Here is a 1,153,433-nt window from a genome sequence, read left to right as displayed (position 1 = left end):
ACATAAGATCTCTATCCTACTTTTACAGGCTGGAGAAGTTTGGATGGGAAACGGTAGATAAGCATCCAAGTCTTTGAGTGCTTGTATAAGGAGAGCCAAAGTTCTGATTCTCTTCAGGGTCACCCATCACTAACTCTCACACACACACACACATACCTGTAGATAAATGCATAATTGTGGATATATGCTCATAAAAACAAAAAACCTGTAGCTCAGTGTACAAGCGCACATACACAGTATGTAACAGCTGCCACTTACAGACTGTCATCACTGTTCTCATTATAGTGCACTGGAAAAAAGTTTTCCATCCCATAAGACTTTTCAAGATTTCAAACTTTTTACCCATTCCAGACTGGAACGGAAAGTTGAAATCTCAAAATTGTCGGTGTATGGATAATCAGGGGGGGGAAAATGGATTGGGGCAGTCAAAACATTTCTTTGTGATCATGTTGAAATATTTTGTGTTCAACTCCTTTTTTAGTATAAATTAACTAATATTTTTTTAAAACATAATGTCATTTTGAACCAAAATCAACAACTTTTCTTTCAAAAATATAGAAACAGGACCCTTTAGGGGCCAGGAGGCCTGGAGCTAGTGAGCCCTGATCAATTAGCCTCACCAATCAAAAATAATATAAAGTGTACACTATATACTTTGTAGTCTGTGTTGTAATAGAAATCAATGTATTTGAAAATGTAGAAAAAAACATCCAAAATATTTAATACATTTCAATTGGTATTCTATTGTTTAACAGTGTGATTAATCACAATTACATTTTTTAATCATGATTAATTTTTTTGAGTTATTCGCGAGTTAACTGCGATTAATCGATAGCCCTAGTTTTTATTTTCATGAAAATGTTCAATTATGTTCTTCACTGGATCGAAAACAAATTTTGAAACTTCCAATTTTTTCACAAAATGGAATTCGCTTTAAACAGCTCTCCCTATTGACCCCAGAGTCATTCAACTCCATTCATTCTGGAGACAAGCAGCTGTTACAATTTTCCAGGGGATCTATATGCAGCAACTCACTCCTTGTCATGAATCACCCTAGGTGAACTCATGCAAGGGGCTCAGACACCCACATCGGCACCGCCTGTTTGCAGTTCAGTGACTCTCTCTCCTCCATGCCCCTAATGTTGCCCTATGAGATATAAATATGTGACCTTATTTTGAAAGGGAAATCCTTCCTTGCTTGCAGCTCCATCACTTATGCATTATAGACTTTCTACTCAATTGCAGCATAATCTTGTAGAAATTTATTATGCATCCTGTATATAAAACAGTATGTACCCTCTACAGAGACCATCAAAAGGTAGTTAATAGAGATGTTAAATTATTATTGGTTGAAAGGCGCTGATGCCCTAGAGTAATCAGATTCCCTCTTTCTCCCGCTTGCTTCATCTACTGTATGTAACATATACAATTAATAGCGCACATATATCAGTCTCTAAATATATCTCTATGAAGCCTGTTTGAATGTTAGAGAAACTGATGCATAAAACATGTGGAGTCAAGCAAAGATGTCACACTAGGGCACATTAGAAGTGCTAGCAAAAGAGTTGATGGATATAGTAAAGGAGGCACTGAAGAGCCCTGAAAAAAAGTTCTTTTATAGTTTCCTCCTCCCACCATTTATTTGTGCGGGAAACCAGTCGAAGAGTTGGAAGGGGCTGAGCAGGGTAAATAGTTGCATTGCAGGTTATTAATGGTCATGAAAAGGTGTAAAAGGAGACCTGCCACAAGCTGCCTGGACACTGGGAAGGGAAAGGGTGTGTTATTAGATTAGGCTCAAGGGTCTGATGATTAGACTAGATAAACCTCATGGTCCATTGGACAGGGTATTCAACTGGAACTCAGGGAACATATATTCTCCTCTCAGCTCTGTCACTAACCTGCTGTGTGACCTTGGCCAAGTTACTTCATCTCTATTTTTTCTATTCTGCTTAGATTATAATCTTCTCAGGTCCGTTACTAGGTGCAACAAATAGGTCCCAAATTTGTCTGGGACTTCCACGCTATTGTAATACAAGTAAATATTACTACTAATAATAATTATAACAGCTCATAAATATAAATAGTAACTATGGAAAGTAAAAACAAAATATCCTAGATGTAACAATGTCTGATATAGTGTAGGGGCAAAATGATTCAGAGAAATCCATCCAATAGCAAATAAAACATGGCAACAGGGGGAAGTGGCAGAGCTGCCAGAGAAGAGAGAAAATGTCAGTGTATAAAAAGCGCTGCAAACCAGAGGAACACGACTCAGCAGCAACCGAGCCCATAATCACGCACAATTCTACATGGTGCTGCAAATTCAGACTTTAGATTTCATGTATTTATTGTTTTGTCTCCACTCTGCTTGGCTACCTTATCTGGAAAAAGGAGGGAAACATAATAGGGTCCATTTTTGATATGTCTCTGCCATTCAGCCGGATCCCTTTCATTCTCAGGACACGCCCACAGGAGTATGACATTGGAGGAATCAAAGAGGAGAGTCAGGGGGCTGGTCTACACTGGGGGGGGATCGATCGAAGATGTGCAACTTCAGCTACGCTATTCGCGTAGCTGAAGTCGAAGTATCTTAGTTCGACTTACCTGGCCGTCCTCACAGCGGCAAGTCAACCGCCGCGCCTCTCCCGATGACTCCACTTACTTCTCCTGCCGAGGTGGAGTACGGGCGTCGATTCGGGGATCAATTTATTGCGTCTAGATGATAGTGAGGACATGGCCAGGGTAACAAGCATTTTGTAGGTTGTTACATAATGTATGAAAGGAGGGTTTATGCTCATTGTGGTCTCCAGAAGCAGCCTTGGATTAGGCTTTTGTCAGGTGAAAAAACTCAGGCCGAAAGAAGCAAAACTGGTGTTAAGCAGTGGGATTGGTGCAAGAGTCAAAATATTTATACCTGTCTCTGGAAATTTCCATTACATGAGTCTGACGAAGTGGGTATTCACCCACGAAAGCTTATGCTCCAATACATCTGTTAGTCTATAAGGTGCCACAGGACTCTCTGTTGCTTTAAACCACAAGTTGAGGACTTCAATAGCTCAGACATCGATCAGGGGTTTGTTACAGGCGTGGGTGGGTGAGATTCTGTGGCCTGCGTTGTGCAGGAGGTCAGACTAGAAGATCATAATGCTCCCTTCTAACCTTAAAGTCTATGAGTCTATATACGTATATAATCATTACATAATACTGTGGCTTTTTGGCAATGTACATTGGTAATTTCTGGCTCCTTCTCAGGCTCAGGTTGGCCACCTCTGCTCTATAGAGTGAGTAACACTGAAGACTAGTAACCCATGCTCACTAGTGGTTACAAGTGCTGGAGATCTTGCATTTGAACCCTGCTAACAACCAATGATTAGGGTCATTAACCTTGCAACTGGGGCTCATTCAAATGATTTTGTCCAGGACTCCAGCACTGGTTGGAGTAATCTCTTGCAAATAGTTCTGTTGACTTCAATTTAGCATCATGTCACTTTCAAAACATGCTCTGAGATTAAAGAGTTGCCAAGACTTCTGAATCATAATACAACTCTATGGGTTTTTTTGTATATATAACATATGCTTGGTGTCTTTAAACACAATTACTTTTGTATAATAAAAGTGTTGATTTGATGATGCGACATTTTCTGCAAGTGTGTTTAACTCAGTTTATGTTTTCATAAGTTGCAATGAAACTCAATTATGTATGTGTAATAAGGCTCTTGATTGTTACACTTCTACTTTTCTGTATAATGAAGCCAGCAATTAGAATTTGGTTGCTCTATGGCTTAGGAAAACATACTTGTTTTGTAGACAAAAGACTCTTAATGAGCATGCCTTTTTTGAAAGTGTTTGAAAAAAGGTCAATAACTCAAACATATAATTAGAATTCTTTAAAAAAAATGTTTCCAGACAATACAATATCTTTTGAGGACAAACAGTACAGATTACATAAATGTATGCCTTAGAGTGGACACAGAAATAAATCAGAACACATTTCAGCATCAAGGTTATGCACACTCCGAGCTATATTGCTTAACTTGCACCTGTAAAATATTCATGTTTGGGTGCATGCTAAATATTGTAATGGACTGTGAAAGGGTGTCTCCAGGAGGGGAGATTTAGGACTGATCAGAGATTGGCACAGTGGTAGACAGTTGAGTACCTCTCTCCTAGCAAATCAACTCTCTTTGGATAAGAGAGTTGATTTGCTAGGAGAGTGGTGGAACTAGTGACAGGAGTAATTTTGGAAGGTCAGAGAGGGTGGCAGAACAGAGCAGGAAAAGCAATGGGTGTTTGGCTGATCACCTGGGAGAACTGGAGTCCTGATTAGGGAAAGATCTAAATCAGGAAGTCTCAGCTGGACAGACTGAAGAATCCTTGTTTGGGGAAGATATAGGGTGAAATCCTGACTCAGTGAGGACAGTGATAAAACTCCCATTGACTTCAATGGGGCCAGATTACACCCGTAGGCTACATCTACACCATGAGTGAAGGGTGTGATTGCCCTGGCCGTGTACACATTCTCCTACTAGCTCTCATCAAGCCAGCACAAGCACAAATAGCAGTGGAGCTGCGGTACCTTGGGTAGCAGTAGTGGCGGCACAGCTGAACCAATGCCAAGTACCTACTGACCAGTTGAGGCAAGTTTGCACTCAGCACAACTCAGCCAGGCATTGCTGCAAGCATTGCTACCATGGATGGACTGCCACTTATACTCATGTTCGTTCCATGAGAGAAGGGAAATCACGCTCCTAGCTTGTAGTGTAAACATATCCTTAGTCTTTGGCTGTGTTCCTCTCACTTACATCCCTCGGCCTGGAGCAATAGATTCTCAATGTTATTCATAGAGCTGGTCAGAATATTTTCATTGAAAGAGCTTTTCTGTTGGAATTTGCCATTTTGACAAATCAATTTTTTTTACAAAATTTTGTCTTGGGGGGATAAAGGAAACAATTATTTGAAATGTCCCATTTTGACATTTTCAGAATGAAAAGTTTTGATTTTTTTTAACTTGGAAGTGACTTTGTTTTGAAAATTATTTTCTATATAAAAAAATTAAAAGACCCCAAAGGGTTGAAATTGAAACAAAATGTTGCAGATTTATCAAAATGAAATGTTGTGACCTGAAGTTATTTTTTTCCTAATTTTGTTTTTTGAACAATTTAAAATTTTGGATTTTTATCCCAAGTTGGATTGATTTTTTTTTTTAAATCTTGAAACTTTTTATGGGACAGACAGTTGGAAATTAGATTTGCTCTAGTTATTCACTATTATGTGAGTCCATTCATTGGGTTTAGGCCTCTTTGAAATCTTTGCAAGAGAAGCATTTATGGTGAAAAATGGCCCTTTGTGAAAAAACATTTTTTGCCCAAAACAAAATTTCAGTGAATGCCATTGATTTTTTTAATTAAAAATTTAACTGTTTTCTAGCAACATTTTTACTGAAATTGTTTTTAAAGTGTTAAACTTGTTTCATAAAAATTACTTTTTCTTTCTGAAACCTATGGTTTCAGTAAGAATTTTTTCAAAATAAATTTCAATAAAAACATTGGTAAAATAGATTCCCAAAATTTAATGAAAAATGTATTTATTTAGGACCTAGCAAAATGGAAAAAAACCTCACAATTTCATGTTTGAAACCTCTTTTCCCCATTTTCTGACCAGCTCTCCATTGTGTTTGTTTCTATTATTTAAGAGGAATTTATTTTTAATTATTCAATTTTGTCCAAAAATATTTAAACCTAGTTTTAATCTGAATAGGCAAAATGCCTCTTTTTGAAATTCCTGGCCTCATCTTTGTAATAGCGCACTATGCTGAATTTCTCTTCACAGGGGATGGTAGGATGTCACTAGAGTTGTGTGACTTTTTTTGGCAAAGTCTTTTTCCAATTAAAAATGTAGATTTGGTACCACAAACACTTCTTGAATTTGTGTTGATTCTGATGAATTGTTTCAACTGGGGGGGGGGGGGAGACCTAAAAGCCAAAAAACAAAATGAAACATTTTGATTCTAAACAATATTTCATTTCAAAATGTCCTTCATTTTTTAAAATAAAAATGTAGAAGAAACAGCTTGAAATCAAAATTAACATTTCATTTTGAGTTGAATAAAACATTTTGTTTGGCTCGCAATGACACTTTTCCCCCCCAACTTTTCAATTGTCCAGAAATTTTAAAAGGATTTGTTTTTTGGTTTGACCCTTTTTTTTTTTTTTTTTTGTAATTTCCAGTGAACTAGAAAATCTGTTATTTGCACAGCCCTAGATGTAGACGTGACTTATGTATACAGATGTGAATTTTAAAAAGTCTCATTGCTTCCTGAGAACTCTTTGTACTGAAAGGCTTTAAACTATAACAACTTTCATATTATATTGGTGTTATTGCTTACTTTATCTATTCATTTAGATTCTCTATTACTTGCCTTAAACTTTCGGTGCATCACTGACAATCAAAATACAAATTCTAATAAAATGGAAAATACCTCCCTTAATCCATAAATCCTAAAAGACAGATCTTCTGCAGTCTTTTCTGACAAATCGCGTAATTAGAAAACCTGACCCATGAGGAAAAGTTACAAAAACTGGGGATCTTCAGTCTTGAGAAAAGAAGAGTGAAGGGGGATCTGATAACTGTCTTCAAATATTTTAAGGTCTGTTGTAAAAAGAAAAGGGATCAATTGTTTTCCATGTGCACGGAAGGACAAGAAGTAATGGGCTTAATCTACAGCAAAGTATATTCTGGTTAGATACTAGGAAGAACTTTCTAACTATAAGGGTAGTTAAGCTCTGGAACAGGCTTCCAAGGGAGGTTGTGGAATTCCCATCACTGGAGGTATTTAAAAACAGGTTGGCCAAACACCTGTCCGGATGGTCTAGGTTTCCTTGGTCCTGCCTCAGCGACTTCTCGAGATCCCTTCCAAACCTACATTTCTATGATAATGTCCCTCATGTTGACTCTCAGAATTCCCCCACGAGTGGTTTACTCTTGTGAATAAAGTTACTCATGATTAAGTCTTTGCATACACAATCTTAACTCTCCACCATAGTGCTTACGTACTGCAACTCAGGGTGTGAACCTTAACCCCAGTTCCAACTCCTTTATACTGGGCAAAGGGCCAGCACAGCATAATGGAACCCTACAAACTTTGCATAAAGCCAAGGTGGATTCCTCCAATGCAGGCACTCCTAGGACAGACAGAAGGCCTGACTTCTCAGACCCCCTTGCTAGTTAGGCAGAGCTGTGTGCTGACATGCCCCTGCTGCCTCCATCCCTGAACCTAGCATGCCATCAGAGGTGTCTCTTCATCACACAGCACCGCCATGCTTCAGGGCAGTGCTGCGGCCCACAGGGCAGCCCTGGGAAGCGGATGCACTTTAGATTGGCCCCTAAATTATACAGGGTCTCTCCAACCTGGATTTGGGAGGGACTAAAGATGGCTTAAAGCTTCCTTAGTCCCCCTGCACTGTGAGTTCTGTCCTGTGCCTTTTAGGGGTGTAGCACAGCATCTTACCTGCAGTCACTAATTACACGATCATGTACAGTTTCTCAAATACATACAATAAACATAATACAGTTTCTTCTACACATGGATACCCAAGATTGTAGAATCTAATGATCTATGTATGTCAGACCCAGGCCACGAAAGTGATCTGTATGAAAGATCCATAGACAATTTACTATGACAGATTTACAACAGACTGTAATACGGGGAATGTATTGATAAATACAGAGATTAGAAAGAAATTACCAGATTAATTATCAGCGACTACCATACTCTCTATGGTGCCTCAGCAATACAATTACACAGAAGCAGCTTAATACAATTAAATACTTTGTACCAAGAAACATACATGCTTTTTATGTCATTTTATGGGAAAAAATCCATTTTCCATTTCCTTGCACTTGTACAATTAGAGATACATTGATAGTAGCATGCAAGTATAAATTCTGTACACAGATTCTCATTAAAGAGAATTCAGAACAATATATTTTTGAAGAAATTACATACAGTAGTTCAAAAAGGATAATATTTATTCAGACAAGTTTGAGGTTAGAATATATATATATTCCTTGTTAAAATTACTCTGTTTCTGCAAAATAGTTTCTGAAATAATAAATTGCTGTTCAGAGGGGTATCTGTCTTTAAAAAAAATCCTTTTAAATGTCCTTGGCACTTATATACTATGCATTATTAAATTATGCACAAAAATATTACATTAAAAGAACATTATTAAGATTGCAAAGTCAAGCACACAAAAGCCGGAAAATACCATAATTAAGGTTGCCAGTGTGACCTTAATTCAGCCCATTTGTGTGTATGCATTATGATATAGTCTTCAGTTCCATGATCACATATTATGCCTCCCCCACCCACGAAAAATCAATGAGAGTTAGACACGTACACACTTTTGAAAATGCCACTAGGCATCTACTTGCATCTTTATGTTTTTAAAAATGTTTACAACTCTGACCCTAAGCACCCAACTCCCATTGACTTTCAATGGGAGTTAGGCACCTAACCTGCTTAAGTGATTTTGTTTAAATCCTTCTAGGTCCCCAATCCTCAAAGGTATTTAGGCACTTAACTCCCACTGATTTCTGAACTTTTGAGGATCTGGACTTAGGTGCCTATCTGTATATTTACTCACCTAAATGTCTCTGTAAATCTGCCCCAAGGGCCCTGAATCAGCAAAGAATTTAAGGTTTCAGAGTAGCAGCCGTGTTAGTCTGTATCCGCAAAAATAACAGGAGTACTTGTGGCACCTTAGAGACTAACAAATTTATTAGAGCATAAGCTTTCGTGGGCTACAACCCACTTCTTAGTCTCTAAGGTGCCACAAGTACTCCTGTTATTTTTTCAAAGAATTTAAGTACACACTTACCTTTAAATACCATTAAAATTCACTTGAGTACATACTTGAAGTCAAATATGCGTGTAAACACTTTCCAGAATAGGGATGCTTTCCTGGGTCAGGAGTTTGCCCTAATTATCTCAATGTGTTGATAACTCTGAAAACTAATGCTAAGCAGTAGAGCTGATTGAAAAATCCCCATTCTTTTTCTTTTCGCAATGGAAAATGGCTTTTCTACTAAATGGACATTTTTTAAAAAGCCATTTTCATTCCCCAAACCTGGGTTTTCACTGAAAAACCAACCCTCCCCACCCTCCCACCCCGAATATTGCATCAGCCTTTTGCACTGGTTAAAATAAATGGGTTTGAAAGTCACACCTCAGAGTTAAACCGCTGGTACTTTCTCATGCAGATAAGCCCTTAAAGTAGTTTTTTGTCTGCTGCTCCGGATTCATGCATGAAAGAAGGTTGGTCTCCTGATTAATGCACTGGGTTGCACTCACGAGATCTGCGTTCAGTTCCTAACTCTACCACAGACTTCCTGTGTGGTCTTGGGCAAGTCACTTCACCTCTCTATTCCTCAGTTCTCCATCTGGGAATGGGAGTAATAATACTTGTGTGTCATGGGACTAATTGACTGGGAAGCATTCAGATGTTACAGTCAGATGAGCCCTGTAAAAAGATACACAGGTTTACAATGCAGTCGCCCCATTAGAGTACCCTTCTTGATGGCCATCCCATGAACTGTTTCCAACTCTTCACATGTGTAGCCAAGTAGAAAGTGTGGGATCATCCAGTACCAACAAACAACCCTGAATATTTAGACTGTAAGCTCTTATTTAGATGGTAAGCTCTTTGGGGGCATAGATTGTCTGGTATTCTGGGTTTTGACAGCACCTACCACAATGTGGCCCCACTCTTGGTTGGTCCTGAGGCACTACTGTAATAAACACGGTTATTAATAATGTGATTGCTTGGAATGACTATCATCATCAGCTTCCTTTGCTTAAGGTATAAAAAAGAAACGAACGCCTGGGGAGAAGTTCCATTTACAGCAACATTTTACATTTTATAAGCACTTGTCCCCAACTGAATGGATAAATGACCCCCCAAAATATGAACAAAACCTCCTAGCTCATCTGTGTCTCCAGCACTGGGCTGTGTAAACTAAATAATTATACCCTCAAATAAATAAACAGTCTTCTAAATCTTATTATAACAAGTGACTGCATCATTAAGTAAAGGGCAGATGCTCCTTAAGGAATCATTTCAGGAGGGACTGTATCTTCTCATAAGTGTTTTATCTCTTTATCCATTAGCCAACATTACGGAGAAGGTGGCTTGTGTTTCGAGCCCTGACTTTCATTGTTAAATACTTGGCGTAGCACAGAAGTGACAGGGTGCATTTTTAAAAGGCTGTCTAGGGGGTTGTTAGCTTGTATCCTAGCCCTCCTGGGATATGACTGCTCTTATGGGCCAGTTCAGCAAAACACTTAAACATGTGCTTAACTTTAAGTGCATGTGCAAATCCCATTGAAGTCAATGGGAGTGAAGCACATGTGTAAGTGCAGAGTCCTACATGCTCAGGACTCAAGCCTGCAAGTTGCTGAGCATCTCCTGAGAGGTTCCGAGCACCTCAGCTCCTTTTCATTTTAAGGGGAGTTCATGATGCTCAGCAGTGCACCTTGCAGGATCGAGATGGGTTGAGCTGACACAGCTCTAGAATGAAAGACCTCCATGGGAAAAAGCCCAGGGAGCTATAAGAAGCTAGGCACCCAGAAGGTGCCTAATTTCCTCTGAAGCACCACTGACTCAATGCCCCAGCAATGAGTCAACAAAGCTTGACCCATGCCCATGAAATGAAGCTGCACCAGTTTTGCTCCACCTAAGGGTCCTGTCTGGGCCGAGAGGTGGCAAGCAGGATTAGATTGTATGTGCATTGTCACGTCCCTTGACCATGAAACTCATCTGCATAACTGACCCCAGGAGAAGCCCATCAAGAAAGGAGAGCATTGGCAGACCCGGTGGGGGGACTTGTCAAGGTTCCATGCTACCTGCCTTCAGGGTTTTATTTTTTTAACTAATATCTGGTTTTCAAGAGTGCTGAATTTATTGAGAAGAATTGTAAAAAATGAAATCCAGTACAAAGTACTGAAGACATTTACAGTGGAAATGACCTTGGCTCACACAAGGACCAAACGGCTGCATGAGGTGTTATTTTATAATGATTTCAGAAGAATATTAATGTTTAAAAGTTAGTATTTTAATGGATGTGCATGATCCTGATGATGCAGAGAAATTGGATGTGGCTGTTAAATTGCTTTGCTCACACACCTCACATACAGAAAGCAGACAGGCAGCATAATCCTCTTTTGAGCTTTGGGTACAAAACAAATCATTATCGTTTTTCATGTATGCTAAGTTTAAACAAACACCTGTAATGCTTAGTGATTGAAGTGGCTCCATATACTATATCAGTGTCAGCTTCCCTTAAGGACTTAGAATCATAGAATATCAGGGTTGGAAAGGACCTCAGGAGGTCATCTAGTCCAACCCCCTGCTCAAAGCAGGACCAATCCCCAAATGGCTCCCTTAAGGATTGAACTCACAACTCTGAGTTTAGCAGATGACTGAGCTATCCCTCCCGCACTAAATATATGGAGATATACCTATCTCATAGAACTAGAAGGGACCTTAAAAGATCATCAAGCCTAGACCCCTGGCTTCACAGCAGGACCAAGTACTGTCCCTGACAGAGTTTTGCCCCAGATCCCTAAATGCCCCCCTCAAGGATTAAACTCACAACCCTGGGTTTAGGAGGCCCATACTCAAACTACTGAACTATTCCTCCCTTAACAAAGTGAGCTAGTTTTGAATGTATGGGGCAAGTTGTGGATCTCCCCTTGTACATACTCATAGTGCATGGACTACCATGTTTTTAGTGGCATGATCCTTCCACTATTGACATCAGTAGCAAAGGTCTCGAACTTCAGTTGTGTAAAGTCAGGGCTTAGCTGAATAACTCCCCCCTAGTGTGTATTTCCAGAGGGACAGGAAATTAGGAGTCTTGTTTATACAAAAATTCATGGAAACTGCAGGAGAAGGATGTGGTTTTATCAGATGATGGTGCAGAACATTGTTATCAGTAGGCAGGGCCGGCTCTAGCATTTTTTCCGCCCCAAGCAGAAAAAAAAAAAAAGCTGCGATCGCAAGCGGCGGCAGCTCTACCGCCGCTTCATTCTACGGCGGCAATTCGGCGGCAGGTCCTTTGCTCCGAGAGGGAGTGACGGCCCCGCCGCCGAACGGCCGGACGTGCCGCCCCCTCTTCATTGGCCGCCCCAGGCACCGGCTTGCTAGGCTGGTGCCTGGAGCTGGCCCTGTCAGTAGGACTGGTTGAAAATTTTTCATCAAAATCACTTTTGACAGAAAATGATCTTATTCATTCCACGTAACATGTTCATGGGCTTTTTTAAAAATTTTAAACATAAAAAACAAAAACATAAAATGAAACCCCAATTTGTTTGGCTTTACTTTTTAAACATCCACTTTTTTGGATTCTGCTACTGGGAAAGAAAGGGGAGGAAAATGGGTGAGAGAAATAAAGGAAAAACAAAACAAAAAAGTTCATATTTCAGTTTATCTCCCAAAACCATGAAAAATCCATTGCAAGAATTTTTTTTAAAAATCCCTAAGATTTCCCATGTAAAACAATTGTTATTTATTACCAGCTCTAATTATGATTATTTATGTTATTTTAGAACAGAGGCCTCTATTTAGATAGGAGGCCTATTTTGCACTAGGGACTTGCAAACATAGAACAGGAGACAGCCCCTTTTCCTTCATAAATGATCCTTGTCACAGGCTGGCTGGCTCTTCATGGGGAATTGGTCTCAGCTTTTCCTGTAACACAGCAAGTATCTCCAGCTGACCCTGATCAGATGGTTTCATTGCAATCATTGGACACAGCTGGGAAAGGGTCAGGAAGGCCTGCTCAGTTGGGAAGAGAGAGATCCAGGAGAGACAAGCCTGGGTGTTCCCTCTCTTGGGGAAGGGCATGATAGGAGTCAGGCAGAAGGAGAACTGGGGAGAGCCCATGGGGAAGGATGTTCCCTGCTGGCTTTTTCCCACCTGTTTGAGCTTCCTTCATTTCCCTTCCTGATTGATGACTCTGTTCACTGGCTAAGTGCAAATTAAGCAGAGCACACATTCCTTTGTTTGCCAATTTCTGTTTGGACAGGGCTGCGGGGTTTGGACTGTCTTTTTAAGCAGCCCTGGGAGTTGGTGCTCAACTGAGGAAAAGCTCACAGGGAAAACTTAAGAGGGATGGAAGTTCAAGCCCCAGGAGGGCAGAAGTGATTTAAGTTTATATTTCCATTTGGGATTCCATCTGTGAGTCCCTGCCTTGAAAGAAGGGTGAACCTAGAGAGATATTGGTGCCTGAAGGACACAGGTAGTAGTGGGCCCAGGAAAGACCCATGGGAAGGGTCTACTGACAGGTTGGGTAGGAAGAAGCCCAGGAGGAAGTGAGGTGTAATGCTCCGAATAGACAGACCTGCTTACTACAGGGTCCCTGGGCTGGAACCCACGTGAGAGGGTGGCCTGGATTCCCCTACACGGCCACCGAAAAAGGTAGTGAGAAGACCCTGGAGGCCAGGGGTGGAAGGACTAGTGAGTCTGGACTCAGATCAAAGACTCGGCACGAGACTGTTGGACTTGGTTATCCCAGAAAGGGTGATACTTTAAAGTGATCCTGCTGGTGGGCTGGGTAACAAGAAGGGGCAGTTCACTAGTGCTGGTGCATCTGTCAGCTGGGGGCCCTAGATGAGAAGAGCCTGCCACGCAGTGCTCTGCTATGAGGGCACACACCAGTGGTGAGTCAGCTCTTCTACCCTTGCATTATTAACTGGATAAAGCAGGGGTCGGCAACCTTTCAGAAGTGGTGTGCCGAGTCTTCATTTATTCACTCTAATTTAAGGTTTTGCGTGCCAGTCATACATTTTAACATTTTTAGAAGGCCTCTTTCTATAAGTCTATAATATATAACTGAACTATTGTTGTATGTAAAGTAAATAAGGTTTTTAAAATGTTTAAGAAGCTTCATTTAAAATTAAATTAAAATGCAGAGCTCGCCGGACCGGTGGCCAGGACCCGGGCAGTGTGAGTGCCACTGAAAATCAGCTCGCGTGCCGCCTTTGGCACACGTGCCATAGGTTGCCTACCCCTGGGATAAAGAATCATCGGGAAATTGGTCTGTTTTCCAAAATCACAAAAGGAGAGAAAGAATTTCAATGCTCACGTTTTCCTAATTTCTTTCAGGATTTCTCTCGCACAGTCCAGTGATATTGTTAGAGGATAATACATATGAAAATTACGGGCCAAATTACCTGCATTGGGGCAGGTCCACTGAAAATGGAGCTGTGTTAGTTTACACCAGCAAAAAAAAAAAAAATGTGGTCCCATGTTACTGCCCTTTAACTAGCAGCAGAGTTAAAATGGATCAGAGTGGACAGGCAGCCCGGCCCTTTCCTGATCAAACAAATCAGAATGCTTTGGGAGTGTAAAGGGGGATGGTCTGTCAGCAGAAGGAGGTAATATAATGAGAGAATCAGGTAATATTCTATCCCATATGATAAGAGAGGAGCTCAAGGAATCTTGCTTTTGGAAGACTCAACTTAGCTCTTGTGACATACCAGGGTACAGTCCAGACAAGTGGGGAGATATGTCACCCTGCCCTGCAGCCTTGGGTGCCTTACAATGCCTTGTTGAAGTAGCTCCCACCTGTGCCACTCACAAGCAGCCTTCCAGCACGCAAGCCACACCCTGAGTGTCTGTATGTAACTGCAGCCTGCCAGCCACACGTGGGTTACACTCTGGCTCTCACCAGCCTTGGTTAGACTGCTGGGTGACCCCAACACACCCCCAGTCCCAGATTTCCACCCAGAAATGTAGGTCCTGTACTGCCCAGCCTTCTCTTGGATAGTACACATATATTTAAAGTTCGTTATTCCTTAAGGGAATAATATGCCAGCTTCTTATCTCAAATAGTTATTCAGACACTTCAATTCAAACACACTGGATTAGATAAAACAGTAAAACAAGTTTATTAACTACAAAGAGAGAGATTTTAAGTGAGTACAAGTAATGAGGCATAAAAGTCAGAAATGGTTACAAGAAAATAAAGATAAGACATTTACCAATGCCTAACTTAACAAACTATATTAGACTCAGCTGGAGTACTGTGTCCAATCCAGATGGAGTACTGTGTCCAATTCTGGTCACTAATGTATCGAAAGGATGAGGAGAAACTGGAAAGAATACAGAGGCGAGCAACAAATATGATCAAAGGGATGGAATCCAAGCCACAGGAGCAAAGGCTGAAGGCACTGGGTATGTTTAGTATGGAAAAGAGGAGATTAAGGGGGGGACATGATAGCGGTCTTCAAATACTTGAAAGGCTGCCATAAAAAGGATGGAGAAAAGTTGTTCTCCCTTGCCACAGAAGGCAGGACAAGAGGCAATGGGTTCAAACTACAGTATAACCGATTTAGATTAAATCTCAGGAAAAAACTTCCCTACTCTAAGAACTGTAGGACAATGGAACAGACTACCGATGGAGGTTGTGGAAGCTCCTTCACTGATGGTTTTTAAAAGGAGGCTGGATAGCCATCTGTCTTGGATGGTTTAGACAGAAAAAATCCTGCATCGGGGCAGAGGGGTAGACTAGAAGATGACCCTTATGGTCCCCTATGATTCTATGATTCAAGCAAAGTTTCTCACCACATGATCCACCAGATTATTGACCAAACTCTCAGGTCAGGACCCCTCCTCAGACTCCAACACCTTTTTCTCTTCAGGTGCAGTGACTGCAATAGGCAGGAAGGGGGGGGGGAGGTCCTGTGGCATGTTTGTCCCTTCTTTCCATAGTTTCAGTCCCACGCTTGAAAAACATTTCCAGCTGGGAGGTAGGAGACAAAAAGTCTATGGGGAAGGATGTTCCCTGCTGGCTTTTCCCCACCTGTTTGAGCCTCCACAGTTTCCCTACCTGGTTGATGACCCTGTTCACTGGCTAAATGCAAATAAAGCAGAGCACACATTCCTTTGTTTGCCAATTTCTGTTTGGGCAGGTCTGTGGGGTTTGGATTGTGTTGTTAACACAACACAGGGGAATCTTATAACTTCACATACAATGTTATTACACCTATTTTACCAGGACAATACTGACAAGCAAATTCTATTTTTTTTTCCAAATGATTCCTTGCAAGGCATAATTTGTACACAGATTATTACAATAGTGTGTAGGGTATGGATACAGGTGTATTCTGGCACAGCCCTGCATCAGGCAATGTTTCATTCTGAAGAGAGAGGAATCAGGACCTAAATGCCACATTGATGAATGCACTATAAACACTTAAATTGCATTGTGTTGGGTAGAAAGGAGCAGCTGCATGGAAGTTTTCAGGGACCTACAAGGAGACAGATGGATGCGGGCAGGTGAGTTAGGATCCAAGAAGACCGGTTCGGTCCAGGAAAGGACATTTTAGGCCAAGGGACTGAAGTCAAAATAAAACCCAGCGGCATGGAATTCCCGACAAAGGTCAGGGCTTGAACTGAAAGTGGCCACATGCAGCCCTAGTAAGCAGGCCAAAAAAAACCAAACACGCCTCTTTGAGGAATACCCAGGAGGTTGATTAGGCTCATGAGCCAGCGCTGAACCATCTCCCACCTGTGTCTCTCTTCCAGAAGCTGCAGCTCCACACGAGCAGTGGCTCAGTCTAAAGTTCTTCGTTTTAATGAGCGGAAGTCAAGTTAAGCAGTGCATGGCTATGAACGGTTAAGCCACTGTTGAGAGAGACAGAACAACAATAGCTGCCTGTTGCCAGAGGGAAGGAAGTGAGCTACCTATCCAGCCACTAAGGGATGACCAGAGGGCTGGCGTTCCAGCCTGTGGCCCAGAGACAGTCGAGATAATGAGGAGAGTATTCCAGAATGCTAGGAAGTTAATAATCGCAAGGAGGAGGCACGGTGCCAAACAAGCATGGAAGAGCGCTAGGTGCTGCTCACCTTGGCTGGTGCTTTGTCTCTGCCAACAGCAAAGATTATTTATTTTTATGATTGGCCCCATGTAAGAGAGATCACTCTTGGGTGAAACCACTAAGTGCTAGACAAGGATAACTGAGGAGGCATCATGGTCTAATGAGTCAGGTATGGCGTGGAGAGGGAGTGTGGTCCAGCAGATAGGACACAGGGCCTGCCATTACCAATGATTCTGCCACTGACCAGCTGTGCCACCTTTGGCAAGTCATTTCATCTCTCTGTGCCTCTGTGTTCTTCTCCACCCTTTATCTGTCTTATCTATGTAGACTGTTAGCTATTTGGAGTAGGGACTGTTGGTGTGTGTACAGTGCCTGGCACAATGGGGTGCTGATCTCAGCTGAGGCCTGTAGGTACGACCAACAGAAAAACAGTAACCATGGATTGCCGTGTGTTTGTATTGCTCCTTGTAAACTTGGCATGCTCTAAGAGGGCTATCTAATCTACTGATAGGGATAGTCTGTCACTCACCATAGTATCTGAGCACCTGGCAAACCTTTATTCATGTACTCAGTCCTTCCTCATGTGGGCAGTCCCACTGAAGTAAACGGGGCCTCTTAAATTGCAGGATTGTGCCCCGAGTGATTTGTATGACCTGAACCTGTTCCCACTGAGGTCAATGGAAAACTTCCCATTGGCTTTGATCAGAGCAGTATTGGTCTTGCAATAATAAAGCGCCTGCTCCTGCTTCCTTTGGAGTCTGAAAATTCGGCCTCTCCCTGGAAATCTGGTGTGGGTGCTGCGTAACTATGGAACGTTGCCACAGTCTCAGGCACAGCTTACATAAGGGATTAGGTATGCACGAGGCAAGAGAGGGCCAACAGCTACAATGGGATGAAGGCAACGAAGCAGTATGAGAACAAACAAAACCAGGCATGCCTTAAGCAGCAACTAGAGAACTCCCTGGCCAGGAAGTTCCTAGATTTATTAAGCTCCCCCTGCAACACATCCTGACTAACGGGGGGGGGGGGGGGGGGGCAGGAATTGTATAACTCCTCCACACAGTGGGGAAAGAACCTTTCCTGCTAAATTATGTCCCCTCACCCTCCTATTCCAGCCTTACACCCTATGCCATGTGAACAGATAGGTTTTAAGGCCAGAAAGGACCATTACAATCATCTAGTCCGATGTCCTGCATAACATAGGTGATAGAATTTCACCAAGTGGCTCCCTGAATCCAGCTTTTGATGGAGTTAGAGAATAGTTTGTAGAAAGACAAAAGACAGATTGCGAGCAACTTAGAGGAGGAACTGGTTTCTTTGTTACTTATTTGTATAGCGCCTCGTGCAATGGGATCTGATCCTTGAGTGAGGTTCCTATGCACTATCATGATAATAAATAAGAAAAATCAGTTACAACAAAAATCACTTGGCCAGATCTTCATCTGATATAAACAGACACTGCTTCATGGACTATATGGGAGCTCCTCCAATTTACATCAGCTGAGGATCTGACCGAGTGGGAAAACAACTGTTTAGCGATTCCTGCTTTCTTCCCCTTTTATTTTGGGCTGCACTGATCAGTATCCACATTTCATCTGGTACTTTTTTATTTACCTCAGTGCTGGTAGCGTTGCCTAATTTAATGATCAAGTTGTTAAATTTTCCTGATTGGGCTGTGTCTTCCCTTGATTTAGCGACGCCTTTCTGGAGTGCGGTTGTTGCACACTTTGCTGATTGAGATGCATAATTTAATTTAATAAATGGAGCGAGTTTACTATCATTTTTGCATATTTTATTATTAGGGAAGATTCATATTTTGCAGCTCTAGCTTATTCATTCCCCTTATTTATTTATTTTTGGCAAAGCCAGCTGCGTAGACAACACTTGTTCAGCTGCAAAACTCCGCTGACCAAGCTGTGCAATTCAGGCACTGAACTTTTTAATCTTTTCCTTATTAAGGTGCATAGACTAGCAGTGGAAATTCCAGATGCTTTTGCTTCAGCTGCCTGAGCTTATGTGTTAAGCTGTCGACAAATCCGTTGAGGATATCATTTGTTTTAAGACCATTAAAGTGCATTTTCTGTAGTTTTAGCTATGGTTTTAGATTCTTTGATAAAGCAAATAAAGATGCAATCAGTTGCTTTGTAAATCTCTCTATTTTGCATACAGTAAGTGGCACAAGCTCTCCATAACCAGCAGCGTCAATCTTTGGAGAAACGTTTATCCTACTGTTTGAAAGAAAACCTAAGCATTTTGCTATCTGAGATTCTGAAGACACAGCAGGTTGGAAATACTCTAATTCCTGTTCAGTTTATTTTGCATAATATATTGGGGTAGGGGGAGGGGGAAGCCAGCCAGAAACTGGACTAGCAAGCACAGAATGTAATAGCTATATAAACAGTGATAACAGGCAGCTCAATCAGCAAAGAATGCAGCATGATTATGTATAAAATTTCATCCACTAAAGTTCACAGCATGATCAGAAAAAGTAGGCAGCCCAATCAACAGAGCATAGAGCTCCGCTGGTGATGAATATGTTTTGAAAACTCAGCTATCCAGAGTATTCAACAGGATCAGCAAAGTTCTAAAAGGTGCACTTGGAGACTTGGTGGATACAGCTGCATAAAGTCGGTAGAATGTTATCCATCCATCTTGTCTGTGATGTCCTGCGTCCAATGGTATGTCCAGCATGGAACAGTCAATGGGTTCCTGTCTCAGTGATTTTGTGGATACAATAGTAAATGCTAAGGTTGCATTCAGGGTGGAATTTTCCACCTTGCAAAATTGTTGCGGAAACTGGTTACTGCAGATTTTCGTGCACACAACATACACCCGTGTTGGTGTATACAGATACACATGCATGGAGCAGGTATCACTATTACTATTTCTTATTGCTACAAGCCTTTATCATCACCCGTCATAGCTGAATGCCTTCCAACACATTCAAGATCTCACCAAGCGAGCCCCAACACCCTGCTGCCTGCAACTTTATTCCTCAGCTAAGGAAATCAGGTTTTAGGTTCCAAATCAGCCAGGTGTATGCAAGCATATGCCTAATTTTAAGCCAATAGGAAAATGTGCATGCTTAAAGTTAGGCACATGCTTAAGTCCCTTGCTAAATCAGGGTCTTTATTGTTTCGGAAAGCTTGGGCAGAGAGGTGAATTCTCACAGCTCCATGATCTAGAAGTGGCTGGGTATGTGTCTAATGACATTTTGTTGCGGGAGCTATTTAGAGATGTGGGCCTGCTGCTAAAAATATTTGGTGAACACCCAGCTGCCCCATTTGATGGCTTCAATTGAGACCACCTTTTGGACATGTGATTTTGTAAGGTGACACTTCTCACGCAATGAACAAGGCAACTAAGTAAGGTAATGGTTCTCAAACTTGGGTCGGGACCCCAAAATGGGTTGTGACCCCACTTTAAAGGGGTCGCCAGGGCTGGCTTAGACTTGCTGGGGTCCAGGGCCAAAGCTGAAGTCTTAGAGCTTCAGCCCTGGGTGGTGGGACTCAGGTTACAGGCCCCCTGCCTGGGGCTGAAGGCCTTGGGCATCGGCTTTGCCCCTTCCCTCCCGACCTGGGTCAATGAAGCTTGGGCGGGCTCAGGCTTCAGTCTCCCCTCCTTGGATGGTGTAGTAATTTTTGTTGTAAGAGGGGGTCATGGTACAATGAAGTTTGAGAACCCCTGAACTAAGGACTAGATTCTGTTACCTTTACTCCTGTTGGGTGATGACTTACACCAGTAGACCCAATAACTTATGAAATTCTTTCTGGAAAAAGATACTTGCCAGCATGAATGAGGGCTTCAAGATTGAACCCTGACTGAATATCAGACAAGGGCTCTAACCAAAACCCCAGATAGAGCACCCAAAGGCAAATCTAGATCTGAATGTTGTGGTCTCCGCCCACTTCTATTAAATATCCTAAACTTAGACAATTAGCAATGCAGTCAGATATAAATAAGAAGTGACTCAAGCTCAGGAGTCAGACCAATCCTGAACAGAGTCTGCCCTACCTTTGGGATACCTGGGAGACTGGCTCACCCCCAAAATGAAATGAAAGCAAAACAAATTTTCCTTTATCCTCCTCCAACTTTGTGGGCCAGCTTACCTCTATTGTATTCACTGCTTTGCATTATATTTGGCTTTATTAGCTTTAGCAGTAATGCCAGGAACCTACAGACTTGTATCCTATAAGACATTGGCTTCAGCAATTATCATGACACTTGAGGCCTACAGTCTTTGGCATAGATAAACTTAGGTAACCCATGAGTTTTGGGGAACTGGAAGTAGAGTGTAAGAGGGATTTTTGTCCATAATGACATCAGCCAACCACAGAGACATGACTTAACACCAGCTTCTGGAAGGTTTTGGATGGAACATCCAACTGCAAGAGTACCATGGCAACGAATTGATGTATATGACAATGGGGTGAAATCATAAGTATACTAACCTATAGAAGGACAACTTAACATTGGTAAGGGGAGAAAATACAAATAAGGAAGAGGTGAGAAACCTCTACTGAATATGCATTAGACATGGTAACATCAGCGTAACATATTATAAAAATGGTATCCCAGCCTTTGGTCTATAGGTAAGTAAAGATCTCAGTTTTCAGTGCTGCCAATCTTTCATGTGTACCCAAGTTGAGGAGTGTGTTATAGGCCCTCCGCCATGCCCCTGGCTCAGAGATGATGAGGCCATGACAGTCTCACGTAGGGCGCTCTCACTTATGCTGTAGCACATTATGCTCTTAGTTCTAGAGGTCCCTGGTTCAATTCCTGCTGAATTGAACCAGGAGAGAAAGGCCAGAATGATGGCCAATGGTGAAGATGAGGAAGGTGATGGTGATGAGGAAGATAATGGCTAACATTGCAGGTTGTTCTGCAAGGCATGGTGTGACTATGAATGTTCAGATGTACTTTCTGCATTATCTCTATCTACATATGAGTTAGAGTGTGTGTGTGACTTTGCCAAATGTATTAATAGATTACTTATTTGTAAATATAAAGGAGTTCCTATAGTGTGAGTGTTGCAACTGTGCAAGTTGGGATTCCCAACTATATAATCATTTTAATAATACTGGACCTGATCTTGGGACAAGAACCTGTCAACCCTCAGAGTGATACCTGGGAATTCTTATTCATAATCTATAGATCAGGCTATAGAGTGAGTTAAAACTGTTTTCTGTTTGTTTACTTGCCTGTTTTAAGAAAATAAAGAGTCTTAAAGGAGATTTGGCGTGGCAGTGTGTGCTGGGAAGCTGGGGAGAAGCCCTTCTCTGTGCTAGCCTCATTCTCCAGGGTGCTCGTATCAGCATTTTTTATGAACAGTGCTTTTTCGCACTCACACAGGTGCGACTGTGACATAGTAAGATTGTTTCTGTTTTCAAGAGTACAGAAAAAACCTGTTATAATCAGTCTCGTTAGGGCGACTCTTTTCATCATATTCCCGCTGTCTCTCCCACCATGCGCAATGGCCGCTGTGACGTTGTGCAGTCTATATGGTTTTATAAAAATTTAATAATAAGTGAATATAATGTAACTGGAATATGCTTCATGCAAAAGGTCTCTTGTAAGGTATCATTACAAAGCTTATAATCTACTGAGTGTGCTCATCCTTTTTGTATAAATGTACCACTCTTGTATCTGAAACTAAAAATATGAAATATAACTCTGAGGGCCTATTGTAATTATGCAAAGTGTGGGCCATTAATGGTGGTTTGGAATCTTGATGACTCCCATTAACCAGGACCATTGTCTGCAAATGGCTGTGTTTTACCTGTAAGTCTTCCTGTATACCTGTGTGCTGGCAAGTGGGTAATGAAGTCTTGCAGTGACATGTGATCATGTCACCTGAACTGGAATCCATCTTTAACCTGGTGTCTTTCCATTGAGAAGGAGGGGGTGGGAACTCAGAGGGACAAAAGGATTCCCGCCTTATGCAAGAGATATATAAAGGGGTGGAAGAGAACAAAGGGGGAGAGGAGCCATCATGAAGAATCCCCTAGCTATCACCTGAGCTGCAACAAGAGCTGTACCAGGGGAAAGAATTGTGCCCAGGCCTGGAAGGTGTCCAGTCTGAGGAAAAAAATTACTAAAGCATCTCTGAGGGTGAGATTATCTGTATTCAGTTTGACTAGACATAGATTTGCGCATTTTATTTCATTTTGCTTGGTGACTTACTTTGTTCTGTCTGTTACTACTTGGAACCACTTAAATCCTACTTTCTGTATTTAATAAAATCACTTTCTACTTAGTAATTAACTCAGAGTGTGTATTAATACCTGGGGGAGCAAACAACTGTGCATATCTCTCTATCAGTGTTATAGAGGGCGAACAATTTATGAGTTTACCCTGCATAAGCTTTATACAGGGTAAAACGGATTTATTTGAGTTTACACCCCATTGGGAGTTGGGCATCTGAGTGCTAAAGACAAGCACACTTCTGTGAGCTGTTTTCAGCTTTGGGGCAAGTAATTCAGACCCTGGGTCTTTGTTGGAGCAGACGGGAGTGTCTGGCTCAGCAAGACAGGGTGCTGGAGTCCTGAGCTGGCAGGGAAAACAGAAGCAGAGGTAGTCTTAGCACATCAGTTGGCAGCTCCCAGGGGGGTTTCTGTGATCCAACCCATCATAGCCGCCCTCTTGGCTGACACAGCAGGAATTGAACCAGGGACCTCTAGAACTAAGAGCATAATGTGCTACAGCATAAGTGAGAGCGCCCTACGTGAGACTGTCATGGCCTCATCACCTCTGAGCCAGGGGCATGGCAGAGGGCCTATAACACACTCCTCAACTTGGGTACACATGAAAGATTGGCAGCACTGAAAACTGAGATCTTTACTTACCTATAGACCAAGTGCCTCACGGCAGCTGCGTATGCAAAACGTTCCACCCCTTGCCTGCTAACAGGAGAGAGGTTAGTTCAATGTCTGTGCCCAGTGCCTCCTAGACATTTCTGCTGAGACTGTAACCAGGATGGCAAATGTGACATGTATGCCTGTCTATTAGGAAATAGAGACCCCCAGCACATTTCATGTAGGCTCCTGACCACTCAGCTGATGTAGGAATGACTTTCAGAGCCCTAAAAGGTAAAAGCTCTTTATTCCTTTCCACTCTCCAAAGCCTTCCACTCCCCTTACACCAAATAAGCTAGATGGAAGCAACTCTGAAGAGGGAGGCTCTCAATGTTGCAAGTCACTGATCAGATCTTGATCTGCAAGACCAAATATTTTCCATCCAGGTTTGTGTCTGTACAGATTGTGTACTGGCCAGCTCTACCTTCCTCTCTGTGGCATGCTAAAGCTGATGGTGGCTGAAAAACGGTTGCTGGGGAGCATGTATTCTAGTACGGACTACATCATGATGGAGAATCAGAGGAAAGAAGCAGCAGAAAAGAAAGAAATTAGACATGACAGTAAGGAAAAGAAAAAAAAATTAGCAGAGGGAATATAAAACGGTGGCTCAGCAAGTGGGGGCATGTCTGTACTTGAAAATCTGGCATGTTTGACACTCAGTGTGAAAAACAATGCGTGTGTTCTAACAATATTCCTCACCTCTATCGCTCCCAAACTGATGTTGAAAACAGCTGTCCCTCTAATGCAGGCAGGGTCAAAGAAGGCCAACACTCACTGCAGTAAAGCCTGTTATACATCACGGGTTACTGGGCTTGAGGCAGGAATTGTTGGGTAAAATTATATTGCTGGCGCTACGCAAGAGGTCAGAGCAGCAAATCATAATGGTCCTTTCCAGCCTTAAAATCTACAATTCTACAGATTTGCTTCTATCAAGCAAAAAACACAATTTGCTACAATGAATTCTGAATTCAACTGACCTTGTCCACACCAGTTAAACAACCATGGTGAACACTAGCCCAGGAACAATGAGGGAATTGCTATATTTTATGGAGGATGTCAAACATGGCCCCTTGTCCAAAAAAGCGACACGCCAACATTTTCAAAAAGCATTTGCTAGTAACAACCTGATTTTCAAAGTTCCTGAGCCTGCAGCAGCTACCACTGACTAGAAGGACTTGAAACTCTTGAAAATCAGGCCACATATTTAAATAGCTATATATGAACTTAGGATTCTAACTTTATACACCCATTTTTGGTTTGCTGTCAAACTGAAAGAGCACATATAGTGGGGTCCAGCAAGTGTCAGGTTGTGGGTCTGGGAACCGCAGCCAATGGGAGCTGCAGGGGCGGTGCCTGCGGACGGGGCAGCATGCAGAGCTGCCTGGCCACACCCCCGTGTAGGAGCCAGAGAAGGGACATGTCACTGCTTCCGGAAGCTGCTTGAGGTAAGGGCCGCCCGGAGCATGCACCCCCAAGCCTCTCCCCGCTCCCCAAACCTGATCCCCCTCCCACCCTCCAAACACCTCAATTCCAGCCCAGATCACCCTTCTGCACCCCAAACCTCTCATCCCCAGCTCCATCCCAGAACCCGCACCCCCAGCCAGAGCCCTCACACCCCCCCACTCACACCCCACTCCACTGCCCCAGCCCAAAGCCCCCTTCCGCACCCTGAACTCCTCATTTCTGGCCCCACCCCAGAGCCCACACCCCCAACCAGAGCCCTCTCCCCCTCCCACACCCCATCCCCAATTTTGTGAGTATTCTTGGCCCACCATACATTTTCTGTTCCCAGATGTGGCCCTTGGGCCAAAAAGTTTGCTAACTCTTGGACCAGGTGGTAGTACTGCTGAAAAGGAGCTGGGTTTTATAGTGGATCACAAATTAAATATGAGTTAATAATGTGATGAAGTTATGAAAAAGGATAATATTCTGGGGTATATTAAGAGGTGTGTCATATGTCAGACATAGGAGGTAATTGTCCCACTCTACTTGGCCCGGGTGAGGCCTCAGATGAAGCACAGTATCCAATTATGGGCACCACATTTTAGGAAAGATGTGGACAAATTGTGAGATTCCTTGAGGAAAGCAACAAAGATGATAAAAGATTTAGAAAACCTGACTGATGAGAAAAGGTTAAAAAAACTGGGCATGTTTAGTCTTGAGAAAAGAAGAGTGAGGGGAGCCTGATAAGTCTTCAAATATGTTAAGGGCTGTTATAAAGAGAACAGAGTGATTACTACTTGTCATACCTTGAGTAGACATGGACAGCAATGGGCTTAGTCTGCAGCAAGGAAAAAAATTTCTAACTACTGTGACGGATTTCCCCCACCCTCCAGGGTGCCACGTGATGTGCTGGAGTACCATTGAGCCCGCCAGGTACACCAGTCTGGGTTCCCTTACATTGCCCTGCTGAGCCAGGCCCTCAAGCCTCCTCCAGTACACACTGTCCAGCGTAAGCTCATGAAATTCACTCCCTCCCTCAAGGTGGAGGAAGGTATGCACAGCTTTTTGCGCCCCCCCCCCCCCCCCAGTTATGAACTGCACAAACTGGTTTAGAGAAAACAAAAACTAGTTTATTAACTACAAAGGATAGATTTTAAGGGATAGCAAACAGATCAAAGTAGATTACTGAGCAAATAAAGCAAAGACACAAACTCATCTTAATACACTAAAGAAACTGGCTTCAAGGAGTAATTTCTCTCCCTAAATGTTGTTTAATGGCAGATTGCAGAGTTTCTTGAAGACAAACTGTTCTTGCTTGCAGTTTAGAACTCCAGGTATTCCTTTCACCGGCCAGACACCTTCTAGCCTGGGTCCAGTCCTTTCTTCCCGAAATCAGTCTAAGGTGTTTTCAGCAGTCATCCTGGGTGGGGATTCAGTGAAGAACCGACCCTCATTAACTCACTTCCTTGCCTTAAATAGGATTTACATATGTCGGGAATCCTTTGTTTCCCAGTTTGCTCCCCACCCCCTTCGTTGAAAAATACTAGTAGTCCAAGATGGAATCCAGTACCAGGTGACATGATCACATGACCCTACAGTGTCAAAGCAGGAATAAGTCCTCAGGAAGACTTCTCAGGAAGATGGGAGATTAGCATCTTCAAAGTCCTATTGTTCTCCCTAATGGCCAATCCAGACTGATTGCATTTTGTCTGGTGGGCGTTCCCCAGATGGAAACCCAATTGTAATTGTTACAGTCAATATTATTCACTTTAGATTAAAAAAAAGATACATGCATACAAATAGGATAATCATAGTCAGTACATCATAACCTTTCCACTGATATCTCACATGAACCATCCTGCATCAAACATATCTTAGTTATGCCATATTCATATTATAACACTATTTTTATGAAGAATATGGGGCATCATGTCACAACTGCACATGTAGTTAAGCTCTGGAACAGGTTTCCAAGGCAGGTTGTGGAATCCCCATCATTGGTGGTTTTTAAGAACAGGTTGGGCAAAGACCTATCAGGGATGGTCTAGGTTTACTTGGGCCTGCCTCAGCACAGGGGACTAGACTTGATGACCTCTCAAGGTCCCTTCCAGCCCTGCATTTCTATGATTGGTTGAGAAAGCTTGGCCACAGCTTGGATAGTAATAAAACATAAGATCCTTTTGTTCCCACCAAAGCAAGTACCTTCATCTTTAGATGAATGTCTTTAGAGGTGTTTGACTTTGTACCACAGGATATTGTGATAAAACTTGTCACTGTATAATATCAGTACAGCATATGATTAAGAACTGGCCAACTGTGAGCTCGAAAAGCAGTTCTGAATGGTGAACCATCATCAAATGGGGGTTTGCTTCCAGAGGGGATCTAAAAGGACTGGTAGTAGGCCTGATGGTATTGAAAATTTTAATCAAAGAGCTGGAAACAAATATCAAATCACTGCTGGTAAAATTTGTGGATGACACAAAAATTGTCAGAATGATTAATGATGAGAACAGGCAGTCACAGAAAGAGGTCTGGATTGCTTGGAAAGCTAGTCACTTTCAAATGAGATGTGTTTCAATACAGCCCAATGAAAGGTCTATGAACAAAGAGTAGGATCAGGAACCTACAGCTACAGAATGAGAACTGTATCCTGGAAAGCAGTGACTCTGAAAAGGATTTAGGGGTCATCATGGACAATCAACTCAATAGGAGATCCCCCACGTGATACAGTGGTAAAAAGGAATAATGTGATCCTTGTATGTATAAACATGAGAGTAGTGAGGTGATTTTCCCTCGGCATTCAGCATTGATGAAACTGATACTACAATGAATACTGCCTACACTTCTAGTGTCCACATTTTTAAAAGGATGTTGAAAACTTGGAGAGGGTGCAGAGAAGAGCTACAGAAATGATTTGAGAGCAGGAGAAAATGCCTTACAGTGAGAGACTTAGAGCTCAATCGGTTTTGATCATCAAAAAGAAAATGAGGGATGACTTGATTACAGTGTATAAGTACCTTCATGGGGAGAAAATACCCTGTATTAAAGGGCTCTTTAATCTAGCAGAGAATGACATAACAAGAAACAATAGCTGGAAAATGAAGGCAGATAACTTCAAATTAGAAATAAGACACATTTTGTTTTATTTTATTTTAAATAGTGAGGGTGATTAACCATTGGCGCAAACTACGAAGGGAAGCGGTGGATTCTCTATCTCTTGATGACTTCAAATCAAGGTTGGATACGTTTCAGGAAAATATGCTTCATACAAACACAAGTTATTGGACTCAGTACAGGGGAAACTGGGAGAAATGTAATGGCCTGTCATATAAGAGGTCAGACCGGATGATGTAATGAATGGTCCCTTCTGGTTTTATAATGTGTATTCCAGGTTATGATGGATTTCCCATAGGATTATTGGATGGAATCCTACCCTGTTTTTACTGGCAGAAGGACATATCACAGGCTAACTTTCTTAGTTCTAGGTCCCTTTTTCCTTCCCTCTTTGCAGCCATAATGAGACACATCTAGGTGTGTGTTACCACAAGATAACTCTCATCTTGGGTCATTGAAGGCGCTCCTCCTTGCCTTTTTCTTCACAAATCCCCCAAGGCATGTGTTATCTCACAGCAACACATGCCTTGTTGCATCTTATTTCTTCACTCCGAAAAAGGAAAAAACAGTATGGGAGAAAATGAAAGATATTTTCCCCATGGTTTTGTGCGTGCGTGTGTGAGTGCGCCTTTTGGGCTTTTTTGGGGGGGGGAAGCGTTTGAGAGATACAGAGAATTAAGAATTGAAAGAGCACAGAGATAAAGCAAAGAAAGATGTAGGAACAGCAGCACAGCTTCGTTACATAGCAACAACACGGCTGGGATAATGGACTGTGATGAAAGAATTCCAAGAAAATTGCATACACACACAAGAAAAACGATGGTAACAAAACATAGGCAGAAGAAAATAAATAAATGGTGTATAAAGAGCCAGGGTATGCAAGGAAACTAGGAAGAGGAAGTAAAAGGATTGAAAATAAATCACACAAAAGGAGAACATAGTGGTGTTGTGTGTTCAAGGAGTGACTTCCCCCCCCCCATGTGTGATGTCTTAACTATTGCACTGAGGCCAGACTATGGAGCCTATTGATGTCCTACCTCATAAGTAAAAAGGAGGCCATGTAGTCAAGTGCTAAATTAGAAGACTTGGAATCTGGAGGCCAATATTGGGGGAGAAATGTGACTAGTGGTTTTGGGTCCCTCGTTTCTTGGCTGCCTGGTTTCTTGGCTGTCCAGCTTTAAACATCTTAAAGGGGCCTGGTTTTCATAGGGTGGGTGTGCAACTCCCCTTTGGAGTATTTAGGTACCCAAATATCTTTGAGAATCAGAGCCCAGTTGCTTTTGAAAATATTGGCACTGGTTTTTATCCCTGAGTCAGCCACTGCCTCCCTCTGGGTCTTTAGCCAAGTGACTTCACCTCTGTGTCTGACTATCCTTGACTGTAAAAAGGAGATGATGTCACTGACTTGCCTTTGTAAAGCTCTTAGGGATGACCAGCTGGTAGGTGTTATATAGCGCTTTGGAAAGGGTCATGCCTTGGTGTGTGAGTGGCTAGCGGTTCAAATTTCCTCTTAACCATTGCAGGGAAAGGTCAATGTTCTTGTCTCTTTGGAGGTCAGACTCCATGATCGGATGGCCCTGCCTGCCCTTCAAATCTATGAATGTAAATGTGAAGTATTATTGTAGGACAATAACATTTATAAAGTGTCTTAACCAGCCGCATGCATACATACAGCTCTTTAGGATTCCTACCTCCAATGGTGGAGACGAGGTTCGTCCAGCCCTTGCATAGCTGCATTATGGCTTCATGGTAATTGCAGCTCCTGGAGCATTGAAGCTTCTTCTCCCTGGACACAAGTGAGCAGGGAGTGGTCATGGATTAATAGGTCTTTCCTCTTTCTCCACTTGTGTGCTCACCTCATAAAACGTGTGGCACAAAGTACTTCCCTCCTTAGAGGAGCACTGGGAGGAATTGTGGGTCTAAGAGGGGACCGTGAGGCAATCCACGGGGCAGTGAGCCTCCTCTTCAGCCCTTTCTCAGGCATAGCCTAGCTTTATATAGACACAGGATTCACTTAATCTACTGCTTAATGCAGCCTGCTCTGGAGCACAAGGCAGCAGTGGCCCAAACCATGCTATACACCAGTGGGGCAAAGGACTGGCCAAAAATACTATGGGAAGCCTTCCATACACACTTTGATTAAAAGTGATCTAGGAGACCAAATTCATCCCTAAAAGACTGTGCCATGCCACCATGGAAGAATTTGGCTCAGGAACCATAACAATCATTCAGTGTAGATATGATGATTCAGGTTTGAAGGTCTCCTCCAATTGACCAGAACCAGGGCCGGCTCTAGGATTTTTGCCACCCCAAGCAGAAACAATTTTGGCCGCCCCCACCCCGTTTTTTTCTTACCCCACCCCCGGCCCCGCCTCAGCTCCGCCCCTTCCCCAAATCCCCAGCCCTGCCTCCTCCCCCCAGGCTCTCAAGCCTAGGAGGGAGGGGGAGAAGCGGCGCGCACGCCGCGGCCACTCGGAGTCTCCCCCTCCCTCCCAGGCTCTCAAACCTGGGAGGGAGGGTGAGCAGCGGCGCGCGAATCAGCTGTTTCGCGCGCCGCGGCCGCTCGGGATCTCCCCCTCCCTCCCAGGTTTGAGAGCCTGGGAGGGAAGGCGAGCAGCAGTGCGCGAGCGGCAGCAGCGGAGGTGAGCTAGGGCGGCCGGGGCACATTTTTAGGGGCAGCATTCTGGCGCCGGCCATGCTGCCCCTAAAAATGTGCCGCCCCAAGCACCAGCTTGTTTTGCTGGTGCCTAGAGCCGGCCCTGACCAGAACACAGGAAAGTGCATGGGAATCTTTTTTTTCTGTTGCAGGAATGTGCATGGCTGAGAATACCCTGTTATATTCCAACCATTATGCTTGGAGCACTCAGCCATTCCTCTCTAACAAGCACCATGATTCTCTAGTTACAATGGTCCTCCAGAAGAAAGTGTAGCACATAACTGTTTATTCATAGAAACGTAGGACTGGAAGGGACCTTGAAAGATAATTTAGTCCCATCCACCCCATACTGAAACAGGACCAAATACTGTAAACCTAGATCATCTCTGACAGATATTTGTCTAACCTGTTCTTTAAAAAATCTCTAATGAGGGGGATTCCATAACCTCCCTAGCTTACCTGCTAACCGCAGACTGGAGCTTTTAAGATGTAATGTTTGTTATCCATTTGCGGCCTGATGAAAAGCTCATTGAAATCAATGGGAATCTTTTCACTGGTCTCAGTGAACTCTGGATCAGTCCCTTGCTGCAGACAAATTGTCTGAATAGTATATGCCACATCTTCTGTATGTAGACAGCAACTGTCACAATGTCTAAATTTCAGCGCACGGTTTAGTTTTATTTTCTAGGTCTTGGTGGCATGTACAGAACTTGAAAATAATGTGTGTAGAATTCATGTGCATGAGTTCTACAGAGGGAATGTCATCTCCTCTGTTTCAGGCTTCTTGTGAGCTGCCATGAAAGAAAGAACTGGAAGCTCAGGGGCAAAAAAAAAAAAGGTTGCAGTCTGGGATATTTCCTAGCATTGGTAGAAAAGATCTCGCTTCGGGCCATTGTGGACCAATAAACAGTTCATTTTTATATTGTTCTAATTAATTTAATTAAGTTAACTTCCAAGGTGTGCTAAGAAGCAATGCCTTGGATGATTAACTGTTCCCATATCAAGGTGTTTTCACAAACACATTTACCTTGATTAGTGTACACATTATTATGTAATTAAATACCTCACACAGAGGAATTTATTAGTGCCTCCTTGTCTCCTAACAAATAAAGCAGCCCTTGAATTCTCTCTGAAAAGAAGCTTTCATAAACTAGGTGAGAAGGACAAATAGAAACTCTGAGAGAAAGATAGTCATAGCATCATCATGCATGCAGGCTCATGGCCATGTCTGAAATGATGATTCTGAACACTCTTGACTTTGTAACATCACAAAGAATGGGAGATTCTTTCAGGGGCCTTTGAATCCCGGATCACTCTCTGGCTAATTAAACCCCTTTCTGCACACTTGGCTGTTAATGTCTATCCATCAGAACCTCCTGATCACCAGCTAGTCACTACAATCTCAGAAACAACCTGGCCCAAGTTCTGCTCTCAAGTACTGACTCAGCAAAGCACATATTTAACTTGAAGTATTCCTATTGACTTCAACTGGATTTAAGCATTTGCTCAAGTGCTTTGCTGAGTAGGGTTGGACCATGCTGCAGTGCTTTGCTGAATTGGGTCCAAAGCTAGTCCCACTGGCTTTAGCGAAGCGGTGCGCATGCAATTGAGAGCAGCCTTTGCCCTTATCTCCATACTGTATCTGGTATTTATTAGGCGTGACCACAGTATTTCAGCATTCTCTGCTGGGTTTGTCAGTAGATCATAAATTGCACTCACCATCTGATGAAGCAATGAGGTTTGCTTTATGCCTCATTGATCACTTGTCCAGGCATTAAAGCCTGGGATGAGCAAAACTCAGATGGCTCAGAGGTTCAGTTTGGAGACTCGACCAAACTTCATAAGAATGTATCATGAATGCCTTGGGTCTGGAATGGCTTTTGCTGGGCCATGATTTGTCATTTAGTTCCCTGTAACTAATTACTTATTCAGGGTGGGTTTGAAACACAATGGGCATGAAACTGGTTCTAAATGGGCCTCAAATACTAATCCCTGCGTCCACAGAGGCTTGAAATTCAGCACAGTGTAATTCAGATTGACTTCAATGGGAGTTGCACCAGTTTATTCATGGAAGGTGAAATTCAGTTCTGGGCAAACAGGCCACACAAGGTCCTATTTGGAAGACCTTTGAACTGTTCAGGTCTTCTGCTGGCCAATCTTCACCTGGGTGGATTTCACCCAGCCTGAATATGACCGTATGAATCAAGAATTGCTAGTGATATTTCAGTACCCCTCACACTTGAAAAACAGCAGCAACCACAACATGGGTTCTTTTCAATATGTGAGCAACTGCGTTCGGTTATTTTTAAACTGCTCTATTTGCCCATTGTTCATCTCAACCAGGAAAAACAACAGAATCCAGATCTACCGAGTTTAATACAGAACTCAAACCACTTTATGGAACATGGGGACAACATGGGATTTGGTAGACTGGATCAGACCAGTCTTCTTGCTGGACAGTTGCAATGTAACACTACTTTTAATCTTAGAATCCACACACAACACAGTAACCAAGACCAGTCTCAGACCGGGTCTGGTAAACTGTCTCCAGCAGTGGTAAGAACCAGATGCTTCAGAGGAAAAGGCAAGAAACCTCTATATCTCTATTTCTTAAAGATTGTTTTAAGCCCTGAAATAAGGTTTAATGTCTCTTGCAAATAACTGTTAGCATTAATTATTCTAACTCTGAACATTCTTGATATCAATATAAGTGTCTAATCCCTCTGAGTCTTACCGCCTTCTCGGTCTCCCTAACATCCTGTGACAACGAGTTCCACAGTCTAGTTACACATTTTGTGAAAAGGAGTTCCTTTTTACCAGGTTTGAATTTGCCACCGTCCTATTTCATCCACAGTCTTTTTTCTGGTGCTGGGAGAAGGGGAAAAGAGAAGCTGCTGATCTTCTTTCACATAGTCTCTCTGTCCCTCAGTTCACTGTCTGCTAAAAACACTTCCTTGGTCTGTCTTGCCCAGTCTGATTTAAACTGTGTAGAGCAGGGACACTCCTATTATGGGTCTACACAGCACCTAGCACAATAAGGTCCTGACCTTATTTGGGGCCTCTAGGTGCTACTCAAACTGTCATGTCCTGAGCCCCTTTCCCTCTTCGTTATATTCCAGGGAGTATAGTGGTATGTTATCAATTGCTATGTGGACTATCATTGCAGTACCAGTCTTACATGCCTTTAGGGGAAGTGAAAGACTTGATTAGGCAGGGGTATCAGTTTCCTTAATTGCCTTCCCCATACTAGTAGGATTCTGTGGCTCATTTCCTCTCATTTCACCTCTTCCATCTTCTTCCTATTCAATTAAAACAAAACACATGGGTTTCCTGCCACTCCCTGTCCTTTTTCCCCAACAATGGAGCATCAGGAGCAACTGCACTGTACGCAGAGCCTTAGGGTCTGATGTGAATTTGCCTGCACTGTTTACCTAACCTCCAGTAACAGTTTCAGGATTTCCATTATTGCAAGAGTACCTGAACGTTTCATTGAGCTAGGCCCTGTATGTTACGTTCACAGCATACACACATCAAAGTTATATAAAAACATCAAATTCTTGCTGGAAGGTTGCAAGGTAACACTACTTTTAATCTTAGAATCCATACACATAACATACAGTAACCAAAACCAGAGAGAGACAAAGCAGGCTGCTTCCTAAGGCAGAGAAGCACAACTCAACCCATCTTGCTGTATGAGGACTCTTTGTACATTGACTCTGATTGCCAATTTACCTACAGAGCCCTGTGGCCTGAAAACAAGACAAGGAAAACCTCTCACTCTTAAAGTAATAGCTTACAATTTAGACACAGTCCTCAATATGCCACACTATATATACACATAGTAGCACAGCCCTTGTACTGAAGAGTTTACAGTCTAAAGAGATAAAGGGTGGGAGAGAGGAAATATTATTATCCTCAGTTTTCAGATGGGAAACTGAGTCAAAGACATTAAGAGATTACTGAGGGCAGCTCTACACTACCGCAGGGATCGACGCTCTGAAATCAATCCACCGGTGGTTGATTTAGCGGGTCTAGTAAAGACCCACCAAATTGACTGCAGATCGCTCTCCAGTCAACCTCTGTACTCTACCCCTGATGAGAAGAGTAAGGTAAGCTGATGGGAGATTTTCTCCTGTCGACCCCTGGTGGTGTAGACCCCGCAGTAACTCGACCTAAGGTACGTCGACTCCAGCTACGTTAATAACGTAGCTGGAGTTGCATAGCGTAGATCGACTTACTGCGGTAGTGTAGACATAGCCTTAGACTGTAAACTGTTTGGGACAGGAATCATCTTTTTGCTCTGTTTGCACAATGCCCAGCGCAACGGAGTCCTGGCCCATGACTGAAGCTTCAAGATGCAACCACAACAGTAAACAACAATTAAATGCCTTGCCCAAAGTCCCACAGGAAACGCATTGGTAGAGCAAAGATTGAGCCCTGAAAATCCAAATGCCGGGCCAGAGTCTTAACCACAAGACTTTCTTTCTCTTTGCAAAGATTCTGGGTTACCTAAGGCCCTATGTAAACTAGCTTGATGCTGTTTCCCATTCAACTTGTAGTGACCTATACACTTGCTTTCCCAATGTCTGTTACACTATTATATACAGACATCACCTTCCCCTGTAGAGAGGATAAATTAGGTGATATTTTCTGGGATTCTGGAAAATACTCCTGAATGCCAAGTGAATCAATGTTGAAATAAGAACAAATACAGTCCCTTCAAATGGGACAAGAGCTTTTCAGTTCGGTGGCAGTGAGAGAGAATTATGTTTGCCTGGGGCCAGCTCCTCAGGGAGCAAGGATTGATTCTTTTATGATTGATGACTCAGTACGTGAATGCCAAGTCATCAGTTTCCTGTGTTCATGGCATTGACTGCATAAAGATAACTTTTCCCTCGTTCCTAAGCTTGGATATGGTCCTCACCTGGAGGGCAGCCCCCAAGGAGTCAGGTACAAAACGTGAATCAGTTCCTTTAAATAAGAGACAGGTGTAAACGTGGAGTTGGAGCGAGAACCCTGCCCAGGTTTCAGGAATAGACCATATTAGAAAGAGTAAGGGGAAATGCAATGCTTAGGCCTTGGAACGTCCACTAGATGCACTGAGTGCAAAAATCATATGTCCTCAAAGGAAAGATCACATGTCACTTGCCTATCATGGTTACATATTCTTAGTGCAAAGTAAATACATACATTTCGCATTGATTTTGTTGTCTAAAGCTTTTGTCTAGGAACACTGGATGGCAATTTAATGTTCATTCCACTACAACATCATAAGCCACACAGCTCTATAATACAAAGCTGGTTAAATTGGAAAGCAGAAATATTTAGCTTTAGTTCTGTGTTTATTTTCATGCATCAAAAACACAGTGTTCAACACATTACAGCGTTAGGGGCTTGGTTCTTCCTCCACTAAGAAAATTCTGCAACCAGAAAGAGAAATTGTGATTCCACCCTCTGCGAAAATACCTGCCCTCATCCCTCCATCCCAGAAACCAGAACCAATGGATGGATATATGGACATCTTCTGTCTGCTAAATATGGGACAGATCTTCAGTCCTTTCTGCATCTCCATTGGTGCCATGGGCACCTAAAGCTGCTTTGTATAGTCAGCTAAGTGTTCCCCCAGCAGGGAGTAATACTCGCTTGACAAATCTGTTGTCAGCTGCTCCTGCTCGTCCAGTGTAGGGGACATGTCGGAGATGCGGAGAGAAGGGAAGATGTGTTGGGATGCAGAGGAAGTAGAGAAGGAGTATGATGCCCCTCTGGTGACCTGGGCTGGCAGAAATGTTCCAACCAGAATATATTAAAGCAACCTTGTTGGGTGCTCTACCTTGGACTGGGCGACTAGTTTGGCCTTGGTCAGCCACAAGATCAAGGGAGGGAGTGAGAGCATAGTGTGATAACTGGGGCTACAAATGTATCCTAATTGTGATCTCAACTGTGAAAAGGGAGTGAAAGTTCATAAGGTGTCACAGGAACCTACAACCCTAAATGTTCATGGGAAAAGCTGCAAAAAGGTAGACAGGCCGAATTAGTCTAAACAAAAAGGTCTACTCATATAACTCAAAGTCAGTGTTAAGATCATGCCTGGTAAACAAGAGAAGTGTGGGACTGGAAATCAATGGACCAAGATTGGTGTGTCAGATATTAGGCCCAATTCTTAGACAAAATAATGAGGTAGTGGGTTTCCCACTTGCTACTCCCCTTTGGGGGACCTCAAAAAGATATTTTTGGGGAAAATGGACCAGCAGAAGATGGAAAGGGGAAGTGTAAGTGCAACAATGGCTGACTGAAACAATAGGAAGGGGCAAGCTTCACAATCATGGCTACCACCTCCACCGTTTCCTGGGACCCTGGGATCTACTGTGACATTGTTGGGCCTTTGTTGTCCTGATACTGAGAAATATCCTGACCAGACTGGGCCAAGAGAGGGACCCAGCTGACTTCTCCGCCTCCACTGTCTACATCAGAATCCCAAATGCCACCTGGGATGTGAGACTTTTTGTGTGTGTGTCCCCACCCCCAACCCCTTGGTGTCCTTTTCCTTCCCCATCTTATATCTTCTTTTTCCTAACCCTCACCCTTTCCCTTCTATTTAATAAGAATCTGGCTTAGCCTGCCAAGACTATGTTTCACAGCATTGCTAAGCCTGTGACCAGAGCCTGGTAAAAACAATGCCCACCCTTTATCTCTTTAGACTGTAAACTCTTCATTTTGAAAATGTCAAAATGTTTCTATTATTACTAATTATATTATTATTATTATTATTATGGAACAGTTCAACTAAATTGACTCAAATTTGTGAAACATTTGGTGTTGCCAAAACTTCATTTTTCACTGAAGGAACATGGCTCAAATTTCAGTCAACTCCAATGTAAATACAGTGAAAAGAAGTGTGTGTGGGGGGGGTCTCTTCATTCTTAGCCAGGACAGCTGTACAGTGAGAATGACCTTTCTGGTGATATTCTTCATCTTAGTTCAGCTATTTTTAGTCTAATTATCAGATGAATTCAAAGCTGGAACTCAAAGCATGACTCCAGCCTGCGCAAAACAAAACTAAGGCAAAAGAAGATCCTCAGTGCAATGAAACAATCAATCAACCACACGTATATCTCATAGCAATAAAGACCTTAGAAATGAGTGCACTTCAGACTAAAGTTCTTTATCCACCTGTGAGGGTGTGTGAATGTTTTGGCTCCATGTTTACTAACAATCTGGGATCACTAATGCTTAATGTTTATCTGGTGATTCCACTTCCTTGATTAACATTTAATAATGCTGATGTCAAAAATGGTTACCTGGGAGCATTTATAATGCCAGCTTATTAATGTTATCGGAGATGCAATATTACAATCATCCTTTTAATCACATCACATTGCATTTGTCCTACTCAAAGGCAAGGAGTTATCCCTTACCTCACGCTAATATTTTTCTTGACTCAAAGTTAATGTGCCATGTGCTAAGAAATCTGTATAGAAATAGCTTTGGGTTATTTCTCCCTCCTCCCCCCCAATCCCTCCCACACTGCTTGATTTCTTTTCCTGGCTTATAAATATATGATGGCTTGCACATTTAAGTTGCTTTCTAGATTGTTTTTAAGTGGCAAATGCTTGAGGATGAAAGGCTGAGAGGTACACAGTGTATTTTCCTCCACGTCAGAATAAAAGGGGTGATACCTTTTGAAGATTCTGAAACCACTGCTAATGATTTTCCATGAACTTTTGATGTAAGGCGAGAAGAAAAAAGGATTATACTGAAGAGGGGTGATCCAGTTCAGAACACACCGCAACCAACTCTCCACAACTACACCACATCCTTGCCAAATCAACCCATTATGGAGGGTCTGATAGTGCCCCCAAAGGATTGGAACACATGCCTTATAGTGACAGACCCACAACAATCTGCAATCAATGAACTCTCCGTAACCCACACTGTACCCTGGCCAATTAACCCAACCCAAACTTGCCCTTCAAATCCCCAAATACTGAAAAACAGGCTTTATAGTGATAGATTTAAGGAGTTCAGGTTATTTATCTTAGCAAAAAGAAGGTTAAGGGGGTGACATGATTACAGTCTATAAGTACCTAATGGGGAAATATTTGATGCTGGGTTCTTCAATCTATCTGACTAAGATACAAGATCCAATGGCTGGAAGAGGAAGCGAGACAAACTCAGACTGGAAATAAGACAACACATTTTTAACAGTAAGGTTGGAGCAACTTACTAAAGATTGTGGCAGATCCTCCATCGTTGACAATGTTGAAGTTAAGATTGGATGTTTTTCTAACAGGAAATTCTCCCGTTCAAACCAGGATTATTCCCGAGAAGTTCTCTGGCCTCTGCTATACAGGAGGTCACGCTAGATGATCACAGTGGTCCCTTCTGGCCTTGGCATCTATGAAATTTGTACATTCCTAGGGTTAGATCCTCAGCTGATGTAAATCATTGTAGCTCCGTTAACTTCAGTGGAGCTACCCTAATTTACATCAGCTCAGGCTAGTCAGAGATTTTAAGGCCATTAGCATTTAGTATGATCTTGCATAATAAAGGCCAGAGAATTCCACCCAGTGATTCATGCAATGGAGTCAATAATTCTTCCCCATTGTACAAACATTTTGTTACCTGGTTAGGAATATTCTCATTATTTCTTCTTATTACAAGAACTCTAGTCCAAATTGGGTTAGTTGCTTTGTGGGTCAAAAGTTGCTTTTCACACTCCTTTACCCCTGTGTTGTCCACACACACGTTGGGAGCACAGTCTTTGTTCCCTAATTGCTGTTTGTCTGAGTGGGAGCAGGGAGGTGCTCCTTGGGGCACAAACTGTGTTTTATAGCCACAGAGCACCTCTAGCACTACGTAAATCAAACATAACGTCCAAGCTATTGTCGACCTAACCTATTAGTGCACTGCTAGGCTCAGAGACTTGTGGATTCTTCAGCTAATAGCTGTAGTTTAAGGTTGAGGTAATAGCATCATTATTATTGTTGTTATCTTACCATCCTGAGGGATCCTGAAGAACTTTACAGACATGAAGGATTATGCCCAGGAATCACCCCAGTATTTAGACACATTCTCACCTAGGGTGAGCTGCAGCAGCTATTTAAGTGCACAGATTTTGGACACAAAGCAAAAAAGAATGCCATGTGCAGTAAATAGCAGTCAGGTGCTTTAGTGATGTGGAGTGAAAAGTGCAGTGGTCCTTTAGAGGGTGCCATTCACCAACCGAGGTGGTGGCATGTGAGTAGAAAGCCCCATGCGCTAAGAGTTCCAAGGTAAACAAAATCCAAAAAGGAGAGAATGCTTAGGATAATGGCTTTCCTGTGCAGATAGATGCTCCGCTGTTGTAGTTGTGTTGGTCCCAAGATATTAGAGAGACAAAGTGGTGATGTAATAGCAGCAGAAGTTGGTCCAATAAAAGGTATTACCTCACCCACCTTCTCTCTCAATAGGTGCTTCCACATTCCAGAATTTCCTAGTGCTTTCAGTATTTGCGAAGAGTCCTTGTCAATTTGTTGACAATTTTAATTACAACAAGGCCTGATTATAACGACTTTACAGACTTCATTCAGTGAACTAGCATTACCTTTTACCTGCCACCATGCTTCATTCAAAATGCAGAGACCTCCAGTTTAGCCTTGAAATATTCAAGTAGACACAGGCCTTCAATGCTTCAGTTAACTGTCAAACAGCAAAACCAAAACAAGAGCCACCGGTCTGCTGATCTTGAACTATTCCCATCATATAAGGCTGTTCTGGTACAGACCCTTTCTGATTTAAGTCACGAGCTCCCTTTTAGGGATTATAATGGCATGTCTACATGGAGAATCAGTGTGCTGCAAGCCAGGCTGTGAATCTACAATGAACCAACTTTCTGCACAGTAACATTCCTTGTGATCACTGGTACAGTGCACTCGTAATGCCTATGTCACTTATACTATGCTCATGACCATAGCATTGTAGACACTTCCAGTAATGCATTAAGCAACATGACTCACATCTGTCTCATGTGGTTTGTCCTCTCATCCACTTCCCAGGGGGAGACGCGTGTGGAGCAGAGTGTCTTGTTTTGGTGCAAGCATTTTGTTGCTATTCACCTGTCTGCCTAGATTCACATGTAAATTATGCACTGTCTGCCAACACAACAGAAGTCCCGTTTACATACAAAGTCAACCTGAGGATGTGAAGTCCACATAAAATCAGCACCCCAGGGAATAAACCATTGGGGACAAAAAGAGTTTGTGGTATATGTGGAAAAGGCAAAAGGACGCCTTTTTTATCCTGCACTTGAGGAAGTAATTGAGCAGTACCACTACATTTGTGAAAATAGGATCCCAACCAACCTGGGTCAGAAATGCTGCAAGAAGACTCTGGGTGCGATAAGACTTCTTCAGACAGGAGGGTAGCCTGTTACATTTAATTTCTAGAAAGCGGGTTATGATTTTGTTTTATATGCAACTTTGCTGTTTCCATCATCATTCTTACTCACTATCTTGTAAATCTTAATCTTTGATAATACATTGAGGAGTGATTTCACTATAAATATATCTCAGTGCTGTGATGTTATATAGGATCTGGTCCTTAGCTGAATCAAGGTAGTGTGTGTGCTGTCCCATTGGGGATAGCAAACCTGCTATTTCTGTTGGTATCCAATGACAGGGGCTGGATATCACAGGGGAAGGCTTCCAAAGGGACTGGGGTGCACCTATTGTTTACCTGCAAAGGATAGAGAGGGTTAGCATTGCCCTGAGAGGATTGTTTAGGTGGCTAACAGACTGCTGGTGGTGGTTAAGCACAAACAGTTCTTCCTCTAGCTGGAGGCAGTGGGAAACAAGGTGACTCACAGTTCTGGATACTCCGAGAAGCATCACAGCCTCAAAAGCACAATCCCTCCCTGCTGTTTAGAGACAGTGCAGTCTTCCCTTCTTTCTAAGTCTGACCAGCTCCATGGGCTCGTATATGTGTGGCCATGGCCCCACCTCCTTTTCAGCCCCTGGCAGTGGATTGTATCCCAGGACCCATGGAAGGACACAGTGCTACCCTGAGTTCAGGGACTTACGTTCTCCCTAGTCCTTGCACTGAGATCACAAAGGATGGGGAAACAAAGTATCTTTGCTCATCCCCCATGCACCTATTCGATGGACAATCCAATGCCACTGAGTCTCTGGATACTAGGACAGCAGCACATTCACCTTGCGATTGAATGGGGGTAACATGGGGTGACCTGGAAGAGATCTTTGGGGTGGGGTGTCCCCACTGTAGGGAAATGACCCCCCAACTTTCTCTTCAGTTTGGGGACAGAATTTTAACACGAGGCTCCCAGGAGGCCCTCTGAGATTCCACTGATTAAATATGAAGAGTTCTAGCAGGGTGAGAAATAGCCAACCCCACACTTTAAGCGACGTTCACCTTGCATAGTTGCACCAGCTTTTCCAGGATAGGCATTGCAATAACCATCCCTTCCGCAGAGAAGCCAGAATCTGGCTCTCAGAGTTTATCAATCATATAATAATTAACCTATTAAACCTAAAATAAATGCCTAGTTAACTGTGTTTAGGCCACTTCTCTGCAATTTAATTACAAAGCAAAGTTAATCAGATTTAGGAAGGCAGGAGTCTGAGCTTTTTTCGCCCCTAATTTAATTTAGGTTTTTTTCACTCCTTTTTCAAAGTTAATTTAGCACTAGTAAAAAGGTATTGGAAGAACAGCATGGAGTCTGATATCCTCAATCTCTCCACAGAGCAGATCCAGCATGAGTAGGACAAATTCCCCTCACATATTTCCACCATTGCCACCCACAATATTCTTCAATCCTGACCTAGAAGGAGGGACTATATGGGCATAGATTTTAAAGCAAGAAGGCACCACTGTGATCATCTACAGTATTGTCAGCTCCAGACATTCAAAAATCATGTCAGTTCCCCCAAAATCATGAGATCAGCTTAAAAATCATGTGATTTAAAAGTATGTGTCATGTACTTTTCATTTCCCTTGTGGTTTTAGAGCCTTTTGGTGTCACATTCTCAAGCTTTTCTCTGCAACCACAAGGGCTAGAAATGTTCCTTTTTTCTTAAAAAAACTGAGTCTCTCCTAAACACGTGCCTCCAGCAGCTGGAGTTAAAGAAAAAAAACACCCAATATCATGATAAAACCGTGAGAATTGGCAACACTGTAAATCTAGTCGGCTCTCCTTGCATAGCACAGGCAGTGGAATTTAACCCAGTAATCCATGCACCATGTACAGTGACTTGTGGTTGAACAAGTCCTCCATGAGTGAGGGTATCATCCAGTCTTCATGGATTCTAATTTTGAGGTCTCACCATTTCCCCCCCTCAACACACGTCATTCCAGTGCTCGAGTCATGCCAGAATGCTCCGGAATATTGTTCCTGCACTTCATTTTAGGACAGAGGTTCTCAAACTTCATAGCATCACGACCCCCTTCTGACAACAAAAATTACTAAAGGACCCCTGCAGGGGTTGAATCCTGAGCCTGCCTGATTCCCATTTCCCCCTTTGACAGAGCCAAAGCCTGACCCCCACTGTCTTGGGAAGGGAAGGGGTCAAAGCTGAAGCCCAAGGGCTGCAGCCCCAGCCAGGGGACCTGTAACCTGAGCCCCACCCCCAAGCAAGTCTAAGCCAGCACTGGCAACCCCATTAAAATGGGGTCCCAACCCACAGTTTGACAACCGCTGCTTTAGGAGATAGAACAGCGTTCTGGTACTTCTGCCACTCCTGGGCCAGGCAGCTCCTTTCCCTTCTGGCTGCAGAGCATCCTCCCAGGTGGTAGGTGCTGGTGCCAGAGCTGGGCGGGGCTCGGTGGCAGGTCAGCAGAGAGAGATCGCCAGGGATGCTTCAGCCAAGACTGGGTGGGGAAGTGCAGAGCCCAGAACCAGGCAGTAAAGGGAGCCAGGTAGTGGGGATGCCTGGACAGTGAAGTGTCTTGTGGGGAACAGGAGCAAGGGCACAAGTAGTGGGGAGGTGGGGACGGGACAGGTTCTGCAGATTCATCCCCTGCTCCCTGAGGCTTTCCCCATTTTTTTTTATCTTCCCCCCAGCTCTCCCCACTCCCCCCAGGACCTCCCAATGCCCTGCATTCTGTCACTTCCTGTTTTAGAACTCCAGCATTGTGTAACTCCATCACCTTCCCCTGACCTTATTCACACTGGTGCATGCCAGAGGAGAATCAGATCCTTCAGTTCCTTTCCACCCTTCCCCCCTCTGCTGGGACGGAGATGGTTTTTTTCACACCTTGGACAACTGCCCACAGGAAAGGAAAGCTCAGACCCTCCGTTCATTTCACAGAGGCTGCTGAACTCCAGTGCACTTTTTAAAGGTGATGTTTCCTGAGCATAGTGCATGTGCCTGTTGTTCCCCACCCCTGCCACCGCCCCCACCCCCACCCCCACAAGTGCCTTGAATTTGTGCTAGCTTTAACAGGCTGCTTCACAACTGCTTTGATCAAACCAAATACTTTCAGCTTCCTGATTCGTGAATAAACAAGAGGCAAATAAAGGAAATAAATATCTCCTTGGAAATCCTTTCACAAAGCTTTCAAACAAATACACACACACACACACACACACACACAGATGTGCATTTCCCATTCTCCCCAGTGCATAGTGTGTGAAGGTGAGAAAACATCTCTTTCAAGTTGGCCCACACGGGGCTTTTGTTCTTCCTATTCAAGGGATCTAAACATAGAAGAAAAAAAAATCTAGCACTCAGGCGGGGGAAGGTACACTTTGGAAATACTCTCTGAAAGGTCCTTAAAATGATATAAGAAGTTCCCATCTCAGACAAGTTGCTTTTAACACAAAGATACAACAAAGTCATTGCTGCCTTTAATCACATCAACTTTATCACATACTGGATAGGTTTGTTCAGTCTATATTGTAACACCTGGCACTTATTTAGGTAATGGATAACCTATCCACATCCACACTAAGATCCTTCACATCCAAAGCTTTCCCAGTAACACTGGCAACAGGTGTGCATCTTTACAGCTCCTTTGAACACCATGGATGAAAAAAAAGAAAAAAAAAAAGAACAGCATTTTGGAGGCTGTATAGCGGAGACCTCCTCTTAATGCTACATACCTGGATCCTAGATAATGCAGAAATTACAGATACAAAAGACTTATAGGGATATTCTTTTTGATTAAAGCTTTTTTATTATGATGTCATGGTAGGGGTCTATTTCAGACCACCTAAACAGGAAAAAGAGGAGGATGAGCCTTTTTTTAAACAACTAACAAAATCATCCAAAGCACAGGACTTAGTGGTGATGGGGGACTTCAACTACCCAGACATCAGTTGGGAAAATAATTCAGCAGGTCAGATTATCCAACAAATTCTTGGAATGTATTGGACATTATTATTTTTTTTATTTCAGAAGGTGGAGAAAGCTGCTAGGGGAGACGCTGTTCTTAATTTGATTTTGACAAATAAGGAGGAACTGAAAGTGGAAGGCAGCTTAGGTGAAAGTGATGATTAAATGGTAGAGTTCATGATTCTAAGGAATGGTAGGAGGGAAAACAGAACAATAAAGATAATGGATTTCCAGAAGGCAGACTTTAGCAGACTCATGGAGTTGGTAGGTAAGATCCCAAGGGAAGCAAGTCTAAAGGGAAGAACAGTTCAAGAGAGCTGGCAGTTTTTCAAAGAGATATTATTAAGGGCACAAGAGCAAACTACCCCACTGCATAGGAAAGATAGGAAGTATGGCAACAGATGACTCTGGCTTACCCAGGAGATCTTCAATGACCTCAAACTCAAAAAAAAGAGTCCTACACAAAGTGAAAACTAGGTCAAACTACAAAGAATGAATATACACAAATAACAGAAGTATGTGGGGACAAAATTAGAAAGGCCAAGGAATAAAAAAAAGAGACTAAACTAGCTAGAGACATAAAAGGTAACAAGAAAACATTCTACAAATATGTTAGAAACAAGAGGAAGTCCAAGGACTGAGTAGGCCTGTTACTCAATGGGGGGGATGGGACAATAACAGAAAATGTGGAAATGGCAGAAGTTTTTTAAATGCCTTTTTTGTTTGTTTTCACCAAAAATGTTAGTAGTGATTTCACATTTAACATCGTGAATTCCAGTAAAAAATGAGGTAGGATCAGAGGCTAAAATAGGGAGAGAATGAGTTAAAAATTATTTAGACAAGTTAGATGTCTTCAAGTCACCAGGGCCTGATGAAATACATCCTAGAATACCAAGGAGCTGACTGAGAAGATATCTGAGCCATTAGTGATTATTTTCAAAAAGTCATGGAAGATGGGAGAGATTCCAGAGGACTCAAAAAGGGCAAATATAGTGCCCATCAATAAAAAGAGATATAAGGACAACCCAGGGAATTATAGACCAGTCATCTTAACTTCAGTATCCGGAAAGATTATGGAGCAAATAATTAAGAAATCAATTTTTAAATAGCTACAAGATAATAAGGCGATAAGTAATAGTCAGCATGGATTTGTCAAGATGAAATTGTGTCAAACCAACCTAATAGCTTTCTTTGACAGGGTAACAAGCCTTATGGATGGGGGAGAAGTGGTAGATATGATACATCTTGGCTTTAGTAAGGCTTTTGATACTGTCTGGATGACCTTCTCATAAACAAACTAGGTAAATACAACCTAGATGGAGCTACTATAAGGTGGGTGCATAACTCTTTTCAAAAACGTTCCCAGAGAGTAGTTATTAGTGGTTCACAGTCAAGCTGGAGGACATATCCAGTGGGGTCCCGCAGGGATCAGTTCTTTGGCCAGTTCTGTTCAATATCTTCATCAATAATTTAGATTATAATTGTACTCTCTATGTCATTAAGTCTTTGGTCAATACCAAGATGGGAAGGATTGCAAGTGCTTTGCAGGATAGGATTAAAAATCAAAATGATCTGGACAAACTGAAGAAATGGTCTGAAGAAAATAAGATGAAATTCAATAAGGACAAATGCAAAGTACTCCACTGAGGAAGGAACAATCAGTTGCACGCATATAAAATGGGAAATGACTGTCTAGGAATACTGCAGAAAGAGATCTGGGGGTCACAGTGGATCACAAGCTAAATATGAGTCAACACTTGTAACACTGTTTCAAAAAAAGCAAACATAATTCTGGGATGTATTAGCAGGAGTATTATAAGGAAGACAGGAAAAGTAATTCTTTCGCTCCACTAGGCACTGATTAGGCCTCAACTGGAGTATTGTGTCTAGTTCCGGGCACCACATTTCAGGAAAGATGTGGACCAATTGGAGAAAGTCAGAGAGAGCAACAAAAATTATTAAAAGTCTTGAAAATATGACCTATGAGGGAAGATTGAAAAAATTGAGTTTGTTTAGTCTGGAGATGAGAAGATTGAGGAGGGACATGATAACAATTTTCAAGTACATAAAAGGTTGTTACAAGGAGTAGGGAAAAAATTGTTCTCATTAACCTCTGAGGATAGGACAAGAAGAAATGGGCTTAAATTGAAGCAAGGGAGGTTTAGGTTGGACATTAGGAAAAACTTCCTAACTGTCAGGGTGGTTAAGCACTGGAATAAATTGCCTAGGGAGGTTGTGGAATCTCCATCATTGGAGATTTTAAAGAGCAGGTTAGAGAAACACCTGCCAGGGATGGTCTAGATACTACTTACTTCTGCCATGAGTGCAGGGGACTGGAGTAGATGATCTCTCAAATTTCCTTCTTGGCCTACATTTATGTGATTCTGTGTTTATATATTGGAATTAGTGAAGACAGGAATATAATAGGTAAAATGAACACAAGTCTGGATATAAGTAAAGGATTGGGGCTTATCTTAGAGCACCTCCTCCTAACGGACCAGGTTTTGCTCTTGCTGAGCCAGCTCACTTCCTGGGGTAATTCTCTCAGAGCTCTCTCACAGAATCCAGGGAAGCTGTTTCCAGCAGGGTTAGATGTTTTATTTTAAGCCTTCTTAACAAAACTAATCAAAACCTCAGACTTTTCCCTCAAAAGTCTGTGCAAGCCAAGTAATCTCTTCTCCAAATCTGTCTTCACAGCAGTAAATTCAGAAACCCCAAATGTCCTGGCTCTTACCTCAGAGCCGCAGTAATAAAGGTCTTCATACAATCTCCCTTCTGTCCACTTGGTTTCTGGTGTAATTCCTCTCTGCTGTAGCTTACAGTAGCAATCCAATAGGAGCATGGCCCTAGGCCCCTTCAGCTTTCTGGAAGTTGTTGTAATTAGAGTGTGTCCCTCCCTTCCCCTGCAATTTCCTGCTACTCTATTTTATAAGAATCAGCTAATGCAGGTCCAACTCTTTTCTCAGGTGCAGTGGGTGGAGCTAATCAATCAATCAGCCAGCCAGCTGCACACCTATGACTTCAAAGGAATGGTATCCCTTATATCTTCATAGGTAAAAAAGGCACATTTGAAATGCACTAGGTATATTCAATAGAACAGTTTTTCTCAAACTGGGGTTGCCACTTGTGTAGGGAAAGCCCCTGGCGGGCCGGGCCGGTTTCTTTACCTGCCCCATCCGCAGGTCTGGCCGATCACGGCTCTCACTGGCCATGGTTCACCGCTGCAGGGCAATGGGGGCTGCTGGAAGCGGCGGCCAGTATGTCCCTTGGCCCGCGCCACTTCCAGCAGCTCCCATTGGCCTGGAGCAGCGAACCGTGGCCAGTGGGAGCCGCGATCGGCCGGACCAGCGGACGGGGCAGGTAAACAAACCGGTCCGGCCCGCCAGGGGCTTTCCCTACACAAGCGACGACCCCAGTTTGAGAAACAGTGCAATAGAACATCAGTAAAGGAACTCAGTATTTATTCCAGATTATTGTATCCATATTGTTGTAGCCATGTTGGTCCCAGGATATTACAGACACAAGGTGGGTGCGGCAATGTCTTTGATGAATAGTTTGATGAAAAATTGTTCTTGGCAACTTTTTATTTATATTTTCCTTTAAATACAAGGATTTTTGGCTGAAAATTTGATTTGGTTCCATCCAATGAAAAATCCTTTTTTAAACAATTTTTAGTTGCAGAAAGAATTTTATGCTAAAAACTCCTGATTAAAAAAGGGAAGCATTTGTCAAACAATTTTTGGGATGTATTCAATCAAAAATAGATATTTTTGGTGTTTTTCCAAAGAAAAATGATTTTTTTAAAAAAAAGACATTTACTTGGAAAATCAATTTTTAGGAGAAAATGATTCAGTCACTTTTTTGATGAGACTTATTATAAAAAAAAATAGTTATTTTTGTTAAAAACGCTTTTCCAATGAGAAATAATATTGTTGAAAGGAAAAAAATCAACTTTTGGCAGAAAAATAATCTTTTTTGTTTGAAAAACTGATTTTCTGTGCCAAAAGAGTTTGATGACCTTTTTGATAACAAAAAATATAGTTCTGGCTAAAATCTGGTTTTCTTCAAATGAAAAATCTTTTTTCAAAGCTTTCTATTTGCATAATGATTTCTTTTAAGAAAAAATATATTTTCATGAAAAATTATTTTTCTCTCAAATAGTTTGATGAAACGGAACAAACAAATGGAATTTCCTGCAAAACGGGAATTCTTACATTTATTTTGAAAAAGCCAAAATGACATTTTTTGACATTTTGACGCCTAGGACTTCCAGGCACCAGCTCCCTGTCAGCCCACCAGGTGAGCAAGCTGTCAGGAAAACAGGCAGGTTTCAAGGTTCGGTCCGAATTTCACTGAAAACAGCACGTTCCTGCAGAATGTTTTCATTGTGATGAATTGGCATTTTCTGTTGGAAAAAGGTTCCATTTGCAAATTGCCAACCATCTCCTCCCCCTATGTGCTTGTACAGCATAATGAGGAGATGTTGACTGGGGCCTCTTGACCTGATCACAGTGCAAATAACTACAGCATTAGCCTGGGCTGGATTTGAACCAGCCATCTAAGGGTGAAATGCTCTATAGTGCAGTCATAATTTCTGGAAACCCCCATTTACTTCAGGAAGTCATTCATGGTGTTGTGCCTAAATAAAATGGTCCATATGGGATAACCCTTCCCTGAGGACTGCTCCTTGACCCAATGGGAAGGTTTGTGTGTTCAAATGACCCTAACCATCTATTCCTGGTAGGGCTGTCAAAGCCAGATAGGTCAAAGGGTAGGACGCAGATGAAAGGCAGCCCACTGGTCCTCGAGGTTGGGGATTGAATGTGATAGGCTAGCAACCTATCATCATAAAACATTAGGTCATAGAGACACAACAAGGTAGCCATTCTGGCAAACAACCATGGGCCAGCCTTCAGCAGAGCCAATCTCCTGGCAACCTAATGAGCGCAGCTGGCCTTGATAGAAGCTGCCTGATTGACTTCGCTACCTGATTGGCTGCAGAAGTCATCAGGCTGCTACTTAAAGTCAGCAGCTGCACCATCCAGTAGTTGCTTAATGTATTCCTAGCCTGTAGCCACACTTGGTCCTATCCTAGCCTCTGTTGTCTCTAGCCTTGTTCCAGCCCCCATCTTCTTCCTGACTTCTGAGTCCTGGCTTAGCCCCTCAGCTCTGCCTTCTGACTACAACTCCGGTTAACACTTCAGTTTGGGCTTTGGTTTCTGCCTCTGGCTATGACCCTTGACTTTGCTCCTGGACTGTCCTGTCTGGAGTCATCTCTAACTGGTAGGCCAGACTTTTGCTCCAACCATTAGGCCAGACTACCCACGACTCAGTCATTGACACAAACAGCATGAAAGCCAGGCATAGCGGAGCCTTGCTCATGCCCCGAGTGACATCTGACAGAGCGGGAAGGATTCACATTCATGTATGGGGAAAAGCAGTTGTTAACTCTCCATGTATTCTTTAGATGACCCCAACAACAGTAGTGTTGAAAGCAAAGTACTGTGTAGGAAATTAATCCATTTTTTGAAATGAAAAGAAGGGTCAATGGACCAAGTTTGGAGGGGAAACTAAGGAAGACTTAGACCTCATTCCAGCTTCCTCAGTATGTAGGCTATACCAACTTTGGGGCAGATGCTTTGCCCCTCTCCATTCCTTCTGTGCCACTCAGTGTAAAGGGAGAAGAGATACAGGCTGCAACTCACTTCCTGGGGCTACCCCTTGCAGACAGACTCCCCACCAGGCACAAAGCCAGCAGAGCCAGCTCCTATTCCTTCTCCCATCAGTCCTTGACACATGGCTGTAGTGGACTCAAGCTGGGTTATCCTTAGTTGATGCATTGAGAGTGTTGTCAGCTGGCACAAATTAAAGTGATTTAGGGGATGCTCTAACCTATGCCTACAGCAGCTATTGGTCAGAGAATCAGGGAACTGTAACTAGCAGCTTGATGCCCTCCCTCCACCCCCTGGCATGCCCAGTGCTGGGTCTTGTTAGGTCTATCCAATTTGTTCTATTTTACACATCATCTCTGAGTATGGCCCAATATCTCCTACTTCCAGACAATTCTTTTCCCTTTTCTTCCCTAGATAACCTGGGTAAGAACAGGTAACCAAACCTACCAGTGAATATCTGCCTCTCACCGCTCCACACAAAATGTTGTGGTTCAGCTGCCTACATTAGGTTGGAGTGAAGACTTTCTTGATAACATTCAGCATCCTACTTGGCCATATGTAAAGAAAGCCTCCTCGAGAGGACCCAATGTGATAGTGACTCACCGGCTGGTGCACCCCTTCATGGGATGGTTTGGTGTAGCAGGGTTTCCTCTTTAAGCACCTTCCCTGCCAACAGTTGCTTCGGGCCTACTCCTTCTCAGGACCTGGCCCTCCATTCAGGTCACTTGCAGTCCCATCCCTTCTGGGGTAAGCCAAGTCGTGTACAGCTATAGTCCAGTGGCTTCACACCAGGTCTTCAGCCCAACTTCAGACTTACTAGTCTTGGGATACTTCCTCCTTGGGATACTTCCTACCCTGGCCTGTCTCTGGGCCTTTCCACCAGCCTCTTCCCAGGCTCACTCTTCTGCAGATCCCAAAAGGAAAAGCACCATAGTCCTAGGGAACAAAGTACCTATAAAAGTCCTGTTCCAGATCTACCTGCCACTAGGGAGGCTCTGGCATCTAGAAGTATCTGGTTCTCTTCTGGCCCCTGCCAGGACTTCTTTCAAAGGGATAGTACAAGAGATTCTCTCCCTCCCAGTCAGCCCAGGACTGAGCTGAACTTTTCCCCTTTCAGTCCCTCTCTCCAGGCTCGAGACATCTCACAATTGAAGTAGGGCAGGGCTAACTGAACCCACAGCCTCTCATTAACTCCTTCCTGCCCAATGCAGGGTGTGTACACCCCATCACACCCATAAAGCTGGTGTGATGACCACCACCTTGGATGATTTCAGGAGTAGAACCAGGCTCCTCTAGATCTAAAACACCGGTTGCTACCTCTCAAACTAAAGAAGCATCCACTGATACCAACCTCTGTAACATACTCACATGCTCTTTGCACTCAAAGGCATGAATAACACACACTGACCAATGGGTTACACTAGCAGATTTCACAACGTTAGGCTAGTGCATGAGAACCAGAAAGTGAAAAAAAACTACCAAGAAAAAGTGAAACTCACTCATTGCATTGTCAGATTTAGATAAAGTAAACAAACAACAAAAATGGGACTTGTTTTCCAAAGTCTTTATGTTCTCTTTATCTAAGATTGTATTAGTTAACATAGGGAAACTATTTACGTTTTCTAAAAATATATTGGGCCAGAATCTCAAAAATCAGGATAACTCAACTTAGGCCAATGAGATATCACTGACTTACCCCCACTGAGGATTTACCATTTATATTTAACCTAACAAAAACATTGTTGCTTTATTTCCATATTCAAAGAAAAATATAATATACTGGTGCAATCTTCTCTATGTTTCTCTCCTGAGAACAAACACAGTTGAAATAATGATCTTTATGATTTTCAGGGCTCACAAGTACTGTTGTGTCCCAGGATACCCAGAGCTCCTTAGCAGACTCAGTAGTGAGGTATATAACTAGGAGCTTTATTGATCATGTCTGGCTTGCCTGAGCATTCACAAAACATTAACTAAACTCCCATAGACCTGTTCCAAAACACACTGGACTCATTGAAAAACCTTGAATGGATTTGTGGAGGGGAGTTTCTTTGGTTGCTATGAAGTCTTGCTCAGGAGTCTGGGGGAAATGTTCCCAGGACAACATTATAGGAATAGCCTATTATTAAGGTTGCCCAACACTTCCCATTATAAGACCATGCATACAGTTGCTTATACCGTTGCCTAATGTAAACAATTCAGGCTGAAATTTTCTGCTGCAGGCTGAAATATTTTGAGGACACTTCAGCCAAAATGGTTCTGCTGTTTCTGAGAATGAGGCAAGGCATAAATATATTGTTTTGCCCATGTTAAAACATTATGGAAATCTCTTTTTGAAAGCTTTAGTGCTCCCATGTTTTGGAGCAGGGGCTTAAAATTTGGCAGGAGAGTGCCCTTTTGGCCAGGGATGTGTCTTTTGCTGTCCGCCTGAAAACCTGCCCAAATTTGGCCAAGTTATGAGCCTCTGAAACATCATAGTCGCACACACTCAGTAGAGACTTAGATTTTAGCAGCTAAATTCCCTGAAGATTCTGTCCACACTGAGCATGCTCTGGCCCGGAGCTGAGCTTTACTTCTCCTGAAATTGCAACTCTGGGCTGGTGCAGGGTCCAGGTCTGGGCACTAGAACTGAGAGTAGGGAGATTGTTTCCACAATTAGCTCTCTGCTGAGTCCAGGTGATGTAGACAAGGAAGCTGCCTAATTCAGAAGCAGAGAGGTCAAGAGCCAGACTGTGGATGGGGAGTAGATTGGAACATGAAGAGACTGGGACTGGCTGTGTAAAGAGACTAGGACTAGGACTGGAATCCAGGTGTTGGGGCTTGGAGCAAGGGGCTGGAACTGACTGGGCAAGAAGACTCAGACTGAGAAGTAGTGGGGCAGGGAAAGGAAGGGAAGAGTGAGGGAAGAAAGGTATGACAAGGAACCAATATGTGGGGAGAGAAATGGGACCAGCTGGGCAACAACTCTGGGACAAAGATCTGCAGGGGGACAGTGAGATTAAATGAGGAGCCCCAGGAGGGAGGTTGGGGCTGGGTGCTAGCAGAGATGGGGAATTTGAATGGTGGAGTGACTGGAGGTGGTGGGGGAGTGGATGAGGAACAAGATGGGGGTGGGGAAACTGGGGCTGAATGGGCAAAGAGACTGGGTCTGGGAATAGGAAGGAGAGTGGGGCTGGAACAGCGTGTCCAGAAGGGGAGATTCGGACTTGCTGGGCCAGGAGATAGGGACTGGGATGAGAATCCTAAAGAGGAGAGGCTGTTTGTGGCTAGGTGAGGAGAATGAGACTGGGGCCAGGGATGGTGAAGCAACAAGACTGGGACAGGGTGGAGGAGAGGGGGTAGAAGTAGTTGTGTTTAGGGGGAATGGGCAGAAGAGTCTGTGGTGACCAGAACCTGAAACTGAACTCAAGATTCCTGAGTCACCCTATTCCTCTTTTGCCAGCAAATACCTGTGAAACCTACTGGCAAAGCGTGTGTCTCATCCCCTCTAATATTGGTTCAAATAGATCATGTCAACCTACTATTGCTATCAGTTACTCTGCAAGCTAAAGTAGCAGCAATCTGTTTGGTGGATCTGTTTTTTTCCACTGACCCCCCGGCCTCATTCAATGCACAGAATAGGGCAGCCTTGGGGACAAATCAGGGCTGCACAGTGAAAGAGACTTTGGTCTGTAGGACCCCTGCTTCATTCCTTGCAGAAGTTGGAAGGTGTGTGTGAAAGAGGCAGGGCCACTGAGTCTTGAACGAAGACGAGGGATGGCCCTCCTGGTGAAGGCAATTGAATGCTGCCCTGGAGAACTAAATTCTCTCCCTGGAGTTCCTAGGGGTACGTCCAGACTACCCGCCGTTATCGGCGGGTAGCAATCGATTTATCGGGGATCGATATATCGCGTTTCGTTAAGACGCGATATATCGATCCCCGAACGTGCTCCCCGTCGACTCTGGAACTCCACCGGAGTGAGCGGCGGTAGCGGAGTTGACGGGGGAGCCGCGGCCATCGATCCCGCACCGTGAGGACCCAAGGTAAATCGATCTAAGATACTTAGACTTCAGCTACGCTATTCACATAGCTAAAGTTGCGTATCTTAGATCGATCCCGCCCCCAGTGTAGACCAGCCCTAGGTGATGCTTATCATGTCACTTTAACCAAACTGTTCGCACATGGTCACTCATTTTCCATGGTTCATTTTTTTCTGGTGCCTGACTTGAGTCCCTGGGGTCTGATTTTCAGAAGTGCTGAGCACTCACAGCTGCAACCGACGTCAATGAGAGCCACGCATTGAACATCAAAGTGCTTTATAATCTTAAGTATTCTTTAAAATCAAGTCCGAGACGGCTCAAATTGGGCACCCAAAATTAGTGGATATTTTTGGCACCTCAGTTCTCCAGCTGTAAAATGGGGCTGATATCACTTCATCTCACAGAGCTGTTGTGGATATAAATTCATGAATGTTTGTGAAACACTCAGGTACTATAGTGATGAGCAGCACAGAAAATCCCGGAGGAAATTAATCACTCTACCTTGAGAGCAGGGTTTGCATAGTACACAGTAAATAAGGACTAGCACCACCCAATGACCAATGAGGAGGACAAAATATTGAATAGCTGCTCATTAAGTGAGCATAGTCCATCCCGTGCACTGAATGAGGCAGGGATCCTGTGGAGAAAATAACATGTAATCATGTAATTAAATACTATATCATAATGTATACACACAAGGAGAGGGGAACAAATTCAAGTTGCGCAGGCTACCTTATTTTAGGTAAAAAGAACGAGGAGTACTTGTGGCAACTTAGAGACTAACAAATTTATTTGGACATAAGCTTTTGTGGGATAAAACCCTCTCTGAAACTTATTTTAGGTATTTCCTAACTTCTGTGTGCTTGACTTTTCAGTCTTCAGAATGTTCTTCTAACAAAACTTGTGTGTCTGATAAATGTATATATTTTGGTCCAGATCTCTCACTCTCTCTGTATATATATCATAGAATCATAGAATATCAGGGTTGGAAGGGACCTCAGGAGGTCATCTAGTCCAACTCCCTGCTCAAAGCAGGACCAATTCCCAACTAAATCATCCCAGCCAGGGCTTTGTCAAGCCGGGCCTTAAAAACCTCCAAGGAAGGAGACTCCACCACCTCCCTAGGTAACCCATTCCAGTGCTTCACCACCCTCCTAGTGAAAAAGTGTTTCCTAATATCCAACCTACATCTCCCCCACTGCAACTTGAGACCATTACTCCTTGTTCTGTCATCAGGTACCACTGAGAACAGCCGAGTTCCATCCTCTTTGGAACCCCCCTTCAGGTAGTTGAAGGCTGCTATCAAATCCCCCCTCATTCTTCTCTTCTGGAGACTAAACAATCCCAGTTCCCTCAGCCTCTCCTCATAAGTCATGCGCTCCAGACCCCTAATAATTTTTGTTGCCCTCCGCTGGACTCTTTCCAATTTTTCCACATCCTTCTTGTAGTGTGGGGCCCAAAACTGGACACAGTACTCCAGATGAGGCCTCAGCAATGTCGAATAAAGGGGAACGATCACGTCCCTCGATCTGCTGGCAATGCCCCTACTTATACAGCCCAAAATGCCATTAGCCTTCTTGGCAACAAGGGCACACTGTTGACTCATATCCAGCTTCTCGTCCACTGTGACCCCTAGGTCCTTTTCTGCAGAACTGCTACCTAGCCATTCGGTCCCTAGTCTGTAGCTGTGCATGGGATTCTTCCGTCCTAGGTGCAGGACTCTGCACTTGCCCTTGTTGAACCTCATCAGGTTTCTTTTGGCCCAATCCTCTAATTTGTCTAGGTCCCTCTGTATCCGATCCCTACCCTCTAGTGTATCTACCACGCCTCCTAGTTTAGTGTCATCGGCAAACTTGCTGAGACTGCAGTCCACACCATCCTCCAGATCATTAATAAAGATATTAAACAAAACCGGCCCCAGGACCGACCCTTGGGGCACTCCGCTTGAAACTGGCTGCCAACTAGACATGGAGCCATTGATCACTACCCGTTGAGCCCGACGATCTAGCCAGCTTTCTATCCACCTTACAGTCCATTCATCCAGCCCATACTTCTTTAACTTGGCAGCAAGAATACTGTGGGAGACCGTATCAAAAGCTTTGCTAAAGTCAAGGAATAACACATCCACTGCTTTCCCCTCATCCACAGAGCCAGTTATCTCATCATAGAAGGCAATCAGGTTAGTCAGGCACGACTTCCCCTTGGTGAATCCATGCTGACTGTTCCTGATCACTTTCCTCTCCTCTAAGTGTTTCATAATTGATTCCTTGAGGACCTGCTCCATGATTTTTCCAGGGACTGAGGTGAGGCTGAGGAGAGCTCTCTCCTCTCTGCATAGAGTGTCTGCACTACAGCTGTACAGCTGTGCCGCTGTAGCAATTATAGTGTAGATGAGCCCTGAGAAAACCATGCTCAAAATAAGCCTATAGTCCAGTGATTAGTGCCCCTCACTTATAAGGCTAAAAGATTTGGATTCGAATCCCTGAGCCGTGTTCACTTTGCTCTGGCAGAGCTATTACAATGCTTCATCTTTCTATAGCCTGGTAAACTCAGAGGTTCCCAAAGGGATCTACAGACATGAATTAATTTGCACAGCATGTTTGTGGAACAACATCGTTTGGAGGATGGGAATACAGAAGTTGATAAAAGGTTAACTGCTTTTCCCAGTGTTGGATGTTGTACTGGGAAATGAACCCCGGAGTCCTGAGTGCCTCTCCTGTACTCTAAGCGCAATACAGCACCGCTCTGTCTCATACGCAGGACAGTTCTCTGTTCCATGTGAAAGAATGGAAAACATATTGTAAACTCTGTATGCACAGTGATGTGACTTGGTAGGCTATGTTGGGCTGTGGTGTAAAAACCAAGAGACTTGGATGTTCTTCCCCATTCTGCCACTGACCTTTCACAGAACACTGAGCAAATCCCTTTACCCATCTATAAAATGAGGATAAAATGAGATCCTTCCCTTGCTTTGTCACAGGCTTTGAAATCTACGAAGGAAAAATGCCATATAAAGTCCTCCAGAGGGATCTTTAAACATGAGCCTCTGCTCTCTAGAAGGCCCCTTTTGAAATCAGGTGTCAAGGCAGGGTCTCCTTCAAAGATATCACCCCCTTTGAAAACCCCGTGCAACTTTGTTTCCTTTTGTTTAGCACTCTGTAAAGACTGGGATATAGGCATAGATATAGATTTTGAATTGCAGGGTGTATGCTGGACCAGCTAGACAGCTGTACCAAACAGTTGGTCCGTCATGGTATTGATCTCTCTGAATTCTTTGGCATGAAAATTCCTTGGTTTCCCAAAATAACATTAACTACAGGCTCTCTTATCCTGTAATTGAACTGTGCATATCTAGAGTCAGCTGTTTGACGCAAATGGAACTAGACCTTACTGTACTCCATAATTTGAACTTATTATTAAGTCACATAGTAGACAACAGAATAAGGGCTCAAACTGAGGTTAACCCTCTGAGTACAGGCCACTTAGCTAGAAGAGTTCTGGATCAGTCATGCCAGGGATTATCAGTGGAGTTGCGCCAGTATAGCAGCAGAAAGCTACAACCTCCATATTAATTCACTGTATATGGCAGTGCGTGTCTGAGTGAAAAAGACAGACAATATAGATAGGACCATCCCCAGCTGGTGTGAAGTGACATAACTATACAGAAGACAATAGAGTTACTTTAGTTTACACCAGCTGAGGATCTGGCATATGATATATATATATATATATATATGATATATATATATCATATGGTATATGGAGGAGGTACGCTAAGTGCTGCATTGGGGGGCTGTGTTGGTGAGTATCTGAGTGTCTGTTGCAGGGGACAGTTTGTCAGTTTGTCAGTTTGACTGTGTGCTTGATTGTTTGATTGTTTGTTTGAAAAGTGTGAATTGGGAGTGCTTTGTTCCAGGTGGGCCTTGAGTGGGCCTGACTGTTATAAAAAGGCAGTCAGCAGCGAACCAGCTGAGCGGCGAACAGCGGAGGCTAACAGAGGGAGTTTGCCTGGGGAGAGCCCACTGAGGCTTTCATCTCGCGGGCTTCTGTGAGTTGCTGCAACAGCTGAGGAAGCTCTTAGAAGGAAGAAATTATGGAAGGTGAGCGTTCAGCTGTTGTAACCTGCACAGCTGTTGTAACCTGTGCCATGTTTGTCTTTCTTCCACAGGACAGAAGCGACTTTGTCTGTACAAAGTGCAAGCTGGTCTCCATATTGGAAGAGAAGGTTCGAGATCTGGAGAAACAAGTATTGACCCTGCGTTGCATACAAGAAAATGAAGATTTCCTGGACAGACGTCAGGATATGCTTCTACGGACACAACGTTCTGAAGAATTGGAGCAGGCTGCGCAGAGGGGACTGAGGGACAGTGAAGAAATTTGGCAGCATGTGACCTCCAGAAGAAGAAAGAGAAGCGTCCATGTACCAGCAATGGAGATACAGGTGAGCAACCGTTTTCATGTTCTCTCCACAGGTAATAATGCGGAGAGTGGACTAGATGATACATCTGAGGGAAGGGAGCAGGTGGTGTCGGAGAGAAGACTTTGGATTCTTCGACCATGGGATGGTGTTCCGAGAAGGAGGAGTGCTAGGCAGAGACAGGCTCCACCTAATGAAGAGAGGGAAGAGCATCTTCGCCAGCAGGCTGGCTAACCTAGTGAGGAGGGCTTTAAACTAGGTTCACTGGGGAAGGAGACCAAAGCCCTGAGGTAAGTGGGGAAATGGGATACCGGGAAGAAGCATGAGCAGGGGAGTGTAAGAGAGGAGGACTCCTGTCTCAGACTGAGAAAGCGGGACAATCAGCGAGTTATCTTAAGTGCCAATACACAAATGCAAGAAGCCTGGGAAACAAGCAGGGAGAACTGGAAGTCCTGGCACAGTCAAGGAATTATGATGTGATTGGAATAACAGAGACTTGGTGGGATAACTCACATGACTGGAGTACTGTCATGGATGGATATAAACTGTTCAGGAAGGACAGGCTGGGCAGAAAAGGTCAGGGAGTTGCATTGTATGTAAGAGAGGAGTATGACTGCTCAGAGCTCTGGTATGAAACTGCAGAAAAACCTGAGAGTCTCTGGATTAAGTTTAGAAGTGTGAGCAACAAGGGTGATGTCGTGGTGGGACTCTGCTATAGACCACCAGACCAGGGGGATGAGGGGATGAGGCTGTCTTCCGGCAACTAGCAGAAGTTACTAGATTGCAGGCCCTGGTTCTCATGGGAGACTTTAATCACCCTGATGTCTGCTGGGAGAGCAATACAGCAGTGCACAGACAATCCAGGAAGATTTTAGAAAGTGTAGGGGACAATTTCCTGGTGCAAGTGCTGGAGGAACCAACTAGGGGCAGAGCTCTTCTAGACCTGCTGCTCACAAACTGGGAAGAATTAGTAGGGGAAGCAAAAGTGGATGGGAACCTGGGAGGCAGTGACCATGAGATGGTCGAGTTCAGGATCTGACACAAGGAAGAAAGGAGAGCAGCAGAATACGGACCCTGGACATCAGAAAAGCAGACTTTGACTCCCTCAGGGAACTGATGGGCAGGATTCCCTGGGAGAATAACATGAGGGGGAAAGGAGTCCAGGAGAGCTGGCTGTATTTTAAAGAATCCTTATTGAGGTTGCAGGAAAAAAACATCCCAATGTGTAGAAAGAACAGTAAATATGGCAGGCGACCAGCTTGGCTTAACAGTGAAATCCTTGCTGATCTTAAACGCAAAAAAGAAGCTTACAAGAAGTGGAAGTTTGGACAAATGACCAGGGAGGAGTATAAAAATAATGCTAAGGCATGCAGGAGTGAAATCAGGAAGGTCAAATCACACTTGGAGTTGAAGCTAGCAAGAGATGTTAAGAGTAACAAGAAGGGTTTCTTCAGGTATGTTAGCAACAAGAAGAAAGTCAAGGAAAGTGTGGGCCCCTTACTGAATGAGGGAGGCAACCTAGTGACAGAGGATGTGGAAAAAGCTAATGTACTCAATGATTTTTTTGCCTCTGTCTTCACAAACAAGGTCAGCTCCCAGACTGCTGCACTGGGCAGCACAGTATGGGGAGGAGGTGACCAGCCCTCTGTGGAGAAAGAAGCGGTTCAGGACTATTTAGAAAAACTGGACAAGCACAAGTCCATGGGGCCGGATGCGCTGCATCCGAGGGTGCTAAAGGAGTTGGCAGATGTGATTGCAGAGCCATTGGCCATTATCTTTGAAAACTCATGGCTATTGGGGGAGGTCCCGATGACTGGAAAAAGGCTAATGTAGTTCCCATCTTTAAAAAAGGGAAGAAGGAGGATCCGGGGAACTACAGGCCAGTCAGCCTCACCTCAGTCCCTGGAAAAATCATGGAGCAGGTCCTCAAGGAATCAATTCTGAAGCACTTAGAGGAGAGGAAAGTGATCAGGAACAGTCATAATGGGTTCACCAAGGGCAAGTCATGCCTGACTAACCTAATTGCCTTCTATGAGGAGATAACTGGCTCTGTGGATGAGGGGAAAGCAGTGGATGTGTTATTCCTTGACTTTAGCAAAGCTTTTGATACAGTCTCCCACAGTATTCTTGCCAGCAAGTTTACTTCAAGAGGTACCAATGAGAACACCGATACACAGAGCCACTGAGGTACAGAGCCCTGACCTCCAATCACCGTACTGTCCAGGCTCATTTCCCCGTGACTGTCCAGTCTAACTGAGCTCAGAACTTAGGGATTTTTTTCAGTTGTATACGTAGCACTATAACTATATTTGTACGTAACAGTGAAATATGGACAGATGGCTAAAGACAGGTAGTGTTCAGAAGAATACACAATGTGTCATCGGTGAGAAGGGTAGGGTACATGGACAGCTGGTAGATCCAGAAGGGGGTACGCAACAAGAAAAGTTTGGGAACCTCTGTTCTGAGGAGACTGTCCTCACGGAATTCAGTACATGCTGAGTTTACAAACCAAGTATGTATTTGTCTTATCTGGGGACTCATCCACCCATACCCATTTCTCAGAAACCACCAACAAAAGTGGCTCTTGTTGGCAGCCTCAGAAGCGTAGCAAAGGACTAAATGGGCCTGGGGACTAAAATACTCTGTCATCCTTCGGCTGTGGGGCTTCTGTAACAGCGCTAGGGCACTGTGGGGAGGAGTGGCTGATGCAGCCTCTGCTGTGCTGTTCTGGGAGCGCATAGACTGGGACAGATCCTCAGCTGGTAGAAATCAGTGTTGCTCCATTTGTCAATGAGGCGATGCTGATTTACACCAGCTGAAGATCTGGCCCTGAGAATTTCAACCTGACACCACTCGCCAGCACCAACATCTATTTTAAAACAAAAGAGTCCCGCTCCCCTCATTCCGTAATCTGTAATGCATGACTGCAGGCTGTATCCTACTCACAGTTGACCTATGGTCTGTGTCTATCCTATAGTAAATAAACTTTCTTTGTCTCCAATCCCAGGCCAGTTAATGTCAAAGAAAACCAGAATCCATTATGCTCATACTGCCCATTCAGCAGGTCTCTGCACTACACATCAAATGACACCCCCCCCAAAAAAAATCTACTGCCTGTAACTTATTTTTGTTCCTTTTCTTAAAACAAGGGGGGAAAAAACCAGCTGTTCACTCTCCCAAGAGCTCCATTGAAGTTATCTTCCCAAGTGCATTTGATTTTCTTTTTTCAAAAATCAGTTTGAGTCTGATTGGTGTAAAGCCTGACTACCCTCTTGCCTTGTCCCTGAAGATCTCTGCTGGCGTGCTAACAAGGGGGCGAGGCGCAGCTGTGCTAAGAAACTGCCAACAATTAACAAGTAACTGTTAAAAAAAACCCAATCAAACTCAGCGTCTTCTTCTTTAAAACATAGACGTGGAAGATAGGAAGGTAGGAGGCCTCCTGATGCCTTTCAGGGTGTGTCTACATAGCAGCTGGGAGGTGTAATTCCTACCTTGGGTAGACATACATGAACTCACTCTGCTTGAGCGACCATGCTAAAATTAGCAGTGTGGTCACAATGCCCGGGGCAGTGGCTTGGGATAGACAGCCAACTACATGCCCAGGGGTTGGGATGGGGTTGTACTTGGGCAGATAGCTCAAGCCACTGCCCGTGTAGCTCCGGTTACACTCCTAATGTTACTGTGCTAAGTGGAGCAGAGCTAGCCCATCTCCTACCAGACTCTTCACTCTGGTATCTGAGCAACTGAAGTGAGGTATCCGACCCAGCGTTAAAAACTTGGGGTGCAATCCTGGCCCCGGTGAAACTCTCATTGCTTTCACTGGGGATGGCCACTCTGCAATTAGACACCCCGGGCCAGTTGACTTGGGCTTGGTCCTCAGGGCTGTTTAATTGCAGTGTGGACGACCAGGCTGGGGCTGGAGTCTGGGCTCTGGGACTCTGCAAGGTGGGAGGCTCCCAGAACTCGGGCTGCAGCCCAAGCCAGAACATCTACACTGCTATTGCGCAGCCCGAGCCCAGCAAGCCTGAGTCAGCTGGCGCAGGCCAGCCAGGGGTGTCTAAGGGTACGTCTATACTTACCCGCTGGTTCAGCGGCAAGCAATCGAACTTCTGGGTTCGATTTATCGCATCTTGTCTGGACGCGATAAATCGAACCCAGAAGTGCTCGCCGTCGACTCCGGTACTCCTGCTCGGCGAGAGGAGTACGCGGAGTTGACGGGGGAGCCTGCCTGCCGCGTCTGGACCGCGGTAAGTTCAAACTAAGGTACGTCGACTTCAGCTACGTTATTCACGTAGCTGAAGTTGCGGATCATAGTTCGAATTGGGGGGTTAGTGTAGACCAGGCCTAACTGACCTCAACTCACAGGGGGGAGGGATAGCTCAGTGGTTTGAGCATTGGCCTGCTAAACCCAGAGTTGTGAGTTCAATCCTTGAGGGGGCCATTTAGGGATCTGGGGCAAAAATCTGCCTGGGGATTGGTCCTGCTTTGAGTAGAGGGTTGGACTAGATACCTCCTGAGGTCCCTTCCAACCCTGATATTCTGTGAATTGCAATGTAGATATACCCATTGTGGCCTGAATTTCACCCTAGGCCTGTTGGGTGTAAGGCCAATGCTCAGTGCACTAGGCTGAAATTCTTCTGCTTATTCTCCTCTAGCCCAGCAAAGTGGTGAATGATGGTGTACAAGGCAGACAATCAGATTGGGGTAGGGGATGCAATTTTTTGAGGATAGCAATTGTCAACAAAACTCTCTGTGTCAGATCCTAAAAGATGATGATCACCTACACTGAAGCAAACAGGAAATATAGGTGCCCAGCTGAGAGCTAATACCTCCCAGAACTTGATCCTTTGTTGGGGTGTCATCTCTCCACTAGTTTAGAGCCTCTGCTAGTTGTGTGAGCCTGTATTCCATGGTGCTAGAAAAGAAGGCTGTCCCAGAGTTTAAGTCACTAACCTAGAACTTGGGAGACCTGGGTCTAAGTCATTGCTCTGCTACAGACACCCTGTATGACCTTGGGCAAATCTTTCAGTTTCTCTATGCCTTAGTTTTCCCATCTGTACAATGGGGATAATAGCAGTGCCCTACCTCATAGGGGTGTTGTAAAGATAAATATATTAAAGACTGTGAGGTGCTCAGCAATTATGGAAATGAGGCCATTTAAATACCTAAGATAGATAGATTACTTTTATTTCATTCAGCTTGCTTCTTTCGTGCCTGCCTGAACTGCATCTTCTTGGCCTTTTAGCTAAGATCCAGCTAGTATCCTCTTAATAACCAATACACCTTCTATCAGGGGATGCTTCCTTCTCAGGTCTTTTCCATCTCTTACTGCTATCAGCCTCACTGAAATGTTCAGTGTATGTCTGTGAATTCTGATTTCCTTATCAACAGTTGGATTTGCCCATCAAGAAGGTTTTCTCCAAGTGCTTTTCAGCAGTCCGCCTTTGCAGTCTTACCTAAGCAGTTAATCTAGATTCCAAAACATTGGGCAGAAAAGTGGAACCCTGGCAATTCACTAGTAGACTTCTCCCACCCCATCTCACCCCCGCAAACCTTTTAGAGCAGGGGTTCTCAAACTTCATTGCACCGCAACCCACTTCTGACAACAAAAAATACTACATGACCCCAGGAGAGGGAACTTAATCCTGAGCCTTCTTGAGCCCCACTACCCACGGTGTGGGGGCCAAAGCCCGAGCCCCACTGCCCTGGGAAGCGCAGGGGGGCAAAACTGAAGCCCAAGGGCTTCAGCCCCAGGGAAAGGGCCTGTAACCTGATCCCCAACGCCCAGGGCTTCAGCCCCAGGCAGTGGGGCTTGGGCTTTAGCTTTGGCCCCAGGAAGTCTAATCCAGCCCTGGTGACCCCATTAAAACAGGATAATGACACACTTTGGGGTCCTGACCCACAGTTTAGAGCTAAGTTGGCTATGACAGCTGGAGAGCCAATCTTTCAGATGGGAACTGCCATATTTTAAAATAATTACTGTAAAGAAGGAGAAAATACAAATTCAGGGGCTGTGGCTCTGATGGTACATCGGATATCAGTGGCTGAATGGATCTTGGTAGCTGTGCAAAAGTTGTGCGCTCCTCGTTCAGCAGGTCTGTGAATGCAATGCTGTAATGTTTGGCTCATGAGATCAAGACAGGAGAGCTCTCAGGCTTCCATTAAGAACCTAAGGGTATAGGTGGATTAAAGACAGAACCAGATGCTGAAGAGGATTTTCAGCATTCACATTCCAAAGTGTGTTGTGATAACAGAGTGTACATGACGCACCAGCAAATTGCCTCTCATATGCTTAACCCATCACTGAGTGCTACATGCTTGATAAGGAAGCTACATCAAACTCCACAAGGACTCCAGTTTATTTATAATGTTTCATCAAGGAAACCACATGAAGCTCACACAGCGTCTTTCCAAGAAAGACCTGGGGCTAAAAAGACATGGTCAGCATTACCTGCAACGTGGAAGGTTTACAAGGCAGTCTAATGGCAACAGCCGATAAAAGTGGAGTCGGATAGTGGATTGTAGTGTGAGGGGTAGAGAGGCATTTATCCCTTCCCCTTCATTTTTAAATTCTTTCTAAAACACTCTACTGATGCCAGCAAGGAGCACACCATATGCGTGAAGGCTAGCCAGTGTGGTGCACCTCTCAGTCCACTAGATGGCAGCTGGGAGAGCGGGCAGTCACAGGGGCACCTTCTCACTCAAATTTGGGTCTGGGCCTTTAAATCCTCCTGCTTCTAAAAGAAAAAATAAATGAACAAACAATGAACAAATAAATTGATACAAACTCCATTACAAAGGGTGATGAGCTGAGATTTTTTTTATCAAGAAGGCAGGTGCTTCAAGAGTTATGGTCACAATGTTGCCCTGAAAAATGAACCCTGTTGTTTCCATATGGTACGGAAAAGCAGCCACCGGTCAGGGTGATCTTCTGCCGTAGGGAAACTCAGTGGGATCTTATGAATGGAGTTTGGAGCTTGCTCCAAACTTTGAGGCTAACAATCAGTCCGAGTCAGACATTCAGTGTAATGTCATTTCTAATATTTTTAGCACAGAATAGTAATAAGGCAGGTGCTTTTCAGTCAGTGTTCACAAAAGGTAAGGGATTATCAAGCCTGTTATTTCCGACAAAGTTGCCATGTGAGCTGAGTTCATGTAGCACCTCAACGGCAAAGCTCAGGACTGGAAGGCAGGCTGCTGAAACCCGGGACACACATAAGGCCTTGCTGACTCATCTATGTGTAACCCTTCTGCTAGGCGGAGCAGGCAGCAACCAGGGCCGGGTTCAATATTTAGGGGTGCCTTTCCATTGATACAACACAGAATCGGCTCGAGCCCTCATCCAGTAACCTGGGAAATTTACACACCAGCCCCGGGAGCCTCTGAGAGGCAATACTTCCCCTCTCGCAAGCACAGAGTCTGAGCATAGAAAAGAAACTTTTAATGAAAGGAGGGAAATAACTCGGCATTAATTTGGGAAAATGCCACAAACAGGGTTCATAAAAATAAACCATGAATAAAAGACCGACCCCCAAGTAAGTTGGGCAGTGTCCTTTTCCCCTCAGGTTCTTAATTCCAGCAAACCAAAAGTCTCTTTCACATGCCCGAACCTTCTCTGCACCCCACTCACAGTTGCTGTCCTTGGTCAGTGCAGACCCAGAGTTCAGAGGTGCATCTGTAGAGTTCACCTCCCGCCCTGGGTGAGGTAAAGAGGTACCTTATTCGCTCCACTGCTCAGGCACTTACTCGCTACCCCATTCTGCCAGACACCCTGCTGGCCGCTCACCAGCCACCTGCTCGCTGCTTCCGCCGGCCGCCTGCTCGCTGCTCTCGCCGCACCTCTCCACCAGGTGCCCTGCTGGCCGCTCATCGCACCTCTCCGCCACACCAGCCTCTCGTCACCAGCTGACTGCCAGTCACCTTGTGCTGCCACCTGCCGCTCTGCTGTGACCCCTGCACATCAGATTTTTAGCTCTTTGCAGGCTGGGTAGAAACACAGTCCTACCACAACTGCTTTCAGCTCTGATTGGGCATTTAACATAACAAAGAGGCTCCTAATGGAGCCTATTTAGCTCTATTCTTTGAACAGTGGGGAGGAACAGGTTAAAGCAGTCTAGGGAGGAGTCTTGAGGATATGCAGCCTGTCCCCACCCCTCCTGCTTTCACAGGGCTCTGACATTCGAGCCCCTGGCTTAACAAGGTTCTTCCAACTGAGGATGGCCCCCTCATTTGGGACATGTTAAGCACAATCCTGCTTTCCTGTATTCCTACAATAACTACAACATTGGTAACCATATTTCACTACCCCTGCATTCAGTACTGCATTCATTTGTACCCAACACCAGCCAAAGTTGATCACCTTTTATCACCACTGTATCTGCTGAATATGTAGGCAGAGCAGGAGCAAACTGTATTTACATAAACACACCCAAGTCTCTTCCCCCTCCCAGTTAGCTGTCAAGGAAGCCTTCATTCAGACCCTGTTTACATATGGATAGTACAGTCTGTGCCCTACAGATGTGTGTGACAGCTGCTGTCTTGGCTGACCCTGTGGGACCGAACCTCCATAGCTAAATACGAGTGGCTACAACTTGAGCTAAAGAGCCCCACCTCTGTAGCTGTCAACTCACAGGTTGGCACAGAGGGGGAGCAGTCACTCTCACTCACCAGTGTGTTACATGTACTCAGAAACTTCCCGCATCACAGCTCATAATGGAGAGTTATCATGTTACCTTCTTGGTACTTTTATCTCTAACGTTGTGACCGGGGGTGATACCCCTATGGGGACTGCACTGTACCTGAATGAGTCTTTTACACAGATCCCTTTCTCCCTCCACGGCTATCTCGTTTGTTCATTGAAGGCTTGATCCTGCTGCGTGCTGAGCGCTCTGGCCCTGATCCAGCAAAGAGCGACTACTCACATGCTGAAAGTTAAGCCCCTGCTGAAGTGCTTTGCTGAATCAGAACGGAAGGGTGTTGATGTTGTGAAATGGAGATCTGAACAGAACAGTGCTTAAGTAACACACGCAAGGGACAGAACTATTGAAATGTTCCTCAGATCCCTGATCAGAATGCTGACCCAGTGGCTATTACAAAGATCTGATTGCACTCTTCTCAGGTAGGGCCATTCAGGCCCTCCCCCACCACAGCTACTAATCTAGCTGAAGTGAATAAAATAACGGAAGCGAGTGAGGCAAATACAATCAGTGGGTCTGATCCTTTTCCTACTTCTAGCACTGCACCTATGTGATTCCACTGATTTCAATGTAGTTACTACTGAGTTGCACAGGAGGAGTACCAGGCCCAAAGAGAACTGGTTTCTATTCCTCTCCCAGCCACATACTTGATGTGTAGCCTTCAGTAACTTACTTAGCCTCCTTGTGCCTCAGCTTTCCAAGATGCAAATATCTGTGAAGCTTAGCTCATCAGGGCCAAACTCTACTCTCTCTTACGGTGGTTTCAGTGGAGTGCAGAATTTGGTCCTTGCTGACTGCAAAGTGACAATAGATCCTTGGATGGAAGAGGAGATAGACTCTGCAACTGCTTTAGCCTTGATCCAGCAAAATACGTAGGCATAGACGTCAATGGAACTACCAACATGCTTCAAGTTAAGCATGTGCTTATGTGCTTTGCTGGATGAGAAGCTTAGGCATAATATATGCTTAGGAGGGAAGGATAGCTCAGTGGTTTGAGCATTGACCTGCTAAATCCAGGGTTGTGAGTTCAATCCTTGAGGGGGCCATTATAGGGATCTGAGGCAAAAATCTGTCTGGGGATTGGTCCTGCTTTGAGCAGGGGGTTGGACTAGATGACCTCCTGAGGTCCCTTCCAACCCTGTGATTCTGTGAATATGAAGGCTGACCTAGTGTATGTATCTTGTAGAAAGGATGTCTCTAGTTGGCATAGGAGGGGATTCAAGAAATCTGCATTCAAATCCTAGTCAGCCATAGACTTCCTGTGTAACTTAGGGCAAGTTACTTAATAGAGCCCGTTCCGCATATGTAAAATTGGTACCTCTTAGGGGTGTTGCCAGGGTAAAATCCTTTAATGACTAAGGGGATAGGTGCACTTTGAGCTGGGGTTGTGATTCCCAGCTCTCGGAAACAAATCCCTGCTAGCTCTCATCACGATAGCTCGCTAACAACAGAACGTAGCTGCAAGCGGCAAGCCAGACTAGTTGACCTGTGGAGGGGATATGTCTCGGATGAGTACCTAGGGTGGCCACTCAATGTGCTAGTTGGAGGAGAGCTAGTGTGATTGTCTCCTCAGACTGGGAATTACATGCCCAGCTCAGAGGTACCCTAAGAGGTGCTCAGGTGCACCGTGATGAGAGCAACATAAGCACATAGGTAATTATTTGGTCTCTGGCTTCCTTTTGGCCTATGAGTCAATGTTATTTCCTCCCTCCCCGCACAGACACACACCTTTTAAAGCAGAAAACTCCTGTCAACATTCCTTCATTTAGGATTTTTTTTAAAAGTTCTTTAAATTGTAGCCTTTGTGCAAATCAAAAAAAAAAAAAAAAGAAAAACCTACTCCGCATTCAATTTGTAAATTGTTTCCATTTACATCATGTTCCAAATACAATGAATGGTGCATTCTGAGTTTCAAAGACTCTGCTTTTAAATGTAATATTTTAGGTTAGTAATCAGAGTCTATTTTGAATATGTGGCGCCTACAGTACATATGAATATGCTAATCAGCTGAACTTAATAGTTCTCATTTGTATTAATGCAAATTAGGTGGCTGTTCTTTCCACCAAATATTTTCCTCGGTATTTATTGGAGAAATCGAAATCCCCCCATAATAAGTTCTAATATTTCATCTTAACACTTTAAAGGGTGTGTTTTATTTTAGCTTCATCTAATTTTATTGAACAAAATTGCATCTAACGGCAATATAAAGTTACAATTTGTTCCACATCGAATAATAAAAATGGCCATTCAATTTTACATGAATTTGATCTTTTGGTTTTTGCATTTCAGTTAAACTTCTCTCATAGTGCAGTGGATATAACCCCGTTCGTAGGTATCTGGCTGGATTCTTAGCACCTCCTCCCATGTGGTATCCACCGACTTCATTGATCATTAGTCTGATCTTGCTTCCACTGAAGTTTGATGGGAGTTTTGCTGTTGACTGTAAGCAGAGCAAGTTCGTGTCCTATATTTTTATGGCTCCACATGAATGGCATCAGGCATCAGAAATGAAAACAAGTATAATTGTACAGTACTAGAATTGCAAGTCATATACAGTCAGAATTTCAAAAGCGCTCAGCACACTGTGAATCTGAGTTATTTTAGTGCCTATCTAGGAGTCGAGCTCTTCTGAAAATCTGGCTCTTGTTGTTGGGTGCTGAGCACCCAAAAATCTGGCCTTGAACATCTTTGCAAACCTGGCCCAAGCAACCTTAACCGGCAATTCATGTGAGCTATCTTTTTGAACTCCATCAGAAAGGCTAGAGCTAAGCCAGAGGACAATTCAGAAGCAGAGATGATAAATAGACTATAAGCTCCTTGGGGCAGGGACCGTCTCATTGTTCTGAGTTTGTACAGCACCTAGCGCCATGGGATCCTGGTCCATGACTGAGTCTCCTAGGTTTTGTGGTATTAATAATAATATCAAGATCCAGATGGATGGCCCTGACCTCTAGTGGCTCCACGGAGGTCCCAGAGGATCACAGAAGAACCATGGGACTCATAGACTCATAGACTTTAAGGTCAGAAGGGACCATTATGATCATCTAGTCTGACCTCCTGCACAATACAGGCCACAGAATCTCACCCACCCACTCCTGTAACAAACCTCTAACCTATGTCTGAGTTATTGAAGTCCTCAAATCATGGTTTAAAGACTTCAAGGTGCAGAGAATCCTCCAGCAAGTGACCTGTGCCCCACGCTGCAGAGGAAGGCAAAAAACCTCCAGGGCCTCTGCCAATCTTCCCTGGAGGAAAATTCCTTCCCGACCCCAATTATGGTGATCAGTTAAACCTTGAGCATGTGGGCAAGACTCACCAGCCAGCACCCAGGAAAGAATTATCTGTACTAACTCAGATTCCACCCCATCTAACATCCCATCACAGACCATTGGGCATATTTACCTGCTAATAATCAAAGATCAATGAATTGCCAAAATTAGGCTATCCCATCATACCATCCCCTCCATAAACTTATCAAGCTTAGTCTTGAAGCCAGATATGTCTTTTGCCCCCACTACTTCCCTTGGAAGGCTGTTCCAGAACTTCACTCCCCTAATGGTTAGAAACCTTCGTCTAATTTCAAGTTTAAACTTCCTAGTGTCCAGTTTATATCCATTTCTTCTTGTGTGCACATTGGTACTAAGCTTAAATAATTCCTCTCCCTCCCTGATATTTATCCCTCTGATATATTTATAAAGAGCAATCATATCTCCCCTCAGCCTTCTTTTGGTTAGGCTAAACAAGCCAAGCTCTTTGAGTCTCCTTTCATAAGACAGGTTTTCCTTTCCTCGGATCATCCTAGTAGCCCTTCTCTGTACCTGTTCCAGTTTGAATTCATCCTTCTTAAACATGGGAGACCAGAACTGCACACAATATTCCAGATGAGGTCTCACCAATGCCTTGTATAATGGTACTAACACCTCCTTATCTCCAGAAGATCTAGCCCCATGTGTTCTCTTAGAGGATGAGGCATTTCCAGCATGGGAATAATCCATGTAAAATAGGGGACAACTTGGCCCCTAGAAAGTGCCTTCTTCAGAACAAGGTTGAGCTAGCGGTCCGTTGACCGTAGCACTGCCGCTAAAAGTAGGGTGACCAGATGTCCCGATTTTATAGAGACAGTCACAATTTTTGGGTCTTTTTCTTATATCGGCTCCTATTACCCCCCACCCCCATCCCAATTTTTCACATTTGCTGTCTGGTCACCCTAGCTAAAAGTGGACCTGCTCTATAGCTAAATAGCTGATAGTAGTCTCTAGGGCAGGGAAACTGGAACTTTTCTGCAGCCCTAAATGCAGTTTTAGAATAAACTGCTTAAAAAGAAGAAGAAGAAGAAGAAGAAGAAGAAGAAGAAGAAGAAGAAGAAGAAGAAGAAGAAGACAGTTCATGCCATTTTTGGCAGCTAACTAAACCCTGTGCTTCCACAAAGGGCAGCCCCCAGCTCTGACCCAGAGAGCAGGCTGTTCCTGGGTATAACCAGGGGGATTGCTCTCCAGCAGAAATCTATCTCCAGCCTTCTAATGACAAATGCTTATGTTTTGAAAGGGGAGAAAAGAAAAGAAAAGCTAAGGAACTGTCAGAGCAGCTCAGGATCTCCATTAGAATGCAGAGTGCTCCAGAGTAATTACAAAACAGCTGTAATGGAAAATTGGTAGTCAAACCCATTTTCCACCAACTAGAACGGTGAATGGGCTCCATTATGTTCCTAATTCTCATTAACTTAATTTGCATAGGAAACAATGAAGGAATGCCTAATGAGTTAGTCCCTCACAGCAGCTTGATACCCCTGGAGCTGGGGTTTGACCCCTAATTACAGGACAGGTGGCAAAGCGGGGGGAGGTTTTTACCCTTACATGGGGGAGACAAAAAGGTTGGCCCTGATGTTGTCACTGATGTTTCACTGGAAAGAGAGAGAGAGAGAGAGAGAGAGAGTGTGTGTGTGTGTGTCTATAGGATACTCCCTTAATCTCTCTGTGCCTTAAGTCCCCATCTGTAAAAGAGGGATCATAGCACTTCCTTTCTTCATTGTCTTTGTTCAAACGGGAGGCTCTTTCTGAGAGGGTCCATCTGGTACAACGGGGGTAGATTCTAAGAGAAGACATAGCGCCCACTCACCCGCCCCTGGGGAGCAGGGCCGGCTCCAGTCACCAGGCAACCAAGCACATGCTTGAGGCGGCGCCTGGTAAGGGGCGGCCAATCTTGGAGTGGCGGGGGGGGCAGCGCGGCGCGGCACTCGGCAGGGGGGGCGGGCTCCGGCGGCGCGGCACGGCGCTCGGGGGGGGGGGCGGGCTCCGGTGGTACGGCGCTCGGGGGGGTGGTCTCCGGCGGCGCTCGGCGGGGGGGCGGCACGGGGCGCGGCGCTTGGGGGGGGGTTCCGGTGGCGCGGTGCGGCTTTCGGTGGGGGGGGGGTTCGGGGGGGGGCAGCACTTTTTTTTGCTGCTTGGGGCTTCAAAAAAGTTAGAGCCGGCCCTGCTGGGGAAGATGAGCTGTGGCCAGGGTCGGCGCTTCCACTAGGCGACCCTAGGTGGTTGCCTAGGGTGGCAGGATTTGGGGGGCAGCATTTTGCCGTCCTCGGCGGCAATTCGGAGGCGGGGGTCCTTCCACTCCGTGTCTTCGGGGCGCTTCGGCGGCGGATCCTTCACTTGCTCCGGAACCCGCCGCTGAAGCACCCCGAAGAAGGTGGCAAAACCCCTGGCGCCGCTCCTGGCTGTGGCTGAGTGCTACCTCCCCAAACCAGGTGAGGACAGGGGGGCTCCTTCTTATATTGGGAGGGAGGAGAAATAGTTCTGCTCCTGACACCCCTCACTACTTTAACCCCCGTCTGTATCAATGCGTGAAGGGGTGCATGCCCTGATGCTGCTTGGGGCTGCCCCAGAGATTGGTGGCTTTGCAGGATTGAGCCAGATCTGCAAACTTCACTACCCAATGCCTGGTGTGATGCCATCAACTGTAGTGACTCTTGCTGGGGCAGCAGTCCGCAGTAGACTATGCCTGGTTCATTATGATGATCTTGTTTTGTGTCTGTACAGTGCCTAGCGTAATGGGCCCTGATCTATGCTGGGGCTTCTGGGCAATGCTGCAATAAAAATCATGTCTTTTTTTAGAATGGTTGAATGCAATGCAGATAATTCCTTACACTGAAAATGCATCTTAATTGTGGGCTCTATTGTGCTTTTCAGGTGAAATCAGCCCTGTGCGTAGAACCTGCACAGGAACTATGCTTCACTCAACACAGGCTTTCGCTTATCATTACGGTTTGCTATTTGAATTACAGTTGTGCCTTTAGGGTACGTCCAGACTACCCGCCGGAACGGCGGGTAGCGATCGATCTATCGGGGATCGATCTATCGGGGATCGATCTATCGCGTCTCGTCTAGACGCAATACATCAATCCCTGAATGCGCTCCCGTCGACTCCGGAACTCCACCAGGGCAAGTGGCGGTAGCGGAGTCGACGGGGGAGCCGCAGCCGTCGATCCTGCACTGTGAAGACGGGAGGTAAGTCGAAATAAGATACGTCGACTTCAGCTACGCTATTCCCGTAGCTGAAGTTGCGTATCTGATATCGACCCCCCCTCCCAGTGTAGATCAGGGACCTCCTGTGCTAGGTGTGAAACAAACATACAGTAAGTTAAAGCCCCCGACCCAAATAGTTTACAAGCTAAATAGATAAGACAAAGGCAGTATCATGATTCCCACTTCTGCAGCAAGACTGTTCAGATGGCTTCCCCAGGGTCACACAGGTAGGGTTACCATGTTTCAGGTTCACAAAAAGAGGATACTGGAGACGGGGGAAAGGGAGCCTGGAGGTACAGTTTGGGGGTGCTGGAGGGGTGTGTGTATACTGGTTTTTTTTGGGGGGGGGTTGGAGGGGCTTGTATACTGGGAGAGGGTATTTGGGGGAGTTTGGAGGGGGTATTTGGGGTGCTGGAGGATATTTGGAGGTGCTGGAGGGGCATGTGTACTGGAAGAGGGTATTTGAGGGGTGTTGGAGTGGGTACCTGGAGGGTTCTGAAGGGGTGTGTGTACTGGGAAGGGTTATTTGGGGGTGCTGGAGGGGTGTGTGTGTACTGGAAGGTATTTGGAGGTGTGGGAGGGGCCTGTGTAGTGGGAGAGGGTATTTGAGGGGTCCTGGAGGAGTGTGTGTGTACTGGCAGAGGTACCTGGGGTGTGTTGGAGGCGGTCCCTGGCATCTCTCTTGAGGTGGGGGGTAGGGTCACTGCCTGTCACTGTGGCAGGGTGGCTGGCGCAGACCCAGAATGCAGCAACAGCTGTCAGTCAGCACCTCCCTGAGGGGCTTTCCCCCTCCCGAGGGAGCCAGGACCTGGGTGGGCGGGATCCAGCAGCTGCGAGGGACCAATCAGATGCAGATGCAAGGGAGGGCCCAATCGGGGCTCTCTCTGAGATGCAAAGTCTACTCCGCAATTAAAACCCAGACATTGCCTCTTATTTGCAAAATCTGCCCCAACAGAGGGCGGAGGATCAAAAAAAGAGGCCAGGGCTAGGAAAACCCGGATGTTTGGTAACCCTGCACCCAGGAAATCTGTGGCAGAGCTAGATAACACAGATCTCTTGGGTTCCCGATTCCAGTGCTTTCCCCCAAAAATCATCCTTCCTCTCTCTTATCTGAGATGTAAATGGTGCATGGGCCTTTTGTGACCCTCATGCTCAGGGGTGAATTGTATTCATAAGGGAAAGCCTTGGTAGAGGACAATGCAGCGTCACCCCATTGCAGACAGAGCTCCAGCAGGCATTGTGCTTCCAGCTTCTGCAAAAATCCTCAGTGCCCAGGCAACCCCAGCAAACCCCAGCAACAGGGGCATGATTATTTGACCCATATAGAACCAAGAACAAAACCCACATTGCTACAATATTTATCCCGCGAGCTGTGTCGCGTATGACACGGAACTGAACGGAACGGCCGGTGTGAGAGTTACAGTCTGATCCAAAACCCATCAGATACAAACGCTCCCGTTGATTTCAATGGGCTTTGGATCAGGCTTTTAGTCTGACAAGTGGTTGTAGCATGGATCATGTTTCTGTTTGTACAGCACTGAGCGCGCTGAATGAACCATAGATAAGAAGGAAAATGTTGTTTCATATGACATTAACTTTGTATGTTTCTATGGTGGGGAAGTGGGAGCAGGGCTGGATGTGGGGCAGAGAGAGAGAAGCAGGAAGCTGAGCTGGGCAGGGCTGGATGGAGGGTGGACAGGGTGGGGAAGGAGGATTGAATGGGGGGCACAGAGGGAGGTGGGGAGCAGGAATGGATGTGGTATAGTGCACCCATTGAATTGGGAGGCTACATTTGCCCCACTGCGAGCCCAGTAAAAGGTTGTGGGAAAGGCCTAAGACAGGTCAAGGTAAGAAGTGGTCCAAGGAGGAAGCAATGGATCTGTGTAGTCAGGCCTTGTCTGTTTATTTTAGGGTCTCTGGACCAGAACGCAGAGGAGAGGGAGAGTCTGGGACTGGGTTCCTCGGCCACCCGCTAAAGGAAAGTGGAGCAAAAGGCACCGTGACTACTGAACCCCCCTGATACCAGCGTCAGATCAAAGGCCCAAAGTGAGGGTGAGGGGCTATTGTTTCTTGAACTATTGGTTTGCCCCAGAAGGGGTGGGACTATTTGTGACATGGCCGCAGGGCCAAGTCATAAGAATAATGCAGGGCCGGAGCAGCCGTCAGCAGGGGGCACAAAGGGAGGAGAGCCTGCTATACCATGTCCAGCCACCAGGGGACATGGCCACGGCTGAGTGACACTCAGACAGGACACTATTAGAGCTTTAGGAGCTTTGCTGGGGAAAGGCCTGCGTGGCACGAAAGGGGAAGAATGGGGTTGGGCTGAGAGGAGGGAGGTAGACATATGTAGCTCAAAGAGGAGCAGAGGGAGGATAATGAGAGAAGACCGCACAACTTTTGGATGGACTGTCTCTTCCCGCCCGGACTTGATGGCTGTATCAAAATCCTCCAAGGCATCCCGGGATTAATGGGGCACCTCTGTCTGAGTCCAAGGCACGCAAAGAGCTAAATCCGACAGACAGCTAGAGCCCATCAGGAACAGGCTATGCTGCCCAGAGTACTAACACTCCTAGCTAGCAGACTTGCTGTCACTATCACACAGAGCCTGCTTTGAACTGGTGATCCTGAGCTGAAAGGCTCCGTAGCTGCTTCCCATTATCCCAAGCCACCCAGTGACCTTTAGCAGCATGAAAACTATTAATGAGCTAATAAGTTCAGTGCTATATTGACACAGAGAGAAAAACATCCGCTTGTGTGCATCCTAGGGTACAAGTTTTAACCCACAAAGTCAATCAAGCCCCATAAAAGCCATTACACATTGTTGCAAATAGATATTGTCATTGTGCAGATCCTCAGCTGGTGTAAGTCGGAGGAACTCCATTAAAATGAATAAAGCCATAGTAAATCACTGTGCACTTGGTGTAATTTTTTAGCTTGGTCCAGTAGATATGTCACTGAGCTGCGACTGAGGAAATCTGGATTCTCTTTCCTGCTCTTCCACTGACTAGCTATGTGACTTTGGGCAAGTCACTTCACTTCTCTTTGTCACTGTTTTCCCTCCCACCCTTTGTCTGTCTTCTGTATTTAGACTGGAAGCTCTCTGGGGCAAGGACTTTCTCCTTGCAAGCAGAGAGAACAAGCAGGGAGAACTGGAAGTCCTGGCACAATCAGGGAACTATGATGCGATTGGAATAACAGAGACTTGGTGGGATAACTCACATGACTGGAGTACTGTCATGGATGGATATAAACTGTTCAGGAAGGACAGGCAGGGCAGAAAAGGTGGGGGAGTTGCGTTGTATGTAAGAGAGGAGTATGACTGCTCAGAGCTCCGGTATGAAACTGCAGAAAAACCTGAGAGTCTCTGGATAAAGTTGAGAAGTGTGAGCAACAAGGGTGATGTCGTGGTTGGAGTCTGCTATAGACCACCAGACCAGGGGGATGAGGTGGATGAGGCTTTCTTCTGGCAACTAGCAGAAGTTGCTAGATCGCAGGCCCTGGTTCTCATGGGAGACTTTAATCACCCTGATATCTGCTGGGAGAGCAATACAGCAGTGCACAGACAATCCAGGAAGTTTTTGGAAAGTGTAGGGGACAATTTCCTGGTGCAAGTGCTGGAGGAACCAACTAGGGGCAGAGCTTTTCTTGACCTGCTGCTCACAAACAGGGAAGAATTAGTAGGGGAAGCAAAAGTGGATGGGAACCTGGGAGGCAGTGACCATGAGATGGTCGAGTTCAGGATCCTGACACAAGGAAGAAAGGAGAGCAGCAGAATACGGACCCTGGACTTCAGAAAAGCAGACTTTGACTCCCTCAGGGAACAGATGGGCAGGATCCCCTGGGAGAATAACATGAAGGGCAAAGGGGTCCAGGAGAGCTGGCTGTATTTTAAAGAATCCTTATTGCGGTTGCAGGAACAAACCATCCCGATGTGTAGAAAGAATAGTAAATATGGCAGGCGACCAGCTTGGCTAAACAGTGAAATCCTTGCTGAACTTAAACGCAAAAAAGAAGCTTACAAGAAGTGGAAGATTGGACAAATGACCAGGGAGGAGTATAAAACTATTGCTCAGGCATGCAGGAATGAAATCAGGAAGGCCAAATCACACTTGGAGTTGCAGCTAGCAAGAGATGTTAAGAGTAACAAGAAAGGTTTCTTCAGGTATGTTAGCAACAAGAAGAAAGTCAAGGAAAGTGTGGGCCCCTTACTGAATGTGGGAGGCAACCTAGTGACCGAGGATGTGGAAAAAGCTAATGTACTCAATGCTTTTTTTGCCTCTGTCTTCACGAACAAGGTCAGCTCCCAGACTGCTGCACTGGGCAGCACAATATGGGGAGAAGGTGACCAGCCCTATGTGGAGAAAGAAGTGGTTCGGGACTATTTAGAAAAACTGGATGTGCACAAGTCCATGGGGCCGGATGCGCTGCATCCGAGGGTGCTAAAGGAGTTGGCGGATGAGATTGCAGAGCCATTAGCCATTATTTTTGAAAACTCATGGCGATCAGGGGAGGTCCCGGATGACTGGAAAAAGGCTAATGTAGTGCCCATCTTTAAAAAAGGGAAGAAGGAGGATCCGGGGAACTACAGGCCAGTCAGCCTCACCTCAGTCCCTGGAAAAATCATGGAACAGGTCCTCAAGGAATCAATTATGAAACACTTAGAGGAGAGGAAAGTGATCAGGAACAGTCAGCATGGATTCACCAAAGGGAAGTCGTGCCTGACTAACCTAATTGCCTTCTATGATGAGATAACTGGCTCTGTGGATGAGGGGAAAGCAGTGGATGTGTTATTCCTTGACTTTAGCAAAGCTTTTGATACAGTCTCCCACAGTATTCTTGCCGCCAAGTTAAAGAAATATGGGCTGGATGAATGGACTGTAAGGTGGATAGAAAGCTGGCTAGATCGTCGGGCTCAACGGGTAGTGATCAATGGCTCCATGTCTAGTTGGCAGCCGGTTTCAAGCGGAGTGCCCCAAGGGTCGGTCCTGGGGCCAGTTTTGTTTAATATCTTTATTAATGATCTGGAGGATGGTGTGGACTGCACTCTCAGCAAGTTTGCAGATGACACTAAACTAGGAGGCGTGGTAGATACACTAGAGGGTAGGGATCGGATACAGAGGGACCTAGACAAATTAGAGGATTGGGCCAAAAAAAACCTGATGAGGTTCAACAAGGATAAGTGCAGAGTCCTGCACTTAGGACGGAAGAATCCCATGCACTGCTACAGACTAGGGACCGAATGGCTAGGTAGCAGTTCTGCAGAAAAGGACCTAGGGGTCACAGTGGACGAGAAGCTGGATATGAGTCAACAGTGTGCTCTTGTTGCCAAGAAGGCTAACGGCATTTTGGGCTGTATAAGTAGGGGCATTGCCAGCAGATCGAGGAACGTGATCGTTCCCCTTTATTCGACATTGGTGAGGCCTCATCTGGAATACTGTGTCCAATTTTGGGCCCCACACTACAAGAAGGATGTGGAAAAATTGGAAAGAGTCCAGCGGAGGGCAACAAAAATGATTAGGGGTCTGGAGCACATGACTTATGAGGAGAGGCTGAGGGAACTGGGATTGTTTAGTCTCCAGAAGAGAAGAATGAGGGGGGATTTGATAGCAGCCTTCAACTACCTGAAGGGGGGTTCCAAAGAGGATGGAGCTCGGCTGTTCTCAGTGGTGGCAGATGACAGAACAAGGAGCAATGGTCTCAAGTTGCAGTGGGGGAGGTCCAGGTTGGATATTAGGAAACACTATTTCACTAGGAGGGTGGTGAAGCACTGGAATGCGTTACCTAGGGAGGTGGTGGAGTCTCCTTCCTTGGAGGTTTTTAAGGCCCGGCTTGACAAAGCCCTGGCTGGGATGATTTAGTTGGGAATTGGTCCTGCTTTGAGCAGGGGGTTGGACTAGATGACCTCTTGAGGTCCCTTCCAACCCTGATATTCTATGATTCTATGATTCTATGATTCTATGATTCCTGTTTGGGTTGGTACAGTACCATGTATTAAACTAATCATATCAGGGCCTCCTGGTACTTCTGCAATACAAATACACTGCTACCGCGATATAACGTGACCCGATATAACACAAATTTGGATATAATGCGGTAAAGCAGTGCTCCAGGGGGACAGGGCTGCGCACTCCCGCGGATCAAAGCAAGTTCAATATAACACGGTTTCATCTATAATGCGGTAAGATTTTTTGGCTCCCGAGGACAGCGTTATATTGAGGTAAAGGTATATAATAGCACCACCAGAAAGATGGCATTTTAAAATGACATCTGTGGAGGCCAGCCTTTTCAAAAGCAGTCATCGATTGTCAGTTCCCAACTTGAGAACCGTGGCCTTGATTTTCAGATGCACGGAGCACTCAGAACTCCAGTAGAAGTTGATAGGTCCTGCAGGTGCTCAGAAGCACTGAAAAATCAGACCCAAGGTGTCTCATATTGGCCAACAAATATTGAGGCACTCAAAGTCAATGGGCATTTGGTTTTTTTTGAAAAATTTGGCCCAAATAAACAGGGCTCTGTGTGGTTAATCATATTTGTTTAATTAAGGCAACACATCTGCGCAGTAAATAGCCTGTGATCGGTCAGTAACATAACTTTGTACAAGTGCAGCAATAATTGGATAATGTAATGAAATGCATGGCAGATTTTTTTTAAAGGAAATATAATGAGATTTCATCATTTTATATGTGCAGGTAATTAGTTCTTTAGAAATAAGAGGAGAGCAAATTATCTGCAGATTTGAACTAGCAGGAAGCAATTCAAATGGCGCAGCTGAAGAGGTAAAAATGATCTGCTTTAAATCACTTGAAATTCAAACCAAAACCATTCCTGGAGGAAATCAGATCAGGGGCAGGATCTGACAGGGTTTGTTTTGGAAAACAGAAGCTATTAGGCCTTCAAAGAATATGGCCTTCATTTGCTTTTGCCCAAGCCTCACGTAGACAAAACACCCATTAAAGTCTATGGGCCTGATTCTGCTCTCACTAAAACTCCTAGCTGTACCCTACGCATTTCTAAATGACCTCTCTGAAACAGATTCTAGCTGCATGTGGTGACATGAATATCTTCTTGTGTGCCTAATTTGAGTGCACAGATACCTAATGTGCCTGTGTTGGTCAAACATAGGCCCCATACCCCCTCAGATACCTAACTGGCCATGTGCATGCAGCTATTCGCGCCTTGCTTTGAAAGCCTACCCCTCTCTCTGCTCAGGGGGACCCAATATTTTATTGATACACTTCCACCTCTCCTCATCTTTAATATTTAAGCAGGCTCTCACAGCAGGCAGCACGCAGCTTATGGTATGCAGGTGGCCCTGCCAGCAGTATGCTGGGATAAATGCCTCCTGTGGAATTTGCATTGCTTTTGTTCTTCTCCTCTGAATTCTCACAAACAGTCCCAATTTGAAAATGCAAACAAACAAGAAGAGATCTAAACTTTCTCTGAAGGAAGCCTAACCCCCTTGAAGAAAGTTCCCCTGGGCCACTGCTGATTTGGTTTGGTTGGTTTCACTCTTATTTCTCGCTATTGTTTCCTTTCCTTTGTACTTTGATGTTTCTTTGGGGACTCAAGTTTGAAAAAAGAAGAAGAACAACAAACACAAAGGCATTAACAATATATTTTTGCTTGGAACAGGCCTGTCAACAGAGTCAGGGGAAAACAAGGGGATGAAGGATTAGTGAGAAAGCAGGCGAGAGGAAGGCTGGTATGCTAGCTTCCTTGAGCTAGCCTTCCCCAGGGTTTCCACTCTAGGAATGCATCTCCAAATCCATCCAGAGCTCCGGTGGAAACTCCCTGCCTGACACAGACACTCATCCGTTGTCCCATCACCTAGCAGGCCCTGCCTATAGACAGGATAGTTCTGCCCATCACACCAGCCAGGCCCACCAGAGGAGCAGGGTTGCAAACAGCTTGTATAACTGACCTCACTTAGGCCCATAGTGTGACTTGAGGATAGGAGCTTCAGTGTTAAAATTTCTACTGCTTGAGCTGAAAGACTAAGGACCAGATCCTCAAAGATATTTAGACACTTAACTCCAACTGGCAACTAGACAACTAAATACCTTTGAGGATCTGGGCCTTAGTCCTTTAGATGAAGGCCTTTCCACTCCTGGGAAGCTATAGTCTGAGGTCTTCTAGCATGCAGCAAAGGGCAAGAGCAAGAATGGTCCAGCAGTTGAGGGCTACTTCAGGAAACCCAGATTCAGTTCCTTGTTCTGCATCACCTCATCAGTGGTGTAAATATTTCTAGCCCCACTGAAGTGAAAGGATTTCACCTATTGTCTTTGTGATCACACGCAACTTCTCATTTAACTATGCAAATAAGAAAGTTGCTTAATGAATATGATATAAGGTGTCACTTGGGCTGTGTAACGGTGTATTCTGACACTGTGTTCTTGCATTGCTTTACTTTGCAATTTAGGTTTGCCCTAGAATCTGCGGATCCACACTTCTGAACTGATCTCTCGTATTGCTCTTAAATAATATTGACTGTAGCAATTGTAACAATCATCCAGGTAATTATAAACCCCCAGCTGGTCTTTTGTGGTCAGTGAGTCTGTGGACAAGACCAGCAGTAATTCAGAACACAGGCGGTCCTGCTGTACATAGGCTTGAACTATAATAAAGTTAGATCTTATTTGCTTTAGAGGTTGTCCTCAGGACCAGATATTGGGCCCCATTCTCCAATTTTGTGCCACCTTGTGTCATTATTTATACCTGTGCAAAGTGGATGGAGAATGCAACCAGTCACTACGCTTTAGCCTCATTTTGGGCTAGATTGTGCCTCTGCCCAATGCAGGGGAGACTCGGGGAGTCATGGCCTGCCAGACCACCACTAAAAGGGCTGGGAAATAGAAGGTCCCATGAACAAGTGAGTGGGGCATGGATGGACGGGGCTAGGGAGTGGCTGAGTGGGGGTGGGGAGAAAAGAAGGAAAGCGGAATTCAGCTGGTTGGAAAATGATTGTTTTCCCCATAGAGATTTTTGACTGAAATAAAAATCTTTTTTTTTCTAAGAAAGCAGCCATTTACTGTGAAAATTTCCATTTAGTTGAAAGCCCAAATTTTTGACCAGCCCTAATTGTGAATCTTTGAGTCACAATTCCCTCCCAGGGCTCCTCCTGGAGCATTGCAGCTGGTATTATTTTTTGTCTTTTGATAACACCTAGAAGTCCCGGTCCTGTACAGTATCAGGGGGTAGCCGTGTTAGTCTGTATCTACAAAAACAACAAGGAGTCTGGTGGCACCTTAAAGACTAACAGATTTATTTGGGCATAAGCTTTCGTGGGTAAAAACCTCACTTCTTCGGATGCATAGAGTCCTGTACAGGAGCCCTTCATGGTAGCCATTGTACAAACCCAGAACCGAAAGATGGTCCCTCCCCAAAGACTTACAATCTGCAATGCGTCATTCCTTTCCCTGGGCATTGTGGCTCCATATAGCCCTTTCCACAGCTGCATGTGGCTACACAAGGTGTAGGTCACCAGGCAATTAAGCCTCATGTGCATTCATCTCATTGCCCTCGGGGTTGCCATCGGTAAAATTGAGAGGTTGTTTGCATGGCAACAATTGCTCATGAAAAAGCATCTTTTCCCTTTCTTTACTTGGGCCAGAGAAGACTTGTTGATGACCCCAGTTCAGTCACAAACAAAGAAAAGAAGTAATAAACACCAAGTGATTTATTTGTGTGGACACAATGATTTGATGTTGTTCCTTGTTGACAGAATGATCTGGCCAGAATTACATTCTATTGATAAAACTGTGAAGAAATGCCATTCATCGACCACATGATGTTAGGGGTTGGGGAAAAAAGCATTTGTCCACAGAATATTATTTTTCCTGAGTTGTCAGTCGTTTCTAGGGATTTGAACAACCTCATGTTTGCAGTCACACTCACATCCACTCTGTCTTCCTTTTATTCATTTAACCATTTAGTTCTTTGCTTATCAGTCTAATCTAATTTGGCCATGCATTTCTAGTACCTGGGCACCCAAGGCGGTGATTAGACGTCTTAGAATGGTGTCACATTAACTAACAGCTGACATGATGACCTTTGCCTTATACCAAAACATGACCTCTCTTATTAGGGGAGAAAACAATTGAGTTAACTACAAATAAAAGTCACATGCTTCTGTATTCCTGCTTTCCCCCTAAAGCTATTCCAGACCCTGCCAGAACTAGGAAGCCCTGGGGATTTTTTGGGAGAATCTGATCTTGTGAAAAGCCAGCCCAGGGAAGTTTGCCAGGATCCAAAGAAGTTTTTATTAAGAAATCCCATATTTTGAACGCTTAGCCCCCTGGATCTTCCATTGCAATCTTCAAGATCCTTGAAGATATATTAGTTCTTTTGTGAAATTATCCCCAAACTCCCCTTTCTAATGCACCAGGACCCTAGCCTGAAATAATTGTTCTGAGCTTCTGCTACACATGCTACCTCATTCAGAATGTGCCAGCATTCCTCTTCACTTGTATGTTGCTTATGGTTACACTGCTGATGTCTAATAAAGGCTAACCTACAAAAATATCTGCAGCACAGAGTGGTGGGGGTGGTCAAATTTCAACACTTTGGGCAATTCAGAGAAGAATTTGTAGCCAGAAATATCTGATATATATATTTAGCTTCCTTTCCTGCACTTCTGTCTTGGGGGCCTGTCCATGATCTTTTGGTAACATACACACATTCACACTCACACATGATCTATCACCCTCAAGTAAGGGGCTGGGAGGAGGAAGAGAGGAGTTTCAATCTGGACCAGTCTTCACCAGAATTAGAAATTGGTTCTAGATCTAAGTAGACAGTGAAGGTTTGATGTTTGCTTCTTATTTTTTCCCATGCTAGTGATCAGTAATATGCTAGTTCTATAAAGTAACAAAAAAACCTACTATTGAATATACTGTATATACTCGTTCATTAGCCCGTTCATTTATAAGCCGACCCCCCAAAATGGATAGATAAAAATAGCAAAAACTGTATGACCCTTTCATAAGCCGACCCTATTTTTCAGAGGTTGGAAAACTTTGGCTCCTGGCCCGCCAGGGTAAGCAGCTGGCGAGTCTGGACGTTTTGTTTACCTGGAGCATCTGCAGGCATGGAGTCCCTCAGCTCCCTATGGCTGCGGTTCGCTGTTCCCAGCCAATGGGAGCTGCGAGAACCACTTCCTGCAGCTCCCATTGGCTGGGAACAGCGAACCACGGTCACAGGGAACTCAGGGGCTCCATGCCTGCAGATGCTCTAGGTAAACAAAACAACAATGTATTAGGTATTCAATTCAATGATTCCATAAAGTTTAAAATCATCAAATTTTGGTGTAGACCCATTTATAAGCCAACCCCCGCTCTTTGATGCGTCACTTTTTTACTAAAAATATCCGGCTTATGAATGAGTATATACGGTAATTAAAATAAGATGAAGTAATATTAAAGGAAAAAATGTAGTCCATAATCTAGTCATTAACCCCAGTGTCCTGGCCAACTTTAAATTTGAGTGACTGCTCAATGATTTGCCTACTTATAATTTCCACTCTAGATTTATCTGGATAATGTAGTCTTCTCTCAATAAAATACTGTGTACCGTGATTTTGCAGCTGCTTTCCACCCCAAACGGGGTGCATTGCAGTGGTAGAGGGAATGATTCTTAGTCATATAAGGTGAAATCTTGGTCACTTTGAAGTCACTGGCAGTTTTGCTATTGTCTTCACTGGGGCCAGAATTTCCCCCATAGTATCTATTTTATGCTAGAGATTAGCCTGGGGCACTGAATTCAATTTCCCCTGGAGTCTGGGGGAGTTCAGGTCCAGACTGGAATCCAAATTTTGAAGCTGGTGCCTCTCTTTATAATGGCTCTGTGATAGGGAATTTAGAGGGCAGGCTAGTGGTTAGTGCACAGGACTTCCTGCCCTCGCCTCTCCATAAGGGTGGTAGAGATACCCGTTCTTGACCTTAAGCTGGGGATCTTCAACTTTCCAACCACTTCTGGATTTAGGCCCTTAAGGGGGTTTTGTAGGGGGACCCAGGCCCTCCGTCTCCACCAGGTCTCAGCCCAGGGCCCTGTGGGAAGCCGCATCAACAGGGACCTCCCTGCAGTGAGTCTAAGTCGCTTCCCTGGACTTCTTCCTACCTATAGATCCCTTCAGTTTGCGGTATGGCCCCTATAGTCCAAACAGTCAATAACATTGCAACAAAAGAGTCCAAAGGAGCACGGACCTGCAAGTTCTCCAAGGAGGTGATGGTTAGAGAAGGCTCTGCCTGAGGGCCTTACCCACTCTGTGGTCCCCTCTCAAGCGCCACCTTCTGCCTGGCTTCCTAAGTAAGGATTGCTTTCTCCTACAGACCATCCGCCACCCTTTGCCTGGGCTTCTGAGCTCCTTTTAACCCACTCCTCCAGTCAAGCATACTCGGCAGGTTTGGAGGGGCAGGGCTACCTGGGCCCAGTATTGCCTTTTAATCTCTTCGGGCCCAGTGTGGGGTTTGTAGGCCCCATCACAGGGTCAAAATCACAGAATCTGAATATCCTGATATTCTGGGTGTTTCATGGTTCTGATCCAAATCTGGCCCTTCTATATTATATATCACATAGCAAAGCATCCTAGGACATTGTAAGGTCCTTTGTAACATATAATCATAAGATATTATGAATAAAAATTCCTAGTAGTGAAAGCAATTGGACTGCAGTAAGTAGATTATTGCAGGAATCAGCTTATGTACCATCACTGCAGATACCCAAGAGCATAGGGGAGTGATGTAGTAACCTGTCCTACAAAATGCAGAGTTTCAGAATGGATAAAACAAAGGTTTAAATGCACAGAACATCACCATTCAACACTTCAGGACAGGGAATGAGGAATAATATTGCAGCCAATTAAAACTGCAGAAGGAATTTGAATGGATAGAATAAAATTACACTTGTCAGCATATGACAAGACAAGAGAACGGAGACCCCTCTTCTTGTAAAAAGTGGAATTGGCTTTTTAATTGCTAGAAGTATCCAGGACCTTAGTTTTAAGTCTCATCTGAAGGGCAGCACCCCCAGCAGCACTTTGGTCCCACATACCATGTCGGGACCTTGTTTTAAAATGGATTGAGAGCTGAACATACTGGATGGGGGCTCAGAATGATAACTGGTTGGGACATTTCAGAAAAAAACGTGTTTTGGTCAGAAAATATCGATTCATCAGAACCAAAATTGTTCTTGAGAAAGGGTCAATTTTGATGAATCTCCCAATTCCAATTTTTTTTTTGGTTGTGGGGGGGGGGGAAGCTTTCAAATTGCTGAAACATCCTATTTTTACATTTTTGAAACAAAACATGTATGGGTTTGATTCAAAATGGCTTTTTGTTTTGAAATAGTTATTCTGAAAAGGGTTGTTTTTTTTAAAGGTCAAAATTAAAATGTAATTTTTCAAAATTATCAAAATAAAACATTTCAATTGACCCCATTTTATTTATTTATTTATTTTTAGATGATCAGTCATGACAATTTGCATGATTTTGACTTTTAGGCCCTTTTCAAGATGGGGAAAAAATGTCAAACTCTCAAAACCACTCAGAGGACATGAAAACTGTCTGCTGCACTGCTCTACTCAGCAGTAGCTATTGGAAGGGAAATGGGAATCTGTTGTAATTATTGGGTCTACAAATTTATCTGAATTGTGAGCCCAACTGTAACAAATAAGTGAAAGTTCATAAGATGTGAGAATAACCTATAATAAGTGTGAATGGAAAACGGTACAAAAGACAGACAGAAAGACTGAATTAATCCCCCCCAAAAGGGCTACTGATATAACTCAAATGTAACCCACACATCTCCTGGGTGTGGTGTTCTGTCCCATATAGCGGCACTGAGATCCCTTAGAAAGAGTTAAATGAGTCTGCTCTACACCCTATAGGGATAGAAGCTCATGCACTAAGCTCCAGAAGTTCCCCGGTTCGATCCTGCCTGACAATAACTGGGCTCTGTTAGCGTTACACAAGGACCATGTTAAGATTATGCCTGGTAAACAAGAAAAGCGAGGAACCAAAAATCAGTGAACCCAAAATTGGTGTGTCAGAAACTAGGCCTAATAGGTAGACAAAATAATGAGGGGATGGGCTATTCCACTCCCTTTTGGGTTTCTTAAAGAAAGTGACTTTGGGGGGGTAATGGCTACTGAAGTGAGCTTCACCATCATGGCTGCCACCCCTGCCATCTCCTAGGACCCCGGGCCTTCATCCTCCTGATCGTGAGAGATGTCCTGACCAGAGAAAGGGACCCAGGTGACATCCCCAATGCTACCAGCTCTGGCTGAATCCCAGACACCACCTGGGATGTCAGACTTTGTCTTTCTCTTCCCCGGCCCCCATGTGTACTTTTCTTTCCCCACCTTATTTCTGCTCCTTCCTATCCCTCTCCTTTCCCCCTTTTTTCTAAGAAGAGTCTGGCTTAGCAGGCCAACAGTGCTGGGAACCTGTGATCAGGTAGAGATAACTAAAAGCAATGCCCTAAGCAGCCTGATGCTGGTACAAGTTTTCAAGGTTTCTGTATGGCTGATAAGACCGTGTGCTGTGCCTGTGTTTCTCCAGCTGTGAGGTTGCAAGTGAGAGTCCATGCCAGAGATAGAAGCTAAATTTTCTATCTTTGTTGTTCTTTTCTTCCCCCTTTGTGCATGTTTGTCCTGTTTTGCCTTCTAGGAAACGGGATCAGATTCAAACAAAAACAGTTCCAGCCCATCTCAACCCACTTCTCTTTTCCCCAAAAAGATAGTTATTAACATCTTTAATGCCATCTAACAGACTGTCAAACAAGTGGGGGTAGAGAGGTTCCTTCTAAAATCTCTCTCCAGCTAATGGGAATAAGGGATGTTGATAAACTGAAAGTCTGATTTAATACTTTACATTTCAAAGGCTTTAACTCTTTTCCCTTCTTTTCTGTATCTTTAATAAAAGGTTAACATGATGTTTAATGGTGTGCTTGCCATGGTATTAAGCAGGCTGAGGTTTTTGTATACGAAACCTGAAACTTTGTTTAATACTGTTTTATGTTGGACAGGTACAGGGTCTTGTTAACCCCTTTAACTCTTTGGGCCCATATATTCCATCTAAATATAACAAATGCCAAGGATGTGTCTGACAATCCAGAAATTCAAGTCAACTGAGTTCTTTTATTATCCGAGTAAATCCTTGAATGTATGCATATATTTATGCTCCTGTATTGGTCTGTAGACTATAGAACCACTGCCATGCCACTGATAGATTTGCAAAAAAACGCCCCTTTTTCAGTTAGCGTGCTTTTTATTAATAATTATTTGTATTTCAGTTGCAAGTAGAGGCCCTAACCAAAGTCAGGGCCACATGGTTCTAGGAGTAAGAACCTGCCCTTTTCCTGAATTAGAATCTAAATAGACAAGACAGAGAGACAAAGGATTATTATCCCTGTTTTACAGATAGTGAACTAAGGCGCAGAGAGATTAAGTAATTTGCCTGTGGTCACAGAACTAGCTAGTGGTAGAGTTGGGAATTAAACTCAGATTTCCTGTATCTCAATTCAATGCCTTAGACAAGGGACCATCCTTCCCCCAGTGATGTGTCACACAGAAGGGGGCTCGACTGATTACGTCCTTACAGATCCAGTAAGAGAGCAGAAAGTGGTTTGATTTTGGTAGATGAGAGAGGCGTAATCTGACCCTCAGACTTCAGAGTTCCTATCTTGGCTTGGATGTTTTTATTTTTATTACAGATGCCCCCCGGGTTACGCAAACCCAACTTACGCAAATCCGCACTTACGGAAAAAGTTCCGTAAGCTAGAAATAGGAGGGTTTGGGGGGGGGGGGTTGAGTAATTGCTGGGTATACGTTTCCGACTTATGCAAAATTCGAGTTACACAAGGCGTTCCGGAATGGAACGCTTGCATAAGAGGGGGAGCATCTGTATTATTTGTACAGCAACAGCTAAAGGTTCCAACCATATTGTGCTAGGCACTGTATGATGATGTTCGTCCATCGCTATCGATGAAGACCTCAACAACTCATTCTTTCAATGACCGGGCTTTGTGCGTCCGAAGATGACTGACCAGTCCGATTCGGGCATGAAACGTCCTGTCACACATCGGGCAAACATGTAATGGCACTGTCGATGATGTACGAGCAGCTCTGGACTTGCGCAGCTCACGCTTTTTTTCAGCCTCAGCAATACGCCTCACCTCAGAGATATTACTGCCTGTGTGAATGAGGCTGCGCCATGCTGGACGGTTCAGTGCGAAGGTTTCCCATGTGGCGGTGTTGATCTCGAAGGACTTCAAAGAGGTCTTCAACGTGTCCTTGAATCGCTTCTTTTGTCCTCCATGGGAGCGCTTTCCCTGAATGAGTTCTCCGTAGAAGAGCTGTTTAGGAATGCGTTCATCTGACATTCTCACAACATGTCTGGCCCACCTGGTCTGGGCTCTCATCAGCAATGTGTGAACTGACGGCAGACTGGCTCTAGTAAGGACATCAGTATCGGGCACTTTGTCCTGCCATCTGATTTTTAGAAGCTTTCGCAGACAGGAAATGTGGAAGTGATTGAGCCTTCGTGCATGACTCCGATAGACAGTCCACGTCTCGCAGGCGTACAGCAGAGTTGGAAGCACCACTGCTCGGTAGACCTTCAGCTTCGTTGGTAGGCTGATCCCTCGACGTTCCCAAACGTTGGAGTGCAATCGGCCAAATGCAGAGCTGGCTTTAGCAATTCTGCAGTTTACTTCATCATCGATTGACACTGCTCGGGAAAGGGTACTGCCCAGGTACGTGAAGTGGTCCACTGTCTGAAGTCTCTGTCCATTTACAGTGATGGACGGTTCTGAATACGGAGCGTGGGGAGCTGGCTGGTGCATGACCTCAGTCTTCTTGATGTTAATAATGAGACCGAAGTTATTGCATGCAGTTGAAAACTTGTCCATACTGGCTTGCATTTCTGGCTCAGTACTAGCATTCAGAGCACAATCATCGGCAAAGAGGAAGTCTCGAAGTACAGTTTCCTTCACCTTGGTGATGGCACGCAGTCGCCTCAGATTGAATAATTTCCCATCAGTTCTATACTTCAGGCCTACTCCTTCAGTGCAGTGTTGAAAGGCATCAGTCAGAGTGGCAGAGAATATCATGCTGAACAAAGTGGGTGCTAAAACACACCCTTGCTTGACGCCGTTGGTGACTGGGAAGGCCTCAGATGTTTCACCGTCATCCAGGACACGAGCCATCAGACCGTGATGAAATTGACGTACTATTCGTATAAATCTGTCTGGACAGCCAAATTTCGACATGATCCTCCACAGGCCCTGGCGACTGACAGAGTCAAATGCTTTCGTGAGGTCCACAAAAGTTGTGTAGAGATCACGATTCTGCTCTTGACATTTCTCCTGAAGCTGACGCACAGCGAAGATCATGTCAATAGTCCCACGACCCTTGCGGAAGCCACACTGTGATTCTGGCAGTAAGCCCTTCTCCAGGTGAGTAATCAATTGGTTCAACAGAACCCGTGCAAGAACTTTCCCCGCTGTAGAAAGCAGTGAGATTCCACGGTGATTGTCGCATACCTGGCGATTGCCCTTCCTCTTGTAGAGGTGCAAGATGGACACATCTCTAAATTCCTGTGGAATGGTTCCCTGCCTCCAGAAGGACTGAAACAGCTCAGTGAGTTTCCGTAGCAGCACGGGTCCACCGACTTTGTACATCTCTGCTGGTATGGCATCTGACCCTGGGGCTTTGCCACTTGACAGCTGATTGATAGCTTTCTTCACTTCGTCCTCTTCTGGTGAAGCATCCATGGAGTTATTGACTGCAACCTGGGGCATCTTGTCAATGGCCTCATCATTGATGACTGAGGGGTGATTGAGAATTGCTTCAAAGTGTTCAGCCCATCTCTGGAGAATCCGCGTCTTCTCTGTAAGGAGCACAGTACCATCAGAGTTCAGGAGGGGAAAGCTCCCAGAAGACTGTGGACCATAGAGTGTGTTAAGGGCTTCATAAAACTGCTTAAAGTCATTCCTGTCTGCATATGCCTGTATTTCATCTGCTTTGGCGCTCAGCCACAAGTCCCGCATTTTGCGCAATCGGTTCTGTACTGTTCTGCGAACGTTGATAAAGGCGGTCTTCTTTGCCGCCGAGGATGGATCATTTTGATATGCACGATGCAGGCGGTGCTTCTCAGTAAGTAAGGCTTGGATTTCTGCATCATTTTCATCAAACCAGTCTTGCCGCCTGCATGTGGAGGGCCCCAATACCTTCAATGCAGCTGTATGGACAGTGTCGCGGAATCGTTCCCAGTCTTTCTCAGCGTCATCCTCAATATGAAGATCAGCAAACTCGTTCTCTAGGTCTTCCGCTAGATTTTCAGTGGTGCGGCTGTTCTTCAACTTCGACACGTTGATCCTTTTGAGAGCCTTACAGCCTTGTGGTCGTCTCTTCGGCATGATATGGAGCTTCATTTTGGATACTATGAGCCTATGATCCGTCCAACAGTCAGCGCCACACATAGCTTTTGTAACCCTGACATCTTGTCTGTCCCTTCTCCTGATGATGACATAATCGATCAAATGCCAATGCTTGGAACGGGGATGCATCCACGGAGTCCTGTTGTGGGTAGGAAGGCGGAAGACCGTATTGCTGATCAGAAGGCCATGTGCTGCACAAGTTTTCAGCAGTAACAGGCCATTGCTGTTGCACTTTCCCACTCCATTTTTCCCGATGACTCCTTCCCAGGCTGCGGCATCGCATCCAACTCTTGCGTTAAAATCGCCAAGCAGAATCAGCTTGTCTGTGCGGTGCACTGACGATAGCAGACTATCTAGTTCTTCGTAGAATTTATCCTTCACATCCTCTGGGTTGGTCATTGTAGGAGCATATTCGCTGATCAAAGTAGCTTGTTTTCCTTTTTGAAGCGGAAGCTGCATTGTCATGAGCCGGTCATTCATACCCTTGGGGGAACTGGCAAGTTTCCGAACAAGATGATTCTTGATGGTGAAGCCAACTCCAGATTCGCAACGCTCATCACTGCTGCTGCGGCCACTCCAGAAGAATGTATAGCCACCGCCTGACTCGGACAGCTGTCCTTCATTAGCAAGTTTTCAGCAGTAACAGGCCATTGCTGTTGCACTTTCCCACTCCATTTTTCCCGATGACTCCTTCCCAGGCTGCGGCATCGCATCCAACTCTTGCGTTAAAATCGCCAAGCAGAATCAGCTTGTCTGTGCGGTGCACTGACGATAGCAGACTATCTAGTTCTTCGTAGAATTTATCCTTCACATCCTCTGGGTTGGTCATTGTAGGAGCATATTCGCTGATCAAAGTAGCTTGTTTTCCTTTTTGAAGCGGAAGCTGCATTGTCATGAGCCGGTCATTCATACCCTTGGGGGAACTGGCAAGTTTCCGAACAAGATGATTCTTGATGGTGAAGCCAACTCCAGATTCGCAACGCTCATCACTGCTGCTGCGGCCACTCCAGAAGAATGTATAGCCACCGCCTGACTCGGACAGCTGTCCTTCATTAGCAAGTTTTCAGCAGTAACAGGCCATTGCTGTTGCACTTTCCCACTCCATTTTTCCCGATGACTCCTTCCCAGGCTGCGGCATCGCATCCAACTCTTGCGTTAAAATCGCCAAGCAGAATCAGCTTGTCTGTGCGGTGCACTGACGATAGCAGACTATCTAGTTCTTCGTAGAATTTATCCTTCACATCCTCTGGGTTGGTCATTGTAGGAGCATATTCGCTGATCAAAGTAGCTTGTTTTCCTTTTTGAAGCGGAAGCTGCATTGTCATGAGCCGGTCATTCATACCCTTGGGGGAACTGGCAAGTTTCCGAACAAGATGATTCTTGATGGTGAAGCCAACTCCAGATTCGCAACGCTCATCACTGCTGCGGCCACTCCAGAAGAATGTATAGCCACCGCCTGACTCGGACAGCTGTCCTTCATTAGCAAGGCGAGTTTCGCTAAGGGCTGCAATGTCAATGTTGTAGCGTGCGAGCTCTCTAGCGACAAGTGCTGTTCTTCTCTCCGGTCTGTCTGCCGTGATGTTGTCCAGTAACGTGCGCACATTCCATGTGCCAATAGTGATCGGTGTCACTCTACGTTTTGTTTTTGTTTTTGTTCGACCGCTTTTATGGGATCCCTGCCAGCCGCGGTATGCTGGCCAGGGTAAGGTGAAGCAGGCAATGTTTAGGGCACCTTTTCTAGCCCCCTCCTCGTTCTACGGAGGTGAGCAGTGCAATCCTGAATAGGGCTGCTCAGTCGCTCAAGAAGATGCCAAGCTCCACTGCTGCTTCGGTCAGTGAGGAACGACCATTATGTCTGAGCCGCCTATGTGCAGGTCTGCGGCTACAGCTCCCAGTGTATCCACACCTGCTGCTTCGTCGCTCGCCCATTGCCACAGGACTTGATATGATGTGATATGATATGATATGATATGATGTCGAGACTCACGCGTGAATTGGATTAAAGTGAGAGAGTTGCGCTACGTCAGCCTCACTCTCTCTTCCCAGTTCCTATCTGTATCCAGTGGCAGGACAGAAGTCGAGACGGCTGGAGATAGGACAGGGCGCAGTGGATGACCAGGACGCCTACGTGTCTTGTCATGCTCTTAAGCCTTCCACAACGCTTGCTGTCACCGCCTTCCTGACCATTGAACCAGGTTGAACCAGGTTGCCTCAGTCAGCCAGATCCAGCCTTCACATGCAATGGGTAGACAGGCCCTGACTCACCGAGAGTCTCATACTCATCAGCTACCCTCACCTGGTTTAGCCCGCCAGTCGAGACGGTCTCCGGGGTGTTGCATGCTGACAGCTACTTGGAGCCACAGGTGAGAGCTGGGTGTCAAGTGGGGACCAAAGTGGATGAGCTACTCCTAGAAGTACGACTGCTCCCCCATCAGAGGTACTACCCCTCCCTGACAACCCCTACACCCCTAGGCACTGTATAGACATAGAATAAAATACAGTGCCTGCCCGACAGAGCTTACACTCTACATAGACAAAGCAGACACAGGGTGAGAGATGAAACGGGCAAAAGGATTTGCCTAAGGTCACATCAGTGAGAAAACTGGCAATAGATCCCCAGTCTCCTGAGATCTACCCACTAGACCATGCTGTCTGCTGTTTGGTCTATACAAGGGGCAAGATCTTTTCTTCCAGCCTGTTTAATGGGACGATGCCATCCTTCCCCTCCTCCTCCCCCCCTTCTTCTTTCATTTCATATCCAATCAATATTATCTGACAACACACAGGTCAGCAACGATAGCAGTAATATCAGCAGCATGGAAATTACAAAAGAAACTATTGTTTGCCTTGAAATTAAGGGCTACTGAAATCAATAGTACATTTGAAAATTGATATCGATCACAGTATGTGTGTGTGGTGGAGGGATGCTGGGGGTTAAGTCCCCTCCCAGCTACATAATTTCTGTTTCATTTTGACAAAGCCAATGAAATCAACCTAAAAATTATACACATACAAATCTTTTTGAAGCAATTGAAAGGAGAAAAAATATTGACATCTCATAATTGGATTTCCCCACTTACAACAATAACAGAGACTGTTTTTGTGATTATTTTCCAGGGTTGTTGGGTTATTGTTTTTGAAGTTTGCTCTGGGTTTGCTTTATTTATTTAAAGGTTTCTACTCAACTCATACGGAAAAGAAGGGAGGAATAAAGTCTGCAAATGCCAGTCGGATCAAACAAGCCAGGAATAGTAATAGTTTTTGTTTGGCGTGTTTGAGAGCTATTGTGTGACAAATTGATTTGAAGTCATCATTTGCTTAAAAAGGCAGTAAATGAAACTTTATGAGATGGGGACAAAGTAACGACACAAAATTGCCCATCCAGAACTTCTGATGGTGATCAGTTAAATGAAATAGATTAACTGGTTTTTTTCCCCCTCTCCATAATGTCGGCAAAAATCAGATGCAGCCAAAAATATTCTTTATCCTTGATCCTGAGTGAACCAACAGCTCATACGCTAGTGGCTAGTGATGACAGAGTTTGATGGTTAATGACTGAGTGACTGTAAGTAGCCAAGAATACTACAAAATGCCAAACAAATAGTGTCACGGCTTTAATACTACCTATTATTTTATTTTAAATTTAGTGCTGGTGAAAGGTGCTGGAGTGACAGCCCTGGACGCTGCAATCCTCTATTAACAGAACAGGTATAGTCCAGGCAGTTGGTTCTCCATACTGCCCCAGCATGTGCTTCAGTCCTGACCTGAAGGTATCTAAGGATAGTTCAGTCTCCATATTCATTCAGTCCTTGACCTTTCCACTGGGAAGGGTGCTATATTGGGATGGTGGATTTCATGATGTGGACCATTGTTCATTAGGTACTGGACTGAAGATCGCAACTCTATCATCTACTTTTTTACGTGCACAAAACAAGTCTAGCTATTTTTAGAGGCAGTGGATAGAAGCATCTGAAACAATTGGGAAGGGATGAAGGCTGTTTTCCAACTTCTTTCTTCACTCTGTTCCAAGGTAAAATGTCTGTCAAGATTGAGAGATGTTCTCAGCGATCAGTTCGTAGTGTGAAAAAAATGGGTAATATTCTCAACTACAGTATTCCCTGATTGGTTAAATACTAGGGAGCACCAAACATCAGATGATAGGCTCTTCCCAAAGGAGAATGCATCACATCCATGGTGTTCCAAGTCAGGACATGTCTACACTTACCTCCAGAGTGATCGATCTAGCAGGGATCGATTTATCACATCTAGTGAAGACGCAATAAATTGACCGCCGAGTGGTACTCCACCGGAGCGAGAGGTGCAGGCGGAGTCAACGGGGGAGCGTCAGCAGTCAACTTACCACAGTGAAGACACCGCAGTAAGTAGATCTAAGTACTTTGACTTCAGCTACGTTATTCATGTAGCTGAAGTTGCGTAACTTAGATTGATCCCCCAGTGTAGACCAGGCCATAGTGTTGGCCTGATGTGGTTTGTTTGTTTGTTTTGTTTTGTTTTTTCCCCCCTAAGGTACCTTTCATGGAATGGAGTTGCTGGAACCCAGTTATTTCTCCTGCTGATTCCATCACTGCCAATTTGTTACATGACCAAACCCCCTGAAACAATGGACAATATGACTATAGTTCATGTGCCAGGCATGGCATCCAAAACTGTGTGGTGACTTATGTTCTGATTAACAAAGAGCCTACACTCACAGGTGTTGTAGATACTATTATTTATTGATTATATAGCATCTATCACAAGCTTTACAGCAAATTTTCCTGAACTATAAACTGCCCACATTTTGTTCTCTGCTACATCTTAGAATTACAGATCCACAGATGGAAGACACAGTAGAAGATTGCAAAGTTTAAAGAATATTCTTTTGAACATTTAATGTCAGCAAGATGAATCTTATCTAGGCAGTGGGACAGATTGTAATGTGAGTTACACGCTTGTCGGTCTAGAATGACACCACTTACCCATCCCCTACTCTCAGGCCTTCCCAACTCTCAGGCTGCTCTCCACAAGTCTTCTGCTTCCCCAGCCCTGCATTGGCTTCTATTCACCTCCCAGACTCCCAAATTCCAATTTCTCATCCTAGCCTGCCAGGCTTTGCACGTATCTCATGATAGAAAAAACAAACTAGCTCCTCATCTGGTGTAAAATGTCATAGCTCCATTGAAGTAAATGCAGATCAATCAATTTACATCAGATAAAGATCTGGCCCACTAATACTAATAATAAGCTCAGAAACCTAAATTCAGACCATGGTATTAACAGAGAGGGACTGATCTTTAACTATCCTGTTTCAAACTGTATTTATATGTCATTTTAAGCCTGCTTATTTCAGCAATTCAGCATTAGCATCATTTTTTTTGGTATTCCTATATTCTTTTTCTACAAAGCGTTTGTGTTCGCCTTTAAGGTATTTATGCATTTATTCTAGAAATCTCAGCTGAGAAGCATATGATTTTCCCTGAGGCTTCTGCTTTTTAGGCAGCATAGTCTTAAATATGAAGATGTGAATACAAGTCGCCTTCAGTCAGTTACTTGAACTGGGTTTGAACTAGGAAGTGACTTCTCAGACAACTTTTTTTTAATGGGGGAGTCTAAAGTTAATTCCCTAAATCCACATTTAGTCACCTAGGTGCTGAATTACAGAAAAGCTGATTAACCGCCAGCTCCTAATGAAGCCAGTTGGATATGCAACTTTGAAGATCAGGCCACTGGAGGCTAATATCAGGTCCCAAGTATTGACCTAAGTGGCTAGCCCAATCAAGGTCATTCAGAAAGCAATGGTCCCGCTAAGATTAAAACTCTTAAACCCAGTGATTAATTTGTGCCAGGGGTTGCCAGGGCTGAGCTCCGGCACCTCTGGGCTTGGCAGTTCATAGCCCCGGCACCTCTGGGCTTGGCAGTTCATAGCCCCGGCACCTCTGGGCGTGGCAGTTCATAGCCCCGGCACCTCTGGGCGTGGCAGTTCATAGCCCCGGCACCTCTGGGCCTGGCAGTTCATAGCCACGGCACCTCTGGGCTTTCCCCATCACTTATGAAAGTAAAAAAAAATTGCTTGAGCCCCAGCACCTCTTTCATTACAAATGAAGCCCTGCTTAAGCCTTAACTGCCATTTTCATACAGTCTCCAGTAGAAACATTCCTGCCCTAATCAGAGGTGTAAACTATCCAAATATGCTAGTCAAGTCTGGATTTTCATACCAGTAAGATCTGATGCAACATTTGTATTCTATATATGTGGGTTTGTTATGACACATTTTACTTATCATTGTACCCAAAGAGTGGATTGGGGAAACCTAACCACTTAAGGAATCTGTCTTAATGGCATCTGAAAGAAAAAATCAAGCAGAGTACAACATTTGGGGTAGAAGTGAGGGTTGCCTGGATGATTAAAAGCTATGAAAATGTAATGGAACAAGATCCAACTCAATTAAAAATAATAATAATGATGATAAAAATAACAATTGTGTGGGAGATCTGGAAAAAAATGCTCAGTGATGAGTGACTAGCAGAATGGAAGTATGCCCAAACCTGTCCCATGCTAGAGCATGCCAATTTCTTGAAGATGACAGATGATAGAGTTTTCTTTTAGTGCGCTCCATAGAAATGCAGTACAGCCCTTCTCCATTCTCCCAGCTGCATAATGCTCAGTAGGACATTAGTAGATTTCTCAGATATTATTCCCCTGCCATCATTTTTCACCCTCTCCTTCTTTTCCTCTTTTCTTCTCTATCCTTTCCATCATCTGGCTTACCCATCACTCCAATGTCAAAAAAATGTATTTCTCTTTTATTTCTATGCTAATCTGTTGGTGGTACTGATAATAGAATATCAGGGTTGGAAGAGACCTCAGGAAGTCATCTGGTCCAACCCCCTGCTCAAAGCAGGACCAACCCCCAGACAGATTTTTACCCCAGTTCCCTAAATGGCCCCCTCAAGGATTGAACTCACAACCCTAGATTTAGCAGGCCAATGCTCAAACCATGGAGCTATCCCTCCCCCTAAATTTTTGTGTCCATTAGAGTTAATCAGTTTTTAATGTTGATTTTTCTATGAAAGCTTTCATCAAAATTTTGAATTTCAGCAAAAAAGCGAAAAATGTTGATGCAAATTCTGCAATTTTCCTTCTCCCCATTTTTTAGCCAGTTCTTCTCTCTATAGTTATTGTCCTGTCACCATGGTATTTTAAGTACTGGACAACTAAGGTCTGTATAGCATTGTCCATATTGGACTTCATATTAGATTTTTCTCTTCCGAGTATTAGGAATTTTTATAAAATATTTTTCTAGTTTTTATGGCTTCCATGTCCACATATTCCTCTCCTATGTGGTGGGAGGTCTATAGGAAATAACATGTTCGGAAGCTGGCCAGGTTTGACTTAGTCTTATCTCTTTCAAGAACTCATTCCAATGTTGGGCACCTTTGACTGAGAACGCTTTAACCCCAGTCATCTCAAGCATCACACTAGATCAGTGGTTTTCAATCTTTTCTCATTTGTGGATCCCTAAAAAAAAATTGACTGGAGGTGTGGACCCCTTTGGAAATCTCAGACATAGTCTGCGGACCCCCAGGGATCTGCGGATCACCGGTTGAAAACCACTGCACTAGATCTTGTTGTTTTTTCAGAAATGGACAGCTCTCTCACAAAGTGGTAGATGGAGATAGTATGATTGTAGTGCACAGGAATTGGGGGAAATCCCTTTAAATAGTTTGGAAGCCCTCCCTGTCTCCCATTCAGAACCCTACCACAGCAGAAGTGTGCATAGATAGCTAGGCCTTATATACTTGTACATCAATAATAAATAGGGTTACTTAGAATCCAGCTGTGCCAGTCTGGTTTCCTCGTATTATTAATGTTGTGTAGACAGCAAAGACACAACAACTGGCAATGAGGATGGGATCCCAATCCAGGAATAGAATGCACTAGACAATGTTGTGGTACAACATGGGACTAAAAATGATCCAGTGCTGGCTGAAATGTATGACATTACCATGCACGGATGGAGTCATGGACACAAACAATGGTGTGTAGCTTCCTTTGCTCAACAGTTAAGTGTATCTCAAGATGACTTAATGTGTGACACCAGAATGGTTATTCCTGTGAAGCTCAGGTCCCACGTACTCCAGTATTTAGAAGAAGGCAATTTGGGAATTGTAAAAATAAAAGTTGTGGCCAGGGATTGATACACAAATAGAGGAAATGGCAAAACAGTGCCAAGCTTGTCAACAAACACAACACATGCCTGCCTAAACATGTTGCATCCTTGGGAGTGGCCAGCTACCCCAGGGCAGCAAATCCACATAAGCTATGCTGGACCATTTATGGGGCATAGGTTTTGGATTGCAGTAGATGGTCATTCTAAATGGCCTGAACTTTTCTGCATGAACACAACTAGTTCAGCACAGATGGTGGATGTGTTAAGACCCTTGTTTCCAAAGATAGGAGTTTCTGAACAGATTTTAAGTGACAATGGAACACAAATCACATCTGAAGAGTTCTAGTAGTTTGTTAAAAGAAATAATATCAGACATTAGAGAGACAAGTGGGTTCAGCAATATCTTTTACTGAGCCAACTTCTGTTGGTATGAGAGACAAGCTTTCGAGTTACACAAATCTCTTCTTCAGGACTTGCTTGAAAGCTTGTCTCTCTCATCAACAGAAGTTGGTCTAATAAAAGATATTACCTCACCCAACTTATCTCTCTAATACCCCGGGACGAGTACAGCCACAACAACACGGCCTACAACAATAGTATCAGACATGTCATATCAGCTCCTCGCCATCTTTCTCCAAATGGATAAGTGGAAAGATTTATTCAGACATTCAAGCAAGTGATTCAAGCTATAACCCCAGATGAAGAGAGCTTACAACACAATGTTGCCAATTTTTTTATTGGCCTATAGGAATGCAGTTCACGCTAGCCCAAATCATGTTTACGGGATGCAATTTAAGGTCTCACTGTGTATATAGATAGATTGGCCTTGTATATTTATATATAGTTAATAAACATGGTTACTTAGAATCCTGTGGTGCCAGTCTGGTTTCCCCATATTCTTAATGTTGTGTAAGGAGCAAAGACAAAACAGTGATACTGATTTTCTTTTTTTTTTAAGCATATTATAAGAATTTAGAGCTAATGCGTGTAAGCGGAGGCAGTGTGGTCTAAAAGATAGTGACACACTCCAGAGAGCTGGGTTCCAGTTTTGGACCGGCTGTGTGACTGTGGGCCGACCGCTTTCTCTCTCTGCCTCTGTTTCCCCTCCTGGTGTTGCCTATGTAGCGTTCTTCTGGACAGGGACTGTTGTTCATTATGCATATGAACAGCACCTAGCAGAAAAGGGCCCTGCTCTTGGCCTTTAGTTGCCACTGCAAAACAAATATTAATAAAAATGAAGTATTTTGTTCAAAGAAGTCCATGGCAGAGCCTGGGATACAACCCAGATCTTATGACTCCCAGTCTTGTGCAGTAACCAAAATATCATCCTTCTCCAAACTAATAGTCGGCCATTGCTTCTCTGTGCCTCTCCCAAACTCCAATAGATGATGAACGAACTCTTCATGCCCAAGTGCCAGCTACATTCTCAGGTTCTTCATCCAGTGAACCAGCTATTGCCAAAGAAAAATGCAGAGGGAAAGAGAGAAACGTATTTCTGCTGCATTATTTCCCAGCCACATAATGCAGGCAAACTAGTTTGGAAGTACTCAATTAAAGCCACTTGGATACAAACACATGAAAAAGTTGCCACACAAACAAAGATTTTTTTGTGCCCCTCTCTCTTGTCTCATCCGCAGCCTGTCTAGAGGCAGAGAGAGTGACAGTTGTAATATCCTCCCTCTGAAATTGTCTGCCGGACAGGGACTAATGAAAGGAATTGGGCTTGTTTCTTGGCTTCCTCAGGAGAGATCAAGATTCCTAAAGGGAAACTGGTGATGGAGATTGTCTGAACGCTTGTGCCCTGAGCACGGATGAGTTAGTCAATGTCAAAACATGAACCTTCACTCATGAAGCATAGGTAGGCTTGTTTTGCTCCACAACAGCATGCTGTACTCGGAAAGCTCTTCCATGTGCTTTTGATACAGGAGGGCTGTGCTTTTGTAAACAAAAATGTCTAGAAGCAAAACTTGCCCGCCATGTGCAGAAGACATTGCCACTGTACTGGGGGAAGATGGGCGATCTTGTAAATAGCACATAGGAGATGTAGGCGCTAAGGGGATATGGCTTCATTTCCTGCCTCCACTACAGACCCTTTGTGTGACCTGGACCATGTCACTTAAGGTGTGAATTTCAAAAACGCTCATGATTGAGCTAACACTACTCCCACTGAAGTCAAAAGGAGTTTTCCCATTGGCAACAGTAGGAGCAGAGTTAGGCCAATACTAAGAGTTTTGATCTTAATCTCTCTGTGCCTTGGTTCTCCATCTGTAAAACAAGGAAAATGATACTTCCTTTCTCCCACCCTTTGTCTGTCTTGTCTATTCAGACTGTAAGCTCTTTGGGGCACAGATTGCCTCTTGCTATGTGTTTGTACAGTGCCAGTCTGGACTGTGCCCTTTAGGGGCATGTCTACACTTCATTTGGGGCATGCCTCCCAACCCAGATAGAGAGACTCACACTAGTTTTCCTGGAGCTAGCGAGCTGAAAAGAGCAGTGTGGACATCGCGGTTCTGGCACAGACTTAGGCTAGTCACCCACGCTCAGATGCAGGGGGTCGGGTGAGCCGGAGGGCCTGAGCTGTAATGTCCGCATTGCTCTTTTTAATGCACTAGCTTGAGCAGAGCTGGAGCAAGGCTGTCTACACGGGCTGCGAGACTTACTCCCATCTGCAACCTAGACATACTCAACGTGCCATCAGAATATATGCAATAAAATGGTGTCCCTGGCCTCTGTTTGCCGGAAGCTGGGAATGAGTGACAGGGGATGGATCACTTAGAATCATAGAATCATAGAATATCAGAGTTGGAAGGTGTGACTTTATGAGTGGAAAATAATATTTCATTAAAAGATGACAGGGCCAGAAAGAGTTAATTAGCTCAGACTGACCTGACCCATGGGTGAATTGTAGAAACTGGTTAGGAAGATATGTAAATGAATAGAGCTTTGAAATGCAAGTCTGCATTGTTAGAGATCTCAAGGGTAGATGTTTGCTCAGGGCTTGTGATGTAAGCAAACAAGTCTTGTCTATTGCTGCAACTTTAATTCGAAGATCAAAAAGGAATATTAACATTTATGATGATACTTGAGTGAAATAGTATTATTGTGTATATGTCTCTTTGAAGGTTGTGGTAACCTGTGTCTGAACTGTTTAATGGATAAATTACCCTTTGCTAATTGCCAGGATGTTTGGAAGGAGAATTAAGCCTATTGTTTTCTCAGGCCGAAAGGCTGCTGGAAATGTATAAGAACCCTGGGACATGATGCTATTTCATCTCACATCTGCTTTGGGTTTCAAGAGGGGGAAACCCTAAGCCACAAGGATTGAGATCCCCAGTCATTGACTGGAGCCACCCTGAATATGGACATTGGACTATAACCTATGGACTATTTCTAAAAGGACTTTTGGCAACTACAAGCTCACCTCTGCTATACATCTAAACCTCAAGAATTGAATTCAAGTCTGTATGTATATTGATCTTTTAACCAACACTCTCTCTCTTTTCTTTTTTAATAAATTTTAGCTTAGTTAATAAGAATTGGCTATAAGCGTATATTTTGGGTAAGATCTAAGTTATAATTGGACCTGGGTATGTGGCTGATCCTTTGGGATTGGAAGAACCTTTTCTTTTATATGATGAAGTAAGATTTTCAGTAATCATCATCATATCTGACAGGTGTGTCTGGACGGAGGCCTGAGGCTGGGTACTTTAAGGGAACTGCGTTGTTTGGACTTCTAAGTAACCAGTGAGGTACTATAGAAGCTGTTTTGTGCTGGCTTGGTAAATCTAAGTATTGGAATAACCACCAGCTTCTGGGGTTTATCTGCCCCATTTTTTTGCAGTTCACCCTAATTAAGTGACCTCAGCTGGCTCCCACGGGCAGCACCATCACAGAAGGGACCTCAGGAGGTCATCTAGTCCAACCCCCTGCTCAAAGCAGGACCAATTCCCAGCTAAATCATCCCAGCCAGGGCTTTGTCAAGCCTGACCTTAAAGACCTCTAAGGAAGGAGATTCCACCACCTCTCTAGGTAACCCATTCCAGTGCTTCATCACCCTCCTAGTGAAAAAGTTTTTTCCTAATATCCAACCTAAACCTCCCCCACTGCAACTTGAGACCATTACTGCTTGTTCTGTCAATGATGACCTGTTCTGTTCATTCCCTCTGGGGCACCTGGCATTGGCCACTGTCGGAAGACAGGACACTGGGCTAGACGGACCTTGGTCTGACCCAGTAGGGTCATTCTTATGTTCTTCTTATGTTTTTAAAATAAATACATAACAGATAATTTGCAGAAGTGAAGTCATTTGCGACCCAGAGCTTAACCCACCCTTTCCCCCCCAGAGAGTGGAGATATTTGATCCAGGGTGTTGGTTGGGCCCACAGGAAAGATAGTTGTGATCCTGGCTGATTGTAAACAATTCCCACGTCGAGATTTCCATTCCATTCCCAGAAGTTGCTCAGGCTCAGCCTTTTGGATCTGGTCAATCTCCAGTCGCACATGGGTTATTATGCTGTAGAACATGGTTTATATATAAAAATCACTTCCTGCATAGTGGCAGGGAGGTGAAGTGTAATAAACGGACTAGGTGGGGCTTGTGTGCACCAGTTCCTCTGCTTGGACAAAATCAGAACTGCTAAGGCCAGGATACACACCTTAACACACTTAAAACCACCTAGAAGGCTAACGGCATTTTGGGCTGTATAAGTAGGAGCATTACCAGCACATCGAGGGATGTAATCATTCCCCTCTATTCGGCATTGGTGAGGCCTCATCTGGAGTACCGTGTCCAGTTTTGGGTCCCCACACTACAAGAAAGATGTGGAAAAATTGGAAAGAGTGCAGAGGAGAGCAACAAAAATTATTAGGGGGCTGGAGCACATGACTTATGAGGAGAGGCTGAGGGAACTGGGATTGTTTAGTCTGCAGAAGAGAAGAGTGATGGGGGATTTAATAGCTGCTTTCAACTACCTGAAAGGGGGTTCCAAAGAGGATGGATTCAGTGGTACCAGACAATAGAACAAGGAGTAATGGTCTCAAGTTGCAGTGGGGAAGGTTTAGGTTGGATATTAGGAAAAACTTTTTCACTAGGAGGGTGGTGAAGCACTGGAATGGGTTACCTAGGGAGGTGGTGGAATATCCTTCCTTAGAGGCTTTTAAGGTCAGGTTTGAAAAAGCCCTGGCTGGGATGATTTAGTTGGGGATTAGGTCCTGCTTTGAGCAGGGGGTTGGACTAGATGACCTCCTGAGGTCCCTTCCAACCCCAATATTCTATGATTCTATGATTCACCAAACAAGGACACTCCACCGGAGAAGTAGATTGCATCATAGAATGGGCCACACAATACTGTGAGAGAAACTGCTTTAAAACAGGACACAAAATACCCCTCCAACCGCACATGCCTAATTATCACCTACCTCCCCACACTGGAACCAATAGAGGGTATCATTAAATAATTACAATCTATACTCGATAGGGACTACATGCTGAAATAAATCGTTCCCTAACCCCCTCTTCTGGCCTTCAAACAACTCCCAATCTCGCCAAGCTCATTATCAAAAGCAAACTCCCCACAGACCAGGACCTGCCAACTCAAAGCAGCACCACAATTGCCATAACAACAGATGCAAAACCTGAAGACATATCTCCACTGCTACAATGATCAATACTCCCTGCAAGAAGTGGGTTGTAGCCCACGAAAGCTTATGCTCTAATAAATTTGTTAGTCTCTAAGGTGCCACAAGTACTCCTGTTATTTTTACTCCCTGCAACACACCTTTCAAGAGCCTGGATCCTACACATGCCTATCAGAACATGTGGTATACCTCGTCCCGTGAAGTAAATGCCCCAATAACAACTATGTGGGAGAAACCAGACTATTACTGTGCTCGTAAATGAACTGACACAGAAAAATGATAAATGAAAGATACACCGTATCACTTGCAGGTGAAAACTTTTCACAGACTGATCACTCCATATCTGACCTCTTAATCCTTGTCCTCAAAGAAAACCGGTGCAACACCTTCAACAGACACATCTAGGAACATACATTCATAACTTTACTAGACACTAAAATTCATGGGCTTAATAAAGACACTGGATTTATGGCCTATTACAACAATCTGTAACTCACTAACTCCTGCTTGTTTGTCCTATGCCTGTAGAGGTGTTAACTGGCCACTTCATCTTACAAGAATGGTATCTTACAATAAGTGTTAACTACTTATGCTAAACAATCCCTTTCACCTGGTATTTAGCTGTGACTCTCTTAATACCTGTCCCAGACCTGAAGAAGAGCTCTGTCTAACTCGAAAGCTCGTTCACTCACAGAAGTTGGTCCAATAAAAGATATTACCTCACTCACCTTGTCGCTCTAATATCTTGGACCAACAGAGCTACAACAACACTGCCTAGATTAACTGCCACAAGCTGCTAACACAATTGCTAGGATTACAGCTACAGCTAGTCAGGAATTTTTCAGTGAAACTATTTTTGCATCGGAAAATGCAGATTTGGCTAAACCAGAATTTTTCAAAAGCTCAACTAGATGGGATTCCCTCTTCAGTTACAGGAATAAAATAGACCCAACTCACATCCTTCTAGCCATCCCAGACACTCTTGGTCTCCTGGTCTCCGTTTCCCTAGCCTGGTCTCCGTTTCCCTAGCCTGGTCTCCGTTTCCCTTCCAGAGAGCGTGTCCATCTATGGAGAACTCCCTTATCTCAAATCTACACCCTGCCTTTGAGCCTGAGCCTAAAGACCATTTGCTCAGTGGCTGTTATTAAAGGACCCAGGTTTGAAGTCTTCTTTTTGCCGCAAACTGGTTTTCCCTAAACGGCCCTCCAAGGGCATGGCACTCTGATGGTGGCTCCATTGTTTGACCGTTAGACCCATTCAGCCTTCATGGCTTGCAATCATAGGACTTGTGTCAGTGGCAGGGGCATGCACTGAAAGCATCTGCTTCCCCAACATTGCAACACCCACCACCTCAGAAATTCTAGACATAAAACCCAGTTTGGGGCGCAGGTCAATATCCACCACCCTGCACCCCTGCAATCTTCATAACCACCCTCTCTCGGGGCCTGCCGTGGAGCATCTGCTTTGATTTCAGTGGCAGACGAAGGCACTCATCGTCACCAGAAACTGATCAGCACTCTGCAGGACTGAGCCGTGGAGGACACTTCCTCTGCCAGCCCCACCAATATTAACCCTCCTGAGAAACTGACATCAGGTCAATTTCTCTGTCCGTTTAAGAGCTGGTTTTGTGAGTCACCAAAGCCCCTCAACCTTCGTCCTCTGCATTCTCACAGGATCTGGAAGTTGAACGGAAAGCCCCATGGGACAGGGTTTGTCTCTTCTTTTGTGCTTTGTGCATGGGTGAAAGCTCTCTCATCCCTCAACTACTAATAAATAATTGTAATAATTAGTATTATTAATAATGCAAGATCTCAGAGGGTATAAACATTGGTAAAATGGAGCATCTTCAGACTTCTGCAAGCACATAGAGGCCCCCCAAGGAAATAAAATGATCCAATCAGAGGGAAACATCTTGAAGCCAGTGTAACTTTGGGAGAAATGTTATGTATCTAATCGGTTTTTGGTGCTCTCTCAGGAAACACTCATTATTGTGTATTATTTGTTAGGCAGGAAGAGTGCACTTGGGGCTGATGGATGATTTTTAATTATCAAAGCCTGTGGGGACCTATGTGAGATGAGTTTGGTGGGTCTCAATCAACTACTGAATGGACGGGGTACAGAAAGAACATAATAGCACCCCGCCCACACACACACACACACACACACACACACACACTTAGCACTAGTCAGCCCTCCTGTTGGCAGTCTTAGCAGAGAGACTCTGGAGTGAGCAGGTCCCGAGGACTAAACTTCCCTCAGTTGCTGCCTGCATTGTACTTACTTGGGGTGAAATTCCTCCCTGTGCAAAAGGTCAGGTCAAGGACTATGCACCATCTAAGCTTGATTTCAAAGGCTTAAATGAGGCCTACGCCTTTTGCTGGCCCTTTGCATAGAGTGAATTTCATCATCTGGGACCAGATACAAGCTTTCAGCCTTCAGGGTCAACCCAGCACCTTTCTGAAGGCACTAAAGGGAAGGAGAAGCTATATTGTGTAACCACAGAAATAAGGCCCAGTGGCTGCTGCAAGCAGTTAATACTTACAGGGCCTTTGCCCACCCCGTAGCTAGACCTGGCCTCTGCCCTTCTGCCAATAGGGTGAAATTCACCTCAGTGCAGAAAAGCCACAGGAGGCCTCTGCACCACTTAAGCTCTATTTGGAGGGGGCAGTGTTAGCCCGCTGTGGGGTGGGCACTATCTTAGCCAATACTGGGGGCTTGAGCTGGGGACTTCCAGAGGTGAAACACAGGAGTTGCTCCAGCATGAGCTAAAGAACCAGCTTTCTTTAGCTGGGGCTGTAACAGATTCATATTTTCTGCAGTTCGGCACAGGGGAACCCTGTAACACATGCTCAACGGAGAGTTAAATCTGCCCAGCAGTGAACTTCACCACTAGGGTCCTTCACTCCCCATGCCTTGTTGCATCCCGAAGCCTACCCCCAGTCCTCTTTCTCTCTCCTCCACTTCCCGAGCCTGGTAGATGGGGCTTTATTACAATATGAACTCCCGTTTGCACTGGGAAAGTGGTAACCCCAGGGCTGACTGTCAATCTTGCAGTGGCTGGTGAGGTTTTTATGAAATTAGACATATTTGTCTTGATGTTTAGTAGAGAGCATGAAATTCAAATCTCTGTGTTTGGCATTCTGCGGGCCAGCGTTTTTAATATTCAATGACATAACTTCATTGCGGTTTTGACAACACTATACAGGAGTTGTGCTTACCATTGAAAATTAAAGCCACTGAAAGAGTTGACAACAGCAGAATTCTGAATGCTTCCAGGCTCCTGAAGTGATTGTTATTCCAGTTTGTCTAGAAGTGCTTATTGTGTTTGTAATACCGTCAGTTCCACTTAAGGGCTACTTGAAGTCAATGCAATACAGGTAAGTACTAGAGAAACCTTTCATTCTTTCTTCCTGAACTGTTTATATCTCTGTGACTTATTTGCATTTGCATTTTGCCTATTGTTTGATTGAGTAGATTATTTCTTGATATCTCACCAGGCTGACCATTCCTTGCTATCTACCTAGGTACTTATCTAGCTCTCAGCACCACACTATCTGAGCACCTAAGAATCATTAGAATCATAGAATCATAGAATATCAGGGTTGGAAGGGATCTCAGGAGGTCATCTAGTCCAACCCCCTGCTCAAAGCAGGACCAATCTCCAACTAAATCATCCCAGCCAGGGCTTTGTCAAACCTGACCTAAAAACCTCTAATATAAGGTGGATAGAAAGCTGGCTAGATCGTCGGGCTCAACGGGTAGTGATCAATGGCTCCATGTCTAGTTGGCAGCCAGTTTCAAGTGGAGTGCCCCAGGGGTCGGTCCTGGGGACGGTTTTGTTCAATATCTTCATTAATGATCTGGAGGATGGCGTGGACTGCACTTTCAGCAAGTTTGCAGATGACACTAAACTGGGAGGAGTGGTAGATACGCTGGAGTGTAGGGATAGGATACAGAGTAACCTAGACAAATTAGAGGATTGGGCCAAAAGAAACCTGATGAGGTTCAACAAGGACAAGTGCAGAGTCCTGCACTTAGGACAGAAGAATCCCATGCACTGCTACAGACTAGGGACGAATAGCTAGGAAGCAGTTCTGCAGAAAAGGACCTAGGGGTTACAGTGGACGAGAAGCTGGATATGAGCCAACAGTGTGCCCTTGTTGCCAAGAAGGCTAACGGCATTTTGGGCTGTATAAGTAGGGGCATTGCCAGCAGATCAAGGGACGTGATCATTCCCCTCTATTAGACATTGGTGAGGCCTCATCTGGAGTACTGTGTCCAATTTTGGGCCCCAGACTACAAGAAGGATGTGGAAAAATTGGAAAGAGTCCAGCGGAGGGCAACAAAAATGATTAGGGGGCTGGAACACATGACTTATGAGGAGAGGCTGATGGAACTGGGATTGTTTAGTCTGCAGAAGAGAAGAATGAAGGGGGATTTGATAGCTGCTTTCAACTACCTGAAAGGGGGTTCCAAAGAGGATGGATCTAGACTGTTCTCAGTGGTACTTGATGACAGAACAAGGAGTAATGGTCTCAAGTTGCAGTTGGGGAGGTTTAGGTTGGATATTCGGAAAAACTTTTTCACTAGGAGGGTGGTGAAGCACTGGAATGCGTTACCTAGGGAGGTGGCGGAATCTCCTTCCTTAGAGGTTTTTAAGGTCAGGCTTGACAAAGCCCTGGCTGGGATGATTTAGTTGGGAATTGGTCCTGCTTTGAGCAGGGGGTTGGACTAGATGACCTCCTGAGGTCCCTTCCAACCCTGATTATCTATGATTCTAAGGAGATTCCACCACCTCCCTAGGTAACCAATTCCAGTGCTTCACCACCCTCCTAGTGAAAAAGTTTTTCCGAATATCCAACCTAAACCTCCCCCACTGCAACTTGAGATTAATGGATTTTTATCTTCACAAAGCCCTTTGAAGGCAGGGAACTCCTATCCCCATTTTACAGATGAGGAAATCTGTGTGTATGCACATATGAAATCTCGCTATAGTGATTTCCTGAACCTATCCTCCACGGATACTGATCATGCCACCATGCCTGAGCTGATTATGTGTATATTACACTCAGAGTCCAAACTCAGAGTTAAAAGTTAATTCAAAATATAAAAACCAAACATGTTCAATCCCAAAGTCAAGCAACACTGTAGGTCTGATTTGATATGCACAAAAAGCAAGGAACCCAGACGTCCCCCAGAACTGTAACTGTCATATCTCAAAGCAAAGTTCTTTGCTGAGATCTGCCCAGCCAATCTCTGTCCTTGTTATTACTGTAGCATTGAGAGACTCCAGTAATGATTAACTGTGTTGTTAAGTGAGGAGGAGCCAGCAGGCACTTACGGTCAAAACAGAAAAAGGGTAGGAGAGGAAATAGAGGCGTAGCTATTTTTCTAAGGTGACCAGCTAAGAACTCACGTTTCCTGTTACCACTCAAGAAAGAGATGTTGGAGTCATTGTGGATAGTTCTCTGAAAACATCGACTCAATGAGCAGTGGCAGTCAAAAAGCTAACAGAACATAGGCGCCAACTCTGTGGGTGCTCCACGGATGGAGCACCCATGGAAAAAAATAGTGGGTGCTCAGCACCCACTGGCAGCCCCATGGGTCAGTGCCTCCCCCCCCACAGTGCTTCCATCCTGATGGCAGCCCCGATGATTGGCTCCTCCCCCTCCCTCCCAGCGCCTCCGGCCCGCTGTGATCAGCTGTTCTGCGGTATGCATGGGGCGCTGGAGGAGGGGGAAGGAAGAGGCGGAATGAGGGGTGGAAAGAAGCAGGGTGGGGGTGAGGCGGGAGGGAGGAAGAGGTGGAGCAGGTATGGGGGCTTGGAGGAAGGGCTGGAGTGGGGGCGGGGCCTGGGATGGACCAGGGGTCAAGAACCCCACGGGATCTGAGTATGTCGGCACCTTTGTAACAGAATGTTGGGCATCATTAGAAAAGGGATAGAAAATAACACAGAAAATATCATATTGCCTTTATATAAATCCATGGTATGCCCACATCTTGAATACTGCATGCAGAGGTGGTTGCCCCATCTCAAAAAAGATATATTGGAATTGGAAAAGGTTCAGAAAAGGGCAACAAATATGATTAGGGGTATGGAACAGCTTTCCTGACTTGAGATTAATAAGATTGGAACTTTTCAGCTTGGAAAAGAGACAACTAAGGGGGGATATGATAGAGGTCTATAATCATGACGGGTCAAAAATGTTCATATCTCAACATTTCAGCAAAATTGTTGTTGATATTTTGAACTTTGACCCCCAAAGAAGGGGGGGGGGGATATCAGCCAAGGTTTCATGATGTTTTTACTCCATCTTTCAGCTAGCTCAGATTTGGTTCCTACTGCAGGTTTATTCATGTCAGTAACTTTTGATCCTGCAAGTCATCCCATTGGCTTCAATCATTCCTTCAGGGATGACTCATCTGAGCCATGCAGGGTCGGACCCTATATTAGCACTAAGAAACTAATTCTGAGGCCCTTAGGTAAGAACCCCCATCGACTTTAATGGGAGTTTTGAATGAGTAAGTGTTGAGTCAACAATGAGAGTCAACCAGAGGAATGGCCCTGTGGTGTATTGAGGGCTGTGCTGGAATTGCAAGCTATCACTTTAAGATTGTTGCAGGCAACAGGCCTCTTTAGTGAAACATGCCATTGGGAGCAGCAGACAGTCTGGAAAGACCTACCCTAGAACAAGGTGGAGTGAGCAGTGCCTCGCTGCCTTAGGGGGCAGCCTGTTTTGTCTCTCTCTGGTTTTAGTTACCACATGGTATTATTCTAGAGTCTCAGGTCTGGTCTACATTAGGGGTGGGGATCGATCTAAGTTACGCAACTTCAGCTACATGAATAATGTAGCTGAAGTCGACGGACTCAGATCTATTTACCGCGGTGTCTTCACTGCGGTAAGTCGACGGCTGGCGCTCTCCCGTCGACTCCGCCTGTGCCTCTCGCCCTGGTGGAGTACCAGAGTCAACGGGAGAGCAGTCGGTGGTCGATTGATCACGTCTAGACTAGACACGATAAATCGAACCCCACGGAATCAATTGCAGCCCATCGATCCAGCGAGTAATGTAGACAAGCCCTAAGAATAAAATCAGTGTTACATTGCAACCTTTCAGCAAGGTGCTTTTATCTACCCTCTTTATGTATTTGCCATGAACACAGCAAGCCCTAAGGCTTTTGGGAAGATGTGAATAGTCTCATTGGTTTCAGTATGTCAAAGGGGCTACTTACATGAATCCCAATTTGCAGGATCAGGCTCATATTTTTCATTGGTGCTGGAAAAAATATCCCCATGCTAACACCAGTCTCCATGGGTTTAGTTTCCTGTACAAACTCTTGCAGGCTGATGGACATAAAACTCACCATTCTCATACAATATTATTCTGATCATGAGGGTTTTGATGAAATTCCTTCTTTATCCCCAATCCATTTTATTTTTATCATGGTGATTGCTTACTAGTTTCCCTCAGATTACTTAGTAGCTCAGCATCAATAGATAGCAGCGCTAAAGGGAATAAACTTAAGTGCTTGCACATAGACCATCCATCATGGAGAGATGGGTTTGGGTATTTTTATATGATTCTCCTTGGTGGTCAGCTGAGTGTAGTTCTGTTGCTGTCAACACTGGGGGATTATAGGTGTCTCTCTGCTGCTTTCACATTGCAAAACAGCGGGTTATTGATGGCATTTCTTTTCCTCATCTCTGAGCCTCTAAGGCTTGCAATGCCAGGGCAGTGGTTTGTAACTATGGGGAAGCATAAATGCATAGGAGGGCTTACCCTGTGTGACTTTGTGCCCCTCTGCTGCCTCCATTTCCCCTCCTTCCCCAGTTAATCAGACTTCACACGGTGAGAGTTTTCTCCATCGTTCTTCCCTCTTGCCAGTCTGGTTTAATAATATAATGTCCAAAACACCACAGATCTTCCCCCAGCTTTCATAGCTGGCTCATACCTTTGGGGCATGCGTCTTAGTCCTGTCCCAACTAAGGCTTTCCTCCTGTCTGGCTCCTGCTCCCTCTCACCCCAGTCTTCTAGTTAAGAGCTCTGGATAGTTACTCAGCCTAGGCCTCCTCACTGGCCTTTTTCTGGCTATCGTCCTGCACTTTAATGGAGCACTCGCTCCCCAGGTACAGCCGTTTGGGAACTTTTCAACCAAACTGTTTTTCATTGGAAAATGCTGATTAGTCAACCCCCCCAACTTTTCCTGCCAAAGGGTCTGTTTCGATAAAACTCGTGTCAGGCAGCTTCCTCAGATCCATGGTCAAGTTTCTGAGAGAGAGCCTCTTTGTTATGGCTGGGCTAGGCAGTCACCTCAGAGGCAGGAAACCTCAGTGAACCCGCTTCTAGCCCCTCCTCTGCTGATTCATATCATGGAGTTGAATGGTAGTCTTCCATAGCCCAGCTGAGTGCTTTGGTTACTGAGGGGTGGGACTCCATCAGACCCTCCTCTTGGAGCTGTTCCATATTGTATAAATAATTAAATACTTATGGGGTCAGAGAGAAAGGTCTTGGCTTTGGCCTGGTGGGGAACAGGAATTTTTTAAAAAATTCTCCCCAGGAAAACCGTTTCCAACCCTGGAGCCTCTCCTCTGACTGAATTCAGGCCGCACTCATATCCCCCAGTAATCCTGGCTTTTAGTATCATGCTCTCCATCACATGAGTGTTGTATTTATTCCTTCCACCTGCAGAGCTGGGCTAAGCCTGGCACAGATGTGGCTTGTCTCATGTCCTGTGTTCTGGGTAATACCATGAGAGGATCTAAACTGGCTCTTTATTAAAAGAACCGTTTACAGAGGTTCTGTAACTACTGCTAACATTCTAGCCATGTGCACACAGACTGATTTCCTGGTCCTCCTCCAAACTTTCTACCCTGCAACGTGTGCTTCTTCCTCTGAGTTCCACGCAGGTTGCTCCAAAGCTGATCCCAACCCCCTTCTAAATGGCCAGCTCACCCTGTAACTGCTTACAGAAAAATGCAGATTTGGAAAATCGGTCTCCCCCTTATGTGGGTGCACAGTTACGGTGTGAGGGACCCGCTTTATGCAGCCTGTATAAGGGCTATGCAGGATTACAGCCCATGGGGAACTCAGGGACTGCTTCCTACCCACCCCCCATAAATGGGGCAGAGATGGACGAGTAGGACACAGAACTATGGATCCCCCCCACCCCTCACACTGGCTAACAGAGCTGACTGACTGCATGTCAGAGGGGAATCTGCATTCCATAGGTAGGGGTCAAACCCAGAGCTAATCATAGATTCATAGAACCACACGGTTAGAAATGACTGCAAGGGTCATAGAATCATAGAATATCAGGGTTGGAAGGGACCTCAGGAGGTCAGCTAGTCCAACACCCTGCTCAAAGCAGGACCAATCCCCAATCATGTAGTCTAATGCCTTGGCCAAGATGCAAGATTGCTTGTTTCTAAACCATCCAAGACAGATGGGTATCTAGCCTCCTTTTGAGCTTCCACAACCTCCCTAGGCAGTCTGCTCCACTGTCCTACTCTTACAGTTAGGAAGTTTTTTCCTATCAAGCTTCCGCTAAAAGAAGAGGTTAGTACTAGCACAGGGGAACTGCCCTGAGTCCTAGGTTAGCACCCGAACCACCTTTTCTCTCAGCACAACCAAACTGTGCTTGCTGTTTGTGAAACTAGAGGGATCCTCAATTATTTTTGATCCTCAGTTATCAATTATTACCATTCAAAATATCCATTTAGCTCATGCCTTTGGGCATCCATACCTGGCCCTGCTTTGGTTGGTCTCTAGCCCAGAGTAAAGAAAACAATGTGACAGTATCTGGACCATGTGATGGGGATGGGAGGCATTGGCCATATGTAATAGCATCAGGTGCCAGGCAACAGCTTGAGAATTAACGCTAATTCCTCTCAAAGGTTCTGCTGAGGAATTCCAAGCAAGTTCAAGAAGGGAGGGGGATGGGTGGTGGAGAGGGGAAAGGTGAGGTGTTTTGTCATTAACAATATAGCCTCACTTATCACTTACAACTGGAAGTGCAGATAGCAGTTATTACAAGATGTACCATTAGTACAAAAGCTCATTACCGCGCTGTAATCCTTGTAAGCATTTGTTACTGATACCAGTGGAGTTGGCAGCATGGTTTTTTTTTTTTTTTTTTTATATCTGGCATTGAAAAGAGAGCCAGACAATCAAGGCTTGAAACATTTTCAATGAGTATCACGCTTTCATCCCTGTTAAATGGGACTTTCGTAAAGGGCTTTAAGCTCAAAATGTAGGTGTTTTCCCTCCCCCCATCCCACAAAGTTCTTTTATTGCATCTCATAGAAGGAAGTGTGTCCTAGTGAACAGCACAATTGATTTGGGTTTCTGGAGACCTTCGTTCTATTCCTGGCTCTGTTAGGTGACCCTGGACAAGTCATTTTGCCTCTCTCTGCCTCAGTTTTCCCCTCTGCAAAATGGGGATAATAATCCTGGCATCCTTTGTAAAGGGCTTTGAAATCTACTGATAAAAACACTGTATAAGAGCTAGGCATTAATAATAATAGAGAATGAATGGTTCTGTATTCCAAATTAGAATGATTTTACCTTTTTATCATCTATATAAATGAAAATATAAGAATAATAAATAATAAATACCTAGCTCTGTATATTTCCTGCCCAAACCTTAAAATTTAAATTTAAACTTTGGATAAAGAACCTGGTAGATGAGTTAGTTCAAAGAGGAATTAATTCAGGGATGTTCTATCGTCTGCATTGGGTGCCTTCTTGATTTCATGACTCGAGGAGCTGGGGCTTTGGCAAAAAAACATCATTTATCACAAGACTGATTATCAAATCACAAGAGTTAACCACATTGTTTATAAGACCAAGGGACTGATGGTCCATTTCCACTCTAACGAGTGGGGTTCCGCAGGGGTCTGTTTTGGGACCGGCTCTGTTCAATATCTTCATTAACGACTTAGATATTGGCATAGAAAGTACGCTTATTAAGTTTGCAGATGATACCAAAATGGGAGGGATTGCAACTGCTTTGGAGGACAGGGTCATAATTCAAAATGATCTGGACAAATTGGAGAAATGGTCTGAGTTAAACAGGATGAAGTTTAACAAAGACAAATGCAAAGTGCTCCACTTAGGAAGAAAAAATCAGTTTCACACATACAGAATGGGAAGAGACTGTCTAGGAAGGAGTACGGCAGAAAGGGATCTAGGGGTTATAGTGGACCACAAGCTAAATATGAGTCAACAGTGTGATGCTGTTGCAAAAAAAGCAAACATGATTCTGGGATGTATTAACAGGTGTGTTGTGAGCAAGACACGAGAAATCATTCTTCCGCTCTACTCTGCTCTGGTTAGGCCTCAGCTGGAGTATTGTGTCCAGTTCTGGGCACCGCATTTCAAGAAAGATGTGGAGAAATTGGAAAGGGTCCAGAGAAGAGCAACAAGAATGATGAAAGGTCTTGAGAACATGACCTATGAAAGAAGGCTGAAAGAATTGGGTTTGTTTAGTTTGGAAAAGAGAAGACTGAGAGGGGACATGATAGCAGTTTTCAGGTATCTAAAAGGGTGTCATAAGGAGGAGGGAGAAAACTTGTTCACCTTAGCCTCTGAGGATAGAACAAGAAGCAATGGGCTTAAACTGCAGCAAGGGAGGTCTAGGTTGGACACTAGGAAAAAGTTCCTAACTGTCAGGGTGGTTAAACACTGGAATAAATTGCCTAGGGAGGTTGTGGAATCTCCATCTCTGGAGATATTTAAGAGTAGGTTAGATAAATGTCTATCAGGGATGGTCTAGACAGTATTTGGTCCTGCCATGCGGGCAGGGGACTGGACTCGATGACCTCTCGAGGTCCCTTCCAGTCCTAGAATCTATGAATCTATGAATCTATGCCTGCTAATCATTTCTACCTGTACAAAGTGGGTGTCTGTCTAATATTGGCCACACAGAATACGAATGTATTTCATGCACTTTTCTCGGATGTAAATGAGGTGGGAAAATGGGGCATCTTGGTTTTCTAATGCAGCTTTGGGAAACCAATTTCAGGTTAACCATTTGACTGCACAGATTCATCTTGATTTGAGTTAAAATAGGGTGCTGATCTAGCTATTACTCAAGGCCACAAAAAGGCTCTGTGCTAGAGGTAGGATTAGCACTGCAGAGTTACTGGTCTCCAGCCCTGTGGTCAGACAATACCTCTCTGCCTAGGAAACGTCCCACTGCTTAGTTGCGAAGCCTGGATCTCCTCTCAGTGATGTAAACCCTGTGGCCTGATCCCCTACAGATTTTGCTACTGAGACCTGTTGGCAAACAGGGAGAAGAGAATCCCAGGGCTGCTTGAGAACTCCAGATGGACAAAAGCTCCACAGGCAGGGAGCTCTCTGCTGGCATCTATTGGCGAGCAAGGGGGAATGACTGAATGTGCCAGGCCTAATTTGCATCTTAGGGTACGTCTATACTTACCTCCGGGTCCGGCGGTAAGCAATCGATCTTCTGGGATCGATTTATCGCGTCTTGTCTAGACGCGATAAATTGATCCCGGATCGATCCCGGAAGTGCTCGCCGTCGACGCCAGTACTCCTGCTCCGCGAGAGGAGTACGCGGAGTCGACGGGGGAGCCTGCCTGCCGTGTCTGGACCCGCGGTAAGTTCGAACTAAGATACTTCGACTTCAGCTACGTTATTCACGTAGCTGAAGTTGCGTATCTTAGTTCGAAGTGGGGGGTTAGTGTGGACCAGCCCTTATTTATGTGACAGTTGGGGGCATTTTAGTTAAAATACAGTTACGTTTGTAGTTTGGGGCAATAAAACACTGTTATCCCCATTGGGAAATGAAAGAATCCGAGAACTGCATGGAACATGCCTGGGGTGACCAAAACCACAGTCTGGTATGGTTGAGTAGCGGTGCCTAGAGAATGCTAGAAAGAAGAAGAATGAGAAAAAAGCTTCCTACCTGCTGCTGGGAATTCTTCCCTACTGACAGGGACTCTGTCCGATAGGCCAATGATTTTTCTCCAAAGCCTGAAGACAGAGCTGAGATGCCCTTGAGGTGGCAGAGGGAACCGAAGTGATAGTGCTGAGGTGAACTTGAGGTGATGGTGCAGTAGATGAGGCCCTGAAGCAGGTAACAGCATTGAGGTGTCTTGGACTGAAGCCTCAGACAGAAGTAGCCTAGATGAAGGAGTCCAGTTAGGGGCACCCTATCCAGCAATCAAAGTTGTAATCACTTCAGCTGGGATAGGTGGAAGAGCATCTTATGGAGGATGGGCAAGAATCCTTGCATGATCCACTCCAGGTCTAATCATAATGGCAAAGCCTGTTTACCGTCTCTCCCCTCCAGTGGATGGATTACCTAAAAGGGGAGGGGCCAGAATGACCCCACTCCAAAAATTGCTCAGAAATCCCCAAGTCTGCCCTTCTAGGCAGCTCTGTCTCTCTGCTCACACCCCCAACTCCTTCTGCTCCAACATGGCAGGCCAGCGCCAGGAATAAAACCCAGATCACCTCAGTTCCAGGCCTGTGCACTGTCCTCTAGGACGTGCTGCCTCTTTATTAAGGACTTGTTTGATTGATTTCTGAAACAACCCTGCAAGGCCGCAGCTACGGCCACCAAGGCAATAGAGAAGTGGTCGGGTCTGTTCATATGTGGCCCCAACCTGTACTGACCAGCGATAATAAGAGATTTGCCACGCAAACGGGACCTGCCCTGTAGTGGGGAAGAATGTCAGGAACAGATGCAGCCACATCAGTAGTGGATGTTGCAACAGGACTAGAAATGTCTCCAAAATCAGGCATTGTCATCAAGCCCTCTACAGAGACCCAATCCTAGGTGCTGCAGCATAGTTTATTCTGCTCTGCCCCCAGACCACAGGGAGCTGTCAGATAATGTCCTACTTTCCATCACAGTTGGCTCAGTGTCTTTTTCCGCCTTATCACTAGATACTGCAGCTCACACTCATAATTCTTATGAAACTCCCCCCTCCCCGCTGTCCTTTGAATGATTCATGTTGAAGTTGGAAGGATTAAACAATATGTTATCTCATACACTGGTAATCGCTGCGGGTTAAAATCTCACCGTTTGCAAGAGAAATCTTGTCGCTTAAGTGATGCAGAGACCAGAGGCTGCAGAGCAATAGAATCTTTTCGTAGACTTTTATCATGCCCACTCCTATAATGTATTATAAATCATTACCTTCTTAGTCAGCATCCCAGAGCCACCAATAGTCTAAAGCCTGCTTTTCTGTTCCTAAAAAATCTGTGAGTAAATTGATTGCTCAAGAAAGAGAGGGGTTGATAAGTAGCATGGATGGATGTTGTACAAGATTCCCACACACTAGGGTGACCAGATGTCCCTATTTAATAGGGACAGTCCCGATTTTGAGGTCTTTTTCTTATATAGGCTCCTATTACCCCCCATCCCCGTCCCGATTTTTCACACTTGCTGTCTGGTCACCCTACCACACACACAGCTCAGCTCTTGCACTACAGTACAAACTCCCTGTGTTCCAGTGCTAACACCATGGGAGTGTTAAATTCCCTGCTATTCCAGTCTTCTTTCAGCCCCTCCCAGAAGCTTTTTTACTTGAGTTCAGACTTGCAGCACTGCATCTAATTCAAAGCCTATTGAAGTCCATGGGAGCCTTGCCATTGACTTCAGTGAACTATGGATGAGGGCTATAGTGCTGATGCCCTGACCAGTTTTGCCAGGGCCCCTCAATCCTAATCCACAACACTCCTTACTACTCCAGTCCTGGCTCACCAAAATGTTCTGTCAATGACTCTCATTTCTGACTTGCAGTACCACAAGCTATTCCAGTCCTAGGAAACCTCTGCCCAGTGCTCCTGAACTCTCACCATTTCACCTTGCGATATTTGGTGTTCAAGCCCCAGCTCCTGGAGTCAGGAGAACCTCAGCTTTCATTTTAAAAGAAAATAAGTTGCTAACTCTCATGGTTATGGAGAAAAGCTTGAATGTGACCCAATCACACCCTCAACCGGAAAGCAAAGAAAAAGAACCACGTCGTTATTATTTTTTAAAAATTTATAATTTAAAGAAAATCTTGGGATATTTTTTGGCCTGATGCCTGGTTTTTGAATGCTTGGAGTAGGCAATATTGTGCCAGGCTCCCCCTTGCTTTTCTGGTCTTGCCACTTCAACTCAGTTCTGAGCCTGTTATGAGGTTCAAAAATCTTGGCCCAACTTTTTCAATAAACTATTTTCGCTGGTTTTTGTTGATGAAAGCCATTCCAGGGGTACAAAAAGACCTTCCCAAACCTACTAGAAATCTCTCGATAAATTATTCCTAGAATAGATTTTCAACAAAGGAAGTTTGGATAATCTCTGGATACAGGCTACTGAGCTGTTGCCTGGTCTATTAATTGTGCATGAGGTATAGTGCTCAATCCGAAATACCAGTTAGCACTCTGTAGTTTGGTAGGGTCTTGCCTCGTGATCAGACCCAGAAATATCAGCATTACTATGAGGAGCGCAGGGTTCTTGAGGGAGATAATCACACTTAGGAAAGATGTGTTGTCCTCGTGATATTTTTATTAGCACAGTTAGCAAAAGCACAAATTCTCCAATCCAGCAAAGTAGAGAGAGAGAATACTTAATGGTCAAAACATCCAGCGTCTGAGCATCCATATACTCACACCATCCCCCACAGAGACATTAAAAGTGGTGAGACAGGTGAGCCATAAGTGGTCCTATCTCTGGCGTGCCAAGACGATCAATGGATAGCTCTATTTTAGGGCTCTGTGGCTGCAATGAATATTCATAAGGATGTTGGGCCTCCTTAGTCCCTATCTAAACTTTCTCACCCTAATAAAGTTAGGGCCCTCTTTCCTTACAGGCTAATATAACATTTACCTCAAGGTCATTATCATATACTTCAATGGATTACCATAGCACTCGCGCGGTTGAACTTCTGAGGATGTTCCTATCTAAAAGATCCAAAACTAGCACTAACGTAGTTTGTGGTTACCTGTCAGAAGATTAGCCAGACTTGTTTCTGACAACAGTCTGTCTTATGATACCTTATGACCAGGGCTACTCCCAGTCAGTTGCTTATGCTAAATGTGTGTTAACACTTTTGGGCCTCGTGCTTCAACTTTGGCTAAGCTGATGTCTTACAGACCTTGAAGCTTGTAGGTTTCTTGACTTACTGCTTTCACTCATATCTATACCTTACTTATGCCTTACTTAGCAAATACTTATACCTACAGGTGACAGGGTGTTCATCTGGTGCAAAGTCTGACTGAATCCTTATTAGGATTAGTGGGGATGAGAAGGAGTTTCTTTCCATATATTTATTCTCCTGTTCCCTGCTTGTTTGCTTCAGAGAGAGTTTTACCCTGGGATGCTAAATTCAACCCTTCTGAAATCCTACTGGCTTTAAAAGAGTTGCTCACACTTGCATTGGGGCTGAATTTGGCCTGAGGTGTCTGTCTTTGTGGCATAGGGAAATAAATAACAGGCCAGATCCTCAAGTGAACTGAAGCGAGGCTCAGCACTAATGAAGGGATAACTCTCCATCTCCTCTCTGTCCAGTGATATTTGGGATACCAGGGCACTTGCTTGGCTGCTGATTCAAGTTAGAGCAGCCTCTGGGACAGATGAGGTTAGACAGATTAGAATAGTCCTGTCTGCTCTAATTTATGCCATCTGGATCAGCCCATTAGGGGCCATTTTTCAATCCCAAGAGTTCCAGAAGCACAGTATTCTCTGGCCAATCCCCAAGAGGGCAGGAACCTGGGGCATAACACTACTTATGGTGGCTTTACACATTTTAGAGGTTCCCCTGTGCCAGGCGGATCTCCATCTAGCTTGGTCAACCAGGTTTTTTGTCTCCTTTATGTCCTAAGAGACTGAGTGGGGGAGGGAGGGAGCAGGAGCCAGAGAGGAAGGATGGTCCAGTGGTAAGGGCACTAGTACAGATCTGGGTCCAATTCCATGTTCCACCAAAGTCATCCTGTGTGACCTTGGAGAATTCACTTAGCCTCCTTGTGCCTCAGTTTCCCATCTGTACCACTCTGGCCTACCTCACAGAGGTGGTGTGAGGATAAATGCATTACAGATTGTGAGCTGCTCAAATGCTACGGTGATGGGGGCCATCCTGTTACTAAGAGATATAGTCCATAGTAGGTTAGTGCCTTCTATCCTCTGGTTCTATATGCCCATCCAATGTTTCCACAGGCTTTTTTAAGAGTAGTTGCATGCAACAGCGAGAATGGATTATTGTTTGTTAGGGACTGACGCGGTGCCCTGAGGGGTCCTTTTATTTGTTCTATAGGGCATCTCACGGCTCGTTCTCGTTCTGGACCATAATGCCATGACGGAAAGCTGGTTAGTTCTGTCTATCCTAAATGAACTGTGAATGAGACTCTCTGTATTTCACAGGGTGGCAGACGGATGGCTGAGCTGGAGAGAGCTCACATGAGCCATCCCTTAACCGAGCCAGCCCATAAAGGAGAACCTCAGGTTAAAAAATAATAATAAAAAGTGTGTCTTCAGCCCTTCTCCTTGAGAACATAGCCTAGAAATGCCAGGCAACCTGAACAGTAGGGCTGAAATAACATGAAGCTGGGCTATAAACATCTGCTGCAGGAGGCTGGGATGGGGAACACCTAATGATTTTCCCTCCACTGAATTATTATTTATTAATTATTAATTATTATAACTACCATAACATCTAGGAGCCCTCACCATGGACCATAATCTCATTGTCTTAATAACATGCAATCAGACTGTTCAGATTCGCTTGTGTCCTCAGAAGTCCATAGCTGGCCCTCTGCTTAGCGCCTTGATACAATGATATACACTGAACCTGGGAGTCAGGAGGGCCTAGCAGGAAGCACTCTGCACTGGAGTCAGGAAATCCGCTGTGTGACGTTGGGCCAGTCCTCCTATCCTTTGTCTCAGTTGTCTATATGGAGGGCAGGGACTGTCTCTCATTGGGTGCTTGGGCCATGGGCTCTGATCTCAGCTGGCCCCTCCACGTGCTACTGTCTGCAAATAATAAGCATGTAGGCATCATCAGTGCTACTGCAAAGTTAAGAGAAGGTTGTTCCCTTTCAGCATTCCCTCTTCATGCTGTTCTATTGCCACTCGATGACTATCTTGGAATACCTGTCTGATATAAGGACAGACGTTGTTGGTTAGGTGCATTAGTAGTGGCCATTTTAAGGCAGAATGTCATGGACAGAGATGCATGGAATCAGAGCTGCAAAAGAATCAGAAAGAACTGCTCCAACTGCACTATACACCAAGGAGGATCCTCCGAAATTATTTGCTGAACCCAACTGAATAAGATAAATTGGAAGGAACTGTGATCTATACACAGAGAAGGCACAAACAGTAATATGTGAATTTCACCTAACAAAGGAGCAATTCGAAATATTCATTTATCACTGATTATGTAGCTCTATCTCCCCCTCCCCTACTGTTTATGCTGGAAAAGAAATAGGCATATTTCTGTAGCTATCTAGATTAGGTAATGATGTGCCCCCATTCTCTGGGCACTTCACACTCTTTAATCATAGAATCATAGAATATCAGGGTTGGAAGGGACCTCAGGAGGTCATCTAGTCCAACCCCCTGCTCAAAGCAGGACCTAATCCTCAACTAAATCAATGTGTTTATCCTCAGAACACCTCTGTGAGGTAGGCACTGCTATTATCCCCATTGTACACATGGTGAAAAGAGGTATAAGGAGACTCCATCACTAGCCTGGGGTCAGACAGGAAGCAGACGGGGGAACTGAACCTCATGCTCAGATGCCCACTAGGCCATCGCCTGACCATGGAAGAAAGGAGTGAGAGGGCCTGATGCTATTTACCAACCAGCCATCAGCTCAGGAATGGACTCTACTGGTGAATGGACATAGGGGATCAAACCCAAAACAGAGTGTGGTTGGATCAGATCCATTTCGTACAGGGACTGGTCTCTCTCTCTCTCTCTTATACTTCCTCAAGCTTCTCTTGCTGATAAAGTCTCACTGAATTGAAGTGCAGGGGTGGGGGTGGGGAATAGCTTTCCCTAAGAGTCTATAACCTTGAATTTCCTTGTGCGCTACCCCCCAAGGGTGGCTGCAATGATAGCTCCAGGTTTGTGCTTCAGAAATGGCCTGTGATGTATGCCGGGGAGCTTAAAGGAAAGAAAGATTATCCCGGCGATGCATTAGAATGAAAGTGTCAGACCCACGCGTTGAATATATTCTGGCACAACTATTATCCTCACTAATGATGTTTCCATGAAAACATAAAGATCAAGGAAAGAAAAAGGAATAACAACAACATCTTTCATTGTGTTGCTGCATGTCTGATAAAGTCATTAGGGAAAACAAGAAAATGGCTTTTTGATGCTGATGCTGCATAAACATGTTTTCTGGAGGAAAATGTTTTCACATTATCTTAAGAGATGAAAAAGGGGAGAGATTAAACTCCAGGCCTCCTGTTTCCCCTCAACCCCATTTACAGGGGATGCATGGTACTGAGAAATGATGACAAAGGTTGAGGACGGGGCATAGTCATCATCTGAAGGATGTAAACACCAAGGGGAAAAATGAATTCAGGCACCAGATTCTCCAAGGCTACAAACCGACAAAGCTCCATGGAAATGAAAGGAGCGAGAACAATATATACATCAGCTGTAGATCTGATTTGTACTTGTTCAGGGTGGACAGGAAAGGAAGGATAGTCTTGTTGTGGAATGCTGAATTGGCACACAAGAGATCTGGGGTCACAGATCCCTGGCGTTTCCGTTGGCAAATCATTTTAATTCTCTGTGCCACAGGTTGTCTATTTCGATGGCATGCTTTTCTGTACAGGGATTGCCTCTCACTGTGTGACCTTACAATGCTTTCCACAATGGGCTCCTAGTCTGGCTCTAGGGATTACAGCAATACAAATAATTAGTGCTGGTTGAAAGTTTTTGAAATTTGATATTTCAAGGGGGGGGAATTGCTGAAAGTTAGAAGTAAACAAAAAAGGATGGGGTGGGGGGAAGGGTGTCGAGGAAAACCAGCCCCATCACATCAACAGGATGGCACAAGCCTGCAGCATTGGATAAGCTTATGTGCAATAGGAAATGCTGGCTATCTTAGCACAGTTGACCAGTTAAACTCAAAGAACTACTTTTTGGTTGAGAGAATAAGAGCGTGTGCGTATGTGTGTGCGCAAATCCGCAGAGAGTTAATCTCATTAATTTTTCACAGGGACGGAAGTTTCCTGAGCTATCTTCTCAAACGCCCATGGTCTGTGCCAAATGTAACCTCAATGCCACCTGCCTCACCGGTCCTTTGAAGGCACTAATTAGCTTTTCCACTTTATTGGGACTCTAGAAGCAATTTTGCTTTCCTGCTGTCCGTTTCTTTAATTCCAGCCTGCCTATTTTTTCCCTTCCCTTTTCTTTTTTTCTCTTCAACCTCATTTCGAAGGACTGGCAGCTCAGATCCATAACGGTCTCTCCTGCTGGATGGCATTATAATTGGGACTGCTAAGTTCTAACGGTGTTCTGGATGTGTCGTCATCAAACAGCAGAGCCCTCATTAGAGCCCAAGTTGTGTGTGTGTGTGTGTGTGTGTGTGTCTTTTTTCAGTGGAACTTTTACATTAATGGCTGGTAGGTGTCTGGGAGCAAAGATCATAGGCTCTTTTGTTAGTCAGCCTTTAAATAAAGGTTTTACCCACTGAAGAGAAATAGTTCACTTTGTCCCACTGTGTTTTCCATTGTAAAAGGGATGTGTCGATTTCTCTAGGCTTCAGAAGTAGTGCTTGATATGACAAGGAAGCTCTCTCCAAACTCTAATTGTCCTGAGGTTGCATTATTTATGCAGGAGAAGCATAAATGGGCTAGTCTAGCATAAAGTTTTTTTCACTGAATTATCAATTTGATCCTTACACATGATAGAGCCACCTGCTCCCTGCTCACGACGGAGCTGCAGCATTTATTCACAAGAAGTGGACTTCACTAAAAGAGGGTAGTGTAGTCTAATGGTTAGTGTGCCAGACCAGGAGACAGACCATGTGATTCTATTCCAGATTCTGCTGCTGATTTGCTTGTGCAAAGCTTCTGTACCTCAACACACCTCTCAGGAAATGGTAATGGGTATATTTCCCTGCCTTACAACGGTATTGTGAGAACTAATGTTTGCACAGTGCTTTGAGATCCTTGGATAAAAGAGTAAGTGCAAACTAAGTTACCTCTAATATTACCTCCATATTACTGAGCAAGACTGAGGAACCACCAAAGAATAAACTGTCCCCCTAGAGAATCTGTATGAGGTGTGTGAACAATTTGGCGCCGCAAGTGATGTCACTCTCACCACTGGGATTTCTAAATAAAGATGGTAGAAAGTTTTCTGACAAAATGTTTTGCCATCAGAAAATGTCAGCTCTTCGAAAGCAAAACGTTTCACAGAAACAAGTCAATTTGGATGAAATTTTGTTTCGGGGAAGGGGTGGGGGGAGATAGAACATTCCAAAATGAAACAGAATGTTTTCATTTTTCATTTCAAAATGACTTTTCATTTCTTTTTTTTTAAATTATATAAAGTAAAATGTCCAAAATCAAAACTGTTCTATCAAAATGAAATGTTTTGTTTGACCCCAGATATTTTTTTCCAGCGTTTTGTTTCATAGTAAATTTAGATTTTTTTTTTTCCATTTTGTTTCTTTTTAGAACAGGAAAAAGTTGTGGAATTTCTGGTGAAATAGGAAATCCAGGTCCCATCCAGCTCTACTAGCAAAGGCAGACTGGACAAAAATACTAGTAAATATATAATGGGGAACAATCATCTGTTTGCATGGAAATAGACTTAATTGTTTTGTTTTGTTTTCTTGTTTTGTTTTCCATCCCTATATTCTCTGAGTCTCCAATATATAAAACGGTATAAATATTCAGCTGTTTGGTTACATGTCTGTAGTAGAGGTGTAGACATCATATCACTATTCCATGATTTAAAGGACATCCCTATTATGTTGCACACAGTAATTAAAATCACGCTGTATTTAGGGGCTCTCAGGCAAGACTCCCAGCAGATCAGATTCTGATCTAAGTCACATCAGTCTAAATCCGCAGAAGCTCCACGGAAGTCAATGGAACTACACCAATGTGAAACGGGTGTGAGATCAGATGGTTTCGGGGTTTGAACTGGTCAGCAAAGAAGGTGCAAGAGAGAGTAGATGGTTCCCAAGCACCAGTGTCAATTAAAGAAGCCTCAGAAAGGTATAACTCCACCACGTTGCACTCAATTTGCACAGGTGCAATTGATTACACATGGTGCAGGACAAAGAAAAATGAGGCTCTGGGTCTGTGTGAGTGCATGAGTTTCTCCCACCTTTTGCTGCAGGGCTAGATTCTAATCTCAGTTATGCTGATGCAAATCTGCCATGGAGTTACTCTGATTTACATCACTACAAATGAGATCAGAGGTCAAAGGAGTGAATAGGAGAAACAGAGAAAATGGACCCAGACCTTCAGCCAGTATAGATTGGTGTAGCTCCAATGGAGATACACTGATCACACCAGATAAGGCCCATTTTCTCTCTCTGTCCTGCTCACTCCCCTTTTTCTATTCCTCTCTCTCTGCCATTCTTACTATTCCTTCATCAGTTCTGTCTACACTGTTACAATTATTTGGTGCCTCCCTGCCTCTAATAATTCCAATGATGTACACGACACCAAAAATTATCACCTGTAAAATTATACACCTCTACCCCAATATAACGCTGTCCTTGGGAGACAAAAAATCTTACCGCGTTATAGGTGAAACCGCGTTATATTGAACTTGCTTTGATCCGCGGAGTGCGCAGCCCCACCCCCCCGGAGCGCTGCTTTACCGCGTTATATCCGAATTTGTGTTATATCGGGTCGCGTTATATCGGGGTAGAGGTGTACTCCTCTCCTGGATTCTGAAAAAAAAAATCTTGTTTTATTTTAAGTACTGATCTGAGTGCAACTTTTAAGGGGCTGTCTTGGTGATTACACCTATGCCTGGACCCATGAAGGGAACTAATGAAAAAGAGAGAGCCAAATGTCCGCATAAAGGAGGAATAAAAATCAAGAGAGAAAATCAAATGCTGTATATTAACACAGGGAGAAAGTCAATGAGCAAAGTGCTGAGTGTACCACTGACTGGAGTGAAAGAGATTAAAGGACAAATTCATCCCTGGCATTAGTCCAGTGGCTTCCATAGAGTTACACTAGAGATGGATCTGGCCCTAAAAATTCACTTTCATGAAAAGAAAAGAAAGAATGTGGGATTTTTTTGCCACATTTACAGTTGGGTTAAATCCCTCCCAGGAGGTTAGCTGCTGGCATTCACTGGCAATGGAGAGATGCCCATCACCATTACTGATTATTATTGTTATTATATATTCGTTATGGAAGATTTTTTCCAGAGAGATCAGCACCCATCATGCCCCCAGAGTGCTCAGCCCCATGGACAATCTGGCCCTGGTTGTGGGTGCTGAGCATTTTGAAAATTCTAGCCAGAGTGCCCTAAGTGCATATGTCTAGCTATGGACTTCTGTAGCCCATTGTAATGGGGTTTATAGGCCCCACATTAAGACTGAGACAGGGGAAGGGTGGGAGCAGTACTGGGCCAGGAAAGCTCCACCCTTCAGGCACAGCCAAGCATGCTCCTGGGGAAAAACCACTATAGAGAGCCCAAGCCGCTCAGGCAAGGAGGGGAAGAGATAATCCATTTTCTGGAGGAACACTGCTCTACAGCAAGAGGGAAAGAAGCCCCTACGAGGAAGTCTGGCTGTGAACCTCCACCCCGCTTTTGACCTTATCTTAGTGGGAGAGAGAACTGCACACGGGGTCACCTGCATCCACCCACAGACTGTGGGGTTTTGAAGCAAAGGACTTTAACCCAACGGCAGCCATGCCCCAAACAGAGGCATCAGGTGTTGTAGGAAGTGAGCAAGAGATGAGCCAAATCCAGGCCATCCCAGGCTGTGACACTTTAAGGCCCTGGGCTGGAACCCAATGGAGTGGGAAGTCCCGGGTCCCCCTACCCACCCTAAATTACCCTACTCCTGGACCTGGGTTTGGCAGGACAAGGGGTCACTAGTAAGGAAGCAGAGCTAGCTGGGACCCCATCCAGGAGGTCCAGGACACATTGAACTGAAAAGAGTCTAGAGTTGGAAGCCCATATGACTAGGCCTGCTGACTAAACAAACAACCCCACTACACCCCTTTCTCAGTGAGAGAGGTGCAATAAGAACACAAGAGCAAAATCCAGACTCCATTGAAGTCAATGGAAAAAACTCCCCTTGACTTCAGTGGAGCTCTGATTTCATTCAAGTTCTTACCCCAAACCATTTACAGTCAATGGCCTGATTCTGCAAACACTTGCTGCTGGGGCTAGGGGAAGGATATCTTCCTACTGACTTCATTGGGCTTTGGATCAGGCCATAAAATGTCCTATTGCTAGTACCCCCAGTGACTTCATGAAGGCTATAGACAGAAGAAAGCACTATGTGAAAGAATGGGTTTTGCATTAGCAATAAGCAGACAAGAGCTGAGGAAGAGATTACAGCAAAATAAGACACTGAACAAGGGGTGGTTTGTGCTTCCAGTTTGTTTCTCAACTCACTTTTTCAGCTAGCAGTTGGGAGTGGAGTATGGGATGGGGATGAATAGGCCATATGCCATACTCAGGAGGTACCAGAAGTATTATTAATCCCCAGTTCATAAATGTGAATAATTTGCCTGTTCTGGGATTGTCCCCAGATAATGAGAAGTGCTTCTGAGATTAGGAGATTAAATCCTGATTTGTATGTTGAACCCAAAGGATCCCAAAACATTAGGGAAACTGAGATACAAGTGCTGGTCTCAATCCTGCATCAGGATACAGCAGTACAGACCCCTGTATTCGTGAAGCGTTCCATTCGTTGCAATGGTCTGTACTGGCAGATCTCAATGTACATAGCCCCACAGTGAAAATCCTCCATGAGGCAAAGTTAAGGTTGAGAAGGTAAATATCAAAATGTCAGGAGAATAGAAGCTAGACAAATCTAAACTCCCCTCCACCCCTCCTTGTTGCCATGCCAACTTTAAGACTGCATCCCATCATAGGGACTGGAGACCATCTCGCCTCCCTAGGGACCATGAGGTTTTTGGATACTTCCATCTCCTCCTCTTTGTCTTGCTTGAAAATGTATCCTTCTCATCCTGGTCAGAATTTCCCTTAAGTTAATGCAATGCAAACAATAAATTCAGTCTCTTGACATTTAGAAAACAAACCGACATATATTTTGCTGGGGGAAGGGGAGAGATGTGTTTGGAGGGGTCAGAATCCTGTAAAATAGATCGGCCAAAAATGGCACTAATATTTTTTGGGGAAAAATGCAGTCCTAATAATTAATAAAGAATAAAATATTGTACTGTGTAATACAACTGTGGGGGAGGCTGGTGAGGTAATAGGGTGATAGCTGGTGTAAATCAGTGTAGCTCCATAGCCTTAAGGTGTTCAGATACCATGGTGATGGGCACAGTATAATAACACAAATAGATTTGATTTGATCCAAGGATGTAACATTCTTTGAATTGCACGTTTCCCATCTCCTCACCTCTGGCTTCACTGGCATCTTTGCAGAACTGTGTCTGTTGGGCTGCCTGCTAAAGTCTACAGATTTGACTGGCTCACTGCTCACACCTGAGCTCCGATGTGGGTTAAGTTGGGAGGGCTCTAGAGACCTTTCTATTTAGACAACCCACTTGGCAGTGGGGAAAGAGAGTGAGGTCTTCCTCTGGAGAATGTCAAAACTAGGTCAGGCTGTCTGACTGAGTTAAAGGGCTCATATGTTACCATAGGTTCTTTCTTCCAGCTCTTTTCTCCTACTCAAACCCACTACACACCAACACACGCACCAACAACAATAATTTCAACTTCTGGCGCATCATTCATCTGAAGACTTTAATGCCATTTCCAAGCAGTAAGTAAACTTCTCAACATGCCTGTTCAATACAGAGGTTAGGTCCAGGGGGACAGATTATTTTACCCACTGTGGCCCCTATATATTGCTCCAGCGATGTATAGATTCTGTACTGGAGCTGCAATGGCTATGGGGGGCTGGGGTGGGAGATAGCACTTTCTATGCTCCATCTAAGAGAAGACATGCTGCAGTCAAGTCAGCTGGATTCAGGAAAGTGCTCTTTGTATTCCTTATATTGCTGCTTCTTTGCCCCAAGTAGTTAGCCAATATTTGGGGGCCTGGCAGGGTTCCTTTTGTTAGGATGAGAAATCAGCGAGAAGAGTCATTTCTATTATCAGTGTAATCTTGTTTGTTTACCACAAATGTACAAACACTCCTCTTTCCCTGAACACAGTAGGCAAAAACATCAGCAGAACATTTCCTTGTTCAGAAATCCCCAAGTCTGCCACTCCAATGAACTCTGTGCTCAAGGGCTTGTCTACACCACCACTTTTGTCAGTATAACTTATGTCGCTCAGGGGGGTGAAAAAACACCCCCCTGAGTGACGTAAGTTACACCAACAGTAGCGCCGGTGTGGACAGCGCTATGTCGGCAGGAGAGCTTCTCCCACTGACAGAGAATCATAGAAGATTAGGGTTAGAAGAAACCTCAGGAGGTCATCTAGTCCAACCCCCTGCTTAAAGCAGAACCAGCACCCACTAAATCATCCCAGCCAGGACTTTGTCAAGCCTGACCTTAAAAACCTCTAAGGATGGAGATTCCACCACCTTCCTAGGTAACCCATTCCAGTGCTTCACCACCCACCTGACATAGCTACTGCTGCTCGTTAGGGGTGGTGTAATTGTGTCGATGGGAGAGCTCTCTCCCGTCGGCATAGCGCGGCTACACGGGAGATCTTACAGCTGTGCTGCAATAAGCTCTCTAGTGTAGACATACTCAAGAAGACCTTTTTCTCTCTCTTGGCTTCTTCTGAGGGTGACGCTCCCAACTCCTGCTTCAGGCTTTTTGCTCCAACATATACAGGCGGTAATGCAGTCTCATAGCCCCATCTCTTGTAGTAAGATGAGTCCATGAAACATAAACCCTTGGTATCAGAGGCCTGGTATGAGGCCTGAGGCCTGAACTGGAGTAATGGTCAGGACTTTGCTAACATAAAGCAAAGTTAAGCTGTGAGCCAGAGGCAGGCCCTGCTCACAGAAGCTGGCAAGAAGAAGGCTGCTAAAAGCACGTAGACACATATAACCACTAATAAGATGAATGTGTGCCAGGATGGCACCAGAACATCCTGGTACGAACACATCCCACAGAGATAACAAGGAACAGGCTGACCCATCCTAAAGACAGGGTCAAAAGGACAATATGATGGATAGACTTGTTTGTTCGAACCAACCTGTACCAGGGGAGAGGCAGCACCCTAATGCGTAGAGGGGTTGTTCCTCAATGCGTCAGGAGTGATGTGTAACCTGTTTGTACCTGTGTATAAGAATGCATCCCTGAGTGGACGTCTTTGTCTGGCCTAGAGGGCAGTGGCAAATCCCGCCACTGACTGAGCCGGTCCAGTGTCAGGGAGCACATATATACTAGCAGAACTGCAGACATCTTATCCGGGGAGCTAGAGACTGTGTTTTGTTTGGCGATAAACCTGGCCGGGTGCCTTCGTACCTTATCGGAGTCTGTGGTCATTGGGCGGTTCGCTTGCGATCTGCTCTGCCAGCAATCTGCGCAGAGCTGGGACAACACACAGGGAGAACACACACGCACGAAGCCGACTGTTAACATCATTGAATAGAGATGAGCACCACACCGGTGGCATCTGACAACACCTCTGCAATCAGGGAAACCTCTTAGTCCACATGACTCGGCTCTGAGCTCCAGGTGATCTAATGCCTGGGTAGTAGCCCCACAGCCCCAAGTTATTTTTTACTACACAAAGGGGCATGATTGCTTCTTCAGAAAGCACAGCGATTGGCTTTAACAAGATCTATGACTGTCGGTGGATCTAAGAGTCACCTGCTGGCAGCCTTTGCCAGTTTTCAGCGTACCAGTACATATGTGGGGGCCTCTCAAGGCAGGGGGACTCCCTGGTCGGGGCAGACATTCAAGACAAGATTTTGTCCATTAGGCTCTAGCCCTCTTTGGCAACTGAAGAGCTGCGTCAACCCAGGTGGACATTTGGGGGGCAATTGGGCCTCAGGTTAGTGCATTACCTGCACAAAAGAGTGCGCATGCGACGTCTGCCGTCTTAGCCAGCACCACGGACCTCTGGAACAAGAAACATGAGTCTGTACAGCTTGAGTTAAAGAGCAAGCGCTGTAGATGGGGCAATAAAGACTCAAATCCTCTGTGGACGGGGGACATCTAACAAGCACTGGCCAATGGGTTACATGTACACTCTTCACCGTGCCTACAGCATGTGCTCCTCTCTGCAGCCAACCAGTTCTCGTAGCCAGTGTGGAGAGATGTGCTGGGTCATGTCATCCCCTTCTCCCTATCTCCAGTCCCTGTGCTCAAGGGGGAAAAAAAATATCCCTGGTTCCTTGAAGCTCCCCCCACCTTTCCTGCACTCCCATGCAAGAAGTAGGCACAGATTTGTCCATAAAGATCCACTGGCACTTTCTGGAAGAGCTGGGGTTTGCAATAGAATCATAGAATATCAGGGTTGGAAGGGACCTCAGCAGGTCATCTAGTCCAACCCCCTGCTCAAAGCAGGACCAATTCCCAACTAAATCATCCCAGCCAGGGCTTTGTCAAGACAGGCCTTAAAAACCTCCAAGGAAGGAGATTCCACCACCTCCCTAGGTAACAGTCTAGATACATCTTCTTTGGAACCCCCTTTCAGATAGTTGAAAGCAGCTATCAAATCCCCCCTCATTCTTCTCTTCTGCAGACTAAACAATCCCAGTTCCCTCAGCCTCTCCTCTTAAGTCATGTGTTCCAGCCCCCTAATCATTTTTGTTGCCCTCTGCTGGACTCTTTCCAATTTTTCCACATCCTTCTTGTAGTCTGGGGCCCAAAACTGGACACAGTACTCCAGATGAGGCCTCACCAATGTCGAATAGAGGGGAATGATCACGTCCCTCGATCTGCTGGCAATGCCCCTACTTATACAGCCCAAAATGCCGTTAGCCTTCTTGGCAACAAGGGCACACGCTTGACTCATATCCAGCTTCTTGTCCACTATAACTCCTAGGTCTTTTCTGTAGAACTGCTACCTAGCCATTCGGTCCCTAGTCTGTAGCAGTGCATGGGATTCTTCCGTCCTAAGTGCAGGAGTCTGCACTTGTCCTTGTTGAAGCTCATCAGGTTTCTTTTGGCCCAATTCTCTAATTTGTCTAGGTCCCTCAGTATCCTATCCCTACCCTCCAGCGTATCCATGTCATCACTTCCTCACCAGTCACACGTTCTGTGCAATTTCTGTCTGCCTGATTCCGACCCTTGCACCCCAGAAATGGCTCCATTTCAATGGCAGAAGTGAATTAAATTTTTGCATCTGTACAGTTTGTAAAGCACTCTGGGATCATTCCCGGAGAAAGGCTCCATATAACTATATTAGCTTGTAAAGCAAACATGGAGAAATAGCCTGCTGATCATAAACAAGCTGTCTGCAATTTGTCCTGTGCAATATATGCACTGGATCTTATTCAGAAAACAAGATGTGCTTTTTGTTTTTATACTGATGGGCATCGCTCCCAGGGATTCAGTCCTAATATAAATATTGGTAATAGACCTTGTATGTCACTCTTTTCAGTAATAGAGTTTGAACGGCATATAGTGGCAGTATAAATACACATGGTATATCTGAGTACTCTATTAGTTACTGGCAGACCGGTCCCGACTGCTGCTGCTTCTATATCCTTCCACACCATCCAGTGCACAGGGCATCCACCAGTTTCCACCATTTATTTCGGTCTTGTGTTGGTCTGTTCAGGCTTCTGAGTGTCACGTTGATGGGTTTGGCATCTTTTTCTATTGGTCGGTGTCATGTTTCTCTAGGTCACCCTCTTCATTTTTTTCCAGATGGTGTTGTCCATATTATCACTTGCCATGGAAGTTGTGTCAGTGGCATCCATAAAGCATATCCTAAATATGTTCTTCTTCTTCTTCTTCGTACCATACTTTATGCTTTAGATTGGTTTGCTCTACTTAGAATTTCTAATGTGGCAAGAAATTCTTTCCAATGAGCTCTGAAAATCTTCCATGGGCATTTACTTTGAATGAATTGATTTTCCGATCAATTTCTGTTATAGATTTCCATGACTCTTCTCTACAAAGGAGAACAGACATGATGACTAAAAATTCATATCTTTGTGTCAGTGCCAGTCATGCTACTTTTCCAAATCTTTTCACGTTATGTAAGCTGTTGGCAGCCTTTGATATTTGTTGCTTGACATCTGGCATGGTGTCACCATCCTTGCACAGCTCACTCCCTCGATAGTTTGTTTGTCCATGCTTGTGGTCATTTTTGGGACATTGGTAGCCATATATTTTGTCTTCCTCGTTAAATGAACATACCCGCTTGTTCTGCAGTATCTGCAAAATGCAGGTCTTTGCTTCTATTGAGCAATGTGTTGAACTAAGCTGGAAAATGTCATGAGCAAAAATGAGGTAATCCAAATGTGCTCTATCATTTGCCCATAAAATTCCGCAGTTGCCCTCTGCAGTTACTTTCCTCATGACAATAGTAGGGACATAATACACTCTTGCCTTCCTACAATTGTCACTGCAAACCATTGGCTGATGTCGTCAGCATCTCTGGGCTTGTCTACATTACCCGCTGTATCGATGGGCAGAGATCAATCCAGCAGGGGTCGATTTATCGTGTCATGTCTACTCTAGATTAGACACAATAAATCGACCGCTGAGCGCTCTCCCCCATTCACGTAGCTGAAGTTGCGTAACTTAGATCGATCCCCTCCGCACAGTGTAGACCACGCCTCTGACTGCATATGCAGTGTCTTGGCTGTTTAGCATGCTATATATTTGGTGTATGGTCTGTGTTCTCACCAAGCCTCAGGGTACATCTACACCACAAATTAAGGTGTAACTGTAGCACAGGTAGGTATACCCGCATCATCTTTTAATCTAGCTAACATGAGTAACAATAGTAGTGAGAGGCGTGGAAGCACGGACTTCAGCACAGGGTAGTCACCCCAATATAAAGCTGTTGTGAACCCTAGGGAAGTACTTGAGTGGCTAGTCTGAGCTGAAATCCATGCCACCACATCTTCGCTGTCATTATTACCCATACTAACTAGGTAGCTAATAAAGCTAGTATGCCTATCCATGCTACCATCACACTTCAATTTGTGGTATAGACGTACCCTACACTGCATCCAAAAGGATTAAGGTGATCCTTGGATGCACAAACAGAGGTATCTTGAGAAGGGGCAGCAAAGTTATATTACCTCTGAATTTGGAACCGGTGCAACCATTGCTGGCATCCTGTGTCCAGTTCTGGTGTCCACGATTTCAAGAAAGGTGTTGATAAATTGCAGGGCATTCAGAGAAGAGCCATAAGAATGATTGGAAAACATGCCTGATGGTGATAGATTCAAGGAGCTCGTTCTATTTAGCTTCACAACAATAACATTAAGGGGTGACTTGATCACAGTCTATAAGTGTGCACGTGGGGAACAAATATTTGGTAATGGCTTCTTCAATCTAGCAGAGAAAAGTATAACAAGATCCAATGGCTGGAAGATGAAGCTAGACAAATTCAGACTGGAAATAAGGTGTAACATTTGAATTGTGAGGTTGATTAACCATTGGAAAAAATTACCAAGGGTTGTGATGGATTTTCCATCATAGGCAACTTTAAAATCATGATTGCATGACTTTTCTAAAAGTTATGCTCTTGTTCAAACAAGAATTATTTCAGGGGTGCTCTATGGCCTGTGTTATGCAGGAGGTCAGTCCAGATGATCTCAATGGTCCCGTCTGGCCTTACTCTATGAATTTATAGTGTTTTGCTTTTTTGAACAGTTGAGACTTTTGGCATTCCAGTGATTTTCCTGTAGTCCTGGTGAATCATGAGGTATGGGACAAAATCACAGCAATGTTTACCACTATGCCTCTGCCACCTGCATTGACCTAATGTTAATGGTTGTCCTTTTAAGAACTATTAGAGCTACCGCTATTGCTGTGCACCGGTGGAGAGCTTGTAAGCCTGTCTTTCAAATGGTACAAAGAGTAGGGCTGAGTGACGGGGTGTTCAAATCCCACACTGAGCCCAAAGAAGTTAAAGGATAAGACCAGATCCAGTTAGCCCTGCCCCTACAGGCCTGCAGAGCATTCTCCAGCTGGAGAAGCACGTTAAAAGGAGCTCAGGACCCCAGGCGATGTAGGGAGAGTGAACCGGCTGGAAGGAGGACAAGCTCTTTTCCCAAAAGGCTGAGCCTGAGACAGAACCATAGTGCTGGTAAAGCCCACAGGAAGTCCTTTCTCCAACCCCTATCGAGAACTGAAAGGCCCTGAGGGGCTCTACTCATCTTTGAACTGTCAAGCTCCTGATCATTTGGACAATAGGGGCTATGGCCCAAACTGAAGGAGAGTACAAATAGGAAGTGTCTCAAGGCAGCAGACGAGGAGCTTCTGTGTGGAGGGCTCTGTCAATGCTACTCCCCAAGAGAGTCCTGGACTGGGACCCAGGGGAGAGGGAGAGTCCAAGTGCCCCTATCCTTCCCAGTTGACAGCAAGGCCCCAACGCAGACCAAGACTGTGATGCCTTCAGCTTAAGATTAGGGGCCAGGCATCTCTACCCCTTTTGCTTAGGAGGTGTGAGACTGGAATCCAGTTGCACTAGACACTAGGCTCCCTGGGAACTGTACCACAGGCTGGTCAAAAAAAGTTCTGTCAAAATGTTTTGGGTGGAAATTTTGGTTTTCAGCTAAAATACAACTGAGTGAATTTCAATTAACGGAAGAGATACAGCATGCTGGGGAAGTTGGCAGTAAGAGCATAATAAAAGAATAAATGCCAATGCTATACTGATAGCTTAAACTGACTGGGGAAAGTGCCAATGGTAGGATGTTGGCATTTTCGAAGAACTGTGTAAGCATTGAGATTGCTAATACTTGTCTGGTTCTGTTTAAGTTGTAAATACTCTGATTGGAAAGGTCTCTGGAATTTAGGAGGGTCCAGACCAACAGGGGTTTAATCTGTCTTTCTACAGTATTTATATGGGCATTATTAGCATAGTTTCTGAACATCTTAGTCCTTAATATATTTATCATAACAAAACCCCCATGAGGAAGGGAAGTGAATTAGCCCCATTTTAGAGATGAGGAACTGAGGCACAGAGAGATGAAGTGACTTGACCAGGGTCACACAGGAAGTGCCTGGATCCCTGAATAGCACTTTAACCACATTTTTATTCCATAGAAATGTAATAGGGGGTCTATAAAAATACTCTAAAAAATTCCAAATGGAGCTGAGAATGGGTTCCTCCTCTAGATATGACGAACCATCCCTCAGAATTCTTCCAGGTTTCTAATATTCTATTAAATGGCATAGAGGGGTCCAAAACCTATAGAAAGCTCTTAGAGGCTATCCAGTTCTATACAACTTTCCCATAAAGGGAGTGGAGGCTCACGTAGAGAGTTAAAGCTACAGTGCTGTGGTCTGAAATTAAAGCTGTTGCAGGTATATAATTTAATGTGACATTAATTGGATAGTGGGGGAGCATAAATGAGAATCGCAGTGTGTGTGCTGGAATGTTTTGTTAAAGGAGGAACATTGCAAACGCTAACCTCGGCAACCCGAAATAAAAAACGGTCGAGTCTCATTCCTCTGGGCAGCAGTTACTGTCAAATGAGCTGTCAAAAAGGACGAGTCTTGGCTGATGTAGATCAGCACCGCTTCACTGAAGTTACACATCGTCAATGTCGCTATACCAATTGACGCCAGCTGAGAATCTAGCCAGACTTCACCCTTAGTGGATGACTCACAAGGTATGTCTGCACTGCACATTTAATCCAGACTTTTACCAGGGTTTTAGACCAACCTCTCCCATCTGACATGGGTTTGGAGATGCTTTAAACCCAGGCTAGCCCACTGGAGGTGTGGCTTAAGCCTGGGGTCTGGTTTAATTTGGGATAGAACCCGTCCACTTTGTAATGAGGATGCCGACAAAATCACTCTGATGCTGATAGTCCTCCTCTGTCCTTCCCACAATTCCCCCTAAAGAACAAACAAGTTCTCTCGCAATTGTCACAACTGACTAGGAAAGAATCCTAGGGAAAAACCCTGCATGATCTGCACCCAGGGTTGTAAAGACATACCCAAAGGAACTCAGCTATTGCTGTGTGAAATCCTTGGACGTTTAGTATGAAATCAGTCACTTGAAACTCCCTTCCTCGCTTACTACAAAACAGACCAATGATGCTGAGCTCCTCCTTTGCCCATGAGGAGACAGGAGATAGGTAGCAGGGTGTGTGACTGATGTTCCCATCGCAATTGCATATATCTATTTTCTTAGCTGGGGAGTTTTGAACTTGGGATGGTTGCTTTGTCTGTTCACTTGGTGGTGCATTTTGTAAAAGGCTAATGGATAGAGCTCTGGGCTAGGACTCACAAGACAAGTGTGCTCTCCCACTGAGCTGCTATGTGAACTTGGGCAAGTCACTCCGCCTAACGATCCTGCTGTTTCCCCTCACAAGCAAGCAAACCTGATGAAGACTGGAAGTTCTTTGGGGCAGGAACGCTTTCTGACTGTGCCTTCCGCAACAGAATCCTGCTGTTTTCTTGGGCCTCCACTGGGAGGAATCATGTGCCACAAACACAAGACCGGGGGTGCCCAGGAACTGCTCAGACTGGCAGCTCACCCAAATCAGTGGAGAAAGGGGCTAGCAAAGTTCTAAGTCGCAAAGGGCCCTGCCCAAAATGGGGGAGACATCCAGCCTCACCATATGGCTGTGACGCACTACTTAAGCCAGAAAAAGACACAGGAAGTTGTCTGAGCAGCTACATGAATGCCTGTCTGGCTGCTACTATGAATCCTGCTTACTTGTCTGATGCGAGCCCAGCCTCCCACCCTGCTTCCTATCCTCCTTACCGCAGACCCCCATCTGTTCCCAGTTCCTGCTTTCCTGCCTTGCTCCAGGTCCCCGTTCCTATGCCCTACCTCTGATCCTGACTCCGGCTTTGACGCCTCACTCTGTCTCCAGCTCTGACCTTTGGCTGGGCTCCTGACTGTGATTCCGGCTCTGGTGCCAGGTTCCTGGCTCTAATCATTGGGCCTGACTGCCCGCACCCTGGTCCTTACATCTGGGTACTCTCATAATACTAATAATAAGGATGCCCAAAGCTTTGGAAGGATATTCTTATATTGCAGAGTAGTAAAAATCAGACTAAAATATAAGTACATTTCTCCACTATGTATATTTTCTGGGATCAGTCTCAAATAATTTTGATTTATTAATCTGATCATGGCTAGTGTTCCATGGTGCACCATTGAATTGTATAAGGTCAAATTCTTCCATGGACTGTACACAATAGGGCTAGACGGGGTAAAAATCAGAACAGAATCCTATTTATATATGAGAATAAAGACACACACACACACACACACACACACACACACAGATTTTGACGTCATCCACCCTCCTCACAGTACAAATCTGTTCTAATTTTTTTTTTCTCCATGCAGGGTATCACAGGCTCTGTGATTTGCTGAAAGAAAGCTGTAGAGTATGTTAATTTCTGTGGGATTTAGGCGGACTCATAAGTCTTGGAGATTAATAAGAATCCAGGAAGTATCTATCTTCTGGTGATGCTTTCATTGGCGCAGTAATAAAGCTCGCCTTTCTTGTTTAATAAAAACAATGAGGAAACAAATGGGTGTGCAGGTACTGGAACTTTTGAGGAATTAATTCAAAAGCACGGAGGAATGCTTTTTATCATGCTGTAAGCACCCAAAAGGTGAAAATCACTCTTCTCTGGAGCTGTTGCCCCATATGTTACCCCAAACTTAAGGCACGATCCTGCGAGGGTGCTGTGCAACTATTGGAAAGTACAGAATGAGTGTTCTCCTGCAGGTTGTTGAGCACTCAGCATTCCTGCGAGATGCTGAGTCATAATATAGTTGCTATGATTAGGAAGGGCTGTATCACCAGTGCCAGCACTGCTCCTGTTTCCTCCACCTGTATCCAGACAGAGAACCTGAGCATGGATGCCTCTACCCAGATCCTGGTGTGGATTTGCAGAGACTGTGACCTGCATTTCCCACTCTCGGAAAGCCAGTCTGTGAAAGGGGCCTGCTGGTGGAATCTCCCAGGATGCAGGTGGGAGAGCTATGGGAGGAGGTGTATAGGCTGAGGAACATCTGTGCCCATGAGGAATTCCTCTAGAGTATTCACATGGAGATGTCCAAGGCTGAGGAAGCTATCCAGCTAGAAAGGACTGCTTTCATGCCACTGGGGGAGGAGGATATGGCTCTGTCACAGGGAGGACACTGGCTGTTGGTTATGTCTGACAGCAGGCAGTGCTCCACCCCTACTCCCAATCCATCCACCGTAGTGATGAAGAACCGTTATCCTGCCCTGGCAAACTAGGGACCCCTGGTGGAGGAGGACAAGCTCTGTACTCCCAAAGCTGGGAGGATCTCAGCCACAACTTCCAGGAGGAAATGTAGGGTAGAAGTGGTTGGTGACTTTCTTCTGAGGGGGCCAGAGGTGCCCATCTGTTGGTCTGACATGGCATCCCAGGAGCTATGTTGCGTGCCAGGGGCCCATAACCAAGATGTTATCAAGGGACTGTTGAGGATCATCCAGCCTTCTGATTACGACCCCATGCTACTCATCCATGTGGGCACTAATGACACTTCAAGGTCTGACCCTGAGCTGATCAGAAGTGACTACAGAGCTCTGGGAGTAAGGGTGAAGGAGTTGGGGGTGCTCTCTATGATCCTTCTGGTCAAAGGTAGGGGCCAAGGCAGAGATAGATGCATCCTGGAGATGGATGCCTGGCTGTGAGGATGGTGTTGCCAGGAGGGCTTTGGCTTCCTTGATCACTGGATGCTGTTCCAGGAAGAAGGATTGCTAAACAGAGATGGGGTCCAGCTATTCAGGAAGGGGAAGAGCATATTTGGATACAAACTGGCTAAACTAGTAGGAGGGCTTTAAATTAAGTTTGAAGGGGGCAGGTGACAAAATACCAGAAGTGCAAAACGTGGAAACCTGGGAGAAGGGTCAGAGTCTCAGGGGAGCATAGGCTGTTATAACAGGGATAAGGGAGAGATGAGGTGGGGGAAATCAAATCAATATCTTAGATGTCTGTAAGCAAGGGCGAGAAGTGGGGAATAAGCAGGAAGAATTGAAATGCTAGTAAATAAACACAACTATGATATAGCAACAGAGAGTCCTGTGGCACCTTTAAGACTAACAGATGTATTGGAGCATAAGCTTTCGTGGGTGAATGCCCACTTCATCAGACGCATGATATAGTTGGCATCATGGGTACACATGACTGGAAAATTGGTATAGAAGGGCACAGCTTTCTCAATAAGGATGGGGGGGGGGAATGGAGGAGGTAGTGCCTTCTATATTAAAAATGCATACACTTGGACCAAGGTTAACATGTAAATGGGAGACAGACTTGTTGAAAGTCTCTGGGTAAGGATAAAAGGGCTTTAAAAAGGGTGGTGTCATGGTAGGGGTCTACTACAGACCACCTAACCAGGAAGAAGAGGTGGATGAGGCTTTTTTTAAACAACTATCAAAATCATCCAAATCACAGGACTTGGTGGTGATGGGGGACTTCAACTATCCAGACATCAATTGGGAAAATAACACAGCAGGGCACAGATTATCCAACAAGTTCTTAGAATGTATTGGAGATGATTTTTTAGTTCAGAAGGTGGAGAAAGCTACTAGGGGAGAGGCTGTTCTTAATTTGATTTTGACAAATAAGGAGGAACTGGTTGAGAATTTGAAATTGGAAGGCAGCTTATGTGAAAGTGATCATGAAATGGTAGAGTTCATGATTTTAAGGAATGGTAGGAAGGAAAATAGCACAATAAAGATAATGGTTTTCCAGAAAACAGACTTTAGCAAATGCAGGAAGTTGGTAGGTAAGATCCCATGGGAAGCAAGTCTAAAGGGAAGAACAGTTCAAGAGATTTGGCAGTTTTTCAAAGAGAAATTATTAAGGGCACAAGACCAAACTATCCCACTGCGTAGGAAAGATAGAAAGTATGGCAAGAGACCACCCTGGTTTAACCAGGAGATCTTCAATGACCTGAAACTCAAAAAAGAGTCCTACAAAAAGTGGAAACTAGGTCAAATTACAAAGAATGAATATAAACAATTAACACAAGTATGTAGGGACAAAATTAGAAAGACCAAGGAACAAAAAAGAGATTAAACTAGCTAGAGACATAAAAGTTAACAAGAAAACATTCTACACATATGTTAGAAACAAAAGAAAGACCAAGGACAGAGTAGGCCTGTAACTCAATGAGGGGGTGTAGGGAGCCAGGGTGGCTTCCCTCCGAACCTGAGGATAAAGAGCCACGCTCTCAGTCTGAGGGGGCGGGGCCAGACTAAGCTTACTCTACCTCCCCAGAAGGGTGGAGTAGCACAAGAGTAGCACCAGGGAGGGAGGCAGACGCAGACCGCTGGCTGCTCCCTTCAGACCCTGCTGCTGGTACAGGGGAGGCCCTGGACCAGGAGAAACCTGACCTGGAGGAAGGACAGGGGCTACCAGGGTTGCCTGCCGCCGAGTACCTGGAGGAACTGGAGGAGCCTGATGCAGAGGGGGAGCTGGAGCTGCTAGCAGCTGAGTGCCCCGACGAGCTGGAAGGACCGGAGGGACTCGCTCAAGGGACCAGGTAGGAAGGAGCCCAGGGACAGAACTGCACAGTGCGGTGAGTCTATTTAGTCAGCGTGTTGCGGAGGGACCCCGCTGACCCGGTGGCGGGACCCTCGCCCCGCCACTTTCAGGGCCCTGGGCTGGAATGCAGTGGAGTTGAGTGGGCCTGCTTTCCCCTACCCGGCCAACCCGCCTCGGGTAGCAAAATCCCGATAGCACTATAGACCTTTGCCGGCGCTCCCCTGCCTGAGGGGCGCTATAGACTCTTGCCGGCGTCCCTCCCTCCGCTAATTCCCTAATGACAGACGGCCTGACGCAGGCCTGCCAGTGGGACAGTAGCTACCCACAGCCCCCTAGCGACTCAGTGGGCCAACCAACACGGGTCACAGGGGGGAAAACAATAACAGAAAATGTGGAAATGACAGAAGTTTTAAATGCCTTTTTTGTTTCGGTTTTCACCAAAAAGGTTGGTGGTGATTGGACATCTAACATAGTGAATGCCAGTGAAAATGAGGTAAGACCAGAGGCTAAAATAGGGAAAGAACAAATTAAAAATTACTTAGACAAGTTAGATGTCTTCAAGTCACCAGGACCTGATGAAATACATCCTAGAATACTCAAGGAGCTGACTGAGGAGATATCTGAGCCATTAGTGATTGCTTTCAAAAAGTCATGGAAGATGGGAGACATTCCAGAGGATTGGAAAAGAGCAAATATACTGCCTATCTATCAAAAGGGAGATAAGGACAACCCAGGGAATTATAGACCAGTCAGCTTAACTTCAGTATCCGGAAAGATAATGGAACAAATAATTAAGCAATCAATTTGCAAATAGCTACAAGATAATAAGGTGATAAGTAACAGTCAACATGGATGTGTCAAGAATAAATTGTGTCAAACCAATGTAATAGCTTTCTTTGACAGGGTAACAAGCCTTGTGGATAGGGGGAAGCGGTTGATGTGGTATACCTTGACTTTAGTAAGGCTTTTTTTACTGTCTCACATGACCTGCTCATAAACAAACTATAAGTAAATACAACATAGATGGAGGTACTCTAAGGTGGGTGCACAACTGGTTGGATAACTGTTACCAGAGATAGTTATCAATGGTTCACAGTCAACCTGGAAGGACATATTGAATGGGGTCCTGCAGGGATCAGTTCTGGGTCCAATTCTGTTCAATATCTTCATCAATAATTTAGATAATGGCATAGAGAGTACACTTGTAAAGTTTTCAGATGATACCATGCAGGGAGGGGTTGCAAGTGCTTTGGAGGATACGATTAAAATTCAGAATGATCCAGAGAAATGGTCTGAAGAAAATAGGAGGAAATTCAATAAGGACAAATGCAAAGTACTCCACTTAGGAAGGAACAATCAGCTGTACACATACAAAATGGGCAATGACTGCCTAGGAAGGAGTACAGCAGGAAAGGATCTGGGGGTCACAGTGGGTCTACATATGCGTCAACAGTGTAACATTGTTGCAGAAAAAAGCAAACATCATTCTGGGCTGTATTAGCAGGAGTGTTGTAAGCAAGACACGAGAAGTAATTCTTCTGCTCTACTCCACCCTGATTAGGCCTCAAGGGGAGTATTTTTTCCAATTCTGGGAGCCACATTTCAGGAAAGATGTAGACAAATTGGAGAAAGTCCAGAGAAGATCAACCAAAATGATGAAAGGTCTAGAAAACATGACCTATGAGGGAAGATTGAAAAAACTGGTTTTGTTCAGTCTGGGGAAGAGAAGACTGAGAGGGTATATGATCACAGTTTTCAAGTACATAAAAGGCTATTATAAGGAGGAGAGAAAACAGTTATTTTCAACCTCTGAGCATAGGACTAGAAGCAATGGTCTTAAATTGCAGCAAGGGCATTTTATGCTGGGCATTAGGAAAAACTTCCTAACTTCCTAGTTAAACACTGGAATCAATTGCCCATGGACGCTGTGGAAACTCCATCAATGGTGATTTTTAAGATCAGGTTCGACAAACACCTGTCGGGGATGGTCTAGATCAGTGGTTCTCAAACTTGAGCTGCCGCTTGTTCAGGGAAAGCCCCCGGTGGGCTGGGCCAGTTTGTTTACCTGCCGCATCCGCAGGTTTGCCCGATTACGGCTCCCACTGGCTGCAGTTTGCCTCTCCAGGCCAATGGGGGCTGCAGGAAGTGGCGCGGGCCGAGGGACATTCTGGCCGCCCTTCCTGCAGATGCAGCAGGTAAACAAACCAGCCCGGCCTGCCAGGGGCTTTCCATGAAGTTTGAGAACCACTAGTTTGAGAACCACTGGTCTAGATTAAATTTAGTCCTGCCCTGAGTGCAGGGGATTAGAATAGGTGAGCTCGTGAGGTCCCTTCCAGTTCTATGATTCTATGCTCAGCAGCTTTCAGGATCAGGTCCCATGGCTTTACCCTGGTGTGTTAACCCGTGCTTTATTATTCGTATTACTGCATCACTGAAGGGCTTAGCTATGCTAGATGTACACAGAGCAAGAGACAGTCCCTGCTCTGAGAAGCTTACAATCTAAATAGGCAAGATAGACAATACAGATTACCAAACCACCTGTGATATATGTTAATCATGGTGTGGAATGCACTGCTGGAGGGCACTCAGATGTTCCCATGATGGGGGCAGTATAAGAACTTCCACAGCATAGAGTAAATGGAATTGGTGGGAACCGAATCCAGGTCTGCATGCTCCCGATAAACACAGTTTCAACAGTTCCTTTTGCTTAGCTTCATCCCCCCGCCCCAAAATATATTTGTTTGCCTGGGGACTGCTGCGGGACTGCCTTTTATTTTAGTGAAACAAATGAAAACCCCCCAAAGCAAATTTCTTGCAAATATGTCACATGACATTATTGCTGTTTAAAATTGTAATTTATGTTTTTTTCTAGAGAAAAGCGATTTTAGGGTTTTCTTTGTTTAGATTTTAAAATACGCCTCTCCCCTTTCTTTAAGTGCATGTATAACTGGTCAGTGTGTGCTACAGGTGTACCCCCAGGCCTTCTCCACAGAAGATATTAGTCTGCTCCATGCCCTGGCAGCTGGCTATTCAGGTCAAGCTGTGCAAATGCATGTTTATAGGTCTCTAGTTCGACGCCTGGTATCAGCAAAGATGGTGGCTCTCACACACATGCAAAGTAGAGTGAGAGTGGATCAGTGCATGGAGGGGAGACCTATCTGGGAAACCAAGGGAACTATAAAAAGTGACAATGGTGGTTTAGTAGGTGTTTCTTCCCCTTCAGAGTCAGTATCAGGCTACTTCTCTAGGAGCAATGCTGTTGTGCTAAATGTCAAAGGCAACACCCTATAGTCATGAATGATTTTTTTCATCAGCACAGGGGGATTAACCCCAGCATGCTGGCCAGATTCCAGCTTGGATCAGCACATTCTCCCTTCTGATATACACTTTGCACTTTCAGTTTGATACCATATTTCCCATGTCCTTTTTTCAGTTTTACTCTGTGGTGTTAAACAGCTTCCCCCCTCTAGAGGCATTTCAGTAATGGATGGGGTGATTCCATCATGCATAGAGCAGAAAGGCTTTGGGATCTTTGTAAGCTAGAGTAGCTCTCAGTGGCTATAGACAGGAATGACTTTACATAATAATGTGCTATTTACTATGGCTGCAGTTGTGACATTTCATTGAACCCCAAGTAAGGGTCGGCCCATGTTTTCATAACCCACTAGTGATGGTGTGTTACTGGCCCTCCACTCTGTGCCGATCCAAAGAGGAGATGAGTTGCTGCACCACCCAACTATAGAGTGGTGGCATTTTTGCAGCTTGTGCTTTTAGCTCTGGAGGTTCCCCAATTCTTTCCCCGCTCATTGGCCACGATGGCGGCTGTCACACTTTCACTGTCCTGAGAGTACAGCAGGGACCAGGTAGTGAGTCTGTCTTCCCCTGTTTCTCTGAATGGAAAAGCAATGTCAGCTGACCTATACCTCAAGCTCACACAAGCCTGAGAGGTTCACCCAACTTACCGGGTGTTGAGCCCAATAGCCTTTCTGTAGCTAAAGCCTATCTTCTAGAAAGGCATCCACTTTTGACCTGAAGACAGCAGGAGCTGGAGAAGCCACCACTTCCTCGGGTAGTTTGTTCCAATGGCTAATCAGCCTCACCATACAAAAATTGTGCCTTGGTTCTTGTTCTGCCTTTCTCCGCTAGATGGAAGGGCCCGGAAGATGCATTACTTCACCTACCCCACCAAAGCTGCCTATGGGCTGCTTAGCAGCCGGTATCACCAGAGAATCTCTCTAGCTGTCAGTGCTAGAGCAGTGGTTTTCGACCTTTTTTTCATTCGCAGACCCCCAAGAAATTCTGAATGGAGGTGTAGACTCCTTTGGAACTCTGAGACACAGTCTGCAGGACCCCAGAGGTCCATAGACCACAGGTTGAAAACCAATGTACTATAGGGAAGCCCCAAGGCAGCCTATTGCAGCTATACTCAGAGGAAGACAGAGTAATTCTCCGCTGGCCAGGAAAGGGGCCTTTGTGGACCCCTTCTACTGCTACAGTGGCATAGAGATGCTGTAGTGGGGCCTGGAATACCACCCTCCTTAAGGCTTCCACGAATGGATTTTTTCTTGCAATGACCCTGATTCAACAAACACCAATAGCCTAATCTACACGGGAGGTCCACTTCCTAGACACCACCGTACAAATAAGCGATGGCCACGTTAACACCACCCTATACTGAAAACCCACCAACCGCTACGCCTACCTTCATGCCTCCAGCTTCCACCCCAGACACACCACATGATCCATCGTCTACAGCCAAGCACTGAGGTACAATCGCATCTGCTCCAACCCCTCAGACAGAGACCAACACCTACAAGATCTTCACCAAGCATTCTCAAAACTACGATACCCACACAAGGAAATAAAGAAACAAATCAACAGAGCCAGACGTGTACCCAGAAGCCTCCTGCTACAGGACAGGCCCCAAAAAGAAACCAACAGAACTCCACTGGCCATCACCTACAGCCCTCAGCTTAAACCTCTCCAACGCATCATCAGTGATCTACAACCCATCCTGGACAATGATCCCTCACTTTCACAGACCTTGGGAGGCAGGCCAGTCCTCGCCCACAGACAACCCACCAACCTTAAGCATATTCTCACCAGCAACCACGCACCTCACCATAACAACCCTAACTCAGGAACCAACCCATGCAACAAACCTCGATGCCAACTCTGCCCACATATCTACACCAGCAACACCATCACAGGACCTAACCAGATCAGCTACAACATCACCGGCTCATTCACCTGCATGTCCACCAATGTTATATATGCCATCATATGCCAGCAATGCCCCTCTGCTATGTACATTGGCCAAACTGGACAGTCACTACGCAAGAGGATAAATGGACACAAGTCAGATATCAGGAATGGCAATATACAAAAACCTGTAGGAGAACACTTCAACCTCCCTGGCCACACAATAGCAGATGTAAAGGTAGCCATCTTACAGCAAAAAAACTTCAGGACCAGACTCCAAAGAGAAACTGCTGAGCTCCAGTTCATTTGCAAATTTGACACCATCAGATCAGGATTAAACAAAGACTGTGAATGGCTATCCAACTACAGAAGCAGTTTCTCCTCCCTTGGTGTTCACACCTCAACTGCTAGCAGAGCACCTCACCCTCCCTGATTGAACTAACCTCGTTATCTCCATACTGATTTATACCTGCCTCTGGAGATTTCCATTACTTGCATGTGAAGAAGTGAGGTTCTTACCCACGAAAGCTTATGCTCCCAATACTTCTGTTAGTCTTAAAGGTGCCACAGGACCCTCTGTCGCTTTTTACAGATTCAGACTAACACGGTGTGACGGGTTGGATCACAGAAACCCCCTTGGGAGCTGCCACCCAATGTGCAAAGACTACCCCTGCTTCTGTTTTCCCTGCCAGCTCAGGACTCCAGCACCCTGTCTTGCTGAATTAGACACTCCAGTCCACTTCAACACAGACCCAGGGTCTGAATCACTTGTCCTAAAGCTGCAAGTTTACCCAAAAACAGCTCACAGGAGTGTGCTTGTCTTTAGCACTCAGATGCCCAACTCCCAATGGGGTCTAAACCCAGATAAGTCCGTTTTACCCTGCATAAAGCTTATGCAGAGTAAACTCATAAATTGTTCGCCCTCTATAACACTGATAGAGAGATATGCACAGTTGTTTGCTCCCCCAGGTATTAATACATACTCTGAGTAAGTTACTAAATAAAAAGTGATTTTATTAAATACAGACAGTAGGATTTAAGTAGTTCCAAGTAGTAACAGACAGAACAAAGTAAGTCACAAGCAAAATAAAATAAAATGCGCAAATCTATGCCTAATCAAACTAAATACAGATAATCTCACCCTCAGAGATGCTTCAGTAAGTTTTTCTCAGACTGGACACCTTCCAGGCCTGGGCACAATTCTTTCCCCTGGTACAGCTCTTGTTCCAGCTTAGGTGTTAGCTAGGGGATTCTCCATGATGGCTCCTCTCTCCCTCTGTTCTCTTCCACCCCTTTATATATCTTTTGCATAAGGCGGGAACCCTTTGTCTCTCTGGGTTTCCACCCCCCCTCACTGGAAAAGCACCAGGTTAAAGATGGATTCCAGTTCAGGTGACATGATCACATGTCACTGCAAGACTTCATTACTCACTTGCCAGCACACATATACAGGAAGACTCACAGGTAAACACAGTCATCTGCAGACAATGGTCCTTGTTAATGGGAGTCATCAAGATTCCAAACCATCATTAATGGCCCACACTTTACATAATTACAATAGGCCCTCAGAGTTATGTTTTATATTTCTAGTTTTAGATACAAGAGTGGTACATTTATACAAATCGGATGATCACACTCAGTAGATTATAAGCTTTGTAATGATACCTTACAAGAGACCTTTTGCATGAAGCATATCCCAGTTACATTATACTCACTTATATTTTTATAAAACCATATAGACTGCACAACGTCACACCCTCCTCCTGAACTTACTGCCAGAGACTTGGACACTGACCATGGCGGAGGCAGTATACCTAAAATTCGTTTTTGGGCTCCCCTATGGGGCAGACACTCCTGTGTCCCCCAAAAGGGAAAGAGACCCTGATCCAGCTGTAGGCTCACAGCTACCAGCTATGAGAGACCTTTCGCTGGCCAGCAAAATCCCCCCCCTTTCACTCAGGTTGGGTTTGCTTCCAGCTAGAGTCCTTGGGGTTTGTTCCCACCGCAGCAGTCACCAGGACCCCAACTTCCAGCTCCAGGATACATGTCTCTGTGCACCTCTTCCACTCCATTACAGCCAGGTCATGCTTCTGGGTCTTAATTGCTTTGTCTCTTAAGTCCAGGCTGGTGGGCAGCCTTTTCTTTTTCCAGGTCAGCCTTTTCCCAGGCAAATTGTACATTAGTTTTCATTTGTCTTCCCTTGAGACCACCACTCGATGAGCTGGGATACCACAGAGAACACCCTCCTGCCAGAACAGGCACCCCTCCACTCCTGTCTTGCTAAATTAGACACTCCAGTCAGCTTCAGCACAGACAGAGGTTGGGCCACACCCATCTGCAGTTCACTGAAACTGAGATCACTCAGCTCAGGGGCTTCTTAGTTAACAGAGACATTCCCAGCACCCATTGTTCAGTCTTTCTGGGCAATTTGAAACTTGTGTAGTTTTAGCTTCTTTTGATCTTCATTCTTACTTATTTTGCTTCCTTTTCTGTCCCTACTTCCCTTTCCCGAAATAAGCAAACAGAAAATAACAAACCAGTAACCACTTTGTCTGTTCTCCAGCCACCACACTTAAAACTCACTTAAAATCACTACCAAGTATCTCAAAGCAATCAGCTGTGCACAGACCCTGCTCGACTACGCCACTGTGACGGGTTGGATCACAGAAACCCCCTTGGGAGCTGCCACCCAATGTGCCAAGACTACTCCTGCTTCTGTTTTCCCTGCCAGCTCAGGACTCCAGCACCCCGTCTCGCTGAGCCAGACACTCCTGTCTGCTCTAACAAAGACTCAGGGTCTGAATCACTTGTCCCAAAGCTGCAAGTTTACCTGAAAACCAGCTCACAGGAGTGTGCTTGTCTTTAGCACTCAGATGCCCAACTCCCAATGGGGTCTAAACCCAGATAAGTCCGTTTTACCCTGCATAAAGCTTATGCAGAGTAAACTCATAAATTGTTCGCCCTCTATAACACTGATAGAGAGATATGCACAGTTGTTTGCTCCCCCAGGTATTAATACATACTCTGAGTAAGTTACTAAATAAAAAGTGATTTTATTAAATACAGACAGTAGGATTTAAGTAGTTCCAAGTAGTAACAGACAGAACAAAGTAAGTCACAAGCAAAATAAAATAAAATGCGCAAATCTATGCCTAATCAAACTAAATACAGATAATCTCACCCTCAGAGATGCTTCAGTAAGTTTTTCTCAGACTGGACACCTTCCAGGCCTGGGCACAATTCTTTCCCCTGGTACAGCTCTTGTTCCAGCTTAGGTGTTAGCTAGGGGATTCTCCATGATGGCTCCTCTCTCCCTCTGTTCTCTTCCACCCCTTTATATATCTTTTGCATAAGGCGGGAACCCTTTGTCTCTCTGGGTTTCCACCCCCCCTCACTGGAAAAGCACCAGGTTAAAGATGGATTCCAGTTCAGGTGACATGATCACATGTCACTGCAAGACTTCATTACTCACTTGCCAGCACACATATACAGGAAGACTCACAGGTAAACACAGTCATCTGCAGACAATGGTCCTTGTTAATGGGAGTCATCAAGATTCCAAACCATCATTAATGGCCCACACTTTACATAATTACAATAGGCCCTCAGAGTTATGTTTTATATTTCTAGTTTTAGATACAAGAGTGGTACATTTATACAAATCGGATGATCACACTCAGTAGATTATAAGCTTTGTAATGATACCTTACAAGAGACCTTTTGCATGAAGCATATCCCAGTTACATTATACTCACTTATATTTTTATAAAACCATATAGACTGCACAACGTCACACACGGCTACCCCTCTGATACTTGACACCAATAGCCTAGCTTCTGACAGTCATTTATTTTTGGGCTTATATGCCACAATGATGAGGATGACAGATCATAGAATCATAGAATCATAGAATATCAGGGTTGGAAGGGACCTCAGGAGGTCATCTAGTCCAACCCCCTGCTCAAAGCAGGACCAATCCTCAACTAAATCATCCCAGCCAGGGCTTTGTCAAGCCTGACCTTAAAAACCTCTAAGGAAGGAGATTCCACCACCTCCCTAGGTAACCCATTCCAGTGCTTCACCACCCTCCTAATGAAAAAGGTTTTCCTAATATCCAACCTAAACCTCCCCCACTGCAACTTGAGACCACTACTCCTTGTTCTTTTGTCTGGTACCACTGAGAACAGTCTAAATCCATCCTCTTTGGAACCCCCTTTCAGGTAGTTGAAAGCAGCTCTCAAATCCCCCCTCATTCTTCTCTTCTGCAGACTAAATAATCCCAGTTCCCTCAGCCTCTCCTCATAAGTCATGTGCTCCAGCCCCCTAATCATTTTTGTTGCCCTTCACTGGACTCTTTCCAATTTTTCCACATCCTTCTTGTAGTGCGGGGCCCAAAACTGGACTCAGTACTCCAGATGAGGCCTCACCAATGCCAAGTAGAGGGGAATGATCATGTCCCTCAAGCTGATGGCAATGCTCCTACTTATACATCCCAAAATACCATTAGCCTTCTTGGCAACAAGGGCACACTGTTGACTCATATCCAGCTTCTCGTCCACTGTTACCCCTAGGTCGTTTTCTGCAGAACTGCTGCCTAGCCACTCAGTCCCTAGTCTGAAGCACTGCATGGGATTTTTTCTTCCTAAGAGCAGGACTCTGCACTTGTCCTTGTTGAACCTCATCAGATTTCTTTTGGCCCAATCCTCTAATTTGTCTAGGTCCCTCTTTATCCTATCCCTATCCTCCAGTGTATCTACCACTCCTCCCAATTTAGTGTCATCTGCAAACTTGCTGAGGGTGCAATCCACACCATCCTCCAGATTGTTAATGAAGATATTGAACAAAACCAGCCCAAGGACCGTCCCTTTGGGCACTCCGCTTGATACCGGCTGCCAACTAGACATGGAGCCATTGATCACTACCCGTTGAGCCCGACGATCTAGCCAGCTTTCTATCCACCTTATAGTCCATTCATCCAGCCCATACTTCTTTGACTTGCTGGCAAAGTTGCTTGCTTGCTCGCTAGACAGAGGTTGGTTAATTAGGCTCAGTATTGAATACCAGAATCGACATGTTTCCAATAAAGCGATGGATTGGGTTCCTGGGTTCTGTACTCAACTCTGTCTCTAACTCACAGGGTGATTAAGGGTAAGTGACTGAACCTCAATACTGGCCCCTCTGTAAAATGGGGCTCCTAATACATCCCTATCTTGGAGCGGCATGGCAAATATTAAAGGGCTTTGAAAGCCATGGATAAAAGGTGTTCAATGCAAATGGCATGACACATAAAATTCATTGGTGGCTTTCATTTTTTGCATCTTTTTTTCCCCTGTAGACTATGCATAATGCTTACACATCATTTCCATAATCGTGCTTTTCATGATGCTTCTGACTGGGGCACACAAAGGAATTGTTCGGCTAGGTGGAGCAAAGTGCAATCAAGGTGGAAGTTCTATCCTCTTAAGCCTTTTGGAGCTGACACTACACTTAGCTATGGGTTAGGATATCACATAAGTAACTGTATTACACTGGGTCCGCTTCTCCTCCTACCAATTTCACTGCTCCTGACTCTAACCTTCACTTAATAAAAATGTGTTCTAGCCACAGGCTATGAGTATTTCAGAGTCCTCGTGACTAGTAAAGCCAGGGACCTTTGCTATACTATAAAAAGGGGAGGAAATATTGTGATAAATAGCACTGCCTATGATTTCTCTTCCCTACCCCTCCCCAACACAATACGAATCTCTACTTTGAAAAAGAAATACCTTGTATTTTAAACCACTTGCTTCTTAAATCAAGGACACTGTTAAATATTCTTAAATAAAATACTACTTAAAATGGGTAATTTTACACGAAGTGGGAGAGAGATAGCGCAGGCACATACAGTATATCAGACGGAATTAGTTTTTCATGCTACAAGATGTAAACAAATCTATTTAATTAGAACACCTTGTTGTTATTACATCCAGAGTCATTTTTCATTAAGGCGGGGGGTGGGGGGAAACTGTCTGCAGTGTTCCACCAAAGATCTAAAACTGGGTTATTTTTAAGTTGCCTTTCTTTTCTGATTTCCATGTGTATTGCTGTTGTGCCAGGAGGCCCCAAATGCAATCCGGGCTCCATTGTGCTAGGTGCTGTATATACATATAGTGAGAGACAGTCCTTATCCTGAAGACCTTACACTCTGAAGAATCAAGATAAACAGAGGCACAGCTAAGTAAAGTGACTTGCTCAAGGTTATATAGCAGGTCAGTGGCAGAACAAGAACCAAAACCCAAGTCTCCTGACTCCCAGTCCTGTCCCCTAGCCACTAGAACACACTGCCTCCATAGCTCTATTTCTGCCTATAGATCGCCTATCACCTTCTTATCTGAGCATATCACAGACATTTAATTTCATGAAAATAGTCTGTGCTAGGGAAGTGTGGTGGGGTGTATAAACCTCACACTGGGACAGAAGGGGTTAAGGAGCAGTTCTAGTCCCATGTGGTTCCATCCTTCCACACTTACAGAGCCTGCTGCAGCTAGCAGAGGTGCTTAAAGAGAGCCAGAGAGCTCAAAGGGGAGCAGACAGGATAGGAGGAGATACCTATCTTGGGAGCTCTTGAGTAAAGGTACAGCAGCAGTCTTGGCTCTAGAGGAGAGGTCTGCAAGCGGTAGCTACCCCAGAACCTAGGGGTATTTTCTTAGCCCCAAGGAACCCTTCATGCAAATGTGGGGTAGATCATTTGCGAGGTTTTGACCATGTCTTAGACTGGGAGTGTAAGTGGTAGGAAGTGACCCAGGGAGGAAGCCGCAAAGCACACTAGAGTGTTTGCTACCACTGCCTCTCATAGTGCCATGGGTTGGAGCCTGGTGGACTGAGCTCCCCTACCAACTTCCAATCTCTAGAGGGGACACAAAGCCTCTTCCCCTGGAGATAAGAGTGGGGCAGGACAGAGACATTGTAAACCCTAATGCAAGGGTGTGCAACCGTAAGGCCCAGAGGTGGGCTGAAGAACCTTTCTTTTATGGAGACACTGGACTCTATATATTGTGTTGGACTCTTTCCCCCAAGAACTGGGGTGGACTCGATTGCTGATCTGGCTGGGGGGGGGGGGGGCGAGTCACTACATATTGAAAGGCACATCACCATAGCATCAGAGTGACAGCTGGGAAGGGTTGTTGGAGACAGGGGAGAGTTGGGACCTAATGACCCAGCCACTAGCTGGCTCCACCAGTAAGCCCAGCCTCCTTACAGGAGATATTATTATCCCTGTTGAATAGGGTGAGGAAGTGACTTGCCCAGACTCACACAACAAGACTATAGCACCAGGAATTCAATCCATGTCTCCATACTCCCTAGTCAACTGTCTTGACCATAACACTATACTTCCTCCATCTCCTTTAGTATCCATGAATGGTGTTCAATTAGCAGTCCTGGCATGGCTTGTTAGCCACAACATGAGGAGCAACACAAGCTTCCCCACCAATGTGCCTCAACTTGAGCTAGAAAAGCAATGTCTAGGCAATGAAAAGGGGGGATAATTCTTGATGGCCTATTTAGTCCTTGACTTCTCTCTTCCAAGTTTCTAAATTCTTAGTTTGGGCTCTGCTTCTCTTTCTTGACAGCACAAGACCAGCTATTGTACAAATCGGATCATCTTGCTTGCTGATGCCTCCAAGTAAACTAAACGAGGAGTCCTTGTGTCACCTTAGAGACTAACAAATTTATTTGGGCATAAGATTTCATGGGCTAGAACCCACTTCATCAGATGTATGAAGTAAAAGATACAGGAGCAGGTATAAATACATGAAAGGATGGGGGTTGCTTTACCATGTGTTAGGTCAGTCTAACGCAGGGGTCGGCAACCTTTCAGAAGTGGTGTGCTGAGTCTTCATTTATTCACTCTAATTTAAGGTTTCATGTGCCAGTCATACATTTTAATGTTTTTAGAAAGTCTCTTTCTATAAGTCTATAATATGTAACTAAACTATTGTTGTATGTAAAGTAAATAAGGTTTTTAAAATGTTTAAGAAGCTTCATTTAAAATTAAATTAAAATGCAGAGCCCCCCGGACCAGTGGCCAGGACCCGGGCAGTGTGAGTGCCACTGAAAATCAGCTCGCATGCCGCCTTCGGCACACGTGCCGTAGCTTGCCTACCCCTGGTCTAATGAGATAAAACAATTAACAGCAGGATACCAAGGGAGGAAAAATAACTTTTGAAGTGGTAAGAGAGTGGCCCATTACAGACAGTTGACAAGAAGGTGTGAGTAACAGTAGGGAGAAATTAGTATTGGGGAAATTAAGTTTAGGTTTTGTAATGACCCAACTACTCCCTGTCTTTATTCAGGCCTAATCTGATGGTATCTAGTTTGCAAATTAATTCCAGTTCTGCAGCTTCATGTTGGAGTCTGTTTTTGAAGTTTTTTTGTTGAAGAATTGCCACTTTGAGGTTTGTTATTGAGTAACCAGAGAGATTGAAGTGTTCTCCTACTGGTTTTTGAATGTTATGATTCCTGATGTCAGATTTGTGTCCATTTATTCTTTTGCGTAGAGACTGTCTGGTTTGGCCAATGTACATGGCAGAGGAGCATTGCTGGTACATGATGGCATATATCTCATTGGTAGATGTGCAGGTGAATGAGCCCCGGATGGTGTGGCCGATGTACAATCCATTGTCTACAGCCTAGCTCTAAGATACAACCGCATTTGCTCTGATCCCTCAGACAGAGACAAACACCTACAGAATCTCTATCAAGCATTCTTAAAACTGTAATACCCACCTAGTGAAGTGAAGAAACAGATTTACAGAGCCAGAAGGGTACCAAGAAGTCACCTATTACAAGACAGGCCCAACAAAGAAAGTAACAGAACGCCACTAGCCATCACCTACTGCCCCCAACTAAACTCTCCAGCACATCATCAAGGATCTACAACCTATCCTGAAGGATGATCCCTCACTCTCACAGACCTTGGGAGACAGGCCAGTCCTAGCTTACAGACAGCCACCCAACCTGAAGCAAATACTCACTAGCAACTACACACCACACAACAAAAACACCAACCCAGGAACCAAACCCTTCTACAAACCCCGGTGCCAACTCTGTCCACATATCTATTCAAGGGACACCATCATAGGACCTAACCACATCAGCCACACCATCAGAGGCTTGTTCACCTGCACATCTACCAATGTGATATATGCCATCATCTGCCAGCAATGCCCCTGTGCCATGTACATTGGCCAAACCGGACAGTCTCTACACAAAAGAATAAATGGACACAAATCTGACATCAGGAATCATAACATTCAAAAACCTGTAGGAGAACACTTCAATCTCTCTGGTCCCTCAATAACAGACCTCAAAGTGGCAATTCTTCAACAAAAGCACTTCAAAAACAGACTCCGACGTGAAACTGCAGAACTGGAATTAATTTTCAAACTAGATACCATCAGATTAGGCTACCACTGAAACCTGTCTCCAAGTAAACTATTACTCAGGTAACATTAATTTAAAATCAAAGGATTGTTCAACTGGCTAGATGGCATTGACACTGGGCAAAACTAGTTCTGGTTCACCCATCTCTAGGAGATATCCTGCCCTTTCTCATGAGAATGCTCGCATGCGGTCTAAGCCTACATATATTAATAATGGGCCAGAGCTAACGAGCTTAGAAGCCTTAGCATGGTGAAATAGTGGTGGCATGTCCCACACAGGAACAGCTATTAGTACTGCTACACTTTCCCTATAGACTAGGTTGTATCTTTTAACCTGTCTCAACTATCCTGCATAGGTTCTAATACCATGCTCATCATTCTAGTACCTCAGTGCATTCCAGTAGTGCAATAAGCAACATCCCTAGCATATGTCTCGTGTGTGTGTGTGTGTGTGTGTGTGTGTGTGTGTGTGTGTGCATGTGTATGTATAAAAAGAGATCTGCCCTCTTATAGAAACTTTTTTCCCAGCATGCCTTTCTGTTAGTTGGCCCTTTAAATCTCACAGAGACACACGGTTGAAACCCTAAAGTTCCATTTTGCACCTGACTGCTGCTCTCCTTCTTTTCTAGCTGCCGTGAATATTCTTAGCTCCTGTTGTGTTTTATTTTCTTCTTCCTTTGCCACAGTGCACTTCCGTAGGTGCCTTTAGCTCTGGGATCTTGGTGGCTGTCCCATCTCTGGTTTATATTTGTCAATAACAAGAATATGGACTGTAAAGTAATTCTGAGCCAAATAACAGCAAATCACCCTCTGTAAAACTGGCAGAATCCAGACACGATTCCTCTCCTGTAAGACTATGCATGAAACCTCTGTAATAAGGCAATTTGTTTAACAGAATTGCCTTGATCACTAACAGTTTTCCTAGCTGCTGTATCTTTTTATTTAAAAAAAAAATGTAGTTTGAAATGAATGAATGAAGTCAAGATTTGATAGCTGGCAATAGGGAATCTTTCCAGCGTCCTATTATTTAAGGGGAAAGAATGACCATGCCATTCAAAAATAGTTTTATTTATAATTTTGTGTTCTTATGTAATAGTTCTGTTCTGTTATTGCCCCAAAAGCCTCAGTCAGGACTGGGAACCCATTGGGCCAGATTTTTGAGTGTGCTTAGAACCCAGAAGCTCCTGTGATGACATTTATTACTATACTGTCAAGAGGACTCTTCACCTAACTAGCTGAACTGTTTTGAATATGGCCCATTGCGCTAGGTTCTGTACATATCCAGACAACAGGGATTACAATGGAGACATCCACAGCTAAAAGCGTGAGTCTTTCCAGGTTGAGCTAAAGTGCCGTGCTTTCTAGGTGGGGACTGTAATGGAGTAAAATCAGCTGTGGATCGGAGGACATGTATCTCATACCTACATATAAAGAGACCATCCCTGCCCCCCAAAGCTGACAGACAAATGCTTAAGCACATTACTAATTTTGAGCCCTTGAGCTGCCCCGTTAAGACAATGGGATGACCTATATTAACCACTGGAACAATTTACGAAATGTCATGCTGGATTCTCCATCACTGACAATTTATAAATCAAGGTGGGATATTTGTCTGAAATACATGGTCTAGGAATTATTTTGGTGAAGTCCCATGGCCTGTGTTATACAGGTGGTCAGACTAGATGATCACAGTGGTCCTTTCTGGCTTTAAAATCTATTAATCTCTGTGCTTTAAGCGGGTGCATATGTGTTTTCAGGCTCAAAGATCTATAAAGGATGGTGGGGAGACAAGGATGCTCTCAATATTAATAACAACTAGCTGTTGTAGAGTGCTTTTCATCAGTAGATCTCATAGTGCTTTTCACAGGAAAAGTAAATGTCATCACCCCCATGTTAGAGAGGGAAACTGAGGCACAGAAGTGAAGTAACTTGTCTAAGGTCACTCAAGGGGCTAGAGTTGGGACTTCAACCCAAGTCTCCTGAAGCGTAGTCTTGTCACTCGTGTGCTATCTATTAGGACATACTGCCTCTCAAATATATGCATTTGCAATTTTTAAAAAGTATGTTTTCTTTATAGTAGGTCTCAGCTATGGCCACCTGCCCCTCCACCTGACAATGCTTACTTGGCAGATTTTTTATCAACATGCAGCAGAGGACGAAGATAGAGTAGCTTAGCTATTGTGTGGGGAGTCAGTGTGGATCCATTAGGACACACTGCCTCTCAAATATATGCATTTGACACATGGATGCTACTCCTGCCTCTGCCACTGACTTTCTGTGTGCCCTTGGGCAAGTCCCTTCCCCTCTCTGTTCCTCTTTCCCCCCTCCCACCCTTTGTCTGTCCTGTCTGTTTCAACTGTAAGCTTTTGGGGGCAGGGTCTGTCTCACTGTACAGCACCTCGCCCCAGTGGGCCCCCAATCTCAGCTGAGGCATCTAGTCATTACCATAATATGAATAATAATGACTCTGCACTGGAAATGTCTATCTGGTGTACCAATACGAGGCCTGTTTTGTATTCCTCTGGCTCGGTCCTCTTCATTAGCAATGCTTAGATGCAAAACAAAGAGCGGATCATCTTACCATAATTAAACATGAGGAATGATATTTTAAAGAATAGTGAGTGAACTTCAGTGCTCAGGAAAGTGAGGGATGAACAGCACCAGCCCAGTAGATATCCCTAAGAGGGGGTCGTGCTATATCTGGGCATGCTGTCAGCGGCAGGCTGGCCTTTCAAGGCTCTACCTGCAGAAGCCGCCAAGCAATAAGCAATCAGATTCTTACCTGAACATTCATGCCCACCCCCTGCTTCTCTCTTCTTGCCAGTCTTCTCCTTAGGTCATTTCCCTTCTTTTCCTCTAATAGTCTGTCTCCTCTTCAGGGGTCCCTTCTACTAATGGTCCTATTTAAGGGCATTTGGGTAACTTACCTCACCTCTCCAATGCCAGTGGGGTCTTTTAGTTTGCTGAGTCTCACTTATCAGGTACCCTGGGGATTCCCAGGGGTTTATTGCCCAGCTTTCAGCATGCAATCATAACATCTATGTTAAAGAAAGTGTAGATTCAAATGAAGTAAAAATCTTAAGCGAATCCACAGGTTCCATAGAGTCTCTATGGATAGAAATTTCATGCTCTAGTAAAAATATAACATTAGGGATCTATTATCGACCACCTGACCGGGACAGTAATAGTGATGATGAAATGCTAAGGGAAATTAGAGAGGCTATCAAAATTAAGAACCCAATAATAGTGGGGGATTTCAATTATCCCCATATTGACTGGGAACATTTCACTTCAGGACGAAATGCAGAGATAAAATTTCTCGATACTTTAAATGACTGCTTCATGGAGCAGCTGGTACGGGAACCCACAAGGGGAGAGGCGACTCTAGATTTAATCCTGAGTGGAGCGCAGGAGCTGGTCCAAGAGGTAACTATAGCGGGACCGCTTGGAAATAGTGACCATAATACAATAGCATTCAACATCCCTGTGGTGGGAAGAACACCTCAACTGCCCAACACTGTGGCCTTTAATTTCAAAAGGGGGAACTATACAAAAATGAGGGGGTTAGTTAGACAAAAGTTAAAAGGTTCAGTGACTAAAGTGAAATCCCTGCAAGTTGCGTGGGCCCTTTTTAAAGACACCATAATAGAGGCTCAACTTCAATGTATACCCCAAATTAAGAAAAACAGTAAAAGAACTAAAAAAGAGCCACCGTGGCTTAACAACCATGTAAAAGAAGCAGTGAGAGATAAAAAGACTTCCTTTAAAAAGTGGAAGTCAAATCCTAGTGAGGCAAATAGAAAGGAGCACAAACACTGCCAACTTAAGTGCAAGAGTGTAATAAGAAAAGCCAAAGAGGAGTTTGAAGAACGGCTAGCCCAAAACTCCAAAGGTAATAACAAAATGTTTTTTAAGTACATCAGAAGCAGGAAGCCTGCTAAACAACCAGTGGGACCCCTTGACGATGAAAATACAAAAGGAGCGCTTAAAGATGATAAAGTCATTGCGGAGAAACTAAATGGATTCTTTGCTTCAGTCTTCACGGCTGAGGATGTTAGGGAGATTCCCAAACCTGAGCTGGCTTTTGTAGGTGACAAATCTGAGGAACTGTCACAGATTGAAGTATCACTAGAGGAGGTTTTGGAATTAATTGATAAACTCAACATTAACAAGTCACCGGGACCAGATGGCATTCACCCAAGAGTTCTGAAAGAACTCAAATGTGAAGTTGCAGAACTATTAACTAAGGTTTGTAACCTGTCCTTTAAATCGGCTTCGGTACCCAATGACTGGAAGTTAGCTAATGTAACGCCAATATTTAAAAAGGGCTCTAGGGGTGATCCCGGCAATTACAGACCGGTAAGTCTAACGTCGGTACCGGGCAAATTAGTTGAAACAATAGTAAAGAACAAAATTGTCAGACACATAGAAAAACATAAACTCTTGAGCAATAGTCAACATGGTTTCTGTAAAGGGAAATCGTGTCTTACTAATCTATTAGAGTTCTTTGAAGGGGTCAACAAACATGTGGACAAGGGGGATCCGGTGGACATAGTGTACTTAGATTTCCAGAAAGCCTTTGACAAGGTCCCTCACCAAAGGCTCTTACGTAAATTAAGCTGTCATGGGATAAAAGGGAAGGTCCTTTCATGGATTGAGAACTGGTTAAAGGACAGGGAACAAAGGGTAGGAATTAATGGTAAATTCTCAGAATGGAGAGGGGTAACTAGTGGTGTTCCCCAAGGGTCAGTCCTAGGACCTATCCTATTCAATTTATTCATAAATGATCTGGAGAAAGGGGTAAACAGTGAGGTGGCAAAGTTTGCAGATGATACTAAACTACTCAAGATAGTTAAGACCAAAGCAGATTGTGAAGAACTTCAAAAAGATCTCACAAAACTAAGTGATTGGGCAACAAAATGGCAAATGAAATTTAATGTGGATAAATGTAAAGTAATGCACATTGGAAAAAATAACCCCAAATATACATACAACATGATGGGGGCTAATTTAGCTACAACGAGTCAGGAAAAAGATCTTGGCGTCATCGTGGATAGTTCTCTAAAGATGTCCACGCAGTGTGCAGAGGCGGTCAAAAAAGCAAACAGGATGTTAGGAATCATTAAAAAGGGGATAGAGAATAAGACTGAGAATATATTATTGCCCTTATATAAATCCATGGTTCGCCCACATCTCGAATACTGTGTACAGATGTGGTCTCCTCACCTCAAAAAAGATATTCTAGCACTAGAAAAGGTTCAGAAAAGAGCAACTAAAATGATTAAGGGTTTAGAGAGGGTCCCATATGAGGAAAGATTAAAGAGGCTAGGACTCTTCAGTTTGGAAAAGAGAAGACTAAGGGGGGACATGATAGAGGTATATAAAATCATGAGTGATGTTGAGAAAGTGGATAAGGAAAAGTTATTTACTTATTCCCATAATACAAGAACTAGGGGTCACCAAAAGAAATTAATAGGCAGCAGGTTTAAAACAAATAAAAGGAAGTTCTTCTTCACGCAGCGCACAGTCAACTTGTGGAACTCCTTACCTGAGGAGGTTGTGAAGGCTAGGACTATAACAATGTTTAAAAGGGGACTGGATAAATTCATGGTGGCTAAGTCCATAAATGGCTATTAGCCAGGATGGGTAAGAATGGTGTCCCTAGCCTCTGTTCGTCAGAGGATGGAGATGGATGGCAGGAGAGTGATCACTTGATCATTGCCTGTTAGGTTCACTCCCTCTGGGGCACCTGGCATTGGCCACTGTCGGTAGACAGATACTGGGCTAGATGGACCTTTGGTCTGACCCAATACGGCCTTTCTTATGTTCTTATGTTCTTATCTGGATGCTTGCCTCCCGGCAGAACGGCTGACCTGGCCTGGGAGCTTGCATGCTCTGGCATTTTGTTGTGTCTCACTGGGCCGTCAATATATGTGGGTGTATAAGCAAGTGGGGTGTCCCAAGGTGCTGCTATAATTTCAAGAGGCACTTTCAGCAGAGCCCAATGGAAGGATTATCTATGAATGTGGCCCTCAGCGTAATAGCGCCTCATAGTCTTTGATGTATTTATCCTCACAACACCCCTCTGAGGCCAGGGAGTACTATTATCCCCATTTTACAAATGAGGAAACTGAGGCAGAGAGAGGGTCTTGGTGGAAGAGATGCATAGAAGGGCTACTACAATAATGCCAGGAATGGAAAACCCACCTTATGAGAGGAGACTCAAAGAGCTTGGCTTGTTTAGTCTAACCAAATGAAGGTTGAGGGGAGATGTGATTGCTCTCTATAAAAACATCAGAGGGATAAATACCAGGGAGGGAGAGGAGTTATTTAAGTTACACACCACTGTGGACAAAAGGACAAATGGATACAAACTGGCCATCAACAAGTTTAGGCTCAAAATTAGGCAAAGGTTTCTAACCATCAAAGGAGTGAGATTCTGGAACAGCCTTCCAAAGGGAGTAGGGAGGGCAAAAAAACCTACCTAACTGGCTTCAAAATTGAGCTTGATAAATTTATGGAGGGGATGGTATGATGGGATTGCCTACCATGGCATGTGTCCCATTGGTGCCTGCCATAGCAAAAATCACCAGTGGCCGGAGACAGGACACTAGATGGGGAGGGCGCTGAGTTACTGCAGAGAATTCTTTCACATGTATCTGCCTGGTGGGTCTGGCCCACATGCTCAGTGTCTAACTGATCACCATATTTAAGGGTTCAGGAAGGAATTTTCTCTCTGGTCAGATTGCCAGAGACCATTCCTCTGCAGCATGGGACACAGGTCACTTGCAGGTTTAAACTAGTGTAAATGGTGGATTCTCTGTAACTTGAAGTCTTTAAACCATAATTTGAGGATATCAGTAACTCAGCCAGAAGTTAGGGGTCAATTACAGGAGCGGATGGATGAGATTCCGTGGCCTGCAATGTTAAGTAGGGCAGACTAGATGATCACGATGGTCCCTTCTAACCTTAATGTCTATGAGTCTATGGGGCTTACCCAAGCACACTGATAGAGCCTGTGGAGGAGCATATAACTGAACCCAGGTTTTCAGCTGGTTCCCTAACCACTAGACCAACCTTACTCTGCCTAGCAGCTTCATAATGTTTATTTAGTACTCAGGTGTCTTCATGAGACAAGGTATTTTTTAAATTAATTTTATGTGTCACTTGTATGAGTCAGCGTTTGTCAGGTTTCAGGGGCAAAACTTAACTAGTTTCTCTGTGCCCATATCTGACCTAGTGCCTTTCCCCGCCGACCTCTCTGCTCTGTTAATGACACCAATTTCAACGCACTTTTCATCTCCTCCTCTCCCAGCCATCTCCGATCCTTCCTTCATGCTACCCCTTCCGCTTGGAGCATCTTCCCAAAATCCATTAATCCACCTTCCACTCTCGCCTCATTCAGATCACTCCAACATCTCACTTCTGTAGCATCGCAAACAGAAAAGGAATGAATCGGTGGTTGCTCTTTATAAAAGAACAACGAGAAATTAACTCAACTTTGAAGCATAATGATTTATGTCTGCTGCCACCACCCTCATGCCGAGGTATCTTCATGGGGTCTGCATCATTTCTAAGGCCCTTCCTTTTTGGTTTTTACTGATTATTTTTTTACCCCCAAATTCCCAGGTTCTACAAAAGTTATTTGTTTGGGTACTTTTACTGATTTGATTTTCACCTGAATTTTAGACCACTCAAGTAGATGAAAATGCTGATGACGCTAAGCAAATCCAATCCATTACCTTACGTAGATGTGTTTACATAATTCATAAATTAATCTAAGGGTATGTCTACACTACGAGAGTAGTTCGATTTTACTTAAATCGAATATGTGGAATCGATATTGCAAAGTCGAACGTGTGTGTCCACACTAAGGACAGTAATTCGAGTTTGTGAGTCCACACTAACGGGGAAAGCGTCGACATTGGAAGCGGTGCACTGTGGGCAGCTATCCCACAGTTCCCGCAGTCCCCGCTGGCCATTGGAATTCTGGGTCGAACCGCCAATGCATTCTGGGTAAAAAAATGTGTCGAGGGTGCTTTTGGGTAACTGTCGTCATCCGTCCGTCACTCCCGCCCTCCCGCCCTGAAAGCGCCGGCGGGAAATCAGTTCGCGCACTTTTCTGGTCTGTGACAGCGCGGACGCCACAGCACTGCGAGCATGGAGCCCGCTGCGACCATCGCTGCAGTTGTGGCCGTTGTCAACGCCTCGCAGCTTATCATCCACCTTTCCTAGAGGCAGATGCAGATAAATCAGGCGAGGAGGCTACGGCACCGCGGTGAGGGCCTGAAGTCTGAGAGTAGCACAGGCCTGTCAGAAAGCACGGGACCCAGCGCCGAGGACATCACGGTGACAATGGGTCATGTGGATGTTGTGGAACGGCGATTCTGGGCCCGGGAAACAAGCACGGACTGGTGGGACCGCATAGTGCTGCAGGTCTGGGATGAATCACAGTGGCTGCGAAACTTTCGCATGCGGAAGGGGACTTTCCTTGAACTTTGTGAGTTGCTGTCCCCTGCCCTGAAGCGCAATGACACCCGGATGCGAGCAGTCCTGACTGTCCAGAAGCGAGTGGCCATAGCCCTCTGGAAGCTTGCAACGCCGGACAGCTACCGGTCAGTCGCGAACCACTTTGGCGTGGGCAAATCTACCGTGGGGGTTGTTGTGATGCAAGTAGCCAACGCAATCGTTGAGGTACTGCTCTCAAAGGTAGTGACCCTGGGAAACGCGCAGGCCATCATAGATGGCTTCGCCGCGATGGGATTCCCAAACTGCGGTGGGGCTATAGATGGAACTCACATCCCTATCCTGGGACCGGACCACCAGGCCAGCCAGTACATCAACCGAAAGGGCTACTTTTCAATGGTGCTGCAAGCACTGGTGGACCATAGGGGACGTTTTACAAACATCAACGTCGGATGGCCGGGCAAGGTTCATGACGCTCGCGTTTTCAGGAACTCTGGTCTGTTTAGACGGCTGCAGGAAGGTATTTACTTCCCGGACCACAAAATAACTCTTGGGGATGTGGAGATGCCTATAGTCATCCTCGGGGACCCAGCCTACCCGCTAATGCCCTGGCTCATGAAGCCCTATACTGGTGCCCTGGACACTGAAAAAGAACTCTTCAACTACCGGCTGAGCAAGTGCAGAATGGTGGTGGAGTGTGCTTTTGGCCGTCTCAAGGGGAGATGGAGAAGCTTACTGACTCGCTGTGATCTCAGTGAAACCAATATCCCCATTGTTATAGCAGCTTGCTGTGTGCTCCACAATCTCTGTGAGAGCAAGGGGGAGACCTTTATGGCGGGGTGGGAGGTTGAGGCAAATAGCCTGGCTTCTGATTACGCCCAGCCAGACAGCCGGGTGATTAGAAGAGCCCAGCGGGACGCGCTGTGCATCCGGGAGGCTCTGAAAGCTAGGTTCCTGAGTGAGCAGGGTAACCTGTGACTTTTAAGTTTGTGTATAGAGAAGCTGAACCTGCCCCCGTTTCTTTACCCAGTTCATGTTGACTATCCTCTCCAGTTACATACCCCCTTCACCCCCTTCCAACACACGTTTAAAAATAAAATCACTTCTATTTTGTTAATGAACACCGTTTTCTTTATTACTGTTTTCGCGGGAACGTTTTAAACCTGGGATGCAGACTGTGGTGGGGAGCGGGTGTAGTGTACTGATGCAAATGACGCTTCTAAACTCCAGGAATGACAGGCTCCGCAGTGGTGGACTGGTTGTTTCAACGGAGCCTGCCACCCCTCCTGATCGGGACTGCGTGTATGTGGGGGCTATGTGACTTTGTGGCAGGGGGAGGACGGTTACAGATCCCCTGCTGCGTGGCTCTGTGATCCAGGATAAGGACCGCTGCATAAGATCTGTAACTGCCCTCCCCCGACACAAAGTCACAGAGCAATTCCCCCCCCCCACAGAACATGAAAACCACCTCCCAGACTGACCAGGGTAACTAGTCACTGCATTGTGTATGTGACCTGCTGCTGGACCTGCCCCCGCCTCTGTACCCTGCTAAAGGTGACTGTCCTGTCCAATTACCAACCCCCTTCCCCCCCTTCAGACAGACTCTCCTCCAAAAGAACATGATGGAAACAGTAATTAACAGAAACGTATATTTTATTAGCAACTACACATGAAACTGGGGGGTGAAACTTGGACGGGGGCTTGGGTGAGGCGGGAAGGAAAGGACTTGTCAAATTTTGGGGAATGAGAGCCTTCTAGTACTAGAGCAGTCTGCAGGGGTGGAGTGAGAGTTTTCACGGACTCTGCCGCCCCTCCTTCTTTGGACTTTGGGTGAGGGGGGTATGGGACTTGGTGGCGGGGGATGGCGGTTACAGATAGACTGCAGCGGGGCTCTGTCCTCCTGCCTCCGGTCCTGCAGAACATCCACAAGGCGCCGGAGCGTGTCCGTTTGCTCCCTCATTAGTCCAAGCAGCGTTTGAGTCGCCTGCTGGTCTTCCTGCCGCCACCTCTCCTCCCGTTCCATGTGTGATCGGTGCATTTGGGACAAGTTCTCCCTCCACTGGGTCTGCTGTGCTGCCTGGGCTCGGGAGAAGCCCATAAGTTCTGAGAACATGTCCTCCTGTGTCCTCTTCTTCCTCCGCCTAATGTGCGCTAGCCTTTGGGAATGTGATGCCAGGCTGGGTTGGGAGACAGTCGCAGATGTGGCTGTGGGAATGGGAAAAAAGGAGTGAATTCCTCAGAAAGATAAATGTAGTTGTGAACAAAGAACATAGTCTTTCTCTGTGAACAAGACCATGCACAGCACCTATCACATGCGCACTCAGGACAAGGTCGAATTTTCGGCCCTCGCATTCAGTGCCTGGGGTCTTGCACTGCAGATCTGAGAAGCGGGGCAGGACACCGGAATTTGTGTAGCAGGCAGACATGGTAAGCCGTAGACTTGTGGCTGCTTAAAAATTTAATAGTAGCACTGGCCTCCTTTCACATTGAAAGCAATGCCAGTCACTGCTGCCAGCAATCCGGCAAGCATGAACTCTGCCCCTGTCCCACCCCCTCGCGGCTGTCCCAGGGAAAGATCCCTGTATGCTGCCCCTCTCCCGCCTCCACCGCGTGGCTGTAAACTGGCGGTTACAGTTCTGTAAAGGAACGGGCAAGCAGTCCCAATACTAACCTTCCCCTACCTAATTCAAAGCAGGTCACCATGAGCGACATCACCCTGATGAGGATCTCAGACAGTGATAAAGAAAGAATGCTTCGGGAAAGCCTGCAAAGACCAGGGCCGTATGCCGCCATGCTCTGCAGGGCAATGATCCCGGAGTACTTGATTGTCTCCTGGCGCGGAAACGTTTCATACCACGGAGGACCCAACAAGGCCGCTCTCCCCAGGAACCTGATGCAAAGGCTTTCCAATTACCTCCAGGAGAGCTTCGTGGAGATGTCCCAGAAGGATTTCTGCTCTATCCCCGGACATGTAGACCGCATTTTACTGTAGCTGCACTGGCAGGGACTAAACAGTAGAGCGGCTTGGGCAGAACAATCATGCTAAACCGGACATTGTTAGATTTTTTTTGAATAGTTGCACTGCCCAGGACTGAAACGTTAAGCGCCTAGGGCAAACTAATCATGAGAAACCCATTGTTGGTATTGTTAATATTCCTGTTCTGTTAAAAATAAATGTTTAGATGTTTAAAACACTTACTGGCTGATCCTTACCCTGATTCTGTGTCCGGGTTAATGGCTGGGGACGGTTGGTAGGGGATCTCTGTAAGGGTGATGAAGAGATCCTGGCTGTCGGGGAAATCAGCGTTGCAAGCGCTGTCGACTGCCTCGTCCTCCTCATCTCCTTCCTCATCTTCCCCGTCCGCTAACATGTCCGAGGAACCGGCCGTGGACAATATCCCATCCTCAGAGTCCACGGTCAGTGGTGGGGTAGTGGTGGCGGCCGCACCTAGGATGGAATGCAGTGCCTCGTAGAAACGGGATGTCTGGGGCTGGGATCCGGAGCGTCCGTTTGCCTCTTTGGTCTTCTGGTAGCCTTGTCTCAGCTCCTTGATTTTCACGCGGCACTGCGTTGCATCCCGGCTGTATCCTCTCTCTGCCATGGCTTTAGAGATCTTCTCATAGATCTTTGCATTCCGTCTTTTGGAGCGCAGCTCGGAAAGCACGGACTCATCGCCCCACACAGAGATCAGATCCAAGACTTCCCGATCAGTCCATGCTGGGGCCCTATTTCTATTCTGAGATTGCACGGCCATCTCTGCTGGAGAGCTCTGCATCGTTGCCAGTGCTGCTGAGCTTGCCACAATGTCCAAACAGGAAATGAGATTCAAACTGGCCAGACAGGAAAAGGAATTCAAATTTTCCCGGGGCTTTTCCTGTGTGGCTGGTCAGAGCATCCGAGCTCGGACTGCTGTCCAGAGCGTCAACAGAGTGGTGCACTGTGGGATAGCTCCCGGAGCTATTAGCGTCGATTTCCATCCACACCTAGCCTAATTCGATATGGCCATGTCGAATTTAGCGCTACTCCCCTCGTTGGGGAGGAGTACAGAAGTCGAATTTAAGAGACCTCTATGTCGAACTAAATAGATTCGTGGTGTGGACGGGTGCAGGGTTAATTCGATGTAACAGCGCTAAATTTGACATAAACGCCTAGTGTAGACCAGGCCTTAGTGTAAATGCAAGGCTGTCTGTTAAAGCAAGGCAAAGCAGTGGAAGATACACACACTCGCACGCATGTGTGTGCATATGTGTACATACCGTTAATGTACAGTTCATGAAATAAACCACAGCATGAAACTGCTTTTACTCTCACTACTCTCACTTTTCTCTGTTTGTTGCTCCTGTCCCCCAATATTAACTCCGATATTGACCCAGAAAACCACAACATTAATTTTTGCACTGATTTTCACCCATTTTTAATTTTTTTTTTATAAACACTGATAACTCCCTGGGAAATTTTAAACAAAATAAAAACCAAATATGATGGGTCCTGATCCTTTCCTTTTGTTTGAATGGAGCCCATTCCCTGGCACTGACTTGGCGAAATGGGCAGCAGAGATGGCCAGGGCTGCCTATGACAAAGATGGAGAGCCAGGTGTCAGGGACAAAATGGTCAGATTTGATCCAAGGCAGGGATTTCACTGCCACTGCTAGGCCTGCATCTTCCAGCAGCCAGGAGAGGGCTGATGGTGATGATGATGATGATGTTACTGCATTAAGAGAGAGAGTGGCTATTTTTTCTCATCATGGCCTTAGTACTGAAGGTACTGGTCATTGTAGGTATGGGAGGGAAGAAATTAAACAAGCACTGCCACGGCCTTTGAAGAGCCTGTTATCTGCATGTGTAACTGTTTTACCTGCTGGATGTTATTGGCATCCATATTAAACAAGCCAGTTCTAGTTCCAGGAAAATGATGCCCTCCAAGTACTTCCTGCTGTTCCCAAAATGCTCTCCCTCCAGCAGTGAAGAACTGGACATGACTCCATCAGGTGTTCACCTGTGAATGATCATGGAATCCTAGAAATATAGGGCTGGAAGTGACCTTGAGAGTATGTCTACACTGCAGTAAAAGACCCATGGCAGAGCCGTGCCTGGCCTGGGTCAGCTGGCTCGGGTTGCAGGGCTATAAAATTACAGGATAGATGTTCGGGCCTGGGCTGGAGCCCAGTCTCTGGGATCTCATGAGGCGGGGAGGGTCTCAGAGCCCAGGATCTGCCCAAGCCTGAAAGACTACGCTGCAGTTATCCCCGTAGCCTGAGCGCTGTGAGCCCAAGTCAGCTGACCAATGCTTGGAAACTCGGTGCTGCCAGGTTTTTAGCGTGGCGTAGACATAACATAAGAGGTCATCTAGTCCACCACACCGTGTTGAGGCAGAACCAAGTGAACCTAGACCATCCCTAACAGAGGGTTGTCTAACCTGTTCAAAACCTCTGACAGGGATTCTACAACCTCCCTTGGTCACCTGTTCCAGTACTTGACTATCCTTAGAGTTAGAAAGTTTTTCCTAATATCTAACCTAATACCTAACCTTGCTGCAGATTACTTCTTGTCCTGCCATCAGTGGAGATGGAGATGTATTGATCACCATCTTCTTTATAATAGCCCTTAACACATTTGAAGACTGTCATCAGATCCCCCCTCAGTCTTCTTTACTCAAGAGGAAACAGGCCCAGTTTTTTTAACCTTTCTTCGAAGGACAGATTTTCTAAACCTTATATCAGTTTTGTTGCTTTCTGGACTACCTCCAATTTGTCCCTCATCTTTCTTAAAGTGTGCATCTAGAACTGTATCAGGGGGTAGCCGTGTTAGTCTGTATCCACAAAAACAACAAGGAGTCTGGTGGCACCTTAAAGACTAACAGATTTATTTGGGCATAAGCTTTCGTGGGTAAAAAACCTCACTTCTTCAGATGCATGGAGTGAAAGTTACAGATGCGGGCATTAGAACTGGACACACTACTCCCGCTGAGCCCTCACCCAGGCCGATTAGAGAGGAACCTCGGTAGCTTATGCATGGAACTCCTGTTAATACACTGAGAATGATATTAGACCTTTCTGCAATTGCATCACATTGTTGACAGTCAATTTGTGATCCACTATATCCCCAGAACCTTTTCTGCTGAGCCAGTTATTCCGCATTTTGTAGTTATGCATTTGGTTTTGCCTTCCTAAGGGTAATACTTTACATTTGGCTCTATTGAATGTCTTCTTGTGGATTTCAGACAAATTCTCCAATTTACCAAGACCATTTTGAATTGCTTGGTGTCCCAGCTTGTGTCATCCGTAGATCTCTTCACTCCATCATCCAAGTCATAATGAAAATATTGACTAGTCCTGAAACCAGGACTAAGCCCTGCAGATCCCCATGAAATATGACCCTTCCATTTTGAGTGTGAATCCTTGATAGCTACTCTTTGAGTATGGTTTCACAACAAGTTGTGCACCCACCCACTTTATAGTAATTTCATCTAGACCGCAATTCCCTAGTTTGAGTATGAGAATGTCATGTGGGACTGTGTCAAAATCTTTACTAAAATCAGGATCTATCACATCTACAGCTTCTCCCCTATTCACTAGGCCAGTAACCCTGTCAAAGCAGGAAACAAGATTGGTTTGGCATGATTTTTTTTTAACCAATGCATATTGGTTATTACTTTTTATCTTCCAGGTGCTTACAAATTGATTGTTTAATCATTTGTTCCAGTATCTTTCCAGGTATTGACATTAAGCTGACTGGTCTATAATTCCTTGGACCCTCTGTGTTCCCCTTTTTGAAGATAGGTACTACGTTAGCCCTTCTCCAGTCCTCTGGGAACTCACCCACCCCACGTGAATTCTCAAAGATAATCAAAGAGGATTCTTGCATTGACCGTAAGGTGTCACTTTGCTTACTTACCTGATGCTCATGCTGCATATGAGAAGTTCTTTGGAAGAGGATTGATCTGGAAGTCTAACAAGAATAAACTTTCCCACAGGACTCCCATTGATTTAGGCAGGGAAAGCCTTGGGTTGATTCTTACCTAAACTAAGTTGATTCTCCTTCTACAATGCTTGAAACCTGGTTTGTGTTTTCCCCACTTCTCTTGGTAATCTGAGGCTGGAACATGACTGCAACCAGGAAAAAAAAATGTTTAAGAATAGAAATTAAAATCAGGTGTCTCTAGAGATGATGAGAATTAATAGGGAAGAAGTTTGCTTAAAAGTAAACATTTCTCCTGTATCTGCAATTCATGTACTATGTGTTCTGCACAGAGGTTTTTTTTTTAAAAAGATTGTTGTTTGTATGTATTTGCACTCAAAAATTAGTACAGGATTATCTATAGCCATCTGGAAACACTATTTTCTGTATGTCTCAAGGGTAAGGGCAGCAAACAGGTTTTCAGAAAATAAGATCTTCCCGGAATCATTGTACCTCTCTAGAATGGAATGTGAATCAAACTGTGTAAGGTTCTGAAATGTTAATAAACTCACAAATTCATAGATTTTGAGGCCCAGAGGGACCATTAGATCATCTAGCCTGACCTCCCATATAACACAGGCCAGAGAATTTCAACCAGTTACCTCTATATTGAGCCCAATAACTTGTTTGAATAAAGCATGTAGATATATGCTTTCTACTTCTGTGTTACAGATAGAACTGCAAGCGCAAATGACAGCATATCGATAATAGCTGATCTCCTAAAGTTTCAAGACAATTTTTGAGATTTCAGAGGCTTGGGGGGAAAAGGAAGGATAATCTTGTAGTTTAGGCACTGGAGTAAGTCTCAGGAGATCTGGATTCTCTTCCTAGGTCTACCTTATGTACACCAATGTAGACATAACCTATTCTGGGACTTACCCATGTATATGCACATTCATGTACCCCATACTCATTCTAAGTGTCACATATGCTGTGCTAGACATGGATACAAGCTGTATGTATGGGTATAAATGCATCCACACTGCCACTTTTTGGTACATGTGTTTGGCATTAGCATTTCAGGGCTGGCTTGCAAGGGTTCTGTGCATCACAGAAGACACTCTTGGAACCACCTTGCTGTGTATTGTTAGTACTGTCCGCCACCTTCACGCATTTATCGATGTCAATTCCCGCTCATCTCTCTCTCCCTCCCAACTTGGTGGAAGAAATGGAATGAGTGACTGACAATGTGTTTGTGTGTTGCAGTACACAACCGGTGAGAATCTTGGGTGAATAGATTTGGACTTTACTCACAAGCTGAAGATTAATGACCGGGATGATGGCTGTCTTGGAAACCTGGAATTCAGACATGCCAAACCCATGAAAAAACTGCAGAAATTGGGCTTGTTTTTGGCTTAATTGGCTTGTGAGTTGCTTGTTGGCTAGTTTTTGGCTTGTAGATTGTTGCTTGTTTGGCTTGTAGCTTGTTGCTTGTTGTAGCTTCTTGCTTCATTTTTTTGATTGGCTCTCGGCAAGCAGAGGTGGGGGAGGAGCAAGCAGGGGCAAGGGGCAAGCAGGGACACGGGAGGGGAGAGACTCAGGGGTGCACAGTGGGCCCACCATTGTCCCAGAGTCCACGGCGGGGGGGTCTAGTCACGTAGAGGGTTCTTAGGGATTGGCTTGTTTTGGCCTCATTTTGAAATGGGATTAGCTTGATTTTTGGCTCATTGAGAAAGTTGGGGTGCTTATTTACTGCGTGAAAGTTGGCAACTGTGCTGGAATGATGACCAGTGGCTGCAGAACTTCAGAGCGAGGAAGCAGGTATTTCTGGAGCTTTGTAAGGAGCCGTACAACAGCAGAACACTCATTTCCGTAGACGCATACCAGTGCAGAAATGGGTGGCTATTGCCCTCTGGAAGCTGGCAATGCTGGACAGCAACCGGTCAGTTGCAAACCACTTCAGGGTGTGGAAGTCCACGGTTGGCTTCATGATGGTGTCAGTTTGTGATTCTGTCAACACTCTCATCTACCCAAAGGGGGTCATCATCACCAAAGTTCCATAAGTTCTAGCTGGGTTCTAAACAATGGGGTTTCCAAACTGTGGGGGGGGGTCAATCAATGGCACCCACATCCCCATACTTAGCCCACCAAAAGGAGTGAGCGAGTATATCCATTAAAAACGTTCCTATCCATCCCTTCTTCAAGCCTTAGTGGATCACAAAGATTGGCTCATGACCACTAACATCGGACACACAAGAAAGGTTCATGATGTCAAGGTGCTGAGGAGATTTGGACTGTACATGAAGGGGGAGGAAAGGACATTATTCCCTGGAAATGAGGTGGTTCTATATTGTGTCTTTGTGCTCAGGGGTTATTCTGGGACACATACCTGCTCCAACTCTGGCTAATGAAACACTACCCCAACATCAATGACCTGGAAAAAAGAGAATTGAGCTTCAAACTAGGCAGCTGCCAGATGGTAGTGGAATATCCCTTTGTGTGGCTTAAGGTCACTGGTCATGCCTACATACCCAGTTGGATGCAAATGTGGCTAATGCCATCAGCATTATTGTGGAGTGCTGTGTGCTTCAGATCATTTGTAACATTAAAGGTGAGAACTTTAGGACAGAATAGGGACAGGATTGGCTTTCAAAACCTGTACAGACAGCCTGATTCAGTGATTGTTTACATTGGTGCTGGATCACAGTGGGCCAGGGACATTGGGATGCAATTTCTGTCTACATCTTGGTTGGAACAGTGAGCAGCCAGTGGGTGACCTCAGCCTGATCCCAAACAAAGCACCACACCGCATGCACCTGCTGTAAAAACACAACAGGGAACATTCCCACTCACTTGCATTTCCAACACCCAGTTTAGTTCCCCTCCTACCAATGGTCATTAGTCGATGGGTAATTGGGAGGGATCGCCTCCTCTGGTATAACACCTTTTGGTTTGGTTTGGTTTGGTTTGGGTCTGCCCAGTTAAATTTCACTTATTGTTCTTTTGTTTTGTGTTCACATTCACAACTGTTCTCCAGACCACAGTTTAGGGGGAAATACACAGTATTTGTAGGGCCTTGAGAACAGTTGACAAAGAATTTGGGAGGGGCTTTTCCAACTGTTCTGATTGTGTGCACAGATAAGGGCACTTACTGGCTGCTAACTGTGAGGTATCCCATGGTTCAAAGCGGTCATGGTTGGGGGCTTGAGTAGGCGCCATTTTAGCACTGTTCAGTATGTTGTGGCACAGTTACTTCACTTTGTTTTTCCCCATTTTCTGTGTTGTAAAAACCCATACGGAACTTGATCCACCCTTAGCTTTACTAATGGGGGAAGGAAAAAAAATCTGTTATTTCTGTGTACATTGCATTTTCCACATCTCCAGCTTACTAGGTAGGCTTCACATAGAGCTGGAAGAGTGGGGTTAGTGGGGCCAAGGAGGGTATTGGGAGGATCAGAGACACCATGTAGTTTTGGCCTATGTGGAGTTATGGGACTCAAGACACCAGTTGGTGGGGTCCAAAGCTGGAGGGGGAACAAAAAATGTACCCTTTTGTCACAGCCAGCATGAAGGGTCCACACATAAGTAACAAAAATAACAGTTATTGAAACTAGTAAATGTAGTATATCTATGAATATTTTTCTAGAAAAAGAACTGTGAAAGAAAGCAGAATGGATCAGAGTCCCAAAGAACATTAGGACTTTAATGTCTACCACCCCATGTCCTTGTCTGGGGGAGATCAAGGCCAAGGGGGGAATGTCTGTAGGAAATGGTCTAGGGGGACAAGTGGGGGCATCTCCTGTGCAGGGTTTGGGAGTCGGACATATGCTGGACTTCGCGCACCGGCTCAGGCTCATTGTTCCCCTCCTGCACGGTCACAGGGCTCCCCCTGGGAGGAGTTTTGGGCGCTATTGCAGGTGGTGGTGCCTGGAGTCCTGCAGTTTTCTCCCTGTCATTGCGGGCAGAAGGGTTTGGATCCTTCGCCTCAGCAAAGCCCGGGGCTTCAGACGCAGGAGGAGGGCTGGAGGAGGAGAAGGAGCCAGTCCTCGGACACTGGCAGTGGCTATTGCAGCAGATGGGACCTAAATCCTTTCCAAGCTCCCATTCCCTGGACCATTTGTCCTGCTCCAGGAACTGGATCACTATTGGCTCCAGTCTCTGGCAAATAACATTCCACCCATGTCATAGCCCGTTCCTCCCTTTCGCTCATAAAATCAAACTGCTCCTGACTCCTTCTGTCGATGCGAATGAGCAGTCCTCAAGTGTCCCTCTCTGTCTGCCCCCACTGTTCATGGGCTGCTGTTTCTGGTTCCCGGGTACAATAGGTTCACCCTCCTCAGCCAAAGGTCCTGCCAAGTCAGTCACAAGAATAACATTATATTTTCCTTTCCTTTCAAAGCAGCTAAGAAATCCCCCCACATTACTTAACTTTCCTGTTGGAGGCCCCAATATAGATACTTCTCAGGGATGCACTTGCCTCATTATCCTTATTTCTCAGGCAACTTTTGCAGTCCCCTGAGAAAGGAGCACCTGCTGAAAATGGTAGGTAGCATGAAATATATATATATATATTAAATTATGTTTAAGTGTGTGATTGGGCTGGAGGGTGCATTTATTTCAGAGGCAACACTAACAGTTCCCATTGTCTTCTTTTAAAGGCAGGCCATCGGTTGAAGAACATAACTCTTAGACTCATAGACTTTAACGTCAGAAGGGACCATTTTGATCATCTAGTCTGACCTGCACAACGCAGGCCACAGAATCTCACCCACCCAAATCCCTAACCTATGCCTGAGTTATTGAAGCCCTGGAAGTTTGGAAAGTACTAGACTGGAACAGGAAGTGACTTTCCATTCCTGTGGTGGGGATCTGGCAATCTGTGCCAGAGAGATATTTGTGTTGCTTGTCACCCTCTACATATCACTGAAGGGAGGGTTTGGTGAACTGTGGAGGAGAACCAAGGCCCCACTTGTCACAGGGAGGGGTTCCCTCACCCAGGATTCCTTTCTGCCAGCAGACCTCGCACAGCACTGCCAGCAAGTTCAACACCTAGTGTTTTATTTACAGCGTGACTATCACAGAACAAGTTCCCCAGAGCTCAAGGTTCTGACATTCTCCCTAGGCACAGGGCGAGAGATCTCATATCCCTGAGACATTGGGCTTCTCTGGCCCTTCCTTCCAGCCTACCCCTCTCTTCTCTTCCTCTGCCTGTTTCTCTTCTAGCAATCCTCAGCTTATGAGCTGAGCCACCTGGTTAATTGGTTAATTATTCAGTCTTTGACCAATTATCTCCCTCATTTCCCCCTTTTGGGGACACTGACCAATTGCCCAGAGTGATGGGTCAGCCTAAGGCTCCTCATTCTGTCACAAAGACCATTTGAGGGAGGGGAGGATGGCCTTCCAGTACTGCATTTAGCCCTGGAGAAAGAGGGAGGGGATGTTGGCAGGGAAGGTGGGGATTAATTTAGCAGGCTTAGGTCCTGGTTCCTGCTGAGTCTCAGGGTCATCAAGAAGGGGCTTGCAGAGTTGACTCCTCTGGGTAGCTGTGCAGGATAACTTGCTTCTCTTCCTCTGGGTCTATCAGGGCCACCTCATCCATGTCCCCCACTGCCTCTCTGCCCTGGCCTTCATCACCAGCCTGTCAGATAAGGAGGCCAGTAGGCTTGAGGAGCGGGTTATGAGTCACCTCAGGCAAAGTACTTGAAGCCCTGGAGATCATTGGGAATGGGCAACAGGGGTGGATCACTTGATGATTACCTGTTCTGTTCATTTCCTCTGGGGCACCTGGCATTGGCCATTGTCGGAAAACAGGATACTGGGCTAGATCGACCTTTGGTCTGACCCAGTATGGCCGTTCTTATGTTCTTATGCAGTCCAGCTCTTTGATTCTTCCTGCAGGATTCTTCCTGCAGCTGGAGTCTTTTGCCTTCTGGTACCAGAGCTTGAGGTGCTTTATCCCTTCCCACCACTGGGCCGGAGTTCAGTGAATATCTGCCTGTGCCATCCTCCCCAAAACTACCCAGTACAGGAACTTACACCTGATGCTGTGGCAGAAGTCGTAGATGCCAGTGTACTCCAACCACACGTTGATAAGCACCCACGACAGCTCTCAGACCATGTTCCATGTTGCATGTTCCATGTTCATGTGCGTTGGTGAAAAGAGTGCAGTGCAAAACTGTTCTAATGGGGTCAGTGCAGCTCGCTACTACCAGTGAAGACTGAGACCTTTTAGAGATTTGAATAAAGGTCAGGCAGGAAAGGATCAGTGCGTTGGGGGGACGGGGCTGGAGGACTGTTGAACTCGGGACCTGGTACATGCCATTTAGCCCCATCCACTGTACAAACTGGCATGGGTACGGGGCCATGCCACTGCCCGAGGCATGTTGATACACACAACCCTCAGGCGTGCTAGCCTTCTTCCCCCATACAAACCTTGAAACCTGTGCTTCTGGGATTTAATGTGGACAGTAAGAGGTTTTTGGCACAACCATGTGCGTGGGCCCATGTCCAGTCGCCCATGTGGATGTAGCCTTGGACACCATGTACAAGCTTGGGAAAGTTGCTTAATCTGTACATCAGTTCCCTATCTGTAAAATGGGGATAACAATACTTCCTTTCTCTCACCCCTTGGCTGTCCTCCCTATTTAGATTGTAAGCTCTTTGGACCATCATCTCACCATGTGTTTGCACAGCATCTAATACCATGTTAGAGTCTAGTACCACGAGCACATGCCAAGTGAACCTTGAGTAATGCCTGACCAGGGATATGGGAGGTGTTGGACTATCTGTCTAATGTGCTCCGTAAGCTGCTTGATATGTTTGTCTTTCCCTTTGTCTCCCTTCTCCAAGAAACTTCCTCCTTCAGTGCTTTGCACGAGCAGTTGTTAGGGTATGTATTCAGGCTGAATAGGGCAGTACATAAGCACCTCTGAGGCGAAGTGAGCCCCATTGGGTACATGCCATGTCAACTGGAGTCATCACACAATTCAGCCATCACATGAGAATATATTGCCGGGGAAAGGATAGTATCACAGACATGGTTGGTATCTCCTGAATCATTGTATCACCCAGCCCTTTGTACCTCTTGCCTAACATAACCTAGCTGAATGCCATTTCTATACAGAGCTTAAAATCTCCTCCTGAAGAGACCATTATTGTCCCGTTGGAGAGAGTCCAGCACCCAAGGAGACTGCAATTGATAAGCTCAGCCCTCACCGCTCCACTCAAAGTGTCTGGACAGCCAGTGGGACTGACGGACATGAGGAAGCCCCCAAAACTTGATGTTAAAGCGACAGTAGCACTTGGGTCAGTGAAACTCTCAAAACCGAGAGACAGCCAGAGAAAACCAGTCAGTATAGTTTGCGGATGTCTCTTATCCTGGAGCTGCACCAAGTCATAACTGGAAAGAGGTGCACATTCGCTGCAGCCTAGAAATAGAGGGAGAAAGGTAAAAACAATCACACTCAGATCTCTTTACTCTGCAGTGATTGTGGGAGGCTGTCATTATATACCAAGACTTGCATTCCAGAGGGTTAGGGCACTGGACGGGGATTCAGGGGATTTATGTTCTATTCTTACCTGTGCCACTGACCTGCTATCTCACCTTGGCCAACTCACTTGCCCTTTGTTTCCCCTCCCACCCTTTATCTATTCTGCCTACTTGGATTGTAAACTTGATGGAGCAAGGACAGTCTCTCTCTGTGTGTTTGTACAGCACCTAGCACTGAAAATAATAATATCGTATTCTTCTGAAGCACTCATATAGGATCTCTAGGTGCCAATAATAATCTTGTAGTACAGTGTGAGATCATGTTTTTTTCCCCAAATATTGCATAAATAGAGTCTAGCAGAATAGAATAAAATATAAAGTAAAAATAAATGGCTCAGTCAACTCATCTTTAATGCTTTGCAGCGTGACATCTATTTTGTCTAATGGGATGCGACTTTCATACACCAACTGGAAATTTAAACTTGGCCACAAGTTATGATGTCCATTACAATACACTTTTATTATGCTACGCTGTATTGTTGTTGTTTCTTTAATCTATTGATAAGACCCTAACAGTATGTCTGCGTCGATGAAACCCATCTGTCAAAAGCACAGTGGGGACATTATTATGTAAATGTTTCTAGGTCCTCCTTTTGGGGGGAGGAATTTAATATACTGTCCTAATATTCCAGCCAGAAGGGGAAATGTTTATGAAAAATTCTTTTTTTTCCTTGTAGGAAAAAGAAAGTCAAGTTGAATTTGTTTTAGTTTTTTTTTTTTAAATCAGCTCTCTCTCCCCACCCTCTGCAATAATATCTTTAAAGCTAATGATTCTTTCTAATACTTTTTTTTTTTCACAAACCAGGAGCTAGGTAGCACAGCTATCTCTTCTATATTACACTCATATTTCAATAACCTAAGTATTTTTTAGCAGGTGCCATGTTGGATTATTTCTCTATTAGATTATGTTGTAAAATATGCAGAAAGGTCTGTAGATTTTTTGGGGGGGAGGGGGGAGATGGAAGAGGGGAATATTTATGGCAGGCTTTAAACCACAGCCAAAATCCATACATCTAAATTTTCTTGCCTTGGAGGTACATTGCCGTTAGTTAAAAGAATTTGCCTTGGTGCAAGCAAGTGGCTAAAATAAAAACAGACACTGTTTAAAGGACGTTCCCGGAGAGGTCTCCATCAGGCAAAACTCCTACCCAAAGGAGCAAGGACTGCAGGATTTGTCACAATCTGATCCACAGAATCATGTGCCGCTCTCTCAAAAGGCAACTGTTCTTGATGTCATTGATCTAGTTAAGGTACTTACATGCCCCCCCCCCTTTATCATAATATCTCAGCACCTCACCAATCTATTTATCCTCACCAGACCCTTCTCAGGGAAGGCAGTGCCAGCCATTATCCCTATTTTACAGGCTGGGAACCAATGCACAGAGCAACGAAGTGATTTGCCCAAGGCCATGCAGAAAGCAAGGATTTGAACACTGGTCTTCTAAGTGCCCTACCCAGGGGGCCATCCTTCCTGACAATCTAGCTGCTCATTTCAGGGGAGTTGGATCAGGCTGCTAGATACCATTCACTAGGAACATTTAGTCTGATCTTGCGAATCTTCACTCATTTGAATAATCCATCTTGGGGCAAGTCGAGTACCATTTGTATGTCCTACGTATGGTCAGTGATTAAGTGTTATCAAGACTGAGCCCCTAGCATAGGGCAGCTAGATTTCTGCTCCTGTCGAAGTCATGTTTGTTTTATGATTGACATCTACAAATAACCAAAAGTGGCATTCCTGATGAAGTCATGTGGGACTGATGGTAGTGGCTGCCTACCCTTGTATTTGACTCAGCATTAGGAAGTTATCCAAATATGTGATGGGAGAGGTGCAGAGTAAATGTAAAGGGAAGGATAATAGAGGAGAAAAATGTACAACTAATGATTCATAGATTCATAGATTCTAGGACTGGAAGGGAGCTCGAGAGATCATCGAGTCCAGTCCCCTGCCCGCATGGCAGGACCAAATACTGTCTAGACCATCCCTGATAGACATTTATCTAACCTACTCTTAAATATCTCCAGAGATGGAGATTCCACAACCTCCCTAGGCAATTTATTCCAGTGTTTAACCACCCTGACAGTTAGGAACTTTTTCCTAATGTCCAACCTAGACCTCCCTTGCTGCAGTTTAAGCCCATTGCTTCTTGTTCTATCCTTAGAGGCTAAGGTGAACAAGTTTTCTCCCTCCTCCTTATGACACCCTTTTAGATACCTGAAAACTGCTATCATGTCCCCTCTCAGTCTTCTCTTTTCCAAACTAAACAAACCCAATTCTTTCAGCCTTCCTTCATAGGTCATGTTCTCAAGACCTTTCATCATTCTTGTTGCTCTTCTCTGGACCCTTTCCAATTTCTCCACATCTTTCTTGAAATGCGGTGTCCAGAACTGGACACAATACTCCAGCTGAGGCCTAACCAGAGCAGAGTAGAGCGGAAGAATGACTTCTCGTGTCTTGCTCACAACACACCTGTTAATACATCCCAGAATCATGTTTGCTTTTTTTGCAACAGCATCACACTGTTGACTCATATTCAGCTTGTGGTCCACTATAACCCCTAGATCCCTTTCTGCCGTACTCCTTCCTAGACAGTCTCTTCCCATTCTGTATGTGTGAAACTGATTTTTTCTTCCTAAGTGGAGCACTTTGCATTTGTCTTTGTTAAACTTCATCCTGTTTAACTCAGACCATTTCTCCAATTTGTCCAGATCATTTTGAATTATGACCCTGTCCTCCAAAGCAGTTGCAATCCCTCCCAGTTTGGTATCATCCGCAAACTTAATAAGCGTACTTTCTATGCCAATATCTAAGTCGTTAATGAAGATATTGAACAGAGCCGGTCCCAAAACAGACCCCTGCGGAACCCCACTCATTATGCCTTTCCAGCAGGATTGGGAACCATTAATAACAACTCTCTGAGTACGGTTATCCAGCCAGTTATGCACCCACATTATAGTAGCCCCATCTAAATTGTATTTGCCTAGTTTATCGATAAGAATATCATGCGAGACCGTATCAAATGCCTTACTAAAGTCTAGGTATACCACATCCACAGCTTCTCCCTTATCCACAAGACTCATTATCCTATCGAAGAAAGCTACCAGATTGGTTTGACATGATTTGTTCTTTACAAATCCATGCTGGCTGTTCCCTATCACCTTACCACCTTCCAAGTGTTTGCAGATGATTTCCTTAATTACTTGCTCCATTATCTTCCCTGGCACAGAAGTTAAACTAACTGGTCTGTAGTTTCCTGGGTTGTTTTTATTTCCCTTTTTATAGATGGGCACTATATTCGCCCTTTTCCAGTCTTCTGGAATCTCTCGCGTCTCCCATGATTTTCCAAAGATAATAGCTAGAGGCTCAGATACCTCCTCTATTAGCTCCTTGAGTATTCTAGGATGCATTTCATCAGGCCCTGGTGACTTGCAGGCATCTAACTTTTCTAAGTGATTTTTAACTTGTTCTTTTTTTATTTTATCTGCTAAACCTACCCCCTTCCCATTAGCATTCACTATGTTAGGCATTCCTTCAGACTTCTCGGTGAAGACCGAAACAAAGAAGTCATTAAGCATCTCTGCCATTTCCAAGTTTCCTGTTACTGTTTCTCCCTCTTCACTAAGCAGTGGGCCTACCCTGTCTTTGGTCTTCCTCTTGCTTCTAATGTATTGATAAAAAGTCTTCTTGTTTCCCTTTATTCCTGTAGCTAGTTTGAGCTCATTTTGTGCCTTTGCCTTTCTAATCTTGCCCCTGCATTCCTGTGTTATTTGCCTATATTCATCCTTTGTAATCTGTCCTAGTTTCCATTTTTTATATGACTCCTTTTTATTTTTTAGATCATGCAAGATCTCGTGGTTAAGCCAAGGTGGTCTTTTGCCACATTTTCTATCTTTCCTAACCAGCGGAATAGCTTGCTTTTGGGCCCTTAATAGTGTCCCTTTGAAAAACTGCCAACTCTCCTCAGTTGTTTTTCCCCTCGGTCTTGATTCCCATGGGACCTTACCTATCAGCTCTCTGAGCTTACCAAAATCCACCTTCCTGAAATCCATTGTCTCTATTTTGCTGTTCTCCCTTCTACCCTTCCTTAGAATTGCAAACTCTATGATTTCATGATCACTTTCACCCAAGCTGCCTTCTACTTTCAAATTCTAACCATTTATTTCTACCCTTTGTTTCCTATTTTCTAATCATTTATTGATCCATGAGAAGACCTTCCTTCTTATCCCATGACAGCTTACTTTGCTTCAGAGCCTTTGGTGAGGGACCTTGTCAAAGGTTTTCTAAAATCTAAGGGTGGACTATATCCACTGGATCACCCTTGTCCACATGTTTGTTGACCCCCCTCAAGGAATTCTACTAGTTTGGTGAGGCATGATTTCCCTTTACAAAAGCCATGTTGACTGTTCCCCGACATATCATGTTCATCTATGTGTCTGATAATTCTGTTCTTTACTATAATTTCAACTATTTTTCCTAGTACTGAGGTTGGTCTTACCAGCCTGTAATTGTCAGGATCACCTCTGAAGCCTTTTTTAAAAAAAATCGGTGTTACATTAGCTATCCTCCAGTCATCTGGTATAGAGGCTGATTTAAGTGATAGGTAAAATGCCACAGTTAGTAGTTCTGCAATTTCATATTTGAGTTTCTTCAGAACTCTTGGGCGAATGCCATCTGGTCCTGCTGACCTATTACTGTTTAATTTTATCAGACTGTTCCACAACCTTCTCTACTGACACCTCAGTTTGGAACAGTTCCTCAGATTTGTCACCTAAAAAGAATGGCTCAGGTGGGGGATTCTCCCTCATATCCTCTGCAGTGAAGACCAATTGAAAGAATTCATCTAGCTTCTTCACAAGGTCTTCCTTGAGTGCTCCTTTAGCAGCTTGATCACCCAGTGGCCCCACTGATTGTTTGGGAGGCGTCCAGCTTCTGATGTACTTTAAAAAATGTGGTTAGTTTTTGTGTCATTTGCGAGTTGCTCTTCAAATTCTTTTTTGGCCTGCCTAATTATACTTTTACTTTTAACTTCCCACAGTTTATGCTCCTTTCTATTCTCCTCAGTAGGCTTTGACTTCCAATTTTTAAATGATGTCTATTTGCCTCTAACTGCCTCTTTTACTCTGCAGTTTAGCCATGGTGTCATTTTTTATCCTCTTACTGTTTATTATTTATGTGTTTATTATTTAGGGTATACATTGAGTTTGAATCTCTATTATGTTTTTTTTTTAAGTTTCCATGCAGCTTGCAGGCATTTCACTCTTGTTACTGTTCCTTTCAATTTCTGTTTAACTAGCTGCTTCCTCAGTTTTGTGTAGTTTTCCTTTTTGAAGTTAAAATGCTACTGTGGTAGGTTTCTTTGGTATTTCACCCCCTACAAGGACATTAATTTTAATTACATTATGGTTGCTATTACTAGTGGTTTAACTATATTAACCTCTTGGACCAGATGCTATGCACCACTTAGGATGAAATCAAGAATTGCCTCTCCCCTTGTGATTTCCAAGAAGTAGTCACTTATGGTGCCTATAAATTTTATGTCTTCATCCCATCCTGAGGTGACATATACACCGACAATATGGAGATAGTTGAAATCCCCCCTTATTATAGAGTTTTCCATTTTTGTAGCGTCTCTAATCTCCCTGGGGCATTTCACAATCACTGTCATCATCCTGGTCAGGTTTTTCACACAATGCACAGTCAAACTGTGGAATGCCTTCCCAGAGGACGCTGTGAAGGAGAAGACTATAACAGGATTCAAAAAAGAACTAGATAAGTTAATGGAGGATAGGTCCATCAGTGGCTATTATCCAGGATGGCCAGGAATAGTGTCCGCAGCCTCTGTTTGCCAGAAGATAGGAATGGATGACAGGGGATGTATCACTTGATGATTCCCTGTTCTGTTCATTCACTCTGGGGCACCTGGCATTGGTCGCTGTCGGAAGACAGGATGCTGGGCTAGATGGACCTTTGGTCTGACCCAGTCTGGCCATTCTTATGTTCTTATGGTCAGTAGTATATTCCTACTCTACAGTGTTATTATTCAAGCATGGAATTTGTATCATGGAATATCTCTATCTATCTAGAGATTCTATGTTACAGTTTGATTCATTTAAGAGTTTTACTATATTTGACTCTATGCTTTCTTTCAGAATAGTTCCACTCCTCCACCAGCACAACCTACTCTGTCATTCTTATATATTTTGTACCCTGGTATTACCATATCCCAGGGATTATCGTCATTCCACCAAGTTTCTGTGATGCCTATTATATCAGTATCCTCATTTAATAGCAAGCACTCAAATTCAGCCATCTTAGTATTTAGACTTCTAGCATTTGTATACAAGCATTTATAAAATTTGTTAATATTTAGTTGTCTGCTTTAGGTTACGGTGACACCTTATGTCCTAGTCAGGGTCCCATTGTGCGAGGAGCTGTACATGCACAAAGCAAGAGATATGCCCATCCCCAAAGAGTTTGCAGTCTAAATGGACAAGATGGATACTAGGGGAAGAAAGGCAGAGTGAGGTACAGAGAGATGAATGACTTGTCCACAGTCATACAGGAAATCTGTGGGGTGAAGAGACGATGCAAAGATCAGCCAGAGAAAGCCGTTTGCAGAGCACAGCAAGTCTGATTGGTCCAACAAAAGTCAGGAACTATGTTACATAGTCTTGAGAGCCATCTACTGGTACCTTTTCTATTAACTACATATTTACATATGTAAGTAAGAGCATTGCTGTAACTAAGCCCGGAATTGAACCTAGCTCTTCTATACCTTAGTCCAAGAACTTAGCCACAAAACCAGTCTTTCTCTCATTTAACACATCACCCTGAAACAGCCTTCAGGTGGACTTAGTGCTTGCACCTGGTTTTCCACATATTGACAGCGCCTCACCACTGTGATATATATATGACCGAGTGCATTAGGGCTCTAGTTTAGATTAATGAGATACCAATGACAGAATCAGCCAATCTCTTCTCCTAGATGTTTTTCCTAGGCTTAATCAATAGCATGCCTGGCTTGAAGCATTGCATCATCAGAACAAATGTTCATTGGCTGATTGTATCATGAGTGCCTGGCACTATTTCTAGCAGCTTCCTCTGTTTTCAAACTGGCCCTCTTGTGAGATCTGTTGGCTGTATATGGTGCATATAATCCTACAAGGTGCTGAACTGATGGGAGCCCTTGGCTCCCCCTTGAACTTAGATAGAATCAGGGACAGCTAAATATTTTCTGGATCTGGCCCTATAACTGTCCCATGCACCTATCCTCTCTTTTCCCCCTACCCTTGGTCACCTGCTCCTTTAGGAATTTATTAGTCTTGGTAGGGGATGATCAGACATTCCTTTAATCTCCAAAGCCATATGTGACGTGAATGCCTCTGGATGGACTGGCTGTGGGGATTGAATTTTGGACCGCTGACTAGAAAAAAATACATCGCTTTACTGCCTGAGTTGAAATATGCCACTGCTGTTAGGACAAAGGCTATAACTGACTCATAAACTGCCACAAGGTCTATCCTCCAGCAGGAGACAGAGCCATCCCGTAAGCAGGTAACGTAGGATTGGCAGCCCCATTTTATGCCACTTGTGCTTAGCTTCCGAGGAGAAATGCATACGTCAGAGAAGAGAAGGGGTGTCAACTCTTTAGCCTGAAGCCTTTCCATTTCAACCCAAGATCCTGTTAAACCTCACAGGTAAACAGGTTGGACCTATTCAGGACTTGGGTGGGAGATTTCCAAAGATAAAAACAAAGTGTTTCAGGAAGCACTGTTAGTGAATGAAAAGGTGGGGATGGAGTTCCCTGTGAGCCATACTAAAGCATGCCAGAAAATTAATATTTTTTCCTGAGAGTTTTGATGTTTCAATGAACATTCAAATATTGAAAATTCCAGCCCCCAACAGAAACATATTGATTCACAGATCCTGCCTTGGTGCCTCCTAAGGGCTGTTGTCCAGGTGCCTCATGATCCCATTCTCCCGTCGGTGGGGCTCTCTGGTTACATCTCCCAGGATGCAGCATGGACTTCCCTCTTGGAGAGGGAGGCAATGCATCATGTGAATCTCTGACCATGGGAAATGCAGCCTGTGGAGAAATGAGAACCTTCTGATTTGTTTTATGACAAATGTGACTCAGTTTCACCTCTCACCTTGTATGGCTACCTGTTGAGTGTGAAGAGTTAACTGAGGAGGAGTCACCTAGCATGGATGAACTACGAGGAACTAATGTCACTGAGGGTAATGAATCCAAATCCCTAGATAGGTAAATATGCCTGGAGAAATGTCATCCCCTAGGAGGAATTACATAAACAGGTTTTGACCAGGTTCAGAGACCCAGAAAACAAAAACTGAGAGGTGTATGAAGTGATCAGCCTGATACAGAGGCCACTGGATCCAAGAACTGATAAGAGACTGAGACCAAGAGGGACAGACCCTGCAGAGAGGGGCTGGAGGACTTCGAAACCTACCAGGGTCTCCCTGTGGAAAATGTTAAGGCAGGAATGCATACAGGCTGGTTATTGGTTTCAACCTATGCATTCTCTGTAATGCTTTTGTTCTGAATAAATTGAAGGAACAAAATGGACACCGTGTAGAATCAAGCACGTGGGTTTATTACGCACAGGGCTGGCGCTTCCACTAGGCGACCCTAGGCGGTCGCCTAGGGCGGCAGGATTTGGGGGACGACATTTTGCCGCCCTCGGTGGAAATTCGGCGGCAGGGGGTCCTTCCGCTCCGGGTCTTTGGCGGAAATTTGGCGGCGGGTCCCTCACTTGCTCCGGGACCCGCCACCGAAGTGCCCCAAAGATGCGGAGTGGAAGGACCCCCACCGCCGAATGCTCAGAGGAGGAGCGCTGCCGCCTAGGGCGGCAAAAACCCTGGCGCCGCTCCTGATTACGCACAGCACTGGTGGAGTGTCACTTTGCTTGTTAGTCTCAGAGACACTGCCAAACAATTGATTACAATGGATTATATGTAATTTTCATGGGCGGAGGGAAGTGACGGGGTGGGAGGTCCCAAGCCCCTGGATAGGTCTAGCAGCAAGACAAGATAAACACAGTAGCCAATAGTCTAAAGACTACATAATGTCTCCGCCCATGATTTTAGGTTAACATATGACACATTGTTAGTACACAGGTGTTTTTCTTTAAACAATGTATAAAGTGTATTAGTATCAAATATATATGTTGAATTCTGATTTGGGGTCCATAGTAATGAGGTAGCCCTTCTGATTGTCCGACAAGTACATTCCTGGGGGTTAAAGCAAAAATACATTGAAAAGTACATGGCAATAGAAATCATTTTTCACATTGCTCATTTGTGTTTCTAAAGGCAGACACTGGTATCTGGAGGGAGGATGTCATATCTCATACTGACATGCTTGAACCTCTTCCATGAGCTCAAGGTTGGTATGTGGGGAGAACATAGATCTCTTTTCTTGCAGAGGAGTGGACACAGACAGACACAGGGCCCCTTTCAATCCTTTGGTCTGTTTGCAGATTCAGATAAGAATGCCAATTACTGCTCCCCATCTGGCATTTTGCTGACCATGCTTATCTTAGTAAAAAGCAAGGTTGTCTCTTGTTTGTTCTGCTTCTCTTAGCTAATATTGTTCACTGTTTGCTAGGTCTCTTGGCCTCTTGACCAAACTCTGGACTTTGGGCCTGTAAAAGTTGCTGACATAGCCTGTGTCAGGATTTTACATACACAGCACATGGATTTTGGCCCTTCATAAATACTGCACTTTATGAAGCTGGCTGGTCACTGGTTAACCCTATCATTCTCCTGAGAGAACAGGACAGCAGGTGCTGAACTAGATTCAAACTTGCTAAGGTTATCACAGTGAATTGCAGAGGCAACTAGAGCCTACATCTCCAATCTGAAGGGAGAGGAATTCTGGTTGCCTCACTGAGAAAGGTGACTACTTGAGACCTGAGTGGGATGCCGGCAAAGAGGCCAGAGAGGCAGTTGTCTCCGGAACTGGGATATACTCCAATCAGGGAGCCTGGCCCATAGAGGAGAATGGGGTAACCGGACTACAACTCCCATGATGCAATGCAGCCCTACATCCAAATTAAACAATTTCCAGTTTCAGAGAAAAGATTTCATTTTTCAGGCATTTGATTTTATTTTTGACAAAACAAACAAACAAACAAACACAACAACAACAACAAAAACTTGCCACAGCAAATACTTTTTGTGAAAAATTTCATGTAGATGAAAACCCAATTTCCAATGGAAAATTTTGAACCAGTCCTAGTCAATACTTCACTCTGTGTCCCAGCATCATGTCCTGAGACACTGAGGTGCTTCCTTTCAGATGAGATGTAAAACCAAGGCAATAATAGCACTTCCCTACCTCACAGAGGTGCTGTGAGGTGAAATACATTAAAGACTGTGAGGCTTTCAGATACTGTAGTGACGAGAGCTATGTAAGTACCTCAGATTGTCACCACAGGTTTGTTCTATGTCCTTTGGTCTTCTCAGGATTCTGCTGTGTGTGAGGATAGCCAGACACCCCTGGGCTCCCTGTAAACCCTCTGTCATAGGAGACCTGGGTGGTGAATGATGCCTCCTATGCATCCTGTTAGACAACTTTGCTGTGTGTCAGCTATTAAAGATGCTGCAGGACAACACACAGCAGGGGGATCAGCTTTTAGTAAGGTCAGCAGTGCTCTGTGATTGGCAGGGCAGCATTTGCTGATCAATAGCTGCAAGAGATTATTGATCCTCCCACCAATCTGAACTCTTAATTACTGACATTTAAATGTCAGAAAATTTAAGATAGTTTATGTCACCTGACTTTAATTTCTTATTCCAGAAGCCTGCACTGGCAAGTTCTCATCTGGGAGGATCAAAACCTCATGCCGCTCGGCTCTGATCTCTGTTTTGCCAATGTAAATCTGGAGTAAGTCTATCGACTTCACTGCATTTTCTCTGAATTTGCACTGGTGGAATAGAGATTACAATCTGGTCCATTGTGTCCTTATACCGTGTGTCACTTAAAACTCTGGAAGAATAAAGAAGAAGAGCTTTTTTTTCTCCCCTTGACATATTCCCTATTCATCATAAGTAAAGTCTCCAGGTTTGTCTACACCGTGCGGCCATGTGCACTAGAAGGGTGTGAGTTCTAAAGCATCCCAATGTGTTACACAACCCTGCCCCATGCAGAGCCTGCTGGCATGCACTAAAAGTTCCCTAGTGCACATTACCATAGTACTGCTGGGCTTTAGGATTCTAAGTGAGTAAATCACTTGTGAAAATGATATTTAGGCTCTGAGTGCAGCAGCACCTAAATACTTCTGAAAATCTGGGCTTAAATGACTTGCCCAAGGTCACACAGAAGGTCTGTGACAGAAGTGGAAACTGATCTCAGGTCTCCTGAGTCAGAGTCTTAACCACATCTATCTTTCTTTTCTCTGTGTGTAAGCTGGTGGAGTTCTTCAACATGGCCCCACAGCAAAATCACAGCAAAAGAAGAACTGTTTCCAGGTTGCAAGAGAAAGAAACCACCGCAAATTTGTTTATTAAGCTACGAGGCAGCTCAGCAGTCTCATGATCGACTGTACTTCTCTTATACTGAGTTTAACATATCCTAGAACTACCAGAGGCCCTGCTTTGAAGAGCTGAAGGCAATTAATGGGGAGGGCAGGAATACTAATTTTAATTAAAAAAAAAAAAGAATGTCAGTTCACAAAATCAAATATATTTCTGATATTTTAAATGTCCAGCTGGAAGAGAGAACCCCCAATGTGTGTGGTGACTTAGACAGATATGGCACCAGTAAAGATATTCCTGGAAATACCATTTTCCCCCTTGTATATATGTACCTGATGCTATCTGGAGCATCCAAAAATGTGTTTGTGTATGAAGCCACCATAATAGGATTTTGTGAATTGTTCTTATCTAGGCATTATATATGCATCCAGTGGGAAAACTTTACTTTAACCAGGTACATTATCAGAAAATAACAATCTGGGGCATAAACATCCCAAGTGTGCATCTTTTTTATGAGGTTGAACAGTTCAAACAAAACACATTTTCCCATTATTTGATGATTGATTATTATATTTTTCATTATTATTATTATTATTATGTTCAGCTACCAGTGTTAGATTTGTACTTGGGCTATGTCTGTTACATCAGGGCATTCCTCTACGCCAACAAGCATGTTCTGATAATAGTGCCCAACGGTGGAAGAAAGAAAGGTTATAAGTCAGTGACAGTGGTTCTTGGAAAGCACCGTCTCTGTTATTTACACCTCTCAGGTGAGCACTCTAGTACTGCTGAGCTCTGGGGACAGCGAGGCCCAGTGGGGCAGCATGAACGGTGTCTTGTGGCACACAATGTTGAGAACTGAGGTGATAAAAGAACTGTGAAGCTCCCACCAGTAGCAATTCCTTCTGCTAACCCCCATGGTCCTATGAGAGTAGAATTCCAAGGAAGAGGAGAAAGGGCACCAGCCGTGTGAATGTACCGAGAGCTGCAGGTTCTGGTACTGATAAGTAACCCTTTTTTTTCTCCTCTGAGGTGGCCTCCATATACTCCCTATTGTGGTGAGCAGGAAGATGTGCTGAGTGAGTTCTGATTAAACAAAGTGTGCAGAACTGTTCTCCCAAATCAAGCACTGGAGCTGGAAGCCAAGGTGAGAGAGAGCAGTTCTGTGTCCATCGTGTATAGAGAGTGGGACGCTCTATGCATTGCCCATATGGCCCTAGATTAAGGATAGACAGACAGGAGAGCTCAACTGATGGATGTTTACAGGGGGCATGGAGTTCTAGGATTACAGAAGCTGGGACCCCCTCAGTGCAGACTGGATACATCTGTGATAGCTACAGTCGAAGGAGATCGAGGGGTGTGAAGTAGGACAGAAGTAGAGGAGGCCATGGGACCCATCTGGCCAGGAAAATCTTGCTGTTCTGAAGGAGTTTGGCTCAGCAAATATCCACAAACCCATGAGAAGGAAAGTGTTGGCTTGTACAGAGATCAGAATCGCCTTGATGAAGGATATCTTCTGGTTGAGGGTCAAGACGGATTCTCCATAGTTTATCTTTAGACCACGGGACAGAAATAGGATGCATATTCCCTCCAAGGACTCTAAACCCTGACATATCCATGCCCAAACCAGCCAGTCTTCCAGATTTGAGTATACATGGGTTCATTAATGACTTTGAGATACAGCCACTATGTCCAAGGACTTGATAAACACGCTGGTGCTTGGATTTCATGGTGATTAGACGAGGTATAAGACGCTGAATAGAATAAGACGCTCAGTGCTGTAGGAAGACTTTTGTCTTGTACCAGCAGAAACATGGAAGCGCCCAAATTCCCATACACTTCACAAACTACGTTTATGAATGATGGCAGGTGGAGACTCTGTGGCATAGCCTCGATCAGAACTCATAGACTCATAGACTCATAGACTTTAAGGTCAGAAGGGACCAATATGGTCATCTAGTCTGACCTCCCGCATGATGCAGGCCACAAAAGCTGACCCACCCACAACAGAATCTTCCAGCCTGCGACCCCTGCCCTATGCTGCGGAGGAAGGCGAAAAACCTCCAGGGCCTCTGCCAATCTACCCTGGAGGAAAATTCCTTCCCGACCCCAAATATGGCGATCAGCAGAACCCCAAGCATACAGGCAAGATTCTACAGCCGGTCTCCCTGGCATATTGTATCCATGTGCATTTATGTAGATTAACATAGATTGCTTCAAAATCCCAAAGGCATCTAAGAAGTATCTGTTGGAAATTTTGAATTAGCAGAAAACCATTGGGTTCAGGGATTCTCTGCTTTGAATGATGGATTTTTTTGTCTACAAATATTTTTCACACTTAAGTGGCAATGGATTGTGTGCCCATTTGCAATGTAATACTTAATGAGGAATAAACTCAGGCAAACTCCATCAGATGTCACACAACAGGGCTTTACAATGGCCTGATTTTCAGAGGTACCCGCACCTGTAGCTTCCATTCAAGTTGGCTGCAGTTGTGAGCATTAAACATCTATGAAAATTCCACCCTATGTACAATCACATCTAACAAAGGCCTATAGTTAGTGTATTGATGTGCATCATTTACTGTCTTTTTGTTACATTTTGTTGTGTGTGTGCGTTCTGAAAACCATAATTAATGCATCATAATCAACCATTCCATTTCTCAGCTCTCTGTAGAGTGTGAGTCCCAGCAGGCCTTTCTCAAAGTCCAACTGGCGTATTTGTGCATTCAAGCTTCACCTCCAGCAGTTATGCCTGTTGGTAAATAAGCTGCACAATCAAAGCAGTTCTCATTCCAGGGAGTGACAACTAGACAAAGGAAGGTAAGAAAGTAAGACACTAGGGGTATGTTTACACTATCCGCCGGATCGGCAGGCAGCGATCGATCCAGCGGGGATCGATTTATCGCGTCTAGTCTAGTCTAGATGCGATAAATCGACCCCCGAGTGCTCTCCCGTCAACTCCTGTACCCCAGCTCGGCAAGAGGCGCAGGCGGAGTGGACAGGGGAGCGGCAGTGGTCGACTCACCACGGTGAAGACACCACAGTAAGTCAATCTAAGTATGTCGACTTCAGCTACGTTATTCACGTAACTGAAGTTGCGTAACTTAGATCGATTTCCCCCCCACACCCCAGTGTAGACCAGGGCTAGGTTTAAAACTCCAAGTCTTCTGCAGTGTCGTATTTGGGATGCACCATGAAGCCAGTTCATACAGACAGTTGAGCAGTACCGAATCCTCTCCACACAACACTGCGCAAGCTTAGTGATCGCCGAAACCTAGTTCTTCAAACCCCCGTGATCATCTAGTCCTGAGGCAAAGGAAAATGAAGGTCATTTTTTTCTTCTTGTTGCTTTCTTTTTCTTAAGGGGAAGTCTCATTCCCACACACCAATTTCAGGCACCTACCACTTTTGCCTGCCCAAAATAAGAGTTAACTTATCATGTGGTGCTACACAGAGGTCCTGCAGCTAATGAGATGGACTGCAGTCTACAGGAAGGTGATACATGGTATGTATTTCTAGGCCAGAAGAGTATCATAGAATATCAGGGTTGGAAGGGACCTCAGGAGGTCATCTAGTCCAACCCCCTGCTCAAAGCAGGACCAATGCCCAACTAAATCATCCCAGCCAGGGCTTTGTGAAGCCTGACCTTAAAAACCACCTTGAGTTTTTCCATTGAATGTTAATGAGTCAGTAAAGCAGTTCTGCTACCACAAGAGTAGATTCTGCCACCCTTACGTCTGGTGAGGTAGTATTTACTCACTCATCTCATTGATTTCAATAGAGCTACTTGCCTGCCTACATGGTACTCAGCGTAAGAGAGGGTTGTAGAGTCTGATCAGTAGACTTTGGAGCTACAGCATCCAGTGGCACTGGAACACTTTTTCGAGTGGGGTTGTTGCATGCCCCCTTGCCCCTGTCCGCATCCCCCACCGCCCCCTAGAACTGGGGACAGGAGCAGGGACCTTGCTCTGGGATAGGGGATGTGGAAGGGGGACAGGGAAGGGCGAGGCTCGGGCCACAGCTGGGGGTGGGTGCAGAGACCCGGGCGCAGGGCTGGTATTGGGGACCCTGGGCGTAGGGCCAGGAGTGGAGCTCTGGGCACAGGGCCGGCAGACGGGACCCCGCATGTGGGGCCAGGAACAGAGCCCCAGGTGCAGGGCTGGCAGGTGGGACCCTGGGTGCAGGGCCGGAAGCGGAGCCCCACGTAACTCCTGGGGGTGCTCCAGCACTCCCCCCCCGTACCCCAGTTCCCGCACCTATGACAGCAGCTGATCTCTGGTAAAATTCTATGGCAGGAAGGAGGAAGAAAAAAAAAGTAAGATACCTACTTATTCCTGACATAATTTAAATAAAAATTATTCCACCAAATAATAATGCACTGTTCTTATATAGCACTTTCCATCTCAAAGCACTTCATGGTCTTTAATATATTTTTCCTCACAGCACCCTGCGAAGTAACATGTAGTTGAGTTGGGGTAGCGTGGCAAATAATCAGTCATCTTGGTTAAGCGTGGGATTTCAATTTCCTTAGGTGCTTTTGGAAGTCCCATCCTAAAGGACCTTCTCAATTAAGAGACTTTATTTTTTTTCAGTCCAAAAAATAAACGTATCATTTCGAAAATACTGTCCTGAATAAAATAAAATAAAAATGAGTTTTACTGTATTTCTTCCTTTGTTTGACTTTTCTTTTCTTCCACTTAATCTTTGATAACTTCTTTATTAAAAGTCCAGAGCTCAGAATTTTAGCCTGGCTAATCACCACTTAATCACTTGGCATCTGCAAAATGTATACCCCTGCTACATAGATTCTGCCCCAGACCCCATGCCATAATACTGTTCTGATTAAGCAGCAGGCATTACTGTTCCTTAGTGCTGGCAACACTGGTTTTCTGAGAGATGTCACAGAAAGGCATCCAACCTGACTGACGTTTATCTTACTTAAGTGAAGTACATTGTACAACAAAACCTTCTTAAAAAACAAACAAACTAATTTTTGGTGGGGGGAGATGATTTCTGTCCAATAGTCCCAATAAGGAAATTGCACTGTTTTAATTTGGTCACGAATTATAACACTTTGCACTTCCACACACAGGGCCAGATTCTCACTTGGTATAATTTGGCATAGCTCCACCGAAAACTTGCCCTTTTGCTAACCTGCTGTGCTAGCCCTGGTTGTAGCAACCATGGGATTGCTAGTGTTGATGGATCTGCAGCATTTTGCCCTTTGTAATCTTGCTCAAAGCAATTCTGGATGTCATGATGCTAAAACTCATAGAATTATAGAATCAGAAGGGACCTCAAGAGGTCATCTAGTCCACTCCCCTGCACTCATGGCAGGACTAAGTGTTATCTAGACCAGTGGTTCTTAACCTTTACTGCAGCCTGCACCCCTTTGGTTCTCAAAATATGTTCTCGCACCCCTTATTAAAAATCATTGAAGTAGATCAGTTCTTTAAACCTAGATATATTTTTTGTTTGTATATTACAGTAATTGTTAAAAATGTACAATGTTAATAAATACATAGGTTTGATGAAACAAAGTAGTTGTACTTACGTGCCTGCGCTTAATTTGTGTTTTCGATGATTTACCTTCTAAAAAAATCTGGCATGTCTCACACTCCCAGAAAGGGCATCTCACACCCCCAGGGTGTGTGCACCCCAGGTTAAGAACCACTGATCTAGACCATCCCTGACAGGTGTTTGTCTAACCTGGTCTTAAAAATCTGCAAGGACGGCAGCAGCTGGACAACACTAGCAGCCCCATAAGAATTAGCACTTTTTCTATACTGAGGATTTTGTCCAATTCACCCACCAGTGCTATCTGGGACTTTGAGGTGCTTTACAAATATTAACTAATTAAGCCTTTGAAACAGGTAGTTACTAGTAACTATAGTTTATAGATGGGTATTGCGAGTCACAAAGAGATTATGCAACTTGTCCATAGACCTAGATGAAGTTTAGAGCAGAGATTAGAACACAGCCCCCCTGGATGTGACTATTGTGCCTTCTTTATGAGCCACTTCCTTCCTCTGTGAGTTGCAAAATCCAGTACAACACAGACTGTAGTGCAGATTTTTCATGGCCATGCTGAGATGTAGGAATTCTGCAAACAAAGATGGATGCTTGGCATACTGATTTGCAGGTCAACACCCAGAATGCTCTTCCATCTGACAAGTGTGGTCATTGCCTGAGCTCTGGGAGCAAACTGAAAGTTTGGGGCATTGCTTGTGAATGCACTTAGTTATTTTCCATCTGTTTTGCAACCCCTTATTGCAGAAGGCTTTTCACGCTTTTAGCCTTCAAACTTTTATTGAGTGTGGAAGCACAGTTTATAAATAGGCTAGTTTTTTTTTTTTTTTTAAATGCCACTTAGATCTGGCTTTCCTGGAGTTTATAAACATGCTATGTTCAATTTTTATCTCTCTCTTTTTATTGGCTCAAGAAGGCAGTTTGTCTGTCAGCTACTCCTGTTTACGCAGATTGTTTTAGGGTAGGCTGTGCTCAGAGACCCACTGTAGAGTAAAATAGCTGTTATATAAACAATAGTGTTTTAAGCCAAACATATGTTGCCCCAAATTTGCTTATTTCACATAAAATGAAGTTTACACTTGTGGAGAGGTCCAGCATGAGGCCTGGGCACCTTTTAAAAGCCACCTACTTCCTATTTTAAGGGTGTAGGTTGGACTTCCCTGTCTATAGCTAAGGTGCAGAGGTCATATGTTTGTGAATTTCAGCCATACCAAATTAAGTGATTTCTTTCTTTGAAGAGCAGGAGGCATTTGACTTAACTGTTAGCAAATAAAAAAAACAGGCCACAAAACTGTTCTAAAGAATTGTGTGCTATTTGATGGAGGTAGGTATCAGATTGACAGAGCTGGATACCTAAATCTTCTCTGCACCAATAGGAAAAACAGAGTTGGAGTGACATCACATAGTAGACGCACTGGCATTATAAACACTAATGTGTTTTAGCCCGGACATGGAGGCACCAACTTCAGAGATAAGAGGAAAGTTTATCTCCCATGCCATCCTCTGCTTCAGAGACTGGTGGTTATTTCCTAATGTGGACATTTGCATGCTAGAACCTGGCCTGAGATGGTGTAACAGGGTCTGCTGCTCACCACTCAGCTGCGCCTCCCCATGGCTCATCTGGGGAATTAGCTCTCCACTGTCTGTGCCCTGTCCAGTGGTCACTCAGCCTGTTGCCTCAGCCCCTCACTCTGTGAGGCGTGGCAGTGCATCTCCTTCATGGCTTAGCTCTCCAGCTAAGTCACAATCCTCTTCCGTTTCTGGGGTCTCATCAGAGTCTCCTCCCACAAAGTCCCAGGCAGTCTCCATATCCGCGCTGACTGCACCACTCCTGCAGTGGCTGGTTGGGGAACCCGGGCTTGCCCTCTACTCCAGGTTCCAGTCCAGGGACCCTCGACCCAGCAGTTCAAGTCTATACTCCCTCACACTTTACTGCTTCCTACATTGCCTTCTTCAGGCTCCTACTCTCCCCCTTGTATCAGGGGGTGTGACTGCAAGCTCACCTCACTGCAGCCCCCTCTCTAGCCTCAACTCCTGGACTTCATAGAAGCCCCTGACAGTTCCTGACCAGGTGAGCTTCATTCGCAATGAGTATCCTTGCCCTTAACGATTGCTGCCTTAACCCCTTCGGTGCTGGTGTGGGATGAACACCGCATCACAGATAATATTTGTTTCATTTAGACCACCCCGCAGCAATGACAATTTGGGCACGACTGGTCTGGATTCCACGTTTTTGACTCCTACTTTGGCAAGGTCACCAATTCCTTCACCAGCGTTCCCCCCATTCATATACATTATGGCAAGCGCTTAAGCACGGGTTTAAATCCATCCCTCTTCGGGACAGTCGCCAAGCACCTGCTTGAGGGCCATTGCCCCAAGCACAGTTAGGCACTTGTTTAAGTGCTGCCCTGAGCAGGGAGAGGGTCCTTTATTGAGTCCTAAGGGAGTGGATGAAATCCTGCCCCCCTTGGAAACAAGGGCAAAACTCCCACTGACTTCATGGGGCCAGGAGTTTACTCCAATATTGTTTTAAATAATAATTGTTCAGACATAGGATTATTTGAGAATCAAAGTGAGTGTGGAAAGGCCCCCTCGACTCAGCCATCTAACGCCTTAGAAATAACGTGTCTATATTTACCCCATCCGTGGGCTTGTGCTAGGGATGTATTTGGCCCAGTGTTCTAATGATTAATATAGAGAGAGAGAGGAGAAGGGGGGGGAAAAGCCATTTTCCTTCATAAGATGAACATACAATATTAAGGAAACTGAAAACTACATTTCTAAAATTGTTTCCATTTCAGCTTCCTCCTGACTATGGAGAATCAATACGCCAGAAGAGCATAGCCTTAAACGTTAATATTACAGAATAAAATTCATTTTTGATGGATTGATGGGCACATTTTCTTAAGGCCAAGCCATAATGAACATAAACTTTTTCTGATACTCTCTCGCCTTTTCCCTCTCCCCCACAGAGAACTTAGTGAATAATAGGGCAGCACTAGCCCATGCACAGAACCATCTATTATTAGGCACCAAGAGGTTTTGCCAGGACTCATGCCCTCACCCCTGTATATTCACTCATAATCACAAGGGGGAATCAGAATAAGAGAAAGTGCTGTTGTTTGCTCTGCGGTCCTGGCTCCCTAGTCAATCAAGAGAGGCTTGGCTGACGTGATGCTGGCTAATAATTCCCTGGGGAATTTCGCAGCCTGAACTACACAGTCCCTAAATGTGCTGTGCTTAAAAGCAAATCCATGTACACCCTAATTTCGACATGAAGTTTTACATCATGTCACACTTGCTTTTCTTTCCGAATCAGCAATAACCAGCTAGTGCTTCACTAGTAATTCTGTTCAGACACACGGGCTGGGTTTGAAAAATAATAATTCACTCCGCCACCTCCTGCAGCTCTCCTGGCATTTGATGCTTTTATTCGCTGGAGTGGGGCATGATCCCCTTGTTCTTGTGAGCCCCAAAGTCTCATTGACTCTAACGGGAGTTATGGATGTGAAAAGCCGTCAAGATCTTCCCAGTGTCTCTGGGACGGGCTCTGAATTGTTTGCATTGGTTTCCCTCCTCTCCCCCAACCCTTTTATAGTTAGCAAGGCCCAAATCCTGATTTCAAAGATGCCGGTGGCAAAACTCCCATTCAGTTCAGTGAGAGCAGGATCTGGCATACTAGGTTCGTGAGGGATGGCAGCTGATTGGTCAGCAAGATGGGCTACAATGCTATTGAAAAGGGTTGAATGGCCCACAACAGATGCTTCTGTTTCTTCTTTATTCTCTTTTCCCTGTCTTTTTTTTTTAAATTTATTTTTCCATCTAATCAATTATATATACAACACCGGGAGCCAAATTCCAATGGACCCTTGCAAAAAAAAAGTCATAATGCTCCAATAAAGTGCATTTGCCCAGCACATTGTGTTCCAATTAAAAGAAGGAATAATTTGTGCAAAGGTGCTTGTCTGTGAATCATGTCCTTGTCTGGGCAAGGTGTCCAGAGAAAGGATCACAGCCTCTGAGCACTTGGCCGTGTCCGATTTCTGCCCTCTTCCCCAGAATATAGCTCATGGAGGGGCTGCAGAATGAACACTCCTGACCTTGCGTGGGAGGTGAGATCACAGCAGGTTGCTTTCAGCCACGCTGCTGGAGATGGTTATTCGACCGCGTACTGTGTGCACACCACCAGGCCAATCAGATTCTGACCAGGGAGTGAGAGTAGAGAATTATTATTAATTATTATTAGTTTTGTTGGATGCAGAAGCATATCACACAGCCTTAACTGCCTCCAGGACCCTTGGTTGTGTGTGTCCACTAACACCATGCCAGGGCACTGGGGACAATGCTGCACTGTAGGGGGGAAACTGAATCATGTGATTACCATGAAGCTAAAGGCAGGGTAAGAGTATTATGGTAGATGCTTTAAGAAGGTTCAATCATGTGAGTGCTGAAATGCAACAAAAATGATTAGGAACCTGGAACACATGATTTATGAGGAGAGGCTGAGGGAACTGGGATTATTTAGTCTGCAGAAGAGAAGAATGAGGCAGGGATTTGATAGCTGATTTCAACTACCTGAAAGGAGGTTCCAAAGAGGATGGATCTAGACTGTTCTCAGTGGCGGCAGATGACAGAACAAGGAGCAATGGTCTCAAGTTGCAGTGCGGGAGGTTTAGGTTGGATATTAGGAAAAACTTTTTCACTAGGAGGGTGGTGAAGCACTGGAATGAGTTACCTAGGGAGGAGGTGGAATCTCCTTCCTTGGAGGTTTTTAAGGTCAGGCTTGACAAAGCCCTGGCTGGGATGATTTAGTTGATGATTGGTCCTGCTTTGAGCAGGGGGTTGGACTAGATGACCTCCTGAGGTCCCTTCCAACCCTGATATTCTATGATTCTATGAACATAGGTGAGTAAATCTGTATTCTCCCCTCACGCACAGCAATGGTGGTATTACCTACCTAGTCTGTAGCAGTGCATGGGATTCTTCCGTCTAAGTGCAGGACTCTGCACTTGTCCTTGTTGAACCTCATCAGATTTCTTTTGGCATTTCTGTTGCATTCACTTTTGCCCATTCACCATGGTTTACACAATACAGTGAGGAATCAGGCTATACATTTGACCAGCAAGATTTTTTTGACAAACCTATGCTGCTTATCATTCTGATGTTGTCTAGAAGTCCCTTGGTTTGTTTTACTGTTAATATTTGTTCCATTATTTGACTAGGTTTATAAGTTACACATACTAAGTGATTATTGTCAGGATCATTCTTTTCTTCTTTTTCAAAGACCATGAATACTTTTTTCCCAGTTTCTGTTCTTTTCCTAGATTTTCAATTACATTTTCAAAAATATTTCTCTTTTGTAAAACTTGTCTGGTTGTTAATTCTCCAGACACACAATGCTGCATATCCCATGGACTGGTTGAATTGTTGTGTTCAGATTTTCTTTGAGCAATCTTTCATGAACCAACAGTGGCTATTTGTTGTTTCTTTAATTCTTCTTTTTCAGGGGAATTGTAAAGCTTAATTATGGGGTCTTAACTAGAGTTGAGCAGGAATTTTTGGATGTATATTTTTGGTTGTTAGAAGAAGCCCATTTATCAAAACTGAAACTGTTCACAGGAAAGGGTTGAGTTTGACAATTTCCCAATTCGAAAAAATGTTGGGGGAAAACCATTCAAAATTATTTTCATTTTGAAATAAAATTTAATTCATACTTAAAAAGGGTCAAAATCAAAACAAAATGTTTCAAAATTATCTATACAAAACATTTTGATTGACCCAAACTGAATGGTTTTTGGGTTTTTTTTGTTTGTTGATTTGCAAAAAATGTCAAGATTTTAACTTTTTGTCCCAAATCAGGATGGGAAATTTTTCAAAATCTTGACAAGTCTCATGGGATGGGAAAACAATGTTTTGCCCAACCCTAGTTTTAACGTCTCAGATTTATTCCACATTGGGGAGTTTGTAATACTTCTTCCAATCAGACTTACTACTACTGCTAGATTTCTTAATTCCTTGATATTTCCTTTCCTAGAACCAAAGGCTCCATCCAGCAAAGTCCTTAACCTCATGCTTAATTTTTAACATGTGTAGTCCTTGAAGTCAATGGTGCTGCATCACATGGCGAAAATTGAGCATGTGCTTAAGTGTTTTGCTAAATCTGGACCGAACACCTATGTCCTGCTGCATTACTTACCATGGTGAATTGAAAAGGCAATTCTCCCCTAATATTCTCAATTTTCTCACTTCTCCTTTACCTGTTGTCCACACATTTCCAGTCATAAAGGGATCTGGGTGGCACACAAAGCTCTTTGTTGAGCCATATTTGTTTGTAGTCATACCAAGCAATACATAGATCTCAGTAGCTAAATTTCTCCCCAGGAGCATGGTATCATGCAGTTTACACCAGCATTGCTCTTTTTGTTTGTTTGCTTTAGTCGCAGCAGCAATTTTTAACAAAGCTCTTCAAGATGCAGGCAAAAGAAGAAAGGGAAAAGAAAAATAGGTCCAACCACATCTAAGCTTGAAAATCTGTCCTGCATGTGGGAGGGGAAGGAGAGCATGGTTCTCAGATAACCTTACAAAATCCAGGACTCATATTGCCCTTAAATAAAACCTCAAAGTCGAATCTCCTTTGACCTCATCATTTAATGGAATCTTGTTTGATCACTAAAGAATTCAGCTGACTATCCTGAAGTCAGGCTCGATATTTTCCCTGGCATGAAGCTAATTAAAGGGCAAGGAATATTGTACATTACACAGTTCCAGTTTGGCTAAGCATTATGCATGATGCTTCTCTGTCTCTTTCTCGCCGACAGATACAAATCCTTTCTTAAAGCTGACTTCTTCTAGGAGGCTTCTAAAGTGCAGCCTGTTATGCATTTGAACATCAATTAATTCAAATAATTACTAAATGAAAAATGTGTTCAAGTTGCATACATTAGCCATGCAAGTCAACATAGCCTAAAAGGTATCTAGGTTCCTCCAAGGGAATTAGGCACCTAAATACCTTTGAGGATCTTGCCTTATGTAAATATATAGGACCAGATCCTAAACTGGTGTAAAGGAACACAGCTCCATTGACTTCAGTGTAGCTGCTCCTGTTTACACCAGCTGAGGAGTTGAACTACAGTCCTCTCCTTTCTCTTTCCACTCTCCTCCTCCTCCTTCCCTGTGTTGTCCTCTCTCCATGTTTGGCAGTAGGAGGAGTTGGCAGAAAGGGAATGGTTCTGTGATTCGAGCAGAAGGAAAGGGTCCAATGAGAAGTGGGTCTCTGGCCCACAGGTGGTGGAAGGAAAGCAGCCGTGGGAGAAGGTGATAGGAGGAAGATGAGCTTGGGCTACAAGCAGGAGAGACTCAAGAAAGTAGTAGTGGGATGGAGCTGGGTATGTGACTCAGATTCAGAAGAAGCTTAGAGAAGGCAGCTCAGGCCCTGAAATGAGGACAAGGGGGGAGTTTCAGAGCCTGAGCCTCAGCCCCAGTGGAAACGTCTACACTGCTATTTTTAGCCCTGGGAGCCTGAGTCAGTTGACTCAGCTCTTGCGCTTTGGGTTTTTTTTGCAGTGTGTGCCACTCACACTCTCAGAGTCAGCTTCAGGAAGCTCAAGACAGGTTTTAGTAAAGACACAAAATGGCTGAAGAGAAGGAACCAGCTGGCACACAGCACTACAGGGATGTGAAATTTTGGCTAAGTAAACCAGGCCGAACCCCTCCTCTTATGGAACGTGCTCTGGGATCGTTAATGTCCATAGACGGCCACTAAGGCCTGGGGTTTTATAGTCTCATCTGAAAAACTCAACTACAGGAAAGTGCATGGGACATACACAAACATGCAGGGCTGACATGCCGGGAAAAGCTGAACCTGAGATTCCAGAGAGTCAAGATCTCTCATGCTTAGAGCTTCAGCCAGTAAGCCATGAAAACTCATCCCTAGTCTGTCAGAATTTTCAGAGGCTGGATTTTATTATATTTATAATTGTCTTTAATTTTCTAATTCTGTTGTACAGAGAGACCTGGGAGTGAGGGGGAAGAGGAGGGTGGCAGAGGGGGAGCATGCTTTATAAATAAAATGATTAATTACTATTAGTCTAATTTTATTTCTTTTATGATTGATTTGTTTAATGCCTATAGATGGTAATTGCATGATGGATAAAGAGAGATGACTAGCAGTGATTGGCAGGAATAAAACAGTCCTCCTGCACAGGGAAAGCAAACATTTTATTTAAGGAAATGGCAGTGAAACCCATCTTAATAAATAACTGAGCCAAGTTGACTTAAGCACTTATAATGCCAGTGTCTGTGATAAGCAATGGAAACATTAATATAAAATGCTTCACCGTAAGCGAGTACAGTCGAGTTCAGGATGATGTATTGCAGCACAGTGGGCTCTAGCATGGCATGCTTTTAAAGTGATGTTTATGATCATTATTATTTTGGTAACAATGGGGGGAAAAAAGAACAGAACAGCAAAAATTGTTATCTGCTAAAGAGGAACTGCAATAGCAAGGTTTCCTGATAAGACCCTACATAAAGCTCTGGCCCCAGTGGGAGAACATCTGTGCTAAACTACAAATGCAGTAGCTACCACTGTGGTTGTTCCTAGTGCATTTCTGACCCCATAGTGGACAGAGTCTCATGGGCAAATTCAGGTCGGAAATTAGAAGATTTCCAACCGTCAGAGGGGTGAGGTTCTGGTACAGCTGCCTAATAGGAGCTGTGGGAGCAAACAACTTTGTTAGTTCGAAGAGAGCTGGACAAATTTCTGAGTGCAGTTGTATGACGGTGTTACTTGTGATCGTTGGGGGCAGGTCTCAACGGGTTTATGTCTTATGTTCCTAAAGCTCATGCTTCAGGATTTCAGCCGGCCACCAGCAGGGGTCAGGAAGGGATTTTTTCTCCCAGGGTATTCTGGGAGCTTTTTTTTTTTTTTTTTAATCTCCTTCTTATGAAGCGGCAGGGATAGCCACAGCTGGAGATAGGATTATGAGTGGGGATGGCCAGGGCTCTGAGGTGGCACGGAGCATTCTCTTTCTCATGTGCTCGGCTTGCTGGGTCTTGCCCACATGCTCAGAGTCTAACTGATCACCATAGGTAGGGTCTGGAAGGAATTTCACCCCAGATCATATTGGCACTGACCTTGGGGGGTTTTCACCCTCTTCTGCAGTGCATGGATGTGGGTCCCTTGCCAGGATTATCTGGATATATCTCACTGAATCCTTTCCCTGCCATTGTGGGAGCCCCAAGCACTGGTGCACCTGGGTCCCTCCTTTCTCTACCTGTGTCACAGAACAGTCTAGTCTCCTGCAGGCTGCCATATTTTGGTTAATTTCAGTTGCTGGGTTTAGTGCGTGGGTGCTGGGTGGAGTTGGTGGCCCGTGATACACACGAGGTTGGACCGATGAGCTAGCAGGCCCTTCTGGCATTAAACTCTATGACTCAAATATAAATTCCCAAGTGCTGGATCTCTGCCCAGCCTTCCTGGGCTGTAACATGGTAAATGGGTATAACATCAGACCTCTCAACATTTCAAGTGGCTAAAGCAGGCAGCCCATCCATTCAAGTTTTGCCCTTCTGTCCCGTCCCTCCCCAATACATGGAGATGGAGGGGTGGATGGGCCAAATTGGATTGGGAGCTTGGAGAGGTATGCTCCTCCTCCCCCTCAATTTCAGCGCCTCTTGTCTCCTTATACTGTAACCAAAGGGAGAAGAGGGGAGAGCAACAGGCAGAGTGATTGGCTGCTATGTGTTGCCAGTCATCTGCCTGCAACAGCAAAGGAATTGGATAGAGCGGCTAGAATAGCAGTAATAGGACAAGCATGCTCTGAGTAACCCAGGGAGTGGGTATAATATTATGAGGAGTCACTAGATAGAGGTATCACCAAATCTTACAAGTTCTGCTTCACTGAACATATAGGCAGCTAGATCTTGGAAGAAATGGTGTTAGTGGTGCAGGCGTTATTTTTTTGTTGTTTTTATGTCATTGTTTTGTAAGCTACTGGACATCACCAGTAAAGTACATTCACTGCCTGAAATATGTTATAGTTGTGGCCTACAGCATACGCTGATGTAAGAAAACATTACAGAGGTCCTAGACCTCAGCAACTGAGTCTGCATGCGGAGCACATTGCTAGACCCGGTCTCACAGGCTGGCTGGCCCTTTAAGTGGAGTTGGGTCCTTGCCTGTGGTGGATTAGCTACCCCTGCCCCTCAGCTGATCCTGGTGGACTGGGGAGCAGATGGCTTGGTTCAATTATCTGACACAGCTGGGAAGGAGGTGGGTGATTTTTCTAAAAGGCTGGGAGGGCTGAGTTGGGGAGGAGTGCTGCAGGAGGGAGGTTGTCTTCTGGAACTGGTCGTGAAGGGAATGGGCAGCAGGCGAGAAGAAAGTTGCTCTGGCAGGCCCTGAAGAAGTCCAACCCCCAGGCATACAGCCTAGTGGTAGACTCAGAATAAGGATCCATCCTGAGGAGAACACACGGGGAGAAGGACTCCAGGCAGGAGGCCCTGATGGTTAGTGGTTTGGGTAGGAACTGGGCCTCCAGAGAGAAAGTCCAGAGGGCCATTACTCGGTGTGAGAGTGAGGCGGAAGGGTGGTCCAGCCTTGGTGAGGAGCCGCCGGGAGCAGAAAAGCCCTGATACAAGGGTGACTAAAGATCCCTGTGAGAGTTGCCAGAAACAGAGTTCTCAGTTCATTATACTTGTTTGGGAAGTTTGATATTCTAAAGGGGGTGTAACTCTGGTGTGACTTAACTAGGGGGCTGAGCTAGCACATCACTGGACCACTTTGGAGGGGGAAGATGGCCATTCTGAAGGGAAACTGAGGCAGGGTGAGTAATGCCCTGGTGGGCCACAACGGGGTGCTGCAGAGACTGAGCCTGCCTCAGGAGGGAGGGAGCGTGCCCACAGATGACTGACCAGCATAAAGGAGGGCACAACACCTCTCAGACACCTGAGAGAGCGAGTCATAATTTCCAGAGGCAGAGCAAATCCTGTCATTAGCGAGCCCATTCTCCTGTCAAAGGGAGTGAGCATGCAGCTATGTACTGAGCTGGGGGTAGGAGCTGCCAGCAAGAAATGAAATTAGTCGACCAAAAAGGCTGGATCCTGCACCTGCGGAAGTCGATGGAAGCTTTGCCACTGTCTTCCAAATCTGACCAGCTGGTTTTGGTCTCTGAGGATATTGGAGGAAGGGGGTGATTTTTAAGGACACAAAGGGGAGTGAGGCACCCAAATCCCATGGGCTTTCAAAGAATCCTTTGAAAATCTCCTGCAGGTCCCATGTGTGCTTCTCAGGGTTTATTTTCCTTGCTCTGGGAGAAAGTTCAGGAGCAAACTTTCCGTAAGCCTGCCTGTTAAACGGTAGATGTTCTGAGCTTCCCACCATTTCTGACCTCAGTTCAGTTTTCACTGGGCGGTGACTATTTAAGCTGGCGGATGGTCTCACCAACCAGGGAATGTAAATAAAGTTCCAAACCTCAGTCCTCTTAAGGTCTTTCCTCGGGGCTTGTTTGTTAGCCACCAAACAATCACAAAATCAAAACTAAATCAATTGGAAAATACTGGACAATATTTCCCCCAAGACTTCCACTGCTGTAGCCATTCAGAAAGGGAGAAAACACTCCCTTCCTTTTGACCGGCTTCCCCTTCCTTTTATGCTCTGCCCTGAGCAACCGCATATCCACCAGGAACCTGTTAACCCTTTACAGGCTACAGTGCTTTTAGCTTGTCACAGAGTAGAGGAGGAAGGATTTTCAGATGGTGGGAACTGTTTAGATGTGGTACAGTGTTGGGCAGATAGAGGGAGCTGAGTTGCTGGGGAGGAAATGGGAATGTATTTCCAGACTGGTTCGGATGTGTGCACTGGTTTGCTGTCTGGCTTGCGTCTCGAGGAGGTGTGAGGAGTGGAATTATCTTGCTAGCTTCCATGCAGACAGTCCAAACAATACATGCCATCCAAGCCTTGTTTCAGTTCAGAACTGAAGTAAAATTGTATAGATTGTTTTGGGGAAAGAGATTAAACTGTAAATGTATATAAGCCCTTCCCTCATGATTTGTTATTAATTATTTTGTATTTGACTTCTACTCATTTGAATGCTGTGTTGATATAGGCCCTGATTATGCTATTATTTAACATTTACATTATGGTAACCAAAGAAGGATATGTAATGTCTCCAGTCCTCTTTGCCATTGTCTTTCCAGCCATGCTCTTGTTTCCATTCCAGGACGTGCATAGAGGTGTAAATGTCCTGTTTAGATTGGATAGGAGTCTATTCAATCAATAGTGAATTAGGGTCTGCACCAAGGTAATCAAACAGCTATTAAGAGAGTTCCTCTTTGCTTATGACTGTGTCCTCTTTGCACACACGCTCCAGGACATTCCGTTTATTGTGGAGCGCTTTGCTTATTCCTCAAAATGTTTCAGTTTCACAGTCAGCCAGAAAAAGCACCAGATGACCAGCATTATGAGTGTCATGATCCCATCGTCACAATTAACTTTATGCCCCTCAGCTCAATCAGGAAATTCTGCTACCTGAGTAGCATACTTTCCAGCAATGCCATGTTGAATGATGAGATCATTCAGCGCCTACATTCACCCACAGGCTCTGGAGTGACTGTGGAGTCTGCCTCAGAACAAAGATACAAATCTATTGCAGGGTTGTACTCACCTCACTCCTCTACAGCTGTGAGACATGGATGCTCTACTGACGCCACATCAGACAACTGGAGAGCTTCCACCTTCGCTACCTAAGACCCATCTGCAACATCAAGTGGCAGGACAGGATCCCCAACACTGAAGACCTTGACAGGTACCAAATCCCTGGTAACGAAAGCATGATCATCAGGGCTCAACTTCACTAGGTCGGACACTGGGTCAGTCTATATGGAGGCTTCCCCTATACGAAAAGCGGAGTTTTACAATGAATTGAGTATGGGAACCGACTCTAAGGGTCAACCCATCCTCAGATATGAAGACACCTTCAAGGCCAACCTCACAGCATGCGAGATAGATATTAAAACCTGGGAACTCGTTGCACTGGACAGACCCAGGTGGAGAGGTCTGTGCCATGAGGCCATGCCCACTTTTAAGAAATGGTGTGTGAGGTCTTTCCAGAAGAGAGCCCATCGTAAGGCCAACTCCTCAAACCCTCCCCTCAACAATGACTACACTTGCAAAATGTGCAACCACACTTGCAAATCCAGGTTTGGACTCGCTTCCCATGTGAGAAGCCATAAAAACGAATAAACCAACAACTTAGGTCTATACTAGCTGAACACTCATCCGTCGAAATGATAGGAGAATCCATCATAGTTATCCTCATCTTATTATGGTAACGTGTAAAGCCTTAACCAGGTTGGGGCCCAGTTGTACTAGGCACTATACAAACACGAGGGACCATTCTTGCCCCAGTGAATCTTAGTTGGGAACATGGGACTTCACACCCAAAGCTCATTACACAATGAGGACCATAGTTTAGTTCATGGGACATAGGGATTGTCTACAGGACTAGTAAATTCCCCCATGTGAACACTCTGGGCACAAACTAAAAGGTACCTAGTTTGTACTCATGTAGTCCTATATTAATGTGAACTAGGCACCTTTTAATTCTCGCCTGCAGTGTCTACACGAGGGCGTTACTGCACAGAATTCTAGTGCGCCCTGCAATTCACACATCCCTAATCTGAATTCTGGGGCCATGTGGACATAGTCTTAAAGTGGAGCACCATAGGAAGATAAGAATTGCCCGACTGGGTCAGATCCATGGTCCATTTAAGCCAGTGTCTTGTCTCAGGCAGTGGTCAACACCAGAAGCTTGTGTAAGAATTCCACAGCAGCAGATGTACAATAATCTTCTCCCCACATTAGGACTCGCCCTGATCTCTAGTAGCTAGAGATTGGCCGAAGCCTTGAAGCATGAAGTTTTTTATCCCTTGAACAACAAATATAATGATCAGTTATGATAGCTCTGGATGTTCTCGTTGTGTTACCCTGGCCCTTGAGCTATGTTCTTTTACCCCGTGACTCAGATCATTCCACAGCAGGGATAGAATGATAACAACGGCTAACCCCAGAGGAGGTAAACATGGCTGGTGGTAGTGGGAGATCTTCATTTGAGCTGGGTAACTTAGAGAAAGCGGGAGCTGCATCCAAATTGTTGGATCATCTTCAATCTGCAACAAGAAATAGGCTGATGATTGCATGAGAACCCATGTCAGGTTGCAATTTCCAAAGGGCCTACAGGCCTGTTGAGAATTGGCCACTTAACTCCCTTACTCTCTTCGGAGAGTTTCCCAGCCTCTAAAATCACCTTGTCTCAGACTGAGCTCCTCAGTCAGAACCCACGCATAGGAGTGGGGAAAGTAAAGAAAAGGCGAAGGAAGTTTTATTTTGCCCAACTCTCAGAATCAGTGTAGTTTGTTCTTGGACCTTAAGTATTAGGTTGGTGTTTATTTTGTTTGAATCAGTCAATCCAAATTTAGGATTAGCAACCTCCCTTCAAGTTAATTCCTTAATCAACTAAATGAGTAAAACCGACAAACTGGCCCTATATTTGTGGGGTTGATCAATTAAACATGTTTTGGATTATTACCTTTTTTTTGGACTAGCAGAGGGAGTAGCATGGGTTGTGGAGGATGTTCCCAGAATCCATTTTCATCAGTGGTATTTATATGACCCATTTTACCATAACATTTGAGAACTTCATAATCTCTAACATTTATCCTTACAACTTCCCCATGAAGTAGGGCAGTGCTATTATGCCCATTTTACAGATGGCAAACTGAGGCACAGAGCGTAGTTGACTTGCCCATGGTCACTCAGGAAGTCTGAGGCAAAGGAGAGCTCTGAAGATAGGTCTCTTGAGCTCCAAGTAGTACCCTAACATGCTGGGGACTTGAATATAGATACAGCACAACTTTAAACTGAGAGGCAGAAGGAGAAAGAATTGTGTTAGAACTTTTAACTGGAAGGATGATGTGCCTCAAAATAAAGTAAAAATCTGACAACACAGAGTGCATGTTATCTGACAGTCATTATGTGTATTCCCAGCCTGCAGTAAAATGTAATTATAAATTTGAACTGAACAGATGTATTATATGGAAGTGCTTAAAAAAATTATTAGGAACAGCTTTTAAATTAGTGGTAATAAAGCGATACCTGCAGTCCCAGCTTGTTTTTCCCAAGTTCAATAACAAAAAAACCTCTGTTTATGTTGGTTTTATTATATATATGTCCATCTGTCTGTCTATGTCATCTATCTCTAATTTATTTTCATGTATACCTATATATCCCTCAGTGAGTAGGAAAAAACCCTACAATTCAAGGTTCTTAAATTTGCATTCTAGATAATCATAAGGCAGGAAATCACAGTATTGTGGTTACTGGCACAACTTTACTTCTGTTTGTGCATCAAAATCCAGTTTTTTAATTACATGATCATATACCCCTTCTCAAATAACACAACAGAGTAATCACCAGCTGCTGGAAGTGAATCTGGCACCTCTAGAGGTAAGCATATAAGCCTCTAAAACTTGAGCTAAAGGACTAATTCCCTTCAATGGGAGCTTGAGTAGAATTGTAGCCTCTGTGCATGAGGCAGAAAAAAGGGACATGTATCACACGCTGAATTGGGAATCACAGTTAGAGCTGGTGAGCGAACGGAACCATATTCTATTGGACTATGCAGTTCTATGGAATTCAAAATGCTTCATGAAATCAGGTCGATTTCATTTTGGAAGAAAGCTGACAAAAAATATCCCTGCCACTGTCAAAATCGGACATTCTGATGACTATGGAATAAAACATTTTGAATTTTCATTTTGTAATGTCTTCGTTATGAAACCTTTCTATTTTGGATTATAATGCACAGTTTTGTTTTGTTTTTAAAGTCAGCATAGGGGGGAAAAAAACATTGCAACTGACACACAACAAAACAAAACAAACACTTGAAGTGTTTCTTCGTGGAGAATTTTGAAATTTTTCATTTTCACTCTGATTCAGAATGAAGCCAATTTTTAAAATCTTGAAATCCTTTCTGAAATGAACCTCCCCACTCTGCGTGGCTCTAGTTACAACAGCATACATTTGTTTGCTAAAACTTCACACTGATTTGTATAACACCTTATAATGACACTTGAATTGGAAATTTAAACTAATTTTATTGTCATGCTTGTTTATTCTTGCCAGTCAGTGTTACTGATCTGTCTTTGTCCAACATGAAACTACATATGAAATTAATAGGCAGCAGGTTTAAAACAAATAAAAGGAAGTTCTTCTTCACACAGCGCACAGTCAACCTGTGGAACACCTTACCTGAGGAGGTTGTGAAGGCTAGGACTATAACAGCGTTTAAAAGAGAACTGGATAAATTCATGGAGGTTAAGTCCATTAATGGCTATTAGCCAGGATGGGTAAGGAATGGTGTCCCTAGCCTCTGTTTGTCAGAGGTGGAGATGGACGACAGGAGAGAGATCACTTGATCATTACCCGTTAGGTTCACTCCCTCTGGGGCACCTGGCATTGGCCACTGTCAGTAGACAGGATACTGGGCTAGATAGACCTTTGGTCTGACCCAGTACGGCCGTTCTTATGTTCTTATGTATCGCTCATTATTATACACCTCTACCCTGATATAATGCTGTCCTCGGGAGCCAAAAAATCTTACCGCGTTATAGGTGAAACCACGTTATATCGAACTTGCTTTGATCCACCGGAGTGCGCAGCCCCGCCCCTCCCGGAGCGCTGCTTTACCGCGTTATATCTGAATTCATGTTATATCGGGTCACGTTATATCAGGGTAGAGGTGTACTTCTTATTCCTGTTATGTATAAAGTACAATCCATAAGAAAAATGTGGAGAATTATCTATGGTACTTAAGTGGCCCTCATTCCTGTAGTGTTTGAGTGCCTCACACTCTTTAATCTTGCAACCACCTTTTGAGGTAGGGAAGTAGTAGTATCCCAGTGTTACAGAGGGGGAACTGAGGCACAGAGAGGCTAAGTGACTTGCCCATGATCACTTAGGGAGTCTGCGGCAGAGCAGGGGAATTAAGTCAAGTCTTCTCAGACTACTGCTGTAACCACTGGACAGTTCTTCTCCAGAAGCAGAAGACCCACTGGACTTGTGGGAAGAGGACAAACTGTTCAGGGCTTGGAGTCTTGTCTCAACAAATTGACCTAGGTCAGTACTTGAGTGAAATCCAGCTACAAAACCCCAGAGTACTGCAGTATCACAACTGGGGCTCCTCTGGCACACCAACAGCAGGGCCAACTGTGGTGCTGCAATCACTCCCGGCCTTACTCCACCAGCTGTGGCTGCCTCCTTGGAGCACGGCGACCTGTGCTGTAAGCCTGGTGACAATCACCATACAATTAACTAAGGATAACAAGGGTTGAAATATGGCTGCCTGCACCTTAAACAAGCAAACAAAACCCAAAGGCAAGCAATTTGCTGCAGCACTTGAGGGTAAGGCTCTCAGCTAGCACTGAGGTGCTCCATCGCCATCCCAGGCTCACCTCACACTGCCCTGAGGAGAAGCAGGCAAGCCTTCTTAACTGGTCTGCTAGGCCTCTGGAGGACTAAGGTGGGGTTTTTTGTTTGTTTGTTTGTTTGTTTTTTGTTTTTGTTTTTGTTATTTGTTTGTTTGTTTTTGTTTTTCGTTTTTTTGTTGTTATTGGTTTTTTTTGGTAGTCTGGTCTGAGTGGGTTTTCCTTGACCAGAGAGGTGTCAGGGCAGTAACAGCTCCAGTTGGCGGTGGGTGGGGGGAGTGGCAGAGAAGGCCTGATAGACCCTATTATATGCCGAAAGGGAAGATTGAAAAACATTGGGTTTGTTTAGTCTGGAGAAGAGAAGACAGAGAGGGGACATGATACCAGTTTTCAAGGAAGAGGGAGAAAAATTGTTCTTCTTAACTTTTCAGGATAGAACAAGAAGCAATGGGCTTAAATTGCAGCAAAGGAGATTTAGGTTGGACATTAGGAAAAACTTCCTAACTGTCAGGGTGGTTAAGCATTGGCATAAATTGCCTGTGGAAGTTGTGGAATCTCCATCGTTGGAGATTTTTAAGAGCAGGTTAGACAAACACCTGTCAGGGATGGTCTAGATAATACTTAGTCCTGTCATGAGTTCAGGGGACACTAGATGACCTCTTGAGGTCCCTTCCAATCCTATGATTCTATGAAAATAATGTTGGTGGAACCACTTCAAGAGGGAGTAAGTCAAATCCCATGGAAGTCAATGGGAGTCTTTCAACTGACATCATTGGTCTATGCATTGCCCCCTTAGTAACTGAAGAAAATAAAAGCTTACTTCCCTTTCCGTGGTGCTCTGGATATGTTGTCCCTGTAACAGAGAAAATAAAAGGTGCTTTTAAAGAGAGTCATTGTCAGAAATAAATAAGTGACATGTATTGGCATATCTAAGGAATGGCATTCAGTGGAAAAATGAGGAGATATTTATCTGATCTTTATTGCAAAGAGGGTTTATTTCCTGAGAGAATGCTTAGGAGTTAAGCGTCCATGAAACAGCCTTGGAGTAAATAAAAAGACATATTAACTGCAGCCTGGAAAGCAAAGGCTGTGTTAAGCCTGGCTGAGTTAGGGTGCTGATTTCAACATAGGGTTTGGTTTTCTCTTAAATTGAACTTAAGGGATGAATTTGATGCTAATGATAGAGATGTACCAGAGGTTAGGGGTAGGTGCAAACTGCACTGCTTGCTTCCTAAGGTGCACCTCTCTTCTTTAATTATTTGTAGTGCAGGTGAAAGGTGTTGAATTGGAAGCATCAGCTTCCTCACCTTTCTATTTATTCAGGGTGGAATTCACTCCATGCACCTAAAGCTCAAGTATCCAGGTGGAACATGGGACGGTGGTGCAGGTCCAATATAGACCTCAAATCAGGGACAGCATGAGGGATGCCCTCTCCTAACTACAGCTGGTAAACAACTGCTTGATTGGTTTGTTTTTTGTTCACTAGCAGTCCCCAAAAAAACAAAAATAAGTTTGGATTTAACTGAATCTGGACATTGTGCAAAATGTTGGCAAATTGGAAAAATCGGTTGTGGATCAAATGAAACACAATGTTTGATGTGCAACAAAACATTCCGGGGATTTCTAAGAGGTACATTCACAAAATGGCCAGGAGGAGGCAGTGCTGGCCTTGTAACTTTTAGCCCTGTGGTTAGGGCACTCACTCTGGCTGCGTGAGACGAAGATTCAGTTCTCCCCTCTGCCTGCTGTGGAGAAGGGGTTTTAAATTGAGAGAATAGGGTACATTGTGGGAGAGCAGAAATGGGAGATATTGGATTTTTCAGTTCACTCACAATTCCAAAAAAATGGGGAAAAAATTATTTCAAGTCAAACTAAAATGGAAACATTTCTAAATTTTCAGTGAATCAAAAAAGGGGGTTGTAATAAAACATTTCGTTTTGATCTTGACCCAACTCAATGTTTTCTTTGTTTTGAGTTTAGGCATTTTGACAAAAGCACAGGAGGACTAGATCCCCAAAACAGAGGCGGAAGAGGAAGCAAGCCACCTCTCTTTAGCCCAGTGGCTAGGGTACTTTTCTGAGAAGTCGGGGTTCCTGGTTCACGTACCCCTCTGGCTGCTGCAGAGACAAGATTGGAACTTGGGTGGTCCATCCTGCAGGAAAATAGCTTAGCTAGTGAGATATATGGGATTCACTGAGGTGGGTCTTTGTCTGAATCTCCCATGTTAAAACTATTCTATTGTTAGGGCCCTACCAAATTGGTGGCCATGAGAAAACACATCACAGACCGTGAAATCTGGTCTCCCTCCATGAAATCTGGTCTTTTGTGTGCTTTTACTCTATACAGATTTCATAGGGGAGACCAGCGTTTCTCAAACAGGGGTCCTGACCCAAAAGGGAGTTGCAGAGGTGTGACAAGGCTATTTTAGGAGGGTCACAGTATTGCCACCCTTACTTCTGCGCTGTCTTCAGAGCTGGGCAGCCAGAGAGTGGTGGTTGTTCGCTGGGCGGCCAGCTCTGAAGGCAGAGATGCTGCCAGCAGCAGCACAGAAATAAGGGTGGCAATACCATACCATGCCACCCTTACTTCTGCGCTGCTGCCTTCAAGGCTGGGTAGCGGGAGAGCGGCAGCTACTGACTGGGGGACCAGCTCTGCAGGCAGCAGCGCAGAAGTAAGGGTGGCAACACCATACCATGCCATCCTTACATCTGCGCTGCTGCTGGCAGCATCTCTGCCTTCAGAGCTGGGCTCTCGGCCGTAGCTGCCTCTCTCCTGCTGCCCAGCTCTGAAGGCAGCGCTGCCGCCAGCAGCAGCATAGAAATAAGTACCACAACCCCCCCTCACCACCACCACCACACACACACACACAATAACCTTGCGACCCCTCCACAACTCCTTTATGGGTCAGGACCCCTATAATTATAACACCATGACATTTCAGATTTAAATAGCTGAAATCATGAAATTTACGATTTTTAAAATTCGGTGCCCAAGAAATTGACCAAAATTGACCATGAATTTGGTAGGCCCTATCTATTGTGTACACATAATTCGTCATTGGAGCAGTGACTTGCACCTAAGTCTCCCACATTGTAGGTGAGTGCCCTACTTACAAGACTAGAGAGTCATCCTCATTTTTTTCCTAGCCCATGATTATTTGTTGCCATTCATAGTGGCAATTCATGATGCCAATGACTAGCTGTCTATAGCACCTCATTGCATTTGGACATCCTTAGATATATTTGTCACATCTAGACCTTATATTCCTAAAGCACCTTTCTCTCTGAAAGATTCTAAAAATCTTTATAAACTGGGGGGGGAGGGGAGCTATATACAGGAATTGTTTCACCTATCACTGAAATGTACCCACCTCTAGGGTGGGTTATAGCAGCTTTTTAACTACTCATAGGAACTTCACTCAACAATGTAGAACATGAAGTGAAACAATTGGAGTTGATATCTAGTAATTAGATACTATAAGGCCATTTGAAGCAGCAGGATTAATGTAAATAGCCAGAATATAATCACCCAAGCCAGACTTTGGCTGGGATCCCGGGGTTAACAACACCACCCGGGACTTATGTTGACCAAAAGGGAACTATTCCACTTATTTAACGACTTGTATATCATTAGCACTGAGATGCCCCATTTAGGATCAGGGCACTGTACAAACACCTTGTAAAATATAGTCCTTGTGCCAAAGAACTTACACCCACTCCTTGTATTAAGTGAACCTGTAACCAAGAAGTGGAGTGAATGGCGGAGGGAGGCCTGGGTCAGTCTGTGCAAATTTTCAGAAACCAGGATGGGAATGGTCAGGCCTAGCGGTCAGAGCCAGAATCAACAGTCCAGAGCAGGGGTGAAACGAGGCCAGAGTGAGAGCACGGTGGGAGCAGGGGAGGGACAAGAGCAAGGCTGGAGCAGGCTAAGGCTTGGGGAGTTCTGTTGCCACTATCAGGCAGGAGAGAGTTCCAAGTCATGGGATGACCCTGAACAGACTGGGCTTCTGTTCCTACTGTGAGGTTTATATGCCTGCCTTGGGAGTCACCTGACTAGTTCCTGTCTTGGGGATTGGCTAGAGCATAGTACAGGAGTGATTCATCACCTTACGTCTAATAAGTTCTCATTTCAGCAGGACTCTGCACCACACACCTCTTGCTGCAAGAGTTGCTGGATGGGAGCTGGTGTTAGCCCATTAAAAAGGGAGAGATTTTGACTCCAACTCAACAGAATATTTAAGCACATGATTTAATCCCCGTGTAGTCAATGGGGCTGCTCACATGCTTCAAACTAGCTACATGCTTAGATATTTGGTTGTCAGGGCCACAAAGGAAAAGTGCATGACATCTTATAAATCTCCCTGAGTCAGTAGCAACTTTTTTACTTGTGAAAGAAGATGATTTAAAATTCCAGCAGAAAAGCATCATGACTCTACCAGTGACCCCAACCTTACAGCTTCGTGGGGCTGCTGTGTTAACCAATACTGTCGTTTCTTTCCTTTGGAATTTACTGCAGACTAGCAGTGAGAGTTCCTGATCATAATCAGTTACACGAAAAATGGTTTATTACTTACAAAAAAAATCACTTAAACGAAGGGAATTATAAAATCATTTTTACAGTAGTCTTTGGATAATAAATTGCAGCGTCTTAAATATGAGTAGATTCTTTTATCTGGGTTTATCTTGTCGAGATGGATCAGAATGCTGTAATCAATCACTCAGCTTAGCCGTAAAACGGTTCCCTCATACATGTGTATTCTCTTAGAAATAAAGTTGTAACATTTACAAATAACAACTTATTGGGTTTCAAGGTTAGCCTGGCTCCACGTTCAATATTATCTGACATTTTATTGGCTACTGCACAAACTTTTGCCTAATGCAGTCATTTTACTTAGAAAAATTAATTGAAGGGTTGACTGTAATAAAGTAAATTTAGGGGGGGAAATAGTAGGAGGACAGAGATAAAAATACGTTGAAGCGAAGAAATGGCTGAGGACACAAGCTGTGGAAGAAGAGGAAGGAAAAAGGAAACACTATTAATCTAAAGGGAAGTGTCACAGGGTGAGCTGGTCTTTTAAAGGCTCAACTATGCCCTGTTTGATCAAGCTTCCCAGGTGAAGGGAATAAATCCTGGGGTCACATGGTAGATGATGGCAACTCAGAGCCAGGGCTGCTGGGATGGAGAGGACAGCGTGAGTCCAGAGAGTAGGTTAGAGACAGGGAGCAAGCAAAGGTGCTTTCTTTAAGCTCTGAGGCAGACAGCTGGCCTGGGAGCATAGGTGCTGCCATACCCCCTGGCTTGAAGGGGTTTCTATTATAGACAGGGTTTACAGTTTGGGTCACTGGCTCTTAGTACCCCCACTATACAGATTGTTCTAGCACCCCTGCCTGGGAGTGCAAGGCTGCAGGGAGTAGGCTAGAAGCTAATCTGTTGGAGGAGAGCCTCAGCAGAAGGGACTAGAAGCACTCTCTAACTCCCAGGTACAGGACCTGGGGAGTGAGCTATGCAGAGAGTAGATAGGAGACCCTTGGGTCAGGGGAAAGGACAGCGGTTATGTGAGGAGCTTGTGCTGAACTGTCGCACTGTGAAGAAATAAAATTCTGGCCCTGAAGAAAAGGGGCTGCAATGCTGGGACTGCTGAGATTTCCTTGATGTGCTTGCCAGGCACTATAGGTTTGACTCCCCCCAACTGAGCCTGGGGCTAGCTGGCTCAGCCCTCAGGCTGCTTATTGAGCTCAGCTGGGCTGGGGAAGAATTGCCTGATTGCCCAGCTCACCTGACTGTTTGCAAGCAGGCAACAGGTTTGCATTTAAGGTCAGCAAGGGCAGGTCACCAGCAGCTCAGTGTCTAGGCCTGTGGTTGCTGTCTCATCTGCTTCATTCCCAGCCTCATTCCAGCCCTGCTCCTACCTAGTTCCTGTCCTGCTCTGAATTGTTCCAGCCCTGCTCCCTTGCCTGGCTTCTGAATCCAGTTCTGACCACTGGTGCTGGCTGCTGTCTTTAACCACTAGGTCAGACTGCCTACGTGCCAGACCCTGACAGCACTGGCTGGTAAGTGGGCTCACAGGGGAATACATAATAATTTAGCAAATGGGAATCACAATGGCCAATGTGAAAATCAGGACCTAAGCTGAGCACCTAAAATAGGAGGCAATGCAAATTGCTAGCTAATTGTGGGAAATGTAGGCCTATAACATTGATTCAAACCTACTGACCCAACTTGGGACCACTTAGGACACATTGGCCAATAAAGGATTCTAGAAGAAAATGAAGTACTGAGTGTTCTAAAAACTAATGAATATGGCCAAGAGTTTCCAAAAATGGGTCCCTGAAGTTAGGCTCTTGAGCCCATATTTAGGTCCCCAAGTCCCACAGGTGCCGAGTATCCTGCAGAGCTGGTCAGAAATTCCCCAGCAGAATTCTGCTTTTCTGTCGGAGAATGCTGGTTGGTTGAAGTGTCTTACTGAGATGGTTTGATTTTTGCCAAAGTTGCAATAGAACCTTGCCTGGTTTTCTCCCAGCTTTCCCGGATGCTCAGCAAACTACCTGGCAAATTGTTGGGGAGCTTGGAAACCCAGGTCTTCCATGGGCCCAGCTCCTCTACAGCTCGCCCGACTGCATGGTCAGGCTCCTGCTTCCCATTAGCCTTCCAGGTGGGCTGCTAAGGAGCTGGGTGCATGGGACCACTGGCTCCCGAGCTCTGAGACTCCTCGATCAGCTGGGACTTGCAGCTCCCAGGCTCATAGCAGTTTGGGCTTCCACCATCCACAGCTCTGGAGCAGCCCACTCGCAGACTTCCTCTGAATTGGGGACCCCAGGATTTCCTGGGCCTCTGGCTCCAAGATGGAATTCCCTGGTGCCAGGGCTCAGTTTCTTTTCCCCGAGAAGTTAGACATTTTGGGGGCTTTATTCCAAAGCAGAAACAACACCAAATGTCCAAATCCTCCAAAATGAAACTTTGTGTACAGCTCTAGTCCCTGGCAGTGGGTGCTCTGAAGCCAGATCGACAGCCCCGGAAACTGAAGTCATCTCTCACAGAAAAGGTGGTGGGAGTGAAAGCTTCCTTCAAAAGGTGCTTTGCCTAACCTCCCAGAGCCAATCCACAGTCTATTTAATCCTTGTCCTCTTTAGTGAGACTGCCAACAAGGCAGGGGGGCAACGGTGATGATGGACATTCTCCACTAGAATTTGAACCTGCTGATTCAGGTAGTCCAAACATCTCTGGAAGATGACACTGACTTTCAGTGACTGGCAGTGTGGACTGGTTGCAAACCAGTGACCTGCTAGTGACAGTCTCGCTCTACCATTACCAGTCCCTTGAGTCAGCAGACCTTCACGCAGCATACAGTTCTAGAGCTACAGTCTGTCTTCACGTAAGTGTGTGGATTGGAATGAGTGTCTGCAGTGATAGCTGGATGTATCCCCCTGAGTGTAAATTTTGGCCTTTAACAAGTAGATGGTAATTAGAGCTGGGTGAATAACTTTGTGGTGTGTTTTTTTTTTTTTTTTTTTTGGCTGGCTGTTCTCAAACAAACAAATGTGTTTCAGGGTGACCACAAACAACTTTTTTTTATTATTATTATTATTTTTTAAATATTCAACTGAAAAGTTTTTAAAAAAAGAGTGAGAAGAAGAGGATTGAACAAAACATTTCACTTTGATTTTGAGGTTTCTTATTTTTTTTTTTTTATAAAATTGAAGACATTGTTTTGAAAATGTGTTTTTTGAACTGAAACATTTGGAAAATGTCAGTGTGGTGTTTGGCGAATTTGCAGAATGCTTTGGTTGACCCGAATCTGCAATTTTTACCAAAAAAAAAGAGAGAGAGGAAAAAAAAAAACAGTCAATTTTTTGCCCAGCTCTAGTAGTAATATTTTCCACTTACATTCTTCCTGTTAAGGATCTCAAAGCACTTCATCAAGACAGCTAAGGTCTATTAAAGATTAGAGATGTGGTTTTCAAAAGTGTTCGCCATTGACCTGGCTCCGGTCCCATTGAAATGAGGGGTAGATTTATCATTAACTTTAATGTGAGTAGAGCTAGGCCAATGCTGACAACTTTTGCCAATCCGATCCTTTGTGATAGCTGAGCTGGGGATATAATACAGGTCTCTGGAATCCCCCATGCCCTTCCCCACAGATCACTACTCTCAGATACGTATACATACAAAACAAAAGATGATGTGAAGGAATATATGAGAGAGGAAAGGAATAAAGTGAAATTAAAAGAAAGGGGCAAGAATAAAAAAGGTTAATAAAAATCAAGATAGATAAAAGTTAACAAATCCAATGAGCTGTTGCTCTGAAAAATTGCTACCTAATTTATTTAATCATTAGCAGTTTTGAATCTTAACTAGGCCCAATTTCATAGTAAACAAGAAAACTGAATTGCAGAACCCAGTTCTGGGCATGTTCAATTTCTATGCTGTTGAGGTTTTGTCTCCTTTTAATTTGAGGGGTGCAGAGTAATGGTCTTAAAGTAATACTAGTAAGTATTGCAACTTTGAAAACTCTAAGTTTATGAAAAGGAGTCTATGATGGGACTTCCTATGATAGCAGAGAATCATAGAATATCAGGGTTGGAAAGGACCTCAGGAGGTCATCTAGTCCAACCCCCTGCTCAAAGCAGGACCAATCACCAACTAAGTCATCCCAGCCAGACCAACTAAATCATCCCAGCCAGAGGATGAGTTGATGACTCAGGAGTCCTTTCCAGTCATATGTTCCGCTGTGTGTGTGGTTTAGGTTATTATTGTATATTAATTGTCTTACAGTAGCACCTAGTAACGAACCCAGATTGGGGCCTCATTGAACTAGGCAAGAATGAAACACAGCCCCTGCCCCAAAAGCTTACAATTGAAATAGACAAGACATTCAAAGGATGAGGAGAAAGGAATATAACATACATGTAGAGGGAACGATGTGGTGACTTGTAAATGTTTTACTAGTTCCACATGTCTAGCTGGTGGGTCTGGGCCACATGCTCAGGGTCTAACTGATCACCATATTTGGGGTCAGGAAGGCGTCTTCCCCCATGTCAGATTAGCAGAGACCCTAAAGTGTGGGGCATGGGTCACTTGCTGGTTTGAACTAGAGTAAATGGTGATTCTCTGTAACTCAAAGTCTTTAAATCAAGATTTGAGGACTTCAGTAACTCAGCCAGAGGTTATGGGCTTATTGCTGGAGTGGTGGGTGAGGTTCTGTGGCCTGCAAAACACAGATGGTGAGATGGGATAGCTCAGTGGTTTGAGCATTGGCCTGCTAAACCCAGGGTTGTGAGTTCAATCCTTGAGGGGGCCACTTAAGGATCTAGGGCAAAATCAGTACTTGTCCCTGCTAGTGAAGGCAGGGGGCTGGACTCGATGACCTTTCAAGGTCCCTTCCAGTTCTATAATATCTCCATATATTACTAGGTGATCATGATTGGTCCCTTCTGTCCTAAAATTGTGTGAGTCTTCCAGTTCTACATTTGTGTTTGTTTTAGGGAAGGACTGTTTAATTTAGGTTTTTGTTTTTTTGGTTTTTTTTACTTTCTGGGTGGGAGTGTGTGTTGGATGGGGGTTAGAAAAACCCAGGAAGAGAAAGGAGACATTATATGCAGTGGATTTGTTTGTGTACGTGTATTAGATACATATAATATAGATGCTGCATATAAACCATGTGATAGCTCTGTAAAGTAAGAAAGGGCTTTGTCCCAGTGGTTATCATATATCTTCCATTTGAGTGGCTACACTAAAAATATAGTGGTTTGTGACAAATATTCATTGATCTCAGTGAATATTTATTCAATTGGCAACATGTGCAGTTACAGGTACTACAATGGACCGAGTGGAGGAAACAGCTTTATCTTCATTCACTGGGAACCTGCTGCAGCAGGGGTAAATACATGGGCTTTGAGCTCGAACAGTGAGGGCCAAACGTTTGCAGTTTGGTTTCATTCAGGAAATCACTGACGCATCCAGGAGGGGCCAGCTGCTTCCTATGAGGCATAAATATCCTATAAACTGCAAGAGCCAGCTTTGCAACATAGAGTGGAAAACACAGTTGATTCTGTGAAGATCTTTGCACCAACTGAAGTTTCTGACTGTTGTTCCTGAGTAAAATCCTGGCCTCATTGGGTATGTCCACACAGCAAAGGAAGACCTGGAGCTGGCCGGTGCCAGCTGACGGGCTAACAGGGCTTGGGCTGCAGGGCTGTTTCGTTGCTATGTAGACTTCTGGGCTCAGGACCCTATGTGGTGGAAGGGTCCCAGAGCTCGGGCTGCAGCCCAAGCCCAGAAGTCTACACAGCAATGAAACAGCCCAAGCCCCAAGTTGGCTGTCACGGGCCAGCCACGGGTGTCTAGTTGCTGTGTAGACACGCTCATTGAAGTCAATGGCAAAACTGTCATCGATTTCAGTAGAGTCAGGATTTCAGCCCAGGTGTCTGCAGCAGACAATGATGGCAGTGGTTGAAAGACATTAAACAGGCATGGTTTTGCCAGCAGTTAGGTCTCAGAAACAACTGCACGTATTGTCATTATAATCAACACGTTGGTAATGTTACACTTTTCATTTAGATTTGCAGGTGTAGCAAGAATCTGAGGGTTGCCTAATTCAGAGTTGGTTAATTTTTATTTTATTTGTATTTTTTGTAACCTATTTAATACATTTTCCACCTAAATAGACACATGGGCAGTGAACCAAGGAATGTTTTGGAAGTAATGTCACTGAAACTCATATATGCAGACTTAATACATTTTTATTTGGCCCATATTCCTATAGCATATCTCTGCAAAAGTCTTTGCAGGATTGGTGGCGTGGGTCCTAATTCAGAAAAGCATTTAAACAAATACTTTAAGCATATGCTTAAATCCATCACACTTAAGTGCCTTGCTGAAATGAGGCAATAGGAACTGATCCTGTAAAGATTTACATATACGCTTAACTTTATGCACTGGGAGTAGTTCCAATTGACTTTAGTGGGGCTACTCATGTACGCATGCTTAAGTCTTTCCCAGATCAAAGACTAAGTGAACAGGCTGTGTGTTAAAGCAACCTAGATTGTTTTGTTTGATCTAATCCAATAGATTCCCGCCCCTCCCCCCAAAACGAATCCATTTCTCATCCTGTCATGGCATATATATATTTTTTTTCTCTGATGCTTGACCAAAAGAACATGAAACTAATTCATTTCCATAACAATGACTTTCACTAAATACAAATGGTGCTTTGTTCCAGAGAGTTCAAAGCAAATACGATATTTTTTAATGCCACAAACATTTATTCCCTCATCCTCAGAGAGACAAAAATAAGACAGCATGTCAATTAAAACACAGATTTCTCCCCTGGAATTATGCTTGGCTCTCTTATACTATCATATCTATCTCCAGACTTCCATCCAAAGATCTTAAAGCCCTGACCAACATCAGGTGGTGAGGTGTGATTATATACTGCTGATTGGCTAACAATTTGTACATCCTGTAATTTTTACTACTCCATCTCAACCCCAGCAGTTCCACCACTCCACTTGTTATACATTTGACACACATTTGGAGCAGGGACGATTACATATTGTATGTTTGTGCAGGACCTAGTGCAACTGGGCTCCAAATTTGTTGACTTTTAAGTGCCAATGCAATGTAAATGTTAAACCACAACATCCTGGTAAGATAGGTAAGTGTTACACCCAGTTTACACCCAGCAAGATAAAGAAGTATGGGCTGGATGAATGGACTATAAGGTGGATAGAAAGCTGGCTAGATTGTTGGGCTCAAGGGTAGTGATCAATGGCTCCATGTCTAGTTGGCAGCTGGTATCAAGTGGAGTGTCCCAAGGGTAGGTCCTGGGGCCGGTTTTGTTCAATATCTTCATTAACAATCTGGAGGATGGTGTGGATTGCACCCTCAGCAAGTTTGCAGATGACACTAAACTGGAAGGAGTGGTAGAAACGCTGGAGGGTAGGGATAGGATTCAGAGGGACCTAGACAAATTAGAGGATTGGGCCAAAAGAAACCTGATGAGGTTCAAAAAGGACAAGTGCAGAGTCCTGCACTTAGGACGGAAGAATCCCATGCACTGCTACAGACTAGGGACCGAATGTCTAGAAAGCAGTTCTGCAGAAAAGGACCTAGGGGTTACAGTGGACGAGAAGCTGGATATGAGTCAACAGTGTGCCCTTGTTGCCAAGAAGGCTAACGGCATTTTGGGCAATATAAGTAGGAGCATTGCCATCAGCTTGAGGGACGTGATCATCCCCCTCTAGTCAGCATTGGTGAGGCCTGATCTGGAGTACTGTGTCCAGTTTTGGGCCCCACACTACAAGAAGGATGTGAAAAAATTGGAAAGAGTCCAATGGAGGGCAACAAAAATGATTAGGGGGCTGGAGCACATGACTTATGAGGAGAGGCTGAGGGAACTGGGATTGTTTAGTCTGCAGAAGAGAAGAATGGGGGCGGGGAATTTGATAGCTGCTTTCAACTACCTGAAAGGGGATTCCAAAGAGAATGGCTCTAGACTGTTCTCAGTGGTAGCAGATGACAGTACAAGGAGTAATGGTCTCAAGTTGCAGTGGGGGAGGTTTAGGTTGGATATTAGGAAAACCTTTTTCACTATGAGGTTGCTGAAGCACTGGAATGGGTTACCTAGGGAAGTGATGGAATCTCTTTCCTTAGAGGTTTTTAAGGTCAGGCTTGACAAAGCCCTGGCTGGGATGATTTAGTTGGGGATTGGTCCTGCTTTGAGCAGGGGGTTGGACTAGATGACCTCCTGAGGTCCCTTCCAACCCTGATATTCTATGATTCTACATAGCCCAAGATCACCTGAGTTAGTGGCAAAAAATAAATCTCCACTCTCCTGCCCAGTCCTCTGCTCTTGCCTCTAGACTACCCTTCAGGCACAGGCCTCTATCAGACACAGGATTCTGGGCAAGATGGATAATAGTCTGACCCCCTATGGCAGCTCTGATGTTCATCTTCCAAATCTAAGTTTCATTCCCCTGGGGCAAGAGGAAAAGTGTGGACGTGATAGGATCACAAAGTGCCCTCAGGGAATGGTTGTCCTTATCCCAAAGACCCAAAAGAATTTCTGGAAATTTGGCAGTGTCTGCTCAAAAGTATTTCAGGGCTGCATTATGAGGGGGGCACTGCCAAAGATCAGGAGTGAGTCATAGAGACACGTTGGTGTGGGCCCCAGATTGGACTAATAAAGATCATGCAGGTTAAGGTGCCCCCAATCTGTCTGAAGGAAATGTTATTGTTAGTATAAAAAGTAATGTATAAAAATAATATAGCACCAGGAACAAGCAAGGAAATAGAGCTGGTGGAACCTTCCCAGATTTTTAATTGGATGAAAAAAATTGTCACAAATCTTAAGGAAAAACTGTAAACTTGGGGGAATTTCTACCAGCTCTAGCAAGGAACCTTTTATGCATAAAGAAACAAATGGTCCCTAACAAGCTTGCAATCTCCGTAGAACAAGACACAAGAGAAGACACAGGGCAACCATTCAGCAGAGGGAGAGTGCATGAGACCCGCACAGAAGTAATTGCTTGAAGAGATGATTTTTGAGGAGAACAGAGTGGGGTCCTCAGCAGGTCAGGACATGGAGTACTCATTGTGTAGCTGGGCAACATTTCTGGGGCAAATCTTTTTCTCTGAAAAATGCAGATTTGGTGACAACCATTTTATGAATGCATGTCTATTTTGCTGACTTGCTTGTTTAGGAAAAAAGCTCTGAACTATTCAAACATTTTTGTTTTGACACTTTTGAAATGAAACTTTTGACTTTTCAGTTGAACCAAATTTTTGTCTCCAATTTCCTTCCATTTTATTATTTTTTTAAAAAAGTCAAAAATGGTCAAAATTAACAAAAACAAAGCAATTTTCTTGAAAAAACAAAAAAAAACCCACGTAGTTCAACTCAAACCAAACTTTGTTTGACTTATCAATACCCAAAATGTTTTTCAGTTTTAACCAAAATAATTGTTTTTCCCCCCAATTTTTGAAAATGCCCACACCACACAACCTGTTATTCACCCAGCTCACGCTCCATGTGTAGATGGTAACCTCATGGACGTTGCAGAGGCAAGAGGGAGAAGGCATAAGGAACAGCAAGGCAGGGAAGTAAGATGGAAAAGGGGGAAATAAAAGCAGAGATGTAGGTAGTGGAAAGGTGTTTTTGGGATGAGGAGCTAAAGGAGCTCTATGACTCCACCTGAAGTGTGGGCTGATGTGGCCTGGGAGGGAGAGGATCAGGAAATAAAGTTAAAAATATGCAGGAGTATTCTGAAAAATGTTACTTTAAAAAAATGCCAATTTGACATTTCATCCACCTTTTATCTGTGTGTGTGTGTGTGTGTGTGTGTGTGTGTGGTTTTTCAAAAAATCCCACAATTTTTTTTTTTTTTTATTTTGGTGGGGAGAGGCATTTCCCTCAAAACCCAAATTTTTCAACTAAAACATTCACTGAGATAGCTAAATACGGTAAAATTTAACCATCTTTAATTCTGAGCCCGTTTTGTGATTGCAGAGCAATAATGGGGAACCCTCATGTTCTCTAGGGTTTTCTAGTTTTATTTTGAATAGGCTCAGTAATCCCCTTCAAGACAAACAGACACAAAAGCTATAGGCCTGGTTTCTCAGCTGGTATAAATCATTGTAGCTCTACTGATGCCAATGAAGATGTGCTGATTGACACAGCTGAAGATCTAACTCCAGCGAAACTAGAAGCCAACCTGTCTGTGCTCCCCACCCCCATCCTCAGTAGAATATAGAGCATAGGTCCTGTATTTTGTGGCTGAGTACTATGGTGATTGTTGCAATGCGGATTAGATTGGGGAGAATAATAGCAAAGAGGGAGCGAAAGGAGATGACAACAGGCAGTCAGATATGGAAACAGTCTCTCTCTACTAAGAGGCTTAATTAATGCTCAAAAAGATTTTTGAGATCCCTGGATAAAAGAGGCTGTCTGTGGCCAGAGCATTCTTTCACCTGTTTTATCATTATTACTTAGTTGTATTATTGTGGCATCTAGGAACCCTAGTTTTGACCAGGGCCGCATTGTGTCAGGCACTGTACAAACATAGATGATCCCTGCCCCCAAAGGGCTTACCATCCAGATAGACCAGGCAGGCACAGGTTGGGCAGAATGAACAATATAACTGAGGCAAGTGTCTTGCTAGTTCCCTGGGGTTTTTTTTGGCGAGGGTGAAGTGTGGTGGGAGGGGTCAGCTAAATGGGAAGCAGCCAAAGGGGACAGGGCAGTGGAGAAGAAGGTTAGAGTGAATCTGGGGTGTATTAACTGAACAGCAGTTTCCTAAACACTTAAAGGAACAAAAGTTTGGTTTTCATAATACTGGGGATTGTTTTCCCCCATCAAATACAATTTAAATAATAATGAGGGAGCGTTTTTTTTTCCCCCACCTGTAATTTTTTTTTTCTTCCGGGCAACAAATATAAATGTCTCAGGGTGATAAGAGGATTGAACCCTGCGCGGTGTTTTCCTTCGTTAGAATGTTCCCCCAAATGACTTCCATGGGCGATGGGAAAGGGTAAATGAATGTTGCAGTAAGTTGGTTCCTGTTGTGGGGCCAACAACAGAGCAGGCAATCCTCTGACTGTGGAGGATTACCACTGTGTGCGTGCCATCTGGCAAAATGATTCAGTCCCCTTTGGTCTCTGTAGGGATACAGTGTGTTGGCTGATTTTTTTTCAGGGTCCTGAATCCTACGTTTAATACGGTATCCTGAGATCAAGTGAAAATAAAGACCCTAGCTATCCCTGAATGCCATTAAGGAGGAAGAGGTTGGAGGTGGTATATGGAGACTTGTAGGTCCAAATCCAACTGAAGGACAAGATTGTACCTTTAGCCACAGGAGCCCTGAGCAAGCCCAGGTGGCAATGTGATTTCTGAGGCACCATTCCTTCCCTGCTTGCTCCAGTAGGAGGGGTATTAATTTGCTGCTGGCCTACGGCAGCTACGCTGGCCAGTGGGTGAAGATGTTGGAGCTAGGACTCTGCCCGTTCCCTGTCCACCTGCTCTGAATGAGGTGAAAATGATCAGTCAGTGCCTTCTTATTCCTGTGCACTAGTTGCAAGCTCTAGGTAGCCCAAGCATAGGATGTAAGAGGAGTTCTTACTCATCCTGGAACGGGCATGTAGGCTAAGTCACTATCCAGCCCTAAGTCAAGTAATTAAAGTCATTACCATATCCTACTTTTTAGGAGTTGAACTGGGGACATCAACTGGACAAAAATCACCCATCCAAAGTGGACACCTAGCCTCCTGGATGGGAGTCTTAGCAGAGGAAAAACCCAGGACCAAGAATTATAATCATTCTCATTTATTATTTGTATTACAAGGGCAAAATCACATCTCAGGGCCACAGGGCGCTTGATGCTGTGTAGATAAGTAACAAAGAAGAGAGTCCCTGCCCCCAGAGAGCTCACTGTCTAGATATCAGACAGGTGGACAAAGCAGAGGGAGAGAGGAAACAGTGCCTGAGTTCAGCAGAAAAATGGTGGGCTTAGATAGCTGCTTGCCCAGCCAATGGGGCTGCAGATACTGACTAGGGTGACCAGACAGCAACTGTGAAAAATCGGGACGGGGGTGGGAGTAATAGGAGCCTATATAAGAAAAAAAACCCAAAATCAGGACTGTCCCTATAAAATCAGGACATCTGGTCACCCAAGTACTGACTCATCATCATCTGAGACCATTTGAGCTGATGGCACGGCAGGGAAGAATCTCGTGCTGTAGAAAAATAGATAAGTTCAGTTACCAGGGCTGTCAATCTGGTGCATTTCATCAACGCAAAATTTACCCAAAAGAAAGAAAGAAGGAGGGGAAAAACCCACAAAATGTATTGGCGGGGGGTGTTGTTCTATGCGGGATGGAAATGCAAGCAACCTGAATTTAAGCCTAAAGCATAGGAGATAATTTCCAGCGTGAACAAACAGAAGATTTACAGCTGAGGTGCATTGTCAAAGTGACTTTACAAAAGCTTTCTCCCCACCCCATCCCTCTCCCCCTCTCTGCAGCCTCCTTCAAATCTCATGTATCATTGTTTTGTGCACAGCACTTTCCATGAGAGGAGTTTAATGGCATTATAAAAGTCACATTGTGCTCAAATTGGGAACTTCAGCGCCTCAGAACTGCTCTGATGCATACACACTTTCAAAGTTTTCAAAGCAGAAATGTTAGAAGGCACTTCAAGGCACAAAAACAGCCTTGGCTAAATTACTTCCTATTAGTGTGTCACATATTTCTTATATACGACTGTGGTTTCATGAAGTGACAGCCGTGCTTGACAATAAAACTTTGCACTCTTTTTTATTTATATTTTTCCTGATTTTTTTTTTTATTCCTTCCTACATTATATAATGTCTGATGCTAACCCACACATATTTCTGCTACCAGTGAGACCAGTGGTGCTTGCTTTGCTTACCAATAAGCTGTGCAGTTCTCTCAACTCAACCTAAGAAATCAGATGCCTGAAATGTTAAGTAGTTATAACAGTTGACAGATATCACATAGAGCAGAAGGAATCAAGAACAATGTAACACTCATCGAGGTTCTAACTCCCATGACCTGTTTAACGTTAAAGGTGGAGACCCCTGAGAGAAAAAAAATGTATCCAAAACCACATTTGCTGGCCTGTGTAAATTACACCTTAGATCAGTGAGTCTCAATCTTTTCCCTAACGTGACCATCCCAATGCAACAGAAAAAAATTCACAACTTTTCTCCCATCTATATGGAAATAGAAGGTAGTTTTGACCCCCTGAAACCGGTTTTCAATTTTCCCCGCTCCCCGCTTCATCATGATCCCAAGCTAAGAACCCACGCTTTAGTTTATTGAAAGGAAGAATCCAATTTGCTTTTCACTATCGTTTTACTTCCTGTGTGTCGGTTGGACTTTGAAATTAGAATGGTTAGTTTTTACTTTGTGTTTACAGTCAGTTTCCACTTCCTGGTTCTCACTTATGTACACAGTGCTCTGTGGTTGAGTTCAAGAAATTATACGGAGATATTTAAATTCTCAAAACCTGTGTGCTTTTAAATGCTCTCTCTCTAGCTCTCTGTTTCATGGAGTGGGGGAATTATTTACATTGTTAGAGAACATTTTTGTATCATACTTATATTTTGAACCTAAATTAAGGCTGAAGGGACTATATCCTTATATGTTAGCATATAAAAAGCTAATGAGCCCTATCACAAGGAAACTATGCATACACCATCACCCTTTGGAATAACGAGTTAAACCTAGAAATTAGCCAACTTGCAGTGGTCTAAAACTGTAAAAAATGTACTATATTTCCAGAAAGAAAAAGACACTTGTACAAATCCTGATCTTTATCATCCTCGGAAGCTTTATTTCTCCAGGGTTGTTGGGTTTTTTTTGTTTTTTTTTGTTTTTGACAGCATATGCAATAAAGAATACAACATTTGCGACGAACATAAATTGCTAGAAGCATCCTATTATAATATGGTCGTGTCAGCTAATACAAAGTTCATGGGGAAAAGGAATACATGCAATAAAGGACATGGTGGAAAGTGTTGTTCCGAAATACCACAACTGTAAATCCTCGCTGACTTGTGTGGGTATGTGCAGCCTGCCGTGCCTGATCCAAAGGATATAGGTCTGTTGATGAAAAGAAAAAAAAAAGAAAAAATTAATGGAGATATCCCATCTCCTAGAACGGGAAGGGACCTTGAAAGGTCATTGAGTCCAGCCCCCTGCCTTCACTAGCAGGACCAAGTACTGATTTTGCCCCAGATCCCCAAGTGGCCCCCTCAAGGATTGAACTCACAACCCTGGGTTTAGTAGGCCAATGCTCAAACCACTGAGCTATCCCTCCCCCCATTTGCATTTCTTATATAGTCTGTCTCTTTAGCTCAAACTGTAACTCCTGATGTCTTTAGCTCTGGACATCCCCAGTTCAATTCTGGTATCAACCAAGCTGTTATAAAAGCTCTGTTTCTCTTATCCCTGAAGGCATAGATGAATCCAGCAGGACCACAATGGAACCTGTAGCTCAACCTGACCACAGCAAACATTGTATCCAAAAGGGGAGCTCCATTAGAAGGGTATAAGCCATCCATAGTCTTTGAAGTCAAATCAAATTCCTCATCTGCAAACTACATATCACAGACCAGGGACACCTCTGTGGCCCAGTGTTCAGTTCAATGAAGTAGCACTGGTACATATAAGAGAAGAATCTCACCCCAGAGATGTACTTATTAAATCAAGAAAAACAGGAACATTCTCCCATGCTCTAGTTATTCTGTTCATCTTTTTACTTTAGTAAATCTGTTTGTGGTGATTCCTAAACTTTCTCATCCATAATATTCAGGTTTTCATGCCATCCTTGTCACATAGAATCTTAGCAACTTCCACTAACAAAGGGACTAGCAACAGTTGTGTGGTTCTTTCTTCTTCCTCCCCCTCAGGTGAAAGTTGTATAGGGATTTTTTTTTTTTTAATTTAAAGCACAATTTGTACACTGTGCTATGGGTCTATATGAAAAAGAGTGAAGAATTGTGCCTTTGGGGATGAAGGTGGTGAGGTTTGTGATGTTCTTAAGTTCCTCCAGCAATTTGTTCCATGCTCTCAGACTGGCTCCCGAGAAAGCTCTGTCTCCTCCAATGAGCTTTACCCTTGTAGTGGACAATTGTGCTCTGCCTGAGGTGTGGAGCTGTTGACTGCAGTCCTCAACCTGGAGCTTTTGGTAATCCATTAGGTACCTTCGGCTGAAACCTTTGAGCACCTTGAATAGAAGGATCGAGACCTTGAACTTCACTTCATATTCTATGGGAAACTAGAGTACAGAGCAGAAGATAGGTTGGCAAGGGAATGTTTGATGGAAGTCTTTATGCAGAGGAAGTAACTGATCAAAAGGATCTGGATTTTTGCTCTAGAAACACAGAGCTGGGTTCTGACACCCTTCCTCATGGTGCACCATTTTCCACAAAGGGGGCCACTGACTCATGGAGAAAGGAACTACTCAGTGTGAGTAGGGGCATCAAAATCTAGGCCATGATCTCCTAGCAAAAGTGAATGGAAATAAAGCTGTCCTTAATCCATAGCACGCCATATTCCAGCACAAACAACTTCTGAATGTCGCCCAGCCACATTCTTGGACCTAGGGGAATTCAGCCCTTTTCTCTTCTAACTGCTTGGACTCTACCCATGTAGGTTTACCCTTTTAATGGCATTTCCCAGCATGCTATTCAAGTTGCTGCTCCTTTAAATCTGGACAAGACAACTAGCTGAAGCTCTGGATAACCCTTTTTTGCCCCACAGTAATGGGTGCCCTAGTGGTAGAAAGTTAGAATTATTATAACAACCTGGATAAGTCACTCGCTCCTTTATAGTTAGCAAGTATTTTAATCTTGTGGTTATCCTGGTTTTCCCTTTTTTCTTATTCCTGCAGAGGTGTACATCCTAATACAGAGAACAATGCAGGCCAGACATCCAAGTCTTACCTTTGTAAGTATTAGGTGAAGTGGCATAATCATAGTATGGAATAAGGAGTGATTTGATCAGAAAAAGACTTATGTTAGTCACCTTAGTTATTATGGAAAAATATACCATAAACATAAAACAATAATATCAGTCTTGTTTTTATGTTCACACACACACACACACACACACACACACAAAGAAAAGGAAACAAGGTAAATTTGGGCTCAGTTTACGTAGATGGATAATGAGACTTTCAATTATTATTGCATTATTTGTAAGTACGTGGATGAAAAATCGGGTGACAATATGCAAAATATATTTTCTGCATATTATAATATTTAGTAATGTCATTTGATTTTTTTATATGTTTCATTAAATTGTTTTGTGGCTTTATTATCTACCCAGATGCACAGCTCAGAAATACAATTATTCAGATTTAGAAGCAATAAAATTTGGCATGCATTTACTTGTATTCAGAATTCCTGCATGTTAAAGAGAAATTACTGCATTCTCCCCACATAGCTCTATTCTCATGCTTTTGCTGAACCATTCATTAGATGGAGCACATTATAGAAAATACACCATTTATGTTAAGGAGCCCTCTGATAACAGATGTATTTGTACAAAGCAAATATTTCAATATATCATAGCCTTTTGATCATGACTGGAATAGAGGCAAACCTATACACATTTTCTGTAATGTATATCACTGTTATATGGCTATTGAGAAAAAAATGAGTGCTATATATTATGTGTTGTAAGGAAAGGTACCTGAAGCCATAGTTGCAGCTGTTGACAATGCTTTGAAAACATTATTGAGAGCAATACAAATTGTTCTGCTTTATAATGAATGTCTCAAATCTGCTTTTAAAAGCACGTCTCCCAGTCGAAGCGCAGGGAGTTTTCCGATGGACATCTTCAGCATGTCCTTTCAGCTGGTTCCGTGAATCAAGTTCTCAAACGTATACCTACAAAGGGGCCAGTCCTGTCCCAACCCCTCTGTAGTTATAACTGGTCCAGTGGCAACAGGGGCTAGTGTAGGGGATGTGTATGTCCAGGGAGAGGGAAGAACTTGCAGAGCTCGAACAGAGATGTCTGTGAATCTGAGGATCCCCGTCCCTATTAGCGTGGAGGACTGCACCAATGCCAATGGATCCACAGCAGGGCCTGCAGTAATGGCCACAGGATATGGTCTGGGGGAAAAGGATCACACCTGGTGTGCAGCATCTCTGCTCAAAGACCACTTGGGCTGTGTAGCAGGGACAGGATTTAGCCCTAAATATTTGCAAGCACTCATACAAATCCTGCAAACACACAGAAGTTCCTCCAGTGCACTTCTCTCCCTGCTTGCATGATCTGAGTGCATCCCACTCACTAACACATTCATCCTTACAACACCCCTGTGACATAGGGCAGTGCTACTATCCCCGTTTTGCAGACAGGGTTCTGAGGCACAGAGGAACTTGCCCCAATTGATCTGGGAAGTCAGTGGCAGAGTTGGGGGTTGAACTCATGTCATTTGGGTACCACTTTACTTCCTTAACCATAAGCCCATCTTTCCAGAAAAGTTGACTGGGCCTAAATTCTACTCTGCTTTACACTAATGCCACTCCACTGAATAATGCCAGTTTAAGAAAGAGCAGAATTTGGTCTCTGAGCAACAGCATGACTTATTTAAACATATCCTAGCAATTTCTTCAAAATGAATAATTCTTCTGCATCTGGTGTAAGTCCATTGACTTCAACAGTGTTCCTTCTTATTTACCCCAGTCTGAGGGCAGAATGTGTGGGCCTTAATATTTGAATCAACAAGTTATATGACGTTTGGGGTTTTTTTTTTAATAAAAAGAAAAGCTCTGAGCTCACATTCAGTCGATTCAGACCAACTTCATGTTGCGGTGTGACATTTAAACAGATTGTAGTGGAATAAGAGCTTCCAGATTTTCAATTGAGCACTTCTCTACTGATGTATTCTGTCTTTCAGGGACCGCAGCTGCCTTTTGATGTAACTGTTCACCGCGTTCCATCCACCCTATATTATTCTCCATCAGGAAAGAAATGTTAGTCATCACCCTATCAGCTACAGAAAAAATGGCTAAAATAAATACAGGGCCTAGTATATATCAGCTGGTGTTATTCTTGTTGTTAGTCAAAAGAATACCATTTCCACCAAGTTTGCTCCAACCCATGCTGTAATATTGCTTGTGTGCTGAGCGCTACAGCTGGGATTTTCAAAGAGGGAGAGGGGCTTAAACGTGGAGTTATGCCCCATATTTTGGAATAGAATGGGGTCTAAGAGTGCATATGGCATTTTCAAGCCTACTCACTGGTTCTTGCCCTGTGCCACGTTTGTACTCCCCCGACCCTCGAAGGGATGGTGTGACGGTTGTCATTTAAATGAAGACTGGCTGCCTTTCCAAAAGGCATGCATTAATTCAACCATGAGTTGTTGGGACTAGGCTGGGTGCAATTCTTTGGCCTCTGTTGTTCAGAAGGTCAGACTAGATGATCATTATGGTCCCTTCTGGCCTGAAAATGTTGGACCAACCAACCTCATTTTCTGCATTGGAAATGACTGCTCCCCCTTTCCACTAATTGCTTCTCCACCCAAAGCCCATGGAGCTGTTGCCTCTGCTCTTCCTTTCCATGCATTTTCAGAGCTTTCCCCCATGCGTTTTGCTCCTGTAGGGGTGGTAGTGGGACCCATGGATCTATCCACCCTCCCATGTGCATAGGTCTTCTATTACTGCTAGGAGGAGTCACAGATAAAAGATGCAAATGGGGCCCCAAATGACCAATGGCCAAATTCTACTCATGAGCACATGTGTGCAGCTGCCCTTAGCGTCAATGTGACTGGCCATGTGCATCTGATGGGGAAATGTCTGCCCTTGGGAGGCAGAGGCAGGGTGTCCTTCCTGGGGTGCTCCCACCTATCCCTTACACAGACCAATGTGAGGGAATAAGACCCCCCAGGTGTTCCCCATACCCTGCCATGGAAGCTCCAGCTTCCCCAGATGGCAGCATGCCGCCTGAGCCCTAGGACATCAGCACTGTCCTTGGGCTCCTGTAAAGGGAATTTGCCTCCAGAGTCAGTCATGACAGCATTTGGACATAGGGAGAAGGGCAAGGGGTAAATCAGGAGCTTCCTGTGCTCCTTTTCTGGATTATATTAAAAACAGCATGGATTATATTACATAAGAATGGCCATAATGGGTCCGACCAATAGTCTAGCTAGGCCAGTATCCTGCCTATCGACAGTGGCCAGTGCTGGATGCTTCAGAGAGAATGAACAGAACACGGCAATTTCAAGTGATCCATCCCCTGTCATCCAGGCCCAGGTTCTGGCAGTTGGAGGTTTAAGGATACCCGGAACATGGGGTTGCATCCCAGACCATCTTGACTAATAGCCACTGATGGACCTATTCTCCATGAATTTATTTAATTCTTTTTAAACCTAGTTATACCTTTGGTTTTCACAATATCCCCTGGCAAAGAGTTCTAGAGGTTGGCTGCTGCATTGTCTGAAGAAGTACTGCCTTATGTTTGTTTTAAACCTGCTGCCTATTAATTGCAATGGATGACCCCTAGTTCAGGTGTTCTAGCATCTACTGAAGGATGGCCTGGTAGCTGGGGCTTAATCTAGGTTTCTAGAAACCTAGGTTCATTTCCCTACTGTGCCATGGACTCCCTGTGGGATGTTGAGCAATCCTCATTGAAAATTAAAGGGATTAAGCTTCTTAGCAGCTTTTGAAAATGAGACTTAATTGTCTAAGACCCAGATCCACCAATGTATTCAGGCTCCTAATTCCCATTGAGCTCTGCGGAATGTAGGAGCCTAAATCCCTTTGTGGACTTGGGCTTAAGTCACTTAGACCTTGGATAGCTAAGCAGAGCAGTACTTAAATATATTCAAAATCTGGGCATAGTATCTCTCTTCCTCAGTTCTCCATCTGCAAAATGGAGATGAGAACCCTGCCCTAACTCACAGGAGTGTTGTGAGGATAAATGCGCTGAAGGCTGTCAGCTGCTCAGATGCCCTCGTTAAGGGGCCATATACCTACCACGGGAAGACAAATTATTTTGTCTAGAGCTAGTCAAAATGTTAAAATTTCAAAATCTTTTTAAACATTTATTTTGAAATAACAACAAACAAACAAATAGGAAAAATGTTGACTGCATTTTTGTGACAACACCCCCCGCCCCCTCCCGGCCTCACTCATTATTTTTCAACTGACTGACCCGCTCTATGGTTAATCGGTCTATCTATTTGAAAATGTGAATGAAATTTTACATTTTCAGAAGAAAAAAATAAACAGGGATGAAAACTTTGCAAATACCTCCTACCCCCTCAACACACACACACACACACACACACACACACTCTCTCTCTCCAATGCTTTATCTGGTTAACAGTGTTACGGCAGTGTCGTGGGAAGGTGGGGCTGCATACTACTCTGAAAATGCTCCATCAGAGCATTATCCCCACTTCTTCAGGTAGGAATTCCACAGGCTGTTCCATCTCGATCACTCTGCTCTAGGCTCTGTCATCTGCAGCATCTGTGGAGCACAGCTGTCTTCTGTGTGGGCTAGGGATGGAGAGTCAGTCTCAAACACAAACAGGTCATAGCCTTCTCTGGCTCTCATAGACTAGAACTTTTAATTGGATCTGGAAACATATGGGAAGGCATTTGGGAGTACACATTTCCAAGTGTGTTTGTGTTTTAAACTCATCAGGTCTGCTCTTGTCTTGTCCCTCTAGGAGGTGTGATCTAGAAAGAAGAGCCCAGATAGCTGAGGGTCAACGGTAGATTGAGGCATCTTTGTACTTTCTGGTTTTTGGACTGTTCTGATGCTTGAATGACATAAATTAGAGCAGCCGGTAATTAGTGTTCAAGCACTACTACCACCCCCAACATGATCCGGTGCCTAGGCTTGGAAGTTGACTAGCTGAGGCCCAAAGCTGTGTGCTCAGTGTAGGAATATCCTAGTACTAAACTAATGGCCCCTACATGCTACTGGAATTTCCTATTACTTTTTTGCAGCTGTAGATGGATTTCCCTAAAAAATAAAATACAGTTGGACTCAGAGTTCCAAATTTCTATTTTATTCCCCCCACGCTCTGGACTTTTGACATCTCTTAAAAGTTCTTCCTCGTATGTGCAGCAAGCCAAAGTAGAGAGACAAAACAGTGACAGGGCAGCTACAGTCCCCGTGGTTTATCTGTCTGCTCATGGACACAGGCATTCACTACAACTCTGTGCATCTCAGAGAGGATTGTTTTGCAGTTTCCGGAGCTACCGCACTGTTATTAGCATTGAGCTTTGAAGCTTTAGAGTCCTCACAATTGCTAATGTCAAAGCACTGTGGACAGGAAACAGGGTGGCTCTGGGGATTTGGGAGCTGTGTTCTCTGAGTTCCCTGTTTGAAGCTAGTCCCAGGTAGGTAGCAACAAACATTATTACTATTTCATAGTTGCTTGGTGCGTTTCAGGTCTGAGGAGGGACATGATAGGCCTCAGATATATAAAAGATTGTTATAAAGAGGACAGAGATCAATTCTTCTCCATGTCTACCAAGAGTAGGACAAGAAGGAATCGGCCGCATTTCCAGCAATGGAGATTTAGGTTAATATTAGGAAAAAACTTTCTAACTCTATGGACTGTTAAGCACTGGAACCTCGGGACGTTGTGGCATTCTCATCATTGGAGGTTCATAAGAACAAATTAGACAGACACCCAGGTATACCTAATCCTGCTTCAGCAGGGGAGTGTGGAGGGTGGACTAGATGACCTCTTGAGGTCCCTTCCAGCCCTATATTTCTATGATTCTATGTCAGGACAATCAGTTGCACCAATGGGTGCTCTGTTGGCAGTCTCGTCATTTAAGACTGAGGGGCCACTGCCCAGATCAAAACTCTACTTCCTGCTCTTCTCATGTGACTTCAGGGGAAACAATCAGGAAAGGTAACAAAATCCAATGCCAGGGTACTTCTGCCATGAATAGAACTGGGAGAAAAAAAATTTCAACTAATTCACCCAAAATGCATTTTGGTGGCACTGACACTCTTCACGAATTTGGTGAATAATTTTGGCTGAAAAAAAACCCTGAACACAAAACTTTTGAAAATGTCCTCACGGTTCATTTAGAAAGTGCCAAAATACACAGGAAATGTTTATTCAGCCATGTCCTAATTTGTGAGTGGTCAGCTTGGCAGCCTTCATAATGTTGTCTTAATGTAGACTTCCCCTCCCCCCAAGTATAATTTCCTAAACTTATTAAAAAGTAACCTTAAAACGACAGATGTGGCATCAGATTGACACCCACTTGGATCCTTAGCAGGGTTGGAACCTTTAGATCCACCTCAGTACAGCAGTAGTAGGTAGAGCTTATCCTTTTAGGGGATTACTATAGGGGGATGGGATATTTTGCAAGTGGGTTTTCCATATATTTGCTGACATATGTTCTAGTGGGCACAGACTCTTCTGCCTCTCTGCTCCCCTAAGCATAACACTTTGTGCTTCATCCCCACCTGTCCCGGTCCCGGTCCCAAGCCTGCCTCTTCCCCTTCCTAAGCTCCTCACCCCAGTCTCACTCTCTTCATCTCGCAAGTCCCTGCCTCTGCTCATCCCGACTCCAGTCTCCTCGCCCAACACGTTCTGCTCTGATTCCCTCAACACTCCATGTCCCAATATCAAGTCTCAACCCCAGTCCCAGTATCCTTGGCCAGCATACCCAGTCTCCAGCCTTGGCTCATAGTTATGGTCTCCGACTCTCCTTGCCCAGCCAGTCCGAGTCTCCCCACCCCACCACCCAGTCATAATTTCCCTCTCCCCCTGCCCCCTCCAGCCTCCAGGTCCAGTCTCCCCCCCATCCCAGTCTCCTTGTTCCAATCTATTCCCACCACCCCCATAAGTTTGGCTCTTGTCCCCTCTGTATTTGAATCAGGCTCCTCTGTGCTGCCTGGGCCCAGAAGGCAGGTCATGGAGAGGACAGAGGGTATGTCTACACTGCAATTAAACAGCCCCATAGCCCAAGCCCTGCGAGCCCGAGTCAGCTGGCACAGGCCAGCTGCCAGTGTCTAATGCCAGTGTAGACACACCCACGGAGACAGTCTCGCAGCTTTCAGTTCAGGTTTCCAGCTGCAGCATGGCCTGCAGCAGCGCAGAGCTGCAATCGCAGGGAATGTCCAACTTAGCCCTGGGCTAGAACACGCCCACTATGGATGGAATCTTTGGGACATTCAGGAGACGGTTTCCTGTGCATTCTGGCGCTGACTAAATGAACCGTTAGGGATGTGCCTTTTGCTGTCCCTGTGAAAATCTGTCCACATTTTGCCAAGCTGTTGAGTAACCGTTCGCACATGCTCAGTAGAGACTTCTTAGATTTCTATGTCACCAATGGACAGCCATGTAGTGCCCCATCCAAGGAACACTGTGGAGATTAGATACCGCAGGAAGTACTGCCCAAAGGATCCAGAGTGACAGTACCCTGCGGCCTTCTGATTGGCCCATGCTCACTATTTAAAATGAGGTTGTCCCGGGAAGTTGTCTGGGCAATCATGCAGACTTCTGGTTTGCTATGATGCCAGACCTCACCTTGCTTGGTCTCTGACCCCAGTCTGACCCTGGCTCTTGCCTATTGATCCTGGCTCTAGCAATTATGCTGATCCCTGCATGCTGACTGCCACCCCATGACTGTCCTTGACTTAGTGGTACCAGGGCAGCTGTGACTGCTAGGCCAGACTGCCTACACCCCAATCCCTTACAGATGTGGTTGCAAACTAAAATGTTCCTAGTTCACATTAACATAGGGTGACGGAGTAGGGAGTATTAACCTGGTGATGTTGCATGGGAGTTTTACTAGTTTACTGTCCGCATTAATACTAGATGGTGGTGGGATATAAGGGTGTGACTTCACTGAGGGATGATACTTGACAGCCAGCATGTAACCTGAGCCCAGGAGGGGGTTGGGGCCAGGTGACACCTTCTGCCCAGGAAACTGGACAAAGGCTAGAGGAGGAACCGGGGGGTAGGGGTGGGTGAGGCTGCTTGAGGGAGTTTCAGTTTGGATCTGGCTGTGGAAATGGAGGGAGGCCCAGAGGCTGAGTCTGGGCTCTCCTGCCCCCAAGATGGACCTGAGTGAGAGGTCCTGTTTTCTGTACCTACAAGCTCTATTTTATACTGTGTTCCTGTCATCTAATAAACCTTCTGTTTTACTGGCTGGCTGAGAGTCACGGTGAATCACAGGAAGTGGGGGATGGGGGCAGGTGCAGGGCCCTGAATCCCCCACACTCCATGACACATAGACTCCTTCAAACAGGACTACATTAATGCAAACTCGGAACCTTTTAGTTTGTGCCCACATGGGGGAGTTGCAGCCCTTGGGTGTGCACTGCTATTCACAGCCCTGTAGTCCAAACTGCAGGGCAGCAAAGTCATAGACTGTGTCACTCACCCACAGAGCATGGGATTTAACCCAATTTTTCTCAGTTGCTGGCTAGCACCGTAACCACTAGCACCTCTCCATCCACTAATCTACAGGTGCATTCAGACTAAGGCACCCATGCAGAGTCCAAATGCAGTCAGTGGAGCGCCATGTGGATGCAGCAGTCAGCTTGCCGGTTGGATAATGTAAGTCTGGGGCCCAAGGTTGCCATCTCTATCATGGGGAGGCTACTACCTCTGCATTGTAAAGACAAATATCTGCAGAGCTAGGTCTAGATTCCTGGATGTAGAGCTCCAAAACACAAGCTTCTACTAGCTCAAGAATTAAAGGAAAGACTGTGAGCTGTCACCTAAGCAAAGACCATTACTATAAATAATTAATAATAGTAAAGAACGTCTATTCTAAGCTGCCATCAGCCAGTAGAGGGCAACATATTCATGCGCTAATAGCAGTACGCTTGATCTTGCTTCCACTGAAATCAATGGTAACATGGCTCCCACTGACATCACTAAGTGCAGGATTGGGCTAGTAACTTCAATTAGAATGAGAGGTGTTTGAAACATTTCAACTTCGGGGATTTCAACAATCTTTCAGATTTCAATATTTTTATTATTTTTTAATTGACAAAACATTCAATGTTCCCCCCCCCCCATGTTTTTGACTTTTTGAAACCTTGAATTTTGAAATTCAGAAATAGAAAAGGGATGTTTGTCCCCCAAATGGTTAGCAAAATGTTGTTTGCTTGATTTTGTTTCTAACTACCTCTAATTGAAATCAATGAGAACATGATTGGACCCAAATTATCCACAACAAAAATCATTAATTACTTGGTTTAATTATAATCTATGCTCCTTAGTTGTCTGTAAAGTTTGAAGGGATAGTAACAAACTGTTTTTTAACCAGAAAGAGACAAAGAAAGTCAAAATTTCAAATCTGGGTCATTTTCTTTAATGAATCATAGAATCATAGAATATCAAGGTTGGAAGGGACCAGACGGTCATCTAGTCCAACCCCCTGCTCAAAGCATGTTACTGAAAAAATGCATTGGTGCATTTTCTTCTAGAAGTTCAAAATGCTTTGAGAATAAATCTGGCATATTTTAGACCAAACAAAATTTTCAAGGCAAAATTACGTTGAAACCGGGCTTTAAATTATTTCAGTTAAACTTTGGTGAAACTATTGAAGATACAACTTTACTAAGAAAAATGTTTTTTTTTAATCTGAACTCAAGTTAACCAACATGTGGTAACTAACAAAAGGTAAACATCTAGTGAAGAAAAGGCAGCTGGCAGTTTGAACGTGATATAGTAGGTTGAGGTAAAGACTATGGGTAGTCTGGGCAGAATTTTATTTTTATGTTTTTATAATTTTTATGTTTATTTTTAGGCATTTTTTCAATTTTTATCTATTTAAATTTTCACAGTTGCAGGAAATTTATGGAGAAGGTCAGAAAATGGAGGGTCAGACAATTATTTAATGACTGTAGATGCTCAGTTGCAAAAAGTTGAAGCTTTATAGCTCTTAAAACACAAATGGTCAAGATCACATGTCAAAATATACAAAGTAAACACCCTTAACTCAAACTCTAATAAGTTCTCCAGCAACATTTTTCTTACTTTGCCTATCTGAAATGTTGATTATTGTGGATGGAAATATTTATTATCAGCTTGTGTGTGCACAGTGAATTAGAAGTGTACTTACATTTACAAATTCAAATTGAGTCCGTTCAAGTCTAACTAGGGGGAAACCTAGGGCTTATGTTGATCTGCCTAGAGTTGACTAGGAATTTACCTTGTTTTAGTTCTTAGCTAATGTGAGTTCAGAACACACCTTTTCCTTCTAGTGAAGACAAGGCCTATCTCACCATAATATGTAGCCCCAGGGGATGGGAATATTGAGGAAACCAGAAGAGATAGTTGTTCTGCAACAAATGTGAAGGACATTAGCTAGTTACATGATGAGCCCTTTAGGGGGAGGGTGGTTAGGAGCTATTATTCACCAGAGTATGGGCAGGGAAAGAAAATAAAACAGCCTGTTAGAAATGATAAAATAGCTTGCTAAAGTGGAGGCCTAATTTGGAAAATATTCATAAGACTTCCTAGGCTGGGATATTGGAGACAAAAATAGCACTCTTCTCGTCAATGATGTATAAGATTGCTTTAGAGAGACAAGACAGAACATACATAGTGAGACAGTGAGCGAAAACACTCTTAATTGTAGACGTGTTGCAATTTAGGGAGTAGCAACACTACTTGCGCTGCTGAATTGTGTATCAACGCTTCCATGATCAGCACAGACCTGGCCTTTGGGGGCTGGTGAAAGTATATAGCCTCAGGTCCTTCCTGAACGGTGAGAGCTAGAAATGCCAGGGTTAATCTCAGCTTCCATTTATAAAGTAGGTTTCTAGCCCTTCTTGCAAAAGTAACCTTGAAAATATACACTGACCAATGGGGCTGACAATTTGTCATCCATTTCCCCATAATCCTAAATGGTTACAATTTTCAAAAGGGATTTGAGTCACACAAGTCCAACTAAAAGTCAATAGGATTTGTGCTTTTAAATCACCTAACCCCTTTTGAAAATCCTACCCAGTGAGTTATTCTGAGTCTCCTCCCACACGCCCCCAGAGAGAGGGAGCTGTTTGTAAATTGACTTTGCCATGGGACTTCCAGTTTTTGAGAAGACAGCAGATCAGACTGTAAGTGTAGAAGGCAATGCCCTCTAGGCTTCTATAGACAGTACTATGGGCACCACAATCACCCCAAGTTTGGCTGTTTGCAACTGAGCCAGGTCTTCTGCTTAGCAGCCAATATGACCTCAAGCTAGAGAGACAGATAGTGATAGAGACAGCGGTCTAGGGGGCTGACTGTGATATTGGAAGCAAGCGATTTTGGCAAGCTCTGACACTGACATCTTGATTGGCCTTTGTCAAGCCATTAAACCATTCTCACTTCAGGCCCATCCAACCTCTAATGAAGTCAACAGGTATCTTTGGGAGTCAGGTTAGGCCCAGAGTTTTCCCATCTCTACAATGGCAACAATAATGGCTGCCTCTGCGGGGGCAGGGTGGCGCACGGCTGTGGTGATTAACTAAATTTTGAAAATACTCAAATTCACCTTTCGTTAGCTGGAGGTTTAGCAGCTCTCAGAATCCTGCCTGATGTGGTCAATTGCCCCTTTCTTCTAGAGATGAAATGAGTCAGCTGCATTCTGCTGTAACCCAGGGTCACCTTGCTAACCCTCCCCAGAATCCTCCATCATGCCCGATGTAGGACAACGTGATCAGCTTCTGTGGTGCCTGTGGAGCAATCAGCTGGTTGGGGGTCTCTGAGTCCCAACTCACTGCTCCCCACGCTGGATCTGAGACAGGTAGAAGTAGCCAGGTGGTGGCAACTTAACAGCAGCAGTGGGGAAAGATGAAGGGGATCAGGACTGGTCTGTTACAGGGTGGGTTGCCTCAGGGGCTGGAGAGACTGGTGCTAAGCCAGCCTGATTACAGAATGAGCCCTGGCTGAGGGGAATTAGGCAAATTCCCCAGAAAGAACAGAAGGTGGCTGCAGTACAGGGAATGAGAGCCAGGCTTAAGTGGTGATAAACACCAGCTGGGCAAAGCTCTGGAGACAGAGAGAGGGCGAGGGGGGGGCAGGGCCAGGGCCAGGGCGCTAGCTAGCTAGCTGAGAGAGTAAGGCAAGCTCTCCAGGCAGGGGGAGACCCTGATTAAGCAGGGAAGAGATGGAGAGACCCCGAATGGAACTTAAGAGGCTGGGTAGGATGTAGCACAGGGAAAACTATAGCACAGGTAAAGCAGCAGACCTAATTGTTCAGTACAAGGGCTTGGGAGGGATCCCAGAGTAGAGGGTTGTATTGGGTTTCCCGACTGGCCCCAATGAGGGCTTACAAGCTCACCAGAAAAGTTACTGAGTCTAGCGAGAGGACTACAGGCTGAGCAGAAGACAGGATAAGGCAGAGGTGGGCAAACTATGGCCCGTGGGCCACATCCGGCCCGCGGGACCCTCCTGCCCAGCCCCATAGCTCCTGGCCAGGGAGGCTGGCTCCTGGCCTCTCCCCCACTGTCCCCCTTCCCCACAGCCTCAGCTCGCCGTGCCGCGGGCGCAATACTCTGGGCGGCGGGGCTCTTGCAGAGTGGCGGCCTGTCCCGGTTCTCTGGGCGGCACGGCTGTAACGCCGCCAGCCACCGGTGCTCCAGGCAACGCGGTAAGGGGGCAGGGAGCAGCAGGGGTTGGATAGAGGGTAGGGGAGTTTGGCATGGTGGTCAGGGGGCGGGGGTGTGGATAGGGGGTGGGGCAGTCAGAGGGCGGGGAACAGGGGGGTTGAATGGGGGTCCTGGGGGAGCAGTCAGGAAAGAGGGGGGTTAGATGTGGCGGCGGAGGGCCATCAGGGAACAGGGCAGGTTGGATGAGGCAGGCATCCCGGGGGGGGGCCGTCAGGGGGCGAGAAGCAGGGGGGGTCGGATAGGGGGTGGGGGCCGGGCCAGGCCTGGCCTGGCTGTTTGGGGAGGCACAGCCTCCCCTAACCGGCCCTCCATACAATTTCAGAAACCCAATGTGGCCCTCAGGCCAAAAAGTTTGCCCGCGCCTAGGATAAAGAGTAGCCCCAGAGAGAGGGGGAAGGATTTTGTTTGTGTTAAAGTTGTTTTGGGACTTTCCGTTTGGGTAGGGTGACCCCCGAAGGGGTGGAGTTAAGATGATGACCTGGCCGGAGGGCCAAGGCGCTGACAGGGAAAACGCTGCAGTGTTGGCGTGACCGTTAGTGGGGGCTGCTAGCCCAACGAGAGAGAGCTGCCACGCCTCGCCTGGCCATGGGGTGCACCTAGCAGTGAGTGAACTCACTCTTCTTAGCGTGTGCGCAACGTGCCTCACGTGGCACGTGACAAGGATTCATCACCGAATTTGGTCCGCTGGTTGGATCATTCGCTTCCCCAGCCTGGGCCAGGTGCTGACAAGGAGCGCGACGTGAACACTGATCCATGCCCCCCTAGTGAACTTACTGATATGGTCTAAATCACAACCCTAGCCCCCATCTTCTTCCCCCAGATTCCTCCACTCAGCCCCGTTTCACTGCCAGCACTCTGAAGGGACTCAAGCTACGTATTCCTACATGGTCGTTTCCATAAAAGGGTCTCTCCACAGCAGAAATATATTTCAAGCCCTCTCCCCCAACCCTGTCAAAAATAAAACAGTGTTTTTCATTGAACGATTATTTGTATTCGTTCCTGTAGGCCCCAGCCAAGGTCCTAGCTTCACTGTGCTAGGTGCTGTACAAACACATAGCAAGAGTGTCAGGAGTCAGGGCCTGCCACTGAGCCTGGTACCAGCTAGTTGACCTACAGCTGAACACCCCCATTCAGCAGGCTCCTGACTGGCTGAGAGACATCACCAGACCTGCTCTGAAGTCCGGTAGCAACATCAGGCCAGCGGTGCTGGAACAATTTTTATAGGGGGGAGGGATGCTGAGAGCCATTGAATCAAGCTGTAAACCCTGTATCTGATGAAAAGCACTTCAAGCCAGGGGTGCGGCACAAGCCCCTGGTTGCAGCACCTATGCAGCAGGCCAGTAGCTACTCAATGCTTATGTCTGCAGCTACAATTGCTACTCTGCTCCCAGCCTTGCTTCTGCTCTGCTGCAGTCTGCCCCAGCCCTGCTTGGTTCCTAACCCTCAGCTCTGACACCTGGTTCCTGACTTTGCTGCTCCAGTCACTAGGCTTGATACTCACACCCTGGACCATGACAAAGAGTCCCTGTCACCAACAGCTGACAGTCTAAATAAACACAGAATGTGGGAATGGTTATATTATCCCCATTTTATTGATGGTGAGTCGAGGCTCAGAGCAACTTGTTTGTGGTAGCTCAGGAGTTCTGCAGCAGAGCCAGGCTCTTCTGGATCCTAGGTCAGAGGCCTTAACTACACGATCATTGTTTTCCTCTTACAAATTGTACTGAGTTATGGAATGGTTAAAACGCATAGGAGACTCAAGCTTCAGAGGATGCTCTTCATTCCTCCCTTTTAGCTCCAGCCAGATTAATCTTGCTTTACTATGTTCATGGTAGCTTGCGTTGATTTCACGAGGTAACCAATCCCTGGTTGCAAAGGCATAGAAATCTGATTGGTCAGCTAATTCAGCTTTGTGTGCCAGCCTCAAGAGGGCAACGTAACCACAACCGTGGAAGCATTGATTCTCCCTGGGAGGGAACAACGGCATCACACACAAGCCTGCCGTGGTGCTCCCATGGCCATGTGTACAAAGGACTGGTGGGAGAATAAAGGCCCGCGCCCATTGAATTCGACAGCAAAACTGCCGCTGAAATCCGCAGAGTTGGACTGAGGATGAATTTTGTCTCACTGGGAACAGGACTGAACGCTGCGAGGACGTGTGGCATTGACAACATATTGTTTTCGGGATGATCTGTGAAAGTATGTTGAGCAACACCCATTTTGTATCTGATCAACAGCCCCCTGAAGTCAAGGGGAGTCTTTCCATTAACTTCAGTGGGCTCTGGAATAGGCCCTAGGTGAACTCAAAGGACACACCATTCCATAGCTTTCAGTGGACAGTGGAAATAAGGCCATGTCTCTGCTTTGTGGCATATTGGCCAAGGTTAACCCAATCACTCAGCTATGGAAACATACCAGGCCAAATTCTTCTATGGCTGTAACTCCATGGATTTGCACAGCATTATGCCAGCAAAGAATATGGCCGACTATCACCATCGTTTTAACCATTCCAAATATGACTTCCTCAAAGGGAAAAAAATAACTTACAAGAAATGTCCAGGACAGCTTCCCCCACCTCCCCCCACCTCATTTTTTTTTTTTAACATAGTGTGAAAATAAATAAATAAATAATTAAACACAAACAAAACCGAGATGAACTAAGGAAGTGAAAAAAAATTGAATTTGTATTTAAGATTGTGGCACAATTTGACTGACAAGCCGGGATACCTTAAGTCCAGCTCTCCTTCCTTCATGCCCACCATTGTCTACTAGTACTAGTAGTATAATTCATATTGGGTCAAATTTTCAAAATCATTTAAGGGCCTTAGGAACCTAAATCCCATTTTCAAAAAGGGATTTAGGCACTTCAACTCTTAAGTCCAACTAATTTCCAGTGAGACTTAGGCTCCTACGACTCATAGCTTCCAAGGCCAGAAGGGACCACTGTGATTGCCTAGCCTGACCTTTTCTGAATACAGGCCATAGATCGTCACCCAAATCATTCTTAGAGCAGATCTTTTAGAAAGAAAAGAAAAAAAACAATCTTGATTTACAGTTTTTGCCAGTGATGGAGAAACCACCATGATTCTTGGCAAATTGTTAATTACCTTCTCTGCTAAAAATGGATGCCTTATCTCCAGTCTGAATTTGTCTGGCTCCAACTTCCAGCCATGGGATTGTGTTATACCTGTCTCTGCTACATTGAAGAGCCCATTATCAAATATGTGTTCCCCGTGTATGTATTTATAGACTGTAGTCGTCACCCCTTAACCTTCTCTTTGTTAAGCTGGATAGATTCAAAGAGATCATTCACTATACGGCATGGTTTCTAAGCCTTTCGTTGTTCTTGTGGCTTCTCTGAACCCTCTCGAATTTATCAACATTCTTCTGAAATGGTGGACACCGGAGCTCAACACAGTATTCCAGCAGCAGTCATAACAGAGCCAAATCCAAAGGTAAAATAACCTCTCGACTCCTATTCAAGGTTCTCCTGTTTATGTAGCCAAGTTATGCCCAATTCCTAAGTCACTTCTGAAAATGGGAACTTACTGACACAATACAGGATTCAAGTTGCCCTAATTGTCCTGAACAGTGAGGAGAATGTCCTCACTTTGCCACTAGGAAAACCACGAGGGTAAGAATGTAGCTTGGTTATATATGAGGCTTGACCAGTGAACAATATATACATTGGGATTTTAGTATAGAATGCAGCTGCAAACTCAAGGAGTTGTCACAGGCTGCAACAGCTGAGGAAGGCCTGTTATAAAGTGATTTTTATGAAGTCTCTGCAGTAGGCCATAGAACTTTTTAAAAAAAAGAAATACAGCAGATGGGGAAATTATAATAGCAGGTTCTACATCATCAGTGATTTTTTTTTCTCATCAGCAATGAATCTGGTAGTAAAATCAGCAGAAAGGCAGTGCACAGGTCCAGTGCTGGCAAGAATAAAGTAGGCCCTAGGGAAAGTCTAAATGGATAATAATTGTAGGTTATTATATACTATGCTACAGTACAGTGGAAAGCTGGTCAGCTATTAGCAAGGGTGGAAGGAACAATCACGAGGACAAGGATAAAGTTTAACATCTTCAAGGTACAGCTACTCGATGGCAAAGCTGTGGAGCTGCGGGATGAGAACAGAGACTGAAGACTTGGACAGAGAATGGTATCCTATACCAGAAAAGGGATTCACTGTTGAGGGAGGAAGGCCACTGGAATTCTCTGAACACATGTTTGTGAGAGGCTGAGATACTATGGGGACATAAAAGCACCTAAATAGATAGCGTGATGGTGGATCAGAGTTTTTGCTGATGTAAATCAGCAGTAGCCCCATGGAACTGATGGGAATGGCACTGATTTGCCCCAGCTGGAGATCTGCCCCATTGCTTCCCCAAAGCTTGCTATGGTAATCACAAACGAGCAGCAAACAGGGGGGTTGTGTGAGGCAGTTGTACCGGGGAAGGAGGACCTTGCTGCTTGACGGTAGTACATAGAGTGGTCTATTTGGGGGCTGTGTGCTGAGCCTAGCAGTCTGGTACGCAAGGCTGAGAGCTTCTTAATGAGGCTTTGATCCCTAATCCCTTTAGGATCCATTAAAGATTAACCAAGGGGCAGGGCTATTCAGGGACAACAGGAGTTTAAAAGGCCAGCTCCAAAACAACCAGAGGAGCTAGCGAATAGGAGCCGCAAACAGGAGTGTTGGTGGGGGAGGAGAGAGAGAGAGAGACAGAGACACCTAAAACATTCTCTAACATAGGTCAATAGCCTCTCGCCCCCCAAAAAACCTCAAACAACAATACCAAACAAAAAAAGCGGTGGGAGTAAAATCAATGCAGGCAGAAGTCCAGCAACAGATTGGGGGCTCTTCAGATTATTGCATTGAGTGCAGCATTTATGATCCCCTGCCTTGTGGGCAAGTGGCATCTTTGTGCATTCCGTGCAAGGAGCTCCTACCCCTCAAAAACCGAGTATGGGCTCTGGAGATCAGAGTGGCTGAACTGGAGGAGCTAGGGGAGACAGAGAGGTACATAGAGGAGACATACTGGGACACAGTAGAGTGCTTCCAGCCCCCATCTGACAGCCTGTGTGCTGCTGAGGAGGATGAAAGCCTCAAGGAAGGACAACATCACACTGGAGCAGAGGGAAACGATCCCATAGTTGGGACCCTCCTTCCAAACGGTGTCATGGCATCCTCTCGCACTGAGGATACCTCTCTGGAGGAGGAAATCCCACATATTAGGAAGAGCCAAGTAACAGTAATGAGGGGTTTGAACATTAGAAATATAGATAGCTGGGTTTGTGATGACTGGGAGAACCACATGGTGAATTACCTCCTGAGTGAGAAGGTTGCAGATCTCTCTCAAGACATCTAGACAGACTCATGTGCAGTGCAGGAGAGGAGCCAGTGGTCATGGTACATGTAGGTACCAATGAGATTGGGAAAGAGGTCCCAGAGGCCAAAATTAGGCTGCTAGGTAAGAGATTGAAGTCCAACCTTCATGGTAGCATTCTCTGAAATGCTTCCAATTCCATGCAGAGGCCAGTTAGAGAGACTGCAGGGTCTCAAGAAGATGGTGTAAAGAAGAGGAGTTTAGGTTTATTTGGAGTGTGGAAACCTTTTAGGAAAGGAGGAGCCTAAACAGGAAGGATGGACTCTACCAAAACCAAAATGGAACCAGACTGTTGGCATGCAAATTTAAAATGGTTTCAGAGGAGTTTTTAACCTAAGGGCTCAGATAAAGGTGACAGGTGCAGAGGAGCACACATTTGAGATAGAGACATCCCCTAGGAGAGGGTCTATTAATGGGGCTTTTGTATAGTAAAGAGGCAAAGGTAGAAGTTAATAAAGTACAGGTATGAATTGAAGAGAAACAGTCAAATGAAAAGGAGTACTTGTGGCACCTTAGAGACTAACAAATTTATTAGAGCATAAGCTTTCGTGGGCTACAACCCACTTCTTCGGATGCATATAGAGTGAAACATATATTGAGGAGATATATATACACACATACAGAGAGCATGAACAGGTGGGAGTTGTCTTACCAACTCTGAGAGGCCAATTAAGTAAGAGAAAAAAAACTTTTGAAGTGATAATCAAGCTAGCCCAGTACAGACAGTTTGATAAGAAGCAAGTGTGAGAATACTTACAAGGGGAGATAGATTCAATGTTTGTAATGGCTCAGCCATTCCCAGTCTTTATTTAATCCTGAGTTGATTGTGTCTAGTTTGCATATCAATTCCAGCTCAGCAGTCTCTCGTTGGAGTCTGTTTTTGAAGTTTTTCTGTTTTAAGATAGCCACCCGCAGGTCTGTCATAGAATGGCCAGACAGGTTAAAGTGTTCTCCCACTGGTTTTTGAGTATTATGATTCCTGATGTCAGATTTGTGTCCATTAATTCTTTTGCGTAGAGACTGTCCGGTTTGGCCAATGTACATGGCAGAGGGGCATTGCTGGCACATGATGGCATATATCACATTGGTAGATGTGCAGGTGAACGAGCCCCTGATGGTATGGCTGATGTGATTAGGCCCTATGATGATGTCACTTGAATAGATATGTGGACAGAGTTGGCATTGGGCTTTGTTACAAGGATAGGTTCCTGGGTCAGTGTTTTTGTTCAGTGATGTGTGGTTGCTGGTGAGTATTTGCTTTAGGTTGGGGGGTTGTCTGTAAGCGAGGACAGGTCTGTCTCCCAAGATCTGTGAGAGTAAAGGATCATCTTTCAGGATAGGTTGTAGATCTCTGATGATGCGCTGGAGAGGTTTTAGTTGGGGGCTGAAGGTGACAGCTAGTGGTGTTCTGTTATTTTCTTTGTTGGCCCTGTCTTGTAGGAGGTGACTTCTGGGTACTCGTCTGGCTCTGTCAATCTGTTTTTTCACTTCAGCAGGTGGGTATTGTAGTTTTAAGAATGCTTGATAGAGATCTTGTAGGTGCTTGTCTCTATCTGAGGGATTGGAGCAAATGCGGTTATATCTTAGAGCTTGGCTATAGACAATGGATCGTGTGGTGTGTCCTGGATGGAAGCTGGAGGCATGTAGGTAAGTGTAGCGGTCAGTAGGTTTCCGGTACAGGGTGGTATTTATGTGACCATCGCTTATTAGCACAGTAGTGTCCAGGAAATGGACCGCTTGTGTGGATTGATCTAGGCTGAGGTTGATGGTGGGATGGAAATTATTGAAATCATGGTGGAATTCCTCAAGGGCTTCTTTTCCATGGGTCCAGATGATGAAGATGTCATCAATGTAGTGCAAGTAGAGTAGGGGTGTTAGGGGACGAGAGCTAAGAAGCGTTGTTCTAAGTCAGCCATAAAAATGTTGGCATACTGTGGGGCCATGTGGGTACCCATAGCAGTGCCGCTGACTTGAAGGTATATATTGTCCCCAAATGTGAAATAGTTGTGGGTGAGGACAAAGTCACAGAGTTCAGCCACCAGGTTAGCTGTGACATTATCGGGGATACTGTTCCTGATAGCTTGTAGTCCATCTTTGTGTGGAATATTGGTGTAGAGGGCTTCTACGTCCATAGTGGCCAGGATGGTGTTTTCTGGAAGATCACCGATGGATTGTAGTTTCCTCAGGAAGTCAGTGGTGTCTCGAAGATAGCTAGGAGTGCTGGTAGCGTAGGGTCTGAGGAGAGAGTCCACATAACCAGACAAGCCTGATGTTAGGGTGCCAATGCCTGAGATGATGGGGCGTCCAGGATTTCCAGGTTTATGGATCTTGGGTAGCAAATAGAATGTCCCTGGTCGGGGTTCTAGGCATGTGTCTGTACAGATTTGTTCCTGTGCTTTGTCAGGGAGTTTTTTTAGCAGATGGTGTAGTTTCTTTAGGTAATCCTCAGTGGGATCAGAGGATAATGGCCTGTAGAATGTGGTGTTAGAGAGCTGTCTAGCAGCCTCTTGGTCATATTCCAATTTATTCATGATGACGACAGCACCTCCTTTGTCAGCCTTTTTGATAATGATGTCAGGGTTGTTTCTGAGGCTGTAGATGGCGTTGTGTTCAGCATGGCTGAGGTTATGGGGCAAGTGATGTTGCTTTTCCACAATTTCAGCCTTTGCACGTTGACGGAAGCAATCTATGTAGAAATCCAGTCTGTTGTTTCGACCGTCCGGAGGAGTCCACGCAGAATCCTTTTTTTTGTAGTGCTGGTAGGGGGGATTCTGTGGGTTAGTATGCTGTTCAGAGGTATGTTGGAAATATTCTTTGAGTCGGAGACGTCGAAAGTAGGATTCTAGGTCACCGCAGAACTGTATCATGTTCGTGGGTCTGGAGGGACAAAAGGAGAGGCCCCGAGATAGGACAGACTCTTCTGCTGGGCTAAGAGTATAGCTGGAAAGATTAACAATATTGCTGGGTGGGTTAAGGGAACTACTGTTGTGGCTCCTTGTGGCATGTAGCAGTTTAGATAGTTTAGTGTCCTTTTTCCTTTGTAGAGAGGCAAAGTTTGTCTTGTAAATGGCTTGTCTAGTTTTTGTAAAGTCTATCCATGAGGACCTTTGTGTGGAAGGTTGGTTTCTTATGAGAGTATCCAGTTTTGAGAGCTCATTCTTAATCTTTCCCTGTTTGCTGTATAGGATGCTGATCAGGTGGTTTCGCAGTTTCTTTGAGAGTGTGTGACACAGTCTCTCAGCATAGTCTGTGTGATATGTAGATTGTAATGGATTTTTTACCTTTAGTCCTTTTGGTATTATGTCCATCTGCTTGCATTTGGAAAGGAAGATGATGTCTGTCTGTATCTGTACGAGTTTTATCATGAAGTTGATGGATTTCCACTCCATACGGCTAAATGCAGTAAAATACTCACCAGCAACCACACATCACTGAACAAAAACACTGACCCAGGAACCTATCCTTGTAACAAAGCCCGATGCCAACTCTGTCCACATATCTATTCAAGTGACATCATCATAGGGCCTAATCACATCAGCCATACCATCAGGGGCTCGTTCACCTGCACATCTACCAATGTGATATATGCCATCATGTGCCAGCAATGCCCCTCTGCCATGTACATTGGCCAAACCAGACAGTCTCTACGCAAAAGAATTAATGGACACAAATCTGACATCAGGAATCATAATACTCAAAAACCAGTGGGAGAACACTTTAACCTGTCTGGCCATTCTATGACAGACGTGCGGGTGGCTATCTTAAAACAGAAAAACTTCAAAAACAGACTCCAACGAGAGACTGCTGAGCTGGAATTGATATGCAAACTAGACACAATCAACTCAGGATTAAATAAAGACTGGGAATGGCTGAGCCATTACAAACATTGAATCTATCTCCCCTTGTAAGTATTCTCACACTCAGTAATAATGGGGAATTTCAACTATCCCAATATTGACTAGGCATTGTCACCTCAGGACAGGATGCAGAGGTAAAGTTTCTAGGCACCATTAATGACTGCTTCTGGGACCAGCTTGTCCTGGAACCCACAAGGTGAGAGGCACTTCTTGATTTAGTCCTAAATGAAGCATAGGATCTGGTTATAGCTAAACCAATCAGTAGTAGCGACCATAATATAATTAAATTTAACATCATTGTGGGAGGGGGGAAAACAGCAAAGAAGTCCACCACAGTAGTATTTTAACTTCAGAAAGGGGAACTACACATAAAAGAGAAAGCTAATTAAACAGAATGTAAAAGGAACAGTCACAATAGTGAAATGCCTGCAAGTTGCATGGAAACTTTTTTTAAAAAAAACCCAAATTAAAAAAAAATAGAAAGAGGACCAAAAAAAAAAATCCACCCATGGCTAACCAGAGTAAAAGAAGCGGTTAGAGGCAACAAGGCATCCTTTAAAAATTGTTAAATCAAAGCCTACTGAGGAAAATAGAAAGTAGCATAAACCCTGGCAAGTCAAATGTAAGAGTATAATTAGGCAGGCCAAAAAAGAATTTGAAGAGCAATTAGCAAAAGATCAAAAACTAACATAAAAAAAAAAGTACATCAGAAGCAGGAAACTTGCCACATGACCACTGGGCTACAGGATGATTGAGGTGCTAAAGGAGCACTCAAGGAGGACAAGGATATGAAAGCTAAATGAATTCTTTGCATTGATCTTCATTGCAGAGGATGTGAGGGAGAGACCCACCTGTGAGCCATTCCTTTTGGGTGACAAATCTGAGGAACTGTCCCAGAGAGAGGTGTCAATAGAGGCGGTTTTTAAACAAATTGATAAATTAAGCAGTAATAGGTCACCAGGACCAGATACTGTTCATTCAAGAGTTATGAAGAAACTCAAATATGGAATTGCAGAACTATTAACTGTGGTATGTAACCTATCAGTTAAATAAGCTTCTGTACCAGATGATTGGAGAATAGCTAATGTGACTCCAATTTAAAAAAAAAAAGATCCAGATGTGATCCTGGCAATTAAAGACCAGTAGCCTAACTTTAGTACCAGGCAAATTGTTTGAAACTATAGTAAAGAACAGGATTATAAGAGACATAGATGAACATGATTTGTTGGAGAAGAGTCAACACTGCTTTTGTAAAGGGAAATCATGCCTCACCAGTCTACTAAAATTCTGTGAGGGGGAGGTCAACAAATATGTGGACAAGATGATCCTGTGTGTATAGTGTACATGGACTTTCAGAAAGCATTTGACAAGCTCCCTCACAAAAGGCTCTGAAGCAAAGTAAGCCGTCAGGAGCTAAGAGGGAAGGTCCTCTTATGGGTCAGTAACTGTTAAAAGACAAAAAATAAAGGATAGGAATAAATGGTCAGTTTGCAGAATGGAGGGAGGTAAATAGCATTGTCCCCTAGGGATCTGTATGGGGACCATGTTATTCAACGTATTCATAAGTGAGCTGGAAAAAGGGGTAAGCTGTGAGGTGGCAAAGTTTGCAGATAGTCAAGTCCAAAGCTGCAGAGTTGCAAAGAGATCTCACAAAACTAGGTGACTGGGAACAAAATGGCAGATGAAATTCAATGTTGATAAATGCAAAGTAACGCACATTGACAAACATAATCCCAACAATACATACAAAATGAGGGGGTCTTAATACGCTGTTACCACTCAAGAAAAAGATCTGGGAGTCATCGTGGATAGTTCTCTGAAAACATCAGCTCAATGTGCAGTGGCAGTCAAAAACGCTAACAAATGTTAGGAACCGTTAGGAAAGGGATAGATAATAAGACAGAAAATATCACAATGCCACTATATAAAGCCATGATACACCCACACCTTGAATGCTGCATGCAGTTCTGATCACCCCATCTCAAATAAGATATATTAGAATTGGAAAAGGTACAGAGAAGGGCAACAAAAATGATTAGGGGTATGGAACAGCTTCCGTATGAGGAGAGATTAAAAAGACTAGGAAAAGAGGCAGCTAAGAGGGGATATGATAGAGGTCTATAAAATCATGAATGGAGTGCAGATAGTGAATAAGGAAATGTTATTTACCCCTTCGCATAACACAAGAACCAAGGGTCACCCAATGAGATTAATAAGCAGCAGGTTTAAAACAAACAAAAGTAAGTATTTCTTCACACAATGCACAATCAACTATGGAACTCGTTGCCAGGGGATGTTGTGAAGATGAAAACTATAACTGAATTCAAAAAATAATTAGATAATTTCAGGGGGGGATAGGTCCATCAGTGGCTATTCGACAAGATGGTCAGAGATACAACCCCATACTCTGGGTGACCCTAAGCATCTGACTGCCAGATGCTGAGACTGGATGACAAGGGATGGATCACTTGATGTCTGCCCTGTTCTGCTCATTTCCTTTGAACCATCTGGCACTGGCCACTGGCAGAAGACATCAACAAAGAGTCCTGTGGCACCTTATAGACTAACAGATATATGTTAGTCTATAAGGTGCCACAGGACTCTTTGTTGCTTTTTACAGATCCAGACTAACATGGCTACCCCTCTGATACTTGTCAGAAGACAGGATACTGGGCTAGACGGGCCATTGCTTTGACCAAGTACAGTCATTAAGCCAGAGTGGTCTCTTGCCATACTTCCTATCTTTCCAATGCAGTGACATCTAATTAATATCTGTAGAGTGGTTTGAGATTCTTGGATAAATGTCCATATAAGTACCAAATCTTAGGAGGTTGAATTGTCTTTTGCCTGCTGTCAAATACAAGTAAGAAGTGGCACATGAGTGGGGGTTCGAAAGATAAGCTGGTAAAGAGACAAGATAACCAGATTAGGGCAAATAGGATATAGCTGATAATGAGAGTAATTGAGAGGCCTGAAAAGCAGACAGAGATAACAGGATTTATTGGGGAAGGTAAATGTTGGTTGACAAGGTTTGGGGATACTCAGTGGGAGAGAAAAAAAAAAAACAGCCGGCAAAATAATAATCCAAGGACCTGGGAGAAGAGAGAGGAATGATTGTAAGTGAATATAACACAATAGAAAAGACAAATTACCTAGAAGTGGACTGGGAACAGGAGCAATGGATGAAATGAGATAAGGTAAAATGACAGGAGCTGAGGGTTGGGAATGAAACCGTATATATTTTCTTATCCAGGGACCTGAAGAATAAAGTCTAGATCTGTGGTTAATTCAACTCCTTTTCCTGTAAAATCTATTTCTTCGTTGTTCCTGCTTTTACTCCTGCTAATAAATGCCAGAAAAGCAACACATGCGGGCTTTACGTCTGAAGAACGTGTCCAATCGTTCAGCTATTCGGCCCGGCACCAGGGAATCCTACTTGGATCAACCACATCCAATGGCTCTGAAAAGAGAATTACAGGTACCTCACCAATGCCAACTTAAATGCACCATATAACTTAGGGGCTAAGAGAGGATGGCAGATGCAGTGTAAATGTGTGTGTGTATGTAGCCCGCGGAAGGGAAAACCTCATTTATCTTTATGGTGGTTGTTCAGGGTCCCCATCTCCCCCAGTGTGATAGTGGATCAGGAAAGACTGGTTGATATGGGACTCAATCCTGCGGCCTAGAAATTAATGGGAGCTTTGCTATTGACTTCAACAGGTGCAGGATCAAGCCTGTGGTGAGATAGTAAATGGCCGGTATTTGGGAGCTCAAAGAGATTGGAGAGGAAGGATGGTTCAATGGTTAGAGCACTGACTTGGGAGATGCAAAATCAGTTCCCCGCTCCACCACACATACCTGTGTGACCATGAGCAAGTCACTTAGCCTCTCTAGGCCTCAGTTCCCCATCTGTAGAATGGGGTCACAGCACTTTCCACCCTGACAAGGGTGTTGTGAGGATAAATATATTAAAGAACTGTGGGAGGGTCCGATACTACTGTGGTGGGAGCCATGTAAGTATAGATAGACAGTGGAGGAAAAGATTTTCTGCTCCCTTGTGTGTGAGTGAGAGAGAGAGAGAGAGATGGACAGTGGATGGGGAGGGGGAGTGTTAGAGTGGATACTGGGACCATGTTCATGCTTCCAGCACAAATATACACCTGTAATCTGAGACCTTACAGTGCATTGTGGTCCGTGAATAATGAGTAGGGTATTTTGAATGGTAGAATTAACGCTATTCTCAGGGGTGGGCAAGTTTCAGAGGCAGGAGAGATGTGTTTCCATCTTGGCTGGAGAGGGACTGTGACTATAAGGGGGATGGTGGGGGGGTGCAGGCCTAACTACACAGAAGCCAGCGCAGAATGCGTTGAGAGGTGAAATACTGGGCAAATGCAAATGAACTTTGCCCCTGATTAGCCAAGGAATCGATTCCTCCTCTCTCCACAGCAGAGCAGGGAAGGCTGGGATAGTTGCGACACACAGTCAAGTTGTGTTGGCCACAAATTTAAATTGGGAGGCAGGGAGACTAAAAATGAGTAGAAATGTTTTCCTGATATAAAAAAAAAAAAGAAATTTCCATTTAAAGGATAGTTTGTGGTCTGAGTCTCCTCTCAGCTTTACACCACTGTGTGTCTACATTAATTTCTGCAGAGTCATTCCTGATTTACACAAAGCAAGAAGAGAAGCTGGCCAATAATGATGCCTCAGAAGTGTCACAAACCTGAGCCCCAAAGTATCCACCACCAGGAAGTGAAATGTCTAAAAACAAGGCTGAAACTGACCAGGCCAGTTTAGAATAGAATCATAGAATATCAGGGTTGGAAGAGACCTCAGGAGGTCATCTAGTCCACCCCCCTGCTCAAAGCAGGACCTGTTGCCAATTAAATCATCCCAGCCAGGGCTTTGTCAAGTTTCATCATTTGTGCTCAATGAAATGCAAAGTAACCTATTGGCACAGCTCTAAGTCATCAGACTGAATCCAACACAGTGGCTGCAGTTGTTTGGTGGCCTTCAGGACACAGGTCTGGTGGTCTCTGTCCAGATCCTAGTGCACAAGTGTCTGCACTAGTAAAAGCTCTCCCGGGACTGGTACTAAATAGCATTCTTCACTGCCAGTCTCTCCACTAAAGGTGGTCCCTGCTTGTCAACGTAAATTGATGGAGACAGTTTTAGGAGGCTTGCACTACTATTGTCATGCTGTGGGTGGCGCTAACCTGTAGATCTCAAAGCGCTAAGGAAGGTAAGTATTGTGATCCCCATTTTACAGAGCTTGAAACTGAGGCACAAAAAAGTGACTTGCTCAAGGTCATAGCCAAGAAGAGAACCCAGATCCATTAACATTGTGTGCCCAATCCGCTGGACCACACTGCCTTTCACAAAGGAAGGACTTCAGCCCGCAGGGCTGTTCACGTGGTATATTGCACCAGCTCTACAGTCACAGGAAAAAGGGTGACAGCATAAATGGTGGGAACATAAATAAGATTTTGAAGGTTTTGCTCAGTTTTAATAATCTAACGTGTTTATTAATAGGAGTGCGTGTGTGTGTGAGAGAGAGTTGAATACTGACAATGTCTCTTTAATTATCTAGGGAGAAGGTGTTCATTACACATACAGTGGAGGGGAACCATTCAGCAGGATGGCAATAGAAAATTTCAAGAGAAGAAAGACATGAATGGATTTTTTTATTCTTTCTTTCGTCTTCTATTATGAACCAATTCTGAAGAATCCTTTTATAGATAGATAATCACGTATGTACTTACTGGGTAACCCAGAAGGGAAGCAGGAACTGTATACACAGAAGAGAGGAACAAAATGAATGCAGCGCTGACCTAGCTCAGGGTGCAGCACCTGGGCATAGAGAAGAATTTGGTTTTATAAATTGAACTCCTTTTCATACCCAATGGGTCCCCAAATACTTTACATACAGTACAATGAGCGTGGTGCTGGTAGTGCAGAGGCTGTGTAAGCAAACACAGCAGTCATTGTATGCTCAGAAATAGCTTGCATGTAGCATTATGTATTAGAATCTGCTTTAGTGAGAAAGAGAGAGAATGCTGGCCTTGAGATCGACATGAACCCTGCCTCCTATCTGAAGGTGCCAGGGGATCCTCAACTCCCATCTGGGCTGTCACCGGAGAGGAGCACAAAGGGAATGACTCAGTGTAACAGAATCTTGTCTTTCACCCTCATTAGCAAAACACCACTGTAATCTGGCCCTGGCCTACATTCTTCCCTCCTGCTGCCTAAATAAGTCCCAGGCCTCCCTTCTGTCTGGACCAGGGATCGGCGACCTTTGGCACATGGCCCGCCAGGGTAAGTACCTGCGGGTAAGTACCGCCAGGCCAATGGGGGCTGCGGGAAGCGGCGTGGGCTGAGGGGTGTGCTGGCCGCTGCTTCCCGCAGCCCCCATTGGCCTGGAGCGGCAAACCGCAGCCAGTGGGAGCCACGATCGGCTGAACCTGTGGACGCAGCAGGTAAACAAACTGGCCCTGGCGGGCCGCGGGCCAAAGGTTGCCGATCCCTGGGGTCTGGACTGTTCCCATGCTCTACTTCCCTTATTCTTGGCTTTGGGACAATCCTATGTCCATTGGAGTCAATGGCTTTGTCTACATTGAAAGTTTTTACAAGCAAAAGTTCTGCCGGCAGAATGCCACTGAAATAATTATTCCAGCAGAGCATGCTCACGCTCAGCTGCTTGGGCTGGGGCAGTGCGTCTGCACCTCACCAAGCTGCACCAGAAGAATCGTAGCGCACTGTGTGTGTTATTTATTATCTGTATAAGAACATAAGAAAGGCCGTACCGGGTCAGACCAAAGGTCCATCTAGCCCAGTATCCTGTCTACCGACAGTGGCCAATGCCAGGTGCCCCAGAGGGAGTGGACCAACAGGCAATGATCAAGTGATCTCTCTCCTGCCATCCATCTCCACCCTCTGACAGACAGAGGCTAGGGACACCATTCCTTACCCATCCTGGCTAATAGCCATTAATGGACTTAACCACCATGAATTTATCCAGTTCTCTTTTAAACCCTGTTATAGTCCTAGCCTTCACAACCTCCTCAGGTAAGGAGTTCCACAAGTTGACTGTGCGCTGCGTGAAGAAGAACTTCCTTTTATTTGTTTTAAACCTGCTGCCTATTAATTTCATTTGATGACCCCTAGTTCTTGTATTATGGGAATAAGTAAATAACTTTTCCTTATCCACTTTCTCCACATCACTCATGATTTTATATACCTCTATCATATCCCCCCTTAGTCTCCTCTTTTCCAAGCTGAAGAGTCCTAGCCTCTTTAATCTCTCCTCATATGGGACCCATTCCAAACCCTTAATCATTTTAGTTGCCCTTTTCTGAACCTTTTCTAGTGCCAGTATGATCGTAGTGCTTGGGCCCCAGTCCTGGCTCAAGACCCCATTATAGAATCATAGAATATTAGGGTTGGAAGAGACCTTAGGAGGTCATCTAGTCCAATCCCCTGCTCAAAGCAGGACCAACACCAACCATCATGCTACGATAGCCCCTGCCTGCCCCCAAAAGCTTACAAGCTAAGTAGGCATCCCAGTGTCCTCTGCACCACGTTCAGGGGCACTGCCTTCTGGGAAATTGTTGCTGTGCGTTGTGGGATGTCTGCATGCCTCTGATGGAATTGTAAGGGGCTGGGGTCTAATGCCCACAATTGCTTATGTTCTAGCCTGAAATCATCCATTTTTATGCACCATTCATGAATTTACTGCTGGAGTCTTTCTACTGACTGACATAGATGTTGGATCAGCAGCTGCTTCTGCTTGTCTGTACGGCACCCTTCCTTCTCTTCCTCCAGCATCCATCTTCAACCACCACTTCTTCCATGGATCCTTCCTCGCTTGATCTCACCAATAATCTCTTCCTTAACCTGTCCTTGTTTGTTATGTCTGTTTTAGACTGTCATCCTTTTAGACAAAGAACTGGTCTTACCCTATGTCTGTAGCACAGCATGTTACACAGACTGGTATAAAGGATTATTAATAATAAATAACTGGATATAATATTTTATCCATTTCTCATTCTAAGCCCTTGTGCAGCATTGCTGTGTACTGTTAAACAGCTGCTCTGTGCCTCTTCAGAGGTGACTGCATTTCCATGGTGGGTGAAGTGACTTTTGTATGGATAAATCAGAAAATATCAGAATGTAAAGATGCTTGAGGCTGTGAAAGCTACAGCATAAAGTGACCAAAAACTGTGGGTGTTGGTAGAGTTTTTAATGACACTTGGCATTTCCATGTTTAACTGGCAAGCATCATCTTGCTGGAGTGTGACTGCACTGGCTCAACAGTGCTGGGGGAGCCGTGTAAGAAATCGTAACCCCATTTCCTTCCTTCATTGATATGGTCATAAAAACAAGAAGATTTGATGAAACATTAAGAGCCTGATTATAGACTCATAGACTTTAAGGTCAGAAGGGACCATTATGATCATCTAGTCTGACCTCCCGCATGATGCAGGCCACAAAAGCTGACCCACCCACTCTTGGAATAATTCTCTCCCTTGACTCAGCTGTTGAAGTCCCCAAATCATGATTTAAAGACTTCAAGTCGCAGAGAATCCTCCAGCAAGCGACCCCTGCCCCATGCTGCGGAGGAAGGCGAAAAACCTCTAGGGCCTCTGCCAATCTACCCTGGAGGAAAATTCCTTCCCGACCCCAAATATGGCGATCAGCTGAACCCCGAGCATGCGAGCAAGATTCTCCAGCCAGACCCTCCAGAAAAAAGTTCTCTGTAGTAACTTTTAATATCCCATCATTGACCATTGTTACTAATTACCAGCGATGGTATGTTATTGACCTATTGACTAAAATCACGTTATCCCATCAAACCATCCCCTCCATAAATTTATCAAGCTTAATCTTAAAGCCAGAGAGGTCTTTCGCCCCCACTGTTTCCCTCGGAAGGCTGTTCCAGAACTTCACCCCTCTGACGGTTAGAAACCTTCGTCTAATTTCAAGCCTAAACTTCCCGACGGCCAGTTTATATCCATTTGTTCTCGTGTCCACATTAGTACTGAGCTGAAATAATTCCTCTCCCTCCCTGGTATTTATCCCTCTGATATATTTAAAGAGAGCAATCATATCCCCCCTCAGCCTTCTTTTGGTTAAGGTAAACAAACCGAGCTCCTCGAGTCTCCTTTCATACGACAGGTTTTCCATTCCTCGGATCATCCTAGTGGCCCTTCTCTGTACCCATTCCAGTTTGTATTCATCCCTTTTAAACATGGGAGACCAGAACTGCACATAGTACTCCAAATGAGGTCTCACCAGTGCCTTGTATAATGGAACCAGCACCTCCTTATCTCTACTAGAAATTCCTCGCCTAATGCATCCCAGGACCGCATTAGCTTTTTTCACGGCCACGTCACATTGCCGACTCATAGTCATCCTGCGATCAACCAGGACTCCGAGGTCCTTCTCCTCTTCCGTTACTTCCAACCGATGCATCCCCAGCTTATAACTAAAATTCTTGTTAGTCATCCCTAAATGCATCACCTTACACTTCTCACTATTAAATTTCATCCTATTACTATTACTCCAGTTTACAAGGTCATCCAAATCTCCCTGCAGGATATCCCGATCCTTCTCCGAATTGGCAATACCTCCCAACTTTGTATCATCCGCAAACTTTATCAGCCCACTCCTACATTCGGTTCCGAGGTCAGTAATAAATAGATTAAATAAAATCGGACCCAAAACCGAACCTTGAGGAACTCCACTGGTAACCTCCCTCCAACCTGACAGTTCACCTTTCAGTACGACCCGCTGAAGTCTCCCCTTTAACCAGTTCTTTATCCACCTCTGGATTTTCATATCGATCCCCATCTTTTCCAATTTAACCAATAACTCCTCATGCGGTACCGTATCAAATGCTTTACTGAAATCGAGGTATATTAGATGTTCTCATTCAAGTCAACAGCAAGTCTCCCTTGAGTTCAATGGGAACAGTCACACCCTCCATTACACAAATGCACAGCCAGAGTTCAACCTAACTGGAACTTGGGTTGCCATCAGGGATGTAATAGATTTCCTTACAAATTGTATCACAAGTGATGCCAGAAGACAAAGGAATGGAATTGAGGCTGTGTTCTCCACTCTTCCCATGGTTTTACAATGATGCAAATCCATTGGGATTACTCCTCCATTTACCCTGGTATTAGAATTAGGACCATCATGTTTAAAAAATTAATTTGGAATAGAAGGAATGACTCACACACATTGATGAGTGCTCACTCACACAAGCATGGCTGCATGAGGAAGCGTTCATCAGAGGAAGTAAAGGTTTTACTGCTGTACCCCAGGGTACAAATCCTGAAAAGCTGGGATGCTCAAAAAAGTGCCTGTGAAGTCTGGACATTTTGAGCACGTGACAACCATTGGAGAAGGATGACCTTGCACATAAAGCACTGGTGTAGGACTCAGGAGATCTGAGTTAAATTCCCAGCTTTGCCACAGACTCTCTGTGTAGCCTTGGGCATGTCACTTCATCTCTTTCTGCAGGTGCTGTTCTGGAAGTAAGTGTAATGTTGCAGTTGGTCTAAATCTGTGGTGTCACTTGAAGACAGCTTTCAAGACCATTACTTCCAAAATAGTCATGTTATTATCTTGTTTCTCCCATGCCTTCCATCATAGGATCTCAGAATATTTTACACATAACACTATATTAAGGGTCTTAATTGGAGCTGTTTGGGAATTTTCAAAAGAAAAGGGTTTGGGGTTTTTTAGGGGGGGAGGGGGTTATCTGTCTTGACAGGAAAATGCTGACTCGTCAGAACCAGAATTTTTCACAAGGAAGGACTGGTTCTGATTGCATTTTTGTTGGGAAGGGTTTGCAGGTCCAGGTTAGAATATCTGTCTAAAAGCAGAGCAAAGCAGACCACAAAATAACCAGGTGATTAGAACTCTCACATGAGATGTGGGAAGACCCAGGTTCAAGTCTTTGGGGGTGGGTATCTTGTTACCTGGGGTTTTTCAGAACCCAAAGCAGTGGAAACTTAAGTGTTTCTCTCCAGGCGGTGTCAGGAATAAATCAATGGGAACACAGCGCTTCCATCTGATAAACGATCGATACAAGCAAGCATGCTCTTATCTAAAGCTACTATTTATGAGATATTAAGCACATACACACATATGCAATAGATTTAGGACATCCCAAATATAGTTACCCACACTCTGCGATGGTTTCAAGTGATCACCAGCCGGGCTTCTAGGGGCCCTCTTTCCATCCAGCTGACGGGGAGTTTAAATGTCAGCTCCTTGCCTGAAGAACTGCTTCCTCAGAATGCTCCAAGGTATTTACTTTATCTACTCTTTTATAGCTAACTCTAACAAAGCATGTAACCTATAGTGACTCGACTGAGTCACCGATTCTCCTAATTTCAACAAACTACTCATTACCTCAGAACATTTCTAGTGTTTCTAGCCATAACAACACTATGTCAGGTGGCACCTAAAACAAAGGTCGCTATTCACTCACTCCCCTCCATAACTTTCTGTCCCATCCTCCCATTCTGATTAACAAACTGCAAGTATGCAGCTGTCTGACCTTGTCTCACAAAGACCTAAGATTATTCCTAGCGATGTGATGTTTGGTTTTCAGCTGGCAGTGGCTGACTGCATACAAAATGGCTGACTGCAGTACTGTCAAGTTCTGTGGTACATGCAGAGATGCCACGTTGCAGGGTAACAGTCTCTCCAATTGTATCTGTTCCGCACTGTATTAAATATTTAAATATTCATTGGGCCAGAGAGAGAGAGAGACAGATTGTACAGTCCTGTGGTTAGGGTTATTCTGTGGTCTTTCTCGCTCTCTCTGGTTCCCCCCACTCGCCCCCAAAAAATCAAAAGGTGTCAGTTTATGCCTGCTGCAGAACTGGAAAAAAATTAAATCTCAAACATTTTTGTGAGATGGGAAGACTGTTTCCTGCCCAGTTCTATTACCAATACCACTGCACTGAATACTACTCAGTCCAGTTCACAGAGAGGGAAACTGAGGCACTGAATGCATAAGTGACCTGCCCATGGCTACCTGGTGAATCAGTGGCAGACCTGGGAATGGGAATCCAATTCTCCTGATTCACAGCCCTGTGTTTTTGCCACATGATCATCCTTCCCCTTTCGACAAAATAACAATTCCAGGTTCAGGACTTTTTTTGGGTTACTCAGACCAAAGCAAACCTAGGTATAATACCCAACCCAACCCAACTCACCTAGGTCCTGATCAGCAACCAATCGAAGTCAATAGAAGGACCCTCGATTGACTCCAATGGGGTTTAGAGAGGGCCCAAATACAACTGGCTGTTCTGTTCTGAAATAAGTTTAGGGCCTAACTAAGTTTAGGTGTTTCTGGGCCTAACTCTGAGCTGGGTTACACAGGGGTAAACCCATTGATCATAGCAGAGCTACTCCCAGGTTTAAGTAAGACAAAAATCTGTTCCTTCCAATCTAGGTTTAGAAATATGGAGAGTCAAAAGCAGCATGTGGCAAAAATATGTCCTAGACTATTAAGGCCATTCCCAGGCTATTGGGAAATAAGCAGAGACTGTTAAATTGATGAATTGGTTCATGCAGTGGCGCACTGCCCTCCCCAACCTCCCTTCCCTTATTGACTTCTGATTTTCAAAACTACAAAGTGCTATATTGCAAGAATAGCAAAATCAATGAGACACGATAACTGGGGATAATGTGGTGTATAATCTATCATTGACCGAGTCAAGCACTTTGAAAAGGGGTCGAGGGGAGCTGCACCAACTGGTTAAAATCTTCTTTTTTTAAAATAAAATAAAAATGTCTCGGAGAGACTTTAATAAAAAAAACTCCTTGGAAAACTTTCAACACCTGTAAACTTTTGAGGGGAACTTTATGAGTCAAAACAAAGGTTTGTGTGGTGAGATAAGTTCACTGAAGAGGACTGTGTGTTTTGAGGTTTGGGCTGTGGGTATTTTCCCCCTTGGTCCTAATAAAATTATAACCGGGGAAGTGACTGGCTGTGGGGTTTATTAAACAGTCATTGTTTGGAATACAAGGGCAAATCCTCAGCTAGTGTGAGTGAGGACAGTTTACAGCCACAGAGGATCTGCCTTCTTAGCTGCTGTAGTGTTAGCAGCAGCTGTTGTCTGCAACAACATTAGCTGTAAAGAGCTGTTCTCTTCAGCTTCGTGTACTCTGTAATCACAGCTGGCCTCTCTGTCCCACTCAGGAGGCACAAATGGGTGGGGAACTGACCACAGCTGGACAGAAGAAGATTCTCCTCTCAGAGGGGAAATGCAAGTATGCCAGCACTGAGCCCTGGGTCTGCTCATCCTACATCTCGGCTTATTGAGGTGAGACTGGACAGAGAGAGGCATGGCATAGGCTATGCTCTACACACGCAGAGTCCATTAAGGACCTTGTGTTCATGAGTTGGACGCTCCCGGAAGCCTAGGCTGGCCTGAGATATGTAGCTCTGTTTCATCCAGGTTTTTCATATTGTGAAATTTGATTTTAGTTTGAGGGGGGAAAAATACAAATTCTCTGCCAAAGGAAATGGAGCTGCAGCTCTGGGGCATAGTGGGCTGCTCCTGAACTCTGGCCCCTGGAAGCCCTGGGGTCTCTGACTCCGAGGCAGGTTGTCTGGATGGCTGCCCCACAGCTGCACAGGTGACCTGCAGGAAAGGAGGAACTGGAAGGTTTCAGAATAGACCTGACAGATTGGATTCCTGGGTTGTGTTGGACCTTTATTGAAATCCAGCCGACTCCACAAAACAGTCTGATTTTGACAAATTGAAAAATTTGTTAAAGGGATAAAAAAGGGGTATTGACAGAATTTTTTTGACCAACCCCAGTCAGACCTGAGAATCAATATGGAACTGATCCCCTGACAGTCATCCCGGCTGCACTGATCTCAGGCATGGGAGAGAAACCATCCCTTTGACTCCAAAATCAGACCCCTCTCTTGCTCCTGCAAACCCAGCCCTGATTCTGCAGCATTCATGCTGAACCATACTGACATGTGCCAATTGTCCCATACAACTCAGGCCTATGCCGAGGCAGAATCACAGCATGTGCTTGTGGATGGAGCATCAGACTGGGATCCAGGAGCTCATTAGTTATGAGTCTGACCCTGCAACTGACTCCATCTATGGACTTGGGGAAGATATCTGATTTCTCCATAGGCTTGACCCTTTTTGCCATTGAAATCAATAGTTTTTCCAGTGATTTCAATGGGAGGAAGTTTAAGGCCCCGTGGCTCATTTCCCTCCGACAAAGGGGCTGAATTAAAGTTGTACAGGTTACCTTAATATTCGCTTTTCCTAACTTTTGAGAGCTTGATTTTACAACCTTAATAATATTCTTTTAACATAGGAGTGTGTGATTTTTTCCTAAGTTTTTAAAAAAGCAAACTTAAAAAAAACCCCAACCACATTCAATCATATGGCATTGCATTGTCACCCACATGGGTCCTGGAGCCCTTAGGACCACCTCACTGACCTCTGCCCCTTGATCCAATGAAATAACGACTACCCCTAGTAGGTTGTCATCCTCTATGCAGTGGAGCACTAGAGGGGGATGTGACACTTTGCCAGTGGGTTTCATAGATATTTGCTGGCAGCAGAGGAATGGTAAGACTTGGGATTCTTCAGTTTCATACTGAACTCTGAAGAGGAATGTGCTCTCAGGGGCCCAGCCTCTCCTCAAGTAGTGACCCCTTCTGCTCTGTCCCTCCCAAACTGTCCCAGTCCTGCAACTTCCTGACGCCTGGCTCCCTGGCCCACTGTCCTCATCTAGACACCCTATGTTCTAATCAAGCCGCTCTCCCCTGGGCCCAGCATGCAGTTCACTGAGAATGCAGGAGAGATACTTTCCTTGCTCTCAGTCCCTGGGCCAGGCCCTAGGCACACCTCATGGCATCCCAGATCTGTCATTGCAGGGAAAATCCTGTTCAGCCCCAGGTGGAGCACGACCAGGGACAAAATGTAATTTAGTTGCTAAAATCTAAGTCTCTACTGATCATGTGTGAACCACAAAGTTTCAATGGCTTATAAATAGGCCCAATTTGAGCAAATTTTCACAGAGGAGTCGGTAGGCACATTCCCGCCACAAAGGTCACCTCCCTTTCTCAGAAAGAGCTGAACCATTTTTGCTGAAAGTTTCCCCCAGACTGCAGCCTGAGCTAGACACCTGGCATACAAAATGTTAGCATTTGGCAAAGTTCTAAGCAACTGGAAAAGGGCCTTGAAATGGGAAGTGTTGGCCAACCTTAATAATAGGTGGTGCTCCCACTGTGAGCTAAGGGGCTCCGTGCCTGTGGACGCTCCAGATAAACAAAATGTCCTGACCCACCAGCAGCTTACCCTGATGGGCTGGGAACCAAAGTTTACCAACCCCTGAAATATAGGGTCGGCTTATGAAAGGGTCATACAGTTTTTGCTATTTTTACCTATCCATCCTTGGGGGTCGGCTTATAAACGAACGGGCTAATGAACAAGTATATACGGATGATTGTTCCAGATGTAGAATTTGGGTTGGATATTGAGTGCCCCACTGGGGACATTTACATTCATGGTTTGGCTTTGATTTGTTATAAGGAGGGGAGCCATTTCCAAATTTATTCTCTGGCTTGTGATATATAGGAGATCAGACTAAATCATCTGATGGTTCCTTCTGGCCTTAAAATTATGACTCTGGGTCGGGGTTTGGATTTTAAAAATCTGTAGAGATGGTAAGTGTTCAGGTCTGAGCATTTGGTTTGGTCAAATAATAATAATGATGAATCATCAAGAGTAATCATGAACAGTTGGTTGTCAAACTGGGGGGATTTATTTAGTGATGTCCCACAGAGGTCTGGCCTATAGTCAGTATTTTCATTAATGACTTGGATAATGGAGTGCAGCGTGTGCTTATGTGGATGAAACCAAGCTGGGAGGGGTTGCCAGCACTTCAGAGGGCAGGATTACAATTCAAAATGAAAATTGGTCTGAAATCAACAAAATGAAACGCAATAAAGACAAGTTCAAAGTACTGCACTTAGAAAGGAAAAACCAAATGCACCAATACACCCTGGAGAATAATGAGCGAGGCAGTAGTATTGCAGCAAAGGAGCTGGGGGTTACAGTGGATCATAAATTGAATATGAGTCAACAATGTGATGCAGTTCCAGAAAAGACTAAGGTCATTCTAGGATGTAATAGCAGTGTCACATTTAAGACAAGTTGGACAAACACCTGTCATGGATGTGTGACGTCCCCCTGGTGTTATCTGGACTGTTAATCTGCTAGGCCACTCCAATCCTCAACTCTGGGAGCCAGCCTTACCTACTCCACTACGAGAGCCCCCACTCATGAGCCTTCCGAAGACACCCGACATGACAAACTTTGCATTGGATACCACACAATCATATTAAAAGGATGAACATGGGGGTGCAGGGTGTTCCCCCAAGGTACAGAACATCACAGGATGTTCTAGGTGTATTTGGACCTACTTCAACTGCGGGGGAGCGGGATAGTCTAGATGATTTCCTGAGGTCCCTTCCAGCCGTACATTTCTATGATTCAGTAAAAATGAACAAATACTAAAGAACTGAGATCTTCTTATGTATTTTTCTTCACTCAATATTACCTGTTGCCAGCATACTGTTTCAGTTTCCATACTGATGAACACAGGGAACTAGCTAGCTATATGTCCCCTATATCAATACGGCCCTTTTCCCACAAGAGTGCTTTGCAAATATTTAAACATACAGGAACAAATGCTGTAAAAAGATCAGCCTGAATCAAACTCAAAAGTGCAGTTTCCCAAAGATCTGGGGATGCCAGAGCTGAGAACAGCCCAAAATTTTAAAACACTGTAATGAGACTAAGGGCATGTCTATACTTACCTCCGGAGCTATCGATTCAGCGGAGGTCGATTTATCGCGTCTAGTGAAGACACGATAAATCGACCACCGAGCACTCTCCCGTTGACTCCGGTACTCCACCCAAGCGAGAAGCGCAGGCGGAGTCGACGGGGGAGTGTCAGCAGTCAACCTACTGCAGTGAAGACACCGCAGTAAGTAGATCTAAGTAGGTCAACTTCAGCTACATTATTCACGTAGCTGAAGTTGCATAACTTAGACTTGGTCTACACTGGGGGGGGGGATCGATCTAAGATACGCAACTTCAGGTACGCGAATAGCGTAGCTGAAGTCGAAGTATCTTAGATCGAATTACCTGGGGTCCACACGGCGTGGGATCGACGGCCGCGGCTCCCCCGTCGACTGCGCTACCGCCGCTCGCTCTGGTGGAGTTCCGAAGTCGACGGTGAGTGTGTTCGGGGATCGATATATCGCGTCTTAAAGAGACGCGATATATCGATCCCGGATAAATCGATTGCTACCCGCCGATACGGGGGGTAGTGAAGACGTACCCTTAGATCGATTTCCCCCTCCCCCCGCCAGTGTAGACCAGGCCTAAGACTCTACTCTATCCCAACATGCACACACACAGTTATCACAGCTAGACAGTCTCCTGCCCCCGTTTCATAGGAGTGTGATATTTCCCCGATCATATGCTTGGGTGAGAATCCTCAATCGTCTATCATATTGCTCCTCTGGTCTTGACCATTTTATAAATCCTTGCAGTACACCTTTTCTTTGCTTACCAGGCTCCATCTGCCTTCAAAAGACTCACCCAAAGATCATTCACATTTCTTATGTTGGAGAGGAATGGACAGGATCCCTGGGGAGTGAGAAGTAAATATATAAGGCTTGATCCAAAGTCCATTAAAGTCAAAGGGAAGACTCTTATGAGTTTCAAAGGGCTTTGGATCAGACCCATAAATATTAGGAGGGATGTAGGGGTCAGAACTCATTTGTAATACTGGATAAGCTAATGCAGTGGTCAGACAACGTGGTGCTGAGTCTGATGATAGATGATCAGGGAAACAAATTTAAAAAAGCAAATGGTTTAACTTTTCTTTAACAATGCAACTAGATTTTAAAATGAAACTCAGTTTGTAGGAAACATTTTTGAGGCTTGGCTGTAGCTTCTCTTTTCATCTCTATCTACAGTATTTATGTACACACAAACATGCACTTTCAACACTTAGTAATCTGCCATACAACTGCATTAGAATGAGGATACATGAAGTCAACTGTGTTAATATCCATCTTTACTTGATAACACAACCCACAAGCAGAAGAGTAAAACACAAACATGAATGGGTCTTGCAAGGTAAGCATTGACTCATGCAAATATACCCGCTACTGAGGTTGTGCTCATTACATTGATAAAGTAATGTCAGAAGCAGGTGGGCTAGTTGCTGAAGCAATGCATGGGATATTGGGAAGTCCTGAGTATTCATAGTGGCACTTCTGCTTTACTTGAGGCTTTGAGCCAACATTTTCAAAAGTGTCCACTGATCTTTGGAGGACACCTTGAGACGTTTAGGGTCTAATTTTTAAAACTATTGAACATCAATAGTGACCATTGACATTATAACCTAATTAAAGTGGGCATCCAAAAATGGACTCATTCTCAAGCAGTGAAATTTGTCCTTTTGTATTTCTGTGCCTCAGTTTCCCCACCTGTAAAATAAAGATCATTACACACACAAAAAAAATACATTAAAAGACCATTATTAAGGTTGCAGAATCAAGCATTCAAAAGCTAGGAAATGCTAGCATGAAGGCTGCCTGTGCAATCTCCATTCAGCCCCTTTGTGCATATGCATTATGATTAGAGCTGAGCAATTAATTAATTTTCAGGTCAGGAGCTAAACTAAAAATATTGAAGAACAATATGCTCAGTTCAAAATGAAACTTATTTTTTTCCTTATCAAAACAAAAAAATACATTTTGGATCAAACAGAAGGTTTTGTTGAACCCAAAATTATTTCCTCCCAATTTTTCATTTTATTTTGAGTTGGTTTAGGTTGTTGTTCACCTTTTCTTTTTTTTAATTGGCGAAATGTCTAAGCTAAATGCTGGCTTGTAATGACAAGCCAAAACAAAACATTTCAAAATGGCTGAAACAAACATTTAGACTTTTCAATTTTTTTTTCAGCCAAAACTATTTGCCAAATTTGATCCAAATTCATGAATAGTTTCAGCCACCCCCAATTCAAGTTTCAGCCCACTTACTATTTGCTGAAAAAAGTTGCCCAGTCCTAATTATCATACAGTCTTTAACGATATGATCACACTTTTTTTCACAGAACCCAGGCCTCGTTCTGTGCATACAGTGAATGATGGTCACTTAATAATATTTGCTAGCAGAGGAATGATGAGGCTTGGGAATCTCGGGTTCCATTTCAGGCTCTGGAGGGAAATGTGCTCTAATGGACATAGACTCTTCTGCCCATCCCCCCCAAGCATGACCCCTTTTGACCTGTCCCTTCCAACCTGTCCCTATCCTAATACTGCAAATTCCCCATATCTGACTCCTTGTCCCAGTCTCCTCATCTAGCCAGTCACAGTCTCCTATACTCAGGCTTCTCAACCGAGCCTTTGCCCAGCAAGGCCTAGTCTTACCACCCTGGACTTCTCCTCATCCCAGTCTCAGTCTCTCCCCCATTCACAGTCAAAGTGTCCTTGCCCAGCCAGTCCTGGTTCTCCCCTTTCTGGATTTAATTTCTGGTGGCCAGACCTGGACTCTGATATGGCCTTCAGCAGTCCAGCGCTCTTATTGCTAGGATTGTTCTGCTTATCCCCAGGGTGGAGTGTGCCTAGTGTGGATGGAATATTCAGGGAATGTAGCTGCTGAAATGGATTTACACAGGGAAACAAAAGGCACATCCCTGACACAAAGACCACTGCCCTGCCAAATGTCAGTTTCCAGCCCCAAAGCATAGAAGCACTAGAGCTTTTCAAAAATCAAGGTCGCCACAATTTTTTTAACATGAGCAAAACAATACATTTTTCCATCGCCTTATTCTCAGAAACAGCTCAACAATTTTGCTGCAAATTAAAGAAAAAAATCACCTGAGGCAGATACCCACCATGGAAGATTTCAAACCAAGTGGTTAAAGTATGACAAAATTATTATAAGTAACTGAAAACAGGGTCTTATAATGGGCAATGACATGCAACCTTAATAGCAGGCTCCTCCTATACTAATTATTCCCTAGCTCACTGGGGTACTGTGAGCATTAATTCGCTAAAGATTGCACACTGATTTGGTGATGAAAAGTGCAGTAGAAATGTGAAGTATCATTGTTCTTGCAATGCAGACTTGCCTGCTTTCATTACTGATTATGTACAGAGAAATTGTGGCAGAACATATGATGGAAAAGGGATGAGGAGATAATCTACTTGATATCCACTTTCAAAGGGCTAAAACAGTATGTTTACAGTGGATACAGCATAGATAATGGGAATACCTGGGAGAGGGTTGTTTAATAGAATTCACTGAGTGGAATTTAGTTTGTGTATGTGTGTGTACAAATGCCCATGCACACACAAACACACACACACACACTCTCCCAGTTTTCAACCACTAATAAGAGATTAACACAGTTTTATTGCCTAAAAGTCACCATTCCTAGCTTAATAAGAAAAGGCCGAGCTAAGAAACGCTCCCTTTTATTGAGATGAGAATTTTTGCTGCCTGCCTTTGGACAGAGCCCTATCCAAAGTCCGTTCAGCCACAGATATTTCTTGTTCCTCCCCTCAGCCACTCTTTGCTATTCTTACTAATGCAGAAAAGCGCTGATTCCCGTATTCATTCAGGGCTCAGCCTTGCAAACGCTCATGTGAGTAATCCTTCCTCACATGAATAATCCGTCTGATCTCAATGGACCACTCCCAAGAATGCAGATTACGGCCATGAGTAAGGGGTTGCATGACTGGGCCCATAACCAGGTGCACACATTCTTGCCTGACTTAAGAAGACACAAGCTCTTCTCATTTTGTTGCATGCATCAAGGGCCCAGATGCAGCTAGCATTGATTTTATTTTAATGAGAATCCAGCTGGACATTCCTTACCAAGTGTAGTGAACGCTACTGTAGGTATTGCTACTTAGTTTGGTAGGCGCTGCAGGATTGGGCCCTTCCATAATAACTGGGGGTGTATAGGTTTGGTCTGAGATTTTAACTTGATTTTTTTCAAAATGGTCTCATAGTTTGTTTGGAAATAGATCAGGAAAATAATCAGGTAAACAAACCGTGAATATGTGTGTTGAATTATCAGCCCAGATTTTTAGATGGGGGAAGGCTTTTTTTTTTTTTAAATATGTGTATTTTTGAAATGATTTATCTGACATTGTTAAATTTGTCAGATAAATTATTTGACAAATACCAATTCTATTTATAAATCCTCCCTTCATTAACCCTTAATTGCTATTCATTTATTTCTTCTCTACCTGCTAGTGCGAGTTTTTATATGGGATGCAGGTGGTGGGGCCTGGGATTTTACTTTTTCTTCGTCAGATGTTGTTCTATGACAACATGTTCACTTCAAGGGCCTGATCTAGTTCCCCCTCCCCCCAAAGTCAATGGAAAGCCTCCCACTGACTTCATGAATTATCCTTGGCTCCCCCCCACACAATGTAGTTTAAGGCTTAATGCTGCGAAACCACTTATGCATGTCGGTACCTTTACTTATGTGAGTAATGTTATTACCATCAATGGGTCTTCTCACGTGATTAAAGTTACCCCCGGGCCCAAGAGTTTGCAGAATTGGGCCCATAGAAAGGAAAATGAAAAATGAAGTAGCATTCCCAAACAAAGGCTTAATCCTGCAAACCTTTTGCACACATGAGTAGTGCTCACCCGTGCGAGTGGTTCCATTGATTTTGCTTCTCCGCTGACTTCAGTGGCATTGCATTATGGGTCAGATTCTGTCACCCTTCAGTTGAGCAGAGCCTTATTCTATGAGGACCCATATTGAAACAAATGGGGCTACTCGCAGAGTAAGATGCTACTGACCATGAGAAAGGGGGGACAACTGGACCATAGATGTTTATTTGAAAGTAGAGAGTAGAAACTTTAATAATAATTAATAATACTTGGATTTAGTTTTTATTTATTCCTTTTATTTCTATGTTCTGAGCAGCGACTGCTTTCCCCTCCCTATGAGCAATTGTAGCTTGTTACTGAAGACTGTAGTCAGGCCAAACTCTCATGAACTGCAGAGGCAGTTTTGCCTGGTTAAGGGCTGGAAAAGCGGGATTACCTGGGAACAGTTCTCACCTAGGAACTGTGGAGTAGGTTCAGTCTATACCTACTTTTTGCCCCCCTTTAATTATAATGGTTTAAAACCCAATGTAGTTAAAGTAGTACAACCCTTTCTACTGGTATATAGGTGCTTATGGGGATATTGATTATTTCCATACATTTAATATGCTATATTGCTATAAGCACCTTTTAACTGGTATATCGGCAGCAACAGCATTTTAGGCTTATATACTGCCACCCATCACCATAGTATCTGAACACTAGGGGGGTTTATCACTTTATATCTGCTTCTAAGCCACTACAGGTATAGACATACAAAAACTGTATGTGAACCAGCCCTAAGTAGAAAACTGTCAAAGGGACACCCTGGCTAAGCAGTAAAATTATTCTTTCCACCAGCCTGTTGTTTTGTTGTTGTTGTTTGTTTGTTTTAAATTGACATGCATTTGGAATAGCAGTTGTATGCACAGGGGCTTGCCACATGTAAAATGTGTTAACAGATCTGTCCCTTTTGAACAGGTCAGTGTTGGAATCTGTGTCACCTTTGACTTCGGTGAATGTTTATTCTTTTAACAGGGTTTAACAAGTATTAATTCAAAAGGCCTTCCTGGCTCCTTGGCATATATTTGATTTAAATCACAGTCTTTCCCCAGATCTCTTCCTTCAGGTATTCTTTTCAGCGAGCTCTTCTGTGTGGTTATACATAGCCTCGGATATGGGCCCCAGACAGCATTTGAAGGCAAGCAGTGCTTAATTTGTAATGAAAGAGGTGCGGGGGGCTCAAGCAATTTTTTTTTTTACATTCATAACTGATGCAGTAAGCCCAGGGGCTATGAACTGCCAAGCCCAGAGGTGCCGGGGCTATGGACTGCCGAGCCTAGAGGTGTCCAAGCTCAGCCCTGGCACAAATTAAACACTGAGGGTGAGTAATTCAAGGGAAATGCAGATGGGGAGAGGAGGATCCTTAGCCCGGTCAGTTTCCCAATGTGTTGGATGCAGCACTTGTGTACACATTGCATTTTGTTGTGAAATTCTCTAGGAAAGGAACACAAACTTTCACACACACACACGCACAACTAGCGCTACATAATTTAAGTGAGGCAGTAAAGTGGGATGCCATCCATCAGACCTTTGGAGTTCTCTGAAAGAAAGCTCCTTCTCATGCCCGGGGTGAGATATTTAAAGAGCAATAAAAGAGAAGGACCTGGCAAAGGCAGGGCTTTGTAATGTATGTCTGAGTTACCGGGAGAAGGATGATACAAGGGAAAGGCTATCCAATGCTGCTCCCACCCTCTCCTGCACCTGCTACCCACTGTGAGGTGCTTGCGTGGACAATGCATTGGCATGTTGACCGGCTGAAGAGCTGAGTGTAGGAGCAAGCAGGATCTCAGGGGATTTTAGGAAGAAAGGAACTGATCCCCCCCCCCCGCCCACACACACACACACGCTCCCCCGAAGTGAATAAGAGCTGAGGCTGAGCCCGGCTTCACTACTCACTTGGCTGGCCCCGAGTTTATTTTATTTGCAAAAAAATTCCGACCGGATCCTGCAACCTTTTTCCCAATCCCAAATCAAGGGGATCTCCCAGGAATGCAGGATCGGGTCCCTTCCTCACACCCCCACGGCGTGCTATGCAGCCTCGGCTAATTTAATGCATCAAACAAACCTAAGGACAGTTTAATTTAACATTGTTTTTTTTTTAAGGCAGGAGGCAAAAAAAAAAAGTTTTACAAAAAAAAAAAAAAAAATCCCTCTACCACACTGGGAGACCAGCTCTGTCAATAGCCGTTTAGAAACGCTAAAAAAATTAAAGGAATAGCCTCCTTACTCCTCTCCCTTCCGTTTACAATAACACGTGTTACCCAGTTCTCCCCCCCACCCCCGCCCCCCGTCTCCCGACTGGAGCTGAAGCACAATGCGGTTGCCTAACTGCTGTGGTTTTCTGCGCCCCTCACTGTTGCTCCCTGAAATGATGGGGTGGCGGGGAGGGTGAGATCATGTAAAACCATGACAGCTCCCTCCCCTGCTTCAAATTTGAGTCCAGGCAAGATGAAGATTAGCTGACTGATGGATCGATTTATGGCCCCGTTCTGAGAGGAACGAATAATAGTTTTGTGTGTGTACACACACACACACACAGAGAGAGAGAGAGAGAGAGAAACACGCACACAGAGAAACACAGAGAGAGAGACACACACACAGAGAGAAACACACACAGAGACACACACGCAGACACACACACAGAGAGAGAAACACACACACACAGACACAGAGAGATTGAGCGAGAGAGAGAGAGAAACACTCACACACACAAAGAGAGAGAGAGAGAAACACAGAGAGAGAGAGAGAGAGAGAAATCAACCAAGAAGGTGCTTTTCTTTTTCGGGCCAGGTAACTTGAAGTCTGCAAAGCAGCTTTCATCTCTCCTCCTAATGTTTCCCTTTCTGTGCTGCTAGCATCAGTCCCACCAGCAAGCCTCAACAGATTTCATTGGAGTCTAAGGAAAAAAAATGCTTTGAACGCTGGTAATACCCTTATTTAAAAACAAAAAACAAAAAAAAACTTATGCTTATGGGGGTTTGGTCTGTTTTTTTGCCCCCTCCGAACGACAGGAAATGAGATCGTATTTATTTAATAGAGTACAATTTAATTGTCTATAATGCATTGTTCGGACAAGCATCTCTCAGCCCTGATGAGAACAAAATACGTGTAATGTTTCCATCCCAGAGCTAGAGACAGACTACTCTGATGGTTTGGGAGCCGAACAAGGAAATCTTATCTAAGCCGTCTCTTCCCCAGCACATACACTCCCTTACAGCCCACTCCCGGCACGGATTGTATGTAAAATAAGTATCCTCATCATCAACAGTAGTCCTATAGCTTTCCCCTTCCTCTCCCAAGATCTCCAGTAATACAGTCCCCCTTTCCTGGCTTGATGGCATAATAACATAACTAAAGAGCAAGCAGGGTATTTTTTTCCCCCAGATGCAACAAGATCAGACAGAGTAAGAGAGAGAGAGAAATGATACAGCCACCACTGTAAGAGCAGCCTGTGATGCTGAGGGCTTCCTCCTTCTCTGAACTGCTTTTATGATCAATGTCATCATCGTCGTCGTGTTTAATAGAATAATAAAGCCAGAACACCTTGGGTCCCCCCCCACCTCAAATAAAAGGCAGTTTTCCGGGTGATGATTGAGATTAAAACACGACAGCGATTGATCGTAAGGCTTTGCAAAGGAAAAGGGGGGGGGGAATCATCATCATTGCTCCTAAAAATGCAATCGCTCCCCTTTGCTCACTTGGCACAATAGAAATTGACTCTCTCTCTCCAATAGCCATGCGCCTAATGCTATTTATAGCCAGGGGCTGGGTTGGAAGGTACCATTGAGCTTCTCCCAGGCAGGCAGACGGGGGGGGGGGAGATGTGTGTGTGTGGGGGGGGGTGGCTGGATGGGAGGAGGGGGTTTAGCCAGGGTAGTGGCAAAAGCAGATCCCCCCCCACCCCCCAGTCCCTACCCTGCTCATCCACACGCGCACCACCCCCTAGTCTGGCTGGGAATTTGAACCGCTCCAGCCTGTTTAAACGGAAAGGACACAGATCCTCAATGTAAAAAAAAAAAAAAAAAAAAAGAGAGAGAGAGAGAAAAAAAGCCAGCCTAGACCCAGGGAGCGAGGCAGAGAGGGAGGAGTGTGTGTGTGAGTGTGTATGTGTGTGTGTGTGAACGCGGGAGAGAGAGCGAGAGAAGAGAAGCGAGGGTGGGGGGAAAAGGGAAAGAAGATTTTCTCTATGTATATAAAGATGGCCACGTTAGCAAACGGACAAGCAGACAATACCACCCTGAGTAGCAATCACACCAACCCCAGCACCAACGGGCACATGAACGGATTAACCCACAGTCCCGGAAACCCAGCCACCATCCCCATGAAGGACCACGATGCCATTAAGCTCTTCATTGGGCAGATCCCCCGCAACTTGGACGAGAAGGACCTCAAACCGCTCTTCGAGGAGTTCGGGAAGATCTACGAACTGACGGTGCTGAAGGACAGGTTCACTGGCATGCACAAAGGTGAGCTCCCCTCCAACTTTCCCGGGAGAGCCGGGGAGTTTGGGGGGCGCGGTGGGGCTGCCAGATCCTAGAAAGAGAAGCAGAGAGAGGAAAAAGGGGGTGGGGGGGGCACCCACATCGCACGCGGTTTATTTATTTTTTGTTCATGTATTGCCATGCTTTTGCTTTTGCTTTCCCCGGCGATGCAATCACTGGAGCCCGCCGGGGTTGGCCAGAGGCAGCTGTCCACAGACGGGTGGTGCTGAAGAGACGGAGAGGGGCTTATTTATTTATCTTTCGTAGCGGCACATTTCCACACAAGGAGGGGTGTATTTTACAGCGATTCCTTGTGAGAGATCCGGGATCTTAAAATAAAGGGATGGGGGAGGTTGAGTTCCTTTTTTTTTTAAGGGTGGGAGAAAAAAAACCCAATAAAAGAAATCGCAAGCAGGATTCTAGACAATTGCAAAGTAGATAGCAACGGGGCTAATTCAAAAGGAAGGACTATTCTAGCATCCCGAGCAAACATAGCATGCACACACAGAGACACTTTCCTTAGCGTGGATGGTCAATTCTCCGGGCGTGCTGGAAGAGATCAGGAACTTTGGGGATTTTATTTGAATGCTCTGGAACAGCCTTCATGTAGGGTTTTCTTCCGCCCTCCTCCCCCCGGTCTTAGTTGTAGCGGCGGAGTGGGGACTGCAAATGTTTCATCCTCGGGGCTGTGATGTTCGGATGTGTAGTTGAGATTAGCAGGAGTTTAGTGCTTGCCACCAGATTGATCGCCAGGCATGAAAGTAGGACTAAACTGAGTAACTTGGAGGTAATTTACATAGAAGACCCGCTTACAAACAGGATGCGTTGGTAGCCCAAATGAACGACCTTCTTAACTCCTGATATTACTATTATTTTATTTTATTAATAATAATAATTATTATTCTTAATAATTATTATTTTAGTTTATGGAGTATTGCTTTTAAAAGAGGACACAGCCTCGATCAAACAGAGCACAAATGCGACTGTGTGGTCACTTTAGATCCAGGGCTGGGGGAAGTCAGATTTATGAAATTAGGGTTTAAATATCAACTTCTGTTAACCCAGCAGACTCCTAGTGGACAGGGTCCCAGAGAACAATTTCATTGGGTTCATATCTATTCAGCTTGCTTGATGAGTTGTAAATCTTAAAGTTAACGGCATGTTTAGCAGTCAGCTCCCCCCCCCTCCCCACCCCGGCAAAGAATGCAAATATAATCCTATGTCCAAGAAAACAATATCTAGAGCAAAGAGACCGAGGCGGGCATATAAATTACAGGGCATTTTCCCTCTCCCCGGATAATCAGTATAACCTAGGAGCTTTTTCACCTTTCAGTCAAGCTTCCTAGAAACCAAATCAAGGTTAGTGTTTGATGTTTATTGTTTAAACAAGTCGTCGATAAAAATAAGCACCGGGAAGGCGAGGTCCTAGGAGATTGTTTCTAGCAGATGAGGGGTAGTTCCAGTGGGCGGTGTGTGTGAATGATGCGGGTTTCTTTCTTAAGAAAGAGGAAACAATAATAATGAATAATACAAACTTTAGCACGTAGCTTCGCCTGGATGCAAAATCCAGGCTACCAGGGCATGTGGAGATGGGATCTGGCTAGAGGTTTCTTCTTGTATTTAGTCTGTAATTATTTCTAGCTCTGGGCAAACTTTAATGCCTTTCTATTTTATATAATATGTATATCACCCTGTAGATCATACATTGTCCGCAGAGATATGTGTTTGTGTGCACACGCATAGAGAGAGCGAGCACTTCTCTTGCTGCCTGAATAATGTTGAGCAAATATTCCTGAAATAAGCAAGCCGCCAGACTTCATTTTCCTCCAACTCTATCTAAAGCTGCCACCTAGGATGGGGGACTCGGTCAGGGTGGATCAGACCAGGCTGTTCTAGAAACCAAGCTCATTTTCAACCTCTTCGAACTTCTGGACTTCGGAGTGGGGGGAAAAATGCGGATGGTTATTGTCATGGAGCGGGGCTAGGCGCCGAGATGCCAGCGTTTGAGAGATCGGTTTTATGTAGTCCGTCCGAGAAGTGTTTGGACTCCTTTCGGGTGATGCTGCTGATTTATTAGCTAATCCTGATCAAAATGTGCCTCTGGCTACCTGAAAAAAATTACTTTCTTGCCACGGGTGATTAATTACTATTAAGTCAAAAAGCATGGCGGGGCTTTGAAAAATTAGGATTGTGTTTTGCTTCTAGGTTTTTTTTTCTTTCTTTCTCACTCCCTCGCCCCCTTTTCTTTTTTCCTCATCTAAGTCAGCAACATAAAGTAGAATATTAACTCAGATCCCCCTTTTTGTTTATGGCATGGTTGAAGAATGGCATAAAGATCCTCTAACTTAGATCCAAGAGCATAGGGTGGCGGTAAAAAAAACCCAGTCGCTTTCCACAACTGCTGCATAAGAGTGTACATGAATTGATCCCTTACCCTTAGTAGATTTCACGCGCAGACCTAGCCATGGGGGTATCCCAGTGAAGGATGTCAAGGGTTAATGGGAGCTGTAGTTTATTTAACTGTGTGGAAAGCGATCCCTTTAATACATAAATTGGATTATATATATATATATATATATATATATCTATATTTTTTTAAAAAAAACCCATAGAGTAAAAACATGGAGATCAGTCATCTCAGGTGTAAATCCACTGAAATGAATGGAGTGGAGGTGTGCCTCTCAGCAACAGTAAAGAGATCCCTGTAGGGTGTTTCTGGATGACAGGGGAAATTGAGAAGAATAGATCTAAAGGTAAAGTCAGAGATTGTCCCGGTCCCCCCCTCAAAAAATTCCACCTCAAAAGCTTATGAGCTCCCAGGCTCTGTCACAGTCAGATTTCTGACATCCAGCCCAGATACTTGAAAGAAATGCATTTGTTTTGCAGGCACGTGTGTGTGTGTAAGTGTAAGGATCGCCTGATCCCTGCACAGAAAGGCTTCCATGGCATGATCTTAACCCTTACGTCCCTCCATCCCCCAATCCTCCCTCCCCCCCCTCCTCTCCCCAATGGGGCAGGAGCACACACTCATCCTCTGCTACTTTATTGTGTGGTTGGGAGAGGTTTGTGCGGATGTTTCGCCAGCAGAAATCTAGGCAGCTTTGACCCACCCACACTGATACACACAGACACAAACAGAGAGAGAGAGAGAGAGAGAGAGAGAGTCAACTAATCACAGTCGAACAATTTAGCAAGCCATCCATTCATAACTTCCCCCCCTCTTGTCTAGCAGCAGAGTATGCTTAAAGGCTGAGTTACTGGGAGACATAAAGGTTAGTGCTCTCAGGACAGCCATATTATAATGCATTATTTGAAGTCATTTAAGGCCAATTTTAGTGGTATTTAGTATAATATTTATGAATTAATGTAATCAAAATATAGAACTGTCCCAACAGACTGAAGCAGCCTTTCCTACCGATGCATACTTGTACCCAAAGCCTGGAGTGGGTTTTAATTTGAAGCACACAGGCCTGCATAATATTCTATTTAGGAAGTCAGAATAGATCTGTGTATCCCACTCTCAACTGCGATTCAGTGAAACACAGGCAGGTTAGTGCACTTAAAGAGAGAGGTTGTGGGGGCTGGTAGGTACAGCATTGTCCTGAAAGCTACAATGTCCTCTCAAATCGCCTCTGGAAAAAAAAAAAGAACTCAGAGAAAACCACCATGGCAGTCACATTGTTAGGATGATGTACTCAAATGACCCAAATCTCACTCAACAAATCAGGAAAGGCAGCTAGCAAGATGCAGTACCAAAATATCACTTTATTTCCCCTGTTTGCTATACTCTCTTCTCAAAAGCATGACTAATTTTGGAATTTCCGACACCTGGGGTAAAGGTATGTAAGGCTTATTTATATTCTCCCATGGGAGAGAGAGAGAGATTGCTCAGCATGATATTAGTTTTTAGGATACCTCAGAAATTCAAAATAATAACAATGACTATTAAATTAAAAGGCATGATAGACAGATAGATTATAAAGATTTTGGGAAATGAAAATTTAGTCAAAAAGGAACACAACTAAATACAGGTGCTGAATAAGCAATTCCATGACTGAAACATAAGGTTTGCCTGTCTGAACACAATGCACGTAGTATTTAGTGCGGTAGTAAAGCAGACAAGTTTTAGGGAGGAGAATGTACAAATAAACTGGAACAAAAGAGTGGAGGCTTTATGCCTCCTGTCTGAAGAACAATCCCTGAAAAGAGGCGAAAGACAATTGGATAGCTTGATCTAAGAGAGGAAAACAAAACAAGCAAAAGACAGACGAACAAAAAACCTCAAACAAGCCTCTATACATTAACAACACCCCATATAGATGTAGCTATATCTATGTACATTTTATGTCAAACAAATAGCCCAGGTTGCTTTGTAAATTAAAACGCTAGATTTTAAGTTTGCAGTGGCCTGGACATCAATTCTGGTTTTGTATAGCATCTGCACCCGGTCCTGTTATGGTTGTTACCGTTGTGTCAGCATTTCCAATACAAACTCCAATTTTCAGGAGTCTCTCTCACTTGGCTGTTAAGTTTTGCACTTAGCTGCAAACTTGTTTTCCTCTCCATCCCCTTATCAAATGAAATAATAATAATTAATATAACATGCTTAGTTTATAGTTATAAAACTGGAGGTGGGGTGGGTGAGAAGAAAGAAAATAAAAGTTTGTAGTTTGAGGTGCTTTTTTTTAATTTCTATAGCTTAAACCTACATTTCATATATATTTATAAACTGAGATTCTTCGTGACAGTCAGTAATAACACGTATTACTGGGAAGAAAAACTTTTTTAAGGGGCTGACTTATTTTTAACGTGAGGCCAACAGAGTAACATATATGGGCATCATAAAAGGAAGGCCGTAAAGGCTGTAATCGCTTCCAAATACCTGAAGGATTATTGAGCGTGGTCATTGGAGGAACTGACCAGAAATGACAGTCCTGATGGTAGAAAACACTAGAAACATTGACGCAGTGAGGACCAAGCCTTTGATCCATCTAGTCAACTCTACGGTCTCTGACAGTGGCCAGTGCCAGATGCTCCAGAGGCAGGTGCAGGGCACCCTGTGGGGGAATGATTTAAACTGGATATTAGCAGTCAGGCAGGCAATGGAACAGTCTTGTGAGGGAAGTTGACAGAGTCACGGGGAATTTTGACTGAGTGAAGAGGGAGTAAAGCAGCAGGAGCTGTGTCGCATTTAACAGGAATTTTGATGCAATCCTTCGAGAGGGAGGGCGGATTTAGGAACTTCTGTGTGTGCTGCAGGTGGGCTCAGGGCGAAGGGGCTGAAAGATCGAGAAAGGGGCCTTCTGGCCTTGAGAGCTGCAAATATGCAGCAACCTTTTTCAGCCAGTCGTAAGAGGGTTTTTTATCATGCGTACCGTATGCGCATGCAGGCCAGCCGCATTGACCTGGCAGACCATGACGACTCTGAAGGAGCTGTTACGGTCCCTCACGTCAATCGAGTGTGACTAACGGAGGGTTTATGCGACAGACAGTTATGGTTTCAAAGGAGAAATGATTGGGGGAGATGATACCTGCATTGAAAAAAAAAAAAAAAAAAACAATTCCAGCAACTTAAATATGTCCTGGCTGTAAAGTTACAGTAATAGTCCAGAACAGCAGAAGGCCACAAATTTCATAGTGGCTCACCTGCCAACTCCTTTGTATTCGAGCCCTACAATACTTTGTCCCTGTGTTTGTCCAAAGCAGGTGAACAGTTACATGAGCTAAAATGAGGACAGTCCTCACGGAGAAAAGGATGATGAATCTAAGCATCCTCCTCTCTTTAGCACCAAGGGCTGGCCCTCTCCTCCCACCATGGAAGTCAATAGGAGTTTTACCATCTGCTTCAATGGGAGCAGGATTGGGCCCCAGGTTTGCATGCAGTCAGTTATCTCCCCACACGAGCCCTGCGCTAGCTGTATGGGCCGCATGATTTTTAAAAGCCGTGGGTGGTGGATTTACATCGTAAACCACAATATCTCCGGTCGATGTTATCAGCTGTCCTGTACTTCCAGGGCTGAGCTTGTCTCTTTTCCTAGATTCCCTTCAATGGAACAAAGTAATACTCAAAGGAAGAAGGGAAACCAACAAGAGAAACAACTCCTATTACAAGTCTCTTCCCTCCTTTCTCACTCACTGATGCCACAGGGAGTTGTGCCAGAGAAGGACTGAGCCTTATCTATTAAAAACTGCAGTGGGGATGGGGAGGGGAAGGAATCATGGCAGGTAGAAATTAAGGCTGTTACCCCGCCCTTGATCTGTGGACTGAGCTGTGGTCTATATAATAGGGATCTTTTTCTTCCTGAGTCCTCCGTGGCATAACTGAGATCTCATGGAATGATATTCTGCACGCTCTGTGCTGCAATACTTGGTGTGAGCTGAAGTCAGGGTGTCATCATGGGATTTGCGTTTGTTTGCTTTTGTCACTTTGAGCCCCAGCCCGGATGCAACATGCAGGTGAATGCAGCTCTTAATGCGCATTCATTATACACAACTGACATCTTCTCTAAGGAAGAGAAGGCTTATTATTGTAGCTGCTTAACATAAAGATGGATGGGAACACTAAGCCGCTCAAATAAAGTGCCTGACCATATGCAGTGGCTAAAAATAAATAATATACAGGCATCTATTCCATGGAAATGAATGGAAAGACATATAGATATAGACATTGTGTTAAGTTTGTCAAGCAGGAGCAGCCAAAAATATTGATCAAGGCAAGGGGAAAAATTGATAATGAACTGGACTCCAACAAGATTTTAATTGACAGTGACTTCCATGAGCCAGCTTTGGACAGTGTATATAAACTGACCACAATGGAACTTTATTGCAAGGCACTCTCCTTTAATTAATTGTCACCTTTGTTAAGACTGGCTACAGATCAAAGGTTTAAAGATACTTAACAGGTTCTTAGTAACAAACCCTTAACATGCATTAGAAATATCCGACAACTGAGCCAATGAGGCATACAGATTTCGATCTACCTCACCCTTATCTGTTTATTTCTCCCTCCTTTATTCAAACAGGGACAATCATTGCTTAACATTAACCATTTCATAGGACGGGAATGTTGTTGATGCTCTTGTTACTGGGAGCCTGTTGTTGTCCGGAGAAATGGGCTGTAAAGCTATAAGTTAGAGTATTTTGCAGATAGTGGATCACACCAATGTGCATTACAGATAGACAGACAGACAGAAATTTTCTCTTTTGCTTATGCCACACAATCCCTTTTTTCCCCTCACTGCTGTTTAAATCTATAAAACTCTGGAAAACTTAATGGGATATCATTTGTATGGAAGGTGCTGTACTGAATAGAGTTGTCTATATAATGTTTATATAGAGAGAGATACTAGTGTATACTAGATATACACAATCATACATATATTATACATACATATTCATGAAAACACACGTTCAGTATACACATGGATAAGTATTTATATGTGTGTGTGTACAATATGCACATAGTCGCATATCTCTCTAAATATTTCACTTCTCAAATGTAACATTACGGAAAGCTTATTCTTAGGTGAAAGTGACAGGTGACTTGACTTCTTGGAATCAGTATATGAAGAGTTGACTGTGATATGAAGCTGTTTGTTCATTGTGCTAATTTAATGATACGGTCACACCTAATTAATCCATGTCTGGTTTATGCGTAGCGTGTCTGGGTCTCAAAAATATTTAAAGATAACCAGGCTGAACGTGTGGCTCCTGACATGAGTTTTCTTCAGACAGAAGAAAAATGGAGCTTTGCAGACAGTGTTGGTCTGATTAGAACGGACTGCATACTTGGGCAGTTTCTAATACAAATATCGACACATATAGTGCACACACAGAGTATGCCTGCACATGTACATAAAGGACAGACTTCTCTTTGCACATAGTTACTCTTTGTTTCAATCTCTAAGGGTAGATTCACCTCATTCAATAGGCATCACTCACTGCAAACACACAAATATCTTTGTTGGAGTCGACAGCTTCTTGCAGGTAGATGAATAAAGCAGCATCAGCCTAGTAATATCCCTATAAAACAGTGCTTCCTTACCAGGATCCAGAGGGATGAAGGCTTTCAAAAGATCAAAATATATATCACAGCGTGCTTGTAGAACTCCCATGATTATGTTTCCTTTACATAATGTTCTAATTCACCATTTGATTAATTCTAAGGGGACCAGTGTTTTAGGAGGGGCGGGAAGAACATTACTTTACTATCCTAAGATGCTTGACGGTGAGTGAAAATCACACCTAAATTATATGTAGCAATACAGTAATGAGCTTATCGATACTTCTTTAAGGAAACTGACAGCCTTATAGGAGAGATTCAGTTCTATGAGCAAAGGTCACAATGTAGATATTCTTCATTAATAATATCGATAGCTTGGTTGACCAATCTAACCAGAGACTGTATAAAGTAACTGCTGTAACAGTCAGGGGAGGAGGACAATGCAGAATTTACAAAATTGTCCTGTAATGTTAATAATATTGATTGATTCTAATAATATACTAAGGTACCGATGTTTTGAAGCACTTCTTTGAAACATTGCATGCGAGACAGATCCCATTCCTGAGTAGATTGCATTGGCTTGAAACTCTTTGAAAGCTAACACAGTGAAAACTCTGCTTTACTGCCTATGAAAAGCAGGGCTCATCTCTTCCCCGTTATTCAGAGAAAGGAATTTTCACCCTGTCCAAACAGAAAGTGACCCACTTCTCTGCTATCACACATCTATCTGTATCTTTCTTTCACATAAGATCTGTGCATGACTGTATCACAGTAGCAAGGGGATCATAGACATTAGAAATAGCAGACTCTTTGGGCCACCTAGTCTAGCCCTTATCAGTGAAGGATTGATCCCTAAGAGCAATTTTGCTTTGTTATCCTATGTGGTGATGCAGAAAAAAAGTGTCTGGTTATTTTCTTGTTATTTTACTTTATTTTTTTTCTTGTTTTTAAAATATATTAATTTAATTATTGTGAAAAGAATCAAGGGGGAAGGAATGCTCTCTCTCTCTCTCTCTCTCTTTACAAAGCAGACAAGGGCCTGATCCCAATCCCATTGAAATCAACAGAAAGACTCCCCCTGATTTCAAGGGGCTTTGGATCAGGCCTCAAGTTAGAAACAATTTTGCAGGATACTGCTCATGAGACACGAACTCCCAGTAATATGGAATGTGACTGCCTTAAGATTGTTAATCGTATAAATCTAGACACGCAGAACGGCTTGCTTCAGAATCTCCTAACTACTCCCTCTTCAGCTATATGCTGAAGAGGGAGTTTGCTAGTTATATACCTAGGTTTGCTAGTTCATTCACTCGGTTATACCATTCAGCTCGAAGTGTCTCATTCCAGTCGCCGTACGGTAGTTTCAGGATGGTTTGCCTTGCATTATTCCTTGTTTTAGTTTAGAGGGCAAGAATTTTCCTTTAATTGCTTTTGAAAGCTATTTATTTGATCAGATTCAGTCTTCCATAATACATGGATCAGGGGTCTGATTTTTCACTCTCTTCTGTGACACGTGCAGTTCCTCATTTATGTGACCCCTCCCTACATCAGAATGTTTTTGCATTTTGTTTTTTTAAAAGAAGACAAAGAAATGTAGGTCTCATTCAATAGGCTGTCAGTAAAAAAAAAAAAAAAAAGTACCTTGGTGGGAAAGGGAAGCTAAACACCCTTGCAAAAGTCTTTAGAAGACATTATTATTACATCGTTGTTTGCAGGAGATGGTACATAACTGATTTAGAGGTCCAGCAAATAAGTATCTTACAAATGATTTCATTTCAAGTCCATCATGAGCATAAGGGATACAAAAAAACCCCCAAACCAACCAACCCATCAATACATTGCCGGTGAATTTGCACATAAAGATGTTGCTGGAGATAATGGTGATATAGTGGTGACAGTTTTTACTTTCTACTCATGGGGATACTAAAAGTTAATGCCATATTAGACAAAACAAAAGAAAACATTGGTGTTCATTCTTTACTATTCACTACTGGCTAATATATGGCAGGGCTGCCCTCTTCAAAATGCTGCCAGTGCTTTCTGTTGTTTTCCAGCAAGGGACAGAGTATGATCTAGCGGTTATGGGCTCACAATGGGCAATCAGAACTCCTGGGTTCTAATCTTAGCTTTGAGAAAGACTCACCAATACAACCTGAGCAGGTCGTTAAACTCTGAGGCCTGATCCGAAGCTGTGAAATCCATGGAAAGACTTCACTGGGTTTTGGATCATAGCCTTAGCTTCTTCATCTGTCAAATGGGAAGAATCAGACTTCTGAGGGAATGTGAGGCTTAATCAGTACTGGTAAATGATTGTGAGGATCTTAGATGAAAGATGCAAAATCAGGGCAAATTATTGGGAGCAGGGGAAACGCCCACACCCGAGTTCAGGCTTTCAAACGTGGGGACAGGAGGAAGAAATGGTTCTCAAACGTTTTGTCTGAGCGTCTGTTTGGGCCTGCTGAAGCCAATGGGAGAGTTGCCATTAATTTCAGTGGGAAGCAGGAGCAGGCCCTTTCTTTGTAACGTGGGTGCCTGTACTCATTCACTATCTCCGGCTCTTGAATGGAATATTTTCAAAGGAATCATATAGGAGCTATGTACTGTCATTATTATTGCTCCTTAGGGAACTGCCTGGCTCTGGGCTTTAGGAAAGGGCTAATCCAGGCCTTTCTACTCTACAGGCCTGGTGAAAAACCTGCTGATTTCAATGAGCTTTGGATCAGGCTTAAGCCACTGGGTCCATAGCGAGCATGGGTCAGTGGTGACAGGAAGTTGCTCCCGTCTGATGGCTAATTGCGTTGGTGGTCTCTGTCCATTGGCTAGGACATGACCCAAAGCCCATTGAAGTCAACGGGGATTCTCCCACCTGGCTTCAGTGGGCTTTGGATCAGGTGCCTAGTGAACAGAGGGCCACTTCACAAAAAACGACCAACACTATGGGCATAAGAGGACAGGAAAGGAGGCTATGGAGTGTGAACTCCCATTATCCTTCCATGGCAGAGTAGTCCAGTGCAGGGGCAGGGTGGAGGGGGCTTCTGGGGTTCGCTATGTGGATAAACAGAGGGTTTGAGTGGCCAGTCTGTCAAATCAGCATGAAACTCATTTGAAAATCATTTCAGTGAAAAGGGGTTTTTCAGGGTATCTCTGCCACTAACCAGCTGGCAACCAATACTATCAAACAAAACAGGCGGGTTTGGGTTTTGGTTTGTTCTGGGGTGGGATTATTATCATTATTATTTTTTGTGACTACGTCAATAGCACATTTGTCATTTCTCATCCCCTTCGTGCTCATCGTTTGGACACCCAACGCAGAGGAAGTGGGGTTGGTGGAAAGGTGGCTCTGAATCGCTGGTGGCATAAACCCGCCCGTCCTGCTTTTTCAGCCTCTGCTTGCTTGCAGTCTGGATGATCCGCTTTTGTCGCTGATGTTCTGCCGAAGGTGGGAAGGCAGGTTTTGTGTGCGTGTGTGTGTGTGCAACATGATGTTGTCTGACGGCCTGAAATCCAACTTAGTCTCCGTTTCGCAGGCCCTGGGGCAGCAGGGGAAGTCTGTGTTTAATTATTTATATATTGACTTAGCTTTCCCTGAAGCATGAAGGGGAAGAACAGCGGGCTCTTGTTTGAAAAGAGGGGCTCTGTGTTCTCTCCAGTCTGGTCTTCCCAGCAATGATCACTCGCTACTGACCGGTTTATAGGCGGGGGCCGCGAAGGTGCTGGTAGAATTTGGACTCAACCTGACTATTCAGAAAAGGATTCATCCCTGCACCCCTCCCTCCCCCCCCCCCCATTCTCCCCACTTAGATCCAGTGGCAGGATTCCTGGCAGCAGGTTTATCATTCAAACAGTGAGCAACTGGCGCAGTGACCCTGCTATGCTAGAGAACTAGTTTTCATTGCTGGGCAAGTGGCTCGCTCCCCAGGCTCAGTTCTCAGAGCCAGGCCTATGCTTTCACTTTCCAAGTTCAGTTCCCAGGCTCTTCCTCGCTGGGTTTAGTTCCAAGGCCTGGCTCGTTAAGCTTCATTCTCAGGCCCAGTCTTTGCCCCCGACCCTGATGAAGTGTCCAAGTGCCAGCACTCACTCCAGGAGTTCAGTTCTCGGCTCGCTCTGTCGAACTCCAGGCTCAATTTCCCAGGGCCCCACGCTTGCCTCCGAGACCCAGTTCTCATAGCTACCTGCTCGCTTGTCACATTCACTTCCCAGGCCTGTGCTCCCCTTTCCCAGGCTCTCACTGTCCTGACCAGATTCCTAGCTCCCCACTGTTGCTGCCCAGGTTCCCTGATCCACGCTAAGTTCTCGCCTCGTGCTCTTGTCAGCCACTGCACACGTTCTGTGTCCATTCCTTGGCTCTCCAGTTTAATCCCCATCGTTCTAGCCTGTCCCCTTGCTTCTCTGCCCTCCACCAAACAGGCAGGGCTGGAGGCGTGCTCAGTATTTGTGCAGAAGACATGCCACTCTGGCCAGGTGAAGTAAAAGCCATGGCAAGCATTAGAAAGGATCGGCCTCTGTCCATCCAGGCCAAAGAAAGCAGTCTCAATGAAGGAGGGAAGGGGTGTAGAGAGAGGATCAAGGCTCCGTGTCCTCCTTTGAAGATCAAAACACAATACAATATATCAAAGGCTATATAATTTCACCATTTTTTTTTTAGTCAAATCAACACCAGATTTCTCCCACCAGAGCAATGATCCCTCATGTATTTTCCACAGGATTATGTTTTCCCTGCAGAGCAAGAATGCTGCTTCTTACAAGCAGATTTTCCTGTAGTTCTGAAGCTTTTTCATATTTTAAATCCTTTATTCCCCCCTCCAACCCCCCCAAAAAATAAACAAAGAAAACATCTCAGAGAAGGGATGCAGCATAGTCTGAGATGATGGGAACTGGGAACCAGGAAAGCTGCGTTCTGTTCCCAGCTAGCATTCTGTGTCATCTTGAGCACAGTCTTTAAACCAATCTGTGCCTCAATTTCTCTGTGTGTAAGAAAGAGAACCATGATGTTCAGCTTTGCACTGATCTTTATGTGGAAAGCATCTGTCTGAGTTCAACGTGTTTATTATTATTCTTAGGTCTGGCTTTATGTCTGTGCTGAAGGACTGGGCATTTCTTGATCTAGCAGAACACCGAAGCTAAAATCACCTTGCTTACTATCCACTCTGAAAGCATCAGTGGCTGTTTCATAAGCCAACGGCAGTCAATGCGCTCTGATCCTCAGATCTGCTTGCTGTTTTCTGCCACCCTTATCTATGTTCCCTTGCGAACACTTGCTTGCCCATCCCCTGTCAGCATAGGTAATTTGTAAAATTGCTGGTTGTGTGCATATGCGTGTGTATTTGTGTGGGCAACTGCACAAACATCTCCAAGCTGCGGAGCAAGGTGTTGAGCATGTTGTAATGCAAAGGATAATGCAAACCACAGGCAAAAAGTACAGAGAGGAGGAGAGGAAAAATACTTAGAGCCAGGGAAGGTTGAGTGTTTGGAAGGAGGGGGATTTCTCCCCCATTACTAATAAATCACTGCCCCACCTTTGTCTGGGGCAAATGAATACATTTCCTGGTTTGTTGCTTGTTTGTTTTCGTAGAGGCCAGCTGAAAACACAGAGCAATTGAAAGGAATTCAGAAACATTTAGCAGCTTCTTTAGAGATGGCAAAATTCAAGTTGCATGCACAAGACAGCGCTAGTCAGAGGATGGCTATTACTTATGCTTGGCTTTACTACCAGGGAAAGTGTCCGATCATCTATTCAGATCAGGATAGTCAGCTATGCCAAAGGTTTAATCAAATATTAAACATGGTCAGTAAACTTGAACCAACGTTGGATGTGCAGCAACACCGCTCTCTTTCAAGCAAGCACTCTGGAGGAGAAAGTTTTCTCTCATCGCCATCCGACTGGGGTTTGCTGCGGGCAAAGGGAGCTTGTTTTAGACATGCACACATCTTATCTAATCTAATCTATCTATCTATCTCCTTGCGAGTCTGTGTGCATAAGGTATATTCCTAAATGTGAGATATATGCACATACATACACACACAGAAAGAAATTGTGTGTGTATATGTGTTATACACAAACACATAGGTAGATAGAACTGTGTGTGTATATTTTTTATATATATACATATTTACCCACAGGTGTACGTATACACCAAATCTACCTATATCCTGTGTGAGTGTGTATGTGTACATATGGATGGTATATATATGCTCCGACATTTATTTATTCTGATTGAAGGGGTACTCTGGGATGGAGTGCTTTGCAGGGAGTTATGGTTTATGACTTTCCCTCTCCCTTCTATTATTCATTCTCTCTGATTTTTATCTAATCTCTCTCTGATTGTCCTGGTACTACTTAATAGCCAAAGTGAATTTTTATTACATCATCAATATAATCTCCAGATAATCAGCATCTGTGTGTGCTGCAGTGTACCCTTTAGCTTTTCATCTGTGTTCATAAATAATAAGAATGATAATTTGGGCCTTTTTTTGTTTTGGTTTTTGGTATCAGGCTAAGAGCTCCAGATGTAGTGCTTCACTCCAACTAGGTTGTTCTTGCAATTTTATAACCCACTATGCCAGATCAGCCTGACTATTTCCCAGATTCATTTTTTGGTGCCTAACATTTAAATCACAGGTGAATTTATACATGTATTTTCCGTGCAATAGAGATGTATGCTAATTGAACTATAGCATTCCGCTGTAAATACACACATGGACCCCTTCATATACAATTTGTTCATCACAACAGTGTGCTGAACTGTTTGCATGAGCACACGCACACACACACACACACACGCACACGCACATCTATAGTACACTTGTACCTATCCCTTTTCTTTGATTTGGTAACCTCTAGTTGTAGGATCAGGAGACTGGGAGGTGGGATTCCTCGGTTCTATTCGTGATTTTTTTCACTAGCTGGCTGTGTAACATTCATCAAGTCACCAAGTGCTGAGAGTTTTGCAGGTCAAGTCCTTAAAATTCTTTGTACTTCAGTTTCCACCTCTAGAGCCTGAGGTCCAAATAAATGATCAATGCAAAGTAATGCACATTGGAAAGCATAATACCAGCTATCCATATGAAATGAGGGGGATCTAAATTAGATGCTACCACTCAAGAAAGAGATCTTGGAGTCATCGTGGATAGTTCTGTGAAAACATCTGCTCAATGTGCAGCGGCAGTCAAAAAAGCGAACAGAATGTTAGGAACTTTTAGGGAAGGGCTAGAAAATATGACAACAAATATCATAATGCCACTATATAAATCCATGGTACACCCACACCTTGAATACTGCGGGCAGTTCTGGTTGTCCCATCTCAAAAAAAGACATATTAGAATTGGAAAAAGTACAGAGAAGAGCAACAAAAATGACTAGGGGTATGGAACAGCTTCCATATGAGGAAAAAATGAATAAGGAAGTGATATTCACCCATTCATGTAACACCCAGTGAAAATAGGCAGCAGGTTTGAAACAAACATGAGGAAGTATTTCTTCACACAACACACACTCAACCTGTGGAACTCATTGCCAGGGGATGTTGTGAAGGCCAAAAGCACAATTGTGTTAAAAAAGAATTAGATATGTTCATATGTTCAATGGCTATTAGCCAAGATGGTCAGGGATGCAACCCCATACTCTGGGTGTCCCTAAACCTCCAACTGACAGAACAATTTATAGACATATCAATCCCTGCTTTCTCCTGCGAGCACACTTATTCTGCAAAGCCCGACAGTGATAATGCATACAAGTTAAATACTGTATTTAAAAATTGGCATCCCGGTTCTTTAAGTTTGGACATTCATCCAGCACATAAACTGTAATATCTGTGACTGAACCGACAGGGCTGGGATTGGTTCTTCTATGTTTGCCCTGCACTGAACACGAGCACATAGCCAGAGCTCAATCAACTAAAATAATATCAAGAAATACAAATTACATACACCTGTGCACACACGGAGTACTTTCAGATCAATGTACCCAGGGGGATGGATACCTGTCTCTTTAAGATGAAATGGAGTTGTAGCACATTGGTCCCCATCCAGCAAAGCACATGCTTAATTTAGTCATGTGAGTAGCCACTCTGAAATCAGTTGGTGTTTTGCTGGATCAGAGACCTTGAGGCCTATCTAAGGTATATAAGGAAGATCTAAACTAGTAGAAGTTTTCTGAGATCTGGTGAGAAAGCATCAGAAATGATGCACTTTAGACTGCAAGCTATTGCAATTGTAAAGGAAGGCCTCAGCACTGTGACTACATGATATGGCTCATCCTACAGTCTCCACAGTGTTTCCAACCTCTTAATAGACTTTCCTTCTGGCTTTCCTTAGAGAGAGTGACAGTTCAGAGCGGATCAGGCAGTGGTTTTGGTTCCTGCAAAAATGTGGCAATGAAAACAACAAAACAGTTTTCAGTCTCATCCAAAGTTTTCATTTTGTCAACCAAAGCCCCTCCCAAAAGTCCATCAAAATCAGACATTTTGTTTGGAAGAAAAAGCCCTGTATCACAGAGGGAAGAAAAATTTTGCATTATAAAATTTCGACCAGTTCTATTGAAGATTAAATAATCTCCCCCCCATTCTCCTCCTCCTCCTTCTGCCCACAAAAATCCTTAAATAAGGACTCAGTCCTGTAATCGTGGGGAGTTAAAGGGACTCAGCACCTTTCAGGACTGGGCCTTGGCTCCCTGTAGTGCAGGAGACGGACTCTTTGCATTCCATGTGAGTGAGGATGACACACTGTATAACGTCTCCCAGCTGATTTGCATGTCTTTCTGACTTGTTTGCTTTTTAATTTATTGCATGTGTATTGCCATGGTTTATTTATTTATCCCCCCCAACCAACCATCCCCGAATCTACCAGCTAAATCCCCGGGGGTGGTACGAATGCAGCCTCATCCTTGACAAAAATCTACCTTGAAGAATGAAGAGCATTCCCTGTTTGTAACTGGAAGACATGAAAAAGAACGCATCACTTATCTGAATTTGCTGTTCATCCAAGCACTGTTTATGGAGATTTACAATACCTCGCCTCTGCAAAGAGCTCCATTGCGCAGCGAGCGCTAGGGGATTTTAGGTGACGGTATTAGCCGTGGTATTAAAAATGCATTGGAAGGCACGAGGTGGGAGATTAGTTGGATAGAAAGACCCATGAATGAAGGGTTAATTACATTCAAAGAGGCCATAGTAGGGAGCAGAAGAGGCAATAGGTTTCTTTTCTTCAAAATTTACTAAATAGCTGGAAACACGGTTTAATGAATTTTAATGGGATCATTCTGAATCCCATGCATATTGCATCTGCTGACTGTGGGAAGTCAAGGTATTGTTGAAGGGAAGGGTATTGCCCTACTTTAGGTTTCACAGTTTAGTATTTTTTTTAAAATCCCGCAACAAGCACCTTAGTCAGAAAATATACATTTCTATACTGATTAAAAAAATGCCCTCGCAAATGGAAAATCTTGCACTGTCTGGGAGTCCACAATACCATAGATTATTCTACCGTTCCATAGCACATGTGCTTTACATTTATTGAATCAAATGGTGCCGTCAAGATAAAGGTGCCTTTAGCATCTCTCCCTACTAAGGATCCCTCTGTCAGGAGTTCCATTCTCGGTTACATCGTGTAAATCTGGGGTAACTGATTTCTTCTGGGATTAGACTCATGCAAACGAGAGCAGAATCGGGCCCCTCCTGCGGGGGGGGGGGGGGGGATGGAAAGAGAGAGACGGAAGAAAGTTCTCTTTTATTGAAAACGTAGGTTGTCTGGGCCAGCATCAGGAGCTGCCCGTTCATTTCCATGAGGGCTCTGGCAGGGGCATCAAAAAGACAAGCGGACTCCGGCCCAACACAGCCAACACGATTGTACTGTAGGGAGAGCATCCGATATAGCAGCACGTCACAAACATCGACGGGTTCAGCTTTGTAGTGGCCATTCGAGGTAAGTCAGTAGCGCCACCCCCCTTTGACACAGAGGGAAACTGAGGCAGGAAAGTTAAAATGACTCGCTCTGGGGTGCATCAGAGTCAGGGTCAAAGCACAGATTACAACTCAGGAGCATCTGGCTTCCAGTCCTAGCTATCTGTCTGTTTCAGATACATCTAGGCTGCCCATTCCCCTGGTATCTGGGCACCAACCTGTGTTCTGCACATAAGGCAGGACACCGTCTCAGATAGCAGATAAAATGAAACAGCCACAATTTCTGTTCACTAGAGAGCCAGTCCTGAATGGCTCAGACCCCTCATCTCCCACTGAGGTCCTAGTTTCTATTCCCACTGGAGTTGATGGGGATCAGCACCTTTCAGGATTGGGCCCTTTACAGTCAGGGCTTGTCTACACAAAAGCTACACCGCTTTAACTGGATCAGTATAATTAAAGTGATATAGAGCCCTCGTGTGCATGCAGTTTTACTGGCATACAGGTGCTTATAGTGGTCTAGCTTATTCCCATAGGGAAGGGACATGAAACTGGTATAATTGCATCCATGCTAGGGGTACCGGTATAACTATTTTGGTTAAAAAAAAATGACACCCCTAACTGATATAGTTATACTGGATCAAAAACTCTCTGTAGATGAAGAGTCCCAAAGCCTCTTGAGATACATAGCCGAAAACTTCTGAAGAACAGAGACTGCCTCATGCTGCAAAGCTGGGATCTAGATGTGAGTTCACGCTGCTTGCGAAGACCAGCGGGCTTGTTTGGATCTGGGATTTTGGTTTGGCATATTATGAAGACAGGGACCAGCTACCAAATTCAGATTTGGATCTTCTTCCCCAGTGTTCAGGGTGCACAGATCCATGTTGCTTTTTTCAGACCTGTCTACTTACAAGCAGGCAGCACAGTGCCTGTTTTAATGGCACCAATATGTTACCCAGGCAGCTAAATGCCAGACAAAATGCCAAACATGTTACCCTAAATGCCAGCGTTCCAGGACCTGAAATCAAACCAAAATACTTTGTCATCAAAGTGATCCTTCACCAGGCCGTTTACTTTGTCTATATTGCCTTAATTCAGCTGGAAGGAACCTCTGTCCCTTTACGTCTTTCCCAGATATATGCTCCTCTTAAGACATTATCAGCTTGCCAGCAGTGTGCTTCCACGCTGGCCACAGCTGTTCTGAAGCTGTCAGCGTTCTCCAGTAAAGTGTTAAACAATACTTCAGATGGGATCAGGTTGTTGTTTCGCCCCCCCACCCCACCTCCCAGATGCTGCAGCAAGTGTTTTATGTTTGCTGTGTGCTAAAATTACACAAAGATAATATTTTTTTTCTCCTCATGCTCATTTCTGGGGGACTGTTCTCTCCTGGGGAGGAAAAATCAGACATTTGGGCTTCTTCTACAGAATCAGAAAGAATTGCGAGTCTTAAGAGAAACTGCCTTTTCTGACAGATTGTTCTGTTCCTATCAGATGAGCATCTCAACTTGGGTGCTTAGGCAACCCCTGACCTACCTGGGGACCATTGTGGAATTTCTCTCATCACTAGTTTCTTCTATTTTACCCACTCCTCTCTACATTCCCAATGCCACAGCAACGTACCCTCTGGAGCTGCAAGTCAGCAGATGTGCATTCTATTCACTGGGTCAGCCTGGGGCACGTCACTTCCAGAGAAAGTTTTCAGATGTGGCCACTAAAATTTTTGGTGCCTCTGTGTTTTGGGTGCCCAGCTTGAAATGTGTAGGCGTCTCCAGTTGGGCTTTCAAAATGAGCGGCCACTTTTGCAAATTTGGCTGGTTAAAAAAAAAAAAAAAAATCATTCTGTGCCTCAGTTTCCCCTCTCTGCAAAATGAGGACAATCATACTTCCTCTTTTGTAAAGAGGCCCTGGGGTTTTTTCGCCTTCTTCTGCAACGTAGGGCATGGGTTACTTGCTGGAGGATTCTCTGCACCTTGAAGTCTTTAAACCACAAGCTGAGGACTTCAGTAGCTCAGACATAGGTCGGGGGTTTGTTACAGGAGTGGGTGGGTGAGATTCTGTGGCCTGCGTTGGGCAGGAGGTCAGACTAGAAGATCATAATGGTCCCTTCTGACCTTAAAGTCTATGAGTGCTGAGATCCTCAAGGTGTGCTAGGAGTTGTATTACTATACCATCCAAGTACAGGGGACAGGCGTGTCCTCTCAGTACTGTAGATATTGAATGAATAGATATTCCCTAGTATCCAGAACTGGTCCTGGGCTGTTGCATTAAGAGGGGAACTGGCCTAGCTTGGAGAATGACCTGTGAAATCACCAAACTCCTTTCCTATTTCAGTCTTCTCATGCTGGGGATAACAACTGAACAACTGATGCCTGGAAATAAACTTTTCTCCTAGGATGTCTATTTAAGCACTGACCCTGTTATTAATCAGCCTGGATTTGCTATAGGAAGGACAAAGGTCAGCACAGCTTGACTCGCTGTGTCTCTCCGACACGCCAGATACAATGCTGCCACATTGTGGCTTGTTCCTATCGGTTCTGCCGCACACGATGCACACACCTTATGCTTGCCTCCTGGAATGGAGCATTTTCACTGTCTCTCCAGGGAGAACGCGTCGCTTGATGACTCACACGCCTCTCATTTGCACACACCACCCAGCCTGCTGTTTTTGCGCACACACCAACAAAAAGACCCCGCACCAATGACTGTAAATTACAAACAGGTTGCATGTTTCAAGAGCTTTTTTAAGCTGTTTGGGCTTCATCCAAAGTCAAATAGAATTTAGTGTGTGTTCAGGGGCAGGCAGGATTTGACTTCGGTCAGTTTCCGATACAAAGCCGCTCATTGTAATCATTCATGCTGCTTGGGACTCAATCGTTCAAACTCCTGCTCAGGTAAGGAGTTGCTTTCAAGGGGTCTACATGTCTAACGAAATGCTCACTGGATCAGGCCTCTGGTCTTCCTAAAAAAATCAACCCCTTGTCTCTTAATCTACTGCCATGTTCCCAGGTTTTTTCTCCTCCCCCTCCCCACTTCCTTCCTTCCTCTGAAAAATCCCAGAGCAGGGCAGGAAATTAAACCTCTCCATAAAGAAGCGTTGGTGTCTCACTGGCTTTTCACTCATTTATTGTACAGTGATTATTTGGGGGGAGGGGGTTGTGGAGAGGGCTGGGCAAGGAGAAGAGAGTTACTTTATTCATTTTGTAGGAATCTTTTTTCCCCCCCTTGCACACAAGGAAGTTCTATTTCAGACAAGCCTTAAAGTAACCGGCCACGCTCACATGAAATAAACGTGTCAGGTGGGAAATGCTACCGTCTGTCTGTGTATCATCAACGTCACAGCTTCCACCTCATATTAATATCCTCATTGTGCCGCCTCAGGGCCGGTTCTAGGTGCCCATTACTGGGGGGCTAGGAGGGTATTCTGGGGGGGCCTGGATGTCACTATTTTAGAAAACAACCTTCCAGGGGTTCAGGGGCTAGTTAGATCCCTGGAAAATCTTGGAGTTTAAGAGTTTAGAAAAGTAACATTTGGCTACCGTGTCAGTATTTTGTCATTGTCACGTCCGCTGCTTAACACTGGATAACTTACATATTTTGGCCTTTCTTACAATAATGGGGGCACCTTGCAGATCATTTGATGGGGGGATGTCCCTTTTGCCCCCTCCCCTGCTAGCGCTGGGCCTATGTCTGAAGTTACCGAGTGCTAGGTGCACGGAGTATCATCAATGTGTTTGGAGGCTGCTCTAAATCTAGGGAGTAAATGAATGAGCTGTCCAGGAAGTCTGTCTCCAAGCCACGCAGAGCCATTCCCTCGGCTGCTCAAAGCTTGCTCGCTTTGCCAGGCCAGAGACATTCCACTACAGCCTGGATGTCTCTGTTCCCTGCTTATTTTCAGATCCTCGGTGTTCTCTGCTGGGAATCCATTTGCCTGTATGTATTGAAATATTTGACGAGTCTGGCCTTATGGGAAACTGCATCCCACTGAGACCATGGCTGCGCTACGGACCCTGTGCTGGCATAGCTGTGTACACACAGAATATGCTGACAGAAGGCGCTCTTCTGCTGGTACAGTAATGCCACCTCCGCGAAGGATGTTAGCTAAGCGGACAGCAGCACTTTTCTGTCAGGTGTGTCTACCCTGAGGGTTTTGTCGACACAGCTGCATTGGGTAGGGGGCGTGATTTTTTCACATTCCTACCTGACATAGCTATGCCAGCATAATTTTGCAGTATACAGAGTCACTGTGCAGTGCAGATTAGTGTGCTTTTAAAAATCCTATGCATATTGAGGCCAGGTAATATTTCAGAGGTGAATACCCCACCAGCTCCTGACAGAGTCAACCGAGAAGACACCAATACTCCTACACAGGGCTGTCGCACCATTCTTGGGACATGGCTACAGGCTCAGTTTTGAGCTGTTACAGGTTTATGCTCATGAGAGGTGTCTCTTGACAGCCTCACTGGCCTCTGACTTGTGGACCACTGCCAGAAGCAACACAAGCGCCTCACATCATGCAGTTCTTCGCATGCTGCAGCTCACCTCAGTCTTTATGTGGAGGGATGAGGCGGGAATTCAGTCTCCGGTCAATCCTTGGGTGCTCTGAGGGTATGTCTACACTGCAGTTGGGAGCATGACTGCTAGACAGACACACTGCTTGAGCTACCGTGTGTCTGTCTACTCAGGCCGGGAGCATGCACCCAGCTGCATTGTAGACCTGACCTGAGGGGACAATGAATTGCAATCAGGTTTGTGGTGTGGACACCTGGGCTGAGAGCCAATAAGTCACTTCACACAGGTCACCACACAACCATCAGGTCATAACAACTTTGGGTAGGTGATGAATGGGACCGGAGTTTATCCAGTTCTTGAATAAAGGCTCTCTATCTCATCACTAATCCCATGATCTGTCCCATCTCCACTGCTGCTTGGTTTCCTGTTATTGCATTGCATAAAACCACATGAAGCACCTCTCACCATGAATTCTTCTGGAGTGATTTTGATAGCTTTTGGAATTATTTGGAAGAAAGACAGGGGAAAAAACCAGGAAGAGAAGAAGTGTGGTTCAGTAATTAGCTCAGAGGAATGAGGACTCGGATTCCAATCCAGGAAAGCCCACATTGGGGAGGACAGATTAAATAAAGTCACTTTACCTGACTGGAGCACCAGTGTCATTCTGCCAACCTGCCCATTCAGGCCCATGCAAATAACACAGGAAAACGACTGATGAAAACCATGATCCTGCAAACACGCATGTGCTTGACTGTCAGCCCATTGATGTCATTCGAGTATGTAAATGATTGCCCGAGCAGGGTGTGAATACACAGGGGGAAAGGTGAGACATGATACACACAGTGCTGTCAAACATACAAGATAAACATTCTCAAAATATTAGAGACTTTTTTTCCTTCTATTTCTTTGTTATAACAGGCCAGATCCTCAGCGGGCGGGACTTGGCACAGCTCCATTGAGTGGAGCTACAGTGATTTTCACCAGCTGACGATCTAGCCAAATGCATGTAGGTGTAGCTCGTAACAACAGGAGGCAGAAATGTGACTTTGAAGTTGATGATGTCCCTTCATCACCAACTCTTGTTAATTAAAGGCCAAAATATAAACCCTTTACTCCTACTGATCAGCCGTTACTCACGGGAATAGCCCCACTGAAGTCAGTTTCTGTGAATAACTGCTCCTCAAGGCAAGTAAACTGTTCACAATCTGACCCTACCTGTACTACGGTTGCAGTTCACTTGAAGTAGACATGAAAAACAAGTTTACTCTGGCATCATTGGTTTCAGCGTAGCAAACAATATATGCATCATACTTACTTTATCATGAATGGCAACGTAAACGAGAGAATGCATAGTATTTGCATACGGTGGTTTTTACTGCTTGGGTTCAGACGGCATTTTTCAGAGTGAATTTTCTAGTTGGAGAATGCACCATTACACATTATGAAGAATTATTATTTAGAGGCAGTCTTAACTGGGATTTCTAAACTATTGTACATTTAACTTTCTTAACTATAACTCTTTCTTAAAAACTGTTGTTCTTGTTGTTTCCCAGGTGAGGAATGACGTGTTGATATGCAGCAAATAGTAATACAGTGTGATTTCCATCCAGTTACAGATATTGGAGCAAAGTGCACATAATGGATGTATTTTTACATTGTAGAGGTTACATCTGTGTACAAAAACAGAGCCATTTTGGCAGTTACATTACAGATTAAGGGCTGGATTTTGCACCAGCTAAATCAATGGGGACTTTTGCCACTGATTTCAGTGAGAGCAGGATTGGGAGCTGAATTGACATTGTAATGAGTAACTAAGGAATAAATATTGACATAACTAGGTCAATAGTGGTGGTGTCTTTTAAGTGCTAAAACTGTGCATTATAACAATAGTGGTTTTTTTCATGCTCATTGTCACTGCAGTGTAGCTACGGTACCAGGAAAGTATCATAATTTATTCCCATTGTTTGTGTTACAGTAGCTCCCGCAGGTCACAACCAAGATCAGGGCCTCGTTGTGCCAGGGGCTGTACATGCATATAATAAGAGGGAGTTCCTGCCCCAAAGAATGTACAATAAATAGACAAGCCATAAAAAGGATGGGAGGGGAAACAAAGCCACGAAGAGATGAAGAGACGTGCCTAAGGTCACAAGACAGCTCAGTGACAGAGATGGGACTAGAATGTAGGTTTGCTAACTCCCAGTCCAGAGCCTTAGCCAGAGAGAAACGAGGAGTTATATAACAGTTACCCTCACTCCCCCCATGCCCAAAACTGAATAGAAATCAGGAAATATCTAACTAGAAATGCTTAAGCAAACTCCCAGGAAGGAAAGTCAGCATAATAGGGAAAGGGATTTGTTCTCACAAAAGGGTATTCTTGGTTAAAGCAGCAGCCAGGAATGCTGGGATATGCCTCCAAGAGACACATGCTGGCGTGGACCAGAAATGGAGCCATCCCCACATGAACAGAGAGAGAGTTGTGCTCTGCCTCCGTGTAATACGTGAAATGTGTAAGTGGTTATGGTCCCTGGAGGCACTCGGGCATATTACTATATATAGGACTGTTCCCAAATTACAGTACATCTTCCCGTGGCTGTAGCATTATCAGAGTACAGGGATTTTTAAACCAGCCCACTCCAAGCTATTTTCCTTTGTTCGCTGTGTAGCCAAGTGTTAATCATTGCATGGAAATGAGATAAAAATCCACGGTGGAAGTAATCAAAGGCAAAACGTGTATATAAATAGAGAGGTTTCTGGGAACTAACCACTGTGTTTTGTTTTTCAAAGCATAATAGTAAAATTATATCTACTTTAAAGAGGTTTAGTTCACCCAAACTCCTTATTTAACAGGTAGTGGATAGAAATAGGTGCTGGTCATGCAATGAACTCTATGGGGATAGCCCATTGACATTAGTGAGGTTCTATGGTTATGCAATAAAACACCAGTGGCTAGCCCATGTCAGCTGACTTGGCCTGCGGGGCTGAGGCTGCAGGGCTAAAAAATTGCACTGGAGACATTTGGGCCCAGGCTGGAACCTGGGCTCTAGGACCCTGCAAGGGTCCGAAAGCCTGGGCTCCAGCCCCAGCCCATATGTCTACAGTGCAATTTTATAGGCCCACAGCCCAAGCCCTGCAGGCCTGAGTCAGTAGATGTGGGCCAGCCACTGGTGTTTTATTGCAGTTTAAACATACCCTTAGCGACCCCAGCTATAGGGGCTGGCCGATTAGCTCAGGAAGTACCTCGGTCAATTCCAAGATGGCAGCTATCACCCTTGAAGAATGGCAAACAGGAAATTGCCCCTTGTCTGCCAGTGTGCGGAGAAAGAACGAGCTTTTATAAATGTTTCTTTGGGGGACTGATTCTGCAAGGATGCTGAGAGCCTTCTGGGTATACTTACACCTGCCTCAGGGCGGGGAGGGGGAGGGTAGGACTAGATGACTTCTTGTGGTTCCTTCCAGACTTCCATTTCTATGATTTTATTATTCTGGTAGGTACTGATTTTCATCTTCTTTTGACCTACAGGGAAGTTGAGATGCCTGGGTTTATTGTCCCTCGTCTTTACATCTGCAATTGATTTCACACGGTACTGGTTCCAAATATTCCCCCCATACGTTAGGGTTTTTTTTTTAAATGGCTTCCTTCCTTTTCATTATTTTTGTCCAACAGCTATTTGTTCGGTAATCTCCCCTTAGGGATTAGCACACTAATAGGCAGTCAACAGAACAAGAAAGAAAGAAACTTAAAGGATGAATACTTGGGAGAGAGCATTAATCTTTTCATGTCCTGATTCTAGTCTGGTATATTTGCTATATATATATATGTCGATTCTACCTGACACATCTACGGCATCATTCAAGCAAAGCTTTCGTTGTGCTTTGTAAACATTAAGGGCACATCTACACTTACAACGCTGCAGGGCACGGCTGTATCCATCCAGCTGTGCTGCTGCAGTGAGTGTAGTGAAGACGTTCTATTCCGACAGGACAGAGCACCTCTCTCAACATAAAAAACCCACCCCCACGAGCGGCATAAGCTATGTCTGCATACCAGCGCTTATGTCAGTGTCATTTATGTCGCTCAGGGGGGTGGAAGTGGGGAACGGTTATTCACACTCCTGAGCGATCGAAGTTTTGCTGACATAGGTAGTAGTGTAGACGTAACCTCAGTCTCCCAATGTTCATGTGAGTTAGGGAAGTAGTATCATCCCTATTTTGCAGATGGGTAAATGAAGGTAAGGCGAGGTTGACTTTTGCAAGGTTGTACAATGATTCAGTGACAGAGCTGTTCTAACCATTCCGCCCATCCCTTTACATCTGTAACCCCAATCCTGAAAACACTTACTTATACACGTTGTGACAAGTTCCCTGCCCTGCCCCTCTTCCTGAGCCTGCTGGCTGTCCCAATAAAGTGCACAGAGGTTTCCAGTTATGCAGCTCCCGTGGCTTTATTTATACACACACACACACTTCTCCCACCACCAGAGTCGAGATATACAGGGTTAGTTCCCTCTTTTCCTGCAGTCAGCCCACAGCTAGGAGACTGACCTTTCCCTGGCTGCTTTTCTTCTCGCTCCCAGCCCTTATAACTGCTGGCTTGTCAAGTCCGCAGGTGGAGCCAATCCCCAGGCCAGTCATCAGGTCTGTTTCACCAGCCCCAATCTATTTCTCTTGATTGGAGCTGGCTGGGCAGGGGTAATTAGCTGCTTTTGCACCAGCATCCTGCTACACATGTGTTTAGTTTTAACCACATTAATACTTCCATTAAACTCAATGGGTCTCTTGCGTGTTGGACTTAAGCACATGTGTAAAAGTTGGCAGGATTGAGGTCTATATTGCTATACTGTTGTTGTTTTCTCCTCCTCAATTTGGACTGGATAAAATACCATCAGATGATTATGCTCTAGTGTCTGAAAAACAGGGCATATGTGCAAACGTACAAGGGAATTCAAGAAAACAAGATGGCTGACAACAGACACCTCAGATTGTGGAGGATTTTCCAAAAAATACACCTCTGCTGCTCTTTTGAAGAAAGTTTACTTTTACATATATGGTCCTTAGTCAGGTTTTATGCTTTTCACTCAGTTCTTTCCCAGAAAAACTATCTATCTAATTTGTCATTTAGGACTAATTTAGGACTGTATGAAAAGCTTTGTAAAAGATGTTTTTCCTGAAAATTGCTACAACACATTTTGGTAGGAATCTGTTAAAAGCATTCTTCCCCCCTGCCCTCTCGTGACTGCGTATTAAACACTTTTTCAGACTAATTCTTCTCACTTCTACCAAGCAGACAATGGAACTACTCATATGCATACAATTAAGCACAAGGAAAAACAGCTCAATAATTGTGTTTGAAAAACCTTGCATGCTGTTAATATTCCTAAATAACTAATGCCTGTGAATAAATTTACAAAAAGTTGTGCATGCCTCTAGCAGTGTTTTAAAATACCCACAAAACACAGGAGCGTATGAAAGCAAATAATTTTAAAGTCCTAAAATGATCACACAATCTGTCCTCGGTTAGGCCCTGATTCTGAGCAATTAAAGTCAATAGGAGGTCTTTTATTGACTTCAATGTGCATTTGATCAAGTCCTTACTTCAGTGGAAGCTCAATTAATTCAAATGGGCTGCATGAGTGTAACTCAGGGCAGAATTTGTGCTCTAATATAGTTCTGATTATAATACTTCTTAGTAGACCTGGTTGGGATTTCTTTACTGAAGGTTTTTTCACCAAAAAAATTCAGTTCATTGAAGCAGAATCTGTTCATGAAACAGGGTCAGTTTGGATATATCTCCTGACAAAAAGGTTTTGGAAGAGAGTTTTGAAATTATGAAAATGTCCTGTTGTCACAGTTTCAAACCAACTTTTTTAGTCAAAATTACTTTTTGTTTTGAATTTTTAGTACATCTAGACTAAAGAAAGATTTAAAAAAAGAAAGGAAAAGGTCAGCATGGAAACAAAATGTTTCCGAAAAATTTCAACAAAAGTTTTCTGTTGACCTGAGCCAAACGATTTTTTTGGTTTCTCAGTTTGTGAAAAATTTTGAGATTTTTGACTTTTTGTCCTGATTCGGAAAAGGAATTTCTGTTGAAATCTCTACAGTTCTCACAGGATGGGAAAATTGTTATGTGCCCAGCACTACATCTTGGTACAGAAAATGCCTGTCGGATGCACTACCCAGAATCCTTCTCAGGAATGTAAGTGTGTTTGTGTTTGAACAAAGAAAATAAAACAAGGTGGATTATTAGCAGCAAATCTCAAGGTAGCCAATTAACTATTGGTAATGATCTGGGACTCCCTCCTCAGGTCTCATGGTAGCACCTTGCTATGTTAGATACATACAGCAGAGGGAGCTAGTATTATTATTCAAAAGGCCATAGAGTTGCTAGATTTGCTCCCGAAAGGAGTATGTGGGTTGCAGGAATCTGCAGTTCAAAGGTTTAATAAAGCAGTATTACTAGCCCCCCTCCCCAAGCATTCAAAAATCATGAATCAGACTGCCCCAGAATCATGAGTTTCAAAAAAATAACTTTGGGGTCTTTTATTTGCCTTCTGGAGTTCGATCCTTTAGGGTTCATGTTTTCCAGCTTTTCTAAGCCAGCACAAGAACTAGCAAATTACTGTTTTTAATGAAAGCTGAAATTCTTACACATTCACATGCTCCCAAGAACTGGAGCTACCCTAAAAGACACCAGATTACACGAGACCCCAAGTTGGATCCCAAGAGTTGGAAATACTGGTGAAGGAACAACAAAAGGAGCCGACTGACTATTTGTTCAATGTATGGAGGTATTCTGAAGCTGACCTCTCATGGTTTCACTGCCTCTCTCCTGATTTATTTGCTCTTTATCTTAAAGCCTCAGCTCCTGGAGTCATGTGACTATGAATCTCAGCTTTCTTTCTTTTTTTTAAGTAAGTTTCTAGCCTTCACACTTGTGGAGAAAAGCTTGAGAACACTACTCCTAAAGGCTTGAGAAAGCAGAAGGTAAATAAAAAGAACCCCAAATGTAGTTATTAAAAAACCCTCATGAATTTGAAGCCAGTCTCAGGATTTTGGTTCCCAGATTGATGATTTTTGAGTAGCTGGAGTTGGTAATTGTGCCATATACCACCCTACAGGTAAAGAGAAATATGACACATGCAACTCCTTGGAGAACTTTAGCAGCTGGAGCAGTGTGAAATGTCTGCCACACAAGTAAAACTGATGTATAACTCACCCTGGTTTCATGTTTCCTCAGTGACTGGCAACTCAGGCCCAGGTTAGTTTTAAAGCCCATCCATTCCTTTAGCTGAGCCCAGACCCTAGTTCAAATGAAACTGTCCTGATGTTTGGTTTTACAACATGTAAAACTTGGGGTCTTGCCGAGAGTTGACAGTGATGGTTCTGTCTGAGAGTAGCTATCAAGGCTCAAGGCCCATGTCTCCATTTTATTTGGATTTTTAGAAAAGTTCCTACTGACTGCTCGCCGGGGGAAATGTGCTGCTGTGTAGGGAGCCCCTTCTGGCTAAGTGGAGTATAGGCTTTGTCCAGGCTTCACCGCTAGGCGATTAGCAATCTTATCAATACAGCAACAGCCAGCTATTTACTCTGCTCATGCTAACAGCCTGCCGGGAATAATCAATCCCTATCTCTGCCTTCCGGAACCCGCCTCCCTCTTGAAAGCCTGGGAAAGAAGACAGGCCATACCGCCTGACCAGAAGGTCAACAAACTTTGGTCTTGCTCAGGGGCAGATTTAAAGACAAAATGCCCCATGGGCAAATGAAAGGGTAGAGCCCAGAGCCCAGGATTTGGGGTAGGCAATAGGAGGCAATGAAACAAATCATGCCCTTGAATTGGTGCAGCATTTCTTGTTCTCTTTTTGTTTGTTATTTCTACCTTTTGCCCCTTCAAGCTCTCACGTTTATTGTTCTATTCCTTCCTGTTCTTCTACTATTTTCTCTCTTTATGTACCACTTCCCAGCTAGGTCTCTGGACAGGAATCCTGAGTTCTATTCCCATCTCTGCTACTAGCTTGGCTGGTGGGCTTGGGCAAGTCACGGCACTGCTCTGTGCCTTGGTTTCCCCATCTGTAAAATGGTAGTAATGATCATGGTCTCTTTTGTAAAGCACTTTGAGATCTAATCTAGCTACACAAACACACACCGGACCTAGTCCTACAGTCATTCTGCACATGGGGTTTCCCAGTGAAGTTACACAAGGTGTTGCATTTGGAAGGCCTGCAGGATAGGCTAGTAATTTAGGAGGGAGGGATAGCTCAGTGGTTTGAGCTTTGGCTTGTTAAACATAGGGTTGTAAGTTCAATCCTTGAAGGGGCCATTTAGGGATCTAGGGCAAAAATCTGTCTGGGCATTGGTCCTGCTTTGAGCAGGGGGTTGGACTAGATGACCTCCTGAGGTCCCTTCCAACCCTGTGATCTTCTAAGTGCCCTGTATGTAATACACAGAGGGTCTGATCCAAAACCCATTGAAGACAGTGGGAATCTTTCTATTGGGTTTGGGCTCAGGCCAACACTGAGCAATTGAAAAGACATTTCTTCATCACTATCTCTATGGTCCTTTTAAAGCTACAAAAGGAGTCAGTTTCGCACCCTGTATCTGGGGTTGCTGTAATATTATGACTGTCTTATTTATGCCCATCAAAGGCACCCAGGCGAAGTTATGGGCTAGGTTAGGTTTATATTCAAACCATTCTGCATCCCCAATCCCCCCGCCGCCACATTGCCTCTTCCCCATCCCACCCCAGAATACATTTGCATCCTTTAAATGATCTTGTTTATTCTACATGTTGGAATATAGTTATCTGAATATTAATTATGGCTTGAGTGAAGTTCATCGGTTGAATGCAGGAATTGAGAATTCTTCCTCAGTTGCAGCCACCTGCTTAGATTTCTGTGTTTATCTGCTTCACTGAGTTTAAATCAGTTTCTGTAAGTGAAAGTCTGTTGCTTTGAGCAGATGTTAATGCTCAGAAATAGTGTACAGTCTGCTATTAGCATATGTACCATAATGCTAATAAATAGAGGCATGTAGCACCCTTGAAGGTGATTCTGATTTTGATAACTCTCCCCTCCCTCCACCCAACCCACCTCCCTTTGGAGAACCTTTGGATTACGTGATGACTGTGAGCAAGCGACCCTTCCTCACCCCGGCTCCCACCCCTGGCGAGACTTTAGGAAATGGTCTGGTCTGTTTATACTACAGCGGGATGATTAATGATATTGTATATTGTAACTAAATTGTACCGCTATTATCATCAGGTCACTGCTGACAACTAGATATATCATCTCTGGGGTTTATATACAGATAACAAATTTAACTATGTGAATAAGTGAAGGCTTGCTGTTCTGCTAACGCTAATGCAAATGTTTCCACCTACTGGACATCGGTAATGTACCGTAGATGGGGATTTCATTACAGCGGCTGCCATTGGGATCCACAGCCAGAGTGGCTGGGGCATCGGTGGTATTCCTATTATCGTCCTTGGTTTTGGGTACCGCTACACAACAAGAACTAAGTCAGCACATAGCTGCATGTAGTGTAGACGCTTACTACAGCGATGGAGGGGGTTTCCCATCACTGTAGGAAATCCACCTCCTCGAGAGGTGGTTGCTTAGTCAACGGAAGAGTTAGTCTGTCAGTCTAGCTGTGTCTACAGTGGGAGAAAAGTCGACCTAACTACAGCACCCAGAATGTGAGATTTTTCACAGCCCTGAGTGATGTAGCTAAGTCAGCCTACATTTTAGGTGTTGACCAGGCCTTCGTTTTTGTTTTCCCCCAAGGAATTGGAATAATCCATCAATGAAAATAGACAGTCATTTAGAATAAAAGGGGCACAGACAGCAGCCTTCTGCCAAATCTCAAATCAAAATGACTGGGTGTTTGCTAAGGTCTGGTTAATTTATTTCGAGCCTGGGCTCCCTGTATACCCTCTGCCTTTTAGGGTAGGTCGTGAAGCAGATCCACCAAAAGAAAATCTGTTTTCATGTTTTGTTCAGCCCAGTCAGAGTGGGGAGGGTTGAAAACCTCAGGAGAAAGCCAGGTACTTTGAGATTCCTAGAGACCAGTGCTGCAAACCTTACTCCCGCAAGTAGTCGTTCACGTGAGTCATCCCCCCGCCTTCAACTGGAAGACTTGCATGAGTAAGGACTAGTCGTGTAAGTAAGGGTTTGCAATATCAGGCCTAAAGATTAGTTGGGAAAGCTTTGGCTAAGCAATAATTCACACTGAATGGAGCCTCTACCCTTTTTGCTACTCATCCATCTGCCAACTGACACCTGCCATGCTAGGTTTCAGCCTAGAAATTAATTACTACTGTTAATATCTAGGAGCATCTTTGGGCCAGACTCTCTTCTCATATGCACCAGTATAAATCAGGAGCATCTGCAGCGAACTCACTGGTATTACACCAGTGTAATCAGAATCAGGCGTGTGATCAGAATCAGGTCCATGATCTTTATGGTGACTTACAAAAAATGGGCGTGATTCTCCTCTCCTGGTGGTGTAAACCTGTGCTGACACAGGTATGGGGAAGTGAAGAGCAGGTTCAGGCTCATTAATTAATACTCACAACAGCCTTGTGAAATACACTGGCTGCTATTAAAAGTCAATGTTTACCCACAATCCTCCCACCACAGTACAATACCGGAGATACCACAGTATTTTCCTCATACTTAAAAAAGGAAATAACTGGCCCCAGATACTGTGATGCAACAGCTGTTGGCTTTCTCATGGCAATCACTGTAGGCAAGTATTCATCCCATTTTCCGCAGAGGAAAAGTGAGGCAGAAAACAAGTGATTTCCCCAAGAAGAAAGTGGAAGCAATTCAGTGTCAGAACTGTGGAGTTCCCAGCATGCAGTTCAATGATCAGACCATACCTTTGCCAGATAATTATATTAGATCTGATACACCATGCTGCCCATCTTAAAGACACAGTTACATTAATTCTGCCAGCAGGTCATGGCAGGAGATTTCACAATAGTCAGGATTGAAATCAATGGGAATTAGACACTTAAACACCCCTGAGGGCCTGGGCCCAGAGTGTGAAAGCTGCTCCAAAGCCAGGGTGGCAAACCAGTTCTAATGGTATAAGAAACTGACCTGGCCCAGCTCAGTCCAAACTGGTTTCTCAAAAAATTAGAAAGCTTTGTAAAATCTCAGCCTTCACAGGACTCTGTGATCTGAATGCTAGGGCCTGATCTAACTGAGCTTTTTGATATCTCCCCATCACTAACCATCACACCAGCCCGCCTGATCATTTAACTTGACAGCATGCACCTTATATCCAGGATATCCATCATCAAGACAGCTCTTGAGCATCTGATCAGAAGCAACAGGCAACTGGTATCTGCGGGGCTTAAAACAAAGAGGAAAGCTGTCCTCTTTTTAAAAACAGCCCATTCAACAATTTAGGAGTCATAAAATATGGACTGATCCGTATCAATTCATTTTTATTCCACCGACCTTTGGCTCTTCCTCCCAACACTATATCTTTCCCTTTCTGTACGTATTGATCCCAAACTAGGCTATTAATCCTGAACCAGGAACAGATTAGAGATAAGTCAAAAAGTGCTTGTGGTTAGACAGAGGTGTAAAACTTTATCTTGCGGGGTGTGGGGGAAACAACCAAGCAACCCAAGGCAGGAGAGGAAGGGAAAGAAAGAAAGAAAGAAAGAAAGAAAGAAAGAAAGAAAGAAAGAAAGAAAGAAAGAAAGAAAGAAAGAAAGAAAGAAAGAAAGACGATTTAGAGACAGTGCAAATGAAATTTGGGTGCACACAAAAAAAATGGCCGAGGAAGGCCAGAGAGACAGAGCTGCAGTGGGATCTGTGCTTAGGCTGCATGTGATGGGTTTGTCGGAGACTCTCAGAGCACGGTGCCACCTCATGTGATGTGTAGCTTTAATGAAAGTTGCGGGGGAGGGGGGGAGCAGCTGAGACTCGCCGTCTCTTCCTCGGTCTTCCTTTGCAGAGACCTATGGGCCATAATTCTTTCAGGGCAAATAACAAGCGTTCCCCATCCAAATGTAAGCACATTGGCACTTAATCCTATTTTATAAAGGTTATAGTTTTACATAAATCACTCGCTCTAAATGCACTTTAGTCATCCGCCTCGCGTTAAGTTTCTCTTTAAGCCTAACCAGGCAAGGAAGATTTCTCCCACTGGCCCTTTGGACATGACCCCACTGAGATTGAACTACCCCCGCCCCCCGCTAATATCCCTGGAGGAATTCATACTGATGCCAGAGGCTAAGCAGATTCCCTCGCTAGGGTGGGGGAATTAACTTCATCCTTCCCCCATCTCAGTCAGGTCCAACAACCCACCAGCCTGATTGCCTTAAGGAGCCTTGACATGTCTCATTCTGGCCTCCGTCATTAATATTGTGTTGAGGGAGGTGTGATCAAGCCACACACTGTTTCCTTGACCAGCAGAATACACAGCCCTTATGGGGCATGCAAGGAGCCCCTGTAAGCCGAAGGATCGGGCACCAAAAGAGCCTTTCACAAAGGGGTGTGCAGCTCTGGACATGGTAGTTGTGGGAAATCGTAAAGCAGTGGGGTACTCCAGTATGGCTGCTTTTGGTTTCTTAATTAGTCTGTCACACATCCCCAGAGGGGAAAGCAGAGACTCCAGTGCAAACACTGACGTCTCACATTATAACTTGGAACAGGAGAATGGATTTAAATACCACCACACCACCGCAAGAGAAGGGAATAAAAGCGGTGTGCTATGCAGGGAGCAGTGGAGGGTTGGGTAAAGCCTGGAGCGGGATCTAAGGGTACGTCTTCACTACAGGGGGGGGGTCGATTTAAGATACGCAAATTCAGCTACGCGAATAGCGTAGCTGAATTCGACGTATCGCAGCCGACTTACCCCGCTGTGAGGACGGCGGCAAAATCGACCTCCGCGGCTTCCCCTCGACGGTGCTTACTCCCACCTCCGCTGGTGGAGTAAGAGCGTCGATTCGGGGATCGATTGTCGCGTCCTGACGGGACGCGATAAATCGATCCCCGAGAGGTCGATTTCTACCCGCCGATTCAGGCGGGTAGTGTAGACCTAGCCTAAGGAGCAGGGATTTTTATTGAGGATGGACACACAGAGGCTTAGCCCTCAGCCACACCCTGTTAGGAGTGCACAGTAGGATGCTGTCACAGGCAAGTGAGGATAATACAAAGTTTAAATTCCCATGAGTGGTACCACTCGGCACTTTGCAAGCTGCCCCCTCTCCTGTTCCTGGTGCTCTTGGGCACTCAAGAGCTACAAGAAAGCTGTTCCAAAGGCCTTGCTTGCTTCATACAGGCTCAGACGCCATCCAGTAAGGGGACCAGATGTCCCAATTTTATAGGGACAATCCCAATTTTGGGTGCTTTTTCTTATATAGGCTCCTATTACCCCCTGCCCCCTGTCCTGATTTTTTACACTTGCTATCTGGTCACCCTACCATCTGGTGCAGGTGAATATACCAGGCGAGGTGGTGAATCTGACGAAATAAGAGTTTTTCTTCTCCCTGGGGATAGAAGGGGGAGGTATTTCTGGACCAAACTTTTTTTTTTCCCCCACCAAAAAATGCAGATTCGGGTCAACCAAATTTGTGTCAAATTCGTCCAATTGTTTGAGTAAAAAAAAATAATACGGACAAGCCAAAACGATGACATTTTCAAGAGGAAACATGTTGACCCAAATGACTGCTTGTTTCAAGTTTTCCAATTTCATTATTTTTTTCTGCAAAAAAAAAAAAAGGCTTAAAAAACCCCCTTAAAACCAAAATAAAACATTTTGTTTGACCCGAAAATGTTTTTCTGTTCAGCCACCAAACCGAAACAATGGTTATTCACACAGCTGGATGGAGGGGTAATGCCAGATGGAAATTAGGTAAATCTTTTCCATGCAAGGCTTTCTAGTCCTCCCCTCCATCTCCACTGCAGGACATGCTGTTTCTGATTGTTGTCAGGAAATACAGTGCACTGAATGGAGGATGCTTTCTGCTGCTGCACTGGCACAGTGATGGGTGGTCTTGTGCACGAAGAGAGGTGACTTCTGTTCCTCCCTTCAATGCTGGCATGCTGAGGGATGCTGGACAAGCCACATCACCTCTTTGTACCTCAATTTCCCCTCCCACCTCTTGCCTATTTAGACTGGAAGCTGTATGGGGGAGGGACTGTCTCTATGTGTTTGTAAGTACCTAGCATGATGAGGCCGAAATCTTGATTGGGTTTTCTAGGCACGACTGCAACATAAATAATAGTCTTAGTGTCAAACGGTAGGGGTGAACCAAACTCAGAACATTTTCTCCCCATTCCTTCTGAACTTGAGTGGGTCAGCTAGGGTCCAAAACACCCCGGTCTGTGTTTTTACGAAACCCAGCCGAAAAGGTCTTCCAGACTGAAACCCAAATACCGCTGCCTCAGGCTTTGGCTGCCTGGAATGTCCAGATATGCTCTGCCCTGCTGCTTTTTTTCACTGTTGTGCTGACTTTGTGTTTCTCAGCTCTAAAATGGGAAGCAATGGGGTCGAAATGCTGCAAGGGAAAAATGGCCTCTTGATATCGGCATCCTGGCAGCAAAGAGGAAAAACGAGGAGATTCCCATTCAGACTTTCCAGAATGAATAGGTTTGACATAAGCTTCCAGGGCCTATTTCAGAGCCAGTCCAAGCAGGTCATTGAGGTCAGCAATGTTTCAACTATTTATATCAAGTCTGTGTTTGGCCTTGAACTTTTGGACTATTACCTGAACAGCATTGTCTGGCATCACCAATACACTCTCCACCTTGAGGGACCCAGGATAGTAACAGAACAGAGATGGTGAAAGTCACTCCAGTGCAGATGGGCAATTTAAGTGCTATGTGCCACTTAAGTCCCTGAAAATAGACACTGTGTAGGGAAAGTAGTTTTGTCTAGTGGATGGAGCACTGGGCTAGAACCCCAAAGAGTTGAACTCAGTTCCCATTGTTAGCCTGCTGTGTGAGCTTGGGCAAGTAACTTCATCAGCTCCATGCCTCAGTTTTCCTATCTGTGAAATGGGCATAATGATACTGACCTGCTTATAAAGTGCAGTGAGATCTAGACTTTTTTCCACACGGTGACTTTGGCACTTAAGACCTCTTAATTTCAATTAAAGTTAGGAATGTGAATACCTTTGAGGATCTGGGCCCTACTATATGAAGCACGGTGAGATTTCCTGATCAAAAGAGCTGTATAAGAGCACAGTATTATTTTTAGCCTTCACAGAGGTGTGACTTGATTTCAGTCTCTAAGGGTCTACACGGGGAACAAATAGTGAGCTCTTCAATCGAGCAGAGAAAGGTACAAAGTGATCCAATGGCTGGAAGTTGAAGCTAGACAAATTCAGACTGGAAATAAGGGGTAAATTTTTGACAGTGAGGGTAATTAACCAGTGGAACAATTGACCAAAGGTCACGGTGGGTTCTCCATCGCTGCTCTAGGAATTATTTCGGGGAAGTTCTCTGGCCTGTGTCATACAGAATTTTATGTGTCATAAAATTGAAGCCAAATTCAAAATGTAAAATGTAAATTTGTTTCAAGTCAAAAAAAATCTTTTTTTTTAAATGTATTTTTGTTGTATTTTTTAAATGTATTTCTGTACGACACAGGCCTATTATTTTTTAAGAAAGTTAAAAAACTCGAAACCAGAATATTTTGTTTGACTTTTTTTTTCAACTTCTTTGGTTCAGTGGAAAGTTGACCCAAAACATTTTTCCTGGGTTTTTATTTGTGTGTGTGTGTGTGTGTGTGTGTTTAATCAGTTAACTGAAAACAAAAATCAGTTCTTTGTATAGCTCTACTCTGAAGTCCTAAGCTCCTAACCACCTTCCTCTCTAACATACATTGGAAAGAAACCATTGTGACAATTTGCTCCTGGGTCGAATTTGCAATGAGACGGAAAAGAAAAGAAATTTCCTTGCACAAAGAGAAGCAAAATGAATTAAAACGGTTGCTTGGCTCAAAGCCCTGATTTCAGAATCAAGACATTAGAGACAGCAATAGCCATAGCTTGTTTCCCTTGCCAATGTAGAATCACCGAAACACTGGTTGGGTTTCTCTTTGGTGCACATTGTTTATTTTGGGATCTGTAGTAGTTGTCTGGTCAAATCAGTCGCATGTGCTCAGTGGTGTATGCAGTTACCCAGATTGTTCCAAAGAGCCATCCCTCCATGCTAAGCACATCCACATCAGCCAGTCAGCTGCTTCCCCTCAGATATGCCCATGATTCCTAACCAGCCACCCTCTGCACACATATACACATGCACAACAAGGATACAGAAATACATTTACATTTTAAAGTCTCTTCCTCTAGGGTTTCTTGTTAAAGCTACGATGGAAATAAAGTTGTGCTAGGTCATGGAAACATACAGCCTGTGCTTTCTTTAACAGAAAGAGAGAATGCTGCCTTTTCGACAGGGGAGGGATAGCTCAGTGGTTTGAGCATTAGCCTGTTAAACCCAAGGTTGTGAGCCCAATTCCTGAGAGGGCCATTTAGGGATCTGGAGCAAAAATCTGTCTGGGGATTGGTCCTGCTTTGAGCAGGCGGTTGGACTAGATGACCTCCTGAGGTCCCTTCCAACCCTGATATTCTATGAAATGGAAACTTCCAGCTTGGCCTCGAAGTTATTCCAAGCACTCCAAAAGGGAGTGAGACACTCTTTAAAACAAACAACTGATTGAGACCTAAGAAAGAATAAATAGCAAACAGGATTTCCCCTGTCTTAATAGTGTTTCAATGCAGGTTTGGATCTAATTTTCAAACATATCCGTGGTAGATTGCTCACGCAAAAAAGCATGCACAGTTGCCATGATTGTGCACGCCGGCTGGGGTTTTGTACATGCAAATGAACAAGTGATTATGTGATGCATGACAAGCCAATTCCATGCTCACATACCCAATGTGAGTGCACGGTCATGGTAACCACACACACCAGTTTAGGGTTACCAGAGAGCAAGTGTGAAAAATCAGGACAGGGGGTGTGTGGGGGTAATAGGCACCCATAGAAGACAAAGCCTCAAATATCAGGACTATCCCTATAAAATCAGGACGTCTGGTCACCCTACACCAATTAGGCATGCGGCTGGGCACACATTGGGCACAGGCAGGCACATGCCGTTTTGAAAATGGAGCGGGGGAAATGCAACTCAGTATCTGAATGTTTGAGACAGGCAGGAGGCTTTTAGTATGGCTGAAAGATAAGCCACAGCTGGCGTAGTTCTCACTGCATCAAGCCTGCTTTGTGCCACTCCACTGGCCCCAAACAGCACTAAAGCTGGCATAACCCGTTCCCGCTTCACCACATAGGTCCGTCTGGGATGGAGGTATGAAGTCACTGTGCAGCAACTGACTAGGAGGCCTGGCCAGCTAAAACAAGGCCTGTCTGGGGCCACCCCTACCGCTTATAGCTGTCCCTTGGGGCTGTTGGCAGCTGACTGGGCATATCCGTGGCACGTAGACAGCCCAGGACTGGGACTGAGGAATGCATGCTAGTATAATCTCTTTACCATCCCAGCTATGCCAACCACCGCCCAGGTGCAACCAAGGATGGGACCAATTTTATTTTTTAATAACTGGTTAACTTCATTTCACTTGCTGGAGTATATCAATAAAATGACAGCTCTCATGGAGGGAAACACAAGCATGACCCACAGTTACAGAGAGATCAGAAAAGCACAAAATATTGTATAGATGTTGCTTTTAGGTGTATCAAAAGTAACTGGCAGAAGACAGTGGGGTAGGGTTAAGATTGGAGATTTAATTGCACATACTGTAGGGATTTAGAAAGTAATATGCTTTTCATAATAGCGCAGGACCTGGTCGTGCAATGAGCTCTTTGAAAACAGACTTGTGGAACTACTCGGAGCCCCCAATGAAGCTGAAGTGGCTTCCCATGGATGCAGCAGCTCAGTGCAGGATTTGGGCTCAATTTCCCCACCTTGCATTTATAAAGCTACCTACTCAAGTGGTATAAATTAGTGTTACTTCGCTGAAGTCAATGGAGCTGCACAGATTCATAGCTGTTGAAGATCTGGCCCCTATAGTGTATTTTATTACTAGACAGACTATTGAGTGTCTGTTTACCCAGACGAAAGAAGATACACTAAAAGAAAGTTAATGTGACTATGAGAACAATAGCTTTTCTACTTCCTGACTTTTGTGAGTTTAAATTCATAACTTCATTACATTTAATTTCCTTGATTTTTTTCCCTCTAAGATAAGGGGAAAGGCTCAGATCCCCAAAGATATGTAATTTCTACTTATTTCAGTGGAAGTTAGGAGCCTAAATTCCTTTGACCATCTGGGTCAAATTGTCTCTGCTTAATAAAGTTAGTCCACTTAAAGACTATGTAGGATTCAAAGTTTGCATTTCACTGAGATGAAAGAGGCAAAGGAGGTATAAACATGTCCCTTTGCTCTGGCTGTTTGGCGAGCAGCTACCTGGGCTAACGGGGCAGACGCATGCTGGTTTACAATGCAACAACTCTATGTACATAGTGGAAAGATACTTTTATTTTTTAAGATTTACAATCTGAAGCAGTTTTATAAAACTGTGAAATCCAGAGAATTGTAGTGGCACCTAGTCACAATGTGTGCAGGGGATCTTTGGACCAGGCTATCAAAGCAGCTCTTTGTATTTCATTTAGACATGTACAGTCTTCTTCACACCGATTGTCCCAGCTGTACCAGGCAGGCTAGGTAAGGCAAATGAGAAGTTCTCACACCCACTTTGCGGATATCACACATGGGATGAGGCATCATTAGATACTGCTAAGAATCTTAGCCTATGCCTATTGAGCATGCTCAGAATCATTTTTTTTTACATGCTCATGAATTGTTTATATTTAAATCCCCCAAAAAAACACTTGGCAAAGAAATGTCTCCATAGAAAACAAGCTCCTAGTCCAGGGCAGTTATATATTCAGCTATAACTGACAAGTGCAAGATTAGAAGCAGCGCATAATCAACACCTTCCTTTGCAACTACTTAATTTCCACTAAATCTTACCTAGCTACAGCTGCCCCTTTATAGGACCTTTTTCCCAGCATGCTTTTCTGGGAATGGCCCTTTATATTTGGCAGAGCGCACTGGCTGCAGCCCTAAAAGCCTAGTTTGCAAATGGTGGTTGCTTCCTGCATCTCTCTGTCCTAGCTGGTGAGTAATCGTAACTCCTGTAATGTTTCTTATCCTTGAAGTGGATTGCACGTGCTAAAAGGAAGCAAGGTCCAGATCCACAAAGGTAGACTGAAATCAATGGAAGTTAGCAGACTAAATACCTTTGTGATTCTGGGCCCAAATTGTGTCTTTCTCCTTCTTTAAAGCTTCAACGTTTGGTTTCTCTTCCATATGCATCTGAAGGGATTTTCCTGAAACCGCACCAGCTCCCAGATTCACTTCTGACCTGAGATTAAGCCTGGGCAATTTCAAGCGAATAGGAGAATTGTTCAGAAAGCTGTGAACATGTAAAAAAACAGAAGTCTTGCTCTCCCACAGCAGGATACAAGTAACACTCATTAGTAAAGTGTTAGAATACACTGACCCCTGAACCTGCAGACACTTACATGGACTTAATTTTAGATTGTAAGTGCTTCAGGACTGGGACTGTGTCATACTAAGTGTTTGCACAGCTCCTGGCACAGTGATCTCAACTGGGGAGCTATTTTGATCCACATAATAAAATAGGACTCTGTGCATGTGTAAATGTCAGCACGTGCACCTATCTTTGCAGTATTGGTGCTTAGGTACCTACATAAGTATTTGATAGATATAGTCCTTTCTGTCCTACAGTTCTTGAGCACTGTTCTTTCACTGTAGCATGGTAATAAACCCCATTGGAAAAAAAACAGAGCATCACCATTTGATAGGTGGGTAGATAAGATATGCAAACATTACAGTACATATTTATTTAGGTTTCTGAGCTATTCTGATGAGTGGCTGCGTTTTTCCTTTAAAAGTTCCGAGTACTTTTTAATGGCAGTTAATGGGTATGTATGGCATGATTGTTTGATTTATTGTTCTCTCCTTTGCTGCTCACAGTTCCATAGAAACTGGAAACTCTGTCATTTCTTTCCCCTTTTGCAACGTCCCAATTTTGCAGCTACTTAGAGTTGGTTTCCCTTGTCTGTTTCTTGGGATGTGCAAACCAACTTGTCTCTGCTCTGTTTATTTCCTTGCATTTATTTACCACCATCACAATCTCCAACTGGGGAAAATAGGCCCTGATCCTGCAAACACTTAAATGAGTTTTTTAACTTTAAGCACATGAGGGGGATTGGTCCTGCTTTGGGCAGGGGATTGGACTAGATGACCTCCTGAGGTCCCTTCCACCCCTGATATTCTATGATTCTATGGTAGCCCATTGAAATCAATGGGGCTGCTCCAGAGCTGAATGTTAAGTGTGTGCCTAAGTGTTTGCAGGATCTGGGCCTTAGGTGGCTAGCTGCCTGGGATGACTAGCTTGGTTTGCAGTGGCAAGAGGTCAGCTCAGTATGGGCTGCTCTTGGACTTCAGTATAATTTGCAATGGTCCAATTTGTCCATGTAGGCCCTACATAAACAGTGGTGATACATTTCTTCCTTTCTTTCTTTTTTAAATGTCTTTGCGACTGTGTGGATTGAAAATGAATATTTGGTTCCAGTGTAAAGTACACACCAGATGTTAGGTGTGTATAACTGAGGGACTCAATGCTAATGGGATGCAGCAGCCCTTTGAACTGGAGAGGGTGGAAATGGTAAAAGCCTTCCTTTGCTTTAGGGCTTGTGCTCTGTGGTCAGCTGTAGTGACTGCCAGTCATCCCACCCCCAGCTGTGGCCCTGAATACACATTTCCCGACCTGTGTAATCCTGTTCTATGCTGAGACCACTTTAAGTCCACGGAAAGGTCCCTCCAATGTGTCTTAGGTACTTCTGTGGCTCCTGTTACTGTAGTAGATGAGCACACTCTTTAAGGTATTTAGCCTCTCAACATCCCTGGGAGGAGGTCAGGTTGTGCTGTTATCCCCATTGTAGAAAAGGGGGACTGAGGCAGAGAGAGGCTAAGTGATTTGGCCAAGGTTGTGGAGGAAGTCTGTGACAGAGCAGGGAATTGCACCCAGGTCTCCCAAATCTCCGGCTAAAATCTTCACCCTGTTTGAGATATAGGGATTTATAACAGAGCCCACCCCTGGGAGCATAAAAGAGTGGAGCAGCTGCAAATCCGTCTGATCTCAGTGGCAGCTCAGCGAACTCAGGGCTTCACAGAATCAGGGCCGCACAAAGGGCCTGATTATGCAAAGAACTGAGCAGCCCCAGTGGATTCTCATCTCTTTCTGAATCTGACAGGAATCCAGGGGGGAGGGTGGTCAGCACCGGGCAGGAGCAGGCCCAGATCGAGGATTGCATCTGGAAAGCTGGGTTGGGGGGGGATCATGCCAATCAAAGGAGCAGCCTAAACGATCAATGCCAAGGGACAATCTCACACACAGGCTCTCTCCCTCGTTCACCTGCTGACCGTCCTGATTCAAAGAAAAACAAACCGATGGGAAAATACGATTACTTGCAGAGTCACCAGAAATCCAAACAATATTCCATCACGGGTGCTAGGCCAGAGCGCTAATTCATCGCGTGCACCGTGTTATTGGAAGTGGCCCGGCACGCTAGCAAGGCAATAGATCATGATAAAAAATGTAAGTGCTCCGTTATCACCAGGTTAACATGCTTTGCTATGCAACCCTGCCGGCTGGACAGAAACATCCTTACATAATGACACACAAATCGGAAGGGGAGGGGGAACCCAGCCATTTGCTCCAAGAAGCAAAATCAAATCTTCCTAGCATTTAGTGTGTGTGTGTGTGTGTGTGTGTATACATATATATATATATATATATATATATATATATATATATACATACACACACACTTGCATATATATATATATATATATATATACATACACACACACTTGCATATATATATATATATATATATATATATAGTTAACCACTACATATATAGGAAGAAACCCCAGGGAACTCAAGACTAGAAAGCAAAGATGTTAAAGAGTCATTAGCTTTTTGCTATTCTTCCCAGTTCATCTGCATGATTAGGAGTGTTGATAACCATGAAATTCACCAGATATTTGCTATTGTTTCATTTCTCAAGAGCTGACAAGGCTGTTCAGATCCGGATAATCAGGATGCACTTTGTTGATAATGTGGATGAATCAAAAGCCATCTTCCTGGCTGGCAGATGGGCTCTCACAGGCGGAGAGGGAGAGAGAGGGGGGACAGACAAACCGTGTGTGAGAGAGATGGAGAGCATGGTGCGTGGACTGAGAGAGAGCGAAACGGTGCATCATACACAGTGTGTGTGAGAGAGAGAGGGCACTGCACGGTGACAGTGAGCATCACGCACAGCCTGCGACGTGCAGAGCATGACACGGATTGAGAGAGTGTCGTGAGAGCGCGCACGTGGGAGTGCGGGACCAGGTGCGAGAGACCTTGGTGCCATGGGGGTGTGTGACCCACATCAGCCTGGGATGGATGGATGTCAGAGGGCATATCCCTGGTGCCTGGTATATATGGGGGAGAGAGTGTGTCCTGCTCGGCTGTGTGGTTGAGAAGGAAAAGGCGTTAGTGTGCATGTGAGCATGTGAATGTGGTGCCCGGGGAGAGGCAGTCATGCAAACAGAAACAAACACGGGGAGGCCCCCCTCCATCTGTTGTTCTTGCACTTCTCTCCCCTCCTGTCCCAAGTGTCCCCGCCCACACCCCGCTAGTTGTGGCAGGGGGGAGAGGCCCACATCAGCTCTTTGGCTGCAGTGAGGTGCCCCACAAGCCAGGAGTGCCATGTCATGGTTCTCTCTTGCCTTGCAGAAGGTGCTCGCCTCGGTATTTTTAGCAGGTCCTTTGCGTTCTAAATGCTGCAGGCTTAGCGCTGCCGGCCGGGTACGCTCGGTATAATTTACCTTCGGTGTAACAAGAAATAGGAGCTGACTCAGGGATTAAGGCATGTCAAGTCAACACAAATAAAAAGCCGGGGAGGATTAGACAGAGATGAATGCAACACAAGGGCTGGGTGTTAACTGCGGGGGAAGAAGGCACCTGTTCTCGCTCCTCTGGCTAGTAGTTGGGCAGCATGCACCATCTATGCTGTGGTGTTACGAGGGTGCCATTCCCTAGAGCAATGGCAGCTTCTTAAGACACCCAGCTAGAGGAGTCTGCATCTCACTGCACCCTTCATGCCAGTGGTCGCTCGAGCTGCGTGTTCCCCTCTCCCACACAATGGGGAGTTGAGTGTTGCTATCAGGGGGAATGGTAGTCTGTCTGGGGAGGTGGCTATTTAGAGGGGGAAGCCATCCCGCCCCACTGAGTAGCAACCATAAGTGCCTCCAAGTGTAGCCCACTGGTCCATGTGTGTTGTGTCCCCCTCGGTACCTCCTCCTGTGATGTGAGTCCATGCCACCACCTGTCTCTTTAGCTCAAGCGGTAGATTGGTTTTAGTGCTGGAGGCATTGAATGGGTGGGGGGGAGGGGGCAGAGGTATGTCTACACTGGAATCCAAGGTGCGATGGCAGCAGGTGTAGACATACCCATGCCAGTTTTACCCATGCTAGTGAGATTCTGCATCAAGCATGTGGAGGAAGATGCAGGCGAGGAAGCATGGTCTAGTGCAGGGGTTCTCAGACTTTTGTACTGGTGACCCCTTTCACACAGCAAGCCTCTGAGCGCGACCCCCCTTACGCATTAAAAACACTTTTTTATATATTTAACACCATTATAAATGCTGGAGGCAAAGCAGGGTTTGGGGTGGAGGGTGACAGCTCACGATCCCCCTGTAATAACCTCGCAACCCCCTGAGGGGTCCCTTCCCCCAGTTTGAGAACCCCTGGTCTAGTGGTTAAGGCACTGCGCTAACAGGGGATCTGCATTCAATTTCCAGTTCTAACACAAACCGCCTTGACAAATCACTTCGTGTCCCTGTGTCTCAGCTCCCCAGCTATAACAAGGGGCTAATAATGCGTCCTTCCTTCACACCCTTTGTCTGCCTTGCTGATTTAGATTATCAGCCCTTCGGGGCAGAGATGGTCTTTTAGTAGGTGTTTATACGGCACCTCACGCAGTGGGACTGCAGTCTTGTTTGGAGCGGCTGAGTGCTGCCGTAATAGAACACTATGTGCACTACCAATAACAGGACAGACTTTTCAACATGGGGGTGCTCCACAAAAGTACTTCGACGCAGAGGGAAGCTATTTGGAGCTGTGGGACTTGTGCTACTGTGAACGTCGGGATTTAAGGGCCTGACTTTCAGCTCCCTCCACTCACACTCCTCCCGTTCGGGGAGGCGGAAGGTGGTGGCCTGATTGCGGCCGCCTTTGGGCTGTAGAGAGGCGATGACAGAAATAAAGATGGCTCCGCGTTGTTGACCTTCCACCTCTGTTCTGCCTACACTTCGGCCTGGTCAGGAGTAAATGGCCATAATGGGCCTTGATACAATACATTTGATAGCCTCTGGTCAGTGTCCCAGGAATTATGTCCTCAATGAAAATGGCTCTTTTCATTTTTTCCTTTCAACCTTCTACATCCGCTGTCAAAAAGATGCAAGGATGCATTGAGAAAGAAAGCCAGTACCGCCACCTCAATTCCTCTTTCAATCAACCCTGCTGGAGAGGCAGGTGTAAGTGCTGTATTGTCTAATCCCCACCTGGGCTGCGATTTGGACTGGAGGAAGAATAGCTGGTGACTACTTTCTGTTAAATCACGTTCAGGTCTGACCCCGCCTCACCTCCTAGCTAATTCCACTCCATCCCCAATGCAGGGAATCCAGGCTAACCTCCCGCTGTGTTTTATGTAACATCAATTCACTAGAATGGGTTTTTGACTTAAAAATGAGTGAAGTTTGTGCATAGGACTGGAGGGTTTTATTTATGTATTTATTCATCCTTATGTATGTATTCAATGCTTTTGGAAAGCACCAGTTTCAGAGGCAGTTTGATTCAGGGGGCCGGACAGAGGCAGGATCTGTGCTTTCTAGTCCCAGCCGTGCCATTGACCTGCTGCACAATGTTCGTCAACACATCCCATCTCTCTGCTTCTATTTCCTCTCCCATTCTCTGTCTGTTTTGTCTATTTAGAGTGCAAGCTTTCGGGGGGCAGGGACGGTCGCTCGCTAAGTCTTTGTACAGCACCCGGCACAATGGGGCCTTGATATCGATTGTAACCTGTAGATGCTCCTGTAATCCAAATAAGAAATAATCATAAATTTGAAATTAACTGGCTACACAACAAGCCGGCAGGAGAAGCAGTGGCCATATGAGCTTCTCCATGCTTCTGTTTCCTCCCAAAATATAGTTCAACCAGAGCAGTGTGCTAGGGGCCAATATGGTCTCCAAGGCACAGGAATAGGGGTCTGGAGTTCAATAGGGTCATCAGGTCCTCAGTTCTATGGCTGTCTCAGCCAGTGATATACATGTGTTAAACATTATGTGGGTGAGTAGTCCGGCGCAGAAGTCTCTGTAGGATGATACAAGTCACTTGTCTGATGTAGTTTAAGGTATATAGTTAAGTATTATTTAGAGTAAATTTGTTCCTGGAGTTCCCAGGCAGGATCAGGGCCCCCTTTATGCTAGGTGCAGTACAGACACATAGTGAGAGTTCCTGTCCTGATGAGATGGCTGAGAAAGAATGGTAAGTGACACAGAGAGGTGAAGTGACATGCTGGAGGTCACGCAGTGGGACAGTGGCAGAGCTGGTAATAGGATCCAGGGCTTCTGACTCTCAGTCCAGTGTTCTAGCCACTTAGGGTGTGTCTACAGAGTGAGTGGCAGTCCATGACAGTGAGTCTCAGAGCTCAGGCTCCTGGGGGCTCCCGTGACAGTGCTAAAAACTGGTGCCGTGTAGACTTTCAGGCTGGAGCTCGGGATCTGAAACCCACCACCCTCTCTAGGCTTCAGAGCCTGAGCTCCGGCCCAAGCCACGATGACAACACAGCTATTTTAGTGCTGTAGTATGAGCCCGGTGATCCTGAGTCTGCCAATCCAAGCTTTGAAACTTACTGCCTGCCACTCAGTCTGTAGACACACCCTTAACTACACTGTGTCCCACATTGTTTAATTATACCCACCCAAGCACGCACACAAATATAAACTATTCCCATCCTCTTGCTCCTTCCTCTTGTCATTAGAGCTCTGTGAATAACCAATTTCTCACTTTGATGGCTAACCGAAAAATTGAGTGGGAGCGGGGGAATTGTTGTGGGTTAATCCAAAGTGGGAATTTTTTTTGAATGTTTTGGCAAAATAAAAAAAATCAAAGATATTTTATTTTGGGTTGAAAAACATGTTTTTGACCAGAAACGAAGTATTTTTTAATTTTCACCTTTTTTAAATAAAATCAAGGTAAAAGTTGAAATAGAGATTTTGAATAGAAAAATTGAAATGTTTCAGAGTGGTAGTCGTGTTAGTTTGTATCAGCAAAAAGAACAGGAGTACTTGTGGCACCTTAGAGACTAACAAATTTATTTAAGCATAAGCTTTCGTGGGCTAAAACCCACTTCATATGCATGCAGTGGAAAATACAGTAGGAAGGTAGATATATATATATATATATATATATACACACACACACACACACACACAAAACATGAAAAAATGGGTGTTGCCATAACAACTATAACGAGTGTAATCAGTTAAGGTGGGCTATTGTTTCACTTAGAAAATGTCAAAACAGAAGGTTTTGACTTTTTCAGTTTTTTTTTTTCTTCCCCTGGCCAAAACAATTTGGTGAATTTGACACGAATTTGCAAAATGGTTCGGTTGACCTGAATCTGGATTTTTTTGGTGAAAAACAGTTTTGTCTGAAAAACTTCACCTAGCTTTACTTGTCATGTGTGCTGGTGTCCCCAACAGTCAGCTGGGTAGAAGTGAGGGAACACAGAGCCAACCTTTTGGGGTAGATTATTTGGCACAGTCCACAGTCAGTTAATTGTCTGTTCTTGTTTTGACAACATTTAACTAGGGGAAAAGTCTCCACCAATTCTATAGGCTGCATCCTCTGTTGGTATATGGGGGGAGGGATAGCTCAGTGGTTTGAGCATTGGCCTGCTAAACCCAGGGTTGTGAGTTCAATCCTTGAAGGAGCCACTTAGGGATCTGGGGCAAAATCAGTACTTGGTCCTGCTAGTAAAGGCAGGGGGCTCGATGACCTTTCAAGGTCCCTTCCCGTTCTAGGAGATAGGATATCTCCTCCCCCCCCCCCCCCGAAAAAGTAGCTCCATTGAAGCCAGTGAAGTTATGCCAATTTACACCTGCTGAGGGTGTGCCCTTTGTGAGTATTTCCAATGTTAAATTCCTGCTACGAAGAGAAGGGGGGGCAGGAAAGGGGTGCATTTCTTTCCTTTACTTGTAGTACCATGAAGAGGGGATGCGGGGGGGAGGGGATGCTTGTGGCATGGAATATGAAACCAATATCATGGCATCTGAAGACTAAACCAATGAAAATCTCAGTCACACAAAATGCTTGATATCTGATCTTTCATGGTAAATGTCATATAAAGAAAGGATCTCTCTGATATTTCAAGGAGCAGCAAAGTCTGTGATGACATGTCAGTATCAAGATTTGCATATTTATTATAGATAAGCTGTCAAAATGTATGTTGTCAATTTCACCTTATACTCCGAATTTAATGATGCACATAAAGGACAGAAAATCTTTAATATTAATATTAATATGATTTTAGATTATAATACTTCATTGTGGATATCAATCACCCAATCCTTAAGGACATGTCACTCAAGTTGATATAGTTTATAGAAAATTAATGTAATCCATTCTGTATGATCTATTACAGGGGGTGGAGGTTAGAAGAGGGTGTGGGGAAGTAAGGGAGTCCATTACTACACTTCTTCACATGTTAACTTCTGCCAGAGCTTAATCCTTGGTGAACTACGGCATCTGAGAACTTGTTGTTTGTAAGTGGCACTGCTTAGACTACATTCCCGCTCAAACCTGGAATGGGATTCTCACTTCACTGATGGATGTACTTTGTCATGTCAATGTTTGCATAAGCAGCTTGTGTTTTATCAACAAGAAATGCTGTAGCAGAACAATTTCAATTCCACCTGCTGTATAATAGCATCGTGGAGGTGAGTATAGCAACCTCCATGCACTTGAAGGGTGTAAATACTGAAGAGGAGGGAAAATGTGTAGAGTAGCCCCAGTGATTGATATGACTAGAAATGTGGCAAATGAGCCCAGGAAAACGGGCTGGGATCAAGGAAAGTTTCCTAAACTTGAGATGTATTAGGCAGCGGAATAATATCCCCAGGGGGAGTGAGGCAAATGCTTGTAGAGTGGCTCCTTTATAAGAGAACTGGGCCAAGTGCCGGAGAATGTTCTATCGGTGCACCTCACTGACCTAGGCAAGAAACGAAGGGCTTCATTCTCCCACTGCATTGTACCTTGGCCTGTCCTTTCCATCTGTACAAAGGGCAATCAAATCAGCATTTTACATGGACTCTGCACAAGTGTAGACGATGACACAAGGCACCCGGCACTGGTAAGTCAGGTCCTAGATGGTTCTGCTCTGACTCTTACGTCTATCATAGTTAACAGGGGAGTTTGTAGTCAGACTAGGAAGGATGGTTTTGTGGATTAAGCACCAGGCTGTGATTTAGGAGATCTGGGTGCAGTTTCCAGCTCTCCTACAATCTTTCTGTGAGACCACAGTCAAGTTGCTTAATCATTTTCAGTGCCTCAGTTACCCATCTGTTAAAATGGGCATAATGATACTTCCTTTCTGCCACCTTTGCTCTGCCCTATCTATTTAGACAGTAAACTGTTTGGAGGCAGGAAGTTCATACAGTACCTAGCACAAAGGGGTTCCCACCTTGGTTGGGCTCTCTAGGTGCGATCAAAATAAAAATAATTACTTCATTGATGCCTGCTCTGACACTCACCTCCTACATGGCCTTGGGTGAGTCACTTCACTTCTTGTTGCCTGTTTTACCTCCCACCCTTTGTATTGTCCGTATAGATTGTAAGCTCTTTGGGGAAGACATTCTCTCTCACTATGTGTTTGTGCAGCGCCTAGCACGATGGGGCTCTGATCTGAGTTGGAGGCCTCCAAGTGCTACCATAATGCCACTAATACTACAGCAGAACAGCGTCATAGTCAGGCATGCAGGAAAACATCTCAAAGGTCTTCTTGTTACAGCTCCTGGCAACTGATGTTGCCTAAACAGTGCATGAGAGCACTTTATAATACCAGAAATAGACAGGCTGGGGAGCTCTTATAAATATATAACAAATGAAAGTCAGGGCAGGGAGAGCCCAGACTCTCAGCAATGAAATCATGAAAACTGGATCAATGTAGTTAGTTACTGCTGGAGTTTATATACATACATACTTTTCTTATCTATGAAAAAGACAAAGTCAGAACAGGCTCAATAAATCAAAAAGTGGGAAGGGGGGAGGGAAATGAAAGAACTGTACCGGCACTGCTTCAACAATCTCCCTTCACTGTGACTTTTAACAAAGCCGAATTGGTGTGGATTTTGTATTAGCGGCTTGGATGGCGGGGCGGGGGGAGGAATCGCCTTTCATCTTATTTACATCCATAAGCTGATGGATGAACACCTTGAATGCTTTTTCATTCTGGTAAGAGTATGAAACATTTCCTGGATCTCTTTGCACAATGGCAAAACTCTGAATCAGGAGAATTCTTTATCTTATGCTCATGTCTTTAGAGCAGCTGTGAAATTGACCAAAAAACCCTAACCCATTTATGAATCCTATCTATCCCCCCACCCTTGTTAACATATCTAGGGCAATTGTTCCCATGCATACCTGTCTCTCATCTGTTTCCTGTAGTTGACTTGGTTAGTAATATAAGCAATGAAGTAAGCCTGGCAAACTGTTCCTTCCCTTGCACGTTTGGTCCTAGTTGTATCTGTTTATCTCCTTGTCTCCAATATCTGCCTCTGTCTATTAGTGTGTCCTCTTTCCCATGTTTTATCCGTTAATACCTCTTGTTCAGCTGAGGATAAACTCCGTAATAATTGCACTATAAAATGAAGAGTACACTACATGTCTCTTATTGCTCAGGGGTCTGTTAATTGGAATTTATAAAGTTCAATAAACTGTAATCCAATAAGACCTAAACTCTTATTCATTTATCTTAGAGGTAATATCCATGCTGCCAGCAGTACACTGGGAGAGGCTGAGACATGGGCACTCACATGCAGAATATGTGTATATTCTGCAGCCCTGCAGTAGGTACCTGTGTTTCTGACTACCCGCGGCCATGCCAGTTTGTCAAAGCTAAGCAGCATTGGGCTGGGTCAGTGTCTGCATGGGAGACTTGTAAGGAATGCTGTGGGAAGTGGTGTTGGTGATGGAAAAGAGAGCACTTTTCCCTCCATATCCCAGCGTGGCACTCACTGGTGCAGTGCTACTGGAAGTGCCCTTTTCTGGGTGATATGTTAAACAAGGCCATGGCAATCAATGGCACTTTGTCTCCTAAATGAGAGTGTTAGTCCTGAATGAATTCCATCTCATGTTTTCAGATGCTGCCTACCTAAATTCCTCTGGCTGTGTCAATGGGATAAGACTATTCAGATCTTGGACTAAAATACTTTATTATTTGTGCTGGGTACCATTGCCGTGTTTCAAGTCATGCATGCCCACAATTCAGTGATGGGTGGAGTCATCCATTTGTACTTCAGTTTTGTTCCTGTGGGATCTTTCAAGTTGAAGGCTGCTATACAGATGTTATCCGCTGTCCTTGCAGTACATTGCATTTTACAGATGGTCTAGGAGTCCAAAAGTCACTGGCGTGCTGCTTGAGAAAGAAAGAAAAGCAGTGGCGGTGTACTCCTAGCCTATATTATATTTCAAGTCCTTAAAATAAACAGCCTCCTGTTGGCTGATATAGAGGCAGATTGGATGCCATGTATTTCAGTATCAAACAATTACGCATTATGTAACGTGATCCTGACTGAGATTTCACCAAATGTATCTCAGTGGTAATGCAGTTTAGACAGCAGTGTATCAAGCAGACAAGCTAAATAGACAGTATGATAACCAGTTATTGGATTACTCTATATGTTTGGAAATAGGAATTTTGGACCCCAATCCTTTTTTTCTCCAGGAAGCAGCTGAAGTTGCAGGTAGATCCATGGGCACGGTGTCCAGCTAACTAACTACAATCCTTGTCCAGGTTTGAAGATAAATATGATTATGAATGTCAAGCTGATTGTTTTATTGAAAACAAAATTGTCATGCATGTGTTTCATTTTCAACTAGTATATTTGGGGTTTAGTCAAAACAAATTTGAAAAAAAAGTAATTGAAAATGAAAAGATGGTGTTTCATCTTAATTTACATGAAGGGGTAAAAATCATTTCCCAACCAGAGCTATGTGAATGCCTGTGGCATGCAGTACAATGTACCTTTGCATTTGATTTGTAGTTATTGTAGGTCCTACTTTTCTTGTTAGTTGTTTTTTTTATTAGTGATGGGTGAACCTCGAGAGAGACTGAAGCATGAAGTTTCTACCCACTCTTTACTTAAGTGAAAGTCTAGTAGTGTCAATGGGATCAATGTCTCAGCAGGGACCGTGAGGGTACAATACGTCTACACTGGAAAACAAAAAACAAATAAAAAACAAGTGTGTTCTTAACTCAGGTTACCTAACTTGAGTTAAAATAGCAGTGAAGACACGACAGCTTGGCTTTTAACTTGGGTTAGCAGCTAGAGTTCAAGCTTCTAGGGCAACCTGGGGTTGATCTGAGCTGCTAACCTGGGTTAAAAGCGGAGTTTCTGTGTTTTCACTGCTATTTTAACTCAAGTTGGCAAAGCCGTGTTAAGAACTCAGTTTTTTCCCACAGTGTTGACATAATCCTGAGTGAGAATTTAAGATTTCTGACCAAGATTTGGATTAGTACTGACTATCTAAAGGTATGTTTACACAGCAAAAAACCAACAACAACAAAAATAACCAGCAACAACAACAAAACTAAAAACAAACAAACATGGCAGCAGGTCTCAGCGCCTGGGACAACTGATTCAGGTTCATGGTACAGAGATAAAAAGCAGCAGTGTAGACGTTCCCACTTGGGCCTCTGAAACCCAACGAGAGGGTGGAACTCAGCCCGAGAGGAAAATCTATACTGCTGTTTTTAGCCCCATAACGCAAGCCCGAGCCAGTTCACCCACGGTCTGAGACTTGCTGTTGCAGGCTTTTTTTTTTTTTTTTTTTGCTGTGTAGACATACTCTAAGCCTCACAGGTGTGTAAAATGGTTTGGGAATTTTAAGAGAACGGATGGTCTTCTGATTGACAGTCACTCACTCACTGGATTGAGACTCCGGAGATTTGTACATTGTTCAGTTAATATTGTGTCAAGTCCCAAAGAAGTGGTTAATTGGTAGTTCAGTAATTAGAATGCAACTAATATCTTTTGGTTCCAGTGATACCTGCTGGTATCCTGCTGTGGATTGGTAGAGCCCCAGATGCAATGTGAAAACCTAGAATCCTTTTCACAGAGTTACCCATGCAATTCTGAACCTCAAAGTGAACTTAATTTGGGCATGTTTTGGATGGGTTCTTATTTCACATCAGCTGGCTTGTCAATGTCTACTCTTTATTCAAGGTGGGTGAGGACTGCAGTATAAATTATTAAGATCCAGGATGGCAAATGCTGTACAGTAACCAATGGTGCCATGAGATAAGGCAGTATATATGTAGCTCCTGCCCCCTGCCTCCTTGGTAATGGAAAGTCAAATACCTAAGAAAACTGGACACTTTAATTAAAAGACCCCAGGTTGTCCATCAAGGAGAGTGTCAACTCTAGTAATATCTTCAATGCCTTCTGCTGCTGCATTGCAGTATTGGACTTTAGAGCAGCCTAATCTCTCAACAAGGCCCCGATTCAGGAAAATCCTTCATGATGTTCTTGGTTTCCACTGAATGAGACTTAAGCATGTGCCTGAAGTGAAGCACGTGCTTAGGTGCTGTGCCGAATAGGGATGGTTTCCTGAGCTGGAGCAGGCTCAGTTCTGCCCTTGTTTACAATGAGGTTAGTGAGATTGCATGAGGGTAAATGAAGGCTGATTGGAACCTCTTTTGTCAAATAACGCACCACGCTTGTTTGGAAATACTTATCACTGAACGTGCCGATGTCTTAAAATAACACAATGCAATTAATTAGCTGCTATTATTAATAATAATAATTCCTCTCCATGTAAGGCAGTTGCGGTGTCATCCAGTGGGAAGGGAAGTGGTCTGTGCCATCATGAGTGGGGATGTGCCCATAGGACAATCTCTCCCTGAAGATGTGGGGATCCCCTTGGAAAAAGTTAACTGGGGGGGAGGGATAGCTCAGTGGTTTGAGCATTGGCCTGCTAAACCCAGGGTTGTGAGTTCAATCCTTGAGGGGGCCACTTAGGGATCTGGGGCAAAATCAGTACTTGGTCCTGCTAGTGAAGGCAGGGGGCTGGACTCGATGACCTTTCAAGGTCCCTTCCAGTTCTAGGAGATAGGATATCTCCATTAATTATTATTATTAATATTATTATTATCATTAATTTTATTTATTCCTTGCATAGCACCCATAGTGTGATAGGCGGTTCTCAATCAGATAATGTCAGTCATTAACATCTTTAAATCACTTAGAAGATGGGGGGGAAGTGCTATGTGAGTGCTAAGTAGTAATATAATCTGACATTTCCGGGTTTCCTTTCATCCGGGAGGATCTAAGCTATATATCAGATAAATTCACCTAGTACTGAAATGCATCTACCTCTGGGGTGGAATGTAACAGCTCTTTAACAATCCATCGTGACACACTCATTAGTTTAGTGCTGGGAATAAAGATGAATGCCAGACCAGATTGAAAATGCAGTGGGAATACATTATTATTTAATATTTAGCATAGCTGTATGAATATTAATATTTCAGTAATACCTATAGGCTCCAGTTTCTGATTGGGGCCCCACTGTGTTAGGCCCTAGACACACATGAGATGCTGTACAAATATGAATGCAACTAGATAAAAGGTATAACGTGAGGCCTTCGGGGTTAATAAACTACTATTGCAAAGAATGCAATGGGATCTTTGATGGCAGAGGCAATCTGGACCTCTGGGTTTTACATCTCATCTGAAAGATGGTACCTTCAGGAGGAGAGGCCAAGATTCTAAAAAAGCCCAGGTACCTAAAGTTAGACTCTTAGGTCTATATTTAGGCATTTCAATGTGCAGCTTGATTTTTCAAAAGTACCAAGCACCCAGCAACTCCCATTGAAATCAATAGGGACGTCTCATTGCTCAGCAGTTTTGAAAATCATGCTGCTTATTTTTTCTGTTGAAGCATTGATTTCTAGTTCCGCGGTGTGTCACGGTAAGATGTGTGTCGGTTAGGGTCACACAGGGCTTTGTGTTTTAAGTAGGAGAGTTCTCTCCCTTTTTTTCCTTAGCGCGTAGTAGTTCATTTTTCTTCCCTTTGAGTTGCAATCCTGTGCTGCTGGTGGAGTGGGTAGGAATTGCTTTGCTCTGCTGTGAACTCTATGGAAGGCTTTTATAGCACTGTTAATGCCATTTGATGTTTGGTCATAGTATTTAGAAACATATTCATTAGATTTTTCAATGACTGCTGTTTGAAGGTCTTTCTTGTATTGTTCCTCTGGATCTTGTGTCCAGATATATTTCTTGGGTAATGTTTAGAGATTTTTAATAGTGTGATGGCATTTGCTGTTCGCTGAAACACAGGACAAGTTGGCTATGGTCTGATAAGAATAACCATTAGTTAGGGTTGGGTGGAAAATGGTAAGTATTTTCAGTGAAAATTTTTGCAAGAAACAAAACAAAAAATCATATAATTAAATGATTTTCATGGAATTTTGAGTTTTTCAATAAAACAAATATGTTCATTTCAATTTGACCCAAAACCAGCAGTTCTTCAGTTTTCATATTTATTTTTTACACAAAGCTGAAACATTTTGATCAAAATGATTTTTTTCCACAGAGAAAAAAAGTGTTGGTCAAAAAGCTTTTTTTCCCCCTCCAAAAAATGGTTTGTCCACCTTTTTGGATCAGTTTTACAAGAGCATTTTTCAGTGAAATCTAGGTTCATTATGCAACAGTCCGTCATCCAGTCACCCTTTGCATAGCTATGCATAAACCACCCTAAGGAATCTTTTCCCATTGAGAATGTATATCCCAAAGCTTTTGTACCAACTTAATATCATCTTTCCATTTGAGTTGAGGATGATGATGATGTCAACGCTGTGGCTGTGCTTTTGTGGGCTACGTCCTCTCCATAGTACATTTATTTCTGTTAGTGGGGATGAAGTCTGGTTCTCGGCCTGTGTGGGCCTTTGTCTTCATGAGTAAGAATTCTACTCAGTTCTTGAAAGCTGTTGATTTCTGACTGGATGCTTGGGAAATAATCTTGGTCATAATAGCAGAAGAGGTGGGTGGTGTATTGAGAGCACAGTGGTACAGATCAGAGTGCAGGTGTAGGAAGTCTCTGAATATTTTGACTCAAAGGTGACTTTGGCCTTTCTTTGCGGGACCAATGTGTTTTGCAAAATCTTTGAGGGAAATTAAAGAACACCAAAGTATTGACACTTTATTGTGTCTTTAGTGGCCTAGTAGCCCCACTGTGGCAATATGGAACGGCACCTCTGCCGTACCGGGGCTTCATGTAATATGATCATGTCACATCATGATATTTTCTGAACAAAGTCTGAAATTTGGGGCTTGTTTCCAAAGACTGAGGAGAATAAACCTTGTATGGTCCATCTGTTTTAGAATAAAAGCGGTCATGTTCCTAATGTTATAAATACTGACTTCCGGTATGTCCAGAATTCAGATTTGGGAGTTAGCTATCTGTAACATTTAGTAGCTTTTTCATATTGGTCATGTTGTCTGCCTGTTGATCTGTGTAAATTGGGTGATGTGTCTCTCTGCTAGCATAGGCCCGTAGCTGATGGTGGGGCTGGGGTGATGTTCTGGAACCAATAGTTCTGGTGTTTTTATGTGTAGGTGATATTCTGCTAGGGGTACTTGAGACCTTCTGTTCACTTGGTGGGTGGGTAGTGTGATTGGCTTGCTGTCCAGGGCTATGTCTTTGATTTGAGTAGTGAATATTCCTACTTCTGAGTTGTTCAGATGTATCTTGTCACAGAGGTGATGGTCTGGGAGGTATTTCATTGACGTGCAAAGTGTGTGCCCACTGTTCACTATGGAGCATCTATTTTGTGAATGATCCCCTTTTATAATTGCAAGCAGTTTTTCTTCTGGGTAGGAGAGAATCTGTCTGCTATAATTTAATTGGCTGGATGCTGCACGAAGGGGAAACAGGAGAGGAATGACATGATTCAAATTCTTTCTCCTGCCACCAACCAGGTTTAGTGGGACAGGTGTTTTAAGCTGTTGTCAGCAGGATTAAACTAGGTATTTTAATAGCTCTTCCCCATGTCACTTTCCATTCTTCTTCTTCTCTGATTCCTTTCTCAAGCTCCCTCTAGTATCTCTAAGTATGTATTGCATCTGCTCTCTCCTGTTCTGCTTAGTATCAGAGGGGTAGCTGTGTTAGTCTGGATCTGTAAAAAGCAACAGAGAGTCCTGTGGCACCTTTAAGACTAACAGATGTATTGGAGCATAAGCTTTCATGGGTGAATACCCACTTCGTCAGACGCATGTTCTGCTTAGTTAACGTTTGCTACAATAGAACAGTGTGTAAATGGAGTTAAAACTTCATGGGGTTCAGTTACTGGAAGAAATTCCAGTGGGTTGATTTCTGAGCATTCTGTGAATATACTTTCCCCTCCCAGTTCTGCACACCTGCATGAGTCTCACCCTATATATACCCAGATAATCTGCAACTCAAATCTCTTTTGTGTATCTGGAACAAATTATGCTGGCCCTTTGCCATGCAATGAAATCACACGGTTTTGCATTACACTCTCCGAAGCCTTAATTAGTGAAGAAGGCAGCTGTATTCGCTCAAAAATGTATCTATCGGTACAAACTGCTGCATGATGGTACGAAAGAAAACATGCCAATGTTTCTCTCTGCACTCCCAAGAGTTGATGTGCAGGTAATTTGGGCTGGAACTGATTACCTCTGGGCTGTACATTTTCTTCCAATAATAAGAATAGGTGAAATGTTTTTTGGTTTTTTTTTTAAACCAACTGTCTGTAGTACATTCAGATGATTAGAATGAAATGTGTTTATGTGGAAATGGCATGTTCTTTTCTATCCTATCTAGTTACTCCTATGGCCCTTATCACTACAGAAGAGTTAGTCAGAAATCATTTTATTTTCAAAGGGGGAAAAAACCAAAGATTTTGTATTTGGCCAAAAATTTCCTTCTAAGTTTTTTTGTTTGTTTTTTAATGAAAATATGAAAACCTTTTTTGGGGGACGGGAGGTTGGTCTTGGCTGAGAAACCCACAGAATAAAAGGTTCAAAGCTGAGCGAAGCAGTGAAGCTGGTACGAGACGGAAATCGGTGGAAAGACTTAATTTGGCTGCATCGTCGCTGCTGAGCTGACAGAAGGGAATAAAGAACAGGAAGTTTTGGGGTTTTGTTGAAAGTTTTAAACCCAGCTCTTTGGTTTTGGCTGGAAAATGTTTGGTTTTCAGATGTGGAAAACTGTGGTGGGTGGTAATTGGTTTTATGATGAAAACCTAAGAAAACTTAGAGGAAAATGGATATTTTTCATGAAGAATTTTTTTTAAAGCCACTTTTCATAAAAAAACAAAACAAAACAAAAAAAACGCATCATCACTTTTTGCAATAGGACATTTCAACCCCTTTCTGTGTCTGAGCAGCTCACAGACATGGATGGATTTTTAGCCTCACAAAACTGCTGTGAGGAAGGGAAGTTTTATCCCCATTTTACAGATGGAGAGGTGATAAAGCAAGTTGGGTCACACAAGAAGATTGTTGCTGGGGCAGGAACTGAACCCAGTTCTGCTGCATCCCAGACCACTACCTGATCCATTACAGTATGGAGGCAGCATCGCCTACTGGATAGAGTACTGGAGGGGACCCAGGATCCCTGGGTTCTACTACCAGTCTTGTCACTCCTTGCTAGGTTACTTTGGTCAAGTTATTTCCCCTCGCTGTGCCTCATTTTCACCATCTGTAAAACGAAGATAATGATACTAACCTCGTTTGTAAAGTGCTTTGAGATCCACTGATGAAGAGTGCTATATAAAAGTGAAATATTTATTTACATTGTTCTTCCATCCTACCATCCCCCTAAATTGCCTTCTACATGCATTTGATTAGTGTAAGAGAGGAATTGGTTAGGGCGATCCATAAATGAGAGGAAATCAAGGCAATGAAAATTTAGATTGAATATTAGTGGTGGTCTCGTGGGGGAGAGGGGATTACCTAATGATGAAATCTGTGCAATAGTTTCTCATGGAAAGTGCTGAAAAGATCAATGGAAAGGGCTGGAGCTAGTTGAAATGTTTGAAAAGTTTGAATTTCCCCCAAATAATTAGGGGGAAACCTTGACAATATTTGTATCCAACTCTAGAGCTGGCTGACATTTTTTAATTTTGTACAGGGGAAAAATATGACTATTTTATGGAAAAACAGCATGAAATTTAGGGTGATGGGTGAAATTTGTGAAACTTCTCTCCCTTCTTTTTTCTGACCAGCTTTAGAGCAGTTGCATGTCTTCATCAATATCCTTCCTCATACACCCACTGTGAAGTAATGTTACCCATAATCAGTTTCCGGCTCTTTTAGACTGTCTCTGTCTATTCCTTTACAACGTCCTGACTCAAGCATGGGTTTCCTATGATGGTGACCCTCCAGGTTGAGGCAGGGAGTCCTAGGGTACAGGGATGTCCCTGTGGCAGAGTTAACTCAGCTGATTAGCACTCACGTTTGAGGACCTGGGTTCATAGCGTCATAGATTCCAAGGCCAGAAGGGACCATTGTGATCATCTAGTCTGACCTCCTGTATAACACAGGCCAGAGAACTGCCTCCAAATAATTCTTGATTTAAAAATGGAGAGAAATTAACCACTGGGACAGGATCCTTGGTAAATTGTTCCAGTGGTTAATTACTCTCACTACCAACAATGTATGCCTTATTTCCCATCTGAATTTGTCTAGCTTCAGCATCCAGTCGTTGGCTCATGTTACACCTTTCTCTGCTGGATAGAAGAGCTCATGATCAACCATTTGTTCCCCGGCTAGCTACCTATAAACTGTCATCAAATCACCCCATAACCTTCTCTTTCTTAAACTAAATACATGGAGCTCCTTGAGTCAATCACTATAAGGCATGTTTTTCTAACCCTAGTCAGGGTGTGAGCAGCCACACTGCAAAGCCCTATCTGAGTGACTGGATCCTCCCTGGTGCCATGCCCATTGGTGTGTCACTAGGACTTCTGGGGCTCTATCCCATGTTCTCTGTGCTACAGTCAGCTGAGCTGCTCCGTGATTCTTTCCCAGTGGATTGTGGGGGTATCTGTCTGTTCTTCTGGGCGCACAGGTGGAACTGTGGGAAAGCGTTGGAGGACCCATCAGCAGCTCAGGATTTAGCCCACATCCTCAATGTAAAGTGGGTGGGTTACCAGCCTGGGAGAAAGCCTCACTCGACTTTAGTCTGTAGCCCCAGATGGATCAGCTAGCCTGAGTTAAAAGCTCCATTAAATTTGGGTGAGAGCGTTTTGTGTGTGGAAGGGAGGAGGGGTTAGGGGCAACCTCTGATTAGGAACCCTGGTTATCTGTGCAGTGAAGACATACCCTTCGGTTTTGTCTACACTATACACTTAAGATGGACTCTGGGTTTTAGCCTTTAGTCCCCCGACCCACTTTTCTTCGTATAGAAAAAATCCTCTGACCTGGGTTTGGAGGTCTTTTAAGCCTGGCCTAGATGACCTGCCTGGAGGTGTGGGTAAGAACCCCGGGCTCCTCTTTAACTTGGGTTGGCACCTGCTCACTCTGCAGTGAGAGCACAAGTTAAATCACTCAAAAGCTGATAGGCCTCCGATACCCTTCCCACTGTTTCCCTCAAAGACAGTCCAAGCTCTCCTGTAGTTGACGTAAATAACTGGGAACGAATCCTAGAGTGTCTCAGCACAAAGAACCATGGGATAGGCTCCCAGGCGTGTGCGGAAACACAGTAATGCGGGTAGGGCTTTTCAGTGTGGCTACTCAAACCCAGGCAAGGCTAACCCAACCGCCGATCACCAGAGTTAACACCTTTAATGCTACTGCACAGAATGTTGATTTGCTGAGAGACTCAGGGTTTAACCTACACAGTTTAAAAACCGATGTAATTAACTCACTGCATCCCCCTCCTGTGCATACACGTCTATTGATTTCAATTGACTGAAGTAAGCTAGTCCAAAACAAACTCTTTAAAATCAATAGAAGTGTGTCCCTATGAGGGGATTGCACCTATTTAGATCATTGCAGAAACTCTGTGTAGACCAGCCCTGACTAATTATGGGTGCATCTGCTCTAAGAAAAAAAGGTGTGTTCTGGCCTCATGTTAGCGAACACGTGGTAATTAACCTTAGGAGCTTGTCTGCATGTACAGCACTGCAGTGCTGCTGTAGTGTGTTAGTGAAGGCACTACTGTGCCGACAGAAGAGTTTCTGCCATTGGTGTAGTGAGCTACTGCCTCTTGGGGAGGTGGTTATGTCGCCAGGAGAAGCTCCCTTGTCAGCATAGTGCTCTCCAGTGATGAGCTGCCAAAATCATAACAACCGGTTCCCTCCTCCTCACCGCACGAGGGGGTCGTGGTCCGCCCCCGCCCCCCGGGATTCCTACCCCATCCAACCCCCTGCGTTCCTTGACATCCCCCCCCCGGACACCTGCCCCATCCACCCCCCTTCTCTGTCCCCTGACTGCGCCCTGCCGCCCCATCCAACCCTTCCTCTCATTCCTGATGACCCCCTGGGACCCCTGCCCCATCCAACCACCCCTTCTCTCTGTCCCCTGACTGTCCCTGGAACCCCTGCCCCTGACTGCCCCCCCCTCCTTCCTGACTGCCTCCCGGGACCCCTGAACCCATTCAACTCCCCGTGTTTCCCCCCCGACTGCCCCGCTCCCTAGCCACCCCACCCCACCGAACTCCCCTGCTCTCTATCCAACACCCCCTTCCTGCTCCCTTACCGCGCTGCCTGGAGGTGGCTGGCGGCGCTACAGCCGCGCCGCTCGGCCAGGGCTGGGGCCGGGGCTGCTGGGCTGGAGCCGCTGGGCCAGGGCCGCTGGGCTGGGGTTGGGGCCATTCGGCTGGGCCGCACCTCCCTGGAACCCTCCTCGCGCCCTCCCCCCCCAGCTCACCTGCGCGAAGCCGCCTTGCTTCTCAGCCCTCCCAGGCTTCCCGCGCAAACAGCTGATTCGCGGGAAGCAGGGGAGGGGGAGGAGAAGAGGGGTGGAGCATTCAGGGGAGGAGGTGGAGGTGAGCTGGGGCCGGGGCAGGGAGCTGCCGGAGTTTTACCAGTTGTTAAATTTAAAAGCGCGGGACAACCGGTTCTAAAAGGGCTTCAAAATTTAACAACCGGTTCCCGCTCACCACTGGTGCTGTCTACACGCGGGTTATGTCGGCATAATGATGTGAGGATTTTTCATACCCCTGAGCGACGTAGTTATACCAATATAGGTCTGTAGTATAGTTCTGGCCTAGCTAAAATCCTAGTGAAGGCTTGGCCATTTGTAGCTATCACGTATGTTAGCAGGCTAAGATATGGGGAAGCCTACGATTTTAGCTTGTTACCTCTCGCAAAGTAAGAACGAGAGCCGTGCAAATACCTGACTTTTCATTTAGCCAGTAAGGAGTAGGTGGTGGTGTCATCCCCATTATAACCTTCAGCCCAGTGGTTAAAGCATGAAACAATCCCCCCCCCCCCCCCCACACACACACTTTTCGATTTGCCAAAAATTCCAAAACATTTCAGTTTCAGGTTGGCCCAAAACTAATGTATTCTTGGGAACTGCCAGCGAACTGAAAAAGAGAGACAAGGTGGGTGAGGTAATGTCTTTTAATGGACCAACTTTGGCTGGTGCAAGAGACATGCTTTCGAGCTCTTTCACCAACGGAAGTTGGTCCAATAAAAGATGGACGGACTTTGTCTCTCTCATATCCTGGGACCAACATGGCTACAACCACACTGCAGTGAACTGAAAAATCAGTTATCCACGCTGTTCTTCTCAGGACAACTGGGTTCTATTCCTGGCTGTGCCACCAGCCTCCTGGGTGATCTTGGGCAAGTCACTTCTCCCCTCTGGGTCTCTATTTCTTCACTTGTAAAATGGAGACCATGATACCGACCTCCTTTGTAAAATGGTTTGAGAGCTGCTGATGAAAAGTGCTGTATAATAACCAGATATTAGTGTTATGGTAGCTTGCACTATGGCTGCCTAGACTGTATCTCTTCTCTGGAGAAATAAAACACCATTCTCCCGGGCTGTCAATCCAACCTCTGTCACTTGTCAGGAGCACTAAACTCCAAAGTAAAATTTGAGACTTTTCCCCCCCAAAAATGTAAATGTGCAATGGTCAAAGGCAGCGAGGTGGGTGAGACAGGAGAAAAATCTTCTGTGGTGAAAAGATCTTGGGATGAGCTGTACAGACCACATCTTTGCAGTTTCATGACTGATCTAATTGCTTTGCATACAGATGAAAACCTCCAGTTCTCCAACAATAAGAATTCACAGTGAGAGAGGCAGCAAAATGCAGCTGTAATGTCTGTGTTTTTCGAGTTCTAGGAGATGGAAATTTGTAAACATCTCTAAAATTAGAGCTCAGCATTGGAACAATGAATGCATCGTGTGTGCTCAGAAAGATATTTCTGATGGTTTTTTTTCTTTCTCTGGGCCGTAACATAGAGCATTTATTCATATGTTTTTAAAAGGCGCTTTCTTTGTTTCCACATGGTCCAATTAAACAGAACTGAACAGCTTTTTTAAGTGAAATAAAAATCAAGGGGCAATGGTTTACAATCCCAAACCTGGGACTGAGGGTTGACACACATTTGTCACCCTGGGCTGAGATTAAAAATATTGCCCACTTCAACTTTAGGGTTGTAAGGGAAATAATCGTTAACTCCCCCTAGTAGCTCTTTAGGGTACTGTGAAGGAATTCTGCAAATAGATTAAATACCAAATACATACAATCATGCTTTAGGCTTGAGTCAGTGTTGCCCAATAGCCTCTTTGTGGCTGCTAGTCCCCTCTCAACCACAGCAGGCCCCACGGTGCAGGGCGCGTTCTGCGATAGGTTGGGGCAGATCAGGGACTGGAGGAGACGTGGCCAGGATACTCCTGTGATCTTGCGGCCCCATGATGACCCACAGAGGCCATTGCAGCAGAGGGGGCAAGATAGGGCAGGCCTCCGAGATTGATAGGAGTCGTGCATGCCACATCCCCTGTTTCTTGATGAAAGTGTCTGTGCTGAAGCCAGAGGCCAAGTGATCAGAAAGCATCTAAACCCATGACCAGGGGTGATGTACCAAGTTTTGGCCAGCTCAGCTCAGAGATGAAACCTAGAGCAGGTTGAAAAATCTCCAGTGGACTAGTTTTTTCCATTGGGAAATGCTCATTAGAGGGAATTGAAATGTTCCTGCCAGCGTGCCCACCTCCCCTGTTGCCCAGCTCCGTAGCAGCCCAGCTGGTAGAGATTTGGAGAGTCAAGTTAAAACATCACTGCCTGGGATGGGGTGGCCTGGAGGAGCTGGGGAATGTCTAAGCTGCTACTGAGGAGAAGGTACTCCCACTGGGATGGAGAGTGAAAGGTCACAGAGCTGGAGAGACGCTGCCTGGGCTTTGCCCTTTGCAGATCGGAAAATGTAATGTGTTATACAGGGGAGCCACTGATGGTCTGTAGAGCCTCTCAGAGCTCTAGGTGAGTAGCTAGAATCCAGCTGCAGTGAATTCATGTCTTACCGTGCGGTGACTGGTCAGAGGCCTACGTGCAATGAGTTTGGTGTGTCTTAGTCTGGAATCTAGTGGATGAGGTGTCCAGGTCACACAGCCGGCCACTCCCCTGCTTTGTCCTCCCTCCCCTGTTCTTGGTGTCCTCAGCAAAAAGCCAGCCAGGGAAAATGACTGCTCTTGCCCCTGCAGGGCCTAGGTCCTGTGTGGCCTCCTGAGGATGCTCATGCTGTTGCTCCTTGCTCGGTGAAGAGAAAAATTCAGTATCCAAGGCTTGCCCATAGGGTACCTTTCACCATAACAGGCCGTCAAGCACTTGCCTATGTCCCTTTGACAGCCAAACAAAGCATGTAGGTGGGAACTTGTGCACTTTTTAGTCCTGGTCTTTCCCTACCTCCCCCCACCCCAATGTCTCTGCTTTGTTGCCATGGAGATGGTAATTACTCCAGGAGGTTTCTAGAATCTGATGAAGCTCCCCTCAGTCTCACCTCCCACCTGCGGAGCTGCTGACATTGAGCTAAGGGTCAAGTTCTCATCTGAATGTTTTGCTCTGCAGAATGACATATTTTCCCCTTTTGGGGGGGAAGGTGGCAGCAGCATAGAAAACAATTTGTCAGATTATCTACAAAACCGGGGCTGGGAGACTCACATTCTCTTTCCTTCCGGGTACATAGGAGTTGGGTGGAAACAAGCAGCCTGAGAAGTCACCTTTTAGTCAGAGTCAGAACGTTTGTTTTTTTTCTAACTGGATTTTCTGGGTTTTCTCAGAGCGTCTCACTCATCATTTTGTTCTTTGGTCCCCAGCCTCCTGCCTATGTTTAAAAGCTGGGAGGCCGTGATTTTTATTGGCATTAGTCAACTCCCTAGTAAGAGCTCTCAGAATCTCTTTTGTGCTGGTAGGAGAAAACTCTGTGGTGCCCCGAGGAAGAAGTTGGAAGGAGAAATGTTGTTAGAACAGTTAAAATAAGAGCCCAGGACATGGGGCTTCTGAGTTCACTCCCACTCCCCTCCCACTGACTTATTTAACAAACTGTGGCCACATATGTACAGACACCATGACCCTCAGTGGGGGTTGAACCCAGGGCCTTTGGTGACAAAAGGGCGGGCCTCACCCGGGAGGAAGGCTGGTCTAGTGGACTGAGATTCAGGTGGCCAGGTTCTATTCCTCACTTAGCCACTGATTTTCTGAGTAACCTTTGATATGTCGCTTAATATACCCTATGCCTGTATCACCAGTCCACCCACCCTGCAATATACCTGCAGCCTCTCGGGGAGGGGAACATAGAAGCAAGCAAGTGGCAAAACTTTCAGAAGGAAAAGCTCCAGTGAACATTCCTTCATCCAAACCACCGCCTGTGCTGCGGGCTTCTGGCTTGAGCAAGAGCTGAGGTCGACTGGGTTCTCTTCAGATTGGAAAGTGGCAAGTCTCATTTATACAGTTACGTGTAAAGTGATGGAAGGTGTGATGGATCACTGCATTGGTGCACTTGCACCTCTTCCCCATAGCTATGCAAGTTCACGTCCAGTTCGAAGCCAGCCCTGAAAAGATAAATAATAGCAACAGCAGCATTGCCAGTGTCAGACCATGCCATGAGGTTCTGCTCTGGGTACCTTTCAGATTTTCTCAGCAGAGCACAAAGATGTAATTAGACAGCGAGTGATCTTTGAGGAAATGCTTGGCTTTCATAATAGCCAGACATTTCTCTGGCACCTTTGATCCCAAAGTGTATTACAAAACTGTATGTATACACAAAGGAGATCTCTGGCCCACTACTGACATTCAGCCACTGCTGGGGTGATGGGCTATAGCTGTTTAGCAGCAAACTGCAACATTACACAGCAGTTTGGACAGAGCACTGAAGAAGGGGTACTGTATCAAATTGAAACCACAGGAGGAATTTAGGTAAGCAAACTCAAATTAGAATTTGTCTGGGTTATCTAGACTAATGTCCTTTATTCTTGAGAAAATATCCTTTATTATTGTAGCGGTGCCCAGAATGTCCTAAGCACTTTCTTCCCAAACACGTATTTTAAAGAGCATATAGATTTAAAGACCTAGGCAGGATGGGGTAAAGGGATCTATCATATGTGCAAAATTTCCTTGAGGTGGTGATTTCAAGATTTATGGGACTGTTTTAATTACCAAAGCAGAGGGCATAAAATATCTATGGATGAGAAAGAAAAGATCCAAGCAAGCCATGGAACTGAATAAGAGACTGCTCTCAAACAAGCCCACCATGAGCTATGCAGGTAACTGATCATTTTAGCAATCAATGAAGATTGAAAAAGTTGTACAATTCCCCCCCCCCCCAGCTACCCATTTATGGGGAAGTTATTTCCCATAATTCCCTTTCAGTCCCGGTATCTAGTTCCTATTGTTTAGCATGAAACACAAGACTACATCGCCCAGGATTCTCTTCCTTTCGGCATCCTACATTCAGATACAATTTAACTCTTCAAACTATGTATTTCCAAGGTGAGTGCTTCCCTGATTGTATAGCCACCTTCAGAGGTATCACTGCCAATTAGACCTCCCAAGGTGGGGCATATATACTCAGACCCATCAATCCACCCACTTTGCACCTTGCCTATTTAATTCGATATCTGTGCAAAGGGGTGTTGAATAAAATCCAGGATCTTTACTTGGCATCACAACCTGGTTTGAGTATATATGAGTCAGTCACCTTCAGGTCTATCTGCCCAATCCAGCAGCTTTTGGACTGTGGTACGTGAACCACTGGTGGTCAGCAGAGAACGGGCTGGTCACATGGTGCTGGCTTTTCCTCCTTGTTTTCAGCTATGAAAAGAAACTGTGAAAATACAGAAATATTTCCCCTGTGTTTCTCTTCCATGTGCGCAATTGCTGCAGTGTCCTCAGGAAAACTAGGTCACTGTGAAGGGGCGGGGGGAGATGGTCCATACCATTCCCTTGTGGACCCCTCCACGCCCCTTCACAGACACCATTAAGACAGTTTTGGCTACCAAAAAGCTTCAGAAGCCCTGGTGTAATTTCTCCAAGTTCTTATACAATGCCCTTCATTGTAGTACCCAAGCATCAGGCAAGACTGCAAGTTCTCTTCTGTTGGACGTCTGTGTCGCACATGATTCCTCTTTGCCATGCCTCGTGGATGTGATTACCACGCTCGCTGACAGAATGATGGTGCCTCTTGGCATTTGTGGTCATGCATGATTACAACATACTTCACCTCCCAGCTTGTCGAGTTCACGATCTAGCCCTCACAGCCGCCCTTAAGCGCAGGCTACACATTTGGCTTCGTGGGCTACTGGGGAGCACCAGCTGTCCAGTGCAAGCTCTGTCTGTCACCAGCCAACCCCTTATCTCCTCCGCCAGCTTCGAGAAGGTGAGAAAACTCTGCGGGACCTTCCCTCTGACAGTGCAAATAAAATGCAGCTCAGCAAATAGTTGTCTTTGTACCACAGCGAAGAAGTGCCCAGGAGGTGTTTGATCATGAGTGATGTCATAAAAATGTGTAGGCATTGTATGGTGGGGCGGGGGAGGGTTGACTTCATAACAATGCTGCAGAAATACACCTTGTTATTAATACACACACACTAGTGTGTGTATGCACTGCTGACTTCTGCTGGATAGAAGCGGACATCCTCCGCAAGGATTTTGGTAGGGTAGGAAGCAGGCCCAGTGGATAGGGCAGTGAGGAGACCTGTGGTCAATTCCTAGCTCAGCTCCAGACCTGCTAGGTGACTTTTAGCAAGTCGTTTAATCTAGAGCAGTGGACAGAGCACTGGACGGGGACTCCGGGGACTTGGGATCTATTCCAGTCTGCCATAGGCCAGCTGGGTGATCTTGGGCAAGTCACGTCACCTCTTTGTGCCTCAGTTTCCCCATCTGTAAAATGGGGAAATAATATCTTCTTTGTAAAGTCCTTTGAGAACTACTAATGAAAAGCACTCTAAGTGCTCGGTATTATGACCCTGTGCCTCAGTTCCCCCTCTGTACAATGCAGGCAATAATTTCCTACTTTGCAGGGGGGCTCTGAAGATAAACTCTATTAAACATTGTGAGTTTTTTTTTCATAGATTCTAGGACTGGAAGGGACCTCGAGAGGTCATCGAGTCCAGTCCCCTGCCCGCATGGCAGGACCAAATACTGTCTAGACCATCCCTGAGAGACATTTATCTAGCCTACTCTTAAATATCTCCAGAGATGGAGATTCCACAACCTCCTTAGGCAATTTATTCCAGTGTTTAACCACCCTGACAGTTAGGAACTTTTTCCTAATGTCCAACCTAGACCTCCCTTGCTGCAGTTTAAGCCCATTGCTTCTTGTTCTATCCTTAGAGGCTAAGGTGAACAAGTTTTCTCCCTCCTCCTTATGACACCCTTTTAGATACCTGAAAACTGCTATCATGTCCCCTCTCAGTCTTCTCTTTTCCAAACTAAACAAACCCAATTCTTTCAGCCTTCCTTCATAGGTCATGTTCTCAAGACCTTTCATCATTCTTGTTGCTCTTCTCTGGACCCTTTCCAATTTCTCCACATCTTTCTTGAAATGCGGTGCCCAGAACTGGACACAATACTCCAGCTGAGGCCTAACCAGAGCAGAGTAGAGTGGAAGAATGACTTCTCGTGTCTTGCTCACAACACACCTGTTAATACATCCCAGAATCATGTTTGCTTTTTTTGCAACAGCATCACACTGTTGACTCATATTTAGCTTGTGGTCCACTATAACCCCTAGATCCCTTTCTGCCGTACTTCTTCCTAGACAGTCTCTTCCCATTCTGTATGTGTGAAACTGATTTTTTCTTCCTAAGTGGAGCACTTTGCATTTGTCTTTGTTAAACTTCATCCTGTTTAACTCAGACCATTTCTCCAATTTGTCCAGATCATTTTGAATTATGACCCTGTCCTCCAAAGCAGTTGCAATCCCTCCCAGTTTGGTATCATCCGCAAACTTAATAAGCGTACTTTCTATGCCAATACCTAAGTCGTTAATGAAGATATTGAACAGAGCCGGTCCCAAAACAGACCCCTGCGGAACCCTACTCGTTATGCCTTTCCAGCAGGATTGGGAACCATTAATAACAATTCTCTGAGTACGGTTATCCAGCCAGTTATGCACCCACCTTATAGTAGCCCCATCTAAATTGTATTTGCTTGGATACTCTGGTAATGAAGGCCTTATATGTACATAGATGTTTCATAGTATTGCTAATGGAGAGCTGCCAAGTGGTAGAGTCCTGTGCTTTAGAAGCAGGAGGATATTAATTTGGTCCCAACTATTTGTGACTGGCTACAGTGTCCAGCATAGCAACAGTTGTGAAGGCCTAACTTGTTAAGGGTTTGTTAGAACACTTACATCGTGCTTCTGCAAAGAAATAGCCCTCAATGGTAAGTAATAGTAGGGAATGGGAAACTGGGGCAGAAAGGTTGTGATTTGCCCAACGACACTGAAATCAGTCAGCAACAGAGCTGGGATTAGGGTTTTCAGACTCCCATTCCGGCACTACGAAAGCTCGCCCTCTCCCCAAACGTGGGGCAAAGTCCCGTGTTCAACTCTGCTGCTTGACAAAGCGTGAGCCTGGCGTTTCCACAGAGCCATGGGGCTCTGAACAGCCGGCTGCTGTGCAGTAAATTCATTGTGTATTGTGCAGGGGACCATTAGTTAGCTTATTATTAATACATGTGTGGGCTTTAATATACCAGTGTTGTATCTGTCAGCATCTCTGCCAGGTTTGCTTTTGTCCTTTGTGTTTTCCCCAAACAAGCTTATACAATTAGTTTCTTCTTGTTTCCTAAATTATTTTTGCTGCTCCTAATTATTTCACACTCCATATAAAAGAGTTATTGGGGCAGATAATGGGAGGCGAGGGATCACATTGCCAGAGCATGGCAGGTAGCGGGATGGCAAGGCAACTTTGATTTGTTTTATTTATTTATTTATTTTGCTCAGCAGTGTTAAGAAGAACTGAAGACACCTAGGGATCAAGGGAAGCTTCGATCCAGCTCTGGTGGATCATAATTTGGGGTCTTACAAATGAAAGAGAGAGCAGTTTGGCCCTGCCACCCATTTCACCCGAGAAAGAGGCGTGCTTAGACCAGCATATAATAGAGTTCATTCCCAGATCCTCAGATGATTGCTCCTGTCTAGAAGAGCAGAGTAATATTATCCCCATTTGTGTTTCTAGCCCCATAGCTTCCATTCCCACCTCTTTCTGTCCCCTCCTTTGGATGCATGGGATTAACTCCCTCTAAAACATCAGTTATGGTTTTGCATGTGTCTGGGGAGGAGTCTGGACTTTTGGAGCTGAAGATCACCCGCTCTCCTCCCCATGCCTTGTGTAGAAGACCGTGGGGGGCATGTGTGCGAGATACAGTCCTGCATTGTTACAACAGGCTCCCATTCCCTGGCCATGGAGAAAAGAATCTGCCCTTCATGTGCTGTGTTTGGCCCAGCAGTCTCATAGGGCCTAGATGCTTCTGAGGTCCCTGTGGGTCCAGTACAAGCTCACGGGCCCTATCCACCTACCTGGCCATGGTACTTTCAACTCCTGTGTGCCACTGAAGTTGTGTAAACCTCCCTGTCCTGTCCATGGTAGGGTTACTCACTGGAAAAATTACTGCAGTATTAGACTTGTGCTAAACTGCTAGTGTAAGCAGGACTCCGATATATTTACTACTATGTCATGCTCAGATGGTAGTGGTCAAGCGCTTGAGCACTGGCTGCTCACACTATGTTGCTGCACTTCTGCTGGCATTTGCTGTAGTACAGGTACTAATTTTTCTAGCATATACAAGGCCATAGAGTGTAACCTGGAGCAGGCTCCCCCTTCCCGGGTGGGGGCAGATCAGCTTGCTTGTCCCAAAGACCACCAGTGTCATAGAGGTTCTTTCTGGCTTAAGGTTCCAGCTGCTCCAGGGGATTATTCTCCTCTGTGTAAGCCCTCTCCTCTGTTTGTGACATTCTGACTGTCCTCCCCAGCAACAATTGGCATGTCATCAGGGTCATGGCTGGAAGGAATAGGCTTGTGGTTAAGTACCAGGACAAAGAGAAGAACTGGGTTCAATTCCCAGATCTGCCATAGACTTCCTCAGCTACCTTATGCAATTCATGTATCCCTCCACATCTCAGTTTCCCCATCTGCAACATAGAGGCGCTGTGAGGCCGAATCAATTAATTTTCATACGGTGCTTTGAGATCCTTGGACAGAAGGTGCTATCTCTCAGTGCAAAGTACTGTTATTTATCACAAGTGTCAAGAGCGGCTTCACCCTCATCAACAGCAAAGGTCGAAAACTTCCTGTGTTGGAGGGAGTTCAGAGAAGGGCAACCAAAATAATGAAGAGCTGGTGAAGACTGATTTTTATAATGAATGGATAGGCAGAGTTGGGCCATCCAGTGACAAAAGGGTAGTTTGAGGTGGACAAAGATATGGTCGCTATTTTAGTATTTGAAGGGTGTAAATACTGAGAAAGGAAAGGATTTGTTTAAATTGTTTGATATGGGAGTGGGATGAAATCAGACAAAGGAGAACTTGGGCTGAATATGAGCGCAAAACTTTCTAATGGCAAGGTCTAATAGACTGTGGAATAGCCTCCCAAGGGAAAGCACTCTCTCTCTCTCTCTCTCTCGGGATGCTTATTACTAGACTGTTCTAAGCACTGGTGAAAGGACTGCACTGAAATGGATTGAATGACCCAGTGGGCCATTTCCATCTCCAGCTGCATTGATTCTACGATCCCCAGTAGTGAACAAACACATACTGAGTGGGGGAAAGGGAAAAACACAGAAAATATATGAAAAAGCAGCCAAAATTCCTCTAAATAGAACATTTGTCAGTTTTCCATGAGGCACCAGTGGGTCTTTAAGCTCTTCCTGGCTTTGAACAAATTGAGAATGAGTGCCGTGTGTGTGTGTATATATTTGTTCTGTTTCTTTGGGGTGAGTTGGGGGAAGGAGGAGGGGCAGGGGAAGACTCATCCATTTGGTGCATGTTCCATTACAAACTTCTTGGGAATAGATCAAATTAATGAAAGGAAAAAATGGGGCTTTGACAGTGTGTTTGGTTTTACGGGATTGTATTGTTTTATGGTGTTTTATGAGAAGCACTTATACGACTCTTTAAGTGAGAGATTATTGTGCCTTTTATAAAAACTAAGAGAAAACTCACTTCTCTGTCTTTTTCTTTCTCTTGCTAAGTAGATGCTATGGTTGTTTGCGGTCATCATTTCCCAGTAGAAATGTTACATTCTGGAGCACTGCCTGGAATGGCCTCAGAGCATAGATTTCACAGGCAAAACACCAAACAAACAAAAACCCAACACAACACAACAGTTATTAGGGAGGAGATGAACTAATAGTTTCCCAAAGAAGGTCACCCCAATATTGTGTTTTAAATCCTGAGGACCCCGTCAGATTCCATTCTACTATATTGCTCTGACACTAATACTGGTCACTTCTTTATCCTTGTAGGATCTCAAAGAGCTTTGCCCACATTAATTGAGCATCATGACACATGCCCCTTTTTGGGTAGGTAATGTAACATAAATTCTTACTTTACAGATAGGTAAACTGAGGCACAGAGGGGCCGAGGCCAACATTTTCAGACATTGCCATTGATTTTGGGGTGTCCTATTTAAAACGCTTAAGAGCTGATTTTCAGTGCTTCTGAGTACCTTCAACTCTAACCAAAGTCCGTGGGAGCTTCCTGCGCCCATTGTGTCACTTATAGCTGCTAGTATCCTAGACCCTTGTAACTGAGGCTAGGGAGTAGTAAAGAAACAATGTTAGGTGCCTTGGCGGATGAGGTTTTCCTGTCTAGAGCAGGGCAGGGACCTGATTTTCCATTTATTCTCTGGGGGTTTTGTTGTTGTTGTTGTTTTTTCCATTGCCCAATTGAATGGAAAAAAATTCAAAATTTCCCTTGAAATAATATTCTCCCCTCCCCCCAAAATGTTTTGGGTGGATCAAAACATTTCATGCTGACTTTGATTGTCTTTATTTTTTTAAAGTATATAAAAACAAAGCATTTTAATTTCCCAAAGTCCCTTTGAAACAAAAAATCGAAAATTTTCATTCTGAAAATGTTGAAGGGGGACATTTTAATGCTTCATTTTGTTTTTTTTCCACCACAAAATGTTACCAAAATGACACGTTTTTCAAATGTTCAGAAAAAACTCCCCCCCAAAATAAGTTTAATTGAAAATTTACCAACCAGCTCTACTCCTGTCCATAGACAAGGGAGTTCCATCCAGCCTCAACTTACTGGGCCTCTCTGTACCATTGGATATCGGTGATCATCAAATACATTTGTCCAGCCTCCAAGAATTAGCTTGTGTGAACACACATGCCTAAAAATGGCTCAAACCAAACACCAAGGGTCATGATGGTTATGGTGGCTCTTCCACCGCCAAAGACCCACCTATGGAGGGCCACAAGGGTCAGTCTTTCCCATGTATTATTCAACATCTATGTGAAACTGTTGGGAGAGCTTGTGAGACCCCAGGTATGCAAACAGTCTATGGTAGGCACCGAGCCTCACTCTACAGCTTATAGACATCCACTGGAAACAGTACATCACTCTCCTCTCTCAGTTCTTACTCACAATCAGCACCTGTGGAAAGAGCTGGCTGAACTGCTGGTAGGAAGAGGGAAGTGCATTTTGGAGATGGATCGGAAGGAGAATAGGTGGATAAGCAAGCTGCTTTCAACAGCAGCAAAGTCCTGACCTATAACATGACAGCCCTGCCCTTGCCTCAGATTCTGTCATCGCACCTCAGTCCTGGACTGCAACACGTCTTGCTGCTTCATTCCTGTACCCTCATGTAGCTCCGCCCATGCACCTCAGTCCTGATCTACAATGACACCTGTTATGCCAGTGTTAGTTCTTTCAAATTACAGCCAGTGCCCTTCACACCCAATTGTATCTTGGTATCTAAGGTCCCCAGTTACCAGAGTATCTGAGCACCTCTCTGTCCTTCGTATATCCTCATAACACCCATGTGAGGTTGGGCTGTGCCGTTCTCCCCCATTTTACTGGTGGGGAACAGAGACCCAGAGAGGATAAGGGACTTGCCAAGGACAGGAAGTCTGTGGTGGCGCTGAGAATTGAACACCAGCTTCCCACGCTCTAGGTGCCATCCCTAAATATGGGACCAGCCTTCCAATGGTGTCAGTGATTTCAGGATGTGGGCAAATGTCCACTAGATCCATCCAACCCATTTATACGTCTGACCTAAGGCAGCCTGGAGGGGTAAAAGATCAGCAGATTAACCTCTGAAGGACCTCCCCACCCTCCCGTTTGCCTTTAATATTTTGTTGTTAATGGATTAAACTAAAAGGGATTAGCCATTTCAATTTCTATTCTGCTGCTTTCTGCATTTAACATGCTCCTTGTAAGTGATGAATTATTGACTATTTAAATGGGAATCCAAACAGTCTGAAAGAGGAAGCCTGCCTTATCACTAGCGATGCGAAATCTTGGGCTAGAGGTTGAGATATTCTTTTCTCTTTTCAGTTAACCAGCAGGGTGCCGGTCTCCGAGCGCACACTTGCTAACCCAGCACCTCAGGCTTTTGTCTAATGGTCCCAGAGGGTTAAATGTTGTTAAGCGTGTGCAATTTAACCTATATTATTGATATTGGGTTCAAACCAAAGTGTCTGCAAAGTGGCTTAAACAGAAGAGTTCATTATAGAATAAAGCTCATTGGCAGGAGGCCAGTTCCACCTGCCCTTAAAATTGTTCCTATTTTTTTTTCTCTTTTTAAAAAATTGCGTAGATTTAAATATAAAGTCTACAGCCTTTGGGGCTCAGGGATCTTCCCAGTGAAAAACAGACGGGGTCTCTCCAGGTGCCCTAGGGAGAGAGGGGCTGGAGCAGCCAGGGAGGGCAAGGGCGTGGAGCATCATCAGTGATGGATAGTCGCTTAGGGCAAGGCCAGTACAGGGATGGAAGTTCCACTGGGGCTGGAGCAGTGTGGCAATAGCAGCTGTGGATTGCTATAGGGGTAGTGGTAGGAGAGATCTGCAAGTGGGGGCACCCCCATGGCAGCCTTGTGAAGAGGAAGGAGTAACCCTCAACTTGTGCCCCGTAAGTGACTCGCGTTCAATCAGGATAGGTCAATTCAACATGGGGCATGGATGGGCAAGGAGGATAAAACAGGCAGGGGCTGATTCTGCAGCATGCTAAGTTCCGTCAACTTGAGAGGAAGGAGAGTTTTGTAGAGAAGGCCTGGACTGGGATGCAGGAGGCCTGTCTTCACCACAGACTCCCAGCAAGACCTTGGGCAAATGGCCAGAAGGGACCATCATGATCATCTAGCCTGACCTCCTGCCCACCGCAGACCACAGAACCTCACCCACCCACTCCTGTATTAGACCCAGAATCTCTAGCTGCATTACTGAAGTCCTCAAATCATGATTTAAAGACTTCAAGTAGCAGAGAGTCCACCATTTACTCTAGTTTAAACCAGGAAGTGACCTATGCCCCATGCTGCAGAGGAAAGTGAAAAAACCCTCTGCCAATCTGATGTGGGAGATTGGGGAAGAGCACATCAGTATTTCATGTCAATGTCTTGTTTTACTTTCTGACGACCTTGTAAAAGGAATGGTGCATATACACATGCCTGAGACGCTAGATGGTTTTATAAGCCTCATTCATTCTGAGCATTGGTTGAAGTAAGGTGTTTGGGGGCAGGAATGTGAGGAGAGAGTGTGTGTGAGTGTATGTCAGAAGCAGAGCCATGAGACAGCCGTTTACGTAGAAGTTTGGTTAACTCTTAGAGCATTAGTCTATAGCAATAATAATAATTTAATAATAACTGCCTCTTATATCATGGGAACCATTGTCCTCTATCATAGACCCTAAGTATTTGAATTCTTCCCCTCTTTCAAGTTCTTTGCATGTGATATCCTTTATGATATGTCCTCCTGCCTTAGTTGTCATAGCTTCCATCTAAAGAAATAGCCAGCATTCACTCTAAGCCCAGTCCACTCAAAACTATGTTGACACTGTTCAAAGCTGTCTTGCAGAATCCCACAAACATCATTAAGTCATCAGTGAATGGCATGTTCCCTGATTGCTCCCTTCATATAGTCTCACTTATCACATCCATGATAAACACAAACAAAAAGCCCTCTGACCCCTGGTGAAGGCCAGTGTTTACTGGATGGAGTGGCAAGGCGGGATAGTTTTATTGGCAGGAGTTTGGAATGGCTGGATTTCGTGTGTGGCAAAGCCACTCTTGAGTTACAAAAATAACTCCAAACGAACACTATGCAAATGTATCTTTCTCCTCAGCGTGATCGCGTATTCCACATGCAACAAAATTACAGGACAATATTTAAGAAGGTTTTATTTTATTTTTTTTAGTTTTAACATTTTTATGGTATTTTTGTATATTAATTGGTGGACTCCATTGGGCTAGGTGCTGTACAACAACCTAGGCCAGGTCTACACTGCAAACTTACATCAATATAACTCTGGGATGTGGATTTTTCACACCCCTGCGCAACGTAGTCAGACTGCCCAGTGGCGCCAGAATGGGGGAGGGGGTCAGGGCCCTCTCACTTTTTGCCAGGGTGGACCCTTCCCCTTTCCTTCCTCCTCCCCCCAAGGCCCCACCCCCTTGGCCAGGCCAGTGTGGAGCCCAGCCGGGGAGCCTGGGCAGCTGTAGGTGCAGCCCCTCCACCAGCCAGCAGGGGGCCCCAAGCAGCCCCCGGCCGATGTCCCTGCCCCCTGGGCTCTCCGCCCAGCCAAGGGCAGGTGGAGGGGCCGTGACTCCATGCTGGCTCCCGACAGCTGCCCGCTAAAAAAAGTTGGGGGGGGGGGATTCAGGTGCACACATAATTATTTTTTTTTTTTCCAATTTGTTTAGCAAACCAGAAACATCAAAAAATTGTTTCAGATCAAAGGGAATGTTTTGTTTGACCCAAAATGAAATGTTTTGTTTGTTTTCGATTTTGTTTTACCTTTTTGGAAAATGAACTTGCAGTAAGATTTGAAATGAGTCATTTTGAGTTAAAACATCAAAATGTTTTGATTTGTTTGGAATTTTCTTTAACCAAAACCATTTGTCAAATTCAACATGAATATGTGAAATATTTTGCTTGACCTGAAATCCGCATTTTGGGACACACACAAAAAAGGGGTTTGTCTGAAAAATTATTGCCTAACTCTATGTACAATTTAACCACATGAGACAGACAAAGGGAAGGATGAGGAAAGGGAGCCCCAGAGAGGTGAAGTATGTTGCCTACTCAGCAGGTTAGTGACCGACCTAGATTAGAACCCACATACCCTGATTTCTAGTTCAGTCCCTTAGCCACTGGTCCACACATAACGCCGTTGCTGCGAGAAGTCTAACCCTTCAGATCTCAGAGGGAGATTAAAAATCATCATAAACATTTAGACACCTGTGAAGCTAAGGTAGAAGAGCTGTTCCACAGGGGAAAATGTCATGATTTGGGGGTCTGATATCTGCTGCTATTTTGCTGAAGACGTTTGTGTTTGTTTTAAAGGCTGGAATGCCAAAATGTCACCCTTGGTTGACTCCATGATTTTGCACTTTGCAGAATATCCCCATCTTGCTAGCAACGGCAACAAGGAAACAACCAAAGAAGACGACAACTGCGTGTAGTGTTTTCTGGTGGGAAATGGCGGATTGAATTTATCCTGAGTGAATTTCTCCCAATTACAGGAGGGGGGAAAAAATTCTCAGGCTTTTCAGGCAAATGCCATTTAGTACCAGGATAGATATGCTATGCACAGTTACCTTCCCTGGGCAGTGGGCAAAGCAGAGTGGTAGAACTTTCTTCAGTGGGATCTCTATGGAGGTTTCTGATTCTGCCAGTGGTGCTCCGCTGACGCACAGTACAATAATACTGCGGCATGGTTCTGAGCATGGGCACGAAGCACAGGGGAGATAGGAGAAACACAGGCACTTGTATAATGCTGCAGCATGGGTGTGAGCCAGGGAGCAAAGCACAGGAAGGGGTGGGGTAATGTGGGAACTCATACTGAGTTGGGAGCAAACCTCCGGTTAAGACAAAGCAGGAAGTTTGCTCCCATAATGCTGTTGGGCACGCCTGTGTTGGAAGCAGAGTGCTGCAAGATAGGTCCACTTGGGCTTTGGGATTAACTCTTTCCTTTCATTCTCTATCACAACCGTCTCATCTTCTTGTCTCACTCAAGTTCAACAACAAGCAACTGGCTACGAGAGTCAAAAGTCAGTGCTCGCCTTCCTGGGGGGCGGGTGGGGAGACACGGGAGCATGCCTGCCCGATGATCGTGAGCCCTGACTGTCAGTTCCTCTGCCCCACAACATGGCTGCCCTTCTCCTCTGCCGCTGACTCCAGCCCACATGCTCTGGACATGTAGCATAAGGCAGGTTTTTCAATTGGAGGGTTTACCCCAGCCACTGCCAGACGTATAGCTGAAACAACAGTGGGTGTCTTTTTCTTCCTTGGGTGGCAGGCTGGTAGCATGGCTGAGGGTTGCGTTTTGCCATTCTCTTCCTAACGCAGAGTAGCTATAGTTTAAAAAAAAAAAAAGAGAGATGAGTCTTAAAAGCAAAGTAATGTTGCCGCTAAGCATGATGGGTAACGATATGCAAACGAAGGAAAGGCAATACAATTGCTGGAGTAGCCATTTGATCAGGATGACCCTTAAATTAAGCAAATTAACACGGCTGCTACTCTGAAACCTTAAATTAAGGAATTGGCCTTTAAAACTTAACCCGAAGAAAATAAATCTAATTAATGGATGGGGGGGAGTGAAGCAAGGTTTGAAAATATGTTTAAAATAAGTCAAAAAGATTTGCTTTTTGTCTGTTTGTAAGCAGAGGGGCAGAGGAGGAGAGGGCAGGGTTTGTTCAGAGACATGGTGCTTGAAGGAAAGCCCGGCCTGGCTCTCTGGAAAGGAAGGAGAAAAGGGGGCAATGTGGTGTGTTGGGCCAGACGGTATAAGACTAGTCCCGCGCTGCGGTGATTGACATCAAGCGCACTTGCTGTTCCGAAGCTCTTGTCTGTCTTGGGCCTGTTTGACAGCTGAGCAAGGGGCCAGAGAGAAATTAATCTGCTGTAAATGAACCTAAATGGATTGCAGGGTGCTGCTTGTGACAGGAGTAAGTGGCGGAGGAGTTCAGCATGCAAAGGGCTGTAATTTAGGCCACACTGGGTCATTCATCTTCCCCACATAAAATGAGAGGAACCTAATCCTTCTGTCGAGACAAGGAGAGCCAGGTGGGGGAAGGGTGTTTTTAGCAATGTAACCCCAGGGCAGCCGCCTTTGGAATAACTACCTATTAAAGCGCCACTTGTGCCCCTGCCAAAGGAAAGGAAAGGAAGAATTAAAAAAAAAAAAAAGTTAATGGTTGCAATTCTGGCGGCTTCAGTCCTAATTCAACCCTGGTGACCTGCTGCCTGGCTCCAAACGAGATTGAAAATGTTGCATTCAACTGATGCTGGAGCGGCAATTAATTCTGAGGCGGATGGGACAGCATGATCTAGTGGACTGTGCTCTCGAGGGGAGTCAGGACACCTGGGTTCTGCTCCGAGCTCAGCAAGTCCACTTGGGCAAGTCACTCCGTCTCCCTGTGGCCCTTCCCACCCTTTGACTGTTTAGATTGGAAACTCTTTGGGCCAGAGGCTGGCTGTCACTTGTGTGTGTACTGCACCTAGTACAAAGGGAGCCCAATTTCAGTTGGGGCCCCTCAGTGTTACAATCTTAAAAGTAAGGTGCTTTTACGAGGTGTCCAGATCTAGCTCTCTGTCTAGATGCTTATAATGATCCCCACTGCTGTTGTAGCTGATCCAAAACGTGTATACATAAATGAATTGATATCTCAGTGCTTAGATATTCTAGTGATGGATGCTATAGAAGAACCTAAACGTAGACAGAGGGGCCTGAATTAATGTCTCACTGGTGCCTTTCAATAGCCAATGGCTGCTGCTGACATGGAGTGTCTCAGTGGGCTAACGGTAAAGTCTTTAAGTAAAAACAATTATTGAATGTATAATGTCTAAGTCCATTAGTCGTGTCCTAGTATTGACTGACGTTAGATTAAAAAGCATGTCCTTATTGCTCTCTCCTGTCATGGATCTGCCAGGAAAGGTCAGTCAAGAAGTATAATTGAACCGTAGACTCATGCACCCACAGCTACGGCAGCAGGAATGGGGCCACCAAGGAGGAGAACCAGACTTTGGGGAAAGTCCAAATCCAAGTTTCATGTCTGTCCCCTAACCTGTAACAGGTGAACCACACACCCCCATCCAATCACTGCCAGCTACTCTGGATCCAGTTCTGCAAACACCAGAGCTTGGTCATGTGAGATGGGACATTGGTAAATTTTTTCCAAAGTGTATAAATGACCTAGGAGCCTAAGGATACGTCTACACAGCAAAAGCTATGCTCAGGCTAGCCTGAATCCAGCTAGTGCGGGCACTAGTTGCAGTGAAGACAGTGCAGTGTGGGTTTCAGAATGGGCCAGCGAGCCAAGTATGTACTGGACTTGAACTACCTGCACTGTGCTGTCTCCACTGCTATTGTTACCTGCACTAGCTGGATGGAAGCTATTTCGGATAAGCTACTGCTTCCACATACCCTAAGTGCCAATGGGACTTGGACTCCTCAGTGAATTAGATGCTTTTGGGATTTTTAACCACTATGTCTACCTGCCAGTAAGGCATGAAACAGAGATTTTGCTTTTTAGGGCTTTTGCACAAACTTTCCCTCTGGGTTTGTTTTGTGTGGGGTTTATACCCCTGTGCCCCCCAACAAAATTTCCTTTGCACTTTTAGTTCTGCTCAGCCTCAGAATTGAAACCGCTGTGTCTCGGGTGGTATCTCAGTGGGAAAACATATTTGGAGTCAGGAAGGAATTTTCCCTCAGGTCAGGTTGGCAGAGATGGGGTGGGTGGGGGGTCATCTTCCTCTGCAGCCTGGGGCACGGGTCACTAGCTGGTTTGAACTAGAGTAAATGGTGGATTCTCTATAACTTGAAGTCTTTAATTCAGTATTCGAGAACTTCGGTAATTCAGCCAGAGGTTAGGTGCCACCTACGACAGGAGTGGGTGGGTGAGTTTTTGTGGCCTGTAATGTGCAGGAGGTCAGACTAGATGATCATGATGGTCTCTTCTGGCCTTAGAGACTAAGAGGCCTGGGGTTTTCTGCTGAGTAAGTGCTGCTCATGCATTCTGAAAATGCTGGGGGCAGTTTTTAAATTAGCTGCCCTCCCCCACCCTGGAAAACAAAACAATCCTACAGCCAGGATTTCATTAGCTGTAAGTTGATTGTTTTGGCTGTTTTCCTTTTCTCCACAGCATTTTTCCGTTGTCCCTTCCGGTGCATCTGCATTCCCTCTAGAGATGGGCCTGAATCAAAACCTTCCCTCATAACAACCCTCAACTTTTGGGAAAGTTTGGCCTCCAAGCTGAACTTTGTGATTTAGAGGCACCTCTGGTTCTTTTTCCTCCTTCTGCCTTTGTGTGCCTGCTGCATTCTTCTAGGGTGACCAGATGTCCCGATTTTATAGGGACAGTCCCGATTTTGGGGTCTTTTTCTTATATAGGCTCCTATTACGCCCCATCCCAATTTTTCACATTTTCTGTCTGGTCACCCTACATTCTTCAGAGGTGTGTGCCAAACTGCAAAGCTGAGAATATCGTCTTTCCATAACGTTAATGCCTTGGAGGGTTGTCTACCATGCTGCGTCCTATAACAGCTTGTCACTGTGTAGCTCCTTTCCTCCCAAAAGATCCCAAAGCACTTTATGAACTGATTTGGGAGGAAGGAAAATGTACTGTCTATAATTTGGGAACAGCCAAAACAGGCTCTGTACTGGCATGGAGTCAGAATCTAGATTAAATAGCCCTGAGTGACTAACCACAGAATAGGGTGTAGAGAAAACAGATGGTCTTGTGGCTAAGCCACTGAGTTGCAACTCGAGACGATCTGGGTAGTTCCCCATCTGCTAAATGGGAATAATAGCATTGCCCTATCTCACAGGGGTGTCGTGAGGATAAGTACGTTCACGCTTCTGAGACGCTCAGCTGTTATGGTAATGGAGCCATGTTAAGTACACCTCTACCCCAATATAACGCTGTCCTCGGGAGCCAAAAAATCTTACCGCGTTACAGGTGAAACCGCGTTATATCGAACTTGCTTTGATCTGCCGGAGTGCGCAGCCCCGCCCCCCCGGAGCACTGCTTTACTGCGTTATATTTGAATTCATGTTATATTGGGTCGCGTTATATCAGGGGAGAGGTGTACCTTACATTCCTCTCACTTTTTGTCGGCTGTCATCTATCTAGAATGTAAACAGGGCAGGGACTGTCACTTACTGTATGTGTATGGTGTGCCCATGTATAGAGGCCCTGATCTTCACTGGAGACCCTCTAGGCACACTACCGTAATACAAGTAAATGAAAATAATATACAGACTACCATTGGGCAATCCTTCCATTGGGCAGGTTTTGAGTTCGCAAAAGCCCAGGGGTCAGGGTTCTGCTGTGCGAAATCAGGAGTGGTTTGGTCCAGGTCAGTGTTATCCAAAGACCAGGGTTCAGATTAAGGGTTGATACATATTACATGCAGTTGTCTCTTCACCCCCCATGGTAGTCCAGCCAATAGAGCTGGTTGAAATTTTTAGTGGAGAAAATATTTCCACCTAAAAATATGCCGTTTTGGGCAAGAAAATGCCAATTCTGTCAAAGAAAAAAATCAATTTACCTGCAAGAAATGTCAAAGCAAATATATATTTTTTGAGTCAACATTTTGAAACAAAACAATTTTTGTTTCATTTTGACATAAAAAGGCATGTAATGTTTACTCTTTGGCTTAAAATCCACCAAATAAAATGATGTTTTATGTCAATATGAAGCAATCATTTTCATTTCAAGCAACAATTTTGAAACTTTTCATTTTGACATTTCCAATTTGAAACTTTAAAGAAAAATTTTGGTCCTGCAAAATATTCTGACTTTCTGTTCTAATTTGGAATGTCAGCATTTCCCACAGGATGAAATATCCATTTTCCAAACAGCTCTAGCAGCCAACTCTGAGTTGGAATGTGGCAGATTCTTTCAGTGCCCTGCTCTAAAGTTTAGTACAGGAAGTGGAGAGCAACATATCAAATTGAAACTATATGAATTTAGGTAGGTAGGAATCTGGGACTGGACGACAGGGGATGGATCACTGTAAATTGATCTGTTTTGTTCATTCCTTCTGAAGCATCTGGCTCTGGCCATGGTCAGAAGACAGGATATTGGGCTAAATGGGCCATTGGTCTGATCCCATATAGCCGTTCTTTTGTTCTTATGGATACAATTGTCAGAGATGGAATTGGAGCAGAGCCCTGTGATAAACTAACCCCTCAGCTTTCCCTCTCCTCTCTCGGCACATGGAAAAAAACAATGTTGTGGGATCTTTAATGACTACACTGGGGTAGTTAGATCCTTGGTTTTATGTCCCAATGTGGAGTAGCACATCTTGTAGCATAGTGCTCCCAGTAGTAGCTCACCTTTTGAGTCATCAACACCTCATGGTTGTTGCTTGGACGTCTCTCATCTAAATGATTTAGTTGGGGATTGGTCCTGCTTCGAGCAGGGGGTTGGACTAGATGACCTCCTGAGGTCCCTTCCAACCCTGATATTCTATGATCTGATTCTAAACGCTGTTCTGGCATAACCATGCTTGGCTTGTGAAAGTTGACCCAAACGTGGACTAAGAAGGAATGTCTGGGCGTGGTTTTATGCTGCATGCCGCTGTGGAAGTAAGAGTAACAAGATGCACTTATGGTATGTTACCCTTCCAGGTTGGGAATCAGAACTGAGTGTTGACATTGTGTGAGTGGAGTTCTTCTGAGGACACAGAGTTTTGCCAGTTCTCTCAGAACCAAAGGGGCAGTGGTATGGCTGCAGGGCATTCACTCAAAACCTGCTACGGCCTTAGACATAGTAATGCACGGCAGAAGCAAGGCTTTGGGGATACTTGCTGCGTCACAGAGGAGAAATAGGGGGAGATGGAATTTCAAAGGAATTATCTGAAGCAGACACCCCAAAATGAGTGTGTGGTAGGCCCACCACCAAAGAGAGCTCATCTGCTGGACTGACTTGTGCATAAGGGCATTTATTGTGCCACTGTGTTGTGATATGATGTGCTTGTGTTGTAACACAATGTGCTGATGGGCCCTGGAAATTGTTTCTTGACCCTTTAGTGACCAGCAAATTAGGTATTTAGACTGTTGGATAATGGAGTGGATGAAGGTTCAAAAAGTGGATAGCCTCATCTGCTATTTTGGACATGAAGCTACTGTAAGATTGATCCTTGAGATCTCCACCTCTGGTGAGGTATCAGAGGGTAGCCATGTTAGTCTGTAGCCACAAAAACAATGAGGAGTCCGGTGGCACCTTAAAGACCAACAGATTTATTTGGGCATAAGCTTTCATGCATAAAAGATCCCTCTTCTTCAGATCTGGTTAAGAGTTTTTGAAAATACCAGGTACTAGCGTGCAATCCGGTGATGTCTAAAGGTAGGGGCAAATGCCTAGGGATGAAAATCCTCTCTGGCAATAGGATGGTTTAGCCATGTCTACAGGAGGAGATCTCTTCAGCAGGAGATGTCCCCATTGACGGCCTGGGAACCTTACTCCATCTGCAAGTTGGATGGTCTCCTTGTAACAGTAGAAACACTATCTGTTGCAACTAAATCAAGTGGCAATACAAATAAAATTAATAATATTTGGTTCCTGTCAGAAATGGTACCGGTTGTATTAAGAGATTGGCAGGAAGGCTGCGAAAAGAGGATCAGGGAGTAACTGGAAGATTTAGAAAGAAGGGGAGGTGCTGAGAGACAGAGCAATACTTTTTGCTTCTAGTGCAGGAGATATCGTCATTATTTGTAATAGTGCCTTATGGCCCCAGTCATTGATCAAGGCCCAGTTGTGCTAGGCGCTGTACAAAAACACAACAAAGAGAGAGTCTATTGAATGAGGCTGGGATCCTGTGGAGGAAAAATAGTATGTGATCATGTAATTGAAGACTATTATAATTTACATACACAAAGGGCCAAACTGAGGGTCAATTGGCAACATTTATACAGACGCTCCCCGGGTTACGCAAATCCAAACATACGGAAAAAGTTCCGTAAGTTCCGTAAGCTTTTTTTATTTTTTTTTGCTTAATTGTCGGGTATACGTTCCCGACTTACGCAAGGCGTTCCAGAACAGAACTTCTGAGTGTTTGACTTTGCAATCTTAACTTACTTTTATGATTTGTTTTAGATGTAATTTCCTATTTTAAAAAGAAAAAAACTGGAAAAGCAGAAATTCTGTCGTGGAATTTTATTGACACCGCTTCTGCCCCCAGCACAGGTCATCAGAAGGGTTCAGACTAGAGCTGGTCCGAAGTTCCAGGACAGAATGTCTTTCCATCAGAGAATACCAGTTCATCAAAATCTAACGCTACCTCTACATTACACACCGGTGGTGGTGGCATGTAGGGTTCGTGTATCTACACTCTGCAGTGAAAAGCAGGCTGCGTCCACACTGTGGCATGTAGCTACACGTGTCAGTGAAAGGGTCTGGAAGAGGGGAGACAGCAGGGGAAGTCCTCAGCAGTCCCCTTATGCCAGAGCCTTTCACTGCAGCTAAGCAAAGCTCTGGCCGGGGGAAAGTGGGGAAAGGTGGTGCCTTTCCCCAGCTGCTTCCCACCTACCAGAGACTTTCCCAGCAGCTGGAGTCTTTCCCTGTGCTGGAGAGAGGAAGCGAAACACTACACTGCTAAAAACAGCAGGGTAGCTGGGGAGGCACGGCTTGTGTGAATAGAGGGCAAATAGACACACCTTTCAGGCATGTCTTTATTCTCCTAAGTTGTACCTCGCTTTTTATACCTGAGTTATGGGGGCTACCCAAGTATGTACGCTATGTGCCGCCTAAAGAAGCCTGCAGTGTGGACGTATCCTCAGTGTTCTGCGGGGCCAGTTTTCTTATGACAAAGAAACCTCCATGCTTTCCTGCCAGTTTGCCCACTGAGCTTCTCAGTAGCCCACGTAAGCTCCCAAGCTCCAAGGTGCCGGCCTAGCTGGGGTTTCCAGGATCCGGGCTCATCTCCAGCCTACCAGGTGGGACGAGGAGGAGCCTGGAAGACATGGAAGCATGGGCTCCCAGCTCTGCAGCAGACCACCAGGGGGACTGGCCCTGAGCCAGGCACTTGAGGGCTGCCAGGGTAGCTTGGAGCTGGGGCTTCATTCCCTTTCACAGAGAAACTGGAAAAGTTTGATTTGGGTTCCACATTGGATCTGATGATGTGGTATAAGAACCTGAATAGAATCCTGAAGGGGGTGGTGGAAGCTCCCTGTGAATGGAGGGTGGAGGGATACAAGAGGAGCTACTGAGACTGGGGAGGGACTGTAGGGGCTTCCTCGTAGTTCTGACTGCCATTCCCAAGGCACTTCCTCTGTGGCTGATGCCCTGTCCCCACCCTATCCCCGGGACAGAAGGCACCCTGTGTGCTGACTCCTTGCCCAAATGCCAGTGCCCTGTACCCCATCCTACCACAGCAACTCACAGACATGCTCCTACCCGTCCTCCAGGCCAGGTGTCTCCACCGGGACCACTGCAAGGCGAGCGTGAGCTGGGCCAGGGAGTCCCACCTGCTTCCCTATGGCCAGCCCTATCCCATGTGCTACAGTGAACATAAGAATGGCCACAGTGGGTCAGACCAATGGTTCCTCTATCCTGGTATTCTGTCTTCGTACAGCGGGCAAAGCTGGGTGCCTCAGAGGGAATGAACAGCATAGGCAATTATTTAGTGATCCGTCCCCTCTTGTCCACTTCCAGCTTCTGCCAGTCAGAGGCTAGGGACACCCAGAGCCTCAGGGTGCATCCCTGACATCTTGCCTAATAGCCATTGATGGACCTATCCTCCAGGAACTTAGCTAGTTCCTTTTCAAACCCAGTTATACTTTTCGCCTTCACAACAAGTTCCAAAGGTTGAGTGTGTGTTGTGTGAAGAAATACTTCCTTTTGTTTGTTTTAAACCAGCTGCTATTAATTTCATTTAGTGACCTCTAGCTCTTATGTTATGTGAGGGAGTAAATTACACTTCTTTATTCACTTTCTTCACACTAGTCAAGATTTTATAGACCTCTATCATATCCCCTCTTAGTTGTCTCTTTTCCAAGCTGAAAAATACCAATCTTTTAAATCTCTCCTTGCATGGAAGCTGTTTCATACCCCTAATCGTTTTTGTTGCCCTTCTCTGTACCGTTTCCAATTCTAATATATCTTATTTGAGATGGGGTGATCAGAATTGCATGCAGCGTTCAAGGTGTGGGTGTATCATGGGTTTATATAGTGGCATTATGATATTTTCTGTCTTATTATCTATCCCTTTCCTAATGGTTCTTAACATTCTGTTTGCTTTTTTGACTGTCACTGCACATTGAGTGAGTGTTTCCAGAGAACTATCCACGATGACTCCAAGATCTTTCTTGAGTAATGACAGTTAATTTAAAGCCCATCATTTTGTATGTATAGTTGGGATTATGTTTTCCAATGTGCATTACTTCGCATTTATCAACATCCAATTTCATTTGCCCTTTTGTTGCCCAGTCACCCAGTTTTGTGAGATCCCTTTGTAACTCTTTTCAGTCTGCTTTGGACTTAACTATCTTGAGTAATTTTGTATCATCTGCAAATTTTGCAATATCACTGTTTACACCTGTTTCCAGATCATTTGTGAGTATGTTGAACAGCACTGGTCTCAGTACAGATCCCTCGGGGACCCCACTATTTACCTCTCTCTAGTTTGAAAACTGATAGTTTATTTTTACCCTTTGTTTCCTGTCTTTTAACCAGTTACTGATCCATAAAAGGACCTTCCCTCTTATTCGATGACTTCTTACTTTGCTTAAGAGCCTTTGGTGAGGGACATTATCAAAGGCTTTCTGAAAGTCCAAGTACACTATATCCACTGGATCCCCCATGTCCACATGTTTGTTGACCCCCCTCAAAGAATTCTAATTGCTCTAGCCCCTCCTCCTCTCCCTCTCTCATTTCTGTCCCTCCACCTCCATGAGTGTGGAACCACAGCTGGGTCCCACTCTTGCCTTGACGAGATATTGTGTGGCCGGGCTGCGGAAACACAGATCCTCCCCCCAAAAAATATTTCCATTGTGGGAACACTAGCCCCCCTTTGCCCTATACCCTGCTTAAAATGCTATGCATAATTGGCTGTTTCTCCGAATCAGTATCAATATCCTTACCAAAAAGCTTTGGATTAATTAAGGTTAAATTCAGAGAAGCACCTGAACGTATAGCTATGATTCAACCTAACCATTTGAGATGCAGTTTTCGTTAGTTGTAGATCACTATCATGGCCCAGAATTCTTATCTTGTTTGTTCTAAACAGGCTAAGCTCTGCTCTCCTACTTTCTGACGTCAGCTGGGGTTCTCCAGTGAGTTTCAGCCTCTGTCACTCAGCAGCTGTTCGCTATTTTTATCCTCACCAATGGAACAAAATAAAAGAAAACTGCATCATTAATGTGTGTTTGTTTATGTTTCCAAGTATTCACTAGCCAGTGATTCAGGCATTTGTTCATTTTAGAGATGGAAGGATAAGACCTACTAGGTCATTCTGTCTGTCTCCCAGTCAGTAAAATATTGTTCCCTGTAGTAGGTTTATCATTGCTTTGTCCAGTCCAATTTTGAATGACTCAAGCAAAAGGGTTTCCACCGGATCTGTTGGGAAGACTAGCCACATGCCTATAGATCTCAGCCATTGAGAAATATTTGCTGACATTCAGCCTTATAGCTTTATTTATTTGCTTTCATGCCCTTCCTAATTTATGTCCCTTTGGACCACCCTGAATGACAGGGAAGGAGGGGAAAACATGACCAATCAGGATGCCTTATTAGCCATTCTGGTGCACTAGTGAGATTATACTAACATGTCAGCCATGTCATTGAAATCACTTCCTGTCTGCTGGAATCAATCTCAGTCAGAAAAGGACTCAATGGCCAGCTGCCTGAGGATGACAATACCAGAAACGGAGTAGAAGATTGACCAGTCAGCCTTTGATGGATTGTCACTTAAGCTCTCTTTCCACTCCAGTCACTTGATGCTGTGATTGTTTAGAAGAGGGCTGTTCCTTCTGAGAGAGGTGCTTGTGTATTTAAAGTCAAAATGTCTCTCTGTTTGGATGGAGGGGTGTGTTGAAGTTGCAGCAAGAGGGAATCATGAAAGTCAGACATGGGTAAAGGACAATTAGGTCACTAGGTCCAGCCTCAGCCTGTGCAGGATTGCTCTCTGCCTTATAGACGCCATTGCTTGGCATAGTGCCGTTTTCAGTGTCTCGGGGAATGGAACTTCCATTACTTCCCGTATTGATTCATTGACTTTAAGGTTGGGAGGGGCCATTATGGTAATCTAGTCTGATGTCCTACATAGGTCACCGAATTTCACCCAGTAATTCCTGCATGGAGCCCCATAACTCAAGCCTGAACAACGTAGGTTCTGAATCAGGGAGGTTGTGACCCCCAGCGAGGTTGGGAATGGATTCAGACAGTTGCAACCATGCTCCCTTTTATATGGCTAGAGGGCAGAGAGCCCTTTCTCTTCCTGTTGTAATAGGAGTACTTGTGGCACCTTAGAGACTAACAAATTTATTAGAGCATAAGCTTTCGTGGGCTACAACCCACTTCTTCGGATGCATATAGAGTGAACCATATATTGAGGAGATATATATACACACACATACAGAGAGCATGAACAGGTGGGAGTTGTCTTACCAACTCTGAGAGGCCAATTAAGTAAGAGAAAAAAAACTTTTGAAGTGATAATCAAGATGGTTCAGTACAGACAGTTTGATAAGAAGCAAGTGTGAGAATGCTTACAAGGGGAGATAGATTCAATGTTTGTAATGGCTCAGCCATTCCCAATCCCTATTTAGCCCTGAGTTGATTGTGTCTAGTTTGCATATCAATTCCAGCTCAGCAGTCTCAGCAATGCCCCTCTGCCATGTACATTGGCCAAACCGGACAGTCTCTACGCAAAAGAATTAATGGACACAAATCTGACATCAGGAATCATAATACTCAAAAACCAGTGGGAGAACACTTTAACCTGTCTGGCCATTCTATGACAGACCTGCGGGTGGCTATCTTAAAACAGAAAAACTTCAAAAACAGACTCCAACGAGAGACTGCTGAGCTGGAATTGATATGCAAACTAGACACAATCAACTCAGGATTAAATAAAGACTGGGAATGGCTGAGCCATTACAAACATTGAATCTATCTCCCCTTGTAAGTATTTTCACACTTGCTTCTTATCAAACTGTCTGTACTGAACCATCTTGATTATCACTTCAAAAGTTTTTTTTCTCTTACTTAATTGGCCTCTCAGAGTTGGTAAGACAACTCCCACCTGTTCATGCTCTCTGTGTGTGTGTGTATATATATCTCCTCAATATATGGTTCACTCTATATGCATCCGAAGAAGTGGGTTGTAGCCCACGAAAGCTTATGCTCTAATAAATTTGTTAGTCTCTAAGGTGCCACAAGTACTCCTGTTATTTTTGCGGATACAGACTAACACGGCTGCTACTCTGAAACCTGTTGTAATAGGGGGTCATGATATGGGAAAAGTTGAGAACTATTGAACTAGGGCATATTATTTAGAAAGACATCCAGCCGTGATGTAAAGACTACATGGGATGAGGAATTTCCTTTGTAAGACTCTTCTACTGTTAAAATTGCTTATTATGGTAGCACCTAGAGGCCCCGATCAGGAAATAGGGCTACATTGTGCTATATACCATACAAATGTACACACATCCAGCATGATCACTGCCTCCAAAAGATTAAAGACTCAACAGAAAGAGAACAGCTTAAATCAAAAAACAGACACTGAAACCACGACTTAGTAGAAGCTAGGCTAGGAAGCTTTGCTGATGTTCAGCCTAAATATTCATTTGTTGAATTTCATGTCATTACTCTAATTATTATTCACTAGAACCACCCCCAAACAATTCCTCTCCATATGTAGTGTTTGCACCCTTCAAAGCTTTGTAGCTGGCTAGCATCTATCCCCCTGAGTCATCATTTAGCCATGCTAGATGTGTTTAGTTCTATTGTCCTTACTTATAATTGGAAAAGGTGCAGAGAAGGTCAACAAAATGATCAGGGGTATGGAACAGCTTCCATATGATAGATTAAAAAGACTGGGACTGTTCAGTTTAGGAAAGAGACGAGGAAAGGTTGATATGATAGAGGTCTATAGAATCATGAATGGAATGGAGAAATTGAATAGGGAAGTGTTAGTTACCTCTTCATATAACACCAGAAATGGGGGTCACCTGTTGAAATTAATAGGCAGCAGGTTTAAAACAAACAAAAGGCAGTACTTCACAAAATCCACAGTCAACCTGTGGTACCCATTGCCAGGGGATGCTGCGAAGGTCAAAAGTATAACAGGATTCAAAAAAGAATTGGATAAGTTCTTGTAGGATAGGTCCATCAGTGGCTATTAGTAAAGATTGTCAGGGATGCAAGCCCATGCTCTCAGTGTCCCTAAATCTCCAACTACTAGAAGTTGGGATTGGGTGACAGGGGATGGCTCACCCAGTAGTTGCCCTGTTCTGTTCATTCCCTCCAAAGCATCTGGCAGTGGCCACTCTCAGAGACAGAATACTGAGTTAAATGGACCATTGGACTGGGCCAGTGTGGTGGTTCTTATGTAGAAATCAGTCCTTCTGGCCCACTAACCATGTTTGTTGCTCTTCTCTAGATTCCCTTTTTCCCCTCAATGTCTTTCTGGTGCCCAGGTGCTCAGAACTGAAGACTGCCTCTGCTCCATGATGTGATGCCTCTTTCTAGACTCCCCCATCCCCCAGACCACATTTGCAAGATCATGCTGGTCTACTGTCACCTATAGGTATCTTTTGGCATTACTGCTTTTCAAGTTCCTTCCTCCCATTGAATTTCCAGATGTTTTATCCTTGGGTATTTCCTGTCTGTATTTCTAACCTCTCTAAGGGCTGAATCCTTTAAGGTGCTGAGAGCTGTCAGCCTCCCACAGTATAGCTTAAAGGCGCTGAATATGTTGCTGCAGTGCTCAGCCCCTTACAGGATACAGCCTGTGGTTCCTTTGCATCACCGGTGTTTGCAACACTGCCCAGTTTTGTCTCATCTGCGTATCTCATTAACGTGCTATTTAATCCCTGTCCCAGATCATGAATGTTAAATAAGAGCAAATCTATTGCCCCACTAGCTACCTTTCCCACCTGGATGCATTGCCATTTATCACATGCAGTCCTCCAGCCAGAGCACGTACAACTCTTCTCAGCAGCCAACCCAGTTTGAATGTTTTGTGAGGCGCTGTATCAAATGCTTGACTACAGTCTAGCTGCGTCCCATCTACTCCATTCCTTTCATTCGTTAATTTCATAATTCGATCAAAAATAAGCACCACCCAGATCTCGCCATAACATTCAATAACAGACCTAAAAGCGGCAATTCTTCAACAAAAAAACTTCAAAAACAGACTCCAACGTGAAGCTGCAGATCTGGAATTAATTTGCAAACTGGATACCATCAGATTAGGCCTGAATAAAGACTGGGAGTGGTTGGGTCATTACAAAACCTAAACTTAATTTCCCCATTACTAATTTCTCCCTACTGTTACTCACATCTTCTTGTCAACTATCTGTAATGGGCCACTCTCTTACCACTTCAAAAGTTATTTTTTCTCCTTGGTATCCTGCTGTTAATTGATTTATCCTTTTAGACTGACCTCACACTTGGTAAAGCAACCCCCATCCTTTCATGTATTTATACCTGCTCCTGTATTTTTCACTTTTGATAAAGTGGGCTCTAGCCCACAAAAGCTTATGCCCAAATAAATTTGTTAGTCTCTAAGGTGCCACAAGGACTCCTCATTGTTTTTGCTGATACAGACTAACACGGCTACCACTCTGAAACTTCTCTCCACTAGTGACACTCTAACTCGTCTTTTCCATTCGTCCGGAAATTGTACTTCCTTCCCTTCAAACGGACAAGAGCCCTTTTTAACTTAGGAGACAGAGGGTTTGTAAATTACACAGATCTCCATACAATTAATGGCACTGTGTGTCTCTCCTCCCCACCCCAAAGAAAGAATCCTGCTTTGTGGAAACTGGAAGCCTTAGAACAGGGGTAGGCAACCTATGGCACATGTGCCGAAGGCGGCACGCGAGCTGATTTTCAGTGGCACTCACACTGCCCGGGTCCTGGCCACCGGTCCGGGGGGGCTCTGCATTTTAATTTAATTTTAAATGAAGCTTCTTAAACATTTTAAAAACCTTATTTACTTTACATACAACAATACTTTAGTTATATATTATAGACTTATAGAAAGAGACCTTCTAAAAACGTTAAAATGTATTACTGGCACACAAAACCTTAAATTAGAGTGAATCAATGAAGACTCGGCACCCCACTTCTGAAAGGTTGCCGACCCCTACCTTAGAACCTCTCTCTGTGTAGCTTAATTCTTACATCCTTTCTGCTCAGCTTGCAGCGCAGGTACTCATATACTATGGTGATAGGCATGGCCTACATACCTAAATTGGTACAATGCCATCTCTCCGGTCTCTACCTCACAGGATTAAGGACTCAGTTTCTACGGTTATGGGGGCCATCTAAGTACCTAAGATAGATAGGTCTGTGTCTTAGCTAGTGAGAGTTATTTAAACTGTAAGCTCCTCGGGGCACTGTTGCTCATATACCGCACATATTCAGCACTTAAGAGGAAGGATGGTCTTATATTTAACACTCGGGAGTAGTGGGTTCAATTCTGTCCTCTGCCACATTCTCCTGAGTCACTACATCTTTTTTTTTCCCCTCCTGCCTGCTGTGTGTCTTGCCTTAGCACAATTATACCCTCTTTGAGGCAGGGACTGGCTGCTGTTATGGGTTTGTAGTGGGCCTAGCACAATGGGGCCTTGGCCTCTATTAGTGCTGCTGTCATTTTAATATTTGAGTAATCTGAAGAATGTCACTTTCTGCAAAGTTTCAGAGTAGCAGCCGTGTTAGTCTGTATCCGCAAAAATAACAGGAGTACTTGTGGCACCTTAGAGACTAACAAATTTATTAGAGCATAAGCTTTCGTGGGCTACAACCCACTTCTTCGGATGCAAACTCTTCATTCTGTTGGCTTCTTACTTGCACCACTAGGTAGAGCTCCAGAGCGGGGATCACAATTTCTGGTTTTACTACCAGCCCTCCCAGTCATTCTCTGTGTTGACTTGGGGAGGCCCAGGATGCTTGCTGTGCCCCATTTTACACAGTCCTAGAGAATATTTACTGTGGTTTTACCTCTGTATGAGGCCTCGTTAGTGCACTGACTGCAAAGCGCTTTGAGATCTGCTGCCGAAGCATAATTTAAGTATTTCACAGAAGTTGAGACACCTTTAGCTATGGACGTTCCTTTTGATGATCTTGACCCATTGGTAAATCATCAGTTTGGCAGTGACTAGACAGAGGTACAGAATGTAAATCACCTTATTCTACTGAAACCTACCAATTAGGGTGAGGAAAAGGTCATATTAGGCTACGTCTTCACTACAGGGGGGGGTCGATTTAAGATACGCAAATTCAGCTACGCGAATAGCGTAGCTGAATTCGACGTATCGCAGCCGACTTACCCCGCTGTAAGGACGGTGGCAAAATCGACCTCCGCGGCTCCCCGTCGACGGTGCTTACTCCCACCTCGCTGGTGGAGTAAGAGCGTCGATTCGGGGATCGATTGTCGCGTCCCGACGAGATGCGATAATTCGATCCCCGAGAGGTCGATTTCTACCCGCCGATTCAGGCGGGTAGTGTAGACCTAGCCTTATTCTAAGACTAAAACATGAAAATTTCTTTCCCAAAAGGAAACTTTTAAAGACCGTTAGAAAAAGCTTCCAGAGACTGAAAATCGGTGTGTGCGAAGGGAATGATTATTTATTATCTGCATTGTGGGAGTGCCAGGGAATGAACCAGGAATGGATCCTCACTGCGCTAGGTACTGTACAGGCATAGAGTAATAAACAGTCCCTGCTCGAGGGAGCTTACAATCAAAATAGACAAGACGGACATGGGGTTAAGGAAAGGGATGGAACATACAAGCAGGGATGGCTGGCAAACCTCATGTTAGTGCCACGCTTTTTTGGGAGGGGTTTAATTCCTTGGTTGAGGTTTTGTTAAGAGAAGATTAGCTAATTGGAAGGATGAAGGGAGGGAGGGGAACAGGGAAGGGGAGAAGAGATTGGAGAGGAAGCAGTGTGGTATAAGGGACAGGAGTGAAATGAAGCTGAGGTGAAGTGACTGTGAGGTGATAGCAGGAGTGAAATGGAGGAAACAGCCAAAGAGCAGCAGGGGCCACAGTCACAACTGTAGAAAGCAGCTTATTTTTCTGGTACCTTTTGATATTGACTGTTCTGACACAGACCATGGAGAATGCTGCTAAGCGTTATTAAGGAGGCAAGTGTGGTCTCAAACTTTTCTTAAAGGGAGGGTGAGCTGCATTTTTATACCGCCATATATATTTTGATCAAAACTTTTGCATTTCACCTTTTGGGCTCATTTGCTAGGCCTGGCTTATTTTTGAAAGCTCCTTATTTAAAGGAGGAGAAATTAAGCATTTGGGCCAACACCTCAATCTGTTCTCTCCTCGGCATAGAGGGCAAATCTTACTTCTGGGTGAACTGGGACCAAAACATACAGGATCAGGCCCGGAGGTCAGTGTCTGAGCAGTGTAGAATTTATTCAGACTCACTGCCAGATCTTGTGGTCTGTACAAAATTGAGTAAACACTATTGTGATGAAAGGAGCACATGTGTTTACAGCAGAGGGAAGTGCATTGTTAATAAGCCAGAAACTACACGTGCAAGTTGGTACTACTACTGGGTGTAGTTAGATTAACACTGCTAGCTCCTCAAATCCCTTCCAATGCAAAGACCAAGAAGCAAATGCAGGGCAGGATTTGGCCTTAAGTGAGTACGTGCGCGAGGTGGGATCAGGAGGAGTGTTGGGATCTGGATTAGATTTAAAATGATCTTCAAAGCTAAATTAGCATTTGGAGTCACAGATGCTGGAATTTTACAAGCTGTTTTAGTCCCAAATCGGATATCTCTTGAAGTCAGCAGATCCTGTGAGATTTCAACCAGCTTGAATTATGAATCTTGTGGGTTCAGTTGTTTTCAGAAAATGTCTGCCACCTTGGTCTGAAAATCTCGTGAGAAAGAGCTGCTGCTCTCACAGTAGCAAAAGTGCCAGGAAAATGCTCACGTGCCCGTAAGGTCTGATCCTTGTGTGTTCCTGGCATTGAACGTTGAATAACTAACCTTCATCTGACCATAAAGTCTGTACGTATGTGATCTGCAGTTCCTACACTTGCATCATCCATGAATGATCCTTGCAGACTTCTCATTGCTCATTTCATCATGGGATGAAAATCCAAACTCCTATTGTGTAGCTAATTCTGAGAAATAATGGGAACTAAAGTTGGGTCCCAACTTTAATATTGCTTCACAAGCCGTGTGCACCGTTCACCTGGGCAAACTACTGTGTTATCTTTGCTCTTGGTTTGGGGACTAAAATGTCAGGCTAGGAGGAAGCCAGACATGGCAGAGAGAGGGATTAAAGTTTTGGTGGTGTTCAGAAAGGACCATTTGATTTGGGCCATTTGAAAAGGCATCTGGAGGACCAAAGAGACGGAAAGTGCCAATTTTTTTAACTCCAAGTTGCTGATAATGAGACTGCTGATGGATTATTTGAGAATTCTGGAAACATAGGAAGCAAAATTGGAAAGAGTCCCTGAAAAGCAAGTGGGACTGATGATCAGTGATAAGGGGAGAGGAGGGGAAAAACAGTTTGAGAAGCATCTAGGAATGTTTCAGAATCCACCGAGTGATTCATATGCCACTAACAGAGAGAACTCCAAAGGCAGGACCCAGAACAGCAGGTTCAGAGGCTAATTAATTTGCGCACATACTTGGAGAAGGATTTAACACATGATGAGCTGAACAGAGATGGATCAGACAGAAGGGTGTAGCTGGAAGCAGGAGTACAAAAGTCTGCAAGCAAAGCTCTTGCAGAGCAGTTCTTACCCCACTCGAAGCAGGAAGTATTGTTGAGAGCATGGGGGACACTCTTCTTGTGAGGTTTCAGGCGGGTCAGGACGTTTTGTTTACCTGGAGCATCTGCAGGCATGGAGCCCCTCCGCTCCCGGTGAACCGCGGCCCCAGGGAGCTGAGGGGCTCCATGCCTGCAGACGCTCCAGGTAAACAAAACGACAATGGATTCGATATTCAATGATTCCATAGAGTTTAAAATCATCAAACTTTGGTGTAGACCCGTTTATAAGCCGACCCCCGCTCTTTGATGCGTCACTTTTTTACCAGAAATATTTGGCTTATGAACAAGTATATACGGTAATATATAAATTCAATTGAATGGGAAATGCTAGCCTTCTAAGACTTGATGGCAAACAATTTCAAGAGTTAAAAATGATCATTCCACACAACAGGGCCTTTCAAATGTTAATCTGCCTTGTGAGGAATCTAACAGAGAAGATGATGTCCAGGAAGATTTATATGCCTGTATTTCCTCCAAACAGTTAGCACTCAGTGGTTGTGGTGGGGTGCAGACAGGCAGAGGAGGTGACAGATAAAGAAATTAGATACATTATTTCCGATCCCAGGAACACTCCGGTGATCAACGCTTGGAGGATACACTCAAGACTGAGCAAATTAGAATAGTTTTAAACACAGAGACAAAGATCCAGGGTAGCTTAGAAGAAAAAGGTCCTTTCTCTCTTTGAATTCCCAGACTGGAGGCATCATCTGAGATGATCACTTTAATAAGGGAGTTCTCCTAACTGGTAATATCTTTTTTCTCTGTGTTGGTAGTTGAAATCTTTTTTTGTTGTTGTTGTTGACAGAGGAAGGATTGGGCACTAGCCTGGATTTTGGGAGACCTGGTTCAAGTCCCTGCTCCTCCACAGACTCTGAATGTGACCTTGAGCAAATCGTTTAGTCTCTCTAGGCCTCAGTTCCCCATCTGTCCAATGGGCATAACAACACTGCCCTGCCTCTCAAGTGTGCTGCGAGGATAGATAAAAGATTGCAAGGTGCCCAGATACTATGGGGGCCATTTAAGTACCTAAGACAGATAGACTTTTCCTTATTTGCTTGTTTGTACAGCACCTGCCATGATGAGGCTCTGATTCCTGCTTGGGGCCTCTAGGAGATATCAATATATAAATCAAATAGGGACACTCAGGGATGCTTGAGTAACATTTTTTTTCATTATTATTATTATTTATTTATATAGAAACATGACAGCTTTAGTGTATGTGTGTATCACACACACACAATTAATTTGTGCAGTTTTCACAAACTGATATAGGACATAAATAGGTTAAATTTGTGACCCTCCCTTTGATATGAAATCCTTGAAGAAGCAGTGCGAACAGCATATGCTTCAGGAGAAATTAATCAGCCTCAAATACAATGATGCATCACAGGAAAAGGTCTGACCTGATAGAAACTGCTTCAGCAAGTCTGCTGGTTAGTCGGCCTAGGTCGGTGCTGCTTTTAAAAGTTCGGTTAATAAGATTTTTCCCTTACCGAGGCTCCAGTTCTGATCTGAGTTAATCTGAAGTAACCCCAGTAAGGTGAAAATGGTTGTTTTGGTTTAACACGGATGTAACTGAGATCAGAATCAGACCCATAGAATCTCAGGTGTGAGGCAAGATATTATGAACTCAGCTACACCAGTGTGTCTTCGGAGTAATGGCGCTGACTTCTATGGGGCTTCTCTGGATTTACACCAGTGTCACTGAGATCAGAATCTGGTTTATAGTGTCGTGGCTTTCATCTGAGGATCTTAAAGCACCTCCCAGTACCGGTGTATACATGGAAGCACAGAAAGATTAAGGGCCTGAGCCAAAGCCTACTGAAGTCAATGAGTGTCTTTCCACTGGCTGGGAGCCACGCTTTAAGTGACTTGTTCACAGGCACACAGCAAATAAGTAGAAGAGCTGTGACTCGGGGTTGTGTTCTAGCCACTAGGCAGCACTTCCTCATCCAGAAATAAAGGTGTGACAAGCATGTATCTAGCATCAGGTGTATAGTTACAAGCATGTTCTGTATGAGGTTATGTACAGAGAAAGAGAAAATCATCTAAGAGGTCATAAAACATACATCAGGCAAAGAAACGGTCTGGAGTTGCTAAGTGCTTGTCCTTTGGTCTAAACAGTGGGCAAAGGAGAGAGGCTGTGCCAGGATTCTTGTGGCTCTTTGCCAAAATAAAGCAAGGAAGGGGAAAAAAGCCCTTAATTACAACTATTAATAGTTGGCCAGTATGCGTCATCTTCATCCCACAGATATATCACTGCATTATTACTAGAGGTCCAGATAATGCATAATCCCTGGGGTGGCTGAAGAAGAACAGAGAAAATAGAAAAGAGATCCCTGCCTATATATAGCTAAACACTACTGGCTATGTGAGCAAACTAATTCAGTTCAGTCCGTGGCGAGATGTCAAGCAAAATGGATTTAGATTCTGTGGCCAGATTCTCATTTCAGTGACACAGGCATAAATCAAGCATAATTCAGGTGGCGGGTAACCCTGGATTTCCATAGACATCACTCAGATCAGAATCTGTGCCCATGACTATGTTTCACCCCCAATTTGTGCAAATTCTTCAGGGGAATTATTATAGGGTTGGAGTCACTATCACTGCCACTATTATCTACATATATTCCATGCAATTATTATTTTATTGAATTCTCTGGAGGTAAAATTAAAATAGAGCTTTTCTTTTTCCATCTCCACTTCTGTTTTTGTTTCCCCTTCTCTTTAACAACCCAGTCTCCCAGGAGAACACTTTATACATCCTCATGGTTCCCAGAGACTGCAGTTCAATAGGCTGAGAGTTAATTAACATCTGGGAGCTTCCAGATGTTTATGTACTGTCCCAAGGAGCTGGCCATTGGTAGCAAATGAACAGCCAGAAAAAAGGTGATCCAAACAGAGCATCCTTCAGATAATTAATATCTGCCTGGAAAATTCAGCGTGGTCCAGAGAAACTAAATTCAAATTAGGAATAACTAAGAAAAAAACCTTCATTATCAACAAATAGTCAATTTTTTTTCAGACCCAGATATAATTCTTATGCACTGTAGTTGTGTATTCTTATTGTCACCCATACAGTTGGGGGGAGGCATAGCTCAGTGGTTTGAGCATTGGCCTGCTAAACCCAGGGTTGTGAGTTCAATCCTTGAGGGGGCCACTTAGGAATCTGGGGCAAAATTGGTACTTGGTCCTGCTAGTGAAGGCAGGGGGCTGGACTCAATGACTTTTCAAGGTCCCTTCCAGTTCTAGGAGATAGGATATATTTATTTATTTTAGCTGGCAGAAAAAGGCACAGCCTTCAGCCTACCTTTGTTTATAAGATGTGCTTCAAAAATACCATTTAGTGAGGATGCTGGATGGCTCAAGTGATGTGTTATAGGGTATGAAGCCTTTATCTATAAGTCAGGTACACGTCCAGCCCAGGTTGCTGAAGGCAAGTTGTTCTGTGAAGTGAGTTATTGAGTAGAGTGGCTCCAGAACTTTTCATCAAAATGATTTTTCATCAGAATGTAGTTTCTGCAAAATTGAAATTTTGGTTTTTGTCTTTTCTTCAATTTTTCCGTCTGGAAAATGTTTAGCTTCAGAAACATTTGTTGAACTGAACCTTAATGTTTCATTTTGAATCAGTTCAACATTAGACCACACCTGCCTATGTTTCCACAACATTTCATAAGTGTTTGAATATCTAATGCTCCCATTGTCGCCTATGGGCTGTACTCTTTGGCCAGACTACATTTCCCATGATGCACAACACTTTCTCTTCTGACCAAGCTGCGTAATATATCATATTATTCACATGACTGTGAGTGCATTGTGGGATACGTAGTCTGGCCAGGAAGCACAACCTATAGGAGAGAATGGTGGTAAGATACACCAGAACTGCAACTCCCCTGAGGCGACACAGTGCCATTGGTAGATGTTGTGTGATGTCGACCTGATTGTTCTGACATTTCTGGTTTGACATTTTTCATAGCTTTTAATTCCATGAAAAAAAATATATATATTGATATTTCATCCCAATTTGGGATGAAAACAAACGTTGAGATGTCAAAATTACCTCCAAGAGGGAAATTCCTTTTTTGCTCATCTCTCCTTTTGAATCTTAGTCTAGTTCCTTAACACATTTAAAAAATGTCCTCACAATTGGCACTGATTTAGAAGCCCAGGCCTACAGACAGCCATGGGGTGACTCCTTCAACTTCGAGTCAGGTTTGTGGCACACTGGCAACCAGTATGGGGAAGTTTGCATTGCTGCGGCCTGCTCTCTTTCATTGTTTGGTGGAAATAGGAGAACCCTCTCTGGTGCTGTTAATCTGGCAACACTAAATTCACTTAAATATTTGTTTCTGAAAAAGGTACCACTGAGGCTGTGCCATCAATTTCCCTAATGAGAGGCTGTCGACATAAATTATAACTCTCAGGCACGCTGCGTATTATGGAGCGTGCTGAAAAGTTACTTCAACAAAAGTCCTTTTTTGTTTTGCCTGAAACATTCGTTCCCTTTCTTCCCTGGTGCCGCGCCACATGCGAGTCACTGATTAAATTTCCTCCTTCCATTTCAAAATCTTTATGCCCTGAGTGCCTTGTTTGGGGAGCCAGTGACATTTTGATGCCCTCTGTTATATACAGCGTACCTGGGAGTTCTTTGCAATTCCAGCACAGGCACATACAGCTGTGGAAGGGATTTCATTTTGGTTGCTTCCTCCTGATAACTCATCACAGCCTGGCTGGATCTCTGAAGGAAACGCTGCTTTTATAATGAAAGGAGGAGCCTTCTGCCTGAGATATCTGAATTATGGTCACAGTGTGGCCAGCATTGCAGGGCTTCATTATTCTAAGCTGTCGTCATGGTCATCACAATAAGAGGAAATATATAACTACCATTAGGGGAGCTTTACAGTATATAGTTTATCTCTATAACAGTGTGCTATCATGTGCCTAATTAGACTGTATCAACTGGTCCAGGTCTGCTACCAAAGGGAGATTTTCTTATTGTGTCTGGTCAGAGAGCTCTCTGCTTATGATTTATCACTGAAATTAAATTTAGGCATTGTTTCCCATTTGATTATCAAGCTACAAGCGACTTTTAAAAACCCTTTTCAATCCATTACCCCCCACTCCCCTCCCTTGAGTCTTCACTGCCACTGTCCCCACTCCTCCCCATGCAAAAATAAATAAAATTACACACACACACAGAGCCACTGAAAGTTGAAAGAAGAATTGAATGGTACCAATTAGAGAGAATAAAATCATTGCTGCTCAGAGCTGCTCCTGTCTCCTTTGCTTACCCCACTGTTGATTTGCTTCTGACGTGCAGTCACTGATGCATGATACATGTGAACAGTTGGAATATACTAAAAGGAGCCATCCCCACACACACACAGACATTAGATCAGATGATCCAGCCGGTCTTTTCCATCTCTGATTCTAATGATCATCCAGTTTGTGGGAGGTAGTGGGGTGAGTCCTTCAAGAAAATATTTAGAAAAGTACCTTTTAACTTATTCCATCCTCTAACCCAGTGGTTCTCAACCCGTGGCCCATGGGATGCTTGCAGCCAATCAGCACACAGCTGCAGCCCATGTGACATCCTCAGGGTCAGACAGCTAGTATTGGATGCAGCACACATAATATATCATGGGTCACATATGCAGCCCGCAATGGTAAGTAGGTTGAGAGCCTCTGCTCTAACGTATTCTATTTAGAACTTCTTAAAAGAGAGAAGTGACCTATTTTATTTCTTGTGTTAGCACCTAAGGACCCCAGTCAAAGATCAGGGCCCCGTTGTGTTAACACCACACAAATAATACAAAGGCAATTTGTGTCCTGGAGAGCTCACAATCTAAGATTTAAACAAAGTGCGACAGGTGAATAAACAAAGAAAGAGGAGCTGGTGGGTCTATGTATACTTAATCCTTCCTCAGCACAGGGGGATAGACAAAATGATCTCTTTAGGGTCCTTCCAGCCCTATATTTATGTGATTCTAAGGCAAGGTAATGAAACACAAATAGACAGTTGCTGAGGAGACTTCCCTTTCCTTCTTCCCAGCTTTGGAAGAAGCTCACGGTTTGATGAACAAACCATCTAAAACTTGACTGGTCAGATATCTCCAGTCAAAGAAGCTGAGGGGGGAGGGGAGAGACAGGTTGTAGTTGTTTTGTAGTAACTTGCTGGGGAAGTGTCCTGTGCATAACAAGCAGTTCTTGTGCCACAGTGACTGGCAGCCTTTCTGTATACTCCAGTAAGGGGGACTAATCAGGTCACATCACATGCACAACTAGGATATGGCCTGTTGCGTAATGAGGTTTTTTACTTTCCTTTACCATTCTACCATGGCAGGCAATGGCCCCTGCAGTTGATAGGCTGTCCTGCTAGATGGACCAGTGATCTGGTGACTGTGGCAGCTCTGAATTTCTAATGTGATATGATGTTTGGATTGTTCATCTGGGCCTCCATGTGATTTCCTTCATGTGCCTGGCTTTGAGCAGGCAGGGAGTGCAAGGTGGTTATTCTCCAGTGTGAACGCAAACGGGGTGCTCCTCGGGGATGGGAATTAGGTTAAGTGTTATGTGTCATCCTCTGCAGTTGGAAATCCCAAGTCCTTGTGTGCCCCTTACTCTGGGTGCATGGTACAAAAGGGGAGCACGAGGATTTAATCATGGTCCTCAGTGTGCTGAGGAGATCTTGGTTCCACACTCCACTGCTGCAATTTGGTAGGAATCAAATGTCAGTCCCATATCAACAGCCTCATTAATGCGGGAGTGGGTTCCTCTCTGCTCCCCATCCTGCTCCGCGCTTTTTACCCAGCACTGATAAATGCAGTGAGGCGGAATCACCCTCCAATGAGCACACGCTGGACACGGTTTCCTGTTATCATGAGAGCCTGGGGAAAAGGATTCATTCTATTCTTGGGAGAGTATCCCACTAGGGAAAGGGAGTCTGCAGCTCCCTCGCTGGAAAAGGAAGAAGCTTAGCATTGTTCTGCATCCTGCTCCTAAGCTGAGCCGCACCGAAGCTCTGTACTTAATGCAGGGTTGTCTTTCATTTGCAGGCTGTGCCTTCCTAACATACTGCGAAAGGGAGTCTGCCCTGAAGGCCCAGAGCGCGCTGCATGAACAGAAGACACTGCCAGGGGTGAGTCCAGATTGCTGTTTTCATCTGCACTGGGTTGTATATTACATTCCCATTTGGGGGTAGGATGATTAATGACTGTTGTTGCTCGGATGAGTCCATATTTGCATCAGGCTAATAAAATCAAGGTGCCACAATCCAGCGTAGACGTTTCCAGACATACCAAACCCCAGCTTGTTGTTATATCCAGAAGCCTGCAATGGAATATAACCCATTTGGGGCTGGATTCTGCCACCCTTTGAGAAAGCAGCTTTAGGGCTGAGCCTTCTGATTGGTGCATGGACGTGTGTATGAGGTAACACCTCCACTTCCCCCCCACCACCACCACCAAAGCAAGGCATGACGGCAAAAAGAAACGGATTGAATTATTGAGTTATCACAGACTGAAAACATATTCCTGATGACAAAGTGGTTTGACTCAATTGCTTTAGTATTCAAGCAGCTGTAGCAGATTGGAAAGGCAGTGAGACAAGGAGAAAAAAGAGAGAGAGAGAGGAGAAGAACATGAGATAATGAGGAAAATTATTCACATGAGCAAGATCTGAGGTTCAGACAACACAAGCAGAACTAAAAATAGAAACATCACTCTGAGGGGAAGACCTGCCCCACAGGGACGGATTGAGACAGGTCCTTGGGTTTCTCAGGCCAGTGGTAAGGGTGGGCGGTGGGAGACATGGGTGTAGTTGGTGTACAGGGACAGGGAGCAACAGAGTGCAGATCTGATTGCAGCTGGAGGGAGCATCTCTGCCTGCTCGGTCTCATGTGGATAAAGGATCAAGGACTCAGAAGGAAGAGAGAGATGCGTCCATAAAGGTTAGGGGGCAAAGGGTATGTGTGGAATGAAAAGGCTGTGAGGAAAGGTTTGCCCATACGTCTATACACTCAGAGTTTTGAACAAGGCCCTGCATGACTTTAATCTACCCCGTATGCAAGTTGGGAGTTACTATCACTATACTCAAGTTACTCTCAACTGCTGAGAAATTGTTGCGTCTCCTGATATTTCCATGGTCCTGTATCAGCCTCTGCTTACTTATCTTTTCATCCCCTTAAGATGCCTACGCACTTACACATTTGGTGCGATCTTTGTCATAAAGGGCATGCTTTGTGTGTGTGCATTGTTCACCAAGAATACCTTCATACCGGGTGACCGTTCCATCAAACTAATTCTTCTCAAAAATATGAGTGGCTCTGGTTGCATTGTTGCTACTAAGGGGTGATTCCTTCCTGTTTATTTTTTTTTTAAATCCATGCCCTCTCTGTGCCTGGGCTGCCAACTAAAGAGTGTGTGCGCACACACTAACAAAAGGCAGATACTTAGCATAGGGATGTTTCAAATAACAGCTTCTTAGTTTATATTTTATTGAGCGTGTTTTAGAGGCATACACCTGTGAAAACACAAGGATCAAGATTTTCAAACCCGAATCCATAATTAAGTGGCTAAATTGGGGTCCTGACTCTCAAAAATGTTATTTATTTAGTGGAGCCGTTCACTAGGAGTTGGTAGACACTCAGAAATTGAAACGCAGGCTACTTTACTCAGGCCCAGAGCTCATATCATTCCCATGAGGTCAAAGTCATGTCTCAGTGAGTCTGATGTAAAACTGGAATAACTCTACTGAAGTCCATGAGAATTGCTGGGTGCTCAGTGCTTTTGAAAATCAGGTAAAAAATTATTTGCCTAAATATGGAGTTTGAGAGCCTTATTTTAGACACCCAGATTTGTAGTGGCCAAGGTATGTGTCTGTATGTTTCCATAAACAACAAAGCTCTGAGGGTGAAATCCTGGCCCCAATGAAGTAAATGGCAAAGCTTGTGTTGACTGCAACAGGGGTAGGAGTTTACCCTTAAGGTTTTATATCTGATACTGTGAGGGTCTGAGTACCTCTAACTTTTATCAGTTCAAATTCTGACCTCATTTGCAATGTTCTAAACCCAGACTAACTACATTGACTTCAGAAGAGTTATTCATGTTTAACACCATCTGTAACAGCAAGCAGAATCTGACCCAGAGGGCAATGATGAAGGCTCTGTGCTGAAATAAGTGACCAGAATTTCAAATATACTGAGCACCCCCCTTTGGCTTCAATGCAAATTATTCCTCTCAGGATCAAGCCCTTCTTTCTCCCACCTGACCTGGCTGCAGACACCTTTCTATCAAGTTCCCGAACTCATCTTCTAGATGATGTTTCTCTAGTTTGTTTCAGGGAACCAGCCTTTTTGATAAGCTCTCATGCCTAGATATTGTTTTATGGCTCCTATGCAAGTAGCAGGGGAGTATTTATGACATACCTAACTGTGCTTGATGACATTCACTGGTAATATCAAGCATAGTTCATCACCATAAAATAAGAAGCACCCCTTAGGTCAAGGGTCTAAGTCCTCTCTCACATGAGTTCTCAAACAATACATATATAACACATCCCCTTCACCTGCTAGTTTTTGTGACACAAACAATATGACTGAGGAAGCATGAAAATAATTAACAAGCCAGGTATAGAAAGGGGAAAGTAATACATACAGTAGATCACTGAATCGAAGCTTCCCCCCCCAGTAAATTATACAGTACTTGCCCTTGTATTACTACTGCATGCATATTTGCTATTATAAAACACAGAACTGAGTCATTTGTAATAATATGCACATAAATGCAAATGTATGGAAATGATGAGGCACCAGTATTTTGTGCATAGATCCAAGCTTCTGCCTCTCAGCTATGTATCACTGTGTTTTTAGTGGAGTGGTTACATGCACATATTTTACAGTAATTACTTTCTGGATGTGCTTTGTAAGATGACAGAAATATGTTTCACATATTTTCTTGTTATACGTGAGATATAAAGTCATCTTGTGGAATAATCAAAACACTTCTAAGCAGGTGTGTGTTGATTAATAAAGTCTTTATGGTACTTTTTTTAGGGGAGAATTGTGATAAATATTTTGCAGGAAGTAGAACGTAATGTAAAATATCAAATTGCTTGTTGAATCTTCTTCAGCCGACTGCTTGGGACAGTTTGAAAGTGTCTCCTGCCTAAAACCAAAGGACTGGGTATGCGTGCGTGTGTGCGTTAGAACACTATTGTGAGTGCCAGGCGATTCAAATTCTAACATTTACTTGTGATTGTTTATTTTACATATAATAGAATAGCTGGATGATGAAGTATATTAGTTCTTTAATAATTTATAGAAATGCTTTGATGTTGCAGTAATTACATTAAAGGTCACATATCAAAGGTAATTTGGGTGAGCAGCTGTGATGGTTTCTCAGAAGCAATCAATATTGCTGTCCGTGGTGCTGATTTCACCAAGGGGACTGCCAGATTAAAGGAGGCTTATTACCAGCCAGACAGACACAAGGGAAATCAAGAACAGATTGGAGAGATGCACTATTCTCTTTCCCCACCTATAATTAACACTGTTCACCATAATCTGTGCTAATCCTTCATGCTGGGAAAACCACTGGCATTTTTAGACATCTCAAAGGCAAATTAGGCAAGGTGGAGTGTTTTAATGGGAGGGGGATGGGAGAGAGTACAAAAAAAGTAAAAGTTGATTCCCCTTTGGGAATTCTGAGCCTGGTAAATCTCCGCATGATGAAAGTGCAATATCAGAAATGCAGTCCATAATCTAGGAGAAAGCAAAAATATGACCCCAACAATGACAGTGCAGGGGACATGAGAATTATGTGCCTGCCCGTTCAGTTTAATATTATCTATTGGCCCCACAAAGCTCCATAGGAAATGAAATCAGGGAAATAAAATTGTTTTAAGTGTAGTCATTTTGATTACAAATTATAATGAAGCCAACTTTTTCCCTCTTTCTTTCTTTCTTTCTTTCTTTCTTTCTTTCTTTCTTTCTTTCTTTCTTTCTTTCTTTCTTTCTTTCTGAGGCTAACGTCAGAGGATAATGCTGAGAAATGTAATTAGGCTATCAAGATCGACTTTTATTTATGACACAAATAAACTGAGCTCATGTATGATAAGCACAGTCGCATTTTTCTCTGTTTCTTTGTGGTCTCTCAGACACAGGGACTGAATGGGCTGTTGGTTGTAGGGTGCTGCCTGTTTTGTATAAAATCAGAACTCACCAGCAAGGATCCAAAGAATAAATATAAAAATGAGTAGCTGGCCAACTGTTAACCTCCGAAATTTTAGGTGCCTTTCCAGACTTTGAAATCCATCAAAAATTATTTTGTCTTCTTATTGAGAGGGGGGAAATAGTACTACAGCTGTATTATATTTCTCAGCAAGCTACAGAATTACTATTTTGCTAATGGCACCCAATATCTCTTATGCTGCCCAAACCAACATATGTCATTCTGTATTACATCTAATTGAGTGTTTCTGTAAAAGAAAAGGAGTATAAATATGTGTTGCCATAATATCAGGAAACAGGAGGGATGTCTAGGTGCTCTGAAGCGCCTTTAAAATTGGAAGGAAACAACAGCTATTGAATCCATAGGCATGGTTCCTGTTTCATAATTTCCTGAAATTCTCATGCGTGTTACCAATCATGCCTTGATGAAATGCATGTGCATGTTACCAATCATGGCTCAGTGAATTTCATCATGTATAAGGAGTGAAATTCAGCCCTTTGTTACTGAAATCCTCACAACAGGGCTTACGTGAGACTCAAGTGGTGCATAGACCTCACAAAGGGCCCTGTACACGGGGCATGAATTTCACCCAGTCTAGTAGGCTGTGCTGTAATTTTACAATATTAATTCATTTTCTAATGCTTCAGTGGGTTTCCGAGAAGCTTATTAGGAAACCATGAAGTCACATATTGCCCTGCATACTGCGTTAGGCCAAAAACTGGATTGAGATCCCCCCCCTGAAAAGTTTTCACTACCAATGTAAATTGTAATTTGGTCAGCAGTGGCAGGCTGGAAGGATTCCATTGATTAAAGTAGCCCTCTGAACATACAAGCTGCTCACCATGCCCTTTAGATTTTGAAAGAAAACAAATTTAATTGTTCCCCTGGGAGAAACATGCCTGTTTCCAAAGTTAAAAAATGAAGATGAAAAGGAGCAAAAACAGATTTGAGGGAAGAGACTTGCAAACACTGCGCCTGTAGAAATTCTCCTTGAAATCTCTGGGCATCCACGTCACGGCTAAAAAAGATTCTTCCCCTCCCTCCCCAGGCTGATCAGAAGGTCAAAGGCTTTTTGGATCTTACTTCAGGGAAAGGAGAGGTGTGGGGGGAGTAAAGCCACTTTCCATTTACTAAAAACCCCTGTAGTTTGGCAGTGCTGTGCTATTCACCAGATGAGATGAAACACCTGGGTCCTATCTGCTTTGTAAACATTAAAGTTCCATTTCACTAGTTAAAGATTGGCTTCTGTAGCCCCATTCCCGCAACCACAGGAATACAAAGTAAACTCACTCTCTATGTTCCAGTCCAGAGAGCTTTGGAGGAAAAGGCTACAGTGTAAGCGTTGTGTCAGAACCAGTGTGTTTGTGTGCTGCCATCTCGCCTCAGACCTGCACACTCATTGCATCTGTGGCTTCCCAATAGCTCCCTTTTAGATTTGCAAAATTCGAGCAATGAGATCTTGCTGGTCTTTGAGCTTTAGAGGAAATTAATATATACATGAATATATAACAATGTATATATATTGTTATATATATTATACACACATATACAATTTATATATATTATATATATTATACACACACACATATATCTACATGAAAAATAAAATTAAATCCAAAGATTGTATTATCTCTCTCTTTTTTTTTTTTATTTGACACCTTTTCATTTGGATCTCAAAGGACAATTGCTGAGCAATTCAACAACAGCCGTTGTTGGACCTTCATTTGCTTTGTGTTACTCAATGACAACTTTTCTCTTTTTGACATGTATGCCATAGGAGGATCAATCTAATTTTATGTACAACTGTAAAGATGAATGATAAGTAGAAAGGATTCAGGCAAGTACAAGCTGAATAAATTATAAAGGGCAAATGATGACAAGGCTGAGGATCCCAGGAGACAGTGATATGATAACAGAAACTAAAGACGAATTCATGATGGATGTAGTTAGCATGTACTGAGGCTGTTAATTCTTCAGGGTAGTTTTACAACTTCTTGTGATTGGAGCAATCAAAGTATTTCATTTTAAAGAGACGCTATATATTTTCACTTGTCTGCTGTGCATATTTGTATGTATGGCCTAATTTATATGCATAACAGTAAACTCCCATAGGCTAGTCAAGCTTACCTCCCATCAAAGGGTCCCTATTCTCCAAACCATAATGCCACTGTTTATGCATACATAAATAGATAATGTGTAACGATTTGAGGGCAAACCTGGATCTCAGCAAAAACGTTTCCATTTTCTTAGCGGCACAGCAATCAAATCAGCTCGGGGACTCATCCGGTGAGAGGTTGGGTGCCCTCAGCTTCTGTCAAAGCCAGGCCTGGAGGTTGAGTTAGGCTCTCAGATCCCTGATTTGTGTGTGTGTGTGTGTGTGTGTGTGTGTCACACACACACACACACGACTTTAAGATAGGTCATATTTTGGGCTTAAGCTACTTAAAGAGAAGCTGACGCAACATCTAAGGTTGGAAACAAATCTGACCTCTTAGTTGCATTTCATACATGCTCTTATTTTACATCCATTGTTCATTATTATTAAGGGAATTAACATGAAAATTCTTTTTTCACCCTAAAAAGTTTTCTCTTCTCCATGAGCTACCTTCACCCTGGCCTATGTTTGTACGCACCGAGGCCTTGATTCTCTCCTCACTTGCACCGGTGTAAATCAGCAGTAATCTGACTGAGAGATCAGTGGAGTTACACGGTGTGGGAAAGAGGGAAATCAGACCTGTATCTGTTGCTGTTAAAATGATGGTGAACCAGAGACCAGGACTTGCAGTGGGGACATAAAGCCTTACTAAGAATTCTACAACCAGGAGGTCTGATCCTGCAAAATGCTGAGCATCCTCAAGACCTTCTGGGCCATATCATGCGGTCCTTACACTTTAATCAGGCAAGCTCCAGTTGAAGATCATGGAAGCTGAGGGCACTTGGTGTCTTGGGGAAGTTGATACGCACCTTTCAGGGTCAGGCCCTTACTAGTTAATGGGCCCATAACCCTAAGGCTTCCAATTGCAATACCCTAGAGTTTTGAGCCATGACTCTTCTGTGGAGGATGCATTTTTCAAGGGAAAAGCAGGAGCATCTGTATTAGTAAGCAATCATGCCATCATCTCTCAATAACAAAGAACGAGGGAGGAAAAATGCAGAGAACCTTGGATATTTTTCTCTCCCTGTGTATCTAGACAGATAAGTAATTCTGTGTAGCTGGAGGCATAGAGCCAAAATTGGCAGTCATTATTTTATTCTTAGGGTGACATTTTCAAAAGCACCTATGTGACTTAGTCCCATTTTCAAAGGTGAAAGTTAGAGTTTCATTGAGACTTAAGTTACTTTTGAAAATGGGATTTAGGTTCCTAAATCACTTACGCCTTTTGAAAATTTTACCCTTAGGGCTTGTCTACACTTGAAATCCTGCAGTGGGTGCGGCTGTAGTGCTCCAGTGAAGGCATTACCTATGTCAATGGGAGTGGTTCTCCCATTGGTATAGGTACTCCCACTTCCCCAAGAGGCAGTAGCTAGGTGTATGGGACAATTTTGCCATTGACTTAGCACCATCTACACTGAGGGTTAGGTCAATTTAACTGCATCGCTCGGGTGTGGCTTTTTCACACTCCTGAGCAACATAGTTATACCGACCTAATTTCCTAGTCTAGACCAGGCCTTTGTCTTTACTCTGGCAAAATCCCATTGACATAAACCGGTTCAGGGGAGTAACCTATTTTGCATTAAACACTCTCCCATCTGAGGCTGCAATTCAGCAAGGTAGTTAAACATGTGACTAGCTTTGAGCATTGGAGCAGTACCTTTGAAGTCAATGGAATTACTCAGGTGCTCAAAGATAGGCATGTGTTTAAATACTTTGCTGAATCGGGGCCTTTTAGCGCTAATAGATAGTGTAATCTCCCATCATAGTCCTCTGGTTCAGAACAACTTCTAATGTGACTTGGCATAACATGACCTATATAATATCTATACTTAACTTCAGAGGCTCTTTTCTTTTTTTGGTGGGGGGGGGGGAGAGGAGGGGAATGACTGGACTTGGATCTGTGCTATCAGTTCAGGCAAGTAGGTATCCGAAGTGACTTTGTTCTGCTGAGTAGCTGCAGTGCAACCCTTAAAGTGGCACTGCATGTACGAGCGGCTGCACTTGGCAGATTCCCAGCAATGTCAAAGCTTTCTGATTAGTTTCTGTAAGTACAAGGACAAAATTAAGCCTAACCTATTTTTCAAAGAAGAAATGTGCCTTTTTCTCTTTAATGGAAACGTGCTTGTATCTTGTTTCCCAAACTTCCTTTCCACCCGCCTCCCCCCCCTTAAAAGTCTTGTCTTATTAATGTATATTTTAAAAAAGCATTTTAGAACTCGGGGGTGAATTGTGTGCATTGAATTCTGACCTTGGATACACGCTCCAAATCAGCTCCTTGGTGGTATGGGAATGAAGTCAAATTCCTTCCTTGCCCCATTATGCATGGGAAGCTAAACCCCCATGAGCCTTTGCTGCTTCTGTCCGCTTTCCACCACTGCTAATTTGTTCTTCGGCATGCCACCTGAATGGTGGTGGTGCATATTTGTTTCCTGGCCAGGCACTGGCAAAGCAAATTTTGTCCAGCTGTAACGAAGCTCTTCCAAGCTGATGCTCAGGTTGTTGCTTAACTCTTGTGTTGATGTGCTGGGTTTATTTATCCCTTGTTCTGTGCATGGCTTGATCAACTCTGCTCTGCGACTATGAAACCATTTCTAGTAAATTGGTGTATTTTAAAACATGTTGGGATCAGCTTCTGATATCCCTTACACTGCACCAGTTTGTCCAATGGAATAATTCCTGATTTACATTAGTATAAGCGAGATTGGAATCCAGTTCATTCTTTGTGCTTTGTTGTTGTTAAAGTAACATTGTTGAGTAACAATAGACCCAAAATTTAGGGTTTAGTGTGTAGTAAAGTATTTCACAAAACTAATATCAGTAGAGTTTTCTAAATGTTAGATTGAAAAAAAAAAAAGAACAAAAAGGTCTCAATTATATCATTGTAAAACTGGTGTGAGATCAGAATCAGGGCCATTGATACTTATACGTATATAGACAGATACATCTGTCTATCTAATATTCTCAAACTACTCATCTTTTCTTTTAAGCCCATTCCTAACTATCCCTTCCCCACCTATCCTCTGTTTGCTATTGAGTTGTCCACTCCAGCCCCTATCCCTGCCAATGACGTCAATCTTCTTCAACCATTTGTTACATTTCCCTGCATCCCTTTTGTACGTTCTCCCATACTGGCCTTATAGGAGCTCCCCATAAACATCCACAAGGGCCACTTCAGTGTCCTCCTTCACAATTCCTCCTTAATACTCACCTTTGGACACTGGCTAAGCACCTGGCAGTCTGTGACCATTGCTCACCTGGCTAGCCAGCATTGTCACATCCTTTCCATATGCTGTCTTCTCCCCCCATCTGTTTGTTGTATTCACTGGTTGCCTCTTCTCTTATACTTAGATTATAATTTGTCAGGGCAGGGACCATTGTTGCAAGTCTGTGCAGTACCTTGCACGGTGATCCATGATTGTGATCCATAGACATTACTGTTAAATAAATAATATATAATGAGATAAATCATATATAATGAGGGAAATTGGAAAGTTCCACCCTGCAATCCAGATCTGAACATCTTCAAAGGGATGTTTCAAATCTGGAGCTTTGGTTTGGGTCCCTCTGTATTTCTGGTATTAAGCTTTAAACCTTTTCCCGCAGTGCCGTGAACCCAAACACCAGAGACTAGAGCTAATGCCTTCGAAGTGAGTCTGTCCAACCTCATCCCATTGTCCCTGTTGAGTGAAGTGCAACAGTTAAACAGACTCAGATCGGGTATATTTACAATTATTTCAGTTTGGATAATCTAATGTGATGTTCATTATGCAGCTAAGAAATATGGTTTTCAATAGAGCGGGCCTAATTCTGCACTCTGCTTACTTGATGTAAACCCAGAGACATTTCATTGCCTTAAGTCAGATTTACATCGATGTAACTCAGGTCAGAATCAGATAGGCTTATCCTGGCAGTGTCCCTTTAAGATGCCCTGAAAAGCCACCTCCCTTCAGTAGGGCTTGCACTTTAGAGAGTCAGCCAGGGGAACTGGAAGGTCATTTATTTCTTTTCCTGGACCGAGGCTGTGCTGTTGAACATACTCGTTTTGGGGAATCCATGGCTGTTTGAGCATCTCTTTACTCTCCGGCACGGAAAGCCTGACTGACAACTCAAGTTACTCCCTGGGTCTTGGCCTTGCTGCTGATTCTCTGGACAGCATTCCAGTCAGACTCCCTCATTACTAATACCCGTCTTTCCCATTCTTAGCAGCTCAGGGCCACATTCTTGCTCTCAGTGGACACTGGTGTAAACCCAGAATGATCCCAGTGCATTTACACAAGTGCTGCCGAGACTGGAATTTGCCTTTCTGTTTTAAAGCTCCATAGCTTTCATTTTTCTTTTTCTTCCCTTTCTTTGCAATACGTACTCTGTTTCCCTCCTCCCCTCCACAGACCCCCACAGCAACGCGATGTATTTTTGGGCAATCTTCACCAACATAATCACATTTGGACCCAGTGTTTTTCCTACAGACCCTGGAGTGCCCAGTGCTTAGGCCTCCATTATTAGTTTACACAATAAATGAAGCCCATTAGAAGAGGATAATCAGGGCTCCAAGAAGGCCACCTCACTTGTTATCCGAGGAGGTTATGTTAAGCCTCTGTAGTTATTAATCAAACTTTCCCATGCAGATAGCTGAAGATTAAGAGCCCCATTTATCCTCTTTATTCCTCACTCTTTTGCATTGATGTGCAAACCCTCTTTATTATGGTTACTTTTATTATTATTCATGGCCTGGCCAGTTGGCCACAACTTCTTCTCTGGTGTCGTTTGAAGTCTAGGCCTATCCAGAATCGCATGATGATAGAGTCGAGCCACTGGAGGGCTTTCTGGTTAGATTCTGGACGGAATTGTTGGGTGTCCTATAAAGTCTCTGCTGGCCAATCCTGCATTGCTATATCTTACCCAGAAGGCTGAAAGAAGGGATCTCTCCTGAGTCGAAGCTCATTTTATTTGGTGAACGAGATTCAGAGCTAGTGTAAAATGGCTGCAACTCCCCCCACATCAGTTACACGCACTGACACCAGATCTGAATTTGGCCCTCAGGCTGGGGGGATGCCTTGCTGCTCTAGCTTGTCCTGCCCTTATGGACCTGCTTGATGACTCCTTTGGGCACAAGATTTAAGGAATAAAAGCTCCTAGTGGTGAAGAAAATCTGATCCTTGTTGGGTCCTCCCAGCAGGGCCAAAGGAGGATGACTAACAAATCAAGCTGGTTAGAAAATGGGAAGCATTTTTTGTGAACATTTTCAAAAGAAACTATCTCAGCCATGTCACTTGTGAAATTTGTGCATCCTCTTAAGTTGCCTCCTTGGGTAGGTTCCAGGTTCCGCCCTAGGGCAAAACATGGGGAAGGGAAAGCGTGGTAGTAAACCACTGGCCAATCCAGCCTGAGAGAAAGGATGGTATTGTGGGCTAAGGCAGGGGCTCCCAGCCTTTCCAGACTACTGTACCCCTTTCCGGAGTCTGATTTGTCTTGCGACCTCCAAGTTTCACGCCATTTTAAAAACTATTTGCTTACAAAATCAGACACAAAATACAAAAGTGTCCCAGCACACTATTACCGAAACATTGCTGACTTTGTTTTACCACATAATTATAAAATAAATCAATTGGAATATAAATATTATACTTACATTTCAGTGTATAGTATATAGAGCAGTATAAACAAGTCATCGTCTGACTTGTGAAATTTTAGTTGGTACTGACATCACTAGTGCTTTTTATCTAGCCTGTTGTAAAAGTAGGCAAATATGTAGATGAGTTGATGTACCCCCAGGAGACCTCAGTGTACCCCGAGGGGTACGTGTAAACTTGGTTGAAAATCACTGGGCTAAGGCACTGAACTACCAAGGCACAGAGAGATGAAATGACTTGCCCACCATCATTCAGGACATCTGTGGTTCAATTCCTACCACAGATGTCCTGAATGATGGTGGGCAAGTCTTTTCATCTCTCTGTGCCTTGGTTCCTGACTGTAAAACGGGGATATATAATTTTCCTCTCTTGCACCCTTTGTCTGCCATGTCTATTTTGATTGTAGTTCTTCAGGGCCAGGACTGTCTCTCACTCTGTGTTCGTACAGCACCTAGAACACATGGACCATGATCTCAGTCGAGGTTTCTAGACGTTATCATGGTATAAAAAAATAAAAATGGTTGGTGGAGTGTGCCTTTCCCTGAATGTAAGGTGACGTCTCAGGGTGATATTTGCCTTTCAGAAGGGAGCCCTGTCTCCTTTCCCTTCCCCATGACTGATCTGAAAATAAATAAGGTAAGAGTGACATTCTTAGTATTACTTAAAAAAAAAAAAAAAAAAAAAAAAGAGAGAGAGAAGGAAAATTTCTTGTAGACTCCTACTACACTTCCATACACTGTATTTGACATCTGTAATAAAACTCGGGTCAGATATATCTTTCAATAAGAAGAGGCATCCCACAAACAACTCTGCACTAGTACTAGGGTCATGTCAAGAATAATAAAGAGAACTATTGTCACTGCATTCAGCCTCCTGCTTTGTGCTGTTCCCTCCACCCCTCCCTTTCTGCTCCTTTCCCAGACATAATGCAAGATGTTTATCAGGTTCTTCTGCATCTTGCCAAGGGGCAGGGAGCGGAGGCTGGTTAGCAGCAGTGAGGGCTTGTCAATGTCCTCCTGCTTGCTACCTCCTTCTTCAGCAGCCCCAGGTGAAGAAAAATATGGGGAGGTGGATTGCTTTGTTGGGTCACCTCTGTCCTTTCTCCCTGTTTGGATGGACGGTTGTGGCGGGGAGGAGGGCATCTTCCAAGTGGAATCTGGCTTCTCCTAACGTTGCTCTCTCTAGAGATGTTATGTTTTTGTTTTCTGTGATTGAATTTGACAGTGATGGGGTAACATGGCATTATCCTGTACTAGGAATAATGTGGACAGGAGCTACTCTGCCAATCTGTCTCGCTCCTGACCACGTTTCTTGCTGTTCCAGCCCTGTGGCCCTTTACGCAGATCTGCCAATTCAACTTGATCCTGACCTGCTACACTCCCTGCTATTCCAGTCCCGTGGCCTGGCTTACATTATTTATTATTACTGTGCATTATTTGTATTGCATTAGCATTAAGTAGCAGGGCCCCGTTGTGCTAACCACTGTAAACACACACCTCACAAAGACAGCCGACGTAGCCCTTTTCTGCATAACGCCTCTGTTCCAGACCTGCACGCTGCTCTGCTCAGGCACCTTTGACCTGACCTGCACGCGCTCTGCTATTCTCCGCACGCTCTCTGCTCTGCACGCATCTAGCCATGCCCTGCCTTTACCCCACACGCTGCTATTCTCGCTTTGGAACTCTGCCCGCAGCAACGCCTGAACTTCGGCTCCCTTTGCTAATCAATACCTTTTGCTATTCTGGTCCTTGAGTGTGTCTCGAGCATAGGCTTTCAATCACACCAAGTTCTGTATTGTGTGATCTAGACAAATGGAAGCTGGGAGGGGGAGACCAGCAAACTCATTTTCACTTGTGATCCAAGACGGGCTTTGAAGCCAGGTTACCATAGGTGAAGGGCTCATGCTCTGGCTTCCTTAACGTCTGCCAAGTAGCTTCTGCTGCTGCTTATTGAATCTCCCCTGTCCTGAGTGATTGTATTTTTTTTTTTTGGCTGTAGGTGAAAAATTGACATCACGTCCCCGTCAGGGTTGCAATACTTGCTCTCCTCTGTCTGAAACATGGTTACACTTGCTGGCTCACACATCCAGAATTCAGCCGCTTCCGTTTGATGCCTCACACCTGTATATTTTTCCCCCCCTTTTCCTTTCAATTTCCAAAGCCTAGTGACATTCGTTGCTGTATTTCAGGTGCTGGCGCAGATCAAAGTCCTCACAGGATCAAACAATCTGCCGTGTGCAATCCTTACGGTAACAAACAAGGTCTTCCGCTGACAGAAACGCGCTGCGCTGCTGCCTTTTCAGCAGCCTATCGGGCTTGTCTCAGAGGAAGCTTTTGATTCCACAAGGAAACTTTCTCTCTCGCCCTCCCCCTCAGAGAAGGCAGAGGATGCTCTCTTTGGATGCAGGGAACAGGGAGAATACGTTTTTGCTCAGTGACTTTGGAGAGAGACTTTTGTTAATACAGCCATGCAACTGGTTTGCGCGGAAGCTGTGGACATTATTTTATAGAGGATGGGAAGGGGAAGTGTATCTAGTGGTTAAGAGCAGGAGACTAGGAGTCCAGGATCTTAGAATCATAGAATCATAGAATATCAGGGTTGGAAGGGACCTCAGGAGGTCAGCTAGTCCAACTCCCTGCTCAAAGCAGGACCTATTCCCAACTAAATCATCCCAGCCAGGGCTTTGTCAAGCCGGGCCTTAAAAACCTCCAAGGAAGGAGACTCCACCACCTCCCTAGGGTAACGCATTCCAGTGCTTCACCACCCTCCTAGTGAAATAGTGTTTCCTAATATCCAACCTAGACCTCCCCCACTGCAACTTGAGACCATTGCTCCTTGTTCTGTCATCTGTCACCACTGAGAACAGCCGAGCTCCATTCTCTTTGGAACCCCCTTTCAGGTAGTTGAAAGCAGCTATCAAATCCCCCCTCATTCTTCTCTTCTGGAGACTAAACAATCCCAGTTCCCTCAGCCTCTCCTCATAAGTTATGCGCTCCAGACCCCTAATCATTTTTGTTGCCCTCCGCTGGACTCTTTCCAATTTTTCCACATCCTCCTTCTAGTGTGGGGCCCAAAACTGGACACAGTACTCCAGATGAGGCCTCACCAATGTCGAATAAAGGGGAACGATCACGTTCCTCGATCTGCTGGCAATGCCCCTACTTATACAGCCCAAAATGCCGTTAGCCTTCTTGCCTTCTGTTCTCAGCTGCTGCGATGGTTTGTTCTGTGAGCTTGGTCCAAGTCACTTCTTATCTTGTTTCCTCCATTTCCCTATATAGAAAATGCCATTGAACTGGATCCTGAGCTATACAGGCCGAGTAGCCTTTGACAGTTCAGAGAGGGAACGGGAGGGGCCAGGATTTGAACCTGGGCTCTGTGCCTGGCAGAGCAGAGCTGGCTGAGTAACAAGTTTTCGTTTGATTTGCAACTCTTTTCTCTATTTTACTCCCTCCCTCCTTATATTTACCACTGAAGAAATTTTAAAAAGAAAAAAAATGAGTGGGATTCCCTCCCCCAGTATTTCAAACCTAAAATGTCATTTGTTCATTAAAAAATTTGTCAAAAAATAATTTTTGCCAAACGCTAATTTTTTGGTGCGCACCTGTTCGCGTGCGCGCACCCAAAGATTAGCATCAAACCTCCTATATTTATCATAAAAATTGTGACCAGCTTTCTTGTTGACAACTAAGTGCAGCCATGTTACAATTTAGTAGACTAGCCCTTAAGGCTATTATTGTACCGGAACCTATGCTGGTTTACACTGATCTACTTCAAGTGACTATTGAGATCAATTATGTTGCTTGAGTTTATCGCTGGTGTAGGTGAAATTGAAGTCAAGTACATTACTTCTGGAAGGAAAATTAGAGATAAAAATGCACCCCCAATCCCGACTCCTGCAGTGTTTGGTTATGTCTTCAAGGAACTAGAGTTTTTGGTGGAAGAGTCTTGTGAATTTCATTTCCGTATCAACTTTTGTATTCACAGGTTCTTGGCACCTTGTCCTTTGAGGGTGGAAAAATAAGGCTCACAAGTCATGCTATCTATCACACTGGCCATCTGGTCAGCAGATTTGGGGAGACAATACCATTTCCCATTGGCATTGCTAACACCCATGGATCAAGCTGTTGAGATCTTGTCCCCGTGTTCTCTTCTGCAAGGTTCCATGCAGAGTAAATAACTCCTCTTCTGCCTGCTAGATAATATTTATTCTCTTTCATTTTGACTAAAGGGAAGAAGAGCAGTTTTCTGCATTAATGGATCTTCAATATTTCTAGGCTCCGAGTCTCATAATCAACATTCGCTCATCTTCTGACGGGTAGCGGGGGAGGGATGCTGTCCTCAACTGATTTTAATTCCTTCAATTCATTCAGGCCCTTATTTTTCCAGGAAACTTCACTGGGGATTAAATTTATCTTCCCCAAGAAGGCCCCCTCCTCCCATTGCAAGAAGCTGAGGCAGGAACAGCCGCAAATTATGATAAAAATCATTAAAATAATTGTGCATTAGTGCCCTTGGCTCAAGGAGACCAAACTTCCACTGGGGAATAAATTGGTTAAATTAAATGAATCTTGATAGTGACTTTGGCATGGGAGACTGTATGTGGTAGGCAGGAGATTGAGGGGAGATTTGACAGCAGATGAGCCCCAAAAAGTTTATCAAGATTTTAAAAATGCTTTGTAAGCCATTCATTGGACAACTCTTTCAGATAATAATATCAGACAGTTGTCGAGCACCAAAGGGCCACAGTTAAAGCTGGTCAAAACCCAGAAAACCACATTTATGAGAAATTCCATTATTGTTAGTTTCACAGGGATAGAAATGGACCCATTTTTTTTCATGACACTTCAGTCACTTTTTGTTGTTCTTGTTAAAATGTGTATCAAAGTTGTGTTCCAAAGTATATTTGGCCAGCTCTAATCAAAGGATGCTGTCTAAATTATGACCCAGATTCTCTGAACCAGCTGAGCAGTACTTGGTATCGGTTCAGAGGGGCCAAATGAGATCTCACCGACACCTCTTTATGCAAAACCTATGTGTTTGGTAGAGGTCTTCTACCCATGTGGTGAAGCCCAATGCTGCCTAGTTGGTGAGATTTGACGACTTAATGGCATGAAGCAGTGTGGGTGCATGGATGGAAAACAAGCTTTTTCTCAAGCTTGGATCAAAACAGAATTTCAGTGAGGGAGCAGTTCCTCCTGAAAAAAGGTGAGGTGTATCCTCAAGAGTTTTGTATAGTGGCTCTGTAGATTAGTCATTTAGGCCTGGTCTACACTTGGGGGGCGGGGGGGGATCGATCTAAGATACGCAACTTCAGCTATGAGAATAGCGTAGCTAAAGTCGACGTATCTTAGATCGATTTAGAATCACTTACTTCGCGCCCAGCGGCGCGGGATCGATGGCCGCGGCTCCCCCGTTGACTTTGCTTCCACCTCTCGCCGAGCTGGAGTTCAGCAGTCAACGGGAGAGCGATCAGGGATCGATTTATCGTGTCTACACTACACGCGATAAATCGATCCCCGATAGATCGATCGCTACCCGCCGATCCAGTGGGTAGTGTAGACGTACCCTAAGAAAAGACTCTCTTTAGTGCAGAAAACCCATCTTAGTCATTACCGGGGGGAAAATAAAGGATAGTTCGGGCTTTTGACATTAGGAAAGAGAGTTGGTAAGAAGTTGACAGTGCGTGGAAGAGACAGCTTGGTATGAAAATGGCCAGTGGGTGGAATTTTTCAAATGCTGAGCATTGGCTTAACTCTGCTCTAACAAAAGGCAATGGTAAAACTCCCACTGACTTCAGTGAGAACAAAGTTAGGCCAACACTGCGTGCTTTCAAAAATGCCACTTAGTCTGTGGGGGGCAACTTTTTCACAATGTTTGGTCTGATTATACATGGGAAACTGAGGCACAAGGCAGTTATGTGACTTGCCCCTGTCTCACAAACAAGAATGCATTCCCACAATTCCTCTGTGTACCAAGAAGGACAGACAAGTTCTCCCACATTCACTAGGAAAGAATCGTAGAGCAGCTCATTTTAGTGTAGCACAAAGAACCGTGGGATTTGCCCCCAGAAGTCCTCGTGACACACCTGGGGGAGGGTAGCACTAGTGAGGACACTAACTCAGATAGAGTTTGCAGTGTGCATGCTAGGCTAATGCAGGTGCTGATCACCTGAGTGAATTCTGCAGTGAAGACATACCTTTGGAAACTGAAATACTTTTGTATCTGCAAAACAGGTATTAGCATGTTGTGTTTCCTACCACTGGAGATGATGATCCACCTCTAAGGATGAATGGTTAGTTTAGTCTTCATGGCTCATTCAATCATGAGCTACTTTTCTCAGACTGAAAACAAGCGAGGACAAATTCTGATGCGATTAGAGCTGGTCACAAAAATTAAGCAAAACACTTTCCTGTTGGAAAATGCCATTTTGACTAAATGGAATATTTTTGCTAAATTGTATCAATTTAAATGAAAATTTCCCATGAAATAAATATTTTCAAAATGATTTTTTTGCTTTTGAAATAGATTTAAATTTATTTTTTCACTTTTCTATTATTTTTTGTTATTGGTGCATTATGCCATGATATCTCACTAATAGTGCACAATATGACAAGTTATGTCATATCATATTAGGTGCTGCTGATATTTCATGTCATGTTTGACAGTTGGAAATAGAAAATAACAGCGTCAAACTGTTTGAATACAGCACAAAGAGAAGACATAGTGAACTAGAAAATAAGATCTATTGTTTCAATCTACACTAATTAGCAGCTGCCCTTAATGGTTTTAAAAATGATATCAAATAAAATAATAGAATAGTTCATATATTATGTTACAAAATTACTACTGACATATTTTAAAATAATTACAAAAGAATATAGAAAATAAACATAAAATAAATTCCAAAATGGAAATTTCATTTTGAAGCAGAAATTTTGAAGAAAAAAAATAAAAGAAATATTTCAAAACTGATTTTTTCAGCATTTCCTTTTTGTGGGCACTTTGGAAAAATATTTGTTTTTGTGTGGATTCAGAATGAAAACAGGTGAGGAAATGCCAGTATTTGCCCTGAAATGGAAATTCTGAATTTTAGCCAGCTCTAGATGTGACCCACCAATACCTGGTCAAGGTCAGCCATCACAGGTCAGAGAGAACATGATGTAACCCACACACCTTCTGGGTGTGGTGTTCTGTCCCATCTAGTGGCATGGAGACCACTTAGAGAGAAAGATTAATAAGTCTGCTCTACAGTCTTAGCCAAGAGCCAGTTGACTTTTATCTCATGCGGTAGAGGCTCATGCACTAAGCTCCCGAGGTCCCTGGTTTGATCCTGCCCACCGCCGACCGGGGCCTGTCGGTGTTACAATTGCACAGCAATCAGGTGCTAGTGACCGAGGCCCAAGGTGAACTGGTTGTCTAGAGGGGAAAAGTGTCCATATCCTATTGCTAATCCATGCAGAAATTAAGGACCTCTGCGCTCCAAACTGAAGGTTGCACCAGGCAGTCAGGACTCAGCACCCCCTAATGGAACCAGATTTTCAAAAGTGCGCCCTTCCAGGCAACCTAAATAGTGGTCAGCTTGTCAAAAGTGCTCCATCCCCAGCTGCTCTCATTGTGACAACATGTGGAGCTGTTTCGAAATCCTGGCCACTCACTTTGAGGCCTAGATGGAAGGAACAGAGCTCTTCTGTAAATCTGGCTCTTGCTGGCCCTAGGAGTGTGGCCTAGTGGATAGCACGCTGGTCTGAGACTTAGAAGAGTTGGGGTCTACTCCTGGATCAGCCAATGGGTGACCTTGTGTAAGTCATTTCATTTTCTGCGCCTCAGTTTCTCTATCTTTAAATGGGGATAATGGTACTTACCACCCTTTGCAAAGCTATCTAAGAGCTAGATCGGGGTCGGCAACGTTCGGCACGCGGCTCGCCAGGGTAAGCACCCTAGCGGGCCGGGCCAGTTTATTTACCTGCTGACGCGGCAGGTTCGGCCGATCGTGGCCCCCCACTGGCCGCGGTTCGCCGTCCCGGGCCAATGGGGGTGGCGGGAAGCGGCGCGGGTGCTGGCCACGGCTTCCCACCGCCCCCATTGGCCCAGGACGGCGAACCGCGGCCAGTGGGGGCCACGATCGGCCGAACCTGCCGCATCAGCAGGTAAATAAACTGGCCCGGCCCGCTAGGGTGCTTACCCTGGCGAGCCACGTGCCGAACGTTGCCAACCCCTGAGCTAGATATTATTAGTGATTTTTTTTAAAAAATCACTATCGCCATGCACAAGAGGGCTCGTGCATTCTGCTTTGCCACTCCACCGTGGTCGGATGCTGGTACAGTAAACTGAGCAAACACCAATTGACTTCCACCCCTTTCTTTTCAAAACACCAAATAATATATGTAAAAAGCTAATTTGTCACAGCCAGATCCGAAGTGTAGGATATTCATGGGAACAAGCCAAAGGCCTTCACCCTGGCTTTCCAGCCTAGTTTGATGCAATTCTAATCTGATTATTAAACTTGTAGCAGGCACCGTGCCGGCAGAAAATATTTTTTATTTATTTATTTATTTATTTTACTGGGGGATTTTCTTTTTGGTTGATGTATGTGTTCCCTGCCATAAATACTCACCTGAGAAGCAAAGGTTATTTGGTGGCTGCTTAGCTGCTTCACTTTATGAAATGAAACTCAGGGCCTGGGAGTGGGATCAGCAGCAGAAGAATACAGGGGGTTGTACAATAGGAGGAGGATCGGTTGGCTAAGATTGCAGCTGTCCGGTTATTTTCTGTCTGTCTCTTTTTGTTTCCCGAAGTGCTTTTAGCTCCAATAAAAGGTGTTGGCTTCACAGCCCCGGAAACGGGAAGTGCTCAGTTTATTCACAGGAGAGGCATGGTCCTGGCTGGTGGCATTAGGAGCTACTATCCACAATACCTTGACCCTGTTCTGGAGCAGCCCAGCTCTGGGAGTGAGAAGTAAGACTTGATTTCTCAAGGCCCATTCAATCCTTGGCTTTCTGATACAGGAGGTCAAACTAGTTCTAATAATGTCTTCTGGCCTCAAACCCTGTGACTCTATGCTGTGGACTCATGTCCACTAGGATCTGGACATAGGGTGCCAGATTATAAAGCCACCAGACAGCTTTCAGATAGGGAAGAAGTTTGGGCATATTTGCCCAGAGCTAGAATTCTCTACCTTATCTTACCCATTGTCAGTGCCAGTGCTGATGAGGAAGTTGCCAGCTAACTTAATTTTACCCTAGGTCAAATTCTTCTCTGTTACAGGGGAACAATTGTCATAGACTTCAGCATGCGTGTGACTGAAGAGGAGACTTAGGCCATTAATTTAGGGCACTGACTCCCAGCATTATTATCCTATGATTACATATGTGACCCACTCTGCGTTTATGAGACCTGCAGATTAGTTTCAGCTCCTTGGCCAAGTTAGGACAAAAAAAGGTGGCTTTTAAAACAAAGACATAGTGAACTTTTGTAGGTGGAGCTAGTTGAAAACATTTTGACACCACATTTTTTCCCATTAAAAAAATGCCACTTTGTGGAAAACGAAATGTTTCTTAGAAACATGTTGGTTTCAATTAAATTTTTATCAGGAAGTTTTCTCTCCAGGATAACATTTTCCATCCAAATGAGGGAGAACCTCTCTACTGCCTGATTTGGAGTGAGCTGGGATGAAAAACTCTGCTTTGAATCAGGAAGAGTGGGAACTTCCTAGGCACTGTCCCGTCCACTAGGCTACAGAGGAAGTCCCCTGTTCTTTTTCTCTGTTTCTATTGGGAAAAAAAATAGAAAGGTCTTATTTGTGGAACGAAGACAAATTTTGAAACCTCAGTCCATTGTAAAGCAAAACTGTTGTTTTCCAGAGAGCCTTATTTACAGGGAGATGTCTGTTGTCTATCACCTCCTCTATCAGATTGGGGCTAGTATGACAATTACATTGTACTAATGTGGTTTGCTCGTGTGCCATATACATGAGCTGTTCAACATTAGGAGAAAAGCACAAAGAATCTAGCTGTCCTTCCATGACTCTAGGTTGGGAACACTGCTGTTAATGGATATCTGGCAATAACCACCTGCTAGAACAATTTTTGGTCTAAACCTCTCTTCACTGAGGTCTAAGCGGGCCATATATGGCTTTCAAGCTACACAGGAAACTCACTCTCATTTGAAGTGCAGGCTGTATTTAACCCTAGAAGAAGAAAGTAGAATCCTATTTCACACTTTTCAGTATAGGATGATCTTTACATTAGAGCTGAATCTGACCCCTAATGATGTTAGAAACCAGAAGTAACTTAACTGATTGCAGTGAAGTTCCACCAGTGTAAAATGGATCAGAATCAGACCCTCATGCTATTAGCCTATATACTCTGAGGACTTAACATTACGATGCTCACGTGCGCTCCTCACTCTCTTTATTAAACTATTTATCTGAGAGAACTTCATATTTTCTTTTAGGATAAACTGGAGATAATACAATGTGCTTGTTTTAATTTGCAAGGTTAACTGATCTAATTATCTGTGTGTGTTTATTTAAATCCTTTCGAGCACTATGCGATTGCAGGTGGCTGCTTTGTATTCCACCAACAGGAAATCTCTTAAAATGAGATGATATAGCTCAGCGGGTCTTCTCATATAGAGGATTTTCTAATAATGTATGAATTTATTAACAGCCAAAGATAAATAGAGGGTTTATTTACATTAAACAAATTCATAAGGAACTCCCCCGCCCCCCAACCATAGCCTTACACTGATGTTATAAGAATTATCCCAATGTAATAGAAAACTTGTAGTTAAGCCATGGGGGGGGTTGGGTCCCAGCTCTGCCATAGACTGTCTATGTGATGTTGGGCAAGTCACTTAATCTCTCTATATACATTTTTCCTAAGTGACTTAGGGTTGGTTTCCATCCAAAATGTTTTACTGGTGTAGCTATGTCATTTGGGGTGGGAGTTTTTACCAACATGGTTATACCGGTGAAAGCTCTAGAGTGGATAATTGTTATACCAGTGTAGATGGTTTTACCTCCCCAACAGGAATAAGCTGTACACATAGGAGAACTTTTGTACCAGTTTAACTGCATCCAAACTGAGGGAATCAGCTACTTTAACTATACCAGTATAGTTAAAGTGGGAAAACTTTCTTATGTAGACAGGCCTTAGCAACCAAAGTCCCCGTTTCAAAAGTGTATTTGAAAGTGAACGGGACTTAGATTTATAAGTGCTTAAATCACTTTTGAAAAGGGAACTTAAGTATTTTGGAAAAGGTTGCCTCTCTGCCTCTGTTCCGCACACATACAGTGGAGCTAGCCAGGGTTACCGTGCGGTGTAGTGGCAGAGCGCTAGGCCCCAGAAAAGCTTGGTTCTGTTCTTAGTTCTGCTACTGCTGGGTTACCCTGGGCAAGTCGCTCCACCTCTCTGTAAAATGGGGATACTTATACTGACATGACAATTATAAAGCTCTTTGAGATCCACTGATGAGCACTGTATAAGAGCTAGGTATTATTATTATATTAATATTGTTTCTCCCAGCCTTTGACAGTCTTGTCTTAAGAACTTGTGGTCTATCTTTAACTATGTTTGTATAATGCTTAGCCCAAAGTTCTGTTGGTGCTTCTAGGTGCGTCCATAATACAAATGAAGATAATTTCAGAGCTTTCTTGGATACACCTGAATCTGCTGTTTTATTGAAGGTATCCAGCACCTTGTGCTTATGTGAGACAATGGATAACTTTTACAAGAGAGCTGTATGTTTGTGTATATGTAACTAACTGGTTAATGGAGACGGAGCTGGTAGGTGGTACTCAAGACTGTGTAGCATGGACTTTGGGTTTGGTAGGGCCAATAAAACTTGTTGTGTCACTGCAAATGGCTTCCTCTAGGCAACTCTTTGTTAGCTCTTAATTCTGACCATATTAATGGGCTAATACATTTCCCCTATTAGCACAAAACCATTGTTTGCAAAGCAAAGGGAATCATGTGCTCCTGTTTTCTGAATGCAAGTTGGCTCAGTGGCCAAAGACATTCATCTTATCTTTTGGGAGCTTACTTCTCCTTAGCAAAGCTGATATCTCGCTCCCCTTAAGCACCTGCCAGTGATAAATAGAAGAGAGAGACAGGTGTTAATCTCTTCCGATCTGCCACTACCCCAGGGAAAGAAGCTTCTTGATCCTGGCTATGATCTGAAGGAGATCACCCTAGGATGAGATGAAACATCAGTGAATATTTGAAGGCAAAATGATCTGTTCGGCTGTGCAATTCTCTGTTAGGGAAAGTGGCAGCCATTTAAACCTAGATTGGACAGAGGAATGACGCAGATGCTGCAAGGTACAATCCCGCTTTGGCCACGGTGTGAAATACCATTGGTTTCAATGGAAGTTCAAGCATACTTTGCTGATCCTGCTTACTCTTCAGCCACCCTTTGATATGCTGTCAAACGCAGAGCCAGCCCCTCAAGTCTTCACTCCGGTGACGCACAGTGGTTACTTGAGCAAACCCTGACAAGCGAGCCAAATCTAAATAAGGATGTCAGAGCTTTGGCCTAAATTATTTATTCGCCCGAGTCCCAGGGAGAATTCCAGGCTTAATACTAAAATACAAATATGAGCATTTCACCTGTTGTCCTGTGCACTGACAAAGTTAATTGCCTAATCTCAAAGCCAAGTGCCCTATAGTTTTAAGAGGTTTATGCATGCGACTAATTAAGCACTGCCAATTTGGTAGCTAGCAGCTTTCTGCATTTAACAGTCATTGATCTGGGGACTGTTCTGAGTGGTACTTCCATTTAGCTACTGCCAGGGCTGTAAGCCGGTTGCTCAGGGTGTATGGGGTTGTGAAGAGGTGCAGAAACCAAGTGCAGATTGGACACCTTTGTGGGGACTTGGTTCTCCAAACCCCGGCCTTAATGACTAAAAATACTCGAGAGCTGAATGCATGCACTTGCTGCATGAAGCACCATTACCTGCCATGGGACACTGTTCTGGCAGAAGTGCTTTGTGGGAGGTGCTTAAACGAGCGATAGCAATAGTACATCAAAGGGAAGCTAATTAGTGGGGCAGGATGGTCCCTCCAGCATACAATGGAATCCGGGTTTAAAATGTCTCAGATGGGTGGGGAGGGGGTACCCTATAATGAGCTAGTTATAAAGTTTAGCAGTATAGAGACACACGAGTTGCACAGTCACCTTGCCTGGGTATCCCTCTGAAATCTGGGCAGCATGCTGGTGGACCAGTGCTAAGCTAAATTCTGCCCTAGGTGTGCATCCATAGCTCATAACAAAATCAGTGGGAAGCATACACTTGCCTGAACTGAAATCAGGGCGGCTTAAAAAGTGTTACTTTGAGGAGTTCTCGATACAGAGGGGTGCTAATTCCCAGAAGCAACAATTTGCTACAAAGATACTATAGAAATGGCTGCTCCCCTGGCTGGTTAAGAAGTTGAGCTAGATAAAGAAAATGACCGTCTGCCTCCTGTGGGCTTCCAAACTAGCCTAGAGTTACAGGTGACTGAAGGAACCACTTTTATCCATCTCCAATACTAACCACTTTGATATTAGATACTATACTAGAGAGGCTCTAGTGAAGGCTGTGTTGGTCATATCATTATTAGCCCTAGTTTTGGGTTGGAGGCTTTAATATGTTTTTGAACCTTGTGTGGGGCTGAGAAAAGCTGGATCTCAAGGTACTTTCATTAATAGGGGATTTAGCTAGAACACCATCACAGAGCAGATAAAGAACATCACTGAATGGTGATGAAAATTTAGCAAGCCTGGACTGATTGATAGTGTCAGACGGAAACTGAACAAAATTCTGTGGTTACAACATAAAATCAACATAAAAGTTCTTTGGACTGGGTTGTTTGTCTCATCCAAACCTGGGGCTAGAGATGGGGCTTGAATTGGAGCTTCAGACTTCAGTCCTCTGGGACTCTAGAAAAATTCAGAATTGGATCCAAATCTGAACTTTACAGCTCAGGTCCATTGCCGTGATTTCTAAATTATGGATCCCAGGAGATGGTTCTAGATGGTTCAACCCTTCTTGGCACAGCCCCTTCTCTACCTGAAGTACAAAGTAAAACAAAAGAGATGAGATCCATCCCTCAGGAAACCAGAAGAAACGTTTTGCACAAACCCTTGAAAATTGCAGGCCTAGTGTTAAGTGATGAGCACTCCCAGCTCCTATTCTACTCAGTCGGATACTCAGTAGCACTGATAATCAAACCCTGAAATTATTAAGATTAATGGAGCCCTTTCCCGATGGCTATACAAGTCAGCCAGGCTGGCTCTCAACTGAATGTTTATGAAAACTCAAGAACAGGCTAGGAATGAATTATGAAAGTTGATTTTTGTTAAAATTCCAGGGGAAAAATAAAGAAAAATCTTCTTTTTTGACAAATCTGTTGTGGTTTCTTAAATCAGAAATGTGCTCACTGGGTTTCTGGGCTATTCTAGCCTGAGACTGTGTGCCCAGCTCTACCTGGGCATGGAAGTAGAATAAAGAAATAGGTTAGGGTTTTCGTAGCTTGTGGGTTTTAATAGGAACGGTGCTGCATGAATTAGGGAAGCAAGGAGGAAAGGAGACTGGCTCCTGGAGGTGGCTCTTCAGAGGCAGAGAGGGAAGGTGTGTGTGTGTGAGAGAGAGAGGGAGAGCCGTTCAGTAACCAGTGGTGAAAGGAAGAATCGAGCTCCATTGCATAATGACAAGGGAGTCACTGAGCCTGCTTGAGCTGAACAGGAGACAGCATGAGGAGAAAAGTTCACTGGCTGCTTAATTGCAGGGGGTGCTCTTGTCCCACTCTGTACACAAACCCTTGTCAATAGTGCTGTGGTGCTGCCGGTTAATTAATGATTTACTTACACTGACCCTTGACCCCGAGGCAAATAAAGGGGATTTGTTTTGCTTCTATTAACTCCTCCGCTCACTCAGCAGAGGCCCTGCAGTCTCCAGGTTTCCCAGCATTGCCTGGCCAGCTGGGAAGCTGGGTGTGTCCTTCCTGCCAGGATCTGGTGTGGTGTGGATTAGTTTAATTTAATTGGAGTTGCTCCTGATTTACACCAGTGTAAGTGGGCAACAGGATCAGGCCCAACATCCCCTCACCCTGGCGGGACTCCATGGATCGCAGGGAAGTCAGTGTCCATGAGCTCAGAAGCAAGCCCCTTGTGTGTGCACATTTGTAATGATCTCTTCATTTCTTGTATCGATTGAATCCCAATGCCCCCAGTTCTGCCTTCCATGAAAGCACGGCCCAGCGGTTAGGGGTGTTAGCCTGGGGCTCTAGAGACATGGGTACAGATCCCTGCTTCGCCTGGAACTCCCTGCGAGACCTTGGGCAAATGACTTGGGCTTGGTCTGCACTTAAAAGTTAGGTTGATATAGCTACATTGGTCAGGGAGTGTGGGGGAAAACCCCCACATCCCTGACTGATGTAGCTATGCCGACCTAACCTCCAATGTAGACACAGCTGTGCTGACAGAAGAATGCTTCGTTCCATGAAGCTGCCCTGGTCCGGGGATCTGGTGTTCCTACACTGATGCCAAAACCCTTCTGATGGTGTAGGTGTAGCTACACTCCTGGGTTATGCTGATTTAGCTACAGTGACGTAGCTATGCCAGTGTTGTCTCCATAATGTAGGCATATCCTTAGGGTATGTATTCAGTACCCGCCGGATCGGCGGGCAGCGATTGATCCAGCGGGGGTCGATTTATCGCGTCTCGTCTAGATGCGATAAATCGACCCCCCGAGTGCTCTCCCGTCAACTCCTGTACTCCAGCTCACGAGAGGCGCAGGCAGAGTCGACAGGGGAGCGTCAGCAGTTGACTCACCGCGGTGAAGACACCATGGTAAGTCGATCTAAGTATGTCAACTTCAGCTACGTTATTCATATAGCTGAAGTTGCGTAACTTAGATTGGTTACCCCCCTCCCTCCCCATCCAGTGTAGACCAGGCCTTAGTCTCCGTGTGCCTCATATCCCACTCTGGGGAAAGCAGCACTTCCATGCCTCCTAAGATACATACAATAATGATGGTGAGGTGCTCGGATGCTATGGAAAAAGGGATCATATAAGTAACTTAAATAGCTCACACATAGGTGTTAGTTGGATTCTTCAGTTTTTGTTTTTTGTTTTAATGTTATTGCTTTGGGCATTACATGTGGAAATGCCAGACATAGTTAAATCAGTGTGGAGGAGCCTCTCAATAGTAACATTGCTTTCTCATGGGGCGTCTTGGTCTGTTTCAATTTCTCATTAACAGATACAGGATGACTCAGAGTGGATTGAAAGGCAAACGGACTCCTCTCTATCTGAGGATTACACAGTTATTAAAGTGGCTGGCAGTTACGTTGGTGGAGGGGTCACCGGCTAGCGCTCTAATCAATAGAACAATGCTTTTTATGTAAGATTTACTCCCGATCTGTTCCAGTTTTGCAAAGAATGTTCACATACCAATCGATAATGAGCTGTGATGACAAACGAGCTCATTTCAGTGGAATTTGGTGTCATTAAAACCTTTAAAAATGTTGTTTTTCATACCTTTTTTTTAAAATGGAATCTGTTTGATGAGCAAATTTGGTGCTGGAATTGCAAACCCTGAAGAACAAGGGCAAGATTCTGATCTCACCCTGGTCAACCTGGAGTGACGTAGCTGAATTCAGTGGAGTTCAGTGACGAGTTTCGGCTCAAGATCAGACTTGAATTTAAGGCTTTTTATGCCCAGAAGCCGGTTTATTGCAGGTGTTGATCTGGAAAGCTTCCTCAGCATTGCTCACTCCTTGACCCTACAGCTGGTCAAAACATTTTTGTTCAAACATTTTTTTTTCCAACAAGAAAATTACCTTTTTCTCTAAAAGAAATTTGTCACTGAAAATAAAGCCTTGATTTTTTCATTTCTTTTGTATTGTTTTGGGGGGGGTTTCAGCCAGAATTTTTGGTTTATGGTTTTCAAAACTTGAAAATCCTTTCGCTTTTTTTTTCCCCCAGAGGGTGCAGTCTCAAAAATGGAAAATTTAGACAAAATGTAAAATAAAATTATTTTCATAGAATCGTAAAGAAATTTATCATAGTCATAGAAGGGACCACTAGATGATCTAGTCTGACCTGTGTATCATAGGCCACCAACAACACCCAGCCATCCACACACGAACACAATAACCAGGATGAGACCAAAGTATTACAGCCCTCAGGAGACTAAGGCTTTGTCTTCACTACCCGCCGATCCGGCGGGTAGCAATCGGTCTATCGGGGATCGACTTACCGCGTCTAGTGAAGACGCGGTAAAATCGATCCCTGATCGCTCTGCCGTCGACTCCGGAAATCCACCTCGGCAGGAGGCGGCAGCGGAGTCGGCGGCAGCGCGGCAGCGGTCGACTTTCCCGTGTCCTCACCGCTAGGTAAGCCGACCTAAAATACGCAACTTCAGCTACGGTATTCACGTAGCTGAAGTTGCGTATCTTAGGTCGGACCCCCGCTGCAGTGTAGACCTAGCCTAAGTTGTTGTGTGCCACAGGCGGAGAACAGGGAGGGAGGGAGGTGCACCAGTGTGTGAGGCCCCTGTAGTGGCAGGGAGTGTCTTGAGTGGAAAATACCCAGATGATAAAGTCTGCTTGACCTTTTTCTAGCAGGACCCTTCTATGAATGAGAAAGGAGTTCAGCTTCAACGTCAACCTCTGAGACTTAGGAACATGGGAATTGGCATGTTAGGCTGGATGAGACAAACAGCGCACCTAGTCCAGCAGCCTGTTTCAGAAAGAGGCCAGTGCCAGACACTTCTAAGGCAAGTGTAAAATCCTCGGAAAGAACAACTGTGCAACAAGATGCCTGGCAGGGTAGGAGATGGAGAGGAGTGGAGTTTCTAATCCCGGGCAGTTACAGTCTGGTCCAGCTCCCATTAAAGCTAATGGAACATTTTCTATTGACTTCAATGGACGTTTGGACCTTGGGCAGCTTGGCTTGTGTCTTGGAGCAGGAGGCGGATATCTCCCTTAATATTTTGGCCTGGGCGTAGTGTGAATTGAAAACACTCTTTTTATTCAAGTGCGTGTCTGTCTAGGGCTTGATTCCATCCTGCACCCAAGCTCTGAGAGTGGTGGGGTTAGCAGGGAGCCGATTATCCTATAGGAAGGTCTGTGCCAGACCAATGTAAGTTAGAGGTTACTCTAACTTCCACCATTGGTGTGTGATCCTTAAGGGACGATACACTGGCTGAAGATCGGTGTAGTGGTGCTCCCGGCTTGTCCCCAAGTTGGCATTGGGGCTGGCGGAGGGGGCAGCTTTCTGTCAATTCAGAATTCTCCTCTGCCAGGGGAATTCTAAGTTGGCCAGGTACTGCCAGTTGCCCCCACATTTGAGACTCTGGCCCATAATAATACTAGATAATACTTAGTCCTGCCATGAGTGCAGGGGATTGGGCTAAATGATCTCTCGAGGTCCCTTCCAGTCCTGTGATTCTATAATCAGATCCTAACCAAAGTAGGATCGGATAACTTGGTTAAGAGGGGAAAGGTATCTGCTATTAGATGCTTGTTGTAAATTTGATAATCCTTCCATTTCTGACATCAAAATACATGATGTATTTGCTGCCTACAATGGACAATTATCTCCAGCTCCAATTCTGAGCATCCCCGGATGCACAGACTAACTTACCTCACCTTTTGGAATACTGCCAGTCAGTCTAATGCTGACTGGAACACAACTGTGTTTATGGATTGTTAGATTTCTTAATATCCTAATAATTCCCTTTCTTGGGCCAGGCAGCAGTGTGACTTCTTGCTATACCTGTAAGCAATATCAGCCCATTCCCAGTGAGTCCAGATCATGGAGTGCTACAGCATGGCAGGGGGCCAGCGTCAACTTTTGTCAGCAACAGGCTAAGTGGCTGCAGAGCCGTATTCCAAATTCTTCTCCGACAAAACTGGGAAATGTTTTGAAATGTAGCTTTCCCTTTTCTCCCCCAAACCCTGCCATCTGTGATGTTACTTTTGAATTTACTGCATCTGATTGAAGGGGAGGAAATGAAGAAACCCTGAAAAATAAATATCCCCTAGCAATCAGCTTCCTTTTTCTTTCTTTTTTTTTAATCCCCTTCTCCCCTGCCCCCAAATCCTGGTCCCAGCTATATGTTGTGCAACCAATGTGTGTGTCTATGGGCAGGACTGGGCCTCTTCAGGTCAATACCAGTACACAGACAGGAAGGGACGTGCCACATCTCCTGTCATTACTGCATATTTAGGGTGTTACCTGGATGCTTTCCAGATGTGCAAGAAGAGGATGGTCCCTGCTCTAAGGTGCTCAGAGTGTAGGGGCAGAGAAGTAGGCCGAGGATGGGGGAACAGAATAGGCAATTGATGTATTAGTTGTATTGTCTTAGTGCCGAGCAGCCCCAGCCATGGAGCAGGACCCCATTGTGCTAGGCGCGGTACAAATACAGAACAATAAGAGGGTCCCGACCCCAATTTAAGTCCCAAGGTACCATGCTTCCCTATAGCCAACATGGGTGAAATGTGTCTGTAAGAGGAGCTTGCATGTGGAAAGGGCAGAAACCTGGTGAATAATCTCAAGGGCGTCGTACCATGCATTGATGTCTACTGATGGAAAAGCTCTATACGAGATTCATAAATTCTAAGGCCAGAAGGGATCAATGTGATCATCTAGTCTGACATCCTGTATAACACAGGCCCTAGAACTGCTCCAAAGAGCACTGGGTAAGTTGTTCCAATTGTTAATTACTATCAGCATTAAAATCATATGCCTTAATTCCAACTGAATTTGTCTAGCTTCAACTTCCAGCCATTGGACTGTGTTAGATTAAACTGCCCATTATTACATATTTGTTCCCCATGTAGGTACAGACTGTAATCAAGTCACCCCTTAACCTTTTCCTTGTTAGACTAAGTAGTTTGAGCTCCTCGAGTCTCTCACCATAAAGCAGGTTTTCTAATCCTTGAATCATTGTCGTGGCTCTTCTCTGAACCCTCTCTAATTTTTCAACATTTTTGAATGGTGGGCACCAAAACCGGACACAGGATTCCAGCAGTGATTGAACCAGTGCCAAATACAGAGGTTAACTAACCTCTTTGCTCCTACTTGAGATTCCCTGTTTGTGTATCCAAGAATTGCATTGGCCCTCCTTGCCACAGCAGCGTCACATCGGGAGCTCATGTTCAGCTGATTATCCACCGCAATGAACCCCCACATATTTTTCAGAGTTGCTGCTTCCCAGGATAGAGTCCCCCATCATGTAAATGTAACCTACATTCTTTGTTCCTATTTGTACACTATTGGTTCCTATTTAGCCATATTAAAACCCATACTGTTTGCTTTCACTCAGTTTACCAAACAATCCAGATTGCTCTGTATCAGTGACCTGTCCTTTTCATTATTTACTACTCCCCCCCCCCCTTTTTTTTTGGTCTTCTGCAAACTTGACCAGTGTTGATTTTATGGTTTCTTTCAGATCATTGGTAAAAACGTTAAATAGCATAGGGCCTAGAGCAGATCTCGGAGGGACTCCACAGGAAACGCATCCACTCGATGGATATGTTACAATAACAATTTGAAACCTATCAATTAGACAGCTTTTAATCCATTTAATGTGTGCCATATTGATTTTATATTCAATTTTTTATCAAAATGTTGTACAGCACCAAATCAAACACCTTCCAGAAGCCTAAGTATATTGCATCAACACTATTACCTTTATCAACCAAACTTGTAATTTCATCAAAAAAAATTCTCAAATTAAGTTTGACTATTTTCCATAAACTCATGTTGATTGGTATTAATTACATTACCCTCCTTTAGTTCTTTATTAATTGAGTCCCATACAAGCTGTGCCTGGAATCGATGTCAGACTGACACTCCTATAATTCCTGAGTCATCCTGTTTATATTTTTAAAATATTGGAACAACATTAGCTTTCTTCTAGTCTTCCGGAACTTCCCTGGTGTTGCAAGACTTATTGAAAATCAACATTAGTGGTCCAGGGATCTCCTCAGCCTGCTCTTTTAAAACTCTTGGATGAAAGTTATCCAGACCTGGTGCTTTAAAAATGTCTAAATTTAGTAGCTACTGTTTAACATCCTCCAGAGATAGTAGCGGAAAGAGTTTTATCATATAATATATGACTACGTTGTCTGTTTGCTTTCAAAATATAGAACAAAAATATTTATTGAAAATGTATGCCTTTTCTGCATTATTACTGATCATTCTGCCATTTCCATTTAGTAGTGGATTCTTTTTGTTCCTAATATACTTACCAAAAAAAAAAATCCCTCCTTCTAATTGTCCTTAACTTACCTGGCCATACATTTCTGCTTAGTGTCCCCTACAATTTTCTACAATTCCTAACTTCTGATTTATATTCATTACTATCAATTTCCCCTTTCTTCCATTTGTTATATGTGTTGTTTTATTTTTATTTTGTATAGCAGCCTTCACTTCCCCTCTAAACCAGGTCTTTTTTTTTTAATAAGAGCTAGGTACTGTATATTACACAGGGGAGAAGGAAGCTCAGAGGTGATTGTGGAAAATACTGACAGACGGATTTCACACTGGTAGCAAGGCAAAATTAACTTTCACCTGAGCCACCATTCCAAACCGTCTCCCAAGAACTGAAGGCTATAGATGAAGGCTGATTCTGTTCCGGCATCTAGGATTGATGCTTCATTTCTGCTAAAGCACAGCCCCATTTCAGCTGCTGTGACATTGCTGTCATGCAGGCGAGGTTAACTCCACCATGTGTGGGGTGGTTTCCTTGCTGCCATTTCGTTTAGATCTTTCTTCTCGTTTTGTAATTTCATAACCTCGGCAACAAACTTCTCCCCACCACTCCCCCGTTACCGTAGTGGTTTATGAGTTCTGTGCTCTGCAGTCTATTAAGGTTCAGTTCCCGGCCAGTAAAAATGAGGAATTATCTCCTGCCATTCCACAAAAGGCGTTTTAATGCACTCGGTCGCCTGGAAGCCGAAACGCAATAGTTCTGTATCGCTGGTAGTTGTGTAACATAAAGCCTTAATAAAGGTTTATAAGGGAAGGCTGTGAAATGGAGGGGGCTCAGCTCAGCTCTATGTGCAGCTCTGCTGGGGAGTCAAACAATAGAGAATGTGTTGGTGGAGGAGGGCAAATAATTGTATTCCATTGGGATGTCTGTTCTAACAACTCTTTTAAGGCCTGGTCCTCTGGTTTGCAAGGCAAAACTCTGATCAACTTCAAGCCCCTCCATAGGGCTTCAGGATAAGGCTTGTGGAATATCATGCTACATTAATGTGAATGTCTTTTGACAGGCTTCTTGCACACGGAGGGAAACTCCTGTATGTAGTGTCTTGAAGCATTAATCCGTTCCTCTGCTGCCCGTTGTAAGGGTGATCTGTGTTTCACGAAGGCATCATCACCCCTGCACTCGATCGCCTTCTGCAGCAGCTGTAACACCGACAGACCCTGGCCGTCAGTGGGCAGGATCGAACCTGGAGCTTAGTGCATGAGTCTCTACTGCATGAGCTAAAAACCATATGCCAGTTAGCTACGGCTGTAGAGCAGACTCATTAATCTCTCTCTAAGGCTATGTCTACACTACTGCGGTAAGTCTACCTACGCTACGCAACTCCAGCTACGTGAATAACGTAGCTGGAGTCGACGTACCTTAGGTCGAGTTACTGCGGGGGGTCGCCGGGAGAAAATCTCCCGTCGACTTACTGTGATCTTCTCATGGGGAGTAGAGTACAGGGATGGACTGGAGAGCGATCTGTAGTAGATTTGGCAGCTCTTTACTAGACCTGCTAAATCGACTGCCGGTGGATCGATCTCCGAACGTTGATCCGTGCGGTAGTGTAGGCCAGTCCTCAGTGGTCTCGGTGCCACTAGATGGGTCAGTACACCACGCCCCGAAGGTGTGTGGGTTACACAGCATCTCTGGAAGCAGGATTTGCATCCTGGGGCTAGGGCCAGGCCTGACCGATGTTGTTTTGGATATGTCTACACTGCAATCAGGACAGCATGTGTAGGTGCTCCCAGCTAGATCATGAAAAAGAGCAGCATGGGCAGTGACACTGCTAGCCAATTGAGAATGTACTGAGGAAGCTAGCCCATGTGACCCTGGCTACACAACTATTATTAGTGAGCTAGTACGATCAAAGTTAACTGGAGTATGTTGACATGTGCTGCAATCATGCCTCTTGGTAGCAGTGTAGACATACCCTTAGCTGGTCACATGGAATAATTAGATTCTGCAGAATCTCAACTTTCATTTTAAAAAAATCAAAAAGTAGCTGGTCTAATTTTTTTTTATTTTATTTATTTATTTATTTTTTTACCAGTGGCTTTTTTTTTTTTTTAAATGAAGTTTTTGTTTTTTCTACATATTCCACATAGTCAATGGTGGAAAAAAAATGCTTCTTCAATTTTCAGGTTTTGGGTTTTTTGTTTCTACCTACCTCCCTTTCCCCACTCCCATTTTTTTCACTAGAAAAATGGTGGCGTGGAAGGAGGAGAGAAAGGAGGAAAATGGGGAAGCCAAAAAAAATTTCAATATTTTTTAATGCTCTTTTTTTGAAATCTGTGGAACAAAAATTGGTTGGAATTTTTTTAATGAAAAATCTTTTCCATTTTTCAATCCACTCCAACTAAAATGAGTTTCTAGCCAGGGATATAAAGACAACATTGAGCACGTAACCAGAATTTAAGTGTTCTAGTGATCTCTGCCTGCATCTGCAGAGAGCCTGAAACAGTGACTCTGGGAAGTGTTGAGTTTTGAAACCTCAATTAATCTCATTTGTTCACTGTAAAGCCTAATGATGACATGGGGAAGTCAGCATTAACTCTTTCATTGCTGCTTTCCCCAATTTGGGGAAGAGGGAGAAAGGGATCTCTAAACATCTCACTCCATTATCGACTTGCTAGTATGCCATGATTAGCTGGTCATCCATTTGTGCCATAAAAAGCAACATCGCACTCAAAGAACATTGAACATGGTCAAGGCCAACCTCCAGCCTTGTAATGTTGCCCTCAACACCTGGGGGCTCTTAGCCTGTGACAAGATCTGATGGCAGCAGCTCTGTCATCTTGGACTGCAAGATTTTGAGAGCTTGTGGATTGTTGTAGTCCAGGAGAGATGTGCAAGGTGTAAAGCTAAAAACAGTGCATGTTCATCTACAATTGTCTCAACTGTGGCACTTGTGGATAGGACTGGAGGTCCAAAATTGGTCCCTGGTCTCCCAATAAGTGACCGTAGCCCATCTGTCGAATTCAACAGGAGCCTCCATGGGTGTTAGGAGGATAAAGACATTAAAGACTGCAAGACACTCAGATGCTATGATAATGGGTGTCCTATAAGTAAGAAGTTGCAAATGTTACCGACCCAAATGCCAGCAGGAAGAAAACTTTAGCATTGGAAGTAAATCATCAGGGGAAAGAAAAGTGCTTGAAAGAATACCCTGAACAAATTAAATCTTGGGACCTAAAGACAAAAGGAGGGGAAATTAATTTTATACAGATATGAAATACTCTGAATCAGATAAGTCTTGTCATTAGAAAAGGCACTAAGCAGAAAACGTCTGGGTAATACTGCCAGTTCTGTGCTGCTCTTGGAACCTCTAAATACATTAAATCCATAAAACTAAATGAAAGCAGCTGCAGTTTTATAGAAATAAAAGGCTCTCATATTAAAAAGCTGAAAGCTTATGAAATGAAAGAAATAATAATAATAAAATTAGAGGGAGGGAGGAGGAGGATAGTAGCACATAGAAACAGGCTGCCAGGAAAGGCATCATGCAAAAGACTCCCCATCAATATGTGTAAGGCCTATGGAGTTGAAGCACAAATCTTACCCTCTGCTTTTGTTGCAGAGGATCAGGACGGAAGATGAAACTGGAGGTGGGAAATGATTGCAGACAAAATAGAATCATTTTAATGTGTAGGCAAGTTTGCTTTGACGAGGAGCCTGAGTCTTATTGATGTTACAATGGCACTCGGAGGCCCTGGCCATGATTGGCACCCTGTCGTGCCATGCACGGGACAATCACACACTGATAGTCCCTGCCCTGGAGAGCTTATTGTCCGAATACACGACAGACAAAGGGATGGGAGAAAGGGAAGCGATACAGATCAGGGTGGCAGAGAAGATCACACAGGGAGTCTGTGGGAATTGAACCCAGATCTCCTGTTGCCCATTCCTACCCATGTCACAAACTTAGTGTAGCCCTGCTTCAGTTTGCCCCGCTGCAAGGTGGAGCGTGGTAATAGCCACATCTCAGGGGTGGCATTGAGGCATCATTAATACCGTATTGCCAAGTGCTTTGAGATCCGGGCATGAAAGGTGCTAAGTAAGTGCCAAGTACATGCACGCAGCCATGTCTGAGCCGTTTAAGCAAAGCAGACGCTGACAGCGGTTGATGCTTCCTGTGCTTTGAGTTTTCTACCCTCTCCTTGATTAAGGAATAACAGCCCAGACCCTTGGAGATGGATGGATGTCTCATTACAGTGCGGCTGGACAGTCTGTGGCTCTTATATCCTCAACCCAGGCATTCCTTTCCTTTCTCCACCATAGGCCTCGAGTTCTGAGCACCCTTGCTACGGCATTACATATGTTTCAAAGGAAAACAGGCCTTTAGATTACAAAGCAGCCTGTTCTGTTTTCTTAGCTGTGCTATTGCCTATGAATAGGTCTTTTCATGTGCTGTTTGGAGGTGTGTGTGTGTTTGTTTGTTTCCTGAGCACAACTCGAACTTGTTCTAACTGGATGGGTTTGTCTGGAGGCAAGGCAGATATATTTTTTTCAGCTAAAAGAGAGTAATGTGTGTGTGTGTGTGTCTGATAGAGACAGAAGTCCCCCCCCCCCCCAAGTTATTTCCCAAGTAACTCTCCATGGCACTACTTTTTTCACCTATTCAGGAAACTTGTGTGCAAACCAGAGAAATTAAATCAGTGTTAATAATGAAATCCTCTCTAGAAAAGGGTCCACCCCAAGATTAAGACAAATAAAGAACCTAACAAACAGGAAAAGCCACCGCCTGTCTCATTGCTCAGAGGGAGAATTAATTTCTGCAGACTTAGAAAACAAAATAAAAATATGTGCTTTAAATGCCAAAGTTTAGCATTACTGCATCACCTGCAGCTTTCAGCCCAAGGGGATTTTGCCATTCTCAACCATAGCAGACAGAAAAGGCTTACACTCTGTCCGCCTTCTCCAGCAACCTGTCAGTCAAAATAAGCAAACAGTCAAAAACAAAATTCTTTCTTTTAAGAAGGACCAATTCTTGTCATTTTTATTTGTCACCCTCCCTCAAACTGCCCCCTCCCCCATCAAAAATATAAGGATAGCCAAAATCACCATGAGCAATCAAAGATGGGCAAAACTTCCAGAACACACACGCATATGAAAGCAGCTGCATTTAAACAGCATGTAGGGGCTAGTGGTAAGACTATCTCTCTTGGCTTTTCTTCCTGGCTCTGTCACTCCACCTGGATGAATGGACAGACAGAAAAACTTACCTACCTCTCAGGAGTGTTAATGAATCTTAATAAAATGCTTTGAGATCCCTAGCTCAAATTCCAGATTGGCTGAAATACGAGCCATTAGAAACCCATTTTGGTGCCCTGTTTGTTCCTGTATTTATCTTACCATTGCCTTGCTCTACTCATTTTGGTCAATGGGGGTCTCAAACATTTTTGCCTTGCTGTAGGGATGCAAAGGTGGAGCGAAGTTGTGTGATTATTTTTACTTTCTCTAATTCCTCTCACTTTGCTCTAAGAAAACTCCAAGAGGGCAAGTATTCTAGTCCGGCAACACAGCGCTTGTCAAGCGTTACCATGGCAACCTGGGTGTAATTAAGGCCTGCTTCAGCTGCTAACAGCTGTGTGCATTTTATCTGCTGTGGCTATATGTGTGTGTGTGAATCTATATCTCTGCATATATCCCTATATCTAAAATTGCTACTTCTCTATATCAGTAGATATATAGATGCAGTCATTTTTCAGTATTCGTCCTGTTCTAGGAGTGACTGTGAAGGAACCAGAGTTCTTAATCACCTCTCCTTTTCTGTAACTATCAGACATAATGAAGTGTGAAGAAATGCACATAGCCAGAGAAGGAGCCCTCTTCAGGGGTTCGAGTTCAAACACATCTTTGAATTGCTCTTAGTCCCTGCAAGCTTTCTTCCCATTAAGAAGGGGAAATAGAAGGCCCTCTGTAGCTCTCAGTGGCTCTAGTGAATGTGTAGAGTTCTGAAATACGTCACTTAACTTCTTTGTCTCTTCCAATGACATCCCCATGCTGAAAAAACCCTGCACCCAACAGCCCCCCCACCCACTTGACTCATGTACTTGAAATGTGTAAGGTATGTGAGTTGTGGTTGATCTTGTAACACCACCCTCCTGGGAAGGTCACCTGTGAGGACTGAGCGTGGGACCTCTGGTTTTAAAAGGAGAGCCTCTGCTGAAGAACCAGAACTCTCACTTGCCAGGCACTAGCACCGCTAAACCACTATATGTGTTCTAGCCACTAGAAGGGAACCAAAGACGTACATTGTGTCAGTGTGGGTTACACAAATGTCACTTAACTGGCAACTGTCTTGTTTTTCAGTGATTGCGGTGAAAGGAAATACACTGGCCACTACTTTGATTCTTAGTGATCAGAATTTTTTTGCGTGGACATATATAATGTGTGCGTCTTGACATATATGTGTGTATATTTGGCATGAGCACACACAAATATAGACACATGTTCCATTTCTAGCACAGGGTGTTAACTCTTCTTTGAGCGCGGGGTAATGCAGCGAAGCTCAGAAAGCAAAATCGTGACTATCTATTTTCATTGTATAGTTGTATAAAGCAGCATAGATTATTAGGGTTCTGGTAGGAACCAGCACTCAAGATCTTAAGCCTCTGATCTGTGTGAAAGGGAAAGCCAAGGAGGGAATGGAGTTAAGAGCAGGTCTTGGGGAAGATGATTCACAAAGGGAATGCCGTAGATAGACCTTTTACAGGTCAATTTTTTTTTTAAATGGCCTCTAGGTTTGCACCTGCAATAATTTGTACGCATATGCACATTCAGGCAGTGTTTCTGTGTGCCAGTTGGATCGCTAGATATGTAACAACCAAAATGCATGCAGGCAAATGCAGGTGTTTTCATATGCAAAATTGCAGGTCTCAGTTTCAGAGGCCTAAAGGGCTATATTTTGAAAGATGTTTCTACATGGCCTTCCTTCCTGCCAGCCCTATGTCGTGTGCAAAATCACCTGTTTTGACTTGTGCACTCTCACCACCTATTTGTGCAAGAAAGCCTGTAAATTCTATATTTGCACAAGCAAGAGTGTGCACAAACGAAAGCCATGGTTTGAAAAATTGACCCTATGTGGGAAGAAGTGTTTTCCAGTAGTCAGAGCGTGGAGAGCGGGAGACCTGAGATCTCTTCTCAGCTCTGCTTCTTACTGCATTTCTTTCCAGGAGCAAGTCACTTAACCTTAGTTGGCAGTTCTGTAATATGGTACTTTCTTTAGAGCCATATTGTGAGGCCTCAGTTACATTTGCATAGCACTTTGAGATCTTCAGTTGAAAGATATATTTGTGCTGATTGTTGCCATCGATCCCTGATAGGCATTTGGCTAAGGAAAACTGCAATGCACACTTGGTGACACATTTTGAATGACAGTGCAGCAAGTGCCAGAATTAATTCACAGGCAACTATTGCAACCCAGAGGCCAGGCTGTATATTATTTGGAGGGCTGAAGGAATCTAGGGAGAACAGTACTTGGAGATATTTGTGACAAGGGAATCATTTTTTGTGGGGAGAGGATTTAGCTTGTTGTTATTATTATAGAGTTGGATCTGGAATTCCATGGAACAGTATTAAAAATTAAGGGTGATTAAAAATGAGGAAACATTGTGAACACTCTTTTATGGGGGGGGAAAAAGTGTCCCTTTTTATGGGTGAAAACACTGCTTGTTTTTATTTATTTTTTTATTTATTCATTTGTCTTTTTACCGGGTCTATAGCTGGTCAGAAAATGAAAATTTATTTTTTTGCCTAAATAGATGTGAAAAATTTGTCCTTTTCTGTCCAAATATTTTGAAATTCAAGAATGTTTGAAACTAAAAATGCTACTTAGTCTGAAGGACTATCAACACTTTAAAGGCTCGGTATTTCATGGAGTCACAATATTCCAGGTGTACTTAACATGAATCTCTAATTCCAGTAGTATATAGTTTGTCCACTGGGATCATTTAGTCTGCAAAAGAGAAGAATGAGGGGGGATTTGATAGCTGCTTTCAACTACCTGAAGGGGGGTTCCAAAGAGGATGGAACTCGGCTGTTCTCAGTGGTAGCAGATGACAGAACAAGGAGTAATGGTCTCAAGTTGCAGTGGGGGAGGTTTAGGAAAAACTTTTTCACTAGGAGGGTGGTGAAGCACTGGAATGGGTTACCTAGGGAGGTGGTGGAATCTCCATCCTTAGAGGTTTTTAAGGTCAGGCTTGACAAAGCCCTGGCTGGGATGATTTAGTTGGTGTTGGTCCTGCTTTGAGCAGGGGGTTGGACTAGATGACCTCCTGAGCTCGCTTCCAACGCTGATATTCTATGATTCACTGGTAAAATCCTCTCAGAATAAAAGTGGGATAATGGAAATAAAAAATAACCAGGGTACTCAGAAGGATAGGATATTGAGGTCAGAATTCTAGTGAGTTGTGAGAGTTGGAAACGTTTGGGTTGGGACTGTAATGGATCTAACTGTGTAGCTGTTTCACCATTTGTCTTCTATACGTTGCATATTTAAATCTCTCAGGACTGTGATAACTATAGACCAGGGTTGGCATTTTGTCTACTGTTCTTTGCAGAGTCTCCCAGAGGAAAATGCACCCACTGTGCTCTCAAGGAGACCTTTCTTGTTTTGTTGTTCTAATCTACAACTCATGCCATCTGAAAAGACACGCTTGCTCATCATGTGTAGGGAAACCTAACGGGAGCAAAACCAATATTTGCAGGACCAGTAGATTTATCCAAACATTGTTTCTGGAAAAAGTGATTAGAAAGAAAATAAATCAGACTTTTTAGAAAGTAGGGGTGCTATTTGTGATTAGGAAAGGGTAGGTGGGAAAATGGAATTCACAGACCCAGAGTTCAGACAATTACAGGCTCTGGGATGGCGTACAGCTTCAGGAGCTTAAAAGTTCCATTTGGCTGTGAATAGATGCCAAGGAACATCTACCAATCAAACAGACTCCAGTCCTTTTTAACACAAGATTTGCTTTAATTATGAAAAGTATATAATAATTCCTCATCACACTCTAATCCCTAACCAAACTTCTCTTTAGCCTCTCTTATCCAGTAACTAGTCTACTTTAACTGATATAAATCCGCATATCCATATCAAACATATTCATGAACCTCTCTCTATATATGTAAAATCTTTTAAGTGTAGGTTTAAGCTAATGGCTATGTGTCTGTTATTTAATACTCAGCCTTTCTTGTGCTGCTCCCATTGTAACCTGACACAGATGCCTCAGTCCCTTACAATCAGGGACTGTCTCTCTGCAGTGTTTCATGAATCCATGCCAGCCCATAAATCTCTTAGATTAGTGTGGAGGTGTTTGGTGCGACTGTGCTTTGCTCACCCTCCTTGGTCCCTTGCGGAAGAAGCTTGAGGTCGGCTGCGAGGGATCAGGAGTTTTGATGTTGGTTTTCCTGTCTGTATGCTTTGCTAATTAGAATATCAAAACTGGTAGCAAATCTTCAGGCATCAACCCTGCTTTGCATCAATTAAAAACATCAAAAACAAAGTCTCTCCTGGTTCCTCTTCTTGCCACTTGATCTCTTACTCCACTAGATGCTGTAACTCTTTTCCTAGTTCCGACTCCTAATTCCCGTGTTCCTTCTTTTCTTTTGGATTCTCCCCTCCCCCCGGTCTCTCCTAACCTTTTTTTTTCTTTCCTTTCTTTCACTCTTCCTAACAGGGAACACACCCTTGCTGAGTTTTGTCACCTAAGATAAATGGTAGGGTAAGTTTCTTGAACCAAAACTGCCTTTCTATCTAATTCAACCCTGGTTTATTTTCATTAAGACCCATTTCTATAACGCTCTTCTTTTCAAATCACGTTATAATGGTGGGTAAATATCTTCATTCCCAGTCTACAGATGGTGAATTGAACCATACAGCAGTTTGGTAACCTCTCCAAGGTCACACAGCAAGTCAGCGGCAGAGCAAGGAACAGAACCCAGGTCTCGTGATTCCTAGTCTTGTGTCTAAGCTTGTTGGATAAATCACTATTATTTAGACTTTGGATCAAAACCAAACCCTAAATCTGAACTTGGAGGAGGATCAGCTAGAGGGCTAAACTTTTGGGTCTAGACCTACCTCTCTTTTTGTCTACTTTGTATAAATGCCATGGGAACACATTGAACTTGGGAAAAGACAGGAATCCAGCTCTATGTTGTGTACAGTCCAACTTAGATGAATACAGTCAAAGTGCATGAAAGCAGTTCATGCACAAGAAGGTATGCTCTTTGAGGAATTAATATGAGTGTCTCTTTGTAATTCCATGGGCCATTTGGCATTAAGATTCTGAAAAAAATAGGACTGTCGTATACAGAAGTATCTCCTACTTCGACCACATCACTAATGAAGAGGTCCGTAACATCATTACCCAATGCTCTGGGTCATATGAAGACCTCCTGACGACCATGAAGAAGTGCAAGCTGAGGTGGTATGGCCATGTAACAAGATCATCTGGCCTATCCAAGATCATCCTCCAAGGGACATTACAGGGGAAGAGAAGAAGAGGTAGACCGAGGGAGAGATGGATTGACAACATAAAAGAGTGGACAGGAATGGACTTCGCGGAGACTCAAGCACTGACACACAATCGTCAGGGGTGAAGACAATTGGTTGATTGCTCATCGATGATGGTGCCACAACAACCAATGGTAGTGATAATGAGTATACCGAAGATACTTCCATATTTATGTAAATGCCCATCTACACACACAATTTTCTGATTATTTTTATTTGGATTAGTGAAAAAATAAAATGGACATTGCATAGATTTTAAAGTCAAAACGGACTATGGTGCTCATCTAATGTGGCATCCCCTTTCAAAGGAATTATTTTGGGGAAGTTATCCAACCTGTGTTACACAGGTGGTCAGATTACATTATCACAATGGTCCCTTTTCGCCTTGGAATCTATGAATCACACAGGCCATAGAATTTCCCTGAATTAATTCCTGTTTAAACTAGATCAATATCTTTCAGAAAAAAAAATCCAGTCTGTATTTAAAAATTAACTGTAATGGAGAATCCACCACAAACCTTGGTAAATTGTTCCAGTGTTTAATGACCATTGGAATTACAATTTTAATGTCATACATTTAGAAGAGCAATAGTGCACATATGTCCTATTGTAGACCTAAATGACCCTGTCTTAGTCAGCTGAACCCTGCTGAGTAGTCCAATCAGAAAACAAACAGAATCAACGGGGTCTTGTGTTTGTGTGTGTGTGTATCACTGACACCTGTTGGATGGAAGAAGAATTTCTAAACTATCTTGCACAAGTGAGGTATTGTTAATTAATATTCTCTTTTGGCCTGGGGACTCTTGGCGCTGGTGTAAAAAAAATGATTCACCGCAGGATAAATACAAGTCACTGCTTACCCATGTGTAGCACACCTAGCCATTGTTGAATGTGTGTTGCCTTTCCTCGCTCCACGGAGCCCGGCAATTGAACTCGAGCTGTGAAGGCTCACAAAGTACCTGATTCAGTGCCTAACGTTGGCCAAAATGGCCGCTGTCATATCTACACTAGTGTCAGAACATCCAGTGTAGAAGAGCCCTTGGCATAATAGGGGAAAGGGGACTGGTGGGGTAAAGAACAGAGATGTACCATTTTTGTTCCTAAACTAACCATCTTGAGATTTCTGACCAGACTACAGGTGCCATAAAGGACCGATGGATAATATCTTGACTAGAGTTTAGGCCTCTACTGTGCTGCGACCGCTGTCTATCATGCTGACCAAGCCTGTTTTATTCCCCTCTTGGTCTATCTGTATCCATTTCCTATTATCTTACGCATAGGATTGTAAGCTCTTTGGGGGTAGGGACCACTTTTTTGTTCTCTGTTTGTCCAGCACCTAGCGCAAAGGAGCCCTGTCCATGACTGGGGCTCCCAGGCAATACTATAATACAACCAATAGTAAATCATTTCAGTGTGTGCTTCATCTTTTTTTTTTTTTTAAGATGAGTTCATGTATTCTCAAAGAAGCTGCATGTTTGTAAGGCTCACCACTCTCTTCTGTTGCCATTATCCTCTGGAGTTAAAAATGGAAGAATCCTGCAGCAAAGTGAAGGCCTCAAAAGGCTGGGTAATAATACAAAATTACTCTGAGCATGAAGGGTGGAGGGGGGAGCGTAAGCAAAGAAACAAAATCAAAATGTCTCAAACGGGCATGTTGGATTGCAGGTGTATGTGTGAGCGCATTCTTCCCTCCCTTAAAACAAGCCCAACTGATTTATTTGAAAATTTGTACATACACACACACACACCCTCCCCCCCCCCCCAAAAAAAGGAAGAAAGAAAAACAAATCAATTGAAGCTGAGAGAGACTTTGTTTGCCATGTGTCCTGCCGCTGTTTGGAGTGACTTTTTATGGCCAAGTTATAAACCTTTGAAAATAGGAATTTCTAATGGAAATGCTGACAGACCCTTTATGCAGTGACATTAATGCTGGCCGCTCTGAGATTGTCCTTGTCTTTTTATTTATTTATTTCCCCTCTTTGTCCTGAAGGTCCTACTACGCTCAGCTTGACCTCAGTCCCTGGGAAGCTAAGGGAAGAATTCTGCCTCCATTCCAAGGGGATTTTTAGCCTGTAAAGCAGGAAGGTGGGAGGGAGGGAAAGGGTTGGGAAAACATTCTTCTTGGGATATTAACACTCCCCAAAGCATTCTGTACTGCTGCATTGTGTGCAAGTCCCAGACATCTCTTCCTTTACTTTCCTCCTCCTTTTTCCCTCTGGCATCTAATTGCCTCATTAATGTAAACACTATCCTTCCATCCAGCCAATTAACTTGCTAATTTTTAAGCTAACAAAAAAAAAAAAAGTTAGCTTGAGAGAAGGTAAAAATTATAATTGGTTGCATGTTCAGGTTTTTCTTCAGCCTTTTTTGGGGATCATATATGCCTTTTTGGTGTTGGCTGCCTGCATCGGCTGAACTGAAAGGGGTTGTGGTGTGGAACGGAAATTATCTATGTTTTTATACATCCCGTCTTCCCCTTCTGCACTATATGGAATGAACAGTTGCCTCAAAATCCCAGATTTACATGGTGTTTGCAGTATTCCCTGTGAACACAGTCTTGGCAACAGGACGCTGGGCTGGGAGTCCGGATTTGAGACACAGATGAGACTAAATGACAGAAATTTGTGGCAGAGCAGGAACTTGAACTGAGGTCTCTGCAGTCCCAGAGGAGCATCCCAACCTTGGGACCATCCTTCCTCTCACTCAATGACTGAGCTTTGGGCAAGCCAGGTGCTCTAGCAGGGAAGGCCCTTCTATCCAAATGGGTCTGTGTGGCACAAAAGGGCCACCGGGCAGCTATCAATCAGGCTCTGTCATACAAAGAGACTTGTCTTTATAACCACTCAGCAGTAGACATGCATTGGACTCCCTAGGTGCTCCTAACAGGTCCCTCCAGATGTGCTCATTTGAGCTGAATCCATTAATTACGCATAAAGGGTGGCTGAACCTCCTGGAGAATGAGGGTTTACAAATCTCTCATGCCATCTTTTGGACTTGCAAAACGAGTTGGAGTTTGGGAACTGTTAGAATGGTGTTTGCTCCTTTCCCCTAGGACTGGCAGTTGACATGACAAGTGAAAAGTCCAGGGTGGCAGGTTCACCTAAAATTTAGGCTGGCACAAGGTAGGCACTGTATATAAAGTAAATAGACTGTGTTTATTTTTTCATTTGAATTTTTCACTTCCTTTCTCTGTTCTCTTTTCTCCCCAGTCTCTGTCTCGTTGATTTTTTTCCTCTGACCTCTTTCTCCACTGGCTTTTTGTTTTCCTCTCCGCTCCTTTTTCTTTGCCAGTCCTTCTAAGCATATGGCAAACCCAATAACACTGACACCACAGCGGACTTTTTAACCCAGCATGTTTGAGTGGGCTTGAAATTAAGCGCCATGGGGCAGCCATTCCTCATTCTGTGTGTAGGCCTGAGGGAGGGGACCTAGGTAATTGAGGTATGAGCTCACCTCTAGGTTTCTTAAAAGGCTCACCCTCCTTCTCCCCCTTGCCTGGCAGTAGACGGTTGCCTTTAACTTCACCCTCAGGAATCATCTCTCAGTTTAGAAGTATATGTGTACTCTGCGGCTTGCAGGCCGGTTCAATGAATCAAAGCCACCAAAGGAGTTAAAAACTGCTAGGTACTTTTATTCTCTCCTGAAAAGAATTGAAGTCCATAGGATTTAATGAAGGGTGAGCACCTGGGCTTGGAAATAAAACAAATTTACCCGAGTCTTCTGTTAACACCTCTGCCCTTTCACCTGTGCCCCCTCACCTTTCGATGAGAAGATGGAGAACCTTGCTACCTCATGCTAAGATCTAGCCTGGCCATGGTACTTTAGGCAGGAAGAATGGTCCAGTGCTTAGGGCCCTAGCCTGGGACTGGGGAAACGTGGGTTCAATTCCCTGCTCTGCCACAGAGTTCCCCTGCAACCTTTGGCATGTCACTTAAAGTGGAAATTTGTAAAGGTATTTAAGCACCTAAAGTTGCAGATAAAAATCCTATTAGGTGCCTATCTACAACTTTAGGTGCATAAATGCCTTAAAAAACTTGGTCTTTAATCTCTCTCTGTGCCTCAGTTCCCTGTATGTAAAATGGGGATCGTAGCACTTCTCTAGCTCACAGGGCTGCCGTGAGGGTAAATGCAATAAAGATTGTGAGGCACTCAGATACTACAATGATGGGGTAGGCAGGCCATTCGTCCAGCTTTAAGCCGGACAGTCCTGCTTGTCTACATTTATCCCCCGTCTGATACTGAGACAAAACCTGATATGGTTTTGTCCTGAATCTGATGGGCAGGCCCAAAAGTACCGGTATCCTGGGGAGGTGCGAGTGCCCACCTATATGGGGGCTAGATATGTACCGGTAGCTAGATTGAGTGCAAAGTGCCCTTAGTAAGCCCCATACCTTGCGTGAACCACTCAGCCCCAGTGTCCCCTGGCATTTTTGGCAGATGACCAGGGGGTCGTACTCAGAGTGTGAAATTCTAAAGGGGCAGCAGTGGGTCTTAGTACACCTGCCGTCTGCAGCTAGGGAGGAAGGCCAAGAACCTTCTCAAGAAACAGAAGGGAGGGCAGAGCTTCTGCCCAGTAAGATCCCCCCTCCAGAGGCCTGGATAGATCAGATATACTTTTGGGTGCCTGTCCGGACTGAAGCTGTGGCCCTTTGGAGCATTCGGCCATGGCTGTACTTAACAGATCACAGTCATGCCTCTGTACTCGCTACACAAGGTAGAAGTCAAATACATGCTGCATGCTTCAGTGCCCCTCAAACACTTGTTTAGCATCTTAACTTTATTTCTTGGTTTCCGTTTCTCCAGAACACACAGGGCTTGATGTTTTCATTGTTATACACAAGAGCATTTTTTTCCCCTTGTACCCTTTGGCTGTTGCACCACTGTTACAAGATTCCTCCTAGGAACAGCAGTGCTGAGACATTCCTCTTTATTATGTGCTTTCTCTTGCTCTCTTTTCCCCCTCCTCCCCTAGTTCCCCGTGCCTCTTTGGTTCCAATTAACCTTGCTTCTCTACGGTAATTAGCATCCCGACTTGGTGCATTGAGACCAAAGAAGGGAACCAGAAAGCCACGACAGAACCTCTGATGACACCAAAAGAGTACCGTGGCTCTGAGAAGCTGGCATTTCCCAAGCTGGAGTGACTCTTAATGAGAAGAAGAATCAGAAGTGTCAGTGGAACGGAGGGGTCACACTAGGTATCCATTGCTTGGGAGGAATACCTTGCTTTGGACTAAGGCTGGTATAGAGGGCATTCCCTCTCAGCTTCAATTTAGGGTGGCCCTGAACAGCTCACCATCTTTAATCTACTTGCATACCCATGACCCCTGTGAGGTAGGAAATACTGTTAGCCCCATTTTACCCATAGTTTCTCTGTGCCTCAGTTCCCCATGGGACATTCCCGAGGCCACAGAGGAAATCTGTAGTGGAGTAAGGAAGTGACTCCTGGTTTCCTCCCTGTCTTCTGGGGGTGAGCGTGGACTCAAGTAGAGCTATGGAAAGTTCAGTTGCTATTTTGAGGCATCATGCCTGAGAATTTTCATTGCGTAGACGTGTGCTTTGTGACCAGTGCGCTGCATGGTGTGAATGACACTCAGGTGCTGTCATAATGTATTTGCCCCTGGTGGAATGCCTATGTAATGGGCACTGCCAATCAAATGAGTTCCCGGGGCAAGCAGTGGTAGCAGATAGCAGCAGAGAGAAGGGGAATGGGGTCGTGCACATGTCTCAGAATGAAAAAATGGGGGAAAGACAACAATGGTGGTGTAGCTACGGGGGGTGAGTAAGAGAGCACAGCTTCAGTTTCCTTTTGCTAAGCCGGTGTCCGTGGTGGGGTGAAATGTGATATGGCCTGGGGGAAGGACCTAATCCTGCATCCAGGGGGCAGAAATGACAAAACTTCCATTGACTTCCATAGTTGTGTGCTCCAGCTCATTAATTAGAATCCTTTTCAGGTCACAGGCCTAGTCCCGCTCCCATTGGTGTCAATGGAAGCACTGCCCTAGAGATCAGTGGGGGGCAGCGCAGGCCCTTGTATTTTCACAGGATGCTAATCAATACTTTTTGCAGCCAGTCTAATCTTCCCCATTGTGACATCCCAGCTGAGCTTGCTTCACTGTGGGGTGAAACCCAGGAATCCTATTTCACTCCTAGCCACATGTATCATTTTGTTTCAGTCCAAAGACAACAGGCCAATTACTGAAGTCCTTTCTCAGCCATTATTCAGGCAAAACACCCATTAGAGCCAACAGAAGTTACTGGGTTTTTGCCCTCCCCCCCAGTAATATCCTGATCAAACTATCACGACTTGGCTGGATATATTCAAGTCACTGTGGCTAATTTTGCAGAGCTCGCTTGGGTTAATAGGGAAAATTAGTCTGTTGGTTCTACAGGAGGATAAAATAGTGAATGGGGATCTAGTAGGTGAGGTGGTCATCTGTGTCAAGGTCTGCTTGGAGCTGCGGAGAGGGGGATGGTCTGTCTCTGGCACTGGCTTCCCGACTCTTTGCTCTTTTGCAGTTCTAGTTCTGATGTGGGGGGCTGGGGCACATGACTTACAAGGAGAGGCTGAGGGAACTGGGGTTATTTAGTCTGCAGAAGAGAACAGTGAGGGGGGATTTGATAGCCTTCAACTACCTAAAGGGGGGTTCCAAAGAGGATGGAGCTCGGCTGCTCTCAGTGGTGGCAGATGACAGAACAAGAAGCAATGGTCTCAAGTTGCAGTGGGGGAGGTCTAGGTTGGATATTAGGAACCACTATTTCACTAGGAGGGTGGTGAAGCACTGGAATGGGTTCCCTAGGGAGGTGGTGGAATCTCCATCCTTAGAGGTTTTTAAGGTCAGGCTTGACAAAGCCCTGGCTGGGATGATTTAGTTGGTGTTGGTCCTGCTTTGAGCAGGGGGTTGGACTAGATGACCTTCTGAGGTCTCTTGCAACCCTGATATTCTATGATTCTATGTAGCTTAGAGCAGTGGTTTTCAACCTGTGGTCCGCGGACCCCTGGGGGTCTGCAGACTGTGTCTAAGAGGTCTGTGAAAGGTTGTCATTACCATAGAACAGTGGTTTTCAACATGTGGTCCATTGAACCCTGAGGGTCCACAGACTATGTCTAAGATTTCCAAAGAGATCCGCACCTCCACTGGAAATTTTTTAGGGGTCCACAAATGAAAAAAAAGGTTGAAAACCACTGGCTTAGAATGACCCTTGGCTGCTGTAGCCTGTATCAGCTGGCAGTCTTTCAGATGAGAATCACAAAAGCACATGGATGCTACGGCCATGCCTACAGACCGCCCTCTGCACTGGAGACAAGGACTGCAGTGGTGCAGAAACCACCTTTATACCCACTACGAGTTTCCTTTGTGCCAGGGGAATTTCCATCCAGACAGTAATTTTCATCCCAGGCTGGTATCGGTCCCTTTGCACTGCCTGAATGGTGAAGTGGCTGGATCAGGGAAGAGTATCTGGCCCAGTAAGGACACATTAATGTACGGTATGAAATATTCTCCTCAACATACTCCAATTTGGTCTAACCCAGCAAGGAAATGCTTCTGATTTCTCCCTCTGTCTCTGTTCGTGTTGCTAGATCAGATCTCAGATCTTTAATTCTATTCAGATTTTTTTCCTCTGAGAAGACAAGACATGAAATTGCTCTGCCAATAATATGAAAGGATGTAGCCAATACGTAAAGTACCTGGAGATTTATCACATTACTGAAGAAATTAATAATTACAACAATATTAATTTCATTGCTCAGCTTTTACCCCCCACAACCCAAAAATAAACACATCTTTCCACCTGAAGGTAAACACCTCATTTTAATCTGTCAGGAATACAGTTTTATTGCTTTTGGGATATTCTTTTAAATGCCAAAACAACAACAACAATAAAAATACCCCCCTTTAATTGTATAGATTTCAAACCTAAATCTTTGATCATGTTATCAGCTGCCGGGGTTTGTTTCTTCCTCACTTTTCTTCTGTCATTCCCTCTTCACTCCCCGTAGCTTGCCTTCTTTTTTCCTACTAGGATGCTCTCCGCATAGACAGCTCTGCGTTAGCCCCTGGATTTCAAACCCTGGAAGGGTTTTATTAATAGCAGCAGTAAAGTTGCCTCACCATGGTTGCTCTAGCCACAATTGGTTGGAAAACTCTGCTGGGAAACTTGCAAGGGACACCTTAGGGTCTAATGTACTTGCATCTAATTGGCAAATCTGTTCGGGCCCCGTGTTAATATAAAACTGTTTTGTTAGTTGTAAAGTAGGTATAAAGTACTGCTAATAATGGCTTCAAAACTGAGCTCAGATGGGCCTCGGCGGTCACCTGAAAAATAGAAATTCAATGCTGTCTTAAAGCTTCCATGCTTTTAATGAGTAAAATTGTATTAATGTTTCCATAAGTAGATTCCCCAAATATCTCAGTTTCCATAAGGGAAAGTATGACATTTTTGAACGAATTGTATGAATTTAGGGTTGGGGAAAGGGGCTCCTTTGACAGCAATGGAGATTAAAGCCCTCTGCTTATCTTCTGTTTGAGCCAGAGTTTATTGAAGTCAGCAAAAAGACTCAAGTTGATTTGACTGGGACCCTACAGAAGAGCTATAACACAGGCAGTAAACACTGAGTTTCACCAGCGCTGTTCAGCCAATGTGCCCTAAGCTTGTTCTGCAGAAACGCTTGGTGCTGAGATCTGCAAAAGGTTATGCTAAAAAAAAAAATCATGCAAAAATGTATATCACGTCTTTCAGGCCATGTTGCACCCTTCAAACTTGACTTGCCCATAAAATTTGACCAAGAATTGTTTGTTTGTTTTTCACATTGGAAAAATGCCCAAATTCCAAATGTTCAGTGTAGACTTGTGAATTTTGAATGCCAAAACCATCTTCTTGTCAGGATTGGGGCAATTGGGGGGGGGGGAGGGTGCTGAAAAATGGTCTCATTTTCACTGGGAAAACTGGCCCTATTTGTGAAAGCAACGTGGCAAAATATTCCACAAAATGTGCCCATTTTGAAGTTTGTAAAAAAATGTGAAAAACCTTGCACTTCGAATCATTATGTTTCCTCTTGTGGACATTTCACACTCCTCTACTTAAGTAAATAAGAGTATATCAGCCTCCTTTGGCTGAAACTCTCAGTTGTGGGAACAGTTCTTGTATGAAGGACGCTGATCCTCTGTGAACTGGGAATTCAACATACAGCATAGTCATGCTGTGATATGTTGGCATGTACATTGGAAGTAACTTCTTGCTTTGGTTGAAATGATGGAACATCTAGATTTAAGAGAACAAACCAAGACAGAAAGAAAGAGGCGAGGTGGAGAAGAATTAAGCAAGAAACAATAGGAAGGGTAATGGACCATTATCTATCTTTTGTAATGTTTCTGTTATTTTTGGCTGTGTGTCTCTGTAGTGGATACCGTCTATTGGCTTCTGTGATGGGGTATACAAAACCCAAAGTGGGAAGGAAGGGGTTAAGGAACAGCTCTGGGCCCAGGTGGCCCTGGCCCACTGCACCTGCAGTGCCTGCACAGGCTGGAGGAAGAGCTTTGAAAGGGGAACAGAGTAGCTCAGCAGCTGGAAGACAGCAGAGGTGAGCTGACCTGTGCTCAGAGCTCCTGGGAAGAACGTCCACAGGAGCACTTGCTGCCTGAGGCCTGGCTATAGTGACCTGACCAAGCCAACAAAGAAAGGACCAATGATTCTCTGAAGGTAGAGTTTTTATCTTGGTGTTTAACTCTTTACTTTACCCTGTGGGAAGAGAGGAGACTGGTAGGAAGAGATCCAGGGAGGTGGCCTCATTCTACTCTGGGGTGCAGGACTTAGCTGCCTACCATTGGGCTGTGGATTGGAGAGAGTGGGCCTGGATTCTCCTACCTCCCCTTAAAGAGAGACAGCGACAGAATCCTGTCCCACATGCAGGGAACCTAGTTGGGGGTGATGCTGAAGATACAGGGCTCCAGACCACCAGACCCCCCGACCCAACAGGTAAGTCCTGTGCCCCTCGCTTGATCCCAAAGACTTCCGCATTATGGGACTCTATATATACCTAGAAAGGGGAGCCTGGCCGGAGAGTTGTGTCAGTGCAGGGACAGACCACTGCAGGGCAGAGTGGTACTCTGAAAGGGGAATACCCAGAAGGAAGACAACCTGCCACACCTCACCCAACCACCAGGCGGTTCCCCTTCCCAGCCTCATTTCCCCCCAAGAAAGCCATGTAAATCCATGCCGTTGTATCACTGTGAAAGCATAAGAAGACCGTTTGAATTTCTTTTTCAATGGCAGAGATCAGCACTGTTGCTTTTGTTTATGTGGTGCATGTAGATCTTCCCACATCTGACAGGTGTGCCTCTCCAGGGACCTTTTTGTCAGCCTGGAATTCTCTCTCCCATCCATAGCGAAGCAAAATGCGATGACCTGATTAGCATGAGGACTGCTGATTCACCAGGTGGGAAATGAGAGAAGATTGCCTATTTGCTAATGTCAGGCATCAGTTCAAGGTAACTGTTGACCCTTGGTCAGGTCTCAAGGAATGAAGTTAAGTGGTACTTTGGTCATTCTGCCTTGACAGAAGAGACAAAAAATGATTACAAACCATACTGAGTAAAACAAAACACCCTCCCACCCAGAGACAATTGGTAGTGAGGCTCTCCAGTGTATTATCCATTTGAAAATATCTTCATCCATCTTTTTGACTTTCTGCTTAAAACACTAACCTAATCCTAACCTAATCCCTTTCAATTTTTGAGGAGAATTGGAGAGTGAAGAAAAACAAAAGCATGCAACAGAAAGCTTTATGCTAACAGCTGGGTGAAAAAAAAGCGTATAAATTACACTGCCAACAGTCCCTACTGATGTCAAGTCACTCTTTCCCCGATAAAATCATGTGAAAGGTGTTTCATTTTTAGGAGAAATTAATTGCTGTCTGTATGATTGAGCTGTGTGAAAAACCCGTTGTGTGTGTCCCATGTCTCCCCCCGCCCCCCAGTTGGGTACAATACCACTTGTTCATGATGAACAAAAATTTCCCTGGGTTTAGAGATATGGATCACTTGATGATTACCTGTTCTGTTCATTCCCTCTGAAGCACCAGGCATTGGCCACTGTCAGAAGACAGGATAATTGGCTAGATGGACCATTGGTCTGACCCAGTATGGGCATTCTTATGCTTTTAGGTTCTTATTGGTAATAAAAAAGTTGCATTGAACCTATCAAATCTTGCATGATGTTTGCTCTTATTTAAACAATTTGGCATGACTGGATATTCATTTAAGGCTCCAATCCAGGAAAGTTCTTCACCATGTGCTTGAGTCCCATTGACGTCAATGCATGTATTGAATTGGTTTCCTGAATTGGGGCCATAATGCATCATTGGTGCCCAGAGTGGGTGAGCATCTAAGGGCTAGATCCAAAACCCATTGAAGTCAATTGGGATTTTTCAATTCACGTCAGTGGGTTTGGATCCAAGGCCCCCGTGTCTTCATTCACCCAAAAAATGTTGGTAGATCTTTTAAAGCTGTAGAGAACCTTATTGCTATGAATTAATATGATGGAAAATAATTCTCTAAGGAGCGAGTTAATTGCCCAGGTAGATTTTCTTTTTCAACTCAAGAGGTTTTTTTGGTTCTGCAAGCAGATGTTTCATTCTCTGGCCAGTTCACATTCCAGAAACCCACCAAAACAGCTGGCACTGTTTGCAGTTTCAACAAAGGGACGGAGAGTTTGAATGGACCAGGGAGAATGTATGATCTGGGCCACCCCTTCCCAAATAAACACCTGCAGAGAGGGAGTAGGGAAGGCAAGCTCTGTGAGGTTCCCTTTGTGGAGTTTCTCGTGGGCAGAGGCAGGGGCATCCTGAGGTTTGGACTAAACTGTCTCAAGCCCCTGCATTTGTTCATATGGAGGATTTGTGCCTTTTCACCCTATAATTCATTGCTAGGGCAACTCTTTGCAGGGCCCCCATTGGGTCTTCCCTTAAACACAGGGTATGCTCACTTCACAGAGGGGGACTCTACAGGTAAAGGTAATACAGCCTCACGTTCTGACCCTGTTGCGGAAGTAGGATCATAAACCAGGCCCTGTTTGGTTTACTATGTTCTTTCACTAAACTTGCTGGGGAGTGGAGCCTCTGTTTCCAGGCGGATGATAGAAACTGATTGTCTATTAAGAGCTCCATTGGTGGTAAAGCTACTCCCCTGCCTTCTGACAATGGACTTCGGTAACTGACAGGCAATTAGCAAGAGCAGCTGTTCATACCAATAGGCCTATGTCCAGTTTTCCCCTCCTCACCTGTTACACTCCTTGGTAACCAAGAAGGATGACATGCCAGAATGCAGGCCACTTTGTGTCTTGTTCTTGGTCTCTCTCCCATCATTCAACATTGTTCCCAGTCCTCAGGATCCTTTGATCTGCTCCTTGCTGTGTTTAAGGCCAAGTCCTGAGCAACTAAAGTTAATGGGAGTTTTACTCCTGGCTTCAGAGGCACCAGGACTGGCCCTTATATTAAACTCCATGCTATGGCATCTGAACATGTGTTGGGCTGTTCCTCTGCATCTGGTAATTAAAAGCCTCAGCATGCAATGCAAGCAGTGTGATCTTTTAATCCTTAGAGTGTGAGCAGCAACTCAGTAGCTGTCTACGCGTGGAGTGTGTTGGAGGGGGGGGGCGAATGCGGAACATGGGGCTTGAAATGCCCCATTGGGGTCATTCTGGATTTATTTATTCTTGATCAACATGCTTTGGAAATACAGACATAACATATCGGCTGTTTCACTGAACGTTAAGACACTATTTCAAAAACAGTAAGAGGAAGAGCTAACGTTTTATTTGGATCTAAATGATGATTGTATCTACGTTAGAATGATGAAATCCCAGGCACTTCTCTTTATTTATCCCGGCTTGTTGCCTTGTAGAACTGAAGTCAGTAGGTAACTCAGTCTATTAGATTGTAAAATGACTATTTTACGGTAGTACATAGAGGTCCAGACTGAGATCAGGCCCCCATTACGCTAGGTGCTGTGTCATCACATGTTAAGAGACAGCCCTTGCCCTGGAGAGCTGGCAGTGTAAATGGATAAGACAGACAAAGGGAGGGAGGGAAACAGAAGCACCAAGAGGTGAAGTGGCTTGCCCAAGTCACACGACAGGTGAGCAGTCGCACCATGTGTCCTGAGCCCCAGTCCAGTGATCTGTCCATTGCCTCTGGAAGTCGCTGTCCATTGGCATGATTTAAGCTTTCTGATCTCAGAGTGGTGGGTGCAATATAAACTAGTTAGGATTAGGTTTACGCTTTGTATAGAAGGTGCTACCCTGGTCCTGCCAGCTGCTCCCTGTGCAGCCCCATTGGTAGCTCCGGAAAATCTAATCTACACAACTAATGAAGAGACTATATTGGAAACTCTGTATAGAAGTGTAGACAAGAGTCTAAAACCATCATTAAATCAGGGGCAAAAGCTGGAGATGAGCCAGAGATCGGCGCATCTGTCTGCTTCTCTCACCGCACGGCACCTTTGCAGCTGCACAATATTGTTTTTCCCAGTAATTCCTAGTAAACCTGATAACAGAGTAAATGAAATTATGCACATGCTACAGTTACTCCTCTGGCCCCTCTGCACAGACAATGTGATTCAGTGTCAAGATTAGATGTGCGCTCGCTAGAAATAATAAAGGAGCTGTGTTTGCTTTATCTCTTCATCCCACCTTTGCTGGAAACCAACAAACAAACAGCAGCTACGTAGGGTGGGAGGGGGCTGGAAAGACAGTGAATGTGGAGGTGAAAAAACCTGCCTTCTGGAATGAGAGCTGAGCACATTTATTTTAAAAAAAATTATCTTCCAAGTTTTGTATTCAGTTAGAGTGCCTTTAACCCCTTGTTTGCCAGGCCAAATACACGTCAGGTTAGTATCATCAAACTGTATATTTTCCAGCGTTGTAGTAGCTAGGTTGGTCTTGGGATATTAGAGAGACCAGGTGGGTGTTGGACCAACTTCTGTTGGTGAGAGAGACAAGCTTTTGAGCTTACATGGAGCTCTTCTTCAGGACTTGAACCAAGTTTTCCTACATCCCAGGGCAATGCTTGAATCCCAAGGCCGTTCTTCTAACCCATAGTTTTGTTTCAGTACCAACGGAGGGGATCTCAGTCCAACTCTAGAGGGCTTGGTGTCCATCTGGCTGACTTGTCAGCCTGTTTGGCACCATGTGGCCCCCTCTCAGCAGCTAGTGAACGGCTATGCTACCTGCAACAGAAGGAGATTCTTCTGCAGATCAAGTGGTCGGGGGCAAGCTTTTGGATCAGGCAGTTCTAAGCTCTGTGCCCAATGTCGCTCTGAAGTCCTGAGTGGCCACAGTATGCAGGGCCGGCTCTGGCTTTTTTGCTGCCCCAAGCCAAAAAAAAAAAAAAAAAATCTGCGGCGTGGCCGGAGTGGCAAAGCAGGAAAAAAAACTAAAAAAAAAACTGCGGGGCAGCCGGAGCCAGGGTGCAGGGGACTCCCTGTGCTGCAGACGTGCCCCAGCTAGCGGGGGGGAGGGGCGGGGGAGGGAGTGGGGGGAGAGAGAGAAGGGGGGCGGCCAGGGCTTCAGCGGGGCGCTCGCCACGCCGCCCCAACCGCCACGCCGCCTGCCGGGAGGGCTCCAGGCCGCTCCGATCGGTGGGTAGGGAAGGACGTGGGCTGCCCTGCCGGGCTTGCTACAGACCTGGCACTGGCTGGGGCAGATGGAGCGCGCAGCCCGCTCCCAGCAGGGCGCTCCCCTCCTCCGCGCCACAGGGCGGCCAGATCGGCGAACAAAACAAACAAACAAAAGCGGCTGTGCCGCCCTAGGATTGCGCGGAATGCCGCCCCGTAGAATCTGCCGCCCCAAGCACGAGCTTGCTCGGCTGGTGCCTGGAGCCAGCCCTGATAGTATGCCACGGAGTTAACGACAACAGGGAACTTTTCTAGGCAGCTGTGGATTTTGTTACACTGTGTGGGAAATCACAATGTTTTACCCAAAGGCGTCTATTGAGGGAGGACAAGTATATATTTTGTTTCCTGTCCACCGTATGAAAAATAGAGTGATTTATGCTTTGTTTGGTGAGAAACACCGATGGGCCCAATTCCTCCCTGCTGTATCTTCACTGAGACTACGGATTGGTTTGACCTAGCAGAGTTAAGCCATGTTTGGCATGGTAGGTGTGTACGCTCGACTTTGAACTAACTACTCATTGCATATGGCCAGAGGCTGTTCCATCTTGAAAGCAGGGAAGTTTTGAGCATATGGCCATACTCTACCCTTGCTTCATTGATGCATCGACTCCTCTTGTTGCCCTGTGCGTAGACTAACAATGTTGCTCCCCCGTCCTTCTTTACTTAAGGGCAGGAAGTTTTGGCCTTTCTGACTGCCTAGAATATTGGTATTGGGTGTGACCAACAGACAAAGCTTCAAGTATCCACGAATGGGCTCTGGACCCAGAGAGTTAAATGATTAAAGTGAGTCATGGAGAAATATACTAATAAGAAACAAAATCAAAATAGAAATATTATCTCAGAAACTAGCTCTGAATCCTTTTTCTTTCTTTCTTTCTTTCTTATTCTGGATCACTGGATGATAATCCTCATTTCTAGTCATCACAGGCCTTTTCCCATCTGACTCACAGGCTACTTAATATATCACTACCTCACTTATATCATTCTCAGTGAGGCTGCATGGTTGTAGTTGAAGGCCTAATATGATGATGTTTAGCCAAGATTTTCAAAAGTGACTAGCTGTCTTGAATGCTAAACTGTATAGATGCCTAGCGAGAGACACCTTCAAAGGGCTGGATTTTCAGAAGGTGGGTGCTCAGCACTTTCTGAAAACCAGGCTCCTTAAAGGTGCATCAAGTTGGGCATCCAAACACTGAGGCACTTGTCACATTTGCAAATCTTGATCATGGTACTAGAGTGTACCATCTAAGCCACCATTCTAGGGATCAGAACTGGGCCATACGCAAGCAGAGCACCATTCACTTCAATGGAGTTCCACATGGTTTGATTACATAGAGTATCTTGTAATCAATCAGCCGCATGGGTGGGATTACAAGATCATAGTCTAAATTAACATGACATATGACAAAGGATGTGGACAAAGACAGGGATAAGTGAGGTGGCAGGAGGCTGAAGGCTACAGCAACAAGATTCTGTGGCTGCCAGTGCACACATCTTGAAATCAGATTCATTTGTTTTATTTTTCTTCGGTCTTTCCTCCTCTTTGTTTTCTTTCTGTCTTTCTTCTCACACTCAGAATGTTGCCTAGTTTAAAGGGCAGGAACATTTTATTTGATCTATTGAACAAAAAACAAAAAAAAATCCAACAATAAGTGCAGTCTGTATTCAGCAAGCAAGGTAAGGGCTATAGTGGGAAGGTTGCATATATTGTTTGATTTCAGAAATCTGCCCGTGAAAAGCCCAGAATCAGACTTTTATTATTCCTGGACAATCAGCTGGTGAAAAGTGGAAATATCACTTGGAGGAAAAATTGGAGAGACTGCAAATAAAGCATATTCAGGTTAAGGACAACAGTCTTACACATTCATAGTAATCTGGAAGTGTCCCATGTGGCATTACAAACATTACCAAAGGGTTTATAAACTTGGATGCTGCAAGCTATTCTATATACACAAGTCACTGCGCCCCCACAGAGCCGTTGAAGTCAGCAGGGTTCCCTGCAGGTGCAAAGGCCAACTGCATGGGATAACCTGCAGCGTCAGAAGTTTCAGGTGAAATATTGGACCCATCGAAGTCAATGGGAGCTTTGCCACTGATTTTGGTGGGGCTGGGATTTCACCCTTAGGCCTGGTCCACACTACCCCCCCACTTCGGACTAAGGTACGCAAATTCAGCTACGTTAATAACGTAGCTGAATTCGAAGTACCTTAGTCCGAACTTACCGCGGGTCCAGACGCTGCAGGCAGGCTCCCCCGTCGATGCCGCGTACTCCTCTCGCCGAGCTGGAGTACCGGCATCGACGGCGAGCACTTCCGGGATCGATTTATCGCCTCTAGACAAGACGCGATAAATCGATCCCAGAACATCGATTGCCTGCTGTCGGACCCGGAGGTAAGTGTAGACGTACCCTTAGAGTTCGTCTACACAGGGATAAAAGCCCCGCAGCATGGCCGTGGCTGGCCTGGGTCAGCTGACTTGGGCTTGCAGGGTTCAGGTTGCAGTGCAAAAAATTGTTGTGTAGACATTTGGGCGCGGGCTGGAGCCTGCACTGTTGGGCCCTCCACCCTCATGGGGTCCCAGTGCTCCAGCTCCAGTCTGAGCACAAATGCCTAGGTAACCCACACACCTCTTGGGTGTGGTGTTCTGTCCCTTCTAGTGGCACTGAGACCACTTAGAGATTAATGAGTCTGCTACAGCCTTAGCTAAGAGATGTGTGGCTTTTAGCTCATGCAGTAGAGGCTCATGCACTAAGCTCCAGAGGCCCCAGGTTCGATTCTGCCCGCTGACAACGGGGTCTGTTGGTGTTACACCTACACAGCAATTTTTCAGTCCCGGAACCCAAGCCCCATAAACCCAAGTCAGCTGACCCGGGCTAGCCGCGGGTTGTTTATTCCAGTGCAGACCTACCCTTAGAGTATAACCCTGGAGCGGAACATGGCAGCTGCGTTAACAGCACCAGCAACATGACACAACAGTATAGGCCGGAACAGTGTGACCCCAACTGGACCTGGAAGAGGGGGAACGTTAAGGGACGCAGAAAATAATTACCCTTCAAGGGGACAGACTTGCAGATAAAGGTTCTCTGCATCCAAAGTGCCTCTCCACCGTCCAGACAATAAATGAGCCACTCTGCAGGCGTCACTCACCCCCTGCACATCCCCAGCCTTAACAGGGAAAAGATCTGCTGATCCAGACTGAGTGGAAGATGCCCTTCATTGTTCCTGTAGCACAGCTGCCAGGATATTGCTACCTGCAACAGAGCCATCTATCCAACCCTTACTGGTAAATTGGAGTGCACATCACATGTTCTCTCAGTCTAATGATGATATAAGGGAGTAGTATCTGTTGGTTGCCTTTGTAGCAGCTGCAGACAGCCTGAGCCATTCCGCAGAAGAGGGAAAAAAGTTTCTGACGCTCACTAGCTATTGTCAATCACAGATGAACTGTCTCCTCTATTGGCTTAAAAAAAAAAAAAAAATTCACAGGGCCACATTCTGATCTTAGTTATGCTAGTGTTAATCAGGTGCAAATCCACTCACTTTGATGGAGTTACCAGATTTTCATTGTTGTAACTGAGATCAGAATCTGACCCCATTTCTCTGGAGATCCCCTTTCTCCTTCAGTTTTTACCCATGAATGCAGCGAGAGAAGTGGCATTTTTACAAAAAAAAAAAAAAAAAAATGTAGCATTACAGATTCTGCTCCTATCAAAGTCAATGGGAGTTTTGCGCTTGGCTCCAATGGAGCAGGATTCTAGTCTTGCTCTCAGAAAATCAGCCTCTAAAGCAGAAAAAGTGACAAAAGGTGTGTGCTGATTTCTTGTCCCATCAAGGCATGCCATTTAGAGAAAAATTAATATCTGAAGTATGGAAATGAGTGACATTTTCAAATGCAGTTCTTTAAATAGACATTTTGTTCTGATTTCAAAAGAACATTGTCATGCGTTAAGGAAACCTCAATTCATTAGTAAAAATGTATTTACTGAGGTGCAAGTACTCGTGTAAGATAAACAATGCACAGCCATTGTACAGTGTCTCCGGTTGATATCATATTAACAATTGATTGAGTCTGTGTTTTATTTTATTCTTGTCCTATTAATTATTGCCTATTTCATCTGAAGCATCTTTCTGACTATTGTTCCTAAATAGATAATTTCTGATATCAATGTCATTGGTTACCTTGTTAGGGACAATCAAATATCAACAACAAATCAAAATAGTTATTTTTGTAATAATTAATGAGTGTTTTATTGAGCTTTATTGGCCATAAAATAAATATGCAGGACCAAATTCTGCTCAAAGGTGCACCAGTGAAAATCAGGTGCAACTCGACTTAAGTGACTCCTGATTTAGGCCCCAATCCCACTGACCCTTATTAACATGAATGGCCCTATTAACTTCAGTGGAACTGTCCATGTGAGTAAGGGATTCTAGAACTGGGGCTTGACACTGGTGTAACTGAAGGCAGAACCACTCTCCTTAACATGAGGGCAGGGGCCTGGACTCGATGACCTTTCGACGTCCCTTCCAGTCCTAAAATCTATGAATAATATCCAAATATTTAACCTAATCTGGCACACCTCAATAAAGTCAGTGGAGCTATACCCGTTTACACCAGCTGAGGATCTACACCATAATATCTCAATAAAACCAAGACACCACAATAGAAATTTAAAAACATGCAAAATAACGTGTTTTAATACTTGCTATTTAAATAACATGCCATACATTTTTAATTCAATCTATACAAGATACTGTATACATTTATACTTTAAGGACAATGCAGAGAATTGATTTCACTGTCGTCAGTGCCAAAAACTGTCTCAGGCATCACTTCCATCATTGTTATCATCGTGTAAGATTTAGTTAGAGTTTTGCCTAAACAAGCATTGCTGAATTAGACCGGTATCCCATAATGGGTGTTAGTTTTGATTTAGATGAACATCCGTACAAATAGCTGACCTGTTCTAAACTTGTTTGTGGTGTTTTTGTAGCCATGTTGGTCCCAGGAGATTAGAGAGAGAAGGTGGATGAGGTAATATCTTTTATTGGACCAACTTCTATTGGTGAAAGAGACAAGCTTTCGAGCTTACACAGAGCTCTTCTTCAGGTCCTTCACCAACAGAAGTAGGTCCAATAAAAGATACTACCTCCGTCACCTTGTCTGTTTAAAAATATCGCTCCTATGCACCAGACTCGATGCAAAAATGTTTTAAAAAATTGTTTCAAAATGATTCACAGAGCAGCAATGACACTCCAAGGAAATGAGGAGAAAAATGCGAATCTTATTTTTTGCAATTTTGTGTGGAAATGAAATTGGCCTTTCTGCAGACATTTCATCTCTGATTCTCCCTCTTTCCTTTGTAGTCCATTTTAGCTTACTGCCTTGCTTTTCTTTGTCCCCGCCCTTCAGAAAATAATCCAGAGGATGTTCCATCGCTGAAGGGAAATCTTTTGGGGGTGACACTATGCTAATGCCAAATAAATAACACAATCAAACCCAAACTCGTTAGTGGGTAGGTCACCCAGCCAACCCTTTTAAGACTCTTCCCGATGCTAAAGGGAAAAAAAAATATGAATCAACAGGCAGGACAGGGGGACCTTGTTGTTGCTGAATGACACATCCTTGGAGTGAATTGTCCTCATTAGCATAGTGTCACCCATTTTTTTTTCCTTTGTTGAGGGAAAGGACTTCAGATGACCTTCTTGAAAGTTAGTTTAGAAGTCCTCTTTGCTAGTCTTGGGAAGCTGGCTTACCTCTCTGTTTCTGTAGCTCGACTGCATGTTTTTTTTTTTTAAGGGCAACAGTAAATGCTCCTTGAAAAGCAGCCTCCTGATGTTTATAGGCTTCTTATTCTATCCTGTTTAGATTCTTATATCAGTCCCGAGCTATGATATTCTAGTCAGGTTCCTATACAGTGCGCCTCACCGTTGAATCTGAGCATCCATCTGTCACATTTTTCCCCTCCTATTTTTCTCCCTTAGGTGTGTTGCCGCTTGTTATTCCTCATAAGAATGAAACAGGACTTGTTTGAATTGAAGGTGAAGTGGTATCTTACTTGAAGGACAGTACAGTATTGCACATCTCAGATCCTCACAGAACATGTCCACAGCCAGGGCTGGACGTCTCATGAGGATAGACTTCTGTTATGGTTTCCCATTGTCTTGTGGAAATGCCTCACAAAATACCCTGTCTCCAATTCTAATGGAAAACAGAAAGCTCAGAGTCATGTGTCCAGTTAAAACAACAAACAACAAGGGAAGAAAGTTCAATTGACTTCAAGATTTAAAGTTGAGGTTTTGAGGCAAAGGTCTTAGGTTGGTCTAAACTTAACATGTGAGTTCTCACTGATAGCAATAGTCCTAAAGTGAAAAGTACATAAAGCAAGAGTGGGACTGTTTAATCTAATTTTATCTATCTATCTCTCCAGGAGATAGGAGGACAATGTGTGTGTCTAGTAATATTACAATTGTAGTTGAGGAAGGGAAGATATATTTTTCTCTCTCTCAAGTGTTTAGGGGAAGAAATAGATTAATGGGGTGGAAGATGTTGAGGTCATTATAATATGCATTGTTCATCTTAGGTTTTTTATGCATGAGGAGGTCAGTACATTTACTATAGATTTAAAAAAAAATACTTCATTTTAAACACTGTAAAATATCCAGAGTTTGAGAGAGGTGCTAATAGAATGAAATAACTAATACATGACACCGAGACCACTTAGAGGTTAATGAGTCTGCTACAGCTTTATCTAAGGTGTATGTGACTTTTAGCTCATGCAGTAGAGGCTCATACACTAAGCTCCAGAGGTCCCAGGTTCAATCCTGTATGCCGATGACTGGCGTCTGTCGATGTTACACTAGTATTTGGAGGGTACATAGAGGTGGAATTTGTTAGGGTCATCTGAAACATTATAACTAGGAATGATGGGTGGAACTGTGCTAAGGGATATTTAACTAGCAGGGAGAAAGTATCCTATCATAAAATTTCTTAGGCTATAGATAGAGTAGTGGAAGTCCCCTTGCTTTGAACTATAAGTACCTACACAAGCAGAAGAAACCTGGTATTAGGGGCTCTTTAATCTAGCTGACAAATGCATAACAAGATCCAATGGCTGGAAGTTGAAGTTAGAAAAAAATTAAACTGGAGAGCACATGCAAGTTTCAGCATTAATGGTAACTAACTTTTGAAACAGCTTACCAAGGGATGTGATAAATTCTCCATTGCTTGCAGTCTTTAAATCTGATATCTTTCTAAAAGATACGCTCTAGATCAACCTCAATTTCTTGGGCTCAATACTGGTCACTTAGGAAGTAGGAAAGAATACGTCTCTCTACTGCAGGAATTACTGGGTGACATTTTATGGCCTTTGTTATAGAAGTAGTGTAGCCTAGATCATCGTAGGGTCCCTTCTGGTCTTGAAATCTGGAAGTTGATGACTAGACAAAGCACTGGGGGATAACGCTGTGATGGAACCTTTCAGCACTGACCAGGTGGGATGAACTAGATAATCTAATAGACCTTCTTAATCACTAATGTCTATTTGGTTATGGTCATCGAGGCTATCCAGCTATGGTCACAGAGTGATCTTTCCAGTGGACACGCTTTGCAATGAAGCACAGCTCCCAAAGCAAAAGGAAGCGTGATGTTCACTCTATTTTGAAATACACCTTAGCATTGCTCTGCACCCAGATATCTAACATTAACACCAAGTGTTTGCAATTAGATGGCCGTATTGCAGAAGCTCAGCGGTTCCTTGAATCTGCAGCAGGAAATGGCTATGCTGTGATGGTATGGATTATCCTCCGTAGGAGAGCTCCCAGGCTCAGTGACGTGCTAACTTCATTCTCTGTTTTACAACTGCCATACAGAAAAACCATGCCTGATTTCAACAGAGAGCTGGCTGTTTGACTCTCAGTGCAGCCTGCATTGTGGCAAAGTGTTTGTCCTTATTCCGTTCCTTTCCTTTTATAATGATGCATCTCGCTGGGTAGGTTCGTTAATTTGGGTAGGGAGCTTGCCTGCCTGGGTGTTTGTAATGAGTCTTGGCTTAATGAGGCCAGCAGATTTGCCTCATCTGTAAAGAAAGAATGGAAGTGTTTAGTATGTGATAAATACATGCAGGTTTGTGGGCAGAAAGGAGGAGTGCGGGAAAAGCAGCCATTTTGTAATCCATGCCAAGGGGGTAGCATCCAGCAGGCATATTAGCATTACTGCACTCCCATGACCAGCCCTTTATTATTTGTGTTCTGGCAATGTCTGGAGAGGCAGGATGTACCAATGGTAGGGTTACCATATCTATTAAATAAAAAAAGAGGACCCTCCATGGGCCCTGTCCCCGCCCATTTCCCCACCCCCAGCCCCGCCCCAACTCCGCCCCTGCCCCGCCCCAACTCCGCCCCCTCCTCCCTCCCACTCCCAGCCACGGGGAAAGGGCTGCCCGAGCGCTACCGGCTTCACGGTTTGCCGGGCAGCCCCCAGACCCTGCGCCCCCGGCCGGCGCTTGCCCAGCGCAGCTGGAGCCCGGGAGGGGAAGCACCCAGCCGGGGGCGCAGGGTCTGGAGGCTGCCCGGCAAACCGTGAAGCCGGTAGCGCTCGGGCTTCGGGCAGCCCCCTTGCCTCCGGACCCTGCGCCCCCAGCCGGGCACTTCCCCTCCCGGGCTCCGGCGGCGCAGGGTCCGGAGGCATGGGGGCTGCCCGAAGCCGGTAGCGCTCGGCTCTTAAACAGAGCCGAAGAGTCAGGGAGGAGCAGAGCCGCCGCGGCCAGAGGCTCTGCTCTTCCGCTGACTCTTCGGCTCTGTTTAAGAGCCGAGCTGCCCGAGCGCTACCGGCTTCGGGCAGCCCCCTTGCCTCCGGACCCTGCGCCGCCGGAGCCCGGGAGGGGAAGTGCCCGGCCGGCGGCTGGGGTCCGGAGGCAAGGGGGCTGCCTGAAGCCCATAGCGCTCGGGCAGCCCGGCTCTTAAACAGAGCCGAAGAGTCAGGGGAGGAGCAGAGCCGCCATTTTCCCGGACATGTTCGGCTTTTTGGCAATTCCCCCCGGACGGGGGTTTGAGTGCCGAAAAGCCGGACATGTCCGGGAAAAAGAGGACGTATGGTAACCCTAACCAATGGTTAGGATACTGGCCCAGGACTTATAATTCCCTGCTCCAGGACAGACTTCCTGTATGGCCTTGGGCCAGTCACTTAGCCTCTCTGTGCCTCCGTTTTCTGTCTATAAAATGTGCCTCAGTTTTCCACCTGTGCTATGAGGATAATAGCAATGCTCTGCCTCACAGGAGGATAAATATTGTAAAGATGGTGAGGCGCTCAGATACAACGGGGATGAGGCCTGTGTAAACACCTCTGATTACCATATCACAGCTGAGTTTAAGACAAAGCCAGGAATAGAATCCAATTGCTCCAGTGCCGTTTCCTTTCGACTAGAACCTTCTGCTTCCCTCACTGCTCTGCTAGGGCGATGCTTATTTGCAGAAGGATTAGGAGGCCAACTCTGTTCTGGAACTCACTTGGAGATCCTTTATTGCTCAGGCATGGGCCTAATCCTGCAAGGTGTTGAGTGCTTTCATCTCTCACTGTCTTCACTGGGATTTGAGTATGCTCAGCACCTCACAGGATCCAGTTCATATCTGGGCCTCAGCCTACACATTCCTTAAATGGGGAGACTACTTGCCACCCACCCCCAGACTTAATGAAGTGAGAGAATTTAAGTACCTGTCATTAAAGACACTGCACAGAGTAAGTGCCAAGTATTCGGTACCTCTCAAGAGGCGGAAGGTAATCCACTGAAGACCACGTTAAACTCCTATTGATTTCAGTGGGAGGAGGGAGGCCCAGAGGGAAAACGCCAAGGGGCCTAGTCTATGTTGGGTTCATGTAAGCTTTGATCCTTCACCAGAATTAAAGATTCCTCTATTCCTTAGTCATTTAGGCCTTCCAGCAGAGAAATGGAAGGAGAGGGGGAAAAAAACCATGGAACATGTAAGGTAAAATTAATTAAGTATGCTGCTGGCGGTGTGCTGCTACCCTCAGTGGAAAGCTCACTGCTTAGAGCCATAGAACGATCAGGCAATGAAAAATAAAATAAAATAAAAAGCTTTAGATTTACGATTCCCACTCTCATGTGTTCTCACCGTGGTTCATATGGATTAGGACTTAAGTTCAAACATTCCCTGTGGAAACTGGGGCTTGCTGACTCAGAGCAAACAGCATTAGAAATACAGGTTAAGTAAACTCAGAACTATTCAGGTTCAATTCAAGTTTCAGCCAGAGTTTGGTTGGAGAGAGTGAGAGTGTGTGTGTGTGTGTGTGTGCAATTTTTGACTCTGCTGCAGCAGCATTAATAGGCTAAATGGAAGTCCAGAGTACCCTGCAGTGGACAATTTTTTCTAGCCCTTGCACTGGGAGAGGGGATGTCCTAGTCCTGAGGTTTGGAACTTTCATATAACTCTTTCCCCAGCCCCACCCACCCCAAACAATGGGACACTTACCTCTGGCATGATTCTTGCTACCCTTTAAATGATGATATATTTGAGGACAATTTAGGAACCTGGAAAATGCCCCCCCCCCCCAAGTGAACTATCTGGAAAAATAAGGGAGAAATAGAGGGAGTAGATGAGTGTTTTGACTGAGAGACCCCTGCAGAATTCAGCCCATCCATTATAATTAGTAATACTAATACTTAGCACTTTCATAAAGCGACTCAAGTGAGATATTCAAAGGCACAAATGACAAGTTTCCCCTTGAATGTTAACATGAGTGGGACATCGGGCTGCCATTTGAATCTCTGGTCTCCATCATTAACAACAATTTTTATCATGGTTGTGCCTAGACATCAGGACTGGGACTCCACCCTATTAGTCAGGGTATAACACTCAGGGAAAGACAGTCCCTGCCCTGAAGATCTTGCAGCCTAAATAGGCGGACACAGGGAATCAAGCTTTTACTTGTTCAGAGTCACAGATGAATGGTAGAGGAAACTAGAACCCAGGCTGCCTGAGTCCTAGGCCAGCATTCTGTCCAAATCATGCAAGTGGCTGGCCAGCCTGGTATCTATTATATTTAATGAAGGTGCCATCTAGGTACATTAGCACATCTATAGGCAATATATAAGTTCCAGGGTGGGCATTTCAGAGCTGCCTGTGAGATTTAGGTGCACAATTATATTGATCGCAGCCCTAATCTTAGAAAAGAGGACTCAATGAAAAGCAGGGTGGATCTTTTGTTCAGGTTAGCATTTTGCTTCAGTGCCTTCTCGAGATGGGCCTGAACCAATGCACCAGATCCAAGAGCCTGTGAACACCAAGGAAGTTGGGACCTAGAATTGAACTCCAGATCTGGCTTCTGTCTCTGCAATGAGCTGAACCCATCCCTACTCTCCAACCAAAGTTTGGGAAGGCCTCTTCCCAGATCTCTATCCAATCGTGGGCCCATCTCTGGCAACTTTCATATTCCAGAGGGTAATACACTAGCCTCCATGTTTCATAAAACCCTACTTTATTTTAGATTGAACTGTGTCCATTCAACCATACTGTAAATGGCCCTGGTGTTCAACAGATCACTGTTCAGCCCTGGAAACCACACAGGGTGGCTTTGATAGAACCAAATCATGAAGAAGCCAGTTTCCTCACCCACACAACCTGGCATGCATTGGGGTCGTTAAACAGGAGTTTCTTTCCATGGTTTTGCTCCTCTGCAAAGAGTTATCTGATTTCTGCTTTGGGAAACGCATTACAGATGCTGAGAGAGAACTCACTTGCAGGTTGCTTTGCACAGTGTGTCAGGATTTTACTCTATCGAAGAGATTTCTTTCTGTCTCTTTGGACCTGCTCTAATCCATGGACCTAACTTCTATATTGGTGTAACTCCATTGACCTGACAAGAACTACTCCTGGTTCATACCACTGTAAGCGAGATTAGAATCAGGACCTCTGAACTGACTGCTGCCTCCCATCTGTCCGTCATTGGAGCCAAATGGGATCAGATCCTGATCTCAGTAATACCAGGGTCAATATGGAGTAACTCCATTAATGACAGCCTGTTGAATCTGCATGTTGAGAGAGAGTGAATTCCAGTGGTGTGAGAGTGAGGGGACTCAGTAGAAGGTGTGGAGGCTCAGCTAGCCTGTTGTTAGCGTTCATCAGGTCAGATTCTTCAAGTGGCCGGTTTGCAAGGAGTTACAGAAACTAGGCCAAAATGATTGATTGTGGGTGGATGGGTATAAATCCACCACATCCACTGGGGCAGGTCCTGAAAAGGAAATTACCTTATGCTGCCCTTGCACTAGACCCCTAAATACTTCCCCCATCCCAGTATAACACAACTGTAATAACTCCTGTGCATCCAAGACCTTCCCTGGCTATGCAAGTTGAGGTAATGATTTGCACCTGAATAATATTTCTTTATATTAGTCTTTGCACACACTGATTGCGTGCATGGAATCCCTGCCCCAAAGATCTTCATTGCTAAGACAATGGTCAGGACACCTGGGTTCTATTCCTGGTGATGCCTCCAGACTGTTCCATGACCTTAAGCAAGTTTCTTAATATCTCTGTGCCTCAGATTCCCCATCTGTAAAAATGGGGATACTGTTACTACTTTTCCTGTGTAATCTGCTTTGAGAACTATGGATGTAAAACACTATATAAGACCAGAGTAGTAGTCAGGGCCGGCTCCAGCATTTCTGCCGCCCCAAGCAAAAAAACGGTGGCAGTTCAGCGGCAGGTCCTTCGCTCCTAGAGGTAGTGAGGGACCTGCCGCCCCCCAATTGCCGTACATGCCGCCCCTCTCCCTTGGCCGCCCCAAGCATCTGCTTGTTAAGCTGGTGCCTGGAGCCGGCCCTGGTAGTAGTATGGTTTTGAAGCAATACACGCAAGAACCATATAGACCAATCCATAGTGGAAAGTGTGGAGGTGGGCAAAAATTTTCAGAAGATTTTTTGGTGGGGGGGGGGTAGGGCAAAAATGCAGATTCAATGACACCAATGCATTTTGCAACTTTGTGTTGTTTTTGCTGAATTGTTTCAGTTGGAAAAAGCCCTAAAAAAATCCAGAAAAATCTAAACCTGTTTTGACATTTTTCCAGTGAAATGTTTCGATTTTTCAGTTCAACGTTTCCTTGATATTTACTTTTAAAGAATCCAAAACATTAAAAACCGGTCAAAATCAAAACAAAACATTTCTATATTGTCAAAACAGAACATTTTGTTTAACCTCAAGCTGTTTTTTCCTTTTTTTCAATTTGCTGAAAATTTTTAAAATTGTTGTTTGACCCCAAACAATTTTTGTGTGTGTTTGCTAGTGATCTGACACATCTATGATTTGCACAGCTCCAGGTATGTCTGGGTTGTAGCTGAATTGGAAAGGGGAGTATTAATGAGTCTTTTGAAGGACGCAAGAAAGGGACTTGGAGTAACTTCAATTTGGAGACTATCACGGGCATAAGGGGTGTCTTGAATTGAATGACAGAATTGTGGGTGTGTTTATTTTAAGAAGTAAATGTAGAACATCTGTTAGGCTAGTGTATTTAATCCTTCTGGGAGTGGCTTTGAAAATGTACCTCTAGTTGTCTGAGTTTTTTCAGGTTGCCAGCTAAAGATAAAAAGAAATCCAAACACACCTACACAATTACACATGCCTATGAGGCTGCGTTATCACAGGCTTCCAGTGGCATGCACAGATCACAAGATTTTTCTCAAGGCTTATGTCATCAGCAATCTCCAGTAAAAATCTGGCATTTTATCGTACATTTGGTTCTTGTTATGTCATAGCTAATTAGACAGCAGACCCAAGTACTGAACACGTATTCTTTCACTAGCTATCTGAAATTAAAGCTAATCATAAAGACATTACAGCACATATAGAGATTTCCTTTATTACAGCATTAATGTGACCTTATGTAGTGCACCCCATCTGATTAGCATGCAATACCTTGGAGCAAATCAGTTAACACTCACGCATCTACTAAAGTGTCAAAGCAATACCATGCGTCCCCTAAATGATGCACAATAAATATTCTATTCCACCTTTTCCAGCATCCGGCTTTCTTGGTCAGATGCATCCATAAATCGACGTGGGCACCCTGCTGATGCAATGCTATGATGCCATACCACAAGTTAGAAGGTCCTTGCCTGATTAAGACCTAGGGGGTCAGATCCTCAGCTAGTGTAAACTGGCATAGTTCCAGTAGCTTCCAGGGCCAGATCCTCAACTGGAGTTATTCAGCTTTAATGGATCTCTGGGTTTTTACCCCAGCTGGGAAGCTGACATTTTCCATATAATGAATGTGTGTGTGTGTGTGTGTGTGTATAATATAAATAGGTTATGATGATTAAAGTCACATTAAAGCTACAATAAAGGAAATATCTACTTTTTTGTTGTTTTTGAAAATGCCTGTCAATTTAGGAACACTGTTTTCAGTGGGGCGTGTGCTGATAAATCCATTGGATGAGTACTGATGATCTTTAATTTATGTATGTCCATATATGTGTGTATGGGGGGTGACTTCCCTACCCCCAAAGACCTTTCCAATCAAATAGCCTGATTCTGATTTCTGTCACACCCGTGTGAATCCAGCAATACCCTTCTGAAGCCAAGTTAAGCATGTCATAAGAACATAAGAATGGTCATACTGGGTCAGAACAAAGGTCCATCTAGCCCAGTATCCTGCCTTCCAACAGTGGCCAATGCCAGGTGCCCCAGAGGGAATGAACAGAACAGAGAATCATCAAGTGATCCATCCCCTGTCGCCATTCCCAGCTTCTGGCAAAGTGTCCTTAAGTGCTTTGCTCGATCAGGGCCTAAGAAAGGATGTGCATGTTAGAGCCATCTCTTTACTCTTCCCAATATCCATTGTCAGAGCAGGACCATAAATTCAAGGTAGAAATCCTAGCTGTGTGCTGTGTCAGGATCCACCGTGTGCACCGAAGTTTTTCAGGATACGTTCATTGTAACATTGATAGCCGTTTTATGGCTTAGTAAATTTGAGGTTTGCTACTGACACAGTGGCTGGGATCTCACCCACTAGATTTGGACTGCCCTTTCTTCCTGCTTCTGGAATAGAACAGTTATAGTACAATTCTGTACCTCAATTGTTTATTATAATCTATTTTTCATTATCCCCTTATTTATAATTTAATTCTCTAACCCTGTGATGCAATTCGGAACCTCCATTATTAATTCCGTGAAACACTGGAGATAGCTTTGCAGGCAGGGAGAAGCATTATATAAAATAAAGTGTATTTTTTTTATTGTTGTTATGAGAGAGAAGAAAAGCAGTGACACCTGGCTTTTTCTTAAGAAATTCAGGGATTTTCCGACATGCTGCATACCCAAAACCTTCCACTGAGCAATCTGAAAAAAGGGTTAAATTTGTAAAAGTCCTTTATCTTTCTATGAATTTGTACATAATTCAGTATTTTAGCAACTCCCAATCATGATTGGGTTTTATCCTCACAACCTCCCTGTGGGATAGGGCATTATTAGCCTCACTTTACAGATGAGGAAACTGAGGCACTAGGTAGCTTGAATGACTTGTCCTCAGTTACATTAGAAGTCTCTGTTTGAGCCTAGAATTGAGCTCAGGTCTTCTGAGTCCTAAGCTAGTGCACTATCCACCAGACCAATCTCCTTGCATCTTGTCTATTCCCCAGCAGCTGCCATTGTTCTGGATTTTCCAGGGTCTGAGTGCTTTTGCCAATCTGGTCGCTTGATTTCGGTCCAAAATAGGAGCTAAGCACTTTGAAAGACTGCTCCTCTATTCTCAAGATGTGCCGATGCTCCCAAACTGTAAGGGCATTCAGTTACAGTTGTGAGTTTGGAATATCCTCTTTCTATATGGACCAAACCAAAACCCCTGAGACTAAGTGAATTTCACAGCTGGATCCTGTGGGCCTGACTTTTCTCACCCTGGAGCAAATCAGAAGTAAGCCTCCTGAAACCGATGGAGTTAGACCAGTGAAAACAAATCACCACCAGGACTTGATTCTGTTATGGGCTAAATGAACAAAAACAACAAAACAGGTCTGAACACTGCATCCTTTGAGATTTGGGTACGTTGGTGCCTCTTGCTTGATCACTCCAGATCCTCCTATATAATAGCTACAGTGGGTAGCCAGGCTTTTCTGCACAGGTCCTATCTGCTTATTTTAAGTGGCTTCATGCACTATGGTTTGTTTTGTTTTTATATCTGGCTACTAACCCTGGAGGGGTTGGTTGTGTGCTCCTACCAGCTTTTTGAGAACAGAGGGGTCCAGCGGCAGGCGGTATCTGCTTATTTTAAGTGGCTTCATGCACTATGGTTTGTTTTGTTTTTATATCTGGCTACTAACCCTGGAGGGGTTGGTTGTGTGCTCCTACCAGCTTTTTGAGAACAGAGGGGTCCAGCGGCAGGCGGTAGCCCCGAATTAGCAGTAACCGCTGCTCTATTCTGATCCTGTGGTGAAATATAAAAGGGAGTGGGGGAATGGGAGCTGACTACCTGTTTTGGTTTATGAAATGACTCAATTGTGTCTGAGGTTACGTCTTCACTGCAGAGTTAACTGTTGTCCTTAACCCTCATTTCCACCACACAACCCTCTCAGCTGACTTTTGTGATTCTTTAAATCCAGGCTACCTGACTCCGTGGGGCGTGGGTTAGAGCCAGGGTGCCACGTTCACTTGGTCTGGTAACCCATCCACTTTGCAGTGAAGATGCAGGCTAAATCACTCAGGTGCTGATGGTCCTCTAGTGCCATCCCACAATTTTCTCCCATATGCCCAGGACAGATAAGTTTTCCTCCTGTTAATTGGGAAAGAATCATAGAGCGGCTCAGCTGAATGCAGCACAAAGAACCCTGGGATGTGCCCCCAGGACTCCTAGCGACACACACGGGGGAGCAAGCGCAGCACCAGTTTGGACCCAGTAACTCAGGTAAGGCTTTGCTCAGATCTGGCTGCTGATCACCTGAGGCAGCTCTGCAGTGAAGATGCGCCCTAAATGTGGACTCAGAATACTACTCTAACTTAGCACTCTTTAAAGCACTTTGCAGCCATGACCGTTTCCCATGATCCCCACTGCATATGGACGGGAGTCCGTGTGGACAGCTTGGCCTCTGTGCATGCTGCCCCCTCACAAAGGCTGTCAGAACCAGTATTCAAACTGAGAGCTCCTGGCTCCCAGCCCTACCCTCTGACCGCTAGAGAACCCTTCTCTCAGAGTCATGGTAACAGACTTATTGCAGCTGTTCGCCTTATGTCAGAGAGAGAGTCTTATAAAGGGAGAGCTCATCTTGCCATGAGAGCATGGTGCTCCCTTTGCTGCTTGACTGTCGTCACATCCAGAGCTGACGCAGATGACGGGGCTATTCCATTCTGAGAAGTCATCTGTCTGTCTTCATCCAGGGCAGCTGTGTGGCATTCAAACAAAAACATTAGTCTCCTCCGCAGTGCTAAACCACAGAAGTTAAGTTGGGAAGATCTCTGCCAGCCAGCCTGTTGTCCAGGAGAGTGACAGGAAATGCTATAGCGGCCTGCGGGCGGGAGGGGCAGAGATAAAAGGGTGAGGATGGAAAGCAGTATATTGAAGGTGGGGGGTGAGAGAAGCGGATCCGTTTGTCTGATGAAGAGACAGATCTGAGCTCCTCTTGACTTCCCTGCATTTTTGTCTTTTAACCGTGTCTTTCATCCAGCAAGCGCAGGGTTAGGACTGTCGTGCACTCTTTGAGTTGCAGATCCATCTAGAAATGTTTAGTATGTGGCACAGACTTACTAAAGGCAGCAAATGTGGAGCTGATGCCGGCACATACTTCTCCTTAAGTCATGATATAAAACACACACACAGCATTTCTTGGGCTTATCAACCCCCTCTGTATATTACAACGTAAAGCGGAGTGTGTGTGTGTGTGTGTGTGTTTACTTCATTGTGCGGGGAAAATAGAGAAAAGAAAACACTTTTTTTTACAGAAGGTTGTAAACTGAAATGTATTCAAGAGACTAGCGTATTTCCCAAGAGCTATTTCAGGTGCTTTCTCTCTCCTTTTAGTCAGGCACAAATATTTTAATTGTAGTCCCTTTTTCTTTTTAAACTTGAAGTAAGCCGATTTGGTGGCAGACCCAGATCTGGCTGCTCGGTTCACGTGATCGTTCCCCTTTATTCGACATTGGTGAGGCCTTATCTGGAGTATTGTGCCCAGTTTTGGGCCCCACACTACAAGAAGGATGTGTAAAAATTGGAAAGAGTCCAGCGGAGGGCAACGAAAATGATTAGGGGGCTGGAGCACATGACTTATGAGGAGAGGCTGAGGGAACTGGGGTTATTTAGTCTGCAGAAGAGAACAGTGAGGGGGGATTTGATAGCTGCTTTCAACTACCTGAAAGGGGGTTCCAAAGAGGATGGATCTAGACTGTTCTCAGTGGTGGCAGATGACAGAACAAGGAGTAATGGTCTCAAGTTGTAGTGGGGGAGGTCTAGGTTGGATATTAGGAAACACTATTTCCCTAGGAGGGTGGTGAAGCACTGGAATGGGTTACCTAGGGAGGTGGTGGAATCTCCTTCTTTAGAGGTTTTTAAGGTCAGGCTTGACAAAGCCCTGGCTGGGATGATTTAGTTGGGGATTGGTCCTGCTTTGAGCAGGGGGTTGGACTAGATAACCTCCTGAGGTCCCTTCCAACCCTGATATTCTATTCTATATTCTATTCTATCTCTGCTTACATGAGACCTGATAGAAAGGGTCTCAGATAGATCAATAGAATTTAGCAGCGTAGTTCATGGAATTGGTAAGCCCACTCTACGAAGCACTATTATAAAAGTGCTATTGGTTATGGCTGAGATTTTCAAAGCCTGTGACCTCTCAGGCCGTCAGTCATATTTCCAATATGAAATTTAGAGGTGTCTTTACAATCAGCGTTGCAATGTGCACACTGCAATGCTGGGACATAATGAGGGACTTGGGTTCTGATTTATTTGTATCTGAATCCTCGGCAGCAGGCGGAAGCGTGGTCTAGTGGTTATATCAAGGGACTGGCTGGCACTCGAGACCTGGATTCTAGTCCCAATTGTGTCACTGGATTGGTAGGTGTCTCTGGGCAACGTACTCCTCATGCACCACTGACCTGTTCTGTAAAATGAAGATAATGTACCAACGTTCACCTTTGTGAAGCACTTAAAGATCTACAGAAGGGCAAAGACCTGTAGAAAGGTGAAGTCTTATTAAAGTCATGGGGGGAAATGAGAAATAATGGCTTTTTATAATGCCATCACTAAGATCCCCTAAGAGGTGGGACTGGCCAGGTTGGTGCAGCAGGCCCAGCTGAACCAAACCCAGTTGTGAGTGTAGTAAGGTAATAGGCAGCTCCTTTCTGAGCTCCCCTGTCCTGCGCCGCTTCCTTGGCTCATACAGTAGACACACAGAGAGAGAAATAGACTAGCCTCGTGCTTGGGATTTTATGATGGAGCGTAAATCAGGTCTGCCTGTACTTGACCAAGGTTGAAACCCACAGTGCTGCATGGTAATTAGATTTTTAAAAGATTTTTTTCCTCTGGTTTATTTATATAGCAGTAATTACCTCCAGCACACAGTCGGAGTGACTGCTTGTCTTTCACGACCACACTTTTACCCTTTCATTTGACTGTCCTGGGCTTCTGTGGTTAATACAGAGATTCATTCATTATACCCTGGCCCTCATCCCTGCCAGTCCTTGCATAGGCACACAGCAGGATTGGGGCACACCAGCTACAGCATGAGTGGAGGTTATAAGCCAGGCTGATCACTGGGCGTTAGCCCTCCGCACGGAGCGCCCGGATGGCTCACTCTCCCCTCCCTTTCTGTGCCCACTCCTAGTCTGAGCGCAGGGTATAACGACAGGGCCAGCTGTGGGCTTCATTGGGATCCTCGGCCTGTTTGTGAGGTGCTCAGCTCCCTGCTCCCCTCTTTCGCCCTGTTCCTGTCACCAGGCAGGAGTAACTAAGCAGTGTCATTCAGGGACGGCTCTAGCTTTTTTGCCGCCCCAAGTACGGCAGGCAAGTGGCTTTCAGCGGCATGCCTGCAGGAGGTCCACCGGTCCCGCGGCTTTGGCATACCCACCGCCGAATTGCCGCAGAATCCGCGGGACCGGCGGACCGCCCGCAGGCAAGCTGCCGAAGGCTGCCTGACTGCCGCCCTCGCAGGGACCAGCAGGGCACCCCCCGCGGCTTGCCGCCACAGACACGTGCTTGGAGCGCTGGTGCCTGGAGCCACCGCTGGTGGCACTGTAGCACAGAAGAGCCAGGTTCCCCACCCAACACTCCACGCCGGTGCTGGCACATACATTCGCTCCTGTGCCTCAGTGTGCCTTGGCCGGGCAGAGAAGATAGAGGTGTGAAGGTGATGAGGGGTGGGCAGAGAGAAGTGGGAGGGAGGGATAGCTCAGTAGTTTGAGCATTGGCCTGTTAAACCCAAGGTTGTGAGTTTAATCCTTGAGGGGGCCATTTAGGGATCTGGGGCAAAAATCTGTCAGGGACAGTACTTGGTCCTGCTGTGAAGGCAGGGGGCTGGACTCGATGACCTTTCAAGGTCCCTTCCAGTTCTGGGAGATAGGTATATTTATTTACTGCTAAAGGTTCAGAGGCTTCGGCTAACATTTTGATCTTGCTCCCGCTTGTCTTGGGACACCTTTCTTGTAACGATCCCCTTGTGCTGAAATGGTCTGGGGTTACTCCAGTCTTACTCTAGTGAGGCCTAAGCATCTTCTCTGTGCCCGCCTTCAACTCTGGCAGTAGCTCCTTAGCTCTGTCTGTCTCTTAGATACTTATCTGGCTCCCATCTCCATATCATCTGAGCACCTCACAACACCCCTGGGATGTAGAGCAGGGCTATTATTTCCATTGGACAGATGGGAAACTGAGGCACAGAGAGACTAAGTGACTGGCCCCAGGTCACACGGGAAGTCTGAAGCCAGCTGCACCGCATTCCAGGCTGGCACCCTCACCACCACTGGCCCATCTTTCCTTTGAGGGTCAGAGAAACAATCAGCGGCTTCCACACACTAGCAGAAACATCATCTTGATCTCAGGGGGCAACTGGAACTAGAAGCCGCTGCCGCCCCTTTCAGTATTCCAAGTTCTGGGTGCCTCTCAGTTCAGTTGCTCAGCATGGAGCAAGACTTACCCTCTTTTACCCCTCAGGTTTGGAATTACTCTGGGGCTTGCAAAGGGATGAGATATACAGTTAAAGGGACAGGCTCAGAGGTGAAATGGAGCAGCATCCGTGGCAGGGAGCAGGGGAACAGAAAAGCAGCAGGCTCCATGTGCAGCAGGCACCGTGTCATGTCCGTGCAGCCAGATGAATAAATAGGTGTCTCCTTGCAGCGAGACTGAGATGAACAAGAGGCATTAAAGCTTCCCTGGCCGCCCCAAAAGCAAACACCATTGGCGAGTCAATAAATGGTGGAGTTCATAAAGTGGCATTTACCTCCCCGGCGCCGGCTGCAATAAATTCCGATCAGGCGCTCGCTGACTGTCTCGGCTCAGCGGGGTTTTGGTTTCCTTTCGAGCCCCATGGGTCCTGCTCATCCCTCTCCCGCAGGGCCGCTTCGTGGGACAGTCCAGCCGAGGCCCAACCAGCAGCAACTTGTCAGTGCATGCTGGGATGTGTTCCCGTAGAATGTACAGAGGGGAGCCACACGCTAGGTCCATCTCCACCTGCTGCTGGCCACTGCATTGAATGTGCAGATAGGGCACACCTCTGAAGTCCCTGCTCTCACCTGTTGCAGGTACATCTGTTAGCATGTCTTTCAGACTAACGTATAAAGCAGAGGTCCCCAAACTTTGGGCCACGCCCCCTAGCGGGGGCACTGAACAAAGTTCAGGGAGGTGCAGCTGGGGCCCGGGCCAGCCCCCATGCAGGGCACCACCCAGCTCCACTCCGAACCCTGGGTGCCAGCCCTGTGCTTGGGGCTCCACTCCTGCCCCCCCGGGCTACACCACAGTCTAGCTCCCCCTCCCCCGCACTCCTATCTGCATCCCGCCCACCCCGAAGCTGTGGTCCTGCTCCTGGCCCTGGCTCCAGTGGGTGGGGAGGGCGAGGTAAAAATTTTGGGGCCCACTGATTTAAGGTAACAAAGTGCTGACATTAGTAAGAGACAGTCTCTGCAATGGCCTGACAGAGAAAAGATGGAAGAAAACATGCTTTAGCCTTATTTTGCAGATGGGAAAGTGAGGCACTGAGATGAAGTGATTTGTCTGAGGTCACACAGGTAGCTTGTGGCAAAGCTGGACAGTCCTCCTGAGTCCCATGTCAGTGTTTTATCTACAAGACCATCCTTCCCTGCATTCGTCTCCTGTATTCAGACTTTTCCCTTGCCCTGTGCTATCCCATTTTTCAAATGTATTAATGTTATTTAAAAGCTGCTGGTGTGGTTAACTCATTTGCCTCCTCCAGCGCTGCCAGGATAAGATTTCTCTTTCCATTGTGTTTGTAACCTTCAAACACTCATAGGGGACTCTCCCATCTCCACTAAGCAATGTTAACCCAAACAGCTTGCGCTTAGTTCTTCTCCTGTCGCTCTCTCCAGCCACCTTATGTTTTATTTCTCTTCTCTGAATTCCCTCCACTGTGCAGAACATCATCTGGTACCCAGGTGTCCAGCATGCTCCTTAGTAAGCATGTGTGTATAGCACCCATTAGCATCAATGTGGAGTTACTGATGCATGCGGAGAGGCTAATGTGTATGTGTAATGTAGCCTCCTACTGGAGAGAATCAGACGTGCTCAGGTCTGTCTCCTAGGCCCCCTAATGTAATAGGGCATGGAGGTTGCTTTTGAAGCAGGAGTCAAGTTCCAACCCCACTGTTGCTGTGAAGTTGCCCAGAGTGCAACAAAACGAGCCCCAGAACACGTCCCGGATTGGTTTTGATACTGCCGTTCTGGCAGGGAAATCCGGACTGCATGCAGTTTGCAGGAGGCAAAGAGGGGGCGAAGGGTATTTTTTAAATTAAGGTGTTTATTAATGTTCACTGTTTAATATAAAACATCACAAACGGAAAAAAAAAATATAAACTTAAAATGGCCATGTACAACTTACAGCAGAGCATCTCCGTACACGCACTGAGTGCATTTACAACACCCACAGATGGGGATTTTATGTTTCTTCCCCAACTCCAGTATAAAGAGATTTCCATGTTCATTCCTTTTTGTCTTAGAGCCATGCACATCTTTTAGTGGTACACAAACCAGGGTCAATGGCTTTCCCCTCCTAAGCCATATCCTCTTCAAGTTCCAAATGCTTAGGGTGGTTTTATTTCTGAGAGAGGAAGGAAGCGTTTTATTTCTCCATTTTCCTAGCCCGCTTCCTGCTTCCAAAGTTTGAGATACCAAAATACCACGAGAAAAGGCGGTCACTGGAATAAGGTAATACTGGGCGTCTCTTGAGAGAGGCTGTTTGTTGGACATTTGCACTCCGATTTCTACACTAAAGAGTGCCCAGACGCTTGAAGGAAGCATCCAGACTTTCAGAACTCAGCTTCTGAGTCCAGTCCTGTCCTACCATCACTCACCCTTCCATTAAGACAAGGATGCTTGGTCTGTTCTTGGATCTTGGATACAATGGAGAGCTGAGGACAAGCCCCAGAACTGATCCCAGGGCCCAGGCTAATGTCTGTCCCGTGCTACAAGTGTGTGTGGGAAGGAATCTAGAATCCTTGTGCTCTGTGACCAGAACCATGCTGGCGGGAGTGAGAAAAAACAAGAGCACCACCTTTGTAGGAGCTCCTAGAAGAGACATTATGCCTGCCTCAGGGGAGTAGGGAGTGAGGTCAGGTGCAGTCTATGCCTCCTAATATAGAAGGGTCATGGCCACAGCCACGCATCCGTTCTGCCCTGCTGGTACCCACCCTAGTGCTCCTGGAGCCTAGCCATCGGATTACAGTTGCCTCCTCCACCAGCGTGTCATAGCGTTTAAGGCCAGATCATCTAGTCGGACCTGTATATCACAGGCCACCCACACACTAAACCCAGCAACCAAAATGAGACCCAAATATTACAGCCTGCAGGAGGCCAGTCCATTGTGTGCCACAGGCAGGAGCGAGGTGCACCAGTGCCCAAGGCCCCTCACGTGGAAGGGAAATGACTGAGATATTCCCAGATAATCCTGGTAAGTGACTTGCACCCACAGACTGCGGAGGAAGGGGGAGGGCTCCCTAAACCCATGTAGGTTTAATTGGCTGATAGCAGGGTTGCCAGGCATCCATTTTTTGACCGGAACACCTGATCAAAAAGGGATCCTGGTGGCGCCGGTCAGCACCACTGACCGGGCCGTTAAAAGTCCGGCCGGCGGTGCAGCGGGGCTAAGGCAGGTTCCCACCCTGCCTGCCCTGGCTCCGCACAGCTCCCCGGAAGTGGCCGGCATGTCCGGCCCCGAGGTGAAGGGATGATCACGGAACTGTGGCCAGTGAGAGCTGCAGGGGTGGAGCCTGTGGGTGTGGGCAGTGTGCATCGCGCAGAGGCGTCTGGCCCTTCTGCCTAGGGGCTGGACATGCCGGCCGCTTCCGGGAGCAGCGCGGAGCCAGGGCAGGCAGGGAGCCTGCCTTAGCCCCGCTGTGCCACTGACCGGGAGCCGCCTGAGGTAAGCGCCACCCGGCCAGAGCCCGAACCCCCTGCCCCAGGTCAGAACCCCCTCCCGCACTCCAACCCCCAGCCCCAGGTCAGAACCCACTCCCGCACTCCAACCCCCAGCCCCAGGTCAGAACCCACTCCCGCACTCCAACCCCCTGCCCCAGGTCGGAACCCCCTCCCACAGCCTAACTTCCTCCCAGACCCTGCACCCCCTCCTGCACCCAAACTCCCTCTTGAAGCCTGCGCCCCAACCCTCTACTCCAGCCCTGAGCTCCCACCCAAACCCAAACTCCCTCCTGGACCCTGCACCCCTACCCCAGCCCTGAGCTCCCTCCTGGACCCCGCACCCTCTTCCACACCCCAACCTCCTACCCCAGCCCTGAGCCACCTCCCGAACCCAAGTTCCCTCCTTGACCCCGCACCCCGTTCCGCACGCCAACCCCCAGCCCCAGCCCAGTGAAAGTGAGTGAGGGTGGGAGAGCGCGAGCAAAGGGGAGGGGGGGCTGGAATGAAGGGGTGGGGCCTCAGGGAAGGGGCGGGGCAAGGGTGATTGGTTTTGTGCAATTAGAAAGTTGGCAATCCTAGCCCATGGCGTGACATCTCCTCCCTCTTCCTAGGCCACGGATTGTCCCCTGTTGTACGTTGTTCCATGCTGTCTCCTATCCCTCCAGCACTCCTGTTAGTCTCAAGGAGTAGATCCTAGCTCCCTTCACATCCTTGAGAGCCACGCTTGTCCCTATTTCTCTCCCCTCTCACCCTGCTGCTCTGCCGGTCACCGACCTGTCCCAGTTAGCCAGAGGAGGTGAATCTCTCGTGACAAATGAACAGCAGAGTCGCACCTCCGAACCCGTTCTGGCAAGTCTCCGTCTGGCATGATAGTCTCATAGGCCATGCCGAGCTGGAGTGATGGCAAAAATTACGGATCCTCCCCCACTCACGTTCACTCAGACACGGATCCTTATTAGGTCATCGAGTCCATCTTGCTGCCAGTGCTGTGTTTCCGTACAGTATGTCGTTTTCTCAGGCTTCGTCCAGTTTTTCATCCGCTCTTGACCCAAATGTACCTTGCCAGCAGCATCTTTGTTCTCCAGCCTCAGTTCCCCTTTTCCCCAGCGCGCGCGCTCGCTCTCTCTCTCTCTTATATCTTTTTTTTTCTTTTCCATCCATTCATTTTTTTTCTTCCCTTCCCCAGGAATTTTAATATATTAATATATTTTTGATATTACAAAGCCCTGGCTGGGATGATTTAGTTGGGGATTGGTCCTGCTTTGAGCCGGGGGTTGGACTAGATGACCTTCTGAGTTCCCTTCCAACCCTGATAGTCTATGATTCTATAGCCTGTGCCCAACTGCAGCTTTCATCTTGAATGGGGCTGGATTCAAAGCACCCTGCCCCCACGCCTCCCATCCACTCAGCTGCCTAGACAGTAACGTGGTGCATCATGGCTTGTCTTGAAATGTCCTGCAAAAAGACAGAATTACTGCTCTGCATCACTATCACTATGTAGCACAAGGCAAAGCTGACCCTTCACCTCCTGGGCTGGGGCAGCCCTGTGGGTCAGTGCAGATCGGCCCCTCTCCATAACACACCCACTGCCCCCTCTCTGGAAGCATAAGATGAGCCTTTCCTGAGGTTGATAGAAAACCCTGCTTCATGGATTAAGACACAAAGGTCCTAAGTGAATTAAAACGCTGGGTCTGAGCTCTTTCGCTCGTGGTGAGAGATTCCAGAGGACAAAAGCCTCTCTAGGTTTTTTTTCATACAGTTCAGCACAATTCGGGGCTTCTGCTCTGAACAAAAGAGACGTGTGGTTGAAGGGAAATGGTAGGTTTTCTTCCCTCTGCCTTAAGTGCTGAGGAGTATCTGTTGCACCTGGCCTGTATCTACAGAGGGAGCCCAACCCCTCCAGTGCCCCTCCTGTCACTTGCATTTAAAACAGATGATTCTCGCATTGTTCCTGTCCTGGCAATGCTAATCTGAGGTGGCTCTCAAAGCTTGAGACTCCCTTGAGGGATAGAAATGTTTACCCAGTCCAATCTCAACATTCTGGTCTCCCCTGCCTCCAGCTACTGTCAGCCAAGTCGGCAAGAATTCAGCCTCTCAAATATACTAAGCAAGCTGCAACTTTGCCGTCTTCACGAGATTTAGGGTCAGGCTTCAGCGATGGAGGTTGTGTGGGTTTTTTGGGTTTGGTTTTGTCCTTTTAGGCTTTTGTCAGCCACGTTTTCCATGAGCAGCTTCTCCGTCCCCCTTCCCCATGGAGCTGCGTTATTTGATGATCGGATAGCGTCTCTCTGGTCTATGGAGGAGTTAATCGTACGGCTAAAGATTGTGTGTGGTGGGACTATATCAGTTTCTAAAGCATGGAGTAACACTCTTGAGAATAACTTCCAAGAACTGCCCTCCCTCTTCCAAAAAGCGTCCCAAAGAGCGAGTGAGCTGACAGAACAATAACATGTTCAGAGGACAAACCGTAGAGAAATATCTGGAGATACTCTGAAGAGGAAGCTATGATGGAGTTGCATACACTAGCAGTGGGCTGGCCTCGATGACCCAGAAGGTCCCTTCGAGTCCTCTCTTATGTTCCTAAGAAAGCTGGTCTAGTGGTTAAGTCCCTGGACTGAGACGCAGGAGATCAGTTGCTAGCTGTACCACAGCCTTCCCTGAGTGACCTTGGGCAAATCATGTGATCTTTCAGTGCTACCGTTCTCCATGTGTAAAACGGGGCCGTTAACACCCCCTTTTCCCCAGCTGTTCCTCTTCTTCTCTACTGAGATTGCAGGCTCTTGGGAGCAATGCCTGTGTGTGTGTGTGTGTGTGTGTACAGAACTCTGTGTACGCGGGTGTGTACAGAACCTAACACGATGGGTTGGTTGAGGTCTCTAGGCACTACCTAATCCCAGCCATAAATAACTTGCTGCACTCATGCGCTGAGCCCAGCCAGTAGCATCTTTATAATCGCCGTCTTTTCCCCCTCACTGACTTTCCTGCAAAGGACAATGTCAAGATAAAACATCAAATATTTACTCCGTGCGCGTGCACACAAATCTGTCCTGTGTTACTTCTGACACCTCCGATTATTAATTTGGACATGATTTCAATCATCTAATTGACCTCTCGCCATTGAGGCTGTTTATGTTTGTTCTTGGCCTGCTCTCAGCTTGGGCAGTGAGAGTTGGAGGGGGGGGAAGAGGGGGCACTTCTGATCATCATCCGTTCGCCCTTTGGGCCTCTTCTACTGTTGTGTTTTGTGTCTCCAGCCTTAGAGGACTGCAGGGATTTTTTTAAGATGGATTAATGATTTAGGGCCCGACCCTTTAAATGTTACTGACTGAGGGGCTTGCTTCTATGAGTCATGCTATGGAAACCATCCAGCAGTAAGCACTATATTTGGTAGGAAGTGTTTGTAGGATTGGGCTCTTAAAGCCTCATTGGAATCTCAATGAGGTCAATAAGAAGGCTCCTAATGACTTCAATGGGCTTTGAATACTTTCTGTGGAAGGGCCGTATTCTGATCTCCATTCCAGAGTAACTCCTTACTTGAATGGAGTCACTCCAGGTGTTTGCCGGTGCAGCTGAGATCAGAATCTGGCCCTAAATGTCAGAGTTGCAATACTTTATCTACACCTCCTGCAAATGCACCCACGAATCCCATGGAGGTCGGTGCAGTCTTTCATTGGCAGTTCCACACAATTTGCTCTGTAGAGTCCCTTCAGAAGAAACCCAAAATAATCCAATGTCCTTTCTACTCTGCATGGAACCCAAGCATTTTGCCTGCAAGAAGTGTGTCCTGATGTCCCTTCATCACAATTCCCTTTGCCGCAGCCTTCTCTAGCATGGTGTGCACCTGTTGTCTGCCTGCCGCTCCAGAAATGATTGCATGTGCACCTGTGAGATGCATGGTGCTATGGAAACTGAAGATGAAGATAGTATTGCTAAATTGCAAACCAAAAATAAATGTTCTTTTCCTGATCTCGTCAGAACAACTCTGTCTTTGCAAAACCAGAGAAGCTTAAGATCCTGATTTTCAAAAGTAACTAATGATTTTGGGTGCCCAACTTGAGCCACTTTAAAGTGCAGAGCACCTATGGTCTGAAAATCAGGCTCTATGAAGGCATCTCAGATCGAGTACCCAAAACCAATAGTCACTTTGAGAACCTTGGCCTGGGTTTGAAGCCTAAACTCCTTGCACTCTCTTTCAAAGCAAACCCTAGTACCAGTGACACTAACTCATGGGGCTTTAAAGAAACAGAGGGGTGGAGCATCTCCAGATGGAGTTTTCCTCTGCTGACATTGCCCAGGGCCCACAGGAATTCACTCCTGGGCGCTGGATCGTGAAAGCTAGATTTTCTCCTGGCAAAGCCAATAATCTCCAATGGCTACCCCAACTCAGAGAGGTGAATGCTTAGGAGTTACACTGCCAGACGGAGAGCTTTGGGCGGGTTGTGCCCTCCTGGAGTTCCAGGAAGTACATGCACCAAAAGGTCTTTAGGATGGTGCAGCATGCTCTCCTCTCTGCAGCTGGACAGTGCTGCTGACTGGCTCAAAGGAGTGGCAGGACCATGGTCCCATCCTCTTTGAGTTGGCCTGTGTGTCTGCCACCATCTTGGCCAACTCAAGGGATTGAATCAGGGACTGCCAGAGCTAAAAGCATGTGCAGCTACAGCTTGAGCTGTAGGGCCCAACTTTGCAGCTGGGGGCTGTAACACACTCCTATCCCCTGTGGATTGGGGAGAGAAGGCAGTGGGGTGCATTTGTTCTCCTGGAGGTGCTAGGAGAGATTGTGATTATGCCTAGTCCTTGCCAGGAGGTAAATTCCTCCTTGCAGTCTCCCATCTGCCACATGTAGGGACAATGCACAATCTAGTCTTTAATCACAATATATTTTACTTACAGTCGCTGTGATTGAAACGGCGAAAGCTTCACCCTCTGCCTAAGGAACGTTGATATTCATGCTATTCTCTGTACTTTACTCAGAGAACATGACTGTGATTTTAACGGCTTGTAAACCGTTAATGGAAAGATTTTAATGAGTGACCAGCGTACATGTCTCCTTTTAACTGGAGAGCTCAGTATTGTTCCTGGAACAATGTGAGGAGCATAATCCCCATTTTACAAAATTTGTCCAAGACACCATTTAGTGAATCAGTGGCAGAAGTGGGGTTAGAATCCAGGCCTCCAGATTCCTAGTCATGTGATCTAACCACTAGACAGGAAAATAAACAGTGGTTCAGTGCATGAGGAGGTCCAATGCAAGCAGCAGAAGATTTGGGACCAGTAGACCTACCTTCAGTTCCTATCTTTGCCACTGACCCGCTGTGTGACCTCAAGCAAATCGCTTAACCTCTCCATGCCTCAATTTCTCCATCTGTAAAATGGACATAATCACGCTTTTAACCCAGTTTTGTAGTGTGCTTTGAGATTTACCCACAGACGAGCTAAGTCTCTCCATTTGTGAGGACAGGGTGGGATAAGTAAAATAGTGTTTATTTTCCCGATTCTTTTTATATAACCAACATCTGATCCAGTTTGACTTGTGATATCCCAAACAACCTTCTGGATGCAGAGCCACTGTGTTTCGGTGGCCCGGAGTTCATGGTTTCCAAAGGGTTGGGCATTGGGGAAATATCTTTATGAAAATTAATCTTTGCTGAATTGTTTAATAAAATGGAGAGCTACCCTCTCCCCCACCATTAGTATTTGGGGTGAAGGGAGCAAGAGCATACCACTGGGCCAGGAGAAAGCAGAGAGTTAAAAATGCAGTCAGCAAATGGTGGGAACAGCCCACCGAAGAGTTAAGTGACAGAGCCTTATTCACTCATATGAATTAATAATTGATTCAGTAACAAATCACTAATGTTGCAGTAGTCATGGTGAATAAGATAATAAATGTGTCCTGTCCAGGGAATGCAATGTTGTTAGAATTCAGCTGAAATTATTCATAAATGTGCTACTTTTCCTCATCTCCAACTACTGCTAGTTTAGCTTTTCTGTTTAATCTTCCTAAGCTGTCACATTAGATGGTGGAGCCAGTCACATTCATATACAGTGGAATATTAAGGGGAACTGCGGAGACATTATGTCAAATTTCAATAGATAATAAACACAAATTGGGAAACAAAGTGCCTCCATCCCTTCTCCCACTTCCCTTCTGGCTTAAGTAAAACACACACGCACACTCTCTCTCTCTCTCTCTCTCTCTCTCTCTTAAAAAACCTACAGATGTGATCTACCCGGCGGAATGTCCGATCCCTTTTGGTACCCCTGTCCACACACTTGATGGAAAGGCCATTAAACTTAATGCGGGAGTGTTTCCATTGACTTCAGTAGACTTTGGATCAGATCTACAGGCCAGAATCAATGGGAGTCTTTCCAGTGTCTTCAATAGTTGTTGGATCAAGCCTGTAGAGTGGTATTGACCCGTGTACAAATCCTATGCTCAGCTGTTATCCCTGAGGTTCACCAAGGGGAACATGGATGCTAGATTGGGAGGCCTGGTGCAGTATCTATGAGGAAAAGCGGCGGCAGAAGTCTGGGGAACATGTAGGCTGTATAGGCAGGGAATTATTGAGCAGCCAGTCATTAAACACCAGAGAGGGCCAGAGGAAGATGGTGGCTTGTTGGAAAGGATAGAAGAGTATTGAAAGCCTGGGATACCAGGGAAATACTGGGCACTAAAATGTCATTAATCTATCAGAGAAAAGCATCACAAGAACTAGTGGCTTTAATAGTAAAGGCAATTAGCCATTGGAACAACCTACCAAAGTAAGTGGTGGAGTCTCCATCTCTTTGTGTCTTCAGACCAATCCTGGATGTGCTTCTGGGAGATATACTTTAGCCAAACACAGGTTATTGGGTAATTGGTGAAATTCTATGGCCTGGGTTCTGCAGGAGATCAGATTGGATGATCTAATGGTCCCTTTTGGCTTTAAAATCTCGGATTAAGGTGACGGAGGAACAATAGTGGATGAAAGCAGAATGGAAACGGCCTAGGAAAGCAGTCAGAAGAGCCATAGGGATTAAACCGAGTCAGTGGGGAAGGTGAAAAATGATGGGTTAGAAACCAAGAGGGCAGGTGGGTTACCTGAGGGAAAGGTAGAATGAAAGGAAGCTGCCTCAGCCTGGACTTCTAAGGAAGAAGGATACTGAGCTGGGAAAGCAACATCCCTCCTCTGTCTAGGGTTGGATTGAGAAGCTTGAAGGGGCTGGGGGCTTTCTCACCCTGAGCCAGACAGCAGCCTAATTCTAGAGGTGTGGGCCCACACACACACTTGCAATATTCAGTAGAGGACTCGTTACAAACAGGGGATGTCACACTGAGAGGGGGAAGGGCATGCATTTATACCAGGATTGAGGGCTTTTGCAGTCTTCCCCAACTCTCTAGTGTTAGAAATATTCATACTTTGCACTGCTCTAGTGATTTTCTCCAAGGATCTCAAAGCCCTTTACAAACACAATGCACGGTGTTCCCGTGATGTACATAGGGACTCACCTCACCCACCCACTGAAATGCAGCCTTCTCTGGGGTGGAACACAGCAGCTACTTAACAGCCTGCCGTCCAATATTTAAGCCTAGGAAGTGGAGAAGAATGCTGCAGCCAATTGAAACTGCAGGGAGAGTTTAGCCAAGTGGTACATAATTTTCTGAGCTGGAATTTGGCCCAGATAACATTGTCATGCCTTCATTCTTAAGAAAGGAGCGATGGGGTCTGGAGTGGTCGCAAAGGATCGGGACCTTGGCTTTCTCTCCTATCCTGAAGGTCCTGGCATCTGGAATGTAACACCTAAGCCCGGTGGCGTGAAGAAGAACAGCTCCTCTGTAATCATAGCAGAGAAGCCTGCCATCCCTGCCTCCATCTGAATAATCCACTCAACTTGCTGGGGAGAGCAAGGGGATAGCATGTTTCTCTGATGGGCAATGATGTCAGGTTGCTTCCACATGGCAAGGCACATGCAGCAGGGTTGCCTTAATCTGCTCCTCCTAAAGGCTCTGTGTTTACTCACACTCCACTGCATGCTTCCTCTCTGTGTAAATAAAACACACCTCCCTTGGACAGTTCAGGACCAGGAGGTTGGGGAAAAGAAAAATACAGCATGTTAAAGAGATCACGCTCCTTCCCCTTGCTCCCCCCACCCCCTTTTATTATTTGGCAATGGTCATTCTCTGCTGATGAGGACGCAAGGTCCCTTCAAGTGAATCCTGAGCCCTTCTTCCTATAAGGAAAGGAACAGATAAAGTGGAAGTGAAATGGGAGGACAGTGCATGGATGGAGCCTTAGGCTGGTCATCTGGCACTGTCCACTCCTCCTGGGTCTCCACGGCCCTGCCCCCACTTTCTCCCCATATGTGCATACTCTTATTCCCAGTAAGTTATTAAAAACGTGGCCATCACTGGCTCCCAGGGTCAATATGTTGTTTTTAAATTTAAACATGAATTTCCATTTCATTGAGCCTTCAGGCCTAATGAGATGTGCTTTGACGGGAGCAGCTAGCTGGAAAAGGCATGATTGAGGAGCGAGCCAATAATATTAACGCACAGCAGAGTGTGCACACAGAACGCCGGAGCCACGAGCCTTTATTCGCTCCTATCCGGGGCTCCAGCAGGCAAGGGTTTGTGCTGCAGGCCCTGCAGTGAAATGTCAAATGCATTTAACCATCTGTGAGCTCCGCTAGGCCTTGCCCAGTGTGGAGTGTCTACAAGAAATGCCTCTGGATCGGGATGGGGAAAGAAGGCAGGGAGGATTCTGGGAATGGTTCTGCCCAGCTTACAGCAGTGTTCTGAGGCTGGATACATTACTGGTTTGGAAGTGATCCGATCCTATGGCTGTGGGGGCTATAAAAATATCTAGATGAGTGGTTCTCAACCTGGGGTCCATGGCCCCCTGGGGGTCTGCAGACTACCTCTGCGAAAGACTTAGACTGAAAACAGACTCCACAGAATTCAACTACATTTACAAACAATAGGTTTCCAATGGGGTCTGCACCTCCATTCAAAAATGTTTAGGGGTCCACTGATTTAGATAATAATAATAGTACCCAGTTCGTATCTCGCACTTCGCCTGCTAGGTGAAGGTTCTGTGCCCCGCCTCCATAGGGGCTCCAAAGCAGCTGTAAGAACAGCCAGGAGCTCCGCCAGCTTTTCTGCCGCCCTAGGCGGCGGAAGGTCCCGCCCCGAAATGCCGCCCACCACAGAGGCGGCGGAAAGTCCGGTCGCCGCCCCCCAAATTGTAGCGCCCTAGGCGACCGCCTAGGTCGCCTAATGGGTTGCCCCGGCCCTGAGAACAGCAGAGCTCTGAAAGGATTTTGAAAATTATATGAGGGCACAAGCGACTCAGGCGAGCGAGTTCAACCTGAAGTGTTGTACATGTTGGAGAGTGTCATGGGGATGCAGACTGGGACTGGCTAAACCAGGGGCTTGAAGTCCCTTCTGGAAGGATCCATCCTCTCCTCAGGTATAAGGTGTTACGAAGCAGCTCATGTTTCTGAGTCTTTGCAGCTGAAAGGTACTGCCTTGATACTGACAGAGGGATTTCAGAAGGGGCGCAGCTGATTGCTTGCAAGTTGAGAGGTCTGTCCTCATTAGGGCCGGTCGGATGTTTTCTGTTAAAACCGCTTGCTGATGAAAAATTGAGGTTCCAACAACATGAACATGTTTGAAGGAAGTGCTTGTTTTCTACAGAAAATACCAATTTATTATCAAAACTCAAAAAAAATGGGTGTGTGTGTGTGAGAAAACCAAACATTTTCAATTTGTGTGCAAAAAAAGGTTTGGGTTTTAAAACAATAGTCAAAAAGTTCCAGGGGAAAATGTCATAGATTCATAGATTCTAGGACTGGAAGTGTCCTCGAGAGGTCATCGAGTCCAGTCCCCTGCCCGAATGGCAGGACCAAATACTGTCTAGACCATCCCTGATAGACATTTATCTAACCTACTCTTAAATATCTCCAGAGATGGAGATTCCACAACCTCCCTAGGCAATTTATTCCAGTGTTTAACCACCCTGACAGTTAGGAACTTTTTCCTAATGTCCAACCTAGACCTCCCTTGCTGCAGTTTAAGCCCATTGCTTCTTGTTCTATCCTTAGAGGCTAAGGTGAACAAGTTTTCTCCCTCCTCCTTATGACACCCTTTTAGATACCTGAAAACTGCTATCATGTCCCCTCTCAGTCTTCTCTTTTCCAAACTAAACAAACCCAATTCTTTCAGCCTTCCTTCATAGGTCATGTTCTCAAGACCTTTAATCATTCTTGTTGCTCTTCTCTGGACCCTTTCCAATTTCTCCACATCTTTCTTGAAATGTGGTGCCCAAAACTGGACACAATACTCCAGCTGAGGCCTAACCAGAGCAGAGTAGAGCGGAAGAATGACTTCCCGTGTCTTGCTTACAACACACCTGTTAATACATCCCAGAATCATGTTTGCTTTTTTTGCAACAGCATCACACTGTTGACTCATATTTAGCTTGTGGTCCACTATAACCCCTAGATCCCTTTCTGCCGTACTCCTTCCTAGACAGTCTCTTCCCATTCTGTATGTGTGAAACTGATTTTTTCTTCCTAAGTGGAGCACTTTGCATTTGTCTTTGTTAAACTTCATCCTGTTTAACTCAGACCATTTCTCCAATTTGTCCAGATCATTTTGAATTATGACCCTGTCCTCCAAAGCAGTTGCAGTCCCTCCCAGTTTGTCAATGAAAACTCTTTCATTTTCCCTTTTTTTTGAGGGAGAGGGAATTACAACCATCTCTAATCCAAACCTCCCTAGGCTGCAAGCCCAGTAGAAAATGACTCTTGTGCCATTTGTGGTCTTTCTTGCTTCTGGTTGGGCCAGGACTATAATACGAGAATAGCCTTCCTCGTGGTAATTCACTGCTTTTGCTACAGGCTGGAATCCTGAAGGGCAAATTCTACATCAGAAAAAAATTATAAACACATCAGCCTAATATTAAAATTGAAAACTACATCAGAATGATAGTGACTAACAAAGAGTGCTGAATATTCAGAACTTTTGAAATGGGCTAGTTATGGAGCTAGGCAACGCTTTTGGGGGAATCCTTGGGGATTTTTTTTTTTTTCTGGAACTGTTTGCTCTGGGTCTCGATCCAGCAAGCACTCAATCACATGAATAACATCACCCATGTGAGTAACCTCTTTGAACTCAATGAGACTACAGGGAAGCATGTGCAGAAGTTCTTGCGGGAGCCAGCCGTTCTTCTGAGCTGTAGCTTGGTGTTTGGGACCACGGCTTGTAGCATATTGTACTGATGAAGCTGCCTGTCATATCAGGAGGCGGGACACTATGACCTTCCAGTCATGTGTTGCTAGGTATTGTGAGCTAGGGGGTTCTGTGCTAGTGCTGCTTAATTTTCAGAGTAAAGAGCATACACTGGATGCTCACAGTAGCGCATCCCTGTTCTGTTATATCCCATTCAGGTTCCTCTGTCACACCCATAAGGAAGCCCCTACAGACTTTGTTGTGCACCCCTGGTCTTTAAAATGTGACACGGAGCTTTCAGATTCCAAGCAACCTCCCCGTTGTGCTTTTTCCACACCTTCCCTCCGAGATTCTCCAGAGCACTTTTATAGCTATGAAGTAATTAAGCCTGACAGCTCCTCTGTGGAGGCCACGTATTCAGCATTGCTGACTCTCGTGATTTGTTCACAAGTCTGGTGATATTTGATGTTTTCCTTAAAGCTCCAACCCCGGGAATTTCGTGATTTATTTAAAACAAACAAAAAAAGTGTCTAGCCTTCACGACTGGAAAGCTGACTAAAAATGTGAACCCGCCAGGCTCAAAGGCCGGAAGGCAACTAAAAGGAACTTAAGACAATATTAAAAGTTTCATGATTTTTCAGCCAATCTTGTCATTTTGGGGGGATGGCTCACCCAAGATGGGTAAATGCTTGGGGCTGAAAGGGCTAGGGATTTTAATTCCCATTTTACACATAGAAAACCAGAGAGGCCTAGATGTTAAAGAATTTACCCAAGCTCATGCCAACCATCAGTGGTAGAGCCAGGAATTGGAACTCAGGTCTCTGAGCTCCCAGTCCCTTGTTTTATCTGCTAGACGACACGCCCTCCCAATGGAAGAGATGTGAGCCAGGCATCATGGTGGGGATGCAGTTTTCCATAAGCTCCGTTTCATGAGTCAGCGTTTCTGAGGGCAGTAACTTACAGTAATAAACAGCGAGCGAACACTGAGTTTGCTCGGGTAAATTTGGTTCTAAAGTGAGTGATGCACTTTGTGGTAATCAGGTACAGTTGTGATTTGAACACTTTAAAACCTGTGAAATATGTTCTCTGTCGGTTGGGGCTGGCTTGATTGTTTTCCCCCTGTAGCTTTAGCTGTCTTTAAAGACAGGATCCTTTATGGGGCGTTCTATATTGTCACTACAGAAAAGCGAATAGTGAATGTGGTGGTGGTGGGCGAATACAAATCTCCCAGTTTTATTGATTTTGGGGAATTGCAAAGGGAAGCTTAGAGACCTGTGTGTAGAGGGTGTGGGTAAATCGGATTGAAGTACATCATGGCCATGCAGAGTTTTTTTCCAGCGTGCTTTTCTGTTCAGCAGAAACTTGGAGAAGATTCAAACTTTTTCATGTTCCCTGCGAATTGGAGGCTTAGATCTCTGACCTTTTAAAAATCCATTTAGAGTCGCATATTTCAGAGATTTAAACAAAAGATTTTGACCTCGAGGGCTCTCCTTTTACACTTGATGAGAAAGAAAGGATAGGAAAGAGGGTACGGCAGAAAGAAAGGAGACAGAAATTGAATGGCTGAAATTGGGCGGTAATTTTCCAGGCAGGAGGAGAGGGAAGAAGGAGCCTGAAAGGATATGTGCATTGTGTCTTTAAATGAGTAGTGAGAAGTTGGGCTGGGAAAGCTCTGCTGGGAAGCAAAGGGAGAGGCAGAGTAGCTTTAGAGATAACGCTGTTTTCCTCACTCAAATAAAGCTGCTTGTTCAGTGGTAGAGGAGAGGGATTCTTCCTGTTTTTCCTTCCCATTGGTCCCCCAGCCAGCTTCTTCCATGCATTTTGAATACATTAAATAGAAATGCTACTGTAATAGCCCAATGCATCTTAGAGGGGCAAGTCCTGTAAGGTGCTCACTGCTACCATCTCCCACAAAGTGCCATGCCATTCTGCACCTCTCTGCTTCAGACCCTATAGCAAAGTGATTTCCTGTCTACAATGTCAGAGTTGGCTGAAAACCAGTATTTTGACCCCCCCCCCCCCAAAAATACACCTTTTTAACCAGATGGAATTTATTGCAGTAAAATATCTAATTTTGTCTAAATGTTTTGGGATTTCAGCAAAAACCCGGACATCAAACTTTTTGGGGGGGGGCGGGGGGGGGGGAGGCATGGACGGCTGACAACCCCAAAATCTTGGGAAAATCAAAAAACGGTGGGGGGGAAATGTTTTCTTTGAAATTATTGATGAGAAATCAGTACATTTCCCAACTGGCTCTGAGTGGAGTTTCACCACAACAAGGAGAGGGGATAACAGCAATGCCCTCAGCCCAGGAATGCTGACAGGCCCTCTCTTCTGCTGGGAGGAAGCAAACACAGCTGTAATTAATGGAAGGAACATCTGTCAAGCCAGACTGCCAGTGAGGAATAGCCATTACAATCTGGAGAGCTCAGGATTCTCTACTGCCCCTCTTCCTCTGCTCAACTAGACATTAAGTGATGTGCCCAAGGCCAGCCAGGAAGCCAGTGGCTTACCAGATTGGAAGTCCGAGGTTCTTGCCTCTCAACCTCTTGTTCAGGTCTTGTTACCTCATGTGGCCAACATTTCTCCAACCTCAGTAAACACTTGGGTTGATTCACATCTCGGGAGGAGGTTTGGTGAGAGAGGGAGATCCTTCTGAATGTAAAAGCGCTTTCTCCACCCTTAATCTGAGCTCTTCTTTGAGCCGAGTTTTGGGTCAATCGTTATTATTCACAATGAGCTAATGGAGTATGTAACCTGCACTATACCTCAGAAAAATACCAACTCCCAGAATCGAGCCGCTTACAGTTCAAAGACACTAGTCATGATGTGAACAGATGCTGTCTGGGATGCATCAGAGAAGGTAGGGATCTGCAATGTTTTTGGAGTAAGTAAGGGTGAGAATTTGGCATATAAGCAGGAAGGTGTTCTGAGTGACACAATAAAAGGCATGAGGTTCGGAGGCATAATCAAAAAGGGAGCCTGGACTGACAGACAGAACTAGGGTGGGTTGGAGGAAGTGGTGAGAGGTGTGGGCTGGGGGAAGCGTATGGTGAGCTTTGCAAGTGGAGAGCAGAACGTTGAACGCAGTGAGGAAGCTATACATGATCACAAACCATCCCCTCTTTGCAGAGGTTAAAAACAACATTACAGCGCACTTCTAAGCCTTGATAAGCTTTCCTCTTTGCCCCTTCCCTTCCTTGTGGTCTGATTTGAAAAGCTGTGTATCCCCGTGCAGTTTAGGCTCCAAATAATAGCTCAAGTGTGCGGAGAAAGGAGCAGATTTCACACGTAAGAAAAGCAGGACAACATTCCATCTGGGAGGCAGAGATGGGCATCCCTGAAGGATCTGCGGAGGTGTGTTTAAAACAAAAATAACAAGGGAGGTTAAAGGAAAGCTGCGGTGATTAGATATAAGGGGCCAGATCCTCAGCTGGTGTAGTCCAGCCTAGTGCCATTGAAGTCACTGGAGTGATGCTGAGTTATATACATCTGAAGATCTATCCCAACGGTTCATATGACCTTCATCTGGTGACATTGAGGCCAAATGCAGTCTGAATAGCCAGCAGAACCACCTGAGAGCTAGATAGTCTGTTAGAAAATTTTGCATTTCTATAATACTGTCCATCTGAAGATCTCAAAGCACTTTATAAACATTAAGCCTGCAACCTTTTAAGGGAGGCAAGCACCAACTCAATGGGAATTGGGAGTCTAACTCCTTTAGGCTCCCTTAAAAATGTCAACTTTAATGTATTAAGCCTCAAAACACACACACACAGGGGGTAAGTAAGTATTATTCTCCCCACTATACTGAGCTACAGAAGGACGATGGGACTTGTTGCAAGATCATGGAGGAAGTCTGTGGCAGAGCAGAGCTTTTGTCTTTGGACACCTGATTGTGTCCTTTAACCGCTAGGTCATCTCTCTCTCTCTGCTATTGTGTGGGGTAGTCTCCTAAAATAAGTGATGGAAACCACAGTCTGGGGGATGCACAACTAGATTGTACAAGATAATGGAGGGATTCGGAGGTGGGGGATACCCTGGGGATTGGTGGAAACAGACTGGAGGACCAAATACATCTTTTCTGTGACTCTTTTCCATGATAGAATCCCTAGGTATTATGTAAGTAGACATGCAGATCCCAAGGTGATTCGGTAGCCGATGAATACAGTTGTTACTGTCCCCATAACCATCTGTGACCCTGGAGTTTGTGAGCGTGTCAGCTGCCATTGTATTGCTATTTTCAAGCAAGCTAAGTTCAGTCTGGTGATGTCATTTGGGAACATAGGAGAGGCACTGTGATTTAGTGGATAGAGCACTGGACAGTGACCCAGGAGACCCAGGTTCTACTCCCGGTTCTGCTACTGACCTTGGGAAAATCACGTAACCTCTCCATGCCTCAGTTTCCCCAATCTCTACAGAGGTGATCATGATCCTGACCACCTTTGTTTCAAGCGCTCTGAGATCTGACTTGGATGCACGAGAGAGGCAGCCAGGTTTTGACATGATTGTTTTATGTGTTCAGAAGACTCCTTTTTAACCTGTGCTCCTGCATCAGTGTGACTGCAGCTAGTTTCTTCTGTAGGAGACAGGCAGTTGTGTTGGAAGGAGAAAGTCCTGCCATTTCTTCCTCCATCTGCTCTCCCGAGTCCCCACCCCTGAATTGGTCCTATTATATCAAAGGATGCGCGAGGCATAGGCCCGGTGCTGCCCCCAGATGAGGCAGGAGGCTGGTGGAGAGCAGCACCTTTCCTCCTCCTGGCCCCAGCCTCACTCACCAGCACAGCTCCTCCTGCACATCACTTGTTCTCCGGCTAGCCCTCCCAGCAGGCCCATGGACTGCGAGATATTGTCACGGCAGTGCTCTTCACACAGCATAGGCTGAAAGTGAGCCAATAGGCTAGGATCCCCAGGTTCAAAAAGGGAGCTTGTCATAAACACGAAATGAAAGCAGACACCAGCTTCTTTTATCGATTCATTTTCATTTCAGAGGGTTTTTTCTCCCCCACCCCGCCCTTTTCTTTTGGCTGAATTTGGTTTTGAGCAATCTGTGAGTGCCAGTTGCTAGCACCCACAGTGCAGACTGACTGCTCAAATCCCTGAGCGGTACAGTCACTGTTCTTTATCACCTGCCTCCTGGTTTATTCCAGGAAGGGGTCTGCTTCTGTTGAGCTTTGGGGTGGCGTTCATTTTCCGGGCCAGGGGCAGGGGAAGAATCTCAGCCAAGCTGTTGGCTCAAGATTTGGAGGAAGAAAGGGCAGGAAAACTCCTATCCCTCTCCTTTTCCCGCCGTCTCCATCCTGTGTTTATTCCCTGTCTGTCCCTCTGTGCCTGTCTGTCTGTCTTCTCGCTGTAAAGATCAGCCCACCATCCTGGGTGATGAGAGAGGAGTAGGGATCTATGGAGAATGGATACTCACCCCACTCTGATGCTCATATGTTTGTCTGTCAAGGGATGCAGGTTCCCAGAGACTGCTCCTAATGATGTAAATCTACTGGAAATGAGCCCTTTAGCAAGGGCTGTTTGATTCTCCTGGTCCTGGTTACTCCACTGGGGTTGCCATCCCTGCAAGTGTAGGGCCCTCTGGGTAATGCAAAGACGTGGTTGCACAACAGGCAGTGTAATGTAACATGCTTGTAAAATGTGTTGTGTCTCCCTCTAGTGGTTGGTCCACATAGAGGATAACAGCCTACTACTGCTACCCTCTAGTGGGGTTAGGCCTGTGGCTCAAATGGCAGAGGTCTGGGCTTTGGTGCTGAAGGGACTTCTCCACTAGTTGTTGTGGTATTCTGGCTTTTATCAACTAAGAGCTAGTGTCTAGAGCAGTGGTCTCCAAACTTTTTTGATCACGCACCCCTATCAGTAAAAAAATTTTGAGCACGCACCCCCTGCTGCACCAGCTCTACCATTTTTGCTGAAGCAAAAAAAAATTTTTTTTTAAAAAGCCGCTCGGACTCCCACCCAAACTGACAAAGCGGAAAAAAAAAAAAAAAGGCGCTCCTCCTGCCGCGCACCCCCAAGGATCCTCTTGCGCAACCCCTGGGGTGCGCGCACCCCACTTTGGAGACCACTGGTCTAGAGATTGACATGAGCACATGAATGGCGAGGGATGGCATTCTGCATGGTAGAGGGCAGTAGCGTTCAATCCTGTGAAAGCGAATGCCGTAAACTTGTTTAGCTCTGGCTTCTGACACAGGAACTTTCCCCGTTTTGTGGGATTTCTTGCTGAATGTGCCTGCCACCTGCTCCAGCCCTGTAGGGGGAGGGGGTAGCGGCAGAGGGAAAACAGATGATATTACTTATTTTCTCCTGCAGGTCCCAAACAGTACGTAACTGAGCCTCACAACCCTCCCGTGAAGGAAACAAGTTTCATGATGTGGTTGCTTTAGATATGGAAACTATAGCGGAGAGAGGTGAAATGGCTTGCCCCAAGTCACGCAGTGACAGGGTCAGGAAAGGAGCCCTGGAATGCCTGACGCTGTTCCCCATCTCCAACCACTAGACCATCTGCCCTCCTCACCACTCTGTGTAACTTCGAGGGGAGGGGTCCTTCTCTGTCCCAGAATGTGGGAATGTCTGACGTGCTTTCAGTTTTACTCTGTAAAACAAACCTCCAAAGCTGGGGCTGGCTGGTAGCTCCTCTTTTGACTCCTTGGGATTTACTGTCCCTCCCCTTCATATTTAATTGTGTTTGTGAATAACCAACATATCATATGGAGGACAAATAAAATCCAGAAAGACCTGTTGCAGGATGGGTTCATAAACCAAACATCACTGCTGAAGAAAGGGGAGGAGGAAAAAGCCTTGTGTTTCCCCCGCCCCCCTTTCCTGTGCAATTAAAAAAAAGCTCTCAAACAGCTGTAAATCCAACTCTGGCACACTTTGGAGGGATGAGAAATAACTACACTGCTGGTTGCCCCTGTTGTTTGGACAGCCTGGGAGAAGCCAGCACCCCAATTGTCAAGAAAAGCTTTGTACTTCTGTCACACCTGCGTATCAGGATCTCGGCACTTTCCGCATGGTAATGGACACAGCCCGGAACACCCCAGCAGGCAGAGTAGTTCAGTAACCTATGACTCATTTGTCACTACGCTCCGAGCCCCAGCCTACAGAACTAGTGGGTCTAGAACACACATCCCCTGGCTACAGAAAGAGAGCCTGACAGCTAGACCTGGTTGGGAAATGATTTACCTTTTTCCCCCGTGAAAAAATGTTGACAAAACCGCACTTCGTTTTTCATTTTCATCCACTTATTTCAAGTTTGCTGCACACTCAGCAAGTTTGCCGATGACACTAAACTAGGAGGCGTGGTAGATACACTAGAGGGTAGGGATCGGATACAGAGGGACCTAGACAAATTAGAGGATTGGGCCAAAATAAACCTGATGAGGTTCAACAAGGACAAGTGCAGAGTGCTGCACTTAGGACGGAAGAATCCCATGCACAGCTACAGACTAGGGACCGAATGGCTAGGCAGCAGTTCTGCAGAAAAGGACCTAGGAGTCACAGTGGACGAGAAGCTGGATATGAGTCAACAGTGTGCTCTTGTTGCCAAGAAGGCTAACGGCATTTTGGGCTGTATAAGTAGGGGCATTGCCAGCAGATCGAGGGACGTGATCGTTCCCCTTTATTCGACATTGGTGAGGCCTCATCTGGAGTACTGTGTCCAGTTTTGGGCCCCACACTACAAGAAGGATGTGGAAAAATTGGAAAGAGTCCAGCGGAGGGCAACAAAAATGATTAGGGGTCTGGAGTGCATGACTTATGAGGAGAGGCTGAGGGAACTGGGATTGTTTAGTCTCCAGAAGAGAAGAATGAGGGGGGATTTGATAGCAGCCTACAACTACCTGAAGGGGGTTCCAAAGAGGATGTAACTCGGCTGTTCTCAATGGTGGCAGATGACAGAACAAGGAGCAATGGTCTCAAGTTGCAGTGGGGGAGGTCTAGGTTGGATATTAGGAAACACTATTTCACTAGGAGGGTGGTGAAGCACTGGAATGCGTTACCTAGGGAGGTGGTGGAGTCTCCTTCCTTGGAGGTTTTTAAGGCCCGGCTTGACAAAGCCCTGGCTGGGATGATTTAGTTGGGGATTGGTCCTGCTTTGAGCAGGGGGTTGGACTAGATGACCTCCTGAGGTCCCTTCCAGCCCTGATATTCTAAGATTCTATGATTCTAAAACCTAAATGGTTTCAATTGCTGAAAACTGAAAAAAAAAGTTTGTTTGCTCTTATGAAAACCTGAAAGATTTTGATTAAAATGGTTTGATGACAAATTTCCAGGTAGTCAAAAAGCCATTTTCCATTGAAAAAAATGTTTTGATGGGAAATTTTCAACCAGCTCAAGTGAAACCTACTTGGAGAATCTTCAGTCAATGTCAGCAGTATGAAGTCTGTGACACACAGCTGAGCAATTCTAATTCTGTGTTCAGATCTTGCACTGCTTTGCCAGGAAGATGTCAGCAAATGAAGAGTTAACATAAGAGCAACAAATATGATGTAGGGCTGGAGAGGACTGATTTATGAGGAGAGATTAAAAGAACCAAATGTGTATAGCTTGGTCAAAATATGGTTAAAGAGGAGAGGATATTTATATACATATATTCTACAAGAGCATAAATTCCAAGGAAGGAAATGAAACGCTCATACTGGTACAAGCGGAGATTTACAGGGACTTGTTGTAGGTAATTAAACAAAGGAAAATTTCAGTTGAACGTCAAGAGAACTTTGCTAAGGGGTAAGATAATGAAAATAAATGATTACCCCATAACATGTTCAAAGTGCTGTAATAAACAGAAGTTAACTAATCTTCACACACATTATTTCTGGGTAGTTAGGGCAATGTTCTTGTTTATTCCCTTTTGCAGATGGTAAAATTAAGTCACAGACAACCTGATTCTTCTCTTGCTTACATTGGCTTCAGGAGGGTATCTCCTGAATTATAAGCAAAAGGAGAATCGGGCTCGTTAAGGGGCTTACCCAACACTAACTACCATGGGACTCTTTCTGCTCCCATTGGCCCTTATTCACCGAAGTGATGATGCATGGTCAGTGCAGAGAAGGACGAGTTGTCTTCTGCATCGTGTCAGCTAGTCATGGGTGAACCTTATTGGGAACACCGTTTCTCCATGAGTAGTCCATTTCTGCACAGACTGGTCAGTTGAGAAGAGCATTCGGTCACCTGACTCAGTTGTGACCAATCAAACTCTGTGACATTTCCGAGGGAAGATGAGCCCATTGCAGCTAAAGGGGCCGATTTTCTCCTGCTTTGCAGTTTGTGCCCAGTCACCTTCTCTGCAAGGTAAGTATGAGATACTGCCATTCAACTTTGCACAGGCGTGAGCGATGTTACCAGGCAGGTGGAGAATCATTTTCCTCAGGAGTTTTGTAGTGAGCCGGGAGCAAATCTGGGATTAGAGACCCTGATTTGTAGCACTGTGACCAATCCAATGCACCACTCTGCCTCCCACTCCACTGGGCTGTGGGCTTGTCTTTAAGGGAAGAGGCAGAAGTCTTGTTGCTTGGGACATCTAATTCCCTGGTAGCCTAGACAGAACCCTAGCAAACAGCTCGTAAGGAACAATCCCATATCGACCTAGTGTGGGACTGGACAAGGTGAACCGATACTAGGTGTTTTCCATCTCTGGATACGTCTACACTGAAGCTTGAGAGTTAATTTCCAGTTTCTGTTGGATGGACATGCGCTAGCTTTGCTCAAAGTGGCACACTAAAAATAGCAGTGTAGATGTGGGTGATAGCACAGGCTAGCCTTCCTCACCCCACCAGTATGTACCTAGCATCTTGGACAGAATTGCATTCATGTGGGTAGCCTAAGCTTCTGCCCATGTTACTGTGGTTATCCTGCTAGCATACATACCTGCGCTGGAAATTATACCTTCCAGTTTTACTGCAGACGTAGCTGCTAACATCTATGAGCCTCATCCAGTTCCGAATCAAGTCAAGAGGAGTCTTTTAGTTGACTTGATCAGGCTCCGGGTCAGGCCAGGAATCTCTGTGATCTTTCTCGCTGTGTCTGGAAAGCGTTTCACACCAGTCAAGAGGAAATCAGTCTCTTTTATGCCATGCACGGTGTCTTGGACAAAAAGTATCATCAGACGTGTAAATGAAAATTTCATAAGCGGTTTATAAAAAAAAAAAAAGGGGGGGGGGGAAATCCCTTCAAATCAATGCAAAAATATTCCATGGTGGAGTCATTTTGATTATTAAAAAAAAAAAAAGGAGGTTGCCTGAAATAAGCAAAATTTCAAGCTAATGGGAATCTCATTCATTATTTAATCCACTTCTTATCTGAAATGTACAAAAAAATTGAATCTAATATGGCGTATGTATGTTGTTGTCTTAGCGAAAAGACAGGGGGCAAAGGCCTGCAATTTCACTTAATATATTAAATCCAACTGCAGGCTTTGAGCCAGATTAATAACTCTAGCGAGCTAGAAAATCCCAATATATATTTTTTCTAGCTCCATGCATGATGTGGCTTGATTCATAAGCAGCCCCACTGCTGGGCTTTATTAAATACAAATAAAATATCTCTTCTATTGCAAAAGCCCACAAGGTGACAGAAAAAGGGGAGGGGAGAGGGTCTGCATTTGCTAGCTAGGATATATTTTCTTTGGTTTCTTTCTCCCACCCTTCTCCTCCAAAAATATGTATATATACTCAGACATAATCATGTGTGTGCAATTTGTTCCCGATGACCGGGGAGTACTCGTGAAAAGGGATCTGGGATCTTCTTACCCTCAAGTGGTCACGTCTCAATTTTATGTCTCACTCAAAAGAAAACACCTTCAGAAGCACAATAATTCATAGCACCAGACTGAGCAGTTGGTTGGTTGCCGATGTCAGTGGGCTACAGAATGACACATGGGCAGCTCACTGAAGAGCCTAGACTCCTGAATGTCTTGAGATTGGCTTAAAAATCCCAGGATTAAAAATAAGAATACTAAACTTTAGATCCCTTTTCCTTCAGGGTTCTGTGCCTTCAAGGGTACACTCAGCTCATGTTTTCAGGCGTTTGTCCGGTTTTTCGGCCTTCCAGGATTAGGGCTTTATAAAAAGCCCCAAATATTGTGAAACCATGATAGGATTCCCAGAGTGGGCCACACTGGTGGTGTTTACAAATTATGGAAGGCAGTCCTGTTTAGGGCGTCACTTAAACATATGCTTTATGTAAATTAAGTGTGTGCTTAAGTGCTTTGCTGAACTAGGGCCTCCATGGGCACCATACTCAAAAAGTTATTGGACTCAGTACAGGAGTAACGGGATGAAATTCTATGGGCTGTGACATACAGGAAGCGAGGCTAGGTGATTTAATGGTTGCTTCTGATCTTAAAGTGTCTAAATCTATGCAGATACACCATGTTGGGGTCCGAGCTCCTGAGCAGAGCTAGGTCTGTGGTGAGTACTTGGATGGGGGACCACCAAAGAGATGTAGAACTGCCCAACTTCTGCAAGAAGGTGGTGTCATATTCCATGCTGCTCAGCCCTTAATTATATTACAGTAGCACTTAGTGGCCTCAGCCAGGTGCGGGAACCTACTGTGCTAGGGACTGTACAAACACATAGTAAGAGATGTTTCCTGCTCCACAGAGCTTATAATCAAACAGACAAGACAGACGAAGGGAGGTGGTATCACCATTCTGCAGCTGGAAAAGTGAGGTGCGCAGAAACCAAAGTCCCACAAGAAATGAAGTGATCCCAGTAATTTACAGTGTGTCTCAGGGATGGTGCTAAGTCAAAGGGTACGTCTACACTACCCGCCGGATCGGCGGGTAGCAATCGATCTATCGGGGATCGATTTATTGCGTGTAGTGTAGACGCGATAAATCGATCCCCGATCGCTCTCCCGTTGACTGCTGAACTCCAGCTCGGTGAGAGGCGGAAGCAAAGTCGACGGGGGAGCCGTGGCCATCGATCCTGCTCCGCGAGGACACGAAGTAAGTGATTCTAAGTTGATCTATGCTATTCTCGTAGCTGAAGTTGTGTATCTTAGATCGTCCCCCCCCCACCCTCCTCCGGTGTAGACCAGGCCAAAGTAAGGCTCTTGCCATGTTCTGATCTTTGTGTTCAAAGCAAGTGACTCGATAAAAAAACAAACAAAAGGATCATTTCATTTCATCTACATCTCCTAAGAAAATTGAGTTTGAATTCTACTGGAAAAAGGTAGAATAACCTCACAGAGGTAGTACACCCAGTGGCTTTTATCTTGGGTGACTGAAAAGATTTATAGAGTACTTTTATTATATGAAAGAAAGAAAGAAAGAAAGCTAGGATTGCAGATTATCAGATATTGGATAGAAAAAAATAGGAGAGTAGTGAGGTTTTGTTGTTGTTGGCTTTTTTAAAATTGTGTGTGTAAGTTATTTAAAAAACACATTAGTTGCTTGATGGATTTTTCCACTCACTCTTGGAGTGGGTCCAGGGATTCCAATCCGGAACGCACTGAGCTGATGGAACTGATGTCTGAAAGGACTGAGGAAATGGATGTGCTGCAGGAGGAAGGAATGTTTTCTGTTTGTGTCCGACAGACGCATTTTCATGTTTCTAGCTGGGGGTTGCCCGTCGAGATGATCATATATCGTCGCTGCGTCAGTCTCCTCCTCCTGGCAACAAGTGAGAGTATGAGGAGTGTCAGGTGTCTGTGGAGATGAACAGGGAAATGGGGCCAGGGCTACAGCAGGGTCTAAAACGGACGTGGAATGCAGGGTAGTTATTTATTTGTATTATGAGAGCGCTTAGAGGCCCAGATCAGGGATTGATTGCGCTAGCTGCTGTACGCACATAACAAATTGGTGATCCCTGCCCCCAAAGGACCTATGTCCAAGCATGTGATGGGAGGCGACAGGTGGATACAATGAACGAAGGGAGCACGTTGTGAGCCGATTATGATTGGGTTGGTAAGGAGCAGTGCTAACACACCAGCTGCATAGTGATTGTTGCATGGTTTGTAGATGTCATGACTAAGGTGAGTTTCAAGGAGGGAATTTAGGGAAGATGCTGTAGCAACCTGCTACGTCCTCTGTCACATGCTCAGTAAGCTCAGGTGTTGGAATATTAGAAACACCTGCAAGATATATATGGGGTCGAGACATCATCATTGGCAAGATATTTGTCTGGACTAGACTTCAGGGAGGTTCTCCCAAACCTACCTCAGTCCAAAAAAAAAAAAAAGGAAAGGTTCAGCGATTTTAAGGCCACAAGGGATCATGTGGTCTGACTACCTGCATAACAGAGAGGGGAGAATTTCACGCAGAGATTCCTGCACTGAGCCCCGATACCTTGTGGTTGAGCAAGAGCAGATCTCTTCTCAATTTAAAAAGTGATGGAGAATCTGAGCTGGTGTCTTTAGTTTGTAGGGTCTATGTACATCCGTGTGTCATTTAACATATACAGTGTGTTTTTTCATTAAGTCTGCTAAGAAGGACACTTTGAAAAGCTCAGGCTTTCTAAACGTGGTCATGTATACTGCAGAGGCAGCAACTGAAAGCTAATTTGAAAAATTCATGCTGGACAGTGGGACAAGATGTGCCCTTTAAATGATGGTCAGTGACCTGTGAAGAATTTCCTGAGTGCAGGGGGACCTCAGTGGAATTGTTTTATGCCTAGGAGTGTGTGGCTCAGCAGTTCCTATTGGAGTGGTAGTAAGGGGTATATTGCTTTCCTTTGATTCCTATTGTAAGGGATGGTTCTAGACCCAAAAATATAGTTTTGTAAAAAATCTAAGTTCAATAGAAACATTCCTTTGACTTAAAAGAAAAATCCCGTTTGACTTTGCACATTCCCTGGCACTGTTTGTAACTCAACCATTGGAACTTCCTCCTTTGGGTCCCTCCGTAGGGGACACCTCTTCCAAAGGCCTGCAAATGCCAGAAGTTAATCGATTGAGGAAGGGATGGTCTTGTGGTTACGGCACTGGCATTCATGAGAGCTAGCTAGGTTCAATTCTTGGCTTTGCCATGGACTGCCTCTGGGGACTTCAGCAACTGACATCCCTGAGTTCATCAGTACCCTTTCTGAAAACAAACGGGAGCAACATTTGCTTTCTCCCGCCTTTTGTCTATCTTGTCTATTCAGATTGTAATATCTGTGTGGACTGTCTCTATGGGTGTGTGTACAGTGCCTAGCACAATGAAGCACTGAACTTCTTTGGGTGCTACTGTAATATAAATAATACATTGAAAAGCACAAGAGCAAACATAACCCAAAGGGGGGGAAAGCACAGAAGTAATGGTATTAACAAAACATGAGGTCTTCTTCCCCATTCAGCCACACACGGCTTTTCCTCGCATCAGATTCCCCTTTCTTAATTTGTACCTTGTCTATTTGGATGGCAAGTTCTCAGCTCACAGGACACCATTGCAGGTATGCAAAATTCATAAATAAATCAAACAACAATGATGATTGTGCTGGTGGTCTAGAGCCTTGAAGTGAAATTGACAAGAAGCAAAAGTGAAATTGATTAGTCTGTTTTCCCGGTGCAAGGGGGGAGAACTGCAAAGTTGGGTGGTATTGACAATATGGAGGAGGAGCATAATATCATACAAGGAGATCTGGATGATCTTGAAAACTGGAGTAATAGAAATGAAATGAAATGTAATAGTGCAAATTGCAAGGTCAGGCATTTAGGGACTAACAACAAGAATTTTTGCTATAAGCTGGGGACTTATCAGTTGGAAATGACAGAGGAGGAGAAAGACCTGTGTTTACTGGTTGATCACAGGATGACTAGGAGCTGCCAATGTGATGTGGCTATGAAAAAGGCTAATGCAATCCTAGGATGCATCAGGTGAGGTATTTCCAGTAGAGATACTGGGGGGGAGGGATAGCTCAGTGGTTTGAGCATTGGCCTGCTAAACCCAGGGTTGTGAGTTCAATCCTTCAGGGGGCCACTTAGGGATCTGGGGCAAAATCAGTACTTGGTCCTGCTAGTGAAGGCAGGGGGCTGGACTCGATGACCTTTCAAGGTCCCTTCCAGTTCTAGGAGATGGGATATCTCCATTTAAAAAAAAAAAAAAAAAAAAAGATAGGAAGTGTCATTGCTCTTGTACAAGGCACTTGTGGGACCTCACCTGGAATATTGTATGCAGTTCTGGTCTCCCATGTTCAAGAAAGATGAATACAAACAGGAACAAGTGAGGAGAAGGGCTACTAGGAAATCAGAGAAAGGGAGAATTTACCTTATGAAAGGAAACTCAAGGAGTTTGCCTGGTTAACCTAATAAAATGAAGGCTGAGGAAAGATAGGATTGCCCTCTATAAATATATCAGAAGGATAAACACCAGGGAGAGAGAGAAGTTATTTAAGTTAAGGGCCAATGTCGGCACAAGAACAAATGGATATAAACTGGCCATCAACAAGTTTAGGCTGGAAATTAGGTGAAGGTTTCTAACTGTCAGAGAGGTGAAGTTCTGGAACAGCCTTCCAAGGGGAGTAGTGTAGGCAAAAAACCTAACTTGTTTCAAGACTAAGCTTGATAAGTTTGCAATGGGGATGGTATGATGAGATTGCCTACAATGGCATATGCCCCATCCACAACTGTTGTTAGCAAATATCTTCAATGGCGGGAGACAGGACACTGGATGGGGAGGGCTCTGAGTTACTACAGAGAATTCTTTCCCAGGTGTTTGGCTGGTGGGTCTGGCCTACATGCTCAGGGTCTATCTGATCGCTATATTTGGGGTTGGGAAGGAATTTTCCCACAGGTCATACACAGAGACCTTTCTCTTCAGCATGGCGTGTGGGTCATTTGCTGGTTTGATTTAGAGTAAACGGTGGATTCTCTGTCACCTGAAGTCTTTAAATCATGATTTGAGGACATCAGTAACTCAGCCATAGGTTATGACCTATTATAGGAGTGGGCGAATGAGGTTCTGTGGCCTGCAACGTGCAGGAGGTCAGACTAGATGATCATCATGGTCTCTTCTGTCCTTAAAGTCTGAGTCTATGAAGCAAACAGTATTAATGGTGGAAAAGTGAATTATATTTTTAACATAACATTCTTTCAGTTTTAATACTAATAGTTCTTATCTGGCACTTTCCATCAATATATCTTAAAGCACTTTACGAGGAGGTTGATATTATTATCCCCCTTTTACAGACGGGGACTTTAAGGCACAAAAAGGGGACGTGACTTGCCCAAGGTCACCTAATGGACCAATGGTAGAACAGAGAATAGAACCCCAGTCTCCGGAGTTCTACATTTGTGCTCTATCTACTATGCGGCACTGCCTCTCTAATAGCCTGTGATGTGTGTAGAGACTGTAGTTCATTAATGTGTGGCTTTTACCTGACAACATCCCTTTTAAATAACAGGTTACAGCTCATGAACTAGTTCTCAGTTTCATGCTTGTTTTGTTTCTTTGGGTAAACTAAACATGTCTTTGGGCATAATTTCCCCTTTTGGAGGAGGGGGTCTTTCAACCAATTAAAACAGTGAACCCCACTTTCAGTTCGAGTTGAATGCTGCTTTCAAATCAAAACCCCAGCTCCAAAATTGGGGGGGGGGGGCGGGAATCACAGCTGGACTGGAACCATTCTGAGTTTCTCTCTCTTCAGTGCTCTGAGTTATATGGACAGGCACGAATGCCCCTTGAACTCTTGGGACAATTCTCATCCCAATCCCAATCTGAACTCTGGTTCTCAGGCCCAGCTCTGCTTTTTACCATTTATAAAGCCATCATGTACCTAGAGGAGGAAGGAGGAACAAGAACCAATGGCTGAAGCCAGACAAATCCCAATTAGAAATTAGGCACAAAGGTTTAACAGTGAGGGTGATGAACCAAGGGAAGTGATGGATTCTCCATGTCTTGGTGGCTTCTAATCCAGACTGGATGCCTTTCTGGGCTGTGTTTTAGCCACACACAAGTTATTGGGCTCCATGCAAGGGTAACTGGGTGAAATGTAATGGCCTGTGTTATACGGGAGGGTGGGGGCAGACTAGGTGATCTATTGATCTTTTTCTGGCCCTAAACTCTTTGAATCTATAAATCATATCTTCTTTTAAATCCTGCTTTAAAACTTACCTCTGCCCAAAGGCCTACAAAACCCCTTCTGTTCTATTCCTGTTCTTGTCACTCATTGCTGGTGGTAACTGAGCACTTTCTAGTGGTGCAACACAACTGCCATCGGTCATGTGTGGTTAGTTCTATCATCCTCTTCCCCAGGACGAGAACTGTGCATGCCACTTTTTCCAGGGCAGAAAAGCCTTCACAAAGGGTTGGGGTATGTCTCCATGTGAGAGGTGGGGTGGGACAAGCAAGGGAGGAAGGTTTGAGAGACGCTTGAGAAATTACAGGTGACCAAATAATTTGTCGTAGAGGGATTGTGATTAGCTCAATAATCACTGTGGTTTCTCACAAAGGTATTTTCCAGAGACGAAGCAAAGCCGGTAAATTGGTGGGAAAAGAAATTAGAGCGCTCATTAAACATCTTTCTTTATTTTGTTTATCTTAAATCGCTTACAAGATGATTTATTTTCGTGCCAAAACCAGATACTTAGATGAAAAATGACCCATCTCCATAGCTCCCCACCTACCTCATCTCGCTAAAATTGACCTCTCCATTAGATCAGCCGACCGGTAGGTCATACCCCAGCTTTAATGGCAGTAAAAAGGTAAACCAATTTAGTTTCAGCTTCTTTGACAGGAACACATCTGCGGGACTTGGGGCAGACTGATCTGATGTCTTTCCTGGTTGTTGCGCCAATCTTTGCTAAACATCAGCAGCTCATGATCTCTCCACAAATGTCCCTTTACTATTGGTGCTTCACGTTAAAAGAGTTATTGCGGATTTCATAACAGATGTTGTCATGGCCTGGATTTGTGTAGCAATGAGTATATAATGGCACCGTCTATTGGTGACAGTAAGGGATCTACTTTTTCATCTACTAACTAAGGTCCTGAGCTGTAGCTAAAGAGTTAAAGGAGTGTATTTTGGAGTTTAAGTGCCAGAGAAGAGAGAGAGAGCAGCTTATCTTGAATCTGTTTTATTCCAGATATGTATGTATTATACTGCACTACGTTTTTAAGTGGGCCTCACAATACAATGAGCTATTGTGGATCTACTGAATATTTAGCTCAGAATTATCCATCTAGCTGCAAGAGCTTTGCATGCATTGCTCTAAAATTGACCTGTCCTTGTCTAATTTGCTAAAGTGCCAACCTTTAAAGCTATATCTGAACTGCCATGGTATGGTTTTGAAAATACAAAGATACAGAGTAGACCGTCTGCTTAGAAAAGCATGGTATAATATTGGTAGGTTGGGCTGGTGAGGAACACACTTTTTCACGTTTTGGTCAATGTAGCCCAAGTATTATTGGTAGCACTCTCCTCACAGTCTCACTAATATCTTAACCATGACCTATAGCACCATTCTAGTACTAGTCCTCAACACACAGAACTGCCAATGCACCTCAGTCCTGATTGGCAATGCCTCCTACTATTCCTTGCCTGCCCACACCCCTTCCCGTTTTCACCAGAAAATGTCAATTTTTCAAAATGGATTTTTTTATTTTTTTGCGGGAAAGGGTCAATTTTGACAAATTTCCCATTTCTTTTTTTTAATGAAGTTATGAAATTGTCAAATGTGACTTGTCAACATTTTCCAAATGAGAAGTACCATTTTTTTTCCAGTTCAAAACAACTGTTTACTTTGAAATGTAAGCTAATTTACAAGGAAAAGGAAAAGTTTGAAAACACAATCAAACATTTCAAAATTATCAAAACAAAATGTTTCAATTGGCCGGATCTGAAATACTTTTGGGACTTTCCGTTTGTGAAAAAAATCAAGATTTTGACTTTTCATTCTGATTTGGAATGGGAAAAGTTTTTGAAATCTCACAAATTCCCCCAAGATGGGAAAATCATTTCCTGCCCAGCTCTAGTTCCCCTCCCCTTCTCTCAAAATTCCATCCCTTGCCCGGCTGAAACATCCTTTGTCCTTCCACTCTTCCCCAGACTAAATCCCAGTTACCCTGTGGAACTCATTACCATATGATATCACATGTGGCCAAGGACTTAGCAGGATTCAACACAAGCCTTTATGTAAATAACAGAACTATTCAGAGATAGAATGGTAACTATTAAATATAGAGCAGAAACAAAGACTTTTAGGAAAGGATCTAAACGTGCATGCTTCAGGGGATATGTCCACCTGTATCTTTTAGGAGTTAGGAGGAAACTTTCCATGGGGACAGTTTATCCTGTCACTGCTTACTGCAGAGTTTCTTGTACACTCATCTGAAGCAGTTTGGACTGACCAGGGACAGGATACTGAACTAGATGGACCATGGGTCTGAACCATTTTGGCAATTTCCATGTTCCAAGAGGGTATACAATTGTTTTAGGTTAGGTGATGTTGAGGCTATCCTAGTTTTGAAATAAATATCAGCCTTTTAGGCCTTGATATTTATCGGGGGGGGGGGGAGGGGGAATCATGAACCTCTCATAAATAATTCAGGTTTCTCCATCTGTGAAAATGTTGGGTTTGGCTTGCTTTCTCTCATAAACAAAGATCATCATCTGCTCTGGAAAATAAAATCAGTAGAATCTGGGTTGTGGAGGAGGATTTGTTTCCCCAAGATATGATTTTATTTCACCAGTCCAGAGTTAAAAAACCCAATCCATAAACTCTCCCGTACAGCAAATTAAACTCACTACTCTGCGTCCCTGTCCTTGCGAAATGAAAGTAGCTTCAGGCTGCTATCCTGAAACACAGGTAAACATGAAGAGACTTGCTCAGACCTGCCAAGCTCTGCCTCATCGGAGCCAAATCCCATTGGCAGCGTTTGGTGGATGCTGGTAGCCGATCAAACAAAAAGGAGGCACCTGGCTTCGAGGTATGAGATGGAGCATTGAAGCATCGCAAAAACAACTCCTCTTCTGGCTTCATATAGGAATGACTGGGTGGAAGTTATATGGCTTCTACTGTCCAGGTGGGCAGAGAAGATGGTCCCTTCTGGACTTAAAACCCATGGACACCCCCCCACCCCACAATGGAAGGTTTTGCCTGATGTGAAAATTTACATTGGAAGTGAATTGGGGTTTCCTTGGAGGCCTTTTGTGTGTAGATTGCAGGGCAGGGAGACGGTTTGGGGAGAAAGGAGCTTTCAGGGATGTTATAGCCTTCAAAGCTATTGGGAGGTTGGGATCTAAGCAAAGCTGTTTTTATACGCTCACCTGAAATCATGAATGCACCTGGCCCAGCTGCATCATTTCATGATGGCTGGTGCAGAGGGGAAGGTCCAGAGGATCAGGCTGGGCTGTGAGTGATGTGAAGTGGATTTGAATCCTGATTTGGTGACCATGATACTCAGCTACCTCAAAAGGGCTTTGTGTGACCTACGTGAAATCAGGTTTGTAAAGTTTTCTATAAATGTTAGGCAGCAGCAGAGGTAGGAACAGAATATAGGAGTCCTGGGCTACCACTCCCATGTTTATGCTTCTAGACCACGCCTGGTCTAAGAGACGTTCCTGTGTCACAGACTTCCCAACTGTGGAAGGTTTGGCAGGCTTTAAAAGCCCTTTGGAAGTTTTAAACAAGCTGCAGCTCTAATTTAGTAAGCTATAGATCAAGTTAAAAAAAAAAAAAACTACCAACCGCTCTGACAGGGGATGGGTGAAAAACACTTCTGCTGCTAGTAAGCATTTAAAAACAATGTAGCCAATTTCCTTCTCCCTTAGCTTGCTCCTTAGATCACAATGAGATCTACTGAGCAAGCCAAACATGATCACCATTTGTCCAGCCGTCATTGAATTAATGTATGCAGGAGATTTCTGATTGGAATCTATGAGGTCAAGTATGCTGTTTGTTTGTTTTTGCCAGTCTCCTAAAACTCCAAATATGCTTATGAGATTTTGCTCAAATAGGTCTGTTTGAATATGCTTCTGGCCATGCAAACTTTTAGCCCAAAAGGAATTTCTTTCTCAAAGTTAGGAGCTCCTGAAAAAGCCGGGTTATAATGGAAACCTCATTACAACCTTAACTATAATCTGCTCCATAGTGCTTACTATAGTATCTAAATCATATGTAGCTACAGTATATAACTGGCTCTGTCCTATCTAACTACTCACCCACCCAGCTCTTTCTCTCCCTCACGTTTGTTCTCTCACTAGTTGAGATTAAACACTGGGGCAATTAGCTGTTGACAAGGAAGATCCCATTACAAATTCCTGAAAAATAAGCAAAATTCAAGACTTGCTGACCCTGTGCACTTTTGCTGGATTCAAGTCCAAGAGATGGCTGCATTATCACCTGAAACATATTTGGATTCTGACAAGTTTCAGATGACCTGCTTGTGGAAATCTCCTCAGAAAGTTGTGCTGAGCTGATATTGCTTCCTTAGAGAAAGTAACCAAGTTACTCGTTTCTGAGACTGTTTCAATCTCTCCTTTGAAGAAACCATTTCAGCATAAAATGGACAAGGAGTGATTGTTCAGTGATGTTCAGTTGGTGGCTAGTTCCCGGCAATCTATTCCTGGGGGCATAGTATGCTAGAGAAATGTGGCTTGATTGCTTTCCACTGGGACAGTCAAAGGAACGAGATGGGTATATCATCATGCCATCCCAAAGAGCAAAAGTAATGAGTATTCCAACTAGTCCGATGTGTGGTGTTAACCTGGTCCTGGAGATGCACCAAACTGATGAGGCTCCGAGAGCAATGGAAAGAGGAGGTAGTGTCGGGGGTTGGAGGGGGGGAGGGAAGATCTGGTTTTCTGGTTTTCAGCTAACTTCCACTAAGCCATTGGTTTTGACAGGTCTGCATGGCCTTTAGGTTAGTCTCCGCACCCCTCTTCTGCTCTGTGGAGTTGTCATGCATGCTTATGGAGCTGAGGTATCATAAGAGGAAAGCATTGTATCATGTGGGCTAGAGAAACAAACCTGATTGATTTCCCCCAGGGGGATCAGTGAGTTCAGAAGCTTTCAAGCCCGCGTTTGAAGGATTTCCACCCCCATATTCCCTGCAATCTGAACAGTATTTCACAGAGTGCTGCACAGAATTTGCAGAAGACAGAGCTGGGGGAAAACTTATTAGAGTCGTCCCATTTGGCCAGGCCAGGATTGTTCACTACACCATATTCTACAGCAGGAGGAACGGGACATTGTACCAAGCAATACCCAGTCCTCCTCTCACGTACCAAAGGCTGACATTGCAGGGAAGGGGAATAGAAAAAGAAAATATCCTCCTGGGGAGAAAACATGCTCCTCCTTGCAATTCTTCCTAGCTCTGATTTTAGTTGATCTCTAGGAGAGTTGATGCACTGCAAGGCAGTTGGGGAATGGTCTATCCAGCCGAGCACTGCCTGTAAAACAACCCTTTCACAGGGATCAGCCTATTTTTAGTTCGTTGGAGTCTGAGTTCTGGAGAGCAGGGGTGTGTGTGTGTGTGTGTGAGAGAGAGAGAGATGGTTATGAAAACCCTGGCTCCGACCTCCTCACTTTCAGCAGGTTATTGTCTTAAATAGAACATCCAGCTTGCAATTCCCTGTTTGATCCTTTGAAACTCCGGCTCAGCCACCTGATATATAATTTTCATTCCCCCCTTCATGTGCGCCCCCCCTCCCCCCCAACACTGTAACACATTATAGCAGGAACTAATTTTGTCTGAACTATTATTAGATCATGAGATCAGGGCAACATAGAGGTCGTAAAATGTTTCATTCTCTCTGAATGGCTATCGTGCCCCTATCAGGTACCATAACGTTAGGTTTGCTTATTGTGCAGATTGCTTGAGTTGCAAATTGCACATTATCCAGCTTAAACACCTGGCATTTACATTCATTATAACCCCGACGCCCCCCCTTTATGGCCTCCCTCGAGGGCCTTCCAATTGGTCAGGAGCGCAAATGAATGTTTTATGATTATGATGACTAATGTGAGGGGCTCTGGAGAAAGAGAGGCCGAGAAAGGACTTCATGGAACACTTTGACATGACATCCCTGTATGCCAGAGAAGTGGATGTTTCAGTCATGACTTTGTCTGATTATGTAGCATTCAGCGTTAAACCAAATAAGGAAGGCTTTAATTCTAGAACCAGGGGGCATGCCCCAGTTGAAGGAAGGGGTGGTTTTGTGGACTGCAAGTTGGGAATTACGGGACGCATCCCCCGCTCTGTCACTGATTCACTGAATGACCTCAGGCAAGTCCATCACTCCATGACTCAGTTTTCCCATCTGTAATGCGATACCAGCCTCCCTTAAACAGAGAGACACGGTGGGGGAGGTAATATATTTTATTAGACCAACTTCTGTTGGTGAGAGAAACAAGCTTTTGAGCTAAAGCAGGATGAATTTATTATGGGGAGGGAGAGCTTAGAGGTTATCCCACTGGGAACCTTAGAAATACACCGATTTTTAGCTACACCTTATTTGGTCTTTCAAAAGAGATAAGGCCAGATTTTTAAAGATATTTAAGCACATAACTCCCATGGATTTCAGTGGGAGCTAGTCACCTGACTAAAGACTAAGGGCTTGTATTTAGGGTCTTAACTTCCTTTGAAACCAATGGGAGTTAGGCACCTAAATCACTTTAAAAGCCTGGCCCTTAAGTCTGTTTGGGGGAGGCTTGGCGTGGAGATAAACCAAACGACGAACCCCGGGTGTGCACCAGGGGTCTGGAGTTCAGATTTTGTTATTAACGTTACAGTAACACCTCAAGGCCCTGCCTGAGAGCTGGGCCCATTGTGCTAGGAGCTGTCCGACCCCAGAGTGAAAGGCAGTCCCTGCCCCAGAGGGTTACAATGTAAACGGACCAACAGAGAATGGATAAGAGGGGAAATGGAGGCCCAGACAGGTCAAGTGGAATGCAGTGTCTCCCCTGACTTTTAGCCACAGCTGTCATCTACACGGTGTGAGAACAAGGAATGGGCTTTTATTAATAACTAGACATCTAGGGCCTGAGGCAAAACACTCCTGGAGCCAAACAGCCTCTGCACACCAGGGTGTGGCTTTGAGTCTGAATTGCACAGTGGGCACTATCTTTATAATGGGCTGCACTATTAACCCAGATCCTACCCCTGAAAACATTGCAAGCCCGGAATGTTCCTGACGATTCACACCTGACTACTGCAATGTGGGGCCCATGTTTATTCAGAGCCCAGTAAGCTCTGGTCACTGAAATTCATGGGCGTACCTAGAGCCCACTGAAGTGAATGGTAAAATTCCCATCGGCTTCGTTGGTGTGGAGGGGGACCCATGGTTGCTGCTGCTGAGGTAGACTGAAAGGGCCAGATCCTCAGCTGGTGTCAATCACCATAGTCCCACTGAATTGAATAGAAGAGGACCTATTTATACCAGCTGGGGATCTGGCCCAATGAGCTGAACCACATTTTTGAAGGGTATCTGTGCATGTGGTGGGGTGAGGGGTGCGTTAGTTTGATCTGTATGTGTGTCAGGCTGTGTTGTTTTGGTGTATGGGGTTGGGTAGTGTGTTATCTAGGAGGGGATGGGTGCAGTGTTAGTGTGTTATTTTGGGGTAGATGTTGAAGTGGGGGATGTATTATTCTAGTGTCTATGTGTGATGGGATGGGGGTATGACTGTGGAGGGGGGTATATAAGGGGTGGGTGGGTGATTTTGACGTGTGTGGTTGTGTGTTGGGGTGGGGAGTTACTATTTTTTGGGGGGTGAGCTTGTGTAGAGTGTGCATGATTTTGGGGTGTGTACATGCATGTGTGTGTTGGGATAGGGGTTTGCTATTTTGGTGTGCATGTGTTTAAGAAAAAAAAAAGTGAATTCTCTTCTTTAACTGGACAGAAGCCAGAGTGGCGGAGCAGGCTCTCTCTGCTGGGAATGCCACCCAATAAAAAGCTTTCATTAACGCGCATTACTCCCCAAAGACCCATTCCTCACACACTGACAGAGCGAGCAGGACACAGCTAGGAACCAGGAAGCTGCAAGCTAAACATTAACAGTCATATATGCCCTAGATCTTGAGTCTTTTGGCATCTGGTGCTTTTTACTGTCTCCTTCCTTGTATTCAAATTACATTTTCTCCTCTCCACGGCAGCCTGTCCAGCTCTAGCTTCAGAGGAGGAGCATCACAGGAATTTAACTACTTCTTGGCTTCGCTACCATGCCCTTCAGCCAAAACCTCTCACCATTTCCACCAACCTAATTCCAGCATGCCTAGGAATTATTTTATGATGGGGGAGCTGGGCTTAGGACGAGTTTGACGTTCTTTTGATTCCTTATCAGGAGCAGGGAGAGCAAGGGTATGGTTTTGCCAGTGGTTTCATTCAGGCCAGGACTCCATTTCTGGCATTGAGCTCAGATGCCACCTCCTTCAGTCCCATGACCAGAAGAAGAGATTGAGAAGAAGAGGGTCTTCCTATTAGGCCTGAACTCAGGACTGGCAGACCAAACAGATGCCCCATACGCAGCCTCTAACTTGGCTTGGGGTTTTTAAACCATTCCAGGTTATTGATAATGCTGTGTCTTCCCTCGGGCCGCACGTGGAGATCATAAGAACAGCCATATTGCTTCAGACCAAAGATCCATCTAGGCCAGTATCCTGTCTTCCGACAGTGGCCAATGCCAGGTGCCCCAGAGGGAATGAATTGAACAGGTAATCATCAAGTGATCCATCCCCTGTCGCCCATTCCCACCTTCTGGCAAACAGAGGCTAGGGACATCATCCTTGCCCATCCTGGCTAATAGCCATTGATGGACCTATCCTCCATGAACTTATCTAGTTCTTTTTTGAACCCTGTTATAGTCTTGGCCTTCACAACATCCTCTGGCAAGGAGTTCCACAGGTTGACTGTGTGTTGTGTGAAAAAATACTTAATTTTGTTTGTTTTAAAACCTCCTGCCTATCATTCCAGGATACACTGAGAAGATAAAGATATACAAATGAGATGCTGCATCTCCAGAGATTGTTTCCTGGCTTAAATAATTTTAATTAGTAAATACATAAATGAGACTGAAAGTTGTCCAAAAGAGAGAGGCTGAGGCACTGAAATATTTTTAACTCCTGCCTGCCTTATTTTTTGTTTTGTTTCATTCTCTCCGAGCATTTTTCTGGTACTTGGTGGTTTTCCTTTGTCTCAGTCTGGACTAACGAGATGACTAGAGGCAGGGGTGAGGACAGGTTGGCTGATGGGTATGGAAGCAGGAAGGGGAGAAAGTATACACCATTTTTGCTGAAAAAAAAATCCATTTAGGAAATAATAAGGTGGTTAGAAAAGAAAAGTAAGCTTTTGAATACAGTCTTGTGATGTGCACAGAGCTGAGAGCATTTGCCACTTGGCCAGCTAATTCTTTCTTTCTTTCGTTCTTATCTATCTATCCATCCTGCAATAGTACTCTATTTACTGTTTATCATTTGTGTTACAGTAATGTCTAGAGGCCAGGGCCCCAGGGTGCTAGGCACCGTACAAACATGTAAGAAAAGGCTGGTCCCTGCCTCAAAGAATTTACAATCTAAGTGTAAGATTATAGACAACAGGTGGATACAACAAACTGGTAGGGGAACACAAGGAAACAATGTAAGGATGATGGTCCGCATACACAACGCACAGTCAACCTCTGGAACTTGTTGCCTGGGGATGTTGTGAAGGCCAAATGTATAACTGGGTTCAAAAAATAGATTACTTCATGGAGGATAGGTCCATCAATGGCTATTAGTCAGCATGATCAGGAATACAACTCATGCTCTGGGTGTCCCTAAACCTCTGACTGCTGAGACTAGATCACAGGAGATGGATCACTCAATAATTGCCCTGTTCTGTTCATTCCCTCTGAAGCATGTGGCTTTGGCCACCGTCAAAAGACCGGGTACAGGCTAGATGGACTTTTGGTCTGACCCAGTTTGGCCGCTCGTATGTTATGTCAAAACAATGACCATAGAAAGTCGGCAAGTGTTTGTAGTAGGCATGACAGCAGAAAAAAGTTTTAAAGAAGACAATGGGTTGGCTTTGCAGATCGCCTGCCCAGTAAACACTGTAGAATTTATAAAGACAAGGCGAGTGAGGTAATATCTTTTATTGGATCACCTTCCGTTGGTGAGCAAGACAAGCTTTTGAGCCACACAGAGCTCTGCTTCAGGTCCGGGAAAGGTACTGCCAGCATCACAGCAAAATGTGCGGTGGAACAGATTGTTTAGTGTAAGTAGTTAGCACCTATTGTAAGGGACCGTTGCATTTTGCTGTGAGCCTGGGAGTACTTTTCCCAGACTTGAAGCAGAGCTCTGTGCGTCTCGAAAGCTTGTCTCTCTCACCAATGGAAGCTGGTCCAATAAAAGATATTACCTCATCCGCCTTGTCTCTCTCATATCCTGGGACTGACCCGGCTACAACTACATTGCATACATAGAATTTATGTCAGTTATGATACCCTGGATTGAGTCATCTGCTAGGACTGAACCCAAGACCTCTCTGTCTAAAAACATAAATATCAGTTGCTTGAGCTAAGGGATTAAGTTCATTAGCTGCAGGCAACAGTAGACTCACCAACCTCTCTTTGTGGGCCAGCCAGCAGACGCAGTGAAAGTGTGTATTGCAGATTGTTAAATTATTCACATTTTGATTTTTCAGCAACAAAGAAAAATCAAATTTTGACTAAAAACCAAATACCATCTTAGACTACTAAAGGCCTAACAGGATGGATTCATAGGCAATGCGCGGTGGCTGGAAGTTTATCTGTCAGTCTCTTATGGAAAAGTCCTATAGACTATGGGAGAGATTAAACCCATAAGATTTTATAGAAATGATTCTAAAATGCACAGAATTTATTAGAAAAGGATATCCATTTCAGGGGTGTTTTGAACCATCCTAAAGAATCCTGCAGTTGATTATAATCGTTCGTTCAATCCTATACATGTGTGTGTATATATCATCTGTGTCTATATATCCATATTGTGCGTGTTTGTATAAAATAATGTGTGTGTATGACTAAGAGACCTAGATTTTGATAGATATACTGGTTTGAACATTATTACCGATTCTGGAGGAATTTCAGAGTAACATAGGAATTGTTAGTCCGCATCAATGCTCCACTTAGTTTACTTTTCTGCCTCCAGTACCAGATGCCACAGAAGAAATGCTAAAATCCACATAAAGGACAATTATGGAATAACCTGTCAAGTTTTTTCCTAAGCATTGCCATTCATTATTGACTTATACCTTGAAGCAGGGGGTTTTATTTCCCTAGCAATGTTTATTCTATTTAGTGTAACTCTGTATGTTTTCATTATGCATATGAATGTCTTCTCCGTTTTGGAATTGTGCTGATGTCTTGGCTTTGATGGTACCTTGTGGCAATCAGTTGCACAGGTTAATATGTGCACAAAATATGCAATTTTTTGTCAATTTTAAATGTGTTCTTTAAATGTATAGGGACTATATCTCAAGCTGGTGATAGCTTTTAAAAATGTGGGGAACTTTTCAGATATTTCCACTGTACATGTGTGTATGTGTTTGGCCATATATTCCCTAGATATATTTAATCCTGCTCAGTGCAGGGGGGTGGATTAGATAATCTCTTGAGGTCCCTTCCAAGCCTACACTGTTAAAATTCTGACGTGTATGTTTATGCATGTGTACATAATATGCACAGTCTAGCACAAGAAGTCTTAACAAGATACTGTAGCTGGAAGCTGAAGCTCAACAAATTCAGACTAGAAATAAGGTGCAAATTAGTCATTAACCATTGGAGCAACTTGCCTTGGTACCTAGTGGATTCTCCATCACTTGAAGTCTTTAAATGAAAACTGGATGTTTTTCTAAGAGAGATACTCTATGGGCTTAATGCAGAAATTGCTGGGTGAGGTTCTCTGGCCTGCGTTACGCAGGAGGTCAGACTAGATAATCATAATGGTCCTTTCTGGCCCTAAAAAACGTGAATCTATGTTCCTGTCAGCCACAAACAGGGCTGGAAGGATTGGGTTTTTTTTTTTTATTAATTTTAACAGGTGTATTGATCTGACTGGCCTAGTGGATGGGGAGAGGCTGTAGATGTGCCATATCATGATTTTAGCAAGGCTGTTGACAAAGTCTCACATGACAGTCTCGTAAGCAAATTAGGGAAATGTATTCTAGGTGACATTAGCATAAATCAGATGCAAAACTGGTTGAAAGACTGTACTCAGAATAGTTATCAATGGTTTGCTATCAAACTGGGAGGCGATATCTAGTGGGTCCTGTGGGTATCAGTCCTGGGTCCAGTAGTAGTCAACTTTTTTATGGATGACTTGGATAACGGAGTGGAGGTTATGCTTATAAAATTTGTTGATGACACCAAGCTGGGAGGGGTTGCTAGCACTTTGGAGGACAGGATTAGAATTCAAAACAACTTTGACAAATTGGAGAATTGGTGCAAAATCAATCAAGATTTAGTAAAGACAAGCACAAAGTACTACACTTACGAAAAAATCAACTGCACAACTACAAAATGGGGACTAACTGGCGAGGCAGGGGGGTATAGGGGATCACAAATTGCATATGAGTCAGCAATATGATGCAGTTGTAAAAAGGGCTAATATCGCGTTGTCCAAAGAGATGGACAAATTGGAGAGAGTCCAGAGGAGAGCAACAAAAATGATAAAAAGTTTTGAAAACCTGATCTCTGAAGAAAGGTTTGGGGGGAGGGAATCCTGGACATGTTGGGGATTGGTCCTGCTTTGAGCAGGGGGTTGGACTAGATGACCTTCTGAGGTCCCTTCCAACCCTGATATTCTATGATTCTATGTTTAATCTTGAGAAAAAAAGACTGAGGGGGGACCTGATAGTCTTTAAATGTGTTAAGGGCTGTTATAAAGAAGTCTGGTGATTGTTCTCCATGGGTGCTGAAGGTAGGACAAGGAATAATGGACTTAATCTGCAGCAAGGGAGATTTAGGTTAGATATTAGGAAAAACTTCCTAACTCTAAGGGTCGTTAAGCACTGGAATAAGCTTCCAATGGAGGTTGCATAATCCCTGTCATTAGACGTTTTTGAAGAACAGGTTAGATAAACATCTCTCAGGGATGGTCTGTGTATACTTGGTACTGCCTCAGTGCAGGGGGCTGGAGTAGACTTGAGTTTCCTTCCTGCCCTACGTTTCTATGATTCTCTGTTTATTTGTCGTTCTAAATTGCTGTGGGGTTTGTATCCCAATTGTTAGTGGCTTAGTTGTTGTTACTGTTGTTTTTTAATAGTGCAGTGTATTTTAATTTTTTTAAACATGGGGTCTTGAATCACGATTTAATGATTACAGCAGTTGCAATTCAGGATTGATTCCCCTTGTGAAGTGTAATAGGGATTTACCCAGTAATATTGTATTACAATGTAAAGGTGTCCTTTAGGAAAACCTATAGAATCGAAAAGCAAAACCAGATCCTTTCTGTAGGTTTTTTGAAACCACCTTATAGAATTGTATAAAATAGATTCTGATCTCGACTGAGTTTTGTTGGATAGTTCTAAAGAATTATAGAGAGATTATTTTGTCCTATACAATTCTATAGGATTTTTCCACAAGGGTAAGAAATGAGCCAGATCCTCAACTGGTGGTGATTTTTGTAATAGAGCTACTCCAATATACACTGAGGATCTGGCCCATAATATCTCCTCATAATTGATACTAGCAATTCCCTATTGATTTCCTGCTAGATTTGTCAGCCCCAGAGCGCCCGGCTTTAGCTACAAGTTGGGTGCTTCTCTGAACCCAGCTCTCTTTTGAGGCTCGCTCCCCGTTAGCCATAATCCTCTTCCCCCAACACCCGCCTGCTCTCCCATATAGTGACCGAAAGCATCTAAGCTTGTGTGAAACAGCAGCAGCACTGCAATACTGCCGCTCATAAAACTTCTTTCAAACCTGGCAAATGAAGCACTTAATTTCCCTGTCCCGAGTCACATCCTTAAATTGATGTTGACGGATTTGCTCCTGGCTGGTGTGTGTAAAAGCCCAAAGAGGTCCCCTAGAACCTCTCAAATTAGCTCTTTCCTTTGACACTTTAGCATATGGGCCTGATCCCCAGCTGGTATAAATCAGCCGTGTGCCAGTGAAGTCAGTGGAGCGGTGCCAGTTTACACCGGCTGAGGAACAAGGTTTTTGGAGGGGTCGCGGGAAATGATGGGACTCAGCCATTCTATGAACGAGCATCCTAATTCTTTTCTCCCTCTACCTTCTGGTTTCCTCCTACCGCCCCAAAAGCCTATCTGTGGTCCCCGCTGCCCCCTCCTCCTTCCCCAGCCCAGTCAGAGTGTGCGTCTGCAAAAGTTCCGCAATAATTAGTGCCGACCTCTGGCTGCTCACTTCTCGCTCCGAATCCTGGTTGTCAGCTCCACCTGTCAGAGGGCTGCGAGGAAATGAAGCATTTGGAGGCACGGAGACGTGGGAAGGAGGAGGAGAGATGTCCCCGTGCTACAAAGCACATTGCTATTAAAGTGTCAGTTTTTTGGTTTACTGTTGCAGTTTGTGTGAAGAGTTTATGGATCAGCAGATAACAGTAATTATCACACAGACTTTTCAGCTAAAGTCTAATCTAACCTTTTATAGTTTTGTACCACTAGGACTTTTTTTTTTTTTTTTTTGTAAGGCTAATCTGGTTACTGTCCTCTTTCCCCCCCCCTCCCCCGCCCCGGCCACTAAATCATCAAAGCGGACATCAGACATCTTCCTGCAAAAAAAGATGCATAGATTAATTGAGAGAGGGGGCGGGCAATGGGGTTTTACTAATCAGGGGGATTTATCGTGGTGAAACCCAGGGATACATTAGCAGTGCTAGAAAGAAAAAAGGAGCTTGGATGAGTTGAGAGGCCATCAGCAGAGCAGAAGCATGGGACCTGTGCAGAAGAGTATGTAGGACCGCATTTAGCTTTTGCATACACCAGTCCCGATTAACCATAACTTTGTCAAAGTCAGTGGAGTTCCTCTGGATTTGAGGGCAGAATATGGAGGCTGTCTCTAGAGTACTCTTTGAACCACAATGGAAAATTAGGGGGGGAAATTAGTTCCCATCATCGTTAGAAGTGGTTGAAAAAAAATGGATTTGTTTTTAAAGAAAGAAAAGGAAAAAAATATGCCTTTTGGACCAAAATGAAAATGTTTATGCAACATTTTTATTTTGGTCAAAATATAGTTTTCTATGAAAATAGATTTTTAAAAACACATCCTTTTGATTCAGTGGGGAAACAAAACACACATCGTCATCATTTATTTCTGTTACCATAGAATTTATTCTGTGTGCTAGGTGCTGTGCAAACAGAAAAAAAAGATGCTCCCTGCCCCCAAAGTGTTTACAATCATTCTCATTTGATATTTTTTATCAGGGGGCAGGGAGAGAAGATGCACAGAATTTGAACATTTTATTTTAAATATGCTTACATATTTTTGGCAACCTCTAATTCTTTTTTTACAGATGGGAAACTGAGGCAGGGAGCTACTAAATGATTTGCTCATGGGCTCACAAGAAGTCTGTGGTAAACCAGGGAATTGAACTTGGGGATTCTGTGTTCAAGACAAACACCCTAGCCTTAGGACCATCCTTCCTCTCAACCCTTATGCTATTGGAGGTTTTTTTTCCTATAGCTTATTTTCTAGTGCTTTATCCAGACCTCCCTTAAATGACTAAAGTGTTGGAGCTTTTGGCACTTCCCCAAGAGAGATTTTCAGCTGAATCAGTTTCATCATTAGGTACTCTAGGGCCTAACACCTCTGAACCCAAGCTTCAAAAGATTTGTCAGTCTTGATGAGAATTTTGCAATCCCAAGATGCTTGGAGGCGCTTTGAATCCCTTGTGCGGTGCGGGAAACACCCACATTTATGCTGTCAAATTGTAGAGAGTTGCCACTACCTCTTCCCAGGTGGCACACTAAAGAGCAGATCCTCCCACAGTCCAGTGTGTTGGAGTGGCTTAGGATACATGGGTTTTTTGGTTTCCAAGGGCATATTAAAATTTGGTAGAAGGCTTCAGGATGTGATGGAATTCAGGGAGCAAAGACAGGTCTGAGAAAAAGATGGGTACCCTGGAATTAGAGCAAAATAGCCCCCCAACTGTCCCCCCCCCCACACACACACACACCAAATTTAGTCTGAACCCAAACTGACCCTTGTTTGAAGTGCAAGCAGCATGTTTTCATTATTATTTCATTTCCCTTCTCACTTTGCCTCTGTGCTTCCTGGTTCCTGAAGCAGATGCGCTAAAATACTGTGACAAATGTTCTTGTGGTGGTTTTTGGCCTCACTAGAAGCAGGCAGTGCTGATAAGTTCCCAAGAAGCCTTTTTTTTTTCTTCATGAGAAATCCATCCTAACTTAGTCATCAAACCTTTTGGATTTGCTATAAGCACACAGCATTCCCACAGTGCATTCATGTGCTGACTGTTGTCCAAACAGAACCTCTTTCTGGGGTTTTCCATGTTTTTTAAATTAAAAACAAAAAAAAGAAAAGGAAACTACAGCTTGAGCCTAAGGCTGTTGTTTCAAGTGTTTCTCCCTGTTGGACCACTGGTATCCCTGACCTGAGTTCCTTCTTCCTTCAGAGAGACATTTAACTCCTTGTTTGTATCTAAGAGGTCCCAGCTGGTCTCTCTGATAGGGTGAGTCAGCAGCATACCTCTGCCACTTTTGGCAGCGTCCTATAACCTGATCCAATTGGGATAATTCCAAACTTTTGGAGGTTTGTCTCTCATGATATATCTGAGCACACATGCCATGGTTCTGAATAAGAGCTTTGTGGGAATTGGCATTGTGTCTTTCCTGAGAATTCAGTGGATAATATTTAGCTCCTGCATTCACATTGAATCTTAATGTCCCTCTGCGATGTTATCAATACACGTGTTGGGCCAGAGTCAATTTGGGTAGGAGGAGAGTGGGGGAAACCAGTTTGGAACTGATCAGTTATTATCCCTTGATAGAGAAAAACGGAGTTAATGAATTATGCCAAAAGAATTGAGAGACTGACGGAGTCTAGAGTCACAGCAAAGGAGACTTTCTTAGCTAATACTTTCCATCCGCACCAGTCAGAAATAAATCTCTTCGCCATCCCCATCCCCCTGTCCCCAAATACTGGGACTGAGGTTGCTTAGAGGAGAAACTAAAGCCAAACTAAAGTGTTATTAAGACATCTGTGTGTCTAATGAAAAGTTACTAGGCAGGAGAGAGGCACAAATCATTATGAATCAATTTAACCCTGGCCAAAAGTGTGCAGCGTAATTCATACTGGAGTTTGAGTTAAACAGTGGCATTTTAAATATAGTGGAGTGTCAGGGCTGTCTCCTGACAGGGCTGGCCTATAAGGCATTACAATATTTCATCTGCCAGTCCAAAATGCATTTAGAGCAGAGGAACCTCACAGTGTATGGCTCCATATATTCAGATTTACCATCGATGGCTGGTGGTGGTGGTGATATTTTTTACTCCTCCTGAAACTTTGCTTCTGTTAATGACAGAGGGAACGTCTCACGGGGATTGTTTCACTGGTGTATCAGGAGTTAGAATCCCAGTAGGGTTAGATGAGTCTTTCAGCCTTCTAAGTTAGGCGTTCCATGTGGTTTACTCTATGGGTGCTTTTAGCCATGGCCTCAAATCCCAAAGAGGCAGGATGGTCCAATGGTTAGGGCACTAGTGTAGGACTGGAGTGACCTGGGTTTAAGTCCCTGCTCTGCCACAGACTTCCTGTGTGACCTTGCCCAAGTCAGCCTCTCTGTGCCTCGGTTCCCCATCTGTACAATGGGGATAATAGCACCGCCCTACTCACAGGGGGCTGTGAGGATAACTGCATTAAAAGTGTGAGATGCTCAGATAATGGGGACAGATAAGTATCTCAGACAGTTTCTTTCTGTTACCCAAGGGTATAGTAGATTCCCTCCCCTCAGCAATTTGCATAATGGTCCTGATTTGCCTTGGTGTCCTTAGCCAAATTTCCCTGCCCTCCACTGCCCTAGAGGTGACTGCACTCCAGTGGGTATTTTGTATCTGTGCAGCCTTGGAGACTTAAAATACCATCTGTCCCGCAAGTAGGAAGAGTTCTATTTTTTGCAGGAACTCAGTGTCATTCAATGGATTTTTCCTGGCAGGGCAGGAAACACAGAGAAGAACATGTATTAACAGGTGTGTTGTGAGCAAGACACGAAAAGTCATTCTTCCACTCTACTCTGCTCTGCTTAGGCCTCAGCTGGAGTATTGTGTCCAGTTCTGGGCACCGCATTTCAAGAAAGATGTGGAGAAATTGGAGAGGGTCCAGAGAAGAGCAACAAGAATGATTAAAGGTCTTGAGAACATGACCTGTGAAGGAAGGCTGAAAGAATTGGGTTTGTTTAGTCTGGAAAAGAGAAGACTGAGAGGGGACATGATAGCAGTTTTCAGGTATCTAAAAGGGTGTCATAAGGAGGAGGGAGAAAACTTGTTCACCTTAGCCTCTAAGGATAGAACAAGAAGCAATGGGCTTAAACTGCAGCAAGGGAGGTTTAGGTTGGACATTAGGAAAAAGTTCCTAACTGTCAGGGTGGTTAAACACTGGAACAAATTGCCTACGGAGGTTGTGGAATCTCCATCTCTGGAGATATTAGGTTAGATAAATGTCTATCAGGGATGGTCTAGACAGTATTTGGTCCTGCCATGCGGGCAGGGGACTGGACTTGATGACCTCTCGAGGTCCCTTCCAGTCCTAGAATCTATGAATCTATGAGGAATCGTATGGCTGCTGGGACTGCAGCATACATGGCATGCTGGGATGGAAAGCACAATGGGTACAATTCATCTTTGTGCATAAAGCCAACACGAGGGCGGTGCACCACCTATCTACCATTCCGACCCTGTTTTAAGGGAAATTTCAGTAGTGCATAGGCAGGCCTTTGGCTGGCTCTCTGCACAGGGATGAAATTCACCCTGTATGAATGTAAGGTGTTTCATGTGTGAACATAAAATTTTATTTGACTCAAGGCATGCTGCCTGTGCTGTATATGTAGTTAGTCCTTCAGAAACTTGTGGTTCAGCAAAAGCCCTAATGTTCTATCTGAAGGGACACAGAACCCAGCTCCGCCTAACCTAAAACCACAAGCCAACATCAGCAGTGGCAAAGGGGAAAAGCCACAACCCACTTTATCCTGACATTTGAGGTCTGGACCAACCGGCACTGGAGCTCAGGGTAAACCAGGATTTAATACAGTCAGACAGGGATTTGGGCAGTCCCGGTCAACAGAAAAAAACAAGTTGCTATTTTTGTTTTGGTCTGAATCAGAGAAATAGTAATGTTTCCAACCTCCCATTAACCTGGAGGATTTTTCTTATTACCTCAGCTTCGGAAATATTTTTATACTGGGAAATATGCCATTTCGCCCGGACAGCACTTTGTGGTTCTAAAATTATTTCTCTGCCTCAAACTTTGAGATCGTGTTTTCATATTAAGCCCTTACACCTCCTTTCTTTGGCCCCCATTTGTCTTCAGTGTTAAGCTAAGTCCTTCTCAGTTACCCGAAAATATTCTTTTGTTTAAATTTCTTCCCTAAAAGTATCTCCATCTTCTTTTCTCCTGAAGCTGGAAGGAAATTGCTTTAGCAAGGACATGTGATTGCTTGCGTTGCAAAGGCTACCCCATTGTCTTTTCTACTGAACTCCAGTCCACCTATCCAGTGAGGACCTTGCTACTACCAGTCTGTTTATTGCTGAATTTGACAACGGAACCAAATTCAGCAGCTAGTTTGACTATGAGAAAAAGCCAATGAGCGAAAAATAGGCCTTTTGAGTTTGGTTGTAAATTGATTCTAGCTCTTGCTGTGGAAATTGCAGCTGGGTCTTTGACATGTAGGGTAAAATTCACTCCTCTGGAGGGATTCCAGGACATGGCCTGTGCACCACTTGTGGCCTTTAGAGACTGCTGTGATGTCCAGCTCCTTGAAATGGTTGAGCACTCTGTCCTCAGTGCAGATCCTCAATTCTATTTGTTCCTGTTTGTTGCCAGAACAATACCACCACAGCAAACAGCTGTGTTTAAATCAGTTCCCCCTGTGTCGGTCTCCTTCACTTCTGGGTCCAAATATAACAGCCTTGCCTTGGGCTTCTCTGCGCAGAGGTGAATTGCACACTGAGTGAATACAAACTGTTAAATGTTTTAGCTCTAGTAATACTTTGCACTTACACTGCACCTTTCATGCATGGATTTGAAAGCCCTTTGCAAGCATTGAAGCTGCACAACTGTCCTTGTGGGTAAGTAGTATCATTTACAGCTGGGTGAGACTAAGCTACAGAGAGGTTAAGGTGTCAACCTTGGGTGCTTAAAGACAGATTCTTAAAATCATATTTAGACACCAAAATAAGTGGCCTCATATTTGAGGTTTCGGACCTCCCAAAACCCAGGAGATTCATTTAGGTCCCTGACTTTTCAAACATTCAAGGTTGAATATTTTAGCCTCAAGTAACTTGACAGAGGTCACACTACATGTCATTAGCAGAGCCAGGAACAGAACCAGGGACTCCTGAAACCCGGTCCGGATACCCACTCCCCCGCACTAAGCACATTCCGTCTCTTCCATTAATACCTGTGCATGACTGTCAATAGTGTTGTCATGTTAAAAGACATAGACATTTGCAGCTATTACTGAATTTGACCAACAACAAAAGTTCTCGGTGAACCCCCAGAATTAATAAGGCCATTTTTCCATATTTGTTCCCCTCAACATTTTATATTGAGCGATTGGAGGTTGTTGTTTTTTTCCCACTGTAGATGTGAAAGCAGTTTTGTGGTCATAGCAAAGGACTGCCATTGGCCATTTTTGCCAGGGGGGAGCTGGAGAGAGAGATGAAACATTTGTCAACCATAGTGTGGCCTCTAGATTCCAAACCAGGGCTGAAGAGTGCTGGCAAGGTGCAGTGTGATGGGGAAGCTTGAGGTGGAACTGCCCATGTTATTCCAGCTCAGCAGCTAAATGATGGATAACTAGAGGACTTTCAGACCCCACGTCTGTCAAGCTGGTGTTTCATGGAGACTCAATTCACTTAACTAACAAAAAAAAGGAAAATACCTGCTTAATTCCTCATCCACATATATTTTGTAACAACAGCACCCACCAGCGAGAGGTTTTCCATCTCTCCACACTCATTGATTAGTGTGGATTGTCAAGACATCCTGACTGTCTTCACTGTATTGCTTCAAGAACCATCAGAGGTGACGTTACATTGATTAATTCAGTAAAACTTCTCTTGCAAAGAGGTGCATCTCCTTTCAAATTACCCCAATGCTGGCATGCACATTTCCATGGAAGGGACGGTGTTGGTTAGATGTTCTTGTCTGTCTGGGACTCTGTCCTGTTCCAGCAGAATCATATTTCCGAAAGGCAGGCACTCACATGTAACTGTTCTCTCTCTCTGAGGTAGAGAGAACAATGCTCTGCTTACAGAGCCCTCGAGAATGGAACAAAGAAAGTACGAGAGGGAGAGAAGTATTTATCTTAGGGTTCTGGAACATAGTCCTGGAATGAAAAGGACTTCTTAGCTCAACTAGTCCATCTTCTGACCTGTGCAGGACTATTGCCTGCAATATACAGTGCTGTCAAGTGCTTTGTGCTGAGTATTCTTCAAATGACCTCTCCAATACTTACCACTGGCAAACACAGGGGTCTTTGGAGCACAGTTCTCAATTCTGCCGTTGTCTGTTTGAGGACTTGAGAAAGTCATTGGAGCTAGAGAGGATGCTTGGTTTTATGGTTCACACACTGGATTTTAGGACTCAGTAGATCTAGGGCTCTTCCACAGACATCTTGTGTGTGACCTTGGGCAAATCATTTAATCACTTCCTGCCTCAGTTTCTCCCATCTGTAAAGTGAGGATACTATCACTCCTACTTGTCTTGCACCCAATAGTCTTGTCTTTTTGCACTATAAGACCTTTGACTTCATTGGAGCTACACTGATTTACACCAGCTGATATTTGGCCCTGAAAGCCTATCTGACTGTGCTCCAAGCTTGGTGCCCAGTCCTATGAGATGAGTTGTGCCCTCAAGTCTCATTGCAGTTATTGGGAAGTTGAGGGTGATCCGAATCTTCTGAGGAACGGGCCCTTTGTGAGGTTGGCCTATCTCTGCTGAGGCTAGCTAGTTGTTTTGCCAAAGCCCCGCACTGTGTCTGGCTCCTGTCTAACGAGACGGCAGAGTGTGTTGCTTATGAGATGAATTGAAAGAAGAGGAAGAGCAAAGGAATCTGCAGGAGGAAAATTTCACAGCAGCTTAAAAAATACGTTTGAAATATAATGAAAGGTCTCTTTGGACTCCAAAAAAAGGCTGCTGCATTGTCTTGTTCACAGTTTGAGAGTGTCGCTGAGTATAGCTGAGGGAAGCTCTCACCATCTTCTCTAGCACAGGTGTGACTGTCAGAACCTTCTGAACTTCTCAGTGGAATTTTGATCCTCTCCAGCTTTGCCCCACTCCTGAGATGTAAGCAAAGAAAGGCAGGGGAGAGATTACCTGGCAGATCTCTGGTGACATGATGGATGCCCATTGCCAAGGCAGGGTTAACTGCCATGATGACCGCGCTTCCCAAGCATCCTTCCTTTCTCCGTTACCCCCCTTGCTACATGTGTGGTGTTGATCTAATTTGTTCAGTTGAGTGGCTAAACAAATAACTGCAAACACACTGCTTATTCAGACGTGTGGCAAAGGGGGCAGCTCACGGAAATTGTATTTCCTTGGATGTCTGATGATGAACTGGTTGTGGAGGAAAGGATTGGGCAGGGAGCAAGAGAGACGAGGTAAAAGAAAGGGAACTTTATCAATGGTAGCTGACTATTAGTGTGTCCTCTGGCAATAACCCAGGTCATGGTGAATTCTGTTATTCACAGAGGCGTGCTATGCAATGATATAGGAATTCAACTACAACTGATCCTCTATTAATGTCCCCAAAGTGCACAGGAGCCATTGGCTGAAGGAGAAGAGTGAATTTCTACCCCATGGCTTGGCGTTTGTATTCACTTCTTACAGGCAGCTCGTGCAACGGGATCTGCGCGGGCAAACCCCTGAGCCCACACGGAGCCTTAGTGTAGTCAGATGCAGGGTTTGGCCCTTGATTTTTATTCTATGGCCTAGTAATTCCACCCATATTAGGTATTAGGCACCCAGTGAATCCCATCTCACAGTTTTCATTGCTTGACTTCCACCTCAGTTTGCATAGGCCACCAAAGATCCCTCCGGTAGGAAGGCCCAGGTGTCACTACCGAATTGGGCCGGGCTTGAATTTGGGAGATTCCAATGAAAGGCTCTGTTGCTCCTCGTTGTTGTTATTAAGCATTTGTGGTAGCTCCTATGACATGCTAGGTACTTTCCAGGCAGAATAGGAACTCCCCAAAGCACCTGCAGTCTCAATCCAGACAATCGGAGGTTGGACAGATAGGGTACGACTTATGAGTAGTCAAGGCGGTGTTTGGTCAGGCCTTGGCAACATAAGGTCCTAAACCACCCCTCCTCCCCCCCCCCCCCCACACACACCTTTAATGTGTTTATGTTACTCTTCAGGATAACGTCAGTGGGGTTCCCTGTAGTGAGCACAGGAGAGGTTGGTTTTCAGGAAGGACTTAAATGCTGAGGGGGTAGGGAAGGGCATGCCTTCCATGTGGGCCTGTGTGGAGGAAGGCATGGAGACATTTACAGGGCATTAAAGTTGGCATCTTCCATGATGCTCCACCAGGTCCCTGGCGTTTCCACACATCCACATGCCAGGTGGCCAGCCTCTTTCCATTCAAATTCTGCCTCAGCACCCATTTCCCTTGAGCGCTAACCACCATCGCCCACCCGAATGAGTCTCCTGGTGCATTTGCGGGTCTTATTGCAGGAGTCAGCATGGCTAGGGTACTTTACAGAGGGTCAGAGTTCTGTTCCCACGTCTGCCACTGACCTGCTGTGTGACCCTGGACACTCACTTCTCCTCTCACCCTTGGTCTGTTTTGTCTGTTTAGACTGTAAACTCTTTGTGGCGGGGACTGTCTCCTACTGTGTGTTTCTACAGTTGGGCCCTGATGTTTACTGAGATTTCAAAGTACTACTGTAATACAAGCAATAAGTAATAATATTTGGGCAGTGTATTTAGGGCCTAATCCTGCAAGGTGCTGAGCATTCTCGTCTCCCATAGAGCATTGAATGGGCTCGTCATTAGAGCGGGGCAGAAAATATTTTTTCCTATCCCATGAAAGGGTTTGAGACTTTGAACATTTTCCTGTCCCAAACTGGACCAACAGCTGAAATCGCAATTTTTTTAGCAAATTGATAATCCAAAAAAAAAAAAAAAAAAAAAATCTTGGAGCAGGACAATGGAAATATTTCATTTTGATTTTGACCTTGTTAGGGTTTTTTAACCTTTTAGTTTATATCAACTTAAATTTCACAATGGAAAGTCTCTTCAAACCAAATAAACGTGTTGGGTTTTTTTTATTTCAAAAATGTCAAAATAGGATATTTGCCCAATTTTGAAACTTTTTTTCAAAACATTTTTGAATCGAGAGGTTTGTCAAAGCCAACACTTTCCATTTTGGTTTTAACGAATCGGTTTATTTTTATTTTTTTGGGACCAAACACATATTTTGTTGGAAAATTCCCAAATTAAATAAATAAATGGAGATATCCCATCTCCGAGAACTGGAAGGGACCTTGATAGGTCATTGAGTCCAGCCCCCTGCCTTCACTAGCAGGACCAAGTACTGATTTTGCCCCAGATCCCTAAGTGGCCCCCTTAAGGATTGAACTCACAACCCTGGGTTTAGCAGGCCAATGCTCAAACCACTGAGCTATCCCCCTCCCACCAATTAGCTCTATTTATCATCTCTCAGGACCAGGCCCCATGACTGGTGAGTTCTTTGGAGCAGGCACTCTTTGTCCTCAGGGACCTGAACTCCACTAAACTATGTGGCCAATAAACAAGTAATGATATGATGGGTGAAATTCACCCCCACCCAGATGGCCACATGACCCCCTGGCTCCACTTAAACCCTCCAAATAAGACTTGCATAGGTAGAGCCTATGGGTGTATCTACACTGCAATGAGAGGTGTGCTCTGGAGACGCACACCAAGCTAGCTTTGATGTACATTGGAACCTCCGAGTCACAAACACCAAAGTTAAGAACTGACCAGTCAACCTCACACCTCATTTGGAACCGGAAGTACACAATCAGGCAGCAGCAGAGATGGAAAAAAACACAAACAAATACACTACAGTACTTTGTTAAATGTAAACAACTAAAAAATAAAGGTAAAGATTAAAAAATTGATAAAGTAAGGTAACTTTTTCTGTGTTAGTTTCATTTAAATTAACATGGTAAAAGCAGCATTTTTCTTCTGCATAGTAAAGTTTCAAAGCTGTATTAAGTCAATGTTCAGTTGGAAACTTTTGAAAGAACAACCATAATGTTTTGTTCAGAGCTACGAATGTTTCAGAATCACGAACAACCTCCATTCCCGAGGGGTTCGTAACTCTCAGGTTCTACTGTAGTTAGCAAATAACAATCACAGTGAAATCACAGTGGTGTGGGCTTGCCACTAGCGTACTAACCCAGGGTCCTGGCAGGCTTGTACAGTTGTGTTGCCCTGACTTCACTGCTATTGTTATTGGTGTTAGCTAGATCAAAACTGGCTTGGATAATGCTACGCACGTTCCAGGCACACTTCTGATTGCAATGCAGATACACCCTAATCTTGTGCTGGCCAGCTGAACGGCCATTGATTTCACCCTTAGGTGATTTCATTTTGTAATGGAAGCTTCTGCAGAAAACGTTCTGGCTCCAGGAAACAATTTTATAACCCATCTCCGGGTTGCCACCCTGAGTCGGAGAAATGACTGATCTGAGGGCGAAGGAAATCCTCAGAAGCCGGGAACCACAATCTGCTGAAGTGTATAAAAAATATGGGCATCAAATTGTGCCCACACATGAGTGTAACACCCTTTGGAGTCAGTGGAGTTGGACCCAGTTTACCCAAGAACAGAATCAGCCTGGGTGTCATTCGCAGTGTAACTTGATTGCGACTTTTTTTCTGTTAGATTTGCAATCTAGTTTCACAAGCTGTCTGCTTGGCTTCAGTGGGTATGGAGGGATATATCTCAGGTGGTATTTCAGTAGGCTGAGAAGCTGCCTTCCTTTTCTCTGGACTCCATCCACTTCTTTCTCCATAGCACGTTTTCCCTTCACCTTTTCCATCCGACTCATCTTCAGACATTCCTGGCACTCTGAGAGAAAGATCCTCTCTGTAGGGCAAAAAAATCCCTTAAAAATCTCCCCGTCTCTTCCCCCCTTCCTCTCTACTCGCTGTGGGATGCTGCCTTTTCCTGCTTAATACAGAGAGACCTGTGACTGGAGACCAAAACATCAACACACTGAGCTCAGAGCCCCGGGCTGTTTTTCTTACTGTTGCTAGAGAACACAGCCCCCACTAGCTCTGCCCTGAAGCTCTTCTACCAGGGAACTGAATTCTGGTTCCTTCTTCCTTCTCCTCCCTTTCCTTCTTATTTTATAATTATATTTATTTGAAATTGAATTTTAAAGGTTCAGTCCCTAAAGGCAGCGAGATGTAATTTCTGGTGGATATTAAAACTGTATAAAACTGCTCATATATCCCCCATGAAAAACAGCTGGTACTCAGAGGGAGACTGACTCTTACCTTCTTGCCAGCTATGCCAGAAAAAAAAAATTCTATTCTATTTTTCTTTACAAAATAAAATAGGAATTATATAATGCACAAGTGACAGTAACTAGTGGGCTATAAACTGGAGGTAGGGCCAGAATCTTAGCTGGTGTTGTTTAGCATAGCTCCATTGATTTCAGTGGCAATCATACCAGTTTACACCAATTGAGGATCTGGCCTGGAACGTCTCAAGTTCTTGCTGCTGTTTGTATTGCCTTGAGATCCTGAAGACGATCAGGGCCCCTTTGTGCTAGTGTTACAATCTAAGGTCCAGGTTCTGATCCCCTTACTCTCCTTGAGTGTCTTACTTCTCAAATAGAGCCATTGAAATCAATGGGGTAGGAAGGCTAGTTAGTGCAGGAAGGCTGGCCTAGCAGGTAGGTGCTTGGACTCGGATTCAGAAGACCTAAATTCAATTCCAGGCTCAACCACAAGACTCCCCGTGTGACCTTAGTCAAATCACTTGATCTACTGGGCACCTCCGTTGTCTACCTATAAAATAGAGATAATAATACTCCCTTTCTCTGATGCCGTCCCTATTTCAGGCCAAACTTTGCCATGCCTACATACTTGGGTGACTTTCATTGCTGTCGTATCTGGGTGCTGCACTGCTATTGAAGGATTTTATCCTCACAGCCTCAAGCGGAGGCACACCAAGTTTAAGAGACTTCCCCAAGGTCTCACGGGGAGTCAGTGGCAAAGCCAGAATTGAGCACAGAACTTCTGAGTTCTTACCAAGTGCCTGGAGCCACCTGCCTCTTTTAATATATCCAGGACCGTGTTCTCCCAATACATAGCTATGGAAACTGATTGCCCCAAAGCAACAAAAACTCCCTCTAGACTCGCCACCTCTTTTCATTCTCCTCAGGAAATCTAGCCCTGACTGACGGGACTAAACATGAACCTGGCCCTGTCTGTGTATGAGGTCGTGAGTGCTACAGGGAGGGGGAAATTCCTAGGAATGGGATGTGCTGGGCTCTGAGCACGATCAGTAATTTGCTGGATGCTATTTGGAAATATCCTGCGAGGGGAAATTGTCCTTTATTCTTTTTAATCGCGCCAGCAAATCTGCTGATCCAGAGAACAGACGACGCACCAAAGAATTTTATCTCAACCTCCCGGTGCGGAGGAGGAAACGTTCAGGACTCTTTCCCCACCCCCACCCCACCCTCCTGCTCTGGGATGATTTGTTCCAGGAGGTGTTCCCCGAGTCATTCATTTCCCTCTCCCCACCTGACAGATCGCCCCTGCATTCTGCCGTGCATAGAATCAGAATATCAGGGTTGGAAAGGACCTCAGGAGGTCATCTAGTCCAACCCCCTGCTCAAAGCAGGACCAATCCCCAACTAAATCATCCCAGCCAGGGCTTTGTCAAGCCTGACCTTAAAAACCTCTAAGGAAAGTTTATCTTATCGATAAACTAGGCAAATACAATTTAGATGGGGCTACTATAAGGTGGGTGCATAACTGGCTGGATAACCGTACTCAGAGAGTTGTTATTAATGGTTCCCAATCCTGCTGGAAAGGCATAACGAGTGGGGTTCCGCAGGGGTCTGTTTTGGGACTGGCTCTGTTCAATATCTTCATTAATGACTTAGATATTGGCATAGAAAGTACGCTTATTAAGTTTGCGGATGATACCAAACTTGGAGGGATTGCAACTGCTTTGGAGGACAGGGTCATAATTCAAAATGATCTGGACAAATTGGAGAAATGGTCTGAGTTAAACAGGATGAAGTTTAACAAAGACAAATGCAAAGTGCTCCACTTAGGAAGAAAAAATCAGTTTCACACATACAGAATGGGAAGAGACTGTCTAGGAAGGAGTACGGCAGAAAAGGATCTAGGGGTTATAGTGGACCACAAGCTAAATATGAGTCAACAGTGTGATGCTGTTGCAAAAAAAGCAAACATGATTCTGGGATGTATTAACAGGTGTGTTGTGAGCAAGACACGAGAAGTCATTCTTCCGCTCTACTCTGCTCTGGTTAGGCCTCAGCTGGAGTATTGTGTCCAGTTCTGGGCACCGCATTTCAAGAAAGATGTGGAGAAATTGGAAAGGGTCCAGAGAAGAGCAACAAGAACGATTAAAGGTCTTGAGAACATGACCTATGAAGGAAGGCTGAAAGAATTGGGTTTGTTTAGTCTGGAAAAGAGAAGACTGAGAGGGGACATGATAGCAGTTTTCAGGTATCTAAAAGGGTGTCATAAGGAGGAGGGAGAAAACTTGTTCACCTTAGCCTCTAAGGATAGAACAAGAAGCAATGGGCTTAAACTGCAGCAAGGGAGGTCTAGGTTGGACATTAGGAAAAAGTTCCTACTGTCAGGGTGGTTAAACACTGGAATAAATTGCCTAGGGAGGTTGTGGAATCTCCATCTCTGGAGATATTTAAGAGTAGGTTAGATAAATGTCTATCAGGGATGGTCTAGACAGTATTTGGTCCTGCCATGTGGGCAGGGGAGGGGACTGGACTCGATGACCTCTCGAGGTCCCTTCCAGTCCTAGAATCTATGAATCTATGAAAAGAGATTCCACCACCTCCCTAGGTAACCCATTCCAGTGCTTCACCACCCTCCTAGTGAAAAAGTTCTTCCTAATATCCAACCTAAACCTCCCCCGCTGCAACTTGAGACCATTACTCCTTGTCCTTCCGCGTGCCTGAGCCCTTCACTCTTGCATGGCTCTGTCGTGATGTTAATTATTCCATCCAGCTCCGCCATGGGGTCAGTAGGGTCAACCCTGTTGAAGAGATGGGGAAACTGAAAGACAACGAGGGAAGAAGCCGCATACTCCAGTGGGTCGGGGACTCAGGAGATCTAGGTTTAGTGTGGGACCTTGGGCAAGTCCCTTACCCTCTCTCCGTCTTCCAGCCCACCCTTTGTCTGCTTCGTCTTGTTCGGCTGTAATCTCCTCAGGGCTGGACTGTCCTTTGGGAGCTACTGTCACAGCACAAGCCCTAATCTCAGGTGTGGCCTGTGTGTAATGCTGCCTAATCAGTGACGCACACAGCAAGGACATGGGAGTTCCTGCCTCCCAGTCCTGTGCTCACACCAGTTGGCAACACGTCTCTGTCTGGACAGGGGCTGCTGGGGCCCGGAGGTGAGCTGAGGCTGAGTGTTCAAGCTCTGCTTCCAGGCCCGATTGTCCTGCTGTGGCTGCCGTATCATGGATCCCAAGATGCCTCTCTTTCATTCCATCACTTGTCTATACAGGTGACTGTTTTTTCTCCCTTTGACGTAACCGTGGCAGCCTGGAGTTGTAGAGGAGGAATCCACTTCGGGGAGGGATAGCTCAGTGGTTTGAGTATTGGCCTGCTAAACCCAGGGTTGTGAGTTCAATCCTTGAGGGGGCCATTTAGGGATCTGGGGCACAAATGTATCTGGGGATTGGTCCTGCTTTGAGCAGGGGGTTGGACTAGATACCTCCTGAGGTCCCTTCCAACCCTGAGGGCTAGTCTACACTTACCCGGTAGTTCGACAGCTGCGGATCGAAGTTCCGAGTTCGATTTATCGCGTCTGGTGTGGACGCGATAAATCGAACCAGGAAGTGATTCCCGTCGACTGCGGTACTCCAGCTCGGCGAGAGGAGTACCGCGAAGTCGACGGGGGAGCCTGCCTGCCGCGTGTGGACCGCGGTAAATTCGAAGTAAGGTATGTCGAATTCAGCTACGTTATTCACGTAGCTGAATTTGCGTACCTTACTTCGACTTGGGGGGTAAGTGTAGACCAGGCCTGATATTCTATGATTCTATGCAGCACTCAGGTGTTACAGCCTGCCCTTAACCAGCAGCCTGTGATGTCTTACAGTTTTGAGGTCCTGATTTCTACCCCACATCCACCCTTTGTTTTCAGGACTGGAGAGGGAGATGAGTAGCATGATTCCTCTGCTCTCATCTCCACAGCTGAGCAGTGAGAACCGCAGAGGAAGCAACCACAAGTTCCCAGTGGGATAGAATACCTGGCCGAATTCTTATTTGAGCCTTACTTTGTCCTTAGACCTCACTCTCGGCTCCTCTGTTTTCTCTCTTCCCTGGACCCACAAACACTAAATGTTCCCAGAGTAAGGAAGTGTGGGGGGGGGGAGGGATTGTCAGCACCTCATCCCGTCCCACCCCCAAAATCAGCATGCTTCTTTCTTCCCTTTGATTTTTTTTAACCAAGTTAAGCAGTAAATTAAAGCCGATCTTGCATTTCCAGGAGATCTTGTCGGGATGCAGAGCTTAGAGGGATATAAAGAAGCTCAAGTTGGCTGAACCCTGCAGCCCCCTGATATATAATGTTTGATTACCTTTATTTCACCGAAGCTGGTCTGTTTATCTTGTAGTTCATGGGGGTTTCGTGGGCTCCCTCTGGTGGCTAATAAACCACATGAGTTGGAGGAGAGGAAAAACTAAATGAAACTGTTTGAGGGCTCTGTGTGGTAGGGGTGTGTGCATAGGGTTTGGTGTCTGTGTTGCACATGTTTGTGTTAATTTGTGTCTGTCTCACAGGTGGCTGTTTCTCTTTTGATTAGTCCTGGATGCTTTTAGGTTGAAATAATGGGAGGACCTGCACGTGTACGGGGAGACTTTGGCAAACCAGTAAAGTGCCTAAAACCATTATGGCTTATTGTTAAAAGCAAGCTATTAAACAGTCTCAGCTTGACCACGACAGGAGGGGGGCAGGGAGTTTTGGGGTGCCACAGAAAGGGCAGCTTGACCCCGCGTCCTTCCTGATAAGAATTGTGTTGAAGTTGCTGATACATTTTAGAAGAACAGGACGTGCCCCAGGAATGTCTATTGGAGTCTCAAGGCTGCAAACTCTGGAAAAACCCACACCTGGTTAATCAATAATCAGAAGGAACCTCTTGCTTAATCATTGAAACTGCTTACTTAACAAGGTTTCTTTAAGGGACATGTCATTCTATTACTAATGTATAAATAAGGGGGAAAAGTTTGAGGTGGGGGGGACTCTTCGGGACTGGTCTCTCCCTCTGGATACATCTTGTGTTCCCCATCAGCAGACGGGTTGCCACTGTGCCACTCGAGAGCCATTCTCAGCTTCGGTAATTATCGAGGGTTGGGGGGATGTTACTAACCTGTCGTGGACGTGTGTAAGTGCTTAAGACTAAGTAAAGGTTTAGCTTTAAGTGAAAGCACTCTTGTGTTGTCCTGTTTGTGCCAGCCATCTATCGGTCGGACGGCCGTATCTCCCTGATTTACTTCCTGACACCACCTAGCACAGAGTAAAAGTTACCAAGAGCTTTGGGTTGAAAGAACCCCGGGTAACACTCTGTTCAAGGTGTTTCGGTATCATGATTTTATTCTAGCTTCATCCATGACTCCCGAGGTGTGAAAGAAACAAGCAAACTGTACAACACACACAGAGAGAGTAACGCCCAGATATTTGCATTATTCCCACTCTTTGTGGATCCCGACTGTGCAATTGGGTTGCGGGGGAATTAGAATAACACTCATGTATTGCTCACCTTCATAGTGCTGGCGAACGGACACACTCTACGTTTTAAGGTTCAAATCCTGAGCGGTTCGTATTCTCAGTAGCTGAGGTGATGGCAGTGGGATTCCTCTCGGTGGTGTATTGGCAAATACATTCTTGTCATTTCATTGCTTTTCTAAACAAACCTGCCCAAACCTGCTCCAATCAGAACATGTTGCTTGTGTGTGTTGCATTTCCCTGGGGAGGTTCTACTTTGTTTTTTGGGTTTTTTTTAAGATAAAAGTTTTGCCCGGTTAGTTTCTCTTGAAACTTGGTCTGTTTTTGTTTTTTTTTCCAGAACAGACCTAATGGTCTGGTCTTGCCTTACAGTGCCAAAAGTTCAAATCCCAAAGCAGCCCTGATGGCACATATGAAAAATCATGGGACTGTTAGCCTTAGGTATACAGGAAGTCGAAACTAGATGATTTAATGGTACCTTATGTCCTTAAAATCTATTAATTTGACTCAGATCCACCCAAAGCTCCCTGTTTCAGGAGTGAGTAAAGGAAACCTGCATATTGATGGAGAAATGTCCAGTCTTTTTCACTTTGCACCTGCAGCAGTAGAGACCTGAGTTCATGGGCCTCTGAGTGTGTGTTTTGTGCCTGAATTCAGTTACAATTTGGTCTGCAATAGGGAGGGCAAATGGGACCTACCAAAAGGGAGGCTGCCCTGAGGAAAACTGACCCCCTAATGTCAAATTCAGGCAGACGTACGTCTGTGCGTGCCAATGAAACAGCACAAACCAATGCAGCAGTTGCAGGAGCATGCAGAGGAAGGGGGATGCCCATCTTGTGGTTCTCTTGCAAATCCATCAAGATCCCTGTCTGCAGTACCACAACAAGAATGCCGGGGGGAGGGATAGCTCAGTGGTTTGAGCATTGGCCTGCTAAACCCAGGGTTGTGAGTTCAATCCTTCAGGGGGCCACTTAGGGATCTTGGGCAAAATCAGTACTTGGTCCTGCTAGTGAAGGCAGAGGGCTGGACTTGATGACCTTTCAAGGTCCCTTCCAGTTCTAGGAGATGGGATATCTCCATTAAAAAAAAAAATGGAGGGGTGTGCCCAGTGGGTCGGGGGTGTGGTCTGCATATTAATATACACATGCAAATTAATCTACCCTCAGCAGATAGCAACAGTCCCAGCCAAGCCATTGTCTAGTGCACTTTAATATATTTATACTGTGAGAGGAGAAGACACTATCCAAAGGGGGCTTTCCAAAGGGGGCTTCCTTCTGGCTATTCATGGCTTGAATACCAGCACATGTAATGTTGCTTTTGTAGCAGTTACATGTGCCCATTTGGAGGAGATGAAAATTCCTCCTGTTAGACAAAATAGCCAGTTTCATCCCAGGAAGCCTGATCCTATCAATGGGTGTTACTCTCCATGTACTTTGTGTGAAGGACAGAAGGATCACGCCCACACACATGTGCATTGATAGTTTTTATTTATGTTATTTTCTTGCATGCTGAAGTTTGCTAGGTGCATCCCAGAAGACCTAGGAAGACACAGCCATGGCTCAAAAGAAGTTACAATCTAACGGGCCCAAATCTGTCACTGTTACACTTGAGTATTGGTTACAGGTGGTCCCATCAGAATAGATCCCTCAGCTGACATAAATCAGCACAGTTGCATTGAAATTGATTGCACTCTGCTGATTTGCACTAGCTGAGGATCTGGCCAATTCCATTGGAGTCTACTCATTTATTGCCTAATCCAATGCCTCTGAAGTTAGTGGGAGTCTTTTCATTTACTTCAATGGGATGTGAGTCAAGCACTAGGTCAGGTACAACTCATCAAGCATCAGGGTTGGAAGCATCTAGCTCAAAGTCAGGTCCCACCCAATGTGACTGTGGGTAGGGGGATCAAGCCCTCAGTTAATAAGGATGATCTTGCATTCCTCTCTACGGTCGCAGTAAGCCATGCCACAAGGTGTCTTCGCCGGGAGAGAAACAGGTCAAGGACATAATCAAATGCGGGGCAGAGGAGGGGAATGAGGCGTCAGTCTGTGATCTTGAGACAGAGAAATGCATTTCTGTTTAAGCCAGAGCACACAATTAAAGTGTCAGAGTCAGCTGGAATGCTGCTTGCCGCGGCTCCTGGTATCTGGCCGCTTTGTGGATTGCTAATAGTCCACGCAGTGTGCTGTTTACCAACTACAGTGAGAGCTCGCTCGCCAAAGAGGAGGAGGGGGACAGGAGCAGGGGAGCAAACTCAGTGCCCTGGACCTAACAGCTGCATAACAATTGTCAAAATATATGGAAATGCCGAAATTGCACATGCAAATGCAATCCCTGGGAGCCAGCGTGAGGCGCACCCCCGTGCCATACAGAACAGCTCCCCTCTCCACCCCGCTGCCTGCTCCACCGCAGACCTCGGCTGGTGAATTTTAAAGAATCCGCTCTGTTCGGAGAGGAAGACGTGAGGGGATTTTTCTTCCTTTCTTTTGCCTTTCCTTTCCTTTGAATGCAGCGAAAAGGCCGGCTCCATAGAGTAGAGACATTACAACATAATGTGTGTCTGTGAATGTATGCCTTCATGTTCTTTTCTGTGAGCTAGATCCAAGACAGCCCTGCTGTAGATGCACAGGGTGAGGGTGCAAGCAGGAATAAGGAATACCCCTCCCTCATTCAGATTGCAAAAATTCTGGGCAAAATCCCAGTTGCTGTGGTCGGGGGCACTGGGCAGCGGGCTACTATGGAGACGTTCCCCTGGGACGTGGGAAGGGATGCAGAGAAGCGTATGGTTTAGTTCAACCGTAAACTGTTGGGCTTGATGCAGGAATCACCGTGTCTGTGCCAGGCAGATGATCAGAGTAGCTGATCGTAAGTGGTCCCTTCTGGTCTTAAAAATCAAGGAAATCGAGAACACCTGGACGCCTAGACTTTAGAGCTTGGGAATGCTCTTGCCAAACGGTGAGGGCACAATTTGGTTTCTCTTCAGAAGGCTGCTATGATCATTCTGTTCCAGATGCTGATCACATGGTTTGCACCCCTCCAAGTGTCGCTTTCAGTTTGGGGGTTCAAATGAACCTCCCCCCACCCAAATTCAGCTAAATAGTCAGATTTTCACCTGGTTTAACCATGCAACCATCAATCAGGGCAGCTTCACCAGAAACATTCCCACCTTGTTCAGCAAGGCCTGGTGTCCAGTCTGCAACAAAATCCCCAAACCGGGTGCATCTAGCATCAGCTCAGGTTTCATTGTGAACATGTCATCTGCCTCTGCACCCGGCACCAGATTAAAAAAGATATTTAGGCACCTAAAGATGAATGTCAATGGGAGTTAGGTGCCTAACTCATTTAGGCATGTTTTAAAATCCCACTACGCCCTTATCTGCATCTTTAGTTACCTTTGTAAATCAGGCCTTTAGTATCCATCTCAGCTTAGACAGGATTTTCCCCCTCAGTCTGTTTGCCACCTAGGAATAAATGTCTCAAATGATGGAGCTTACACATTAAAGGACATGCTGGCTGGCTCAAACCAATGGTCCATGAGGGTTTGAGCTCTTGCCTTTGCGTCAAACAATACTTGATGTTCAAGAAGACCTTAAAAAAATCCCACAATGCACCTTGGCAGAGAGAGAGAAAACAGGAAGTCTTTCTTGACCTCTCTGCGGTGGGGGAAAAGGGAAGGAAGGAACATTCAATAGAGCTGTTTGCAAAATGTTCAGTGAACCTCTTTTTAGACTGTCCCAAATGCTGTTTTGTTGGGAAGGATTCTCTGTTCCAGGATGTGGGGGTGGAGGGCAGGAGTGTTCACCCTGGAATAGCGAACAGCCTGCTAGTTAGGGCACAGACTTAGGAGACAGAACTCCCAGGTTTGAGTGTCAGGTCTGACACTAACAGAGTAGACACTTAAACTGGTGTCTTCCACATTCCAGGTCTGTGCCCTAAGCACCACATGACTGGCTCTGCCAGGGTGGGGAACATCTTGTGTTTTTTGAATGGTCTCATTTTCATTCCAGTGAGGAATGAAACCAAATTTCCAAACCTCCTCATTTTTTTTTTTTTTTTTTTTTTTTGGCACAGCTCTCTCCTAGTACATGCATGCAAATGCAAGCATGTTCACCCACTGCAGAATCCTTCTCATACATGTATGCCCACGTGTCGCCATGTATGCGCTTACATGCTGTCCATTTCTCCATCCTCTAACAGCTTCCCCCCACCACACACTCACACACGCTACTGAAATCCGCCTCTGAAACAGTCAGCGTAAGGTGACTTTTTCTTGCCATCTGGGTGTTCGGTGGCACAGATCCCTGGTCTGCCTACGTACGCATGTTCCCCCTTCTCTCCCAAAGCTGGCAACTAAAACAAAAGGGAAAGCTTCAAAAGCACAATGTCAGCTGCCTGTGTCAGTGTGGGTTGAAAGTACAGATCACAGCGAGCTCATCTTCCAGTAGGAAAAGGGGACTTGCATTTCAATAAATTTACATACTACAGAAGAGTGCAGAATAGATTGCTTTGGGGAACTCTCTGCGTAGTTGACTGAGCCCTTGACTCTCACAGGAATGGTTTGATGCCACCTGCTCTTACGCTGTCATGCTCTCCACGGCTTCTTAATTCAAAACCCGCATCTCTAGTTCGCTTCATTGTGTGGCTACGTTTTCTCCTAGATTGAATGAAAGGTGCCGGATTAACAGATCTCACGAATGGAGGATTTAGTTTCTCATGGGACAGCTATAACACAGGCAGTGGCAGTGCTAACTTCACCTGTGTTGCCACTAACAACACAGGGGGGGGAGGGATAGCTCAGTGGTTTGAGCATTGGCCTGCTAAACCCAGGGTTGTGAGTTCAATCCTTCAGGGGGCCACTTAGGGATCTGGGGCAAAATCAGTACTTGGTCCTGCTAGTGAAGGCAGGGGGCTGGACTCAATGACCTTTCAAGGTCCCTTCCAGTTCTCGGAGATGGGATATCTCCATTAATAAAAAAAAAAAAAAAAAAAACATGCCTTGGTCTTGACGTAGAGGAAATCCAGCTAGGAAGTGTGATGCTAATTCAGCCTCCATGCCCTTTTGATCCTTGTCTTTTCTCCTGCTCAGAGCTCATGGAAATGTTCCCAACTGAACCAAATTCCTGGGGGTTACCGAAATCAATATTTTTTTGGTGTCAATTTTGATGAAATTGTCTGATTTTTCAATGGGAACAATTGAGACAAAACGTTTTTGTTCGAAGTGGAGATTTCCACATTTTGAATGTTGACATTTTGAAAAGGAACATTTTATTTTGATCAAAAAAGGTGGGTTGCCATTTTCCTTTTGACATTTCAAATTGAAATTTTTCAGAACTTTTCATTCCACGAAAATGTTCAATATTGCATCTGTTTGCCCCATTTTAGAATGGAAACAGATGTAGAAATATCAGAATGGCCTGCAGGACAGAAATTCCAGTTTCCAAAGGGCTCTACTCCAGATTAAGTGATGTGTTGTCTAGAAACTTAAAAAAGCTTGTCATTGATACAAATCCCAGCACCGACCACTAGTGAAATAAAAGGGTTGACATCCAGTTGATTGTTTGCTCTAACTTATCAGTAGATCTGTATGATTCCCAGCTGGTGGTTTTCTGCATCACAGTTTTAAAGGCAGTCTGAGATGAGGCCAAGGATTGGTGGGGGCACAGGATCGGAATGACTGTCTCATAACCAGTGGTAACTTCTCCATGATGCTGCTAAGGCAGTTTGGTGGGATGGACTTTCCTGTGGACAAAGAGAGGACTTTATTCCCTAGAACAGTCCTCCTGGTGCTTTATGATAGGAGTAAAAGGATGCTCCAGTGTTTAGGGCACTAGCTTAGGTTATAGAAGACCCAGCTCCAAATCCCTATGCCACCACAGACATTCTGTGTGGCCTTGGGCATGCCACTTAGCCTTTCTGTGCCTCAATTCCCCATCTATAAAATCAAAGCACTTACACTGGGGGAATTGTCCGGGTAAAATACTTTTAAGACTGAGAGGTGCACAGGTGCTACAGCGATGGTGGCCACGTAAGCACCAAAGATAGAGTAAAATGGAGATGGCGAAGGATCAGCTGAAATACACCAGCAAACAAAAGTCGTGACCCGCTACTTGGGAATTTTTCCTCCGTGCTGCAGGGTGCTGAGAAATACAGCTCACATGCAGTCCATGAAAGGCCAAAGGCTGGAGCGAAAGGCTCCAAACAGGGTAATTTTAGCACCTCCTGACAGAGGAACATTCATTTAATGCAGAGAGGGAACAGCAGAGCAGCGGTGACGTTAAGAAACAAACATTGTAATCTATTACAAGGCCTGGGCCGCCATTGATCAGTATGGCAAAGTCAATAATAGCTTTTGATTCCAGCATATTAGGTGGACTGTCAGATTCATGTCTATTGGAAGTTTTTACAGATAAGTGAAGCACATGACTCAAAGGAAAGGGACTGTGGAGTTGAAAATCCCGGGTGGAGGGGTGATTTCTTCCTACAGTCACATCTGGAGCGCTACACTTTGGAGCGCTTTTCCAGGAGAAAAGAACCATTTTGTATAGTTATGAAAGGCAGATAAATTGTGTCTCTTGCTAGAACAACATCCGTGAGGCTCAAAGTCATGAAGGATACAAGGGTGAGCAAGGATGGTTTTGTGCAGTTTGTTGCCAATTCTTGTGATTTTATCACAAGTCGTACAATATTAGGAGTGTTTTCTTAAATCCCCAACTCTTGGAGTCAATGGATTCCATGCGAATCTGAGTTTTCTCCTTAGAAAAGGTACATTTCTAGCCCTTGTGTTTGTGCCAACAATCTTACAAACTTAACTCAAGCGCACCCGAAAGGTTCAGAAACCAGCAGGCAAAGAAAAAGTACCCATTCATTCTTTTTAAAAAAAAAAAAAAAAAACCTCATGATTTTTGAGGTCTAATTCATGATTTTAACCTCTTGGCGTTGACAGTACTGGAGTCGGGATATTGGGTTCAGCAGAGAGGCTTCTGGAAGGATAAATCCATTGATACCTGAGGGGCAGATGGATATTACAGTGATGGGGAAACACAGAACTGCCTAGATCAAAATACAGTATGTGGTTGGTGCTATAATACCAACATCTTTCCTACCAAGCATATCTCCAAGTAGTTCCTGGAGTTTAGTAACTCAGGTACACAGCCAATAAATAGAGATAGAGGAAATGATGGTACATACAAAGTAGGAAAAAAAGAGATGTTTCCAGATGGGATAGAAAGTCATTGTGGTGGAGAGAAAAAAAACAGGACTGTGAAGAGATGCAGAAGAGACGGGTCTTTAAGGATCAGTGGCAAGTTTGTGCTGGAAGCAGGAGGAGAAGGAAGACCAATGTCGGATGAACACTGGGTGATAAGAGAGATCTGAGATGATGGACTGGGAAGTGTCCCTAGAAGGTTTTAAAAATTGTGGAGGGTGATTCTGAACTGGATCCTGCGTTACAGGGGCGTAAGTGGAGCTGCTGTAGCACTGGAGTGGTGGGGCCGTGCTTCACTCTGCTAAAGTGCAACTACAGAGGGATGTACAAGAAAAGTGACTCAAGTCCTTATCTGATCCTGCTTGGAGATGTGTTTTGTTCCCTTTTAGGTATTCGGTGCATCTAATACCTTCTAAATCTCTATAGATTTTTCTAGGCTTTTCTCGATCTGCCCACTGACGCTTTGCCCTGATGTTTCCCCTTGCATCAACCCTTTGTCGTCTACGGTTGGGTTTGTGCAACACTGCTAGGGCCAAACTTGTGGGTCATGATGTCAGAGGATGACCCAAAAGGAGGGATGCAAGGAAAATTATTAGTGAAAGGATATTTCCAATAGGATTTATGTGTAATGTAGAGACACGGAGCTTTAAAACGTCACTTCTCCGGCATGGTATTTCCTTCCGTGCAGTGAAGATTCCATTCGATTCCAGCATTTGGATGCTACATTCATAGGTACGTAGATAGACTGAATATCATTGACACCCTGTAAAAACAAGGTGCACCCTTCCTGCAGGAAGCAGTTATGTTGAGATTCCAGGACCGTACAGAAATTAATATTTTCTAGGTCTTCCATCCCTCAATTCATCGAGGTTGCCTGTCCCAATCCAGTCCAGTGACTGGAAGCTGAGAACCATCTGGTGGTAGCTCGGTAGCTTTTGTGAAACAAACCAAGTGATATTAGTCCAGTAATGTCTGCATCACAATAAACAGCCCCACACTTGGCCCCTAACTGAAAGTCTAAGCTGAGAAGGCCCAGGCCGGACTGATCCTGCAACGACTATTATCCTCTCACCACTAACAGTGGGTTCCTGCATGACAGGGTTCAGGTGTAACCCACTGATCCGTACGTATGGCACATCTCCCTCTGTGCCTGATTCACACAGGCTATGAATCTGCTGTAGGGCTCAGTTGCTGCTCCTGGTTCTGTACCTCAAGCTGAAGAGGCAGATGGTTTTAGTTCTGGAGCTCTCTGGTTCAAGCTTCATTGCTGGCCAAGACTGTGGTCATCCCATTGGAGAAGCTTTTGCTGCATGTGTTCTGTTCGTTACTGGGGCTGCCATCCTAGCACCATTCTCCAGCAATAAATGAGCCAACAAACATTTTTTAAAACAGAGAAATGTCTAAGTTCCTGGCCTGCTAAACGCGTGGGCTGAAGAATGGAGAGAACAAATTCAGAACCTTGCAATATCTGACAGTCCCCCCAAAACATTTACACCCCAATATTAGAGATGATATTCCACCCAAACTCCAGGCCTGATCCTGAATTATGATCTGAATGTCATGACCCAGATACACTAGTGTAAACCTGTGTAGTTGCACTGTAGCCAATGGAGCAATGCCTTTACACCAGCTGAGAATCTGGCCCCTTGTTTCTTTCATGAGCCAAACCAAACTTCCCCAAACTTGAGGGTTCAAATTTGGCTCTGAATCCAAAAAGCTTCGTGTATTCTGGAGGGAATGTTTCAGCTCTATGTAGATATTCAGTCCAGATTCAAATCTGAGCTGTGAAATAGGATATGGATTGGGGTTGTTTGGGTTGAATGCACCTCTACCTAATATTTGAAGAAGGAAGTAAATTTAAGTGTTCTAAAGAGTTCCTGTGTTATTGTTCTTCTGTTTGATTTTGTAACTTGTGCATAGCCCTTTCTCTCTGTGTCACTCCCGTCCTCTTGCACACACAATCAATGACATTTTCAGGAACATTTTGGTTGTCTTTAACATCTGAGCATCTCATAACAAGGTCTCAGACTGTGGGAAGGAGTGTGAAAGAGCAAGAGTTTGGCCAGGGTAACTAACTCTCTCTTTAATGAGCCCCTTGCAAATTCTCCTTGCATACTTACAGACACCCCCGCAGTTACTTAAATGGGTCTTATTGGTCACCGGGTCCGGAGGTCACCCAACAGAATGGGTTTGTTAAAAATAGGAACGAGGGTTCAAGACACGGGGTCAAGAGAGATTAATTGAAAAATCTTCTGCAGGCCTGACATCATCTGTGGAATCCGCAGCGACCAGACGCTTCCAGCTGCTCCTGGGTTCCTTGCGAATGTAAATGAATGGCTCTCTTTGTGACAGCTTGGTGGTTTCCAGTCTGGGTTTTCTTTTCCTTTGTCCTTTTTTTTTTCTACAGCAGAATGGAGGGTGGTGGAGTGACAAGTGTTGAGTGTGTGGGTGTGTATCCATCCTACTACCCATTTTGCAGGTGGCCATGCATTCAAAGCAGGATCACATGGTATCAAAGCACAATTAAACCGCATACAGCGATGCTGAGCTGGCTTTCCACAAGCCATGATGAATATCTTTGCTGGGAATTCACCTAGGGCACGGCTGTGCAAGCAAACAGCCATGGCTCATCTTGGGAAGTTCTCCATATGGGCAATCAGAGTTCCAATGGCCCCTGAAGAATCTAACCAGGGCCAGTTATTTGGTGGTGCCTAGAGGCAAACGAGATCAAGGCCCCATTGTGCTAGGTGCTGTACAAATGCTTAGTATTTGTCTCTGTCCCAGTGTTATTACGGTTTAAATAAACAAGAAAGACAAAGGGGGTCTTATCTCTGTTGGACACGTTTAACGGACAGATGAAGTGACTTGCCCAAGATCACACAGCCGGTCTGTGGCAGAGCTGGGAACTGAACTTAGATCTCTTGAGTGCTAGTCTAGCGCCCTAATGACAATCCAGCCTTCTTCAGTCTGTGTTGGGCCATGCCACTTGGGGAGTGTTTAGCTGGGTGTATGTCATTTGGCTCCGGGCTCACCTCTGCTATTGGGGTGAAAATGTGGGCAAACATATATATACACTGGGGTCCCATACAAGAGTATGAATTTATTCTCTCCCCTTTCTTCAGCATGTGCATTTGGCAGGACAGGCACTTCCATAACAACAGTGTCATTAATTCAAAGCCTCTATCAGTCCAAGGCACGGAGCTAGGGTGACCAGACAGCAAGTGTGAAAAATCGGGACAGGGGGTGGGGAGTAATAGGAGCCCATATAAGAAAAAGACCTAAAAATTGGGACTGTCCCTATAAAATAGGCACATCTGGTCACCCTACACGGAGCTGAGCCTTGCCCAGTCCATCTACACAGCCCCAACATTCAGCCGCCTGCTCCATCCCCAATCTCCGGGGCTGCTGCGGCAGATCATTTATTTATTTTAAAAAATTATTAGGCGTTGAGGACCTAAAATTGTTGCTGCCTGCACAGCTCTAAAAATAATATTAATCGGTACCCGGGGACCACTTTGATTTTGGCTGCATGAGGAAGTTTAGCAGCAAAAGAGAAAGGAGAGGCCGTGTCGACGCATAGATCTCTATAACTAGGATGCTGTGTCTGCAGCCTCCCGGAAAGTTTAGAAACCCATTAGAAAGTTTAGTTCTCATTGTACCTCTCTAGCTGTTTCCTTGGTGTAAGCATCTCTGCCTTACTACAGGCCCTACCCAGCAATCTCTCTTTGGCTACTTAGTGTCGTGTTGTCACAAGGACTATGCCAAAGGGGCGATAATGTTGTTCCCCCTAGTGAAGGCAGGGGGCTGGACTTAATGACCTTTCGGGGTCCCTTCCAGATATATAATGATTGGTGAGTGGTTTCATCTTGCTCCGCTGGAAGAGCAGTGATACTATAGAAGCAGCTGTGGTCTGAGTACTGAGGGCCGGGAGTTTGAATTCTGACCTGAACTCTGGTACTCACCCCTCTTCGCTTGGGATTTTAGCCCAGTGAAAGCAGCCGGTCTGTGTGCACCACCAACAGCAGGGCAGTATACCAGCTGGGAAGGATGTGATGTGGCCATCAGAGCAGTTGCACCAGTCAGTGGTCTAAAGGTTTGGTGGAGAGGCTAAGAGAGGGGAGTGGTTTGGAGAAAAGCAGGTGTGGTTGAGACCTAGCGAGTTAGGGAGAGCCCAGATGCATCTGGACTTGACCCTTCAACTGTTGGGAAATTTGCCTGTGACCATTGAATCCCACTCAGCAATCTGATAGGTTGAAAATTTTGAGGGATTTTACGGACACCTTTTCTGGGGTATGAATACATGTTTGGAATTTCTTGGTGCCTGCTCTTTCTGCTCACAAGCTGGTTCCCTCCGTTCTGTCTGTAGAATGTGTCGGGACATCTTCATCTTCAGTCTAAATTCCTTGAGTCCAGGGATGAACCTAACCCTCTGTGGCTTTGCGTTCAGCATTTACTATAATGGCCAAGACTTCAACCAAGAGTCTCATGGTCCTTGGAGAGCTGCTGTAACAGCTGAATCAAGAGACTATGATGGTAACGCTTAACTCTTATATACCATCCATCCAGATGCCAGTGCACTTTACAAAGGAGGTTAAGTAGCATCATCTTCATATTAGAGTTGGGGAAATGGAAGCACAGAGCGGTTACGTGATTTTCCCAGGATCGCACAGCAGTATAGTAGCAGAGCTAGAGACAAAATCAAGGTCCTCCCGACTCCCAGTCATGTGTCCTATCTACAAGACAATGCTTTTCCGCCTTGACCTAGAGAGCAAGCCTCTGGCTCAGCTGCTCGGGGAGATGCCAAGAGTTGTCTAAGCAGGAAGTCACTCTTCTTGCATATCTTATCATGCCTCCTTGAGCATCCCCCTTTGTCCTTTTCCATTCAAATGGAGAGACTGTAAATCTGTTTAAGTAACATGATAATGACCGACAGAATGGTTATGATGTCACTAAAATGAGCTATATATAACCAACCTAGTGTATTAGCGGGAGCAGAGAAGACAAGGAGATGGGTGAGGAGAAGGGGGGTGGAGTGCTTTGAGTTAAATACAGATGTTTATTAACTACCAACTCTGAGGCAATACTTAAGGGAAAACAGCTCAAGGGGCCACTGGCTCGGTTGCAGCAATACCCTCCCCGCCCCCCCCCCCTTTTTTTTTTTTTGCTGATGTATAAGAAGTTTAATTTTAATATTGAAGGGTGTTTTTTTTTTCCAGTCTAGGCACAAGGGGCCTGGGCTGTCTGATCGGTTTCACTGACATAGCACAATGGAGATGCTGCTCAGAGATATTAAAGCCTGGTATTATCAGCTCAGTAGTGTAATATTATTTTCATCTCCTCCTCAATAGATTGTCCCTGCAGTGACACGCTGCCAAAGTTAAATGAATGAACGGACCCAGAGAGGCTAGAGGAATGAAATAAATAAAGGAGAGAGAGCACCAATGTCAAACGCTAACGGGACGCGGGAGGTTGTCGGCTCTCTCCTCCTGGCCCTTCACAGGTGCCACAGTAAGTCAATAGGAGGTGGGTTTCTGGCTTTGGTCAGGCTGGAGCTAAATTGCCCTTGAACTGGCGGGATAGTGCTGTTAGCTGGGTGAACTAGTGAGTAAACAACATGGCACTAACAGGCCACCCCCTGCTGTAAATTATCACTTCAACGTGTCCTTACGTGGGTGCCAGGAGAATGGAAGAATCCTGTAGAGCTGTAACATAATGACGCAAGCCAAGGAGGTAGAAGATGGAATTCAGGAGACTTGGCTTCAGCTCCTGGCTCTGCCATAGGAATCTCGTGTGACCTTGGGAGAGAGACAAAGGGTATGTCTACACTGCAAATGGAGGTGTGACAGCAGCATGTGTGGACGTACCCGAGCTAGCTTTGATCTAGCCAGCTTCAACAACTATAACAGTGACGCTACAATAACATGGAGAGTGCACGCCTGGGCCCCTGGGGAGTATATGCTTGAGTAGCTAGTCCACTACTAGCTACTCAAGCATATACCTGAATCCTCCGGGCAGACTGCGTGGACCCCACCCGTTTACCTCTTAACGGTTTCACGCCCTCTTGAACTCTCTCTTCAAAGTTCTTTTCAACTTTCCCTTACGGTACTTGTTGACTATCGGTCTCGTGCCAGTATTTAGCCTTAGATGGAGTTTACCACCAGCTTTGGGCTGCATTCCCAAGCAGGGCCGGCTCCAGGCACCAGGCAACCAAGCTGGTGCTTGGGGCGGCACCTGGAGGGGGGCGGCGCGGCGCTCGGGCCGCCGGGGAGAGCGGGGCCACAGCCGGGCTCGCCGCCCTCCCCCCGGCGCTCTGGCCGCCCTCCCCCCCCGCGCCCTCCCCCCGGCTGCCGGGGCTCGCCGCCCTGCGCTCTGGCCACCGGGGGGAGAGCCGAGCCCCCGCCGGGGCTCGCCGCCCTGCCCCCGGCGCTCTGGCCGCCGGGGGGGGGGGGGGAGAGCCGAGCCCCCGCCGGGGCTCGCCGCCCTCCTCCCAGGGCTCCGGCCGCCCTCCCCTCCGGCGCCCTCCCCCCGGCCGTCGGTGGGAGAGCGGAGCCCCCGCCGGGGCTCGCCGCCCTCCCCTCCGGCGCCCTGCCCCCGACCGCCGGGGGGAGAGCGGAGCCCCCGCGGGGGCTCGCCACCCTCGCCCCGGGGCTCCGGCCGCCCTCCCCCCGGCGGGAGAGCTCGCCGCCCCCCCCCCCTCGGGCTCCGCCCTCCCCCCCCCCACCCCCCCCGCGGCCAGAGCCAGCCCTGTTCCCAAGCAACCCGACTCCAAGAAGACCCGGTCCCGGCGCGCCCGGGGGCCGCTACCAGCCTCACACCATCCACGGGCTGTGCCTCGATCAGAAGGACTTGGGCCCCCGAGAGCGGCACCGGGGAGTGGGTCTTCTGTACGCCACATTTCCCGCGCCCCACCGCGGGACGGGGATTCGGCGCTGGTTTCACTACTATTATAATTGGAGTGAGCTAGATCAAAGCTAGCTCGGGTTGGTCTACACATGCTGTAGTCACATCTCTGCTTGTTGCGTAGTGTCACAGGGTCAGCGCAGGCTCTCCCACTTCTGTGCCTGCACCCTGTGTTCAGGCTGGTATAAGAAAGAGTGTTCACTCCTTCTTTTGTTGGATCCGCCCCAGTGCCTTTATTTACAGTGCTTGTGCAGTTCCCAGATCCCCCAACAGTTAGTGCCCCACAGACCCGCCCCAGGGTCTCCTGGCCCTTGAGGCTTCCTTGTTGGCAAGGAGACAGAGAGACTGCCCTCCTGTCTCCTCCCAGGCTAGCCTCCTCACTGAGGTTTGCCCAGGGCTTTTAGAGCCCTCTCCTGCCCCAGCCGAGCTGTCACTACTTAGCCCAGCATGTTCGTCTGAGCCAGCCCTCCTGCAGCTGGGCTCCCTGCTGAGTACCTGTATCTCTACACCTGGCCTCCTGGCCAGAGAGCAGGCTGTAGCCAGCATTTTGGCAGGGCTTTAAAGGGGGTTTTACCCCTGCCCTGGCCCTGCCACATGTAGATGTATCCTTAATCTCCCTGTTCCTCAGTTCCCCACCTGCAAAATGGGGCTAATACTATTTACCTCCCTTGCAGGGTAGTTGTGGTGAGACTACATTTATTAATGCTTATGAGGCACACAGATGACACTCTGGTGGGGCCTACATGAATGTATAAACAGACAGACATCCTTATTCTGTCCAACTTCAGTGGGAGTTTTTTGCTGTGTAGGTACTGAGTTAAACACTGAGGAAGGACCTCTATGTTTGGCCCTTTAGCAAAAGTACTGTAAATTGCAATGTTTTGGTCCATTGTTGCTATATACTACGTTGACCTTTTAAAAAGACCAACTCTATAGGCAACTGATTTTGCTGAGCCTGTAGGTGGTCCCTTAAGACAAGCTTTACTTACATACTTGATTACTCATTGTGATTAATCTAACCCAGGGACACTCATTTCAAAGTGTTTCCAGATTCTTATCATCAGCCCCTTTCTCAAACACGGAGCACCTCCTGCAGCCCATTAGAGAGGCCTGTCCCCATTTCAGATTTCATCAATCCCAGCTGAACTAAGCAAACCAGTCTCTTTTTCCTGTCAGTTGCATAGTCCAAGCTGTGTGCCTGCTGCCCTCAGTTGGAGAAATCCTCTGCGTGAAGATTCTAGGCTCATCGCTACAGCCAGGACCTGGCAGGCATAACTCATTAAAGATGCATCTAACAAAACCCAGACCCAGAGAGGAGCTGATTGGTGTTTCATCCATTGCAAACAGGTCTTGCACCTCATCAGCCAGTCAGGAAAACCAGCAGAGAAAGGGCCCACTTAACTAATTAAGTCTTCATGAGCCACTCTACGGGCTGCAAACAACAATCTGCTGTTCTGACAGTCCATCCCAAACAAAAAGCAAAACAAAGAAAAACCCTTGAACTCTTCCTTAGAAACAATTCAAATTCATATTATTCATTGGTAGAACCAATAAATATCTCAGACTGTGCCCAGAGTCCCATGAGAAACAGGACTCTATTTCGCTTTCATGTGGCAATGACTGATATCATGCGATAGCTACCACTATGCTCCAGACAGAACAGTGACATCAGCAGACCCATCATCTTTGCTGCCTTGTGAGTGATGCCCTTGGAGGGCCTGTTGGATACATTCTCTTTGCTTCCGGGAGTGGGCATTGATCAAGTTCCCTCTTGAGCTCAGGGTATTTGAGGCAGGACGGAGGCCAGTCTTTCAAATGCACGAGTCTCTCCAAAAACTTGCAAAGATGACCTTTAAGCTGGTACTCGTAGATGTTAGTATATTTTTGGGTCAACTCATATCTGCCCTTTCCTTGCCAGTGCATCCCCCAAATGTTTTGTGGAGTTAGATAATGTAGTTACTGTGCTAAATAATACATAGCAGCAAAGGGAGACCGAGATCAAGGTACATGGGATGGGAGGAGGGGCAGATGTTTTTAGATGAGATTTGAAAAGTGATGCAGAATCAATGCGGTACGGAAATAGTAAGAGGCTGTTGCAGGGGGGAGGGGCTGCAGATAGAAAGGGTCTAATCCCAACACTGGCCAGAGTCTATTAAAGGACACAAGGAGCCTAGTTCCATAAAGGGGGAGGGATAGCTCAGTGGTTTGAGCATTGGCCTGCTAAACCCAGGGTTGTGAGTTCAATCCTTGAGGGGGCCATTTAGGGAGTTGGGGCAAAAATCTGTCTGGGGATTGGTCCTGCTTTGAGCAGGGGGTTGGACTAGATGACCTCCTGAGGTCCCTTCCAACCCTGATATTCTATGAAAGGGACAGTCTTTTCATTATGTGTATACAGTCCCTAGCACAATGGGACTCTGATCCCTGGTGGAGGCCTCGAGGTGCTACCATAACACAAATAAATAATAATGAGCAGAAATCAATGAAGTTGGTTGAGTCCAGGGGTGGTCCCAAATAGAAGGAGGGTAATGCTGATCTTTAGCAAACCACCAGGCAGCCAAGGTATGAGCTATGCCCAGGAGATGTTATAGAGACAACGTGGGTGAGGCAATTTATTTTATTGGACCAATGTCTGTTCAGGAGAGAGTCAAGCTTATACAGAGCTCTTCTTTAAATCTGTGTATGATCAAAAGCTTGTCTCTCACCAACAGAAGTTGGTCCAATAAAAGATATCACCTTATGCCTCTTGTCTCTCTAATATCCTAGGGACCAACATGGCTACAATAACACTGCATACGGAAGAACTTAGTAAGGAAATAGTGCTCATTAGGTCTGCAAAGCAATTTGAGCAACCCAGTATTCAAATGGGATACTTGACGCATGCCTGTATTGCAGGCTTTAGATATCTATAGATATAGACAGCCAGCAGCTATTTGGTAAGATTAGCGATTCAAAGGCCCAGACAGATCTCATGGACAGCATGAGGAATACGGAATCTTTTTCTGATAAATTCATACTTCTGCCCCCTCCAAATTACCCTGGCATCACTTCATCGCTTGTTCAAAAGAAGGGATAGCTTGAAGAAGCTGACACGCCTTGTGATGTGTGTATGCTAGTAATGTGGATGGCATATTTTTGCCATCTCCAACCAAATGTGGTTTGGTTTTTTTTTTTTTTTAACTAACCCGTAGAATTTGATAGAAAATTATTCTTCTGATATAAAATTCCATAGGAGAGATAAAAATAAATAAACTTTCTAGACGGGTTTTCAAGTTGTTAGTAATTTAAATGTAATTTCTATAGAACCCTATTGGTCTCATTACAGTTAAACTCTGTAGGACTCGTCCAAATGGAAACCAGACAGATCCAGCATTTTAAACCCTTGAGCATATGGAGAGGTTCTTGCCAATGAGAACTATTTTTGTTTCACTGATTCTTGTCCTAAAGTAAGAGCGTCTCTGTGATTCAGTTTGGTTTCCATTGGCTGCTGCAGAATTAATGCAGGCCTTGGAAGAGGAAAGGGAGAAGTAGGGAGGTAAACGGGGATGTAATAGAATCATTGGCTGGTCCCAATCTCCAAAAGCGCTCACCCCGCAAGGTTTTGGCAGCAGTCGGCTTCTTTCAAACCACTCGAGAAGATTTTTGTCAGGGATCTCTCATCCATTGGATACTTAATGGAATAATAATGCTTAGCCTTTTGTAGCACTTGTTCAAAGCTCTCTGCTGGGATTAACTGATCCTCATGAGTCATAACACCCCTAGAATGTAGTTTAGTAACTACTATTATCCCCATTTCACAGATGAGGAAACTGAGACAGGAAAGCAAAATGACTTGTGCAAGGCCTCACAGCAAGTGAGTGGCAGGGCTGGGGATAGGACACACAGCCTGTTAATAGCTGATCCAACGCACAGTCCTCCAGGCAGGGGTTCTCAACCTGGGATTTATGAGACCAACAAGTGTCACTAGGTTGCGACTCCACCACTGTCTCCATATTGCTAAATGGGAGAGGGAGCCTGGCTGGATGGGAGGGGACTGTCATGATGTGTGAATGGTTGAGCCCGGCTGCTCCAGACCTTGCTGTCCGTAAATAGCACAGAGGCAGACATGCCTGAAGGGATGGCGGGATTCAGAGGAGGTGCAAAGCACACAGTGTAGGAGGAGAATTGTGATGTGCAGAAAGGTGCTTGTTGAGAGGGCGGGTGGGTGGTATCGGTGGTGGTTAGAACAGATGCTGCTGTTTTGTCGATCATCTGGTAGGGTTGATCTGGACCTCTCTGCCCTCGTTGTCTTCATTTTCATTCAGACCAGGAAGCAGCCACCCCCCTTTCACCGAAGACATTTCCTGAGCTTGCTAATCTTCCATGAAAGCAAGTGGGGTCACTCTCCACCTTTTTTCCTCATCTCGACAAGGCTTGTCCCCTAGAGAGCCAAGAAGAAAGGCACTTTCTTGTTGTCATCTGTGCAATTATCAGCTTTGAACAAGATGGCAATTTGTTGTTGTTGTTGATTTCCTTTGTTATGCAAATGTGCCGCCTCATTCTCCGAGGGCTTTTTTTCCCCCCTCGAAGCAGCATAAAAAGGAATATTACACATTTAATTTCATGTTATCATTTGTTTCCCTCTGAGATTTCCTCCAGCCATTTTTCGGTCTCCTTCAGGCCAGTGGGAGCCGAGCAACGGTATTTTGAATTCTGACTTTGTCACTTCTATTTACTTTTTATCATAAAGGGGTATTGTCAATAGGTCTTATGTGGCTCCTATAAAACCCATTTAGGAATTTAAACCACCACTAAAACACAGAATTTATGTCTCCTTTTATGATTTACGAGTCTAGTTTCTTAAACTCTACTTTTAATAGTCTAGGCATTTATATTCAAGGCAATCAGCTAACATTCTGCATGAGCCTTAAAGTTACTAGTGCAAAAGTAAAGAGAATAAACAGAGTATAATTGAGAGACATGGGCCCAAGCCACAATCTTCAGAATAGGGACTTCTCCAGAGTTTTGTGGTGCTGTGGTCTCTCGCTTGGTTATGATCCATTTCTTGTATAATCTATATATCTCTCCAATTTGAAATTAAGTAGAGGTAGGAAATATTTATTGTCCAAATCTCAAATGGCTCCCAGGTCCCAAGGCACCCAGGAAGTTTAACCCTTCTCTTTCCTTGTGAGTCCACAAAACTGAGCTGGAAATGGATTCTGAACAGGCTTTCTTATGATTTCTGCTCCTTTCTGCTTCCAGCCAAGTGTTAAATGCAGTAGGACCAGTCTTTGTACTGGCATAATAAACAAATAAATAAAAGAAAAAGAAGAAAGGAAATCAAGGGGGGAAATTAAATTGCTTAGACACTATGATAACCTAGAAAAACATAAAACAGACAGACTTTTTTTTGAACCTCAGGACAGGTTTCGAGTGTGATGGGGCAACGTTCTCATTTTATCTGACCCATAACCCAGGTCCTAGTGGGTTCAGACTCAGACATTTGTTGTGATGGAAGGGGATCCAAAGGAGCTCAGCTTAATTCAGTTCCCTCCTTTATTATAGATAGAGGCCAGATTCCGCTCTCAGTTACGCCAGCATAAATCTGATGTAGTTTCATTGGGTCAGTAGAGTTATTCTGGATTTATACTGACACAACAGCAGAATCTGGTCCACTGCATAAAAATCATGCACCCAAAGGGTTACAAATTCCTAAACATTGCTCCCATGGCCAAACTCCTATGGTCTAGCATTGGCAACACACACAGAGGCAACCTGGCAGGGCACACGGGACCCAAGAGTTGGGTATTCATTACAGAGCACTTCGGGGAGAGGATCTCTCTTTACTGCACATGATTTTATCCATGGGGATTCTGAAAAATCATATGTTGGTCTGGTTCAGGAGATATGGGTGTGGGAGAGGGTGTGTTGGAAAATGTCCAATGAAGAAGACTCCAAAGACTTAAATCAGAGCACATATTGGGGTGGCCAAAGTGAGCTCCATGGGCCATATGCAGCCCACAAAATCAGTTGTACATTCCTGCCTGAGCACAGCTGCAGGGCGTTCAGCCCTATCTTGGTCCTCATACAGGCCTCATAACGGGACTATAGATGAAAGCACAGGGTAGGTTAAGAGACTTGCCCGGCATCATGCATAAAATCGGTGGCAGAGCTGAGAATTAAATTTAGGCCTGGTCCAGTGCCCTATCTGCTAGACCATCCTTCTGACCTGTAATTTGCCATGTTGGCAACTTCAGCCTGCTCAAGCTGCCCGTTCATATTCAAGTGAAAGGTCACTGCAACGTGCTTCATTGCACAACTATTCTGGGGCTTGTGATAAGTTGCCATGCAGCTGTCATGTGGGTAGAGTCTAGGTGCCCTTGTGCTATTTACTGTTCATTGTGTCATTCCCTGTGTCTGTTATTCTTAGCAGTGAGCAATACAATCTGTAGGGAAATGAATATATTGTTTTGTTTAGATCCTTTAATCCCTTTGTTTGCACTGTGTGTCCTTTTAACTGTGTGTTGCTGGGGGGTTTTGACCGTCTGCTCTGGACAAAAGACACCGTAATGTGAAGGTTTACTGTGGTCTGTGCCTACGGATCTGTTAAACCTGTGAATTCTAAAATGAGGAAGGCTTTGATGTCTCCTCAGTGCTAGGAGGTAGGGATGGGCACAAGCCAGCACTTAGCATCCGAACAACTTGCACTCTTGGGAAGTTCAGAGCTGGCTCCAAACATTGCAGCTGCCCCCTATCTCCGTGTAAGCGCCTGAATCAAAACTCTAGTTATGACCCTCCCACCCCACTGCTATCTGCACCCCCCCCCAAACCCAAGGGAAAGTTTGGATCCAAACTGGGCACTGTGGAGTTGTCTCTAGTAGGGTACAGCGTGATTCTTAGTGGCAGGGAAGTGACATGAAAATCAGATCCACCTGAGCCGTGCAGTTGTGATCAGCTTCTACCATCACAAGCGTAGGCTTTTTGTGTTTCCCACCCCGTCACATATGCCCCCCAGGAGATTTCACAATCTGACCTTCAGCTGCCAGGATAAACAAGCAACGTCACCAGAAGACCGTGCCCAACTCGTCCCTAGTGTGAATCCATTGACCTCAGTGTCTCTACTCGATTAACGTCATTGCGGTTACACCAGGTATGGCTTTGGGTCAGTGTGTGCAAAGTGGGACCAGGAATTCTAACCATTCCTGTCTGTGCCTTTAAAGGAGTCGAGCCATTCTCTAGACCTCAGGTCCCATAGTACGGGGCCTGAGCTGGTTCTGTGCCGGTGCTGCTTACCAAAAATAGATCACAACCCCCAGTGCATGTACCGCAATGAGGCTGTTCTTTGCCGTATCCAGGGCTCCCCTAGTGAATCCCTACTTGCACCCCCAACCACAAGCGCTACAGAGAAATGCCTTCACCAGGGACTAGCCATTCCCTTCCCTCGAGAGACGGTATCATTTAGGTTCTGAGGCCTTCACCAGCTATTTTTCCAAGAGTGACTGGTGCAGATCATCCTCGTCTCTTGGAAGCTCAGATGAGAAGCAGCAGCTGCAGCTTACAGGGGAGGGGCAGCTTTCCTCTTAGAAGGTTCAGAATTATAAACCAAGCCGCATTTGAAATGCCACTGACTCACCTGGGGTAGACAGGGATCAAAAGCAAATGAGCAGCTAATAGCCATGTGGTATTTCCTGAGCAGGAAGCCATTTAGATCACATTAGTTTCTGACATATTGAAAGTAATAATAAAAAAAAAAGTTGAATTTTCTTAGTTCTGTGAGATACAAAAGTGCAAGGTAAGCCAGGGATTTGCGTTCTGAGGAGGAGAGCTCAGGCGAGGTCTCAGACTGAAACTAGGTGACATCAGTGCAAGATATGTACTTGAGGGTGCTGGCTGTTACTTTAGGTAGCTCCCTTCTACTGACCCCTACCTCCACAGGGTGGACAATTGAAATTCCTCCTGAGAGGCAACATCATGGGTGGAAGACGACACCCACTGGTCTCATGGCTTTACAGATCTCATCAGAGTTTTCTGAAGCCCTTTCTGCCTGAGAAACCTCTCGGCTGGGGCAATTAAACACTGCCACACACACAAGTCCTTGTGATGGCAAATCCATTGCAAACCATGTTTGAATCCTTGTGAATTGATTCTCTCATTGCAACTTCTTGAGCTGTAGTCCGGAGAGGCAGGGAGAAAGAGAGACGTATTGTTTTCCATTTACCTGTGGGCTAAATTGCCAAGACCTATGAGCGCTATGGTCCTTTGGTTAAGACATTGGACTGGGACTCAGGAGAGCTCTTCAATTCCTGGTTCTCCCGTGGGCTGCCTAAGTGGCCTTGGACACGTCGCTCGGTTTCTCTGTGCCTCGGTTCCCCATCTATAAAACTGAGATAACGCTTGCTTTCTTCCAGCTTTTTTTCTATTTATATTGGCAGCCCTTTAGAGGAGGAGCTCTTTCTTGCTCTGTGTTCTTTGGGCCCCTGAACTTGGTTGGGGAATTATGCAAATGCATAATACTAGTAACTGGTCAGCGTGCAGGACCCCCTCGGGCTTTGATTGTTGAGTTGGTGGGGTGAAGCTTGATGAGCTTGTGCCTCTGATGTTTACATTGTTCCAAAGTGATGTGCCACGGCGCAATAATATTACATTGTAACATGGCAAGACAATATCATGTGACTGCGGTGAGCGGGTTTGGTCCTGCGTGACAAGTCTTTTTAGGCGAAAACATGACTTCTAGTTTGTAATTCCACTCTCATAAGGACTGCGGAGACCTGGCACCTGACTCTGCCTCCAGTTGCTTTGAACCAGTTAAAAATCCCAGTAGATCTCCCTAGCCGCTAAAACCGAGTGAACCAGATACATCTTTGACCTCCTGAGGTCCCTTCCAACCCTGATATTCTGTGATTCTATGATCTTCACTCTGCAAAATGGCATTCAGCAAAGAACTATCCTGTGACATGGAGCATCACTGAAGAAGACCCCCCCCCCCCCCCCCGTCTCATTGCTCTACAGAGCTCCTCAGAGTTTTCTGGAGCCCTTGCTGCCTTAAGGCATGTGTTGCCATCCAAGGTGTGATTGCAGCATGCATAGACGTTGCAGCACTAGCTTTGGTCTAGCTAGTTCAGATAACAGCAGTGACGCCGCGGCAGCATGGGCTAGCTAATTGAGTATGAACCCACGGTTCTGGGCAGGTTTTGACAACCTGTGCTGCTGTGGTTTCACTGCTGTTGTCATTGGAGCTAGTTAGATCAAAGTTAGCTCGAGTACGTCTACACATAGACTCATAGACTACAAGGGTTGGAAGGGACCTCAGGAGGTCATCTAGTCCAACCCCCGGCTCAAAGCAGGACCAATCCCCAACTAACTCACATCTCTCACTGCAGTGTCGACATACCCTTAGAAACATCTAAGCTGGGACAAATAGACACTAACACGCTCCAATCCCTGTGGTGGCTAATTCATTGTAAACCAGAGCTGAGCCTTCCTTCATTGACTTTCTCAGTGCAACTCCTTCCTGGCCATAAGCTGAGTGAGGCGCAAAGGTGCAACATCAAGGTTAGGACTTAGTAGTTCCGGTTCCTAGCCCCTGGCCAAGCATTGCATTTTGCTGACTCAAACACTGGTATTTTCAGGGTTTTATGAACAGTCTCAAATTCACTTGTAATGAACCATGTGCTAATGCCCTAGTCTATTTCCCCCCTTCTCTTCACATTAATTTCCAAAAAAGCATGTCTGATTTTGTAATGAGCTACACAACTGTCTCTCAATTAAACCAAATTTTACTGCTCCTCAGTTGAGGTTGAGTGGCGTGATGGCTTAATTTTAATGAAGGACCAGCACACTATAAAATCTACAATAATTCTTCACCAGTTTCATAAAACCCTGGTTCCCAAACTGCTATCTGTGCAGGAGTTGCTGCCACAAAGCTCTTAAGGATGTTAATGGAGCTGCATAGACCTGTTGAAACAAAACCAGCCTTGAGGTTGTAGAGGTTTGGGATTTCCAAGCCAAGCATGAGGGTCACCTTTTAATCACAACACATGTCTAACCTCTGCCATTGTGCTGGGGGCTTCTCTTTTGTCTGAGGCTGTATCTTCCTCATTGTATACAATCGTGTGCCCGGGTGAATGCCTATGAATATACAAGTAGCTGGCTGGTGTAGAAGGGAGATGGGTTTAACTACATGACAGGTCAGCCATAAGTATGGAAGTGGAGGTCTCAGAATCCTGCAGTAGGAGCTACTTTGTTTAAGGAGATGTCTGAATGCAAAAATCAAAACTGTATTTCTAACTTTTTTTTGAGTCTCTTCCACCTCTATTAATGTTGCTTCAGGGCATTCTACTGTCCACACCCGTCCAGTCATTCTCTGTCTCTTACCCAAACAGATCATTCCCTTTCCTAAATCTCTCTCTGTAGTGATATCTCCATAGGTACAAGGGGCCTCGCCTCATTTTATTCCCAACTGCTCTGTGCTCCTTTAAGGTTCCGTTCGGGGATCCCCAAATCTCATCACTTCATTGGGCCAGTTATAATCATCTCGTCTGACCTCCTCTACAACACAGGCCAGAGAATTTGGCCCAGTAATTCCTGCATTTGTCCTCACTGCACCCAGTCTCCATGGCGCCCTCTGTAAAGTTAGCTGAGCATTTAGTCATTGCAGCAATGGCACCAAGTGATGACAATTAAAGGCTCCTTTCTATCCTCCTCTTTCCAGAAAAATCTCTCCTGCTTCCCTTATACCTGAATTGGGTAGCACAAGTCATGCTCCTCAGTGAGTCACAAAACCCTCTGAACGTGGATCAAAACCTGGTGGGGTGTTTGATCCTCTCCCAGCGCAACGTGAATATTTTGTATCTTTGGGACCTTCATGCCTATTGGCCATGAGCGTTTCAGAGATGCCCCCAGCAGCGTATGTATGTTACATCTCAGGTAACACTAGGCAAGCCCAAACCTTTCTCCTTCCTTCCTCTTCTCTTATTCTCTCTCTCCTAATATGAAGCAACCATTGCTATGCTTTAAATCAGAGAAACTGACAGCAGGCGCCACACACACGCTGTCGTAAAATGCCATAAATCATGGTGAGGAGCCATCCTGGGTCAAGCCGAGATGTTCTGAATTGCGGAATCATCCCGAAGCACGGCTGACCGTTACTCATCCATCACATGGTGGCAGCGGCAGGAGTGCACGCGGCTGGCTGAATGTCCCGTGGCTGTCATGGCTCTGAATCTTAAATTCACTGAAAAAATAATCCTCCAGGAACCTTGGGAGAGTAGAAAAGCCTTGTGCTGGAGGTGTAAATGCAAGCAAACATGGGCTGGAAACCGAGGCAAAGCATGAGACTTTGTGTAAGTATTAGGAACCCAGAAACCAGTGGGATCAAGTGGACTCGGGGCTTACTGAGTTGGCCTCTGAGCTGGGAAGGAGTCGCAATCTCCTTCTCTCTAGGTGAAACGTAGGAGGCTAGTGAAACCCCCAAACTGGGTGGCTGCGGGACGGTAAAAGTACAATCTGAGAAGACTGTAGCTACCTGCTGCCCCTTGAAGTGAACCTCCACTGGTTTGCCAGGTGTGTTAGCTGCAGTGAGGTGGGGACCACATTTCTCTCTACAACCACCCTCAGTGAATTCCTGACAGTGCTGCATGATATGACAGCTAGTGGTGTCTGTTCTTAGCTTACCATGGTCCTGTCAATGCATTTGAGGTCATTCAGGTTGTCCTAGCCCTTCAGCGTTGGGGTTCTCTCCAGACTGGGACAGGGACTAGGTCCTTCTGAGTTTAGGTATCTTATTTAAGGAACTCCTTCTCTGTAACACCCTCTGTGGCCACCTAGGCACTGTATAAGGCCTTTTTATTCATGCCAGTGCCTCTTTGGTCATTTGGCCTCCCTGAAGTCACTGGTTCTTCCTGTTAGAAAGATTTTCTTCTGCCCAAGTTTTGTTGGAGCAGTTGGTCTTTTGCTTTAATTATTTTAATGTCGTGTGGCATGTTTCTTGCTTACAGGTGGCCCCTTTAGAGAATGATCTATACAGTGCAGGGAGACAGTCTGCAGAGAAATTATTCATTGCACAAATGGATACGGGATTCCAAGCACTGACCCAAGGGAGCTGGCAATGTGACAATTTTCACTTCTTTTACGGCCATAAAGAAGGCATCAGCCTCTCTGTGCAGTAAAGGCTAGGGGAACTGTGACTTTCTGGCGCCCTTCTTCTCTTGACTAGTCAAATAACCAGTGGAAGATGATCTTCAAAACAGAAGAAGCAAAGTGGTTTATAAGCAAAACACATAATTTAAGGGGGAAATGAAAAAGTTATAAAATCTTCCTAAGCTCTTCTTTGCCTCTCACCTGGAAAGGTACAGAGGGAGAGAGAAGCACTAGTGGCTGAATCTTAAATAATGCAGAGGATTGGGGTGAACAAAGCTTGGATTTGCACAGCTGGCCTGGAGATCTCACCAGGGTTTCTGGTGAGATTTCCAGTATTTCAAACTTCTAGCCAGGTTGTATCAATATTGTGGCACTTCTCATTCAGGATGGAGCCAGGGGGTGCGAAGAGGGATGTGAAAACAAAACATAATGTGGTGCCGCAGATTTGACTGGGAAGCCAAACTCCTTCAGATCTAAACACACACGTTTTGGGCTCACTATGAGTTTGAAGGGAAGGTTCAGGCTGGTGGTTCTTCAATCTGAACTGTTTTTCAGCATCCTTGGGTATTTCTAGTCACTGCTGATGCCTGTTGATCTTTCTTCCTTCTCATTTGGGGCCAGTTCTTCAGCTGTGCCGGTATCATGTGCTGTACAGCGGAGGAAGCAATAGGGGGAGGACATAGGTATTTTTAGGTGACTTTTACACCTCTCCCCTGTCCTGGAGCCATTCAAGAGCTTGTTCAGCCTCTGGGGTAACCTAAAGTCAGCCCTACCAGCATCTGGGTATTGCTGGAGCCTCTCAGAACACCAGTCATAACCCCTTTCCCCCGATCTCATCCCTGATTAACTCCCTACACAGCGAGCCACAAGGAAGGCCCATTACTCTGGTTTTACACCACCCAGAGATTCATTTACACCAGGGAGTCGTCAAGTAGCTGGTTCCGCTGCCTTTCCAGCTGCTTTGCGTTAACAAAACAATGCAGTGCATCAAGAGAGGGGCCAAGTGACCCTTTAAGGGATCCTGATCTGCAGTGGCTTTGGGTGTAACACCCACAGGAGCTCTGCTCCGGAATCAAGCTGTGCACAGTTAGAGGGGTACAAGAAAGAGCCTTTTGGGGTGGGAGGGATAGCTCAGTGGTTTGAGCATTGGCCTGCTGAACCCAGGGTTGTGAGTTCAATCCTTGAGGGGGCCACTTAGGGATCTGGGGCAAAATCAGTACTTGGTTCTGCTAGTGAAGGCAGGGGGCTGGACGCGATGACCTTTCAAAGGTCCCTTGCAGTTCTAGGAGATAGGATATCTCCATTAATTTATACTTTTTTTATTTTAAGGAGGGGACTTTGATGCTGGGATAAGCCTGAAATAAAGGGTGTGTTTATATTAGAGATTGTCCTAAAGCAAAACCCTGGGCCCGAGCACTCCCTGAGGTTTGTAAACATTCCTCCCAAGATCCACATTTTGCAGCTAAAGTCCATCACTACAAGCAAATCTCTTTGGCCATTAAATGTACCGGTCTCAGTGAGAGCATTTTTGCTAAGCATGTGAAAGTTGGGCAAATTTATATTTAAATCTGTTAGGCCAGGGTCGGGCCCCAGTTACCCCAGGGTTAACGTAGACTAAACTTCTCTGAAACCAGTGGGATTGCACCAGATTAACACCAATTTAACTTTGATGAGCATCTGGCCCAGCAAATTGCGTTTTGCTTGGGCTGGAAGTCCCTCTTACACCAACACAGCAATAACTTCTCAAGGGGAAGCCCTGGTTAACTCAGCATTTCTAGAGAAGGCTTGCAACTCTTCAATGGAAATTCTGATAGGAAACTCAAGCTATGTCTACACTAGAGATCTTACAGTGGCACCGCTGTATTGATGCAACTGTGCGTCTGTATGATCTCTCGTGTAGCCATTTTATGCTAACAGGAGAGAGCTCTCCCATTGACATAAGCAAGCCACCCCTAGCGAGCGGCAGGAGAAGCTCTCCCGCTGACCTAACACTGTGTACTACCACTTGTGCTGGTGAAACTTATCTCACTGGGGGGTGAGGGATTGTTTTTTCACACCCCTGAGTGACATACGTTTTGCCACCATAAGTGGTAGCATAGACATGGCTTCAGAGTTAGAACTACGAGGAGTCCTTGTGGGACCTTAGAGACTAAAACATGTATTTGGGCATAAGCTTTCGTGGGCTAGAACCTACTTCACCAGATGCATGGAGTGAAAATACAGAGCAGGTATAAATACACAGCACATGAAAAGATGGGAGTTGCCTTACCGAGTGGGGGGGTCAGTGCTAATGAGGCCAAGTCAATCAGAGTGGATGTGGCCCATTTCCAACAGTTGACAAGGAGGTGTGAGTATCAACAGAGGGGAAATTACTTTTTGTAGTGACCCAGCCACACGCAGTCTTTATTCAGGCCTAATTTGATGGTGTCAAGTTTGCAAATTAATTCGAATTCTGCAGTTTCTCGTTGAAGTCTGGTTTTGAAGTTTTTTATTGAAGAATGGCCACTTTTAAGTCTGTTATTGAGTGTCCAGGGAGACTGAAGTGCTCTCCTACTGGTTTTTGAATGTTACAATTCTTGATGTCTGATTTGTGTCTTTATTCTTTTGCATAGAGACTGTCCGGTTTGGCCAGTGTACATGGCAGATGGGCATTGCTGGCACATGCTGGCATATATCACATTGGTAGATGTGCAGGTGAACGAGCCCCTGATGGTGTGGCTGATGTGGTTAGGTCCTATGATGGTGTCCCTTGAATAGATATGCAGACAGAGTTGGCACCGGGGTTTGTTGCAAGGATAGGTTCCTGGGTTAGGGTTTCTGTGGTGTGGTGTGCAGTTGCTGGTGAGTATTTGCTTCAGGTTGGGGGGCTGTCTGTAAGCGAGGACTGAGTTAGAGTCCCTGTTGCCCTGCAGCTTGTATAACTATTTACCCGTATGCAAAGCAGGGTGTTTAAAAGGCCTCCTCTCCGCTTTGGCAGTGTTTGACGCTCATCTTGCAGTGGGGCAAACGGGGAGGGGAAAGGCAGTGGAGAATCATGCCCCCTGCTCGTTAAGGGGCAACTCCTGAGGTCTTTATTCAGTCAGTACCCAGGCAAAATTCCTATTTACCTTGTTGGCTGACTCATTGACTTCAGTAGGCATTTGCCTGAATAAGGTCTGAGTTATGAAGTTCAGGAAATGGCCCTACTGTAACTCTCCCCCCTTTCTCTCCCCACCCCCAAAAAGAAATTACAAACAAAACCCCTCAACCCCCTTAAAACAATCCTTTATGAGGAAAAAAGTCACAAGGTAGCCAAAAGCACCCCTTTCCATCCTCATAATGCCTGAATGTTTTCTGACAGCTGACAAACTAAAAAAGACGGGGCTGTCAAAAGCAAAGAATGGGTCTCCTCCTTTTGGCTGGTGTCCCTCTGTTCTATTCAATTAGGATTGATCAAGTTGTGTCAAAGGTCCCTCCTGTGTTTCAGTGGTCACCAGGAGCTTTCATGATGACTAATGACAGGCAAGCCTTTAAAAGAAAGGGGAAAAATACTAAGGGCTATATAGGGTTTTTTTTGTTTTTTTCTCTTTTTCTCCTTATGTTCCCACCAGATGCGTTAACTTTATAACTCACCAAATGAAATTCATTCATCAGTATCACTTCCACTCTCTTTTCCTCCCAACCTCCACCGTTCAATCTAGGAGCAAAATAGTTGCAAGCGGCAAAACCTTCCCTTTTTCTGCAGACAGAATCATAGAATATCAGGGTGGGAAGGGACCTCAGGAGGTGATCTAGTCCAACCCGCTGCTCAAAGCAGGACCAATCCCCAGGCAGATTTTTACCCCAGTTCCCTAAATAGCCCCCTCAAGGATTGAACTCACAACCCTGGGTTTAGCAGACCAATGCTCAAACCACTGAGCTATCCCTCCTCCCCTAGATAGTAGCACCTAGGTTCAGATATAGGTGGGGAAGGGGAAATGAGCAGGATTATCCCAGAGCAACATAAGACACTCTTGGGATCTCGCCTAGATTTGACGTCTGATGGACTGGCTCAACATCCCCTTCTGGTTCCAGAAAAGATATGAGCAACTCATCACCTGGCCTCTCTTCTGGCAAGTCATGGCCTCATTTAGACAAGTCTGGAAGATAAGCTTCATGTCCAGCCTAATTGTATAATGATAAAGTGCTGGGTATCCCTCTCCCTTCAAGGCATAAGCCATCCGCTAACTATTGGGAGTTAGAAAGAACCTTTCCCTGGGGGTAGATTATCTCCCCTCTCCCCCCCCCCCCCCGCATAGTTTCTTACATCTTCCTCTGATGCAGCTGGTATTGGCCACTGGAAAGGATACAGGATTCGATGGATCACTGGCCTGATTCATTATGGCAATTCCTATGTTTCTATGTGTCTGCTCAATCCTGAGGTCAGGTCTGCTCTGTGGTGGGCAAAACTCAGAGAATTCCTAAACCCTAAAAGTCCGTTTGGATCAGCAGCCAAAAGCGTGGCTCTGGACTACACCCGAAGTATGCCTGGACATTATGGCCTCCACGGAATGGGTCCAGGAATCTCTCTAAATCAGCCTGTTCTCTGAGAACTTTGTCACCTGATTCTGTCTGGTCTGGGTGGGAACAAAAGCAGAACTTGAAACTTTTGAGGTTCGAGATATGTCAAAACATGCATTCTGAACTATTGCGTGGTGGGGACTGGGGAATTATAATGATAAAATATAATGCTTAGCTCTTAATGCTTTTCATTAGTAGATCTCAAAGTGCTTTACAAATAGGGTCAGTGTTGTTATCTCCATTTTATGGATGGGGAAACTGAGTCATGGAGCCGTTAAGTGATTTCCCAGTGCTACCCAGAAGGCCAAGAACAGTCCTGGGACTAGTCCTCTATCCACTAGGGATAATTGTCTCCTGCTGGAATTGCTAGACTGGAGCAAACCCAAAGGCCCATTTAATCCAGTATCCTATCTCTGACAGCGGTCAGTGCCAGATGCTTCCGAGGAAGGTGTAAGAATCCTGCAGCAGGCAGATTTGGGGGTTCTTTATTGTATTCAGCTCATCATCCTAGAAGCAGGACAAGAATTTCCACACTTTCAGACAGGAATTAGTTACATGCAGAGCTCAAGTGTCTATCTAGTTCTAAACACATTTTCTGGAATTACAATCCCCCTTGAAAATCAGTTATTTCCTTTAGGAGAGGAGGGTTTAGAGCAGCTTGAAAAGATTCTGTAAACCCCTAATATTTAAAAAGAGAAAAAAAAGCTCTGGAGGTTTGTTTGTTGGGGGGGAGGGAGGGGAGGGAAGTTGGTTTATTTTTTTGCAAGACCTCAAAATACCGCCAGGTTCTCCCAACCCTAATTCTTATTCTGACTGGGTCTCTCCTGCATGTATCTTTTGAATACTTGGCAATTTCTGCCTGACCAGGATGCCCGGTTTAAGAATGAACTGTCAGCTCTGGCACTCAAGAGAACGTCAATCACTGTGTGCTAGAGATGAACCTGAACGAAAACCACAGATCTGAGCACCCTTGAACTTTGAAGTGTTCAAAATCTGGAACCAATATTTGTGTCTTGAGCCCTCTCCCTGCCATAAATGAGAAAATAAGCTAGTGAGGCCCTCGATGCGGTTTATTTTTAAGCTGTATGGCGATCGTAACCCGAGCTTATGTGAAACTCAGCTGTTTCATTTCACAGGGGGTGACACCACCTGGCTTTAGCTGTCAGTTTCAGGCTCAAACAAGCCGACAAAACTCCAAAGCAATACTTAGTTGAAACCTGCACGTTACACCTGAGCTCTGTTCGTAAGCCGGAAGCGGATTTCCAATGAGACAAAGTTAGATTCCCCAGTGGAATCAATGGAAATTGGGCACCTAATTCTCATTTGTGTCTTTGAAAATCTCCCCTTCGATGCGAAAGTCCCTTAGTGGTGGGAACTTATGGCTGCAATGCATGCGGTAACTAAATGGGGAAAAGAGCACATGGGAGCATGGATTGTAAAGCTATAGCATCCAGTTATGAAACACCAACACATTGCATTTATTCAGAGCCTTAACATCGAAGGATCTCAAAGCACAGTAAACCCACTGGTGCATTAATCCTCACACAGGCCTCAATGCTATGATTTATTATGCACGATTTACACATCAATAAACTGAGGCATAGAGCGGCTAAGCGAGTTAGTCAAAGTCACACAGAGAACCAGGAATAGATCCAAGGGATTTTGATTCCCAGTCAGCAGCCACTGTCTCTATGGTGACGGGCGCTACATAATTACCTAGATAGATACTTGCCTGTTCCTAAAAACCCCAACCAAGAAGAGGACCCCCTGATGCTAAGTGTTGTATCTAAACATAGTAAGGGACAGACCTTATAATCTACATGGACCGTATAGACAAAGGAGGGGAGAACATACCAGGTCCTAAAGGCTCTTCAATCTAGCAAAAACAACAAGGAGTCCTTGTGGCAACTTAGAGACTAACACATTTATTTGGGCATAAGCTTTTGTGGGCTAAAACCCACTTCATCAGATGCACGGAGTGAAAAATACAGTAAGCAGCATATATATTACAGCACATGAAAAGATGGGGTGGTCGGTGCTAACCAAGCCAGTTCAATCAAGATGGAAGTGGCCTATTCTCAACAGTTGACAAGAAGGGGTGAATATCAACAGAGGGAAAATTACTTTTTGTAAAAACACACATCCTAGAACCAATTGCTGGAAGCCGAAGCCAGACAAATCTGAATTAGAAATAGGGCACAGATTTTTAACAGTGACAATGATTAACTATTGGAACAAACTATCAAGGGGTGTGGTGGATTCCCCAGCTCTGGATGTCTTATGGGTCAAGGCTAGATGTCTTTCAGGAAGAAACACAAGTTGTTGGGCACAGTTTAGGGATAACTGGGTGATATTCTATGGCTTTGTGATAAGCAGGAGGTCTGACTTGAAGATTTAATAGTCCCAGAATGTATGAATCCATGAATGGATGAAGTGACTTGATGGGAATAGAGCCTTGTTCTTCTGCCTCTCAGTTCAGCGTCCTAGACATTAGACCAACCCACACACCATCCCTTCTCATTTGTAATTTAAGATGATCTACTTTGTACAAAGAATCTGTTTAGGGCCATGTTCCTGTGAGTCTTTTATATGGGAATCTGGAGAGATTAATGTCCAGCTGTGGTGTATACTGTCAAGCAACTCTGGAGCTTAGCTTTCCAGAAAAAGCTTTATTGCTTTTATGGCAGCTAAAGCTTTGACTGGGCAAAACCTTTCTGTTTCTAAGTGCCTGGGATTTGCACTTTAAAAACCGTCAAATGTCACTGAAATATACATCAGAAAACCGTGCAGATCTGTTAAGATTTCTAATCTTTGTTGGAGAAAATCAACTTTTCAGCACCTACTGAGAAACTAATTCCTATCTCCTCTCCTTTCAGAAAATCAGACTGTACAGTGGAAATGCTCCAAGTCTTTGCTATTTAATGGCAAATTGATTTGGAGTAACAGCAGCACTAGTTCTGAAGTCATTAAGCGAGGCTCCATCATTCCATCTTGCACAGACGAGCTGTAAATAAATGGATGGAGCTGTCACTGCTGATCAGGGGACATATGGTTGTCAGTGAGACCCCTGCCCATTTCCTTCCCACCTTTCCTTTCGAAAACTAATATTCATTGCGTTTTATCCAATCAGCTGCTTTTAATCCAACAGTTGGAGGTTTGGCGGTGTAAGTTTTAGTGGATCAAAAAGCCAGCAGAGACCGGGAGAAAGAAGAATAGCACAATATCATATCAAGCTTTTAATATGTATTGCCTTAGCGGGCGGAGGAGAGTTCAAACATGGTGAGACTTTTAGCAGCCCCTGGCGTGAGAGACACAGAGGCTCGGCCTGAAAGAAAGAAAACAGAGAAGAGTTGTTTGGGCACGTGATGCCCATTGTAGCCTGGATTGTCTCAGCACCAGTGGTATTGATCCCTAGGTTCAGGTAGGCTTCAAATGACCATGTCTTCCCCCATTGTGATAGCCCATTCATTGAAAGCAGCTGGAGACTGCTGTCTCTCTTCCTGAATCGTGGTACGGCTACCACTGTTGGTCACCAAATACACAGTCCGACTAAGGGATTACAGGCAACCTTCCTGACAGATTTGTGCCTATGTTTAGATGACTCCCTGCTGCTGGCCTGGGGAGGGAAGGTGGTGCCTCCCTGCTGCTGGCCTGGGGAGGGAAGGTGGTGTCATCTCGCTAGCTGCAGAGACGGCGTGAATGGGAGACAGAATCTGCTGGTACCAAGTATCAGAGGGGTAACCATGTTAGTCTGTGTCCACAAAAACAACGAGGAGTCCGGTGGCACCTTAAAGACTAACATTTATTTGGGCATAAGCTTTTGTGGGTGAAAAACCCACTTCTTCACATGCATCTGAAGAAGTGAGGTTTTTTACCCACAAAAGCTTATGCCCTAATAAATCTTAGTCTTTAAAGTGCCACCGGACTCCTCGTTGTTTTCAAGAATCTGCTGGGGTCACCCAATCCAATCCAGAGCATGCTGCTGGTGGTTGCTGTTTGTTTGTGATGTGCTAACACTGTGCTTGGTGCTGTACAATGCACATAATAAGGTAACTCTTACCCTGGGGAGCTGATAGTCTATCAGAGAAATACTAGGACTCATTGGGAGACCCAGAGGAAAGTGCTGGCCTATGTGGCTCTTTGTTATCCAAAGTGAAACAAATTGGTGGGTCTTGGTCTGCTTCTGCTGGTCATGTAGACAAAAGGCCGATTGCTTTACTTGGCTGCCCGGGAGGGAGTCTGAGGAGCAGGGTCCCCAAGGACAGTGTGGACCCCACCTACTGACCCCACTGAAAGAGGGAATGGTTCCTTGTTTGTTGCATTAACTCACAAGCAGCCTAGAATTTTGCACCCTTTTCTGTTTTTGTCCCTTGCAAATTTCTTATAGTCTCTTGCATGAGAAAGAACTGCACAGGTTTTCACGGATGCCATATATGCCTACTTTCTGTATGGCTCTTGCTTATCGCCTGACTTGGGCTACTTCAATGTATTTATCCCAGTAGATTCTTTTTTTTTTTTTTAACACCCCCTTTATACATTCTTTATTACAGCATGATCCTGTTAGAGTTGCAAATTCCTCCATTCCCTTCTTAGTCAATTCTGCTCTTGTCAAGGGGATGAACTACTTTCTTCTTCAAGAAGATCAGATTATGATGGATGAAATATAGGGGATAATTAAATTAGCAGGGCAATGGCAGTGTAAACCTCAATTAGAAAAATATTTCCATTGTAGTAAAGTTGGCCATACATTTTAAAAATCATACATTTTTGTGGCCTTATAATTTTCGGCTTGTGGAATGCCTATCACTCAATGTTCATGCTTGTGTGTGTGGTTTTGTGGGTGAAAGGAGAACTAACAGGAAAAAAATACTCCTCACCTAACCAACAGATTTGGTATTACAGTCAACTAAAGTGAAAGGATACAGACTTTATTCTGCCCTCATTCACTCGAGTTCGGCCAGTGCTGGGCTTACATTGCAGTATGGACATCCCCAAAGTAGGCTTTTTCAGATTACCTTGTCTTCCTTGTGCGAGCACCAAGGTTCCCTCTCCATCTCTAGCAGCAAGAGATCAGACCTGAACGCTTGTGCAGCAGCGAAGGGCACCAACCCACAGTCATTGAGCTGTGATGGCAAACTTCTAAAAAACTGTCCCATGAAGAGCAGCATTCCTCTTGGCTATGAACAATCAAGTCACAGGCCATTGAAATCTCAGTACATGGGATACTAGTTCTGGAGGGTTTGGGTTTTTTTGCTTTCAAATCCCGGGAGGACAAGCCATGCAATAATGCTGCTTTGCCCCTGTTGGCCATCTGGGATCACAAAGTGCTTCGTAAATGTGCGGACGCTGCTGTGGAATGAAGTATTATCATCCGTATTTTGCAGAAGGAGAACTGAAGCAAAGGGAAGGTGCATGGCTCAGGTAGGTTCCACGGCCAGTGGTCAGCAGCAGATCCAAGGGTGCTGAGCCCCAGTCCTGTGCTTTAGCCCCTAGACACCACTCCTTCATTATGTATCATGGGATGTTCTACAGTGGGAAGAAGCAGGTGAATGGGAGCTACCGCCCTTTCTCACATGAGCTCAGTGGTGAGAAACTTGTTAATATCATAGGGGGAGATCTCAGAAAAGATTCAGATTCAATGGCCGAAAAGGACCATCTAGTCTGACCTCCTGCATGACACAGGCCAGAGAACTTCCCCCAAAAGGACTCCCTGACCCTTTTTGCCATCCCTGCAGCCTGCGTGATCATACACTGTATGGCCTGGCATTGCTGGGGATATGTGTCGCTCGTTCCTCTTATTAGTGTTTATTATCATAACCGCTCATTGTATTGCCCATTATGCTAATGAATTAGAACAACAGCCCTAAATGTTTGTTGTTCTATAAAGCTCATTAGTCTCTGAGAGGGGCTCCGTGCAACATGAAGGTTGAGGATCTCAGTGGCAGGAATATTACCAATTAGGCCCTATATGAACGTGCAATTAGATCGGATGGCACGCTTGATTTACATTGCTTTATGGCGAAGCAGGAGAAACAGCATTGCACTGGCAAAGAGCGACCTGCTCTCTGCTCACCCCATCCACCATGGCCAGTGCTACCGTGACCGGGCAGGCAGATGGAAAACAGGCAACGTTAGCAGGACTGTAGTTCAGCTGCTTGAATTCTCCAGCTGCTGAGACTGAAGCAGCGCTACTGTGAGTACATGGTGTGGGGTATTTGAGCTGCTGCTCCTATCCTATACCTATCTCATAGAGCTGGAAGGGACCCCGAAGGGTCATCGAGTCCAGCCCCCTGCCTTCACTAGCAGGACCAAGGACTGATTTTTGCCCCAGATCCCTAGGTGGTCCCCTCAAGGATTGAACTCACAACCCTGGGTTTAGCAGGCCAATGCTCAAACCACTGAGCTGTCCCTCCCCCCTGCTCCTGAGTCTTCCACTGTGGAGCAGCCCTGGCCCCCTCTCCCTGTGTCCATGTGTCCACCTCTCTCTCTTTGGCTCTGTGTGGTGCCTCTCCTCAGGGCTGCAGGCCTGGCAGGTCCACCCCCACATGCCTTGACCCACCACGACAGCTGGGAAATGAGACCTGCCCAGCGATGGCCCAAATCTGCATCCTCCTCCTTGTTTGTTCACTTGAGGGAATCTCATTCCCTCTTCCCCTGTAACAGGGGCCTCTCAGGAGGAGAGTGGAGGAGGAGCTCTCCCCTTCGGCAGGATTTCAGGGAGACCGAGGCAAATGGGCATTCTACAGCCATGAGCACACCCCAGCGGTTCACCCTACTCCCATCCGTCTTTTGGTCCTCATTTCCACATAGTGCAATGAGGGCCCAAGTAGGCTGGGGCCTTTAGGCTCTGTCATAATATAAATAACAACAGAGAGACCATTGCAGTGTCAGCCATTGGCTCAGAGAATGTGTTGCTGTATTTTAGACTCTCGGCTCTAAGCACTACCACTTGCAGAGTTGTACTACAGTACAAGGAACTACAACTGAGAGAGGTTTCCATTACAAGGCATTGTTAGATTTTGGATAGGAGATTCAAATTCCTTCCCCTATCTTTATACTAACAGGGTGATCTATGTTACACTCTTGTTCTGGACTTTCTTCTCAGATTACCATTGTACAGCTGCCCCCACCGGGATTTCTTTTTCCAATGCAAAAGTTTTGACATCTCTGCTGAAATAACAAAAGCTCGGAAAGCTAGATGGAGAGGAGCATAGCGGCTCCTGGAGAAACAAAGGCATGAAATAGCTTGGAGATGAGTTAAAGGCTTTAAAAGATCTGTCTGAGTGAAAGGCACAGTATGACGGTCTCCAATGAAAGGGAGTAGTGGGGGTAGTCAGACATCAGAAGCAGCCGCTTTTGTTTTGAAGAAAATATTCTTAAGAAAAGCTGTCTGGGAAGGGGGGAGAAACTCAGCAGTCGGAGTAAAAAGGGAAGAGTTGTAGAGAAGGAAAGAGAGAGAGACACCTATGCAGGCATGTGTGTGTTTGAGAGTCTCGTCCAACATGGTGCATGGTTGCATCCCTAAGTCTGGGACAGAGAAAGAGGGACACACACAGCTTGTGGTCAGGCAACAGTGCAAAGTTTACCTGTATATGGTGCCAATAACATGTTTGCTGCACCAATGGTTTAGCAAGAGACAGACCATTACCTTTCTTTCTTTCTTTCTTTCTTTCTTTCTTTCTTTCTTTCTTTCTTTCTTTCTTGTCAACGAAAGATGCAGAATCTTCAGTCCTAGAGGCTGATGTCCCCCACCCCCATCAAACAAGCATGGCATGGACAGTAACCATGCCAAGCTTCCCATGCTGCCCTGGGCAATGTCTCAATACTGTCTTGGTGGGGCCACGTGTAGCACGGACAGTATATCAATCTGCTTCTCCACGCCAATTCACCCCATCTCTGCTGCGACTCCCAACAAGGTTGCCAGTTACTTAGAACTATTGTGGGTGGTTGGGGTGTGCAGTCCGCTCTCCACTAGGAACTGCACTGAGATCCACCAACTCATTCTGGATAGGCCACCTGAACAGCTGTCAGGTCTCTTGCCGTATTTACCGATCTAGGCGGCAGTTGAACCAGTGACGTACAGGTGAAAGGTTCAACAGGAAGTCCGAGGTATCTCAAGTTGAACACCCATTGTCCCTGGCCCACTTGCTGTGTTTCACGTGGTTCTTTTCTCCTAGATTTCATAGAGTTACGGCCACCATTAGGTCATCTACTCTGACATCTTGGGTATCACGGGCCATTAAATTTCACCCAGTCCCCCCTGGGGTGAGCCCCAGTAACTTGGGTTAAGCCCAAGCATTTCAATCCTCAAGAGACTACGCTCTTGTGTGCCACAGGCAGAGAACAGGAGAAACAGAAGTGCAAGAAGAAAAGAGTGGACATGCCACCTTCTTCCTCAGCACAAACACTGTATGTGGATGGTGGGGGAGGATTGGGTGGTTATTAGTGAGTAGGCCTCTTCTTTTTTTTCCCTGTGGATTAATTAAAAAAGAACTCTCCCTTTCGGTGCTGTGGCTACTGGGTAGTCTGTGCTGCTAGCCCTGCCGTCTCTTGACGGAATGAGAGGACGAGGAGAGAATTCTAACGCAGGCTGTTGAGACGGGAATTGGCACTGCAGCACTTTGGGAGAACCCTGGCCATTCTGATTTTTCATATTTGTCCGAGAATGCCGTTCCGCCGCGTCTCGGCTTTAACCTTCAGTTTAAAAGACGGGGGTGTGGGGGGAGAATAAAGATGTTTAATGGCTAATTTTGCTACCGTGATCTTCATAAGCATAAACTCTGTGGAGGTCATTTACTGTTAGGCAGGTTTTAAATCAAAGTTCTGCCGCCTGCACTTCTGCATGCGGATGAGGGAGGAGGAAAGCGTAACCAAACGGCGCCCCCAAGTGCATGCTGCGGGAATCACAACGAGCTCTGCAAAAGAGTCAGGGAAATTGTGATGTCCAAGACCACTAGGATCTTTGAATAAGTACACTATGGCCAATATTTCGAAAGTGGTCTGATTTCAATACTGGCTGCTCACCGGGAGACACCTTGGGCCAGGTATTTTTTCCTAAAGTGCTGAGCCGTGTTGTCTTCATTTGGCATTGTGCATCTCCCAGCACTCTGGAAAAGCCCAGACCTGAGGTGTCAAGGGTTCAGAATCAATCACTGGGCTGTAGGCATCTCTATCCCTTTCAGTGACCCTGGTGCAGAGGCAGCCAAAATGCTGCTGCTGACATTCCGGGATGAGAGAGTCCGGTAGAGACATGTCTGTCATCACTCCTGACTTGGCTGAAACTTGTTGGTATTTGAAAAGTTTGGTTAACTTAAGGGAGGGGAAGGGGGAAAGTTATTTTTCATTTTCACGTGTACCTTCAGGTCTGGTTTCTTGGCGATACTGGTGCAAGAAGGGGAGAGAATTAGTAGAAAAGACCAGAGGTCTGCTTGCTGTATTTCCAGCTGTTCTGCAAATATCGCAAGACAGCCTGAAATCATGCGATTGCTATGATTTCATGCCTTGTGGGAGGTTTGCATCATTTGGGCTACAGAGGGACCCAAACTGGAACTTTGAGTCCAAACCTGTTGGGACCATGCAGCATTCAGATTTGGATCCTCTGAATCCACTTATACCATTCTAGTTCTTGGTCCGATCCCAAACTGGAAAGCTCCAATTTCTTCTGGTTCTGAATCAGATGCATGAGACCCACTGTTATCCTCAGATGCTGTCTCGAGATGAGAGGCTGTCTGGCGTCTGTGATGTTGTTTGCAAGTTTGACCCCCAGTATGTCATGAGAATAGCTTGCTAGAGTTTGGTGCTATCTAATCCAAATCCTTCCCCTCATTCAACCTTGAAACCAGTTCCTGAATCCCACCTTGACCTTAATTCAGATCCAAATCCTACCTCCTTGCCACATTTTTATTAAGGCCGCACCTCCAGGACTTTGGGTGCAGATGTTAGGTGGGCCAAACTGCAAGATGCTCTCCCTCCTGTAATCACAATTGAAGTGATTGGCTAATACATCAGGGACAGAGGAGGAGAACAGTCAAAAAGCGGGTTAAGTGATTTTGTTTAATTCAGCCTAAAGACAGCGTAACAGCAAACAAGCTCATCATCATAAAGAGTTCTTATTAAATTGAAAGTGTACAGCATAATTAACTCTGCTCTCGAGTGTTTCTGCGTTTCCCTTTGCCTTCACTAGGTTTCCTGAGCATGCCCAGAATTTGGTACTTAAGATGTTAAATGATGATTTAGACGATTTAGTTAAAAGGTGACATTAAAAAAATCGACTCTTGCACACTCATGCTCTCACACACAGTCTGTTGCACAATCTTATCTGCCTTAGACCAAGTTTTAAGTGAAACTCGCATCAGCCATAAAGCTGGGCATCTTTTGAGGTTCTTGGTTCACAAGCTATTAGCCAAGGGATATGACTCAGACCACATTACTGGAGGACAAGGACATTATATTGTCAGCATCACTAGTGCTGCTCCTTTGAATCCTCCTGTCTGTACATTACACTTTCAGCTAATCTGTTCTCTGTTTATTTTTCGAACATGGTCCTTTCACGTCCTACTCAGCACTCCATCTGACCAACCTACTCTTCCCCTCCCCTCTCTTCCAAAGAAACCAGCACATTCCGATCGAACCAGATTGACAGCTGTGTGACAGATGGATGGACAGAAAGCTGGATCGGACCAAACTCGTTCGCACTTTAAAAATTGACAATGCGGCCAAAGTAGCGGAACGGGGAGAGAGAGATTGGCAAATGGAATAAATGGTCCCTGGAAAGTTTGCGATTAATCTTTGCACTGTCAAGTAATGGCCTGATAATGCAGGAATTTAATGGGAATGACTTCTACTAGTTCACAGGCATCCATTAGTGTGGAGTAAGGCAGGAGACAGTAATGGGCATTGTTCCTTTCTTTGCAAATTGGGAGCATGTTGTTTAAGGTGCACCATCTTCCTCCTTATTCTTTCCTCCCCAGTGCCAGGTTCACACCTCCCAGCTCTAACTGATCATAAGGGACACCACTCATTATAGGCTCAAGTTCCCTTCTCCCAAAACACTACCACATAAACCTGCTCTTATCTTTTGGACCCATTAAAAAATTCTCCTGTCCAGCACTATCTATACAAAAAATAATAGGAACTTAGTGTGACCCACTGGAGTTCACCCTAAAAGAAAGGATGAATTTTAAAGGGTCAGCCGCATTCTCTCTTGCTGCCCCATTGCTGGTAATGGGTGTGAAAGGTTTGGAGGTTTGATTTGGATCCTTCCCTGAACTCTCCAAAATCCATTGGCTCTAGTATAGTTGAGCTGAAAAACTCATGCGAGCAGATTGTCCCATGAAATACTTCCTGCCTCCAGACCCTGAATTTCTTAACAAAAGGAGGAGAGTCTATAAACCCCATCAAGAAAACCTGACCCTGTGAAGTATCTAGCCTGACCAAACGAATCCTGAGATACATTTGACCTTTGGGGAAATTTATTCAGAACCTCCCAAACGTATAAGATTCTCCCCTGGCTACTCAAAGTGCAGTTAATTGGTATGTAAACTATGATGCATGTGATCCAGTGTTGCCTCCCCCTCAGTTAAAAATGCCATGAAAGAAGGAGAGGGAGAAGCATTCTCAATGATAGTCTCAGGTAGCAGCATCTAAATGGCAGAGCGGGTGGAATTAGTAGGCATTTTAAAACCAGTGTTTGTCATTATATCTGTGGAGTCATGTCTAGTATTTAGAGGAGGGGGCCAGGGACCAGGGCTTACACTTTCCAAAGTGGCTAATGATTAAGGGTGCCCGACTTGAATTGCATGATTTTCAGAAAGTGCTGAGCACCCACGTTCTGAAAACAACCAACCCCTTGATATGTCTCAGGCTTGGCATCCAAAATCACTGGTCACTTTAAGACTCAAGATTCTCTGCTACTGACCTTTGCCAAGTCATGTAAATACTCTCTGTGTCAGTTTTCCCAGCCATAAAATGGGGATAATGTGACAACAGGGTAATTATGAAGGTTAAGTAATGTTCACCAAGGGTTTTGGAGACCTTTGGGTGAAAGGAGCTACAGCAAATGCAAAGGCCAGGCATTGGAAAGAACTAGAGTTGGTTGAAAATAAGAATTTGATAATCGTCCTGAATCGTTACAAAAAGCCTAAATACTTTTTTTTTTTTTTTTCCGGAATGCAAAGTTCCAAAAAATGTTATGTGGAACTATCAAAACATTTCATGTTGGTCCGATTCAGCATTGAACCATCATCTGCCTGAGCTGTCAAGGTGCCTCATGGGAGTTGTAGTTCAAGTGCCTCCTACTTCCAGATTAATGTTGAACTGATCAAAAATGAAACATGTCCTTTCAATTTTCCCCACAGAAAATGGAAAATTTTCAGCCAAATTGAAATTTTCCCATTGAAAATTTTGATTTTGCAAAAATCACATTTTCCATTGGGGGCGGGGAAAAAACATGACCGAAAATTCCTGACCCATTTGAGAGACACTCTTTACTCGTTGGCAAATGGACTCTCCTCTCTAATCTCTTTAGGAATCTCTGTCATGCATATTTGTTCGGAGAGACAGCCCTATTAGAATTGTCCATTCCATGAGATTTATCCATTCCCCGGGTGAAAAGGAGGACAGAATTTGGAGGGTGGATTTTATGCATTGCCACAGCTGAGAACCAGGACTCTTGAGGACTGCAGAAAAGAGATCCACGCAAAGTCCTCCTGAGGGCTAACCTGGTGGTAGGAGCTATGCTGGGCTTGTCTCCGATTGAAGGACCTGATTTGCATACCTTGTATTCAATGAAAAAAGAACAGGAGTACTTGTGGCACCTTAGAGACTAACAAATTTATTAGAGCATAAGCTTTCGTGGGCTACAACCCACTTCTTCGGATGCATTGTAGCCCACGAAAGCTTATGCTCTAATAAATTTGTTAGTCTCTAAGGTGCCACAAGTACTCCTGTTCTTTTTGCGGATACAGACTAACACGGCTGCTACTCTGAAACCTTGTATTCAATGGTTTTGCATAAAGAGCCTAAAGTGTCAGGTCTCTCAGTTGTTAGTTTCCAGTGCTGTAGCAAGCCATTGTGCTTTTTGCTCTGTATGTCCCGTCTCTTGCTGAGGGGCTGACCGCAAAGCATGCTGGGATGGAGAGGAAGAAGAGGAAGGAGATGTTTAATGTAAAATCAGGAGTGAAGCGATGAGCAGAAGTGATTCATTGGCGGAGCGCTGCGTGTTATAATACCAGCCTGGTACAGACTGAAGCACCCCAGGACTAAATGACGCTAAATGATTGAGTCACCTTCATGTCAGCAGGGAGGGGGACTGACTGGGGGAGTGGGGGGGCTGGGAGAGGGTAGTCCAGTGCTCAGTCACATCGGTGCAGCTGCCGCACTGGGGGAGGGAGGATACGGGGGGAGGAAGGAAGCTCATTATGACTGATAAATAGAGGGCTCCCGTCGTCAGCAATGTCATTGCGTTCACCTTTTTCACGGTCCCCTCTTTCCAGCTGTGTAATTAATTAATGGATTGGAAGTGCTTAGTTTTCAGTGATCTACAGGTTGACCTTGCACCTTCCTTTGCTTGTCTGCGATTGTTATCAAGAGGCCCAGCTTGGAGAATCCTGTCCCACTCGGCACCCTGCCCCGGAGATGGAGAGAATGGGCCGGATTCTTCATTGCCTTGTGCAGCCCCGTTGCAGAGTGGTTGTAAGCTACCAGTCCGATTGACTTTGCACTGATGTCTGTATCGACCCAAGGTGCAGGGCAGTGGATAAGTTGGCCCTGTATGGGCAGAGAACAACGTGATTGCTTACTTGGCTGGATGAAGCTTACTTCCCAGCTACTTTCTCCATTGCCGCAGTATAGCTTTCCCTGCAACTCATGCACACGCCCACATAATCACTGGAGCGAAAGGGTGATCCAGCGGTGGAAGAATTGCCTTGTGGGTTAGGCACTGGCCTGGGACTCAGGGACCTTGGTTTACTCCCACCTCTACTACAGACTTACTCTGTGATCCTGGGCAAGATAGGTTTTTTTTTTCTCTCTGTGCCTCAGTGTCCCCACCTGTAAAATGGGGGGAAACAATATTTCTCTGCCTCCCAGAATAAACTCGTTGATGACAGATACTGTGGGGATGGGGCAACATAAATACTTAGAGAAAATTGTAGCTATTTAACAGAATTCCAGGTAGTCCTGGGGAGTGCAACCCCCCAGCCAGGAGGTAGAGCCCTGTCCGGGATTGTTCTTCAATCCCACTCCCACCTGCTCCTGCTAATATGGCAGCGGGTCCAATGGGACCCACGGGATCCCAGTCCCATGTAGGGCTCTGCCAGGAGTGGCTTAATGGCATCAGGCAGCTTTGCAAAATTCTCATCCACTCACCACCCTTTGTAATCAGTAAATAAAATATCGTTAATTTTTTTACAATCAACATAGGTGAAGGGCTGGGGACACAAACTTGGTGGCCCGGCTAGGAAATCTCCCTGACAATTTTGAAACCAGGTTTAGGACATTGAGAAAAACAAGATCGAAACAATTCTTTTGCCTCTGGTTCGCTGGCCTGAATCTGACTCAAGTCAGTAGAGACCAAAAGAGCACGTTGGCTGCTGAGCTTTTCTGAAAATCTGCCCATAAGGGTCACAGTGGGAGCTGCTGGGTGCTGGGAGCTTTTGACAAACTGGCCATTATCTAGATGCCCAAATGGAAGTGGAGCAATTTTGGAAAATCTGTCCCCCAGGTTGGGGGTGGTGAGCACATGGAAACCTGATCTTTGTTGTCTCCCGTCTTGTCCGTGAGGCTGCTAGAACAAGCTCTACATACAAAAATTCCCAGCACCAACTACCCCAAGGCCTCCAGATGTCTTAAGAAAATGACATAAACAAACTACAGCCCAGGCCTGCAACCAACCCTTCCTTGCACAAGGGATCCTTATTCAACTGATTAGCCCCGTGGAAGACAATGGCACTGCAGTATGCTCAGTACAAGTAAAGATTACTTGAGTGAGTTACAAGATTGAGCCCTTAAATAGGAAGTCAGATTTTCAATCCAGGGTTCATCTCTAATGATTGGGGTTAACTTTTCAAAAGGCCTCAGTTGTCATTTAGCCCCCAAAATAAAGGCCAGATTTTCAAGAAGGGGAGCAGCTGTCACTGGGAAATGGCCAGGTTCTCTAACGACCACAGCCTGTGTTCTCTGTGGCCGAACAGGAACCTAAGATCTATGGAGAATCCAGCCCCTCAGGCGATTCTGACCATAGAAAAAAACAGTCAGTCTAGAAAAGGAAAGCAACTGAAACTCCAAAGCCAGTTTCAGAGAGTGATTTCCTTCTGGTTCTGTCTTAGCTGCTTGCACTTATGGAGCTCAGGTATCTTGAGGGAAAGCATTTGACAGACACAGTCTCTCCCTCTCCCTCTTTCCATTTGGTCTCCTTGCGCTATTCTTCCCAGCCCTGTTAGATATGTTCATATTCCTCCTCTCCAAATCTGCATCAGCGTTTCAGATAAAACTTTGGGCCACCGTCGTGGCAGCCTTTAAAGGGATACGGCACGCTCTTCCTTCGTCTCCTCTCCTCCTCTGGAGAGCAAAGGCAAACCAGAAGAAGGATATTAATGTGCAAATTAGCGCAACCTGACTGGCTCCAGATTGCTACTTAGAATTTGCATATTAATAAATGTTTTTGACACAGCATTTAGCAGATCAAGAAAAGCAGAGATTTAAAAAAAAGACAACAAGATTTTTAAGGTTTTCCCTTATATTTCCCTCTGTTCCCACTCCCACCCTCCCAAATCTATCCATATCTGCTTATACCGTATCCATATGTGCTTAGGCTGCATATGTATAGGTCAATGCATGTAAATCTGTCCAGCTCTTGACAGATGTGAGCGTTTGCAGAACAGCCCTGCATGAAGACAGACGAACAGCTCTGTGCTGGCAGGGGTTCAGCAGATTTGATTTTGTGTGTGTGCATTTGAGTGAGGGGTGTGTGTGTGTGTGGGGGGGGGGATGTATAGGAACCGGACATTCTCCCCCCCCCCTTTCAAATCTTTTCCAATAGGCGCTTTTATCCTGTTCAACTGAATAAACTGGGACTCTTGAAACTGTGATCTTGACAGATGTGAGCCTTTTCCGAGCTGCACTGGAAAAAGAGAGAGAGTGTAAACCTCCAGGGCATTTGGGCTTAGCAGAGCCAGTGAAAAGGGTTATTTCCCAGTGTGCTGAATAATGCATTCCTCTGAATTCCTTAGTTCTCTCGTTCTGTCTTTCTCTTTTCCTCCTTTTTCTTCAAATGCTTAGAGTATCAAATGCAGATGGCCTTCCCAGTCTCTTCGCCATCCCGGGAAAGTTGTGATCAAAACCTTTCCCAGCTGATGGACTTTCTAACTGTCTCACGTGCACGTGGTCAGAAAATGAAAAAGTCAGATACATAAACAGGGCAACTCCTACATAACCGCTGCACTAAGGATATATTCCCCTTCTCGGTTAATTACTTGTCACATCTGTCTTGGGGGGAGAGCAGGCTGGCTAATCGCCAGACTCTTTTATTTCAGGAATCTCTGCCGTAGGAGATTTGTCTTCCTGATTCACTTTCATGTATCTGTGATTTAAAAACAACAGCAGCTAAGACACAACTTGGAATTCTCTCCCATTCCCCCAATGCAAACCACTACAGCCCTCACTGCCTCCTGCACATTGCAGGTGCTTTTATCTGGAGCTTCAGGTGTCTACCTGGTACCACGACACAAAGTGCCTACGTCTCAGAGATGCCGGGTACCCACAACTTCAGCGGAAGCCGATGGGAGCAGTGAGTGCTCTCTGCACCGTTGCAAATCCAGCTGCGGATGTCTCCACACACTAAGAAAGTGAATAAAAATGAAAAGCCCCTTTGGTATTTGTTCCCCCATCCCACTTGTATCAGGTTGGTATGATCAGCCAGGATTTGTATCACCACATAGCACCAGAGGATATCACTGCGCAGCATTCTCAGGTCCTTACTTTCTCTGATTCTCTCCTCAGCGCCTCGCTGGTGGCACTGGCGCGTGGGAGGGGAGCAGATTGGCCGAGATACGTTATTCTCAGGAGAACGATCGGTTCAATGAGCCATAAGAGGATGGAACCGTTTTTACCCCCAGGTCACTGTTTGGAATCAAGAACAAGCTGGACCTAAACTGCAGAGTTTGGGTTGGGATCCCAACTGCTCCAAATCTCTGGGGAGGAGGGGTGCTAATGTGGACATTTTGGTTCAACTTATTACCCCAATAGGGGGCGTGCATGGGCTGAGCCGCTACAAAGTTCAGGGGGACTTGTGGCTGCTACAGTTTGATGCAAACCCATCTCTAAAGTTCTGATCAAAAGTTGCTCGGTGTCCCACGTGGAATAAATGTGGTGCTCTCAGTCCATTTCCCAGGGAACCAGGCTCTGTCAGCGTCACAACCAGCACTGTAACAACGGGCACTAATCGATGATGTGGTTGGCAGCGCCAGGCACCACTGAGACTCTGTTACATGGACCCTTTGCTCCGGAATGCCCGCTCCACCCTAAAATTGGTCCATCAAACCACTGCTGAGACTGGCACAGCCCATGGGCAGCTCTTGCTGCTGGTGTACACATCCTGTGAATAAATGGCTGCCATTGGTCTCCAGGGCTGTCAATCTGGCTTCATCTTAAACTCACCCTAAAATCATTGTTTTAAAAGTGCTGTGCAATTCTCCCGCAGGGTTGGGGGAGCGGGAAAGCCACAACCCCCCATGATTTTTCAACCAAACAAATCTCTGTGTATATGAGACACGCTGCAGTGGGGGCTCAAGACCAGCTTCCACCTATTGTGGGGGATTTAATGAGGGGTTGGGCACTGACCCATTCACTAACTTGGATCCAGATCACGCCCCATAGATCCACAGGATGGGTGGAACCATGCCCCCTGGCCCTAGAAACCTTATGGTGGATCCACACGTGTGTAAGAAGTAGGCGAGCAGTGAAACTGGCATGGACACAAGCATTCTCTCTCTCCAAGGTACTCATGTGGCCTGTATTATCACAGCATCTGAGCACCTCACCGTGGCGTATTGAAAACTGCATTAAAATGTGAAGCTATCGCTTTAGTCTGTAAGGGGTTCCCTGGTGCTGCATTCAGGCTAGGGAGCTCTGCAGCAAAGCATCAGATCTGTGTCTTTCAGCAGGCAGTCTGCACAGAGCTAGCCTAGAGTAAGGTGGGATGATTTGTGTTTCTCTGTGTTAGGGCGCAGCCTGCTTTGTGTCTCTCTTAGGGACTGGGCTGTGGATGGTCTGACCTAGAGGTCGGAGCTGGAGCCAGCAGCTGGGAAATGGAGCCGAGGGTCAGAGTCAGAGGCTGGATGCCAGGGCCAAGGGTCAGGACTGGAGTTGGAGGCAGGGGTCAGGAACCAGGCAGGAAGTCAGGAACCAGGACAAGGCAGGGAAGCAGGGCTCAGGAGTAAGGCAAACAGGCCGGGTCTGATGTAACAGCCAGCAGCTCACCCACTTTTATGGACAAATTCCTGTGTCTCTTTCTGGCTTAAATTGCGCAGCCGAACCAATCAGTGGGGCCGGGCGCTGCTCCAGGGTGGGGCTGGGGTTTCATAACCCACTCAGCTGACTCCATACTAGACAGCAGCTGGAACAGAACGGTAGCCTGCAGACACAGGTTCAAGACCTGTGGATCCTCACCGTGTCCCTTCTTTGGGGGTTTTGTGTGTTAGGATTGTGAATTCTAAGAAATGAATTAGTTCCATTGCAACCTTCCAGTAAGAGTATTTTCACCTGACTTCTCTGTGCGTATGCCATGATCGTAATACTCACCATCTGTCATGTGTTGATCCTCCCAACTCCCCTGGCATAGGGGGCTGTTATCCCCATTTGACAGATGGTGCACAGAGAGACTAACTGAGCTGCCCATGGTCACACAAGGAATTGAACTGAGATCTTCCAGGTCTTTAGCTAGCTTAGACCCTCCTTCCTCGAAGCAACCGATAGGAAATCTGTAATAACATTGAACGGAGACGGAGGCTACGTTTACACTACAGCTTATGATGTCCTAACTTACGTCACTCAGGGGTATGAATAAACCATGCCCCGAGCGACATACGTTACGCCAGCATAAGCACTTGTGTGCATGATGCTACATCGATGGGAGAACTTCTCCCACCGACATAGCTTCTGTCACTCGCAGGGGTGGGTTTTTTATGCCGAAAGGAGAGCTCTCTCCCATCAGCATGCAGCATCTTCACCACATGCGCTGCAGCGTTGTACCTATAGACATGGCCTGGGAGTGTAAACAGCAACCACGGGGATGGTGCTACTTTCCAGGGGGTTCCTAGAAGAGAGGACCTCATTTTCTTGTGGACACTGAGGGCAGGAGGGACAGAGGGGAGTTAGATGGCTCCTGGGTAAGCGTTAGTGCGGCGTGTCTTTTCTCTTCCTCCACTAACAAAACAGAGATTTAAAAGAAGCACAGCGGAAGCACAGACACCACTGGGGCCATACATCAGTGAGTTTGCTGGCAAGAGAGAAGCCGCCGTGTCTCTGCAATGTTTGTGTCAGGATTATCTGACTCCCAGTCAAGCTGCAAACAAGCCTGATGTCTTCTGTCAATAGCAGCGCGTGAGCTGAGAATCACAATTTCTTCTGAAAGGAAGTTTGGGAGCTCGTCCAGTAAAAGGAGGGATGGGGGGGGCTGAATTTGTAGAATCATCAAAGTTGGGGAATGGGACAGCCTAAACTATGATCCAATCTAGTGCCTATCCCTGGGGCCAAAGCAAGATTGTCCCCTAACATCCATTTTCTAGTGCTTTGTTCAGTCTAATTTTTAATGTCCCAACTGAAGGAGCATCCATGACATTGCTTGGGAGGCTATTTACAACCTGATTCATCTCACTGTCTATATTTTACCTTTCTTAATTTCATCCCATTACTTCCAGTTATATTCCCGCATTAGCCTAAATGGTTCTATAGCCGCCCAGTTCTGAGCATCTCCTTGAGTGACAGCTTTTGATGTCAGTATGTGCGATGACACTGCTTCCATCCTAGGATCTGAAGGCATTTCCCCCTGCTCGAGAGGCAGATCTGTAGCATTATCCCCAAGTAGAGCAGTCGAATTGTTGCTGCCCACTTCTCAACTTCTTCCCCATTGTTGGAGTATCCCCAGATGGTGTTGAAGTCACCTATAATGACAGCCTAGGGAGGTTGTGGAATCTCCATCATTGGAGATTTTTTAAGAGCAGGTTAGACAAACACCTGTCAGGGATGGTCTAGATCATAGAATATCAGGGTTGGAAGGGACCTCAGAAGGTCTTCTAGTCCAACCCCCTGCTCAAAGCAGTACCAATCCCCAACTAAATCAAGATCATACTTAGTCCTGCCGTGACTGCAGGGGACTGGACTAGATGACCTCTTGAGGTCCCTTCCAGTTCTATGATTCTATAATAAGGCAGGTTTCAGAGTAGCAGCCGTGTTAGTCTGTATCCGCAAAAATAACAGGAGTACTTGTGGCACCTTAGAGACTAACAAATTTATTAGAGCATAAGCTTTCGTGGGCTACAACCCACTTCTTCGGATGTGGGTTGTAGCCCACGAAAGCTTATGCTCTAATAAATTTGTTAGTCTCTAAGGTGCCACAAGTACTCCTGTTATTTTTATAATAAGGCAGTTTTTCCTGGCAGGAAAAAGTTGGTTGGCCATGCAAACTGTTCACCCGGTGGTTTGTAAACAGAAACTACTACTATTTGAGTTCAACCATTCTAAGTTTCATTGCACCAGGGTGTTTCACAGCAGTGTTTTTCACCAGTCTTTTGTCACATACAAGTGTTGTGCAGCCATAGATGTTACTTTTAATGTCTGCAACAATATGCACGTGCTAGGGATGTTTGGTGCTGTTCTCTCTCCACGTGTCCATTGAAAGCACATGATGCCTGTCAGAGTCGTTCTGTCCCATGGCTAGGTACAATGGCAGATTAACAAGGGTCACACCAGGAATGAATCTGACACAACCCTGATGTACAACTTCAAGGACAAATGTTCCTTCCAATGTGCATGGTGGAACAAAGGGTATAAACCCAACCTAGTCTCTGTCACCTCTGAAAATGCAGGCAGCTTCAGAAGGGAGGTCATGGTAGTAATCCCAAGATCGCAGCATTGGCCACTGTCGGAAGACAGGATATTGGGCTTGATAGACCTATGGTCTGACCCAGTATGGCCATTCTTATGTTCTTATAGACAGTATAAAGGACCAGAAGTGAATAGGGTGCAACCCAGTCTTGCATTGGGCTTATTTTTTGAAGCTGACATTGCCCGGCAAACTCATGTCTTGTTCGCCCCCTGCACATATCCCTCAGCTGGAGGGGAGATGGAGTAGGCTACATGGACCGTGGTCATGTTTACAATGCATCCCATTGGGGGACGTTCTGCCTGGATATGCTGAAAGCATTCAAGCAACTGAAGTCCCTCACAGTGAGAGCTTGTGGTTTCTATCTCTGTGCGGCAGGGCCTGAGCTCTCTTATTTGTTATGTCTTGTCTTCTGAGTTGTCCTGCCTGCAGAAGGTTCTTGATGAGAGAAGGGAAGCTCTCTGTATTCATTAATTCATTTTTTCTTTTGCTGTGATTTAATGCATGATTACAGTGGGGGCGAATGAGGAAACCAGCAAGGACGATCTATAGCTGCAGCAACGGTACGAACCCGCTGTCACCATCTTCCCCACTTCCGTCCCCCCCACCCCCACCCAGTGTGCATCTCTCTCTCTCTCGCCTCTCTCTAGTGTTCGTCAATAAATATTCAATTAATGTTTTCATATGATAAAGATGTATGGGTGCCAGATAAGCACATCCTAGCAGGATGAATGGTGCTGCTCAGTCTTGCGGCTAATTCTATGCAGATGCAGAAAGTCTGCTGGAAGTGACTTTACAAAATGGAGTGTTCAGGGATCCCTGTTTTATTTTTTAATGCAGATGAGACTTTAAAAGCCTCTATTTTCGACAATTAATTTTATGTACTATTCTTTTCAATTATTTATGTTCCCTGGATGATAAATGTGCAGGAGGGGTGGGGGGAAAAGCAGGTCTTTTCCTCTTTATTTATTAATTTTAGACCTGAGTCATGTGGTAAGTGGATTAAAGCCCTCTATCAAGTGGCAGGAGATGGGTTTATTACCACGCATGGTTCAGTGGATAGAGAGCAAGATGGGCAGACTGAGTTCTAGTTCTGGCTTTGTCACTGATTTCTTGTGTGTCCTTTGGCAAACCACTTAATTCCTTGCATCTCACTTTTCCCGCCTGCAGGATGAGAATACTTATTTGCCTTAGAGAAATGCAGATGAAAAGTTCACATGGGCCCAAGTTCTCTGCTGGTGTATGGAGGCTCACCTGTCTGGAGTTAAGTGTGGTTTCACCCACTTGTATCAGCCCATGTAGAAGCAGCATTCACCATTCTCACGGACTACGCAGCCAGCCAGTTGACTGATCGGCTAGAAAAAAAGCAATTTATTTTTAAGTGTGTGCATGGAGGTGGAGAGTGTTAAATTTCATGCCGCTTTGGTGTTGCCCCGAAGTGCACCCCAGGAAAAGAACCAACTTTCCCAGTAACTCTGAGCCAGCCTAAATCAGTGGGTATTTGACACCAAAGTTGGGTGAATATTTTTTGGCTGAAAACTTTTAAATGTTTTTGCAAAAAATGCAAATTCAGTTCAGCTGCAAGATTTTGCAAATTTGTGTCAAATTTACCAACTTGCTTCAGATGGAAAAAGCCTCCAAAAATTCTGGGGGGAAAAAAAGATTTTTTTTTTTTTTTTTTTTTAAGATTTGAAAAAAAAAAAAACTTTGTTTCAAATTTTCATTCCATTTTATTTCAAGAAATATTTTTTTAAGAACCAGTCCCATATCAAAACAGAAACATGAAGTGTTTCATTCAATCCAGAGCAATTTTTTTTTCAACTTCTCGGGACTCTGAGAATTTCGAAAAAAAATCATTTTGGGTTGATCCAAAATAATTTTTCAAAAGATATTTTGGGACTGCCAGTGGACCAAAAAGATCAGTTATTCGTATAACTCTCCTTGAAACCTCTTGAGGATTTCCATCCCATTGCTGAGACTTTTGGAGGTCCTTGGGGCCTTTGAGAAATTGATTCTAAAGATGGGATTACTTTAGAGCAGAAGAGAGGAGACCGCATTCGATCAGCACTAAAATAGAAAGGGGGACGAGCAATTGGAGCTGTGCTAGTTGCGGGAGCTGTTTGAAAAGAGACGTTTTCCTTGTGATATCGAATGGATTTTTTTAGACAGTACTTCACCTACATCAGAGAGAGATTTGGGGGCTCAGAACTCAAACCAGTATTTTCCCTTTGCACACCTTGCTCACCAAGCAATGATGCAGTTGCTAAGGGAGAATTTCTGTCACCTGGGGGTGTTCTAGGTTTTTAAGAACAGGTTGGACACAAACTTGCCAGGGATGATCTTGGTTTATTTGGTCCTATCTCAGCGCAGGAGGCTGGACTTCATGACCGCTTGAGGTCCCTGCCAGACCTTCATTTCCAAGAGTCTGTAATCCTTTTATTTCAGGTTCATTTATGAATCCCCTTCTAAATTTGTTTTGGCACTAAAGAGATGCGTGGGAGTGACAGTGCTGGAGACTGATCTCTCTTTAACAAACTCAGGGATAGAGCAGGTTGAAAAATGGGAGACCTTTCCCAGAAAAATTCATCTCATTTTTGAGGTCAGAATTAGAAATGTCAGTCATTTTTGTTAACATTTTGGTGTTTTTTTTCAGGCCATTCTATTGTTGGTTTTAAAAAATGGAATGAAAATTTCTTGCAAGTTTTTGCAAAAGAAGTCATTCTTTTTTGAGACAATTTGAAATATCAGTGAGAAATTTCATCAAATATCAAAACTCAGAAATGTGCAACCAACTCTACTTAATGTTTCCTGATCCCCATTCTGCTGCACACCACGGCCACTAGGATCTTCAGACAAACAGAAAGGAATAGGACTCTAAAAATACAGTTTCACAGAGAATCTTCATTAACTGTTAGCAGTCGAGGGCTTATGACGCGCATTTGGGCAGTTCTGACTTCATCCAGTAGATGGCAGTGATAAACACAGACACTAGTCAGTTCATTACAATATTTGTCTACACAGTAGTTACAGCAGTGACGACAAGAGCAGCACTAATATTCCCTATGTTTTCACTGGGCCTCTACCCTGACCTTTAGAGAGGTGGTGAAAATGCCCACATACTATATCACACTGATGCAAATGGTTGCTCCAGGAAATGTCTGTCTCTGCTACAATGACAACCTGTAGGGGCAAGAGATTAGTTTAGTCTCCATCTTCCATTAAATCAGTCGGCAGCTCTAATGAGGTTGCCAACAAGTGTACCAGCTAGTACCACTCATGACAATTGGATTTGTGGCACAAGCATCTGCCCTCTAGGAATTGGACCGAAACCATCTATTCATTACACACTGCTTTTAAACAGTGCCAATGTCCTATTATCCTGGGAACAGGTCCAGTATAGGGTTGTGGGGCTGAATGATTTCCCCCTATCATTCCATCAACATGCCTCTACCTGGGCTGTAGAGACCAAGTAAGAACAGATCAGAATCTCTGGCTCATTACACTTCTTCTGAGCCTGCCAACATGGGCACCAAATTAGTGCCAGTTCTGGTGAGTTTGGTGATGTGGGATGCTCGTCCAATAAGAAGAGGGCTGAAACCACCAGGTCATTATTACTGGTGTGTTAAAAAGGACTATGTATTGTGGGATTATTTTTTTATCATGTGGCACAAGGGACCAAGGGGGATCTATTGGACTGCAGCATCCAGAGATCTAATGCCAAAGCAACTTGCTAAAATGTATTTGAGGGTGCAGTCATTTGCTAGCGAAATAATTACTTGACGGAGTGACGTATTACCAGGAAGCAACTGAAAACTGCAGCAGAGTTCTGAATCAAGGCCCATGCCTATCAACCCACAGTAAAGCACTTTTCAGTTGGAATTGCTTTTTCAATACGGTTTTAAACATGAAGAGCGGGCTTGGGGAAGGGGGATCTGCTGTGGATAAAACAGAACTGGCCGAAAATGTCAGTGAAGCCCGCACCTGGACTGAATCCAAACGCAATATTTTTGACACTTGTTCTTCTTTATCCCCCTTCCCCGATGCTCTCCTTCCTCTTCTTGTTTGTTTGTTACATCCCCTAGTAAGGTCAGGAATGGAAGCATCCAAATACCAGAAACATCTTGAATCCAATACGGTTGCAAGGTGCTCCGATGCGCTGGGGATGGGACCATGTAAGCACTGGACAATCAGAGAATCCCAGTGCCTCAAATGCAATCCAACCATGTATGGAAATGTGTGGGTGGTGAGCCTCTGTTTTGCATCAGTTTATTTGCCTTGGGAGATGATGCATTTATTAATGCTTCAGTGGGGGATTGGGGCCCCATTACGCTAGATGCTGTACAGAAATCAGACTTATCTAGGGCTAGACAAGTGCCTCTCATTTCCCCCCACCTATTCCCTTTGGAGTTCAATTCTATAAGGCCTGGAGCATCCCTGCGAGAGGCCGAGAATCCTCAACCCTCACTGAGGGCAGTGGGAGTTGGGGGAAGTGGACATCTCTCAGTGGTGTTCAGCACCTTGCCAGATTAGCCCTCAGCCTCCAGGGGTTTGCCACAGGCTGGTCAAGAATCTGCTCACCAAACAGAGTGTTCAGATATTTAAAAGAAGAGGTTCTCAAGCAGCATTGCCTAGTGATTTGTCACTTTCAGCAGCAATGGAAGGGCGATCTTCCAACGTTAGAAGGGGGGGTTCAGCTAAGCACCCAAAAATCCTGGGAGCTGTATGTTTTGTTTTACCTAACTCATCTAATCTAACCATGGTATCCTACAGCCCATCACCCTGGTATCTAAGTGCTGATACTGATCGGAACTTCCTTGGTCTGCCATAAACATTTGGGCTGTAAAAGTCACAAGAACAGGCTTGTTTGGCTGGAAATATCAAAAGAACAGCCACCACGGTTAAGATATATCGGTGCTGCCGATCCCTGCTGGGAAAAGGAAGGTCGGAGGGATGTAAAATTGAAAAAAAATAATGAAAGGATGGGACAGGAGTTAGATACTGAATATTTTGATCCTGCAAAATATCAGCTTGGGTTTGAAGTGTGATGGGTTCTTATAGCTTCATAAGGCTAGTAAGGACTGTTGGGATCATCTGGTCTGACTTTATGCATAATACAGACCATCGCATTTTACAGACCATCCTGCCTCAAGCCAATAACTTGTGGTTGAAGGAGAGCATCTTGTTTTCTCCCAGCTGGTTTGCTGAGCCCTAATTTGCTTTCTTAGGAATCCTGTAGCCGGAAGGAAGTGTGTGAACAAGCTGGAGTGTGGACACACAGAATCTTTTCTGTAAATGGCAAAAGGTTTCTTTCAGCCCCTAATTTGCAGTGTCAGAGTAACCCATTATCAAGACGATTAAATTTAAAGAGACTGCAGTAAATGCTAGCATACAGAAGACATCAAGAATCATTAAAATGTAATTGGAAGCAAAGCTTAATGAGGTAAAAGGAAAAAATACCCAGCATCCTTTTAGGTTCCTTTCCTCCCTTCCCCTACTCACTTTGTCTGAGCTAGCAGCTACTGTATTAGACAATAATAATACTCATAATTTGTAAGACAATTTGATTAGCTGTACTTTGCAACAGCTAGAAGGCCTGCCAAGACTCAGGGAAGTTTTGATGTGAGCGGTCAACAACACCCACAGACTGTAAAGGCAAAATGTGAATGCCCTGCCTTAATCCAGTCTCAGAGTTTACCATTGGAGGTGACCAGGTCTTCCTTTGTTCATCCAGAGTTGACACATGGAACAAAATGAAAACAGCTTCCTTCAGCAGCTTTGCGCTGGTGGCGAGACTGTGCCAGGCTCGGAAGAGTAAATTTCATCCGTTCCCCTCTGCCGAGAAACTCAAACACAACGAGGGCAAAAACCCCAAAGCAGAGAGGCCCGTAGGATGGCAGAATCCGCTTGTACCTCAGGGCCAAGGAAGTAATAGCCGGGTCTCTGCTAGGAATGGGGTTGGTAAATGTCATGTTTACAGAATAGGTAATGGCTCAATAAGCAGGTGGGCTGGCTTCCCAGATCCTTGAGGGATGCTCACTGCAGAGCATCTGCAGCTTGGTTGATACTACTGTGATGTGCACTGCTAGCGCTCCTTGGAGAGGGAGCTGTTCTGTTCATTTCTCTGGTGGGGAGTTTGACGAGACCAAGCTTGGTTTGGAGCCAACTTCTGTTTTGCTTGAGTCACTAGACCTTGTTGGGGGAGGAAAAGGTACGTACCGTTAAGTCTGAGCACTCCATGCTGTCAGCCATGTACTCCTATGCACAGCTGCGTCTTCCAGGTGTGCAGAGTTATTCTGGTTAAAGACCCAGGCAGAGCTAGGCAAAAATTCATTACCAAACCCTATCAAAGGCTCTTGGTTTTGCTGGAGACTCCATGCTCAGCCCAGATGCACTCAGGGTGGCCAATCTGTACCAGCCTTGAGCAAAAGTGGGACAGATTCATGGTGTTGTTTCAAAACCATGGTTAAAACTCCTTGGGTCTAGATCTGTATCTTCCCAATGAGCAAACCAAACCCGGGCTCAAAACATGCCTTGAATTTTGGCTTCAAAAGCAAGATCTGAATCCAAATGATCCCAAATTTCAGGATGTTCAGATTCATCCTATTACATAGTCTTGAGATGCAAATGCAGAGCGGAACCTACTAACAGAAGGTTCAGATCCATCCCCAGTGAAAGCCATGCAAAGTTCATGGCTTTGACACAAAATTAAGTCAAATATGGCAGTTTTGACTGAGACTATTTTTAGAGAGGAAATGTGGTCTGGTAGCTAAGGCATTGGTCTGGAATTGAAGAGAGCTGGGTTCTAATCTTGTCTCGGACTGTGACCTTTGGTGATCATTCTGGGTAAAATTTTCAAAAGCACCTAAGTGACTTAGGAGCCTAAATCCTATTCTCAAAAGTGATTCAGGCACTTTGCAGCCCAAGTCTTATGGGAAGTCAATGGGGCTTAGGCTCTTAAACATCTAAGGATATGTCTACGCTGCAAAAAACCCCAGAGCAGTGAGTCTCAGAGCCAAGGTCTACAGACTTGGGCTCGTGGTATGGGGCTGAAAATAGCAGTATGGGAGGGGCTCAGAGCCCAAGCGGGAACATCTACCCTGCTATTTTCAGCCATGTAGCAGGAGCCCAAGTCTGTAGACCCAGGCTCTGAGACTCGCTGTCGCAGGCCTTTGTTTGCAGTCTTGATGTACCCTCTGTCACTTTTAAAAATTGGACTTAGGCACCATTAAACATTTTATCCTTCACCTCTCTGTGGCTCATTTTCCCCTGCCACTCTCTGGCTGTTTTGTCTATTTAGATGTTAAGCTCCCCAGCGCAGGCACTGTTTCTTACTATGTGTTTGTCCAGTGCCTAGCACAACGGGGCCCTGATCTCAGTTGAGACCCTCTATGTGTTCCCATAATACAAATAATAATAGAAAAGGGACCTGGACAAATCATTTCCAAAGAACTGCTGTTCTCACATATAAAGCAGATGTGCCTGACATGGAGGAATTCTGGGTTACCTACTGATCATAGACTATTAGGGTTGGAAGGGACCTCAGGAGGTATCTAGTCCAACCCCCTGCTCAAAGCAGGACCAATCCCCAGACAGATTTTTGCCCCAAATCGCCCCTTTAAGGATTGGGCTCACAACCCTGGGTTTAGCAGGCCAATGCTCAAACCACTGAGCTATCCCTCCCCCCTTTTAAAGAACCACAAGTTCCTCCGTAGTTGACAGGATTCGAACCTGTGCAGGGAGACCCCAATTGATTTCTAGTCCAGCAGCTTAACCACTTGGCTACAACTACTCCCCAATAGTTCCCTTTAATAGTTTCCTTTCTCCATGTTTTTTTTAAGGCAAGTGGAATCTGAGTTTCATTCGATATGGGGAATGATTAGTGGAGTACAAACTGCAACAGCTGGCCAGGTAGAAGCCTCTTCAGGATCATTAGTTGGCCGCAAGGAGACCAAAACAGGTCAATTTCACGAGGTTAAAAAGAATCACTGCTGTCCTTAGCAGAGAGGCCAAGGATTTGAACAGGCTTGGAGGCTGAAATCTCCTCTCACCTTTAGAGTGGATTCCATTGGCAAGGGGGCGAGTTCTCCTGTTCTGTGGATAGACACAAAATTCCAGACTCCACAGCTGCTAAACCAGCACCCTCTCCATATTCCCGTTAAAGAAAGGAAATAACAATCAAGTTTAAAGGGCCATGGTATTTAGAATTTAGTATCCAATTTTCCAGATGCACCAAGAAGAAATGTCTCCCTTCTAAAACACCAGGCATAGGAAATCTAGACTGCAATTTTGGTTAGAGAAGTGACTAAGAATAACCCTTTCCGATCTCTACCTGTCTTTGAGTCACATCTGCGCACTTTACTGACACAAGAAAGTTTTTACGGCTGTCAGCTCTGCAGCGCCAACATAGCAGCAGGAAAGTGAAGTGGGTTCTTTTTAGCTTGCTCCTTTAGCGGTAGCCTTGTCAGCTGCCCTGTTATTGCAGGATCTTTCTTATTAGTGTGATGGAAGAGCCAGAAGAGAGAGAGACGTGTCCCCCCCCCCAGATTCCAGGTTGAACTTGCAATGCCAACCCTTGATTCATAAACAACCAAGCTGCTTTGATATGAACCATGTTGAGTGCAAACACCCTTTCTCACTAACAAAGTCATGGGGCTAACATTCTGTGCCACCATTTTGAAGATTTAGGGTTTATCATCTCTTTCGATATAGCTTCATGGGTGTAACTGAAGACAGAATCAGACTCTCACTGCATGGTGTTGAGATCTTTAATGTCTCTGTTAGCTTCTGTACTGTGAGGCTCTTGTTTCTTCTGGATGTTTTGATTATTTATCCTCAATCATCTCCAGCTTTACTGGGAAATTTTTCCTCTGATGGGTACTCTGCTGAAGTCAGTGGAATTGCACAGTATTCGAGCTGGTCAGATGATGTTTCTTGTTTTTCTCCCAGAAAAAAGTTTGGACTTTTTTCTTTAAAAAATGACTTTTTTTTTTTTTTTACTTTTTTTTGGTGGAGGGTTGTATAGAAACATTTCCAGGTTTTCTGTTCTTTTGACAAAAAATGAACATTATTGAGGAAAGTGCGATCATTTAATTGAAAGCACAATTTTCAATAAGGAGGAAAAAATTGGATGGAAAGTTTTTGACCAAGCCCTACACAGCATAGAAGCCGGCATAGAGTTAAGCCCTGTAGATATATACATTGGAACCCCATGAGGGCAAAGTATCAGGGGGTAGCCGTGTTAGTCTGTCTCCACAAAAACAACGAGGAGTCCAGCGGCACCTTATGTGGGCATAAGCTTTCATGGGCAAAGTCATTTTCTCCTTAGAACCTAGGATCAGGGTTTCATTGCAACTGGACTATGCTTTGAAATGACTTTCTACGAGCACCAATTCCCTACAAGCGGCTTCCATTGCCTGTAAACAGTGTTTATGTTTAAAAGCCGCCAGAGAAGCACTGACTCTGATGAAGATACAGTCTCAGCCCTCAAAAGCTGGCAATCTAAACAGAAGTTGTATTGTCCCATCTGGAGCTCCAGGAAGACCCTATGGAAGAATTTAGGGGAGAAGTGTGTCGGGGGGAGCAGGGGCAAGGATAGCAGTTAGGCATCACAAAAAAGGACAATAAAAACTCTGTAGACACATTATCATAGAAATAGGTTGCCCTGCAGCTGCTCCACTCTAGGTATATTAACAGCTCTGGGATTCCAAGAAACTACTGGACAAGAATAAGCTTATAGCTGGCAGAATGACCGCAATGGACTTTTTCATTAACAACGGTCTCGCAAAGAAAGGGCTTGCTCAGGCGGAACAATTAAAAAGCACGGGGCTGCAATAAAAGGCGATTGAGATTCCCATTCTCTCTTTCTTAGAGGGCTCTTTCTCCCTCTCTGTCTCTTTTCCCGCTCTCTTTTGTGGTGGTGGTGTTTTAATGCGAGGGCTCCCCGTGGGCCGGCGTTAAATCTTTCTCTGAATTAGCATCCCCGTTCCCCGGGGAGGGCAACGGCAGTGATGACTAAGGGAAAGGGTGATAAATGTTAACAGAAACACTTTTGCAGAGTGCTGATGTTGTGTTTTTAAAACGCGCACCTGCACAAAAGATGCAGAGCGAGGGAAATCGCTCCATCTTTATTGGAGACAAACGCACACGGAGACACGGACATTACAGGGATGACCCGGGGAGTTGTATGGAAAGCCACGGGGAAAGGAACTGAATGAGTTAGAGAGGAAGACCGGTCTGTGGTTAAGACACTCGACTGGCTTCCATTTCCAGCTCTGCCACAGGTCTCCTGTGTGACCTTGGGCAAGTCACTTAGGCACAGATATTTAAAAATATTTAGATGCCTAATTCCTATTGAAATCAATGGGAGTTAGGCACTGAAATACCTTTAAAAATCTGGGCCTCTGTCTCTCTGTGCCTCAGTTCTCCATCCCTGCTGGGGATAAACGTTTGGGGGGCAGGGATTCTCTCTTCCTGTTCCCGTGTACAGCACCAGCACAATGGGACCTTGATCTCTACTGTAATAAAAATGATAAATACTAACAATATATCCAAGTGTGGGTTTGTCTACAGGTTGCATTGGTCTGCACAAGCTGAGGTGTAAATTTTAATGCACAGCCGCATGTGGTGCACCACGGGGTGTGTCTACACTGCACACTAAGCGCGGGTCTGTGGGATCAGGGCTTGTGGGCTTGGTGTTCCCATGGCTGTGCTTGAGCATCCACACTGCAATGGAAATGGGTTTACAGTCACTGGACCGGGTCTCACGGCCGCCTTAACATCTCCAGTTTGTAATACTCAGCCCTTCTGACCAGGGTATGCAGCTTGACCTGTATTCATGCTGCAAAATGATGGAGCTTGGACCTGAGTCACAGTGGGACTTGGGCTCTGATCCACCCCCCCTGCAGGGTCCAAGGACCCAGCTGCTGAGTGCTTGCTGACCGGAGTCAGACTGACTCGTGTGTGGATGGAAGCGGGGCTTGGGCTTAGTGTTCAGTGTAGATGTAGACATACCCTAAGTGGCCTGTGTGGGCCCTGCTGGTGCACACTAAATGTTCCCTGGTGTACATGAATGTGGCACTATTTGAAATGGGACTACAGTAATGGGCACTAGGGTACTTCCAGGGCACGCCTGCAGTTTGTGTCCATTCCTGCTGGTGTGGAGTATGGCACCAGGCAGAGAAGCTCCTCGTTTGGATGGTAGGCCAATGTTGGAGTGGGAAGCCGGATCGGAGCTGAAATGATGTGCGAGTGGATCTTGTCATCCGTCCTACATCCTGAATGGTGGCAATCTCATGAGATCAGCTCTTCCCAGAATGTTGGGCTGAAATCTCACGAACACTCAGCTGTGTTCTCGTGCACAGCCAAAGCAGAGCTGGGCAAGAGGCTCCTTCCATTTCTGGATGAAACTTGACATGAAAACCAGTGTCTGGGGACAGGTCAGTGTCTGAGGAATCAGATCCCGCCGTCCCTCCTCTCCACCTCACCTGAAATCCAAAGGGGGTGGAGTTGGGACTTCTGTGTTTGGCTTGTCTCTAGTGATAATGAAGAGTATGTTACAGATTGCCCTAAAACTGATATATCATTTCCCTTTGCTCCGCCTCTTCCTGGGTCTGGCTTTTAATGGTCTTCCATGACAAGGCTTTTCTCTGGCACTGTTTCTTGGGTGTCTGTATTCATTTATTAAATCTTTACGATGATCTCTTACATTCTTTCATCCGTCAGGGATCCCAAAGTGCTGTACAAGTTATAGGCTACACAGTCCTCTCCAGGTGCTGCCTGGCTTTGCGAGGCGGGCATGAGGAGATGCACAAGGACGTGGAGCAGCTGTAGCTGACTCAGCTAGAATTCTTTTGGGGGGCTCCCCAGGGAGCGCGGTGATAGCTCTGCCGCCCTTTAAATGGGTACCACAGTGGGGGAGCACATGCATCTGACCTCTGCTTTGCTGCCTCACTTGGAGTGGGGCAGAGGCGTGCACCACAGCCTCGGCTCTCCAGCCACATTGTTGCCGGCCCCTGGTCCGAGAAGGAAAGTACTGTTAACCCTCCCCTGCTCTTTACAACGAGCTGTGTCAAAGGGCCTGATCTTATGATGATGACAATGGTACAATGGAAGGAAAAACAACAGCGTGTTGTATTAACAGAGGCGGGCTCAAGTGCCAAATTGGGCTCTGGCTCTAGATGTCTGGCTCTTGATTTAGTTGGGGATTGGTCCTGCTTTGAGCAGGGGGTTGGACTAGATGACCTCCTGAGGTCCCTTCCAACCCTGATATTCTATGATTCTCTGTTCCCAAGTCCAGGGCGGTTTGTTATCTGGTGTGTTGGCTCTGTCCAAAAGGCAGGACCCATTTGGGATGCAAGTTCAGATCTGAAACAACCCCCCCCCCCCTTCACACACACACACACACCAAAGTTTTGGAGTGTGCAGCTCACAGAGCTTGCTTCACGTCCCCTCGGTGGTTGCATGTACATAGCACCCGCCCTCTGAAGATCTCAAAATGCTTTGCAAGGGTGAGGCAGTATTCACCGTCTTCCAGGCATTGAGAGGTAAACCTCCTGCTGTAGGCTCTCATAGCAAGAAAAGCCAGGTCGCCTGACCCCTGGCTGACACCAACAGACCAAGCTGCTGTCGACGTGCTGGCACAGCCTTATAACACACAACTCCGAAGAAGTTGCAACCCTCTGCAAACAGCAGTGCACTGAGCCAGCAAAGCCACGGACTTCATCCAGAGAGGAAGGGAGGGGCCGAGGGAGAGAGACAGAGTCAGAGGCAATGTTTAATTAGGATGCTAATTTCATGACATCATGCCTCTTGGCCTTTATTCCATTAATGAAGCTGAAAGTAGGCCACAAACTACAGGGATTTACTCTTCCCTGTTGGGACCGTGTTATATTTGTCTGTCTGCTTGCATGGAAAATGCAGCATCATTCCCAGTTGTTAAGTTATTCCATAAACATTCACCATCCACTCTCCTCTTCCTGTAGCCTCATTTATACTGCATGCTTAATGCCCTGTATAATTTGGCTTTCTTTGCATACTGATGTGGGGATAGAGAGAGATTTTTAAAGAGAGATGGGCAAAGTGAGTTCATGTACAGCCACCCCTGAGTATTTCCCTATGGGTTAAACTCACCGTGTAAGACCTGGATCCCAGGTTACTGCGAGCTCCTTAAATAGAAGCATTGAATCAGGATAACGGGGAATTAATGTTAGTTTGATAGATTATATCTGCCCTGTGCGATGAGTACTGAAAATCTTTTAACTCAGTCCTTACTTGGACCAAACTTCCATGAAAATAAATGGGAACTTTTTCTGGGTAAGGACTGATTAATAATAGCGCTTATATAACAAATTTCATCCATCGCTCTCAATGTGCCTTACCAAGGAGGTCAACAGCATTGTCCTCATTTGGCAGATGGGGAAACTGAGACAGAGAGGGATGAGGGGACTTGCCCAAGGTCACCTAACAGATCAGTGTGAGATGAATAGAACAGAGGCCTCTCTAACCACTAGGCAGCAGTGCTTCTGCACTGCATTGCTGTCTCCTCACAATGAGGATGATCTGAACACCCCTGAGTGGGTCATCTGCAGCTAGCATTGAGCCTGGGATGTCTTGGATCTAAAAGCATGAATTCTCTAATGCCTGAGCTAAAATGTCCCAGCTGCGTGAACTCAAAGCCGCTAACGGACTCATAAATGTGGTCCAGCCATTAAACCAGGACCTAAAGCCCCACTGTGTAAGCATTTAAAGTGCAGCTCAGGACTCTTGTGGTGTATTCACAGATGTTAAGGTCAGGAGAATCACTATGATAATCTAGTCTGATCTCCTCCATAACACAAACCAGAGAATTTCACCCAGTCATTTCTGTAGTGGAAGGAATTGTTGTTCATTAACACTAGAGCTGAGCAAATAAAGCAATAGAACCATATTTTATTATGATTATTTTGGTGACTTTTCTTTAATAGACTTTTAAGTTCATTCTGTCTCCCATGTTAATAATCTTTTCATGTTCACATTCCATGAACGTTTATGCCCTTGGGGATTACTGGCAGGAATATTCGCAGAAAGCAAATTTCAAAGCCACGTGCCCGACGGTTTGTGGAAACTGACTTGGAGATTCCCATGCAAAACTGTGTGCCACTCACCCAACCTGAGCGCAGAAACAATACCATGTGACTTAATGTGACCAGTCACAATTAAACAATGTAGTTTGAATTTCAAATATTCACCATCCGTCCATAGGGTGAAGAATTTGAAAATTGGTCAACTAGATGTTGATGTTCTTCCACACCTGCACACTCAGAGACTGCAGCTAGCGTACGCAAAACGTGGTGATACTTCTCACCTAGCGTATGTTATACTTGTGCTCCAGAGATTCTACATACTTCCAGCGGGCTTCTCAATGCAATTCAAGGCATTGGTTTAGATTGATAGATCCCTTTATGGTTTGGGTTTTGGGTATCTTAGAGCTGGCCCCTTTCTCTACAGACCTTGCTCTGATAGTTGGGCTCAGCTGGGACGTTTGGGCTAGCAGCCCCCAGGTCGGTTTGCAGGAGTCAGGGTAAGGGCTTTGACTCAGGAAATCACCATGCCCCTTAGGCCAACAGAGGCCGTGTATGCAAATGTAGGTGCTGAGGAAGAACTAACTGTTTGGTCACACTTTTACCGGGGAGGTTGTACGAGGTTATGTCGGGAAGCTTTCATTGGTCTGGTGGGGAAGGGGGAGTTATTTTGTTTGCAAGAGTTAATGTTGTTTTAACTGATGTCTGGGACGATCAGCAAACTCTGCCTGCAGATTGAAACTAAAATCCCAAACCTCTTGTGTTGGGCTAGTTTGGGGGAAGCACCTCTTCTAGCCTCGGTTCGCAGCCCCCTTTCACCTGTGTTCTCACAGGGCCTGTGCTAGCTCCTGAGAGCCCTGAGTAATGTTTATGTGGCTCACCTACTCTAATAACTCCTCCGGTCGGAGAGGCACCCAGCCCCGTCCTTGTCAGCACTCACCCCTGCTCAGAGGTGTGGGAACTAGGGGTATGGGGGGGGGCTGCAGTAACTCCAGGTTTTGCACAGGGTCCCAGCCCCACACCCAGGGACTCTGCTGCCGGCCCTGCGCCCGATGTCCTGGCTGCCAGCCCTGGCCTCAGGCTCCCACCCACCCCCAGCTCTGGCCACAGCCTCGGCCACCTTGCCCCTGTCCACGTCCACCCCTCCCGGAGCCACGGCCCTGCTCCTGGCCCCAGCTCTAGAGGGTGGAGAGGGGCGCGGACAGGGGTAAGGGGGGCGCGCAGCTCAGCACCCCCGCTCTGAAAACTGTTCCAGTGCCACTGTCCCTGCTCCCTTTCTCTGCGTGGGGCACCCCATCTCCTGCTCACATCCAGGCAGGAATGGCCGCCTGCCCCACAGCCGTTCATTGGGCTGAGCCATCAGGATCAAGAATCCCACGCGGGCGCCTCTGTCTAGCAGCAGGGGTCAACAAGCCAGCCCTTGTGTGTTGTTTTATAAATACGTCCTCCAGTCACTGGGTGATCAGCATAAAGACTTCTCCCTGAAATATGGGAGCCTGACAAGTGCTTAGCAGACGCCCCGACATCCGGAATCAGGTCTCCTCTCAGCCGCGGCAGCACATACTGTTCTAATGGGGCTGTGCCAAGTGACTTCTGGGTCAGTGCTGATCTTTGGAAATAAGTCTCAGTGGGGGATTGATGACAGAGCGCCTCTGACCGGAGGGAAATCGGCAGGAGGAAAGCACCAGACGTGGAGACGGTGGTGGGGAGGGAGGACGCTGGCAGACATGAATATCAAATCCTCTTGAGCCACAGAGTGTCGAGAAGTTCGGGAGCCTTTAAACTCTCCTCACAGACTGTTTTCCAGGGAAGGAAAACCGCTTTAATCTGCTAGAAGAATCCCAATTTGTGTTTGAAAGCATATGTTTGCGTTGGGAATCAAGCAGCCGGCTCTGCGGTGCTTAACTAGTAGGTCAATGGGGCGGCCTGGGAATTCAGCTCTGCCGTCAGTGTGGAGAGTTTATCTGCACAGACTTATGCTGTCATGGCAGTAACCAGGAGTGGCATTTGCGCCGGCGAAGGAGCTGGGAATGCAGGTGCTCTTAAAAAAGCCTACAAAGCCCCTGGCACCTTTCCGAATGCAGACAGGCATGAGGGGCCTGACTGACCATCTCTTTGTGCTGTCACACCAGTGCAGATGCCTCCATTCAGATTTGGTGGCATTTTAGATCCACTTTGCATTGGCAGAATCAGCTACACTAAGGGCTGGACAACAATGAATGAGGCCCTTCACCTTTGCCACTGCTGAAGGCAGATTGGTAACCCTATAATCTAGTTTGTTACGGTGGAGCCTATGGTTTTGATGTGGGCCTGATCCTCTAATGTGCTCAGTACCCTCAGCTCGCATTGACTTCAGTGGGAGTGTAGGGATGGGATGGGATCCTGTGTGTTATGGTGACCATTTACCAGTAACCAATTACTTCCTTTGAGTCTGACTGATTTTTACTCTGATTAAGAAAAAGCAAGAAAGAACGAATGTAAGGGCTTGTCCACATGAGAAAGTAGCACTGCTTTAAACCTAAGCTGTGAATTCAAACCGGTTCAGTTAAATTGATGCAAACCGCAGGGTGGATGTTCTTATTTCATTTAGGTGTGGTTTCTTTTGGGTTAGTTTAAAGTTGATTAGGGACAGGTTGAAGCTACACCAAAATAAGCTGGGGGGGGAGGGATAGCTCCGTGGTTTGAGCATTGGCCTGCTAATCCCAGGGTTGTGAGTTCAATCCTTGAGGGGGCCACTTAGGGATCTGGGTCAAAATCAGTACTTGGTCCTGCTAGTGAAGGCAGCAGGGTGGACTCAATGACCTTTCAAGGTCCCTTCCAGTTCTATGAGATAGGTATATCTCCAACTGAGTGTTTGCAAAGGGATTTGCACCCATTTCACTAAATGGATTGAAAAACAAGTTTAACTTAAACTTGTGCAATTTTGCCATGTAGATGAGGCCAAGTCCCAAGGAGAAAAATCATAGTGTGTCCGTTACTCACTCATTACCAGACATCTAGAACTGATGCTCAGAAATCCACTCCACACCCTGCTCTGACATGTCTTACATTTAAAGATGCAGTACACAGGAAACAGAATCCGAACATGCCCCAGCACTTACATTGGGTAGGTCACACCTCCTGCCGCTACCACTTTCTGACTGGTGTTGGCAGAGCAATTGGTTATTTGTTCTTTATCTCATCTCTCTAACCATCACTCTGCACAAAACAAAGCCGAAGGGGATTACATGCAGATGGGGAAAGGGCATCCAGCCCTTTGGACATTTCAGATCCAATCCACCTCTGATACCCCATTTCTTTCCTTTTCCCTCATGTAAAGGGATGCTGTGGAAACTCCAGTGGAATGATGTCTCCTGGATGGAGGGAGACTTTAGATCTGCTCACCTTCTTCTCAGATTTTCTTGAGAACCTAAGGGAGGGAGAGAGGCGTTGAACATCTGAGAGTGGGTTGGATGTTCTCTTGTGGAGTGTGTGATTTGTATGATGAGACCTCCCTGGGGAGATCAGATCAGTTGTATGTATTCATTTCAGTGTTGATAGGAGCCAGGATTCTAGCTTAGCTTCCTGGAGGCTGGAGAGTTCAAGTTAATCTGCTAAATCTCCTGAGGTTGGTTTTAAAGAGCCCAGGCCAAGTCCCACAATACCACAGGAAGCAGTTAGGTGACAGCAAGGGGCAGAGGATTAATTCCAAACCTCTAAAGTCCACTCATGTCTCCTACTGAGCTTATTAATGGGTGTCGGGAGTTGTTTGTGTTCAGCATTATGAAGAGTAAAGTGAGACTTAATCTGTTCCTCCTTCTTACTGCATCCAGTAATGGGGGAACAAGGGTTGACTTGATGAAATTAATGGCCGGTAAATTTAGAATGAATGAAAAGATACACTACGCCATGTGCCGGTCCCCTGTGGGATTCACAGCCACAGGAGGTCATTGAGACAAAAACTGTGGCTGGATTATTAAAACAGGCTAGATAATTTTAGTACCATCAATAACATGTACAGTGAGATGATGAGGCTAATCAAATTTCATGCTTCAGGGCGCAAGCTGATTGCCTTCAGGGGTCAGGAAGACCATTCTTTTTCTCATGCACAGCACTGTACACTTGGCTAAATGCTGTGTATAAGGGCTTTTCACCTTTTTCTGGAGCATCAGAGCACTGACAACTGTTGGGGCAGGCTACCAGATCTTGATGGAGCAGTGGTCTAATGAGGCAGAAGAGGAAGAAGCAGAACTCAAGCCTTCTGATTAGAGCTGGGTGAGAAATGGGTTTCCGATCCCCCAAGAATTGTGAAGATTTCAAAAACCTTTCCTATTCCAAATCAGGATGAAATGCTCAAAAGCTTTCACAAACCAAAAATCTGAAATAAATATGGAATGGGTCGCTCAAAAGCTTTCATTCTGAAATATTTCTTTTTTGATTTTGACCACTTATTGATATATATTTTACTAAATATTCACTTTCATTTCAAAAAGAAAAGCCCTTTGGAACCGATAGAACTTTTCATTTAAAAAAATGTTGAAACGGGATGTTTTGACCTTTTAAAAACTTTTTGTCCCCATAATTCTTTCCAAACTGGAAATCAGGTGAAACTCTCCCTTTCTTGGGAAGTTTCATTTTTGACAAATCGGCAGTTTCGGACCAGAAAAGTTGTGTCGAGAGATTCCCAACCAGCTCGGTTTCTGCTGCTTAGCACTGCTCCCCATTCTGAAGAGCAACTTTTCTTGAGCCTAATGATGAGTACTGGTCTGCTGCTTCTGCTTTAAAAGCAGACATGGGCTGGAGGAGAGAAAAATCGGGATTGCTTTTTAAGTGAGTTTGGATTTATTACTTTGATCCAGACTATTTCTGCTTGTAGGCTACAGAAGGAGCATCCTTAATTGTGCCACTGCCAGGGATGACACATCCATCTCTCTCTCCCCCTCAGATGTACTTTCCCCATTCCCTACCTCTTGGGTGTCAGGAATCCGGGCCTGCAACAGAGTCGGTGTCCGGACACCCTAACAAGCGCAGCTGGCATGTAGTCACTTGCCTGATTGGTGGGAAGAGGCAGCAGACCAGCTCTGAAGCCCCATAGCAGCAGTTGCTCAAAGCATTTGCCCATGGCTCGGGTTGCTCCTGTGCTTTGTTTGTTCCCAGCCTTGCTCCTATGTTGGCCTCACTCCAGGTAACCCGGCTCTGATCCTCCACTCCAGTTCCTGGCGTCTGACTCCATATCTGGCCCTTGGCTCTGGTTTCTGGCCTCTGACCTTGGGTTCCGATTCCTGACTCTTGACTCCTGCTCTAACCACTGGGAATGACCAGCCACATCCTGGTCTCTGACACTGGGCCCTGGTAATTTCCCCCTGTCCTATGGTAGCCTATCATCCACACCACTAACGCCTCCATTTGAATTTGCCCTCGTTTCCCGCTCTCCCCCCAGAAGCGCGCACGGTACGATGACGAGACACACACATTCCTCCCCTCTGGAATTTGTATCAAACTCAGACAAATTGGGAAGCTGCCAAGCTCCGTGGAGACCTGTGCTTGATGTAGCAGAGCAACCTGTGGTGTGCGCTTTGAAAGGGTCTCTAATATAGGCACAACCTGGGGGTGACCTCTTCGCCGGCGGAGCCTTTTACTGAACCTCTCTTTATTAATGGAGACAGATGCAGAACGCACCTTCCAATACTCTTTCTACCCGAACGCACGGGAAATCCCCAGTGGTTTTTGTGACCCCGCTGGGGGCCACAGAGATTTCTGTCTTGCAATTAGCTGCTATAATACTTTGGGGAAAAATATTGTGGAGATGGGTTTTTTGGGGGGGTAAGGTTCCCTTCCTTAATTAATCCCTGCTTCCTTCCCCTTCCTTGGACTCCTCCCCACTCCCTTGCCACCATTTGCATGGCCCTATGCCCGCTTGTCTGGCAGGCAGCGCTGCGTCGAGTGCCCACGTTGTAAATTCATACAGCGGTGTGGGACACTGCGTACTGAGAAAAGGGGTTGGGGGTGTCGCCTCTCAATGTATCACTTCTTCAGTCAGACAGTTCCATCTTTATTCTTTTTATCCAACTCCCAGGCAAAGCTAGGATTGTCCCCTCCCCCGTCTAAGAGCTGATGGGCCGACCCGCCAGATTGAAGTTCTTTGTGTGTGCGTGTTCTTAAGACGTACGTTTGCCCAACATGGCTCGATGAGTCATTCCCGTTGGGGCTGGGAAAGGGCGAGAGGGACCCTTCTGCTGTCTGGTTAGATACGTATATGGCCCCCGACCTCAGGATAGTGGTACCCAAGCACCTCACAAACATCCCTGAAGAGCTCCTCCCTGTACCCCTATGGAGCCGGGCAGTCTGATCATCCCCATTTTAAAGACGAGCTGAGGAAATGTGACTTGCCCAAAATTGTAGGAAATCTGTGACAGGCCCAGGAACCCCAAACCATAGCTGGAAGCACAAAGGCTCCAATAGACCAGGGAATATCCTTCATTTAATAATACCTATATCGCTGGTTGCTTTGTCCATTAATGCAATTTCCAAAGCTCTCTCACCAGCAGAAGTTGGTTCAATAAAAGCAATTACGGTATGTCATCCACCTTGTAGCTTTTTATCTGTAGATCTCAAAGTGCTTCACAAAGGTGGACAGTATCATTATCCCTTTTTACAGCTGGGGAAACTGAGGCACAAAGAGGGGATGTGACTTGCCCAAGGGTGCCCAGCAGCAGAGCTGGGAATAGGCCCGTAGTCTCCTGAATCCCAGTCTAGTGCTCAATTCACTAGGCCACACTACCTCCACTTATTACATTGGCTGCTTTGTCCATTAATGCAATTTCCCAAGCCATCCAATCAGGGCTTTGTCAACTCCAGGGGCAAAGATAAACGCCAAGAGACTTGGCTGGCACCCCTGAATGTATTGGGGTTCACTCTGAGGGCAGCCATGCCTTGAAACTATTTGCAGAAGGATCATCTCCAGAGAAGCAGTGATCCTGAGGCATGAGCTCAGGAAATTAGCTTTGGACCATGCGGTGGTGTCATTCCTCGAAGCACCACACTCAGGCAGGACTGAGGTGGCCGTTTGGAGAAATGATCAAAGGAAATAGTTGCTGCACGCTCCGCCCACTAGCCAAGAGCTCATTCTAAAGGAGCAGACCGCATCACAAGAGACAGACACTTTATAAGCCTTGTGTGGACTGGGGATTTGCCCCAATCAGTCATCGGTGAAACTGCATCATTGCAACCCTAGGTAGATAGGCAACACCGCTATTTGTATTGGTGGTGCTCACTCCCATTTTCAGCTCCACCAGTTCAAATTGCAGCGTAGCCCGTCTACACTAGGCATTTGCAGCGATGGTGGTGGTTGTAGGGCAGGTACCCACGTCTAGACATATACCAGCAAGGGCTCTTTTCTTTTCTTGGAAAACTATCAAGATGTTCTCTGGAAGATTAATACCTTCTTCTGCTCCCGTCCTCCCCTCTACATTTTTATCGCTCTGGATGGCCCAGCCTTTCCCTCTTAACGCTGTGCTCAATGGTGATATAAAACCCAGACAGAAGCACAGAAGGCAGCAGCCAGGTTAGAATTTAGGTTATGTCCTCTGAGTTCTTTCTCGAAATACTGCAGGCTTGCTTTGTTGTTTGAGCATCTCCCATATTTATAATAATGCCCTCTATTAAACAACATGCCTTTAGCCATAATTTCCAATGTTATTTACGTATTTATGATTTTTATTGTATGCATATATAAACAGAGAGCGATTTTTTTGGTCTCAGAATCAACCATGCTCGTATGCCTGTGTTGGGGTGTGAGTGTGTGTTTATTGTCCCCCTTTATGAGGAATTATAGGTAGACTGAGTTTTTTCTCTTTTTTCAGAGGGTGGCCTCACGAAAGATGGGTAGGGTGAAAATGGGTGCAATGCAGTAAACCTAGAATCGATGCATGGAACCCAGAAGGTCTGCTATACCCTTGCCTCATTAAGAACTCCATATCTGCTCACTGACTAACCTTGCAAATCAGTTCATGCTCAGTAAAGGAAATTGATTACTTTCCATTGCAATTAACATCTGGTCCTGGGTCAGATCATTAGGATAATTTGTTATAGAAAAAAAAAAAACCAAAGGAGCGAGCTACAGGGTAATAAAGTTTCTTCTGGACCCAATTAAAGATGCATTCTCTGGCTTATTCTGCAGGACTTTAGCCATCTCTTGGGGATTCTTCAGGGTAAAAGAGAAGCATAAGGTGTGGTGTGTGCGGTGTAGATGCCATGTGAGTAATGTACCCCTGATTGCAGGAAGTGATCATTCTCAGCTCGGTATTCCTGGTTGCTTTCTGGATTTCTGGTGTGATGTATGGAATCCGTTTGGTGAGGAACATGGAGATGAAGGGATGGTGGTGACAGGGTGAAGCTCACGGGGGCGACAGGCCAATATTTTGTTTGGATCCATTCCCAGAAGAAGATTCACGTTGCATTTCACGTTCTGATTGTCTCAGAAACTTGAAGTGAAACTCAGCCGAGTCAACAGATTTGTATGGTGTCAGGGAAAGCCTCTTTAGGAACTCTGCTGTAGTCGGAAATAGAGACCATAGTGTTTGTGTGCTTAACAACAAACCATATTGCTACAAATCCATGGCTGTGTAGCGCTTCATGAGTGTCGGTATGCTGCATTCTGTGGCCACTTAGAATTTCATGGTGACAGCAAGGATAAAAATCGGATCTTTCTGCTCCACAAAGACAGGCCCCTGCTTCACAAACATAGGCCCCTACCATTTCAGCTCAAGGGGAATCACCTTTAGCAGTAGAGGGTCTATGAAACACAGTTGGACAGTTCTGATTCCTTTCAGTAGCGGGCAGCCTCACACATCCACACTTCCCAGTCTATTACAATATGTTTCCAATTAGGAAATGCCATGTTCAACTATAATTAGGTCTCTGACATACACCATGCTTAATTGACCCTATTGTAGCTAAGGATGAGCAAACAGGTACAGGTAAAATAAGAGCTGTTTCTCTCCAAACTTTTGTCCAAATCTTGAACAAAACTTTTTTGGCTGTTTTGGGAAAAAATGGTTAACTCCACCTTCCCCCGCCCCAACTATGATTATATTTCATTTTCATGCAAAAACAACGAGGAGTCCAGTGGCACCTCAGACTAACAGATTTATTTGGGCATAAGCTTTCGTGGGTAAAAAACCCACTTCTTCAGATGCATGGAGTGAAAATTACAGATACAAGCATAAATATATATTGGCACATGGCTAGAAGGGAATTACCTTACAAGTGGAGAACCAGTGTTGACAAGGCCAAATCAGTCAGGGTGGATGTGGTCCACTCCCAATAATTGATGAGGAGGTGTCAATACCAAGAGATGGAAAATTGCTTTTGTCATGAGCCAGCCACTCCCAGTCTCTATTCAAGCCCAAATTGATGGTGTTAAGTTTGCAAATGAATTGTAGCTCTGCAGTTTCTCTTTAAAGTCTATTTTTGAAGTTTTCTCATTGCAGGATGGCTACTTTTAAATCTGTTCTAGAATGTCCAGGGAGATTGAAGTGTTCTCCTACTGGTTTTTGTATGTTACCATTCCTGATGTCTGATTTCTGTCCATTTATCCTTTTACATAGAGACTGTGCGGTTTGGCCAATGTACCTGGCATTGCTGGCACATGAGGGCGTTTTCATGCAGGGGATCAGTATTAGAAATGCTGGGATAATGTGAGGGTCCTCATGGTACTCCCAGCCTGATCAGAATCAGGAAGCTCTGTAAAACTCTTCAGATATTTAACCCAGTTTTGTAGACTTAATAGTTTGGATAAACTTTGCATAATCATCCAGGTTTCTGGGTGATCATTCAAACCTAAAGCCAGGACCTTTTGAGGTTTACTCATTGTGCACTCTAATCTCTTTGCTTTGGCAATGAGAGGGGCCCTACTAGGACTTTGGGCTGGCTCTATGCATAGGCGTAAATTTCACCCTCAAAGAATTTGATTCATATGGCTGCAAATCCATAAACCCACTGGTTCCAGTACTCCTTTGTTACATGCAGTCATGTCAGTGGAGGTTGGAAACAGTGCATACATTTTCTAGCGATGGATAAACATCAGATCGTTCTGGATAAGTTTGATTCTTATTAAAGATGCACCTACCTCAGAGCCGGAAACCCCCTCACATCAGGAAGTTTGGCCCTAGATCCAAACTTCACAGCTGGCCGCTATTTCTATCACAGATCTGAAATCTGGAGGGAGCTGGAAGCAGATTTCAAAATCCAACTTTGGATCTGAATTGTGCCGCTTGACCACTGCTGTGTTCGGAATGAACGTGAAGCTATACACTGTGCTGAAATGAGGCCATGCCTCCCAGGACAAGGCCCCGCTTGTTCAATTTAAAGGTCCGCAGTATTTCTCATGAGGGTTGCCTACATTCAGTGGAATATTATATGCAGTAGCAGCCGCTGTGTCCTAAGCACTTTCCAAACAAGGCATTGGGTCCATTCTTCTGAGGAGCTCTCCATATAAGGACAGACAAGCAGACAGGCTAGAGGAAAGGGAAAACAATAGGCAACATATGTCAAAGTCAGCATAAGGCACTGTAAGCACAATGGCAGAAGTGTTGAGAGGGATTTAAATGCAGTTGGGTAGGGGACTGGTGAATGAGAAAAAGGTGATTGTATCATGCAAAGGATAGGGTGCAACATTTGAGAAGGCATAGAAGTAGCGTGGTGGTCCATGGGGCCTCCAGAATAAATAAAAGTAGCCCTCTAGTAAATGCCTGCACTCGTTGTGGTCCTAATGAATAGGATCTCAGCACTCTTGGGGTGCTCTGAGAGAGTCCTTTTTCTTGCTGTTTTCTGATGCTATTTCCTTTTAAAGAAAGGTCCATTTGATATGTTTTTAAAAAAAAGTATTTGGAATTAATTCTTATCAAGGCCAACAGCTGATTTGTAAGATTGCTTCTAAATTGGTAATTAATTAACCTATTACCGGGAGCGGGAGGGGAGCCCTGTCTGTTGAGAAGTTAGAGCTGGTACGTAATGTGTATGGGGGGGTTATATCAGGACCTTGGCTCCACTTGTCGATCACTTTGGATGTTACCTAACCATGCATTATATTTGAACATGAATCACAGCTCCTTGGTCTTTATATTTCCTAAGCCAGAGCTTGACACAGGGAACTATGGGTAGATCTCATTTATTATTGCTTAATTAAAGGCTCCGTGCACAAAGAGATGCCTCTCATTTACTTTAGCTAGCCAGCATGATCACAATTGTACTGATGTCGGGGCCAGCTTTCTAAGTAGCTAATGGAAGACACTGTGAGGAAGATCTCAGCTATTCTGCTGGGAATTCTGCACAACAAAAGTCACATTCATAATTTTAATTAAGAAATGGGATTTTTTTCCCCCCCACTGGGCTGCACGGGAGGGTTTGTTTGTTTTCTGGTAAAGTGCCAGTCCCAAGCGTTACAAGGTTGCAACAGGAAGATGCAGGGACAGACCATCCACTAGGATTTGATGAAGGAGGCATGGTGGCCTAGTGGAGTGAAAACAGGACAGCTAAGTTCTGACAGAGGAATCTTTACAACTGGTGATGATACAAGAGGCAGGTAACATACAACGTGTCCCGGGGGCATTTGCTAGGGTTAGCAGTTAGGAAAAACATTCTTCTAGACTTGAACAAATTTGACCTGGAGTTGTCGAGAGAATGAGCGAATAAAATATCAAAACCCCACGATGGCATTTTAGACTGAGTGGCTTTCCTGACGGCAAGTGCATTTTAAGGAAGCGTCCTGCATTTCCGGGATGTGGTCAATTCTGCCTGATGTAGAGCTGCAGTGCTCAATAGCTGGCTGAATCGCACCTCTTCTGCTTTGGTTTGTTGGCTTCCACTGTAACTAAAGAGGAGCAGTTTGCGGCTGCGGCCATGGGAGTGAAGAGCAGCTCGCGTTGTCGTACCTGTGCTAGGCTCGCTGAACTCAGCTCGCTTGCTGAAGACAGAAGTGAGGTTGTGGCAGCGCAGGCACTACCTGACCCTCCTGGATACATACTGGCTCGTGAAACTGGCACTGAACAAGCACTGCGGTATCCTTGCTTGGATTTTTAGCAAGGTAGCTAGACTACAGCTAGTGTGGGTCTGTCTCCATGAGCTGCCATTCCCACCCCTGGCTGCAGTGTGGACGCACCCCGAGAGAGAGAGAGAACAGGAGTGCACAGGGACAATGCCACTATTTCAAATAAGTTAGAAATCGCCGACACGTGCAAATAACAAGAGGCCGATTATCCCCAAGGAAAAAGGGAGGGGGGGGGTCTGATGAATAGTAAACAAAAGTTGCTCCCTACCTGGGAATACTGCTGAATGCTCCAGTGCCCTTTAGACATGGTTATTGCAGCTAGATGCTCCGAACGAGATCGGGGCCACATTGTGCTTGGCGCTGTGCAAAGTGTAGCGGGTACATCTGCACTGCAGCAGTATTGCCAGGGCAGGGCAACCTGAGTACGTGTGTAGGATTGTGGCCACACTGCTATTTTTAGCATGTCTACCCAATGTAGGATTACACCTTCCAGCTGCAGGGTAGCCCTACCCTGCATGAGAAAGGCCCTGCCACAATAGCTCACTGTTTAACTAGACAAAGGATGGGATGGGAACAGAAATGTGATACTTACAAGCGGGTAGAAAAGTAGTCCAGCAAGGCAGACAGGAAGGTAGGATTTGGTCTTTGAATTCAATTTATGTTGCTATATGAGTTTCCCCCATCACCAGATCCTTGGACAGCGGATATTGTTCTCATTTATACTGGTGTAAACCCATTGTCTGTGGTAGGGCAGAGAAGGCCAGTGATGCATCCTCCCGAAAGGACAAAGCTGTTCTGATCTCATTCTGAAGGGGTGCAGGAGATATGAGTCACTGCTAAGACTAGGGTGAGAGTCTGTCTGACTTCTGAAACCAAAAGCTCTTCTGTTGCTGCGGGAGAGATGAGGTTGCTCTCCTGCTTCTCCGGCCGCGGAATCTGTAGATTGTATTAAATTAACCCCTTCCTTATAGCAGGTAACCATTTCACCCAACCCAGAACCTCTGCTTCAGTTTTAAATCCCGGCACTGAAATTTAGGAATCCTATCTCTCTATTTTCGAAGTGATGCTATACAAGGCAGAGCCTAAATAATTAAACTCAACCTCAGAGAGTTTAGGGCTCTTTTCACAGTGATTGGAAGGTAAACGAAGAGGAGAATGTCTTCAAAACAGGAAGTGGCCTATAGACTTGTATTTCAAAATGGGAGTTTGGTTTGAATATGAAATAGCTTAAGAAAAAATGGAAAGAAGGAGAGATTCAAATTGAGTTAAATTTAATTACACTTGTGTCCTTGAAATTATATAGCTCTAAACTTGTGTGTAACCAAACTCTGTCTACACTATGGGGGTTGTCCCGGCACAGCTACGTTGGCATTACCAGATAGGGGAGATGTAGCCTACAGTGATGGAAGCAGTTTACGTATTGCTGTAGGAGCACCACCTCCCCGAGCGACAGTGGCTAGATTGATGGAAGTATTTTCTGTTGACCTAGCTGTATCTGCACCATGGGATAGATCAGCATAGCTAGAGTGCTCAAGAAGTATGGATTTTTCACATCCCTGAGTGCCATAATTATGTTGCCATCACTTTAAGTGTAGGCCGTAGACTTCACTAGACCCGCTAAATCGACCCCCGGTGGATCGATCGCCGCAGCGTCGATCCATGGTAAGTGGAGACAAGCCCTCAGGTGAAGTGACAATTTCCACTCAGTCCCAGCATGTGAATGGGATTGACTCTGGTTTTACATGTGTGTAACTCAGATATCTCCACTTAGTCCAGAAGAGCTACTGATTTGCACTAATGCAACTGAGATCAAAATGGTGTGTATGTTCCTTTAAGCCAGGCTCAGTCAGAAATGACATCATCTACTGTACCACATTTAAAGGGGCACTGGCATGTTTCGCAAGCCCAAAATGTGACTCAGTTTTGTTCTTTGTCAAATACATCTGACTCATTCTTTCTGCGGATGTTTTTCGGTTCAAAGCAAATAACAGTGTTCTTTGTTGGGAAGCAAACAAACCACCAAACAGTGGAAGCCCGTCACATACAAGCAACCCTAAATTAACAAAACAGAGCATGCAGCCCACTGCCCCTTTGTAGCCCTCACTGGTAAAGTGCTGTATGCATCTCAGTGCTTGTGAACAACCCTACAAAAACAAAACCGTGCTTGCCACTTAGCACTCATAAGCAGCCAGTGCTAATAAACCAGAGCATGTAGTGTAGTGCCTGTGAGCAACCCTGCAATAACAAACCAGTGTGTAAAGCCCAGGATGCAAGAGCAACCCTACAATAATAAATCACTTGGTGTAACCCGCATAAATGACTGCACTAAGAAAACCAGGGCATGCCTTCCGGTCCCTATCACCAGCTCTACGGTCATGAACCAGCGTGCACCTCTGATTCCCCATAAAACTAGGACTGGAAGGGAGATCCTGGATCATTGAGTCCAGCCCACTGCTACTGCTGGCAACCTCATCATATAATCCCATTCCTAAAGCTATTAAGCTCCATCTTAACCCTACAATAACAAACTGGAGTGTGCAACCCAGTGCACCCTACAATAACAAACCTGTGCTTGTGGACAGTTGAAAGGGGGGGACATCTCACTGAGGGAACTGGTTTTCATTTCAAGAGGGCTGTCACTTAGAAAATTCTGAAGATTTTTTAGCATCAACCAAAACCACACAGAGTAAGTCGGGACTATAGTAGGCAGCTTCCCAATGCTGACTGCCCAGGGAACATATTGACCCGTTATCCTGATTCCGTTTTAATCAGAGTATTAAGCTTTAAGTGAGTCTGGCATACTTAAGCTACACCTACATTGGCCAACTTTCTGTCTGTTTCATTTTCTGAAACTCGGGATAACTAACTTTATGATAGTGATGCTGAGTAGCCATTAATTCTCATTTCTTTCAGCTATTCCTCAACTCCAGCTTATGAGTTCTTCAATAAAAATCTCCCAAAGTTACCTTGGCGACTCATACGTTTGCCAAGCTGACAGATTTATGACAGTTACATATATAAATATTTATATGCTGCGGCAATGCAATTTTTAAGGGCAGATATACACACGCACACGGAGCCTCTTCAACTGAGGCTCTCACACGCCCTTTAACATACTCACGCACAAGTCCATGTCCGTGCACACGCATGTGCGCTCACGCACTTTTGCGCTTTAACATACACATGCAGACTGTTAAACACGCATTACACACATTCACATGCACCAGACCCACAGAGACTCTCACCCAAGCCAGAACACACTAACACACGTGCAACTTTAAGACGCACACCTAGACTCTCAAATGAACCAGCACAAACATCACCTCCCCCAAACATACGCAGGCAGTCAGGCCACAACACAGACACGCTCTGAAGCAAGCATGTACACACCTTTATAATCCCGGTAAACACATGCTGCCTTCCACAAAGACTGTCCAATAATCTAGCACATACAAGCAGACCTTTATGTATACAATGCACACACACACACACATTCAGTCAAACAAGCCACTGCTTACATATGCACGTTCTCATGCAATCTCTCAAGCAAGCTAGAATCACTCCCACACTCACGCAAGGCAGGATTCAGTCACACCTCATACAGTCAGATACAGATTTTTGTTAATCACATACAGGCAAACTTACAAACGCACATGGACAAATTCTCACACAAGGCGAGATAGTTTCTCTGCCCTCGCCCCTCCTCTCCCCACCACACACACGCACAGCCCTACTTCCCCTCTTTCGATTTTTTACTTTTCCCCGTTTGTGGCATTGGCCCAGACTGATGACCAGCGCAAATACTTGGCCTATAAATTCTGCTGATGAGTTCAGCTGTTTTGTTGTCTTGCAGAATAGATGGCAATGATACAAAGTCCAAAGGGAAAGAGAAGGGGGGGGTCATTTATATGTTAACGACAGGAGCAATTTATTGGAGGAACATGGATCTTTTATTTTCCTGAAGCCCAGGACGTGCTTTCTCAGCAGTCATTAACCCAAACCACGCTTGTAAGGTACACATACCGCTCGCTCTCTTTCCCCTTGTTTTGTTTGAAAGTCTAAAAATAAAATAATTCTTTTGGCCTTAAAAATAGAACTGAGATGAAATCTCCTCCTCCACCCCCCCTCCTGCTAGCGGATGCCTTCCCCCTCTGTGTTGATGGGGAGTCTCGGTGTCTGTTTAGATTTTGTACGTGTGCGTTAATAAAACATCACAAGGAAGTTGTGGGAAAGAGACCAAAAACCTCAGCTGTGACAACAAAGTGCTTTTCCGTTCCACGCTTGCCACTTGAATTCACCGCCGCTCTTCCTGATCTTAACGCGCGCTGGCTTGAACAGCATACATGGAAGAAAGAAAGCAGCAAAGAGGTCATATGAGCACATAGGGTGTATTTTTTTCTCCAGTGAAAGGACCGATGTGATGCAGGAATCCCATCCTACCAGTACCCAGGCCAAATTGTTGCCACTAGGGTGACCAGATGTCCTGATTTTATAGGGACAGTCCCGATATTTGAGGCTTTTTCTTATATAGAGGCCTATTACCGCCACCCCCTGTTCCGATTTTTCACACTTGCTATCTGGCCACCCTAGTTGCCACATTCGTAAATGATGCCTGATCATCCAGGGAGCTGCTTGCAACTGGAGTGTTGAGGTGAGAGTCAGGAAGTTCTGAGTTCTAATCCGAGCTTTGCCACATACTCAAGGGATGGCCAGGGGTAAGTGACTTAGGGCGAAGTCTCCCCAAGGGCTTCTGATTTTAGGTGCCTCAGTTTGGAAGTGCTTTGACTTGACACACCAAGTGTTGGATTTTGGGAGGTGATGAGCATCCCGAACTCCAAACAGAAGTCAATGCAAATCACAGCTTCTGAAAATTCAGAACCAGCATGGATTGAGTGGGGTAGCCACAGCCACTGGCTCTCTTGAAAATGTTGGCTTTAACTTCTCAGTCTGTTTTCCCATCTATACAATGAATACACCCCACGCCTCCTTCCCAGAGGCCGTGTGAGGAGTTCGTTAATGTGTGTGCAGCCCTGTGAACATGGAAAGTGCTAAGTGGTGTTATTTATTTACTGTTGTTATGAGTAATGATGTCTGGGGAATCCCTTGAGAACATCAGAACCAGTCCAGTTCTCTGGCTGGTCTTTGAACTTGAGTCAAACCTTCTTTAAGACTGACAATATCTGGATATTTTTTGCAACCTTTCACTCTCACCTGCCTATGCATTTCTGGGCTATTAAAGGAGCGGGAAGTGTTGTATAATCTGAGCTCTTGATGTATTTCTACCCTACTTGGAAGCGGGAAGTACCATGGGATTCTTATGAGAGCTCCATCCCACTATTGCAAACGCAGCAGATTGAACAAGTGCCGGATCTAAACCTTTAAAGAGTTTGATATTCAACCCTCACTGATTTTTGGTTGCTTAGGATCTGGTTCAGAGCCCTTTGAAGTCAATAGAAAGGCTTCTGTTGACTTCAGTGAGCGTTGGACCACGCCTTATTGTATACTAGCATCTAGCTTTCTGATCTGTCTAATTACAGATAGTTGTAACACTACATCTCTCTTCTTATTTCCCTCTCCCTTTTCCATTAGCGATGACCCGATAGATCACTCATCTTTTCTATTATTGCAATATTATGTAGCATATTTTTACTCTAAAACATCACAAGAACCTTCAATCGGTTTAATTTTTTTCTCTCTGTTAAGAAGAAAGGGATCTCATAAAGAGACAGAAAATTGAGCCTGTCTGGCATCTGAATTTCAAAGTTTACAGGTCTATTCAGGTTTAGGTTTTTGTTTCCGATCATTATGGATCTGGAGGCTAACTTTACCAAAGTTCTGGGCACAGGCTGGATCTAGGGATCTGATTTAGGCCCATCTCGAACAGAGAAATCTGTTGGACCCAGAGTCTTTCTAGTGGCTGCAAGTTTGAGAATAAAGCTGGGCTTGGGCATTATTTTAAGTGTTAGGAGAGTCCACATTTGAAATCACTTTATAGGAATTAAAAATGATGATGCGCCATAAATGTCGGTCTGTGCTTTTTGAGTACGAAATTAAAGAAGTACAATACATTTGCCGAGTAAGCTTTCTTGCGCCTCTTTTCCTTTCTTCAAAATTGTGGGTCTTCAAATACACCGACGACCACGTTCAAAGAAGCTGTGTCTGTGTGTGTGTGTGTGTGTGTAGCCATTTTGAAGTAGGAACAGAAGTGAGTAGAATCCTTTAGGAATTTACTGCAACTCAGTAATGGATTTTGCTTGTTTTCAGGCCTAGTTTTAAAATGTCTTGTAAAAAAAATATCCCCAATGCATACTGTGTAGGAATTAATGTGAAGCTGGAGGAAAATTACTCTGCCTCTTATGCATTAAAAATTCCCAGTGACAGGAGGCTCCAAACATTGCAAAAATGTGTTCTCTCTCTCTCTAATATTTTAGCAGCTCAGTGTAATTCTTGATTATTGTGGCTTTTGATATAGTGGAAAGGGGACCTTGAGTATGGGATAAGTGCTCCTAGTATAGCTGTAAGATATGCAATCTAGAACACACAATATTATATAAGTATAACAGAGTCTGCTGCATAGAAACCTCAGGTCAAAGCAGACCTAGCACTGGGCTGGGTTAAGCCAGATTCAAGCCCTATAGCATGTGGGCACAATTCCCTGGTGTAGCCTTATTGGTACCAATATGTAGGGTTGCCAACTTTCTAATCGCAAAAAAACGAACACCCCTGCCCTGCCCCGCCCCTTCCCTGAGGTACCATCCCCGCGCCCTCCATCGCTCGCTCTTCCCCACACTCATTTTCAATGGGTTGGGGTGAGGGCTCCAGCTGAGGGTGTGGGCTCTGGGGTGGGGCCTGGGATGAGGGGATTGGGGTACAGCAGGGGGCTCTGGGCTGGGGCAGAGTGGTTTGGAGTGCGGGACAGGGCTCAGGGATGGGGCAGGAGGTTGGGTGTGGGATCAGGTGCAGGGTGCGGGCTCTGGGAGGGAGTTAGAGTGCGGGAGGGAGCTCCAACCTGGGGCAGGAGGTTGGGGTGCAGGAGGGGGTGGGGGCTCTGAATGGGGGTGCAGGCTCTGGGGTGGGGCTGGGGATGAAGGGTTTGGGGTGGAGGAGGGGGGGTCAGGGCTGGGGCAGGGGTTTGGGGCATGGGAAGGGGTGCAGAGTGCAGGCTCCGGGAGGGAATTTGGGTGCAGGAGGGGGCTCAGGGCTGGGGCATGGGGTTGGAGTGCAGGGGGTGTGTGGGCTCTGGGAGGGAGTTAGGATGCAGGAAGGGGTTCTGACCTGGGGCAGTGGGTTGGGGTGCAGGAGGGGATGAGGGCTCCGGTTGGTCACCTCAGTGCTCTGTGCCTCGGCTTCCCCATCTGTAAAACGGGCATAATGATCTTTGTCTTCCTTGTAAAGTACTTTGCGATCTACTGATAACTTCCTTTCTTTGTCCCCTCCCAGGCTTGTGGAACACTGGACACTTACACTAACCTTTAAATTTACATACACCCTGTGGGGGGAAGCAGAATAGAGTCCCCCCCTTCCTTGCTTGTGCTCGCTCTGAGTTCTTCATGCACAGTAAGACACCTACTGGCAATGCAGTGATTGTGTTAGGAAAACACAGTGGCAGCTTTATGATGCAGCAGGAAATTATGTTCAGGGTGGGACTCTGACTAAGAGAAATGTGATTAAGTTAAGCAAAGAAAAAAATTAGGCTGACTACCAAGAGAAATTTCTTCCTCATATTGAGAACAGTTACTCTGTGAATGTCAATGGCCATTCCGAGGGCAGTGGTGGAACCGAGGGCAGTGGTGGAACCATGTTGCTTGTGGTATTTAAAACAAGAGGGAGAAAATATGCTTTCAGAGCTGTGTCCTGTACTTTCAAGTATACCCAGGGCCGGTGCAAGGCGTGCCCTAGGCGAAACTTCCACCTTGCGCCCCTCCCCCCCAGCCCTGCAGCAGCTCCCCGCCCCCTCCTCTGCCCTGAGGCGCCCCCCCACGTGGCAGCTCCCCCCCTCTGCCCTGAGGTGCCCCCCCCCCGCAGTAGCTCCCCCCCCGGGGAGCCGTGCGGCAGCTCCCCACCCCAGCTCACCTCTGCTCCGCCTCCTCCCCAGCACGCCGCCCCCGCTCTAATTCTCCTCCCAGGCTTGTGGCGCCAAACAGCTGATTGGCGCTGCAAGCCTGGGAGGCGGGAGAAGTGGAGCAGTGACTGCGCGCTCGGGGAGGAACGCTGTAAAAAAAAAAAATTGGGGGCACCGCTTTTTGGCACCCCCAAATCTTGGCACCCTAGGCAACCGCCTAGTTCACTTAATGGTAGCACCGGCCCTGAGTATACCACAGTCGTGCACTGATATGAACTGGATATTGGAATTGGAACGGGCCAGATTTACAAAGCAGTTTGCCGCAGGCGTGCTAGTGCAAAACACAGTGCGATTGCACTAATGTGCATACCCAGTCACTATAGTTGTGGCTAGGAACCGGTTACACAAATAGCTGATTGGGTATTTACCCTGCAGAGTTACCTGCTTTGATAACTGCATGTGCAAATGAGGTGTGCAACAGTGTTCCCGTTTCAAGTAACTGTGCCTATAAATTGCCTGAAAATCTGTCCCCAAAGATCTCTCCCATCTCTAGCTTAGATCATTCTATTTGCTGAGTAATAGATCACCCAGTGTTGGACAATAAAACCAGCTTGGTTTTGAGAGGAAATATCAATTAAATGGGTAAATAAAGTGCTGCTAAGGATGGTTTTTTTGTTTTTCACCTAAATCTCCTTTTGTGTAGCCACCAGCGCGGAAAACCTGGAATTTGTTTAGGGTCTTTCTCAGGCTGTGAATGATAATTAGTTCCTTCAGTCACACTCTTTCTTGCTGTTCAAAAGAAAATATTCCTTATAGTTTTTATTATAATTTATTAGTAGTATTAGGAAAATATACACCTGAGTCAAATTCTGCTCTCCCTTCAAACCGTGAAATTCCCATTGAATTCCATAGGATAAAGGTTTAGCTGTGGCCAGAATCTGCCTTTATGTGAATGCTTGAGCAGAAAAAGGCTGGTTGACAGGATCCCAAGACTAGCATCGTATCTGAGGGAAATAGCATAGTCCAATGATTAAATTCCAGGCTGAGGATTCAGAAGGTCAGTGTTTCCAGTCCCAGTTCTGCCCATGATTTGTGTGACAAAAATATATAGGTCTCACTTTACAAAGGAGGTAGCATTATCCCCATTTTACAGATGGGGAAATCGAAGCACTGCAAAGTGAAGTGACTTGCCTGAGGTCACCCAGCAGGCCAGTGTCAGAGCCGGGAATACTATGTGGATCTCCTGAGTCCAGTGCTCATTCTGCTATGCCATTCTGCCTTCCTTAGGAAAGTTACTTCCCCTCTTTGCACCTCAGTTTCCCCACCTGTAAAATGGGGATAATGATTTTTCCTTTGTAATGTGCATTGAGACCTACGGATCAAAAGGCCTATATATATGTCTACTATCACAATCACATTTGTTTATCCTTTGTGTTCGCACAGCACCTCACCCAACAAGTGCTCTGATTTGAGTGCTAGAGCGCTACAAAGAATGACGCTATCTTCTTCCAGCAGAATCTTGAGAGAGGGGGACAGTGCCTAAAACAAGATTGGGGGGCAGAGGAGGAGGAGAGGGAATCGTTTAAACATAGCAACACATCAAAGGTTTGATTCTAGTTTACGAACGCACACCCTGCCTGCCAGATGCAATCGGCTCCATCCACTTTCCTTCCAGCCCACGGAAAAGTGTCTGTACAAACGATCTCCAATGTCCTTACCTGAACTTTACAGCTTTAAGGGAGAGAGAGAGAGGAGTATTTTTTGCTTTCTGAGGGCTCAGATCCATCGCAGACTCTGCGGGTGTGGGTTGGGTGGGTGGACCTGTTGGTATTGAAATACCTGATTCATTAGTGTGTCACCTTAGCTCCCCTTTGGGGGATATTCCAGCAGTGAGGAGCAGCTGATTGGTCTGGTATCAGAGGGGTAGCCGTGTTAGTCTGAATCTGTAAAAAGCAACAGAGGGTCCTGTGGCACCTTTAAGACTAACAGAAGTATTGGGAGCATAAGCTTTCGTGGGTAAGAACCTCACTTCTTCAGATGCAAGTAATGGAAATCTCCAGAGGCAGGTATAAATCAGTATGGAGATAACGAGGTTAGTTCAATCAGGGAGGGTGAGGTGCTCTGCTAGCAGTAGAGGTGTGAACACCAAGGGAGGAGAAACTGCTTCTGTAGTTGGATAGCCATTCACAGTCTTTGTTTAATCCTGATCTGATGGGGTCAAATTTGCAAATGAACTGGAGCTCAGCAGTTTCTCTTTGGAGTCTGGTCCTGAAGTTTTTTTGCTGTAAGATGGCTACCTTAACATCTGCTATTGTGTGGCCAGGGAGGTTGAAGTGTTCTCCTACAGGTTTTTGTATATTGCCATTCCTGATATCTGACTTGTGTCCATTTATCCTCTTGCGTAGTGACTGTCCAGTTTGGCCAATGTACATAGCAGAGGGGCATTGCTGGCACATGATGGCATATATAACATTGGTGGACATGCAGGTGAATGAGTCGGTGATGTTGTAGCTGATCTGGTTAGGTCCTGTGGTAGTGCTGCTGGTGTAGATATGTGGGCAGAGTTGGCATCGAGGTTTGTTGCATGGGTTGGTTCCTGAGTTAGAGTTGTTATGGTGCGGTGCGTGGTTGCTGGTGAGAATATGCTTAAGGTTGGCGGGTTGTCTGTGGGCGAGGACTGGCCTGCCTCCCAAGGTCTGTGAAAGTGAGGGATCATTGTCCAGGATGGGTTGTAGATCACTGATGATGCGTTGGAGAGGTTTAAGCTGAGGGCTGTAGGTGATGGCCAGTGGAGTTCTGTTGGTTTCTTTTTTGGGCCTGTCTTGTAGCAGGAGGCTTCTGGGTACACGTCTGGCTCTGTTGATTTGTTCCTTTATTTCCTTGTGTGGGTATCGTAGTTTTGAGAATGCTTGGTGAAGATCTTGTAGGTGTTGGTCTCTGTCTGAGGGGTTGGAGCAGATGCGGTTGTACCTCAGTGCTTGGCTGTAGACGATGGATCGTGTGGTGTGTCCGGGGTGGAAGCTGGAGGCATGAAGGTAGGCATAGTGGTCGGTGGGTTTTCGGTATAGGGTGGTGTTAACGTGGCCATTGCTTATTTGTACTGTGGTGTCCAGGAAGTGGACCTCCCGTGTAGATTGGTCCAGGCTGAGGTTGATGGTGGGGTGGAAGCTGTTGAAATCATGGTGGAATTCTTCCAGGGTCTCCTTCCCATGGGTCCAGATGATGAAGATGTCATCAATGTAGCGTAGGTAGAGAAGGGGCGTGAGTGGACGAGAGCTGAGGAAGCGTTGTTCCAGGTCAGCCATAAAGATGTTGGCATATTGTGGGGCCATGCGGGTGCCCATAGCGGTGCCACTGGTCTGGAGGTATATATTGTCACCAAATTTGAAATAATTGTGCGTGAGGATAAAGTCACAGAGCTCAGCAATAAGTTGTGCTGTGTCATCATCAGGGATACTGTTCCTGACAGCTTGTATTCCATCTGTGTGTGGGATGTTTGTGTAGAGAGCCTCTACATCCATGGTGGCAAGGATGGTGTTTTCTGGGAGGTCACCAATGCATTGTAGTTTTCTCAGGAAATCTGTGGTGTCACGGAGATAGCTGGGAGTGCTAGTGGCGTAGGGTCTGAGTAGGGAGTCCACATATCCAGACAGTCCTTCAGTGAGAGTGCCAATGCCCGAGATGATGGGGCGTCCAGGATTTCCAGGTTTGTGGATCTTGGGTAGTAGATAGAATAACCCCGGTCGGGGCTCTAAGGGTATGTTGATTTGTTCCTGTGTTAGTGTAGGGAGTGTCCTGAGTAGATGGTGCAGTTTCTTAGTGTATTCCTCAGTGGGATCTGAGGAAAGTGGCCTGTAGAATTTGGTATTGGAGAGTTGTCTGGCAGCCTCCTTCTGGTAGTCAGACCTGTTCATGATGACAACAGCACCTCCTTTATCAGCCTCTTTGATGATAATGTCAGGGTGGTTTCTGAGGCTGTGGATGGCATTGCATTCTGCATGACTTAGGTTATGAGGCAAGCGATGTTGTTTTTCCACAATTTCTGCCTGTGCACGTCGGCGGAAGCATTCTATGTCTCCAGGTTGGAGAGCTCTCCATACTGATTTATACCTGCCTCTGGAGATTTCCATTACTTGCATCTGAAGAAGTGAGGTTCTTACCCACGAAAGCTTATGCTCCCAATACTTCTGTTAGTCTTAAAGGTGCCACAGGACCCTCTGATTGGTCTGGGCGTTCTCTCCCATTCAGCTTCCCCCTGGCTTCAGAAGGGAGCTGATTCTCATTTGGATGCCTGAACGGACACCAAGTGAGTGTCTTGTAATTGCACCACTTAAGCCTGGTCCACACTAACCCCCCACTTCGGACTAAGATACGCAACTTCAGCTACGTTAATAACGTAGCTGAAGTCGAAGTACCTTAGTTCGAACTTACCGTGGGTCCAGACGCGGCAGGCAGGCTCCCCCGTCGACTCCGCGTACTCCTCTCGTGGAGCAGGAATACCAGCTTCGACGGCGAGCACTTCCGGGATCGATCCGGGATCGATTTATCGCGTCTAGACAAGACGCGATAAATCGATCCCAGAAGATCGATTGCTTACCGCCGGACCCGGAGGTAAGTATAGACGTACCCACAGATCTACTCTGGCAAGCCCAGACACAAAGCTTTCAACCCAGTTCCTTAGGGGCCAGCCTGGGAGGAGCGAATACGGTCTATTTTTGGACCCGTAATCCATGTACTGGCCTTTCAGATCAGGTGTCGGAGACTTTGCGAGAGTCCTGAGAAAACTCCATGGAAACATTTTGTAAGGGAGATTCCAGACAGCTTGGTATGGTGGGCCTGATTCTGGCCTTGTTACGCTGGTGTAAATCAGGGTGACTCCACTGACCTTCATCAGCCCGGTTCTTGGTGACTCCATTCCTGTGCTTGGGACAGGGACGAGGGGGAGGGCAGGATTTTAGCCACCTTTGTGGTCCCCGTGTTCAGAGTCTGTGTATTTTAGAGACACCTTGGGTCTGCTCTAACTTGTGCTCTGTTGCCCATGTCCCCCAGGGCAGCAGAGAATAGCTGTAGAGCAGAGCACTCTGGTCAGGACCCCAGTGCCCCCTGCTCCATCCCTACCCTGGGGGATGAGGGCAGGGCTGATGTAAATCCCGGACACTGGCTAGGGGAGCTATTCCTGGACGGATGTTTCCACTCAGTTTAAGGCCCCTTTGTGCTCTCAAAGTGACATAAAAAGGCCTCAGTGTCACTGAGAATTGAGCCCAGTCGATTCACTTCAGTGTAACTGAGATCAGAATCTGGCTACGTATCTACAGAATGGGACCTGATTTGGGAGAGAGACATTCTAATGCACCATACTTTGTACAGCGCCTTGCACAAATACAGCCTCCGCAAATAATTAACAGAGTTCAAACGTCTGCAGAGTCAAGGGTCAATTTCCTGCTGCTGCTGCTGTTAAACCTGGTGGGCTGAACAGAGGACCCAGCCCAAGGAACACTTGCTCTCGCCCCGCTGCCTACTTGCATATTGTTTGAGAGGTGTGTGCAAAGGTGAAAAGGGCATATTGGTAGGGGAGGTTTTAGAAGACAGTCTCTGAGATGAAGAGAGTGGGGAAATCTGCTGCAGAGGAGAAGGCTCTCTCACCATTGGTGCCGGCAGAGAGTTGGACTTGGTGCTAGAAGAGGAGGAGGAAACGGGGGGTAGAGGAGAGATGGTAGAAACAAGCAGGAGCAGGCCGGTGGCAAATGTGGAATGCAAAACAGCCCCATTCTGAGCAGAGCCCTGAGATCTGAAGAGGGGACTCAGTGGGGCTGGCTGATGGGGAGGAGCCTTGTACATTTCAGAGGACGTAGAGAAAGGCAGGGCAGCCAGTTTTTAGGCAAGGGGAAGGACTAGACCAGGAGCAGAGCTGGGCCTGAGCTTCCCCTCCTCTTCCCACTCCCGGCCTGGGAGGAGCACATCATTTCAGCACCCGCCTGGCTCCCTGCTACAAAAGAGGCATCAGCTCCACAATCTCTCTTTAAGTATCGCGTAAGGGAGGTAGGGCACTGGAGTGGGACTCAGGAGAGTGCCATTCAGTTCATAGCTCTGCCACTGGCCTGCTATGTCACCTTGGGCAAGTCACTTCCCGCCCTATGCCTCAGTTTTCTGGTCTGTTAAAGGGGGTGATGGCATTGACCGCCTTCATAAAGTGTTTTGTGATCTAGAGAATGAAAAGTGCTGTGATAGTGTAACCCACATACCTTCTGGGTGTGGTGTTCTGTCCCATCTAGTGGCACCGAGACCACTTAGAGAAAGAGAGAGATAAAATGAGTTTGCTCTACAGCCTTAGCTTACAGCCAGTTGGCTTTTAGCTCATGCAGTAGAGGCTCATGCAATAAGCTCCATAGGCCCCAGGTTTGATCCCGCCCACCGATGACCGGGGTCTGTCGGCGTTACAATAGCATTAACTCCTGCCTCCCAGGTGCACATCTTTGGGCCGAACCCTGGGTGAAGAAAAGAAAGGAAGCAAACCCAGGCAGCCGCCTAAGGTGCTTGACCGCCCAGGAACAGCTAGTAAAGTGTGGAAAGCATCATTATGATTATAATTAGCAGTTGCCGGGGGAACGTGGAACAATGAGATTAGATCTTGGCAGGAAAGTGACAGCTTTTCAATTCCCCTTTAAGGAACTTTAGGTGCTTTGCCCTGCATTCCGCTCGGAGGAAAGCGCTAGTGTTAACTTCCATATTCTATCTTGGTCTCACTTACTCCTGCATTAGTATGTGCTGCAGTAATAACCGTAATCATTCTCAAAGGCCAAGTCATCAGACGACAGTTTTCCAGAGAGAGAGACCAGAGAAAGGAAGCGCCTTGATCTCCTGCTTAAGATAATGCCATACCTGGCAAACACATCCCTTGATCACATCAAAGGGGTTCATTCGGGTAAAATTACAAAGGCATGAAAATGAGCAGAGACCCCTTTGAAGTCAAGACAATTGGCGTCATCTTGCTGGTCATTTCTTATGGAGGTGACTCCATCTTTATTAATAATAAAATGGAGCACTTGGATCATTCCTTTCATCGTGAAAGTGGCTCTTAAACAGTAACTGATGCATACAGCACCTCTATGAGGTCAGTCAGTAGTATTATCCCTACTTTAAAGATGGGGAAACTGAGGAAGGGAAGTTATGTAACTTGCCCCAGGCCACAGAGCAAGTCAGTATCTGAGATGTAATTAAAAATATCAATGCAGATCCTCCCCTGCTGTAAATTGTCATAGTTCCACAACAGAGCTGTGCCCCTAGGAGTTCTTGGCTTCCAGTCCTGTTTTAACCACTAGGCAAATGTGCTTTTTAGTCTTCTACCTATTCCTTCCTGGAGGTGGGAAGGACGATTGTAATGCAGTCTGGAACAGAGCAGGTTGGAACATTTTTGTCAAAACAGTTTTGTACCAGAAAATGCCATTTCGCTGAAGCCAAAATTTTCCCTAAAGCATATTGATTTCCACAACATTTGGGTGAGGGGGCAAAAAAATTAAAAAACGGTTTTAAAAAATGGTGACACTTCCCATGTCGGCATTTTTGGAATGAAACATTTTGATTTTTCATTTTGAAATCTATTTTCTGTTAACAATAAAAAAGCTCAAAAACAAAACATTGTTGATTAACCGCAAACAATTTTTTCCCCCAAGTTTTGTTTTTGTGACAAATTTCAAAGTTTCGGGTTTTTTGTCCCGGTTCAGGTTAGGCTTTACAAAGGGTCCCAAACTCAGGAGGGTTGTCAGGGGTATGACACCAAATTTAAAAAAAAGTGCTCAGAGCACTCCGAATGCAAAGTTCTGTATGACTCTCCCCAGGAGTTCCCTGCTCTAAACTCCTTCCGAGAGAAGAACCCAGTTATCCTTCCTTCCAGGCCTTTCCTGCTCTAGCCACTAGACCCCACTCCTTTCTAAAGCTACGAGTAGAACCCAGGAGTCCTGACTATCAGCCCAACCTGCTCTAAACACTAGAGAACACTTCCTTCCAGAATTAGCAATTAACTCTAGGAAGCCCTGATTCCCAGTTTCCCTGTCTAAGTGTGAAACTAAACTGCCTTCCTTCATCCTGACTCCCACCCCCCTACTCTAAATCTGACCCCCACACACACACACACACACGCTTTAGTTTTCCCCTCTTAGTGCCAGTTATAATTATATCCCTGATAGAAGGCTGCTGAACAAGGTTACCAGTCCATAGGCTGGATTGTAGCAAAAACGTGCCACCCACCAATGAAGTGGGTTTGAATTGTCATGAGCACCGACTGGAACGTAGGTGGACAATCACACAGGACAATTAAGTTAAGTCCAACAGAAAACAGCGCACATGCTGATGTAGTACATATTGGAAGATAGATGAACTTTACCATTTCATCTGAGCATTGTATGCTACAGTAAATATCAGAGGTAATGATATTGACTTTAAGGTTTTACAGCTCCAAATGTCACTTCTGCTCTATCTAGAACTCCTTTTGATTTGATTTACATTTCCCCCTCCATCCCCGCCTCTTACACTGAGAGCTGCAGAAGGAGGCTGCTGGAAAGCGGGTCTCTCTCTCTTGTTGGTTTTCATGTCACTGATCCCTACCCGGGCTTCAGAACTCGCTCGCTGGCCCTTTGTCTCCTGCTTTCATTCTGATTGTAAATAACCCTGCTCCAGGCTTGGGGTGGGTCAAACGGATCAAGTAGCAGCAGCCTGCAAAGGGAGGTTAGTTGCTAAAGGTTGCTGTGCAGAAAGGCATTAACGGCAATTTCAGCCGACCGACACCAGCCCAAGGAATTGGAAAGGCTCATAAGCATAACATTTATACCGTTCTCCCAAGCCCTTACTAAGTAATCCGCATGGTGCCCCGATGGCATAGGCAGCATGGTCTCTGTTTGGCTATAGATGGGTCAGAACAGAACCTGTTGACTTGAATGTTCCTGCGTTCTGAAGCTGGCCCCTTCCTCTGTAATGGGCTGAATTGAAACCCTGGATTTGAATGACTGAGGGGGACTTATTTAACGTGATCTATGGGGACATGTCTAAGAGGAATGGGATACAATTAAACAAAGGAAATATTAAGATGAAGATCAGCAATAAAAAGCTACTTGTTAGTTAAGTATATAAGACCATGGAACAGTCTCCCAATTGTGGAAGAGCCACAGCTTGGTCTATTTACAAGTGTATTAGACAAAATAGTAGAAAATATACAGGGAGGAAAGTTCAGGCATCGGTGAGGAAAATGACTGGATGACCTGCAGAAATAGATCATTTTTGTTTCTTATTTCTGATCCTGTCAACTATTGTCCTATAAATCTAACTTCTATCAAAGTCAAATAATGGAATATAAAGAGGGACAAAATCCCTAAACTTCTAGCGGTCAATAGAATTATGAGCCATCAACAGGATGGTCTTAACCACGATCCGATCAGTGGATGAAGGAAAGCAGGAGAGATAATCCGTTGCGATTTGAGTAAAGAATTTGATGTGCGGTGTCTCAAAATCTTTCCCTCAATAGGAAATTCAAATTGGCTTAGATACTGTCACTTCCATTGAAGGACCAGAAACAAGGGTAATGATCAACCACTGAGTATCCAACTGAGAGGAAGTGTCTACAGAAAGACTGCAGTGATCTTATCTGTCTTCACGTCTTCATCCATGATGTGGAAGAGGGAGTAAACAGACTGGTTATGACATTTGTAGTTGATAATATTGATAGTTGATACTACTGATAGTTGATACTACTAGAAAACACTATTTCACTAGGACGGTGGTGAAGCACTGGAATGGGTTACTTAGGGAGGTGGTGGAATCTCCATCCTTAGAGGTTTTTAAGGCCCGCTTGACAAAGCCCTGGCTGGGATGATTTAGTTGGTGTTGATCCTGCTTAGATGACCTCCTGAGGTCTCTTCCAACCCTAATAGTCTATGATTCTATATTAAATTAAGCAGAGTTCTGAACACTCACTAAGACAGGATCTAGCACACAGGAACCTAGAAAGATTATTATAATGGCAGAGCATTTCTTTAAGGGCAGGTTATTTCATAACTGTCCATTAGGGGGTTTCTTGCAGCTTCTGGTACTGGACACGTCTGGTGTCAGCAGAAGGCAGCAGACTAGATGGACCACTGTTCTAATCCAGTGTGGCAATTCCTATGTTGCTATTATAACGGGGGAGAGGAGGCACTAAGATGTTTGATCATTTGCCAAAGGTGCCACAGGGAGCCCATGACAGAGTTGGGAATAAAAGGCCTGATTCTTGTTTACACTGAGATTCCTTTACCACAGTGTAAAAGGGCCTTAAGGTGGGTGTCAGTCACATTACATTTTAAGGCCCCTCTCCACTGCCAGGATGGTGTAAATGGACTGAAGTTTAAATGAGAATCTGGCCCATTATCTCAGAGTCCTGACCACCAGTCCCTTGCTTTACCCAGTAGACAACACTTCTATTATTGGGGTCCCTTGAACAGTAATTGACAGACTTGGCAAGGAAAGGCATAACGAATAAGAGACGTTTAATTGAGATTTTGTTTTTCATTCAGATGTATTGTGGAGCTTCCCTTTACACGACAGTCTCACTTTCAGCCTGCATCTCCATAGATTGTAGCCTACTTTACTTTATCATTACACCCCTGCTGCCCTATCGATAACCCAGCCCCGCCTCATGCAGAGTTTGTGGGAGTTACACGTGCCTATAGTAACCCCAAGTCTGGGGTAATTACTTCTGACCAGAACATGGATGCCTCCCAGAGCTAACATTGAACAGCATATGCCTTGGCTGGGATGATTTAGTTGGGGTTGGTCCTGCTTTGAGCAGGGGGTTGGACTACATGACCTCCTGAGGTCTCTTCCAACCCTAATCTTCTATGATTCTATGATATGCTAAAATTGTGCTTTAAAGGTGATCTAAGTAATACACACAGAATATCCTGTAGATGCTGGACCTGGGAGAAGACCAAGATGTAACCTTCAATCTGATTGCTTTTTGTGTGGATTGTCTGATTATTTGGGGGAGGGAGGAACAGAGCAGTTCCCTACCTCACCGCCCGACCCCGAGAACCAAGCAACTTAAATCTATTCAAAATCAAAGTTACTCTAAAAAGGAAGGATGGTTTTGTGGTAAAGGCATTGGGCTCTGACTCAGGAGACCTGGGTTTAATTCCTTGGTGTGCTACAAACACCTAATGTGTCCTCCCTGTACCTCAGTTCCCCATCTATAAAATAACAACAGCCCCTGTCTCCCAGCCTCTGTCTGTTTGTCTGTGAACTCTTTGGGGGTGGAGACTCTTGCTTACTATATGTCTGCACAGTGCCAAGCACAATGGGTGCTGACTGTGGGCAGGGCCTTTGTTTGCTACCATATAAAAATAGTTGCCTTAGGAACAGTTTAGGTTCTATTTAAAGAATAAACAACTGCCACATGTTCCTCCTCTGGATTCAGACTCTGTTTCAACATAGAGTGACCTGGCAGACTGCAGCCTCTGCTGGTCTATGCTGCCCCAAAGGGACGGGGGTGGGGGAATGTGTTTTAATTTACTCAGACCCGTCGTCCTTTGTTGTGCTGTGCTGCAGCGCTAGCTATTTCCCGGCTTCGGTGGTCTGTGCCGGATTCAATCTGAAAAGTCAGTCAGAGGGGGGAGGCCAGGTCACCGCGGAGACCTGGCCTGTCGGAACACTGGGTTTAATTACACACCCATTTACTGCCGCCCGTCAGGAGGCAGGGAGCTTGTCCCGTGCAAAGGTCGGGCTTTGTGTGGTGGCTTTACCCAAATTGCACAAGGAGGAACGGAAGTGATTAATATAATGAATATACGGCCAGACCCCGGCATGCACATTGCACTCATGTGCTTGGTTCATCTGGACCGTAACTCCTTCCCTGGCCTTTCCAGAGAGAGACGGGACAGAAGCGAATGCTCTTCCACGTCAATGGAAGTGCCATTGTATTTTGCTTCTCTGGTCAATGGTATAATTTCAATTCATGATGTCGCACAGCAGGGGACTCACAAAAATGCATAAACCACAAAAGGCAATGGATGGATGCTTATCCAATGGTTACCCAAACTCAACCGAGTATCTTGTGTCAGGTTGGAATTCTAATGGCCAATATTTCTTGCTTATGGATAGGTTGGAAATCTCTCTGTCTTTGGGTTTTCTATGGGTGTCCATCACCACAGTACCTGAACAAGTCCCACGTTAAAAGGCCTTTTGTAGAGCAGGTTGAAAAACTTTCAACAAACCTTTCCCCCCCCGCCCCCTTTGGGAAATTCCATTTCACGGAAACCAAAACATTTAGTGGAAACATGTCAGTTGCAATGACATTTCCTTTGGGAAGTTTTCTCAGGTCTAATGTGGAATTGGCTAGACAGACCAACAGACCCACCCACCACAATACAGCCTGGTGGTGAGGGCATTACCCTGGGATGGAGTAGACCCAGGTTCGGCTCATTCCACATCAGAGTGGAAATAAATTCCAAAACCTTGAAATCTTTCACAAAATGGAAATGTTGTTTTCCAGCCAGCCCCAGCCTTTGGCTCTTCTCCAGCAATAAGAAGCTGTGCTTGGGGTGGGTTTTTTTTTTTTTTTTTTTTGGTTTCTATTGGGAGAGGACAACTGTTATTACTATTATTATTTATTTGTATTGAAGTAGTACCTAGAGGCCACAATCAAGACCGTGGCCCCATTATGTCCATTGTGCGCCAGTCACTGTGTTATATTAACCAAATGTCATCAAACCTAAAAGTTTAGATTTGTTTCCAGTCTGAAGGTTTGGGGCTATTTTTCTCATTCCCAATTAATCACAGAATTTGGTGCCATTCGTTGTAAGATTGGCATTATGGGATACTCTTCTGTAATCAACTCGGTCTGTTCTGGTACATTTAAAAAAAAGTTACTATGTCACATACCCGCTCTGTATCAACTTCGGGCTATCACACCCGCTGTGACACTGTAAGGAAATCCAGCTGTCTGCCACAGATAGATCAAATGACCATTCAGGACCAGCAGGGAGAGAATGTGTGTGTGTGTGTGTGAGAGAGAGAGAGAGAGTGTTATACAGAAGAAAGGAACTCAGCAACTTACTACCTCCATGATTTCCTAACATGGACAAATGCAAGGGTAACTCAAGTTGCCAACTACATTACAGATTAATAACTGGCCAGCATTTAGGATAAACTCCACAAACAGGAGCAATGAGATAAAATTGAGAAAGAGGCTTAGGTTGAATCGCAGGAAAAATTCCCTATCATTGGAGTCAATTTGACTCTGCAACCATCTCCCAAGGAAAGTATCAAAGCTCTATTGCTTGGCTCACTTACTGTAGAACTATAGAGGACAAAAAGCTGGGAAATATACAGTAGCGAACCATTGTGTACTAGGAAAGGGCTGGACTAGCTAACTTAGCAGGTATCTGCTGTCTCTTATTTCTATGATTCTTTATGACTTGATTTACTCGACCTTACAAGGTCTGTGGGATGCTTAGTACCTTCACTGAATCAATGGCAGTTAAATGGGTGTTCAGCATCTCACAGTCTTAAATGACATAATTTTATATTACCCTACAGAGTGCTGCTAATATATGGTTTGATCATTAAAATGGCATGTGTCTGTTCTGTGGTGGTGGTGAAGTGTGAATGGAACACCCGCCTCTATTGAAGATGCTGGTTTATGATCAAATTATTAATATTGTAGCATGTAGAGGCTCTGGTTCTGGGTCAAGGGCCATTGTGCTGGCCATTCCCCAAAAGCTAACAATCTCAGACTCCAGTCCTGCAAACACTGTGGTACTTACAGGGGGCTTATCACCAGAGTACCTGAGCACCTCACACGCTTTAAACATATTTATCCTCACCACGCCCCTATGCAGGGCTGTGCTATTATTCCTTTTTACATGGGGAACCGAGGCACAGAGAGACTACGTGACTTGTATAAGGTCACATGGGAAGTCTCTGATGGAGCAGGGAATTGGACCCCAGTTCCCCAAGTCCTACTTTAGTGCTTTGACCATGAGAACACCCTTCCTTTGTTACTAACCTGCTCAACTGTACTGCCATGAGTGGTCCCAGTGATGTCCCACCAGGGCGTAACTAATAAACCCTTTTCTATTTATCTTAAATGATCATCTTTTGGAGGTAGGGACCTTGTTTTCCTGCATGTTTGTACAGCACCTAGCACAATGGAGCCTCTACCCTGACTCGGGTTTCTGGGAGTCACCAGGATATAAATTATGCAGCTCAAGGCCATCTCTAGTTACTTGGGTTATCCCTGTGGATATAGACACTGATTCATAACAAATCTAGGTTTAACTTCTACCTTTCTTAAACCTTTGTTATAGGCGTATGTCTATCCTTAATCTATTCTGCACTGCAGGGGAGTTTGACACAGCACACAAACCAATGGACCTGTTAGAATCTAAAATCATGGCTTGGTCTGGATTCTGCTCTCCTTATTTCCATTTTCTCCTTCCTTCCCCCACCCTCCAGAGTTAGCATGCTCTAAAGTCAGTGCTAAAGTAGAGTATGTCTAAATGCGGACGTCTGTGTGGCTTCAATGACGTGCTCTGAACTGAGGGTTCACTGACACTTTGATTGTCTGTCAAAGTGCTTTCGGGGGAGAGGTTAGGATCTTGAACCTTCTTGAACTAGTGTTTGCTAGTGCTTGGAGATCTCAGACGAAAGACCGTAAAGATCAATGTAGAGTTCTTATAACTATGATTATCCTTTTAAAAATGTTATCTTCTCTTATTATGAAGGGTAACAGTTCATTAAAATTAAGCGGTAACATAGGCCTATTTTATACTCTCTCTCACACACACACATGCGTATGTATATGTATATATGTGAGTGTGTGTGTATGTATATATATATGAAAATTACCATGGGGTAGATTGTAATTCTACAATCTGCTCTGAGTAAGGGACAGAATGTAACTGCACTGATCTAGGAGCAGATCAGAAGCGCAGTTCTTTCTTAGCTCTCCCATAACTCTGTGGAGACAGTAAATTACTTCGCCCCTTACTATGTGCCCGGCTGGCCACTTTGGCTTCTTTCCATCCCTCTTCACCCCTTCCTTATCCAGATACTTGCAATAAGGATATCAGGTAAGTAGCCCCTGCTCTCCCTTCCATGCTTCAAATCACAATCTCCGCAAGAGAGTAAAGGGCAGCCTTCCTGACTGAGTAAGGACTATGACAGCTTAATCCCTTGTGCATGTGTGTGTATATGTGTACACACACACACATATATGTTAATGACAATTTCATTCTGTGCACTGCTAGCTGATGCATAGAGATCTATCTTCTCTTTGGTTCATGAGTTTGGAATAAAGGCATTGAGAGATCACAGGTTCCTTATCCCGTTTCTAAGACAGACTCTGAAGGTTAAAAAGAAATGTATCAAAGGAACTGAAAGAAACACACACACAAAATGTTCCTCCAGCACTAAAAGTCAAAGCTGAATTCGATATTCAGAACTTTTTTTTTTTTTAACTGAAACCTCCAATAATTGCCTCACGTTTGTGGGAATGTAAATTACTCTTTTTTGGTCTCTATATGGGGAGCAAGGAGATGAATAGGCGTCTAAATTGGTTTTGCTTCCTGTTCCCTGTAGTGGATGCAGGATTAGTCCACTGTGCCTCTTTGCCCTTCCATTTCCTTGAAGACATGGGAAACCTTCATTTTGCCAGTAGTTACTTACTCATTAAAATGAATCAAACAAGCCAGATTGTAGCAGGCATTTGAAAACCTGCTATCTGTCAAGAATTTTAAATTTAAAATTAACATTGAGTCCTCCTTTAAGACAAAAACCTTGACCTTAAGTTGCGTAGTGATTGGCAAGCGCTCCCCATCCCCTGACTCGATTAACATTTAAATGCCATTTTGTGTGAATATGAGTGGTGCCTTTGGAACAAACAAATTACTAATGTCTTCCTGCAGGAATGGAGCATCAGAGGTGCCTTATTAATTTGATGCCTAATTGAAAATCCTTCCCTTACTCCTGGGAGGTCAAAGGGGGCTGTGGTGTGGGTGTGTGGAGAGGGGGGATTGGGAAGTGGTAACTCATGGCCCTTACAGGTGATATCACAATTAATCCAAGCTTCCTTTATTTTGTTTCAGGGTCAATGATACAGGAGTGAGTGGGAGGGAAAGGTATTTTTAAAGGGATGAGTGTGCCTAGGAAAGAAAAAATGTTTAGGATTTGCACTTCTAGAGAACATTCTATGAAGCAAAGCTTGAGTAGTAATCTGCAAACATTAATTAAGCCTCATGGCATGGTGTACAGTAGATTCACACAATCCAGATGGGTAAACTGAGGCATTAAGTACATTTCCTGTTCACTCACCAGATCAGAGCCAGAGCCAGAGCCAGGAACAGAACCCAGGAGCTCTCAGCCATCAAGGATCATGCAGAAAGCATTGTTCTCCAAGGAGAGCAATGTATTTGTATCTGAATTTGGAAACAGTTAAGATTCAGATCAAAATTTGAATCCAAACTTCCCCCCTCGGCCCAGTCTTTAATTATGAACCCTCCACCCAAATGTGGCTATTTCACCAGGCCCTAGCCCAGCACATGATAGATAGCTCCTGATCAAGCAAAGCACTTGATCGTGTGCATAATTCTAAGCACGTGAGTAATCCTGCTGATTTCATTTGGGCTACTACTGCTGAAAGTTCTGCATGTGCTTAAATGCTTTGCCATATCAGGGCCTTTATATATACACCTCTACCCCGATATAACGCGACCCGATATAACACAAATTCGGATATAACGCGGTAAAACAGCGCTCCGGGGGGGCGGGGCTGCGCACTCTGGTGGATCAAAGCAAGTTCGATATAATGCGGTTTCACCTATAACGCGGTAAGATTTTTCGGCTCCCGAGGACAGCGTTATATCGGGGTAGAGGTGTATATATAAAAGAAATCCAGTTCATTTAGTGGAAATAATAATCCCCAAAATCTCCATGATCATAATGAACCCAAACCCCAAATAGTGAAAAGACAGCACTAATTAGTAATGGCTCAACCTTCAAAATGTCTGTATGTTCAAGCTTGATACATTTCTGATGAGTTTATAGGAGGGGGTTGCTTGTGAGAGCAGGAAAACTAGACTCAGTGCCTGAGGAGGTCCCTTCCAGTCCTCCGTTCTTACGTTTGGTTCCAAGACGTGTCCACAATAACGTTAGGAGTTTAGTGTGAAAGCTTTTATCCTTGCCCCAAAGAGTTCACAATCTAAACTGACAAGACAGACAAAGTCGTTAAGCCTCCAATTCTGCAAACGCTTATGCATGTGCTTTAACTGAGTGTCATTGGAGTCCATGCAAAAGCCAAACATATGCATAGAGTTTGCAAGATCAGGACGAAAGAGTTTCCCAGGGTTAAACAGAAGTGTAACAGAACCCAGATTTTCTAAATCCTGATCTAGTGCCCCATCCTCTTCCAAAGCCTTTTCCCCTCCCGCAACAGTGATGCTAATGCACTTGTATCTTCTTTCCTAATGTATTTCTTTTACATCCCCACCATTTGGGGGAATAGTACTCAGTGTATCTTGCAGTTTTGAGCCCCTGGAGACCCTTGAACTTCAAGGATATTTGAAATCCCGAACCAGATCTGAGTTTTGCAGGCAAACCCATCTCTAATATTTCCCTGCTTTGCGTCCCAGGGAGAGATCTTGGCAGGGGAGAGGATAAAAGAGAATGCTTTGCCAACCAAGGCATTTCTCAGCCAGCACTAATTGTGCAAATGGGGAGGAATTTGTAAGTTGCAAAGGTGCTGTTCAGAGAACAGCAGAATTTTCTGCTATATCTGATAAATAAATATGAATATGCAAATTACAAATGGGCTTCTTTCCTCCCCCCCCCGGATAATGCCCACTGTCTCCTTCAAATTATGTCAATTTGACATTGCACATTTTCAAGTTACACAAAGGAATCCTTATACACTGGACCCAGGACTTGTGTTCAGGGTTGGTTTTTTTTACTATCTCGTTAATTCTGTGTACGGTTGTTGCTCCGTCACTTTACAAAGTTACAATATTCAGTTTCTGAGCAAAGGTTGATGAGACGTATTATGTTGTTAGCTACTCCATTGTCTCGCCTCTTCCAAGTGGGTTTCCCAGTAGCTATTTCTCTCCCTCCCCTTCCTGCTGGGAGTGGACCGTGGACATTCTGCTCTCTTAGAAACACTGTCTGGCAGAGCACGCTTACGTTCTGTGTTGCACTTGCTCGGCCTTAGGATTCCTCTTCTTCAGACCTTGACGTTATAGCCTGAGGAAAGGCTGCTTCTGACCCAAACGCAAGCACGCAGCTTGAAGGGAACTCTGTTCTTGCAAGATTTCCAGCTCAGTGGGACTAAGAGGTTTGGGTCTCTTGGATGGGTCTGACGACTTCGGTCTATCTAAGGCAACAGTTCTCAAACTTTAGCAACCCGAGGACCCCCATTTTTATTTAAAATTTTTCGCAGACCCCCCAAACCTGCCACTCAGCCCCAGGCCCCACCCCCACTTCACCTCTTCCCCGCCTCTTTCGTTCCGCGGTGTGCAGGAGGCCCTGGGAGGGAGGGGGAAGAGTTGATCAGCGGGGCTGGGGGCCCTGGACATGACTCACAGACCCCCTGGAGTACCCTTGCGGGCCCCCATTTGAGAAACCCTGATCTAAGGTACTTGTATGGACTCCCTCACTGTACTATATCATAGAATATCAGGGTTGGAAGGGACCTCAGGAGGTCATCTAGTCCAACCCCCTGCTCAAAGCAGGACCAATCCCCAGACAGATTTTTACCCTAGTTCCCTAAATGGCCCCCTCAAGGATTGAACTCACAACCCTGGGTTTAAGCAGGCCAATGCTCAAACCACTGAGCTATCCCTAGCTCTTGACAGTCTAGAAATGTATTTATCCTCACACACCTCTGTGGGGGAGGGCAGCGTACTCTCCATTTGCAGCTGGGGAACTGAGGCCCAGAGAAGCTTCGGGTCAGATGTTTAAAGGTATTTACGCCCACTGGTTGCATGGAATTAGGTGCCTAAATACCTTTAAACACACTTCCGCGGTCACACGGGCCAGCTATGGGAACTGAGCCCAGGTCTCCCAGGTTAGTACCTTAACCACTTTTCCTCAGCACTTTCAAGTGTTCAGCTGAATCGAATCCAGGCTTCAAGCCTTTTCCTGGCTGCTCATCACTATAGTGCCTTTCCGTCTATTTATGTTGGAGTCATATCTGTGACGTCTGTTTGTTATCTACACCTACCCGGAACACATGATGGGGGGAGATGGTGTAAAGGTTTCATCTGCATAAGTTTGGCACGTGCACCTTGATCACAACGTGCTGAATGAAGTACTCATTTCTGAATATACCGTCAGTTAGCCCACCAGCAATTATATTACTCTCTTGTGATCTCAGCCTTGTTTTTTCCATCAAGAGGAGATGGATCAGTGGGCAGAGTGCAGGTGACGTGGCCAAAGGTGCGTGATAGATGCAATTTATCACACCATTCTGCTGTTTATCATGTGGCGCTGCAATTTATCACATCACCACCATAAATCTATACACAAACATCCACACACTCGGGGTAATAAGGTCAGAAACCTGAAAAGCATGTTCGTTTTTTGTTCGGGTGTTTATGAGCTGGATATACACATATATACACATACACATATATACTTCCTGCCAAGTAATGTTGACTTAACCTTTTAAGCAAAATCCAAACATAACGAGATTCCTTTATTTCTAAGCTGGATGATCTCGAATAATGATCATTTCGTGGGAGGCAGGGGCTTGCCATAAGTAAAAGTCTGATACTGTAGCTAAATCGGTATCCATACATGGGAGAACTCCATGATCTCAACATCACTGAAGACAGAGCTGGAAAGGACGATCTAGCTCACAAGCCTGCCAATGCAAGATCATTCTCTGATGTACATTTTCCATTGTTCTGTCTGATCTAATATTCGAAGCAATGAAGTTTTCCCATTTCCTTTGGTAGGTACTGGCTAATGTATTTTCCTTCTTAGGAAAATTCTCCCTGATATTAAGCCTACAATTTTCTTTGCTTATTTCCATATAACATGATCAGCATGTGGACATTTTGTACAAGAGCTGAGGGCAAATTGTACTCTACGAAAAATTATCCTCCTGTATCATTCTCGCCTAATAGTAATGGGGTCCTTTAGCACATCCATAGCTTCCATCAGCTTTCTACCTTTCGTGGAGGTTTAGGTTGGATATTAGGAAAAACTTTTTCACTAGGAGGGTGGCGAAACACTGGAATGGGTTACCGAGGGAGGTGGTGGAATCTCCTTCCTTAGAGGTTTTTAAGGTCAGGCTTGACAAAGCCCTTGCTGGGATGATTTAGTTGGAGATTGGTCCTGCTTTGAGCAGGGGGTTGGACTAGATGACCTCCTGAGGTTCCTTCTAACCCTGATATTCTATGAATCTGTCATAGCTAAAAGTGGGAAGGAGGGTAGACCATATCCCACTATTGTGAATGTGGAGTTACACTGTTGACTTGGTTGGGGTTATTTCAGATTCACACCAAGGGAATGGGACCATATTGGCCCCAGGCTGCGACACGGGGGATCATACAGGAAAATATAATGCTAACTAGAAAAGTGTACATATTTTCCATAACATTTTTAAACTGTGTGTATGTGTGTGTGTTGGATTGGGGTTTTTTTAAGTGTAACTTTTTAGGGTTTTTGACAAAAAGTAAACATTTGTCAGTAAAATTATTCAGCATTTAGTTTTTGAAAATAAATATACTGATAATGTTTTTTTTTAAATCAAACTGAATGTTGGGTTTCAGTTTTTACGAAATAAAGGGAATTTTGAATGAAACAAAAATAAAATCCATGAAATGTTTACTTGGGGGGGGAAGGCTGTTTTTTATCGAAAACCAGTTTTGATGGAAAATTTTCAAACAGCTCTAGGAAAAATGAGGGGCCTTACAAGATTCTGTAGGATTCCTTCAAAATAGCATTGCTGGAACCTCCAGCTCATGCTTCTGCATTTTTGAGGTTTCTAATTCATGAAAACAGCACAAGAACATCTGGTTGTCCAGGGACAGAGGAAACGTTTTGGGGCATGTCGCATAAAGGAGGGCAAAGGTTTGTGTGTGCTCATGTTGGGATCCAGGGAAAGAGTGGGGTCAGTGAGGGATTTCCAAATGAGTTTGCTTTTATTTAATCACACACCCAGCATCCTTCACGGTGCTTCAAAAACCTTTCCATACAAACCAAATAAAATGCATGATAAAATATGGACTCACAACAAAAATTCAAATAACCATCCCAGTACAAGCCCATAAATAAAGATCTAGCTAGTGAGACACCCGCAAAATACATTTTCAAAAGGCTTTTAAACTGATTAAGGGAGTCTACTTCATGTATATTGAAATTTTACTGGTACTTTTTCCTACACAGAGCAGCCAGGCGGCCAAGGAAGAGTAGGTAAATGGTAGTCCAGAATATTAGTTTGCAAGAACTATAAAACAAGATCTTGTAACAGGTTGCTCCAAGAAATAAGTCATTGTTAAATCTTAGAGGGAAGGTTTAGGGGGGGGGTGCTTGTTTATCTTTTTTTAATAAAACAAAGTGTTACAAGCCTCAGCAATAGCTTATCAATCTATACGGCGAAAAAGCTACATTGTCATTTCAAACTTCTGCTGTGTGCTTCACTTCAGCAGCCTAGCTTATGAAATAGAGCTGGGAAGAGTCTAGTGTCTTCTACAAGCCGGGCAGAAAAAATATGGGATGACTTTCACTAGAAACATTCCGGAGGGAAATCCCTGGTCTGTATCTCTGTTCACATGTAAGTTTGCAGTTTGAATTACCCCTAAATCTCAGGCAGTTTAGTTTGAGATCTGGATAGCTGAAATCCCAAATCTGGGCATTTACCCCGCTGGAGTTTTCTTTGTGATCTAAGCCATGTCCTTCCCCATTATTGTAGTATAGAGGGGCCCCACTAGATGGTAGTTTTGCACTCAGTCCTGAGTCAGGAGGAACACGGGCGTGGGCTGCCCCAGGAGCAGACCATGATTTAGAGAATCCTTGTTATATTTTGCTCTGAAAGGGTAATACATTCTTTCCCCTTTTGTGGGGAGCAATTTACTCTCCTGCCTGTGCACCTGGCCTGCCACTCAAGCTGCCAGATGAGGGGGCGGAGCCAGTGTTTCACAACTCTCTGTCCTGCCCCAGGCTGCCTGCTCACACTGGGAATTTGGGGAAAGGCGCCCTGCTCTCCCTGTTGGGCAGCTGGAGTTATAATCTGAGCAAACCTGAGCAGGGGGCTAAGGGGAGCTGTATTCCTCTATGCAGCCACGTAAAGCCTTTGACAGTCTAGCGCCAAGCGACCAGGTAGTGATGAGAACTTTAGATCTGACGCTCGAATCCAGGGGTTAGCTTTGGGCTCTACCACACGGTCCCTGCAGATCTTCCTCTGAAATAAATGCACCCCAGTTTGAGTTATGGATTTAGATAATACAAGGAGCAAAACGTGATTTTTTGCTATTTATTTAGGGCGAGGTTGTGTGCAGCCCAGCCCTGACTGAAGGGCAGTGGGTAGCTTGGAGAGGCACCGCTCCTGCCATGGCTACCTGGTTGTTCAAAAGGCGGCTGTACATGTAGGGTTGTCCACACTGCCGTTGAACACCTGTGGCTGGCCTGTGTCAGCTGATGCAGGCTCTCAGGGCTCAGTCTGCGGGGCTATAAAACCGCAGCGTAGACACCCAAGCTCAGGCTGGAGCCAGGGCTCTGGGGCCCTGCAAGCGGAGAGGGTCTCCGAGCTGAGGCTCCAACCCGAGTCTGAATGTCTGCACTTAGCCTTGCAGCCCGAGCATGAATCAGCTGATCCGAGCCAGCCACAGCCGTGCTGCAGGTCCTTGATCCCTGTGTAGACATACTCCCCCTTCCCCCGCAAGGGTATCTGTTTGTTGGGTTTATGTTCCCCTGCGGGATGAGAAATTTCCCAAGTCGCTGCATCATTTGGTCAAGGGAGACAGATATCATTCTTGTTCTTTTTTCTCCGCACCCTGCTCTCCCATTAGCCAATCCAATTATAGAAAATCAAATAACTTGCTAGAGCCGGCCAAATTCAATTACACAGGTACTTCTGGGCAGATTTTGGCAGTGAATAGTTTGCTGGCTTTACCCAGGCTTTTGTCCTTAATAGAATGCTCTCGGTTATTCAGTAGATCTTATTAAAACAAAGCAAAACCACACATAGGTAAGTAGAGAAGAACTTGGGTTCAGACACCTGTTGGATGTAAAGTATTCAACTCCCTCCTAATGCCTTCATGCCAGTATGGAGAGATACTAGAACCCCCCCCCCCCGCCCCCCCCGCACACACACACACATACGCTTTTATGACTGCCCAAGAAATACGACCTCCAAAAGCTGGAACTTAACATGCTAACATTATAAGAAGAGCCTGATGGAAAACAATTTTTTTTCCATGGAAAACAGTGACTTTTGGGTGAAATATCAAAAAGAGAAGTATTACAAGTGAAAACTGAAAAATTCTTATTCGAAAATGCCTCTCTGGTGCCTCATGGGTGTTGTAGTCCAGGTGCTGCATGCTCTGTGCTCAGACTACGTTACTTATGATGCATCATAGCTTCCCTTCCTGGTGAAGGGCAGTGGTGTATCATGGGAGTTGAAGTCCATCTGGGGAGCACAGCCCATAGAGGACAATGGGGACATGATGCAACCAAACTACAATTCCCAGGTGGTGCCTTGGTGGCATATCTGAATTACCATATTTATAATTTTGGTTGATAGACATTCCAAGTCAAAATTTCCCATGGAAAAATGCTTTTTTGGGAAAACAATGTCAAAACCCAGTGATGTATTATACCCATTTTACAGAAGGGCAAACCAAGGCCTAGAGAGGTTAAATGACTTGCCCAAGGCCACATGTTGACTCAGTACCAAAGTTGGGAATGCCATATGATAATTCTGATTCTTCATCCCTTGCACCAGTCACTAAATACCCCACTGCACGGATTTGATACAGTGCAAATGGCAAATGAAGAAACAGTATGTGAACCAACATAATCTGAACCTCCCTGCAGTTGAGGAAGTATTACTAGCATTCTGTGCTCCCTTAGTCCCGAGGTTGTATTCATTACCTGGTACAACCTATCCAGTAAAAGGAGAAAGCAGTCTGCACTGGAAATGAGCCAGAACTGAAATCTTTCCTTCCCCACTTGGATAATGTCTGTTCCTCATCCTCCTAATAAACCTCTACACTATTCAAACAAGACATAAAACTGATGTCCCGGCCACTCGTCATTAAAGAACCTTTGGTACATACATCTAAGGCCTGGTCCACACTACCCCCCCACTTCGGACTAAGGTACGCAAATTCAGCTACGTTAATAACGTAGCTGAATTCGAAGTACCTTAGTCCGAACTTACCGCGGGTCCAGACGCTGCAGGCAGGCTCCCCCGTCGATGCCGCGTACTCCTCTCGCCGAGCTGGAGTACCGGCGTCGACGGCGAGCACTTCCGGGATCGATCCGGGATCGATTTATCGCGTCTAGACAAGACGCGATAAATCGATCCCAGAACACCGATTGCCTGCCGTCGGACCCGGAGGTAAGTGTAGACGTACCCTAAGAAGCAGGGAGTTAGCCTGGGAAATAACTAGAACTATTTGTGAAAATTTTTGTGGGGATCCAGTTTTTCCTTGAAATATATGGCAAGAGACGAGGAGTTTCCAGTCTATTTTAGTCATAGAATCATAGACTATCAGGGTTGGAAGGGACCTCAGGAGGTCATTTTGTCCAACCCCCTGCTCAAAGCAGGACCAATCCCCAACTAAATCATCCCAGCCAGGGCTTTGTCAAGCCTGACCTTAAAAACCTCTAAGGATGGAGATTTCACCATCTCCCTAGGTAACCCATTCCAGTGCTTCACCACCCTCCTAGTGAAAAAGTTTTTCCTAATATCCAACCTAAACCTCCCCCACTGCAACTTGAGACCATTGCTCCTTGTTCTGTCATCTGCTACCACTGAGAACAGAAAAATGTGACACCTCCCTCTACCTTAGTTTCAATTGCTTATGGCATTTGCCTTCACTTTTCCGAAATGTTTGTGCCGTGTTGCTGTTGATCAGTTCCCATGTTCTGCCCCAGATGTGGCTCTGATTCAGTGTGAAAACGCTTTGATCCTCATGTAGCCTTATCTAGACCAAGAACTGAGCAGAATCAAGGGGTGGGGTGGGGTGGGGGAAAAAATAGGTTAGACCTTTATTGGGTTACAAGAACATCCAGAGTTACAATAATAAGAATTTTAAAGAAATATCAGCTCTTTGCAAGGGGTATAAGCTTTCCTGCTTCAGCACATATTGCTGGGGTTTAAGAAGATGATGCCCTATGAGTATGTTATCACAGATCTTCCAACTTGAAGGGTATCTTGCAAATTCCAGAGAACGAGCTGGTAGGTTACTGGGCTAGACAGACTGCTGGTCTGATCCAGTATCCATCTATCTATCGAATGCATTTTTCAAATGCTTCTCACATCCAGTGACATAAAGTCCTGGAAAAAGCGTCAATCCCCTTTGAAAGGATCCTTCCGTCCTTTGGAATCGCCTCGAATGAAAAGTGCTATATTACTATGACATTGTAATATCCACTGTGCTGCCCTGCACAGCTCTGCCATTCATTAATGGAAACCCCCTCTGCTCATTCAAAAGCGCAGCTGAGGCCGGCAGAGAATTATTAATTTCAGCATTATTCTTGTATTTTGGGAGAGCGTCCTAGCTCAGGGAAAGTTTGTCTGGGGGAGCTGCGAGGTGGGAATGAGCAGCAGCTTGTATTTCAATGTTAGAAAGTCAAGATGAGCCATCTGTGAACAATGGAGACTCTAGACAAGCTGTTTGAGGACACTGCAGACAGCAGTTGGACGATCATTCCTTGGACACAAGATATAGAGGCTAGCCCGTGACTAGTGCAGCCGTATATAAATCACGCCACTTTTTTTTCCCCTCCCACCAGTCAAACAGTCAGTGTTTTAAAGAAGACTTTGTCATATTTAATAGTGCTGTCAACCTTGCAGTTTTGCTGGCCTGTTAATAAGAAGTCCCAAAATGACATGTTTAACCACTCTCCTCCTGGAGCTGATCTCAGCAATACAGATCCGATGCACTACCGTAGGCAGGACAGAGGCTGAAATGAATGCAGATGGAATGTTGAAACAATGGGCTAAAGTCATCCCCGGGCTAATGCCAGTGTCTCGTGCGATGCTGTTGGAGAACCATAAAAGTACCTAGACTGACTGCAGTGGAGTTCCAATGGGCTGTTTTGGGCCCATCGTGTGCTGAAATTGATTATGAAGCACACAGTGGGCCAAGGCAATGCCTTATGGCTCACATCACCATAGTAGGGGAGTGGGCGGAGTTGACATTAATTATCCTTCCCGGGTCAGGGCGGGGGGAGCTTTTGGGAGCCACAGCTTGATTTTTTTTTTTTATTCTTTCTCCAGCTTACTCTGTGACCTGAAATCGGGTTTCCCCCTTACCCTTAGAGCCCTAACCATCCCAACGCCACTATCTATATTCTAAGCAGCGCCACATTCTTTTCACAACTCGCGGGTTAGGTGAATTAGCCACGATCTCCATCGATGCATGAAGTGGGGAAGAGGGGATGTAGATATAAGCCTGTAGAGCAAAGGAGCCCCTGATCTCAGTACTGTAAAACAAGAATTTAATCATTACAATTGAAAACCTTGTATTTACTGTCACTGCTTATTACAGAAACATTTACGAGTATCAAACCTGGTAGTTGGCAGCAGGGTGCAGTGATCACAGCGGTAGTAATAGTCAACATTTCTGGGAGCGCCCCAAAAGCTCCAACTGGGAATGGTGTCCCATTGTGCTCGGCACTGTACAGTCATCAAAAAAATCCCCTGCTCTGAAGAGTTTACAATTTAAAGACACGCACAAAGGAAGGGGAGGGGAGAGGGTACGACACACAGGCAAATGAATATGGTGATGGATTGGCCCAGCTTTGGTAGGTCCGGATGTTATAATTGGGTTTGGTTTGTTGATTTTATTGGAGGCAGAGGTAGGGACAAGGAAGAAGAAAGGGGAAAAGTAGCAGTTACAGCTTGTCACCTGCTTAGCTAGGATTGGCAGGCTGGGTTCTGTTGACATCATGGCAGAAGCATCAAGTTTAAAACCAGGAGGGAGTCCCAGATCTTCCAGTCTGACTTTGTGTATCACAGGCCGCCAGCACCCACACCCGAAACCCAACAACCAAAAAAAGATGAGAATTTTACAGCCCATTTGATACTAGACTGTTGGGTGCCACAGGCAGAGAAGAGGAGGGATCAAGATGCACCAATACCTGAGGCCCTTGCAGTGTCAAAGAAATGACCCAGTGAGATATACCCAATTAATCCCCGCAAGTGCAGAGAGAAGCGAAAAAACCCCAAGGTCACTGCCAATCTGACTGGGGGGGAAATTACTTTCCCTCCCCACCTGTGGTGATCAGTTAGACCCTAGCATGTGGGCAAGAACCAGCCAGCCAAGTGTCTGAGAGAGAGAGAGAGAGAATGCTCCATCCCATCTCAGAGTTCAGAGGTAAGATTTAAGGAGGGATTTGGAGGAGGATAAATTAATGGCTGTCTGGATTTATCACAGAGTGTTTCCCCTGTGAAAGGGGCAGACTAGGGGAAAGCATGGATGTGTTGCAGTGAGAAGCTGGGCTGGGAATGATGACAAAGTGAAGATGAGGACTGAGGTTGCGGTAGGTTACTAGGTTAGCTATGTTGGGTGGGGCTAAATTGCGAAGGACCTGGAAGGTCTGGTTTCAATGGAGAGCAAAAGGTGGAAGCCAGATTGGAGAGGGCCAAGAACAGAAGTGGAAGAAAGGGACTCCAGCCGGTGGCTGTAGAGGGCTCACTCCAGGTCTTTGGAAAAGAAGAGAAGTGAGATTGGGCAGTAGCTTAACCGGGAGCTAGAGTAAAGGGTGGGTTTCTCTAAACAGATGGGAGACATGCTGATAAAGAATGTTGATTCCTTAGAGATTCAATGCAACATGTTTGTCCAGGGAGCAGAGGGTGGGGGGAGGGAATTGGCTCCCTTGATAGACAGTCTATGTTGTTGCGATCCATTGGCCCATTTAAGCACAGGAATAGCTCAGTGACGAGCAAAGTTGATATAGTAGCTCAGGCCATCTCTCATAAAGGAAAGGGAGGAAATCTGTCTGTCTGTCCATCAGTCACACTTGGTCATCACAGATACAGCATATTTTCCTGCTGTAGCAGCTCACAGCTCATCAAAACAGATGATTTGCATAGCTGGAATCCTCCTCCCATCTTGCGGGGAATGGTCATAGTAGCAACAGATGACTGGACTTTATATATATATAGCAGCAAAGAATTGGAGATATTTGCACTCCTCTGTGTGTGTATATGTGTGTGTGAGAGAGAGATTTCTCCCAGCACACTAGACCATTCTGCAGAAAAATCTCTCTGCCCAGATGGCCCAAAAGCAAACTCACAGCTGGTTGGAGTCAGGGTGGGTTTTTGTTTGTTTGTTTGTCTTTTGTGTGTGTGTTGTGTGTTTTGTTTGGTTGGTTGTTTTTTGTGGTTTTGCTTTATTTAAAACTGATCATACTCCGGCAGCTGCGTTTCCTTCTTCAAAGTCCCTCTTCTGCTTCAGCCTTTTGATCCAGGTCATTTCATCTCATGTGAAGAAGTGGGGTTGTCAAGACTATTTAGAAATCAGCCCGTTTGGGGGATGACAGATCCCTACCTGATTGATTTGTGGGGTTCCCCCCACCTATGCTGGCTTTATTTTTTATTCATGAAGGCGCTGAATTTGTTAATTATTCATGCAAAGTGGCACCATTTGCACCACTGAAGTTTGGCTCGTCTGTCATATAAAAAGGGGCACGTGGCTCAAATAGAGGTGATGCACCTTGCAACTGAAACTTGCCATCAGAGTCCAAAATAGACCTTTCCTCCCCATAGTTTGAAGAAGAAAGAATTGGTTTCCCCACTCTGTAAAGTGACCGCAACCCAAAGTATCAACAGTAAGTGTGAAAGAGAGCGATTTGGCAATTTCCTTTGTTCATGTAACTCAACGAGTGCCTGATCCAACATACATTGAATGCAATAGGAGTCTTTCTGTTGATTTCAATGGGCATTTCATCAAACCCCTAAGTACGCAGGATTTGTCATATTGGTTTAGACCATTTATCATCTGCCCCTGACATCTTCCTTTCAGTAGTGGCAAATAACAACAGAAGATGAAATATCTCTTAATGCAGCCAAGTATTTGCATAATGCTGTGTGGCAATGTGGTGGGGTGGAATTTCTGCCTGACCCACACTAGCAATTACATTTCTGCCCAGAAGCATGAGATTTTGATTACCTTTATCACAGCCCACAGAGTGGTTTTTGCTGCAAAATATCTGCTCAGTTCTGTTGTGAAACGTTTAACTTAATATGCACGATGCACAATGTGTCTGCATTAGCGTCGCTACTGAAACCTTAACCTTTGCATTTCCTGGCATTTTGTGGCTTCGGATTTGCAACATTAACATTGCATTAACGTAGGGCTCCGCATTTAATATGGATATGCAGTCGTTTGTAAATCAGTTTGCAAAGCACTTTGGGATCCTTCTGGCTGAAAGGCACTATATGAATGTCAGTCATTATTACTATCATTATTATCATTATAAGTTCATGAGGAGACAAACAGCTACATTAGAATAACATCAGGGGGTAAATTTTCAAAGCAGCGAACAGGGATTTAGCTGTGCACAGGGGTACATGAATGCTCAGTAAATGGAGGTACACAGGGCTTAACCAGCATGCACCACTTTGGAAATGAATGCTTCAGGGTCTGATCCAGACCTATTTAAAAAAAAACAATGAGCAAGTTCAGAGCTAAGACCTCAGTCCTTAACATACACCTTAGTGTCACTGAGCAATGTGCTACAACCTCTCTTATATAAATGAGAGCCGCCCATTGGTCAAACAGGATGAGTGAAGCATGGAACGACACCCTCAAGTTCTGACCTTCCTTGTATGTAGCTACCTTTTCGCTTTAACGATTACAATTTAATGACGCACTCTTTCTCTCATTTAGCAATGCTAAAAGCAAAGAGATTTTCTAAAATCAGGCGCAGGCACACACACATTTAAAAACACAATTATAAAGTAATTGACTGAAAAAGTAAGTTGTCGTTAGCAAGTTTCATGACTGAAGTAGAAATTATTGCAAACGGCAAAGATTATCTACCTGTAGAAACTTGGATCGAGAGAGCTGGATTTATAACATTTCACACAGTATACTCTCAATAGGCATAAATTTAGTTGGTTGTGCATGCTCATGTAGGAAAATAAATATAAAAATAGTGCTTGCATACATATGCATGGCTTAGAGTATGTGTGCCCAGATACTTTTGTACAAGCTACTTGGCCAAAAGATGTTATTAGTTAATCATAATCTAGCAGTCTGCACATAGGACCTGATAGTGGGAATTCCTGGGTTCTAATCCCAGTTCTTATGTGTCCTCTCTGGCCCGGAGCAAGTCACAAAGGCCCATGCTTTCAGGAGTGATCTCAAATTTTGGGTGCCGAGTTTAAGACACCGTGGGCCTGATGTTCAGAATGGCTGAGCATCTGCAACTCCAAGTGAAGTGTAATGGGAACGCTGCATGCTCAGCACCTCTGAAAAATCAGGTCCAAAGCATCTCAAATTGAACATTAAAAATTGACGATCAGGACAGAAGTAGACAACCTATCATCAAAGGACCAAATGGGGTGGATCAAAGGAACAAGGTCACTTTTGAAAATGTGGGCCTAATTAACCTATCTGTGTCTTGGTTTTCCCATTTGTAAAATGGGTTAATAACAGTCCCTTGGTCACTAGGCTGGTGTGCAGAGAAATTAGTTAATATTTGCATCATTGTTTTAAATAAAGAAAAGCACTGTAGAAATGCAAAGCAATTATTGAGGATGCTTTGACAGATGCGTGTTGATAGACCACTGTATGTGAAAATCCAGCTGCAAATCCTAAATGCACCAATTTAGCAATAACATACTTCTGTAGTAAGCTTTATGGATTAAGAGACCAAAAGGGATTTGGATTTGGAATAGAACAAGCCCCTCCAAGTTCCCTATTGGCCATGTATTCCCATTATAATCCTGCTATCTTTACTGTATTTTCATGTTGAGCTTGAAAAACAACATTCATTTTCCTGTCTGTTTGAGGATCCCTCAGCTGCATTGTGCTTGATTATAATTCAGACATTAAGTGAGGAACAGGGGGATGAGTCTCTGTTTCTTGCAGGGGCATTTCTACTGGGGACTTTCTGAGGAGGAGATGACAATGGAATACTCCCACTCACGTTGTCCCAGCTTTCTCATGGGGTGTCCTCCTTAAACAATCCCATGATGTGTTAGGTTCCAGAGGCTCTGCCTCTGGTTTTCTCATCACTTCCTGTGTTTCACACAGCCAACAGCCCCATTCCCAAGTAAATTAGGGCAGATGGGATGTCTCTGACATGTTCCCCTTTCCATGCTGCCCCTTATTCATGGGAGGTCTTCCCCAAATCCATTAGTGAGCCCTCGCTCAAGCAGATCTTTCTAGACCCACTTCTGCCATGAGGATCATAAACAAACCCAGTCAATTAATGTTGGCTTCCAAGGTAGATGAGGTTAGTTGGTGCTTACTTGGTTATTAAATAAAACTTGTATATTTGATTGCATTCCTCTAACTTCACCCGTCATGTCACTTGTCTTTTTAGACTGTAAAGTCTTTGGGACTGTGATTACATTTATGGTTGTACTGCCCCTAGCACAATGGGACCCTACTCCCCACTGCTTCTCCAAGCCTGTTTTTCTTCTCATATGCAGACATCACAGCTTAATGTCCCTGTCCCGTAACCATAGGATAGCCTCTGTAGTAAGGAAGGCTAGGCATTGTAAACTATCCTCCAGATGGCAAGTTAAGCACTCTTCCATCACATAACTTATTGTCTGCAATGCTGCTCCTGCTGTTTCCCCTTATCTTCCCGTTTCAGTTCTAGAGCATCACTTTTAGAAAGACACCCAGTCTTGATTCAAAGACTTCAAGTCACAGAAGTTCCATCTCCCTGTTATTTTTTTTTTTTGCCTTATTTCTAGTCTGAGTTTGTCTAGCTTGAGCCATGGGGTCCTGCCTTTGCTTCCTATACTAAAGAACCCTCTGCTATCATACTTCTTCTCTCCATTGAGGTAGACACTGTGATCAAGTCATCTCTTAACCTTCTCTTTGACAAGCTTCCTAAGTCTTTCTCTGTGAGACAGGCCTCAAACCATTCTTGTAGCTCTCTTCTGAACATCTTCCAATTTTTCAACATCCTTTCTGAAGTATGGACACCAGCACTCAGACAAACCCTTCTGTGATGGGATGTCTACCCCACATAGGACTGGAAGGGGGTTAAGATGGCCTGGCAGGCTGCACCTGGAGGAAGAGCCAGGGAGCGGGGAACTAACTGGAAGCATGTACAGCTGTGCAGGAACAGGCAGGGTGTGTATGAAGCAAGGTAGCTGGCAATAGACCGGGGCTGTTTGGAAAGGCTTCAGGAATGCAGGCAGCAGTTACTTCCTGGGAAAAGGGAGGAGGGTTTAGGAGCTAGTACAGCCAGAGAGAAAAGGAGAACCAGGTGTGGTAGGAAGCAGTCCAGGGAAGGAGCAGTGAGGACTAAGACAGGAAAGCCCAGAACTGCTGAGTTGAGGGTCCCTGGACTGGATCCCAGAGTAGAGGGCAGACCTGTCTTCCACTGGCTGCCACTCAAGGAGTGGTATCATGAGACAGTGAGAGGGAAGACTGCCTAGGACTGCTAGGGAGAAGGGACTTTGCAACCTGGAAGTGGGGGCAACAGTGAGTGACCCAGTCGGAGGGCTGAGTCAGAAAGAGGATGCTGTGGTTCCTGGAGTGAGAGGGAGACCGCAGACCAGAGAAAGAGACAGAGCGACGGCATGCAAGGCGTGGAAGTGGGGGCAGTGAACTCAAGAGCTAATCCCCACAGTGACCAGGAGGAGGCGCCAGACCAATGATGAGTGGTGCACCTTGTGACACCCACACTTCTATGATTCTATGTATGGGACACCCCTGTTCCACTAACAATCTCACTAATGCTGTATATATAGGTATAGGCATATATACCACCTCTTTACTACGCGACATTCCCCTGCTTATACGTCCCAGGGCAGCGTTAGCCCTCTGAGCCACAACGTCGCACTGGGAGCTCATGTTCAGTCGGTTATCCACTATGGCCCTGACGTCCCTTTCAGAGTCCTTGTTTCCCTGCCCTGTAAGTGTGATCTGAAGTCTTTGTGCATTTTGTTGTTGTTGGGTTTTGATTTCCTGGTCTCTGAGTCTCATTCTCTTCACTTCATTCAGATGTGCAGCTGGGATGTAAAGGCCTTATAGAAGAAGAGGTGTTTCAAAGAGAAAGGGGGTGAAGGCAGATTAAAGATATTCCAGGCCTAGTTGGCTATGTGGGAGAAAGCATGTATTTTGGGCCGGGGGAAAGAAGGAGTGAAAAAGAAAAAAACCATGAGCATTTGGCAGGAGCTAAATCAACTGGGGTCTTGAAGCCAAGGACAATGCCCTATTTTGTATCTATAAAACTAGTGGCAGTCCCAGGTTTAGTTATTTGCTTTAACAGCATCATTAATACTGGCAGAGATCAATGCTTAGATTAGGGATGTCCAAGTCAATGTGCTTTTAAGCAAATTATTTCCACCGGCACTGTCCCTCCCATAATCTGTAGCATGGTGGTGTCTGCAGCGCCATCAGATGATGCCTCCTCCAGGGTTCTGTCTCTTTAATTTAGTCATCCTCTCATAAACCGCACTTGCACGGTAAGCAGGAATACCAGGTCAATAGAACCATCCAATGATGTCTCATGCATCCCGGGGACTGCCAGAAGGAAGAGGTTTCTTTTATAGTGCTAGTTATGAGAAATATTTGCACTTCTTTTTTTTTAAACTCCTCTGTCACTTTGATTTGATCTGCTGTGTTCTTTGTCGTCATGATGATACTGCTGCCCAGGAGAACCATACATAAATAAATAAGCCCCACCATAAACACCCCGCCACTGCTACTGGTGTATCATTTTATGCAGCCAAATCAATCAGCCAGTGACTGTTGTTAGCGGCTCCATGATACGAGGAGACACTGCTTCAGACGATGGGCTTGCTGCTTAGAGGGAGCCTCAGAGCCTACAGCCCTCAGGAGCCACTTTGCAAAAGTGCCTCCGGTTGGACTGTGGTGAGAATCAAGCTGAATCAGACTCGCCTCAAAGCAGCCCAAAAAAGTGTCATGGAAATGTCCATAATGGACCTGATCCAAAGCATTCTGAAGTCAATGGAAGGGTTCCCACTGACTTCCGTGGGCTTTGGATCTAGCCCATAGTGAAGATTCTTATATCACCTACTGTATGTCTTCATTTGCCTATTCTATATTGCTACATATTCCAGCCAGAGATCCTTCTCGATTTTGATCCCTATTAGAAATCAGAAGTCCTTCTCATTGGCTTCTATTGGTTATAAAGCTTTGGACTCGCCTGATTGATGGATTGACTGACTGACATCCCAGAAATGCCTTGTGGAGGTTTGAGCAGATGTGATGAAGAGTGATAGTTCTTCTCTGGACAGATGTGGTCAGACCAGAGCTAGAATACGGTGTGTAACTATGGGGACATTTGGTATCGGAAAAATGTTGATGAGAGCTGGTGGAAAAAAATTAGACAAAACTTTTTTTTTCAAATGAAAAATTCCATCTCTTCAAAATAAAAAAACATTTCCAGGAAGCGTATCAATTCTGATGAAGATTTCATTTGGAAGTTTTCTCAGGTCCTGGAGAAAATGTCTGGTCAAAGCCAGGAAGCAGTTAGAGACATGTAGAAGACCTTAGCAGTTAGGCTGTCCACATGGCATGTACAAGACCCAGGTTCAATTCCCTTTGTGGTTCAGATCAGGGACTTGAATCTTTGTCTCCAACATCCCTGCGGAAAACCCTAAACCCTTAGTTATTGTAGTGTGTGTGTCTCTCAGTTTTGAAAGGGTTTTCATTGTGCGTCAAATCAAAACCAAATTTAGAAACCTCGGTCTTTTCATGGAACGGAATTGTTGTTTTCCGCCAACCCCGGTATTGACGAACTGGACAGAATTCACAGAAGAGTAAGAAAAGGGACTTGATTTAAAGAGAGCAAAACAAAAAATAAGCTTGTCTTTAATGTATGCCGGTGCTGAAAACACCGGGAACCAGAGAATATGATGGGGGTGGCCAGAGGGACTATTTAGGAATGGCTCTATTTGATGCTTAAGTACAGCAGCAATGAGTGCTATATGGAACCTTAAGGGTACATCTTCACTACCTGCCATATCGGCGGATAGCAATCGATTTATCCGGGATCGATATATCGCGTCTCGTTAAGACGCGATATATCGATCCCCGAACGCGCTCACCGTCGACTCCGGAACTCCACCAGAGCGAGCGGCAGTAGCACAGTCGACGGGGGAGCCGCGGCCATCGATCCCGCGCCATCTGGACCCCAGGTAATTTGATCCAAGATACTTCGACTTCAGCTACGCTATTCGCGTAGCTGAAGTTGCGTATCTTGGATCGATCCCTCCCCGGTGTAGACAAATGGGATGTAGGGGACTTCCTAATGGTGAGATTTATTTCCTTGTGGAATAGTTTCCCAAAGGAAAATGACAGAAACTCAATCCCTTGGGTCATTTATTAGTGTGCATGTGGCATGAGGATGAACAGTGTGTCCTAGTAGGGCTTCTCTATCTCTGATTTTGATGAATTCTAGGATCTCCAGGGAATGAGTGCAAACTCTTATTTTCCGACACCTTTCCCTGTAGAGACATGACACAGACGAGCAGAATGCTTCCCTGCAAACCCTTTGTTCTGCTGGGCCACCACCGATGCTAGCCTTTTTACAAAAGCCAGAAGGGGGAGTGGGGGAGAGAAAGTCTTTGGGCTTTGGTTTAATTCAGAGCACCTGCTGTCTTCCTGGGTGCCAGAATTGTATAGCCTTGTTGGGAGCCAAGATGTAATAGCCTTGTGTGTGATAAATAGCAGCACTAAACGTGCTACAGCAAAGCTTTTCTGTACTATAATAATTGTAGGTGCTGACTTGGTGCAATATATCTTCGCCAGCATGTAGTGATAGCATAAATAGCTGTTTTTAACTATGGGATCAGGACAAGCTAATGCAGTGATTGAGGGAACGTATCCAGCTAAGTGTAGTCTGACTTTGACGTGCCTTCTTTCCATCCTAGCTGTGCTGTAGGCATGACTGATGAATTCCTACTCCATCAATGTCAGAATGTTGCAACTGGTAATGTGGGGGCAGATCCTTAATTGTCATAGTTCTGCTGAAATCAAAAGGGTTATGACAATTTACCCAAGTTGAGGATCTGCCACAGCTTCATCAGGCAAGTCACCAAAGAAAGGGGAGCAGACAAGGCTGGGAAATCAAATGGTTCAGAGGTTTGTTGACGGGCTACAAAGACCAAATGTCTAGGTCATCAGTTCTCACTCATTGCCATCTGGTGGCTGTTCAATGGCCCCTAGCAACGGTGATCACAGCCCGGTTCCTATGAGATGTCTATACCACCACAAAACTCCAGCACGGTTGGCCTTGTTGATAGTCTTTGCAGAGAAGCTGCAGCTGAAGGGGTCACAGAATCTAAGGTACTCTCAACAACTCTTTCCCTCCAGAGATGTTCCTTTGGCCGGGTGTGACAGAGTTTGTGCTGTCACTGCCTTTCCTCTCCATTTGAATACATTTGTCCTGAACAAACACAGACTGAAAAGGTGGCCTGGTAAACGTGGTATTTTGGTACATCTTGGTACCACCCTGATACTTCAGCTGAGGACTGGTAGAGTAATTCCAGGCAGGAAATCGGTGAATTTAGGAGCACGGTTAAGGGCGGAAGCTCCCTTCCCAACACTATTTTAGGGATTAAGGGGAAAATACTCCTCTTCCAAAGCTGTTGAGTTTAAAATGGAGTCATCTTGATATATGAGAGCATGGTTATTAATTATTTCTTTGACAGTTGCACCTGTAGGCCCCAGCTGAAATCAAGGCCCTGTCCTGCTAGGCACTGTAGAAACACATTAACAGGCCCTGCCCTCAGAGAACTTACAATCAAAATAGACAAAGGGTAGGAGGCAAAGCAGAGGCACAAGAACCCACATCCCTTGACTCTAACATTGATGGCCTATTCGCTGAACCACACGGCCTATTTAGAAAGGAGTCAATTTGTATTTCTGTCTCTCTCTCCCCCTTTGGCTCAGTCGGCTGTCTCTCCTCGTGCTGAGAATACATTCTGCATACCTTATCCATTTCCTAACCAGCAGGGGAAGACATGGCCGCAGCTTACAAAAGAGAATTAGCACATCTGCATATTAGCCATACCCGACAATGGGTCGATGGCGTGTGCCATCAAGACACTGGATATATTTCACTTCAAGGGCTTAATTAACATGACGAAACACACACACACACACACACACACACACACACACTGCTAACACCAAGAAAAAAGCCAGAACTGAGCCTGCATTAGGTCAGATTAGGGTGAGCACCAGAGGACCTGGTTCTGTCATCGGGAAAATATTCAAATGCAAGTACAGGGAGATCAGAGGGGAGATTATATTCAGCTAGGAATTATAGTCCTGGAATTTTAAATGGCTCCCTGTCCTATACTGGATTCTTGTTCTTTGGGTGGGTTCCATTGAGGACTACATTTGTATTTCTGTCTCTTTCTTTCCCTTTGGCTTTCCACTGAGGGGGAAAAATCCCACTCACTTAGAGCTTCAGGAACATGGAGCCTGGGGAGATGTGTGCTTATGCGAGAGGCCCAAGTCCCTTCCTCTTTGTAACATCATTTTCCTTTTGTGAACTGAGCCAGGGCTCGGCATGTCCGAGGGCTGCCCTTGGCATGAGGGGATTGTAAAAGGCATCAGTTGAACACACGCAGCATAGAACTGACCTGATCTGGAGGATGCAAGAAAATCATTGGTGTGGGAGGAAAAAAGGCAGATCTCACAAGTTCAACTTAATTGTGCTGCACCCTATAAGTTCTGCAAATCCTAAAGTGTCTCTTTTGCCTTTGCCCAGATACAATCATCCCAAGGATAAAATATATGCTACTGCTTTCAGTAAACTGTCCTACAGAAACCTTTCCCGGCAAAGGCCCTGATTCAGCATAGCACTTAAGTGCATGTTGCCTCAATGGGATGTAAGCATCTGCTTAAGTGCTTTGCTGTGTAGGGACTGGATAATTATTTATTATTATTTATTCATAGATTCATAGATTCTAGGACTGGAAGGGACCTCGAGAGGTCATCGAGTCCAGTCCCCCGCCCGCATGGCAGGACCAAATACTGTCTAGACCATCCCTGATAGACATTTATCTAACCTACTCTTAAATATCTCCAGAGATGGAGATTCCACAACCTACCTAGGCAATTTATTCCAGTGTTTAACCACCCTGACAATTAGGAACTTTTTCCTAATGTCCAACCTAGACCTCCCTTGCTGCAGTTTAAGCCCATTGCTTCTTGTTCTATCCTTAGAGGCTAAGGTGAACACGTTTTCTCCCTCCTCCTTATGACACCCTTTTAAATACCTGAAAACTGCTATCATGTCCCCTCTCAGTCTTCTCTTTTCCAAACTAAACAAACCCAGTTCTTTCAGCCTTCCTTCATAGGTCATGTTCTCAAGACCTTTAATCATTCTTGTTGCTCTTCTCTGGACCCTTTCCAATTTCTCCACATCTTTTTTGAAATGCGGTGCCCAGAACTGGACGCAATACTCCAGCTGGGGCCTAACCAGAGCAGAGTAGAGCTGAAGAATGACTTCTCGTGTCTTGCTCACAACACACCCGTTAATACATCCCAGAATCATGTTTGCTTTTTTTGCAATGCTTAATGCTTTGCTGAACTGGGGCCAAAAGCCACAACTAAATTTGGCATTTGCGCCATTCCCACCCTCTTTGCTCCCCTCTTTGAGGAGAGAACGTCAAGGACTAACCGGGAGGTTTTAAATAATTAACTATTTTTTTCCTCAAACAAAAAAAGTAAATTTATTGCAAATCATTCTATTGTATGAGCAATAGGATACGGTTGCACAGTACACAACCCAAAAAGGTGAGGAAATCTATACGTTCCAGGTGCAAGATTAGCTCAGCCATACTGCACAGCCCGTCTAGTATATGCTATGCACATTGCAACATAAACAGTAATATTTTAAGCTGCATATTTAAGCCCAAATCCTGTTGAGTTTAGTATGCAAGGAATCCTACTGGCTGCAGTGAAACTACTCACATTGGGAAAGTGGGCAGGATGAGGCCCTTCATTGCATAAACAAGATTAGAAAATCTGGCCGGCACGGTATTTTTGAAAATGGTCAACACCCAGCATCTTGCATTGTCACAATCCAGCCACTTGCGTTAGGTGTGTTCATGGGTGCAGCAGGTTTCAAATCTGGCTTTACCTGTGCCTCAAGCCTGAGTTAATGGCACTGTAGAACTTTATTTTTCCATTGTTTGTTTTTGTTATGCTGTGTAACAGGACTGGATTTTCTTTCTAGATGATATGCTATGGCTCAAACCCAAGTTAAAGACTTGATGTAGAAATTAGTGGGTCAGATTCTCTAGGCTGTGCTACACGGAAGGTCAGACTAGAGAATCTAAGGCCTGGTCTACACTAGGGGAGGGCTCGATCTAAGATACGCAACTTCAGCTACGAGAATAGCGTAGCTGAAGTCGACGTATCTTAGTTTGACTTCCCTCCCGTCCTCACGGCGCGGGATCGACGGCTGCGGCTCCCCTGTTGACTCCGCTTCTGCCTTTCATCCTGGTGGAGTTCCGGAGTTGACGGGGAGCGCGTTCGGGGATCAATTTATCGTGTCTAGACGAGACGTGATAAATCGATCCCCAATAGATCGATCGCTACCCGCCGATCCGGCAGGTAGTATGGACGTACCCTAATAGTCCTTTCTGGCTTGAAAGCTATTAATCTATTGACACTCCTTTAAAATAGTTTGCATTTACAACATACATACATATATGAGTTTATGTATATTGCTATATATGTACGTGTGTGCATGTCTGAAATATATATTTGTATAGCTATTTTTATGAGTGTGTATATATTATATATGGGTGTGTATATTAGTGTTGGGAAAACAATTTCCAGAATTTTTTGTTTTTGTTTTGGGTTTTTTTTGTTTTTTGTTCCATTTTCCAGAGCTCTGGAACTATTTGAATTTGACAAATAGTTTCATTTGGAAAAAAAAAATCCAAAAAAGTTAAAATGTTTCATTTCAAGTTTTAATTTCAAAACAGCATTTCTTTTTCAAATTTGGCCAAACTAAACAAAAAAAAAAAACCCAACACACAAAAACGGTTGAATCAAATAAAAACACTCAGCAAACCTCAAAGATAAATTTGTTTCAAGTTGACCTGAAATGTTTTGGAAGATTTTAAATGAAACTTTCTCAATTTATTCGCTTTGCTGAACAATTAAAAAAAAATGTTTCAAATCAAACCATATTTTACCAGGATTTTTTGGTTCAACCTGAATAAATAAATCCATTGAACAAAAAAATCCATTATTTGCTCAGCTGTAGCATATGTATGTGTGTATGTACACACACATGCACGCGCACACACACACACACGTATGTTGTGCGTGTTTGATTGTATATAATATATTATATTATATAATTTACAAATGCCCCTTCTAAATTGAGAAATATACTCTAGCAGCACTGTATAAGCAGATTGCATTGAGAGCAAGTGACCAAAATATGCTACAAACAAACTGCCACATGCTTAAAATATTTCTGGAGCATGAACAAATCTGTGAGTAAATGGGCTTTATTTACACAGTGTCCCCACTTCATATACATGAGTTCAGTGGCTCTCGGCATGGCTCTGTTTTTCTCTTTTCCGCTCTCTTTCCAAGGCTAGCTAACTGCAGGTGTTCAGAAATCACAGATTTCTGTTTATTCACAAGCTCGAAAGAAAATGTTGGAAAACAGAAGCTGTTTCTGGCTGTGGATGGTCTCTCTGGTTGTTTGTGTTTTTGAATATTCCCCCCCCCTTTTTGTTGGCAGTGAAATCTCTAAACACACAGGCAAAAAAAAAAATACTGGAAATCAGCAATTGGGCACTTTCTCTCTGAATTTCACATGCTGATGCAGTTCTGTGTTAGCCAAAAATAGCATCGACAACAACAACAAAAGAAGAAGAAGAGAAAAATGTTTAATGCAAATCACTTGCCAGTGATTTTTTCCCCCAACGCAATAGCATTTACTCTATAGTGTAGTGCAGCTGGCTGTTGATCCCCTGTGGAGAACTCTGACTAAGGTACCATTTAGAAACAATTTGGCTGATCCATCATATATATTTCTGGCAAATCTTTTCCCTTGTTTCTTCTTTACTAAGAAATTGTGATGGATGCACCTCAGATTCAGAGATTCACCGTGAGGAAGCATCTACTGAGGCTTATCTGAAGCTTAGACCCCCTGTGGAGATCTTATTCAGCCTTTGGGTGCCCATCCCAAACGTCGACAACCTGCAGTGGTTGTTAGCTGTCAGTTGAGTGCCAACATCCAAAGCTTAGACATTCTGGGGAAAAGCTTGGCTCCATTGAAGTAAATGGCAAAAAATCCCATTCTTCAATGGACCAGCATTTCACCCCCTGTATCTGGTTCTATCCATCCACTGGATGGTTATGCTAAACTTAGCCAGCCTGTGAAAGGTTTCAGAGTAGCAGCCGTGTTAGTCTGTATCTGCAAAAAGAACAGGAGTACTTGTGGCACTTTAGAGACTAAGCCTGTGAAAGTATCATCCATCTACCTATCACGTTCTCACAGTGTCAGATTCAATTCAGTGCTGTGCCCAACTGTCCCTCTCCCCAATCCACCATTGACTGCTCAGTTGTCCACTATTTGAAAGTGTCTAAATTCTCATATATCTTAAATGTCTATGATTCTATTGTAAGTCTCTTTCCCCACTCTCATCACGTATTTATCTTCTGCACCTGAGAATTTTGAGGACGGATTGTGCGATGCACTCGCTTCTGTGCTAAACCCAGGCACCTCTGCCTTGATTTTTTTTCTGGTGCTTAATTAGGCTGGTGCACACTGAAGTCTGCAGCTCACAACTCCAAGAAGAAGCCTGGGAGTGTGAGGCAAATGTGGTTGCCCAAAACTTATTTAGAAAAGATGGGGACAGGGAGTCTGATGTCACAAAAGAAGCTCACAGTGAGGGACAGGAAAGTCAGGATGGATGGGGCAGAAACAATTAGATTTTAGTGGATGCTTAAATGCTTTCCTGAATTAGGATCTTTATTCGCACTAGAGATGGGCCTGGACCAGCATCCCTGAGCCAAATGCCCTTGGTCTTTGGGAAAGTTCAGCTCCAAACCCATGGCTTTGTGGGTTCTGGCAGATAATTCCAGCTCTGTTTCTATGAAGCTGTGAAAAGGATGTATGTAAAAAAAGTATGTGATTGTCATTCTCTCTGTGTCTGTTACAGTGAGCAGAAAGAGGTGCACAGAAAGGTCCATGGATCTGATCCAAAGTCAGTTGGGAGTCTTTCCGCTGCAAGTCATAGAATCATAGAATATCAGGGTTGGAAGGGACCTCAGGAGGTCATCTAGTCCAACCCCCTGCTCAAAGCAGGACCAACACCAACTAACTTCAATGGACTTTGGATCAGGCCTCATTGATGCAACGTTTATCTCTTAGATTTGCTCTTCTCCTCTTTCTCATCCTAATTCATGATTGTACAAGATTTACCATGGTTTTTTTTTATTATTGTTATTTTCTGTTGACTTATTGGTCAGCGATAACCCACATGATAAATTCCAAACATAAAACACGCCAAACTCCACAAACCCAATGGATCACCGCTTGGGACAAATAAAAAATAGAGAGCTGTTACTTAGCAGTGGCTAGTATCTCCCTAACAATCCACAGCTCTGGCCCCATGGCCTTTGGTTTTATAATATTTATGGTAAAAAATAGATCATTTGAAAAGCACAGGGCGGGGGGGTATGAGGGAATTGCATTTACTCAGGGACATAAATGACGTTTAGTGCCACAATGTAACCATAATGAAAATATTCTCAGTATAATTGAAGTTTACTAGGCACCTACAAAATATCCTGCTTTTTCCTGTCACAAAGCGCTCAGGGATGAGCAGCAGTCAGTTAGATTCCTGGGCTGCCTGCACATTTCTAATGCCTTATCATTTTTGCATAGTCCCTTTGATACTCTGAGTTGTAGATATGAGTGATTCTGTCCACCCTGCAGTTGTGAGGTGCGTGGCTGCACAAGTGTGCACTCAGGGTCCTGGGAGAGTGGGGCTGGCCAATGCAGCCTCCACTGCTGCTGTAGCTTCACTGCTCTTGTTACTTGAGCTACCTCAAAGCTAGCTGTGCTGTCTGCAGTCACACATCTCCTATCCAAGCTATACCATCTAAGTGCCTGACTCCTCCAAAGTTGCAAGCAGCTAGTTGCAGAAGGGTTAACTGCTGGCCTACGTGACCTGTCCCACTGGCCACCAGCGGAAACTGCACAAGCATCCATAAGGAGGGAAAAGCAGAACTATCCAAAGTGCTTTAGGGTGGGGGGACATGGAGAAGGAGGAGCAGTCTCTGGAAAGGGCAAAATAAAGCAGAACCAATTCAGCTAGGCTTGTTTGATGCTATTCTTTGCCAACCTTTCCTTAATTATTTTTCTGTTCTACAATGGCAAGTGAGTTATGGCTTTTCCTAGAACTTTTGTGTCCTTTCTCTGCTGCGGGAGTGGCGGGGTGTCTGTGTTTTAAAGAAGAATGAATTGAGACCAACCAGTGCTGCCTTGCCCAGAGCAGAATTTATGATGGCCTTGCTGGTAGAGATAGAAATGGGAGGGCACGGGAAGGGTATCAGGGCGGGAGGGGACCAAAGATAGCATGCTTTGGTGTCCAGACTGTTTCAGCTATGTCATCAAAGGAGGGATTTACTACATGTTCTTTGTGTCACGCTGTCCCATGGGTTGCATCCTTGCCACCTGTCAGGATCATATATTGCCTACGTGTTTTATTTTATTCCAGTGCAATCTGTCACCTGCTCCAAAATACATGCATGCTTGTAGGCTGCATTCTTCGAGAGCGTGGGTATGGTTAAACAATATGCTTGCCCCGTCCTTATTCTGAGGAGGTAGTTTGTGTTCTGTTATGAAGAAGGATAGTCTAGTGGTTAGGGTACTGATGTGGGATTTATGAGATTCGGGTTCAATTCCCTACTCCACTTCTGACTTCCAGTGTGACCCTGGGCAAATCACTTAGCCTCTGTGTACTGCAGCTCCCCATCTGTACAAAGGGATACAAGCATTTCCTTTATCTCCCAGGGAATGTTTGAGGATAAATGCATTGAAATGCACTATAAGTTGCTCAGATTCAACAATAATGGGGCCTTAGGTACATAAGAATGGCCATACTGGGTCAGACCAATGGTCCATCCAGCCCAGTATCCTGTGTCCCGACAGTGGCCAATGCCAGGTGCTTCAGAGGGAATGAACAGAACAGGTAATCATCAAGTGATCCATGCCCCATCACCCATTCTCAGCTTCTGGCAAATAGAGGCTAGGAAGACTTCAGAGCATGGTTTTGCATCCCTGCCCATCCTGGCTAATAGCCATTGGTGGACTTATCCTCCATGAACTTATCTAGTTCTTTTTTGAATCTTGTTATAGTCTTGGCCTTCACAACGTTCTCTGGCAAAGAGTTCCACAGGTTGACTGTGCGTTGTGTGAAGAAATACTTCCTTTTGTTTGTTTTAAACCTGCTGCCTATCCTTTTATACTCAGAAAGAGAAGTCCCCTCAAATGCCACCCTCCAGACACACACAGTTAATTTTACAGCTTGGGTAGTGACCATTGGCTTCCCTCGAAATCCATTCACGGACCTAATCACAGCCAATATTTTACACCCATAAACATATTCACACTCTGTGCTCAGTAGGGCAAAGTTTCTTTGGAAATAATGCTCTCCTCCTGCCCTCTTTAGCTACCTACTTTCTTGCTACCCATTGTAGAAGCCACATGGCCTCTGGGATGCTGCTTTCTAGATATGACTCTGCAAATCAAGAATTGACTCAGTAAGCATCAGTATCCACTGATCGGTCAGTAAACATCAAAGACGATAGATGAACTAAAATCTCAGTTCACAGAGGTGTTTTGACTCTCAATAAATACTGCCCTCTCTGTGTGAAGAGTAAGAAGCCCCTGTGCTCCTGGCTTTTTATCTGGTTTCCAAGTATTATTATTGTTTTTCCGTTCCTGTAGACCCCACACCAAGATCAGGGCCCATTGTACGTACATGTAAGAGATTAGCGTTTAAATCGATAGGACAGAGGCAAGGGAAACAAATGAATTAATTTACCCAAAGTCACGCAGCAGATGAGTGACAGGACTGTGTGTATAACCCACACCTTCTAAATTCCAGCCTGGTGGCCTCGCTCCCAGATCACACTGGCTCCCAGTTAGTTAATAACTCCTGCTTCCTGTAAAGGAAAATAACAGAGGACAAAATATGACTGAAAAGGAGGGCTGAGCTGTCTTTTGTAGGGTGGGTAGGGTATGTTCATCAGATCCCAGGGAACATTGACTTTAGTTTTGTTTAGCATCACATTTTATTTCTATGAAAAAAAAAAATAAGCAGGTGATGAATTTCACTTTCCCATGGAATAAAAATGCCAGCACTTGTTGAGTTGCATCTTCATCGCTGCCTTGGGGGTATTTGATTTCATGAATCTGATTAAATTATTTGGCTCTGAGTATTTCTTTAATATTGCGTTATAAAATATATTTCTAGTGGCTTCAGTGGTGAAAGCGCTTGCTGTACTTTCTTTAAAGCTTGCCTCTTGGGGATGGGGGAAGAGCCCTTATTAAAGAGTTCAGTGTTAAAAGCCTATTGCTGCCAGAGAATTACTCTGAAACAACGGAAACATACATATACTTTTCATAATGATTATAGAGGCCTGCATACCAGTGCCTTTCAGGTAAGAAAGGGTCATCAGTAGAGCTGATCAGGAATTTCACAGTGAAATATTTTTCAATTGGAAAACGGTGATTTGTTGAAACCAAAACTTTTTGCAGGAACATACCTGGTCGATGCAACTTTCATTGGGAAAGGTTTCCCAGGTCCAGTATGGATTTTCTGGTGAAGGCCAGAGAAAGAGAGTAGTATTCATCCCAGAACAGACAATAGCCCCGTGGGCTGGGCACACATTTAGGTTGTGGATAACGCAGGTTCAAGTCCCTCCTCTGTCTGATTTAGGCTAGCAACCTGAGACTCAGTTGCCCACATAAGAACTGCTCTACTTGATAAGACCAATGGTCCATTGAGTCCAGCAGCCTGTCTCTGACAGTGGTCAGTACCAGAGCTTCAGGGGAAGAGTCCAGGGTAGCTGGAGTAATCCACCCCTGTATTCTCCTTCTGTCAGTCAGAGGTTTATGGTCACCCTGAGCATGAAGTTGCATCCCTGACCACCTTGGCTAATACCACTGATGCATCTATGCTCCATGAACCTGCCTAGTTCTTTTTGGAACCCAGTTATACCTTCTGCAATCACAGCATCCCATGGTAATGAGTTCCACAGGTGAATTGTGCATTGTGTGAAAAAGTACTTCTTCTCGTGTGTTAAACCTATTACCCATCAATTTCATTTAGTGACCCACCTGGTTTTTGTGTTGTGGGAAAGAGTAAATAAAACTTCTTTATTCATGTTTTCCTTATAGACCTTTCTCATATTCTCCCCCCGTCATCTGTTATTTTTTTAAGTTGAACAACACTCATCTTTGTCTCTCCTTATATGGGAGCCATTCCATGTCCTTGATCATCTTTGTTGCCCTTCTCTGAACCTTTTCCAGTTCTGCTGTATCCTTATCGAGAAGGGGCGACCAGAGCTGGACACCATATTCAAGGCGTTGGTGCACCATCAATTTAAATAGTGGCATTAGTGTATTTTCTTCTCTTATTTTCTATTCCTTTCCCAATAGGATGGGGCAGGAGTCCCGGGGGGGCCGTCAGGGGGCAAGAAGCAAGGGGGGAGTCAGATAGAGGGCAAGGTCCGGGCCACGCCTGGCTGTTTGGGAAGGCACAGCCTCCCCTAACCAGCCCTCCATACAATTTCGGAAACCCGATGCGGCCCGCAGGCCAAAAAGTTTGCCCGCCCCTGTGGTAACAGCTAATTTAGAACCCATCATTATATTTGTGGAGTTGGGATTATTTTTTCCAATGTGCTTTACTTTGCACTTATCAGTGTTGAATTTCATTTGCCTTTTTTTTTTGCCCAGTTCATCCAGTTTTGTGACTCTTTGCAGCCAGCTTTGTACTTAACTGTCTTGAATAATTTCATATCATCTGCAAACTTTGCCACTTCACTATTCACTCTCTTTTCCAGATCATTAATGAATATGTTGAACAGCACAGGTCCCAGTGCAGATCCTTGGGGGACACTGTTGTTTACCTCTCTCCATTGTGAAAACTAACCATTTCTTCCTACCCTTTGTTTCCTTCTTTTAATCAGTTACTGATCCACAAGAGAACCTTCCCTCTTTATGACTGTTTAGTTTCCTTAAGCGCCTGTGGTGAGGGATCTTGTCAAAAGTCCCACTTGAGTGTTCTATTCTATTCTACTGGTCTATTCTGGACAGATGGGTCTCTCTCATCATCTTCTTCCCGCCCCTTCCCACCACGAGAAACTTCAAAAGGTCTCGGTTTTATCCTGATGCAGAATGAGAAAATATTTGAAATCTCAAAAAAATTTCACAGGATGGGAAAACCATTTCCTGCCCAGATTTCTCGCCATCGATGATTTCATCAATAACAAACCCCTACCTGCAAAGGTTTAGCATATGATCTGATCTGATCATAGCCAATATCAGAGAAGGTCTGATTTAAATCCATCTTCTCCAATATCCCATAGTGACAAATACCTAGAATTTGGTCTCAGTTGAAACTTTATTATGCATATTATGGTAGTACCTAGAGGCGCGAGCTGAGATAAGGGCCTCATTGTACTAAACAGTGTGTAGACACATAGGAAGAGCTAGCCCTTGCCCCATGGGCCCTACAGTCTTAATAACAGGACAGAGAAAGGATGAGAGGGGAAGCAGAAGCACAGAGAAGTAAAGTGATTTGCCAAAGATCACGTGACAGATGAGTGGCAAAACTGAACATAAAACCCAAGTCCCTTGGGTCATAATAATAATAATAATTAATGGAGATATCCCATCTCCTAGAACTGGAAGGGACCTTGAAAGGTCATCAAGTCCAGCCCCCTGCCTTCACGAGCAGGACCAAGTACTGATTTTTGCCCCAGATCCCCAAGTGGCCTCTCAAGGATTGAACTCACAACCCTGGGTTTAGCAGGCCAATGCTCAAACCACTGAGCTATCCCTCCCCCCACTGAGCTATCATATGACTTCTCATTCAGGGCTCTCTATTTTTAATATTAAATCAACACTAGTAGCCCTCTGTATTTATGTAGCTCCTTCCAGTACTTATGAAGCTTGCCTGGAGGACTTGAGGGTAGGGTATTCAGAATTGCCTAAGTGACTTAGGTACACAGGTCTCATCAAAAGGCCCCAAGACTTCTGCTTCTAGGTCACTCAGGCACTTTTGCAACTTCCACCACAAATTCCTAGTGATAGTCACCGAACAGGTGAAGCGTGAGCAGAGACTGTTGTGGCACCAGGCTAGGTCAAGATACAGCATTGTACGTTTGGACCTATGGGCCATGACCCGAAGCCCACCAGGGTCAATGAAAAGGCTCCAATGGGCTTTAGATCAGCCCCTGTGCCTCTTTCTGAAAAGCCAGGCCACACCCTCTAGAGCTACATCTACACTGTTAGCGAGGGGTGTGATTCCCTTGCTTGTGTACGCATCGTGGTAGGTGAAAAGCCAGGCCAAGTACCAACCCGCCTGAACCCCAGGGGTGCATAGCTGTGCCCCCACTGTTGCTGCCTGTATTATTGTGGCTATGCTGCTATTTATGCTTTGGGGGAAAGAGAAAAAGACACCTGTCTCTCTAACACATTTCATCCTTGGTCAGGAAGTGGTCCTTCTTCTGTCTGTGCGTGTGTTAAAGCTCTTGCTTGCTTGTCAAGCCTTGCAGGTAACTCATAAACTGTATCACTTCTCCAAGAGTGATACATAATGTGTATAAAGGTATACAATAATCGTTAGGAGCGACTCAGCCGTCTGCTGCCGGTTTGCAAGATAAATGACATTAATCAACAGGATGCCTTCAGAACTTTTGGTGAATCATTTCTTATGCTAATTGGGCCACTTAAAGTAAACTGCCAATGAGCAGAAATCTTTGACAGTTTGGAGGAGATGATGGGCTAATTATTCAGCATATGCCAACACCTCTCCCCTTTCCCAATTTTGATAATATAATATTAATGAGAGGAGATAATGATAATCGCCTGACCAGACCCCAAAATAGAGGGAAAGGTAGTGAAAGATAGATCCAGTTGTGGACCTGAAGTTTCTCACTGTGACAGGTGCAACACCCCAATTGAGAAGGTCAATCGCACAGAGATCTTGCAAGAATTTTGTTGTATCCCCTAGGTTACTGGGACCTTTTTAATTAATACAAGAAAATCCAATATCTGCTCTTGGTTATATATGCAAATTGAGAGCAACTCCACTGACTTCAGTCAAGGTACTCTGAATTCATACTAGCAAAACTGAAATCAGAATTTGGCTCTGAGCTTTGGTATTAACATAAAGATCAAATAGGTCGATTGGATACACCCTCTGCCTGAAACGAACTACAACTCCTAAAGTTCCTAGATTGCATGAGGGGCTCATTGAAAAACCTGGGCAGGATTATGGAAGGGACTATGTTTTGGTCCGAAGCATAGAATGGATCTTTCTAGGATATGACATCTCTCCCTGCCTGTTTATTTAAGAAGCACATGATTAGTTATATTACTTAACAGTAGTGCCACTTTTGCTCTTGAAACCATGGCAGTGATGGAGAGACCATCTGCTCTTGGGAGTGTCCAGTGCAGCAGACTGTAAGATTTTTGAGTGAAAGCCTTTTAGTCTTATGACCCGTCATGAAATTACTGCTATTTATTTACAGTTACGTAGTAGGCCTTACCAACGGAGCCCTGTGGAATTTACCAATTTATACTCCGCCCGGATTTGCGTGCAGAATTTGTCATATTTGGAGGTGTTCCCGATCTTGTTTTCAGGTTGGGCTATTTGCCTTAGATAAAACAAAAACATTCACTCCACGCATGAACTGAATTGAACCCTGAACTTTGATTGGGTTTGCAAAAGTCAGTAGAACTTTTTTTTTTTAATTCAAGTTTTTAAATTTCAAGCACCTTTCTCCATCCCATTTTTTCAGTCAGGACACAAATTAGAAATCCTAAGATAATGAGACAGAGATTGTTCTTCACTTCCTGTCCTAAACTGTTCTGTGCAAGGTTAGGAACCAATCTTGCTCCCATTCATTTAAATTAGAGCAGTTTAATTTCACTCTGAAGCGGTTGCATTTTGGTGGGGGATGAGAACTGATTCCAATATTATAGCAAGCGTCACTAGCAATCACTATTGCGGAGGTTGAATTCTAGCGTCCATCATACAATCTCCCTTTTACGCTTACCCAAAACTTTCTCAATTTTCCTTTTTACTGAATATTTCCATTCTTGGTGTCCTCCAGGAAGATTGAGCACATTCAGGTCTGCGACATTTGAACTATGCAAGGCGTGCGAAGAAAACAATGTTTTCTCCAATGTTACATATTTGCAAAACAATCTGAAGAGTCTCTAAGGTGCCACAAGGACTCCTCGTTGTTTTTGCTGGTACAGCCTAACACGGCTACCACTCTGAAACCTGTTGCTTTTAGGTTATACACTGCAGTCACCGGGTGTGATTTCAGTTTGCGTGGACATACCCGAGCTAGTTTTCATCTCGTTAGCTCGGGTACTGATAGCCGTGAAGCTGCAGCAGCTTACGCTTCAGTGTGGGCGAACATCCAGAATAATTACCCAGAGTTCCTGGTGGGCTTCTTCCGCCTGTTCTGAAGCCCATGCTGCCGCTTCAACTTTGCTGCTACTGGTCCCTGAGGGTTCTGCGCAGGCTCCCTCTGGCCTGTTTTAACCCTTCCTCTTCCTGGTGTGGGGCAACCGCCCCACTACACTGAGCTAGCTAGAGGAAAGCTAGCTCAGGTATGTCTGCAGGAGCTGCCATTGCTCCCTATGGTTGCAGTTTAGACATACCTTTAGAAGACACTTGTGGAACTGGTTTCTGTCTGAGCTCTGTGAAACTGTTGTAGCAAAACCAGGGTTCAGATTTTGTCCGATTTTGAACTTTGAGGGAACGTGGGCTGATGTGATTTTGGGTCAACACCAGGCACAACTCAGCACTGGGGGTGGGGTGGAGAAAATCCACATGCAATGAAAACAGAAATAAGGGTTTGCATCAATGCTTGTGAGCCTGTTAGTCCCTCCCCAAATTAGCCCAGGTCTAGTTTCTACTGCACCCAGCTCATTGTCAGAAAACTAACCTGTTATTCGATTGCATAAGAAAGCCTTTGTCCTATGTCCCAACCAGCTGGTTTAGAGACAGCCGGATCTTCCTGCTGCAGCCAGTCTGGGAAGCTCAACGTGTTTGGCCAATAAACATGCAGAAACTGTAAACTACAATCAAATAAAGAGAGAGTATGATTTGAAAACGTTGATTGAACAAAACACCACCTTGTACACTGGCTGTCAATTAGAAAGGGGACTGGGCAGGGGAGCTGAATATTGAGGAGGCCGTTGGATTTTCAAGCACAGGCAGCTGCAGAATGTAGTAATGTTTCCAGAATCTCCAGACCAGCAAGTAGCCCGTGAGTTCTGCCTTGAATAAAATCCCCTTGTGCACCCACACTACAAGAAGGATAGAAAAATTGGAGAGAGTCCAGCGGAGGGCAACGAAAATGATTAGGGGGCTGGAGCACATGACTTATGAGGAGAGGCTGAGAGAACTGGGATTGTTTAGTCTGCAGAAGAGAAGAATGAGGGGGGATTTGATAGCTGCTTTCAACTACCTGAAGGGGGGTTCCAAAGAGGATGGAGCTCGGCTGTTCTCGGTGGCAGATGACAGAACAAGGAGCAATGATCTTAAGTTGCAGTGCGGGAGGTTTAGGTTGGATATTAGGGAAAACTTTTTCACTAGGAGGGTGGTGAAGCAATGGAATGGGTTACCTAGGGAGGTGGTGGAATCTCCTTCCTTAGAGGTTTTTAAGGTCAGGCTTGACAAAGCCCTGGCTGGGATGATTTATTTGGGGATTGGTCCTGCTTTGAGCAGGGGGTGGGACTAGATGACCTCCTGAGTTCCCTTCTAACCCTGCTATTCTATGATTCTATGAACTCTTTAAATTGGTTAAAAACCTAAGTGGGCTTGGGGGAAGAACAATACGAAAAGGGGTGGTTTCAGACCCAAGGCTAATCCTCTTTGCTGTGTAACTCACTTGCCGGTGTCAATCTGTTATGGTGCATCATAGTAGAGTCTGCTTCTTTAGTTCAAGCTGTAGAGCTTTGTGCATTTAGCTCTGGAGGTCCTCAGCTGAGTCTCTGATGGCAGTCAAAATGGAAGCCATCACATAACTGGAGGCTTGGCTGGGTTTCAAATTGTTATAGACCTCAGGTGCTTAGGGCAAGCTTTCTTTGTCCAGAGGAAGCATGGAAGCCACTGGTCAGTGAGTGTTACAGGTACCCCTTTGTGCCTGATCTATAGAGGATGTGAGTCTGTATTAGCCCCTGCTGGTTCTTTAGCTCCAGCTGTAGCGATGCGTAGATTTAACTCTGGAGATACCCGGTTCAATCTCTGGTATATAGGCCAAAATGGTAGCCATCACAAGAGTAATGTCAAAGTGTCCTGGCATACTCAGATCCTCTGTGAAATGGATGGTAGCTTAACAGCATCATGCAATGCTGTCTCCTTAGGTGATTTGACTTGGGAACCTGTATTTGATCTGCTACAAGGAGAGATCCTAATCCAAACTTTTTTGAGCTACTGCAAAAAAGTTGTTTCACGACTGAGGCGGAACCAGTTCTTACTATAACTGACCCATTTGATGCATCCATACTCAAAACTGCTGGCCACAACTTTTATTTGTAAGCAAACTTCCCATATTCAGGGTCTTCGGTTGATTCATGTTTGCCGGATGGGAAATGAAAATGTTCGAGGTAGGGTTTTCTTGATGTTTTCACGCGGCGCAAAGATTTTAGAGTCAAAAGAGGTTGGAATGTCTGTGTGTTGTGGGATATCGGTCTAGGGATATTTTCCCAGTACACTTCTTTACCTGGATTCCCTTTAATCGCCAGACTGATGACATATCAATTAGAGATAGTGACTTTAACTTTGAGTGAGCATGGAATCCAAATCCAGATTTCACCACTAACCCTTACCTCTATAACAGCCCAGATCAACACCCTCCCAAGCTTTGTGGGGGGAGAAGGAGAGGAGACTTGAAATCCAGAGCCCAGTTTTGCAGCCCTGCCCTGTCTCTGTTTCCTGTGCTGGTTGCTAGCTACTGGGCTCCCTTCCAAACATCCTGTTTGCATTCAGGGTAGTTTCTTTCTATCCAGATTAAAATTCCAGACAGTTTGCTTCATTCCTATAGACCGTAACCCCAAATGGGGCTTAGTAAACATTTTACACAGAATATAGATTCCTGAGATGATCTGAGTAACACATTGGAACCAGATTTATTTATGAGGTGCTCAAATGCACACGCAAACACACACGTGAGCACTCATACACCCACACACACTCATATCCCTGCAAACATTCCCCCATGAATTCGCGCACAATGACCTGTGAACTCGACCTCCACCTATGCAATGCACATATTGAGTAAACAATTACAAACACACACACCTGTCATAAGGCAACTGAAATGCCAGCTGCCTTTGAAGTTTCCCGAAGAGCAGGCAAACGAGTCAACAGTGCTGGCCAAGATCACATCATTAATCATCTATTAGCCGAGCTTGTGTGCTCCTGTCACCTGTCACTTCGTAATGCATGCAAATCACTCCAAGAGTAACATTTCCAGCCTGACATTTCCAGGGCCAAAGCTGGGATCAACCTGGTCTTTGTGTTAGAGACGAAAGGGAAGCAAAGGAACAAGCACAGAGAATGCTGGCGAGCAGCTGAGAAAATAAAGGAGGAAATAGTAAAATGATCGGTAAAAGTCCATGAGAGTTGCATAGAGAATGTTTTTCAGTCCTCCTATAACATTTGTTAAGAATTAGATCCCTGCTGTAGAAAAATATATCCCTGTTATGATTTTAAAAAAAATGGTGTGAGTGTGTTTCTGTTAAATTATATATTATTATTTATTATTTGTATTGCCATAGTGGTCCTGCTTTGAGCAGGGGAGTGGACTAGATGACCTCCTGAAGTCTCTTCCAACCCTGATATTCTGATTCTATGATTCTAAAAGCTTCAGATCTGGACCAGGACCGCATTTTGTTAGGTGCTGTACAAACACAGAACAAAAAGAACGAGGAGTACTTGTGTTAGTCTCTAAGGGTACATCTATACTTACCCGCTGGTTCGGCGGCAAGCAATCGATCTTCTGGGATCGATTTATCGTGTCTTGTCTAGACGTGATAAATCGATCCCGGAAGTGCTCACCGTTGATGCCGGTAATCCTGCTCCGCGAGAGGAGTAGGCGGAGTCAACGGGGGAGCCTGCCTGCCGCGTGTGGACCCGCAGTAAGTACCTTTAAGTTTGAACTAAGATACTTCGACTTCAGCTACATTATTCACGTAGCTGAAGTTGCGTATCTTAGTTCGAACTGGGGGCTTAGTGTGGACCAGCCCTAAGGTGCCACAAGTACTCCTCATTCTTTTTGCTGATACAGACTAACACGGCTGCCACTCTGAAAGCAGAACAAAAAGACTACCCCTGCCCAGAGACTGAACAATATAAGAAAAGAGACTAGCGATGGATAGGCAGACAGACAGATGGAGGAGTACCAGGAGACAGTAGTGGTCCGCATCAAAGCTCCAGCAGCCCAACTGGACCATTCCATATATTCTGTGGGATTTTATAGGGATGTCTATAGCACCCAATCAAATTCTATAGAAGCCTAATGATTTTTCCTCTCACCTTACGTTCAATAGGACTTTTCCTGTAGACAAAGAAATTGTGTTAAAAAAAAAAAAAAAAAAACAACCCAAACCCATGTACTGCTTGGTATTTCCCAGTCTGCAATGGAAACGATCCCTTTAAGGAAAACAAAGGCAGGAAGATTAGAAGAGGGTCACATCTCTCCATCCATCCATCGGTTTACGTCCATCACTGTATTATCTGAACATCTTCCATGGACGTAAGGATGGCATGGCAGGGTTCTAGTGGAATTGATACATCTTATGCTCACTTTCCTTCCCAGTTGTAGAGCGGCTCTGCATGGGGTGTGTTGGGATAGGAAGTATCGTTTACATTTTCTTCCACCCCATCTCTTTTTCTTCTTCCTGCTTTTTCTCTCCTCCCACTTCCTGCCCACTATTCCCTTCCCTTCCTTTGGGCCCCAATTCATCAAAGCGATTATGCCCATGTTTACGTCCATATCTAGTAAAGTGGTTAAGTCCATACGTAAATCCAGTTGAAGTCGGTGGAATTTAGGCACGTGCCAGAAGTTGAACAGGTGATCGCTGAAGGGGTAATTTGGTTCTGCTGGAAAGGTTCATCAACAAGGAGAGGGGTTACAATCCTGCGGTGGGGTAGGGGAGGTCACTGTCTGTAAGTGAAGGTAGGATTTTACCCCAGTTACACTGGAAGAGAGAGAATATTGAGGAATCAGGGGCTGCTACAGACAATCAGCACAAGATTTCGATCCCTGGCAGTCCTTTCGATGGAAGGAGAGGGTAGAAATAGCCTTTCAGATTCTTCCCTCGCTTACAATGCAGAGATGAATCAGCTTTATTCCTTAATTCCTTTGCTGTTCGGGTGTCTGAAATGGGTTAGGTCTGGGTAGGGATTAACCCTGACAGATCCCATCTCTGGATTTCAAATTAAGGCTGGGAAAGAAGTGGGGGACGGGAGTCATTCCAGCCAGTCAATCCACAGGCTATTTATTTTTCAGAAGAATTTGATTATTATTTATTTATATAAAACTCTAGATCAGGGAGACAATTAACCCTGCTTCCAATTCAAGAGCCCTCACGATATTATCTATCTGGGACAGCTTAGCAGGCTACATGGAGAGGCAGATAATGTCTGCTTTAAATCTGAAGTTTTTCCCCCTTCAAGGAGTCTGAACGTAGTCTTTGGCGAGTAGTAGATCCCACCTTGGAGTGTAGAGTTTGCAAAGGAAAAAGTGTGTCCTTGTAGCCTGGGTCCTGTTCTGAGATGTGGGTCATGAGCATCTAGAATTAAAACAACCATTAAGAGATCCTGGATGAAAATTAAATCTTGTGCTGGACAAGAAAGAGAGAGAGAGATGAAAAGAAGACATGGAGAAAAGATCAGGAAAAGAAAAAGGAGAGCGAGCAGACACAGAGAGGGGAAGAAGAATGATAAGGGAAAATGGGGGGACGCTAAAAGGAGAAAGAAAGGGAGGAATGAAGATGAGAAAGAGAAGGAAGGACGGATGTATGGATGTGCTTATTTTTCTAGAACAGGCCATTTCTAACAGAAAGATGAGAGAGACTTTTTGTGGTGTTGTCCTTCCGTGAGTTCTACCACCAGCCAGCATCTCATTTTCTGACAGGTAAATAAGACTAGCTAATTGGTCCCTGGTTTAAGAATGGGATAGCGAGCAGAGCCTGTGCCTTATGAATTGGGATCGTGTCCAATTTCTGGTCCTAGCAGATGTGATCGCTTCAGGGTTCCACTGTAATGATAAATTGAAACATCTGACTGTTGCGTTCCCAAGTCCCAGTGCCCGGTTTTGCGAGTGGAGAAAGAGGATCTGATCAAGTTTCATTCGGAAATGACAAATTGTGATTTCCAAAAACATGATTTAGTCCATTTGCAAGCCTAACAGGCGCAGAAGCCTGGGGAGGGAAGGGGAGGGCGAAAGGGGGGTGTACCAAGGTCACCAGCTCCTGGAAGACGCAACTCTGGAAGTCGTGCTCTCTTCCCTGGATAAAGTCTGAGCACACGTCGAGTCAGAAACACTTTAAATCAAGGTGACACTTACAAACACTTTATTAATAATTAATACGTGATTAATGAAAATTGCTTTTTAGCGGAGAAGTTGCTCTAAGACACATTAGAGCATGTTTTAGGGAGACGTGGATAAATATTTGCATGCATTCTAGTTTATAAATGCTTAGTAATGGGCTCTCAACTTTCAGGTGCCTCAGCATCTTTGATCCCCACGCAGATGAGCGAGGCATCTTATCATTTATTTTCAGAATCCATTTCTATCAACCACGTATTAATTATTATTAAGAAAATATTTGCACGTGTTGCCCTTAATCTCGGGTCTTGGCTGAATACTGGGCGGGAAGAGAGGAAAACGAGGAAAGAGATCTGTGTCTGCTTACCTCTTTTTATCTTAGAATCAGGGGGGGACAGATTCTCAGCTGTTGTAAATGATCAGATCTCCATGGACTACACTGATTTACACCAGCTGAGGTTCTGGCCTGGGCAGCTTGGCCCCTCTGTGAGTTTTGTCTCGTGGGGCAGGGAGGACGATCTATAATAGAAACTTTTGATGGCTACCCTAGTGAGCGGCTCACAATCACTGGATCCTTACAACCCCTGTGGGAGGAAGGGTAGTACTTGTATCCACATTGCAGAGAGCAGAAACTGAGGCACAGAGAGATTTAGGGTGTATATATAAGCTGCCGGCGTCATTTCTGATGGCGCTAACATGCTAAAGAGAGGAGTGTAGCTGCAGCAGGACGTCCGAGCCACCCGAAGTATGATCCTATCTGAAACCCTAGGGACATACTCAGGGCAGCTAGCCTGTCCCAGCCCGGGTGCACTTCTATTTTAGCACACTAGCTGGATCAGAGCTGGTGTGAGTATTTCGACTCAAGCTGGAAATTACACCTCCAGCTGCAGTGAAGACGTACCCTAAAATGACTCGTCTGTGATCAGCGTCGGAATCTGAACCTGGGTTTTCTAAGTCACAGGCCAGCACCCTAACCACTGAACTAGCCCATTTTGTGGCTGAGGGGTGCACTAAATTTCTCTGGGGGGTGTGGTGAGGGAGGAGATGGCTGCTATAACTTGAACCAGGAACAAAAGGCCATCGGATCAGCATGGTGCAGGGATAGCAAGGGCACGGTGGGTGGTATAGGAAATCCATTCGTGTAGGATTCCCCAATGTTGGGTAATGATCCCACGGCTGATTAACTCCAGTTTAGGGCGACGATTGGATGAGAGCACAATGCAAAATCTCAGCATTGCAGGAGAGCACCTTGAGCTGAGGTTTTCAAATCAGACTAGGGTATTTAGACACACATTCACCATTAAACCAAATGGAAGATGTATGTCTAAATCCCCTGGCTTGACCGGACCATCTCAATGTATTCATAACTATGTTGTTTGACATTGGGAGGGGGAAACAACCATAAACTCCATCCGCTTACCCAGGAACTCTACAAAATGATTCTTTTTTTTTTTTCTTTTAAGACACCTGCCCGGGTGTCTGACTGTTGTGCAGAGCTCTGTGAAAAGGGAAGTGTGTGTGTCTTGGAAATTCTGTGACTCTCGGATTGAACTTGCTTTGACTGTCTTGAGGCCCATTTTGCGTTCACTTTCCATGGCTATTGCAGTGAATGTGCTAGCCGGCAGGCGCATTCACAGAAATAGTGAACAATTGTGGAATATACACAGATCGGTGAATTTTTGAATTCCTATTCACGAGCATTCACACTGGAAACATGACTTCAGAGCTTACACTCATTCTGTCAGGGAATAAAAACAATTGATCTGTGTGGATATTTGCATGGCCCTCCTCCTCATGCTATGTGAGTGTCTCACCATCATGATTAAACATATCCTCTCAACACCCACCTCTCCCCCCGGGAAGGAGGGAAATATCTCCATTGCAAAGAGGCAGGACTAAGCTTACAGCAAGATTAGATGCCTTGACCAAGGTCACACATGGATTAGGTGGCTGAGCTGGACATCAAACCTGGGTCTGATCCCCAATCCATCTTTCCAACCAACTACTACTCAAATAGCATAAGTCTTGGGTCTGATCAACACTATCCAATGCAACTTGAAGTTGGGACATGGGATCCTCTGTTATGAGGAAACTGATTGTGACAATCTGCAGGCCAGAAATCATTCCCATATATTGCTCAGTGAATAATTTCAAATGATGAATACATTTGGGAGAATTAGAAGCTGCTCAAGGAAGATTCATGAATAACATATGCATATATTTAAAAGCAGCAAAATACTCCAAAATACTCTCTGAATGATTTGCTCAGTTTGAATACCCACCAGCCTCTTGAACCAGCATCATGGAAGGCAGTGTTTCTTAGTGGATAGAGCACTGGACTGGGTCTCAGGAGAACTTGGTTCTATTCCCTAGCTCTGCCACTGACTTGCTGGATGACCTTGGGCAAGTCACTTGCCTCAGTTCCCCCCCTGCATAAAATCACAATAATGACACTGATCTCCTTTGCAAGTGGTTTGAGATCTACTGAGGAAAAGTGCTATGTAACAGCTAGGTGTTGTTGTCATCCCCTATACATAGTGGGTGTAAAATGCTACACAAAAAAATACACTGGACAAACGAACAGCCGTACAAATCCAGACACACCCCCATGCTGCCTGTGCAGCGTATGTGGCAGGTGTGTGATTCTAGGGTTTGCTTTTGTGTATGAATCGTGGAGAGCAAGTGCTGTTCAGGTGACAGCAGTCAGTTTTCGAGGTCTCTTACTGCTCAGTCATGCCACCACTACAAACACTGTGTGATCCTTCCTGGAGAGTGGGCATCACACGTTCCCTCTCTGAGTGACTCCTGGAAGGGGCTGGGTTGGGTTGATCTCTGCTGCCTTGTCCAACACCACCTGAACACCGGCCACTGAACAATTCTCTATGAGATGCGCTAGGGCAGGGATGTAATGTCTCCCCAGGAATTATGACAAAGGAAACAGAGCCCCGGGTGATTACAAATAGATTATGAAATACACTATCCCCTTGCCTCTTCGCTATTTAGCTATTTCTAAATAAACAAGTCATCTTTAATTCTATGTCTTTTCTTAACAATGATCTCTGCTGACCAACCTACTTATATGGCCACTCTACCCTTGTATCAAAGTCACCCCCAGTATTTAAAAGTAGAAATGACAGTAACAATCTCGCTACTTCTCAGACTGTAAGAAGAGAAGTCTGGTGAGCTTCTAGGTTTTGTCATGGCGGGATGGCCCAGTGGTTATGATGCTAGTCTGGGACTCTAGACATCTGGGTTCAATTCCATACTCTTCTACAGACGTCCTGTGTGACCATGTGCCCTCAGTTTCCCCCTCTGGAATGTGGGGAATAATAGCACTGTTTCATCTCCTAGGTAAAGATTGGGAGTGCTCAGGTACTAGGATAGGGGAGACATATAAGTGCCTTAGATAGAGTGGCTGCGTCTTTGTGGAGTGACGGGGGGGGGGGCGGTTCTCTAGCTCTTTCTCTGTGAAGAATTTATTGAGGGAAAGCTACGCCCAGACGTGAGTTTTGCATTTAGTCATGAGCATGCTGAGAGTACCAGAGAAAATGACACAGAAAAGGCTACGTGGTTTCGTAACAGGGTAGAGTCTAAGATGCCACCAAGAGCCCAGTGTGTCCAAAAAGGACAACTGTGGACACCTGAGCAAGCTTTACTGCCCATGGAAGACCAATCGAAATGCACGCCACCTTGTAGCTGTGTCTCCTTAACCTCTGACCTTTTGCTAAAAACATGTATGTAATATTAGTCCTTCAGCAGGCCTGATCTTCAAACACACACACACACAGAGTATGTTTAGGGGCACAGGCATGCGTTTTCCAGTGCTAGAGGGGTGTGGAGTGTGAAAAATTGGCTATGCTGTTGTGAATAAGCCTTTCTCTCCCCTCTCAACCTCTCTTTCCTTGTCAGTTCTTTTCTATGGCAGTGGGAAATGCCATTTCCTTGCAGGATCTCGCTCGCTCTCTCTCTCTGATCATGTGGGACAGAGCTCAGTGAGCCATCTTAAATGAGACTATGCGAGAGCCACTCTGCTGTAGGGACAAGGGAAGGCGCTGTGGGGCCTAGAGGGAGGCGCTGTGGTGTGGAGCCAGAGGGAGGCGCTGTGGTACAGGTTAGCAGGGTGCTGTGGTACCATGGGAAGCCGGGCTTAGTCTGAAATGTTCTCTAGCGAAATTCCGCTTATTGCAGGCTTTTCTAGTGCCCCATCATAGGCCGTTCATAATGGCAGCTCCTGTTATAATTAAATTCTTCTTTTAATGAGATAGTAAATCCAGCCTACAAGGAAGGCTCAATGAGGATTTTTATCTGTGCCAGGAGACATTTCCACCCTCATCTTCTCCTGTCTCCCGCCCCCTCCTGAAGCCTTGGTGTGAGGTGTCTTTCAGTAGCCTTCAGTATCTTCACAGGGAGACTTAATCTGCATCTCCGATGATTAGTTAGGTGTATTTTTAGCCTAGTGGAATCTGGGAAGCATGAAGAGGGATGGGAAGGGGGTCGTTTCTATGGCCGGTGAGGATGTGCTATCCTGATAATCGCCAAAAAGGAGCCGATGGGCAGATTTGAGAGTGGATATAACCCTTTTGTGGACTTCCCCATGAGGATCTTCAAGTGCTTTTCAGACAACAGGGCCTCCCTCTGTTATGGCTTTGGAAAGCCAGTATTCTGCTGCAGGCAGTGCCAGGGGGCAGCTCCCATGGAGGGGCCTATGACAGATGGAGTCCCTCCGGGGATGCCGGAGGAGTGTGCACAGGATGGCGATCAGCAGGAGGTGGTCCCCCTTGTCCCAGCCTCGTCCCTGCTCCACTCGCACTGCAGACACGAATAATCCCCAGATGCTGGCAAACGAGGGACCACATCCCCAGCTGGTGTTCATCAGCATAGCTTTGTTGGGGTGCTGCTATTTCACACCAGCTGAGCATCTGGCCCAGAGATTGCTGGCAAATCATGGATTCTAATCCCAGCTGCGTCAGTGACTCACCTTAGACAGAGCCTCATATCCCCATGTGTGAAACCTGCCTCACCGGAGAGCTGTGGGGATTCTCAAGGGTCTGGGCAGCACTTCGAAGAGGCAGGGCACTGTATATGAGTGTGAATAATTCTTCTTACATGACAAGCCCTGCCAGGGAAATTAACTAAGGGTAACATTTTTAAAAATCCCATTTTCAAAAGTGACCTGGGCACTTAGGAGTCTAAGTCTCATTGAAAGTCAGTGAAACCCAGATTCAGAAAAATCTGCTTTCAAATAGGTTACCAGGGAAACAATTCTTTTAGTATTAGGGAACATTTTTCCAAAAGCATCTTAGTGACTCAGGAGACAGAAATTCTACTCCACTAGACTCTGGGGTAATCACCCAAGGGAAAAGATAGCAGCCCTGTTGTTTTGAACTAGGCAGTAGACATTATACAGATGGAAACAAGCCTAGGCAGGCTTAAGGGGAAGAAATGTGTGACGAAATGGTGGGTTTTTGTCCTGAGTCTTTAGCTCCTTCCAACAATGGGCTCAGACCTGAAGCCTGTACTGAGTGCAACATCCTGGGTCAGGGGGATTGCCTGGGTGTAGCTAGGGGAAGAATTAGATCTCTGGTCTCAGGTGGGAAATCAGTGGGAGTTTTGCCTGAGCAAGGAGTTGCTCAGGACCACTTTATAAACGTTAATGAATTAAGACTTCACAACTTCTCCCACCTCTGGGAGGTGATCGTTATTATTCTCGCTTTACAGGAGGAGAAACTGAGGCTCAGAGAAACGAAGGTCCAAAATGTCAACCTTGGATGTTTAAAATTGTCCCTGTAAATCCAAAATGAATCTCTCAATAAGGCCTAGTTTCTGAACAGCTCCCATTGCTTTTGAAATGTTGGCCTGTGCAATCACGCAGGTATATGGCGGAGGGCCTACATTTTCAAAAGTACTTAATCATTTTGGATGCCTCCGTTTTTGGAGGCCGAGCTTGAGGCAATTTAGAGAGGACCCAAATTTCAGAGAACGGGTGTTCAGCCCTTTTCTGAAAATCAGGACCCTTTTGGGTGCCTCGTGTTGGGCACCCAAAAGCAAGTCCTTGTTGAAAATGTAGGCCCAGCATTGCTGACTCCCACAGCTCAGGCCTGTCCATTACACCGCAATCCCTCATGACGATGCTCACTCTGGGTCTATGATTAAGCCCACATGTCACCTCCAGCCCCCAAGAACGATCTTCATTTAACCATCGTAATTTTGTGGCACAGTTTTACCATCTCAGTAATGAAATTCAGGCTCCCCATGCTCCCCAAATGTTTTCATCAGAGGACACGCTTGTCTGTCATTTTTACACACACACACACACACACACACACACACACACACACACCTGCCTCCTCGCATGGCCGAGTGTGTTCTCTGTCAAGTTCAAGCTGAATTTCAAGTTCCAGGGCCTGGCTCCAACATTTCGGTTCTTCAGCTATGTGCTACTTCTGGAGTGTTTGCACAAGCAGTGCATCATGGAGAGGGAAAGGGGGGGGGGCGGTTGTCAGCAAAAGGCCCCATGCTAATCTTCTCCTTCAAGATGGGGCCCTTTCGGAAACCTGTTTTAATATTCATGGTCTTTAGGTAAATAGTCTCTGAGTTAGGCTGTCAGTTTCTGCAAATGTGCCTGTCTCGCTGAGCTACTGCACATTTATCAGTGAGTAAACAGTGACAGGAGTAGGGGGATTAGGGAATTAAATTAGTGTGTAACCACTCTCCTTCTCAAGTTTCTGGCATTGCCTTGTGTGTGTTTTGTTCCAAGAAGTTTAGAAAAAAAGCTCTCTCTCACACACGCGCGCGCACACACACACATATGAAATCTCTGGTCGTCTTTTCTCTCCTTTCTAAGGATGTGATCTCATCCAAATGAGATCATGACAATCAGAATCAAGTAAGCAATAGATAAGGCCGGGGAGAAACTTGCAGATGCCAACCCAGGTCTTCTGTTTCCCTCCTGATCCTTTGAAGATTCTCCAGCTGGGTTTCCCAACTAATTTGCACTTTTCCAGTGGGATGAGCTATCACCTCCCTTCTGTACCAGTTTTTTCTTTCTCCTCCCCTTCCACTTCCCTTGGAGCATAGATTCTGCCATCTGCCTAGCAATGATCAGATTGCAAGCCAGCTATGCAAGTGACCTGGCAGTGCCAGTTTCTTACTATCTTTGTTACCATGCCCTGACACACATCCACACACTCCATGGTCCCCTCGGTTCTTATTCAAAAGAAGGTGACACTTTAGTCAACTTTTGGAGCTAAACCCATGACAATTATAAATCACACCAATTAGATCTGGATGTGGCTAGGTTCCACCTTTCATCATTCAGCACCACGGATAGTCTGTGTGTGCCAGCCTTAGCTTTTTGGTTGTTCAGCACCATGGACCAAGCATGCCCCACTTGTCCTTCAGGAGGATTTCACATGCAGAGAGCATAAAATGGCGAAAGTGGAAAGAAAATTACCGTAACTCTATCTTAGCTATCCCAGTGTATTTCTCAGCCTGTGCTAAGCCAATCCACTGGCTTGTATGCTACTACAGATGGATTAGCAGCACCTTTCTGTCTCACCAGCCTATAGGGTTTGACTTGTATATGCTGCTGCTGTTTTCCAATGCTCTATCTCCTCAGCCTCATTACCATCACCAGGTCCTGCATAACTGTGCACCACTCACACCAACCTCTGTAACTCTCTCCAGGTTCTCAGTGTCTCACGCTCCAACCTTAGGGGATGACCCTGCTGAGGGTACTGCTCAAAACTGGGTCTAAAGTTCAAGTCAACAGGACTAGGTCCAGTAATAGTCACTACATAGGGTGCATACATCTGACGAAGTGGGCGTTCACCCACGAAAGCTTATGCTCCAATACATCTGTTAGTCTTAAAGGTGCCACAGGACTCTCTGTTGCTTTTTACAGATCCAGACTAACACGGCTACCCCTCTGATACATAGGGTAGTGTTTGCAAAGTCTGGACTCCACTTGTTTTCAGGAGCTGGAGTATTTTAAGGTCTCCTAGTGGGCATGGGTGGCAGATGGGGCTATTCAATTAACCCTCCCCGATTGTTTGTGGGCATGGAGGCAGCAGAGGTCTCCATGTGTCCCCTGAACTTCCTTGCAGGGGATGATGTGGTGGGAACTCTGCCCACTGCACCATCCCACCCAGAAGACATGGGAACCAGGCAACTCTTAAGGATAATGGTGTGGGAGGATCCCATAACAAGTTGTGGGGAATGGGTATCTGTGGGGTATCGGGAGTAGGGGGTATTTATGAACTCCAAGCTGGATAATGTGCTGTGAAACCCACCGAAACCCAGTGTTGGCCAGTGCTGTTCAGCTCTGATGTCCAGATGCTTGTAGGAAAAGTACCATAAAATTGAAGATGCCACTTTATGCCCCCACAAACTCCCATTACATTGTATTCACATTTTAGGACCGAATGCATTTGGGATTTCCACAGAAGGTGAAAAACGAAGCCACCACCCTGAAGCAACTGCTAGGGCCGAGCAAATAGCCATGCAAAAGTTAAAGCTGCTGCTGCCGATGTGGCCATGCACTGTGTCCTCTAAGCCATGCTGCTCCCTGCCTAGCATGCCTTCCTCCCTGCCTAGCATGCCTTCCTCCCCATGGCACATCTCAACTCAGCAAATGCACATAGACGCCACCCGGCTGGGAAAGGAATCCGAGCACATGCTCCCATGAAAAGGCTGACAGGTTCAGTGGCCCCTGTTCCCAGGGATGTGTTCAAAGGGAAAGTCCAAAACAGCTCTTACAAACCCAGTCCCTTTTCCTTCTTCCCTGCCCTCCCCTCCCATGTTGGGTGGAACAATCAGGCTTCCCTAGACATTTCTGCTCCCTGTTTAATTTGTGTTTTATGGCAAATTCTTTATTGTCACCAGAGCTGTCTTTGTCTCTATAACTGTCCTGTAGACTGGCAGCATTTCCCATGCAGATGGGATTATTTTATTTGGTTGTTTGGCCAGGGAGGGTGTGAGGATTTTTTCACAGCAGGTCAGTGACGAGCCCCACTTTGCACCTCTGCAGAGCAGTAAGGGGGCATAAGGAGACTGCCGGGGGCACGGGGGGAAATCAAGTGCCAATAGCGCTACTGCTGTTGCCATGCAGAGGGTTGGGGAGTAGGAGATTCTGTTTCCCACACACACAGGCTTTCCCTGTGTAGAGACACATTCAGCAGGAGGGCAGAGTTTGTCCTGTCCTCCCTCTGGACACGTGTTCCCTGGGGAAGGACGTTTGGATTCCAGAACCTGCAGATCCCCTGAGCTAAGACTGTGTGTGGGGAGCCATGCTGCCCATGTCTGCCATGGGCTCCCTGCCCTGAGGCAGTTCCATAGCGCAGTGGAGTGAGGAGAGGTAACATACATTAATGATCACATGGTCAGAGTTAAACCACATCCCTGAAGGGCTTGGAGGAGCATGATGATGCTGAGAAAAGCCATCTCCAGCAGCGGGGCATCTTTTGCTGGGCCGGGGTAGAACAGGGACCATGTATCCACAGCTCTCCTCTCCATCCTGCAACTGTGATCTGCCAGTCTTCTCTCAGAAGGTGTCAATGGCTCTTTGAAGGTTAATTACAGCTGGGCTGGAGACCAGACACTAAAAACCAAACCAAACCACCCGCGTGCGGTGCTGTGACCCGAACAATAATGCGGGATGACGCTGGAGCTCAGGGATCGCTCTTAATGGGATGTACTGGAGAGAAAACAGACCACTGGCATAATCCGCGCTATGATGAAGGGGTTTCTTTGCTTCCAGCAATGTAATATTGTAACCTAACGCACGCAGGATGAATCAGCCACCTCCTGTATGTTTGGAGCCAGGTGTGTGTGAGGAGCAGAAGCACCCATTTCAAACTAAACTGCAGTGGGTTTTGTGGTTGGAGCTGGGTGAGGAGAGCCCAGTGCCTCTCCTGGAAATGGCACTTCTGTGGTTTATGGCAGGCGGAACAATGCTGCATAATGCATTATGGGCCCGGCTGCCTCTTATTTAGAGATCACGAGCTAATGAAGGCACAATAGAGATATTGATGCGGCTGCTAAAATTTCAGCTATGGATTGCAACTTACTAAACAGAGCAGAGGCGCTAGGGAGAAAGGGACGGTTTAACTCCTTTCTGCCCACCCCAGCCACACATCCACAGAACCAAAAATGAGCTAAGCAGAGGGTCACTGCCTGGGACATTGCAAAGACACTAAAAGAATGCCCGGGGTAATGGAGTTCTAATTTTATTGTAAGTGTCCTATATTGGTCTCGATGAAATCAAAGCTTTTACCACATAGACAGGCCTTGATCCTACAACTGAATCTCCTGTAACTAGACCATTGAAGGAGGTGAAGACTATGAGCTTGCGTCACTGCTCCAGTGAGTTGCTCCACTGCAGCTAGTCTAGGGAGTAGAGCTGGGCAACTTTTTTCCTGCCAATAGTACATTTGCCAAAACTGGCAATTTTCAGGGCCCTGAAATGATTCACAAATTTGGGTCGAATTCAGTGACTCGTTTCGGCCGGGGGAAAAACCTGAAAACGAACATTTTGGAAATGTGCACACGGTTTTATTGAGAAAAGGTTGTTCTCGGGTGGATACTTTGTGTTGGAAATGTCATTGAGAAGGGACTTTTGAACCATTTTGTCCAACCCAAGCGAAAATGTTCCCGTTTTGCCTTTCATCGAGAAAGAAAGAAGTTTGTACCACCACAAACAAGAAGTTTGTTCTAAACGATCCCCTGCCCTTGGATTTTTTAGTTCCGTCACCGAACCGAAAAAAGCATTTGTTCTCTCAACTCTGTGAGCCAGCGAGAGTGGATTTGGGGTACATCTACACCACAAATGAAGGCTACTTCTACACATGGAGCTAGGGGTCCAATTCCCTGATCACATAGACCCCCCCCCCCAGCTCTGATAGCATAGAGGTGTCGCCATGGTAGCACAGGCAGAGATGAGTGGTGGTACAAGTTAGCCACCTTGAGTACAACCCTGTCCGGGCGGTGTGGGTACGTGCTCAGGGCGGCCAGCCCTTGCCCCTCCTCAGTGCTGCCTGTTACTGCAGCTACACTGTTGTTCCTAGCAGAATGGCCCGATGAGAGCTAGCATGAACACATCTGTGCAAGCTGGGACTCACCCCCCCAGCTCCAAACGTAGATGGAGCTTTAGGTATAACGATAGCACGGATAGGCATATTCGCGCTACCTATAATCTAGCTAGTGCGGGTAATGGCAGTGAAGACATGGTGGCACAGGTCTCAGCCTAGGCTAGCCACCCAAATGCAAGCCCGACGGGGACCCTGGGTTCGTACTCAGGTTGCTGGCCCGTGCCAGGATCCATTCTGCTGTGTCTTCGCTGCTATTGTTACCCACGCTAGCTAGATTAAAGCTAGCATGCCCACGACGCAAGCACCCCTTCACACGCAAGGCAGTTATACCTGAGAGTGACCACGCTGTGAAACAACACTGGAGCTACGCAGAGTGGCTGGGTTAGCAGAGTGATTGGATTAGCAGTCGATGAGTTGTAACTCAAATTGCTGCATTCCCATTGTATTACTAGCTCCTCTATCAGTGGCACTTGAGCTTCAAACACAGCCACCCCTACAGCCCGAGACACATGAGCCAGTCAGCGTGAGCATAAAGCACCACATAACTTGAGCTGGAGATTTGTGTGTGTGGACGGGTGTCGGGTTAGGGGCAACACTCGAGTTATAACTCGTGCTAATGATGCAGTGAAGGTAAACCCTTCATGTGGGTGCAGGGGGCCTAGTAAGAACAAATCAGGGTTTTTGCATACATTGCCCAGAGTTCTAGGGTTTGGGGAAACTTTTCTACTTTTTTCTCAAAAACCAGATGGAGTTTGCCCACCTTTCTTTCCTGCAATTTAGCTCATTCTGAGGTTGCTGAAATTGAAAAATATGTTTCCCCAGCTAAAGAGGGAACTCTGTGTGCTGTATATGGATTGGCAGAAACCCCTACCTCTTTGTATAATGTATAGACACCGAGCGCTGGTAATTGATAGGCTAGATAAGATTTGGATGGATGGATAGGTAAGTACTGTGGGTATTTTTTCATTAGGATTTTTTTCTCTCCACTCTTGCACCTTTCACAGCCTCTGTTTTTCACCCTGCCTCATTTTTCACACTGTTGTTTTTGTGTCTCCCCCCCCTTCTCTGTTCCTTTGTTCACTTCCTCTCTGAATCAGAACATGAACTCAATAACATGAGAGTTGAAATTTTCGAGTCTGTGATGTTCTAGTGACTCTGAAATTAGGCAGAAGAATTTCCCCTGCCATCTCAGCTCATGAATAGGTCTTGCAGATTTCATAGGATAACAAGCCACAAAGCTTTCTTCCCCCGGAATCGTCCTGACTCAGAATTTGTAGGAGACGGGGCTGCTTTCGCTTGTGTTGTTCCTGTTACAGCATCGTCACTACAACGATAAAACACAGAGTTACAATGCAAGGAGCACATTATTTTACTGCAAGGCATAGTCTGACAGGTGGCCATATAATGACAATCGGCACCTAGACACCTGGAACCTAAGGTGCCTTGATACCATGGTGATCACAGGGAGCACTAACAACAGGCAGATGGCTGGAGGGAGCCGGAACCCTTCTCACTGTGCTAATTCCCGTGACTGTGGTTGGGAAAAAACGTGCTCTCACCCGACTTCTCAGCTGAGATGTAACAGGCAGGGGCTGGAGTGAGGGGCTCCCCTGGATACGGGATGGAGAGGGACTTTGGGCGCAGCCCGGAGTAATGGATGAGGGGTAAATAGCACTATCCCGGGAGCAGTCCCAGTTCTTTCTCTGCTTCCTCCTTGCTCCAAGGAATGGCGGGAGGAGGTAATAATTCGCTCCTGGTTTATTCCTGTGGCAGATGATGATACACTTCCCTGCCCTCCTCTGATGGCTGAACAACGAAGGTCAGTGGGTTCAGTGTTGGAGCTGAGCCAAGACACTCCACCCACCTGCTGTGGAGAGGGAGTCAGTGGGCAGCCATCACTCACTCACTCCATCATGCCTGAGCCCAAGATCCAGGTAGCCCATGCAGAGGTGTAGTGACAAGTTCTTCCTCCCTTGCCTGGACGCCTACCCCAACTCACAGGCTAACCCTAAGTCTTCCATCCTCTTACAAAGCATGGGCCCTGCCCTGCAACCCTCCCTTAGTAATCTGCACTCCACCTAGCTCAACCGGCTTCAGCAGCACACCTGGAGAGAGTGAGGATTACTCATGCAAGCAAGGACTGCAGGGGTAGAGATCAGCGCCCCAAACACTGACTAGCATCCCCGGAGGAATTGCCCCTCGTTCACATGGCAAGGCACTTGAAGCAACACAGTACATTTTGCAACTTCTTTTTTTAATTCATATTCATTTGAAAATTCCAAATTTCCTTCTCTAATCATGGGCTGTTAGTGTGAGGATTGGATCGCATCAGGGGTTGGGGATAGGGGCGATGAGAAAAGGCTGGGGTTGAACATAAACAAAGTGGGTCCTGTTTCTGAAGCACTATTTGCCCAGATTAATACAATTTATGAAATAACAACCCCTGCAGTGCCTTTGTCCCAGCAAACATTTGCTTTTTGGATTAAGCCTCGTTTCATTTTATTTTTCCATTTCGTTTCTTTCCCCGACCCGTCTTCGAGCCCCGCGGGCTGCAGACGGACATGGGGAATCTCTGCCATCCCTCCTCACTGAAGTGGAACGGTGAGAATTGCATTTCTTTCATTCTCCTCTTGCCGTCCTGAAGGGAGGGGGTGGACCACAGGGTCTTCCTCGCTGAGCAGAGCAGTCATTCTAACGCCCCATCTCATTCCACTGCCTGCGATAAATTGTGTTGGGATGGGGTGAATTTGAAGTTATAACACCAAGTCTCTCTCTCCCCCTTCCCCTCCATTCTCTTTTTCTCTTTTAAGTATTATTTTTGATCTCACTAGGGCACAATATGGGAATTTCATCCCAGGTATCAGCTTCAGGAGCTAATTGAAACTATAAGAATATCCATGGTCAACCATGTCCTTATGGAATCAACGCCTTAAGAACATAAGAATGGCCATACTGGGTCAGACCAAAGGTCCATCCAGCCCAGTATCCTGTCTGCTGACAGTGGCCAGTGCCAGGTGCCCCAGAGGAAGTGCTTGCTTTTCTTTTTCTATTTCTGTTTCCTTTCCTTTCCTACAACATTTTTTAGTGTTACGAAAGAGGGTCTGGTTTTATTCTGGACTTCTGGTCTTGTACAAGAAATCTATCTGTCCGTCAATCTAATCTAATCTAATCTAATCTAATCCAATCTAATCTCCCTACCTTCCTACCCACCCACCCACCCTTTCTCTCTCTCTCTCTCTCTCTCTCTCTCTCTCTTATATGTCCATTTGGGTCCCTAGGCTCTGAATACATCATTTAAGAGCAGTCACTATCGCTATCCAAGAACAGGATATTTTCTCCATCTTCCTACCCCCCTCTCTGCACGGCTTCTTTAAGGAAGGGGATAATCTTGCTGACCGTTCCTTAGCCGCCTTTGTCTTGCAAAGAGCTGTGCCTTTCCTTGCACTCTGAAAGAGTGGGGGGTAGGGGACACAAGCTCGTTCTGGTCTCCTGTGGTAGGGAATTTATGTCCCAGGACTGTGGTAGGATCTTCTCCCACCCTCCCTGCATTTAAATCTCTGGATTCCAGAAAGGATAGTCCTTTCTAGTGGCACGGCATTATTTGTCGCTTGGGGTAGGCACAGGGCTGATTAGGTTTCATTCAAATAAGCATCACTTAGTGGAACTGTCCTCACAAGTGCATTCCACTGTTGAGCAGTCCCTGTACTGCTGAATGCGAGACAGGCTGTCACAGGCAGCAAACCGTGGATTTCACTCCCGCCGTTAGGACGTAGATCAGAACAAGTAAACCCTGATCTGTGCGTCGTGCTATAAAGGCCGTCAGGGCGTTGACAATGTGGCAGTTAAGCAGTGTGGCAATTAGGAGGGCTTAATTTCTGCCCCATTAATTCCCATCTCCCCGCAGTGACGAAGTTTGCATAATAGCACCAGGCTGTGAAGGGTTTGTTTTTTCAATCTGTATTGTTTCTAACAACGTAACCAGGTAAATGCCTTGATAGACTAGACCACATAGCCAAGATAGCATTACTAATTTGATTATGTCGCTGTGACATTATTAACCCACTCAACCATCCTTTGGATGCTTGGCTGCATCCTGAATTATATACTATGTTTCCTTCCCCACACCTATCTCAGGATTTTCCATCTCTCTAATCTGTCCTCTAGTACTACAGTATTCCACAACAATCGCCTACAATACTCTGCCTTCCAACCAGCTGGCTAAGTTTTCTTTCCATCTCTCTCTCTCTAGTCAAGTCACACACCTCACAATGGTACAGTAGGTGTTCTTTGCTTTTTGGATCGCTCAAGGGAAGTGTTAGAAGCTTCTTGCCCAACACCCACTCAGGTCTACCAAGCAATCATTTCATTGTGACTGTGCCGCCCTACCTTTGCTGATTTGCTCTGTCTGTCGCTCATTGTTACATTATTATTACTTATTATTTAGGGATGGTACTGTAGGTACGGTACTGTATTTAGGTATGGTACTGTTGTTTTTCCTAGTGCCTAGGAGCCCCATGGACCTAGGCCCCATTGTGCTGGGTACCATAGAAACACAGAACAAAAAGATGGACCTTTCCTACAACATTTTTTAGTGTTACGAAAGAGGGTCTGGTTTTATTCTGGACTTCTGGTCTTGTACAAGAAATCTATCTGTCCGTCAACAGGCGCTGGAACAATGTGTATAGTGGGGGTGCTCAGAGCCATTCAACCAAACTGTAAACCCTGTCTATGATGGGAACCACTTCAAGCCGGGGGGGTGGCACCAGAACCTATGACAACATGTCAAGACACACAGGGGGGTACAAGGAATCAGTGACACAATATTGCTCAGCACAACAGTCAGTGGTCTCAGCGGCCTAACCATGGTCACGTTTTTTATATGCAATGATTTTAAGTGTTCTTGGAGAAGGGTAGCTTTTTACTTGAAGGTGTGTACAGTTCCTAGCACAGTGGGGTGCTGATCCTTTATTGGGCCCTGTAGGTGCTACCACAATACAAAGAATACATAATAATATTAAAATGATACAGCACTAGAAACTATCTGATAGGGAGCAATCTTGCATTGATTCCTGGGGGCACTGATGAAGTGACTTAATAGGTCTTTTCCATTTCAAAAACCTATGATTCTCTAATTCCATTATACTAAGCTAATAATAATAATAAATTAATAAAGATGGCTTCTTCCACACACACCTTACAATGACCACCCCAAAATAAATAGCACCTTAGCAGTTTTTGATGTCTTTGTTCAGTAGCAACCCACAAAGAGCGGCTCAGATGATTACAAAGAGAAAAGATGCTTATGTTTAAGAGAGAGATGGTGATCCGCAGCCTTTATTTCAAAGCAATTGGATTCTAAAGTGCAGTTGGTCTGTGTTTTGTCTCATTTGCAGGAAGCCGAGGAATCAGTCTTGATTCGTTCCCTGCACTAGTTTGTAACAATGTGAGGTGTTAAATAAAGAGGCCTGATTAAACTATTTACCAAAATGCACCACCAAATGTCACATTTCAGTAGTGGCCCAGTGATGTTGGTGAGTGCAGCCTGCTCTTCAGAGCTTCAGGGAAAGTCAAGTAGGGGGTTGATTTTTCCTTATTTTTTCCCCCTTTAGGCCATTAGTTGCCATAACAACGGAATGCATTTTGTTGTTGTTGTTTTTCCTTACTGTCTCAGTGTCCCATGATTTTGCAAATAGTGCTTAAAAAAACATAGCCTGCCCCACAATCATTGCAACATGTGCACAAGCATACACACCGTGGACACTTGAGGAAAAAACACACACATGCCCCCCACCATGTCACAGACACAGGCACACGGCTTACCACACAACAGATTGCATCACAGGCCCAGATACCACCCCACCACAGACACGCACAGAGTACACACATCTGCCCGGACACACACAGCCAACCACAACACAGGGACACTTATATATTTGTGAGTCACCACGAGAGACAAAATAATACATTGTACACATTCCTAAACAACAGTACACGACACACAGCTTTCCACTGACAGTTTATTAGATCCCTCCCCCACACACACAATCCCCCTCACACAGACACACTTACACACAGTACTTGTTGCACACACCTGTATTATACACATGAGCTATACACACCTGCCGTTTACACTAACACCACCCACACACAACTTACCACATACATGGCTTAACTATCCCATGCATGTGTGTACATTACACACCTGAGCCACTCATCAGGCGGCAGCTGAACGACACACACACACACGATAAGCTTATACGCAACACACACAAAGAAGGAAAGAAGAAGAGGGATGGATTTAAAGAAAACAAAGCTCAAGATGAAACAGTGTGTTCCCTCTTCAGTGTCCTGATGGGCTCTGAAATCTTGGAAATGTTAAATAGCAGTTAACAGGGGAGACCATCAACAGAAGGGATAGTGGAGCTACTGAAATCTGCTCCAAAGCACCTGTCCCCTTTGCTAGGGAGCACAAATCAGCTTCTAGGGTTCTCGCCTTCATTTTTGGGGGGTGAAAAAAAATTACAGCACAGGCTCTGAGTTTAATTGCTCTATAATGCCATCTTGTGGCTTTTAGACTCATGCATCTAATCTTTCCCTGTTTGTCACATTACTCTCCAAATGAGGCAATTATCATGCAATCTGCACAGGAAAGAAATCAGAGAAGGAGGGAGGGGGATATCGGAGGTGGGGTGGAGTTTCTTCTTAGTTGCCATTGTTAAGCTCTGGGTAGGTGCTGTGGCAATAACATTCACCAGTAGGGTGACCAGATGTCCTGATTTTATAGGGACAGTCCCGATTTTGGGGGGCTTTTTCTTATATTAGCACCTATTACCCCCCACCTCCGTCCCGATTTTTCACACTTGCTGTCTGGTCACCCTATTCACCAGCCACAAAGCAAAGCTTACTAGACCTGGGCAGGAAACAGCTTTCCCATCCCCTGAACAGTTTTGAAAATGTGAAAAAAGAAATTCCCATCCCAAATTGGGATGACAAGTCCAAATCTTGAGAATTTGCACAAACTGAAAATCTCCCTCCCCCCCCCCCCAAATGGGTTCATTATTGAAAAGTTTTGTTTTGTTTCAAAATGAAATATTTCTATTTTGGTTTTTTTGTGTACTTATAATTAGCTTAAATGTCAAAAGTCATTCTGAACCAGTAAACTGATTTTTTTCACTTTGAAAATGTCAAAAAAAACCCCACTTGTTTTGACAATTTAGAACCCTTTTTTCTTTTCCTATACTTTTTTGAGTCCAAAAAACATGTCAAAATCAGCCCTTTCCCATGATGTTTCAGTTTTGATGGCTGGGCATCTTCTGACGAAGAAAAAGTTTTGTTGAAAAATTCCTGACCAGTTCTAGTACCAACCTCATCAGACCCTCCAAAAGAAATTGTGGGGTCATCAGGAATCCAACCCCAGACAAATGTGGCTGTGGTGAGTTTGTGGTTGTATTTTCTGAAAGATCGGGCCCTGGAATATTATCTGTTTTGTGGCAGTGGATTAGCTCTCCTGCCAGATGAAAAAGCAGAGCGGTTGTTTTCTACGGGCTTGTCTATGAGCGAGTGATTGCATGGCACGCCAGCTTCCAGTGCAGAAACATCCCATGTGGACACTGCTACAGCGCAGTGAAAGTGCCGCTTCGCATACTACTACTACTTGAAAATGCACTACGCTAAGCCATGCCCCAGGGCTTTCCCTGAGCTGGAGCAGTGTCCACATGGAATGTTACTGCATGCCAAGCTGGTGCGCTCTAGATTCACACCCTGGCTGTGTAGACATGGCCTAAGGAATGGAAGAGGTAGCAACCTGATTCTGGTTTCACTTACACGGCTATAAATCAGGAGCAGCTCAGTTGAAGCCAGTGTGATGTCACCTGTGTAACCCGGGCGGCAGTGAGAGGTGAACCAGGCTCAGAATCTCCTGGCCCTTTGTTGTAGGTAGAGCCATGCGAATAATGGATGGTGGTTGTTAGTATTTCACATAGGTTCAGCCTCAGATCCCCTGGATCCAAACCTACACCTCTCCTTTCTGCGGAGGGTCATCTCCAGAACTAGAAGCACCCCCTATGCCCATTTCCCATTTGGAAGTGAATGAGATCTCACAAGAAGAGCTTTTCTCGTGAGATGTCAGCTGGTCTCATGAGCACAGCTGACCTGCTCAGATGTCTCCTATCTGAGCTGGTGGGACTCTTGAAAGACACCGTTCAGGGCCAAAACCTTGTGAGAACAGTTTGGGAAGAATCCTCGGTCCTCATGCATCCTCAGCGCTGAACCCCAGCTAACCTAAGTCTGTATCTCTAATTAATAATAATAAATTAAATCATTAAATAAAAATGATGCAACTAGGAAGTATAAATATACAAACAGGGCCCAGTCATGCAGTCCTTACTCAGGCAGGACTCCCATTCAAATCACTGGGGTACATCCTGCTCTCCGTTACACCAGCAGATGCTCAAAGATACTCTAATAACGTCAGTGGAGTGGCTCTGGGTTTAACCACTGGAGCCGTGAGCAGAGTCTATCCCAATGGACTTTTTCCTTCAGAAAGGGCTGCAGGAATGGGCCCAGATGTGATCAGCCAGTAGCATAGGACTGACCCAAAGCCAGTTGAAGTCCCATTGACCTCAGTTGGCTCTGGACCATGTCTTTGTTCCACATTTCAGCAAACGCTGTTGAAAGAAAGAAAAGCAACTGATTGCACTGGGAAGCACCCAGTGAGGTTTCCGGTGTCGCCCCTACCCCGATGCAATGTAGCCCAGGTCCACGCTTAAAGAAACACACCTTTTTGTTGTTGTTCAACAGAAAGCAATTAAATATTTGGGAGGCATCGAATATGTCTCTAATGAGGAACATCGCTCATTTGTCCACTTCACATCGTAATCAAACATACCCAGGCACTGACCATTTTTTTAGAGCAGTTTTGTTTTCTCCATGGGTAGAAAGCTGGCATGAGCAGCAAATTACCTATGAATTACCTGCCCAGTGACCAAGAAGCCTATTTACCACCTGTACCTAAATTCCTTGCAGGGAATTTGGCACCTCTCCAGTGAGAACAAACATCAAGGACAAAATCATTTATAGGGGAGTGCTAGTCATAGCTGTCCTGCTCTCTTGTTTGCAGCTGGGAGATTATACGGTGGGGAAACCAAACACAGGCTGCGAAGCAATAGGGCGTGTTAGCAGCAGCGGCAACAGAAGAAAGTTTTTAGTGCATGTCTCGTGTTGATCTTGGCGTGGCATTTATTGGGAGCCTGTTCAATCCCTTGAATGAAATGCAGAAGAAACCAAAGCACTCTTAAAAAGAAGAAAAAGAACCTTGAAGCTAGGGACATGGGCAGAGGGGTAGGACAAAAAATGATGCAGATAAGGGATGGCTCAACTAGACAGGACCAGTCAGAGACCTAGACCTCTTTGTGTCAGTAAGGAAATGCTGGGGTGGGCAGAGCTCTGCCCTTTACTGCACGCTGTCATTAGCCAGCCACACAGCCATGCTCTTAAACACACTCAGAATGCGTGCGTGCCTAGACACATGCATGCCCCCGAGAGATTCAAAACCCAGCGTCGCCATCCAGTTCGTATCCTGGTTGACAACCCAAACCTTTGTTATACCGTGGGCCGAATCCAAATTCCCTGAATTGAGATTGAGTGCAATGAATTGGTGGGTGGGTGTGCCTATGGGCACTGGATGCCTCCTACTGGATGGTTTCAGAATGGCTACATTGTGTCATAGCCCCTCTATTGACTGGAGATCCTCCTTCTCCTAAAAAGTTAGGGACTTGTGCTTCTAAAGCAGAGGTGTCTGAGCTCTATCCCTGCTGCCCCTGGGATGTTTCATGTGTATGAAAGAGCAGCAGCCACAAAGTCCGGCATGGCCACAGATTTCTTATGATACAATATTTCTTAATTTTTTTTTACTGTGTCTATCCCCATCTAGTCTATTTTATACTACAATAGCATGCCCTCCAAAGTCACTTAATGACACAGCTCTGCTTCACATAACATCCTCTATGAAACCCTGTATCCCAAAGTACAGCCCACAGACAAAATTGATGCTAGTGTGGAATCCAAAAGAATAAGAGTGGGGGGAGGGGGGAATTAAGAGGAGGGGAAAAGGGAGGTTTCCCAAGGGGGGCTGAAATGAGCTGGAGACTATAGTTCTCCCTTTGCCTTGCCTTTCTGTGGTCATTTGCCCCTGTGCAAAGCGGATCTAAAAGGCAGGCTTTGTAGGTGCTTACATCCACTCTGCCCCTGGGGGAGTAACCTAATGAGGTGGAAACACTGATCGGGGAGCTGATAAGGTGGAGGGGTCGAAGTCTGCAGCCATAGAGCTGGCACCAGCTGCAAAAGAGAAGGCTCTTGCATCAGCAGTGCCGAGAGGATGTGAAAGGATGGAGAGGAAGGCGATGCTGAGGGAGTGGGGAGGGACAAGATGCAGATGATGGTCCAGGGCGGGTATGCAAACAAGCCAGGGGGCTTTGTACTGGATCCAGCAAAGAATAAGGGAGCACAGCAGCTACCGCTAGGGGAAGGCAGGGTTACAAGAAGAAGGCGTGGGGATAGGAGAAGGTGGTTGAGATGAAGAGGAGAAGAAGGAAGGGTTGGTAATTGTCAGGAGCGGTCTAAGGAGACAGCGAGCTCGTTAAAGACAGCAGAGGAGAGGTGGGATTGATTGAAGTGTGTTCAAAAGGGGGCAATCAATGCGAGAGAAAGAGGTGCATCTGTCCAAGTCTCACCATCTGCCGTCATCTCGCCTGCCATAGTGGCATGGGGAGAATGAGTTAAACAGGCTGAATATGGAGAAAGGAGGAGAATATATCGATTCAGTCCCCTGGGGTGGCTGTCCTGTGGCCTCTCCTCCTCCTTCCCACCCTGTCCCGGATCCAGAAGTCACTGAGCATGGCACAGGAATGCTCTCACTCCGTCACCCAAGATGACATGCTAGGGGGTTAACTATCAGGGGGTAGCCGTGTTAGTCTGCATCCACAAAAACAACAAGGAGTCCGGTGGCACCTTAAAGACGAACAGATTTATTTGGGCATAAGCTTTCTTGGGTAAAAAACCCACTTCTTCAGATGCATAGAGTGAGAGTTACAGATGCAGGCATTATATAATGACACATGAAGAGAGTACACAAGTCAGGTACTCCCTTCTCTTCATGTGTCATTATATAATGCCTGCATCTGTAACTTTCACTCCATGCATCTGAAGAAATGGGTTTTTTACCCAAGAAAGCTTATGCCCAAATAAATCTGTTAGCCTTTAAGGTGCCACCGGACTCCTTGTTGTTTTTATGCTAGCGGGTTGTGCTGCTGAGGAGAGGGGAATCCATGACTCAGACACATGCAACTGTAGAGCTGTATGTATGGTACATGTGCTTGTCCTCAAATAGCTCCAAGCCTCCTTAGAGACATACACTGCTGGCTAGATCCTGCAAAAATACTCTGCTGTGCTCTACTACCCCTCCCTCCCTCTTTATTCTTTCACTCACTGCCTTTCTCGGATTTTGGTCTCTTCTTTTGCTTTCTCTTTTTCGTCTCTCTTCCCTTATTCCATCCTTTCTTCTTGTCTTTTTTCTTTTGTTCTGCTTTCTCTCCTCCCCCCCTTAGTTTGTTTGTTCATTTTTCTTTTCTTTCATTCATTCATTCCTCTCTTTTCTCCTGTATTTGTTTAGAGCAAATTTTCAAATCTATAAACCCATTACAGCAAAGAGCCGGTGCTCCGAGCCTGCAGATGTGGCCGGTCCCAGAGTCCAATAACAGGACTTATTTTGAAAAAAACATTATCAGTAATGTGGAAATGGGTTGGCTTGAGGGTAAAATTTATCATCATTACCCTAATATCATCTCAAGCCTCGGCTGGAACAGCAGCTAAAGAAGACACCAAGGCTTAATTCAGTCAGTGCGGGGAAAGAGAGACAGAGGATGGGAAGTATGATTTATGACAGAAATCAATGCAATCATAATACTTTATGCTTGTAAAATTGGGCTGTTCCAACAGCGTTCGTGGATCGCGTAGGCGACTTTGTGGCAAGATATGGGGGGGGGGCCCTGCAGTGAGATTGAGCCCCAATTTGGGAGGTGGATGGGGGCACATTTTGGTTGCTGTGGCCTCTCTACCCTCAGGTCCCTGCAGGGTGACATCATGCATGTCTTGAAGTTTGAGTCTACAGGACAATTTGGGAATGTTCTCCCGCTCCCTGCTGAACGATGGTGGAACAGTAAGAGAGGGAAGGAGGAGAGAAGATAGGAAAGCCAAAATTGGTTGCAGCGAGAAGAGCAAGTTCCTGGACGGAGCAGTATTCCCAGTGGAAAGGTGAAAAAAACAATGGAAGTGGTTCTCTTCTAATTGACTTGGGTTTAAATCTGGAGTATCTCACTGAAGTCGGTGGAGTTATACCAGTTAAGATTCGAATTAGCCCATCAGTCTAATTTAGTGATGGGCAAACATCAGAAGGCTTGGAGGTTTGGGTTCTGGTTCCTGAAAGCTGAGATGTTCTTCTAATGTAACAGGATCGCTGGGTCCTGCAAAATCAGGCTGCTTGCACTAGTAAAAGTGCAAAGCCCATGCATGCATGATGCAAGTCTCCTTGCACAGATTGATCATTTAAGCTTTCATGCAAGAAGCATGACTTGTTGAGGTCTCTTACATTTTTTATGCATGATCTTTGACGCACACAGATGTGTATCTTGCACTTCTGCTGGTATGGATGGGAATGTCACCACAGTTCTTCCTATAGCTGATGAGGGAGGAGATGCGGGCAAATACCCTTCCATATGGTGTGTTGCCACTAGCACTGCTGGTCAGAATGGGCAAATGTAGAGTCTCTTAGGGGAAATGAAGAAGATTATTTAGTTATTATTTGTATCACACCCACAACATGTGAGGTACTTTAAAGACAGAGCTCGTGATTCAATGAAGGGCAGGGAGGGGAATTAGCTCATTTAAACCTAGAAATGGCCAAAAAATTATCACAGAGACTTTTTTTTATTAAAAATGTCTTTTTAAGCTGAAAACATTTTCACAGGAAATTTTTTGTTTCCTTTGAAATTGGCTGATTATCCAATGAAAAAATCAAAATCTGAAAACTGAAAACCAGTTTCAAGTTTTGTCTTTTTATAAAAAACAAACAAAAGCATCATAGGATGATTTGGGGAAAGGGGTCTTTTCAAATTTCCAGGGGAAAAGGGCATTTTTCAACCAGCTCCATCTAAACTTCAAAATAATTTTTTTAAAAATTGTTTGGTCCAGTTGGAGTTTTGGGCAACGGCGTGTGACGGGAATGATGAGTGAGCATACAGAATCAATTCACTGAACTCAAACCTCTTAATAAAAATCACCTCCATTTTCTTATAGCCACATGTAGAGTTAGGTCTTCTTCTTTGAAAAGCCACATATTGAGAACTGCTTAATTGTGTCAATTGCCTTTTGCTCTTCCATGGCAGGGGTAATGCAGGATACCCATCTCCATTCTTCCTTTCCACTACAAGACAGGACTGTCTTGCTATCTGGATTCATATACAACATTCAACCAACACCTTAGGATTTGAGCTCCAATCCCATGTGGATCAATGTGCTCTAATACATTCATTGAGTCATAGATTTTAATGCCAGTAGGGACCATTATGATCATCTCGTCTGACCTCCGGCATAAAATGGGCCATAGAACCGCACCCAGTAATTTCTGCATCAAACCTATAGGGACCTAAGAAGAAGAGAGCTCCCCAAGCAATTATAAAGTAGATACACAAAGATGTCTCTCACTTTCTCTCCCCCCTCCCTACCAGTCTTCATGGACTGGATTTGAGGTGCGTGTTTTCAGTTGCCCTTGGACAAAAAAGGAGAGAAATATCTTGGGAAAGAGTGATTACGTGGCTGCTGTAGTACAAGGCAGGTAGTCCAGAAGCAAGTGGGGTTATTTTCTTGTTGTTCTGCCTGAATCTGAATTCATCTGAATGGCTGCGCCAAAAGACCCAGTCTGCTTTCATGTTGGATGGCTTTTCAGCAGTACATGATGCAGCTGAGTGATCGGCCTGGGGACTATACTGTAAAGAACAATCCGGAGCAGGCAGGATGGACCAGATGGAATTGAGTAAGTCTCCTCTTCTCACTCCATCCGTGAATAACTCCACCTGGATTGCATAGTTTCCACCAATGCTTCCGGCTTAGAACCAGCAGAGCAAAAAATAATTGTGAGATGATTTTGCCCCCATCCTCATGTTAGGCAAGGGGAGACCCAAAAGGAGAGGCTCCCCTCATCTCAGGGGGATTTCAGAACATTCAGCAACTTGCTGGGTTGGGCTCTCATGATGTGGCTTCCCAACAAGGGAGGAGCAGTGCTCAAAAATATACAACAGAGCCTGTACCAGTCATACAAGAGAGGGGCTTATCTCCAAGGTCTTTGTGTTCAGCTAGCAGGAATGCCCCTTGCTGCAATACTCAACTTATAAAGGATCTCCCTACATTGCGCTAGCTGCAAGGATGGTTAAAGAGGTAAAAGAAAGGGGGAGACACCACGTCACTCCTCTCCACTGTATCCCCCAGGTCCTCACAGGACAGTGATGGATGAGGCTCAGTGATTGTGAAGAACCTGTTTCCCTCTCTGATTTGGCATTTTCACCTGAATTCTGCAGGAGGTGGGTCTTGATCAATCATTGGGTCTTTCTCTTTTGGACTCCCTGTGATCTCATGTCAGGGACTGGGTGGCATTTTCAGTCCTGCAAAGCTTCCTCTCCCCCCGCTCCCCAATACATGCAAGACTCACCCTCACCCCAAAAATAAAATTCCAGCCACCACAACAAGAAAATACCTGAAAAATTCAAAGCAATTTGGCCTGACTTTGTAGAGGTCTATGATTAATGTAGACCCTGAAGATAGATACATCACTTCCCCTCCCCTTCCTTTATTCTAACCGACTTTATTTACTTTGCGTGCTGTGATGAAGCTGGTATTTTGGTATATTTGTTGTATTTGGAAAAATTAATAAAAAATATAAATGGAATAAAAACAAAACACCCATTTCCCAGAGAGATTTACTCTGTGCACTTGGATGTTGCTTAGACTTGCCAGATGCATTCACGAATGGCGCCGTCACCCTAAGGAACTCCAGCACCGTGTCATCATTCTGTCACAGTCATCTTGCATCTAGAAAAGTTTGACAGTGGCTCCGGGCAGGCTGGGGAGAAAGAGGTCTAATGAACTAATCCAGAATTAAAAGTCTCAGACGCTGGGGATGCACACCACACCCATACATACATGTACAATTTGCCACACCACATGCAACCCAAAAATACCTCTCCTAGAAGGCAAACAAGTACATACTCACCAGACACGTCACCACATGTAAGCACCACACAGATATACAAACCCCACATACAAACACACATGCCTACAACCTCAGTCCTCCTGTCATGCACGCTTGTGTACACACACACACACACACACACACACACACACACACACACACACACGTTACCAAAAGTTTCTTAGCGGGGGGGGGAAATCCTATTATATAGCCTGACTACTGCTAACTTTTTAAGTACAGTCCATAGCTGCCACTCGAGAGCTCAGGGAATAGGCCTCTGTGGATCTAATAGTTAATCAGCAATGCATGGACAGGGGATGAAAACCTCTTCTGTTAAGGATCAAATCTGAGCAGTAATTTCTTAATTTATCAAGAGAAATATTCCAGGCAGCTGAATGGCATTTCATGTACCATCCTATAACTTTACACTGACTGAAAAGCCATTGTGTGTCTTACTTGCTCTATGGTACCTTTGGCACGAGTTGGTTTGATTCAGGTTCAGAACGAACCACATGCTTGTAATCCAAGTGAGGGGTTTGAAACATCAGATTCTCTCTGCAGTGGACAGGCTTGAGAGCTGTCTCTTGCTATTCAGACAGCTGGTGATTCGTGATATTATTTCTTATGTGTATTATCATAGCATCCAGGACCCCGTGGTCTAGGCACCATACAAAAACAGAACAAAAAGACACAGTTCCTTCCCCTTAGAGTTTACAATCTAAGTATAAGACGAGACAACAGATGGATGTAGACAGACAGGGGAGTACAAGGAAACAGTCAGACGGTATTGGTCAGTGTGATAGATGGGAGTCTCTGAACACCAGCAGCCCAGTCATTGTCAAGTTGTGGGGGGTTTTTGTAGGCATCATGACAAAGGAAAGTTTTGAGAAGGGTTTTGAAGATGGATAATGAGGTAGCTTTGCTGATGTTTACCAGGAGCACCTCCCAAGTGGAGGAGCAGCGTTCACAAAGTGGCACCAGCAGAAACACTTTCAGTATTGCCAGACTGGGAAACTGCATGGCCAGGAAATTGGTGCTGGGTTTCTGAGCCTTTCACTTTTAGGTGCCCGGTTTTCTTCCAAGAGGACAGACTCTAATTCAACAAAACCATTGGGCATGTTGCAGGAATTACTGGGGAAGGTCTCTGGCCTGCGTTGTGCAGACTAGATGATCATAATGGTCCCTTCTGCCTGAAAATGTGTGAATCCAGCCAGGTTGGTAAGCCACTGCCATCCAATTGCTCTTTGTTCCTATACGTCAAATTAACTAATGGTTTCAACCTGGTTCCTAGTTATCAAGTGTCCACAGCACAAAACCACCACCACAAATGGCACCGATTGGTGACTCTTCTTGGCATCTCAGCAAAAAGGTGAAGCCGAAGCAGCCATGAAAGCCAAACTACTGTTCCATCGTTGGAGGTTAATGTTGAGATCTGCCAGCAAGGAGAAGTGTGGGGAGACTTGCATCTTCTGTTGATTAATAGAGGGCTTCAGTCTCCAGGGCTATCAATCCAGCACCTTTCACTAATAAGAAAGTCATTACAACCGTACCCAATAAATCCAGGTTATTAATTGCTGGCTTCTATTCAGCATGTGGCACAAACTCTGAGTTGGATTTTAAAAGTTGTTTTCAAGCAACTGGGGCCTGTCTGATCTACCGCATCTATGCCAACGTAGTCCGCTAGTGTAGACCAAGCATACACTGACAGGAGGATTTGTTCTGCCGTGTGTAGGAACGTGTTAGCTAAACCAACGGAAACCCTCTCTTGTTGGCGTACATCTGTGATGCCCTCAAGACAAGGCGGCCTCTGATTTGCAATCTCCCAATGCCACCTTTGTTTTCGCAGGGACCAATTGGGGAGCAGGCCGTGGTTGTGACACGGCCAAAGAGCGTGATGAGGGACAACCTTGTATTTTTTTTTCTTTTTTAAATGCTTGAAGCTTAAGATGTTATCTGCAGGCTACGTTGTGTGCCATTTTTAAAGACAGTGCTCTTAATAAACACCGACAGCAAATCAGGACAAGAACAGGCGCAAGTTGTTTCAGGCGACTTCTGTCAAGCGAACGGTAATGCAACAGGATTAGTGGCAATCCTCTCCATATTGCAGGGAGTAAGTTGCCCGCAGATGAAGTGCTCCAGGCATTGCAGTGGGTCCTTGATAGTCCAGAGCAGACGTTCGGAATGCATCGTTATCAACAGCTTTCCTATCTGTCCATCCATCTCCAGCCGAGGGTTCGGTGGTGGCGGCGGTGGTGGCATGCTGTTGATTTTCATTCTGGAGGCATCTAAATGAGCCCAAAGCTGAGTAGTTCCTTCCCCAAGCTGCACCCCTCACCTCCTTTATTCTGCCAATAAAACCGGACGTGCCTTTAATGCTGGAAGTGCTAATAGTGCAGCAATGGGAAGGCAACATTTTGAGCCAGTGAGCCATTAACATCATCAGTCCCATCAAGTGCAATCAAGTCAAGGCGCAATGCAGACTTAAAAGGGCAGGAGATACTGTCCCCGTAGACAACACGTTTATTTATATCGGTGCAACCGCTGAAACTGCCAGCTCCCATCATAGCTTCTCTTCCCCAGCGCTGTTATTCTGACAGGCGTGGCTGCTGCTTCCTGTCCATTGTTCATCTCCCCACCCTGTTAGAGGGAATGGCTATACGGCTCTGGTCTGGGACAGCTATTCTGGGTAAAATCAGCCCTCCTCCCCTGCAGACTTACGCTCCAAAGTTGGACCAGTTTGGACTGGCAGCACTGAAATGGCGTAACGGGCCTGGCCAAGAGTTCTTTATCCCGGTCTGCCAGAACAAACCGTATGGGCCACTGGGGGCAACCAGTGTAAATAAGAGTACCCATTTATGGTGTAGGCTGGCTCGGCCCCAGAGCTGGGGATTGCAAAAATGGCTTAAAGGCATCACTGCTCCCCTCCTCCTGAACTGCACTCAGCGCTCCTGGGCCACAGCTAAGGATCCAGTGTTCCCAGCCTGACTGGGAAATGCGACATCTGGAGCAAAAGCCTCTCCCTGTGATACTTCCAGTCAATGTTGTCGACTCCAGTGATTGGGGCACTAACCTGAGAGTCAGGAACCCTGGGTTCTATTCCCAGCTCTGCCACTGGCCTGCCAGGTGACCTTGGGCAAGTCACTTCCCCTCTTTTTATCCTCATCCGTTATCTGTTTGGACTGTAGACTCTTTGGGCCCATGTCCCCAGTATGTTGCACTATAGGCACGGACGGGGGAGGGGCGGGAGCGGCAGCACAGTGCCTAGCATAATAGGTCCTTGATTCCAGCTGAAATATTTTGATCCGACCGTGATAAGCATAATAGCATGGCAGGGGGTTCTCTTCCCTTCAGTCTGCTGTGCGTCTCCAAGAGCCTGGGCATTCTTCACCAGCCAGGCACAATGCCAGCAGGAGCAGTGCAATCTTGACATACACCCCGCTACCTGACATGAAACACCCCCTGCTATTACAGTCCCAGATCCAGGCATATCAGTCCTGGCCCCATCCGTTTTTTGCCAGTGCTCCCCAATTCTGACCTACGTTCTCCCCTGCTATTCCAGTCACTCTGCCAAAGTGCTTCAGTCCGGACCTGTAGTAGCCCTCGCTCTATTCCTTCCCCGGACCCTCTCCCAGCTCTGCCAGGAGTCTCTTGGAAGCAGTGCATGGCGCTCCTTCTAATGCTTTTCGTCTCTCCAGCTGGTTCCCTCAGCAGAACCCAGCTGATTAAATTCCTCAAAGGACCCGGTTTTTCATACGTTCTGCAGTCCCCTCACAAACTTGGGGCAGTCGGTGTGAGGACAGCTTTTTAAAGCTGTATGGCAGGCCCCTGGTCTGATTATGAGTTTCATGCAGCAGTCAGTCGGCTCCCAAAGTCGTCCTCTCCTCCCACCTCCAGCCTGAACCCACAGCTCAGAAGGAAAGGAAGCCAGTGTGGAGCCATCTCCCAAAGCAAACAAACCTCCAGCAAGAACAAAAGGATCCACATGAAATCTCCAGCTTTTCCCCCTGGCTCGTTCTCATTTCCGGCCTTGCAGGGACCTGCTTTAGCTTTCCCTGAGTTTCTCTTTGATCTGTCAATGAAAACGCTGCATTAAACAGGAGTCTGAAATAGGCTTTCTCCTCCATGCTGTTTTTATGAAGTGTATAAAATAACTTAATCAGACACATACCGAGAATCACACACACACACCTGAGATGAAAGTGCCTCATGTTCATAAAGAAAGATATAGTGCTAGTGGCATTTCACACTGAGGTACCCTGGGACCATCACATGTCTTGATGAGACCAAGAGAGCTCAATAGACTTTCCAAACCTAATTAGTACTTAATGATCTGGAGAGACACGGATGTCCATCACCTCTGCTTCAGCCCCTCCGTTCTTCCTCAAATTCTTAATTAACCTTTAAGGATATGATGTGCTGATGAGTTTCCTAGGATATCTCATTGATTTCTTTCACCCACACCCGCGTGCGCGCACACACATAAAAGAACCTCTTGTAAAACTCACAGCCCTGGTGCGTTCCATGCATAGGCCCTGCTGGTCAATGTTTATTAATGAAGCGGTACCTCGAAAATTGTTAATTGATGGCCATGTACAGAACGCTGTCTGGAATTTAACCTTATTCATCATTTAAGTATGTTGGAGGCTAGCGCGTGATGTTAATTAATAGCTCAAGAACAAAGTTGGAGCGTTCTGCTGTGGATTTGGGGGAGAAAAATCGTAGGAGCGAAGGCAAAAAAAAAAAAAAAAGGTGATTAAATTAAAATTAAAAAGAGAGCAAAAAAGTAAGAGAAAATAGATCCCAAGTCACTGTCGTTTTCAAGATGACTCACTTTGTGCTGATAATGGAATAAAAATTTGCTCGTGAGCTTATGTAATATTTTACTATCGTGTCATATTTAATCAACTCTGAGTTTTAACAAGCCAAGAAGAAGGTGGGGGGGAAGTTGCTAGGAATGGAGTGAAAACAGATTAATAAGTTTTGAAAAGTTAATAGCCAAGTTTTCAGATTAAAAAAAAAAATCAATGTTGGTAGCTGAATTCACCAGGGGGAAGATGACAAATGGAGAATGCCTTACTTAAAGTTCATTTAATAACAATCTAAATACGTGGCGGCAATGTAGGATGTGAGGCGAACAGCTGCATTTTTCCAGGGTTTCTTGCATTCTCTATTTCCAGTGGCTGTTTGTTCTAACAGCTAGATCCTCAAACCTCTCTTTATTATGGTCATTTAATCCATTACCATAGTATCACCGAATATCTAATGTATTTATCCTCGTAAGGTGAGGTAGGGCAGGGCCCTATCCCCATTGTACAGATGGAGAACTGAGGCACAGAGCGGCTACATGATGTGGCTCAAAGTGACGCAAGACACATGGAGTGAGGCAGGTACTTGAATCTAGGTCTTCCCATACCTAGGCTGGTGCCCTAACCACTGGACTATCATTCCCAGAGCCTTCAGACCTGCCCCTTCAATGCTTCATAGTTACTGCTATTTCATGATTATTTATATTAGAGATTGCCCTGGGCATACGCTTAGTGAGAGCAATCCTTGCCCTGAAGAGTTTACAGCCTAAAGAGACAAGACAGACCACAGGGGGGAAGGGGAAGGAGAGGCAAAGTAGCTTCCTTAAGTTCACATTAGCAATACCCTGGCAGATACTGGAACAGAGCCCATGTGTTTGGAGACCCAGCCCAGGGCCCTGTCCACTAGGCCGAACCTCTATGAATAGGTTCTGCTGAGTACCCATAAGCCCTATTGGGGGTGACCAGAGGTTCAAGTCTCCAGCAGTTCTCAGGATCAAACCTGTAAGAAAGATTGCAGCTCCTTGGATTTAGGAGACAACCTCTCACAACGGTGGAGCGTGCCTGGGAGCTTGTTTGAGTGCCCCGGGGCCAGAAAGGAGCTTTTCTTTGCTGTTGTGCAGCAGTGCAAATGGGCTGGGGCCCAAACGTTCATACCAAACTTTCTTGCCACTCGGCCCCCTATTTAAGAACCTGAACCTGGCATGATTTCAATGGCATTTGAGGATGCTCGGTATTTCAAATCAGGATTTTGGACTGTAACTTCTCTGGACTTTGGTCTGAAAATTTTGCCCTCAGTGTATTATTGGGGAGACGGGCATGTCTTTTTTTTAAAAAAATCTTGAAAACATTTCTCGTCATGCTCCATTTCCTACCTTCTCCCCCTGTTTCTCCTTCTTTTTATCAAATCTATAGCCAAAGCCTTAAGATCACTTGGCCAGGTCCATTTAACAACTTCCCAAGCCACACACAATACAACAGAATTGAAGCAATGAAGGAGCCGCAGTATATATTGTACTCACGGCAGGTGCCCTTAAACACTGGCTGCTTTTACCGGTATTTACCTTATTCCCCTTACTTGCCATGTGTTGGGAAACGGCAAGTATTGGAAGCTGTGTAGTGTATTTATTTGTTGTTCTTTATTTCTATAATGCTAAGTCCCATTAGTTTGATTATTATTTCTTATCCTTTGCATTGTGATAGAGTAGAGAGAGACCATGGCCCCCTTGTACTCACATGTAATAGACTGTCCCTACCCCACGGACTGATTTTGTTCTGTGCTTGTACAATGGGGTCCTGGTCCGGGACTGGGGTTTCCATCTCGGCACTACGATAAGACAAATAAGAAATAATGGTGCTCATGTAGCCGCCCGTCCCTATGCAGCAAAGCACTTCTGCAGGTGCTTAAATCCCATTCACTTCAATGGGACCTAAGCACCTGAATTTAAGTGTGTGCTTAAGTGCTTTGTTAGAATAGAATATCAGGGCTGGAAGGGACCTCAGGAGGTCATCTAGTCCAACCCCCTGCTCAAAGCAGGACCAATTTGACAGATTTTTACCCCAGTTCCCTAAACGGCCCCCTCCAGGATTGAATTTACAACTCTAGGTTCAGCAGGCCAATGCTCAAACCACTGAGCTATCCTGCTCCCCCATGGAGTTAAGCACACGCTGAAGTGGAGCCGTGGGGAATATAGTGGGATATCAAGCCCTGAGAAATACCCGTGTGTTCTGTTGAGCTGTTCCTGAGAGGGACTGAGTGCCGTCAGCGCTCCATACTGCACTGGCAATTGACTGCATTCGGCACCTCGTAGGATCCGGTTCTTACTTGGACAGATGCTGCACAAGGCACAACGCTCCAGGTGTTTGGAGCTGCAGAAGCTTTGTCAGTGAGGAGATCAGCATAGGGAGGCTTTGTGAAAGCAGGGGAGAGAAGGCGATTGTACGTGGCACATGGTGGAGGACAGCTGGTCCTGTGGTTAAGGCACTGGACTGGGACTCAGGAGAACTGGATTCACTTTCCATTGCTGCTAGTAATTCACTAGGCAAGTCATTTAAACACTCTGTGCCTCAGTTTCCCTCTTTGCAAAGTAGGCATAATAGTGTTTCTCAACTGGACAGGGAGGGTAAATCCATGACTGCCTTTGAAGTGCTCCAGTACTGCAGTGGTGGGAGCCAGATAAGAACCTAGATAGGAAGGAATAAGAAATGGGAAGCTTTTCCCAGCAGAGGGTACAGAAGAGAGAAGGGGATAAAGGGAACAGTAGGGAAAGGTCATATGGAGGAGTACAGGGCATGGCAGGGGAGCAAAGGATTGGAAGGAGCCCCTGGGTCATGGAGCTATTGCAAGGGGTGTCAGGTGAGATGAGAAAAGCAGACATATGGACAGGGATTGTGCTGTCCAGAGTTCTGACAGTGAGGAAAAGAAGCGTGGAACTGCACCTCTAGTTTGAATTACATTCACAATTATGACGTCAGCAAATTCTTGCCTGTTACCCTATTGGTGACTCTGGAGTCCATATATAATGCACCTCTGGTTACTGATTATTCGCAGGTTTGCTGGAGTTATCCAAAGCTTCTAGAGAATCTGCATATGCTCAGAGTTCCGCATTTGGTAACCCAGGCTTTGCATCTGGGGCCTGGTCCCCTGATACCACACTGGCAGGCTTTCGCATCCGGGAATCCAGTACACAGAATTTAAAAGCCAAACACCTAACTGAAAGCTCTTTTCACTTCCACTGCAGCTGCAGTATCTGAGGCCTGGTCTACACTACCCGCCTGAATCGGCGGGTAGAAATCGACCTCTCGGGGATCGATTTATCGCGTCCCGTCAGGACGCGACAATCGATCCCCGAATCGACGCTCTTACTCCACCAGCGAAGGTGGGAGTAAGAGCCGTCGACGGGAAGCCGCGGAGGTCGATTTTGCCGCCGTCCTCACAGCGGGGTAAGTCGGCTGCGATACGTCGAATTCAGCTACGCTATTCGCGTAGCTGAATTTGCGTATCTTAAATCGACCCCCCCCGTAGTGTAGATGTAGCCTGACAGAAGCTAAACAAATTGGAGACAAGCTGTTTCCAGGCGCTGTTCCCTTCCCCGCCTCCTATTATGGTCCCTGCAGAGTAGGACAGGTAGCTCAGAATCTGAGCTCCATATTGTTTCTTAACCATTAGCATGCTGGCCTATTTCAGCCAACTCAATATTTAGGAAGAGGTGTGTATTGCATGGCTCCTGGGCATTAGGGGTTAATTTGTATTTAATTATTTATTTAATGAGCTTGGCGGCATGATGTTTATGAAGGTGGTCGGTGTCAGGCAGGTTTTCACTCTGGAAAGATTCACATCTGTAAAAAGAGGCACTGGAATATTCTAGACTAGGACTGAGGCTTCTGAATCGCCAAGGGCAATGAGTGAGAGGCTGGTAGCTGAGTGACTACGCCCTGAGTGGCAGCTCATGTCCAAACATTAAAATCTGGTTGAGTAAAATAACATGTTGACTTTGTCTGGCGGGACTAGCTTGTAGTCGGCTCTGAAAGAGCCACAGGGTCTGTAGCAGCAAGAGGTGTTATGAGAGTGCTCTGCAAGAGAGATGTCTGTATATAGGTTGATAGTTAATAGATGATGTGGCAGTAGATGGCGCTCAAGAATCTGCAGCATTTTCCATAGGTGTTCTAGAACCAATGTTGTTGCGCTCTGCGAATGGCTTCCATTGCCCAGATCTCTATGAGGTGTGCTTAGCAAGCGGCAGCATGGCCTAAAGGATAGAGCACTGGCTGGGGAATTGGGAGACGTGGGATCAAGTCCTGGCTCTGCCGCTGAGCTGGTGTGTGACTCTGAACAAGTCATGTCACCTCTCTGTGCCTCTATTCCACACACGACTGTAAGTTCTTTGGGGCAGGGACTGTCTCTTGCGGTGTGTGGACACACCTAGCACAATGGGGCCCTGATCTTGGTTGTCTTATCTACCACTGTCATGCAAATAATAGTAATGCAGAAGGGATGCCAGTGGCAATGCCCCGTGCAATGCCCCGTGTAGGACAGCTCTTGGTGTGGGCAGTGCGTGGGGGCCCATGCACTGCCCACATCTGGTGATGTGGGATTCTAACCTGTACTCTCCTAGCCTCAGTGCAAAAGGGCAACCTGCTGAGCGTCTTGAAGTCAATGGGCATGTCTCGCAGGAGGGACCACTTAGGGCTAGATTCTCTCCTGTGCCTAGCATAGGTCAATGCAAGAGAGGAGAAAAAGCAGGAAGGAACAGATCCAACGTACTGATGCTCAAAGCAATTTAGCCCACTCTGCCATGCCCCAAAACACCCACTCCTTCCCGTTTGCATTGAGGCCAGGACCAAGACATCTGCATCCGCAGGGAGTCCCCCTCTGATGGGGAAATTCCTTTCTGCTCAATTGCAACCAAATTCCAGGCCTCTTTCTACCTGGAGTGGCTCAAAGAGGCCAGAATCTGATCCGAGAATCTGTCCCTTCAAGGAGCCATTCTCAATCACTCTGCTTGGGCATGTGGCAATCTGTGACTTCCCCTCCTCCCCTTCTTTCCTTTCCCCATTCCTTAGTACCTGTCCCATTCCTGCTACCCTCTCACCCTACCGCCATCCCTAGTAAGCACATTGCTACAGTCAGCACCACCGTGTCCATTTGCCATCTACTGTATCCCCACCCGCAAACCACAGTCTGTCCTTCTGTCCTCAACTCAGCAAACCAACCCTATTCAGCCAGTCAAGCATGTGCTTAAGTGGTTTGCTGAATCAGGGTCATAGGCTGTAAGTTATGTGGGGCAAGGGCTGTCTCTGCACCTGTGGTTTATGTAGAGCCTTGCACACTAGGGATCAGACTGTGATTAATAATTGTGATACTAATAGAGCGTATGCCGTAGCCTTAGAAAGAGCAGCATTAAGGAGCTGGTTAACGATAATGCAGAAGGGGGTCTCTTCTCGATCTTCCTGTGACTAAGCTAAAGGCTGCTGGCTTGTAGGAGCCCAAAATGTATGGTTGATTCAACTCCCTATCCTCGTCTCAGGGCTCCTCTGAAACCAGAGCATTTGTTGAAATGGAATAGAACAGTCATTACAAATGCTAGTCATTAACGGTATGAACTTCGGTAGCCATTCAACAACGTCATTCTACAAGCATTGACTGTTGGGTTTTAATGACATTGTTCTATTAAAGCTGTTCGAATCCACCACTTGAGAGCCTCCTGGCTGCTGTCGTCAAAAAATAATAATAATACTTTGACCTTGATGTCCTCGTCCATCTCTCCATCCTAGTCCTGTTTGGAGGCAATTACTGATACAGTAGACATCCTGTATATAGGCTGCCACTCCTCCTCCTGCTTGCAGCAGTTAGGGGAGCAGTATAACCTCACTGGGTTTTACCATCTCCTGTAAGGGACCACAGATAGGGTTGCCAGCTCTCCAGGAATTAAAGATTAATCTTTAATTTTAAATGATCTGATGTGATTAAATCTCCAGGAATACGTCCAACCAAAATTGGCAACCCCACCACCAGATCATCTAGTCTGGCCGTCTGTAGGTCACAGGCCACTAACCACCCCCTACCATCACCCCCACACCAAGCCCATCAACCAAAATTGGATCAAAATATGGCAGCCCTCAGGAGACTAAACTGTTGTCTGCGACTGGCAGAAAACAGGAGAGACTGAGGTGCCACCAGTGCCTGAGTCCCCTGCAATGGCAAGGAATTGATTCAGTGAGATAAGGCCAGATGATCCCAGCAAGCGAGCCAGGCTACAGAAGAAGGTGAAAAAAACCAAGTTCTCTGCCCATCTAACCAAGGAGGAAAATTCCTTCCTACCCCTGACCAGGGTGATGAGTTAGACGCTGAGGATAGGTGCCAGACCTGCCAGCCAAGCAGCTGAAAGAGACTTTTCAGTACCACCTCCGAGCACTGGCCCACCCGATGGGTTTGTGGGCAAAATCAGTCAGACTTGTAGCTGCCCAGTCCCCAGCTACCATTTCATTACCTAGAGCAAATGCATCTATCTACAACACTAGAATAAAGAAATGGGCCAAATCTTGAAGCCGCTTGTCGCCCATCTAGCCATCTGTCTCTACAGTATCACTCCCATTGGTATCTGGTTGCCAAACATGGGACCTATAAATCTCAGCATTGACCCAGCAGGACCATGTTCTCTCCTCCACCCTCAGGGGACTTATAACCCTTTTGCCCTCTTCCCACTCACTGATAAGGAAAGAGAAATGGATAGCTCTTAAGGAGGCAAGGGATCGGTTCATCCCGGTCTCCCCTGGTGGTGAGTTCCACACCCACAAACTCTTCATGGTGAAGTTCCAATGAGCTTCATCCGGGGTTCTGGGGGCTGCCTCATACTGCTGATTATAGTATTCTAGGGTTGGCTTGGGGCAGAAGGTGGTGTGTAAGCAGATTGGTCCTAGCCCTTCAAGAGGGCTTTAGAATTGAGAACCAAGTCCTTAATCAGTCCCTAGGTCCAGTGTGAATCTGAGGTCAGCCTGAGTAAGGAAGGACTTATTCCCATAATACCTATTAACTGGGACTTGAAACTCAATAGCAACATAAAGGCAGAGTATTTGTAAAAAAAAAAAAGTGTAAGTTATTCCACCTAGAACTGTTTTTTTCCCATGGACATTTTTGACAAAAATGATTTTTTTCCCCAAAATTTCCCATGGACTATTTTTACTTTCCAGTGAAAAATCAAAATGGATAGTTCAGTTTGGAAATTCCACCCTAGTGTCTCATGGGCATTGTAGTTTGGAATATTCATGTTTCCATTGTCCTCAGTTAGTTGGGCTCCCTGATTGGACTGTGTCTCCGTGATGCATCATGGTCTCCCTTTTTGGGGAAGGGAGACTGTGCATCATGGGAGACTCTGCGCATGATTTAGCCTGGGAGATGTAGTACAGCTCATGAAGGAGAACGGAAATGTGAAGCTCCAGAACTGCACCTCCCTTGAGGCACCCAGGTGGAACATATCACTGGAAATATTTTGATTTGGGGGCATTTGATTTTTAACCAAAAAAACCCTGTTTTTCCCCCCAGAAAGCAGACACTTTTTGCAAAAAAAAATCATTTCGTCAAAAACTCAGTTTTCTGCCAAAAAAAACTACTTCAATGGAAAATGTATGACCCGTCCTAATTCTAGTGCTCGTGACTGAAGTTACTGATTAGTAAGAAAATAGGTACAGCTGCAAGGTAACCTTCCCTCAGAGTGTCCCACTGCTCCTCGGGAGGGACTGTCTCATTAGCAACAAGCGAGGCTCTAAGAAACAGGGGTTCAGTACCCAAACTGAGCCATTACATGCTGGCGTTTTGCTTTTAATCTCCAGCCTCAGCCAGGCTTTCATTCCTGAGCCTCTAGCCCCACCCCCATATATGTCCCTTCTGAAACTTGATCCTCTTTCTCCAGTTCCACGCTTTGTACTACAAGGGATCATCAAACCGCCTCGCAGCTGAGGCTACCAAGAAAGGGACATTTGTTACCACTTAAGATACTGGGTTTTGTAAAGTGGACACCTACCTTAGCAGACACTGGACTGAGTCTCACCAACTCAGTTCCCACACAGACTCACATCAGCACTAGAAGAAGGTAATAATTTTTCATCAGTTCCAGCCAGCATCCTACCACCCTGTCACTCCTGTTGTTATCCTCTTGGCAAGCCAGTCCCTTACAGTCTCAAGACCTGTCTCTAGTGTGTTCCTAACCATTCATTTGTGTCAGGGGCTGGAAAGCACCCTTGTTCACACATATCAAAACCAGCAACTTCATCAGTTGAACTGTTGCAGACTTTCCCCCCCTGCCTGCAAATGGGGATGTACTGTGCAAGTGAAAGCCAAAAGCTCCTCCGCTGCATGTAAAAGAGTTGGGACAAAATATCCACTGAAGCATATATTGTATGTATTTTCTTTTACTTTAGCTGTCCATCCAGAATGTGGTGAGTGATACTCACGTACTGTTAAGATGGACTCATAATGATCTTCCATTTATATAGCACTCTCCATCCAGAAGGACCCCACTCCAAAGTACTTTGTAACTTCAATTCAAACTCTATATATCACCTGTATCTATCCAGCCGTTCGTATCTATCGCGAGCTTTAGGGCACTTCCCTTACTGCTGAAGAGCAGCTAACTCTGAGCTGGGACATAGCAGGTGTTTAACAGCACACATCAGTGCTAACCAACAACATCATAAATCATTTTCCCACTTTGACTGATGTGAGAGGTCTTTGAGGTAGGGATTTTTATTGTTTACTATGCCCGTGTACAATACCTAACACAATGGGGCACTGATCTTGGTTGGGACTTTCATATGATCCTGTAATATAAATAAATAATAGCCAGAGGCCTGGTTTCCCAGTGGTGATAACAAACAATGGGGAGTCACTTGACATAGGTTCTAAATCCGCCTTTGCCATTGACTAGCTATGTGCCATTGGGTAAGTAACTGGGCTGCCTTTTTTGTTTGTTTGTTTGTTTGTTTGTATTGTAGTAGTACCTAGACACCCCAGTCAGGGAACCAGGGCCCCATTGTGCTAGGCATTGTATGAACACATAACAATGAGATGGTACTCAAGCTGACTAGCTTACAATCTAAGTATGTGACAAGAGGTAGATGTTTGCAGCGTTGTGGTAGCCATGTTGGTCCCAGGATGTTAGAGAGACAAGGTGGATGAGGTAATATTTTGCATTGGACCAACTTCTGTTGATGAGAGAGACTAGGTTTTGAGCGATATAGAGCTCTTTTTCAGGTCTGGTCTCAAGATCTGTGTGTCGTTCGAAAGCTAGTCTCTCTCACCAGCAGAACTTGGTCCAGTGAAAAATATTACCTCATCCACCCTGTCTCTCTAACAGGTAGATGTAACAGACAGACAGAAGGAGCACAAGGTGACAAGGGGCTAGTCTACACTGCCCCACAATTCTGACTACATTAGTGTGAACTAGGAACCTGTTAGTTCATGCGGACAGCATCATAATGGGCAATTACCCCGCTATTCACAAACACCTAGTTCTATATGCGGGGCAGTGTAGACTTGCCAATCAGACCATTATGAACAGTGTGATAAGCATCAGTCTTCCACCTCTCATTGGTACGATAGGGGTATTTGCACTTGATCACCCTTCCTAGCACCTAAAAATCCTTAAATGAAGCATGCTATGCAGGTGAGATTTTAAGCAGGTAACCTGAAGTTGGAATGTACATAGAACAGCTCCTGCTCCTTGATAATGAGCTAGAAGATCTTTAATGACCCTGTGTTGTAAGGACTACAGCTGGGTGAATAATCATTGGTGTTTCAGTTCACTGGCAATTCTGAAAAGTCAAAACAAAATGGTTTCAGGATGAACTGAAAACACTTTTATGATTTTTTTGGCAAATTGAAACGAAAAAAAATAGCTTCGGGTCAATCAAAACATTTTGATCATTTTAAAACATTGTGATTTAAAAAAAAATATTAAAGGGAAGTTTTAAATGAAAAGTCATTTTGAACTGAAAAGTCTAAACGTTTCATTTCAAAAAGGTCAAAACAAAACATTTCGAGCCCTCCCCTCCCCCCCCCAACTGACACAGTTTGGCAAAACTGACATGAATTTGTGAAACGTCTTGGTGTTGTGAATCTACATTTTTTGCTCAACAAAAATGTTTTGGATGAAGAATTTCACCAGCTCTAGTCTGGGCTACGATTTCCCCTCTCATCCAGAAGATACAGCAAGTCAGAAATGTCTAGTCTCTGATCCGTAAATGACACACCACTCCAAATCCATCCAACCTGCCCCTTTTGGAAAAAAAAACAACCCTAAAATAAAAGATGCATTATTAGTAATGATTACCATATGATTTACTGTTATTGTGCAGTATGTTTTGGAACAGATGGAAATCCAATTAGCTTATTTATTCCTTCAGCCGTTAGATGAAACATTCATTTCAGGGCTGCTCTTTGCCTAGGCTGAATAGGTTGTGATAAAGAAATATTTTCATGGGATTTTGTGTTTGAGATGGTTTGTCACATAACTTTTTTTCCCCTCCTCATGAAAGGACATTGCTGGCTGCTAAGCAACAGAGTAGCTGTGTTTTCTATCCAGGGACAACAGTCCTCATCAGACAGGCTTTCAGCTGAGAGTAATTCTATTAATTAGGGCTGCCGCAAACTCCCCCCTTCAGCTTTCCCCTCCCCTTCTTTCTTCTGTTGCAGCTATTACTAGTTTTAATTAATGTGCCAAATTGTTAGCTCCTAACTACAGCACGGAGTGAGAAAGACAAAAGGGTAGCAGTGGGGAAAGGGGAGAGGGTCACCTGCCAAAGAGATGATTTGTTTGGCTAACTCTTTAAGAGGAAGGCAGATTTGTCTATCACTTTCCTTCAGGATAGTTGCTCCTAACCTGGGGAGGGAGCCAGGGATGGTTTTTAATGGAGCTAGAAATAGACAGACCCACTGAGAATCTTAGAGCGGCATTCCACTTGGAGGCAACTCTGTGGCTAATATCACAATGCCATCTTTATTTCTCTTCTCCTCTTTTGTTTAAATGGTTATAGAACCTTAGACTCTGAGTTCCCCTCTGCTTCTGTTTATCAATCTGTCTGTACCATGCTGATAACCATGATATTTCTCCTCAGAAGTCCAAATCTTCTGATTTTGAAAGCACTTTTGTGGGCTGCAGAATGGATGTACATAGCAGAGAAGGGCCTAAGCGGTAAAGTTCAGATCCAGACTTAAATTTAAAAAGGGGTATAAAGATGCTGGGTTCAAGATCCACTCTGGTTTCACAGTACTCTTAAAGCACTTTGCACCACTTAATTAATTTAACTTTCAGAACAACATTATGAGGTAGCTGAATTTTATGATTCCCAGTATGGAGATGGGGAGACTGAGATAAGAGAGGCAGTGCCAGGATTCCATGTGGGAGCTGGGATTTGACAGCAGGAGTCAAACTGGTAGACATTTTATTTTGTGGAAGCATTTTTGGAAGAAAATTGGATTTTTAACCAAAATGAAAAATTATGCAGAACATTTTAATGTTGGTCGAAAGTGACTGGGTTTTTGATGAAATTACACATTTCCTGTCAGTAAAAATATTTTTTTTCACTAACAAAAAAGTGTTTTTGTCAAAAATCCATACATTTTTATCCCCCAAAATAATTTTAATTTTAAATTTAAAACTGATATTTTTTTGTCTTTTGGTGTCAGACTTTTGTTGAAAGACCTGAGAATTAAAAACAAAACAAACAAAAACAAAACAAACAAAAACAGAAATTTACCCAAAAAATTATTGGCGTTCTTCAAACAGCTCTAGTTCTTAACTCCCATTCATGTGCATTAGATAATGCCTTCTTTTTAAATGGGATCCATTTATTTTACTTTCAGATGAGAGAAATAAGTATAATGAACAGATAATCAAAATATCTTGGTCCAATCTTTTGCCACATATTTAGCGAGAAACCCATTCCCTACCGAGCAGTGTCACTCAAGTAGTAAAGGCCTATGCTTTTCCTAATGAAGGTAACAGGTTCTAACCCTGCTAACGAGCTATGATGGGACTCATTATATTTTCATGAGAATTTTTCACCCTCCCTCTTTCAGCTCCATTATTCATCCACTTTTTGATTTTCACTCTCTTGTTTTTGCTCCAGATTTTGCCTTATTTCCCCTCTCTGCAATTTTTTTCTACAGCCTCTTCAAAGTGTAAACAGGACCACGATCGTGTTTGGGTCAAACTTTCAAATCCACGGTGATCAAGTAGATTTGAAATAAATCTAGAAGTGTCCTACAAGCACACACTATTCCCTCAATGCAATATGGATCTCCAGAATTAGCACCATTAACTACCATAAACCAGTTTAATCTCAATCCCTAATCACAAAGCATACTTCTTTCTGGTGAGTTGGCGGTGGCTGGCCTGTTATCTTAGAGGTGAGGTAAATAAAGATTCATGGGGCCCTTATATAAGTCACACACAAGCCTTCCTGTTATTGATGTATGACTTAAAGGGCTGTCTAGCAGTGAAAAATCATGGTGATGATAAGCTCACCTCTGCTTCAGTAATTCCTAGCTGGTTCATTAGTGTGTATCCCTGGCTAGAATTCTATTTTTGATTGTGGCTGGTTGAATCATATCACCCACCTCCTAAACAAGAGAAAGGGGCAGAGGGGGATGACCACATATGGCCACTTTCTCTTGCTGTCTAGTTGTTTTTCATGGACAAACTGCCCCCTGCTGCCATCTCTGTTTTGATTTTGGGTTAATAAGTGGGCTGATTTTTATCAGATCAAGGCAGATGACGGGGGGTAAAAAAACAAAGGAAGAATTATCAGAAGCAGCAAGTTTTGTCATTTAGAAGGAGACCTGACTAAGGAGAAGGGGAAGGCAGGTGAGAGGTGTAAGTCAGGAAACCCGATTGGTTGGCCAAGAGCTCCACTTACTGGTACCCGGCTTGCACTGTAGGAAGGAAGGGATGTGTGAAGAGGACAGCAGAGAGCAGAGCAACACCCCCAAATACACTTAAAATAAAAAATGTAGCTCAGAAAAGCTTCCTCCTTATTCATAAGCTAATTGCGTGCTCCCATTCGTTACTGAGTGCTAGCAGTGTTCTCCGTGCTGTACAAAATGCAGAGGAAGTTACCTGGCTGCATACATGGAGGATCTGGGGTAATGATGCTATCTTGTGCAGCAAATTTCACACGGTCACTGCTAGCTCTGTAGACACTGAGTCTGCCTGCATTGGGGCGGAGATATTTGAGACGGCCCTGGTCTCGTAAACATTTACCCATGTGCTCCACTTTGCACACATGAGTAGTTCACTTCAGTTCGACGTGTGTCAGGGTTTGCAGGGTTGGAGCTTATGGCGTATGTCTGCATTGCAAAAAAAAAAAAAAAAAAGTGTGTCTTTAACTGGTGTTAGCTGTCCCTCATATGCTAATTTGGCTTCAAATAGCAGTGAAGATGCCGCAACTTGGCTTTTGACTCTGATTTGCAGCTCAAGTTCAACCCCAACCGCAGCCTGGATGAGATTTTTAGCTGGGTGGATGGATAGGACAGGTCATACCTTAGCCATGTTGTGCAGAAAGAAGCTGCAGGACTTAGACACAGCCTGGCTGTGAGGATCTAGCAAGAGGTCCCAGGTTGCGGGGGGCTGAGTGACAGGTAGAATCATGGTATTGTCCACAGTGATTGAGAAAGGAAGTGGGGGGAGGACATAGGGAAAGATTAAGAGCTCTGTTTTATCCACCTTGAGTTTGAGCTGATGGCTAGACACACTTCCTAGTTCTGTCCAGAAGCAGAAGTGCCAGAATTCACGGGGGTGTGGGTGGAGCTCTTGTGAATTCTGAAAGCCTACAATTAAAACCCAAACATTTGCTGTTTTTCCCCAATTTGTAATGGACTCAAAGGTATAAACTTAAAGTTCAACCTGAACTCCTCCAAAGCCAAAATATAGTTGTAAGTGTCATAAAACTTTCATGGCCATAATTCTTCCCCGTCTCTATGCAGTCTGGATGTGATAGGACTAAAGAACTGCCATCCCTAGCATTAAAAAATCGAGTCGGACCCCAAAAATCATAATATTGGTTTAAAACTCATGAGAGTTTACAATATAATAAATGTGGGGAGTCTTTTTATTTGCCTTTTCATTTTTAAGCCTGGGGGGGGGGGCTTATTTTCTAACTTTTATCTGCAACTATGAGGGCTAGAAACCTATTCCTTTTTTTTAACTGAGATTTTCCTCACATGACTCCAGGAGCTGACGCTTTAAGAAACACCAAATAATGGGTTAGTGGTGCAGTTCTTCCCAGGACACCTTTAGCCCTTTCTCTCTTTAGGGCAAAATTTGCAGTGAGACAAGTTAAGGCCAGTTTGTCACCTGGAATTGACTATGAGTGTGTATTTTATTTTTGTCACTTTGGGCTTGTCTACAGTACTGAGCCTTTGCCAGTATATCTGTGCAGGCAGAGCACCCTAGTGGCGATGCAGCATAAGGTGACAGAAGAAGTTCTACTGTCATAGCTTCACCACCTTCCCAAATCACATTAGCGAAACCACCAGAAGTACTCTTCCATCTGCATCTTTGTGTCTACACTAGGGGTTTTGCCAACATAGATAAGTCGGCTAGGGGGTGTGATTTTTTTCCCGGCAAAACTTTGTAGTGTAGGTTAAGCCTTTGTGTCCAAACTTTGTTGTCTCCCCCCCCCCCCCCCAGCATGTACTTTGTGGAGTTGCTGTTAATCTTTCATGAGAGATTATTTAAAACAGACACTCAATGAACCAGATGACGTTTATTGGGAATATGATGACAACGTCTTAAAAGGCAATAAACTGAAGAAGCTCTGAACTGTTATTCCCAGCCTATAGTTGTAATAAGTACTCTGTGCATTGAGGAAACATACCATGTAATAATCAGCTTGCACACTAATGCGAGTCTTAAGAAAAGTATGTTTAAAACCACAACTGTTACTATTGTTGTTTTAAAGCAATTTCCTTTTGTAAATCACTTCTGAGTTACACCGACAATGGCTAGAACTAGCCACCATAACCCTTTGTGTGCCATAGCTGGGGCATTATGTTTGCAGGCTGTGAATTTATGTTATACACCTGTGCAATGCTTTATTAATCATTAATATTGCTTCTATTAGGGCAGCACTTAGAGGCTCGAGCTGAAATCAGGGCTCTTTTCTGGTCGGGGCCTTAGGGAGAGATGATTCTGAAGAGCTTACAATTAGAGCTAGTCGGGAATCTTCCATCAAAATATCGTTCCGATGGAAAATGTGGTTTCCACAAAATTTAAATTTTCTGCAGGGAAATTTTTGATTTTCTCACCCATTTATGATTTGCCATTGGGAAACCTGACACTAAAGAGTTTAGTTTCTGGTCCGGTCACCCCAAATTGAAACATTTCAGTTGGTTGAATCATTTTGTTTTGAGTTAGTTCAACATTAATCTGTGTCTGCCGCATCTGCTGCATTTACCCCCACCCCTGGATGGTGGTGGGTTTTTTTCTTTTCATTCTTTGCCTCCTGTAATTAGTTTTATTCTGGGATATATGGTTTCTCCCTTCATCTGACGTGAGAGGCCTGTTTTTATTATCAATCCAGAACTCAAATAAGGCTGAATTGTTATGATGCCTCATGGGGAGTTGTAGTTCTCCCCGTTCTCTCCTATTGGCTGGGCTCCCTGGCTGAACTACATTTCCCATGTTACACCATGGCCTCCCCTCTGGCTTAACTACCATAGCACATCTTCGGAGTCACAACACTGCAGTGCATCCTGGGAGATAGAATCTAGTCAGGTAGCCTGGTCCGTAGAAGAGAAAACATGAACTCAGTTTCCCCATCTGTAAAATAGGCCTGTGCCATATGAACAGTTATGACCCTCACCTGGGCGTTATTCATTAACTCTGAGATCCTTAAATATGTGAATGCCATCTCAGTGCAACATGTCATTATTTCAACTGTCCTTAGCGGGTAAAAGCACATTACTGGGGCAATAAAGAGTGTGAAGCCCCTAATGAGCGCTGAGTAAAGTACTTGCCTGACACTGGCTTTGTCTCTGCAGGGCAGCTGCTGCTGAGAGCCGGCGCTTCCCTGTTTCTACCGGTGGGGAACTGAGGAACAGCCAGATTAAGTGCCTTGCCCATGGTCATACAGGGAGGCTGTAGCGGAACTGCCCGCTGAATTCTGACCTCCAGAATTCCTATCCAGTGCTTTAACCACAGTGCTATCCTTTCTTCCATGCAGAGTTGCAAGGGCAATACACGTGCCAGGCTGATCCAGCCATTCATAGGGCAGTGCAGAGTTAGAGCCCTGTTTCTGGTCCTCTATTTTTCCTGCTGGGCAGTGGCTTTCTATTGCACAATCCAAGGCACTGTTTACGGCTTTCCGCAGGTGGCTGGTGCTGCTGAGTTATGCAGAATTCCAGTGCGTTCGGTTCCATTTCATGGCTCAGGGGGACCCCAAATTCGGAGGGTGGATGAGTTAGTGCAGGAAGTTTTGGTTTTTTTCCTGTTACCAAGCAAGCACTGTCTTCCTCCCTGAATGAAACCTTGCAGAGAGAAGTCCTGGGCATCGGGTTTCTAATGATGATATCTTTTGTCTCTTGTGGGCCGTCTGTGACTGAATAGCATGTACTTGTGCACACAAAAGGAGATCAGACACACTCTAGCTGTACTATGCTCCCCATCTCTATAGGGAACGGCGTATGAGCTAGAGGTGTTATTGGGGATGGGCAGATAGATCCTGCCTTGTTCCATCAGCATCACCAGAGCTCTCTGACTATTTGATTAGACTGTACGCTCTTCAGGACAGGCGCCGTCTCTGAATACATGTATGTACAGCACCCAGCACTTTGGGTCCCCAATTCGGGTGTCCAGTAGCCATCGTTCCACAAGAGCTAGCCGCCCTGCCCATCCTCACAAGCTGCAGTAGCTGCCCAAGCTATGCTGAAGGGGAGAGTGCCAGGGATGTCTAGTGGTCAGTGCGGGGAACTGAACCACAGAACACCCGCTTCCGTTTGCCAGCTTTGCCTCTCACCTGCGGTGTGAATTTGAATCATTTAGTCTCATTGTGCCTCGGTTTCCTTTCCTGTAAAACTGGCCTGTGCTATATAGTTACCACCATCACCTGGGCTTTATTACTTAACTCTGAAATCCGTAAACATTACCATTATCAGATTATCACAACCATTCCTTAGCAGAACGTAGCACATTCCCAGGGCAATGAAGAGTGGGACACCCTAGTAAGTGCTAAGTATGGTCTTTGCTTGGCACTGGCTTTGTCACTGTTGGGCAGCCACTGCTGAGGGCCGGCATCACCCCAGTAGAACTGTCCGATGGGCAAGCCTTGTCAATCCATCATTTGTCCCAATGTAATCTGGGGAGTTTTCCGATTCAGGCTAAATCAGGCCATCTTAATTGCAGGCTTAACACCCTGCATATTATCCATCCCCTTCCAATGTGATTTATCTTGATTAAATGCTAATTTGTAACTCATACTACATACGACAAAGTAACTTACTACCGGGGCACCTTGGTGACAATGCTGTGTTTGGACAGAGGAGGAGGAAGTGATATGTCTATCTACATAATATCCCTGCATGCAGATAGTATTTTACCTGTGTGTACGTATCATACTAATGGGTGAGATTTTCAAAAGTGTTCAGCATAGGCCTAAGTCTGATCCCACTGAAGTCAATGGGAAATTGCCATTAACTCCAATGAGAGCAGAGGTCCAGATCCCCAAAAGTATTTAAGTGCCTAACTGTCATTGTAATTAATGGGAGTCAAGTGCCTAAATACTTTGAGGATTGAGGCCTCAGTGAAAATCCAACCCTATAAAAGATATTAGCTATATCAATGGCCTGATTTTCAGAGGAGGTATGGTTGCTCAGGACCTCTGAAAATAGGGCAAGTGTGTGTATATACAATGCAAAATAATGCCAAGTGTGTATGTAGTATAATGTATATAACAAAAGCTTTTTATTATATACAGTATTTTGTAAATAAGAACTTGATCCTGTAGCACATTTTCCCCCAAGGATCTTAAAGCAGACCTGAGTGGGAAAAGGTTTTTTCTAGCCCATGAGAATTTTTTAGATTTCAAAAAATGTTCTTGTTTTGAATGAGGATGAAACCTCATAGTCTCAAAAAAATGTGCTAACCAAAAATCCCCAAAACATTTAGATTGGGTCAATTGAAACATTTTGTTTTGATAATTTGACATTTTTAATTCATTGAATTTTACAATAAATTAACTTAAATTTCTAAATGAAAAGTTGTTTCAAACAAAAAAAATGGCTTTTTTCCTTTAGCAAATGTCAAAACGGGGGAATTGTGACAATTTCAGAACTTTTTTTTCAAAATGAGAAATTTGTTGAAATCAACCATTTCCAGAGAACCATTTTGTTTTCAACAAAACAGCATTTTCTGAGGAGAAAACACTTCATCAGAAAGTTCCCAGCCCACTGTATCTTTAAGTACTTCCAGATATATATTAATGAAGTCTGGCAATCCCTGTGGGGGAGATGAATATTATTTTTATTCCCATTTTACAGAGGGATAAAATGAGGGATAGCAAGCAAGTTCTCAGAGTAAGCAAGTAATAAACCCAAGGATGAAACCCAGGAACCCTGACTCTCAGTACACAACTCTAACCATTAGCCCATACTTCCGCTCAATGACATACAGGACTGTTGTATATTACTGGTGTGTTCTCCTTTGGACTCTTTTGGTAAGCTTCCCAGTTAATGGGAAATGCTCCTTTTTACTTGGGGAACTAATGACAGTGGTGAGGATTGGTTGGGGGTGGGGGGTTGGAGGTGAGTTAATTAATTTCAGGTTTTTTAATCTCTTTTCTTTTGTACAAAACCACAAAACAAAAATTCTGTGTAAGCCACATGTACCTCCAGTAATCGAAAGAGAGGCAAGGATCTGACTAATAGATATTACGTTCCATTATATGGTCTTGAAGTCAATAAACATTAGGTTACCTTCATGCAGTGAAAAAAGACCAGATTTATTAAAAAATCTTATCTGGAGGGTTTGCATTTCAATAGGATGTGAATTTGCATATTTTAACAATAACCTCCCATCATTCTGTCTGATCTGTGCTCAGTTGGCCATACAGATCACTTTATCTTGAATAGATTATCACTGGTTTAATAAACCCTTCATAATATGCAGGTATAACAATGGTACTTCATTGGATAAAGGAGGTATTAAAGTTCTTTTTCTGGAAATAGGGGTGGCCCAGCTAGTGATTAACTTTATACTTTTGTACATTCTTGTGCTGAATACACGATTAAAGGCGAGCATTCCCATTATTCACATTCAAAACCCACTGGCTCTTCAGAACTCCTTTTAACTCCTTATTGCCCACAGTGGCTAAAGAAACCAGAAGGAACACAGGAATTGATCAAGCCAAGTCTGACATGGCAGTAGCCAATAGCTGATGCCGCAGAAGAAGGCAACATCTCTCTCCCCCTTCTTGATCCCACTCATGTAGTCAATTGTGCAGTGCTACTCCGTGGAGAGTGGATTGGAATCCTACCTACTTCCCCATGAAGGGTAATATCTAATGCTCTTCCCAGCAGAGGGTGGAAAGGTTTTCTTGCAGATGACTCAGTGGGTTTGTTGGTTACTGTTCCTTCAGAGATTTAACTACACGATTATATTTTTTGTTCCTCACTCACTTTTGTTTCTTTGAGAGGTTCCATTTTCCAGTGACTGTAGCTTATAAGAGATGAAATGAGCTATGCTTCCCCTAATGATAATCCCACTGAGCTACCATAACTTCTTGATCTCTTTCTTCCTTTTTCTGGACAAGCTGTGTTTGTGCCAGGGCCGGCTCCAGGCACCAGCTTGCCAAGCAGGTGCTTGGGGCGGCCACTCTGGAGAGGGGCGGCACGTCCAGCTATTCGGTGGCAATTCGGCAGACGGTTCCTCACTCCCGCTCGGAGCGAAGGACCTCCCGCTGAACTGCCGCTGCAGATTGCGATCACAATTGCGATCACGGCTTTTTTTTTTTTTTTTTTTTTTTGCGCCGCTTGGGGCGGCAAAAACCGTGGAGCCGGCCCTGGTTTGTGCTTGCTTTTCCAAAGCTCCCTTCATGAGCTGTTCGCTCCTCGAAGACCAGCTGACCGATGTACTGCGTGAAGTAAGGAATAATTGAATAATAATAATAAGTGAATAATTGAAAGTTATTGGCATACAATAACCTGGTATTATTGACCATAAATGGTTAAAAAATTTAAATTTAAAAATTAATGGAGATATCCTATCTCCTAGAACTGGAAGGGACCTTGAAAGGTCATCGAGTCCAGCCCCCTACCTTCACTAGCAGGACCAAGTACTGATCCCTAAGTGGCCCCCTCAAGGATTGAACTCACAACCCTGAGTTCAGCAGGCCAATCCTCAAACCACTGAGCTATCCCTCCCCCCCGAAAGAAAAACAAACAAACATGCACACGTGCACGCGCACACACACACACGCACCTCTCTCTCCCTCCCTCCCTCCCTCAAGTGAATGAGCTGAATCTTGAATTCCCATTGTCAAGCATCAGTCAGATGGGGAGATGGGCATTATGCCCAGGTGGGGCGTTTTAGAGTTCATCAAGGCAACATTTGCGTTGATGCCCAGGTAAGGTTCTTTGGGGAAATAAGCAAAGTATTTGGAGTAAGTGGCCTGAACCGTTACCCAACAGCCTGTGTGAGCTCAAGCCTTCTCTAAACTTTGGAAGAGCTCACCGAGTCAGAGATTTTTAAGGCCACAGGGGACCATCTAGTCTGACCTCCTATTTCACACACGCCATAGAACCAAGAATTCCGTCATCTGGTCCAATAAGCGGTAGTCGAACTTAGAGTGTGTCTTTTAGAAAAAGATCCAAACTTGACCCCTTCGCCCCTGTTATTTTTCATGTCAGCTCAGCCAGCTCATCACTTCCTGGTTCCACTCACAAGTGGAAATGCTGCCTTCACCTTTCTGGAAGCAGGAAATACTGGTTCCCATGCCAAAAGCCTCTTCTCACCATACAGGCAGTGTAAGGCCCCTATCCACTGATTGGATCTGCTAACACGGGCACCCGTAGATCCACGTGGAACCCCGGTGACTGATTATTTCAGTGGAGCTCTACACAGGTGCATTGGTCTGGGCTAGTAAGCCTGGCTGGTTTAGATAAGCATCCAAATGTGTAGCTCTTCAGCTGAGCCAGACTTCTGAATTCAAGATGAGCCCAACCACAAATCCAGGTGCCATATGCCCTGGTCCTTTGGCAGCTGGAACTTCTGGGTCCATCTTTCAACAGATCTGAACTTTGCCGCTTGGGCTCATTGCTATTCATCTATCAGCACTCGACGAATAGCGGTACGGCCTCTCATTCGCTTGCATTTGTTTGCTCTTAATCAGACACAATGCTAGGTTAGGTGTGTCTGGCTTCTTTCTAGCAGCATTCAGCATCTGTTCCCGCTGCTGTGGAGAGTGTTGACATAGAGTTCAATGGCTGCCTAACCTCAGGGATATAACAGGAATGGTGCTTCTAAAATGTCAGAGCTTCCATTGGTGCTGGGCCATGGGTGCTGAAGAAGGTAAAGTACCCATGAATGTGGTATTTATACAACAGAGATTGGGCGCTGCGCAAGAAGGCTACAGGCCTCCCTCCAATGCACACTGAAGTCAGCAGCTGTCTTTGCACTGACCTCAGTGGATGTTAGATCAGGCTCTTAGTTCTTGAGCCACCATCAGTGTCCACATTCATTGCAGAAAGATGATGTGTTATTTCTCTGGTGTTAGGTTTCTTTTCCCCTTCAAGTGCCAGAGATAAACCCCAGACATAGGGTCAGTTGAAAGGAACTTCTCTGACTTTTCAGTTTCTCACTATAATAGGTGATAACCTTTCCACAGCAGCTTCCTTTGTTCTGAGGATTTGCGGGGCACTGTGGGCAGTGCAGTGGCTGGTGTTTATATAATACGCTCCTCGGTCCAGTCCATCATATCCAACTACTGTAGGTGACACACATTCCCCAAATGAATCCTCACTTAATACTTTCTTCCACTCTGTACAATGGACTATCGTACTGGCATTATCTGTGTCCTGATACCTTGGATTTATAGTGCTTCTAATAAATAGAAATTCCCCTTTGCACACACCCCATTTAATCAAAACCTTGCTTGTTTAAGCAGTCTGTTTTATTACATTACCAACCTATGAAACCATTAACTCACTTAGAAGAAGCAACTCTGTAGTCTTGAGCACTGGAGGTGTAATATTCCAACAGTATACATTATGCAGAGTATGTTACATTATAACAACACTCAGTGCTTATATAGCACTTGACAACTTCAAAATCCTATACAAATGCTGTCGAACTAATCCTCGCAACACCCCTGTGAGGTAAGGATTAGTATCCCCAGTTTACAGCTGGGAAAATTGAGGCAGGGAGGTGACTCTATAGCCCAGATTTTCCCAAAAAACCCCAGACCATGGCCAGATTTTTAAATACTTAAAACCCACAGTCAGGGGCAAATTTTCAAAAGATTTCGGGTTAACTAAAACCAGATTTTAAGGAGTGCTCAGAACTGAGCAACTCCCACCCAGCACGCTGAGCTTTTCTTAAAATCTGGCCACGTTTTGGTCCCTAAATGGGAACTAAGCTGATAGAATTCTCATAGAATCAAGCAACTGGGGCCTCATATTGGGTGCCCATAAATAGCTCTTTTAACAATTCGGGCCTAACCTTTCTACCTCAGTTTCTCTCATTGGTAGAATAGTGATAAACATCCTTCCCACAAGGCTTGTAGGGTTTAATTGGTTACTTTTTGAAAAGCCCTCTTATAAATGCTAAGCATTATTGTTAAAAGTATTTTGGTAACAAAAAATAACTGTCTGGAATGCAATATTCCATTACCGAGACTTATGCTTATCTGTCTCCATCAAATTAGCGTAACTATTAGCAACACTGAGTTCACTTCCTTTGTTTGTTTCCTTGGCAAATAAGGCACCGTGATGAACTATGGCAGTGACTACATAATATTAAAACAAGGAGAGAGGATATCATAAAATATCACATTTACTTTCATTCGCAGCATCTGGCTTTTAGGCTCCTACCAAATTGTAGCATCAGTAAGTTGATGTCAAGTAGATTGGACCCTACAGTTGATTTAAAAAAAAAACGTATTTTTATCAAACAATATGAATCAAAATATTTCCATACTATTGTTTTTTTATCTTCAGTGAAAACAGGTTTGGGGGCAAGTTTAAACATTTCCTTGTGCAGTTAGAGCCCCTAAACTCTAGGATCTTGTGAGGTCAGACACAGGAAGTGAAACTGATTGGAAATGGAAAATGAAACTGGCCAGCCTAGACTCCCTGTCCAAGCTAAGCAAAGTCCAAAGAGGAAACAAACCACATAAAGGGTGAAAAGCTAATTAGACTTTCCGAATTAATTTTACCAACTCCAAGCATGCAAAACTCAGAAAATTGTCTTAAAAATCAGGGGAATTTTAAAATGTAAACTTTGGGGGACTTTTATTTGCCTTGTGGGGTTGAAGCCTTTAGAGTTTGTGCTTTCAAGCTTTTTTTCTGTGTGTGACACAATAAAATCATAAAAGTTGGCAGCATTGAAAATGCTTATAAATATGCCCTGGTCAGGACAGCTTTTAAATACACATCAACCCGTGTTAATTATTCAAGAGATTGACAAGCATTGTTGGCTAAAAGGAGGTGGTCTCCCAAAATATAATTGTACTCAGTGAGTCTGGTTCTGATCTCTTTCATCCCAGTTTTACCCCAGCTACGTATGTGGCATATGTAGAATCAGGCCCAGATTTTCAAAAGCACACCATGTACTAAGCTGCTTTGAAAATCTCACTGTATGTTTGGGGACTCAGTGGGGTTGAGACAGATGCCAATTTAAAAGGGTGAGCTCTTGCATAGGGTTTCCTGTAAGTGATGTTTATCCTGCCAGCACCTCTTTCAAACATCGTGCTGTGTATTTTTTATCAAGCCGTCTTTGCTGCTGTTTAGAACCTTGCTGCTGTTCCGTGGGCTTCATTCACCCCTATGCTGGTTCAGACTCATTGACTTCAGCTGGAGTTACTTCTGGTTCACGTGAGAGGAGAATCAGAGCCTATGAGTTCAGACATGTACCATTAAAAGGTTAATGGCTGATACTGCCTGAAAGTTTATTGCTGAACTTTTACTGTCTCTGATCTTTGATCAAATGCTATGGCAAAATATACATATATATGCTGCCAATGAGTTTTCTCTTCTTGATGAGATCTCGCCCGTTCGTCTAGCCCAGCATTACTCTGGGGCATCGCTGGAGATGAAAATGTTACACAAGCAAGCTAATGGTTTGAGCCAGTGACCTAGCGAAAAGCCAGTGGGAGTTAGGGAGAAGGGAGTAAATAACTCTGAGCTCCCGGCTGTGATGCTAGGGTGTCTAGCGGATTCCGGCCATTAGCCGACGTGGACAGGTGAACCTTTACACCAAATCAATCATCATATTTATTCTAATTGTGTCGTAATAGTCCCCCAGGAGCTCAGTTCAAATGAGCTTGACATTATTAAAATTTTAATGCCCAGTTTTCATAGCTGAATGAATATTTAAAGGGTATGTCCTGGGTTTAAGTTATGATGATGAAGAAATTAATGGAATGTCTTGTTTAATGCATTGGTACATGTTGATGCAAGGGGGAAAAAAAGTGGTGTTCAGAAAAAAGAAAGAAAGGCAATGTTTGGGTATAATTAGAAGAGGGAAGCATCGGTGATGCATTAATCTTGGGGATAAGAGCCTGCTGGATGGCTCTCAGTGGAGTTCCTACAGGAAATATTTCTTATTTGGGTGGGTGGGGGGATGGGGCGTGGCCTCAAACCAGCAGCAGAGCCAGCCCTGCAAATGACAGATCAGAAAAAAATCCCCATTCGCCTTGAAATATCGCCCTATCTGTCCATTGGGTTGGCACAACAAAATCGTTAGCCTGCAACAGTAAACCCTTTGCTGGCTGGGGCAGGATCAAAGAGCCTCCTTTGTTCCTCAACCAGGTGTTTGTTTACTCAGCTCAGCTTTGAAGGATGGTATAATCTGTCGGGGGCGCTCATCACGGTAGTCATTCTGGTATTGTTCGTTATCAAAACATAGAACCTGATGTTACACAGTGGTGCAAATGGGGAATAGCTCCTTGCAGATCAATGGGTCTCATCCTCAGTTGATGTAAATCGACACCACTCTATTGACTTTATTGGAGCTATGCCAGTCTACCCTAGCTGAAGATTAGGCCTAGCATCGACTGAGATCAGGATAAATGCTCTTTTACACTGGACTTTGCAGAGCTTTTTAAAACCTTCCCCCCTTACTCCCTCGCCAACTGAAGAAAGAAGCGTTTGGGTTGCTTTGGTAACATTCATATGACAAAGGCTCTTATAATTATATAAAAGTAGACACAAACATTACCTGGTAGGCGAGAGTGGGCCATTCTCTGGACGCGTGATGGGTTTAAACTGGTAGCCTCAATAAGCCCTTCCATCCTGCAAGAGATGAGGAAATTTGAGTTAGTGCTCTGAGTCCTTCCACTAAAGGGATACCATCAAGATCGGATATTTTCTTGTTTTACTGCTCACACCTTCAATAATCAGAGGCCCGATGCTGTGATTTGCTAAGGGGTTTGTCTATGTGCAGTTCCACTGGTTTAATTTAAGGTGTGGTTTGAAATCACAGAGTATAGGCTGTGAGGAGGTTTATTTCAGTTTAGCTGAAGTCAGTTAGGCCTTGTGTACAGGAGAAGGTTCCCCAGATTTAACTAAAGGCGTGGTTTTAAGTGTGGCTCTGTACTGGTACAGCTTGCATCTACTTCCTAGACGCTGTTCTGTGGGTGGGAATTACTGGAATGCTGTGTGCCCAGCCATGCCATCTATGCCAGGAGGTGGCATATGTCAGCCAAGGATTCCTTTGTGTCATGGGAATGGTCAGCTGCCCACTGGTGGTACCCCCTCTTCTGGCCTTCAAACAACCACCCACCCTTGCCACGCTCATTCTCAGAAGCAAGCACCCCGCACACCAGGACACAACAACTCAAAGCAGCACCAGACCCGGCCAGAACAACAGATGCAAAACCTGCAGACATCTTTCCACTGCTATGATGATCAATTCCCACCGCAACACACCTTTCAAGATCCATGAGTCTTACACATGCCTCTCACAAAATGTGCTGTGCCTCATCTGGTGCATTAAATGCCTCTACAGCAACTATGTGGGTGAACCCAGACACTCGTTACGCTCTCGAATGAACTCACGCAGAAAAACGATAAAAGACAAAAACATCTTAGCACCCGTGGGTGACCATTTTTCACAAAACAATCACTCCATATCTGACCTGACAGTACTCATCCTCAAAGGAAACCAGCACAACACCTGGCGAGCCTGGGAGTTTCAATTCGTAGCTCTGCTAGACACTAAAAACCATGGACTACCATGGACTCAACAAAGATATTGGCTTGAAGACTCATAATAACACTCTGTAACTCACTAACCCTCCTATGTCTTATGACTGCAGAGGTGTTAATTGGCCACTTCATCTTAAATGGTCTCCTAGAACATGTGCTTAACCCTCATGCTAAACAGTCTGTCCCACCTTGTAATTAGCTCTGACACGCTGCTTACCTTTTCCAGACCTGAAGAAGAGCTCCTTGTAGCTCGAACGCTTGTCTCGTTCACCAACAGAAGTTGCTCCAATAAAAGATATTACTTCACCCACCTTGTCTCGCTCACTTAGGGTCCGTCTGCATTGCAGCCGAGCGTGTGAATGGCAGCTCCCGTACCTGTGGTAGCTGTACTCTAGCTTGCTTGCTAAAAGTAGAAGTGAGGATGGGGTGATGTGAGCATCAGCACCCAAACCTGCCTGATGCCCCTGGGTATGTACTCACTCGTGCACCACAGTGTCTTCCCCTCTCTTCTTAGACTATGGCCAGCATGAGTACATCTACACAAGCTGCCATTCACCACCATCCCCACCCCCTTAGGGTGGCTTTAAGTCCTCTTTGTTCTGCCAGAGTGGTGCAAAGGGGACTTTGCAGGACCAATGACATGGCCCATTATCTTTTAGCTGTAAATCGAGCAAAGGTGGGTCAAGGTTTTGCTTGGCCCTGCAGAGGGGCACGATGCAGCAGAAGTAAGAGAATGCAAACATGCTCAGGGCAATGGCACTGCCAGCAATGTTCGCCTCCCAAAAGAGGGTGGGAAGGCACAGGGGGAGTCCTAGGGCATGGCTTGCAATGGAACTGTCCTGGCATAAAGGAGAGCACATCTTGCAAATGGGACACGGGCATAGAATGTGCTCCAAGAAGGATTTCTCCAATGGGAGAACAGAATTTTATCTGCTGAGTCTGGCACTGGGTGAAATTGACTAATTAATGTACACTACTCTAATTGCACGGCTGTTTGTTAAGCAGTGTGGCCGTGCAAAATACTTACACATGGGCGAGGGGTTTGCCAGTGGTTCTGCACAGGGTCATGGGTGCAAACTATGGATCTGAATAGAATAGCATAGAACACAATTGCCGCTTAACTGCAGTACAGTTGGAATCCTAAAACGAATGGGATTTTGTAACTGACCATTAAGAGCCTAATCCTGCAATCCCTGGCTCCACCGGAGTATCTTCATCAGCCTCCAAGGGACTGCTGGCGTGAGAACGCGTTTTCAGGCGCAGCCCCTAAGTCATGTATGCCACGTAACTGCACAGTGCTGTGAGGCTGTTTCACAGAATGAGCTGATCCCTGGCTCTTTCAGTGGTGGATTTGCATATAAACTAGCGGTGTGTTCGGTGTGACCAGCTCTTGCGAAACAAAGCTGGCGATGTCCCTCTCGCTCTGAAAAATCGGACTTTATTGTTCCAGGCCTGCGGCGATACAGGGCTTAATCCTGCCAGGCACTGAGCGCTCCAGTGAGGTGCTGAAAGCCTTCCAATGCCCATTGGCTTCATTTAGGTGCCGAAGTGCTCAACAGTTGAGCCCCCGGCAGCTTAGCATTCCAAGGAGCAAATTGTAGCACGTTTTGAATTGTAAAGACTTTATATTGGTATGAACCAGATCAGCAAGTGCTTCCAACCCAGCCCAAAACACTTCTCAGTTGAGAAGTTGGGGATTTCAAGCCAAAGGTTTCTGTGCATGAACCCGCACTGAACTTAAAGCCCCTCTAGGTTCATCTATATACACGAGACAGGTGGGAAGATGAATCGATAGTTAGATGGATGGATTATAATGTGTTTTATATGATATATAGAAAATACTCTTGGAGTGCAGGGATGGCCAGTAGCAATCATTCTCGGAGGTAAGCGCCAGAGCAGTGAGTGATTTGTAAAGGTCAAACCCTTCAAGATATTTTTTTTCATATCTCATGCAATCCCATTTCAGATCTTCTCATCTATTTGTGTACACGTCTCTGACACACGTCTCATCTGGGAGGGGGAGAATGGAATTAAGGGTCCATGCTAGACAGATAAGGTTTGGGATAGAATAATCTCAGAAACATTCTTCATTACCAGCACTTACCCCCTGGATGCTGCCATGGTATTATTTTCCATAACTTTTTTATCACATTGCCTTTCACTGTTGTTTAATTAACCGGGGCAGCTTGAACTGTTTTACTTTGCAAGCGAGTATCCGCACACTCGCCAGTTTGTCGTAAGGCTGCTGGGGCAGTCAGGCTACTTTCTTCCAATACCATTGGGGTTGTTATTTTTTTCATTGAGTTGCCGCTAAAAGATCAGAATATTGAGGGTCAGATCCTCAGCTGGTGGAAATCGATGTAGCTCCGACGATTTTAAGAGAGCAACAGCAATTCACACCTGCTGAAGATCTGATCCTAAATCTGGTTTCTGTAAAAGGGAAAAGGGTTAGCTTGAATCTGCTGGCACTGACAGCAGGTTCACACTACTGTAATTCCATTCATGTCAGTGGAGTTACTAGTGTAAGTCAGAATCAGGCCCAGAACTTTGCAATCAGATATGAAATACAGTAAAATTGTAAGTTAATTTCCAGTCCTTTCCAACCTTGACATTAATATAGTTTACATTTCCTTGGTGCCTTTAATCCTGAAAGATCACACAGTAGCTATGGGCCCAATGCTACAAACAACGTGAGTAACATTGCTCACATGAGTAGCCTTGTTGATTTTAATGGGACTATCCATGGGAGTAAAGTTTCTCACATATATACAAGTGCAACGTTGGGCCCTGAATCCCCAAATGCTTTGCAGACTATGGGCTCGCTCGCTAATCCTTAGAGGTGCTGAGCACGCTGGCCCAGATCCAGCAAAGCACTTAGGCACGTGCTTAACTTTAAGCACATGAGAAGTCCCCTGGGCTTCATTCCTGCTGACCGCTGGAGCGCTGCCATTTGCCCACTAGTGAAATGAAGCCGACTCTGTGGGGAGATGTAGTGGCAGTTGAATTGCAGCCAGCCGTACCATACAACCATTTGGAACAGGAAGTGAAGGTGAATAATGCATCTGGTGGAAACCACAGGGTAGTTACCCAAACATTGGAATTGGTCTTTAGCTCTCAGTTAACACCCCAGCGCTTCACAATCGTTATTATATTTCTCCTTGCAACACCCCTGCGAGGTAGGGCTGTGCCATTATCCCCATTTTGCAGATGGGGAACTGAGGCACAAAGAGACTAAGTGACTTGCCCGTGGTCACACAGAAAGTCTGTGGCAGAACATGGAATTCAACCTGGGCCTCACTCTTAGCAATGAACATACACCCGTAAAGCATCTGACAATACATCGTTTCTAAAGGCGAGTACCTCGTGCCTTATTAACGGCTGGGGCATTGGTTCAGTGTTGTTTTAGAAGGCAGAGGGCTACCTGCTGAGCCATCAACTCCACTTCATACAGCATCTGAGTGCTTCTGGAGGTCTCTTGAAAAGGCAGGATCCAAAGCCCACTGGAGTCAATGGGAATCTTTCCATCAATTTCAGTGGGCTCAGGATCTGATACCAAGCACTGACCTGGCTTGACCCTACTCTGCTGTGGGGTCCATGCTATTCGCTGTGCAACTTTCTGCCTCAATCTGTCTTGTACCCTCCCGATTAGGCTTTACCATGACATTGTGCGTTCACACAACTCCAAGTCTCCATTCGATGGATACCTCAAGCTGCAAGTTCTCCTAATTGTTCACCAGTCAGAAGTGGTTGGAGAGGACAGAGCTAGCTGTATTGAGGTGATCTATTCTGTGTTAACTGAGGCTATGTTGGGGGAATTGAGCAGGGAAAGCGGCTAATTTCCACTTTGTGAATCTACTTCAGGCATGGAAATGACTAGTTGTTCACAAGTCTCAGAGGGGTAGCCGTGTTTGTCTGTATCCACAAAAACAACGAGGAGTCCGGTGGCACCTTAAAGACTAACAGATTTATTTGGGCATAAGCTTTCATGGGTAAAAAAACCTCACTTCTTCAGATGCATGGAGTGAACATTACAGATGCAGGCTTGTTACTTGTTCACAGGAAACTATAATAATTATTATACACTATTATAATCATCATCATACCTATTACCTCTTATATAGCACTTTTCATCAGCAGATCTCAAAGGGCTGTTCCATGGAGGTCAGTAGCATTATACCCATTTTACATATAGAGCCACTGAGGCACAGAGCAGTAAGAGGTGACTTGCCCAGCAGACTAGTTGGAGAGCTGGGAGTTTCCTGAGCCCCAGGTTAGTACTCTGCCCGCTAGGCCACACTGCCTTCCTCTAAGCCTAATGGGATGTGGAGAATGAAGGCTTTTCCTCCTCCTAGGTTGAAAAGTGAAGCTTTGGGCAGAAAAGTGACTAGGTAGAAACGGCACCTTCTTACTTGACCAATCCACTCCCCCTGTGCCTTCAAAGCTCTAACTAGTGTCTATAAATCTTTGATTGATTTTTAAGGTCAAAAGGGACCCCTGAGATCATCTGCTCTGATGTCCTGCACAATTCAGGCCATAGGATTCCACCCAGAGATTTCTGCATTGAGTCCAACAACTTGGCCCCATACTGCTAGTTATCAGGCTGGTTGCAGCCCAGCTCTGGGTGAGGGAGCTGGATTCTATTCTGTCTCGTGCATCATCAGCATAATTATTAATCAAATTCCAATAATCTTCTTGTCTCCCCTTCCTTTCCTGGCGCTTGTCACTCCCGCTCTTTGCGTCCTGTCTCAAATTGGTTTGCCAGCTGCTTGGGGCAGGGTCTGAATTTTTTTTCTGTTGTGTCTGTACAGCACCGTGCACAATGGGGCCTCCGTCCCAACTGAGGCCTCTGGACGCCATGGCAATAGAAATACGAATGAATGAGGTGGGGGAAGAAGAGGGTGGAAAAGACAGAGAGGGAAAGAGAAAATGGAGAGAGATGGAGTCAGTGAGAAATCAGCTGTCTCTCTTTTCCACCTTCCATTCCCAGGCGATCCTTCTACCTGCTCTAAATTAATTTCAAAGCCAGAGGGAGCAGAAAGGGGAGTGGGATGGGGGAAAGAACCTTAAAAAAAAATCACAATGCAGAGAAGCGTCTGTCCCCTGTCTAATTCCTGCGCTGGCCTGTAGCCGATGGTGCTGTGAAATATACAGCAGCAAGCTCTGACATTTCATTTCTGCAGAGAATTGAAAAAGGGCTTGCTGTAATTCATCGCTTCTTGTAACTCAAACCCTTTCTGACAGGAGTACCTGCACTGTCTTTTAACAGTGGCACCGCTGCTGCTGTAATTGGACATGAAAAATGATGTCGTGTTTGTACGTGCGGGGAAGATTCAGCTGGGGGCTGGGTGGGGCGAGTTGTGGGCTAAAGTGGGATGGCGGTTCTGGCTGGTATTTAAGGTGTCAGTATTAGCAATGCGGGGGATGGGAATGGCTGGGGGGCATCCGCCTGTGGACACAGGTATGCAGAAGTGTTAGTAGCACCTGCAGTGCAATCTCTTTGTTGCCACTGAAGCTGCAAGGTGCAAAGGATCATGGGAGACAGAAAGCTTTACTCAGAGTTGTACCATGGAGGTTATTTGTATGAGCAAGGTAAAAACTCCCAAATCACCCGTCTGCCTGTTTACATGTTTTATTTATTAGAGGGCCCGATGTTCCCCTCCTGTAATGGAGCCAGATCAAATGGGCATGGGAGTCAGAGAACAGCAGCACCCACAGAGGTCCCAACTCAGGTGGGGAAACTGAGGCCCGGGGCACTGATGTGACTTGCCTGAGGATGGGGCAGAGCTGGGAATACTCCTTGGGTCTCCTACATGGAGAAAGAGTTGGGAATAAAGCCTACAATAAGGAGGATTGCACGGTGTGAGATACGTCGGCGTGTAAGATGCTGGTGTTCAGGTGCAATGTTTCTGGATGAGGAAAGATGGCCCAGTGGTTAGAGTGATCGCTTCAGGCCTGGGTTCAATTCCCTTTCCTCCCACAGACTTCTTGTGCGACCTTAGGCAAGTCACTTAGTCTCTCTGCACCGCAGTCTCCATCTACAACAAAGTCATGTCATGACAGCACCGCAGAGTGGGAGCCCAGAGCAGCCAGTGTGGTCAGACTAGCCGATCGCTAGGGTCCGTTCTGGCCTTACACTCAATGCATCTGTAAAAGGAGCATAAAAGCACTGCCCTCATTCACAGGGATTTGGTGAGGAGAAGTACACTGAAGATTGCGAGACACGCAGATGCTGCTTATTTGGGGCCATATAAGTACCCAAAACAGATGGATTGTAAGAGGTCCTTTCTGGCCTTAAAATCAATGAATCAGATCAAAGGGAGCCATTCTGTCTTTGAAACAGGTAGCTGAATGAGTTTGGGATAAATCCGTGTGTTTACTAGTCAGTGGTGAGTTCACTGGTGAGATTAAATCATTTCTTTCACTAGTGTCTGCCCAACAAGGATCATCTAGAATAAAGAGCCACAAACATTGCTGTAAACTAAAGCACGGGCAAAGGCGAATTGGACTCGTAGTATAAATAGGTCATTCCCATCCCTAATTCTTGTGGTTCAGTGATTCTATAAATGCTGCTGCTCTGTGTCATTTGAACATACGAACGGCCACACTGGGTCAGACCAATGGTCCATCTAGCTAGAATCCTGTCTTCTGACAGTGGCTGGTGCCAGATGCTTCAGAGGGAATGAACAGAACAGGGCAATTTAGACCCATCCTCTGTCATCTAGCTTCTTCATTTTATGTAGTTCCCTTTTTGAAGTTAAATGCTACTGTGGTGGGTTTCTTTGGTATTCCCCCAGCCCCCCCGAGATGTTAAATTTAATTACGTCCTGGTCACTAGTACTGAGTGGTTCAGCTGTATCACCTCTTGGACCAGATCCTGTGCTCCACTTAGGACTAAATCAAGAATTGTCCCTACCCTTGTGTGTTCCAGGCCTCGCTGCTCCAAGGAGCAGTCATTTATGGTGTCTAGAAATTTTATCTCTGCATCCCGTCCTCAGGTGACATGTACCCAGTCAATATGGGGATAGTTGAAATCTCCCAACATTGTGTTTTCTGCCTTGGTGGCCTCTCTAATCTCCCCAAGCATTTCACAATCACTGTCACCATCCTGGTCAGGTGGTTGGTAGGATAGTCCTGCTACTATACACCGATTGTTCAGGCATGAAATTTCCATCCATTGGGGTTCTGTGGTACAATTGGAGTCATCAGTATGCTTCCTTTCACATATAGCGCCACTCCCCAACAAGTGCAACCTACTCTGTCATTCCCCTATAGTTGGTACCCTAGTATTATCGTCCCCATTGATTAGCCTCATTCCACCAAGTTTACATAATGCCTTTTATATCAGTATCCTCATTTCATGCCAGGCACTCTAGTTCATCCATCTTAGTATTTAGACTTCTAGTGTTTGTATATAAGCACTTGTACATGTTGTCAATGTTCAGCTGTTTGCCTTTGTGTGTTATACTTAAATGGGACTTTTACATTTGATTGTTCCTCACTAGCTCCTATCAGTTCTTTACCAACTTCTTTCCTTTAGTCAGTAAAGGCAACTGTTAATTGGATTAACCACATTACGGTTTTATTTTCTCCTGTGCTGGAGGTTTCTTTTCTTGCTCAGCACCATGATCCCTCTGCTGTTCAGCACGGCGAATCCCAGTTGAAATCTCATGTTTGATTAGGAGACAAAATTCCCCTGCCACTGTGCCCACTTCTGGCGCAGATCTGTTAGGAAGCAGGTTGCATCTCAAAGGGGTTTTGCCTGGGAGGTGGGCATTATCAGTAAACACAGTAGCAACTGCCCAGGATGTTCCGGGGCAGATGGAGAGGGGTGAAACGGAACCTGAATCTCATCTGTGTCTTTGAAGGGAAATGTAACGGGATACTGAGATGTTCATGGAAAACTCTCTGGGTAACTCATCTGTGCTGTTTGATGGCTTCTGGCAGTCCCGTGGTTACATGAATGTTGTTGTGATGTCCTACTGGCGCTTTATTCCTACATCCAATTTTACACTGATTACCCCTGGGCATCATTCCATTAACTTCAATGGAGTTACTCCCCGCTCACGCTAGTATAAGTGGGTGGAAAAACAGACCCATTTGGATCCTGTTGGATTCAGATACCAGCTGGAGGTTCCCAGCTCATGCCCGTCTCTGTCATAGGCTAAATGGAAATGTCCGATGGGATCATCTACAAACTTTGGAGCATCTCAGATCCAGGCTTCCAGGCACAGAATCTCTCCAGCTGTAACCCGAGTGCTCTGGGATGTGAGCCTAGAGGGCCACAAGATCTCCCCTGAAAAGCAGACCACACATTCCAGTCCTATGGTCCCCTCTGCATATGGAGTGAAGCCACCTGACCCCCATGGAAGATGTCCCAGGAGGGCCCCACAGGGTGGCCTGGGAGGATGGGAGTCAAAGGACCCAGGCTGCCACCCCTGGATCCCAACCCCTCCCAGTGCTCGGGGGGAGGCAGCTGATTATAAGTTAATAAAGCTGATTTAATATACTCTTCCCCTTCCATTCCATGGCTCTCCTCCTTTAGAGGGCTCATTGGACAGCTGTCTCATGTACCCCATGTGCTAGCTGTGAGTGGACTCCATGTTTCTAAAACAAAACTGGCTCTCTAGTAAAACAGCCCATTGCTGAGGTGCTGCAACTGCAGCTAGCATTCCAGCCATGTGCACACAGACTGGCTTCCTGGGGCCCCCTCCAAACTCTTCCCTCCTGCAACCTGTGCTCCTTCCTCCGAGTTCATTGCAGGTTGTTACAACACAGAGAGCCATGGAAGTATATCTCCTGAAGGCAGCATGCTCTCCAGGGGTCAACAAAGCCAACCAATAGGTACAGAGACAAGGGGGCTCCAGGAAGATGCCTCTTGCCACCGGCAGACCCCCCTCAGATCCCTGGATTAGGATCTGTACCCTGGCTTCCTCCCTAGAAAAGCCTGTCTGCATCTCTCTCCCCAGATAGACACTGCGTAGGAAACTCTGAGTGGTGCAGCTCTCTGAATTCCCTTTCCTCTAGGTAGGTTATTCCCCCATTAGGGAAGAGCCCCTCTGCCTTTATCCCCCCTCCTCTTTCCCTAAGCTGCCTCCCTGCTCCCAGACTTTCTCCACGAGAAGAAAGTTTTATGGATGGAGAGAGGAAACTCAATTATTTCCCTCTCAATGTGTCTCCCTATAATTGGTGTCTTTCATGTCAAGATGATCTCAATTTGTATTATGGGCTCCATGCACACAGCACTTTCTCTTTGGTCTATAAAGACATTGTCAAGTGCATAAATCATAGTGCACATTAAATTACACTAGCCTTTTACTTATTAATTTCCTCAGTTTTTTCCCCTCCACTGGGTGCTTCTTCCCTCCCTCTTTCTCTCCTATGCTCACTGCCTCTTCTCTTTCCCTACCTTCCCCCCTCTCTCCACCCCGACTGATTGCCCATTTTCCGAAAGTAGTGACCAGTGGGCCAGTTTCCCTCGCCATTGTCCGGGACTCTAGCTATTTCCCTACACCCCTTGCAGTTGATCACATCAGACCCTTCTCCCAGAGCAATAGGAAGGAGTTTTCACTCCAGCTGTCCTGGCTCTCCAAGGCCCCACAGTTGAATCGACAGGTGTCTTTACGTTGATTTCAATGGGCTTTGGATCAGCCCCCATTGATGTTCAATCAGGGCTTCCTCCAGTGGCTAGCCACACAGACTGCAACAACTTACTCCCCTTAAAGCCAGTCTTGTACAGCTGAAGTAGTAGAGGCCTGTGATTTGGCTGTTGAAGCTCCTGGGCTCAGTCCCAGCTAATATGTCAGTATATAGACGTGGCCAAGGTTACTCACAACTCCAAAACCAGAGAATGGCGAATGACAGAGTAAACCCCCATGGCCAAATTCTGCTGCTAGTTTTGCTGGTTCAAATCCCTTGACTTCACTGGCCTTGCATGGGCATAAGAGTGGGCAGATATTGTCCTCTAGGGTCTAGAGGCACTGAGCTGCAAGACAGACCTCTCTTCTGTAGAATGAGAGTGTGATAATAACTGTAGTCTCTTTATGTCTAAGTACATTTCCCCCTCGAGACAACAATGCGGCAGGATCCTCTAGGCCCTCCATCATGTTAACCTACTTGTCAGCCACTTTGATAGCTTTTTAATACTAAATATGTTTGCGGAGCAATTAGAATAAATCTAGACAGTTATGAAATACTTTCCGAAAGCGGGGGAATGGGGCCAACTTTGCTGTTCAACCGAGATTAACCAAAAATAATGGGGGAGGGAATCAGCCCGGCTGGACTGCAGGGTAAAAGGAGACCAGGGCGGGTTAGAGAAAAGGGCTATGGAGGTCCTAAATATATAACTACTCAAGTCGCTGGTGGATGGAGTGACAAGAATGGGGAGCACTAGCCATATAAGATACAAACAAAGGGTCATGCTGTATATCCCTCTTACAAGGTCAGATGATTTAGCACTAACCTGTTTGATGCTAGCATTATCTCTCTCTCTGTATGCCACAGTCTGTGCAAGAGAGGAAGGAAGTGGCAGTGGCCGTTCTTTGCAGCAGAGCCTTTAGGAGGAATTCTGGCTATCTCAGAAATCGTCCTTTGTTCTCCCTGGGAGCAAAAAGCTACAATAACAGTCCTGCTACTATCACAGCACGTTCTTCTCTGGGCCTGCCTGGGGACCTCTGCTGGCCAGGTGCAGGGTGTGCAGGGCTCACCTCAGCCCCCCTCGGGCCTCCCCCAGCACTGCACCCCTCAACCACATGGTTGTTGGCCCCTGGGCGGGAAATAAGGGAGCGAGGGTTCCTTGCTCCGTCTCCCCACCCCACCCCTATTACTTCCTTCTCTTAAATGTTCTGCATTCTTGTTGCCTGCTCTTAAATAGCTACTGTGTTCTGCACATGCAGAAAACCCTGCTGCTAAAAGGTGCACGCTAAAAACCCAACAGCACAATGAGGGGATCTGTGGGCTCCGTTGTTAATTGCGCTTCTCTCTTTGTTCTTCCTTGCAGATGAACAGGCCAATCCAGGTGAAGCCAGCCGACAGCGAAAGCCGAGGAGGTAGTTGACTACATTGCTCTCAGCCACTGCGCTAAGTTTAATTGTTGTCTCTGGCTTCTCTCAGGCAATGCACTGATCAATTAGCAGCGTAATCACTGCCAAAGAAATTCCCTCTGCAGCAAAGATTCTCTTTATTAAATCTCCTTTCCTTCGTCTCACTTTCCTCATATTCAATTATTATTTGATTTTAAAAGGCAGGCAGGTGCCAGCGATTGCCTGGGAAACAAATAACTGCCTTGTTAAGAAATGAAGCATCAGGCACTGACTTATCAAAGTTTAACGGCATTGACAGCACCTTGTCTCTTGCAGACCGTGTGCCGCCAGTAGGCCAAACTGCAGTGATGGTTCAGTTGGGTTAGAACTCGGGGGGTGTTTTACTGTGTCTCCAGCCCTCATGTTTCACTGTGGTGACTAAACGTGGATTGAAGCGTCTCTGCCTTTGGAGAAAGCAAACTTGCTCTAGGATATTTCCTGCACCTGTACCCGTATAGCCCGATGAACATACCATATTAACTAGATTCTCATCTCAGCAACATGGAGTTACTCTGGATTTGCACACAACTGAGATCAGAATCTGCACCCCGCACACCTGTATCCACATGCGTAGAGAGACAGATGTTAAAGCCCCTTATTTAGACACCACTCAATGGGTCACCCCAAGTGGGCTGCCTCCATTAGGTGGTTTTCAAACAAAATTGGAAAGCATGGAGATGCTTCACCGGGCTTCCCTGAAACAGGACGTTGTCTGTCAGATGTGGTCCCAGCACAGATTTCATTGTGTACAGGAGGCTTATGTAGGCCAAGGACTCCGTTATGCAGTATTATTTATTCATCAGATTCTATGGTGTGGCTACATCTCTATGTTTCTATCTACATGGTGGTTTCTTCGAACTCCAGTGAAATCCCTTCCTATTCCTTTGATTGAAATAAGAGGTTGGTATTGTTGATCACACTACCAATAAGGGTGTCAAGGACAGCTTGCATAGTGCATGCTAGTGATTATAGAATCAGTATCAGTCTCTGAATAGGCCAGAGTTTTCTGTTAATAATAATCTGGTTCTTCTCTGGGTAAAAACTCTTTGGGCCCTTTTTCATTAATGTCAATTGCATCTTTCTAGGGCAACAGTTGAATTATCAACAACAGTTGTCTTGAGTGAATGAAGCAAATCACAATAAAAGAACAGAAGTTATATTCTTTTTAGTCAAAAGATTGGGAGATCCAGTGGTTTGATCAAATATAACCAGAGGCTGAAATTCACCGGTGTCTGGATTCAATTGGAAGGTATAGATGAAGATCTGGCATTATGAAAGGGTGGAACTGGTGGGTTGACAGAGATTCCATAAGGTTGATTATTAGGTGTAATTGTGTAGGACAGAGTCTCTGGAATAGCTCGTCTACTATGTAATCAAATTCAGGGATCAACCTTGCACTATTAGAGTCTGAGGGGCTACTCATATGAACAAAGCAAGATTTGGGAATGGCATGTTCCAATGGTATTGATTAGGAATGATCGTGTCACGTTTCCTTCATTCAGCAAAGGCAAGTTTAAAAACCATGGCTCAGATCCTCAGCTAGTGTAGAACAATGGAATTCCATGGTTTTCAATGGAGACATGTCGATTTATGCCCCAGCTGACGATCTGGGCCCATATCTCCGTCTGAATCGGCTTGCCCAGGGCACTTGTCAAATGATGACCCCCTAGGTCAGCTGCCTTGCAGACAGCTGGGGCCAGATGCACATTCCGGCAGAGCCCATGATGACAGCATGTACGAAGGGGTGGTCTTTTGTCTGCTTAATTAGACACACCAAAAAATAATAATTAGGCCAGCCAGTTTGCTTAGTGCCTCCAAATCACTCCCTTTTATGCAGATCGCTAATAGCAGACACGTGCCTGGCTTTCTAGAATGGGTTTTAAGCCTCTCTTGCCAGCAGCTGCTTTCAGGAAGGTGGGTTTGAACTGCAAAGCGCATCGGTGGCTGTTTAAATCATCTTTACCCATCACACCGACAATCGCCTCCCCACTGTATTTTAGCTAATTATCTCCCCTCTCCCACCCACTATCCTTGTTTATTGCGTCTCTCTGCCAGGATCATAAGACGGGGCCCAAGCGTTTGGCATTGAAATGAAAGCCACGTTGTCCCAATTCCCCACTGACGAGCTGCTTCTGGGCTAGGGAAGTTGCAGGACAGCATGACTCAAGGGCAACTATGGGAAAAAAGAACAATTGGCACCCAGGGGAGGCATTGTGTGAAAACTTACCCTCCTCATGAGCCCACTGGTTAAAGCAGGCACAGCAAGCAGAATGCTAAAGAGGAGTCTGTGTATCTTAGGAGCACATCAAAAGACATCATTAGGGCTGCAAGATAAAGGTCAACTTCAACAACAAAGAAACTTAAGTTGTAGCTATTATACACAGCTTGGTGTGTCCTGTTTGAGGAGGAGAGGGACTGGCTCTAACCCACAGCTGTATAGCAAAAGCCCCTGGCTTTCCCAAAGTCCACCAGATACATGACACTCCTTTTTCCCCCGACTCTGGGGAAGTGTTTGTGGCCCTGTCACAGCATTACAGGGAGAACCAAGTGCTGTTTTACCAGGTAGTTGAAGGTGATCCCTGTGAAATGAGGTCTTGTCCTCTGTAGTGATGGACACATGAGTTCAGATCAAGTAAGAAGCCCCAGATTTCCCCCAAACCTTCACCCCAAAACTGAAACAAATCTGAACCCAGAATCTACTCTGAGAGAGGAAGAAGTCTGGTTCGTATCGAACTGCATCGGTTTTGCATTTTTCACTCCAACCTCTGTGCCTCTTTGTTTTGTTTTCCTTTATTTGGATGTGTTCAAAAACACTCCCATTAAAATATTTTGGTGTCTGGTTTGGAAGATGACAGCACTTTTCAGTATTATTTGTTATTTTCATTAGCCTAAGTGCCCATCGAATTAGAAATGTATCATTTTTTAAAATTCTATTTTTCTTGGGAAAGCAATGGTTTAAATTAGAGGGGGAAAGTGTTTTGCAAATTTCACAAGAGTTTTAAGAAATTCCTGACATTCAGAATTTAATAGAGAGTGGAACCCTTTCTATAGAGTTCTTAATGAGGGGTCAAATAACTTATTGAAAGGTTATCATTTTTATTACATTCTCTATCAGGTTTTATCCAGGGTAAAATCAATAGATCTCTGTAGGAAATTAGTTGGGCTAGACATTATTCTAAAAACTTAGCACAAAACTCTGGTTTCATAGAAGTCAATTGCAAAACTCACCTTTACAGCCGTGATTTTATGATTTCACCCCTATAGTAGAGATTGTAATAGGAGATCATCACCATAGCTTAAGTAATTCTCCAGAGAAAAGGTATAATTACTTGCTAAGTTCTGTCATTGTGAAAACATCCCTATTGAAGTGTTAGCATTTTCTATTCATTTCTATGGGACTTTTCTGTTAAGACAGGAGATTGTGGCTCCTAACCCCATGTTCAGGCCTAAAGAAGAGTGGCAAAGTTAACCAGAGTTTTCCAAATCTCAGAAAAGATTTTAGGTTTGGTAAGTAATTTGGGGCAAACGTTTTGAATCAGTTCTTATTTTATCCTGACCATCCCCCCCATCTCTAGCACTGACTAGACACTTTGGCTGCAGCACTTGCTGTTAATTTAGAATAAACCCAGCCTCTAGATTCCCCTGGCTTGTATTGGGCAAAAGATTTTTAAACCCAAAGGACTCTTCTTCCACTCCAGTTGCTCTGTTAGTGAGGTTTAGATGGATTGTTCCCTCCCAGAGCCAACAGAGAAGATCCATATAGGAAGACATGCTAAGAGATAGATACACAATGGGATATACTGACCCAATGTTAATCTCTGAATGAAAAGAGGAGTGAAGTCAGGAGATCTCCCGGGCCTTATGTAAGATTCACAGGAAATTGCTAGACTAAACAAAACAAAAAGCATGTTAAATAAAGTCCAAAGGTGGTTGAGAGTTGAAAGGTAGCAATGCCCTGCAGAGAGGGATTAGAGGGTTTTGCAAGAGAGTCTCCATTTAATTCCATTACAGTGTTTACTGCACGCAAGGCATCACAGAACAAACACCCCTCTGTCTCTCTCTCTCCCTCTCTCTGGCTTTCCTGGATGAAAGATGTGATGGCAGCTGTTGTAAAGTTTTGCTTGTCATGAATTTCCAATTACTTGCATGATTTCATTATTTGGGGAGGCAAATGCCCCTCTAATCAGAATGGTTTCCCTGTAAACAGCTGCTGGAAAATAGAGGGGTGGGGGTGGGGGGTAGATTCCTTTCCATAAACTAGTTTTGAAGCAACCTGGTTAGGAACTATTTAGTTTTCCTTATACTTGGTTCTGATTCATCCTAGTTCTTGGGTGAGATGTCTTTACAGCTACCCATGGCTTGACATTCATTCAAGGTAAGCAGTACAGTTTTAAGCACGCAGGTGGAATATTACCGTAATGTTAAAGAATAATTTGCACTTGTCCGTGCAATTTCACCCGTGGATCTCAAAGCGCTTGGCAAAACGTATGGACCTGATTGCCCCGGGCCATGGGAAACCCAATGAAATGGGGGAGAAAGAGGAGGAAATCTCAGGGCAAATCTTCTGTTCTGTTGAGGGTGGGTGGTGCCTATGTGCACCTTCCTGCTGGACTTCCTTAAAGAGAAGCCACCTTGCAAGCTGTGTAGGGGGCTGTGGAAGTATCACCATTGCTCCATAACGCCAGTGGACACAGAGGGGCAAGCCTTCCAATTCTGGCACCTGGCCTACAGTCTCCTTTCCTAGACTGACCACTCCCTCCTCTCACACTGATCCCCAGACTCACACAGAGCCATCTGGGGGAAGAGAGGAAGCTCTGATGCGGGAGCCAGCTACGCCCCCTTTTCATGCATGATGAGGGAGATCCATGCTGAGCAGATCTCAAGGGCTTGATGGGGGCAATTGTTAACTCACATGACACCCCCATGAGCTCAGTAAGAGTCATCACATCCTTTTACACCTAGAGAAACTGAGGCACAGTGTGACTTACCTATGGTCATCCAGTGAGTTAGGGCCTCCCTGTCTCTTGCTCTAACCACTAGACACGACTTTCATTGAGGACCAATATTACCATCAGCTCTGTACATGTATGAAGAACTGGTAATAGCTCCGGGGCTGGTAATCAGGACTCCTGGGTTCCATGCCTGCTTTTGCCACCCACTTGCTGTCTGACCTTGGACACGTAACATCCCTGGGCCTCAATTTGCCCTGGATCCTCATCACAGGCTATATCAGTTTAAACAAAATCTCATTGACTCTCTTACGCTCACTGCTTTGAAAGATGATTTCTAGCTCTTTGCGAACGACATCTACTTTTCCCCATATATCTCCTCCTCCTGACATTTGCCCCCAAACAAGACTTTCTTACAGGAGGAAGCAAAAAAAAAAAAAAAGAAAAGTCCAAACCCAAACATCTATTAATTGCATATTCAATATTAAACAATAACCTGGTGCTGAGTTGCAGTATCACTGCATAATGGGGAGAAAACAAGACAAAGAAAAGGCTATTTAAAAATAATCTAATAGGCTGCTTAAAGAAATCCAGTGGGATGAAGGGAGAAGATAAAATAATGAGTCACAGGGGAAAAGGAGCCTGATACTATGCTCTGGGTGTGATTCCATGGGCAGCAATCTGGTCTCTAGTGTAGGGCATGTGCCAAACCCCATTTGCAGGGTGGGGACAGTGGAGACAGCACTAATGGGGATTGTGGCAGTGCTGGAGGTGTCACTCTGCAGAGAGTTTAAACCAAGGTCTCTGCCCTCAGTGTTTGGCAGCCGTTGAGTGCTGTGACGGACCATCGGGTTTTTAAGCCACATTACCCCATAGTGCTTCACAAAGGAGGTACAGAGAGGCTAAGTGACTTGCCCAAGTCACTCAAAGGCTCTGTGGACACTGCAATTGGGAGATGTGAGGACATCGCGTGTAGACACACCCAAACTAGTTTGATTTAGTGAGATCAAAGCTAGCTCAATTAACAACAGCAGTGAAACTGCAGCGGCATGTGGCTATGTACCCACGACCCTGAGTGAGCGGGGCCAGCTCGTGCCGCCACCCATGCTGCTGCAGTTTCGTTGTGATTGCTACTAGATCAGAATTAGCTGGGGATATGTCTACATGTGCCGCAGTCAGACCTCCCAGTTGCAATGTAGACATAGCCAAAGGTAGAACCAGGATTAGACCCTAGACTGCTTGATCATGCCACTAAAAATGACTGAACCTTCTGGATCTGAAACTCACTGAAATAGCATGGTCCAGGGTATCACATGCTCAAGAGACCAGGATCCTATTCCCGGCTCTGCCACTGACTTGTGAGTGACCTTCAGCAAGTCACGTAACCTCCTACCCTTTGCATTTCTTGTCTATTTCGATTATAATTTTTGATGGGTAGAAACTGTCTCATACTTCATGGATGCACAGCTCCCAGCACCATGGGGTTGGCGGAAGCGTTTAGGTGTTACCATAATACAAATTATATTGAAAATAATGGGCATGGGACTAGGACTTAGGGACTGTGAATGGCCAGCTTTTCAGATGTGCAGAGCAATGCGGGCCAGCAATTCATACAGTGACATTTGAGGTCTTTTTAACAATAGGATAATAACAAACTACCAGGGGGGAAAAAACAAAGGTTCAAGTGAAAAAAATGTAACCTTATAAAATTCCACCTCTGTAAACACAACTCAACACCATAGTTGAACTTTACAATCCTGGTAACTTTGTAATGTAAAGGTTGCTTGTCAATGAGTTATTATACGGCATTAATAATGCATTTATAGACATGTTCCACAATTAATTTGCAAAGTATTTATGGCACAGAACAGTTAGAATGCATTAGTATAATCACTCCAAGTGCATTGGTTTTATTGCAAGGGCTTTGCTCATCATTCTAATTGGCTTGTTATTACACAGAGATGTAATAACCCCTCTCTGCATAGTTGTTTATAGCACATCAATAGCAAACGCATTCCCTTTATTGGAAGTGATGTGTGTTTTATTATAATATAGCCAAATAAGTGCAATCCTCGTAGATGAATGAGGCTGCTAATGAATTGGCTCCCTAAACAGTTGAAAAAGCAAACCTGTTATTATATATTTTGCTATCTGAGGTATAATTGTAGTTATGGTTACAGCAGTCTTCCTTTAAAAATGAAAAGGCACAATGGAGGGGTTTTTTTGTTTGCTTTTTGTTTTTTCTTTTCAGTGCTCAAGAGAGAGGGTTTGTTTGGCTCTTGCTTGTAATTTACAAATACAAGACTAGGGTTGAAATTTTCAAAGCATCTTCATAGGAACTGGGGGGGGGAACGGGGGGACAGGGATAGCTCAGTGGTTTGAGCATTGGCCTGCTAAACCCAGGGTTGTGAGTTTAATACTTGAGGGGGCCGTTTAGGGAACTGGGGTAAAAATCTGTCTGGAAATTGGTCCTGCTTTGAGCAGGGGGTTGGACTAGATGACCTCCTGAGGGTCCCTTCCAACCCTGATAGTCTATGATTCAGGCAGCTTTGAAACTCTCATGCTATATATGTATCTACCATTAATGTATTCTTTTATACCTGCACAAGAGGTGGTGATCCACAGTGAGAGACAGAATCCAGGATCTCTAATCTCCAAAATACAACTTGTCACTTGAGCTGAAGGAGAATCTCTGTTAGCTTTAGTAGTGTTGGGGCTCATAGCCTTTGTGGTTCACCAGCCACTAGGGGGTGATACAACCACAAACACTACAGCAGACCTGACATTCCACTTAATAAGGGGCAGAAATGCAGATACACACTTCCTGTGTTACACTTTCTCACATACTGTCTCCTTCATTACCATGGTATAAACCACAACTGTAGAACTAGTAGGAAAATGCTATACATTTTCCATTAACAAAAATAAATGACATGAAAGATCAGCATTCCATCCAAAACTTCTGCAGTATTTTTTGATTTGTCAGCTAAATGAAAACTGAAAAATTGTTTTCTGTTTTTGAAAACTGAAAAAAAATCTTTTTTTCATGAATCATTTTCAGTTCTATTTTTTCATCAATAAACTGGAAAATGTTTACTTTTTTTTCAAAAATGAAAATCTTCTGCAAGAACTTTTTTTTTACAGTAAAAAAGGCCATTTTTCATCCACAAAACATTTTGGTAAATATAATTTTCACCAGCCGCATGGGTGGTCATATTTCTTTTGAAAACAAAGTTCAGGAAAGAGAAAGTTTAAAAAAAAAACTGTTTTCAAAAGATGCTCACATGTTGTTTTACTTTTTTGTATTATTCATTTTGGGGTAGCTATTTTAAAGTAAATCCTTAAATTACCTGAGAGTTAATTTCTTTTTTTCTGAGCATGAATATGGAATACGTAGCACTCTCCCTTCTACACATAAGCTGAATACATTCATTAAAACAGGAACAATTTGGAAACAGTAGCATATTCACTGAAAAACTCAGCTTTTTGTGCTGAAGGATTTTTAGGTAATGGATGCCCCATATTTGCCCTCGGGGGCTATGTTCATGCCTAACCCATTCACTAATCAATGTGGATAATACTGTTGAACTCTATGCAAAGCAAACTTTGTGCACCATCTTGGAGAACAAACCAGTTTGATGGTGGGCTGATTTCTTGTCGATGAGACAGCAGAGGGTGTGGAGTAGTTCTACGCATGCAAATCCAAAGGTGACGCAAGCAGTTCCATCGTCTGGTTTTTCTCCCAAGAAGATATCTTAGCTCTCAAAATGACAATCCATTTTGACTTTGGATCCATGTTTTTAAAGAAGTACCCACCAAGCGAAGTATTAGTTATGGGGCTCTAATTCCTTCAGGACGCTCTAGTGAAGCACTCAAGCTTCTCTCTCACAGTTGATATCACCAGGCCCCCACAACTGAATTATAGCCCCTGTCATTCATAGCTGCTTGGTTTTGACTCTGTATGTAATCCATGTTTCCTCCTTGGCATATATATGGCTTCCCGTAACTCATCAGGGAAACTGACCTTATCTAGGTACAGAGCCTTTGTCAGTATAGCTTTGCCAGCAGTGTCCCCTAGTGGAGATGCAGTGTAAGCTGACAGTAGCCGTTCTGTTGCCATAGCTACACCACCTCCCGGAACGACATTAGCTAAGCCGACGGTCGGCCTAGTTGTGTCCACAATAGGGCTTCTGCTGGTATCACTATGTTGGCTACGGTGTGTGATTTTTTCCCCCCCCACATACTTCTCCGACACAGCTATGCCAGCAAAATGTTGTAGTGCAGTCTAAGCCTCAGATCCAGTCTCTGACTTAGCTAAGAAGCCAGCACTTTGTGCATGCTCTGGAAACACCATCCTGTTCCTTGCTAGGTAGGTTTGACAATGATGTGAGTTTAACATGGACATTGTTAAAGAAGGGCCTGAACCCACATCGCAAGTCTGAAAGTAACACCCTGGCTTAGCGCGCACAGTTGTGTCTCCCTCTACTGTCTTGCTCCTATGACTCTAAAAGCCTGATGCTCACAGCTAATAAAGTTAAAGTCAAGTACTAAGGACCCTGATTCAGTAAGGTACTAAGCATGGGCCTGACTTTAAGCACCTGAGTAGTCTCACTGAAGTCAATGGGACCACTCACATGCTTACAGTTAGACTCGTGCCTAAGAACTTTGCAGAAGTGGGGCCTTGATGAGGAGGACTTGGGTCCTTTCCATGCTGACAACTTGTAGTGCCTGGTCACAAGTCTGTTAGATGGAAACCAGGGAGACGTGCGTGCTTGAACCTGGACCATTCTGTGATTGCCATGCTTCTGTCTTCCAGCACAGCTGAGCTGTGGGAAGGACACAGGATTGTTTTACTGAACCTTAAATAAACATAACCTTGTAGAATCTGGCACTTTACAGAGATTCAAGCCTTCATTCAAGCTGTGTATAGACCAGTTCTGAAATTCAGGCCATTGTACCAGGTGCTCAGCTCTTCCTGGAGCCACTTGCTTAACTTTCCTGGGTAATCCACATTCTTTTTTAAAAGTGCATTTTAATATGGTGCAGACACCAGGAAATATCTGAACAGTACTTGGTGCCCTCTGTTGTTTGCAAAGAGATTTCGAATTGAGCAATTTAAAATAAGACTGTCTCAGTCCTGCAATCTTAAAGCGGGCTAAACTGTCATTGATTTGAGTGAGGGTTTTACTGTGTGATGACTGAAGAGTCTTTCCCCTTCGCTACAAATGACAGATACCTGTTCAGATCCTAGATTACAGGATCAGGATTTATAACAAGTTTTGAGACTCACAAGGTGCCGAAGGGCAAAAATACTTTCCCCTCCATGGTCTGCACTGCAGATCTCAGTTGCTCTACAATCTGCAGAGTGTATGTGAACTCATTTGGGGGCAGATTTTTAGAATTTATCCCTCCTAGCTCCTTGATAAATTGGATAGCTTTATGAGCAACGTGTGTTACTTTTACCCAAAGACAGTCTGGGCTTTACAGATCCCTAATGCACTGGGAATCATGAAACCTGGGTTCTTATTCCTGCTTCTGTCACAGGCCTGCTGGGTGCCTCAGGACAAGTGACTTCTTTCTGTGCCTCAGTATCCCCACCTGTAGAATGAAGATAATGATACTGATCTGTGTGAAGTGCTTCGAGATCTGCAGATGGTCCACAGCTTTAAAAAGCAGGTAGGGAATAAGTTAGGTTAGCCTGAACTAAGGGGTGATCTTACCCGTTCTTACTGCCAATACGAATTCATTGAGTGAGCTAGGTATTATTAGAGACATTGAGTTCTTGACCCAAGGAATCACATGTTGTTTATCAGAAATGCTGAGCTGTGTTACTTACAAAGCACCTTGCATTATCCAAGCTGAAAAAATCATAATAATCATATTTATTTTCACGATCAATGATTTTATTTAGTGATGTGTAATTTTTGCATCCCATTCAGCTTGAGAAATGAACGTAAACTGGTCAGTTTCCCTTTAAAGTCAGTTGCAATTTCTTTTTTTTTTTTTTTCTGTTCCATTATTTTTAACGTCTTACGCCACGTTGTCACTTTGGAAATGTAAAATCACAGTAACTCCAGTGGGAGCTGCTGCTGGCATAGCTGAGACCAGAATATAGCCCAGTGGAACTACTCAGATAAGTAAAGTTACTCACATGCATCAGGACTGAGCCCTTAGTGGGGGGGGGGGGGGGGGGGGGGGGTTGTAGCGCTGAATGGTTTTTGTAGGAATGCACGACCTGCACAGTTCCTCCTGCCCATGAAAATGTTGTCTAACTGGTAATTAATTCCCCAAATCTTTATTTTATCCATCTCATGAGTCACTGAAGAACGGCCAGATGCATTGATTATAAACCACAAACACTGAAGCTTGCAAGTAGCCATTCAATTAAGTTGAAATTACGCTGCCACAATATAAGACACATTTGATTTGTTTCTCCTGATGCTCATTATTTTATTTCATTTTATTTTAAGTATGGATAACAAGGACAAGGGGTGGGAGACCAGCCCAGGTATCCCAGCCAGATGGAATGAAAATGATGTGATTTAAATAAGGTCTCATTAGAGATGGGTCTAAACCAGGCTACTATCCCCATGCTCTGCATCAGAATTATTGTTATATATTACTTGTATTGCAGTAATGTCTAGCAGCCCCACTCATGGAGCAGGACCCTATGTGCAAGGCGCTGTACAGACACAGAACAAAAAGATGGTCTTTGCCTTAAAGAGTTTACAATCTAAAAAAAGAAACAATAGGTGGAGACGGACAGATGAGGGAACACAAGGAGACAGTGAGTCAGGAACGGTCAGTGGGAGAGGCAATGGTCTCAACACACCATGTACCTAGCCTTTGTCATGTTTGTGTAGGTGTCATGGCAAAGGAGGGTTTTAAGAAGGGCTGTGAAGGAGGATACTGAGGCAGTGTAGTGGATATTTACAGGGGGCTCCCCTCAAGTGTGAGGACTGGAGCAGCTTGGGCGAAGGTACAAAATACAAGAACACCTTAGAACTATGGCGAAGTTCAAATCCTGATCCAAATGTGGTCATTTTCCCCATGTCTGTGATGAGCTGAATTTATCCCTTTCCCCTGGAATATTTGGCTCAAGCTCTTGAACTAAACCTGGGATCAAGGACCTGTCTCTAGACATTATAGGAAACCTGATTTTTTATTAGGGAGGATCGAGAGATGGTTTGGCTCAGGCAAGAACTGAGTGGGAACTTCTACCACCACCAGGCCAGAACAAAAACGTTTCTTGAAGTTCAAAGCAGTTTGGTTTCCTCCACATTTGTGTTCACATGACTCTGTACTTTCTGTTCTTGGCCAGGACTATAAATGGATGGAATCTCCATCCTTAGAAGTTTTTAAGGCCCAGCTTGACAAAGCCTTGGCTAGGATGATTTAGTTGGGGTTGGTCCTGCTTTGAGCAGGGGGTTGGACTAGATGACCTCCTGAGGTCTCTTCCAACCCTAATCGTCTATGATTCTAAGTGGAAGGGCCAGAACATTGCTATTCTCTGTACTTCTGGCTGGACTGGAGGAACACGAAATTCCTAGATTAATAGCTTTTAAGGCCAGAAGGAATCTGTAGATCAGTGTTTCTCAACCAGTCCCTGAGATCTCCCTGAGACAGTTTAGGAAGGCAGCAAGCTGGTTCCTGGTATCAAAAATGTTGAGAAACACTGTTGTAGATCATCTAGTCAGACTTCCTGCATTACATAGTCAAATTTGCATTTGACTAAAGCATAAAGAAATCTAGCTAGAAAACTACTCTTCTGAGGTTTCCTGCTCAACTAGGGGATCATCCAAAATTATTTCAAACTATGTGAACTTCAGCTGAAATTTGGTTGCTTCTCTGAACCATCTCTCGAAAGTTTTTCCTCACACTCATCACACCTAGCACACATTTTGATTAATCATGAGCCATTTTAGTGATGAAAGCTGAAAAACAATTAGAGCCGGTAGCATTTTTTCCCTCCAAATCTTTATTTTGGTCAAAATTTATCCAGGTTTTCATAAAACAAACAAACAAAAAAAGCCCAGAAAGTAAAAACAGGAATATGTTTTCAGTGAAAATTGGGAGTTTCCAGTGTAAATATTCAGGTTTGGGGTTCAGCCGTCATTCAAAATGTTTGGTCTTTAGTTTTCAAAAACTGAATGTTTTATCAAAAATGGTTCTTGAAAACCAACATTTTTTTTCAGTTTCAATTTTTCATCAAATAAGCAAAAATAATTTTTCAGGGGAAATTTAAAACCCAACATTTTCCAGAAGTTCCTGTAAAAAATAATTGGTATTTTTCCACCGGCCCTAATAATAATCCTTCGTCCTTCCCATCTGATGATCTCAAAGGGCTTTACAGACACTGGTGAATTAAACTCCACAATACCCTTATATGCTAGGGAAGGGAAGTATTATTCCCATTTTATAGATAGGAAAACTAAGGCACAGACATATTAAGGGACTTCTCTATGGTTACACAGGAAGTCTGTGGGCAGAGCAGAAAATGCAACCCAGATCTCTTATCTCCCACTCTTGTGTCTTAAACATAGAACCATTCTTTTGTCCCTTCCCCTCCCCTCCATAGAATGGCACTGTTACTATATTAAGAGAACTGACACCTTCTCGACACCACCAGAGTATTTAAAATTGGTGAACAGACAATGTAGGGACAATTCTATTTGCTAAGCAAACCAGTAGGTCTTTTTGATCTCTAATTTCTATGATTCTTCTGACTCCAACCAAAGAAAGTGGTGGAAATGTATGAATAATGGTGACATGCTCCACCACTCTTGGCTTTGTAGCGCTATAGCAAGTCAACACAGATCAAGAATAGGGCTAGGTAGCAGTAGGGGTATCCGGTGTGGGCTGCTGTGTTAAAGCTAACCTGGACAAAGCACCAGAAAATGTACCGTAGGGGAATAATCCTGGGCTGGGATATGGCGACAGACAGAGGATGATTTTTTCCATGTCTAATATCTGTGATTTTTATGAATCTCCATGAATATAGCAACTCCACTGAACCCTGATCTCTATATCTGCATGCATCAGTTTACGCAGTTCGTTCTGCATGCTCAAAAGCTAACGACACAGATGTGCTCACCCTCACTCCACTTGCCAATGATAACATCTGGGCAGTGCAGCTGAGACAGGTGTGCTGTCCCCATCACCTCCCACTGCAATTTCTGTTCAAGGTTAGCCTGGGCCCACAGAGGCAGAAAGGAACCACGACGAAGAAATCCTGCATCGTATTGAGCTCTACCTGGCCATCTAACCAGGAAAGGCTTCATTTCTCAGACATTAGTAACACATTGACCTTTAACAACATCACAAGCCTTCACTCTCTTTAAAGCATTATATTTTTCCTTGGGGAAAAAGCACGTCGCTAAGGGTTGAAATCAGCAGTGGATCATAAGGCTGGCTATGCTATTCAATTGCCGACTGATTTAGGATCCATTTATGTCTAGCCTTTTTTAAAAAAAATCTCAAATCTAAAAAAAGAAGTGACCAGGCTGGCAGTGACATGTGATTAACAGATTGCACCTTTAGAAAGGAGTGAGCAGAAGGGGATTAGCTTTGCAGCCTATTATTTATTAATTAAGGGCAGACACCTTATTTATATCAATGCTGATGACATTAATCCAGGCCCGTGCTTTGGGAGTGCATTATCCATCCGGTCTCCTAGCGTCATAATGATTTTGATTAAGCTGTTGCATGACTTGGTGCTATTCTTACCTTTCTACCTCACCTTCCCTTCACTATGACTCATGAAGGAGGATGAACTAGTGTTTTGAGAACTTTCCTTGGACTTTACCACATACTTCTTGTGTGACTGAAAAAGGGGAAACTTCCCTACCTCACAGGGGTGTTGTCAGGATAAGGATTCTGAGAAGCTGTGGAAATGGGAGCCATACAAGTACCTTAGATAGACAAGATTGAGCTACCAATGCTTATCCCTGTCCACTTCTCTACTTTGTATACAGACAAGTTAGCCTCCCTGATTCATGGCAGATAGCTCTGTCAGAGAGGTACCCAAAATCCATTTCATCTGGGACATGGAAACCCAGCTCAGGATTCATAAGAATAATTATTTTTGGCTGGCGTGCCAAGAAACACGCTAGGTAGCTCAGCAGCCATGTCAAAATGCACTTCCTGACCTGTGATCTAAATCCAACCCAATGCAACAAGCATGAGTCACAAGCAATCAAGTGGAGAGAGGAGGGACCAGAGAAATCGACCCAATTTGGCCAAGAACCCGAACTGTTGGTGTGAATGTGCCTTGCGTTGGGACGCGTTGAGACATTGGTGAAGGACCGTGAGTCACTAGTGTCTGCAGAATGATGCCTGGGGATTACTGCAATAGCAGGAGACTGGACTTGATGACCCAGCAGCTCCCTTCCAGTCCTATGTACTTATGAAGCGTTTTCTGTACATTTGTACAGCACCTAGTGCAATGGTGCTCTGGTGCTAGCTGGGGACTCTAGGCGCGATTGTAATACACACAATAACAGTAAGGGGGGAAAGAAGGGAAAGGGAACAATATTATGGCCAAGTCCCTGTTGTCTTATCAAGTGACTCAGAAGGCATGGATGCAGCTTGATGGGTCTATTAGAAGAGGGACGGGTCTATTGAAAACTGATCCACAAAACTTGGATTTGGTTCTGAGCTGGGACTTCAGACACCCCAAGTTTCAGAGACCTGGGATTCTGGTTCAGCGCTGTATAAAACAAGAACCTGCAAACTGGCCATAGAGCATGTGGTACTTATGGGCTGCTATTCGAATGTGACTGCACCTCTGTCATGTATGTTGGTTAGAAATTCCTGGAATAATGGAGATTATTTATCTTTTTTGTTGTTGTTGTTGCTCCTTCCCAGGTCTAATGCTCAGGTATAATAGAAAAAGTGTCTGTTTTTTTTTTTTTTTTCAAAGCCATTTCATCCATCCCTGATTCTATTGTACTATAATTATGTAAAGAACTTGAGATGGAACACAGCTGCCAATTTAGGATCCAGGCCTGGCTGCAAACTTTCCCCAAGTTTGAGGATGTTTAGATCTGGCTTTTTCTTTCAGTCAGTTGTAAAACTGGAAATGGAGGTCATGAGCAATTTCTCAGTATTCAGAGGCTATTCAGATCAAAAAATTTCTTTCCGGCCCTTCTCTAGTCAACACGTTGCTTTCTGAAGATTAAAAGAAAGAGTCATTTTCCTTGGCATATTCTTCCCTGGATATGGAATGTTTTGATACTATGGTAACGCTGCAGTACAAATATTGTATTGTGTTGTATTAATGGATAGATACGCCACTGTAGCTACCATTAGCATCAGTATCCCTTGATGAATAGAAAGAGGAATGCAGATGCCAAGGTGTGCACATTTCTGCTTCTTGGATGTTTGTTAGTTAAGGGCTTTTAGAAACAATTATGATTGAAAATCCATCGCTGTAGTTTGTAAATAAGAGAGAAATAAAATAGCCCACGGGCTTTGCTGTAATTAACGTTGTTCCCACTGTTTATTAGTGAAAAGACAGGATGCTAAAATGTACTGGCTCTGAATACAACCCACGTTGTGATAAGCTGGTCCTTCTAATTCACTGTTGTGGCCTATTAGCCAATTGCATCCTGCAGATTTCTAAGAGTTCCCTTATCTATAGTGTACAGACACAACCCAAGGAGAGCCAGATTTTCCTCTGCATCTGAGCCACAGTCATTGCAGGGCAGGGGAGTGTCAACAAGCTGGTTATGGGTCCCTGATCCTGTTCTACACTGGCTCCAGCCTCAGTTAGAGCAGCTTTGGGACTGCTCTAATGTATGTTAGGTTGGTGATCAGCAGGTGTAACTGAGTTGACACCCAACCTCATCCTGCCTTAATAATGCCCTTTGCTAGGGAGGGAGGTGTTTGCACAGGCGGCAGCTCTGTTGGCTTTATGTCAACACATAATTCCCAATTGCTGAATGGAATTGTCTAGTGGCTAGTTACAGTCAGATCATAACATAAGAACGGCCGTACTGGGTCAGACCAAAGGTCCATCTAGCCCAGTATCCTGTCTTCCAACAGTGGCCAATGCCAGGTGCCCTTGAGGGAATGAACAGAACAGGTCATCATCAAGTGATCCAACCCCTGTCGCCCCTTCCCAGCTTCGGGGAATAAGAATCTGGCCTGCAGACTACAGATCATGTTTCATGTTGATCCAAGCATCATTGTATTAGACATTGTAGCCTGCAGTCTGCCTGGGCTGCACATTTGTATTGAAGATGGAAGCTGCTGCAATTTGCCAGTTAAATGCTGCGTAAGGGAGTCCTGCCAAGTTGGGCAAACTTTGGGCAGCCTGACAGAAGCATATGAAAAACCACAGTGATGAGCATACTATAAATGCCTAGATGGATTAGATTTGACCCGGGTTTCTCAAACCATGGAACACTTGCTGGTGACCAGCAGAGAGCCCTGTGATCATCTGGTCATGGCTCGTCGTCCTTCCATGACAAATAGCTAAAATACATTCAGTAGTCTCCTAATGGTATCCTTTCCATGACAACAAGTGCTGTAATTACCCAGGGAATGTTTTGTGATCACGAATGGCAGGGGGAAGTACTCTGAATGACCATGAATGGAAGGGGTACAGAGATGAGTTAGGGGTAGAACTGAAAACAATCTCGGCACATGAAACCATTGAGAGTCAATGTAGAGCCTCCCAGTGACTTTAATGGGGGCTGGATCTGGCCCCCTACTGAAGATTTGCTTTGGAGAAACACAAGGAAAGGACCCTTCAAATATCCGTCAGCTTGATACAGATTTGCTTATAGTCACTTTGCAGGGTGTCAAGCCAAATATTTAAAAAGCCTGAGGCATCGTCTACAATGTGAAACCATCGAAACAACACAAAGGGATTCAAAATGGTTACAAAGTGAGCAAACGGGAAGATTTATTCTAGACAATTTTTCTGGGCACAAAGGCTGTCATGCGTGCCTTAGCAGGGCCAGATGAGACGTACAGACAATTAGCACGTTTTACCGTTGAATGTATCCATTCATTTCACCGGGGAACCTGCCGCCTGCTAATTTATTTGGAGCTGAGATGTGAGCTGAGGCAGATTACCCTCTGAAAGCGTGGCCATTGCATATGCAAACTGGGAGTCATTTTGGTGACTCGGTGTTAACAAGACTGTCTGAAGAATTAGCCCAGGGCTGCGGAGGGCTGAGTGCAGATTTTCCAAAAGGAATCCACCTTGCCCATTCCTTTGAGAGAGATGCAGTGCCCACCAGGCGCTACTTGTTTATTTTAAATTTTGAAGTCATGGTGATCTCCACAGCAAGAGACTCCCAGCTATGAATGTGCTTCAAATGTTAAACTGTGGCGGCAAACCCAACCTTCCGATCCCTTGCCGGGCCCCTGGCAAAGGGCAGAACAAAGGTTGATTTCATACAATGCATCTGGTCTGGTGTAAAATATAGAAAACCAGGGTCCTTCTACCATCACAGCGGTGCGCCACCGGTTAAGAAGGGTCACAAATATTTTCTAAATGGCCTGTAAAAGGAGAATAGCCCAACCCAACCTTTGTTTGTGGGGTTTTATTTGGAATGAGCTGCATGCTGAGTGCTTTACTGCGCATTTCCAGGGCTGCAGTTAGGATAGAATATAACTGATCGGCTAGCTATGACACTGCCATATGGGAGATAATAATGACTAGCGCTTATCCAGCATATGTCATTAGTAGATCTCAATCTATCTTATAAAGGAGGATCACTATCATTATCCCCCATCTTAGAGATGGGAAAACTGAGGCACAAAGACTTGCCCAAGGTCAGTCAGAAGCTGGTAGCAGATCCAGGACTAGAACCCAGGTCTTTTGGGTCTCAGGACATTGCTCTAGCCACTAGGGAATGCTGCCTTTGACTTCCAGTTCTGCTCAATTGTACTCCTTTCTCCCCTACCCCTCGGCTTTTGGTGCTAATAGGAACATGGCAAAGAGAGCGCACTCAGCCTCTCTTCATGTATTAGAATATGTCTCATATTGCTCAGTAGCTGCTCCTTTGGACGAATGGGGAACAACCCTGATGGGCGCAGAAAGGTGTCCCATCTAGCCCTGACCTCTCCTGACCTTTAGGACATTGTCACTGTGGCAGAGGAACCCTTCGCCGCTGCCTCTGCTAGGGAAAAAACCTCCTTATAATGTTGAACAGGCGCTGGCCCCAATCCTGACCTCCATGCCGACTCTGTGCGACGAGACGCTCTCACCGCTAGCCAGTCAGTTACAGTCTCTCCTAAATAGGGACTGGGAGTGGCTGGCTCATTACAAAAGCAGCTTTGCCTCTCCTGGCATTGACACCTCCTCATCTATTATTGGGAGTGGACCACATCCACCCTGATCGAATTGGCCCTGTCAACACTGGTTCTCCACTTGTGAGGTAACTCCCTTCTCTTGGTGTGTCAGTATAACAATGCCTGCATCTGTCATTTTCACTCCATGCATCTGAAGAAGTGAAGTTTTTTACCCAAGAAAGCTTATGCCCAAATAAATCTGTTAGTCTTTAAGGTGCCACCGGACTCCTTGTTGTTTTTGTGGATACAGGCTAACACGGCCACCCCCCGATACTATTCTCTCCTAAATGCTGCCTTGGAAATGCCTAGTAAAATGCTTACAGCTGCCTGGTGGTCACAGAAGTCTCAGCATTAGCTCAGGTCAGCTCAGATCCCACAAACAAACAAATGTTGGGTCGGGATATTGTCCTTTCAAAGCTCCTTTGAAGGCTTGGGTTTTCCTTTTTACCTCCAGCACCAAAATGCCAGCAAGCCTCAGAACAGGGAATACCCCAGCAGCGCAAACACACGCTTGCTTTAGAGAAATTGTTCAGCGCCTTGAAGCCTCAGCCTTGCCCTTTAAAATGAAGGGAATGCTTAGGAAAAGCACTTTTCCGCTTCTAGGCCTTTGCTATCAACACCCTGGGCAGTGATGACTGACATCCGCTCAGCAGGGCCAGTCTTTGGAAGGGAAACCTGTAAATCCTACAGTGTGGTGCTCCGCCTTGTGAGATGTCATTGGAGTATTACTTCCACATGGTGCTAGGGGGTGTTGGGCCAGCAGAGGTGCTAACTATCCGGTGCAACATCCCACCTGTGAAGATCCAATGGCACTTTTTGAGTAGAGGTGGTTAATCCTGATGCCACGGCAGAATCCCACTGTCGGTTTCCTTCTGATTTCTCGTCGTTTTAACTGGATATTGGACTAAAGTCTCAGCTGTTGTCAATAGACTCATCTCCACTGGCTTTGACAGCGCTTCACCCAGCAGGGAATTTGGCCCACTTGTTTTCTTCTTCACTTCCTGTCTAGAACCAAGGGGAAGTGTCGCTGCATACCGTGGGTGAAGAGATGAATCTGTTGGAGAGTGGAAGTGATATCTATATCGTGCGTTTGGAGCCTTGAGTATGAAAGGTGCTACTAACTATAAGATATTACTCATCTTTATGTCATGTTATCAGCAGCGCTTTGCAGTGAATAGAAAAAGTTGGCCTTCGTAATTACTATATGAGCCGGTGCTAAGATGTCTTCATTCTATTCACATGATCCAGCATCTACCATGAAACTTCATACTCCAACTAGACTTTTGCCGTGGTAGTTCAGAGGCTTATCATGTGGAATCAGAGCATTTGTGCCATTATTCTAAGAGTGTGGGCAGCACATTCTGAAGTGGCTTTTAAAAATCCAAATATGTGGCAGTATCTCTAGGCACCAGAGGAATGGAGTTTCATCTTTAATTCTGAAATCCCTTTGCTGTTCCGCACAGAAGTCAAATCCTGTGCGTGTGTGTGGGTGTATACAGTGTAGGGTTTCATATACAGCATGCATCCTATGGGTGAAGCTTTCTGTCAGAGCTCTTTGATAGAGAGCTGATATACCTTGGCTACAAACCTCAGAGAATCAGTGGAGTTAAAAAACAAAAAAACCTGTTCTTTCAAGGACGGCATGGAATGACAACTGGAATACGCCCACCAATTGGCACCAATGCAGCCAGTATTTCAGAGAGTGGCTACTAGAAACCAAGGTCAAGTCAGTGTTATTGCTTTTCATGGATATCAGAAAATGTTGAGGTTTTTTTACTCTTTATTTCTTTTGGGTATTTTTAAAAAATATGTGCGGTTACAGTTTGGAAACTCACTATGATCTGTTCTGAATAAAAACTCAATTTTATTCCTCTCGTCATATAAAACCCGTATTGTGTGTGTGTGTGTGCGTGTGTGTTCTCCACCTCCATACTTCTGTGCTGCTGTTAAAAAATCAATGAAATTTTTTTCCAGATTCCTATTTCCAAGTTACTGGTTAATCCAGCTTTCTTTCTTTCTTTCTTTCTTTCTTTCTTTCTTTCTTTCTTTCTTTCTTTCTTGTCAGGGCCGCCCAGAGGATTCAGGGGGCCTAGGGCAAAGCAATTTCGGGGGCCCCTTCCATAAAAAACAGTTGCAATACTATAGAATACTATATTCTCGTGGGGGCCCCTGCAGGGCCCGGGGCCTGGGGCAAATTGCCCCACTTGCCCTCCCCCCCCCCCCCCCCGGGTGGCCCTGTTTCTTGTAACCATCATCTAGACACTATTATATCAAGCAAGTGAAGGAACAGTCAGGTTTTGTTGTTCTCAGTTAAATTAACATCTCTAACCAATAGGTTTTAAAAAGTCACTCTTGGATTTACCCTAGAGCAGAATCGAGTATAGGGACTCCAGCCAGAGACGTTTACTTATGTAAGACCTCTGGCCTGAAGCTGTAGAGGGTAAGGAGCTTGCTACTGCCATCTGTTCGTGAACAAGAAAAAAGAATAAAAAAGACAGAAGCTCCATAGGGGAAGGAGAGCTCTGCCATCATCTATAAGTGAAATTTGCATAAGCTTTCTACCCAGAAATCCCCCAGGTGACATTCTGGGGAGTCACCAGAACTGCACATGAACTCTGAACTGGTGAGGGTAGTGGAACTGAACTAAAAATGGAAGCCGGGAAAAGGGTTTCCTTTGTTGTGTCAAGAAACGTAGCCCTAGTGGCAGGGATTCTGCTCAAGGGTCTTATATGCCATCGATCCCTCTCCACTGAAGACCTTGCAAAGAGATGATGAAAAAGTGAGTCTAGGATGAGAGATGACCCAGAGATCCCTGTCTGGATCGCTCTGCAGCACACAGAGACATGTAGTGATTTAATTATATACTACAAGTGAACATATCATTGCCAGGGTATTGGCAAACGATCTGGTAGAACCTGCCCCAGGAAGAGGTTCCTCTCCCCCAAATAGCAGGGGTTGTGCTAGTGTGTAAAGGGGGGTGTCAGGCCCCGGGAGATACATTAGTCAGTGAAATGGCTCCTTAGGAGAAGTGATGGAACGCCTAGTGTTGGAGTCATTTAAAAATTGGACAGTGCACTGCAAAATATCGTGGATAATTTTGCACTGGCCGAGAAGAGTGAGCGTATGGACTAGATGAACTAATGTGTCTTTTCTATCTCTAATTGCTTTGATTCTGTGAAAGAAAATGGGATAAGGCCAGCGCAGCAGGAGAGCTGGGAAACCCACTGTACAGGGAGGGTGAACACTTGTCATTCTTAATCAAACTGTTAAAATCCTCTGACACATGGGCTATAAAGGATACCGACACAGACAGCTCGCGTGAGTCTATTTCTCCCCGTTGGCACAATCTCTTTATGACTTTTTGTGTTAATTAGCTCTCCTGCTCCACTCCTCAGCAGAGCTAAATCTGTGATGCTTGTCATCGAAGGAGCAGAGACAGGGGCTTGTGGCTGACCCCAGTGACTTTGCTGTTCTTCAGAAGAGTCTGGTTTTCTAGGCAGCAGCCTTCTAGTTATCCTTGGGCAAACGGAGGCTGAGCTGCACATGGGACAGAAAGATTCTCTCTTTGGGCTGGAGCTCGGAAGTACTGAATACCACAGAACCTGATTGAATAAGGGCCTCTGCCTCTGTATGTTGAAGTATGAAAAGTTGGCCCAATATTTATAATAATCCAAATAGGTAAATAAAATGAACACTATAAAAGTAGACAGGACGGGGTCAGTTATTTCCACTTCAGGCCACTAAGCACCAGAGCAATGGTTCTTAAACTAGGGCTTTCAAGCGATTAAAAAAATGAATTGTGATTAATCGTGCGATTAAAAACATTAATGGCAATTAATTGCACTGTTAAACAATAATAGAATACCATTTATTTAAATATTTTGGATGTTTTCTACATTTTCAAATATATTGATTTCAATTACAACACAGAATACAAAGTGTACTGTGCTCACTTTATATTTATTTTTGATTACAAATATTCGCACTGTAAAAAAACAAAAGAAATAGTATTTTTCAATTCACCTCATACAAGTACTGCAGTGTGATCTCTTTATCATGAAAGTTGAACTTACAAATGTAGAATTATGTTTAAAAAATAACTGCATTCAAAAATAAAACAATGTAAAACTTTAGAGCCTACAAGTCCACTCAGTCCTATTTCTTGTTAAGCCAGTCACTCAGACAAACAAGTTTGTTTACATTTGCAGGAGATAATGCTGCCCGCTTCTAATTTACAATGTCCTCTGAAAGTGAGAACAGGTGTTCGCATGACACTGTTGTAGTCAGCATCGCAAGATATTTACATGTCAGATATGCTAAAGATTCATATGTCCCTTCATCTTCAACCACCATTCCAGAGGACATGCATCCATGCTGATGACGGGTTCTGCTCGATAACAATTCAAAGCAGTGTGGACCCACGCATGTTCATTTTCATCATCTGAGTCAGATGCCATCAGGAGAAGGTTGATTTTCTTTTTTGGTGGTTCGAGTTCTGTAGTTTCCGCATCAGAGTGTTGCTCTTTTAAGACTTCTGAAAGCATGCTCCACACCTTATCCCTCTCAGGTTTTGGAAGGCACTTCAGATTCTTAAACCTGGGGTCGAGTGCTGTAGCTATCTTTAGAAATCTCACATTGGTACCTTCTTTGCGTTTTGTCAAATCTGCAGTGAAAGTGTTCTTAAAATGAACAACATGTGCTGGGTCATCATCCGAGACTGCTATAACATGAAATATATGGCAGAATGCGGGTAAAACAGAGCAGGAGACATACAATTCTCTCCGAAGGAGTTCAGTCACAAATTTAAATAAAGCATTATTTTTTTAATGAATGTCATCACATGGAAACATATCCTCTGGAATGGTGGCTGAAGCATGAAGGATCATACGAATGTTTAGCATATCTGGCACGTAAATACCTTGCAATGCTGGCTACAAAAGTCCCATGCGAATGCCTGTTCTCGCTTTCTGGTGACATTGTAAATAAGAAGTGTGCAGCATCATCTCCTGTAAATGTAAACAAATTTGTTTGTCTTAGCGATTGGCTGAACAAGAAGTAGGACTGAGTGGACTTGTAGGTCTAACGTTTTGTATTGTTTTGTTTTTGAGTGCAGTTATGTAACAAAAAACATGTACATTTCTAAGTTGCACTTTCTAAATAAAGAGATTGCACTACAGTACTTGTATGAGGTACCGAAAAATACTATTTCTTTTGTTTATCATTTTTACAGTGCAAATATTTGTAATCAAAAATAATAATATAAAGTGAGCAGTGTACACTTTGTATTCTGTGTTGTAATTGTAATCAATATATTTGAAAATGTAGAAAAACATCCAAAATATTTAATACATTTCAATTGGTATTCTATTGTTTAACAGTGCGATGAAAACTGCGATTAATCGCGATTAATTTTTTTAATCACAATAATTTTTTTTTTAGTTACTCACATGAGTTAACTGGGATTAATCGACAGCCCTAGCTTAAACCATAGCAAAATTCAGGGTAACTACTCAGAAAAAAGTGTTATCGCTGTTAGAAGAATATGAGCAACAAGACAAGCTCTCATGGAGAAATGCGGAATCACTTTTTCTGACAATATTCTATTCTGGCCTGGACAGCTATACATTATAGATTCATAGATTCTAGGACTGGAAGGGACCTCGAGAGGTCATCGAGTCCAGTCCCCTGCCCGCATGGCAGGACCAAATACTGTCTAGACCACCCCTGATAGACATTTATCTAACCTACTCTTAAATATCTCCAGAGATGGAGATTCCACAACCTCCCTAGGCAATTTATTCCAGTGTTTAACCACCCTGACAGTTAGGAACTTTTTCCTAATGTCCAACCTAGACCTCCCTTGCTGCAGTTTAAGCCCATTGCTTCTTGTTCTATCCTTAGAGGCTAAGGTGAACAAGTTTTCTCCCTCCTCCTTATGACACCCTTTTAGATACCTGAAAACTGCTATCATGTCCCCTCTCAGTCTTCTCTTTTCCAAACTAAACAAACCCAATTCTTTCAGCCTTCCTTCATAGGTCATGTTCTCAAGACCTTTCATCATTCTTGTTGCTCTTCTCTGGACCCTTTCCAATTTCTCCACATCTTTCTTGAAATGCGGTGCCCAGAACTGGACACAATACTCCAGCTGAGGCCTAACCAGAGCAGAGTAGAGCGGAAGAATGACTTCTCGTGTCTTGCTCACAACACACCTGTTAATACATCCAAGAATCATGTTTGCTTTTTTTGCAACAGCATCACACTGTTGACTCATATTTAGCTTGTGGTCCACTATAACCCCTAGATCCCTTTCTGCCGTACTCCTTCCTAGACAGTCTCTTCCCATTCTGTATGTGTGAAACTGATTTTTTCTTCCTAAGTGGAGCACTTTGCATTTGTCTTTGTTAAACTTCATCCTGTTTAACTCAGACCATTTCTCCAATTTGTCCAGACCATTTTGAATTATGACCCTGTCCTCCAAAGCAGTTGCAATCCCTCCCAGTTTGGTATCATCCGCAAACTTAATAAGCATACTTTCTATGCCAATATCTAAGTCGTTAATGAAGATATTGAACAGAGCCGGTCCCAAAACAGACCCCTGCGCAACCCCACTTGTTATGCCTTTCTAGCAGGATTGGGAACCATTAATAACAACTCTCTGAGTACGGTTATCCAGCCAGTTATGCACCCACCTTATAGTAGCCCCATCTAAATTGTATTTGCCTATTTTATCGATAAGAATATCATGCAAGACCGTATCAAATGCCTTACTAAAGTCTAGGTATACCACATCCACAGCTTCTCCCTTATCCACAAGACTCGTTATCCTATCAAAGAAAGCTATCAGATGTAGTGGTGATGTAGACATATAGAAATTAATACCAACATAATGAGATCGTGGGTCCTGGTCTTTTAACATATTCCTAAGGAAGATGTTACTTTCCTAAGGAAACCATGTCATTTTTCATTGAATTTTTTTTTAAAATGTCGCCCCACACCCATTTTTACCTTCTTTTCTAAACTTGTCATGAAATATACAGTACTTCCCTTTTGTTGAGCAGCTCTGGAAAGCACTTCTGCAAATCTCTGGGTCAAAGGAGTTCACATAGAGTCACAATGGGAGGCTGTGGTGGAACAAGGACATTTGCCAGGTCCTTAATCCGGTCCAGTCCTTACCCACAAACCCATCCCTGCTCTCTAACAAGTCTATTATTAAACCACAGGGCTCAGTTTACCTTGCTTTAACTACACTGTTAAAAAAAGAAAGAAGTCGTAATGATATAATGAACTAACAGCCACAATAAAACTATAAGCAGAGAGAAAAAACAACCTACAGCAACTTCTCCCAGTCCCAAACCAACCCTATTACAAGGAAATGGGACACTCAGGCAAAGATTATTAAAAAATAATCCATTGTGTAATAATGACAAACGTTTCACACCTCACATGGCAGAAGTAATACATCCCATTGATTCCTCCAAGGCAATTTACAATTAAACACTGATTTGCAAAAAATAAATAAATAAAAGTGGAATTCATTGTAGCCCCTTACATTGGCGAATCAAAGCAATTGGAGCGGAATTGAGAATAATTACCAGATGTGTTGCTTTGTGCTCAAACCGGCGCCAGTTATTTACAACCACCAATGATGTTCCTTATTTATTCCTCCTACAGGCCTAATGTCTGTTGCCATTCAGTTTTCTGTTATTTAATCATCACCATCCGAAAAAAGGAGTCTCCCTTTTTTTGGAGGGAGAGTGGGGAAAGCAATGTTTTTTAAGCCCAAACATAGCCCATCACTCCAGAGTGACATGTTATTTTGGGGCACATCATACAATATCAATATGAGCATTGCCTTCAATTTATTGGCCTTTTACACATGTGCAATCGATTTGATGCTCCTTTAACTCCCAGTACAATGAATATATGTTTCCCCCTTTCCTCTTGTGCATCTCTTCTGTGGCAGATATTTCTGGATGGAAATTGACCTGCTGTCTTAAGCATGAAGAGGGTTTGACACTCCCAGGGGGGACCCAGAATGGTCATAAAGTTGCAGCGCATGTAGCTGTGTACAAAAACAAAGAAGAGTTTCCAGGTGAAAGGACCCATGGAGGCTGATTTTTTGGTTGGGTTGTTCTTTTCAGTCCCATTTGTAATCAGAGTGCTCTCTGCTTTTACTGGAGAAAAGGACAAAGGGGGGAATATTACCAGAGGAACTGGTTTTAGAAGTGGGATAGATATATTAAGATGTCTAATCCATCCCCTAGACTAGTACACCTCTACCTCGATATAACGCTGTCCTCGGAAGCCAAAAAATCTTACCGCGTTATAGGTGAAACCGCGTTATATTGAACTTGCTTTGATCCACCGGAGTGCGCAGCCCCGCCCCTCCGGAGCACTGTTTTACCGCGTTATATCCGAATTCGTGTTATATCGGGTCGCGTTATATCGGGGTAGAGGTGTATATTATATTGTGTATTCTAGTGTTTAAATGTGCCACCCAATGGAACTTCCACTACTTTCCTTATTGCATGTGCTGGTAAATCTCACTGTTGAAAAGTTTTTCCTGATATCCATCCTAAGGAATAGAGGAGGAGATATATTGATTTACATCAGCTGAGGATCTGGCCCTTTAATTTTCCTCCTCTTTCAGTGTCATCCCAATACTCCTAGTTGTGACCTCCTTGGACCACCCTAAGCAATTCCTCTCACTTCTTGGTGTTGCTCCCTTCAAAGATTTGTTGTCGGTTCTTTTTACCATTCTGTGCTGATTACTGTAGTATAGAAGGGAAAAGATCCTCATGCCATAATGTCCTGAGTGAAGACATTAGGAGAGTGGCTGAGACGGGGACACGGAACATGAAGCTTTTCAAGATGAAATGTGTGCACCTCTTCTTCCTGGAGACTCAGTCAAAAGCAATGTACCCAACCCCACAAAATGGGCCAGCTCTCCCCCTCCACCAGCAGGTGTAAATTAGTAAACTGGGGGGAGGGATAGCTCAGTGGTTTGACCATCAGCCTGCTAAACCGAGGGTTGTGAGTTCAATCCTTGAGGGGGCTATTTAGGGATCTGGGGCAAAAATCTGTCTGGGGATTGGTCCTGCTTTGAGCAGGGGGTTGGACTAGATGACCTCCTGAGGTCCCTTCCAACCCTGATATTCTATGATTCTATGATATTGACCTCAGTGGCACCACACCGCATTATACTGGCTAAGCATCTGACCCAACGCTCGGGAATGATGGTATGACAGCAGTCAGCGAATCTGCACGCACGTAGCATTAGGGAAAGAAACCAGAAATTCTGGCCCCTGTGAAGTCAGCGGGTGCTTTGCCACTGCCTACAATGGAGCTAGGATCTCACTCCAGGAACTTCAGCTCCAGCAGCACCGAACTAAGGGAGAATCTTGGAGAGAGTTAGGGGTTACAAGCCGACTACTAGAGGGTGACATAGCAACACACGCTTGAGCAGCTCGCACGTACTCCAATATGTGACTGCACTGCGGTTGGATTTCTTAAGAGCTGAAGGCACTCCATGCCTGACTGGATCAGTGCCCTTTGCTAGTCTGTTACACACACATGCAGGGAGAAATGCTGTGCAGATGATGCCTAACAACTGCAGCACAGCTTTCAGCAAACACACAGCATACAACTCCCGGAATACCTCAGACCCCACTCACCACCATGTTCCCGCAACAAACTAGGCTGCTCAGCTCCTTCTGTCACTTGGGGGAGGGATAGCTCAGTGGTTTGAGCATTGGCCTGCTAAACCCAGGGTTGTGAGTTCAATCCTTGAGGGGGCCATTTAGGAATCTGGGGATTGGTCCTACTTTGAGCAGGGGGTTGGACTAGATGACCTCCTGAGGTTCCTTCCAACCCTGATATTCTATGATTCTAATTGCTTGTTTCATTCATTCTGCTCTTTAAGTATTAGGCGTTTCATGACAGTAAACAGGCTGGCTTCCTGGTCACTCAGTAATAAAGGTATGCTGGGTGTGGCAGAGTTTATTCAGGGCATAGTGGTTATTGCCTCCTAAAAGGGAACAGTTCTCAAGTTATCTACATATCTCTAGGAGTTATTCTCCATTTGTCCCAGACATTAAAAATCCCATACTTCTTTTCATGAGTGTGTTAACCACACTGTCTTGGCCAAACCCTAATTCCATTCACTGCATGCTCCCGCCTCAATTTACCCTTTGTGTTTTCAGTTGGAGAGAGCATTTATATATTTCAAATCCTCAATCGGTGTGTAGAAGTACGGCAGTGCGTTGTTAAACAGGTGGCCCCGCTCCACTCCAGAGATGGCTGCATTTCCGTGGTGGACAAGTGATACTTAGCTCTCCAGTCCACAGTGCCATGCATTGGTACAGTACTGAGTTGGAGGACAGGAGTGGAATAGGAGGGGTGTTATTTTGCTGGTTAATTATTTGCACTTTCGGTCAAGCGACTCTCACTATTTTTAGTTACTCATCAAAACCAAAAACTGAAATGAAATGGACTGGAATGGAAAGGTGGTCTCTGGGTCACCCTCCGGATTCTGTTTCACAAGATGCAATCTTCCTCGATTTCCAAAACCAATTTTCTCCCATCATCTTATAAAAGCAGAGGTCATCCTGTGAAATGTGATATCTCGCCAGCATTTATAAAGGAATGGGGCCTTCCCCAGGAAAAGAGGGTTCATTAAATTATACAGCTGATCAGATTGCTGAAGCCTTGATTGGCTGACAGCCAAAGCCAAGAAATCCATGGGGAAGGGGTGAGCGCCACCACTGAAATAATATGCTGTAACGTCTGGGGCTGAGATAGGGCATTTCAGTCACAATGTGATCTGATGGTAACGGGAATCTGAGATGTGGGGTGCGTGGATACGTTATTTTTTCATCAGGGGGAACAGGAGAAAGGAAACATTCAGCACGCTAGCCCTGAATTTCCTTATTTTGCATCCGTTCCGGGGCACCACTTCATTATTTATCATCACTCACAGTATTATTTAATGATATACCTTTGCACTTGCATAACTCCTTCGTACCCCCACGTGATCCCAAAGCACTGTGCAAACTATGTGCCAGGCTATCTTCACCTACTTCCGAATTGCAGCCAGCTATGAGGTGGAACACAGCAGCTGTGTGAAACATTTGCAAAAGAAAGTAAAGTCTGTTGAGTACTGTTTCAAACCCCAATTGCAGACAAGGTGCACGATCTGGACCAAAAGGCAAGGGAACTGGGCTTTAGGGACAAGCAACGACTTTCCTATGATTTCTAGGGAGAGATTTTAAAATTTGGGTGGGAGCCACGTAAAATGTGGTGGTTACACTTGCTTTCATGTTCCGCCTGCAGATCAGGCAAAGCTTGGTGACGCTGATGCATACGTTTTGCTTTGGGATTGTGGGTTCATGAAACCCCAAGCTCAGTATGGGGAGCATGTGTGAGTGGGAGTTGAAGAGTCCATTGCTGCCTAGCCCACTGGAAGCCAAACCCGCTGTTTCCCATAGCGTCAGGGCCGCCAGATTCTGCAAACACTTAAATACGTGGATAACTTGACTAATGCAAACGTAACCATTGGCTTCAATGGGGCTACACACACGAGTAAAGTTAAGTACGTGCACAAGCATGTGAAGCCTTAGCAGTAATTTGCTCATGGCACTGAGGGTAGCACCCCAACAGATGCATCAGCACTAGGCTTATTCTCCGAGCCCTTGCGGGTCTGGTTTCAAACCTTTCCCTTCTACTCTCAGAGGAGTAGGCTTGGCAGAATTTGATGATCTTTTATCATTCAAATGGATAATGCTGCTTTATTTTTAAGCATTTTTTCCGTTTTCATTGGTTTACATTTTCAGTTTCAGAAATTATGGGGGGCATCAGACATGGGGGCATCACACAATAATTATTTCATGACCACAGATGTTGAGATTCAAAAAGGCAAAGCTTTATAACTGATAAAACACAAATTGTCCACTTCACGTCAAAACATGTATCCTTAAATCAGACTCTCTCAAGTTCTCTAGCAGCATTTTTCTTAGTTTGCCTATCTACAAATTTCCATCATCATCGATGGAAATATTTTTTTCATTGGTTTGTATATGTGCAGTGAAATCGCTGTTTCCCGACGTTCAGCAATAGAAGTCTAACCCTTCCAAGCCTATAAACAGGCCATTACCCTGGAGGTTTGATTTTGCCTATTTGGTAAAAAGTGAGAATAAAGCCGGGTTTTGGGAATCTGAACCCCCATCCCAGTGTATTTTAGTGTCCAAGTGCAGCATCTCAGTGTTCAGAGAATGAATCTAATATATGCTGGGTAGCATACACATATATTAAGCATTAAGTAGCTATATAAAGGATTAATATAGCAGTTATATAGCCCAAATTAGCCTATACCTTTATTATAATCCTGTTCACTTATGCTAAGTATCCCAAAACACCTTGCAGTAGCCGAAGTTAGCTTCGGCTTAAGTAGACAGGAAAACTGTCATATCTGGACATAATTGTATCCTCATAACAACAAAGAAAGAGTTACTCTCACAATCCTGTTTATCTGAGTACAGGCCTAGGAAGTGTCTTCATGCCTCTTAGTACCTGGGATGCATGTACCCAGAGTTAAGATAAGGAACAGAACAATAAGTTAGGGAACTGGGGCAAACTGATGGGTTGGATTTTAGTGCCGTGTAAAGAGATGCGTAACTTGTAAAATCGTACGAATAATACCAGCTGAAATGGGTAACTTGGGGAACACAGCTCCTGCATGAGGTGAATGTAATATTGCTGCTTGGGATTGCTTGTCGAAGATGGGTATTGAATAGAACAGGGGTCAGCAACATTTGGCACGTGGCTCGCCAGGGCAAGCACCCTGGCGGGCCGGGCCAGTTTATTTACCTGCTGACGCGGCAGGTTCGGCCGATCGCGGCCCCCACTGGCTGTGGTTCGCCGTCCCGGGCCAATGGGGGCGGCAAACCGCAGCCAGTGGGGGCCGCGATCGGCCGAACCTGCCGCGTCAGCAGGTAAATAAACTGGCCCGGCCCGCCAGGGTGCTTACCCTGGCGAGCCGCGTGCCAAACGTTGCTGACCCCTGGAATAGAACCTTTTCCCTGCACCGTATTAATGGACCTGACGAACGTTGGTTATTTGGCCTCTTGAGTATATTTCATAACAACCAAAGTGTGGTCAAGCCATTGATTATACTATGTATCAACAGCTTTCTCGTGAGATTCCCTAGCCTGAGTGAAAGCAGGAAGTTTCTAGGGCAGCCTAGACTCAGAGACTCCCATTCCGGTTCTGCAGATCCCAGAGGTTTGGCTATTTCAGATGAGCAGCCTAACGTTTGGCTGCTTATATGAAACAAACCCATGTGGGGTACTGCATCCATTTTCCCTTCCTCGTGGGCTGGAAGGAGCAGTTGGCTTTGGCAAGGAGCTGTCTGAGTAATCTCATAGCTCTCATCCGTCTCTACCTGCCATGACTTTAGGGTAGAATAACTTTATGAAACTAGCCAGTTTGAAATTACTCATATGTTTGGGAGAAGGGGTCTTGAGTCTCATTTTCTTTAATCATCTCCAGAGATACAGCCTCTTGGAAAGGTGAGGGAAAAGCCCCCACTAGGTTACACACGCACTGACATTTTCTCCCCAGTTCTCTCTATGACAGCGGACATGGGCTGAAGGACACTGTTTCAACAGCCAAAACAAGGACTTGCTGAAGTGCAATTGATATTCCTTTGTTTTGATTCTGCTAATCCATTTAAACCAGTGTCTTGAGCTTCCACTTTATAAACACCCTGGCGAGCGGAGCACAGATACTGACTCACCTCCATCAGGAATAGCAAGAGCAGCCGTGCGCATCTTGTTCTGCGTTGCTTTTTTCCCTTTATGTTTTTTGTGGAACGTTGTAGGCTGTGCTGTGTTTGTAACCGCCCCCCCCTCCCGCAGGAAGGGTTCAGAAAGGGCATCTGATCTTAGAAAGGGCACAGGGCTTTCCACCGAAAGAACTTAAATTCCTTCACAAACATTGCACAGAATCTTCCAAACTTGCACGCCTAAAGTTAGGCACCGACATCCATATCTAGGCACTTCCGTCAATGCTGGGATTCCTAGAGGTGCTGAGCACCTATAACACACTTGCTGAGTGGGTGTTGCATCCCTCCCCTAGTGGCAGGTTTACTGAAGATAACAGTCTCTTGCTGCTACCAGCCGGTGGAGTTACCCTTCTAGGTCAAGGAGTAGAAGTCGGTGCTACAGGCCCAAGGTTCAAACCCAATAACGACTTGGTGTGGGAGGTTGTTATCCACCCACAGATCCTGTTGATTTCAGGTCTCTCTCATTAGTTTAAATGGGAGCAGTGGGTGTCAGTGTTTGAGTCAGGCCACTCTCTCTGGTGCTTACATATGTATTTACGCCCTTAACTTTAAGCAACCAAATTTGAAAACTTTGGCAGAATGAATTAAACTTCATTAGCCAATGAATTCATCATTTACAGGTGGGAAACTGAGGCACAGAAAGGCTAACTGGCCTAAGATAGTGCACTAGATTTGCGGCAACCCTATTGGGAATGAGAAGCAGTTGTATCGCCTTACCTCCATGAGCTATCCAGGACTCTCCCTAGCTGGGTTACTGGTCATGGCTAATGGTGCCAGAGACATCCCTGAGCTAGGTGAGTGAAGAACTCTAAACTCAGTCTGCGAATAGCCGAGCATAAACATGCAGTTCCAGATTGGATGTGGGTTTGGGAATCTTATTCCTGCATCCACCCTGTTGAGTAACTCAAGTCACACACCCGTCTCCTGCTCTTCAGGCAATTGGGAGACTATTGATTGTGGAAAACAAGAGTTAATCTGGAGAGACAGACAGACACATACAAATAAAGTGCATTTGAGTTTAAAAAGAAAAAGTTAGCATCCTCCCATTGAACTATTGACAAGGCTGTCACAAATATCTCCTTGTCTCACTGTAAATAAACAAGCTTAGTGCTGTTATTTTAGAATAAAAGGCCAGAATAGGTTTTGTATTGACTTTCTAATACCCACTCCAGCGCTGAAAGAAGAAAATTAAAGATAATCAAGTAAAAGTGCAAACCATAAAAGCGGAGACAGCCGGCGCATGGTAAACCGCAAGCCCTGGTCCTCTCTGGTCAGCTCCGGGAGCCAGTAGCATAATGTGGCAACGGTTAGCATCGGAGATAAGAATTTGAGGCTGCCAGTGAATCCCAGTCTATATTTGGAATGACGACAGCCTCAGAGTGATACCACCTCAGTCGGGGTGATTCAAAGCCCAGTCAGTGCTCATGTCCTGTCCTCTCTGGTGTTTGTAGCTGTTCAAAGGGATGTTGTTGACTTAGTTTAAGATCCACAGCCCGTGGGGTGTTCCTCTTGTTGTAGTAAATTGGGCCTTTCCTGCCTTCTCCAAGTGTCCACCTCAGGCAGAGGTGTAGCTAGCAGTGTGAGTTCTGTGCAGTGCCCATGTCTATCTCCATATAATGGTCCCAAACTCTCCTTGTTTCTCTTCCCAGAGAGTGCATCCTCTGGCTCTGCTACAATCAATCTGCTTGCCTCTCAGGACTGGTCTGGCTGGCTCTTGGCCAAAAGACACCCCCTCCTTAAGGTGCATTAGCAAGCCACCCAGCTGTATTTATACACCTCTCCCAAAAGCTCTTCCTCCAGCATCTTCTAAATGCCTCTCAGGCACTTTCCTGGGGCCTTTTGTTTCCTTCTAGTGACCTCACTAGAAAGGCCTACTAGTTCCTTCCAAACTTATCCCACACTGAGGAAAGGAAGCGGCTAATATCCTTGTCCCATTTCCCAGCCTGCTTACCCCTGTGTTACCATGCCCAGGCACTTGGAGCCTTTCAATCCAGACTCAGTTCCATCTCTTTTACTGCACATTGGAGAGACAGGTTCCTCCATGGAAGCAGGATGTGTTCAGCATAGGGTAAGTAAGTGCTGGCACAGTGGTGAATAACACAAAGAATAGGTTCCCTCATCCTCAGGTTAGCTGCACTAGGTATAATTCCCCACCCCACTTGTCCAAACGCACGAAAGGCACCTCCTTTTGAAATAGGCAGGCACTGCAAATCAGATGCACGGAGAGATTGTGTGTGTTAGAGCATCTTTAAAAAATAAATAGTGAGGAGTAGGGACAGAAAAGAAGGTGGTTACCTGGTGCACTAGGATCAGGAGAGACTTCCAGGAACAGGGAGCAGCATGGCCATAATTCCAGGCAGGTACCTGAGGACAGAATGTGGCTTAACATCTCTGAAAAGCCACCTCTCACCAGTGCTGTAGTACTTTACTAGTTGGTCAAAATAAGTTGCATTGGTGTATGTGCAAAAAGATTCATAGATTATAAGGCTGGAAGGAACCACTGTGACCATCTAGTCTGACCTCCTGAAGTATACATCTATACTCGATAAAGGTAACTGTTTGACCTGGTATTTTCAAAGGTACCTCTGAGACTTAGGCACCCAACTCCTGTTGAAAGTACATGGGATTTGGGCAGCTCATTCCCTTAAACTCCTTTGATAACCTCAGGCTCCGTGTATCTCTATTGTTGGTAGACTGGACACACAGGCCCTGACTGTGACATTGCCTATGAAGCAATGTAAGCCCATTATCCCTGCAGCACTGGGCTAAAAGTGCTTTATCATATCAACAAAGGATTATCTGAAGACAGTAATAATAATAATAAACCAAAAGGCGGGGGATTGGAACTGTTCACAGCAGGTCATTTTTCCTGGGCTGAAATCACACTCCAGGGTTGATAAGATGGGTACTTGAAAGAATATCGATTTGACTCTTTTAGTTTACACTTAAGGCTTAATGAGCTTCTTGCTTCCGGCCTGCCTTTTATACTCAGCCCCCATCATGTGTAGTTACTACCAGTTTGCAACTCCAAGACATTTTGTCCCAAGTCCTATGACTAGTTGGAATGGTATTAGGTTCCCAGTAGGAAGCAAGGGCGGTTGTTTGGGCTTTTTTCCCCCCTCTCCCCTTCTCCGGGTTGCTGTACCTGGTCTTATTCCCTCCACCAAACGCGGCTCTTTGAAATTACGCTCGGTGAAATTCCTCTAAAAGAGATTTTGTTTTGTTTTTATTTGATCAAAGGTAAAACATAAATTAGCCTCGTGGCTTCCATGTTCACATGTAATACACATGCCCATGGAAATGTTTGGCATTATTATTTGTGTTCTAGTATCACTAGAGGCTGAAACTGAGGTTGGGGAGCCACTGTGCTAGGTGCTGCATATATGCATAGTCAGAGACAGCTCCTGTTCCTTTGAAAACAAAAGCAGAGAGATGTGAAGTGACTTGCCCAGGGGCATAATGCAGATCAGTGGCAGGGTCACAAAAAGAATCCTCATTCTCCATCTAGTGCACTATTCACTAGATCACACTGCCTCCCTTAAGAACATAAGAACGGCCATACTGGGTCAGACCAAAGGTCCATCCAGCCCAGTGTCCTGTCTGCCGACTGTGGCCAATGCCAGGTGCCCCAGAGGGAGTGAACCTAACAGGTAATGATCAAGTGACCTTAGCACAAATAAATCTAAAAATATATTATTTTAACCAGCCTCATGGACTAGCTTTCTTGCCAACCACTTTCTTTCCAGCCACTGGCAAAGTGTGCACCAATACTTGTTCTTCAAGCTTTTATGACTGATACCTGGAGTTTCCTACCCATAACCCAACCCCTTCAATGCATTTTTATTTTGTATAACATCTGTTATATAAACTGAATCCCCCAAATCCTAGGGTTAAACTAGAAAAGGTGAGATCTGAAAACAGATGGAGATTTGACCATGTGGAGAGCACAGGTAGGCCCTTCATCTGGATCTGGTTCCACACTGTCCCAGAGTTCAGGATTTGGGCCTCACAGACATAGGCTGGGGCCCTGAACTCAGCTGTGAATGCAGAATCTGGGTTTGGATCCAGGTTTTTGGTCTGGAGACAGTGTCTAGTAAAGAGATGTTGCACAGCAGGGCTGTTCCAGATGGCAGGAGATGCAGAGGAAAAACATTTTTTTAAATTGGGATGAGGGAAGGAGAGGAGGTTGGCGTTAAATAAGTGGGCAGAGGAATGGGGAGAGACAGGGTGCATGAATGTGAGACATCCTGGAGGAAGTCCATGCTGTGAAAACAGACTTGTAGTTTGAAGTGAAGGCAAAGTGGCTCTAAAATTGGTGGCCTTCCACAGTTTTTGTAGCTTCTGCTGGACTGAGTCTAGTTAACCCAAAAGATTCCATGATTGGGCTGGGGAACTGGCTATTTCTAGGGTTTGCAGCTGGCTCTGTTGGTGGCATTAGTCTGGGGAAAAAAGAGAAGTTAGGTCAGCAGGTCAGGTCAGGATTCTTACATGGAGGATTCCCAACCCATCCAGCATGCTCACTGCCAAAAATTTCCCCTGTTCCTGGCATGTTCTCCCTTGGCAGACCTTAGCGTGACTTGGGTTAGGAACTAGCAAGGGAGAGAAGGGGCAGGGAGTGGATGCCCGTTCAATTCAATATAGGCATGTAGCAATGGAAGAGTCCAGGAGTTAAGCAGGAAAGATTACCCCACCGTGCACCACTACTAGGGTGACCAGATGTCCCGATTTTATAGGGACAGTTCTGATATTTGGGGCTTTCTTTTATATAGGCTCCTATTACCCCCCCCCCACCCCAGTCCCGATTTTTCACACTTGCTATCTGGTCACCCTAACCACTCCTGATGCACCAACGTTCACTGCACACATAGGCCAGGCCACCGCTCGCACTAGACCAGTACGGCCCCTCAGGCATGTAGCATGGTGAATTTACACTGCAAAGCCTTCGCTCTGACAGTCTGGGCTCCTGATGGCACCAGCTCCCTGAATGCTTTTGAAGTTTCCCTGTCCCCTCCTCACTCCAACCACTAAATTGCTCCGTCCTGCGTTTGTTTAATCAGTTGGATGGGGTGATTAAAAGCCAGGATAAAAGACAAGGTTGTTCTGCCTTAAAAAAAAAAAGTTTCTCTTATAGCCTGAGTTGGAAGGGGTGAGGTTAGTGGAATGTATCAATTTTTGCATGAAGTCAAGTGTCTCCTTTGAGTAAGGAGATATCCGCAAATGCTATTTTTTTTTAAATATATATATTGTTACTAATTGAACTGGCCTCCTCTTGTCATCAGTATTTTAAGTATGAATTGGAGTAAAATCATGATCAGATTGTCTGTAAGGCGAAAGCACAAGGAGCTGGGATTTTAAATACCCAATGACTTTTTTATCAGTGCAAAGCCATCTTCTCCAAAAAGCAGCGATGTGCTTTATCCGCCTCACATCGCCGTCTGTCCTTTCCAGAACAGGTGCTTATCAGGAGGAATTTTATTCCGGACTCCTGTTTTGATAACACTTAAAACTATTAAAAAAGAATCCCAAACGAGGAGAGCTGCTAAGTAAGTGGTTAACCACTTACGAAGGGCGACTCTGTGGCTGGCTGGGTTATGGAGGAGCTCCGCAGACATAAGCTCTTTAGAGGCAGGCTGTGCTGAGATGCTCTGGCATTTGCACGTTCATTGACATCAGACGAACAGTCCAAGAGCCCCAGATATTTAAAATCTTTGTGAGCCCTTGTTTGAGAGTGGAATGTTCTGGAGCTGCAAAGCATGAAATAATTCATGTCGACAGCAATATACTGGAGGCTAAAGTCTTGAAACAGGATTTGGCCAGGTGAGTGTGGTGGGGGCGGGGGGCAGGTATGTGGAATTTTTGTCGCTATACAATAAACTCCCATTTATCCAAAACCCTAGTATCCGAACTTCTGCATTAGCCAAAGCCTTCCTTGTCCCCCAGCATGAGACAGATACATGCCCTCTGCAGCATGTATCTCGTGCTGGGAGGCGGGGGGCAAGGATGGCATTTGGATCATGCAGAGGCTAGCATAATAGAGCAGAGACCCCCCAGCCAGGACTGCGAGGAGGAGGCGAGCCCCTGGCTGTGTGGCAGGCCACCCTGCCGCTGTATGGCTCCTGTAGCAGCACAGGGAGCCCGCTGTCACGGGAGCGAGCGGGACCGGAGTGAGGACGGCTGTGACAGCCAGGCTGCCCAGGGCTCTTCACACTGCTGCAGGGCCGGCGACGCTCCGTGTCTGCCAGCGCAAGGTGCAGGGAAGGCTGCGGCCTTGGCAGGGCAAAGCAGAGTCCTGGCTGAGGGTCTCTGCTCTGCCCCACCAGGACCAGGGCCTCCTCCCCGCACTTTGCGCCGGCAGGGCCCAGAGTCGCCAGTCCTGCGGCAGTGCAGGGAGTCCTTTGCAGCCCTGCGGCCGCAGGAGCGAGCGAGCAGGGCTGAGCAGAGACAGGGCTGGGAGGCGGAGGAGGCTGAACTCCTGCCACGGAGGAGGCCATCCCAGTGCTGAATGGCTCCCACTCTCCTGATTATCCAAACTCCCGATTATCCGAATAAAATCCACATCCCCCCTGCTAGTCGGATAATGGGGAGTGCACTGTATGTGTATTTACCTGCACGTATATACACAGACATCTATTACACACACACACAGATAAATAATCATATGCATACATGTGTATGTACACACACACACACACAATCAGTGAGTCTGTCTCTCCTTGCAGCAAGAATTGCTCAGTTCCAGACACTTCCTGGTGGTTTTTCAGACCCCAGCTGTATATCTGCAATTTTGTATGCGAAACGGAAACTTGGCGCAGTCCAGTTCTTCAAATCCAGCCGTTGGTGCCGGCCTGTGGCCGCTCTTCTGGCTGGGAGAAGAAGGGCCTATAGGCATTAAGGCAGCATGGAAAGTGGCTACTTCGAAATACTTCAGCACATGATTTCTTTCCCCTGACGTTGATTCAAATCTCCTCTAAACCTCAGACGCATTAATACGGTTAGTGGGCTTGTGTGTGTGCCGCATGTGGGTGCCACTGGATTTGATTCCTTCTCACAATTGACTGGTAAATAATTTAGCACCAGTTTTGCTTTGAATGGGACTGGAAAGAACCACACTGAAAATACCTAGTCTGCTTACGGCTTCCAGGAGGGGCCTGCTTTCTTGCTCCCTCTTTCATGGGCTGGGGAAGATTTTAAACAGGGAAGGGACTGGGTGTGTGTTTGTGCAAACTGTAAAGCCTGGTGGAAGCTGCCATTTGACGTGCAGCAATTTCATACCCTCTCTGCTCAGCAAAAGGACGCTTTTTATAACCTGAGAAAGGACATTTGTGTGGGGTGGGAAATGACCGGAGACCAGGAAGCATGGACAGCATACAATCTCCTAATGGGCCTGAGTGGGAATGGGGCTAGAATAAGAATTTACCCCGAATCAGAACCCCCTCCCTGCTATTTCAAATTCATCAGAATAAAATGGTGTATTTATTTATTTCCAGCATTGCAGGTCTCTGCACTTCTTGGGTTCAGCCAGATCCAGAGACAGCAAGAAAAGGCATTTTTTTTCTCTGGGGTCGGGGGCAGTATGGGGTACACAAAGAAGAAGCCAGAACTTTGGCCAACTGGGTTGGATATGGGTCCAAGCTTTAAGATGGGTCTTTGAATGGGACCAGAATTCTGACCCTTTGGAGGTTCATATGCTGCTGGTCATATGGGGTCTCTTGTTAGCGTCTCCAGTGTGGATTTATGCAGCTAGGGTAATATAGGGATGAAATTGATCAAGACTCAGATGGCAAGCACCAGGTCGTATGCACCATGAGTTCCATCATAAGGCTTAGGAACTTCATAGACCATGTGCTGGCCCTCTGCACAGGGCTCAGTTTCACCCACCAGAGAAACGTTAGTGGTCAAACCACAGGACTTAGAATCTGCAGATCTGGATTCTGTTCCTGGCTCTGCTGAGCTTGGGCTGAGCGCTGAGCCATCCTGGGACCATTTCCCCCTCTGTGAAATGGTTATTGTGAGAGTTAACAACCTCACGGGAGAAGGGGGTGGGGCTGTGAGGCTCAATTCAGCAGTGTCTGTAAAAGCACTTTGGGATCGTCAGATGGAAGGTGCTATGGGCATAGGGTTGCCAACTCTGTAGTATTTAAAAACCGGACACTCCAGCAGGAGTGCTGGAACCTCCCAACCCCACCTCTTCTCCCCCGAGGCTCCGTCTCTGCCCCATCTCTTCCCCCGAGGCCCCACCCCTTCCCCTCTCTTCCCCCCATCGCCCTGCCCTCTGTTTGCTCCTCTTCCCTCCTGCCCCTGTCACTTGCTGCTCTCCCCCACACACTGCCTGGGACAGGAGGGACTTGCCTGTGGAGCCGGGGCTGGGATCTGCAGCCGTCTGACGCAGGTAGGAGGTGGCTCCGGCTCTGTAGGGGCTGGCACGGGTGATGACTCGGTGCCTCCCCGCCACCAGCAACTGGACTTTTGGTGTCTAGTCAGTAGATCTGGTCCCCTTTTTGACCAGACTTTTGAGTTGAAAACCAGGCACCTAGCCACCCTCTATGAGCAGATCCCGGATCAGTCAGGACTGGAGCTCTTTCTCAAGGAGTTGCACTTGAATAGAGCTAACAGAAGTTATGGGCTTGATACAGAAATTAGTGAAGTTCTGCGATCTGGGTGGTTCCAGAAGTCAAACTAGATTATCACAATGGTTCTTTTTGGCCTTAAATCATGAATCAGTGCATGGCACCTGCTGTGCCTGGCCTTTCAAATGCACTGCATGGCTAGATTGTATTATCTTTGCTCTGCCTGGGTGGTGTCATTTCCTAGTATTAGAATTCCATTACATGTTTGTAGTCCTACAAGAGGAAACCAACGTATGCCCTGCGAGGGCCTGGCACCATATAAGATGTATGTCATAGATTCATAGATTCTAGGACTGGAAGGGACCTCGAGAGATCATCGAGTCCAGTCCCCTGCCCGCATGGCAGGACCAAATACTGTCTAGACCATCCCTGATAGACATTTATCTAACCTACTCTTAAATATCTCCAGAGATGGAGATTCCACAACTTCCCTAGGCAATTTATTCCAGTGTTTAACCACCCTGACAGTTAGGAACTTTTTCCTAATGTCCAACCTAGACCTCCCTTGCTGCAGTTTAAGCCCATTGCTTCTTGTTCTATCCTTAGAGGCTAAGGTGAACAAGTTTTCTCCCTCCTCCTTATGACACCCTTTTAGATACCTGAAAACTGCTATCATGTCCCCTCTCAGTCTTCTCTTTTCCAAACTAAACAAACCCAATTCTTTCAGCCTTCCTTCATAGGTCATGTTCTCAAGACCTTTAATCATTCTTGTTGCTCTTCTCTGGACCCTTTCCAATTTCTCCACATCTTTCTTGAAATGCGGTGCCCAGAACTGGACACAATACTCCAGCTGAGGCCTAACCAGAGCAGAGTAGAGCGGAAGAATGACTTCTCGTGTCTTGCTCACAACACACCTGTTAATACATCCCAGAATCATGTTTGCTTTTTTTGCAGCAGCATCACACTGTTGACTCATATTTAGCTTGTGGTCCACTATAACCCCTAGATCCCTTTCTGCCGTACTCCTTCCTAGACAGTCTCTTCCCATTCTGTATGTGTGAAACTGATTTTTTCTTCCTAAGTGGAGCACTTTGCATTTGTCTTTGTTAAACTTCATCCTGTTTAACTCAGACCATTTCTCCAATTTGTCCAGATCATTTTGAATTATGACCCTGTCCTCCAAAGCAGTTGCAATCCCTCCGAGTTTGGTATCATCCGCAAACGTAATAAGCGTACTTTCTATGCCAATATCTAAGTCGTTAATGAAGATATTGAACAGAGCCGGTCCCAAAACAGACCCCTGCACAACCCCACTTGTTATGCCTTTCTAGCAGGATTGGGAACCATTAGTAAAAACTCTCTGAGTACGGTTATCCAGCCAGTTATGCACCCACCTTATAGTAGCCCCATCTAAATTGTATTTGCCTAGTTTATCGATAAGAATATCATGCGAGACCGTATCAAATGCCTTACTAAAGTCTAGGTATACCACATCCACAGCTTCTCCCTTATCCACAAGACTCATTATACCTATCAAAGAAAGCTATTAGATTGGTTTGACACGATTTGTTCTTTACAAATCCATGCTGGCTATTCCCTATCACCTTACCACCTTCCAAGTGTTTGCAGATGATTTCCTTAATTACTTGCTCCATTATCTTCCCTGGCACAGAAGTTAAACTAACTGGTCTGTAGTTTCCTGGGTTGTTTCTATTTCCCTTTTTATAGATGGGCACTATATTTGCCCTTTTCCAGTCTTCTGGAATCTCTCCCGTCTCCCACGATTTTCCAAAGATAATAGCTAGAGGCTCAGATACCTCCTCTATTAGCTCCTTGAGTATTCTAGGATGCATTTCATCAGGCCCTGGTGACTTGCAGGCACCTAACTTTTCTAAGTGATTTTTAACTTGTTCTTTTTTTTATTTTATCTGCTAAACCTACCCCCTTCCCATTAGCATTCACTATGTTAGGCATTCCTTCAGACTTCTCGGTGAAGACCGAAACAAAGAAGTCATTAAGCATCTCTGCCATTTCCAAGTTTCCTGTTTACTGTTTCTCCCTCTTCACTGAGCAGTGGGCCTACCCTGTCTTTGGTCTTCCTCTTGCTTCTAATGTATTGATAACAAGTCTTCTTGTTTCCCTTTATTCACGTAGCTAGTTTGAGCTCATTTTGTGCCTTTGACTTTCTAATCTTGCCCCTGCATTCCTGTGCTGTTTGCCTATATTCATCCTTTGTAATCTGTCATAGTTTCCATTTTTTATATGACTCCTTTTTATTTTTTAGATCATGCAAGATCTCGTGGTTAAGCCAAGGTGGTCTTTTGCCACATTTTCTATCTTTCCTAACCAGCGGAATAGCTTGCTTTTGGGCCCTTAATAGTGTCCCTTTGAAAAACTGCCAACTCTCCTCAGTTGTTTTTCCCCTCAGTCTTGATTCCCATGGAACCTTACCTATCAGCTCTCTGAGCTTACCAAAATCCGCCTTTCTGAAATCCATTGTCTCTATTTTGCTGTTCTTCCTTCTACCCTTCCTTAGAATTGCAAACTCTATGATTTCATGATCACTTTCAACCAAGCTGCCTTCTACTTTCAAATTCTCAACGAGTTCCTCCCTATTTGTTAAAATCAAGTCTAGAACAGCTTCCCCCCTAGTAGCTTTTTCAACCTTCTGAAATAAAAAGTTGTCTGCAATGCAGTCCAAGAACTTGTTGGATAGTCTGTGCCCCGCTGTGTTATTTTCCCAACATATATTTGGATAGTTGAAGTCCCCCATCACCACCAAATCTTGGGCTTTGGATGATTTTGTTAGTTGTTTAAAAAAAGCCTCATCCACCTCTTCCACCTGGTTAGGTGGCCTGTAGTAGACTCCTAGCATGACATCACCCTTGTTTTTTTACCCCTTTTAGCCTAACCCAGAGACTCTCAACACTTCCGTCTCCTATGTCCATCTCCACCTCAGTCCAAGTGTGTACATTTTTAATATATAAGGCAACACCTCCTCCCTTTTTCCCCTGTCTATCCTTCCTGAGCAAGCTGTACCCATCCACACCAACATTCCAATCATGTGTATTATCCCACCAAGTTTCAGTGATGCCAACGTCATAGTTGTATTTATTTATTAGCACTTCCAGTTCTTCCTGCTTATTACTCATACTTCTCGCATTTGTATATAGGCATCTAAGATACTGGTTTGATCTTGCCTCCCGGTTTTGTCCTGACCCTCCTTTCTCTCTGCCAATATAGCCCACACTGCCTCTCGTTTCCGACCCATCTCCCAGGTCTCCATGTTCCCCATTTACCTGTGGGCTTTGCTCACCTGTCCCCGTCGAACCTAGTTTAAAGCCCTCCTCACTAGGTTAGCCAGTCTGTGTCCAAATAGGGTCTTTCCCCACCTCGAAAGGTGAACGCCATCTCTGCCTAGCAGTCCTTCCTCGAATAGCATCCCGTGGTCGAGGAAGCCAAAGCCCTCCTGGCGACACCATCTTCGCAGCCAGGCATTCACCTCCATGATGCATCTGTCTCTGCCCGGGCCATAACACTTTTAATTTCATTGCTCTCCTTGACCTTTGCATTCCTGTAGCACCTTTCAACAGAGGCTGTCAAGGTGTTTTATAGACATGAATGCATTAAAGATTCATGATCCCCTGTGACACAATACCCATTTCACAGAAGGGTAAAACAAGGCACAGATCAGGGCAAAAAGTTCACACTTAGGAACCTAAAGATAGGCCCCTAAATCAATATTTAGGTATCTAAGTAAGGGTGCTAACACTTAAGATAGGACAAGAAAGATTTTAAGGCTTGCCTGGGAGCAAGACTCCCATGTGCTTTGCAGTTAAGCTAAAGATGTCTAACGAAGAATGGAATTGTAATGTGCAGTGACCCTTGATGTGAGTACCGAGTCCAGGCATGCAGGGCTTGGAGGGAGTAAAACATGATAATGAACAACATTTGAGAAACCTGTAGAAATGACCTCAAATAGCTTTTCCACACATAATAACATCACCATTTTAAGGTTCACTAACTCAAGACCCTCCAGGGGAAGAAGCAAATGTTGGATGTTCTACTGGGAAACTGGGAATCTAACTTTCCAGTTATGTACTCTCTGATCCCTCTCTTATCCCTGCAGGGTCTCAAGGTATTATTATGATTGTAGGACCTTAAACCCATCAATGGTCCTGAGCAGAATGTTGTGCATCCTGTATTTCACACCAAAGTTATTTCGATGGAATTAGAGGAATTGCAGACACACTTCTCTGGCAACTGGTATTTATTTATTTATTAAAAGGCGGCTAGTCAAGGCTGCTAAGGAGGGTCGGAGGTTTGAAAGTGTCCAGGTGAAAGGGGAATATTCAGGCATAGGGCAGGTGAGATCATAGAATATCAGGGTTGGAAGGGACCTCAGGAGGTCATCCAGTCCAACCCCCTGCTCAAACCAGGACCAATTCCCAACTAAATCATCCCAGCCAGAGATGTACATAGGTGCACAAAGGATATAATTTATCATGTCTGTGTAATTTCTCACGCGGCTGGGTTCAAATCTGAATACAGCTCTGTATTCAGGTTCTCAATGCCTGGGTATGTTACAAACTCAAGGTTCGGTTTGGGATTATTTCTTTTCTGGGTTGTGCGTGTGGGTTTGAGAGAGAGACAGACTTGGGAACACACACCTGTTCAACTGTCCAGAAATGGATGCAATTTATGGGCAGGTCTACACTAGAAGCGGTACATCAGTGCAGTGTGAAGACACTCTGTGCTGACGGGAGAGCGCTCTCCCGTCGGCATCATTACTCCGCCTCCACGAGCGGCGGAAGCTGTGTCAGCAGGAGAGTGTCTCCCCCTGACATAGCGCCAGTGTGGACAGCGCTTAGGTCCCTGTAACTTCTGTCGCTCAGGGGGTGTCTTTTTCATACCCCTGAGCGACGTAAGTTAGATCGACTTAAGCAGTAGTGTAGGACTGCCCTGAAATACTCTCAGTAAGACGAATCTCTTGCCATCTAGGTACTTAGATGCCCCCATCTGTCTCCATAGTAGCCGAGTACCTATAAGAGTTCATGAACTCAACTGGCCAGATTCAAACTTGGTGTAAGTGAGAGACAACAGAGCGGCACTTACATTTGATCCTTTGGATAAAGCACTGGACTGGGACTCAGAAGCTTTGGGTACTATTCCTGGCTCTGCCATTGGCAGGCTGCATGACCTCAATCAAGTCGTTCACCGCTCTGTGCCTGTTTCCTGTCACTCCCTTTGTCTTGTCAATTTAGACTGAATCTGCATTACAGCAGGAACTATCCCTCTTTGTATGTACAGCACCTAACACAAAGAGGCGCCGATCCTGTGCTGTAACCATAATAATAATGTGTATGATAGCAAGAGGATTAATGAGATTCAAAAGGAAGGATCTCACTATTAAAGTCCCAGGGAGGTTGCTGGATGGGGCTTAACCCCAGTCACCCACAAGGCTAGCGAATGCACCCAATTACTTGTACCTGCATCTGTAGCTAATTGGCTCCTAGCCAAAGGGGGTGGAACTAAGCCCTAATAAGCAGACTAAAGAAGCTCAGTTGGGGGAGATACTGCAGAGGAAACAGGTCCTGGGGCTGTGAGAAGCCCAGGGTTAGGGTAAGAGACACAGCTAAGGGGGGCAGCGCGCTACAGGGGCAGCGTAGGGGAAGCCCCGAGATAGGGTTTTGCAAGTACAAGGAAAGAATTTTTACTTGTACAGCTAGACAAAGCCTTGGCTGGGATGATTTAGTTGGTGTTGGTCCTGCTTTGAGCAGGGGGTGGGACTAGACGACCTCCTGAGGTCTCTTCCAACCCTGATCTTCTATGATTCTATGATTCCATGACTTCAGTAGCCCAAAGGGGCAGCCGAATTATGCAGACTCATTTGGATTGTTCATCATACCATGAACTTTGTGACTTGGCTGGAGCCCTGAGCTACAGAAGACCTGGAGCCAGAGGCAGTCACCCAGCAGAAGGCACTGAAGCCGAAGGTACTGGCGACGTTAGGCCCGGCAACAAGGGGACACTCCAGGGGTGAGTGTGCCCTGCCATAGTGGCTCTTGAAAGCTTGAAAGAAAACTCAACACACAACTTCAGGCAGCGCCCCAGCTCTGCGATGTGCCGAAATCCCTCCAAAGAAGCCAGCCAGCGTGAACGCTAAAATATCAGCTCGCCAACAGGAGTAACCAAAGACAGCGGACGAAATGAGCGCTCTGCGGAACGAAGAGAAAGGAGAAGGGGGAAGCAAAATCCATGAATGAAAGCCTTATAAATGTCCCTGGCTTGGGAGAAAAGGTGTAGCAGCCCCATGTAGAAGATTGAACTTGGGGCACCATGGGGCTGATGTTGGAAATCACAGCTCTGGAGCCTTCTCAAATCGGTCCCTGTGTTTGCTTTTCCAATCAGCGAATGTCAGATTACCTCTTTCTATCTCTGCATTCGGCTGTGCCAGACCTTAAATGAGACCTCAGAGAGAGCAGTGCTCCGGACCTTTGAAACAGCTCATCTCTCACGCCCCTACCACTATTAACTGATCAATTGCCCCCCCCCTCCATTTTCCCCCCTGTAATTTCCACCCACCCTCTTTTTTTTTTAATACATCCAGTAAGTCAATCAGTTTCAAATTATTGGTCCCAGAGACAGATGTTTGGTGAGTCATTTAGCTGCACGAAGTTCTTCAGACAGTTTGCTTTTCTACCTCCTGTTCGGTTAAAGGATCTTTTGAGGCTTATTTTTCCTTTTCAAAATGTCTTTAACTGCCGAACGCTCACTCCCACTGGGCAGACTAATGATGTTGGACACAATATGTGTGAACATCTCTTTAGAGGCTATCTCCCGTCGGCAACATTCTTGCCTATAAAATCATTGTTTATTTAGTCCTTAGGCCCAGGAACCATCTGCAGTCCCCTTGGCTCCTGTTGTTTTTAAAGTCCTATTAAGTTTCTCCCCTTCTCCTCAGAGCATTATTTTATTTCTAAACAGCCACAGACAACTTCCTGTCAACGCAGCTTCTGCTAGGCAAATTAGAGATGACAGTTTCATTCTTTTGACTGTGGCAGGCTTGCCTCCGATGTTATTTAATGTGAAAACAACTGTTATTTATTTTAAAAATAAAATAAAAAGAAGAAGAACTGGGAGGATAGCCTAGGGACCTTACGTTAAGAAGCCCACGCAACTTTAAAGCATGAAGGGTTGGAAGGACCTACTTTATGGCCATGACAGAAGACAATCAATGAATGGTGACTCTGTGTCATTCCCAATCTGTCTTCCTCTGACAGGGGCTGAACATTTGAGGGGGATTTGCTTTTTTCCCCCCTGCCCCTTTTTCTGCTGAATAAGCATGTACCGAATTTACAGCAGGACATCAAGGAGGGAAACAGATTGTGCCCTGGTTTATGCCAGCATAAAACTGGAGTGAATCTGTTTATTCCCGTGGAGTTACTCTGAATTGACGTTGGTATAACTGAGGTCAAAATGCAGTCCAGTTCAGGGGCTCCTGCAATGTGAAGCAGCCAGAACGCCAGTTTAACTGGCCTCCATGGAATTCCCTGCCACAAGGGGAAGCTCCTGGTAGCCCAGAGATGACATAAGGGCTCGCAACCCTGCAACTCCACCCGAGAGGAGAATGCCAGAGCATCGCTGGGCTGTGGCTATTCTCTGCTCTTGAGACTATGGGAAACTGGGCATGACTTTACCAGGAACCAGAGCAGTCCCTGGCCAGCACTAACATACAACGGCCACAAAGGTAACCTGCCACCACCTTGGCTCTCCCCAGCCCTCCTCACCTGCACCGTGGCCCCAGGCAGGCTTGCATGAAGGCAGAGATGCCCGGGGACCCCAGTTATTCTCCCCACAGGGCTCTCAGCCAGCACCAAGCAGCTCCTACTCCACACCCACATGGCACTGGAGCCAGGAGGGAATCAGAGCCCTGCCAGCCTCTGAGACACCTCCCACCACTGTGAAACGGGACCCCCTGGGGATCTGGGTGTGGCGGCAGGGTCTGGAGGGGCCAGTGCAGCGTTCTCCGTGTCTGGCTGGGGGAGGAGGGAAAGGGTGCAGCTTGCTGCAGGTGTTCTCTTCCCTCTGGGCTGGGCAGGGATGGAGGAGCCAGTCCCAGCCTGGAAGACATGATGTCCATGGAGGACAGGAGGCTGGGCAGCGCTGCAGAGAGGTTTAGTGCTTCGTCCCCCCAGGATCCAGGACACTTAAGAATGTCTAGACTGCACACTAAGCCCAGGCTCTGACTCTGGTTTGAGCCCAAGCCCCCTACCGTCCACACACAAAACAGTCTGACTCAGGTCAGCAAGCACTCGGGATGTGGGTCAGGGCCGAGTCCCACCACGACTCTGGTCCAAGTCCTGTCATTTTGCAGTGTGGATGCAGCTCAAGCCACAGACCTGAGTCAGAAGGTCTGCTTAGTGCAGTATGGACGCGTTAGCACGACTGTGAGACCCGGGTTTACAATGCAGTGTCGATGCTCACACATGGGCTTGGAAACACCGAGCCCACGAGCCCGGGTCCCACAGACCCAGATTTACAATGTAGTGTAGACACAGCCACGGAGGCCTCATCCCCGACTTCGCTGCAGCTCCCAAGCTCTCCCACTGAGCAAAAGAAACTGGGGAAGATCAACCCTCTGTCTTTTCCCCAGGCCCCACTCTTCCCCCAGTGATTTGTTTTTATTCTGAGAGATGGTCCCCACTGCCCAGTCTGCTGGAAAGCATTCAGGCCTGGTTTATGCTTGGCGCTCACAAATGACGGTCATTAAAATCCATTGAACGCAATGAGCGTCTGGGCTGGAGGTGCTTATCTGAAAGCACGTGCAAGGGAATATTGCCACCGCTCAGGCCGCGCTCCATTTCCAAGGGGAGACAGAGTAGAGGAATGACAGGCAGGCAGAGGCCAAGATTCAGAGACCTGGATTCTCTTCTCGGCTCTGCCATTGACCTTTGGTGCGACTCTGAGCATTGCCCCTCTGTGTGCACCTCTTTCCCCTCCCACCCTGTGTCTGCTTTGTCTATTTAGTTTGTAAACTGGGACTGTCTCTCAACTCTCCGTGCATGTAGCGCCTACCAAAACAGGATCCTGATCTCAGATGGGGCCTTTAGATGCTATTGTAACAAACAGTAAGTATTACTATAACAACCTGTGCATAGTGAAAGAGACCCAATGTGCCCCCATCAGATACTGACAAGGGGTGTTAAAATATATATTGGAGGCTGAAATATTGTCCGATATCAGCAAAACTGAATTTCACAGAGGGGATACAAAGTGGATTAACATAACCCAGTAAAGGGACAGAGGTCATGCCCTGGGAAAGCTTTCTTCTGGATGCAACAGCATATATGAAAGAATTTGGTGACCCCCGCACCCCCAAAAATCAATATCCAAACTTTTTGCATTTCTGTGTGAGCTTCTATAGCAGCTCCGAACACAGGGAAGGACTGTGGGAACAGAAAGGCAATGGGCAGAGAGGAAGGGTGGTTAATAGAGCTGGGCAAATAATTTCAGTTCATTGACAGTTTCGAAAAGTAAAACTAAAAAATTGTTTGGGGTCAGACTGAAAATGAACATTTTGAAATTTTTGGTGAGTCAGAAAGTTGAAAAAAGTTGTTTTGGTTGGAATGATACATTTCATTTTGACAAAATCCAAACACTTTGGTTTGATTTCAAACTTTTCAAAACGTTTTCGGATCATTTTTTAAACACAAAAATTAAAGGCAACTTTGAAACAAAAAGTCATTTCAAACCAACAACTGAGATATTTTCACTCTTTCAGGGTGGGTTTTCCCCCTGTAATGAGCAATTTGGCAAAATCAACACAAATTTGCAAAATGTTTCTCTGTCGTTGATTTTGGCATTTTTCAATAAACAAAGTTTTGGATGAAAAATTTCACCCAGCACTAGTGGTTAAGGCTGAGGGCTGGGAATCAGAAAATCTGGATTCTAGGCTTGGCTCTTTGACACAGGGCCTGAACAGAATAGAAGAGGCAACCTGTATGACCTTAGGCATGTCACTTACCCTCTCTGTGTCTCTGTTTCCCCATCTGTAAACTGGGCATAACAACACTTCCCTAACTCACAGAGGTGTCCTGGGGCTTAATTGATTAATGTTTGTTAAGCCTTTTGAGATCTTGGGTAGAAGACAGTTATCAAGTGGAAAGTACATTTTTATAAATTCTAGGAAGAAATACCCCAGTTTGGAATAATCTTGTAGCAGTTAAACACCTAAGTGGCAGGACATGAGGATAAGGCTTTGTAACTTTAACTGTACTTTAACTTCTTAGTAGGCATCACAATGAAGAGTTTAGAGCAAATCCTCAGCTGGTGTAAATCGATGTAGTTCCACTGGAGTTGAAAAGAAATGATATTGCATTGTACTGTATTATCTAAGAAACAGTACAATTAAAGGACATTGAAGGCTATGCAGATAGATACCAGCTGGGGAGCTGACCCCAGACTGTCTCTTAGATAATACAGTATAACTTCATATAATTGTCTCTACAAACTTTGATACGCATGCCTTCTGTACTTACATTATTTTACTGTGGTATTGGTCCAGTCTATTGTTATTAACTTAGACAGTTTATCTTCTTCCTATGGTTTGTATTTTAATCATCTGGGCTGCTACCATGTAGGTTGTGTTTACTTTTTAAATAGCAGGGCAACTTTACTTAGGGGAATATGGCAGCTCCATTACTTCAAAGCTCATATAGCTGCCCACTTAGGTGGCCTATGTACGCCAGTAAATTTTCAGTATCATTTTATGTTGCTGCTCTACATAATCTGTTGTGTACTGTTCTATTCTGTATAGGGTCTTATGGCAGCCTCATTACTGTAGTATCTGAGCACCGTCCAGTAGTTCATTAAGTGACATGACTAACTTCAGTCATGTGTGCTTCATTCTCTCCTCTTCGGGGGGAGACTTGTTCGCGCAGTGGAGTGTTTTGGTAGGGTTTTGTTTTGCACACGCTGCTCTGTGTTTATATTAAAGAAGGCAGGTTGGAGAAGTGTTGGAATGGAAGGTGGTGAGGTTTGTGATGCTCCCTGGTTCCAGCCGGGGGAGTGTTCCACAGACCCAGACGAGCCTCAGAGAAAGCCCCAGCTCCTGTTATGAACCTTAGTTGCTACAGAGTTTGACAAGGTGATTCAGAGCCTCTAACTCGACCAGAGGAAAGCACCTGCTCCCATAGATCACAGGAGATCTGCAGGGCAGTCATCTATGCCAAACGCACGCTGGCCAAGGAGTACAGGAGCCGGGCTCTTCTCCTGTGCTTCTTAGCAGACCTGGAGACTCCTGGCCCAGTCGGGCAGCCCAGTAACTGAGGGAGCTTTGGGCAAGATGAAGGAGAGCCACTGGAATTGAAACCAGATTGCTGTGGGAAACTTTAGGCACCAAGATGCTAAGAATGGGCCCATCACATTCAGTATTTTCAGTAGACCAGTTGTAAATCATGTAGGGGCACTGCAATTTTTATTATCAGAGTATCCGCAGGCCTCAGCTGATATCAGCGCCTTCTTATGCTAGGGGCTCTACACACGCATACGGAAAGAGAGTTCTTGCCCTGAAGAGCTTACAATTAGAAGGGCAAATAACGGATTTGTTTTTTTGTTTTGGCTCACTAGCCATTCTGAAAAAAATCATTACAAAATACCATTTGCTGTCTAAGCAGACACAGCAGGTCAGTGGCAAAGGTGAGAAGCTAGGACTCTGGACTCCTCAGCCAGCGCCTGTAGCTCGTATACCATACGGCCTCTCCAGGAGTTCTGACAGGCAAGCTGCCTGATTCAGGTATGGTGTTTTTCCTTATCTGTTCATGCACTGCATAGCCTCAGCCAGTTCTGGACAGGCTGCCTAGAAGAATCTGCCTGTTGGGGCCCAAAAGCATCATCCTTTTGGGTAATGCTTCGCTTCTGTTTTTCCTTTTTTTACAGCCCACGTTTAGTAAGAGACAAAGCTGTATCCTCTTTGGTTATTGAAAAAAACATTGCTGTGCTACTGGGGGGAGGGGTCCTGCTTCGCTTACTCATTTTGCGTAACCTGGACACGAATAATCCCATTGAAGTCAAGCGTGTTTTTAAGAGAGCCCTGCATGTGGACAGGATAGGGGCCTTGTGGATTAGATCAGGATATACGGGGCTGTGTGGCAGAGAAAGGGAGAGGAGATACAGTGAGGAGGGAGGGGGCATTTTCAACATGAAATTGCACAGTGAATCAGAGTTGCATCAAAAATAAGATCATTTTTGTTTAGGGTGCCTCCCAGAAGAGGGAGGTACAGTGGATAGGGTGCTAGTCTAGGACATGGGAGACCTGGGTTAAATCCTCTGCTCTCCCATCAGCCTCTGGTGGAACCTTGGTCAACCTCACTGTGCCTCAGTTCCTCATCTGTAAAATGGGGATAATTAGCCTTACCTCACAGGGGCAAGGATAAACCCATTAAAAATGGTGAGGTCTTCAGCTACTACGGTAACAGGGGACAAGTATGTATCGAAGAGAGAGCAATGCTATATTTTTTAAGTAGTGGATGCTGCACTTGCCATTGGGCAAGGCGCCCTGTGGGGACATTGCACTGCAAAGTGGTGGCGTGCTGATGGGATCAGTGAAGTGAGACTGTTCCACCAGGCCGCCGACTGGTTTGCGTGCCCCCGAACAAGTTTCCCTGTATGTGAAAGATGCCTCCATGCACCACAACCAGTTGTTTCTTTTATACAGAGTGCGTGGGGGGGGGAGGGGGAAATTACTTTGAGCCAGCACAATTGAACCGAGACAGTATTTGGATGTGACTGCAATTAAAACAGAAGGTCTTGTAGATGTAGGAAAGAAATTCCAGCTCACGGAGTCCATGGAGAATGCAGCATTTTGTATCCAGAGAGGCAGGCGTACATTATAAATACATCTGTAGCTACTGGGATAGGTGTGAAAATGTAATTAACTAAAAACCTGTGGAGTTTAAATGGACTTTTAGTTGTTTCTTTTTTTTTCTTTTCTTTTTTTTTTTCCCAACGCCCCTCTCCCTCCCTATTAAGTTAAGTTTAGACTTGTGGTTCTTCCAACTCCCACTGGCGCAGTGTAATTTAGCAAAGGTTGTTCCAGTAGAATTTGAAATTAATAATTTCAAATAGGCAAATCAATGATATTTAAACGCTCCCTCTTGTGTGTTTGCACAATCTGCACAGGTATAAAAGCTAATCACATCTTGCTAGGGAAGAACATTTCTCATAGGTTTTAAGTAGAGCTTGGCAGATTTGGGGTGGAGGGGAGCATCGGGTTTCATTTGAAGTAGATGTGTGTGATTTAATATTTCTCATTAATTTAGGGCCCATGAAAAGTAACGATCTGTTTAACCAGAGGGAGGAATCGGCAACACTCTCAAAAGGTCGCATGCTTTTGCGTAACTATGACAACACCCTCGATTAGAGTAGAGGGGCCTGAAAGGAAATGCGGTCGACTGAGGGCGAAAAGGGGCGTGGTCAATAAGAGGGATCTAAAGGAGAGTGCCAGTGGGAGGGCCAGTGAAGTGAAAGGTGCTGGACTGGCTGTCGGGTAGGGTGACATTCTCTGTTTATCCACCAAGCAGGTACAATGTGTACAGCAGCAGTGTAGGTTTCCTTCACACTGTCCTTGCCCACCATTCCCCACCCATGATTCACCTCTAAGGGATCAGGGAGCAGTTCAGTCTCGGTGGCTTTTCTGCTGCCAGCAACAGCACCCAGAGATGAGATGGCTGCATGTGGTAGATTGCTGGCCATTGGAAACTGACCGGAGAGCCTCCCCTCATTCCCAGCATGCCACTGTACACCCTTCAGATAATAATGGCTTTTGGTTTCTAACCACATGGGTCCCATTCCTGCAAACACATGCCCTAATGGGCAACTTTGTGCATATGAGAAGCCCCATTGAAGTCAATGGGACTGCTGATGTGTATAAAGTTACCAGCTGGCATAGTTACCCCATGGCTGGGCTGGATCGAAAAAACTTACCTAGGGCTACAAGACTCCATATACCCTTGCCAATTCCTTTAGCCAGTGTAAACCAATATGCATTGACAAAAATGAAAGGCCCAGATCCTTAGCTAGTGTAAATCGACATCCATTCCTTGACTTCAGGGAAGCTCTGCCAATTTAAACTAGCTGAGGGATTTGGCCCAAAATCCCTAAGTGTGTGGTGTCATCAAATCTTTGTTTCATTTTATTTTTAAAATAAGTAAACTAGGAAATTGCTGTTGGGAATTTCTGCAAAAGACACAATCCTTGCACCTTTCAGTTGGCCCTCATTTTGGGTCTGATCCTGCACCCACTGAAATCTTGACTTCTGTGGGTCCAGGTTTGAACCCTCGAGATCTATAATAAAATCCATCCCACAGAGGCCTTGGTGTTATCTTGCTTTAAATCACTATAAAGTACAGTAGACCCGATTTACGGTGACTTTGGCTGAAAGTTACTTCTGTGCTTCATCATGCGAATATTTTAGTTCCACTTTTCATCCTCCATCCAGCAGAGCACATTGAAGTCAACGTGACTACTCATGTGCTCGAAGCTGTGGTTAAAGTGCTTTGCTGGATTGGCGCCATACGAGAGCCACTGACGGTTTTGGGCCTCACTGGAGCCTCTGTTTATAGTATTGACTTTTTCTTTTTTCTGTGGAAAGGAATGACTTTTGCTACAGAAGGGTTCCATTCATTCTGACATCAGGAATATGGGGTAATTAAAAATGTTAGTCCTGCTAGAAAAGTGGGGACTCCTTTACCATTCTTGCTTCTTTGCAATACTGTATTCTTTTTCTAGCGTCCCTCATTTTGGATCAGACATCCCCTCTTTTGGACCTTTGGAACTATAACGGGATTCTTGATCACCAAGACAAAGTATATTTGTAGTCTTTTGCTTTGATGTTTTGTAAGCAGTTCCAGAGGCTGGGTCTGATGTCTGGAACAGAGCATAAGAATTTCCAAACTAGAACAGTCACTATGGTCCATAAAGTCCATTCTCCTGATATTGTCCAGGACTAGATGCTTCAAGGAGATGGAAGAAACCTGCAGAGGGTAACTTACTCATAGGAGGAGTTTCTTCCTAGCCCCCTTAGTTAGTGGCTGGTTTCTATTGTGTGGCTTGAGGGTTTCTTTCCTAAATCCTGCTAAGCTCTGGGCCTCAATTTCCTGTGACAATGAGATCCAAAACTTGATTGTGCAGCAGGCAAAAAAGTATTCTGCCATAAACTACAGGGCACCATGTATTCGCTAGATGAGTATTTTTTCCCCTGTGCTTCTGCATGCAAAGATCCTGTTCAGCCAGCCCTGCCTTATCTGTCAAAGAAAGGACAGCTGTTTGTGCTGTAATACTCTTTCAAAAAAGTTCCAAGAAGGAGGAAGTCTCTGACATTTGTATTCTCCTTGCAGCATCTCTTAATAATTTAATTCCCATTAGAAGTGCCTGTGTTGTAGGGGGAAAAGATTTATAGAGAGATTTCACTCCAGGTTGGGTTTTTGTCTTTCTGTTTTCTTGGCATTTATCATGCATGTTTTAATTTGGATCTGAGTCTTGCTACCATCTGGTCATTATTGCAAAGAAATATTAATTTTCTCTGAGTGACATGGGCTTCATTCATCATGGAACTAGCTGATTGCCCCTCGATTTTTTTCCCTTTACTTGAAATGAAGTCTAAAGTTACTTAGCACTGAGTGGAACATGGTTCAGTGAAGTTTCCGAAGTTAATAGCATCCAGTACTTGTGCTTTGCAAAAATGGTAGCCCTGAGCTTTTCACTAGCTCTGGGTGGGCAGATCCCTGTGCCTGCACACAGCTGCTCCTGCAGCACCAGTTGCAACATTGGGGAGTGAAGCAAACAGAAAGGGCTAGAGATCATCTAATGATCAAATTCACTTTCCAGTATTTAGCCACGAAATGCTGCCAAAGGCCAAATGAAACCTAGAGGATCAAGCCAAATGCTGTTCTCACCTGCCCCTGTGGAAGCCAACAGGGGAACAGAAGTTGGCCCAGAGAGCTGTATGAAAATTCCCGGCAGCTGGTGTTTGTTGCACAAATGAACCATCCTACAAGCCCCCCATCCTTGAAGTTAGTGGGAGTTCATCATTCAGGGTCAAGCCAGGACCTTTGGGGTAAATTAGATGGCGTTGCTCTCCGACCGTTTTAGCCCAGTCCCCTTCACTATATAAGAACCTTTGTTTTATGCACGCTGTTACCCAGAGGACGGTGCTAGAGAGTCGAGAATGGGTGTGGGGCTCAGAACTACCCTTAGGACCATGGGATGTGTGCAGGTGCACAGGAATATATCCTTCGTACCCCTCATCCACAAATTACTTTCAGCTGCTTTCTTCTCCCAAGGTGATTATTCCACATCCTTGGACAAAGTTGGTTCTGCTTGACAGTTCTATGGACTGATCCGTTTGGCAGGGTTATGCCCTTTGTTTGCAGGCGATCCTTGCGACACCAGATTCTTGTGGAAAGGGGAAAAAGATTCCATGATGTGTCAGTGCAATGAATGTTGGATGCAGACCGAGGGCCAAATTCAGAAGCCCTGCATAAGATGGTACACGTTAGACCAGTGGTTCTCAACCAGGGGTACGCAGAGGTTTTCCAGGGGGGTACATCAACTCATCTAGATATTTGCGTAGTTTTACAACAGGCTACATAAAAAGCACAAGCAAATTCAGTACAAGCTGAAATTTCATACAGACAATGACTTGTTTACACTGCTCTGTGTGCTATACACTGAAATGTAAGTACAATATTTATATTCCAATGGATTTATTTTATAAAGATATGGTAAAAATGTGTGATTGATTTTGTGAGCAAGTAGTTTTTAATGGAGGTGAAACTTGGGGGTACGCAAGACAAACTGGATTCCTAAAAGTGGTACAGTAGTCTGGAAAGATTGAGAGCCACTGAGTTAGATCACCAGCCTAGACCCTCTTCCATTCATGCAGACTCCCTTAACCTTCTTACGCCTTCATTGTTGATATATCAAGTAGGCTAAAGGTACATCTACAGATCGGCGTGTAGCGATCGATCTATCGGGGATCGATTTATCACGTGTAGTGTAGACGCGATAAATCAATCCCCGATCGCTCTCCTGTCGACTGCTGAACTCCAGCTCGGCGAGAGGCGGAAACAAAGTCGACGGGGGAGCCGCGGCCATCGATCCCGGACCGCGAGAACACGAAGTAAGTAATTTTAATTCAATCTAAGATACGTCGACTTCAGCTACACTATTCTCGTAGCTGAAGTTGCGTATCTTAGATCGATCCCCCCCTAGTGTAGACCAGGCCTACGTGTGAGTTACTCCCACGTAGACTCACTTATCTATCAGCAGAGCAGTAGCAGGTAGATCTGTGAGAAGCCAAGTGAAAGCAAGGGGGGCAGGGCTTGACCTACAGTACCGTATATATCACCTCTGAATTTGGTTCTTGACCTCAGGCTTGTTAGCTGGGGTTAGCAGGATGGAAGATGGAGAGAGGTAGACTTTTGCCTTCACCAGCAGGGGTCACTGTGGCCACGGCAATGTGCTTATACAGTCTGGTGCACTCCCATATTGAGCAAACAGAGAGGATGACATAACAACTCGGTTCATTTCTGAGCTTCAGTCCCAGTGCCGTTTTTGAAGTCAGAAAGCCCATTCTTCTTCCAGCACGGCAATGGTTTTGGAAGAGAGAGAGTAAGAGAGAGACTATGTGTCTCTTTGCTGAAAGGGAATGCTGAGCACTCTTTGGTGGAGAGCTCAAAATATAGAAGCAGCATAAGGAATTCATTGTCGATCAAAAATTATCTCCACGCCAATCCCTCCTCACAAAACCCACGAGCTGGAGTTTCCTCTCATTCACAGTGGTTCTACCGCAGTGTAATTGCATTGACGTCATTGGAGCCACTCCTGATTTACGCTAATGTAAGGAGGACCAGTACCAGGGCCTTGGGTTTTTTGACATCCAAGCAAAGAGAAGAGCACCAGAATCATCCAATGCAGCAGTTGACAGAGAGAAGAGGCTGGACAGTAAAAATAGAGGAAGCCTCAGATGTTAACAGTGGTTGAGGAAAGGCTGCCTTTCCTCTTTAATGATGTTTTTCTGGAATTCATTTCATGACAGTGTCTGCCTGAAGAACATCTGCTCCCTCAAATCCAGACCTACCATTGGAATAAATTATCAATATCTGGCAGCAGCCCATTATTAATGGCTGGAGTTTTATAAGATTCTCCAGTTTAATAATCCCAAAGCTAGCGGCTAGCATGCCTCCCAGAAAGCCATGTATTTGTCCCTTCTATTCTTTTTTATTATTATTATTCTTTTCTGTTTTCTCTTCAGATCTGAGCATCATCACATGATTTTTGCCATGGCTCCAGAAAAAAAAAGCCATTAGTATCCTATAAATCAAAAAGAAAAATTACATCCTCAAACTTAAAAGACTCCCCTGAGTGTTTTGCTATTATTACCTGTGCAAGGTTGCACATGTGGCTTCAGAAACATCTTCTTCCATCAGGAATCATCAGGTAGCAAGATTGCTCACTTCCATGCAGGAGACAAGTTTTATTAACTTCCTTTTCAGCATATACCCTCATAGTTAATGATGCAGCACACCTTTGAGGTATCTTAATGTAGGCCGTTTATCAAAAACTGCAACTGCGTATAAATAGGACTGTGTTCTTTCAATATGATAAATCCCAGCCAGTGTTGGGATGTTCTACATCTCTCTCTTAAGTATAGTAGCTTCCTCTAATTGCACAGTTTGACTTTCATAGCAAGTTCTGACAAATGCCCTTCCACTACAGGTCCCCTCCCCTATGCATATACGCACACATATGCACAAGAGAAAAGTAAGTGCTAATTATGTCCTTGTTAATTCTCAAGTTCAGCAGTCCATCGCTGTTCAGCAAAGCTTGTAAGCATGTTCTAAAGTCCCATTGAATTCAACAGGACTTAAGCAGATACTTAAAGTTAAGCACACGCTTTAAATGTTTTCCTGAATTTGGGCCTATGGACTCGATTAAAGTAAGAGGCAAAACTCCCATCAGCATGTATGGTATAGAATAAGACCCTGAGGGCCTTTATTCCACCTGAGTATCATTTATGTGTACAGCTGGTCAGGAATTTTTCAATGAAACATTTTTCACCCCCAAAATGCCAATTGGTCCAAGTCAAAACTGTTTATGAATCAGCAGCAGGTGAGATGAAACACCCTACTTGAAAAATTGTTCTTAAATAATAATTTGGAGAGTGTCAAAATGGCCCATTTCAACATAATTGAACCAGCAAGCTTCCGATGTTTAAGTCAAAATGAAATTTAGAAATTTTAGTAAATTTACACTAAAAATAGGTTTTAAAAGGAGGTGGGGGAGGGGAGGTCAAATCAAAATGAAACATTTTGGAATTATCAGAATGAAACATTTTGATGGACCCAAACCAAAACATCTTTTTTTTCTTTTTTTTTAATTTTCAGCTTGTGAAAATAGGAGATTTTGACTTTTTTTTATTTGAGATGGGAAAAATTCTTATGGGATGGAAAAAGGTTTCCCACCCAGCCCTGCTTATGTATCAAATCCTTTGTCTTGAATGGGACTGTTCCCATTGTCACTCTTGTGATTTGTTAAGCATTGGAAAGATGCTTGGTGCTGTATGAAATACACAATAAAGACAGTCTATCTGAGGCCTTGATCCTGCAATCAGATCCATGCAGACAGGCCCCTGTGTCTGCCCAGCCCCAGGAAAGTCAGTGGGGGGGCCTTCACCATTGTGAGGAGCCATGCATGCAGAGGCAATTGCAGGAGTGGCACCTTAGAGCTTACCATCTCAGCAAGATAGATACAGAGTACATAGGACACACAAACAAATAAATCGGTTAGTCTTTAAGGTGCCACCGGACTCCTCGTTGTTTTAACAGGACACACTGGGAAGCCCAGAGGAGAGGGTTGTGATGGGTTGGCCCCCTCCCCCCCGGGTGCCACTAGGGTAACACTGAGCCCACCTCTTCCACCAGCCTGGGCTCCCTTACACTGTCCCACTGAGCCAGACCCTCGAGCCTCCTCCAGCGCGCACACACACACAGGTAGGGACACACCCAGCTGCAGAAAGACAGACACTGAAATCAGCACTGCCTGGGAAGGCTTCAGCTAGGGAATTGCCCAGCATGCAAGTGAATCATAGAATCATAGACTTTAAGGTCAGAAGGGACCATTATGATCATCTAGTCTGACCTCCTGCACAACGCAGGCCACAGAATCTCACCCACCCACTCCTGTATCAAACCCCTAACCTATGTCTGAGCCATTGAAGTCCTCAAATCAAGTGCACCCTCCCCCGGAAACCCAAAATTGTACCATGTTGCACTGCACAGAGAACTGTACAACGTAAGCTTACTGAAATTCACCTCCTCCCTCAAGGTGGAGGAAGAGATGCACAGCTTCCCCCTCCTCCAGTTATGAATCGCACAAACTGGTTTTAGAGAAAACAAAAACAAGTTGATTAACTACGAAAGATTGATTTTAAGCAATTAGAAGGGATAGCAAACAGATCAAAGCAGATTACCCAGCAAATAAAACAAAAATGCAATAGAAATCAAATTGTAAAAAACTGGTTACAAGTAGTAGTTTCTCACCCTAAATGTTGTTTTAGGCAGATTGCAGAGGTTCCTGAAGGCAAGCTGCACTTGCTTGCAGCTTAAAACTCCAGGTATTTCTTTTACACGCCAGACACCTTTTCCAGCCAGGGCTCAGGCCTTCTCCCCCCTGCCACCTTTGTCTTTGTTTCTTAGAGGTTCTCAGCAGTCATCCTGGGGATTCAGTGAGGAATGAATACTGATTATGTCACTCCCCTGCCTTAAATAGGTTTGACATATGGCAGGAATCCTTTGTTTTCCAGGGTGATTCCCCCACCCCCAGTGGAAAAATATTGGTATTCTATCATGGAGTCCAGTACCTGGTGACTTGATCACATGATCCTGAAGTGTCAAAGCAGCCATGAGTCAGAGGCCATTTGCAGCATCCCAGGAAGCTTCTCAGGAAGGTGGGAGATTAGCATCTTCAAAGAGCTATTGTTTTCCCTAATGGTCCATTGAAATGTTCCCAGCTAGCCAGCCCGACTGATTGCATTCTGTTTGGTGGGCGTTCCGCAGGTGCAAACACTTTTTTAGCACAGATGTATAATCAATATTCTTAACTTTAGATACAAAAATGATACATACATTCAAATAGGGTAATCGTATTCAATAAATCTTAACCTTTCCAATGATACCTTATGACACAACCGTATCATAATATTACTATGAAAAATATGGGAAGCAGTGTCACAGAGATCACCAGTATTATATCTGTATATCTACATACACAGGTGCTGTTTGAAGGACCAAGGCCTTAGACACATAACACAGCACCTCTGAAATACAAGATCCCAATTGTCTCATCCCAAAATCTGAACCACTCAGAAAGCAGATTCCCTTTTGACAAATGTTAGTCGTCACTTCTCCACCTCCATTTCTCCATCTGCAAAACCCTTGTCTCACGGGGGGCTGCGAACACGAATTAGTTAATTATGTAAAGGGCTTTGAAGATGAAAAGTGACACCATAGTGCAAAGTACTACAATTGAGGAAGAAAAAAGATGATGATTATAGAGTTCAAATCACACTAGATGGGAAAACACTAAAAAGTGGGGAAACATAAAAAAGATGTTAAAAAAACTGGTTTTGCTTTAAGTAATTCAAAAATTCAGAGGAAATGCTTCCATCAGTGCATGACTGCATTGTACCAAATTGGCAAAAGCCAGTGTAAGTCTTGCAGGGAAAGCCTCACATTCCCCTCTTCCTCTCAGTGTGTTTTATAGTGTCCTTACTCCACACACTGCATACTGTGATTGAAGACAATGGAAGAACTCACATACCTAAAGTTAAGCAAGGTATTTGTGTTGCTGAACAGGAATTGAGTTAAGTATGTGCTTAAAGTTGAGCATGCTTTCCAACAAAGGGATTTCCAACAAAGCCTAAGACGGATAAGTGTCAATCTCCCATTGGACTTCAATGGGAACAGGATGCTTAATTCTTCTGAGTTTCTTTGGAAAATTCTTGGCTAAGTGCTTTCTAGAGTCATGGCCAATATAATGAAAGAAAAGCACAAGAATGGGGTCACCAGTTATACCAAGAAAAGTCTTGACTAAATTTAGTTTAGGGCTGCACTGATTTTTAGGATAATATTGTTAAATCCTTGATGAATCTCTTAGGACCTGATCCAAAGTTGAATGAAATCTATGGAAAGGCTTAAATGGCTCTGGCTCAAGTCCTTACCAAATTGCAGTGCGTTAAAAATATCATAACCAAAAGATTCCTGAAGTGGTCTGTGAAACAACCAATGAATTCTGAGCTCTGCTGTATGAATTAATCCCTTCATTAAAAAATGTATACAGAATGTTCAAGTGATATCAAAACTGAAATTAACAGGAGTTCAGAAAAATTCCCCAAGCTGTACATGGGTAAGATTTTTTTTACAGGGGAGAGGGTGTTCTCTGTGTGCTGTTTATTCCATGCTAAATTTAATACATCTTGAGAATGAAGCAATTTGTTAGAATACAAGTTTCTTTCTTTCTTTCTTTCTTTCTTTCTTTCTTTCTTTCTTTCTTTCACCAATTTGGGAGGTTTTAGTGTAAAAATGGCTCTTAGGAATACCACACAGTTTTATTTATGGTAAATTTATAATAAGGATGTTCTTTGTCAATGTCTGAGAGATTTATTTATTGTATCTCACTTTTGAAACTGCTGATATTGATTGTTTCAAGAGATTGCCTTAAAGGAAGAGGGGGGAAAACCAAGCAAACCAAGAATGAAAAGAAATGACCATGCTGTTATCAATTACTTCATAATGAGATGTGAGTGGAGAATTTTAAACATTATTCCTAGCATTACTGTGGAATAAACAATGTATTTACTGGAAATTATACTCCAGTGATGAATGGTATGGTTTAAAATGTAGTCTGCACTAATGGGGAGTCTCTCTAAATGGCTAAAGCACACATTCCAAACCACATTTTTTTAAAAATGAAAACCGAATTCGCTGTTTATGCCACAGACTGAAATTAATGAATCGCCTTTGCAAGTATGAAACAAGAAAAATCCCAAACCCTCCAAAAATATTTCAAGCATAATATTATTTGCTGTCATTTTGTCCCGTTGCCTCCCACTCGATCCCCTTTTCAGTCTCTGGCTTTCGATGCCCCTGATCTTCCTACAGCGTGGATTCCGTGGAAATTATTCTGACACTAGCTTTCCCTTCATTCATTCACCCACCCACACCCCCACACTCTCTCCCCCACAACACACACCCTCATGTAGAATAGGGAATTGAACATTAGTCACAGCAGTTTCTAGCAACGACAGACAGTAATTTACCATTTTATTGTGATTCAGTGCCTTGGACAGAGGCACACATTGCCTGTCATGCTGTGTTCATCACCGACTGTGGAAACAAGCATTGCTGTCAAATAGTAGAGCCCATATAATGAGGACACCTAGGTATAACATAAAAGATTCACAGGCAAAGGACTTTTTTTGTAGGGCTTAAAACCTCTAAAGCAGTATGAGCTTGTTAGAGAATGAAAAACTTTAGAAGTGATACAGTCAGATATTTTTGTCTTACATCTATTTCGTGTACCAGTAATGGTATCAATAGAACAATATGTAAACCTTTGTATGGAAAAGACTAAGTGATCTATTTGCATTATCTAGTTGTGTTGCAGAGAAAAGCTAAAATGGTGTTGGGATGACGGGGGAGAGGAAACCCTTCTACCTATCAGCAACGCTGTTGGATCATCTCTAATGAGATTTTGGATTATTTTCATTTGTCTTCATTTCTAGCCAGCGTGGCTCTGCAGGGCATTATTTCATAAAGAGAAAGCTTGAGGTGGGCCAGCAGGTTATTTCATGCACGTCATGCCACAACCAGCTGTCATGGGGAAGAAAATTGACACCTGAGTTCAGATTAATCCTCCCATCAGACTTAATTGGAAATAATGGACCTGATCCTCAACTGGTGTAAACTGACATAGAACTATTATCTTCAATGATGCTAAACCAATTTATATCCACTGAGGATCTGGCCCACTATTTATATTGTATACACATATTTCAACTTCAGGTCTATCTATCTATCTATCTATCTATCTATCTATCTATCTATCTATCTATCTATCTATCTATCTATCTATCTATCTATCTATCATCCCTATGGATATCTAAAAGTGTATCACAGTATCTGAGTTCACCCTCTAAAATATTTTCTCTTCAGTGTTAGGGTTCTTTTAGGTATGTAGCCTGCATTCATTAAAGGTCTGAAGACTAAACACAAGGAAAGATTTGAGAGCATACATGAAAAAACTCATCTAATCTGCCAACACTGGCCAAACCTCTCACATTGTTCATGGAATTCAGACAGCGGTGCTGCTATGAAGGACCTGCGATCTGCTAGTGTATTCTGGCTGTTGAGATGTAAAATGTAGAGACAAAGCTTTACTTGGCTTCAAATTCCTGGTCCATTTCTGCCACACAATCTAGCTTTCAAAGTGTAGTAGGGCTTACCCAGACCAATTGCAACCATAGACACAGTTCACCCTGTTAGGGCTTATCAGCATGGAATTGCAGACTGGCATGATATAACTCTGTGAGTGTGTGTGTGTGTGTGTGTGCATGAATGAATGCATATAGGTCATACTCTTGCTTGAGGGTGGGTGGGTGGGGAATAGACATAAATGACCTAACAGGTCTTTTCCATCTCAAATTTCCATGGTAAAAACACATATATAATAAATGTCTCTAGGCTCTATGAATAAACCATTGCACAGTTTTCACTGACCAAACAAAGTGGAAAGACCCTGGTGTATGCTACATATAACCTTTCCCAAACCTTTTGGTTTCTCACCAGAAATCAGAGCATTTACACGATATCATGTGGTAAAGAACAGTGCTTTTAGTGCCTGCCATTTCAGCACCATGGACAGCAGAACTGCATTATTAGGTGGCTGAAAGTATTTCTGGATGGAAGTTATACCACATGCTTTTATGCTTCCTGATTTGCACAATAATGTAAGTATGTACAAGATCATCTGTTTATTATATCAACATTTATGCCGTCTTAGACATAGTGCTATAGAAATCTGTCTCCCAACACAGTTTGGCATCTCATTTGCAGGCAAGGTTATGTTTTCTTTTAAGAGGAGTTGGAAACACAAGCCAGTTATTGGTCCCAATGTAAATTTAGGGAAGTGAATGTTCTAATAAATGTGACTGAAATTTATTTGGAAGCTGAGGAACTCTTGAACTTTTGTCTTGTCAATGTCACGTATAAATTTGGATATTAGTAAAGCTAAACGGATTGATTGAGTTAGTCTGAGGAAGTGTGAGACACAAATGCAACCCTTCCGTTACTCTTATTACACTTTCATTTACCTTACTAGAAATTGTAACTGCCTGATGGTTGGCGTTTAAGATACACAGGTAGCAATATTTTGCTTTATCATTACTTGAATCTATTAAACAGTCATTTTGTTAATTTCCCTCCCTATCTTTTCCACACGTAAGAAAGAAAGAAAAAACAATATGTGAAATTGAAAAATGGTGCTCACTGAGGGGTTTAAAGACACTGAAATTTGAAATATATAGTTAAAGGTCAATTTCAACAGTAATTATGTTGTAATGGTGAAGCTCTTTGAGAATGCGAAACACAAGATTAATATGTTACCAGATGGAAAGTGGCAGAAGCCTCCATCTTTCTGTGTGTGTGTGTGTGTGTGTGTGTGTGCGCGCCAGCCATAGTGTTTGTAAGTGAAACTTCAGAGCACCCATCATTGTATCAGAACAGTTTGCACAAGTATAGAGGCGATCTGCTATCCTTCACACATGTATAGAACTTCCACTGATATCAATGGGTGTGTGCATTAAGTATGCTCTTGTGTTGTTAGCCTAGGATAGGGATTTCATGATTGTTGTTATTTTTTTATTATGATTACTTCGAATTGCAGAACTCTTAGAGGCTTCACTGAAGAGCATGTGCTACGTACTGTAGGGACACAAAGTAAGGCCAGTGGGACTACTCATGCTTAAAGTTAAACAAATGCTTACGTGTTTTGCCAGATCAGACCTATGCAGACAAGACAAAAGGAGGAGTATTGTCCCCATTTTACAGATGGGAACAGAGGTGCAGTGAGATTAAATTACTTGCTCAAGGTCACATCGGGAGTCTGTGGAAGAGTGGGAAACTGATCGTGAATTTTTTGATTCTCAGTCTGGAGCCTTAACCACAAGATCAGCCTTTATCTATTGGTTTTATTTCCAGCTCAGCCAAGGTCTCATGGGGCCCTGAAAATGTCATTTAACCTTTCTGTGCCTCAGTTTACCCATCCATAAAACTGAAGATAATACTATTGCTCTGCTCCCTCATGTGGGTGTTTTAAGGCTGAATTAATGTTTTCAAAGTGCCTTTTGATCCTTGGATAAAAATCATTAGGTGATTGGCTGCTGTAATCTTTCTTCTCGTATGAAATCCAGCGTGTGACATAAACCCACCACCACCCAAATGAGATTATTTAGAAGATGTAGGTAGGGATTTTCAGCAGCACCTAATGACGATAGGCGCTATCATCCAGTCAAAGTTCTTAACTCCTTTAGGTTCCTTTGAGAATCCCAACATCACCACACGAGACAGCTCCCATCTTGACCATTTAGCCTGCGCTGTAACTGTAATGGATTCTGAAACATACCTGGCCACAAGGGCCAATCCAAAGTACAATAATAAACCAAAACATGATATTTATTAAGAAAATATCATCTCTTCCCATACTATCTCATCAATATTGCACTTATACTATTCATTAAACGTCTGCAACTGAAATCATTTATAATAGAGATGCAAGAACTCAATAGACTATTAGTGAAGTCAGCTTGTTTCATTCCAGAAGGATTAGACAAAGACGTATTACCTTATGAAAGTCTTAAACAGTTGCTGGCTTAGAACTGTTTCTTGCCAGGATGGCTGTACAGTGCTAATGAACATGTTATACAGTATAGATTATGAGAGGAAGTACAGTTCGTCTCCACTCTTTTCTGACATATTTCCCATACAAATTAGAATAAAAGCTCTTACTTGTATCCTAATGAAATAATAATACACAACTTCGCAATGATCTCCCAAAACTTCACATTTGACAAATTCTAGCTACTTTTCACATTGGGTTTTCAGCTGAATTTAGTGCTGATGAAAACTGCTGGATGTGTAGCCAATGATCTGGATTCTCAGCTGACATAAATCAGTGTAGCTCCATTGACTTCAGTGGACCGTTTCCACTGACAATCCGGCCCCATCTCTGTTAATATCCATAGAACAGGTCACTGAAGCTTTCCCCTGACTCCTCCAACTACATGCCTCTACCCCAAACTGGAGGGACCCCCCCATTGGGGTTGGACAAATCATCAGTTTCCATAGGCCCTTCACAACTTGGCCTCTCAACTATGATAGCCAACAAGGGCTGAAGCTGTTGCCAATGACCTTAGTAATGTGGACACCATTTTCACCGGGACCCTGGCTAAGACCGCCGGCACATCCCATACAGGCTACCAAACAGACACCAGGTAGTGACAACTTTTGGTCACTGCCAACTTCAGTTTCTTTCTCTCTTTGAAGGCCTTCTGGGAAGCATTCCTATCTCCTGATTTCTCCTCCTTCCACACCTTTCTCAAGGCCATATATCAGGGTGATTATTCTTTATCCAACAGATTGAAGGGAGCTTCCTTCAGAACCCATCAACTCTGCTGCTAAATTGGCCAGAAGGGTCTCATCAGAACAAGGTTTGCCTTTTAGCTACTGCTACTGCCAGTAGCTAAGGAATCTGCCCTCCATTTTCCCCAGGTCCTGTTATTTTGTTGTTTTGGTTTTAATAAGCAACATAGCAGGGTATTGCCTCTCCACCATCTCCCGTTCAGATTCAAAGGATCTCCCTGTGTTGTGCATTAAAGGTTTGCAGCCACAGGGTGAGCCTAAAGCTGGGTCATATGTTTTGTTATGACGTTCCCACTACTTCAATTTTGTCTACAAAGGGCAAATGGTAAATCATCTTCTTGAGAGTTAATGGAGCATTTCTGTAGCAAGGGGGGGAAAAGAGTGAGAGAGTTTAAAAAGTGTCGTCTTATCTTATCCAGTTGAAATTCTCCTTCCACTCAGTTACCTGGCATTCTTCATTGTCTTGCCTTTATTCCTCCAGCTCCATCTGTATTTTATTGGATCACTTGTGCTTTTGCTAGTTCAATTTCAGATCCAAACTTCTGCTTAATTACAATGTTTTGCACTTCTCTATGTGTACCTATGAGCTCTTTACAGACATTAAATAACTAAGCCTCACAGCACCCATGTGGTTTTAGGTCATCTGAGGCACAGGGTGGCCAAGTGGTTGCATGTCAACTCAGTGCCAGGCATAGAACCCAGGAGTCCTGACTTTCAGTTCCCTGCGCTAAACCTTTGACTCCACTGAATCACCTGCCAGGTGAAAAAGCACTGAAGTAGAGTGTTTATCTAATCTAATCTCATTTAATTTAATCTAACACTAGTCACCCGTAGCTTCTCCCTGGCTTAGTGAGCTCCCCAGTAGACTTCGTGGAGTCTTCTGCCCTTTATCGTTCCCTGTTTCTAGGAATTGCTGTTTGGTGGACCCGGAGGATGGAAGTGGGTTGCAGAGGTTGTAGATGTCATTCTGACAATGATGGAAAAGGGCTCTTTCATTTTACTTGCAAGCACCCTTTGTCCAGGTGCTGGTTTAATGGGTAAAATTTGGGATGCTCTCCGACTGGTGCTGAACAACAGAGCTCAGCACTCTTTTCCTTTGCCACACTTTGAGGTTATAGACCCAGAGGGACACCTGTGTCCAGCGGATGATCAGCATTTATCATTCTCTGCCCATAGGTTCCAGCAGAACCTCTTTTCCCAAAATTAAAAAAACTGCTGGAGAATTAGTGTGTGTGGACATCACTCCTGTCTAGAGCTGTGTGTGAGATAAGATGCATAATCACGCTGATTCTCACTCACAATGTTGAACTGCTTTTCAAATCGGCATCAGCAAGCAATTTCCCCCCCTGGACTCTGGGTTTCTTAAACCTTCCTTTGACGCTATGAGCGGGGCTAATGTATTGGGATTAGGTGCATATATGCCGCATCCCTATCTATTTTAGGTATTTACATGACCCCCAATACATTGGTATCTGCGCACCTCACAGCCTCAAATGTGTTTATCCTCAGGAAGTGCTATTCTCTCCATTTTCAGGATGAGGAACAGAGAAACTAAGGATATGTCTACACAGCACTCTAAGGCCAGGCTCTGACTCGGGTTTTAGCTGAAGCCCCACATCTGTCCACACACAAATCAGTCTGCTGCAGGTCAGCAAGGACTCAAGACCTGGGTCCTAGGACCCTGCTAATGGGTTTCAGAGTAGCAGCCGTGTTAGTCTGTATCCGCAAAAATAACAGGAGTACTTGTGGCACCTTAGAGACTAACAAATTTATTAGAGCATAAGCTTTCGTGGGCTACAACCCACTTCTTCATATGCATCCGAAGAAGTGGGTTGTAGCCCACGAAAGCTTATGCTCTAATAAATTTGTTAGTCTCTAAGGTGCCACAAGTACTCCTGTTATTTTTGCTAATGGGTTGGGTCACAGCCTGAGTCCTGCTGAGACTTGGGTCCAAGCCCTGTCATTTGGCAGTGTGGACACAAGTCAAGCTGCAGACCTGAGGCAGAATGTTTGCATAGCGCATTACGGACAAGTTAGCGCAGCTGTGAGACCTGGGTCTAGAAAATGTAAACCCAGGTTTTCGATACAGTGTGAGTCTGATCAAACGTGGGCTTGGAAACCCTGAGCCCAGAAGCCCATGTCCGACTTACCTGGGCTTAGTGTGCAGTGCAGACACAGCCTATGTGACGTGTCCAAGGAAGTCTGTGGCACAGCAAAGGGTTGAAGGCAGGTTTCTCAAATCACAGGACCATCCTTCATGGTGATTTCTTGGGATTAATGCATCTCAGACCATCCCACATTTGTTTCTATATTATCCATTTGCCTCCAATTTCTGTCCTTTCCCCTTCAGCTCCTCACCTAATTAATAAGTGTATCATCCTCTCCGATGGCTGCTAAGTGCATTCAAACTGTCAGTAGATTATTTTTTTGGCATGGTTAAAGGTTTACTCTTCCAAACAATAAAAGATAAATAAAATCAACCCAGACAAGGTTATTTCACATCCCTCATTTCCAACACACTTTTTTAAAGCCCTAAGATGCTTGATCATGTTTTTCTCTCTCCCCTCTCTCACTGTTAACAAAAATAAAATACATTGTCGAATCAAGATAAAGCCATCAAAGAACTAACTAAACATGATTAGAAAGGACCTCTCCTTAATGGGAAAAAAATCATGATTTAGACCTGGCTGCTTTCCAGATATCCCTGTGCAATCAACCAAAGAAACACATTTTAGAAAACAGAATTGTAAAAGTAACTTTGAAGAATTGGTTGCCATAGAAACAGATCTGTAAATACTTAACTGCAAACATTAAGTGACACAGTGATATTCCAGAACCCAGAATGCCTTAAAAGGATGTTAAATTTCACCCGGCTCTTTAAATAATCAACTCGGCTGTGCTTTGATTTTTTTTTCTTTTTTTGTCTTCTTTTCACACCATTCTGTACAATCGCATCCCTGTTCTCAGGCGTATGTGATAATAGAAATGCCAGAACTGTTTTATGAGAGAGAGACCTGATCTTTTATAGCATGGGGGAGCACCAAGTGTGGGCTAAATGCAACCTGTGAAGTCTGAAAAATATAACCTAGAGTCACCCTCTCTCCCTGTAGCTGCAGGATCGGGAGAAAGCTTGATTGACTGTGGCTTTTCATTGCAAGTAACACCCAAACCACCAGCAATTTCTTGTCATCTGCCATGGATGAATCAGGTTCAAGGAAATAATAGGGTGTGATGGGGTGCACCAGGCATTTGCTGCTCCCTATTAGAGGCTCCACTGCCTTGGCACACCCCGCCCTATGAAGCTCTCCTTTTGAAAGAGAAGAGCAGTGAGCTCAAACCAAGCAAGGGCTGGCAGCATCAGCTGCCCTTCTCTTCCAGGACAGCTTCATAGGGTGGGGTGCACCAAGGCAGCATATCCTCCAGTAGGGGGCAGCAAATGCCTGCTGCATCCCATCAGGTAGGGTTATGGGCCATTTGAAATTAAACAACTGTGCGCATTCGTATGGGTCCCAATCCAGATACTCTCACTCTATGTTAACGGGGTCCTTGCACAGCCTATATTCTCATTGGCTTCAATGTGAATTTAATCTGCGATAATGATGGAGCAAGGCCCACTGCGAGGATTTGGGCCACACGCATTGAATGCATCTCCTCAGGCCTCCAGTATGGCCCTTGGTGTCAGAGCGTTGGGTACCTCTGTAGGCCCAGTACTGATGTCCTTCTTCAGGCACAACTGTTACTGAGTGGATGTGGAGTGGTACCTCATGTAGGCAGCATATAGCACCCTTATCCAGAGAGCTGCACTGGCTTTTGATAAAATGGGCGGAGCTCAAGGTGCTGGTGTTAGCCCCCAAAAGCCTAAGTCGTGCAGGACATGGTTACCCAAAAGATACTTCTCTCCCCATGTGGCATAGCCACAGCTGTGATCAGCAAAGACACTCGAGATGGTGTCCCCACTGGATACCAGGGTGCTGCCTGCAGGTCCTTATCTGGGAGGAGTCCTTGATTCTGGAATTCTCATCCATCCCTGCACTGCCAAAAGTCCAGATTTGCTCACTTTCTGGGCACACTGCAAACACACACATTTTCTCTCAGGCATTAAGGGAGGCTGAGATGGCCATAGGCAGAGGGGTGGGAGTGTGAAGGCTAGTTTAGGTGATACGGTGATCAACTCCACCTTACGCATGTCATCAGGAATCGCCGTGGTTAAATATCTAATCCCATAACTGCACCAAAATAGCTGTGTCCGTCGAACTGCCTTCATTATCTTCCTCGCCTTGAATCTTACTAATGTGGATGATTTTGCCACTGATTGAACTCATCCTGTACCTGAGCTGTTTGGAGGTTGTTACTTCATTTGCAGGGGCCTTTGGAGAAGGATGGGTGTTCTTGAACGGTGTCTGGATGCGCTTGTGCAAAGGGGGATGATCATTCCATTGGTATCTCTGCTGTGAACCAGTGCTCGGATTTGCTGCTGAGCGACAACCTGCTAGCATTTGCAAACATGAGTTTAGCTACGGTTCTAGGAAGACCTTTAATAACCTGCTTGTTTTCATCGTACTGGTGGGTTTTGAGGTTTTCTCTTCCCTGTGGGCTGGCTGTGTTATCCCACTGAAAGCTGAGCAGTATTATCCTTTAAACTGATTTTTCTGCCCAGCTTAGGAAGAGAAGGGAAGGGGGAGGGGAGGGGAGTAGTAGAGGCCAGGGAGGCAAAAGGGAAGAGGAAGGTAAAAGAAGAAATAGAATAAGAGGCCCCCGATCTCTAGAGTTATCATCTGTGACTTAAACATTCTATTCTGCAAAAGTCCAGCCAGGTGCAAGAAATTCTATTCTCTCTCTCTAGTCTTTGGGGTTACTGGACTGAACAGAAAAACATAGATAGAGGGATAAACTGAGCCTTAGATAAGTTAGTGATCAATTTTGTTTAAGAGGCACATTTATCTGGGATGGCTGAAAAGTTCTAAGCATCAGCACTCCTTCCCCCAATCTCTCTCTCTCATACACACACACACACACGCGCGCACACACACACACAGCATGGAAGCTGTTGTATGACTGGGCACCCTTTGACAGAACTCTGTCTGATCTGAAGGAATGCATTCCTTATCCCTTTAAGCGGCTTGGGAAATAGACAAGTATATAGTGAGAGTAAGGAGGGGGAAATCGCCCCCACATACACACAAACATACTACCCTTTTATTATTGTGGCAGGCAGATCAAGTGTAGGGGGTATGGGCTGAGGAGGTAGATATCATTTATGAAATCAAGTGTTGTCATCCTTGGTATGGTGGTGATATGTGTGTGGTAGGGGTTGGTATAGCATGTCAGTTCACTTTATCACATCCCGGGCTTTCGCCTTGTCACTCGGCACTTGCCATGAATCTAAAAAGAGGCTGGCCTTAATAACTTCACACAAGTACTGCATTGCCAGTGACTTTAGAGACGGGTGACAGCAAGCAAGGAATTTTAATGAGTTGCTGCAAATGCCTTCTTCGCACAAATGACAGCTATTTTCCTCTGAGCCCGTGTGCCTTGCAACCCTTGTGGTATTTCAGTTCAGGAGCTGAGGGGATGAAAGAAAAAGCCACTGTGCTCTGGCTCTGCATCCTTCCCCTTTTTTTGTCAATCAGAGAACTGATTTTCCTAGTGGGAACAATATACGTTCAACCGAGAATGTATCTGGCTTCTCTGCAACTTGGGGGAGAGAGAGAAAGAAAGAGGCATTGATGGGCTCCCTGGTCTCTCTAAAACTCTTTCTTTCCGCCCCCCCCCCAACATATATCTAGCCATTTCAATCTCCAGGTAGAATCTAGACCCCATTGTTTGCTTCAGGGGTCACTTTTAAAGTTAGTGAAGCTTCATCGTCCATGGGGTCTCTCAGGAGAAGTTAACCAAAGCTCCTTCCGAAGTATATGTGACTGGGCAGGATGCCCACAAATCCTCTTTAAATGCAGCCTAGCTGAAGTGTGGTTGCCCTCCATATACTACCTGTGGCATGAGGACAAGGTTGATCCACTTGTATGCTTTGAATTAAACAGAAGTCATGAGCCATTTAAGTTCATAGCTCAAGGAGGAGTTCATATCTCAAGCCAAGTGCAAGCAAATAGGTTGGTCATGTGATGGTGTTCATGTACGAGCAAATCAGCAGTGGTCCTGATTGTCTCATGGCAAGTTGCCAATGTGTAGTTCTCATAGTTATGCCCCTGGGTAAGGGGAGGAAGTGCCATAACTTCTGTCAATTACATTGAATGTGCCTCTGTGGATACTTTCTCATAAAAAGAACTTCCCACAGTTGATGTGAGATTAATCTGGTGATCTTGTTTGAGCTAGCCTATCCTGCAGATTGCAGCTGGATCCAGCTGACAATTCTTGCCTCTTAGAGATATGGTATTTCAAACAATAGGATAGGTATAATAAATAGTGCTAGTGTATTGAGATCAGCACAGTGTGAAAGGAGAACTAATGATGTAACCTCAAGTTCTATGAAGTACGCTTTTTGCTCTTCACCGTGGGCCTGATCCAAAGTCTCCTGAAGTAAATGGGAAGACTCCCTTTGACTTCAGTGACTTTTAGGTCAATCCCCATATGGGCAAGAGGAATATTTAGTGTTTGCCACATGAGTCAAGGGGTAAGGAGTTCTAATCCCAATCTCTGATATTGACTTGTTGTGTGACTCTGAGGCCAGGTCTACACTAACCCCCCAATTCGAACTAAGGTACGCAACTTCAGCTACGTGAATAACGTAGCTGAAGTTCGAAGTACCTTAGTTTGTACTTACCTCGGTCCACACGCGGCAGGCAGGCTCCCCCGTCGACTCCGCGGTACTCCTCTCGCCAAGCAGGAGTACCGCAGTCAACGGCGAGCACTTCCGGGTTTGACTTATCGCGTCCAGACAAGACGCGATAAGTCGAACCCAGAAGTTCGATCGCCAGCCGCCGAACTACCGGGTAAGTGTAGACCTACCCTGAGTGAGTAGCTCAATATAGCTGTCCCTCAGTTTGACCATCTGAAAAATGGGGACAGTCTTACACACCTGCCTTAAATAGTTTATTCCACATTGGTGTTTTAAAACCTTATCAATGTTCGTTCTCTTGCTGTTTGCTTATTGAGCAGCTCTCGTCTGTCAGGATCAACTAAAAGAGTTGGTAACACAAGGTGGAATGACTTCAGTTGTAATGGGGTTGTTCTTAAATGAGAGGAAGCATGCTTGTGTAGTTTAGGTCCTGGTTAAATCAGGTTATCTGGGTTGTATTCCTGTTGGTGCCCCAGGTATCTTTGTGACTGTGGGTAAATCTCTCTCTGCTTTAGTTTCCCCATTTGGAAATGGGGATAGTACTTCCCTACTTCTGAGGGGGACTGTGAGGTGAAAATGACTGATGTTCAGAAAGTGATCTGAGATGTAAGGCGCCACAGAAGTGCAAGGTATTGTTAAAGTGGAGGAATGCTCAGAAAAGGAATGAAGAACAGTACATTCTTACTCAACACAGTCTGATCCTTGTGCATCTTGGTGTCATGGCTGATTATTTACTGGTGGGAAAAGGTTGTTATCCCTGTTAGCACTGCAGAGTCAATGCAGCTAAATGGGCCCGGCCACACTTCCAATCTAGTCAGTTACAAAATATGAATTACAAGTAGTTTCAGGCACTATGCCTGCCCTTGAGTCTCTCTGCTGACTTTTGTTGTCCTACAAGCACGTTTTCCTAATATTTTCATGTTTTTTCTCCCCTGTCGCCACGTGAAAGACTGACAGAAGTATGGTTGTTAAATTTGATGGTTTCCCTTTAAGAAAAATGGAAGTGCATTCCATTCTGCTGAGCGCAACAGCCACACAATAATCAGGAACATTCCCAACACAGCACCTTTATTATTACCGATGATGTAAAAGGCAGCGAGAGGCCAGGTTAGCCCAGATCAGAGGTGGGTTTTGCAGGGTTGGCAGTTAGAAAAATCAACTTTTAATTTGCAAATAGAGGAAATTGTGCAGACACCATTGACTGACTGTAACTAGGAAGCCCACAATTTCACTGTAATAGAGGCACTTTTCTGGCCGTTATCGCACGTCAGACCAAATTCAGAGGTGAGTCTAAGACCTTGTCCCCAAGAAACTTGCACTGGTTAGTTAGACTGGTCTAGTTAAACCAGTGCAAACCCCTACCCAGACACTCTTATTTCCATGTGAGTGGCTTAGTTCCGTTTAGCTTAACCTGCTCCTAAATAACATACGCTAAACAGAAATCAGAGCATCCACAAGGCCCTTTGCTTTGGTTTGACTCAATCCATTTTTAATAGAGCTGAGCTACAATACGAATTTCAAGCCAATATTTCAACATTTCTTTTTTTATCATGAATCAGAAGAAAAAGTCAAAATATGGAAACTTTTCATAGAAAGAAAAAGTTCCAAAAAATGTCAATTCAGGAATGTTTTAAACATTTCATTTTGACATTTTCCAATTGAGCCAAAAATGTTTAAACATTCCCAATCGAACAATTTAATTTGACATTAAACAGCAACTGCCTGATTATAGAATCATAGAATCATAGAACTGGAAGGGACCTCGAGAGGTCTTCTAGTCCAATCCCCTGCACTCATGGCAGGATTAAGTATTATCTAGACCAGCCCTGACAGGTGTTTGTCTAACCTGCTCTTAAAAATCTCCAATGATGGAGATTCCACAACCTCCCTAGGCAATTTATTCCAGTGCTTCACCACCCTGACAGGAAGTTTTTCCTAATGTCCAACCTATCACGGTGCTTCAGATGTACTTCGGGCAGGGAGCCCAGCCTGTAGAAAAGAATGTGGGCATGACGCAGTTCAACTATAACTCCCATGTGAAATGGAAGATAACAATGAATTTTTTGTGGGAAAATTTCATTTTCATTGAAAATTTTAATTTTTGATGAAATTTTGAAACAGAAAGTTTTGACCAAAAGTGTCCATTTTTAAAAATATATTCATACTTTTCAAACTGTAGGAAAAATGTAAAGGGGAAGACAATTTTAAGTGAAATGGGGTCCTTCGCACCAAAACAAGACTATTTTTGAAGTTAAAAACAAAGTATTTTGTGCAAAATTTTGGACAAAACGAAACTTCTTTTGTGAAAAGTATGTGCCTTTTTTCAACCAGCTCTACGATTATGCTTCCATTCAAAAGCTGCTGTCTGTTTTGTCCAGCTTGCGTTAGATTATGAGCAGTGCCTGGCCGGGAGCATGACTTATTTAGTGCTACTGAATTTATTATTATTATTATTAATTAAATGCCGAAATAATTATTAATGCAGTCCTCAGGCTAGAGTGAATTCAATGACTAGCCGCTCTGGTTACTTGGGTTAGAGTCCCTGTATAAATCTTGTAAAAAACTCATTTAGGATTCTGAAATAGCTTTTGGGGTGAGGCGGGAAAAAGGAAGGAAGGGGAGTAGACCACCTCACTCCACACGAGTCAAGTGAGCAGGATCAAGTGCAGATGAGAACAGAGATGACGGTGCTTTCCCAAAACTGTCCCTTCGCAATTGCATATGTAAATTACACACAATCAGCTGGCCTTGAAATGCATTAGTCACCCCTGAACTTCATTTCACATTCCACTTCAGGAAAAGCAGAGAGGCTAAACTTTATGACTGGGGAGTCCTTGAATCCCTCGCAGAAGAGGAACCCCAGCTGTTTGGCTTAGCAGGACCTGATTTCTTGAGCATGAAGAACCTTTCTCCATCCTTCCTTTCTCCCTTCCTCCCCATTCATTTTCCTTTGCTGCCCCAGGGCTCCAGTGATGCACTGGCGGAGAAGTGACAATAGTCCCAAACTGGTAGTCATGGCTTCGGGATAGGGGGTATACAGTTCCTGGTTTCTGTGACAGGCTGGCTCCATATAGCAAAGCAAACCCTAGCAGCAGTGTAGGGGAGCTGGCTGAGAGGGGCGGGAGAAAAAAGGGGGGTGCACAGTCTCGGGGCATGTGGGTGTAATGGAAGAGGTGTGTTGTGACTCAGAAGAGTTACGTGGTAGATCTGCTGGGGGCGGGGAGCTGATTGTGGAGGTGAGTTGTGTGTGGGGAAGGCTGTGGGACGTGGCTGTGTGTTTTAAGGAGGAGCATGCAGATGACTTGTGTGGGGTGTCTAGAGCGAGAGATGTGGTGTCTGAGGGGCTGTGTGGCGAAGACAGGGTGTTGGGAGGGAGGAGTAGATAGTGTGTATGTTTATATGGGTGTGTCTGGGGAGAGGTGTATGTGTAAAGGGTTGATGTGGGAAGGTGTCCTCTGTACAGGAGGGGGATGTTGGAAGGAGCATGAGTCTGAGTGGCATGAGGTGCAGGTGGTGTGTGGGTGTGTGTCTATGTCTGTGTCTAAGCAGCATCTCAGATAGGTGTGAGTGTGTCTTCTATACACCCTCAGTTCCTGCCCCATCCCCGTTCCATCCCCAATACCTTACTGGCAGTGGGTGAACATGCTCTGAGGCAGTTAGATGGTGCACTCCAACCTTGGGTGAAAACCACCCAGAGCTAAGCCCTGGTCAGGCTTGGCTTTGAGAGGGAAAGGCACCTGTGGGTGATGGGGACTGGGTAGCTACCAAAATGCCCACCCTCATGCCGCAGGGCAAGGCCAAGACGTAGCGAAAGCAGAGTTCTTTGATTCTGTGTTAATTTGACAGTGCAGCGGCTTCAGCCCAGAACAGCAGAGCCCATACTTGATGTCACAGATATGAATTCAGGGATTTTCCTTCTCTGAGAGCAAAAAGGAAGGAAACAAGAAAGACTTTGGTGACATCTAACCTCCCGCTCCCTAAAGAGTAGAGGGAGAGAGTTGTCAGATGCAAGGAGGTCAAGGACCCTCAGACTGCTTCCACCCTCCCCTTGGAGAATGTCTCAGTCCAGCTTGTGTTTTGTACAGAACAAAGAGACCTTGCTGTAAAGAAAACCCATTAAATTCTCGCTGTAGTGGATTTATAACACTTTGATTTACCAGCAATGATAATAGCTTCTGGTCCATATTGATGCCATTGTTAGCTAACGGCAAAGGGATCATGCTTCAAGGCATAAACTGTTCATTCCTGGGGCCAGGAGGGAATTTCTAGCTACATTTATATATAGCTTTGTGCATCTGGCCAGATTATAGGGGTAGGGTGTTGTCCAGACATGCTGGGCCAATGTCATCTGATCTGGCACAGGGGTGAGGGATAGCTCAGTGGTTTGAGCACTGGCCTGCTAAACCCAAAGTTGTGAGTTCAATCCTTGAGGGGGGCCACTTAGGGATCTGGGGCAAAAAATCAGTACTTGGTCCTGCTAGTGAAGGCAGGGGGCTGGACTTGATGACCTTTCAAGGTCCCTTCCAAATCTATGAGATAGGTATATCTCCATATATAGAGATCCTATTTTCTCATTTTACTACTGACGTCTCTTTCACTCCAATAGACTGGGACACTGAGCTAGCAACCTAAAACTAATCTCTGGGATAAAATGCCCTGTCCATTTAATTTTAATATCTTTTCTCCTTTGATGGACTGTATCTCGCCCTTGTAGAGGGCCAGACAGAGTGGGCCAGATTCTGATTGCAGTTATGCTGGTGTAAATCCAGGCTCAGTAATGGAATTCCTTCAGATTTTACACCAGTGGGCGACAGTAGACTCCGGCCCAATAAGTCTTTTTCATCTTTAGCTATTATGTTACCACCAGCCATATTTGCAACATGCTGTGAGATATGCTTGGTGGACTACAGCTGGATGTTTTTTGTTTTTTTCTTCTGAGCTCCTACAGACAATGCAAAGGGGTTGATTATTATGGGGGGGGTGTCTTTGATGTCAAATATAAACCACCATAACTAGGGTACTGAAACCTAGTTACGCTTACCCGTTTTGGTTTGCAGTTTGGTATCGTATTGGTTTCAACGTCTCATATCCCGCAGCATGTTAAGGTAACTTTAGAATATAGGCTAGCTCTAAAAAGAAAAGAAAAAATGCTCCCTCTGCTACCTCATCCCTTGCATGAATGCTTCTCAGATTGGAAGTGGCAGATGGCAGTGAAATGAATGGATTTGACATTGAAGTAGTCTGTCTTTTTTTTCCAAGAGGAGCTCAGGGAATGCAAAGTCCCAATGATGGTATTCAAGTCTGGCCTGCAGAGATCCTCCTGCAACTAGACATGATGCCTTTTGGCTCCGATTGAGTGGAGTATGGACTGGGGCAGAGCACGGATCTGGGGGTCATAGGGGATCACGTACTAAGTATGAGTCAACAGTGTAACACTGTTGCAAAAAAAGCAAATGTCATTCTGGGATGTATTAGTAGGAGTGTTGTAAGCTAGACAGGAGAAACATAGAATCATAGAATTCAACTACCTGAAGGGGGGTTCCAAAGAGGATGGAGCTCAGCTGTTCTCAGTGGTGGCAGATGACAGAACAAGGAGCAATGGCCTCAAGTTGCAGTGGGGGAGGTCTAGGTTGGATATTAGGAAACACTATTTCACGGAGGGTGGTGAAGCACTGGAATGGGTTACCTAGGGAGGTGGTGAAATCTCCATCCTTAGAGGTTTTTAAGGCCCGGCTTGACAAAGCCCTGGCTGGGATGATTTAGTTGGTGTCGGTCCTGCTTTGAGCAGGGGATTGGACTAGATGACCTCCTGAGGTCTCTTCCAAAAAATGATTAGGGGGCTGGAGCACATGACTTATGAGGAGAGGCTGCGGGAACTGTGATTGTTTAATCTGCAGAAGAGAGGAATGAGGGGGGATTTGATAGCTGCTTTCAACTACCTGAAAGGGGGTTTCAAAGAGGATGGATCTAGACTGTTCTCAGTGGTAGCAGATGACAGAACAAGTAGTAATGGTCTCAAGTTGCAGTGGGGGAGGTTTTTTTCACTAGGAGGGTGGTGAAGCACTGGAAGGGGTTACCTTGGGAGGTGGTGGAATCTCCTTCCTTAGAGGTTTTTAAGGTCAGGCTTGACAAAGCCGTGGCTGGAATGATTTAATTGGGGATTGGTCCTGCTTTGAGCAGGGAGTTGGACTAGCTGACCTCCTGAGGTCCCTTCCAACCCTGATATTCTCTGATTCTATGATTCTAAAAATCATGAGATTTTAAAAAAGAATACATTTGGATTTCATTGTCTTTGCGTCTTGGTTTTTGAGTCATCGGGGTGCACTCAGTTCACATTTTCAATATTATCTCTGCACACCACAGAGCACGAACTTTTTTTTCTTTTCTTTAACTGAAAGCTGGGATTCTCACCCATAATGGCAGTGCTCCACAAGATGGCATAACTCCCAAATAGCCAGAGACTGCTGATAAGGTCATCAGGGTTACAACACCATCCATACCTACTGTTTTGTTAGCTTCTTTGAAACAAACAGGTAGATTTAAACAAAAGAAATAAAGTCAGAGTAGGTGCAAAAATCAACCACTCACGGCAAAAGGGAAAAATAGAGAGAACTGGTGAACAGTGTCAGAGATCACGTGGTCTGGTCTGCGCAAGTAGTCATGGAAGATGTGTTGTAGGACATATGACCCAACGATCAGTTTTGTCACTCCAGTTGCTCACAGAGGTCAGGTCTGGAAGCATAAAGGCTCCTGGAGCTCAGCTTTGGGGTCAGGAACAGTCGCAAAGAGATGAGCGTGACTTCAGGTAGCTCTACACAACATATAAAACGTACGTAGTTGGCATTCTAAGTAGCATGAAAAGCAGCAGGAGCTGAATGAACCCTGTGTTCTTCCCAAACAGAAGGACTTTTTCATTTACAAGAGCCAGAAAGATAGTAAGGGAGAAAAGCCAAAGCCTGTGGGGCGCTGAAGCAAAGAACCATCCTAAAGGGCCCCATGGCTTAAGAAAGACCTTTTGAATGATCAATTCCCTGACGTTGTTCATTGATTTTTTCCCCTGGTTCTCCCTTATCTTTCCTTCCCTGTTGATATCTCTTTAATTGATTCCTGATTACAGATTACACAAGTTACAAACTCTTATTTGTTGAACAATGGAGCAGGCGTCCTCCCTGCCGCCCCGGGAAATGCATGCCGGTCTTGATAATTTAAGACGGTTCCAAATGAACAAGCCGTCGAGAGCTTAAGATGATACTGGTGATAATTAATGGGAAAAAAAAAGAGGAGTCTGTACAGATGTCTTCTCCCAGAAAATACCTTCTTTACATTCCCCTTCCTTTATAGTCCTACGAAACCCTGTACCCTGTAAGAATTACAATACAGTTGAAGTTGCAACTGAGTTCGGAATGTGGTTTTTGGACTCATTATCAACTCCAGCTCTGTTTGCAATGCTTAGCACATAAATTATTTAAATTAAACTAACTGCATAAATTATTCATTTTTTTTTTCTTATCTCCAACAGACACCACAGAAAATTCAGTACTAGCCAGGTTATGCCTCACTGCCAGTGCAAGTCTGGTCAGAGAGGAGCTCCAAATATATCCCAGGAACCTATAAAACATTACCCCATTAAATGCCAAATATTCTTCCTTTGGATGCACACGGTTCTGCTCTCACATGTAGGAGAAATCAGGAGTGACTCCGCTGAAGTTGATGGAGTTATAACGGTGTAAGTGAGATCATACACAGGATGATTAGCTTAGAACCTGTGCCAAATTACCCCATTAAATGCCAAATATGCTTCCTTTGGATGCATCCACTGAAATCACTTGGAATCCCAGGCCAGGCATCTGACAGCAGAGTTTATTCCCATGTAGTGAATGAGCCAGAGAAGAATTTGCAGGGATCCTTTCTGGCATCCTACCTCCATTGTCACTTGACCTGTGTAAGCTGACAACGGTAAAGGTTGATCCCCAGGTCTTTGCTGGAGGAGATACTACTAGGAGCACAAGCAAGGCCTGTTCTCTATTGGCTTCTTCCTGATCATCAGTTGCCTTTCCAGCCCTCGGATCTGAAGGCACCTTTATGGAAGTGCCTGATTGTGACTGGGAGAGATTGGTTCAAAGATATGTGCAAGCAGAATGTTCATTTAGGTGCTATGGAACCTTTGTCGATTACTCTTAGTACCTGAAAAATTTTTGCCACGTGGTTTTTAATTTCACATAAGAACATCAGACTAGCCATGCTGAATGAGACTATCTAGCCCAGTGGCCTGTTCCAGATGCTTTAGAGGGAATTAACAGAACAGGGCAATTTATCAAGTGAGCCATCCCCTGTCAGCCAGTCCCATGTTTTGGACTTCTTTAATATCATAAATAAAACAGTCTTCTGGTCTCCTGATCATGTCTTTGTTTACTTCCATTGTTTGTGAAGTGCCCAGAATAGGTCTCATTTAGAACTCTTGCCAGACTCAGCCATCAGGCTACGCCTTCTTTATGTTCTTGATGGCATTGTTTTGACATTGGGGGAGCAATTAATTTTGCAGTTCTCCAGGCTCACCCTAGGTCATCCATACAAGCCCAGGGAAAGCTAACAAATAAGGGAGGCAAAATCAGAACTCTGTGTTTCTGTGTTGTTATTGTTATCAGGGACAGGCACTAATCCGGGGTACAGAGAGAACAAGGTATCTGGGTAGTAAGTGAATGCACACAGTGCAGTTTGCAGGATAAAAGGAGTGTGAAGAAGGTTATTATGGACCTAATGGAGAACGAGGTCACAGTTCAGGTGATTTAAACCAGACAATGCGAACAGCATGGCCAGTTCTCTCAATTTTTTTGAAAGTCTCGCAATAGTTGATGCTTTTTTCTGATAGTCCCAGCTCCTGGAATCGTGTGAATATGTGAGAACATTCTTTTTTTTAAGTAAGTTTCCAGGCCTCATGTTTGTGGTGAAAAGCTAGAAGACATGAACCCATAAATCTCAAACACGAGAAGGCAAATCAAACAACCCAAAAGTTATTGTTTTTAAAAATCTGATGATTTTTAAGCCATTCCTATGATTTTGTGGTGGGGGCTGACTCCTATTTTTTGACGTTGTGAGGTTGGCAATAACATGAGAGGATGCAAGCTATGTTGTTATAATCATTAAGAATGGATGCTGGGTCCTGTTTTCTTCCTAGACCACCAGCAGGTGTGTGTGTGTGTGTGTGTGTGTGTGTGATGGATAAGGCTATACTTCCACTGGCTTTCACACTGGCCTGTATTGGACAGATAAACATAGTCACCCTGGTGGTATTGTATTTACTTCTTCCTTATTTACTTTGTTTCTTTTATTTCACTTTAGGGGACCAGGCTGAAATTGACATTTTTTCCCCTTCACAAGCCGCCTCCTCTCTCAATGCTGGGTCTCTGGGCGCTCAGTTAAGCCAGACAGTGGAATGGACTGGCTGTAAATAGAGTGTTGATAAATTGGGTAGATAACGCAGCCTTGGTCTGGCTTACCCCAGTGCACAGAGTAATAAAAAGGCTCTTCCGCCTCTGAAAGGTCATCGTATTGACAAGGGGAACGATCATGAGGATGTGTCTTTTGCAAGATGCCTGTCACCAAACACCGCTTACCCGGGAGGTCTGAAGTGAATGTTCTGAAGACATCACATTCATGCCTCCTACTCCCTGCCCCGGCCCCCTCGGGTGTCTTGATTTAACTGCTGCTGAGGCCTGTCCAAGCTGGTGAGACTCCCTGGCATAAGAGAAGCCTGAGTAACGATGCAGCTGCTCTCTGACCCGATAAAAAGTCTCCTGAGTTGAAACTGAAATCAGCCCAGCCTGGAGGTGTTTTTCTGGGTCGAACTGAGAATCAGGACATAACGGTGCTGAGTTCTGAGTCCTCCTTTTGGACCCTGTTCAGTGAATACTGAATGAACCGCTGCCTTGTTCTGCTTGGCTAGGAGGCTGTTGTGGGAATCAAGAGAAGGCATGGGACTGCCAAGGTCGCATGACTCTGCCTGACTTTTTTAGACCTCAGAGGTAGGGCAAGAAGTCTAAGAGATGGTAAATAACCCTCCCTACAGGCGTACTCACAGAATGCTTTAACGTATATGTTCATTGTATACGGGACATCAGGTGACAAATGCCTCCTGCGCTGCCCCATTCACTTGGAGGTGCCAATGTGTTAATGGAACATCAAAACTTAGAAGAATATTTACAACTTGTTTCTGCCACACAGAAGACATGGCAGAAACCAGCGGCAGAGGGATTAGCCTAAACGAGTAATTAGAGAGGCCTCCATGTTCCAGAATCCCCGCCCCATTGCCTCTTCTAAGCAATTAAAGAGGACGCATGATATCTTCTGAACTGCCGAGCCAGTGAGGGGCGGGACACGAGGGGGGGGGGAGAGTTTCCCCAAATAAAAGGTTGATTTTAAAATCTGTCAGGCCTTGTCTAGACTTGACTTTTAATTCTTGCTGTGACACTTGTTAATTGATTGCCAATTGCCACGTGTTACTCCAAGACAGACAATTCAAGTTTAGACAAGGCCTAAATGAAAATGTGGGTGTGACTTCTCTCTGCTTAATTAAGTGACATATCATAGTTTGGAATTGGAGGGGTAGCGTGGGACTGAACAGAAAACAAGGATATATGAACTAAGCCTAGGGTGATGCCATTGCTGGTTGGTTAGCAGCAACCTCTCCCACAAAGAGGTTAAAGGAGTGTGATCGATCTGTCTGTCTGCTCATCTGTTTTAAGTATGATGCCCACAAGTTATAGAATATGAGAACAAGGAGCATGTCAAGAATTCCAGTTAAGTAATGTCCTTATTGCATGCCCTGGCAATACTGCACAAGTCTAAAATGCTGATGCTTTGGATGGGGTATCAATGTATTTTTGCAATTTCTCTCCGAGTTGCCGGGTTGATTAGCTGTAATGCTAGTTTCATAGCTGTTAACAGCAGCACTGTTGGCCTGTTACCAGCAAAACGGTAAAGCTCTCTGATGATTTCTTGATAAATCAAGGTGGGATTCTGGGAACGTTACTACTTCACATTAAGAACTGGCATGTGCTGGATCATCAGTTCAGCGCCTTGCGTCGTTTTCTGTAGCTCCAAATTTGAACTGACACAGATTTGGAAACCTCAGCTAGATGGGAATTGCAGGGAACCGGCCTGAAATGAAATGGTTTGTGTTTAATGTGGAAATGGGATGAGAACGTGCTGGCTGTGGGGGGCTCCAAGCGAGCACAAAGATTGCCCTAGGTGGAGGCGATCTATGCGTTTATGCTACTGCTGGAAGGTGGTGTCACAAATCCCAGGGCTGCAGCCTTTGCCTTGGCCAGTGCCCACAGAGTCTCTAATGACAAGCTCATTATGTGGCAAGATTTATGCTCCTTACAAGATGCTGATCCCCATCCACTTCTGACTTGGCTCAGCCAGCTTGTGCCATCTGGTTGGAATCTCTCTCCATGCCCACAACAGATCCTTTCCTGAACGCTGCAGAGGCCCACAGTGACGGAGCCCGGCATTGCCGGCAGACATTTCATACCAGCCAGCTATGAGAGAAAGCAACCGTGGTCCTATTTGCTCTGTGCGCTGAAGTGAGGCGAGAATCCAGGTCAGTCGAGGCCTCTAGGCACTACCGTAACACAACGAATGGCTCGGCACGTCCCCTCAGCAGCCTCCCCAGCCACGAAATAACAGCTGCCTTCTCTCAGGAGATCCTAGGTTGGATTGCAGTGGAAACACCATTTGCCCTCCTCCTGGAGTAAGACTCCCCCCACCCCCCATCAGTGACCTAGCCCATGAGTTCTCCATACGTAAAATTATTTCACTTAAGCTTTCCAGGAGTCACTAAGCTCTACATGACTATGGGAAGAAAGGTAATAGGGCCCTCAGCGCCTGACCCTCACCTCAGCCTTGTCCAGTGGGCAGGACTGGGTAATGCATTCGGCTCCTGTGGCAAAGCTGGTCGGGGTTATAACCGTGATTTTCATAATTGGGTTTTAACATACAGAGAAACCACCCAGCAGCGATAATAGCTTAGCACCAGAAGTGCCTTAAGATGGAGGAGAACAGCGCCTCTGAAGTGTTCAGAATCCCAGCACATTTATCTTAATAACTTTTATTACAGCCTGCCAGTTTAAACCTAATGACTAATTTATTGTATAAAATACCAGCAATATATTTTTTGATTTTGCTAATTAATTATCTCAGACAAAGGTGATATTTATAAAACTGCCCAGAAATGGTATGTGCATTAAAATTGCCTTGCAGCAGGAGATGAAATTATTACTAATATGGGATCAAATTATTACTGTATTGACTTAGTTACTTTATTACTTTGTAATGGATTTCTTCATTATTTTCCCCAGGATTGGAGCATTCGTGATTGCATTAAAGTCTGTTAATCTATGCAAATATCATTAAGAGCTACTAATAACCATGGCAACTTTCCTCAATTTCAAGGAATGTGCTAAGTACTTTCTACGCGCATTATGTTCTCTTAGTGTGATGAGATTAGCTCAGCGTCTGAATCCTTGGGACAGTGGATAGGTCCAAATGCCTTATGAGGATGCTATCCTTTGTGGGTTAGTTAATTAGGGAGGAAGGGTGGTCTTGTGGTTCAGATGCTGGTATGGGATGCAGCAGATTGGGGCTCAATTCGTGGCTTCCCCTGTGTGACCTGGGACAAGCAAAATTTTCAAAAGTGGTCACTGATTTTGAATGGCCAACTTGATACACTTGGTTCCTCCATTCCAGAGATGCTGAGAAACCACAGTCATGAATGCTCAATAGAACAAGCCCAGAGTGCCTCACTTTGGGCACCTAAAATCAGTAGCCAGTTCTGAAAACGGCCTTCATCTCTCCATGCCTTGGTTCCCCATCTGTGAAATGGGTCTAATAAAACCTCTCTCCTTCACAGAGGGCTTTGTGGGGATACACACTTTGGACGTGCTTGTATATTATAGCAGTAGGACCATAGAGCCAAAAAAGGTGGGGGATGAACCTATGTGGTTAAATTATTATCTTCACCCAAAACACAGACTCAAGTCTGAAACTTTGTTGAGGTTTATATATATATATTACTTTTTTTTTTTAATCTCATTCTTTAGCACTTTTGGATTTGGCCAGGAACAGAAAGAGAAGCATTAACATGCCACAGGAAAGGTTAGAATCATAGAATATTAGGGTTGGAAGAGACTTCAGGAGGTCATGTAGTCCAATCCCCTGCTCAAAGCAGGACCAACACTAAGTGAATCATCCCAGTCTCAGGAGAATTTCAGGGCTGAATAAAAAAATCCCCAGAAAGGGTCGGAATTAAAGAAAACCTATTCTCATCAGATCTCCAGAGCAAGCTTGAGAACAAAGGATCTTTACTTGAGATTCAAGATAAAACCGCATCCAGTTTTTTTTCTGTTTCAAATTCAGAAGAGGCTGGCAGCACATGAAATCAGTGTTACCTGATGGTCATTTTCTCAGCAACCTGTATTTTTATAAGAAACAGGATAATGGGCAAGATGGACTATGATCTGCCCCAGTATGGCGGCTCTTATGTTCTTATATGAAATTGGGTGATGGGTCGCCTCTGTCCAGTTTGCAGAGAAATGTTCGTACCACAAAAAGCCACCTTCATTGACATCTTCAGTAGCAGGCCAGGAACTGAATGAGCATGAAGACTCAGGATTTAGAGATACTAATGAGGACAGTGAATGAGAGAAGCTTGAATTAATACTAGCAATGCTGTACACGTTGTCTGGGTACAGGACTCCAATTTCTATCTGCCAAATTTCACCAACACTAAATCCCCTAAGATTGATAGATAGCTAGAGGTGTGGGTAGAGGGACAAAAATAGTATCTATCTATCTATCTATCTATCTATCTATCTATCTATCTATCTATCTATCTATCCGCATACACCCCCTCTATCTATCTATCTCTATTATTTGAGATTAGTCTAATTTCTGATTTCCAGTGTTTAGATATCAAAGTTATAGGCAACTTTGTAGCTAGACAGACACAAATAAGAGAAAACCAGACAAAATGGAAAATTGTTCAAATGGATGTAATTGTATCTGAAATGGAATTCTGCACCCTTGCTCACATCTTTCTAGAGGGTTGGGGTCTCCCTGTCTTTTATTTATGATCTAGATCAATCATTTATTCTAGAGCCACACAATCCAGAATGCACATTTCAGCTATCAAAGCTGCCTGATCATTGCTACATTATTGCTCTTTATCTCTGCGATGTTACGTGCTCCCAAAGGGCCACCATGTCATTCCTGAGTGGCACCTGCCGCCTTATATTCAAATTGACCTTAAAAAAATTGATTAGGTCCAATTATGAGAACAACCTGAACTCTGAGTGCCCTTCTTTGCTCTGTCGGTGCGCGCACCAAAGCCAAGAGGTAGGCAGGCTTTGAAAATGCTAAAGGCTTCAGTTTTTGACGGAAAACCATGTTCTGAACTATAAACAGTCACGGCAGGGTTGAGGTGGTGACGAGCGATTCCACAGCTTCGGGGGGTTACTGAAACTTTTATTGTATTTTTTTTTGTTAGCAATGAATATATCTTTCCAAAGTCTGTATAAAAACCAGCTGGTGTGAAATTCAGAGCTGCTGCAGCATCAGAACAAGCCGGCACCGGCAATGGAGTTGGATTAGCCATTTGCACCTCTGTAAATGGATTAACAAAATGTGATTGTTTGGTGTTTGGCTGTCAATCTGCATTTGGCTCCGAGAGGGTAATTTTAACTCGCAACGTGTTAAAAAGTAATTCCATAGATTGCGGCAGTCTTGGACCCTGTGAAACTTTCCGATTTTGCTGATGAGCTGACCTTGTTTTGTTATATAAAACACTCCCTGAACAGTGCTTTGGAAGCAAAAGCGTCGTTCTAATAGTGGGTCCTTCTAATCGCGGGTACAGGAGAAACCTGTCTTTTGGAAGACGAATGGCATCATTCAGGATTACAAACGGGGAAGATGTTGACAGTAAATTACAATAGTTGGTCCAAGTGGTTATTTATTATTTATATTACCATAGCACCGAAGAGCTCTGGCCCAGGACCCCAGTGTGTTAGGTGCCATGAACAAAAAGATGGCTTATAATTTATGATAATACTGATACCGAGAGTTTATATCTCTGTTGTTATCCTCAAAACACTTTACAAAATATCAACTAATTAATCCTTTGCATTTACAGGGGCTCTCTTATCCAAAGATCTCAAAGCACTTTGCACGAACAATTCATTATGCACCCCTCCATCTTATTCTTCCATTTTACAGATGGGGAAAATTGGGATGGGTTAGGGTTAGGGTTAATTGTGTGGGAAAGTGCTTTGAGATCCTAGGATGACGAAGCCCCTATAAATGCAAAGTATTGATCAACTGAGGTGAAGAGGTTCAGTTCCCTTCTTCACCACAGACTTCCTGTGTGACCTTGGGTATATCACTTAACCTTTCTGTGCTTCAGTTCCCCATCTGTCCAATCGGGTAACAGCACTGCCCTGCCTCGCCGTGGTGTTGGGAGGATAAATGCATTTGAAATTGTGAAGCGCTTTGATAACTGCTGATGAAAAGTGTGGTATTAGAGCTAGGTATTATTATTATTATTAAGGGGTGTATTCATGATATCACCATGTGTCAGCTCAGACCCAGGAGGAAAAAAAAAACAGGATGCCCACCTCCCTGTGTCTTGATCTATCTATTTACCTATCTTATGGTTTTCCATAGCACCCATCACTGTCATATCTAGGTGCTCTGTCTTCTAGACAGCACTGCCTTTACTGCTGCGAGGGAAAGATGGTTCGATCGATAGGTGCAGCCATTTCTTTGCTATATCACAGGGGTGACCAGGTTGTGGCTTGCGAGCTGCATGCAGCTCTTTTATAGATAAATTGCAGCGTGTGGAGCCCCCAATACCCCCCACTCTCCACCTACCAGACTGGGGGGGGAGCTCGGGACCTCTGCCTTGCAGCGGGGTGGTGGGGTAGAGGTTTCAGCCCTGCAGGGGCTCCTGGCTCCTGCCAGGGCTTGGGGTTTCAGCAGGAGTGGGGCTGAAGCCCTGAGCCTCAGCAGGTGCCTCCTATGGGGCTGAAGCCCCAAGCCCCGGCTGTCGGACTTCTGAAGATTGTCATATGCGGCTCCAAGGGTGAGTAAGTTTGGCCACACCTGCTATATGTTTTGCAAGCCAGGGCTTCAATCCTGCAATCAGATTGGCCAGTGTTGGCCCCTGCATTCTTTGACTTCAATGGGGCTTCTCACGGGCCCGGGGGAAGCCGGGGGAGAGGTGCAGGAGTGGCTCCAACTGCAGGATGGGATCCAGGGAAGCGCTTTGCAAGCCAGAAGTCTTTGCCTACCATTTGTCTCCCGATCCATATTGACTGCAAAGTCCCACCACCTCTGCTTAAAAGGAGAGTTGATTGCGCTTCTGTTGTTCATTCAGTGTAGGGTATCAAGTATCAGCTCGGGGTAGTAAACAGGGAACATGCATATTCCTTTCTTTAAAAGCACGGGGCACTCGGAGCCCCATGCTCCGAGGGTCCCTAGCCTCTGTTTGCCAGAGGCTGGGAGTGGACATCAGGGGATGGATCACTCGATAATTGCCCTGTTCTGTTCATTCCCTCTGAAGCACCTGGCACTGGCCACTGTTGGAAGACAGGATCCTGGTTTAAATGGACCATTGGTCTGACCCAGTATGGCCTTTCTTATGTTCTTAAAACAGTTAATTGGCACCCATCGTCCATTGGCATTGAAAAGTGCAAGTGACATAGAGAACAAACACGTTTCAATGATCTGCAAGGAAATCACCTGATTTGGGGCCATCTCAGCCCATTTGCTCTCAGGGGCAGGAGGGATAGAAACTGCATGTGGTAGCATCTCCATCATCCCCAGGCATTACAGTAAGAGGGAGTGGAGAGAAGCACAGGTCTCAAGCAGAGCTGCCCCACAGCTCCATTTCTCCTGTGGAGAGAGCACTCCCTCCTCCTCCAGTCTCCTTTCTCCAGTTATCCTGCTTCATCTGACTCAGAGGACACCATACAATACAATAATGTGTGAAGGGTGCAGCTGTTCTGTGTAGCGCCACCTGTAGCCCCATGAGATTCGAATTAGGTCTCTGCTGTGTTTAAGGCCTTCCACACTTGGGAGTGGGGGAAAACATTTAACCCCAAATTAGGGGCCACCCAGGGCTTCTGGTAAAGTGTGACATCCAGGCACCAGGTGACATTTTAGCCTAATGGGTCTGTCCTCATGCAGAGTTTACTTCTGACCTGTGATTTTAAACCAGTTTCGGTAATCTGCTGCAAAAGGCGGTGGAGACATTCACACCAGTTTAAACTTGGCTTATTTTACTTTACTTGCAGTCGATTCAGAGTAGGGTCAAACTAAGCCAAAGTACCCAGGGTTGTGAGTTCAATTCTTGAGGGGGCCACTTAGGGATCTGGGGCAAAAATCAGTACTTGGTCCTGCTAGTGAAGGCAGGGGGCTGGACTCAATGACCTTTCAAGGTCCCTTCCAGTTCTATGAGATAGGTATATCTCAATATTATTAAACTGAGTGCAAGTCAGTGCATAGACGAGGCCTGATTTTCTAATGCTGATTCCTGGGCAGTCATCTCAATTCCAAGCACTGAAGCTGGGCCAGATCCTCAACGGTTATAAATCGGCATATCTCCATTTGAAGTCAGTGGAGCTACACTAATTTACACTGGCTGAGTTGTGTTCTGGTGGTGATCTGCTTTGCTGAATCCCTTGCCTGGAATGTACACATGGCTTAACTTCATGCCAGACTTCTTTGCATTGTATGAATACTAATTGCGCTTCTAGGCAGAAACTTATATTAAAATTAATACATAATATAAAAAAAAAAAAAAAAAAAACAGAGATAAGTGGACTGACCCAAAATAACCTCTCTCCTTCTGTCTTGAGCACTGGAGTTTTAGCACAAATCTCTTTTACTGCAGTGGCTTATGTTGTGCCACAAGCAAATGCAAAGAGCAATTAAACATTTAACATGATTGTAAAGAAAAGAGAAAAGCTGCTGTTTAAGTGCAACAAGGAAAAAGAAAACCAACCCACAGGATTTGATGACAGACCAAGGGAAATCATGCTCGGGATGGATCAGTTCAGTTCAAGAGCTTTGTTTACCCAGGATCTGGTCAAACATTTTGAAAAGCAAAATATTCGCTTTGCTGAGCTTCTTAACAGGAGTTTCAAGCAATCCTAATGTCATGAAGCTGCCAGGTGGGTGCAGATGCTGCTTCTGGAGACCAAACAATGTGAGTTTCACACTTCCTTTGTGCTCCTTACTGTAGAGGGTTACCTGGAGACATTTGAAATCCGCCTCTGAAAGAACTTACGCTTTCATAAGCTCCGTTTACCCCTTAAGAAAAAAAAATCTTCAGCCCATAGCAAGTCTTTAATGAAATTCTTTTTCCTTCTCTCTAGCTGCTTTCTTTCCTTCCTGACACATGATTTCGCCTCCATTTAAAAGAAATAAATAACCCGACCCATGAGTGATTTCAATGAGCACAAATGTTTACAGCAAAAAAAATTGTGGAATGTTGCCTTTCTTTCTTTTCTTTTACACTGCAGATCCTGCCACCATAGCTATGTTGGGCAGGGGTGTGAAGAGGTGTGATCCCTGACTGACATATGTGTCTTGACAGAAACACCCCCGGTATAGACACGGTTATACTGGTAACGCTGCACCGTTACTGGTATAACTTGTTCCTCTCTTTGGAGGTGGGTTTCAGTACACTGCTACAAAGCACAGCTTGGCCAGGATAGCTGCAACTGAGTGCTCTGCCAGTATATTATACCCATTTTCCTGGAGGGTACAGGGGTCCTATTGCAGACAGCCTGGGAGTGATAGATGTAAGCTTAGATAGATAGATGGTATTTCTTTACTGAGGCTTGTTCAGAATCTCTGGACAATCAGCTGTTACTATCCCCCACAAGCCTTTAAAGTCTTTAAAAATAATTTTTCTTTGCACATCACTTTTACACCCGATGTCTCAATTTATCGTCAACTAATTCGTTACCAACTTAAGCCAGATTTAAATTGATTGAAGAGCGTCCACACAGGGCTTTGCATAGGTTTAATTACATTATTATTATTTATTTTATTATCGTAGTACCTAGGAGCTCTATGCATAGTGCAGAACCTGTTTGTCCCAGGCACTGTACAAACACAGAACAAAAAAGACGGTCCCTATCCCAAAGAGTTTGCAGTCAAGTATGTGACAGGAGATGACAGATGGATAGAGACAGACAGGGGAGGACAAGGAAACAATGAGGCAGTGTTGGTCAGCGTGACTGGCAGTTGTCACATTGATTCAAACCCACAATTTTAGCTAAGCTGGTGCATCCTTTGTGTGCAGACAAATCACGAAGTAGAATGGTGACATCGCAAGAGTACAAGTTGAGTGACTGAGTGGGGCAGAGGTTCTGAGACAGATGGCCCCAAATTCTTTGTGTCTTAGGAATACCTATTGACTTCACTGGCTAACAAGCATTTTGGAGATAGGGAGCCTTCATTTTAAAATTGCAGCACTGCCAACCCCATAAAAAAAAAAAGGCGCGACAGCTCACAATATACATTTTCTGAAACCCCCAAATGGTTTCCCCTCGCAGAACCAAGACATGGGCAGCGGGTGAATCCCCCACTTGGGAAGGCTAGCCCGCTGGCCCTGCCCCTTCTGCACAAGGCCCTGCCCCCACCTGCTGGAGCCCTGAGCCTCCCCCAACCGCCAGTGGCCGGAGGAGCCCCGAGAGACACAACCCCCGTGGCCGGAGGAGTCCCAGCCTGCTGGCCCTAGTGCCGGTCTGCCAGCCGGTCCCAGCGTGGGGCCGAGCCCCTGGCCCCAGATCACCCCGGGCTAGCCCAATCGCCACCCAGGGCCGCCCCTGGCCATCACAGCCCCTGGCCGCCAGTAGGCCCAAGCTCCAGGTCACCGGCTGGAGCTGAGCATCTGAAGGCTTCAGAGGAGAGGGGGAGGGAGTATGGGGACAGTATATGGACGGGGCCAAGACCTGGGTTAGGGGAGGCTTAACCTGCCCTGGCCATTGATACCCATCGCCCATGGCCCCAGAGGGAGAAGCAGTTCCTGCCGTGAACAACGTACAGTCTAACCAGACAAAGGATGGGAGGAAAAATGACAGATCAGCAGGTCAGATCCAATAAGAGAACACAGATCTCCTGAGGTCCAGTCCAGCCCCCTATCGTTAGGCCACACAGCCTCCACTACAATACAACGGAGCAAAATCTAGGCAGAGTCCCATTTTCTTTAAAATTTCCTTCACAGGCCACTTTTAAGGACCAAGGTCTCTAATGTTTGCTCAAATCTTATTTAGACAGAACTCCCGCTGAAATCAATGGGAAATGTGTCCATATAAGAACTGTTGGCATTCATAACAACAGAACACATACATGCCTATGGCACAATTAGTCTCTCAGTTTGCCTGCTAGTGTTTATTCTTAGACTGCAATATCAGACACAAAGCTGCATTTTGTCTGCTAGATTGTCCCACTAATACAATAAGGGTCTAATATATTTATGAATAAGGATCTGTAATATGCTAATATTTCTGCATCACATTAATATTCTATTAGACTAATGCATTATTATGCTAATACGGTCTATTAAAAATGCAAAATATAATTATGCTCTCTGTATGGATCTTGTACTGAAATCCCATTCTTGCCCTAGCCCACATTTATTTGTGTGTGTGTGCGCGTATTCCTCGAAATTGTTTTAGCTGCTGTGAAAAGCTCTGGAGTATTCACTGGCCATGTACACCTGATACTTTCCACACTATGGACCAAACCCAGACCTGGCTTATGATGACACAACTCCATTGTCCATGTGAAATGGGTTAAGTGAGCCCAGTGGATAAGTGCCCCATCTCTTAAAGTCTTAGGGACCCAGTGCTATTCCACTTAAGATCCAGACCCTGCACTTCCTTGCGTGCAAAAGGAGTTTTGCCGTTGACTTTGATGGGCACAAAGTCACCAGCCAGACTTCCACTGACCAAAGTCAGTACAGCATTGGCCCCATAGCTATTAACGCCATTTGACCCCCCTGCTGGCAGGTGCAACAGGGAGGACAAGGATTGAACTGGACATCTGGCTAGAACCACCCTCTCACTTTTAGCCCTGGTCTACACGGGGGGGGGGGGGGGGGGGCGGATCGATCTAAGTTATGCAACTTCAGCTACGTGAATAATGACGTACTTAGATCGAGTTACCGTGGTGTCTTCACCTCGGTGAGTCGACTGCTGCCGCTCCGCCGTTGACTCTGCCTGCACCTCTCGCAGCACTGGAGTACAGGAGTCAACGGGAGAGCGCTCGGGGGTTGATTTATCGCGTCTAAACTAGACACGATAAATCGATCCCCACTGGATCGATCGCTGCCCGCCGATCTGGCGGGTAGGGTAGACATACCCTTAGAGGTGGAAGGTTGCGGCTCATTGGCGGCATCCCCTTGCGCTAGCCATACTGTCCTTACTCAATGGATAAACAGAGGTTCAGCCTCTGGGGTTGTCAGTCCATGTCTTTGATAAGCAATTAAAATTAAAAATTTAAATATGGTGGGGGTCCAAGAGAATTTCAAACCCACACATATGGCCAGGGGATGAAGCCAGAACAGTTCAATGCCACTTAACCTTCTTGGTTCAGATCCTCAGCAGAGGTAAATTGTCCTAGTTCCGTTGATTTCAGTGGTGTCGTGCCAACTGAGTCTTGGCCCCCTTAATCCTGCAAGAAGAGGCGTGCCCTCATCTCCCATTGATGTCCAGAGGAGTGAAGGGCACTCAGCACCTTGCAGGATTGAGCCCTCACCGAATCCTGAGAGGTCATTCGCAAAGTGCCTGCCGCCCTTACACACACCCCTGTGAGCTCCTGAATAATGGAGTCTGAATGAGAGGTCTCCTGGAGTTCTTTACATTGCAGCTAAATGTGCACTTGATTGCTTTTAGATGGGCCAATTAAGAATGAAAAGAGAAAGTGAACAGCATGGTTTAAAAAAAAAATAGCCTGGTCTGCCAAGTTTATGAGCAGGAGCTCAAAATGAATGTTGAATATTCCATTTTGACTCTCAGAAAGGTTTGCAGGTGGGAGGCCTCGGTGTTGTTTTGTGCTATACCCGTCATCCTGACTTTGCACCTTGGTCTTGTTTCTGTGTATTGTGGTCGTAGGACACCAGTTGTTTGGCTGGTAGAGTGCCGTACTTAACAAGAGACTCCGTTTATGAGATGACATGGAATTTGGGCTCAAAATGGCTCCACGGATGGTGATCGTGCACAATGTTTTATTAAAGGAGCTAGTTACTCATGTAGCTTTGGGGGCTTGCTTCATATTCAAAGAGCAAAGAAGATAGAGTTGCACGAAACTTCCATTAATGAAACCAGGGACCAGATGAAACTTGCCTTATTTCTGTTTTCATTATAAAACTGGAATTTGGGCCTGGCTTATTAAGGTTTGTGAATCGGATGCCCCTCGGAAAGTTTCAGGCAACCCTGGTGAAATGTACTGATTTTCTGAATCGGTGTGTGAGTGACATCATCCACCAGTGGCTGTCCCACAGAAAAGATAAGAAATGTTAGTACAGTACCTGCAGGAGCGCTCCTTGAACTGAAGTAGTAGAAGCCTGGGCTTTGAGACCTGACGAACAAGAGTCCCAGAGCACCAGTTCCCCAGGGGGTGGGTTGTGATTGATACATTCATTCTCTTTATTATCTGTGCAATGTGGATTTGCCAGATCAGGCTGAGTGAGCCTGCAGCCAGGTTTCAAGCAGAGTTGTCCAAAAACTGAAATGTTTATTTCAGGGAATTTCATGGGAACATTTCTGTTATTTCCCTTCAATGGAATGTCCAGTTTAACCCAACCCCAAATTATATATATATATATATAGATATAGATATAGATATAGATAGATACACACACACTTCTACCCTGATATAACGCTGTCCTCGGGAGCCAAAAAATCTTACTGCATTATAGGTGAAACCACGTTATATCGAACTTGCTTTGATCCGCTGGAGCGCACAGCCCTGCCCCCCGGAGCGCTGCTTTACCGCGTTATATCCGAATTCATGTTATATCGGGTCGCGTTATATTGGGGTAGAGGTGTATATATTTTTTTTTTTTTGCAAAATGGCACTGAAATGGCTATTTGCTCAGAGAAAATGTGAGCCTTTGACTTTCCTTCTCGTTTTCATGAAGAGTTCACTTTGCTCTGAAACAAGTCTCTTTGTTAATTCCAAAAATGTGAAATTAGTGATGTATTTTTCACAGAAAGGAGCCCCCTTTTGAATGTACAAAACCCCTCGATTTTCCAATAGCACTTGGCTTTCAAACAGCCCTTTAGCAAACTCTATTTGTATTTAAAACAAAAAAAAATCCACAGCCTTGTAGTGTAACGTTTCCCATAGAAATAGTGGACTGAACCTCGGTGTAAATCAGATTAGCACCATTGAAGTTCAGTGGAGCTAGGTGAATTTACATCCGTGGAGGATCTAGCCCAAAATCTGTATTAAAAATGACAGAAAGCTTTTCCTGAGCTTGCTTTCTTTTGGAAAGATAACGCTTTTCACAGCAGTGCTGTTGCCCAGTAGGTTGTTTTTCTTATGTAACGGCACTGTTAGCAAAGCACAGAGACCAGAAAAGATGAGGAAGCTAATGCAAAGGGAAAGGTTCAGGGTGCTGAAGTGAGCAATCTCCCCATGACACTACACTGTGCTGTTATTGAACAAGTCCATGCAAATAATGGGCTTGCTAGGGAAATCTGTCCTCGGGTTTCTGTAGAGACTCTCAGATTCCATTTGCGTGGAATGAAGGTTTGAAAAATTTTAAGATGAGGCTGATTTCATTTTTAGACCAGCCATGCAAACTACTACCCACCCAGTCATCTTGGCAATACGCTCTTTTGATGGGCAAGAAAAATATGCCCTTGTTTTATTCAACAGCATCAGAGTCAGAGGTAGGTGAGCAGACTTTGTGCCTGCGCTGGTAAAATAACAGGACAATTTTATAACGCTGTGTTAGCCCCTTCTTGCTTTCCACTTGAGCCACCTATAGACGGTGTGTGCTTTTTGCAAGTTATGACCTTTTGTCTTAAAGTCTGAGGCAAGTGAGTCTGATTTCCCTGGCAGGGACTATCCACAGTGTAGTCTGCTGCAAGCACTGTGATCAGGAGAAGTCTGGCCTTCAGGCAAATCCCCGTTATTATTATTATTGATCTATTCATTTATTCATCTATCTTTGTTTGGCTTGTTGCATGCCAATGATGGGCTTAATGCCATGAGCAAGGCACAAGGGGAAGACAGTCAGTGGCCCAAAGAATTTAAAGCCCAATCCAAAAGCTTTCGTGAAATATATTGTGTTCCTTGTGACAATCTGAGCTTGCTGCTGGATCCCCCTTTCAACCGAGGGTGTGAAAAGACATAACCTCCGTGCGATGGAGAAAGCTGGATTTGTAATTACAGGGCATCTTGCGAAAGCTTCACAGACCACAATTCCCTCCCCATAATGCTCTGTCTTTTCATGGAGAAGCACTTTTCATCTTTTCCTCTCGCTTGTTCTTTCTTCCCCCTCAGTCCAAGTGCAGGCATGTGTAAAAAAATCAGGCAAAGAGGGATGCATAGATCTCTTCAGACAAACAAAGAACTGGAGGTTAATTAAAAACAAAAGGCAGAATCGCAAACTGCTAGCCTAACACACGGGCGGACACCTTTCGCCCCACGGGTTCATTTATGAGTGAAGCTAGCCAGGGCCAGTGTGGAGCAAAAGGCTTCGGAGGAGAAAGTGTTTTGTAGTCTTAGAAAGAAAGAAAGAAAGAAAGAAAGAAAGAAAGAAAGACGGTTGGTGTAATCCTAGCAGCAGTTCTGACTAAACCTGTTGCTCCCTAATTAGTTTTTATTCATCTTTAATTTGATGGGTCTTCTTTCCCAAATGAGGGGAAAGGTTTGTGTTCCTGTGGCTGGGGGTGGAGACAGAGCAATATGGCATAGACCGGGGATTGCTGAGCAGGGTCCCTCCTTGTCTTGATCTTCCTTTGTCCATCACACGCTGTCCCTCTTCCTTTCTTCCCTGCTGTCTAAATGGGTTGCCAACATCTTTCTCATTCTGTTCTTTCTATTCTTTTGTTCGTTTACTGATCTTTCTCTGCTCTTCTCTGTCTCTTTCTTACTCTCCACCTCCTTCAGTTTCCTTTCTTCCCTCATTTACACGCTCTCTCTTGCGTTCTATCCCTCCTGCTTTTACCCATTGCCTTCTTTCAGCTCTTTCCCTCTTCCATCCTCTGTGGATCACCCTGCCATGCGAGAAGCTGACCCAGATCATATCTGTCTGGTGAGGGACCAGTTGGCACCATCAGCATTATGGGGGGGAAGACTCAAACCCTCTGACAACCTTGCCAAGGTCCATCCCAGAGTGCAATGGAGTGGTGCTGGCCACTGGGACGTGCACAAGAAGCACTTTTAAACAGGAAGAAAGATTAGGGGCAAAAAATGATCACTGTGAAATGAAAGTCTCAGCAACAGGAGTAAACCATCCTGCTCAGCTAACCTTTATCTGTTGGCCCCAATCCATCTGCTATCACTCCGACCAGGGTATTATTCAAAGGGAAAGATCACAGGGCGGCTATGGGGTAGCGTGTGCTTTTCTGCAGCCAGGCAGTGGTGGAGAAATTGTTCCATCTTGGAGGCAGTATTTATCAGTGCTTCAAAACCCCCGCGCAATCCCCCCCTGGTTGTGACATGTGTCTCTCCACTGACTTTCTTATTACAAACCCAGCTCAAGGCAGAAGATCCTTAGAACCAGTGTCTCCATTCCGGGTAGCTGAAGTTTTATGCCTCTGCTCAGATCACCCATACACTACCCACCCATTAGAGGAGTTAACTTCTAATGAAATATTTTGCACATCCCTACTGCTGCATTACATCCCACTAGCCATGCCTTGACAGGCTGCATCAGTCAATAACGATGCAATATTAAAGGGTAATGACACAGCCACGCGGAGTAATGAGAGAAAGCAATTTCTCTCACTATTTAGCCATTTACCGATCGATTGGCTTTGAAGCCGTCAAGTTGAAAACACGGGGAGTGGGCTGAGACCGAGCAGGGCCGACGCTCATCCCTGTAATGCTGTGCGTTCTGCTCGGCTGGCTGACGAAAACGGTATAAGCAAACACACTGAGTTAAATACCACTCGGAGTCTGAAGACAGATGAGGGCAGATGGAAAAACTTGGAGCGAGGACTATGGGGATGGTGAAGAATCTGGGGTAATGGGCCAGTAGGTAGGAGAAGAAGGAAATACGGCAGAAGTGCTGAGTTTCCGGGGGGTGCTTGACCCCTGGTCTGCCCCAGGCCCTGCCCCCACTCCACCGCTTCCCCCAAGCCTCCGCCCCCGCCCAGCCTCTTCTCACCCCCTGTTTTGTCTCCTCCCCCACCTCTTCCTACCCCTGCTCCCCGCCTCTCCCCCCAGCGCCTCCTGCACACCACTGGACAGCTCATCACCGGTGGGTGGAAGGCACTGGGAGGGACGGGGAGGAGCTGATGGGCAGGGCCCACCAGCCGGTAGGAGGTGTTGAGGAGGGAGCTGATTGGCAGAGCTGTCAGTGGGTGCTGAGCATCCACTATTTTTTTTGTGGGTGCTCCAGCCCCGGAGCATCCATGGAGTCGGGGCACCTATGAAATAAGGTAGATTTCACTCCAGTCCACAAACATGGGACAGCAGAGGAAAAACACTGTGAGATTTCTTTCTGTAGTGTAACTAATGTTGTTGCATCCATTTAAATAATTGACCATAGCAGAAATAAAAGGGACGTTCCACCCCGTGCGTCGAAAGCCCTTCTCTCCTCCGTGGATCTCAAAGCACTTTGCCAACATTCATTAAATCTCACGAGCCACCCCGTGGCATCGATAAGCGCTGTCTGTCCGAATTTTACAGAGAGAGAGAAACGGAGGCACAGAGCAAACCTAAGTGACTTGCCCAGGAACAGAATCCCAACCAGGAGACTGTATTGCCTTCTGTGACTGGAAGCAGCAATCTTCACATTCCGAATGTGAACGCTTCACCATTTGGAAAGCAGCGTGGCCTTGGGGCTAGAGGACTAAACTGGGGTTCATAAGACCTAAATTCTGTCACTGGCTCTGCTGATGGGTTGCTTCACTGCTCTGTGCCTCAGTTTCCCCATCTGTAAAACGGGGATAATGAGTCTTCCGTTGTAAAGTGCTGTGAGACCTATTGATGACAAGTGCTATATAAGAACTGGCCCTTATTATTATTGGAGGTGTTTGGCTCTGGGGAAATTGGGTCAATCCATCATAAAAGAAAGATGTCACTGGCAATATGTGTATCTGGCGGATTATTATATTGTTATTTTTTTACCTCTGTTTGTTAAGCACGGACATGCCCAGCCCGTATATAAGGGCACTCAGCCAAGTACAGTCTCTCCCTGAGACACTTGCAGTTGAAATGATCTGGCTTCGTATTTTGAATCCGCCCAGAATTTGGATCTGGGGTTTTCAGGCTGAAAGAGATCCCCCAAGATGGAAAATGATTTCAAATGGAAATATAGAGGTAAAGGACGTCCAAAGGGTAGGGGAAGGCAGGAATGGGGGGGATACCAGAGCATGCCCGGTGCAAAGTGTCAAACAGTGACAATTCCAGAAGGCACAGAGCACCATTGCGAAATGGAATGAGTGGCACTCGGCGGGGGGGGGGGGGGGGGCAGTGGGGTGCTGGAGATTAGGAACAGATGAGTGATCCAGGAGGAAGTAGAGTGGCAACAGGGGAGTGAAACGCGAGAGCCTGGGGAGAAGGAAGGGAAAACGCCTGTTTGTTTTTATTTTATTTTCTCTGAGCTGATTATAGGAGTAATCCAGCGACTGCGGAGTGTAAATCCTGCACAAGTGGCAGAGATTATTGCAGCTGGAAGGTTTCTGATATATTTTAACCTCTTGGTTTCACTTCAGCTGCAGAAGGGGAGGAGGGTGAATTGGGAAACCTGCCCGGAAAGGACCTTCCCAAAGCCTTTGAAGTCAATGGGACTCTTTCCACTGATTTCAATGAGCTATGGGTCAGGCCCTAATTGTGCAGCATCTGCAGAGGCAGATGGCACGACCGTCTGGCCTCTCTGGAATGGGGGAAGGGGCAGTCATACTCTGACCTCCCATCACACAAGATGTTAGGACACCTCCTTAACAAACCAATCCCCTAGGCCTACCGTCGTGCCATTGCCGGTGGTGGGGGAGCATTCCTGTATGTCAGCTCAATCCAGCTCCCAGTGGAGCCAATGGAAAGACTCGCATTGCTTTGGATTGGGCCCTTATGGGAATGCATGACCTATTTATGTCGATGCTCCACGCAGGCAAGACCAGCTGTTCGGGACCTTCGTTCAGCTGACCATTATCCTCAGTCACCTTGGGTATCTCTTCACTGCAGAGTTAGCCCGGGTGTTGCCCCTAACTGCTCTCCTGTCTACACACAAAAACTTCTGATCCACATTTGGTGGCGGTTTCAGACCAGGCTAGCTGGCCCGACTGGGAGTATAGGTTAGAGCCCCAGATCTCCTTTCCCTCAGGCTGACGCCCATCTATTTTGCAATGAGGACCCAGACTAAACCACCTGAGTGCTGATAGTCCTCCAGCGCCGTCCCACAATTCCCCCCATCTGTGCCCAGAAAGGCAGACCAAGTTCTCCCACAATTCCATGGGAAACCATCCTGGAGTGACTCAGCTGAGTGCAGCATAAAGAACCATGGGATGTGCCCTCCCAAGTGCAAGCACCACACACACAGGACTGCAGCACCAGTGAGGACACAACAAACTCAGGTAGGGTTAGCTCAAACCTGGGCTAGGCTAACCTGCGTGCCAATCACCTGCACTAACTATTCAGTGAAGACAAACCCCTGGAGACTAGATTATTCTATTGCTCTCTCCTTGGGGTTACATCGCAAAACCATCCTAGTGCAAAATGGTCACCTAGTGCGTGGCATTTCCTTCTAGAAGAACACACCCCCAGCACTTATGTCATCCACACCGGCTACCTGTTGGTTTATGGGAGGAGTTTTCGAGTGTTGGTTTTAAAGCCTACAGTCATAGGTGTTTTAAACCTATAAAGGTTTACCTCAAATACTACCTCTCTCTAAGTCTGAGTGAAGGCCCCTGAGTTGGAGGCACTTTGTTTAAATGGGAAGAGGCTGCTAACCTGGCATTTTTCAAAAGGGCCTTTGATTTGATCCACCCAAGCCTGGATTTGTTAACCTTCCAGGCAAGCTGTAAAGGCTGTCTATCCTCTCGGGTAATTGGGAAGGGTTAAATGATGGCGAGAGGAAGTTTGCCTGTGAAGTTGTGATGGGTTCTACTCCCAACTGGCATTTTTTTCTTTTAGTTAAAATATACTCCCTGCAGTGGCAGAAAAACAAACATGCAGGTGTTGTACTAACCTAGTCCAAGAGGACCAGAAAGGGAAACTGATCTGGATTGTAAAAGTCTGCACAGCATCCAGTCCAATTGGATCCTGATCCCTCTTTGGCTGCATTGTAGTGCAAATCATCATCATCAGTGAAAGAGGAAGGATGGCTTTGTGGTTAAAGCATTGGACTACGACTCAGAAGATCAGTATCAAGTCTCAGGAATCTCTACCCCAGACCTCCTGCCTGACTTTGGACAGGCCATTTAGGAGCAGATCCTCAGCTGGTGGAAATTGTCAAACTCCACTCAACTCAATAGTGCTATTACAATTCACACCAGCTGAGGATCTGCCTCCTGATCTCTCTGAGCCTCAGTGTAAAATGGAAGAAATAATGCTTGATTGTGAACTCTTTGGGGCAGGGACTGTCTCTTACTATATGTAAAGCACCTGGATATGATCAGTATGATGGTGCATCCAGGTACCTCCATGATATTGATCCTGTGGCAGAAACTGTCCAGGATAATTTCACTCTCCAGGCTGAGTGAGATGCAGAATGGAACAAAGAGCCCCAAAGTGATATTTAAATTGCTTTCATTTCGTAATCACTGGAGGGGTTATTAGCAACACAGATAAGGAAACTTTAAAATATAATATTTTGGCTCCTTTTCAGACTTTCCTGTATGTCTCAGGCATTTGAGCCTCACCAATATATCTTAGGCTGAAGCAAAGCATTCAACCAAGTTACACACTGAATAGGACAAATTCTGCTCTTTTTTATTTTTATTTATTTATTTTGCTCTGGGCAGAATTTTAGTCCTGTAAATGGATTTCCTTTACCTGCTGATGGTGCTTGTAATCATTTCCCCTTCCCCTCCTCCCCACTCTGCTGTTTCTCTCAATACATTGGGAGCTTCCTTTCTTTTTTTGCAGCCCTAGATTGTCTCCTTGAGAGCTAAGGACAAACTGGCAATAATTTATGTTATAGCGCGATATGAAAAAAATACATTACACTATAAATTATAATATGAAGGGTGAAATGCCAGGAAATATGCCAAATGCTGGTGGAAATCCCATTAGACAACAGAGTTCTATTGCAAAAGCATTCCCCGCAGAAATCGTCCGGGGTTTGAATAAAGCTGTTGGGTGGAGGGGGGGAATATAATGTAACAGATAAAATGTATAATCAGTCAACTGGAGATATGAAATTTTTACAAATGCCTAAAAAGAAAGGTGACTTCCATTTAGAGCTACAGCAATTTCAGATTTGGTCACTTGGGATATTTTAATGCCGGCTCCAACTTGAATGGGGAAAAAAAGTCTGCAGTGTAAGGGCGGCGGGAAGCAAATGTTGCATACGGAACTGGATGGCTTCTGGGATTTCATCCTGATGGGAGATTCCATTCCCACCTGGGTGGCTGTCTTGCACAACCCAACCCATTGCTTCAGGGCCTAAAGCTATGGCAAGCTTGGTGGATCCTACATGAGGAACAGGGGCCAGGGGATGGGAGGCATTGCATAGGAAAATGCCACAAACTGGTTCAAAATGTGTCCCAGCTATAAAGCTTGGATTAAGATCTTGGTATGTGTGGAGCCAAAAATTTGGCTTGGATCATTTTAGAAAGAAGAGCCCAATGGGAAGCTTGGGTCTAAATCGGAACTTTTGGGATGGGCTTGATCTGATATTTCATCATCGGTATTTGTTATTAATTCCCCGGTGGTGCCCACAGTTCATCTAATTGACTTGTATAAAAGTCTGCACCTGCTGTTCCCTTTCACCCAACCTCTGGCTGCCGGTTATTTCTGAGCTCCTTGTGTAATGTCTGTACTGCAGCTAGGAGAGTGCCTCCCAGCCTGGCGAGGCACTGAAAACAGCAGTGTGGACATTCTGACATAGGGGGCAGTTTGGGCTAACCACCTGAGTACAAGCCCAGCCAACCCCTCGGTCTGAGCTCAGGTGGTTAGTCCGAGATACCACGCGTGCTGCTCCCAGCTGCAGTGTAGACACACCCCGAATGTCTAGATGCATCCAGGGCATTATAGGTGCTACCATAAGCTAATACTAAGTCATAGTAATAAAGCAGCAACCACAGTGTGCATGGAGAATTCCAAACACAAAAGAAGCATGACCCCTCCTCTAAGGAGCTCACAGTTTGAAAACGAACAAAACAATATGTCTACACTACAGGATTAATCCGAATTTATATAATTCGAATTTAGGAAACCGATTTTATAAATTCGAATGTATTCGGCCACACTAGGCACCATTAATTCGGTGGTGTGCGTCCAAGCTACCGTAGTAGCATCGATTTCCAGAGCGTTGCATTGTGGGTAGCCAATAACATCTAATTGCCAATAACATCGAATTGCGGCCACACTAACCTTAATTCGGATTAACAATACCAATTTTGACGCTACTCCTCTCGTCGAGGAGGAGTACAGAAATCGAATTAAAGGGCTCTTTAATTCGAATTAAATGGCTTCGTTGTGTGGACGGGTCAAGCGTTAATTCGAATTAAAGCAGCTAAATCCGAATTAAAGTCGTAGAGTAGACCAGGCCTAAGCCAAAAGAGAAGAGGTAGAAGTTTTGCTAAACAATTGACAGATGTCAGACATGTACATTCTACTCAAGTTTACCCCTCACATGTAACTTTGTTAATGAGCAAGTTTCTCATTGATACCACAACTAAGATGAAACCTTCACCCAAAACTCGACCCCAGTCCAATCTAAGTTTACTGGAGAAGATGGGGCCAGTTCTGGATATAGTCAGGGGTCGGCAACCTTTCGGAAGTGGGGTGCCGAGTTTTCATTTAGTCACTCTAATTTAAGGTTTCGCGTGCCAGTCATAAATTTTAACATTTTTAGAAGGTCTCTTTCTATAAGTCTATAATATATAACTACACTATTGTTGTATGTAAAGTAAATAAGGTTTTTAAAATGTTTAAGAAGCTTCATTTAAAATTAAATTAAACTGCAGAGCCCCCCAGACCGGTGGCCAGGACCCGGGCAGTGTGAGTGCCACTGAAAATCAGCTCATGTGCCGCCTTTGGCCCACGTGCCATAGGTTGCCTACCCCTATATAGCTGTTGTTTTATTTATTTGTATTATGTTAAATTATACAACAGACTGGATCTTGTGTAAGAGAGAGCATTCTCCTGATGGACTCAGAATAAGAGTATTTCTATTTTCCCTTAAATAAATAAGTGTGTGTGTGTGTGTGTGTGTGTGTGTGTGTGTGTGTGTGTGTGTAATTTTTGCTACCAAAAAAAAAAATCCCCAACAACCCAATCAATGGGGAGAAAAGCAGCTTTGAGCACCTTATTGAACTGACCTACAGAAAAAGCTATGGAGCTTCAAGCCCAAACAACTCCTCGATAAGATGTGAAATGCAATGGAAAAATCATTTAGAGAGAACAACAGAGAAGCTGATTTTGCTCTAGTTTTACAGGCTGGTTCAATAAAGGTGCCTGAACTCTCCTTTCTATGTAATTCTAAAGAAGGGTCATTTAATTAATACATATATCTGGAGGAATAAAAACAGAACAAGCTTAAAACAAAGATCATATTTCATGTTCAGCATTCCAGATCTATCTATCTATCTATCTATCCCTTCCTTCCTTCCCACATATTTGCTTTCTTATTCTCTCCTTCTAGTGGTGTATATAATGAATAAATAAAGGCAAAAAATATGGAATCAGAGAGAAAAGAGACACATTCAAGGCACTGCTTACTCTGTTTCTGTTTTTTTCTCCTTGCGCTCCTGTTATTCCCATACAGTATGTGTTTCTAACTTGGTCCTCATGATTTTATGGGATGATCATGTATGGTACGTACACATCTGTGCACACATCATATGCTCTTTTCCATCAGTGTGTTTAGACCATATTCATGACACATTCCAATGTCACTTTTGGATTTATACTGGCTTCACTGTGTTTTACGCATCTGTGTTTCTTACCCATGGGTCAACTAATGACAGAAACCGGAAGAGGGAGGGGAAGTCACAGGACCAAAGGCCTGCTTTCACCGTGGTTTTATATCACTGCAATTCCACTGACTTCACTGGAGTTACTCCTGATTTACACTGGTGTCAGAGCAGAATCAGCCTCTGGGGGTATGTCTACATCAGGGGTCGGCAACCTTTCAGAAGTGGTGTGCTGAGTTTTCATTTAGTCACTCTAATTTAAGGTTTCGCGTGCCAGTAATACATTTTAACGTTTTTAGAAGATCTTTTTCTATAAGACTATAATATATAACTAAACTATTGTTGTATGTAAAGTAAATAAGGTTTTTAAAAATGTTTAAGAAGCTTCATTTAAAATTAAATTAAAATGCAGAGCCCCTGGAGCGGTGGCCAGGACCTGGGCAGTGTGAGTGCCACTGAAAATCAGCTTGCGTGCCGCAGGTTGCCTACCCCTGGTCTACATGGTAATCGGAAGTGGGACTGTAGCTTGGACCCCAGTGAAAGCTAGTAACACAAGGGTTCCAGACCGGCTTGTACAGCCTGCACTGAAGCCTGTGCCACCAGGCCTTCACTGCTATTTTTAGCCATACTAGCTAAATTAAAGCTAGCACAACTATGCGTACCTGAGCTGCAGTCCCACCTCCAACTGCAGTATAGCCTCTCAGTTTCCCCACTCTACAATTAAAAGTCTGGATAGCAGTTTGAGATGCTCTGGTGGAAGGCAACACAAAAGTGCAAAGTATCATTTTCATGCAAACCAGAGGAAGGTACTGTAGGGATGGGTACACAATAAATAGGATAAATAGAGCACCAGGGCATAGACTGTAAGATGTATGGCACAAGACCTGTATCTTCTGGGTGTTGGCACAACAGTGGAGCCTTGGATTATGGATGATTCCTCCGAGTGCTACAATAGAAAGACATGAATACTTTCTTCTCCTTATGTGGCATCTCCATTACCGGCGGTTTGCAACTGTACAATCCTCAGCTAACCACTCCTTCTGATACACCCAGGATACCCCGTCATTCATCCAAGATCTTCTTTTTCTGCCCACAACTTTCCCTTCCAGTGTCCGTGAACATGCGTCACTCACTGAATCTCTTAAAATGTGCCCTGCACATCCAATCTTTCCTTTCATACGATCTCTGACTATCATTTGCTGAGTTCCAGTCACCTCCAGTACTGCTTTCTTGGTTACATGGTCTATCCGTAGTATTTGCAGAATTCTTCAATACTTTCTTTGAGAGGAATTAGGGGTAAAATACTGGTCTGAGGTCCATTCCCAGCTCTGCCAGATGCTGGGATTGGATGATAGGATGGATCCCTCGATATTTGCCCTGTTCTGTTCATTCCCTCTGAAGCATCTGCCATTGACCACTGTCAGAAAAACAAGATCCTGGGTTAGATGGACCATTGGTCTGACCCAGTATGGTCGTTCGTATGTTCACTGAGTGACCTTGGGTTGCTTTGGGCCTGGTTTTCAAAAGTGCATTGGGTGCTGAGTTCTTATGAAAATCTGCTCGTGATGGCTGAGGACTTGAAAATCTGGTCCTTGACCTCTTAGTGCCTCAGTTTCTCATCCATAAAATGGGAGGATAATATTTCCTTTCCCTGTCTGCTCTATTTACATGAAAAGTTGTTAGTGGGAGGTTTGTCTCTGACTTATGGCTCCATACTGTGCTTAGCATAATGGGACCCTGATTTTAACTGGTGCTTCTAGCGGCTAATGTAATGCACATAATAATAACAATACACTGTAGTGCAGGGGTCAGCAACGTTTGGCACGCGGCTCGCCAGGGTAAGCACCCTGGCGGGTCGGGCCAGTTTATTTACCTGCTGACGTGGCAGGTTCGGCCGATCGCAGCCCCCACTGGCCACGGTTCGCTGTCCCAGGCCAATGGGGGCGGCGGGAAGCCGCAGCCAGCACATCGCTCGCCCGCGCCGCTTCCCGCCGCCCCTGTTGGCCCGGGACGGCAAACCGCAGCCAGTGGGGGCCGCGATCGGCCGAACCTGCCGCGTCAGCAGGTAAATAAACTGGCCCGGCCCGCCAGGGTGCTTACCCTGGCAAGCCGCGTGCCAAACGTTGCTGACCCCTGCTGTAGTGTATCGGAATAGGGTAGCATCACTTTTAAACAGTTTGTGAACCCTCTAGTAGCGCTCCCTGTGTTCTATGAGTCAGAAGCCATCAGAAACCAGTGAGAGCAGCAATATATATGTAGCTAGGCATGGAGTGATTTTATATATTTAGTAACATGGTTATTTGGGACCCAGCTGTGCTCCTGTCGTTTTTTTCGTGTCATTTGGTATGTAAAGAGCAAAAGGCACCACACTAGAGAGAGGGTATTTTTGTTTTCTCTTCCTAAAAGTGAATTTCAGGGCAGGAATTTCACTGGCAGGGAAAAGAAGGGTTAATAGGAAACTTTTCAGTGTGCGAGAGAGCGGAATAAGCTTTCGTTCTCCCTGTTGCGAAGCGGGGGAGAAAAGCTTTCTTTCCCCTCAAATGCAGCCTGGCTCAAAGAAACGGGAAGAATATATCTATCTTTTTTTTTTTTTCATGTTTTTCCAAATATCACTCCTGCTTGTCACAATATTTATAAAAACCCTCTTGCTATCGCAAGCTGCACAGCCTTTGGCTCGGGCTCCTGCTTATGCAAAACAGGGTCATAAACATGTCACTGTGTATTTGATAAATCCATCTTCCTCTTGTCATTGTCACCGAGAAGCTGAGATGACAGGAGATTACGCCGTCAAATCGCCGTGGAAACGCCTGCAGAGTTTATGAATTTTCATAGGCTATAAGTCCTCTGTAATGGAAAGTGGCGCCCAGAAAAAAAGCTTACTATTTTTAAAGACTGTGTGTGTGTGTGTGTGTGTGTGTGTGTGTGTGTGTGTGTGTGTGTGTGTGTGTGTACGCGTGCCACTGGCATACGGTGGCTACGTTGTCTTCAGTGGAATTATACCAATTTACACCAGCTGAGGATCTGGACTTAAATGTGTGTGTGCACATATATACATAGGCCCAATTCTCATTAACACTAAGGCCCCTTTATACCATTCTACCAGTATAAAGGGACCATTGAATGAGTGTAAATGCCTTTTTAGTGTACATTTATTGATCTAACATGCATTTCTTCAGCATTCTCCATATACGATTTTGAAATGCTTGTAAGTTAGTTAAATCAACCCTCTCCTCTGCTCCTTTGTTTTTGGTACCAAAGGCACTAGCTAGGCCTCAGTGAGAAATATATCCATGCCAAGTTTCAAAGGGCAGTTGTGTAGTGTTTTGAAGACGTGTTAAAACTGTAGACTGTCCCTTTACATTTCAGGGTGTTTTCCTGGTCCCGCTTGCAGACTAGGGGTCTAGGGGAAATGTGTGATCTGGGCCAAGCAACCATCAGTCAGTAGACAGCCAGCCTATTGTAAGGTGGGGTGAGTTGTGCTTCGCTCTGTATTAGAGAGCAGCCTGCTTTGTCTCTCACTGTTTTGGGGTTCTTGTGTGTTATCATTCTGAATGCTAAGAAATAAAGTTGTGTTACGTTGGAACCTTCTGACAAGAGTATTTATCAAACTTCTTTGTGTGAATGTAGTGAAAATAACAAGTTGTTTTCTCTGTATCCATGTCTAAAAATAATGGTTAGCAGTTTTCAAATAACCCATCATTATACTCGAAACAACAATCACCCTTGGGGAGAACCTATGAGCTCAATACTGCAAGATGCTGAACACTTCATGTTCTCTTCATTTAAATTGATGAGAGTCAAAGGTGATCAGCACTGAAGCTGGTCAGGAATTTTTCAATGAAACATTTTTTCTGGAAAATGCCCATTTGTCCAAACCAAAGCTTTGAGTGGGAAAGTCTCTGTTTCAACAAATTTTCAATGTGGAATCCTCTCCCGCCCCTCCAAAAAAATTGTCAAAATATTTTGTTTCAGCATTTTTTAAATGAAAATTTCTGTTTTTTCCAATTCAAAATGATTTTTTGTTTTGAAACTTAAATTATATTTAAAAAGTAAAATGGTTGAAATCAAAATGAAATTTTTCAAAATTTTTGGAAAAAAATGTTTCAATTGATTCAAGCCTCAAAAAAAAAAAATCAGATTTTCGGTTCACAAAAATGTTTGTCTCCATTTGAGGCAGGAACATTTTCTGAAATCTCAAAAGAAATTTGCAATATGGGAAAAGTATTTCTCACCCCGCTCTACTCAGTACCGCACTGAAATACTCAGGACTTTTCAGGATCGAGCTCCAAGCATGGAAAAAAAATTATGCAAAACGTGACTGTTTAGAATGTTTTGTATGTATGAGACCGGGGGTTAGAATGGAAACTGTTCTAAGTCTTAAAAGAGCTAGTAGGCTACAAATTTACAAGTGCCTATGTGATTTAGGAGTACAACTTTGACTTCCAGTTAGAGTTGTGCTCCTAAGTCACTATGGCTTTGTCTACTCATAAAAGTTGTGTTGCCTTACCTGGCATAGTTAAAGCAGTACAACCCCTAGGGTGGACGTAGTTATACCAGTATAAATGTGCTTAATATGCTATAGCTTATTCCCATGAGGGATGGGAAATAAGTTGTACCAGTATAAGGAACTTTGATACCCATATAATAATATCGGTGCATTATATATAAGGCACCTATATAACTATATTGTTAAAAAAATCACATTCCTAACCAACATAGTTACCCTGGTATAAGAAGAGTGTGCATAGACCATGCTGTAGGCATTTTAAAATATCCTATGTGTGTATACACATACACCTTAAAAAGGAAGCGTAAAGTGAAATTTCGAAGTCAAGGTTGAGTATAGCAGCTAGTACGGTTCTTACACAGTTCTGTGTGTGTTTGTATATTTAAGCAACACTGTGTTCAAAGAAACCAGACCTCAATGCAGTGTTTAACCAAGCGATCTCATGAGGGGGTCAGTTTCAAGCCCCCAGTCAGTTTGTATGGCCCTCTTCTGCTGTCTCCCCTCAAATCACAGCACTGTTTATTATCTCTCTGCTCTCCTTTTGTTCTTTCCCCCATATTTAATTTGAAGCCAACTCCCTGTTATTGGACTGAAAGTGAAGCTGACTGTAATTATATGAGTCTTCAGCCACCCAGTTATCAAAACTCGCTCTCAGGGTATGTCTACACTGCAATAAAAGCCCCGCGGCACAGCCATGGCTGGTCCGGGGCAGCTGACTTGGGCTCGTGGGTCTCAGGCTGCGAAGCTGAAAAATGCAGTGTGGACAGTCGGGTTCGGGGGTGGAACCCAGGCTCTGAACCCCCTGTGAAGCGGGGGGGGGGGGAGGCTCTCAAAGCCCAGGCTCTAGTCTGAGCCCAAACATCTATGCTGCTATTTTTAGCCCTGCCGCCCAAGGCCTGCGAAGCTGAGTCAGCTGCCCCAGGCTCTGAGACTCAGTGTCAGGGGTTATTTACTGCAGTGTAGACACCTCCTCAGAGACCCTATCAGGCTGTCGCAAACAGGCCGTGAAGGGATGTAAAGCTAGCTGCGTGTGTGTGTGTGTGTGTACGGAGACTTATCCAGTTAGGACCAGTTTGCCAGCTCCTGAATTCTAGTGACCCAGTTTGCGCATATAGTAGTAGCCAGGGTGAGTGCTAGATGTGCCAGAGATTATACTACCAATAGCTGGGCACCTATGTCTGTAGGACTAAGTTAGTACAAATCTGCCTGGATTCCATAGATCTGTACTCAGGGCAGCTAGCCCGTGCCACCACGCATTGTAGCCCATGCTCCCGCACCTACACTACTATGTTTAGGGCAGTAGCTCAGTGACAGGTAGTGTGAGTGTGTCTACCCAAGCCGGGAATCACACCCATAGCCTCAGGTGTAACCATTGCCTTTGAGCACAGAAGGAATTTTCTGAGCGTTTACAAGGACATCCGTTAATTAGTTTGAGTTGAAATTAATTTTAAATGGTCTTTTAAGAAATTTAGTGTCTGTGCTCGTCTTTCCTTTGTCCCAAATGATTGTAATAACAAAGTAATACAGACTTCAAACTTTCCATATAGTTAACATTAATTTCATTCCTGTGCACAGGCTACACGTGAAGAAGTTAGGATATAATTAACTAACTTATTAACAATTGTTATATCTAATTGCCATGATTACATAAGCTACAAACGGGAAGTCAACAGCTCATTTAACTCTTAAGTAGGGTTGTGGTGACATCGGAGGTAACTCTACAAACCATAACCTTTCCTCTAAAGCTAATTTGCATGCAACAATTCAAATGACTGTAATGCCTTGATAGTATGAGGTAGACTGGACATGTTTCAAGAGTTCCCATTGGTAGATTACCTGATCCAACATCACTGCTCTTTAAACACTGCTGGGCTGCCTGTTAGCTTGGCCATCAGTCCCCATGGTGGTGTTGCCTCAGCTCCACTGTGCATTGAGGTAGCATTACCAGAAAAGCTAAGACAAGAGCGTCTTAAAGCACAGAGACGCTGGGGTTCATGGACTGGACTCTCCCCACCCTTTACATAACACTGGTCTCACTGTCATAGCTTTCCAAATCAATCAATCAACTGCAAACTAAGGACCAGTTTTATTAGGACAGGTCAGCTTCTTTGCACTGCTCCGATCATGAAAAGCAGCTGTAAACCCAGCCTAAAGGGGTGGGGTACTCTAGCTGCTTTGCGGTGATCTGGTGTACTAGCGAATTTGTCCTGAAAAGGTGAAATCATTGGCAAAACTCACCCGGGCTTCAATAGAGCCAGCATTCCACCCTGCATATCTTCAAAACATTAGAAATGGTGTACAGTAGCATTCTCTTTAAGTTTCTTGATAGGTGTTAATGCGCGAACATTTTACTTTAAAAAACAAACAAACAAGGGAATTCCAAGACAAAACAAATTTGTTAAAGAGAGTCTATATCAGTAACTTCATGGTAAAAACATTGCAGGAATGTTGTACGTATTCCAAACCCAAACATTACATATCCAGGACTAGATCACAAGTGGTCCCTTCTGATCTTGGAATTTATGAATCTATGAAATTCAAAGTTACGATTACACTTAAAAGAAATCCAAACATGTTAAATCATAGAAATACCGAGTTAAGGTGCCCAAACAACGTTAACACTGCCTTGTAACTCAAACAACCTTAATTTTGCCTCATGGTGTCACCACGAGGGGCAAACAGATGTGGAAAAAGAAAACAAATATGTTTTTAAGAATTAGTTTAATCTAATCTGGGATTACAAACATTCCACATATTGTAATCCTACAGTTATTGTGTGTTGTCATTATAGAAAATTAATATTGTTTGGTGCCTTTAATGTGCATGTCCAATTGAGTTATAACATCCCTGTAATGATTTTAAACTTTGTTCCTGATAGATATTCTCACCGTTAACTCCATTTTAAAGCTCTCTGTGTATGCCATTCTTTGTTGCATGCTGTGAATTGTTAGACAGTTGCTGATATCCACCTGCGAGGTAGCTGCATGTCAGTGGTGAGGCAGTGATGTCATGTGTATATATAGCATCCAACTCACCCACTTCTGAAATGCAGCTATCTCTGGGGTGAAAAACAGCTTTTTAACACCACGCAGCAAGGAAGAATAGCTTCCCCAAACTGAAACTGAGTCCCAGTTATCTCGGCCAAGGGAAGGGGAAGCAAACACCATGAATTATAGATGGCAACCTGTCTGTGTTTTATCATCACACATACACAGCCAGAGTAGATTCATCCCTATTGTCCCTGCCATTGTGGCATCCTCCTCATTGTACATTCATTTCCATTGTGCCTCTCCCGTCGTATATTTTACATGCAGGGCCTGTCTCTATTATATATTCAGGCTCTGTTTTTAGGAGATCCATCCATGGGCTCAGCTGTTCCACAAACAGATCTAATAGCAGTAGTGTGCTCAGATGTGCATGATGGGTAATAGAGCAGATTGAGCTATATTGTCCCGGGAGTTCATATATTTTTATACACTCATAGGGTACACATCATCCTGCTATGATAATGAGGCTAAGTCAAGCATCTCGGGACTGCAATAAGAGGGATTACAATACTGTTCCTTAACTCATTTTCAGTACACTTTTTTCTTTCTTTTAACCAAGCTAATCAGTGACACAATCTACTTTGCACTAAATTCCCAAACTGTGCCTTCCATTTCCCCCTGCCCCCTCCCCCCGCCCCGCACTGCTCTCCCTCCTTCCCAAGATACACGTTCACAGAGATAAAACTAAGGAGTGTGTTAAGCATCAAGGAAAGTTAAGGACATGCATTTCAGGAGCAATATTCATATTCATAGCAACTGAGGTTTAAAAATGGCAAGGTTAATCATTTTTTCTCCCAAAGCCGTGTCACGTTATCAAGTGAAATAAAACTGACAAAGAATGTCAGATGCGAGCAGAAGGCTTTCTTGTTTGCTGCTTTACTATTAACCTTCTCCTTTCTTTTTTCTCCGGTGCTAGAAAATGAGTGTCAAATTCTGCCCTCAGATGCATCCATGGGGCTGCCAACCATTTCAACAGAAGCTGTGCATGCTCATCTGGAGAGAGAATTTGGGGTTTTATGTTTGTTTCGCACTTTGCACCTGAAAGAAGAAAGATAACACTAGTTTTCTCCCTCCAATCCTCATCCATTTAATGACACTGTGGCAGTATTATATAAGAACATAAGAATGGCCCTATTGGGTCAGACCAAGGGTCCATCTAGCCCAGTGTCCTGTCTTCCGACAGTGGCCAGTGCCAGGTGCCCCAGAAGGAATGAACAGAACTGGTAATCATCAAATGATCCATCCCCTGTCACCCATTCCCAGCTTCTGTGGGAATTCTTCAAGTGTTCAAAAATCAGGAGTCAGGCTGCGTAGGTTCATAAGAGTGGCTTAAAAATCATGAGGTATTTTTAAATAATACGTTTGGGATTCTTTTTTATTTGCCTTCTGTTTTTCTAAACACTCCCTACCACCAGCAGGCTTCACATTTTCAAATTTTCTCTGCAATTGCGAGGGCTAGCAACTTACTTAAAAAAAAAGAAAAGAAAAGAAACTGAGATTCTCACATAATCACATGACTCTGGGAGCTGGGGCTGTAAGAAATAACACCGAATATTATGAGACATGGTTTAAGAGAGTTGGCCAATGGACAATCAGCAGCATACTTCCTGATGTCTGACTTAATATTATATTCATGTAGCGTCTTACACATGGAAGATTCCTATAGTGTATTGGGACTGTATAGAAAAGGATAAGTTTTCCCAACTCTGAAATACAACCACCCTGAGAGAGTAGCCAGCAGCAGTTTTAATGATTCACAACAACACTAGGCAACAGTCTCTAATCAGCTGGTGTAGATCAGTGTAGCTGCATTGAACATACTAGAACAGTGTTTCTCAAACTGGGGACACCGCTTGTGTAGAGAAAGCCCCCGGCGGGCCGGGCCGGTTTGTTTACCTGCCCCGTCCGCAGGTCCGGCCGACTGCGGCTCCCACTGGCCGCGGTTCGCCGCTCCAGGCCAATGGGGGCTGCTGGAAGTGGCGGCCAGTAAGTCCCTCGGCCCGTGTCGCTTCCAGCAGCTCCCATTGGCCTGAAGCGGTGAACCGCGGCCAGTGGGAGCCGCGATCGGCCGGACCTGCGGACGGGGCAGGTAAACAAACCGGCCCGGCCCGCCGGGAGCTTGCCCTACACAAGCAGCAACCCCAGTTTGAGAAACACTGTACTAGAACAATACTGATCTACACCAGCTGAGGATTTAGCCCAGGGACTGGATATCATTACTGTGTCTGGTTGAAACTAAATTCATAAATTCATATGAATTCCTGCTTTGAATTTGAGTCTCTTTAATACTAATATAGATGAAGGACTAGAAAATGTGTCGTAAGGCAAAATCATAATAATATTGATTGTCTTCACAAGCGTGTTGTGAAGCTTCATGCGGTCGTATCTGTAATGCATTGGAAGGCACTTAGTTATTATACAAGTGCAAGGCTGAAAAGAATCCTCAGTTCATACAAAGGGCCAATAAAACTGTATCTTGGTCTAGTTTAGACATTGGTTCAGGGTTCAGGATCGAAGCCGAACCTGGATTTAAGGAAAGGGTTTCACGGCAGGGTTTGGCATCACTGAAATCTTAAAGTTGCAGAGATCTCACGAGATCATGGTGGCAACTTCCTGAGATCAGCTCTTCTTATCAGATTTATGCCACCTTGGGGCAAACTGGAACCAGAATATAGGCCTCTTGGTCATTTTTGTTTCTCTGATTCATATATTTTAGGTCCCATCTTAGTCTCTGAGTGCTTTGCTCTACCGTTGACCCAAACCATAAGGGTGAGTATGGCTCAGGGTATGTGAATGCAAATTCCCTTCCACCCCACTCACCGCAAAATGAAGTAGTTTGTTTCACTAGCAATAAGTGAAGGGGCAGGCCAGCCGGAGTTGTAGGAAAGAGATCTTTATTAAGAATGGTGAGAGGCCAATGTTACATGCTAAATCTCTACGTGGAATAAGACAGAACCCTGGCTTGCGTACCTGAACCCCTGGCACTACACAAAACTAACCCCCACCTTAAACCTGACCCTCTTTCCCCAGTTCCACTCATCAAGCTGCACGATTCAGATTTGCAGTTCCAGATTGGCACCTGATTTGGCTCTCTGTAGTCAGGGTGAGTCTGTCTCACCCACCTCTAGGTATTTAGACTTCTTGTATCTGCTGGCTGTGGATTTCCATTTGGTCTGATGCGGCAAAGATTGATGTGCATTCTGTACAGCTTCAGTACTTTCCCCTGACTGCTAATGCCTCAGCTACAGCACGGCGGCATGGGGATGAATTAAAGCACCCGTTACGCTAACTTGTTTTTCTTTTTGTAAGATCATCCGACTTCATTTACTAAATCAGAAGTGACAGGCAGGGATTGCATCATGGGTTTATTCACTCGCTCCCTTCCTTTCGGAATGTTTGGTTGTGCTGAACGGAGACCACATTGACTAGATCCCCTTCCCCTATGATCCCAAACCCTCCCAGCAAATAAGTGGGCCCTTTTCAAACACACCATGGAAATGGCAGCATTCAAAAGAGAAATGCTGTATTATAGCTACAGGACCTGTTGACTGGATTTGAGATGGGAGAGGGGGGTGGAGGAAATGAGGTGTGAGACTGCAGGATATTTGCAGTGTTACTTAAGAGGCCATTAGCAGGATAATCATGTGGGGCAGATATATCCCTTCTCCACCCCCAAAGTGCTAGTGGCTGTATACCCTCTGGATACAGTAATTGACACACAATGGACTCTGACCCCCAAAGACACACTCGGGATTTTGTTGATCATTACACCCTCTAAAATGCCCCTAGGGCCAATGTCACACGATGGGAAAGCAATGAAAACCCTCATCTGGTTACACCCTCACCACCCCAGAAGTTATGGGATGACGTTGTGATGATGGGAAATGATTTGAGTTATACTGTGGGTGGGGGGAGCTGAATATTAAGACCAGAGCTGGTCCCCAATATCCAAATTCAGATACAGATTTTGAAACCCAGCAGCTGCACAGAAGCTGGGTTTCGGTTCAGACTTTGGTAGAGGGAGTAGCTGACCCTGGACTGGGGTCTGTGTTTGAAATGTAGGCTCATCTCTAACCAAGCCCACCAAGTGTGAACAGCATCTGGATCTGAATATCAGCCTGTTTCTCAGGCCCTGGTGAAAGGATGTTATAAAGAGAGCAATGAACAGGTAGTGATGGGCAGGGATACATGTAAATTCAGAATCAGAGAAAACGTTGTCACCGTAAAAGCAATCCAAGCAATGGAATAAAATGCCCAGGGAAGTGGTAGAATCACAGTCAGTGGAGGTGTTCAAGGCTGGTCAAGGCACCAATTTATCAGAAGAGGTTTGAGGAAATGACATAAATTATGCCACTGCATAGAGGAAGGGCTATAGGCTAGATGCTCTACTGGCAGATCCATCTTACTTGATAAGCCTCTAACTTTGCCTAATCCCCTCCCAGACACAGGTCTCCCTGCCTCCGTGTGCATCTGTCCATATCCAAAAAACTCTGAATTTACTACAAGGGGAAAAAAATGGAACCCAAGTGCCATTAATAGGATCTATGGCAGCGTTCTGTAATACATCAGTCCTACTTATAACATAATAGCCATATAACTCATACAAGACTCCGGCTCATGTGAAGCATGGAGGTCTACATTACGCAGGGGAGGAATAAGCAACACAGTCACATATCCTGTAGCTGGATAAGATTACAACACAAGCAGCAAGCTTGTCATGCCTTAACTTCTAAAGGGAAGTGCAGGGTGGTGAGGTAATATCTTTTATTGGACCAACTTCTGATGGTGAAAGAGAAGCTTTCGAGCTACACAGAGCTCTTCTTCAGGGAAGTACAAGGCACAGAAAGAGTTCAATATGTGTGTTATATGAAAGATGGGCCATATTCTTCATAGGAGAGCTTCAGAGATTCTGTAAGTGTGTGTGTGTTTAATGGGCAATCATTGTTGCCCCTGAATATGGTCCCATCAAGTGAAGGGAGAGGTGAATGGAGCCAGATCCTCAACTGGTGTAAATTGGCATACTTTTACTGAACTCAGTGGAGCTCTGCTATGAAGTTGAAAACCACATTCTATAAAAACCGCTAAGTATAATTAACAGTTACCGGTCTACACCATGCTATTCAAATCTGGATCAATGGTTGGACTTCCCCAGGGCTCGGAAGGCTTTCAGATTAGGGATTCTGCTTCCCAGCAGTATAGAGATAGGTATAAACCTTGGAGTTTGGATTAATATCCAAGTTCTTGTCCAGCTTGATGAGTTTGGATTCAGGGTTCCATTTCATGTCACTTATAGAGCTGGGACCAAGTTGTAAAGTTTGGGTCAGGATCTGGAAACAAATTTAATGCCCTCAATGGTTGGATCCAGCGTTCAAGTTTGGGTCTGATTATCATTATTGCTGTTGTTCTTATTGTTGTTATAAATGAGTAATTACTTTGGGCCAGGCTGCCCCTTCCAACTTAGTCACACTCCTGTGGAGTTACTCATTCAGTTAGTTCCAGGAAAATCAATGGAACCAGCTACTTAGTTAAGTACTCACCAATGTGAGTGAGGGGTTCACAGGCTGGCTCTTTATTTTTAAGAGTTGAATTCAGAGTCTTTTGTTTCTTCTGTCAAAGGTGATCGACCCTGCAAGTAATTGTGAACCTTCTAAAACTTGGCCCTCAGTTCAGACATGCTGCAAGAGTCATGGAGGTTTAGTGTCTGGACTCTTAGATTCACAGATTCTAAGGCCAGAAGGAACCACCATAGTTACCTTGCCTGGCCTCCTGTGTAACTCTAGCCATAGAATTCCCTGAATTAATTTCTTATTCAAATCCAATAGCTGGAGTTGAAATGGAGCAGATCTGTTAAAACAACATTTATTCTTGATTTTAAAATTTCCAGTGATGGAAAACCCACCACAGCTCTTGGTAAGTTGTTTCAGTGGTTAATGACCCTCTCTGTTAAACAATGGGTTCCTTATTTCTAGCCTGAATTTGTCTAGCTTCAACTTTCAGCCATTGGAATCCTGTTATATAGCTTTGTATGCTAGATTGAAGAGCCCATTATCAAATATTACTTCCCCCTGTAGGTACTTATAGACTACCACTAAACCATCCCTTAACTTTCTCTTTGATAAGCGAAATACATTGAGCTCCATGAGTGTCTCGCTATAAGGCAGGTTTTCCAATCATTTAATCATTCTCATGGCTCTTCTCTGACCCATTTCCAATTTTTCAACAGCTTTCTTGAAGTGTGAACACCAAAACTTGACACAGGATTCCAGCAGCAGTTGCACCATTGCCAGATACAAATGTAATATAACTTCCCTAATCCTGCTCACCTAAACTCTGGAGGCTGGAGATCTCATGAGCCGGTTGCCTCTTGAGTTTTCCGGTAATCCCTGCTTCCAGGTTCAATAGAGGTAACTGGGTTAAATTCTCTGGTGTGAGCTATTCAGGAGGTCAGATCAGATGATCGAATGGCCCCTTCTCACCTTGGAATCTATGAAATACCCTGAGCCATTTCCTCCCAGGTTTAGGCATCTTTCACGCTGGTCCAAGGCTGGATCCAAGAAGCACAGAAGTGCGCCAAAACAATAACAAACAAAGGATTGGAACATTTGGAAAGGTTTGGTTCTAGCTTTCACTGAATACTCAAAGGTGTACCAGGAGCATGGCATGGATTCTAGTCTATAACCATGTTGGGTACCACTGGATATTCAGAGCGCGCTCAGATGATGTGCAGAGTGGTAGTTGCCATGGGTACTCTTGATTCTATTCAATATCTTCATGAACAATTGGGATAATGGCATAGCCATAGTGAGTACACTTATAAAGTTTGCAGATATGAAGGCAGAGAGGGGTTGCAAGCGCTTTGGAGGACAGGATTAGAATTCAAAATGATCTTGACAAAGTGGAGAAATGGTCTGAAATAAATAGGATGAAATTCAATAAGGACAAATGCAAAGTACTACACTTAGGAAGGAACAATCAATTACACATTGCACAGATACAAAATGGGCAATGACTGCCTAGGAAGGAGTACTCCAGAAAAGGATCTGGGGGTGATGGTGGATCACAAACTAAATATGAGTCAACAGTGTAATACTGTTGCAAAAAAAGTGATCATTCTGGGATGTATTAGTAGGAGTGTTGTAAGCAAGGGCTTGTCTTCACTACCAGGGTAAATCGACCTATGTTACTCTACTCCAGCTATATGAATAATGTAGCCGGAGCCAACATAGCTTAGGTCGACTTACCCTGGTGTCTTCACTGCGCTGCATTGATGGGAGATGCTCTCTGGTCGACTTACCTTACTCTTCTCGGGGAGCTAGAGTACCAGAGTCGACTGGAGAGCGCTCTGCTGTCAATTTAGCGGGTCTTCACTAGATCTCCTGGTACTGAAGACAAGCCCTAAGACACGAGAAGTAATTCTTCCACTCTAATTAGCACTGATAAGGCCTCAACTGGAGTGCTGTGTCCAGTTCTGGGGCCTACACTTCAGGAAAGATGTGGACAAATTGGAGAAAGTCCAGAGAAGAGCAACAAAAATTATTAAAGTTCTAAAAACATGACCTACCAGGAAAGACTGAAAAAATTGGGTTTGCTTAGTCTGAAGAAGAGAAGACCGAGGCGGGACATGATAACAGTCTTCAAGTACATAAAAGGTTGCTGTAAAGAGGGTGATAAATTGTTCTCCTTATCCACTGAGGGCAGGATAGGAAAAAATGAGCTTAACTTGCAGCAAGGGAGATTTAGTTCAGACATTAGGAAAAGCTTCCTAACTGTACAGGTAATTAACAAATTATCTGGGGAGGTTGTGGAATCTCCATCATTGGAAGTTTTTAAGAACAGGTGTGACAAACACCCATCAAGGATGGTCTAGATAATACTTAGTCCTACCTCTGTGTAGGGGACTGAATTAGATAACTTATCAAGGTCCCTTCCGGTTCTACATTTCTAAGATTTCTATGACCCTTGTGTGTGTACAGTGTGTGCATTCATGTGCAGAGGAGTTGAAGAGTCCACTGCAGAATCACCCTCTGCAGCCAGTCCATATGAATGAATACATAGGAAAAAATGATCAGTCGCTCTTATCGTTGTATACGCCCAACCTGAAATGTGGAGGGGAAAAATTTCCTTAGGGATTGCGGAGAGAAATGAAGGAGAAAAAAGTCCAGGAAGTATACTGTTCAATTACACTGTAAGGGATGGGTGGATGGGAGGGGGAGAAAGAAGGGGCCATGGTTATCAGGGGATAATTGCACCCATAGGGAAATTAGGAGGTACAAGGAGCCGTGGATCTCCTCCACTCTCCCAGGAGAGTGATTAATTGGTGATAACTACACCCCTGGAGTTGCCTTATTGCCATTATGAAGTCCTTAGTTTTTTTTATTTATAAATGAAATATTTAAGTGCCTGACTTTGATCGCCAGGATCTGCTAGTTAGTGCCAGCTTCAACCACGAGGTGCTGAGATTAAAGATTAATCAAAGGCAGAGGATTAGCCCGCCCCTTTGGAATGCGGAGTGGCCAATCATGGAGCTGCTCATGAGACCCAGGTGTGTCGCTCTTTGCTTAGCTTGCATGGGTTGTCTTGTGGATTTAGTCTCTCTCTGTTGCCCTACAGCTTGCCTACACACCTGCATGGGTGACCTGCACAGGCATAAGAGCATGATTCTGGTACGAAACAAACTGCTGGAGTGGAGGGAAACTGTGCACTGCCTTTAACTGAAGTTAGCATACAGGTGCTGGTGCAGTGTTACCCAGTGGTTGAGTGGTTGGATGTATAGACCGTACTTAATATTTGTATATTTAGAACCCAGCACAAGCTCTTATAAATGCAGAGAAAGATTATCTATGTAAAAACAGGCACGGGATTATTTTAGGGCCTGATCCAGTCCCCCCTGAGGTGAGTGGAAAGACTCCTGTTTTCTTCAAAGTGTAAACAACCTCTTGATGCCTTGCAGCTGCAGTACTATTCCACACGCAATACCAGACTGGTCCTCGATGAGATGCTCATTTTCTTTCTCTTATTCAAGAGGACTGGTTCAAAAGACTACAGCTTGCAATAGCTGTGGGTAGGTTGAGAGCCATTGATTAGTGCCGTGATTTTTAGTCAGGACTCCTATTCCCCATTCAGATGCCGACTTGATGGGCCACCTCATGCAAATCCCTTGAGACCAGTTTTTCAAAGGTAGCTAGGCATGTAAAGATGGAGATAGGTGCCTTGTGGGATTTTCAGATCTGCACCTGTAGGCACCTAAATACCTTTGAAAATCCGTCTCTTAGCCTCTGTTTCCCCATCTCTAAAATGGGAATGATAACAATCCCCAAGAGCACAGGGTGGGAGTTTGAGGCTTAGGCCAATTTTTCCAAAAGTGACGAGTGATTTGGGGTGTCAAGTTTGAGATGCTGTAAAGGGGCCTGCTTCTCTGAAGGAGAGATCTCGTCACTTCAAGAGAACCGAGCCCCTTCATGGCATCTCAAGTGGGGCGTATGAAATCACTTGCCACTTTTGAGCATCTCGGCCTATCATTTCCTTGCTGATTGCAAAAGTATTCTGAGATGCCCAGAAAGAAGGTCCTATAAGAAAGCAAATGATCATTATTGGCCGCTCCCCTGCAGCAACCCACAGCCCTCTGCAAACCAGTTAGCTCACCGTTCGGCTTAAAGGGAACTGTCAAGAGATGCAACAAACAAGGTAGGGAAAGGAGCTGCTTTGGAAACATATAAGTTCATTCCAATAAGCTCTCTATCTCTCTCCTGCCTGGATTTCCCTCCCTGCACCTCTGATGCTCACTTTGGAAGGTAGGTAAATGCATTCGCTCCTTGCCCTGCTACACGTGCATTGGGAGCTTTGTTTGGGTTCTGTTTAATCACAAGTATATTTTCTCTCTTTCCCGATGCCAAAAGAAAATAATCAACAGGGGCTAGGAAAGACTTGAAATCTGGTGGTGTCTGGTTAGATAAGGTTTCCTTCTCTCTTGCTCTTTCTCCCTTACTCTCTTTCTCCTATGATACAGTTAAGAAGCCTAATAACCTCTTTTCCCTGCCAGATACCATCATGCAATTGGAAATACTATTGTTTTCTTTAGGCAGATGGTGATTCTGGTCCTTTAATCCTCTCTCTAAACTCATTAGAAAACCTGGCCTCAGATCAAGCCTTAAAAAGAAAAAAAGCACACAGAGAGAGAGAGAGAGAGAGAGAGGTGGATACCAAGGTGATGAGGCTGATATAAGATCCTGAATAGGAACTCTATTATTCTCTATTTGTTTTTGTAACTGGCATTTTTCACTCTGAGGTCTGCATCTTTTCCCACTGCTAGTCAGCTCTCACCGGCCTTTGTTTAAATATATATGTGTGGGTGGGTGCATGTAATCAAAGGCATCTCTGCTTGTTTCACACTCTGCCTGGCATGTCGTAACAGCCCAGTACGGGACTGGCTGGAGTCAAAGCACGTGCTCCTAGGATCTGGCTTTGCTGTACGTTGATAAGGGCTGCACTGCGTATCTCTCTCTGAAAGGCTCTGTGGGGTGGTTCCAAGTAGGATGAATTGCAGGAGGGTGATGGGAGGCACTTGCTCAGCGTTTATCACCCTGGGTCCAAGCCACCCACACTTGGCAGCACAGCAAAAAGTGGCCACAGAGCCACGGGCCAGTACAGGGACAGTCCCAGTATGTCTCAGAGCTGTCGTCATGGCCCTATGCCACCTCCTGATGTAGGGGGCATGTATGGGGCATGTCCAGGTGTGATTGGTCTGGCGCTGTGCTCTGGCTTTTCTTGACTGCTGGAGCAGCCCTTCATGGCCATAGACAGCCAGACACAAGTTCTTGTGGTCCTGAGGGTACTGCAATCTGTGTCAGGGTCAAATCAGTCCCCAGCTAGCCCCAGAATAGGAGAAAGACAAAGATGCTTGGATGTGCCCAAGAGGCAGGTACTGTAACATCAGAGCACTCCCAACCCTGGATATAGTCACGGCCGGCAATTTCATTCCAATTCTCTGACAGGGCATCATTTGCTCTGGAACAAAGGGGGGCAGTTGCACCCCCACCGAAGATCTTGGTTTGCCCGCCCTGCAAACTTTTCATAGGTCTAATTTCCCTACTTCCCACCCCCACCCCACCCTGACTTCTCAGGATATGATATAATCACATACAATATTCTATATGCTGACACAACTTTGCCCCCCTAGTCCTCAGATTTAACACCTTGTGTGACTTCAGTATGTCAAGAGTTTAGGGGCTTTGAGTCTCCCAAGCCTTCTTGTTAGGGAAGGGGTGTCTCTGCTTTGTAGGCAGTACTTATCCAGCTCCACAGTACCCCTCGTTCACAGCCTGATCCAGTAAGGCACTGAGCACCCTCACTTCCCATCAGTACCAGAGGGAGTTGAGGGTTTGTCACTTCCTGTAGGAGCCGACCCATTGGGAGTCTTGCCTGAGCAAGGACTATAGCATTGGGTTGGTAGTGGACCGTCATCTTGTGCAGTTGAGTCGAATACTGTGACTGGACTTTTTAAATGGACTGTATAATTTTATGACTGTGGCAAATAATTGGGAATGAATAATTCATCCGACAGGTTTTGATTCTTTTCATGCTTGCTGAATATCCATGAGCAAATCCTGATTTCCTCTGGTTTATTTATTATTTGAATTTATTTGATACATTTCCCCCTCATTCCCTCATATTTTTTTCACTCCATTGATTGATCAGAGACAGTTCTGCGAGAGAGTTCAATAGCCAGCATTCAAAATCACTAGTAGTAGCAGTATATCAGAGATGGATGGGCCAGTATTTATGACTAGGCCTTGGAAGACCTGGGTTCGAGTCCCTGCCCTGCCACAGACTTCCTCTGCCATCTTGGGCAAGTCACTTAGCTGCTCTGTGTCTCAGTTCCCCTTCTATAAAATGGGGCTAACTGCCCTGCCTCCCGGGGTGTTGTGAGGATTAATGCATTAAAGATTATGAGTTGCTCCGATGCTGTGGTAATGGGTGGGATCATATAAGTTCCTTAGGTTATTATAGTAGTGTGGAGGAGCACCATTCAGGACCCCATTGTGCTGGTAGCTGTCCAGACAGGTAATAAAGAAGTCAGTCCTTTCCCCAGAGAGTGTACACAAACAGGATGGATAAAATAACTCAATGAACAAAGTTTAGGAGGAAAATGGAATCTTGTGTCCTCACTTCCCTTGCCAATGCCAGACAGCAGTGATTTGCAAGCATCAAAGCAGAGGTAAGTTTTAATTCAGGCTCTGTTGCATAAGTAGGCTATCTGCAGAGGTCAGGGGGGATTTTAATTCCCTTGTGTGCAGCACTATCAAATTGGCTAGGTAGTTTCCACTGTCACAGCCAGGATATCTTACTTGATGGACCAAAGGTCTGAGCCACTGCAGTAAATCCTCTCTTCCTTCACTGACACATTTGGCTTTGCATCTTTATGAAGGACAGATTTATGAACAGATGGTCTTAAAATTCTACCTGCCATACTGGGGGAAGTTCTACTTTGTAAGCTGGGTGCCATTGAATAACACTGAGTTCCTGCCAAAAGACATTCCTTTCCTGCAGTGTAACTGAATGGTAAGTAGGGTGGTATTTTCAATAGAGCTGAGCCGTGGCCTAACTCTGCCCTAAATGAAGTCAATGGGAGTGTTAACTATTCACTCCAAGGGGAGCAGATTTAAGTTAATGTGGGGAAATCCTGCTGTAAAGGCCCCAAGGCTGTAAGATCTTCTCTAACTGAGTCTTGCTTAGGGTGACCAGATGTCCCATTTTTAAAGGGACAGTCCCATTTTTGGGGACTTTTTCTTATATAGGCGCCTATTACCCCCTACTCCCTGTCCTGTTTTTTCACAGCTGCTATCTGGTAACCCTAGTCCTGCTAGAAAGGAATGATTCTAAAGCTACAGAATATCCAAGCTGAAGGGGAGAGAGATTAAGGATTTTACTGTTGTGTGCAGGAGGAAGAGGATATTTTGGAGAAGTAAAACAAGGGGGTGAAAACACCAATCATACTAGTCTTCCTTCTCTGCCCTGCAGTATGGGGGCCGGGGGGGGATAGGGGGAGAACTGGAAATATCCAGCCTTCAGTCAGCCTTCAGAATCTTCTTATAAGACCAATGAGCTGAGTTCAGTGAGGTCAAACTCAATGTGTTTTATGAGCTCTTCCCTCGTCTTTCTGAACATCTGCTCCGTTTTCCTTTAAGATCTCAGTCTCACCTCCCACCCCCCCAACCATGAAAGATCTCTCTTGTTATCCAAGCCATACATATTTCTACCCATAATGCTTACTGCTATAATCAGCCACCCCATCAACCTCCAGTCAGAGAAGGTACTTTTCTTCCAGGCTGGCGTCTCGATTCAGGCGAAAGTGTTTGCGGCACTCAGCACTGTTCAAATTACTTTCAAAAAAGTAATTTTTGCAGATTCCTGTACCCAAAAAGTCACTGTCAGTTCAGGGCCGGCTCCAGCCTTTTTGCTGCCCCAAGTGGCGGAAAAAAAAAAAAGCCGTGATTGGCGACACTTCGGCGGCAGCTCTACCGCGCCGCTTCATTCTTCGGTGGCAATTCGGCAGCCAGTCCTGCCCTCCGAGAGGGACTGAGGGACCTGCCGCCGAAGAGCCAGACGTGCCGGCCCTTTCCATTGGCCGTCCCAAGCACCTGCTTCCTGCGCTGGCCCTGTGTCAGTTGCATGTTCTTGCTCACTGTCTCGGGAAGAGATGGACACTAACTAGAACCCAACCTGTGCAAATTCGCAGGGAATAAATTGTGGTGATAAAAAAGAGATTTTCAGAGGCAAATGTTTTGATGATTTGGTGATACCCTCTAGAGAATCCTTCTGCTTTGGAAGAGGGATGAGTTAGCTGGCCTAATAATGGAGCTGGTCCGGAATTTTCTGACAATGTTTTTTTTCATCAGAAAATGCTGATTTGTCGAAAACAAAACTGTTTGGATGAATCTCCCAATTTGAAATTTTTTTTGACAAAAATGTTTTGAAATTGTCAAAGCATCCCGTTTTGACATTTTCAAAATGAACATTTTAATTTTCTTATTCAAAACAACTTTTTGTTTTAAATTGTAGGTAGATTATTCTAAATAACAATAAGAAGGGTTAACAAATTACAAAGATCAAAATCAAAGCAAACTCATTTGAAATTATCAAAACAGAACTTTTTGATTGACCCAATCCAAAAAGTTTTTGACTTATCAGTTCATGAACATTTACAAGATTCCAACTTGTCCTGATTTGAGACCGAAAATTTCAGCTTTATCTAATGCGTCTTTTTCACCCCTATTGTTTATGGATCTATTTGACAGTTCCCAGTAAAGCCCCATAGCAGGATCAGATCACTGGTATTTAGAATACTTCCTATGATCCGCCCCTTTGATGGATGTTCTGCTTTCCCAGGTGATAAAAGTTTGCATTGAAAACAAAATCCTTTTGACTGCATCAGACTTAGCAGTTTCATTGAAAAAAAGTCATTTGCTGAAAAAAGCCTTTTCAAGTACATTTAGCTGTTTTCTGCTAGCAAAATGTTTACATTAAAATGGTGGGCTTCTATTGAGGAACATAACTGAAAATGACAAAAGTATGTGTATGGGAATTGTGCCTGGTGTACTGCAAAAACTAAATTTGGAGCTGGACCACTGTAGGGCCAAGCCCCTGTGCTCTTGCTTGACTTATGATCCTGGCAAACTGGAGGCTTTTTGATGTAGCATGGAGAACAACATAGGAAACATCTGCCCGTCTCCCTCACTCAAAGACCCTACAGTCCAATCTTTCTCCTCCTCCAGTCAGTGCTGAGTCTGTGAACTGAGCTGCCAATGAGTCTTGATTTATTCTCTCTTACCACTGAAGAACTTGAGAGTCACCAGTATTAGATACACCACCCAAAACACAGGAAACACCACTTCCTACAATCCCAAAGAGTCTGAGGCTAATGGCTTTGGTGGTCTTGATATCATTGTTATCTCAGTGAAAAGTCTCTGGTCAGTTAAAAAATAAAGACATTTCTCATTTACAATGTAGCAGTTAAATTGCGGACAGGGAACAATAGAGTCCCAGGCAAATGCTGGCGCTAAACTTTTAGATCAGGATAACTAATTTTATGATAAATCCCATTTCCCTTTCTCCATGACCATGGCAGGTGTTGAGTGGGATCATGCCACCTCTTGGGTGTTGAGTGCCTTCAACTCCCATGGAAGTCAATAGCAGTCAAAGACACTGAGCACCTTGCAGGAAGCTCTCAACACTTCACAGGATCATGCCCCCTAAGGGAGACATAAGCAAATCTCCTTGCTTTGAATCATCAGGTAGTGAATACTACCAGAGGCAGGATATGCCGTGTTTGATGACCAAAGGGTCGGAACCAGCAGATCCTTCTCTTTGTTCCTCTCTCTGACTTTAATAAGAAATTTCGTAGTACTATTATCCAGGCCTCTCAACCTGCCATGGCCCAAACATGGGACATAGTATGTGATAGAGACTTAAAATGAGGGGGGCGCACACAAAAATTATTCATGCAAAAAACTTACAATTCCTGTGGGTTTCCTTCCTCTAGCATAAGTCACTCTCCCTGTAGCCTCAGCTCCATGATGCTGCATTTCTCTTATCAATAATTTTGAACAATAAAAGTGTGTGTGGATGGGGAGGGGGTTAAAATTTGTGTAGAATATAGGTTACTCAGAGACAGAAAAATGAATGTTATCTCTCAAAATGAAGGACAGTTGAGATCTTGCCGCCAAGTTAAAGAAGTATGGGCTGGATGAATGGACTGTAAGGTGCATAGAAAGCTGGCTAGATCGTCGGGCTCAATGGGTAGTGATCAATGGCTCCATATCTAGTTGGCAGCCGGTTTCAAGAGGAGTGCCCCAAGGGTCGGTCCTGGGGCCGGTTTTGTTTAATATCTTTATTAATGATCTGGAGGATGGTGTGGACTGCACTCTCAGCAAGTTTGCAGATGACACTAAACTGGGAGGCGTGGTAGATACGCTGGAGGGTAGGGATCAGATACAGAGGGACCTAGACAAATTGGAGGATTGGGCCAAAAGAAACCTGATGAGGTTCAACAAGGACAAGTACAGAGTCCTGCACTTAGGACGGAAGAATCCTATGCACTGCTACAGACTAGGGACCCAATGGGTAGGTAGCAGTTCTGCAGAAAAGGACCTAGGGGTCACAGTGGACGAGAAGCTGGATATGAGTCAACAATGTGCTCTTGTTGCCAAGAAGGCTAACGGCATTTTGGGCTGTATAAGTAGGGGCATTGCCAGCAAATCGAGGGACGTGATCGTTCCCCTTTATGCGACATTGGTGAGGCCTCATCTGGAGTACTGTGTCCAGTTTTGGGCCCCACACTACAAGAAGGATGTGGAAATATTGGAAAGAGTCCAGCAGAGGGCAAAAAAAATGATTAGGGGTCTGGAGCACATGACTTATGAGGAGAGGCTGAGGGAACTGGGATTGTTTAGTCTGCAGAAGAGAAGAATGAGGGGGGATTTGATAGCTGCTTTCAACTACCTGAGGGGGGGTTCCAAAGAGGATGGAGCTCGGCTGTTCTCAGTGGTGGCAGATGACAGAACAAGGAGCAATGGTCTCAAGTTGCAGTGGGGGAGGTCTAGGTTGGATATTAGGAAACACTATTTCACTAGGAGGGTGGTGAAGCACTGGAATGCTTTACCTAGGGAGGTGGTGGAATCTCCTTCCTTGGAGGTTTTTAAGGCCCTGCTTGACAAAGTCCTGGCTGGGATGATTTAGTTGGGAATTGGTCCTGCTTTGAGCAGGGGGTTGGACTAGATGACCTCCTGAGGTCCCTTCCAACCCTGATATTCTATGATTCTATGATCCGTGCCACTGGGCTATGTCCCTAGCAACCTCAGCATCCCATAATTTTTACAAGTGCAAGGTCATGCATTTAAGGATTAATAACAAGAATTTTTGTTATAAGCTGGGGACTCATCAGTTGGAAGTAACAGAGGAGGAGAAGGACCTCGGAGTATTGGTTGATCACAGAATGACTGTGAGCTGCCAATGTGATATGGCCGTGAAAAAAGCTAATGCGGTCTTGGGATGCATCAGGTGAGGTATTTCCAGCAGAGATAAGGAGGTGTTAGTACCATTATACAAGGCACTGGTGAGACTTCATCTGGAATACTGTGTGCAGTTCTGGTCTCCCATGTTTAAGAAGGATGAATTCAAACTGGAACAGGTACAGAGAAGGGCTACTAGGATGATCTGAGGAATGGAAAACCTGTCTTATGAAAGGAGACTCAAAGAGCTTGGCTTGTTTAGCCTAACCAAAAGAAGGCTGAGGGGAGATATGATTGCTCTTTATAAATATATCAGAGGGATAAATACCAGGGAGGGAGGGGAATTATTTAAGCTCAGTACCAATGTGGACACAAGAACAAATGGATATAAACTGGCCATCAGGAAGTTTAGACTTGAAATTAGACAAAGGTTTCTAACCATCAGAGGAGTGAAGTTCTGGAACAGCCTTCCAAGGGGAGCAGTGGGGGCAAAAGACATATCTGGCTTCAAGCCTAAGCTTGATAAGTTTATGGAGGGGATGGTATGATGGGATAGCCTAATTTTGGCAATTAATTGATCTTTGATTATTAGCAGGTAAATATGCCCAATGGTTTGTGATGGGATGTTAGATGGGGTGGGATCTGAGTTACTACAGAGAATTCTTTCCTGGGTGTCTGGCTGGTGAGTCTTGCCCACATGCTCAGGGTTTAGCTGATCACCATATTTGGGGTCGGGAAGGAATTTTCCTCCAGGGCAGATTGGCAGAGGCCCTGGGGGGGGTTTCGCTTTCCTCTGCAGCGTGGGGCACGGGTCACTTGCTGGTGGATTCTCTGCACCTTGAAGTCTTTAAACCATGATTTGAGGACTTCAATAGCTTAGACATAGGTTAGGGGTTTATTATAGGAGTGGATGGATGAGATTCTGTGGCATTGTGCAGGAGGTCAGACTAGATGATCATAATGGTCCCTTCTGGACCTTAAAGTCTACGACTTTATGATGCTAATAATAAGCCCCTTTGACTTTTCCTATAATCATGCAGAAAAAGTGACCGCCTCTCTTAGGGCTTGGAATCATGGTGGTCTATTTAACCATAAGTAAATTACTAAATAAAAAAAACCTCTTCTCCTTTGAGTTGCTCGGGTCTGACAAATGTTGGGTTTTCTGGGTGAAAATTATGTGTGTGTGTGTGTGTATACACACGAGCGCGCACACGGTTGTTGTTTTTTTTAAAAAAGGAAGAAGCAGCATAACGTTGGCCATGCTCCAAATCATGTTAAACATGCCACCTGGAAGAAACAGAGACATCTGGAAAATCATTCCACAATCTCTGAGGAAATTACAGGAGAAATACAGGATGATTGGAAGACCAGCCCTTTGTGGAACTCTTTCTTTATCAGCCAATTTCACTTTAAATTTGTTTTTCATTTTTTTTCCTAAGTAGCATATGTTCAGGACTTTAATAAGAACTCTTTGGGTTCTAGGGGTTTGTTTATTTATTTTCTTTGGAAAGGAGAAGAGTTTTGAAAAGTTTTGAAGGAAATGAGAGAATGCCAGGCAGAAAAAAAATCAGAAGAAATGTCCTATAGTACGATAGCTAGACGGATAGAATGATAGATAAATAGATAGCTAGAGAGATATAGATATATATAGTACTTTAGGATATTTCTTCCGATTTTTTTCTTACGTGACATTCTCTCATTTTACACCTACCTGTATATATGAAAATCATAGACTAGATTGTTCCCTCATGCCACATAGTGATACAGGGCAATAAGGCCCTCCCCACTGCATGGCTGCATAAGACCAACCTGGGCACAGCAGAAGGGCTACTTGGCTGATACTCCCCACTACAAGCAAGTGAGCAGGGACAAGATGGGGAGTAGGCAGAGATATTCTAGGTAGGAACCCGCCAGTAGAACCATGGCTCCATGTCTCTTGCAAAGGGCTGACTATCTCAGGGCTGTGTGGGGCTAGTGGGAAAGAAGACCTCTGGAGGAAGTGGGCTTTGGCTGGATGCCGCATACTCAGGGCTATTCTGTTCTGTTCGGGTTCTTATGCTGTGCCCATCACCACTGCATCTGAGCTCCTAAAGCCTCAATCTAGGCCTCTATAATTGCTTTTGGGAAAGGAAAGCAAGATCGAGATACTTACATGATAGGCCCCGATCCTTCTGTCATGCCAGCACGAATCTGGAATAATTCCCCTGGCATCAATGGTGTAACGGTGAGAGCAGGGCAGCCCTGTAGCTTCATCCAAATGCAGTGCTCTTTGATGGTTTGTTGTCTTAGTTGAGGGACTGGGTGCAGCAGTGTGGGTGGTGGTAGTGGGGAGATGGATATTATCCCTGGTTCATAAACATCTTGAGCATTTGGAAGCTTTTCAGCAGATGCTATTCTGGCAGAGTATTTCTGAGCCAGCCACCTGCATCTGTTTTCTTTGTTTATTAGAGTAAGCTCCAAAGATGAGAAGATACAGGTGGAAGCTTAAAGCCCCCCTTCCTGCCCACCTCCCCTGGTGTGTTTTAATCCTAATCTGTATCAACAAAGATGAGCCGCTTCTTTAACACACACACAAAATGATATTGAGGCCCACTGAGGAGAAACGATGAGCTTGGATTCCATAATCAATCGCTGAGAAATTCATTAGTGCCAGCACAGACCTTATGTGCAGGAGGCGCCGTCCCCACGGCCCTGCCTGATTCAGACGAGCTTCATGAACAGCCGTTCCCTTCCATTACACAGGGCTCTTCGCTTTGCCTAGGAACATACCATTATAAGCCTCTGTCTCAAGGAAGAAAAAACCCAGGGGCTCAAAGTCTGAAAATTTCTCTTCACTGCTGACGGCCTTTCTCACATTGCCTTTCTCCTATTGCCTTTCAGCTGAGACAAAAACCAGATATCTTGACCACTCTGTGGTCATTAAAGATCCCATGGCCTTTTTCATGAAGGTGTAGCTTCAACTTCCTGCCATTGGCTTGTGTTATACCTTTCTCTGGTAGACTGAAAAACCTATTGTTAAATATTTGTTGCCCATGTAGATACTGATAGACTGTAACAGGGGTGAAAGTAACTTAAAAGAGGTACTGGTACGGGGGCCTGGCTCCAGGCCCCTGGAAGGGGCAGGGCATCAGGCGGAAGGGGCGGGGCTGAGGGTCAGCCTCCCCCAGCCAGCCCTTCAGTGCCACCTGGGGCTCCGGCGTCGATTTAAAGGGCCCGGGACTCTGGCTGCTGCTGTGGTAGTGGCGGGAGCCCCGGGCCCTTTTAAATCACCGGGCCCCACGGCAGCTTCCCCTTCCCCCCACCTCCCGCAGCGGCCCTGGGGGTGGGGCAAAAGGAGCAGCAACGTTAAAGCGCTGCCGTGGCTGCAGCAGCGTTTCAGCATCAGCTGTGTACGGGCCCATACCGGCGGCCACTTCTCACCAGTACGCCGTACCAGCCCACTTTCACCTCTGGACTGTAATCAAGTCACCCCTTAACCATCTCTTTGTTAAGCTAAATAGATTGAACTCCTTACATCTATCACGATAAGGTATGTTTCCTAAGCCTTTAAGCATTCTCACGTCTCTTCTCTGAATCCTCTCCAGTTTCTTAATACTCCTCTTGAATTGTGGACACCAAAACTGGACACAGTATTTCAGCAGTGATCACACCAGTGCCAAATATAGAGGTAAAAATAACCTCTCCACGCCTATTGGAGATTCCTCTATTTATGCATCCCAGGATGATATTAACTCTTTGGGGCATGGCATCACATTGGGAGCTCATCATTCTTAGGAATCTCTTCCACTCTAAGTTCTACAAAATAGCATTGGGGTGCCTTCACCACACACACAGTTTTTCAGGGGTATCTTTTGCCTACATTAAGCATTGAGGTCTAATCCGAGATACATTTGAATTTGTTTCTGTGCAGCTCCTTTCTTTAAAGTATCTCAAAGCTCCATATAAAGTCTGGAGGCTGGACAGGCGGTGACTAGGTTGGGAAAATATGCCAATCACTATATGCTGAAACATTCGTCTACACACCACCTTGAACACTGGAAGCTGCTTTACTGAACTAGGGAATAATGACTGGGACAGTAGGGCTCTGAGTCCTTTTGAAAAGTGCCATGGGATGTTTTATCTTCCAGCTGGAGAACCTACAGAGACAAGCAGAAGGATACTGGCTTGCCTTTGGTCTGAGCCCATTTAACATAATTCTGGCCACCAAGGTACTCATTCCTTTTGATAAAGCTCTTTTCTTCTGTTCCTCTTCCTTGACCTTGCCATTCAGCTCCCTGTGAAGTAATGTGAAAGCATCTGTTGTCTCTTTTGTTTAATTTGTAAATACGCTCCCAGAGGGCTGGAAAAGCACATGTAAGACTGAGAGTCTACCACAATGTCGGTCATCAGAACCTAAGTCATAAACGCCTGTTCATGCCCTTTGGGGAAGGCCCTTCATCCTTAGAGAAATGTACCCACTGTACATCAGCTGGCCTATGGCCAAATCTAGAGAAAAATGGGCTTATGATATTTCTCCAGATGTGGAGCGTGTGTGTGTGTGTGTTTCCTGCGATGCCCATGGCAATCCAGCCACAGTGGGCCCAATGCATCTCCACATAGCTTGGATGAAGTCGGGAGAGTTACAGCGGGGACAAATTTGACTCCGTACATTTTACATGAGATGGGCATCTCATGTGTATCTAATCTATTTGTTCAGGAGTGGTGGGTCTTTGCAGGTGAATAACGTATGCAATTAATAATATTGAGCCAGATCCTGAGGTTATTGTTTGGTTTTTTTACTCAGTTCTTGCAGAGGCAAAATCCTCACTTTTGCCCAAGTAAGGGCTGAGTAAAGGCCTCACAATTTGACCCGTTATTATTAATTATCATTCTTTTTATTATACAGCCAGATCCTGAGACGCTAAGCACCCCCCAAATCCCATTGACTTCAGCAGCAATTGCAGACTCTCAGCACCTTTCAGGGTTTAGCCCACAGCTTGTCTCTCACTGCTGAAGAGATGGCTCCTCCAGCGACTGTGTAATTTGTGACTCAACTTCTCTGCTCCCTGCGTGCCTTCAAGCCTAACCAAAAAAAACCAGGTCTTCAGCTGGCAGTGCGTAGACACTGAAACTATGGGAGCATGTGACGGGGCGTATTATATTGCCTGCGTCACCACCCACCAGCAGAATTCCAGATCCCTGCTAGTGGTAGCCTAAGAGGCAGAGAGAGCAGAGTCAACTCTTAGGCTGAATGCGAGGCATTAGAAGTTAGAAAACAAGTCTAAAATGACCCTGTTTCTTTGGAAGTCACCAATAGGAAATAAATGTAGAACCTCATAGATATTTTTCTGGCTATAGCCAGACTTTATTAAGAACATTTAGCACTGATAAGCCTTTACACACAATGAGTTCCTCCCAGGTACAACGTTTTTATGTCATTTGAGTTGTGGGGATAAATGTGGTCCCTTCGTTAATTAACCCTCATGCTACCACTTTGAGTCAGGTATTATATTATTATTCCTATTTTGCGGACGGGGAAGCTGAGACAAAGAGATGTGAAGCAACTTGCCCAAGGTCAGACAGCAGCCTTGTGACGGGAGCTGGTCTTCGAACGCTGGAGTTCTAGCCCCAAACTCAATCCATTAGATCCCCTGGCCTTTGACTTTCATGACCCATCTCTCTCCCAAAATATGTCACCTGCCAATCTCCCTGTGCCAGTGTGAACTGGGGCATCACTACTGACTTCAGAGTCAACTACCCCAGCTGAAAGTTGTGGCATGAAACCTCCATGTCCTCTCACGCCAGCAACACATGTAAATTGTGCCACAATGATCGGCCCTTCTATAAATGCATTGATAGACTGAGATAAAGATTCCATTATGTCCTACTTCTCTACATGGCCTGAGTGACCTAACGGAGGTTAATCCTTATTCCCTGTTTAACAACATTGTAGACTGATCCAGGAAGCTTCAAACGCCCCTGATTCTTCCTGGTAATAATTTTTGGACCCCTCTGAATTCTTCCAACTGGCTTTGTGCATGGCTATTTACACTGTACTTCTCCGCACTCCCCCTCCCCCCGACCGCCCCTGGCCCCTGCCTCTGCCTTGCCAAGAATTTCCTCCACTGTTATTATTTGTGAAGCATGAAGAGAGTGATGACAAGCGAGGGATGTCATTAAACCATGCCGAGAGGAGATGTCATCCTCCATGCAAACATCTTCCTGACACTCCACTTTCAAACGATTTCAGAAACTGCACTCAGATGATTTCAGGTTGGGTAGGCCTGTCAGTTCTGATGGGGCCCATGCGTGTGCCTGGGTGCAGGAGACAGCTCCATTGCTCTTCATCTGGCTGCTACATGCGCGCGCGCACACACACACACACACACACACACACACACTCACAACTACAACCACACCTGATTATTTCCGTGCCAGCCCAAGACAGATAGCCTTGAAACGCGGTTGGGAGACTCAAACTTTAGCTGGGAGTGAAAGCTTTAACATTTAGAGGTTTCTTATGTAATGCAAATGAACCAGAGAAGTGGAAGGCATCCCAAATGCCACTCAATGCATTTATAAAAAGATAAGGTGAATGTGTCCTACGCTACCATATCAATTCATTACCAAGTGTCAAGTAAGAGCCTGGAAGCTTGATTGGTTGATGAAATCACATGACCTAAGTGTTATCTTGCAAGAACACATGAAATTATTAAGCCTGAGCAGCCAGAATGTATAAATATACTGACAATTTCTACTAATCAACCAATCAAAGTCCAGGATTTCTTTGTTTCCCTTTATAATAAAAGCATTTTTATCTAATTTATAATTCAAGGGATTTTGCCACTTAATATATTTATATTATTTACTCTAATATCTATTTGAAGTGCTTTGTTTATGTATTATTCATTTGATCTTTGTTTTCGGTCTCCATTGTTAACCTCAAATGCAATTTTAATAGCCTCCAGGTCAGAGATCAGGGAAGCAGGCACTTGGATGCTGTGCTAATTCACTGACAAAAGGACGTGAAGTTTGCATGAATAGGGAAGCTTTTAAAAACACAATTTCAAATCAGCACCCCCGGGACTGAGCTGCATAAGAGCTGGTGTATGCAAAAATTTAATGTAGACCAAAAAATCCCTAATGCTTTTGAACAGCGTTGGAGAAGAAAAATGTACTGATATTGATAGCCTACGCCTAGGGCATAAGCCAGCATCCACTGAGATCCGTGGAAAGATTCCCAGTGACTTCAGTGGGCATTGGATAAGGTATTTAAGGCACCTTCCATTTGAGAATCTCAACAGGACTGCTTCCATGAGTAAAGGTAAGCAGTGCATAGATGCTTGTAGGATCATGGACTTGATAAGTACATGGCACATTGGGCACTACAATGGGTGTTTTCTACCAGGCTTCTCTGGCACATTGAGCAGTGCAGAACAGCCTGGACCTTATGCAAGGTTTATGTAACACGCAGCTTTTGTGTGTCCTGTCCGGTTTATCACATGATAACAACCTTATTCTGCGACCAACTAATGGATTTACTGCAATATCAGAGACCTAGGGGTTTGGTGCGGATGGAAAGGATCCAGGTTCAGTCCCCCCACCAGATATTTTATTTTATTTTTCTAGATTCACCTCGTATGTTTTGCAGCAGTTGAGGAGTTTAAAAAGGTGTAGGGGGTTTATTTCAGCCTCGTAAAATCCTTGTGGATGTTACTGGTGTTTCTAGATAACAGCACAGCTGCAACTCTCTTACCAATGAAGAAATATGCTTGGCCAAGAGGCAAGATCATGTAGTCTGTGTAAGAGGGAGTAATGCGGCAAACAATGCTAACTTGAGCATACAACTGCTGCCCACTGGGAAGTTGGCCTGGGCAGTTAGTGGAAGTATAAAGTGATCAAAGGAGAAGAGCGTCGAAAGTGACAGGCAGCAGATATAAATAGAGTTAATTTTGGGTGATAACCCACAAAATTCCATTTTAATGAATGTCGCTCTCTGTTCTCCATGAGATGAGGCACTGCTAAACGAGAGAGAGTGAGATGGAGGGTCCAAAAATAGCGAGGTGAAGACAGAGGCTACTGAAAAGTAGCAGACGCAGGAATCACACAGAGAGCATATTTATATCAACAGACTCATGAGCTAACCATCCAACATCAGGTTACACTGGTGACTGGCATTCCAATAATACCTAAGATACTTGTGGAAGTCTGTACAGAATTAAAAAAAAAAAGAAAAAGGAAGGAAGGACATGGGAAGTAAATGATGCATCTCACATTTCAAAGCGAACCCTAGCAGAGGCCGGTGGAAATAAATAGATTTACGGTGCTGGTAAGCAACAGTGGGTACCACAGTGGCTTGCTTTCTTCTTTTCATTCTTTCACCTTCTCCTGCCCCTGCTTCTTTCTCTCTCTTGTATCTATTCCACTTCAGTTAAAAAATTCAGTCTTTTCATTGGCTTGGAACCAAAACTGCAATGGAGAGGGTGTGTATTTTCCCTAAATTAATCAGTGGCACAGGACTAGGGTTATACTTGAGGTGACACTGTTTATCATAAGTTTTTCTGTTTGGTGGCATAAAACTTTCCTCAGGAAAATCCCTGGTGGTTATTGTGATTATTCTCTGTCCAGAAGTGAATTGTTCTCAGAAATTTGAAGTATATCTATTGAGTTGTTTTGGAGTTTCTCATTGAACTCAAATAGTGGATTCCTGTGTTTTCAGAGCCAAAGGTCCAGACTTCTGTTCCCTTTGCTGTATATTTGCAGCCTGGCTGATGGTTATCTCTGTTTAAGTCTGTGACCAGAGATTCATTACCTACCTGAAACAGAAATAGGAATGTAGGAAACCCATGGTCCAGCTATTCCAGTATCACATCTTTGAGAGTAGTCAGTTCCAGATCCTTCAGAGGTCCATGGATAACTTTGAAACAACATGTCTCTGGGGGGAAGTATCTTACTGACCTTATTGGAGAATTCTGGCTAAAAAATATGAATTATATTCAAGCCATGTTGCTTAAATATCCAGAGATATTGCTTAAATATCCATAATTGGCTGCCAGCTGGTTTAACTTAGTACAGAGACCCACAAAGAGTCAATAAGTAGCTGAAGTTTGTCTCCATTGACTTCTGGAGTTAAGGTCTTCTTAACAGATGGACAAAGCTCAAAAGGCTTAGGGGAAAGAGGGTGCAGAAACCATCTATTTGTATTCAGACACCCTCAGACTACAGAATCTGAATTCAAACCTGGAAAGCAACGCCCATCCTGGGTTCAGAATTCAAGTCCAGATAACCATATACAGGTTTAGAGGTGAAATCCTGGCCCTATTCAAGTCAACGGGAGTTTTTTCATTGACTTCACTGAGACCTGGACTTCCCACAGATGTATAGCTAAACTATTAGAAATCTTTCAAATTGGGATGGAAACAATGTGAGAAATAGCTTCCTCGCTAGATTTCTGATACTTCCTGTCCCATTAGGAAAAACATGGGAAGATTTTCTCATGCAACAGTGGTCACCATCCCGAAGTCATCTTTTGTCTGCAGTGGTATCTGAAATTACCACGCTTTCCCCCCCCCCACCTACAGTTAGAACAGGAGGAGACTGTGTCCTCTACCGGCAAATGTCATATTAATGGAATCTGATGTATCTCAACTATTTTAGTTCCAGTGATATCATGAAATTTCAGAACCTCAAGAAAATATCTGGTTCTGAAAATGGGAGGGGAGCAGAACTGGTCAGAAAATGGTGGTGGAGGGTGTGAAACATCAACAATTTTGGAGTAAAGCAGACACTTCCCTCAAAAAAAAAATCGTATTGTCAAAAACCTAATGTTCCATTTCAAAAAATTAAAAATTTCACTCAGTCCTAGGAGGGGAGGTTGGATTATTTTAACTGGTTCAGTCAACCCTCTAGTTGTGGCCAGTCATCATTTCTATTAACGGGAGTGAGACACAATCTTCTGCAAGATGAAAGGGAAAAGGAAAATCTGCAGATTTTTGAGGCACTGAATGAATGGGTATCTTCTCCCCTTCCCCCTGTATCTGCCCCTTGCCCAGGTTTGAAAAGAGTGTGACTGCATGCAGTGAAGGTATCCTGCTGAGTTGGAAGGGAGATGCAGGAGGGGGAAGGAGAAACAGAAAGAAAAAGAAAAGAAAAAGAAAATTCCACTTGATTAGCCTGTTAGCGCTGGTTGGATGTGACAACTCTTTGAATATGGATGAAGCCTACAAGAGGGATGATCTGCCAGCAGTAGTTGTTACCAAGGAAGTAAGTGATACTGGAGGTTAAAGGTCATCTGCCTTGCAGGCTAATGAAGGAATTCTAGGAGACAGAGCATTTCCATCTGATTAATACAAGGCTGTAATTCATGCCCTTCCCACCCTCACATCTTAACCATTCTCCTTTTCAAAATCAGACTGAGGCTATGGTGGTTATTGCAAGTGGGATGTGAAAGAGAATGTCCTAAGAAGAGATTCTCCCTTTGTAGGTATTATTTTGCCCAGTAACTTGTGCCGCTTTTACCCTCCCGCACAGAGTCTGAAGGAAAAACAACCCAACATCTTCTCTCCCTGCAGACACTCTTCCAATTGTGCTGTTCGCTCAAGGTCAACTCTGATTTTCAGCATGTCAGGGAAATAAATGCTGTTGTGGTTAGAATGGGTTGATCAAACAGGCATATATAAGCGTACGTCTGTGGAGGGGGGCAGCAGGAAATGCTTTATCCTTACAGGTAAAGATGAGTTGGTGAACGCAAAGAAAATAACCCAAGAATTCTCAGTACACTCTCTGTAGACAGGGACCACTGGGAGCATGTTGTCTGGAAGGCAGGTTCTATGTTGAGCATGGTGTATCATGTTTGCTATTGAACAGCTCATGAAGAGGACAGGCTTGGGATAATCACAGAAGTGCAGGATTGGAAGGGCCCTCTGTAGGTCATCTAGTCCAGTCTCCTGCACTCATGGTTGCCCTTTAGGACTCCATCCTGCTCCCATTGAAGTCAATGAAGGCAGGAATGGGTCTCTAATTGGCAGTATGGGCAGAGGCTTGAAAGCAGAACCAGAGGGTAGGGAGTGGCAGTTTGGGGTGTGCCGACTGGTGGCCAGACACTAGAGTGGAATAGAACATGTGGCAGTATACCCCATCCAATAGGCAATATCGGCCCCACCCTGCAATCGTTTAGACAGGCAAAACTCCCACTGAAGTTGGTGCACACAGCAAAATGAGGCCTGGAGCACAGGCGAGTGACTGCACATTAGTGAATCGAAGAGCTGAACTGGTGACCCAATGGGGCATGGACAGCAGGACTTCCAGCTGAGCCAAAAGGGACTTAGCCTGCCTCAGCTGGAAATCACCCTTTGCAAGAGCAGACCCTCGGCTGGTGTAAATCGGTGCAATTCCATTGACTTCAACGGACCTACGTGTAGTATCTTTGTGAAGATCAGGTCCACGTATTTTACAAGAGGGCCAAAGGCTTTGACTGACTTCTGTGCAGTAAGTCTGAGTATTTACCCAGCGTTTCTGAATGTGATACAGATACAGGCAATGAGGGACCATGAAGGGTGGAATTTGGTGAATGAGTCTGATGCTGCACGGATTTCATTGCAGGCTCATGCTCAATATATTTCGATTGAAGATGAGGATAAAGTGTTTTCCCCTGTACTGAAACAGAGAGCTGTTGGAACTTTTCCATTGTTGAGCTATCGCTCAAAAACTTTGCCAGACCATCAATTGAAACTGCACAATTGAGAAAAGATGCATACACTGAGTACAGTAGTCCCAGGGTAACAACTGCACATGGATAGTTAAGGGGTTGTAGTGATGTGATGCATCTATCCCAGGGTGTTGTGAACAAAGTGTTCTTCCCCGGCTCCCTTTGAAAGGGGAAGAAAAATGCCTAAAATTCCTTATCCTAGCCCAAGTTGACTAAAAGGAGCTCTGTGCTTTTCTGCTGAAGCTGGGTATAATTTAGTCTCCTTGTATAGCATTTTATGGGGCCTGCACTTTCAAAGATACTGTAGCAGAATTTATTAACAGAATTTACACTCCACTGGCGTGAAGACTTTACTCACCATCTGATAAAGGCAAAAGCTGGAACAGAGTTATATACTAGCTTTTTTAATTGATTTGATCTTTTGTATTTTTTTACCCCTTTTCAGTGTGTGTGCTTATGTAAGTATGCATGTGGCTATGTATACCTCAATTATTCTAATTTATCACTGTATTTCAAGGGTCTGATTATGAAAAAAAAAATCAGGTGTACAATTGTGTGTGGAAAAATTGTGCTCACAATTGCACATCTAATTGGAGGTAACATGATTCTGTGTGCAAAGTGGGTATTTGCATGTTTAAATTTTAAATGACAAATGTTTAAATTTGTGTGTACAGTCGAGGTCCTCTGCTTGCAGAAATTACATGTGCAATGTTTCTGCCATGGACCTAACATTTAGAAAACCAGGTCCTAATTTCCTGTGTAGTGTCCCAAGAACTTGGAGGAAAGAACTTTACAAAACAATTGGTATTATTAATACCAAAACCAAATCCGTAGATCTCAAACCCCCCAAATTCTGGGACATTCTAGGACCCTGGGATTCTGGCATGAAGTCCTGAGCCCATATATATATATATTTTTTTTTTTTACTTGTGTATGTGCATAATATGTAGACACAGACACGGGACTAGATGCTGCCACCCTTTCTCACATTGAGTAGTACCTTACCCTGTGAATGGTTCTATTGAAATCAATGGGATTGCCTGATAACTAAAGTACTGCTCAGTAGATGAGTATGAGGATCAGAATGTGGCCCATGGATTTTCAAAAGTGCTCAGCACCTACAGCTCCCACTGAAGTCAATGAAAGTGGTGGATGCTCAGCACCTTTTAAAACTAGGCATATAGATTGATCAGGCATGTAGCTAGATGATAGATAGACATGCATAAGATGAAGAACACTATGGACAGTTCTATTTATCAGTTTCTTTCCACATACAAGCCTACAATTTGTCATAACAGATGGGACCAATGATCCATCCAATCCAGTATCTTGCCTCCAGCAGTGGTCTATGCCTGGTGCTTAAGAGGAATGAGATAACCTACCCATATAGCACCTGGACAGCTGGACAGTGATGAAGCTGGGCGGGGAAGAATTTCATCCCAGACCCGGCAGTGGTCCTCTCATGTCCTGAGGGGAAGAATACCTGGGCCCGGCCCTCGGCTGGCGTAAATCATCGCTGTTCCATTGAAGTCAATGTGGTAATGTTGATTTACACCAGCCGAGGATTCGTCTCTCTTTTAGTTTTTAGGGAGCATAAACTGCAGGACATCATTGGTCTGTAATGCAGAATGAGGCCCTGCTCCTCACCCCAGCACATCCAGAGCAAACTTGTTTGTCTTGATGACTCATAACTAAACCCTTTGATCTCCATGCAGTTGTGGAGGGAGGCAGAGCCATGGCGAGTCAGTTCTCTTGGATTAGGCAGACGGGCGAATGCTTTACATTTGGATTTCTCGGCTGTTGCCTCAGACTCCTAAATTGGCTCTTTCTTTGGAAGACCAGCTGGCCATTCAGTGGTTCAATTCCACGGCTCCATAGCGCTTTCGCACAAAGGCATTTCCGCACAGCACATTTCATTCCCCGAGACGCTCTTGAGCCCCAGCGTTGGGGATTTGCATCTGTAAAAAGGACAGCGAGAAGGAGACAGCCAGGCTAAGCTTTTGTAGCTGTCACCAGTGCTGTATTTGTTGACCCTCACCTGTGTAGCAATGCAGCCCAAGATGAAACAAAAGCGCTTTCCTCTTGACAACCTGTCCCCTCCCCCTTGCTCCCCTTATTCTAGCCGGGAAATCAAAGCCATGCTCTCCCACTGTTCGCGATACAAATCCTAGATTAGATAACCACAACCAAAAAATATTTAACAGCACTAGGGCTGGGGATGGATCAGCATCTGCTTTAATTAAAAATCTACTTCCATTGATTTTTTTTTAAAGGAACATGTTTGAAAGAAAATGAAGAAAATGCTTCCCCCAGCCCCAGTTCATTGCATGGCATATGCGTGTGGGCTCTTAGCTCCAAATAAGCCTTTGATCATCTGATTGCTGTCTAGGAAAATAAAATAATTGACTAGGTTTTGTCTTGTTGCAAACATGGGAGTTGGGAGGAGGGCTGGACTTCTGGGCAACAAAGCACAATAGAAACGTCAGAAAAACGCGGGGAGGGCCAGAGATGGGAGAAAATAAATTCAAAATCACAGCTGGTGAAGAAAACAGACTATCGGTGCCCACAGGCTGTAAGGACCAAGTGCACAGGCCCAAGCCAGGGGAAAAAATACGGTACAAGCTGCTCCCAGCCACACTGAATTCCACTCCGAACGTGTGTAACAATTACAAGCATTTTACCCTATTAAAATTGCACTAAAGCACAGGCACACGCTCGCAAACCAGTATTCACCAGGAGCACGCACTTCTCCTCTCCTCCTCGAGTGGTAGAATAATATACAGCGCAGTGCAGAGAGAAGGATGGTCCAGTGGGCTGAAGTCCCTCCTCCGCCACAAGCTTCCTATGTGACCGTAGAAATGACTTGGATTCTCGGTGCCTCAGTTCCCGGTCAGTAAAATGGGGATAACAGAACTGCCCTCTTCACAGGGGCATTGTGAGGTTCTCAGGTACGCTGATAATGGGGCCCAGATAAGTAGCTATGATTGATAGCGTGCGCTGGATATTCAGCTGGTGTAATTTGCTGTACATCGCTTGACTTAAATGGTGCTGTGCTGATTCGCACCTGCTGAGGACCTGGCCCTCTAGATTGTAAGTAATTAAACTTTGAGACACCCTGAGAAGTATTGCAGATGGTGACACTGAGGCCAGGTCTACACTACCGCGGTAGTTCGACGGCTGGCAATCAAAGTTCCGGGTTCGATTTATCGCGTCTGGTCTGGACGCGATAAATCGATCCCGGAAGCGCTCGCCGTCGACTGCGGTACTCCAGCTCGGCGAGAGGAGTACCGCGGAGTCGACGGGGAGCCTGCCTGCCGCGTGTGGACCGTGTCTGAACCGCGGTAAGTTCGAACTAAGGTATGTCGACTTCAGCTACGTTATTCACGTAGCTGAAGTTGCGTACCTTAGTTCGAATTTGGGGGTTAGTGTAGACCAGGCCTGAGGCAAAGAAAATCACTTCTCCAGGCCATAGAGAACTAAGTCAGAACGAGGCCCGGGGGCCAGTTCAGCAACGCACTTAACCATGTACTGAAATCTGACCATGCATGTGCTTGCATACTTTGCTAAGTAAAGATGGACTTAAGCATGTACTTCAGGGCTTTCCTGAATCAGAGCCTTAGAGATTAAGTATTTACAGGGTTCAGTCCACCATATCACGTTTCCTCTATCACCCACTATTCCATGAGAGAAAGACATCTATCACCTCAGTTTCACCTTGTGCATATCAGCGCAGGGTAATTTAGCAGCAGCCAAGAGAGGTCAGGAAACGTGTCTCTCAAACGATGCTTTTAGTAAAACTCTGTGATTAGGTCCTGTTAAGGTCATGTAAATGGCAGGCCAAAGCCTCTCATCTTTGCTCAGGCACAACTCCCGTTGATCTCGACAGAGGTTTTGCCTGGGGTAAAAGGGAGGTGCCTCTTCACAGCTCAGCCCCTTTCTCTATCATGAAACAAACCCAACACCTCAGGTGTGAACACCCACGAGCCTTTGGGGAAGCGCGGATCCAGATCCGAATCCAAACTTTGCAGCTCAGAAAAGGCTCCATCTAGAAAGGTACAGACTTCACAGTTTGTGGGAGATATAAGCTGCAAACGTGGAAGAACAAGGAACTTCGACATGTTGTTGTTTGTATCCTTGATGTGTCTCCTACAATAGCTTGTGCTCCAGGAATGGAGCTGGAGGTAGCCAAAAAGAGACAGCCACCTCTGGAAGAGGCTGACCACCTCTTATCCTCCAAGAAGATGGTCTCCCAGAGGTTTTGGAGTCCTCCCAGCTGGCTATCTCTTCAGACATCCCGCCCTTTGCTACTAACTATGCCTTGGGTATGGAATTTTGGAGCATGGGCTGTCCTGGGTGAAAACTATTCATTCATGTCAGCTGCGCCTTGACCTATATACATACACATGATTTTATACACCTCTACCTCGATATAATGCTGTCCTCGGGAGCCAAAAAAATCTTACCTCGTTATAGGTGAAACCACGTTATATCAAACTTGCTTTGATCCACTGGAGTGCGCAGCCCCGTCCCCCCGGAGCACTGTTTTACCGCGTTATATCCAAATTCGTGTTATATCGGGTCGCGTTATATCGGGGTAGAGGTGTATCAGAATTCCCAATAGCTCATGGTTTAAGGGTGAAATCTAATTTGGTATGGATGAGTTTTGCATTGAGTTTGGGGGGGTCAATTAAAAAGCCCATTTCCAAGCTAATTTTAAGGGTCTGTTAACCCCTATCAATGAAACTCTGTGAAAATTGTTTCATGATACCCATCAAACCAAATCTGGCATTCCCACCACTTGATCACTCTTTGCAATAGTTCAGTCAGTGCATTCTGTTCTATTCTATAATTGGTTCTTATACCACACTCATCACTGTTGTATCACAGTACCTTCCAGTAGTGCATTGAGTGATGTGACTAGCATCTTCAGATGAGTAAATAGTGTCTGCCTCTGTAAAGGCAGCGTTTTGAAGAGGAAAAGAAGTTGCAAAACCAGAGACAAATCATCACAACGTTGTGGCTTTCAAGAAAAAGTATTTTCATTCTCTTCGAAAAAATTAGTTTTTTAATTAAAAAAGCTCATTTTTGCAATGAAAAACCAGCCAAGCTCCATGGGATGAATTAATGAAAATTCACAGTATTTGAATAAGGGTCAGAACCTGAGGTGTGCTGTGTCCTAGGACACCATGAGGTTTGATGTTATCCACTACAGCTGGTTGAAAATCATCAGAATTGCTTGAAAACGTTTTACTGGATTTTTGAAATTTTGAAAAATGTCAACATTTGAGAAATTTCAATATCTCTTGGGTAAACTTTCCAAAAGTGCTTAAGTGACTTAAGCACCTATGACCCACTTTCATAAGTCACTTTGATGCTTAGATACCTAAGTCCAGTGGGTCTGAGGCTCCTAAATCACTTAGGTACTTTTGAAAGTTTTATCTTTAACTCTCCATACTTTACACCTCTTCCCTTCTGTATAATTTCCTTCTTAGTAAGGCTGCTCCACTTTCTGGATAGCCATGTGAAGGAGGTGCATTCAGTTCCCACATATATGCCCAGAATCCTTCTCACCAGTTGGACAGTGCTTTGGAAGAGGTGATGCAATTGATCTGGGGTAGACTTGAGATCTGGAAGCAGCCGCTGCACCTGGCTGAGCAGAAACAGGGACAGTTTTTTTTTAAAGGGGTGGCAGATGTTGAGAAACTCAGTCATAGAGAGCACCTCCCTCTGCTGTGATGTCTATAAATCATTCCTGTCTGGCATTGGTTAGGCCAGGGATGAACTCTGTCTTCTTCTTTTCTGCCAAATTTTGTTCATTTTGTTGTTGTTTTGTGCTCCTAATCCACTCCCATTGGATTTGTTTGTTTCATCCACCTGTTGCATCCTGTAATGTGCATTGTGAGTTCTCTGGGGCAGAGACTGTCAAGTGCCAAGCACAATGGGGCCCTGATCCTTTATTGGGGTCCATATCTGCTACTGCTATAGAAATAATACTAATATCGGGGTCTAATCCAAAGATCATTGAAGGCAGTTGGATCTCTTTCATTGACTCCATTGGGCTTTGGAACAGGCTTTCAGTGAACAACCAGCCACATTTGTGATGTCCACAGAAATCTTAGGTCTATTCTTAGATGTGATGTCATAGGTGGAACCCCCGAGAAGTTGTATTTGCTGGTGGACAGAGCAGCATTTTGTCCCAGCTCATATTTGCAAATTTTTACGAAAGCATCTTTTTTAAAAGGTAAATTTACACAAAGCCAAAGCTGGTAGTTGGGGAGAGATTGAGGGGACGGCTTGTTTAAAGAAGCAATTTGGACATAAGCATTGATAGAAAATGAATGTATACCTTCAGTGCTGGAAACAACAGTATTTATGTGTTAAATGTATTTCCTACTACTGATGTATGGATGCTATCAGTTTGAATTTGCTCAGGTCAATAGTAACCAATGGCCATTTAGCAGCCTATGTCAAATGTGTTGGTGAGTATAGTCCATTTCCTATTGGTTATGTGTCAACATCACAAATACCCACCAACCATGAAGCTAACAGTCTGCACTCAAAGAGACTGAACTTACCTGCCACACCCATCCCATGTGGCACATTGACAAAGGGTAGCATTGAGGATTCTTATGTTGCTGTTCCCAGTGCCATATCTGACTGTGGGTTAGTAGAGGACTTTGGTCTTCAGGATTGTCAATCTAGGTGTTTTCAAGAGCCCCAGTCTCTGAAGGGACACAAAGATATATGACAGGGATGAAGCAGAGAGGGGAAAAAAGACATTTTCTTTACTTGTGAGACATTAAAACCTTTAGTTTCCCAATTCAAAATCCCCAGCAACTCCTTTTGAACATTTTGTGACTCATAGCAAGAATTTTGCGATCAAAATAATTTATTCTCTCACTCCCACTATGGGGGCTTCTTATTAACTAGTAACACGAAAGCGGCCAAAGTTTAGTTTAGAAACCAGAGCGAGGAAATCCATCCTTTGTGATGCCGCCTCTCTATTGGTTCATTACCTCCCTTTTGTAGCCGGCTAGCACATCCATGCATGAGCGCACGTGTGTGCCATCTGTGTTAATACATATGTATGTGTATTTTTACATATCAGTTCTATAGGGCTCAGCAACATCAAAAGGAACCTGGATAATCAGAGCAGAAGATAGAAAAGATCAAACAGAATATCTTTTAAACAGATCTGAGAAGCTTAATTTTCATCCAATGTTACTGCAGGAGCTTTTCCTTCTCCCCCTTCCCCCCCCCCCCTTAACTTCCATGAGTTTCTTTGATCTGTTTTGATGTCTTTTTCAGCTCCTCTTTCAAAAATAATTCTTTTAAAATCTTTTTTTCCCCTTTCCTTTCCCCCAAAGTCATGAAGGCGTCTACCGGTAAGAAACTAGCTGTATGCAATACCTCAGCCCCCTCCCCCAATACCTTCATACTCCCTGTTCAGCTGAGAACCTTTGACTTCAGGGGAGATGGATGAAATAAAAAGGGCACCGAATGCAATGTTATTGCCTTCATGTCCGGGATTTTCCTCCTCATCACTGTAGAGTCCTCTTCAGTTTTTGTACGGGGCTTCGTTTGAGTTGATTGTTCTTCTGTCAGCCATTAAACTATTTGTTTCACAAATAGACACAGGGCAGGTTTGATTTTAAACCTTAGTTGCCTTTTCTCATTGATCACAAGGTGGGAGTCAGCGTCGGGAGACCTGGGTTCTAATCATGATTCTGCTGCTGCCTCGCCAAGTCCCCTAACCTCTCTGTGTCTCCATTTCTCCCTTTTTACATCTGGTAAATTTACACTGACTTGGGTGACATTCAGAGGGCCGCCCCCAGAAGACTCTGTGCACTGTTTGCACCACGTTCCCAGTCCTGAGGCCTTCAAATACCTTCTGTGCTGCAGGAAGGAAGGGTTCTTCTTTTTACAGGGAATCAGTGTAACTCAAGGGAAGTCAGCCTCTAGGGCAGGAAAGCTTGGGCCAGAATTGTGAAGGCTCCAGTCCTTCTATACCCCATGTTAACGTTCTAAGTAGGGTTAAGTTGTGGGCGGGGCCTTGTGCATCAGGGCTGAATTTCAGCTGGCGTGGAAATGGGTTTTCGTCACACATTTGTTCTCCTCGGGCTGGGAAACAGCCTTTCTGACAGCATCCCGGCCCTTCCTTCTGGCCCTTGCGGGGTTTTAAGAGGGTTCAGGATTGTGGGTGGAATGGTGCCCATTAACCCACGCTGACTCGACTCCAGAACCAGTCTCCTCAACCCCAGATGCCAGCAGTCACTGCAGTCCCCGCTATGCCACCCCATCCCCTCGCTCTTCTGCCCCGGCCTTAGTCCATCCATGACACTTGGTTAGAGGGGGGAGAATGAATTGACATTCGTGCTCCTTTCCCCCATCAAAACCAGTTTTAAAGAGACAGAACTATATGGATGGCAGCAGGTTGGATTCCACTGGGAAGTGCCACAGCCTGTAAATCCCACTCCTCCCCCATTCTCTCCTCCCACGTCGCCCGGTTGCGAACTGTGATTTAAACCTGCTTTTACTATCATCATCGTAAATGGCAGCCGGCTTGCAAGAGCCTCTTTGCCTGCGAAAAGCAGTTCTGCAGCACCACAAGGCACATTCTCTGCGGTATACAGCAGCTGCAAGAGAAAGCTAAACAAAATCGATTGGGCAAAATTGGGTTGAATTTATGTGGTGGTTTGTTAGAGGGGATGACAGTCAGCTGGGGACTGAGTAGAGGATGCCAGAATCATTTTCCTCTGGATCTCGAGTGGGCTCCAGGCATGGTCTGATGGACTGCAAGGCTCTTGTTTCATCCATTAAGCTCCCTCCGCACTCCTCCATCTTCCCCTCTCCAAACCAGTAGCGCCTTAGCAATTTTAGCTCCGGCCCTGTGTTCCCAATTAATATGATTTCAGCCTCCCTGAGTATTCTCGGAGCTGAGATAAAATGTGGGAAGTGTAAATACCGTATACACACACACACACAGTACTCACGAGAGTGGCTAGTCTTTGACGCCATGGTTCCAGCAGCAAGTCGGTGAGTTTGTAGGTAATAAAGAGGAGAAAAACTGAACTATTAAAGCACAAGGTTTTCACAAAACTGAAACTGCCCTGCAGATTGCAAATTCATCCCAACGCCAACCAAAACACTACTACTAATAATTGCAGTTCTCAGGCTTTTCAAGTAATTTTTCATCCAGCAGCCCCCTACGAAGTACAAAGCCATCTCATGCCTGTCAGCCCAGCTGGGCTGTGCTCAGTCCAAGACACGGGGTGCCGGAAATTTAATCCTGAATTTCCCAAATCTAATCGAAATGGCACAAGCCATGATTAATAATTCACCACTTTATTACTGATCCGATGCCTCGGACTATCACAGCGACTGAATAATTGATTTGCCAAGAGGGGCGATATATCCTTTCCTAAAGTGGGGAGAGTTTGACCGGAGAGTTGCCGAGTAAAGCTGTCTAAATGCTTTTAAATAGTTTGAGCCTACATCTCTGGCATTCAGTCAGTTTCTGAGGACAATCCAGGAAGAGAGAGCCAGAGAAGTTTTATACCCGCCCACCGCAGTACATGTGGAATAAGGATAGAAACATACCTAGAGAGAAAGCTTTATATTCAAACACTGCCGCACACATAGTATAGCTATAGAAATGTTCATCGAAAGAAAAATTTACACTCAACCACTGCTGTACTAATGGAAGAGGGAGGGAAGGAAAGGCAGAAAACAAAGACAATAAACAGAAAGAGACACAGCGAAAGAAAGTTGTCTATCCTAGAATCATAGAATATTAGGGTTGGAAGAGACCTCAGGAGGTCATCTAGTCCAATCCCCTGCTCAAAGCAGGACCAACACCAACTAAATCATCCCAGCCAGGGCTTTGTGAAGCCAGGCCTTAAATACCTCTAAGGATGGAGATTCCACCACCTCTCTAGGTAACCCATTCCAGTGCTTCACCACCCTCCTAGTGAAATAGTGTTTCCTAATATCCAACCGAGACCTCCCCCACTGCAACCCCCACTCCTACCACAAGAGTATGGATATGTGTTGATGTAGGGTCCATTCAAACTACTGCTAAAGTTAACTGAAAACTTTTCATTGATATTAACAGGAGTCGGCTCCCCTCCAATCCCACAGGGTACAAATAATTCCCATTGACTTCAGTGGGACATGTCTACACTTCAAGCTGGAGGCATAATTCCAGTTTGAAGAGACAAACCCACACTCGCTCTGCTCAAACTAGCATGCTAAAAATAGAGGGGCTAGTCACCCAAGTACAATCCTGTCTGAGATGTTAGGTACATAGTCAAGAGGCTAGCCCCGCCCACTGCTCACATCATTGCAGCCACACTCTATTTTTAGCATGCCAGTCGGCTCAAGCACAGCTGGCATGGGTATGTCTGCTCAAGCTGGAATTCACACCTCCAGCTCAAAGCGTAGACATATCCTGAGAGATCCTGGGAGAGGGGGGAGAGTTGGGCTCTGTGGCTTTTATTCCAAGGGAGCCATGGAAACGCTTTGTTTCTGGCTTTGACTCATGAGCGTCCGTGCTTCCCTGAGTCTCACTTAGAGTTTGGAAAATCAAAGCAAAACACCAAGTTTTGCCTTGTCTCAGGCTGCAAAATACACACGAGTCTGTTCTGAAAAGTTCAGGTCCTGATCCTAAAGTCCCCAAAATTCGGAGGAATGTTTGGATGAGAGGTGGGCAGTTCAGACCATTGTGGAGTCCATGGAACCAGATCCGAACCTTAGAGTTTGTCAGAAGGAACCATCAGCTCATCTAGTCTGACTTGCTGTATATCACAGGCCACTAAATCCTACACCTGGAAGCTGTTTGGATCCAGGGTTTCAGGCTGGAACTCTCTCTAGGACAAGAAGCAATGGGATTAAATTGCGGCAAGGGCGGTTTAGGTTGGACGTTAGGGAAAACTCCCTAAATGCCAGGGTGGTTAAGCGCTGGAATAAATTGCCTCAGGAGGTGGTGGAATCTCCATCATTGGAGATTTTTAAGAGCAGGTTAGACAAACACCTGTCAGGGATGGTCTAGATAATACTTAGTCCTGCCATGCATGCAGGGGACTGGACTAGAAGACCTCTCAAGGTCCCTTCCAGTCCTTCACTTCTATGATTCTAGTGAAAAAACTTCCTAGTTTTGCATGATTTTCAACCAGAACCATAATTCTCCTTTGTGTGTCATTTCATCTCTCTATGCTTCACTTCCTCTATCTGTAAAACAGGAGATCATGAAGGCCTACCATTGTAAAGCACCTTCAGACTTCTGGATGAAAAGAACTAAAGGAGTGCCAAGCACTATAAATATTATCATCATCTAAATGTGGGGATGGATTTAGGATAGCCCCACACAAGTATATTTTTGCAGCATCAATGGAAGCTTAGCCATGTCATTTTAATGGAAACCATGACACTAATAACACAAGCAATGCTTTGAAAACGATACAGGAGGCCTAACATTTCTTTAACCCTTTAACGTCTGCCAAATGTGCGAGGTGGACACAGGTTAACCAGCAACCAGCCTCGTTCCTGTATAGTTCTGAAAAGTTTCATGGAGCGTGGAGACAACTTCTGCAGATTTTACACATCCAGCACTTGGAATTTGGCAGGGAAAGACCACACCTTTGAGGCTACCCAGAAACCATGCTTTTTTCACTAATGTCCAGTTTATTTAAATATGAAGGACTGTACCCATACGATAGCAGCAAAGCAGTTAAGGGGTTAACATAATTGGAGTAGTTTTATTTATTTATTTATTTTCCTGTGGGTGGTTAAATAGAAAGCCAGGCTTACTGCCTTATTACTATCATTGTGCTGCGATATTACATTAAAGGAGGTCAGGGTTTCAAATTGAATGTCAAATATAATATCGCACTGGAAGCTTGAAGTGTGCAGCTGAGTTGCTCAGCTCCGGAGGGTTCAGGCAGTTAATGTGACTGTCCAATCGCATGCAAACCAAGTGATCTCCAATTCAGCCCAGTGAGTTTTCTTCGGATGCTCGCTGAAACTTACCAGGGGGGAAAGGGAAGAGCTGATGGCTGTCAGGCAGCTGAGGACGTAGAAAAAGGGAGTTCACTGTAACAAATTGATTGTAGAGAAATTGATTGGAGCAGTCTATCGCTTCAGCGTTAGCATCCAATCATAACTAATCAACCCTTTGTCACTTCAGACTGGAGCAAGCATTGCTGTTGTGTGGGGGAAGAGAGAGAATATCTTTCATTTTCTTTGGTGGAAAAGTTCTTAGTTGGAAAAGAGCCGTGGGAGTTGCCTTTGGAGTAGATAAGACATGATCATGATTTACCTTGAATTCTTCATTATTTTCCTCTTCTGGCCTGATGGCCTGATTTTTTCCCCTCAGTAAACACCTGATAGAGTATCTCAGATGAAAGGGAAGGTCCCTGACTCAATTACTTCCAAAGGATGCTACAGGGTAGGACCAAATTTCAGTGTGTTTTTCACTTCGAAAGAGCCTGTGAGCTATTCAGAGAGCAACCTCCAGATGAGACCAGCTTGGCTCAGTGTAAGGAGTTGTTATAACGAGGCGCTCAAGAGTTAACCCTTCATTCTTCTGATTTCTCCAAGGTTCTGGGTGGGGGGGAAACTAGGTGATATTCAGCTCCCATAACTCCATTGACTTCACCGGAGTTGTGCCCATTTTTATCAAAGCTGAATTTGTTCTTAGCTCTCCAGCAAGACACAAACACAATCACGTCTCAAGTGGCAGGAAAGGGTTGTCAACTTGACCCATGCTGCTGTTCACCACAAACCCTGCTCTCCGGTTGCCCTTGAATTGTAGATCACAGGCTCAGAACATGTCTGCTCCTCTTGTGGCCGGTGGGGTGAAAAAGGAGTCACGTGTTCTCAGATCTCTAAAGTACCTTTAGCTTATGTGATAAATCTTCTGCTGGCTTACCAAGAGGTCCCCAGTCCAAGTCTCAGCTGAGGCTAATGTGTGGAAGACATATGCTGAAAAGTGAGTCCAGCCACCAGTTGGGGTTGAGATCTAAAGAGATTTCCCGTGTCTGGCAACCGACTGGCAAACAGAACATCATAGACATCTTCCAATTCACCAGCTCACTCATGGTACACCTCCTCCCCAAGGCCACAATTCAGCAGATCATTTGAGTGCATACTGAGGTACAGCAAAGCACTTAAGCACATTCTTAAGTCACATGCACTTAAGCGCTTCACTGTATGGGTATGGACTGCTGAATCAGGCCCATGCTAGGACAAATGACAGTGGAATCACTCAAAGAGAATCCTGGAATTCAAGGAGGTGTTTTCCCTGTGTAAGTAAGGCAGGAGCATGTTCAAAGCAGGTGGATACAAAATACAACCCAGCGATATAATTAAACGGTTTCCAGTGGCCAGCTCATTGGGTGTGACAGGGACGCCATGAAACAGCTCCAGAAATACAATGTCTTTTGTTCTTCTACCTTAACCATGTCCTTGCAGGTCAATGAAGGAAGGTGGCAACTTTAGCTGATGCCGTGTTTGCTTACTGTCTTGCATGTTATGCTGGAAATGAATTAAAAACAAAACAAAAACACAAGCCAGTAGGGTTAAGTTTGCATTTTATAGCCCTGTTGGGAATTAACATGGCAGGAGCAGCTCGCTTATCTACAGATGCATTATATTTCGTGACAAACTATGGTGCATTCAGAACATCCATCAATCATAGAGATAATTTTCCATCTCATCAATTATGCAAATTAAACCACAAAAACTATGTTCAAATCACGGTAAGGCCCTGACATAAACCCAGGAAAGCGAGGCAACTCAGAGTTCAGTTTGAAATCTCCTCCTCCCTCCCTGCGCCCTGGTGTGCACTGGTATTGCAGTAGCTGTGGCATGCATGGGCCACCATGGCCAATCTGTGTTCACATTCCTGCACCCACACCGGTCTTCCGCAAAATGGCACATAAAGCGAACTGCACGCACAGCAGCCCGGGGAACACAACTGAAGATGTTTTGCTCCGAAACCTCCACCAAATGCAATTCTCCATTCACTGCCAATAGTAGCACTCGGCTTTTTATCCTTTTTGGAGGCCAGAGATTAATATAATTGCAAACCTTTTGGCAGGTGCATAACAGACGGCAGAGTCCATCTTATACAAAGGTCAGCTAATACTTCTAGCTCCCTCTGTCTAATGACCAGTGGACAGGCTTATTCTTTCTGAAAGTCCTCTACAGCAGCTGGACACAAGGGTGTGAATTAAATAGTTCAGAACGCAGAGGTCAAGATGACAGGAAGGTCTATGGGCAAGATTAGGGTTGGGATTTTAGGATTTTGGATCACTTTTGCTATCAAAGCCATTGACTTCTAACCATTAATATGTAGTCATGGTAAAACCCATTCAAGGTATAATCCATTTTGCTTCAGATTATAAACCAATCACTAATTGATGGGGTTAGCATGAAACTTCTCCATATGCATAAGTCTCCACTGCCGGTTTCTCGCACCTTCCTCTGAAGTATCTGGTCTGGTCACTGTCAGAGACAGGACATTGGACTAGGAGGAGCAGGAGCCTGATCCAATAGGGCAATTCCTATTTTCATATACAATTTTGCTCAGTGATACTTGAGTCCTCTAGTATTTGCAGGAATTTGCCAATTCGATCATGGGCAGAACGCAGTCATTTCAACCAGCAAGTACCGTTTTTCACAGAAAGAATTAGCAAAATAAAATCCACAGACGCTGAAGTTGCACCCAGGATAAAAGAAGTTTATTGACAGAAAGAAACAAATATTTTCCGTTAGCCAGTGGAATAGGCAGCTTTTCACTTGAGATACAGGATTTCAAGAGAACAAATTTCCCTTTGCTAAAATCTATCTATCTATCTATCTATCTATCTATCTATCTATCTATCTATCCCCATACACCACCTCTATCTATCTATCTATCTATCTATCTATCTATCTATCTATCTATCTATCTATCTATCCCCATACACCACCTCTATCTATCTATCTATCTATCTATCTATCTATATCTATCTATCTATCTATCCCCATACACCACCTCTATCTATCTATCCTCCATACACCCCCTCTATCTATCTATCTATCTATCTATCTATCTATCTATCTATCTATCTATCTATCTATCTATCTATCTATCTATCCTCCATACACCCCCGCTATCTATCTATCTATCTATCTATCTATCTATCTATCTATCTATCCCCATACACCACCTCTATCTATCTATCTATCTATCTATCTATCTATCTATCTATCTATCTATCTATCCCCATACACCACCTCTATCTATCTATCCTCCATACACCCCCTCTATCTATCTATCTATCTATCTATCTATCTATCTATCTATCTATCTATCTATCTATCTATCCCCATACACCACCTCTATCTATCTATCTATCTATCTATCTATCTATCTATCCTCCATACACCACCTCTATCTATCTATCTATCTATCTATCTATCTATCTATCTATCCCCATACACCACCTCTATCTATCTATCTATCTATCTATCTATCTATCTATCTATCTATCTATCCCCATACACCACATCTATCTATCTATCTATCTATCTATCTATCTATCTATCTATCTATCTATCCCCATACACCACATCTATCTATCTATCTATCTATCTATCTATCTATCTATCCCCATACACCACCTCTATCTATCTATCTATCTATCTATCTATCTATCTATCTATCTATCTATCTATCTATCATTGTAGAATTTAGGCACCATGTAACAGGAAGAAGAGAGAGAGAGAGAGAGAGAGATCCCTAAAGATTGTTTACACACACCCACACACCACAAAACTGACTTTCATCTGATTTACTACCAGTGGCACTGTTTCTCTACTGCTTTGATCACAAGTGGGTTGATTGTTCTTCCTGTCAGTTTGGTGGTCAAGCCTAAAAGTCTGGTACATGACCACAGGCTGTTAAGTGTAAGAAAAGAACCATAGTGCATTGAAACATGTCAATGAAGAAGTATTCTGGAGATAATTGACCAGTGCATTTATGTATTGCAATCGCTATCACAGTAGCTACATCACAGTGTGGTCACAGCAAACCCCTGCAAATAAAGCAAAATTAATTGTACAAATAAATCGAGTACATTAACTCAATGTGAGGATGGCAAGCGCGGAGCTAGCAAATATAACATACTAGTGAAAGTGACAGGACATTCTGTAGTCAGTGTAACATGCCAATGAAGGTAACAAAAACTGTTTATTGCATGCAATGAGTGAACATCATATGGAAATATAGGAAGTTCGAGCCACATCCTACTTACCTTACCCATGCCACTTAACTAGGACTGCTTCTGCCAGGAAAGCCAGGCTGGACCCAAAATAGATAGATTCCTCGACATACTAACATATTAGATACATTATAGAGAGCTTTAAAAACAGAATTGATCTATCCTGTATCCGTCTACTAGAGTTGATCGAATAATATGAATCAAGCCCACAATGCAATGGTTTTGGTACATGAATCACTTGCAAAGCAGTCCCATTAACTGCGAATGCAGCCTCTGTCCATGAGCATTTGCAGAATAGTTCAAGTGAACATTATTTTCCCTTCACTAAATCCTTGGCTCTTTGCAAACTGTCCATCTTAGCCATTGAGTGGCTATTAGTTGTGATGCGTGATTGGCCACATGGTATCGTTTTTGCTCCCTGGTGCAGGACCCATACTTTTTAACAGGAGACTATTGAATGGTGAATGATGCATATTCCAATATGTATTCTTGAAATTTGCAGGGGGATTTGTTAACATTTCCACCCAAACCACGTGGGAATCCCAGTATGCTGAAATAACAAATAGCACATGCCCTTGAATAGGCCTTCGGTAATTCAGTTGTGAATGTTATTTATATTATCTTAGTTCCTCGGAGCCCTACTCACGGACCGGCGCTACACAAACTTGGAACAAAAGACAGACCCTGCCCCAGAGAGCTTACAATCTAAGTACAAGACACAAGAGACGGATACAGACAGACAGGGAAGTACAAGGCAATCTACTAAATCACAGGAACTTGTACTACTGCTGGGCAATATTTTGCTGTTAATGGCCTCCAGAGTAGTCCTTGTCACATGCACAACAGAGTAGCATGCAGTGAACGTTCTACGTGACATTCAACGGTCAAGGCTTTGACCATCCCTTGGGGTATGTCTACATTTATGGGGGGAGGGGGTGTAGAGTACAGACACTGCACACTCAGCTAGCATGTCTGTACTCTAATATAGCAGTGTACATGGTGAGGCACAGTCTAGGCAAATAGAGGAGAGTAAAGTTCCCTACACACCTGACCCCTAGGGTATATATGCTACACAGGCTCTCTACACACCCAAGCCGTGCCTCCCATGTCTACACCGCTACTTTTAGCAGTGTAGTGTCCCGCTGCCTCCCTGCTCCAGAGCCTTTCCCCTTTGTTCCCTGCCAACAGAGCCTTTCACCATTGCCTCTCCCCTACCAGAGCCTTTCCCCTCTCTGCCACGTGACAAGTGCAGATGCAGCCTGCCGTTCATTGCGGCGTGCAGCAACATGGGTAGCGCCAGTACTCCACACATCGCTGTAAGGGTACACCTAGTCTTAGAGAGGTGTGTACGTGGGGAGGTGGGAACAAAGAGCCTTCCTACTCCTGGCATGACTTTCACAGAGCCAGCCGCAATCGCAGACCTTGTACAGCATCCCCAAGGAGGAGGAGGAGGAAGGACTGTGGTCCAGTACTTCCCATTGGACCAGCCTGCTGCAGCATCCTAGAAGGAGTCTAAGAGAACTACAATCCTTCCCTGATCTACCCTCTGGGGCGAGGTAGCTACTCATCACCTCACAAGGTGTGTGACAAGCACTTGGCTCCAACTGGAGAGAGAGGATAAGGTTCAAACAGTCGTCAAAGTGTCTCTCCCCTACAAATGACGCCTTCAGCTCAGGAACGGGGTGGGAAGCTGGGGAGCGTCCACTGCTGCTGGTGGTGCCTTACTCTAGCACATTCCTTCAGTCCGGCACCATTCAGTAGGGTCCTGCACGTCATTTGATATCAGCAGTGAAGACTCCCTTCGGCTTGGAGAGCAAGGGGTAGTTTAAAGAAAAACCTCTCGCCGTGACCTCTTGTGCTCATCTCAGCTCCCATTAGTAAGGCATTTCATCATCAATCAGTGGCCCGTCATCTCAATAGTTGTGATGATTGTCTACCCAGCAGAAATATTGTCTAGACCCAAAAGGTGCCAAGACTTGAACAGCAAGGAGTCAGACAGAACATGGCATTCAATGAAAACAGCCAACCCAGAATGGTTTGCTAGGGCTGCATTCACATTTCATGGTTGTTAGGCTGGCCCATGTATATCACACTGGGCTCTTGTTTTTCAGAGGGGGACCAAATGTCTTTGAAAAAAGTATTCCTCTGCCCCCGCTACTCCTACTCCTTCTCCCCTCCCATTTCCTTCTGTCCTCAGGAGAGGTTTTCTCTCAGACCCATGTGGACTCTGGTCTCCTGATCTGCTTGTATGTGAAGATCTCTCAGCAGAACACGTGCCTGGAGAGAGAACAGACGACGAGAGCTGAGATTTGTTGTGCAGACCGGAGAAGATTTTTACCATCTGAAAGATGCTGCATTAATAGCATGGGAATAGACAACACTTAATGCTTGCATTAGCAAAGTCCTGCTTCTCCCTGCGATCCTTTCTCCCTTTGCCTTCCGCTAACAGTCAGCAAGCCGTCACTGCTCCCCAGCAATGGTGGGGCTCCTCGAGGTTTGGCCTGCTACATGGAAATGGCTGTTACATCTGCAGTCACTCTGCTGCTTATTTAATGTGTACGTGCAGCTGTAGCAATCTGTTCTGTGTTGGGGGTTATGACTTGCAGGAAGTCTCTCTGCTGTTGAACTGGAAGAGGAACATCTGAGTTCCTCGCTTCTTTCCACTTTTGATCCAAGGGGTCCCCCTGCTGTTGGTGGGCGCTGTACTGTGATTTGGGTTTGTGCCCAGCTTATTGGAGACATCCAGGCATCAGGATCTGCATGGCAGCATGCACAGGTATCTTTTGCATCAGGGAAATTTCTTATATTCTTTACCTACAGCATTGCTACCCCAGTAGCTGGGGCTTGATCATTGGCTAGGCTGCCACTGACATTGGCTAGGCTCCCACTTACTTACTCAAGGAGCTAATAGAGGAGGTATCTGAGCCTCGAGCTATTATCTTTGGAAAATCATGGGAGACGGGAGAGATTCCAGAAGACTGGAAAAGGGCAAATATAGTGCCCATCTATAAAAAGGGAAATAAAAACAACCCAGGAAACTACAGACCAGTTAGTTTAACTTCTGTGCCAGGGAAGATAATGGAGCAAGTAATTAAGGAAATCATCTGCAAACACTTGGAAGGTGGTAAGGTGGTAGGGAACAGCCAGCATGGATTTGTAAAGAACAAATCATGTCAAACCAATCTGATAGCTTTCTTCGATAGGATAACGAGTCTTGTGGATAAGGGAGAAGCTGTGGATGTGGTATACCTAGACTTTAGTAAGGCATTTGATACGGTCTCGCATGATATTCTTATCGATAAACTAGGCAAATACAATTTAGATGGGGCTACTATAAGGTGGGTGCATAACTGGCTGGATAACCGTACTCAGAGAGTTTTTATTAATGGTTCCCAATCCTGCTGGAAAGGCATAACGAGTGGGGTTCCGCAGGGGTCTGTTTTGGGACCGGCTCTGTTCAATATCTTCATTAACGACTTAGATATTGGCATAGAAAGTACGCTTATTAAGTTTGCGGATGATACCAAACTGGGAGGGATTGCAACTGCTTTGGAGGACAGGGTCATAATTCAAAATGATCTGGACAAATTGGAGAAATGGTCTGAGTTAAACAGGATGAAGTTTAACAAAGACAAATGCAAAGTGCTCCACTTAGGAAGAAAAAATCAGTTTCACACATACAGAATGGGAAGAGACTGTCTAGGAAGGAGTACGGCAGAAAGGGATCTAGGGGTTATAGTGGACCACAAGCTAAATATGAGTCAACAGTGGGATGCTGTTGCAAAAAAAGCAAACATGATTCTGGGATGTATTAACAGGTGTGTTGTGAGCAAGACACGAGAAGTCATTCTTCCGCTCTACTCTGCTCTGGTTAGGCCCCAGCTGGAGTATTGCGTCCAGTTCTGGGCACCGCATTTCAAGAAAGATGTGGAGAAATTGGAAAGGGTCCAGAGAAGAGCAACAAGAATGATTAAAGGTCTTGAGAACATGACCTATGAAGGAAGACTGAAAGAATTGGGTTTGTTTAGTTTGGAAAAGAGAAGACTGAGAGGGGACATGATAGCAGTTTTCAGGTATCTAAAAGGGTGTCATAAGGAGGAGGGAGAAAACTTGTTCACCTTAGCCTCTAAGGATAGAACAAGAAGCAATGGGCTTAAACTGCAGCAAGGGAGGTCTAGGTTGGACATTAGGAAAAAGTTCCTAACTGTCAGGGTGGTTAAACACTGGAATAAATTGCCTAGGGAGGTTGTGGAATCTCCATCTCTGGAGATATTTAAGAGTAGGTTAGATAAATGTCTATCAGGGATGGTCTAGACAGTATTTGGTCCTGCCATGCGGGCAGGGGACTGGACTCGATGACCTCTCGAGGTCCCTTCCAGTCCTAGAATCTATGAATCTATGACTTCAGTGGGCTTTGGGTCAGGCCTCAGATGCACAGCCTGAGCCCTGGCCATTATCCCAGCTTTTGCATAGCCTCTGGGATGCGACAGCCCCACATGGTGAGGTTAGAAAGATAGCCACTTGTGAAGTGATTTTGGGCCGGCTCCAGCTAGTTCCCAATGCAGTAGCTAAGGTGTGAATGGCCACGCAGAAAGATGACGATCCTTCATGTTTGGAACTGAACCTTCCAGGCCCAGATCAGTCGACCTGTCTGTCTAACTGTCCATCGAGCTTCATATATTTCCCCCCTCAGCATAGCATCCTGAGGCACATTGTTTGAGCAATGTGAGGACGTTCTCTCTGCCTCAGCAGAAAATAGCAGTCGTCAGTCTCGTTCACGAGCAGTAACCTCAGACGCATGCAAAAATTAAACAGGAAGGGAACTTGGTTGCTGCATAAATATCCCAGAAATACTGGAGAACCAGTGAAGTTTAGCTAGTAGGCCATAAAAGGGATATTTACAGCCTTTCCATTCTCCCTCTTCATACACCGCTTGGTACTTTCAACTGCTTGTTTTAATTAGGCAAAAGCTTTATTTGGGCTGTTTCCAGGCTGTGAAAATCCTGCCTGGAGTTCATTTAATGCAAGAGGCAGAATTATTTCCACGGGACACATTGATTGAAAAGCATTAGTTCCCCCTTCCTTCCCTTTTCTCATACACATTCCTCCCATTTAAAAGTGATATTCCTCTTAATGACTTTCTCCCATAGATTCATAGATTTTAAGGTCAGAAGAAATAATTTGGATCATCTAGTCTCACCTGCTGAGGGACACAGGCCATAGAATCTCACCCAGTGAGTGCTGTGTCAAGCCTAATTCCTTGTGGTGGAGCTAGAGCGTATCTTTTCTAAAGTCATCCAAAATCATCCAAACATCTCCCCTAGGCAGCACAAAGGGCCAAATTACTCCCTGGCTTTAAGTCCACTGGTGTCACTGGGCTGACAGCGTGGTGGAATTTGCAAAGCTGGCCAAAGCAGGTTTGGTAAAGGAACAGAAAAGTCCAGTCAATGAAGATGTGGTTAATGCACCAGACTTTGGATTCAGAGGTAGATGGGTTCCATTTTCTAGCTTTATAGGCCACCTTTAGTATTAACACCGCCACTGAGATTAACATCTTTCAGCCCGTTGCATCTGTCAGGTACCAATGATGCAGCCGTACAAGCTGGACTCCTGATGGGTAGATATAATATACTAAGGGATCAAGGCTAGTTTTTCTTTCTCCTCTTTCCAATATTAGATAAATAATTTCCCATCAAAAAACCCAACGTGCTTCATTGATAACAGCCAAATACATGGCTTCACATGCCTGAGTTATGTCCGAAGGGATGTAGGAGAGCAGAGGGAATAAAGCTGTAGTCTTTCACAGAATCTCAGCTTCCCTGCTTTTCTAGATTCCCATAAATCTGCTTGTCTCTGTCTTGGTTTATTTAGAGATTATTGCCCTGATGACACGTGCAGCTTGCCAGACCCAACTGCGTTAAATTCACCCCACGGTTCTGCTCCATTGTCACTCTTTTTGCTTGGCTTTATAGTACTCACTACAACGGCAGCAGATATGGCTCGAGAGTTCAGGGTTTTTTAATCAATTTATGGCCCCGATGTTAAGATCTAAAATTCAGATGTATGCGGACGTAATCTACAGAAATGTAATTTGTCGAAAGTTCATTTCTAAGCCCTCTTGTGAGGCGCACAAGGAGGAGATGAAGCAGCTGGTAGCAAGGCCTGTAGGAGGCTCAGATTAAAAGGAAAAGATGTAGATCTTATTTTGTTCTGGTTTAGTTTTGAGAGTTGTTTTGCGCACCACTCCTTACGTTGGGGTCAGTTGTAGCACTGTTGAATGTAAAAGTGGCAGTGGTTTCAAGTTTAACATCCCCCTGCAAGAGGCAACAGGCCATAGAACTGTTAAGTGTTGATTCATCTATATATTGGTGTGGTGAGGCCATATTTAGAAGACTATATTTTTGTCTGGGCATCTGAAAAAGATGGAAGCAACTCAGAGAAAAGCAGCAAACATAATCAAAGGGAAAGAGTAGGAAGGATGCAAAGACTTAAGTATTTATCACTTGAGCAAACAATGACTAATGTGGGCACATGATCAGTGTCCAAGTATTTCAAGGGTATATAAATCGAAGGTGTAACATTATTAAGGGGCAACCAGACTATAATAAGGAGAAATCAGAAAGCAAAGGAAACTTTAGGATAAGTATCAGGAAAGGTGAGATCTTTTTGATGATAGTAGAATGATCCTTCAAATGATGTGGCAGAAATCCCATTGATTGTGTTCTCTGATTTAAAACTGGACTGGACAAAAAAAACCCAGCTAATTTCCTTTAAGGACAATCTTGCATTGCAGTTTCAGGTGGGACTAGTAATTTTAATAGGTTTTAGGAATGGATAGAGGGGGTGGACAGTAGGAATGATAACAGTGGTTTAGTTTGGACTTCACTGTATGCTCTGTTTTGCATGACACCAACAGCTTGTATTTAGTGACGATGTGATTTTTATTTAAGCCTTGCATAACACAGCCCTGGTGGAGGAGGCAGCCTGCCATTGTCTGTTCTGTCCCCTGCAGTCGAAAACCCCACCTTCCAAAAGGGAAGATAACCTGGGGTCTCTGCAGCCCCAGCGTGCCTCCTAACAATAGCAGCTGCTTCACACATACTGTGCTCTTAGGAAATCACAGCTGCTGGCGTGGCTGCGTCATCGCTTGCCACGGAACAAATCCGTGTTTTTGAGCAGTGTTAAGGAGAAAAGAAAACACGCGTGGCAGTGATGGAGCAATAACGATAATTCACTTCCCCTAACACTGTTCGCTCAAGGATCTCAAAGCACCTGGCCAATATGAAAGCACCACAGTCTGACATTATACATCCTGCGCACTTCATGGGCTTTGATAATATGTGCTGCCAGGACTTGTCTTGTGTATTGCTTACCGCAGATCCAATTGTTGTTATTATTGCAATTGCAACTTCCCCCCCCCCATTGTGCTAAGTTCTGTACACCCAAAACGATAGTCCCTGATCCAAAGCCTTGCAAATAATTTATATGGTGAGACAGGAAGCACAAAGTTACGAGATGATTCTGATCAGCATGATAAGCAGCATACAAAATATGCTTTAGTCAGACACAAGATATTACACTCAGTACAAGAGTAACTGGGTGAAATCTACTGGCCTGTGATACAGAGGAAGTCAGACTAGATGATCTAATGGTCCCTTCTGTCCTTAAACTCCATGAATCTATGAAAAGCAGCAGTCACATCGTATTAGCTGCCTAACCATTAGAGTGAGTGACTGAGTGAGTGTGTATGTGTGTGTGTTTGACTCATTTCTATGTCCTCTCTCCTTAGTGGATGGTATTTGCTTTCCTTGAAGCCGTCACTGGATATTGTATCAATCCATATTATGTAGACATCATTGAGAAAGGCATAACAAGAAGCAATGGCTTGAATCTTAAAAAAGAAACATTTCGGTTAGACATTAGTTTAAAAAAAACATCTTAATGGTAAGGCCAATTAGGCATTGGAATGATCTGTTTAAGGGAGTGGTTGAGGTGCTGTCACTAGAGGTGTTTTCAAAGGACATTTTAAAAAGTACTTGTGGGAGAAGTATAAAGGAACATCCTGCTTGCCACCCAGGTATTTTATAGATACACACACATATACATAATACATGTACATGAACTATAGGATTATGTATAGCCCTAGAGATGTTTTCAGTCTCCTATTGTCTGGCCATTTCAGAGATCTTTTATGCTGCATGAAAATTTACGTTAATGTACTTTGCATTGAGTATACACTGCATTGTGTAGGCCTTGTTTGACATGAGTCATTGGCCATGAGTGAGGTCTCATTTCTTGGGAGACAGGGTGAGGGGGGGCAAATGGATCAGCAGGCTGGAGACAGAATGTCTGTACTAGCTAAGCTAAGGGGGAACACCCAGGGAATCATTGACAATGGACAAGATAACAATGGGTAAGAGAAGCCTGGAATGTAAAATGAGGTAACGAGTAAGTCATGGATGGACAGTACGTGCTGTACTGGGATTGGTTCCTACAAAGTGACAAAGCCAATCCCAAAACGTGTGATGCAATGTATAGTAAATGCAGCGTAATATGTAAACGTATATAAAAGAAGAGATTTGCTATGTAACTTTGGATGTGTGGTATACCCTATACCCATCCCCTATGCTTGAGTCTGATCAACTCAGCATAGCTTTGCTTTATGCCAAATAAAGCAACCTGCGTGACGAGATTGGACTTGAACTGAGTTCTTGGAGAACCAAGTGGAAGAGATCTCAGGGGAACCCCAACACATTCTTAGTGATAGAGTTGTAGGGCCCAGTCCTTCAACCCTTGTTCGCTTGAGTACTGCAACAGTCTCATTAAAATTAATAGTGAGCAAGGACTACTTGTGTGAGCGCGTGAGTATATTGAAAGCCGAGACCATTATATTTCATTTCCTAGGGAAACTCATTGCTGTACTAAATTCTGAGCAAGTTCTTCTTTCTGAAATCGTTTCAAACAAACCCGACTTCTCCATTCATCAGCTGCTGGTAGGCCATTGCTAACTGAAGGTTTGTCTACCCCACAGTTGGAAGATGTGATTGCAGCATGGGCTGGCAAATCCTCTCTGGCTTTAATCTAGCTAGCACAGCTGACAAGGTGACACAGATCCCAGCACGGGCTAAAAGAAATCTAGTACATACCCAGGGTTTCAACTGGGCTTCTACAGCCTGCTCTGCCATGTCGTCACTGCTATTTTTTCACACCTCCAATTGCAGTGCAAGCCTGCAAGATGTTGAGCTCTCTAGTCCCTGATCCATCAAAGCTCTTAAGCCCATGCTTAACTTTGAACGTGAGTTCTCCCATTGACTTCAAAGTGAAAGTAACCTTTTGTTTTATCAGGCCCTCATTTGTTAATCAATATGTGGCTAAATGAAGATGTCAAGTCCAATTGTATCTCAAATCTTTTGGCTTCCAGAATTTCCACCTTTGCTCCACACATATCAGTCCAGGAAGGAAGATATTTTTCATATCAAAATTGCTATTTGTAGGAGCCATCATTAAACCTCAGGCATTGTTACCTCTGGAGTTGTTGGCTAAGCCCAAAATAGATTGATTTGTCTATGGCTCAGTATTTGGGTCTTATTCCTATGACAAGATGATTGGAGGAAGAGGATAGATGGGTCCAAGTTACAGTGGTTGGGTATGGATATGAATTGCTTTTTGTCTTGCCCATCTTTAATAGACAGGAGAGGGAAAGGTACAATGGGATATTCATTGTGAAAGCAGGCAGGATTTTCAACAGCACTCAGCAATGCTGGCCTAACTCTGCTCCCATTGACGTTAACAAGAGTTTTACCATTGACTTCAAAGGGATCAGCGTCAGGCTTTTGAAAATCCCACTCAGTGATAGCATTGAAAGGACAGATCACAGGGAAGATGGAGACGGAGACTGACATTGGCCTATCTATCATTGCCCTTCCCAAGCAAAATCAACCTCTTTCCCTGGATACTAGATGGACAATGCAGATGCTAATCCCCTTCCTAGTCATATTTCCCAACAAGCCAGTCCCAGAATGTAAGGGGAGTCTGAGTCCAGGAGCTGACAAGCTGTTTTACTTTGACTTTCTTGGAATGGGGGAAAAAACAAGCCAAAAATATCTGGATGATGGCCACTGGCACTCAGCTTTCTGCTCCCGCTCTCTCTCTTCCTCTCTCTCTCTTCCTTTTGGAATATAAAATTGATTCACACAAAAATAGCTGCCACTGGATGAGAGAAAAAACCTATAAACCTTTTTGCTTTGCAAATGAGAGAGAGTGAAATTAGCAGGATCTGAATCTCCTTCCCCTGGTGGCAGGAACAATGGGGGGACATTTTATAGCCTGCACTTTTTCTTTCCATACATTTTTGATCAGTGAATTCAGAGTTAGTGGAAAGTGTTGGACTGACAGTCCCGGAGACAGAAGACCTCTACTGAGCCGCAGCATGGGCAGTGGCAGTGCAAGCTCCCCCATACTGCTGCCTGTCACCCTAACTTTGACAATCTCCTCTGGATAGGTAAAGATAGCAGAGCTGTTTTCTGGCCATTCAGCCCTTGGCCTCTACATTGAGAATGTCCATTATTGTGATGGGTCTTTTGGGAATGTGGATTCATCTAAGAGCTGAATTCTTCTTGCGGAGGCATTCGCACAGCCCCATTGACTGAAGTCAGTGAGGTAGTGTATGTTTGTCATTAGTCCATTATTCCCATTCCCTCTATTACAAGCAGAACAAGGAGCAATGGTCTCAAGTTGCAGTGAGGGAGGTCTAGGTTGGATATTAGGAAACACTATTTCACTAGGAGGATGGTGAAGCACTGGAATGCGTTACCTAGGGAGGTGGTGGAGTCTCCTTCCTTGGAGGTTTTTAAGGCCCGGCTTGACAAAGCCCTGGCTGGGATGATTTAGTTGGGAATTGGTCCTGTTTTGAGCAGGGGGTGGGACTAGATGACCTCCTGAGGTCCCTTCCAACCCTGATATTCTATGATTCTAAGCTCCCTATGCACCGTCAGAGGAGGTCAGAGTAGACCCACGTTGTTCTCTGTGCTCTCCTGCATGGAGGTAGCTGGCAGGGTTTGGCACTGCCTTGTGCAGCTGTCACCTGCCTAATTAACTAGGTGACATTATGGAAAATGCATTTTTAAATAGCACAAAATTGGCTCTTTAAAAGAGCTTTGCTCCATGGAACTTGTCAGTTGCGCCGGTGTAAATCCAGAGGAACACTGCTGAGGTCAGTGGGGTTGCTCTGCATTTCCACTGGTACACCTAAGCTCAGAATTTGGCCCTGAGGTGAAATATGAGAAGCTGTGGATGGAGTTTTAGTGTCTTTATAGCCTCATATATGCGCTTAGATCCTCTGGCGATGGGCACCATAGATAGAAATGTGTAGGACAGATGGATAGATTTCACTCTGTCTCTGTTACTCCATCTGTAAAACCTGGAGGAAGAAAATATTGCCCTTCCTCGCCGGGTGTTGTGAGGATAATTTATTTAACGTTTGTGAGACACTCACGTGGTGTATCGACAGAGCCAACCAATTGTATAGATCGATACCTCGATATCATGGACAAAGATGACCGTTGATTAGGGTATGGCTACGCTGCAACTGGGAGGTGTGATTGCAGTACATGTAGACAGACTCAAGCTGGCTTTGATCTAGCGAGATTAAAACTGGCTTGAGTAACAATAGCAGTGAAGCTAGGGCAGCATGGAAGGCTAGCCCCGGTGGTCCAGGACCCTGGGGATATATCCAAGCAGCTGCTAGCTCATTTATGTCCACATATGCTGCAATTACTTCTCCCATTTACAGTGTAGACATACCAATAGTGTTATTGTAATGGTTAGGACCTGATAGGATGTTTGCATCAAAATGTGACATTACAGTCTCAAGCTGCTGCAACCTACCTCTCAGGTCCAAGAGACTACGGCTTAGAAGACACTGACCCTGTTTGGATCACACTGCGCTTCGTACAGGCACAACTCTTGTCATTCTTTTTCCTCCTCTCCCAAATTCAGATGACAAAAGCCAAGCTAAGAAAACATCACAAAACTCCCCAAAGCTTTGCAACACCTTCAACAGTTCACCTCCGATTAAATGCATCTTTCCAACAAACAGTCTGGTGTTTCATTGGCAATTGCCCCACAGTTAAATAAACTGAAATTACTCATCGTCTTCTTCTCCTGCCTGGCTCTGTAGAACATAGAGGTCCTTAGCAATTTGCACCTACCTCTTTCTGCCAGAGGCATATTTTCCCCAGAGATGGTCATTTAAATTAAGGGCTCTTAAATCCTGCTCAGTACTATCCCTCCTTCATCTCCTTGGTCAGCCATGACATCAGACACCATAAAGGATGTCCTATCAGGAGATGCTTAGCTGGTCTGTCTTCCGTCATCCTAAACACCTATCTGCCCACTGAAATTGTTGGGATTTCACTACATTTACTCTTCTTGGTTCTTCATAGACCTCCTGCAGTTCCTTATTAGATCTTCTTCTCCACACATCATTCTGCTTTACTGGCCCCAAAATTCATCTCAGCACTTTTTTGGAAGGTATTTTGCTGTCTTTCTTCTTTTCATTCCAGCGCTTCCCAAAGAGTTTTATAAAGCCGGTTCCCGGTTTTTATTCTGTTCTTATTCAGGCAAAACTCTGACTGACAGCAATGGGATTTTTGCCTGAGTTAGGTCTTCTCCAAAATATGACCCTATGTATCTACAGAATTTACTTCATCCCATACTCAGAGGTGGTTTCTTCTGGGTGAAATGCATCAGCAGTTGAAATGAGCATGGCAATGCTACCCATCAGGTCAAGGACCTGATGTAATGTCCGCTGAAGTAAATTGAGATATTCCCATTGACTTCACTAGGCAATAGATTAATCCCTTGGACAGGAAGTGAAAAACATTGAAGTGGGCAAGTCTTTCCAACCAGACTAATGACATTCTTTTGGGCTATGTTATGTTGGCTGACAATCCACCAACCCTGAAGACCAACCAGAAGGCCCTTGGTCATTCAGCCATCCATCTGCTTCCTTGTGGACTTACTGTTTCATATTGGGGGTCTCTCTTGAGTAGGGCTGGTAGAAAAGTTTCAAAATTTTGATGAAATTTTTCATCAGCATTTCGAATTTTAAAGAAAAAAAGTTGATGACATTTTGGAGGAAATGTTCAAAAAAATGTTGACCCTTTTTTCACCAGCTTTGTGCTTGGGCTGGGAAAAAATGCAGGCCCATGAAGAGTTAACTTTATCCTCCCATCTTTCCATCCCACACACTCAGTTCAAGTCTCTCTGTACAACAGCAAGGAGCACACAAGGAGTCAGTGGGAAAACAAATTTGGTTGGTGTAAACCAGCATCAGACATAAGAAGAAGCAGCAAGAAAAAACGGGGAGGGGTCCTGAATTAATCCTGTTTCCTGCTTCCTTTTAGTGTTCTTTGTTTTTTCCAAATAATCTCTTTTTAAAATGCTAATGCAACAAGTTTCCTCTGCCGCCAATGCTGATGGAAACAATGGCTTGACCCTAATGTGCAAATCAGCTTCTTTTGGAAGGGAAAGGGAATTTTTAAAAGGATATCTCCCTGCACAGTGTGTTCCCATGAGTCTCCTGGGATGGTTGCTTAATTGACATGTCTCTCTGTCTTCAAGGGTCTGTGTCAATTCAGAAGATACTGTACTGAATAGTGTGTGTATAATATACAATCCACAGAGACTGAGAGAGGGGATGTGACGGGGTGGATGGATAGACAGACAAGATTAAGTGAAATTCTTTTTTCTGTTCTTTTCTTTGCTATTTTAACCCATTCCACTTGCAGACAAGAAGATACCCTACACCTTGTGCAGGTGTTGGCAGGGGTGTCTTTCCGTTGGCCCCAATAAGAGATGACACATTTTCTGTCCCGTGCATGTTTTCTCAAGGGCCAATATGGCTACAAATGTTTCCTGCTGTCGCACTGACTCAAACTGTCACCCTGCTCGGCTCGGAAATGCAAATCATTCCAAACCCAAGAGCTGACTTGTCACTCTCCTGATATACTGGGGAGCAAATGACATGGACATCTGCATCCTTGCCTGCTGCTGCCTCTGCCACCATTTGCTGGGCGGGAGGAGAGGGGGGAATATAGAATATAGATCTTGTTTATAGTTCTCCTCCCCATCATTTTTTCATCCTGTGGCTTTGGCGCGTCTGTAGAATCTCTGAATTCTGTGGTTACTGGTCGCATTGAGCAAACTTCAAACAAAGCAAACTTCATCCAGATGTTCAAATGCTTTCACTGAACTAGACACAGGCCCGAGCTGCAAAGTTGGGATGCGGCGCTCACCTCTTCTACAGTTCAGGGGAGGTTACATCCAGGATTTTGGTGCTGTCCAATGTGGACAGAGGGACCAACCATGAAACTCAGATTTGGATTCACAGTTAGGTCATAGTTGGAGCCAAAATGCACGGAAAGATAGAACCTCATGCTAATAAGGTGTCTAGCTGTGTCCTCCTCCCTTAGGCTTTGCTCTTGCTGCTGGGAAAGTGTAACAGGTTGGCAAACTCTCGTTAAAGCAGGGTTGAGATTGTCCTGATATTCCCCATTCAGCTCATCTTTCTTTACGCTGCACTTGTATATGGAACATTCCACAGCTCTGCTGGACAAGATCAGTGATGGACAGGTGAGAACTATGGTACGAATGGAGGAACCAGGACTAAATTCCTCAGAAACAAATATAAGCGATGACTGGTAAGATGTCCCCCGAGCCATCAGGTATTCACCACCGCTGGGAAATCTGACTCGAAGGACCAGTGTGGTTTGCTCTCGTAGAGTATGCTCGACTTTCTGAAGACATTTCCTGTTGTATTGACATGAAATTCTCTCCATGTGAAATGGAATATTGGGGCCAGGACTCCTAACCAGCTTTAGGAATGGCAGATACCCAGTATGCCAAAAACTATAGGGTATATTTCTTGCTGAAAGTTGATTTGGAAATCAAGAAAACCTCAGATCTAATTTTAGGTCTATGACGTGTATGGAAGTGCCAAATCCTGGGTTTTCCAGGGCACAGTTTCACAAGCTCTGAGCTGGTCATATCTCAGCAGCTTAAGCAATGTCAAGTCAGGCCAGGTCTGGAATGGGAGAGTTGCAGGGGAAAACCAGGTTGCTGCAGAAACCGGTGTTGGTGATTCATTAGTCACCTCTGGGGTACTCAGCCAGTGCTCCGGTGTGGTGTTAGGAGGCGCTGTGCAACTGGTGATGCTATCTGTCCGATGAGATGTAAAACAGAAGTCCTGACTCTGTGTGTGCATTAAAAAAAATACCATTACAGTTCCGCATCAGTCGTTTGGTTTTTTACAGTACTGGCTATAATCCAATTTGGGCCATTATGTTCTGTCAACCCAAGTTCCAGTTGGGTGCAGTATTCTTCTTCACTTACTGTGGTGCAGTGATACTGTGCACTGCCAACACTGTTGGTATTGTTATACCCCAGAGGCAGCTGCACTTCAGAACATAACATAAGAACGGCCATACTGGATCAGTCCAATGGTCCAGTGGCCTGTCTTCCGATGGTGGCCAGTGCCAGGTGCTTCAGAGGGAATGGCCAGAACCAGGCAATTATCGAGTGCTCAGGGATTCCTCAGTATATAATGTGTACAAACAGCGAGTAAAGGCTGTAAAGGTCTATGGGGACAATACCAATGTATATTCATCATGATTAACGATCACTCCCAATGGAACATTAATTTGGAATAGTTTGATTTCATACAGCTAAAACTTTCCCCCTCCTCTGCTTACAGCCAAGGCCCCATGTGCAGTAGAACCATTCCAATTTCTGTTGCATAGGGTCCCCACACCAGCTGTGCGCTGGGCAACCCTGTTCCAAGGGGGGTCCCTGCACTTCCCCATGGGGTTTGAGAGGCAGAACCAGGGATGTGTCGTGGCAGGTTCAAGAGATCTTTCTTGACATCGACCCCTTGGCCATTTACTCCCCATAGAGCAAGGAGACAAAACAGCACTAAGACACTACCGCAGCCTCAATACCTGCTGCCCTGCAATCTAAACCAGCGTGGGGAGAGAGTGTGTCTTTGTCTCCCTGTAGTGGCTGGTCCACAGCGATTTTATGAGGGCATGGTGCTGTCAGGGAAGTTGGGGAGGCTCGCGCTGTTAATAATATAGGTCCCAAGTTCAGACACTATTATTGTCCCAAGCGTGGGGTGAATTGTCCCAGCAGGCCTGGATTTGTACCTTCCCTGCCTCTGCAGAGCCCCGTGTTTGTTGCAGAGAGTGGGAACGGGCTGTCCAATCCAGCATTCTGAGACACTAGCCAAAGAGGTACTTTAAATTGCAAAGCTCTTCCTCTCAAGCACCAAGCCACTGATGGGAAGATCTCGATGTTTATTCATCAGAATCACTGTAGATATTTTCTTCAGAGGGAGACTCACGACTTTAAGCAAAAACCATCCATCATGACTGGGGAGAGTGCGGGGGAGCTCTTCACCTTCATGGATTTCTCCCCCCCCCCCCCTCCATCTCACCTTATTCACGTTTAAATGGATAGAAATTCATCTTTCTCTCCGAAGAGTCGGTTGGCTGCAAAGCTCTCCGTGCTTAACCAAGCCGCTCGTGTTGGGAGCATTTTTCAGGCTCTCTGTCTCTCCCGTCCCCCGGGGCCCCCGACTGACATCTCTTCTCATTTTTATGTTTGACACCTCAAAAAACAGCCTAAACGAATGGGCCCTATTTGTAAAAGAAAAGCAACTTTTCTCAACACCAAAACCTACTTCTCGCCAGGAGAGAAATGAATCCCTCACAAAACTTTCTTTCCCACCACTTTCTGTGGGAGGGATGTATGGCAACTACTGTATTAGTATGTGGGGATGTTTACACGGATATATAGATAAATGGGCGTGGATCGATACGTGGGTGTGCGCAGCTTGTATTATGTTTAATGGCGCTTCCCTTTGCAGACTGCAAAGGAAGGGATGCAACTTGTAAAAGTGGTCAGCTTTGAAGTGACACTGTGTGATATGCGTATTGCAAACATGTTGTGTGTGTGACACCGCCCCCTATTGGAGGGAAAAAGAGCTGCTCAACTGCGTGTCATAGAATCTAGTCTGCTAACAGTCAGTGGAGGTTCTGACCAGGAGCATGGGACAGAGTTGTATACAAGTGAGGTTTCTCCTTAGGTCCAGCTTTAATCACTTCAGCTTTAATCTCATATAGCTACAGATCTTTCCTATTAAAAGAGAAATCCTCCATTCCCAGGTCTGACCTGTCTGCAGCAGTGTTCTGGGTTGCAGCGTTGTGCTGCATTGCTATCCTGGAGACTATCTAAGTTCAGGTCCCACCCTCATCTCAAGCACACACACACCCAGGCATCTGGGCTGGCAGTTTGCACTTAGCACCTATGTCATTCTCTAGCTGACTGCTTCGCAGACTGAAATCAATGGGTTAGGAGAGGGAGCTACAGCTGCAGTCACTGCATCAAGGGAGAAACCAACATGTGGCAGGGGTAAAGAATCACAGAAAGAGTTCTTCTCTTCTCACACTGAACAAGGAACTTTATTAGCATGCAGAAAACAGTGTGATTGTTAAAGCTACTCTGTCTCGCTCTCTTTGCTTAGCTCGGTTAGAACCTTCCCCAGGCAGCTTCCTGCTTTGCAGTTTTAAAGAGATCATAGGCATCTCCTCACACACACAGCCAAGAGACCTGATCTCTTTAGCTTGTAGTAAACTCTCCAGGGCAGGGCTTGTCTCCAGCGCAATGGCCCCTGATTCTGGCCTTTGGGTGTTACAAGAAGAAGAAGGAGTACAATGCTGGGAATATACATGAACCCCAACAAACTAATGAGCTATTCTGTCTGTTGTAATCCATTCTTCCCAATAGATAAGTGGGCAGGAGAGGAGATAATCATCTGATTCTTCTTCATACATGGTGATGAGCATGGTATAAAAGGGATGGATTGGTTTTCTCCTAGAATCATACTTTTTGAGGAATCAACCATTAACACTTCCTTATTCAATGTTCCATACACCCCACCCTCTTCATTTAACCATTCAGGATAAGATTTTCAGAGGCACAAAGGGCAGTTGATCCTCGAGCTCCTCTTTTGATTTAATTAAAATACAGTTGCTTTTGTTTCCTCCCATTCAGTTTGACCATTGAACCCTCAGCCTCCAAACTACTGACCGTCCCTTTGAATTGCAGGCTGATAGAAAATGAAGACAGTCAAGGTTTTTTTTAAAAAAACAACTATTACCCCATACAATTTGTGGCCTCAGGGTCTATGTGTTGCCACTGGACAATATTCAGAGGTAGCTTTTAGAGGTGGCTGGAACACAGAAGTTTCAGTTTGCAGAGATTCTTGTGAACAAGTTTCGCTGATGTGTTTCTTCTTCAGTCTCCGATTTGCCTGCGCATCTGCTGGGATGAGTTACTGAGGCTGGAGCGGTGATGTTCAGCAACAGTTGGCTTTTCTAGTTCATGACAAAGGGTTTCTAAATCAGTCATTCATTCATTTACCCAGGGTTGCATTGCTCCCAATGAGCTGTTTGCACACATCACCAGAAAGAGACAAACCGATCTATTTGAATAAAATGCTATCGTTCTCCAAAGACAGTGAGAAGCAATAACAACTTGTCTTCTGTCTTTTTAATCTCAGATGGTGGCAACAAATGAAGCTTCCAACTTTGTAGAAGGCAGTTTTCAGAGATACCGTGTAACAGCTCAATACTCAACTTGTTGGAATGGACTATAGCACATAAACAGGGGCTTGTGGCCATTACAAATACCATAGCACTTTGGGGAACTGTAAGAGAGTTAGCTCCGATGTCCTGGCCAAATTCCAGTTTGATGAGTCTATCCTGCCAGCCTATATTTCCCTTTTTGTCATGTGGCCATGGCAACTGGATACAGAATCCTGCCTCGCTTGTTGCCCTAAGCTCTTGTGTCTTGTTAGTGTGAGGTGGTAAACCTCTGCCACAATCCACCCCAGAAGTGGCTGAATTTTAGTGGTGGGTAATTAATTCTAAAAGAAAGACAGTCAGTCAGTTGGACAGTATGCCGGCAGCTACGTAAAGCATCTGCCCCACCTCTCCCTAATGCAGTATTGCACATTTACAAAGGTCACCACTGCAAAGCAAGCAATTGCCATGTGGTACCTCAGACGTGGCAAATATGTGGAAACACTGGGGAATCTCAGCTCTCACTGTTAAACGTGGAGGGCTTAATGGTGCATTTTTGTGGTATCTTACACATTCCTCTGAGGTGTTAATTCCCGCTGGAGATATAAGAATACTGTGCTCGAAGGGCCATTGTTCTGCTGATATTCTAGCTTCATATACAAAACAAATCTTTGAGGCTTGCGTCTCACTACTTATCCGTGCTAACGTGACATGAACCCACCTAACACTAGAGAGGAGCCCAGAACAAAATCCCAAATCCCCAAACCCTCTGGATTCTGAGGGTGCTCAGATCCTAAATGTGTTTCCAGATCTGAAGTTTGGAAGCAGTGCATTTCTTTATAATGGGCTGAACAAAAAACCTAGACCCAAACACATGCCAAATTCTGGGGGAGGTAGGCGTTCAAAATCTGGATTTGCATCCAGATTTAAACACTATGGCTGGACCCCCCCCCCCCCCTTTACGTAACTCTTCGATGAGTATAGAGCGTAGCTGAGACAATGCAGAAAGCTAAGTGAGTGAGGTGAATGTTTCACCAGAGCTCCCATATATTTTAGAACTGAATGTGAGGGACAGATCCGCAGCTGGTATAAATCGGCATTCTCTGGGGTGACAGTCATTTGTACCAGCTGAGGCTCTGGCTGTGACTCTCTCTTTAACTGCTTGGCAATTTAATAATCGGAGCCTCTGACCTGGGCGTAGCTTGCATTTGCAGTGCTAATCCATACACGTTCATGTGGGCCTTTTAACATCAAAGAGATGTGCATACAAACAGCCCAAACTGCACTATGTAAATGCTGTAAACTGAGAGCAAATGTCTTTGTTAAGTCCAGGAGGAAATGCAAGAAAATCCTATTTGCTGACGTGCAAAAGGCTTTGTAAGCCAGAGCCCTCAGCCTGAAATCGCTTGATTTGTGGATCCTTGCGATTAAGTTGAACTGAATGATATGCAAAGCTGGCAATGGAGATAAAGAATAACTCCGGGCCAGGGAATGGAGGCCGCTAAGATCTGAAAACAAAGGCTGCTAATCTTGCGCTCATCATCTTTGAACAGCTAATGCTAAAGTACAGGTAAGACTTAGTCGATGCCTTCTGATTGCTGGACTCCATGTTGTCTTTTGTCTCTGTGGCTTGCAGGCTGCCCCTCCTCCAGCATTCCCCTCCTCAATCCATTTCTGTCCCTTTAGGCTTAGAGAGTGTGTTTCATCCCAGCAGAGTGTTTTTGCCTGTACAGGAATTGCTTAAGTAGGTAGAGAATTCCTTTCGAACCGCTGAGAGTTTCCTGGTGGATCCCGCTAGAGAGGGCTGTCTCCTCACGTCTCTGAGTCCCAACCTTTTCCTCTGCCCTGGGTTGAATCCAGAGGGATTCAAAACTCACATTGCACTTCGGCTGCAAAATGTCTAGATTCGCCTGCCCAAACCACAAGATGGCTGCGCCCAAAGGAAAGACCCCATCACAGCTGGGCCGACACAGCAGCCGTGTTCATCTCTCCAGCAAAGGATTGTGCTTGTGGCTAAGTTGCTAGACTGGGAGTCCGGAGAAATGGATTTCATTCCTGATTGTGCTTGTGTGGTCTTGGGCGAGCTGCTTAATCTGTTTGTTCAATTCCCCACCTGTAGGGTGCGAATAATAATACTTACTTTCTTCCACCATTTATCTTTCTTGTCTATATAGACTGTAAGCTATTAGGGGCAGGGGCAATCTCCCACTGTGTCTTTGGATTGCCCTTAGTTCAATGGGCCCTGAATTCGGTACAAGGTCCCATCTAACTCGTCATCAGCTTAGGTAGGATTGTCCCCTACAGACCAAGAGCTTTGTTCAGATTCCCATATTGTGCATTCAGAAGCACCCACTTTGCTAGGCAAGCAGGCAATGCTGGCTTATACCCATGAGTCGTGCCAGAAGTTGTGTCCACAGGCATTCCCTCTGCTCAGGTTGCATCAAGTTTCAGGGCAGCGGCCAAAGCTTGCAGTGTTTTAAAGCAAAGCATCAGGACTGGCCAGTTTCCAAAGGACTGGAGAAGCAGGTGGAGGTAAGGAAGGAGGAGTCAGGCTGGGCCCTCTGGGTGGAGCTATCTCAGCCTACCTTGCTGCCTCCCCAGCCATAAAGCCCCACTTCTTCAACCTGCATCCTCCAGCTGCAACCCTTTGCCTGGCATCAGGAATAAACAGGGGAGGGCATCTCTGAGCCGTCTCGGTAGGCAGAACCAGTATGGAGCCCAGAGACGCACCATGCTGAAAGGCTTGTAGGACAGTATGGAGAGTCCACCCAAAGAACTGGGCCCCACAGTGAGCTCTGCAGGGGGCTGTGTGAGGAAGTGGAGATGGGGAAGTTAAGCACATCTAAGAATTAAGAGCTGGAACCTTAGCAGTATTTCCATTGTTGCTTGTCCTCAGCTGACCCATAGAAAAGAGCTGGTAATCATCAGCCTATCCCCTGAGCATTGGGTATATCAGGCTTTCAATAGAACCCTTGATGGTCAAACCACTTGCACTGCATCTTTATCTTTGGAAAATCCTGGGAGACGGGAGAGATTCCAGAAGACTGGAAAAGGGCAAATATAGTGCCCATCTATAAAAAGGGAAATAAAAACAACCCAGGAAACTACAGACCAGTTAGTTTAACTTCTGTGCCAGGGAAGATAATGGAGCAAGTAATTAAAGAAATCATCTGCAAACACTTGGAAGGTGGTAAGGTGATAGGGAACAGCCAGCATGGATTTGTAAAGAACAAATCATGTCAAACCAATCTGATAGCTTTCTTCGATAGGATAACGAGTCTTGTGGATAAGGGAGAAGCTGTGGATGTGGTATACCTAGACTTTAGTAAGGCATTTGATACGGTCTCGCATGATATTCTTATCGATAAACTAGGCAAATACAATTTAGATGGGGCTACTATAAGGTGGGTGCATAACTGGCTGGATAACCGTACTCAGAGAGTTGTTATTAATGGTTCCCAATCCTGCTGGAAAGGCATAACGAGTGGGGTTCCGCAGGGGTCTGTTTTGGGACCGGCTCTGTTCAATATCTTCATTAACGACTTAGATATTGGCATAGAAAGTACGCTTATTAAGTTTGCGGATGATACCAAACTGGGAGGGATTGCAACTGCTTTGGAGGACAGGGTCATAATTCAAAATGATCTGGACAAATTGGAGAAATGGTCTGAGTTAAACAGGATGAAGTTTAACAAAGACAAATGCAAAGTGCTCCACTTAGGAAGAAAAAATCAGTTTCACACATACAGAATGGGAAGAGACTGTCTAGGAAGGAGTACGGCAGAAAGGGATCTAGGGGTTATAGTGGACCACAAGCTAAATATGAGTCAACAGTGGGATGCTGTTGCAAAAAAAGCAAACATGATTCTGGGATGTATTAACAGGTGTGTTGTGAGCAAGACACGAGAAGTCATTCTTCCGCTCTACTCTGCTCTGGTTAGGCCTCAGCTGGAGTATTGTGTCCAGTTTTGGGCACCGCATTTCAAGAAAGATGTGGAGAAATTGGAAAGGGTCCAGAGAAGAGCAACAAGAATGATTAAAGGTCTTGAGAACATGACCTATGAAGGAAGACTGAAAGAATTGGGTTTGTTTAGTTTTGAAAAGAGAATACTGAGAGGGGACATGATAGCAGTTTTCAGGTATCTAAAAGGGTGTCATAAGGAGGAGGGAGAAAACTTGTTCACCTTAGCCTCTAAGGATAGAACAAGAAGCAATGGGCTTAAACTGCAGCAAGGGAGGTCTAGGTTGGACATTAGGAAAAAGTTCCTAACTGTCAGGGTGGTTAAACACTGGAATAAATTGCCTAGGGAGGTTGTGGAATCTCCATCTCTGGAGATATTTAAGAGTAGGTTAGATAAATGTCTATCAGGGATGGTCTAGACAGTATTTGGTCCTGCCATGCGGGCAGGGGACTGGACTCGATGACCTCTCGAGGTCCCTTCCAGTCCTAGAATCTATGAATCTATGAATCTTGCCAGCCTCAGACTCGAGCATCCATGTAGGAAAACATGGGAAGCCCAAGACCCCATTTCTAGTTGTCAACTGAGAACACAAGGCAGTTTTAGAACTGAACCATGACCACAGGGGAGGTGGCCTCCGGCTGGCGTAGCCTTTCTCCCTCAGTACCAACATGTAGGTCTCTGTGGTATGGGTAGTGGTGCCATGTGACTTTGCAGAGAGTCCACTCCTAGTAGGGTAGTGTGTGGACTGTGCTGCCTTTAAGTGGCATCTGAGGAGTTTGAAACGTTCAGATGTTGCAGGTTAAAAACTGTTCCAGGATTGCAAGTTTGGCATGTTAAGATCAGTGGGAGATTTCTCTGGGGATTTGGAGCAATTGAAAAGATCGACTTCCTCGCTATAGACAAGTTTTAATAAGGCTGAAAATAAAATGCGCGCTCTCTCTCTCTCTCTTCGCCTTTTACGGCAGTGGAGATCCAAAGCAGCCCCCCTGTAGTTTCAATAATTCAAACTTCAGCTTTATTCCGCCAAATCGGCCTGAAATTCACCTGCAAAAGTTCACGGGGCTAAATGGAATTCAGAACAAACTCCTCTTGTTTCCAAACTCATGTATAATGCAGCAAGGGGACTTTGCTCAAAAGCAGCTCCAGCTTGCTGCTAAATTCACGACGACGTTCCAAAAGGGAAGAGCAACGGCAAGGGGAAAACTGACAGTGCAGCAAAGAGAGGCTGGGGAAGGAGGGAAAAGAACACAGACACTAAGGTTTACTTTTTTATTTATTATTATTATTATTATCCAAACTACAGCCCGCGGGCCGCTTCCAGCCCGTCAGACATTTTTATCTGGCCCTCAAGCTCCCACGGGAGAGCAGGCTCGGGGGCTTGCTCCACTCCGGTGCTCCAGCTGGGGAGCGGGGTCGGGAGCTTGCCCTGCTCCAGCACTCTAGCCGGGGTCGGGGGCTTGCCCCACTCCACCCGCCCAGCACTCCCCAGCCCCCGACTCACAATTCCCTTGATGAGCACCATCTTCCGGCACGCAGAGTCACACTGCGCAGGCGCGACTTCGCTGCGCTGTTTCCAGGATCGGAACCCCACCCCTAGGCGGCAGCCCCACCCCCTATGCGGCAGCATGCCCAATCCCCTCCCGGTCTCCTATGGCCCCACCCTCGAGAGCCTGGAAACCACCCAGGGCCGCACCCGTCCCAGCTGGGTACCTTTGCCCGTGGCAGTGCCGAGTATGGCCGTCTTGGTGTCACTGCTGGCAGGGCCCCTAGGAGTCCCTGGTACCGCCACTGTAGAGCCCCCCTCTCCCCCCGCACCACACCCTATGAGTCTCCCCTCCCCCCACCTCGGTAACATCCCTTATAGAGGGCCCCCCCCCCCCCATGCTACACCCCATAGAGTCTCCCTCCCCCACTGGGCATATAGTTTCCATACCCAGGCCAAAAAGTTTGCCCACCCCTGGTCTAAATCAATTGGGAACATGGGAACAGAGGCACAGGGAGGGGAAGTGACACGCTAAAGATAACAACAGTCAGTCTGGAGAGAATCAACACTTCTTCTTGCAGCCCTCTCAGCAAACATTTCACATCAGCAACGTATCCTCTAGACTCACTTAAACTTACTTAGAGTCCCCCAGACTTACTTAGCCTCTCACCCACTTACCAACATGGCACTTACACTCCCTCCAACAGAGCTACACCACTGCAAACTCCAGCCGTCCATATTTGGTCCACATTCTGCAGTCCCACTGTAACTCAAGCAGAATACCAAGCAGTTTCACTGGGAACTTGACCTGAGAAAGGACGGGGTAAGGACTGTGGGATTTGTCCCTCTGGAATCTGCAAATCCTGAAGACATTCATAATATAAATTATTATGGCCAGATCCTGCCCAATCACCTTCCTACTCACTATGGTCCCTTTGCACCACTCCACAACACTGCCAAAAATGGAGGGTGTTGCCAGAACATGACAACTACCTTAGTACTTCTCTAGCGGGAACAGTGAGTGCATTTAGGGTCTGATCCAAATTACAGCAGGAGACCGTCCTGTGTTTTTATGCTCCCATTGAAGTCAGTGGGAATCTTTCTACTGACTTCAGGGGGTATTGGGTCAGACCCATAGAGCTTAGAACATATATGACAGGATGCCACCGTTGTATGCAACAATACATCAGCAGCCTCCATATAATATCCATCACACTTTACAGCCCCATGTACAGCTATACCCGTCCTCCCTTATCTACTGGCCCATTTGTCTTAGGAGTCAGACACTAACAAACACCTAGGTTGTTATTGATTCACTACTGAACATGTTGAATTGTTAAACCTACTCATGAATTCCACTACTGATCTGAGATCTCAAACAGCCTTTCTTTCTTTCTTTCTTTCTTTCTTTCAGTGGTGTCATTTTTTTTTAAGCATTTGATTTCATCTTTCAGTTTTCTGGAACAAGAGTAGCTCAAAAGCATTGAATGCCCATTTCTAAATGATAACTGCTTAGAGAGAAATGGTATCTTTTATTTGAAGGATCCCAAAGAACCTTATTACACAGATAAATATGTTGTAAAAAAAAAAAAAGAAACCTACATAAAAAGGATAATGTTGCAAAGTCAGGATGGAAAAGTTAGGCAATGCCAGAATTAAGGTGACTCAGGCAATTTTGCCCAGTTGTATGTATGTATGTGTTATGATACAGTCTTTAATTACATGACCACATAACATTTTCCCATACTGATTAGACTATTGGTTACAGACAAAAAGGCAAGCACAAAGATTTGGCACATTCATTCTGAAAGGCATCGGTGTCTCAAATTGGGCGCACAAAACCAGTGATCAACTTTTGAAAATCTTGGTCTGCATGGTGGCAGGCTTCAGTATTAGAACCTATAAAAATCCAGCTTGTGGGGGTTTTTACCCCACCCATTCTTTGAGGCAGGCAGTGTGTTGTCATTGTCATCTTGGTCTAGGGTGTCAACCACTAATCACATTTGCGAGTTTGGTAGGTAGGTTGGGGTTGGCGAATGACAGAATGTGCTTAGCAATATAAGGCGGCTGAAAGTGAAGACAAACATGGCAGTGCTCATTTAATGTAAACTTGTAAGAACCCAGAATGCTGCATTTATGCTTCTTCATGGAACATTCTCTCTCTCTCTCTCTCTCTCTGTCCCTCTATTTCCTGCAACATTTGCTGCATTACAGTTAATGGAATTTATGAGAACGACTTGTAATTCTCCAAAACTGCCGTGTGCGGTCATTTTAGCTGGCGCAATGTGAATTATGCAATAACCCATTGCCTTAATTAAAACAAATTGCGTTTACTGTATCAGTCTGTACTATAAATCACTCCCCAGGGCCCCTCTTCCAGGTTTCTACGTGGCCTGTTCTTGAGAAATGTTGACAGCAGCCTCCATTACCACAAACATTTTTGAGCATTTTTTTTTAATCTCCTTCCCCGCTTTACAATCTTTGAGCTCCCTGCCCTGATCTACAAAACAAATCCCATCCAAGGGGTAACAGCAGAGTGGCGTGAAATCGATAAAATGCACCATTCCCCTTTACTCTCCTTTTTCTTGTAACACGCACATCTGTAGAGAGCCACGTTGGGGAGGCAAAGTGTATTAATTGCAGTAATGATAACAAAAAAAGGACAAACAGAAATCTGCGGACTAATTGTTTTCAACCCAAGCTAGGAGGTACCAGAGATTCCTCACACCAGACACCATAATTAGAGTGGACAACCAGACAACCAGATTATTAGTCCTTTGTGTAGATCCTGTTTAATAAAGAGAAGGACCACTGGGTATTTATATTCATTTGAGCTCAGAGCAGCTTAAAAGGAAGCGTTAAATACACCATATCGTACTACAGGATGGAGTAAACTGGCACCTAATTTAGAACCTAATCCAAAGCCCACTGAAGTTAGTAGAAAGACTTTCTGTACTTCACTGGGATTTGGAAAAGGCCCTTATGAGCCCAGTTCAGCAAAAAACCCTATTCAGCCAAGCATTTAAGTTCCATGGATTTAAAATTAAGCACATTCTTAGGTGATTTGTTGAAGAGGGATATAGTTAAGTACATGTTCAAGTACCTTGCTTAGGGTGACCATATTTTCCCAAAGGGAAAATGGGACATCCCCGGGCCAGCCTGAACCACCCCACCCCCACACAGAGCCAGCCCAAGTAGGGTTGCCAATTTTGGCTGGACGTATTCCTGGAGGTTTCATCACAGGACATAATCTTTAATTAAAGATTAATCTGTAATTCCTGGAGACTCCAGGACAATCCTGGAGAGTTGCCAACCCTAGGCCCAAGCACTCCCTGCCTTCCGCTGGCACGGAGCTGGACTGAGGTCCTCCTTCCCTCAGGGCCGGCCCCAGCCCCCCCCCCATCCCCCGGTGTGTGGGGCTGGTCCTCAAAGCCCTCCCGCTGCCTGCCCGTGACCCTCCCTCCCTCCCACATGGCCCTCTTTCCCCCACACGCACAGGGCTGGTCCTCTGAGTCCCCCTGTTGCCCACCTGCCCATGTGCGGGACTAGTCGTCTGAGCCCCCTGCCCGTGCGTGGGGCCGCCCGAGCCCCCCCTCTCTCCCCTGCACACGGGGTGGGCCGGCTGGCCAGAGCCGCTTTCCCTAGCCCTCCCTCCAGCGCAGGGCTGCCGTTGCCACTCGCTCCTTCCCCTGCATGTTCCTCCGTGCCCCGCTAGGGGTCCCACCCCACCCCATCAGCTGGCAAGAGCTAATGGGACAAATGCCCAGTTTTGTCAAAAAAGTCAGGATGGCCGGGACAGGGTCTTAAAAAAAGGGACCGTCCCGTCCAAAACGGGATGTCTGGTCACCCTAACCTTGCTGAACTCGGGTCTTGATCCCCAGTATGTAGGTTTAGGGCTTCATCCTTGTCTCATTTATGTTGTTGTAAATCAGGAGGGGCCTCCATTGAATGCAGCATAATTCCACCGGGTGAAACTAAAGGCTTGTCTATGTGGAGGTTTCATGCACAGCAAGCCGGGCTGTGAATCTGTAGCACACCAGCAGACCCTGCTTCCGCACACTGAAAGGTTTGCAGTGCACTTTGATGTATTTGCTTTTCACCCAGCAAAGTGCACTACAGAACTTTTAATGTCGGCATAGCCAGTTAGTGCACGGCAATCTAGATTACAGAGGCTTGCCTCGCATTAGCTCTCTGTGTAGACAAAGCCCTTAGGATGGGCTAAAGCAAATCCATTTAGAAGTTTCAAGGGAATGTTCAACATCTTTTGAAGGATCCACTTAACTCTAGCCATTATTTTGGATGCTGAATGTTTTACAAAAGTTTATGAGCCAAGGTGATCATTTTGTGTCTTAAAGGATTTGGCAACTCAAGTTACTTGAAAGTGTCTGAAACCTTGTCATCAATAACCTAAGCAGCAGGGTCACTGAACATAGAATCAGCCCCTAGCGCCTGATTGAAAGTCCACTGAAGCTAACAGAAAGAGATCCAATCAATGGGCTTTGCTTCAGGCTCATAGAGACTAACCTAAACTGAATAAATCTGCATGTTTATTTTCCTCTTGATAGGTACAAAATCATAAACCAGACAGGATTTTCTGCAGGCATTATAATGCCTTCACACTTGTTGTGAAGATTAACTGGCTTAAATACTGAGATGATAAACATGTCAATATGTGTTTTCTTTGCTTAAAAGTTAAATGAAGAGGTGATTGGAAATGTCATAGTTTCAGCTATTCCCGTAGTCAATCAGCCAAAATAAACTGGGTGATTATTAGTATTGAATATATTATTTGAAAGCAGACAAGCTGAAAAACTCTCAAACATGTTTAGAACATTTCAAAAATATCTGTATTACTTTTGCCTACATATTTGATTATTCTTGTGTTGTACTTGATTACTTAGTTTGTTAAATACCAAAAAAAAAAAAATACTTTGATTGATGCGGTATTACGGATGGAATGTTAAATGCAGAAAGGTCAGGAAATTCAAAGCAACAGAGCCAACAGCAAGTGTGACGTGTTTGCACATTCATATCTAGAAGGATATTTGCCATCTCTGACTAATATGATCCCATTGTGCATGGCCAGTCTGTTGGTTTCCATCATGTCTAAGGTTTTCATTTCTCAACCAATTTGTATCACATTTAGCATGCATATCTCACAGAGGCCTGTGTACATGGTAAGCACACGGTTTTCCATCCAAACAACGTTTGAATGATCTGAGCACAAAAATAAGCAGCTGACTCTCTTGTTAATGGCAAAACCCCAGTGGTTTTTCAAACTCAGAGAACTCAAAAATGGCCAAAGAGATTATCTTACAACTTTCCAAATAAATTCACTTTTGGACTGTGAATAAGAAAGCGTGAGAAAATTTCAGCCCCCAAAGGTAATTTTGGGGAAAGTGATAAACCACTGAAAATAGCCGTGTATAATGAAAATGTCATCTCCACCATAAAAGGTACCTCAATGCACTGAACAGCCACCGGAAAACATGATTGAAAGGGAGTTTAGAGATATTGCTAATGGCTTCAACATAAGGAGTGTGGCTATAAAAGATGAGAGGATGCCTGGCTAAAACTGCCCACTGCAAATCTTTGAAGAGCGTCTAACTATCCAGGCGTGCAGGAAAGGCGTGATTGCTACCCAGACTGCCCATGCAAATCTGCTAAGACAGAGAGACCTTCAAACACGTCAGGAGTTTACTTCCTTTGAACATAGAGCAGTTTTTTCAGGTTTTTCATGACCAATGCACATGGGGAGGGGACGTTGGCTAGTAGTTAGAGTAGGAGACTTGATTGCTGGGAGAAAGGACCACTGGGTACTATCCCTGGCTCTGAAGGATAATGTGGTCTACGGGAACTAGGCATCAGGGCTCCTGAATTCTATTCCTGGCTCTACCGGTGACTTTCTGCGTTCCCGGAGGCAAGACTCTTTGCATCTCAATCTACCCTTCTCTAAAATGGGTATAAATAATGCTATCCCCAACTTAGCTGAGGTATTTTGTGGCTTAATTAACATTTGCGAAATACTCAGAGAACCTCTGAAAGACATTGCATAATTGTAAGGTAACAGTGGCAGCTGCACAAAATGACTTGCGTCTGTTTTACAATGTCTGCCCCTTATGACATATGCAGGGAGAGGAATGGGAGTCATTTTATTCAGGGCCAGTCAAGAAGCTTTCCTTGAGCACGTTTAAATAGCATTAAAGAGGCTAAGTTCTGATCTGGAGCTACCTTTTGAATGTCTTACGGTTCAGAGGATGTTCCAGCCATGTGATAATGGGAGAGTATCACAGAAAGAGTGGCTTTCTTCTACCTCTCTCCAAGGAGCTTTATTAAAATAAGAATAAGAATATGGAAAACAGTCTGATTCCTAAAGCTACTCTCTCTGCTTCACTGTAGAACTTCTCCCTAGAACCTTTCTCAGCCTCTCCTCCTCACTGGCTGCCTTCTATAGATTTAAAGAAACAGTACATTCATCCCTGTTTTGGACTTGCAAACCCCACCCAAAGTTCCCAGTTGGTCAAATCTGGGAGTTTGGATAGGTTTGGCGCTATCTAACAGTAGTCTGAGAAACACTCTTCTTCCTGATCACGTTTCTTAAATATCTCAAATATCTATCCTGAGCATGTATCTTAAATATCTCAAATATCGTCATGCAGAACCTATCCCGTCCTGTGCTCAGACTCCTTGGATCATGCAGTCCGTACGGCCAGTCTCAAGCATTCAAAACTCATGAGCCAGGCCTCAAAAAATCATGTGTTTTAACAATGGATTTTGGGGAGGAGGGGTATCTGTTTTCTGCTTTCAGAGCCTGTAGGGCATTTTTGGGTCATGTTTACAACCTTTTTTCCGGCAACCACTAGGGCTAGAAACCTACATTTCTTTTAACTGAGAGCTGAGAGTCTCATGTAATCCTATGACTCCAGGAGCAGGTGCTTTGAAGAAACATGAAATATCACAAGACATTTGATAAAACCTTGAGAGCCAACAACACGGTGTATTTCATGCATCCCATCAAATGCTCTACCCAGCTATACCGCTCATACTTAATCAATGAATTCCACATTTGCCCCTGTATTGCACATACCCATACCAACACTACCTTCTCCTCGGCTTCTTTCTAAAACGACATGAGGCGCCTAACTCCAGGAGAGGGTTTTCACAGCTGAGAATTGCTGGCAGAGTTAGGTGCCTCCCTGCAGCCTGGACGTTGGTGCCGGTCTTTGTGAGGGGCAGGGCTGTGGTCGGCATGTCCCATTGGCTGGCTTAGGCAGCTCCCCATCTAGTGTGCTGGCTTTTGCAACTTGCAGGCTAAGGCACCTGTCTCTCACCATTCATTGTACTGGGAGTTGAGGCACCTAACTCAGCTTTGTGAATCACCGTGGTTTTCTAGGCGTCTAAAGGTTAGGTGTTCCAACCCTCAGCGTCATAATGCCCAACTCCTTTTGTGCACCCGGGCCTAGAGAGATAGGTAACAGAGGAGATGCATAGGAAGCATGTGGCAGACTTTTATTTCACACCCTCTCCTCCTTGTTTCCCATAAGCATCCCCCGGGGACTTCCGCTTTGCTAATGCTCCAGCATCCGGAACTCAATCCATTTTCAAAGACTGTCCTGCTGCCATCGTGACTTAACCCAAGTTCGCAAGCCGCTCTCCTGGGGTGCAGGTGGGAGACTATTGAGTGCATAGAATTCCACGCCAAGAAATAAGTGGTGTTAACCACCAGAGAGACTCTAGTTGTGGATTTTCTGATAACAGCTCAACTTAAGGTCAGTCCTTAACAAAAATAAATTGGAAGAAATCTATCTGACTCATTTGCTTTACTGCTCCCACAATTTCTGATTCTTAAGCTCACTCCCCACAACTGCCTCCCTTTCCTCTCATGCTCTCCTTCCTGTGATATGATAATGTCACTAATGGGAAGATGCTGTATAAGGTATTTTTCCCATACTGGATTCAGAGCAGGGGGAGTTCTTTTCTTGCTAAAAAGAAAGTCTCAGAATAAAGTAGGCACAGGGAGTGTTAAGCTACTGGTTAGAGCAGGGCACCAAGGGTTCTGGAATCCTATTCCCACTGATCTTGAGCATATGATAATAATAATTGCTGGCTTCTATATAATACTTCTTCATCGGTAGATCGCATAATACCTGCCTAAGATGGGCACTGGAAGAACAGTTGACTCTTTATCAAGTGAAGCAACTTTAACCAAGGGTTGTGGCGCATTCTCCATAACTGGCAGATATGCTGTACTTAGCAAATGTATAACTTAACACAGATGCTGTAGTTCAAACATGAATTATTTTGGGGAAGTCCTATGGCCTGTTATAGACTAGATGATCACACTGGTCCCTTCTGGCCTTGGAATCTGTGAGTCTATGGTTTGACCAGCTAGATGAAACACACTTGCTAGGGGCAAAGGGTTGATCTGAAAGATCAGAAAAAAAAAATCTGGTTTTATTTGAACCAGAAACAAATGTTTACATTGAATTGAAAAACACAGAAAAAGTAATAGTTTCTAATCAACCTAAGTGGATTGAGTCAACTCAAAATGATTTTGTTGGGGGGGGGAAAGGAGGGTTTCAACTTGTTTTGAGTCAAACAAAATGATTCCATTGACTCAAAACATTTTTTCTAACTTTTTTTTCATTTCGTGTTGGCCGTTTAAGACGCATTTTACTCTTTTTTCTGTTATTTGTCTCAATTGGCCTAATTTGAATAAGTGTCTTGAATAAAAAAAAATTGAAATGCAACATTTTGGCCCTTTCAAAAAACAAACATTTCCAAATGAAACTAATTGCCAAATTTAACCCAAAGTCAGCTAATAACTTTGGCAAAAAACACAATTAGTTGCAAAAGTTTTGCCCAACTCTACCAACAGCCTTTCCTCAATTAGTGTTAAAGGGTAAAAGGAACAAAAACAGTTTTGACAGGCTTCAGGCAAACTCACGTCCCTCTGCTTATAGCAGGACCAGGTCTAAAAGCAGAGGAAACAACAGCTGCTCTTTCTTTGCTGATTGTCAGTCAAGGTGAAGAGGGGAGTAAGCAAGCCATGACCACATTCTCTTTCTGTTGTTCTTTATTACCAGGGAAAGAGAGTCTCATGACACAGGAATCTTTGACATGGAGGGTCCATTTATTATTATTTATATTTAGATAGAGGCCCCAACCAAGATCAGGGCCCATTGTGCTAGGAGCTGTACATACACATATAAGAGAGAGTCCTGTCCCCAAAGGACCTACAATCTAAATAGATAAGGCAGACAAAGGAAGGGTAAGGGATCATCTTGTGTTCTGTGTTTGCACAACTCCTAGCACAACGGGGTCTGGTCCATGACTATGTCTCCTAGGTGCTATGGTAATATAAATAATTAATAATAATAATAATTAATACTGTCCCCTTTTTACAAGAGAGAGATATTAAGCAACTTTCCAGGACCACAGAGTCTATGGAAGGACAGAGAATTGACCCTACATTTCCTGAGAGCCAATTCCAGAGATTACCCTTCCATTGGCTTCTACTGCCTCTTCCACCCCATGCAGCCATAACTGCCTCTTTGTATCACAGTGATTCGCACAGCAGCCAGTTTTGACATCACAAACAGGATTATAGCTCCTGGTCAAGGTCAAGCAGCAGGGGCAGGCGAACTGACGTGGGTGGCCAAGATCCAGTTTTCTAGCAGGTGTCTATGATACTGCTGATAAAAAAACAGTGGAACTGGAATCAAAGCTAGAAATACGGGACCGAACTCTGCTCCTGGTGAGAAGCCACAACCCACACTGCAGTCAATAGAAGTGGTATTTCTAGTGGGCCAAATTTGACCCATTTTACAACAGAATTGTCTTGAAATAGAAAGTCTGGCAAAGTTTCTTGGGTTTTGTAATGAGCCATCAGTAGATTTTATAAATTTCCCCACCAAAATCTGGGTCTGTGAGATCTTTCTTTTTCTGTCTCTCATCTGCCAGCTAGACACAGCACAAGCTGGTACATTCAGCAAGCGAGATGTCCAGAAGGTGTCTCCTGGATCTCTTCCGGTCTGAGAAGCAGCTTCTCTTTCCTCATACTCTCATGTCTAATAACTCTCAGCCTCCATCTTCCAGCCTCAACCTCCGAACCAGCATCTCTCAGATGTGACCCTCAACCTCTTCACAGCTCTCTCTGTCTCAGAGATGTCCAGAGATCATCCCCTCACTGCCTTCTGGAGGGTCCTTATTCTGAAGATTATATGCTTGTATCAGCCCCAGTTTCATGTCTCTATCTTCGCCCATCATATTACTGCGTTTAAGGGGACAGTAGGAGTTTAGATGGTGTCCTCCACTGTGACACAGACTCATCGTCTCACTATTTGTTGGGGGATGGCAGCCGAGCACTGTTCATGGAAAGGGAGCCTCAAATGACTGACTAAAAATTGGAGGTGACCTAGATGTATGACTTACTGCCCAGGAACAATGTGACAAACTTCATCTTTCTTTACTGCCAACCTCTGAGGTTAGGGAGGGTTATTAGCTGAAGGGGGGATGAAGGAAACAGTTGTATGAAGTGGCCTATGTGCTTTGTTCTTTATTTATTTATTTATTTATTTTTGGAATTCTTATTCTTTCTTTCTGACTTAGTCCTACTGACTTTCAGGGCTCACATGCATGGAACACCATAGGGGAGAAATTGCCTTCTACTCTGGCTAGTACACATTGCCCATAATTTTATTCTGGATTAGGAAAGTTAGTGCTTAAAATGACAGGTTTCAGAGTAGCAGCCGTGTTAGTCTGTATCCGCAAAAATAACAGGAGTACTTGTGGCACCTTAGAGACTAACAAATAAGTGGGTTGTAGCCCACGAAAGCTTATGCTCTAATAAATTTGTTAGTCTCTAAGGTGCCACAAGTACTCCTGTTATTAGTGCTTAAAATGTAAAGTGGTTAGGGAGAAGGAATGCCATATTTTAGGAAAGTCCAGCAGGAGATTCCTTCCTGCTACATTTAATTTTAGACTCCAATATGCATATCTCTCTCTCTTTCTCTCTCTCTCTCTCTCACACACACACACACACACACACACACACACACACACACACACACACACTCTCTCTCTCTCTCTCTCTCTCTCTCTCTCCCCTAACATGGGTTAAACCCAATCTGCTCTATCCTGGCAATATTTCAAGCAGAGCATAGTAAAAAATTCAACTCGCAGGCTAGATGAATTTACAGCAGGGGTCAAAGGCTATAAACTATAGGAAATTGAGATTAAGCCCAGGGGAGTCAATGGCTCTGTCTACACTGCAATTAAAGACCCGCAGCTGGCCAGTGCCAGCTAACTCGGGCACACGCTGCAGGGCTGTTTCATTGCAGGTTCATTCAGGCTCAGGCTGGATCTCGGACTCCAGGACCTGTGAGGTGGGTTTGAGAAATACACCCTCTGGGGGAGACAGGCCCCATGATCTGTGAGCACACGCAGGCTAATGTACTGAGGGAAGGCATCACAAAAGCAGTTACATGCAGAGGCGCTTCCATACACAGGCTGGCCCGTAAAGTTGTGCTTCTTCCTTCCAAAGCTGATGAAGATTTCCCAGCATGTAAGAGCAGCATTAAAGGTGAGGATTTATTTGTGAACAGATTCATAGCAAGAGCCTCAATTTCGGCTTAATGGAAAATTGACCTGCATAGTTCAGAGAGACCCACAAAGACCTACATTATTATCCACACTGCACTCATGCAAAAAAACATACAATAATTAATCAGTGACCACATAGGATCTGATAGTTGTTGTTATATCACGGGCCATGCTACTCTGAACTTCACAGCAGGAATAGAACCTCCCACCCACACAACACAGCCTCCCTGCCACTTGATCTTAAGGAAAATCTCCATTGGACAATAGCAATATAGATCCCATGACACACACAGTTGAACAGTTTAGATTCCATGCAGTAGAGTGGTGCACATACATACTAGGTCTGGTCCCGATTGGGACCTCTGACAGTATTGTAATTAGAGCTGGGTGAATAAATGAGGTTTTGGTTCAGTGGCCAAACCAAAAAATGAAAAAACAAAGTTCATGTTGGGACGAGCCAAAACAAACAGGTTTTGACTTTTTCAACGAACCTGAATTGGTTGCCGCTGACTGAGTTGCGGGGTAGGCAGCGTGGCAGTAGCACCCATCACAAGAATGCACATCCCCCTCCTGCTTCTCAGTCACACACAGTTTTGACATTTACCAGCAGTGACAAGCCCAGTCACTTGCCACCGACACGACCACGCTGAAAGCTGGCAAACCAGACATGCTATTAGCAACTTCAGCGTTCCAAAAGAAAGCACCAGAGACGAATGACAAGTAACGGCTGTGACTCACGCCAAATGTGTGTGATTTAGGAAATCTGTGCTGTGGGCTGGCTCTGTTGAATGGAGAGTCTGACAAAAGGTAGGCAGAGAGGCATGCAGACATATCAAGGGATGGATGGGTAGGACACAGAAGATCTCTTAGAGCAGTGGTCCCCAAACTGTGGGGCATGTCCCCCTGCAGGGGTGTGGAGGAAAGTTCGGGCGGGCGGGCGGGGCCCAGATCAGCCCCCATGGGTGAACCATCCAGCCCCAGTCTGCCCCCTGCTCTGCTCCTGGCCTCGGCCCTGACTGTGATCCCATTCCCAGCCCCAGCTCCAGCTCTGGCCTAGGCCCCAACCACGGCCCGGTTCCCAGTCACAGGCCCAGCTCCCCACTGCGGCTCTGGCCCTGACTCCCAACCACGGCTTCCGGGTGGGGGACTCAGCCGAGGTAAGGGGGGAGGGGGAGAGCGAAAAAGTTTGGGGACCACTGTCTTCAAGAGTCAGTGTGTGTAAGTAATCATGCACTGCAATCTTGCCCAGTCACTGCTAGCAGGAGATAATGTTGACCGTTTGTTGTTTACAAATGTCACCTGAAAGTGAGAACAGGCGTTCGCATGGCACTGTTGTAGCCAGCGGAGCAAGATAATTACATGCCAGATGCGCTAAAGTTTCGTATGTCCCTTCATCTTCAACCACCATTCCAGAGGACATGCGTCCATGCTGATGATGGGTTCTGCTCGATAACTATCCAAAGCAGTGCAAACCGACGCATGTTCATTTTCATCATCTGAGTCAGATGCCACCTGCAGAAGGTTGATTTTCTTTTTTGGTGGTTCGGATTCTGTAGTTTCCGCATCAGAATGTTGCTCTCTTAAAACTTCTGAAAGCTCCACACCTCGTCCCTCTCAGATTTTGGAAGGCACTTCGGATTCTTAAACCTTGGGTTGAGTGCTGTAGCTATCTTTAGAAATCTCACATTGGTACCGTCTTTGCATTTTGTCAAATCTGCAGTGAACATTTTCTTAAAATGAACAACATGCGCTGGGTCATCGTCCGAGACTGCTATAACATGAAATATATGGCAGAATGCGGGTAAAACAGAGCAGGAGATATACTACTCTCCCCCAAGGAGTTCAGTCAAAATTTAATTAATGCATTATTTTTTAATGAGCATCATCAGCATGGAAGCATGTCCTCCGGAATGGTGGCCGAAGCATGAAGGGGCATATGAATGTTTAGCATATCTGGCACGTAAATACCTTGCCATACCGGTTACAACATTGCCATGCGAACTCCTGTTCTCACTTTCAGGTGACATTGTAAATAAGAAGCCGGCAGCATTATCTCCCATAAATGTAAACAAACTTGTTTGTCTTAGCGATTGGCTGAATAAGAAGTAGGACTGAGTGGACTTGTAGGCTCTAAAGTTTTACATTGCTTTGTTTTTGAGTGCAGTTATGTAACAAAAAATATCTACATTTGTAAGTTGCACTTTCACGATAAGGAGATTGCATTACAGTACCTGTATGAGGTGAATTGAAAAATACTATTTCTTTTGTTTATCATTTTACAGTGCAAATATTTGTCATAAAAATGATAATATAAAGTGAGCACTGTACCCTTTGTATTCTGTGTTGTAAATTAAATCAATATATTTGAAAATGTAGAAAAACATCCAAAAATATGTAATAAATTTCAATTGGCATTCTATCTTTTAACAGTGTGATTAAAGCTGCGATTAATCGCGATTAATTTTTTTGAGTTAATTGCATGAATTAACTGCGATTAATCGATAGCCCTAATTTAAACCTTTTCCAGGTGCCCTGTTTGAGGACGCAGGTGCTCATAGTCAGCTGAATGTCACCAACACACCTTTCTAGACTTTCAAATAGACTTTACAGGATAATCCCCAAATATCTCTCACTCTGTCTGCTTTTATCGGGGATTTGAATTTTTTCTCACTGCTACTGTTCCTCTGCCTCTGTCTCCATCTCAGCAGTTATTCCCCCACCTCACTGTAGAATAATCTCTTGGGCCTAATTTTCCATACCAGCCCGTCTCTATTAGGACACGCAATGCCATTATGCAGCAAGCAACACTTTCTAACAATGACCTATTGATTATATGCTTCATTAACAATGATGAAATCCCTATGAGAGGTTTATTATTCGTGTATTGTATTTTATTATTTCATTGTATCATTAATAATTACCTCTACGCTTCATTTCGGCATCACTCACTTTCTTGAAAGGAATGACAGGTCTCGTTCCAAAGGTTCATGAACAATGTCAGCAAAGAGGTTCCTTTCAGCTTGAAGATAAAATAGTAGTCCAGCGTCATAAAATCATCGTTGTAAAATGTGGGGAAAGTGGCTGTTGATTCTATAAACATTCTGGTTCTACAAACACTTACTGTGTAACTTTACTCACCTATGTAAATTTACTCACACAAGTAGTCCCATTGGGGTTAACAGTGAGTAGTGTTACACATATACTTAAGTGTTTCCACGGTCAGGGCCTAAATCAAAGACTCATGTTTTTCCTAAGCCTCTGCCCTTCAAGTGCCTGCACAGACAAGAGCCTCCAGATACCAGCTGAACATGAGCTCCCATATGACGCTGTTGCCAAAAGAGCTAAAGCCATATGCATAAAGAGGAGAATCTCAGGTAGGAGTAAAGAGGTTATTTTACCTCTTTATTTGTCATTGGTGCAACCGCTGCTGGAATATTGCATCCAGTTCTGGGGCCTACAGTTCAAAAAGGATGGTGATAAATTGGAGAGGGTTCAGAGAAGAGCAATGAGAATTAATAAAGGATTAGAAAACCTGCCTTATAGTGATAGATGCAAAAAGCTCGATCTATTGAGTTAAACAAAGAGACAGTAACTGATTTGGTGGATGGGGGAATGCGGCAGACATAATATATCTAGACTTCAACAAGGCTTTTGACACAGTCCCACATGACATTCTGATAAGTAAGCTGGAGAAATGTGGGCTCGACAGAACTAACATTAAGTGGATACATAATTGGTTAAAAAATCACAAAGAGTAACTATTAATTGAATGATGTCCAATTGGAGGGATGTTTCATGTGGGGTTCCACAGGGATCTGTTTGGGGTCCGGTGTTATTTAACATCTTTATTAATGACCTGGATGTAGGAATAGAGAGCATACTGATCATGTTTGCAGAGGAGACAAAGCTGGAGGGAGTTGCCAACACTTTGGAAGATAGAGCTAAAATTCAGAGGGATCTTGATCAATTGGAGAACGGGGCTAAAGACAACTAAATGAAATTCAACAAAGACAAATGGAAGGTGCCACACGTAGGGTACGTCTACACTACCCGCCGGATCGGCGGGTAGCGATCGATCTATCAGGGATCGATTTATCGCGTGTAGTGTAGACGCGATAAGTCAATCCCTGATCGCTCTCCCATCGACTGCTGAACTCCAGCTCGGTGAGAGGCAGAAGCAAAGTCGACAGGGGAGCGGCGGCCGTCGATCCCACACCGTGAGGATGCGAAGTAAGTGATTCTAAGTCGATCTAAGATGCGTTGACTTCAGCTAGGCTATTCTCGTAGCTGAAGTTGCATATCTTAGATCAATCTCCCCCTAGTGTAGACCAGGCCTTAGGGAAGGAAAACCAAGTGCACAAATACAGAATGAGGGAAAACTGACTTGGCAGCAGCAGCACTGCCGAGAAAGGATCTGGGAGTTGTGGTGGATCACATCATCAACATGAGTCAGCAATGCGATGCTGTTGCAAAAAAAACCAAATGCAATTTTAGGTTGCATTAACAGAGGTGACAGTACCGTTCTACTCGGTGCAGGTTGGGCTTCATCTGCAGTCCTCTGTCCAGTTTTGGTCACCAATGTATAGAAAGAGGTAGACACACTGGAAAGGACCCAGAGGCGAGCGACAAAGGGATGGAATGCAGCCATATGAGCAAAGGCTGGAGGAACTGGGTATGTTTACTTTGGAAAAGAGGAGAGGGACACGATAGCAGTCTTCAAACATTTGAAAGGCGGCCATACAAAAGATGGAGGAAAGTTGTTCTCTTTTGCCACAAAGGGCAGGACAAGAGGCAATGGGTTCAAACTACAACAGAGCAGATTTAGATTAATTCTCAGGTTAAGAGGTGACTTGATTACAGTCTATAAATAGCTACATAGGGAACAATATTTAATAATGAGCTCTTCAGTCTAGCCGAGAAAGGTATAATATGATCCAGTTGCTGGAAGTTGAAGCTAGACAAATTCAGACTGGAAATATGGCATAAATCTTTAATGATGAGAGTAATTAACCATTGGAACAATTCACCAAGTGAATCTCTGCATGCAGGGAAAACAAAAGACATACCTGGTCCCATGCACATACTATATGAAGTAGGGTCTGCAGCCTACAACTCCTTCTGCAAATGGAGGTTACAAGGCAAGTGAAGTACAGGACAGAACCTTGTACATGGAGAGGGTGTGAATCATGAGACCCATGGTCACCTACTCCCTTCTACACAAGAGCACAGGGTGAAGGAGATGTGTGGTACAAGCAGAGGATGGGATCACCTGAAGACATGTGCTAAGTGTGTTATGTCAGTGGTTCTCAACCAGAGGTACACATACCCTTGGGGATGTGCAGAGGTCTTCCATGGGGTACATCAACTCATCTAGATATTTGCCTAGTTTTACAACAGGCGACATAAAAAGCACTGCTAAGTCAGTTCACACTAAAATTTCATACAATGACTTGTTTATACTGCTCTATATACTATACGCTGAAATGTAAATACAATATTTATATTCCAATTGATTTATTTTATAACTATATGATAAAAATGAGAAAATAAGTAATTTTTCAGTGATAGTGTGTTATGACACTTTTGTATTTTCATGTCTGATTTTGTAAGCAAGTCGTTTTTAAGTGAGGTGAAACTTGAGGGTACGCAAGACAAACCAGACTGGACAGGTTGAGAGCCACCGTGTTACATCAAGCATCTGCTTTCCCTGTACCCCATGTCCTCTCCCTAATCCAAAGCCTAATCAAGTCAATGGGAGTCACTCATCTGTGATCAGGACCTTTGTGCTTATACGTGGAACTCAACACACTTGTACGCCAAATGATCAAGTCATGTGTGTGTATTGAGCAGTGGGTCTCAATCTGTGGCACGCAGGCCGCTTGCAGCCCAATCAACACACAGCTGCGGCTCATGTGACATCCTCAGGGCCATACAGGTAGAATATATATTGTGTGGATGCAGCCCACATGACACGTAGAGAGCTGCATATGCAGCCCACAATGGTAAATAGGTTGAGAACCACTGGTATAAAGAGAGAGAAAAAGAGAAAGTGCAAATGTGTGTGTATGTATAGATTGGTGGATGGATATATAATTTATACAGTACCATCAATAAAAATACCAACCTCTTTTTTTCTATCCCCCCCCCCATGTACCCTAAGTATGAATAATGCAAAGATATAGTGAGCTGCATTTTTATGGACACGGTTGATATCAGCAGTTAGGAATAATGGTTGTCTAATTGTAGTGCTTTATTGTGTTCTGTGTCAAAGCGTGGGCGAGTAATTGCAATCATCAAAACCCTTTCAGAGTGTGTGCAAGACCCTGACCCTTGATCACCTGCCATCAAACCTATCTTATCCGCCACACACAAGCATTTTCTGGGCAGAGGAACTAGCTGAATGTTTTTTCAAGGTTGGGGCTGGAGTGTGGGGGGCATTTTTATTTAGAGATGTGCACACAATCGCTTTCCTGAGAGCTAATTTAGGTGCCAGACATAAAAAAAAAATTATACAAAATAATATGTTAACCAGCAACTGAAGAAAAAAATATAATTGATTCTCATGGGCTGCTGAGTGTTACAATTTGAATGTCTTTCCATTAAAATCCTTGTAAGAGACATGGGAAGGAAGAAAGAAAAACTGGGGTGGCATGGAAATCAGGTTTTTTTCAACTGCTACTGTTGAGATGAAGGAGAAGACCGTTTCAGACTGCGAGCAGGATTGATAATCCTATTTCTATTTTTATATATTAATATAAGCATCTTGACTCACTGAGTGCTTACGGAATAATACAAACTGTTAGCTCAGGTGTTTTGAGTGGGGTTCACTGAGGAATCAAGGATATACCTTAAGAAAATAGTTGCTTTGTTTCTTGTATTGCTCTGAATTCTCAACCTGACAGTGTTTGAGTGGACCTATGTTTACACTCCATCAGTCCTGTTAATGTCGGTATAGTGCTATATAGATGTAGAGTGCTACATAAGTGCTAACTGTATATATCTGTCTATAAGAGAGGGAGAATGGGTGGTGATGTGGTGGGCAAGCTTTAGCAATGCATCAGAGAGGACCTGCGCAACTCACTCATGGCTGCACCTTTCGGGAGTAATGCAACCATCCCCACTTAGCAATAACATCTATTTATACAGAGCATTATCTATGTTGTCCATAGAGGCAGATTGGAGGGTGAGTGGATGTGTAGTTAGACAGGCCCAAGCTGAGACTTTGGGTCCTGATTTAAACTCTTGCAAAGCCTCGACTTGGGCTTTTGTTTAGGTCAGATTTTATCACATGCTCCCTTAGAAGAATATGGTGGCATTAAAGACCCACAAGTGGACCACCCCACCCCAGATTCAACATCTGCCTTTCTTCTGCATTTGCTTAAAGAAATGCCTGATGTTCACGGCTGGCAAATGCAGGTGGGCCAGGACATATGTGTCTGTTCAGATTTTTATAATGAGGAGCTCTGTTAGACTGTGTAATTAGTCTCTCAAGGGACGTGGTAGAAGCCCTATCGTGCTTGAAATCAAGCAAAAATAAATTTAGGCTGGGATATTGGGAATAATGTCCTAATGGTGAAATCTATCAGACTGTGGAAGAATATCCCAAGGGAAACGGTAGTAACTCCATTATTTGAATTACTTAAAATGAGAATGGACAAAACACTTATGAATGCTCAGTAGGAGACAATCCTACCTTGGCAGGGAGAGGACTGCATATCCTAATAGGTCTTTTCCATCTCTGGTGTCTATGATTTACCTTGACACTTCTCTCCCATACCCCAGCCTCCTCCCCACCCTGAATCTGACACCTTTTCCATCTTTATGCATTAAAAAGAAGAATATAGATGCATTTTACAAGGCCTCAACATAATGCCATAGAGAGATGCCATCACAGGGAAGTGGCTGCAAAATGCCAGATTGAAAACTCATAGACAGTCCAGATTTCCTGAGGGAAACTTAGCACAGCCACCGAGGGTGTCAGCTAGCCAGACATCTGTGGGGTAGTGAGTCAGCATGGGACTGAGAGCCGGGAGATCAGAGTTCTAGTCTTGATTCTGCCACCCATTAGCTGTGCAACCAGGGCCAAGTCACCTGCTGCCCTTGAAGTCAGTGGCAGGACTCCCATTGACTTCAACAGGAAACTGAAGAGATCCTCTCTGCCTTGGTCATCCCCTGTGTAAAACGTGGAGAATGATGGAGCCTTTCTGGTATGCTTTGAGATTGGTTGCTGAGAAGAGTTCACCAAGAGTGGGCTAGCCCAACAAGACTATACCTGCCCCCTGCCAGGGTTGGAATATGCCAACTGTGTTCTCAGGAAGAGCAGCTCTCGGTTTGTAATCCCGTCACTCACCATCTTCCCAAAACGCCCCGTCTGCATGTATCCAGCATGCTGCCAAAAGACTTGTGCCTTCACTATTGTTCCTACCCTACCCCCATGGGCCCTAGTCACGGACTAGGACCTCATTGTGCCAGGCGCTGTACAAACACAACGAAAAAGCCCCCCACCACAAAGCGCTTGCCCTCTATATAGAAGACCAGAGACACCAGAGGGATGGAGACAGATGGGGGAGTGCAAGGAAACAATGAGCCAATATCGGTCAGCACAATCAGTGGTCCCAGTACACCATTAGCCAAAGTGTCGCCATGTGGTATGTCGGCAGCAGGGCAAAGGAGAGTTTTTGAAGGAGGCTAATGAGCGAGATTTGTGGGTGTTTGCCGGGGCGTGCTTCATTAGTGCAAGGGAGCCGCAGGGGAGAAAGAGGGTGCTCGGAGCTGGCACCATGCACCGGTCAGAGGTGGGCGTTGACACACTGACAGTGAATGAGAGACGACAGGTGGGGATAGGCCGTGAAGGGCCTTTCTGAGCTCCTGTCTGGACACCGAACCACGACAGCGACCGCTCTGTGTTATAAAATCAAGCTGACTATTACCAGCAGGGGCATCCCCAGGTAGGGAAGGTCTCCCCTTGGCTGCTTGTTTCCCTCTCCATGCCATCGGATGGGACCCAGCCTATTGAAAACTCAACCCCTCCGAGCTCCCTAAAACAGCAGCAGCTGGAAAGGAAATAACAGTAAAATTCTATGGCTGTAATAAAACGCATTAGCCATCTGAACACTCGTTTCAATCAAATAATGCAGCCCATTCATATTTAAACAGGAAATATTGTTTAATGTTTATGGTAATGATCAAATCAAATTTTAAAAATTAAACATGAAATTAAACATTAAAGCGAGGGTCCAACATTTGGCACGTGGGCCGCCAATGCCAACACGCCGCTCCGGGCTGCGGGAGCCGAGGCCTGCAATGATTGGTGGCTGGCAGCATAGCTAATCTGACCTCTTTGTCGTCCATCAGTGCAGCGTGTCTGGGGATCTACAGGACAGGGGCATGGGGGGGGGAGGCTATTGGTATTGCAAAAATTGAGCAGTCAGAGCAGCCAAGGCTGATGCGGGCTGGGCAGTGGGTCGACAGTTATCCAGAGCCATGGTGGTCCCTCTGAGCCAACCTCCCCGAGCTGTGCCTACGCTCCCAGGCAGTGATGAGGGAAAGAAATGATGAAGCCCTGGGATGTGTGATGTATGGAGGGATGGCAGCCAAAAATATTTCTGAGGTGGAAGATGCGTTAAAATTTGGAAGCAGCTAAATGGGATATGTCTTTTGTCTCGATGAAAGGTAGCAGCGGGTGTCTTTAGTCATCAAAATACAGGGGACTCCCACTTCTTGAAAAGTCAAAGTGGGGGAAAACTATCTCTTTCATAATGTTTGGGGCCAGAAGGGACAATCATATCATCTAGTCTGACCTCCTGTATGTCACAGGCCATTAAATGTCACTAGGGTGACCAGATAGCATATATGAAAAATCAGGATGGGGGTGGCGGTAATAGGCGCCTATATAAGAAAAAGCCCCGAATCTCAGGACTGTCCCTATAAAATCAGGACATCTGGTCACCCTAAATTTCACCCAGATTACCCCTCTGTTGAGCCCAAGGACTTGGTTAAACTAAAGCATTTTAGTCCTCAAGAAAACAAACTATTGTGTGCCACAGGCAGACAACAGGAGACTGAAGTGCCACCAATCCCCGAGTCCCTTGCAATGGCAGGGAATTGATTAGGTAGGATATATTCAGATGATCCCAGCAGGCGACCCATGCCCTATGCTGCAAAGGAAGGCAAAAAACCTCCAAGGTCCCTACCAATCTGATTCGGGGGTGGGGGGAATTCTTTCCTGAGCTTAAATCTGGAGATCAGTTAGACCCTGAGCACATGAGCCAGACACACCAACCAAGCTACTGAGAAAGAGGATTCTCTGTACTACTTCAGAGCACCGGTCCACCCCAACCGGTATCCCATTTCTGGGCATGGCTATCTCTGATGGTGAACTCCTCCCCAGGCCCCAAATCACAAATATTCATCAGGGAAAAAATTTCTTCCTGACTCTTGCAGGAAACTGGGGCCATTTCTTTAAGCTGTGTTGACCTCAATGAAGCTATGCTAATTTACGCCATTAGTGGATTTGGCCAAGAGATTTTCCAGGTACTTAAACCCTTGTGATGTTCACCCAACCATTGTTTATAAGAAAGATGAGCTGGCGCTGCAACCTATGAGTTTGTAGCTGAACTTCCCCAGAGTTCTGAGATACTTGGGTCCAAGGTTCTGGTTTGCATCCCTCTCTAGTTTATTAGAGATTAAGTAAAGACTAATGTCCAAGTCATATTGCAGGTGGAAGCTATGGGGACAGAATGGAGTCACCCATGTTGGCATTTGTTAAAGATATGAGGACTAACACCCTGATGCTTGCCCTAGGTTCCATCATCTGGCATGATCACAAGCACTCAGAGCCTGGGGTTTATACCAGGCTAAATTCTGATCTCATGTCAGTGTGAAACCAGACTCAGAGGGCTTCCTCCTTCTTTCACTTACACCAATGTAAATCTGGAATGACTCCATTGACACGAGACCTGGTTATCCTCCCATTGCATCTAAGCAACTTCACTTGAAGTCAGTGGAGTTCCTCCAGGTTTACATTTCTATATGTAATGTCGGAATCAGGCCCAAGTTTGCACCAGCATGAGATGAGAATTTAGCTTACCCCTGATTATGCTGTATGTCCACTTTTAGGACCTCATCACTGGGCAGCATTGGTCATCTCCCCGAGGCATGTACAAATTCACCAGTACTAGCAGCCTGTCTAGGCGGGCTGCCCTTTGCTCAAATAGTTTGATCTTTCCAGGGATCATGTTGCCGGTGGATATTAATTTAAAATTAGCAATGCTTCGGCACTCCACCAAATTATGTTTTGATCTTAAAAACTCTCCCCAAAAAGTGGAATCAATTCTTTCCTCTGTTATAGCCTGCCTGCCTGGGCTTATGGTTGAAGCAGCACACACAGAAACTCTTTCTTTCCTTTTTCTTTTTTCTGTATTTTTTTCCCCAACAAGACAGAATAAATTAGCTGGGAGACTACAGCAAAATGGTGAGATTTATCTTAACCTGTGACTACCACGCTCATCCTTGTACCATGCACTTTAAATTGGATTGGGATCCTGTAAGAGGCTGTCAAGGATTTCGTTTGTTCTGCTTGACATACAGATGTACAATTGGTAAAACTGCATCTTATCTTAGTAATTGTCTACAGTGCTAAGTCTGTACCTAGTTATTGACTTCAAAAGTCAGGTTTCATCTGTGCTGCTCCTTGATCCCACATCATCCCACCAGCCCCAGCTCTATACATGCATCTTTCAGTTCACCTCCCTTTGCTAAACCATCCCCCCATGCTTAAATGTTTAGTTTGTGCTTGGATTTTTTAAATCAAATCCATTTATTTTATTACTCATTTATTTATTTATTCTGTTGAGTGAATCTTTTAACTGATTTCCTTGTGGCTGCTGCTGCTGTTGAATGTAGGATTTGGTTTGTCTGGAAGATCTGTCTCGGGCATTAGAACGGCCTACCATTGTCTGAAATTTGCTAGAAAATAAATGAAATGGGGTTTTCTTTTAATTTTATTTTGGGGGCCAAAATAAATAAATATATGGCCAGGATATTAATCTACTTTAAAAGGTTACTGTATAAAATATACAAAGAATGAAATTCCTATCTATGTACTTATCTAATCTATAAAACGTCATAGTAGCTCAGCATCTTTTAATACATGTATAGGCTAACAATGGTGAACCTCAAAATTTTTCACTCGGATGCTTATCTGAAGTCTTTACATTCTTTGGTATTCAAACATGGGCTGTGAGTAGAATGGGTCAGAAAATGGCATTTTTTTCCCACAGAAAATTTAGGAGAAAACAAACACATAAATTTTCAGAAGAAAAGTTTTTGGTTTTTGGTCAAAAAAGTCAAACTTTTCTGTGAAAAGCAGATACTTTCCATGAAATATTTAGCTTAATCCAAAACCCAATTTTCTGTTGAAAATCAGTTTTGATGACAATTTTTGGACCAGCCATAGCTGAGTCTCCTGAGAAGAGACTCTGACAGGGGGATTTCTGGGATTTCCTTCTCTTCTGGTACTTCTTTTCAGATAGGCTGGGAACACCACAAGAACCAACTTATTCAAAGTATTGCCGCTTCTCTATTCCTTGTTCCCATTGGAAATGGGACAAGCAAAGACCCATGGATGTGAACAATAATGAAAAACATTTCAAGAATCTTGAAAAAAGGTTTGATTTGCATTTACGCTGAGTCTTGGGAAGAAGTTTGCAGCAGTTCTCTTCTTCCTTATTTGAAGTGGTTTGGGTGTCTTAGGGACGAACTATAAACTAAAATGTAAAGTGTCTGACAGAATACAGTGGCTGTAGGGATCTGTTATGGGCCCAGTCCTGCTCCTACTGAACCCACCAGCAAAACTCCTTTTGGAGTTTAATGGAAGCAGAATTGTACCCTTTACTTCCTTCAGAAACAGCAGAGAGAGATACTTAGCCATCCGACTGGTTTCTCAGTAGAGTTATGCAGGACCCAGTCCTCTTGCCATTGAAGACATTGGCAAACCTACCATTGAGTTCAATGAAATCAGGATATGACAAAAATTAAGAAATTACTTGTATATGTATTTATCCTAAAGACAAGAAAAGTCATTTCACCTCTGGGGACATATTATAAGTTGCGCTGACAGCCCATAACAGTGTTGAAAAGAACCTCTGGGGTTGGATCCATTGTCAACCAATCAAAAGTTAAGATTACACTTAAAGGGGCTTGATATGATAGGTCCATTATTCATGCCCAGAATGATTGGACCCCATGGACCATGGCATTGGCTGGAATGGCAGGATGGATCCATAATTCCATTCAAAATGCTGAAAGTTATGGCTAAGACACGAGCCCTATTTTAGCAAAAAAGTCCAGTGGTATCTTTGATGGCTATAAATGGTCAGCCTCTCTGATTTTGTCTCATCCAAAACAGAGCATCTCTGAAACACGTACTATAGGTGGTCTGTGTGCTTCCTTTACTGTATTTGTTCTGATCTATCACTAGGAAAGTGATGCTGACTTTTCAGGGTTAAATAGATCTTTTCCCATGGTCAGATTTCAGATTATCAGTGTTTGCCCTAAAATGAAATGATTCTAAAGTGGTTGGAAGGATCTACACAGCTAAAGGACCAAATGCCTGGTACATAAAGGTCATAATTGGAATATGATTCAGGTCCGGGGTTGTCTGCTAGAACAAGAGTTGTGTTTGTGTGTCAAGTTTACCCCTGTGCTTTTTCTCAGAGGCAGTCTTATATCAGGGCTTTCTGGGAAATACAATATGGCTTTTGTTGTTTGCAATTTATTATTTTTTATTTTTGCATTATTATTTTTTTTTATTCTTTGTGGGCCCCCTGGGTGCCCATAACAGTGTGGCCAGCAACACAGATCCGCACTGTAGCACTGTTTTCCCTTTGCAAGTAAATCCAGGCAAATACTGCAAATCCACCTCCGGGCATTGGCAGCTTTCTAACCTAAGGAAGAAATGGCAGGAAAGGAAACTCATTATGCTGCAAACAGTGCTGCTGGAGATCTCTCGCTTGACTTTTGAGGATATATGTTTCCCTTCACTTGGCTTCTTTCCCTCATCCCACCTTTAGAGATCTGTACAGAAAGATAACTGAGCAAAAAGGGCATGTGCTGCATGCAGGGACCCTGAATGGCAGTCTAGCAGCAGGAGTCAATACCTCAGAGGGATAGAGTACAGGCGGGAGATAAGGGACAAGTTCTGCTTTCAGATGTTCATACACATCTGTTATTGGCTTCGGTAGGGATCTGCCTGAAAGTGCATCTGAGAGCTGAATTTGAAAATGTCTATATTTAAAAAGTACCATTTCTGGAACTACAGCGGTCCTGGAGTTACACAACTTCAAGGGAGCTGGATGGGTATAACCTGAGGCCGGGTCTGGCCCCTCAGTGCCTGTCACAATCTCTCTGTGTCTGTCCCTCGATTCCAGCCACCAGCCACATTCGAGTAGACTTTGCAACTATAAGGGAGAGTGCAGGAGTCATTACAGAAGACAGGGATTAAGACCTGAAAGAGACACTCCAAAGAGAGTCTCAAGGGTCTCTTCTCTTTGCCCCAGCAAGCCTAAATCAAAAGACAAATTCTGCCCTCAGTACAACCCCATGGACTTCCAAATGAAGGGCCAATGAAGAATGTCAACATCAGTGGGGTTTAGGGTGACCAGATGTCCCAATTTTATAGGGTCAGTCCTGATTTTTGGGTCTTTTTCTTATATAGGCTCCTCTTACCACCCACCCCCGTCCCGATTTTTCACATTTGCTGTTTGGTCACCCTAGTGGGGTTGTATGGCATAACCGAGAACAGAATTGGCCTATTGTGATCTCCAGGCATCCAACCCACCTGTGAACTAGGGCTGAGATGAAATAAGAACTGACTCAAGCCTTTGCCCAGAGCCTGAAATGAACCTTTAAGGTTCTGAAAGTTTCCATTATCTTTGAGTTTGTTTAGTGGAATTCATGTTCACCACTGTCCTTCCTGTTCTCAGCCAAGAGAGGAAGCAGCGGTACCAACATTTTTCTCATACAGCCTGATCCAAAGCCCATTGAAGACAACAGATTAGGCCCACAGTGTTTCCAGCATGTCCTGATGAGGATACACTGTGAATCTCCTGAGACAGCCTGAACTTGTGGGCTTCCCTGCCAGATTTCCAGATCCAGCAGGACTAGCCATAGAGACTAGGTCAGGTTTCCCAACTGAAGTCTACCCAGGCCAAGTTAATGGCAGAATTGGGGGGTCTTAGTCAGTATCCTCCTTGGTTAAAATACCCTGGTGAACCCCAGGGGAGCAAAACAAAGGGAGGAAGGAAGGACGGACGGAAGGAAGGATGGACGGAAGGAAGGAAGGAAGGAAGGAAGGAAGGAAGGACGGAAGATTTATTAAATACAAATGAAAAAATCAGGACATAATGTTAAAGAATTATCTGAAACTATATGTACACAGATACCATGCTGATGTGCTTGGTATAAGTACTAGAATAGAATAGAATAGAATAGAATAGAATAGAAACTGGAATCATCTGAGTAGTTAATTTAAATAAATAAATAAATAAATAAAAATAATGTAATTCAAATAGACAGTGTCCCTTTAAATCTTTAGATACTATAGTGATATGTAGGCACACTAGAAAACACTGAGAGAGAGAGAGGTTTGTAAAATGCTTTGAGATCCTCAGATGAAAGGTACCACCATATAAACACGATGCTTTGTTATTCCTTGGGGGGTGGGGAGGCAGGCATTCCTCATGGAACTCTCAGTTCTGATAATACAAGCTACTCTACTGTACATAAACATTTCCTCTGAATATTGCCCATGTTTGTCAGATGTCATTCCCTATTGTTCATTGCCATTTACATGTTGGCAAGTTGACTTTTACTAAGGTAAGAGTAGGTTAAAGATTTCAGATTTAATACCGGAGGCAGCTTCCCCCCTCACTCCAGGCTCAGCTTTCTCAATTTCATCCCGTGCTGACATTATATCAAACTGTGTTTCTACCCAGTGGGGACAGCCTCAGATTATTTACAAAATACAACACAGACGTCAGACTAAATGAAGACGAAAGATGTGCAGGCAGCGTGATTGCTGTCTGCACCTTTCTAAGAACTGCTTATTAAGGAAACACTCCTTTTAAGCAGTAATCTTAGTCATAAGAATTAGATACTAGTGATATGATCTGACCTGACAACTAACATCATCTATTGATCAGATTCCTCCAGTAATAACAATGCTAATACCAATTAACAATTAATAACAAATAATAGTGTGCACATATATCATGTCATCTATTCAAGGAGTTCAAAATCCTTTATAAAAATTCATTAATTAGGCCCCAAAACACTCCATTCTTCATTGTGCAGCTTACTTTTAGATTTTACTAAGGTACTGTTGTCTGGGGGATTAGATCAGGGGACTGGCAGTCAGGACAGCTGGGTTCTCGTCCCACCACTGCCATTGATTCACTGTATGAACATAGGGAAATGTTTTCACTGCTCTGTGACTTAGGGTCCCCAACTGTAAAATGGGCATAATGATACTTACACTTAGAAGTGATTTCGGAAAATGTTTGGCAACAGAGTTTTTCGTCGGAAAAAGCTGTTTTGAAGACACTATAACGCTTTGTGAATTCCTATTGATTTTGATTCAATTTCCCACAAAAGAAAAACTTACTGAAATGGGGGGGAAATGGAATTTCCATTGCATAGGAAATTTTGAAAATATTTGTTTTTGTTCTGAGTCACAACTGAAATGTTGAAATTTCCCGTGAAATGGAAATTCTGCGTTTCAACCAATGCTGTGAACAGTACCCATCTCAAAGAGTTGTGAGGCATAATTAACCTGTGTATATATATATATATATATTTACAAAGTGTTTGGAGCTTATCAGGTGGCAGCTTCTGTATAAGTGAAAATTATTATTACTATCAAGTATGCTGATGTTGAAAACTCCAGAGCTGCAAAATTATCTAGAATGTCACCATGTTTAGAATCATTCAACCCTCGAGCTAGGAATTTTCTTTGTAGGCTAAGAGCAGAATACAGCATTAACAGTAGAATAATTCGCCATTAATATTTCGTTCTGATTAGCTTTGCCTCATTTTTCTCCTTATGCATTATCTGCAAGCAGACTGGAGTGTTCTCAAATGTATTAATCTTCAGATGTTTATTATTTGATGCATGTTGGGGGTGGAGGACAATTTTTTTTTAACCTCTATAGATTTTATCATGCATAAAGGACTATAGTTATCTGCTGTTGGCTACTCAAGCTGTGTTGGCTCTCAGAGATCAGTTAGTTAAGACACAAACTATTTTATCTGTACCCTGACTGAGTGAACACACAAGCAAGCACCTCCAGCCAGAATACATATACAGGCAAATGTAGGCCCGATCCTACAAATGATTACACATGCGCTTTAGCTTTATGCATTGTGGGTAGTTCCACTGAAGTCAACGGTGTAAATCAGCTGAAGATTGCTGCCATGAATGGAATCTTGAAATTCCCTTTCGGTGAACATTCATGCCAGTGAAACACCATCACATGAATGTTTGCCGGTAGCGATCAAACAGCCTGTGATATTATAACGATACCCAGTTTTATATAGCACATTGCATCTATAGATCTCAAAGCACATAGGTCAGTAGTATTATCCCATTTTACAGATGGGGAATCTGAGGCACAGAGAGACCAAGTGACTTGTCCATGGTCACCCAGTGGTGAAGCCAAAAATAGAACCCATCTCTACTGAGTCCCAGTTCAGTATACGATCCTCTAAGCCACATCTCTTTCTAAATCCTTGAAATATTCAACCAAGTATCCATACGTCATTTTTTGACCTATATACCCACCTCTGCTTAAGAGGCTGGATCCCATTCTGGTGACTCTTCTTGCCCTGGCGGGAGAAGTAATCCTGCACTGAAGCAGCAAATGGTTCATTTGTAGACTAAATCTAATTTCATGAAGAAGATGAATATTGACCTATTTGAAATCAGATAGGCTCAGGAGTTCTCACTGTTTGTGTCCAGTTGCACCCACATATCTCCTGCTAGCCAATATTAACTAATCTAATCTAACAATGGGAGTTTCACAGTATTTGTACTAGCTTCAAAGAATCACAAGAGTTAGAGATAGAAGACGTTATTAGCAGCCTATCCAATCCATCTCTCTCGTGATGTAGGGTTGTTCCTTACTGTACATTGTTTAGTGTAGTCATGTCTAATTCTAAAAGTCTCAGACAATGGGGCTTCCACCTCTTCCTTTCTGGGACAATTCCATAGTGTAACACATCTCGCTGTCAGGAAATCTTTCAGCCTAAGTTTTTCCTTTCTTAAGTTCATCCCATCATCTCTAATTGTAGACCCATGACCGACACCAGTCAATTCCTCCACCTCCTTGGTGCTTGTACCGTTCAGGTAGCTGCAGAGGGTTACCGCATTCTTACCTGGATGCTTCTTTACTACAGTTCTTGTTCCTTATAATTGTTCTTCCCAGTCACTTATTGCTACTTTTATTATACATATATTTATGCGCACACATGTACATAATGTATATATGTATAATATATACATATATGAAAGCATGGAATGCATGTGTGTAGTGTGTGAGTTTATGCACGTACACATACAGGGCCATAAACTTTATTGACTTTCAATGGAATTTCATCAATGTACACCAGCTGAGGATCTGGCCCATTATATATATATATATATACACATATATACAGAGAGAAAGAATTTACATTGGGGACTCGGTGGAAAGAATTCTCTTGGTTCTCTCTGGACATCTGATGGTCCTTAAGGCAGTTGTCATCATGCATTAATTTGCCTCAGCTCATTCCTTGTTGTCTTAAATGCCATATTACAAAATGTTACGAGGCCCCCTGTCTCTTGGCATACCCACATTTCACCTGGGCATGTAGGGAAGCATGCCATGATCCATCCTGACAGACGTCAACAAGCATCTCATCAGGGGCTCAGCTGTGTCACCCTCAATGCTATTGCATGGCAAGATCACTCCTTGTCTACATTACACTCTTTCCTGCCCTCAGGGGGGATGGGCGGGGCTATGCTAATTGGTTCTGACCCTCCAAGATCTGTGGGGGAAATCACCATCGTGCCGCACAATGTGCCAGATCTGTCAAATCTAAACCCGAATGCTGCAACGGACTTAATTCCTTCCAGTGCATTTACAGGATGGCAGAAGTCCTGGGGTGGGTCTTCCTCAGGCTGTATCTTGGACCAACTGAGATAGATTTGTAACCCTGCAGTGAGTGGCAAATTTGAGCTTATTTCTAATGAGAGTATTTTCAATATAATTGCTGTTGGTTTTCTTTAAAAAAACCAACCAACCAACCCACCTTTTCCTTCTGGTCCATGCTGTGCCATTTCGTTCTATTCCATTCAGTGTGACATTTTGGGATATGCAGCTGTGTTCTTACTGGAGGCATCAGTGTTCCTGGGAACACTGAGCAGCACTAGGGGTGCAGTCTACTTGGGTGCACACAGAATGCTCAGCATTTCTGCAGACTAGGGCTGTCAAGTGATTAAAAAAAATTAATTGTGATTAATCGCACTGTTAAACAATAATAGAATACCATTTATTTAAATATTTTGGGTGTTTTCTACATTTTCAAATATATCGATTTCAATTACTACACAGACTACAAAGTGTACAATGCTCACTTTATATTTATTTTTGATGACAAGTATTTGCACTGTAAAAAAACAAAAGAAATAGTATTTTTCAATTCACCTAATACAAGTACTGTAGTGCGATCTCTTTACCATGAAAGTTGAACTTACAAATGTAGAATTATGTACAAAATAATTGCATTCAAAAATAAAACAATGTAAAATTTTAGAGCCTGCAAGTCCACTCAGTCCTACTTCTTGTTCAGCCAATCGCTCAGATAAACAAGTTTGTTTATATTTGCAGGAGATAATGCTGCCCGCTTCTTGTTTACAATGTCACCTGAAAGTGAGAACAGGCATTTACATGGTACTTTTGTAGCCGGCGTTGCAAGATATTTATGTGCCAGATGTGCTAAAGATTCATATGTCCCTTCATTCTCCAACCACCATTCCAGGGGACATGCGTCCATGCTGATGACGGGTTCTGCTCGATAACAATCCGAAGCAGTGCGGAACAATGCATGTTCATTTTCATTATCTGAGTCAGATACCACCAGCAGAAGGTTGATTTTCTTTTTTGGTGGTTCGGGTTCTGTGGTTTCCGCATCAGAGTGTTGCTCTTTTAAGTCTTCTGAAAGCATGATCCACACCTCATCCCTCAGATTTTGAAAGGCACTTCAAATTCTTAAACCTTGGGTTGAGTGCTGTAGCTATCTTTAGAGATCTCACGTTAATACCTTCTTTGCGTTTTGTCAAATCTGCAGTGAAACTGTTCTTAAAACGAACATGTGCTGGGTCATCATCCGAGACTGCTATAACATGAAATATATGGCAGAATATGAGTAAAACAGAGCAGGGGACATACAATCCTCCCCCAAGGAGTTCAGCCACAAATTTAATTAATGCATTTTTTTTTACGAGCGTCATCAGCATGGAAGCATGTCCTCTGGAATGGTGGCCGAAGCATGAAGGGGCATACGAATGTTTAGCATATCTGGCGCGAAAATACCTTGCAACGCTGGCTACAAAAGTGCCATGTAAATGCCTGTTCTCATTTTCTGGTGACATTGTAAATAAAAAGAGGGCAGCATTATCTCCTGTAAATGTAAACAAACTTGTTTGTCTTAGTGACTGGCTGAACAAGAAGTAGGACTCAGTGGACTTGTAGGCTCTGAAGATTTACATTGTTTTGTTTTTGAGTGCAGTTCTGTAACAAAAAAAATCTACATTTGTAAATTGCACTTTCACAAAAAAGAGATTGCACTACGGTACTTGTATGAGGTGAATTGAAAAATAATATTTCTTTTGTTTATCATTTTTATAGTGCAAATATTTGTAATCAAAAATAATATACACTTTGATTTCAATTACAACACAGAATACAATGTATATGAAAATGTAGGAAAAACATCAAAAATATTTAATACATTTCAATTGGTATTCTATTGTTTAAGAGGGTGATTAAAACTGCAATTAATTGCGATTAATTTTTTTTATCACGATTAATTTTTTGAGTTAATCGCGTGAGTTAACTGCGATGAATTGACGGCCCTACTGCAGACATGTTCTATCTAGGTGCCCCAGGAATGCTTACGTGAACCACATGGCTCAGAAAGGAAAAGGAAAACTCAAATCTTTTAAACATTTACGATATTTTTCATTGGTGGATGTCATGCATGATATGAATAGACATAAATTCCCCGCATTGTCATCAGCACACCAAATATAGGTGGAAGTATTCGCTCTTTTTTAGGACTTGCTGTTCGTCATCAAAATAGATACGATGTCTAAAAGTTCACATTCCAAATCAAAGAGCAATTAGAGAACCCAGGTTGTCTGAAATCATTAACACACCTATGAAGCATCAGTTCAAGATGTCCCACCCATACCGACAATCCCAGCTTTCTAAGTAGCTGCAGGATATACTACTATGAATTAGGCATGAGTGAACTGTCAAACCTGTCTGGATAAATTCAGAGTTGATATGAACCTTCACCTGAAACTCAAGCTGAACCTTTCGTGAGCTTTGAAAGAGTTCTGATGGCATTTCCCCTACAATAACCACTTTCTGTTTACTCCTGTACCTGCACTTCCCGCTTCCAGCCAGCAGTATATTGTGTAAGAGGCTCTTTGCATAATAATTGCAGAAAAAATCATGCGGTAGCAAGATTTCCACCTCTGTTTTGCATACTTTGCTAGTTATGGGTAATTTGGCTTCACTCTGAATTGCTTATCTGAACCCGAATGTCCAGCTCTCCATTACTATCATCACCATGGATGACATGTAAATTAATGTGGACCAATATGGTGCCAACACCGTATCCTAGGTGCTGTCTGGTCTCATCTAAACCTTAGGAGAGAGGAACTGTTCGAGCCTGTTCCTGTCTATGTTGCCCCTGTATCTACAGCCCAAAATCGCTCTGGTGCACTGGAAAAGCAGGAGTGAAAAAAGCAGAACAGGTCTCATCTGCCAACCCCTGCATTCATTTCTTTCTTTCTTTCTACTTTTGTGCCAGTTCTTTGGCTGTTCTAGTGAAAGCATGAAATGCTTTGTTTGTTTCCTCTTGACTCTTGGAGAAGTGCAACTTGGGAGGTCCTCCTGCTCACCTGGCGCATTGCCCTCTTCCTTGCTTGACTGGCACTGAGATCAAAACACTTTGTGGTCGGGTAATGTAATTAGGTCCCTTTTCAAACCATGTGTGTTCTATTGGACTGTGGGAAAACCTTGCAAGAAAAATGGTGGTGGCCCCATTACCTGAGACAGTTAAGACTCTACTGGATGAAACACTGGAGCAGAGGAATTGCCAGACTGGATCAGACCCGTGCTCTATCTAATCCAGTTACCTGTCTCTGACAGTAGCCAGTACCAAATGCTTTGGAGGAAGGTGCAAGAAATCCAGCAGCAGGCAATGATGGAATAACCTGACCATAAAGGAATCTCCTTGCTAGCCTCCATTAATTACAGGTTGGTTTTTGTCCTGATGCAACAGGATTTATATCTCTTCCCAAACGCGTATTTTTTTATCACTGAGTATTGTAATTTTGGTTGTCCTCGTTATCCATATAAATTCCTGGTCCTTTTTTTAATCAGATCCTGTAGGAAGCCATCACGCACAGGGTCCTGGGAGAACTGGTTTAGATTGATCAGGTGTTTTGCATTCCTATGTTCCTTGAGTCTATTGGAGCAAATGGGGGTCGATTTTTGTGATATGATTAACGAAAGGGACCAGAGTAAATAGTGCCAGATTTCCTTTGAGCAGCCTGGATTTACACACACACAATCAAGAGCTTCAGTGCTGGGAGAGAGAAGAGCTGTCAGGGCTATGTCATGGTGAAGGCATCCCATCAGCTGGAGGGGGAGCGTCCCTGGGACTAGGCTTGTAAATCAGACAGATGACTGACAGGGGTTAAAAGCTTCCTGCTTGCTTTCCCGCATTGCCTCCTACGTGGTAAAGAGATCCCTGTCCCTCACGCAGAAGGTGTTCTGAGATTTCAAAGCATTTTGATGGAAACAGCATACTGACTACACTGGGCTATCATGGCCTTGGGCAGCAACATCCAGCTGAGCCTCACTCCCCATGTCCTCGGCTGATCAGACTGATCATAAAGCAGGTTCAGTCTTAAAGGACCATCTGCTAAAAATACCAAAAATCCCCATTAGTTGACATCACAATGGTGAGAGGTGTCAGATGGAGCCCGGGGCCTCTGCTTAGTCACAGAACAGCCTACCCCAGCCCTGACTATGGGGTGAAAGAGAGCTCAGTCCCCTTCACCCATCCCATCTTTGGCTTCTCAGCTGAAGCCTGCAACAAGGCGGCCCCCCTGCGCTGACTTGGGTGGTGTCTTCTGCAATGGGCACACCTGTCCACTTGGAACTGGACTGAAACCTCTAACTCTTTTCCAGTAGGCCACACTGCCATAATAGTAATAAGAGGGTTGGACTTTCAAAGAAGCCAAAGGCAGTTAGGAGCACAAAGTCCCACTGAAAGTCACTCGTGTTCCTAAGACACTTAGGCACTTTTGAAAATTCCACCCTTCATTAGTAATAAAGGCTGGGATTTTCAAAGGTGCCTAAGAAAGTTAGATGACCAACTTCTATTGAAACTGAGGACATCATTTCCTTATTGTTCCTGTGGAAATTGTAAGCATTAACAACAATTTTGTTCACTGCTGGCCTGGCTGGCTTTTAATCAGTTTGGTATCCAGATGGGATAAAACCTTGCTCCATTCACTCCTGGCAGCACCCTGATCCTGCGTCTCTCCAGGGGTAGAACAAGGAGTCCCCAGACTGGATCAGGCCCGTTGTCCAGCTAGTGCAGTATCCTGCATACAAATGGCTAGCATCAGCTGCTTCAGAGCAAAGTGCAAGAAACCTCCCCGTAGGGCAGACATGGAATAACCTGCCCTCACGAAGGTCTCATGGGTGCACTGATCCACAAAGTGCTCAGCTATCACAGCGACGAGCATGGTATAAACACCTAGATAGGGAGATCAGACCCCATTCTCGATGCCCTGAGCTTTCCATTTTCCCAGCTTCATTATTTAAATGTCTCTATGTCTGAAAATAATTGCTCCGAAGAAACGGCCTTGAAATAACTTTGTTTCTCCACGAACACGGCCTGGTTCCCTTTAGCAGATAAGCAGTAAATTAACAGCAGCATGGGCCAGCTACCAAGTCCAGTTGTGAGCCTCCGGTCTAAATGTTCCATTAACGATTGCCATTTCCGAGGCGGGGGTGGCACGGCTTCGTTTTGTCGCTCTGTCTCCAGTAACTGTGGGCTGAGCTTCGCTAGCTAATGATGCATTTGCCAGGGGAATTCAGGTGCCGCTCAATTGCGCGTGGCCTAATGTTGAGTATGACCCGTTGAGTGTGATTAAATGGGTTTCACTTGGCTACAACACAACATTAGAAACATTTTCACACTTTGCAAGGCAAAACATTCAATTAAGGGAGCAGAAACAGGAGATGAATAAACATTATATTTCCATGTTTTATTGGATTGACTCATTCAATTGGTTCCCTCTAATAAGTAAGATCCGGCCAGACTCAACAGGTCCCAGCACTGATTTTCTTTTATTACTGTAGAGCTGGGTTGTTTTTTTTTAACCTTTCCATTTATTTAAAATGCTCTGGATTTCGGATTCAATTTCTCTGCTTCCTATTTATTATTGTTTCCTTGAAATGGGAACTTCAAGTACGTTGATAAATGGATTGAAAGGTTGTCTCGTTTCACTGTCGCATCTGCTGCGGTGCCCTTTGCAGCAAAGCTCTTTTGTAATCCTAAAGCACTGGATTGCAGTAGATATTAATCAGACTAAAGAGCTGGGACACAGAGGAGGACATAACAGATTACAGATATTCCAAATGTGGGGTCACCAATGAGACAGTTTAGGGGTGCTACCACCAGGTGCAGCTAGGAGTAATGAGCTGCTAAAAGACGTGGGGAAATTAGGCTGAATATCAGACAATTCTTCCTGGCTGTGAGATCTGTTGAATTAGAGAGTGCTCCCACTAAGGATTCATAGATTCTAAAGCCAGACAGGACCATTGTGATCATCTAGCCTAACCTCTTATAGGGCACAGGCCAGCGGGATAGTTCAGTGGTTTGAGCATTGGCCTGCTAAACCCAGGCTTGTGAGTTCAATCCTTGAGGGGGCCACTTAGAGATCTGAGGCAAAATCAGTACTTGATCCTGCTAATGAAGGCAGGGGGCTGAACTTGATGACCTTTCAAGATCCCTTCCAGTTCTAGGAGATAGGATATCTCCATTAATTATTTTATTTTATTTTATTAGAGAACTTCCCTGAATTAATTCCTGTTAGAACTAGAGCAGATCTTTTAGAGAAACATCCGGTCTTGATTCAACAATCTCCAGTGATGGAGAATCCACCACAACCCTTGGTAAATTGTTCCAGTGGTTAATTACTCTCACTGTTAAATACTTGCCCCTTATTTCCTCTCTGAATTTGTCTAGCTTCACCTTCCAGCCATTGATTCTAGTTAGACTTTTTGCTGCTAGATTGAAGAGCCCAAAACAGCAGAATATCCCCCTATTACTGGGGATATTTAATACTCACTTGGACAATGCACTGTAGGGAACAATCCTGCACTGGCAGGAAAATGGACTAGATAAATCACAGCTAAAAGATCTTTCCCGTATCTAATCTCTGTGGTTCCCTACTCCACATGCAAGACCAGTAGATCAGGGGTCCATCCTGTGACACGCAGACCTCCCTCAATTCCTTGTGAACTCAGCAGGACTTGAGACTGTTCAGCACACGGCATCTCCTGGACTCAAGACTCTTCTCTCTTTTTCCCGTATTGGGAGCATATTGTTGTCACAGATGTCTCTGCCACGCTACGGAATGATCAACCCTCTGTTAATACTAACCCACGAACTAGCTACAGCAAACAACAACTATGAATAGCACTGTTTAATACATCGCTACCAATATTCACTGGTGATTATTTTTTTATTTGAAGATGATCATTGCTGAGCTTGATGCGTCACAAAGCCAGGAGCAAGAAACAGCCCCTCTCCAATGCAGTTTACAGCCTAAAGAGCTGAGGTGAAACCCTGGCCCCATTGAAGTCAATGGGAATTTTGCCATTCACTTGAATAGAACCAGGATTTCATGCCTGATCCTTCTCCCATTCAGTTCAATGGCAAAAATCGCCATTGGCTTGAGTAAGGCGGGATTGCACCCTAAATCCCAAACCCTGAAAAAAGTCATGCTCGGGCTTATGAGATTGGGGCCCTGGGCCCAAAGGCGTAACTGGATGACTTTTTGCAAGTGTAACCCTGAGAAGTGGGGCTGCTTTCACCCTGTATCTTTCTGGGCATGGCCCCTTTTCAGGCTGAGCCCCCTCGGAAGACGTCCAAAGATCCTGCAGACTCGCGCTGTGCTGCCATCCAGCCTTGCGCCCGGTGCAACGTCATCTGGGGTCCTTGACAATCCTGTCATTCCTGTCCCTATCTTCCCCCAGAGAGCACCACTGTACAGCTCACATGGTCACGCCACTCAAAAGCCAAGGTAATCGGAAAGTGAGCAGGGCGTGACCTGCTAGTTGTCTAACTCCATCATCAGGAGCCAGCAGAGATTTGCAAGGAATTGCTTTCTCAAAGTAACTGTAACAGCACTGCCCCTTCTACACCAATACGAACGTGTCCTCCACTTAAAGACATTTCAAATGGCTCAAATGGGAGATTATCTCAGGCTTCCCCCCTCACGCAGCTCCATAAAGGCTGCTAAGAGCCAGGTTTCCTCTGGTTTTTCTCTTATCACTTCCAGGCACCGCGTCGTTGTATCAAATGAGAAAATGGCTTCCGTTTCCAGTTCTCTGACCACTTCAGCCTTCCCAGACATAAATGTGCCTCTGGAATTCTCTTTCAAAGGAGCGCCTCGCACAGCACCTGGGATTCGCCAATGCTTCCTGGGGTCTTATAGCATTGTGACATGCAGGATGAACTTAAAATACTATTAATAGCTTCTGTTTATGTGAGTTCCTTTCAGTCTGAAAGTCCCAGAAGCATCTGTCACATTTTACAAACCACACATGCAAACCCTTGGCCACAGAGGAATTTCACAGCTGTGTGCTACACCGGTTGCAACTTCATAGCAACAGCAGGGACAGAACTCAGATCCTCCTGCCCCAAAAGCACAAGTCCCCTTACTGTTTAAGCTAAAGGAGAATCTCCATTAGCTCTTTCTGGACTGGAAAAGGGCAAATATAGTGCCCATCTATAAAAAGGGAAATAAAAACAACCCAGGAAACTACAGACCAGTTAGTTTAACTTCTGTGCCAGGGAAGATAATGGTGCAAGTAATTAAGGAAATCATCTGCAAACACTTGGAAGGTGGTAAGGTGATAGGGAACAGCCAGCATGGATTTGTAAAGAACAAATCATGTCAAACCAATCTGATAGCTTTCTTTGATAGGATAACGAGCCTTGTGGATAAGGGTGAAGCTGTGGATGTGGTATACCCAGACTTTAGTAAGGCATTTGATACGGTCTCGCATGATATTCTTATCGATAAACTAGGCAAATACAATTTAGATGGGGCTACTATAAGGTGGGTGCATAACTGGCTGGATAACCGTACTCAGAGAGTTGTTATTAATGGTTCCCAATCCTGCTGGAAAGGCATAATGAGTGGGGTTCCGCAGGGGTCTGTTCTGGGACCGGCTCTGTTCAATATCTTCATTAATGACTTAGATATTGGCACAGAAAGTACGCTTATTAAGTTTGCGGATGATACCAAACTGGGAGGGATTGCAACTGCTTTGGAGGACAGGGTCATAATTCAAAATGATCTGGACAAATTGGAGAAATGGTCTGAGTTAAACAGGATGAAGTTTAACAAAGACAAATGCAAAGTGCTCCACTTAGGAAGAAAAAATCAGTTTCACATATACAGAATGGGAAGAGACTGTCTAGGAAGGAGTACGGCAGAAAGGGATCTAGGGGTTATAGTGGACCACAAGCTAAATATGAGTCAACAGTGTGATGCTGTTGCAAAAAAAGCAAACATGATTCTGGGATGTATTAACAGGTGTGTTGTGAGCAAGACACGAGAAGTCATTCTTCCGCTCTACTCTGCTCTGGTTAGGCCCCAGCTGGAGTATTGTGTCCAGTTCTGGACACCGCATTTCAAGAAAGATGTGGAGAAATTGGAAAGGGTCCAGAGAAGAGCAACAAGAATGATTAAAGGTCTTGAGAACATGACCTATGAAGGAAGGCTGAAAGAATTGGGTTTGTTTAGTTTGGAAAAGAGAAGACTGAGAGGGGACATGATAGCAGTTTTCAGGTATCTAAAAGGGTGTCATAAGGAGGAGGGAGAAAACTTGTTCACCTTAGCCTCTGAGGATAGAACAAGAAGCAATGGGCTTAAACTGCAGCAAGGGAGGTCTAGGTTGGACATTAGGAAAAAGTTCCTAACTGTCAGGGTGGTTAAACACTGGAATAAATTGCCTAGGGAGGTTGTGGAATCTCCATCTCTGGAGATATTTAAGAGTAGGTTAGCTAAATGTCTATCAGGGATGGTCTAGACAGTATTTGGTCCTGCCATGCGGGCGGGGGAGGGGACTCGATGACCTCTCGAGGTCCCTTCCAGTCCTAGAATCTATGAATCTATGAATCGTTCCTGTGTAGGTTCTATGACACACCATTGAGCCGTTTGAGACTATCCAGAAGAGGGCAGCAGTGCACGTGCTTGCTAGCCAGAGCATTACATATAACATATAAACTCCTGTATCCTGGGAGCATTTCACCCAGCACCAAAACACAGCCGCTATTTAGATGGATCATGGCAGCTGTTCAATAAGACCCAGTAATACTACAAAATAGCTCAGCTTTAGCCATGCAGATTAATACTGTATCCAACTAAAACTGCACAAAAGGAATTTCAGGAAGGCCAAAGCGCCCTGTTGGCATTTGGTCAAGCACTTGGGCTAACACCATTTGTCTGTCTGTCTAGCCATCAGTCCATCCAGGCATTTATATCATACATCTCACCATCAACAGCATTTGAACACCCCTACTCTTCAGAAAAGTGCAATGGGTCTTTGACCACATGCATTCAGGACCTTGAATTTTCACTTCATTTAAAAGATAGGCTCTGTTCTATGCAGTGTCATATACAGCCCCCACCACCCTGGCACTGGTGCCCACTACTTGCCCATGACCTCCTATTTTTTCTTCTGCCAAATGCCCCACCTGGAAGGACCAACTTGGAAAAGCCGTCTCCTGGCATAACAGATAACGATGCCCCAACTCTGAGAATGAAAGTTGGAATGGGAGTTTCACTGCTCGGGGTTATGGGGAGACATCCGTGGGGCGGGATCTAGCCCTGTGCCTCACTTAAATAAACAGATCCCCGACTGCCCATTAATTTAAATCTAGACCCAGGAAGAAGTCAACGAACTGTAATTTATGAGGTGTCAAAGCCTGAAATATTCCTTTTGACACTGTGTTTTCAGTTATTACAGTCTGTCTTGCAAAGCGACACCACGATTCTGTTCGGGAGCCTTGCAGCGAGCATCACAATAGCAGAGGGCAGCGGGGGCTTTCTGACTGGCTTTTTCCCCCTCTTCTCTCCCCACTCCTCTCAATCATTCCATCTTCCCCACCTCAAGTGGCTCCGGGGAGGAAAACCAGCCTCACCCAGGGGCACCGGTCCCACGAGCTGCTTAGCATTCTTGAGAGGCACTCAGCACAGGGCAGGATCGGGCTGTGTCAGGATGGACGGATGATGTGAACGGAGACGAGACAGTGAACCTTGAACTCCACTAAACTGTGTTAAATACCCAGGAAAGGGGGAGAAGTCGCTCGGTGTCATGTTAAATACTTTGGTTGGTTCATGCTACCCATGCTGGACACTCACCGCTGTGGCAACATACCTCACTGATGGCACTGTTTCGATCCATGCAACATCTATTTGATGAGGTTCAGCTACCCCTTGGTTCTAGCTGATGACCCGCTCCTCCCCCTTTGTCCCCTTGGTCTGCTGCAAAACGAATCAGAGGATCCGGTGGCTCCTAGGGGCCTTCACTGATAGGAGCACGTGCTTTCCTATTTCTGATCATTTCTCTTCTCTGCTAAACTCTTCTGCCAGTTTGCTCTGCCGACAGCAGCTCCGGTTCCCGGGGGATGAAATTAACCAGCATTAAGATCTCAGGGTCTGGCTCTGATGTAGGGTGCTGCGTTTTGGGATGGGGGGGTAGCATTTTGATGGTGAATCTTAAGGACAGCCTGTCGGCCCCCGCCCAGTGCCCCACTGGCTGCCCTGGGTCCCTGACCTGCTGTGGAGCAGCATCAGGGCTGTTCTCCAGTGTCGCTTAATGAGGGGTAATCATGCCACTGCCAAGTCAAGCTTGAACTAAAAATGTTCCGGCTGCCTCAATCCAACTCCGAGTTCACGCCGAGTCCAGCTCGTTTCCTAATCACTCGGGGGAGGGGGAGTTCTCTAAAAACAAATGTCATTTAGCCCTTTATTTCCAAAGCTTTATTTTCCTTACACGCACAATTGCTCTGTAATTTTGGCGGTTGTTGGGTGGGTTGTTGTTGGGTTTTTTTGTCCTAGTCTTGATTTCTTTCTTACAGTCCATAAACCTGTTTACTGTCTATTCACTGCACCACACACTTTGCACTGCATTCAGGTAGTCCCAGCCTGGCACAGCAGGCACGCACAGGCACATATATTCCCCTCACATACAAATCGCAGCCTAGGCTGAACCTTGAGCCCCAGAGCCCCTTCTTTGTTTAACTGGCCAACCCTGCGCTTCATGCACTCAGCTGAGGCTAGATGCAGACAGGCCAAAAGCCACCACATTCTCCAGACGTTTTCTGTACCTCATGGAATGTCAGAAATCTCAGGCAAAACCACGTTCCCGTGGGAATTCCAGAGCAACTGATTTCCATGATCCAAGTGTGTCCCCAACAGTGTCGAATAAGCAGCTGAAATGTTGGCTGTTTGTATGCAGCCTGTAGTTAGAGTCATTCTTTCCGTACTGCATGTTGGCCCTCAAGGGATGTTTACAGTTAGGATGGCATCTAGTACAGGTATCAGTAGCAGTGTAGACAGTGAGGCAGTGTAGACGAGTACACTAGAGTGACCTACATGCCTGAACCCCAGAGTATATACCCTGCCTGGCTCTCTGTGCATCCACGCAGTGCCTCTCCTGCCTACTTTGCTACTTTTTCCGAGTGTCGTATCCTGCTGCCGCCACACTTCCGGAGCCTTTCCCCGCTACTGGAGCCTTTCACTGCGGCATGCAGCTATGCGTGGCAGTGACAAGGGTGGAAGTGGTGAAACTTCATCGGTTAATGTCTGAAAAGCAGCCTCGGATGAAAGATGCTCTAGAAGGCAGAGGAGGAGGAGGAGTATAGTATTGCTGTAAAGCCTATTAGGGTGGGGAAACGTGAAAAGGGTCGAGAGTTTGGTTCAACTTAGGGAAGGTCGTAAACAAATCCCTAGGTCTGAATGTCGGCTTGGCAGCTTTCTTCCGAGCAAACTGGGGAAGGCGTCTGAGCACCACACACAGACCAGATCTGGGTTCAGGCCCATTCCTAGTTCAGAGAAATGCCCAGAGGACCCGAACCGTCCCTGCATGATGGGAATCTCTTGGAAGTCACACTAAGGCCCTCTCTGGGTGGCATTTGCTTTGCCCCCCGGTGAGCAGAGGAAATATTAATTTGGAAAAAGAAAAATAAGCTAGCTTCATTTTTCAGACATTCCGTCCAAGTTTAGGGGCAACTTTTCAGGTGAAGAGTCGAGTTTTCTCTTTATCCAACTCAGTCTCCCCAGCCTTACTGTAACTGTGACATTGTTTTCATTCAGTTTATAATCTCTCCAGCTGTTCTTGGTTCTTCTGAGGGGTACAGACTGTTTCATTCCAAAATCCTCCAGGTGTAATCCATTGACAAAGCACCTGGTCTGCTAGAGGATAACAGCCAACTACTGCTGCCAGCTTTAATTCAAGTAGTACAGATCTGTGCTGTGGTGCTGAAGGTTCTGACAGAGGAGCCAGAATGGGCCCCCCCACTTTTTACCAGCCATAAGGACAAGCGCCAGGTGGGAGGGGCAGAGAGGAGAGAGCGGGGGGCAGGGTCTTATGGGGAGGAAGGAGCATGGGGGCGAGGTCTTGGGGGAAGGGGCAGAGTGAGGGGGACCTTGGGGAGAAGGGGCGGTGCAAGGGTAGAGGCTTGGGGGAATAGGCAGGGCCTTGGGGAGGGGGGTGCAGCATGAGGGGCGGGGCCATGGGGCCTTTTGCAGCTCCTGGGTCCTGATTTCAAAGCCTGTAGGGAGGGATCATTATAATGATGCAACTGTTTTACAGTGGGTCATGAGTCTTTGAGATCCTCCCCTCCTAAGGAAAACAAATCTGTTTTGCCTGTCGCTAGAGACAATCATGAGCAGCAAAATTGGGATTTCTGGAACATGATAGTTCTTGAAGTTTTGGGATGTTCAGATCTGAATACAGTGTTCAACAGAGAATACATTAAATGGAACTGATTAGCTGACAGATCTCGAAAAGTAGTTGTCAATGTGGAATCATTGAATGGGGATCTTTTGGTGGGATTCCGCAGGAATCAGTACTGGACCCAGTGCTCTTCAACATTTTAATCAACAACCTGGAAGTAAATATAAAACCACTGCTGATAAAATTTGCTGATGACAGAGATTGGCAGAGCGGTAAAAACTGACGAGGGCAGGGTGGTCATACAGAGTGTCCTGGATCGCTTGGTAAACAGGGCCCATTCAAACAAACTGTGATAATAAAGCCAAATGCAAAGTCACTGCACCTAGGAACAAGGAACATAGACCATACCTTCAGAATGGTGGGCTGTATCCTGGAAAGGAGTGACTCTGCAGAGTATTAGGGGACATAGTGAACAAGCAACTGAGCATGAGCTCCTGAACATAAGTACCATCATGGGGAGAACATACCAGGAACTATAATCTAGCATAGAAAGGCATAACAAGAGCCAATGCCTGGAAACTGAAGCCAGACAAATTCAAATTAGAAATTAGGCACAAATGGAACAAACTACCAAGGTAAGTGTTGGATTCACCTTCTTTTGATGTCTTCAGATCAAGACTGGATCCTTTGCCAGAGGATGTTGTGAAGGCCAAGACTATAACAGGATTCAAAAAAAGAACTAGATAAGTTCATGGAGGATAGGTCTATCAATGGTTATTAGCCAGGATGGGCAGGGATGGTGTCTCTAGCCTCTGTTTGCCAGAAGCTGGGAATGGGCGACAGGGGATGGATCACTTGATGATTACCTGTTCTGTTCATTCCCTCGGGGGCACCTGGCATTGGCCACTGTTGGAAGACAGGATACTGGGCCAGATGGACCTTTGGTTGACCCAGTATGGCCGTTCTTATGACTCCGTTCTGGAAGGTCTGCTTCAGTCAAAGAAGTTATTGGGTTCAGTACAGGGATAACTGGGGGAAATGTAATGGCCTGTGATATACAGGGGGTCAGACTAGATGGTCTAATGATCCATGTAGGCCTTAAAATCTATTAATCCTTATCAGTTTTTATGGGTGATGCTCCTGATATGGCAGATCACTAGAGAGGGTCTTTCCCAGAGGGAGCATGCCGAGACCATTGGCTGGCTCTCTGCGTCAGTGTTACCACTCGCTGGCCCATTTCACGAAGAGACGCACGCTGCTGCCATGCGTACAAAGAACAAAGCCTTTGCAAAGTGGAGTGAGAGTTACAACCTACACATCTCTCAGCCTGTCCAGGACCAAAAAGGCCCAAAAGATGGGAAATGGGGAAAATAATATCACAGAAAAGGGGCTCTGTAAAACGACCCCTTTCCCCCAGGTGTGTGTCTGAGTTGTAGCTGCTGGCTGTTCGCTGACAAAACAAAGATGCGGTTCCTTGCAGCACTGCCATGGCCGGTTCGGTTCCAGGAAACGTGAGCTGGATTCTAGTCCAGGTCACCCAGCCTGCACCCCCAAAACATCCTCAGCTCAGACCCTTTCTGAGTGGTGAGGAGGTGAGCAGTGAAAAGACCCCTGCCAGGCTGTGGAGAGCCCATGTGGATTGTGAAGCTCCGGCAGATAGAAACATGCAGTTTCAGATTCTGATCCGGGGCAAGCAAAGAAAGTGACTTTGATCAGACACCTCACGGAGGCAGGGTGAATGTGGTTGTTTTTACACTTGCTGGTCTGGCTGGGGACCTACTGGAGGAAGAAATAATTTCACCAGTACAAGGTTCATTAGGCCACATCCCCAGAAGGTAATATTGGTACTTCTCCGATTTGCACCGGCTGAGGATCTAACCTATTGACTTCAGTGGAGCTCCACTGTTTTACACCAGCTGGGGAGCTGGCCCATTGATGTCAATGGAACTATACCAATTTATACCTGTTGAGGGTTTGGCCCATTGGCTATTAGCTCAATTTCATGATTTCAGCATTTCTAGAGTGAATAATGTGCCATAGTAAATGTCAGATACCAGCATGTTCCCATGGGAGGCGGGGCAACAGGGTTAAAATGGGAGATCTCTGCTTGTAACAAGGGCAAGACGAGATGTATACATGCAGGCCACATGTAGCAAATCAGCTGAGAATAGGAGAGCGAAATTCCTCCCTAACACACACAGTCCCATCCTGCTGCGACAATGGTCGCTGCTGCTAATGCAGTTGATAACAGGAGATTCGTTCTGCAGGTTCCCTGAGACCCAACTGTAAAATTAAATTTGGGCTTTGAGGATGAGAGCTGATGTCAGCGCATCCCCTCCTCGTCCGAACATTTGCACTGCTCTCATGGCTTCAGCTCCTTCTTCTGAGCCTGAGCCTGTGAGATGCTGAGCTCCCGCCTGCTGCTCTCTGTCCTTCCTGCCAGGGGTCTCTCTCCCTGCGATTGCTGTAAGGAAACACAACCTAATTCCCTGCTCCTAGCTCTTCTTTTCTCCTACGCATGTCGCCAGTCAGGCGCACTATACAAAACCTGAGCATATGAGCCACACTAGGGGGCGCTGTCCTGATGGAGCATAGTTTATTCAGATTCCAAGACCAGAAAGGACCAATGTGATCATCTAATCTGACCTATATAACACAGGCCATAGAACTTCCCCCAAATAATTCCTAGAGCGGGTCTTTCCTGTGCTCCCCGGATCTTAGGCTCACCAGGGGATTAGTGGAGACCTTTGAAAATTAAAATCGATCTCACTCCATAGAGCTGGTCAGAAAAGGGATTGTTCATCTCACCAAGGAATTGTGAGACTGAGATTTTTCACGAAACAAACATTTTAAAAAGTAGTTTCATGTCAATTGAACGGTTTCGTTTAGATTTTAACTTTTAATGTAAAATAAAGTAACTTGGGGAAAAGAAGTCATTTGCAAACCAAACAGTCAAAGCTTTTTTGTGCCAAAAATGTGAAACCAGGACATGTTGACATTGTCGGGATTTTTGTTTGTTTTCAGTTTTTGTTCCCTACACAAAATCGGATCAAAACCACTATGCTGCAGCAAAAAAAAAAAAAAAAAAGGCAGTTTTGTCAAAACAGCATTTTCCAACAGAAAACAGTTTTGACCAAAATTTTCCGTCTAGCTCTACCACTTAGCCATTAACTAACGATGCGCCTATAGAGGTCTTTTTTTGTAGAGCCCTCTCGTAACAGCTCTTGCTTCTCCCTCACAAAACTGGCCTGTGAAAATCTGCATGCTCGGCTATCAGGAACAGCAGCACCTGGGTTAAGCTGTCTTGGCAGCGAGAGGCCTGTTTATGAACTCTTCTTTACTGCCAGAATAGCACCCCGCTCATCTTCACCTTTCTTAAAGGTTAACCTCATTTCCCTCTATTAGTTGGTTTTAGCGAATGCCATTCGGCGCGGCAGTTAGAGAGCTCTGTCAGCAGCTGGAAATGACAGTGGCATTTAAAGCTGGTTGGGGAGGGGAGAAGAAGGAAATCATCTTTAATAAAATGGTCGCAGGGTGAGGGGGATGCTAAGTAGCATCAAAGAAATCTTGCCTTTCCTAGCAAAAAAAAAAAAAAAAGTACAATCCACTGAGTGGGAAAGATCTGCCCTGATTTTAGGATCACTTCCAATCCTGGTGGGGTGTGGAATGGGCACAGCAGGCCCTCAGAGACGTTGGCCTGATCCAAAACCCACTGCAGTATGTATGTGTTTCCACTGACTTCAGTTGGCTTTGGATGAGGGCCCCATGTGTGATTTCACTATAGGAGGATTTCATTGTGTCTGTGTGCATGATTTCTATACATAGAATATAACAGGGTTCAAAAAAGAGCTAGATAACTTCATGGAGGATAGGTCCATCCTATTAGCTAGGATGGGCAGGGAAGGTGTCCCTGGCCTCTGTTTGCCAGAAGCTGGTATTGGGTGACAGGGGATGGATCACTTGATGATTCCCTGTTCTGTTCATTCCCTGTGGGGCACCTGGCATTGGCTGCTGTCAGAAGACAGGATGCTGGGCTAGATGGACCTTTGGTCTGACTCAGTATGGCCGTTCTTATGTTCTTATGTTTTCTCTCTCATTAAAATCCCACGATGCCGTCCCTGGCTTATGATGCCTTGCTAGTTGTGGTTGTGTTTGAGGGTCCAAAGGCTTTTATTCTTGGTTTGGGTTCATTTGTTTGTGACATTTGTGAAGCTAAAATATCAACAGCTGGGTGGGTGGGTGCTTGGGGTTGATCCAGCCTCCCGGACCTGAGGCACCGAGGGTAAGAACAGAGCTGTTATTCTGTCTGGTTCCTTAACACATTAACAAAGTCCATGCAAGAGGCAAGCACACGCCCCACTCCAGAACCCATGCACGTCAATGATGACAATAGCATTGCTCCTAGGGGGAAAAAAGCCCCCTGCCATCCTTCCCCTCACTGCTCTGTGACCTCAACAAACACCCCTGGCATAGGTGCGATAGAGCATTCAGCAGGAGGGAGGCGATCAGAATGGTGAAGGGTGGAGGGACGCATTATCAGCTACAATGAATATACCAAATAGCAACACATGTAAGCTAAGGGTCTGATCCATAGCACATGGGAGCTAGTGGGAGTCTTTCCATTGACTTCAATGCATTTTGGATCCAGCCCTGAGTCCCTGGTGTTATTTCGAGTATAACCTTGGATAGAACGTTGCTTTTCATATGTACTCTCTGGGTATGTGGATATGTTGGGCCAGGTTCTTCCTTCATGCCAACCCACTTATTTCGTGGGTCATTTGCAGAGTTGATCCAAACATTTTTGACAAAACAGTTTTCCATCAGAAAGAAAGAAAGACCTGAAGAAATAGCTCTGTGTGGCTCGGGAGCTTCTCTCTTTCACCAACAAAGTTGGTCCAATGACAGATATTACCTCAGCCACCTTGTCTCTCTATTATATGGCCACAGCACCGTAAACTTCCGTCAGAAAATGCACTTTCATCAAAATCTAAACATATTTGTGGGAATGTGTGGATTTCCACGAAACTTTTGCCAGAAAAAAAATTCAAAATAAATAATTTTGACTTTCTCATTTTGTTTTGAAAATGTCAAAATATTTTGTTTTCATAAGGTAAAACTGTTTAGTGTCGACTTTATTGTTCCGATTCATTTCGTTCTGACTTTAATATTATACTAAAATATGAATTTTTAATAAAGTTATATATTTATTGTTATATATTAGGTTTAATAGTTTACATTATATTACCATGTTTCTAGGTTAACAAAAATAAATGTTTTTGCCTTGTTGAAACAAAATGCGTTGACACTCTTGAAATGAAATGATTCGACATTATCAAAAGAAAACATTGATGTTTCCAAACTGAAATCTTTTGGAATTTCTGTGCCACAATAAATGTTGTAAATTTGATGTTTTGTTCCCATTCAGAGTGAAAACAAATTTAGAAACTTTGGAATTTCCCATGGAACAGAAATTCTATTTTCTGACCAGCTGTAGGTATTTGATTGCACCGGTGTAACTGAGGGCAACAAAAGAAAGGGATGCAGGGTGAAAAATGGACAGCGAGGTAGTAGACAGATAGTTTAGATTATATAGCAAGCAAACCAATATCGTGTTAGAAAGGAGACTAGCAGCCCAAGTCTGTCCTCATTTACAAATATACAATTCCAGTGGATTTCCAAGAGCTGAGAGGAAGAATGGTTGAGACATTGGACCGGCTCTCTGTATTCTATTCCCAGCTTTGCCACTGACCTGCTGTGTTACAAGGTCTTTTAATCTCCCTTTGTGTCAGCTCCCCATCTATAAAATGGGGGTGAAAATAAAACTTCTTTTGTGTGTCTTGTTTCTACTTACAGTGCAAACTCTTTGGAGCAGCATCTGTCTCTCTATGGGCTTGTCTACACTACCGCCTGGGGTCGATCTAAGATACAGAACTTCAGCTACATGAATAGCGTAGCTGAAGTCAACGTACTTAGATCTACTTACCAAGATGTCTTCATTGCAGTAAGTCGACAGCTGGCGCTCTCCCATCGACTCCGCTTGCGCTTCTCGTTCTGGTGGAGTACCAGAGTCAACGGGAGAGCGCTCAGAGGTCAATTTATCACGTCTATACTAGATGCGATAAATCGACCCCCGCTGGATCGATCGCTGCCCGCCGATCCAGCGGGTAGTGTAGACAAGCCCTATGTGTATGTACAGAGCCTAGCACAATGGAGGCCTGATCTCAGTTGGTCCATCTAGGTGCTACCCTGATACAAATAATGCTGATAACTTTAATAGGAGTTGCACTTAGGTTTGTGAAATCAGCACTGGGCCCTAAGCCATTTTATGCAGGAAAGATGTTATTTAAAATGATGAGATGTGCTGCTGTGTTTGTTTTGTTTTCTTCTTTTCCTTCTTCTCCTTCTTCTTCTTCTTTGTTTGTAGATGTAGCGAGAGAGAGGAAGCCGGCGAGTTTATAAAAGCGAGGGAGAAAGGAGTTGAGGCATTTTCTGGAGCTCTTTAATGACATTCTGTATAATTTGAAAGTGGGGAGGGGGGAGAAAAAGGGAATTAGCAAAAAAACTGGCAAAAGAAAAGTGGAATGTGGAGAGAAGCGTGTGGATGAATTTTAATGCAATCAGAAAGCTGTAATAATGGTAATAAAGGAATATATTCAGACGTCAAGAGAGGGAGAAGGGAACAGGACCCGCGACGCCAGAATTTAAATTAGACATAGGCGTATAATTCTCTTTTTTTTTCCCTCCCCTTTCTTCAAATGAAGGAAATGGAATTTTTAAGCACGGCGAAAGAGGGATTAACAATTGGCAGGTTTTCAGCCCTTTGTCTTTTGGCGAATCCCATTTAATCACCGTCTTTAATATTAAGGAGGCTGCAGCCAGGCAGGGCTGTCTAAGGCTTGGGGGAAAGGGGATGATATACAGAGGAAAAGAGAGATAACACTTAGGTTCAGGCGATTGTGAGGAAGTGTTTCAATTACCTCCACTGAAGTCTTTAAAAACTGAAGTTTAATTTGATCTGAAATGCCGTCACAGCTCCTGCAAGAGAAAATATGTCCTTTCCCCCCCTGTTACAGCAATTCAAGGCTTGAGTGGTGCAATGGATTAATATCCTGGCTCTTAGGCTTCTGGAGAGGGTTTCAAACCCTACAGGTTACCTAAGAGATGAGCTTAGGGATTTAAATTTATTTTCTTGACCTACAAGCCTTCACACCACTGACCCTGCAAAGTTTGTCAAGAATCTTTTAAGATTTGCACTGAACAAGCGTGAAAACTGAACTGCCCGGTAGGCTCAGTCCATTCTACATCAGTGCAGAAGAGTGTAAGAATAAAAATGTGCTAAATTCATCGCGTCCACGTTCTATATCAGAACTGGATCACAGGAGCAGAAGTAACTGGATCCAATATTAATTTCATAGTTAAAGCTGTGATGGCTTTATCTCTCTGATTGGGAAATCTGCTCTGTTATATTTGGGATTGGTGAACAGATTCCGATAAATAAAAATACCAAACCCACAACTTTTTAAGAGAGTCATAAAAAGTTCAGTAGTGAGAAAAATATATCTACTTGCACACACCACTTCTACAGTGTTCACACCTCTTTTTGTGTTTGCTTCCTATGAATATTCTAGTGAACTAGTTTACCAGCGGGATGGTCATGAAATAGTGAATTGTAGGCAAATGCTGCTGACTATTCAAAAACCGAAAATTGATTTTAAAAATCAGAAACCTGATTCGAAGTGTGATAGTGGGAAGAAAAACAGGCCACATGATCTGCACATTGAATCAAAAATCAGATCAGATTTTGAATACTCACCAAAAAGCTACACACCAAGAGCCATTCACAGAAATTTTCTAGCGAAGAATTTCAGATAATGAATAAACTGGGGAGAATCCTGATCTGTTTGTGGACAATTCAGACAAGGGGAAACTGCGTTCTACTGTATTGTGAAGGAACCTATGGGGAATAGGATTGAAATTCACCTTAGAAAATATTTGTTGTGAACTATTTTTCCCAGCTCTATCCTGAACACCCGGATGCCCATAAAGAAACCTGTCATTTAAAATGTAAGTGTGGAATTGCCCCTCTTTGCTGCCCTAAAGCCGTGGTTCAACTAGCCAGAACTGCTGGTGTTTGCCTTGAAGCTATAACTAGAGCTGGGCAAAATTTGTCGGAAAAATAGTTTATTTGCTAAAAAATGCAGTTTCAACCTGAAATTATTTGCGAATTTGACATGAATAGTTTCAGCCGTTCACAAAATGGCCAGAGCAGGAAGTGCCGGGGTGCCTTTCTGCTTCTTCTCTCCCCACCCAATAATCTTTAGCCCAATGCTTAGGAAACTCACCAGGGATGTGGGAAACTAAGTTCAGATCCCCGCTCTGGATCAGACCTGAACTGGACTTTTTTGATTCAGTAAAAATGCCCCCAAACATTCAGATATGGTTCAACTTGAACTAATTTTTTTCTCTGATTTTTCAGGACTGCCACCAAACTGAGAAGTCAGTTATTCCCCCAGCTCTGTTTAGTACCTTAGGACAGGGGAGTTGATACTCCTGTTAAAAGGGTATTTCAGTGATTGCAGGAGTGATGAAAGGTGCTAGGTCTGAAAGCTCTGGAGGTCAAAGACTTCTATTGATCCCTAAAAATGGCAGAGTGTAGCCCGCTCCCCACGTTTTGCCTGGTGAGAGCTCTTCTAGGGGTGAAAGCGGAACTCTTTCTCCATTGCCCACACAATCTGTGTCCCTCTCTTCTGACGCTTCCAAGAAAGGCACCACCTAAGGTCAGCAGTGGCGGAGTTGCTTTGGGATACAGACATCTGCCTAATAGGAGGTGAACTGAAACTACCTCTTGTTTCACCTAGGCCAGACTTGTGATAAGCACTGAGATGGTCCAGTGGGGGCCATGGTGGGTTAAACTTACTGTGGGCAAGGAAAGGGTTAATGACATTAAAGCAAGTAATTAGATTACCAATTCCAGGCATGTAATTAAAATAGCACTGTGATGTACTTGTGAGGGGTCATATTGATATGATCCAAGTGCTGAAAGAAATGACAGCCATATTCCCAGGGCAGAGCAGGATTGCTGGGGAGATTGTCGGCTGTGTTTATTACAGATGGGTAGGGGGGCTGATTTCAGGAGGCTGTTTCTGCTGAAGGTTGCTCAGAGATGACAAGCTGCACCTCTGACATAGCCTGCCCAGAGGATGATAAAGAGTAAACAAATGGCTGTTACTAGAGGACAAATTGGAACCTCACCCCGCCCCCCAAGTCCTGAAGGTCCCCGGACTTAAATCCCCAGTTCCAAAATCACTTGCTAGGTTTTGGACTGAAGTGAATACAAAGCTAAAAAAGGGCCTATTTTGCAGTTTGGCTTGAACTCATGATCTCGCCCAGAGGAACACACTGGGTTTTGGCTTAGGTCCTTATCCATCTTCCATTGCAGTCACTGGATGTTTTTCCATCATCAGTGCTGGGCGCTGGATCAAGCCTTTAGCACCAGATTGTGACACCCTTACTCACACTGAGCAGTGCCGTACTCCAAAGTAGCCCCGCTGACTAAAGCGGGTACTGAAGGTGAGCTACTGGGGTGAGTTACTAGTCAATATGGGTAAGGGTATCATAGCTGTGATGGGTTCGGTCACAGAGACCCCCTTGGGACTGTCACCTGATGTGCTGAAACTACCTCTGAGCTCATTTTCTTTGCCAGCTTGAGGCTCCAGAACCCTGTCTTGCTGAGCCAGACACGCTAGCCTGCTGCAAACACAGACCCAGGGTCTGAACCATGCCCCCAAAGCTGCAGACTAAACTGAAAACAGCTCAGCAAGTACTCCTGTCTCCAGCACCCAGCTCCCAATGGGATCCAAACCCCAAATAAATCTGTTTTACTCTGTATAAAGCTTATACAGGGTAAACTCATAAATTGACCGCCCTCTATAACACTGATAGAGAGATATGCACAGCTGTTTGCTCCCCCTGGTATTAATCACTTACTCTGGGCTAATAAATGAACAAACGTGATTTTATTAAGTATAAAAAGTAGGATTTAAGTGGTTTCAAGTAATAACAGACAGCACAAAGTAAGTTACCAAGCAAAATAAAACAAAACTCACAAGTCTAAGCCTAATACATTAAGAAACTGATTACAGATAAAATCTCACCCTCAGAGATGTTCCAATAAGCTTCTTTCACAGACTAGAATTCTTCCTAGTCTGGGCCCAATCCTTTCCCCGGTACAGTCCTTGTTAGTTCCACAGACATCTTAGGTGTAAACTAGGGCTTTTCTCATGACTGGAACTCTCTTTGTGCTGTTCCACCCCCTTTTATAGCTTTGGCACAAGGCAGGAATCCTTTGTCTCTCTCTGGGTTCCCACCTCTCCTTCTAAATGAAAAAGCACCAGGTTTAAGATGGCTTCCAGTATCATGTGACATGTTCACATGTCCTGTGAGACTTCATTACCCACTGGCTGGCACACACGTATACAGGAAGGCTTACAAGTAAATAGAGTCATTTACAACCAATTGTCCTGGTTAATGGGAGCCATCAAGATTCTAAACCACCATTAATGGCCCACACTTTGCATAACTACAGTAGGACCTCAGAATTATATTTCATATTCCTAATTTCAGATACAAGAAAGATACATTCATACAAATAGGATGACCACACTCAGTAGATTATAGGCTTTGTAATGATACCTCACAAGAGACCTTTTGCATAAAGCACATTCCAGTTACATCATATTCACACTTATAAACATATTTTTATGAAGCATATGGAGTGCAACGTCACAATAGCCTGTTCTGAGTGATCCAGGTCTTGACCTCAAGGCGCGATCACTGTGATGCACTGTTTGCAGTTATCCTGGCGTACCACTGGTAGGTTGCGGGTAGTGAAGGATGCAGAAGCACAACCACTCAAAGACCTTTTCCCAAGAGTCACTCTGAAGTCAGTACTTGGTCCCAGCCCTCAGTTCCTTGACTCACCTCTGCTATACATCCTTTGACTCCGCTGGGGTAGCACATGGCATTGAAAGCTGTAATAACTGCACGTAGCTCTGAACTTCTCAGCTTCTGAGGGCTTTGTCAGTGGTGTCGTTGTTGCTCCATAGGTGCCCATGATCTTTACAGAAAGAGATGGGTCTCTTTGCCCCAGCGGGCAAGGACATGGATAGATCCTCAGCACATCCCTGTCAGCCTGGCTGAAGCACCACCGTCCTCATTTTACACTGGGGAAACAGAGGCTCTCTCTTTTATTCCATTGCTTGTAGGGTGCTTAGCAGAATGGGGCCCTGATCCTTGACTGGGGTCCCTCAGTGGTACTGTAAGAGTAGTGGTAAATAGCTCACCACAAGACCATCCCTCCTCCTTAATAAGAATAATGAAACACACAGAGGTTATGTGACTTTGCTTGATAGAACACAGCAAGTCTGCGGCAAAACTCCAGATAGAACCCTGACTCCCCGACCTAAAAGAAGAGAAGGGTGTTCATAGGCTCAGGCAAAGATGAGAGGCATTTCATCTCGTTTCTTTCCTTTGGCATCTCCGATGATGATTACTTTATAGGAACTTTCTGACTTTGTACAGCATGGCCAGGATCCCTTTAAAATTCAGGACTCAGGGTGCAATTGTACAGTTAAAAAAAAAACTTGCAAAAGAAATTTTTCAAAGGGGTAACTGGGGAGTAGCATGCTTACAGGAAGATGGATCTACCCTTCCCTCCATGGGAGAATTAAAGCCCACACCTAGGCTTATGCTCATTTGCACTTGTCTCCATCACACAGCTGTTCGGATTTGCTGGTATTTTCTCTAGCCCGGATGTCTCTGAAGCTTCTGTCTCCAGCACCAGGAGACTGGCATCTGTGCAATCATAACTCCTAACGTATGGGATATAAAGAATCTGTTAAATAGAACAAAAAAGGGAGAAAGGGGAGAGTTACATCCAAGGAAACTGCTCCAGCTGAGATGTGATTAGGGCTCCCAAAAGCCACCAGGTTGTGATGAGCAGGTGAACTCAGCAAACATTTTAAAGCCTGCTGCAGAATTAGCCCCTGAGGATGTGTTGTTTGAAGGGGGCTATGCGGGAGGAGGGTAGATTTTGTTCTTGTTGTTTTGAGTTAAGTTGTTGGGGGCGATTGGGGTTTTCTGTCCTAATTTCCGAAACCGCTCCATTTTACAAGGTTCATGTGTTTTTCAGCAAGGTACCACGGAGAAGTTAATTAGCTAATTTACAATTAGCTACCACAGAATTCGTAATTGCTTCCCCTGTGGAAAGGGACATAATCATCATCACGCAGCCATAGGACTGCTGTGAAAATGGCAATAGGAGCACGCGGCTCAGACCACAGGAAATGCCCTGCTTTTAGCCTACTGAGCTGCCTGATTAGCAAATGTGAGGAGGGGGAGAGTTGTGGGGGGACTCCTACACAGAGACTCAGGATGCGGGATATAGCCTGAGCCGGCAAATTGAGATTCAGATCTGGAGCTGGTTCCAAACTTCCCCAAAGTTCAGTAGCTCAGATCTGGAGTTCCCTCCCTATGCTTTGGCCCAAGGTAGACACTACCTCTGTTCTGAAAGCTGACACAGCTTGAGGGCTATTTTTGCTTCCTGTGATGTAACCCAGAGGTTCCCAAACTGGCACGTGGGTCACTCGTGATCTGTGGGGAACTTTGCAGCGAGCTGGCTGTTCACATGACACTAGCTTTGCCCCTGCCCCTCTTTCCAGCTGCTGCCATTGGCCTGTAGGCTGCTCACTGCAAAGAAGAACCTGGAGGCCTGTACAAGCCTCTGGGAACAAAGAGGAGAAACTGGCCCTTGGTGCCTGTGTTAGCGGCTGCTGAGGAGAGCAAAACAGGAGCTGCCTTCCCAGGACACACTGAATGCAGCAGGGCCCCTCCTTGCTGCAGAGTGCATAGCCTGCTGGAGTGGGTAGCAGATAGCTGGGGAGATCCACTCTACCTCTTGCTCCCTCTCTGCTCATTGTGACACACCAAGTTTAACAGGCTGTCATTAGCTGTTTATCTAAGCACGGGTGTTGGAGCGTCTTTCCACGGTGCTGGAGGACACAGGCTCACACACCCTGCAGACGGATCTGAGCTCTGCAGCCAGTCACTAGTTGTATGTGCAATCCCTGTCGCAACTGGTCACATTTAGAAGCAGAAAAGAATAGTAGTGAGACAAACAGGGATGAATAATACTAATAAGGAATTAATTAATATCCGTATTCAGAGCCAAAATGAAGGTATGCAGCAGGCGGAGGCCTGAATGTTAGAAAGTCAGCAGTTGCCTTATTGCATTTCCTCATGCATTTGCCTGTGGCAGGATCTGAAAAGGTATATATTGTACCTGCCTATAGAATACACACTCATAATCTACCCACTTATATCATATGCCATGGCAATGAGTTTGTTACGCACATACACAAACTCATAGCTTTTAAGGCCCAAAGGCCTGGTTGTGATCATCTCTGTCTTCCTACATGACACAGGCCACAGAAGACAGCTAGATCTCTCTCTGTATTATGGAGGTACTAGTTGCGACATCACAGATAATATGGTCGGAGTCTGTTTTTCTGCTAGAGCAGGGATTCAACCTCTTTGTTTATTATGAAGAATACATACAGAGAGAGAGCGAAAGAGAGCTAGCTACGTGTGTGTGTGTGTGTGTGTGTGTGTGTGTGTGTGTGTGTGTGTGTGTGTGTGTGTGTGTGTGTGTGTGTGTGTGACCCTGATTTTTCCCCTAGGCCCTTCACAGTCTCGGCGAGTATCATACACATCCTTTGCCCTGCAGAGGGTCAGGCATCCTGCATCTCATTGTCCCTTCTGTCTCTTGAATTAGCACTTCCCCTCACTCGACACTCGGTGTACAACATTCTATTATTGCACCTCTCTTGCCTGCCGTCTCCTTCCCTAGGCCCGTCTGACACCTCTGCCTTACGCTTATCATGGAAACATAACATTTAAATACAAATAGAACAGGGAATAATTTAACCCCTATTCACACCAAGGGAGGTGCCAGGCCTTCATATAAACACAGCCCGGGAGATTTATAGATACCGTATATTTAGCTAACAAGCTACATTTCTTCACCCATGTGGCTTGTAGCCAGTGCCACTGACTCAAGCGAGCCCTAGCAGGGCTGGCAGAGGAGCCTGCGGGTGGGAAGCCTTGTTACATTGTAATATCAGGGGTGTCATTAAGGGTACATCTTCTATATTATTTTTTTGGTTTTGTTTCTCCAGCTTTTGATGTCCCAGCAGAGACCAAGGTACCTTGCACTGTTGCTGGAATGGATGGGAAATGTAGGCTACATACGGTTACTCTACAGAGAGGCCTTGTGGATAATTTATATTTTAATTTATTCGTCATGTTTATTACTGTAATACCTAGGGAACAACCAAGATTGGGGCCCCATTGTGCTAGGTGCTGTACGAACACAGAGCCCGAGACAGTCCCTGCCCCAAAGACTTACAATCTAAATAGGCAAGGTGGATGCAAAATAAGGGAAAGGACCAATCAACACGCTAGCTGCAGCTGGTCGAACAGAGCAATCAATGTGGTGGCTGAAAACGACCTGTTAGGGAAGAGTGTTCGATAGAAGGGGATCAGCTAAACAGAAAGACAAAGGGAAGGGAGAGGGGTAAGGGTGACATAACAGGCAAAAAGAGGGAGGGAGGGAGGAATGTCTGAGAGTCAGGCATAGAATGAGGCTGAGGTAATGAGACCGCAAGACTGAGGGCAGGAAAAGGAGGCTGGAGCAAACAGCCAATCAGCACTGAGCGGAGAAATCACAGTCAAAAGTGTAGAAAATATCACCAGTGTCCATCAGTGCCAGCTTTATTTCTGTTGAGGGCGCCTAAGAAGGAAAGGAACTGGCTTGACTCTCAGATTCCAAGTTCGGGTTTTTTCTACTGGCAGCTTTTACTCGTAAACTGAGCTTAATTGATCTGAAATCACTGAGACATAATAACCGTGGGGCTCAGTGGAGCTGTTTGTAGGGAGTCACTTTTCAGATCATAACCCCCCTCTTTCTCCAGCTCTGTCAATCGGGATGATGATATCTACCTTCTTCAAAGGGCTATTCTGAGAATGACATAGCCCATGGTTGCAAAGCGCTCTGAATGTGACAAGTTCAGAGGTTGGGGTATTCTGACCCAGAATCTTGCATGGTCTATTCCCGAAACAGATGCCAGCATGGAATTGAGATCCAAGTTTGGAAACTAACACACACACACAACGTTCTGGAATGGTTTGATCCAGGGGATTGGTCCAAGTCCATGCCCAGACTTGAACGTTTGATGTCTCTCCCTTTCTGTTGAACTTCCACTGTGCAGACATTGCCTTTCCCTTTGCAGCGGCAAAATCAGCGTGATCTGCATGATGGGAGAGAAACCCAGTGCAGTGAACTCTCATAAGGGGGGGAGGGATAGCTCGGTGGTTTGCACATTGGCCTGCTAAACTCAGGATTGTGAGTTCAATCCTTGAGGGGGCCACTTAGGGATCTGGGGCAAAATCAGTACTTGGTCCTGCTAGTGAAGACAGGGGGCTGGACTCAATGACCTTTCAGGGTCCCTTCCAGCTCTATGAGATAGGTATATCTCCATATATTATATTATAACAGGATGCTCTGGAAGCATCGCCAATAGAGAGAGTATATAGCATACATTCATCCCCGTGCACAACACACCGTGTCCAATGCAATCCCTCTCCATTTTCCTCTGGTGGCCTAATGGCCTTCCTCGTGCTCTCTCAGACATATTTGATGAAGTTGAGCCGAGTTACCGTGGCGCTCGGCGTGTCAGCCTTTTGTTTGGGACTTGGCAAAGCATCTGGGGGCACTGGTGGTGTGAAAGGTTCAGTGTAAGCTCATTAGTGGATTACGGTGCTGTAATTTCAGTCGCATGCAAATGAATCCAGGTGCACGTCGAGATCGGGAACCCACTGAATGTTCCCAGCTGCTGCCGTGTTCCTCCGCTCTTCCCATTCAGTGCACAGGATACATTATTATAAGGTCACAATGAGCTTTCTTGCAGGTCTGGAATGCAAAGAGCAAACCTGATGGTTGTTTTAAAAGACTGCCTGGGAGTCGTTGGTTGTTAAAGCGACTCATTTCACCAGCCGGTTGTGTGAACATTTAGGTGTCTGAGACAGCAGTTGCCATAAATCACTGTTATAAAAAACACTAGGCAAAGATTTTCAAAAGTGATTTGGAGTCACCTTAAAGGGGCCTGATTTTCAGCAGGGCGGGTGCTCAGCCCTTTCTGAAAATCAGGCCATTTTAAGGGGGGTCAACTTGGGCCCCAAAGTCACAAGCCACTTTTGAAAATCTTGGCCCTAAAGCCACGAGTAAGTGAGTAGAGGATCTCAGTCCAGTGGCTGGTGGTCACGTGGCCACCTGGTGGACATGGCACAAAACTGGCGGTGATGGGCACCTTTTGCTCGCAGTCTTCAGTGACACGCGGATGACTGAATGTCAGGGAAAAGGGAGTAAAACCAAAAAATAAAAGGTTTGCGTAACATACCTAGATTTATGCTTTGCATAAACTAAATTAGGCAAGGCAGTCTCAGGCCAGGTCCACACTAGGAACTTTTGCTGGTATTATAACATTGATTAGGGGTGTGAATTTTGTCTGACACATCGATACCGGCAAAAACCCTAGAGCAGACACAGTTATACCGGCATAAAAGTGCTTTTCTTGGTAAAAGTGCTTTTCTAGGGAGGCAGTATAGGCTTTACTGACAACAGCACTTTTTTACCAGTATTAGCTATGTCAACACCGGGAAGGTTTGCTTGCATACCCATACCAGTGTAGTTATACCAGCACGTTTTCTTCTAGTGGAGATTTGGCTTCAGTTGTGCTCAAAGATCTTTCTTTCCCCTGCACCTCACCTCCATCTGGGGCAGCCAACCCTCCTTCTCCAAACCAGTTTCCCCAGACACCGACACACACAATAGGGTTTTGGACTTACTGCTTTCTCTAAGACTTTGTCTAAGCAAGGCCTAAAGAGATGCTTCATTGAGGATATGACTAGCGTTAATAGCTACCTGTCAAAGGTTTAACACCCCATCACAGAGATTCCATTGCACAGAGCAATTTGCCCATGGAGTAAAATGGTTTCTGATGGACCATACACGTTGTATCTCCAAGAAGATAGTTTCATCTGGCTGTGGGGGAGACTTTTCTACAGTTGAATCTTTCCCTTTCTCCTTGTGCCCACCCAATGGTTAGGAAATATTCCTTCATTGGCAGATACATGCAGCCCATCACAGAGATGTGACCAAGGGGGATGCTGGAAGCTTCTCGGACTCATAGAGCTATAGTCCATTCCTTGCCATTGGAGGATTAAATGACTCGATTACTTGAAAAATAGTCTAGACAAAGCACTGAAAAAGTACAGTGGTGAAGTCCGACACTGCACTAACCGATCTTCCTAGCTCCTATTTCCATGGTTCCCAGTAGATCTGGTTAAGACAGTCATCAAAGCTATCACTTTCCTTATGCATGCCTCTAGAAAACAAGCCTTTGAGCTGTCCATTACTTTAGCTACTTCAGTTGAGATGGGGGGAAAAGAAAGCATGGGGATAACCCAGTGTGTCGTGTTCCTACTATTTCAGCGCTGGCTACGCAGCTAAAAGCGATGTAAAGGCTGGTCTTCTTCCTACTCTAGCCATCTGTGCATTTTCTATACACAGAATGCTCTTGGTTCATCAAGATCACCCTAACGGGGTAGGGGTCTAATCCACTGCATGAAAAATTACTTTTAGCTCAGTTTCTAAGGCAATTTGCTAATTTACAGATGACTCTTGGGTATGTGAACATTGATCAAACCAGCTTAAGCGGAGCAGTTTGCCTAAATCACCACTTTCTCAATGAGTAAAACTGGTGCCAATCACCCGTGTTCTCAACCAGAAAAGGGGTTTTGTAAATGGGCATTCTGGTCAGGTTCAGGTTATTAACATGCATGTTTAAAAAAAAAGTCAAAGTATTTATATACTAACATGCATTTATTCAAATTGGTTGCATCTGTTCTGTAAACTGCTTCGAGAAAAAAACCATCTTGGTTCACACACATTTACATAGTATTTAATGAATGATGAGTTACACATTTATGAAGCATGTGTAAATGGCCTATTTACATACACAGTGTAAACCATGTACATTTCTTTTTTTTCCCCTTCATGGAGTGATATTGTATAGTGCTGCCAGTCACAATGCTATGAATAGAAATCCATTCTAACAGTGGATCCAGTGCCCACTGAAGTCCATGAGAGTCTTTCTATTGACTTTGGTGGTCATTGGATTGCGCCCTGTTTTTGGGTGCTTTGTCAAAGTTTGTTCCTTTTAACAGCCGGGTCTACATTAGGAGCTGTTTACCGATATAGGTATAACGGTATGGTATAATGACAAAATGTTTTTAGTGTGGACACTGCTTATACTGGCAAAGCTGTGTTTTCACTGGTGTAGTTTATTCATACTCCACACCCAAGCTAAACAAGCTATACCAGTAAAAGTGCAGTTTTTCCAATATAACTGCGTCTACATTAGGGGTTTATGCAGGCACAGCTGTGTTGATCCGGGAACATACCTTTTCACACCCCTGATTGACATGCTTGTAGTGTAAACATAGCCTTACCATAAGCCCAAAGGTAAATACAACATCTACCAACAGAGCACAGTGGTATCCGAGATGCTAGCGGGTCTCCCCTTAGTTGAAATAGGATGTACCTGTCCTATCTCAGATACTTGTATTGGTAAATATTGGCTTTAAATGGTGACCACTGCAAGTTTGGGTAAAATCCATTCAGTTGGCTTCAATCAGCTGACCCTCAAAAATAGTCTGAATACGTATTTGTCTGTGTGTATATGTAGAGATCTGTCTGGGTACATAAATGTGTTTATATGTATAACGTGTATGTGAGCATTTATATATATTTATATAAGACCAAAATCTTCATTTACAAGCCAGGGCTTCCATTCCATTTAATTATTTCCCTCGCTGCTTTAAATCAAAGACCAATTCAAAACAGAGCCGCTTCTGTTAAACTTAATTATTTTCTCCTGCAGCTTATAGGGTAAAGTGGTGGCTACTAAAAAGGGCACTTCCTAATTGAAGGTTGGTTCTAAATGCCATCCTTGTATGCATTCCCTTTGAATGGCAGTCTGGAAAATACCAATGTTTTATTTCCGGGAACTCGTCTGCAAAGACTGAGCAGAAAGAACTGACTCATGAGGCTTGGGGCATCAATTTTCAGAGGTGACTAATTGGTTTTAGGTGCCTCGATCTTCCAGGGCTCAACGTGATGCTTGGCACTTTCTGAAAACCAGGCCCCTTTAAGGCGTTTCCAGCTTGGCATCCAAAATCCGTAGCCACTTCTGAAAATGTTTGCCTTGGCAGGGAGGGGAGAGGGACGTCTCCCTCCCACCTCTTTCTTTTGCATGTTGTGTGGAGTCATATTGGCTTTCGCACTCCTCCTGAAATATGGTAAGCATCTCTTTATTTTGTTCCAGAAGACAGAAAACTCTTTGTGGGGATGCTCAATAAGCAGCAGTCAGAAGACGACGTGCGCAGGCTATTCGAGGCGTTCGGGAACATTGAGGAGTGCACGATCCTCCGGGGACCCGATGGCAACAGCAAAGGTAAGACGGCTCGTGATGCACGGTGCGTGGCCCCTCCAGCCGGTCCCAACCTCTGTACAACAGTATCCATTAGACTAGGGTGACTCAGTGGCTAGATGAATGTCGCCCCTTGGATTGATTAGGGCCAAACTTTCCAATTAAGGTCCCTAAGGAGTGGGTCAAACTCTCTGCTGCTGTAAATGGGCCAAGGTCCACTGAAGAACATGTATACCAGCCGAGTTTGGCCCAGTCTCTGTAGGATATGTGTGCCTGAGCACAAAGGGCCAGTTGCATGCATAAAATACATGCCCACAAATGATTATGTGCGTACACTTCTTTGCCTGCATACCAGCTTGCATGCATCACTACCCACCTTGTAAGTGCATGTTTTGTGGGCACCACCTAAGTACTTATTTTTGAAAATGTGCCCACCCATATCCCGTCAAATTTGCTTCCATAATCCACCCTGAGGCAATCCAGAGCCACGTTTTCCTTTGTCTGCGTTTGAGTACCTTCAGGTGAAATGTGCTCATTCATTCTCTTAACAGAATCAAGTGTTCCACCTGCCATCTTCAGCCACTAGCTCTTCCCAAGTCCCAGATGATTTTATTATGTGTATTACAGGCCCCAATCCGTATTGGGACCCCATTATTCTGGGCGATGTACAAACAATAAGAGACAGTCTCTGTCCCATAGAGCTAATAGTTAAATAGACCAGACAAAGAATGGGAGGGGGGAAAAAGAAGCCCGTGGAGAGAAAAGGCCTCTCTAAGCCCACACAGCTGCCTAGCAACAGAGCCAAGAATAGAAGCCAGGGCCCCTTTCTCTTCTCTCTCGCCTCCAACACAAGAGTTCCTCTTCGTTATCATGTGTAATTCTCACTGTGGCCACTCCAGGCTAGCAATACTCCCGCCAATACTACAGGAATAGTGTTTTAGGGTTTGCTGCTGCACCCAATGAAGTCAATGGGAGTTTGACCATTTCCATTGGGAGCATAAGTAAAAGTAACGAAACACCAAAAGAAAGGCCGTTCTTGTAGTATGTTCAGTAGAGCTGGTCAGAAAATCCCCATTATTTTTCATGAAAAACATGTTTTTAAAATGGTTCTTTTCCCCTAAATTTCCAAAGAAATCAAAAACTGAAAAGATGTCAATTTTCACAAAAGAGATGTGGTTAAAATGTTAAATTTGGGGGCGTCACTGGGTGGCTGGACCTTTAATGGGAAATGGGTCTCAGCCTCATCTGTGAGATGATTAACTCCTCTTACCAGGTGGGGAATATAAAGATGGGTCATGTGATTCCATCAGGCTTCCCGGATAAATAAGGGAGAGGCCTGGGAGAGGGAGCGAGAAAAGTCAGCAAAGGTCTGGAGAAGGTTGCTGAGGGCTGCAGAGAGCAGCAAGTCTCCTGCAGGAGACCCTGAAATAGCCAGGACCAGGCATGCCGCAGAAGATGTGCACCTGCTGGTCTCTGAGCCAGAGGGAGTAGGGGAAGGCTGAGAGTCAAAAGAGCAGAGCAGCTGGAGGGGTTTGCCTGCTGGTCTCTCAATGATAGAGAAGACAACTCCGGGAGAGTTTTGGATCCTCTCCTTGGGAAAGGAAGGAATCCAGGTAGGAAAGCCTGTGAGTGGCTGCTTGGAGAACAGGGAAGGACTCTAGCTAGAAACGGTTGGGACTGGCTGCTTGATGAAGAGCAGACTGGGCCTGAAGAAGACCTAGAGCTGTGAATGAACTGTTGTGTTGTGGGTCGATGGACTTTACTGTGGGATTTTGAGCCTTGTTTCAACTTGTTCGTTATCAGACCAGCCCCAAACAGGGGTGTTATTAGCCAGGGGAAAGCCTTTGTGGATTAGTTCCAGGAACCTCAGAGGGAAACTGAGGCAAAGCCGCCCTTGGCCACAAAGAGGCAATCTGGAGACAGCGATTTAGTTACAGGGGGAAATAAAATTTCAAAACCCAAAATCTTTTAGCCAAAAAATTGGGGGGGGAGTGCTTGCTTGTGCCCCGCGCCCCCTGAGAAAAGTCAGGTAATTTTGACCAAAATAAAAATTGTCTATGATCAAAAAGCGAAATGTTTCAACTAGCTGTAATATGCAGAGCAGTATTGCAGGTTCCAGGAAGCATGCTGACGTCTGAGTATGGAGATGAACTTCTGAACTTGTTTTCTTATTTGATTTTTGGACATTTAAAAATAGAATTTACTCCACCATTAGCAGAATCTAAAATCAGTGAAGCCAGCAGTGTCCAAGGAGGCAGAATGGTGCAGCTGAACTGAGAAACCAGATTTCTCAACTCCCTGTACTGTGCTTTTCCTAACTGGAAATGGTAGAAGCCCCATCACTTAAAGCTGGCCTGGGCAAAGTGGTGAAGAATGTATAGGACGAAGGAAATGATCTTGCATTTTTCCACAGAAGAATGGACTGGATAATCACATGGACCGAACTTTTGCAGCAAGGCACAATGCAAAGACCCACAATTGCATACAAATAGGAATCTACACTTGTAAATAGGTAAATACACACAAAAGGGCCATTTTGCAAGTGCATATACCCACTAGCTTATACAAACTGCAGGGAAACAAATGCACATACATTTTTGAGTGTGCGCCCGTTGCGCCCCGATTTAAACAGTGTGCCTTGTCAGTCTTTGCCATCCCCAATTTAAAAGCTCTTATATCGGGTTTCACAGACAAATACTTAAAATGTGAAAATTGGTCTCATTGGATTGACTAGCCAGTTGTTGGCCCTTTTGAGACAGTACTTATCACCTGGACGCGTGGAGCTGGGAGAGTTCTGTCCTTGAAGCGTGGCACATCACAGCCTTTTCTCCAGCATCAGCATTTGAGCAAGAATTTTCCCTCTAATATCAGGGTCATTCTTCCAGCCGTTTCCTAGAAAAGTATCTTCAATTTAAACAGGAAGCCCTCCTCTCTTGACAGTGAAATGCATCCATTAAATATTGATCGGCATGTAATATTTCATCAAATGTGCTGGCGTGTGTGAAGAAGACACCAGCCCTGTTGTGGCAGTTCATATGTCACCAGATATTTTGACATGTGACAACATCGACGGGCATATTTCTGCAACACGAAGACGGAGGATCCTAACCACAGTGACACATTTGAGAAAGACACTGCTATGCCTATAAAGTCACTCTCAGCCAGCAAAGATTTGTCATCTTCAGACAGGCCTCAGCTTGTTACGGTGGTAGGAAACAGCCGGGGGAAAGGGAGTGTGCCATCCGATATACTCTCTGCTCTGGGGGTGAGTGTCTGGGGAAGTCCAACACCAAGAGCGGAAATTGGATGCTAATGCTGTGCAGGGAGGTAGCAATCATGGCAGAATGGCAGAATGGGAGAGTCGTTCCGCACCAGAGGATCTCAGCTTTCTCCCAGCCACGATTCCCTCCAAGCCACCTACTTTTTAAGGGTTTGATCCAATGCACATTGAAATTAATGGGATACTATCCACTGATCTGAATGTCTGTTGAATCCAGCTCTTATTCCATGGGGCTCACTTTTCAGCTTTTTCACAGTCCCATGTGATGCATCATTGCTCCCTCTGTTACTCCTTATGGAAGTATTAGCCTGATGGTAGCTAGAGAAGAAGACACACACACACACACTCACAAATGCCAGCCTGTGTCTTGATGTACTTTTCCCACCCCTTTTGCAGACCCATTGTGAGCTGGACAGGTTTGCCTGTAAGTTACAGCTTCATCTCTTGAAAGGCTGGGACTTAAGAACATAACAGCTACCATAATGAGTCAGGTTAATGGTCCATCTAGCCCAGTGTCCTGTCTCCCACAAAGGCCAGTACCAGAGCTTCCAGGGGAATGTACAGAACAGGGCAATATTGGAGAGATCCATCCCATCTTCCCCTCCCGGCTTCTGGCACTTAGAGGTTTGAGGTCACCCCGAGCATGGTTTTGCATCCCTTCCCATCCTGGCTAATAGCCATTGATGGATCTATCTTCCTTGAATTTACCTAGTTCTTTTTTGGAACTCAGTTATACTTTCGGCCATCACAACATGCTGTGGCAATGAGTTCCCTGGGTTAATTTTGTGTTGTGCGATAAAGCATTTCCTTGGTCTCCCTCTGTCCTTGTAGCTCCTCCTACTGTTCTGTTTGATCCTGCTGTTGCTCCGTCGCTGTAAAGCAAATTAAACGAGTGTAGTGCCGGTGAATGGGGCTGGATTGACAGAACACTCATCTCCCCCACTGCACGCCCACCTCCCTGCCATTCTGCCAGTCTCTTCCCAGAGAGGGCCAGTCTCTAGGGCAGTGGTTCTGAACCTGCACCCCTTGGTTCTCAAAATATGTTCTCGCACCTCTTATCAAAAACCGTTGAAGTAGGTCAGTTCTTTAAACCTAGATATATCATAACTATAGAACGAAAGAGCTAGAATGATATATTTATTTTAATTTCGCAGTAAAATTAAGAAGACATGACAAATTACACACTTTTTGTAGGTTTACCGGCTCAGTGACTCTTCTGCTGTTGCTCTTGTTCAATGATGTTCGAAAAACGAGGAACTTTTTTTGAAATACCCACACGCATGTCATCGCTCGCATTTAGGCGGTTTCTGGCCTTTGTTTTGATGTGTAAGAGTGATGAAAATCTCATACAAGTACATAGTCGCAAATGGCACAAGGATCTCCAGCGCTGTCTTCGCCAGTTGTGGAAACGGTGGCTAGTTGAGCACCCCAGACATTCTCAAGTGTCATTGTCTCAAACTCCATTCGGATTCGGCCATTGGCTCGTAATTCAATGAGATCATCTTTCATCAAATCACTATCGTTGATGGAATCCAGGTCAAAAGGAAATGGATCCAGTATGCAGTGGAAGTAAACTGTAACCGACGCGCTAACAGTTAGCAGCTAACTGAATTCAAACAAAGCCGCGATGCTGCCACATCATCATCTGCGCATGCATCAAGAAATACCCCACAATGTGGCGGTACCCTGTACTTTGTAGTGAGATAATTTCACTACAATTAGCTTAAAAACTTGAAAATAATTTTTTTTGTTTGTATATTACAGTAATAGTTAAAAAAATTATAATGTTATGTGACAGGGTCAGGCCAAATGGCTAGAGGAGAGTGTTAGAAGGCAGATATATTAGTCCCAGATTAAGAAGATCCCTTTTCCCTGGGTAAGGTAACAGGGGCAGTTCCAGAACAAGCAGGAACATGCTGGAACCAATTAAAGCAGGCAGGCTAATTAGGACACCTGGAGCCAATTAAGAAGAAACTGCTAGAATCAATTAGGACAGGCTGGCTAATCAGGGCACCTGAGTTTAAAAAGGACTTCACTTCAGTTTGTGGCGTGCATGCGAGGAGCTGGGAGCAAGAGGCTCTAGGAGCTGAGAGTGGGAAGGCGTATTGCTGGAGAACTGAGGAGTACAAGCATTATCAGACACCAGGAGAAAGGTCCTGGGGTGAGGATAAAGAAGGTGTTGGGAGGAGGCCATGGGGAAGTAGCCCAGGGAGTTGTAGCTGTCATGCAGCTGTTACAGGAGGCACTCTAGACAGCTACAGTCCACAGGGCCCTGGGCTGGAACCCGGAGTAGAGGGCGGGCCTAGGTTCCCCCCAAATCTCCCAACTCCTGATCAGACACAGGAGGAGGTGACCTGGACTGTGGGTTCCACCAGAGGGGAAGGTTTCTGGGCTGTTTCCCCGACCCACATGATGAATCTCTGAGGCGAGCAAATCCGCCAATAAGCTCAGGACCCACCAAGATAGAGGAGGAACTTTGTCACAGTTAATAAATACATAGGTTTGATGAAACAAAGTAGTTGTACTTACGTGCCTGTGCTTAATTTGTGTTTTCAATGATTTACCTTCTAAAAAAATCTGGCATGTCTCGCACCCCCAGAAAGGGCATCTCGCACCCCCAGGGGGTGTGTGCACCTCAGGTTAAGAACCACTGCTCTAGGGGTTAGAGGTAGTTCAGTCCAGCCATGGGTTGTGGATGTTTGTCCATTAGAATTAACCTGAGACCCACCAATTTATTTCTCAGAGTTTGCCAAACGGCAGTCAGATGGCCGCGAGCCCCCAGCATTTTAGGCTCCTGTTTGTTTAGAAATCCATCTCTAACCAGGAATGCACTTAAATACGTGAGGCCAGATTTTTAAAGGTGTTTAGGGGCCTAACTCCTATTGAAATCAATGAGAGTTGAGCACCTAAATACCTTTAAAAAATCTGGCCTATGGTTAACTTTAAGCACTTGCTTAAGCACATTGGCAAGAACAAGAGGCACCAGACTCCCTAATGAAAAAAGAAGCGGAGAGCCCGTCTCTTCTAGCCTTTTTCTCTGTGTATGAAGTGAATCACTTCATTTGAGGAAGAAACAAGAACGTTCTCACTCTTTCTCTCAGTTGCTCCCCATTCCTAGTTCTGAAGACTCACCTGGCATAATAAGAACAGCAGGAAGACTGAGGCTGATTCTCTCATACATAGCTTTTCTGCCCTTAACCACAGTGGCATTCCAGTGTTTTCATCATATAAGGTCATAGAATTGGGGTGGGGGGTGGTGAGGGGGAAGACAAAGTAAATATATATCTGAGAGTGTTGCCAGCTCTCATAATTTGAGTCTTGAAAAGTTTGGTGCTTCTCTTAATGTCCTGGCTCCTGGAGTCGTGAGGATCTCAGCTTTCACTTTTTAAAAAAACAAGTAGGTTTTTGGTCCTCACAGTTACAGGGAAAGGCTAGAACGCATGACTCAGCTGTAATCTAGATGCTCAAAACCCAGAAAGCAAAAAGAACCGTACATTTATTATTTTTAAATACTATGATTTAAGCCAGTCTGATGAATTTTAGGGCTGATTCATGAGTTTTTTGAATGTGTGGGATTGGCAGTACTGCACTGACTTATGATAGATACCCCCTTCCTGAGAAAGTGCCACAGGTTTTTAATGTCTCATGAAATGTCAGAACTAATCAATAATATGTGATTAAGTCACCCTCTCGTGGCTGGAGGTCCACAAAGCACAGAACACAAATACAGCTGAAATAATTTCCCATTTGCTCAGACGGTGGGAGCCTGTGCTTGCAGAATGGAAGGTTCCTTCTAAGTTCTTTCCCTCCTGATGATGTCCAAGCAGCCATGCGACACGGTATGTCTGAGGTCTGTGAAGTTAATTACACATGGTGATCACTGGTGACAAATATCCAAAGAATGCCAAACAGCAGAACTGGTTGGACATTTTCACAAGTTTGAAATAAATTGGCTTGAAATTCTCCATGTCAAAATTTTTGTTTCCATTTTTTGACCCGCTGTAGTTGACAGTCTGTATGTGGCAGAACTTTTTAGGGTGAGTTAGTTGAGGAACTTCTTCTGGAATTCAGTAAAACACTTCCTGGCAATAAGATCACTGAGGAAAGTCCTCGAAGCCCCACTGGCGGAGCTATTGAAATCTGGGACAGAGGCAGCCTACGAGGATATACAGTAAGGCATGTAGTAGTTTCTTGTGATAACAGGGGATGGGACTCAGGCCTTTGTCTCTGCATCATAGCACCCTTGTGAGGCAGGGTAGTGCTGTCACCCCCATTTTACAGATGAGGAACTGAGGCAGAGAGAAGCTAAGTGGCATGCCCGTGGTCACACAGGGAGTCTGGGCAAAGCAGGGGATTGAACCCAGGTATCCCAAGAATGACAGTGCTTTTCTTCAGTGCACGGTTTGTTTTGCTGACAGACAGAAAATGAGTGCTTTCTTGTCTATTGCTTTAGTAAACAGAGTTGGTTAGTGTAGGTGGAGAAAGCTGAAAAATCACCTCCGTCACTGCACGCTTGGAGACGCCAAAGGACAAGGCAGTGAAGTGCTGACAATCCCATTTATCAGTTTTTTACGGGTGGTTGACAAATACAGCCGATCAAAATTTTCTGAATTTCAATTTTCGAATTCAATTTTTCATCGAAGTTTTGACCAAAACAGAAAGTTTGGGAGTCCTTTTTCACATAAATATTCGTGGACAAACTCCGCCCTGTTATATGACCCGCTCTAGCGGCAGCTGAACAATTTCAATGAAAAATGTCATCAAAGTTTTGAATTTCAGTAGGGAAAAAATGGGACCGATTTTCCCCATTTTGAGGAGGGGGGAATATATTTTTCAACTAACTATATTATATAAAGTGGGGAGGAAAAACCAGCCAGACTGGAATGGGACAGACTTAGCTAACCAGGAGGGGCTCCACCCCTGCTGATCTTATGAGGTTAAACACTCCATTAATTGGAAAAAAACAGTTGGGATAAGGGAAAGCAGGAAATTCAAGTGCCCCGCTGCACTCACCCAAAGCTGTCAAGCATAAAAGATAACCACAAAGGAATCAAACCTCAGTAATAATAAAGGCAATAATCACTGAGCTCTGTCAGCAGCTGGTTCCAAGGAGGACACAGCCCTAGAGACTTAGTCCCTCCTGCTCTCTCTCCCTCTCGCTCTCTCTCTTTTTACAACCTGAACTTGAGTGGCAGCTCCATATTGCTAACCAGTTTAATTATTAGCACAAGTCTCAGCCTTGCGTTTCAAAAAGCTATTCGGGATCAATACTGAGCCTTGACAGAGTTAATATTACCAGTTTCCATTTGCTGGTGCTATTTACGGAAGCTGTGAGGTTCCTGATTTACACACACAGAGCAGCCAGCCAACAGGGAAGTGAAGGGTAGCTGTCTTATCTTATGAGACAGTTAGATGTGGGGAAGAGCTAGCAGGAACTCCAGGTAAGTTGCTACTCCACATGCCAGAGGCCAATGTGATACATCTCCCTGGAAGAACTAATTATTTCAGGACACAATCATTCTCACAGTGTTTTCTTCTTCTAAGGCCTTGTCTAAAGTAGGATTTTGGCCATGTCTACCCTAGGGGAAAAAAGGGGTTAGACAAGGCAGCTGTACTTTAACATGTGTTAGCAGGTCAAGGTCATCAAGAGAGCCAGGGCTCCATCTCAACCAGCTCAGCACATGTCAAAGCATACACTGCCCTGATCTCACTAGACTTTTGGTTAGCACATGTGAGCTAAAACGTGCTAACATGCCTTCTAGCCGAGCCCAGACAAGGCCTCACAGCAGAATGTCAAACTGCACGGTGAACTCTTAATGTGCAGTAGCAGGGTCCACATGGACAGTTCTGTGCAGTGAGCTAGCGTGCTAGAGATTTACACCCCCCGCTTGCTGCATACTAAGTAACAGACAAGGCCTCAGAATAGAAGGATGGCTTGTAATTAAGGCATTTGACTCAGACTCAGGAGATCTGGCTTCAGTTTATCACTGGGTTTTTGTGTGACTTTGAGCGTGACCCTTAATTTCTCTGGGCCTCAGGGTCCCATCTGTAAACGATATTTGTAAATGCAGTTGATGATACTTCCTTTCTCCCACCTTTTGCTTGTCCCATCTATTTAGAGTGCACCCCTTCAGGGGAGGGACTGAGTCTTCCTAGGTGTTAGTATGGTGTCCAGCAATCATCTCATTGGCCCTGATCTTCTCCGGCCTCTCGAGGCGCTACAGAAAAACAAATAATCAATATGTTGGGCCTTTTTCTCCATTCCATTTTTATGCATTTAATCAGCTTATTTATTTTGATATGTTTTTAAACACCACCACATATAATGTCTATTGCGTTGTTGCGGTTTTTTGTATACTGCATGTTTCCCTTCATTTGGCAAAGAGTACACAATATTTCCCCCCCAAATTCCTGCATGTTGTTCCATTTCTTCCCCACTAGCATATCAGGGTGAGCTGTCCCAGCAGAGACCTCCAGTGGTGATACCCATGGGACGTCCTGCTGCTGCTGTCACCATCTGATGATGCCTATAATGTACTTTGGGCTGTTTTTCTATTCTATTCTATGCGGTTTCTTATACTGCTTAGATATTAGGAACCAAATCCTCCGATGGATTAAATCAGTGTAGCCCCTGCTGAGTAGCTGGCCCTACATTTTCAAGTGTTTAACGGTATTGGGTGCCTCTGTTTGAGGGACTTGCAGAGGATCTCAACACCTTTGAGGGGGGACCTTGATTTTTCAGGAAGCGCTAAACTAAAAATCAGGCACCTTTGAAGACATTTGGGCACCTGAATTTGCAAGCAGCAAACTTCAAAAGCGCCTTCAGTGCCTAACTCATTTATTTCAATGGGAGGTGGGTGCAGAGGTGCTTTTTGAAAATTCCTCTAGACGTCTATCTGCATTTCAGGTGCCTAACTACCATTGGTCCTTTGTCCAGAGCAAGAATTTCTGGCCTTGGCTACACTGGCGCTGTACAGCGCTGCAACTTGCTGCGCTCAGGGGTGTGAAAACGCCCCCCCCCGAGCGCAGCAAGTGTAGCGCTATAAAGCGCCAGTGTAATCAGAGCCTGCAGCGCTGCACACTCACTCGCAGCGCTGCAAGCTACTCCCCTCGGAGAGGTGGAGTACATACAGCTCTGTGAGAGCGCTCTCGCAGTGCTGGCGGCGCGACTACACTCGTGCTGCCGCGGCAGCGCTGTGAATTCCCGAGTGTAGCCAAGGCCTCAGTTAACCCTTACCTCAAAACCCAACAGGGAATGACTGCGGCAGAGGGGTTGTGTTGACACCCTGTGGGTTGAACAGGGTAAATTCTATCTCCTCCAACCCTTGCATAGCTCCCACTGATTGAGGCTTTGTGCAGAGAGGGTGGATTTCACTCCAAGAGACAAAGGAACACAGTTTGACAGCTGCAGCCAAAATTCAGGGCTATTAGACCTGGAAAGCTTTTGTATACTTGCTAATCATCCTCTTTTTAGAGGCAGAAAGTGCAAAAGAATCTCGGCAAATACTTAAACACCCTGATTCTGGATTATCTCTGATTAGTGAAAAGGAAGGTGAAGTATCTCAGGAGTCCAGGAATGCTGGTCTGTGATTATTTGATAATCGATCCTTATTGTTTCCAGCTGAAGTTTATCTATCTCACTTTCTCATGATGGTCTCCCCTTAGCCCCTTATAAATTAGATCCCTCTAACAACAATTGCTGCACTTCCCCTGAGAGGCAGTCTGAGCTTTTGGGGGAAATTTTACAGGTTCCCAATTACATTTTAGGGTTGGGCTTGTTTTCCCCCCCACTCTCCCAAAAAAACAGTGTTTTTAACTCCCATGCTTTCAATAGCCTCTTTTGTAATCCTCAGGGGTATGTGTGGGAGGATAGCCAGGTAGTATGAGAAAGGGCTGAAAGCCGGGACTTCTGGGGGTTTTCTCACCTCGGCCATTGCTTATGTGAAAGTCAGCACATCTCTTATCTTCTTCTGTGTCAATTCAAATAGTTCTGGTAATACCTTCTCCATACTGATGATGTGACTCTCCCTGCCCCTGACACAGGGCTTACTCCTGGGTAAAGTTATGATATGGTGCTCATCACGCTAGTACCTGAAATGCCTACATACAAATTCACCACTCAGCCCCCAAACCTGGCTAGAAGAGGCTAAGAGAAATGACCTCTGAATGCCTAAATGTAACCCCCAGACCTTTGTGTGTTGTGTGTCCTCTCTGTGGCTGACACACAGAGGATGTGACTCTGTTGCAGACAACAGCTCTAAGAAATGGTTCTCCAGCTCAAGTGGTCATGACACTTGCTATTTAGTGCTGGAAGTCCAAGGTTCTATAGCTGGCCTTGGCCAAGGTGGTGGCCATCCCATAAATACAATTCCTGTTCTCACCTCTCGCGTCAAAAGTCATCACCGCAAGCTCTTTGGGGCAGAGATGAGCACTTATGGACTGTAATGGGTGATGCCCATCTGTGGCACTCTACAAATAGCAAATAATTGATGTAGATAGGAGAGCCATGTGGGTTTTCAATAGAGTAAATCCCTTTCGCGTGGCTGGCCGCGGTTAGCCGCCTGCTGCTGCCTGATCTCTGTTTTTAAAAACCCTTCTCTTTCCTCTCCCTCCTCTTGCAGGGTGTGCATTTGTGAAATACTCCTCGCATGCAGAGGCCCAAGCAGCCATCAACGCCTTGCATGGCAGCCAGACAATGCCGGTGAGTAGCAGGCTAATGGAGGAGAACGCCTTGTGGGTCTATTCTGCCCGTGCTGCCCAGAGGCCTGATGAAGGGGCGAGGGGAGGAAGGGCTGATGATTTATTAGTGCTTTCTGAATCTTCTTCCAGGAAAAATGGATAGCAGCTGAGGCGTGTGGGGCCTCGGGTTTGTTTAGCCACTCAGTTAAAAGGCCAGGGTGGCACTGATATTGTTTCACAGACATGTGAGCTCAAGAGGCGCAGTGTCCCATGACCAGTAATGATAGAGTTTTGATTGTCTGCAAAGACACACAGTCATAAATGTTGTACCAGCTGGGCCAGATTTATCCCTGGGGTAACCCCACTGGTTGCCCAGGGATGATTCAGGCTTGTTGCCAGTGTCTAAATGCTTTTTCTTTGCCAAGGAATAACGGTCTATATGGGAACCATGAGGAGCCTTTTTGGTGTTCAAAGCAGAGAAAAGCGCACAAATATGACAGAAGCAGAATTTAGAGCCAAGCAGTACTCTGATTTGCACCTCCATGCAACCACCGAAAAGTGCAAAATGCGGTTCTTATCCTCATCTCTACAGCTTAGAATTAAAAGAGCTGTGAAGATATTTAGAGTCTTCCTTTCCATCAACCTCAGATCACTCCATTTGGACAAACGCCCGGTAGGGTTGAGGTTCCAGCCTGATATTTGGGGAAAACATGGAAGGCTTATTTTGCTCGTTCTCTGACACCGACTGACACACACACACACACACACACACACACACACACACACACACACACACACACACACACCTGCCTTACACAGAGGAGAATGCACAATTTAGTAACCTTAGGGAGAGACAATTTGGCCTAACATTTTTTGCTTTATTATTATTGGTTTGTGACTTTTATTACTAATTACCAATAGGATAAATACGACGAGGATAAAAAAGTATATTGACAAATTGGAAAGGGTTCAGAAAAGAGCTACAAGGATGATTTGAGGTCTAGAAAAACCTGCCTTAGAATGAGAGGCTTAAAAAGCTTGATCTCTTTTGTTCATCCAAGAGAATGTTAAGAAGTGGCTGGATCCTGGTCTACAAGTATCTACGAGGAGAGAAGATTTTAGATAGGAGAGAGCTCTTTCGTGTAGTAGACAAAGGCAGAACAAGATCTGATAGCTGGAGGCCAAAGCTCGACAACTTCAGAAAAGAAATGAAGTGCACATTTTTAACAGTGAGGGTAATTAATCATTGGAACAACTTGCCCAAGGATGTGGTGAATTCTCCATCATTTGAAGTCTTTAAATCAAGATTGGCCGTCTCTTTCTAAAAGCCCTGCTGTAGCTCAACCAAAAGTTATGGGCTTGATGAAAGAACCACTGGATGAAATTCTCTGATCTGTGTTATGCAGAAGGTCAGACTAGTTGATCATAATGGCCCCTTCTGGCCTTAAAATCTACAAATCTCTCAAGATAGCACTCCCAGACCCCAGTCAGGGATCAGGGTCTCACTGGGCTCGGAATTGTACACACATGTAGCAAGGAGACAGTCCCCAAGAGACTTACAATCTTTGTTAAAGACAAGATGCAAGAGGTGGGTGGGGGGAACCACAGGTGGGGGCTGGAGGAAAGGAGGAGGGTGAAGTAAGGGTAATATGAGCATGTTGTCATGTAGCCGAGCTGTGCACAAAATACAGCTCACCACCAGTCCAGCTGTTATCCTGCCGTCTTCCTTTTTCCTCATCATCCCTCACCACTCAGATCTATCTCTTGTGCATTAGGGGTCAGAGTTTGCACTGAATTTCTCCTCTGCCACCCCAGTGAATCAGCTGAGTTTCTCAGGGTGAAGGTCAGTGCAGAATTTGGACCGTTGCCTCCATCGTTTTTCCTGTTCACTTACACCAGAGGGTTATTACCATTTCTGTTAACTACTTGTGCCTGAAATATCCTTGAATAACCAAACCTGTGGCTACTTAGAAGGCATTATAACTTTAGCTTTAATCTCTATAGTGCCTTGCATCCAGAAGGACTCCAAAGTGCTTTACAAGTCCCACAAGCAACCCCACAATCCCACAGGACCAAGCCCACAAGCAACCTCAGCACCCATCCATTTCAATGGAGCTGAAGGACATTCAGCATCTTTCAGGATTGGGCCCTAGAGAGAGAGAATACAGCCACCTCAGGGGTAGAACGTGCCAGCTGTTTAACAGCACACAGCAATACTACACTGAAAAATTAGACAGGAAGTGGAGAAGTATACTGCAACCTCTTGAAAGTGGAGGGAAAATTAGCATTTATTATTTGTATGGCATCGTTGGGGGGCGAGGGTAATGTGTTTTTCAGGCAAATGAGAACATCAGGGGTTCGATCCTGGCCCCACTGTAGTCCATGGGAGTTTTGCCATTGATTTCAGTGGACGCAGGATTTCACCCCACTAAGCTTAGTCAGAGTGAGATGGGTAACACAATGAGAAAGGAAAGCGGGCCACGGGGGAAGGTGAACAGAGAGCAAAGGGTCAGCAGAAAGCATTCCTGGGAGAACGTTATGGATCAAAGACCAGATCCCCAGCTGGTGTTAATGAGCATAGATCCCTTGGAGACAGCTCATCTGTTTTCTTGCTGTGTCTTGTTTTTTCTCAGAATCTTCCTTTTGAGGTAGGAAGCAAGGAACAATCCATTTCCAAATGACCAGACTGCAATTTGACCAGCGCCACAGAATTATCACTCCTGCTCTTACCAAAAGTGCAAAACAGTCATTAATGACCCAAACAGCTAGGGCCTTGGGCTTGGTTCTTTGTGAGAGCAGTGCCAATGAAACTAATCAGCTGCGTAATGGCTGCAGGTCCAGTTGTGATGCTCTGCTCAGGACACCCAGAACTGTAAGCCCCTGTGCTACCCCTCTGCCTCAGCACCATTAGCGCTAGGCCAGCTTGTCCGGCTGCAATGCCATCTCCAAGTTGTCCCTGTGGTTCAGCCAGTTTAAATGCCTCTTGCCTCATCCTCGTGTACAACCAACGGGGCATCCATCATCATTCTTGTCAGGTCGCGAGTCATTCATTCTTGCAGCAGGCTCCTGTTTCTCCACAGCTGCCAGGATTATTGCTCCGCTGTGACTTCCTGTTCACACAACATATGCTACCTAATAGTTTCAAAAGGCAACTTTCTTTTGTGAAAGGTTTTTTTTTTTTTTTTTTTTAAACCCTTTCCTTGGATAGAAGCCTGGCTGCCATTCATCACGCACCCTGTACCTCTGCAAGAATTTTTTTTCTTCCTTAGAGAGACCAACAACAGTGCAGGCAATGGTGGTACAAAAGCGCCGTTCTTTGTTCCAAAGCAACTGATTCGGGGAATTACTGCCCGTAAGTGCTTTGCTTCTGTATAGGGTCAACAGTTTCATCCACAGATGTTGACTGATGGTGCTTTTACGGCCTCTTCTACCATAGTATCTAAGCACCTCACAATCTTTTCCTGAGTTTGCTTTACTGACTCTAAATCCTTTCATTCTATATGAGGCCAACAGTTTCATCCACATTTCTCTGTCTGTGGTACTTATATGGCCCTCTTTAGCCTGGGTTCCATGGCTTCTGTCACTCTGTCCTTTCCTGGTTCTCCTCCTACCTCTCTGCTTGTTCCCTCAGCATCCCTTCAGAGGAGGCTCCTCATCCCCCTCCCTCCAGCTTTCTGTGAGGGTTCCACAGGGCTCAGTCCTTGGTCCCCTTCTCTTCTCTCTCTATACCTTCTCTCTCCACAAATTCAGCTGCCAGCTCCAGGCTGACTCCTCACTGATCCACCTCTCTACACCAGACCTGTCTCCTTTTGTCTGAACTCAAACGTCAGCTTGCCTCTCTAACATGTCCTTGTTGATGTCTAGTGTCAGCTGAAGCTGAACATGGCTAAAACAAAGCTCTTGAATTTCCTCCCCATGCCTGTCCCCACTGTTTCCTTTCTCAGACAACACCAACATCTTCTATTTGGGCCTCTCTAGTTCCTCGCATCCGGACTGTGTCTAAATCTTGAAGATTCTTTCTGCACAACATCTCTAAGATACAGACTTCCTTATCCATCCTCATGGCTAAAATGCTCACCCAGACCCTCATAAGCTCATGTCTCGATGATAGCAATATCCTTTCCTCTGACAAATGCCATCTTGCCCTGCTCACATCCATTCAGAATGCTGCTACAAAGATCATTGTCCTACCCTGTCATTCTGACCATCTCCCCTCTCTCCCTGAATAACTCCACTCGCTCCCCCTTCTCTATTGCATCAAGAATAAGCTACTTGTCTTCACTTTCAAGGCCTGCCGCGAACTATCCCCACCCTATTGATCATCTCTCACTATCAAAATGTCAACTCCCACCTCAGATCAACCAGTGATGCCAGCCTCCATCACCCACTTGTTACACTGTCAAACAAGCATCTTTGTGCTTTCTCCCCTGCTGCCCCACACACTTGGGAGGAGCTCCCCATCAACATGCATAGAGCAACCTCATTATTCTCCTCCATATGCCTCATCAAAACTCTCCTTTGCCATGATGCCTACAAAAAACTTAAGAATGGGTAGGCTGTTGGTGCGCAGAGACCACTGTCTATCATGCTGACCAATGTTGTTGCATTGTTTCCATGTACTCCCCCATTGGTCTGTCTGTATCCATCTGTTTTCTCTTGTCTTACACTTAGATTGCGAGCCCTTTGGGACAGAGTCTGTCTTTTTGTTCTGTTTCTGAACAGCGCCTAGCACAATGGGGGCCTGGGCCTGGACTGGGGCTCCTAGGTCCTAGGGTAATAACAAATCATTATTATTCAGAATTAAGTGTAGACATAGTGTAGGTCTCTCAAATCCTATGCTGGTGCTCTAGTCAATGGATCATCCTCTGTCCCATCCTATTAGCGCTTGCTTGTTCCCTTCTTCAGTTTCCTTTGAAAATCTGCTGGTGGTACCCAGTGCAAAATTAGAGATTATTTGGGAGTGAGCAGACTCTCTAGTTAATCCTAGTTAAAGAGCTATGGATAGAGACCGGTGATCTGGAGAGAGAGGTGTGATCTTCACAGGAGCTGACCAATCGCATCTCCCCTGAATTTCCATGGGATTTTTGCCTGATCAAGGCAAAAATTTAAGACTGCATGATTTGGCCTATTATTATTGTCCACTCTAATAATGGAATAAACACTAAAGGTGCAGAGGATTGGCATGGTTAAGCACCCAAATATTCAGTTCCTCAACCAGAGCGTCTCAGGAATGCAAGGTCAAACTGGAAATATTCCTAAGGGAGGATTTCATGATTGACTACCAAGGCTTCTTTCCCCAATCAAGCCACCCTCTTAGTATTCTGGCACTACTTCATCAGGTTCCAAGTCCTTACACTGACCTCCCCGGATATTGGACCGGTCCCCCAGTCCCAGCAGGAATCCGGAAGTGCACACACAAACCAAAAATGAAACTTATTTCCCTCAAACAAGTGACCGGAATTCTTTAAACTTCTGCAAAAGTTAAGGGTTGTGTTTGGTGGCATAGATACACGCTTATCTCCTCGTAGATGTACTTGGTGACTTTTTCAGGGATCTTCTCCAGCATCATAAACCTCCTGGAGAAGTGAAGGGAAGATGCTGCTGCCCATTAAGCTCTTTACAGCACTTGCTCCTTCTCTGAAGCCCCAAACAAGCTGTGGGGTGGTATGGAAGTGTTTCTGCAGTGCAAACTAGAGATACATGATGCTGCATGCTGCCCTACTCCTGCTTCCCAGTCTAGCTCATAAGGTTGTTTCCTCCCTAGAGGATGGCTCTTCAAAGTACTTACGTGGCCTCTGTCACCTCTAATGCCTCACAGACATGAATGGTAAGTTAGGGAAGTATTCTGATTCCCATGTTATGAGCAATGAGCTGAGGTACAGAGAGCAAGGTCACACAGTTAGGTTGTGTTTTTTTTTTTTTTTTTACTATACTATTAAAACCGTAGTGTCTAGGAGCCCCAGTCACAGCCCCTTTGCGCTAGGTGCTGTACAAAGATAGAACAAAAAGACAGTCCTTGCCCCAAGGAGCTTACAAGGAAAGAAAAAATTGGCTTTTCAGCTACACTTTGAGGAAAGTGTCTCCTCTCCACAGAAGCCGTCAACTTTTCCTGGCAAAGCTGACAATGGAATTGTTTTCATCTTGAAAACTTTTGGGTTTGGGGGGGTGTTGACAGAGTCATTTTTTTTCTGCAGAAAATAAAAGCAGTTTTCAACCAGCTTTAGTCAGCACCCTGTCTTCCTCCAGATCCTTCCTCAATATCCCCTCTCTCCCGTGAAGGCAATGGGAAATTCCCAGTTGCTTATGACTAGCTTGACAGCCAGTTGAGACTTCTGCAATGAATTGTATTTACTTGAGTTTTTTAAACAACCAGAAAAGTACTGATTCAGCACCATCGGCCATGTGTCCTATTGCTCTTTACCCCAGCCATGACCCTGAAAATTCTGAGGTCTTCCTAGCTTTGACTGTATTTAATAGCCCAGAGAAGCAGCTGTTTCCACTCGACATGGAAATTCTCTCTTCAGGCTGGAACAGATTTTGTAGTTCACTAGACTGGTGGGACGAAAACTCTAGATCAGATCACATAGGTCATAGAATCATAGAATATCAGGGTTGGAAGGGACCTCAGGAGGTCATCTAGTCCAACCCCTTGCTCAAAGCAGGACCAATTCCCAACTAAATCATCCCAGCCAGGGCTTTGTCAAGCCAGGCCTTAAAAACCTCCAAGGAAGGAGATTCCACCACCTTCCTAGGTAACGCATTCCAGTGCTTCACCACCCTCCTAGTGAAATAGTGTTTCCTAATATCCAACCTAGACCTCCCCCACTGCAACTTGAGACCATTGCTCCTTGTTCTGTCATCTGCCACCACTGAGAACAGCCGAGCTCCATCCTCTTTGGAACCCCCCTTCAGGTAGTTGAAAGCAGCTATCAAATCCCCCCTCATTCTTCTCTTCTGGAGACTAAACAATCCCAGTTCCCTCAGACTCTCCTCATAAGTCATGTGCTCCAGACCCCTAATCATTTTTGTTGCCCTCCGCTGGACTCTTTCCAATATTTCCACATCCTTCTTGTAGTGTGGGGCCCAAAACTGGACACAGTACTCCAGATGAGGCCTCAGTACTCCAGATGTATGTCACTGGATCAGAGTTACTAAAATATTTATTAGTGTAACAAATTCATGCTGCACCTGGGTCCATCCTGGTTGTCATGCTCCTGCAGTCAGTAGCCACCTGGCACTTCATGGTGAGAGTGGCGGTAAAACTCAGATCCCCGCTCCCAAGCACAGGTCCCTACCATGTAAACTCACGGAGACGCTGTATTACATGCTGGAGCTGATGACACACAGCTGAGTGATTCTGCATCCAACCAGTAGAGGGCAGTGATACCAAAAAATACTAACCTGTAACCTACAGTATTATTACTATTGTTTTCTTTATTATACATTCCTATAGTGCAGTTACCTGTACAGTGCTTTACAAAGCATAGGCTGAGACAGTTCCTTTACAATGTGGTGGGGAGGAGAGGGGGACAAACAGCTGTTGTCATTCAGCCAAGTTCGGGATGGGGGTAAATGCAGAGAAAGACTCCAGGAGAGGTGGAAGGAAAGTGGGAGGAGATGGGCAAGTAGAGGGAGGAGAAGAAACAAGCTACTGTGGGCCTGATGAAGTTGTATCTTGCGTAACTCGTATGCACAGCGGTGGGGAAGCTACTTTTATTGTGCCAAAGTGCTGGGTAGGCAGAAACTCCCCAGGAGGAGGGGCGTGGTGGCTGCGGTGAGCAGGGTCCCACAATGCCATACATCAGCTGAGGTATTTTTAACAATTATTTTGATATAAACAGCTCTGAACTTGAGAAGCTCCATGTAAATGGGAAGCAGTGGGGCTTGTAATTAGGTTTGTGTACACTTTCATAAATTGCTGGGAAACATCAAAGCCGTGATAGAAGGCTGTGGTGCACTTTATTTCTTTCTTCTGTTCTTCTGTTAATTGAACGGTTGATGTGTGGATAGGAAGTGCTGGCTTCATGAAGTACTATTTACAGACCCGCTGACAGCTGCACTGTGAAAATTAACAGGAACAGAGCAGCCTCTGTCACAGCTTTTCCCATAAGGGACTTACTTCAAATTGGATCATTTCTTTCATAGGAGAAACTTTCCTTGTCTCGTCCCTCCCCCCCCCCCCCCCCCCCCCCCCCCCCCCACACACACACACACACACACACACTCCACTTCCCATTGCGGGATCCTGGCAGCTACCTGGTTTTTAATTTTTTTTAAAGGCAGTTTTGTCATTTTCTGCAAAGTTGGGGAGCATTTGACCCAAACCCAAATCCGACCATATTCCATTCATGCCAGGAAGACTCACCCATGAGAATTCAACAGAGCTCCTCACTTGAGTAAGTTTGGCAGGTGTGGGTCCCAAGTGCGTGCGGCCTCAAGGGATGTGGCCCGCTCCTTTAAATGCCAAGCGATGTTCTGACTTCAGTGGGAGCAGGGTGGGATTCACCCTAGCAGATTCCTTCTCCACAACTAGGCTCCGATGGTTTCTACTGACTGTTTGTATTGCAGTAGCCACAAGAGGCCTCAGCTAAGCTGCTGCCTCTTTGTGCTGGGCACGGGGTAGACACCATAAAAGAGAACCCCTGTCCCCCAAGCTTACAGGCTAAAAGGCAAGACATAGCATGTAGGTGAAACAAACAGGTGGGAGGGAGGATGGCAGTGAGAACACCATGGTTTGACTTAGAGGAACATTGTGCACAATTCACAGATGTAATAAGCCAATCGATAGAAACGGTCACAGCAGCTGCACACCCTAGCCCCAGCAGAGAAGAGTTAACTCAAGGACCCTTGAATGTCTAAAATATTAAGGTTAACAACTCAGTGAGGGTGATTAGAAAGAAATCATGGCATTAACAAGAGTCAAGTTTAATGGCACCCTTCCACCCCTTTGCCTTCCAGTGCTTGTGTTCATATGTCACCTCTCTGGATTGCAAGCTCTTCAGGGCTGGCATCTTGTCGTTACCCCTGTCAGTAAAGGACTTAGTGGACTGCTGGTGCCGGATGAGTAAATCATCGGCATCATCAAGTGTTTCAAGGGAACCATTTGCACTTCGTATTCTTTGTTGAATGCCAACAGTGGGCTTGGCACTGTGCAATACACACGCTGTCCCAAAGAGCTTGGGGCTAAATCCACAAAGAGACTTAGGTGTTGCAGCCTCGTGAGCGAGGCACCTAAGAACGGGAGCCGCAAAAGCCAGCGTGCTGAGGGGGGAGCCACCTAAGCTAGCCAATGGGAGAGGCTGAGGCACCTATCTCCAGCTGCGATTCTCAGCCAGGAACTGCGGGTAGGCACCTAAGCAATTTCTTGCAAGAAAGGTGGTAGCACCTGCCTAACTCCAAACAAAAAGGGAGAGAGAAGGAGGTGGGCCTCTGCCTTGTAACCTTTATTCCAGTGGTTAGGGTACTTACCCAGGATGTAGGAGACCCTGGTTCAATTCTCCTCTGTATCTGATGTAGAGAAGGGATTTGAACTTGGGTTTCCCATCGCTCAGTAGTTGACCTAGCCACTGGACTATTGGCTATTTGGGAGGAGTTGGTCTCGCTCTCAAATTCCTGTGAAATCTTGCCCAATTAAAGTTTTGTCGAAACTGATATGTTCCCACAAAAAGTTTCAGTTTTGAAGAATCGGCATTTTCCGGCAATAACATTTGGTCGAAAAATCCCATCCAGACGTATGGGTTCCCCAGTCTCCATTTGCTATCAAAAGTTACCACAACCTAAAACTTAGGGGTCAGTTTTCCCTCAGTCACCAGGTCCCCCAAGAGGGGATAGACCTTCAGAGTTTGGCCCACCCCACCCCACCCCACTCCTGCCACCACCACCACTCGTTTCACTTCCTTTAGCCAGAGGTTCCGGTAGCACCCCGGCAATAATATCTCTTATGTCCTACAATAAAATAAAATCAAATCCCAGGGCAACGTTCCCTTCCTTCCCCATTGTTTCATAAATGAACTAATAAATCAGATGTTTCTAGGCCCCAGAATAGAATGCCAGGCAGCCCGGCTGCCTGACAGGGGGTATGAATCATACCGGCACCGAAGATGGCCTTTTGGGGCCTAAGCACTCAACTGAGCTGCATTTCCTCTCTAGTCACATCTCCGTAGCAGTGCAGGCATCTGGCAGGACAGCTAAGAGGCCCAGGGGAGTTGATAGGCTTCAGTTGCAGTCTTTCTCTCTCTTTCTTCCCTTCAAACTGTTCTGCGCTGCAGAATTCATTACCTCCAAATGGGCTAAGAGGGATAAGCGATAGTGAGCCTCACATCTTTGCTTTAGACAAAAGGAGCTAATTGGCGCTATAATGTCCTTTTATGGCTCCAAAGGGAGGAAGGAACTAAATCAACAACAGGAGGAGGTTGCCGGGGGGTTGGGGAAGAAAGACGCAGCAGCGGAACGTTGTCGAGGTCTCAATGCCATCAGAAGCATTCCCCACAGGGTATTCCACGCTCAACACCTGTCTCTTTTGGATGAAATTAGAACCTGGGAGAGCTAAAATAATTTCCAAGCACTGACCTTTCCTGAGGGACCACAGCCATTTATAAACCTATGGTCCTAGAGACATAAAACATTCCCTCTCTTACAGGGGGATTTCTAGCCCAACAGAGGGAATTCCATTGGATAACACAGAGATCCTGTATTAAGAACACCTTCTTCCTGTAGAAGAGGAGGAATTACAGTCCCAGGACTGGATCTTTATCACTTTGATGGTTTTCTTTTCCTTTCTTGCACCTCTTTCTCACTAGGATCCTGCTCCAAAGCCCAGTGAAGTCAGTGGGACCTTTCCATGGGCTTTCGACCAGGTTTGAATCACTCGGGATGCTTCCACCTATTTTCCTTGAATCCATGTCTTCCAGCCAGCTCACCCTTAAAGCACGATATCTTCACTGGATGGAACGAAGAAGTTCCCATGAAGTCTCTTCAGGAATGAACGAACCCCTTTCCCGTAGCCTACACAGATAATCCTCAGGAATCTGCATGCATTTACCCATTCCAGAACGGCCTTTAGTTGTAGGTGACTTGGCTGGTTTTGGCCAAAGCGGTCAAATGATGACCAAGATCGTTTTTAAAGGTCAAGATCACAATACCAACATTCAGATGAGATATTAAGCCGAGACCCTTGCAATTTGTGGTTGTGAAGGATCCCATAGTATTTTTGCCAAAATTAGATTTATTAATCCAGGTATCCCAGCCAAATTCCAATGAGTTCTGGGTTCCTAAAATCCCCTGGCGGTTTCAATCAGAAATGATATTCTGCTTCATTTCCTGCCCTAAACTCTTGCCTGGTCCTGTGGTACACTGTTCAACAGTTGCCATGTTTCACTCATAGATTCCAAGGCCAGAAGGGACCAGTGTGATTATCTAATCTGACCTCCTGTATAGCCCAGGCTAGAGACCTGCGCCCAAAATAGTTCCTAGAGCAGGTCTTTTAGAAAAACATTCGATCTTGATTTAAAAATTGTCAGTGATGGAGAATCCACCACAACCCTGGGTAAATTGTTCCAATGGTTAATTACTCTCCCCATTAAAAATGTATGCCTCATTCCCATTTGTTTCAGTCCAAATGGAAGCGGATTCTTTGGCATATAAAGGGCCAGATCCTCAGCTAATATAAATCAGCATCACTCCATTGAAGTAAATGGAGCTACACTGATTTTACACCAGCTGAGGGTAGAGCTCCATATGGCTGTCATCGTGTGGTGCCTCGGTTTCCCCATACGTAAAATGGAAATGATAATGCAAAGGTGACATCAGATTAATTAACAGAGTGATGGTTGTCCATAGTTTTGTGATCCTGAGATGGAACGTGCTGTGGAAGTGCAAAGACTTATTATTATTTAGGCTATCATAGTGAAATGTGTTAATACAGAATGGATACAGTATAGAAGTGATTTGTAACATGCTTTAATGGGCAGTATATTTCTAACTAAATAATGTTATTGCAGTATTCCTTAGCCTGTGCAATATTCCTAATTTGCTGGCCCTTCTTTAACTTTTATTTCTTTTTAAAATCATTCCAGTCTAGTCTACTGAAGTTCTTAAACCAAACCATCACTTTGGTATCTGAGCAGAAGTATTATCCAATGGGTAGGGTGCTGGAGTGACGTAGGGTCTATTCCTGGCTGAGCTATTGACCTGCTGTTTACGTTTAGACAATTCACTTCTCTTATCAGTGACTATGTCCCCTCCCATTTTTTGTCCATCTTGCCTATTTAGATTGTAGGTCAGGGACTGTCTCTATGTGTTTGTACCCTGCCTAGTGCAAAGGGTCCTGATCTTAGCTGGGTCTCCCATAATATAAATAATTGAGCTGCTCAAAAAAATTTGTTCAATTTTTTTTCCTCATGAAAAATGGTTTTTTCCACAGTAACGAGGTTTATTTTCAGACAATATCCATTTTCCAAAAAAACAAACAAACAAAAACAAAACAGATTTTCATTGAAAAAATAAAACCTTAAAAAAAACAAAACAAAACAAAAATCTAACAAAAAGAATCAATGTTTGGGGTTTTCAGTTTTTCTATGAAAACCCAATAAAATTAAATGAAAACTTTTTTTTTCTTTTTTGTCAAAATTTTTCATGGAAAAAAATACATTTTGACCATTACTAAACAATAACAGCCGCCTTCCAGTAGTGCATGAAGCGATGGGAACAGCTCTGGCGTGTGTTAATTTATTATAAATAGATTGAGCCACAAAATCCAGCTCTGGATTGGGATCCAACCTTTTCTAAAGTGTTGAGTTATTTGGATTTGGGGTTTTGATTCGGGGGCCATCTCTAATATCTGAGGTATGTATAGTTATTCCTAGTTAAAACCAGGTACAGTTTCTCCACTAGTTAATACTTCAGTTACCCTGCAGGAAGCAATTACTTTAGCTCAGAGTGATACCAACTCACAAGTGTGTGGGGGAGTAAGACCTAAATCAAGCATCTACTCCAAATAAATTACAACTCAGGAGACCTGTGGATGGAAGTACCTGGAGCTATCTCTGCTTAGACATTCCCTTACCAAGGGAGTAGCATTATCAAAGGCCTCTGTCACTCTAGTGCTGGATGAATGTCTCCTATCTCCTTCCGTCTCTGTCACCCACGGCTCGAGCGTGTCTAAACTGGCTCTCAGGACTCTAAAGTTAAATCGCTCCTTGTGGCTGCCTTCCCACTCATCTTTCAGATGAGACTTGAAATTGAAGCCCTGAGTATGAAAAAAACATGGCATATTTCACAAGAGCAGGGTAGTTCGTCCTGATGTCCTGGCCTAATTCCAGCTTGTGTAATTACATTCTGCCTATCTAACGTTCCCTGTCCTCTGCAAGGTCTAATTGGGTACACTGTTCTTTTTCACTTCCTGTCCTAAACTTCAAGGATACCCAAGTGTCTTTACAAACTGGGGCCAGATCCTCAGCTGATGTTATACAGCAGCCTTGATTTCAGTGGAGCTTCACAGATTTACATCAGCCGATGTAGCTCTGTTTTCAGTCTCGGCAACCAGCTTCTCCCATTGATGCTCAGTGCCTAACTTCGGGCATGCTGGTTTGGAAATATTGCCCTTCATGGCTTGCTCAAGGGCACCTATCCAAATCAGTTTCACAGCTGGGAATAGAACTGCAGGCCAAGATTTTCAAACGTGGGCACCTAAATTCAGATGGTGGCATCTAAATAAGTAGCCTGATTTTCCAAAGTGCTGAACGCCCAGCAGTTTCCATTGATGTAGGTGCCTCGATACGCACACAGGGCTGAGATTTCAAAAGGACCCTAATTGAACTTGGGCACCTAAATCTCTTGGACACGTTCAAATCCCAGCCTCGCAGCCTAACTTTAAGCAGCCAAAAATATCATACCAGATATACGCCACAATTCAGCAAAGCACTATCACCCGTGCTTAACTCCGGTGGGGCTGCTCAGACCATTAAAATTAAGCATGTGCTTAAATGCTTTGCTGAATCAGGGCTGCAATTCATGAGTTTATAAAAATAATCTAAATATTTCTAGGGCGAGTTGCCTCACTGAACCCAGAGGTCCTTACACTTATAGACCCTACTAAATATATTATATATATATATACGGCATTGTACTTTGCAGTGACATAATTTCTCAAGACTTTTTCATTGAAAATTGTGCTAGAAGACATAGGTTTACCTGGGGTAGAACCGTATTATTTAGTCTTCTGTAAAGTTTATGCTTAATTTGTGTATACACTCCATTTGAAGGGCCATAACTAATGGGAAGCACTCCAGACATCCAGGGAAAAGATTTGTTTTCGTGCCCTTTTAATGAAATATCAATGGATGGATATTTTATTTTTAGTTGAATATGAAATTTCACAAGCGACCTGTCAAGCACCCGTTTTCAAGTATGACTTTATTTCACACGTCAAGACAGGCTGGGAAATTAGTTTTTTCCCACAGAGGACTCTGATTAGGGATTACAAAGTGAGTGCAATGGAGGGGTATTTTTACCTCCATTTTTTTCCCCTCACAGCGCCAGGCTGCAAAATGTCTGCCTCTGCTGACTAAGGGGAGCAATATATTACCAGCTGCACTGGGGGAACAAACAAGGATAGTCACGTTAAGTAGACTTGCCAGCCTAGGAGCGAATGGGAAATAATATCAACCTCTTATATAGTGCTTCTCAGCAGTAGATCTCATAGCACTTAATAAAGGAGGTCAGGAAGAAAGGAGATGAGCTCCAATTTTAGCCAGCTTGTTGCAAAGGAAATATATGGCACTGCCTCATGTTCATTAAGGGCCTGATTCAAAATCAGTGGAAGTCAGTGACTTCCATGAGATTTGGATCAGGCCCACATGTGGTCCTTTGTGGTCCAACATTCTCCTCTCCGAACGGCACTAGGGAGCTCCTGTAATAATGCTTTGTGTGGAATAATCAGACAGGGAGATGAGGAGTTAGGCAGGAGGTCAGGCTAGATTTTCATCATGGTCCTTCTGGCTTTAAAAACAATGAATCCATGAGATGGAGACATAAATAAGCCTTCCCCATCCACGGTATGCAGCAGCTTTCACCCACGGATCTCAAAGCACTTTTCACAGATTAGTGATTTAAGCCTCATAACCCCCTGTGGGCTCAGGAAGTACTGAGGGGGCCCAATCCCACGGAGTCCAATGGGAGCCTGTCTGTAGATAACAGTAGGCAGGGAGTCAATTCTATTATCCTCATTTTGCAGAAGACTAAGGCCAGATTCTCAGCTGGTAGCTACACCAGTTTACACCAACTCAGGTTTTAACGGCCTTGGGAAGTGATATAGATTTCACATGAAAGCCCTACAGAATTCCCCACCCATGTCCATTGGGAATCTGGCCCATTTAATCATAGAATCACTTGAGGATTACCTGTTCTGTTCATTCCCTCTGCGGCACCTGGCATTGGCAACTGTCAGAAGACAGAACATTGGGCTAGATGGACCTTTGGTCTGACCCAATAGGGCCATTCTTATGTTCTTAAGATTAGGGTTGGAAGAGACCTCAGGAGATCATCTAGTCCAACCCCCTGCTCAGAGCAGGACCAATCCCAACTAAATCAATGGCCTTTAATTTAATGACCTTCATGATCCCACATGATGAATTAGTGGCAGATGCTGGGGATGAAGTGTGGTCTTATGCTTAGTGTATGAGCCTGTAATTTAGAATAGATGGGTTCAATTCCTGACTCTGCCACACGTAAACTGTAGGTCATCCAATTATTCTGGGCCTCAGTTCCTTAGGTATAAAATGGGGATAACAGTGACTCTCAGTGCTTTCTCTGTCTTATTGGGGTTTTTTTAATGTAAACTCTGAAGGGCTGGGGCTGTCTCTTGCTGGTGCATGTACAGCATCTAGCGCACTGGGGTGCTGATGTCATTTGAGGCTTCTAAGCACTACATGTAATACTGCTTCTAATAATGTCACCCAGGAATCCAGACTTCCAGGCCTTTGCTCTAACCACTTGTCCAACGCCCTCCCTTTCACACAGTAGCCATCTATTACTTATTACACAGTGGGATCCTTGAGGAAAATTCCCATTGGCATTAATTTTGTTCTTTCTGAGGATTAAAGGCAAAATCTAGCTGTGGTGGAGCAAAACATCTGCCAACTAACCATGCGTTGCTACCAAGGTCTTACCTGCCTTGGCAAGCATTAGATATGTCAGATGAAGGCCTCATTTTTCCCCACCAGCCACATCAATTCACAACGACACTCAGTTCTCAGAATTAACAGAATTCTAAATGTCTGAATAAACAGAGGGGTAGATGCCAAGTTACTCTGTGTTGCAAATGAAGCAACAACCATGGAGGATAAATCTCCTTTACATTCCATGGCATTTTTTTTTCCTGATAATCCTCAGATTAAAGCCCCGTTTGATTCCACCACTATGTTTGTTCAGCACTGCATGTGAAGAGTTGCACCTAAGGAGCCATTTGCAGTGCACAGCGATCAATTTGATTGGTCCTATAAAACCAACTGTACTGCATATTGGAGAGCGCCATCTACTGGCACTTTGTCTAGTGGCTATATTTGCATATATACTATATATACACCTCTACCTCAATATAACGCTGTCCTCGGGAGCCAAAAAATCTTACCGCGTTATAGGTGAAACCGCGTTATAGCGAACTTGCTTTGATCCACCGGAGTGCGCAGCCCCCCCCGGAGCACTGCTTTACTGCGTTATATCCGAATTCGTGTTATATCGGGTCGCATTATATCGAGATAGAGGTGTATTTGCATATATACAAACATCTCTGTTTTATAGAGCAATCTTGTAACATGCTTCTTCTGTTTGGCTGCAGCCAGTAGACTTCCTTCTTCCTCCTCCTTCAAAATTTGGATAACATTTACTATACCAAATCCCCCACTATTTGTAGACTGGCGTGTTTCTACCTCTTTTTTTTTGTATTATGGTAGTACCTAAAGGGGCAAACCAAGATCAGGACCCACTTATACTAGGCTGTCCAAAACCACAGTGAGACAGTCCCAAAGGCTGAACAAACAAGACAAGCAAAGGACTGGAGGTAGGGAAAATGGTGTCCGGAGAGGTGAAGTGACTTGCTCAAGGTCTAATCCTAGCTCCTGCTTCTTCCCAGCTTAGTACCCTCTCCACTAGACCACTCTGCGTCTTTGAAACACCTCCCAGGAGATAACAATAATTCCCTTTACTCAGCTTCAAAATCTTGTGTCCTTTAAACTGTGTTCCTCCTTGGCTAACCCACCTCTGCCGTGTTAGGCTTCAAAGCTGCACTGAGCCACCCAGTCTACCCTGGCCCAAAGCCTCTCTCCAGCACGGCTGCAAATAGGTTCAGATCATTAGATCCAGGTTACCAAACAGCCTCTTGGATCAGGGTTAATTAAATGAGTGTTGAAATGTAATTAAGGACTGGTCTGGGCGATAATTAGCAGGAAATGTATGCATTAAAATATTCATTTGTCGATGAGCTGCAATTAAGAATGTGATTTGGGGAAGGATCAATAGCTACATCATGTGATTAAAAAAAAATGAGAAGTTGCCCAGCCTTGAGCAGAAACCCTGGTGAATGTGGATTTTATTCTGCTTTGCTCTCTTAATAACTCCTGGATCCCTCTCTACATCCTTGAATAGGGCATTCATCTCTCCCTCCCTTTGTTTTGCTAAGCCATTTGTTTCACTCCCTTGTTCTTCACCACATTGTTCAAGCGGGTTATAGATTTATTAGCAAGAGGGAGAGAGAGAGAGAGTGACAGGTCAAAAAGAAAGATTCCTCGCCAATGAAAATCGCTTCCTGTGCTGCTAATCCAGGGGAACATCGCTCATTGTGTGGCCTCAGACTGTTTCTTTATCAAGTTAATTCCTCGGCTCTTTATTCCGTACGAGGATCTGCAGAAGGTGCTGCATATGCATATGCTGGGACTCCATTATTATTATTAATTTATTTGTATTATCGTTGTGCCCAGGAGTCATCGACCAGAACCCTGTTGTGCTATGCATTGTATGTGCATTAAAGTATTTTATTAAGATATTCCTAACTAGCAGCAAAGCAACTCTGCCTTCAGTGGAATGGATATTATTCCCCAATTGGGGGGGGATGAAAACCAGTTAATTATACTCCCCCCGTCTCCATAAGGGTGCATCTATACTGGAACAATTAGTGTCCATATTGCAGCACTAGCCAGCAACAGGGCAACTGTTCTGGTGCTAAACTGGGGCCACCGCGTTGCTCCCACTAGAGCTGGTCAGACATTTTCGGCCGGAATGGTTTTCTGTAGTTAAAGACTGATTTGACGAAACTGACCTTTCCATGGGAATGGGTCCATTTAGATGGAAACTGGGCAGGTTGCCCATGGAGACCTGCCTGGTTTCCTGACAGCTCACCTGCCTTCCCAGGCTCCCAGGCTGACTGCAGCAGCTGGGATCTCCAAACAGAAGGCTGTCCAGGCTGCCAAACTTCCCGACTACTTGGGCAGCTGGCTCCCCAGTTACTTGGGCTGCCTGACCCCTTGGAAAAATTCTGCTTTGGTTCGCCCATAACTAGATTTTTTTAAATCTTTCTCTCCCACAAAACATCCCAAGCCAGGATGAATATTTTTTCAAAAATTCAAAATTTTCCATGGGAGGGAAATGGGACCTGCCATTTCTAGCCATTTCTACCTGTGCATCTGCACCGGAGCTGAGTTGCTAGTGTAGACAGGGGCCCAAGCAGGTTGGCATTGCTGCTACCATGGATATAGCTGCAGATTGCTGGCTGTTGCTGGACTAAGGCTCAAGGTCAATTAAAACCAGGTTCTTGTCCCACTGAGCCTAAGACACAAGAGTGAGTGAGAGGTAGAACAGTGTACCTTGTCCCATTTCACAGCTGATTGCTACCTACCAGTCACCTGCTAGGGTGATCTGGTTTCCCTCACTTGGACAGAAGATCAAGGCCTTAGGAGTGAGAAGAAAACATGGTTCCATCAAGGGAGCAAGTGGAAGAAACTCTGGCTGCATGATTCGTTTGAGTTTGCACGTGTTAAAAAGGCATATTAATTACCAGCTGTAGTTATGACTCACATATTACATGTGCTTACCAGAAAATCCCATATGTTAACCGCATTGTAGTTCTATTACAATGTGCATGAAAAATATCAATGTGCCTACCATGTACTCTCTCTTAAGTGGGAAATAAGCCCAACTAGGTGAGATTTTCCAAAGTGCTCAGAATTGGTTTCTCTCTGCTCTTACTGAAAACTTCCCCTGGTGTCAGCAGGAGCAGAAAGAGAGAGCTACTCTGAGTGTTTTGGAAAATCCCTACCCAACAACGATCAAGTCAGTGTCTCTTGAATTTGAACCCAAGCAGGTTCAAAGTTTGGCACAAAGAGTTTGCCCATCCCTAATTATTGCATTTCCACTGTCAGTAGAGCATGCCATCTGTGCCAGCTTACACAAAAGGGTTGTGATCTTGTTTTCCTTGCTGAGAAATTCCATTGCTCCAAATGAGTAGAGCTTTCCTAACTGCAGCTAACAAACTCTGCATTCACAGCAGGGTTCATCTTCCCGCGACCACTCCTGAGGTCACCTCTCAACTTCTTACAGTTCTTGAGATAGCGGGGGAAACTCTGATCCACTTATCACCACTTTCCTTTCCCTGACTTAGCTGGAGATGCTGCAGAATGCTTAAATATCTTCAGAGTGTGGGGTGCTAAGTTCTGGAGCCAAAGCTGACCAGTGTGGTCTCACCAGGCACAAGCGTAAAAATAGTGAGTGCTGAGCAATTGCGGGAGGCAGGGGTCCCACAGGCAGGATCTGGCAGAGATAGAACTAACCCATTGCACTGTCCAAAAAATAAATCAGGCCAAATGGAGTGCAGAAGTTACTAGCTTGCAGTGCAGTGGCACCAGCTCTCCGTTTAAATCCCTAATAGACCAGCAGTTTTGCTAGGTGGAAAAGAACAAGGCCCACCTCTTTGCAGAGGGAATTTAAACCAAAGCAAAGAAAGAAGGAGCTCGGAGAAAAATGAGTTGGCCAGATGGCCCACTCACCCCACCCTCATGGTACAGATTCATTTTCCTCTTTGCTGCTGCTCTCTCCAGCCTGCCGCAGGCTGAGATCAGTGTGGAATGGGAGGGTGCCCAGGGTTGTCTTCAAAGCCCAATGGAGCCGAATCTCAGCCAGTCTCTGTTATATGTGCGGATGCAGATTGGTCCCACTGGGCACTAATGGGAAAATACCCTGGTTGTGTTCTCTCTTTTTGTTTCCCTACCTCCAGGGGGCCTCCTCGAGCCTGGTGGTGAAGTTTGCAGACACGGACAAGGAGCGTACAATGAGGCGCATGCAGCAAATGGCAGGACAGATGGGCATGTTCAACCCCATGGCTATCCAGTTTGGAGCGTACGGCGCCTACGCACAGGCAGTAAGTATAGGTACTGTTTCTCTGCATTTTAAGGAGAATTGTGTTGCCAGACACCAGCCAGCCGATGGCACAGCACACAGGGAGGAAAGGAAAGGAGGACTGCGTGATTCCTTCATTAAACCGGCTCTGCAGTGATAGATCAGAGACAAGTCTGAGCCACTAAGCCACTCAGCTTGCTGTAGGCTGGGATATTTCCCGGACACTGCGGCTTCCAGTCATGACCAAACCATAGACACGCATCCAACCACCACTAAGCTACGATCAGTTGGTCCAAACCATAACCACCAAAGCCAGACACCACCAAGCATCAAGGATTTGGATAAAATGGGACCCGAATCCAATTCCACCCCAGTTTTTAGTTTTGTGTCACCAACATCCAACCCCAGATCGGTTTCAGGAAATGGAAACCATCCCTGGTTTAGCCCTCTGGCCTTCCCAGGCTCTCGCCCCTAAACTGCATCGGATTGGCCGGTAAGATGGCTCTCAAATCTATTCAGCCAGGCCCGTATTTTCAACACTGTCTTCTAATTATTGTGTGAGCCCCCATATTCAGGCCCCCAAAATCAGTGGTCAGTGTAGAAAATGGCGGCCTTAGTCTTTGCATCTTCAGGGTCGTCAGAAGATGCCGGGTAACACACACATGCACACGCACACACTCACACATGGTCCCTGCCCCAAGGAGCTTAAATCTGGGTCACAAAGGGGCAAAACAGTTGAGATGCATCTACACAGGAACACAGGAGGTGCCCTGCTGAATTGGACTCATGGTCCGTCTAGACCGGTATCGCATCGCTGAGAGTGGCTGTTACTAAATGCTTCAGAGGAAGGTGTAAGAACCCTGCCGTAGGCAGATGTAGAAGTGACTGGCGATTCTGGGTGCCTCAACATTGGGTGAACCCAGGCGTGACGTGCAGACACAACGGCACAGATCCCCCTAGCCACATAGCTAGCCCTCAAGTGCCATTGCGTGTGAGCACCTCACAGTCGTTAATGGCTTTGATCCTTACATTCTGTGAGGTAGGCCGAGGCTACTCTTTCCATCTTCTAGATGGGAACTTGAGGCAGACTTGCCCAAGGTCATAGCCGGAGGCTGTTGCTGAGTCAGCAGTTGAAATCAGGTGTACTTGAATACTACCCCGGTACCCCATTCACTAGACCATGCTTTCTACCCTATCAGCATGTTGGCACTCAGCTAGAGTATCCTCTGTCCCCCGTCTTGACTCACTCCAGCCTCTCCTAAGCATTCTCAGCGTAACTGAATGCCCTGGAGAATCATGCATACCCTGGTCTATCTCAAATCGCCTGCTCCTTCGGGGAACTCCCTCCCCTCTCTTGTGTTGCTCTCTCCCCAGCATGTGTGGAGCTATGAGTTTGTGAGGACACATCCTATCATGTACTTCTGGACCAGATATGGACTGGCTACAGAGCTTGCTTATGCACACTAGGATCATCATAAGATCCTTTAATGCTCTTCCTGGTATGGCAAAGATTAGCTTTTTAAATAAAGTATTTTACACAGTGCCACCTCGTGGCAGAACACTATAATACAGTTTAGCATTCCATCACATCTCCTCCCCCTTTTACGTTCTACTTTCCTGCCATTTTCAATATTTATATGATCATGCTATTATTGAAGTTCAGTATGTATCAGTCTATTAAGTGTCTCTGAATCATACTGGTTTTCTAATTACACATCCCAAACACATAACAACTTGGTCATCTGGCTGTCCATTAGTTGCAACGACTGGGTGTAGTCAGTTTGGAATCCTTCAGTCTTCTTCTTGGTCTGCATCGGACATCTGTAGAGTTTGCTCTGTTGATCCTTCTTTCTGATGAACAAACTGTAGATGTTGATGGTTTCTGTTGAATTCTCCATTGTCGGTCTCAGTCACATATGATCTGGGTGCTGAATTCCTTTTCTTTAGGACAGCTGGAGTTGTCCATCCTTTTTCTCCATCCATTTTACATGTACACAGTCACCAGATTTTAGACCCAACAGTTCTCTGAGTGATGTCTGTTGTAAAAGTGTTCATAAGCTCTTTTAGCCTTTTTGGCTGCATTCTGAATGTCTGGCCACTTTGGAGATAGATTCTTTTTCAAAGTTGCAATAGTAGTTCTGAGTTGTCTTCCCATCAAGAGTTGTTTAGAACTATATCCATTAACTTGTATTGGTGCTGATCTGTAATTGAGAAAAGCAAAGAATGGATTTTCCTGCTGTAGGATTTTCTTGGCTGTCTGTACAGCTCTCTCAGCCTCTTCATTAACTTGTGGGTTATGTGGGCTGCTAGGAATATGATCCAAATCATATTTCATTCAGAATGACTTAAATTCTGCTGCAGTAAATTGTGGTCTGTTGTCTGTCACTAGTTGGTCTGAAATATTGAAATGAGCAAAAGTGAACTTGAGTTTCTCGATTATACTTCAACATCTTATGTCTTCCAAGTACATTATTTCTATACACCTGGAAAAACAGTCCATTGTGACTAGGTAATGATGTCCTCTGAATTTGCATAAAACTGCAGCTTGTCTCTTCCAAGGTCTGTCTGGTAGAGGTGTTGTTACTAAAGTTACTTCGTGTTGTGTTGGTCTGTTAGTTCTGCAATGTTCACATGCAGATATTTACTCTTTATGTCCTTGCTGATGCCCGACCACCGTACTGACTGGTTGGCCCCTTCACAGCATTTAGTTAAGCCCTTAATGTCTTTCATGGAAGAGATTTAGGATTTCTCCTCTCATTTCATTTAGAATTATGATGCAGTTGCCTTTAATCATGAGTCCATCTGAATTGCTTAATTTTTCATGCACCACAAAATAGTGTCCTGTCACTTCCTTAGTGTCTTAGATACTTGGGCCAGCCACCCCAACATTCCTGAAGTTGTATGTCTGTCGAGGTTGCTTTTTGTAGCTGGTGTAGTCTCTTTTTTGACACTGGGCTGTATGTGTCCACAGCATACCCATATGCTTTTATGTCGTCTTCGAGCTCCTAGGTAATTGAGTGTGATGTTGGGCTCCATGACACAGTGCCTGCTACTACTACATTTTTCCCTGGAACATGTTTAGTAATTGGGTTAGTCACATTAACCTTAACAATAGATGTTGGCATCTCAGCATTGCTTGATCCAGGTCTTTTCCATTGATGAGGGTTACAAGCCGTTTATGGTCTATTACCAGTGTAAATGAATCCAGTCCACCCAGATAGTGGTAAAAGCTCTCACGTGCCCATACACTTGGCAAGCACTCCTTTTCACCGCGCGCATGTCATTTTTCTGCTTCAGTGAATGTGCGAGAGCAAAATGCAACTGGCTTCCACTCGGAGCCATGTTGTTGCAACAATCCATCACCCAGGCTATAGCTGCTTGCTCTACGCTGACCTTTGTAGGTTTGTTCACATTGTGGTATTTCAGAACTGGAGCTGTTGAGGTCATTTCCTTTACCTTTAGAACGTAAGAATAGCCATACTGGGTCAGACCAAAGTCCATCAAGCCCAGTATCCTGTCTACAGACAGTGGCCAATGGCAGGTGCCCCAAAGGGAATGAACAGACAGGTTATCATCAAATGATCCAAGCCCTGTCACCCAATCCCAGTTTCTGGCAAACAGAGGCTAGGGACACCATTCCTGCCCATCCTGGCTAATAGCCATTGATGAACCTATCTTCCATGAATCTATCTATCTAGCTCCCTTTTGAACCCTGTTATAGTATTGGCCTTCACAACACCCTCTGGCAAGGAGTTCCAGAGGTTGACAGTGCATTGCGTGAAAAAATAATTTTTAAACCTGCTATTTACCTATTAATTTCATTTGGTGGCCCCTTGTTCTTGTATTATGAGAAGGAGTAAATAACACTTCCTTATTTACTTTCTCTATACCACTCATGATTTTATAGACCTCTATCATATCCCCCCTTAGTCACCTCTTTTCCAAGCTGAAAAGTCCCAGTCTTATTAATCTCTCCTCATATGGAAGCCGTTCTATACCCCTAATCATTTTTGTTGCCCTTTTCTGAACCTTTGCCAATTCCAATATATCTTTTTTGAGATGGGGCGACCGCATCTGTACGCAGTATTCAAGGTGTGGGCATACCATGGATTTCTACAGAGGCAATATGATATTTTCTGTCTTATTATCTATCCCTTTCTGGATGATTCCCAACATTATTCTGATCGCTTTTTTGACTGCCGCTGCACATTGAGTGGATGATTTCAGAGAACTATCCACAATGACTCCAAGATCTCTTTCTTGAGTGGTAACAGCTAATTTAGACCCCATCATTGTATATGTATAGTTAGGATTATGTTTTCCAATGTGCATTATTTTGCATTTATCAACATTAAATTTCATCTGCCATTTTGTTGCCCAGTCACCCAGTTTTGTGACAGGTTTCAGAGTAGCAGCCGTGTTAGTCTGTATCCACAAAAATAACAGGAATACTTGTGGCACCTTAGAGACTAACAAATTTATTAGAGCATAAGCTTTCGTGGGCTACAACCCACTTCTTCGGATGCGAAGAAGTGGGTTGTAGCCCACGAAAGCTTATGCTCTAATAAATTTGTTAGTCTCTAAGGTGCCACAAGTACTCCTGTTATTTTTCCAGTTTTGTGAGATCCTTTTATAGCTCTTCACAGTCTGCCTGGGACTTAACTATCTTGAGTAGTTTTGTATCATCTGCAAATTTTGCCACCTCACTGTTTACCCCTTTTTCCAGATCGTTTAGGAATATGTTAAATAGGAGTGGGCCCAGTACAGACCCCTGGGGGACACCACTATTTACCTCCCTCCATTCTGAAAACTGACCATTTATTCCTAGCCTTTGTTTCCTATCCTTTAACCAGTTACCAATCCATGAGAGAACCTTCCCTCTTATCCCATGACTGCTTATTTTGCTTAAGAGCCTTTGGTGAGGGACCTTGTCAAAGGCTTTCTGAAAATCTAAGTACACTATATCCACTGGATCTCCTTTGTCCACATGCTTGTTGACCCCCTCAAAGAATTCTAGTAGATTGGTGAGGCATGATTTCCCTTTACAAAAACCATGTTGACTATTTCCCAACAAATTATGGTGTCTAACAATTTTGTTCTTTACGAGAGTTTCAACCAATTTTCCCGGTACTGAAGTGAGGCTTACTGGCCTGTAGTTGCCAGGGTCACCTCTGGAGCCCTTTTAAAAATTGGCATCACATTAGCTATCCTCCAGTCATTTGGTACAGAAGCTGATTTAAATGATAGGTTACAGATGACAGTTAGTAGTCCTGCAATTTCACATTTGAGTTCCTTCAGAACTCTTGGGTGAATACCATCAGGTCCTGGAGACTTATTACTGTTTAGTTTATCAATTTGTTCCAAAACCTCCTCTAATGACACCTCAATTTGGGACAGTTCCTCAGATCTTTCACCCAAAAAGAATGGCTCAGGTTTGCGAATCTCCCTCACATCCTCAACAGTGAAGACCGATGCAAAGAATTAATTTAGTTTCTCCGCAATGGCCTTATTGTCTTTGAGTGCTCCTTTAGCATCTCAATCGTCCAGTGGCCCCACTGGTTGTTTAGCAGGCTTTCTGCTTCTGATGTATTTAAAAAAAAAATTGCTATTACTTTTGGAGTCTTCGGCTAGCTGTTCTTCAAATTCATTTTTGGTCTTTCTAATTATATTTTTATACTTCCTTTGCCAGAGTTTGTGCTCTTTTCTATTTTCCTCATTAGGATTTATCTTCCACTTTTTAAAGGATGCCTTTTTGCCTCTCATGGCTTCTTTTACTTTGTTGTTTAACCACGGTGGCTCTTTTTTGGTTCTCTTACTATGTTTTTTAAATTGGGGTATACAGTTAAGTTGAGCTTCTATTATGGTGTCTTTAAAAAGTTTCCACGCAGCTTGCAGGGATTTCACTTTTGGTGCTGTACCTTTTACTGTGCCTTTCTGAAGGCAATGTCTTGATTTGGCCTCCATAGCCAAGATGTTTTGGACATTAACAGTTCATTCAGTGGTTTTCTCACTGTGGAAAGGTCTTGTAGGTATCGACCAAGATAATTTACCTTCCCCAGCATACATCTCTGTTCTTGTACATTAGTTGGTACATTCAACTCTCAAATTGCTTGTACTTTCTCAGGGCTAGGACTGATTTCATCTTTGTTTATTGTCTCTCCCAAAAAATCAATTTGGGGTAGGTGGAAAACGCATTTTTCCTTGTATCGCTTCAATCCAGAATGACTGATTAGGCTTAGGACTTCGTTGAGGGTTTTCTTGTGTTCTTCCATTGAAGATCCCTATATCAGAATATCGTCCATGAAAACTACAACTCCATCTGTGTTTGTTAACAATACTGCAATCCTTCTTTGGAAAATTTCATGTGCATTAGCAATCCCAAATGGTAATCTTCAAAAGCAAAATCTCTCCAGGGGTGTGATAAATGTAGTCAGTTTAGCACTTTCTTTTGCGAAAAGAATTTGCCAGAATCCACTTGAGGCATCCAGCTTGGAGAATATTGTACTTCCTTTCACTTTAGGAAGGAAATCTAGAGTTGGGAGGATATATTTTTCTCTCACAAGTGTTTCATTAAGTCTTTTAAGATCCACACATATTTGTATTTTCCCATTTTTCTTTTTCACCGGTATCACTGGGGCACACCATGCTGTTGGCGTTGAGATTTTCTCAATTATGTCAATCCCATTACATTCTCCGAAACTCAGTTTCCACTTTGTGAAGTAATGGGATCAGGATCCTGCGAGGTGTATGTATGCAGTATGGTTCAGCATTGTCTCTTAAGGTGATTTGTACTGGATCTCCGTTCAAAAGTCCTATTTCACCAAATATTCCATTGAATGCTTCCACTTTTCTCACCAGACCCATCATGGCTACCACACTGTGACTGAGGAGGCTGTCCATCTGTGGTCCTTTGATCACACGCACTCTGAATGCAAAGTTTTTGTCTTTGTAAGTTGTTTCTGTGGTGAACTGGCCCATGCAGTTCAGAATCCCTCCAGGGATAGTCAGAGCCGTGTCAGGGGACTTCAGCGCTGGGAGAGGTTGAAGATGATTCTAAGTCCCTTCTGAGATGACTGTGATGTCAGCTCCTGTCTCAGTTTTAAAGTCAATAGTCTTGCCATGCATAGTCAATTTCACTCTCCAGGCAGGCTCTATGTCATCACAAGTGATAGATCCCATAAAAAAAATGGGTCTTGATTGTCTGTAATATGAGTTAACTCCCTGACTGCTTTGGTGCGGCAAACAGCTGCAAAATGTCCATATTTCATGCATTAGTTATGCTGTGTGCCTCTGGCTGAACATGCATCATCTCTTGGGATAGGACTTTTTCCACACCTTGTGCATGTAGGCTGGAATTTGTCCCTCTTAGCCTGAGAGTTCTCTCTCCTTGCCTCAGGGGTTTTATGATAATGACTTTTAACATTCAAGTGTCTGTTTACAGTTTCTAAGCTGGATTCAGGTTTTTCAAGTTTGTCAAGTTGCTCTAGGTGTTGCTGCCTCACTAGTTCAGACTGCTTTGCTCTCTGTATACCCATGGCTAGGGTTAAATCTCTCTTCAGTTGTAGCTGCTGTGAATGGATTTATCTGGGTTATTTGGGTTTATCTGTTGACCCAATAACCAGTCTGTCTCTGATATTTTCATGTTTTGCATTCCCAAAATCACAGTTTTCAGCCAATGTATGCAGTATTCTTATAAAACATTCTATTTTTTCCCCTGGTTATTGAATTCTCTGGTGGAAACATGTTCTTTCTTAAACTACATTTCTCCAAGGTATAAGGTATGCATCAAACATAGCCAGAACCCTTTCATCTTTGTTCCTGTCTACAGTAAAGTCAAAGGATTTAAAGATATAGATTCATAGATTCTAGGACTGGAAGGGACCTCGAGAGGTCATCGAGTCCAGTCCCCTGCCCGCATATGCTCTGCTTGCTTCCCCATTGCATAAATTAAAGAAGATACCTGTATATCCACAGTTTCTTTGTGCAACTTGGTAGCAATGTGAAATCTTGCAAAGTACTATTTCCAGTCTGTCCACACTGAAGCTTTATCTAAGCTGAAATTCTCTGGGGCATTGAAGAATGACACGTTGATGAGATCCTGCAACCTTTGTTGCCTTGTTCCTTCTGTTTCTGTTCTTAGGCCAGGTCAACACCCCTGAGCAAGTTAGACCAATCTAACCCCCTGGTGTAGACAGCGCTATAGCATAGTTACCGCCTCTCATGGTGGTGAATTAACTATGCTGCCGGGAGAAGTTCTCCCATTGGTGTAGTAGCGTCTTCAGTGAAGCACTACCGTGTCACAGCTGCACCAGTGCAGATGTGCTGCTGCAATGTTTTAAGTGTAGACCTGCCCTTAGTTTACTCCTGACACCATGTCATGTACTTCTGTATCAGATATGGAGTGGTTACAGAGCTTGCTTATACAGATGTATCATAAGATCCTTTAGTGCTCTGCCAGGTAGGGTTAAGGTTAGCTTTAAATAAGGTACTTTACATACAGTGCGACCTAATGACAGAATAGTACAATACAGTTTAGCATTCTATAAACATCCTGGGAGCCCCAAGAAATTGCCCCCCTCACCCCAGAACCACACAGCTGCACTTTTTCATTCTTTCCCCATCAAGCAAGCTCATCTTTTTCCCCCAGCCTCCTGTTTGTTTTATTCCCTAGTTGATAGGAGAGGAGCCCTCGGCCACCCTTCCCAACTCCTTTCCCCACATGATGAATGAAACATCCTTCCTCCAGCCTGGCTGCATTTATCCAGCCTCCCCACCAGTCAGCAGGGGAGCGGGCTGACACTCCATGCTGCCAGTCCACAGGGCGGTCAAGCTGCACCCAGCACCTCAGGGGCATCCCAGCTGGGGGTTGCTTGCCTCCTTGTGTAGAGGAAACAGCTGTAGAACATGCAGGACCAGAAGAAATGTGGGCCAGGGAGGAGCATCTCTAAGGGCTGACAGGCAGAGAGATTCAATTGTTACTTCCCAGGCAGAAATCCTGCAAGGCAAGTCAAAGCGGAACCTATTCTCTGCTCTCCCTCTTTACACACACTTGCTTTCTTGCTTTCTTTCTGTTTCCTTCCCACCTTCTTTCCTAATACCCACACTTTCTTTCTCTCCCTCTCTGAAAACATTCCAATGCCTTGTATTGCACAAAACACACTGAGCAGAAGTGCGGCCAGTTTGGGAGGTGCCCGCTGCACTGCACCGACCCTCTAGACCAAATTCTGCTGTAACTCTATTGACGGCAGCAGCAGCCGAGTCTATATTTACACCCGTGTCAATGTAACTGATGATTTCCATGGTCATGGGGTCACACTAAATTTGCCCTGCCATAGCTGTAAAGGCACTGACTGCAGTGGCGATTGAATCCCTCTGGATTTACACCAATGCTACTGACAGCAGCAGATTCTGGCCCTTTACTTTTAACTGCAAAAGTTCCCCTACATCTGTTTTCCCCTGTAGTAAGCAAAGGAAATCAAGGTGGGAAGGCGCTTGAGTGAGGATTAATCTCTGAAGAAAGAGGAAGAACCATTACTGAGCCTGCTCCTGCTTCCAGTGACCCCAATGGGGTTTTTCCATCTACTTTAGTGGAAGTCGGATTTGGTCCCACCATCTTTTGCTGATAAATATGTTAATGGAGGTGGGGATACGTTTTAGAACTCAAGCCCTCTGATATGACAGGCTGGTGACACCAATTACCCTGGAGACTTCAGAGCTGTCTAAGTGACGGGATCACATTTCTGTGCGGCGTCTGCATATCCAAGACGGGCTCGGAGCCTGTCTCTCAATCAGCTGAGGTATCTGTGCCTCTTCCTATCTGTTTCATCTCCGAATCACACACAAAAGAAAGGGAGTGAAGCGCTCGGGCTGTGCGGTGTCCCGTCGGTGCCGGTTAATCCACCTTGGACTGCCAGCTCTTAGATACCAGGGTGATTGGCACCTTAGAAATACCAGAGAGAGATGAAGAGAATGATAGAGAGAGAAAAAGGGGGGGGGCATTTTCTTTTGACGTGAAGATGCAATGTACATTTAAGAGCTCAGCCTGCTGCCTGGATGTAAGGCCCCAGCTAAAGGGAGAAGAAGCTTGGCCTAAAGTGTCCAGCACTCAGGGGACAGGGGTTCATTTTCCAGCTCTGCCACCAACTCCCTGTGTGACCTTCGGCACATCACTTAATCTCCCTCTATTCCTCATTTCCCCCCTCTACAAAATGGCGATAATCCTTATTCAGACCAAAAGGCCCCTGGGGTAGGGACAGCGCAGTGGGGCCACCATCTTGGTTGGGACCTCGAGATGCTACCATTAAACAATACAAATGGCTCAATGGCTAATACCCAGCTAGAGCATGACCTACATCAGGGACTCAACACTGAGTTTGTACTCACAGCCTTGCCTCCTAGCTATTCCATTGCAGGTCTTCTTTTGGCCTGTGCACGCTCCAAGAGGCCAGACCAATTGATGCAGCACTCCTACACCTCTACACTGCCTCCTGGCCGCCCATCCCCTGGCTGATCAGAGAGAAGGCAGAGAAACAGGGCCAATACCTCAGCCCCACCCTTTCCCACCGGCAGTGACCAACCCCCATAACGAACCCAGGGCCTTATTCTGCGCTGTTGAAGTCAATGGGAGATTTTCCACTAGCTTCAAGGGAGCTGGCTTAAGCCCCTACAGAGAGTCTTCTGAAGGGTCAGGGGAAGTGGGACACATCATTGAGCCAACATGCCGCCTTTCTATGCCTCTGGGCTGGGACATGAAGGTTCAAGCTCTCTTCTACACCTGGCCTTTGCATCTCAACCCACATGGGGCACCAGGCATGCGCATGACAGTGGATCTGGTCCTCATGACATAGATGTTGCCGCTGTCACTCAAGAGGCAGAAAGTTGTATCAGCCCCTCTTTGCTCTCAATATAGCGAGAGCCAAGTTTCACAGCTTGATAAAATCTCTTACTCCAGAGACCTAATGGGTGTTTGTCTCCCAATTGTGGCACCTTAGAGATTAACAAATTTATTAGAGCATAAGCTTTCGTGGGCTACAACCCACTTCTTCGGATGCATATAGAGTGAAACATATATTGAGGAGATATATATACACACATACAGAGAGCATGAACAGGTGGGAGTTGTCTTACCAACTCTGAGAGGCCAATTAAGTAAGAGAAAAAAAACTTTTGAAGTGATAATCAAGATAGCTCAGTACAGACAGTTTGATAAGAAGCAAGTGTGAAAATACTTACAAGGGGAGATAGATTCAATGTTTGTAATGGCTCAGCCATTCCCAATCCTTATTTAATCCTGAGTTGATTGTGTCTAGTTTGCATATCAATTCCAGCTCAGCAGTCTCTCGTTGGAGTCTGTTTTTGAAGTTTTTCTGTTTTAAAATAGCCACCCGCAGGTCTGTCATAGAATGGCCAGACAGGTTAAAGTGTTCTCCCACTGGTTTTTGAGTATTATGATTCCTGATGTCAGATTTGTGTCCATTAATTCTTTTGCGTAGAGACTGTCCGGTTTGGCCAATGTACATGGCAGAGGGGCATTGCTGGCACATGATGGCATATATCACATTGGTAGATGTGCAGGTGAACGAGCCCCTGATGGTATGGCTGATGTGATTAGGCCCTATGATGATGTCACTTGAATAGATATGTGGACAGAGTTGGCATCGGGCTTTGTTACAAGGATAGGTTCCTGGGTCAGTGTTTTTGTTCAGTGATGTGTGGTTGCTGGTGAGTATTTGCTTTAGGTTGGGGGGTTGTCTGTAAGCGAGAACAGGTCTGTCTCCCAAGAGCTGTGAGAGTAAAGGATCATCTTTCAGGATAGGTTGTAGATTGTTGATGATGCGCTGGAGAGGTTTTAGTTGGGGGCTGAAGGTGACAGCTAGTGGTGTTCTGTTATTTTCTTTGTTGGCCCGGTCTTGTAGGAGGTGACTTCTGGGTACTCGTCTGGCTCTGTCAATCTGTTTTTTCACTTCAGCAGGTGGGTATTGTAGTTTTAAGAATGCTTGATAGAGATCTTGTAGGTGCTTGTCTCTATCTGAGGGATTGGAGCAAATACGGTTATATCTTGGAGCTTGGCTGTAGACAATGGATCGTGTGGTGTGTCCTGGATGGAAGCTGGAGGCATGTAGGTAAGTGTAGCGGTCAGTAGGTTTCCGGTATAGGGTGGTATTTATGTGACCATCGCTTATTAGCACAGTAGTGTCCAGGAAATGGACCGCTTGTGTGGATTGATCTAGGCTGAGGTTGATGGTGGGATGGAAATTATTGAAATCACGGTGGAATTCCTTAAGGGCTTCTTTTCCATGGGTCCAGATGATGAAGATGTCATCAATGTAGCGCAAGTAGAGTAGGGGCGTTAGGGGACGAGAGCTAAGGAAGCGTTGTTCTAAGTCAGCCATAAAAATGTTGGCATACTGTGGGGCCATGCGGGTACCCATAGCAGTGCCGCTGACTTGAAGGTATATATTGTCCCCAAATGTGAAATAGTTGTGGGTGAGGACAAAGTCACAGAGTTCAGCCACCAGGTTAGCTGTGACATTATCGGGGATACTGTTCCTGATAGCTTGTAGTCCATCTTTGTGTGGAATATTGGTGTAGAGGGCTTCTACGTCCATAGTGGCCAGGATGGTGTTTTCTGGAAGATCACCGATGGATTGTAGTTTCCTCAGAACACCACTAGCTGTCACCTTCAGCCCCCAACTAAAACCTCTCCAGCGCATCATCAGAGATCTACAACCTATCCTGAAAGATGATCCTTTACTCTCACAGATCTTGGGAGACAGACCTGTTCTCGCTTACAGACAACCCCCCAACCTAAAGCAAATACTCACCAGCAACCACACATCACTGAACAAAAACACTGACCCAGGAACCTATCCTTGTAACAAAGCCCGATGCCAACTCTGTCCACATAGCTATTCAAGTGACATCATCATAGGGCCTAATCACATCAGCCATACCATCAGGGGCTCGTTCACCTGCACATCTACCAATGTGATATATGCCATCATGTGCCAGCAATGCCCCTCTGCCATGTACATTGGCCAAACCGGACAGTCTCTGCGCAAAAGAATTAATGGACACAAATCTGACATCAGGAATCATAATACTCAAAAACCAGTGGGAGAACACTTTAACCTGTCTGGCCATTCTATGACAGACCTGCGGGTGGCTATCTTAAAACAGAAAAACTTCAAAAACAGACTCCAAGGAGAGACTGCTGAGCTGGAATTGATATGCAAACTAGACACAATCAACTCAGGATTAAATAAGGACTGGGAATGGCTGAGCCATTACAAACATTGAATCTATCTCCCCTTGTAAGTATTTTCACACTTGCTTCTTATCAAACTGTCTGTACTGAGCTATCTTGATTATCACTTCAAAAGTTTTTTTTCTCTTACTTAATTGGCCTCTCAGAGTTGGTAAGACAACTCCCACCTGTTCATGCTCTCTGTATGTGTGTGTATATATATCTCCTCAATATATGTTTCACTCTATATGCATCCGAAGAAGTGGGTTGTAGCCCACGAAAGCTTATGCTCTAATAAATTTGTTAGTCTCTAAGGTGCCACAAGTACTCCTGTTCTTTTTTCGGACACAGACTAACACGGCTGCTACTCTGAAACCTGTCTCCCAATTGAATCTTCTCACCCCATTTAACCCCCAACCCCCATCCCCCTCACAAATTAATGGGAAATTATTTATTTTATGTAATACACTTGGAAGCATACATAACAAGCAGCATCTAAGCCCTGTGTGATAAAAACAAGCACAGAATTAAAATTTTATTAGAAAATGTTTACAAATAGATGATACAGAGTGTTGAAACTTCAGTTATTAGTCATCGGGGGTAACATACAGAGTATAGGGGGATGTTAGTATTTTGATATTGGATAGCACATAACACATACAGTCTGCAGTATCCCCAATGGGAGGGTATAAGGTGGATGAACGAAGGTACAGTCAGCAAGCAGTGAGGGTACATCACTCATACAGGAATTACAGGCAATCATAGGTATAAATAAGCGGGCCGGGTAATGAGGATAAGATGACCCTCATATGGTGGAGTTCAGTTCGGTTCGGTGGGTTCAGGGGATAAGGTCCAACAGAGGAAGTCTTGAGGTCTCTTCCTCATTGTGGGTGCGCGAAGTCACTATTAAACTCACTACTAGAGATCAGGTCCAGGTAAGCCACCGTAACAAAGTTTGTTTAGCTCCTATTTTTCTTCATGAAGAGGCAACTGAGTCCTTAGCGATCCCCTTATATTGCTGCTGCCCACCAGGCAGAATGGAAATCATTTGAGGGTAAACCAGAGGAGGTAGGAAAATACAGAAGAGAAAAGCAAGCCGAAAGGAAGAAGCCCCTGGAAAGTAACAGCCATGGAATAAATTATTTAATTTTTTAACATTATTTAAAATGAGATCAAAGCCATCTATCAAGTTTGCATAAAAACGGCATGTGAGTGTTAGCCATGGGGTCCTGGCTAAATTCCAGATGGGGGTAGGAACTAGATTCTGCAGCACAAAGCATGGGATTACAGGCTGAGGAAGGGGCTGGGGGTTAGGAGGGGCACTTTGAGTTTGCTGTTTGGCCTTGGGTGAGTCATTTACTGTCGGTGACTCACCGTTCCCCTAGCTGCGCTATGGCGATAATAACAGCAATTATTGAATTGCAACAAATCTCCGGTCACCCAGGACTACCTGGATCTCGACAGGCTGTGGGCAGTGCAATGTTAGGGCAGAAGCAAAGCTGGAACTTTTATCCCTTTGCTCTAGAAGCTCCGTCCCAACCCCGTTGAGCTGCAGGAGAATCATGGTTAAGGGTGTCGGATCCATGACATGAACTAGGTGAATAACGAGGGGGAAATTACTCCACCAAGAGTAGATTTTGTGAAATTATTCAAGTACAATATTCACTCATTATCCTGCTAGCTCTATGGAATAGGGGGAAGCTGTCTAATATATATATATTTTTTTTTAAATCACAAAAATGGGTCGATTTATTTGATGAATTTTATTTGTCCAGAGTTGCCCATGTCGCACAGTTCTGCTGTTCTGATTCCCTCCAGCAGGGGGTGCCGATCTGTAGCCATAAACACTAGCTAGATCCTGGTATTACTGCCTCCCTGACTCTCCCATGGGGGGGGCTGTGTGGATTAATTAGCAAAGTGTTTGTGTAGCACTTTGGAGGTGGAAAGCGCTAGCTGGTATTATTGTTAGCAAAAGAATAAGAAGACAAAGCAAGCAAAATGTTAGGCGGTGCAAAGACTGGGATAGACAATAATATGTTTATTTCATGATCCCGTGCTATGTTTTTCTATAGCACCCTTCCCTCAGTCAATTCCCGCGTTGGCTTGGAAGGACTTTTTGTGTGACCTTGGGCCAGGTATTCAACCTCTCTGTATCTCGGTTCCCAACCTGGAAAACAGGAATAATATACTTCCTTTCTCTCGCTCTTTGTCTGTCTTGTCTGGTTTGTAAGCTCTTTGGGTCAGGCAGTGTCTCTCACCCTGGGCTTATCCAGTGCTTAGTATAATAAAGCTCTGATCTCAGCTCCGGCCTGTAGGTGCTATTGTAATACAAATAATGTTACTCACACAGACTCAGCCATGTTTACATAGTGCATTAGTGAGGGGTTCTGTGCACGCCCTAATAGAACCCTGGCGAACTGTTAGCAGAATGTGTTACAAAATCCAGCTGGCATGTGCAAAATACATCTTTTAACAGGAAGTGCAGGTGAGAAGCCCAACCTGCTACAGGTTAGGACACTGGTCCCTTTACAGCAGGTGCCACAGTCTACACTGTACCTGGCAGCCTTCTTGCTTTCAAGCTGCGTCCCACTGGCCTGTCACAGGGTTTGTTGCAGGGCCACTGGTACTGGGTTTCTTTTGCATGTGGTTAAGAAAAGTAGCATTGAAGTACTTGCTGAGAACAAGTACGGCCATGTCGGAAACAGTGGGTGATGGGAATACCGGTTACATGGGCAGTCCCAGCATAGGTGGGCAACTGCGTGTGCACATCGGACGTTTTGAAACTGCGGCTCCAAGAGCTAATGAGAGAAGATTTAAAGATGGCCTGCAAAAGGAAGGCAAGTGGCGTTGGGCCCGTTGTTTGCTTCTTTATGACAGTTTGAGTTTTAAGGGGGCCATTTAGGGAACTGGGGTAAAAATCTGTCTGGAGATTGGTCCTGCTTTGAGCAGGGGGTTGGACTAGATGACCTCCTGAGGTCCCTTCCAACCTTGGTATTCTGTGATTCTGTGTGAACTCAGACAAATCGCAAGCAATTTTCACCAGAACACCTGAAAGGTGCATCTGTGACCAAAGGAATCTCTCGCTGTCCAATTTCAAGTGTCTCCCATCTACCACTGTCAAGCTAGGGGAGTTCAAAATAAGTTGTGAGCCATTATTGCATAGAATTATAGGACTGGAAGGGACCTCGAGAGGTCATGTAGTCCAGTCCCCTGCACTCATGGCAGGACTAAGTATTATCTAGCCCATCCCTGACAGGTGTTTGTCTAACCTGCTCTTAAAAAGCCCCAATGATGGAGATTCCACAACCTCCTTGGGCAATTTATTCCAGTGCTTAACCACCCTGACAGGAAATTTTTCCTAATGTCCAACCTAAACTTCCCTTGCTGCAATTTTAGCCCATTGCTTCTTGTCCTATCCGCAGAGGTTCAGAAGAACAATTTTTCTCCCTCCTCCTTGTAACAGCCTTTTATGTACTTGAAAACTGTGATCATGTCCCCTCTCAATCTTCTCTTCTCCAGACTAAACAAACCCAATTTTTTGCAATCTTCCATCACAGGGAAGAGTGTATATATTCCATAGAATGGAAGCGTGTATTATTGTTGCCTCTTTCACTCTTGAAAATGTCTGAACCATCCTGGTATATGCAGTGTTGTGGTAGCTGTGTCGGGCCCAGGATATTAGAGAGACAAGGTGGGTGAAGTAATATCTTTTATTGGGCCAACTTCTGTTGGTGAGAGGATATTACCTCACCTGCTTTGTCCCTCTCAACCATTTTGGCTTAGACTTACTTGGAAATTGTGCTCCTGGGTGGAGAACAAACCTGCCCGCAGCCAGGAAAGTAAAAAACAAAAAGTTATAAACATGTGACTAGAAGAGAAAGTTCTGTGCAACCTCCTCTGTAAGGGTTGCTTCACCCATAATAATTCACTGGGCAGAGGAATGGTTTCAACCAGCGTATGATGTCACCATCACTGAACTGGAACCACAGAAGCTGTTTAAAACAGCCAGTCACACTACACAACGGCTTAGGACAGGAAGCGAAGAGTGAAGTGAATCATGCAGGAAATTCAACTTATTAATTATTATTATTTATTTGCATGATCATAGTGCCTAGGAGCTCCAGTCATGGCCCAGGGCCCCGTTGTTCCAGGCGCTGTACAAACAGATAACAGAAAGCGAGCCCCGCCCCAAAGAGCTTACAGTCTACGTGTAAGACAGGAGACAGCCGACGGATACATACAGACGGCAGAGTGCAAGGAAACAACGAGCCGATATTGGTCAGCGTGGTAGATGGTGGTCTCAGCACACCAGCAGCCTGGCCATTGTCAAACTTTCTGTAGGCATCAGAGCAAAGGAGAGTTTCGAGGAGGGGTTTGAAGGAGGACAATGACTTTGTTTTGCGGCGGTTGATGGGGAGCTTCTCCCAAGCATGAGGGGCAGCCTGGGGGAGCTTTCCTGGGTCTGCTCACTGCTGGCTGCAGTATTTTTGATGCCCAAAGCAAACTGGTGTGAGGGGGCCTGTATGAGGTTGAACTCCGGAGGTGCGGGCTTGAGTGAAAGGAAGTGGAAGCAAAGGCTCCTGGGAGACTCTGCATTTCAGCTCGGTCCAGAAGACACATTCTGCCCTCATTTAGGGGCCGGGCCCAAGTGCTTCATGTCTGACTGCAAGGGCCCTCTTCCCCTGCCACTGAAGTCAGTGGGTGATGAGGCATGCTCGGCCCCTTGAGGAACCTTCAGTGGGATTCGCAGGATCAGCAGTTGCAGAGGAAAGGATGGGTGGAGACTCATCAGTTGGCCGGTCTCCACTGCCCAACCATCTATCTCCCTTCCCCCACTATCCATCTCCCTTCCCCCGCCCCATCCCAATCGCTTTGCTTTCCTCCTGGCAGGTATTTGCCACCAACCCTTCCCAGTGGTTCATTTCTGTGTACGCGACCCTTTAGCAGATCCTCCTGCTCAGGGACTGGAAGCTAGGGCTCAGCAGATAGCAGATAGCTCAGCAGATGCTCTCCATGGGCATACACCACCCTGGAACCATCCGCCGGTCGCCATAACCCCAGGCTTTGAATACTGGCAATGACAGGGCTGGGAGAGGAGGGAATTGTCTATCAAATAAGGATAGAGTCATAGACTTTAAGGTCAGAAGGGACCATTATGATCATCTAGTCTGACCTCCTGCACAACGCAAGCCACAGAATCTCACCCACCCACTCCTGTAAGAAACCCCTGACCTATGTCTGAGCTATTGAAGTCCTCAAATCATGGTTTAAAGACTTCAAGGTGCAGAGAATCCTCCAGCAAGTGACCCATGCCCCACGCTGCAGGGGAAGGCGAAAAACCCCCAGGTCCTCTGCCAATCTGCCCTGGAGGAAAATTCCTTCCCGACCCCAAATATGGTGATCAGCTAAATCCTGAGCATGTGGGCAAGACTCACCAGCCAGACACCCAGAAACGAATTCTCTGTAGTAGCTCAGATCCCACCCCATCTAACATCCCATCACAGGCCATTGGGCATATTTACCGCTAATAGTCAAAGATCAATTAATTGCCAAAATTAAGCTATCCCATCATACCATCCCCTCCATAAACTTATCAAGCTTAGTCTTGAAGCCAGATATGTCTTTTGCCCCCACTGCTCCCCTGGGAAGGCTGTTCCAGAATTTCACTCCTCTGATGGTTAGAAACCTTCATCTAATTTCAAGTCTAAAATTCCTGATGGCCAGTTTATATCCATTTGTCCTTGTGTCCAAATTGGTACTGAGCTTAAATAATTCCTCTCCCTCCCTGGTATTTATCCCTCTGATATATTTATAAAGAGCAATCATATCTCCCCTCAGCCTTCTTTTGGTTAGTCTAAACAAGCCAAGCTCTTTGAGTCTCCTTTCATAAGACAGGTTTTCCATTCCTCGGATCATCTTAGTAGCCCTTCTCTGTACCTGTTCCAGTTTGAATTCATCCTTCTTAAACATGGGAGACCAGATCTGCACACAGTATTCCAGATGAGGTCTCACCAGTGCCTTGTATAACGGTACTAACACCTTCTTATCTCTACTGGAAATAGGATGGGATAAAGCTCCTTAATTGCTCAGGCAGAGATGGTTCCAAGGAAGGAACAATAGAAAAAAGAAATGCCTCCTTTGGCCAAGAAAGGAAAAAGCTCACTCACACATTGGGCCTCTTTTAAATGAAAGGAGGGTGGATGGGACATTTGTCTTCAGGAGGTGGCTGGGAAAGAGTGGGAAGACTTATTTGAATGCCCCAGGCAACGCTCCAGGGATTTTATAAGACAGACTGATGACCCTTGCAGGACTTGCCCTCCTTCCATAAATCTCCCTTGACTCACCGTAGGGGAGGGGAGATGGGTCTATTCTGTTTGCTTGTTTCAAGGTTACCGAGTTCCCTTTCCCAGGGTATAGTTCTACTCTTACTGTGCTGTGACTTTCTAAGAAAGCCTCCATTGCCATAGGATCAGAGCTGCTCAGAGATTTTCCGACAGAAAAGGCAGATTCATCGAATTCAAAATGTTTCCCAGGAATGGGACAATTTCAGGCCATCTTCTGACTGCATGGGCCTGGTTTCCTGCCAGCTCGCTTGCCCAGCTCCTTGGACTGCCTCAGAGTCAGGACCCCGGAGTTTCCAGGATCCGTGGCTCTGGGGCAGCCAGCCGTGCAGATTACCCCAGGATTGGAGACCCCAGAGTTTCTAGGGTCTCCGAGGTGGGGCCAGGAGCTGCCGATGAGCCAGGAGCCTTGGAGTTTGGAATCCCAGGTAGAATTTCATTTAGACCTTTTTGAAATGAAACAATTGGATTGTTTCAAAACAGGTTTTTGCCCGAATTTTCCATTCAGGGGAAATTCCAACATTTCGACTTTTTCTTCTGACATGGAACTTTTTTTTCCTCCAAAATTTCTCGGGAAGGGAAATTCCCACTGTCCACATGTTCTAATCTGAGCGTGTGACAATCGTCAGTGCATTTCTCCTCACAACCACCCCTCTGAGGTAGAGCAGTGCTATGATCTCCATTGTACAGGTGGGGAACTAAGGCACACAGAGACTTGGGCCTAGTCTGCACTTACAAATTAGACCGACCTAGCTATGTCACTCTCAGCCTGAGCGCTGTAGTCAGGGCTACCCATGTAGCCACGGCTAGGTCGACAGAATAATTCTTTCGTTGACCTAGCTACTGCCTCTCGGAGAGGTGGATTACCTACCTCAACGGAAAAAAACCTTCCATCAATATTGGCCATGTCTGCACAGCTGCAGAGCCAAAGCTCAACCCCTGTAGTGTAGCCATGTCCTAAGTGACTTGCTCAAGGTCACATAGGCAGTCTGTGGCAGAGCAGAAACTTGAACACAGTCCTTCTGAGTGCTAGACTAGTGCTCTAACCCCCCGACCACCCTTCCTGTCTAAGTGTAAGTTAAATGTAACCTACTCTCTTCCCAACCTACTCCACTCCCACTACCAGCAGTACAGTCAATTTTACACTGCCATTCCACTGAAATCAGTGGGACTTTAGGATATCCACAGTGCATTCAACCGTAATCGGCAGGTTAGGAGCAGCTTCAGTTTTTGCACGAACACAGAGAGGAAAATGCCATTTGTGTCTCTGGACAGATGTAACAGATGGAATAATGACAGTATGTTGCAAAACTCTGCATACCTCAACCCAGGGCTGTATCAGGCCACCACTTCATGCGCATTTCCCACTGCATACTTGTTGACAGGCCAAGAGCCTGTCCCAGGCGTGATTCGGCAGATCATTTTGAACACCCGATATGTCTGAAACAATTGCAAACAGCTCCCGGATGTGTCATGAGCAGGACAAGGGGTTACATCATCCAGTTAGTTAAATGCTACACACAATTTTCTGGGCTCTGATAACTAATGTGCAGCATGCATAATAGGGATTGTCTTTGGAACAGCATGAATATTAATTGTATTATGGTATCAGCGAGTTACCCCAGCCTAGATCAGGGCCCCATTGTGTATAATAAGAGATAGTCCTTGGCCTGAAAGTCATACAGTCTAGATAATAAGAAAAGGAAGAATTATTATCCCCATTTTACAGGTGCAGAACTGATGCCCAATGAAATTAAATGACTTGACCAAGGTCATCCATGGTGTCTGTGGCAGAGTTCCAGTGCAGAGAGCGACTGCAGAGTCACAGTCCAGTGTCTTAACCACTGTTATAAGCAAATGTTATGATATCCCCATCATAGGTCATGAGTAGCGTCTGAACCAGAAACCTTCAGCACGAAAACACAAAGCTGTATCACTTGAGCAGAAGGATTAGCTCCAGTAGCAGGCTGTTAGCCTCTCTGCAGACTAACCACCATAAACACTTTACAAGCAGATCACAAAAGTGTTTCCATCTCTGACATACTTTGGAGGAATAAGAGGAAAGTCTAACGCAGTCAGCCTAGACTCAGCTCCCTCCCAGCCCCTGAAGCACTCCTTAGCTCTGAGAAATACTAATTTGATCAGCAGTATTAAGCAGATCCTGGACCTCAGCCATCACTTACATAACCAGCCATGGAGCCAGCTCTGTCCTCAGCCAGCCAGAAGTATAAATATCTGGCACAGGAAATGAGCTATGGGTCAGTAGACACCCAAAGGTAGAGTCAAGCCCTGTTTAAAGATGGATGCAGTCCCTCTCCCTTCCTCACTTTATTGGCGTACTTAATAAAATCACCTGCTCAGTGCCTGATCTGGAGAATAAATCCAATTGATGCCTACTAACAAATTTGCTCCTGAAAGGGGACCGGCATTGTGCTGTAATATGAAAAGCTCATCTAATCACTCCATCAGTAATTACAAAGAAGAGTAAATCACTAATTAAAATGTGAAAGTGTCTTACACAGTATATAATAAGGAAGGGTAATTAACAATCAAAAGGGAAGCCTCCGCCTTGGCACTGAGATGGTGTGTGTTAAGATGCAAGAAATAATAATATTCAGGTCGTATACAGCACTTTTAATCCATAGATCTCAGGCACTTTTGCCAAGGAAGGCAAATGTTATTATCCCCATTTTACAGCAGGGGAAACTAAGGCACAGAGAATTGAAATGGCTTGCCAAGGTCACACAGCACATCAGTAGCAGAGCTGAGACTGTCTAGCTCCTAGGTCACTGTTTGTCCATTGGACCAGACTGCCTCTGCGTTTGAATGCCTGGGGAGGACGCTTTCAGCACTGTAAAGTGATTGCTATTTTTTTTTTTATGTTTGTGGCTAATTTAGCAACGACTTAACTGTTAAATTTAACCAGTAAACAACAATAAACCGTCCCTTGCAATGGCTTTGAAAGTGTCTTTCCTTTCTAATGCTGAGATGCATAGCTGACATGCTGAACTACATCATCAGGCTGTCATGTTCTGATGGAGAAGGCAGCAAAATATCAGATTGAGTCAGTAGCGCCCCCCACAGCTCTGGAGTGAGTGAAGCAGCGAGAGACATTTCTTAATGCAAGAGGTGCTGGTTTTGCCCTGCCCTGCTCCTTGTGTTCTTTACACCTGTGAAGAGAGAAAGTAAAATGCTGCCCAATCAAAAGTCTCCTCTTACTCGCCTGAACGGTAGCATTTGACATGCATTTTGCACTCCTGCTGCATAAGAGTTAATGAACAGCACAAGTGGAGAACCAGCTCATTGCGAGAAGCAATGACTGGACCTGGCTGGGAACTGGAATTTCCATCCCGGTGGAAATTCTGACATTTTGGGGGCAAAAATCATTCTGAATCAGAACGAAAAGGTAAAATTTTCCATGAAATTAAAATTAAAAAAAAAGACTGATTTGGGACCATTGAAGCATTTCATTTTGTTTAGACTTCTATATTATACGAAAACATTAAATAATGTTACCTAGGTAACATTAACTATAATTCATATCATAGACTATTAAATTAACAATTTGCCATAGCATAGAAGTCTAAACAAAAATTAATCAAAATGATAAAGCCAAAGCGAAACATTTAGACAGTGTCGAAACTAAATATTTTGACTTTGGCCTATCAGAAATTCATCTAAATTGACATGTTCCCATGATACGTTTCAGTTTCAATTAGACTGAATTTTTCAATGGAAAACTGTCCATCACAAAATTATTGATCAGGTCGAATGATGACTATGTAGAGTCTTAGCATTAGAGACAGAGCGAGAGATGTCCTATGCTCTCCCATTGGGGGGAGGGATAGCTCAGTGGTTTGAGCATTGACTTGTTAAACTCAGGGTTTTGAGTTCAGTCCTTGAGGGGACCATTTAGGGAACTGGGGTAAAAATGCATCTGGGGGATTAGTCCTGCTTTGAGCAGAGGGTTGCACTATATGACCTCCTGAGGTCCCTTCCAACCCTGATATTCTATGTAACTTAATCACTGCAGGTTTCCTTTAAAATGACTAGCCCATGCTCGCAGAGTGAATGAGTGGTGGAGCAGAGACTGGAGTACTTGACTCCTCACCCTGTTGTTTTGCCTAGGACAGTGCTTCTCAAATTGTGGGCCGGGACCCCAAAGTGGGTCGCGACCCCATTTTAATGGGGTCCCCAGGGCTGGTGTTAGACTGGCCAAAGCCCAAGCCCCACCACCTGGGGCCAAACCTGAAGCGTGAACCCCACTGCCTGGGCTCAGGCTTCGGCTTCAGCCCAGGGTGGCGGGGCTCAGGTTACAGGCCCCATGCCTGGGGATGAAGCCCTTCGGCTTCAGCTTTGGCCCCCCCGCCCAGAGCGGCATGGCTCCGGTGGGCTCACACTTCAGTTCCCCCTCCTGGGGTCGTGTAGTAATTTTTGTTGTCAGAAGAGGGTCGCAGTGCAATGAAGTTTGAGAACCCCTGTCCTAGGCCATACATGTATCAACTTCAGTGACTTAAGACCAATGAAAATCACCCCATCTCATGCATACAGCAAGATGTTGCCGATCCAGAGCCCACAGATACTGATTGAAGACCTGCAAATTGGGCTGTCTGGTAGGTTGCCAGTGGCTTTTTCTGGCTTTGGACAAAAAAAAGTCTAGCACAGAACCACACTGGCAACAGAGAGAAGCCACCCCCTTAGACCAAGAAGGAGCAAGGCATGGGCTGCATTGCAGAGGTCCACGGGTAGCACTGGCCCTATGGACAGCGGTATCGCTGCCTCTGGTCGAGCCGGCACCGTGGAAAAGCCCGAGTGACCGGTCTGTGACCGCAGCATCTCCTCTCTGGAGTTGCCCTGCTGGTGAATGCGTGATATTTTTTCCCTGTTCTCTTTGTTCCAGCTGATGCAGCAGCAGGCGGCTATTATGGCATCCGTGGCACAAGGGGGCTACCTGAATCCCATGGCAGCCTTCGCCGCAGCCCAGATGCAGCAGATGGCAGCGCTGAACATGAACGGCCTGGCTGCTGCTCCCATGACGCCAACCTCAGGTAAGGAGCCCGCAGGGCAGCAAGAGGAGTCGGAAGCAGCGGGCTAGGGAGGGAGTTTCCCAGACAGAGGTAGCTGTGCTAGAGAGCAGAGAAAGGGGGGAATGTCACACGGGGCACGCAGAGGGTAGCAGGAAAACACAGAAAGGCATTCTTCATGGAAAGGCCTGATTGTCCTGTCATCTGCAGGGAGTCACCCTGCTCTGAGGGCAGTGAGGGGGAGCCCGGGTAAGATTGGGGGGCAGAGCTCCCAGATCTGGAGTCGCAGTCAATTCTGAACTTGCCCAAAGTTTTGCACACCCTCTCATGTGGTGTTCCAGTCTGAGACAGTCTAGAGAGAGACCAGAGCCGTGGTGTTCGGTTCTGGAGCTGAACCCATCCAGGGGGCTTCGGTTTGAGGCCCGTCTCTGCCAGCAAAGTCCACGTCATCCTTTGTCGTGCCATAGGCAAGGAGCCATCCTCTTGCGCCCCCGAAGCCGCGGCTTCCCTTTTAAGATGTCAGGGAAGAGCTATAGCAGGAACCCTGCTAGCTCTGACTGCTGAAAACACAGCAGCATGGGTTTGGCCTGGCCTAGCGAAAACCATAAGCAGTGCCAGCACGTGGGGTAGACTGGGGCAAACCAGAGAAAACACCCCCCTGTACCCCACATCCCCTGCTCCCCTATGCTCCAGGAGAATGGATGGGTGGAAAAATATGCCAGAGGGTGGCACTGATTTGCAGGGGAGGCCTGAGAACAAAGGGGATCGCACCGCAAGGAAGCATGATCATCCACACCAGCAGGATAGCTACAAGCAGAGCCTGTAGGAGCAGACACCTCGGCCCCCAGCACCTCACCCACACCCCTCTGTGGGGGGTTTTGATACCCTGGACTTAATGGTGAGGGCCACCGTTTTTCAAAGAAAAGCCTTGGATGCAGCAGGCCAGATCCTGAGCAGCGCTGAGCGCTTTTCGTTTCCCGTTGACATTAGCAGGCGCTGCGGGTGGTCAGTGCCTCTCAGAGGCAGGTTGCTTGTTTAGGTGGGCGTAGATGCCTGTAGCTGAGCTTGACAATATCGGCCTAAATACGGCCTTTCTGTGCCTCAGTTCCCCGGTTGTGTGAATGGGGATAAGACTCAGTGTGGCTTGCCGGGGGCGTTGCGAGTCTGGATGTGTGGCTGTAAAGGGCATTGGGGGAGAGATGCTAATGTAGCACAGTGTGATTGGGCAAAGGAAGAAAGGGAGGAGATGGAAGAACAAAGAACTGGCCGCTACTGTCCATTTCAGAGCAGGGGCCAGACTGGAGCAGGAGGGAGGGGCCTGGCCAAGGGCAGAGAGGCCAGGTGACATCACCACGATATAATAACTGCTGCAGTGACGTCAGACCGGGACACGTGCAGGTTACAGCGGCAAGGCAGGGTTCTCAGGGAGGAACTGGGAACAAACCATGCTCAGCAGGGAGCTCACGGGGGGCACAGTTCCTGCCATAGGCATCTCTGTTATTTGGTGGATCACTAGGCTGTGGGAGTGCAGGGCTCTCCTGGCCTTCAGCTCACACACGTTTCAACAAAGAGCTTTCCTTCGGCCAGCACCGTTACACTGAAGCACTACTGGCTGCCCAGCAAAGAGAAGGAGAGGGGAACCAGCCAAGTGCTGTGAGTCGTGTAAGGAGGGGGGGTGAGCAGGAAGGGGAGATGATGGGCGTGAGCCACTTTGTGTTGAGTGCAGCCGCCTTCTTTAGAGGGTGTTGGGGAATACGTGTAAAATTTGGATCTAGATTTCACACACTCGGTAGTGTGAGATTGCGGAGGTTGGTGAGGCTCATCTCTGGTCAAACTTTTCCCGTTTAAAGTGCTGAGCAAATATTAGTCAATCTGGTCTCACGACTGCCGTGGAAGGGAGGGGAAACTGAGGCAGGGGGATTAAGGAGGTATATGGAGGCTTTCAGCTGCTGCCTATGTTGAGTGGGGAGTGTGCAGGGGTGCAGCTGCAGAGGGCTGCTGCCTAGCAGAAAGTCTGGCTAATCCCATCACATAATGCCATTCATAAAGTTACCAAGGTCCAGCTTAAAACCAGTTAGGTTGTTTGCCTCCACTGCTCCTATTGGGAGACAGTTCCAGAACCTCTCCCCTCTGATGGTTAGAAACCTTCTTCTAATGTCCAGCCTTCATTTACCCAGGGCTAGTTTAGCTCCATTTGTTCTTGGGCCAACATTGTCCATTAGTTTCAACAGCTCTTCCTCCACCCTGGTATTTACCCGGGATGTATTTATAGAGGGCAATCAGACCCCCTCTCAGCCTTCTTTTTGCTAAACTAAACAAGCCCTGGTCTTTGTCTTCTCTTGTCAGATAGGCCCTCCATCGCCCTGGTTTTCCTATTAGTCCTTCTCTGCACCTGCTCCAGTCTGAATTCATCTTCCCAGACTTCTCTGGTGGAGATGAATATCTGTTGTAGTCTCCATTTGCCTCCTTGCAGGCTGTCGTTGTCCAGAATAGATCTGGTTGGCAAATAGTAACTACATTCCCTGGAAAGTTTGGAGAGAAGTGACACCAGTTTTTTTAGGTCTGTAATTTTCCGGGTTTTTCATTGAAATTACAATTTTCATTTTTATTCAACTTGATTTGAATCAAAACAAAAAATGTTTTCTTTTTTCTTTTTTCTTTTTTTTTGGTTTCCACTCCCTTCATTCCCTTTTTTTCCTCCGGAAAGAAGGCGGGGGAAAGGAAACTGAACCCCGAACATCTTTCATTTAGATTTGAATAAAATTGAATCAAAACTATTTTTTTTTTCATTTTGATGAAAAAATTGATAATTCTGAACTCTACCCTGGTGGAGAGGAAGGATTGTCTAGTGGCTAGGGCACTACCCTAGGACTTGAGAGACCGGGGGCCAATTCCTTGCTTTACCACAGGCTTCCTGTGTGAACTTGGTCAAGTCACCTAGTCTCTCTGGGCCTCAGTTCCAATCTGTACTATGGTCACACTAGCACGGTCCTCCTGTTAGGGGTATTGTGAGGAAAAAATACATTAAAGATTGAGAGGTGCTCAGATACTAAAATGTGTTAGTCTCTAAGGTGCCACAAGTACTCCTGTTCTTTTTTCAGATACTATGGTAATGGCAGCCAGATAAGTATCTAGATAGACCAAAAAAAAAATGCTCAGAGATTTTCATATAATTTGAAAAGCCACTTTTAAGTGTAAATTTTTGACCATCTGTAGTTATAACAGGACTAGCCAGAGGCACCTTAGCTTATTAGATCCTCTGGTTCATGGGGGCATCATCCTTGGATAGCATTTACTCTGCCAGCTCTGTCATACCGGCCTAGTGTACCCACAGCAATCACGGTCTTGGGAGCATGAGGTCTGACTTGTTCCCTGAGAGCTCCAGCTCTTATTAGCAAAAGTGCCTTACGTTTTCAAAGGCACCTTACGCCCTTCAGCTCCCATTGACTTCAGTGGGAACTGCAGCTGCTGTTTGAAATCCGGGCCGAAGCACAATATCGGTTTAATGTTCTCCATAGTTCTCCTGAGGGGGTGGGCAATGGGGACAGGTGGAAGGAGGTGAGATAATGAATGCAGTGTTGTCTGGTGTCCTGCATCTGGCCTGCCTGGTTTTGCTCATGGCCAAAGTACACAGAGCACCCCCCCAAGAGAGGGAATCTCGGCCTGTGAATTGTGGTGGCCAAGAGGGTTGAGAGCTTCCTTCCATTTCCAGTAACTCAGACACCAGGAGTGCCCTGTAAACCATTGTACCAACTCCCCCAGAGTCATCATCAAGGCACCAAGCAACCCAGCGCTGCCCTGAAAGCGCTGCGCAAAGGATTCTGGGATGCACCCAGTTCTGAATGACCGATTGGCACTGGAAAGGCTGGGAAGCCCTGCCATGATCGATGACAGTCTCACTGTGTGAATGCAAAGGAAAAGCAGTAAAGCTGGGACTGCCGGTGGGCAAGCTAGGGTTGAGAATGACATGGGGTGACAAGGCCCTGACCCGGCCTCGAAGCAGCAGCCGGTCACAGGGTGAACTGGCCCTTCAAGAGACATGAGGGCTCAGCAGCACCTGTGCCAGTTTTGGCCTGCCTCTCCCAGTGGAGGCAATGAGCAAAGTCACCTAATGAGGAGTCAAGTGACCTGGAGCCAGGCCAGCCTGCTGGGGGATAAAAATTGGGGAAAGAAGAGAGGCAGCTGGAGGCTGATGGTGGTTGGTGAGTCTGTGCCCCCTTCCTGGCTGGAGCAGGAAGGGGAATGCTGTTTAAGACCTAAGCTAGGGTGTGCTGTCTTGGAAGAAGTGCGGTGGCAGGGAGAAGACAAGACGCCCCAGAAGGGTGGACCTTTGGGGCTTAGCGGAGAGCTAAGTCGCCTTAGCATTTGTCTGCCAAACTCCCTGGGCCTGTGAGAATCCACTGGCTCACACAAGCCCTAACATCTCCTTGCAGCTGCATCTGGGGACAATGTCAGCGGTTATTGATTCAGTCAAGGGCCTTCTTACCTATCTCTCCCCTTGCTGCTCTTGTTATCGAAAAAAAAAAATCTCATTCCAAGCTGGCTTACGGAAAGCCAAGGAAATGCTTGACTTGGAAATCTTACCCCATACATTTCAAAATATGTGTTTACACAACGGTAAATATATAAACGAGTCGATGGAGCTACTGCAAAACCAAATAGAAAAGTGGCTTAATTATATCTGCACCCTTTAAACCCGCTGCTGACAAGATTATCCTATTTGCATTAGCTAGATTTGTTTTGTGTTGGTGGGAGCGGAGAGAGCGTCAAACAGCAAACGCCTGGAATTCAAATGCTCTCAGGGCCTGAAAAGCACTGAATCCATCCAGTGTGGTGCATGGTGGCCCTGACACAAAAGAACACAAGCTCTTTTGCATATAAATAAGGCTTGAAAATGAATGAGTTCTGCAACTTAGTTGTGTAAATACCAATATAACAGCCAAATGCTTTGGCTGCCATGAAATATATCCCTGCACCACTTCTGGGCAAGCATCTGTAATACTGTATACCCTTGGGAAGACATTTCCAACTCTAGGGCCTAGTCCTCTATGGTGTTACTCCAATTTCACACTGATTATGTATCTCCGTTCATGAAAACCCTATACAGCCATTCATAGAATCATAGAAATGTAGGGCTGGAAGGGACCTCAAGAGGTCATCAAGTCCAGCCCCTTGTGCTGAGGCAAGGCCAAGTAAACCTAGACCATCCCATGAAAATATCCATTCATGAATAGCCAATTAATATTCATTTGTGACAAGCCTAGCTTTGGAAATGTCCCCACCCAGTAACACAGCACTGCGTAACAGGCACAAACCTTGCTAGGAAGAAATGTAGAGGACGACTTTCACATCCAAGCCACCACACCCAGGAGGTACTGCAGACCCAACATGCGTTATCGGTGTGGCTGCTGTTATTAGGAGAAGAATAGGAATTCTGCTTCAGGGAAGATTTTGAAATTATAACATTTTATTTTCTTTCTGATTTGAAACAACCCCTCCCATCCCACCCGCAAATTTTGAAACAGAAACCTGGAGAAAAATGGTTTTGAAAAACCGAAAGATTTCATTTTGATAAATTCTAAGCAAAATTCTACCGGGTGGGCTAATGGGGAGCTGGCTCTCCAGGCTATAGGCAGCCCGGAGAACGGTTGTATCAATTTAGATGGAATAAATTGGGCCAGAGACTCAAAGGTGTTAACATGACTCTGAAGCTGTCCAACATTAAGTAGTTTTAAACAAGATTTGGGGTTTGGTACACAAAGACCTCAGCCTGCCTAGTACTATGGCAAACACATCATTTTAACTTTTTCTTAAAGATACAGAAAAGAAGGGGAAACTGTTAATGCATTTGAAATATAAAGCATTAAGTAAGGCTTTCTTTTTAACGTCATCCCTTGTTCCCTTTCTCTTTAGCCAGAGAGAGTCTATAAAGGCAAAAACTCTTGTTTGACAGTCTGTTAGATGTTTGCAGTGTTGTTGTAGCCGTGTTGGTCCCAGGATATTAGAGAGACAAGGTGGATGAGGTAATATCTTTTATTGGACCAACTTCTGTTGGTGAAAGAGACCAGCTTTTGAGCTAAACAAGAGACCTGCTCGAAAGCTTGTCTCTTTCATCAACAGAAGTTGGTCCAATAAAAGATATCACCTCCCCCACCTTGTCTGTCTCATCTCTTAGAGGATAATACCTATCCTTTTTGGCAAAAAGAGAAAAAGTTAGTTGAGATGGGCTGGAGCTATGCTGTAACTGCCGCTGTTCAATCCCGTTTCCAAGAAGACAAAGCAAGACAAACGCACACAAAAGGGGAAAGAAGAGAACAGCAAAGATAGACAATGCACCTTCTGTCTCTGGTGTTGGCTTTCATTTGCAACCTCACTGCTGGAAAACACTGGCACCCCACATGGTCTTATCAGCCACTCAGAGTCCTGGCAAACTTGTACCAGCAGCAGGCTTAGGGCATTGCATTTAACTTCCTCTTTCTGGTCACAGGCTTACAGCAGTTGCAAAATCTACAGTCTTGACCAGCTAAGCCTGATTCTTATTAGCGAGAGGGCAAAAGGAGGCTAGGAAAGAGAAGAAATAAGGAAAACTACACATGGGAAGTGGGGATGAGAAAGTCTCACGTACCAGGTGGTGTTCGAGAATCAGCTGGAGCTGGTGGAGGTGGTGATGCCATCTGGGTCCCTCTCTCTGTCCTGGTCTGGTCAGGTCCATTTTGAGGATTAGGATGAAGAAGGATGGGGGTCCCAGGAGATGGTGGGGGTGGCAGCCAGAACATTTCCAACCAGCTCTAATTATCATCATTTATTATCTGCATTATGGTAGCCCTTAGACTTCCCAACTGAGCTCAAGGTCCCATTGTTCTAGGCGCTGTGTAGACACCTAGTCCCGACCCCACACAGGTTGCTGTCTGAATAGGCAAGACAGGCAAAGGCTGGGAGGGAAAACAGAGACGTACATCTATCCATCTACTGCCATATGTGCTCCTCCATCTAGTTTTCTATCTGTCAATGGTACTGCTAATGTGGCTACTGTAACCCACGCACCTCCTGGGTCTGGTGCTCTGGCCCCTCGAGTGGCACCAAGATCACTTAGAGAGAGTTTAATGAGTCTGCTACAGCCTGAGCTAACAGCCATGTGGCTTTTAGATCATGCAGTAGAGGCTCAAGCATTTAGCTCTAGAGATCCCAGGTTCAGTCACCCCCACCGACAACTGGGGTCTGTCAGTGTTACACTAGCATACTAGATAGCAGTGCTCCGTCTTGATCCTAGTGGCCTTGGACTTACAGGCCACACCTTGATCACCCTGCTGGACAGAATTTGCCATTTATTCCTCCCCGCCTCCCGCCCCCCCCAACCTTTCTACTGTTTGCTCTATGTGAGTTTTGCATCTCTCACATCATCTGTATAATCGCATTAAAATATTTCCAAATATAGGACCAAATCCTCCACTGGTGTAAAGTGGTTTCCTTCCACTCACTTCAGCGGCGCTACGCTGACTTACTCCAGCTTGGGATCCGACCCCACTGGGTTTATGCAAAGGAAAATTAAAGAATTGAGGGGAATAAACCTCAACAAAAAAAAAATCCTCACTGCAATTTTAAGTAAAGAAATCACATTTCCTATGCAAATAGAGGAGAGATCAGGAAAAGCGACTGAAATGCTAACTAGGCTCTGTGACATTCAGACTGATGGTGTGTGCAAAGAGTACTGCCCTGGAACCTCAGGATGTCACCTCTTGTTCCCTGGGCCCCGCATACTGCATAGAGGGAATTTCTTCAGGCCAGTGACATCTGAAGCAAAGGGGAAGAAGCAACGTGTCTGTTCTGGGCAGCGGGAAGGCACTGAAATAGCATCCACTATGATATAGCGAAAGCGGAGTGTCTGTGTAACATTTGGGTGGGCTAGAGTTCACTTTTGTTTCCCATCTCCAGTGCCTTAAAAAAAATAACCCAACTCCCATAGAAAGTCGCTGGAGACCCAGAGTTCAGTCTCTACGGATTTTCAGCAAGGATGGCACAGGGTCAGCCTCCCCACATTCAAATCCCAGAAGGAACTAAAGACATGAATTTAATTAAATAACTTTATAAAATCTTATGATAAAGAAACAAATAATCTAATTTTTACAGCATGACATGACTATTTTATAACCCACAGACATTGCCTTCACAGTTATAAACATAAATAAAGGAAACAAATTAAAATCTGAACAGTTCAGTCCCCACAGAAGTACAGTAAGAGAAATGGAGAGTTCCCAAAAGCTTAGATTTTGTCGTCTCAGTTAGAGTCTTTGATCACCAAATCTATGCAGTCTGCTGAGTCTAAAACAACATCTTCCCTCCACTTGCTTGTAAGAATCTTCAGTTGAAATTCATGCAGACTCTTCCTCTGCTGAAATCACTGCTAGCCAGCCAGCTAACTGATTAACCAATCACTCTTGCCCCGGGAAATATTTTGAAAATACCTGCCACCCGGACAAGCTGATCCCTTCCAAAAGCAAAAAGAAAATTGCTTTTCAGAAATATTTGTAATGAGCCACCTCTGGCAGGGGTGCGATAGAGGGTGTCTCTGTCAGAAGCAGGGAGCCCACCCCAACTTTCACCACACTTTGGTGGTGGAATTGTACCTAAGGTCTCCTGAGAACATGCAAGGAGCCTCTGTCAGAGTATGGCTGCTGGGTGGATGGTTATCGCTTTAGCTAGGAGATCAGCTTCCCAGAGGCAGGGTTCTCTAGTGATTACGGCACTGGATTGCAGCTCTGGGGAGATGAGTGCTGTTCCTGTCTCTGCTGCATGACCGTGGGCAAGTCGTGTCGTCTCTCTGTGCCTCAGTTTCCCCTCTCACCCTTTGTCTATTTATTTTGTAAAATCTTCGGGTCTTCTTACTATGTGTCTATGCAGTGACCAGCACCACTGGGCCCTGGTCTCAGATGAGACCTCTAAGCATTGCCTTAATAAAATACCATGATAATAAATTCAGACGTGATGACTGAGGCAGAGGGAACTAGACTCAATTACACTCTGTTAGCCCTACTTATTCCCACCTACTGCTGTGTAAGAATGTCTACACTGGTGCAAATTACATGTGGTGGATGAGTTAAAGCCTCTTACATACCATTAGAGTCAATGGCCTAATTCAGATATAATATATTTAATAAAAAAATATATGCTCTAGTTCAAAAGGAAGTAGTTTGGGGAAGTTCTCTGGCATGTGCTATACTGGAGGTCAGACGTGATAATCTAATAGTCCCTTCTGGCCTTGGAATCTATACAAAGGGAGGGGTGAATGACACATTAAGTGGGTATGCAGTATAGCAGTAGCCATGTCGGTCCCAGGATATTAGAGAGACAAGGTGGGTGAGGGAACATCTTTTATTGGACCAACTTCTGTTGATGAAAACGAGAAGTCCTTGTGGCACCTTAGAGACTAACACATTTATTTGGGCATAAGCTTTCGTGGGCTAGAACCCACTTCATCGGATGCATGAAGTGAAAAATACAGGAGCAGGTATAAATACATGAAAGGATTGGGGTTGCTTTACCAAGTGTGAGGTCTGTCTAACGAGATAAATCAATTAACAGCAGGATACCAAGGGAGGAAAAATAAACTTTTGAAGTGGTAAGAGAGTGGCCCATTACAGACAGTTGACAAGAAGGTCTGAGTAACAGTAGAGAGAAATTAGAATTGGGGAAATTAAGTTTAGGTTTTGTAATGACCCAACCACGCCCAGTCTTTATTCAGGCCTAATCTGATGGTATCCAATTTGCAAATTAATTCCAGTTCTGCAGCTTCATGTTGGAGTCTGGTTTTGAATTTTTTGTTGTTGAAGAATTGCCACTTTTAGGTCTGTTATTGAGTGACCAGAGAGGTTGAAGTGTTCTCCTACTGGTTTTTGAATGTTATGATTCCTGATGTCAGATTTGTGTCCATTTATTCTATTGCATAGAGACTGTCTGGTTTGGCCAATGTACATGGCAGAGAGTGAGACAAGCTTTCAAGCCACACAGAGCTCTTTTTCAGAGGTAAAAGATATTACTTCACCCACCTGGTCACATTAAATGGGTGTGAGTCTCGCTAAGTCTGGAAGGCGTCTGCTGGAGTAATTTACATGTTGCGGGGGGCTGCTGAAATTTAAACTCCTCCTGGACTTCCTTAGGTCCTGTCTCCATTAGCAACACTTAATCTGGTGCAAATACACTGATGCACTGATGTCAAGAAGAGATGAGAACCATGCATTTTATTCTGTTAAATTACGAGATTAAATCTTAGCAGTGTTGAATTTGTTTTACATAGGTGCCGCATAGCCACATTGGGCTCATCACTGGTACATCTATTTCTCTAATGTAGACAGCACGCAAGACTCACCCCTGAATTTAGCCATTGGTCTGTCTGCCTCTCTCAGTGCAGCCAGAACTGCACGGTGCATGGCAGGGTTGGGTGAAACTGCACCAATGAAATGCTGTCCTTGTGGGGGTAACTGTTATGATGCTACAAACTGTAGCTGTTCTTTTTTCCTTCTTGGACTAGCCATCTACTCAGCGTATTCTGAAACTGGAGAGCCTACTAGTTCAGAGGCAGGCCATGTGATAGCCATGCCCGTAGGCCAGTCATTGGATTCAATAAGATCAGAAGGCTGACATCTCCAAGACTAAAACCAAAATGACATGAGATGCTCTATGAAGGTGGGACTCAGAATTCTCCTCTGAGGCCAAACAATGGTTAGAAAAAAAATGCCTTGATAGTTTGCCAATAAATTAGGCCAGGCCTTAACATCATTGGAGCTATGCCCGTTGACACCAGCTGAGGATCTAGTTTAAAGGTTGTGCTCACTGGAGGAAAAGCCCACTCCTGGGGTTAAACAAGCTCGGGCAAACCTTTCTCATCTAATGCGCTCCCCAACATGAGCAACTGTTGCACAGTCTTACCCATGATGGTGCAAACTGTCCATTGCATTGTGAGATGATTTTGACCTTTATTCATTTTGTTATTCTTAGGCGTCCCTCTGGTGTTCGTCACCGTAGTATCCACGTTTGCTGTGTGTAGTCACCACCTGTGGAATTCATCATCCTAAAGCTGTTTTTTCCCCCTTCTGTTTACTTCCTTCCTGTAGGTGGGAGCACACCTCCTGGCATCACTGCACCAGCTGTGCCTAGCATCCCATCCCCAATTGGGGTGAATGGTTTCACAGGCCTCCCACCGCAGGCTAATGGGCAGCCCACCGCAGAAGCTGTGTTCGCTAATGGCATCCACCCTTACCCAGGTAAGCCAAACCATCCCGATTCTCAGACCCAGTTGGTTTCCGTCCTATTAAGATGGTCCAGTCCTGAGAACTTTATCTGATACATCCTCTCTCTCTGAGTGACAATATCCTGCTCCAATGTGTTTCTCTCTGCCATGGGAGCTACCTTGTAGCTGGACACTAAGGTCAGGAGATCTCACCTGGTAAGCCGGCCCCAGGCACATGTGTCCACCCTGCACATACGTGAGGCCAGGTCAAGCTGAAACCAACATGGTGCATGTGTGGTCGTTCTCCCAGGTGTACCAAAAGGGGGCTTGTTCCTGGATGATCTTGTAGGAGCTGTGCTGAGCCTAGCTCAGCTGACGGTCATCAGCTACGTCTCTTACTGCCCACACTTCCGGATCTCCTCCCTGAATTCGGTTATGGGCAGAAGAGTGACTGTGGAAGGAGGACACTATGGGAGTCTGTCTTGATGGGATGGGATGGGATTGGCATTCAGCTAGTCTGCCCTGTCCATCTCGTGTTGCAACCAGGGCCGCCGAAAGCGGGTTCGGGCCCCGGTGAAAAAATTATTTCGGGGCCCCCCAGCAAGGGCGGACCGGCTAAACAGGGCCGACGAGAGGTGGGGGAAGCCAGGGAAGCCGGGCCCCCTTCCGGACCGCCGGACCCCGGTAAGGCAATGGGGGGGAGGGGGAAATCCAGGCCCTGGGCCCCCTTCCGGACCGCCGGGTCCCGGTAATTTGTACCGGCTTCCCCCCCCAGCTCTCGTCGGTCTTGGTTGCAACCCATGTGCTGTAGCAGTGGCCTACAGGAGGCCTTTCACTTGGTGGATCAGTCCCGTTCACTGACCCACTAGCCGTATCCCTGCTCAACTCACTTAACAGCCCTGGAGACTGAAATCCTTTCTGTATCCACAGAACAGGTCCAGCTCCCCCACCACAAATATGGCTCAACCCTGCACTGGAGAGACCGCCTCTAAGGTTGAGGCATTAGACCAGTTTCCATAGGCATTCAGCATGTGGCCTGTTTGCTATGGCTGACACAAAGGGTGCCAGTTGTGAGGTGGTGTTTTATTAGGCACATCCAAGCCAAGGATGCAGCAACATCTCACGAGGCCCACCTGTGCACCTAGATTTCTCTGAGGTGCGGTTATCTCACCATAACCATCCATCCCTCTTTAAGCTGCATATTTGATGGGACGGCATTTCTTGCCATTTTATACACAATAAAAAAAATGATTTAAATAAATGTTACTAATTAACGCTAACCACCAGCTGGTGTAGGAATGTTTTACCCTGGAGTGTGTGGCGATTAATCTAGCCTGTTAGAAAGTTGAACACTGAGTCAGTACTTCAGCCAATGAGCTTGCCTCATGCGATGCAAAAAGCACTCCTTCCATTTCAGCGATTCTCTTGGACTAGGTGAGCTTATCCTTGCAGGGAACTTTACTGATGTGCTGGAGGGAGGAGAAGTCTTAGGTGATAGAAGCAGAGCTGAGCAGATAATCAGTTATTTCAGTTCGGTGGCTGAACTGAAAAATCCAAAAAATGTTTTTATTTGGGGTCAAATGAAAACGTTTGAGGCTTCATTTTGTTCCTTTTTATGGTTTTTCTATCACACACACACACACACACACACACACACACACACACACACCCTTTTTGTTGTTGTTTTTTGGCTTTCTTACATTTAGCTACATTTCAAAACAAAATGTCATTTTGAAATAGTTTGCTGAGGTGATCTATCTATCTAACTACTCAGTTTAGCTAGTCTGTGTATTTATGTAGTCCCGTCACTGTCGTGTTTGGAGCAGTGGAAACCTTTCTGTACGCACGTACATGAAATCTGTCTGCCTCCAGATCTCGTTCCCAACTCCAGTCTCAGCCCCAGGAAAGGTTCTAAAGGTCTCCAAGCTTGGTTATGGTTTTGATGTGAGACTGGGGAAAAGTTGGTGGCATCTGTCCAATTTTGTGTACGTTTGGTGGCTTATTCAAACCCTCAAACTGAAGTTCAAGGTATGTAAATCCAGGCAAACGGAATGTTTTCACAAACACCTAAGATCTGAGGCAGCGCATGCCACTCACTTTTAGTTACGATTCCTAGTAGTACTGGGTGAAATTCACCTTCGTTTAACTTCAATAATTGGACTAATGATTTGATTAGGCCTTTTGAGTTATTAATACTAAGGGGTCCAATCCTACCACCATTCTCCATGTTAGTCCAACTGGACTAACAAGGAAGGTTTTCAGGATCAGGCCCTTGTGATCAACCCTGGCAGAACTGCTTCATGGAGGGTTTTTATTAATATTGTTTTATTCCCTGATAAGAATTCCTTTCAAATCAGAATCTTTACTGCTTGCCTAGCCCAGGCCTCTGGCTACTTAGAGAAATAGATTTCTAATTTATTTTACCTGGGAAAACCCAGGGCTTACATTAAGGGAAAATAGTTTTCTGGAACTCAACCAAGTTTCACAAAATCCGAAGCTTAAAGCTAGATCTGGTCAGGAATTTTTCGACAAAACGTTTTGCGTCAGAAAATGCCCATTTATCAAAACTGAAATGTTTCACAGAAACATATCAGTGTCCATGAAACTTTCATTGGGATGTATTTCTCAGCTCCAGGATGGAATTTCTGGTCAAATCAGGGGACAGTGAGCGAGAGAGAGTTATTTTTTGTTTGTTTCTTTCTTTTTTACTAAAATATTTCAAAAGGTCTCAGTTTCATTCCAATGGGGGAAAGAAATCACATTCCAAAACCTGCACATTTTTCACGAAACTGACTTCTTGTTTTCCCACCAGCCCTATTTAAAAGATGAAAATATTTTCGGCTGGAGATATTGCAGAAACCAAAATCGTTCCCAGGCTGGCCAAACGCAGCTAGTGAGGAGCGACATGCAAACAATACGATTTGGAAAAACTTTGAACACTATCTGTGCTCTGTGGACCTCTTTTCTATGGAAATTGCAGCATATTACCAATCAGCCTTTGCCTAACTCTGCTCTCATTGAAGTTAATCAGACGTTTCTCCAGAGATCTCAATGGGTCAAATCCTAGCCTACTGTTTCAGTGCTTCTTGTCCCAGCTTGAGATGGGCCCAGAGAACAAGCCTGGATCCAAGCATTCCCAAAATAGGATTGATTTATTTTATTGTGTGTATTGATTCCAACTTCCTCTCTGTACCTGTCTCAAGCTCTGTGCAAATTCCAAAACTTTAGTCATTGCCACAAGGTATTATTGAGGCCAAGAGCTTAGCAGGACTCAAAAGAGGATTAGACACTTATATGGATAATGAGAACATCTACGGTTATATTAGACTGGATAAAAACGTATGAAGGACACAAACCCTCATGCTAGAAACCAACTGCCTAGATTAGGAAGAAACTTTCAGTGTTCAGCGGCTTATTCTATCATTGTCCATTAAGAGATAACTTGCACCCTCCTCTGAAATATCTGATATTGGCACTGTGGTTCTATGCCCCAAACAACATCTCCCCACCCAGCTTTCACCAGCCTCTGGTTTACAGTATAAGTCTGGCACAAAAATGTTCAGGAACATTTATTATTATTTATTTATTTAGCAGCACAGCATATATAGCACTTTGTGACCCAATTCAGCTCTCAGTTACTCTTCTGTAAACGCTGAACAATTCCATTGTGGGTTTATACCATTGTAACATCTGGCAGAATTTGACCCACTGCCTTCCTTGCATGAAAATAGCAAAACAGAGAACAACCGCTATCTTTAGACACATATGGTCCGGAGTGTCAGAATCAATGTAAATTCCAAATCATGAAGCCTATCTATCTATCTATCTATCCCCAGACACTCCCTCTATTTATCTATCCCCATACCCCCCATCTATCTATCTATCTATCTATCTATCTATCTATCTATCTATCTATCTATCTATCTATCTATCTATCCCCATACCCCCCTCTATCTATCTATATATCCCCAGACACCCCCTTTATCTAACTATCTATCTATCTATCCCCAGACTCCCCCTCTATCTATCCCCAGACCCTCCCTCTAGCTATCTATCCCCAGACACTCCCTCTATCTATCTATCTATCTATCTATCCCCAGACACTCCCTCTATCTATCTATCCCCATACCCCCCATCTATCTATCTATCCCCATACCCCCCTCTATCTATCTATCTATCTATCCCCAGACACCCCCTCTATCTATCTATCTATCTATCTATCCCCATACACACCATCTATCTAGCTATCTAGCTATCCCCATACACACTATCTATCTATCCATCCCCAGACACTCCCTCTTTCTATCTATCTATCCCCAGACACCCCCTCTATCTATCTATCTATCCATCCCCATACACACTATCTATCTATCTATCCATCCCCAGACACCACCTCTTTCTATCTATCCCCAGATACCCCCTCTATCTATCTATCTATCTATCTATCTATCTATCTATCTATCTATCTATCTATCTATCCGCAGACACCCCCTCTGTCTGTCACACCTAAACTAGGGGGGAGGGATAGTTCAGTGGTTTGAGCATTGGCCTGCTAAACTCAGGGTTATGAGTTCAATCCTTGAGGGAGTCCTTTAGGGATTTGGGGCAAAAATCTGTCTGGGGATTGGTCCTGCTTTGAGCAGGGGGTTGGACTAGATGACCTCCTGAGGTCCCTTCCGACCCTGATCTTCTATGATTCCACCAAAAAACCACAATCTTTGAAACACAAAGGCATCAGGTAATTGCCTTCCCTTTCTTTTTCGTTGGATTTTTTAATCTGTTCGTTTTTATTAAATAAAAACTTCAAAACAAAACCGAAAGAGTGCCGTCACAGTAGGTGCAGCACACACATCTGAAAAGAAAACCTCTTTCTTTTTCTCTCTCCTGCCTGGCTCCTTTTTCCCATTCTCTCCCCCCGGCAGGCGGAGGACAGGAACCCAATATCATTCAAGTTCAGGTCGAACTTTTGAACCCACCGTGTTTGAGAGGGTTTTGAAATTAGGCAACATGAGTGCACCTATCACTGCTTGTCAAGGGTGTGTGCTCAGCCTCCGTGCCTACAGCTGCTCTGCATTGTGCTGTTGTGACCTACCAACAGTTCCCATGCAATACCACTGCAGATCTGTCAGCTGCAGGCAAGCTTGCCCTGCTTTCACCCCCGCCAAGTCTGGCCAGAATTCACTGTTCTGAGGTTCTCTCACAGTTAGGGATTCTGTCCGGGGAACAAATATTTTCCTTCCCCTTACGCTCATCTCAGGCCATTTGGGGGATTGCGCTAGTTTATCTGCCGGCCCTTTGGCCTTTCGGCGTCTCAGTTCAGAGCGCCATTGAACACGGCAGTGTGTCATAACATATAGCAGGAGCACAAGCCTAATCCTTTGTGCCACGAGATTGTGAGCAATGTCACAGCAACCACAGCGTGCTCACCGGCTCCGGGTTAACAGTGGTGACAGGGACTGCAGTCGGCCGGCAAGGCCTTGTACCAGCTGAGATGAGAGCTGAGGGCTCAGGGCCTCATTTACAGGCGCGTAAGAAATGTAATAAGAAAGATACTGACCACTTTATGGGCTAGCTTCTGTTCTCTGTTGCACCACTAACAGCCTGTGACCCTAGTGGAATTACTCTGGATTTATACCACGTAATGGACAGCAGAAGTTGGCCTCGAGTAGTGACCATTAATCCCTTTCCTCTGTTACTAATAACTCTGCTGTATAGCCCGAGCCACAGTGTCATTTTTAGCCTTGTAGCGCAAGCCCCGCCTATCCAAATCTGTCGACCCACGGTCAGAGGCTCCTGCCGCGGGCTGTGTAGACAGACTCTGTAGGGCTGAGACTGCCATTTGCTCTCTGTTTGTACAGCACCTATCACAACAGGGACTCAAACTGGCTAGCCTCTGGGAGCTACCACAATATACGTATATTTTAAATAAATAATAATATATCAGGAGACTTGGGCTCTATCCCTGGCTTTGCTATTGACCTGCTGTGTGACCTTGGGCACGTCACTTCAACTGTCCATGCCTCTGTTTCCCCTGTGTCGGTTTAGTGTGGAAGCTCTTTGGGGCTCACGGTATGTTTGAAAACCACCTTGCACAGCGGGGCCCTGATCTCAGTTGGGGCACGCAGGCTTTGCCATAAGTCAAACGGCGAGTAAAGATAAGAATTCCCAGAGGCAAGTTATATTAATTTAGAGCAGGTGGGGGCCTCTTACCCCTTCGTTTTTCTACTCTGAACATACATGAACATCCTCTGAACTTGCCATGTGGATAGGGACAGGGATTCTCAGCCCTGCAAGAGAGAAGCCAAAAGAACAGGTCCCCTGGGTCTCGTGAGGAGTTTCGTAGTGTGGTGGGCATGGAGGATGGGATAGCATGCCTTTGACAGCATGGCAGCCTGCCCCTGTAAGGCGAAACGAGACTAGAGAGCACAGGATCGGTCGCTGTTTTCTGCCGGATCAGCACATTCTTTCTGTTATTGCAGTTATTGTTGTGTCTGAATACCTAATTAATTACAACAGTAAACGCTGGCTTCTTTAATCACAGCATCAGCTGTCCTAATCAATCTTAATAATATGGAATCCGTACTATGGCACCCATGAATTTTAATCTACATAAATTTCTTAAGACCTCTCGCAAGCTTGTTGTACGAAATGATATAATTATGGATATAGATTAGGGCTGTAGAGAGTGATTTAAATTGGATTTAAGGAGAAGGTGACTAGAGTCCTCCCACTCGTTTATTTATTTATTTATTTTGATCCTGACCTTGCAGAGGGTTTTCTTTTTGTGATCATTTTATTTCCTTCTCAACTGAAAAGCAGGTAACAGTGTGGCCTGCTTTTCTGACCCTACCCGCATGCTTCACCATACTCAACCCCAAATACACACTTTCAGTATCCACCCCTCTAGAACCCTATGAGAGGTGACACTGTCTTAGCTCCGCTCGCTGAGTTATTTGACAAGTTTCTACAAGGCTGTATAAAAGGTCCCAAAGCCGCCGACTGAGGTGATAGCACCTCATAATATAGATAAGGAATAATAGTGCAAAGCACAGAAAAACAGATTGAATGAAATGAATTCCTGGTGCTTGGCTGTTGTTGACCATTTTGAGGCAGAGAATGGCGAGATCAGAGAAAGTTGCCCTAGATCCATGGAAGTGAAATCACTGGCTCTATTAGGGCAACCTGAGGGGATTTTTTTTTTTTTTTTTTTGAGAAATAGTAAATTCATTGAAAAATGAATTTTTCGGGGCAGAAAAACTATTATGATTAGGGGTCTGGAGCACATGACTTATGAGGAGAGGCTGAGGGAACTGGGATTGTTTAGTCTCCAGAAGAGAAGAATGAGGGGGGATTTGATAGCAGCCTTCAACTACCTGAAGGGGGGTTCCAAAGAGGATGGAACTCGGCTGTTCTCAATGGTGGCAGATGACAGAACAAGGAGCAATGGTCTCAAGTTGCAGTGGGGGAGGTCTAGGTTGGATATTAGGAAACACTATTTCACTAGGAGGGTGGTGAAGCACTGGAATGCGTTACCTAGGGAGGTGGTGGAGTCTCCTTCCTTGGAGGTTTTTAAGGCCCGGCTTGACAAAGCCCTGGCTGGGATGATTTAGTTGAGAATTGGTCCTGCTTTGAGCAGGGGGTTGGACTAGATGACCTCCTGAGGTCCCTTCCAACCCTGATATTCTATGATTCTATGATTCTATTCATCAGTTCGGGTCGAATTCAGCAAATAGTTTCAGACAAAAACAGAACCGGATTTTTTTTTAAGTCAAAATGATTCATTTTAGCCCTATTGAAATGAAACATTTTGACTTTTTGTTTGGCAACAGCATTTCATATAGATAGGTAGCTAATTTATAACAATCCCCCCAAAAAGTGTGGAAAAAAACCCCAAAAATCCCAAAATGAAACAAAGGGGAGGGGGGATCGTTTGGGGTGAAACAAAAAGTTTCATTCCACTCAAAACCTTTTTTATTTTTTTTTCATTTTGGGGCAGGGGAGGACCTCAGTTTCATTTTGAACTAAACCAAATTTTTTTTCAGATCGTTCAATTCAGTCCCTGAACTGAAAAATCCGTTCTTTGCTGAGTTCTGCTCCGCACCTCACAGGAGCAAAGACCTCGCTTAAATCAAACTGAATGGATTTCAGCAATAACATTTGCTTGGCAGCCTGTATGCTGCATGTGTTTAAACCTGAGCTGGGACAGTGAAACTACAATAATCTGGAGACTTTGGACCTCAGGGCCCAATCCAAATCCCACTGAAGAAAATGGAGAGACTCCTATTAACTTCAAAGGGAGCTGGATCAGCCCCTAATCTTCATCATCTCATCTACACCAGTGTAACTCTATTGACTTCAGTTCAGCTCCTGCTGATTTACCCTGATATATAAGAGAGCAGAATCCAGCCCTTTTTGTATGTAGTCAGTTTCACCTTTTGGTCACCGAGACACTGACTAACTTGCAGCTGTTGTGTTTGAGTTACTGATGTCCCGGGAGGAATGGGATATTTATTACATCTTTTTCAAAGCACCATTTTCACTGAATTTCTTTTTAAGAAAACGTTTTAGATTCTGTAATCATCATCCCCGTATGTTCCTAGGGAAGCTAAATATTGGGCCTAAAAGCAGCTGGGTGTCCCTTTAAGCAGATAAACGTTACACTGGTATGAAAGCTTCCTGGCCTTTATTTTAAAGTGCTGGGATTTCATGCTGACTTTGGGAAGTCATCCTTGGGTTTTTTTGGCATTGGGCAGAGGATTCAGAAAGTGACATTAATGGATCTACTTCTTTGAAGGACTTGGGAGTCGTTTCTTGACTTCTGCCTAATGAATAAGTGCTGCCTTCGTTAAATTTATATTTATGGGCGTAAAGTAGGTCATTGGCTTGCTTTATGTCTCCAGGTTTATGGAAGGTTATCTGCTGTGGTCACCTTGTGTCATCTTGGCCAGGGTCATCTTGCAAAGAGATGATTGTATCTGAGCAGGACTTTTCCCGTAGAGATATGGAAATGATCAAATTAATATCGAGGCAATCTTCTTCCCTCAGTCTCCTGTCCAGGGATAAGGCTCTTGCCCTGAGCTGCCAGCCAAAGTTACTACTAACATCTGTTTGCAAAGTGCACCTTTCTCTTGCATTGACTGGGCCGGATCCTCAGACACTGTACATCAGCGTAGCTCTAGAAGCTTCAGCCGAGCTAAAGCGACCTCCGCCAGCAATCTGGCCTTTTGAGATCAGCTGTAAACAGTAGCCTCTCTCCTGTTCTGACACCATCTTCCAGATCCTCAGCGTGTAAGTGACACCACCTTAGTCTTCCTGGCACAGCGGCAGAATGGGTGTAAGAGCTATGCGAGTCTGACAGCAAGGGAATTTGTTTGCAAGGGTGTCTAACTTACACTTCTGGCTGCAACATCTCTGAATTTGGCCTCTCATTTTCCAGTGCTGTCGGTCCAACGCCTGGCACCATGCTCACTTCAGCTTAAGTTTGGTTTTAAAGGAGACGATAGTGCTACAGAAAAGAGAAGTGGGTCTATGCAGAAAGGGAAGGGGAAACGCCACGAATTAACAGCGCTCTTCCATTACCACAGCTGAGCCCTGCCAGTACGAAAGGATGCTGGATGCCCTGGGACTAGCCCCTGTAAAATGTGGATCGTGTGTTAATGGGCATGTATGTGGAGAGTGATAAAACATATCCCTGCACACCCTTCTAGGTTAGGACACCGAGAATTAATTCAGACACCCCCTTCACTTTGAATTCTAACTAGAGATATGAACCCAGCCAAAACCCAGGATCCAAACACAACCAAACTCTGGGAAAGTTTGGATCTGGATCTCAACTGTGTAGCTCGGGCCCATCTTAAATCCTAACTCCTGTTTCATTTCACTTATAGGTGAATTGAGATCCAAGCTGGCTGCAGCACACATTAACATGGCATGGCTCTGTCTCCCTCTAGTGCCTAGACTGTGCTGAGAGCTTTATGAATCTGCTACAGCTTTTGAGCTAAGGAAGCCAGGTCCTTTAGCTCAAGCAGTAGAAGCTTTCAGATCCACCAGGCAGAGGTTCAACCCCACAGATTAGGATTCAGCCAGGGGAATCATTACACTACCAATCTTCAGCCTTCATCGTCTTTTCCCAGGGGTCTGGGCAAGGAATGAAGTACAGAATGAAGCTGGTTTTATGGTTCCCAGAGCCCCAAGCTGCTGGAGTGTTGCCTCCCTGCAGGTCTCTTTGCTAGTGTGGAGATACAGGGCATCGGCTCTCACCGTGACACCACTCCCTGCCTGGCAGGTCTGTACAGAATGGCTGGGGCTGAGTTTATGCCCAGGTGCCAGCAGTAAGGCGAAAGCATTAGAATCCTGTATCTTCCTTACCTGTCAGTAACATTCCAGGGCCTACTGAAATCAATAGGGAAACTTTCCATGGGCCAGGGGGAATTCTCTACATGATCCGTGGAGAGATCAGCATCAAGTGAGAAACCCACAGCTTCACGGTTAGATAACGCCCATGTGACAAGTCTCCTAAAGGCGGAGGGAAATTACAAGCTCTAAAAGCTTTGCGTGGGAGGGCCCAGAGCTGCATTTAGGGGCCTGTTTTTCCAAACCCTTTAAATAAAACATGTTGCCGTTTTTTAATATTTAATCTTAAAAGGTTAAAAGTAATTTAAAATTAAGTTTCCTAAGCGGATTGCCTTGGCCCTGATTATGAGAATGTGGCTTATAAGCTAGGTGGGCTTCCCACGGATGCTGGAGACAGACCAAGGGACCTAGGAGTCCGGAAGCCTGCTTCTGTTCCTAGCTCTGCCACTGAGCGGTTGTGTGGTAGTGGACAAAGTCTGATTGTCAGAGATGAGGATGAGATTCCGTAAGGCTGCCAGAGTTTGTCATCTCTGCAAGAGCCGGCCATCATGAGCCTCTCTGTGCCTTAGTACGTTTATAAAAGGAGGCTCCAGATTAGAGTAGGGCAGAGAAAGATAATTCCATAGAGCTGAGGATTTAGGTAGCTCGAAATCTGGTTTTGTTCCGATTAGGAACGAAAACTACAAATTTCAAAGTTCTCCGTGAAAGGGGATGGAGACGTAGGGTCCCTGGCCAGCTGCCCTGGACCCACAGACCCTGGAAGCTCTGGGGTCCCCAACCCAGGGAAGCCCGCATAAGCGGAAACCTATGCCCCCCCAGCAGCCTGCTGGGCAAGACAGCAGGTTGTATCAGAGCTTTGCCTGGTGTCTGAAGGAATGTTGTCAGAACTGAACCATCTCTGCAAAGTGTTTCTATTTTGATTCATTAGCAAATTCCGTCAAAAAAATGTTTCCAGCTAACTGTACTCCAAATATTTATCCAGCACACAGAAGGGGAGAGGTTGTTGTAATTGGCACCTTGAGATCTTCTGGTGGTCACAAAGCTTTGTTATTACTGGGAGGTTTCACCTAGCACTCAAGGCATGGACTAAATTATATTTGGAAGGGGAGATGAATGTTGTGATAACACAGTACTTACCCATTTTACGTATAGATAAACTCAGGCATGTATAAATTAAGGGTACTTCCACACTGCATCGTTAGCCTGGGTGATCGAAACCTGCAGCTGAGCACTCAGGTTAACTTAGCCCAGGTGTGAGCGTCCCCACAGCTAAGCATAGCCCCACAACTGTGTCCTCTGTACTCGCCCGGGGCATACCTGGGGGCATAGCCCTTGGTTCTTTATGCTGAAATACTCTAGGATTTTCCCAGGCAATTCTGACAATTACAGGAGAACTTGTCTGTTCCCTCAGGGGGAATTGTGGGAAGGCAGTGGAGGGCCATCAGGACTCGCATGATCTTGCCTGTGTCCTCACTGCAAAATGGGATGGTTCCAGCCCAAGCTAAAGCACAGCTCAGGCTTTAACCCTACCTTCAGCCGTGTAGTTGAGCGTGGGTTCAAAGCACAAACTAGCATGTTCTTGAAGGTTGTGTGTGGATGGTAGGAGGGTTGAGCAAAAACATGTGCAGAAGCATAGTCTAAGACTACAGTGCACTGTATGCACTTACTGCGATGTAAGCCCCAGATTTGAACTTAGCCTCAAGCCTAACTCCCATTCTGTCTACACATAAATCGTGCTAACCTGGGGCTTGGACTCAGGGTCCCAAGGACCCCATGGGCCTGAGCCTGAGTCAAGCTGGGATCCAGGGTTCCAGCCCTATTGCTTTGCAGTGTAGACACAGCCCCATTGGACTCGTGCTCTGGGAGTCCACCAAAAGAATCCCACGAGCCGACTTTCTTTGTCCCCTGGACAGTCAAGTTTGGTGGACAGTCAAGAAGTTTTCCTACACTGCACCATGAACAAAGGGCTAAAGGGGCCACATTTTGGGAGGGCACGAGGAAGTCTGCTATATGGATGGTTGGAGTTGGGCCCCCATAATGCAGTGTAGACACTGGAGCCCGCAGTTGGGACCCAGGGTTCAGCAATTCCTAAGATGGGGTTATAAATTAGTGTAGATGCTCAAGCCCTAGGTTATCAAACCTGGGTCTGCTAACTCAAGCTCTACTAACCCTGGCGTTACATCTCAGTGTAGACCCATCCTAGAGACTTGTCCTCAGCCAGTCTGTGGCAAAGCTGGTTCCCGTAAATCTTGACACCAGTCCCTGCTCTAAGCCTTTACCCACATGACCCATTCTTGCAGCCCAACCAGTCAAAGAGATCCTTCAAACTCACTCTGAGAGCTGGCCAGAGTCGGTTTCTACCCTCTGAGATATGTGCAACTTGCCTCTGCCCTTGTCCCAAGCCCTGGTGAGGCGAGTCAACTAGGAAGACCTCCATTATGGTTAATATTGTCCTTCGACACTTCGGCTCAAATCAGATGGGAAGGGCGACACACGGGGTAGCTACAGCACTCTCCCAAAATCAGTGGGCCGATAAGAGCCGGCCCGTACTCCTCCCTATCACACATTCAGTGTCTCTCCTTAGCCTTAGCAAGGGCAACCAGACTTTCTTGCGAGACCTCCACGTCGTCTGCACCATCTGAGCCCTTGCCTGCAGCCACACCTCCATTCTCAGAGAAAGGAGACAGGGGAGGGGGGAAGTAGCTGCTCCCTAAGGGATTGTCTTAAAAGTACAAAGCCTGGAGGGGCCACATAAATGTAAAACTGTGCAGCACCAATAAATACAAATTAAACTCATAACAAGAAGTGAAATATTAGGGCCAAGGTGACATTTGGACTGGAGGTTCAGTCAAGCTTTGCTTTAAATATTTTATGGCTGCAGATAAAGAAAGAGCTTATCCAACATTTTTTTTTCATCAACCAGAGGGGAAAGGGAGAAAAAAAAAACTACCAGCTCTGGCTGTACTTGAACTAAACTTTAAAGTTTCACAAAAACAAACACTTTTAGGAGAGCATGAGGGAGGTTTGTGTAGAAAGAAAATGCCCTTTGAAGCCAGGAAGGGGACTAAGTGGCTTACCCAGAGATTGGCGGCTTCCTCTCCTAAAGCTGTTAGCCAGCCTTGCTATGCCCTTTGAAACAGCCGCCGTATTCTGCCACAGAGGTGGCTGCATTTCCGCAGCGGGTTAAGCAAAATTTTGTAAAGGGCGCTGGGAGGCTTCAGAGAGCAAATGAGCTTTTGTTTCTCTCTGCTCCCCATCTGTCTGTCCGTGTCCAGCAGTTGTCTCTTGTTCTATGCTAAGATTATAAGCTTGTGGGGGCAGGGACTTTTTGTGCTGTGTTTGTACAGCGCCTGGCACAGTGAGGTCCTGAGGTGCTAAGTAACACAAATAAATAGTAGCAATAATAAGTTGGATAAATGGTATAGTTAGAGAAACTCCAGGATCTAAATTTGTCTCCCAAATTTGGGATTGGTTCAGGGCTATCTCTAGTGCTGATTATTAGAAGGAAAATAATGACGTGTCCTCCAAATCCAGGCTCTTCCTTTCATTTCACACCTTCCGTCTCCCACGTACAGCTCCTCACCCTGACACGTGCATTGTTTGTAAGAAAAAGTAGAGACTCATCAAGTCCTTGGTTCTTGCCTCAGTGCTCTACACCCCCGGGCGTCTGTCTTGTGACCGTTATGGTTGAGTAACATTAAAGCTAGAGGCCACAAATTAAGGAGAGGCCTGGTTGTGAAAGGATTCTCTTCCTTTCTTTGTTTTTTCTTTTATTATTGTACCTCTCTCCACTTCCGGGAGAGGAATGAGAGGCGTTCCAGAGGGGAATGTAGAAAGGTTTGTCTCTTGAGGATCAGGGAATGGGGCTGAGCCTAAGAACAATTGATGTGTGCAGCATTGCTGCGAACGAGATAAATCGCGTATACCTGCGTGTGCCTGGAGTCACGTTTTGCCAGGTAGCGCAAGGTAGAAGTCCCACAATCCCACAAGATGGGTTCTCATGGTAGGAATGGGAAGTAGCAGAACTCTCCAGAGAAACGTCTCTGATGAAAAGTCCATCCCACTTTCAGGACCAAAAGCTATTTTGGACTATTTCATTTCAGACCCCCATCCCCTCCCCTCCCTCCACGAAGGTCTGACAAAACCCTTCTTCTTTCATGGGTAGGTAAAACAAACGTGGTGTAATTTGTTGTGTGGGATGCACGTGCCGCAGCTGTTCTGTGGGTTTCTCTCTCCAGGTTGATCCGTCCCGCACGCAAAACACTTGAGCAGAGAGAAAGCCAGTGTGAACGTGATATTTTAATGCCTTTATTCCCTCTCTCTCTTCTGTCTCCACAGCACAGAGCCCGACTGCAGCAGACCCCTTGCAACAAGCCTACGCTGGAGTGCAGCAGTACGCAGGTCGTTAGTATTAACACTTTCTCCCAATAAACCTTTCACGTCCCCAAAGCCTTTAACCTCTGAACGTGCCTGAGGGGGTTGGGTGAAGGGAGCCATTCCCAGGGGCAGCAACAGGAACAGGGCAGAGGGGTCTGAGATTGCATTCCTCCCAAAACAAAACATACGGGCCTAGCTTTGCTTCTACGGCCCAATCCAGCTCCCCTCGAAAGGCCAGGAAAGACTTCTGTTGACTTCAGTGGGAGACAGATCAGGCCCTTAAATTAGTGTGGTGGAATCATTGCAGATTGACACCGCTGTTAGCAAGAGGAAAATCAGGCCCGTAAGCCCCTCCGCTTCCCGCTTTCTGTGGTCACTATGCAAATGTCTCCCTTGTGTCACGGCCGGAGGAGGATGCCAATGGTAGAGCCCCACACAACCTTTCCCCGGCTGAGAAATTGGTTTACATTTCCCAGCAGCTTCCCAACAAGGCCAGCCTCTGCTCCCCGTCACACCAGAGTCACTCCTTTGAAACTGATGGACTGACACCAGCCGGGATGACTGGGCGCAGAGCGTGTTCAACATCCCCTTATGAGGTGACCCAAGCTAACACCATGAGGAAGCCGCAACCCCAAAGTCATTATTTCCTGTGGTAACTAGGGCGGCCGCGGGCTCCCGCTGAGGAATGGCTATTATCTCATGTCAGGGCTGTATCTGGGAACTTAATTTAATTCTCCATGTAAAGCTTCATTTGCTGGTGTTTTAGTTATTGTCATTTATTGCTCGTGAAGTTTGATGGATGGGCGGCAGCTCAACCCTTTGAGCTGTTAATTAACCCCTCTGCACACACGTATACCCTTTCCCCCTCTCTCTGGGACTCAGGCAGCCCTCACGCTGTGTTTCTGAGAGTCAGGCATGTAATCTGCCGACTGTAGTACCAAATGGCTCCCCTTGCCCTCTCGGGGGAGGGGGAGTGTCTGCGTGTGTGTGTGAGTCAATGCATGAGTCTCTCTCTTTGTAGCAAGGGGGTTTTAGTGGCCCCATCCTGCCACCTTTATGCCCTTAGAATGCCAAGGGGAGTTTTGGGAATGCAGCGTCAGCCAGTCCTTGAGGCTTAGTCAGACGGGGGCCCCATCACCATGGCAGCGCAATGTGCGAAAGGACAAAATAAGGCCCCAAAAGCCTGAGCGGTGGTTGTGCTGTGTGAGAAGGTCAGTCTGGGCTCCCAGCAGGAGGGACCTCTTTGTGTCCGAACCTTTCCCTGGCTGAGCTGCTCTCGTCTGCTTAGGCGATAAACCCCATCCTGCAATCACCTTCCCTGTGTTAGGAAGCCCACAGCCCCAGATACTCACCCCAGACCCTCCCCACAAGTGTCTGAACCAACCCCTTCCCTTTCAGTGGCTGGAGTCTACTGATCAGATGGTAGGAAGAGCTTGAAGTGATGAGATAACATGGCAGACAATATAGGGCACATTCTTCAAAGTCCCATAGCCAGTCTGCCTCCCCACTGCTAGGAATCCAGCAAATCCATGCGATAGCTTCAGGCTCCTTTTCCAAGCTACTCCTCGTGGGCCAGCTCGTCCTCGACCCATCCATTCTCTCTCGAGTGCAAAGGAACAGTAGAGGAGGGCATGCCTGTTGTGTGGGCAAACGGGATTTGCATCCCCCCATCCTGGACCGGAAACTCAAAGCAAAATGTAGGGAGAGCAAAGCAGAACTTTGTGGCGGGAGATGTCAGCCACCAGAACCAGCTGTAGTGGGAGATGGGTCATATCAGGAGGGCAGAGCCAGGCAGAGAGAAGATGGGGCTGACTCCTGTTAAGAATCCCAACCTGGCTCCACCTCCTGATGGCTAGAAGCTGTCCCTCCTCCCCAGCCTAGCGTTCTCCAGCTGGTCCCCTGCCATCCAACCCTAGAAAATCCTCTGCTACATGGCGCTATCTACCTGAAATTCACTTCCTGTCGCTTAAAACGGTGTTTTGGTTAATATCATTAACAACTGATTCCTTCAGGCTTTAACAATGAAATGGGATCCATCCTTGATGCTTCTTAATATACATCCCCCTCTGCAGTGCCCCAGTGTGGGGCAATTTCTTCCTTCATATCTGCCCCACAGACACATACACATGTGCACACAGCTCCTGATGTCAAGTATCAAAGGGGTAGCCGTATTAGTCTGGATCTGTAAAAGCAGCAAAGAGTCCTGTGGCACCTTATAGACTAACAGACGTCTAGGAGCATGAGCTTTCGTGGGTGAATACCCACTTCTTCGGATGCATGCATGTGTGGTTATTGGGATGAAAGGTCTTGACTCTCCATTGCTGAAATCTTTCGATCTTTCTTCTCTCCCCTTCTTTCTCCTATAGCTGCTTATCCTGCTGCTTATGGCCAGATTAGCCAAGCGTTTCCACAGCCGCCTCCCATGATCCCACAGCAACAGAGAGAAGGTAAGTAAACAGGCTGTTCTCTGTTCCATACCTAGCAAGTCACCCCTATTGCATTGTATTCCCCCAACCCCCCAGTTACATAGAGCCCAGAAAATGCCTCATTACTTTGGACCCTCTTCTCGTCCACTCTCCATCTGTTGTGTAACATCATCAGGCGTTACTGGTAACCTATAGAAAAGTTCACACTTGTGGGGTACGTGCTTAGGTCCTCTCTGGGCTGCAGCCACTAGAGGGCAGCATAATTCAGAAGGTTTGATTACGTTGCATACGGTAAAGGCCAGCAGTGGCGGATCTAGAAAAGCGTTCCTCGAAAAGTCCTATTTCGTCCAAATCAGAAACGATTCATGGGAATGTGCCAATTCTGACAAAATTTGAAACATTTCATTTCAATAGTGTCAAAACATTTGGTATCAATGATGTCGTTCTGCTTCATTCCGTGTCCACGTGCGTTCTACATTAAAATGTTAATTTTAATCTTTCATTTTATATATTACATTTAACATTGTCTATAACATACACCGGTGAATATTTTAACGTAATATGAAAGTCAAAACAAAACAAATCGAAATGACAATATCAAAATGAAACATTTTGATGGTCCCAATTGTAAGTTCTTTGGCATTTTCATTTCATGAGAACATTTGACATGGATGCATTTTGGGGGAGCATTGCAATCAGGCAGTTCTAAATTATATGCAATTTCCACTGCCGCATGCCCTATAAGTGGAATTTATATGAGGAGAGGAGGTTTCCATACTGAAGAAAATATTGGCATATAATGTGGAATCCAGTCATCTCCCACCTATGTCCTATTGCTTTCCCTTTTGCCTGGATCATGGATATTTCTGCTTAAAGTGCATTGATGGTCATAAGAGTGACTGTGTCTAAATGTCAGCATCTCTACTCCCTGAGGGGCTGATTCGCCTCTCACTTACACAGAGGTAAATTAAGAATACGTTCTTTGAAGTCCCTGGAGTTACACCAGTGTGAGATCAGAATCACACCTTCTGTGTCTTTGAGTCACATCGGCTCATTTAGGTTTTAGTACAGCAAAGCCAGGGCAGCTATGGGAGAGTGAACTTGATTCTGTCCTGCTTTGTAAAATATCATTAACACTGCCAGGAAAGAGCTAGTCATGGAACTGACTTGCAACCTCACTGAATTCAGTGGGAAAGACTGGGGTGTAAGGTCTCAGATAGTATTCATAGAATCATAGACGTAAAGAGCTGGAAGGGACTTCAAGAGGTCATCTAGTCCAGGCCCCCGTGTCGAAACCATCCCTGGCAAGTATTTGTCTAACTTGTTCTTAAAAACCTCCAATGACAGGAAATCCACAGCCTCTCTTGGAAGCCTATTCCAGAGCTTAACTATGCTTACCGTTAGAAAGTTTTCTTAATGTTTAACCTAAATCTTGCTTGCTGCAGATTAAGCCCATTACTTCTTGTCCTACCTTCAGTGGACACGAAGAACAATTAATCACCATCCTCTTTATAACAGCCCTTAACAGATTTGAAGACTGTTATCAGATTGCCCCCTCCGTCTGCTTTTCTCAAGACTAAACATACCCGTTTTTTTTAACTTTTCCTCATAGATCAGGTTTTCTAAACCTTTTATTATTTTTGTTGTCCTCTTCTGGACTCTCTCCAATTTATCCACATCTTTCCTAGCAGCCCAGAGCTAGACACAGCACTCCAGCTGAGACCTCACCAGTGCTGAGTGGAGCCGGACAATTACCTCCCATGACTTATGTACGACACTCCTGTTAATACACCCAGAATGATATTCGTCTTTTTTGCAATTTGTAATCTACTGTCTCCCCCAAGCCCTTTTCAGCAGTGCTACTGCCTAGCCAGTTGTTCCCCATTTTGCATCTGTGCACTTGCTTTTTCCTTCCTAAGTGTAATACTTTGCACTTATGTTTACTGAATTTCATCTTGTTGATTTCAGACTAATCATCCAATTTGTCGAGGTAATTTTGAATTCTAATCCTGTCCTCCAAAGTAATTGCAACCCATCCCATCTTGGTATCATCTGCAAATGTTACAAGCATACTCTTCATGCCATTATCCAAGTCATTAAAGAAAATATTGGCTAGCACAGGTCCCAGGAGCGACCCCTGCGGGATTCCACCAGATTTACCCTCCCAGTATGACAGTGAGCCATTGACAGTTACTCTGTGGCCCTAAACTCTCAGTGCAACTACACAGGTCTCCAGGTATTTTTTGTATTCACTGGAGAGCCAGTGCGGAGAGAAGAGCACTGGGTGAATACAAAGTCCAACTCAAGCTCTTTGTCCTGATATTCAAAGCCCTCCATGAGAGTGGCCTTAACTAATGGAGAGATCTCCTCTCTCTCTCTCTCTCTCTCTCTCTCCATGGCCCTGATTTCCCATGACAGCTACTTTCCATAGAAACCATAAAACTCTTGACTAGTAAGAAGGAAACTCATGATTATGGGAGACACAATTTCCCTAGCTGTTGGACCTAGACTGTGGAACTCATTGCCACAAGAGATGAGAAAGACTTAACAGCATTCAAAAATAAACACATAACTCTTTTCTTTGATTTAGCTTTCTCTCAGTACATTCCTCTCTCTCTCTCTCTCACACCCACACCCACACCCACACACACTATTCGGTTTTACTCCTGCAGATAAGGCAAAGGAGAGAGAGGTTGTTTTGTTATCTCTTTAACAACAAGGGAGCAGTTAACTACTACTTGTGATGGAAGACATATAGATGAATGGGTAGATAGACAGACAGGCGGATAAAAAATGGCTTGTCCCCTGAATTCTGATCGCCACATCGTTATTGCTGGTGATGGTATAACAAGCCAAACGATCCCAGCTGAGTTTTTTTCAGTTTGCAGGGCTGGCAATTAGAAAAGACTCTTTTGACTTGAGAACTGAGCCAATTGGATCTGATTCACTGAGATAGAATCAGTGAGTGCAGGGGACTGGACTAGAAGACTTCTCGAGGTCCCTTCCAGTCCTGTGATTCTATATGGAACTCCAGTTACAGTCACGGTTCAGAACATGGCTGCACTTTAAGCAGGGGCTTCCATCTTCCTCTTTTGTGCTTGATCCCACAGTAGAATCAGACAATGCTGATTTCAGGCCTAACTTATAAAGGTTTCCACACTGCGGATCCAACTTTTAAACCTGAGGAAGGCTAAAATTCAGGACCTCATTCTCTGTTTCAACCAACTATTTCTAAGCCTTCATAGGTTTCGCTAGGTACATCCCAGGTCAGATTACAAGAGGATAGGATTCCCGCTCAGTTACAATATATCGAAGACTTCAGGAAATGCATCTGTCTATCTCTCTCTCCTGGGAGCTCTCACCCACCTCTAATAGGTACCCAAGAGGTCTGTTTTCATCTCATGCTTTGGCAACATTTGTATATTCCTGAGCAAATAGAGCTCAAAAAAATCCGGTTCAATTTAAACCAAAATAATTTTTCAAATTTTTTTCATCAAATCGAAAAAAAACCCCAAAATAAAAAATATTTCCAGTGGGCTGAAACATTTCAAGTTGAACTGAAATGAGTTTTTGGTTTTTTAGGTTTTTCAATTGATTTCAAGTTGACATTTTTGGTTGACTCCAAATGAATTTTTTGTTGTTGTTGTTCTTCATTTTGATTCAGCCATTTTGGGTGTTTTTCACCCTCTTTTTGGGGCGTGCATGGGCTTTTTAAAATTGGTCATATTTGAAACCAAAATGATGTTTCGAAACAAAAAGTTAAAACGAAATGTTTCAAAACGAAAAACTTAAAACGTGGATTCGACTCTTTCAAAAAACAAATTTCAACCAAAGCTATTTGTCAAATGTGACCCAGTTTCAAGCCTTAAAAAATGCATTTTTCAACAAAAACTGAATTGAATTTTTTTTTTTGCCCACCTCTACAATAAAGTCTCATTGAACTGAACTGAATTGCATCTCTCTTTCCTGGAGATTGAACAGCAGTCACTACAGAAGGGAGGGGATAACCCTGAAGAAGGTACAGATGTAGGGTAAATCTTTGTATGAATTAGGGTGGCCACTCAGGTTCAAAAGTAATTTAGCTAAGCAGACGACCGGGTGCCTAATTAGTTAATTACCCTGGTGCACTGGCATCCCCCCATATGGAATAAACTCTGCAGCAACCTCGCAACCTCTAGGAAATGCATGAAATGCAAAGGATCAGCTGTTCCTTCCTGACAGTCCTTTTAGCAAATTAGTGGGGAAAATTGTGCTTAGCAAATATTCATTAGGCCTTCATTTTCCATTAATCCAAAAGGAAATGTGGAGAGCCTGTGACTTCAATCACGCTGAGGCCCAGGAATTTTAATGAGCTTTAAATGGGCATCTGTCAGAATCCTGACTTCACCGTACTTATCCTGCCAGCCAGGGGAATGAGTAATGGCCAATAAAAGGTGGGAGCGCCTAGGCGAACTCCCCTCCCTAACAGGAAAGGCAAAGTTGTAATTTGCTGTGTTATGACACTATAATTATGCCCTGATGAAGAAAGTGAGAGCATTAAAATCCTTTTCTTTCCCCACTTCGCACTGTGCACCAGCAATAAATGATAGAAGCCCTGCTTTGCTGGGTCAGATAGGTGTATAGTGGTGGTAAAGAGAGACACAAGGATCTTCCCCCTCACCCTTTGTGTCTTTCTCACAATCAAGATTGAGAGCACAGCTGGGTGCTAGGCGAGCATCCCCAAAAGCATGCAAAGGAATTGGCCCTCCCATACACTGGTTAGCAAAACTGAACTACCATTGGGGTTAAGGTCAAAAGTATAACTGGGTTCAAATAAGAACTAGATAAGTTCATGGAGGATAGGTCCATCAATGGCTTTAGCCAAGAGGGTCAGGGATGCAACCCCATGCTCTCGCTGTCCTTAAACCTCTGATTGCCAGAAGCTGGGACTGGTCAACAGGAGATGGATCACTCAGTTATTGCCCTGTTATGGTCATTCCCTCTGAAGCACCTGGCATTTGCCACTGTTAGAAGACAGAATACAGAACTAGATGGACAATTGGTCTGACCCAATATGGCCGTTCTTATGTTCTTAAGAGTAGAACAGGGCAGAAACCGGAAATTCCATTTCATGGAGGAGTTCAGGATTGCAACATTTGTTTTAGTTCCAAATCAGGACGAAACCTGAACATTTCAAAATGATCCACGAAAGAAAATACCAAAATACTCAATTCATTTGAGATCAATTGAAACTTTCCATTTTGACAAAACTGAAATGTCTTGATCGATCCAAAATGAAATTTTCTGTTTCGTTTCCATTTTGATTTTTTTAATTCTATCATATAAATTGCAATATATTACATAACTTGAAATGAAAAGTGATTTTGAAGAGGAAAATCGAAATGTTTCATTCCAAAAATGTCAAAAACATAAAGTTTCGACACTCTTGGAGCTTTTCCACCCCCACCTCTCCTATTTTTCTGAAGCAAAATTTCAGCAAAATCTATGTGATTTTTCAAAGCATTTTCATTTTGACGGAACTGCATTTTCCAATGGAAAACTGCTCTATCACAATTTTCCCAACCAGCTCCAGGTTAGAGTCTACTGCATGCTGCAAAAGGCTGCCGGAATTCTTGCTCTAGCATCTGTTGCAGCCCCAGGAAGAGAATGGCGGGTCCCTGCCTGGAACCAATGTGTAGAATATGAATTTCTGTATTGGGTGGGGGGTCATTCTTCAGGGTGGGCTTCAGGGTTTCAGCCTTGGCCAGGTTCTGTCTGAGTTTGAGCAGAGAGGCAGGTGGCTGAATATAGAGTTCCATGTGTTTGTGTGTCTGTTCCCACTCATCATCACCGATCGCCTCAATAGCTGTTTGAGAAAGATGACTGACCTTCCGCCTATGAACACCAGGGAGGGAGGGGGACCATTCAGAGTGGTCCAAAGAGATGGATGCAAGGGGGAGGTAAAACTAAGATTAATGAGAATGAACGAAGCAAAGAAAAATTCTGAACGGAATACCAGGAAAAGCTTCTTTCTTTCCATCTCCATACATGCCGGTCAATCTATCTACCTAGCAATCAGTTCTATGCTAATGCCATGGCTGTAGTATTTGATCACCTGGCAGGTTGCTTAGATTGGCAAAGCAAGGTCCCCGTGGGGTCTCCCGGTCTCCTCCCTTCTCTGGTCATAAGAATCTTGGCTTGGGGTGAGGAGTTTTTTTGGAGGGAGGGTAGGCAGCTGTTGTAAATATCACTTTGGTTATTTGGTGGGTCGGAGCCTGGATTAGCCAAAACGCCTGTGGAAGTTGATCCCCACTGCCAGATCCCCTCCGCTGAGGAAGTCTAGTGGCAAGATCTTAGCAGTCTGCCAAAGGAAGTGGTGGAAGCCCCCCGTTGCTGAATGTATTTAAAACATAGACTGTACAGAAGTACTGCTGGAGAATATGCTGCTGTGGAGCATTCCACCCCAGCAGAGGGAGGCGTGTCCAATCCAGGTACTCTTTATTCAAATCTCCTCCCTTCTTCTCTTTCCCATCTCACCTGCAGGACCAGAGGGCTGTAACCTGTTTATCTACCATCTGCCCCAGGAGTTTGGGGATGCTGAGCTGATGCAGATGTTCCTGCCTTTCGGTAATGTCATCTCCTCGAAAGTGTTTGTGGATCGGGCGACAAACCAAAGTAAATGCTTTGGTGGGTAAAGATAACAAAACAATTAGATTCATCCAGGAAAGGGCTTTCTCTGAACACTTTGCCTTTCGAACTGCTTTCTCTTTGCTTACGTTTTTTGATTTCTCGATTTACTTCTGTCGATACTATTTTCTCCCTTCCCCCTCCCCTTAATCGTCTCATGCTCAGAACTGTGTGCATGGCTCAGAGACAAAGGTTTGGAAGGTGGCTAGCAGGTGGATGCTTCAGCTGCTGGCTACAGGGGAGAAAAATCCCACCCGCTGGATGGGTGGCATCGGAAAAAAAACAAGCGTTTGGAGAGAAGCTGGTGGGGTCGGGGGATGGGTTTGTGGCAGCAGGGTTGGTCGGGGGAGAAAGTACAGTGCCTTGGGGGAGGAAAATCAGGCACTGGGGGGAAAGAAAGGCTCTTTGGGCCAGATCCCCAGCTGGTGTAATGCATTAGACTGCAGGGGAGCCATGCTTATTTCTCTCAGCTAAAGATCTGACCTTCTGAGTGTAAGCCACTAAGAGAGGTCTGCTTCAGGGCCCTGCCAGCAGGCAGACATGTGATATCTGTGTTTGAATTCTCTACAGGATCTCCCCTCCCCATTTCAAATTCTTATCATGCTGCTGTAAATGTCACACTCCAGTGCTGTTGTGGGGCAGAGAGGGACCCTGTCCACGTTCATCCATGTACCTCTCCTGACCAGTTCCCCTCCCTCCAAACCGCAGTTTCCAGGGCTGGTGGGTGTCTCTCGGGATTCTCTTTGATGTCCCCGCGCTCACCACAGGGATCTGCCATGTGGTTCCCTGCCGTCCCTTGCTCTTTGCACACATGCCCTTTGAGAGGTTCAATGGGGCAAACTATTTTTTTTTAATTGTCCTGACTCTGAGGAATCTCTGCCTGCCGCTGGTCTGGAGGCAGCTTCTGGGGGATCCCTCCACATGTCAGACTTTTATTCTCTTTTGGTTTTGATGCTGCTGTCAATCTCCACACCATGCCTCCCTTGCCCGTTCCCTCCCTTGTCTCCTCCACCTTTCCCCCTCAGACAACCCTGCCAACTTCTCTTGGCCGGTTTCCCACTGGAAATCAGCGCCGTGCTGATAGCAGTCAGCTGGCTTGGACTGACTAGCTCCCAGGAGTTCGTGGCCCCAACATCCGCTGGTCTATACAGTTCTTCCTGTCCATCCAGAGAGCATCTGAATGCGACTTTGGACAGACCATTGAGCGCCTCATAATGGGAGGGAACACAGTGTTCATCTCAGTCAGCAATTGTTAGCTTCATGCCCTTCTACTCTCATGAACTCTTGGGCACGGAGCGTGGAGGGGCCCAGTATGAGGATTCGTCTTGGGGGATTTCAAATAAGCATTACACTTGTGACTCAGTCCCAGTTCCTTCTCGTTTTACAGCCCCAGTGGTGTCCTGCCCAAATGGGAGGACCAGCCTACTTCTAGGTGTCAAAGATAGATAACGCGCTGATGGTATCCATAGCGTGGGACAGTCAAGTTGGAGCTTCTGGCAGTGAAATGGCTGTCTCCATGCTCATCTATATAGAGAAATAACGGACCTGGTTCTCCTCCTACTGACAGAGGTGTAAAGCAGAGGGAACTCAGTTGATGTTAATGGAGGTGTGGCAGTGGAGTAAGTGAGATGAGAATCAGGCCTATTGAGGTGGGAGGATCATCTGGGGGCTAGAGTGCAGGGTTCAGATTTCTCTCTGTTCTCTTCTCATCTCTAACCAGTCCTGGCCTTGTGATTTAGTCACTAATCTGTAACATGGGGATAGTCACACACACCTAGCTCATGTGCCGGTATTCACTGATATTTACGCAGTGCTTGGAGATCCCTGGATGAAAAAGATGATAGCTGCAATGTAATAGGAGGAGAATTCAAATATTTATTTACTGTATGTTATAGAGAGGATGAAACCTAAAACCACAACCCACTTAGCAATCCACTGGTGCAGTTACCACCAAAATACATGTGGGTAACGAGGTTCTCCCAACCTCTAAGTAAAAAAGTTCCACTCAGGTGTTTAGTTCCCAAGTCCAGCAAAAAACAAGGAGCGAAGCTTGGTAACTTCATTTAGGCTCTCAGGAACCGATTCTCAGCTCCAGACAATGCTGGGGCCCTTGGTATAAGTTAGAAGATGCTCTCTGAATTAAGCTTGGCTGCCTAGGTAGCCAAGAGGGGCCATTCTAGTAGCCAGTGATAGCCAAAACAGAGGGATTTTCACCATTCCCTGGGCCTTGCCCCTTAGCCCCAGAACTAGGGGTATGGCAGTAGCATACGGCAGTTGCATTTGGTCTGTACCACATGAGGTTCCCCCTACATATAGGGAATTCCCAGCTTGCCAAATCTGTCAGTTTTACAGCAATGCAAAAGTACAGAGAATCAGGTCCTCAGTCTATTTGCTGCTTTCAGTGGACCTAGAGCTGGACCATGTTTTTCATTCAACATTTTTTTTTCAACAGAACATTGCTTTTCCTACAGGAAATGTCCAATTTTGACGATATTTGATTGAAAAATTCTTGGTTTTCTGACAGAACATTTCACTTTTCAGATACCAAAAACAAAAGCAAAACAAATCAACGTATGCATTTTGGTTTGTTTGTTTTTTCCAACAAAAGCCCAAAAGCTTTTGTTGAAAAAAATTCATCTAAGTGTTGTCATGGGAACAAAACCCACTTCCCAAACAGCTCTGCTTAGCTAGCGCTTACTTACTGGGAGCTGGCCCTTTTGCCATTTTTACATATGGTGAGTACACAGCAAGTCACCAAGCCTTTTTTCCTTTAATTCCCCCTCTTATGGGCCTTGGGGGAGGAAAGACACTCTGCCCGGTTTCCTGAAACCACCTGCAGTGATGGAGAAAATCTTCGTAGCCACCCGAGACACAGTGAATTAGGCCTGTAGCAAACCTTTGGTTTTCACCTTTTGGGACTGAAAGTTTTGAATTCTCCAACTTGTTCCCTAGAGCAGCTGAAGGCAGTTGCATTATCTGATTTGTCCAGTGATGACAGCGCAAGGTGTGCAGGGTACTTTTGTGCATGTCATGAAGAACAGGGCATCAGTTGCCACCCTTTCTGCTGATTTCCTGGCCTAGCACCCACACGAGAGAGAGAGAGCAAGAAAACAATGTGCTGCCTGTATAGTCATGCTCAGAAAAGAGCAGGTTATGGTCTTGAGGCTTATCACATTCACCATTCAGAAATGGCCTCTAAATTTAACAGCACGTCTAGGTAATGGGGGATATAGGAAACAACAGCAACCATGCCTGGGCTGTTCAGACTCCACCCCTGCTGCAGGCTTCATGCAGGCCAAGTTTTTTTGGTTTTGGTTTTTGGTTCTTCTTGCTACAGCCAGCTCTGGAGGCCAGAGGTCACCGTGCTAAGGAGAGGTATAGGTTTACCTTAAAGTTATACACACATACAGGGCACTTTCATTTAGAGGTTTTTAAGGTCAAGCTTGACAAAGCCCTGGCTGGGATGATTTAGTTGGGGGTTGGTCCTGCTTTGAGCAGGGGGTTGGACTAGATGACCTCCTGAGGTCCCTTCCAACCCTGATATTCTATGATTCTATGATTACAGCCCAACTGCATGAAAGACTCAATAGCCACATCCCAGATCCCAGTGCTGTACCCATAGGACATGATATCAGGGCAGTTTACTTGGAAAGCTAGTAGTGAAAATTTGCCTTAGATCATCTACACTGATCCTTTTGATAATATGTGAACACAATGTGTTGAAAGAGAGCAACAAAATAAACCTGCATAGGTACACCTGTATGAAAGAGGCAATGTGGAGAAACATGTCTGGAGCAAGTTGTCAGCCCACTAACATTTGCGAGGTGGATAGTGATAAAGAGGGGTGTACAGCAGCGAATGTTACCGAGATGGTAAATCAGGCACTAACTGGAAAGGGATTTCTTTGATTTCCTTTTTTGCTGTAAGGGTTGGAAAGAATGTTAATCTTTTGTGGGAGCCAGTGGTACGCAGGTGGGGAAAACTGCAGCATGAAGAGTGCTGGTCAGGAACAGTTGTGAGTTGCCTTGGTGCGTGGTGATAAATACCTAGTACCCCCCACGCTGTCCTTGCAAGATGGAGAATTTGCTTCTGTGCTTATAGCATTGCCAAACCTGGTGATTTAATTGTGAATCTCAGAATATTGGGTGCTTTTCTTAAAGTTCCAGCTCCTGGAGGCATGTGATTAGGAATGTCTCCACTTTCTTTTTTTTAAAGTAAGTTTTTGTCCTCATCGTTGCAGAGAAAAGCTTGAAAACATGACCATAGCAGACATAATAAAAAAAGAATTCATAAGTTATTTTTAAAAGTCTCATGATTTTAAGCCAACCTCTTGATTTTTGAATGTTTGCGGTTGGCAGTGCTGCTGGTCTCTGATTTGCAGTTTGTTGTTACGCAGATATGGGAGTAGTGAATATTTAGATACGATAATTAGAAATGGTTGAAAATGACAATTATTTTGCACTGAATTTTTTTTGTTTTTTATACTTCCTGAGAATTTTTTTTTTTACTTTTTCATAAAACAAAAAACAAACATTTTTGGTTTTCAAAAACTGTTTCCAGTAAAAGAAAGAAAGAAAGATATATTAGTATTTAAAAAATCTTTTTTAGGTTAAATAAAATTTTGGTTTTCGGTAAACATCTTTGATTTTTTGATGCCAAAAACTGGTTTTTTTTTAATAATAATAAAGATATCCCATCTCCTAGAACTGGAAGGGACCTTGAAAGGTCATCAAGTCCAAACCCCCTGCCTTCACTAGCAGGACCAAGTACTGATTTTGCCCCAGATCCCCAAGTGGCCCCCTCAAGGATTGAACTCACAATGCTGGGTTTAGCAGGCCAATGCTCAAACCACTGAGCTATCCCTCCCCCAAATTAAACTGAAAAATTAACATTTCCATTGAATTTGCATGCTGCTATGTTGCTTTATCTCCATAGCTCAGCGACGCCCACTCCATGCCCCGTTTTTACCCTGTGTTTTTACAAGCCATAGAGTGGCTGTGCAGAGGGTTTAACTTTATAGTTCAGGACGCTGTGCCTAGCACTCAACGTTTCTCCCACAGTATCCACCTGCATTAGATTGCAGCAGCTTTGTGCTTTTTACCATGCACCATGCAAAAACAGGCCTGCTCAAATCTCAGTGGTGTTTTTCCAGCAGGACTCCAGAGTTCTCTATGGGATCATTCATCCATCCCTTTTTACCTTGCCCCTCCATACTTCTTATGGTGCAGTGGACAAGAAGAGACCTTTCCCTGTGAATGAAGAGGTTCTCATATCTCCACTTATAATAAAATATGATTCTGCTGGGACCAGATCAAACAAATAATAATAAATACTCAGTGCTTATATGACAAAAATGTCATTCCTCTCAATCTGGTCAAAAAAATTGAAATTGAGACCAATGTTGTTGTTTTTTAATTTTGCATGAAAAAAATGTCCTGTTTAACCAGTTTATAGAATGGTTACATTTATCAAAAAAACAAAATTTTGATTAATTTTTTTATGAAAAGTTTCAAAAAAAATCAACAATATTTTTTTCATTTCTCAACCAGTTCTAGTTATTGTTGCTGTAAGATCATTCAGTATTTTTCACAAGGTTTGGCATAGAAGAGGCAAATCTGTCATCATCTCTATGATTATTATATGTATGTTGCACTATAAAGATGCACAGTGATGTGCAGGATATAAATGAACTGAACAAAGAGCAGACATCCTGCCCTGAGTAGCTTAGAACTTCACAGAGCACTGCGCAGCAGGAGGGATATAAGGTGGGAGTGGATCCCCGTGATGGCTGAAATGCTGCATGCAACATTTGAGACACCAGGAGCTTCTTTTTTTTTCAAGGGCAATTGGTGAAAATTAGTTGAGAGGCTGATCCGAGTGTTAGATGTGGGCTGGCAGAAGGGACAATGTTGGGAATAGGGAGAGGAGACAAAGTGAGAAGCAGGGAACATTTATCAAACAAGTGAAATGCATCTTAGAAGATCAGAGATGAGTCAAGATTTGTTCAGCCCATTGGATCTTTTTCTAAAAGCTGTGCGTTCGTTCAAAGAAGAATTAATTCAGGGAAGTCCTACGGCTTGTGTTACAGAAGAGGTCAGACTAGATGATCACAGTGGACCCTTCTGGTCTTATACTCTATGAATAAGAAACCCTAGACAGCAGTTTACATCTTTTTCATAGATTCACCGAAGCTAGAGATTGATGCCCTTAGGTTGCCTCACCTGTCACCCAGGGAAGCCAGTGCACAGTGTACATTCTTCAGTACTTAGGCCTGAATGCACAAAAGGAGTTAGGTGCCTAAGTCCTTGTTTTAGGCACCTATGTTCCAGTTTCAGGACCATGGTGGTGCACAAAACTTCCACTGAAATCCTGTAGGTGCCTAAACTCAATTGCCACCTACGTTTTTGCAGTAAAAGTTCCCTAGGCACCTATGTTTCTGCTTCTGAGCATGCACACAGCAGCATCCTTGTCGCTATCCAGGGGCCTAGCTCCCACCTAAGAGCAATTCACAAACTGGGGGGAAATAGACGTTCAGCTGCCTACCAGGTCGGGCCCCTCAGGTGAGGTCACACAAAACAGCTGGGGTGAATTACAGGGGAAGGAGGAGGACTTCCCTTATCTAAACTTCCCTTTAGGGTGACCAGATGTCCCGATTTTATAAGGACAGTCCCGATTGTTGGGTCTTTTTCTTATATAGGCTCCTATTACCCCCCTCTGCCCCCAATCCCCGTCCTGATTTTTCACACTTGCTGGCTGGTCACCCTACTTCCCTTATAAAGTTTGCAGATGATACCAGGCAGGGAGGGGTTGCAAGCGCTTTGGAGGACAGGATTAGAACTCAAAATGATCTTGACAACCTGGAGAAATGGTCTGAAATAAATAGGAGGAATTCAATTAGGACAAATGCAAAGTACTCCACTTAGGAAGGAACAATCAATTGCACAAATACAAAATGGGCAATGACTGCCTAGGAAGGAGTACTGCAGAAGAGGATCAGGGGGTCATAGTGGATCAGACTAAATGAGTCAAGAGTATGACATTGTTTCAAAAAATGCAAACATCATTCTGGGCTGTATTCGCAGGAGTGTTGTAAGCAAGACACAAGGAGTAATTCTTCCGCTCTACGCCGCGCTGATAAACCCTCATCTGCAGTATTGTGTCCACTTCTGGGCACCACACTTTGGAAAAGATGTGGACAAATTGAAGACCAGAGGAGAGCAACAAAAATGATTAAAGATCTAAATTGAAAAAATTGGGGGTTTTTTTTAGTCTGGAGAAGAGAAGACTGAGGGGGGCATGATAACAGTCTTCAAGTATGTAAAAGGTTGTTATAAAGAGGAGTGTGATAAATTGTTCTTCTTACCCACTGAGCACAGGACAAGAAGTAATAGACTTAAATTGCAGCAAGGGAGATTTAGGTTAGACATGAGGAAAAACTTCCTAACTGTCAGGGTGGTTAAACACTGGAACAAATTACCTAGGGGAGGTTGTGGAATCTCCATCATTGGAGGTTTTAAAGAACAGGTTAGACAAACACCTGTCAGGGATGATCTAGATCGTATTTAGTCCTGCCTCAGAGCAGGGAACTGGATTAGATGACCTACTGAGGTCACTTCCAATCCTACATTTCTATAACATTTAGCCTAGTGGTTACTTTACTCACTTAGGATGTGAAAGCCCCCCTGGTTCAAATCCCCCCACCACCTGAGCAGGAAGAAGGGATTTGAACAGGGATCTGCTATATTTCAGGTGAGTGCCTAGCCCTGAGCTATTGGATATTCTGATGGGGGAGGGCCTCTCTCAGTCTCCCCTGATGAAGCTCTTCCATTGTGGATAAATAGAGTCATTGGAGGAGGGAGGGGAAGGATGCTGGGTCTCTCACATCAGTATGCATTTTAATACAGCTAAAGGTAAATGTATACATCGAGGAACAAAGACGGCAGGCCACACTTACAGGTTGGGGACTCTATCCTGGGAAGCAGTGACTCTGAAAAAGCTTTGGGGGTCATCTATTGGAGTGTAAGGCCGGAAGGGACCAGCAGCTCACCGAGTGTGACCTCTTGCATATCACAGGCCACCAACCCCACCCGGCACCCACGCACTAAATCCAACAACCAAAGGTGGCTAATCAGTCATGGTGGACAATCAGCTGAACATGAGCTCCAGGGGTGATGCTATGGGCAAAAGGGCTAATGCAATCCTTGGATGTTTAAAGAGGGAAATCTCAAGTAGAAGTAGAGAGGTTATTTTACCTCTGTACGTGACACTTGTGCAACCACTGCTGGAATCCTGTGTCCAGCTCTGGTGTCCACAATTCAAGAAGAATGTTGATAAATTGGAGAGGTTCAGAGAAGAGCCACAAGAATGATTAAAGGATTAGAAAACAAACCTTTATAGTGATAGACTCAAGGAGCTCAGTCAATTCAGCTTAAGAGAAGGGTAAGGGGTGACTTGATTACAATCTATAAGTACCTACATGGGAAGCAAATATTAGATAATGGGCACTTCAGGCTACCAGAGAAAGGTATTACATGATCCAGTGGCTGGAAGTTGAAGCTAGACAAATTCAGACTGGAAATAAGCAGGGCCAGCTCCAGCTTTTTTGCCGCTCCAAGCAGCAAAAAAAAAAAAACCCGATTGAGCTGCCCCTGAAGTGCCACCGAAGACTGAAGGGGGCCGATTGAGCTGCCGCCAAAGTGCCGACGATGACGACCCGAACCTGCCGCCCCAACAACGGATGGACTGCCATCCCTTTCTATTGGCTGCCCCAGGCACCTGCTTCCTTCGCTGGTGCCTGGAACCGGCCCTGGAAATAAGGTGTCAGTTTTTTGACAGTGAGAGTAATTAACCATCGGAACAGTTAACCAAGAGTCTTGATGGGGTTTCTGTCACTGGGAATTTTTAAAATTAAGATTGGACGTTTTTCTAGAAGATCTGCTCTAGGAATGTTTTTTCAGGGAAGTTCTATGGCCTGTGTTCTTCAGGAGGTTGGACTAGATGATCACAATTGGCCATTCTAGCCTTGGAATCTCTCAGTGTGGGTGTGTATTCTAACCAGCAGGTCACTCTCATGTTTGTGCTGCCTTTCTCCCATACTCTCCCTCAAGGAGTCATTTGGGCTAGAGAGAGAGAGCTCACAAACGTGAGAATGACCCTGCAGCCAATGGTGATTAGACCATTCTCCAGGATGTGGGAGGTCCATGAAGCAGCCCCCTTGCTCCAATGACTCTTTAATAATTTATCCATGCAGTTTCAACAGGAGTGGTTGAGGGAGCCCCTCATCAGAATATCCCAGAGCCCAGTGGTTAGGGCAGTCACCTGAGTAGTAGCAGAGCCCAGTTCAAATCCCTTCTCCCTCTCAGGTGGAGGGGGGACTTGAACCAGGGGTCTTCCACATCCCTGGTGAATGCCCTACATACTGGGCTAAAAGTTTTGGGGGTGGTCCCCAGTGGCTTCCTGCAAAATTGGCATAGGCTGCTAACTCTAAAGAAGGTTCACAGCTAGGAATCGCAAGTAGAGCTAGGCATTCCCACTGCCTACTTTAGATGGCTCCCTGCCTAGCACGTTGGTATTTTCTGTGAATCTCATTCTATGGCACCTGTCTCTCCCCAGCCATTGCTGGGTACTGAACTCTGGCTTTGTGAATCACAAGTGATTTCCCAGGCGCCCAAAATTTAGGCATTGTAACGCTCAGCATAACTCAGAACGCCTAAATCCTTTTGTGCATTCAGGCCTTAGTCCAGTCAAATGTGTCCGTTCTCAACCAACGGGGGCGGGGACCTCTACTGCTTTCCCTAGGAGGTAGGTAGGGATCATTAAATAGAGCAAGATAGATGCCCCATCACAAAAAGCTTGCAGTCTAGCAAGAGAAAGGATAGTTCGGTGCTTAGCATGCTGCTCTGGGACTCAGGTGAGTTGGGTTCAATGACCTTCTCTGCCAAAGACACTGTGTGCTTCCTGGAGCAATTCATTCAGGGCTGGATTCATAAAGGGACTTAGGCATGTCAGTGCCTAACTCCTGGGCATCCTGACACCTATTGAATTCAGAGCCCTGAGTTCGGTGGCCAGGCTCCCCACACAGCCCAGGGGGAGAGTTAGGTGCCTAAGGGTATGTCTGCACTTCAAGCTGGGAGTGTAATTCCCACGTTGAGGAGACATACCCGGGCTAGCTCTGATCAAGGAAGCGTGCTAAAAATAGACTGCAGCTGTGGCAATGGGAGGCCTGTGCGTGGGCCAGTAACCCCTGCCACAGCTCCACTCTAGTGTTAGCACTCTAGCTCGATCAGAGCTAATGCGGGTATGTCTCCTTCTGCTGGGAATTAACTCCACAGTTCAAATGGCTGAGCCATTACAAACATTGAATCTATCTCCCCTTGTAAGTATTCTCACACTTGCTTCTTATCAAACTGTCTGTACTGGGCTATCTTGATTATCACTTCAAAAGTTTTTTTTCTCTTACTTAATTGGCCTCTCAGACTTGGTAAGACAACTCCCACCTGTTCATGCTCTCTGTATGTGTGTATATATATCTCCTCAATATATGTTTCACTCTATATGCATCCGAAGAAGTGGGTTGTAGCCCACGAAAGCTTATGCTCTAATAAATTTGTTAGTCTCTAAGGTGCCACAAGTACTCCTGTTATTTTTGCGGATACAGACTAACACGGCTGCTACTCTGAAACAGTTCAAAGTGTAGACGTACCCGAAAAAAGGGATTCTCAGAAGGCAGAAAGCCGAGCAGGGAACTCCCTAAGGGAATGTCTATTCCAGGGATCGGCCACCTTTGGCACGCGGACGGGCTGGTTTGTTTACCTGCCGCGTCCACAGGTTTGGCTGGTCGCGGCTCCCACTGGCCGCGGTTCGCCGCTCCAGGCCAATGGGGCCGAGGGATGTGCTGGCCGCCGCTTCCCGCAGCCCCCATTAACCTGGAGCGGCGAACTGCGGCCAGTGGGAGCCGCGATCGGCCAAACCGACGGACGCGGCAGGTAAACAAACCGACCCGGCCCGCCAGGGTGCTTACCCTGGCAGGCCGCGTGCCAAAGGTTGCCGATCCCTGGTGTATTCTGTAGTTAGACACCTGCGGCTGGCCCATGCCAGCTGACTTGGGCTCGCGGGACTTAGACTAAGGGGCTGCTCAATTGCTGTGTAGCCATTTGGGCTCAGACTAGAGCCTGGGCTCTAGGATCCTGCGAGGTGGGAGAGTCCCAGAGCTCAGGCTGCAATGAAACAGCCCCTTGGCCCGAGCCCCTTAGCCCGAGTGACCTGGCACAGGCCAGCCCAGGTGTCTAACAGCAGAGTAGATATACCCTAAGCTAGCAAGGAGTGAGGTGCAGAGGAAAGGCCCAGATTTCCAAAAGTATTTTGGTGCCTAATTCCCACTGGTCTGGGCTTCGAGGCACCTGATGGGCCAGAGGGAGGCACCTATCTCTGCTCAAGACTCTCAGCCCTGAACCCTCTCCTGGCATTAGGTGCCTGAGCCAGGTCAGCCCTTGCTTATGAAAAACCAGAGAAAGAGAGAGAGGCCCACCCCACAGCACCTCAGAGCACACTTACGGGATCAGGCCCTGCTGCGGAGATAGGCAGGGAAATGCCTAGTGTGAGAATCCCGCTGGGGCTTCAGCTTGAGCACGGGCTCTGAGGAGCTCGTTAGCAGTGGGGTGGCATCAGGATTTAGGCAGCTTTGCACGTGCCCAGTGGTGGAAATGGAGGCAGGTCCTGGGTTAGGCAGCAGCTGAGCAGAGGTTTTGAGACTGACACTGGACGTGGATGCTGGATTTAGGCACCTAAAGTCACGGTTAGGTGCGTGAATCCCTTTGTGAATCTGGCCCTTAGTTTCTCTGTGCCTCAGTTCTCCATCTGTAAGATAGGGATAATAGCATAGTACTACTTCACAAGGGTGTTGTGCGGATAAATACAAGACTCTCATACTATGGTAATGGGGAGCCACATTACTACTGATAGATCTACAAGGCATGAGCAATACAGCTCAAGTAGGGGAGGTTGGGGAGAGACTGTAGGTTATAAAAAAAGTGGGACAGTATTACAAAGGAGCAGCGTCATTGAGGATGCAAGGCCAAGCGTAGGTAAGGAGATGAGCTTCTGAAGGCAGTAAGGGAAGCAGGGTTGACAGGAATGAGAGGAGATAGCAGTAAATGCTGAGAAATGCTATGGATGATGATTGTCAATTGGAAGCCTTCAGCCCTCTGTCTGTCTTGCCCCGCACATCCAGGCCATGTCCTGCCATTTCCCCCTCCATTACATTTCTAAGATCTGGTCATTTCTTTCTGTCCAGGCATCTGAGGGTATCTAGGTCCAGACCTCATTAACTTCCCTCTGGAGCATTGCAGTCTGCTCCTCAATACCCACATCTCTCCCAGCTCCTGTCCACACAAAACTCAGCTGTTAGGGCCTACCTTTCGCCTGCTGCCATCACTACATCAGCCTCAATTTGAGTCTCTCCAGTGGCTCTGTGTTTTCCATCTGATCAAGCTCAAGTGTCTTTACTTTGCCTGAAAGGCCCTTCACAGTTCTGCCCTTCCTACTGACCCATCTCTGTCTCCTGTCGCATCATTCCCCCCACCCCACAGCAGCCTCCAGCCACCACCTGTCTTCTTCTTTTACAGTCACCTTCAGGCTTCATGCTTTTCCCCATGCTGCTTTTCACTCATGGAATGCCATTCAAAATAATCACTGGCCTTTCCATTCTTAAGACCCATGTCCACTGTGATGCCTACAAAAAATTGGCCAATTATTGATATGTAGACTCAGGGGCACACAGGGTGTGTTAATATTTATTTCCTTATTTTGATATACACCTCTACCCCGATATAACGCTGTCCTCGGGAGCCAAAAAATCTTACCGCGTTATAGGTGAAACCGCGTTATATCAAACTTGCTTTGATCCACCGGAGTGCGCAGCCCCGTGTCCCGTCGTCGTCCCCCCCCCCCCGGAGCACTGCTTTACCGTGTTATATCCGAATTCGTGTTATATCGGGTCGCGTTATATCAGGGTAGAGGTGTATGTATGTATGTGTGGTGGGGGAGAGTGTATATAAAGAGATGCTGTATGTTGGTATATACAGTAGTACATGCTGGCCCAACTCAAAAAGTTCATTCCAGTTCCAAAGATATTATTGATTCTAGTGGTAATTCCCCATTTTACGTATATGGAATATTTAAGGATGCCCAATGTGTGTGTATATTATAATGATTAATGTAGATAGCACCTCCACCAGTAAATGGTGCTATATCATGATTTTACTATTAAGCTGTAGTCTTGTATGTTATTATTTTTGTTGATCTGATCTTGGGGGTAAGCAGGAAGTTCAGTCTTGCCTTTATATACTGGAGTTGGTCCTTGCAGTGTCCCCATAAATCCCTGTGATTCTACAAGCGAGTATTACAACTGGTGGCAGTGGCTTCCAGATGTCAAAAGCACTTTTGCTTGAGAAGGAATTTACCAGTCATGCAGATGAGACAGGAATCTGTGAGCACTTGACAGACTTTAAGCAATCGCTCTCTGTGAATAAAATGGACTGATGAGGAAGCATCACAGTACCTGGCTTTGGATGATGATGATGCCAAAGCATTTTACCAGCAGCTTCCTATACACAGTTGCGCAAACATTTATATGACTGCTATGAGATAGGATTGGCCTTTTGAAATACTGGAAGGAATGGCAAGCCAGGAGGTGGCTGGAAGGGGAACCCCTGCATACTTATTTGTGTGCATTAAGAAGACTGTTTCATAGGGTTTTCCCTGTCTATGAGATGGTTTGCGTGAAGCAGAACCTGCGGCGCTGAATCTGGAACTGGCCATGCATAGAGGGGCATATGCCCGGTGGCAGGCCATGAGAGAATCCTATGTGACACCTCCGTTTATAAATGATTTAGCAGTGTAGAATCATAGGACTGGAAGGGATCTCGAGAGGTCATCTAGTCCAGTCCCCTGAACTCATGACAGGACTAAGTATTATCTAATCATAGAATCACAGTATATTAGGGTTGGAAGGGACCTCAGGAGGTCATCTAGTCCCACCCCCTGCTCAAAGCAGGACCAATTCCCAACTAAATCATCCCAGTCAGGGCTTTGTCAAGCCAGGCCTTAAAAACCTCTAAGGAAAGAGATTCCACCACCTCCCTAGGGAACCCATTCCAGTGCTTCACCACCCTCCTAGTGAAAAAGTTTTTTCTAATATCCAACCTAAACCTCCCCCACTGCAACTTGAGACCATTACTCCTTGTTCTGTCATCTGGTACCACTGAGAACAGTCTAGATCCATCCTCTTTGGAAACCCCTTTCAGGTAGTTGAAAGCAGCTATCAAATCCCCCCTCATTCTTCTCTTCTGCAAACTAAATAATCCCAGTTCCCTCAGCCTCTCCTCATAAATCATGTGCTCCAGACCCCTAATCATTTTTGTTGCCCTCCGCTGGACTCTTACCAATTTTTGCACATCCTTCTTCTAGTGTGAGGCCCAAAACTGGACACGGTACTCCAGGTGAGGCCTCACCAATGTCGAATAGAGGGGAATGATCACGTCCCTCGATCTGCTGGCAATGCCCCTACTTATACAGCCCAAAATGCCGTTAGCCTTCTTGGCAACAAGGACACACTGTCGACTCATATCCAGCTTCTCGTCCACTGTAACCCCTAGTTCCTTTTCCACAGAACTGCTGCCTAGCCATTTGGTCCCTAGTCTGTAGCAGTGCATGGGATTCTTCCATCCTAAGTGCAGGACTCTGCACTTGTCCTTGTTGAACCTCATCAGATTTCTTTTGGCCCAGTCCTCTAATTTGTCTGGGTCCCTTTGTATCCTATCACTACCTTCCAGCGTATCTACCACTCCTCCCAGTTTAGTGTCATCTGCAAACTTGCTGAGGGTGCAGTCCACGCCATCCTCCAGATCATTAATGAAGATATTGAACAAAACCGGCCCCAGGACCGACCCTTGGGGCACTCCGCTTGATACTGGCTGCCAACTAGACATGGAGCCATTGATCATTACTTGTTGAGCCCGACGATCTAGCCAGCTTTCTAGCCACCTTATAGTCCATTCATCAAGCCCATACTTCTTTAACTTGCCGGCAAGACCATCCCTGACAAGTGTTTGTCCAACCTGCTCCGGAGAGCTATGTCACTGAAGAGGACACCGCGATCCTGGGAATGACATGGCTCCTAGAGCAGAAGTGATGGCGGTAAGGCACCACCAGAAGGGGATGCACTGGCAAGAAGAACTAATTCCCATGACAGCCAGGAGGCGGCACCAGAGTGGTGAGTTCCACCCTGTCACAGGTGTCAGTAGAACACACTTGTCCCTGGACAATATTCACATACTCCTGCAGGAGATGAGTAGGAGGAAGTGTGGACACTGGGGAGCAACTTTTGGGGCCTTAGAGGTGTCTCCACCATGCCTTCAGGATGACAGAGATGAACTGCTCCCGGTGGTCTCTCAGAATAAATTTGTGGTGAAGCGGGGTCATCATGCAATAATACCCCTAAGGATAAAGGACTGCTGTGGTGAACCTATAGGAGTGTTTGAAGCTCGAAATATGCGTCAGGATGGCTGTGTAGCAGAGCTCTGTTTCAAGCTGGACCAAAGAGGGAGTTCTGGAGTAAGACCAATTAATGTGACTGACCAGGAAGTTCAATTAGTGAAAAATCAGACCATGGGGAGAGTGTAACTGGTGTCTCAAAGCCTTTCAAAGGGACAGAGATCAAGAGCTGTGAAGCAGCCCAATCAGTAAAAGAGCTGGGAATTGACTTGACAGAAGCAGCCATAGAAGGCAATTAAAGTAAGCAATTAGAACAGCTGCTCTTCCAGGAATAATGACGAACTTGGCAGATCTGATGGGGTGCAACATCAGATTGTGTTGAGGCCAGAGAGTGTTCCTGTGAGGTAGCCCCCACATTGGATTCCCCTGGTGTATCAGGCCACAGTGAAAGAGAAGCTAAATTTGCATGCTGGAGGATACCCTGACAGTTGTAACTGTGAAAAAGCCAAACGGAGACTTGAGGATATGCACTGACTACAGGAGACTTAATACACAGATGGTTCCAGATAGCTACCCACATCTGCACATAGCAGACCCACTAGATAAAATGTTAGGAGAAAAATATTTTAGTAGTTTTGATGTGATATCTGGATACCATCAGATTAAACTGACACTTGAGGATGAAGAAAAAAACTGCCGTTGTGACACCCTATGAACTGTTTCAATTCTGCAGAATGTCTTTTGGATGCATGGAGGTGCCAGGCATGTTTCAGAGGGAAGTAAATCACCCAACCCAAATTTTGAGAATTGAAGACATCCCCACATATTTAGATGACTTCCAGGGCTGCCCAGAGGGGGGGGCAAGTGGGGCAATTTGCCCCAGGCCCCGGGCCCCGCAGGGCCCCCCCGAGAATATAGTATTTTATAGTATTGCAACTTTTTTTTTATGGAAGGGGCCCCCGAATTGCTTTGCCCCAGGCCCCCTGAATCCTCTGGGTGGCCCTGATGACTTCATTTGTGTCCATAAAACACAGGAGGAACCTCTGGTAGGAGTGGAAAGGGTTCTAAAGCTTTTTAAGGAGTCAGGATTTAAATGTGCAGGAAACCAATGTCAGTTTGCAAGGAGTCGCATCACTTTCCTAGGACATATAGTCAGTGAGAACGGGTTGGAGCTCCAACCTCAGGAACTGAATGTTATAAAGGACTGGAAGGTTCCTACAGACTTGGAGGACATACAGTGGTTTGTAGTCCACTGCAGATTCTTCAAGAGATTTGTAAAAAAAAACAAAAAAAAAGGCAATTTTGTCTGGACAGACGAATACTAGAAAGCATTTGAGTCACTGAAGGAAGGACTTCTTCACTATGCTGTGCTTAAATTCCCAGATGTGTCCCAGCCATTCATGATAACCTGTGATGCCTCAAAGGCTGCTATCAAATTTGCACTGGAACAAACTGATGAGCTTGGTAGGTGCAGACTGGAAGCTTGTGGAGGTCACAGGTTATATAAGAGGGAAACCAAATATTCAGCTGCAGAACTGGAGTGTCTGGCTATCACAGAGGCCTTGAGGCCTATCATCCCTAGTTACTAGGTACAGAATTCACAGTGTACACAAATCACAGTGCTGTGTAATGGCTCCTTATGAAGCACCACCCAGAAGGACACCTGGGGAAGTGGATTTGCAAACTGTCTGAATAAACGTTCACCAAGCACCATAAGCCTGGCAAGCAAAGTGTGGTTGCGGATGCTCTCAGCTGGGTGAGGGCAGTGAGCATAGACTCAGCCTGCTCTTGTGAGAACAACTGGCAAGAACAGTCCAAGGAACCTGAGTTGTGTTCCGGGTGCCAACAGATCTACTGAAGGAGATCCACACTGGGGAGATTCAACACAGTTCAGGAACAATTATCCATTGATCTGACTGCCAACTTGATAGTGTATGAAAGTAACAGGATTGTCTTGCCAGCAAGATTATAGAGAATGGCACTGCAGTGTCTTCATGATAACAAAGTGGCAGGCCACCAGGGAAGACACTGAGCTGGGTATGTGACAGATGTTTTTGATTGGGCATGACTGCAGAAGTTAAGGACTGGATTCTTTACTGTCTTACCGGTCAAGAAAGGAAACTGCCAGCAAGAAGAGGAACTCCTTTAGGGGAAATGCCCCAACCCAGTAAGCCCTGGGAATTCATACAGATTGACTTGGAATATCCACTGCCAGAAACATCAGCTAGAAATCAGTATTTGACGGTAGTGTATGACATCTTCTCAAAGTATGTGGTGGCACAACCACTGAAGGATAAAAAGACTAACTACATTGATTAAACATCTTGTGTGTGTGTATTATGATACAGCCCTTAATTACATGATGACATGCTATTTGTTGCACAGAACTCCTTCCTCCATCAGTGCACAGACGAGGAGGTTACAATAACAAAATTGAGAGATGGCCACGTTCTAGATGAATGTTTTAGCAGTGGAGACCGTGAAAAACGGATCAATTTTGGCAATATTAATGAGGAAGACATGACAATGGATACGGATGGAGCAGCAAAGAAAGCATTCGTATTTTGGGGTGTAAAATAAGACACGGACAAATGAGGAACGTATGAACTGCCATAGCAGGTCCGACCAGGGATCCATCTAGTCCAGTAGCCTGCCTCTGATAATGGCCTATGCCGGACACTCCTAAGGCCTTTCTGTTATTATTTATTTGTATTTCTGTAGTGCCTAGGAGTCCCATTCATGGCCCAGGACCTCACCGTGCTAGGCGCTGTACAAACACAGGACAAAAAGACAGTCCCTGCCCCAAAGAAGTTAGGTGTAGACTTGTGCTCTGAAATATGAGGGTTTATCTCTATCCATTTTTATTCTATTCTATATATCGATGGAGTCTGTTATTATCCATAGGAATGGCTAATGCTGTATTGAATCCTAAATTCAGTATCCTCTGGCAGTGAGTTTTGTGGGTTTGATAATGCATTGTGAAAGTTTCCTAGATTGTAAAGGGACCATTATGACCATCTAGTCTGACCCTCTGTAAAACACAGGCCTGAAAATCTCACCAAGTGATTCCTGTGAGTAGCCCATCTTGTGGTCGAACTGAAGCATATAATTTACAAAGACATCCAGCCTTCATTTGATGGAATCCATCACATCCCTTGGTAATCTGTTTCAGTGGTCAGTCACCCCCACTGTTAAACATCTGCCTCTTATTTCCAATTTGAAATTTGGTGGCTTCCATTTCCACACATTGGATCTTATTATGCCTTTGTCTGCTAGATTCAAAAGCCCCTAAGTGATGTAGGAACCTTAGTCCTCTTGTCAAAAGTGAACTCAAGTCTCATTGAAAGTCAATGAAATGTAGGCTCCGGGGCCCTAAGTTGCTTTTGAAAATGGGCCCACGTCACTTAGGTGCATTTGAAAATTTTACCGCATATCTGCACCATTTCTAAATAGGTAAAGCTCCTTTAGTTTATCGTTTTAAGGCATGTTTTCCATGCCATGAATCATCCTTGTAGCTTTTCTTTGAACCCCTTCCCTGAAACTATGGGAGCTGATGAGGAGAGGAGAGGAGAGGATGGGATTGCAGATGGAAATCCAATTTCTGGAGCAGGGGAGGAAGATGAAGCCATCAGTGGAAATACGGAAGGACCAAGTCAGCGAGGTGGGAGGCAGACCAGGAGCACACAGAATCATGGATGCCAAAAGAGGAGAGAAAGCAAAGGAGATGAGATTGATTGGCTATGTTGAAGGTACCAGCGAAAACAAGGAGAGTAAGAACAGTGATGTGCTGCCTTGCTGTATCTAGGAAAATCGCATCTGTCATTGGTGACTGGTGAGAACAGTTTTGGAGGAGTGGAGGTGGTGCACGCCAGATTGCAGGGGATCAAGGAAAGAGCCGGAGGAGAAGGGAGTGGAAATTCTGGAAGACCTGGGAGAAAAGGGAAGGCCTCAAGATGATAAGCAGACAAGAGGGGGTGGCTTAAGAGATACTGGAGCAGGTTTGTGAGCAGACGGAAAGTAGCCAGAGGAAAGAGATCAGTTAAAGATAAAGGAGAGAAAGGGAGTTAAAGGTGAGAACAAGAGGCGCTGGATCCCAGGGGACAGTTTGAGGGGTGCTAAGTGCTAGTATATTATTTAAGAGCAGGTTAGACAATCACCTGTCAGGGATGGTCTAGATAATACTTAGTCCTGCTATGAGTGCAGGGGACTGGACTAGATGACCTCTCGAGGTCCCTTCCAGTTCTATGATCCTATGATTCAGTGGTTCTATTTACAAAATGTTATTGCAGCGTTATGGGGTGGAACCAGGGCTGGAACAGCAGGGGGAGATGCAGGGCATGGCTGAGATGTATTGGCAAAGTTTCAGCAGAGTAATTGGAAGGGCCAGAACCAAAATAGCAGTGAGTGCAGCATATCAAGATGGGGGGTGCGCTAGCAGAACTAGGTGGGGCCCCAGAACGGGGGCATTGTAGGTCAGGACTTACGCACATTGGCCGAGCTCCATGAGACCTAGGATTGGAACAACAGGGGCAGAGCTCCATGGAAAAATCTTGTTCAGCACCTGCTCACACTGTACCTCCACCCAGGCTCTCCGTTTAAGCAGAATCCAAGCTCTGCCTGCACATACTGACAAAGGAAATTGAGAGCTCGCACAGGCAGTGCGGTCTAGGGGAATGGCGACTTCTCATCCTCCCACCCCCACCGGCTTGGGCGAGTCACTTCACCTCTCCTCAGGTCCCACACATGTGAAACGACTCCCCCGCCCCGCTCCCATACGCGAGGCCGATACTGGAAAGCACTCGGGAAGCAGAGTACTGCTTGGCTGCTGAGTATTGTTAGCAATATTCTAACTTGCTTTCAGATTTCATTGGTAAAGTCCCATCCCACCCCTCTCGTCCCTTCTCTCTTTAGCCCAAACCTCCCAGTGTCAGCAGACTGGGCTTTTGCTGCACAGGTGATCCAAGTTCAGGTCCTGACCAGACTCCCAGGCCAACAGGGAATCAGAGTGCCTATGGGCAGGGACCTAATGAAGGTGGGGGCCCAGGGACCCCAACCCACCCCTGCTTTGCCACAAACTGATGCCACTACAAAATCACAGTCCTGATCCCTCTGGTGGGAGAAGTGGGGAGAGAGGTCCCAGACCCAGCTCCTCGCATCCCAAAACCCTGGGCCACCATCTCCTCACGCTGTCTCCTCCACCCCTTCCGCTTCTGGGCCCCCTCTGGAAGGAGAGATGGCAGCTCGGCAAGGACACATTTGGCAAGGTGAAGGGGGGGCAAGGCAACCCCATACACACAGAGACGCCTCTCAGAATATAACACATGCATAAAGCAGGATCCCGCCAACAGGGAAATTGGGGATGAAGCACATGCTGTGTCCTCAGCTACTTGGCTGGTCACCTGGGCTCCCCTCCTTAGGAAAATTCTCGTTGTGCCACTGCCTGTGGGCTTACATGTTTAAGCACCCACTCCTCTGGGGCACGTTGGAGTTTGAACCTCCAACCTAAGATGCTTCAGGCCTGATTTTCAGGGCAGCTGAGCGCCCACTGCTCCAGCTGACATTAGCAGGAGTTGCAAGCACCAAGCGCCTCTGCAGATCAGCTTCTCAGCATGTCAAGTCAGATCCCCAAAATCAAGACACCTAGAATGACAGGACACGTCTGAAAATGTAGGCCGGGGAGTCAGCAGACAGCCCCGCTGAGCAAGGTGCGCCTCAAGTGACGCCCTGGCCAGATGGAAGAATGTCATGGATGCTCAGAGGCAGGGTGCACACGAGACCTGGAACCTCTGGAAGGCAGTATGCCTTATGGAAGGCAGTAAACAAGGCGAGGCAGGAACAGAATGCTCTGAGAGGGGCTCAGGGGCCTGCCAAAGGGGACTGAAGGGAAAGGAATGTGTCTGATGTCAGAGCATGAAATGCAGGCTGCAGCGGGTGACACAAGCCTGCAGAAATGCAGCACCAGCAGCTTTGAAGGGAAAGATCTTGCAGGTCAGAGCTGAGGAGGATTTTTTTGTCACCCACTCAAAATTTGAATTCATTCCAGAGCACTAGGTTGTGGTGTACTTTGAACACCCTCCAGCTGATAGGGAGTGGACTGTGGACTGCGTGAATGAGAGAGATGCACGGAAAACGTATTGTACCCCACTGACACCCACAGCCATTGCAGTTGGTCAGGGGAGGTTTCGGAGGGAGGAGGTGAGTAGGGAGAGAAGCAGTAGAAGTGTTAGGGCTGTGAGCCACTATTCATTTACAAACTATAATTAATGTGATGTTTAGATTAATTTCTGATGCACTCTCAAAGGTGCACTGAAAGCATTTTTCCTTTATTATAATGTTGATTGCTTATTGGGGAGATAAATCTAACTGTCAGTTATGCACTGACTTACCAAAACTTTCAGACCAAGCAAGCATGTATGCACAAGGAACAGCTGTTTGCAGCTCCCCAGTTAAAGGGACAGCTCTACCTTTCCCCAATAACTCCTGTTAAGGAAAATCTATACACTATAAGCCAATACGTTTTCTTTCTTGTGTAGTTTAAGAATTTATTAAAAAAGAATACACAAACAATCTATTTCTCTTTGTCTGTTTCTATCTCTGTCTAGACAGACAAATGACAGACACATTAATCTATATGTAAAATCCATATACAAAATAACTGTAGATGCCATGTATATATTTGTGCACACGCAGATACATACACATATATATACACACATACCTTTAAAATGTTTTCACTTAATATGTTATTACACTAAGGCGGTGGTTCTCAAGCAAGGGTACATGTACCCCTGGGGTACGCAGAGGTCTTCCAGGGGGTACATCAACTCATCTAGATATTTGACTAGTTTTACAACAGGCTACATAAAAAGCAGTAGCGAAGTCAGGACAAACTGAAATTTCATACTGACAATGACTTGTTTATACTGCTCTATATACTATACACTGAAATGTAAGTACAATATTTATATTCCAATTGTTTTATTTTATAATTATGTGGTAAAAATGAGAAAGTCAGCAATTTTCCAGTAATAATGTGCTGTGACACTTTTGTATTTTTATATCTGATTTTGTAAGCAAGTAGTTTTTAAGTGAGATGAAACTTGGGGGTACGCAGGACAAATCAGACGCCTGAAAGGGGGACAGTTGTCTGGATAGATTGAGAGCCACTGCACTAGGGGACTCATTGCCACATGGAGCCACAGGAATTCAGGGAGAGTCAAAAAAGGGATTGGTCATTTATGTGGATAATAAAAATTCCTGCGTTAGAACAACTAATGTAAAAAAGAGGTTTTTCCACAGAACCCCCGTTTCATTCCATGCAGAGGAGGGTCGGTGCTCAGTTAATGAGCAGCTATTCAATACTTGGTTTTATTCTTATTGTTCACTGTGGGGCCCTCAGCCTCATTAACTGCCCACTATTCGAACCCTGCTCTGAAGACAAAACTCTTAATTTCCTCATGGGCTTTTCTGTGGCCCCCATCACTACAGGATCTGATTGCTTCACGAACATTAATGAATGTATCTCCACAACACCTCTGTGAAGCGAGGGGATTTCCTCCTCTTTTTACACATGAGGAACTGAGGCACTTCATGTGTTCAAAAATATCCACCAATTTTGAATGCCCAATTTTGGGTGCCTAGGGCCTCATTTTTCAGAGTCCTTAGCATTATATAGCGCTTCATGTGTTCAAAGCACAGCTCCCATTGACTTCAGTTGCAGTTGTGAATGCTCAGCACATCTGCAAATTGGACCCCAGGGCCCCAGGTTGGGCACCCAGAAAATGAGGAACTAAATGATTAGTGACAACCTGTGAAAAGTTTGGTTTAAGTGACTTACCCAGAATCACACAGGAACTCTGCCAAAGGCAAGGATAGATTCCAGTTCTCCAGGGTGACATAGCCTTGAGACCTTCTTTTCTCTTCCTGCAGTCCCCTGCCTCATTCACTACACATCTTCCAACTTCCTACAGACCGGAGTCTCCTTCACTACACAATCCTAATTCATTCACAGAGCTGGTCCTTTGTATGCTCTGAATGAATCAAAACTAATATGTGATAATGTAATTAAACACCGTATCATACTGCATACAAACAAGGGAACCAAACCTTAACTCTGGCATTTCCTGAATTTGGAGTGCTTGACTTTGCAACCTTACTGTTCTTTTAATGGAGGGTGTGTGTGATTTCCTAGTTTTTTTTAAAAAGCAAACTGAAAAAAATAGAAACTCCATCATGTGGCATCCTATTGACACCTGTGGCAGGGCAGACTAGGTCTGGATGCTCCCTGGGCCTGCATCACCCTGCGCCAGAATAGAGCAGCGAAAAGTCCTCCAAGCACTAGAGTGGCTGCAGAGGAGTGGCCAATCAGAGGGGCTGCTGGAGAGACCAATAAGGGGCCAGAATGGCCAGATAAAAGGCAAGCAGCAGAGCAGAGACTTCAATTACTGTGTAGAGCTCAACAAGGGAGGACTGGGTGTCTGGCTGGCTAGACAAACAGCAGGACCATGGACAAGACACGACAGAGAGTTCACCAGACAGAACTGAGCCCAGGGAAGGCTGTCAAAGACCAGATGCCTGTCTGGCTGGATAGAGTAGCAGCAGGACCATGAAAGGTTAGTGCAGGCAGACTGAGCCCAGGGAACTGAGCACAGAGCCTGGCCAGACCAGACGAGGGTACCGAGGTGGGCCCTGCTGGTCTGGTTACAGACTGAGCCCAGGGAGGGCTGGTGAAAAGGACACCAGCTGAGGGTACCAAGATGGGCCCCGGCTGGGTGGTTGAAGAAGGCAGGGCCTCTGGGAAGAAGCCTAAGAGCTAAGGCCCCATTCTGGGGCTGTGATAAGAACGTGGCACTGTATACCCTCGAAGGGAGGACAGCGTATACAGCTCAGCCGGAGTGCTGAATCGCTGAAGACCCGCCAAGAGAACCATTGGCCGGGGGGGCGCTCCATTGAAAGAACTAAATCCAAAAGCAGGCTCATACCCAGCCGACCAAATGGGGCTGTCCCGTGAAAAGGCTGTGACTGCAGGCATATTGGCCAGAGAAAGGGGGTGCTAGGGATAGGTGGGTGGCAACCCTGTTACAACACCCACTTGGTTCATAAGCAGCGTTGGAACCTTTAGATTCTCCACATAGATCTCTGCTACTTGAGCTAATAGAGTCACTGTAGGTTGTCATTCTCTATGAGTAGGAATAAATGGTAAATTTTCAGAATGGAGAGGGGTAACTAGTGGTGTTCCCCAAGGGTCAGTCCTAGGACCAATCCTATTCAACTTATTCATAAACGATCTGGAGAAAGGGATAAAAAGTGAGGTGGCAAAGTTTGCAGACGATACTAAACTGCTCAAGATAGTTAAGACCAAAGCAGACTGTGAAGAACTTCAAAAAGATCTCACAAAACTAAGTGATTGGGCAACAAAATGGCAAATGAAATTTAATGTGGATAAATGTAAAGTAATGCACATTGGAAAAAATAACCTCAACTATACATACAGTATGATGAGGACTAATTTAGCTACAACGAATCAGGAAAAAGATCTTGGAGTCATCGTGGATAGTTTTCTGAAGACGTCCACGCAGTGTGCAGAGGCAGTCAAAAAAGCAAACAGGATGTTAGGAATCATTAAAAAGGGATAGAGAATAAGATGGAGAATATATTATTCCCCTTATATAAATCGATGGTACGCCCACATCTTGAATACTGCGAACAGATGTGGTCTCCTCATCTCAAAAAAGATATACTGGCACTAGAAAAGGTTCAGAGAAGGGCAACTAAAATGATTAGGGGTTTGGAACGGGCCCATATGAGGAGAGATTAAAGAGGCTAGGACTTTTCAGCTTGGAAAAGAGGAGACTAAGGGGGGATATGATAGAGGTATATAAAATCATGAGTGATGTGGAGAAAGTAGATAAGGAAAAGTTATTTACTTATTCCCATAATACAAGAACTAGGGGCCACCAAATGAAATTAATGGGCAGCAGGTTTAAAACAAATAAAAGGAAGTTCTTCTTCACACAGCGCACAGTCAACTTGTGGAACTCCTTGCCTGAGGAGATCGTGAAGGCTAGGACTATAATAGCGTTTAAAAGAGAACTGGATAAATTCATGGAGGTTAAGTCCATTAATGGCTATTAGCCAGGATGGGTAAGGAATGGTGTCCCTAGCCTCTGTTTGTCAGAGGGTGGAGATGGATGGCAGGAGAGAGATCACTTGATCATTACCTTTAGGTTCACTCCCTCTGGGGCACCTGGCATTGGCCACTGTTGGAAGACAGGATACTGGGCTAGATGGACCTTTGGTCTGACCCAGTATGGCCATTCTTATGTTCTCATGTTCTTATGTAAACCAGCACTAGAGGGGTCTGAGACACAAAATTTGCCAATGGGTATCATGGATATTTGCTGATAACAGAGGAATGGTGAGACTAGTGGTCAGCAGTAGCAGCTGTGAGGGAATGGATCATGCCCAGTGAGGATGGAATCTTTGGAGATTTCAGCCACTAAATTCACATCTCCACTGAGCATGTGCAAACTGAGATTATTCAAAGGCTTGGCCAAATTTGGGCAGATTTTCACAGGGACAATACAAGGCACACCCCTGACATACAAGCCACCCTCCCAACAAATGTCAAGTCCCTGCTCCAAGTTATGGGGGCGCTGGAGATTCTTAAAGAAATGGCTGACGGATTTTTTTTAAAACTTGCAAAACAAAGTATTTTGCTCCAGCCTTGTTCTCGGAATGTGAGTGTTTTAGTGGAAGGCTGTTACCTCACAATTGTGACCAGTGGCTATAGCCTTGAGTTAAAGGCATTATTGCCTACTGGCCAGTATTTCTCCATATACAGTTAGGGCGAGATCCTCAACTGGCGTAAATTGGCCTAGCACTACTGAAGACAATAAAAGCTGAGGATCTGGCCCTTAGAACCTTAGCCCTTAGATAAACAGGTGTGTTTATCATTACAAAAAGAGAGAGGAAAGAGAACCCTGTTTCTATCACCTGCTTGCCAGTCAATAGCTGCCACAACTGACTAGCTCTGGGGCAATAGGACTAATCTAGGTTTTGGTCAAGTGATCCTGATTTGACTAATTAGATCATATATGGGTGCATAAGGGGGAGGGATAGCTCAGTGGTTTAAGCATTAGCCTGCTAAACCCAGGGTTGTGAGTTTAATCCTTGAGGGGGCCACTTAGGGATCTGGGGCAAAATCAGTACTTGGTCCTGCTAGTGAAGGCAGGGGACTAGACTCAATGACCTTTCAGGGTCCCTTCCATTCTGTGAGATAGGTATATCTCCATATATTTATTTACATAGGTGATAATTATTAGTCATGTTGTGGATGAAGTTCCCTAGAACCCCATATACCATTCTGCCACCCAATTCCAGAGAGCGTTAGGGGACTTTCGGTGCCTCTTATGGAATCCCCCTACAAGGTCATCTCCATTCCGTCCCCTTGGATCAGAATCTCTATGCTATACTATCAATAGACACAGTACGTTCCCCGGGTACTAAGTATCAACATTTTGAGCAAAGAGAGCATCCTATACGTCTCTTTGCCCAGTGGTGTTTCCGCTGTCCTTGGCTCTGGGTCTAAGAAAATATTTATGTTTAAAAGGCACAACAAACGAACATATTCCCTGTCTGTCACCAATGATCTGACCCAAAGCCCACTGCAACGGATAGATGCCCATTGACTGCAATGGGCTTTTGAGCAGGTCCTGGGAGCACGGACACCGCTGGTATTCAGGCTTTATCACACAGGAGACATTTGTGGACAGCATATGATTGTCTGATCCATGTATGTGTATCCGCAGCTATGTTATGACATAAGAGAAGTTAAGCTTCAGTTGACGTTCACTATGGAAGAAGTAAACAGATCATCTTTCTGTCCATTACAGCTCTTTGAGAGCAGAGGGGGCATCAATCAGCACTAAAAGGATGGAATCTAACTACAGCAGGTTGGATCAGGGATCGGTGTGGATTATTTGGGGACTTTTCCATTTGGGGTTCTGTTTGTTCCCCTCTTCCCATCTTTCCCATTGGTACTAAATGAAGTTCAGTGCCAATAGAGAACCTCTTGATCCCAAAACCAAGATCATTTTTAATTTTTTAATGGTTCATTACATGTTACGGAGATTTTTTTTCTCATCAATTACACTGTTAGCATTAATTGCTGTGTTTCACACAGTGACCTACATGTAGAATTATTTATTGGGCTGGAAAGTTTCACAGAAAGCTATTAATCAATATTTCTAGCTTCTGAACAGAAACTTTTAGACTACCCCCCACAAGCAGCTTCGATTCTTTTAATCCATTTATTAAGAGCTGCCTCAACCTGGCAGTAATGAAGCACAAGGCAATAGGATAACAATGGGGAGCTTTCAGATAGCCAGTGATCAGCATCTAGTGTAGCAGTATGACGGGAATTTGTTTATTTTTCACTGGCTTTTTAATGCCCACAAACTATTTAAGAGTCTCTCTGGAGCATTAAGGAGCCAGTGAAAACTAGACACCATTTTTTAACCTAGGCCTTACTGCATCCTTAGTTCATGTTTTCTTGCTATTGTTTATTAATTCATTTTATTTATTAATCAGGAAGCAATGCCCCACCCCTTGGTATCTTATTGCACTTTTGGGTGCACCATTATTGTGATTTGGTGCACTGGGTCCAGTACTGGCCATTGACAGAGACAATATAGATGGCCTATTGATCTGTTTGGACATGGAAATGATGATGATCTTATTTAGACTCTTCTCCAATTATCCAGAAATCCAATAGCACTGGTGAGAAACTAACAGTGGCATAGATGAAGGTGAAGCTAGGAGTTTGATCAGGAGGATGAAGACAGGTGGTGGGAGTTACAGCAGCTATTGGCATCTTGATAATATTACGCTACTCCTACAAAGCAAACTCAGCCATGGATTCGGCAAAGCCCTTATGCACAGCCTTAATTTTAAGCATGTGCTTACATCCCATTCACATTAAAGTTAGCCTTGTGCCAAAATGCTTTGGTGAAGAAGGGTGGATTCATGCACATTTTGAGCAGTTTGTTGAATCACAGCCTCAAGCGCTAGCCACAGCTCGTGAAAAGACCCGCAGAAGAGCCATGCTTTCAGATAGCAAGTCCAACTCCCTCTGTTGATCTTAGTATAGACTGATATGAGTATAGACTTGGACCTCCACAGGAACCACCAACCTCCTCTCTTGTGAGCATAAATGATTCCTGATTGGTGAGTTTTCTCAGAGAAGGGCACTAGACATCAGGTATCTTGGGCATGCTGAACCATGTGATGCTCCATGTTCAATGCAAACATGAATATTAGTCAGGGGGAATGTTGGTAATCTGAACACCACAGCTAGGATGAGACCTCTTTGTTATAATCCTCCATATCAGGTTTCTAGTTCTTCTGTTTCTTGTTATATTCAAGATGATCCTGACCAAGAACCCTGTATCCAAACTTCACAGCTGAGGGCTTGCTCTGTAATCTGAACATGCCCAAATTTAGTGAATGTTCAGGTTCTGTTCCAGTGTTGAATCCAAACCTCAAGACTTGAACATGAGTCTGAATGGCTTCTCCTACTTGCCAAGCTGTCAGTTCCAACATAGCAGAGTTTGTCCTGAAAGAGAAGAATAAGATGCTGTAGGAGGAAAAATTCCTCCTCACTTGTACCATCAAAATTCAGGTCATCTGCCACAAGCAGGGTTCTCCAACTTCTTCCTAACAGGACCACTTCTTAGAGAGAGTGCCTGGTGAACATCTACTCTGCAGGGACCACTTCCCCTCTATTTTGTGATCACGCTGTGACCATGTGGCAACCAGAGCAATTGCAGACATGGAAAAGTGACATTAGGAAGATGTTCATCCCGTGCACTAAGCATTTTGACCTTTTGAAGAAAGTTAATCACACTGTCTGTTTTTACTCTTCATTCAGGCTCCCCTTCCTATCTGTCTCAGCTGCAACAAGATGAAGAGCCATTATCATGTGACAAGCCAGAGTGGTCCCCAGCCCACACGTTAGGACCTTCTGTTCTGAGGCATTGACATCAGTTGTCAGTGACACCATGAATACTACACCAACTTATGCCACATCAATAGGCAAGAGCTATTATGCTAGATACCTCCGTGACCATGTGCTGTATCTGAATGAATGATAGACAGTCAGATAGACTGAGTGTCAGGCAAAAGGGACCATTTTGATCATCAAGTCTGACAAAAGAACTCAATAGGCCAAAAAAAATCAATATTTTCTATATCCAACCCATAACCTCTGTTTGAGCCATAGCATACCTTTTGGAAAGACAAAGACTTCAAGTGATCGAGATGCCACCGCATCCCGAGATAAGTTGTTCCAATGGATAATTACCCTCATGGTTATGAAATTGTGCCTCATTTGTAGTCAAAATTTGTCTAACTTCAGCTTCCAAGCATTGGAGTAGGCTTCCACTATTAGAAATCTCTTCCCCATGTAGGTGCTTGTAGACTGTGGGCAACTCCCACTTAACCTTTCCTTGGATAAAATAAATAGATTGTGCATCTTAAGTCTTTTTTCAGAATCACTGCTTTCCTGGATACAGTCCCTCACTTTATAAGTGTGACCGACGCTCTTTGTTCCTAGATGTTTGACCTTGAATATGGCTGTGTTCAAATGCATATTGTTCAAATGGCACATACCTTACCAAGCGATCCAGATTGGCCTTTATAGCTCACCTGTCCCCATCATTATTTACCGCTCCACCAATTTTTGTGTCATCTGCAAATTTTACCAGCATTGATTTTATATTTTTTTCCAGATCATCGATAAAGGTATCGAATAGGATTGGGCCTAGAATAGATCCTTTCAGGACCCTACTACAAACACCTTTATTGGATGGCAATTCCTCATTTACAATTACTTTTTGTGGTCTCTCGGTTAACTGGGTTTTAATAAGAAGAACATAAGAATGGCCATACTAGGTCAGAGCAAGTGTCCATCTAGTTCAGTATCCTGTCTTTCAGCAGTGGCTGGTGCCAGATGCTTCAGAGGGAAGAACAGAACATGGTAATTATTAAGTGATCTATCCCCTGTCGTCCAATACCAGCTTCTGGCAGTCAGAAGTTTAAGGACACCCAGAACATGGGTTTTGTCCCTGACTATCTTGGCCAATAGCCATTGATGGACCTGTCCTCCAGGAACTTATCTAGGGCTACGTCTTCACTACAGGGGGGGGGTCGATTTAAGATACGCAAATTCAGCTACGCGAATAGCAGCCGACTTACCCCGCTGTAGGGACGGTGGCAAAATCGACCTCTGCGGCTTCCCGTCGACGGCGCTTACTCCCACCTTCGCTGGTGGAATAAGAGCGTCGATTCGGGGATCGATTGTCGCGTCCCGACGGGACGCGATAAATCGATCCCCGAGAGGTCGATTTCTACCCGCCGATTAAGGCGGGTAGTGTAGACCTAGCCTAGTTCTTTCGTTAACCCTGTTAACACTTTTGGCCTTCACAACATCCCATGGCAATGAGTTCTGCAGGTTGACTGTGTGTTATGTAAGGAAGTACTTCCTTATGTTTGTTTTAAATCTACTGCCTGTTAATTTAATTGGGTGACTCCTGGTTCTTGTGTTATGTGAAGGGGTAAATAATGCTTCCCTATTCACTTTCTCCACACCATTCGTGACTTTATAGACCTCTATCATATGCCCTGTTAGCATATAGGATTGTTTGTCAACCTGCAATAGAATTTTGGGTTTGACTTTTTGATACTTTTATATCTTATACCAGGGGTCGGCAACCTTTCAGAAGTGGTGTGCCGAGTCTTCATTTATTCACTCTAATTTAAGGTTTCGCGTTCCAGTAATATATTTTAACGTTTTTAGAAGGTCTCTTTCTATAAGTCTATAATATATAACTAAACTATTGTTGTATGTAAAGTAAATAATGTTTTTAAAATGTTTAAGAAGATTCATTTAAAATTAAATTAAAATGCACTGGCCAGGACCCGGGCAGTGTGAGTGCCACTGAAAATCAGCTCACGTGCCGCCTTTGGCATGCGTGCCATAGGTTGCCTACCCATGTCTTATACTAATATGTGTGAATAACAATGAACAAGGACACTGTGTGTTGCATTTCCCACAACCAGATGGGGCTTTCCATACAATGGGAAGAGATATGGGATAGAGCAGTTAAAGTGTTACTGGCATGGTGGGAATGTAATATATGAGCACACACTTGACGACTGCCTCAACTCCTTATCTGAAAGGAAGATCAGGCAACCAATTGGGAGGGGCAAGGTGGGGGTAGGGGTTGAGGGGGGAGGTAAAACACTAAAAGACCAGAGAAATGCCTGCCCCTGACCAGAGCACAACCTCACTCCTTACCCCTCCCATGGGGTAGAAAAGAGGTGGGATGAAGACCCCAACTCACGACCCTCCAGAACGGAACATGACCATAAGTTATAAGGGGTGTGACTAGGGGTGTGCATTGCAAGTATATTTGGGCCTGTTAATGAGGAGGAATGGGAGTGGGAAGAGGAATGAGAAGGGGAATGGGAAAATGGGGGACTGGGAATAGGGGAATGAGGAACAGGGACACAGGCAAGGCTCTGCAGCATTAGAGCTGGGAAGGTGGACAAGGGTAAATGCTCTGCGGCGTCAGAGCTGGGAAGAGAACACTGGGAAGAGGGAGCTCCATCGGTGTGTGGAGCTAGGGGGGTCTATTGGTGTATAGAACTGTAGTTGGGAGAAGGGAAGGGGAAAACTCTATCGGCGTATAAAGATAAGCCCGACTGGTGTGAAGGGCTTCAGAATATGTTTGCTTGGAACTAAACCCCAATAAACATCGCATTGCCTGCACTTCGGACTTCTGGTCTTTTGCTCTCTGTCTGCGTGACAAGAACCAGGGGAGAGAGTGAAGGGAAAGCCCTCTAACATGTCCCGTTAGTTGTCTCTTTAATATAGGCGGCATTGACTTTCTATAGTGCTATTTTTTATCAGAATGTCATGTGGGACTAATGCCTTACAGAAATCTACGTGTATTATGTCAATACAGTTACCTTTATCAACCAGACTTGTGATCTCATGAAAAAAAATAGAGTTTGTTTGAGAAGACCTGTTTTCCATAAAACTGTGTTGATTGGCATTAATTACGCTATTATCTTTTCATTCTTTACTGACTGCATTCCATATCAGCCTTTACATAATATTGCCCCATATCAGTGTCCAGCTAACCAGCCTTTAGTTTCCTACGTCGTCCTGTTATACTTTTTAAATCTTGGCACAACATTAGCTTTTTCTCAGTCCTCTGAAACTTCCCCAGTGTACCAAGATTTGTTAAAAATCAAAGTTAATGGTTCAGAGAACTCCTTGGCCACTTCTTTTAATACTCTTGGATGAAAATTCTCTGGTCCTGCAGATTTAAACATGTTTAACTTTAATTGTTGCTGTACATCCTCCCTAGTAACTGATGGAATAGAGATGTATTTCATTATCACTTTAAGATATGAATACATCATCCTGCTTCTTTCCAAATGCAGAGCAGAAATATTTCTTATCTATATATCTGTTGCACCAAGAGATGGTAAAACTCCAGCACAAGGTTAAATATTCCAAAAGTCATCCAACTCCATTAGACACTGGAAAATAGCCGAAATGATGTCCTTGGTCTTCAGACATACTCCATTACTGAGGATTTCAGTAGCCATAAATCACATTATAATACAATACCTTCAAATACACATGTACATTATAGAGCTACTTTCATACAAAGTGTATCCTGAAATTCTTTACAGTGCTAAAAAATTGCAAGACGGCAACTAGCGCATGGTTTAAGGAACATGGCCGGGTAAAGACCTTGCAGAATAATTAAATGAAAACCTCCATTCATCGATAGGACTAATAAACGAGGGCAGAGAGAAATTAAGGGGCACCAGTAAATAGAAGAGATGAGACATGAAAGGGGCTGAGGTAATGCGGAGGCGGAGGGGACAGGCTGCAGAGGAGCAGGCTCCGACACTGACACAAGAAGCTGTATTGAGGCAGACGATTTCCTCCCCGACAGAAAATTCTTCCCACTTTGGTGCCTCACAATTTGGTGGCTTTAGCAATCAAAGTAAGGCACGTTCTGAGACAGACCAAGGGCAAAGCAATGCACTTTTTCCCCAGTAGGTGGGCCAGCAGCCAGACAATTGCATGTTATTAGTCTTCATTATTATTTACTTTTTGTAAAGAGCTGTCAGTGTGTTAGGAGCAGTATATCTTCACTCAGGACACATTGTCCCCTAAGCAGGGTTTTCTGATGCAGGGCACGGGGAACTCCCTGAGTTTGTACTGCAGGGAGAGCCCACCTAATGATTCTGTGGGCAGGCAAAGATTGATGTGCTCTGCCCCTGGGGTTTATCCCCCTAAACCCATGGATCTCCTGAAATCCAGGTGGACTTGCAGAGATGCAGCAGAGGGCCAGTGATGGACGGATGGTCCAGTGGTTGGAGTGTTACCCTGGTTCATTTCCCTGCTTTGCCACAGACTTCCTGTGTGACCATGGGCAAGTCACTTAGTTGCTCTCTGTACCCTCAGTTCCTCATACGTAACATGAGAATAACTGCACTTTCCTCCGTCACGGGGGTGCTGTGCGGATAATACAATGACAATCGTGAGGTTCTCAGATACTAGAGTAATGGGGGCCATATAAGGAGTTAAGATAGGTAGGGTAATACATCTGTCCTGCTACCTGTGCCAGCCCCGACAGTGCAAGAGATATGCTTCTCTGGGTCTCCCCTTCGCTGAGTGGTGGAGAGCTGGCTCTAGTTAACACTGGCCCGGTCAGCATGACATTGGTTATTGTGTTTTTAAAAGAGAGCGCCTAATTTTCATGTGCAATTACCACCACAGCGTGGATAAGTCAGGCAGTTGCCCATGTAAATGGGCTGTTGTGTCCAATAGGCCACTTGCCTGTGCAATATACACAAATCATGCATTCCGTGATGTTAATTGCATGTGCAAATAAAGCACCCAATTGCATGCACATTTTTGCCTGCAGTTTTAAAAGTCCTTGTGCAGCTGGCTCAATCCACCCTCCACCCGGGTCAGGGGAAGGTACGCAATAGCCAGTAGCCACGCACTGTCCTTAACCCTCCCTTATTTTTTACATCTAGTTTCCTTGACCCCTGACCTGTTATTTTCTCAGAGCAAATCTAGACACATGGAATGGCAGCCTATATATATCTTTCCTTATTATTCTTAATTCATTATCAATAAATAACATTCAGCCATACCTTTTGGATGGTACACGATAGACCCTCAATAAATACACAGGCCTAATTTTTCAAAAGTGACTAGTGATTTTCATTGCCTCATTTTGCTGCACGCCCAGCTTAAGAGACGGAAAAGTGGCCTGATTTTTCAATGGCTCAGCATCTTTGTGAAAATCAGGCGCTTGTCAGGTGTCTTAAGTTGAGCACCCAAAACCACTCGCCACTTCTGAAATTTGGGCCACTGTAAAGAGGTTACCGTCTGGTCAGATGTAGAACATGAAGACAACAAATGCAAGGGAGAAAGGAAGGAAGAAGCGAAAGGGAAGAACCGCAAAAATCAAAACAATAAATGATGTGACTATCTGGGGGGGTTTTCTAAACAAAAGTACTTGTCTGGACTGTGGTCGTCATTCTGTGCTGATGAACTATACAACAGTTGGACCTCATGATTCAGCTGTGTGAGTTGAAGCTGCAAGGTTTCTGAGTGTGGGTTTCCTGTGAGTATTCCATTAGAAGGACAATAGATGTGCATCTGCTCAGTGGCAGAGAGAGTGGTCGTTTGGTCATCTAGGATTGATGTTGAACACTATTTGAACAGTCCTGACTATGGTAGCTCTATGCTTTTAGTCATCTAGATGGTGCCGTCGATGTAGCACTGATGGAAGGAATTTAGCGTGGGACCCTCCAACAAACTATTGTATTTTGTGGACAGCATGCAGTTACTCGATCATTATCTATTGACCGACAGAGGAGCTTTGAGATGATTTGTTATGGGATGCATGGTCAGGAAACCTGGGTTGTGTTCCTGGTTCTGTCGCTGGCCTGCTGTATGCTGTTGGGCAAGTCACATTGCCACTGTGTGCCAGTCTGTCTTGTCTATTTAGACTGTAAGCCCTTGGGGACAGGGGACCGTTTATGATTACGGGTATGTACAGCATCCCGCAGAGTGAGGCCCTGGTCTCAGTTGGGGTATCTAGGTGCTACTGTGATTAAATATCCAATCCCAAACCTTCCTCAACTACCAGAGTTGCTTCCCACTTCCATTGAGGCTGCTACCTCCTCACCTGTGAATCAAACATATTATTAGGGAGAGGGAAAGGGAACAAAAGAGGACAAAGGATTCCAGTTCCCATTTACTTCTGACAACCACCTACAACAAGTTAACAACCATTGTTTTCTGGCGTGGCTGTCAGAAAAGTGAGTGGGATGAATTATCTACATATTGGTCATTATTTCAACCCAAATAGCTTTTGACTTTAGCTGGACTCAGCCAGTTCAAGTTAGCCACTGGTGTCACATGGGAAAAGTCAGAACATATTCAACAGGGGACTGGAGTGAAGAGAAGTGCCACCAAGGTCATGGGCCACCCCATGACGAAACAGGGACACTACTTGGGAAAGAAAGAGCATGGAGCTGGAGAACAGGAGGGTGACATTTTTTTCCCCACGCACAAAGTGCAGCCATGTGTTTTCAGTCTAAAACCACTTTGATCTGAGGCTAAAGGCTGCTGTCTCTGTCTCTGCACACAGAGTTCTTAAAAACGCTTGGTTGTGATACACAGAAAACAAAGGGATGTAAATTAAATTGGGGTTCACTATTTTTTTATAGTGACTCATTCATGGTTTGGTTTTTAAAGCACTTTTAACCGTGAGATAAACAATTTCTTAGACACAAGATGTTCTTCTGACAGAGAACAGCTAAGGGCTGCTGCTTTCCGGCCGCCATCCCAACAGTACATTGTGACTACCCTTTCCTCCAGAGGCCATCCCAGCACCAAGAAATTAAGGACAACAGGCTATTTCCCGAGCCGCCCAGACTTGGATTAGATTCTTGGCAGTGCCCAGCTCAGTGGTAGTATGTGCAGAACTTGCATCTGCTGATGGAAGATGCTTCCAGCGGTGGAAGGAAAAAAGGACAAACAGTGGTCATTGGCTCATCAGTATGACAAGCCCAGGAATAACAGTAAATGAAGATGGGAAAGGCCTGCTAAGAAATCCAGTCCATTCCTCAGCCAGGGTAGCATGGGCCCTTGCAGTACGTTTCCTTCACAACTTCGGTTCTCATTTTACCTTCCTGTTTCTCTTTGTTGGAAATATTAAGGTGACACAATCACGCTCCAGAAATCACTTGAGTTCCTGCCTACAGAGTGCGAGAAAGTGAAGGTCTTAAGGGAGCGGCCATCCCTGGAGCGATACGCTTACAAAGAACTGCAGAAACCTCCTGGAAGTTACCCACGCTGAAGGAATCGGCTCTGCTGAGAGAGTGGATATGTTCTGTATTTTTCTTTCCCACTCAGCTCATTGAAGCAAATTTAGTGTGGGTGACAAGAGTGCCAAGCCCGGGAGACTGAAGTCCTCTCTAAGGGTACGTCTATACCCAGCCGCTAGTTCGGCTGCTGGCAATCAAACTTCTGGGTTCAACTTACCGCGTCTTGTCTGGACGCGATAAGTCGAACCCGGAAGTGCTCGCCGTCGACTGCGGTACTCCTGCTCGGCGAGAGGAGTACCGCGGAGTCGACGGGGGAGCCTGCCTGCCGCGTCTGGACCGAGGTAAGTTCGAACTAAGGTACTTCGAACTTCAGCTACGTTATTCACGTACAAGTACAAGTACAAGTGTCACCCCCCTTCCCCCACGCCACCCCAAATGTCACCCTGACAATGTTACAACTATGTCCTGGAAGGTTCATCGGTAGGCATGAGTTCGGTCACTCTCCATATCCATTCCATCCTCAGCTTCTCTGCTGAGATCTCTAGCAATGGGACTGGTTTCGGCTTGGGCCTATCTCTAATAGCAACTGAGTGATGTCTCATTGTTTGCATGGCAACATACATGTTGGACTTGATCCTGCCCTGTGCAGTCACCAAGCCTGTGCTGAGCAGGAAGCCCAGAGGACACGTGCTGAAGAGATCCTGCTGCGATGGCCGTCATGATATTCCAGACTAGTAGAAGGAGTGAAACCTAGGAGTGGCTGTAGGTAGGCAAAAGGCCCATTTGCAGGTTGATGATTAGGCCTGAGGCTGTATCTCCTCACACCACCCATTCTCCTTGCACCCTGCCACTAAGGCAGTGGGCACACAAGACTTTGAGACTTACCATACAATCCCTGAGGACTGGGCTGAATGTTTAGCCTAACTCATGCCCACACATGGCCACCATCTACTCTGGTGCTTGTCAGCAATTCGCAAGGACCTGCAGGATCAAGGCTGAAGTGTTTTGGGGTGCCAAGCAGCCTTCAAGTACACCTCTGACGTAGACATGTGATCTGCTCTTCCCCATTCTCCCCACTCCCCATCTGGGGTGGTTTAAATGGAAGAACCGTCAGGGAGCAACCTTCTTAGCACCCCACGGTGACGCAACCCATCCAAGACCATGTTTCTGTGGTGGGAAAGGCATGCTGTGCCCTGAGAGCGCCTAAGAGTCACAGCTTTCTGCAGCCTGAAGCAGCAGCCAGGGGAAGAAATGGGGGATTGGGAAAATCCAGCTCCCCGTTATTCTGTCCTTGTTGCTGCCCACTGTTCATGTCACAGTCAGGGAGGGAGAGGTGGGTCAGGAGAAGCCATGGACTTCGTAGTTGACAACTTTTTGGAAGTGCAGTGCAGAACACAGAGGCATGGATCAGCGTTCACATCGCACTCCCCGTCAGTACCCAGCCTGGGCCGAGCTAATGATCCACCCAGCGGACCAAATTTGGTGATGAATCTGGTCACGTGCCACTTGAGGCACGTTGCACATATGCTAAGAAGAAGTGCCGAACAAGGGAGATTAAACGCCCTGAGCTGCAGTCCTAGCAAATTTCTCGATCCTTCACTACCTTGGTAAATCATTTATTAGAGCAGCCTTTTTTCATAATCCCTGAAAAAAACATAAAATAGATTTATCACAAAATCCTGTCCTCCTACCAACCATCTACAGACTGGTACATATATTTCTCTGATTATTAATTAACTGATGCACAGAAACTGCTTTAAGCTTTTTAACCTCTCCCTCTCTTTCTTTGTCCTTCAAGAGTGGAGACCACAATGCAGGGGAGATGTTAAAAATAGCGGGTGTTACCAGAATGGGTGGTGCATTAAAGTTGTGCTTTAAAGTCAATAGCAGAAGACCCCAGAATTAAAGACATTCAGTAAAATGTTTGTCGTCTTTTTGTGCCAAATTCTCCTCTTAGTGATGCCAGTATAAAACTGGAGTAGATCTGCTGAAGTTGGTGGAGTTACTCTGGATTCACCCTTGAATAACGGAGAGCAAAATGTTGCTCATTGTCATTACCCTGCTTGCAAAGTCTCCTTAGAAGAAAAATGGCACTTATGTGGAAGTTATCTAATCCACTAGCAGGCAACTGACCCGAAAAGAGAAAAGGATTTGACACTGTACTCACTGCTGTCTAACCATCGATTGCCTAGCATTGTGGCCTCTCAGTTTTCCGGTTGAACCAGAACATCTCTGCTATTTGGAGTCCGGGTAACTGCCTTACCAGCCTGCAAAGCATCCCCCAGAAATAATACAGGGTGTGTAGAGCTGAGTGTATCAGAGCCTCCCAAGCACATCAGGCCACTCACGGCCAAAACGATCACCTTCAGACTGGAGACACTGGCTCTCCGCTCCTGGGAAATACCACACCACCTGCTGGCTAGCAGAGCATTTTTCGTGCCATGATGAAAGAAGTCTGAAAAAAGGACATTCTAAAGAACCTAAGCCTGGCCCTGGGTACATACCCAGTACCAAAGAACATCCAGGTACCTCTCCCTGCTTTTCTTCCCTAAGCTCTCTCTGCAACATGGTGGGTGACCACCTTTTCTATCATCTTTGGAAGTGCCACCTGTTATAGTTTGGTATTCCGGGTGGTGTCACACAGAACAGTCACCCTTAGAAGTCTCCCGTAAAAGCTATGACTTAGTAGCACCATCATAAGTCTTTGAGCTTGTCCAGATGAGAGAAACGGTCAGTGGAGTAACTACATCAGTGTCGTCACCCCAGTGTAAAGCCCTAGCATAGATGTACTGGTGCAAAACAAACCCCACTAAATCCCACTGCCTCTGTAGAAAAGCAGCACAATAGAGCATCTTGCCGACACACAGCTGGAGGTCCTTGTCTTTGAGCATTTAAGTTCCCACCTGTGGCACCACCTTCAGGAGTGCCCAACCCGACATCCACTAATTAGCACCCCTGTAACATCATGATGTAAGTCCTAGACAGATGGGTCCCGCGCTATGGAAACCGTGGGCACACAGTATTTTGCAAGGGAGGCAGCTGGGGGGATGGAACCCCACATTCAGAGGTAGGTCAACACATGACTGTTGGTAGTTACCCCGCTAAAACCAGCCCATCTCTGAATGAGGCATGATCTTCTCCTGTCTGGAGTAAGAGCATTGAGAGTCTAGAAGAGAGTTAGGGGGGGGAACAGCTCTTATTAAGAGCTGCATTCAAAGACATGGGCCAGGGGAATAGCAATTTCAATTTAGGGATCTTGGGAAATACACCCACTGGAGCTCCCAGGGCCTGCTCCTGCTCCACTGAAGTCCATGGGAGCTTTGCTAGCTCCTTCATTGGCAGCAGGATCAGGGCCCTATTGAGTGACAAGTCAGTCAACCAATCAAACACAACCTAGGATCATCACATTATCAGACCTCTTATTGGCTGATCCATGAGCCCAGGGGCAGGATAATTGTTATCTAACAACATCCAAGATCTGATTGACTCTTTCATGAGTTTCACCTACCATCGCGCTCCAGTTTTCTGTCAAGAAAATGAGACCTAGCATGTGGGGCAAGCAAAGGTCTTTGCTCCCATCTTCACCACTGCAATACCAGAACCCCCTTATCTGTGCTGTGCTCTAAGGACAATTCCACAAAGACCTGGTTACTGACTTCGGTGCAGGGGAAGGGAGCCCAGGTTACTTCCATGTGCTGACCCAGCATTACCACTTGAAGATGTGACTACCACACTCACTTGGGATATCGTCTCACCTTGATGTAACCCTTAACTTCATTCGTTTCCCGGCCTCTCAGAGGGCTGCATTAACAGCCAAAGGCAGAGCGTGTGGGTTTAAGACTGATTTGTGTGTGTGTGTCTGTGTGTGATTCGTGAAAGAACTCAGTCCTGTAGCGTGTGAGACTTGCTGATAACCCAGGATTAGATCAGAGATGAGACACTGATGAGGAGTCTGAGCACATGGAGGTGCAGGGCTGGGAACCACGTTCCATTCCATTGTCAGGGACAGGCATGTGTCTGTCAGCAAGGACTCACCCTTAGCTTTTGGGGGTTCTAAAACTTCCTCTTTGCTCACCCTGTTTATCAGCAAACCCTGGACTCTGGGGGATGGTTTGTGCTGCCAGAGCCCTGTGTAGGAGGATGACCATAGAGGGCTAAAAGGTTTTGTCTGAAGTACAGGCTGTTGTTCCACAGCATCCATGCACAAACCTGAGGGAGGTGGTCATCACATGAGGATGCTCACTGCTGGAGCATGAGGGGCTTTTCTTGCATGTTGCGGTGGCCTCATGCTTCTCCGGACACCACAGTCACCAGCTAAATGCACACCCGGAAGGGAGGGCAGAACTCCCAGCAATCTTCAGAAGCAGAGGTTTCTATTGCTAGATCTAAAGTAGGACCCCAAGAAGTAGCTAATCCCATTAGCATCCGTGTCGTTATAATGGCTTCCAGCCATTGGGGGGGCGAGGCCACGATGACAAGCTCTGCTCTCCGCCATTAAAAAATAATAATTAAGACTCAGGTCCAAGTATGCAAACTAAGCCGGCTGCTCCAGCACACCATGGACTTGTGCTAGCTGCATCTCCACTCGGACTCTGTCTCAACATGCTGGGAACTGACCTGCCCTTGCTCGTCTGGTCCCAAAGTGGTCCCCTTAGCCTCTTATAATTGCCCCATTTACATGTCCAGTCACTAAGGGTGATCCCATCCCAGCGAGCTCTACATGCCTGCTTGCAAAGCACAGTGCTGTCTAGATGCCGGGCAAAGTAACCGGAGCTATGCATGTAACTCCATTAGGGAAGTGTGGGTGTTTGCCTCCCTCAAAGGTATGAATAAGAGTCCTCTACTGCTAGCAGTTAATGGAGCTGCTCCTTCACTTCAAGTGGTAACTGTTCAAGTTTTTAGTGCAGATGTTCTAGGGTATGAGCCAGCTCAGGTTGGCATGGGAAGGTCATTGGGTTTCCCCCATATTTAATTTGCCATTATAAGCAAGTCGTTATGGATAGATCAAGTTCCCTCATTCATAAATGCAGCGGGGAGAGGAGAAGGCGCTGCAGAGAAGATAAGAGGGAAACATCAAGGGTGGTAGAAGCGGATTTACCCCAGCCTTGGGAGAGAGACACACCGAATAAGTGCCTTGAAAATGACTCATGACAAGTGCCAACTCGCAGTTAGAGCTGGCCTGGCCTCAGAGCTGTGTGCATTAATGCTGGGGACCCTGGGGACACTGAGGACCCTGGACGCTGTGTGGTGTAATGTCTGGAACTGCTTTCGGATCCGACACTGTGATCTGTAACAACCCACCCCATTGGCAACCATCTTCCCCTCACCCTCCCTCCCACCCACCTCCCCAAGCCTTTCCTCGCCCCTACCCCATGTTCATTCTAAGTGGTCTTGCATGTAGTTCTGCAGCCCCCTTCAGTTCATTAAACCCCCCGCCTTGCCTCGTGTTTTGACAGGGTTTGTGAGTTTTGACAACCCCGCCAGTGCCCAGGCTGCCATCCAGGCTATGAATGGTTTCCAGATTGGCATGAAGAGGCTGAAGGTGCAGCTGAAGAGGCCGAAGGATGCTAACCGCCCCTACTGAAGAGTTGTGGGAACCGCTGGATACACATGACTAGCACAGGTAACTGCACGGGGGAGGGGACATCACTTGTTGTCGTACAGAGTCTGTGTTGTGGACCCTAAAGATTAGTTCTGCGACTCTCTGGCTTCTATCTTTTCCACTAGATCTCTGGCTAGAGCCACACCACCACACACACACACACAAAATAGGAACTGGTTGTGTGCGCACTTTGGTAGAAAGAGAGGCAGAAAGAGGCTAAATGTGGGACGGGCCAATTGTCTCCTCCCGGTGGCATCATGTGACTGTGATCAGTCTTCCTGACCACTAGGGAGGATAGCAGTTATTCCGGTCACCTGCTCAGCCATAGAGAGGATTCTGAGGCTGAAGAAGACCTGTAATTAAGAGGTGGGAACCAGGCTGCAGTTTAATTCCAGGCAGTTGGACCAGTCCGGCGTATAGAGCAGTAGCTCCATGTTACAAACGTTCCAAAGCATTTTTCATTCTTCATATGGTATAGTTCATACCCAGTTTCATCTCAGCGTGACAAATTCCTGTAAATAGGTCTCCTTGACACCTAAATATCCCCTAATATCTTCCTTGCTAAACTAGAGAAATGGATAAAGGAATTCATGCTCATGTCCTCACTCAGCTTCTGTTAATTCCTTACTCGGATAAAACTCCCACTGAAGCCAACAGGAGCTTTGCTGGAGTGAGGACTTGGTTAAAAACGGAATAATGACCTCAAGATTAGCCTCATGGACAGTAAATTGTTTGCTGTTGGGAGGCAGCAAACTTGGTACTCTAAGGGAATTTCTAAGTACATACAACAGTGCCAAAAATATCAGCACAACTCACTTGTTTTGGTGGAATTTAAGCCTGCCCCTGGCAGCAAAATGGAGTCTAGGCTTTGGGTAAACTTTTCAAAAGATCCTAAGTGTCCCATTTTCAGAAGTCATATAGGGTATGTTTACACTGCATTGTAAACATGGATCTATGGGACCCAGGCTAGTGGACTGTCCTCTTCCAAGCCTGCACGTGGTCATCCACATTGCATTGTAAACTGTTGGACCCAGGTCTCACAGCCATGTTAACACCTCCACACTGCCCTAAGCAGACCTTCTGGCTTGAGCTGTGTCCACTCAGGCATGGACCTAAGTCACAGCAGGACCTGGGTTCTGAACCACCCCCTCAGTGGGGGTTATACGACATGGGTCCTGAGTGCTTGCTGACCTGAGTCAGACTGATTTGTGTGTGGATGGATGTGGGGCTTGGGTTCAAACCTGAGTCAGAACCCAGGCTTAGGTTTCATCTACACAGGGATAAAAAAAACCTGGCTGGCCCAGGTCAGCTGACATAGGGATTGGGCTGTGGGACTAAAAATTGCTGTGTTAACGTTCAGGCTCAGTCTGGAGACCGAGCTCTGGGACCCTGTGAGAGTGGGGAGTCCCAGAGCTTGGGATCCAGCCTGAGCCCAGATGTTTGCACAGCAATTTTTAGCCCCACAGCCCAATCCCCATGCGCCTGAGTCAGCTGACCCGAGTCAACCGTGGCCATGCTGCAGGTCTCTTATCCCTGTACCACCATCCCCCGGTGTACAGTCTAGCTATACCCAGAGGTGCTTAGAATTTTCAGTGGGACGTAGGCTTCTAAGACCAAGACCCTCAAAGGTATTTAGGTACCTAATTCCCATTGATTTATTTCAGTGGAAGTTAGGCACCTAAATACTGGAGGATCTGGGTCTTACGTGGTTTTTGAAAATGGGAAGTAGGATCCCAAGTCACTTAGGTGCTTTTGAAAATTTATATGTTTCTGTCCCTGCAACAGCTGGTTCTCGTCTCCAACGCAAAGTGATACCATTACTACACTAATAGTGCCCTACCATTTAGCTATTGAAGATAAAACGCATGCTGATAGGTGGTGCAGAAGCAGCCAGCCTGGTGCTGCATTGGTAGAACACCGGTATTTCTGATGGCGACTGCATAGCATGGTGGCATTGAGACATCACTGATGATAGTTCAGTTCCTATCTTCAAAGGCCAGAGGCCTCCCTTTCCAAAAAGGGTATGGTTTGGCAAGTTACAGTGTGTCAACACACGGTAAGGTAGAAACCATTGTCCTTGATCTGGTGAGTGGATATTCTTCTTCCTGATGACCGTCCATATCTCCACTCAGCCCCTCTCCCGCTGGTCCCAAAATGTTATGCATTGGCTGGTTTCCCAGTTCCTAGGAAAATATATATGGATGAGTGGTTTATTATGGAGATGGGGTAGCCAGCCATTCCATAGTCAAAGCTATATGCACGTTTCTATTAGAAGGCCAGTACCAGAGATGTACCTGGACTGCAAAGATTAGTTTTGGATTTCCAAACTTTTCCAACATTTGGGGGTTTGGGGATCTAAGATTTTGATTCAGGTCATCACAGAATTAGGGGTCAACCATCAATTGCCCAGATTTGACCTTCCCCAACTTTCCAGGGTGTTTAGTCCCAGTTTCCCATCTTTAACTGATATGTAGAATATCACTGAAAGTACCCTATTCTAGTCTTCATGGCAAAACTCTGTTCCCTCTAGAATCAATGCACTGGAGGCAAGACATGAAGTGGATTAAGGAACTCCCTCTCCATAAATGCATTAGTTGAACATGTTAATTTCACACAGGCCATTTGAATCTCTCAGGGCAATAATGGCTCAAGAAAGATGCAGTCTCAGTAATCTAGTATCTCCTTTGTATACATTATACAAAGATGATTGCCAAAGTATTCTTCCACCCTTTTTAAAATACCTTTTCTTTTCCTTGCTTATGACAAGGCCTCTTGGAAGCTTGAAACTGAAATATGTTTCCATAGCCAAATGCTTTTTTGCTTCATCATCCTGTGCACACGCTGGCTTCTTATTGCAGGTGCTGGAGGCATGCACGCTAATTTCTTAACGCAGTACACCGGTGCGCCTAAGAGATTTTCAGTTGCATCTAAGAGATTTAGGAGTGCAAGTTCCACTGGGTTTTGAAAATCTCGCCCTGAATGCTGAGCGCTGCACACTGGCTTAGAATTGTAGGGTAGCTCTGAGCCCTGGGCTGTACACACTTGTTTGTTGTTACAGGTGAATCATGAGCCCTGGGCTGTACACACTGGTTTGTTATTGTAGGGTGGCTCTTAAGCACGGAGCTGCACACACTGGTTTGTCGTGATAAGGCTAATCACGAGGGCTGAGCTGCATTCACTGACTTATTATAAGAGGGCTGCTCCGGGGTAGGGCAAATGGTTTTTACTAATAAATTATACAAAAAGTAATTGTCTGGTGATGAGAAACAAGCTGGTGTCAGAAATCTACTTGCCCTTCAGAGCTTATTTTCTGCCTTGGCTTCTGTGGGGCAGAAGCAACTGTTCTGCACAGAGTATTCTAATTGTTGAGTACCTTAGCCCCCCACGCAGTCCAGGTTTTAACTGAGCTTCTCTCAGGTTTTTCAGTAAAACTGAGTCAGCTGTTAGAATCATAGAAGATCAGGGTTGGAAGGGACCTCAGGAGGTCATCTAGTCCCACCCCCTGCTCAAAGCAGGACCAATCCCCAACTAAATCATCCCAGCCAGGGCTTTGTCAAGCCTGACCTTAAAAACCTCTAAGGAAGGAGATTCCACCACCTCCCTAGGGAACCCATTCCAGTGCCATCCAATCTGCTCCACCCTCTGCCTATAGTGTCTGTAATTATAGGTGTGGGGGGGGGGGACCCAGCACAGTGGGGCCCTCCTCCTCATTGGATGCCTCCTAAATAAACAAACAATCATTATTTTCTAATTGCCTCATTCCTGGTGTAAATGTTGACAGAGCTGAGGACCAGCTCCCTTGTAGCAGGAGACGTTTGCGCCGGCACAATTTAGGTGTAAAATTGCAAGTGTCAGAAAGAAAAGCGGGTGCAGATGTGAGTGACTTGCGCCTGTGTCTGCCTCATATGCAGCTGTGGTTGAATTGCAGGTGGGCACAGGTGGAAAAGAAGACTGCCTTTCTGAGAATGGGGCCCCTTGTGATCATGGAAGAAGTGCATCTTGGGGAGGGGTTGGAATGAAATGAAGGTGGTAGTTTGACAAGCTAGAACGGGGAAGACCAGGAGGTGTCATGGAGACCAGGAGGTGTCGTGGAGATTCAGAGGCATTCAGATCCTGTTTTAGGCCCATCTCTGCTACAGAGGGAATAAGAGATACCATCAGTTAAGCATACTCATTGGAGGTCAATCCGTACCTAGCACAGTTACAAGAACAAGGTTCCTAAAGACATCCATGATGGGGACCAAAAGCCAGGGAGGCAAAGATAGATAGATGCTGCAAAGTTGTGAGGTCAACAACACACTGAACTGACAGAACATTATATAATAGCCTGGGTAACGGGTTTTTTCAGACTCAGTTCATTAAGATACTTAATTGTACACCTAGCTTTAAGCACACAAGTCAGCTCATTGACTTCAGTGCAGCTACACATGCTTAAAATTAGGCATGTGCTTAAGAACCTTTCTGAATTGGCGCCTTTCCAGGGGAAACATTTGTTTTATTGGACTCCTTTACGAAATTAGGAGGTTGCCAGCAGAAATGTGAGCTAAATCCAGCCTGATAGGATAACACAAGAATCTTTTCTTTTTCCCCCTCCCCTCCCCTCCAAAAAAAACAAATCCTCTCTTTCATTCTGGATTCATGTTTTATCTAATCTCCCTTTTATGACCCAATTTGGTTTAGGCCACATTGATTTAAAGTCCTTGGTTCTCCTCACTAATGCTCTAAAGTAGCTGTCAAACACTAAAAAAAAAAAAAAAAAAAAAAAAAATTGCTGTGATGTGGCAGATAAAATCACAAGCTGCAGTGAGCAAAACCCAGAAGGATTCATATGGCAGAACGCTTCCAAAATGGCTGCCTTCTGTTCTCTCATTTCTTTCTAATTACAAAAGATTCTACCAAAAGGAAGGGTGGGAAGAAAGCAAAAGAAATAAAAGAGGATCATTTGAGGCCAAAATCAATATATTCTATTACAAATCTCCCCCTAGGAATGGGAGGCTGAGGTACTTTATGTGTCTGTCAGATAGTAAATGCATGAAATAATGAAAGAAATAAGTAGTGGAATCTGCTACTCACATGGGTGCCCATTCTTAGGCGCACCAGTGTACTGTAGATTACCGCAAAATTGTAGGTGCAAATTACAGTACCTAAGGGACAAGTATATGAGCCAGAATATAACTCTACATAGCCACTGCTGGCACATTGCTAATAGTGAGAGCAATATCCGCTCCATATTATCCAGCCACGGACATGCAGACACAGACTAGCCCCACCCCCACCTCCCATTGCCCTAACCCTGCCATAGTAAGTTAGGAGAAATAGTAACAGTTCAACAATGCCTAGAGGCCTGAACCTCAAGGTTTCCATCGCTCATAATTGTATCACAAATCTCACAATATTTGGTATTAGGTAAAGCTCCAGCTCCGGGAGTCCTGTGATTACGTGAGAATCTCTGTTTTGGGGGATGGAGATTGTTCATTTGTTTATTTGTTTGTGTGTTGGGGGGGGTTGTATTGTTTTTAAGTACATTTCTAACCCTCATAGTTGCAGAGAAAAGCTAGGAAACTTGAGCCGAGTGTACCCTACAGGCTTAGAAACCCGAAGGCAAAGAAAAAGTACCCAAAATATGTCATTGGGAAAAAAAACTTATGATTTTTGAGGCCTGAGTTGCAATTTTTAATCACTTGAAGTTGGTAATACAGGAGACCCCAACTGAGCTCAGGGCCCAGTTGTGCTAGGCTCTGTACAAATACATAGTAAGAGACCAGTCCTGCCCCTAAGAGCTTACAGTCTAAATAGACAAGACAGACAAAGGGTGGTGAGAAAGGAAGTCTTGATATCCCCCATATTATACCCATCACACTACAAGGTGAACCCATCAGACCTGCCATGTCTCCTTTGTATGGACAGGGACTGTCTCACTTAATTCACAGGCAGTTTTTAAAGTACAGCATCTCCCTCTTGTGAAGAAGGATTTTGCTGTCTGTTTTTTTCTAAGGGACATTTTATATGTCACCAAGCTTTGGGTTTTTTGTAAGTCTCCCTCATTCAGACAGCCCTAGTGCAGCAGCTCTGTCGGGTCACTAGTGGTGATACTCAGCTCTGTGTAAAGAGCTAACACACAGCCATTTTACCTCTTAAGTCCCAAATATGCCCAGTGTTGATTAATTGGTGCATAGGACTCATGCTGGCCTTCCGTGCAGGGGTGAATTTCACCCTAACTCAGCAAAGCAGTTACCCAGAGCAGTACATATGACTGGAGAACCTGCCCATTACCACAGCGTGGCTTCATTGTGGTGATTAATCATCAGCAAAGTGTTATTGACCATCTTGTAGCCTCCTCTGCTGGGAATATTATTAATGCCCAAGATGAAAAGGGTTTGATTAGAGTGGGCCAGCCAGGAGTAACGCAGTGAGACTGAGCAAAGGTAAATGTAGATGGAGTAGCAAGAAAAAACTTACTTGCTGATACTGTGTTGACTGTGGAGTAGTCTCCAGAGGGAAGTGAAGAAAAACCCCATCAGCAAAGCATTGGCGAATGCACTGTTGGGATCATTCTGCCCCATCTGATATACCAGGGGAAATACAGATGGCTGGGACGGTTCAGGCTCGCAAACTGTCTAGTTTGATGCTTGTGGTCAGAGCTAGACAGAAAAGGGGGGCATTCTGCAGAAAATTTCAACTTTTTATCAAAAAACCAACCCCCCCCCCAAAAAAAAAATATGTTGGTGTCCAGACAAAACTGTTCAGTTTTCACTTCTCCAATGAAAAACAAACAGTTTGAGGAAAGCAGACGCTATCTACGGAAATGTTTGTTTAGTCAAAAAAAAAATTCCATTGAAAAAAAGTTTTGATGGAAAATTTTTGACCAACTCTGTGATTTCAGATGACTTCAATGTAAAAAGTTGTTATAAAGAGGAGAGTGATAAATTGTTCTTCTTAACCACTGAGGACAGGACAAGAAGCAATGGGTTTAAATTGCAACAAGGGCGATTTTAGGTTAGACATTAGGAAAACTTCCTAACTGTCAGGATAGTTAAGCACCAGAACAAATTACCTAGGGAGGTTGTGGAATCTCTGTCATTGGAGGTTTTTAAGAGCAGGTTGGACAAACACCTGTAAGGGATGGTCTAGATAATATTAAATCCTGCCTCAGTGCTGGGGACTGGATCAGATGACCTCTCGATTCCATGATTCCAGTCCTACGATTCTATGATTCCATGAAACTGCAGTTTTGACTGAATTTTCATTTGTCCAATCTACCTTTACATGTCCCAAGTGATGAGACTTGTACCACTTCCTTTAAGAGAGTATTCCACACTCTCATTGATTTTACTGTTGTTTGTTAGGATGTTAATCGTGATAATCCACCTAAATGTTCCTTAGTACAATCTAATCCCATTACTTGTAGTTATACCTCTTAGGCCCATAATAACCAATTCCTTTCCCTCCTGTACAGACTGTTATCTTATCCATCCCTTAGTCATCATATAAGGTTTGCCTAAATTACAGAAAGTTGCACTGGTGTGACTATGTTGATGCAATAACTCCAGTCTTAATGCAGTTGAGCAAAGCTTATTTCAGTGACGCGTCATTCGGAAAGGCCTAACATTGGGCATTGGAAAAACCTTAGATCAACCAAAATGTTTCCAGGAATTCCTTCCTTTTTATAATTCCAATGATGACTGGGATTAAACATTCCCTCCCAGTGTGTTTGCAAGACAGGCTTTGTGTTAACACATGAGAGCCTGAAAATGAAATTGACTCAGAGAGACTAATTCTCTCTGTTTTAATCATCTAAGGTGCTAGTAAAACTGGTAAAGAAATATGTTTTCTTTTTTGGCCTATCATTTTTTAACCCAACTGTCCTTTCAAATTACTAATCACTTTATTATTTTAAAATACTAATTTCTGTTTTGCGAGCTACAAATTCAATACCAATCTTATACTAAAATTGGCACACAATATAATGCACTGATGGAACACTACAATAATTAATTGCTGTATTCGCTCAAAAATTACAATCAGTAATTACAGCATCAAGGCTAAATTCCATTCAGCAATATTTGGAACTGGTTCCTCTTAAAAACAGGGCAGCTATTCAGAAGCATTGCTGTGTTTGCACCTAAATGAGCCCAGGTAGGTTGCTAAAGCATCCACGTTGTTTGTCTTGGGAGTGCTACAACAACATAAAGCAATACAACAAACATTTTATTTTATAGAGAGTTCCTCATTAAAAACTGTGTCCTTCAATGTGTCCATATTAGATAATACAGAGGTAAACAATAGATATGAAAGCAGCTTCCCAGTTCTCACCCTCTTGCGATCCAGTTGGCACTGATACCCTGAAATAACCTCTCTGAGGCTCATTAGTACATTTCATAACTGGTCACCCCTTCTGAAGTGGGTAACCCCAAGCGAAATTGGGCAAGGGTCTTGATATAGACATGAATACCTCTTAAACTTTTGAGAACAGCCACAAAACCCCAATGGTGGTGGCTCTCCAAGGGGGTTTAGTCACAGCCAAGTGACTGAGGAAGTTCATCCAAATTCTCATATGGGCCAAAACTTGTAACATTGCCCCTGATTGGAGGGATCGTCTGCATGAATTGAACCCAGAGCTGCTAGATCTAAAAAACATGAGTTTCTACTGCCTCAGATCAGATCCGTTGGCAGAAGCAAATTTCTATGTGGTCCAGCCGCTAGAGGGCGTAAGCATGAACGGCGGGGGGGCAATTTATGAATTTGCCAGGGTGCCCATTAGATTTTAAAGCTGAAATCTAACAAACTAGGCTTGCTAGTCTATAACAATCTAATAGGATAACCCCTTTTTACTGAGTCCAGGAAGCATTAGCTTGCTAGTCTAACACTGGGTTCTTTCCAGATCATCTTTCAACCTGAACAGTATTGCTCAAATCAGGACACTTGCTTATTCTTAACCAACCAACAATTTATTAATTCACCCAGAACCACATTAACAAATAATCAACAGCTCACCACTCAAATGTAGACACAACCAGAGGTTTATACATATGCAAATTATGAGAGATTCTTGCTTTGGCGATTAACAATACCCTCGGTTAACCATGTTCATTTCTATAATGGGGTAGAGGACTACCAAAACTTGGCTGAGCCCTTGGGTGAAGTGTCTCACATGATGTGAAGCATTTTTTTGTCTTTATTGGTGGATCCTACTTTGGGATTGACAGAGGTGAATAGCTTTTCTAATATTTTTATTTTAAGAAGGAATAATTAGTTATTATTCATTCAAGGCACATCTGTTCCATATATCCCTTACAAGGGGAGCAAAGACACACTCATTTAGTGTGTGAGAGTTAATAGCATAGGGAAGGAAAAATCAAGAGGTACAGGCAAGAGAGAAGAAAGATGCTTTCAGCTGAAATTTGAAATGAGATGGAAAGGCAATGTGGTGGGGAGATACAGAAGCTATGGAAGAGAAGACTCTTGCTCCAACTGTAGCAAGATTATGTGGCAGGACAAAAAGCCAGTGCTAGACAAACAGACAGGGCAGAAAGAGAAATAGGGAGACAAGACACATGAGGAAGGTGATGCAAATCCGTAAAGGGTTTTCAAAACAAGCAAGGCTGCTTTTCACAGGATTCTGAAATGAATGGAGACCCAGAGGCATTGCTCAAGATTTGGGGGCCTTGTGGTAACACTTCTTTGGGTGTATAAGAAGGTAGCACTCTGTTAACGCTACAGTTAGAGGCAGAAAAGGCCTATCGGATCCTCCCCCGACTAGCTGATGCAGAATTATTCCTTACAATACATTTGCTAACATTAGAGGAGAAAGGCATGGATGGGAAAGACAGAAGCAGTGTAATCAAGACAGGGCACTTTCTCAGAAGCAGAATTGCAGACACAGAAGAGGAATGAGGAGAATTCCAAGTCAAGGATAATATGGATGGGAAAGGAGAATGGAGGGACTAAAGAAAGGAAGGAGAGCTAGAAGAGAGGGTATTGTTCTTGTGAATGCTCCTCTTCTCCAATAGTAACTTCTGTCTTTGAAGTGTTTAGCTGAAGGCAAGGTATCTGTGATGTCCTGTCCCTTTAAATGTTTGAGCACGCTCCCCTCCCCAGTGCAAAGCCTCACTTTCGTGTTAGTTTTACTTTTGCAGCCAGAGCAATAAACCCACCAGAGCAGATAGCCGTGTTTCCATCCACTCCCTCTGCATCTGTCTGTCTATCTCCTTCTCCGCTGGCTCCAGAGAGAGAACATTTGGCAACTCAGAATTTCTGTTCTATGCAGGAACAGAGCTTCCCCTGCAAGAAGAAGAAGTAAGCAAATAATACTTTAAAAAAGGGGGACGGAAGTTCACCTAGAGGCACAGGGCGGCAGACTGCTGTTTTTGCTGCTGGAACAGCGTGAGTCGGCTAGTTAGAGAGGGAGAAGTAGGCAAATAAAGACAGAATAAAGGAATAGGCTGCTGCCCAGAGCTTGTGCAAAGTAAGCCAGAAGCCATATTGCCTGACCATGTGCAAGGATGCAGGCAGAGAAATAGCTTAGCCTGCACTGAGAGTCTATAGCCAACCGAGGAAGCCCAAGTACAAAGGCAGCCAAAGGAGTGTGGCAAACACATAGCCAGCGGAGGGTGATCGAGCGCAGATGGTGCATAGATTTTTTTTGAAAGTGGAAAAGGCATCCAGGAGGCATGAAGTCCAACAGTAGAACAGAGGAATGGTGCTTTTTTTTGCAGGTTTTTGTTGATGAGTTCAACAAAAACCATGAATCGTGGGTGGGGTACCTCGAATGTTTTGAGCAATTTGTAACTTGCAACACCATTCCAAATGGACAACCATTTTCAGTCTTACTGACAGTGATGGGTCAAAATGCATACGGACTTCAGCATGACCTGTTGTCTCCATCTGTGTCTGGAACTGCCACGTACGCTGCAATTACTGCAGCAATGCAGGAACATTTTTCTTCTAACCCATCAATGAGAGCAGAATGATGTTGGTTTCATCAGGGAAGTGGAGAGTCAGTAGCACAGTTTGTTACTGCTTTAAGGAAGTCGTCAGAGCATTGTCAGTTCAGACAAACATTAAGTGATGCCCTGCGTGACCGATTAGTCTATGGATTACGCAATGATCAGGTCCAGAAGAAGTTACTGACTGTATCAGTGCTTACATTCAAGAAGGCTGTTGAAGTGGTAGTTGCAATGGAGACCACAGAGAAGGATTCTCTGGAATTTAGTGTGAACTGAGAAGTTTACCTCCTACATCAATGAGACAGAAGACCATGGAAATGTAAGGAATTTCTATGTGGCTGTTGTGTGCAAACTACGCACTCTGAGGAGAATTGCTGGGCATGTCAGATTATTTGAAGAAAGTGCCAGAAGAAAGGACACATCACCATGACCTGTCAGACAGTTCAGCGACTTTACATCATGAACACTCACTATTCCAGAGAAGAACTATGCACAAATAGAGCAAGAAGCTGTCTCAGCATTGGCTTCAGAATTTGGAAGTTGCATAGCTATCTGTGTGGTAGACATTTTACCTTGCTGATGGAGCATCATCCATTACTTTCAATGTTTGAACCGAAACATGGAATTTCATCATTAGCTGCTGCTCGTATGCAACAATGGGCACCGCTATTTTCAGCTCATTCCTATACTCTTCAGTTCCATAAAAGGATTCAGCACGCGAATGTTGATGGGCTTTCATGACAACCATGGTAAAGTTCTCGTTGACCCAAAGAAACTTCAGAAAAAGTGTTCTCTCTCAATTTGATGGGTAGGTTACCCATCACTAGTACTGACATCAACAAAGAAACTACTATGTATGATGTACTTTCTCTTGTGAAGGGGATGGTACTACAGGGTACAGTGGTGGATCAAAAAAATCCCCAGTTTACACAATTCATGTCATGTCAACATGAATTATCTGTGAATCGCGGTTGCATTTTATGGGGAATGTGAGTGATCATTCCAAAATCACTTCAATCTCAGGTTTTCAAAGCTCTTCACTAAGGTCATCTTGGCATTATACCAATGAAGGCCATAGCCCAGAGTCAGGTCTGGTAGCTGGAGATTGACAAAGAGACTGAGAGGAAGGTGAAGTGCTATGCTACGTGTCAGCAAATTCAGCATGATCATGGCCCAGCTCAGGGTCGTGGCCTCAGTCTCCTTAGACATGTATTCACGTGGACTTTGCTGGACCTTTGGAAGGTTATATGTTTTTGGTCATAGTCAAAATGGCCAGAAGTTTTCAGAATGACTTCTACTACAGCTACTATTGGACATCTTCAGACCTTGTTTAGCCAGTTTGGCTTACTGTTACAGTTGGTGAGTGACAATGGACCTCAACTGTGTTCTGAAGAATTTTAGAGGGTCCTAGCTTCAAATGGAATTCAGCACATATGCTCAGCTCCTTTCCATCTTGCTGCAAACAGACTAGTGGAATTCTTTGTACAAACACTTAAACATGGCTTAAAAGCTAACAAGTCTATTCTGAGTCATCAGCAGAAATTGGACAATTTCTTGCTTGTCTACACAAACACACCACATGCTACCATCCAGGAGACACCTGCAACTCTTTTCTTGAAGCAATCTTTGCGTACCTGTTGAAACCTGCTACATCCTGATGTTGCCTCACAGGTAGCCATATCCCAAGCTATGCAAATTGATTGTCAACACGAGACTCGTCATCGTTCTTTTCAAGTCGGAGACTTAGTGTGGACTCGCAGCTATGGTTGTGGAGTAAACTGGGTACCTGGAAAACTTGTTAAATGAACAGGACCTGTTTCATTCATTGTAAAACTATCTAATGGTATTTTCTGGAAATAACATATGGACTAGTTGCAGCGTCAACTAGTACCGGACTCTGGGGATGTTCCAGTAGGACTTTATGTTCCTCCAATTGAGCCTCCTTCAATTACAACTCCTAATTTTGATGAGGTTGTAGAAGAAACTTTGGTATCAGATCCAGCTGATTCTATACCAGATCCAGCTGATTTCTTGCCACTGACTGGTCCTGTTGTTCATGACACTGCTGCACCACCATCACCATATTTAGCCCAAAAGAATGAGAAAATCAGTTGTGTGCCTGAAATTAAAAATGGTTTAGTTAGTGAGTTGCTATTCCGGGGCAGAATAATACTTTGCAATTTAAGAGTGTGCAGTAGTCCACGCAACTTTCAGTTGGGTTATATAGTGTTCCATGTTAGCCATGTAAACGATAATGTATATGTGCTTGGAAAGTTTTTGAAAGTAAAGTGTAGGAATATGATGTCCTGCCCTTTAAAAGTTTGAGCCCCTCACTTTCATGCAAAGCCTCACTTTCATGTTAGTGTTGCAGCTGGAACAATAAATCCACCACAGCAGACAGCTGTATGTCTATCAGTTCCCTCTGCCTCTCTATCTCCTTCTCTGCCGGTTCCAGAAATATAACAGTATCTCCATCACAGACATTCTTTTTGTCAGCTAAAGTGTGATATTTTTGACAATACATGCCAAGGTCAGGGCACTGTGCGCTGGTCCTAAAGAAAAGTGAGTTAGCAGGGGCAGTAATGCGAACAACCTGAAACTCATAATAAAGTCAAAGTTTAAAGGATTCCAGGTCCACTTGTGACTTACATCGCTCCGGTCAATTCACAGCACATTTTGGCAGGCTGAAAATGGCCAGATCTTATTATGACCATCAGGAAGTTCTTCAGAGTTACTGCAGAACCATACCGCGAAACAGTATATGGTGGTTGCTAGGAGAGCCCTGCGTGGGACTATTTTTTAAATTCTGTCCCCGTCCCACCTGCTCCCACATTGTTTCTTGCATTTTTATCCCTCTCCCAGCCACAAAAATCAGAGATCCCACCAATCCCACAAGACAGACAGATTCCCCCATGCTACTAAAAAAATACCACAGTCAGTTAATATATTATATATATATATAAACAGAATTCAGACACAATTTTACCACAAATCTTGCTTAAATCATGTAAAAAATGTTTTAGCTCCTGTTATAATAGACATTAAATCTCTTTCTATCCCTTGCTTGCATTTAAGTATTAAAAATAGTTGCTTGACATTGCTGAAATTCTATTTAGGGGAGGAGGGATAGCTCAGTGGTTTGAGCATTAGCCTGCTTAAACCTAGCATTGTGAGTTCAATCCTTGAGGGGGCCATTTAGGGATCTGGGGCAAAAATCTGTTTGAGGATTAGTCCTGCTTCAAGCAGGGGGTTGGACTAGATGACCTCCTGAGGCCCTTCCAACCCTGATATTCTATTCTATGAAGACAAGCAATTTAGTGTTTTCCTGCAAATTAGTCTGGTGGTTTTGCCCAATGATCCTACCTGCAACAATGTACATTTTACCCAGTCCCGCTATTATGGCAGTTGGTCCTGCCACGGGTCCCAGTCCCACTGCAGGTCCGTGGTTGCTAGTGCCTAAAAAGTAGCTATAAAGGAAAGGAGGGTAACAAACTCCATGAAATTTACTCTGCTCTGGGAACTGGCAAGAATCTTAAGATGATGCAGCGAAGCCTCCATCAATGTGAGCATCTTCAACTGATGCCCTTACGGTTTTGGAAGGCACATACAATCAGCTGCACTAGAACAGTTTCTCATTCGCACGGTGGCTTCCAGTGGTATATCAAATGCAATAATTGCATAGTTGAATTATTCAGGAGGGTGGTAACTTTGGCGGGTTACAAGTGAATATCAATATTCCAGGCGCTGAAGTATTTGATTCAGCTGTAGCACACACCTGAAGGCTTCAGGTATGAACAAGGTCTCCCGGATATCTTTCCTCCTGCCCCATGACTATAGTTGGGGAAAAGGTAGCTTTTATTTCAAGTGGTTCCGTTCTTACACTCAGCAGAGCTTCACCCAACCCTCCTGTAAGACTGGATCGAACAGTAAACAAGAGGGGGGAACTGGAATGGCAGCTGTTAAGTAGTAACTGAGCAGCACAATGAATAAGAGCAGAGTGCATGTGCCCCGGAAAGTTAATAGCCATTTAGATAATGGAACCAACTCCTCAGCTAGAGTAAATTGGCAGCTCCACTAAGTCAATGGGGGGTGAAGTCAATGGAGCTACACCAGTTTACACCAGCTGAGGCCCAATTTGGCCCAGTTATCATTTCAATTCTAAATTACACCAGAGGGTATTTTAGTTATTTACTAGAGTTCACTGGGAGGTAACATCAGGGTTCTGGCCATTCTATGGGCTTTCCAAAACGTCTCTGCATTGACATTTTTACATCCCAATGGATTCTTGCGATTAAGTGAAACACACTTTGAATAGAGCTGAGATACCCATTTCTGAAGGGTGAGCTCTGTCCTTGGCCATCCCTGGAGCTGCTCCAGACACTCAGGTGTCAATTGCTAGAAATCAGGTTCCCTGTTCATTGCTGGGTTTTTTCCCCCCCTCCTATTGCTAGTATAGGACCAAACCAATAAAATTAGAGATCTTCCCCACCACACACATGACATAAACTCGCCACAGGGGCTGGCAAAGTTGTGGTGGACATTTACCAGCTACCCTGTGTTTTACCCCAGCAATGAAAAAAAAATGATATTTGAATCACTCATTTAAAACAAACCTTCTCCCATGGTGAGTTCAGACACAGAATTTTTCAAGGCTGTCCCCCCCCCCTTATTAAAATCACTACAGCAATAATGTGATAACTGTTGTGAGCTTTAAGGCCTGTTTCAATGCCCAGTTAAGCCAACAGACATCATGCCATTGATTTCAGTGAGCTTTGGATCAGGTCATCAGATGATGGCTGTAGAATTCTGTAAAATAAAATACCTTTTTTAAAAGGCTGGATTCTCCCCAAATGAAAGAGACTAGAATATTCCTGATTTTTAAGCACTGTCAAACAGAGTGGGCCAGATTGTTTTGTAGCCCATGCAAACCATGGGCTGTAAGTCAGCTAAAATTTAACTCAGGTTGCTGGAAAAAACTTTTTTTTTTTCACCCATCTCCAAGGAAGCGCTCCACTCATGTTTAAACTTTGCATTCATTGTTGTCTGTGAAATACAATAAGTATGTGCTTTTCATGCTCTGTTTTCTCCTCTGTGCATCCTCCTTGCATGTCACACGTTGCTGTTTCATAGCGGACTGTATGTTGGGGTGGGAGGAAGCAGGGGGGAAAAGCCTTTTTTTCCCCTTTTTCTTCAAATGTTTTGGAAATTAGCTTTTGGGGAGTAAATTCTTGAAATGTCTGTAACATTCCAAACAGGGTTCCTATTATATGATGGAGGTTGTCTGCGCTAGCAGGGAACTAGACTCTATAACCAGGAGGTCCCTTCCATTTCTGTGGTCAAATCTAGGGATTTTAATTTCTTTTGGTTTGCCTTTAAAGCCTTTGTAATTGAGCATCCTCGTGATTTTTTTTTTTTTAATTTCCCCTTTTGAAAGTTTGGTGACCCCACGCTTGTATGTGGTACCTTTCCTCTCTCAAGACTGCTCAACTTAATTATAGTGTGGTCATTGTTACATAGGCACTCCACTGTGGTGACTTCTTGAACCAACTCCTGTGTGTTATTGAGACTGAGGAGAATCTCTCCACCCGTGTGCACTAGAATTTGCTGGTCTGAATAGCAACCATTGAAGGTGTCAGTATATGTTGGGCCAGATCATCAACGAGTATAAATCAGCCCTTAATGGAACTATGCTGACTTACACCAGCTGATGACCTGGCCCGGTGTATTTCTAAACCTTTCCTGTTGCATCATTTGACCAGTTTATATGCAGGTAGTTGAAGTCACACATGGTTATGCGTTAGTATACTTTGTTGCCTGTCTGATTTCTGTCGACATGCATGATACATCCTTTGGTGGACTGGAGACTGGTAATGTAACCCCACTGGCTTGTTTGTTCTTTATAAATTGGGCTTTGTGTTTAGATTAGATAGACAGACCGACAGACAGATCCCTGAACATAACACATTATTCTAAAGTTTAAAAAGTCCTTAGCACTACTGATACAGAGGCTGGGAGCATCTCCTTGTGGAAGATTTCAGAGGGATTTTATCTCTGTTTCCTTTTATTAAAATAGCACCGTACGCCTTTACAACATATAGCTGTTGTAAACAATGTCCCAATTAATTTGACTAGGAATAGGGGAGAAGTAAGGCCACTCGCCAAATAAGCTTGCCTGTCTTCTCTGGGGTCAATGTGAAGGAGAATGGGAGGGGGGATATTTATTTTGATTGCTTTGTTATACATTAGAATAAGTGCTATTTGCAGTGACAAAGGAGAAGACTAATCTGGTTGACTGTGCGTCTGTTAAGCACGTGAAAGACAGTGATGATGCATGTCCCTCTGCTGAACCCCGGGGTGAGCCAGGCATTTACTCTCCGTCTAAACAATCAGGAACAAAATGAGTTGTGCGCCTTTATTATTATTTTTACCTGAGGTAGCAGAAGGGAAGCGATAGCAACACCATGATGCCATCTCGAATGCGGGCAACAAAGCTGCCGCCGAACGAGCGCCAACCGAGTATGGTCACGACCAGAGGCAAGCCATCCGTGTTTGTTTGTGTTGTGTTCCACAGAGTGGCAGGGATCCGTTCCCTATCAGAATAATCCAATTGACCAAAATGATTCATATTAGCGAGCCCATCTGTCTGAGGCCAGAGCAGAACCCCGGTGTTAGTTTAATAAATGACGTTCATTAAACGCAGCTGAAAATATAATCTGCAGAGACTGATGGGGTGAACAGAGCAAAGAATGAGCCAAAGGAGTTAGCAATTATCAGATGTCATTTGTTCTCCTGGTATAGTGGAATTGGGGCTTGTTTGCTGAAATCTTAATTTCATTTAGCTGAGGCGGAATCCATCAGAGAGGCACAGACTGCCGCTCTGACTGATGTTTCTCAGGCCCCAGTGGAGAACAGGGCATTTTTCCTTTTCCTAATTTCAGAAAGATGACCTCCAGGTTAGGATGGACAGAAGAGGGCTGTTTGAAGATGCAGGCTACATCTTCACTGCAGAGTCAACCCAGGCTCTTAGCCAGGTTTTAAGCCCAGACCCCCTCCCATCCACACACAAAAACCTGTGACCTGAGATTAGAGATGCCTTAAACCCTGGCTACCTTATCAGGCTGGAGATATGGGTTAGAACCCAGGCTCTGCTTTCACACGGGCAAGAACCTACCCACTTTGCAGTGAGAACACAGGCTAAATCACTCAGTCTTCCAACGCCTTCCCACAGTTCCCCCCACTCGATGGACAAGTTCGCTCACAATTGAGAACATTGACTGGGAAAGAAGCCTAGAGCGTCTCAGCATGAAAAACTGTGGGATATGCCCCCAGACACACATGGAGGAGAGCAGAAATAGTGAGGACACAGTAATGCAGGTAGGGCTTTGCTGGAGGGACAGTCACTCCCAGGCTAGGCTACCCAGGGTGCCATACTCATGACTAACCATGCAGGGGCGACATATCCTCATGACTGTGAACTCCAGACAAAGATCCCAAGCTCTGGCTAGATGGATTAAATGAATGGTCTCTTTGCCACTAAAAATCTGCTTAGCAACGTTGCATGTGCTACAGCACAGATAGCAGGGCCAATGCATTATCATGGAGACTCTAGTCCTCTCCTGCAGCTCAGCAACACAGTAACCGGCCTTCATGGGTAGATAGAACCTGATTCCTTGTCAATCATTTACATCAATGCAAAGTGGGTGTGAAAGGCTCCCATTCTGACTTGGTAGTGTTGCAGATGCACTTGCATTGGTCTAAACCCTGAGCAGGGCAATGGCTAATCCAGCCTATAATGTTCACCATTCAGGAGGCATCAGAAGTTCTTTATCCTCTCAGCACCTTGACCCTCCCTCTTTACCTCTCCGGGATACCTGTGCACAGCAGGATTCCGATTTGCACACAGAGCTGGGGGGGTGGAAATCCTTGACCTCATCTCAGCTGTGGGGTAAGGGGCAAGTTTTTGCCCCTTTTCTGGGTCATGAACCCAAACAGACTGAGAGCCATTTCTCTAAGCAGGTGGAGGGATGGAAGCAGCTGAAGCTGTCGGGCTGGCCCTGAAGGAGGGCGGTGCATAATGCACTGCAGAGGGACGCCGCAGGCACCACGCACCATTTTACAGCTATCTGTCCCCAGTACTATCACTTGTACAGCCCAAAACCTAGGGCCCAGGGGAGCAAACTGTACTACCGCTTCTGCTGGAAACATGCCTAATACCTAATTTCCAACTTGGCAAGTAACTTAACATTCTCGCCCATAACCTTTCTTTGAAATGGCGAAACCCAATGCTCTTAGCGGAGACCAACGCCTCACCCATTCCTGGCCAGCTGGAGGCGAGCTTTCCAAGAGGACGGATGGGCCACACTTGAGCATGCCCATAGCTATTTGAATGTTCTTCGGTGTGTTCTAGAGAAGTGCAGAGAAGGCTTTAATATGGGGAAGGAGGAGCCGATGACTGCCTTGTGGTAGGTCTAGTAATAGAGCTAATAAGCTTGTACGCCAGCAGTGAGGCGTTTTGTTCTGCAGCTTGTCCCTGTAACAGTAGCAGGAGAGCACTCCCGAATTCCCTAGGAATGGCCGAGGAGCCTTGCACGAGCAAGCCCTTTCCGAGACCGGTCAGTTCTGTGACACAAGCAGTTCCTGTCTGAGTGTAGATGAGATTCGTTGTGGTTACAAAGAAGTAAAATTGTACCTCTGTACATTTACTGTGGGACTTCATCCGCAGTAGCCAATAAGCTCACAGACCCATGGGGTGATTTCACTCTCTGGGAACTCCACTAGACAGTGAAAGTGCAGGAGAAACACACAACCACCAGCCTCGGGAAAACACATAGTCTGCGGCTCACGGGATAACTATAGAGTTAGGCCCAGATCCTCTTTAGGTGCCTAATGTCCATTGAAATCAATGGGTGTTAGGTGCCTACCTAGCTTTACGACTCTAGTTTCTTTTGGCCTCAAAATAGTAGCACCGTCATACCTCACAGGGGGGTTGTGAGGGCAAATACAGTAAAGATCATGAGGCTTTCAGAGAAGACGGTCATGGGGGCCAGTTAAGTACCATAGATAGATGGATCAGTAAAGTTATTCATAGGTAAGTGTGTTTGGCATCAGGCCCTAATTCATGAGCATTTGTACAGAGCCATGGGATGGAAGGTGCTCCAGAAGTATGAAGGATTCTTGTTATATTCTTCTCAAGCCCATGCTGGAGTTAAAGCCTCATGGGTGAACGACTGCGTTTCAGATACATCACAGAGCGGGGCTTTGGGGGTTTGTTTTCTTGTGTTTTTAACCCCAAAATGAACACCATTTAGTAATTAATAGGACTGTGAATGCTCATTGAGCCATCTCACGGCTTTCATCGATTTGAAATATTTGGGGCACTAATTTTCACCCTACTGCTCGTAGCTGGAGGTGCCTTCCAGTCTTAGAGCAATTAAAACAAAGCAGGAAATATTTTTAGGTAATTGCATTGTGCCCCTTGAAGGTAAATTGAAGCTGCAGGCAGAAAAATAAAATATCAGATGCTGTAATGGGGTGTTGCAAGCTGGAGCATATTCCTGGCTCTGTGATGGTTCGGGGGGGGCTGCTCAGCTGACCAAACCTGGACAGCTCAGGTTTAGGTGCTCAGGAAATCCCCATGCCCTGGGAAAGATTCCCTCGTGTCTCACAGACAAGAGAGTCTGTGCGTACTGGACTGGGCTGATAGTTAGGGCAAGTAAGTAGGCATTACGTGTTCCGTTCCTAGCCCTGCCACTGGCCGATCTTGGCGAAGTCACTCAGATGACAGTCCAGTGTTCCCTGTTCAGAGAGTCCTGGATGAGTGAAGAGCAAAGTGTCACCCCCAAAGAAAGCAAGGCAATTATTAATGGGCCTGTTCCTGTTCCCTGACTCCAGCGCTAGCAGGACTGGGTCCATTTGTGCCCGGTTGAAGTCAATGGGAGTTTTGACATTCACATGGGAAGAGGATTGGTCCCATACCTGCTCCCATTGGAGTCAACGGAGTCCCTTTCCTCTGCACTCAACCCTACCGTCCCTCAGCCCCAGGGCAGAGGCCCTGTAAAGCCCCAAGTCTGCAAGGACAGCCCAAGCAAAAGGCCTTTGCGCATGGATACTGCATAGGAGAGCTTGGAGGAGAGGCGCAAGGTCGGGAGCAGGTTTAGGGCAGGAGCTGCAGACAAAGCTGCTGCTCCTCTTCGTTGTGGACTTGTACAGCCAACGCCGTGCATAGACCCACCAGCAACACCCATGACACGTCCACATGTCCCTTCCACTACCTCAGCAGT

General features: G+C 44.8%; 1 protein-coding gene and 1 long non-coding RNA gene across 41 annotated transcripts; one reads left to right on the top strand and one right to left on the bottom strand.

Annotated features, from left to right (window-relative positions):
• Window positions 1-285,937: 285,937 nt before the first annotated feature.
• On the top strand, window positions 285,938-1,132,189 carry CELF4 (CUGBP Elav-like family member 4). Of its 40 annotated transcripts, none has more exons than XM_065406441.1 (14): window positions 285,938-286,217; window positions 392,709-392,791; window positions 747,702-747,753; window positions 783,840-783,881; window positions 997,579-997,704; window positions 1,009,582-1,009,661; window positions 1,029,900-1,030,040; window positions 1,054,509-1,054,656; window positions 1,065,741-1,065,890; window positions 1,080,548-1,080,613; window positions 1,082,478-1,082,480; window positions 1,082,953-1,083,033; window positions 1,089,535-1,089,618; window positions 1,132,062-1,132,189. In XM_065406441.1, exons 1-14 carry the CDS (start codon window positions 285,938-285,940, stop codon window positions 1,132,187-1,132,189), a joined length of 1,464 nt encoding a protein of 487 aa, XP_065262513.1. The 40 variants fall into 40 exon arrangements, with proteins under 40 accessions (XP_065262513.1, XP_065262512.1, XP_065262524.1 ...); XM_065406440.1 differs by having other exon boundaries at window positions 1,029,900-1,030,043; XM_065406452.1 differs by lacking the exon at window positions 783,840-783,881 and having other exon boundaries at window positions 747,702-747,750.
• LOC135880244 (uncharacterized) lies at window positions 329,452-550,012 on the bottom strand. The gene is made up of 3 exons (XR_010561486.1): window positions 549,858-550,012; window positions 549,133-549,283; window positions 329,452-329,464 (listed from the first exon to the last, which is right to left on the bottom strand). It is a non-coding gene; the product is annotated as an uncharacterized LOC135880244 (long non-coding RNA).
• Window positions 1,132,190-1,153,433: the final 21,244 nt, after the last annotated feature.

Source organism: Emys orbicularis, chromosome 6 (genome assembly GCF_028017835.1).
Source record: "Emys orbicularis isolate rEmyOrb1 chromosome 6, rEmyOrb1.hap1, whole genome shotgun sequence".
In the NCBI taxonomy this organism is placed as follows: domain Eukaryota; kingdom Metazoa; phylum Chordata; order Testudines; family Emydidae; genus Emys; species Emys orbicularis.
This window is presented reverse-complemented; position numbering and strand designations above follow the sequence as displayed.

Excerpts from the sequence above, each read along its gene's own strand:
- CELF4 (XM_065406429.1), top strand. The coding sequence starts at position 285,938 with ATGTATATAAAGATGGCCACGTTAGCAAACGGACAAGCAGACAATACC. Across the intron at positions 997,705-1,009,581 it reads ACCCGATGGCAACAGCAAAG|GGTGTGCATTTGTGAAATAC; the intron begins GTAAGACGGCTC and ends CTCCTCTTGCAG. Across the intron at positions 1,065,891-1,080,547 it reads TGGCATCCACCCTTACCCAG|CACAGAGCCCGACTGCAGCA; the intron begins GTAAGCCAAACC and ends CTGTCTCCACAG.